This window comes from Sebastes umbrosus, chromosome 17, assembly GCF_015220745.1.
Source record: "Sebastes umbrosus isolate fSebUmb1 chromosome 17, fSebUmb1.pri, whole genome shotgun sequence".
Lineage (NCBI taxonomy): Eukaryota > Metazoa > Chordata > Actinopteri > Perciformes > Sebastidae > Sebastes > Sebastes umbrosus.
This window is the reverse complement of record NC_051285.1, coordinates 13,211,590-14,341,038: the sequence shown is the minus strand read 5'-3', so window position 1 is coordinate 14,341,038 and position 1,129,449 is coordinate 13,211,590. Positions and strand designations below refer to the sequence as shown.

The following is a 1,129,449-nucleotide window of genomic DNA, read 5'->3' as shown; positions in this document are numbered from 1 at the left end:
AGCCCAAGGAAAAATTAATCAGGAATAGCTCCTCAACCATAAGGCTTATATGCATATGTCTGGTGTCCTTTGAAAGGTAAGTAGTCGCCTATATGATCTAAATGTCAAAGGCAATATCACCATTGTAACCAAGAGATCCCATGGATAGTGATGCAACTGCATATATTCTACTACTCTTAACTACATCTGTAAATTTGATGAAAATACACTAAAATACGCCATTTATGATACAATTTATAAATATATACTCAATAAGATTCAATAATGTATTATGTCAATGAAACATTAATTAGAATTTGTGTTAGTGTTTACTTGGAGTAGACAAAACACAGCAAATATACATCAATGATACAATATGAATACATATAAGCAAAGACATATAAAAAAATACTCTAGATGACTCATGTTTTTTTGTAAATAAAACATGAGCATAAACATGAAAATAATTAAATTTGAACATGTGTCAGGTTGTTTACATGTCGACTGTTTGTTGGGAGTTTTACTTCAAGACTATTTATTTCCATATACTTACATATAACATAAATATCGTAAAAACATTGTAATAGTAATAAACACAATGGATATAGATCAATATTAATATATGACTGAAGAGCTCGATGCTATACAGGCAGATAAATGGAGAATGCCAGGGCCCACAGTTCTCTTAGAGCAGGGGTCTGCAACCTGCAGCTCCGGAGCCACAAAAAAAGTCGTAGTATTATGAGAATAAAGTCATAATATTATAAAGTAGTAATTTTACGTGTTATTTTCTATTTTTCTTGTAAAGTTATGACTTTATTCTAGGAATATTACGACTTTTTCTCTCGTAAAGTTATGACTTTATTCTCGTTATATTACGATTCTTTTTCTCGTAAAGTTATGACTTTGTTCTCGTTATATTACAACTTTTTTTCTTGTAAAGTTATGACTTTGTTCTCGTTATATTACTTTTTTTCTTGTAAAGTTATGACTTTGTTCTCGTTATATTACAACTTTTTTTCTTGTAAAGTTATGACTTTGTTCTCGTTATATTACAACTTTTTTTCTTGTAAAGTTATGACTTTGTTCTCGTTATATTACAACTTTTTTTCTTGTAAAGTTATGACTTTGTTCTCGTTATATTACAACTTTTTTTCTTGTAAAGTTATGACTTTGTTCTCGTTATATTACGACTTTTTTCTCGTAAAGTTATGACTTTATTCTCGTAATATTACGATTTTTTTTGTCGTAACGATATGACTTTGTTCTCGATATATTAAGACTTTTTTCTCGTAAAAGGTATGACTTTATTCTCGTTATCTTACGACTTTTTTTCTCGTAAAGTTATGACCTTAACCTCGTAATATTAAGATTTTTTTCTCGTAAAGGTATGACTTTATTCTCGTTATATTACGACTTTATTCTCGTAATATTACGACTTTTTTTCTCATAAAGTTATGACTTTGTTCTCGTTATATTACAACTTTTTTCTCGTAATATTATGACTTTATTACGGAAATCTCAGATGTTTTTTCCCTCAATGTGGCCCTAATACTCCGTAGTACATTTGCTCTTTGGCCCTCACTGCATTAGACTTATATACTATATACTTAGACTATAAGCTGTGTTTCCTTCATCACAATGCTCAAATGTTTTGCGGCTCCAAACTAATTTTTCTCTTTTTTTTGCCTAAAATGGCTCTTTTGATAGTAAAGGTTGCTGACCCCTGACCTCTGTCTTAGAGGCTTGTTGATGTAGTGCTTCCATACAGCCACTAGGTGGCCACGAGCAGCCAGAGCTCCCACCACTGCAGGTCAGTCAAACTTGACAAAGATGGCTGTCGACCCCCCTGACTCCCTGAGGCTCGCTGTGACTTCCTGTCAGCCCAAGCTTCACAGTAGAACAGTAAGTAACTCAAATCTGTCTTTTTGGGCGAAAATAACATTCGCTGTGTTTAAATATTTTGGCAAGAACATAGATTTATGTCAGTGCGCCTGTAAAATGTGAAGTTTGACTGCTACATTGCCTCCTTGTGTGTTTCAAGTCGAGGTGCGTTTAAGTACTTTAGAAAGCTCGGAATTTCTATTTTCCAGCGATACCAAACATGTTTTATAAACTGATGAGAAAATGATGAAGGATCTTTTGACCTGAATTTGATGCGAAGTCCCGCCTCTTCCGGTGGACCACCATGGGACCTTTTTATTTTTTATTTTTTATTTTTTATTTAACAAATTCAAATTTACAAACAACATGGCTCATAGATCATTGCATTAGAGTAAAAGGAAAAGTTGCATACAGAACAAGAACTGATAAAATATGTAAATTTATACATGAAAATAATAATAAATTAAAAGAAGGGCTAGGGCTGTACCTGTAATTCATATAATTCTATTATACTAAGAAGTTTCAAAGCATTTTTGTTTTTCATGACTTCAAGGGCTTTTATGTAAGAAAGAAACTCAGAATGAAACGCATCAAACCTAGGTTTCACTTTCATATACTTGGATTTGTGAAAATAAAATGTTCCAAGAATGAGAATGTTACTCACCAGAAAGTCATCTTTGTTATTGTCCATGACAAGTCCATAAACAATGTCCTTTTGAGAGAAGTTTCCCAGAGGAGAAACTTTTGTGAAAAGCCAGTCATGTATATCAGAAGCCATAAAGCTCCAGAATACATACAATGAAAAAATAAATGATCAGTAGTTTCAGTATCATCACAAATTACACAGTTATTGGTTTCAATTCCTTTTTTTAAGACATATAAAGGCTTCAAAATTCACGCGTGAGATACAGTATGTATTGATTTGTTTTATGTGTAAAACAAAACGTTACAAGCTCATAAGCTCGTGTTAACCACAGACCTTATTTCAGGCATATAACTAAAAACCCATTAAAAAAAACCACTGACTTCCAGACGAGGGAACCGGAAGTGTTAAAATGCTAACTCATATCTGAGTTTTAGGACTCATTTCTGTAGCACTCTATTTACGAAGGCTATATTTGTACAACTTTATTGTTAAAATACTTCGTAATAAGGCATATATTGGACAACATACAGTCACAGATTATGAAAGCTGAAGACGTTTTTTCAAATGTCTGTTTTCAAAACAGTAGAACTTGCAAATCTTCTATAAATAGACCATCTTCCATCGTAACCTTTTGTAACTACACCTGGCTCAAGGAGGCTCTGAAAACCAACTTTCCTGTTGGCAACTCCGGAGTCTGTAAAGTGATGCCAATGTGGAAGTGCCTTAAACTTTCTAATAGCCAGCAGGGGGCGACTCCTCTGGTTGCAAAAAGAAGTCTGATTGTATAGAAGTCCATGAGAAAATGAGCCTACTTCTCACTTGATTTATTACCTCAGTAAACACTGTAAACATGAGTTTATGGTCTCAATCGCTAGTTTCAAGTCTTCTTCAATACAGCATGATGTTCATTTAGTAAATTACGGTCCCATTTAGAGTCAAATAGATAATAAGACAAGGTATGCTTTAGGGCGTGGCTACCTTGTGATCACGGCGTTGTCCGGTTTGGGAGTTGTCTGTGTTTTCGTCTTAGAGCTTTAACCCTTTCACAGTGTGTTTTCAGTTCACCAAAGTGAATTAGTCTTTTTGGTCGCCTAAAAATGTCATGGACCCCTAAAAGAACACATTTTCTGCCACGGTGGAGTTGGTTATTACATATAGAAGACGTTTTCTTTTCAAACTTAAACTTTTATAGTTGCCTATTCAGTAATGAATATATAATGTCATAGAAAAAATACTATAAGTAACCTACATAGTTAAATACTACAAATATTTGGAACCAAGTTTGAAGGGGCTTTATATGCTAAACATCTGTCTTCTGTGTCAGCTGAGACCTCTGAGAATATCACTCTAATGGTCGATAAGGACAATTTCACCTAATTTATCTACCAATGACAGTCTACAAGAGATTGAGAAATTTCTCACTGTCAATCGTTAAGAAAGCATCATTTTCACTGACTGCTTTTGGAATTATAATCGCCAGAGAAGTCATCCACGAGTTTGGAGCAGAAGTGAAGGCTTTTCAAGAAACACAATTATGTGCTTTTATAAATCTTATTCTCCACAAATGTTTATGTCCCTCTTGGATTAACATACCAAGAAAAGCAGACTCTGTTAAAGAGCGTGTTTTCTTCCCAGTGGGTCTGGGTAATCTGCAGCTGCACTCTCTGGGAATCAGGCCTGTAAACATCATGTTAGACTTGGCCTGCGCTGTAGTTAGCATCCAGGTGCTCTTTCAGTCCGATTTCCATCAGTTCAACTTCATTAAACGATGAATCAGTACACGCACATTAACGTGCAGATACTAAAACACAAAGTATGCATGAAGCTGTTAAGTATGAACTATCGTGCGCTGTATATTAGAGACAAATATTAGTGCACAGCAGCAGTTGATACAGTATTCATGAATGTAGGTCAGTGCACAGAGAGAGAGAGAGAAGAGGGGTAAAACAGAACAGAAAGAGGAACAGCTCTGAAAGTAACCATCTTAATTGTAACTGAGCTTGAGGTCCTGCAGGGATTTATTTTCATTAAGACATATTAATGAAAAACTGTTGTTTAAGTAAATGCCAAATTCGATGTCTGTTGTGCAAGCGGAGCAATATTGTGTGTGTTTGATGTTTTTATGAAAAAGACTGAAAGCATCTGAAAGATATTAATGATTTTCGCCTGAAGGATCGTCTTCTTAATGCATACTTTTAATTCTATTTGATGAAATACTGATTAAAAAAACACATTTTTGGCTTTTTAAACTAAAGCCATGCAAGATAGATAGTTGGTCAATGTTGTATTGCAACTTGATGTAAACATATTTATATGCTCTAAAAAGCAAATGGAAACAGTCTCACTTATTAACAGTCACACGCACATATTGGTGGTGACCAAATATTTGAATAGGGCATGCCACCGATTTTTCAGTTTACTTGTCACAAGGAGAAGTGTACCTGTTAAAAACAGTTGTATAATATCTTCTGTGACTTCTGTGAAGCTTCAAATTCAAAACTGAAGGTGTGGGACTTGAAAGAAATGGAGGCATGGAGGGTCTAATTGTTTTTTGGGGAAATGTAGGATCACGTTTTTCCTTTAAGGTACATTTTGAACGGATAACAAATGTGTGATTAATTTAATTAACTGGCAGCCCTAATACATATACTGTATGTACAAACACACACACACATACACCTGTACCCTGTACATACTTAGGGGAAAAAAGAAGAAAAAAAGAGAGATTAAATCTACAAAACTCTTCAGGGTTGAGTTCTTCATTATTGTTTAATTATGATCCTCGTATTTATTCCGTTTATTCCACCGTTGTACATATTCTTGTTCTTGATTTTTGACTCTATAGGTTATTTTTTACATTTCTAGAATGCTGTTTACATTTGACCTCCAGTTGTTAAATGAAGGTGGAGTATGTTTTAACCAGTTCCTCATTATCTGTTTCATAGCTGCAATTCTAAGTATGCTGTATCTGTCTATTTCTAATGTGAATTCATGTGGTGATGCACCTATACATTGAGTCCACCAACTTTGACTGCAGACACCTAAAAATAGTTTCCAAAATGTCCACATACTTCTTTTAGCATAACGACCAATCTTCTTCCTCGTGTCCAGCTATCTTCTATATCACGTCTCTCCAGTGGTTGGCGCAGGCGAGCGCAGCGGCATTTGGTTCAGCCAGGTCATCTTTGGTATATTGTGGAGCTTGGCTACATCTCATGATGTGTTCCATGGTTTGGGATTCGCCACACACACATGCATTGGAAGTTGTTATTTTCCAATTTCTTCATGGACACCTTGCAGCGTCCTTCGCCGGCCTGCAGGCGGTTCAGTGTTTTCCAGACAGCCCAAGGTTGATCGTGGCCGGTAGCGAGGCATTCATCTGGGGTGATGCCTCTCTCCATCCAGTGGGTTGTCTGGCGGCCAAAGGCTGTTCCACTGGTTCTGCCATTCAGTAATCCTGTCATCAGTTGGGGTGGTCTCCAGAACTTCAGTGGTGTCCAGGAAACTGCTCCTGGAGCTGAGCCGTTTCTGGGCAGCGAGGTGCTCATGAAGTAAGTGCCGGTTGTCATTGGCCTGCTTTGTGCGCTCAGCTTTACTGATGACTTCTCTGCGAATGTCAGGGGGAGCGATGCCAGAGAGGGCATAAAGGCAGTGTACGGGGGTTGTTTTGATGCACCCCGTTACTATCCTGCAGGTCTCGTTGAGGATAGAGTCTATTTTACGTGCATGGCACGATCTGCTTCATGCTGGGCAGGCATATTTGGCGATGGAGAAGCACAAGGCTAGTGCCGATGTACGCAATGTACTTGGGTGAGCCCCCCACTTTGAGTTTGTTAGTGATCGTAGAAGGCTTGTTCCTGGTGGAGACCTTGGCTCTCGTCTTTTGGATGTGTGCCTTGTAACTGAGGGTTCGATCTAAAGTTACTCCCAGATAGACTGGGTGCTGGTGGTTTTCAAGCTTTATACCGCCCCAGGTTATGTCAAGCTCACATTTAGCCTCTCTGTTTTTGAGATGGAAGCTGCAGATTTGGGTTTTCCCAGGGTTTGGGCGCAGGTGGTTTTCCAGATAGTACGCTGACATATCTGAGAGGCCCCATTTCCAAGGTTGACTCAATTTCTGGGAAGTTATGCTGCTGCATTGCCATGGCTATGTCATCTGCATAGATAAACCTGCTGCATCCTTCCGGTAGGGGCTGGTTGTTGGTGTAGACATTGAAGAGGAGAGGGGCCAAGACACTGCCCTGCGGCGGCCCATTGGTCTGGTGGAACCATATGCTTTTCCTATTGTTGAGTGTCACGTAGAACATCCGGTTGCTCAGAAGACATCTTATAACGTTACACAGTTTTGCATCAGCTGTCATGTCGAAGAGTTTTTTGATAATGACCAATGCAGAGTGCTTCATGGGTCAAAACGTGGTTGGTTCCAACATGCAAATGTGTAATTTTTGTGGAGATTCGAGGCTTTTGTCTGCACCAGAGCTTGTGGAGCTTGGCCTGATATTTAATTTGCACATTTGTGTTGTCCAAAAACAAACTGATTGATGAACTGTAGGTGCTTATTGCCCAGAAAGTCCAGAACTGCTGATAAATTTAAGTCTTTTATCCCTTTTAAAAGTCTTTCCCACAAAAAATATATATCAATTTGAATTTTACACAATGAGGAGATTGTCCATCATTTTACATTTCACTTTATTTGACTCAACAACATTAAATTTCCATGTATGTTTAGATAAGAGTATAATCTATTCATCGTGTCCTCTTCACCCAGAATCTTCTTTGAACTGATTCCCAGAGCTACAAACAGGACCTGCTGCTCCAAGGTCAGGCGGCCCCCAGTGAATCTGTTCCTGCTCTCTTGTATCCCCCATCACCCCAGGATATTACCATGAACACATACATCCCTACACACTGACATTCAAAGGCTTTCAGCGGTATACCTCTGGTGCCAAGATCCAGTTTCACGCTGTTTGTCTGGTGTTATCTCCGCTGGCGAAGGAAAAGCTTCCTGCTGTTTTCCATCGCTGTGTTGTCAGGGAGATGTGTGTGTGATGAGACGGTGCACAGGTTGTCTGTGTTGTGTTTGCACATTGATGTGGTAACCTTCCATGCGTCAAAACAGCCCTGATTTACGATAGATCGCCATGATCCAACTGATTTTCAAAGACGTTTATTAGCCCAAAGAGTTGCAAAAATATCTCTGCTTTCTGGCTCCACTTGTTGCGTGACCAACAGAATTCATAGAGGGAAAACAGTCACTGGTGCTCTTTGACTCGTGGCCTCTGAATTGCTATTTTTAGTGAGTTTTTTTCTGTGGCGTCAAGCGTAGTAAAAAAGTGACAGGAGAAAGGAGCCAGCTGAGTCAGTGTGAGCCTGGTTCTCATTTGTGCTGACCTTGCTTTACAGGACGTCCTCACTAGTGTCGCTCAACACTTCACACCGTCGGAGGGAGCAGGGTGAGATGGAGAGAAGATAGGAAAAGGAAAAAGCTAAATTTAGTTTACCATTTTTGTATTTAGAAATGCAATTAAATTCTGCGTTATAGAGCCAAAACACGAGGCCAGAGTTTGAACTCTACATCGTTAATTAGTGAGACATTATAAGAATTGAGAGAGAATAATTCCACTGAGAGTTTGGTGCCATTTTTTTTAGCCTTTCTAATTAACTGACAGGGTTCAATGCACGTTGTTTTTACATTGTATAAAAATAGCACCATTAATCAAGTTTTCAAACGTTGGATAAAATAATTGTTCTCTGGATTTCAGTCAGCAAATGTATGAAAAATACAACATGCTTCTTAAAAAATGCTTATTTCCCCACAGCTCCCGAGTGTTTCCGTGCGAGAGCGTGCTGCAGGTGTCAGATACTCTGGTGAGAGCCCAAACATTTCAGTTTACGGTCAGTCAATCAATCTGTTGGCTTTTAGGAGGCTGGAATTACCTCAGGCAAGACATGAAATATGACCTACATATAAATTGTTCCATGAACTTTTTTACAAATGTACAAATGCTCAGATTCTGTAGCATTGACATTATTTTTTTCAGAGAGTGTAAATATGAAGAATATTTAATAAAACTTAACAACAATGACAAACCTGTTAACATTTAGGCCACTTTATCTTCAGATTAAGAAATGCTACACAACCGAGCTATGGAGTCATAGGAGTGCCATAATAAATAATAAAAATCTGTAAAAGAATAGGAAAATAAATGTGGAAATATGAAGCGGAATAAATAAAAGAATATATAAATACATAAAAAATGTTGAAATATAAAGAGAAATAAATAAAAGAATATATAAATACATAAAAAATGTTGAAATATAAAGAGAAATAAATAAAAGAATATATAAATACATAAAAAATGTTGAAATATAAAGAGAAATAAATAAAAGAATATAAAGGTAAATAACATGTGGAAATATGAATAGAAAAAAAAAAATGACCGCTTATCTGTTGTTTCTTTTGTAGGTTACGTTAGTGACAATTGGTGACGTGTTTTCTGTAGTTATGTTGCTTTGTTTCCGTACATATTTTTCTTAGCTTCGTACTTATTTTAAGGCCAACCATGATGTTTTCCTAAACCTAACTAAGTGGTTTTGTGGCCTGAACATAACTAAGGATTTTATCGTGGTGCTGTTGCGTGGCGTACATATGACACTCGAAAAGCCTAAAATGCATCCTCATGACAAGCAGAATGTCCTTGTAATTTCTTAAAATAAACACCTTATAATCTGACTCTTATTACTTTTCTCGATTGGTAGCATTTTGAATAAGTGTCCTTATCTAACTGGTAGAGGTTTCCCACCTTATTTGCGATGTAAATTGATTGACCACTGGAATAAGATCATAACAAAACCAGGTACACCACACCCAAATAGATTAACCCTTTGACAACACAACCCTGTGTTGTAGCCACCCACTGCTTCTACTGGTTGTGAAGGATGAAGAGCAGTAAACCGTTTATGCATTCAGTCAACACATTATAGGGCGGGGTGCCTTTCTACATGTAGTTAGTAATTTCTTTATTTGCACAGGCCATGTTAACTAAGGCGGAGTTCAAAGGTCGTGTAGATGTGGAAAGTAGGGAGGAAAGGGAGGGAAGCTGAGTGAGCGTTTGCCACGATTATTCAATCTTCTCTGCTCTGCAAAAGTCCTAATGGACTCAGTACCCCTCTCTCTCTGTTCTGTGTTTCTACAGTAGGCGACTGCGTCAGGAGAGCTGGTCGCGGTCCGACTGCCTGTCAGCCTGTTAGTCAGTGAGGATTGTCAGGATGTCAGCAGCGGCTTAGTCCGAGTTCACAATAAGGTTCAGAGTCCTGACTTGCCTTTTTTTTCCCTTCATGCTTCTGTGTCCATGTGTCAGTTATGAAACCTCGCCATTTCTCCATTGTTGTCTCCCAGCCTCAGTCCTTCTTCTCTATTTGTGTCCAAGATGTGAGCCAAAGGTCTTACAGAGATACCGAACTTAAGAAAACATTCTTGGCCCTCAATCAGGGAGGTTAAACCAACACCGTAGTCTGTCGGCGAGGAAAAGCAACAGCACAACAACACCGCTTCTTTTTCAGTACTTTAAAAGGGAAAGCCTTTTAAAAGGGGAAGAAAAATGATTGGTGAAGCATGTTTCACATTACAAGTCATTATGTTGATTTACGATTGATAGATTGATGGACTGTGAGTTTTTGTTAGGTGGAAAAAATCTATCAATAGCGCTGCACCGAACGTTTTTCAGCATTTTTAAAACACCACAGTTGCCCATTTATTTCCCCGTGGCTCTGTGTATCACGTGTACTCCTGATGTTTTTCCACTGTGTGTGGAGCGTATCCGTAAGGAGGTGTAGGTCACTGACCCCCACACTGTCAAGGAAACATCAGGCAACATCTTCTGCAGGTTTTTCAAATTAAAAAACAATAATGGGCAAGCTTTGCTAGTGGGATTACAACCGGCATTACATCAAGATTATTCGTCTGCTACTCACAAAAATCTCCCGCATGTAAACCTTCCTAATGGATTCAATGAGAGCAGAACAAACTGGCAGAGACGTCCGATCTCAGAGCATCCTCTCGGTCATACACAGTGAAAACAACAGCAGGAAGTTGCCGCTTTCCTGCAAGTTCCTTTTTAATTAATTTCCCATTTTATTCTAAGCTCTCGTGACTGTTATCTGACAAGATGTATTCAGAGAAACTCAAGCCTCGCATAATTAGTTTCCAGTAGTGAACCAGCTTACTGTGTTGTTTTGTGGCAACTCGCATTGACTCAGTTCTATTATGATTCTTCTCTAATTATTTGCCATTTGTTAAACAGCTTCTGTCTTTCTGAACGTGTACATTTAGCCAGCCTGAGTCTCTCCACGAGACTGTGAGCGGTTTTATTGCTCGGTTTATAGCGCTAATGCTCAGATACAGAAGCAGTCAAGCGTTTGATTAGCAGAGACATAGGCAGTAGTTCACCCTGTAATCATCATCATTTGCAAGTGTAATAAATATTCCTTGATAACAGACCGTAGTGGGCATTAAGCAGAGGAGCCCCTTTTATTAACTACTTCTTCGTAAAAAGCCACAGAGACGCCGCTTCACATCAAACCACATGAAGCTTAACGTTGAAACTTTATGATGATTTTCATTCAGATTTTCTTTAAAATTACAGCTTAGTTGATCAGTTCTCTGTCGGAGCAGATGTTTTTCTCCCTTACTTCATTTTTTTGCACTTTATTCACTTTATTTTCTCTCTTTCTCCAAACTGTGTCTCATATAAATTCATATGCAACTATTCTGCAGCAGTGATTTACATTTGAAGGAAGTAGTGTGATGTTCGCAGAGCAAGAGTGAGAAGGTTGGTGAGCTGAGAGGACATTTTATTGTACGATTCAGAGGTGTACAGTACCACTGTAACAAAATCAGGATGGCTTAAATTGCCTGAGCATAATATATTAACCATAGTTCAGGTAAAATGCACAGATTCAGATTTATTTTGTTGTTTTGGTGAACTGACCATATTGTCTTTCAGCCATCGAAATAACTCAAGACTCTCTAAAGTGATCTTAATGTAATTAAAGCAGTGGTGGAATGTAACTGAGTACATTTACTCAAGTACTGTAGTTAAGTACAATTTTCAGGTTCTTGTTCTTTACTTGAGTATTTCCATTTCATGCTACTTTATTCTTCTACTCCACTACATTTTGGAGGAAAATATTTTACTTTTTACTACACTACATTTGTTTGACAGCTTTAGTTACTAATTACTTTGCAGATTCAGGTTTTCAATACAAAATATAAAGCATAATTCACAAATAAATTATGATGTAATATTATGGATTAAGGTACGCAGTAGTATATAAAGTAGTTGAAATCAGCCCCACCTTTGCCAGTTAAAGTTCACATTTAATGCATCACTAATTACAATCCAGGGATATAATATATATATATATACATATATATATATATATGTATATATATATATATTATTCTAAAATGTAAATGTATAAAATGTATAATGAGTACTTTTTACTTTATAAGTATATTTTAATGCAAATACTGTTATAAATTTACTTAAGTAAGATTTTAAATGCAGGACTTTTACTTGTAACAGAGTATTTTGACACTGTAGTATTGCTACTTTTACTCAAGTAAAAGATCAGAGTACTTCTTCCACTACTGTGTGAGAAAATGAAACACTGTCGTTTGAAATTGATTTAAAAAAGAACAAATGTAAGTTTTATTTTCAATAGCCGGTTATATAGTGCTCACAGTGTCCATTATAACATGATAATAACAAGGGAAACATTTATGTAGCATGCAATTCAGCATGTTTCTCATGTAACAAAATGAATAATTGTTGTTTTGACACACTTTACAGATCCAAAATGTGTTCCCAAACTTTCCCTCCTTCACTCTGCTTGTCTTCAGACCGAAAACAAAATCTCAGCAAACCTCCTGTGGCTGATTGTAGAAGAACTGCTCCATCTCCATCCAGTCTTAGCTTTCAGATGAGTCTGCCCAAAGTGGAGAAGTAAAACAGGGACTTAGGGAGTACTCACGGTGAGAGGGAGATCAGTTGTACGGAGCTTTTTGGCCAAGAAGAGTCGTGGATCAGGCTTATCATTGAGACAAGCCAAATGCTTGTCATTTCAGCTTAAAGCATTGGACTGCTTAAGTATTCTAGGCACAGAGACATTTGCTCAACACTTTGTTTAGATTAAGTTGGAAGGGAAAAAAGTATTGCTAAGCAGCATGGCTTATATCCATATTATTTGCACTTGAATAAATTGACTCCTTGTGGTTTTCTTTTTGACAGACACACTTACAAGCAGCAGCATCAGGCTCCTCTGCAGAATGACTGAGTCGACAGCTGAGGAGACGGCGACTGATCTGACTGAGTGGCATGGCTGGCATGTGAGCAGTACATTTGAATTTTGATCTATTTAAGTGGTTCAAATATTATATCATTACTTACTGTATGGGGTTTATTTGTATTTTACTGTCCAAAACTACATGGTTATAATAACTGATGGCATAGCATTTAGCACAATCACCGCTTGTGGTTAAGAACATTCTTATTATTAGTGACGAACATGTTTAAACTGGCTAAAACAAACATTTCACCATCGCTGCCATTTTGGTGTTATCTTATTCCAACCCGGTCTCACAGGAAGGCGTATAAATAGCATGAAATTACACGGACACTCTGCACGCATTTTAGGCTTTTCGCATGTCATTTGTACGACACGTAACAAAACTATGGTAACGTCCACAGTTAGATTAAGGCAACAAAACCACTTAGTTATGTTTAGGGAAAACGTCATCGTTGGGCTTAAAATCAATACGTAAACAAAGTAAAATACGTACAGAAACAATGTAAAATAGGTACAGAAAACACGTCAAGATGTCACTAAAAACCATGTGACAACATCACGAACATAACTTACAAAACAAAACACCGATCTCCTGGTTAAAAGTCGTGCGCTTTTTATTCTACGCCACTAGCTCTGAGTGTATACAGCATATTTACACGGATGTGATAACATTGCAGTCAGCACAGACATGGCGTACAAATGACACACCTAAAGGCCCTGACCAGAGTTGCAAAGTCCGCTTATTATAAGCGACTTTGGGCTTGTTTTCCTGAAACGTTGCTTATAAATATATTGGTAGTCGTGGGTTGTGGTTTTTTGGGGTTCAGTTGACAAGAAAAATGTAAAGTTACAGGCTGAAAATTGGATGTAGAAATGCAATGCAATGCAAATATGAAATGAAATGCATGCAATCCAAAATATAGTCATAAATATATATGAAGTGATCAAGTGGCCTTACCTACCTACCACAATATAAGAGAGATGCCTCTCTCTTATATTGTGGTAGGTAGGTAATGTTGCCTGTTTTGGGCTTTTTGGGGTGGAAGAGTTGCTTCTTTTGGACTTGTTTCTATAGACCTGGTTGCTTGTTTATCTCACGAGATCTGGCAACACTGGCCCTGACGCACCAAGCCAGCGGTCATCCGTTGGACAGTTTGGGGCCGTCGGTGAGCGTCTGTCGCCCTAGTTTTTGCAGTGTCCTGCACCGTCGGCTCTTGTCTGCCTGTGTCAGAGTTTTTCCGGCCTATTCAGCATGTTGAATCGGTGGTGGCGCCCGTCGGTGAGAGTAATCACTCTGATTGGGAGAAACGGAAGTGAGGAAAGCAAGCCAACAAGTAAAGTCAAGAGGAAAAACACAGAGGGCTCTTCTCATTTTTCATCTTCATCTCATCTGATCATTTCAATACACAGATATTTTCACAACAACATGGCCATCTGGAATGAAGCTAAGTGGTGAGAGAGAGTGGTGTGAAAATAGTTGGCTAACGCCGCTTTGTTTCATGTACGTATCAAAACACCGGCTTGTATATCCGCAGTCCTCGGTCTTCCGGTTTCCCTTTTTGAATAATGAAACACAGACTACCGCCGCCTGCCGGTGTGGAGAGTTATATGCAACTTGTCGGCCTGAACAAAAGCGCCATGAGGCAACGCAACAGTCAACCTTCATCGAAACTAGTTCTTTGATGTCGGGTTGGTGTGGTTATGTGATGTGGCCTGAAAGCAAGAAAGGCATTCTTATTGCACGCTAAATGCCTTGCGCATTATCGTGTCATTCATATGCCTTTTCGTGCGAACGGCCCGCATATTCTGTTGACGACGTCAGTAGAATTGTTGACAATGATGTCTGGTCCACATCCAGCACGTAGGTGTGGTCATGATTCATAGACCCTGAACCCAGGCTCGATCTGGTGGGTATTATCAAACCACACAATGCTCTTTGAACATGTTGTCTCTATATGTCATTATTGTATCAGTGCAGTAAAGACTGATGTGGCACCACCTTTAAGAGAATCAGCAGTGGTCCAAGGTGCTCATTATATAATAAATCATTACCGTAAATGGCAGCTAAGTGTGCCTTTGAAAGGTCTGAGTCACCGCCGCTGCCAGTAGTAGTGTTGTAGTAGCTGAGTCAGGATACTGTGGCTCCTGTGTTTGATTATAACCCAGAGTCTCAGGGCTCCACATGTCTCCCAGGGTGTCTCTCACAGGCTGTTTCTGTGAAGAAAATAAGGGGAAAAGGACAATGTGTTTTGGCCCGCATGAGTAATGAAACCACATTTCTTCTCTCTCGCACGGAAAGGAGCGAGAGAGCGAGAGGCGGATTCAAAATCATAGAAATTGACACAGTTTGCTACGTCCAAAAATGTTGTTTTCCGACTGATAATAACCGGGATTACTTTTACTGATTTATAACGGCGTTAAGCTTTGCGTGATACTTATTCCGCAGCCATTTCCGTGCTTTCACAAAATCCAAAACCCGGTTGTCCCAGTCGAAGTGGGTGGCTTAGCTGCAAATAAAATGAGTCACATTTGAACAAGGTTTTTTTTTTTTTTGGTTTACTCTTATAATGAATGGTTGAACTCTGGAAGAATCGGTTTGGCTTCTTAACCGATGACAGCCACGGACCACAAAATAGAGATATCAGGCCCGGTGAGCTGTGAATAATGAAGATTTACGGGGGCGCTGTGGATATCTCCGAGGTGTCCCCCATGGCTCCCACATTTCCTGTCATGTCCAGAAAGTTGACTCCCTCCCTAACCTCAACGTGAGAGTTCACTCTCATCACTACCACCTCCCCTACTGAGTCCTCTGCTGCTAACTCCCTTCACCTCCCCTCTCCCCAAACTCTTATAGAGATTTAGATAGATGCATCAGGGTATTGCACCTTTCCAAAGCCCCTTTTTTCATTTTGAATTATATCTAGTGTGGAAAAACACAAGCTTATATACTCGCTGATTGAGGAGAAACCAGATCTAGCTGCGCCTGATGGCAGGGAAGGAGGGAAAAAACATAGCAAGAGAAATGAAGATATTTTTGCAAGTCTTTGTTAGTGTAATTGTGCTGCTGACGATTTTTGGATCCCTTATTATCTCCTTCTGATTCACTGCAGTCGCTTGACACAGGTTGGCTTCTTTTCACCCCTATTTAAGTCTTTACACAACGAAACACGGTCAGTGCTCCAAGGTTTGTATTCCAGCAGTGTCAGTGTGAAAGATGGCTGCACTGCAAAACTCTTTTCCTGGAAAGAAAGGAGATTTGGACGTGGGCTTTGTTGGATAAATTGTTAATAACTGTAAAGCATAAACATGACTTAGTGCCAGGGGAGTGGATACACACAATGCAGTGGTCCATTTATCTACGGTACTTTATACTTGATTAAACCATTTTGTAGGTCATGCTGACATGGAGAAAATTGTAAATCTATTTACTATCTATAAACATCACTCTTGTGAAGCTCCTTTTTCCCCATATTTATTTAAAGGTTTATTTGGGATATTGATTTATGGTTGCAGTCCTAGTCTTAAAGGTGCAGTGTGTAGGATTTGGCGACATCTAGTGGTGTGGTTGTAGATTGCATCCAAATGAGTACCCCTCCGCTCATTCCTCCCTTTACAAGACTGCGGTAACGTGAGCCGCCGAGTGCATAACCCGGGCAACGCATTTCGCATCGCTCAGAGGCCATCGTTACCATAATAACACTACTTTAGGAGCAACGGAAATCAGATGGCGGCTGGCGGTACCACGGTTTCGCACTCTTCCGTCAGAAAGGGCTGTCTGACGGCGAGGTAAAGCAGCTGTGGACTGGTGCAGCAGAAAAATGTAAAAGGCCCACCTAAAAAAAATCAATGTCAGTTAACAGTAATTGTAGCCTATACGCTATTTAGAATATTTTCACCGCTTTGCCTTGCCATCAGGGAAGTGAAGCCGCTATCTATGCTCTCTTCAAAGCCACCAGACTCCATTGACAAAAGCAGTAATTTTACCTTGCAGAACACAGAAGTTGCTGGTCTACTTGTGCCTCGATTGTAATACACTTACTATAAGGATGTATATATACTGTATATGTAGCAGTGTCATCATCCAGAAAACTACGTCAGGTCACCTGGGGAAACGTTTTGAGAATGGCTTTTTTAAAATAGCATTTTGACACGACAAAATACGTACGTCGACCAAAATGTTCAGAACATCCAGCCTTGTGAGATTCTTTTTCCGCTCTCTCTGTTAAGCAGCAGTCAGAACAGCAGCAGTCAGCACTGCGGTTGCTATTTGTAGACATACCAGTAAATACAAAACAATGTCTCACCCTCACATTTCAGAATAACTACAGGGGGGATTTTTGACAGGAGGCAAGTTTTGCTTTTTGGCTCTCTCACCCCCCTCTTAGCGCTGAACCTCAGTCCGCCTCTTTCTCTCGCTCCTCTTGGCCCCTGCTGTGTGAGGCGTCCAGGTTGTAAAGGATACGGGTTGTGGTTGTACATAGCTCAGATGAACTGAATTCCTGGCAGCGTGGCATGTCACTCGGAGGAACAGTAAGATGTCAAGGCCAGCGAGCCATGAATGAAGGAGGGGGAGGGAGAGAGAGAGAGAGAGAGAGAGGGAGAAAACAGCCCATGAGATTGAGTCTAGGAATAAGATGGATGAGGTGAGAATTCCTTTTCATTATAGAAGCCGATCAGGACGAAAAATTTTAGCTTTTTTCTGCTGTTTTGACATAAAGAATTTTCTGCTTAGTATGAATTCTTTTCCACATCTGCAGGTAGTGAACGTCTAAACGCGCAGCTGTGTTTCTACATCAGGCGAGATGTAGGCCTACTGTATTCCTGAAAGTGACGATCGTACTTTAAAGGAACAGTTTGACATTTTATAACAGGCCTACTCGCTTTCTGGGATCAATTAAACTCTCATCTATTCATTAAATATTAAGGCTGTCAGTCGATTAAAATATTTAATCGCAATTAATCGCATGATTGTCTATAGTTAATCGTGATTAATTGCAAATTAATCACATTGTCTATCTCTTCAAAATTTATCGTAAAGGGAGATTTGTCAAGTAATTAATACTCTTATCAACATAGGATCGGGCAAAGATGATTGCTTTATGCAAATGTATGTATATATTTATTATTGTAAATCAATTAACAACACAAAACAATGACAAATATTGTCCAGAAACCCTCACAGGTACTGCATTTAGTATAAAAGATATGCTCAAATCATAACAAGGCAAACTGCAGCCCAACAGGCAACAACAGCTGTCAGTGTGTCAGTGTGCTGACTTGACTATGACTTGCCCCCAAACTGCATGTCTGTAAAGGGGAGACTCGTGGGTACCCATAGAACCCATTTTCATTCACATATCTTGAGGTCAGAGGTCAAAGGGCCCCTTTGAAAATGGCCATGCCAGTTTTTCCTCGCCAAAATTTAGCGTAAGTTTGAAAAGTTATTTAACCTCCTTCGCAAACTGCTTCACAAACTAGTATGACATGGTTGGCACCAATGGATTCCTTAGGTTTTTCTAGTTAAAAAATAGACCAAATCTTGTAGCTTTTGGTAGCCAAAAAAATGTTACAAACAATGTTACAAAGTGCTTCACAACCAGAACAATATACAATAGAACAATGATAATAAAATCAAATAAAATACAACTGCAAAAGCCTAATTGACCTTACTCACCAGTCGGGCTCTGGGAAGGCTCAGAAGGCCACTATCAGCTGATCTAAGAGGGCGCACAGGCTCATAATGGGTACGCTGATCTTTCATGTAACTAGGGGCCTGGCTATTTAAAGCCTTGAAGGTCAGCAATAAAACAATAAAGTACTATTTTAACAAAATATTGAAGTATAACAACTTTAATTTTGTTTAGTTTGGGTTTAGATATCTGAGTTATTGCTCCAGATCTTCCCTATGCTATCAAGCCTTCTCTCTCTACTATACTGAACTACTGCACCTTTTAAATGGTAGATGTGCAGAGAACAGCTGAAAGGTTGGCATCACACAAATTCTGGCACTTGATATGGAAAGAAAGATTGAGGGCGGAGGAGGACAATGTAATCCTCTGGGCAGCAGACTCTCTGATTTGTGTAAAAAAAAAAGCATATCATGAGGTTCGTGCTTGAACTAGATCCAAGATCGACTAACCTTGTGAATGGTATAGTGTGTGAAAAGAGTTGAATTCAGACCCACATCAACAGCAGAATTTGCTTTATTCCTGCATGTGTTCTTGTTTTCCACTGAATAATGGGGCATACACGGGAGACTGGAGACTGGAATAGCTTGTGCCATTAATCACCGGCTAAAAATAAAACTCACAGAAGTGAAACCGTAAGTGATAGAGAAGGTGACCAAAACAGTGACTCTCTAAAGAGTACGGTTCGAGATGTTGAAAACAGCTTAATCACTCCCTGCAATGTATGTGTGTGTCTGCCTGTATGTGCATGTGGCTGTACAGTACAATGTGTATCAAAGAGCCAAACTGCAGCGCGAGACTATCACTCATGGCCCAACCTGTGTGTGTGTTTGGAGAACCCAACATGGCGCTGATTGTACTTTATTTACAGCCGGCTATAAATACATATACGCACCTTTTTATGGTCAACTCAAAACTGAAGCTATGAGACACTCTTCAGTCTCAGGCCTGTTAAGATGAATGGGCGTCTCGTTGTAGCATATCAGATGGAAGGATGCAGACGGAGGACATATCATAGATACGTGTTTTCTGCACTGCGCTGAGTTGAGATCACGCAATCGCACACTTTGCGCAGCTTGACACCAAAGACGAACACAAAGATAAATACAATGGTTGGTTATTTGCCTGACTTTGCTTCTCAGGGTCACGTTACAGATGTGCATGTTTCAAACATCATTCTTGTCATCTGAAGGGGAAAAACAATAAACCGCCTCCGTATTGTAAGCTGTTACTGTAAGTTATTGTGTGCCAGTCGCAGCAACACTGTCAACTGACCTCTCCCGAACCTCACTCGCATTGTTTAGCGTCGCAGCGTTGAGCCAGACGTCTTTTTGTTTTCGCTTTTGGGGTTTCTCTCACGCTCACCCTGTCACTGTGGAGGGTCTTTTCCAACGCAGCTGACCTCACACAGCGAACTCTGGCTTTGTTATGAAGCATTATGCTCTCTGCAACATCTTTGTACACATGGCAGCGAAGGCTTAAATGTCTTGTGCGCATATCTGCATTCTTGCAAGCGCAGGCAGGATTTGTGTGTATGTTCCTATCTGTGGTTCCAAAACCTCTTGTTGAAGGCCCAGAAACACAGGTTGAAGGAAGCTGGAACGGGCTCAGAAACAGCGAGCAGAGCAAGCACGAGTCCAAGACTTCAAGTGGAAACTATTCCAGACTAAAGTCCCATCTGCTTTCACTTTAGAGTCTGAGTCCTAAACTAAATAAAGATCCCTCCTGAACACTTTTATTGCCCCTCTCTTTCTTTTCTATCCATCCTCCTCTCCTCTCGTAGTCTTTTCTCGGTATCTCCTATAACACAGATTCTCTTTATTTTTACATTGCGGTAGTGTCAGAGAGTTGAATGAGAGCAGGCTATACTGTATTTATTCCCTCCTCTCCCCCTCTGGTTGCAAATAAAACTGTCCCGCGGTGTTAAAATGAGTTAAAATGTGCCTAGTAAAGGCCAGATCTGATCCCTCTCATTTGCAACACTAGAGTTTATTTTTTATTGATGTGTACTCATAGACTGTATATAAGAGTTGAAGTAGTCACTGTGACGTCACCCATTGGTTTGTGGACTGCTGTTTTGAAAGCCTTGAGTTTGGCATTTTGGCCGTTGCCATCATCTTGGTTTTTTGGCTGTTGCCAACTTGGTTCTTTACAACCAGAAGTGACAACAGAGGGTGGAGCTGAGTACAACCGGACACTGAATAAGACATTTTTTAGGCGACTAGAATGTTACAATTCACTTTCATGAACTGAAAACACACTTAGAAAGAGTTCAATTTGTATAGCTGGGCATACAATGTACGATTTTAGAAATGTTGTTGTGTAATCCCTACTCCTACAGTACGAGTAGATCGTTTGCGATGTAAAGCCAAAGCTCATGATTTATGTGCTCACACTGTACGGTCCCGTCGACCCCTGCGGACCGTTGTAGCTACGTTTTACTATATCTCTTTTAAATTGTTATCTTGATAGCTACGCTCTGATTACTGTAAGAAAAGTAGAAATAAGGCCCCGACGTTGGGGAATTGGCACGTGGCTCTGCTTCAACTGTGCGAGAGCCTGTAGACGGCCAACCAAAATTTCAGATTAATATCAATGTCAGAAATTAATCGATCTTACACTGAACTGCAAACGACGCCTGACAAAATAGAAATTTGGTCTGACTGAAATGAGTCGTGCAGCTAAAAATTCGGGCCAGAAATGAACTTAAATGGTACAGTATATGCCCAGTTCAAGACGAAAACACCAACACCCAGCCGACAACACCATGGTAGCGACCTATCAATCACAAGGTAGCCACGCCCTAAAACATCCCCTGCTTTATGGTCTATTTGACTCTAAATGGGACCATACAGTACTAAATGAACATCATGCTGTATTGGAGAAGAATTGAAACTAGCGATTGAGACCGTAAACTCATGTTTACAATGTTTACTGAGGTAATAAATCAAGTGAGAAGTAGGGTCATTTTCTCAAAGACTTCTATACAGTCAGACTTCTTTTTGCAACCAGAGGAGTCGCCCCCTGCTGGCTATTAGAAAGAATACAAGTTTAAGGCACTTCCGCATTGGCTTCACTTTTCAGACCCGGAGGTTGCCCACTGGGTTTACTGAAATAACTTTTACTTTCTTCTCATCTTAAATGCCTACTTGTTCCTCCTGCTAAAGTTTTTATATTGATCTTGATTGTTGCCTGTCCCAGCATGTGAATTCAATGTTCCACTTATGAGGTACAAATAGTTAAAACCACAGCGCACTTCTTTTTTTATCCTTTCATCTTGCTGCCATTTTTATTCGTTCAAAAGAAGGAGCTTACTGCTCAGTAGATAATTAATGGCAGGCAATTTTATTTATTGCATATGTTCATGTGTTTATACCGTCAGCATTGGTGCATGTGTGTTTTACATCAGTAGTCATTGCTCTCTTCCAATACTGTGATACGGGAAAAGAGTGGGGGGCATTAAAGGGATGCGTTAAAAGACATTTATTTGTTTGTGATGTTTGAGTCACAGGGAGAAAAGAAAACATGTTTGGCGGGACAAAGGCATGATTTACCATCCTGTCATTTAAGTGCCTTGAAGATCATCTTTGATAAAGTAAAGTATAATTCTCCTCACAGTTTTCTGAGGTTGCATCACACAAATGTTTGTCTCTGAGGCCGAGACGACATCTATCAAAGTCATCTTTTTAACTTGCTTCCCAGCAGCGCAAACAACCGCAGAGCAGCACGGCAGCATTGAATATTCCAATCAACTCAACAGACAGAATTGTTGAGTGCAGTCTGCGCTACCATAATGAATAGTCACCACACTAAACCAAGACAATCCGACTTGTCTACACCACAATTTTAAGTCCCATTAAATTGTCAAAGCGCTGCCGATCTGCTGCTCGAGGTAGACCGAGAGAATCCACGTTTAAGTGTCTGTGTTTCTAACGTCAACTGAGGGAGCTCCTACACAGTGAATTACATCCATCTGCTGATGTTGTTTCCAGCGCGCCGCCTTCCCCCCGCCTCTCCCTGCATGGTATGGTTTGGATTGTCACACTCTGCAGCCAATGCAATCACTGGGCCGACTCCCAGGCATGCGCCGCAGCCCGTAGCCAACGGAGGCCATGTTTTTGTTTGTCTAAACAAACACTGTCCATTTTTTGAAGTTTGGTTTGTTTGAGTTTCAAATAACAGACACCAAAGGGGGGGATTGGAGCTGTTGGGCGCTGAACAAAGACTTCTCCTTCCATACAAATAATTTATAAAATGAATGAAACGCTCCTTGAGTCCACACGGATTTGGAGAGGCATCTGAACAAAGAGATGATGATGAATTTGTGGCTGACCGCATAATCCCAAAGAGACATTTACCGTATATTTATGGGGAGGTAATTCTGTTTGCTGATGTGCAGTCTAACTGGCTGTCTGGGGTTTGGTATTACAGGTCAGTGGAGGGCAGACTGCCTACCGGCTGAAGGGTCACATGTGACCTCCTGGTGCGGGAGACATCGACAGGCCTCCCATCTAATGCTTCCCATGGGACTCTAAGCAGCCACACAGGGTGCATGAATAAGTCATGAAGTGCAGACATCTTTTTATCTCCTTCTTATCGCTTATTTTAAATTCACAAAGAGAGTCTCTCTTCATTAGAGCAAAACTCGCCAGCTCATCTACGGTTCAGTTTTCTGTTAAGATATGCACGTTCGCCCCTCTTCTTCTTCCCTCTCCTCGATTTGTCCTTTGGGTCCTCTTGTGGTGAAGAGGACAATTTATTCATCTATTGATTTACTTGTTTGCATGTGAGGGAGGAGGACTTCTCTCTACAGCGAGCCCAGATCTGGCCAACCGAGTCAGATCAAATATATAAGTTAGTCCCCTCTGAGAAACAGACAGACACGTCGAATAAAATGATGAATGTGAATCAATAATTACAAGAGAAAAACGTGACACTCATGCCTTGTCATTTTTGGACCCATTTGTTTATTAAGGCGCTGTTCCAATGAACTGTGAATTGTTGTTGTACTGTAGGATCTATTTATTTGTTGTTGTTTCACTCCTAATAATTAGTAGTGTTTGATTTATTATTCTAGATATTTAGATTAGATTTTTTGATAGTTTTTTCTTTTGCTAGTTATTTGTTCAGTTTAATTATTTTCTTGTTTAGTAGCCTATATTTAGTTTTTTGCGTAATTAATATTTTGTTTTCTTTTGCTTATGAATTGGGTAAAACTGTGGGCACCCGCGGTTATATAGGTAGGTAGGCAGGTATTGGACCAGCATACACCTGGGTGGGCTTACAGTTTTTAACCAGAACAAGAGCGGCAGCAAGATCCGTGTTTTCTTTCTGTTTGTTTGCTTGCTTTTGGGATAAATAAATCATCATAAACACATTTTGCATGGAAAATTAACTCTCTTGTCTGCGTAAACCACATACCCATGGTACGTCAGTGGCTCTTTGATTTAAAGCTTCAGTAGGCTAAATATTTTGGCATCATTGGGCAAAAATTCCATAATAACCTTTCAGTATATTGTAATTCAAATGTTCTGAGAGAAAACTAGACTTCTGCACCTCCTCATGGCTCTGTTTTCAGGCTTTAAAAAATCTAGCCCGTGACGGGAGACTTTGGCCAATCACAGGTCATTTCAGAGAGCGAGAGCTTTCCTATTGGCTGTGCTCGGGCTGGTGGGCGGTGCTTGGTATTTCTTCAATTGTTCTCAACATGGCTGCCGGGTCACAAAATTTCTCATTTTACAGCTAAACAGTACACTACAAGATGTTTCTGAAAACATTTGAGGAGAGAAATAGGCATTACAGTAACAGAATATTGATTCATATTTGATCAGCACTGCCTAGTTTGACCGCTGACTCGGAGTTTGCAAGTGATTGACGGCTGCTCAGAGACGGCAGGCTTCAGCTCGGCTCTGATTGGTTGTTTTTCCTCCGGTCTGTGAAATCTTGCAGATGTCATTAGGAGCACTGGAGGACACAGAGGCACATGATTTTTTTCCGATTATCTGTCTCATGCACTACTGTCAGGATGTAGTGACCGTTTTATAAAAATAACTTATTTTAATCATACTTGCTCCATTTCTACCCACTGCTGCTTTAAGTTTGATTTTGATTTTCCTGACAAATGGCCACTACAGTTGTTTTCAGTTCATCCATCCCCTAGGGGAACAAGATCTGCATGGTGTGGGTGTAGAGGTCAAAGGTCAAAATACAAAGTGCTTAAGAGGGGTGAAAAAGGCTACAAGGATGATTGACTGCGAGAGAAAAGAAAACAAACTAAACTGGTAACCTGATGCCCCCTTGGAACTAATTTATGTATGAAATGTGCAGAAAAGTCAGAAAAAACATTAAAGTTCAGAATGCAGCATGACTGAAAAGAAAAATACGGCTTCATTGTTTTTATGTCTCGTACCAGAAATGGTCCACACACCTGACTTTTCCTATCACGTGTGCAGCAGAATAATCTTTTTTTTTTTAATCCAACTAAGCAAAAAGATGAGAAAATCAGGATAAAACAAGTGACAGTGAAGTTTGTTGTTGGCTTTGACATGCTGGTGACATCTTTGAAGCCATTTTATTAAACATAAAACAGATGCACATTAACATCGGCATCCAGATCCTGAACTGAGCCGTGTTTCCACATACAAGAAAACAGCAATTCACTGTTTTGGTATGTAACTATGTACAGCCTCTTCAGTATAACAGTGAGTAAACGTGACATATTATCATATTAGCTGAGGCAATGTCAAAACCTGACCCACAATAAAGAAAAAAACAGAATTTTATTTATTTATCCTGCATTTTTTGTTATATTATGTCGTGCCTTGCTATGTGATGTTATTTGCCTAAACATTTGCTGGCGTCCTGTCATTCAACAGATCAAATTCTGCAGAAACCGACGAGCAGAAAAACACATTTTCAGGAAAAAATATCTAGAGCAAGCAAGAAAATATGAGCTTGGCAGGAGGAGACAAGAATGGAATATACAATCAGGCAGACAGGAGATAGTAAATCAGGGTTATAGTAAAACGTGGCTTCTGGTGTGTGGTATGGGTGTGTGTGTGTGTGTGTGTGTGTGTGAACATAAATGTATGCTGGTCACAAATCTGCCCATCCTAACATGCATCCATGGCAAAAAGAGGACCCATTGAGCAACATGTGCATCTATTTTGAGTGGAAATGTTTTTGCCAAGTGCGACTCAAAAGACTCAAAAAACACAATCTGTTTTTCATATTTATGACATTTAGCCAGCTGGGAAAGGAAAACTTTCACTGTCAGTTATATTTGTGCATCACAAACATTGTCTCTGTCACTAACAAATACGTCACTTAACTTTGTGAGTATGCTTGAGGCTCCCATGATGCATTTATCAAACTCCAAAACAAGACGGAGAATGGATGAAAATATCAACTGATGGATGATGCATCCTTTCATTTGCCAAGAACATATCTGCATTCACAGTCAACAAGCTTGTCAACTGATAAAGAACATCTCGACGGCTGATGATTGGTCGTCAAGTATCGATCTTTCGGAGGTTCGATCGATTGGTACCAACCATGTCAGGTTAGCTTGTCGGGACAAACCATGAATGTATAAAGAGTTGTTCAGTGGCGCATGAAGCCAAAATGGCTCGACTGCTGAGTGATAAAGTATCCGGATCATTCAGCGATCTTCCACATCCATTGGGCCCATAGAGCAGGCGCAGTAGTGTTTCCTTTAACTCCGCCTCCCAGCCCTCGGTCTGGGTTTCATTCCCATGAACGGAGGAATAGAAATAACTCTGGATTCGTCTATTAGTGCATTTCACAACTTTTAGAAATGATTTAAATAAGGGCAATCCAAGTGTTCATACTGGGAAGTTGATTTACCACAAAACAAAATTATACGCTGATTTACGGACATCTCTTTCCCAATGTAAGTCTATGGGAAAACTTTTTTTTGGGGCCCAATGGCATCACGTGACAGACACGGAAGTTGTAGTACCACCGTTTGGCCACTACAAAAATTTGCTTCAAGTTGCTCTTCCTGGGGGCTGGGGACAAACGCTAAATAATGTTCCAAAATTTACAGTACATTTTTGCGAGGAAAAACTGTCATGACCATTTTCAAAGGGGTCTCTTGACCTCTGAAGTCAAGATGAATGAATGAAAACTCTGAGATGAACAGAGTAAAAACTGTATCTTATTAGATAAACAGATGTTGACAAACGGCATAATTTGCAGTTGAAAAAAGGGTAATAAATCGCAATATATCGCAATATATGTTATCACAACACTCAGCATATCACAAAATGTTTAAAATTGAATATATATATATATATATATAGAGAGAGAGAGTCATGTATCTTCAGATTTTCCTTTTTCCCATTTGTGAGAACGAGAGTGAGAGTAAGAGAGAGAGAGTTCGTAGAGGGGGTTTTAAAAGAGGACATTGAAGTTTACTTTGTACTTCCTGGTTATAATTCAGGATAATAAAAAAAAAAACTTTTTGCTGTATCTCAACGCTGGCAGTCTAAACCCAGCTGAGCTTCAAGCAGTCAAAGGTATTGAACTGGTTCTTAAGCTTCCCCAGATGTATATACGCTGGTAAGACCCTACCCTAGATATACTGTACCAGATGAGGTGGATGTGACTGGGAGCACAATAAACACTGAGCTGAATATATGTCTTAACTGTGAAGGACAGATATCTCAGTAACATCGGCAGCAATTGCAGGCCTAAGACGAGCAGCTTTCACAGTAAGCCACAATGAAAGGCTCCGAGACGCCGTGATGAGCAGTGTTATAAGCTGCACTCGCCCAGAATAAAGTTGAGGCTGCTTTCTTGAACTTTTTTTTTTCTTTCTCTAGTAGGATAAGGATTTGTGAGAGAATGTGGGGATCACTCTGGTTTATATGGCTAGTTTTGATTGGTTTAATACGGTTGATCCAGTCATACCATCTTTGTGGGGTTTCAGAGGATGGAGAAGAAGGGAGGAATTTGCAAAAAAAATGCAAAGAAGATCATAAAAAGGCACTCACTTATTACAATATACCTCACCAGAAAAGTGTACCGCAATGTGCACAACCATGATTCAGGGTACGGTGAAACCTTCGTGACAGGTGGAAGAGGATGGTGGATGGATTTAGACTCAGACTGGAGGTCTCCAACACTCCACAAAGTCACAAAATCACATGTGGTGTTTTCTAATTATGGGTATCTTTGCAACCAAACTCTAATTTAAGTAACTCTGAGTTTTCTCCCAACTAGCGTCAGCAATTTTCTTAAAAAAAAAAGAGAGAAAAACTCAATGTGAGTTCAATAACAATTCAACATGATCAGCTGTGAATGGTCTGCACTCAACTGACACACAACAATTGTGCAATAATCACAGCAGCTACAAAATAGTTCACTCGGAGGAGCTGCTCTGGTGTCTCTTCTCGCTCTCAGCTAATCCAGTTCACAGGTTTTCATAAACTCTCTAAACACACAGATTTAGTCCAGGCAGCAGAACTGAGAGAGAAATTACACCGCGACCATATAAGGGCATCACGTCTCCTGATGTGCAATCTCAAATGCAGCTGCACCAGTTTGAGCTTTAGACCTTGAGAGTGAGGATATTTTTGAAAAGTGAGGACATTTTCACTGCTGCAAAAGCCAGTTTGGAGGTTTTGACCATGTAGGTTTGACAGTTAAGGTTCAAAATAAGATTATGTTTTACGTTCAGGTTAGGTAAGGGTTAAGAGTTAGAGGTTAGCCATTGTGTTTGTTATTGTGATGGCCCAGGTTAGGGTTTGGGGCTAGGGAATACAATATGTCAGTGACTGTCCTTACAAGTGTTTGAGAGAGGGTATATGATGTTTTTGTGTTTAGTTTCTATGTCAACATATACTGAATATGTGTATGAGAGAGAGAGTATGTTAGTACTTAGAGCAAAGGTCTCCAACCTTTTTCCCTCTGAGAGCTAAATTGACAAAATGAGAGTGTGCCAAGAGCTACTCATTGCACCAAGTTGTACATTGCCAACAGCAGACATGATTTCTGTCTTATTTTTATGGTCCTTTAATAACGTTTCAACCACCTCAGTCATCGCCTCTGTTACAATCTCACCATAGGCGAAGGGCTTTTTTGTGTTTGTTAGGATGTTCATCACTAAACAAAGCATCTGTTGCTGCGTTGGCCTTCTTCATCAGTTTGGTAAACAGAGACTGTTGTCTTTTAAGAGCTGTTTCTCTGTACGTAGACTGCTACCAGCCGGGAAGTCACATAAAAAGTTGCTGTGAACTTTGGTAAAGTGGCGCTCGATGTTACATCTTTTACCAACTGACACACTCACAGCGCACACACACATTTGTCATTCACACTCGTGGAAAAACAACTCTGTTACCCATTCCTCATGAAAATAGTATATCTTTGCCTTTTATTGGCTATTTTCTGTGGTCATTGACAAATCTGGTGTGCAGCTCCCAAAAAGGAATCAATGAAAACTCTCAGTGTAATACCATTTCTCCATTTTACAATGTCACATGTGGTGCTCTCAATCCAATCCATGTCAGAACCGTGCTGTAATGTTCCAAAAATGCATCGATTTCTCATACGCCAGAAGCTTCTCTGGATCTTTGTACGCACAGCGTTTCTTAAAGGAGTCTGGGGATAAAACATGGAATGGCTTTGGAGGGAATACAAGAATGAGAAGAGGGAAAATCGAGAAAGTGTAAAATCTGCAAAAGGGAGAGAAAGCAGGTGGACTGAGCGTGAGCGTCTGACCCGCAAAGCTCGCTTCAGGATAACGGCAGCCCACTGTGCCAGATCAGACTCACTTTCGCTTCATGCTGAGGGTGGGGAGGGTTTCAAATGTGCTCACCCTGAAATGCATTGGAGAGAGACAAATAGACAGACAGAATGACACAGATACAGGCCAACATTGTGGAGGTGGGGGATCTCTGGAATGTGCCCCATTGTTGGCCTCCTAATCTAATAGATTTGACAGGAAAGTTCATTTTGATGAGTAGTCTTATCCACAGAAGAGGCTCAGGAGGAAGTGGCTATTTGGGTGGCTGTGGCTCCCCTGCATACCGAAATCCTTATAAGCTCTCTATAAATTAACCCTCTTGAGGAATTCACTTCAAGATTAGTCTGTGTGTCTTCCACAGTCTCTTTAAAATGTATTTGAGGTCCTGCTGTCCCCTAACCTGATGCCGTCAGTTGTTTTTTTTCACAGAACCATCTGAAAAGCCGGCATTGAAAACTGTTTGGAAAAGGGCAGGCGCTTTCAAGGAATACTTGACAGTTGATTGGATGAACCATCTGTCAATCAAACTAACAAAAGCGAAACTAACTCAGTTTCGTTCTTTTGCTCTTCTTTCAATGAAGAAATACTCTCAGGTTCTTATATAACTGATGTTATTGCAGCATCTAACAGATCATTCATACAACACTCTCACACAAAAAGTGCAATAAACAAGTGCAAACCTCAAACGACTCGCCACCTCTGTGAACTCCCTAAAAACTTTCAAACTAATCTATGTCGATCTAAAATGAAGACCTATTCAGCAAAAGCATAGCTTATTTCTCGCCTAAAATGGTTTCAGGAAGACATTTAGGTGAACTATTCTCGTAACATAAAGAGAAAAAAGTTTCCAAACGAGCCACCCTGTTGGTTCCGGCTCAAAAGCTGGAACCGCCACGCTTGACTGCAGCAGCAGCTCCTCACAGGACGCTGATTGGTCTGTTGTCTGGCGAGCTGGACACAAACACATTACTTGAAGCCTTACAAGATGGATTTTTGTTTGACATGTGATCCCACGATTCTCGCGTGATCGTATGACATCGCGATAATCCATCTGCCGTGCAAAGTTAGTTGTCCCCCATCACAGGCACCAATGCCGCCAGATTCCTGTATATTTGTAGTTTTTGGCCAGCCAAGTGAAAGTGATTGATTTTTCTTTTTTAGGTTTGTTGTTGATTCTCTGGACTGAATGTGTCTGCAGATAGATGTCAGTTTGCAATTACTTCAGCAGCAGTTATAAAGCAGAGGTCAACAACAAATTTAGGAGGAGGAGCAGCAGAGAACGAAAGATGAGGAAAGTAAGGAAGAGCAGGAGAGATTATTTGCTTTTGTTGCAGGGGGTGGGGGAGTCGGTCTTGTCATTTTAAAGGGTTTCGAGGGGATGTTTGCTCACACTCTTAATGGCTTAAAAGGACTGGAAGCATCTATCTTTCTCTCCGCGCATTTCAGGGGGTGAAAGCCCAAGAGGAATGGACCAATTCCGCCTTGTGACTGATTGCACAAACTCCAGCAGATACACCCCGGCAGCACACGTGGAAAAATACCATTATTAAAGTAAATATCACAATGGAATTTCCATTATGCTGACATGAAGTGGGGATACACTCCATATTACTAAAATCCCATGAAACCAGTTTACATTTTAATGCACTCATCAGGAGTTCAGGAGAATGGGATTTTGTGTTTTTATTGAACTTAGCAAAACAAAGTTCAGTACTCAAGCTTAAGAAATACTTGTACTTGTAGATAGAGTATATTCTTCTCATCGCTCTGTAGAACACTGTTTTATCATTGCATGGTTTGATACGGCTTTTTTACATCCATCTCTTGTGACTCTGTGAGTAAGTGCATGATATAAACTGTACATATTTACAGTATAATTTCATTGCTGCAGGAGTAATGTCACTCTAGAGCAAGATAGGAATGTCAGCCCTTATGAAAAAGTAGTATACTTCAAGTTTAAAGTTTAAAGTTCAAGTATATTTCCCAAGTATACTTTATGTAGTAATTATACTAATATCAATGTACTAGTAATATACTTGTAAGTGTACTACTTCAATACTTCTTGGGACTAAATTGGCCCACTTTTTAGTTTATAAAAGTATACTTTTAAGTATACTTAATACTTAATAATATATTAAGTCTAAAAATATTAATCTTTGAGTACACAACTGGTTTACATCTAAGTTTTATTTTGTAAAGCAACTATACTATGAACTGAACTATACTACAAGTGAACTTATCTGTATACTGTTAGTTTACTAGTTATACACTTGTAGCCCAATTTTTAGTTTATGAAAGTACACTTTAAAGTATACTCTCTCAGTAAACTACTAGTTTAATAGTTATTATTACTGCAACTATACTTGTAAGTTTTCTTTAACTTATAGTACTTAGCCAATGATTTATGCATTACATAAAGATACTTGCTCCTTTTGCTATTTGACCTGATGTTTGGTCATGAGATTAAAAAATAAAAAAATTCTTGTTGAATTGAAGTAAATTAATATCAAACCATACATTTACAAACTCTCACACACTGTAATAGGATACTCTATCAAAATGTAAGCATAAGTCAGGTATACTTAGACTTTTCTATATACATGTCAGTATAAGCCAAGTATACTTAAGTATAATTTTGTCAAGTATATCTCTGATAAGTACATAAAAAGTAAACTGAAAGCATACTCTGAAGTATAATGAAGTATACAAATAGCACACTTGAATAAACTTCTTTTTGGTAAGGGAATGTGCATGTATTGTAAAAGAAAGAATGACAGAAATGCTGTATAGGGAATGAAAAAATAGGCAAAAAATACTGTAGATAAAATAGATGTCGGAAGCATGCATCCACACACACCCTCTAAATCATTTACGCGAGCCGCCACTGAGCGTGACCAGTGACAGCGGCGTGTCTGCCAGGCCTCCGTCATGTGGAGCCTGGCACTGGGGTTGACAGCCCGCTCTGAAACATGAGGACCAAATGGACCTGGGAATCTCTAGGGGGGCTGGGTAGGATCTTTCTGCACCTCCATGTCACCACACATCTGGCCTGCTGTTATGGCTGGAGGTATACGGGGGGGGAGTTGATAGAGGTGAGGGGAGGGTAACAGTGGTGCATTCTGGGGCAAGAGATGAGGTCGTACAGAGCCATGCAGCTGTTCTGTGGTTTCTTGCTTCTTTTTTTTTCCCTGTGCAGCTTTTCTAAAGACTTAATAAATATGTGGAGATTAGAATAAGTGGTTCATTTATCATTCTGCAGATAAGTAGGATCCTTTCATTATTTATATGTATCTGTATCTAGTTAATAGTTGTAGTGCCTGTACTCACATTGGGCCTGTCAGTGGTCTGTCTGACATAAATTTGGACATTATCCTTGAAGACAAATGCTCCAGTGAGGCTCACACTGTGCCGTTGCCTGCAGACACATTCTTGGCATCTTGGGCACATTACTTACTGCAACTTTGGATTTGACATTAAATGGGGCTACAAAGGAGTACATCTGATGTACAGGAGTAAATGTTGCCACTATTTGTCCTTGCCAAATAATTTTTTCTACATCTACATTCTACATCTTCATGTATTTAGTGTGTTTTTAATGTTTGATGCCTCCAAGGCTGAAAAACATTCACACACACTACTCTTATAGCTCAAGTCGCTATCTTTGCCATTGTTCATCTGTCCTATTTCTGTCTTCTACTGTTTTTTTCTTTCTCTCTTTTTCCCCCACAAGCATCTCCCAACTGTTCCAGCTGACCAGCGTAATGGAAAGCTCCACGCCAAACCAGACTGGACTCAGCGCACAGTGCAGTCAGACTAATGGGTCTCATAAGGCTGAATAATGTAAATGTCACCAAGGAGCTCAGACAGAGACCACAGACAAAATCAAGAGGACCAGTGTCTGAGTGCATGCGTGTGAAAGAGTTCTATTAGAGCAGAGCTGGTCGGTGCTGTGTTCAGAATTCATAGAAATGTTGAGCCATGTAGCACACGCAGGCATGCAATTTCTTAACTCATTAATTCCCTGGAATTTAAAACGGAGGGTTTATCATTTTCTGCCACCGATGGGAGAAGCAAAAATGATGCTAAAATTTCATAGCCCTTTCATGAGTATAACAGATTTCTAAGACAAAGAACAGGAATGTCTGAGAAAAAAAGGTGTTTCCTCTTCCATTGTTAGTGTGGTCGACTGCCTCATAAACCCAGTGAACGCTTGGTGTTTCTGTGGCGGCCTCGTTTGATTCCAGTCCATTTCCCCTCTCCCACAGCCCCACCAGGTGGCTGCTGCAGCTCTCCTCTGTGAACCCAACCCACCGTGATCCCACAGTCGGTGTTCAAAACCTCCTGAAGGCACTGACTGAGGTTAGTTCAGGGGCTTTTGGGCTCGCTGCGAAAATTATGGGTTCGTCTGAACTGTTTCAAAGAACACAAAACGATCAAAGAGGAGCACTTTAAGCTCCTTGATTTGGAAAAAGGATTCGTCAGGATACACAATGTGTTGGAGGTCCTCTGAGCTCCTAAACATTGCATTGATAGATTGGTTTGAAAGGAACCCCCAGATTCAAGTTTTGAATGATGCTGGACAACTCTGCACATAAATTCCATGTGAACATTCACAAAAATGTACGTCAAAAGTCACATTTTGTGTTTTAATCACAACTGGATTTTCATATTTTAGGCTTGGGTGATCAATTTTGTTTTTGCTACATCATAGCCAGTGCTTGGTTAGACTTTCTTTGAATCTAAAATCTATTTGGATAGTATTATCCTGTTTTTCTTTTTGCTCTCATTGGAGATGATTCTAGCATGAGCTCACTAGTCTTTAAATCTTCTTGAAGACAAATCACATTAACAGTCCCTTAAGATGTCACTTCAGGAAAAACAAAGTTTAGAAAAAGACCGTGACTCTCATTAACCGCTGATTAACTACAGCCGATGTAAATGTTTATGAGATAGCTCTTATTTATTTTCATTTCATATGCGTTTTCTTCCTCCTTTCATGATTAGGCCTATGGATCCCCTGTTTCCTGGTGGGATTAGTGCAGCTGCTTTGATGTGGGCTGTGCCCAGCTTAGTGTGTGTGTGTGTGTGGCAGGAGGTGAAGGGGTACGTGCAAGCCCCTTTTTACTTTGGCAGTGTTTAGATGTAGTGCGTGACCTACAGTGTGCCATAAACCCGCTGATTCAGGAACAAATACAGCTGTAAAACACCAATCTTGGCAACTAGGCAAACACTTCTGATCACAGCTTGCTCATTTGGCCGTGTCAGTGTGTGTGTGTGTGTGTGTGTGTCTGTCTGTCTGTCTGTGTGTGTCTGTGTGTGTGTGTGTGTCTCCCTCCCATTATGCGAATGTACGATTGTGTGGTTTTTAACAAGCTATGTTGTGTTCTGCCAAGTACAGGTAGCTGATTTCAAAAGCAAAATGAACTCAGGAAGCATTAATAACATCTCTGGCACACATGGGAACATTGAATGTTTCCGACATTGCAAAAACCTCCATATGAATTACTAATTCTTCAGTGGGAGAGACAAACTAAAGCAATATCATGTTCAACATATATCAATATTAAAACCTCATCATATGTTTAATTTATCAATGTTGGTAAGAAACATTATTATCAGACCCTCAGTTGAGGTTTAAAAGTAAAACACAACTTTGGGTTAAAGCCTTGTTGTCCAAACTTTAGCCATACTCGCTCAGCACACGGGAGAAGTTTGATTGGTTGCAATCTGAAGCCTCAACGCTAGATGTCGCCAGATCCTACACACTGCACCTTTAACAAAAAATATTACCGCAAGGTCCGCTTGTTATCTTTACTAGAACTTTCAACTGAATTTCACAGCGTTCCTCGGTGGCTGTAGTTTGCTTGTGTTGTCATGGAGATAGCTCAGTCGTCACCATGTCCTAACTCTGACAATTGAGCTACTGTATCTATGGCAACTAAGGAGACTGTTGAGGCCGTGTGATGCAGTTGAAAGCTAGGAGGTGACCTTGAATTAAGATTGTTATGGTTATATGTTTAAAGATAGTGTGTAGGATTTGGCGGCATCTAGGGGTGTGGTTGCAGATTGCAACCAACTGAGTACCCCTCCGCTCACTCCTCCCTTTACAGATAATGTGAGCCGTCGAGTGCAAAACCGTGGTAACGCCGTTCGCATCGCTCAGAGGCCATCCTTACCATAATAACGATACTTTGGGAGCAACGGAAGCACTCTGTGACTCACGTTAACGCAGTTACACAAGCGTGTCGGAGAAATACGGTGGCCTTCAGGTAACGTAAAAATGCTAAAGGCTCTCTCTAGAGTCAGTGTTTGGTTTGTCCGTTCTGGGCTACTGTAGAAACATGACGGACTCTGTGAAGAAGACACGCTCCCTATGTAGATATGAAGGGCTCATTCTAAGCTAACGAAAACACAAGGATTCTTAGTTTCAGGTGATTATACACTAATGAAAACATAGTTATGAATATTCTTATTCCATTTCTGCTAATAGATCCCAAGAAATGCTACACACTGTTCCTTTCAACCATATTGAACTATATATAACCAGGAATAAAAATACGGAAATCTGCAAAATATAAAAATAATGTAAATCTGCTAGAAATGTGTTTCTAACTGTTACTGTTTGGATAAAAATTCAGTCACTTATCAATGGAAGCGGAAGGAAAGGATTTACACTACTGGGCTCTGAAAGCTCCTGTGCTAATATTATAGCTCAACAACGCACACGCTTTACAAAAACAGCAGCACGACATCCTGCGAGGAAAAAGAAAAACCTTCAACGGCAATGACCTGTAATATTTACCCAGGGTGACTCCTGAATGGCTCACTCACAGCTATAGAGGGCCCCGCACACCTCAGGGCAGAGGCCGGCTGTTTTTGTTGCTCCTGATGCAGAACAGATGAGAATTTTTGGACATTTGAAGATTGGAACATATTCAGTAGCTTCATGGTTAGTCAAAAATATTTAAACAGTGATATGACCTTAAAAAAAGTGTGTTTTTGTGTGTACGTGTGGCTGCTTCACATGAATTTGTCTACATGAATACAATATCTTAGTGGAGTACGCACAGCTTCAGTGTTAAACAACCACTGTGAGGTCAAACACTTTGTTTGAACAGTGGGCGGGGTGTCTCTCCACAATGTAAACACTTCACATAGAACATCAGTCTATTAGCAGCATCTCTGATTAGCTGATGAACAAAAGCAATCAAAGGCTGCCGTGGTCTCTTGAAGAACATATATCAATGTCATTTGCTCAGGGCCTGGTAGTGATTGGCATGTTCATTAAGTGTCCTGTTTACAATGAGCTGAGAAGGCCACATGTGAAGTCAGCAGACGATTCCAAGTGGCTCCGAGAGGCTGTTAGTCATCCAGCAGATCATGGAAATGATCGTAAAAGCTGCTGTAGTCATCATCATGTGGCCACGTCGTTTTTTTTCCTTACAGAGAGGATATTTAATACAAGATGATTTGAGAAACCTCATCAGCTTTTGAACTGTGTCGTCGCTTTGATGATATGAAGTCTGCTCTTTGTGTATTTAGACATGATTCTTATTTGACTGTATTGTATTTAAGTTTGGGATTTGGTGCCATCATGAGGGCATATCGGGTACAGAATAGACCAAAACTTATTTTTTTTAATTTTCATTATTAGTAATACTTGTATTATTTTATGTATTTTTTTTTTCATTTTAAGTTTTTGTTGTTAATAATTTCCAATGCATATCTTTAAAGCCAATAGAATTTACCCCCCCAAAAATGAGCCAAAACAAGTATTTTTTTTAAATAAGCATTATTATTAATAATTGTATTTTTTTATTTTTTATGTATTATTATTGTATTTTATATATTTTCTTTTCTTATTTTTTTTCAATTAATGCTTTGTTTTGAATTATTATTTTTTTGTTAATAATTTCTAATGCATATCTTTAAAACCAATAGAATTTGCTCACAAAAAAGAATCAACCAAAAATTAGTTATTATTATATTACTACTAATACTTATTATTATTATTATTTGTATTATTTGTATTATTATTATGTTTTAATGATCACTATTAGTAATAATTATAATTGTATTTTATACATTTATATAGATTTATATTTTTCAATTAATGCTTCGTTTTGAATTATGTATTTTTTTTATTTTGTTGTTGTTAATCATTTCCAATGCATATCAATGCATATCTTTAAAACCAATAGAATTTGATCACAAAAAAACCCAGAATGGACCAAACCTGCTTTTTATTAAGTATTTAGTGATTGTGTTGGCATGTAGTAGACTAAATGTGTGCTGCTGCACTTTTGAAAAGTTCTCATAAGTTAAAAATGTGCAATGCAATGATTTCTGATTTATTATGTTCAGAGTCAGTGGAGAAAGTGTCTGGATGAGATTTCCCCTAAGTTTGCGTGAGTCTTTACATGATTCAACAGGTGATTGTGCACACTAATGGCTGAGTAAGGAATAACATCCCCTGATTCCAGTAACTAGTCCCTCCACAGCCAAATTTGTGCTTAATGTGGTCGCTGACTAACTCAGAGATCAAAAACCTTTGGCGCCACTTTCTAAAACCATGACATTTAACAGAAAAGTACTTACCTCCTTCTATGCTTCACACTGCTGCTAACGCTGCATTTTCCGTAGCAGCAATGAGTGATCACACACAACTGGTTTATGGGAGTTTGGCTCCCTACCAACCCTGCATGTTCATGCTATTCCTGATGTTTTCCATAAGCCATAATTTGCGCAATGTTTGTCACAAATGGACACAGCAGCAAGTGAGAATGTAATTGATGTGTTTATTCTATGCAATACAGTTCCTCCACATGTACATAAAAGAAAAAGCACACAGGACCAAGAACAGGAAGTAAGAAGCAGCCATGAATTATGGTCCTTGATTTGAAGTTCAGGTGGTGGACTTTTGGAGTTAAAAAAAATAATTTTAAACATAAGTCTCTGTGGAACCAACTCACCTCTACAGCACATGCTGCGATAGCTTGATGAAAAATTCAGCTGTTTTCATAGCATGTCTCTCTTTTTTTCATCTCACTATCCTGTTGGAAGGATGAATTTCAAATTAAAGGAACAGTATGAAACATTTTGGGGATCTACTAGCAGAAATGGAACATAATATTCATAACTACAGTATGTTTTCATTAGTGTATAATCACCTGAAACTAAGAATCGTTGGCTTCATCCGAAATCGCACACAACGCACTTCATACTCAATAGGTGTACTATCGTTCAACATACTTTTGTGTGAAAAAACAGTAGTGTGAATCTTTTCGGACGCACTGAGCAGTAATTTACATCGTCACTTCATGAGAGCCTCCATGCCAGTTGGAGACGTGTAACCATGGTAACCCGTGTCAACCTCATGTGACAAAATAACGGTTTGGGGGATTTAAAGTATGAATTAATTTAAAATATATATTACACCTAGCAAAGTGAAATCTTCCATTTACAGTTAAATAGATGCGTAATTGATGTTACAGAGCTGTCCGTCAACGTCTGCTGTGAACGTTGTCGTCACTGCATTGCATTGTGGGATATTTATGCTGCTGTAGTGTCCAGGGTTGCATACTCTAACGTTGCACCAGAAAAATTCTACAATATTTTCAACATATATAAAATACATGATTTAATTGCATCCTGTGTCCCTATAAGTGCAAAAGAGGATTAGGTGCCTTTTGTTTAGCCATTTCTTGTATGACTATTATCCATTTTGCCATATTTGCTATAGCCTCTCGAGTATTGGCATCTCTCCTTTTGTGTGTAAAACACATGGAACTATAATGTAATCATAGCACGTCAAGGAGGGGAGACAATGAATCCACTCAATCCAATAAATCATGATTCACTGCACAGTAAAAGTGAATCATTATCATAATTAGAAGAAATTGGCGGCCACAATCTGGGTGGACAGCACTGACTGCACGCACTTCTGCAGTAGCAGCAGCAGCTGTGGTTAATCATGTTTCATGTGATTATATTGTTCACATGTCTGCAAGCTGTAAAACATTTTTTTTTAAGTTTATCCAGGATAGAAAAGAAAGAAGAAATTGCACAAAAACACTACACCATGTTCACTGGAACAGGTAGTGACCCAGACTGGCACCAAAAAAACACACCGACAGCTGGAAAATTCGCACAAGCACACTTCCATTAGTAAAACATTCCCATATGGCATTTCACGCCCCTTCCAAAAAATACCTTGAGGGTTTCTTTTGGCTCCGCACTTCTTTCAGCGTCCAATATTCATTAATAAAACGTTCACTCTTTCCCTCGCTTTCACTTTCCACCTCCTCCCTGACACTCTGATTGACTGCAGAAGCTGTTTGAATCCCCTCAGCAATTCAGTGTTTGTAGGATCTCATCCAGCACTGTTAACATCGTTCACAGTGGCTCATTCATAGCACCAAGAGTAAGAAGTGTATGCTTTAGGTGCGTGTGTTACATTCATTGTGCTGCATTGTTCTCTGGCATGAGATCTATATAATGACTGGGTCAAAGGTGTATACAGTGTGTTGTATGTATTCTAATTTTTACATTTACAAATAACATTAAAGTCTGATTATATGTGTCTGTGGCAACAATGAGAACAGTAATAAAGATCATACAGGATCTTTATGAAACTGCTCAGTAAGTAAACTAAGAGAAGCCAAGAAAGTAGTAGCCCAGCACCTTTCTCCTCTACATACTAATGCTGACTTGCCCACAGAGGGCAGTATTGCAGCTACATTGTGCTTTCACCACAGCCTGAGGTTTGTAAGTAACAAGCAGGATAATGAAGAGTAGGTCTACCACATGAGTGATGGAAATGACAAGTAAGCAACCTAAAAACTCACTGGGGGCATGTACAATCAAGGAGAAAGGGAAAAAAGAACAAGAGAAAACATTTTATACGATGTAATATGTATGGGAGTTCTGAGTTTCCCCTTGTTTCATTTAAAGGAACAATGTGGAGGATCTGGTTGTATCTAGCAGTGAGGTTGCAGATTACAATTTCTCCCCTGTGCCAAGCGTGTAGGATTGCTACGGTGGCTGGCACGAAAATGCAAATGACCCTCTCTAGAGCCAGTTGTTAAGAATAGTGCTTAGAGTGTGTGTGTGTGTGTGTGTACATGGGACGTGAGTGGTGAAGCAAGAGAGAGAGAGAGCGGCGGCATTGGGAGCGAGTAACATTATCAACTCCGGCCCAAGCAGGAAAAGGTAACAATGTTTGGGTTGTCCGTTCTGGGCCACTGTAGAAACATGGCGGTGCAACTTGGCGGACTCCGTGAAGAGGACCCGGTCCCTGGATATAAACGGCTCATTCTAAGGAAACGAAAACACAATTCTTATTTTCAGAGATTATACACTAAAGAAAACATCCTTAATAATATTATATTCCATATCTGAAAATAAATCCCCCAAATTGTTACACATAGTTGTGTAAAATTGTGTTTACGGTGTTATGTCAAACTCATAATATCTAATACATGCTGTGTAAGGCAATTATTTTGCATCCCTCCACATAACATTGGCTCCCCCACTGTATCAAGCTACTGTATGTTAATGATCTGCTGACTGTTTGAGGTGGGATGGGGCTTTTGTTTACATGTTTGTTCCCATACAAATGGTAGACTATTGTCTTTTTCACACAACTAATTGTCCTTTATCTGTGAGGATGAAGCAGAATAGTACTTTGCTGTAACACCATGCATTCATACCACACATAATTCACAAATATTTATTTCAGACAAGCTGTAGGGTACAGTTGACCTACAGGTCATTGTATACCCCAAGTGGATTTACAATTGCACCCACACAAGGGGGCAGGCTTTCTTCAAATACTGGAGTGTGCATCCAACCTTTGGATTCACAGTTAAGTCCTAGCATTTCTTGAGGCGCAATGAAAAGAACACGTACAACACACACGTCCCTGAGTTAATGTACAGCCATCAGCAGCTTGCTGAAACATGCACACATCACCTGCAAGGATGCTCCCAAAGATGGGTTATAGGTGTGCGGAGGAAAAATGAAGAACTATCACTCTGTTCTAAATTCCCAGGTACAACTCTGAAGTATGATGGAGGAAATGTGCTACAAAATCTGCTGTTCATAAATTCATTCAAAGGCATCAAACGATCATTAATATATAATAAGCACATTGCCCTCAGTTTGAAACTACTGAAGTTGGCATGCACACAACACGTCATTCATCACATTTTAAGATGTGTGGAAATTGATTGTTACAGGTAGTTCTGTGTTTGCAAGTTTAATGATGACAACATTTTGCACTTTTTCAATTGAACCTCTTTTATAGTCAGGCAACTGAGCTGCATTATACATATATGTAGTATAAATACATGTATAAATGGATAAAGGATATGTCAGTGCATGTCACAGCCTAAGAGACAACCACAACAACAACAACAACACATAATAGATGCAACTCACACTGTGCCTTTAATTTACTCCTCTACTTCATGGGTTTTTTTTTGTTGTTTTTTACATTTATCCTTTGATATTGCAATATATTGTTATTAATTGATTTTTGTTTGTTTGTTTGTTTGTTTTATTGACACAACAAACATTAATTACTTCTTTATAGTTTTCTTCCATTTACATGCATGTTTTTTTTAAATATCTATATATTTTAATTTGCTTAATGAATTGTATATATGTGTATATATATGTTTTAGTTTTTATTTTGTTCTTTTGTTCTTTTTTATTTATTATTGATTTGACGCTTTGGCAATATTGTTCACCTGACAGTCATGCCAATAAAGCAAATTGAATTGAATTGAAATTGTATGAATGTATACTAAAAAAATAGTCACGGTTAGCACCAGGTAGTCCGTTTTTTGTTTTTGTAACGAGTAATACATCTTCTCGTTGAATAGACGATCTTCATTTGGGGAGCGCGTCTGCAGAATGAATTCCTCGGTGTCGTCACTTCCGTGAAGCTTTTTCCTCCTCCTGGCTTCATTAAACACAGAACATAGAGGATTATTTACCAAGAGTTAAAGACAAAACGCCGCTACAACAAAGGCTTTACCTGGCTATGTCATTTAAATACTCTTAAACAAGAGCACTACCGCATTGTTTCCCTGACAACGGACAGTGTTTTTTCCTCTGGCTGACAAAAGACCATCAGCCTCCTCTGAGCGGTGCATGAATCCTGGGATGCACTGACGTTAGCCTGCTATTAGCTTCAGCTACAGCTCTGTTTAACGACGGGACCAAGCACGCCGTAAGTCAAACCGTCTTGAAACGACCTTGCATTGTGTTTAGGTTTGTGAGTTTACATTTCTACCAGCGTTTGACCTCACTGGGTTGTTTTCAACACAGCCTCCTCCTAACAGCTGCATGTGGCCTTTTTCTAGAAAGCATATTCAATATGGTGCCCGCTCTCTCAACAAATAACAATTACTCTGTTGTGTGTTACTGCCTGAATAAAGCCCCACTGTGTTGGGCAGATTGAACCCACCAGGGGAGGCCTATATCCAGGGTTACCTGCTGGGGAGAGAACACCTGTACACCTGTGCAGGTGCACCTGTCATGGCTCCCAGGGGTTTTTGAACTGTGCTCTATAATAGTAAATTCACGTTATCATACCTTAGTACCTTAGTAATAATGAAAAATAATAATAATGATAATAATAATAATAAACTTTATTTGTATAGGCAAGGCAAGGCAGCTTTATTTGTATAGCACATTTCAGCAACAGGGCAATTCAAAGTGCTTTACATAAACATTCAAGAACATTGCGACAAAGAGCAAAAGAACATTAAGACATAATTAAAACAGTTATAAAAACATAAAATGATTAAACATTAGAAAATAAAAACAAGCTGAAAAAAAAGCTAGGATAGAAGCTAAAATAGAATATAACACTCAAAAGTAAAAGCTCTAGTGCATTATAAGATCATTATCTGATTTAATAAAAGGCAGCAGCAAACAGGAAAGGTATAGCACATTTCCAAACATAGTTACAAAGTGCTTGACATAAGTTAAAATAGTGCAAACATCAAGATAAAAACAATACAGAATAAAAACATGCCAAAATAAATAAATAAGACTTTTGTACAAAAAGTCAACAATAATGAAATTTAAAACAAGGGATTGCTATACAAATTATATATATATTAAATATAATAAGAACATTGTCTCTGTTGTAGCACAAGTTATTCCAGCTCTTTTGGAAGTTGCCCATTCCTAATAATAGACTGTTAATGATTAATATTTAAGTAAATGTCCGAGCTCACCCTGTTGCCATTTCACTTTAATTCAGCCTGGTTTATGTGACTTGACTGAGATTTACTGTAACTAGATCAGGGCCTATTTCATATGTAGATGTTATGCAAAGCAGCAGTTGGTTGCTCAGTCTATGAAGACCTTTAGTCTCTGGAAAAAAAGTGTCAAGTGAAGAATCCAGCATGTGGCACTACAGGTTAACATCAAGTTTGTCTTAATAGGAACAATTAATATGGAGAAAATGTCAAGCCAGTGTTTCTCATCCCAAAGCTCTGACACAGGAGCAGTGAGAAATCTTAGAGGACTCTTTTTGTGTTGAGTATTGTTGAGCAAGAGAAGTATAATGTCTAAAGTCAACAGAGGAGATGTGTCATTCCTCAGGAAATGGACTGGGCATGGCCCACAAAAGCCCACTTACAATAGGCGAGGTCAGAGCAAATGTAAACAATCGCTACCTCCCTTCAAACAGCATCTGTGATGTTGGTGCCAGCAAGTGATCTAACCACCATAAACCTGCCGTGTAGTTATGTTCAAGATACAGTCAGCCACATGGTAGCACATCTCACAAGGACACCAAGCTTTTCTTTTTGCTAATTCCAATTTTTGCCTTAGTTTACTTAGCCTAACACACATTTACCATACACTCATTATTAGTTATGCTGTTTATGAGTTATGACCTGTTACTGTGGTCAGGAGACTAGAAAAGCGCTATATAAATGCAATACCATTTATTTACCAATTAGAGACTGGAAGTAAAGCATTACTTGCTCACGGATTGGATGTACTTCTGTTACCTGTCAGACTCCCCACCTCTCTATTTTATTTCCCACAAATAACGGATTGAACTGGTGTTTGCTTTTCATACTGTTCACTAGGGCTGCAGCTAACAATTATTTTCATTGTCGATTAATATGTTGATTATTTTCTCGATTAATCAATTAGTTGTTTGGTCTATAAAATGTCAGAAAATTGTGAAAAATGCCAATCAGTGTTTGCCAAAGCCCAAGATGACGTCCTCTGTTTTGTCCACAACTCAAAGATTTTTCATTTACTTTTCATAGAGGAGTAAAGAAACCAGAAAATATTCACATTTAAGAAGCTGGAATCAGAGTTGAGACTACTTTTCAGCTGTTCTGGCACAATGATTTAAACTCCCACGGTCTCCAACAAATCAGGGAACAATATTTCTTAACTGGTTGCCAGTTGTTCTTTGATTCATCTTGTAGCAGCCACTCACATCAGTGTGCAATCATAGTACCCTCTAGGCCGACTTTCACTTAGTAGCCGATAATTGCTCTCCATCTGAAATTATTAGATAAAATCGACATACATTAGTTACATTTATTGGCTCAAAACACCCACCAGTGCATAATGAATCGCATGCTGTTTTATTGACTCCTGTAAGTCTCTCTTTGCATAGAGCTACTCTACGTACATGCTGGAGTTTATCTAGCCAGGTGTGACGTTAACCTGTTTAACCGACATCCTGCTCTGCAGTGTATGCAGTCTGTAGGCCTTCAAATTGGCCTAAATTTTGCACTACTATATTTCATTCGTTTTACATTTCCATCATCACATTAAAGTTTATAATAGTGATTTGTTCAAAACATGACCGTTTCTTATACTATAAATAATTATAATTATAATTATTAATAATTATTATTTATTTAACATTTTAATTATCACATTATAAATGATTTGTTCAAAACAATGCTGTTGCAGTTGTTATATATGTGACAAAATAAAGCACTGTTAATTCTGTTATTAATTTGTTTATTGTTTTCTCTTAAAAAACAAAGACAAAAAGAACCGTTAGAGTAGCGACGCACCGATCCGACTTTTTCAGTGCCCGATACCGATAGCGACACCTGGGCTTTGGCTGTCGGCCGACACAAGTTCCGATCCGGTACCAGTGTTTAATTAATAAGTTGTATGACTCACTGTGTGGAAGTGACTGGGATCATTCTTTTATGTGTAAGACAACATCAGGCTTGACCTCAACATTGTTTTCCTAACTTTGTAAAACAATATGTAACAAATAAATACATAGATATACATTTATTTAATTGTTATTTACTATTAAAATAATAAATCATACACCAGCAACTTGGTCAAAAATCTTAAAAAATTAACAGGAATTAAAATTCAGGTGTAAACCTTTTTAATGCAGCAACAAATTGATCAAAACTTAAACAGGAATTCAAATTCCAGTATATAATGTGTATAGGATATAAACATAGAACTGAATTGAATAGATCGACCCCATTGTCACCGATACCTGATCCAGCTATTTGAGTCAGTATCTCCCCAATATCCGATCCGGTATTGGTCTATCCCTAGTTAATGAATGACTAGACAATGTTGATTCAAACATTTTGCAATCCCCCCCTCTAGTCGGGGTTTTTAGCGAGTGGGTGCTGCTAGCATCCCTTCCTGTAATGAGCTGTAGAATAGGGTAGAGTGGCCACTTCAACAAGGCAGCTCATTGTAGTGGCGGCGGCGCCTGAGCGTGGGGCTTTCATAGGTGTGTTGTTTTTATGCCGAGCGGTAGCCTTGCTCTTTGAAAACCACCTCCTCCGCTTATTTGTGGCAATTATATTCCCATCCTGCCTAATGCTGTTTTGACTACGCTCTTTGGTCTCTCTGCTTCAAAGCAGCATTTAGGCCTTGCTGTTTTTCCGTCTCTGCCTTATTCACTTTATTTACATACAGTAGTTTGTTTTATTCACATTTAATCTCTCTCTCTCTCTTTCTCCCTTTTCCACACAGACATAGTGCATTATGACAGACAGCATTATGAGTAAAGCTGCCACAATGGAGATTCCTATCAACAGTAATGGTGACACAGGGATACTACCAGAGGATGACAGCCTTGAACAGGTGGGTCACAGATACTGTATCAGTTGACAGTCTACTGTGTGTATCATTGTGAGACCATCCGTTGTAGTTGTTCTTTACCTATTTAAAGCTATCAAACAAGGAAACCAAACGTGCTGCAAACTGTTGGTGTTTACCCACTTGCCATCCGAAGCCGACCAAAAATGTGCACATTCAAAACCAAACAGCAGCAACCGGAAGAGAGTACAGAGTTGTTTATTCATTTTCTTGTCAGTAATTCATCATATTTTTACTATTCAAAATAAAAGCTCTCACACTGCTAGACCATTGTTGGCTCTTTACAGCTTTCATGACTGTTGTATAAAAGTGTTTTTACTGCAATGATGATGGGATTTTTATGTCTGAAATTTATATATACATATATAGTATATTATTTTATATTTATAATAGTTTTATTTGTATAGCACTTATCTAAACAAGGCTGCAATGTGCTTCACAACATACATGAGATCAAAGTAACAAAAAAGAACGCAACACAAAAGTCACAAATCAGGCATCAAAAAGGCTTTCCTATAAAAATATTTTTTAAGCAGTGATTTAAAACAGATAACGTACACTCACTGGCCACTTTATTAGGCACACCTGTTCAATTGCTTGTTAACACAAATAGCTAATCAGCCAATCACATGGCAGCAACTCAATGCATTTAAGCATCTAGACGTGGTGAAGACGACTTGCTGAAGTTCAAACCGAGCATCAGAATGGGGAAGAAAGGGGATTTAAGTGACTTTGAACGTGGCATGGTTGATGGTGCCAGACGGGCTGGTCTGAGTATTTCAAAAACTGCTGATCTACTGGGATTTTCCCGCACAACCATCTCTAAGGTTTACAGAGAATGGTCCGAAAAAGAGAAAATATCCAGTGAGCGGCAGTTGTGTGGACGGAAATGCCTTGTTGATGTCAGAGGTCAGAGGAGAATGGGCAGAGTGGTTCGAGATGATAGAAAGGCAACAGTAACTCAAATAACCACTCGTTACAACCAAGGTATGCAGAATACCATCTCTGAACGCACAACACGTCCAACCTTGTAGCAGATGGGCTACAGCAGCAGAAGACCAGCCGGTACTAGCACCGGCCACTTTATTAGGTACAAGGTGTACCTAATAAAGTGGCCAGTGAGTGTATATAGTTGTGTAGTTATTGTTGGTTTTGTTTAGCTGTTATACAGTATATGTTAGTTAAGCATTTGTCTATTGTCCGTTTTAGTGTAAGTTACGTAAGTGTATGCTTGCTTTTTTACTTCAGATTGTACTTTATAATGAGATCACAGTGAATTACAGTTGTTTCATCAGGCAGTCAGATATTTCTTCCTTTTTTCTTCTTTGTTTTTCTCCTAAGGAAATGAAATTCTAACAATAGCCTTAACTTGATGATGCATCCAATGATACAGTACTATCGCTGAAGGCTATATCACTCACACGAGAGCGCACATGAAGAAAATTAAACCTGCATTTAAGCCTGACGTCATTACGTGGTGGTGTTACGGTTGGTTTATCGCAGTGCGACGGATAACTGCGTGCCTCCAGTTGTTTGAAGTTGAAATTGTGGTCATTGTTCTCAGCTATCACGAGATCAGCTAAGTGAGCTGGCTCTTTTCACACCATTCACACTACCATAGTTCTACTCTGAGGTAATATGTACAGTACAATTTAAGACTAATCCTATTAGCAAATACAGTTGTCAGTCTTGACCACCAGCTGTGTGAATGTGGCCAGTTATTCTCTCACATTGCCTTAATGTACCTGTATTCACCTGCTCAGAGTCACACACAACCAGAAGTCCTTGTGTTGCTTAGCTATTGGAAAGAGAGCCTACTGGGAAATCAGGTGTTGGGAGTCCAGCTGTCTCATGGGATCCAGTTGTTCCCAGTAACAGCTCATGTGGCCTCATGTTCAGGGTTAACCTTAAAGGTGCTATTGATAACATTCATCCACTAGATGTCACATTCTCCGTCCCCCGTTCCATTACATTTACTTCACAACAAGTCGTTGCCAGGCACTTACCGGTAATCTCAGCCATTTATCTTTTTTTTCCACACTAACTGACAACCCTGAGATACCACGTGATACCAACGTCGTTATACTATTGGCTCACAAGCCTTGTTAGAAGTGGGAACCAGATGTCAGACATCTGATTTTTCTAAAAGCTCTGTGGATGTATTTATTTTTTATTTTTTTTATATTCGTCTACATAAAAATGTTATCAATAAAACCTTTAACACTAAGTGTTGAACTGAAATGCTAAACTGTCAGTTGTAGTTGTCAATCTCCGGGTGGGAACTGTTTATTTACAGAACGAATAAGCACTTGTGAGCCTCATTTGAAAGCAAAAGACACCATGCTCCAGCGCAGGCAGTGGTAGAGCACCAACATTTAGTTTCCATCATTTTCACGTGTGTCTTAGTCGGAGTCTGTTGGAATGAGATAAGCAAAGAGTTGTAGAGTAAGTCAGGTGGAACAGGTTGTTAATTTTCCTGCATCTCAGGGCACACCTTGTTGGACAAACAGACTGAAGATCCTGGAGGAATCCTGTTATTTGCTCACCAAACTCTGTGTGGCTCCACTAAAGTAGTAAAAGAAAACCTACATTCTCACCCAGCTTGCATGGTGAAGCAAGTATTCACCCATTTGGTGTGGCTTCCCCAGTTTACTGTATTCATGTATGAGAAGTGTTTAGAGCTGCACTCTTTGGTGCTGCATATTAACCAGTTGTCATAGCAACTCTGCAATTAATCTGAAGCTGGCTGTGCTTTGTCCTTGGGTGAAAGCCCTCTGAAATCAGATGGATATCTGCTTTGCGGCGCTCAGTTTAAAGCTGCAGTAGTCTGTATACCATGCACATGAAGATTGGCAGGTTAAGGACAGACAGAAGTCTGGTTTCAGATGTCGAAGCATTGCGCTTTTGTCAGAACAGGTTCGGTGACTGGCAGTTTGACAGTGACAGAGACGAGATTGACTGCCAGCAGCATCCTGGCAAAAGCATCAGATGCATCACACTGACTAACTGGTGTCTACTCAGACAATCAACAGCATTTTAAGATGCCCATGCTGTTACACACAATATCTAATAAGTGATTCCTTGTGCTGTTAATTTGGAGATATCCCAAATATATTGTTAGAATTTATAAGCCGCTCAGTTATTTTGGAAAATGGCCTGGATGCCATAGCATTTTGAAAACATTGGTACAACATTTTTACATAATCAGACAAGACATTTTCACAAATCTACATAAACTCACTGTTAAGATATAAATGACACCCAGATTATTTTATGATGACTTATGGCTGGCTCCGACTACACAATATCAGCCCGATTATAGCCCGACACGGCCGTTGTAGTGTGTTGGCTCGGATAGTGTAGTATGAACCAGGCATTAAAGGTGCAGTGTGTAGGATTTGGTGGCATCTACTGGCGAGGTTGCAGATTGCAACCAGCTGAAACTTCTCTGTGTGCCAAGCGTGTAGGAGTACTACGGTGGCCGACGCAGAAACGCGAATGTCCTTATCTAGAGCCAGTGTTTGGTTTGTCCGTTCTAGGCTTTTGTAGAAACATGGTGGACTCCATGAAGAAGACCCGCTCCATATGTAGATATAAACGGCTCATTCTGACAACGATTCATATTTTCAGGTAATTATACACTATAGAAAACATACTAATCAATGTTATATTCCATTTCTACCAATAAATCCCCATAAATGTTACACACTGTTCCTTTAAAGGTGTTGTCGTTTTTTTCAACTTAAAGCTAAAGTAGGCGAGATTGGAGCAATATGAATAAAAAAAAAAGTTATTTTATAAAACGGTCGTTATATCGTGACAGTAGTACTTGAAACAGGTAACATGAAAAAAATCATGTGCCTCTGTGTCATCCGGTGCTCCTAACGGCATCTGCAAGATTTCACAGACTGGAGGAAAACAAGCAGTAAGAGCTGATCTGAGGTCTGCTATCCATCTGCTGTCTATGAGAGCCGGCTGTCAATCACTCGCGAACTCCGACCAAACGGTCAAACTAGGCAGCGCTGATCAAATATGTATCAATATTATGTAACGTTAATGCCTGTTTCTCTCCTCAAATGTTTTCAGAATCATCTTGTAGTGTACGGTTTAGCTGATAAAATGAGAAAGTTTGTGTCGCCGCCACCATTGTGAAATCTGGTGAAGGAACGCCAAGTTCCGGTCACATGACCGAAGCACAGCCAATAGCAACGCTCTCTCAATAAAATTACCTGTGATTGGTCAAAGTCTCCCATCATGGGCTAGATTTTTTAAAGCCTGAAAACGCCTGATAAGGTGCATAAGTCTAGTTTTCTCTCAGAACACTTGAATTACAACATGCTGAAAGGTTATTATGGAATTTTTGCCCAATGATGCAAAAAATATACTGCCTACTGCCACTTTAAGGAACAGACACTATGTCAACAAAGTTTCCAGGGAGGGATCAGTGTCTGCGTCAGCTTTCTCCCACGTTGAACAGATGCCACAACACGAGGCAGATCTCTAAAAGAAGAGATACAGACTGAGTGAAGGAGAAAATGTAGTTAAACAGGCTTTGTCCTTGTTTTTTAACACGTTTTTCGGTTGTTGGTTCAGTGTCTGGGTAGTTAAAATATTCATCATTGCAAGAGGTTAAATGGTAAACTGTCAGTGTTGGCTACAGAAATTCCTCTGTTGCTATAATGAAGGCCATTTGGCCGAAAGGTTACATGTTACGCCTGACAAAACCCAGATAATTGTCTTTTTCTGGAAATCAGAGTGTGCTATCTGGAGTTTGGCCACTCAAATTTGGTGTTTATGTGGATGTTTGTGTGTGTACACAGTTCCATCTTGATTTCTTTCCCCCCTCAATGTTAATGTCACATTTAATGTCTGTAAATGTCTTGTGAAGAAATATCTTCATATGTGCAGTGTCGTATTAGAATCAGTGTTTTCTTTTTCCAGACAGTGATGGAATAATATCATGGCAAATCTGTAGGGGTGGGAATCACCAGAGGCCCCACGATACGATGTTATCACGATACTTAAGTCACGATACGATCTGAGTATTGTGATAAGATATATTGCGATATATTACCTGTTTTCAACCTCCAAATTATGCAGTTTGTCAACATCTGTTTTATCTAATAAGATACAGTTTTTACTCTGTTCATCTCAGAGTTTTCATTCACATATCTTGAGAGGTCAGAGAGGTCAGTCAGTTTTTCCTCGCCAAAATTTAGCTTTGGAGCGTTTTATTACCGTTCTTCCCGATAAGCCAACATAACATGGTTGATACCAATTGATTGCTTAGGTTTTTCTAGTTTCATATTATACCAGTTGTACCAGTATACCATCTTCACTCTAGCTTTAAGACTGTAGTGGCCGGGTTGTTAAGAGGTTAATAGTTTATATAATAAAAGATCGATACCTGACATTCGTGTATCGATACAATATTGCCAAGCAAATTATTGCGATACTATGCTGTACTGATTCACCCCCCCCCCCCCCCCCCCCCCCGCCCCCTCCTCCCCATCCCTACAAAGCCGTGGTAACACAATATAGATGGAAAGTACCGAGCAAAACATGTTCACCCAGTGGACTTTAACATAAACTATCTAAATGCTGAGTCCTGAACTGAGCTGCTGTGATATCAGTCATCACTGCTCTCATCCTACATCCCTGCTGTCTGTCTGTGGATATTATGATGCTTTTTCTGGAATTTCTTTTACATCATTCAATCTTGTTTCATGATTTCAGTCATGGATTTTTCTTTTTGTCCCCTTTCTTTTTCTATTTGTTTCTTCTTTGTTGTTGTTGTTGTTGTTGTTGTGTTTGTCGATTCGTCCTCCTCCATCTCTGTGCAGGCTGCAAAACTGCAGTGGAGCTTAGATGAGAAGGTAGGGAGCTCCAGAGGCACCAGGGTGAGCAGGCCATTCGTGCATTTGTGTGTGTGTGTGTGTGTGTGTTTTATGTTAGTGCGTAGTACTGCTCAGTGGTTTGACGTTATGCGGCATTAAATTGCCTCGCATCGCTACGTTGGTTCATTTCACATAATGTCAGATATTTCATTTTTATGGCAAACCACTGTGCAGCTCAAGTTGTGCTGCCTGTTAACTCGGCTCCTACTAACTCTAGATAGAAGTAGTCTCTCAGACTTGTATTGAGAGATAATCCCTCAAATAGAGTAGTATTAACAAAATAACTGACATCTAACACTTGGGTCTCAACATTACAGTCTGTTTCCATTTGATTATTCAAAACCATCTAGTGTGTGTTGAGCTAATATAGCCTAGATTCTGTGTGCATTTGGGTGACGTGTGATTTCCTAATTTTAGCGGGTGTTGGTAGACAAAATAAACATGGTGTCATACTAATAATCACCTCTCATACTACTGCTGTAATATTGATGTGATTTGGCTGCGCTTGTTCTGTTTTTGATGTTTCAGTCATAATGAGAAATTTTCTGGCAAGAAAGTCAAGAGAGCTGACCATGACTACAAACAGATAAGGCCCTGAAGCAGAGCGTAGATACATTTGTAATAGAGTGCTACAGGAATGAGGCTTTTACTTGTCTTGAAAAAGGCGTTTGCTAACAAGTGGCTAAATGAGACTACAAAACATCATTACGCCGACTCGTCCGCCTTTACAGCCTTGTTGTATATACTTGCACTCATGTGACCGTGGTGTTGTTCGTTTATAGCCTAACGTTAGCTTTTTACTTCTGGCGATTGCATTCACACCTCAAAAAGTCATAGAAGTGGTGTTCATTTGTGAAGATTATCATGCTGAACAAAATGTGCAAGTATCATAAACGAGTTTGCCACAGAGCTTATTTTCTGCAATAATCCAAAACCCAATGGAAAAATCCCATTGGCTCTTTGCCGAGGAAACCAGGGCGATGCTATCTTCCAGGTTGACAAAAATGTGTCATCCCTGCAGCACTCTATAGATACATTTTTCATCATGCTGATGATTTGTTGCTTAACCTCCAACAGCACAAATCACAGCAGTTGTATTTTTACTTCCTTTTGGTAGAATCAATGACACTCTTTGTGTTTGCATACAAAAAGGAAACAGCCACCTCCCTTCCAGAGGTTAAAGCTTCCTTATCACAGCCTCACTTTAGAGTCTAAGCCTAAGATTTCAGGAAGTGTCCTATATATCATTCTGCCGTTTACATTTTACGATGGCCATAGTTCAGTGCGGCGTTTGTAGCAAATGAAATAGGCAGCAGTTAAATTTCAAACCTGTTTATTGGAGGAAGTAAGGCTTGCATACGCTGTGCCAAAGTGAGAAATCTGTTCAGGCCAGATTTTCCTTTTCCATAAATTCCTCACAAATGTCTTTACTAGCTGATACTCGAGCAGGAAGGAAATGAAAGAAAACAGTGAGCTAAATTAAACAAAACACACAAGATAGATCGGGTTCCCCTCACGATCCAGAGCTCGACTGAAACCTGTGATTATTTTGGAAGGAGAAAATAGTTTGCTTGAGCATTTCCTGCTGCATACATCGTTGAAGTCACTGCTAGACTTTAGGTCTGTCACTGGTATTTTAGTCCTCTTACTGGCTCCTTTCATGGCAGGAGATTCAGTTGAAGTCATCAGTTAGGTTGATTACTAACTGGCCACTTTAGCAGTGTGTTTTCTTTCTTTCACACAATCCATGGTTTTCCCTGTTGGCCTCCAGATAAGTAGTTGTAGGTAGACACTGCCTGAAGATTGTGTGTACTGACTAACCTCTCTAACATAGTAGTGTTTGTCCCCCTCTAGTGAATAAACCTTTAACCTACACTGTCTGAATTTAACACCGAAGTCATAATCTCCTCCTGTCTACATATCCCCACCCAAAACCCTCTATCCTTCCCCTTGTTGTTGTTTTTTTTTATTTCCTCACTTAAACTTTGCAGGACCTACAGCAGGTGATGGTATCAGGTCCCAATCTCAACGAGACTAGCATCGTATCTGGGGGTTATGGAGGAACAGCAGAGGGTATCATCTCCACCAGCTCAATCAAAGGTAGAGTCCACTCTTTGTCTCTCTCTCACTCATCTCTGACATCTCTTCAGTGTGACATCTGTGCTGCGCCTCTGACTCAGGAGTTATTCAGTGAGTCTAATGACAATGAAGTGTTTGAGTTCTGGGGCCTCCTATTATCCTTCCCATGAGACGGTGCTGCAATTAATTGGTGGTCAATTTGCGCTGATTCGCCCCCTAGCTTCACTAGCCTTCACTGCAGCTGAAAATGTGCCTTCGTGGTCTTTATTATTCCATTTATTATGGTTCTATGTACAGATATGGGAGGAAGCAAGGTGGCAGAGTGAATGATGAACTATGTTCATTTCAAGCCTCAGTGTTTAGTCTAATAGTATTAGTGTAATGTATTTACTGGAATTAGTCCCAAACTGCATGTTTCAAAAATGCAACCATAACTACTACAGTAATCGCCAGACTTAATGAAAATACCATGCTAATTATGAAAAACAAACCCTTTTAAAAGATACCTGAAATTGCTCTCCCCCACCAACGCAGCCACTTGCATTGTCTGAACGCAGGGTAATGCACCACAACTCATGACCATCTCAAGTTTTCAGATATACGGTAACTGTACTTGAAATAGGGCTGCTCGATATGCCAAAAATCATAATTGCTATTTATTTTGGTAAATAATGAGATCACGATTATTTAACACAATTACTCATTGACTTTGTAAATATCATGCATTTAGAAAGAACATTATGTAGGCTACATTTTAAAGTTAAATGCATCAATCTTTTGCACTTTGAGAGCAAAATTAAGAGGCTAGATACATGAAGAACTTGGTGCTCTAGTAAACAATTTAATCATAAACACATTGGTTGTATAGATAGGAATGGGGATGACACAGCAAAAAAAGGCACACCCACAAAGCATGGTAAATGAAACAGGGTCTGTGGTTCAAGACAGGCAAAGCGCGAAACGTTGCGAGATGTTGATCAACTTGTTTTCGTAATCTTTGGAAGCCAAATCGTAAATGAAATTGGATTAATTGCACAGCCCTACACTGAAAGACAAGTTCATTATCATGTCAGTGGTTCTAAATGTCAAGCAATAGTCTGAAGCCACATCATTTTAAGAATTCCACACGTACCCTACGTCAAACACTGGTACTCAACATTAATCATAGCAATGATGAATAGATCCAATACACTGTGTCTTGGAGATTCTTCACGTTGTGTGATACTGAAGTTCCACCAAGGGATTCATTTTCTAGTTCAAGGCATTGACTTCAGCTGTGCAGCTGTATACACCGTGTCAAAGGGAAATAACAACACTCTCTTTACTGCTTATATAATACTAATATTCCTGCATCTTTGTCCCACTCTCTCTCTCTCTCTCAGGCCCTGCTGTGCACTACAATGCAGAGTTTAACAAAAGGATCCCAGTTACAGCATTAGGTGGCTCCTTAACCTAACTATTATTAATAATGGGGAGCTTATTTCCAAAATGTGATAGAATCATTTTTGGGGATGTTTATAGTATCGCGAACATCCAGTTTGTAAATACTATTGTTAACTGCAGTACACATAATGTGATTTTGATTTTAATGGATATTTCTCACATGATGGCTATCTCATTTTGGAAAGATGCTTTTTATACTGAGTGTCTTTTTTAGATTGCTGGGAACCGGATTCTCTGTCCTTCTTATCTTCATCAAATGTTCTCTTTTTCAGTGGAGAGAAGGGCTGTACAATTATTTCTGCTTGCTCCTCTTCTTCTTGGACAAATCATATCTTTTTTCTATCACTCGGATTTCATTAACATATTCTTCTTCTTTCTGGTTGGTTTCTCTTGCAGGGGTCTGCGCTTTTTTGTTTTTCCCAGAATAACTCGCTAAACTCTCTGAACTTCTCTGCAGCAAAACAGAAACCCGATTCATGTCTATCATGGTGTATATTTGTATTAAGACCTTGAATATTAATGGAAAAAGTAAGATGATGTTGGGAGAACCATAGTAAACTTTTAGAGGCCTTCATTTCTCTCATGTTAAAGGGATAGTTTGGGTGTTTTGAAATGGGGTTGTATGAGGTACTTTTCCATAGTGCATTACTGACAGTAGATGATGGTCAGCACGCCCCCAGTTTGGAGAAACAGACAGGAGTACCATCACGGGAGCAAAGCAATGTACTGCTGTGGACGGGGCCGGCAGCAAAACATTTTTTAACCACCTAAAAGAAAGGCCCACCTAAAAAGATCATTATCAGTTTAAAGGGACTGTTTGTAACTTCTTACACGTATAAATCAATCCGGCTCCGTGTCCCATGCGCGCTCGCGTGTGTCTATGCTGTTCAGATTCAGACTCCCACACAAACTACGCGGAATCATCAAAACCGCAAAGTTATATCTAGTGAAGCCCGTCTTGCAAAACAGTGTTGGCCGCGGTCGGAGGACGCGGGGGAGACCGTAGCTTTGGTCTCCAGGGCCGGAGTCTCTGCTGTACTCTGCTCCGCTGCCTGCTTGCCTTCACTCACACGCCGCGCATGTTCTCGTTATTTCTCTCCACTATCACGTTTCCATCCCGTGTCTTTGTGAAGTGACGGTGCTCCGTAGCGGGAAACGTTATCGTCCCCGACCAAAACTGCGATGTCTCCCCTGTTCCTTCTGACCGCGGTCAGGAGGCTGAGGCAGGAAAAGCTAACACTAGGATCAGCATTGTTTCATGGAGAGAGACCTCCGTCTGGTCAGCTAACATTACTGCCAAGCAGGTGAAATATAGAGTGACATTGTGGTTTTAGCTGACGTGTGTCGCCTCACTGTTTTGAGTGATGTTCGTTCATGTCTATGTAGAGCAAGCACAAGTGCGAGCCCGACGCTGGCTTTCGTTGACTTAACGGCCACAGGTGTCGCCGTTAACAAGCATTTCTGATTCTTACAAACAGTCCCTTTAAGTGTACGCTATATTTAGAATATTTTCACCACTTTATCTTGCCATCAGACGACCCTTTCCGACAGGGAACTGAACTGAAAGTAAAACTTATCTATACTCTCTTCAAAGTCAAAAACAGTATAGATAAGTTTCACTTTCAGTTCAGTTCCCCGTCCGAAAATACCCTAAATATAGGGTACACATTTTTTTGGGTGAGCCTTTCTTTTACAGTAGGCAGCTAAAAATTCCTGCCGGCCCCGTCCACAGCAGTACATTGCTTTGTGCCCTTGCTGGTACTCCCGTCTGTCTCCAAAGTGGGGGTGTGCCGACCGTCATCTGCTGTTAGTAATACACTGACTAACGATAAGTACTTCATACAACCCCACCTCAAAACACTAAAACTATCCTTTTAATCTATTAATTTCATCATAATTAAATGAGAGGCTGATCCAGTTCATTTAGTATGACATCATTTAGTACTGCTACAATTCAAACTGCCCCCGTCTTCATCATCACTCATTTGTCTGCATTGTCATGCACTAAATGTTGTCTTTTCATCTTTGTACTTGTCTATCTTTGTCCTCCACCCCCTTTCCACCATTCCCTCCTACATCCTCCTCATCTCCCTTTTGTCGTCTTAACTTTTCTGTCTTTTCTGCATCTCCCTGCTCCTCCCCACCATCTTCCTCCTACGTTATCGTTCCATTTTTGGCACGCTTGTTCAATCACTACTTCATGTTCAAACCCCTAAATATCCAACTATCATTTTAAATCCTGATCCTGTAAAAAAACATTCCCATAATTAAAAAAAAAAAAAAAAATCCCTCACCCTACCCTAATTCATACTCACCCTAAACCATTCCTTCATCCATACCCGACCCGACCACCTACCTGTCACAGACCTGCGTATGAAGGCCAGGCGAAGTAGCGCTCCCACAAGCACTTCGTTCCTCTGCCACATAGCAAGCAAATCAAATGAACGCCAAGGTACTGGGGAGGGAAAGAGGTGAAGTTGAATGCTACTGGCTCTACATTGATTAATCAGATTGCCATTTTAGCAGTGACCCAAAATTCCTTTTATTACAGCTCAATGAAAATAATTTGGTGTCTACAATATCAATTTCCTTAGTCCAAATGTTTCCTCCCAGTTTAATTCTCTGCATTTTCCTGCTATTTCCTCACTCATTAACTCTAGCTCGCTCCTATGCATGTTTTACAGCATAGCAGACAGATTTCAGAAACCATCCTCAGTTTTGTCTTTATTGAATGCAGCACAGTTTTAATGCACTTTAAGTAGTTAAGGATTCTCTATAAGGTCTATTATTTGCTGGGCTTAATCTTACTTGAAAGTGTTTGTTTGTGTTTGTTATATACCATGTACCTGTGTTTTTACACTTGGGTCTTATCTCTCAGGTTCCAACATGCACCACAGCAGCAGCAGCTCGTCGATGGCAGATGAAGCGACCCGCGGCGTGGCTGTGGAAAAACTAGAAACAATGAAGAAGTGGGGTCTCAACACTTACAAGGTATCTAAGGTTCTGGGATGTTGAGCTTCATGATAAAAAAGCTACTTGATACAATCACAGAAGGGAACTACGTTGTGTTACTAGTGTCTCCGTGTGTCTTCCTTCATTGTTTCAGTGTACAAAGCAGATGATCTCGGAGCGTTTCGGTCGGGGTTCCCGGACTGTGGACCTGGAGCTGGAGGCCCAGATTGAGGTGCTGAGAGACACTAAAAAGAAATATGAGAGCGTGCTGCGATTGGCCAGAGCGCTGACCAACCACTTCTACAATATGGTGCAGACGCAGCAAGCGCTGGGTGACACCTTTGCTGACCTCAGTCAGAAATCTCCAGAGCTGCGGGTGAGGCCTCAAAATCTGTTCATGTTGCTCTTATGTCTTAAAGGTGTTATTGATAACATTTTTACTTAGACGAATATTTTTTTTAATTTATTTTAAATGCATTTTTAAATACATCTACAGAGCCTTTATAAAGGTGCTGAATAAAAGTATGGCTTTTCCTGAAAAAAAAGCAAATTATGATTGTGGAAGATATCTGACGTTTGGTTCCCACTTCTAACGAGACTTGTGAGCCAATAGTAAAACAACGTTGGTATCACGTGGTATCTCTGGGTCGTCAGTTAGTGTGGAAAAAATGGATAAATGGCTGAGATTGACGGTAAGTGTCTGGCAACGACTTGTTGTAAAGTGAATGCAATGGAACTTGGGAGGGAGAATGTGACGTCTAGTGGCTGAAGTTTTCAATGTTATCAATAGCACCTTTAACTCTTAGATATTAATCTACAGCTTGCAAGTTAAATAATAGGTTTATATAGACAACATTGGAAAAGCATTAATGCCATTCATGTTCTATTGTGTTCATCAATGCCTTGTCTTTACAGGATGAGTTTGGCTACAATGCAGAGACTCAGAAGTTGCTGTGTAAGAACGGGGAGACTCTACTTGGTGCCATTAACTTCTTTGTGTCCAGCATCAACACGCTGGTCAACAAGACCATGGAGGACACCCTGATGACAATCAAGATGTATGAAAATGCCAGGTAAGGACATGCAGTATGTTAATTATTCCTTTCATTTAAGAGACCGAATGGATATCATCACCAACCAACCAGAAATATTGATATTGTTTTGATGCACACTCTAATACCATTAAATGAATAAGTGACATAAATAAAGAGTTCTCTCAAACAAATATATTTATTATTACTACAACAAATAGACAGATCAGGTTGGTGCCCTGTGTTTGTGCCAAGCCGATTGAATCCCCACACTGACCGAGTAAATTACTATATTCATTGAATGAAATGCAAGGAAATTGTCCCATCTCTATAAGATGAGTATTCAATGCCCACAATGAACGCTTCTTTGTGAGTAGCTTACATATACCCTCTAGTGGTTCCCAACCTTTTTCCTTAAGGAACCCCTTTTCTGTCATTGAGTAAACTGACGACCCCTGACTAAATGACATATTTTATAAGCCCAAATAGTGAACGCAATAACTGCAGGATATGTTTTTAAAAAAAATTGTCTTACACCCCTTAAAATGAAGAAGGGCTTACGACCCCCTGTGGAGCTTTAGTGACCCCATCGGGACGGGACACCCAGGTTGGGAACAAATAACCACCTTTTTCTTAAAGCACCTGAACTTGTTTTCAATTTTAAACTTTTTATTTCTATAACAATAGATCAGATTTGATTGACAGTCACAAAGCAACCTACCAACTGTCATCACATTTTTATTTAAATATTGCTATCTATGTATCATGTGATTATAGGATATATAGGATCCAATCTCTTAGGGTAAAGAGGAACGTTTTATTTACTACTTTATTTTCTCTACTCCTGTTGTGAACAGACTGGAGTTTGATGCCTACCGGTCAGACCTGGAGGAACTGAGTCTGGGTCCGAGGGATGCTGTTGCCATGGCTCGCATAGATGCTGCTCAGGAACAGTACCAAGTCCAGAAGGACAAGTATGAACGCCTCCGCTCAGATGTCATCATTAAACTCAAGTTCCTGGAGGAGAATAAGGTTAGTGGGCAGCATCATCATCATCAGTCTTCAAAGTGAGAAAAGTTTCATCCAGGTTTGACTCCATGTGTTGTCTTCGGCTCCCTTTGTTTGTCTCTCGCTCAGGTGAAGGTGATGCATAAGCAGCTCCTTCTCTTCCATAACGCCATCTCGGCGTACTTTGCTGGCAACCAGCAGCAGCTGGAGCAGACGCTGAAGCAGTTCAACATAAAGTTGAGGCCTCCAGGGGCCGACAAGCCCTCCTGGTTAGAGGAGCAGTGAGAGGGTCTGCCGGACCTCCTGCAGCCTCCTTCTCGACCACCTCCACCTGTTACCTGTTGAAACCCCCAACTTACAGAGGACCACTACGGAGGGAAACCAATAATTAGGTGGATGAAGATATGAGACGTGCGTGTGGACAGATGAGGGAGGATTGGACTGATGGATTGCAGGGTATTATTGATGGCTAAATGCAGCAGGAAACCCAAGTGGCCAGTTTCATGAACAGTCAGGGGGCTTTTAGTGCCTCTTCCCAACTTCCTTTTTTTCACTCTAACCTCGTCTTTGTGCTTCGTTCCCAGAGGTACTGTTCATCTCTCCTTTCCCTCTCTCCTATTTGACTCCTTCTATCTCAACACTATTTTGCCGTGTGAGCTTGTGTTAGTCATGTTCTTGGCCATTATTGTACTCCTCAAGTGCTCCCAGTGCCCTGAGTTAAACTTCAGCCCCACACCATCTTTGTAACAAAGACGGGCGACGAAAAAAGGAAAAATGATGAAACACACTCGGATGTAACCAAACACCACATCGGAACTCTTCCAGACCTTATCACTCTCCTCGTGTGCCTCCTTATTTATGAGCTAAATGGCCTGCAGGAAGAAAGATAAGTTCAGTAAAAAAAACTACACATGAAGTATGGTACACTGGAAAGGAATGTCCAGACATGTTAAATCAATGTACATTTCAAATTAAGTACTTTTGAAATAAATAGTATATGATTGTTTGTAGCTTGTAAAAAAAAAAAAAAAAAAACACAATGCTGTGTTTAGTTTAGTTTTTCCTTAATTTGACTTTTTTTCATTTTGTAATTATTTCAGTTCTAGTCAGCTTGTATGTCATATGCTTCAGAGCGAAGGACAGTATGGTGTTTGGGCAGTGTTTGGGCAATGTGTGCTGGTGCTTTAGACTGTAATTATCAGAAACGCTACAGATTTAAATTGTAACCTGAAAGTTGTTTGACTTTAACTCGTATATGCAACGATCATATAAGGAACACTGCCACAGCTTCCCAAGGTTATACTGGTTGGGCTCTTTACTAATTGTATTTGATTTACCCAAAGAAAATTGAGAGAGATGTTTACTGGACCCCTTCCTGTTTTCATTGGTTGTTTAAGCAACATTGATTGATTCAGTCTCACTGTGGACTGAGGAGGCTTCGAGGGACGGTTGAACTATGTAAGACGGGTATTAGGGCTGTCCTGAATACGATTTTTTGGGCTTTGAAGCTTCGGTGAGAAATATTTGAAGGGATTTGAAGCTTCGGCACTGTGCCGCTGTTGCACTACTGTACACACACGCAACTCTACACATAACAAACAGCCATATCCGTCTGAGAAGAACTAATAATGTTGTGGGATTATGAGATTTATACTTTATTATTACATACAAAAAAACAAAAAACTAAGAATTTGAATACTGATTCGGAGGTCGATTACCATGGCAACGGTCGAAGCATTCGGGTCAGCCCTAATGGATATGTCAGTCGGTTAAGATCTTGAATTGATTTCAAGATTAATTAAAAAGACTTGAATGGATTCACTCCATTATTTAATTGTTTAACGGACGGTATTTAAAAGGAATTCATTACATTTTGTTTGTTTTCACATTGATACATTGAAATGTGTTTTGTCTCAAAGGTACAGTGTGTAGAATTTGGTGGCATCTAGAGGTGTGGTTGCAGATTGCAACCAACTGAGTACCCCTCCGCTCGCTCCTCCCTTTCTAAGACTTCGGTAAAGTGAGTCGCCGAGTGCAAAATCGTGGTAACGCCGTTCGCCTAGCTCAGAAGCCATCCTTATGGTACATGTCCACAGTGACTTTTTTTATAGTGAGTGATTGCCTCACTTTCCAGCATTAGAAGCATGATGTGCTTGAAGCTCCCAGCTTTCAACTGACCTGACCTGAACTGACATGGCAGCTCGTTTGGAAACTTTCTTCTCTTATATCACGAAAATAGTTCACTGAAATGTGTTTCCGAATACATGTGAGGCAAGAAATAAGTATATAAGTAATATACAGTTGCTGAATCTGTCTTTATTTTGAATCGACAGGGGTTAGTTTAAAAGTTTCTAGGGAGTTTCCAGAGGTAGCGAGTCGCGTTGGACGCCCGTGATTTGCATATAATAGCCTCATCTTTATGCAAATGAGGAGCGGGCAACATGATGGTCCGTCTCTTGAATCGCGCCACCACGCTGCCAGAATGCATTGCACGGCTGCTTACTTAGACAATGAATTGGAAGCGTGGAAAGGACAGAGGCTGTGGACACGAACCATTATCGTAATAACACTACTTTAGGAGCAATGGAACTCAAACGGCGGCTGGCGGTACAACGGTTTTGCACTCTGTGGCTCACGTTAGAGCCGGTGTTTGGTTTGCCGGGGCTACTGTAGAAACATGGTGGACTCTGTGAAGAGGATTCGCCCCCTATGTAGATACGAAGGGCTCATTCTACGCTAACAAAAACACAACACTAATGAAAACATTGTTAGAAATATCATCTTCCATTTCTGCTAATAGATCCCCCGAAGTGTTACACACTGTTCCTTTAAGTTTGTTTGTTTAAAGTTTTGTTTTTAAAGTTAACATGTACATTGACATCTCATCTAGCGTCATATCTTTCAGTCTCCCTAAAGCAGAATATATTTGTCTATGGTTACCTTTCTTCACACTGAAGATCACTGTAGCCATCTAATATTACTAATGCTAATATTTCAACATTTAATCTTGTAAATTATTAGTTGGGTAATGGGATAACGCTGATGATCCATCATTTGTTGCTTTAACTGAAACGTCATCTTAGTATAACGGTAGTAAACAATCATCAATTATTGACAATTAAGAGGTTATACCACAAAATATGGACATGGTACTACATATGTAGTGTTGAATTTGTATGCATCACTGTATTTATTATGTTCATTGTGTGTGTGTTAATCTGTTGGAATCAACATATTTGTACCCTGAAATGTCTGGTTTGCAGATGACACTCCAAAAAATGTTTCTAAACTAACTGATCAATAGTGGTTTAGTTTTCCAGTGTGAAGTTCAAATGAAGATAATCCGGTGTAATGAATGTTTTATCATCGCTGAATTGAACTCAAGATCAGTTAATGGGTTAGTCCTCCACCTTCTCGTCTCCTCTGTATTTGCATGGCAGGCAGCGATCCAAAGTGCAGGTGCAGATATGTGTGGACGCACTGATGCTCTACTCTTGGCCGTCTGCACGCCAGCTCGCATGGACTGGCATAACACCATGCTTACGGTTGTTGATTTTAAATCTTCAAACTGGCTGAAGCGGGACCCGGAATTTGGGTTTCCTTTTAATGCTGCACAACTTAAGGACAATTATGAAAGGAAGTGGATTTGGGTTTTGATGAAAAGACAGGCTTTTCTGAACTTGTACATGTCAGTGTGTCAAATGGGTGTTTTTATTCTCGCTGAAAGAGTCTCTCAGTAAGACCTCAGCCTCACTTGCGGTTAAAATTGCAGTTTCACTGGTCTGTTTGACCGTCACACAGCAATATTAACAAAATGTGACTCCTCTTTTTTCCAAACCTGCCCCTTTGAAATTCCTAAACCCTCAACACCAAAATGAATGGCAATAGGTTTATTTTTGTTCCGTAGTTGTGAAACTTCCAGTAAATTTAAAAGGGTGACAAACATTTAAAGTCGCTCTTACAAGCAGTCTTTAGATTGTTCGCCGAGAGAGAACCAAGATTTATAAAATGAGATATTTTATTTGTGTACAATCAATATTTTCTAGGCTGAGCTGGCGTATTGTACTGTATGAATGATTGCACATAATGGTATTTAAGATGATAAATGAAGTCGTGTCATGGATTGATGTGATACTCTGCCTTCATTCCTCACTCAGACCTGAACAGTCCCACCCCACCCCCGAGGGAACAAAATTAAAAGTACACATTTTCAAAATGCTCTGACTGTATTTTCTGTTTCATCTCATTTATATTGCACGCTGGCCCAGTGTGTTTTCTGTTGCATGCAAACAGAGAAGTAACCATCTGGATTCAGTCAAATAATACATTCATCTGGTGATTAAAATTGTACAGAGCTCTTTAAGAAGTAATCTTAATCAATCATCATTGATCAAGTTTCTCTCCTGTAAATTAAACTCTCCTGTTTGATTATTGAGACAACTGGAACTTTAACAAAAGTCTCCTCTCCAATATCACTAATACATCTCTGAATCAGCTCTCTTCTGACACCGGAGTACCAGCAGTTCACACACAAGTTGCATTTGTTTTTTACATATTAGTGTCAATTTCAGAAGCACAATTTTGTTTTTGTGTTCTTCACAGTGCAGTTGTTTTTTTTTACATCTGTCTGTTACTGTATGAACAATGACATACAGTATATAGAAGTGTGTGTATATACAGTATATACTGTATATTAAGGCTCTCAAAGTTAATGCATTAATACGTTATCACAACTAGCAATTTTTAGGTTGTATCAGGCTCAGTTTTAAAGCTAGAGTGAAGATACTGGTACCATATAAAACTAGAAAACCTAAGGAATCCACTGGTCCATTGGTACCAACCATGTCATACTAGCTTGTCGCGGAGGAGGCTAAATAAATCTCCAAACGGAGGCTAAATTTTGGTGAGGAAAAACTGGCGTGGCCATTTTCAAAGGGGTCCCTTGACCTCTGACCTCTAGATATGTGAATGAAAATGGGTTCTATGGGTACCCACGAGTCTCCCCTTTACAGACATGCCCACTTTATGATAATCACATGCAGTTTTGGGCAAGTCATAGTCAAGTCAGCACACTGACACACTGACAGCTGTTGTTGTCTGTTGGGCTTGACCTTGCCATGTTATGATTGGAGCATATTTTTTATACTAAATGCAGTACCTTTGAGGGTTTCTGGACAATATTTGTCATTGTTTTGTTGTTAATTGAGTTCCATCAATAAATGTATACATACATTTGCATAAAGCCAGCATATTTGCCCACTCCCATGATAAAAGTATTGAATACTTGACAAATCTCCCTTTAAGGTACATTTTGAACAGATGAAAATATTTTAATCGATTGACAGCCCTAATATGTATATATTTGTGTCTATATATATGTATATGTGTGTGTGTGTGTGTGTGTGTGTGTATACTGTATACTGTACAGTATATGTATGTGTATATATAGGCTATACATATACTGTCTACATATATAAGAGATAGAGAGATAGAAAGCAGATGGTAGTATTAGCATTCTCATATAATAGGCTACCATACTCATCTTAACCTGCCTTTGTTAAAGTTTTGAATTAGAATTTGGAGATTCGAAGATATGTACATGCATTCATATTTATATATTATATATCAATTTATATAGAATTATTTTTGCAATACATTTATATCTATATATATTATATATATATACATATGTATGTGTGTGTATATACACATATGCCTATATGTACACATATAAATATACACATATATAATTATTATTATTATTATTATTATTAATAATAAATAATAGGCTACTATACTCAGCTTTACATACCTTTGCTAAAGTTTTAAATTCGAATTCGGCAACCAAATAAAGATATGTAGAGCATGTACATGCATTCATATTTATATATTATATATAAATGTATATAGAATTATTTTTGCTATACATTTATATATATTATATATTATATATATATGTGTATGTGTGTGTATATACACATGCCTATATGCACACATATACATATAAGTATACACATATATTATTATTATTATTATTAATAATAATAATAATAATAAATAATAGGCTACTATACTCAGCTTGAATTCCTTTGTTGCTATACTGAGCTTGACATACCTTTGTTAAAGTTTTAAATTAAAATTTGGCAACCAAATAAAGATATGTCGAGCATGTACATACATTCATATCTATATATTATTTAAATATGGAATTATTTTGTGTTAATATTAGAAGCAGTTTGATCCTTGTTGATTACCTGGTGGATTAGTGGTTACCCATCATTCATTCTACTCACCTCTTCCTAAAGGGGCGTTCCCTCCCCTACCTGGAAGCTAACTTGACTGTGATTGGTGGAGGCTTTGTCCTGCACCTGTGACTGCTGTCTGTGAGACACACTGACTGACTGTAGGAGGCTCGTCTGCATGAACACGAGGCGAGATCACACTGAGGATTCACATGACAGCTAGCACGGTGAGTAAAATATATCTGTAACGGAGCTTTGGTGAAAGTTCAGCGTCTATTAAAGAGCCACCGGTCGTTGCATTTTGTATGGTGGCTGATTTGTTATGTTCTGTGAGGATGTGAGCCCTTAATTGGATGCAAAGAAATGACAGCGAAATTCCGTTAAGAAATTGACAAATTAATGATGCCTTATTTGTTGGAAACGCACAGACACGTTTTAACATGTTTTAACAACACTTTCAGAGTCACTTGTGTCAACTTTTATATTCGGCATACAAATATCTCACCAAATAGGATATGTTTCAGTATAATTTGATTGATTTTAGTCGGTAAGCCTCTTACTTTCAACAGCTTTCCTCCTCTGAGATGAGCAGCGGATATGGCAGCAAGCCGTTGTAGAAACATATTTTGAAGTAACATTTTATATGTGAATATATTGCTTCATGGATAACATGTAAGCCGAATACACCACTGGGCTCTTATAAGTAATATAAAGTATAATTCAAGTTATGTGAGGCATTAATCTTTGCTGTGAAGAGGGAAGAATTAAAAAGTGAGATTTTCTCAATGAGGTTTTGCATATGGAAGAATTTAGGGGATGACATTATTTATGGAGCAAATGTTATGCTATATTGTATAGTTCAAGGAAGAGAAGTAGAAGGTAGAATAATAATGAAATCTGTGATTGAGGAAGTGATGGCACAATATTTACAAACTACATTATCTGCCTTTGGATATAACCATTTCACAGGTTACTCACAATAACTGAAACTAAAAGAAATGTATCTCATATAGGCTATCCTTTGATTAAATATTTAAGTTGGATTTTTGACAAAGAAATTAAAGCCTTTTGCTAAATGACATAGGCTCTGGCCTTTTGGGCAGCCTGTCAACAAAGTAGCAGATTCAGAAATGGAACAGAAATATGATATGTACTTTGTTGATACATATCTTCATGTTCCAAACTAATCCACTTTTTTGTCTAAAATACTGCATTTCTTATGTATATTTCTATATCTCCTCAGATCTGAGCGGCTAACAGCAGGATACTTCCTCCTCCCATCATCTTTGGACTTGAGAGATGCAGATGGAGGGAGTGCTGATTTTAAAATCTGCCTCTCCTCCCAACTGTTCCTCTCAAAACTCCTCTCCTCCTCTTTCACCGGACGCTCAGGAAGATCTCCAGTCATCTCCTCCTGTGCCTCCCCCCATGTGTGTCACGGCTGTACCACCACCACCAGCAGCAGCAGCAGCAGCACCACCACCACCACCACCACCTCCACCTCCTCCTCCTCCTCCTCCTCCTCCTCCTCCTCCTCCGCCTTCGTTTGGGTCTCATAATGTCCAGCGACGTTCCATGAAGAAGCTAAACTGGGACACCATCCCCAGCCAGCGTGTCCTGGGCAAATTGAATGTGTGGACGTCTAAGCGCCCTCAGAGGGACATCGTGCTGGACATCCCGAGCATGGAGGAGTTGTTCAGTCACGCTGAAAAACGGGGCTCGCTGCGCAACTCAAGGGCTATGGGTCTGAACACCTGTAATGGCGTGGACCTCTTTCCACCGGAGCCTCAGGTAAACAGCTATAGGGTTGCACTTGAACATTAATATGACAAAGGTTGATTTCCAGTAACTGATGCAGAGCATCCTGAGGTTTTATGGGTACGTAAACGCACACAGAATGGACAAACTAGGGAAGTAAAGAACAGACAAATAGGAACTGATTTTTAAAAGGTCAACACTAATCATGTCCTCAATGAGGAACTGCTATATTGAAACTATGTTTGGTAGTGTTTTTACTTCCTCAAAGATTATGTGAAATATAATGTTAAGTGTAGTTTTCACCTCTCATCTGAATATGGCTGTACACAGGTGAAACTTCTTTTTTTTTTATTTAATGATTTTGTTCCTTTTCTCTTTAGGTCACAATCCTTGACTCCAAAAAGAGCATGAATATTGGGATCTTCCTGAGACATTTCAAGAGGTAAGGATTGCTGAATTTCAATCTGAAAGAAGAAAATTAGTATGATTTAGTGAATGAACCCACGAAATGCAAACAGAACCAAAGGAACTTCAAATGGAAGATGTGCAGTAAGCAGCAGTCAGATGCAGGGTGCTTTCATGTCAAACACAGTCAGGTAAAAACGTCTCTTGACACTTTTGTCACTTCCACTGCGCTAATCATTACCCAACCAGCATGCTCTTTATCTCAGCGGACCATATTCAAATGAATGGAAATGCCTTTTTAAACGTCATTTGAGGGCGTTCAGTATCAACATAGAGAACAATTATGACTCACTTTATTAACACTTAAATGATAGGAAAGCCTAGTGCTGACCCAGTGGATGAGGCTGAGCAGAGAGGGGGGAAAGGGAGGATACACCCAGCTGCCATGTTGGATTACTAGTGTAATGTAACTGCATATATAATTCTTTCCATGTAGTTGTTTCCTTATAAAATACAGTTTCTAGCGTAGCAACAGGGACATAATTGCTTGTTGAGTCCCTACTTACCTACTAACACGGCCAGTTGCGCTGGTTGGGGCCCTCGGGGCAGTGATGGGCTATTGTTTCCTTTTGCCCCCACAGTTTTTCCTCTTAGATTATGGCTGGATTATTTATAAAACTGGGACAGGTGAATTTCAGCATGCATTATGCATTGTATGCAAGTATGTAGGATTGGTTTCAGAATGAAGTCAGAGGTTCTTAAAGCGCAACTTCGGTATTTTTCAACCTGGACCCTATTTTCCCATGTTTTTATGTCTAACTGACTAACAGGGACAATAACTTCTGAAATAGGTGTCGCTGTTTTAATGTATGGCATTCCCAGGGAACTGCAGTATTAACTCACATGTCACATTCGTTTTTCTCTTTTTTGATGTTCAAATTTTAGAGATTCATTTAGTTTTTGACATCCAAATTGTAATTCTACATAGTTTAGTTACTTTAAATTACCTAAACATGTAAACTGTTTATGTAGTCTTCAGCAGTGGAGCCAGTTTCTGTCTGAACCTCATCGATATGATGTCACTTTCACTCAGCCCTCACTTTGAATATCAGATGTACATCAATGTATGTCAACAGCTGGTGTCTGCTCTAGCCTGTTAGTCTAATTCAAATTGCGTCTGCTTCTGTGTGGTAGTGACGAAAATGCACCTGGTGACGTTATTTGAAAGCATTTGCTGGACAATTGAAAATCCTTGTTTTAATGTGAAGTGCTATTAGAGATATGGGTGATTTTGTAGTCGTGGTGTTAGCAGAGGTCACCCGGGAAGCCGCAACATCCAATATCCTCTCTAGTCTTACTGTACATGCACTGTAGAGGTTTCCCACCATTTCAATGCAACACCTCGAGGGCTTACTCACATCAGGCAGTCGTCTGCACCAGCAACTTAGAATAGAAAACATAAAGCAGAGCATGGAGCTCATGTGATGGACAACCTCACTCCAGCAGGTTTTAGGCCTCTGTAATTTGTGACTTATCGTGTTTGATTAGTCCTGTTGATTATGGCAGGACTTGACAGTTTTTTAAGAAAGCTAACAAGCGTTTACCTAGACTTTTTTCTAAACTCTTAACACAGCAATGCACCTACATCACACAATTAGCCAAATAGTTGATTAAAGCTGAGTTCCACCTGCAAACAATAGACAATATGAAAGCCATCATTTTTTATAATAAAGTTTCCTTTTACTGTAAACCACTAAAGTACATTTTTGGGTTGAGTCTTGAATGTGTGCATTTCTGGCAACATACTATCTAAAAAGTGAATGAATCATCTTTATTTTATACAATATACAAAAATGCAGTCCTGGTCTAATCTATACATTCTTCAGCATTTGGCCACATATTGTCGTCCACCTCAAATCTTATGTTGTCTCTTGCTATGCACCTTGCATAGAAAACACTTGGCATGCCTTATCCACCCCTGTGACTCTATTTTACTATTACTATTTTGAACATTCAGATGGATGTTGTGCTGATTATGTTTAGAGTTTTGAAAATGTGACTACAGATTGGACAAAAGGATGTTAGTGAATGTAAAAAAAAAACTGTAATGCAGCACGAGTGCTTTTTTTTTTGTTACTGTTGTCTTTTGTCTCCCTCTGCAGGCCGGTGACAGAAATGGTGCAGGACATTCGTCAAGGGAACTGGCTCAGATTTGGGACAGGAAAACTGATAGAGCTTTGTAAACTGCTGCCAGAAGAAAGGGAGGTAACAACCGCTCCACTCGGCCCTTCTCATCTTTCCACTTTGGTCCTATATGCATAAAATGAGCCTAATGAACATTAATTGTCTTGGAATAAAAACTAAAGTAAGGCCAGGTATCATCCTGAGATTAGATTTTACATTTTCCTCTATTTGAAAGTAAACCTAAAGTTCATCATTTACCTTCATTATTAAAGACCTACCTTGGACTTGGTCTTGACTTGTGGAACATGCAAACCACGGAGGCACTCCTCAAATTGATCTGAAAGAGCCACATTCCCACAAAAACACCCACAGAAAACAAATAAAGATTCCTCTTCGTTCGCCTCTTGTATTGCCACATACAGTGGCAATAGTAGTAGATGTGTGTATGTATAAGTGCACCATGAGAAATGTCTTGATAAAATAATCAAAAGGCATTGCAGAGGGGAATTTTATGTGTGGAAATTGTCCTTTGTTTTCTATGAGCACATCATTATCACAGCCATGATGTTAATAAACAAATCAGACAAAGCCCAGGCAATTTAGTGATGTACCCGCAGTTTTGGTCTTGACCGGTCTTTAAATAAAATCCCTCGTTGTCTGAGGCCGAGTAAAAATGCGGTAGATTCCGAGACGAGACCAGGACCTTCAAAAAGTGGTCTTGAGACCGAACTCGAGGACTACAACACTACTGATTAAATACCGGATACATACGGACTCCAATTCCCTTTTTCTCAAATGTAATCTCGTAATTTATGTAAGAGGGAATGAATGAAGAAAACCTGTCATCCTTGTTTGTTGAATCAAACATGTGTGTGTGCACAGGTGAAGCAGCTGCTGTCATTCAGTGGGAACCTCTCTGTGTTACCTGAGGCCGACCAGTTCATGGTGCAGCTGGTCAAAGTGGCAGGGTGAGTCTTCGAAAAAACTTTTTTTTTTTATGTTTTGGCGTAACTCAAAACATTTATGACATGTTTGATTTCATGTTAGTTCAAGAAATGTTCTTTGCAATCTCATGCCAACTAACAAATGAGTGAAACATTTGCAACATAAAAGAAAACAAAAGAATATTTGCTGAAATGCTGACGGTGAAAAAATGTATAGTACAGTTTTTTTGGTTGATTTATTTTTATAATCCTATCACACAGACTTTACTTACAACACATCCAAATGGGTGTACGTTGAGGAAACCTGTGTTATTAATTCTAGTGATTTGTTGTTCATTTTGAAAATTTTGCCTCATCCAGAGGTCTCTTGACTTAACAACAGGTAATAAAACTGATAATGCAGTAACTAAGTAGCAGTTTTGTTAATAGGCATGAGACGATATGAAAATGTCTTGTCACTTGTTACAACCCTTGAGATGTCTAGGGATAAGGGAAGCAACAAGACTGCCGATGTAGTCGGGCAAACACTGCCATTTATTTTTTTAGCGCCCGTTTTTTTCACAAAAGTACAAAACTTTGAGCTTCTGCTGCTCCAAAGTACAAAAACATAAAGAAGTTAAGAGGCATGGAACAAAGGAAGGGCTACTGGTGGTGCCAAATCATAAAACAAACAAAACCAAACATGCTTCCTAACCCAGCTATAAACCTCCTACTCACCTACAGCCAACAACGGCCGAAAGAAACAAAAACAAAAACCTACCCTAAAAATACATTTATACAGCCACCCATAAACCTAGTGTGGAGATAGACAATTAAAACACTACATGTGGTGCAAACTATTGTATGGGTATTATTATATTATCCTGGCCAAAATAATTTCGATTCACAATATTATCCTGATTATCATCAAATGTGCTTAAAACTATTAAAATGGCACTAAAACATACTGGAATCACTTGACCTTACATTTAGTTAAGAAACAGTTTTTTTTTTATTGCATTACAGATAGGATACACATCTTTTTTTAGGGAACATCCTTTTTAGTGAAGAACAAACAAACAATCTTAAATAAGGTAATTATAAATCATGAGGTCCCCTGCATAAATAAAGGATGAAACGAGCAAGACCGCATTTTCAAGTCACTCGTGAGGAGATTCACGATTATCCCGATAATGGAAATGGAAATATTGGATTGACGTATTGTGAGTGTTTTTATCTCGGTAAAATCTGTTATTGTCCCAACCCTATTTGTTAATGTGTTTGGCCTTTTAGTTATGAGGAACGGCTGAAAACGATGGTGCTGAGGGAGGAATTCTTCCCTCTCATGGAGGAGGTGAAGAACTCTGTTGCTGTCATGACCAAAGCAGCTAATGGTAACATTTCACACACATCCACCAAAGCTGCTAACAATCCCAACTTGGATATGTGTTTTTACACAGCCCAGTTCTCATTATTCAAGGTTTATATTAAGGATTCTTTGTCTCCATCTCTTTCTCTTCTCTCCCCTCAGAGCTGTTGGACTGTGATGACCTCCACTCGGTCATTCGTCTGGTATTAAAAGCCGGGAATTACATGAACGCTGTTGGTATTTTTCTTTAAGAATTATGCTTTTATTACTTATTGTATTCAATCTGATGCATTTAAGCTGCCCCCTTTGTGCCTTTTACTCAGCATTTATGATACTGATGAATGGACCATTCAACTGATTTATTATTCAGGGTGGTTACAGCATCAGTGCCAATGCCATTGGCTTCAGGATGACCTCTTTGCTCAAGCTGGCCGACACCAAGGCCAACAAGCCTGGCATGAACCTCATGCACTTCGTTGCCAAGGTGAGGAGGAGCCCTGGGATGGATAGACGGATGAAGAACATATCTGCGAAATCATGAAAACCTAAACAGTTATGTAACTGATTTATTCTCCTGCTCCATCTTTTTTACTCACTATTGCTCTATACCTCTTTTATCTTCCGCCCACAGCAAGCAGAGGACATCGATGGCGAGCTGCTCACTTTTCACACCCAGCTTGAACACATCGGGATGGGATCGAGGTGGTTATCATGAGTACACTGACAATCTGTTTGGTGATTTACCTGAGCGTGTAGCTTCAAATGTTGTCATATCTGTTTCAATCTGATACTGCATCTTATTGGTATGTTGCACAATTTTGTGTTATGTCAATGTGTAACTGTCGCCTGCCAATACAGGATTTGTAAAGAGGAGGTCATCTCAGACTTTGAGAGGGAAGTCAAGAAGGTCAAGGAAGTGAAATTGTACAACAGCAGACAGCCTGGCCTCTTACAACAAATGGAGACATTTTTCTTGGTAAAGTTTCCCCTCGTTGTTTGACCTTTATATTGTGCAAAACTGAGCTTGGGAATACTTCAGTCAGTCTACACTGCATTTCTCTGCTTTAAACCCTTTTTATGTTTTCATTCCTCAGAGGGCTGAGGCCAAGCTGGCAGATGTGGAGTCGTCTCTTCAGGAGCTAAAGGCCCTGAGCGACGCTGTCGCTGAGTACTTCTGTGAAGACCCGGCTACCTTCAAACTGGGGGAGTGCTGCTCCATCTTTCATTCCTTTTGCAAGCGGTTTGAAACTGCTGTACAGGTAAGAATAGAAATAATGTACATAAAAACTTACGTGCTATGGAATAAACCGCATCACAGGGAAAAATTATGCCATTGCTTTTTATTGAAGGGTCACTTTAAAGGAAGCTTTAATGGTTTAATGTTGAGTACTTTTAAAGCTGCAGTGGGTAGAATTGGAGCAGATATGATTAAAAAAGTTATTTTTATAAAATGGTCACTATATCCTGACAGTAGTGCATGAGACAGGTAATCTGAAAAAAATCATATGCCCCTGTGTCCTCCGGTGCTCCTAATGGCATCTGCAAGATTTCACAGACCAGAGGCAAACAACCAATCACGGCCGAGCTTGAGCCTTGCCATCTCTGAGCAGCTGTCAATCATTCACAAAAACTCTGATCAAACGGTCAAACTAGGCGGCGCTGATCAAATATGAATCAATATTCTGTTACTGTAATGCCTATTTCTCTCCTCAAATGTTTTCAGAAGCATCTTGTAGCATACTGTTTAGCTGTAAAATGAGAAAGTTTGTGACCCGGCACACTACAAGATGTTTCTGAAAACATTTGAGGTGAGAAATAGGCATTACAGTAACAGAATATTGATTCTTATTTGATCAGCGCTGCCTTGTTTGACCGTTTGATCGGAGTTTGTGAGTGATTGAGAGCTGCCACCATTGAATAGACAGCCAATAGGAACACTCTCTCTCTGAAATGACCTGTGATTGGCCAAAGTCTCCCATCACAGGATAGATTTTTTAAAGCCTGAAAACAGAGCCATGAGGAGGTGCAGAAGTCTAGTTTTCTCTCAGAACGCTTGAATTACAATATGTTGAAAGGTTATTATGGGATTTTTACCCAATGATGCCAAAAATATTCTGCCACTTTAATTTTGATAAGTGCTGTCTTCCTGTCCCCTTGTGTCATTAGTGTTGTATCTTACTTGAATATATTCTCCCTTGACACGGCTGTAGGAGAACCGAGAGCGAGAGGCAGCAGAGCAGAGGCGCAAGCGGAAGGAGAGTGCGCGTCTTTCATCCAATAGTGTGCGTCTTTCAACCAATAGTGTGCGTCTTTCAACCAAACGCCGCTCCACAGTGTCTCACCCGCGACGTGAGGCCGACCAGGACTCCTCAAGCTTGGAGTCGGCCTTACACAGCTTTCTCTCCTCCGTTCCAGACGGATTGGTCAGATGCAAGAAGAACGTACTGCCCACAATCAAAGGATCCCCGTCCGAGCGCAGCTCTCAGGCTGTTCCATCTGAAGAAATAAGTGAGGCTTCGCCCCGCACTAGACAAGAGAGACCTGAGAAGAAACATCCCAAACCGCAGAAAGAGGAAGGGATAACAGCAGAAGTAGAAGAAGCTGAGACGATGCGTGTGATAACTCGGAAGGTGCTTCGCTACCAAAACAGCAAAAGTAGCCTCGATGGGGACAGAGATTCAGGCACTCCTCGCCGGTCAGAGCGGGCACAAGACGCACCAGCTACGCCAAGCACCCCTCGGCCTAGAACCAGAGACTTCTTCTTTGCCAACAATGGGGGTGAGAGGGGCTCCCCATGGACTATCGTGAGCCCTTTCACCTGCTCCCAAAGAAACGTCTCCCACATAAACAGACAATCACCCCAACTCAGGCCGTCCTCAATGCCGGTTGGAGATGACTTTGATGATGGAGTCTGGGAGAGTGGCGTAGGCGATTATCTCCCCAATTCCTCCAGTCGGGACAATCCAACCTCTCCATCTGGGGGATCTTCGTCTCTTCCCGAGTGCCCCAGTCACACAGCCGTGTCCAAGGGTCCGATCCTCAGGTCTGTCTCCATGGATGAAACCAGGCAATCTCCAACGTCTGTCTTCCGGCTGGGAGACTTGTTCCAGAGAAGCACGTCTCAAAGGTCATACTCGTCTGGATCGAGGAGAGAAGAAGGAGCAGGAGTCAGGGAGAGGAAGACGGGGAATCACGTAGAAGGTCAAGCGAGCAATTCTGGGTTAATTTCCTTCTTCAGACGCATTGGAGGCAGAAGTAAGCTCGGTGATGTGGAGGAAAAACACTTCAAAGGATCTAATACTTAATTTAAAAAAATTATTTAGAGACAAACTGTCTTTTTTTTGTGTGTTTTAATTGTTAAAATTTGTTTGTCTTTTTTTCAATGTTTTTTTTTATCTTTCATTCGACCCAAGGCAAATGGGGACTTGCTTTGAACTTTGAAGGTTTTGATTTTGTGGGAGTCAAACCACGTTCAAAAATCTATTCTCTCTTTTTGTCTTTTTGTCTTTTTGTGCGCAATAAAGGGTGTTATTCTACTCTTTTAATTTTACTTGTATTCACTCAGTAACATTTATTATTTATTGCTTTTTAAGGTTGAAATGTCTCCTCTTCCAGTTCTTGCCTTTCACTTCATCTATTATTTCTTCTCTCCGTCAGTCTGGCTGGAAGGCAGTTGTTTGAGTAGCAAAGGGAGCCTTGTTTTAACTTTTAGGCTTTTAACACTTGTAGGATTTCCCTTTAATGTCCTCATTAAGAAAAAAGCAATGGATTTTTTTTTTCTTTTTGCATTTATTATGCCCTTGGGCTAATTATAACAACAATCAATGTTTTTGGGTTTTTTTTTAACAGACCACTTTTTTAAAAAAAAAAAAAAAAAAGGCCTCTACTAAACGGTTGAGATGACACTTCATGGTAAAAGACAAAATTATTATCTTGCAGTAGTAGGTTAATATACCAGCATATGTCAATTTGTTAATATGGAATTAGTAGTATTACCAATACTAGTATTATGTCCATGTAATTATTCTAGTTTTTTCCATATTTACAGTAGGCTACTTTGAAAATATCTCAGAAATGGTGAAAAATCATACTGATATTATTATTATTTTTTAAATCAAATATATAATGGAATAACATTAAATATATGACATTAACAACAGTTAATGTTGTGTTTTTTATTTCATAGAAATTGTAAATTTATTACCTTAAAATAACTACTTTTACCAGTACATGACAATTCAACCGTTTGGTAGAGCATGTTTTTAGACTGTAAAACATCCCACTTATTAAATTATTTCTGTATATATATATATATATATATATAAAATGGTATACCATTCAATTTACCATATTAATACAATGAATAGTCAAAAGTTGTTTTATTTTGTTGAAAACAGTACATTTTAATTACATCATCAACTGAACCGTTTAGTAGAGCATGTTTTCAGGAAAGTATTTGCCCCTTATTAGACTTTTTATTTTAGTATCAAGGTACATAATTCTGTTCATTAAGACGTCTGAGACTGTATGTCAAAAGAATGTGCCTACCGTTGAAAACCTTAAACCTTAAAACCAGACCTTTTTTTTGCTAGCTTCCTATAAGAAGGCGAACTAAAAAGGCATTTTATTTAAAGACACGGCAACATCGAATGTATTTTTTTTAGCATAACATACCTGAACCGAGTGGTAGAGATGGCTCAATCGGGTTGAGCCACACATTTTTCAATAAGATATAGTGACTAGGGTGACCAGTTCCCGACAAACCAAATGTAGGACAAAGAGTATGTTTGTGTGGGACAATGTGGGACACCTTACTAAGGCTAAGAGGTAGTCTACAATTTTGATATAATGTCTATCTAACTTAAATAATAAACATTTCTATTCTGGCCCTTATCTTGTAACATCTCTATGCTTTGCCCGAATGCATCCATAGATCAGCACATCTCTTTTTGAGCTGCACGGTTCTTGTTAGACACACATGAACTATGTCGCTTCATGTCGTATTCCCCCCGTGTGAAATTGAAAAATAACTGGCAAATTTCACAAAAAACTCGGAGAATTGCCTTCAACCGGCTTATAAATACTTATAAGTAGTTTCAAAGTCTTTGTTGTAGCTGCTCTTCCTTTACTTTATGGTAGTTTCCATCATATTACGCCTAAATCTGTATAGCTTGTGACTTTGCTGTGACTTGCAATTTTCCCTTTTGGGCATATCGTAGCAAAGACGGTGAAATGTTAACCTGCACTTGACCCGCGTGTGTGCAGTTTGGCAGCAAACACAGCCCCATTGGATGAAAGCCAGATTTTAAAAAAGCGTCTGTCCTGCAGTGGTTTGACTTTTGAAAACTAGAGACAATGAAAATGTGGGACATTGTCTCAATGTGTGGGACATGGGATAAAAATGCTGTGCAGTCCCTCGTAAAGCTGGTCATAGTGACTCAAAATGTGCCCTACCAAACAGTTGAGTAGAGCATTAAAGGGATATGAACACTGAGACAACCCCAAACACAAAAGCAACCAGATTGGAAATTCAGATCAAAGGTATATTCATTTAAATGTCAAACTCCTATCTGATGCTGTCACCACAATCTGAATAGGACGCCTTGTTGCTGGGTGATCTGTCCCACCACCACTGTGCCACCCTGGTGTCTCTTCTCAGCAGTAGCTGAGATTTTGGACAGAAAGAGAAGAAAGAGACATTCAGCTGTGTTACTTGGGCAACAAGGGTTTGTTTACAGCCATTTTCCTTCAAGCTCTCAGTGTAATAATACTCTCTCGAACAAACTGCTCAATACAGGCTCTTTTCTGACTGTTCTGTTGTCCTCCCACATCCATCCCTCCCACTGGCGAGCGCTCAATGGGGACATTTTCAGTCGCCTGGCATTTCAAATCAACGGGCACAATGAATAGAATGAAATATATGGGCAGTTTTTTTAGACTACTCTCTGACAATAGAAGTCTTTTCTCTTAAGCTACAGTATAAGCATCCAAGCTCTCCTTCAAGGTCTTTGTGTCAGCCAAACAACAGCTGAAAGCACAGCCTTGTACGCAAGCAGAGATAACAGCGTGGTATAGTTTGGAGCTGCTGCGTCAGCAGCGACTGACCTGTTTGGTGTAAAATGAGAGCTCCAGAGTACAATCGGGCCATTGTGATAAAATGTTGAGTGCTTTTATAAGGACCGTCTCATGTGAGTCAACTCCTGAGGACTCGAGGTGACCTGGCTCTCACCAGGGCTACGCTAATCAACTGTGTGTGTGTGTGTGTAGCAGTGAAAGATGAGAAACAGGCATGAATAGAGAAGAGAAAGGAGGTGGGGAAGGGGGGAAACTTGGACCAAGGGAGAGAGGGAGGGAGACTTGCAAGTTGTATTGTGAGGAAGCATTTAAGCAGAGAGGAGCATGTGAGAGGAGAGAAGAAGCCAGTATTTTAAAAACAGAGAAAACACAAAGGGGGAAATGCACAGCGGCAAGGTCAACAGGATTTACAGATGAAAGAAAAAACCTGTATAGTGACAATCCTGGATTGGCAGCTGGACGGAAAAGGTAGATTAATGCTGAACATGTTTTTGAGAATGCATAGATCAGCTATGAGATACAGTAATGTTGTCAAGTCAAAAGTGAAATATTTCTGTGTAAGCCTAAAGCATTAAGCACTGTTTTGCTCTTTGGTAACATGACAGATGACAGACACACTGTGTGGGAACTTAATCCACCACAGCAGCTACGGACATTAGACTGTTTATAATCAGATTTGAGGTTGGAAAGGATGAAGAATCTACTCATGAGGCATTGAGATGTGTTTCCAGAGTTGCTTTTTTAATCACATTTGGGGTTTGGAGGTGACACTATATACTTACACTCTGTACTATATGTGTATATATATATATGTATACATATATATATATGTATATACATGTATTTATGTATGAATGTTGAACCTGCGACTGCTCTGCGGTAGAAAGTGTCAGCTACTTTTCAAGCCTTATGTCCAGCCTTGGAAAAAAAAGAGGCCACTTTATATTTTTGATTGACAGTGATTCAATAATCAAACCTGATTTGAACTTCCATTGACTGGAACTGATTAAGCGTGGGAACATGAGAAACCTGCAAAAGAGAATCAGGTTTCAAGAAATTGTAAATTAAAATGACTGGTGTGGAGTTTAAGGAAAACTTCAGGAAAAAAAGTAAACATTGATTTTACACTTGGGCACCCAGAAAACACAGGAGGTCTATATTATAAACCTTATGTTCATTTTGAAAGTTCGAGTAGCAAACCGTGAAATTGGAGGATAATTCTGCGTCACTTTGATTATTGTTTTCCTACAGACAATCCCCAACTCTATAACAACTAAATAAATGACCTCGACGTGATTTGAACACGCAACCTTCTGATCTGGAGTCAGACGCGCTGCCGTTGCGCCACGAAGCCGTATACATATTTCATCATGACGTACAATAGAATTTATTTTTGTCCACTCTGGTGGGTCGTTTTGGATATTTACCCAAAGTTTTTTGTCTTCTCCATCATAAGCTTTTACACACACCAAACCTTTATTTGTCTTTACACACAAGACAATACTTTTCTCAGTATGCATCTCAGATAATTATAAATATTTAATTTGTTTTTGTGTTTTTTTCTCGCAGATGTTATCAGATTTGTCTTTTACGCGTGGCTTCACTGAGTGTTGTGTCTTGATGTTCACATTAAAGAAGAGCACAAAGTGAGATCACAGCGCTACTTCTTCATTTTATCTGCATGGTTATGGAAGTATGGAAGAGTACGTGTCCCTATAGTGTAGTTCCATCCAGTAGGATGCCGTGGATGATCTAGTCACCCCAATCAGCCACTAGGTGGTGCAATAGATCTTTCTCACGGCACACATTTTGACTTGTCATAGGTAAGACAGGTGCTTTTCCTCCTGTGACATGTCAAAATGTCTTCTGTGAAAAAGGAAAAAAGGCCTATTCAACAGAAGTAAAGAATACCCTCATTTTATACTTTTAAAGATTTTAAAACACATTTGACTACGATTGAAAACTTAAAACTCAAAAATTCTAAATTGACAAAAACTATTAGAATAATTAGACATTTGAAATTTATTCCAATTGTGTAACAGACCCCGATTGTTTTTTCTTTTCTTTTTATTCATCTTTTTCTTTCCTTACATTTTCTTTGTTGTATAATTTATTTTATTTTTATATTATTTTTTATACATGTTTATGTAACTACTGTATTGAACTTAACTTTACCAATTCTGTCAGGTAGGAAATATCTATCAGAATAAGCTACTACATCTATAAATATAGGTACGCACTGCGCATGCGCACATCGTGTTAGTAGGTAATTCTGAGCGGTAGCTTTATCAGTCACAACACAACCACTACTACTACTACTACTACTACTCTGACCGACGTCCAGAAGAGATAAACTAGTGCAGGTTTAGCTGTCTATGTTCTACTACTCATGTATAATTAGTTAATATAGTTGCCGTAGAGACCTGGCATGGTATATGGTCGATGTAAAGTACTGTGTAATCTCGGTTCCGTCGTCGGTCGACTCTCTGAGCTAATCGGCTAACTCGGAGCTCGTGCTAGTCCGAGCTAGCCCCACGCTGCTAACGTTAGCTAGCTAGCTTTCGCTACCTGCGCCAATTATGTTACAACATACATCCACCACGATACGTCCAACACAGAGCCACGAAGGTCCTTCACTAAATTATAGTTGGTCCTCTAAAAGATGCACGTAAGTAACAAGTTATTCAACTTGAACTTAAGTAAAGCAATTTCTAAAGGAATACATGTGAAATAGTAGTTCATGGTCATGGCCCCACTACAAATTCAAATTTACAAACAACATGGCTCATAGATCATTGCATTACAGTAAAAGGATACAGGCATACAGAACAAGAACAAATAAAATATGTAAAATTATACATGAAAATAATAATAAATTAAAATAAGGGCTATAGGGCTGTACCTGTAATTCATATTCTTCTATTATACTAAAACATTTCAATGCATTTTGTTTTTTCATGACTTTAGGGGCTTTTATGTAAGATAGAAACTCAGAATGAAACACATTAAGTCTAGGTTTCACGTTCATATAGTTGGATTTGTGCAAATAAAATTATTATTTACCAGAAAGTCATCTTTGTTATTGTCCATGACAAGTCCATAAACAATGTCCTTTTGAGAGAAGTTTCCCAGATGAGAAACTTTTGGGCAAAGCCAGTCATGTATATATGAAGCTTTAAAGCTCCAGAATACATACAATGAAAAAATAAATTATTAGTAGTTTCAGTATCATCACAAATCACTACACAATCCAAGAAGACCCGGATGTAGGCTAAATTAATCTGTGGTAATATGGATACAATTTCCAGAATTCCTGTAGTGTTATAAATTTGTATTATTTTTTTTTATAATTTAGATGCATTTAAATCTGTGTGTTAATCCCAGCTGTTTTCTGCATAGGAAGGAAGAGGATCATCTGGAGAAAGTAGGACACTTTGCCTGCTAACCTTCATTATCGACCAGCTGGTTCATACAGTAGCAGAATGGATGGGTAAGTGCACACAAAAGATGTGTGTTTTTTTTGTTTGCACACATTTTGCATTGTCTGTTGTTTGACCCTGCCCATATAGAAAGATTATATCACCAAGCTGTGGTGCCTTTCATAACTTGCAACTGCAAAGTTATTTCTAGTGAAGCCCGTCTTGCAAAACAGTGTTGGCCGCGGTCGGAGGACGAGGAGGAGACAGTAGCTTTGGTCTCCAGGGCAGGAGTCTCTGCTGTACTCTGCTCCTCTGCCTGCTTGCCTTCACTCAGCTCGCTCCACCTCACGTGCATGCCGCACACTACACACTGCAGAAGACTGTAGCTCTGAGAATATCTAGTGAATGTACAGTGGACGTTTGTGCAGAAATAAATGCTGCAGCTCCTCCAGACCAACAGAGGTTCGCTGTGTCTTGTGAAGTGACGGGGCTCCACAGCGACAAACGTTATCGTCTCCGACCGTGTGCCTGTGTCTTCCTCCGGCCACAGTCGGGAGGCTGAGGCAGGAAAAGCCAACACTAGGATCAGCATTGATTCATGGAGAGACCTTCGTCTGGTCAGCTAACATTACTGCCAAGCAGGTGAAATATAGAGTGATATTGTGTTTTGAGCAGTCTCGTTCATGTCTATTGAGAGCGAGCACAAGCGCGAGCCCGACGCTGACTTTCGTTGAGTTAACGGCCACAGGTGTCGCTGTTAACAAGCATTTCTGATTCTTACAAACAGGCCCTTTAAACAAAATGAGCGGACAAAACACAAGTACAGTATGAGTAGCCTACAATTATCAGTGCCAACATTGTTGGTTCTCCAAAAGCCATTTCTTGAAGAACTTTCTAGTTCTCTCACTGGGTGTGTTGTCATCAATAAAGCAGTAATCATATTCATCAGTCACCTTAAAATAGGGTTGCTCAGTGCTGATATTAATGTCCTTCCTGCTCCGGTTGTACTCGCTCTGATTAGGATGCATGCTGTTTTCTGTCTGCACTGATGAGATGGGCTTAAACATCAGGGAGTTGGAGCAGCAGCGCAGGGCACATTGATTAGCTGGGTAAATGTCACATTGTTGCCAGCAAGGTGAATGGATGGCGATGCTGTCAATATTTATGTCTTTTCCATAGATGTGTTTTATATCCTTTTAGTAGACCAAAGCCAGATTTCCTTTCTGTCGATCAAAATATTTAGCAGGTAATCTGGACAGAAGGATGGAAGCATGGGGCTCAGTCTGAGTTCTGCATGTCTCTCTTACAGGGGTCAGACTGTAATGTTTGTGATTTATCATCTGTGGTTGGTTCGGTTAAGTCAATTGTTTAAGGTCATAAGACCTTGGGAGTAAGCAGGAAGATGTGTGTGCCTGTCAGTGTGCATTTGTGTTGTTACTGGCCAGCACAAGAAAGATAAAAAATGATGTTGCGCAAATGTGTGCTGCAGTTTTTATTGCGTTTGCGACCGCAATCTGTGTGTATTCAGCATCTACTAAAACAGCAGCTCATTATGCAAATTTTAAATGAGTCACAATTCTTATTCTGGGTGTCTGGAAACAGAATAAGAAGTCAAATACATCCAGCTTATACAGCCTCCCCCACACACCTCACTGCTGCAGCAGCCAAAACTCCATTACTGCCTGATTCTCAGGCTACTCTCCCACAACTAATACCCATCTGACCACTTTCACAAGGGTTTAGCCGGATTTAAAAATCCATCTAAGACATAATCTACCAGTTAGCTGAAAGTCCACTCTCATACAGCTAATGAAGGGTTTTTGAGTGGAGATTTTGGGACAGAAAGAATACTGTTACTGCCACTATATTTAAGTGGTGGCATAACATTAAACCATTTTAAGTTACTCTTGAAGAAGTTAACTTAAGTTCCTGTTTCTGAACATGAAGACTGGGACCTCATGCCAGTGGTTTTTGCATATTTTAGCCAGTTACCTGCATATTATCTGCTTCACATTACTGATGACCATTTATTCAAATTGTACAAGACATTTTTATACAAATTTCACACTGTTTTCCCTTAATTTCAGTAAAATAATAAACATATGCAGAGTTTCTTTAAACAAATAAACCATCACAGTTAACATTTATGAATTTTTATCTGTCCATGCAAGACTATTTTCTACCAGTTTTAAATGTCTGGTCACGTAGATTAATGAATTAATGCAGCTAACTCTCAAATCCTTGTCCTGAATTTTGTGAAATCACTGAGCTAAATGTTCACTGTGATGGAAGGTATCCATCACAGTGGACATTTAGCTCAGTGATTTGACAACATGGAGTCTGGAGTCTGTCAGTCTGTGGGTGCATTCCAAATCCCATACTTTTTATTTTTATTTTTAGTACGTACTGTAGCTGCCCTTACAAAGTACATACTGTTGTATGCATACAATTGGGACATACTACTTCATCATAACATTGCACCTTGAACTTTGACCCTCTTGCTCACAAGACACTCTGCTGTGCGGAGGATTGTGGGTCAGAATAGCCAGAAAAGCTTGCTGGCTTGCAGCCTGCAAAATGCAACTGGATGTAGTAGGACATCCTGGTATTTTTTGGCATACTGCATTTGACATCAATCTTTTTCTGGCATACTAAATAGTATAATAATAATAATAGTCCATTAATTAGTGAATAAACTGTGCATATTTTAGTAAGATAACTTTATTCATATATAATGTAGAGACGACTTGTGGAAAGCAGTTGAAAGTGCTGATGTAGGGCTTTCACATAGTATCTCACACAATAGACATTTATATCTATAGATCATTGAGAAATGTTTGAATTGATATTTTCAAAACTGTTTCTATTTTAATAATATCCTGGCATGAACTGAAAGTAATGTCCTCCTTGAAGTAGGGATGCACGATTATGGCCAAAATGATAATCACGATTATTTTGATCAATATTGAGATCCCGATTATTTATAGATTTTAGGGACAAAATATTTGATAGCAATTCATTTAAATTCACATATCATTAGATTCTCATTTAAATCCCTTCCATGTTGTGCTTCATTCTAACCGTCAAAAATTCAAAATGTTAACCTTTTACTTTGTTATTGTCATCTATTGTGGTTATTTGCATTAAAACACACAATGCAAATGATAAGGAAATAAATTATTGTATTTTTAAATAGTTGCTTTGATTTAAAAAAAATCTTGTCTTTAGTCATTCTAAATATGTATTGTAATCTGCTTAGAGCTAGTGTTAGGAATTTAAACAGGTCATAATTCCCTCACTATTATTTATTTTATATTGCTGTGAAAACATCTCCTTCAAACAACTGTATTTATTCAAGTTTCTCGCCATAAACTACATTTTACATGATTACATTTGATGTGTCATGATAGCGTTATAATTTACCATCGCCCAATACTTATTTTTATGAATTTATGCATGAGTTTTCTATGAGCAGAGCACACATTTTAAACGTCAATATCGCAGTCGATCATGTTTATTTAATTGTGGGAAGCCAAAAATCATGATCGTGATTCATTTTCGATTAATTGTGCAGCCCTACCTTGAAGTTAGTTAATCTGAGAATGGTATACTTTGGAAAATCGTCAACAGGACCGCCATAGTATACAGATATTTTTTAAAACACACATCACCTTTACGTCCCCTTTTCTGCTCCAGCCGTCATTATAATATTGTCCACACAGTCCGCATTCAAATGCAGACCATGCACACTTTACATGGGCTGTAATCGCAATGAAGAAGCATGTGATGTGCATGGAATGAATGTGAATGTGTCTTCAACAAAGTAGAGGTTTTTCATCTCATGGATATGTAACGACACAATTGGTGTGATGTACGAATACACGTTTAAATATATTTGATCATAGATTTTGGGTGAATAATCCTCTTGCAGTATTTGGCCTATTTTCTTCATAGTTGTCTGCATGCTGTGTCAATAGCTTGTCTACACCTGGAGGGTTTTCTAAACCTTCACAGGGACCAGCTTCTAGGATTTGCTGGTCAGGGATGAGAAGCTAACTGGACTGTTTCAGAGAGAGAGAGTGAGAGAGAGAGAGCGAGCAGCCATCTGCGTGTTCTGCTGCACTGGATGCAGTCTCCATGGCAACATGGTGCTCCCGCAGTAAAATCCTGGGAAGATGGTTTGGTCCCCACCCCCTTGCGCATGCACATAGGCACACTTAGCAAGGAGGACGGTGCTCATGCCTCCGCTGTCCCTACACACACACAGATATTTCCTGTCCATACACTTGACTTTTACATCCCCTCTTTACCGCTGTGTTTTCTCCACTGCAGCTCTAAATGACAGACACAAACTTAACAACATTGTTGGTTATCCTTGAGAAGAACTTGAACCCTGTGTCCATAAACACCCATTTACTTTCTTAATGAATTCACTCACTTACTCTCTTTTTTTTTACACAACTCAGTCATTGCATCTCCTTTTTAAGCTCCACATTTATCTCCACCATCACAGCTGTCAGTTATTAGAGTTCCCAGCAGGATTCGGTAATTTATCTTTCTTGTTCCTCCCATCAGCTATCCTGCACCTACACTCTGTGTGTGATAGACTTAGTTGCCCTTTCTCACCCTGACTGACTCCCATTCTCTCATATGAAGCGTCACCAATTTTCTGTTTGATAGTTTGGGCTTTTCTCGTTCTCCTTACTCATGTAATCAAAAAACAGAGAGTCAGGAGAGGTAAAGGAGAGTGAGGACAGGATTGAAAAAAAAATCTCTGTCTCTTTGTTGCCATCTCTCCTTCACTCTGCTCATCTCTTACACTATTGGTCAATTCAGCCCCCTCCCATTTTCACACCAGCCAGTGAGCTCATACAATCTCTCTGTATCTCTTGCCTCCTAAGAGCCTCTCTCTCTCTCTGTTACCCTCAGTCGCCTTCCCTCCCGCTAGCACACACATACATGCGTTAAAGCCAGATCCTGATCACACTCATACACACACACACACACACACACAAGCCTCCCTCCCTAGTCTCTCTCTGTGTGTGCGGTGCTTTTTGCTTTGGCAATGTCAGGTTTTGTAGACGGATATCTCTCCCTGTGGAGGAGAGCGCGCTGAAACTTCCTTGTACCTCTCCTTCATCTGTCAGGACCCTGCTGTAAGTAAACCTTCCTCTCCGACACTCGCTCTTTCACGCCGTCCCCACTGTGTTTGTGTGTGCCAGCGCTCATTCCTTCGTCCTCCACTATTTCCATCTCACACCCTTCTCCCCTTGGCAGAGGGTGCAAAAGCCTTTCCTCCTCTCACATCTCCCTCTCTTCTCCACTCCATCCCTCTCTCCTGTTCCCCCCTCCCCACCCACTGGTGGACGCATACACCCAATGTTGTCTATATGCAAACTAATGCCGCAGGCCATTTGCTGGCCTATGGTGGGTTTGCACTGTGCTGCATAACCTGCAAATATATCCTGTTTGTGTATGTGAGACAGCCTCTGTGAGGCTGACCTGACTGTGATTATAGATGAGTGGGGAGGTAGGCTGCAGTTATCTGTGCTGGATATGTGGTTTGGTGATTGTTCTGATGTGATTGCAGACTGGGGGACACTCAAAGTAATGATTTGGGGCTTGATGCATGTTTTTTTTAAAACGATTTTACAGTTTGCAGTATAACTGGGATGAGAGCTTGTTTAATTAAAGAAATTTAAACAAGCTCAACAACAAAAATCAGTGTTTCTTTCAGAGAGCACATTTTTTTGTGCAATTTGATATAATACATTTTATATTATAAACAATGCTATTCCACACAATTCAATATCTACAACCTGTCAGTCCCGGAAATAATAATAATAATAATAAATAAATAATTGTATTTATAGAGCACTTTTCAAGCCATAAGCACAAAGTGCTTTCCAAGGAAATTCACAACATAAACAATACAATAGGTAACTAATGAAACATAAACAACAGAAAAGATAAATAATGAAACATAAACAATTGATTAGGTAAGTAATGACACATAAACAATATAATAAAAACACCAATACCATACCTATAACCATAGAAAAACCTTTCCGAACTCCCTGGATAGTTTCAATAATGCATGACATTGAGCTTAAAGCAATACAGTTTTTACTTGGTAAAGTTTGCCTTTACTCAGTCAGTAAAATTAGTTTCAGGAGGTAGTTTCAGGAGGTTTTTAACCTCATCATTCACCAGCTCCACACTTTGGTGTAATCTAGTTGATGATGTTGTGAGCAGAACCTTACTTTGTCCTCAAGCATATGATTTGAATAGGCTACAAGAGACACTCCAACAAGACACTCAGTAGATGACTACAACAGAAGTATGCACTCTTGTACATGTAGACCTATGTGTTGAAAGACTGGAATATTGAACATTTTTAAATAGTTGAAATAGTGATCCAGGGGCACCTCTGGTCGCTGTGTGAGAGGAAGTGGAGACTGGAATGTCCAGCTGGTATGGGAGGAATGTCACCGGAGCTGAATGGGAGGGCTGAGAGTCACAGGCGAAGAGAGATGTAAACTTAACCACACGCTGAATGATTAACGGAATTGTCGCCAATACTGAAACTACTGGATTTTCTGCCCCATACATTGAGTCATAACTGCCATATGTGTTGATGTAGAGAGCTGTCGCTATGCTTGGATTACCAGGTGTCTTGATGCACTTGCTGAATTTGGTATCCACCAACAACCAGTGCAGCAATCGATAAAAGGAGAGATGTGGAGTCTTTGTGCAATTATGTTTACTCCTGCATCCAAATGGCTTTTCTTGTTATGTCACTTGATACATACATACATTGTGTGTGTGTTTGTGTGTGTGTGTGTGAGAAGGTGTGCTACTCTCTTCGTCTTCCTTGCAGACCTGATCATCTCTAAGGTGATTGTGTTGCCATGGGTAACAGCAACAGAATTCCTCCTCCACTCTGCATGGTCAAGCCAATGTTTGTGCAAGTCTACGTTTATATAAATCTTTTTTTATGCTGCTTTGATATGAGCTCATCGGAGAGGGTGAAAGGTCTTCATGACGAACAGTATCAAACAGGGGTGACAGGATTTCGATTCTAAATCGGAAATCAATAGAAATTAGATAGAAATTAGATAGAAACAACACTTCATAGATGACAGCCAACAACGAACGTACTGTATCTGTGACAGGAAAACTACAGTTTGTAAGCTGCAGAAGATTTAGAGACTGCAGCAAACAAAGAAAACAGCGCTCATCGAACCGCGATTTCAGCCACGGTTGCGTTATCTCCACTTAAATCGGTTGTGTGTCTCGCTTTGTACGGTAAAGCAGGGTTTATGCTCGCCATAGTGTAAAGCATGTAGGCGTGTAGGCGCGTACAGGGACTTCCTGGTGCATTCAGGTGTGCCTCGTAAACTCTGAGAAACTCTAGCTGTTGTTGTAAAGTAGCCATCTAGTGGATCTTCTTTTTGTTGTTTGACAGCTTGTTCTCCAATTGAATGATAGTATCTGGTGAAATAAGCTATTATTATTACATGTTAAATAAATTATTTAAATTTGACAATATGGCCTTAGTGTGGTACATTCCAAAAAAAATATCACACTGGATAGCCTCTTTTTTTTAAAGAAGAATTTGAGAGTGTAAATGACCAATGATCTGTTGATCTTTACAAATCAAGACTCAGACATAGTCAAACAATGGCATGTTTAAATGGAAAATTGAATCGTGACCTTAAAATCGAAAGTCAAATCGAATCGTGACACCCCTAGTATCAGACAAGTCCAGCTCAGACTCTTTAATTCTAAGTTGTGAAGTATGAGTAAAGCTATAGGAGTTCCTCTGAGAGATGTAACAGCCTCAGCTGGGAGTCTGGTCAGGTTAATTATTACTCTGTGCTGTAAAAGCTGTGATGGCTAATATGACTTTAATTACATTTTATTTCATTTCAGTTTTTATAGATTTTTCCAAACTTCCAACTCAAATTTTTACAACACCACGACTCATATTACTCAGTTTGTTAGTTTATATACAGACGCCAAACACAGACTGGATAGTTAAAGTTGCCAGTAAGGTCATTGTGTTTGGGTGAACAGCTTATTTGTTCTTTGTTATGGTATCAAATTTGTTTGTCAATTTGTTTGTGCAATGTATTTAATGTCATAGGTTTTAGTATATACACAGTTTATATTTTATGAAGTTCATGTGAAACTTTATGTGCATTTTATGCTTCACTTGGAAGAACAAACATTTGTCTCTCCTCTGGGACAAAAAAACAACATGATGTTTAAAGGTAGGGTCGGTAATCTTGAGAAACTAGCTAGAGTACACTAGATTTTTAAAATGATCTGACTCTTTTCCAATGAAAGTAGCTAGCAGCAAGAGCTCCAAAAGGCCCTAAATCTAGAGAGAAAGTTTCAAAGTCGGCCACACTGACAGTCCATCCGTTCAGGCCTCCCTCCAAAGCCACTCCCCCCAAAATTATCATAATGAACGTAAACAATATGGCTATTGTTAGTACTCACAGCTGTCAAGCTAGCAGCTGGTGGAAGACTCAGGTGACGCAATTTGATTACTGATTGCTGTTGGGATACAATGAGAGTTTCAACAAATGTATTTGAACAACACTACCATTCTTAGCTTTAAGTTGAAGATTCAAACTTCATTGGCTTGGCTGTTCATAACAGATTCTGCAGGCACAGTTGTTGTCTGACAGCAACATCACTCATGGAGTCTCTTGTTTGGTTATGAAATAAATGTGTCTGAATATGCTTAGACGTGCGCACATGTGTGGTGTTTATGTGTGGAATGTGAGCGCATGTTTGTGCTTTGGCTGTGGGCTGTGCGTAATCAACCATATTTTTACTTTGTATTGTGGGGGGAGAGGCATGTGGTGAAAGCTTAGTGACTGAGCTGAGAGATGCAGTCATGTCATGTTGGATATATTTAGATAGATCCCTAAGGGAGGCTCAGTAATAGCACTGGCCATATTGTGCCATTTCTTGAGATTTCATACTGTATAACAGCAGAAATAAAACACTCTTGTTTTACCCAGTTTCTAAATTCAGTAGCTTTGGAGACTGATATTACGCAATCGCAATACACTAAAAAGGTTACAGGTATATGGCATGTTTTTCTTTCTTATGTCATTCTCTTTCAGATTTTCTGTTTCAGATAAATTCTAATTTGCAAGAAACAGAAAGCATTTTTGATCATTTGGGAACTGCGTATTTGTTGATCGGAGAGACAGGTGCATGTTCTCCATCGAAGTTTGCACTTCTGACCTTTATAGTAATACAGAGATGTGTGTATTGATTCTTCATTCATTATAAGCTATGATCTAAAGGTCCAAAGAAGAAGATATTCAGCATACTGATTGGTATTACATAGCACTAACATTTCCCTGTCTGTGACAGTGGGGAGGTGAGGCTATTGTTCTACATACTTAAGTATATATTAGTTAAACTCGCTGATCTGTTGAAACAATGCACTACTGATGATCCTGTGTTCACTGTCTTGATAGTAATCCTTGAAGCAGTCATGTGTTGATTCATTACTTTTCAAAGGACACACACTCTACCTCATATGCACTGTACTCATGTCAAGCAGGCCTGTTAAGATGTCAGCATTTGCACTGAATGTTTGTTTGTATGAAAAACAAATGATAACCATAAAACTGAGTTGTAGTTACTATACACCACTCTTTCCTAAGAATAGAAATGAGAGAATCAAGGCTGTGATGGGTCTGTGGTAGTAAAACAAATAGCTTGGTGTTGGCAGTCAAACCTCTAAATGAAAATAAATCCTGTCACTGTGCTGTACGTGCAGTTAGGCAAAAGCCCTCTACCTGAATTCTGTCAGTATCTGTGTGTGAGGAAATCCTGATTTGTTGTCTGTGTTCATTATTTTTTTTCCATTGACATGCTTCTGTAGTAATGATGTGCAGCTAGAGTTGCGTACACCTGTGTGTGTCTGTGTGTGTGTTCACGTGTGCTGGCGGGTCGGAGTGTGAGCCGTGTGTTAATATGCTGATACAGGCGGTTCCTGTGACACATTCCTGTCCAGCTTGGCTCAGATCAGGCAAGCTGATAATTTTAGCAGTCAGTCCCGCTATGTGTGTGTGGATACACAGCAAAGAGTAGGACAGCAAAGAGTAGGTAACCCCTCCTCGACATTTGTCATCCGCTACATCATCCTTGCCAGAGGGCTATATGTGATGAATGTGTGCATTGTGACGTGTTCTGCTCTGCCATCATAGCAGCGATCTGGTGTTTCAAACAGACTGATGACAAGCGTTGTGTGTTGAATTTGGCATCACAGATGTGTGGTCAGTTTGTGATTTTTTTTTCTTGTACAATCCAATGCAATCCTGCAAAAACACGAAGCTTTGTGAAGCTGTTAGTGTTCAGTTTGTGTCCAGATGGCATCAGAGAGGTGTTGATTCAACTCTATGGTCATTTTGAGGCCTTGTCCGACTGGATTGCATTATATCGGAAGGAGTTTCTGTTATTCTGTCCACCACTGTAGGAGTGTGGTTTAGGCCACACACTCCTAGTTCTCCTGGTTCATGTGCAGAGGTTGACAGACGTGCAAATCATAAATCCGCTGACCTGTCAGCGGAACAAACAAATGATGGAATTTCTAATCCCCTTAAGTAAATGAATTTCCACCCTGTTAGGAATCAAAGCTGTAATGCACATTTATGATTCAATGACTGTTAATAATGAGCAGCATGAAAAAAGAAAAAGCAAAACTCCACGTTATGTTACATACATTTTGTTTATCTTGATTTTGGTGCATCTCTGCGTCTCTGTGATGTGAAGGACATGTGAGCAGAATGTCTAAGTGCTTTTATTCCTCTGTTGTGATCAGTGTTCTGGATATTTGGCTCTTACATAAACTATATTTTTGACATTTTTTTCCCCCTAAAAGCACCCAGATGATGACAAACATCTAAACTTCCCACAGACCTGGACAGATAAACACTCACACAAAGACATGGAAGGTCTAATAAACTAAATATCATCGTGGTCCGGCTTCTATTTCGCCACGTGACATGGAACTAACTGTTTATGTTAATATATGTTTAGCTCAGGGCGTCTATTCCCTCAGTTATTTAAAGAAACAAATTATTTCAGGATCAGCTCCTCTACCCCGTGGCACATGCTCCTATTTCACTGAAATAATTCTCTCTGCTCAGAGAGGGAGAGGTTTGGCTAAGATAAGAAAGAGGGTGAAGAATTTGTGCATCATTCCCTTTGAATGTATTTAACTTCAAAACATTTGAATATACATGTTGAAATGTGGATTATAAGCTGTTTATTTCTTGTGCTTATACTGCTGTTTTACAGGCTTATAACTGCCCATGGAAATTCTGTTGATGCTCAGTGTAAATTAAATTCAAGAACAATGAATGTCAATGCCAAGCGCGTTTGTTTGATCATAATTCAGTACAAATTAGAGCAGAAGGAAAATATATTGCCCTTTTCCGCCAAATTTGGTGCGATATCAAGAGGTTGTGACAGTATGAGAGTGTGCTGGCTCTGCATCGCGTTCTCTTAAGAGATGTGAAGGAACCTGTATTTTCCTATCTGAGCTGCTCATGTATCAGCTTCTCAAGGCTCAGCGGAGTTGAGCTGCTGCTCTGATGTCGGCCTTGATGTTATTCGTGTCAAGAATCTCTTGATGAAGTTGTGTTTGTGTGAAGAGAGTGAATATGAGGGAAGATAAAATGGTTTCATGATTGCAGTGGTCACAGATTGCGGTTTATTTCAGAGGTGTCAGGAATTGAAGTACAAGTACTTGACTCAATTATTTCTGTTTTGTTTGACACTTTTACTTCTAGCTTTGAACTTCTTTACGCTGCTACATTTACAGGAAGGCTGTAGCTACTAATTATTTTGCAGGTTTTACATGCAACATGATGACATGACGAGTATGGTGTGTTCAAGTTTAAACGCAGGTGTAAGTGACTACATTTACATGCACAAAATATTCAGTTTTTTGCACTTATTCTGAAAAAGACAGTAATCCTACTAAGCTGTTTACATGGCTAATGGAAATTAATATTCCCTTTTACATGGCAGCCGTGCATACTAGGGCTGTGTATTGGCAAGAATCTGGCAATAAGATACGTATCATGATACAGGGCTTACGAGTCAATATATTGCAATACTGTAAGCAGGGGATATATTGCAATTTTTTTCAAATCTAATTTTAGGAAAACTGTCATAGTATAAATACACACCACCATATGCATACAATCTGATTTTAAAAAAAAGTCAGTATGTGAAATGGCTACTATGGGGACTAACATTCCACATGTTTTAATTGGAAAATGCTCCATTCGGAATAAGGCCTAATTCAGAATATCCCAACGGAATATGCTGTTTACATGACCCATATTAAATTCTGAATATTGTCATATTCAGAATAGTAGTGGAATATTAATGTGCATGTAACTGTAGTCGGTGTCTGACGATAAAAATAATTTTACATTCTAGGGAATTATTTGTTGTGATCTTGAGTTGAGTTGTTTTTTCCTCCACTGCTCTGTTTGTGGATGTAAATTAAAGCATATTTGTGTGAAGTTGAGCTCTCAGAACACAATTTACGCTCACACACCTGCTTTCCCTGAGGCCAGCTGTGGTGTAAAGACAGCTGGGTGGCTGCCACAGCTTTTGAAAGGAAGCGTCAGTATTTTCTTCCCAGCCCATCAATCAATCAGCGATTTGCATGCAAGGTAGACCTGTGTGTTTACTATGAGCTGTCAGTAACAGGCCCCTTTCTTACAACGGTGTGTGCATATAGTCTCAAATCTCTGCATAGCCCTATACTGTGTATGTATGATGCATTTATGATATACTGTATTTGCATATTTAATTATATTGTTTTTTCATTCCTAACTTTGCATTTAATCACCTATGCTAGCAGCCATTAAAAAAACACAGTACCCTTTAAGGATATGATGGCGATGCTTTGAGATGTTAATGCTATAGGAAGAATACATGAACGAGTGACATCATGCACAAATAAATCTCAGATATATATGTGCATTGCATATATCGGACAGTTATGAAACAAGGCTCATCCAAATGTTTAGCTCGTGGATCCTCCCTGAGAGTTTTTGAGTCATTATTATGCTGGTCATGTGAGGTTCCCTGCGCTTTTTTGCAGTGTGTGTGCAGCGCTGAGCACGTGCCTGCCAGTGGTGTGAAGGGGATAAGAACTGATAGCTCTATATATAGAAGTATATGTATGTGGAGGCTTAAGACTGAACTGTGCGGGAGAACGGAGGCTTGCCGAGCATACTAGCGAGGGTTACGCAGGCCGGTCCATGCACGCCATCTATTATCTCTGGGTGTGTATTCTTGTGCTTCTATCCTTGTGAGGACCAAATGAAGGTTTAAACCCTGGGGTGAGTGAGGTGTGTGTGCTTTTGTAAGTGATTGGTGTAACTTGAGAAGCTAAGACGGAAAGGGGGGGAGGTGGGCTACAGTATTACTAAGATTGAAACAGCTGACTGTGTGTGTGTGTGTGTGTGTGTGTGTGTGTGTGTGTGTGTGTGCGTGCGTGCGTGCGTGCGTGCGTGCGTGCGTGCGTGCGTGTTAAAGCTGCATACTAACTCTGTTATTGTATTGCGGTAACGTGCGGTCAAGCATGCGGTAACTCATCTCTGTGGTCAAATCGTCCGACGCTACAACTGTAGAGCACCCACATACTGACAGTTATGTCAAATGCATTCAAACGGCCCCGATGGAGCTGACCATGGATCTATAAAGAGAACGGAGCTGACGGGAGAGCTAGCGACGGACTTGGTGAAATTAGCGGAAGTATACACGTGTGACTACATCTGGTTTTCAAAATAAGGTGTTAACAAAGGGGACTGTATATACAAAATACATACATAGAAATAAGATTGATTGGATTATATTCACCAGAAGTATAAAACATTACATGTCCCTTATAAATTAAAAATAAAATACCACTAATTTGTGAGAGCAACTTCTTTATTCTTAGATTTTTGGGTTCCTGGGAAAAAAATGAATAATGCCTGACAATGACTGATTTCTTTGACTTCAGAACATCTCTGACTACATACATTCTGAATATCAAACATTTTTACCGTATCAATTTAGATATTTTCCAAAGTAAAAGTCCCTAGAAGTGTATGATTCAACTTTTTTTATCCATGTTCTAGTGTTAAAAAAGTTAACAAAAATCGCAATAAATTGTAATATCGAATCGCAATACTTAAAAATAGCAATACATATCAAATCAGCACCCCAAGTATCGTATCGGGAGATAGGTGTATCGTCCCAGCCCTAGAATTTACTGTATATACAGTAACTGTGTATCCCTTCTTCCTCCTCTTCGTCATCACTTTTCCCTCTCATCTTGTTCCTTGAGTCCTTTCCCCAGGAGGATGCTGCAGCACGTAAAAACCCAACATCAAGCAAAAAATAACAAGGCATCAGGTGTGCAGCACTGACGTAGTATACATGGCATTGGCTGCAAGCAAACACAGCAGCCCCCTTAACCCTCATTGCTCACTCTCGCTCTTACTGAATCTTTCTTGTCACATTATTTGTCGTGTGATTTTCCACAAGACACAGAATACAAAATATAACACTACACTCCCTCAATTCTTTGCTCACTGCCTGAAGTGGATGTGGATTTTCTTGTTGGAAAACATCACTATCATTGCTGTTATTGTTCCGCCTCTTGCTGGCCCTGAGGCAGAACGGTTTCTTTTGGTTGTTGATATTGCACAAGGCACAGAGTTAACTGCTTCGGTGGGTTTGTTTCTACCTTTTAGCTCACGCTAAACTTCCTCTCAAGACTTTCTGCTTAAATAACCATATTTAGTCGGAGCCTTGGAGCCAAATTCTGAATTTATTTTCTGATTATCTATACTTTTCATACATACAGTACTCTCATTATATTATGTCTACCACTAGCTTCGGGAGAATCATTGTGGGTGCCACTGGTGGTTCATCTTCCTCTTATTTAATAACCGCAGGTGTCGTATATTCTGATAAAACTGTCGTTTCAGCAGAAAAGCGCAGCGGTAAACCAATAATGCTGTGGAGTGCTCAGTGCAGGGATGACAACGGTCTTTTTCAAAAGGCTGCCCACGCTGGAGTGCTGCATTTGGTGTATCGGTCGTGTCAGATACCCTCTCTTTAATTCTTACTGTGGAGCGTGAAAACAAGACATCCTATTAGATTGTCCAGTGGCAATGTGATTGTGGGAGTTGTTTTGGTTTGGAAAGAAGCATCAGATCTTGTATCAAGTTGAGCAAGCAATTTAAAAAACATGTGAGACAGTGCCACAATAGTACTGTATGTATGTCATTCTCTGATTTTCATCCTCTTATTCTCTACTTCCTGTTACACCCACCACCACAGTCTGGCCTGTGAGTTTAGGATGATGGGATTTTGGAAAGGTATGCGTGGGCGTGGAGGAAGCAGAGCCGGAAGCGAAGGGAGGAGTCACGACTGGACTCAATCCGCACAGATTAACTGTAGATTGATGTTTTTTGTCAGAGAATCGTCACCTCTTGCACCAGTTTAATCTCTGACCACTTCGCAAAGGACGGGGCATTTAAGGGATTGGGTGCAAAATTATCCTGTGACAAGATATTTTACTTGAAATTCAAAGTGATAATCCCCTTTTTGGTATTAAGGGTCTTTTCTTAATCCCTGCATATGTGTAATTTGATACTATAACGTTAGGCGGAGAGGCATACGTTCCAACATTTTAAGTGTGTTTTTTTTTAAAGGTGACATCATGAATTATGTAACTCTGTTTTGTTTGGCTTCCCTGCGTGTATGTGTGCTTGGCTGGCTTAGTAATGACGTATTTCTGTAACTGTAACTGGAGGCCAGATGATCCTAGTGTTTAGATGATCGTCACCTGTCAGCAGCTGTTCCTGTTTGTTGTTAGGAGCATGGTGCACAAGAACCAACCCTGCTTCTGTGCCTGATCATCATAGTTTTGAGTGTGTACATTTCACAAATTAAATAATAATAACGAAGCAGATTAAGACTTTATATTAGGGCTGTCAAAGTTAACGTGATAATAAATCGCTAAATTGAGATTTTTAGGTTGTAGCGGGCTCAATTTTAAAGCTAGAGTGAAGAAACTGGCATCACCTGAAACTAGAAAACCTAAGAAATCCATGTCATACTAGTTTGTCGCAAAGGAGGCTAAATAACACTCCAAACTTACGCAAAATTTTGGCGAGGAAAAACTGCCATGGCCATTTTCAAAGTGGTCCCTTGACCTCTGACCTCAAGATATGTGAATGTAAATGGGTTCTATGGGTACCCACGAGTCTCCCCGTTACAGACATGCCCACTTTATGATAATCGCATGCAGTTTGGGGCAAGTCATAGTCAAGTCAACACACTGACAGCTGTTGTTGCTTGTTTGACTCGAGTTTGCCATGTTATGATTTGAGTATATTTTTTATGCTAAATGCAGAACCTGTGAGGGTTTCTGAACAATATTTGTCATTGTTTTGATTTGTTAATTGATTTCCAATAATAAATATTTACATACATTTGCATAAAGCAAGCATATTTGCCCACTCCCATGTTGATAAGAGTATTAAATACTTGACAAATCTCCCTTTCAGGTACATTTTCGACAGATAAAAAATGTGTTATTAATTTGCGATTCAACACGATTAACTATGGACAGTCATGCAATTGATTGTGATTAAATATTTAAATTGATTGACAGCCCTACTTTATATGTCATATGTTCCTTGTTTAAAGATGATCTTTCAAGCTTTGACAGCTGGGCTTTTCTTCTTCTTGTCTGTTTCAATCTTTGCCTCTAACTCCCTCTGGCCAGCACGAATTGTTGGCCTATGATGCAATCCCTCGTCCCCGCTAGTTTAACTTTCCCAGCCTATCAGAGTGCGGCAGTAGGAGGGCATCCAGTCAGCTCATGCTTGTAAACAGCACTGACAGTAGGAGGGACTTTTAATTTTACAGTCCCGCCCTCTCTGTTGTCATCCCTGTTCAGCCTTTTTCAGTGCGTGTGTTGTGGTGGAAAAAGGAGAAAAGCCACAGAAGGAAAAGGGAAAAGGAAGAGTGGTCAGCAGGGTCGAGGGGAGAGACGAGGGAGGAAGTGGGCGTGCGGGAGCGTGAGTCAGGGCGTGAGCTTATTCTTTAATGTTAACACAGAGCTGCCATGGAGCCTTCTAGACTGATCTACTCCACACACTACTGACAGTAGGTAGTCCTTTTGTCAAATCTGTGTGTGTTTGTCCTCATCTACATGCATGTGTGCATATATAACTTAACATTATGAGCTCAGCTGTTACCAGAGAGGAGTGTGTGAGTTTGTGTGTTTGTCCAAGCTGTCTGCACATACTCATTGGTGCTGCACAGGTGCCCTGACAGTGAGCAGAAGGGCTGTATTCACTACTTTCCTTATAAACTGTCTTTCTGTCCCTTTTCCTGTTACTCTTGATGAACTGGGAAGCAGACATTTAATTTCCTGTCTTGCTCTTTTCCCCCCTACTTCATTTTACACGTGTGTGTTATAAGAGATACACATGAGCTGTGAGGATCCTATTGTACAGTGAAGCAACAGCAGGGGTTTTCAGCGCTGAAAGAAAACGGTTACTTTTTGTATTCGGTAAAGCCAGCAGTGAATAGACTCATTGTGTGTTAACTCTGCGGGTGTTAGCTTGTTGTCCCACACAAACATAATGTGCACACACACACACAAACAATTAGTTACACATGCAAAAGCTGTAATCCTGAGAGTTTGGGGAATTAGTTGGGCTAAGGTCACCGACAACGTTACTGCTGTTATTACTGCGCTTATAATGGCAGCAGAATTATAACACATTTCATTTTGATGGTATTAGTTGACAGCTCTTTTGCAGGATGTGTCCTCTCATCCATCATTTTTTTTTTTTTTAAGCTTCCTGCAGTCCTGTCTGGGCTTGGCGTTATCTCACTGTGCTGCCTGTAACTGCAGAGCCTTGAATCTGCACATCCTCACTCAGTTTTTTAACTTCCTAAGCCTGTCAGTCAGCTAACTGGTCATGGTTACTTTAAAGCATCACATCTAAGCATCGTGGCCTACTTAGGAGTTTAAGTGGGCATGCATGAAGTTGGGACCATGTCAAAAAAACACAGGCGATTGAATGCATATAAACAGGGTCTGAAATCTCTGCGCTAAGTGAAGGAATAACATTCTAGATGTGATGTCATTCAATGTTCTATATATTTTACTTAATAAACATTATATGAATTAGGGATGTTCATAATTAACTGTTTAACCGTTAACTGGCATTAAGCCTCCGGCAATGCTAGAGCTGCTAACGTAGCACAAATACACACACTGTTTATCAGGCTATCGTTAATCCGGGCAGACAGAGTGTCGTTACACCGGGCGGACACACAGCTGACAACCTGCTAAACTAAACTAAATGTGCGGTGGAGACTTTTACTGGGAAAGTGGCTTCATGTCCGCGACACTACACGCAGCAGCGTGGCTGCTAAGTTAACGCTCCCGGATGGGTGAACTGGGTTCTCAGTTGTCTGTTGTGCTCATACACTGCAGCTGGCGCGAGGCACAAAACTTGTCGGTTAAGGGTTAATAAGCGGTTAACGAGGGTCGGTTATTGGTTAAGACATTTTTTCAAAATGAGCATCCCTAATATCCATGGTATATTACAGTGTTGGAATTACACTGTAGCTTCTGGGGAAATCCTATTTTTAAGCATGGGAGGGTACTGTACACAGTACTGTACTGTACTTTGTTATTGTCATCTATAGTGGTTATTTGCATAAAAAAAAAAAAATTCAAATGATTATGATTATTTAAATATTTAACACTAGACCATGAGTAAAAGTTGAATCATACACTTCTAGGAACTTTTACTTTGGAAAATATCGAAATTGATACAGTAAAAATGTTTGATTTTCAGCAGTTATGTAGTCAGAGATGTCCTGAAGTCAAATATATCAGTCATTGTCAGGCATTATTTATTATTAAATTTTTTCCAGCAACCCAAAAATCAAAGAATAAAGATATCTCTTTCACAGATTAGTGGTATTTCCTTTTTAATTTATAAGGGACCTGTAATGTTTTATACTTCTGGTGAATACAATCCAACCAATCTTATTTCCATATATGTATTTTGTATATACAGTTCCCTTTGTTAACACCATATTTTGAAAACCGCACATAGTCACTTGTGTATACTTCCGCTAACTTCGCCAAGGGCGTTGTTAGTTCGTCTGCGCCGTTCTTTATACATCCATGGTCAGCTCCATCGGGGCTGTTTGAATGCATTAAACATAAATGTCAGTATATGGGTGTTCTACAGTTGTAGCGTCGGCCGATTTGACCACGGAGATGAGAGTGACGGCTGGCTTGACCGCACGTTACCACAATACAATAACGTTTCCTGTCCATGACAGAGTTAGCATGCAGCTTTAGCCGTGATGTCTAACTCTGCTTTTCCTGGGAATGTGTGAAACCCAAAGTGTTTCCATACTTTACTGTATGTGTAGTGTTACCACTTTGGATTTAACATGTTAGGGTGCAGGTGGTATCCACGTGGACCCTCCGCCGTCTTCTGCTTTCTGCGGTTTGTTTTGGTTGATGGATACGGAACGGATATAGCGTCACATAACTCAGACTGCAAGAATAAAAGCGGTGACTTCCTTCTACCTCTGCATAGACACAAATGAATCAAATATATCGATTTTGGCATTAAAAAAACAATTTCAAAATTGTAAAAAAAAAAAACATTGCGATACATAGGTGAACATATAAGAGCTTTTTAAAAGGCCCATGCCTTTCATGCATCAGCTGAGCTGTAAATTCAAGGGAAACTAACAGTCTCTGTAACTAACTCCGAACAGATGGTTTTAACATTTGTGCTACTTTTTTTTCAGCCGAATATTTTGAGCCAGAATTCTTATTTGGGATTTATTGGACTCCGGATTCTTCTTTTGCTTTGGTCCACCCAATAAAACTGTCTTTTAAGATATAAACAACTGTAAACAAACAGACAGCAGCCACTTCACTCTGCAGCAGTCCTAAGACCCCCTGGTCTTATTTTAGTTTCACCGTCATTGCTTTCCTCGCCTACCCACTAATACATGTGTCTAAATATAGACAGACGTCATTACAGATGATGTTAGTATCAGTGTGTTCTAGTACAAAAAGAGAGTGACAGAGAAGTGTGAGAAGAACTATACGGTATAATACATCCTGTGGTTGATCCCTCTTTAGTGATACGTTCTATAGAGAGACATTCGAGCTTCTTTTCATCAGGACCCAACAGAGACAACTGGATACTCTTGAAGTGCCAGTTTAAAGCTCAAGGTTTATAGAGAACAATGCATATTTAGATTTAGACAAAACATAAGCTACTTACTGATAATCATTTCCGTCACACACACCCTGCATGTTCCTAACTGGAGTGTGAATATGACATGTCGTTCCCATGGTTGACAGCTTAAGAGGTGACCTATACCCTCCCAGCGTGTGTGTGTGTTGTGTGTGTGCGCGCAGTGGGTAACAACTGACAATAGGACATGCGCTAGATGATACATAGGGGGATTGAGTGCTATATTAGATCCAGCAGTGACAGATGTGCAGACAGGGGGAGAGTCTGGTGGGGGATGATGATTATCTGTGTTTGTGTGTGTGTGTGTGTCCTTGTCATTGTTTGTTCATAACTACTATATATCTTAAAGGATGTCAGGGATGTTTGTGCGGGACACATGCGGAGACACTGTGTCAGATACATGAATAATAACGTGTTGACCCACTGAGAGAATGTGGCTGAACATTATTGCTGGTGTTAGTTAGCAACACTGAGGTAAATATGGCATGCACAGTATTTATCACAGGTGGCAATTTGAAGCCAAAGGTCAATTCAGGTGATGCTGTTTTCTAGCAAATGTATGTTGTCGTGGCCTCTTGTCTTTGTTGCAAAGGGTGTATGTACTTTTTGTATTTCAGACTGCATGTTTTTTTTTTTTCCATAGTTAACACCCGATCTTCTCACTTCATTTACACACTAGTGGTGCATAGCAATGAGAACATGCAGCAGTAGCATCTTTAACGTACCACTGTAATTATTATGCCTTATAATGTTTGGGCTTGCACTGATGAATGTGAAAGTGGGCCAAGTTGGAGCGCTGGTTTGTGTTGCTAGGCAGAATATTCAAAATTTGCAGCTGTATTTTTTTATAATGGATGAGATTATGTAAGCAAGGCACGGGGCTCCTCTGTTCTGGTCACCTCAGAGTTTTACTACTGGTATGCATAGCCTTTTGTTCAGTGTGTTCTTTAAAATGTATGCATGTTTTCTAGATGTAGTTCAAATCAGTGCCGGCATGGCATCTTTTGTAATGTTTAATATCATACAAAACAATTGGTTGGATATGGTTGGATTTCTGTACCACTGTGTTATTTAAAAATAATTAATAAATATATAACACATTACAGGGATTGTGCTGCTGGAATTAACATGTTGCTTAAGTGTCGGTGAGAGGGACTATTATATTGCGGCTCAAGTAACGTTACGTTAATCATATGCTGAAATTCAAAAATGTAAATGTAGGATTATAACCTGCTATCACTCACAAATTGATAGATGGATCTTTTTAATACACAGCAACTAAATAGAAGTGCTAAATCAGACATTTGTAAACAGGCCAATATGTGCAAACACATTCAAGTTTGTTTTTCACCAATACGTCAACCAACTCTTTAATTATATATGTACTGTAAATCTATGTGTATGTACATTGTTGTTTTATTCATATGTTTGCGTGTTTATGCAAAAGCATATGGTCTAATCCAGAGCCAATATGGTTGTTACAGTATATGAACCCAAACAAAGTTTAGCAGTAGTGAGACCTCACTTGTGACTTGTAAATATAGACAGACTGACAAACACAAATAGAAGGAAACAAAGACACTACTCAACACATTCTGCTTTCAGTCACATGTGCATGCGTGTGTATGTTTTAGTTTAGTGTGTACATGTGTAGCCAAGTAAGCTTGTTTTAATGCATTATTGTTTATTTGTAGTAAAAGGCTCATCTTTAACTACAACCTGCACTTATTGTTTAGTTACAAAATCCCTAGTTTCTTTTATTTTCCTGCTTTGGTGTTATCTGAGATGTTAATCAAAAGCCAGGCACATGACCATACTGGTTTGTCTACATCTGTTGCTGTCTGACTCTGCACACTCAGGACTGGTGCATGCTCCTATTTCACACAGTTCTCTTTCAGTTGGCCTTTGTGTGGTATAAACCTAGAAATAACACCATAACAATGGACACCTTTTTTTGTACTAATCAAGGAATTAAGCAGCTTTGTTAAATTTGGTTCCTGGTACCGCCTGTGGTAAGTTAGCTGAACATTAGCGGCCCTGAAAGTGACACTCTCTTTAAAAAGCTTTTATAGCCAAACATGGGCAAATATTCACGCATGTATCTTTGTCTCTCTGCAGGTTAACTGCTGTCATCGTTCGTGGCTGTAAATGTCCTCTGCCATGGCGAAGCGTGAGGCTGGGAGCACCAGCCCTGTGGTGCGCCAGATAGACAAGCAGTTTCTGGTCTGCAGCATCTGTCTGGATCACTACCGCAACCCCAAGGTCCTGCCCTGTCTGCACACCTTCTGTGAAAGGTAACTAACATTTGTGTTTCAATGACAACTGGCAAAAGTCCTAATGACCTATGCTTCCCTCAAACTAAACCAAAGTCTCTGCTCACACCGTGAAGGTGGTACAACACTGTAGCCTTTTCCCTGCCAGTACTTATCCTCCCTTTCTATTACTGAAGAATCCTTGTCATATTTACATGTCTCCTAATAGAGGAACCTCATCTATTGCAAATCCCTGGCCACAATTAAACAGCTCAGAGCACTTCTCCTCACCGACTCCACCGGGATAAGTACATTCCTCAGCATCAGGGACCGTCAACGTCTGAGAAAAGGCTCATTGTTGGGAGACACAATTACAATTCCTCAATCTACAGTTCCTCAGAAAGATGACACCCCCTCAGGCAATACTTACTGGGGCCCTTTTCGTGCCGAGCCAAGCAGAGGAGGCTTTTGGAAAGCTTGTTGTGGGTCACGGTGGGAGAATGAAGAGGGGGGTATGTTGGATAACTGGGATTATGTTTCAAACTGGTTTACTTCTAAACCTACGACCAAACAAATATTTATGGAATAGTTCTGCATAGCCACACAGAGTACGGGATAAATCCTTTTTCCAGGCAGTGTGAGGGGCATTTGCCCACCCGAGGGCAAGTTTAATCCCCGGTTTAACTGGATGGCATGTGATCTGGAGCCCTGCTGAGGTGAACAGATTTTTGTCTGGAGCTATACGTGATGTTGCCAGACAGATGTTTTTTAATACTGGATGGGTTGATGTAGTTTTAGGGGGTTTTAGGGCTGAGCTGGTGTGGTATCACATCTCTTTTAATTCTGCTCCCCTTTTACTCTTGCTGTGATTATCCTGGCTGTGTGCTCATTATTTAGAGATCAGGATCATGAGTTTGCCATATTGGGTTGTGCAACTGCTGCAAATGATGCCAGAATAAATGACGTCTTCCTACAACGGGGGCATGTGGCTACTTGTACTCGTGAGTGCAGGATTTTGTTTAACAAGGAGGAGTGTGGCGCTAGTGCTGTTAGTCAAGTAATCACTGAGGCAATTGACAATTAATCAACAGTTTTGGTTTGCAATTAATTGTTTATTCAGCTAGATTTGCTGCTTTCCTGTTTCACATGGTTGTAAATAAAATATGTCGGGTTTTTGTTTTTATTGGACAAAACAAGTTTGTATTTTCTGACATTTTATGAACCAACAAGTATTCAAGTAATCACAAATTGACGGATTAATCCACAATGAAAGTTATCATTAGTTGTTGCCCCGTCCCAGACCTTTTCACCACATCACTGCTGTGGTCCCAAGCTGGTCGTGTGTCTGACAAAGCAAAAGTAATGGTAGCTTTGTGTCTGGCCTCTCCGGTCCAGCTTTCGCTGCGGGGCCGCAGGTTTCCACCCGGCGCTGCTCCGCCGCGCACACCGGCTGTGACCACTCCGTCCTCCTCATGGCGATTCCCTCATTAACGCTATGGTTCCCTTATAGCATTGGGTTTAAATCTGAAATATTGCCAATTTTCTTTTAGCTTTGACACCAAATCTTCCGCCACTGTCTGGTCTGTCATCTCTCTCTCGTTCCGCGTGTGAAATCTGACTCCTGCTACTCTCAGCTGAGACTCCGTACGGAGCAGATACCTTCAGTTTGTAGCGTCCGTCGTCCGACTATGTATTGATAACACGGCGGTGATATACGAAAATTAACTAAATGGGTTTTATTTATATGAACAAAGCAGAACAAGCTGTGGGCAAGTAATGTAATCGGTATGTGCCCGATCACCGTGTAACACCGTGTACAGTAACACCAGAAACACAGACTACCGCGGCAAGCCTAATAGTAATTTATCCAGGCTTCAGAGCATCACAGCAGTGTTGACAAAGTGGTAGATAGACTTGTTAAAGCTCTCTGTTGTTCTCAAAAGCTAACGACTGCAGTTTACCAAGGCTTGGTTAATATGAGCCAGTCTGTTTTGGTGTTCAGCCAGACATCCTTGTGTACAACAACAGAGACTCATCCTCGACACTGACCTCAGGCTTCTTGCGGCGTCAACCGCCAATTTAGTGATTACAGAAGCTAAAGAACAACAACCGTAGATCACATGCTGGATGGCAGCCGGGCTGTAGGCCAGGAGTGCGGTCGGGTAATCTGCATATTGCAGCTGAACTTTGCTGACTGTGGGTTTGCTTTTGGCTTTAAAGGTTGTCTAATGTTAAATAGATTGCCGCCTAAGGGCAATTGAACCTGCAAACCGTCCTCAGCCTTTAGGGGCCGGTGGGATTGATGTGTGACTGCCGCCAGAATCCAAAACACATGCACACAAACATTCAGGAGCGTAAACAAATACACAAACGTCTCTCTTCTCCCTAAAGTCCTTTGTCTCTTTGCGTTTCTGTCAGGCAGATTGATTTGCCAGAGATTCACTTACTCAATGAGGAAGTGTGCGATTCTTCTCCTGAGGCTGTGGGTTCTGTGGATTGACTTGGATTCACACTTTTCCCCTATTTGTTGTGACAGCAGCACTATTTAGGCACTGTCTTTCAATTCTTGTGATAAGGTGACAGCTCTGTCGCTCTAGTGTCTTCCTCTCCTTCTCTCTCTGCTCTGTTGGTAAATCAAATATGACTTTTAATTTATACACAGAATGATGCAAAAGAATCAAGTAGATTTTATATCCTAATCTTTGCTTTTTCTTTGTTTATTGACTCCCTCCCTCCAGTTGTCTGCAGAACTACATCCCCCCAGAGTCTCTGACGCTCTCGTGTCCAGTGTGTCGGCAGACGTCCATCCTGCCAGAGAAAGGAGTTTGTGCTCTACAGAACAACTTCTTCATCACTAATCTCATGGAGGTTAATCCCCTTTTTTTAATTCAAATCAGACACATATGTGTTAGCCAAACAGGATTTTCAAGTGTGTTAACATGGAACAAAAGATAAACATTAAATTGATTATGAGCTTAACAACAAAGCAAAGATGATTTAAAATAATTACAGGCATGTCTCAAAGAAATAGGTCGGTGGGTCTTTGTACAGTATGTTCCTGTACTGCTGTTTTTCTGAGAACCACTCTTTGTGTTAAACGGAGGGAAGACATTTTTGCAGACTGAGGTCATTGTGAACGGTCGTTTCTTTTTCATGGTGCTTTTTAAGAGTTTGTTTTAAACCCTTTAAACCCTAGGTTTTGTTGTAAGGTTACCATTTGACATGTAGGGGTGATGATTAAGGTTAAAGGAAAAAGTAGCCGTGAGCATGGCTCCTAAACTACCTATGGTAAGGACAGAAGAAATAAATCACCAGCACTCAAAGATAAAGGCTCTTAATAAACTAAGAAGGATTCTTTATCTGTGAGGGCCAGTGATTTATTTCTTCTGTGATGATTAAGGTTACCATTTGGGTATAGGGAATAAATGTATTGAATGGAGGGTGCTCAAATGGATAGAGGTACAAGAATGTGTGCTTGTGTCCTAAACAGAATGAAGTCAGCTACAGACTAAAAGGAATTCAGACAAAGAGAAAAGCATTTGGAGGGCCTACCATACTAGGGCTGCACGATTATGGCCAAAATGATAATCACGATTACTTTGAGAAATATTGAGATCAGGATTATTTATTGATTTTAGGGACAAAATATTTGTATTGCACTTTCGCATTTAAATTAACCGAGCACTGCTTTCACTTCCATGTTGTGCTGCATTCCTGCTAATTAACAACTCTTTCCATCAAAATAAGACTTAAAATAAGGTTCATCTTCACCTGAATTCAGTGCATTTTTCGTTTCGCTCGTCGGCAAAACAAGAAATATATAATATATTACATGCTGTTTATCACATGCTGCCGCTATAGGCGCGCGCGATGGCAAGACAGCTCCCCAAAAGTGACGCCTCGATCATCCCCTGGTGGCTGGCTGTTAATTAGGAAGCACTTGATTTGATAGTTTTCTATGAGCGGAGCACCCATTTTAAACGTCAATATTGCAGTCGATCATGTTCATTTAATTGTGGGAAGTCAAAATCATGATCGGATTAATATTTGTTTAATTGTGCAGCCCTATACCATACCATACCATATATTGTTACCTCCCCGGTTTGATTTTATTCTGGCCAGGGAACTTTTTTCCATGTCATTCGCCTCCTCTCTCTCCCTATGATTCCTGTCGCCTCTCAATTGTCCACTGCCAAATAAGGGGAAAAATGCCCCAAAAAATATTAAAATGGAAAAGAAACAAACCCTTTACAGTAAATAAGAAAAGAAATCATCATCTTACAAGTCTATTAAAAGTATTGAAAAGCAGTATGCTGAAATTTTAAATGTTTTCAACCAGGTCCTTCAACGAGACCCGGAGTGCTCGCGGCCGGAGGCCTGCAGTGTCCTGGAGTCAATCGGCGCTGCAGCTGCGGGGAAGCCCCTGTGCTGCCCAAACCACGAGGGAAAGGTGGGAAGCCCTTTTGTGACGCCTCATTCCAGTCATCACCTCACTCACAAAATTGCCTTACCGCTTTTATTTTTTTAGCAACAATTCATGTAGTAGAAACTGAATATTCAAATGCCTTACTTACCTGCTATGCCCGGCAAGAGTGAATGAGCTTTTTTTTACTCAGTTTGTCTCCCTCTGCAGGTGATGGAGTTCTACTGCGAGTCGTGTGAGACTGCCATGTGTTTGGACTGTACAGAGGGCGAGCACCGGGAGCATGTGACTGTTCCTCTGCGGGACGTCGTGGAACAGCACAAAGCTGCGCTGAAGACACAGCTGGATGCCATACTTAGCAGGTGGGGACTTGATACCTTGATAAAGCTTTCAGAATATTTCCTTCGCATCAGGTGTTTGGAAGCTTAAGCTTTTGGCCCAGATGTGGCATCTGCCATCAAAGATCACCTATGCCACTCGATCCCAATCTGGGGGTCCTGACTCCTAAGTTCCGTGGGGGGCTTTGCGAGGCCTTCTTGATTTTAAGGGGTGTAAGACAACTTTTCTTTGTAAGTAAAGAATTAGAGAAGTACGCAGTTAAAACGTAAACATTGAATTTGTCAAAAAAGAAGCCTATTAAATATGTATGATTGTTAAAAATAAATACATAATACAATGAAGGAAAAAGGTTGGGAACCACTGAACTAAGCTATGCTATGCTGTGTCTGTCATGTCAATATGGTACTGGGTAGAGTGGCAAAAGCCCATTTTCATTAAAGATTAATTGTAGTTTTTGTAGCTTTATAGCTAGTTCTTCATCAGATATTTTTTTCTGTGTCATCTCGCAGGCTCCCTCAGCTAACAGCGTCCATCGAGCTGGTGAGTGAAATCTCCCGGCAGCTGAATGAAAGGAAGAATGAGGCGGTAGCGGAGATTACCAGTACGTTTGAAGAGCTGGAGCGGGCGCTGCATCAGCGCAAGACGGCCCTTATCACAGACCTGGAGAACATCTGCAGCACTAAGCAGAAGGTTAGTTATGTTGCACACATTCATTCACATATAGGGTGCATGCAGTCATGCAGGTGTACTTGCATCTTTTTGTGCACTCATTGGCAGATGCAGAGACACACTCAGTCACTTTCCAAACAAGTAGTCGAGCATAACCTGCCACATGTCTCCCATTCCCATAAACATACTTCTGACTGCTATCTTTTCCACTCCTCTCTCCTCCTCTTCTTGCTCTTTTGTGTCTCTTATCTTCCACTTACCTGAGTGCAGGTCCTGCAGGCCCAGCTTTCATCTCTCCTCCAGGGGAAGGAACACATCCAGAGTAGCTGCAGCTTTACTGAGCAGGCTCTCAGCCATGGGAGTGCTACTGAGGTGGGCTGGCAGATTTTGATTTGTACAAACAGGCTAACAAACAGGTTACAACCATAGACTGTACAAAAGTAAAGCCAAAATATCCCAGATACGGGAGCTGCCGTCTTGAGATATTGACGTAATATGGAGCCAGAGTCTGCGCAGGAGTGATCGGGTGGTGGTGCCGCTGCATCAAGGTCCCTCCCACACACCAACCGAACAAATCGCGAGCCGAGCACGGCCGCAGCTTGCTAGCAAGAGAGAATCACAGCTGTCAATCATGACGTCCCACCTCCTTTTTATAGCATCAAATAACTAATTAAAACCAAACTTATTCGAAAAATTAACACTTGGACATAGATTAGCGTGATAAGAACTACCTAAAATGACGGAAAACATCTTTGGGAAAAATGTATTTGACGTGTACTTTCATTTTTTAGTTTGGCCCATGTCCCATCAGCTAACATAGAGGGGGGTGGAATTTATGACCTCAACTGCAGCCAGCCACCAGGAGGCAATCTAGATGTTTTGGCTTCACTTTTGGAGGGCGGTCATGTCGTCCATCTTTATATATAGTATATGGTTGCAGCACATTGTGAGAATCAGCCAATCAAATGTTTTGTAGTGTGTAGCAGGATGTGAGCTTGACTTTTGCATTAAAAAAACAACTTACAATGTAATATGTGTCTTTTGGAAATGTAGGTGCTGCTAGTTCAGAAGCAGATGAGTGAGCGGGTAACAGCGCTGGCCAAACATGACTTCCCAGAGAGACCACATCAGAATGCACACCTGGACTGTCAGGTATCACCTGTTTTTGTTTTTTTTATTCAAACTATTCCTTTGCTCTTGCTTTCTGACTGATATTCCCACATGGTCTAAAAATGAGGCTTAGTTTTTTAGTTGTGAATTTTCACTTGTTATAAATATGAAATATGAGGTTTGTTTTTCATGTTTTCTTAAAAATGTGGGTGTTTTAAACCTTTTCTAACTTCAGCTTGGGTTGATTGCTGTAGAGAAAAACTGATTTTGTAGAACATAGACACAAAAGTTGGGTTAGTTGGGTCTTTTGACGGCGTCTGTTCCAAAAGAAAATCACAAGCACAGCCTTAATGGTCCATGTTTTTTATTTCAGAATCAGTTTTATTTGCCAGGTACATACATACAAGGAATTTGACTCCGTTTTTATGCATATCTCAATGTACTTACACAGAATGCAAATAACAGCTAGGAACTAGGACAACAAAGTTGGACAGATAAAGGTGAGGAATAGGCAGGACAGTTATGTACACAAGTAGTGAAAAAATAGGTGTATATATAAATATATATGAAAGCACCAATGATAATTAAAAAAAGAATAAAATAAAATATCTATATACAAGTCAAGTGTTCTGGAAGTTGTAAACAATACAAATATTGCAAAGAAATAAATACTGAATGGATATACATGGACTGGATGATTATGCACATTTCATATCTGTTGTATTTATGTCCACCAGACAAGTCCAATTTCATTCTCCTTTTTATTCCGATTTGTTCTTCACCTACTCAGTCCTGAGAAAAATATCTCCCTTTAGTCTTTAGCTTGATAGATGCTTGACTTTCTTCACTAGCCACAGTTTCACCCCAGGCAGGTAGCATATACTTGTCTTATTTGAGCGTTATGGGATTATTTTGTGGTCATTTGTCACCATACATCACATGGAACCAACCATGAAAAAGTAACTTCTTAGAGCAATAAGGGATTATTCAGTGGAAAATATTGTTTATCTTGTGTGCTATTTTGCTCTAGGTGGAGACTGAAGGTCTGCGGCGCTCCATCCAGAACCTGGGAGTTCTCCTCACCACAGCCGCTGTGGCTCACACCTCTGTCGCCACAGGAGAGGGCCTCCGCCATGCAGCAACTGGGCAACACCACACAATTACTGTGACGACAAAAGACAAAGTACGGTCTTTAATAGTTAGCCTCACTGCCATTTTCTACATCTGTAAAGTGAATCTAATGTGTTTATTTGCTTTAGTCTTATACCTAAGTTTAGTTTATTGTTCTAATTCCCACTTCATGCTATTTTTCTCTTGTTCTCTTGCATGAAGTCAGTTATTTTATGGTGGCCACTCTGGTCACCAAGGCAATTAACAGCGATTATTATTATTATCAAAAACAAATCTGTTAGGAGTTTGTGATGTGTCTGCTGTATTGCTTGAACAACAAGATATTTTTTTCTTGTTCTGAAATTGAACCAATGACCTCTCTCTGCAGGATGGGGAGCTGGTGCGAACAGGAAATGCTCTTTTAAAAGCAGAGATAACGTCTGCTGACGGGAGCCGCATTGCAGAGGCGGATATAGCGGACAATAAGAACGGGACATACGAGGTGGGCTACACGTTACGCTCTGAGGGAGAGTACTCTTTCGCTCTGTTGCTGTACGGCCAGCCGATACGTGGCAGCCCGTTCCGCCTGCGGGCGATCAAGCCCTCGGATGTGCCACAATCTCCAGATGACGTGAAGAGGAGGGTGAAGTCTCCCAGCGGAACGGGGGGCCACATACGGCAGAAAGCGGTGCGTCGACCTTCCAGCATGTACAGCACCACCAAGAAAAAGGAGAACCCCATTGAGGATGAGCTCATCTACAGAGTGGGTAAGAGATGACCCATCCAGGAGAGAAGGGCCATACACTGTACATGTCAAACCAAGTACCCTGTAGACATTAGGCTTGTCATCACTGCAAACTAGTTTCTAAGCCATACCACAAGTTTTTAGATCAACTTGCTGTGACTTGATAGAAGATGTTTCATCCAGAAAAAAAACACACTGACAAGCTACAGTATGTTGTCGGAAGATAAAACATAGAAAACAAATATGGATGTAATGGGGAGAATTTGGTGTTTGCTTACTTAAAATGTTGACTCTCAGGTTTTGGATGTCAGTGTCCCTGCCATGCAAAGATACATTCTCACTGTGAAGGATTGCCTCTCTCAAGCAGGTCTTTCAATTCTTTGTCAGTTCATTTTTTAACGGTACTGACATGAACCGAAACCTGCATTTGCCTGGAAGGTAGAAAACCAATTTGAACACTTAAGTTGTTATGCTTGAAAAATGATCAGTAGTATATGCAATTTTTAGTCCAAAACCACTGGTATGAGCCTTTATTACACACTGAGACAAAGGTTAAATTATGAAATTGCACATTAACTGAGTGTGTTATTATTTATTTGTCAGGTTCCCGGGGCAGAGAAAAAGGGGAGTTCACAAATCTGCAGGGAATCTCAGCCTCTTGTAACGGCAGAGTGGTGGTGGCTGACAGCAACAACCAGTGCATACAGGTGAGACAGACACAGAGAGGAAAATGCATGTCAGTGCAACCATGATGCATTTGTGATCAAATATAATAGGAAAATACTGTTGTAGTACTGTGATTATGACACATTCCACTCAAAAGGGGCTCTTTGATTAAAACCAATTACAGGTATTCTCCAATGATGGCCAGTTTAAGATGCGCTTTGGGGTCAGAGGTCGGTCTCCGGGACAACTGCAGAGACCGACAGGCGTCACTGTTGATATGAACGGTGACATTGTGGTGGCCGACTATGACAATCGATGGGTCAGCATCTTCTCCTCTGACGGCAAATTTAAGGTGAGATCTCATAGGTTGATATTAGGTTACATTTTTTTTATTACCATACTATGATTTTTTTCATGTTTTTATTACATATTATACTGGGACATTTTTATGACCCTTTTTGACCTGCTGGCTTTTTTCAACATACCATACTTTGACTTTTATCAACTTACTGTCCTTTGACTTTTTTTATGACTTGTGATTTTTTTGACATAAAATTACTTTTTTCGACATACTATACTACAGAATTTTTTTATGACTTATCAACTTTTTTCGATGTACTATACTATGGCTTTTTTATGACCTAATATACTGTGATATTTGAAATCGCATTTTTAGAGCATACTATGACAATTTTATGAATTTTTTCAACATACCGTATTATGACTTTTTATGATTTTTTCCAAAAATACTATACTATGACCTTTTTCGACTATTATCTACATACTTTACTATGACTTTTTTTTATATATTTCCGACAAACTATACTCTGACTTTTTTTGACATACTATATGACTTTTTTAATTTTTTCGCCATACTGTACTTTGACTTTTTATGGCGTACTATACTAAACATGTGCTATAATTTTTTTTTAAATACTATACTATGACTTTATGAGCTTTATGGACATACTGACATTTTTATGACTTTCTTTGACATACTATACTGTGATTTTTTTTTATGACTTTTAAAATACGGTATGACTTTTTATGATTACATATTATACAGACTTTTTACGACATTTACATGACCTACTATGCTATGGCTTTTTTACGACAATATACTGTGACTTTTTTTATCACATTTTTATGGCATACTATATGACAATTTTATGATTTTATTTTTACTTTTTTCGACATACTGTACTATGACTTTTTTAATTTTTTTGACATACTATACTGTGACTTTATTTATTTTACATGCTATACTATGACTTCTAATTTTTTCGATATACTATACTATTACTTTTTTATTTTTTTCGACATATTATGGCATATTACACTATGACTTTATGACCTTTTTTGACATATACTACACTATGACTTCATTGACATTTTTTCGACATACTATACTCTGGCACGGCTGGTAAATTCAATGTCTTTCACGTTTTTCTTTACCTGCTAAAATCTTCTTCGTCTTCCTCCCTCGCAGAATAAGATTGGCGCAGGCCGGCTCATGGGTCCTAAAGGTGTGGCTGTGGACAAGAATGGACACATCATCACTGTGGACAACAAGGCATGCTGTGTCTTCATCTTTCAATCTAATGGGAAGTTGGTGACTAAGTTTGGAGGCAGGGGGACGTCTGACAGACAGTTTGCAGGTGAGAAGGAGGCCTCAATGTAACGAAAGTCCTGTTTTTAACAATGCTCTCTCTTTTAATGACGTGATCTGTCAGTGGGGCAGTAGTGTCTACTGACTTTTAATGTAAATCTGTCATGATATTTCACATATTTAGCATAATATGACAACATGAAATATCACATGGATACTATATATTATTTGGGATTTTTAAAAACATAAATACAGTAAATAAGACTAGCAAGGAATAAAATCAATACATGGTTTTGTTGAAACCTTTACCACCAGTTTGAGAAAAACAATGTACTCTTGTGCTCTCATTCTGTCTGAATATAGACCAATGCATTGCATCACATGTTGTATTCTATTTAAAAATGTAAGACTGTATATACTTGTAGGCAAAAACCCCAGGCGATGCAGTGGCCCCCTGCTCCCCCCATAAACAACGCCTGTGCGGACCACCCTACTCTATTTTCTTCTTTGCTTATCCTTCATCTCTGACTACCTATTTTCCTTTTTTTCTGTTCTTCCTCCTGTTTTTCAATCCAGAAAAACTTGGCCCAAACTTTAATAAATCTGGCTCAGTGTTCAGTAAGTACTAAGTGTGGCCTTGCTGCAACCTTAATCCCACAGTGCAGTGCCCTCTGTCTAACCCAACTCCCTGATCATGTGTCTGCCCTCCTGAGAGCTCAGATTGTTGACAAATCAAAGCTGTGCCTGTACAATAATAATCAGAAATACAAGTACAGTACATGCCATTGTAATAATCACTTGCTATTACAATAAGGAACATTTTGTCATGTGCATTGTGGTTTTTGTGTCAATGGTTAGTGTGAATGATTTTCACTGAAACTAACCGATGTTCCCCGTTTGCTACGAGACAATCAGTGTTGGAAGCCACCGAGCTAATTAGTGGGTAACTCCGCCAATAGGTTTCACGTCACATTAATAGCTACTCATGATACATTTTTTTTTTAAATCCGTCAGTGTTTATGGTGAATCTCAGAGCCTTATAATCTAATTTAGAGTTTTAGTACTGTTTTGACATTCTGAAAAAAACGGGAAAACAATTGTAACTCGCATTAAAGCATCTAATGCATGAAAACAATGCAATCAAACTAATCCAGGCAAATCAGAACAGCTAACCATCTGATTAAACAAGGTTTTGTGATTGTAGCTGAAATTTGTATTTCAACAGCCCACTAACAGTAAACGAAATGGTGTAAACTACAGGAATCTGTTTCTGTTCCAAGTACAGCAAAGTTCACATTAACCTGCCTCTCTCTCCTTATCCAGGTCCGCACTTTGTTGCAGTGAACAACAAGAATGAAATTATTGTGACCGATTTTCACAATCACTCTGTAAAGGTAAGACATACATTGTCCTGCACTCAAAATATTAATTACTTCAAGCATAAGTAGTATACTTTCAGTTTGATGCATTCAATTTATTTTATTTTTGTATAGCGTCAAATCACAACAGAAGTTATCTCAAGACGCTTTATATATAGAGCAGGTCTTAGACCGTACACCATAGTTTAGAGACCCAACAAGATCCACCAAGCACGCTGTGGCCAGGAACAGAACCGGGTGGGCGGCCATCTGCAGAGAGAGAGAGACATAGTGAGTGAGAGACAGACGAAGAGAAAGAGGGACAGACGGAGAGTGAGGGGGAGAGAGGGAGAGACAGAGTGAGGGAGAAAGAGAGGGACAGAGTTAGTGAGGGAGAGGGGGAGAGAGAGAAACAGAGTGGGACAGAGGGAGAGGAAGAGAGGGACATAGTGAGGGAGAGACAGAGTTAGTGAGGGAGACAGAGTGAGGGAGAGACAGAGTGAGGGGAAGAGAGAGAGGGACAGAGAGAGAGGGGGAGAGAGAGAGAGAGACACACAGAGAGAGGGAGAGACGGAGGGAGAAAGAGAGGGACAGAGACAGTTAGTGAGGGGGAGGGGGAGACAGAGAGAGTGAGGGAGGGAGAGGGGGAGACAGAGAGTGAGGGAGAGACGGAGGGTGAGGGAGAAAGAGAGGGACAGAGTGAGGGAGGGGAGAGAGAGAGAGTGACAGAGGGAGGGTGAGGGAGAGACAGAGTTAGTGAGGGAGAGGGGAAGAGAGAGACTTAGTGAGGGAGAGACAGGGAGAAAGAGGGACAAAGACAGAGTTAGTGAGAGGGACAGAGTGAGGGGAAGAGAGAGAGGGACTTAGAGGGGGAGAGAGAGTGAGGTAGAGAGAGGGAGGGAGAGACAGAGTGAGAGAGGAGAGAGAGACAGAGAGAGGGAGAGGGGGAGAGAGAGACAGAGGGAGAGAGACGGAGGGACAGAGTTAGTGAGGGAGAGTGAGAGAGAGACGGATAGAGGGACGGAGGGTGAGAGAGAGACACAGAGTGAGGGAGAGAGGGAGAGTTAGTGAGGTAGAGAGAGAGGGAGACGGACAGAGTTAGTGAGGGAGAGAGAGACAGGGAGAGGGGGAGACAGAGGGGGAGAGAGAGAGACAGAGTTAGTGAGGGAGAGGAGAGGGAAAGAGAGACAGAGAGTGAGAGGGAGAGAGAGCGAGAGAGAGTTAGTGAGGTAGAGAGAGGGAGGGAGGGAGACAGAGGGACAGAGAGAGGGAGAGACAGAGAAAGAGAGGGACAGAGTTAGTGAGGGGAAGAGAGACAGTGAGAGAGTGGGGAAGAGAGAGAGACTTAGTGAGGTAGAGAGAGGGAGGGAGGGAGACAGTGAGGGAGACTGAGGGAGAGACAGAGTGAGGGGAAGAGAGAGAGGGAGAGACAGAGACAGAGTGAGGGAGAAAGAGAGGGACAGAGTTGGAGGGGGAGAGAGACAGAGGGAGAGTGAGGGAGACTGAAGGAGAGACAGAGTGAGGGGAAGAGAGAGAGAGACTTAGTGAGGGAGAGGGGGAGAGACAGAGGGAGAGGGGGAGAGACAGGGAGGGAGAGAGACACGGAGGGTGAGGGAGAAAGAGAGGGACAGAGACAGAGTTAGAGAGAGGAGAGAGACACGGAGGGTGAGGGAGAAAGAGAGGGACAGAGACAGAGTTAGTGAGGGGGAGAGAGAGACAGAGAGAGTGAGGGAGACGGAGAAAGAGAGGGACAGAGGGAGAGTGAGGGAGGGAGAGTGAGGGAGAGGGGAAGAGAGAGGGAGGAGAGAGACAGAGAGGGGAAGAGAGAGGGAGGGAGTGAGACAGAGAGAGTGAGTGAGGGAGAGAGAGGGACGGGGAGAGACAGAGGGAGAGAGACAGACAAAGACAGAGTGAGGGACAGAGACAGAGTGAGGGAGAGAGAGAGCGAAAGAGACACAGAGTGACAAGCCATAATGATAGCCCAGCAGCTGTAATAACTAATACAAGTAGGACTAATAACACAAAACCAATAGTATGCATGTATTCTGTATATAATTTATGCCGATTGAATATATCAAAGTGCTCATGGATACGTAGAGAAAATGTGTGTTTTACTCACTTTATGTCCCAGGTGTACAATGCAGATGGAGAGTTCTTGTTCAAATTTGGCTCTCATGGTGAAGGCAATGGCCAGTTCAATGCTCCCACTGGTGTGGCCGTAGACGCCAACGGAAACATCATTGTAGCTGACTGGGGAAACAGCAGAATACAGGTGAGACAGGCGATATTCAAAAGGACACATTTTATATTGAAAATAATAAGCACAGCAGCTTGAAACCTGCAGAGTATTTTGTTATTGCTACCACTATAGTTTGTTTCAACATAACCTCCAACCTTTGTACTTTTCTATTTCAGGTGTTTGACAGCACAGGCTCCTTCTTATCTTACATCAACACCTCAGCAGACCCGCTGTACGGCCCCCAGGGCCTCGCCCTCACCTCAGATGGACATGTGGCTGTTGCCGACTCTGGAAACCACTGCTTTAAGGTTTACAGATATCTGCAGTAGGCTGAGGAAAGACATCGCCGACGCAAACCCCGCTTAGACAAATGAACGTCACGTACTGCTTGTGGACATAGAGCTGCAACGTGCCTGCACACTTTACAGTGGTTCCACAAATGAACTTCATTTTGATTTTGTCTGTACATATTTTAGAAAATCTAATATTCAGAGCTTCAGACAAAGAAATCTGAGAAAAAATGTTTACATGAAAAACTCCAAATTTAGTGTAATTAAAATGTGTTTTAAAGACAATAAACTACTTATCCCAAAAACGATTGCAAGAAGTGACTCTGAGGAAAAAATAAATCTTAAGAGACTATCCTGGTGAAATAAAGGTTAAGAAAGAAATTTTATTTCACAAGCATCCAAGGAATAAAACATCCCGTAATTAAATATTTCCCTATTTGATCACTCATGGTCTGTCTACCAGAAGTGTTTTTAACCAAAACCAAATTAATTTCTGGAACAAGGCATTGCAGCTGTATTTCTCACCAGTAGATAGCCCGCCAGTCTGAAGTTGGTGATTCACTGCAATCTTTTGGGGCAATGCAGATCGGCTACACTCCCAGCAACCAGCAAGCAAAGCGAGACACGGACGCAGAAGTGTACTACCTGTTTCCTGATGATGCTTTGTGATTGAAATAACAATGCTCAGGCCTTTCCTTGAACACCGTTGCATGTTGGTGTGCTCCAAAAAAAATGACCCTGTCATCACTGCCTTCAATTTCACATCAGTAAACACAACACATGCAGACAGGAATGTGTTGTTTTAAAAAGGAATTGTTTCTTATTCTCATTTTGCACCTCATCACTCTGACAAGATCCCTGCACATGGATGTAGAAATGGATATAGATTTTTGTTTTCTTTTAAGACATAAGATGAGTTGACCTATATGCACATTTTTTTTATTTTGGTACCCAAAGACAAGCACAACAGTTAATAGAAAAAGGTTTTTGAACACATCTAGCTAATCGTTTTCTTCTATTAACCAAAACAAACTTATTATATCTGACCCCACTAGTTCTTGCACTTTTGTGTATTCATATCTACAACCTAATGTAGTTGTACATACTGTGCATATTAAGGTGTACATGGATTTGATGTCCATGTTATTTCACTATATAGCCTGCTTATTACAGCACTTACTGAATCAACACTGGAGCATATACTAATACAGTAGAAGGTCATGCCAAGTAGTAGCCAACTGAATGACTTGCAAACATCAATGGAACAAAGTTGTATACACATTATTTGCGTTTTTTTTTTTTTTCCAAAGGACTTAATTTATTTTTTCTTTTCTTTTCTACATAATTTGTTCTACAAATTATTTTTCTAATTGGTGCATTTGAACTGTCTCCTCTTTGCCAAACATCTTCGTATATAGGCCTTGTAACTACTTGTAGCACTGAAAGCCGTTCTCTCGTTTGCCTCTTCCCAGAGCTCACATCCAGTTAAACAGTAACTTTTCCTTCTGCCAAAACGTATCGTTGTAAGTTGTTGTTGAACATTGCACAAAATACAAATATTATAAGAGTTATATAGTTTGCAAGAGTAATATATTCTTCTGTGTATAGCCTTTTAACATAATCACAAAGTTTACTGTATATTACAATCGCATTCTTGTTGTAGCTGACAAGCACCTTTATCATGGGTTTTTCCAGTATTTGTTTTTATTTGCTCAGTGTTTTTGAAGGTTTTCTGTCGCTCCTTGAGAACACAACACCAGCTGAAACCAGAAAGTTTTTCACCTGTATTTTATGAATAAACTGTCTGTGCCCGATAATTGATCTGTAATCCATTCCGTCTTCCCAATTTAATAGAAAACTCTCTATAATGACAGATTTAGTTGACTTTCCTCCTCCATAAATCAGACCCCTGTGTTCCTATGGTTTTATTTTGACGTCTGTGTCTCACCTGTAACTGTCACTGACCCACTCGTCTGTGTGAAATAAAGGAAGCACATATAAATTAAATGGTATATCAACCATCTTGTGTATCCTACGGTGTATACTACAAGAGGCCGGTCTTACAAGAAGTAATCACTACATTTATGTAATCATGGCAAAGGTATGATTGTAAATATTAAAGAATTACACTAAGAACTATTGTGCAAATGCTCTGTTTTGTATAACAGGATTTCAGTTAATTAATCAATGCCTCCGCTTTTTTTCAACATACAGTACGAGTACTTTTTAAAAAAAATTTGACAAACTACTATAACTTTTTTTCGACGTACTATACTATGACTTTTTTCAACATTATACTACTGACTTTTTTTCGACATACTATAAGTACTTTTTAAATTCTTTTCAACATACTATTCTATGACTTTTTTCGATATGCTATAACTTTTTCTTTTGACATGATTTACTATGACTTTTGTTTCAACATACTATATGACTTTATTTTTTGGAAATACTATACTGATTCTTTTAAAAAACATTTCAACATACTATTCTATGACTTTTTTTCGATATACTATGGCTTTTTTTTCTTTCAACATACTATAACTTATTTTTTCGACATACTATACTATGACTTTTTTTTCGACATACTATACTATAACTTTTATTCCACATACTATACTAGTACTTTTCTTAAATTTTTTCGACATACTATACTGATTCTTTTAAAAAACATTTCAACATACTATTCTATGACTTTTTTGACATACTACACTATGACTTTTTTTCAACATACTATACTATGACTTTTTTAATTTTTTTTATACATACAATACTATGACTTTTTTTTTACTACTATACTATGACTTTTTTTTTTAAATGTCGACATACTACACTATGACTTTTTATGACCCTCATAAGGCATACTATATTATGACATATTTTATGACATACGTTACTATGACAGTAATAACGCAACTCTCACCTTGGCCACTGACCGTTTTCCATCCTGCCCTTTGGGTAGCGCTACAGGACTCTCCGTTCCACGATCAGCAGGCTCAGCAACAGCTTTCTCCAAACAGTTGACACCTCGAGGAACTCTGCACCTTTTTGAAAGCAACCATACACACTGTTAAAACGGTTCATACTACTCATATTGTATGTATGCAGTGTATTCATAACCATGCTATGACTTGACTTTTTCGACATACTATACTGTGACTTTTTTTTTCTTCTTCAACATACTATACTATGACTTTTCTTTTTTTCTTCAACATACTATACTATACTGTGACTTGTCTTTCAACATACTATACTTTTACTTTTTTCGACATACTATACTATTACTTTTTCTTTTCTACATACTATGGTTTTTTTTCGACATACTATACTATTACTATTTTTAATTTTTTCGACATACTATACTATGACATTATACTATGACTTTCATGACTTTTTTCCACATACTGTACTATGACTTTTCTATGTACTTTTTTAATGGCATACTATACTATGATATTTTTTATGACATACTACATGATGACATTTTTAATCAATTTTTTTACGATATACATATACCAACTTTTTTGACATATTAAACTATGACTTCTTAATGATTTTTTTTAACATACTATACTATGACTTTATTCAACACACTATACTAAGAAATTTTGTATGACACTTTTTTATGACATACTATAGTGTGACATTTTTAATCAATTTTTTTACGATATACATATACCAACTTTTTTGACATATTAAACTATGACTTCTTAATGATTTTTTTTAACATACTATACTATGACTTTATTCAACACACTATACTAAGACATTTTGTATGACACTTTTTTATGACATACTATAGTGTGACATTTTTATGGCCTACTTCATACCAGCATTAAGATATTCAACATGGTGAACAAAGACATTCAATCGTGACTTTGAAAATATACGGCGTCATTCGGTTCAAATAATTGCCACGTCATATAAATACTTGTAAACGTGCATCAAAGGATAAATTTTTCTTTTTCACTTCTGATAATCTGCTCTTTGTTCAGATCCATAAACCACGAGTTCCCCGAGTCAATATCCACCAAACATAATTTGTTATCCATCCAGTGAAGTGCTGGTGTGCCTACAGAATGCTTTTCAAATTGTTATAATGGCTTTCAGACTTGTAGCTGGTTATACACTGTAAGCTCAATGCAGTGCTTGAAGTGGGCCAGTACAGGTGGTGAGAACGAGGATGCTGTAATCTATCAATACAATGTTCACGTCCTTTTTGTAAAATAATTAGTGAACTGTTCGTCACAACTTTTTTTTTTTTTTTTTACAAATGTAATTCATGATGCATTATTTAAACAATTTCTGAATTTGCTCTTCTGATTTACAGAATATGATTTTACAGGGCAAACATTTCCAGAAGAATTGAATGTTCACACGAAGGCTGTGATAAATAAAAAAAAATAATAATTTAATAAGCAATAATAACGGTTGTAATGGAAAATTACTATGTATGTAACGATGTCTCTTTATGCAACAGTGGAAAGTTACTGTCTGTGTGCTCTTTGTCTCATGTAGTGGGAAATAACTGGGTATTGACTTTTACTTGGACACTGTCTGAGTAAAACAACTCCTTATCTGTGTAAAACAACTCCTTTTCTCACAGTCCCTGCTGTAGAGTTCTATATAATCACATTGTAATAATCTCCTGCAGTGCACTCTTCTGCAGACTTTGTGTGACTCTGTATAACCAGTGCCTCTTCTTGCAAGAATAAAATACAACAAAGACATTACATAGTTTTAAGTCAAAAACCTTCAAAGGTTCTTGGGGGAGGACCCCCAAACCTAATCTCCTAGTAGTACCTTTTTATTCATTGTTGTGGAGAGATACTATAGGCTACAAATAACACAGAAAAACACTTTAAGTATTAGCACTATAAACAAACACACCACCTTAACTCTGTAATGTTCCAGTTGGAATATTATTGGAGGCCAACTATAGAGGTCGCATAGCCCAAGTATAATAATAGTAATAAAACAACAGCTGATTATGACTGACACAGTATAACATGCTTAAAGAAATAAACAAAACAAAAAAATATATATATATATTATTATTATTAATATTTTAATTTGTATTATATAAAAATTGAAAGTAGGAAAAGCACAGGTATTACTAGTAACACTAACGCCCAGTGAGAGTGACACTGAGTCACCATGCACAACACCGGGAACCCTGAAATCAAAGCAGCTAAATTAAATTCAGCCATCATTCATTTCAATATTTGTACGTGCATGTCAATATGTCTTCCGTGAAAAAAAAACCCTATAATATCCACAGTAGCTTATTATGCATCACTTACCTGTTGTTAGTTGGGTTGATTGAAGGTCTGGGGTTGGTTGGGTTGCAGCATGCTGATGTGCAGCACGTTACGCTCGTAACTAAATAAACGACGCCTCCATCAAAGTATTCACAAACTGACGCCTTAGCTCAACATCAATACACTAAAGCGAAAACAAACTTAATCTTCTTTGCATATAGCTTTTGCTTGGGAGCGACCGGTAAAAAAAACAATTCCTTCTCGGCGTCCTCATCACACACACCTGTGTCTGATTCATGACCAAGGTGTCATGGCGGGTGCGCAGTGATTGCGTCACTTAAACTAAAACTGCGACGCCTTGTAGTTCTTTTAATACATCCATGCTTGTAGTTCTTTAACAAAACAAACAAACATGGCTCCTACATACTATATAATGACATTTTTATGGCATACTATACTATGACTTATATTACTTTTTATGGCATTCTATACTATGACATCTTTATGTTATACAGTACTATACTATGACATTTTTATGACATTTTTTAAAGGGATATTATACTGCCATTTTTTGTAATACTATGCTTGGACTTTTTTTTATTACATTTTATGGCATACTAGGCTATAATATGACATTTTTATGACATACTATAGTATGAGATTTTTATAACATACTACATTACAACATTTTTATGGTATACTATACTATGATATTTTGTATGACTTTTTGATGTCATACTATATTATGACTCCTTTTATGACATTTTTATATTTATTATCACTTTTTCATGATATACTATATATGACATTTTTTATGCTAAAGTATACTATCACGTTTCAAATAAAAACTCTAAGATGACTTCATCTTGTTTCTTTGGTAGCAATGTGATTTTTAGATCTTACGGCATTTTTGCTTCATCTTCTTTATATAAACATCGTCTCATTAAAAAAGACTTCCTCCCATAAAATGTTTACTGTTTTTAGCAGAATTAGCACAAATATTCTTTTTAAAGATACTGAATGTTACTGCAAAAATCAGATATCGGCATCTTCACTGTATAACTGCCAAAATCTGCATCTATCTTTAGAGACTTTTATCTGTAACCCAAATGAGTCATAAAAGACTGACGTTCAGAATCTGTTGCATAAGGTCACACAAGCAGCCATTACAATTTGTGCTCATTATAATGCTGAACTGTTGTGTCCTCTGTCGAGGAAGAACCCAGGCATTGCCATGGATACAAGTTGTCCCACCAGTGTGTAGAGCCAGGCACCCAGTAGTGCAGCTTAAACATAGTTTTTATCAGTCTAATGAGTAGACAATATTCCAGAAAGAATGTCACTAACTGAGTCATTACCAGAGCAGGAGGAGGAGAGAACTCATTTTTCTCACCTCCTCCTTAAATGTTCTGGCAGTATGAAAACTGAATCGGCAACACCAAACTGTCTCAGAAGGTTAAATGAGAATGTTGGACCAGAATAGTAAACAGGGAGCAACAGCACTATTAAAAAGCCTCTTAAACAAAAAGAAGTCCTTAACAGGAATTTTCACAAATCAAAGTTCAACAACTTGGTTGTTCAGGTGTAAAAAATCAAATCATTTAACAGCTAGTGCAGCCACTAAACTCAGTTTGAGAAGGAAACGATGAATCAAGTTCAATAATTTGATGCAGCAAAGTGGCAAAAACTAGGGCTGTCAAAGTTAACGTGATAACGCATTTACACAAATTCGCTTTAATGCCACTAATTTCTTTGACGCAACTTGCTTTCGGAGGTTGTAGCGGGCTCAGTTTTAAAGCTGTCATCATATGAAACTAGAAAACCTAACGTTACCAACCATGTCATACTAGCTTGTTGCAAAAAAATAAATAACGCTCCAAACTTAAGCTAAATTTTGGCAAGGAAAAACTGGCATGGCAATTTTCAAAGGGGTCCCTTGACCTCTGACCTCGAGATATGTGAATGTAAATGGGTTCTATGGGTACCCACGAGTCTCCCCTTTACAGTGTTGGATTTATTATGTACAAAAGTGCTTACAATGACCTGAAATAACCTGACTGTTGGATTTGTTGTGCATGGAAGTGATTGCGAGGAAAGGGAGGAGACAGGTGCTGTTCTTTTTGCAAGGTCAAGAAGAGGAAGGAGTCAGAAGGAGATAACAAAGAAGAAAATATGCAGCAAAAACATCACGTGCCATAAGCTCATGAATATTACTATTGTGTAAACCATGAATAGGCTGGATCAGGGATAGCTCGGGGTTCAGACTTCACGAACTGACCCATGCACTGTATGTTGTCAGGGACACGTTGATTGGATCCAGATATCTGTAAACTCTTATTTTACTTATGCAACATTGATTGTTCGGAATAAATTGAATCATTATGCTTTAACTCATCTGTTTGGAAATTCTCTTTGTCACACAAGATTAACTAACACGTAACTGGGCCTTGACCTCTTGGAGGTAGAAGGCCAGTTCCTTCAACAGACATGCACACTTTATGATAATCACATGCAGTTTTAGGGCAAGTCATAGTCAAGTCAGCACACTGACAGCTGTTGTTGTCTGTTGGGCTGCAGTTTGCCATGTTATGATTATGACGAAGTTGAATTTCTAATGCAGGTTTTGACTTTACTAACTGAGGGCAAACAAATTAGATTTTAAAACCAAATTACTTGCCAGTGATACATTTAAGTGTACCCATAGCTAATACATTTGTTAGTTTGTTTTTATATCACCCATATAGACTGGCCCTCTTATGAAAAGAAGGGTAATAACACTGAGCAAAGTGGGTACAGCAAGTGGATAGTAGAAGCTTTAAGGAAAATAAAACAGTTCTTTTTCCTCTTTTAATCTTATTGTAAAGTCTGAGAAACACTAAGCACATTTATAGCAGGTGAAAGGGCTACAAACAGGGACTACCAAAATAACTGTATCTCACATCTTATCAAGACACAGCCCGAACACTGCTAAGCTGAATACATGAATGAAAATCAGCAATGAAAAGTATGTATAGGTATAAATGAGGTAAACCATCTTAGACAAAACATTTATCAGCAAATAATCAAAGTTAAAGAGCACAGAGTTTTGCTGTCCTAACACGTGAACATCTTAGGTGTCTGAAAATAAACACAAAAAAAGGAGCAACTTGCGATTGGCTGTAGCGAGGCCGTTCACAAATATTATCACTGATCATGCCGTTAAATGTTTCTACTAAGCTCCTCAATAAGATCATTTGAAAAAATAAAATATCACCGTACGACCCTGTAAGATGGCAAACACCTCACTTGCAGGTCCATAACTGCACAAGCAAAAAAATAACCCATAAAGATCATCTCAAATAAAACAATGTTTAAAATCATAAGTTTATGAAGGAAGGAAAAAAATATATAGAATTGTCCAGATACATGTATTTTCACATTCAACATCAATAATGAAAAATTGAAATCACACTGGACCGAGTTGGATAACAGACCTAAAAACACGTCAGGACCAACTCAACAGCTAGTAATTAATAACCTAAAGCAGGATTATTTAAAGGAATAGAATTAAGTAAACAAAAAAACATGTAATAAAACTTTCATTCAGGTTTACATCCATAAGTTCACATTTTAGTTAAGTCCACCAGGCTGTTAAATGTCTACCCGTTAAGTGACAACATACTGGAGGACATGGCTTTAAATCTTAACAATTTGCTGTTTGAATATTTGAAAATTGTTTAGCTTTGCTGCTCATTTTCAAGCAGACTGGAAAAATATTTCTAAAATACCTCTAAACAAAATACAACATCCTGCCTTCAGTATTACTGCTCACAAAAAAAGAAGCTGCAAAAATGTGACTCAAGAGCAATATACAGAGGAATTTGCAGGTGTTAACAATGTACAGTGTTAAAAAAGGATAAATAAAAGGCGATTTTAAAAAGGTTAATGATAAAATTAACGTTCACAAAACAAACAACCCGAGCCATTCCTTCCTGGGAAGTCTAATTATTTGTCTGGGAGCTGAAATCCCAGTACAAGTTGGCCAATTTCAGTCAAATAATCCTGATAAATATCAGCACTGAACGGACTGTTCTGTCTAAAATTAATGAGGGAATCTTAACTGTCAACAACTATCAATGTGATAACAATGTCATATTTACTTCAAGTTCTACCCAACAAGGCAACGGCACTGACCCTGCTTGGCAAAAACACAGCCAATATGAGTTAATGTCTGTACTTATGGCATAGTGGTTGCTAATAGGATAAGAGGTGCTCTAATCAACAAGAGCATCTGCATCCCAGCAGACACAGTGATTCAGACAACAAAGCACCTCTCCAAACCCCCGGCCACAATAGTCAGGGGTATAAGCCTACAGTGTGTGTCTAGGTTGGACGATAACAAATTTTAAACCTCGAAATATGAGAAAAAATTAAGCTCTCCATTATAGCTGTGACGAGACACCTGGTAACTTATTTTCTAACACCAGCGAGACCAACAAGTAACAGCTCAAATGCACACAGAACCTGGCTCCAAGGGTCACCCTGTCACTCCAGCCTGGTCTCAGATAAACCAGCAAATCTGAAAACACTGGCAACGCATGAGTTTACCCTTAAATAAGTAGATTTAAACACTCATCACAGCGCTCTCAGTAATAGTGGCATATCTGCAGCCTGCTGCATGGATCATTCTTCCCTGGGCTGAAGAAAGGATAGACGGGCTCTTCAAAGCAGGTGTCAAACATGTACAATCTCTTCATTGTGACGGCGTCGTAGAAACTAAGGCGCCCGTTGTCGTAGTCCAGGAACACGCCGACCCGAGGGGAGTTCCAGTAGTCGGCGACGGGGATGCGGCCGTCCTCTCCGTTGGCGTACAGCCGGTCCTGCAGAGACAGGCTCCAGTATCCCGAGGAGGGAGTGAGGCTGACGAAGCCCTTCCTGTTGCTGCCTTCGGTGGTAACTCCCAGGTACCACACACCTTTGTCCTTCACGTCCACCTCCCAGTAGTGCTGGCCACTGGCGTACTGGGCTGTGGCGAGGACACCACAGAAGCGAGTGAAGCGGGCTGGCAGGTCCGGTTCCTGGTTACGAACACGGCCCTCCTCCACTTTGGTGTCGAAGTCTGAGATGACCAGGTTCAGGTGAGCCGTGTCCGGGTCTAAGGTGAGGTTCTGAGGCACTACACAGTGAGAGATGGGGAGAGGTTAGGTCACATTGCTTTAAGATTGGGCTGAAGCTGGTAGTACGTTGGGGAAAAAAGAAGAAAAGATTTATCCAGTTTGACGTTTTTGTCCAAGTATAGGCTGACCAGCCAGCATTAGATTGTTTCTATTGAAATATAAAGCGAAAAGCTGTATTGGGTTAAGCTGCCTTTACATGATAAGAACTTTGCTCTTCGCTCACCACAAGGTAGGGCGCGGAGCCTTGCAAGAGGCAAAGCGCAGCGTGGGTATAATACGTCATCAAAATGTGCGCAAGGAACGCCATTCAGCATTTCTGCAACAACAATAGTTGCAGCTGTTATTTCATTGAAAGGTCAGCCGCAACCAAGGTCAAAGTTGAAATAATTTCAATTTACCACACCAAGGGTAGCGCTTCGGTCTAGTTGATAGGGCTGCACGATTAAGGCCAAAATGATAATCCCAATTATTTTGATCAATATTGAGATCAAGATTATTCATTGATTTTAGGGACAAAATATTTTGACCTCATAGGAAAACAATGGCATAGCCAGCGCAGAGCGATTTGACTGCTGATCATGTGTGGGTGGCTTTAAATAGGTGTAACGCATGCATAAAACATGTTACCTTTGCACATACAAAATCCTACATTGGATGCAACTTAATTTTTTCTAATAGCAACTTATTAGAAAATCAGTTTAAACACAACTTTTGTGTATTCCGCCAGTCTTAGACCTCACATTGCAACACATTTGACTGTCCAGTGCATGCTTATGTTTATAGAGTAAACTCACTGGTATGCAGCACGTGCATCATCTTCTTCCACATGATAAGCTGGAAGGGCCCTGAGAAGTCTGTGAATTCAGTCGGACAATTAACCGTTTCCATAGATTCGAAAGGCTTGCAATGGATGACTCTGTGGAAGAAAAATTTAACGAAATATGATTATGTGATGGCTAATTTTTTTAAAGGAAATTTGCATGGGATTTCTATAGGTTCATATCAAATAAACAACTGTAAACTACTTACTCATTGAACGTCTCAGCCAAGCTCTGTTGGAAGAAAAAAAAAAAGGCATATTTTGATTACACTTCATATCGATCTCACTTTGATTATGTACCGCCAGTGGTTTCTGAAGCATTGGTTCCTTATTACACACAGACAATAACTCTGTAATCTCTGACAGAAATCCATCTCTATTGTGAAGCTCTGGTAAAAGCATGATCAAGGTCATGGTTAAATCTCTGTGAATCAGACAGCTGATGTGTTTGACTCACCTCAAAGTTTGTTTTCCCACTGATGTGGCTGTGGATATCAGCTATAGCTTTGTCCACAGCTGCCACCTCTGTCTCCACAATCTTCAGGTTCTCGTCTATGACGGCCATGGTGGCCACTTCCTCAGCGTCCAGGCTCTCAAGCAGGGAGTCTCTCTCATCGAGCAAGAACTGGACCAAGGCACCGACGTCCGCCTCAATCTTCTCCTTGAGTCTCTGTTTCTTCAACTGGAGGACGGAGAGGTTCAGAGGGTTAGGATGAAGGATCTGATGATGTGCATGTTCAGTATTAATTGTAACATTTCAATGCAGTGTGTACCCCAATGTTTATACATCAAGTACTTTGTGACTACTAAGTAGGACTCCAAGCTGTTTTGCAATATTGCATTGAATAGAACTGACAAAATAGGGTAAAATTGGGATGTTAGAGAAGGCTGTAATCTTGAAAGACTACTTGAATGTCACCAGCAAAAAAAAGGCTTATAAAAGGACCATTTCTTACCCTCACTTCACTTCTGGTGCGCTCATCAGCTGATATAACCTTTACACATTGAGACTTCTGCCAGTTGAGCTCCATTAGCCTCAGTTTCAACTCCATCTGTAAAAAAAACATGCATATTAAAACACATGCATACAGGGAAACAGGACATAATCTGCAATATCACAGACTAAAAATAAGCTATGCAAATGATCTGGATGTAGTGAATAAGAAATGGCAAAGGCCGTACAATCTCGGCTGTCTTGGCCAAATATACAGCGGGAGACTAACACACAAGAGAATGCATCCTAACAAATTCATAGTTAGACTGACCTTCATGTCATTCACAACTTCTGGCACGGGTGCGACCTCATGGTGTCTGAAACGACAATAAAACAAATGGCCAGACAGTTAGTGGTTTGCAGGGCGATTTGTCACAGCACCCAAAAACCACTTGCCCAGTGGAGTTTTCTTGTAAACAAACACAAGTTATGTTTTCATGCAGTGCTTCTTACCAAAGCACATTGTGTGAATCCCTGAGGTCTAACAAACAAAAGTGTTGAGTGCATCCTTCCTCGAAAACATTAGAAAAGAAGATTTTTAAATATTTCTGTTTTTCTACCAGTCATCTTCATCAATGCCTTTGTCGATTGAAAAAAAAAATGTTGTGAATCACACGTGCGTCCTCATGCACAACACAAATAAACCGGGGACCCACTCATCAAAAACTCCACAGGGTACCTTTAAAAAGACCATAGGAGTAATATTCCCAAGATGCATGCTTGCTTTAGGAACTCTTGTCTTACATAATGGCTATGTTCGAAATCGCATATTATGTGTCAGTTACAATGTTTATCACAAATGTGAATGGACATTACCTTGTACACACTTTAATATTTTCTAGTATCAATTTAAGGCAAACTAAAATGATCAAATATTTTAGTGTTAAATACAGTATGTTTTCTGCGGCTACGCAGCCCCATATGCAACAAACTGCGATGCACTGTGTGTTCTGACACTTTTCTATTGGAACCAGCATTTACTTTTTTGGCAATTTGAGCTCCAGTAGCTCTTCTATTGGATCGGGCAACACGGGCCAGCCTTCGCTCCCCATGTGTATCAATGAGTCTTGGGTCTGACCCTGTCGCCGGTTCACTGGTTTTCCTTCCTTGGACCACTTTTGGTAAGTCCTGACCACTGCAGACCGGGAACATCCCACAAGACCTGCAGTTCTGGAGATGCTCTGACCCAGTCGTCTAGCCATCACAGTTTGGCCCTTGTCAAAGTCGCTCACATCCTTACGCTTACCCTTTTTTCTGCTTCCAAAACAAGTTCAACGTTCAAAATGTTCACTTTCTGTCTAATATATCCCACCCACTGCCAGGTGCCATTGTAACGAGATAATCAATGTTATTCACTTCACCTGTCAGTGGTCTTAATTTTATGGCTGATGATTTATGTTGCATCACTCGTAATTATTTTATCCAATTGTTAAATATTTTAAACTTCTGCCACGCAGTCTGCAATTGGACAGTGAAGAGCCACAATGCATTTTGGGGCAGCTGAGTATGTCCAGTAAGCTCACGTTTCAGATTAAGAAATTCTTGCGAATCTAGTATACATCCAGGCATTTCTCGACTACACAAAATCCACATACTACGCAGCTGAAACGTGCTACATACTCAATTTGACATCCTACTTAGTATGAATAATATGTAGTTTGCGATTTCAAACCAAGCCATTGTCTTTTACTTTCATTCATGTTGAAACGGTGCACATAAAAACACACTCCATGTGCCCTGTTGCTAAGTGATTAACTCACCCGTAACAAAATTTCCCCAGCCCTGACATTTGCAAAAGCTCCTGTATTATCCATGTGAATTTGTGCCGGGATATTAAATGTCCTCTGCTCTAGAAGACACCACCACTGTTTTAACCTGAGGATACCTTTACCACTTTTTTCAACCAATCACAGACAGCCATGATGCCTGTCGGGGATGTTAATAAAATGTACCCAAATTCACGAATATGTAGGATATTACTACCGACATTCATGTAATATTACATCAAAGGCCTGCTGAATTAGCTATGTGTTTACTACGTGTTTATTTACATATAAAGCGGGGGAAGTGAGATCCCATCACAAGTGGTCACTCAAGACGATGTGGAGACGTATTGTAATGCCAGGTGTGAACAGACGTACTTAAAGCCGTCCACTTGTGACTGGATCACTCACGACGCATGTTAATGCCAGGTGTGAACAGGGCCAATGACTCAGATTGAGTTCTCATTCAGGGTTAAGTGTGGGCATTAGCATGACAATGACACAACACAGGGAAAGTATCGCTCTGGCAGAAGTGTGGGTGAGGGAGAAACCTGATTACTGACTGATATAAACTGGGTTTTTTTTTAGGCTCAGTATTTGTCCAATATCCCATTTGTCACAATAATATGGTTTCCTTTATGTATTTAAATGGTAACTTTGTTGAGACGTTCAGAAACCTGGCAATGGTCCCAGTTTTCATCAGATCAATACTTGTAAAAAACTGTTTTAGGTTTCAGAAGTCTGGTTACTGTGAAACAATGGTAATATCTCCAGGTCATAATGAATATAAATGTCTCTTCTGCATGGACATGTATCATAGTTGTACAGATTCATTGGCAACCTGACCTGAACAATCTCAGTGACTAATAATTAACCCATCTTGTCCTGATGATTCTTAACAAGAAAGTAACTGGTGAATTTTGCAAAAAAAAGAGCAGAGCAAGGAATAGCTAACCTAATAAGAGTATGTTTATAATTTCCATATATATACTATATATATAGCGGGTAAAATAAGTATTGAACACGTCACCATTTTTCTCAGTAAATATATTGCCAAAGGTGCTATTGAGATGAAATTTTCACCAGATGCTGTTAACAACCCAAGTAATCTATACATACAAAGAAACCAAAACAAATTAATTCAGAAATTAAGTTATGTGTAATAATGTGAAATGACACAGGGAAAAAGTATTGAACACATGAAGAAAAGGAGGTGCAAAAAGGCATGGAAAGCCAAGACAACAGCTGAAATCTATCAGTAATTAGAAAGCAATCCGGCCCCTTGTCAGTGCAAATTAATATCAGCTGGTTCAGGCCCAACTGATGGCCTATAAAAAGGTGTCTTATTACCAATGTGTCACACAACAAAACATCTCATGATGGGCTCTCTCAAGACCTTCGCAACCTTATTGTTGTAAAACATACTGATGGCATTGGTTACAGACGCATTTCTAAACTTCTGAATGTTCCAGTGAGCACTGTTGGGGCCATAATCCGGAAGTGGAAAGAACATAATTTCACCATAAACTGGCCACGACCAGATGCTCCTCGCAAGATTTCTGACAGAGGAGTGAAAAGAATTATCAGAAGAGTTGTCCAAGAGCCAAGGACCACTTGTGGAGAGCTTCAGAAAGACCTGGAATTAGCAGGTACAATTGTTTCAAAGAAATCAATAAGTAATGCACTCAACCGCCATGGCCTGTATGCACGCTCACCACGCAAGACTTCATTGCTGAAGAAAAAGCATGTTGAAGCTCGTTTAAAGTTTGCGGCACAACATTTGGACAAGCCTGTGAAATACTGGGATAAAATATAGTCTGGTCAGATGAGAGCAAAATTGAACTCTTTGGATGCCATAATACACACCATGTTTGGAGGACAAATGGTACTGCACATCACCCTAAAAACACCATACCAACAGTGACGTTTGGAGATGGGAACATCATGGTGTGGGGCTGCTTTTCAGCATCCAGTACTGGCAAACTTCACATAATTGAAGGAAGGATGAATGAAAAAATGTACCGAGACATTCTTGATAAAAATCTGCTGCCATCTACCAGGATGATGAAGATGAAAAGAGGGTGGACATTTCAGCAAGACAATGATCCCAAACACACAGCCAAGGAAACTCTCAATTGGTTTCAGAGAAAGAAAATAAAGCTGCTAGAATGGCCCAGCCAATCACCTGACTTGAATCCAATTGAAAATCTATGGAAAGAACTGAAGATCAGAGTTCATAGAAGAGGCCCACGAACCTTCAAGATTTGAAGACTGTTTGTGTGGAAGAATGAGCCAAAATCACACCTGAGCAATGCATACGACTAGTTTCTCCATACAAGAGGCGTCTTGAAGCTGTCATTACCAACAAAGGCTTTTGTACAAAGTATTAAATAAATATCAGTAAGCGTGTTCAATACTTTTTCCCTGTGTCATTTCACATTATTACACATAATGTCATTTCTGAACTTATTTGTTTTGGTTTCTTTGTATGTATAGGTGACATGTTCAATACTTATTTTACCCGCTATATATATATATATATATATATAAAAAAAGGTGTGAACACAACCAACCTGTGTGCTCTAGATTCCCTGCAGACCAAATGCAGCTAAAACATGACATGCATCATATGTAGTTGTATAAAGATTCATTTAACTGGCAAGGTCTACATTGGCAACCTGACCTGAACAATCTCAGTGACTAATAATTAACCCATCTTGTTCTGATGATTCTTTCAAGAAAGTGACCTAATAGCTGTGGTATATTTTCAAGTCTTGCACAAGACCGTGAGGCCCCTAATTGTAAACATGTGGGTAAGAGGCATGCGTGGAGACATATGGTCATGCGATATGTCCAGGGGCTGAAAGATAAACATGTAGGACAAGGGAGCCATACATGGTCATGCGCTCAGCTCAGATGTTGCATGACATGAACCCGATATAAGGAGGCGCGAGAGCCCCGAAGTGCAGGACTTTCAGATTTGACTTGAGACCTCCGGACGTTCTAGACGTTCGTTATGATATTTGTTGCTTGTTTGTAATAAACTCTGTTATACCAGCAAGAACAGTGTCCGCGGAGCATCCTTCCTCATCACTTCAACAGCACTGTCGCAGGAAAGATACGACATAGCCTAATAGAGTGTGTTTATAATTTCCCTATATATAAAAAAAAAAGGTGTGAAGACAACCAACCTGTGTGCTCTAGATTCCCTGCAGACCACACAGATGGGCCTTTTATCAGTCTGGCAGTACAGTTTCAGCTCCTCTCCATGTTGGTCACACTTCCCATCTACTTTATTAGAAGGCTTGGTGGGTGGAGGACAAGAGCCCAGACACTCCAGGTCGTCCAGTTTGGCCACCAGGTTCTGCACCAGGTAGTTCTTAGTGAAGGTCCTCTTGTTGAACACCTGAGGGAACAAAGAAAGAGGCAGATATCTGCTTGTAACCAAGGACACAGTTAGTAGTACTTATTCTGCATTAAAGCATCTCCTTAACATTACTGTTAGCTAACTTCCCTGCTTATAATGTAGCTAACAGCCAGCCATCATCATAACAACGGTAGCCACAGTAATGCACTGCGTAACTAACATGGCAACGTTGGCTAATGCTGTTTTTCAATGATAAACTGTCAACCAGCTACTCTGAATTCACTTTTAAATAATAGTCACAAATGTACCAAACATATTAGTGAGATAAAAGAGCACGGTGGACAATACGAGAGCGTGTGTTTTTAACTTACCGTTCTGCATTGAGGACACTGGTACCCGTAGTCTCCGCCATTTTCATCCCAGTGCATGCAGATGCAGAACCGACAGAAGTTGTGGCCGCATTTCAGGATAACGGGGTCTTTGTAGAAGTCCAGACAGATAGCACATGTGAGCTCTTTCCTCAGGTCGTCTCCAGCTGCTCCAGCGGTAGCCATGTTTACAGGCGGACAGCAAACACAACACTGCCACAGCAGGCAGGAAGTGAAGGAAGAAGAGGAGGAAGAGGAGAGGAGGGAAGCAGCGGGCACATTTGTGCTGCGTCATCTCCCGTCTGAACCAATCAGATTCTTCCATCTCTCTCTCTCTCTCTCTCTCTCTCTCTCAATTCAATTCAATATGCTTAATTGGCATGTGTGTTAAGTGAACAATATTGCCAAAGCGTCAATTCAATAATAATAATAATAATAATAATAATAATAATAATAATAATAAAAAAGAACAAAATAAAAACAAAAAAATATATATACATATATATACAATTCATTAAGCAAATTACAGTATATAGATATTTGAAAAAGAACATGGAAATGGTAGAAAACAATATAGAAGTAATTTATGTCTGTTGTGTCAATAAAACAAATAAAAAACAATGAACAACAATATATTGCAATATCAAATATCAAATGTATATATATGTATATATATAAAAAACAAATAAATAAATAAAAACATGAAGTAGAGGAGTAAATAAAAGGCAGAGTGTGAGTTACATCTGTTATGTGTTGTTGTTGTGGTTGTCTCTTAGGCTGTGACATGCACTGACCTATCCTGCAGCTTCTATGGCGATGACACTATTGTCTCTCTCTCTCTCTCTCTCTCTCTCTGCTGATATATCTATCTACTCTAGTAAGGTAAAAAAAAAATAATAATAATAAAAAAAGAGTTTTTATCACAAGTAAAATAATACTTAAAGCTACAGTGGGTAGAATTGGAGCAAAATTGATTTTAAAAAGTTATTTTTATAAAACGGTCACTATATCCTGAAAGTAGTGTATGAGACAGGTAATCTGAAAAAACATCGTGTGCCTCTGCATACTTGCCAACCTTGAGACCTAAAAAAAAAATGTCTGAGATTTTGTTTCCTACATTGTTGACCTTTAAAGAATGAAAATAGCAAAAATAATAAGTACACTGCAACAGCATTGTCAATCTTTAAAACTTTTAAATCTCAGGAAAAAATACAGAATAATGTATCCCTTTTGAATAAACTAATAGGCTATTCATACGTTTTCATTTATTTATTTAGGGGGCAGTTCTTTTCTGCCAGTAAACAACATTTGGTGTAGCTGTATTGTTGTCTGGGTGGAAACAGTAGGGCTTATATACACGCTTGTAGAGTGCCAGAAACAGGTTGTGATAATCAAAATGAAAAAAAGGTGTGAGAATTTGTCATAAATCGGGAGAAATACGGGTGAACTGTGACCCCGGGAGGAAACTGGGTGAGAGCAATGAAAAATGTTTAGCTGTAAAATGAGAACGTTTGTGACCCGGCAGCCATGTTGAGATCAGTTGAGGAAATACCAAGCACCGCCCACGAGCCGGAACAAACTTTCTAATTTTACAGCTAAACAGTACACTACAATGTTGTGGAATTTCTGATACACAAGTTAACGCAATAGGAAGGAAGAGGCCCCGGAGCTGTTGATGTCTTACACAGAAGGTTTATTGAAGCTTGATCAAGGAACAATTGTCAGGTCTCCACCATTGAGGTGCTCTCTGCATGAAGGCCTTACAACTCTGCCCTTCCTCCCTGGTGCTCAGTGTTTTACCCTTATCATGTTTTGACTTACTCGGTTCCTCTGGCATCTCTGACCTTGGTTGCCCCAGTGACTGGCTCTATGGTCCCTACTACAGACACAGCTGTACAGATAACGTTGGCTCCCCTAGACAAGACTCCAACCCAATAATGTCAACAGAGGGACACTCTGAAAAACACTCTGACCTCCCGACCAAGGAGAGAGGAATTGACAGAAAATTCCATCACATACAAGATGTTTCTGAAAACATCTGAGGCCAGAAATAGGCATTACAGTAACAGAATATTGATTCATATTTGATCAGCGCTGATTTTTTAAAGCCTGAAAACAGAGCCATGAAGAGGTGCAGAAGTCTAGTTATCTCTCAGAACACTTAAATTACAATATGCTAAAAGGTTATTATGGGATTTTTGCCCAATGATGCCAAAAACGTTCTGTCTACTGCAGGTTTAATGAAATCACACTTTTATTTTGTGACATTTATAGATGCTGCTGCTGACACGGTGTAGGGTATGATGTATTTCATTACATCAGTTAGTGTCATTTTCTTCCACTTTTTTTCTCTCCTAATAATCAAACCAACTGATTTTCATGATTTGCCTATGAATATAATTAAGCAATGTGTGTGCTTATGTGAGGTATGAATCTAAATAGAGCTGTTTTTAACTTGTAAAGGACACACCCAAGTCAGGTCTCAAGTCAATGAGGGCAAGTTGCAAATCAATTGTAAGTTGCCCAGGTCTCTGAATGCTGACCATTAGAATGTAAATACAGGTTTCTACGTGGCTGAGACCAAGGGCTTTATAATGATCAAATATTCAAAGTGCTGTGCAAAGCTTGGCTGTTGCCTGCGTGTGCATTATTTTTTTTTAATTTGTCCAAGAATTTTCGAGGCCACAACATTAGATTGAACGTTTTTGCATTCCAGTCTCAAGTCCTTAGGTCTCAAGTACGTCCAGTCTCAAAGCACTGAAGTCCAATCAAGTCTTATGTCCTCATTCAAGTCCATCCATTATCTGTAACCGCTGATCCTATTCAGGGTCGTAGGGGGGGGCTGGAGCCGATCCCACATAGAGACAGACAACCATTCACGGTCACATTTACACCTACATTTACACCACTGCACCGTCCTCATTCAAGTCTACATCTCAAATCCCAACTCTACAGTCCTGCATAAATGTAATTTACTGAGTAAATCAACGACAAGTAAGCAACAATATTTATTCTTAAATACATATACATAAAAACCCATTCATAAAAAGACACAAACTGAATATCAAGTTTGATTGTTTGTGCTAAAATTGTCATATACATGGGGATAACTGGCTGTGGAATATACATTACATTGCATAGCTTGGATTGGCATGTGAGGGATGTGACTCAAAAAGTGCATTTGATGTCAGATATGGTGTTATTTCCAAATTCATCAGGGGAAGAAAAAAAAAAAGAAGCAGCCTATTACTTGTATAAACCATCACATCCCTCGCTGATTCACACCTCAGCTGATTCCCTGGCTCATGTTCATCACATTATCTAGCCCTGATAAATATTGGAAAATGATTATACGATGATGACAACACCATAATCAGACAAATATTTAGGAACACTGATCTCAGCATGTTGTATATCCATAGCAGAGTAAGACACAGGTTTAACAACACATGTAAACGAGAAATTTCACCAGTGATATCAACAGAATAACGAGACAGCAGATTATATCAAACGCCTCGAACGTAACATTTTTCATGGTGACGTACCGATTTGTAAGCAGCTACTTTGTTTGCATCCTTTGTTCGAAAACATGACTCAGAACACTGAAATCCCACACAGCACTAGTGACAAATAAAGCTTACAGGAACATAATATGAGAAGAATAGGAGTCAAATAATTGGATGTGGATAAAGTATTTGCATGTTCACAGCACCACACTTATTAGCAGTGTAACACAGAAGTGGAAAGTGGCTCTGTAGAGATTCTCTTCAGTCAACAGACGTAAAATGTGTTAAAACACACGGTCCATTGTCTGTAAAAGAAACAACTCCTGAGATGAGTGTCTTTATACACACGTACCTTAACCAGTGTTATAAAAAAAAAAACATTATGCTCAAAATAGTTTGAATAAATACGACAATATCACAGAAACACACAGTGGAGCAACGGGATGGATAGCAGTTAACATCGTGGTAACAGAAGCAGTGATGAACTGTAAACTCGGATTTTACAAGAATACAAACAGTGAACCCAACTCAGCAGCAACAGAAATGCTCAATAAATTTCACATTCCTCATCATATGGTCGACAAAATAAAGAACAGTGAATGACTAAAACAATTAGCTGGTTGATAAACATAAATTCTGACAGCAGTGGTATTAATCTCCTGTAGTCTATATAAGAAGAGACTTCTGCAGGTTTAATTCACAGATAAGAAGCAGATGGTGGCATCTCGTGTTTGTGTTTTTCATTACAAATCGTGTAGTCCAAAATGACTCGCAAATATTTCAGGACAAAATTGTAGGCCTAAAGGCACAGTTCACCACAGAATGAATATTAATCTACTCACACAGCAATCGTCTTAAATGTTTTGTAACCAAACATTTAGCCTATGGGTTCTGTATTTACCTTTCAATCCCCAATATTTTCATAAATGATATTATCCTCTGGCAATTGATGAACTTTATAACAACTTTGACAGCAAGTGAGAATACTGTGTCAATACTGGACTTTTGCATCAATAAGGCATTTGTTAAAGGTATAATATGCAAGAAATTAACGGAAAAACAATGTATGGAACGAAAAAGAATCCCTCTCAATCATCATTTATGTCCCACTAGACGTGTGTGGTGGTGTCTGGTTCTGTAGAGACTCTGGATTTTGATTTACTCGGGACGCTTCTGGATGTCTGCAAACAGTCTTTGGGCCCCATGTGGGGGTGTAACCCCCAACCAATAACAGTGTGCAGGGCGTGCAGCCCGTTTAGGTGGTCAAATATCGCTGTTTTGTGAGCCCCTTGGCTTCTGATACCGACTCACAAGTCCCCCTTTTACTCTGTTGGATACAAAGCGGCCGTATTTCACGGATGAGAACGGGTTGTGTTATGTGCATGTGTTCCAGTGATCCCCCTGCTCCTCTCTCTGCTGTGAGTGCAGCTTATGCTCAGTGTGTGTCTGTAGTTTGATGAGAGCAGCGCTGAGCAACAGCCAGCAGACAGAAAGTCTGCATTCATTTTTTGTGTTTTAGAATGTAACCGTCGGGAAAATAACGTTTTATTTCTCTGATCTGCTGCTTTGTTCTCACTAACGCCGCTCTCTCTCTTCAGTCACTCTATAGCTCTTTGGACCGGATCATTGAGCTGTGGAGGTGTGGCCAACTTTGACTGCTGTGTGTTTACAAACAGCAGTTACATATCATACCTTTAAGATACTAAATAATTGGAATAAGCTGCACAGTGTGTGCAGATATCTATTGTATCCTTTGCAAGAACAAAAGATGGTCTTGTTACCATTCATATTTTAGTTAACACACAAGTACCAGGGCTCACAAACACTAAGTTGTGACTGACACGGGGGCAGGTCAATAACATCTAAGTGTTCTTTCTGAGGTGAACTATTCCTTTCAGTATGAATATTGACATCATCTAGTCCCCTTTACCCGAGGTAAACCTGCAGCACTAAATCTCCGACTTAGCCTGCCTGACACTAGCTTTATGAGAAAAAGTGCTCCCGGCGAATGGGACTGTCCTGAAGGGATATAGCTGCTTCAGGGACTTTGACACCATAAAGCCAGTGAGGGAGGAAGGAAAATACCATGCTACTAGCAGCACAAGTTGGAATGTTAAGTGAAAACAGCGTGTAAAAGGCTGTCTTCTGTGCTGTTTTTGGTCGAAGCGACCAAGGTACGTAATGGATCCGATACTGTAGAAATCCCCCCCACTAACAGGCACACCCACACGCACACACACACACACACACCCAATAACGCATATGATCAATCTCCGATTTTTGGTGTTATGAAAGTAATCTAATACCAGTTTAAAAAAAAAAAGAAAATCCAAAATTTTATAAAACCCCCACATACTCTTCATCCCCTTTGTCCATCTGTCCGTCCGTTGCTCAGACTTCTGAGCTGTTGTGGCAGTCTTGCATCCTCACCACCAACATTGGCTCCGTACTGACAGACCCCTTCACCACCTCCTGCACCCCCTCCCTCCATCCTTCCTTCCCGTCCTTCCGTCTGGATCTCAGCACCAGTATGATAGTGATAATGACGAGGGCGGTCAGCAGCAGCCCCACCAGCGCCCCCACCACAGTCAGCAGACCCTCCTCTTCCTCGTCTGCGTTCAGCTCACTGGGTTCCTGCCCGTCGGTGAACAGCTCATTCGACCCCCCTGCCCGTCGCTTGGTGCGGTCCAAAGCGATGTGCATGATGTTGGTACCGCGATTGTTGTCTGCTCCGATATCCTCAGCGAACTCTGGGACTTCATCGCCTCCCGACCTCCTGGGGCGACGACCTCTGTCGCTCGATGGGGTCAAGACGAGGTCGTTGCTCGTGGAAACCAAGGAGTGGTACTCCAGGCTGCGCTTTCCAATACCTCTGTTAGCGTTCTCTCTGGAGCGGACTGTGTAAATGGTGTGAATGTACCACTCGCGGCCTGCAGCAACCTGAGGAAAAAAACACCAAAATATGCATATATGCATTATCTTCAATTTACAAAATGAGCACACAGATATGGTTAAGAATCCAAAATGAGCACATCTTGCAAAAATAATTATCTACATTGATTTTCGATAAGATGGGACCTGCTGGTGCTCAATTGACTCATTAGACTTTGGATATCAGGCAAAAATGCACTTTACCAGCCTTGAATTGATTGAATTATGTATTTGATGATTAAAAATACAATAACTCTGCACAGCAGTAGCAATAACCATGAAGTATTAAAACACAACAAAGCCTAATGACTCACACCCATTGTTGTGAACACAACATAATGTGATAACAATAATAAAAAAGCCATTAACACCAGTCGAAGCAAACCATACAGGACAGTACTGTACATACAATAGTGGATAGGGCTGCACGATTTTGAAAAAATATCTAATTGCGATTATTTTGTCTGATATTGCAATTGCAATATGATTTGCAATATTAAAGGGAATGATAATTTTTACTTAGTTATTCTCATTTTCATTGAAAAACATATTAATATGATTATGGAGTGATTTTTGCAGGGATATGTAACACACAAAGATGTTTTCTTAAGCCTACAGAATATGATGTGTAGGCCAGGACATATCTGCAGCACCACAATAATTTAATTTAATCTAAAATACAATAATACCTTCGCCCAATGTCAGCTGGGATCGGCTCCACACACCCCGCGACCCCGGATGGGATAAGGGGTTACAGATAATGGATGGATGTGCAGCCCTAATAGTGGAGTGGCAAACCTACATGTTCCAAGCTCTCTTCATACAGCTGCAAAGCTGTTCGGCTTCAGAATTGTATCCCACAATAACACGTAGCACAGTAAAGCTTTTTGAAGTTTTATACATTGAGTGACAACGTTACTTACTGAAGTTTCTGGTTCACAATAAAAATCTGTCATTGGCTATGAGGACCAGTAAGATGTACCTGGAACATGGCTGTAGAGTCCAACCTGAAGCCATCAGACCCAGGCTGTCTGACCAGAGACATGGCTGATGGATCATCCACTGCCAGCACAGCTTTAAAACTGACATCACCAAACAAACGGGCCTGAGTCTCTGGCTGAGCCTTGTCCTGATGAGGTGTGTTAGATTGAGGGGGAAAAAAGGAAGTAAGGAAATTATTTTTGTGTTTATTGTAAAATGTTATTAAGCATCTCTGCATGCTGAAATTGCAACATTAAAAACCTGAATATACTCACAATAATCTTGAATCTATAGAGCAATGATGGGGAGTCCGCCAGGCAGCCAAATTCAAACTTAGTCGGATTGTACTTTGGCACATATCCATCAGCACCAGTGCAGAGGAACACCTTCTCTATGCTACAGAAGAAAGAGTCCCCCAGGTTCTGCACAGGGTCCACCATCACACGGCCGTAGATCGCATCACCTGAAATAGAGGAGGGAGACATGAATCCTAAAGCCTACATACACCAAGTTATTATTATAAATCATACTTATAAATCCAAGGAGGACAGACTATTTTTTTTAGCCGACGAACTACAAATCCATGTACTTTACTGACAACCATATCCACAGTATACAATTGTTTTAAAATGTATTTTCTATCTTCCCAGTAGAAACAAAAAGCACAAAATTTACTTTATCCTTTCCATGATGTCAATGTTTGGATATTGGTTGTCTTCCAGGGTTGATTTGTGAATTAAATGCTCAAATATCAGATGTCATTTCCTTTAAATACAATGCAATATTATGTTTAACAAAATAGAACAGCTGATGTATTGTTTCACTGTGATGGATTAAGACAAAATAGAAAATAACAGCGAGCACGTCTCCAAATCTTTAACAGTATCGGGTGCCAGGTGGTAGTAAGAAAAGAAGAAACAAATCACCGGCACTCACAGATATAGAGTCTTTTTTGGTTTATTCTGGGCAATCAAACATAAACGAACGCGTTTGACGTGGTGATGACCAAACCAAAAAAGATTATTTATCTGTGAATGCCGGTGATTTGTTTCCTCTGTGATGGATTAGCCACAGTAAGTCAAGCAAGGCTTATTTTTCACAGGTATATTTTGTCTGCTTGAAAGGTAGAAAATAATTCTAAAAACGTGGCACAATTTGCAAAATTGACAGAAGTGATGTAAAACAATTCCCACCTATAGACAATAGGATAAAAACTTCTATAACCACAAGTATAGATATTGAAATCTACACGGCACTGAAAAGCCTTTAGACGTAGTAAGAGGCCACTTACCCTCAGAAAAGGTTATATCGGTCTCCTGACCAAAGCCCATGGAGCCATCAGAGAGCCACAAGCTCCTCTTGGACAACAAGAACATCTGAGTGTTCAGACTGAATTCCACTGCGACCGGGTCACTCACCTAAAGAGAGATGTGTAACAAAGTATAGCATAACCAAGGAAGAGAGAGAGAGAGAGAGAGAGAGAGAAAGAAAGAAAATCTACCCGGAACAAAGAAACATGTCACTTTTGGATCTTAGGGTTCTAACAAAAGCTGCCTTACTTGCTGGAATCGGATGTCTAGATCGAAGGTGACCGGTTCTCTGGGATTGCAGACAGCTGGGAGAGTGTATTCCATATTCTGGGCTGTTGTGCAAGGGGTCAGCTTCACTGTGTAGGCCCCAGAGTAGTCTCTCACCTGTGTGGGAGCAAAGAGGACAGATACTCAAGCATCAGTCTGTATCTGTCCATCCAGCTGCTCGAGCACACAGTGGATGTTTCAAGTCGTGCATCAGGGCATAAAACAAATTTAACGCGGCGCACACTTACAGCAAAGTCAGAGGTGAAAGTCCACTGCTGGACTGGCTGGTTGTAGGTGGGCTCACTCCTCACTAAGGTGAGGTTAAAGGTCAGGCCTGGGTTGTCAACACTCATCACCATGGAGGACATGGAGGTTGCTTGGTAATGAAGGTTGAGAGGGGGAGAGGAACACAATGGAGATTTACAATGTGATGCCTTAAACTAATCACTTAAGCATCTTCAGTGACACTATTGAGGAATAGTAAAATACACTAATCTGTCAGTCTCACCAGCTCTTATGGCTCTAGAATGAGACTCCACAAACAGACCCCTGAAGCGAGCCTTGGTGCGGAAGTTCACCACCAAACGTCCCTGTTCATTGATGCGCATGCTTGTTGGATACAAAGCACCTGGCAAAAATACATACAAACACAACAGATTCTACAAAAACTGTTTTGTTTTTTTAATGTGGATGATATTGAGTCCAGAAGCACAACATGTAACGTTCTCACGGTGTTGGGAACTTACCCTGTAACTCGGCCTGCGGGGGGCTGCCGATGCCATCCTTCCAGAGGATGGCCGTGTCGTACACGAAGGTGAGGCGCAGCTCGGACTGCAAGTCAAAGTGCTGCCAGCCGCCGCTTCCCACAGGGGAGTGGAACACGTACGACACGTAAAGAGGCACGCGCAGCGTCACGTAGGACTGGACCAGATTCAGCACCTGTGAGGATGTTTTCAAAAACAATTTTAGGCTCATAATTCAAAATGATTCAAAATGTATTATTGACGAGGAACACTGTTTATTTACTTGATATCATGGTTGGAGTTATACGCAAGATATCCTCATATGCATGACAAGAACTGTGTTATCCTTCTAGATTAAGGGGTGATTGTAGGTTGATAAGCTATAATAAGTGCTGAGAAGATGTAAAAGATGAACACATTGTTCTCCTCCACGAGGCTCTTGAACTCTTTCACTCCTACTCAGTGCTGTCAAAGATGCAGAAAAGTTGTACACACGAAACCACAGTGGGCAGCGATGTGGGCTTGTATTGTTTTTTTCTATCTAGGTTGTCTTTTTTAAAGTATTTTTAAAGTATTTAAAAACCTTATCACATTTACTTAGATTTTTTTTGTAAGCCGAAAAAAACAAACTGTTTTACCCAACACCTTTTTCCAGATAATATTCTACATCTGGTGTTTCAAAGTGTGAGGCAGGTCTCTCCAGGGGGGCTGTTTCAGGGGAGGCTCAGGAAGTGAAAAAATATCACTTATAATGAATTAATATTAGGTATTACTAGGGCTATCAAAGTTAACGCAATAATAACGGGTCAACGTAAATTCGTTTTAACGCCACTAATTTCTTTAAGGCAACTTGCGATTTTTCGTTTGTAGCGGGCTCAGAGTGAAAGCTAGAATGAAGATACTGGCATCATATGAAACTAGAAAACCTAAGGAATCCATTGGTGCCAACCATGGATCCAAACCATGCTCCAATTTTTATGCTAAATGCAGCACGTGAGGGTTTCTGGACAATATTTGTCATTGCTTTATGTTGTTAATTGATTTCCAATAATAAATATATACATACATATGCATAGCAAAGCATATTTGCCCACTCCAATGTTGATAAGAGTATTAAATACTTGACAAATCTCCCTTCAAGGTACATTTTGAACTGATAAAAAATGTGTGATTAATTTGCGATTAATCACGATTAACTATGGACAATCATGTGATTAATCGCGATGAAATATTTTTAATCAATTGACAGTCCTAGTTATTACATTAGTTATCAAAAGAAGATCACATAGAATAGCCTAAATGTGAGTGATTTGGTGAAAGAAACAGTTCAGAGATACAGTAGTTTTGGGGAAATTTACTGTTTTTCTTACTTTCTCCGAGCCAGAAACTAATAAGTGCCTTAGGACAGACGTTTTTATGTATTTGGTATAGTCTGAAGTTATGTCATATTATATTAAGCTGTGTTGGCTCAATTGTTGAGTGTCTATGGGATCAAATAACATAATCATGATCCCATAGGCATCCAGGAATTGATCAAAACTACACAAGTAAACTTTGGGGGGGGGGGTGAGGGGGTGCCTTTTTCCAAGCTTTGTCTGACGAGAGGCCCACAGTCTCAGACTTTAAAAAAACCCTAAGACCCTAAGTAGATGTATTTCCATGATGGCAGCCACTAGGTGTCTCTGCTCTCCAACATTATATCAACAATGTTTGGTGTTTCGTGTGAACTATGTGCCCACAAAAGTTTGACAAAGACAGAGTTTGTTTTAGAAACAGATTGAAAATGCTCCACATTATGTTTGTTTGACTCGAATTGTCAATTTGCATAGTCAATTACCGCACTGAATGCCGGGCAGGAAATGAACTGACAAAAGAAACTCAGAAAAGCAATTTAGCAGAAGATGTCTTTGGCACATCTCTGATCGACCATTCTTCATTACTTGAGTACATATTTTGTAACATCCAATCTCGTTTGTAAAACATTAAAACACCGAGCACCACTACACGAGAGTCTGGGGTGATATCTTTGCAAACAGAGAGACCTGAAATTCAATGCACACACAGCTGAAACCGACCCAATCCACCACGGCGTCTCTCAGTAGAGTAAGTTGTGCAATCGTTGAATCAGGATCCGAATGAGAAATTAAACGACTGCTAGCTGAGAGGCAAACTAACTCAGCTGCGCCAGGGTTTTACAAAGCCATAACCTTATTACAACCTCCTAAAATAAATGCATGGAACAGAATAAGGAGAGCAGCGTATGTTCACAGTGAGTTGTCTTTTGAAATATCACGATCTTGTCTTGTGAGTTCAACCTTTCAATTAGTGCATGTTCTCCCCAGACAGAGAAAAGAACTCAGCAGTTATGGAGACCAAAATACAAAGCTGTCACGAATAAACCAAGAATAAAACATTGATCAAGATTATTACAGTCAAAATCCAACATCAATTTGGTCTTTTGAGAGGCAGCTGAATTATTTAATTCTTTCTGTGTGCTTTGATTCATGCACCGTGGTAGACGCTGCAAGGTTCTGACTGCTTCTTTTTTTCTTCTCTTTTGGCACTCCTTGGAAAAATAAATAAATAAATAAAAAAAAACATAGCCCCAGTGACAGTGTGACAGTGATCTCTCTTAACGAAGTGGACTTGAGGTCCTGGAGGATGACGGGCGTCATGTGTAACTGTGTTGTGTGAGCAGTTCTTGCTGTGACTGGGGGACAAGTAAACTAATTTCTTACTTTTTCCTCCCATCTCCGCTTTCTCACACAAACACATTCACAAAAAAAACAGCACCCACACACACACACTCAGCAGTCTGATCAGCAACAAGAAGCTCACAGATCAAAGGCTTGGACGAACACAAAAGAGCAGCAGGACATGAGCGAGGGAGCAAGGGTCTGTGTCTCCTAATCCACAATAACAACAGGAGCCATGACAATACTGCAGATCTGTACAGTATACAACACAAACAACAATTGCAACATCTGTCGCAATGATGCAAACAACAGCAAACAGCTACTGGATGTGTGTTAGCATCTAATCAACGGCCGGAATATGTTGCCAAAACAGCTGACTTCTCTGGTGAGTTCAGCTGTCATGATGCCACCAAGCCAGTAAAAAGCTGCCTGACTCCACATAAAGTGACTTCCCTTTCATGCTATGAATCTAAGATTTAAAGCTGCAGTGGGTAGAATTGGAGCAAATTAATTATTCATTTTATAAAACGGTCACTATATCCTGACAGTAGTGCACGAGACAGGCAATCTGAAAAAATATCATGTGCCTCTGTGTCCTCCGGTGCTCCTAATGGCTTCTGCAAGATTTCACAGACCGGAGGAAAACAACCAATCAGAGCCGAGCTGGAGCCTGCCGTCTCCGAGCAGCTGTCAGTCACTCACGAACTTCGAAATCAAACGGTCAAATATGAATCAATATTCTGTTACTGTAATGCCTATTTCTCACATAAAATGTTTTCAGAAACATCTTGTAGTGTACTGTTTAGCTGTAAAAGAAGAAAGTTTGTGAACAGGAAGCCTTGTTGAGATCTGTTGAGGAAATACAAAGCAACGCCCACCAGCCGGAGCACAAGTTCTCATTTTACAGCTAAAAACTACACGACAAGATGTTAATGGAAACATTTAAGGCCAGACATAGGCATTACAGTAACATAATATTGATTCATATTTGATCAGCGCCGCCTAGTTTGACCGCGTGGTCGGAGATCGCGAGTGATTGACAGCTGCCACTGTTGACTGAACAGCCAATAGGAACGCTCTCTCTCTGAAATGACCTGTGATTAGCCAAAGTCTCCCATCACGGCCTAGATTTTCTAAAGCCTAAAAACAGAGCCATGAGGAGGTGCAGTAGTCTAGTTTTCTCTCAGAACACTTGAATTACAATATGCTGAAAGGTTATTATGGATTTTTTTGCCCAATGAAGCCCAAAATATTCATCCTACTGACACTTGAATGCTCCGTGTTGATACAGCAGCAGTAGTGAGCATTAGGGGATTGACTGATCGGTTGGCAATACTTTGTTTGAGTGTGTATATTTCTGTGTGCATATGTTTGCTTGCACACAATCACGCGCCGGGGCACAGAGCTGGCAAACACGTGCAAACAAACATGCAGAGAATGAGACGTAAAATGCAGGCAAACAGACGTGTTGCCGCTCTGTCTGTGCGACCCTCTCCTTCAGACGGATGTAAATAGACTGAACATACAGATGGAAACACACACAGGTGAACACACACAAAGCCAGCAGTCAAACAGATGTACATACAAACCCTAGATTGGAATTTATGCGTTGCAGACAAATGTACACAGAAACACACACACACACACACACACCTGTCCATCAGTCCCTATGGTGCCTCCGCAGTCTGTGAGCAGCTCAGACATGTCGTAGTAGCTGGTGAACTCCCAGAGACAAGCCTCCAGGTTGAGGTTCCTGTAGAAGCGTAACGTGCCGTTCCCCCGCAGAGAGCTGCTGAACTGATAGGGCACAGCGTCTCCCATGCTCTCGGGACTGCGCGTCGAGGCGGTGATGAAGCTGTGGCCTGTGGTGACCTCGTCGTAGTCAAGCAAGTTGGAGCAGCGGTGGTTTCCGACGCGGGTTCCGTCCGGACTGAGTGTCAGTTCGAAGTTCATGAGAGGGCGGGTGGAGATCACCGGAAGCATGCCTGCGAGGGCAAAAAAGAGACAATGTGATTATGACTGTGTCCGACTATCTTTGATGCTGAGAGAAATTACTATTTCAAAAACTTAGTTGGAGGAAATAGTTGAACAAAAAGGGATGAAAAGAAAAGCAGGGGAGCGACTGAAAAGGAAGGAAACCTGGAGGAGACGAGGCAGAAGGAAACTGATTAAAAATCAAGAAGGGAATGTTAAGTAGCGGGTGTGCTGGAGGGTTTCTGCAGCGGGGCTCGATTCAACCCGGCAAGATCTACATTCTGGCTGTCACGCTCCTGAGGATCCACGGACGTGAATATTACACACAGTACATTACACTTCACTTCATCTGTGTGGTATGCGTCCTGCCTCCAGCTCCTGCAGCCTACCTACCATCTATGTGAGGCATGGTGACAGTCACTTTGATGAGGTTGGGGTGTTTGGGGTCGTCTGCTCCAGTGTAGCGTAGCTTGGCAGAGAAAGGCTCGGCGCCGACGGTCCTCATCTTACGTGGTTGACACATACCTTATTATGACGGAGAAGCAGAGAGGAGAGAGTCTGAACACTAGGACATGTTGCGACACTTTGGAGGAAAGAAGTCAAACTGAATGGCTGTGATTGTGTCTGTGTTATTTTACTGTATATACTGTAATATGATGTTAAATACATTTTTCTCATAACCTGCCTGAGCTATTACTGAGTCAGGTAGTTATTTCCACATTTCTAAGAATACCTTGCAACCACCTTGACAGAGGGTGCCTGAACTTGTTGCATTCAAGGTGTGTAGGTGAAATGAACGCCACATAAGTGATAACATAGCAACAGCAAAAGAGCAGGTTTATAGTTTTTCATTTGAGAAATAACCGAAGGCTCAAACCCTTGAGTATTTCCACTACATTTCAGAGGGAAATATATATCTGACAGTTTTACTTAAATAGTAGTTACTTTGCAGTTTAAGATTTTACAAAAAAAACATACAATGATCTTATGAAATAGGACATATTGTTACAACTACAACAGTAAAATTATAATTACACCTTAAAGGTGCTAAATACGGGATAGGGAGCATTTCTATTGCCTCTCGATGGCTCTCAACATGGCGACGGCGAGCCGCAGTTCGCAGCTAACGGTGCTAACAGAGCTAAATAGTGCAAACAACGGCGAGAGTGCTGACAGGGATAACATTGGTAACCTGAGGGGGAACCGGAGGGTGGTTGCTACGCTTCCACGATGGTGGCGTCAATCAGGATGACGTTATCAGCTGTAACCGCCGTATGAGAGAGCTAGCCAGTGGGGTATGCTCACATGCATGAAGATGCACTAAAAGCATACGCGGCCAGCCCGGCTATATCAACAAAGCGTGGAGAAGCTCGGATTACAACACACACAGAGGGAGAGTGAGTTCATTCTCTGCTCAGGTAGACATTACTCAGTTGCTGCAATATAAATGTTCGGGATATTGAATTTAGCACCTTTAATGCATCAGCGGTAATAATCTAATAAAATATGTGCAAGAGATAAGAGATAAGAGATCGCCCTGAAGAGGTTTATTTTACTACAACAACCCGCTGGCTGTACATTATCCCGCTTATTACACGGCTACTTACTTAAGAAATCAATAATTCGACACAAAAACGGTCCACCAGAGTCCAACATCAGACCTGCGCCCATAGCAACGGTCTGTTATACATAGCAACGGTCTATAACCGCTATAAAAGATAACAGACCATAGAATGCTGTGACTGACCAATCAGAATCGAGTATTCAACAAAGCCGTGTAATAAAATACTATAGCATTCACAGGGGGGGCAATTTTCTGCATTGAGTACTTTTATTTTTTTATACATTAAGGGTGCAGTGTGTACAATCTGGCGACATCTAGTACTGAGGTTGCAGATGGCGTAAACGTGAGCACATCTCCCTGATTCTGGCTTCACTTCACTGGCTCCCTGTGCGTTTTAGGATTGATTTTAAGATTTTATTATTAACATATAAATCATTAAATGGGTAAGCTCCGACCTATCTCTCAGACCTTTTAAAACCACATCTTTTATCAAGGACACTCAGATCAACTGACCAGTTGCTTCTGACTGTCCCGAGATCTAGGTTGAAGCTCAGTGGTGACCGAGCCTTTGCAGTTGCAGCTCCAAAGCTCTGGAACGCTCTGCCTCCACATGTACGGCTGTCCCCCACACTGCCTGTTTTTAAATCAAATCTCAAAACGCACTTTTATTCCTTGGCTTTTGGCTCGGCATGAGAGTTGACTATTTTAATCGTTTTTCCTTTCCTATTGATCTTAACGCTTTTATTATTTGAATGTCCTGTTGGTTTTAAGTTGGTCTTAGTGTTTTATGTTTTTATGTATTATTGTATAGCACTTTGGTCAACTTTTGTTGTTTTTAAATGTGCTTTATAAATAAATTTGGATTGGATTGGATTGGAACCAACTTAAACTTCTCCCGTGTGCCAAGTGTATAGGAGAACTACGGTGGCCGACACGAAAACGTGAAAATGCAGATGGCCCTATCTAGAGCCAGTGTTTGGTTTGTCCACTCTGGACTACTGTAGAAACATGACGGCCGGCTGCGTGAAGAGGACCCGCTCCCTGTGTAGATATAAAAGGCTCATTCTAAGGTAATGAAAACACAATGATTCCTATTTTCAAATGATTATACACTAAAGAAAACATACTTATAAATATTATATTCCATTTCTGCCAATAGATCCCCCTAAATGTTACACACTGGTCCTTTAAGTGCTTATAATACTTAAATACAACACTCAAGAAACATTTTGAATTGTACTCTGTACAGTAGTAGGTACTGTTCATTCAAAAGCCCTATTCCTGAACCTTCATGATGCTTGGAGAACAAAGCGTGTTTGGTTTTCATTTCAACCTCCTCCAGAAAACTGGCAACATGGAGACAGATGTTCATTGTTCTGTCCTCACCTTCCTCCTGGCTGATAGTGATGATGGGGCTGCTGAGCTCTAAACCCTCATCCCCATTAGAATTAACGGCTCTAGCAGCACACTGGACCCTGGAGCCCGCCTGGAAGTAGACAGAGTCCAGTGTGATCATCTTGGAGGACGTAAAGAAGGTGTCAAAGTCCACCTCCCTCATGGGACTGGTGACGCCATCGGGGCCAGCTGGGGCGCTGATGAGCCAGCGGTAGCGGGTCAAGGTGTCGTTGATGTGCTCGCTGACACAGATAGAGCCCGTCTTGCCATAGTCTGCGTATTTAGTGTTGCAAGCCTGAAGGATGGATAAGGAATAGAGCGGGAGTGGGCGGGTGAGCAGGGACAGCAGAGAGATGGGAAAGATACAGCAGATGCCAGAGGACAAAAGGAGAGAGAGGTGCAGAATACAAACGAGTAAGCAACAGTTGCCAGGGACATCCAGATGTTTCAGTGGTTTGTGTTTTTGTATTTAAAATGTTAAAATCGCTGTTCTTTTATAATTAGAAAGATAGAGATATGCGACGATGGGGTTAGCTTTGAAGTGTTTCTGTGGATATCCTTTTAAATCTGTTGACACCGCGTCTCCTGATGCAACACTCAACAATTCAGTTTTGACAAGACTGTTTCATTTAGTCTCCCTGACCAGGAACGCAGGGAAACACACACACAAACACAAACACAAACACACACAGCAGTCACCTGAGAAGAAAATGACTTAACACATCACGAAAATCCATTTAAGTGTCTCACTGAGCCTAAATTCAAGAGTGGAAGTGACTCTCCTGTGTGTGAAAGCACGAGGACTGTGGCCTACTAAACTGTGTAATGCTTGTGTCTTTTAAGGACGGATTGGCCAACTCCGGAAGGACAGCTTAACTTTGGCTGAAGAAAAGTATGGGCTCTGAGGGATAACAATGTGCCCAACACTCCCGGAGGATGTGGGCCCTGATTAGCTCCCACTACCTCATTACAGAAGACTACAAAACTGAACTGTTGTCTGTCTAGTTACAGTTTCCTCGAGATTGCTAGAGTGTACTGTTTTTGTAGAGTGAGCAATAAAATTCAAAAGATATTTCCAAAGCAGTGGTAGAAAGTAACTAAGTACATATACTCTATTACTGTCCTAAAGTACAATTTTGAGGTACTTGTACTTTACTTGAGTATTTCCATTTTCTGCTAATTTATACTTCTACTCCACTACATCTCAGAGGTAAAGGAGGCTAATAATGCTAAAAAAGTACGCTAAATTTTGGCGAGGAAAAAATAGCAAGGCAAATTTCAAAGGGGTTTCTGGACAATATTTGTCATTGTTTTCTGTTATTAACTGATTTCCAATAATAAATATATACATATATTTGCATGAAGCAAGCATATCTGCCCACTCCCATGTTTATACGAGTGTCAAAGACTTATCGAATCTCCGTTTAAGGTACATTTTGAACAGATAAAAAAATATGTGATTAATTTGCGATTAACTATGGACAATCGTGCGATTAATCGTGGTTAAATATTCTAATCGATTGACAGCCCTAATGTTAATACTTTTGTACTTTTACTTAAAGGTCCCATATGGAGAAAGTGAGATTTTCATGTCTTTTATATTATAAAGCAGGTTTAAGTAATATATAAATACTGTGAAAGTATCAAAACACTCAATATACGGAGAAATACACACAGCCCGTATTCAGAAACTGTGCGTTTGAAACAAGCCGTTGGGATTTCTGTCCATTTGTGATGTCACAAATATACAATATTTAGACCATTTCACAGTTTTAAACGTAAACATACTAATACTGAATGACATCAGCTAACAGGAAGTAAACATGGACCAAAGCTGTTTCCTAGCAACGCAATTCTGTTGCAATCCTGTTGCGATCCTGTTGCAATCCTGTTGAAATGTACTGAAACGGAGCGTTTCAGACAGAGGGTAAATACAGGTATATTCAGGCCGACAGTATGAAGAAAATAAAGTTGTTTTTTTTAACATTACAGCATGTAAACATGTTCTAGTAGAAACAAAAAATACAAATATGAACCTGAAAATGAGCACGATATGGGACCTTTAAGTAAAATTTTGAATGATGTCTTTTATTTGTAACAGAGTATTTTTTCACTGTGGTATTGCTACTTTTACTTAAGCAAAATATCTATAAATTTCTTCCACCACTGCCTAAAGCCACTCGAGTCCCTGAATGTGGTTTTAAAGTTTTCCTCACCGTGACACAGACGACGGGGTAGCCGGCGGGTGGATGGAGGTTGCCTGGCGTCCTGGCGACGTCGTCGTAATGGAGCAACGACACCACGTGAGGCAGAGAGGGGAAGGTTACATCAGCCATGCTGTTGGTCTCCTCGATGTAAACTATCACTTTAGTTACCTGTTCCAGAAAAAAAGAGGTTTAGGACTAATAAGAACTACTGACACAGTGCTGTTTATGAATCAAGACACAATGAATTACTACCATTGAAATGATTAAAGTCATCACAGAGCTGGAGGTGTTTACAATCTCTCAGTCGTGTCTGATTCTTGGCTCCTCTTTATACCCTTCTCTCTCATTTCTCTCACTCTGCCTGTTTTTTCTTCTGCAGATAATCTATTATTCATTGTGAAATGTTTTCATCGCTCTTTGGGCTGCAACTACAGTAAAGTGGCTCCTGTTGTCTGGGCCAGGACACCCTTGTAAAAGAGATCCCTGGTCTCAGTGGGACTGACCTGGATAAATATGGGTCAAATCAGACACAAACTCTTTACTTTTTCATCAAGCTGAAATTGCACAACTGCCAGTTTGAATTTTGTGTTATTTGTGTGTGATGGTTCGGCAGTAACACGCTCCTAACCTGAGTTTCAGCCACCATGTTTTCATCAGGCTTCAGGTGGAGAGTAAAGGCTTCCCTCATCTCTCGGATGCCATCGAACAGCACCTCCACCTCCATCACGTGTTCCTTATCCCCCTGTTTGAACTCAATGTCTGGACACAAACACAAATGAACACCAGGAAAAGCAGCCTTAAACAGATCATCATTAGAACAAGTCTAATCATCGATGGTTCTGGTAACTTCAGCAATTGTTGTTGGTGATACTTTTTCCACTTTTATTAAGTTTCTCTCTTTTTTGAGTCTAGTTTTCCACAAAAAATGCAAATCCCAATTCATGTTTTATTACCTCAGATGAGACTGAAACGCATTGCAGGTTTTTATTTGCATAGAGCCAAAAGATGGTCCATCTTCTAGCGAGGCAAGTAATAGAGCTTTGCATTAGAAATGTGCTGCACTGGGAAAACATTGTGCAAAATGAGAAATTCAACGCCGTATGATTCAAAACTGCTGGGAAATTTGAACGGTGGGTAGGCAGGTATGATTTGAATAGACTGAATGTATTCATATAAATATTTCAAGGCTTGATGAAGCTAAGAAACGTTCACTGCACTTAAAGCGGAGTGGATATAGAGGAAGATTTCACCCTGCTGACAAAGCATGAAGTATTCAGAAATTCAATTAAAAATTACATGACCCTCCACTGGACTATTGCAGAAATTACCTTTCCCCACTTGGGATGAAATTAGAAATCAATGACCCTCGCCAAGATAAATCCCTATGCCTACTTTCATTAATCTAACACTCCTATAGGGAGCCTTGTTTCAAAACTTCTCTTATTACTGTAGCTGCTGCACATGCAGAAGAGAAATCTATCAGCAGGATATCTGCACCTAAGTAAGAACAAAGGAAATGTATCATGTGAAGTTTCTGATCACTAGTGGATATGCATTTAACATGTTAAAGGACTACAACAGTAGTTTTGAATGTTTTAATTGGGAGTTGTCTGTGTTTTTGTCTAACAACTTTAACCCTTTCATACTGTGACCCTTTTCATCCACTTTTTCAATACAGTCTATGGGTTTAGCCAAAGCAAATGTGCAAATCACATTTACTTTTGCAAACCATTCTGGTGATGTTTTAGAATTTTGGATGCATCCACAGGTTTCCACTCTTAAAAAACTCTAAACAAACTCTTGAGAACATCAAGTGTGTATCATTTTTCTTTTTTTCAAAGTCACATTACTGTTGCATGGTAATGTTGTTTAATTGCAGCTTGATTTGAGAAGTCTGCACTGCATTACACCAAAATGCCACGATGCATGCAGCTTCAACCCTGAGAGACATGAGAAGATGTGTGGAGGTTTACCTTGAGACACAGGGTAGTAGTCCTCTCCTGAGACAGCTGACCCGTCTTTGGTGTGAATGCGGACCACTGACACTTTTGATGCGTCACCCACTCGTACCACGGAGATCCTCACAGTTGCAACGGCGCCGGCTTCCTTCGGTTCACTAACGCTGAACTTAGTCTCCAAAAAACGAATGATGGGTTCTGAGGTGCACAGAAAAGGGGGAAAAATACAATAAAATGCTGACACGTTGTTGGATTATGGACATAAACCTTTGATTATCACTCCCGTAATTATTACTGCTGCTGATTTAAAACCATATGTGTTCAGGTATACGCTGCATTTTCCATATGTTTCATATTCATCAGCTTAAACTACACAGGTAAAACTGGATTAACTGCTTTTTATTTCACAATATATTTCATTCCTGACATTCCTCCCCCACCGTCTCCCCCTCTTCATCTCACTTACTGTCAGCTGTGTCCTTGATTTTCACCAGGGTCTCATTCAGAGCTCCCACTGATGCGCCAAACTGTGAGTCGCTCTTCGGGTTCCCTAAGACCAACCGCAGCTCTTCTCCTTCCTCGTACAGCGTGTCATCAACCAGTGACAGAATACATGGCTTCTCCGCCTCGCCTAGAGTGTACAGCGAGATGGTGATGACGGGACTTGTCAAAAAAATTGAGGTGGAAGAAAGTTCTGCAATAATTTTTCTTTATACAGCATATAGCATCTTATTTATATAACTTTAACCCACATAACCCTTTGTTCAGTTCCTCCAGAGTTTTTGGAAGCTGTTTGCACATAAATAAAATACTGGAGCTGACAGCACAGTAGATAATGTGTGGAACACAGTAAAACTTGCACTTGCGATATCTGCACTGTCGATTTAGCAAAAAAACGTGTGACAAAAAAAACTGTTTCTTGTTTAGAGCTTTTTTTAATTAAAAGGGTGTCAACTCTCAAGACACAAGATAAATAAATGAAAAAAATGTGAGAAAACATGTGTGATGTACTTGTGTGATTAATGAAATACCTGGTAAGAAAGTGATGATGGATGTTTCTGTGTTGGGTCGCTCATCAAAGTCAGAGGCGACCTGTGCAGAGCCCTGTCGGGTGTAACAGCGAACAGTGGATTTGTGTCTGATGTCGCCGCTGCGGTACAACATTGCTGTGATCCGGCCGTCACTCTCCTCTCCGGTGTACACCGGCTCACGGAACTGGACCTTTGGCACTGTCAGTCAAAAGGACAGTTCAATCATCACAGGTGAAAAAGTGATTAATACCGTCTCCCATGCTGTCTGGGCTGAGTTTAACTGACTGATCTGATTTTAAAAAGCAAATCAAATAACACAGCTGTCACAAGCTTTTTTTTTTTGACTGAAAATATGTAATGAAAGTTGTGAAACTACACAGAAAAAAAAAGTGACAAAGTCATTGCTAAGTTGTGTTTAAAACTATGTTCCTAAGACATTAGTAGGCTCCTTTGTAAGGCTTTTATATTGTTTTTCAAAGCTCGGGGGAGTTATCTTCACTAATAACAATAAACTTTATTCATATAGCACATTTTACACAGAAAGATACAATTAAACATGCAGGTTACACAAAGAAAACAAGAATCTACAGCCATGCTGCTGTGAGGCTGTACTTTGGCACAGCGGTGCTTTAAGCAGCAACAATGCTAACACCCTCAGCATTTTAGTTTAGCGTCATAGCATGTTAATATTTGCTAATTGGCACTCAACATAAAGTACAGATGAGACTGACGGATATATCATAAACTATAAACCACCAAAGTATTGGACAAATTAAAATTATGATGAGATGATGGTGCTAAATGAAAAGTCACCAAAGTTATTACAATTCATCCTGAGGGGGACATGAATGTCTGTAATCAACTAATCGATCAAAATCATATGTGTTAGTGTTAGTTGACTAAGAATTTCTTTAGTCTAGGACAGCCCTACTAGAGGAAACATCAGGGGATCACCAAATTTAGTAGGATTCATCCTCTGGGGCCCACGAATGTCTGTGCAAAACGTCAAGACCTACCGCCAGACAGACTGGCAGACCGACATTGTCATCCTTAGGCTAAAAACAATAAATACTGAAGGTGAGAAACAATACGGAAAAAGATTCTAGGTAAATCAAGTCACTTACAGTCAGACACCGAGTCATTGATGAAGACTGCAGCCTTCCCAGGTTCTCCCAGGATGCCGTTCATCGGCATACGTAGGACAAGTTCAAAGCTCTCAGTCCCCTCCAGCTCTGGCTGTCCCAGGTCATCCAGAATGGTGACCCTGAACGTCTGCATGCTGACGCCCGGGGCAAAGTCCAGGTTACGACTGATGCCCACGTAGTCAATACCGGCTAGAGGGAGGATAGAGAGCAGGATGGAAGGTCAGAAAAAATAATGACACGACGTTGAGTAGATGTGCAGAATGCAGACGGATGATCTTTATTGGTAAAACTTGACTCTATGACTGGGAGCTCACCTTCTGCAGAGACAGGCTCGCCCTTGCGCGAGCGGATGGTGACGGTGCCGGTCTTGGATAGATCGGTCCCCGTCCTCCACACTTTGACCTCCACATGTCCATCACTCTCATCCACATGATACTCTACCTCGCCAAAGTAAAACACCGGTGCTGGAAAACCAAGAAAGCAAGAGGGAAATAATTAAATCAGCAGCATTTGTATATTCATTTATAATCTTATTTATTCTAATATGAATTGCAAGACTGTTTAACATATTAAATAGAGCTTTTATTGATCAGTGCACATTCGGCCTTTTTTAGTGCTATGTTAGTTGTCTCATGTTGTTTTGAAACTCAATATCAAACTGTTGATTGACACTTTCGTACCTGACAAATTCTGTTTAATGGCCTTCAACCTCATATGACCGACCTTTGTAGCAGAGCTCACATTTGCATATTTTGTTATTTTACTTTTTGTGTTAATGCAACTTGTCTCCTCTCCTTATGTGGGCACCTGTGGTAGCGTTAGACCTGTCAGCAGCCACCCTGCAGTCTGACATGGTTCATTTGTAAAGCCAGCAGCCGGACACAGAGGTCAAACAGCGACAGCCCATTAGTTTGAAGTTAAACTGCAGGGAAGTGCGACCTTTCAACCTTTCCTGGCCTCTCATCGCACCTCATTGTTACCATTCTTCTGACGGAAACCACTGAGTACTTTGAACAAAAAAAAGATGCAGTTAGCACTCGAAAACAAGGCTGTGTGTGTGTGTGTGTGTGTGTGGTGTGTGTCTCTTTCTCTGAATGTGGTATAGTCAGACGGTGAGACAGAGAGAAAGCGGCCCCCTAGACTGCTCAAAGGCTTGTTTGAACTGGCATTGTTTCCTGAGGCAGCAAAGTGGAGGCAGTCCAATGTGTATTTGACAGCTTCATCTCTCACAACCCCCCCGTCAAGTCCAAAAAACTGACAGAATGAAAGTTCTTCCTTCTCCGTTTTAAGATGCCACACTCTCTCTTTCTATCTCGGTTCCTTTCTCATATTCTGGCATATAATCCAAAAATAGCACACGTGTTGTCATTTGTTTGTGTCATGATCAAACACTAAAGCAGTCCAGAGATCTTTTTTTTCCCTGAATATCACTTTACTGATAAATGAACTTTCATATTTTATATATATGCTTTAACTGGGCCAGATAACAAAAGCTAAGCACGGTGTACATAACTAACGGAATGAGAACATTTACTGCAGTTACATTTTGACTCTCTATTTAACAGAATAAGTGACAGCCCAGGGCAACAATACCCAGCAAGTATCACCACATCAAGTGTGTCCTCTCTCTCCACCTTAAGACTTGGGTTCCTCAATGCATCTGTCTTTTCTCTCGTACCTTTTCCTCCTACACACTCGGCTTCACGTAACAGATGTAGCGCTGGTTTGTAATGCAAATAGAATTGGTGTATTTGCACAATGGCAGAGTAAAAGGAAAAATTACAGATTGTGTAGGTGGGAAAAACACATGGATAAAAACCTCTATTTGAATACACTGGTAAACAATACGGGGGCTGGTAAGTGTGTTTTTTGAATGATAATTATTGCCTCAACAATAGTAGCGGAAACATGTAGCGTTATCTGTAAACACTATGTAAGCAATCACACATTCCTTTTGTGAGAGGAAACTTCTGCTCGAGTTTTCATATACATGTCTGCATTCACACGTCTCGACTGCGCCCGGCGGGGACGACAAATTCTTGACACCACAAGAAGGAGATGAGTGATGACTGATGAGTGAGAACTGCATCCTCGCCCCCCCCTCTGAGGCCACGCCAGTGGTTTAGCACTCTGAAGTGTGTGTGAGGGGCTGGGGAAGGTGTAAAGCCAAATTGTGATAATTACTATGTGTGGGTGGCTGCAGCCATTTGTGTGTCACTGCGCCTTTAAATGCAGTTTACAGAACATTCTCAGCTGTCCTCTAAAGAAGGACTCCTGGTTTTTGGAAGGAGGTAACCTGGAGCATAGGCTGCTTTTCTTTATGTTATAAACTTCCCATTGGTGCTTGGGGTTCAAATGCATACATATAATATAATGTATGTTCTGCAACATACATCGTGTTTATATTTACAAACTTTTCTCCTGCTTTTTATTGTGAAATACTGGACAGTTTTACCGCTTCAGGCCTTTATAAAATATTCATAACTCCTAGGCTTGACTGATTTACATATGCAACCTGTCAGAAGGAGATTGCAATTAGGCTTAACTTTTAAAGGTGCAGTTTGTAGGATTGGGCGGCATCTAGTGGTGTGGTTGCAGATTGCAACCAACTGAGCACCCCTCCTCTCACTCCTCCTTTTTCCAAGACTGCGTTAACGTGAGCCGGCGAGTGCAAAACCGCGATAGCGCCCTTTGTCTCGCTCAGAGGTCATTGTTTACATAATAACACTACTTAAGCCAGGTATATGGTCGGCGTAGTGAAGCCGGCGTCATTGCGGCTTTTGTGTGGTGCGCAAAGGCTCCGCAAGTTGTCGCAGCGCTTGGTCATGCCATCTGAATTTATGTACCTACGACCCAAGGGGAAGCACAGAGAGATGGAAAATAATTTTGACTTGGAGGTAAGCAACAGTAATAATAACAGTACACAAATGCAATGCTTGGCGATACGTCTGTGTTCACTACTGTTGCCAGGCAGCCTACTTTCCTTTCCGGTAACACTTGTTGAATTCTTGCTTATCCACAGAATATTTTGTTTGTATGCCCCCCCGGCGTTTCGGAATATATTGCAACGAACAATGCATTGAGCAAAGCGTGCGCACTATCTACAGAGGCCTGCGCCACACTGTCTAGCGCAAGTGTAAACAAAGCTTCAGGGGCAACGGAAGTCAGACGGCGACTGGTGGTATCACGGTTTTGAACTCTGCGGCTCACGTTACCGCAGCTTCACAAGCGTGTCACAGAACTACGGCGGCCTTTGGGTAACATAAAAACGTAAAAAAGGCACTCACTAGAGCCAGTACTTGATTTGTCCGTTCTGGGCTACTGTAGAAACATGGCGTAGTCGGTGAAGAGGACCAGCTCCCTATGTAGATATGAACGGCTCATTCTAAGCTAACAAAAAAACGATTTAGTTTCAGGTGATTATGCACTAATGAAAACATAGTTATGAATATTATATTACATTTCTGCTAATAGATCCCCCAAAATGCTATACACTGTTCCTTTAAGAGTCACAGGCCAAAAAAGAGTGGGAACAACAGTCTAAGATGTGGTGATATTGATAATGTTTTCATGCATGGGTAAAAATAAATGAATTTTTTTGCTCCGTTTATTGGGTAGTTAATTTTTTATGCTGTATGTAACAGGAAGCAACATTAAGGAAGAAAATTACTCTCACCACAATTTACAGCCTTTATGCTAATTGAGGGTATGTGGTGGAAGATGGCATTTCTGTATAATAAAACATTTATCATTACAATAATTTTGTTTAAGAATGGAACGTGTTGCCACATAATGACAACAGGTTAGATTAAATTCTAAGTCTGCTTAAATCTACCTCCTGAAGTGGACACTTTTTTTTATCTACAGCGAGGGCATAACGTACAAATGAGCAATGAGCGAGCAATTCTGCTGCTTCGGGAGTGTGACCAACAGTAAGGCTGCCCGAATATTGAAATGAAGGTCTGGGTTTCCAAGAAATACTCTGAGCTAATCTACAATTCTACAAACTCAGCTGTGGCCATATACGCCCGACTGAGAGAGTCTGAGTGTCCTCTCTCCTTGGCAGGGTACAAGGAGATGACAACACTCACTTTGAGTCAGAGTGTGCAGCCATGCGGAGCGCAACACTCAGGGAGACAGGTACTGTAGAGTTTAATCTGATAAAGTACTAAATCTAGCAGACACCCCTGGGTCTTTTTTTTTTCTCCAGCTAGAGTGAGAGAGAGTGAGAGAGAGGAGAGAGAGTGAGTGGTAGTGGAGAAATAGATGGAAGGAGAACGGCAGACTGAACTTGACTTTGACCTGGGGGAAGGAAAAATGGGGCTAGAGAGAGCACTAGCAGTCACACTTGGAGTTTTACAAGTGCTTTTCTCACCACTTGCCTTTGATGCAAAATTTGAGGTCTAACTTGGTGTGCACACACACACACACACACAAACACGCATGCACAGCAAATGCAGTCAGACACGCACACAAGCAACATTAGACACAGAGTGCCGTAACTCTTGTTTTTTTTCCTTGGCAAGTTGAGGTAGTATTAAAGTGAAGGAGGGTGCAGTTTGACTGCCTGGGTGCAGGTATTAGAGCACTGTCAGACGGTGTATTATCCTCTGGGAGGCTAAAAATGACACATCATCTCTCACTGGAGTTGGGCTTTCACAAACACATTTTCCATTCCTTTGAACTCAGCACCACGACTGAAGTCTTCTGACAATATACTAACAATCAGACAGTGTGTCATGTTTCTTGTTAACTAGCCCCCCGATGCCTCCATGCATGCATGCACGCACAAACACACACACACACACACACACACATTCAATTTGGGACTATTGTTTGTATCCTTAAATGAGTTCTCAGTTGTAAGTCGTCATTGTCTTATTCATCCGAGTCTGCAGTCTGGCAACGGCTTGACAAGTCCTCTCTGACACTATTCTCTCTGATACAAACTATTTATGACAAATTAAAGGAAGACTGAGAGAAAAATAGTTTGTGAAAGAAGTCTTCACTTTTCTTAGATTTACAGTAATCTTAACCTAGATATACAAAGCTGAAGAAAAACATGAATTGATGACAACCAGATCCTCTATACACACGAATCCGGAGAAGTACCGGAAGTAAACAGGTCGCCATTGCCGCGGTGGCGTCTCCCTACTAATACGAACGTCTTTGAATGCAAGCTATCAAAAGAAGTGTACAATTTTCTACTTTTACCTTTACTTTCTATGCGACGTTACTTTTGACAACGATGTCTAGGAGTTCAGGAAGAAACCTGGGCAGTTCTCAGCTGCCTGACGTTATCCTAACATGGTAAAACAAGTAATGTAATGCGTTATTGTGAAATATAACGTTAGTTGCTCCAACCGGGGCAACCTAATGACCACGAAGTAAACTTTATTTGGTCGGCATCACAAACAGAACACGTGCAAAGTGTCCGTGTTAACTGGTGACTCTCAGCTGAATGCATCATGGCTGCTCGTAGTGACAGCAATTTTACTTTAATCAATATTAAATACACACTCATCTGTGTTTATTATCTACGCTGACCATTTAAATTGCTACAAGCAACCACGGACGCATTCGGCTCAAAGTCACCAGTTAGAACTGTTAGCAGAGAGTAGAGTCACTACAACTTGCCACTGCAGTAATGGCGGCGCCGCAAGGTGGCGGAACACACAAAACGGTCTCGGGATTTGTCTATATAGTTATAGTTTTTACCTTATTATGTGATACGTTGGAAGTAGGGGTGCGGGGGGTGCAACAGCGCCCCCTATCGACCGGATAGAATGCCATAATTAATGTGGCATAAGATGGAAAATGAATCCCACTTGAGACCATTTCAGTACATTTCCATCACTATGACACTGCAAATGTCATTCCACATAACACAGAGAAGGGATTTATCCATTTTACCTCGGCACTCTCCAGGGTGCTGGATAGCTCCCTAGATATCTCTCCCACGGCGCACAGTCCTGACATATACAGGCCCGGTGCCAGGATGAATATGTAATAGCCTCAGAAAGGCTAAATAACAACAACATTAGGCTACTGTTTAAAGAATACATTTATAAGGAGCACTCACAAAAATCTATCAAAATCAGCAAGGGAGGCGCGTTGAAACAGCTGTTTGTGGCTTACAGCTCTCAACGGACACAGCCTCTTTAATAGCAAGCTCAGCCTTAGCCTACATTTGTTCTACATAGACTGAATACGCTTTTTTAAGTGAAAGTATTCCTGACAACTTGTGAAAGTGTAATGCAGGCTGCTTACCAACAAGGCCACCAGTGGCATGTCTGTGCAGTAGCTACTGGATTTGAAAGCAAACATGTCAGCTCATTTCGGTCAATGCGGAGAAAATGCATAGTAGATAATGGGCTGGTTTTAATAAAGATATAAATGGACAATGCAGCCAAGTTAAAAGACTAAAAATATTCTAGTAAAAAGATAAAGTACATTTCTGAAAAGTGTGAAAATGTGCAAGATTCCATGCACCGGTTGAGCTAACTGCAGGGACCTATTTTTCTATTTTTGCCTATCTCCGTTTGGCCTCATGTGTAGAAGAATAGACAGCCTTCATTCAGGAGTGGTCTCTCATTCAAGTAGGCTACACATATTTGTCCCTTCAAGGTACAATAATAATAATTCACCTAATGGCTTTATATGAGCATGCATGACATAGGTTATGCCTCTTTGATACGAACCGTTTTCATAATAATAAAGATGCTTTGTGAACATCTGAATCTTACTTTCTAGTTTTCTTAATAGCAGTATACTTCTCAAATTATTTGAAATAAAAGCCTTGGGTGAAGCACCACGAAATAAGTGATAACAGCGCGAGGGGTTAAGTAGTCCCCCTCCCAGAAAATAGATCCAACGTCCCTGGATGCAATATTCTTTATTTCCGGTGTGTCTATTTAGTTTATTTATTTATTTGAGTACCAGGTGCGAATCAATCTGTTTTTACAATTTCTGCCTTAATGAAAACCAGCGTTTTAATCAATATGCCCAATTTAATAAAAGCCTTGTAATATAACTCCTCTCCTTGCTCTGCCTCAGAGTGCCTGAAGAACGATTTCTCTTATTTTCCATGTGGTTATTTTGGATGGCAGCTAAATGTAGACACTCATTTCCCACTACAGAACATGAGGAACAATAAGTTCAATTTCAACTTAACAAGGTAAAGAGAGAAATCAAATAGAAAAGATGAAAAAAATGAATTCAGGGCACAGCCATGTTTATACATGTGGAGCATTGTAGCCAGTGGAAACAAGTCATTTACACTCAGTTGGACAAGATGTAGGTCAATTAGATCTTATTCCTTTGTTGATATGTTTTCCTCAGAACTCATTGCATTTCTCTAGTTTGATGCCAGATGGCTGGGTGAGCATTCCTTGACACTATCTATAAGGCCTTGATGAGGTAAAGTCAACCTCTTTATACATTGCTGGAATTTGACCCAAATGTATTACACCAGTACTCCCTCGTCTCTAGGAAAAAAGTATGACTTTTACTATCTATAGCATGGCATTTAAAGAAAAAAAAACCTTGAACATTCAATCTTTCTAAGTCCATAAAGTAAATCAATGCAGAATAGTGGAGAAGGCCTGAAGATTGGAATAAGTATTTCCCAGCAGGCTTGTCCCTCTCCAGATAAATCCTCTACGCGTTTCTCTACCTGTCAGGAGATGTAATCGACTTTGTCCATACGATGTTGTAACAGGATGAAAGCAGAGCAGGGACATGTCTACATAATGTAGTCCCACTGGACTCCTGCGTGGGTCTCGACTTTAATTAAAAATTGTCTGAATGACAGCGAGACAGGGGTTTGATTCCATGTGTCTGCTGCAGGTGAAGGGTCTATGTCAGGGTGTTTCCAACATGCCTCAACAGCCAGTAAGACTGTCAACAAGATTAATGAAGTGAGCGTCTGCGATATAAAAGACTCTAATGACAATTCACCAAAACATCTAGGCTGTGGACACCCACACAATGTGTTTACATTAGGGCTGTCAACGTTAACGTGATAGTAACGCGTTAACACAAAACCGTTTTAAAGCCACTCATTTCTTTAATGCATTAATGCAATCTATCTTTCGGAGGTTGTAGCGGGCTCAGTTTTAAAGCTAGAATGAAGATACTGGTATCATACGAAACTAGAAAACCTAAGTGTAGTGGCTAGTGTTCATACTTCTATCTTCGTCTTAACTTACTTTCTGTCAATAACCACACTTCAAGGACGACATCACAATGTTTTACGCGTTGAGTCGGCCCGGTAGCAACGGCAACGGCAACGGTAAAACAACCGTGTTGCTCCGCCGGTAACTCGTTTATTTACAACTGAACCTTTTCACAATAAAAGTCATTTCACAATAAAATTCACTTCCTGTCCCTAAGTCACGTGTGTACGGAAGCCGCACAGGATGCAACTAAAAATGAACAGTGGTCAATATACAGGAAGGAATCACACCATATATAGTCACAATATTCTCTCACATTTAACTCAAATATATTTCTCACTGAACTTCACCAAATAATATTATCAAAACAATAAACATAAACTTGGCACTAGTAAATGGCGCTTACATTCCGGCCCCTAATTGTTATGCCTCAGCAGTAAGTGAGAAATATATTTCAAAACAATAATCATAAACTTGGCACTAGTAAATGGCGCTTACACTAAGGAATCCTTTGGTACCAACCATGTCGTGTTGTTGCGAAGGAGGCTAAAGTTATGCTCAATTTTGCCAAGGAAAAAGGGTCCCTTGATTTCTGACCTCAAGATATGTGAATGAAAATGGGTTCTATGTGTACCCACAAGTCTCCCCTTTACAGACATGCCCACTTTATGATAATCACATGCAGTTTGGGGCAAGTCATAGTCAAGTCAGCACACTGACACACTGACAGCTGATGTTGCCTGTTTGCCATGTTATGATTTGAGCATATTTTTTATACTAAATGCAGTACCTGTGAGGGTTTTTGGACAATATTTGTCATTGTTTTGTGTTGTTAATTGATTTCCAATAATAAATATATACATACATTTGCATAAAGCGAGCACATTTGCCCACTCCCATGTTGATAAGAGTATTAAATACTTGACAAATCTCCCTTTAAGGTACATTTTGAACAGATAAAAATGTGCGATTAATTTGCAATTAATCACAGTTAAATATTTTAATCGATTGACAGCCCTAGTTTACATGTATGTGTCAAATTAATGCCCATCTCCATGTGTATGCATGTGCTGTTGAACCTTAAAGCCCTACAGATACAGTGTGCACACCATGCAGAAATAATGTAATCTTCTACGCCTCTCTTTGGAGACAAGACACCTTTTGCAAAGTTCACTACGACCTCTCATCTGTGTGATGTCGGTACATCACATTCAAAGGGAAAGGTGTTTAACCAGAGAAGTTATTATAACTTGCACAAAAAGATCACTGGAAATAGAAGTATGGGGGACAACGTGAGCATGCCTTACCATCATCCATGTCTTCCAAGATGTCGACTTTGGTGGTGGGGTAGTGCATCCCCAGACGGCCCCCGACAGGCATCGACAGAGTGATGTTGAAGCTCTCCTCTACCTCGTACAGAGAGTCGTCGATAATCACCACGCGACACTGCTTCTCCCTCTCGCCTTTGTCAAAGCGAAGGACGCTGCCGTGCTCCTCCGGACGGGAGATGTAGTCCGAGTAAGACAGCACGGTGGTGGGAATCGTCCCTGAGGCAGAACCTTCAGAGGAGAGGTGACAGTGACAGGAGTTTAGGAAGAAGCTGAAAGATACTCCACATTTAAAGATAACATATAGTATTTGTAAAAGGCATCAGATAACCTGAGCCCTCGGTACATACAGTTTAGCAGTTTTTCAGCATCTCTTATCTTAGGAATACTGAGTGCTCAGCTTCAGGTACATTTTTTTTTTTTTTGCCTATAATGGATCCACTCGTATTTTAAGTAGTAGTTCTCAGATACATATTAATTTTTCGCTGAATTTGATGTGAAAAGCAGTGTGATGAAGTTTCAGAGGGGGTTGAGCAAATCAGGTTAACAAACAAGAATAATGTAATAATGCATAATGCATTTTCCCTTTCAGTTTCATAACATTCAGACTGTAGCCATTACGGCTTGTGCGAGTTTGACCTTTAATTGCAGCAAGTCCATCACGTCAGTCAGTGTATCTGCTTTAATGCCAGAACACAATGGGAACAGACCAACCCCACAGGTATGTAGCAACTGTTGCCTGTTGACATTAAACAATAGTGCCTTCATTAGGCATCCCTCATTTGTCTAAATGTATTTCATGGGATTTAACTGCATAAGGAGTACATACAGGCTAAAATATGGACCTTTGCACACACTGTCACCCTCACCAGTTGAAAATAAGTAATTTGATTTATCACACAGAGTGTAGAGCTGTTGTGTAGGTTGTATGTTGTTTATTAAAATAAACTGCTGTAAAACTTGGAAAAGGCACCGGCAAACAGATTGTGATACTACTGGGCTTATGCTGCTACTTTTTATTTGTAAGACTGCAAATACGGTGTGAAATGCATCTCTTCCAGTGTGTTGGCTGTATTTTAACACATTTCACTGGCACTGTCAAACAGGAGAGGTGTGACAGGTGCACCTGACACTCCGCCATGCACATGGGTACATTAACATCACATTAAGGTCACAGGTTTTTCTTTTAATGTGTGCAGTATCCTTAAACAACAATTAACCTCTTCCACTCCTTGAGGGCGCCGGCGCCCTCTGCCTGGCTGTAGCAGGCTCAGTTTTAGAGCTAGAGTGAAGGTACTGATATCGTATGAAACTAGAAAACCAAGGTCTTGGTGTATTAAAGTGGTATTTTGGAGAGATTATTAATCATTTTTATCAATTCTCGAGTGGTATAAAATGGTTAAATTTAGCACCAAATCCATGTAACAAATGGTATCAACCCAAAAATCGCTGCAACAACTTATGAAACTTAATAGAGCATGGGGATGGTTATCATATCTATCATCATGTTCTAAGCCTTTATACACTTTCAAAATGTATTTTAAATAATTAATCTATTATTTATCTTTATTAAATCAACACAGTGCTGAGCTGCATCTCAAATTAATCTTCAGGTTCTCAGCTTTCAGATGGTGTATACCACTTCTATGTGACATCTACTGTTGACCTGCTGTCTCCCCCTAAAGACCCCCTGTTCTCCCTAAAAAAGACATAAAGTGGACTATGATAAAGAGGGGTGGAGTGGAAAAGGTTAAATTTGTGATTTGCTTGCAAGTATGATAATTTGGGTAAAATACAATATGTTTAATATTGTTTCATCTATACCTCAGACACTTAAATTATCTATATGAATACAGGATATATGGTCAGAAATTACTTATAAGCCTTGAAATAATAACATTCACCATCTAGTCTGACCAGCAAACTGGCAGACAGGCGAAGTACAATGAGGGAAAACGGGTTAGATGAGGTGAAAAAGGCTGGTCTATACCCTGCTGTGTGTAGCAGACCACCATGAGCTCCTGGCTGATGTCTCCACTGCGGTGTACCGGGATGAAAAGCTCTCCAACATCTTCCTCCACTGAGTGGATCTGTTCAGGGAAGAACACGGTCGACTCTGTTTGGAGGAGAAAAGAAAACGAGTGGAGGGAGTCAGAGGGAAAAAAAGAAAAGGGTAATGATATGTATAACAATCTGCAAAAATCCACAGTACATTAGCCCATCAAGTACTGATACAGGCTTTTGTTCTGGCTCTGCATTAGTGAGCCTCGGCTGACATTTTTTTTTCATTCCGATCTATTGAAGTGGTAGTCCTGCTGTGTGCTTATTCATATTCAAAAATAACTCTCCATCACAGTTTTCGGTTTGATGCAACCAGAGGTGCTCTTCAAAGAGACCCCTCTGGAAGTTTTTCTCACTGCCTGGTGTGTCACAGACAATTACACATGCAAGCCTCTCAGTTCATCCCACAGAGGGGAATCAGCTGGGAGTTTTGGCACACATCGATTCCTCTATACACAGAGGGGTCAGCACCTCCTTCATTTTTTTTCCTCTCGTTCTCCACTCCTCTCTCCGACTCTGAGAGGAGTTGGTGTGATTGAGAGAGAGACTTAGAGCCAGTGAAAGCACCATCTATCAAAGCAAAGAACTTACGGGCATTATAGAAACAATAAATGTTGGAGCTATTTTCCACAGACGCACAGGGACCAATAAAAAATACTAGCAGAGTGGACTGAGCTTCAGCTCGTCCCATATCTTTCTTGTGACTTTGTTCCCCCCTCTCTCGCTCTCTTTGAGTGGATGAACGATGGGAGCTTCAAGACACTTGTGGCTTTGCTTGTGCAACTTGCATTAAAATGGCAAACGCTGGCTGGAGCGAGAAAAATCAGCGAGAAAAAAAAACGGATATTTTGGATGTTTGATTCAACAGCCAGCGTAAAAAGAGATCAACACCTGAGATGACTCTTTGGGATGAAGTCATCAACATAAGACAATCTTACGCACCGCAGGGGGTCAAACATTTCTCTTCTCTCGCGGTAACTCTCCCTAAATCGTTCTCTCGCCTCTCAATCTTCTCCCCTCTCCTCCATTTCTCTTTACTGTCGCTGCCCACAATCTGTCACTCCCCAGGGGGGCACGGGGACGCGTAGCAGGGGATTAGGGTCCACTGCTTACCTATCACACACACACACACACACACACACACCCTGATTTTCTTCTCTCTCTCTCTACACACATACGGCACACATCCTCTCCTCGCAGTTCTTTCACATTTCACCTCACATTTCTCTTCTAGTGCCTCCAAACGCACCCAAGAATTAGAAAAGCAAATTTTCAACCAAGTGGGTCAGGTTCACCTCCTGGAGGAAAACACACTCATGATTTTAAAACATTCATGGGGAGAGAAAAAAAAAACACATGCTTTTACACTGGCACCTGATAGTGCGATTGTCTTGCCAAAATAAAAAATTGAAAACAAAATCTGTTTGTTTTTTCATTTCTATGCCTAGAACGTCTCCATTATTGATAATTTCATGAATATTCTATGGATGCGGGGATGTTTTCTTTGTTTCTGCTGTGTGATTGTTGTTGTGCATTTTTTACTCTCCTTACGCGCATAAGCTAATAAACACTAAAATGTAAGTGTAAATGTAAAACAAAAACAGCCTCTAGAGACCTACAGTTGATTAACCTGACCCTGTCAGATGGTTTGTTGCTGAGAAGCCATCATTGGAAACTGTTTGGAAAAGGGGCTGGCACTTTCAAAAAATACTTGGCAGGTGATTGGATGAACCATCTAACTGAAGGCGAAAACGTCGCCGTACTTTACAGGTTCAGTGCTGTTCTTTGCTCTTCTTTCAATGAAGAAATACTCTCCAGTTCTGATATAACTGATGCATCTATGCTAACCTCTTCAGGAGCCGTCATTGTTGTTTAGAATAAACAGTCACCTCTCCGTGTGTTCGTCTTACACGCACCTAAGCCACGACCGTAGCTGCCGGTAGCTGCTCACAGGACGCTGATTGTTCCGTTGTTTCGCGAGCCAGACACACACGCATTACTTAAAGCATAGACTGTATATAAAGACGGACGACGCGTCTCCACTTCCTCCCACTGTACAAAAGTTAAGCCAAAATATCCCGGATACAGGAGCTGCCATCCTGAGGTTTTGACGTCATTTGGAGCCAGAGTCTGCGCGGTAGTGAATGGGCGGTGGAGCCGCGGTATCGAGGTCATCCGCCTGAACCTATTGCGAGCCGAGCACAACCGCAGCTGGTCAGCGAGAGAGACTCACAGCTGTCAATCATGATGTCTCACTCCTTTTTATAGCATCAAATAACTAATTCAAACCAAACTGATCAGAAAAATGAACACTTGAACATAGATCAGCATGATAAGAACTACCTAAAATGACAGAAACCATCTTTGAGAAAAATGTATTTGATGTTTACATTGACTTTTCAGTTTGGCTCATGTCCCATCCATTAACATGGAGGGGGCGGGGTTTATGACCCATACTGCAGCCAGCCACCAGGGGGCGATCCAGATGTTTTGGCCTCACTTTTGGGGAGCTGTCATCTTTATATACAGTCTATGCCTTGAAGCCTGACAAGATGGATTTTCGCGTGACATTTGATCCCACAATTCTCGCAGTTGCCGTGCAAGGTTAACAGTTGCAGCAAACTCACAAAAAATGCAGCCCTTCGTTCCTTGTCCTGCATTAGTCGAGAGGTTTTATATCCTAACTGAGACAAAGCTCCTGTAATTACACAAGGATGTGCTTGACTGCAGCCGGCCTTGCGATCTCAGACAAAAAAATTACAAAGCAGAAAAACAGCTCTCTCATCATTTAGTGGAACGACCTTGGTGCAAAATGCAGCAGAGTAACTGATATGTAGCGTCCTCCCCGCTGTATAGAGGAAGCAAGAAAGATATGCAGCAAGATGCCGGTACTGCTTGCAGCAAACAGTCAAACAGCAGGCTGCCACCTTCATCTTCAGTCAGCGCTGTGCATGGATTATATATGAAGAAAGTCACAAAGTTTTGCAGGAGGAAAGCTGGGCTATCACACCCTGTAATTAAACGGAGTTTGTGTCTGCTGCAGCAGCAGCACTGGAAGCGTGTGCACCACAGGACGAGCCCACTCCTTGTTATTAATCAAAGTAGCAACAGGCTGATACAGAAGGGTGGTGGAGGGTACACAAAACAGAAAGAAAACAATGCAGACAAACAGAGGCTGTCCGTGCCGTTAGAACAAACTCAGCTTGTTAAGCTCTCTTTAATTGTGGAACGCTTTTGGTTAAAGCTTAGCGATCCTCTCTCCTCCTCTAAAGCTATTAGCCTAGCTGACATATCCTCTAGAGGAGGGGTGGGGGAAGGATCTCCAGCTAACTAGAAGCCCAGACAAAGCCAGTTTTCATCATTAGAGAAAGAAGCTGGAGTACAGCTAACGCCACAGGCATAGCTAAAGCTTCACTGGCCCATTAGAGTACAGAGTGGCACATCTCTGTCACATTAGACAATCCCCGGAGATGACAGAAAACAAACCAGCCCCTGCCCTCCACACACACCATAATTAACCCACAGGGGAAGACAGAGGGGGAGAGATAACGACATAGCGAAAGAGAGAGAACGAGGAGACAAATGACAGAGAGCGAGAGCGATGAGAGCAGCTGTTGTGTGCCACTATAATGGAAGCTTCAGTGTTTCCATCTTTGTCGCTCTATAATCTATAATTACTTAAAAGTTGCACTGAGGAGGGGAGTAAAGCATACAAAAACACGGACTGTAAAAGCTGCAGAAGAGTAAATCTGGCCTTGACGGAGCGCAGTAGCCAGTTTGTCGCACCGCCCGATATTCCATTAACATTTCAATTTGCAAACAAAGGCACAAAGAGTGAAAACGGCAGATTACAAGAGAGAAAGCGAAAGACTTAAGTTCAGCGCTAAACGGCGATATCAAATTTGGCTGGCAACCTTTGATTGGGCCTGATTGTAATGGACAAATAAATAAACAAGTAGCTCTAATCATACTGCTTTTTTTGTATCGGTGGGTTTTTAGGAATAAACATCCTGCTCAGTATTTGTGCAGAAATACACAACACAATCATCAACAAAATCTCCACTGGCTGTCATGTCATGTTGTCTCCTCCTTCCCTGTGGACAGGTTTGACATGATTCTCTATCTACAGTAGAGAGAGGTTTTTTTTTTTATATATATATTGTCAATTTTTCATTCTGTGTGTGCCAAGTTGACTGATGCTTCACACAGCAAATGTGATATCCAGTAAAGGGTTGTATATTTTTCATTGTTTTGTAACAGGAATGCTTGAGTGGCAGTTGGGATTTTTGTCCGGTGTACATTATAAATGTGAGACACTTCCCTGTGTCTGTCATATTGGTCTGTTCAGCAAAGCAAACACCTCTGCTTTGGATATATTCTATTAAGTTATATTTTAAATCCTCCATACTGCCTGTCCATAGAGGGAGTTAGAGTTTATTTTTTAATAATGGCTATTGCATGGAATAGGGACACTAAACTGAATAAAAACATGATGGAAAATACAGAATTAATCCATAATTCAAAAAGTTTTTTATGCAATACAATTCAGCCAAAACCTAATATTCTGCATCAGTATTCAACGTATCTTCATCGGTTCGTATGATATCTTATGAATAGTTATTCCTCATTTTTCGTGCGTTTTCTTACAAATGTCCAGCAACACTTGTCCCTTTCCGTTCGTTACATGCATACAGTCTTATCAAAATATACTTCCGTCTACACAGGAAACAACTTGCTTCAGTTTAGGCAACAAAACTACATGGTTAGGTTTAGGAAAAGATCGGAAGTATGGAAGTTACGTGACAAATTAGTCAACATTTGGGTAAAAATATCTACGGAAGTCACATAACGTAAGTATAGAAGTTACGTGACAAATAAGTGAACGTTTGGGTTAGTAAAACTACCGTGTCGTAACTTAAGTAGGGAAGTTACGTGACAGATAAATCAACGTAAACTTCTGGTTTCACACGAGTTACGTACACTGGTCTCCTGGGCGAAAGTCCCGTGTTTCCCGCCCACCTACCCCGACCTCCTCCCTACGCGACATTTGTTGCCCTTTATACTTCCTGCTTCATGATTATGTGGATTACACACAAATTGATTATGTGGGATATACACCGATCAGCCATAAAATTAAGACCACTGACAGGTGAAGTGAATAACATTGATTATCTCGTTACAATGGCACCTGGCTGTGGGTGGGATATATTAGACAGCAAGTCAACATTTTGAACTTTGAACTTTGTGTTGGAAGCAGAATAAATGGGCAAGCGTAAGGATGTGAGCGACTTTGACAAGGACCAAATAGTGCTGGTTAGACGACTGGGTCAGAGCATCTCCAAAACTGCAGCTCTTGTAGGATGTTCCCGGTCTGCAGTGGTCAGGACTTACCAAAAGTGGTCCAAGGAAGGAAAACCAGTGAACCGGCGACAGGGTCAGACCCAAGACTCATTGATACACGTGGGGAGCGAAGGCTGGCCCGTGTTGTCCGATCCAATAGAAGAGCTACTGGAGCTCAAATTGCTGAAAAAGTTAATGCTGGTTCCGATAGAAAGGTGTCAGAACACTCAGTGCATCACAGTTTGTTGCGTATGGGTCTGCGTAGCCGCAGACCGGTCAGGGTGCCCATGCTGACCTAATGTTATGGCTGATCGGTGTATATGAATTACAGTGCACTACATTTCGTAGGTATAACTAAGAGTGGTGTATGAGAACAGCCTGCTGTATTCAGTATCTAGAAAATGTTACTTCAAGGATAGAAAAACTTCTGAGAGTATTCAGACTAAATGTGCAAAAATGAATAAATAAATACACATAAATTCTCCCTCTTGAGTGCCTCAGATTTCTTCAGCAACTCTAAACTAGTAGGATCCACAAGCTGAGGAACACCAGAGGGACATCTTTTTCACACCCGAGCAGCTCTCCCTGCAGACTGTTTTGTGAATGAATAAATGCATTTCAGCTTTTATGGTCTATTGTGATTTAAATGTGGAGAAAAATACCTCCATCATATTGTCAAAAGAATATTCAACGGTCTACCCCTAAAAGTATCTATGTGTGTGCTGAGTGCAGGATATACGTATATAAAGGACTGACCGTCACTAGGATCCAGGATCTCAACTGTTGCTGCGGTAGGGAACTCCATCACCCCCATCACCGGCTCCGATAGTAGAATCTGGAAGGTCTCCGCCTGCTCGTATTTCCCGTCGGTCAGTATTCGAACCCGCCACGTGGCTCTGGACTGCCCCGGGTTGAACTGGACCTGCCTCTGGGACTTGCCCTTGAAATCCTCGTCTTTCTTCGCGCTACCATCTTGGGTGCCGATGCCTGAAAGATACGGAGAATGATGGACGTCAAAAAAAAAAGGAGAAGGAAAAGGAGAGCAGGCCAGATGAGTAAAAAATAAGACAAACAGGAAGAAGTGAAGACAAAAGAAGGGAAAGCGACCATTAAAGGGTGACAGGAAGGAGAGAGAAACAGATGAAAAACAGATTAGATATTCACACCCTTTAATGTTGTTCAGAGAGTGGTGTGAAAAAGAGCGTTGCGTCTATTTTTCTTCACTGATCACTTACAGAGCCTCGGGAATGTGTGAAATGAATTTGTGACTGAAGCGTTTAAATAAGCATCTTCCACCTTGCGGAGACGGATTAGCTACCACAATTGTTTCCCAAGGGTTAGGTATGCATGCGAGTGTGTGTGCGTCTCCTTTTCTCTTCAAATGCCTCTTATTTCATTTATAATAGGGCTTTCATGTGAATCCACTTCACAACGATCCATCTAACATTCATGCTCATCAATACACCTTCTTCAAAGTAGCAGCAGAGCTCACTGGTAACACTGGGTTCCACATCAAACGCACATCAAGGAAACCCAGGTGGCATAAGCTATACAATAATGTATTACATTTGGAAATGTGTTGTTCACATTCCTTTGTCTACATTCAGAGTGGCTGGCGAGAACAAGGCGAGCGGAGCCGTGCCAGGCTGACGCACATGCCTTTAAATAAAGAAGAATTTGTCTTCCTTTTTTAGACGCGGAGGAAAAAAAAAAAGGTGACAAACATGCAGATGAGACTGGATACATTCGATCACACGCACAGTAAGATCTGAGCGGTGAGCATTGTATGCAAAATTTAAGCTGAAAATAAGACAGTCACACTCATTCATGTTCCTGGACCTGTGAGGATCTTCAGTGAAAACCTCAGTAGTCCAGCAAGTACATCTCTCACTGTTTTGGACCAATTTCAAGTGCAGAGGAATACGTTTTTCACTGATGGTCAACACAGCCAACCATAATGAAGTTGAGCACTATCTGACATTTAACCTGATGTGTAGCCAGCAGCACATTAAATATATATAATCCCTTCATTTTTGGCAAGGTATTGTTATCTCTCAACTTTCTCTGCTGTTTCTCAACAGGAAAAGATGCTGCTATTGCTCATTGCAGCTGCACTAATCCAACACAACAAATCTACTTCTCTAGGGGCTGTTGCAAGTCTTTCTGGGAAATCTAAGACATGACTGATGGAAGTTCCGTCAGGACAACTCATGGTTCACTTGCTGAGTGGTTCCATCAGCTTTAAGGGTAACTTCGTTATTTTTCAATCTTATTTTCACATGTAGTCGTGTCCAACTGACTAATAGCGACAACGATTCCTGAAATTGGTCCAGTATTGAGGGAGAACGCTTTAGACGGCAGCTGCTCACAGGCTGCTATTGGGGCAAGCTGGCACCGTCATTTACATCCACTAAAAGTGTTTGTTTTTGCCACTGACAGGTTCTGATTGTTATTATAAGTGTCTGACATTATGGACAGAGTCTCGCTCAAGGAGGAATTTCGTTGTGAAATCTCATGAAGTGACGTGTTGCCAGAAGACAACGGTTGTGTTGGAGTATAGAAAGCGTAGCTTAGTGTTATCTTAAAGATTTTCAATGTCGTAGCTGAATATTTAAATGATTTCGATAATGTGGATGAGGTCTTTGAATTCGATGGCCGCTCGTATTTATTTGAGCCAGAGTATACGGATATTCAGATTTCACAACGAGGCTTCTCCTTGAGCGGGACTTGGACACAATAAAAAACTGACCGGATCAAGGTAGAGCTGCAACAATTAATCGATTAATCGATTAGTTGTCAACTATTAAATTAATTGTCAACTATTTTGATAATTGATGAATCGGTTTAAGTCATTTTTTAACAAAAAAAATGTCAAGATTCTCTGATCCCAGCTTCTTAAATGTGAATATTTTTTTTGTTTGTTTTTACTCCTCTATGACAGTAAACTGAATATCTTTGAGTTGTGGACAAAACAAGATATCGAGGACGCCATCTCGGGCGCCATTATTCACTATTTTCTGACATTTTATAGACCAAACAACTAATCGATTGATCGAGAAAATAATCAACAGATTAATCGACAATGACAATAATCGTTAGTTGCAGCCCTAAGCGAAAGGTAAGAAAACATTTTGTATTTCTCTGTAGAATCCTTTCCATAATGTGGTCAGACACTTATAATAACAATCTGAGCCCTTGTTCTCCCTCAATACTGGACCAATTTCAAAAAGTGTTGTCCCCATTAGTCACTTGGACTAAAATAGGGTCCAGGTTGAAAAATACCGAAGTTACCCTTTAACCTGAGTCATGTTTTCTGAGGCAAATCAAAAATTTGAATTAACAACACTTCATTACAAAATAGCTTCATTCTTAATCAAAACTGATTCCATTTGACAGTATAGAGCATCAGAGATTACAGTGAAAATACCAGCAATACTGTACATGACTAAGATTAAAACCCAAGTCCTGTTTCTCACCTGATTTTAAACTAAAACAAGGTTAGAAGAAGTTTTGCCTCACATCAAAGTTCTGATTCAAAGAATTCATCTTCCGGGAAACATTAATGTGTTTTGGATTTCTCTTGCAGAGACGCAACTTTCAGCTTTGTTTGAGGTGCTACAGAAAAGGTCAGCGGGGTCTCCGAAAAAATAAACAAATAAAATAAATCAATAACATGATGAAATTTCATGGCAATTTGTGGAGAAATTGTTTACATCGGGCTGTGGACGGAGGTTTGCTTGGATATACTAACCAAAGAAACATTGACATCTTTAGGCTGTGCCACTAGCATCAGACATATTTAAAAAAAAATACTCTGAGGGGTCTGGACTGTTATATAAACACAGATATGCTTTGTATTCCAATCATGCTTTCAACCTATAAAACATAAGTCTCAACTTGTCGATTTCAGTCATGGTTGATTCGGTTACTGCTGACAACGACATACATTTTAATTTCGTTCAACATGATGTGCGTGTATTGACCACTCCTGGCAGCGAACTCGTCTCTTGAGGGGCCACTCTGTCAGAAACGCAACAAGTGTGTCCTGTTTACAGCGCAGAACAAACTGAGACTGAGGGAATTCACTGTTAATAACAGACTCCGCCACTAACGATGAAGACTGGAGAGACAATTACAGACGACTTGAAAAGTGGCCTCCTAACAGGTGAATTCTATCTATCTTATCTTTCTCATCTTTCTATTCTGATGATCAGTTGATCCACATCAAATAACACACACACACACACACACACACACACACACACACACATACACAACCTGCCTACAAGAGAGAGGGAGTGTTGATCTTAAAAAGGTGGAGCCTCATTGCGCCACCGTTGCTGGACTCCCCAGAGGGAAGAGACACGCGTTGCTTGAGGTCGCACTGGGGTTCCTTCTCAGCAGGTGGAGATATACCCACCCGAGGGCTTTTGATCTCTATGGTGCTGTTCCTCAGAGCTATAGTCCCTTGTGTTGTGTGTCAATAACACAAACACACACACACACACACACACACACACATACATAAGGAGCTGCTCACAAAAACACAATTTCTGTTTACAGCTCCAAACCTTCCCTTCTTTTGTTCTGTATTGTTTCGCTATTGAAAGCAAGTACTGCAACAAGCTGGCTGAATGTGAATCATACAATTCATCCTGAAATGTATGATTGCAGGTTCCTTCATGCTCGTTATACGATAAAGGTCATTTCACGTCAAGGCAGCTGAGGTGATCTGTAGAAACGAGGGGGGCAACACTTTTCTATTCTCTCTTTGTGAAATTAAATTATCTCTCCTTGGCAACAATAATGAGGCCGCAATACATCCCACAGGAGATGATTAACCTGGGAAATGAACACCTTGTTAACAAACCTTCATTTATCTCTCAGAGCAAGGACGGAGCAGAAGAGGACAGACCAGAAAAGGGAAAAAAAAACTCTTCAAAGAGTGAGCTTTGACTTATGCAAGAAATCAAAAAAAGAAGAAGAAGAACGAGAATTCAATTCCATCTTGTTCCCACATGGGGTTCCTCAGATTACTCATACAGCAAAGAAGAAGAAGAGAGGAAAGGACAGGAAAGATGTGGAGAGGAGTAGGACTTTGAGGGTGGAGGGTTTCATGAGGGGAACAGAGCGAGAAGACAAAGACAAAGAACCAGCGGAGATACACTTGCAACTGGTAACAACCACATGCACGCAAGTAAGTGGGAAGATAGAAGACAGAGCAGAGCAGAGAGAGAGAGGAGAAGGTAGATATAAAATGAACAACAAAGGGAGAGTGGGTGGAGGAAGAATATAAGACAGCCTATGGCATAGACCCAGGGCTATGAGGCAGTAAAGGGGGGGGGGGGAAGAAGAGATATGGTGTCTTTTGATGAGGAAAAGCAGGTTAGAAGCAAAAGGACCAAACACTCTCTACGGTGAGATGAGGTGAGGAGAGATTAGGGATGAAAAGGAAGTGTAGGTAAAACAGGTTAAGTGGGTGGACAAAGTCGGTGTGGGACAGTAAAAGACAGGAAAAGGTGACAGAACTCAATTAGAAGAAGACAGAGCAGGTAAGGCAGAGAGAAAAAACACCCATGAAGAATTGAGCTACTCATAAGAAGTGAGAAAGTGAGGTTGAAAACAGTGGTAGAAGACTCCAATCTGATCCCCCTTGCTCTTGTCCGGCCCCGTTCTGCCTGTGAGCTCTTCTTTGCGGGGGCATCTTTGAACCTCTATCTTATCTCTGCTTCCCTCCTTCACTGATCCTCTCCACCTGTGCGTGCCGTTGTGATGGAGCGTGTGCAACAGTTCTCCTCCACCTCTCTCCTCCCGGCTGGCACAGCAGCAGCTTTCATCAGCTAACCCTTAAAGCAAGCTTCTGACAACATCGCTAGTTGTTTTTCCATCCCTGACACGCGGCCTGTCTGATCTAATGTAATCTGTCTATCTATCTGCATCTACAGTGTCTACTTCTGCCAGGAATTCCTACGTGGCTTTTTTCTTTCCTTTTCTTTATATATTTACAGGATTTGTTTCAATTATCTTTTCATTCACAGCTCTGGTTTTGTTGTGATCGTTGTTACTTCCCTCCCATATCCTCCGATAGCACACTTCAAACATACTTGCTCATAAATTGATAAAAAACTGATGTTTATAATTGTTCTGGTTCACTTACAGCCCATTGGATTTGAAATAAAACAAAGGCTCTGGGGTTAAAGTGCTGACTTTGAGCTTCGAGGGTGCCTGAGGGTGTTCATAACTACATTGGCTGCACAGACTCGTAGCCCTCTTTAGAGCTGAACAATTAAGTAGATTAATCAATTAGTCATCAGCAGAAAATTAATTGGCAACAATTTTGAGAATTGATTGATTGTTAAAGTCGTCTTTTAAAGGGGACCTATTATGCTTTTGTTATTTTTCCCTTTCCTTTAATGTGTTATATAGTTTTTTGTGCATTTAAAAGGTCTGCAGTTACAAATCCCAAAGTACAGGCCAAAGGGAGTTACTCTCCCCCACAGAAACATTGCTCCTGAACTGCCTGAAACGCCTTGATTGAAATCCTGCCTTTTCTTCCGTAACGTGGTGATGTCACCAAGTAACACATTTGCATAATACCTGCCTAGCGGCTAGTTAGGCACGCCCTCAAACAAAGCTAGTTAGAGCGTAGCTGGAGCGGATTCCGAAGAGTGTGGTTTGGTTGACCAATCACAACAGTGGGCCAGCTGACCAATCAGAGCAGACTGGGGTTTTCGGGGGGTGGCAGGAGCTCAAACAGAGCGTTTCAGACAGAGGGTGAAAAGAGGTGCTGCAGCACAGCCGGTATGAGAAAAGTAAAGTGTTTGTTGAACATTAAAGCATGTAAAGATGTTCTAGTAGAAACCCATAGTACAATTATGCAACTGAAAATAAGCACAATAGGTCCTCTTTAAGCAAAAATGACAAACATTTGCTGGTTCCGGCTTCTCAAATGTGGGGATTTTATATAATTGTAACTTGAATATCTTTGGACTTTAAAACAAAACAAGCAACTAATTATGACTATTATGTCATCTTGGGCTCTGGGAAATTGTGATGGGCATTTTTCACTATTTTCTGACATTTTATGGGCCAATTCTTGGACAATGTGACAGGATCCTAAAAATATTAACAACAACACTTGCATTTATGGTACAACTGTGTTTTGAACTGGCCAAATCATTCACTTCCTGCTCTCATAAAAGTGATAGTGTCTTTCACTGCTAAAGATAAAATCAAGAAGTGGAAATGACTGCAGTTTAGGCCTGGCAGGGCATCACCAAGCAAGATACCAAGTGCCTGTGGATATCTGCGTGTCGTAGACTTCAGATAGTCATCGACTGCCAAGGATTTGCAACCAAATATGTGATTGTCCCACTATTTTCTATCTGTCCCTACAGACTGGTGATAACTGGGGTTGCAATTTCTATGCTGTTCATCTGATGTGTGTATAAAAACCCTTAAATAAAGCTGAGAGTTGACAGCTTAACCTCATATTTATTGTTTTGATTTTGAATCCAATCTGCTGGAAAAATACGTCTTTCTGACTGCACTGTATCATCAACATCATCTTTGTTGTCACAGTTTTTTTTTATTTTACAATGGTGACATATGAATTTGTTTGTCTCAAATAATTTTAAACAGTAAAGAAAAAATTTACATAAAATAGTTAGGTGTATATCTGTATGGCCAACCCAATCTCACAGAAAGGCGTGTAAATTTGAGGACGTATTTTAGGCTTTTTGCGTGTCATTTGTACGCCACGCAACAAAACTACGGCAACGTCTGCAGTTAGGTAGTGGCAACAAAACCACTTAGTTAGGTTTAGGAAAAACCTCATGGTTGGGCTTAAAATAATTATGCATCTAAGTAAAATATGTACGGAATCAACGTAACATACGTACGGAAAACATGTCACTAAAAAACACATGACAAACATCACTAACGTAACTTACAAAACAAACCTCCTGGTTAAAAGTCCTGTATTTGTTGGATCCATCCACCTCCCCTCCCACCTGCTATAAGCAGTCAGTACAGACTACATGGCGCATTAATGACACGCCTAAAGCAAAAATGGTGTTCTTATTACACTATTTTGTCTTGCGTTTTATCTTGGCATTAATACACCAAAATCCTGGCTCAAAATGTGTTTCTGTTGTTTTGCCCGTTCCCTGTAAATCCAAATTGCCACATGAGTCACATTACAACATTGAGGATCATCAGCACAGCGGTATTTGTCAGCTTAAATAATTTACTGACAATCAATGATATCAGGGCAAAATGAGGCAACTTATAAAGAGGCCAGTCAAGTGCATCCTTCACGCACACTGCAAAATGATGCACCGTGGCGAGGAGAACCTCGAAAATCATTAAGACTCGAGCCAAACAGATATATTAGCGAAGAACACACCTAACAACACTGACTGATATATTTGCTTAACAGCGACACAAACTACAGCCTTATAATGATTTCAATTGACACCAAACATCAATCAAAAGCACCATTACTGGCGGTATTGTATTGGATTGCATTGTATGACGTTCCTGCTATTTTGTCCACTTCGAGTGTGTCGCCACTCTGTTATTGGTTCATTCGCTCCACTCGTCTGTTCACCGGCCCAGCAAATTGAAATCTATGAAAGTTATTAGACTTCGATCACTTTCTGTTTTTCATTCTGTGTTGCCGTAAACTAGATCGTATTTCATCATCAGCGCCTGAACAGATCCACACTGGGCAAATAGACACAAAAATACATAGAGATACATGCATGCAAGCACACATACAAATTTTATTTGTGTCAGGGTGACTTTGGTTTGGTGCTGTGGGGTGAGATACACTTTTATCTTAAGGTTAAAAGCAAACACTCCTCTTTAATCTCTCTTCAAGGCATGCACTTTTGCATAAAAGTGGCTCAGCTCAACATGTTGTAGCTACGTCTGACTCTAGATGGAAAGAGCTTTCACATTGATGCATCTTAGCACCGGGTCTGCATACCACGTTAGTCATTCATTCATGAGGAGGTCTTGAAAGCGAACGTGTGTGCATGTGTTGTGTGTGTGTGTGTGTGTGTGTGTGTGTGTGTGTGTGTGGTCAGAGATAACCAGGTGCTCACACACCCACTGTGCAAAGAGATGACAGTCAGAACGCAAGCTTTCATGTGTGCCCAAGAGATACCCTCAAAACACTTCCCGAGAGGAATCACATGTACATACGTGCACACACACACAGGTAGATAAGCATTAAAGCTTACATAAACCGCTACACTGTGATGCTAACACCTGACCCTACGATTAAAAGGGATCAGAATGATGATGAGAGGTGGGAGAGAGTAAAAAGCTGCTTACAGCTGCTGCCTCTCCCGCAGCGAGCTGCAGTCAAGGCTAAGAGGAGCGTTCAGGGACAACATCATCATCATCCTTTTAACCTTCGAAGCCACGCAGACACAAAATCACCTCCATCTGCCGGTCAAAAAGCTTATTAAAAACTTTGGCATTGATGTTTGTGTAGATTGAGATTTGAGCAGCACAGAGAGCCAGCGCTGTGCTCTCTGCCCACTGTGTTTTGTACAGTGATGAGTGCTGCAGCCAGCATGATGCTCACTTTATTTTTAAGTTTGCTGATGATTCATTTATTGTCAGTGTTCTGATAATTCTGTAAAATGTCTCATTCATTTTTCAGCCTAATATAACTAAAAGGCCAAGAGTAGCCATTCATACGCTATGAGGCAGATGAACAACTACCTTAGATTGAAGATAAACTGAATTTCAAGAGCTAAACAGGTCGAATTTGGAATAAAATGCAAAAGCTGATTTTTTACTTCTCAGAAAATTGAAATTTTTTCTCCAAGAACAAGACTCTGATGAGCATGTTTCACAAAGTCAACAGTACACTAATGCCTCGTTTCCACTGCATGGACTCGACTCAACTCACTTTTGGTACCAAGGCCTTTTCTCTATTTCGTTTTCCAATGCAGATAGTACCCCCTCAGTGTAGGCAGGATTCTCAGCTGATGGCTGTATCGACGCCGTATGGAACTGCTGTGACATCGCCTTTCATCAGCAACCAAAAAGAGGAACATCTGCACTTTGTCACATGTAAGGCGTAGTTTTGCTGTAGTTTTTGCTGCCCTTTTCAAGTCCCCATGAAATGAAAAATACATTTTCCCAGTTTGAATCCTGTGTCCCCATGTTAATTGTTCATTTATCTCTTGTTATATGCCAAATATATGTCCAAAAAAATCAGTATCAGAATATTTTTACATCAAAATCTGATCAAAATCCCTGTCTTTTGTCTTCCTGTAAACGGTTTTAAAAATCTCACTGACTCATTCTGCACTTGGGAGGCATTTACAAAGATTCATCCAATCAAATGAGACTTTGACAATCACTTCCCCATTTGGATCGTAGTAGCTAACATTGCATTATGGAGAGACATAGGAAGAGATGTGATGATGTGTGTGACAAAAACGCTGTTTTCATTTCCAAAACAATGTGGCTGAGGTCTGATTCATTCAAGGGAAACTTTGCCAATTTTCAACCAACATGACACACCGAGTACATACAGATGAACGGCAAAATGATGATGACGCATCCTCCAGCTGATCTAACAACAGGTGAGAGAGGTGTGTGTGTGGAGCCAACAGTCCTCTGTAGCTCCGTATCGAGCTTAACTCTAAGCGCGCCCACTTTTTAACAGTTAAATCAAATGGGAAGGATTTTATTTAAATCCCTCTTGTTACTGTACACCGCTCGCATATTCCGTTACGTCACAGTACAGAAGCTAAAGACGAAATCTGAGTCGAGTGAATAAAAAAAAAAAATTGCGATCGCTATGGATGGTAGATCGGCTATTTAAAAATGTCAGGTTTATGCAGGATGTCCCGCTAGTGACGCTTCTCTCTGACCAATCAGTGTTCTGCAGTGTTTAACTCCACCTTCTAGTATTGGCTCAGCTCGCTTGGAACCTCGACCGACGTGGTACCAAAAAAGTATGCCTACCAGGTAATCTACTATTCACAACTTTTACTAATGGAAAACCAAAAAGGAGCGAATTGAGTAGAGCCGTGCCATACCATGCAGTGGAAATGTGGCAAATGTCACTTTTTCTAAGTCAAATTGCGAGAGTAGTTTTGTATTTGGTCTGATCTTCTAATGTCATCTCAATGTCTTCCCCACTCTTTCTGTTACACTGCAGTTTAGGGCCCTGACGCATCAAACCCACCTACATAAAACAGCTTGACAAAGATCGACTGACACATCGGCTCACTTCGCCTCCCGTCTATTGTCATGAGTTGTACACACTGCCAAGTGCAGCTGCGAAGACGACAACCAGCAACTAGCTGGTGTACATCAGAGAGAATAAAATGTAAGTAATCAATATTTCTTCTCCAAATTGTCAGCTCGGTGTGTCAGAGCCCTTAGGAACCGCCCAGTAAAACACATATGAACAAATTAACATTCATTCATATCTACAGCTTTGCTTTATGTGGAGACAAAGAGATGACGGGGTGACAATTCTGCTAATTGTGACGCTAATGATGTCAGTGATGATCAATGCAGTGCTTGTCATTTTGATTGATCTGTAATGCTCTCACTGTGACAAACTACTTTCAAATATTGCTGAATTTTGAAGATCAGGGAAAATGGTGTATTGCTTCACAAGCAGTCTTGTAGGCAGCAAAAATATTTTTCTGGACATTGTTTTCTTGTATGGGCCAGTAAAACATTTTTTTTTACAGGGCACCACATTGACCTTACAGCTCTCTCAACTAGCCTCCTCAAACTCAGAACAAAACACTGTTATCCCAAATTCTAAAATGGCTCAAGGCCAAACCAAATTATTCTTCAAATCTGGTTACAGTGTTGAAAGGAAATGTTGTAATTGCTTGTTGGCTTCAAGTGTCGGATATTTTTTGGTCTGTAGAGCAGCACTCCAGGAGAATGTTGTCATATGATTGAAGCAAATGACAAAATTGTGCACACTATCTACCATCATAAAAGCAAAAAAGTAGAAAAATAAAGTTAAGGTTGTGAGTTATTTCCTGAATTCTATAGCATAGTAGAACTAACAGAAACCTGATATTAACAGTAGCCTTATGTAATGTAATGAAAGCTTAAATGAATGCTTGAGGAGAAGAAACAGTAAGAGATTGGACAGAGAGAAACAGGACTAAGAAGCCTCAGCCATGCTAACAGCTCTGTGAGGCTGTTTACAGGCACATCGGTGATTTGGGCTTAATGCTCATAGTGTTCATTTGGGTATTTTCATAAATGACAACATAATGTATGGAAAAACATAACGTTAACGCTAACACTAATTGAATTTTTTTTTTTTTTTTTACTTTACTCCCTTGATACTTTGCTTCGCGGACTGTCTGCTTTCCGGCTGGATAACCTGAGGCTGATGCCGCATCCACATTGATATCGTGATGGGAAAAAGGAAGTAATTTTCTCTTATGAAAAACGGATGTGCACGGGGAAAGCACCTGTGGTTGAAGCCGCCCTCGTCAAGAAATGCCCGGTCACGTAATGCCCCCAAAGTGAAACTTTGCCAATCGTCAACCAGCTCTGCGGCACACATGCAGACCGGCGCCCGCTTCCCTCCCTCCATGCTTCCGGGTGGGCGAGCGAGGAGCCCTGGCAAAAGCCCCAGGGCGCCGTTCTGCATACACGCTTCCGCTGCAGAGCTGGCCAAAAACGTCAATGCTTCACCCTTGGTGAGGGAAAAGGCAGAAGAATTATGCCAGAAAATAGAGCATCGGTCTGTTTCATTACTTTGTATTCATGTAATAAATATACAAATGTCAATTAGATGGTAATCTGCATGAGAAATGATGCACAGTAAATTCGGTGATAATAATCATCTGCTTATAGTGATCAATTTGACATACGTGATCACTAAAGGCGGTTTCCACTGTATTGGACAATTTAAAACTTTGACGTGATGATGGCACTGATGATGTCAAAATCATTACAATTGCGTTTACCAAATTCCATGGTAAAGACATGACAGTTGTTGAGATATCTCACTCAAAACCAAAAATATCAACTTCATGGTGTCACTAGAGATAAAGTCAGGGGTTCACTAAATTCATTTAGGATTTATTGTCTGGGGACAATAAATGTCTATACCAAATGTTGTGACATTTATGATATTACAGTCTGGACCAAAGTGGTGGACCGATTGACCGACTGACAGTCCGACACTGCCATCCCCAGAGTCAACCTGCTAGCCTGGCTAAAAACACAAAGCATGTCCTCTTGGCTGAGAGAATAAGAAAGAGATTAAGAGAGACAGAAAGACAAACAGACTAACCAATGAAAGACGTCTCTCCCAGGTAGCCTCTCCGCCTGAGCACCACCTCCAGAAACTTGTCCTCCTCATCCACCACGTAGTACTCCTTCTCCAGAGAGATCCAGGCCCAGTCCAGACGGAACTGCTGCACCTTGAGCTTGTTCCCACCTGGACAAAAATACATAACAGAAATACATTTTTTTGTTTCATTGAAAAAACAAAGTCTCTCATACTTAGATGAATCGACTAAATGTGTTGAACATTCTGTATGTGCTACAGTGGGTCTGTGCCTATTAAATTACCAAATGCTGAGTTCAATATTCTGTAAAAACTGGAAAAGAAACAACGAGGGGGAATTCTGTGACCCACGGGAAAAATTACTGTAATGATGAAGAAGTGTTTTAATTATTTCCAATGTGCAGTCCAAATGTTTCCAACACATCTGCTGTAGAATATTCGAAGATTCATAAAAAAAAGAAACCACACAATATATACCTTTCTATATCTAACAGTCTTTTCGTGTGCTCTACAATTAAATTCAAATTTTCCTTTTGTTGAACAGTATTTTCTTCTCGCCTGCGCACATCGTCCTGAGGATTGGATGCATGCCAGCCAGCCAATCAGTGTTCTAAATGGCCATGTTAGCGCTAGGCTAATAGAACTACTCAATAGCTGCCACTTCAGCGGGCGGACAGGAAGGATGCTGCTTTGTGTGGCAAATTTAACCACCTGCAAGGGTAAAGGGTTGAGTTCTGGGATAATGAAAGGACATAATGAGATAGCATTGTAAAACTTGAATAAAAGAAGTGGGGGACTTCTTTTTTGCTGCTTTTGTGTAGTGATAAACAATGCCCAAGTATGCATGGCATTCCTGCGAATGTGTGTTTTACTGGCAGAGGGAAATGCAGAGGAGGAGGACTGTTTGCGCAGACGTAATGTGTAGGCTGTCAGAAAGGAAATCTCATTTAGTTCTATTGAGGACAATTTCAAAGCTGTTTGTTCTTTCAAGTCATTTATGCCTCTTAAATGGTGGAGCAGTAAGGCTGTTAAAAGCACACACAGCAGAGCACTTCACCTCCATCACCGTAGAGGTCATAAACGGCAGCAGGGCAGCAGAGCTGTTAAAATCTCATCGGGCCAAAAAAGAAAAAATCCTCTAATACACTGACAGTCTGATAAAATAGTATTTCCCTGTGCTGATCCATAAAATAGCAATCAATCAGGTTTTATTTATATAGCACATTTCATACGGCAAATAATAATAAAAAATAAAAATAGCATCATAAAGAATGGATATGATACCCTCCACCTCCACAACTCAGGTTCAGCTCTCTGTTAGAATAAAGCTTTAACATGGCATGCCGACATGGCGCTAAAACGCAGCAGAGGTGAAAAGTTCAACACTTTCCGGCTTGGCAGACATAGCTACAACATGCTGAGGTGAGGAGACAGCTAATATAATCAGAGCTCATGTATCTTCCAAAAAGCCCGTAGGCCAAGTTCAGGCTCCACTTAGCACACACACACACACAACTTTTCAATCCCAACTTCGCTGCAACCTTCACTTTCATCCCGACTCCCTGATAGTAAATGCAGCATAAGCTGCCTGAGATCTTAGTGTGTCTGTGTTTGTGTGTGTGTGTGTGTGTGTGTGTGTACCAGTCCTTCTGAGTGACCTCCCACTGAAGGAGCTGTGCACAGACAATAAGGATCTGAGTCAGAGGGCTTCAGGACTGTCTCATTCCTCCAGCCTTTCAAAAGGATAAAAGACCTCTCACATGTGCTGACCATACAAAAAAGCAGCTTTGAAATCATCCTCAATAGAGCTAAATTCATTTTACACCCTCTTTCAAAGGCTTTCCTTACAAAAAACTCAACACAAGGGTTTGGTTTTTTGAACCAATTAGGGATCATAGTTTCTGCAGAGAAAGTTCCAAGGATCAGGACACCGAGAAATCTGCAGAGAAAAACTTTGATGCTGCCTTGTGATGTACGATCTACTTTACAGCATTATAACTAACAGCTTTATAGTCATAAAGGGTTTAAATCAAAAGGCATGTAGCCATATATGTTCAGTACTGTAAGTGAACATAAGTATGCTCAACGTCATCATGTAAACCATCTTCTTTGAGACTCAGCTCCTGACTTGAGTATCTATATGGTCAAGCAAGTAGGGCTGTTCCGAATACCATTTTTTGGGCTTCGAAGCTTCAGTGAGAAATATTCGGAGGTATTCGAAGCTTCAGGAGAGTGCTGCTGCCGTACTACTGTACACACACGCACCTCTACACACAACAAACAGGGATATCCGTCTGAGAATAACTATTAATAATAATGTTTAATATGAATAATGAATAATATTGCGGGATTATTACTTATTTCATAGGCTATTTGGGGATTTATACATTATTATTACATACTTATATATTAAAAAAACAAAAAATAAAGCGTTTGAATACTGATTTGGAGGTCAATTACCATGGCAACGGTCAAAGCTTCAAAGCATTCGGGTCAGCCCTACAAGCAAGCTTAGCTTTTTAGCCTCTTTCATCTCATTGGTTTGGTTTTATGGCCCACAAATTGCTGTATGATTCAGTCTTAATGCTCTCTTTTACCTCACTTTCAGCTAAAAAAAAAACTCTAGTAGGTAGTGTGCCACCTAGCCGGTGGTGAACAAATTTGAACCAGGAGCAAGCTAAACATCCAAATCCATTCCTCAGAAGTTAGTGGAGACCTAACGAGAGCGATGAGGGAAGTGAGTATTGGATTATTCCTCAGGTGGCCAGAGACACGACTCTACATGAATGCTAATGTTGCAGCTCTCCTGCTGGATGAAGATAGGGAATTGCTTGCTAAGAGGTTAGCCTTGACAGAGACACTTTGGCGTACAACCAAAATTAAATGCTGCAGCGCAATTACGGATCAACTAAAATGTTTTAAAAGCAAAACAGAGGAAGTGACTCTTCTTCTATTTCCCGTCTTTTCATAAAAAGAGCGTCAAGGCAAGCTCTCCTCCCACAGTAACACACATACACACACACACACACACACACACACCTCTCGTTTCTCGCCAACCTTCTCTTTCTAAAGATATTTAAATCCTCGACCCCTAAAAGAGACCTTCCGCGAACGTTTCGTTCAAAAGCACATCAAAACAAGTGCTACTGATGTTCACACATACTGTAAGCCTCAGTGTCTGAATGTGCTGCTTGGTACGAGCCAAGATCCTCAACACTTTGAGCATAGGGAGAGTCTTTTAAGTTATAAAACTAGAGGCTATGTAAAGTCAAGAGATGTTAGTGTTAAAGTCAAAGAGTGGTTGAAAGTTATTTTTTATTTTGTAAAGCAAAGTCTGTTACCATGATTTGCGAACACAGGTCTACTGCCATACATGCTCTGTATGAGTCAGCTTGAGAGCAAACGGAAAAGTCAGAGTTTAAGACGTTATTTTCTTTTCATAAATAATGATACCCATACTCCAAAACAGCCCAGAGCACCACTTAAGGCTTTTCTTAGCATGTAGCAATAACCACCGTTATTACACCGACCAACTAAATCACCATTACGAACACTTTACTAGTATTTGTAGCTCTGCTTTTTTGTAGGTCACTGTAGGACACCAAGTGAAGAGTGTGAACTTGATGTTTTACACAATGGGCCTCATGCAGCAACATTCTCTCCCTCTTATATCTTATCTTCATTTTCTGTTAAACCTGCAGTAGGCAGAATATTTTTGGCATCATTGGGCAAAAATGCCATAACCCCAAACACTACATAAGGGAAGGTATTAGCTAGGTATGTTAATAATTAACTGTTTAACTGTTAACCAACATTAAGAATTTTTACTGATTAATGCCATCAGTTAAACAGTTAAAAGAAATATAAAAAAAAAAAATAGCTAGAAAGCTGAGTTAAACTCAGAGGAGTGGCTTGTCACTTAAAGGAGAATAGCTGGTCGAACTAATCTTGTCAGCTAACGGTTAATAATCGTTGAACGAGGCTTCGTTATTGGTATAGAAAAAAAAATCTAAATTAGCATCCCTACATTAGCATAGGTAACGCCCCAAAACACTATATAAGGGCAGGTGTTGTGCCATGTGCAACTACTCTGGCACATGCCCAAGAATTGGAATTGCATGAGGCCTAGTATGTTATAACTTGTGCTACATGCAGCACAGCCACACAATTACTTTCCTTTAAGGGATGATAAAGAAATCAGACGGGCAATAAATACATTATACAGTCTGTCAACGGCCACCACTAGGCACAGCAAAATATGGATAGAGCGCTCATTCTGCCACCTGACAGCAATTTTCAAAATTGCCATATTAAATCTTTGGATCAGATGCTTTTTCAAACTCTTCTCTAACACAGACTCACACTTGTCAAATAAACATAACTCACACACATAAAGGTGGAACTGTATCATTCACAGGTTTTGGGGATGAGTGTGAAGCAAGTTAAGGTGTGTTAGAGTGTGGTAGTGAAGTGTCTGTATGAGCTCTTTGTGCTGGACTGCTGCTGGAGCATGTACTGTCACAGCCGACGCTGTTAAAATGACTTTTAGATTAGAAACATCACCACCAGACAGATAAATGGAGATTTTTGTTTTTGATTCAAAACAAATGTGAGATTACGCTCTTAGCTTCAGTCTTAAAAAATCCGAGCTGTCTTGACTTTTCTTGAGTTTCAACTCAACTGTCTGTGAGTGTGTGTGTGAGACTTCACACTCAAAATCAAAGGAAATGTTTCACAGCGAGGCGATGCCGTCTGCTGCTCGGTACATTTATTCTGCTGCTGGCGGTGTGGCCCTTCCCTCACTGTTACGTCTCCATCTGCCTTCTGTACTCCTTTGTATACGAGTCCCCAACTCCCAGTGCAACTGGCAACCAACAAACCCGATGATCTCTCTCTCTCTCTCTCTTTTTAACCATGGAAAACTTTCGGGAAACATTGGACTGGGAAGTAATCGCTAAATCTGCTATTTATTCAGTTGGCAACATACTCGTTTTTTACAAAGAACGTAGCATGGGAAGCGCTGCAACACTCTTTCTGCTAAAATAGACTTCCAGTAATACTTTCGTAGTAGAAGCCCACGCACCATCCATCCGGCAGGAGTACCTCTCTACATAAATTGTGACGGTTGACAAAATACAAATATCTCCCTCTACCTCGGGATGTTTCAACACCTTTTAGTTTATCCTGACAGATGTGTGGCAGTCACTGTGCAAATGTTGGGAGGCTCGGCGTGTTGTGCAACTGGTGGCAAAGATTGTGATGGGCTCTGCACTCAGCTCCTGCTACAAGGAGTGTATGTGTGTGGCCATGCATGTATCAGACTGAAAGCAGGTCATTTTACAGGTCTTTTAGCAGCAGCCTAATCCAGTGTCTCTGTGTGAGTTGTATGTGTGTATCCCACTACATTTACACATCGCCTAAGGCAACTGGCATGATAGTGGAAATCTCCCGAGGTGTGGTGAGATATCAGCAGGCTGACCAGGAAATTCAAGGCCCTGCGGCAAACACAAGTATTTAGAATGCTGCTCAACTCGAGGGCAAGTTGATGCCAACGCGTGTGAGCTTTTCTTTGTTGTTAATTTACCCGGATCAAGTACATTTGGACTCCTGCTTTACATGTGTGTAGGTAATTACTTCCACTTGTCACCGCGTTTGATCAATCACTTCACAGGACGTCAAAAGACTTCCAAATGGAAGGACGGATCTGGCGTAGGAGTATTATTATTATACACTGTATATGTGATTGTGTGTGCCTTTGGGCAACACAGGAAGTGAAGGGCACAAAAGTTGCATGCGACAGAATAACGTTTCCTCCCTACATCCAATAGCCATCAGGCATGACTGAGCTGCAGAAACACCTTAAGCGACCTCGCACATGAAACCGCAAGCAACTGACATCTGGGGCAGAGGATCCTCACTCCTTTGAAGTTCTTGTGATACACTTAATAACCGTGAGCTTTCTCACTGATGTCTACAAAGACAGCCGTATACGACCCTGGGCGTAGCTTAAAGGGAGAAGGCTCGGGGACAAAAAAAACGGTGGATCCTTGAGGTGTATGTGTGCGTCTGCGGTTGTGCACGTGTACGCCTGTATCGGTGTGCGTTTCAGATGAATGTCTGCTGCAGGATTTTTTTGTGTTCATCACAGAGACAGAACCCCAGCACGCCTATCACTTCAGCACATGTCTCCCCCATGCCACCGATATAATATTTAACAGAGGGATGAGTTTAATGTATCTCAGGACGGTTACTGGCACTCCTGAGAGCAAACTGTGTCTAAGCACGGAGATGATAAACTAGCTACTGAAATCACTGCTTTTTCCTTCTCCACTTTTTTTCCTCCCCCTCTGCTCTCATTTTTCCTCCATTATCTCCTCCGACTCCGTAAAACAAAATTAGATTTTGCCAGAAAATGTTCATTTTTACTTCAAATGTTTACTTTTAGATATATGGTTTTTATTAGAGGGTTTCAAAATACAAGTAATAAAGCAGAGCTCACAACAGCTCCCCAGTGCTGCGTGTTTTATATATTGCAATGTGGAGAGAAAAACGCTTATAAAGAATCGCTTTACGTTGTTATGGTCGTACGATTTAAATATAAATTAAAGGTCCATTAAGATCCATTAAAGTCGGTAAGGAAGGCCGTAAAACAGAGATTGAGATTTTATGTGAGCTTTGCAACAGTTTCATTTTGTATAGAGGAAATCATATGGTAGATAAGACAAACTTAGATGAATTAAAAACTGCTAAGATAAAAAAAAATTGAGTAAAGGAACGATGTGAATAAAAGGTAACAGATGAGAAAAGAGAAAATCCAATGCCGATAATTGGGAGCAATGTAGTCAAAAAATGTAAATCAGAACATTTCAGTGGCAAAATAAATGTTGAAAAGACCCAGCTTTATGTTTACTCTTGAGATTAGAGGGTGTTTGGTCATGCTTGTGTGTTTACGCGTCAGGCGTCGGCTGTCAAGCGTAAAGAGAGAGAGATACAGAATCAAAGATGATTAACCGTGATGAAAAAATCTCTTCAACAAGTCTCACACGCTCGTCTCAACGCTCTAATGAGATGCACATCATCGCGAGTGACATTCGCAACTGCAGAACGTGCTGTAATCCTACAACAGAGAGATCCATCAGCGCCAACGCTGACAGACAAACACGGCAGGCGGGTGCAGACAGCAGGAAAAAGACAGCGAGGGTGTGACAGTGAAACCAGAATCCTGATGCCTGAGACAGAGTCGACACTTCGGCACAATAAAAAAAAACGCAGCGTGTTGAGATTAAACTCGGCGAGACGGTAGGGCGAAACATTAAGACTGTACCTCGAGAGGAAAAGAGGACATTGATAGGCGGCGAGACAGACGACAAATAACACTAAAGAACAAAATATATAACGAACATGAGTGCTGAGCGAAGTAAAAGACTGGAAAATGAATAAAACACATCCAACGAGATCTAACAGTGACAGTGTGGAAAGGGGGAGATGAAGAGGATAAAGATAGGAGAGTTTGGCCCTTGGAGAAGTGAGTGACAGTAAATTCCCGAATGCAGAAAGATAAAGCAAATCCTCTTCTAAAGCCAGGGGATGCGTTAGTGTGTGCGTACGTGTGTGTGTGACAGTGTGTGCCGCATGCTGATGTACACCTTGCAATCCTGCCCTGATCGGTAAACTTTGCTGGACAGGTTGACAACAAAAAAAAGGTCAAGGGATTAACCTCCATTTGTGTCCATGGCGACAGTCAGTTTAAGCCTGTAATTGTTTGTTTTTTAAGGTTCTTTCACATCACCTTCTCAAGCAGGTGAGATGTATTAGAAGAGGATTGGAAAAAGTTAAAGCACAATGAATTCCAACCTTAAAGACAACTTTTTCCAATTCCAGAAATTCCAAGAAATCCAGCAATCAAAAAACGGATTATCCCATTTTACATTCAACGTGCTCATGGATGACTTCAAAACTTCTGAGCCAAGACATAATTTGTCATTCTACTATTGAGTTAAAGAGTTTAAAAGTTATTATGGGAGCAGTTTAAAATTGACTCATTTATTTCCTTTTTTTCAGCCACTGATTTCTTTCATCCATTAGAAAAGAAAGTCAGCATGCTTATAAATAATTTGCAACGCTTATCATTCGACAGAGGAGAGGGGAAACGCGACGCCTTTTGAAGAGAGGAGAAAGAAAAAAAAGTCAAAGCGGCGCCGCAGATCCACAACCGATCACACATCGCGCACAAACAACAACTGATGATAAAGAACTGGCGCCCTTGCAGTGTAGATAATTAGTCTTCTGACACTAACAAGGGGGAAAGTCAGACACAAAGTATTTTTGGTCATATTTAAGAGATTTGTGAGGACCAAAAAATGCATGTATTGTGTGCAGTGACACTTGGATAAAATGGGAATAGGGGGGTGTTTTAATTTTAATTGTAACCCTAGATAAAGCAGTGGTATGTCGGGAGAGGATGGGATGAAAGGACTCTAACAATCAACCTCGTTTGCAGGGGGGAGAAGAAACGTACTGAAAAAAAAGTCGGGAAGAGCAGAGAGGTTGTGGCAAAACATGCTGGTCTTATTTAGCTTACAGGTACTTTCTTCTCAGAAAAGATATTTCTGTGTGAGAATGTATAAAACATTTGATGTATCTACATGAAAATGACCAAAAAATTCTATGCATTTTTAAGTAGTGAGGTTATTGCCGTCAGATAAAACTTGCAAATTCACCCATATTACCACTTACCCTCAGTGGTATCTAACCATACAGAGAGCTTTGGTTTTAGATATGTCAGATATCTCAAAACTTGGACAAATAAAACCCAAACTATCTGTTCTACTAGAGTTAAGTGAGAAAAAAGTGTGCTTTTGTAATTTCAATGAAGAAATGGAATATAATATTCATAACTATGTTTTCATTTGTGTATAATCAGCTGAAACTAAGAATTGTTGTGTTTTCATTAGCTTAGAATGAGTCCTTCATATCTACATAGGGAGCGGGTCCTCTTCACAGAGTCCACCATGTTGCTCTGCCATGTTTCTATAGTAGCCCAGAACGGACAAACCAAACACTGGCTCTAGAGAGAGCCTTTAGCATTTTTATGTTACCTGAAGACATGCTTGTGAAACTGCGGTAACGTGAGCCGCAGAGTGCAAAACCGTGGTACCACCAGCCGCCGTCTGACTTCCGTTGCTCCTAAAGTGGTGTTATTATGGTAAGGATGGCCTCTGAGCGAGGCGAACGGCGTAACTGCGGTTTTGCACTCTGCAGCTCACGTTACTGCAGTCTTGTGAGGGAGGAGTGAGCGGAGGGGTACTCAGTTGGTTGCAATCTGCAACCACACCACTAGATGCCACCAAATCATACACACAGTACCTTTAAGTAAAACTGAACGATTCGATTAGTTAATAAATCGATCAGTCAATCGACTGAAAAAAATCTGCAACTATTGAGATAATTGATTTATTGTTAAGTAGTTTTTCAAGCAAAAAATCTAACACATCTCTCCTGTTCCAGCTTCTCAAATTTGAGGTTTTGGTTTTCTTTGTCTGTTTTGTTTGTTTATGTGCTAGTCAACAGAATATATGTGGGAAATTTGACAAAATAAGAACAGCAACACCTGTGGCCGTTAAGTCAAATGAAAGTCAGCGCCCTGTTGCTCACACCTACATAGACATGAACGAGCATCGCTCAAAACAGTGAGGCGACACACGTCAGCTAAAACCACAATATCACCCTATATTTCACCTGCTTGGCAGTAATGTTAGCTGACCAGACGAAGGCTTCTCTATGAATCAATGCTGATCCTAGTGTTGGCTTTTCCTGCCTCAGCCTCCCAACTGCAGCCGGAGCAAACAGAGGAGACACCAGAGTTTTGGTCGGAGACGATAACGTTTCTCGCTGCAGAGCCCCGTCACTTCACAAGACACGGGAAACCTCTGTTGGTCTGGAGGAGCTGCAGCATTTATTTCTGCACAAACGTCCACTGTACATTCACTAGATATTCTCAGAGCTAAACTAACTCTTCTGCAGTGTGTAGTGTGTGCGCATGCACGTGAGAGTGGAGCGAAAGAGCAAGTGAGAACGAGCGTGGTGTGTGAGTGAATGCAAGCAGGCAGGCAGAGGAGCAGAGGAGCAGAGGAGCAGAGACTCCGGCCCTGGAGACCAAATAAAGCTACTGTCATCCCCGCGTCCTCCGACCGCGGCCAACACTGTTTTGCAAGACGGGCTTCACTAGATATAACTTTGCGGTTTTGGTGCTTCTGTGTAGTTTGTGTTGGAGTCTTGTCTGAATCATCATTATTTGCAGATGTACTATTTGTATTGTAAGTATTTTGTTTTCATGATTTTTCTAATTTGCTTCATTGTAATTTGTGTATGTTTTCTGTTGCTAACTGTCATCTGAACACCCAGAGAGAAGCCTGGGAAACGAGCCATGTTGTAGCCCATAACAGTTAACTACAGTGATCCCAGCGGGTGTTAACCTGTGACAGAAGGTGCTTCCTGCCACTCTTCCCCTGTAGATGAGCCTGTAATAGGGCTACGTAATTACCAGTGGCTGCCTCGGAGCTCTGCCCAGCTCAGACGCCCAGGGCTCTCATTACCCACAATGCTCCCTGGGCTCTTAAATATCAAACGCCTCTTTGTGCTTGAGGCCCGACCGCCCCCTTCGCCTACGGCTACCCCTCTGTGCTCTGCTGTGCATGCACATCTGGATTGATGTACCTGCTTACATGAATGTAATGTTACACATAATGCTCACTTCCTGTAAAATACAGGCTTGCAGACATGGAGGAGTTGATTTGGGGGATTTTCTGGGGGAGGTAGACACTGAGAAGGATGCTTTACACTTTGTAGTACCTGCTGCTATGAAGCACTGTAGTGCTGCCTTTTAAGGAAGCCTAAGTGAAACCTATGGATTGATAATATAAACTCATGTACTTCATGTATGCCAGACTGGTGCCAAGAGCAGAGAAAAAGAAAGAAAAGAACTTTACGGGAGCATGGACAATCAATTAGTCAATGTTTCTCCTTTCATGTGCATAAAGGAGATATTATTCGTCTACACATTAACATTTTCTTCTAAGTGCATAAGCACCACAGTGTGAAAAATGAGTCTCGGGCTAATACACAAGTCCGTTATTTAGACAGAAAGTGTACAATATATGGTTTTCTTCTTGTGTAATGTCAATTTAATTTGTGATTATCGATGGTTAATGCCTACTGTAGATTTCAACTTGAGAGAATCAACATAAAACAAGACTGTTATATCCAATTGTAACAAAAATGTGTGGTGTATGTGTAAATTAGTCATTTTCACACAAAAACATAGGCACATATTTGCACACGTACGGTAAGGTTGAGAAAATTTAATTAAGAGTGAGCCCGACTGAATTCATTAAAAAAATAAGAAAGGAAAAGAGAGCAGAAGCCAATAACAACTAAACCCATAAACCCCCCGTGATCTGACTGCTTTAAAAAAAAAAATCAAGCGTGGGCTAGGAGTTGTGGCTCTGTGGTCATGACACTTAAACCTAAACCACAATGTGAAGGTTTTTATGAAAGCGTTCATTGTGGGTGCTTTATTTCTTTAATATGAAATCTGGATATTTGTATTACTTTTTATGTTTAACAACTTATACTGCATTGCTTTACAAACCGTTCTATAAATCATCATTATTTCTATTGGTTACGCTGGCTCCCCCGAATGACAAAACACACAAGGAAACAATAAGGAAATGCTTCTAATAAGATTAAAACAGCCAAACATTTGTGTTTGTTTAGGTGTTTGCAACATGTCCCACTTGTTTGTGCTTCCACTCTTGTATGCGTTTGCAGCATTTCTTCATTTGGAGTCCGTTTCCCTTAATGTTTAAGCTTTTCCTCTTATAGCCTATACATTTTGTTCTTAGAAATACTCCAATAATTGCTGATCTGAGACAAATGCGACCACCTCTTAAGCTTTCCTTCACTCTCGCAGAAATTTCCCACACAAGTCTCCCAGTCGCTGAGTGCTTAATTAGCTGCTGCCTTAGTAAATGGAATCTAATTACATGCAAGTGAACATATAGAACGAAATGTGCAGCATTCAAAGAGGCCAATTCATGTGCATAAATCAGGAAGTGAATGACGGTCATAATGCATCTCAAATTAGTCCTAACACAGAGGATTTTACACATAAAACTGAAAGCGTGTTCTTCAAACTGAAAGTGCTCTTTGCTTGATGTACAAGAGTTGTCTTAACAGTTGAACTTCTGCCATAAGCAGAGTTTAGACTGAACAATTCAGCACTCCTTTAATTTGATCTATAATATGTATTGTGTAGCTTGTATTTTCAATACATGTTCTTCAAGATTTTCTCTATGCTGGCAAGAAAATCATCCCTGGATCAAGATAGAATACACAGTAATACTACTTGACATATCCTGCAGCTATATTCACAAATTACTCAGGCAGTCACATTAAATCGAAAAACTGTGAAAGTGATGATCTCGGCACCTCAAATATGACTTTCCTATCTTTGATGAACCTGTGAGCCAGTTCACCAGGAAGTTAATACGACGTAGCATACAGTTACAGACAAAGGGCCTCTGTCGGCCTACGCAGATTTGTCAGAGATATATATTCTGACCCACAACTGCAGTGCTGATCTGAATGGCAACAACTTTGGTCCAAGTTTACTTCCTGTTGGCTACTGCATTAACAACCATTGGAACAAGAAATACTAAGGCTGTGCCAAAATTCCATACTAGCATGGTATTTAGTACGCTAAAACAGTATGTGAGATATTTTAGTATGTCCGAAACCTTAGTATGAAACCAATAGCACGCAAATTGCATACTATTTCTGGTGAAATATTACAGTATGCAATGCTGGACACTAAGGCGGCATTAATATCCCACAATGCAATGCGACAGCTCTGTCACATCAATAACGCCTCAATTTAACTGTAAGTCTTCGCTAGGCATGATATATATTTTCGATTAATTGAGACCTTGATTCTCACAAACCGTAGTTTTGGTCACACATGGTTGGAATAGGTTACCATGGTTACACGTCTCCAACAGCAAGGAGGCTCTCAGGAAGTGACTACATAAATTACAGCTCAGTGCGTCCAAAAAGATACACACTACTACTTTATTCACACAAAAGTATGTTGAACGATAGCACACCTTTTGAGTATGTAGTGCATAGTATGCGATTTTGGACGAAGTCTAAAGGGCCCATTTAGAACATTTATGTTTTCAAATTTGAAAAGGTCTACAGGCAAATCCTGAATCACACGAAGTCAGTGCAAATATCAGTCGCCTCATGCATCTGAAGCTGATAGAGGGAAGGTTTTTAGCCCAGTGATTATGAATGAAAACAACATCAATTTAAAAAATACTCTTTACTGAACTGTTTGTAAAATCTGCCAGGGACAATTTACAAAATTAAACTCCAACTTGAGTTGGAATATCATGTGAGTGTGATTCTCTGAACCCTGATAACTACTGCAGAAACTCTGAGAGTTACAGATTCACCCGAAGAGCTGAGTCTAAAGGTCAGAGAGGCCATACCAGACCCAAAACTGTGACAGGTCTGATCTTCACCTGAGCCAATTTGTATTTATCAACATTTTGTTTAAATGCCATTCGGCAAAAACATTCAGGACCTTTCTGCTCATACAGTGTAAAGTCTGGAAAATAAGTGGCAAAAATTGAAATGTAAATACAAAGATAAAAGGTGAAATCTTACCGTTATCCTCCACGGAGAAATGGAAGAGATCAGACGTAGCATTTTCTTCCTTCCGTAGCACGTAGCAGATGTTCAGGTCATCGATATCAGCTGTAACAGGAAAGTAAAACAGGTATAAAAATCAGGGCTGCAAGAAACACAAAACAATCATGCAAATATGGTAAAACCCTGTCAGCCTCAAACCCCACAAAGAAAAACCAACAAAAATCAAAATGACAAGCAAACAACAACAAACGTTTTGATGTAATAACTGCCATGCAAATGAGGGCCAGTGTACTCCGCATTTTAAACTGAAGGGTTACACTGTCGTGTCAATGATGCATGATGAAAAGTTTAACCTTGCTCCGATTTAAAGCAAGGTGATGGCTAAATTATAAATTGCATATTGAAGAGATATGCCCTTGTCAAGATTTTAAAAAAATATATATTTATGAAACAATTAGCATTTTAAGATAAAAATGAAAAACCTTCATGTGAAGTTTCACACTGGCTCCACAGAAATAGCCTCAAACACACTTTGAAGTTGTAGTATTACGGCTCTGTGGCTCGTTCAAACACTCTCTCTGTCGAATAATTGTTGAAAGACGGAAGCTGTCCTGCTTCAGCACCATATCAGCTACAGTAACAGCAGGTCTCTAGTATCACACTGATTCTGTTCCTTATCAGCACTCAGCATGAACAATTTTCTACCAGAGAAAGCGTTCTGAAAGTCATGCATCCATAATCCGGGACGATAAGGCCGCAACCTCGAATCCGAGACAGCTCGAGCTAAACCAAACAGAAAGCGTTTAAATCCTGCACCTGCCAGCTCTCTGTGTCAACATCCACAGAAACCAGGTGATGTGACAGTGGATCTTTTTAATGACAGACGAGGTTAAGAATGTTAAAAGCAGGATTTTTGTTGGACACCTACAGTACACTTCCACAGCTGTTTTCCCAGCTTCTCTGAATTACAGGGTCTCTGCCTGCCTTTTTTTCCACCACCATTCTCCAGAAATGTCTATTACAGTGCAGGAAAATCATCAAGACTGTGAAAGGGCTTGGCCTCTGCCAACCACCTCCTTCAATAATAGATGTCAGACGAAGGAGGTTCATAAAAGTATAAACCCCTGACTCCTGCCTGGGACGCATCTTAAACCTCTTAGGTGGCTTCCTGTCATTGCTGCCTCTCCGTCTTCCCTTCTAACATGGGGAGACACGGACAAACAAATGTCCATCCAACCATTTTACATTTATACATTATACGAAAACGATGTTTTCAAACTAGCAAGCATCGGGAGTGGCAGCAAGGAAAGGGTCTTCTCTGGTGTGTTGTGACGCAGCCGTGAACCTGAGGACCTTGCAAATGTAAAGTCAACACTGCGAACCAGGGGCACATTGTTCATCAAATATTTAAAGAGAATGCCTCATGGGATGTGCCCTGGAAATAGGGAGAGTAAATAAAGAGCGAGGGATTGTCTCTTTCACCTGACTGACTCCTCTGACGAGCCTGTTTGCTCTCTCTCTCACGCCCCTTGCCTCATTCTTTATTTCTCTCATGCCATCTACACCCCCATCCCGCTCCCCTTTCCTCCTGCCTCTCTTCCACTTTACTTGCTCTCTCTGCCCTCCTCTTCTGCCCCTTTGCCTCTCTTTCTCGCCGCACTCTTGTCTCATCTCTGGCCTTTTTTTTCTTCTTTTCAAAGCCTGCTGCAGCCACACAGCGGTTGTCAGAAGTATCCGTCTCCTGTCGACTGAAGAGCTCTTTTCCCACTCTGTGTTCTCAGCCCCTGTCTGTGTCGCTGTGGCACAAGCAGGTGAATTTTCTTACTTGTTCGTATAATTGCCACAGCATGACATGAAACACTGCATTGATTGCTTCGCTTTAAACCCCAATCAGCGACATTGTCTTGATTCTGTCTGCATTATCAATAAACAGACTCGCACAGATGTTTGGAAATGTATTTTGTTGAGTGGTTTCAGGTTTTATATATGAATATTTAAGATGCACAAATTGCCATATATTATTTCAAACTCAAACTGACCCGGTCAAACTGCGAGAGCGAGCCACAACTCAAATGCCATCCTGTCACTAAAAGATCTGCTCTGACCTTTTCACATGATCCTCTGCTCCTAGTCCCGCTTCATTTAACAAACCACTGTAGAGACCATCGGATGTGAACATTTCCCCGGAGATGCAGATATAATAAATTATTCATCTCTAACCATCTACAAGACATTTGCGTGAAACATCAGCCTCCAACTTTGGTCTGCTAATTATGATTTGATGAGGAAGGCACATCTAAATCAGGCCCACAAATTAACTATTGAAATTCCCAAGCCTGCACTTGTCACACATATGAATAATTATTACTCCATAAATTAAAAAATCTTGTGAAACATTAATCAAAACTTGCAGGTTTTTTAACTTTAACATTTTTCTCTGAAGTTTAGTGTCACATGAGTGTAACATTAGGGGATTATCATTTTTTGATTACAAGAAAATTGTGTTTAAAACCGCTGCCATTTGCTAAATAAGCACTGTAATGATACTCAACAATGTATAAAAATGTTTTTTTTCATGTCAGATTGATATTAATGTCATTTTGCTTACTAATAATATGTAATATTTCTCGTTATATTAAAGAGTGAAATAACCTTTTAAGATCATTTTGTTTACCTGAACTGATAATTACATTTTCCAATCCCTTTTTTTCTGACTCAACCACTGAACAGCACTTAACAAAATCAGTGTCATTTGATTATTCCATCCACATGCAACATTCATGCAAAGGTCATGCATTATAATACTGTTGGGTGTTTGTTTACCTTGACTAAATGTGTTGATGGAGTTGTTCCCTTGTCCCAGGTTAACGATGTAACCGTGTTTGGGCTGCGTGGTGACGTGGAACACCAGGGAGGCCGGGCTGCTGTCTCTGTCCTCCGCTCTCAGCACTTTGGAGCTGATGGGGAATCCCAGCTGACCTGTGGCCAGGATCTTTAAAGCGGGGGCGCCTTTATTCACCACGATCTGGGGGACGCCGTTGTCGATCGCCACAATGGTGATCTTCATGGTTTGAGGGCGCCGAGTCTCAAACACGGTGTCGGGGAACACGTAAAAGTCGGTGTGCGTGCCATCAGTGACCGTGAATGAGAAAGAGTCCTCCGATGATTCAGTGCCATCGTGTTTGTAGCTGATGAGGTTTTCGTTTAGGTCTTGTTTGGTGAAGCTGGTGACGGGCGCGGACTGGTCGTAGAGGAGTTTACCGTGAACGGGCAGCTGGGTGACGGTGAATTTCAGCAGCTTCTCAGCTGTGTCCTGGTCCTCGGCGGTGAGCTCGAACGGTGTGATCAGCTTAATCTGGCCTTCTGTGACAACTAAACTATTGACAGTGACAACTGGTTTCTTATTATCAACATCTACAATAGAAACTCTAAATGTTCTGAAAATAGGATTGTAGCCATCGGTGACTTCAAACTCAAAACTGTCCATTTTTACCTCATCGTCTGAGGTGTGGATGTAGTAAATCTTACTGCCGGCCAGCTCGAGCTGAGTAAAAGCCACAATGGGCATCCCGGGAGTATCTGTACACTCCAGGTGGCCTCTGACGGGGGCCCTTGTGACGGTGAAGACTAGATTCTCATCGGGGCTGTTGAGGTCGGTGGTGCTGAGAAGATCTGTGGTCAAAGTCACTCTGCCGCCTTCTCTCAGAGACACGCCTTTGCTGACCACATCAGGGAACACCATGTCGATGCTGCCCACAGTGATGTAGAAGTAACGATCAATTAGTGGGTTCATTCCATCCGTGACGTCAAATTTAACCAAGTCTCGGATGCCCTCCTGACCGTTGTGAGTGTAAAGTATGAGCCCTGCGTCGATTTCAGCTTGTGTGAAATTCATGCCTAGTGTGACGTTCTCCAGAGACCCGGATGGGATTTTCCTCTGCAGGAGACCCTGACCGGGCCCGTACCGGATGATATATGTGAGTGTGCTGTCATCTGAATCTAAATCTGTTGCTTTGAGCACTTTGTTGTTGATGTGTTTGGTCTCCCCGATTTCCACCTCAAGACCGTCGTTGATGAGCATTCTGGGGGTCTCGTCGTCGACGGCAATGATCATAACCGTGGCTGTTTTCTGCACGGAATACTTCCCATCAGTCAGAGTGACATCAAAGCTGTCCTCTGTTGTCTCTGAGTCATCATGCTCATAAATAATACTCGATGCCTCCCTGATCTGCTCTAAAGTGAAATTAGTCACCAAAACTGAGCCTGTGGACAGCTGGTTTAAAATGGCGCCGTGTTTGGGTGGTTTTGAAATGATGAACATCAGCTCCTCAGGTGGAATATCGGTGTCGGCCCCGTTCAGAATCGGAGTGTCGATGACGATGTTCATCCCCTCCATCACGACTATCTCCCTCAAATACATCTCGGGCTTTTCGTCATTTGCTGGGATGATGACAATGGGGAAGAAATGGTTCTCGGAGAAATTGATGCCATCAGAGCACCTAAATGTGAACCTGTCTTCCACCGGCTCTACGCCTTTGTGAATGCTTTGCACATAGTGGATATTCCCCTCCCTGATGTCTCTGATGGTAAAAGCACTGATAGCTGTTCCTGACCTGGACTTTTCTGAGCCTGGGGCGGGCGATATATTCTCCACATAGCCGGCAGTGGGCTGGACAATGATGGTGCAAAGGATATCATCCGTTGGAGTGTCATTATCATCAGCGTTCAAGTGCTGAGGGCCGATAGCGTATTTCTCTCCCTCAATGACACTGAATTGAATCCCGACTACGACCTCGGGGGCCTGGCTGTCAACAGGAAGGATAGTGACTCGAACGTGGACTCCGTTGACCTTATTGCCGCCCACTGTCCAATCGTCGGACATGTCTGTGAGAGTCAAATTGAAGCCATCCTGCTGAGAGGAGACGCCTATCTCACCACCGGTGTGTGCATACACAACAACACCATTAATAATATTAGCCTGTGTAAACCTCGTGGCAGGCACTCCTTTGACCAATATTTCACCCAATACTGGAGGATCTTCCACAATAAAGGTCAGCTGGAGGTCATCTGTGTCATCATCGTGGCCTTGGATGACATTAGTTGTGATTTCCGCGGCTCCGTTTTCCAGCACGTCCAAATGAGAGCCGATTGTTCCCAGAGGCAGGCTGACGGTCGGAGTTTCATCATCGACGAGCTTTACGTTAACTTTGACCGTCACGGTTACAACGTGAAACCCATCACTGACATCTAGCTGAAATTCATCGCTCATCGTCTCCTCCCCGTCATGAATGTATGATATCTTCCCCTCTGAGATATCCTCAAGTCTGAAAACCCCCCTTTTCTCTAGATCGGTGAACGCAACCTGGACCTGGCCGTGTTTGGCGGGCTGGCTTAGAGTAAAGGTGATCTGTTCGCTCTCTGTGTCGAGGTCTGTGACGTCCAGGTCTGCAATACTGATGCAGTGCACACCGCGTTCAAACACAGTAAAGCCTGTGTTTGTAATCTGAGGGGGTTTGTTGTTGACGGGCTGGAGGTAGATGGTGAAAGCTCCTTCTGCGCTGTTCCCAGCCGTGTCTTCGACGGTGTAACGAAACTGCACGACGTGGGCCGTGATTCCAAGCTCAACATCTGGGGGGCCGTAGGAGATCTTGTGGTGGTTAATTTGAGCTTGTGTGAACTCACTAACTTCAGTGTCGGTGCTGTCTGTCAGAACTAATGAACCGAACACAATGGGGTTATTTTCATCGGTATCTGTCGGGGGCTGGATAATTGTGTATTTGAGGTCACGGTCCTCAGAGTCCAAATCTGTGTAGCGCAGAACTTCTTTGCTAAAGTGAGTGAGCTTGTACTCCTGGACCGTCATCTGAAGGGTGGTGCCGGGGAACAGCTCGGGGGGTACGTCATCTATGGGTAAAACACGGATTATAAAAGCACTCTCTCCTGACTCATTAGGGGGGTCGTTGTCGTCCTGAACTGTGAACACAAACTGATCCATGATGGTTTCTGTGTTGTGAGGCCCCGTGTGCTTGTAAAACAACTTCCCGTCAGTGATGTCTTTCTGAAGCCACTCTGTCACCTCCTTCTCATACACTTCATCCTCAGCGTTGAATTTCCAAGAGGAGGGATCCTCTGGGGCGTCTGACTGCCGCAAGAGCACTGCGCTAATGGTAGAAAAGGGGGGAACAATGGTGAATTTAATGGTCGAGTCCTCAGAGTCAATATCGGCAGCACTGAGCATGAGGGGAGATATAGGCATCATCTGGTTTTTGAACAGCACCAGGCCGGTGTTGGCGTTTATAATCGGCGGCTCGTCGTCAGTGGGAACAATTGTTATGGGAAAAAGGAATTCCACTTCGTTTTTCCCATCCGTCATCTTGAAGACGACGTTGTCGCTGTACGTGTCGCTCCCATCGTGCTGGTACACGACGACCCCGGTTGTAAGGTCGACAGGCGTGAAGAACTTCCTGCGAGAGCCCAGCACCACGAGGTCCCCGTGGCGCAACCCATCCACCACTGTGACGGTGACGGCGTCCAGGTTGTCCTCGTCGCTGATCTCCAAGTTGTGGGCTCCGAAGAGGGGCCTGGACTGACCCTCGTACAGCAGCTGACCCGTGTTGCGGGTCACAACGGGGGCCAGGGAGTTCATCGGCTTCACGACTATCATGAAAGCGAAGGGGTCCGAGACGGCACCGTCCGTGTCAACCACCTCGAACTCGAGCTGGAAAATCCTCTCAGTGTCCGAGTCCAGGGAGGGGGGCTTGTAAGCGATTTTCAGATCCCGCAAGTCTCTCTGGTAGAAGGATGTGATGGGGAGGTTTCTGTCATCAGTGCTGACTATGTAGCCCTCCTCGTAAGACAAGGGAGAGGTGATGTTGAAGATAAGCTCGTCCGGGTCCGACTCCGCATCCTCGGCGGCGAGCATGTCCGGGGTCAGGGCGGTCATGACAAACTGGCTGATCTCCATCATCATCATGGACACAAAGCTGGGTTTGGGGGGAGTGTTTTCCTCCCCCTCTTTGATGCGAATCATGACATGGAAATACTCCTGTTTCACTAGGTTGCCTTCCTTATCGTGCAGCTCCACAACCATGGGAACAAAGTCCCTGTTGGGAGACTTGCTGTCAAACGTGTGCTCATAGCGGATGTCAGATTGAGTGAATTCATCACAGTCCATCATTTTGGAAAGTTTCCCCCCATCAATGAGTCTTCCATATCTGGGCAGCATGCTGCCACTTGACAGGGATGCCACCTCACATTTAAACAACTCTCTGTCATAAGTGAACTCTAACATCTTATCAATGGGGTTACTGATGGCTTTGAAATGATCAACAGTGAGAGGCATGTTTTTGGTGAGTAATTCTAGCTGCGTAAAAACTACTTCCACCTCCATCATAAAGGGGATGATAACGGTTTCGGTTTGCGCGTCGTACCTGAGCTGCAGCCTCACTCTGTCTCTAGCAGGACTCCTGGACCCGTAGTGGGAGTAGGTCACATCATTGGGACCGAAATCACACGGAAACTTTTTGGGAGAGAGATGCCCGGGTCTCTGTGAGAGCGGGTCGTTCTCCAGCACCGTGATGCTGCAGCGGTCTCCAGGCTGCGTCTGGATCACCAGATCATTGATGGGATCGATGAACACAGACCTCCCGAAAGGCACACGGATTCCGTTGTTGGCCACCAAGATCGCATCTTCAGACAGTTCAGATCTCAGCGCGTAAAATAATCCAGAGCTGTCGTCGGGTTGCGCGGCAACGAGACCTGTTACTGTAACAACGCACAGGAGGAGAAGTCTGTGGAGCAACATCGTGGCGACGGATCCGGAAAACAGTCGCTCTGGAAAAACGTTCCGGTCTTTTTTGGTTGTTGAGGAGTCAGCTTGGATGCCTACACGGTGACTCCCGTGCGTCTATCCGTCCGGACCCTCGACATACTCCGAGAGAATAGCGCGCAGGAGTTTTAACTTCAGACACTTGGAGAGGGCTGCGTAAAAGCGCCACCGCCCATCTGTGCGTCTATTGGAGGAGTTTCAGGGCTGGTTACCTCAGCGCTGTCGTCAATGGGCAGCAGAGCTGTCACTCACAGGGAGGGGGCGGGCACTAGAAGACGGGTTGAATTCCACTGATTCATTACATGTATTTTTATTTATTTATTTTATTAGCACATATCCTCCTGAGACCCAGCCCATTGACTTGTGTCCTAAATAGTGGACATTTTGTCTCCTTTTACTCTTTTGACTTACTATATCAACCCCTGGGGTATTGTAAAGAGGACATCATGGGCTTTCCAGTGATATGGCATGTGTTTTTTTTTAATCAAGTGGTCCTGTGGACATGCTGTAAAATAAAAAATAAAGTTCAAAAAGCCTAAATTGTAAGGTTTTATTTTAATCCTAAATAGGAAGGAAATCACATTAAAAAAGTAATTGGAAGACTCTTTTTTACTCTGTTCCCAGGAGGATATATAAAACTGCACAAAATCCAGTCAATGAAAAAAAAGAAAAAAGAAATGTGTCAGGAGAGGTCAAGAAGCCACAGGCTTATACAAAGGACCTCCCTCCCCCACAACCACAGGTGAAAAAAACTATAACAAAAAAGGATGAAAGATCTAAAGTAACATAATTTTCAAAATACATCAAAAGTTAAACAACAACAAGAAGCACACAAAATGTGCAGAAAACCCTAATCAAACAGTGGAAAACAATCCAATAAAAACAATGAAATACATACAAAAGAAACAGTACAGGAAAAAAAAGAAAATGTATCTAAACATATGAAAAGAAAATCAGACATCATGAATTAAATGTGATGATAATTTCCTTTTAAAATGTTCTAAGGATAACAAACTCTTGATAACATGTATTTTTTGGTGTTCCATATTTGTACACCATGATATCTGAGGGAGTATAATAATTACAGAGTGTCACCTGTGAGCACCTTTGCAAGATGTAACAATGGATAATATTGCCCCCAATTGCGCATGAGTGCTCTATTTTATTTTATTTTTAATTTTTTTATTTAGCACAATTTAAGACTATACAACATAACAAAAAAATAAATGAATAATATAAAGTGCAGGAAGAGGCAAAAAAAACACTGGGCTTATCTGAAGCCTCCACCTATAGAGACAAGATTAATATAAAGAAATAATATGACTACATAATAGTGATAACAAACAATTAGGACAAGATATATATAATAACAACAATAACAATACAGTAAATATATTAAAAAAAAGTGTGTGTGAGTGTGTGTGTGTGTGTGTGTGTGTGTGTGTGTGTGTGTGTGTGTGTATGTGTGTGTGTTGCGTGGAAGTGATGGTTAGTGTTTGTGAGGAGGATATTGATTTAAATATCTATAGAGAGTTCTGGGTAATCGTAACCAAACAACATTGTGAGTGGGAAAAATTTTTAAAAAACATAAAAACAGATACATGGACAACATGGAGAAAAGCAATTACGTAACACAGACGTAACACAGATCCTATAATCATATCATCTGTGGACATTCAGACTGTGGGCATGCAGATATTATCAATGTTTTCCATGCTATGTCAGAAAGACAAAGTTCAATAACACCACTAACTTTGTGAAGTCACGGCTTTGATGATGGAGGCTGATTTAAGTCCTTAAAGGATAGAAAAATGAATGAATAATTTGAATATTGTGATCATTTTTAATAAAAACAAACCATTTGTTTATTGCACATTAATGCAGATAATATATGCACCAGCAGACTAGTCTGTCCCCAATGTTCATTAATAATTACTATGATTATCATTTCATCCTTCTGGGGGCATCTAAGACTGTTCAACTGCAAAAGTCCCAGGGTGATCATGGAGCATTGTTGCATGTCATCTGTCTCTCTCTGCAAATATTTTCTGTCTCTACTGTCAGACTCCTACAATAACAGATCATTTTGCTCATCATGGATTCCTTGAACAAAAATCTTCTTTTTTTTTGCAGAAATTGTCACATAACATTTGGTTTTAGTAAGTTTTAGAAGTAAAATGGGGATCAATTATATTCAATGTATGGCCAAAATATGGATGAGATGTAATACTTTACTTTTGCTTTATTCCCTAAATAAAAGGATACTGTCATTAGTCTGCTTGTTGTTGGCTTATTAGTCCTCTCTAATGTTCCTCCTCATTTACTCTAACCACACAATTCCTGCAGAGCTTCTGTGTAAATAAGCTGATAGAATCGAAAGACTTATTTGTGCATGCATTTTTTAGTTTGCTGTTTAATTTAAATGTTGAATGTGGGCTTCTGAAAAATGTTGACCTTCCCTTAAGCAAGAAAAACAACAAGTGCACACCTCTCGTTGCAGTAGGCTGGAGATAGAGTGACCCTGTCTTTGTCCGCGTATGTCAGTAAACTATGATGCAAAAAAACAATCCAGATAATTACCTTCAAGAGCAGCCTCGGCATGTGAAATATAGGCTACATTTGGCTGACGGGGGGGACCAAAAAATGCTGCAAATTGTTAAGATGTGTTGGAGAAATTATCTAATAAAAAGTCTCTGGTCATTCAGTTAAGAAGCAAATACCATTTATTAAGCAAATGCATTTGGATTCATACAGCAGACAAGTCAGTGTACAAAGACCAAGAGCTACCTCACTACATCATTCTTTATAATCTTGGTTTAGCCTTCCCCCCCTTGTAGCCCACACCTTCCACCCTGCTTCTGAGTGAAAGCATTGTCTATTGTTAAAAAGAGTTACTTGTGATTAGCTAGTTTTAGCAGAGTGCAGAGGCGAGGATGATAAGTAATGTATCTAAACTAGTACAGTCTGTGCTTTCCCAGGGTATTCAGATTTATCTGAGTACACAAATTCTACACAAGGGACATGGTATTTTCTCTCACAGATGACTGTAGAAAATCTATCTGGCTAGACTTTGGTGGTCCTAGGGGGAATTTGTGGAGCAAGTTGGAACATCTATCAAGGCTAAGTCATGAAAAATAAACCCATTTCTCTCCCCTTGCTCTGTAAACTGGCTTTTCGATGAGATCAATTCTCTGCCATTTCAAAATTGTTGCCGAATGTTTGTTTATTTGATAGTTAGCATTTATAGAGAGAGATCAGGGTCAAATAACAAGCATGGCCGCCATAATTCAAATAGAAGTTGGTCAGAAGTTTGTGAAAAAGATCTGTATGTTTACTGAGAAACATTCAGGAACTTGAGTTCATCGAAGAGGGGGCCGAGCATCAGCGCTGTGTATGATGAGGTAAATTCATGTTGTTCGTCTTTCAGCTGCTCCCGTTAGGGGTCGCCACAGCGAATCATTGATCCACACATTGATGTGGCATAGGTTTTATGCCGTATGCCCTTCCTGACGCAACCCCCCCTGGGGGGGAATACATGTTTTGGTTGTGGGAGGAAACCGGAGAACACGGCGGAAACCCACGCGAGCACGGGGAGAACAAGCAAACTCCATGATGACGTAAATTCATATAGTTGCTAAAATCCTATTGAAGGCTCTTTCTATCGCTGCAAAACTGGTAACAAGTTTCAAACATGAATATTTGAAAAGTTCCACGCTGTTCTCACAAACCTGACAGCCTTGAGTCTTTAAAATCCCCATACATGAGCCTAAACCTTAGAAGTACTGCTTGTGACTGCATTTTGCTCTTGACTCAACACTCCCCACGTTTAAAATTCCAGGTGATTAGAGGCTTCCTCGTGCCTTGTTATTTCAAAGTACGTACGTGGCAACCCCCCGGCTTTTCCAGCTGTCACACTTTTTATATGAGCTACAACATTATTTTTATGATTTTACATGATGGGAAACTATACAGATACACGCGTGTTAGATCTGCACTGTGAGAAGCGAGTACATTTAGACGGTTTATACTGGATACGGAAGTCTGAAGGGAGACAGAGGGAGTGATGAAGGTGGGATGTAAAGATCATTATTAAGTCAGCAAAATTAGAGACTAGCGAACATTTTCAGCTGGAACTTGAAGGTACAATGTTTGTTTCCCACCACAATATTTTCCATAGGAAAACATATAAAGGAGTCCATATGATGGCATGATGAGCATCCCTGTATTAAAGCAGTGCATTTCAAAGAGGCAAATCATCCAGTGGCGAAGAGGAGGCGATTAAATACCCTCTTAATCCAAAGACAAAGCTACAATATTTTCACTCACGCCTAGAGGTCTGAATCAAGAGTATGAGATCAAACATTTTCACAAATAATGTTTTTTATATATTCTGACACAAATATCTGTAAAAATTAAAAAATGTTATACAACAGGTGTGTCTTTTTCCATATTGGGATTTGATATAGATACTTTATTTAGAGGGATGTTTTAAACCCAATTTTTGTACCTGTATTAAATATTTCTTCTTTCCTTTTTCCTCTACCATATTGTAATATTTTTGAAAATAGGTGATGGATTTTCTGATATATGAGATGATGAATATGACATAATGTTTATGGATAATATGTTTGATATTTAGAAGTATGGCTTTTGTATTGCTGTTTTTATGTATATCATCAAATTGTGAATTGTTTGTGGATTTTTTTAATCACGCTGGTGTTCTGGATGAACGACATCTGCCATGATAGATTGTTTGTCTATAGTGCTCCGGGGATGACCTACTTTTTTAGGTCAACCAGGAAATTGGCATCACACTGGTTCCCTCGACAAAAAACCAATGGGATTTTTCCATTGGGTTTAGGATTATTGCAGATAATAAGCTCTGGAGGCAAACCCACGTTTATGATACTTAAACATTTTGTTCAGCAAGATAATCTTCCCAAATGAACACCACTTTTATGATTTTTGAAAGGGGAAATGCAATCGCCAGAAGTAAAAAGCTAACATTAGGCTATAAACTAACTACACCACATTCGCATGAGCTTGAGTATACACAACGAGGCTGTAAAGGCGGCGTGATGACGTTTAGTAGTCTCATTTAGCCACTTGTTAGCAACCGCCTTTTTAAAGACACATAAAGGCTTCAAAATTCACGAGTATTGATGTATTTTACGTCGTAGAACAAAACGTTAAAATCTCTTAAGCTCGCGTTACCCCACAGACCTTATTTCAGGCATCTAACTAAAACCCCATTAAAAAAAACCCATTGACTTCCAGATGAGGAAACGGAAAGTGCTAAAATGCTAACTCATTTCTGGGTTTTAGGACTCATTACTGCACTCTATTGGTGTGCTTTATGTATAAACATGGGTGTAGTTTCCACTTTTTCCAACACTTTGACCTGACAAAGACCCGAACAGGATTGAAACGTAGTCAATAAAATGATTGTGGCATGGAGTAGTGTGCAGGCGTTCCCTTTTTCTTTACATCCCTGTTTATTCCCGTTATTTCGATGTCTATTTCTGTTCCCATCTGACTAATTATCACTGGCTCAGCCCTGCAGCCCTTCTCCATCACCCACCAAGCACACTGAAACTTTTGGAAAGTCCAACCTCAGATTTATGACATTTTCATACGGTCCTGGATGTGGGGTTCCTTCTGCACAGCAGCTGCTCCGCTCTGATAAGGCCACACATGGAGTTTCTGGGGTCTGAGCCTACATGGGAATGAGAGAGAGTCAAAACTGTCAGGTAATGGAGGTTAGCCACCCATCAGATTGGTGCATTTGCATAACATCTTGGCGTGCATGCCTCAGTGACAAAAAAAACATCCCCTTTTTTATCATAAAAGCTATTTTATTTGAGTGTACATTTTGTGATGAGCTGGACCACATTCATCATTAAAAGCCGAATGAATATTCAGCAATGTAGCACGCATTGTTATTCAGTAGCAGGAGCACACCAGAGCAGATTCATCTAAATCTATTGTGTTATTCTTATGGTGAAATAAGATTAGTACTGTCGTTTGGCCTGTGAATGTATGACACTGCGAATGGTTTTGTCTGGTTACCAAGATATGAAAAAAGTCCCAAAATAACTTAACAATGCAGATTCTCACTGCGAGGATGAGCCCCCCTAAAACGTGACTGCACTCCACTGAGAGCTTTGTTTGTAGACACACACCACCGCCCACACACCTCTGTCCCAACAGAATCAAGAAGTAGGAGCTTTAATCTGCCATGCTGTGTCAAAGCTGAGTGTAACAGCTAATGGAAGTATACAGGATCTTTTCTTTTTTCTGAGGGAATTTTCTGCTTCTGATGTGTTTTTTTTTCACTTCACAACAGGCTTTTGCAGATGTCCAACAGGGTCCATTCACAAAACAGTTCATTGTCCATGGAGAAGTTACATGTTTTGTATCTACACTTTTATTGCTTTAGGAGAACATCACACACTTTAAAAAAAAACACACATAACTCCAATTAATAATGTAGCCTATGCGCATTATTATATTATATTTTGAATACATTTAAGGCACAGAAAATAATCCCCTATGCATACACACAGTGGTGGAAATACATTTTTTGGTTACTTGTGCTTGAGTTTTGTCATTTTGTGTCACTTTATAATTCTACTTCACTACCTTTCAGATGGAAATAATACATTTTTATAGAGCTGCAATGATTAATCAGTTTGTTGTCAACTATTGAATTAATCACCAACTATTTTCATAATCGATTAATTGGTTTGAGTAATTTTTCAAGAAAAAAATAAGTCAGAATTCTCTGATTCCAGCTTCTCAGATGTGAATATTATCTTCTTTCTTTACTCCTCTATGACTGTAAACGGAATATCTTTGAGTTGTGGACAAAACAAGACATTTGAGGACGTAATCTTAGGCTTTGGGAAACACTGATCAACATTTTCCCCCATTTTCTGATATTTTATAGACCAAACAACTAATCGATTAATCGAGAAAATAATCATCAGATTAATCAACAATGAAAATAATCGTTAATTGCAGCCCTACTACTCAGCATATTTTAACAGCTGTAGTCATTTCGCAAATTAACATTTTACATGCAAGACATTTGATCAGTCTAAAATAAAATGATTATAAAAAGCAGTATAAAGTTGTTATAATTAGTTTCTACTTGACCAGCTACAACATTAAAATGCATCTTACATAATGGATCATGAATAATAATCTAGTAAATGAATATGACTCTCTCAGGCCATTCTGCATAATGGTATTACATTTGATAGGAAAGTACAACCTGTACTTTTACTGAAGTTAAAATTTAAAATGCAGGACTTTTATTTGTACATTGTGCTATCAGTACTTTTATTGTTGAGTAAAGGATCTGAATGCCTCTTCCACCACTTCCTCCTGCATATCCATCACACAGCTGTTACTCTGATGCTTTCAACACTCCACATCAATGAAAGGAGGCGGCCTCCTGTCACTCTCCGCTCTGTCCTCACCGTCTCCATCACCACACGGGACCTGTTGCTTCTTGAGGAAGCCCACGCATAAAAGCAACAGCTCGACATGCAAAACCACTGATTTTACCTCACTGCCAAAGCCAACATGCAATTACTTTTTTGTCTGGGTCAGCTGAAAGTGTAATGGGAAACCCCCTCCCATCACTAGTGCAGACAACACATTCACACGACGGCATACAAACCGTACCGGTTCACATCTGGTCCGTCTTTGTTCCCATATTGCAGTCGTGAAAAAGTAGGCATTCAGGGGACACACTGGGAACTCTTTTCTCCAAACAAGCATCTCAGCACCGCCGCCGCTCTGTAATCATCAACACAATGACACCGTGTGAGTTTACACTAAGTGCCATTCTGGTAAATGTTTACTGTGTGGTGAAATTGCCAGTTTGTTCTTGCGTCTCACACACTCATTTACATTACAGATGACAATGCTCATGTAGGCTTTTGCCTTTCAGTTAGAGAAACGGGGTTATTATTATGAATTAGAGGGGAATTGGGTAAATATGGGTTATTTCTGAATCTGTTTACATTAATTGCCCTGACAGCTTTACGAAAAAACAGACTTTCAATGGACCACTTTCTGGCGTTTTGAAAAGCACTCATTTCTTTCAGGTCTACCAGCTACTGCACTTTTGCAAATCCTATGCTCCCCAGGTTGACATTCACTCGTGTGACTTTTACCTTAAAGGTCCCATATCGTGTTCATTTTCAGGTTCATACTTGTATTTTGTGTTTCTACTAGAACATGTTTACATGCTGTAATGTTAAAAAAAAACTTTATTTCCCTCATACTGTCTGCCTGAATATACCTGTATTTTCCCTCTGCCTGAAACGCTCCGTTTTAGTGCATTTCAACGGAATTGCAATGGAATTGCGTTGCTATGCAACAGTTTGGGTCCATGTTTACTTCCTGTCAGCTGATGTTATTTACATACACTGCAACAGGAAATAAACTGGGACACATTTAGAAAGTTTATGTTAAAAACCATGTAATGGCCTAAATATTGTATATTTGTGACATCACAAATGGACTGAAATCCTAACGGCTTGTTTCAAACCCACAATTTTTGAATACGGGCTGTGTGAGTTCTCCGTATATTGAGCGTTTTGATAGTTTAACAGTATTTATAGAGCACTTATACCTCCTTTATAATATAAAAGACATGAAAATCTCACTTTTTACAATATGGGACCTTTAAATGCAGAGGAGCCTCTATGCTGAACTGTTGGCATTAATGATTTGTTTACAGCTTGTGTGTGAAACTTCTTTCCGGTTGGTTGGCTTTGCGACATGCCCCTCACGGAGCGCTTCTCTGTATTTCATGCGATTTCACAGAGGTGATGAGTCTAATAAGGAACAAGCCCGCCACACTCCATCACACATCAGACAAAACCCTCGGCCCCGCAGGCAGCGTCGATTTGCAGCGGCTTTTGTCAGCTCTTGTGGCTTGTTGGAGGCGGACATTTGTTACTTAACAGCCTTTTCTTGTTATTGTGAACTGTAATATGGACCAAAGATAAAGAACATAAGCCTTTTTAAATCAATGAAACACTTCTTAGCATATTTCCAAGACTTCCATTTTAATTGTCTTTTTTAAATAAACCTTTTGGAGCATGAATACAGATAAGAATAGAAGGCCCACAGAAAAGAACAAATTAAGCTGTTTATTTTCCTGAGACCAAATATTCCCTGGGAAAAAATAAGAAACTTACTCACTACACAGTTAGTTATAGGGCTCTAAAATTAATCGAATATTAATCGTGATCGTAATTACATTATGATGCGTTCAAGCTCTCATGATGCGTTCAAATGTAATCTTGTAAAATGTAGTTTTTGGCGAGAAACTTGAATAAATACAGTTGTTTGAAGGAATTTTTGAAGGAAGTTGTTTGAATAAAATAGATAATAGAGAGAGAATTTATGACCTGTTAAACTTTCTAACACTACCTTTAAGCAGCTTATAATATATAATTAGAATGACTAATGCCAAGATTCTTTTTAATCAAAGCAAATATTTAAATGAAAATACAATCATTTATTTCCTAATCATTTGAATTGTGTGTTTTTATGCAAATAACCACCAGGCTATAGATGACAATTACAAAATAAAAGGATAACATTTAGAGTTTTTGACTGTTGGAAAGTAGCACAACATGGAAGTGAAAGCAGCGTTCTGCTTATGTAAATGTGAAATTGCAATAAAAGTATTTTGTCCCTAAAGTCAAGGAATAATCATGATAAATAATCATGAGTTACACAACTGTGGCTGTATAAACACCAGCCAAGTATGTTGCAGATTATTGTGTTTTACAGCATAACAAAAAGATTTCAGTTATGTGAGAAAAAGAAAAGAAACACCTCCATCCCTCTGAATTTGAATAAGGCAGATCAATCCTTTAAATGCAGTCATGCTTTCCATCTAAATGATGAAGGAAAGACATGGTGTTATTATAATAGGCTACTGCTCTCTGGTGGTGAAGAGTGGCAGCAGCAGGAATCAGCTCATGAGTCAAGTGTGAAAAGGTTATCAGGTGACGACATGCATCAAATTGCTTTGACAGCTAAATGAAAACTACGGGTACAGCAACAGAACTGAACATTTCCTCTGCTAATGCTTGTGTGCTACAGGGATTTATTTCCACTGATCATGACGATCAGATGATTTTCTGCATGTAAGGTATTGAGAAAGATACACTGTAGAAGGACGTCAGAGACTTCGGACGAAAAACAATCCATGTTCAACCTGAAAGCTAACAGTCAGTGAGGATTTTCACCCTGACATTACATGCATCTATCTATCTGCTCTGTTTTTTGTCCACCTTGCAAAGAAAAAAATCCTACGTAGGATTTGTGTGAAGGCTGCGCTGTTAAAGACAGACTTTAAAGAAAAGAGACAGAGAGACTCTTGGTGCCTAATAAGGTTTCAGCCTTCACATAACTTAACTCAGAGTCAGAACACAGAGTGCAGCTGCTTTTAAGGTTAACAGCCTTCTGTATTACACCCTTTCCCTTTACTCTGACTCTGTTCTTTGCTCTGTTCAAATGAGCTGTTCCTTGTCCACTAACACCTGCTGTACACACACACACACACACACACACACACACACACACACACACACACACAGCACATAGACATTTAGCATCAGTGCACTGGTGAGATCTCTGTTACAGGAGGAAGGCTGCTCAGGGCAGCGACTTCAATGCTTTTATCTCATCAGCAGTCACATTAGAGTGCGCTGTGACAAACAAAACTCACCTTTGTGAAAGTAGTACCAGTTGGGGTTGAACATATACTGGGATGAATCTGCACTGCGGCGTGAAAAGAAGTGAACGATGAGGAAGGCCTTCTAAAAAAAAAGAAAAGAAATGTCAGAAAGATATAATCGATCATATTAAATGTGTATATTATGCAATACAGCTTAAAAAAGTGCCTTAAAAATACATTTTAATTTGATATTGACAACCCAAACCTGTCTAGATTGAACTAATATACACTTACAAAACAAAAGGCACAAGACAAAAGATGGCCAGTCGTGCCTAACCTACAAACATAAAACTATCCTTCCACTATTAGAAATGTAAGCCACCCACAGAGGGGCCAAAGTTGGGGGACTCGCAGGAGACAGGTTTTTTAAAAATAACATTGAAAAACGAAGCCACAGACACCGTGATATTCTGACTTCTCGGTCTCTAGTACAGAGACTGATACTGCCTCCCAAAACCCATGTCTTTCAAACCCCACATCTCCAATTTGTAATGCACACTCTGTTAAAAAATGTAACTCTCGAGCCCGAGCCGAGAAAACCATCAGGTTTTTTCTCAGATTTTAGAGCTCCCTCCAGAACCACAGAATACACAACACAACTGTTTTCAGAGGCTGAATAAGACTGAACTCCGTGTGTAAAATTGGTGCATTGCCCCAGTCATGTTTATTGATAAATGCTAGACAATGAACAAAGAGAATTATTTATAACATTTGCTAAAGTTAATTTTCTAGTAATACTTTCATACACACCATGGATCCCACTAGAGGAACACATACATCAGTCCTTGGATGAGTTCCCACAGACTGATTTTGATGTTAATGCTGCCTGTTTGAGGCTGCTCCAGTCCCAAAATACTCACAGTATATAAGCTGTAGGTTACAGAGGATAGTATTTAAATTCTGATCTGATTTCCTGACTCTTGGGAGACTAAAATGTGTCAGCTCAAGGCCCCATAAAGATATATGCTTAGAAAAGTGAAGTATTAGCTATTGTGACTATATACAGTGACTGATATTTAACTTGCTGTTCTCAAATGCAAATTAATTTGTGACTTATGTGAATTTTGTTATCCAATTGAAATGTTTTTAAGAATAATCAACATTTTATTTTATTTTTATTTAGCCAGGAAGGTCCCATTGAGGTCTCTTCTTCCAGGGAGTCCTGGAATAATTCATTTTGTAGAACAACGGCACACAAACATGCTCCTCACATGCAAAATGATCCATCTACTTCACATCCAAAAGGTTACTCATCATCCTATTTGATTAGTTCATGGAAATGCCTCTTAACAACTCTCTCTTTCATGACCATCGCTGTTTGTCTGATGTAAGCTGAATGTCACCTTTTGGATATGAACTGAAGCAATTATTTCTGCATCTGAAGAGCCTCTTCTAGTTTTTGTGAGTGTTCAGACCTTGTTTCTGAGGGGGAACTGTTCACCTTGGCTACAAGCACCTGGTACTCTTCTTATAAGCCTGGATTAATATTATCTACCTTGTATTCTTCATGTTAGAGATGGGGGCATATGATCCACTAGATGCATTCAAATAAAGTGATAATTGATTAAATAAGTGATTTTACAGCATCTGCACTGTTTTTCAACTGCAAAAGAGAAACTTCAGCATTGGAAAGTCGCTTCACTAAACTGTTTTTCTCCTTTAGTTAAGTGGTCTCCTAAATCTGTTGAGGCAGTCCTAGAGCCATAATCTTTTATAATCCCCTCGTTCTTTGTATCTCTTCTCTCTCTCTGCAACAACTTTCAGTACCGATGTGTTTAAAGAGCTTGTGGGAGTATTAATAAACCACTCAGAGAGTGTATTCTAAGGACACTGCAGCCACAGGCTTGTTTTTTTGCTATATCCATGAAGCTTGGTCAAAACAGAGAGTAAAGTCTGAGCCAGCATACTTTTCCAACAGCAGCTCATTTTGTCTCAGTAATGATAGCAAGCTGTGCGTGTATGTGTGTTGCACCCGGAGTGCAGGGATATACAGCAGAGCTTCACAATTACTCTCTATCTCTGTCTTGTTGTGTTGTTTTTAGCCATGCTTGCCGTGGGGTTTTATGGATGGCAATGTCAGATGATGAATCCTACTGACCTTGGTGGTCCCCTGACTTTTCTAGCACAAACATGAGGTTGACATTGTTGTTTTTTAATAAAATGTCTTGAACTACTGGATGGATTGCCATCCAATTTGGTACACACTTTGGTGACCCTCTGACTCTTCATCTAGCACCGCGAGCAGGTCAAAATTGTGTTGTTTATCACCAAATATTAGTGATGTTACGTGCTGTGTCGAGGCTTTGGAGCGTGTGTCGAGTAATCCAGGAAGTTTTCCGCGATGCGCTTATCGAGGCTTGTATCGTTTTAGACCAATGACGTCATTGATGACGTCCGAAGCCTTGCTGCCATACCGCTGACTGGTTCAGGAAGGGGTTCAGATCTTCACTGGTTAAACCAATGCCACTTTCCAGAAGTGACACAGAACACTAATATTACCCCTCCTGCCATTATTATATTTTATTACACTACACTACACTACAATTATTGACCAAAGGATTGGTTTACACACATAAGATGCATTACTCACGAAACAATTACAGTTTATCATACATGTACGTTATATACTCATAATATACTTACTAAAAAATAAACATTATATTATATATTATATAAATATAAATGGATGGTAATAGATTTTTTTTCATTGTTTATAGTCATTCCCAACAGCCTTTACTGGCGCAACATACAGTATATCACAGATCACATGATTAAAATCATATCTGCCTGTTTTACACTCTTTGACCACCAGGTGGTTTCGTGTGCACATGCATCCTCGAGAAATTAACCACATTCTGAACCAATTTGCTGGAAAGCTTCAATGCTTCATGAAGCTTCAGCTCGCCATCACTACCAAATATCTGCACAAATATTGTCATTACCGTCAGCTTTGGCTGTATATTGTATTTAGCGGGAAAGTCGCCAACACTAACCCTAACCCTAACCCTAACCTTCAGGCCTTCCTCCAAAGACCACTCCCCCATAATTAACATAATGAACGTAAACACCGAACATAGCTATTGTTATTACCATAGAATTAGAATATTTTATTTTATTTCTATTGTTAGTACTCACAGCGGTCAAGCTAGCAGCTTCTGGAAGACTCCTGTGACGCAGAATGATTTAACAGGCAGCGTGCGCGCAGGTAGACAGGTAGACAGGTAGCATGTTGCCAGATCAGACTGCAAGTTCTATGGAGGACCACAAGTGTCAGGTAAATAGTAATAAAGCATTTAATTGATTAATAACTAATTGTACAATAAAAAATAGCCATTAATACATGTGTTTACAAATTGATTTATTAAAATATGAATACATAGACTAAATTACAAAGTGATTGATTATTTGACATTTTAATGGGCAAAAAAAAAAGAATATTTATCAATAGAATTTACAAATTAAATATGAATCCATCAGTGAATTTCAAATTAAAAAGGGATTTACAAAAACACCATAAAACAGTCAATAAATACATAATTTAAAAATACATTAATTAATTCATGAATAAAATTCGCAACCCACAATATTTCTCAAATTAAATGAGTCGATATGAGCGAGCGGACACAACGAAGTTTACTGAATTTTGTATCTGTGTTTTTGACAATAAAATGACAGCTTGTTTGGTAATATTGTTTTCAAACCCTGCGAAATGTTGACAAAAGCAGCCCACATTTCATATACAGTACCAGCTCAATGCTATTTTTCCAAGCCCAACTTAATCAAAAGTAGCCAAACTGGGGGTAAACCTGCCCAATCTGGCAACAAATAGGTAGATAAACAAGCAAGTAGTCTTATTTCAGTCCTGCAACAGCCACAGATACCAGATCTTTTTCTTTTTTTGTCATTTGATTTATTGATTGCTATCGGGATGTAATCAATGGAATGAATTTCAACGAATATAACTAAGATTACCAACTCTAGCTTTAAGTGCCTGTAATTTCAAAAGAAAAAGGAAAAGGGTAACAATGTACAGCATCTGTATAAAAATATGTAGCCTACCACTGAGAACGATTAAAAAAAAGAAAAAGAAAATGGGTTTGGGTGTATTTTAATACTTGAAAACAAAGAGATGCTCTAAAATGCTGCCTTGAAGCCATATTATCAATCTCACTTTAGCTTGAAGGATATCAGGCTGAGATCTATACGATAAAGAAGAATCTTCCTCTTGGCGGTGTTTCCCCCTCATTGCTGAATTTAGAGAAAGTTGAAGCATATCTAAATATGCTGGATGCTTAAATATCTATAGGCTACTCCATCAAGATGAATTCGGCAGAGGAAGAGATACAACAACATGAATCAGAGAGGTCCAACAGTGTATGTGCTCCTCCGTGGGGTTTCCCTCCAGCTGCCATACTGATTTTAAGACAGAAGGGGGCAGAATTAGGTCATTCATATAATTAAATAATCTTGAAGCAGAGCCTCAAATGGCTTTTGTACAGTTATCAGTTTCCCTGGGGTGTGATTCCACTTGGCTGTGCGCACGTGGTGATTGAGGTTCCAGCTCACTTGGGAAACCGTTTGCACACACACACACCTGCGTATACTCATGTGTTTGAGTGACAGATGAAGTGAAAATGAGCTGGATGGGCTGTCAGAGGGGGGGCTGTTTCCATTCCCTGGTTCCCTATTTCTCTATCCGGCTCGCTGACCTGTGGCCACGGCGCTGGCTTTATCTACTCCACGTCTGTGGAGGACCTCTAGATCTCATTTTAGATTGGCTGCCTTTAATGGGAGGCCGAGGAGCATGCTCAACATGGCATTTATGAAGCAGCGGGAGTCCACGGGAAAAGCCATTTCATAGCAATTGGTTCTCGACTCCTGTATGTCTTCTTCTCTCACATACACACAGCTTCAGACACAGCCACTGCGATCGGTCAATAGTATACTCTGATCCCTATGTCAGCATCCTGTTTCTGGTTTCTAAGCATGACCATATTCAAACTTTAAAAAACAATGCTGGAGATTTCAAACCATTGTGGTTTTTAAAATTTGAATAAAGCCACAAATTAAACAAGTGCTTTTACAGATGGCCCAGTGGTTTACACTGCAATAAAAGAGGAAATGTATTGTTTAAAAGCTGTAGTGTGCTTTTTTTCTGTAATTCTTGCTTTTTTACGTGTCTGTCTGGTGCAAGGGTGAGAAGGGCACACATCCTACCACCCACACTGCTGCACTTTGAGGAGAAACTGGTGTCGGATTATGTAGACAAAAGTGTGGAGAGCAGTGAGGGACGGACATGCCCACGCTCAGTTAAATGCAACCCAATTGACCAGCTACTAAAACATCTCTTTTCCTCCATATATCATCCCAAATGTTGAATCAACCCACAGCTAAACTCCCACAGTTGTTGCAGAGACTCTCAGCCAAACCATGATGTGACATCCGCCTGCTCCACAGCAGAGCCAATAGACTGCGTTTTATTATTGTCTATCTGGAGGCTGCCTGAAAACACATTTCCTGGGAGCTATACGATGGACTTGCTGACACCTGGAATGGTTCTGCTGCTGACGCGGTGGCGGATCAAAAGAAATTCCCCTCTTGTGTGAGTCCAGTCGGACTTCATCCAGGCGACACTGTGAGCCAGCAGCTCTGTGAGCAGTTCAAACCTGAACTTGGCTCAGGACGGACAGCTCAACCTGAAATTTCATTATGAAGCATCTTTCTACCTCGCTGCTCATAGAGATTAAAACTGCAACACGTGTTATGTTTAAGTGCGCAATTTCAATTTCATGCCTAAAAGAGCGTGGAATCAGAGGAAGTGACTTTTTAATGAATCTATGTTATCTTTTTTTCTTGTACTGAGTCAGCCAAATGTCAAATATTTATGCTTGCCTTAAAACAACCATTCTTGATTTTTTAAAAAAAGAAAGAAAAACAGATGGATTTTTAAGATTTAAATTGCCATTTTAACCAGGAACTTAAAATATTTAATCGCAATTAATCACATGATTCTCCATAGTTAATCGCAATTAATCGCAAATTAATCTCACATTTTTTTATCTGCTCAAAATGTACCTTAAAGGGAGATTTGTCAAGTATTTAATACTCTAATCAACATGGGAGTGGACAAATATGATTGCTTTGTGCAAATGTATGTATATATTAATTATTGGAAATAAATTAACACAAAACAATGACAGATATTGTCCGGAAACCCTCACAGGTACTGCATTTAGCATAAAAAATATGCTCAAATCATAACATGGCAAACGCAAGCCCAACAGGCAACAACAGCTATCACCGTGTCAGTTGCCCCATGTGATTATCATAAAGTGGGCATGTCTGTAAAGGGGGGACTCGTGGGTACCCATAGAACCCATTTTCATTCACAGATCTTGAGGTCAGAGGTCAAGGGAACTCTTTGAAAATGGCCATGACAGTTTTTCCTCGCCAAAATTTTGCGCAAGTTTGGAACAATATTTAGCCTCCTTGGCGACAAGCTAGTTGGTTGGTACCAATGGATTCCTTAGGATTTCTAGTTTCATATGATGCCAGTATTGTCATTAGCTTTAAAACTGAGCCCGCTACAACCTTACAAATTAAAAAACTTGCGTTACAGTGTTAAAGAAATTAGTGGCATTAAAATTAATTTGCGTTATCGCACTAACTTTGACAGCCCAACCAGGAACACAGTATGCTTGTAAATACATATTATGTTTTTTTAGGCCAACACTGCTATAGATAACATCTGCTGCATCCAGGGCACACTGTGGTCTTTTCCCCATTTCAGAAGTATATTTCTGGTTAATGTGCCCAGCAGTGAGTTTGATTAAAATAAATGAGAAAATCCATTTGTGATGTCGCTCCAGCACATACACCCCCCAATCTGAGTCTGCATCCTAATGGATGGTGAGACACAACGGTGTGCTTTCTCTTGTGCATTACAGCATGCACGCTCCATTATTCTCTCCTGCCTAATTTTTCTTTACCAAGCATGCATTTTTGTTTTTACCGGGGTGGAGAAACGAGGGAACCAATTCAGAAACAAATGACTCAGACCTTCTCCGATAATACTGATTAATGTGAGGGGGATAATAAACTGCTTTCTCTCATTAATCAGTCAGAGACACAATAAAGCATACAGTATTTCAGAACAAACTACTGGTCTGCCCATTAGTCATGCTTTTGTTTTGTTTTGGATGAGAATAATCCAGAGACTTAATGTGAAGGTATTAGACACAGGACTCAAGACTGTAATCAAACACTGAATTTATTTTACCAGATGAAAACCAGTTTTTTTTGGTGTTGGATGAACTTTACCTCAGTGACAGCTATTGTGACACATTCAGGGGCCTCTGCATTTAAAAGATTTTTGAATGCCGGCCTTGTTTTCTCACCAACTGCTCATTCCTCAACTCATAATTAAGCATATTAAATAGTTCTTAAAACTCAATGTAATCTTTTTAGATTTATTGTGTGAAGATAAGCATAATATGTGGCTTAAAATACCAGAGGCTGGGTTCCAATCTGACCTGTGGCCCTTTGCTGCATGTCATCCCCCTCTCTCTCCGCCTTCATATCTATCTCTGTCACTATCAATAAAGGCCAAAAAGCCCCAAAATAATCTTAAAAATAAATAAATAATAAAATAATAATAATCTTTTTTTTTTTTTTTTTTTAAATACCAGGGGTAAGGCATTTGGGTGAGTGCAAACTGATGTTAAACCGTAACCTGACAGAGGGCAGCAAAGATCCACGCGCCTGCACCGTTTGCCAGATGAACAATCACACATCTTTACATTAGCTAAAATGTAGGTATGTTTCTCTAGTTTAGTTATAGAAGGAGCTGGTCCACAATACAAGTTCAGATCCATAATGCAAGTTTATTTATCTTTAGTTTGAGGTATACTGACAAAAATATCGAATTAACCTGCATATTTGCTGCCATTTAATATAATGACAATGGTCCTTAAAAGCATGTTGGACATATATTTAAAAAAAAAAAGGTCACATTACCATATTCACAATGCTGATAAAGACAAAAGTTAACATTGCAAAATAGGCCTGTGTTGTTGTTAGTCATACTGATTTATTGTCATTTACAAAGATACAAAAGCTAGAACTGTTGACTTAATTGTTTGTTAATCTTAGCTAAAATCTTTCCCATGATGCAGCTGTTATTTGTGTATATTAATAACTCAGTACCTCTGGATACTCTTGATGTCACTCCAATCTTTTGATGCAAAAAAACTTGACTGAAAATGAAGAAGCGGGGAGCATGCAAGTGTGTGTGCATGTCATCATCCAAGTTTAAATATATATATTCTCATGTGAGTCACTGTCAGTTGTGAGCCAGAAAATAAATATGACACACGCTGAGGTGTTTCCTGGATCTCAAAGTGTTATATGATTCTGCCGGGTGAGTCATTATGTCGTCGACGAAGGAAAAGCAGCATCAGTCTCCTTGTCCTCCCACTCTGTCTCTGGGAATGATGCGAAGCTCTGAGCCGTGTTTGAGAAACACGTTCCCTGCAAACACACAGGACAGAGCGCCACATTAATGATCGCAGTTTGTAATCTGTGCTCTTTAAGAAGGGGTTTAACTGTCACTGATGCCGATGCACAGCAAACAACATGTCAACTCACCGGCTGGGAGAGAAAATTGGACTTTTCTACTTTTTACAAATGATGGTTTGTTGAAAAATAATGATGGAAAATACTGAAATCTATTTGTCTTTGTTATGAAAACTGTATCTGATTAGCTTAATCACTTAATGTGAAGATAAAAAAATAATGCAGTCTTTAATTAAAATTCATAGAGTCATTCACAAAGTTGCACACAGACATTTGGATTAAATGTAAAAGCTTCGAAACATGGAGCGAAGCGAGCACACACACACAGCAGGAACATTTGAATAACAAATAATACTGCATTATGGAAACACAGATAGTAATCTCATTCATTAATTTGTTCATTCAACCAGTAATCATGCTGAGATCATACATGTATAACTCATTCCCATTATGCCACAGGACATGTATGATATTGGCCTTATAAAGACGTGTGGAGAAAAGGAGATTGTAAAATGACATTGGCTCTATTTCCACCGTGTAAGTCAATCCTGCGAACAAGAGGCTATTTCTGGACAGCATGAATGTTACGCTGCTGCAAAGCTGTTGTGAATGTCCACCACTCTTTCCTTTCTTAGCAAAAAACACCCAGCGCTGCCTTTGGTCATAGCAGGCATTACCTTATCCAGCTCTATGCAGAAAAGTCAGTCATCCATTACCCGGCTACACAGTAAGTATATGAACCTTGGAGAAATACAGAGGAGGCTGACACAGAGAAAAAGTGATTCACCGGGGGCTCGGCATTAACGTGGGAATCTAAAGTCAAGTGAATTTTGACTAAACAGCTCGGTGCATCGAGTTTGCCTCCAGTCACTTTTTAATTTAATTTAACATTAAATACTGCCTCCTGAGGCACTGTATCTATATTTCATGAATCAGTAAACACCATTCCCAACCAAGCAAGCTGCCTGCTCCAACACAGAGATGTCAGTTAAGCAGTGGGGGAAGTACATTTACTCAAGTATAGTACTTATGAACAATTTTGAGTTACAATTTTGAGATTTTCTGCTACTTTATACTTCGTTCTACTCCACTACATTTCAGGGAGAAATATTGTACTTTTTGCTCCATAACATTTATTAGATACTTTAGTTACTTTTCAGAGTGATATTTGACATAAAACTCATATGATAAGCTTATAATATACGATATATTGTTTAAGATTAAACCAGTGGTTTCCAACCTTTTTGGCTTGTGATCTCTTACAAGAAATCTGTCTGAATGACCCCTAGGTTGGGAACCACTGTACTAAACTGTATATAAATTAGTTGTTTAAGTTTAGATGCTGCTAACTAGGGCTGTCAAAGTTAACGTGATAATAACATGTTAACACAAATTTGTTTTAACAGCACTAATTTCTTTAAACGCATTAACGTAACTTTCGATTTTTAGGTCATAGTGGGCTCAGTTTTAAAACTAGAGTGAAGATACTGGTACCAGCTGTGATCAGCTGCTGCTGTCATCAGAAACGGACGTCGCTTCACATGACGCTTCAGAGGAAAGGACGTCTCATTTCTCTTAAAACATATTTCCTCGTTTCCTCTCTCCTCGCATGGTTTCCTTGGGTGCATCCCAAAGCTCTTAATTGCATCCACGTTTCCCTCACTTGCGTCTTTTCCATGCGTCTTAGTCCCTCCCACCAGGGAAGCATGGAGAGACGCAAGGAAACCATGTGAGGACAGAGGAAACGAGGAACAGGACGCTGACTTTCGTTGACTTAACGGCCACAGGTGTCGCCGTTAACAAGCAATTTCTGATTCTTACATAGAGTCCCTTTAAGTAAGATTTTAAATGCAGGACTTCTACTTGTAATAGAGTATGTTTACATCGTTGTATTGGTACTTTTACTTGACTAAAGGATATGAATACTTCCTCCACTGCTGCAGTTAAATTGGGATTATTTCAGTAACTCAAGCTTGTTTAACACTCTAATAAATGTGGCTAGATGTTTTGGCACGCCTTATGGTGTGATATTACATTACCTTTGGCTTAGCGACAGATTGGGTACTTCCTTCCCAGGGCATAGTGTCGGATTCCCCTGCCCTTCTAAAAAAAAGTTGACCAAGCTGGTAAAGGTGTTTTTGTTTTTTTCTTTAGAATATTTCTTCTCTATTTATCGTACATTTATCTCCTTTACAATCTGAATCAATGATCCCTATTTTATTAGCTGCTGATCCCAGAATGATTTGTTACATTAACTCAAGTCATGTTTCTCATATTAAGCCTTACATTTCTTTGCCTTCTTCGTGGAACCACCCACATAAGTCACTGCCGCTGGGAACTTTATCAAATTAATCTATTAGGCTATTAACACAAGGCCACCAGCATTGCCAAAGTGCTTTATGAGACAGGCTTTATTCAAGTTCCGCTTTGATGAAAGCACATTGACAAGTGGTATAAAAGAAAGCCCCGAGGTTGATTATGCTTCCAAGCTCCTTAATATATTTGAATGGAAAGAAAAACAACATTTTTACACCATCTAGGGTAGCTTTTGTGGAAAAATAAAAAACAAACAAAACGTTTTTTTTTTCGTTGTAAAAAAAGAGTCAACAACTCACCTGCAGTCTGGGCAGGGTTGATTCCTATTCCATCTGCAAGGCAATCATGAAAGAAAAAAACAAACCCAAAAGATTGTCAGGGAAATGACATGAGCACAGAAATGGAAAATATCAACAGTTTTATCCATAATGATGTTGCACTGGGCAAAAAAATAAATAAATAAAAATGAGAGCATGCTCCAGCAGCAGGCAATTCCATCTGGAATGATAACAGACCAGCCATTAATTCTGCAATGATAAAACTAAAATTCATACTGTATATGACATGACAGCCATGTCTCAGCCAATTTAACACAAATCTCATCTCAGTCTTATTTGCTAACAGTCATCTGTCCAATTATTCCTACATCCGCCTGAAAATGTCATATCTCTATGAGAGAAAAACACCAGGCACACATTCTATAAACTTTCTAAATTGCCTAACACTGTCGGTACAGAGCAGAGGTAAACAAAAATATAATCTAGTTTTTATGTGGCCCCGCATGGTTTAATTGTTTGGAAACAATGAATGAGCGGACGATTTTCCTTCCAAAAGCCAGAAAGACCATTTACTGTGATTTGTTCTGGTGATTACTGAAACGGTGGTTACAAGTGTTCTGTAGGAGGAGGAATTCAGCTGAATAGTTTTATTTTTTACTGCCTCAAGTTATTATAGACATGAATCTGTTGGGTAGTTCCAGAGTTCAAATCCAGTTTAATTTTAGCCTCAGTACTTCATGTTGTAAGTGAAATAATCGACTCAAATAAGAATCACTTTTCAACTGTATTCTGAAGTAATACCAGCAGCAGTATATCAAGTAAGATATTTTTGAATCCTACATCGATAATAACCATTTCTGCTGGGCTCTAATTAGCTAGGTTAGTCTCTAATGTGAAGATAAAATGTGGTGTCAATTACAGGCTAATGTGTGTTAGTGGCGTCTGGGGGGTTAACATCTTGCAGTTCCTGCTGGTAGCCGACACAGATCAATAAAGGTCATGGATTACTTAATGCCTCTAAACAGAATTAAGAGCAGAAACAGAGTACTGCTTGTACTCTGTGGATTGATGGTCCAAATAATTGCACCCTCTGGGAGTACTTTAAAGTGAAAAAAAACACAGCAATTTCCTCCTTTGAAACCTCACGACCTGAACTCAAAGTACATCAATACATTCGCCATGTAACCCACATGATGCCTGTGTAATGTTACGGATCATACCTCCAATCCTCTCTTTGTATTAAAGGAACCTTATGTCTAATAATGTACACCAGCAGGAAAGAAAAGATTTTGCTACTGAGCTGTACAACTGAAACGTTGATGGGAATTTTAGGGAACATTTTAATCAACCTAAAGAAAAGGTGAGGCAACAATTAACTTCATTCATTTTTACCTAAAGAGGACGGAACCTCTCAAAATTGAAAATGAATAAATAAATAAATGACTCAATAAAAAAAATAAATATTCCATTAAATGTACCAAAAATAAGATTAAAAATAAATGTAGGTATTAATTAGTTGATAAAATGTGACATAAATTAATATTTCTGTTTTAATTTGCTTCTTTATTTATTTACCTTTGTATTAATTCCCTCTCTATCTATCTACTCTTCTATTTAATTTCCCTTTTATTTATTTATTTTTATTAACTTTTAAATTTATTTATTTATTCTGCATTTATTCTAAATTTATTTTTAAATTTATGCATTCAATATAATTGTACGTATGTATTTATTTTAGGGCCGTCAGTCAATTCAAATATTTAATCGCGATTAATCGCACATTTTTTATCTGTTCAAAATTTACCTTAAGGGAGATTTGCCAAGTATTTAATACTCTTATCAACATTGGAGTGGGCAAATATGTATATATGTATATGTTTATTATCGGAAATCAATTAACAACACAAAACAATGACAAATATTGTCCAGAAACCCTCACAGGTACTGCATTTAGCATAAAAATATGCTCAAATCATAACATGGCAAACTCAAGCCCAACAGGCAACAACAGCTGTCAGTGTGTCAGTGTGCTGACTTGACTATGACTTGCCCCAAACTGCATGTGATTATCATAAAGTGGGCATATCTGTAAAGGGGAGACTCGTGGGTACCCATAGAACCCATTTTCATTCACATATCTTGAGATCAGAGGTCAAGGGACACCTTTGAAAATGACCATGCCAGTATTTCCTCAGTAAAATTTAGCACAAGTTTGGAGCGTTATTTAGCCTCCTTCGGGACAAGCTAGTATGACATGATTAGTACCAATGGATTCCTTAGATTTTTTAGTTTCATATGATGCCAGTATCTTCCCTCTAGCTTAAAACTGAGCCCGGTACAACAAATTAGTGTTATCATCGCGTTAACTTTGACAGCCCTAATTTATTTATGTATTTATTTATTTCTGCATGATTTTCTCTTTGCATCACCCCCCCACCCCCCTATTTATTTCCCCAAACTCATTTATTTCTTATATATTTGTTTATGCATTTCTGCCTCATTATGCAAATGAGGGGGCTGTCATTCAAAGGGAGTAATGTGGTCAGAGTGCACAGATCAACTATATGCGAGTTAGCTAACGCTGTCTGCTTGCTTAGTAACGATGTGTTTCAGACATGCTGTGAATGTTAAGAAAATGCAGCTGTAATACAGTACAAACATGCGAAAAGGAAGATGAATATATTCTCACTGATCATTGTAATATATCGTTATCTGATTTGACAGCATTTCATTCAGCCACATCACACTGCATTTCAAAGACTGACTTTGTTCGAGCTCCCTAAACTCCTCACAGCTTGTTGTTGCAGTTTTGAAACAGTTTTAAACATCTCCGTCAAAGTACATGGTTTCTAAAGAATGACACTCTCTGAAGTAAGATAGTCCTTAATAACTGTCAAGCTGGTAAACATGCCACTTTTGCACTCGGAGTAGCTAAAGAGACAAAAAAACATGAGTTGACCGACTTTTTCCCCAAACTCACCATTTGTTATGATTGCACTGGTTGCTGATGGCACTTTGAACTGTAAAAGAAAATGAAGTGAAATTAGTGAAATTGACATTTTTCAGAAATTTCAGCAGCACTAAAATATTTTTGGTTGCATAATCAGGGACATGTTGCAACCCAATTCCACTTGGCCTGAAGACATGATGTGAATAAATCATCAAAAAGGAAAGCTTCATCCACTGAGTCAGCTCGGCGCACTGAGATTCACTGACTCTGTCGGGTGACAACTTCAAAATAAGAGCTGCTAAAGATGTCTTCAGATACAAACTTGGTGAAGCAAGCAGAAAGAAAATGCTGTGTGGTGTTTTTATTTTCAGTCTTTTGTCTGCCAACTTTCACGCTTGACACATGTGTGTTTGCGTTTTCACACAAATTCATGCCCGCACACACACACACACACACACACACACACACACACACACTCATACAAACAGTTAGCAGAGAGCCTGAGGGAAAGATAGCCACGCTTGAATTTCTGGAAGAAAATCACTCAGCATGGTCACAATACATGTCCTACTTCAGTGTTCGACAGAGGAGGATGTGGGCTGGGGAGATTTGCAGGGAAAGGATAGAGAGGGCAGTCTGTCACCGGGGAGATAAGGTTAGCTAAGTGCTGCTCACCAAACTACTGCCAGGTAGCACAAGCAGAAGGTATGAAATACATTTCAGATCAGAAAGGAATGGGTGTTGAGCTTTGTTTGGTGTTGGCGTAAAAATAGTGGATAAAATATAGTCTCAATCAATAATTATTAAACAACATAATTTACATTTCAGTAATGCAAAGCTTAAAATACAGCCCTGCTAACTACAGATACAAACTACAGTGTTTAAAACAGTCTACTTTGTAATAGAGGCAAATGTTCAAATTGTAAAAGCTGCATGTCAGCAGCAGCTTCAGTCCTCCGTCAGTTTGCCTTCAGTCGCAGTGCTGCTGTGTGTTTATGTGAGCGTGAAATGGGAGAAAATAGCCTAAAAAGAGGCTTTGGGTCACAGTTAAACTGTCGGTGACACATGAGGAATTACATGGCCTGTGTAGACAGCTTTATTGATTTATAATAAGCATCAGGCAGCTGGAACGTACCATTTTAACTTAGTAAAGGTCATGTGTAATTGCTGATACCAGATTTGCCTAATTAGTAAACTTTGTAGGCCATATAGAGATTAAAGAGCGGACGATACTAGTTCTTGAGGCCAATACCGATATATATAAAAAACTAAAACAAAAAACAAACAGATAATGATTTATCTCCTGATATTCTTTTTTCAGTATAAATACAGAAATAAACAAACTTTATGCCCTTGAGTTTATGCATATACTGTATGTGCATGCACATGCAAGTACAATATGTACATCTTCTCCTGCAGGAGGAATTACTTCTATCTTAAGACGTTGCCCACTAGTACATTAAGTATGTATTTTTTCCTCTATTATTTCTTTTTTTAACCATATCTGCAATTTTATTTTCCCGCCTTTTTCTTCTAAGATTTCACCTTTTAAATGTGCCAAATACGGGATAGAGAGCATTTCTATTGCCTCGCAACTCGCAGCTAACGGTGCTAACAGCGCTAAACGGTGCAAACAACGGCGTAAGTGATGACAGAGCCAACAGTGTTTATCTGAGGGGGAACCGGAGAGTGGGCGACACGCTTCTGCGACGATGCCATCGGTTGGGACGCCGTTATCAGCTGTTACCGTCGTATGAGCGCGGTGCAGAGCGGTGGCCATCAGCCAGCCAGTGGGGCACGCTCACATGCACGAGCATGCACTAAAAGCACATGCAACTGGCCTGGCTATGTCAACAAAGTGCAGAGAAGCTCAGATTAAAACACAAACAGATCTGCATCGAATAATAAATAAATAAGTGCTCTCGGGGGACAAACTGTGTAATTATGGTACTGTTTGTAAATCGTCTCAAACATGTTAACACCATATCTTTATATGCCTCTAGAGGAGGCATATGAAGATATGGTTAAATGCAACTTGTGGCTAAAGGCAACTTGTGCAGTGCAGTCCCACACGAAGACGATATCAAAGACCATCATTAGTTTTCCTACTATGTCCAGTTTACCTCTCACTCCTTGTTGGTGTCTACATATTCATAGTATAGCAGAAACAGTACGCTCACCTCCTCAGCTGCAAACTTCAAAACTGCTGTGAATGGTGTGCTGTCTGGGACACTTAGTCTGTAACAAAAGAATGCATTAAACAGGATTTTTAAAAACACCATAAAATTCAGCCTTTACTCTATCTATCCCGACTTCATTTTGTAAAGCTTGAATGCCACCTGATAAAATATCATCTCTCAACTTCAATCGACAAGCACCCCGGACTGCTTTAGTTTTGTAGAGTGAGTCACTTACACCTTAACGGCCCGAGAAGTGTAATTCTGTAGCTGTAGCTGACCATTTATTTGGACTTCCACGGAGAAGAGGAGAACAAAAGGAACATTTGAGCTCAATTGAGTGTAACATTAACTTCTGTCAGAGGATATGAGACCATTTATGGCAGAAATAGTTGAACACTTTCAGTTGGATGCTTCTGCAGTAGCCGAGAGAGCCGAGAGAGGAGCAAAGCGCTGCAGCATCAACATTATGAGTGAGAGTGAAAGCCTGTCACGTTATAAAAACCACCATGTTGCCTTAACTGAGAGTGAGTGGTAACTTGTTTGAAGGTGACTGGTGATTATAAAAATAAGCTGAATGGACTAAATGTGTGCTCAAGTTCAGTCCCCTGTCAGAATTAATATGATGCCTCATTTACTATCATTATTATTCCTCTTTTCATGCTAAGACTTTAAACAGCTGCAGCAAGACCTGTCTGACCTCATTAGGGACTTGACTCCCTGTCGACACTTTAAGGCTACTTATTTGCAAGTTCTCAAGTCTGAGACTTCAATGTGAAGCTCTGTTGGGAAATTTGACCATGCATTATGCGGCAAAAATGGCTGTCTCACCAATATAACTTTTCTACAGAAATCTACATTTGGAATTCCCACAATCATCCTCCACCAAAAAACACAACGGAAAATAATAACGGACAGATTACTGCAAAGCATGGTGTGTAGTGGGTAGAATTGGAGCAAAAATATGATTAAAAAAAGTTATTTTTTATAAAACGGTCACACTATATCCTGACAGTAGTGCATGAGACAGGTAATCTGAGAAAAGATTTTCTAAAGCCTGAAAACAGAGCCATGAGGAGGTGCAGAAGTCTTTTTAGAATTGCAATATACTGAAAGGTTATTATGGAATTTTTGCCCAATGATGCCAAAAACATTTTGCCTACTGCAGGTTTAATAGGAGCTCCACTTCCTAGACACTAACTGGCAGTACATTGTAGTGAATCTAATACTTGAGTACTTATTTTTATGCACTTCAAAGTAAAAAAGTACTTAATCTGGAATGACAGGAATAAAATTAAAGCAACCAAAAATGTAATTGCATTTTAAAGTAACTGCATAAAACCCCCATCCTTTCAAAAATATGTTTGAAATGTGAAGAGTTTGACTCGAAAAGGCAGTTTTCAAATTAATCTGCTGAATGGGGAACACTTTTCTGCGCTCACCTTAAATCTGACTTTACAATGTGTTTATGCCCAAATACAATTTTGTGACCTCACAAATAGTTTGGAAACATTAAACAAGTGTGATGTGGAAACCTGACCACATACACTGAGTAGTGACTTTACATTGAAGCAGTAGACAGTTTGTGTCCAGCAGTTACATTTTTTAAATGAACAATATTTACGTATTCATAGATTCTGGATTTGTCAGAGTCAATTTTATTGCTGTGTGTTTCTACCACCAGTCTGATACTTTCACCAGTATAAATGTACTGCTCACAGTAGTCTGTCTAGGACTGTAACTTCCCAAGGTCCACTCTACCATGCAAGTGATTATTTGTGTTGCTGCTCTTCCTGCCCATCATGTCTGTTCTGTTTAATCACAGGACTCAAAGTTGTCACAGAAAAACGAGCTCAATGACCTGTGACATTATTTTTATTGTAGGTTACGCAGTCAGGCCCATTTCATTCATAATACAACTCACAAAATGCTGTAATGCTAGCCATACTAAACTGAGAAAAAAAAGTTCGGAAATTTGTGTTTGGTGGATTATTTCTCTGTTGTTACAATGCTAATTGGCATTGTATTTTACATCGTTGGAAAGCCTGTTTATTTACCTTCACAATGATGTCCAACTTGTAAGGATCATGCATTTATGGGATGAGCAGCACAGCTGATTATGTGGGTAGCGCCCCATAAAAATTTGCCAAAATACTCTGCCAGTGGTAAACAGTGTATTCTCATAAGGCTGCCAGGAAGCCTGCAATGACTGCCCTTCAACGTCAGGCCCGTTTGCGCTGGTGTCGACAACACAGACAATGGAACCTGAACATGTGGGGGAATGTCATGTTCAGTGATGAGTCCAGGTTCTGTCTGCAAAAGTTGGATGGCAGGGTCAAAGTATGGAGACGACGCGGAGAGCGCTATGCTGTTTGTTGCAGCGATGGAGTAACAGCTTTTGGTGGGGGCAGTGTGATGGTGTGGGGCGGCATCTCCCTCACTGGCAAAACAAGGCTCGTCATCATTGAAGGCCATCTCAATGCAGTGAGATATCGGGATGAGATTCTGCAGCCAGTGGCGATCCCGTATCTCCACAATCTGGCACCTAACTTCATCCTCCAAGATGACAACGCTCGCCCCCACAGAGCCAGGGTTATCACAGACTACCTCCACAATGTGGGAGTAGAGAGAATGGAACGGCCTGCCAAGAGTCCAGACCTCAACCCAATTGAACACTTGTGGGATCAGCTTGGGCGTGCTGTACGTGTTAGAGTGACCAACACAACCTCGTTGGCTGACCTGCAACGAATCCTGGTTGAGGAATGGAACGCCATCCAACAGCAACGTGTGACCAGGTTAGTGACCAGCATGAGGAGGAGGTGCCAGGCTGTTGTGGCTGCGTATGGATCTTCCACCGCTACTCAGGCTCCTGACAAGTGTATTAAATGTAAAGTGTAAAATAGCCAATATGTCTTGTTTTGTTCCTTGTTACTGATAGAAAGTTCAATCATCCAATCCACCAAACAACTCAAAACAAGAGTCAACACCAACAGGAGAATACACTGTTTACCATTGGCAGAGCATTTTGGTAATTTTTTCTTGGGCACTACCCACATAATCAGCTGTGCTGCTCATCCCACAAATGCATGATCCTTACAAGTTAGACATCATTGTGAAGGTAAATAAACAGACTTTCTAACGATGTAAAATACAATTGCCAATTAGCATTGTAACAACAGAGAAATAATCCACCAAACACAAGTTTCTGAACTTTTTTTCCCCAGTTTATATATATAATGTCTAAAAGGGAAGTGAACAGAGCTGCTGGCTGGTGTAACCTTTTATTCAGTCCCATCATGTGAATCACAGCTTTACACTAACAGATGTTGTCTCACTGACCACTCGTGGCTTTTTCTAGCTTTCTATCTTTTTAGTAGGTTTCCACAACAGCATCAACTACTGACATCAGTGGTAGCGGTATGATAAAATGTTAAATATATGGTTAAAAACACTGAAATACAGCCGAGTGTAAGGTGAAAGCTGTGACTGCTGAGCTGTCACTGTACTCACACTTTGTATGGAAGCCGGGGGTCCGACGTCAGGGTGATTTTAAACGTTACTTTAGACCTAATGTAGAGGACGAAAACAGCGTTATTAGCACCGACATGTTGTCTAATGAATATGACATGTATTCAGGGATGAAATACACAAGAAAGGGTAAAAAAACTCACATCTTTTAGGAGAGGCGACTCCGTCTAGCAATCTGTTTATACACACACCCGGAAGACCGAAGGACCCTTACATACACGTCATCTATTTGGTTCTACTTTTAACACATTTCTGTGTTTGTTTAGTCTTTTCGGGAGTATCTCAGTATGATTTTCAAAACGAGGAACATTTTCAATAAAATCCGTGTGTTATTATAAAAAATTGAAGGTATTATTTGTGCTATTTTCAGTCAGGCATTCATACCAAACACCTAACGTTTACCGTAAATGACAACAAAAAGGCGCACACATCCAGGAGGCGCACTGACAGTTCCTTGGGAGCGTGTTCTAATGGAGATGGATACATGGCACCTCTCTCAGGTAAACCTAAAGTGACACTTTTTTATCTTTTCCTAAATGAAGAGATGCTTAAATATTTTACACGGTGTGCATTCCTACAAACTGCATGTACTGCCTGTACACTGACGTGTGAAAATCTGCTTGCAGAGATTTGAAACTTAATGGAGACAGGCCAACTACACAAGGATTTGCAGGCCTGCAGGGCAATCTTGTATTAGGAGAAACTTCAAAGATTTAGTCCAAAGTATAGTGGAGCACACGGATTTAAGGCAACAAACTTTATTAGAGGACTAGTGCGTCTTCATCAGAGTCAAACAGTACAGAGACTCACAATCTCTTAAAGGGGACATATTATAAAAAAGTGAGATTTTCATGTTTTTTTTTATTATAAAGCAAGCTTAAGTCCTATATAAATACTGTGAAAGTATCGATACACTCAATCCACAGGGAAATACACACAGCCCGTATTCAGAAACTGCATTTGAAACAACCTGTCAGGATTTATGTCCATTTGTGATGTCACAAATATACAATATTTAGACCCTTTACGCAGTTTTAAACGTAAACATTCTAAATGTGTCCCAGTTTATTACTGGTTGCAGTGTATGTGAATGTCATCAACTGACAGGAAGTACACATGGACCCAAGCTGTTGCCTAACAACGCAATCCTGTTGCAATTCTGTTGCAATTCCGTCAAAATGCGCTAAAACGGAGCGTTTAAGACAGAGGGTAAATCAGGCATATTCAGGCCAACAGTATGAGGAAAATAACGTTGTTTTTTTAACATTACAGCATGTAAACATGTTCTAGTAGAAACACAAAATACAAGTATGAACCTGAAAATGAGCATAATATGGGACCTTTAAATAACCTCCCCTAACTGGGAACTAATTCAGCACAGGCTGGAAAAATATGGAGGGGACAATACACTGCATGTAGGCAGGGTTCACAGTTATGCGAAAGTTCAGAGAAAATGAAAAGTAAATATATAATAAGCTATTTATGACATTACATCAGTAACCACGTCCATTCAAATGTATCAACAAATATTAGTAAGAATAATCAAGATTTAATAAGATTCAATGATTTATTACCATGTCATGAAACTGATTGAATTTTTCTTGGTCTGTGGGTAGCTAAAAAAATACAACAAATACACATCAACAATACAATACAAATGCACATCAGCATAGACATATCAAACATACTCTAGGAAGATAAATAAAATAAACATGAAAGCATAAACATGACAATATTCTTACAGAGTAAATTAAAACACAAGTGTCTGGTGCATTAAGACACCCACTAGGGGACACAGTTTAAGTTATAATAGTAATAAATACGTTAATAAATGTGCCCTCTCTCCCGGTTTATGATAAGAATTCCGTATTAGGGGAGTGTTATTTAAGATATTTAGATATTACATTGTTTTGATACAAGTATTTATTATTCTTATATTACTATATATACTTATATTTTTGATACATTTAAATGGACACGGTTACTGATGTAATGTCATAAATGACTATTTATATATACTTTGCTCTTTTTATTGTTATATAATTGTGAACCCTGTCTACATGCAGCTTATTGTCCCTAAGAGAATGTGAGGCTTTGTGCTGTTTGACTCTGATGAAGACGCACTTGACGTTAATCCTCTAAAAATGTTTGTTGTCTTAAATCTGTGTGCTCCAGTATACTTTGACCAAATCTCTGAACTCTCTCCCGATATAATGTGAATGTGTGTGACAAAATGATGCAGTTGCTGCATGATAATGTAACTGAACGGGCATATTATTTCTCAAAGTTTTCCAAAATATAGTAGTGTATTCATGTGCAGGGTGTAGATTTTTTTTCACAGCTTTGTAGGCTAAATGAAAGAAGTTAGGAACTTTTTTCAGAGTGTACATTTTGATATCGTTTTTATTGCAGGTTTGGTTTTCTGAGTCTATACAGTAATTTATGTATGCATTGCTGTCTGGCAACCAGATGTCAGTCCTGGATGTCTGACCCTGCAAGAAGCACAAGAATGCACCTGGACTTTTAAATCAGTCTGCGCTTTCAGCTGCATAACAATAATGTAACTTTGACTAAAATGTCAATCATCGTGTTTAGGTTACTAAGTTGGTATGGCAGGCTATACATGAACAGGATTTGCAGCAAATTAGTTAAAAGACAAAAACATTGTCTTTTACGATTATTTCATACAGAAATTAATGCAGCATAATACAAACGTATGTCATGTTTATGGTTATTCGGACAGCGTGTGTAACAAGGCAAACAAGAATTTAGAGCCAAGTGTTTGAACCTGGTTAACACTGAACTAATCACACTCAAAAATGTGTGCCAAATGATTTAATTATGGCTGGATTGTCGGGCCAGAGTGGCAGCATTTCTAAGCGGTGTCATTTTCAGAGGCACCATTTTCATCAAAGTGTGAAAATCCTGAGTGTCACTCAGTAGCCACATCAAGCTGTTCGCCGCTCTCATCAATCCAAACAGAAAGCAGGAAGCAGACGTGTTCAGTGATATTCTGGCTTTGAATGATTACACAGCTGAATAGTGATGGATGGGCCTGCAGACTGTACAGATATCTCTTCAAGTCTGATTGTGCTGGTCCAATCAGAATGAAATTCTCCTGGGGAGGTTATTAGCTAAAGTATCATCAATTATCAGAATCATCACAATCACAATCAGTTTCTGCAAACCACGGATACGTTGAATGCCGATGTTTCGGAACCAAAATTATGTTTCATATCAGCCTTGTATAACGCTTGCAGAAACGCAATGCCACGTGGTTAACGTTGTGAAATGATTGGTTAGGCTTAGGCAACAAAACTACTTGGTTAAGGTTGGAAAAAAGGTCATGGTTTGTGTTTAAATAATAATGTAACAATGTAACGTAACAACCGTAACAACGCAACAAAACCACTATAGATAGGTTTAGGAAAGAAATACATGGTTGTGATTAAAACTACTACAGTACCGAAGGTACCATACGATGCCGGTAATGTTCATTGGTTGTGATGTGACAGTAAGGAAAATGTTCCCACCGGTTAATACACTTGTGACAACACCGGTGTTACCGATTACACCGGACATTTTACAAGAAAAAATGACGGTCAACATGTGCAGAGCGCTGACTCTGATCTGTACCGTCGGGTGGCGGTGTGTCTGGCCTCTCGGGTAGCGGTTTTGCTGCGGGGCTCCGCTGCGGGGGTCTACCGCTGCTCCGTGCACACCGGCTGTGACGGCTCCATCCGCCTCGCGGCGATTACCTCATTAACATTATGGTTCCCTTATAGCATTGGGATTAAACGTGAAATATTGCCAAATAGGTGCGTTTGCTTTTCGCTTCGACAATAAATCCTCTGCCTCCTGCTCCTGCTACTCTGAGCTGAAGGACCAGATGCATTCACGGTCAGTATGTAGTGTCCGTCGTCTGACTATCGATTGATAACATGCCGCTGATACGCCAAAATGAACAAAATGGGTCAATTCTTTTTATTTATTACTTAAAGGCTACATGCCTCTGTTTTTTTGTAATGTTCAAATGTTTTTAATAAAAGAGTACGTGTTGAATTGAATGGGATTTATTGTTGTTGTTTTTTTTTACCGTGGTATCGAGAATCGTGGAAATTCACTGCAATTGATATCGACTAATAGATTTCTGGTATCATGACATCCCTAGAACACGGATGAAAGCCTTGTGTTTGTTGGACACATAAACCTCCCCTCCCGCCCGCCCGGTGTGTGTCGTTTCGCAATTTAAACTATATCACTTGCTCTAACCAAATGCAAAAATGTTGACATTCAATATATCCCTGGTTTGCAGAAACGTCCAATACCAAAATTTTTTATGGGTGACTGACCTGGGCAAATATGTGTGTGATGTCCACTTTTCTGCTCTGACTCATATGGAATGAGTATTTAAGAAACACATACTGTATATGTGTATTATTGCTGAACTATTTGGTTTAAGGAGAGGATGGCGAGGACCCCGGACAAGAGACTGAATGAACATCAGAAACAGAAAACCTCAACCGTCTGTGAAGAACAAAATCGACCACAGCATCGACGGAGAGGAGGTCAAAGGTCATCGAACGGAACGGCCAGAGAAGGATCAAGGAAGCTGCTGTGAGATCGTGAGATGCACTTGAAACCTCTGAAAGCTAGTAAGTGGGCTGTTTAGCTTTGATTCATATTATGAAATTTGATAATTACATCTCAAAAACATATGGCAAATCACACATACATATTTAAATGTAGAATACAAGTCCATGTTGCAGAGATACTACCCATGTGAGTTCAACTCTGTGCCACCAACAGAGAGAGAGAGAGACAGTGAGGATGATGCAGTGTAGGCAGTGGAATGACAGCCGGTTAAAGAGAATTGGAGCAGACTTATTATGATGACTCAGAGTTACAGTGCAGACACCTCTGGGATTTCAGTGGTGGGTCTTCCCCAGAAAGAAGAACAAATGCAGAGGAAGATGTGGCGCTGGAAAAAGAACAAAGGGAGACATCTTTTACGGTAGCATATGAAAAAAGGGACGAGGAGGGCTGTGGCATAATGAGAAAATATATCTTGTAGAATCTTGTTTGCAAGTAAATTATTTTTATAGACAACATTTAGGTCTAGACATTGAATATAAAGCAGACAAGATCCTTTACAATTGGCATGAAAATAGTGACTTAATTCAGCATATTCAGGACAAAGTAGGACATTTTAATGAAGCAGTCAGATTGAAGTTTCTCGCCTGATCTTATTCTCGTTGATCATAGAGAGAGGATTACATAATCAGGGGGAGGTTTTGCTTTTTCAGACTGTCTGAATCCGTCATTGTGGTAAAGAAGAAATATTTGCTTTGAAGCAGAAAGGCTAGACAAAAAAATATGACAGTTGTCCATCATCCTCTTTGAGGAGTCCGTTCAAAATGCAAAATACACTGACTGCATTCAGTGCATTGAGCAGCTTCCACTGAAAGAGCTTATTAACATACCAAAAGCAGGTCTCGTGGGTGGAGAGAGAAAAATTACAATTACCTGCAGAAGTATAATCAATGCTAATACTGCTGCGAGTGTGCACACACGCACACAACAAACAGGCATGCACAGATGCAGCAGGTGTGTAGTACATGCATAATACATGTGCTTGTGTTTGCATACAACAGACATCTTTTTACTGTCGGAAAGGTCACGGATGATGAACCATGTGTATTATTTCTCACTGGATCAACAGAAATATTGACATAATCTCACCCTCAGGGAAAGAATGCAGGCGTCATGGTGACCCAGTGAGAAAAAACAAAGCATCATTGGTAAGTAAAATGAACTACTGTTGGAGAAGTCTTTGACTTACAAACACATATCACTCTCTATTTATATGTAGGACATTCTGTTGCTACAAATACTCTGCAACACCCCCTCAGTAATCCCTCTGAGTTCCAGTTTGTTAGATTTTTGTGTGCCACTTTTTGATTGAGCGGTTTTCTGTTTCTTGGCCACACAATATCAGCCAGCATTGCTCATGTAGATAGCTTTTAAAGCTGTGCAGTTGACCTGAGAGATATATATTCAAGATACAATGTAGATATCTGTAAGCCTAAACTTTTATTTCCTGTCATTCATTTCCTGACCTCACCTCTTTCCCCACCGACGACGTCAGGCTCGATAAGCCGCATGTTGCCGGCTTGTATTGGTTAATAATAGACATTTTGGTTCCTCGATTTCCCTTCAGCTAAAATATAGCCCCAGCAAAGTCTGCTGCTCCAGACAAAGAGGTGGTTCATAATTAAGGCATTAATAATAAGGAGCCCCTAACCTCTTAGCAGCCTGCTATTTTTAATAGCAGGGAGTTAAGATTGGATTTAAAGCCCGGGCTTAGCTTATCAAGAAGTACCTGCAACGCTGGAGGGTATCAGGAGGGCAAACCATTTCTCAGTTTGATCAAAGAGAATCAGTAACCAAATTTCTAAAAATAGTATACTGTATATAGGATGAAAATCAAGTATGAGAATTAACTGAACGCTATAAAGCAGTCTCCATCATTGCTTCTTTCTCCTGGCTTGCATAATGGCCCTTAGCATTTACATCCCATACTGTATTACCTACAATCTGCACATACTCAAACTCACTCTGTGTTATTCGAATATTTGGTTATCAGTATAAAACAGGGTGAACCCTTACTATTGCTTATTATTTATTTGTCTTGTATTAGGAAATCTGCAATTGCACGCTGTGTGTTTGTGTATGTGAGAGAGAGAGTCGCTGGCGGCAGTATCTTTTTATTCTAGCAGTGGGGGTACAGCAATATTACGTAAGTTCATTGGTTTTGTTCATAGCAACAACATGATTGCTCAATTGCACTGAATCCAACATAATAATATACTCTCAGTGTTATGCTGTTACAGGGAAATTAATGTGCAGCAAACTATGTGCCTCATCCACCAATATATTCACAAGTTTTTTCTTAAATTGGTTCTTGAGAAAGGTCCAAAGAAAGGTCTACGACAGATTTATGACATGTTCTAAAAGAGGACCTATTATGCTTATTTTCAGGTTCATATTTGTATTTTGGGTTTCTACTAGAACATATTTACTTGCTTTAATGTTCAAAAGCACTTTATTTTTCTCATACCAGCTGTGCTGCAGCACCTCTTTCACCCTCTGTCTGAAACGCTCTGCTCTGATTGGTCAGCTGACCCAGCTCTGTTTTTTTATTGGTGAACCAAACCAAACTCTTTGGACTTCGCTCTGCTCTAACTAGCTTTGTTTGAAGGTGTGCCAAACCATCGGCAGGTATTATGCAAATGTATTACTTGGTGACATCACCATGTTACAGAAGAAAAGGCGGGACTTCAAGCAAGGTGTTTCAGGCAGTTCAGGAGCAGTGTTTCTGTGGGGGACAGTAGCTCACTTTGGCGTGGACTTTGGGCTTTGTAACTTTGCAGACCTTTTACATGCACAGAAAACTATATAACACACTAAAGGAACAAAAGCATAATAGGTCCCCTTTAAACCACATAGCTGTTTGTACCTGTGTTCTTATAAGGATGAATCCCATTGTTCTTGTAAAGTGAATGCCAGTTGATCCTAATTAGCCATAGAAAGGTGCCGTGTGCACACACAGAAATTGAAAAGAAAAGTTGAGAGAATTAAGTCAAGATGCCCAAATAAACGTTTAAAGACCAGACTCAGAACGTAAAAAAAAACCAACATAACAAACTTCAATAGTTCTGAAGTGGATGTACTTCTGCATGAAGTGAAGGGCAAACAGGCTGTCATATTTAGTAATGTCAGTAGTGAATGTAAGATAACACAAAAAAGATGCTTTGGATGCTGTTGAAGTGTTATTGTAGAGTTTATCTATTTAAAAAAAAAAGACCATAATGCATGGAAAATAATGAAAAATGTATTATTATTTATTTAAATATATAATAAATGATAAAATATAATTGTAATTTAAATCCTATATTATAGAACTGTACAATTGAAGAAAATGCAATAACTAGTTATTTAGCACAGAAATGTCAGCACTCAAATGTGCGTAAGTCTTGAGAATGCGTAAATTCTGTTCTTATGTAAGACCAAATAATAATGAGGAAAAACTGCGTAAGTGGGTTTAAAGAAGAAATTCTTCTCAAGAATGGTTGGTGAATAAGGCCAATGTGATTAAAAATGTCACTAAATTATGCTTAATGTTATTGAAGACACGGATCCAGTACAGTAGATATTATTCATAAATCTGACACTATTCTCCTCTCTGTTCCTCAAGCTCACTCGGTCTGTGAGGTTTAACTGACAACTCTTTAAAATCTCTCCACAAATAATTTTTCATAGTGACAAAAATGTAACATGTTTTCCACGGATGTCAGTTTCTGTCAATGAAAAACTCACAGTACAACTGAACGACTTTAGCACATAGGCTTAAATAACCATGTCTAATAGAGATTTTTCTTCTCATAGTTGTCATAACGCCAGTGTTACATTTTTATGCATTTGTATTATCTGGTTGATTTAACACTCAAAACATCTAATCCTCTAAAGCTGTCATGTAGACACCACTTTCACTTGTTGTGCCGCTGAGTCTCTACATCAAGTTCTGTGTTCAGCTCAGTCTGTTTGAGGAATGAGTGACTTGTTTGCATAGTGGAGAATCTGAAACTGTCAAAACTGAAAATTGGCAACAAATTCTTGGTTGTGTGTTTTTATTCTTTGATCAGATATTGTTTGTTTTGATGGAGGAATACAACCAATCAGAGCCGAGCTGGAGTTTGCCGTTTCTGAGCAGCTGTCAATCACTCGCGAACTCCGATAAAACGGTCAAACTACGCAGTGCTTTACTGTAATGCCTATTTCTCACCTCAAATGTTTTCAGAATCATCTTGTAGTGTCCTGTTTATCTGTAAAATGAGAAAGTGTGTGACCTTGCAGCCATGCTGAGATCAGTTGAGGAACTACTAAGCACCGCCCACCAGCCGGAGCACAGCCAATAGGAACGCTCAATAGGAAAGCTCTCTCTGAAATGACCTGTGATTGGCTAAAGTCTCCCGTCACGGGCTAGTTTTTCGCAAGCCTGAAAACAGAGCCATGAGGAGCTGCAGAAGTCTAGTTTTCTCTCAGAACACTTGAATTACAATATGCTGAAAGGTTATTATGGAATTTTTGCTCAATGATGCCCAAAATATATTGGTCCTCCTTAATTTAATATCAAACATGATGATGAATAATTATCTGTGTTGCAAAGAGACCTCAGGAGACAATCCCCCGTGTGTCACTCTTCTAATGTTTACTCATTTTACATAATCCCAAGCATACTGAGCTGTAATTAAATCTAAGCTGGGGAATAAATTGCCTGGGCTGTGTCGACACAGAGAGGGCACGATAAGCAAAATGTGACACGGTTACATGGCATGTTGTTTGTATACAGTGAATAAGTCCCTGATAGACCACATTGCTCCAAAGTCTGATGAATTTATTTAACCTTCCTGTTGCTAATGCATTCCCCAAATGCTCCTCAGTAGACAAGTCATCATCCTGGTAGCACACTGAGCTCAAATAAAATGAATCACAGATGCAAGAGGCCAAATATATATTATACAGCGTATCATTAAAACACACACACACAGTTACCACAGTCTAATGATGCATGACAGAATAATTTAGTTAGGTGAATGCACTGTGAGTTTAGGAAATGAAAACCAGCAGGGGAAATAGAATGTTTTTATTTATTTCATATTTTCGTTCAAACACCATTTTACATCAGTAATGTACTCTAATGTACGCCCTCGATGGCTGACGATTTTTCTCTGTAAAGAAGTTACATTTATCTACCAGCATGACCCCGACTCCTCACGCACGGCGCGTATTTATAATCTGCAGTCAACTGCATATCATTTCTACCGACAGGACTGGCGCTCAGGTAGCAGGCGAGTAAAAGAGGTTGTCAACGTGATGTCAAGACAAAACACATTAAAGGGCAACACCCGAGAGCAGAGAAGCATCCATTTAATTACATGCTTCATTCAGAAAGGATGGGATGTTGCTAAGTAGATCTCCCGACCGGTTTGGAAAAGATGCATGAATAGCCAGAAGTGAGGAGAAGATTGATGAAGGACAATGTGATGCTTATGCAGCGTAAACTGAAGAGAAGTGTTAGGAGAGAAGAAAACAGAAGACGGCAGTCAGACATCAAGAAGGGTGGTGAAAATGTGGAGAGGTTGTGGTGTTTGTGAATGTGTGTGTGTGTGTTCAGCCTCATTTTTTGAAAAAAGGGTGTTGATGCTGTATGAAAATTGTACAGAAATATCCTTAAACCTGCATTGGGCAGAAAGTTTTTGGCATCATTGGGCGAAAATTCAATAATAACCTTTCAGCATATTGTAATTCAAGTGTTCTGAGAGAAGACTTCTTCTAAACCTCCTCATGGCTCTGTTTTTAGGCTTTAAAAAATGGCCAATCACAGGTCATTTGCAGGTCTGATCAAATATGAATCAATATTCTGTTACTGTAATGCCTACTTCTCTCCTCAAATGTTTCTGAAAGATGTAAAGCTGTAAAATTAGAAAGTTTGCTCCGGCTGGTGGGCGGTGTTTGGTATTTCCTCAACTGATCTCAACATGGCTGCCAGGTCACAACTTTTTCATTTTACAGCTAAACAGTACACTACAAGATGTTTCTGAAAACACTTGAGGCGAGAAATAGGCATTACAGTAACAGAATATTGATTCATATTTAATCAGCGCTGCCTAGTTTGATTGTTTGATCGGAGTTTGCCAGTGATTGACAGCTGCTCAGAGACGGCAGGCTCCAGATCAGCTCTGATTGGTTGTTTTCCTCAGACAGCCATCAGGAGCACCGGAGGACACAGAGGCACATGATTTTTTTTTCAGATTACCTGTCTCATGCACTACAGTCAGGATATAATGACAATAAATAACTTTTTATAATCATATTTACTCCAATTCTACCCACTGCAGCTTAAATCATATAACACAAGTTACATAAACATTGTGTGTTTGCAATGTACAAAGTATGAATCCTATATGGAAAGTTTTGCTTCTTTTTCACTTGCTTTATCCCACCCCATCATCGCCTCTCAAGCTCCCCTCCTCCTTTTCTCACCCTTTTCGTCAAGTGTCTTTTTAAAAGTTTCCTCGCTGACGTGCTGCCACGGCTCTCCAGATTTAGCACCACACTTCTCTCCTGTCTCTCCTCATCTTCACAAGTCTGCATCCAATTTGTCATTTACCATCTTTCTGTCACCCTTGTCCTTACTCAAAGATTGGAATCGAATGTGCTGCTGACAGTTGAAGCAGCCTCCCATTGCAGTCGAGCTTAATAGCATTAAGGTGGCTTTACCTGTGTGTTTCCTTCGCTTCAAATTCTCCTAGGTTAACCGAAAGCACCAACAATTACAGAATCCATACAAACTAGACCATTATATGAGGTGGATAGCTCTCAAGAGGTTTTGAGAAGCAGTGGCAACTCATGAAATTGATCATTATTATTACCAACCTTTTAAACTATAAACTCTTCCAGTATTTTGTGTATGTGCCTACTGCTCATTGTTATTCCCCCAAAAGTGCATAGAATAGATAATATGTATTTGTGTAAGTGTGAGCATGAGCAGTGCATCTATTTGTGTCTCAGCTGCCTACACTACAGAAGATGAGGCCCTAAAGCACTAATAAGAGCGCCTACGATTACCTTCTTCTGTCACTCACACTCTTCCAAACATAGCCCACTATATTTAGACAAGGAAAATCAGTGTTTCTGCCAGAAAACAGTGTACCACAATCAATGCATGATTGGCATCTCTAACAAGGTAAGTAGGTATTTTGAAGCCAAAGCTGTAAAATGTTTTCAGTTTATTCACTGGATTTTGAAAAGCCGCCCGTAATCCTTAAGGGTTGCAGAATTCCGCCTACGCAGACGATCATTCAATTTACTTCAAATAAAGAAAATCAATAGGAACTGCAACCAGTGCTTTTGTTCTTACCTGACTCATCAGATTCATTTGAGAGTGGATAGTCTTTGTGAAATCAATACTAACCTGCTTAGCGGGTATCATTTGTTATGCTGCAAGGAGCTTTTTTTCCCTCCAAGTTTTGTGTTTAAGACGGCTCTGTCTAATCAGTGCAAACTAAGTTCTGCATTTTTTTAGTGGCCACAGTCTAAACCTGCCAAATATGCTCTAAAAAGTAACTTTTAATTAAACAACTGCTTTTATAAGTGAAAGAAAAGGGCACTCTCCTCTGCAGGATGTCAGTGACATTTAAAAATTTAAATAGATTGATTGCCAACATATCTTCCTTTAATAAATCTCTCTTTTTCAATTTGCCAGGACATTTCAGTCTTCCAGCCACAATGATTTTGTTGAAGCATTTGCTTGATAAATAGAGCATTACTGTGCATTACAGCTGTGAAAAAAATCTGTAGGTTTTGAATGAAAGTTCAGTGTTCAGACCATAGACTGTAGGCCTATATATAGATGGATGACTTCCACTTCCTCCCACTGTACAAAAGTGAAGCCAAAATATCCCGTATATAGGAGGTGCCATCTTCACATTTTGACGTCATTTGGAGCCAGTCTGCGAGGTCCAGAAACAATCTTTGGGAAAAATGTATTTGACGTGTACTTTGACTTTTTAGTTTGGCCCATGTCCCATCAGCTAACATGGAGGAGGCGGGATTTATGACCTATACTGCAGCCAGCCACAAGGGGGCAATCAAGATGTTTTGGCTTCACTTTCGGGGAGCTGTCATGTCGTCCATCTTTATATTTAGTCTATGGTTCAGAGTCCATCAGCAAAAGGCTGGTAATCATCCCAAAACAAAACATAAAAGAAAACCACAAAAACAACCAAACAAGCAAACAAAAATAGTAAATATCTGTATGGATTATTATTCTGAGATAGCAAAGACATAGGATTTACATGCCTAAAACATTGTGGCCATTTAAACTCTTTGGTGAACTGCATATTTGGTTTGTTTACTTCAAGAAAACAGATTGACTTGATGAAATTGCAGCTCGTATACCTTTAATGTATAATATTATGCAAGCTCATGCAAAGTTACGCATGAAGGGCTGGGAACTTAACATTTGATGAGAAACTTAATGGTCTTTGTGGGGAATAGGTTTGTTGGAGCAGAAAAGAAAAAGATAAAAAATACAACAACACTGAAAACAATACAATAAGGTTTACAGTGTCATTTAGTATGAAATCCCTATTGGTTTCAGAGATATCTCACAGTTGACACATTTCTATGATAACACATGTATGCAGTACAGAGAGCTGCAAATTTAGAAGATATGTATAAGCAGGATGTGGTTATTACAAAGTAAGCATGCAAAATAGTTTATTCTCATCTTTAATCTACATGTATCAGCTCACGGGGCCTACAGAGAAATGCTGTACGGGGGTGTCTTCTCATTGTCGGATGGATTCTTAGTCCAGTTTTTGTGGTGATGGACTGGTGACGACATCTTATGGCTAAGTATCTGTGTTTAGCTCTAATCTGTCTGGCACTAACGTCTCTCCATCCTCAGCCATGTAACCACTAGCCAGTCATTGCAGATGGCCAATGTCCTGTCTCACACACTCCAAATATCTCTCTCTTACACACACACACACATGCTCACAACCATATAGGCACATGCTTTTCTACCACTCATTAGCTTGGGAAATCATTTCCATGTCGCCGTCATGCTCGTAATTAATTTCCTGGATGTCATTCTGTTGAGTCCGCCTGTTACTCTCTGGCCGCAGGCTTTTTTTGTTTTCAGTATGTGCTCTGATGCCATGTGGTTGAGTAAGATGTTTCTGCACTAATGCAACCAAAGCAATTTACTGCACATTTATCATATTTGACGTGAAGTTAATATGGTTCTTGTCGGACAACATGCACCAAATTGTCAGAGGGGGCCAGGGGACTTGTCAGAGCCTGTCATCGAACGTAATTCTTGACAGGTAACATGTGGCAGAGCTGCAGATTTCAGGTGAGGAAGAGGCTTGAACTTGAGCTGTGTCAGAGATGCTGTAGATGGATGCAGCCCAGGGAGGAGGGGAACTCTTTATGTCTTGTCTTCCAACAGGTTATTTGCTTGTTATCAGCATCGTGAATGACAGTTCAGGTGTTGCCGTGGTGAATTTTGATTCAACAGACGCAATTAGAAACATGTGAAGGCAGAGCTCCTCTGTTCCAGCTACTGTAGAGAGGATGAAACAGAGATGAAAGGCAGGGTCAAGCAGCACAGCAGTGCAGAGCGCACATCAAAAACATTGTGGTGCAAATTGTTGCTAAAAATTACACAAAGCACCTGAAGTGCATCAAACTATTAACTGTTCCATGGCTGTATACCTCACTGTTGGACAAATGAAAAGCTGTTTATATTTATAGCAGCTAGCTGACACTCGTTTCCAGCATAGACTGTGTATAAAAATTGGATGTAGTCACCGTGACATCATCCATTTTTTTGTGGACTGCCGTTTTGAAGCCTCGAATTTGGCATTTTGGCTGTCGTCATCTTGTTATTTTGCAACCAGAAGTGACATGAGAGGGTGGAGCTAAGTACAGCCAAACCTTGAAAAGGACATGTTTAGGCAACCAAAATTACAATTAACTTTCATGAGCTGAAAACACACTGTGAAAGGGTTAAAGTTAAGTTATAAGACAAAAACACAGACAACTCCCAGACCGGAAAACGCCGTGGTAGCGACCTGTCAATCACAAGGTAGCCACGCCTAAAAGCATCCCCTGCTTTATGGTCTATTAGACTCTAAATGGAACCATGATTTACTAAATGAACATCATGCAGTATTGAAGAAGACTTAAAACTAGCGATTGATGCCATAAACTCATGTTTAAAATGTTTACTGAGGTAATAAATCAAGTGAGAAGTAGGCTCATGCTGCTGTACACTGCAAATTTCCCCACTTTGGGACTAATAAAGGAATATCTTATCTTATCTTAATTCATAAACTTGTATACAATCAGAACAGAGGAGTCACCCCCTGCTGGCTATTAGAAAGAATGCAAGTTAAAGGCACTTCCACTTCGGCTTCACTTTTCAGAACCGGAGGTTGCTGCCTGGTTTTCAGAGGTATCTCATTGGCCCTGTTCAGACCTGGTATTAACATGCGTCCTCAGTGATCGGATCACAAATGGACAGCTTTAAGTAAGTCTGTTCATACCTGGCATTAGAATGCGTCTCCACATGCTTCTTCAGTGGCCACTTGTGATCCGATCTCACTTCCCCGCTCCATATGCAAATAAACATGCAGTAATCACATGGCTAATACAGCAGCCGTTGTGACGTAATATTAGATGAATGTCAGTAGTAATATCCTTCATATTGTGAAATGTTATTGTACCGGCAGTCCCCGGGGACATCCGCGCCACCGGCACTGCTGCTTTTGCCAGACAACAGTGGGGCACATTGCTCCAGAGAGCCGGGGAGGACAGAGAACAGACGGGCGGGTGGTCGGGTGTCAGCTCCGTGCAAAGCAGCGAAAAAAAAACACAAATACATCTCTGACGGTATGATAATAATGCACTTCCCGTGCCTAGTCTGTAGATATGTAGCCTATAAACAAGATATATTTTAACAAAATACAGTTGTACCGACAGGATACAGTAGAGCACAGAGGCTGTTTCCATGCTGACAGGCGGCCGTATCTGCCTGTTTATTCACCTGAGGGGCGCTGTGATCCTGCGAATCCCAGCTGGACATCAGATGAGTAGGCGGTCCTTAATGTGGCCCAGGACGCATTCGCGTACACACTGCTAAAATAATGTGGTCATATGTGGCCCAGACCAACTCTGAATGTGGTCTGAAAGATCCAATCTCAATGCGTCCTCAATGCGTCTTGAGTGTGTTCCCACCTGTACTTAAAGCCGTCCACTTGTGATCGGATCACTGAGGACGCATGTTAATACCAGGTCTGAACAGGGCCAATGAGTGCAACTGCAATCGCAGTAGTTGAAAATAATATAAGAAATATTTTGAAATAGCACAGGGCAATGTGACACTTCAAAATGAGGTTCGATAAGATGTACAATGTCTGAGGAATGAGTAAAGAACAAATCAGAAACATGTTTATTAGCAATGAGCTGTCGGCTTGTTGCCTATATATTCATTTAATTAGCAGTTAGTTTCTGACTTGTTCCTTACTCGTTATATGAAACTATTCAGGATTTGGGGCCCTTGTTGTAAAGTGTAACCCAGGATTTCATTGTCAGAGGGAACAGAGAAGGAGGATTTGGGAGTTGTAGATGTGATTCAGTGGAAGCGGAGGATGTTGCATCGAGATGAGTTTTTCTGTGTACAACAGAAGATGAAGGTCAGCCTTACTGTCCTGACAGTGGTACAGTAGGACGACAGGAGCAAAGCACTGATGTAACTGCTGTGCAAGCTTTCAGCTGTCTTGTATACCATTGGAGAAAGGGATTTTAAGTTAGCAATTCAACATTACACAATATAGCAGACACCTGCTTTAATTATTTCAGTGTAGTTCCACGTAACCTCAAGGGGATGTGTGTATATTTTTAATGAGACACAGGAAATATGTCTCTACATTAGCTGCTTACTCTATTTTAAGTGCATTTCCAACGGTAGCAGTTTGATTAGTTACAGCTCTTGTTTATTTTATCCACCTAAAAACTTACTGAAGAAGGGTTCTAGTTGAAATGTCGTTCGTTCCGCAGAACAACATTCCCCAATACTGATCCTCTAAACCACAGTTCGTCTTAATTAATGCCTCTAGTTCAGCTTGTCTGCATAATTGCCGATAAGTAAACCGCTTTAACATCAATCAGTTTTCATGCTTTGCTCTTGTTTGTGCATACCGAGGCGTGATCTAATGCAGGGAAAGAATGATAAGATACTTATGCTAAAACTTAGTAGGAGGGAGAGGTGATGATGGAGAGAATGGAAAGCAGTTAATGTTGTGAAGCTGGTGGAGATCAGCCTGCTGTTTTCTGGCACCAGGGTGTCAGCACAGAGTGTACCAATGGCCTCCTTCAGCAATCACAGGCTTAATGGATGACTGGCCTGGGAAACTGAATTGAAGTGTTGGAGGTCTGACTCAGGATGTGCCTGTCTCACACACACACACTGGCACACGGAGGGGTATAGTGGGATTTCAAACAGCTTTGGTCCCCTAAAGGACAACTTGATCTTTCAGAAGACAATTGAGCATTAGTTTTTGCACAGCACATGGTGGATGGCAGCATTTTGCAAATCCAAAAGTGACGTGGGTCATTAGGGGCCTACTACGTTGTGAAAGTGAAACTTAAAAGCAAACAGAATGAAAGGTCACTTTTTGAACACAAACAAAAAGGTTTTTTTAGGTTAAGGAAACATAACTACAACTTCTTTGGGTTTAGGCAATAAAACTACAACTTCTTTAGGTATAGGCAAAAAACAGTTAGGCTTAGGCAATACAACTACAACTTCTTTAGGTTTAGGCAACAAAGCTACAACATCTTTAGGTATAGGCAAAACACTTAGTTAAGGTTAGGGAAAAGCATCGTGTTTTAGGTTAAAATAACTACAAACACAAAGACAACTACACATTTTTGGTTTCCCACGGTATGCAAAATCTGGTCTCCTGGGTGAAAACCCTGTGTTTTGTCTCCCATCCATCGTCCCTGACCTCATTGTACCCAACCTCCACCCTTTATGGAGTTTCACACTGTCTATACTACAGTACCTGACTTCCTCTTTTGCTCCTGTCATAATTACTGTGGTTGCTAGAGGTCGCTGTCATGTTCTTTTATATCTTCTTTCGGTGATCTACTGTGAATAGATGATAAAACCTACTAGTGGGTGTAGTAGGCCCCTACTGACCCACATCTATGGGGCTTATAGCAAATGATAATGCCTATTTAACAGCCTGACAACAGTCTAATTGGTGGCAAAATCTTACCAGCTCTGGTGTTGATGTTGATGTTAGGCAATTTAACTTGGATATAAATACAGCTTCAAGCAAGACATAAAAAAATTATCTACTCATTCTGACTAGATGTGGCTGTATGAATGAATGTCAACTGTATCCACTATGTTGCATATATTGCATGAACTGACAATAGTGAGTGTGCCAGCACCATGTGGGTGTTAGAGACTTATGGCTATTCCTGTAGCAAAGCTGTCACTGCGGCCACCACCGCATCTGTTTGGCTCTAATATAAACAATTTCTTACTCTGAGAACAGAGTAACTGTAAACAAATATGTTAGCCTATCTCCCCCTAAACCAATTTAATTTATGCCATATTAGCTTGTGGTGTTTCTGCTCATCCAGTTTAAGATTATCAGTTTTCTCTTGGGAGTTAGTGGCAGGATCTGGCCCTGTAAATGCATCTTAGTGAAGGAAAATGGGCAATTTGCTGGTCATGATGCAATGTATTCCTCCTCATCCCACCTCTATAATGACAGTGCCAAAATCCCACGCAGTGTTTCTCTCCAATGATGCACAAGAATAGAGAGCGTCTTCCTCCATAACCTTTGCACAATAGCTGCAGTTTTCATTGTGTGAATGCTGATTCAGCACTGTCAAGGTTTGCTCCGCCCAAATAATACTTTCTCTCCAACGAGTTAATACATTTCAACTTCCACATTTGACAGTATTACAGTTTTGCTTTCAGATTTTCTAGCAATATGTTTCAGCTCTTAACTTTTTTGGGTCATGCAGTTCAGCAACTCTGTCAGTTTTACAGTTAGATTTTTCAGGAGTGCAGTATGCATTTCCACTTTAAGATTTATGTATTTCCAGCAATGCTTTGCAATTCATTTCAGCTGTTAGCATTCACACGCATTTTCTGCAGGAAATGCATTTTCTAGTTAATACATAATTCTCCAAACCTCGGCCTTCTGGTCCCCCAAGCTGGCTTATTATAGCAACAAAGTCAATTACAGAAAACTACAGTCAATTATTACAATAATGTGGCCTTAATGATGACAAATCCTTCCCATTTTGCTTTAGTAGTGATATGCACTGCACAGGCTGTGCTAAACTTGTTACAGTAAATCAATATTGGATTAGGTTATTAACTTTATCAAGCGGTAAAGAGAAGAGGTGTTTTATTCTCAATGGGAAACTGTGGTGATCTAATTCCAGCTGTCAGGTCTGGAAGGATGAGTCACAGCTCTGTTTGTAGAGATAAAGGAGCCAACCTTGTGCTTCTGTTGCAGCTATTCACTCACATTATTTGCAAGTTTCCGATTGTTAGGCTAAGTGGCTGCCGTCCTACGCACCTGTCTGTCAAGCTACCTGCCTGTCGACTTGTTGATCGTGAATTTGTCTTCAGCTGCACAGTGGTGGTGTGCGATGCTCGAGGTCACTGCTTGTTTTCTGAACCAACTCGCTTTGTTAATATTCATTTATGCTAATGTTGTCTTTCTAACGCCATTAACTGTTTATTTTAATTCTGCGTGTTTGTCCCCTTTTGCCTGTTTAACATAATTTCTGTCTAAACATTTTGTGAGTCTTCGAAGAGCCACATGCAGCTTCTGTGACAATTTACAAAAGCTTAAGATTCCCGATGCCCTAAAGCCTCCTTGCTTTTGTCAACCATGTTTTGTTCACGTCGTCAGAGTGGCTGAGTTCAGTGTTTCCAATACACAAAAAGCTCTGATGGTGTAAACGTAATGAGCACTCTGATATAATGTGCTTCTATATGCCGTGTGCCTTGAGGGAGGACTAATAACCACTTGAGAGAAACCACACATCAGTGTGTGTGTGTGTGTGTGGTGTGTGTTCATATGGGTGTGGGTAGGTTAATGGATATCGCAACAAATATAGAGAGGCAGGGGTCACTATAGATTGTGAACAAAGCTCATTTACCATCCGTAATCCTTTTTATGGACAGACTCCCTCCACAAGGCTCCATCTCCACAAAGTAATAGGTCATCGTACGGCTGATATGTGTGGTTGCACTAAAGACGGGTCGGACCGGATCGATACCGCAACGGCTGCCATAATCTACCGCAGTGAGCACCCATACCACCGCACTCTATCTACTGTAGGTGGTTGGAGGCAGAGAGAGGCAGACCGACAGAAAGGGAGGGATCACACAGTTAGGACAGTTTAGAGATTAGACGCCAGCCAGCTACTGGCATCATCCGTAGCACACCTGGTAACCATGGAGACAAGTTTCGGCTCATTGTCTGAGGATGAATAATTTGTCCTTATATTCAATAGCCATCCCCAGGAGATGAAAGAGAATAGGGTAGGAAGTGAAAGGTAGTTTTGCAAACTCATCACAATAAGTCAGACAGGAGTTTGTCTGGAGATGTCTGGTAGAATGGACGGATACCATTTGAGAATTTTACCACATAAAGGAAATACACCTGTATTATATACACTGGAGCACACTCTCTGTATTCTGAGGACATGCACATTAATTCAATATTTTGACGACTGGGTAGCATTAAATATTACCCAGATGTTAACAAGTGTCCTGTGAAAAATCATATATATTCTCATCCCACATACATCACCAACATCAGTTTTTATCATGGAAGAGTTTACCGCTCTGTGTAAAGGTCAACTGGAAGAAATCTCTAGAAAGTATACTTTACTCTCAGAGCTGCATGCATTGATATTTTTATGCCTCCGTGCCGGCGACAGCCCATGTTCTACGGAAGCTACTTTTCAACAATAGACTGTAGGTTTGAAGGCAGTGCAGAGGTCCTGTGCTATAAAACCATTTCAGGTCACAACTACTCACCCACTGGAAATTGTTACGCGTCCAGTGAGTCAGCAGTTTGTCAGGGAAATTAAGTAATGTGTTTTGACCATCTAAAGGTGTTGATGATACATAGACTGGGCAGTTCGTAAAGCTCCAGGGTTCCCCATCTTGTCCCTTCATCTCAAAGAGAAGAGCAGTGAATAAATATATCTGGATCACATGATGAAGCACGCCCACCTGATTTCCTCTATAATATCTTCAGAGCTATAAATACTGCATGAAAAATGAAAATGGCATTCGCACAAACACACGCACTTGTGCACAGCCAGCCCATTGCCATTTCCCGACAATCAACAAAATGTATAAAATCCCCCCCCACACACACAAATACACAAGCGCACACAGACACACACACACACACACACCCACATCCCCTTTAATTGTACAGAAAGTGTGACAAAATAGGGACAACAATGTAAAGAAAGATATAAATAATAATGATAATGATGATGATGTTAATAATAATAATAATAATAATAATAATAATAATAACACATATGATATATATATATATAATAAAAGAAATACAATAATAATAGTAAAAATATTAATAAATAGAAAAAAAGAATAAAGAAAAAAACTAAATTAAATAAATGAAGAAAAAAAAGGAAAGAATTTAGATGCACTAATTTCTACGGGTTCAAGTACTGTACATGTGACGGGCTAGGAGCTTTCCCAGTCTGTAATTTGAGTTAGGCTATCATAGTATATAAGAAAAGGAATTTTTCAGCTTTCTGTCTGACGGATTAAAATAGCAATAATCCCAGCAATTGCTGCAGTGATTTTCATACTTTATTCCACTAAAAATCATTACATCCATTATCTACCCTAACTGGACTGAAAAGACGGCGCTGTTCGATGACATCGACATCTGTCCAAAGTGTTTGAATGTAATTTGCATCTCTCAGCAGCACACTCACTCTGCCTATGAGAGGTGACATTTAGAACATGTGTGTGTGTGTGTGTGTCATGATCACAGGCCTATTCAGTCTGCTGAATATTTCCCATTGACATTAATAGTGATAATAGGGTGTCATAACCATTATGCCATAGGCAGCAATTACAGCAGGAAGCAGAAGAAAAGCCACGTTAAGATTTAAGCAGCGTATCCTAGTGAGGTAAATCATCCTCGATGTGGTCAAGCGGTGGTACACAACAAAAGGGAACATTATAGGGTGCTTAGTTTCATTCTTCACCTCGGGGACTTCACAGATAAACGTGATTAATACAGCTCACACCTGAATAATAAACCTGTTCGCTTCAGAAAGAAAATTACAACCTTTCCTCCTTTTTAGATTGATGTTATTTTCCCTTTTGTTAGAATGTTGTTTGCAGAATTCTCCATATTCGGTTATCTACATTAACTCAGCTTTTAAACTGAGCAATAAGTCATGGAGTCCGCCACACATAACATGATGGATTTTCGGGTGCCTGGCATCAGCTCTGAAATGTCACCGGGTAAATATTTATCAGCACAGGACATTTCAAAAACTCTATTCCGTCTGGAGTAAAGCACCAAATAACATCAGTCTTCCATTGAGCTCTGCTGATGTTTAATAAAAAGACTGTTAAAGGTCACCTCACCAATGTGATGCAGCAGTGGGAGCTGATCTTAAGCTGCAGTCGTTTTAACACATTTTTGCTCTTACAATGAATGCATCTGTTCTAGTCAAATATTTACATTATATTACAAATGTATAGTTGCTGTTGGAAATTATACTTGATGCTCCATTTAACTACTTGGCCTTTTGCAATGTTGATATGTATAACGGTACTCTCACATTACAATAGCCCTTTCACTGTCCGCATTTCCTTTTTTTCCCTAACCACTTGTAACTCAATTGTGGATGAAGCAGAAACTTTCAACATATCGAGATGGGCATATGAAAAAAACAAATCCTTTGATATTCACATTTATCAACATAACATGAAATAAATACTGTACACCCATCATCAATGTCTTAACCTTTAATGGATTTCCAACAGTTCAAATATGCTCTTTCATCATTTATCATACACGTGTTAAGCCATTTCCAGAGGAGTGGAAAACAACTTCTTCATCTCATCTGGGCCTTCAAAATGCTGAACTTGAAGTACATTCATTCATTCAACCTTTGTTTAAATCTCGGGGAATTATTGAGGGCATGCAATAAAACACTGTTAAAAATAGTTACATTCAAGAGCGGAGTAGTTTGTAATCATGGATTTAAAATCACCTATAGGTACAATTTTATGTTAAGTTTTAGTGTGTTTTGTAAACGGTTTCAAGTTTTTGCAGCACAAACACCTAAAAGCAGTTTCCCCAAATCTAGTGTTCGCATGCGGGACATCAAGCTTTAGTCGAATAATGACTATCCGACCAATTTAATAAGGTAAAAATACGCCGATAATAAACAATAAGCCACGCTAAAGGATGGCAATGGCGGTCTGTCAGTTGGTGGGTGGGTCTACCACCTCGGTCCAAAAACGATGACATTTTGTACAGGCATTCATGATCCCCAGAGGATGAATCCTAATGACTTTGGCAATCCCCTGATCCCCTTTCATCTAGCGCCACCATCAGGTCAAAACTTAATTTTGTCCAATACTTCAGTTTATGACCAAATCATTCCTATTAGCCTCTGCTGTAGGCACACCAAAGTGTGTAATGGATCTGTCTGTCAGATACAGACCAGAGGATAGCGTGTCAGTGTCACGTTTTGCCTCTCCGAGATGTGAATATTACACACGTGTATGAAGGTGCAGTTCCACCTCCCCTCACACCCGTCATAAACAGTCTTTCTCACTTTTTATTCTACGTCACTAACTCTGAACGTAGCATATTCACACAGATGCATTTACATTGCAGTCAGTACAGACTACATGGCGTGCAAATGACAGGCCTCAAGCAAGAATGGTGTTCTTATTACACACTTTTCCCTTGCACATTATCGTGTCATTTACATGCTTTTACGTGTGACCAGCCTGAAACATGAGCATGTAAACACAGTCATTGTGTGCCTATAAGTACAGCCTCACAGCCACTAGCATGGCTGTAGACTCTTTTTCTTTGTGTGATGTGAGAGGAGACGCACACAGAATTGCTTGTTTAATGAAAGTCAATAGCAATCAATGCTTGCTTGGTAGAAAGTGAAAAATAAAAAATTTAATGAAAACAGTGCACTCTATGTAATTCATTAAGAAAACAGAAATTTGTCCTCACAGAGTTGAGAGAGTTTATTCCTTAACTCCAGAGTGAGTTTATCTTGACAGACCGCAAAGGTTCATTTTCTCTTCTATAGGGAGTAAACCAATTAAATCCAGTGGCAGCTCGACACTTCTCCTGACATCATACTGCATGTACGATCAGATTGGCTCAGCTGAGTGCGCCCTCTCAAAGGGTATTTTCTCACTAGTGCATATATTTAAAATTAGGGATATTTTCGAAAGCAATTACAGCACAGCCATAGGGGATGATGTTAAAGTGTTGTTGCTCAATGCAACTGGAACATATCTTATGAATTTAAATCTTATCTTCTGATTAGAAACTTTAAATTTGTCTATCTATTCATGAGAAATTACGACATAGCAGCACGATGTGATTAACACAAGAGGAGAGATATTTTCGTGGATATCTCACAACTAATCACAACAACAAATCTCACAACAACTAACAAGTACACGAAGACCCAAAAAGTTAATGATCTCTTGCGAAATTTAATGATAACAATGATTTCCTGCTGTTCAGAAGAAATAGGCCCTTGGTGGTGTTGAGTTAAAAGATGCTGCGGTCGGATGGAGAGCAAATCTAATTCGACGCATTATACTTCCTCAGGAGGTTTTTACTGTTCGGGCCAAAAGGGGATGTTTTCCAAATGGTTGGGCTCAAGTTACAAGCAGCCGGTCATCTGTAAAGCCATAATGATGTTAGAAAACACTGGAGGGGAGATCAAGTGTGCCCAGCAAGTAGCTTATACCCTCATTAAGCTTTTTTAAAAAAAAAGCAGATCCATGAACTTACCAAGTCTCCCTATACTGCAGTTGTATCCCTTCATCTCCTTCTACATCCTCTAAGTCTTTGCTTTTATAGCTCCACCGTACACTGAAACACCAGCTGGTCTTTGGTGCATGAAAAGAAAGACTTTACTTTGAATTAAAAAAGTAGCTCTCTTTATTTAACAGGCGTATAATTCACTCCACTGCAATATCTACAAAGCCCCTCTGAATCCTGGTATTATTATGTTTCCTATAGAGAACTGTTCTACCATATGCCATGTTATCTCACGCTAGTTAGTGGTATGTACGGCTATTATGTTCTTTTAAGTCAACAAATCTCACTGCTGTTTATTCATATTTTTGGCTTTACTGTGTTTTAATAATGCACTCATGTACTATGATGATATTTATTGTATTTTATCATAACTTTTTTTTACCCTCTTGAAGAATCAATCAATCAATCAATCAATCAATCAATCAATCAATCAAACGTTATTTGTTTAGCCCCTTTTATACAGGTTGGTGCAGTTCAAAGTGCTTCACAGATGACTGACAAGCCAAAAAATAAGAATGGAGCATGAAAACAACAGAAAATACAAAAACAATTCAGCAATTTAATAATTTGATATTTTGAGACCAATGCACGTCAGACAATAAAATGATAAAAATGTAATAAGATAGAATTAAAAGCTATAATAACAGTAATAGTAGTGAAGTAAAAACTAGATTAATAAAATAACAATAAAATAGAATACAATTTTACAACTCAGATACAATAAAATAAGTGATTAATAAAATAAAAATAAAATAGAATAAAATTACACAACTTAAATACAATAAAATAAGTGATTAATAAAATAGAATAATGTTTTCCAACTTAAATACAATAAAAATAAGTTACTAATTAAAATAACAATAAAATAGAATACAATTTCATAACTTAAATGCACTAAAATAAGTGAATAAAATAATTAAAAAATATCTCATGTCTCATGTCATTTACTGTATCTTTTATAGTTTGAAATACAAAGACATTACATAGGTTCCACGTTTCGTGGTTCTATCAAAATAACAAGTTGTAACTGTGCAGGAAGGAGACATATTGTTATTGTGAAACACAAGTAGTGACCAAGGAGGCTTTAATACAGTAACCCACTTACACACAATTGTAATGATCCACCAAGTTTTGCTTATGCAAGTTCTGGGAAAACATCTGATGGACTTTTAATCCCAAATGTGCTCTCCTTATAATACTTTAAAAGACTATTTATTTTAATAACAATAAAACTAACTCTTTTCAGGGCTATGAGATACAAAATAAAATATTACAAAGTGAACATTTGTGTCTTTTTTTTTCTTCATAGCTTGTTACTATAACACAAAATAGAAAACGTCTTAAGCTAATGGAAGAAAATAGTGATGGCTTTATTATCTGGGCAGTCGGGCCTGAGGATGATAAATGAGGAGGTTCCGGTATTGATCAAATGTTAGTATAAGTAAAAAAGTAAAATGAAAAAATAAATGCTGACAATATGATGGATGGCTCTTCTGTCAGAATCTCTGGATAAACGACTGTTTGAATTGGTCGCCGTTTAAGACTGGAGGGGTTAGGAAGACAGCAAGGCCAACCTATTAAATCTCTAAGCTCTGGTTGCAGAGAGGTCAGGGTCCTGTGGTGCCGCTGGACCCTCTTTAGAAATCTCCACCAGCTGACCTATTGATTATCTATTCTGATAGAAGACTATACTAACCAGCCCTTTAGGCTGGTAAATAGTGAATCTTATATTTCATCTTTCTGTAAAATGTAATTGTTATTGGGCAAAAATATTATCCTCCGATGTAGTAAAATTTCGTTTTAGATTAATTTTCACCATGATGCATGAAGATGGATGCTATCACACATGTAGAACTCAGTCAAGATTTAATGCCGGCAAGCACCCAAAGCTTGTTATGTTGTACTACATCGACTGTGATTCATTGTACCATCGGTGTGATGCAGCAGATTGGTCACACTGTGTCTGCGCTGACACACAAACTGAATTTAAAGGGAGTTTCAAACTTGACAATTAGATAGAAATCCTGTACAAGAGCCAGTTGATGTAGCTGCGCCATTAGCCACACAGAGAGACTTGAGTGTCTCAACAAAATGAGCAACCAGTCACATAAGTTGCACAACGATAGTAAGGCACACCCATCTCTGACGCCACTCAAGTAAAGATCATCTTTTAAATATGCATTCATGATCATGGGAACAGATATGGTTAAACAGATGTGTACAATAGTGGAAAATATGATATAATTTGTGCAGAGACTATATTTAGTATGATAAGGAAAAATGCCACAACATTTGTTCTGATTGGTCAAAAGTCTTGAAATTTGCTATGGACTTGTGAACAAGTATCTAACAGTACAACTTTGACATTTTTAGATCACATGAAAAATCACACTTTTATTAGTAGTCAAAGTCAGGACTTTTGAAAAATTAGGAAAAATTATATTATTGTGTTTATTAAATGTTTTCCATATATTTCTTTACACTTCATATATGAACATATTTTGATTGGTTGTGCTCCTTGTAGGTTCTGAGATTCAGGCAATGGGTCAATAAATGAATATGGCAACTTTAAAGGTCCAGTGTGTAGGATCTGGCGGTATCTAGCGGTGAGGTGAGGAGATTGCAACCAATTGAAACCGTTTCCATGTGCCAAGCATGTTGGAGAGCTACGGTGGCCGACGCAAAAACGCAAATGGCCCTCTCCAGAGCCAGTTCGAGCAGAGCCAGTGCGTACAGTGTGTGTACGAGGGAAATGAGTGTTGAAGCAAGAGAGAGAGAGCGGCGGCGGCGACGGGAGCGAGTAACGTTATTGACTCCGGGCCAAGCAGGAAAACTTAACAGAGTTTAGTTTGTCTGTTCTGGGCTACTGTAGAAACATGGCGGTACAACATGGCGGACTCCGTGAAGAGGACCCGCTCCGTATATAGATTTAAACGGCTTATTCTGAGGTAACGAAAACACAACGATTCTTATTATCAGGTGATTATACACTCTATTTCTGCCAATAGATCCCCCTAATTGTTACACACTGGTCCTTTATAGGAACGTTCTGTTTATTTATAGCCTTTGAAAATAACAGGCATGACATTCAATTCTGGATAATTTCATTTTTAAAACTAGCTGTCATAAAAGCTGTCACCTTTATTGTATCAGCCTGAAGTGTTGACAAATAATTACAAACGATGGCTGAGTCAAAACAGTCTTTTCATACAGCAGATGCCAAGTTGGAGTTTTGCCCATTCAGTGTTTGGATATGCCGATTCAAACAAGCTGAAGATTAAGACTTGAAGTTGTCATAAAGAAATGCTGCAGAGAGCCTGCAGAGTGCCGTATGCCACTAGATTTTCCAGCATATGGAATACCTCTTAATTATTCTACACCACGGAAATCACGATTCATACTGTAACAGCTTCTGAAATAAAGTACTCTAGTTTCTCCACAGAAAATGGGCATTTACACACAATGTTTGAGTAATGCATACTGGTAACATTTTGGGTTACACTTTGTAGTGTGTCGTTCATCGCAAGTATACAAGACATGCACATATTCTGCAGCAGCAGGAGCAGTAACAAGCAAAAACATCATAATGAGGATATCATTTTATGATGGAAACTGTGTTTGTTTTTTATTTTAGTTACGGAACTGAGCAGCATTCAGTTTCCATGGCTGTCAAAGTCTGTGCAGTCGAACCCCAGTGTGATTCAAATGTGTCTACTTAGGGATCGGAGGCACAAACAGGCAACTCTGATTCAAACAGTATCAGGATCATTTAACATCTCTGTTCTCTGATTTCCAAAATTGATGACAATTCTTGTGTTGAATACAAAACGAGAAGTTACAGTGAAACAGCCCCACACTGTTCGTTTTATGGTGGAGTAAATGCCTCATAAGAGAATAAAGAAATATATCAGTGTTCGTATCATTTTCACATGTTTAACTTGCCCTGATGCTTTTCTGTGGCCTTTTTTTCTCGGTCGTTTGTTGTCCTTGGCACAGATTCCCTGTGGTGTTTTGTTCAGTCCCTTGATTGCAATGCTTTCAGCCTCAGTGGTTCTAACAAAACCGTGAGCTTTCTCTCTCTCTCTGTGCATCTATCTGTGTATAACATGAACCTGACACAAGATGTAAATGCACATACATCTCTCTGAATGGAGTTTTGTGAGTGTGTGTTTTACTGAGATATTTAATTGTTTATATCTAGCAACAGCAAATTTTTCGAGGTCATTTTAATTAAACCAGAAGATAAGACGACAAACAACTTAATTTCTGTCTCTCAGCTGATTGCTTCTCTCTGTATCTCCATCTTACAGCTGATTAAAAATATCTACTTCCTTTAGTACAAATAAGATACATACTCTATCTCACATTAATAAGATTAACCTCATGTGAACGTGGACCAATAACCCTGATATGCTTAAACATATTATACCCACCGAAATCCATTATGTTACTCACTAAGTCTGTTATATTCCATTTAAGTTGACCAGTTCCCACATGGTTCAGTGAGCACAGCGAGCACTCTAACACCTCCAGTCCACTGAGGTTACAGGAACAACACCACATGCTAATGTGACAGCTGGAGTGAAAGAATTCATAATGAAGGAGAATGGAAATAGAAATGTGTTTACAACAGACAAAACAGAAAGATTGGATTATGAATGATAATTATGATAACGAGCAACAGATCTTTTATCACATTCACTGTTCCTCCTCTTTCCATTTGTTTTCTCTTTACGGTTTCTGTGACTGAAATTTCAGCCGATTAGACTGTGTGACTGTGTAGTAGACTGTGTGTTCAAAATGTAACATTTCATTCAGCTTTACGTGTTAGAACTAGGGCTGTCAAAGTTAACGCAGTAATAATGCGTTAACACAAATTCGTTGTAACGCCACTAATATCTTTGACACATTAACGCAACTTGCGATTTTTAGGATGTAGTGGTTTAAAAGCTAGAGTAAAGATAGTAACATCATATAGAACTAGAAAAAAAACAAGGAATTCATCGATACCAACCATGTCATACTAGCTTGTTGCGAAAGAGGCTAAATAACGCTACGGTCAAAAACCCTTTACCCTGCCGGGCTAAACCCTGATGTCAACACCACACTTCCTACCTATATACCCGTGGCTGAGTCAGGCAATTAACACAGCGCCACCCAGTGTTCCTAACAGTGAATTACGCCACAACCTTAGTATGTGTCAGCATCATTTTTTGGCTCCTACACTGGTTTTATCATATATGGGGTAGAGGCTAGGGATGATGGATGTTTTGTTCCCTAAACCTAAAGAAACCTTTTTGTTTGTGTTCCAAAATGTAACGTTTCAATCAATTGTACGCGTTAGAGCGTGTTGCTTTTGAGTTTTGCTTTCACCTTTACAATGTAGTAGGTGTAGTAGGCCCCTACTGACCCACATCTGTGCTGCTTATAGTGACTGATAACTTCTATTTAATGGTCTGATAACAGTCAACCTTACCCTTTAGAAACCAGACTGTTCACAGACGGTATATAAAAGGATAGATGTAGCTAAATGTTATGACATTCACTGGCTAGACCCTCAGGGGCTTAAGAGTTCTCTTTCCCTCTCAAAGCTGAACAAATAAAAGCCTTGTAGACATTTAATGTGACCTCACTCAGCTGCTGTCTTTTCACAGTTACTTTCATTTGTCCTCTCTTCACCCATTCCCCTCGTTCCCTGCAGGCGAATCCATTAACCTGATGCTAATAGCAGTTTGGAGTGATGCTGCTGAAAGTCCCTGTTCGGCTTATGTGAACAGTAATCAAATCACTGTCACGTCTTCATTACCCATTTATTCTATTGCCATCATTTTCATCACATTGGTGGTCATCATGATAAACTGTAGATATCAGGATAGGTGAAGGATTATCGTTTGTTATCATTAAAAGAAAAACAAATTATAATTTCCTGAAAAATTTATATAAATTATAGTTTTCTATATGAACTGGTTAATAATCTAAACATGGTCTTTTCCTGTAATCACCTTCAGAATCACCTTCAGTCTCTTTGTATCTGCAAGTATTAAAGGGTAAGATTGACTTTTTAGCATCGCCTGAGGATCTCTTTGGTCGGTAATGAGAGTTATTGGTCTTTTGGTTTGCTTTGGTTTTATAAACATACGTTCATAATGAGATAACCTCTGCAGGGAAAATCCTCTGCTGCACGGAGAGTTATATGTTTTACTTCCATGGAAGCATCCATATTGATTTGGAATAAGCAGAAGAAAAATAGGTAGAATAATCCAAGATAAACAAACTAAGAGCGGTAGCTACGGAAACACCGTCTGACTCTTAAATGATAACCACTGAAACCTGTGAAGACTATACTTTTACATACTACACCACTGATAGTTGGAAACATTATTACACATGCAGTCTTAAGTGTACAGTACACCAGTACATTGTGACACTGCCACAATGTGCTATCAAGAAACCACAAAAAGGGATGAAACTGTCGAAAGCACCCAAATTGAAATCAATACATAGTTTCATGGCAGCTGTGGGCTGACTTCCAATGAGAGTAAGATGATTGTAATATTAGCCGAAGCGATTATCCTTAAAAAAAAAAAGCATTATGTACTTAGTCCATGTCTTCTCCTATCATCTGCCATTGACATTGTAAATGAAGCCATCATCTGCAATCATAGCATCAGTTTCCATTGTTATGCAGACGACACCCTTCTGTATATGTCTGTCGGACCTGTTTATTTTCACTCTGTTGCGACCTTCACAAATATCATCACTGACATCATCATTTCCTGGAGATAAATAGGGACAAAACGGATATAATGGTCAGGGGCAAATGAGGCTACTCAAGATACTGCTTGAAGAATTGAGGGGGCCCCTAAAGACTGGCTGACTTAAAGGGAAAATATGAAAAACTCAATTTTCAGTGTTTGTGCTCGTACATTTGGGTATCTGGAGTGCCAGCCAACTCACAATCTGAGAAATAAGACAACCCAGTCAGTTTTTTGTGGGCTGCCTTGATCAGAAAACATGTGATTCAACAAGCCATTCAGATTTGGCTCCCCTTCCTATGTCACATGCAGGCTCATTAGAATATATCGGCCCACGGCTTGAGAACAAGCCCCCAGGAAGAGCGCTGGGCTTTGATGCAATTTTACATAGTGATCAAACAGTGGTACTACAACTTCCTGGTTTGTAACGTGATGTCATTGGGCCCAAAAAGGCTTTTTCCCATAGACTTCCATTGGGAAAGAGATGTCTGTAAATCAGCAGATAATTTTAGGTAAAAAACTTCCCAGTAAAAACACTTGAATAGCCCTAATTTAAATCATTAGGTCTTAAAAGTTGTTAAATGCACTAATAGACGAATCAAGAGTTATTTTCCTTCATCCGTTCATGTGAATGAGACCCAGACCGAAGCTGGAGCAGTTAAAGGAAACTCTACTCTGCCTGCTCTATGGGCCACTGAGCAACTTTCATAGGAATGAACAGGGCCACGTTCTCTTTATACATCCATGCTTGAGGACTGCTTTTGCAAAGGTGCACCATATTTTTCTCGCAAGCCAATCAGAGCAGACTGGACTTTCTCGGGAAGGTGTCTTAAAGAGACAGACGCTAAAATGGAGCGTTTCAGACAGAAGGGGAATACAAGTATATTCAGACAGACCGTATGAGAAAAATGTGTCTTTTTTTTAACATCAAAGCATGTAAACATGTTCTAGTAGAAACCCAGAATACAAGTATGACCCTGAAAATGAGCATGATATGTCCCCTTTAAACAGCTTTGTCCGCTATGTGTCAAACTGAAGATCTTTCCTAAAACCAATGCAGCAACATCAACCTGCAAACCCAAGTCCCAAAAACTGCAACTCAAGATAACTTTGCTGATCAGCTCCAGTCCTGATGGTGTTTTATGATGTATTTCTGGAAATCATGTTAAGAACTCATACATAATGCTATTGTCTGGTGATTGTTTCCTCAGCAACAGAAGAAGAAAGGAAGATCCCTAATTGCCACAGAAATTGCATAAACCAGAAGGATACAATGCTTTGTGATTGATAAGGAGGGGATGAATATATAATTAATGCGCTAACACAACAAGCCATACAAGTATCAAACAATAGGACATTATGTCCGTCTTGTTTTCATGTTGCATTTAATCTTGTAAACTACGTAACCGCAACTCATATTCATTCATTCATATTCATGTTATTTTCTTTGACTCGTCACTCATACATGCAGAGCCCCTCTAAAGAGAAAACACAGTGACAAATAAATTACTGAGTGCATGTTTCTACACCTATAATTACTGCGCACTGATAATCTCTGTTATTTTCAGAGACTGGTCATTTCCATGGTGATGGTGTCCTTTGAGAGGCTTTAGAAAACTCTCTCCTCCCAAGGTGCTAAATTACACTTTTTGAGCAATTTGCAACAGTAATTACACAGTAAAACCAGCCACCTAAAAGTAAGGAACCTGGGTGCATGGTTATTTTGCTGGTACCTAAACTCTCACTGAATCAGCGGAGAAGCATGCCATTTTAATGGAAGAGATGCGTTAGGGAAAGGAGTAAAACCAGCAGGGCATACTAATACTCTCAGCTGGTACGCTGTACTGTTCAACCTTGACTCAGGAGGGAAAGTCTTCATCACTGTGATAAAAGAAAAAGATTGCAATGATGCACTTTTTATGACCAAAAAGGTTGAATCATTAGCACGAGAATGTGGTTTCTGCTCGCACATTCGTCGTTAAGGACTCAGTTCTCTGCCTTGATTTATTATTTTGTGGCATTTTCCTTCTCATCTGCTCTTATGTAACCAGCAATTGTGCATTGTTGAGTAACACCCCCCTTTCCTTTCACCAATTATTGCTGAAACGCTGTCAAGCAAGGCACTTAACCCCAACACGATCTCCTAAAAGTCTGAAATGTAGACTCCGTGTTGAGAACATGAATAATTTAAAGATTACATTTCTACACCACAAGAAAGGTATTTGGTGCAGTGTTTTCACTTGTCTTGCATTAAAAAATAAATAAGTCATGAATAACACAGAGATTCTATGTCACCTCAATTTCCTTTTTGTCTAATGTGCGTTTTTAGTATCCTGTTGCATTTCCAGTCAAATATCCACCTGTTTTTTTTTGTTGTGGAAAAAGTTGTCTAGTGTCTTTATTCGTGGATATTGTGTTCTTTTTCATAAAACTTTCAAGAGGCCAGTAAAGTGCTATACAAGCTGTTTCAACAAGTCAGGCGTTAATGTGAGAAACAGAAACGTTCCCCTAATAAAGCAAAGGCTATAAAGCTTTACAGGATATTAAATTCAATATCAAAGTGGCAGACAGCTTGGTGACAAACGTAGTCCCAGACGCACAAAGAAATTTAAAATGATTGATTTTTTTATTGATTGGTTTTCCACATGCTGTCAGACTCACACCTTAAAGCTGCACTATGTAGAAATGGAGCAAATGTGATTAAAAAAAGTTATTTTTATAAAATGTCACTATATCCTAACAGTAGTGCACGACAGGTAATCTGAAAAAAATTATGTGTCTCTGTGTCCTCCGGTGCTCCTAATGGCATCTGCAAGATTTCACAGACCGGAGGAAAACAACCAATCAGAGCCGAGCTGGAGTCTGCTGTCTCTGAGCAGCTGTCAGTTACTCGCAAACTCCAAACAAATGGTCAAACTAGGCAGCGCTGATCAAATATGAATCTGTATTCTGTTACTGTAATGCCTATTTCTCGCATCAAATATTTTCAGAATCATCTTGTAGTGTACGGTTTAGCTGTAAAATGAGAAAGTTTGTGACCCGGCAGCCATGTTGAGATCAGTTGAGGAAATACCAAGCACCGCCCACTAGCCGGAGCACAGCCAATAGGAACGCTCTCTCTCTCTCTGAAATGACCTGTGATTCACCAAAGTCTCCCGTCACGGGCTAGATTTTTTAAAGCCTGAAAACAGAGCCTTGAGGAGGTGCAGAAGTCTAGTTTTCTCTCAGAGCACTTGAATTACAATATGCTGAAAGGTTATTATGGAATTTTTTCCCAATGATGCCAAAAATATTCCGACTACTGCAGGTTTAAGCGCAGACCTGAAGACTGCCTTTTTTCCACCCAATTAGCCTCGGACTGCAGTCTCTGCTGCATAATTCATCGTGGTAAGAGGGAAACTCATAATACTAAATGTAGCCTGACAGTACCATAACGCCACAGTGTCATCCCCTGTAATTTAAACGCAGTTGTACTTCATTGCTCCCGGTGGGGGAATTCGTCATTTGGATTTGCCCCATAAAGTATTCTAGTACTCTTTCCATCCCTGCTATGTGTATAAGTATATCTCCTGCTCCTCAGTGCATCTCCCCTTCATTCCTTTGCTGAATTCCTTTCTCCATACTCACACAGAGGCATACATAGCAGGCTGATTGCCTGAAGATGAACATGATGAAATGATTTATATCCAGCACGCGTGTAGAAGGATTTTCTCATTCATGTGGTTTGATGTGGGTGGTCAACACAGGGCTCGTTAGCTTTTCAGAAGCCCCACTCGCGGAATGCACACATGACACAAAACCTCATTTAAAACTCACTTTTTGTTGGTGTAGAGTAATGTAGAGTAAGCGTTTTATTTATGGTGCACACATGGTGTATGTGAGTTGTCACGTGTGGCAGGTGTAATTGTACAGCTGGTTCAAATGTTGAAAGATAATCAAAGGTTCAGAATCTTGATCTGTTTGATTAGATGACAAAGTTATGTGTTGTTCTTCCACACATCCTCAGACCAGGCTATTATTTCTGAGGTAGACACTGCCTGTCTTTCCCCTGTGGGTTTGCTTAATACCTTATTAGGGGAGGACACAATCAATGCAGTTTGAGCTAATAATTGGATGGGGGGGTTCACCCAAGGAATAAAACATGAAACATGACTTCCATCGGTCGGCTCATCTTACCTTTATTTGCATTGTGATTGGATCCCTTGTCTAATAAGCGATACCTCTGGAGGGGTCGATAAGGTTAATTACCATGAGCCTCCCAAGGCATTGGTACAAGCATGACTGGAGAGGTCTTAAAGCTCCTGTTTATGTGTGTGTGTGTGTGTGATGGACAGATCACAATCCCATGCAATCAAATTACTCCAGAGCACCAGAACAGCTTCAGGTTGTTAAAAGCTGAGGGAAACAAACACAGACAAGTGATGGGCAATACCACAAATTTGAGTTACAATTCGACAGGAGAAGAAGAAGAAGGATAAAAAATAAAGCAATTGTTTCAGAGTCTTACTAAGGCTTCTTCTCCTTTGCTGCATGTTTGCCTCTTTACCTGATTAACTTTGATGTATTTACACAAATTTGAGTCACCACATTAGCTGACAGCCTTCCTACACAATATCAAAGCTAGGGACATTTCCATCCTTTGACAGGTGGTGATGGTATTACTTAAGAACGGTTGCAATTTTCAAGAGAATGGAACAAGACAAAGAAGACAAATTTATATTTTTTGTGTAAAACGGGAGAGAGACTACAATGTTTATTGATCTTACTCCTGTGGAAATCAATACTTCACAAATGCACAAAGAAGGGTGTTCACCCATTCTGGATGTTCACCCATTCTTCTTGAACTGAACTTTCCTATATGGTTGTCTCAAACGATTAGAGATCTTCTAGTACATGATTGCAGCTGACTGCGAGTGGATGTATTAATTAACCCTATGGCAGTGGTGCCAGTGATGGGGAGTATAGTGTCATTTTAAACTCGTGGTACCTGTTATCTAAGTTCAGGTATCTGCAGCATCCACACAACAACAAAATGTGTCCTTGTTGAACCAGTACAAGGAAAAAATTGTATTCAACTCAGTGTATCATATTTAAAAGCCACAACTAATAGTGAGGAAAAATGCATTACATCACAGGTATCTACAGTAAGTGAGGTTTAAGGAATCTTGCCCAGAGTCAAATGTAAAGATTAGCATCAGTTTAATGCTAGCGTGTCCAGTAAAGTTACAAGTCCTCAAAGCAAAAAGAGAGGCAGGAGAGAGCAGCAGAGCTAGCAGTGTCAAAAAATACACCTACCTTAAAGCAAGCACAGCAAAATGTCCACAACATCTTAAACCCCTCTGCTGCATAATCCACTTCTCCACTGCCCATTGGTATTTTTCAATATGTCTAAAACTCTTATAATTATGCCAAAATATTGCTAATTATGCAACTATTTGGTTGAGGTCCAGAGGGGGGGGATAGCATGAAGCAGAATGTTGAGTCATATTTTAACTGTGGCAGACATGATGTGGTCAAATTCATCTGTATGTAAACAAGTTAGCAACGGCACAGTGACAAAGGACCACACATGCAGAGGAAGTAGAGAAAAAAAACAGATTGAAATACAGATTGCTTAGGGTTTTTAACATTTCATTTCATGAAAGTTGGGGCCACTATGATGAACACACTAGTCACCGAAACCTGGAAGAACCTTCATGAATATTGTACTGTTTTATATACCATATCGGAAACCTTAATGATATGTGTGTTACTGTAGGTAGGTGTTATTTCTGTGCTGATGTCTGTGAAAATTATTCCAGCAGAATTCATGAAAATATCCAAATTAATGAAATCAAGTAATGAGTGATCATGAATATTTCACTTTAGTCTAATTACCTCCCTACCTGCCTGAAAAGTTTGGAAAAGTTGAGAACCTAATATCACAGGGACCAGGATTCAAAGCAATGCCTCTGTACGCCTCAAACTAGGGCAATGTTTTTGCTTTCATAAGGTCCTTCTTATTAACCATGTGCAGCAGCAGCAGCTCTCTGCACCATCAATTATGGGAACATTTTGGCAGCGACTGCATGAACACTGTGTTTTGCAAAAACAAAAGAAATTGCATCTCAAAAAAGCAAAGAGTCACTGTAGCCTCGGATTTGTTAGATTGTCAGCATGTTCAAAATCCCCAAGCATCACACAAGCAAGGGATAGTTGAAAGCCGCCTTTGTTGAAATAGTGTGAGAATATCTCAACAGCAAACTAAAGCCGGGATGAATGTTTGTTGTGAGCCAGTCAGACAGACAGATGGAGAGCCCTCGGGCAAGGGCAGCGACAGCACTTTGTGTAATCACCATTAATTGCAATTTTTTTAGTAAAATGTAATCATGAGCAGCTAAAGAACTTTAGTCATTTGAACAAACTGATTTATATCCTCGTGTCAAGTATAGTATATGCCCTGCAACTTAGCAGAACATGGAAAGCAGCTGCAAAAGCAGCGCTGGGAAAGACCTGATATGAGCAAAACACCTTAACCACTGTGTAGTTTCCATGTGCAGATAATGTAGGAATAATCAGTTGAAAATGCTGAAACGTTTTGCCGTTATCAACCATGTGTTGGGGAAATGCGTCGCAACTATAGACTCCACTCTACACCACTTTACTCTACTCTACTCAATTTCCAGCCTGACACAACAGACCTTGTGATCGACATCCGGGCAGACAGCCAGCCAAGTCAAATCAAAAAGAGTGCACACAAGTCCTCTGCTTTGTGGGGTAAATTGATGCTTTGTTTAGTCTTCAGGGCTCTGGGATTGGAGTAAATCAGTGCCCAGCGACCGGAAAATGAAGGATGTTAAAAAATAGAATGATATCTTGTGTTCAAATCTGAGTCGACAGGCTGAAAGGAAGGTGGGAAGAGGGCAATCACAAAAATCAATAGTTTTGTTAGTTGGAGGAGTGTGACAAGTCGCACAAAGCAGCTGTCTGTCAGACACCACAGAAGCCAAGGTGCATATAAAATGCAGTATATATATATATATATATATATATAGGTAAAAAGAGAGACTCACACTGAGTATTTTACTCCAAAGATACCAAATGTGAAAAGGTGGCCTTCCTCCCTTTTCACTAGGCCCTGTTTCCCAACATTAACAGTGTTTTTGTGTCTGATTAAACCTGCAGTAGGCAGAATATTTTGGGTGTCATTGGGCAAAAATCCCATAATAACCTTTCAGCATATTGTAATGAAAGTGTTCTGAGAGAAAACTAGACTTTTGCATCTCGTCATGGCTCTGTTTTCGGGCTTTAAAAAAAACTTTGGCCAATCACAGGTCATTTCAGAGAGAGAGAGAGAGCATTCCTATTGGCTGTTCATTCAATGGCGGCAGCTCTCAACACTCCCAAACTCCGATCAAACGGTCAAACTAAGCAGCGCTGATCAAATATGAATCAATATTCTGTTACTTATAATGCCTATTTCTCTTGTAAAATGTTTTCAGAAACATCTTGTAGTGTACTGTTTAGTTGTAAAATGAGAAAGTTTGCTCCGGCTGGTTGGCGGTACTTGGTATTTCCTCAACTGATCTCAACATGGCTGCTGGGTCACAAACTTTCTCATTTTACAGCCAAACAGTAACAAAAACATTTGAGGCGAGAAATAAGCATTACAGTAACAGAATATTGATTCATATTTGATCAGCGCTGCCTAGTATGATTGATTGATCGGAGTTTGCGAGTGATTGACAGCTGCTCAGAGACGGTAGGCTCCAGCTTGGCTCTGATTGGTTGTTTCCCTCCGGTCTGTGAAATTTTGCAGATATCATTAGGAGCACCAGAGGACACAGAGGCACATAATGTTTTTCAGTTTACCTGCCTCATGCACTACTGTCAGGATATAGTGACCGATTTATGAAAATTAACTTTTTGTTAACCATATTTGTTCCATTTTTACCCACTGCAGCTTTAATTATTGATTTCAGTCAGATGCTTCAGTTTGTTTCATACATTATCAATTGAGTGCTATAGATGACACAATCTGGTTTAGTTAGTTTATTTTGTTTTGGCTTATAGGATTGTTGTTGTCGTTCTCATTCCCAGGGCGTAAAATACCAATGCTTTGTCACGACCGTCGGCGTCCGATTCTGCCGCGCAAGACACCCTTCAGAGCCTGTATGAGACGCACCGGGCTTTCCATTAACTATAATGTAAACCCATCAGTGGCAACAGTAAACGCTCAGGGAAAATGTGCTGGGATTGTGGTGACGTAGTTTAACAGACACAGTAAGGGCGGGCGGGAAGGGAGGTGGATGGGTCCAACAAACAATAGCAATCAGCTGTTCCTTCATGTCCCGTGTTTACAACGTTCAGTGTCATTTTAACTGTACAAACGTAGTAGTTTTAAGCCCTTAGTAAATGACATTCTGTAATTTTTTTGTGTGCTCATTGGTATTGATGGGTGCCCATAGATAGATTAAGATGTCAAGAGTAACTTAGAGATCTTGTATTAATGGTCCGTTCATTATTCTGTGTGAATTCGCATGTGGTTTAGCTCACCCTATACCTCCCTACCTGGGCAGGTGGTAGGTTCCAGTTAGTTGAGGCTGACAAGGTAACATCTCTTTCACTGGAGTAAGGGGGAGTGGAAAAAAGGAGTTGGCAGCTTGCTGCAGCTTTCTTTTGTTTGTTGTTCTTTTTCTTTAGTTTAATTTAGTTTTATTAAAACTCCTGGGTTTCATTTTTGTCCTTTCTTTCAGTAAAGTTTAATTTTAATGAATGCAGTTTTTTGGCACTACTCTTGCTTATCGACCGGTTCTTCAACATCCTTTTTTAAAGGTCATGTCAAAGCAGTCTGACAGTCATCCGTCAGACAGTTTGGGGCCGTTGGTGAGTGTCCGTCTGCCTAGTTTTTTTTTCGGTGTGTCCCGCACTGTCGGCTCTAGTCTGCCCGTGTCAGAGTTTTTTCGGCCGAATAAGCATGTTGAATTGACGGCGGTGCCTGTCGGTGAGAGATAACACTCTGATTGACTGTTCAGCTTAAGCAAAACAGTGCACAAGAAGAGAAACGGACGTGAGGAAAGCAAGACAACGAGTAAAGTCAAGAGGAAAAACACAGAAGGCTCTTCTCGTTTTTTCATCTTCATGCCATCTGATCATTCCAACACACGGATATTTTCACGACAACAAGGCCATCTGGAATGAAGCTAAGGGGTGAGTGAGAGTGGTGTGAAAATGATTGGTAAACGCCGCTTTGTTTCATGTACGTATCATAACAACGGCTTTTATATTCGCAGTCCTCTGTCTTCCGGCTTCCCATTTTGAATGACGAATACAGTCTACCGCTACCTGCTGGTGTGGAGAGTTATTTCCTCTCATGCAGGCGCAGAACATACGTGGTAGTTGGCCGCCGGCTGTAGTCTTTGCGGTGTGTTTGAGTGCAACCTTTCGGCCAAGACAAATGGGACGTGAGGCGAAGCAACTGGTGGCCTTCGTTGCCACTGGTTCTTTGATGTCTGCTTGGTGTGTTCCTAGCTTAAGGGGGGGATGTTCTGCCCCTTTATATGGAGAGGCGGCACTACACCCTCCTCTTTCTCACTTTCACGTCAGACATGTCAACACCGTCAGTCTGTGTCATCTCTGTGTAGGTGTCTGAGTGGCTCCAGGACATCGTTGCTCCCGAAAAAGGCCTTCAGTCCCCCCCATCTGGTCGTCCCCCACGATACAGGGGGTCAGACAGGGGTCAACACCTGGTTCTCCACCAGCTCCCTTGGGGCACAGAGAATCACACATTAATTCCCTGAAGTGAGATGATCTGTCACCACATCCAATGCACACACACGGATGCTTAAAGCATACATACGGGCACACCCTCACGGCTACACACACACACACCGGCACACTAAGCTGCATCTCGGAGGACAACAGTAGCCTTAGCAACAGGAGTTGTGCCAGTTATTTCTCCCCTCATTTTTACATTCTCTCTGAACACATGCTTAAAAAAATCATACTCATAACAATTGGGGTAACAACAGTTTGAAATGCTTTCAAACAAAATATACATTATTTTTTTCACAAATTCCTACATGGTTCACTTGTAGTAATTTCTTCATCGTATTACGGAGCCCCTAAAGTCTCGTACAATGATATTTTTTATGTCAGCAACATTGTGGGAACAAGTTATTTTCTTGTGCGCACAAGATAATTAACTTCGATAATAACTTGTTCCTACAAGATAACTAATTAATGACTTATCGAGACTTTATGGGCTCCATGTCCTTGTGCTTGTGCAGTTTCAATTTTGAATTTTAGCTCACTGCTATTGATTTGACAATATCTCATAATTGCCAGCTTGCAAATTCCGAGAGAGTTAAATAGTTCTTCTGAGATGCTTTGGTGCATTTATACAAGAGTGATGGCACGTTGTAGAGCAATCCAGATCTCTAAGTTTTTCAAAAAAGACTACTTTATTATCTTACATTTTGTCCTTGAGTCTTTGTTGCACAGTGGGAAAAAACTTTGGACTGCTTGCTCCTCAATTAAAAGGATGACAGATAATTAGAGATGCTTTAGAGCCTCCAGTCCCACTGATTTGCATGTGTTTGAGATTTGGGAGGAAAACAACAGCAGAAGAAAATATATCACACCTGCAGCGGTGGTTTTATTTAACCAAAATAAAAAAATGCGACGTGAAGGAGAAGCCACACATGCATCATGGTGCAGTTATTTTATGTATAATACAAACAAATATGTCGGCCAATAAACTGCATTTTTTTCCAGAAATGTCATCTAGCACCAAGATAGAGATTAAATACAGTTAAGGGGAGAATCAAAAGGTCACATTCTTTGGCCTTTTATCACACCATCGTTTTTTAAAAGGAGTGAATCAAATATACTTGTAGCTTCATTAACCGCCCCTCAGTGATTTCTTTGTGGTACATTGTGTAGGTTGTTCCCAGTAAATGATAGACCCGCCACTAGAATTGATGGTAGAAAGAAGGAGTAAGGACGCTCAGTAAATTAGGTCTAATGGGTATTTGATACCAGCAGAAGCTAATGTGTGTGTCAGTACTAGAGTAGCCATTCGAAGTATCCTTGGGCAAGATCCTGCACGGACAGTTCACTTTGTATAAATGATTATTGATTACAGACAAAAGACAAAACTTCAAATTAAAAGTGAGGCAGGAAATAGCTTTGTGAAGACTCACAAGTAAAACAGCATAATTCTCTGAATATTACGATTATGAACAATAAATACCTGCAAATAACTTGTTAATACTGCTTTTCATTTGATTGTAAACTACCGTAAGCAATGGTGTTGTTACACCTATAGTGTCACTATCGAAGCTTAAAGGGGCACCTGATTTGACTGTTACCAGGCCATTAAATACGCATTATCAGTCGATATAAGCCCCATAGATGTGGTCATCAGGGGCCTACTATGCCTACTACCTTGTGAAAGTGACACTTAAAAGCAACATGTTCTTACATGTTGTAAAATTGAATGAAACGTTACCTTTTGAACACAAACAAAAAGGCTTCTTTAGGTTTAGGCAACAAAACTACAACTTCTTTAGGTTTAGGCAACAAAACAACCCACTTATGTTTCTTGTGTTTTGGCTTAAATACAGAGACCTTAAATAAGACCCCCTCCTGAAAAAGCCCAGTCTGCTCTGATTGGCTAGCGAAAAAAATATGGGGCACCTTTTCAAAGGTAGCTCTCAAGCTGTGGGCGATATATTCGAATGAGCCTGCATGTGACTTAGGAAGGGAAGCCAGGGTTGTTTTATTTGGGGTTGGTAGGCACTCCAGATAGATAGAGTTGAAGAAAATGATATGCACATCACGTAGGTGCGAGGCTATCAGAACAGAGTCAGTAAAGAAAAAGGTAACGCCTACACACTACTCCATGCCATACTATTTTTATTGACTATCCTGCTTCTATCTTCGTCAGGTCAAAGTGGATTTCAAAGGACTTTGAAAATCCAAGCAGGATCGAAACGTAGTCAATACAAATATTGTCGCATGGAGTAGTGTGCAGGCGTTACCTTTTTCTTTACAGGCACTCCAGGTACCCAAATGTATGTGCACAAGCAAGTTTTTCATGATATGTCCCCTTTAAAACAGTCTAACACTCTGAAATGCAACCAAAAAAAACAGAAAAAGTGGTTAGAGAACTGGAAAGTTTTACTGATGCTTATCATTTTTGAGATGATTACACAGGCCTAGTGGCCTGCCGTGCTGAATCGGTTGAATGCTGATGCTGCAGGGCTGATATGAAAGCAACCCACACAAAAAAGCTCAGGACATGAGCAGAGATTTGTGCCACCAGAGGAATAAATTTGGTGACAATTCCTCTTTCTCCGTATTGCCCAAACATTGGCATCGCCTGAAAAGCTTTTCCAGCGGTGGATTGTTCCAATGAAATGCTTTGCAAATAGAAACTACATACTGTACATGACATTTTAACTCACACACAGTTCTTTAAGTTGAAAATAAATGTGGAAAAAGGGCATTTGTCATGAGGAGTACTACTACTACTAAAAGCCAGGATGTGTCGGTCCCTGCGGCATCAATTTTGAGTATTTAAAAAATATGTCACTCATAAGTCTCCTTGTGTGAAGCTACACTCGTAGCCACGATGCAAAAAATGATTTAATAATTTACCAACGTTTCAACATGACAGGCTTCTTGAAGAAGTCTCCTAACATTAGGGAAGTGCAGTAAATTGCTGGAGTAACCCTTTCTTCCCTTTTCTAGTATTCAGAAGCTATGATGACTAATCAGTGATGTGTTGGACACTGAACTGAAGAATACGGAGTAACAATGTAAAAAATACCAGCTCTGCATTGCTGCCTGAATTATTCGCTCTTAAAAACTTAAACTTTATAACTTTTAAAAAAAGCTTAAAATCCATCATTTGGACAGCAGACACGGAGCAAATGATAGTCAGCTGTTATGCAGACCAGTTTTCTCAGTGTAGTGTTATGAAAATTCACTGCAGCATATTCATAGTAGTTTGGATCACTGCACTTCAATTGGTGCAAAGCAGTGTTTACTGTACAAGTCCTCAACATGAAATGACAAAATACATAGTTTGTCCATACGTCCAACCTCCTCCCTATGCAGACTTTGTTTCTCTGTAATAACGTCACCTGACTTCATAATTACTACAGGAGCTAGGGGGCTTTGTCACTTAAACATACCTGTATGTGATTTTAGGAAAACTCACTGAAACAACTGATGCTGTTGTTTTTCTTGGGAGGACAGCCTCTTACAATATCATTAGAGATGTTTGTGTTTATCAAGACATTTGTAATGCCTACAGGGTGTAGAACTGCCTTTCTTAGTTATTCAGAGTAAAGACAATGAAATGTAGACTGTAAGTAATCAGACTATAAACCAAATTATGCAAAGTGAAAATGCAGAAATTGTGAAACTTATACTTAAAAAGCTAAGAAAACCCACTGTGATTTAAGATTAGCTAAAAGCTCCTTCCTCATTCTGTACATGGCCTTTGACAAGTACAGTAGGCGTGTGCTGCAACCATATACTGCATATAAACATGGACGACATGACAGCTCCCCAAAAGTGAAGCCAAAACATCTGGATCGCCCCCTGGTGGCTGGCTGCAGTATAGGTCATAAATCCCGCCTCCTCCATGTTAGCGAATGGGACATGGGCCAAACTTAAAAGTCAAAGTACACGTCAAATACATTTTTCCCAAGGATAGCTTCTGTCATTTTAGGTAGTTCTTATCACACTGATGAATGTTCAAGTGTTCATTTTTCTGATAAGTTTGGTTTTAATTAGTTATTTGATGCTATAAAAAGGGGTTGGTTAGTTATTGTGTCTTTCTAACAACTACCGTGGTGCTAACGTAGCAGCTAGGTAGCTCACGCCAGCAAGCTGCGGCCATGCTCGGCTCGTGATTGGCTCGGGCGGGACCTCGATGCCGCGGCTCCAGCCCCCCGATCACTACTGCTCAGACTCTGGTTCCAAATGACGTCAAAATCTCAAGATGGCAGCTCCTGTATCTGGAATATTTTGGCTTCACTTTTGTATGGTCGTGTCTAGAAGGTAACCCACAAGTTGCGAAACTCTTGCGAGATGGTTGAGGTTAGGCATTGACCTTGAGGTTAGGATAGGTCGTCGGGCAGCGAGTCTCGGAAGAGTTTTTGCACGTTTTCACAATTTGTTAGTTACCTCCTAGACACAACTTTTGTACAGTGGGAGGAAGTGGAGACGCGTCGTCCAGCTATATATATGGTCTACGGCCACATCTGGAGTGCTAGAGCTCTTAGAAAACCACGGTTAAGAATGAAGGCTACTCCACCGTGGCACTCTATTATATTCGTTTAAAAAATAAATCCTGTCTTGGCGGCGCTCACTTGAAGATGTAAAGTAATGCACTCTGTTGCACTACAGTGTGTGAAGGAATGCCAGAACATTTCTTCAGGGTAAATGCTGATCTTTTATTATTCACCATCCTTAAGTTATTTCACTGTCAACCGGGAAAAGCTTGAAAACTGATTACTGTTAACTGAATAATGTTAAAATACAGCCCCCCCTTTTTTCTTTTGCAGAGTAGCTTTAAAAGCAGACAGCAGACATCCAATTTAGCAGGCCATTTTGCTCTGTCAAAGGTACAGCTGAGGGTGACAGATAAAGGGGAATGTGGGCATACGTATCATGTTGTTTAGAAAACTGTTGAGATTTCAAGGGCAACCACTTTCATTTTGAGTCCCGATGATAAAAGCATGGTTATACTGCAAAACCAACAGAGCAGGACAGTGAGATGAAAAGACAATCTCCCGTTGCCTTTAAAGGATTCAGAGATAAAGCATTTCTTTGAATGGGTGACATTTACAATCGGGTCTATCATAGTTTAATCACCCAAATAAAACTCTCCGGTGGTGGTCTTTAAAAATCAAAAGGAAATCATACAGTGATCTGAAAACGTTGGAAACAAGTTGTGCCTTCATACATTTAATGTTATGTAAGCTAAAAGATAACTGTGTCCTTGACAGATCACTGTGGCCGAGTCAAAGCTGCTCTCTTCATCAGGGTCAGTGTTGGTGAACATCCTGCACAGTATTAGCCCAGAGCTTCAGGATGTACTGACAGAGGACTCAGCTCAAATCTGTTTATTCTCTCTGGGGTCTAGAGAGTGATAGCCGAGCAGAGGGAGCAATTTCTGCTGCTGCAACCTGCGGTTTCCTAGGAAGAGCTGTTTACTCGTCCTTGGCATCGCTCACATAGAAGAACTCCAGTGAAAGTGTATCAGCGTTACATAAGAAACAGCTTTCAAAAGTCTCGGGAATTTATACTCGCTGTACCGCACTTATGTCCAAGGATAAATGGCCATTACTCACAGGACTTAAACAAGCTGCAGTTTTCACATTAAACTAAACAACAGTGTGACAAATACTTAATCCTAGTCTTACCTGAAATAATTTAACCTCATTTTAGCAAAATAAATTCACGCTAACCTGTAGCTAAACTTTAACCTCCCCAACATACCCCCACATTTTACTGTTAAAGAGGACCTATTATGCTTATTTTCAGGTGCATACTCCGCTCCAGCTCCGCTCTAACTAGCTTTGTTTGCCATTAGTAGCCATTAGGCAGCTATTATGCAAATGTGTTACTTGGTGACATCACCACGTTACAGAATAAAAGGCGGGACTTCAAGCAAGGCATTTCAGGCAGTTCAGGAGCAGTGTTTCTGTGGGGGGAGAGTAACTCCCTTTGGCATGGACTTTGAGCTTTGTAACTTTGTAAACCTTTTACATGCAGAAAAAAAACTATATAACACACTAAAGGAAAGGGAAAAAGCACACATGGGTCATCTTTAAATTCTTAGTAGTATAGCCTAATTATGGCATCTGTTTTTGTAGGACATAACATGAAATAGTGCTTTATGTATATCACGTGGCCTTCAAGGTGTTTTAGATACAATATTAAATACTTTTGCTAAAACTGAAATAGTGAGGTAAGTCATTCATTTTGGTGAAATTGGCAAGCTTTAGACCCAATGCTTACAGTTTTAATGAAACTTTGTCTCCTAGAGACTTATATACAACTCATTTGTATTACTACATTTTGTACATTTTGTACAGTATTCAAAGCATGATTCAAGGAATTTATTATCATATGTATTAAAATGCCTCGAGTGCATTTCTATGTTGACTGGCTGCTGTCCAACATGCCTACTCATACATGTAATGCTGTCTAGATTACAGTTGTTGTTAACATAACAACTAAATGTTTAAATTGAGCATGCTCGCAAAGTGTTCAGTGTCAACGTACGTCATTTGTTTCCACTACATTACTCACCTCTTGCAACTAAACCCATATTAATCAGCAGTGACTCCGAGTATAACACTTTTTCAACGAAGCCACGAGCCATGCATGTGTTTTAGAAACCCAACCACCCACCCAGACTTCCTACCTGTAACTTCTGTGCAATATAAAGTTGTCACACTCACTGGATTAGAAAATAACACAATCCAAGCAGCAATTACATTTCCTACAAAAAGATATTTGGCAAAGCAAATTAGTTTTTGTATGAAGCCAATTTTAGGTGAACACAAAATCATGAAAAGTAGTTTCTTTTGCACTCTGTGAAAAATAAGTGTTTGGAAATGAAATATAGTGCCGGTATCAGCAATGACAGGGCGCCTTAACGATATGAAGAAATACAACAGTAAATCATTGCTCTTCACCTTGCATTGCTGAGGAAATGTTCATCTTCTCTTTGCTCATTTTTGCTTCCTGTATCAAATCTGAACTGTGTGTCGGTCGGGGAGCCAAGGGTGGCAGTCTCAGCCTCGGTGCATCTCCAGGGAGGACAGAGACAGATCACGTTTAATTTCCCCACAGCTTCTCAGAGAGCATGAGAGTAATGGGGATTTAAACAGCTCAGATGGCCACACTCACCTCAGGGAGCCCCCAAGAGCCACAGACACAAAATATAGCACGACTCCCACAGATGCACCCGGCAGGAGAAAAAAAAAGACTTACATAATCACGATGTTGACAGGGGGCACTGCCTTTTCAAAAGCTGAATCTATACATGACGTTCTGTAACTTCATGAAAGGGTGACTGATTATTCTCAGAAGCGTAGGACAGGATGAGGACGGCACTGCGTTTCCATGGAGATAAAAGGGAAACTCTGGGTTAGAACTCAAGTTTAGATTTCAGGCAACAGACACACGCATACCTCTGTGAAAGAGAGCGGTCCGGCTCTTTGTTATGCTTTCAACTAAAGTGGGTTTTAACCTGCGGCTGTGTGAGGGAGTGTGAGGCGGAGATAGGAACAAGAAAGGGAGGGGGGCGGGGACAGACGGACAGACGGACAGAGGGGAGATCACTGCCAACTGGATGTTCATATTGGAATAACGAGCTTGTTACACTTCACAGACGGAGAGGGCGCCTTTTTGCTTTTTAGCTGCAGAGACAGCCTGCTGCATGTCCTCTAGAGCCTCCTCTTACCTTGATAAAAGCATCACCATCTGTTAAAACTCATGCAACTCTTAACTAGAAGGCCGCTCGCCAGTTGTTCTAGTTACAATTCAGCACCAAGAGGATCGAAGCAACAACCCCCGAAAGCTCCAAAAAATGTGCTGCAGCAGCCGAATAGTTTGCGAAATAAAGTCTTATCAGCAAGCACAGCATTAACACTGTGTTTATACCCACTCTGCAATATGCTGTAACAAGTGAAACTACACTGCATTTCTGATAAGGCAAATTCACCATCATCCGGTTATGTAAAAATAATAAAGGAGGCTCTTGTGTCTAAATCCCCCTGCTGCAGTAGTCCTACTGAGCTTCCCCTCCATGCGAAATGTTATCAACCTAGTGCAAGAAACGCTTCCTTCATTGTAACAAAGAGTCTATGCTGTCATGAGCCAGCTTAAAAAAAGTGATTAAATGTTTGCTTCCCCTCTCCACATCACATAAGATGTTATTCGAATGTCCAATCCCCTTTTATGGGAGAAGAATTAGCTTCAGCACTATTTTTAGAATCAATAATATTTCCTGATTTCTGACCTGCCAGATTATTTAAATGTGCTGATTCTACTTTAGCTTTTGTTTGGAAACTTCTAAGCATATGCAGGGAAAAGAACCAGCAGAGAGTTATTGATATGGTAGCCTGCCTTAATTGTCTATTGATTACTATGATTCACTTACAGACATCACTAATAGGTCACATTTATTTCAATCTAATTCCTACCTGCCTGTCGTGATCAATGAGGTGCTGCTCTGCGTGTCTGTGCATATGGGTGTTCCTAAATCAGTCTGATTGGACTAACTAATGTAGTTATTGACCTTCAGAGGGGCGTGCCCTTTGTTATAATGATACATGGTCATAATTCTGAATGAGACAGGGGAGACGTAGAGAGTTGCTGGGCCCAAGAGAAGTCTCCATGTGGGATTCAGGCTGAGTTTCAGGGAACCCTGTTATCCCGCGGGTGCAGCCATTTAATAGGAGTCTAGAGTGCATCAAAGAAATTAGCAGCACTGGGACATGAAGCCTTAAATTGTTTTTAATTACAGGAAAATGCCTCAAGAGGCAGCCAAAAGGCCGAAGACTGAAGGAGAGGTTCTTTCATTTTTATACCTCCGGGCAGGCGACAGCCGTTATGTATTCAGGTTCCAGACGAACGTACATCCGTACGTTCGTCTGGAACTCAGGAGCTCAGGAACACCTTGAAGGAATTCCTTCTAATTTGGCACAAACGTCGGTCAACATAACAACACCGGTCGAATAGTCTTTTTTGTTTAGGAAGGTTCCTAACAGAGTGAAATGTCCCGGAAGAATCTAAGTAGCAGCCATGATAACAGTTATTCGAATTCTCTAAATGCTAAGGAAAGGTGATTCAATGCTTCCTTTCTTATCTCCTTTAGCATAGGATACACTGGACCATCCTTTACTGTACTAAAGGAAAGAAAATAATGGCGCCCCACAATTCCTCGCGGCCGCAAAATTTAAAGCAACGCACCATACTGCCGTTCAATATGCTTAGATTGCATATTATTTTCATACAGTCATAGTAATTGGGATTCATGTTGATAAATATGAGTGGACAGTGACAACCATTTCAATTCACTTTATTTTTAATTTCTTCGGAAAATTGTAGTTTCACCACGGCAGACTCACGTCATAACATCCGCCGCCATGCATCATAATTTATTTATCTATAGTGTAAGTGCAGTCGGATTCTCAGAACTCCGTGGTTGTCTTTTCCTAAGTTCTTATGAATTCTCCTTCACATATTTCCTTGGCTTTATGACAATTTCCATCGAGGTCAAGTAAAAGTGGTTAGGAAAAGACGCAGCCTTGGACTCAAGGATGAACCGATTAAATTTGGTGGTCAAAGGTCACTGTGACCTCACGTCCATCCCATTCTCATGAAAGTGATATCTCAGGGACGCCTGGAGGGAATTGTATTACATCTGGCAGAAACATCCAGGTCACTGTGACCTCACAAAACACGTTTTGGGCTCTAGAATTCATGTGCTAATTATGACAATTTCCCACAAATATCTAACAGGATCAAATTATAAAGTGATGACATTTTTGGACAGACATGGATGTAAACTGCAACTTGACTGGTTGGCGCAGGCACACAACCGGTAATTCTAGTTTTCTACAATGACTAAATTGATATGTGTTGAGCATGCATCATACAAAATTTCAACCACATGCATACGATTGCAAAACAGAGCAATGATTGATTACATCAGAAGTAATCAAAGGCTCTCCATATCCAAAAATCTGTCATCCCCAGTGACATTTCACTGCGACTGGACCCTGCAGTGCTGCCAACATAAACTCACACACAAACATACACACATCGAACAGACGCAAGGAATGAGTCTGGCCTGGAGCTCTATAAACATGTCAGAGGACATTCAACAGCATTACACACTATTAGGAAGAATTTACAGCGTCAACAGGCCTGTAAGTCAAACGGAGAGAGAAAGAGAGAGAGAGAGTTTGGCATTTGTGTTTGAACTATGATCAGTGAGATGATAAGCTGTTGGAAGAAATTAGTGGGCAAACCATAATATAACTTGACTCCCAACACCAAGCATGTGTAGTGTGTCCAGCCCAGTGATACATACACATACACTATCTTTACTGTCTTTAGCTGTCTTATGTTGGTCTTTTTCACTGGTTGACCATCAAATATATGTAAAATATTATGCTTTTACTAGGGCTGTCAAAGTTAACGCAATAATAACGCGTTAATGCAAATTTGTTTTAACACCACTAATTTCTTTAACGGATTAACGCAATTTGGGATTTTTAGTTGAAGCGCCAGGCTCATTTTTTTTAAAGCTAGAGTGAAGATACTGGCATCATCTGAAACTAGAGAACCTACGGAATCCCTCGGTACCAACCATGTCATGCTAGCTTGTCGCGAAAGAGGTTAAATAACGCTCCAAACTTACTCTAAATTCTGGTGAGGAAAAACTGTCATGGCCATTTTCAAAGGGGTCCCTTGACCTCTGACCTCAAGATATGTGAATGAAAATGGGTTCTATGGGTACCCACGAGTCTCCCCTTTACAGACATGCCCACTTTATGATAATCATATGCAGTCTGGGGCAAGTCATAGTCAAGTCAGCACACTGACATACTGACAGCTGTTGTTGCCTGTTGGCCTTGAGTGTGCCATGTTATGATTTGAGCATATTTTTATGCTAAATGCAGTACCTGTGAGGGTTTCTGGACAATATCTGTCATTGTTTTGTGTTGTTAATTGATTTCCAATAATAAATATATACATACATTTGCATAAAGTAAGCATATTTGCCCACTCCCATGTTGATAAGAGTATTTAATCCTAAATAAATCACCCTTTAAGGTACATTTTGAACAATATCTGGACATTATCTGCCATTGCCCACTCCCGTGTTGATAAGAGCATTGAATACTTGAAAAATCTCCCTTTAAGGTACATTTGAACAGATAAAAATATGCGATCAATTTGCGATTAATCTCGATAACTATGGACAAATCATGCGATTAATTGTGATTCAATATTTGAATCGATTGCCAGCCCTATAGCTTTTACATATGAGTTGAATGCAGAATTGTGTTACTATCTTTAATTAACAATGATCAAGATAGATGATACTTTTTCAATCATTTTACTGGTTTCCAATACAATTGGAGAAGTCTATTTCTGATGCTCTTATAATAAAACCGCACTATATCTGTCCTTCTTATCTTTGGATGTCATTCCTGAGAGCTAAAATTGGAAAGTGGAATTGTGTTATGTTCCATTTGTTTGAAGCAGAGGCTAAATGTCTGGCTTAGTTGCGTCTTGTTTAGATGATTTTTTTTTTTTTACCCCTCTCTCTTCTCTTACAGAGAGGCACAGTGCTCAATGCGTCTCCAAGTGCGCACGACCAGTCTGCAGCAGCAGCAGCGTTCCGCACACCGCTCGCCAGGCATCTGGCCGCTCTGCGTTTTATTCCTGGAGGCGCTGCTTTTCGCTTTTCAATCGTCCCCCAACAGGTGGAAGAGTCGAGTGGGGAAAGAACATCGGTGGAAAAAGACACCCTGGGGGGGAAACTGGACTGCCGAACCAGGTTGTAATCCGTGGAGGAAAACTTGGTTTGTGGCTTATTTTCGTCTCCAGGATTTGTTGCGCGGTGCGCTGAATGCGTTTTTTTTTTTTTCCCCCTAAAAAAATCAGACCGAATGGAAGTCGTGATGACCGGATCTGGATGTACTGTGGGGGATACTATCAAGTCTCCAAAAAAAATGAGAGGGGAGAATGCAGACTAGACTAAAAAAAAAAAACCAAGAGAAAGACGGACTGGCATCACATTACCAAGCAGGGTCTCCATGCAGATCCACACTGCAGGGGGAAATTCAAGAAGTTGAGGTTTTAAAGCATCTGTTTTATTAGTACTCATGTCTGGATATTCTCCAAAGGAAGAATCTCCATGAGCGAAGTTCCAATGCCCAACATCCCAAAGGTTAGTTGCTCCAATTTAAAAATTCATGTTTTGGCTGTATAAAAGGCTTTTCACTGCTAGTAAAGATAAAAAGATGTAATGGTGCCTTTAGGAGAGTCCTCTTTTATTTTCACAATCATTTTTTATGTCCATCCAATGCTATTCCCTGGAACCTTTCCTCAGCACACAAACACAGAAATAAAGCTGTCAGAATGTCACCTTGTGAGTGTTCACAGGTTCACCACCACCAGACCTGTTGTCATTAATTAGTGAATGCTGACAATTTTATGATTGTTTCACTGCCAGTGTATAAACACAGGACAGGCTTCTGTAAAAAATGGGCTTCATGGTCTGCTGGAAAGCTCATCTAAGCATTGTGTGCTGTCTAACCGATGCAATCCTTTTAGAATAAAAGACATTTAGCTCAACATATTTCCTGCCACACTACACTTTGCATAACAAAAAAATACCAGATTTTTCTATTTCTATATCATGTATTGATTCCAGGAAAGTGTGATTAGGCCACTTGAAGGAAGGGGCCCTCTGCACAGGAGGCTGTGTGTGTGTGTGTGTGTGTTTCAATAATGGCACACACAGATATCAGCAGATCGTCCATAAATCCTCTTGTGTCTCTGCTCGGTGGGCAGCCTTACTTTATGTAATTGTGGCAATTTCTGTCCAAAGTGCACAATCAACAATCAACCCAGTGTTTTTTATTTTAATTGGAAAAAGCCAAATTAGAATGACACAACAGCGTTATAAGCGCAGCAAAAATATATACCTGGCTGAGGTGACATCCATCACCTATATAGTAGCTCACAGTATGTGATGTTATCTGATGTCTAGGACATTTGTCAAACAAACACTAAAACATACCTTTATATCCCTCAGTGGAACAGTGAATCTGGAAATCAGACTTTTGAGACCATAACAAAACATACTTTAAGAGAAAAGAAAAGTGTGTTTTTGAATAGAGTTGAATGTAATATTAAAATATATTGAAATCATAATTTTGTTATACTTTTTGCTTATTTATTTAACCTTTATTTAACCAGGAAGTCCCTTAAAATCTCTTTTTCGAGGGAGACCTGGCCAAGATGGCACGCCACTACAATGTTATAAAAATTAGAAACTAAAGCATCTCAAAAACAGACGAGGACAGTTAAAAAATGTTCATCACTGTTGCTGAGAAGTGGGCTTGTGTTGTTAAAGGCATGTTATCTATCAACTCCTTTATTGGCACCAAGATGTACTTTTACTGAGTCCTCCTTAATGTAGTGCATGAGCATGTCCTCTGCATAGTGCAGGATTTTTAGCCTCTAAAGACTGATATTCGGCGTCGCTGACTGCACTGCAGGGTCCCCGTGTGGCCAGTTCACAGTTGTTTTTGATTCAAAGTGAAATCGTTACACAAATTGCTATGGCTATATCAAACTAATGCCCAGCATCTCAGATGAGGTGTGAAAACCTGCTACAGTACCAGAAGGGCTTTCCAGTAGGAAAAAGTTCTCAGTGGAGCAAATCTTTCTTTTTATGATGATCTTTGAAGTTCTTTTCCTTCATGGAGGGAAATTAGAAGGGCACTGTGGAGCATTTCTACAGCAGTGAAGTGGCACTTTGAGTGTAAGAGGAGGTGACAGGTGACATAATGGGAGAAAAAATGTTGCTTAGGAACGCCGACCGACAGTGACTCGCATGTTGTTCCTCTGATATCCACCACTTTGGTGTTATTTACTTGCATTTCAGCCATATTAAAGTCCTGCTCCTGCGGAACATTAGGGTTGCTAGTTCAAAACCTGAACAGTCACATTGTTGCCTGCCACCTGCTTCAGAAAATGACTGCTCAAACTTTAAGATGGAATCAACTGGAAATGTATCGTGTTGACTCAATTAAAGGGAGAGTTTGCATTTGGGAATTTCTGGCTTTACTGCTGAGAGTTCGATGAGAAGATGGAGTGATACCTCTCTTATGTCTTTACATGGGGTTATGTTGGCTGGGAGTAACTTCCTGAAGTATTGTCATCACTGTGAGGTTGCCAGGCAACCAGTTGAGACTCCAGCAAGTTACTGCGCCAGCCAATATATAATAGTGTGAAGCAAGTAACCTCCGTAAAACCACAATATGCCGTTTTTACACTTTTTTTGTACGTCTTAATTAATGAGCTTTAAAGTAGGGCTGGGTTGTAATGCAATATGATAATTTATCATCTTTCAATGAAATCATATCATGGTGAAATCGAAATATCGTGATGCCTTTTAAATTGATGATAAGCACATACAAGTCAAATTTCTCCGAAAATCTGATGTGAAATATTTTGAAGGAATATAATTTAAAGATTGTTGTTTTCTTTTTCCATCACACTTCACTTTAACACTCAGTTCAATGCGATTAATGTTGGTTTGTTGGTTGTTTTTTTTTGTTGGTTTGTTTGTTGGTTTGTCCGTTTGGAGGATTACTCCAAAAGTCCGATATGGATTTGAATTAAATTTTTTGGAGGGATGGGGTGTGGCACAATGAACAATCCATTCGATTTTGGTGGCGATCCAGATCCGGCTTCGGGAATTTTTTTAATAACTCCGCTCAGCCTGTGCATTAATACCACGTAGACATGTGCAGTGTAACTGATGACGTGTTCATGAAACCTGCCTTGGCGGAGGTCTGCGCTCTCCGAGTGCACTTCTAGTTTCTCTATAGTTTCACTTGAAACTGTAATAAATTAAATGAGAAAGTACTTTTCATTTGTCAGGTATTTTAATTCACATAGAAGTATACAAAAATAGACTTTACCATGTGGTTATTTCATACAGACTATTTATTTATCGACTTCCCAGAAAATATGCTATATCGTGATATATATCGTTTTCGAGATATGAAATGACGTATATCGGGATAGAAAGTTTTGGCGATATCGCCCAGCCCTACTTTAAAGTTGCTGTTACACGGATTTCGCAAAAAAGCGAATTAGAGTATTTCCCAAAACTATTCCTTTTAATGTGTTATTTCAGAATACAGAGCTTTGGGCAGCACACATACATTTACACATATTTATAGAAGAAATTGTTTTTCTTCTTGTTCTTATAAACTAATTGAACTGCTGGGAGTCTGTTAATCCACTCATTATTTAGTGAATAGAGACACACAGAGGAGAGCAGTAATGAGTTGTCCTGAAAGAGAGAGAGAGAGGAGGGGTATTACGCACTTGAACTCCTTTCTTTTTTATATTTAGTAACATGTAACCTTCTCCACTATCTTGTTTGGTGTTTTTATTCTTCACCCTCTCCATCTCCCTCTGTTCTTGTCCTTAAATCCTCTAAGAGCATAAGAAAAACAGCTAATCCGTTGTTTATATATTTACTTTTTTGTGCATCTGTTCAGTGGTTATAGCCAACTCACTACTGGTGCTTGTTTTAGAATGAGCTCATTATTATGGCTGCATAGTCTGAGGAGATCCAAAGGGTAACCTCATTTTAAGGATTAACTTGTCAAAGAAACCGTTTACAAATGCTACTTATTTATGTAATTGTAAACACTATTTCCTCGTCTTCTATTCATGTACAGTGTATTTGTAGATCTCAGCACTGCCAGTTTCCAGAGATCTTGACCGTTGCCTTGTTAGGAGACGATTGCTGCACAGTGTCACTATGAAGGCTCGATTATGTGAAGCTGTGCAGCCAAAAGTACTGGAAGCTCATTTTGCCGTCACCAGGCAACCACTGAGTCAGCTGATGTCGATCAATTAGCGAGCATCACTAATGACATTAACTAAAGCCATTAGTAACTCAAGAATTAAAGATCTTACCAGCTGCAACACCTCAAGCCTGATGCTGAGTATCATGACGTCTCTCAGCAGGAGCAACCAATGCCAATGTTTCCTCTGTTTTCCTCATTTAGTTTAGATTTACCTGATAGGACAACAGAGAAAACAATGCAGTGACATGGCTTTTTTGTCCTAAAACAATGCAAGATGGGTAATTCTGAGAAATGTGAGGCACTCGGAAAGCAAAGCGCTAAAAGCTCCGAGGTCACTAATAGATCCCTCTCACTGCAAAATAAGCATAATGAGTGGCATAAATGTTGTGTCAATTACTTCTTGTGTCAATTTGGGGGACTTGTCTGCTGCAAATTAATCGCAAATTGATGTGTCAGTGTGCTGACGTGATGTGATTATCATAAAGTGGGCATGTCTGTAAAGGGGAGACTCGTGGTTACCCATAGAACCCATTTTTATTAACATATTTTGAGGTCAGAGGTCAAGGGACCCCTTTGAAAATGGCCTTCTTCCTGACAACATTCCTTAGGTTTTCTAGTTTAGGTAGGTAGGTGATGCTTGGATAGGTAGGTCATGTTATGAATGGCCTGTATAATCCTCTCACCTCTGCTCCCGTCTCCTTTTCCTCTCTACCTCATCTTTTTATTACTTGTGAAGGTCAATACCAGCAACACGTGTCTTCTTCCTATAACACCTTTTGTTGCTGTCCCCTCCAGTGTGAACTCCCCCAGCTTGGCAGCAGCTGTAGCAGTGTTTGCAGAGTGCTGGTGAGCTGAAGTCCAGGGAGATGTCACAGCTTTACTACCGGCGGACTGACAGCTCCTCGTACCGGGACCGCATCCCGCTGAGAATTGTGCGGGCCGAGTCGGAGCTGTCGCCTTTGGAGAAAGCCTACCTCGGCGCTGTGGAGAAGGGAGACTATGCTAGTGTCAAACAGGCTCTGGAGGTGTGTACAAATGCATGGAAGAATGGGTAATTTGATTGGTAAATGGATGAATAAATATAGCCACTGAAACCCTAAATTATGGCTGGATGAATGGATGGAAATTAAAGCCTTAACCTAATTGAATTGATTTAGAAAAGATTAGAAGATTTATGGGTAACGTGCAACCGTGATTATCCTCTGCTCGTTTCCAATAACATCTGGGGCCTTTATTTATTTACCTTGACAGGTGTCAGACCTTCAGTAGACACAGAATATTGCTAGACACCAGCTGTTCGGCAGTCTCACAGTACCTGGGGTGCCCAAAATGATGCAAAAATCACCCAAAATAAACAGAGGGCTCGTCACACAGCGATGCAGTTAACAACACGATGCAATAAGGCAAGAAAACAGATGAGAAAAACTACTCATCGCTTATTTTCTAAATAGCCAATCTCAATCTTAAAGCCACATGATGCCGCTCAAATCTTCATGACTGCCTTTTTAGGCCTTTAGCCTAAAATGTTGCTACTATAACCAGCTAATGCCAGATGTGGCAGGCCGCCAAAGATCCTATTTAAAAGAGTACACCAACGATTAAGTGTTGCACTCCTACTGAATAACATTGCTGGACTAAGTCAGTTTTTTGCAGCAGAATCAGATATATTGTCTTTTTTATTCCACACATTGCTCTTCCTTGTCAAAACCTGGTTCCTACGTTACCCACAATGCATTTCAGCTGCCAACAGTTCAATCAGAGATTCAGGTGTGTTGTGCTAGTATAGCGGCTAACATAGCCTTGAGCTGTTAGCCTCAAGCAGAGATGAGGAGCGGCCTACAGAGCTCACTTTCTTTTAACTCCACACGTCCAGATTTATTTTCATTTTCAAACTTGTAGTCTTCAGCTCCAAACTCAACATCACTTGAGGCGATGTATTAGATTTCATCATGTCTCTCGGAGCAAAACTTTTAGTAGACTTTTGAGTTGCTCTGTCAGATCTGAAAGGTGCGAGGAGTTAACATTTCTAGAATGAAAATCAATGTGTATGTCAATGACTATTTTCCCTTCTGATCAATGATATTGTTTTAAAGAGGACCTATTATGCTTGTTATTTTTCTCTTTTCTTTAGTGTGTTATATAGTTTGTGCATGTAAAAGGTCTGCAAAGTTACAAAGCCCAAAGTCCACGCCAAAGGGAGTAAGTCTCCTCCACAGAAACACTGCTCCTGAACTGCCTCAAACACCTCGCCTGAAGTCCCGCCTTTTCTTACGTAATGTGGTGATGTCACCAAGTATCACATTTGCGTAATACCAACCTAGCGGCTAGTTTGGCGGAACGCCTTCAAACAAAGCTAGTTAGAACCGAGATGGAGCGAAGACCAAAGAGTTCGGTTAGGTTGACCAATCACAACAGTGGGGCAGCTGACCAATCAGAGCAGACTGTGCTTTTCGGGGGGGCAGGAGCTCAAACAGAAAGTTTCATTCAGAGGGTGAAAAGAGGTGCTGCAGCACAGCCTGTACAAGGAAAATGAAGCGTTTTTTGAACATTAAAGCATGTTCTACTCGAAACCCAAAATACTAAGTATGCACCTGAAAATAAGCAAAATAGGTTTTCTTTAAACCAAGTCCCAGAATAGCTCTTTAAACAAACCGTGACGTTCAATCACACCCTTATTTTCACTAGGAGGCAGAGATCTACTTCAAGATCAACATCAACTGCATCGACCCTCTCGGCCGCACGGCTCTGCTGATCGCCATAGAGAACGAGAACCTGGAGATCATCGAGCTCTTGCTGAGCTTCAACGTCTACGTCGGCGACGCACTGCTGCACGCCATCCGCAAGGAAGTGGTGGGAGCTGTGGAGCTGCTGCTAAATCACAAGAAGCCTAGTGGTGGCATGCAGGTGAGGAGGGGGACTGGAAGGAGTTTTAAATTAAGAGTGCTTTATTCATGAGGTAGGAGCGTGTTAGTGTACTGGCAATGAGCTGCTGACAAGGCCGGGGGGATATGAGGAGAGAAACTAGGATTGTTGACGTTTACTTTCGCTCCAGTTTCCAGTTTTTCCTGCAACCAAATCATGTTTATGTACTTTTAGCATCAATTTATTTCTGTTTTTGTAGTTGGTGAAATACACTGTGTTTGATCCTATTCCTGTTTGAAGGTACCTGTGTGCCTGTTTTGTGTGTAAAACCTTCTTTTGTTGATCAATGAGGTCAAAGTGCACATGCCAAATCACTGAATGGTACTGTATAGAGTGCAGTAAATACTGGTACTCATTGTGTAGTTTATAAGCTGCATGCAGTTGCCTGGAGCTTTTTATACCATCTAAAATAATTGACCCAGTAATGTTGGCAACAACAAAAGCTGACACTTCAAAAAGCTGTCTTCTTGTTCTGTCTTTTTGGAAAGGAAACGATTCTTACAGAAAGAGATTTAATGAGCACCGAGAGGAAATATGATGTATATTTTATCCAGAGTAACAGTATATTAATTTTTTTTATCTTGTGAGGATTCAGATTAGCTTGAGGAGGCTGCAGTTCATTAACAAACCCCTTCTTCTAGTTTTTCAGAAGTGCCTGTTTAGAGCTTTAATTGATGTAATCAAAAACAAAATAATCTAGTCTAATTAATTTCAGATTGGTGCTCCTTTGCGCTGATTGCTCTCCACTCAAGGAGCCTTTTTCTTTTACTTGTTCTTGCCACACATGGACAGCTGCACACTGAAACACACACATACATGGTTCGCTTACTCTCCTCCTCTCTCCTCAGCAGTGATGCACACACAAACCACAAAGGACCAGATGTTTTTGGCTTCATCGATCAACTGAAGGCGGGATGTTATTGCTGTTCCTGTTGTGTCCTGTTAGAAGCTGTGCATTTCTCTTTGATAGTATAAAGTGAAATAGTGAAAAAAGAAAGGGAAAATGAAAGGAAAAGGAAGCATATATCAGGGAACAAAAGAGCCTAAGAGATAGCTCGGGCTTGTTTGTTTAATGGATATGGGGGGAATGAGATACAGAGGCCAAAAATATCCCGTCCGAACCCTTCAGCTGTAACATCTATCAGCCGCCACATTTCCATTTTATCTTAATGTCTTTCATAAGATAGTGCTTCTTCCCATCCGTGCCAGGTTATGTTTTAAAATGGGGGAGCAAACTTGGCAAGATACATAATTGGCAGGGGTGGTCTGGAGGTCCTTCCTCAGACAAAAAATTATCATTTAAAACAGATTTCCTGCATTTCTACACTACTCAATGTCAAGAAAAAGCCACCTGCACTAGTCTAGATTAGATTGATTGTACTATGAAACCATCGGTGTCAGTTACTAGATAATTATTGTATTTGTATGATAATTTTACTCTTTGTATAATTTACGATCAATAGTGCCAAAAGTACCATAATGTATGATAATTTGACCATTTTGTGATGCTTACAATTAGTTGGTTTTAGTCTGTGCTGTCTCACTTTAATTCATTTCCGGATAACAAAATATGGATCTTACGTCCGTGTTTACCATAGACTGTATATAACAAGTGGACATAGTAACTGTGATATCACCCATTGGTTTGTGGCCTTGAATTCAACATTTTGGCCGGCGCAATCTTTGTTTTTTGGCTGTTGCCATCTGTTTTTTTTTGCAACCAGTAGTGACATGAGAGGGTGGAGCTAAGTACAACCGAACGCTTAATAAGACATTTGCAGTCCACCAAAAGGTTATAATTAACTTTCATGAACTGAAAACACACTGTGAAAGGGTTAACACGAAAACACGGACAAGTCCCAGACCGGACAACGCCGTGGTAGCGACCTGTCAATCACGAGGTAGCCAAACCCTAAGGCATCCCCTGCTTTATGGTCTATTTGACTCAAAATGGGACCATAATTTACTAAATGAACATCATGCTGTATTGAAAAAGACTTGAAACTAGTGATTGAGACCATAAACTCATGTTTACAATGTTTACTGAGGTAATCAATCAAGTGAGAAGTAGGCTCATTTTCTCATAGGCTTCTATACAATCAGACTTCTTTTTGCAACCAGAGGAGTCGCCCCCTGCTGGCTATTAGAAAGAATACAAGTTTAAGGCACTTCAGCATTGGCTTCACTTTTCAGAGGTAGCCCACTGGTGTTTACGCTTCCCTTCTCACGTCACCTCTTTCCAGCCAATTATGCTTGGCGTAGACTATGATGCTGATGAACGTTTCTTGCGAGCATGGCTGTTGTTCTCTCTCCCTCCTGTCTTGTAATTTAGTCTGCTCGCTTTGTTCTCGCGGTTATGATTTGTGTACAATAATTTCCCACAAACTACAATAATCTTAAGCTTCTGGTACAATAGTTTAACATTTCTCATCTGGCAATGCTGTATGAAAATCTATATTAGTCTGCTGTTGTATGGGGAGAGGAAGAGAGCAGGGCAGCAAATTAGCCTGAGATATTAAAGGTCTTATTGATAAAAGTTTTATGTTGGCAAATATAAAAAAAAATAATACTAATTCATCCACAGAGCCTTTAGAAAGATGCTGAATAAAAGTATTGCTTTTCCTGAAAAAAATTATGATTGTGAATTAATCATTTAAAAAATTGTGGTGGGTCCAAAATTAATGTTTGGTTTATCTCTGTGGAAGATATCTGACGTTTGGTTCCCACTTCTAACAAGGCTTGTGAGCCAATAGTAAAACGACAGATCTGTGGGTCGTCCGTTAGTGTGGAGAGTTAACCGTAATTGTACAAAATCACCGACTGGCACACATACAGTATGTTAAACTAATGCTTAATAATAGTAAACTCGTAAAAAGATGAGTAAACCCTATGTTGTTGCATTTGTAAAAGGTGGGTGAACTGCGTTTATGTGCATTAACCCTCCACTACATCCCAAATAATAAAATCAACGGGGCTAATGCAAATAATAATAATTATTTTTAAAAAGACAAAAAGTGGGGTAGCAAAACTATCACTTTACTCCCCCTAATTGAATTGTGGCGATGCATTTTGTTCCACTTGCTCCATTGCTCAGGCATCCATGCTTCTTCCCATCACACGAGTAGGTTGTGAAAATAGATCACACCAAATTTCCCCAAGAGAAGCTCATTGATTATATTAAAAGGGCTGTCTGGGAAAAGTGCATCCTATCTCTTGCCAGTGTCAGTGATTTATTAATAAGAAGATTCATTTATGCTTTGCCGGAATCGTGTGTATTTGTCTTTCTATTTTGCCAGCTGTCTGAATGATGTGTTTGTAATAAGTTCTGTGGCTTATTTGTTTTCCGCCGAGGAGCGCATTGGATATCAGCGTTTTTAAACAGCTTCATGCATTATCCTCTGAGTGCACAGATATGCATCTGTCGGAGGCACAAACACTGGAGCTCACAGTGTTTCTCAATTATAAGGGCCTTCGGGTGCTGCTGTGTTTTGTTCTTTTTCTGTCAGTCTTTTTTTATACAGTAGTCCACGTTTTGCTCATTGTTTTTTGGGTTACTGTGCAACCTACACGTGCAGGTAAAGATAGTTACATAAGGAAATCCCTCTTCTTCCTGCATGTAACACAGTAAGCATAATCATGCCTGCTTGAATCCACAAAGAGCTTATTTTCCGCAGTGTCATTCAAAAACAGAGCTTCCTCGGTGTCCCATTTTATTCCAGCTTTATCTAAACAATGTGTGTGATGTTGGATGACAGGTGAAAACCATTGGGGAGGCTCAAAAAGGGAGCACAGTGAAAACAAAAGACACACTGCAGATGCTAATTTTAATCAATGTGCTGACGGCGGATGCCTCATTCCGATATGAGTAACAAATATGCATTATACGGACAAGTGGGCTATAATTTCATGTCTTTTCTCCACTATTATCATAACTTCACATCTAGCAGCCCGCACTCCTCTCGCTCCGTGCTTGGGCACAGGCCGAGGCTTGTTTGATGTCGATTATTTGATGTCCCTCCTCCTCCCACGTGGAGAACAGAGTATATAGCTTATTAGATCACCCTCCTCTGTGAAATACAGTATGACGACTCTCAGACATTTGCTCTGCGCCACTCTTTGGAGTCGCTGCTGCACTCTGAGAGGAGAAGTATCCACATGTAAAATGACTTTTGGGTGCAATATGGATGATGAAACCTTTTTGAGAAAATGAACCAATCCCTTGGATAACAATTCTTCTTATTTTGTTCTCCAGAGAGCCGTGGTGACACAGAGTTTCATTGATGCTATTTCTGTTTCTGTTCATAATAGACGACTTTAATGTGGAACATTTCTTAAATAGCCTGCAGTACAGTACACCTCAGATCTTGTCTTGAATGTGATTTGTGCATTCACATCTATTGTCTTTCATCCATATTTTGGAATCAAATGAAATCTATAAATGACTCTATGGATGACAATGTCTGTCGGTTGGTCAGTCAGTCCTCCACTTTGGTTCAGACTGAATTATCTCAACAGCTATTTGATTGCCATGACATTTTATACGGACATTCATGGTCTCTAATCCTAATGATTTTGGTGATCCTTTGACTTCTCCTTTATCGCCACTAGCAGGTTGACATATTTGGCTTCAAGTGAAATATCTCAACTTAGATTGCCATGCAACTTGTCACAGATATCCGTTGTGCATAGAGGACAAATCCAAATGATTTTGGTGATCCTCTTTACTTTTCATCTAGCGCCATCAGCAGGTCAAAGTTTTCACTTATTCAGTGAAATTTCTCAACATCTACCGAATGGATTGGCACAAAAATCTTGTACAGATATCCATCGTTCTCTGAGGATGAATCCTAATGACTTTGGTGATACCCTAACCACCATGAGGTTCACATTTGTGTTTTTTAATTAAATGTCTCTGTGAGCATGTTGGCGGGCCTACGTTAGAATTAGGTCGCAGCACTGCCACAGAGACACTAGCATGGCTGAACTCGGTTTTCATTGTGATTTTATTACAACTCCCCATGATGAGAAGATTTAAGAACTAGATATTAAGTTTAAATCAATTCATTGTGATTATACATCCTTTGGGTGGAATATGTTCCTATAAATACATTAAGAAGGAGCCACTTTCATTTCATAGGAAAGTTGGAAACAGTGCTTTAAATCAACTTACAGCACTGTTTCCAGCTCAATTTTCCCTATAATGTGGATCCACGCATAGTGAGATTCGCATAAAAGCTCTCACAAGTTGAGTATGTGTCCCTTGTCACCTCACTTGTCGGCCTGTCACTGGGTTTTACTGTCACATATGTCTTCTCATGTAGAAAGCTGCCACTTAGAAGCCTCCTGCTGCTTGCAGATCTTTTGTATGAGAACACCCGGTTGCCTCTGAGAGATCAATATCAGCATATTGTCAGTTTTGTCAGTATATCAAGCTCTCTGTCTGTCCCTTGAAATACAGTAATGCAGTCAATTTTGCTATCAGAGTTTAGGTCAGCACAAACCCGGAATAGACTATTAATTATGACAATTTTAATATGTGAGTTAGTGTAGTGTAGGAGCACACTTGTCAACCTTGAGACCTCAAAAATAGGGGGGATTTCAAAACCAAAGATGCACACCTCTAGGTCCTCCCCCAGAAGAAAAAATTGAGTTTCAGAGACTTTGTTTCCTGCTTTCTGGTGACTTTTAAAGAATGAAAATAACAAAATAATAAGTACGCTGCAACAGCATTTTTATGTTAAATAAAAAAGCTCTCTTCCGCGTCACATGCATGCCAGGAAATGATATTTGGTGTAGCTGTATTGTTGTCTTATTTAATGTCTTTCCCGAAATAGCCTGTGTTGCACAATAGAAATATTATAAATATGCATACTATTAACTATTTATTTACTTACTTATTTATTTATTAAACTTTTTTGCCCAGCTGCTTCCCAGAGGAGCATAAAGTGAGCGATGGACATAAATGGAAGTTAAAAAAATCCAGCACACAGATTTTTAGAGCAATCTCAATCTTCTTCATTGTCAAGGACCTCCAAAATGGATGTCCAATAGAGCACAGACCATAGATGTATAAGAGGTTGTGCTCTGTGCTTTTGCCCTGCGTGTAACTAAACAGCCTACAGCTCCATTAAATTCTGTTGATGTCATGCTACTAGCGCTACTAGGTACTGGCCGATAGCCGGTTGTTTGGGAACAGAGACGTTAATACATCCACCCCGGTACAGGCTTACAGCATACAGCCCATGGGTGTATTATAAGATAATAAAAGTGATGCATTACAGCCAATATATCCATAATTACAGTCGCATACAGCTAGCAGGAAGCCGGCAGAACCGAATGTGTCATATGAGCGTGCAGGGCGGTGCAGTCCCGTGGAGGAAAATAACTCTGGTTAGTTAATTTTGCAACTTTTATTACATAAAGATTTAAATGAGGTCTATTTAAGTGTTTGTACTGTGAAGTTGATTTACCTCATTAAAAAAATTATCCTCTGATTTACAGACGTCTCTTTATACATCCATTGCCACAGACTCATTGCCGTTTTCTACAGTATAGAGAAGTCCTGCTCTTTCAAGGCTCTCTAGACTCTCATGTCTTTTATATTAGTCTTAGTAAAGCTCTCTGACTAGAACTAGCCTCTTATTTCCAACAGTCCTCCGTCTTAATCAAGTTGCTAAATAGCTGCTAACCCATTGCATGTTCATCCTCCAACAATTCCCTGACTTTCCTCTGTCTCCCCCCTTTCACTCTCACCACAGAATCAGATAATAAGCCTTCAATTAAAATAAATGAAAAGGGCCGGCTTACTCCGCTACAGCCCGCAGCCGTGTGTGTTCCATCTGAATGACATGGGAATAGCCAAAGGGCTTATAGCTGGAGTGGGTGATAAGAGGGATAGGTGGAATGAGTTTCGTTCTGGGCATAATGATTCTCTGTGAAATGAGTGAAATACTGATGTTTCTTTACCACACTCTGGCCCATACCCTTTAAAAGCGGTTTTGATATGGATGACATTTTGTCTGCGACTTTGACTGAGGGCATCATTTCTTGCTGGCATTTGAACTATTTTTCAGTGCAGCAGCCAAAAACTGTTTCTCTTGATCTTGCTTATTCCATTTAGTTCAATGTAAAGACCTTTGAACTGTACTCTGCACTCTGTACACCACTGTGCACTGAATATGTCAGTTAGACCTGAAATAAGGAAAAATAACTCCATTAATTGGCAGTAGATCACATAAAGCCACAGCCAAATGTGCTGCTTCTAGAGCTTCATTCAATATTGGGGTAATTAAAGCTTTTATTCTCTTCTCTCCCCTGAAAGGTTCCTCCTATCTTATTGGACAAGCAGTTCTCTGACTTCACCCCTGACATCACTCCCATCATCCTCGCTGCACACACCAACAACTATGAAATTATCAAGCTTCTGGTGCAGAAAGGCGTGTCTATGCCGCAGCCGCATGAGGTGGGTAAACCATTTGTATGTTGTTGTTATCAGCGTGAAACTCAACAGCAGCAATTTGTATTTTGAGTGAGGTAATTGCTCGGTATACAGTACAGTATATATATAGTACTATTAAAGGAAAAGTGTGTAACATTTAGGGGGGATCTATTGGCAGAAATGGAATATAATATTAATAAGTATGTTTTGAAAATAAGAATCATTGTGTTTTTGTGACCTTAGATTGAGCCGTTTATATCTGCATAACGAAGCGGGTCCTCTTCACGGAGCCGGACGCAATGTTTCTACAGTAGCCCAGAACGGACAAACCAAACACTGGCTCTAGATATTAGGCCATTCTCGTTTTCACGTTTTTGCGTCGGCACCTTAGTTCTCCTACATGCTTGGCCAGCCCAGTTGCACGAAAAGGCGTAGGAATGACATTTAGCGTGCAATAAGAACTCTGTCCTTGCTTTAGGTGTGTCATTTGTAAGCCAAGAGAAAAAAGACTCACTGGCAAGTATGCACTTGATGACGACGATAAAATCTTGCACACTTTTACAGTGACAACATAAATGGTAATAATGCTAACTGTAGTGACAATGCTATCCGTCAAATGAGGTTTTCTTTTCCCCAACAAAAGTCCAATGTAAACGCATTCATGCGAATATGCTACGATCAGAGCCGGTGACGTAGAATAGGTCCAACAAACACACAACTTGTAACTAGCAGACCGGCGTTCAAGACCGGTGTTTTGTTTTGTAAGTTACGTTATTGACATTTATTGTTACATTGTATTTTACTTAGTTTACGTACTTATTTTAAGCCCAACCATGATGTTTCTTCGTAAACATAACTAAGTGGTTTTGTCGCCTAAACCTAACTACGGACGTTACCACAGTTTTGTTGCGTGGCGTACAAATGACACGCAAAAAGCCTAAAATGCGTCCTCGTGACACGCAGAATGTCCCTTTTTAATGTTGTGTCATTCATACGCCTTCTCATGAGATCGGGTTGGCTCGCCACATGGGAGAAATTTCAGTTGGTTGCAATCTGCAACCTCACCACTAAATACAGTCAAATCATACACACTGCTCCTTTAAGTATTTGACTTTGGATCTTATTTATAAGATATAATCTAATAATAGACAGCTAAATATAAATTATTAATGTTTTCTGATGCTGTTAAAGCACATGTGTGTTGTTTAGATCATGATCAGTTGACTTGTGAAACAAAAACAACAACAAAATGCTTATTTTTTTAACTGCAATTGAAAATCTTCAATATAATGTGTAAATATGCATATCATTTATAAAGTCAAAAACTCACTGATTGGGCCTTTAGCGTCTAAATAACATACTCAGGCATGACAGTATGTAGTTGACATAATGAGTACAGTGCTTGCATCGCAGGACTAAAAACCTGATCTATTACTAAACACTGGGAGGCCTCATTAAAATGTGTGCATGCTTTGTTTGATGTCGCAGGTGCGCTGTAACTGTGTGGAGTGTGTGTCTAGTTCAGACGTGGACAGCCTGCGGCACTCGCGCTCCCGCCTCAATATCTACAAAGCGCTGTCTAGTCCCTCGCTAATTGCGCTCTCCAGCGAGGACCCCTTCCTCACAGCGTTCAGGCTCAGCTGGGAGCTGCAGGAGCTCAGCAAGGTGAGGACCATCCTTTGGTACGATTTGTTTCACTGCGTGTTGCATTGATTAACCTCTCTGTGCCCTTTCACGATACCGTTATGTGACATTCAAGGACCTGTCCATTCATTAGACCAGCATTAATATAAATTGCTCTTGGTAAATGTCATTTGATAAAAAAACAAATAATGAAGGTTTGAGCTAAGAAAATAAAGAGAAATAATTACAAAAACTGGATCCTTGCCTGCCATAGTTCATGATATTTCCAGATTAAATGTTATAAAACCCAAAGTTCGTTCCTTTTTTTGTAAAACAAATCAAAATATCAGATGCTTTCATGACACAAAATTCCCAAAGGCGAGATTTAATTTAGAAATGCCACTTTCTAGACCTGAACTTTGAGATTTTCTTTTAAGAGGACCTATTATGTTTTTGTGCTTTTTCCCTTTTCTTAAGTGTGTTATAAAGTTTTTTGTGCATGAAAAAGGTCTGCAAAGTTTCAACGCCCAAAGTCCATGCCAAAGGGAGTAATCTCTCCACAGAAACACTGCCTGAACTGCCTGAAACGCCTTGATTGAAGTCCTGCCTTTTCTTTCATAACGTGGTGATGTCACCAAGTAACACATTTGCATAATACCTGCCTAGCGGCTAGTTTGGCACGCCCTCAAACAAAGCTTATTAGAGCGGAGCTGGAGCGGAGTCCGAAGAGTTTGGTTCCGCTGACCAATCCCGAAAGAGTGGGCTTTTCGGGAGGTGGGGGAAAATAGTGTTTTTTGATCATTAAAGCATGTACACATGTTGTAGTAGAAACCCAAAATACAAGTATACACCTGAAAAATACGCATAATGGGTCCTCTTTAATATATTGAGTTACATTTTAGCTGCCAGGTTCTTGCAGGACTTTTGGCATTTATCGGTATCTGTGTTCTGTATACACCCTTTTTAAGGTGGAGAACGAGTTCAAATCCGAGTATGAGGAACTGTCTCAGCAGTGTAAACAGTTTGCCAAGGACCTCCTGGACCAAACGAGAAGCTCCAGAGAGCTGGAGATGATCCTCAACTACAAAGACGACATCAACTTATTGGAGGAAGAGGGCAACAACGACCTGGCACGACTCAAGCTAGCTATCAAGTACCACCAAAAAGAGGTAAGTACAGTACAAGGTATTCAGTTTATGATTAAAGACTAATTCTTAGCTTTCTGACTGGATCACATGGCAAAGGCTGTGAAAAGAAAGGCAGTGTGATTGAGTGAGTGCCGTAGTTTGAAATGTGTAGTTAATTTGATACTCGCCCTTACTTGCTTGACACACAAGAATCGTGGGACCACATATCACATGAAAATCCATATTGTCAGGCTTCAAGTAATGGCGTTTGTGTCCAGCAAGCCAGATCACGGACCAATCAGCGTCCCGTGTGGAGCTACTGGGAGCTACGGGCATGGCTTAGGTGTGTGTGGCGCCACGGAAAGGCGCCTGTTTGTTCTAAACAACAATGGCGGTTCCTGAAGAGGTTAGAGTAGATGCTGCGATAGAATCAGTTATATCAGAACTGAAGAGTATTTCTTCTTTGAAAGAAGAGCAAAGAACGTCGATGGAAAAGATGTTTTCACTCTTCTCCTGACTGGCTTCGGTAAGAGTTTGATTGACAGATAGTTCATCCAGTCACCTGCTAAGTATTTTTTGAAAGTGCCTGCCATTTTACAAACACTTTCCAATGACGGCTTCTCAGATAGTTCTGTGTAACAAACATATGGCGGGTCAAGTTATACTCACCCTGCCGTTATATCACAATTAAAACATAATAGTCTTCGAAGGACAAAACATGACGGACACAGAAAACGTTGCTCCTTGGTTTCTTTCTTTTGGAGGCTGCAGTAATGGGAAGGAAGCAGGGAATATCATCCTCTTGGCTATCAACAAAATGATCTCTCACACACACACCTGCACCTCTCAGTCAAGTGCACTTGCCCTCTCCTGCTATGAGCTGTCAGATTCAGATATGAGGCTATTAAATTGTGCAATATATAAGAGATCATCTTGTTTTTTCAGGCTTCTCCTCTAGTATTCTTTTTTCCTTCGGTCCAGTATTGTTTGCTACATAATTTACTGTACAGCTTGTTGTTAGATTTCAATGCCACACATGCCCCAGGCAACATACAATGAATGTTGACTGCCAAGCCTGCAGTTCTTTGCTGCACCAAGCCAACGTCTTCTCACAGGTGTCACTGCCAGCCAATACAAACCGGTGTAATGATGTGAGATTAGCATCAGGTTCTTTTCTGGTGGTGCCAGACGCTGCTGGTTTGGACAGGATTTTATCTGTTTTTGCTTTGGCAGCTCACACAGATGACAGATAGGCAAAGCTTGAATTCCTTTACTAAAGCACTACAGCTGCAAGGTAACATGGTGATTGATTCTGTGTAAATATTGTAACTGTTGCTGTAGTTTCAGGATGTCTACTTCCTTAAAACAACAAGTAGAGCTACACAAAATGGTACAAGTCAGTCATTATATCACTGAAAAGACAACCTGTTGCTGGAATCTCTACATACGGTGCATCCAGTTAAACATACATGCTCTATACTAGTCTATAATATTCAATTCAGAACATGTACACATGCACATTTGGGTTTAATGCGCTGGAAAGTAGGAACTAATTAGGTGTTGACTCCTTTGACAGTCCAGTTTCAGTTTCCTGAAACTAGCAAGTAAATTGGACCGTTTTAATGAGCGACTCTGTGGGACCTGAACTGCATTTTAAACACATATGAATAATTATGAGGGAAATGGTTCAAACCAGATAACTCTATAGCACTATTCCCTTCACAGTCCACTGATTCCATGCTTTTGTTTCTGTTGTGTGATAATTATTTTGTAAGAGGGTAGAGCCATGAACAATTGGTGTGAAAAAATAGCTAATTTAAAGGTGCATTTTAATTCCTAATAAATATATCAAATGTTTGCTATTGCTATTTATTACACAGCTTTGCTGAATACTCGATTCTGATTGGTCAATCGCTGTGTTCTATGATCTGTTATTTCTTTATAGCAGACTGTTGCTATGTATAAGAGACCGTTGCTGTCGGCACAGTTCTGATGTCGGACTCTGGAGGACCATTTTTTTGTCAAAATATTGATTTCACAAGTAAGTAGCCGTGTAATAATTGGGATAATGTACAGCTAGCGGGTCATTATTGTGAAATAAACCCTTTCAGGGCAATGCAAGGGGTTGCATCGCTCTGTCGGGGTTTATTTCACAACAATGACCGAGCCGCTGTACATTATCCCTTAGGGCTTGCCAAACTAGCCGCTAGGCAGGTATTATACAAATGTGTTACTTGATGACATCACCACGTTACAGAAGAAAAGAACAGTACTTCAAGCTGTACATTATCCCTTACATAAACCTTCGGTATGGCTAATAGAGTGTCTTCAATAGGGCTGCAACTGACGATTATTTTCATGTCGATTAATCTGTTGATTATTTTCTCAACTAATTGATTAGTTGTTTGGTCTATAAAATGTCAGAAAAATGTCGATCAGTGATTCCCAAAGCCCCAGATGACGTCCTCAGATGTCTTGTTTTGTCCACAACTCAAATAGATTCAGTTTGCTGTCATAGAGGAGGAAAGAAACCAAAAAATATTCACATTTAAGAAGCTGGAATCAGAGGATTTTGACTTTTTTCTTAAAAAAAATAAAATTAAACCGATTAATTGATTATCAAAATAGATGGCGATTCATTTAATAGTTGACAACTAATTGATTAATCCTTGCAGCTGTATTCTCTAAAATGCATTGTGTTTTCCCCTGTCAAATTTAGATAGAGAGATAGAGAGAGAGATGGAGAGATAGTTTGACTTTATTGATCCCCAAGGGGAAATTGAGGTGTTACAGCAGCAATTTATATAGCTCACAAAAACATGCATCTCTCACACAAAAAGACAGGAGGTAGGTACGAAAAACACTTTATTTACAAATCTCTATATAAATGTACATACCAACTACTTTACACTAAATAGAATAAATAAAACACACAATAAATTAGAATTAGGTGGTAAACTGCCAACACCCCAAAGATGTTATAATTGTTTTAGGTAATTCATCTGCATACCGACTCTTTTGTAATTATTTAGTAATGGCTGTAATCACTTTACAATTATTTAATTTCACAGCAGCTGTTAAAAGCTAAGCGCTGTGGGTGAATGGTAAATGGATTTCTATAGCGCCTTTCTAGTCTTCCGACGGCTGATGTCTTCCTCAGGCAACAAGAAAGGGGGTTAAATAGATATTACACTGCAGAAGTGTTGCCGCTGAATATGAAGGTGAAGCAAAAATGATGAGGAAGCAGACATATTACTTCCAGAGAGCATTTTATAATTCATTCAGCTGCTGGGAGTTCTGCTCAGAGCTGATGCACTTTTGGAGGCGATTTATGACACCTTTTCCTCCTCCATCCATTCAATTGTTGCGCATCAGACGCAGTTTGAAAGATGAGCATGTTGTGTCACGAAATGATAATTGGGAGAAGTGCAGCAGGTGCACATGATGATGGACAGTCCCCTGTCATCGTACCCAACCTCTCTGTTGTTGGCGGTAAATCCCTCATTGCACTAAATTGTAAACAATCATCGCCTCCTGCTGCGTCTGCCACAAACTGTTCGCCCCCACACATCACCTCTCCCCGGGGCTCTTTTAATTATTCAGGAGATGTCCCAATATGCCCTTCTCCTGCCTCCTACACCCTTCGATCGCACCGGGACTTTGATGGAGGACAGTGTCTCATAATGTGGCTAACAATCCACCCAGCTGTCCTTTTTAAATGACAAATGCTTCAGCTGCCTGACTGGTTAGCAGTCATTTCAAGGTATTCTGCTGGAAATGTCTATTTTGTGTGTTACGAGAAATTATTATAGTGATGTGGTGTATTTGATGTAAAAATCTCCTTCTTATAAGGTAATTTCTCTCTGTAAAGTCAACAAGTGAAAATCAGCCATTGCAGCTGATTGGGTACCCACAGATAAAAAAAAGTGTGTTAATTAATTTGCGATTAAATATTTGAATTGATTGACAGCCCTAGTTTTATGATATATGGGGTAGAGGTTTGGGTTGATGGATGGAACACAAAACACTGGGTTTTTTCACCCAGGAGACTGGGGTTTGCACCCCGTGTGGAACCACCATGTGTAGTTATTTTAAGCCAAAACACAAATTTTTTCCTTAAACTTAACTAAGTGGTTTTGTTGCCTAAACCTAGAGAACCCTTTTCACGTTTAATTCACGTTTATGTGTTAGAACATGTTGCTTCTAAGTTTTGCTTACAGTTTTACAACGTAGCAGGCGTAGTAGTGCATATTTAATTGGGATTAATCGCTTGAAATACGTTGATTTCTGTTGGAAACAGCAATCTTACTGCACTGGGAGATTTTCTTTCACTTATTTTGTTGACTTGATTTACAGATTTATTGCAGAATATGTTGTGTAGTTAGTAGTTTTACATTTGTAGTATGTGGAGCGCATATACTGTAAAGGAGGCTGTGTGAAACTGGATTTTATACAAATTCAACCACACGATAACAGTTGTCTTGGCAGCGCTGTGCCATAAGGTGTAACAATATTTAGTAAACAGTTCATTCAGTTGGAGAGAGGAAACCTAAAAGGTGTGAAGCATTACACAGCCTTGAGATTTTAACTGCAGAATTGCTACTCAATTCAGTGGATATTGTTTCTTTTTTATCTGTCACTATAACAATGTGTTCTGTCTCCTGAGAAGGTAAAATGACGAGTAAATGTACGAACACTCGTGCATAGAGAGGTATTTAAAGTGATTACTTTGTGCAATGTGACAGGTGATCTTTAAACTAGACAGGCGAGGCATCGAGGGTTACGTGGATAGACCGTTTTAGCAGAGAGCGGTTATGTTCAGGGCATTTTGTCTGTGGTCTGATCGCCACTCATCTCTTTCAGCGATTGCAGACAAACACTCAAGCTTTTATAATTGGCTTGAATGTGTGATTTCTTTTTTTTTTTTTTACAGTACTGGCTGTTCATGAGTGTTACTGTGAGTCACATGTTTTTGACCCTCAACGAAAAAAAAAAACTGAAGGATATTTGTCCTCTTAACCCTCTTATGCGTGTCGTCTGCGTGCACACTCGCTTATGTTGTTTAGTATTCATCCATGTGTGTTTTTGGACTTTGCTGCTGCTGTGCTCCCAGGGTTTAGCAACGCAATTTATAACGGTATGAAGAGAAATCTCCGCAGGCTGAGCTAACAGAGCAGTCTGCGCTTTGATGCAGCGGGAGGCCAAATCGCATAGATATGATCAGTAACACAATAAAGTGCAGATTATCCCCTCTACTTCCCGGAGGGTTTCAACACTGGATTACTCTCATTTGTACTGATGTACTTGCAAAAAATGTAGGTGACTACATTGAAGATTCACAGTGTGAACAGAACCAGACGGCCTATTTAATGTCTGAAATTCTCAGTTACATGCTGTAGTTTGACGTTGCCCCCTTGTGATGTCTCATAAAAACTGCAGTACGGTGTTTCAAGATGTTTTTTAATGCCTCCATTAAACTGAGATGAAATTGCACTAAGCGGGATAAGTGTTATGTAGTGAAGGACGATTAGCACTCAGTTGTTTCAGCAATTCACTGCAACACAAAAGATCCGTCTTCACAGTGTTGAGCAATGTTCAGCCTTCAAGTTATAGTTTTCTTAAAAAAAGAAAGATAATTCCGCCTGTTCCCAGTGCAAAAATACTCATGCAAGTTTATTTGTATTTAGAATAGGTGAAATAATCTCATACTTGCACTGTTGTTAGAAGGATGTTGTGCTTTATGTAACCTGATTCTTACTGCAGTACTCGGTTTGTATTATAACTGTGCACATATTCAGGAACACATTTTGAAGCAGGACATTTTCAGCACCAACTTTTGTGCTATTTTTGGCGGTGTCATGTAAAGTCCGTCAACACCCTGTTTTCATAAGACCAATTCAGCTGCATTAAAGAAGACCTATAATGCTCATTTTCAGGTGCATACTTGTATTTTGGGTTTCTACTAGAACATGTTTACATGCTTTAATGTTAAAAAAAAACGCTTTATTTTTCTCATACCGGCTGTGCTGAAGCACCTCTTTTCACCCTCTGTCTGAAACGCTCTGTTTGAGCTCCTCCCACCCCTCCTGAAAAGCCCAGTCTGCTCTGATTGGTCAGCTGGCCCAATCAGCTGGCTCTGTTGTGATTGGTTAACCAAACCAAACTCTTCGGACTCTGCTCCAGCTCCACTCTAACTAGCTTTATTACACAGCTTTGTAGAATACTCAATTCTGGTTGGTCAATCACGGCGTTCTACGGTCTGTTATTTCTTTATAGCAGATTGTTGCTATGTTTAACAGACTGTTGCTATGGATGCAGTTTTTGTGTCGAATTATTGATTTCTTAAGTAGCCGTCGGGGTGCAGAATCGCCCTATTGGGGCCCTTACTTGTTTGAGGACGTGCCAAACTAGCCGCTAGGCAGGTATTATACAAATGTGTTACTTGGTGACATCATAATGTTACAGAAGAAAAAACAGGACTTCAAGCAAGGTGTTTCAGGCGGTTCAGGAGCAGTGTTTCTGTGTGGGAGAGTATCTCCCTTTGGCGTGGATTTAAGCCTTTGTAATTTTGCAGACCTTTTACATTCACAAAAAACTATATAATATAATATAATATAACACTCTAAAGGAAAAGGTAAAAAGCACAAAAGCATTCTAGGTTCTCTTTAAAGGTGACAGACAGTGTGACCATCAGTGTGTGGGTTGATTCAGAAATTTGTCATCCGGAAGTTCACGTACATCATGGAGAGGTAAATGGATGATGACTATGCAGTACAGGAAAACGTATAAAATATTTCTAGATGCATGCAATGTAAGAATAACACCACAGATACAGATGCAAGCAAAGATGATCAGATTGTGTAGATGATCTTGGCATATTTGACAAAAAAAACCCGAATCAAAACAAAAAAAAAAGGAATAAATCGATGGCTGTTCAAGAATGAAAAACTGTCAACTATATGGCGCAAGCTTTTTTTATTTTCTTCCTTTGTATTTCAACTCTTATCAAAGCAAAACGCAGCTAAAACCAGCTGTTAAGTTGTGTGCTTGTCAGCGTGTGTCTGTGAAAGAGGAGCAGAAGAGTTTCAGCAGACCTTTTATGTTGGTAAAGCTGCAGGGGGACCTGTCTTCCTCTTGGACAGTTGACAGCGGAGAGAGAGGTAGGAAAGGTTGTAGAGATGCACTTTCCCAACGGGACTTAAGACCAGGAGGTATTCTGTTTGAGCTGTGTAAACAAGCCACATAAGGCAAATATGACACTTTACTGCTGCTGAGTTTTGGAAGTGATTGTGACAGACGGATGGAGGGTGAAATAACAGAGGTGTTTGACATTTGGACTTGGACTTTTTCCCCCCAGGAAAAAGAGAATAGGAAGAGTTTAGTATAGAAAAGTTGCAGTGTTTAATGAATGGAAGGTACAGTGAAGGGGATTCAAATACTACAGCAGCATAAATAAAATAATAGATAATAACTAACTGTATCTATAAGATGACAGTGCACTTCACCACTTTGTCTTCCTGTAAAATAAAATACACTAAATAAACAAATAAAAACTTCCTATTAAGACCACGGATTTATCTTGTAAAGTAGATAATCTCATTAGGTCTTAGAGAATACATTATCATTACAGCTCACGTGCTAAGACAAATATCAGCATGGACACATTCTCTAATTATAATGCTAATTAGCTTAATTTCTGACCTCATTAGCATCGCTGTCAATGTTTAATGTGTCATGCTGATTAAGGCGAGACATCATGCAGCTCAAGTATCTCTTGTTTACTATCATTAGTTAGGAATAATGTTCTGACAAGCAGTGAAAGATGAAAGCTTAACATTTTATTTGATTTTATAAATGGACCTCTCGCTTGTGCCCCCAAAAGTCCAAATACCTGTGACAAAACAATCAAAGCTATCTTTAAATACATGGAAACAATTCTATCTATAGTGGATGCAGAATTTAAAACACTTGCTCGTTTTTTATTTCATTATTTACAGAGATAAAATACTTCATTATAAGACTATGTCTGCTCCCACGGGTCTGCTTCCGACTTTGGTTGCAACTTAATGAGGTGAGCCGTTTTGCCTATAATAAGGTTCACGCTCAAAGGAGACGTATGAAAACAGGAAATCAGCAGGGGAGCTTTTTCCCTTTTTCCTTCCCTCTTTATTCTCCCATCGTCAGAATATGTTGATAGGTTGGTGATACAGTTAAAGCTGCCTCATTGATCATCCCTATTATCTCAATCTCTCTTTTTTAAAAGGTATCTCCGCTCCTCTCGTTCTCCACTCATCCATCCCCTCCTGTATTCCCTCTCTTCTGCATTCCCCCTCAAGTTTTGTGGCAACACTGTAGTTGAAGTATGCGAATATGAGCCATTCTACTCCAGACCCCCGACGCAGTTAGGGATCTCTGGTTCCCATGGTAACGAGGCTGCAGAGTTTGTGGAATTGGCACCCAACGGTGCCGGTCGACATTTTGACTCTGATGCAGAGGCTGGACGTGATATTTCACTGTGTGTGTGTGTGCCTGCGTTAAGTATGTTTGCATGCGCTGCTGGGTTCATTTATTCGATACAGAATGAGTTTGTTTGTTTTTCGTTAACGGGAACGCATCCCAGATACCTCTAGATTATCACCAGATGCTGCTGATGCTTCAATCCATTTGGCGGAGGCAGTCCCACCGCACAGCACAGCACAGCACAGCACAGCTGCAGATTTGATGCATCGATATTTTGGCCATTTCAAACCTGTACTCCGTTACCAAGCGGAGCATGGGAATTACTTGGTATTCTTTTAATTTTTGCAGTCACATAAGGTATTGATCCCACAGTGACGCAAAACATCACACAAGCCAAACAACAGGAAAGAAGAAAAGATATTTCCCACATGTTCCAAACATTTTTAATTAATCTTGCCGTGGGTACGATACATAAAACGTTGTCTGTTTGAGATGAAGTTCTAGTAATAAAAGTTCTAATCATATTCAGACATCTCAGGAAGGAGTACTGTGTTATTATCTCAAGAAAATCACTAAGAAATGCAATGCAATCCTCTAAAAACTCACCGCACAGCCTGTCTCCTTTCACTTTTTTCTGTGTCAAAACAGCCGTTAACTGATTTCCTCCTAAAATATCCGTGTGTGTCGGTGATTACTCTTCAGTTTTTTACACCACCAACACATCCCACTCCTACGTTTGGATGCTCTGAACTGGAACTTGCTGCAGTTGCTAATTCTGGCGTGTGGTCACTAGGGCATTATGTTCTGTGTAAAAACCACTAAATAGCCCGAGGCTGAGGATGCTGGGATCATACCTTAGATTAGTGCATGAGGAGTTCTGTTTTATCTCTGTAGATCAAACAGAAGAGTGTAAGTCTCCCCTTATCTCTTTTAAGTTTGTAGCTCAGCCAAACTGCCAGCAGCTTTTGGCGTCCCGCTGGTACGATGAGTTCCCCGGCTGGAGGCGACGCCACTGGGCAGGGAAGTTCGTCACCTGTGTCTTCATCGGCCTCCTCTACCCCTTGTTCGCTGTCTGGTACCTCATCGCTCCCAAGAGTCACCACGGCCTCTTCATCCGCAAGCCCTTCATCAAGTTCATCTGCCACACAGCGTCCTACCTGACCTTTCTGTTCCTGCTGCTCCTCGCCTCCCAGCACATTGTCACCACGGAGCAAGACCGGCAGGACAGACAGGGCCCCGCACCAACCACTGTGGAGTGGATGATCCTGCCCTGGGTGCTGGGTGAGTAAAAGGGTCTGGAGGTCTGATGTATCCAAATGACTTTTCCTCCAGCGCCACCATGAGCTTGACATTGGTGGTTTTTGAGTGAAATGTCTCACACCTGAAGTTGCAGGAAATAAACATGACTTTTATTTACACGACCTGCCAGCCAATCAGGAAGTATTTTCGTGTCCATGGTATGAAGGTATTTATTGAACAGATGATCAGACAGTTTCTGTATTTCTAGGATTCATCTGGGCAGAGATCAAACAAATGTGGGACGGTGGTTTCCAAGACTACGTCCATGACTGGTGGAACCTGATGGACTTCGTCATGAACTCTCTATACCTGGCCACCATCTCCCTCAAGATTGTAGCCTACACTAAGGTAACCATGAATAGCAGTAAAATAGACAAGTAGTAGTGTAACTTTCTTGTTTTCCCACTTTACATGTTTGCCACTCTTTGTCCTGTTCAGTACAGCGGCAGTAAACCCAGAAACCAGTGGGAGATGTGGCACCCAACGCTTGTAGCCGAGGCGGTGTTTGCCATAGCGAACATTTTCAGTTCCCTGCGCCTCATCTCACTGTTCACCGCCAACTCACACCTGGGGCCGCTGCAGATCTCTCTGGGGAGAATGCTGCTGGACATCCTGAAGTTCCTCTTTATCTACTGTCTGGTAATCACACACAGATGTTTGCACCCAATATAAACACGCACACGGAAACACGTGGATTGGCTTCAATTATCGCATCTTTCTCCAGGTCCTACTTGCCTTTGCTAACGGGCTGAACCAGCTGTACTTTTACTACGAGACCAAGGCTTCAGATGAGAGGGGGAAATGCAAAGGCATCCGTTGTGTGGAGCAGAATAACGCTTTCTCCACGTGAGTTCATATGAATCTAAATTTGCTTGCATGTACAGTGTAAATGTGTGATGTTAAATTGAGCAGCGAAGGAAGAGAGAGTTGTGTGTCTGGTTGCAAAATGTGTGAAAACTCAAATACAAGTTGCTAAGAGAAACTGATGGTTTAGCTTCATTTGACTAACACGTATATTTCCCTTGCAGGTTATTTGAGACGCTGCAGTCTCTCTTCTGGTCAATTTTTGGTCTGATCAGCCTGTACGTGACCAACGTGGACGCAGACCATCAGTTCACCGAGTTTGTCGGCGCCACCATGTTCGGCACCTACAACATCATCTCGCTGGTGGTGCTCCTCAACATGCTCATAGCCATGATGAACAACTCCTACCAGCACATCGCTGTGAGCACAGATCAAACAATACTGCAAACAAAAATATGTACAAGTGTTTGGAATAGATAGCATTTGTGTTGGCGGTGCTTTTTCACATGTGCCCCATCCTCGGTTTCAGGATCACGCAGATATTGAGTGGAAGTTTGCCAGGACGAAGCTGTGGATGAGTTACTTTGAAGAAGGGGCCACTCTGCCGCCCCCGTTCAACATCATCCCCAGCCCCAAATCATTCTTGTACCTTGTGTGCTGGATCAAGAGGCAAGTGTGCAAGAGGACAAGATCCAAGCGCCCTGGAACCTTCGGAAGTCTCGGAGTAAGTCGGGTGTCAAACCCTTGAACATACATTTTATTAGAGTTTCACAGTAATAGAGTTTGTTTGTTTGGTTTGAGACAAATAAGAGAATGCGTGCATTATGATGCTCTAAGGGCTGTCAAAGCTAACGCAATAATAACGGGCAAGTCATAGTCAAGTCAGCACACTGACACACTGACAGCTGTTGTTGCCTGTTGGGTATAAGTTTGCCATGTTATGATTTGAGAATATTTTTTATGCTAAATGCAGTTCCTGTGAGGGTTTCTTGACAATATTTGTCATTGTTTTGTGTTGTTAATTGATTTCCAATAATACATATATACAAACATTTGCATAAAGCAAGCATATTTGCCCAATACCATGTTGATAAGAGTATTAAATACTTTTTACTTATCCCTTTAAGGCACATTTTGAACAGATAAAAATTTGAGATTAATTGCAATTAATTATGGACAATCATGCGATTAATCAAGGTTAAATATTTTGATCGATTGAAAGCCGTAGTTGCTCTATATCAAGTTAGGACCACACAATGTAAATTTCATGTAAATCGGATGTTATGTGTTACTAGGCCTACTTGCAACTGCTATGAAGCAGGTCAAGTTTGGGGCAGGTTTGAGCTAGTACAGGCGAGTTACCACATCTTGTTGTATAATGTCGAATCATGTAAATTCTTCGCCATGGCAACGCTGAATAACTTTTCATCGCAAAACTCTTTAGATTGTACTGACCATATCTGAAGTAAATCATGTTAAATCTCTAGGAGGAGTTTGTTAAAGTACAAAGCCTGGAAATGGCCAAAAATACACAAAAAAATCAAACAGAATTCAAAATGGCTGACTTCCCGATGGGTTTAGAGCATAGCCACAAGATACTTTTTTTTAAGTCTACATGTGATACATGTGTCTGTCAAATTTTGTACATGTAGGTGAAACGTACCGCGAGGGCTGCTTCGTCGAATTATTGTAGTGGGCGACTAGTCAGTGTGATGGAATAATTGATATACAAGTTATCTTTGGAAGGAAGAGGTCCGGAGCTGATGATGTCTTACAAAAGAAGGTTTATTGAAGCTTGATCAAGGAGAATTGTCAGGTCTCCACAATAGATGCTCTCTGCGTGAAGGCCTCACAACTCTGTCCTTCCTCCCCGGTGCTCAGTGTCTTACCCCTTATCATGTTATGACTTACTTCGTTCCTCTGGCATCTCTGACCCTGGTTGCCCTAGCGACTGGCTCTACGGTCTCCACTACAGGCACAGCTGTACAGATAACGGTGGCTCCTCTAGACAGGACTCCAACCCAAGAATGTCAACAGATGGACACTCTGACAAACACTCTGACCTTTCTATCAATAAGAGAGGAATTGATGGAAAATTCCATCACAGTCAGTACTAAAAAAATATTTGTTTAAGAGTAGAATCCATGATGGAAATCTCATTTTAGAGCACCAGTCTTTATTGTTTTGTGCTCCAACACTCAAGGGCCATATGCAGTGAGACCCACAGACAGCAAAGTTTAATATAAATGTGTGATACTGTGAAGAAAAACTAAATATGCCCTCTCTCTCATCTCCCACTCTTTTACTAACTCATCCTCTCTGGCATCTGTTATCTGTGCAGAGGCGAGCAGCAGAGAACCTGAGAAGAAACCATCAGTATCAGGTGAATGTAGACTCTTTCAAAGCTGGAAATGATCACTGTCCTCTGCTAGTGTGTGTGTGTGTGTGTGTGTGTGTGTGTGTGACAGATAGCACATTCTGTTCTTCGACTGCTTTTCTACACTTTCAATTTCCATCTGTCAGTAGAAAGCTTTTGTGATTTGTCTCGTACAATAGGCCTAACAATCCCACCCAGTGGGATGTTCATTACCATTTTTCTATGAGAGGCTGCTTGAAATATGTTTCCTTTTGTGCGTATAGATTTGTCATCTTTTTCCAGACTGATTAATTGCGAGTTTTGTATTGAAGCGACACTTTCATCCATTATTAGAGGATATTATTTTTGTTCAAAGGCCTTTCTTTTCCACTGATATAGGAGGTACTGAGGAACTTGGTGAAGCGTTACGTGGCCGCCATGATCAGAGATGCCAAGACCGAGGAAGGCCTGACTGAAGAGAACTTCAAGGTAGGCACAGTTCCTACAAAGCAAAGAATAAGCGGCTATAATCAATATTTCTATATTAACAATAGATCACATGACTACATGTCTGCACAGCACCAAAACGACAGACGGACTCAGTTAATGTAGCGATTAGCTGGTGAACATAGTGGAACTTTTAGCTGCTAAAGAGCCAGATATTTCCATCCTCAGGAGTTGGTGGAGACCAAAACCTGAGTGAATATTGGACTAACATTCATCAGGTGGACACAAATGACAAAAAATTAATACTGATGTTGCTCTGTAACTTCTGGGTGTGTAAATAGCCCACTGTTTGCTAACAAATTAGCCACATCAACTTATAAAAGTGAGTCAGTGTTGTGTACATAGCTCCGCTACCCTCAAGTGGCCAAACAATTCAGTTACTGCAGGTTTAAAGTTGCAGTGAGTAGGATTTGGCGGCATCTAGTGGTGAGGTTGCAGATTGCAACCAATTAAACTTCTCCCGTGTGCAAAGCGTGTAGGGAAACTACACAATTTCACAAGTGTGTCGGAGAACTACAGTGGCCTTCAGGTAATGTAACAACGTGAAAGGCTCTCTCTGGAGCCAGTGTTTGGTTTGTCCTTTCTGGGCTACTGTAGAAACATGGCGGAGCAACATGGCGGACTTCGTGAAGAGGACCTGCTCCCTATGTAGATATGAAGGGCTCATTCTAAGATAACAAAAACACAACAACTCTTATTTTCAGGTGATTATACACTAAAGAAAACATAGTTATTAATATTATATTCCATTGTCAATAGATCCCCCTAAATGCTACCCACGGTTCTTTTAAAGATGATTGAATTGTGATATTTAGTCAGCAACATAAAATTACATTTTCCATACACAAAGGAAGAGTTAAATCGGCCATCTATTAGCAGTATAGAGTTTTGGCTTGTTATATCAATTATTTGTCAACTGTGGTTTGGATCTTCCAAGACGTGGAAATGCCATTAAAATGTTCTTTTATGCTTTGTGAGAAAACAAAAGTGTTGTATCATTATTTTATGAATTACACTTTATCCACTTAGGGATTGACTGAGTTTAAATTGAATCGATATTGTGCAGAGTGCTCTGCAAATACCAACCCCCGTGGCTAATAGTCAAATGAAAAGCATTCGTTTATTTACCAGGGGAGCTCACTCTTTGTTTTGCTCTCCCAGGAGCTGAAACAGGATATCTCCAGTTTCCGTTACGAGGTGATGGGCATGGTGAAGACAGGGAAGCCTGCTCTACAGGGGGCAAAGGCCAGCGGCAGCTCAGTGGATTCTAGTCTTGCTTACCCCAACGCCTCGCTCAAGGTTACTCCCTCCCCGCAGAGCAGCCAGGGGAAAAGCAAACTCAACCGTTTCAAGATAATCGCGTCCATCCTCAAGCAGGGCAGTTCCACAGCATCACCCAGGCCGCCCGAAGACTCTAACGGCCTTCCTAACGGACTCGTGGTCTCCGACGAGAGCTCCGGCAAAAAGTCAAGCCAGAAGAGAAATTCCCCTAAAGACACCACTGACTTTGGCTCGTTCCAGAAATGTCACTGGGGCGGCAGCGAAGCCACATCAGGCGCAGGAGAGATCTCCAGAGAGATGTACTCGTTGTCAGAGGAAGCGGGGGAGTCCGGCGGCTCGGACGCAGAGCAGCAGGACAAAGAGTGTAAGGTGAGAGGTGAGGATGGGAAAGGACTCCTGCAGATAGAAAAGGAGGAGGAAGCTGCAGCAAACGAGGCCCCGGGTGAGAACAGCGAGGTCTCGAACGCCAGCAACAGCACGGGTGAAGGTGGAAAAAAAGAAAGCGAGGAAAAGGATAAAGAGTGTTTACCCTGCAGTGACTCATTAGCTAGTGGATGTTTGTCAGGGTCATCCAGAGAAGAAGCATAAGACGTGACATGTGATACAAGACTAAAGGCCAAGTAATGCTGGACTGAAGACAGACAATCAATGTGAGCTTCAGGAGAGGATGTTGAGAAAAGAGAACGTTTACAGTTATTGCTAAACTAATGATCAGATTTGATCTTTGGAGACTCAGGGAGGCCTTTGGTTTAAGTGATTTAAATGCCGTTATGTTAGCAGGGGAGATGCAGCAAAGGGAAACGGAGCTCTGTGTGAGCAGGCGAGGATTTAGATTTTAGGATAAAGTAATTTCATCTTATCTCGCCCCTACTGATGATTGGAAATAATTATTTCCTGAAACTGATCTTTTTTGTATCCTCCTTGATGTGTGCTCTTCTTTTCATTTTACCCATAATTCACCATCTCCTTCATCAATCTCTCTCTACCTCTTCTTTATCTCTACACCGCTTAACTCTCCCCATCCTTATCTCACTAGAGCAATAGGTGTGTTCTGTTTTTAGACCCGACTCTCTGCCTTACTCTGTCTGTTTCTGCACTTTACACACTTTACACAGGTGAACGGTATATCGCTGATCATGCAACAACAATTCTGTCAATGTTTTTCTATGCAAAAACCTGGGATTGTGATTCTCATCATCCTGAAGAGGACAGACGGTTCATGACAAGTACTCTCACATGTAAAGTGGACGATGAAGAATAACAGGAGGTTATATAATATGAACACAGCCTATCAACTATTTAGAGCAACATATTATTCATGTTTTATCACTCCTACAGAAAATAAACGTGTTATTTTGAAGAGATTTGCTGTTTTTAACTGGTACATTTTAGATGTCATGTTGGTTTGAATGAATGATGTTCTAGAGATTAAAAACGTAGATCAAATATACTCTTTATTTGACTTTTTTCTTTTGTTCAATGCAGATTGCAGACATGAACAGAACATTTGTGTTTTGCAGTATATCACTTTAGAGGATTTTAATTTTTGCCAATCTTTCAGACAGCTGCTAGAAATAAGTGTTTACAGTTTTGTTTTTGTTTTTTTACAATAATGGTGTTTTCTGAAGTCTTTTTGTAGTGACTCAGTCATAAAGGATCATGGATTCTGAAGAAAACCTGTGAGGAATTCTAAAGAAATAACTCCAAAAAACATACTTGGTTTGGTTAAAAAGTTCAGCTGTTTTTTCTTTGCTGTTTTCTTGCATTGAATCCGATGTCAAAGACATGTTTATGTTCTTTCAAAAAGCCATGAAAGCCTAAAAACATAGTGCCCCAACCTGGTGAACCTGACGGTGAAGAGGATGCATGCATACAAGGATCGTTAATGGGTTTATAGTTGACATGCAGCTTACACATTTATACTTGTTTGGCTGGTTACAAATCTACCCGACACTGTCTTTAACTGTCATTAACTTGGCTTATGCTCTCATTTAAAAGACTGATGTGCACCATTTTCACTCCAACTCCCATGGCTCCAAATTAAAAACACATACATTAATAATGAGGGACGGTGCAGAGCCTCTAGATGAGGTCGGTATTGGAGAAGAAGAACGAGGTACAGGCTCAAGGTAAATAGAACTATTTTTTAAAATTAGAAAATCTCTATGCAGCACGGCGTCAGTTTAGTGAACGAACCGCCTGTCAAACCAGAAATATTTATAAATCCATTAACTGTTTAGAGTGTTATTTAGTCATTTTTCAATTAAAAGCATCTAGTTTGGATTCTGCTCCTGTTGCAAAGTCTTCCATTCAGTTACATTTAACACACTCTCTTTAAAGAGGACCTGTTATGCTTTTGTGCTTTTTCCCTTTCCTTTAGTGGGTTATATATTTTTTTGTGCATGTAAAAGGTCTGCAAAGTTACAAAGCCCAGAGTTTAGGCCAAAGGGAGTTTCTCTCCCCCACAGAAACTCTGCTCCTGAACTGCCTGAAACACCTTGCTTGAAGTCCCACCTTTTCTTCCGTAACGTGGTGATGTCACCAAGTAACACATATGCATAATACCTGCCTATTGGTTCGTTTGGCACGCCTTCAAACAAAGCTAGTTAGAGCAGAGCTGAAGCAGAGTCTGAAGAGTTTGGTTTGGTTGACCAATCACAACAGAGTGGGCCAGCTGACCAATCAGAGCATACTGGGCTTTTCAGGGAGGGGGGGGGGCAGGACGTCAAATAGAGAGTTTCAGACAGAGGGTGAAAAAAGGCGCTGCAGCACTGCCGATATGAGAAAAATAGTGTTTTTGAACATTAAAGCATATAAACATGTTCTAGTAGAAACCCAAAATACATGTATTCACCTGAAAATAAGCATAATAGGTCGTCTTTAACACTTAAACACATTCAACTTTATATGTCAAACTGTTTGAGTTTTAACATCCCTCTTGTTGTTTTGAAAGGAGGTATTGGTAAACAGTGTGCGTCCCAGGAGCGAGTGCCGTATAATGATTGCATTAATGGAGTGAGACCAAGCATTGTACAGAATTACTGAATCCTTTCAGAAAGCTTTTACCCTCTTGCTCCAACAACAATCTGTCCATTAACAGCTGAAATGTCCTTCCATTAGTTCTGGCAGTCGGTGCAGCAAAACCACACAACAAAAGGAAATTGTATCATCATTTATGTGCCAAATGTTTCCACCACTTGAGCTAAACTCTTTCGGTTCTGTGAGCAGCGTCTATTTGTGTACTACAGTTGAACCACCGACCCCTATAATTAATTCTACCACATAAGCTGCAGTAGCCATTGTGTCCTTCAGTCCAAATTGTGTGAGTATCTCTTGCTTTGATTTCTTTTTTCTGTTTCAATTTTGCTCCAACTGTCTTTAAATGAAGGTGTCAGATGTGTAATATGTGTTAAATTGTTTTGCTACTAGCTAATTCCCAGGGTCCAGACATTTACAAAGTGTTTTGAGTGAAACTGATTTATCTATTGTGGCTTTTTCTTCTTCGCAGATGAGTATGAGAACGAATGAGTCATTCTTAATGACTTTCATAAGTGGAGAAAGATGTAGAGAACTTCTAAAGAAAAATAGAGAGAATCCACACACATAAGGGACTCAATCCCAATAAGCTTTATTAAACAAATATTAACAATTTTTTTCCCCTGTTGTTTCATGTGTTAATGCCAACTTTTGTTCATCCAAGTTGAAAAGGCCTCACACATGGCTGCACCGATATGTCCTTCCCACTAGAGGGAGATGTCATTACAGCTTTGGGGTTTCCTGCTCTCTGCTTCCTCTCTGCCAATTATCTCTCTGCAGGATCTGAGATCTAAAACAACCACCTGCAACCTGGAGAGGACTTGTGGTGCAGCCCTATGGGAAGCAACGGCTCAACAGGATTTAAATTCCTCTTAAAGGTTTGTGTTAGCTGACAGAACAAAGACAAAGAGAGGCGAGACATTCAATTTACTTTTAACTGTAATCTAAGTGATAATCCATCATGTACTCATGTTCTGTGTGTCTGTTTATAAGTTAGTGTGTGGTGTGTGTGTGTGTGTGTGTGTGTGTGTGTGTGTGTGTGTGTGTGTGTGTGGATCTCAGAGGATCCTCAAGCAGGAGAGTGAACAAAAAGGAAATCAATAATGTTTAAATTACTGTAAATTGCAGGCTGGACTGAAACTGTGTGTGTCCCAGTCTGTAAAGTTTGTCTTAAATGGTCTGATGGCATCATGGACAGGAAGCCGTCTCCAAAGGGAGGAGTCCCCGTTGGAGATGGCTTAACCTCGTGCATGCTGCTGGCTGTCCGCCCTGGGATCAGAGGGGTCACGCGAGGTCACGCGAGGTCATGACGAGTGAGTACATCTGTGACGTGTAGTGATTTCAGTTAATCAGTCAAAGAAAATCTTCATTCTCCTGATCACAAAGTATTTATTTATCATTTTTGAACAAGGAAATGCATTTATTGTGTAAGAAACCAGACATTTTGCAAGGGTGCGCTCTGTCTGTGATCACATTTTGTGGAGTAAACCATAAGATTTAGCTCTTAATTCAATTACTCAAAATCACAAAAAGAGTTTTTTCCTTCATGTCTCCTACTTTAGAAGCAGACCTGCTCATGTTCACAAGTCAAGACGGTGCATTGCGACGTCCAGGGAGCCTTTTTTTCATCATGGATTTTCTCTTTGAAGCTGTATCAGATCTGGCTTCAACATAGTTAGTTGGAGACAGCTGCAGGTAAAAGTTGGGACGGGGGAGGAAGAAGATGACGATGATGAACGGTGAACATGACAGCAGGGAGGATGAAGGGGGGAAAACGGGAGTTCAGGGGAGGAAAGGCTGTGGTGGAAATGATGAATCTACATCGTGAAAGTAATGAGGAGAGTGGTGTCCCCCAGGGAGGGATGATAAAAATACAGTTAGGCTCCTGTCAAACAATGTGTAAACCTCTCAGCCACTCATATAGATCACCCTAGGTCTTTGAGTTTGATTTACAGCCTGGTTTTATAGCCTATTAAAAACACTTCAGTCAGTTTAATTCACCTACTTAGTTGCCAAATGTCCCGAGGACACATATCAGAGGTGTGGGAATGACTTTTAATTAGTCCCTGTATCTTACTTTTTGTGCATCTTTTAACCATGATGGGGGCTCCCCCTCTCAAAATTCTCTATCAATCTTAAATGCATGGGTCAAAACCAGCATTACATAGTCTTATATAAAGTTAAAAGACAATCAATCCACAGTTGGGAGATAAAGCTGTCGTTATAGAGTGTGGAGCGATGTAAAGTTTGAGTTGCAGGGTGTCCTCGGTGCTCTGGGATGTGATGGTGGTAAAGAAATTCACGAGAAATGAGCAACAACGTGAGGGAGGGAAGGAAGGGGGGGGGAGACAATAAGCTCGAGTCAGAGCAGGAGGGAGGATTTTTGGAAGGGGATGTGCGGGTGAGAGCAGGACGTAATGGTATGGAAAAGACTGCGAGGGAGTAAAAAGAGCGTGGGTGGGTATGGGTGTGTGTTATACAGTTGGTATAAAAGCTCCCTCTCTCACTCGCACTCCCATATCTCCTGTGTATTTTTTTTTTGATTCCTCCCCAGGATGCATCAGCTGCTAGTGGTGACCTCCGTGCTGGTGGCACTCTGCTCTCTAGGGAGCGTGGATACTTCAGCTTATGACAAGATAGTCACCCACAGTCGCATACGGGCCAGGAAAGAAGGGTAAGGAGATGGGATGTGCATGGGGGAGGGAGGGAGGGGAGAGAGAGGTGACACATGCTAAACTTAATGAGCAGTGTAGCAGCATTTTTAGTTTCTAATTTTAGCAGATAACTGGTGATTTCTGTTGGCATTGGTCTGCAGATGTGAGAACATAAATTGCATGACTAATAACAAGCTGACAGATGTGTGACCGTGTGAACTGCTATACATCATGCTTTGTATCCAGATTCTATAGCACTATACTTGATCATGATTTGGGAAAACAGGTCAGCCACATTGATGAAAATATTGATTCATGCCATAATGGAAAATTCAATATCGTCTCTCACATTCATTCACTCTTCTGCTTTAAATAAATGTCCCCAATGTACTATACAGGTGTACATGATGGAATACATGACTGCCCATGTACAACTGAAATTGCCTATTTTTAAAAAGAGATGGATGTTAGTTATAGAATACCTTAGTCAGGAATCCTGTACTTAATTGTCTTGGATGTATAGTTGTTATAGGTATGTAAGTGGGTGGATATGTGTGCACTCCATCCATATGCGGCGTTACTTTGTTTTTGTGTACATGTATATCAGGTGAGGCCCAGTCTCAAGGCGGTTTTGTTTTGTGATGATTATTGCCTGTTAATTTGTATTAATGGCAATAAAGTTAAAAAAAAAAAAAGAATGTCCCCATTTTTAAATTAATTCTGAGTTGAAATTTTTCATTTAAGAAGTATGTTTTAAAAGGGATTTCATTGCTTTAACAAATTAAATTACAGGTTCTTCAAACACAGTTACAGTACATAAGCCTTGTCATGTATACATTTTTCTCATTACCTTACTTGTCTTTCTCCTCTCCACCTCTCCACCTCTCCTACCCTCGTACATTCCCACATCCTGCCCCACCTTCCCTTTCCTCCCCCTGTTTCTCACCTTCTTTTTTCACTCCTGCATCCCCCTATCCACCTTCCTCCTCCTCCTCCTCCTCCTCCCTTCTCCCTTCTCTTACAGACCCAATGTGTGCGCTCTGCAGCAGGTCCAGGGGACTAATAAGAAGTACTTCAGCACATGTAGGAACTGGTACAAAGGCTCCATCTGTGGCAAGAAGACGTGAGTCTTTACCAAAAGATTTATCTAATTGCTACATGTTTTTATTTTATCTTTATAAGTATTTGCACAGAATCCAATGACCTTTACACCCAAACTACTCCCAGCTTCCATACATCCTGCACATAGACAGGAGTATTTCAGAAAGTCAGATAAGCATCTAACTGAGGTCTCTGTGAAAGTTTTTGTGAATTCCTGCGCTAACCTCTTTACCTATTACGTGGTCCTCTCTTATTAACAGCTGTGTGTCGTCAGGACCCTCAGGCTCTTTCTCTTCAATTTATCTTAACATGTATCTGTCTAACTGTCCTCTCTGAACCTGGCCTGAGCTTTAGCTCCCTTTTGTCCGACAAATGGACTCTCTGTATTCATACATAATCTCTTTTTGTCCTCATCCTCCCCTCCCTCCTCTCAAGTCTGGACATGCTGTGTAGCCTGCGGGCTGGGGGTTTGCTCTATTATGGGCCTTTAATGATGTGAACGTTGCTTAACAGTGATTGACGCCCCACTTCCCCTCGGACACGTTTCAGGTGCTCAGGAAAAATGTTGGCGTCATGCTTTTAGTCTATGTGTGTGTGTATGTGTCCAGTTGGGCGAAACAGAAGGTGTATTGCAGGTCTAGTTTCACCAGATTTGGTGCATGAGTAGTGGTGTATTGGTGCTGTACGTGTCTCATACTGAGTTTTGAAACTTTTTATTCTGAGGCAAATTACCCTTCTATGAGTGAGCTGTGAAGAACTGCCGCTAAGATAATTTTAATACTTAAAGTGGAGAGTTTTCTGTCCCACTGCGGTAATGATTAGCTGTTTCGGAATTCATGTTAAATTTTGCTTGTTGAAAAAATGCCAAATATAGAGATAGTAATAATTCAAAATTTTGGGTTACCAGTAAAAGAGTAGAATGCATGAATGGTTGTAGATATTTGAACTTCTGTGAGACATACAAGCCACATCAAAGGGCATTGTTGTTGATGGATTTAAGTCAGTGTTATATGTGCTGAATGTGTAGATATAGAGTAAAAAAATATATGAAATATAGCTGCTGATGTGTTGATGGAGTGTAAGGCTCAGCTGGAGCTGTGCACACACACACACCTTCTTTTAGTCAGTCAGCTGTGACACCTGCTGCTGTGTCAGGGTTAGCCTGAAAATAAGGAGAGAGAATGGATAAAAGAGTCATTGAGTTCAGAAGTGAGTCATTTTCTCCCAACACAGTACGGCGATAGACTACTGAGATGATATTACATGAAACCACCCAGCAATTATTTAAAAAAAAAAAGACAAGATAATGTAACATAATTAGAAGCTATTAGGAAGGTAATGAGGGTTTCAAAGGCACTAAAGCCCAAAGCCCTTTGTATTAAGTGCTTAAAACAAGTTTATTAAGTTCAATTAAAACTGACTGTGGTCAGGTATAGAAAGGATTTTAATTAAAATAATAAATCAATATATATATATATCTTTATTTTTTATGTTAAATGTAAAAAGAACCATGAATTCTTCTACATTTCACTGTTTTGACTTTTAGCAAATTAAGAGTGAATTAGATAAACACACCGTATATCATTAATGGCACCATATCAACCATGAATTATACGCAAATCCATCAAATATACAGCAATATGTCAATTCTAAGTATTCACATTTTCCATAAGCAAAAAAGCAATATGAAGAAAAACAGACAAAAAGCAAAGCAAAGCCAGAAAACTCTTGCTTCTCTCTCTGTCTGTCTGTGGTCACAGTGAAGACATTGTTCAGCAGCAGTGGAGGAAATCCAGCCAGCTGTGATTACGTCTGAGCTGGATTTGGTGTTGATGAGCGATTATGAGCGGCTGTTTGAGTCTACAGTATGGCCACTTGAACGTCCTAGTGTAGACTGCTGGCTGGTGTGCGAACAAGCGTGTATTTAAACAAGTCTTGAGGGTGCAGCAGTCGAGATAATGAATCTCTTAGAAACCACTATTGCGAAGAACAAATTATGTTGGTTAGGTTAAATTGTACTGTGGGGATTTCTTAATGCCTTCGTTTTCCCACAAAGAACTCCTAAAGTGCGCCGCTGGAGGTTCAGGTGGAAGCGATTTTCTTCAAAGCGATGTAGGCGGTGACACAACATGCAGAGAGCAGAAGAGGACAAGCGCTTCATTTGTGGTTAAATCTGCAGTCGGTCACTTTGAACAAATATTATCAAAAGCTATTTCTATAAAACTGTCACTATATCCTGACAGTGCATGAGACAAATAATCTGTGGAAAAAAACCTGCCTCCTCTTGTAATGGCATTTGCAAGATTTCACCACGCCCGAAGGAAAACAACCAATCAGAACCGAGCAGTCTCTGGGCAGCTGTCAATCAATGCTTGCGAAACTTGTGAATCAAACGGTCAAACTAGGCAGCGCTGATCAAATATGAATCAATATTCTGTTACTGTAATGCCTATTTCTCTCCTCAAATGTTTTCATAAACATCTTGTAGTGTACTGTTTAGCTGTAAAATGAGAAAGTTTGCTCCGGCCGGAGTTTGCGAGTGTTTGACAGCTACTCAGAGACGGCAGGCTCCAGCTCAGCTCTGATTGGTTGATTGGACACAGAGGCACATGATTTTTTTTGACAGATAACCTGTCTCATGTATTGCCGTTTTATAAAAAATCTTTTTTTAATCATATCTGCTCCATTTCTACCCGCTGCTGCTTTAAATCTAATATGATCTGCTGGCGTATACTCTGTTTTACTGATGAGGGGAAAAAAAACGAGAGCCTGTTAACTCCACCTAAATGCGTTTATTTGGTCTCATTTATAAAGTATTTAACATGTGTATATGTTTTCAATAACACATTCAAAGTTGGGATTTATCAAACGTACACATCTCTTCGACATGGCTGGTTTACCTATTCAAGATAATAGGAGGTGATGCAGAAATGGCAGTAAAAATGGTCAGGAACGTTCATTTACGCACAAATTCGCTCTTCTCAAGATTTACAAATAAGGCCTGTTGTGAATTGGGTTGTGATGGTTTGTCATTTTTTTAAAAAGTGGATCCCCAGAAAAAGAGTTTGGGAAACACTGATGTAGAGCATTCAGGAAGCCACTGGCACTGCAGGAAAAAAAACCACTTGATGAGGACACAAGAGACACTGTCGATTGTTGATTACATAACTGGAATGTTTTTATCTGATGCCAGACAACCCCACCTAGTGTTTCTGTGTGAATACAGTATGTGTGTGTGTTTTAACATCTGCACATCTGGAAGCCACATTGAGCTGGTTCATGCAGTGACACTGCTGCCAGCGGCCTGGTTCGCAGTGTGCTTCTCTCTGCTCTATAGTGCATCCATTATCCTGTCAGAGCCCAGCCGGGGAGCAGTGACTTCATACCTTACTCACAGCCAGCTGTGCATGGATATTTATGTTTTTCACATTATAACGATTAGTGTCAACTCATAGAATGATGGCGCTGTGAGCGACACGGCTGCGTGCACAAAAATTGCTAATTCACAGCGTTCAGTATCATCGCACACGTTTCTATAAACACACAAATGCTGATTAAAGTGGAGGTTTGCCAAAAACATGTGAGTCATTTTAGGGAGTTGAGGGGAGAAAGTGAGTGATGCTGCTTTTCGTGTGTGTGTGTATTTGAAGTGGTTATGAAAGGAGTGTTTTGCGCGTGCATAATGCATCACTACTGTTCATTTCTGAAAGGAAAGCAAACAGTTTTTTGGACGTGGCGCCTGTAGAGAAAGCACAGAGTTCATATAGAAACAGAGCATTTCCATGGGAAAACAGAAAGCAGGAAAACTGTCAAAGCAAACCTCTTTAGCAAACACACCCATGAACTCCTTCGGGTTAAACCCTAATTAAACTCATTCCAGCATTCGGGAATTTCATGGCTGTTTCTCTCGTGGATCATCCAATGTTGACTCACTGCTAGTTTGTTTGCATCTCGGAGGATTTGTGTTAGCTTGGGATGAGTCCAAATCAAACGTCTGGATGTTTGATTACCGTCTCTGGCTCATTTTCAGTAAAACTACACTTGAGAAAACATCATTTAAAAGTGAATTTTACAGAATACTCACTTGTGGCTCACTGTCAGTCTTTTCACACCTCATTATGTCATTCGTAACACCGCAATAAAGTGCAGCTTGATTTCCCGTAACCCATACAACAGATTGAAGAGCGTGGGTCAGCTGCACAGCTCCCTTGGTGTGCTCGTGTTAGCAGGTCCTTTCAACTTCCTGCCAGGATGTTTCTACTTTCTTTGAGCTCTGTTTTCATAAGCTGCTCCTTCCGGCCCAAAAAATCTAAATCAATCCCGTAGTCACAAGAAGTCGACTGTATATCAAGATTCTGTTTTTCTTGGACACTTCCTTGGGAATTAGATTAATGGCCAAGAGAAAGTGCAGGGGGGAGGCAGACACCCCTGTCTGGTTTTCATGTTAACATACTTACAGTATAGATGAATATAAAGTACAGTATATATTGGAAAGCTCTGGTTTCCTTCCCTTATACTTCTGCCAGTAAAAGTGCTCCTTTACATATTTTACTCAACAATAATCTGGATATAATAGTTTTTGAGCTGTTGAGCTATAGGGGCTTGCTTACTGATCTCCTTTTGGGAATTTTCTTTCCTGGGTTTATTGCCGTTGCATGAGATATTGGAAATGATGTTGGCTGGCTAACAGTGTCTCGGGCTAGTCTTTCTCTCTGAGTCCAGTCCAGCTTCTCTCTGGGATTGGCCTACCGGGAGTTGTGCACACTCTATGTATTTAATGAACCACTTTCATGTTACTGGTGTTTTTCTTGTCTTTTTTTTTAATTCTCCTTGACTCGCTCGCTCTTTTGGAAGTTTTCTTACACCGTCACCTCTTCTGCTCTGACTTTTAAATGTGCTTCACCCAATTATGGATTTTTTATTTGGTGAGTAAGATCCCCTCACTCTCACCGTTCTCAATTCCAAGCGCTCTCGTCATCCTCTCCCTTCACAGCTCCAGAGCGGAGGTTGTTTTTCTTCCTCTTCGATGTCAAATCTTTGTTGATCTGTCTTTCTTTGTTTTCTCAGCTTGCATTAAACACATCGCATCTTGCTCGGTTTTATTACTAAATCACTCTAATGTACAGTTCTCTGACTGTATGTCCTCCAACACCCTACAGTTCTTTTTATTTTTTACATTCTGTGCATGAATATCATTAATTTATGTTTTTCAATATCAGCTGCATCACAGGTCTAACATATTTGTGTTTTTTTTTTGGTAGCCTGGTCCTGTATGAATGCTGTCCTGGGTACATGAAGCTGGAGGGCATGAGAGGATGCCCTGCAGGTTGGTGGCTTTCACCACAGCCCCTTTCTGGTCTACTTTTACTTTTCTATTTCAATACACTTGTACTATTGTAGTCTGTTTCTGAGCAGGAACAATTCCTCTGCTTCCCCCCCTCCAGTGGCTCCCATTGACCATGTCTACGGTACGCTGGGGCTTGTAAAGGCTACGACCACGCAGCAATACGCTGAAATGTCCCAGCTGAGAGAGGAAATTGAAGGCAGAGGCTCTTACACCATGTTTGCACCGAGCAATGAGGCCTGGGATCGGGTGGAACCTGTAAGTAGACTAGAAGGGAATACAAATAAATGCAATAATTTCTCCTACTTTTTACTGATGTTGTGATTACCCCAGGACGTACGGGCAGCACTGGAGAGCAACGTGAACATCGAGCTGTACAACGCTCTTCACTTCCACATGGTGAACCGTCGTATTCTGACCAAAGACATGAAGAACGACATGTCTGTCACTTCCATGTACAACGACCTGGGCATCTACATCAACCACTACTCGAATGGGGTCAGTTTATGCACAGTGTTGAAATGCACGAGATTGCATGAATACGTGATTGAATTGTGTCTATAAAGGACTTCTGACCCCAACGGTGGTCTTGGCTTAATATAAGCTTTCCTCTCTGTGAAGATTGTGACGGTGAACTGTGCCAGGATCATCCATGGGAATCAGGTGGCCACAAATGGCGTGGTGCATGTCATCGATCGGGTCATCAGCGGCGTGGGCAACAACATGAAGGAAGTCCTGGATGTCTCAGATGAGCTCTCCTCCTTCAGAGTATGTTAAATAAACAGCACTCAAAGCTGAAAATGGGTTAAAAAGCCAACATTACATTTGACTAATGTGCTGGAAGTGGGACGTGTGTAAAAAAAAAAACAGTATGAATTGGAAACTCTGTGTTGCTAGCAAAATATTTGAACCAGTTTAGTATATCTCAGTATGACAAAATGTGTGAGACACGCTGTCTTCTTGTTACCCAGTCAGCGGTGATCAACGCTGGTATGATGGACAAGCTGGACCAGCCTGGCCACTACACTCTGTTTGCTCCCACTAATGAAGCTTTTGACAAACTGAGCCCAGACTACATGGAGCGTATCATGGGAGACAAGGATGTTATTGCAGGTACATTGTACATGTGATACACTGATGATGACATAATACCATGCTTTGGTTGATTTTTTGGTGTGCAGAGGTTTAGAGCACTTAAATATTTGTGCTGTAGCCAATGTCGGCTGGTCAGACGGTCGGTTCACCACTTTGGTCCCAACTGAAATAACTCAACAACTGTTGGATGGATTGCCATGAAATTTAGTTCGGACATCGATGGTCCCCAGAGGATGAATTTGGTGATGCCCTGAAACAGTGTTTTTTCACTTATCCAGTCAAATATCTCGTCAACCAGATAGATTGGCGCAGATATTCATGGTTCCCAGATGATGTAGCCTAATGAGTTTGGGTATCCCCTAGCGCCAACGTGAGGTTTGCTTTTTAGTGTAATATCTCAACAAGTATTGTTTGTTCTTGGACGGACTGCGATGAAATTTGGTGCAGACATTTATGTCCCCTTAAGGATGAACTGTAATCACTTTGGAGGTCATGGAACTTTTCATACAGCACCATCATCAGATAAAATTTAAATTTGTTTATGGCTAAATACTTGTAAAGCAAATGATATTCCCACTAGCCTCAGCTGTAGGCTACTTTGTGTTCAGTGGTAGCAAATTATAGCATGCTGACATGCTAAACTATGATCACGATCATGGTAAACATTAGGGACGTAACGATCCATCAATCTGGATTGATATATCGATTTAATGATCGCCAATCCGATATCATCGGTGCAAAGTGAAAACAGATACATATCATCATCTTTACGATACGCCTTTATTTTGAAATGTCTGTCACCATTTCTGTCCAAGCGCACCTCCTTTCTACAGAGCCCAGTCATAAAATTGTGAAATCATATTTTAGATGCTTTTTGTGAGTTGATATAAAATGTAAATGATTGTGTAGGCATATGATATGGTCTCATGTCGATCGGCTTCTGAATTGAATCAAACCAAAATAGTATTGTGGCAGATATCGTATCGTTGTCCTTAGATTCAATTTAATATTGTATCGTAATGAAAATTGTGATTTACACCCCTAGTAAACGTTATAGTGTTAGCAGTGTCATTGGGAACATATTAGCACACTAACATTAGTATTTAGCTCAAAGTACCGCAACAGTACAGCATCACAGAGCCGCTGGCATGGCTGTAGACTCTTATTCTGGTTGATGTTTTTGATCCTTTACGTAACGTTTAACATTCATTTGACCTCAAGTGAACTTAAATCATGCTGACAGGTTAATAAAACCATCTTCCAAACCCAATCTGCAAATTCCTCCCAAAAGCACATCAAAACCTAGATACCCATCTCATTCTCAGGAGTAAAGGAGTAGACACACTCACACACACACACACACAGGCAAACCGCACGATAAAAGCGGGACACATGTCTCCACAGTGGCAGCTTATCTGCTGAGTCACTGGCGTGCCAGGAAAGTCTATTAACATGAGGCCAGTTTGCGGCGTCCTCAGTGAGTGTCTCCCTTTGGGACACAATATAACCTCAGATAAATTCTCAGACACTTGGCAGACAGGCTTTGCTGACCAACCATGGAAGAAAATATATAGATGATGTGGAGCCTTGTGCCTTGATAGGTTTGAGCCAAAGAGTGATTTGGCCCATAGTGCAACACTGATTGCATTGCATTTTTGTGGGTTTGGAAGCGTTTCTCATGTTGCCGTTGCATTGCTTTTGCAGCCCAGGCATTGCTAAGTTTGACAGCTGGACTCAGTCAGAGGTGTAATGCCATATCCAAATGTTAACAGAAGTGGCTAAATACTTCTAAAAGAGCTGAAAGGATACGTGTGTGTCCGTGTGCATGTGTGCTGTGTAATGATCGCAACTGTAAACCTTGGATTGCATACAAAAATAAGTATAGGCAACCCCACAAAGTCTATAAAAGTGTGCAATCTGATCAGTGTTTCTCACCCGCTATCTCTCTCACACCTACTCAGCCCTGGTGAAATACCACATGTTGACCAGTGTCCAGTGTTCAGAAGCAATCATGGCCGGGTCGATATATGAGACCGAAGAGGGCAGCAACATAGAGATCGGCTGTAATGGCGACAGCTTGACGGTCAACGGAATCAAGATGGTGCTGAAGAAGGACGTCGTCACCACCAATGGCGTCATCCACTACATCGACCAGGTGCTCATCCCCGACTCAGGTAAGACACATTTTGAATTTTCTCCTTCAAATAATTTGGCCACATCGTTTTTTCTGTGATCACCAACATGTTTATGTGATTCATATCAGCTAAGCAAGGGATTGAGCTGATTGGAGAGTCCCAGAGCACTTTCAGCGACATGGTGTCCGAACTGGACTTAGCCGCTGCCATGGGTCCAAAGACAGAGTACACGCTCCTTGCTCCCGTCAACACTGCCTTCACTAGTGAGTTGATCTCCAAACAAGTTCTCATGGAAGAAATGTTTAATCAGGACTGGCATCTAATGTAATCCGAGTCATTTTAGATCGGTAACTTCTCTCTGTGTTTGTCAGACGAGGTGATGACGACAGAGCAGAGCATGCTGAGATACATTTTGCAAAACCACATCTTGAAGCTCAAAATCAGGCTGAGTGAGCTCTACAATGGACAGTTGCTGGAAACACTGGCTGGCAAACTGCTCAGAGTCTTCATTTACCGCACTGTGAGTACTATGTCTGTGTTTGTTGTTGCATTAGAGCAGGGGTCTCAAACTCGCGGCCCGCGGGCCAATTGCGGCCCGCAAGACGATATTTTGTGGCCCCCACCTTGATATGAAAGTTTAATGTTAGTGCGGCCGCAAAGTTTTTTTTTTTTTTTTTTTTTTATAAAGTTTTTTTTTTTTGGGGGGCATTTTTTCATTTTTATTGAGAGGACAGTGGATAGAGTCTTGGAAAGGGGGGAGAGAGAGAGTGGATGCGGAAAGAGCCACAGGCCGGATTCGAACCCGGGCCGCCGCGGTCAGGACCAAGTCTTGTTACATGGGCGCCCGCTCTACCAACAGAGCTAACCAGGCGCCCTCGGCCCGCGAGTTTTATGTGAATGGCAATTTGCCGTGGAAGGTCCCTTTGTTGCGCGAGCCCGAGCTGAACGAACCTACCAATCACAGCGGGGTATATGGCTCCCGGGGACGGGCAATCGGCCGGGCTTGATGCAAGCAGAGAAACATTTCACAACTATGTCGGCGCCCGTGTAACATCGCATAAGCTTGATTAAAGCTTGATTTATACTTCTGCGTTGAATCGACGCCGTAGCCTGACTCCACCTCTCCAGAAATGTAACTACACGTCGCGGCGACGCAGACCGCAACAGCTGTGATTGGTCCAGTCTCTCAGCGATGCTGAGCGGCCAGGACCAAGTTCTACTTCTCTCTGCCTCCATCTTTTCAATGTTTGTTCACACAAATCCACTCAGATATATTTTCTCTTTTCGGCGTTGCAGTAATGTCAGTAAAAGTTCTGTGGTTCAACAGTTATTAGCTCCAACTCCGCTCAGTTTCTGTTTGTAGTACAAGAAGAAGAAGGAAACTCATAGAGACGCCGCCGCCAACTAGCGGTTTGGTGGTGTAATTGCAGAGCAACACAAACACAGCAGGCACAACTTTATTGCGGAGTGACACCAAGTGGAATGAATATATATCATGTCTTTTTCAAAGCCTGCAGTGAAGAGAAAGGTTGGTGACGAGCACAGACAATTTCAGGAAAAGTGGGAGACGCAATAGAGGCCATGTTCAGAAGAACCGTTCATGTTCTTCAATGTTCCATTCATGTTCAGGACAGTTCATGTTCAGAAGAACCCATTCAAGTTAAAGAACTGTTAATAATGACGTTTGAGAAGATTGTTTTTTTTTTTAACAAAGCTTTTTTTGTGGAATACCTGATGCGGCCCAGCCTCACCCAGACTCTGCCTCCAGCGGCCCCCAGGTAAATTGAGTTTGAGACCACTGCATTAGAGCATCAGGAAGGATCAGGGAAATAAGATAAATAAAAAGTGATGGAAAGACAATGGAGAGCGCCTGCTTCCATATTGGAAATCTGAAAGCCATTACGGGGCCCCTTACCAAGTGTTAACATGATATTTGCTGTCTTTCAACTGTAAGCAAATGCAATGGAACAGCTAATTAGTCCAGCTCTTGGCAGATGAAGTGTGTTTCTGCTCCGGTGGTTCAGATATTAGGAACAGCTGGGTTTCATTTCCTCACAGAATCTTTTTGTTTTCTTCTTGTTGATTGATCATGAGCAATCAAATAGGAGTGTGACAACCCTCCCTCCCCTATAAGCTAAATAGATACCAGATTTTTATACTGTGACTTTTAGACCTGTAACCCTTCCCTCTGAATGTTCTTCTTCTTTGTTAGGCTGTTTGCATAGAAAACGCATGTATGGTGCGAGGCAGTAAAGAGGGAAGCAAAAGCGCCCTCCATGTTATGAAGTCCATCATCAAGCCCGCCGAGAAAACAATGTACAAGCTCCTGATTGCTGACGGACGGTTCAAGTAAGAACAACATCTTATTTTATGCAATTTTTTTGCTGTGCTTGTTTCTACGTTAAAGGTACAGTGTGTAGGATTTGGTGGCATCTAGTGGTGTGGTTGCAGATTGCAACCAACTGAGTACCCCTGTGCTCACTCCTCTCTTTTCAAGACTGCGGTAATGTTACCGCAGTTTTCACAAGCATGTCAAAGAACTAAGGTGGCCTTCAGGTAACGTAAAAACGTGAAAGACTCTCTCTAGAGCCAGTATTATGTTTGTCCATTCTGGGCTACTGTAGAAACACGGCGGAGCAACATGGCGGACTCGGATAAGAGGACCTGCTTGATATGAAGATATGAACAAAAACACAACAATTCTTAGTTTCAGGTGATTATACACTAATAAAAACATAGGTATGAATATTAAATTCCATTTCTGCTAATAGATCCCTCAAAATGTTACACACTGTTCCTTTATTTACTAATCAGATCAGATGTAATCATTGTTTATCTGTTGTTTTTAATATATTTACTTTCCGGACAATAAAATTTGCAAACATCAGTGGTAATGCCTTACCATACACATTTCACATTTTTTGGCTCTGCGGCAGATATTGGCATCAGTAGAGGCTGATGATTGATAACTGAGGAAGCAGCTGTGTGCATAGGACCACACAGTCTCACTCAAATCCCAACCCGAGCTCCATCATATCACATTCCCAAAAGCCTGTCTAAAATGAGTAACTCCCTACTGTTTTTTAGCCCAAACGCGACATATAATCTGGTCTCCTCACAGCACAGGACTCATTGTGCCATTATAGCCAGTGCTGTTCTTTTCCCTGGTGGAGAAAGATGATGTAGTTATGGGCTTGGGTTTGTTCAGCCTGAAACACCATAGTTTGCTGTGATGAAAAACTGAAATTGACAACATAACTGGCTCAAAATGTATACTTTTTATGTCTTATTTCTGCCTTTGTGGATTGTAAAACATCATCATTCCCAAGAACCCAAAAGTGTAAAAATGCAACCTGCACATAGAGGCGTCATTTCACTCCTGCAGTACGGTACTGTAAGTTGATTGTGTGAATTGATGACATTCTTCTTTCCTTTCTTTTCTCTTTTTTTAAACAAATGTAGGATTTTCCTGTCGCTGATGGAGACAGCAGGTCTGACTGATCTGCTGAAACAGGAAGGCTCCTACACCATCTTTGCACCAACCGACGAAGCCTTTAATAGTCTCAGCAGAGAGGACTTCGATCTGCTCAAAAGTGAGTACTTGACTGAAATGAACACGCATCCTTTCATGCATCTCCCTTTTGAAGATTGGGGATAGCTGTCAAGCTAGCTTGTTCTTATTTAAAATTATATAATGCGAGCCTGAGCGGAGAAAATATGAAGAATGCTAGCTCTCCTGCACAGTGTGTGAATCATGTTCATGCTTTTTGCTGTCGTTGACAGGCGATCTGAATGCTTTGAGGATCATCCTGCTGTACCACTTCAGTAATGGCATCTTCATCAATGGAGGATTAGAGGGAGGAGTTACCAATCTGCTCAAAACCCTCCAGGGCAAGAACCTGCAAGTTATGTCCGTAAGTACAATCAGCCATCACCTAAGTGTGTATTTGTGTCCTTAGAATCAAAGAGACGGGGCTGATTTCCTGAATCTGTCATTGAGCAATCAAACGGGTATAAATTCTGCACCAACAGATGCGTCAGCACATGAAATTCAATACATCAAGAATGTTGTGTTTTGAGTAAGATGTGTAACCATGATTATACTCCACAAACAAGTAGACTGTTCTCGCCATTAAATCGGCATTATTGGTCGCTATAAGCACCATAGACGGGGGTCAATAGGGGCCTACTACACCCAATAGTAGGTTTTATCATTTATTCACATCGTAGATCACTGAAAGAAGGTATAAAAGAAGACAACAGCGACCTCTAGCAACCGTAATAATTATGACAGGAGCAGAAGCAGAAGTCAGGCACTGAAGGATAGGACACAAGACACAAACTACAGGGTTTTTTTTACCCAGGAGACTGGGGTTCATATCCCATGTGAAACCAACAACGTTGCATTTGTATTCATTTGTGTTGAAAGTTTCACTTTCACTTTTGAAACAGTTATTTTAAGCCAAAACACGATGTTTTTCCTAAACCTAACTAAGTGGTTTTGTTGCCTGAACCTAAAAAAAAATGTTTTGTTTGTGTTCAAAACAATTTACAATGTGTTTCACTTTTACAACGTAGTAGGTGTAGTAGGCCCATAATGACCCATATCTATGGTGTTTATGGCGACTTTTAACACCTATTTAATGGCCTGTTAACGATAACCGGGTGACTTTCAATTCCTGCCTACTTTTGATTGAAAAAAATGCACTCTGGGAAATGTAGGAAATTGTCAACTGAAGAAGAAGCTGAGGAGATAATACCCAAGGGTTAATTTTTACTTTAAGAGCATATTTCTATTATGTAATCATATTTTAAAGACCGCACATTGTTTCAAAGCCTCCATTGTGAGACTTAAACCCAATCTTTCCCCACATTCTCATTTAAACAATAGCATGAAAGAGCCAGAGCTAATCCATTACTTCAAAGCTGGAGATCTCTGGAGAAAAGCCAGACGTAATAAAACCTGGCTTCCTGTCATTTCCATCAACACCCACACTCTGTATTCACCCACCGCTCCCCACCACCTGCCATTTTTCTCTGTCTGCTTCGCTATCGCTCATTAGTCTTCATGTCGGCTTTATCGTCATTTCGCCCATGCATTACCTCAATTTCGCACTCCGTCTCTCTCGTATCGCGCTGATCAGGTTATCAGCCATGTCTCGTATCAGGCCTACAGGATTTCCTTAATGGATACAGGAAAGCTTGTTTGAGATAATTCACCAAAAAGAGGGGGCAGTGATTCATGGAAACATGTGGTTAGGTTTTTAAAAGAGGTGGCTCAATTTGGTGGGGGAGAGAGGAAGTAGAGGAGAAGGGAAACCTATCCCTCCCTGACTCAGCATCTCCACCTTCGGTCACCTCCACCTTAAATTGCAGGAAATTAACCATGAATGGAATTCCCAGTTCTCTCTTCCAACAATGGAGCACACGGCCTGGGATTCCTATTAAGTCTCATCTGACATCAAAATCTCTCATGTCAAACCATTACCTCATAAAATAAGAATGTGTTTATTGATACCCGTGACAAATAGATATGTATACATTGTTTGACTTTTTTTTCCGTTTTTCCCAGGTAAACAACTCTATTCATGTCAACTCTGTGAATGTGCCAGACAGCGACCTGATGGCAACAAATGGTGTGATCCATGTGGTGAAGAATGTCCTCTATCCTGCGGGTGAGAACAGCAGACATTACTATACATTCTTATGTACGCTCTGTGCTGCATTATGTTATGTCGTTTTGATGATGTATATTACTTACAGACCTTCCCGTGGGCCGCCAGGACCTCCTGGTCCTCCTGAAGAAGCTGATTAAGTACATCCAAATAAAGGTAGATAGAGGAGAAAATACACATACAGTATGTTTGGATATGCAGAGATCAAAGAGGATTGTTCTATTATTTACTTTCCATTCTGTTTTGCTTTTTGTTCTTTAGTTTGTTTCTGGATTTACTTATCAAGAGATCCCACTCACCTTCTTAAGTAAGTTTCTTTAGCACCACTATCTCTGCATGACGTGTGGATATTATTGCATCTGCAACTTTTAGTCCCTTCAAATGGGGTTGTGTTGACCGTGTTTATGAGAAGAGTTCATATAAACGCCTCCCTCTTGTGGGATTCACAACATCGTAATTGGAAAATATCTGAAAGGTCAGAGTTTACGAGTTGTGACGTGTTTGTTGACGTTGTCAGAAATGGCGGAGGCCTTGGAAGTTCATTTTTCGGTACATAATAAGCGAATATATTGTAATGTCAGTCGTCTATTGTTTTTCTTCGTAATTCTATAATATGTTTAAGGAAAATGTTGATATTCTCAACAGCCTCATCTTTCTCCTCTGTCATTATGCCTTTGACTTTACTGCATTATGTTACCCACTTGCTAGCTTGCTAAATTGTTAGCCTCTGTGGCTTCTAGACGCAGACAGTAACATTAATATTGCAGTTGCATGAACGCCAAGCATATTGTGTACACAACTTCCCATGTTATAAACACAAGCTCCCGAGTTTCATTTGAAGGCACCATTAACTTGAACTACTTGTGTTACTTCACAGGGAGGATTATCACAACAACTACACATGTTGAAACAGGTAAGGGTGTCTTATTACTAACCACACCGTTAAAAGACAACTTTTGAATGTGTCATGATCATGCAACATATTTATCATTAGTGGTGACAGTAAAGGCGTTACTGCATTTGGAACCAATTCATGTCCTTTGTTCAAAAATGAGCATCTGTTCTTCCAGTGAAATCCAGCCTGCAGTCATATGCATGTCATCGCTCCATTCAGGCCACTTCCATGATCGTTCCTCTGATTATCCACTCGCACTATTGCTTAAGTCCACTTAGACCTCCTTGGCATATTTAATCAGCTCCGTTAGGAATGAGGTAATTAGGCTGTCAAAGCAGGCAAACAAGGTCAGAGACCATAGAGGACTCTTGGATGCTGTCCATGCAGTTGGGCTGAGTCCAGTGCACTTCCACACAGATGGGAGCCTTCATGTATTGGGTAACATAGGAGGGATGAAGTCCGATGCTTCAAAGGTAATTAGGCACATGACATGCAGATTTATGCTATAAATGTATGGAAATACAAATGTACGTATGTATGATTTATATTTTCTACTATCTTTTGGAAATATAATATATATATAATATTTATTGATTTTCAAAGTTTTTATCCCACAAGAGTAGAACATAGAAAACATATATATTTGATTTCAATTCACTTGCTCAACCCCCGACTACAAAGAGGCACCATTCACAAATACATTAACTTGAAGTCCTCATTAACACCCACCCACCCATAGGTTTTTAGGTGAAGGACGGAAAAACATAAGATAACCAAATAATTGTATTGATTACTCAAACAAAGTAAAAAGTAAATAAAAAAATAATAATAATTAAAAATAAAAGTAATAATAGATAGATAAATAAATAAATAAATAAAGGGGAAGGGGGGATTGCTCACTACTGTAATGGGACATTTATGGGTTCCACCCTCCTCTTTATCGAGTGGTTCTTGCAAAAGTCCATATCTTAATAAAGGTTTGAGAGGACCCCTTGATTTCATTTTCTCTAGTGTTAAAATATTTTCTACTATTTTTTAACCCTCCTGAATAGGAAGAGCGACTCATCTTAGTGAAGCAAACAAACTATTCCTCATATTGATATACTGTATATTAAGAGGTTTAAATTAAAATAGAAGTTGAAGTTTCGATCTTGATTTTAAAACGAAATAAAACCTGTATATGAATGATAAATTGCCCAAGTGGTTGTAAAACAATGTAGAATACTCACTCTTTACTCATGCACACACACACACACATTTATAAATTACATCATTATATTATCTTTCCAGTTTAGATAATGGGTGGGATAATCTATTATGCAAATCATGTATATCCTCGTAGTAGTATTTAATTACAAGGCAAAGCAGCCACAGTTTTAAACATGAAGTACTTAAATCTCTTCTTGACTTTTGTTTGAAAGAGAAAGACGTGCGTCTGGCTCTGATTGCCGGACTAGGCCACGTACCAAGTGACCTCAGGCCAAAGATTAGAAGGCCTACAAACACACATCTGTCAGCGTTCATCTCTTTAGTGCTCATATTAATACTATCACATTACGAATATCATCGCTCAGAAGCAGAAAATATAAAAGAAGTGAAAGAAAAAAACGTTTCTGTTGAAGCTGATTCAAAAGAGGAGTTTTACAGATATATCTGGCACCATATGGGAATGTGTTAAAGGATTATATAACATGTCACATTTTCTCCTCTTATCGTATCTTTTTCAGATTAGTAGACAAGATTCTTTAAATACCAAAATGTCTAAATATTGTATAAATTATAAACATGTATGTAATGTGAAACTCAACAAACGGAGGAGAAAATTAAATCTGTCCATCGGGAGCAGCTCACTGGAACATGGAGCGTAACCGCAGCAGTTATTAAATGGATGCAATTTAATATCCCACACACATCATCCTCTGTTTGTTCTGCATGCTTTGATAACTTCACATACTTGACCTCCAGCCTCCTTCTTCGCTCATAATAGAGAGAATGTGGGTGTGTTCAAAAGATAACCTTTCTTTCTATCATTCTGAAGTTCTGAACTCATGTTACCTCTCCCTCGCTACAGTCCCTGAGGTAACAAAGGTGACCAGAGTCATTGCGGGGGAGCCAACTATCACCCAGGTGACCAGGGTCATCGAGGGAGATCCATCTATCACCAAGGTGACCAGGGTCATCGAGGGAAAGCCTACCATTACCAAGGTTACAAGAGTCATCGAGACGGAACCAGTAGTCACTAGGGTGGTTGTTCAGGGGGAGCCGGTGGTCACCAAGGTAACCAGGGTCATCGAGGGGGACCCTACCTTCACAAAAGTAACCAGGGTCATCGACGGGGATTCTTCCTTAACAAAAATAACCAAGGTCGTTGAAGGAGAGCAGACCTTTACCAAGGTTACAAGAGTTATCGATGGTAAGTCCCTAAACGTTTATAAATCCTTCATATTTTAAGTGCAAATGATAAGTTAGATGATCAAATTTTGACTTCACAAAGGTTTCGACAAAACAACATGTTTTATTTAACACAGGTGGAGATGGAAAGAGAATTACAGGTCAGTTTCTCGTAACGTGTTTAGTCCCCTGAAGAGCACGGTAGTCTAGATCATGCATTTTCTAACAGCTCTTTTAACAAATGCATCCGCGGTCCTGTTGACCACAGTTAACTGAACGTCATCATCTAATGTGAATTTCACGTTTCCTTGGTGATCATCAATTAAGTCATACACATCAGTCAGACATCATTTTCATGGTGTGCACCATTTTAGCTTTAAAGGCAGAATGAGTAGGATGTTCCTAAAAATAAAATAAAAAAATGTATAGACTCATACAAAAATAATCCCTCTTAATCATGCACCCTAATTTTATAGTTTGGGTCCAAGTTTACTTCCTGTCAGCTGATGTTATTCACTTACACTACAACAGGAAATAAACTGGGACACATTTGGAATGTTTATTTTTACAACTGTGAAAATGATCTATATGTTTCCAACTTGTGTGTCTCCAGAGCGTTGTGAAGTCCAAAAGTCAAAATTTATTGAAAAAAGACTAAATACAATCATTTCCAAAATTCATGTTCATGTTTTTATTTAATGAAATATTGTGCTTCAATCCATATTTGTTGGCGTTTAGCCTTTCAAAAACAACATTTTAACTATGGTTGCTTGCCTTCACACAAAGGCAGGCCCGCACGTGAATTAATGAGGCTGTCTGGCAGCAATCTAACAGCACCATAAATTACACTTATATAACCTCGATAAAAATTATTATTTTTTTGGCATTAGGATCAGGGCCCGCCTACTGAGTCACTTGTGCTCGCCCTGGATAAGCCTTCGTCCCCGACTAGTTAAATCTAATGGATCTTTTCATGTTTTTATTGTGGGATTGTTCATGGTGGCGGTGTGCCAGATATATATTTTAATTTATAATATATATTTAAAAAAAATTGATGCTCGTATCTCGTGAGGCCCCTTAATCGGTTGGAGGCCCGGAACCCAGGGCTTCAGCCTTTGTAAGCCTGTGCATTGATGCGCCATTTGGCACAGGGTTCAACATAAGCAGTGGCCCGACGCTCCGGGGCGTGATTGGCCAGTCGCTGTCCTGTTCAGCCCAGTTACAGTGTTCTGCCAATCACAGTCACGAGTCTAGACAACTGTAACTTTGCTCATAAATGACTGCTTGAGTGTCATGAGTAAGTTTGAGTGTCATGTCAGTCAGTCAGTCAGTCTGTCAGCCAGTTGACTAGCAACCAAGCCAGTTTTATGGAAAGTACACGATGTCTGTATCTGCAGAGACCCTGCCCTCTCCCAGTATTTTCTTATTTTGCTGTGTTTGGGACGTTTCTGGGCGTCAACCTCTATAAAAACGTAGCGACCCGGTGCCAGATCATAAGCACACATCCAATAGGAAGCTACAAAAATGGCAGACACAGCGAACAATATACGCAAATATAGCGAGGCAAAACAGCAAGCGGTCAAAGCTTGAACCAAAACGAAAGTGAATCTGGGGATGGCTTTCACCCGCTGGCGAGCACCCTAACCCTAACCGCAGTCAGGGGGGCGTGCACTTCTGGTGACGTTGAGCCGAGGAGGAGGGACCAACTTCAAACCAAATCCGACAAATCCTTCTCATTCTGCCTCTAAATGTTTTGTAGATTGTGAAATGTATTTGGAAATCAAAACCATTTTTTCCTATTTAAGAATGTACATTCCATGTTTAACAATCATTTATCTTACAGTCACAAGCACAGTGACTTTGTTGTTTTGGCTACCAATGTGTGTTTCCAGCTATTTCTTTATCTTTAATGCTAGCAGTTTGGCTTACTGCTGGTGGTTCAAAGACAAACCATCAACCTATGTGGTTTACATCCTGCTCTGCTGTAGCTGGCTTGTCCTAAGAGCCAACACTTCTGCTGCTGCCTGAGCCTAACTTTTTCAGTTTCTCAGTTTCTTGATCAGCATTCAGTATTGGTCCATAAAACCAAGCATCTACTGTACATCCTGAAACAACACAGACATTCTATTTCATCAAACTGGTTGATATTTCTGGAGTCATTATCTCCTAGCTAGTTTGCAGCAAACCAAAAGGAAATGGTCACAACCACTAATTGCATTGGATAAAAACCAGTAAGAACCCTATACCTTCATCTGTGTGCCAGTGGCATCATGCCACATGTTTAAATCTGCTTATATGACTGCATTATTACCCAACAAAGACAAAAAAAACAATGTAGGATTGTATAATCACCTCCGCACTGGCTGCTAATGAAGATGATGACCCAAGCAGAACTTGTATTGGCGTCTGGACCTATCCTATCCAGCTAAATCTAAAGGCTCAAAAGTTAAGAGTGCCACGACCAATCAAACACGAATGTAACCCCCAATATTTAAAATTATGATTACACTCAATGCTCCATTTTCTTACCTTAGACAGTCCTACCTATTTGTATTTTCATCACAATCAGACACAAAGTAGGTTAGCAACAGAAAAACAGTGCCAGTGAATGTTTAATACCCGGAGCAGTTATGCTGCTGTAGGATAATCACCAATCATCTAGGTAAACACATGATCCAATGATGGAGAACCAGCCATGTTTTAAACAGGGAACACTCTGTTGAACCTTTGGCCAAACATTAAGCTCATTCTCGTTTATGATGTTTGTATAGGCTCAGTAAAGAATGGAGGAATGAAGTTGATTTTGACAGTCCATCCTCTGGTTAGGCTTACATCACAACATACATATAAAACCAAATTCTTTTACTGCCCATGGTGCACCATGATTTGGATGTCTGTCCATCTCATCACTTATCCATCTGATTTCATCTCTCCGTCACTAAATCCCATCATCTCTGTCTAATACAGCTGCGATGTGTATGTGTGAGCAGTGTGCCAGCTATAATGTGCAATGTTAGGGTGCCCAACTCACACCATTGGGTCATTAGCTTGTGTGGGTGCAGGTGAGCTTTAAGCTGTTTTCACCTAAAACTGCTTCACTGGTGTCTTGCAGCTCAGTGTGCAAGCTAAGAAAAATAGTTTTGCTCTATTTTTCTGAGCCGAGTCCCCCCTCCCCATCTCACACCTGTGCTTCGCACCCTGTGAGTGTGTGTCTATGTGTTTATAAATGCTGCACAACTGTGCTTGACTTTGTGTTGGCGGTGGCGGAGGAGGTGTTTTTGCGAGGTGTATGTACCTGTCAGTCTGTCGTTGCTAAGTCGTTAAATGACTTTCAACACCCTTCTCCGCTGCCGGTCCGAAGGTGGAAGCAGATACACCACGGTGAACGAGCCTTATATCATTGAGGGTAGGATCTCCTTACACGAACACTTTATACCAAACAGTTTTTTTTTTTCAAATATTTGTGCCCTTTCCTCCTTGAAATAATCACATTTACTAATATGCTTTCAGTCAAGATAAAAGGTTACTTCAAGGTGGAAAAGAAAATGAGATGCAGTTTTTTAATTCCCTACTTGATTTTGTGTGTGTGAGAGACAAATTGTTCCGCATTTTGGATCTAATGGTTTTTGTTTTGAACGTCAGGCCCGGACTTCTCTAAGATCACCACCATCCACGGCGACCCAAATCTGATCGATGCGGAATCGGAGAGAATTACCAAACTCATTCAAGGTGAATGCTCAGAACTGCAGATCTGCACAGATTTGTGTGTGCGTGTGTGTGTGTGTGTGTGTGTGTGTGTGTGTGAGTTTGTGCCCAAATGCAGTGATTGACTGTGCTGTCTCTTTGTTTCACAGACGGAGGTAAATTCGCCGCTGCCAGGAAAGTCCCAGGTAAGAGCATAGTTTGCCGATGACACATTCATCAACACAAAATGTTGGATCAGACCAAAAAGAGTTTGCCAAAAAACACATAATCACTGCTGGAAAATATGCATGGCAATTTCTCTAATCTGTAAATTGCCATTGTTACATTTTCCTTTCATTCTTCTCACTTTTTTTCCTCTTTCCATTATATCCACCTTTGAGTCCTTCCACCTATTCTTCACGTTTCATATCTTTCCATATATTCATGTTCCACATGGCATGTTTTATGTTGTCCTTGTCTTCATTGACACCTCTGATTCCCTGCATTAACTCTAACTCCTCTTTTACAGCTGGAATGAGGAGGAGGAGAACAAGGCTTGTCAGGCGTCACCACAAGCCAAGGGAGTGAATCCGACAGAGAGAAAACACCTTGGGGCTCACCGCAGAGACTGAATGCTTCTCCAGTGCTCCTGGTCGAGTGCTGGAGGATTGACAAACTGTGGACCAATAGGGACAGATCAAATCAATCTAGCTATTTCTTTGTCCAAACCACCAGTGAGAATGTTTACTATTCCATTTGGACCATACTGTAGGCATGATGTGTAATAGCAATGCAATGAAATTAGAATACCCTTCATGTAAGTGTGCAAGGGAAATATGGACTTTTGCCGTGTGGTAGATGGTGTTTAAGGTGAGATATATTCTACCACTGAGAGATTTTTTTTTTTTTTTTAATCATGTCACTTTGTAAACGGATAGCTTGGGAAGATTTTTTTATGCTTTTTATGGTGCTCGCATTCTGTACAATGAATGCATTTTAATAAAAATAAAACAGTGTTTTGCTACCATTAGATGCTGTACCGAACCTCTGTAAATTATCACATGGTGATTAAAAAATACAATTAATTTTTATACAGTTTTCTGTAATTCTTTCTGGCTTCCATGACTGTTTTTACTCCACAAAATCAAAATGTTTCATGCTCTTGATTGTGAACCTGTCATTATACAACCAGGCTCAGGCTGTTCTCATACACTGTTCGTAGCTATACCTACAAAAAGTAATGCATTATAATTTGTATACAACCCACGTAATCAATCAATGTATTCTAATACAACAGTTCGTATGATATCTTACGAAAAGGTTATTCCTCATTTTTCGTTCGTTTTCCTACGAATGTCCAGCAACACGTGTCTATTTCCGCTCGTAACATGCATACAGTCTTTTCAAAATAAACTTCCGTCTTCACTGGAAACAACTTCCTGAGGTTTAAGCAACAAAACTACATAGTTAGGTTTAGGAAAATATCTTGGTTTGGCTTAAAATAACTCCAGAAGTGACGTAACTTAAGTAGGTAACTTGACAAATAGATCACCGTTGACTTCTGGTTTCACACGGTACACAAACATCAGGCTCCTGGGCGAAGGTCCAGTGTTTTATTGCACACAAATCGATTTTGTGGGATATGCACGGATTACAGTGCATTACTGTTCGTAGCTATATCTACGAAAATGAATGAAGTCCGTGTATTGATGTCGGGGTGGACGAATGGAGTCAAATGCTGCGTTCCAGACAACTCGGAGGTTGGAATTTTCCCAGTTGAAATTTCCAACTTCCGACCTCCAAGTGTTACAGGCGCGCAACGCCAAATGTAAACGAAACCATGGCTGACCGTGACAAACAGATGTTTCTTTGGCAAGTGTACACACAATTGAACTCTCAATAGTGCAGCCTCCATATTTTTTTCGGGCCAGAATAACATTTGCGCAGAGAAGATAACACTCAGAGAATGCTTACCGTAACCAGTTACCCAATAGCATGGTGGCATATTGACGTCAATTTACATGCAGAAGAGGTTTTACTATATGATACTATATACTAATTAGATACAGGCAAATATACTTTACGTTGCCTTTTCGTTGATGATTTATCATTAACAATGTGCGCTCCCATTGTTGTGTGACGTCAGACAACTGCTTCTTTGGGAAGTCGGGGTAGATTGATTTGCCCCGAGTTCACAAGTAGGAACTCCGACTTTGAGTGGAGTTCTATTTTACTTTTTCTAATAGGAGGTCGGAAATTTTCGAGTTCTGAGTTGTCTGAAACGCAGCATAAAAACGTACTTAAGTAATGCCACTTCTGTAGTTATTTTAACCCAAACCACGATCTTTTCTGGCTGCTGTTCATGGCCCGTGCATTACATTTAACTTTCATGTTACAATCAGCTGTTCATTCATGTGCCATGTTCACAACGTTCAGTATCATTTTCACTGTACAAATGTAGTAGTCATAAGCCCAACCATGTAGTTCTTTCCTAAACCTACAAGTAAGCAGAGGAGAAAAGATGGGTTTTGAGGCGGGACTGGAATATGGTGAGGGAATCGGAGTCTCTGATGAGTTTTGGGAGGGAGTTCCAGAGCTTGGGAGCTGCCCTGAAGAATGCTCTGTCCCCAAAGCTGCGGAGGTTGGACTTGGGGGTGGAAAGTAGACCAGCTGAGGTGGATCTGAGGGACCGTTGAGGTTGGTAGGGGGAGAGGAGGTCAGAGAGATAGGGGGGGGGGGGCAAGTTGGTGGAGGGTAATGCCAAGGGGTGTGACAACTTGATGGTATGTAACGCGTTGGGATGAGAATGTGTTGTATATTCACAACATCGGGGTGTGTCAAGCAGAGAAGAGCAAATTCTTTCTCTTGAGAATTTAGACCTACACTTGCAAATCTCTAATAGGCTTTGGACTGCCACATGGCTCATCTGCCACATGAATCATTTGACAAAAGTTTTCCTGAAAAAGACTTCATGAAAAGCTAAACATTTTGTACAGATTTATCTTTTGCATCTCTTTATCAGAAGGTATACTTGTAAATACTGTACACAGCAATATGCCAGATTTAAGGAATTACATAACAGTTACACAATGCTCTATTTCGCTGGAGCGCATTTCCCAGTAATGTTAGACAAGTGTGCATCTCATGTGCGACTCATATTTTCCTGCAGATTATCAAAACATATTTTTCCTTCTGAGAAGAAAACGACCATGGGACCGTGAGCTAGAAATTACGAAATAGTAGGCTACTCTATGTGCACTGTTGCAACATCATTAAAATGATCCATGGCAGCTCGTCCAGGGCAACGGCGGCCGAGGGGAGTTGACTGCAGCAGAGGGGAGTTGTAGTTTGCACAAGCATTGCTGGCTTAACGTCACAGAGTGCTGATAAAAAGGTGACGAAAAGAGGTCATGATAGATAGTGTTAGTTTACTGTGTGTGCTCATGCAGCACAGGGGTATAGAAACTCAGAGTCTTTGCATTCTTTTCAATTGATGCAGTCAACATAAAGATTATTAACTACATAGAATCATAGACTTTATATATGAAGTGGACGTAGTCAACGTGACGTCACCCATTGGTCTGTGGACTGCCTTTTTGAAGCCTCGAGTTCTCATAGACTTCTATACACCTGTTGGCTATTAAATGATTTAATGAAATTTAATACAAATTAAATGAAAAAGTGAAAACGATTTTAGAATTCTTTTTGCAAATGTATTGAACAGAAAAAACTGAAATATCACATTGATATAAGTATTCAGACCCTTTGTTGCAGTTCAGCTCAGGTGCCTCCCATTTTTCTTAATCACCTTTGAGCTGTTTCTACACCTTGATTGGAGTCCACCTGTGGTGAATTCAGCTGATTGGACATGATTGGGAAAGGCTCACACCTGGCTATATAAGACAAAAAGCAAGCCATGAGGTTGAACTTTTTGACATTATGGGGTGTTGAGTGTAGATTGATGAGGGAAATGAATGAATGAAATTAATTTAAAACAATTTTAGGATAAAACTGCCTAACATATATACCGCTGAAAAAAACTTGCTGCCTTTTGTTCACAAAATGTGAGCTTCAATACTTCATCAGTGAGAGATGCATGCAAAAGGCAAAATGTTTGCTTGTCTTTGCCTGCATTCCGTTGTGTTATTTCACATGATTGATGATGTGTGGTTAAATCATCTATCACTGTTCAGACTGAGTCACAGTTGATCACACCATTTGTATAATTTCATTGGCAACTTTTTGCCCTTGCTGAGACTTTTATTTTGTATGCCAGCTAGTGAAATTAAACACATGAGCACCAACTGGAGTAAAACTCAACCAGTTTGAATCAATGACTAACACACGGCATTGCTTTTTCTTAACCAAACATTTGACTTAGAACTTTTCCAGACCTCTTGACATGAGCCACAAATGACTATGCAAGGCTGGATTTCTACTGAAGTTTATAAACTACTAACCCTGCAGCAATGAGGTAGAAAATGACATAACTCATCTGCAGTGCTGGGTTAATCATTCAATCCAGAAACAGCCAGCTACCGCTGGACTCAATAATACCCTTAATTCAAACCTGTTACAAGACACATCACAGTCCTATAGTGCTGTCTGAGCCATTACAGGAATTCAGTTCGATTATGCTTTCTGATGGAGAGTTAGATGAGAAGATTGACGCCACTCTCAAATCTGTCTGTTAAATGTAAGGTTACAATCAGTTAGCCTAACTTAGCACAAAGACTGCAAACAGAGGGAAACAGCTAGACTGGATCCGTCCAAGAGTAACCAAGCTCCACCTAAAGCTCAATCACATTATATGGCATTTCCATTTGAACGAAAAACAGACTATTTCAAGTCTTAGCTGGTTGCCTGGCAACCACACAGAGCAAAGAAATAGTCCGACGACCAAGCCTCCAGGAAGAGCGTCGGGCTCTGAAGCCAATTTGACATAGTGGCCAAACCGTGAAATTACAACTTCCGTGTCTGTGCCATTGGGCCCAAAAAGGTATCCCATAGACTTACAGACGCGGCTGGACCGAGGCTGGGAGGTGTGGTTAAAGGAAACGCTAGGGTGCTTGCTACATGGGCCCATGGATGCGGACGCAGTGCAGAAGATCCGGTTAATTTTATACTCTGCAGTCGAGCCATTTTGGTTTCATGTGCCACTGATCAACTTTGAATGAACGGGGCCCCGCCTCTAACGCTGTATCCAGTTCTCTTTATACATCCATGATAGCGACCCAACTCTCTCTTGCCCATCTCCCTTGTTCATGTAAAATTTCACAACAAAACTATAACGATTCTATGATGTCATAGAGTAAAAAAATATATATATTTTCATGTATTAATGTCGGTAACAAAGATGCAACATCTCATGGATGTCATTAACTTATGTATTCAGTCCAGAAAACGCCTGATTGTGAGCCCACTTGACTTGACATCAGGCGTCAAACTGGACAGGCTGTTCTCATACACCGTTCATAATTATACCTGTGAAAAGTAATTTGTATATATCGCACAAAATCAATTTGTATGTAATCCACGTAATCGTGAACCAGAAAGTATAAAGAGTGACAAGTACGGAGGAGGTCAGGGGGGATGGGTGGGTCAAAAATCATCAGACTTTTGCCCAGGAAACTGGTGTGTGTATCCTGTGTGAGTCATGTAACTTCCGCACTTAAGTTACGCCACTTCCACAATCTTTTCTTAAACCTAACCAAGTAGTTTCCTGTGAAGACGGAAGTTTATTTTGAAAACTGTATGCATGTAACGGGTGGAAATTGACACATGTTGCTGGAAATTCGTAGGAAAAAGCACGAAATGCGTCGCTAGCGTCCACGCCCTTAATTATGCCGAACTTTATGCCTTAATATAATTCAAATGGGTGGGTTTTATAATAAATTCATCATACGTACAGTTGTCATGAACAGGGAAATTAGCTATAGAGACCAAAACAGTTTTTTGCACCAGGTTGTAGACATGTTTATTTCTGCTGTAAAGTTGGGCATTTTAACATGAGGGTCTACGGAGATTTATTCGCTTTTGGAGCCAGCCTCAAGTGGCCATTTGTTTTTTGGCACTTTGGCGTTTGCTTCTTTTCTCAGCACCGGAAATTGCTGTTTGGTTGAAATCAGTGATTTCTCGTGAAGATGCTGTAGGGTTGACAGAATAGCCCTTCTGTCTCACTCTGTCACGAGCAGTCGAAGAAATAAAACTGTTGGATGAAACTCACTAAGACAAATTGGACCCAGAATAATTGATGTGATTTAAATCATGTCATCTTGTTCCAGAAACCACACAGTTGGCCAAGTGTGAACTCACAGCCCTTTAACAACTACACATAAAAAGAATGGAAACCAGCCTGTGAATGTAAATGATTAAATTGGTTGTAATAAAAGTGACAATATGCCATTGTTATTGAACATGAACTTTTCAGCATAATTTGCCCCATATTTGTTTGAAAATTAAACCAATATTGGCTGTTCCATGTGACACAGTTTGTTTGTTTGTTTGTATGTTTGTTTGTTTTCCTCTGTAATGTTTTTTTTTGTAGTTTAGCATATTTTTAACAATTCACCACCCAATAAAAACCCATACCCACACAAACCCACAACAAACTTTATATAGCAGATGGGGTTATTCTTGCATTTTTTCCTTTTTTAAACACTTGATTTGTGTAGCATTGTTTCTTTGTCTTTGGTTTATTGATCACAAAGTAAATGTGTCTAATAATTTAGTTTTTGAACAGTGCTTGATGAACATACAAATTATTCTTAGTGACCTACCTTGACCTTGTGACATATGTATTTAGGGATAAGTAGTTCCTGTACTGTCACTACTTTCCCCAATGAACACACATTTTTGGATACATTTTACTACCCTGAAACTACTCTGTATCCCCTCCCAGGATTTGACCCAAAGTCTTAGCACACTCTTCCCTTCCAAACTCAGTGCCAGACAGCTCTGTTGTGTCTCCTCCAACTCTAAATTAAAACCAGCTGACAACAGCTATGGATCTGAATTTATAGGGATTGAGGGTAGTCTCTGCAGAGATGAGAGTAAAGTGCCATCCAGGATTCGCTTTGTGATCAATGTACTGTGACAGAGAAACGAGTCCAAACCACTCTGAATGTGCCACTTCCACTGATCTCAGACAATGTGTGTGGGTTTTGTATGCTATAGCAAATTGGGTAACAAAACAGATGTGCATCAGTAAACTATAGTGCTTGCAGATGTTATCTACTGTATATCATTTTATATTTTTTAATCAATTAGGTGTTGGTTCATCATACCTGCATAGTAGCTATGTGTCAGACTTTGGAAACATCTACCCTATACTAATTATTATTACATGCCCACATACATTTTATGTCCATATACAGTAAATTATTTCAACACGTTCTCATCCCAACTTGTCACATATTGACGTTTTGTCAGACTCCTCGGTGTCACTTTTCGGGTCGCAGTAAACATGTGCTTAATGTTGTGAAATAAACAAACACTTGCTTAGGTTTAGGCAACAAAACCACTTAGTTTGGTTTAAGAAAAAACAACATGGTTGGGCTTAAAATTCCTAACTTTTTACAGTGAAAATGTGACTTGACGTTTCCTCCCCTCTCACCCGCCTTGTGTGTCTCTTTCGCTCTTTAAACTACGTCACCACAGCACTTTCCCTGTGTATTTGCTGTTGCCGTGGATGGGTTTACATTGTAGTTAATGGAAAGCCTGGTGCGTCTCATACTGACACTATGTGCGGCGGTATTTGACACCCTGGGAATGAGAACGGGCTGATTTATAGCTTGTCGTTGCCTTTACATCCCATGTCAGAAAACACGGTCTATCCTTTGCAATGATTGTCAAATATTACAATAAGTTTTCCACAATAATATTTCATTGCTACAAATGAGCAGCTGAAAACAAACAACAAAACAGTGTGAAGAAAAAAATGAATACACATGTAGAGTCCGAAAAAAAACCACCAACGCTGCAGGTGCCGCCACATTTTTAGCCATACGATCCAACAGATTTTTGGAGAAGGGATGATGATGGTGTGCTCTGTCTGAGAGAATTTCACATAGCTGAGGTATGACTAGGATTTCCAAGACCCAACAGACAGCAACACGTGCAAACACCCGACCAAAGCAGAGCAGGATTCGCTGTGCAGATCAGCGGATTCATTTATGCTTCTGGCCAGTAGTTCCTCCGTAGAGAGCAATTATAATGTGATCTGTGTGTCTGTGGAGAGAATGATGTCACGCCTTGCAGATGCCCTTTGAGAGCACAAGCCAAAGACGCTGAATGTGTGCGTGGTGTGTTGAGTGATGGGAAAGGGGTGCATAAAAGTGCAAGTGCATGCATGTTGCGTAAAGAGAGGAGGCATGGAGCAATATGGCTTCGTACAGTCGACATTCACACACACACTTTTTGCCATATTCCAGCACTAAAGTGTAGTGTTTGCGTAGTATCGGCTAATTTATGAACATTTGAGATTTTCTCTTCCATCTTATTTCTTTTAAGGCCCACACACCAAGCTGACATTAAAGAACTAGCGGAGATGACGGCCGACTGTTGCGTCGCCTTACGTCGCCTTTTCTTGGCCGACAAGTTGCACTTGAACACACTGCAAAGACTACAGCGAACAGTTAGCACTTATGTTCTGCGCCTGCGTGAGATGAAATAACTCTCCACACCAGCAGGCGGCGGTAGTCTGTATTCACCATTCAAAAAGGGAAGCCGGAAGACTGAGGACTGCGGATACACAAGCCGTCGTTATGATACGTACATGAAACAAAGCGTCGTTTGCCGACTATTTTCACACAACTCTCACTCATCACTTAGCTTCATTCCAGATGGCTATGTCATTGTGAAAATATCCGTGTGTTGGAATGATGAGATGAAAAATGAGAAGAGACCTCTACATTTTCCTCTTGACTTTACTCGTTGGCTTGTTTGTCTCACTGTTTCTCTTATCGTACACTGATTCGTTTAAGCTGAACCGCCAATCAGATTTCTCTCACCTGTAATGATCAGGTGATATTGCACTTTCCTACCACAAGGTGTCAGTAGTGATTTGTTGTTAGACCTGAGACTGTCTGTTGAAGTACAAGATTAGGTAACGCGAGATAAAGATTCAGTGGTCACGTTGGTGAATAAAAGAATCTGATGTGAACCGAACAAAAGACTCCGTTCATTGCTGAAATACAATGAACAAAACATCACCGATGGGCGCGGACGCCGATTCAACATGCTGAATCGTCTGAAAAGCTTCCGACATGGGCAGACTATAGCCAATGGTGCAGGACACACCACAAAAACTAGATCGACAGAAGCTCACCGACGACCCCAAACTGTCCGACGGCCGACGGTTGGCTTGACGTGTCAGGGCCTTCAGAGAATTGAGAGTGGAAGCGAGCTCTACACAGGCTGCCAAGTCAAGAAATGATGCCTCTTAACATCCTAGTCAAAAATGATTGTAGTACAGTAGAGCTCATTAGTGAGGCCAATAAATAAATGTCAATTTAGGTTAAATTAGAGGTTTCATTCAGCTCAAATGAAGGCAAATATCAGCTGTAATTCTTTGTTTCAAGTTTCAAAATGTCCACAGCAGTCTCAGTACATTTCAAAAGATGCAGTAGAGATGCTTCCTCTCTAAAGCAATGAAATAAAATCACACATTTTCCTCAATTCCTCACCTTTGTCATTCCATTATTATTTGCCAGTTGTTTTTTTTTGCCTTTATGGTGTACAATAGTCATTGAAGGGACACGCATATTCAAAATTCAGCGTTTAATCATATGCTTTCCCTGCATTCACAGCCCAGCCTTGACTAGTCTCTAACACAGAACATGCACAGTGACATCATCCAATACCAACCATGATCACAGAAAGGCTTTTCCGAGGAAACCGGGGGAGCAAAATCAGAGAGGGAGAAAGACGGGAAGAGAGCCAGAGTTGAACACAGGCTGGGGGAGGGATATGAGGACACAAAGGGAGGAAGGCCGTGTGCTCTCTGTCAGAACTGCTGATAACAGTGATGAGACACGCACCGCACCTGCTTTATTTTTGTATGTAGGCTGTTCCTACAGCAGATGTTAGGGTGTCTGACCTTTTGTCTGCACTAGTCGAGGCATCCCTCGGGGCAAAAATAAGGTGGAGAACTCCAAGTAAAAGTTGTTTAATGAGTAACTAGACAGTACTCAAGAAGTGTTGCAGTAAATGTTGACTCTGTTCTTGACCTTGATGTATCCTGAGATGACATCTGCCTGGACACATTTTTGCAACGCAATGGAGCTATGTGAGTTTGAAAGTGTTGTATCTGACTTGAAAAGGGAAAACTGGAATGTTTCCAAAATACATGAAATGCATTCAGCCACTGCATTTCCACATAGAGACAAAATAAGCCTGTTTATGTCTACTTGGGTGTGTTGTTGGACCAACTTAAATGAGTTTTTTTGTTTAAATAAAACAGACATTTATTGGTTTGGCTTGTTTCACCATGTCATTAAAATGTGATTTACACTCAGGAAACAATTGCATCAATTCTTCCATTTTATTTCTCCATTCAGTTTTAATTGTATCACTTTCACATTTTTTTAAATCACTGTTTGAGGTCTACTTCAAATTTTCAGCAATATGCCACACAAACTCCTTGGAGAATTAAACAGTCACTCGCCTTTAGGGTCAAACGATGCCTGTTAAAAGTGTGTAATTTCCTCCCTGGCAGAGGATAGCAGCTGTGGCCAGCTTGAATTTTTCTTGGTTACAATAAGTTACAGTGGAAAGAAAAGAATCAAAATGTCCAAAGAAACTCTGGAAATCACTCCTGCAAAAGTGTAAGTGTGTGTGTGTGTATGTTACGAAATAAACTGGTGGCCCACTACAGCATGGACTCTGCAGCAACATTAGCATTTACAACTTCCAAACAGCTGTGTAGCTGTGGGTGGGCCTAGGTGGGCCTGGGTCCACCCACTTGGCCCAACCCAATCAGAAGACTTCCTTTTTTGCTGGATCATCCAGTGAATAGCAGTCAATGAAGCTGTTCCAATAACAGACACACAATTTCCATAAATGTTATACAATCTCTATTTTAGGGCTTTACTGAATTGTTCGAAGTTTCAATCATAACGTTGGCATTCAAATATAAATCAACATTAGAATGCTGCACTGCGGTTTGTTTGTTTTTGTTGCAGTGAAGATAACGTCGGTACCGGTTTCAAAGAGGCTCGGTAGTGAATAGTAGGCTATTATAGGCTTACTATTTGTACGTGGCTGTGTAGGATTGTTTCCAACTCCTGTGATAACATGTCCAATAACTCCAGAGCGTTGAAGTCTAAAAGTCAAACAATATTGAAAAAAAAATGTCCAGATGTAATCATTTCCAAAATTCCCAACATGTTTCTATCTGACAAAAATATTTAGCTTCAATACATATTTGTTGGTGTTGAGCCTTTCAAAAACAACATTTTCTCTGCAGTTAAAAAAACGTATGCTGGCTCTCCTTTGAAAGAGACTACAATGAAATCATTTCATTGTTCAACACCAAGCCCCGTCGTTTCCTGCTATAATCATCAAAAATAAGCTAATTTACATACAGTATTTACATTTATTTGAACTGTAGTGGCCTATTTCACTATTATTGTTTATTGGCTAAGCTATAGTTTTTGTGTACAATTGTACAGATGTTGCTGCGTCTGCCATCTGTGTGTGTGTGTGGTTTATGTGGCCAACGTGCCAGACTATGTTACTGGGTATGTTGGTGCCGGTGTACCTCTATCCATACGCTTGATTAATGATGCTGTTGTGTCTGTCAGCTGTATGTGTGTCAATAAGTGGCCGCTGTGCCAGGTTATGCGATACAGTTAATGTTTGTCTTGTCGGTGTGTGCAACATTGGCCCATCTGATTTTCTCTGTGCCCACCCACACTGTGATTTCTGCCTCTGCTTCCAAAGCACACTCGCTGTCTAACTCGTCCTGGCCAAAGGCAATAACTGAAGCAAAAATACACTTCAATTGAGAAGAGGAAAAAAAAAAAGAAAATGTGCCAATATAGTACTGAAAAATGATGGATTTAAACAGACGATAAGCTATAGGCCCGGGCAACAGTGTGTCAATGAAAGATGAATTTTACAAATACAAATTTATTAAATTAATATGCAATTTAAAATATCAAACTGTATCATATCCGAGTTAAATTGAAACGCCATCTGAACTAAATCATGTTGTGTTGACTCATCAGCTTTGAATGTATTGGATTGTTACAATTGTTTACACATTTGTATGAAATCATTGACCACAAATATAACATTGACCGACCATTATGGTTAATCTATGCAATAAAGCATTACTTTTGTCAAATTCTATAAATATGACTTGGTCAGGTCATGCTAATAATCACAAAACTACATTGGAATTTGACCCCTAAATCACCTCACTTCACCTTCGTAGCTTGGAACATTTTCTCGGGTTTGCTCCCCTCGTCAGTGAGCTCAGGAGTCTCAATCAGAGTTTTACAGAATGATAAGTGAAATGTAATTTAGCCTGTAGTTGGATTTACCAAGACAACCTCACTCGTCTTATAAATCCAAAACATATGAGCTTATGCTTTATCAAAGAGAGCTTTCCTTTCCAGCCCAAGATCGCTCCAAGGCATCTGTTTTTGGACTGCTTACGAAAGGGAAATGGTTTTAATATGGTCTATTTTCTTAAATTAAAGGATTTTCCATAGTCATTTTTGGTTTATCTTCCCACTGGCATTGCTTTTAGTTTAGAAGATGATGTCATTTACATGGATTGATATAACTACAAAGAATAACAAGCAAGACATAATCGATCTCCGCAAGTTTTCCATAAAAACAGATTGCCTGTGGCGTCCTGGTAGCGATGTATACATGTGTTCTTGATATTGAGATTTATTTTGCTGTTTGTCAAACGGTCAGATGGGCATCTCAAAGGAAACACTGCAGTCTTTTTGTAAAACAAAAACAGATTAAGTTTATCTGAGGATTTATAATCCTTTCAACGAGCAAATTAGTTTCTTAACATGTTTAAATATGTGTACATGATGAACTACAATATGACCTCTGGTCAGGTGGAAATAATGCCTCATAGCCTTAGCAAAAAATGTCAGCTGTGATATCTGTATAGTGTGACCATTTGTTTTACCAGTTAGGGATTTGGACTTTCTTAATTTTGTCACATCTGAATTGGTTTTAGCCTAAAACTCTTCAAAAGGTTTTGTTACATTGGAAATGGATGGCAACGACTTTAAGGATAATAATCATGATCAGTATCCGTCAGTGAGTCAATGACTTCATACTTTATTATTACAGTAGATGTAAAATTACAGAATCACGTTGACCAGATTATCAGACTATCACATATGATTTGTGGTTATTTTACAACTGGAATCTTAATCTGTTTAAGTACATTTGACGATTCATTCTGAAAACATACATTTCTTTAACTATATCTATATTTAATATGACTAAATCAACTGACTTATTCTCATTTTACTTCATAGATAATAAATATATACAAATGAGACACCTTAAAGGGACTGTTTGTAAGAATCAGAAATTGCTTGTTAACAGCGACACCTGTGGCCGTTAAGTCAACGAAAGTCAGCGTCGGGCTCGCGCTTATGCTCGCTCTAATAGACATGAACGAGCATCGCTCAAAACAGTGATGCGACACACGTCAGCTAAAACCACAATATCACTCTATATTTCACCTGCTTTGCAGTAACGTTAGCTGACCAGACGAAGGTCTCTCCATGAATCAATGTCCCTTTTAAAGAGGACCTATTATGCTTTATTTTCAGGTGCATACTTGTACTTGGGGTTTCTACTAGAACATGTTTACTAACTAGCTCTAGCTCTAGCTCTCTCTAACTAGCTTTGTTTAAGGGCGGGCCAAACTACCCGCTAGTTAGGTGTTATGCAAATGTGTTACTTGGTGACATCACCATGTTACAGAAGAAAAGGCGGGACTTCAAGCAAGGCCCTTCAGGAGCAGTGTTTCTGTGGGGGAGAGTAACTCCCTTTGGCGTGGACTTTGCAGACCTTTTACATGCACAAAAAACTATCATACACTAAAGGAAAGGGAAAACGCACAAAAGCATAATAGGCCCTCTTTAAGATGTCTATTTTTGTTTAAATAAAATGCTATAGAGAACTCATTGTAGCATATTTCTAAAAAAAAATTGACCTTAATCAGTGTTGTTTGGTTTTGGTTGTCCTTCTAGCTCTGCAGCATAGGAACCTGAAAATGGCCAAAATAGAGAGCAGCAGTCCAGTCGCTGCAGTCAGCAATAGTAGCATCACATCTAAACAGTAGTATGAGTACCAGGGCATCTTATAGGCCTCTGTACGCAGATGACGAGCCCCTTTATGGCGTATAACATATTCCACCCAGTAGATGGCCTGATCCATGGGTCCCATCTGTTGATCTCTGTGCAAACTTGACAGTCTTTGCATGTTCTGCCTGTAGCTGTCACCATGGAGCACTTCGTTAAGACCTTGCTCAAAACTGTGGCCGTTAACATCAGCGAGCTCAAGGATCTTTCCGGCCCCTCTCTCCTGCAGACGTATAAGGTTGTCATACTGGTCAAAGAACAAAGGTATGCCGAGCACAGGGACCCCGTGGTAAATGGCCTCCTGGAGTCCGTTGGTTCCTCCATGAGCTACAAAGACTTTGATCTGCGGGTGGCCCAGGAGGTCCTTCTGTGGCATCCAGTCCACTATCAGGGTGTTGTTGCCCAAAGTAGAGGGACGCTCCCCTTTGTGCTTCCAGATCACCTGATGAGAACATGAAATTAATTTACTGTATATCTGTACACCAGCAGATATGCAATATAATGATGTTGCCACTGCTGCAGCCTGTCTCTCCTTACAACACAACTGTCAATTATGTAATATATTATTAATAATAATAACTCATTATATATAGAGAGCACTCTCCAAGATACTCAAAGACACTTTAAATAAAAGAAGTGCAGGACAAACAAGTTTTAAAAAAGGTGGGTTTTGAGTAATAACTTCTTCATTGTGTAGTTCAGTGTAAAGTGTCATCACAGATGGAGTCCTTGATTTACACTGTCCAACAATTATCTAACTATAAAGCAAGGAATCGCTGTCTGTCTTTCCGTATATCTTGAGAACCGGACATCCAATCGACTTCACGCTTGCCGGGTGTATTGCCCGAGGAAGTGTAGTGTCGAATGTGGTGCAATTTGGCCAGATGGTGGCGCTATAACAATGAACATTATGGTTTGGCCTGTAACTTTTGAGCCCGTAAGTCTCAGAAACAGTTTTTTTTAATTGTGTCCAAATCTGTTTTTTTGCTACTCCTCCTACAAATTTTGAGCAATCGTCACCAAATTTGGTACAGAACATCTTTGGACCAAGCTTGAAAAAGTTCCTTTGTTGGATTTTTGATGTACTGTACAGTTTTGCTATAGCTGTCTCTCAAAGTTAGCCCAAATGCTAGGATGCTTATATGACAAAAAAATGTCATATCTCCTGAACGCTTTGTGCTATTGCGACCACATTCGGTGAAGATGTGATGTGTGAGTGACCATGACAAATTGTATGCCATCTGGCCAATAGATAGCGCTGTAGCAGCATCTAACTATAAAGGAAGGAATCTTTGTCTGTGTATGTATGTATATAAATCGAGAACTGTTCATCCAATCAACTTCACACTTGGTGGGTACAAGCAGCCATACCGCGGTTCTCGACAACGCTGCAAACAGCACATCTCGGGGCCAAGCAATCTGCCTGTTCTGGACGGGCTCATGCTCCGAACGGGCACGGCACTAGTTATGTTTAATTCCTCTATAAATCAACCCATCCATTTCCATTTTCTATACCCACTCATTAGGACTCATTAGACTCCCTGGGCAGGCTGCCAGTCTATCACAGGGCTATACATCCCTTTTTTGACATATTCCTTGTACGACAGATTTTTATCAATGTCTCTGTCTATTTCATAATTGATATTGCCTTAATGTAATGTCTTTAACGATGGATTAATTGCTGCCTAAATATCTGTCAGACTCTCTAGGTTAAAAAAAATAAGCATTTTGAACTTCATGTCATTGAAACAGTGAATCACTGAGCATGTGTTACCTTCTGAGGCATCTTGGCAAAGACGCCGGCGATGTCATCTGAAACCTCTTTGGGCAAAGCATTCACAAAAGTTCCCAGAGTCATGATGATGACTCCGTGCTCCCCGGCACTCTGAACGAAATCCTCCAGGTCTGCTGGCAGAGGTTGAGCTGGTTTACACTGAAACCCTCCGATGTAGATGACATTTGGCATCGTGGGCCGAGGGAAATCAAACACAAAATCTGTCCTGAACAGCCAGATGTCTGCTTCCTGAAAAAGCGAGGTGATGTCACATCCGCCCTCTATGTATTTTTCACAGAGGGCATCGTAGTTCGGCCCCAACACGAAACTCTGCTGGAACACTATAAAGCCGTAGAATAACATGTTCTTGACCCTCTGGATGAAATTCATTTTGTCTGTGAAGCCCGATCCCGGCACTGGGATATAAGAGAGCGGCGAGGGTGCCATCGTAAAGTGACCTTCTCCGCTGTTGACCCAGCGAACATTGAGGACCGTGGGCAGTTTGAGATACTTGGCCAGTACGACCCCTGGTGCTACAGCTGGGTCAGTGAGAACAAGATCATATTGGGCATCTATTAAGCTTTTGACTTTACTTTTATCATCAAAGAGTTGAGCGAGGGCATCAGTAGCCAATGAATGAGCGTGAGACATCATAGAGAGGAAATCCTTGGTGAGTTTCATGAAAGTAAGTACTGAAGCCCCCTCTCTCTGCGCCTGCAAATGGTTTTAAAAAAAAAAGGGGTGAGAAAGTGATCATCTTAATACTTGTATTAATACTTGATTGACTAAATGACCCAACGTGGGGCCCAATACATAATCCATAATGACATACCTGCATATGCTCCTGTACGAACATATGAAAAAAGCTCTCAAAGTCAAAGTCACTACTTAATTCAATGGGAATGGATGTGTAGAGAGGGGACTTTTCTTTGATGTACCAGCTGTTGGTGACCCTCATCACACTGATGTTGTGTCCCCTGGCATGAAGTTCTTCCAGCAGGATCTTCATATTGATCCAGTGGCTGCCGTCCACAGGAAACACCAGAATGTTTCCTCCATCGCAAGGTGGTGTGAAGGGAATCAGACATACACTGAGGAATACAAATGCTCCACACACACGATGCAATGGCATGGTTCCTAAAATGTAAGAGAGAGATGAACATGAGAGACCTCTTCAGTTTCAAAGATATGTGCTTAAAAAGTTTATTGAATTTCTTCAGGTAAAAACGATATAAAGACACAGTTTCTGTAGGTAAAACAAATGTGAATCTACAGGTTATTTTTTAGAAAGTATAGTATGACACTAACCACAACTTGATAATGTGAAATTCACTTACCCATTCTCAAGAGTTGCAACTGTAACGCTACTCGCCGGCAGACTGATTCCTTATATATTTCAGTTCAAACTCCAGACCCCAGAGATGATCCTCATAGGTAAATGAGTTACTTACTGTAATGTGGCACGTGTCACATAAAGCTCTGGCCACGAATGTTCTGCAGATAACAAACAAAGTGATTATTTCTTCTTTGTCATGTCATCATAGTTTCATTACGTCTTTTAGTGATAAAGCTGGTAGTGTCCTGTACAGTGTAGTTTTGTGAATGTCTTTCTCTCTTTCACTCAAGCTTGCATCACAAGAGCCTTAGTACAATGTGTGCCAAATATAGCTGAATGTAGGTTGCAGGTCTCCGAACTGAACTCAGTTGATGCGAGGCGTGTACTCTCAGTGGTGGACATAGACTACGGAACCGGGGGGGCAGGGGGTCCGGTTAACTTTTAGTGTCTGATATGATAGAGGAAAGAAACCATGGACAGGCGCTGTCCTTAGCACTGAAACGGAGCGGAGGAGATCGATAGACAGACAGACAGACAGACAGAACACGTCACTTAGTACAGTTTCTTAGCCTGCTTGCTTTTTGTGCCTCCCCCTGCTGATTTTTGACAGAGAATCATTCATTCAAGTTCAAAAAAACATTAAGCGGTCTGCTAATGTTACGTTCCTATATGAATGATCTAATTAATAAATGTATTCTTTGATTTTGTAACCTTATGTTGGTGTCAACCCGGTCTCACAGGTAGGCTTATAAATACCACAATATTACACGGACATTCCGCGTGTCATGAGTACGCCTTTTAGCGTGTCATTTGTACGCCGCTTTTCACGCGTCATTTGCATGTCATGCAAATGTTCGCAGTTAGGTTTAAGCAAGAAAATTACTTAGTTAGGGTGAAGAAAAACGTCATGGTTGGCTTAAAATAAATACGTAAACTAAGTAAAATATGTACGAAACATAATCCAACTAGGGAAAACTAGTTGCGTGACAAACGTCACTAACTTACAAAACAAAACATCAGTCAACAACGGTCTCGAACACGAGTCTCCTGGTTAATAGTCCGGTGTTTGGATGCCTTTACATTGCAGACAAATGACACGTGGAAATCAAAAAAACGGCGTACTAATGTTGTTGTTATTGTTATTTAGCCTTTCTGAGGCTATTGCATGTTTAAATCACTAAAAAAGTGTTAAGTAAAGTTACTCTATACTCATACATCAGTAATACGGCATGCGGCGGCCGGGCAGGCCGAGGCGGAAGCCCATGGATGTATTAAAAGAACTGGATACAGCGTTGGAGGCGGGGCCCCTGTCATTCCTATGAGAGTTGCTCATTGGCGCATGAAGCCAAAATGGCTCGACTTCCATCTGGAAAAGTACACGGATCTTGGCGGTCGACGATCCGGACTTTTGTAGTGGCCAAACGGCGGTACTGCAACTTCCGTGTCAGTCACGTGATGCCGTTGGGCCCAAAAAGACTTTTTCCCATAGACTTACATTGGGAAAGAGACGTCTGTAACTCAGCGGATAATTTTTTTTGAGGTGAATCAACTTCCCAGTATGAACATTCTAAAGGCCCTTATTTAAATATTAATGTTAATTAATTTGTAAATTATGTTTTTAAAGTTGTAAAACGCACTAATAGCTGAATCCAGAGTTATTTCCCTTCCTCCGTTCATGTGAGTGAGACCGAGACCGAGGCTGGAGCGCCAAGCCGTGACGACGGCGTGACGTTGGGACCCCGTGACCAAGTCATGTGACCGAGCGGACGCTACTGCGCATGTCCCAGTTGCCCAAGATCCGCCAAGATCCGGGTACTTTTCCAGATGGAAGTCGAGCCATTTTGGCTTCATGCGCCAATGAGCAACTCTCATAGGAATGACCGGGGCCCCACCTCCAACGCTGTATCCAGTTCTCTTAATACATCCATGGCATGAAGCCTAAATGGCTCGACATCCGTCTGGAAAAGTACCCGGATCTTGGCGGAGTAGCGTCCGAGATGATTGGCGGAGTAGCGTCTGTGAATTTACATGTGAATTGTGGAAAGATATCAATCATTTTATACTTAACATTTTCTCAGATTTTGCACTGTACTATAGAAATATTATATTTGGTTGCTATGATTACAGTGACAATGACAGTAATGCATTTTTTCTTATTAATTTAATTTTAATTCTCGCGAAGTTCCACATTCACAAGTGTAAATTTACCAAAAAAAAAGCCTAATTTCTTTGTATTTATGAAAGAAATGGAATTATATCTGTCAACAATTTCTTCCTCACAAAACAAAAAAAGCAATGAAAACAATGAATGTATGCAATATCTTTAAAGTTTTTAAGTGAAATTATTGTCATACTCTCGCGGGGTCTTTTTTTTTTGTATTTTATGTTGGTTTTGTTTAATTTCTGTTGTCGTTTTATGTTTGGCTCAGCTCTTTGTTTATGTTTTCGCTATGCTTCTTCTGTATGTAAATGTTTTTAATGTTTTCTGCTGTTACTATGTATACTGTCATTTTGGGAAAAAAAAAAAAAAAAAAAAGTTGGGATCGTCACTTTCTGGTTCCTTACTGTTTCCAAGTTTTTGGAACATATCCTTCTGTTAAATGAACCACATAAAGTGACTCTTATCGTTCCTTTGCATATAATTTTCATGCCGCATTTTCATGTTTAGTAGCACTCACAGATCGCGCTTCTGTTCGGGTAATCATCGGTGTCTCTACACTTTGCTGATAGATGTAACGCAAAGGATCATGCACAGAGAGCCAGTCACTGTTGTGAAAGAAACCCCGTCGGGTCTCTCATCACACTGAAGGGGATTCTTCCACAACAATGAGCCGCTAGCTGTACATTATCCCGCTTATTGCACGATTACTTACGACTTTATACCGTTTCTTTCTCTTCTTGAGTCCGCTCTGGCTTCTGTGGTTTCACTGATTTCCTCAAATACACTCTGGAGGATCATCACCCACTTTCAGAAAACCTATCCCTATTATGCAGTCTCTCTGCTTGGTCCTATTGCCTGACGTTTTCTGGTGTCGTGTTTCTCATAGCAGGCACACAGCCACCGCCACCACAAAACTTTTTTTTTTTTTTTTTACAATACTTTATTTCAAAAGTTCAATACAATACATTCCCATGTTCAGATTTTTCATTACAGTTCTGCAAAAATATTTTACAGTATAAAAATAATGTAAAAAATAAGTTATACAACAAATAAACTGTAAGGAAAGGATGAATAAAAAAAAAGATTCAGTTTTTTTTTTTTTTACAATAGTTTATTTCAAATGTTCAATAGAATATAGTCGCATGTTCAGATTTTTCATTACAGTTCTGCAAAAATATTTTACAGTATAAACATAATATAAAAAATACATTTTAAACTATACAACAAATAAACTGTAAGGAAAGGAAAAGATGAATAAAAAAAAAAGATTCGGGGTCTGTTAAACAATTCAAATAAATTTAAAATGTGAAATGTTAATTTGAAGAGTTGAAGGCTCTGAGGATGGACAAAGGTCTTTGGATTGACACCCAAGTCATTAATTATCTGTTGGAAAGATCAGGGACAGAACTAAAAATGTTTATAGGTTCACTATACGATATCCAGAGCATTAGCATCAAACAACTATTAGCTATGTAAAGATATAAAAGAGTAATGTCAACCTGAGCAGAGAATGAAGTCCCGACCGACGACGCCATCGCAGAAGCGTATAGTGCCCACCCTTCGGTTCACGCTGTTAGCTCTGTCAGCAGTTTTGCTGTCGTTTTCGCTGTTAGCACCATTAGCACTGTTAGCTACAACCCTCTGGCTCAGCCGTCGCCATGTTGAGAGCCGTGCGGAGGCAATAGAAATGCTCCCAATCTCACATTTAGCACCTTTAACAAAATGAATCAGCACTGAATGGACTGCTGTCAGTTGTTTTTATGAGTGGGGAAATACCTTTTCGGGAAACTCCATTGGAAAACCACATAGTGGCCCTTTAATGTGGCCAATATGGAGACATCAGTTTAGTCAGATAAGTGGAACCTCAGTCAGTGTCAACTCTGTTGAACAGACGCACATTCCTCTGTTTGCTTTTTTTTCCATTTTCAGAGCAAGAAAGAGCAGGTATCCACTTGCCAAATGACTCTCCCATTATGGTGACATCCTCTGCATGTGTGTGTGTGTGTGTGTGTGTGTTTGGCATAGAGCAGTTCCTTGGGGTGGAGATGATGATGATGATCTCAGTGCTCTCAGGATCCTGCAGCTGACAGATGAAGACCTTTAAAAAACAAACATTACTGCTAGATACACCCTGATGAAGTTTCTTTCTCATGTGCCAACCTGCTCGAGGAAGAAACGTACGGCACTGCACGTGCAATCTCAGTGTTTCAGTGATGGATAGGAAAAAAATGTCAAATGCTTTGTCCTTTGTGAACAAAAACTCTCTTCTTGAGTAGAGACTAACCTTGGTTTGGAACTTAGTTTGTTAGTCATATGTGCATATACAAATACACACAAGCAAACTGACCTTTAATTTTTCTAGCTGCCTGTAGCCTGAATTAAAGGACAGACAACTCCTCAGAGACGAGGCTGATTACAGGCTCCATCTTAGTCAAATGCCTTTTATTTGTCCTCTTTGTTTTAGGTGCTTGTTTCAATTACACCTTGCAGGCTAGCTTCATATTTTGTATAATGAAATCACATGAGATCATCCCAGCTCACGACAGTGACATCTGTCACTGTTAAACAGACAATTTAGAAAATGTCATGAATTAGTTTTACAATGAGGCGCACATGTTTGCGCCTCAGTATTTTGTACTTTATTGCCATTTCAGGTCAAGTAGCATTCGCAAATATAGTCTGTATGAGAAGACAGTATGCCTGAATAATTACAAAATAATCTTGCAAAGACTTGAAGGCAAGAGAGACACAAGTGCACCTTAGTCAGCCTTTTTTGTTGATTTTAATTTCCTGTCATTGTCGCGTGGTAATGCAGTTGCAAGCAGGGATTGTTCTGATATCCCTTCCTCATTCAAGGGAGTCCAAAGTGCAAGATTTGAAAGTTATCTGTCAAACAAAATTCCAAAATGAAACCGAGTTGTCTGAAATCAATCCAAGAAGACGAACAATAGGAAAAAACACGGACATTATAAAAATGATTAAGTAAATTTGGTCATCTCTTATATTTTTCCTGCAATTACTTAGTTTTTTCAAAAGACTTTTCAAAACAGTTCTTGGAATCTGCTCTTAAATGTCTGGCAAGTATTTAATCACAAAATGAACTTAAAAATAATAATAATTTATTTCTTAGAGAACCTTCTCATGATGCTTCATTTCTTATTCATTATTCATAATCCCAAACAGATAACTTAAAATGTGGATCCATTAAAGAGAACAAAGGAAATGGCTTGAGATAGCATGACATCTTCACCTTCGCCACTAATGTAAGAAACAGATGTTGCCAAATAACTTCCCAAGGTCCAATTATTTACCTTTATGAATGCAAACTGTTCACAGCAACCCAGATAGATGTGTTAAAACAAACTTGTACTCAGTCAACAACCAATGGTTCAATCCACCATAAAGTAATTTACATAAACAGAAACTGTAAAGACTTTTTGCACTATTTATATAAGGACCCCACACAGTAATGGAGCCTGTTGCATCATTTGCAGTCTATGAAGTGTGGAAGTTACTGATAAAAAAACAATATCTGTATTGCTTTTGGCTCACTGACTCAGACGTACAGCATATTTCACTGATGAGTCTAAAATGTATTTCAGTTGCAGATATCCACAGAAAATAAAAAAAACACCACTCCATTCTCAACAAGGTCCAACACTTAGTAGCTTTTAACGACGCTAAACTTTATTTTCCTGCGTCGTAGAGTCAGTTAAATCATCTGGGAGAAATCTAAAACTCCTCAAGGTTTATGATTTCATTCTATTTCGCCATCTTCATGACATGATTCAGCGCGGGGGCCTCTGCCAGCCCCTGCACGTGTGCACACAAATGCAAAGTCACATGCACGTGTGAATGCAGCGATTGTTTTTCCACCCATGGCGCTCAATCTGTCTTCCATTCTGGACATGGAGAACGTCACTGTAGCACTGACAGCTCTCTGGAGAGGACATTCGAATGCACACGTGCATGATGTGTCACACGCACATACAGTACACACATTCAAATGCACATATACACACCTAGTAATGATGATGGGAATGATTGATTAGTGGTGTCTAATGCATTATTATTTCGGATATCTGATTCTTGTAATCCAACAGGCTCTTTATTTTTCTTAAGAGGTTAGTTGGACAGCTGGCAGGTTTGGGTCATTAGCCTTGCATTTGGAAGTCCTGATCTCTTACTTGAGTGAGGGTGTTAAGCAACAATGAAATAATAGTGTTCATATGAGTTACCATAGTCTACCACCTCTTGGGTTACATCATCTGAAAGCTTCGATCCTGAAGATTAATTTGAGATGCAGCTCAGCACTGTGTGTCAAGTTGTTCTAGTCATGAATCTGAAATAAATATGAATGCATGAATTAGTTCAAATAAATTGTGAAAGTGTATAGGGGTTTAGAACACAATGTCTGACTGTCTGTGATGGTCATTCCCATGCTCTATTATGTCTCATAAGGTGTTGCAGCAATTTGGGGGTTGATAACATTTTGTTTGTAACCATTTTTACCACTCGAGAATTGATTAAACTGATCAACAATCCCTCCAAAATACCACATGAAGACACCAAGACCTTGAGGAACACCATAGAAAAAGCCATGTTGTGATTTGACATTTGGAGATTTATGCAAGAATTGCATTTTTCAGCAATTGGATGTCGAGCACTTCTGTTCTGGAAACTGCTCAGAACCCCCCTTATTGTCAATATAGCTAGGAGAGGCACATCCTCTGAATGTCCCAAGTCTCTAGTTTGTGGCTGTAAAGTTTCATGAGGCTGTGATTATCCTAGAGGTCACCGCTAAATGGCTACAATGGGGACTAACATCATCACACGTGAATATAATTTGACTCATTGGACCCACAAGAGTCTCAGCTTTACAGTGATACTCAATTTATGCAATTCCAAGACTGTTTAGGGACCCCAGTATGCAGAATTATTCAAACACACCATTTTAGAATAGGAGAAAATAACACATTTATACTGCATGGTTTTTGCCCCAACTGCATGTGATTATCATAAAGTGGTCATGTCTATAAAGGGGAGACTCATGGGTACCCATAGAACCCATTTTCATTCACATATCTTGAGGCCAGAGGTCAAGGGACCCCTTTGAATATCGCCATGACAGTTTTTCCTCGCCAAAATTTAGCGTCAATTTGTAGAGTTATTTAGCATTCTTCCCGACAAGCTGGTATGACAAGGTTGGTACCAATGGATTCCTTAGGTTTTTGTAGTTTCATATGAAAGCTGAGCCTGTAACAACCTCTGAAAGACTAAATAGCGATAGGGCCGTCAGAGATTTGTATGTAATCACTGAATATTTGTTTTTTTCACAGATTCCATGTTTGCCTTAATTAGCAGACAGAAATACATTACAAATTGGAAGATGTTTATTACAAGATAACGCCGCAAAATAGGAATAGGAAACCTGTAGTGGTGGATTAACGTCTTTCTATTCACCCCTCATTCTTATGCAAAAATAACGTCTCTGGGTGCGGTAGTAGTCAAATGTTCACTTTTAGAAAACAATCAGGCTTATTGTAAGGTAACAAAAACTTGAAAGTTGAACAGACAAACGCCCCTCTCAAGCCAATTCAAGAGAAGGAGTCTGCGCAGGTTGTTATTTTATACCATAATCTTCACAGACAACATTGACCTCCGTGGCCAAAACCTGCTGGCTAACAAAGAACATACACGGGAAGAGGAAAGGGCATGTCTGCCGTGCGTCATTCCACATGGGAATGACTTTTTCTCTTTCTGGTAAAATTCCACTTTGTTGAAACACTTTAATCACTTAACAGTATCCTTTCAGAAAATACCAAAGGCCAGATTTGAAACTCTGCAGCGCTCCAGCTGTCAGACCTGATCAAACCCTGAACTTGCATTATGCATTGCACACAATAGTAAGCTATGGGGATTGTTATACCTCCACTGATTGCTGTTTTTTTTCCACTGTTTGACGATCCTTGTGAAGTTAGTCCTCACATCACTAATATGCCAATATTGTATTCATGGAATTTTAAATGGGCTGCATGAGCCCTCTGAATGTGTTTCTTATGACATAATAGACTTTGGACAGAGTTCAGAGTTCAACCCAGAGAATATATGTGAGAGGGCATGCACTCTTATCAAAGAGGATACCTGATATCCATTGCCTATGCTTACAGCCTGAAGAAAGACTGATTGTATGTTGTTTACTGTATATAACATACACACAGAGACAGATTTATTGCTCCATAAACAACCATTTAGGACACAAACCAAACAGTACTGGCACCCCATGAGACGTGGTGTCATGGGAATCCGTACAACACATTAACTGGCTAAAAATCATGTATGTTGTGTATGAGGAAAAAAGGCACCAGAGGGTCAGGTCCATTTACAAAATCCAAAGTTATAGTCAGAAGTGTTTTGCATGAAACAGGCTTGTGTTTAGACATGAGGACCTCGTGCAGAACGCAGAATAGTTCAGTCACACCTAGTTCAAAGATCTCTGTAACTTCCTAAGGCTTTTACACTGTAGAGTCCTTTGTGAATATCCATAAACAGTGACAAGGTTAAGGTCACAGCGTGATGTAAGCAGTGGAGAAATCAGCTCATGACACCACCAACACACACACACACCAAAACCACCACCACTACCTTGGCAGCAAAAGCATATCTTTAAATGTAGTCTTTTAAAAAGTGAAATAAACAAATGATTTGCTCAAATATTTTGATTTATGCAAGTAATGATCAAGTGATATGGATCAGTTGAAGAGGTAACATGACTAAAATACATATAAAGAAGCCACCATGAAGTTGACATTTGTGGTTTTAAGTAAAATATCTCAATGAATTACCATGAAATTTGCTATACATATTCAAACGCTCGTCTGACAGGTCGCTACCACTGACTACTATCACAAGGTAGCCACGCCTTAAAGCATACCCTGCTTTATGGTCTATTTGACTCTAAATGGGACCATAATTTACTAAATGAACATCATGCATTATTGAAGAATACTTGAAACTAGTGATTGAGACCATAAACTCATGTTTACAATGTTTACTGAGGAAATAAATCAAGTGAGAAGTAGGGTCATTTTCTCATAGACTTCTATACAATCAGACTATTTTTGCAACCAGAGGAGTCGCCCCCTGCTGGCTATTAGAAAGAATGCAAGTTTAAGGCACTTCTGCGTTGGCTTCACTTTTCAGACCCTAGCCCACTGGTCCAATACTTTGCAAATTCTAGCATATTAACATGATAAACTAAGATAGGGAATACGGTATAAACCTTATACTTGCTGATAATAATAATAACAGCCTCTTAGCATTGTCATTGTATGTTATAATGTTCCAGCAAGACTCTAGACAAACACTAGACAGATGAACTGCTGAGTAGTTTAACACAGAGCCAGTCTGAGAAACATATACTACCTACGCTCAATGTACTCTGTACTCGCCCACCTTAAAATCCCACTCAGGCTCACTTTAAGCTGTAATTACATTCCCAGGGCCCAGACTCCCGAGCCGTTCCTCCCACCCCCAGTGTCGTCCGTACAGTATTATAGTCTGAACACCAGTCCAATGCCTTTTAATCAATCTTTCCAGCCCAAAACTTGAGCCAAATAATTGTCTCCCACTCAAAAGGAGTCTCAACTCCTTTCTCAAAGTACAATAACTCTCCTGTAACCACAGACCCAATATGTCACATGGATTATGCAAAAAGATATCAATGTATTCGTTCTCAAAGTATTTTCCAGACAGACCACATAACCTCCCACACTGTAGAAACAGAAACCACTTTTTTATTCTTAGGCCATACAGTTATAGTCTGGATTTACACAATTTTGATATCAAACCTGTAGTCTACATTATATACATTTAAAGCTCTTATGTTATCCTGGTCTTATCAGTACAAATTTTGGATTTAAAAACAGCAAAACAAGTCAAGGAAGTTCATCATGATCGTACAAAATTGAATAAAATTGTTAGACTATTCTTCTCCATCTCATACTTAAAGAATTTGGAAAAACAATTAACACATTGGTCGAGGCTGGCCCGCCTCTTAAATACACAGCAAATGATTCAGTCCTCTACCAGAAAATAGAGGGAAAACCTCTGCCTCGTCTTCATCTTTGGTTCCACAGTGAGTTCCAGTTATGATAAGGCCTTTCTTTTAATGGAAAAGAACAGTAAAAAGAGATTTAAAAAAATATTACACACCTCCCTGCCTTCCTCCGTGTGTGTGTTTGTGTGTGTGTGTGTGTGTGTGTGTGTGTGTGTGTGTGTGTGTGTGTGTGTGTGTGCGTGTGTGTGTGTGTGTGTGTGTGTGTGTGTGTGTGTGCAAGAACTGGTGCATTCATTCATGCCAGTGTTTACCTCAACCACACATGGTCCAATGTGGGATCATTATTTCGCTGTATGTCAGTCAGGAAAAGCAAAGAGAGGTCAATTCCAAGATCATGTCTACTTCCATTCTCTCATAGTCAAGGAAATTCATTGTTCTCATGCAGCCGGCTTTCATTTCTTTTTTGTCTCCTTTTTTTTGGACCTGAGTTTGTTTTTAGAAGGCCACCTCACAGCTCAGGAAGCAGAATAAAAGCTGCTTACATAACTAATGGTGATATTCTGCTCTGCCAATTCATGCTCAAACACACATGTAACATACTGTAATGTAAGAGCATCACGTACAATAATTCCGAGATTTGAGGTTAAGCGCATACACATTACAGACAAAGGAGGTAAATCTCTGTTTCCAGAGTGCTGTTTTTGGGGCTGTGATCGACACAGTGGACTTTTTCCTCGACACAGACCAGACTGAGGAAGTGCCACCTTATCTTATCCTCAGTAAGTTCGAGTGCAACTTGAAACAACTTGCATCAACATTGCTAATAAGGGAGCAGAGTTGTTCCTGTCCTCACAGCACTATTCCCTTTTTTGTTTTCTATAAATGGCCTTTTGCTTAAAACCAGGGCCGGCTCTAGCCCTTTTGGTTCCCCGCTCTATAGGGTTAAGGTTAGGGTTCAACCCCCCAGAACCCTAACCCTAGGCCCATAAACCGCGACACATATCAGACATCACAATGGTTTTAAGACAACAATTAAGATTTTTATTTTCAAAAATAACTGTATTTATTATAATATAAATAAACAATTGGTCCCTGATATTGTTGGCTTAAAAGTGTTTAGTCAGTTTCACTACAATTTACACTTTTACTAACAAATAAGTGTGAGAAAGAGAGTTACAGGGGTGAAAAGTTATCTGTCTCCATCCTGCAGTTTATTCTCCTAAAGAGTGATCCACCACCACACAACGAACCCTCACGTTACATTATTATTATTATTAGTATGATTAGTATTAGTATTTTTATTGTTATTATTATTATTATTTATTTATTTAAAGGGCGACCAGCGCCCCCCAGAAGGTGCCACCCTTGCTGACCGTCTATATAATAATAATAACTTTATTTATTCATTATATGGCTTATGCCTTAAGCCAGCCCTGCTAATAAGGGAGCAGAGTTATTCTCATCTTCGCAGCACTAAATGGCGTTTAGCTTAAAACATATCGCCAGTCTCGAAGTGGAAATCTTCATCCACACACACTCTCTCAAAGCTCTGACAGTATCTCTGAGGCTGTGTTAACCTCTGGCTCTCAACTTGTCGCTATTTATCATCTGTCTCTAACAGCACAAATCTATTTTTTCTTCAGAATGAGAGCCAGACAGAAAACAGACCCATTGTTCCAATACGCTGGCCTCCATTAGTGCGTGAACTCATTGAGGTTTCTAGTCATCTATCACATTACCAAAGCCGCTTTATGTGGTCAGTCAGTCTGAATTAGCAGCCAGCAGACTGAAAAACACACTACCCCCCCTCCGCTCCCCCGGATCTGCTGTTTCTGGAATATTATTCTCTCTGCAGACAGAATAATCAGACGTCGACGCTCCATGCGAACATGCATCTCCAATGATGTCATCGAACAGATGCGCACACATGATAATGCACAGTCTTCCCCTTGTTCTGTCTTTTGTTACTTATCCTCTCTCTCAGTTTTTCCATCTACTTGACAGTTTTGTTGAGTGATTTAAAGGTAAGGAATTCACAATGAATCCCTCCTCATCAGTGTTTGGGATTGCGATAAAAGCGAATGGATTGACAGCACTTTAGGTGTCTCCAGAGGGCTGGTTTGAAACGTCTGACATGTGCTGAACAATCCAAAAGCTGGCACTCGGCAACACCTGGAGATCAGCGTCAACTTACACACACACTCTGCACCATCCCCTGTGATAATACCACCCTCATCTCATGCTTAGCGTTACGGCATACAGCAGCTTAATGTACATACTGGTCGGTGTTCTTTAATGTTCCACCTTCACCTTCTGCATCACTGCACCTTTAAGTGTCGATCTAACTCTACCAACTGGCGACTGGCCAACACACTGCACACCCCACCTCTGCTGTGATGACTGACACATTCGTATTTCTATGAACCTCCTGTGTTTATAGAAGCAGTGACAGAGTGTGCAGGTTTATTTTTCCTGCGGAGGGTCGATGGCGATGCAGCATGAATCAAAACACTTGACGCAGACATGGAGCACATATAGCAGACGACCACTGTGTTTATATTATTTTTCAAATCATTCATACTTTCCTACTGTTCAGGATTTCTTACTGACCAGAAAGTGTGAATTTAACTGTTTCATTCCTTGCATCCAACATGCATTACAGCGCTCTGTCGCTGACCCTACTCCTCTGATAATACTGTAACACGTGTGAACCACATATGTGTTTTTCATGAGTCAGACCCAGCTGGCAAATCCCACATGCAGCTTCTCTGATATAGTGTTGTGTTTAAAAGGAAATGTCATTAATCTTCTGAATCATCAGCTTTTTTTTTAAACCCTTTGATGCACAGATTGTGGCTCAGAAATCTGAGACGTTCTTGTTGTCAGTGCTGGAACGAGATACAAAGCTGCCCCTTCAGAGAAAAATAAAGTGACAGTCAAATTAGAAAAATATGAACGTCAATGTAAATATGTATGTTTGTTGCTGAAATAGGTTAGTTAGGTTATTGTGGGGTTTTTTTCATCTTTTTGTTGCTCTCCAGTGAAAATGTAATTTGTAATAATTGATACTTAAATGAATACGAAAATAATAATAATAATAATAATAATAATAAATAATAAATAATAACAATACAACAATTACAACAAAGCAGTTGTTGGCAATTCTCATTAAATATGTACATAAAAAATGAAAAATTAGAATCTAAGACATAATATAGTGCAAGTTAAAATAATGGGCAAAAATATTAACATAAATTAAATATATAATAAGTAATGTAAATTTGTGGTAGACAGTATTTCAAAAGGATAAACAGAACGTAAACAGGAATGTATATGCATAATGGGAAGAATTTAAGTCGAGATAATTCTCATACTTAAGATAATTAAACCATTTAAAAAAACTTACTGGATCATCTGAAAAATGTATTGTCATAATGTTCATGAAAATTTGACCTTTTTGTGGTTTTCACAGAACAGTGACAATACATTTTGTATTTATTAATTTATTTATTGCTTTAATTTATCAATTGATATAAATAATTTTCTCGTTAGGGATAAATGTTGAGTACACACATCTTAACAAATTTAAAACTTCTAAAATATATATACACATTTCACTCAATATCCAATATGATTGTGTAATATTTTAAAACTATAGATAGACATCACTGTAACTTAACTTGGCAGGAATATGACTTGGATATTATCGTTTATAGTTTCTCACATGTTATCTCATTGTATACTTTATGATAATACATAATAGTACATGAAGAAATGAAGGCATTACTGTAATCATCAATCATTTCAATGTACTGTAAACATATACTTGAGTTGACTTAATGTATGAACAGTGTTAATGGTAATTGTATATGTTGGGGTATGTAATAGGGAGTTATAGAGCTTGTGTTGACAGTCAGATTAACGATGATGTCTCCATAACAGATTGGAACATGTGATGTTTGGGGCTGAGTCATAACTTCCACCAGAGGCTGCAGGATTTATTTAATGTGAGTGCTGGATGCTGTCGTGCAGCGGAGCAAGTTCCCAGCAGGAACCACATGGAAAGATAATGTGATAGCGAATATTTTTGAAAGCTGATTGGACATTAAAAAAAACATCTGTATGATATAAAGTATTTGCTCCAATATGTTTTAAAAAATATTACATACAGTATGTAAAAAAAAAAATGTTTTTAAAGAGTAACTCCACTCTAACTCGTTTAAGGCAGAAAAGCACTTCTGATTGGAGATGCAACACACTTCAGAACAAAAAGGACCAGTTCTCAGCTGGTTAGGTAGATAAATTGATCACATATATCTGGAGACAGTGCTGTAAATTCTAGTGCACATCAGATCTTATGTGCGGAAAAATGGACATCAAAACCCTGTGCAATATACATTCCCAAAGAGCATCTAGATATAATCCTAAACTTTACACAATTAACTGGTGTGATCAGTGACAGGGACCACTGTACAAGGGAACACATGTACATAACCAAATATGCCTATATACTTAACCAAATTTAATCACTGATCTTATTTTTGGGGGATTTGACTGGCTACCAGCCAACATCGTTCTCATCCCAACTCGTCTTATATACTGACACTTTGTCAGACCCCTCGGTGTCATTCTTTACAGTCGCAGTAAACACGTGTTTAATGTTGTGAAGTAAACAAAAACACTTGCTTAGGTTCAGACAATAAAACCACAATAGTTTGGTTTAGGAAAAAACAACATGGTTGGGTTTAAAACTACTACGTTTGTACAGTGAAAAATGACACTGTTTGTTGTGAACACGGGACACGAACAAACAGCTGATTGTAACTTGACGCACGGGACACGAACAGCGATCTCCTGGATGAAAGCCTTGTGTTTGTTGAACCCATCCATCTCCCCTTCTGTCCATCCGGTGTGTCTCTTTCGCACTTTAAACTATGTTACCACAGTCCTTTACCTGAGCGTTTATATTGACGTGGATGGGTTTACATTGTAATTAATGGAAAGCTTGGTACGTCTCATGCCGACGCTAAAGGGTGCTTTGAGTTTCAGTATCTAACGCTGACAGTCGTGACAAAGCATTGATATTTGACGCCCTGGGAATGACAACAGACTGTGGATGCATGTAACGATTTGTTAATTTGATAGGATGATGATCGGTGTTTGTGCACTGGAGGCTTCAAGTGTCCACATCACACTTGTGTAAATTGCATACTGGACGACTGGCTGCCAAACTAGTTGGGATGTCACAAATCCTGCTCGCACGTATACACGTGTTAAGCTCAGATTTAAGAAGAGCACAGAGAAACTTTCCCCCTTCAGCAGATGAATGAGTCAAACTCTGCACATACATCGTTTTACACTGAGAAGGTCAGACATCCAAGTGAAATAACAATTGTGCAAAACAGATTTCACAAAACTTGTGGCTTCAGTTGTGGCCAGTGTACTCTCTAGTGAATAACTCTCAAATTGAGCAGCATCCAGACATCAAATCTGATTAAAAAAGCACTCCATTGTGGTGGCTCCCTGCTGATATCACATGACTCTTTTGTCCTTCTTGGGGTTTTTTCTTCCTTTCTTGAGAATCTGGTTTTTTTTTTTTTCTTCCTTTCTTGAGAATCTGTTGGCCAACTGCTTACTGCCTTCTTCATGCTTTCTCCTGTTTGTGTATAGTCGGTTCTATTCGTTTGAAGGTTGTCTCCCATCGGATACATTCATGGACGGTTATGTAAGGCAAAAGGGCCACGGCAGCACACAAGGCTAGAACAGACTGGCCTAGACCAGAACTTCAACTGCTGGGCCCGCTTAGCATCATTACTCATTCATCCTGAATGATGAAGCAGAAGGGGGAACCATAAGTCTACATCTGGAGAACAACCAAAACACATGTGGCCAGGTCTGATGTTATATTCTCAACTTTCACCTTACTGATTTAAGTATTCAGTTATACAAAGCTGACACAGTGGTAAGAATATCCACGTAGAACCTCTGAGGGGAAAGCGACAAACGACTTTTAAATGACTCACATCTTGAGTTTAGTGAAAGATAATGTTACTTAGTGTAAACACTTAAATCTAGGTTGACATATAATATGCACCAAAACACCGACCCCGATTTAACACTGATGATAAATGACCTTTAAATGAGTCATAATTGACAACATTACCAATTCTGTGTGATTAAAGGACCAGTGTGTAGGATTAAGGAGGATTTAATGGCAGAAATGGAATATAATATTCATAACTATGTTTTCATTAGTGTATAATCACCTGAAACTTAGAATCATGTTTTTGTTAGCTTAGAATGCCCTTGTATAGGGAGCGGCTCCTCTTCACGGTTGTGTCTAAAAGGTAACACGCAAATTGCAAAACTCTGGCAGGTTAGGCATTGACCTTGAATGGTTAATGGAGTTCGCCATGTTGCTCCGCCATGTTTCTACAGTAGCTCAGAACGGACAAACCAAGCACTGGCTCTAGAGAGAAGCTTTCACATTTTTACGTTACCTGAAGGTCACCGTAGTTCCTTTGACACGCTTGTAAAGGGAGGGGTGAGTGGAGGGGTATTCAGTTGGTTGCAATCTGCAACCTCACCACCAGATATCACTAAATCCTACACACTGGTTCTTTAAGTAAAACCATAATATTGTTAGAAAGAAGTATTGAATGTTGATTACAAGGGTCATTTCACTTTAATCACAAAGGAAGGCATGCAATATTTTCTCACTAACCCTAGTCGGTGTCTAGCAATGCAGACAATTTTGGTTTATCTGCTAAAGTTATGAGATTTCTGCTGCTGACCAAATACAGCTGAGGTTAATGGAATTTTGTTTGTGGTGCATTGAAACATTTCTTGGTCAGGACAAAGGTCAACACATGGCTGTAGACTGTTTTCATTGGAACTACTTGCTACCACTGCCGACAGCGAGGTCTGATGTTTATCCAAGATAACCAGGACATTGTTTGTGGAAAGAAACTTTGATGTTGAATTTTCAAACTATAAGTGTGGGTAATCACCATTAGGGGTACATTGGGTGAACTGAAATAATTTTTTGTTATTAATCCCTGTTGAAACATGATGCCCCATTTCAAAATGACATATTGGTAAACCACAGTTCATTCAGGACATCCATCCTCACCTAATAACCTTTAACCAGTACAATTAAAGTTAAATCATCCCTGTTTGAGCTCTTACATCATACTGGCTCTGACCACCCAACTACCAAAAATGACACCCCATTTATGAGCTTTACGAGCAAATATGCACACGCCAGAAATCCTACTTCATCCATGTCACACTGGGCTTTGTTGCAGGTAGTGCAATGACATTTTTGGCCAGTGAGGTCATGTGACAGCGGAGGTAAAGTATATATGAGGGGGTTCAAGGGTTTATTTATTGTGCAAACAGAGCGTTTTCATTACCGCAGCATGTTTTCACTGTTTGATGTAGTGAGCTGCACCACACACAGAGTAAACAGATGTGAGACACACACACGCTAACACGCACACGCAGCAACTCTTCTGTTTTTGCTTAATTGATCAGCTTACTACGTGTATTGTTTTCTTGATTTTTTTGTTTTTTGCTTAGAGCTGAACTTTTTTCATTCTGCAGGAATGAGTGCTAAAACTCATAAATGAGTTAACATATTAGCATTTCCGGTTCCCTCGTCTGGAAGTCAATGGGTTTTTTTAATGGGTTTTTAGTTAGATTGCCTGAATTAAGGTCTGTGGTTAACACAAGCTTTAGAGATTTTAATGTTTTGTTCTACGATATAAAATACGTCAGTAAATATCCCAATCATGAATTTTGAAGCCTTTATGTTTCTTAAAAAAGGCGGTAGCTAACAAGTGGCTAAATGAGACAACTAAACATCACGCCGACTCGCCCGCCTTTACAGCCTCGCTCTGTTTACTCCCCCTCATGTGACTGTGGTGTAGTTTGTTTATATAACATTAGCTTTTTACTTCTGGTGATTGCATTCGCACTTCAAAATCGTAAAAGTGGTGGTCCATTTGTGGAGATTATCTTGCTGAACAAAACGTTTAAGTATCATAATCACAATAATCCAAAAGCCAATGGAAAAATCCCATTGGCTTTTTGTCGAGGGAACCCAGGGTGATGCTAACTTCATGGTTGGCCTACAAAATAACATCATCTCTGGAGCACTCTATGTGCCCCTTTCCTCTTTAATCAAAATTGCATTGCTGTTATGAAACTTGTGATGGAACAAATAATACTATAAGCATTTATTTTATATATTTCTTTTTTTTTTCCTCGTTTTTTTTTGGTTTAGTTTTATTTTGTCTTGTTTTGTTTTGCACTGTGTTATCTCTAGGTGAAAGATACAAATTTATAAAAATGTTTAAATAACAGAAAGGAAAGGAAATGTGTGAACGATATGTACTGACACAATTAAGTGCATATTAAAAAGAAACATAAAACAGAGAGATTGGCTCGCTGTCATAAACCTAAGCACACACACACTAACGCCTGCAGGTTACAATCATGTCTGAGCCAGCCCCCCTCTAAAACACACACCTGAGTAGAGTTATGTTTGGCAACAGTCAGAGAGAGAAAGAGGTGGAATGCTAATGGAGTGTCACTGAGTTCAAATGACAAAGTGCAAAAAGTGAAAGATGGCGATGGGAACCTGAGAATTTCTATCATCTCGGAGACACTAGGGACGTACCCCATCCAAGTATGTGTACGTTACACATACTTGGATGGATGATGTGTGCGATGTATTTCTCAAATCAAAGCTGCTTCTAATTATTTGAATATCAATCAAAGGCTCCATCAGCAGTATCATAATTACTCCTTATAATTCATTTTTACACCCCACAACAGCAACATCAAGCACCACATTGGGTGTCTTACTGACTGCAATTTGCGGTGTGCCTTTTTTTATGTTGCAAACTGTAAACCAACATAAACCAGATGAGAAACAATTAAGAGTCAAACTGAGAAGAAGCAGAGTGCGTATAGCGATTAGAAAAGCCCTGACTTCAGCTCATTGTAATGTTGTGAAGTGCAACACCAGAGCTCTGGGGGAAATTAAACACATCACTGTATTCCAGTCAATAATGGTTTTCTTGCCAAATTATTATCACATAATAATAATTCCTATCCCTGAATTTTTGCTCCCAATTGAAATGCAGTGCTGTCTTTAGCTCAGCAGCACTTTTTGCAACCAAGGATTTATCCGGCCCAGCGGTGTTACTTTGCCAAACCTACAGTCAATGTGATAGAAATCATCCACGCTGCCAAACTGTCCTTGAACAATAAAGTGTCTCTTCCCAGCACTCTTCTGTGTCTGGCCCTGATCTCTGTGGAGGGAGCAACCAAAGAAGACAAATTTCTCCTTTGGGGGGATTAGTGGAGCACCACAAAACCCAAGCTCATGCAACAAACAGCGCCTAAGCATCAATTTCAATTAGAAGATGCTTTGGATATATTTATCGTTCGTCCAGGGTGCATTGGGTTTTTGCATCCCTGCTGTCATACACTTCCTCTTGTCACTGGATCTCACTGTACAAGGTTATGCAAAGACCAGGGAACAACACATGCGAACCAGGCCAGTCTAGAGTAGGCCAGCGGCGATACTATTACTCACAGGCTTTTTAAGGGAGGGAACCATAAGTCATTCCTCTTGTCATCTTGTTCCCATCGCCTCAGTCCATTCATATGTTCACTGCTTTTATTCTCTCTTTATCCGGTCATAATAAAGTGCAGTGTTTCCACTATGAGTTACAGTCACTCTGTCACGCGCCAACGTTAGTGAGGTTTACAGATTTTAAAGTTGTGGGAAAAAGCTTTATATCATATAGAGTTCAGATACTGAGAAGTCAAGTCAATTTTATTTATGTAGCCCGATATCAACCATGACAAATTTGCCTCAGTGGGCTTTACAGTCTGTACAGGATACAACACCCTCTGTCCTTTACAGTACGACCCTGTCATCAGATGAGGAAAAACTTAACCAAAGAAAACCCTTTTAACAGGGAAATAATGGAAGAAACCTCAGAAAGAGCAACAGAGGAGGGATCCTTCATTATCATCATCTCAGGAAGATGTCAACGCCTGAACAAAAGCATATTAACAAGAGTGACATCTTGAGGCCACTCAAACTATATGTGACCTTTACATGTTACACTGGGGTCAACGGTTAAGCTATAACTGGCTCATTTACCCTTGAAATTCAATCATAATCCAGGAGATCTCCCTGAAAGCTCTTTCCATTCTCTAGCTTCTGTGTTTCTTTCCCACAAGTGATTGAAGGTAATTGTTTACGCCAGTAAAATCGCTCAATTTCCAAATATCGAAGCACTCTTTCCATCCAGAGTAGCAGACAATCAATGACTGGCAGTGGGCTTCATGTGCGTGTGTGGACAGGCCATAGGGAGGCGTTCATGCATGAATGTCATCCCATCATTTTAACACTTTTCTCTGAGGGAGTATTCATTATTGTGATTAAAGGAGTTAGAGAGCAATGCCAAACACATTTAACATACACAGGCAATAATTTGGCTTCCACGTCGGCATCAGCCAGGGAAATAAAAAAATAGTAGCAAACCATAAAACGAAATTAATTTATGGTCACGTAAGACTTGGCTCTGGTTCCATGATTGGCTGCGCTTTTACCCACATTAACTCTCAGGGCATTTATAGTGTGATTTCATCTTGCATTGATTAGGGGTATTAAGTTAACATTTACATAAAACAGCCTAAGCCAAGGGCATATAGTAGGATTAAATGTAGGATTTTCCTCTTTATTTCAAAAAGAAAATCTCTTCTTAAATACAGACTCGTATAACATTTTGACTGCTTCTAATAGTTACAGCTATTTTCCCCTCTAAATGAATGTGTCATATTTGGTAACCAGATACCATAATATAATACCACCGTGTCTGTGTTTCAATACAATACTCTCTAAACCTCCATACATTCTCAATCTGATCCCCATCACAGAGCAGTAAATCTGCAGATCAGCAGTATTTTTGGAAAAGACATGAAAGCAACCATTTTATGACTATAGGGGGTCGAAGCAGTGAATTCACAGAGCCGAGTTATGAAGTTTGGGTGGGAAGAGAAGCCGGGCTTCCAGCAGCCGCAGGCAGCTGTAGATCAGTCTCACACAACAAGATCTGACCTACATGTCTGAGCAGACAGACGGAGGAAACACTAAAATCTCCAGCTGCTTGGATGTTTGACAAGCATTGAAGTTCCTACCAGGTTTATCATGAGTTCCCCTTATATAACCTTCAACCCGCAAACACTCATTACCTCTGTGTTGCCTGAGTGATGGTAACATTTAGACTGCTTGTTGGATTGAAAAAGTAGAGCCATTATGTGTTTTTAGTCAAGTCTTTTTTCATCATTTTGATTGATATGCAGATTTATTTATGTTTTTGGTCATTGAAACATTTTCTGGGAATTATGTTTTAATTAAATCTTCTTTGTTTTTTTTAATAGTTTTAGTTTTTCTTATATGGGATTATTCTTTAAAATGTCTCTAATGAAGCCATTGTTCTTTTGTTATTGTGTAGAAGTTTGTGCAAAATAAATCCAGTAACATGGTAAATACAAAATCCGATGTGTGCAAGTTTAAAACTGCAACTGGGGGCAAGTTGTGGAAACAACATTGACATATCAACACCTTTTACTGTAATTTATCTGAGGGAATAGATATGGCGAACTGACAAACAGTTGCTTATTTACACATTTATGGAGCAACATTATCATTAATATGGAGTCATATTTGTGTCCACCTAAAGAATGTATGTCCAATATTCACTGTCTTTTAGCTCTAAAATATGTTGGAAATATGCAGCTCTTTAGCTGCTATTCAACAGCTAGTTAATGTGTGCTTATCAGGGTGTTGAAAATCTATGAATAATAAAGGAAATTTAATGCTACACAGTCACCACATTGACTTCAGAAGATTATATTTTTCCTACACAACGGAGACAAAGGTACAGTGCAGTTTTATATTCAACATGCTGAAACAGGATATTAAAAGTTGATTCAAAGTTAATGTGAGTCACACTTACCGTAAGACTGTGTCAACTTCTTTTACACAAACAATGGACACTGGCTAATTCAAGATGGATACAGCACAAAGAAGTTCATACAAATTTGGAAGTCCTGATTTGGCACAAAGAGTGAATTGACCATTATAAAAAAAGATTTTTGGTTGTGTCCGAGGGCAAGGGAATCACTTTACATGTAACTAAAATAAGTTTAAAGGGTAAATTTGCCTATGATGACAAAAAGATTTTTACATTTTTAAAGGTACTATATGTAACTTTTAGAAAGTCTTTGCTATTAATGACACCGGTGGCTGTTAAGTGAACTGCAGTCAGCATCATGTTGCTCATGTGCTCGCACTCCATGATACTAACAAGCTTGCCCTTTGTAAATTACTTCATCAGTTAACGTTACGAAGCAAAATGGCCCAGAATCCTTTACAGAGCAATCAGTCCACAGTCTGTTATAGGCAACCGAGAAAATCAGGGAAGGTCTCAGTTTTTAAGTTACATTACAATCTGTTCACACAATGGCAATACAAAGCGATTAATACATCTAAATTGTTGCATACCTTTAACACATTACATGTTTCTTTATTTGCAGAAAACGTCCTAATCATAGAGTTGCTGTAGCATTGTTTCCTGATTCCCCAAAGAACAGTGTTCATTGTTGAACCATCAGAAGCTGGAATCACGTCAAAATTAAAGCAACATCATCTGCTATGAATCCAGTGGTCATTTCAATAAACTCTTCAACTCTTCAACATGTAGGCAAAGGAATCTAAATATTTCTCTCCTGCCAAACGTTGAAACATAAACTAAAATAAGTCCTAGAAAAGCCTGAAGTCAGTGGGGCCCAGCCAATGTGAGTGGCTTTAACTGTATGGAGCCATTTAGTCTGTGTGTGTTTTGGCCAAGCTCACAACATTTTTGCCAGTACAGACTGAATTGTGAGAGACATTTAGAATAACACTACTCAACAATTTGTGCCATGAAATAGTTGTGCAGAAATGTAAGGCCCGTGTTCTGCACGGGGATCTGCATCTAAATTGCTTTGTATAAGCTTTGTATAATCAATGAATTTGTTCATTATATAGAGTGAAACTAGAACATGCAACTCGCATGGCTTTCATGCAAAGCTCTGAACCTGTACCGGTTCATAACGCTGCAGCAAGAATTTTAACTAAAACTAGAAAATGTGACCATATTACACCAGTTTTAGCTTCATTGCACTGGTTCACGATCCATGTCAGATCAGACTTTAAGGTTCTTCTGATGACCTATGAAATTGTAAATGAGCATGCTCCTTCCTACCGTTGGATCTACTTAAACCGTATATTCCAATCAGGTCTCTCCGCTCTCAGAATAGAGGGCTCCTCTCTTTACCCAGAGTGAAAAAGAAGTCAGCAGGCCAAAGGGCCTTTTCTTATTGAGCCCCCTTCCTCTGGAATAACCTGTCTATACTACAGCGCCTAGCTTCCGCTTCTGCTCCTGTCATAATTACTACAGTCACTAGAGGTCACTGAAACCTACTATTGGGTGTAGTAGAACCCCGTTGACCCATATCGGTGCTTAAAGTGACCAATAACGCCTATTTAATAGCCTGACAACAGTCTAATCGGCTGGAGTTTTCTGGACCCTCTGTGAGGCTAATAATCCTGCACTCGTTACCATTTTATTTACATGACAGCACTTTCCATTTGTTGAATTCGAGGCAGTTGTTCTACAAGCGTGCGCCCCGAATGTCCAGTTAATCCGCTCAGACAATTGCAGTAGGAAAGTGGGCAGAGTGGTAACGGAGTAAACTTGTCACTGCATTGGAAAATAGAGGACATGTGTTCACTGGCTGGCTCGCTGTGTGTTTCTCTTGGCCAAGACCTCAAGCTGTGTTGTCCCATCAGGCCATTCCTGTCTGAAATGATTCCTGGCTTTCTCTCCTCTCTCTCTCTCACACACACACACACACACACACACACACACACACACACACACTCAAACAAGTACAACACATAGCTCGGTTTCCACCTATGTGTGTGTGAAATGCTGCATGTGTTGACACAAAGTCTTACAGAGATACAATCAGTTATGGTGACATTTCTAATTAAAACCATCACCTTGTAAGCATTTACAGTAAAAGTACAAAGTAGATTAGATGTGAAGTATAAAGTTAGTTAGATGCATAAAGTAAATAAGATGTTAAACTCTGCATGTAGCCTACCGCTCTGCAAAACATTGACCTTTTGGGAACAAAGAACAAACCTGAGTCATTTCCAGAGAGTAAGAATCAGCACTTCTATGTGACTCACTGATGCGTGTTGAAGGACAAAGGCCCGCACACCTGTTAATCTGCAATTCATCATAATTCAAGTTATGATTGCCTTAAACCTTTAAGAGCCATTCCAAAAACTTTTTTCTATGATGGGATTTGAAGGCTTTAATATTGCCGTTGTCAGCACCGACTACTAGATTGATTTTCCTTCCCTAAGGTGAACGACAACCTAATCTGTCTAGACTTGTATTTCTTTTATAGCAACTTTCTTTAATCACTTCAGGATACATTTATCATAGGGGAATGTTATCATGGCTCAGCACACTGCTGTGTCTTGAGTGGTGTGATTTATCGATACTTTATACAGCCAGTTTTGGTTCTTGACACCTGATAAGGTTTAATAAATTCAAATTGTTTGTCATTCATCCTCCTTTAATATCAAACTAACTCAAAGCCAGAGGAATTCCCCACTTGTCTCCTCTGATCTCTTTGACTTCTGTTACGTATTTTAAACTACTCATCAGACTGATGTTTGGAAGAACAATTTTTTCCCATCAAGGCATGGATTATAATGAGGTTATGGAAATCAAAAACATCTTCTAAGCCATCTGTAAAAAAAAAAAGTGATGATGAGCAATTCTTTTTGCTCTTCTCTTGCAGACTCACCACTTCCATTGAAATAATTTCTCGCTGGTGGTGTTATTTTTGTGTCCATGACGCTGAAACAAATAGAGATGGTTCTGTAAAATGGAAGTTATGAAAAGCAAACATCAGCTTCATGCTCTATTTATTTAAAACTTTTTGATCACAAGACGGGATCAACACTTCAAAGCAGCTGCTGCTCTTTGTGTCCACATCTAGTTTTGCTTGTATGTGCATGTCATAGTTTTTAGATTTTCTCATTAATTCAAAAAATGCAGTAATAATGTAGCAGTAACTAAATCACAATTGAGTCTGATTATCATGCTAGCGGCCCTTTAACCCATTTGTGTCCAAAGACTAGTGTGATAAGGGAAAATACCACAACACTTGTTCTGATTGGTCAAAAGTCTTGATTGAAATTTGGTATGGACATACTTTGGGCAAATATCTAAAAGTACAACTTTGAAATTTTTAGATCACATGAAAAATCACACTTTTATTAACCTTCTGAGACCCACGATCCCGACTGACTTTACTGTCTTTCAATTGCTGTAGCAGGTTCAGTTTTAGAGCTAGAGAAGGTTTAGGTATCATAGAAAACCTAAGGAATCCAGTGGTACCAACCATGTCAGGAAAGAGGCTAAATAACGCTTCAGAGTTGGGCTAAATTTTGGCGAGGAAAAACGGGCATGGCCATTTTCAAATTTTTAGAGACACATGAAAAAATTACACTTTTATTAATAGTCAAAGTCAGGATTTTTGAAAAATGAGGAAAATCACCAACATTGTGTTTATTAAATATTTTCCATTTTCATGTTTTTTACACTGCATATGTGTGCAGATCATTGATACTCAACATGTTATGAGTTCATAGATACCAAATACTTAATTGTGCTCCTTGTAGTTTCTGAGATACAGACACTTTATTTCATACTATATCTAGTATTTGGGCACATGGGACTACTGTTTTTTCCTAAAATATAATGTCTATTGCAAAAAACAGTAGTCCCAGGATATGAAAAATATCCGTGGTGGGCACAAATGGGTTAATGTTTCTTTTTTCTCTTTCTCAGACTCTTGCTTTCTTGTTTATGGAAGATTTTTACATTGCCATGCCAAGTTACATGCTACAACAAAAACACAAGTGCCTCACTCCTATAAGAGGTAGAAGAGTTTATGTCTTGTTCTGCAGTGCACCAACTCTGCAAGTGCTTATCTCCACCTTTTTCAGGGCGTACATTTAAATGTCACTTTGTTGTGTTAGCTGGTTGAAAAAATAAATGTGCAGAAGCTAATTTATTCTCCACTATCTGTGCTGCTCATCCCTGCTTCACCCCTCGCCCTCGCTATTTCCTCCTTATGCAGACATTCGTCAACATGTCAGCGGCCAGAGTGGTGCGTCAGTAAGATGTCAGTCATGTTGCACCATCCATCTTTTTTTACAGTCATCAGCTTACATTACATCTATCCTTGCTTTCATTTTTTTGTGTGAGTGTGTGCAAGTGTTCCCACCATGGCTGGATGTTTATGCATGTGAACCTTTGCCCAGTAGTGGGTTTCCAGTGGGCTGCTGGCGAGGTTAGAGGCCAGTTAATCCCTGCTCCAACCCAAACACCCATCCAGCTGCTTATCTGAGAGAAAAAACAGGAGCTCTATGTGTGTGTGTGTGTGTGGGTGTGTTGTCTGCCCTTTTTGTCCTTTTGGTTTTTTGAGTGAGTCATGCAGTTACAGAGAAAGATAGCGACCCGTTGCTCTCTAATGTGCGTGCATTCACACTTCCATGTGTCTGCAGGCGACGTGTTGTCAGTCAAAATTGAGTTATAGACCTCGCTCGGCTTTAAAACCTATAACTCACGGTGTGTCCACCACTCCTGACAAAGATAATTAACGCTTCGGTTCTGTGTTAGCAGCTGTAATGAGAGTGGAGGGGAAAATGTATCCGGTCATTTCCTGAAAATGTCTCAGTCGGCAGTTCATTCTCTCTGGAGGTTTATACTCACTTCCAGTGGGCTCGTTTTCAGACGAAGGAAGAAGGAGCTGCCCACTTAGCACAGCTCAATTTCAACATGGTGATCTGATAATTGGCACAACAGGAAGGAAGACGTAGGTTGAAGTGCAGTCAGCGGTGCCAGGTTAGACGTTTTCAACCATATGTTTTCTTTACATAACACTGAGTATTTATAGTATTTCTAATGTGCTCAAATAACTCCCTGTAGTTTCTCTAAAATCACAGATTAGGGAGTCCATTACATGAAAAATGAAACCCATCGGGATGATAAGTGGTGCGGTTATTTCTTTTGATTGCAAAACAAACACAGAAACAAGGAGAAACAAAGGCCTGCTGCTTCAGCCAGTGAAGACCTCAATAAACAGTAAATCAATCAAGACTATTGTTTATGGCTCCACGGGGGAAATACACCCAAGACTAATAACCACCCCATGCTAACCCACTGAAATGAAACAATGTTTGTTGGTTTGGACAGCACTATCCATTGCTCACTCTCTCTCTCCTCCCCCCCATCCCCTTCCCCACATAATATCCCTCGGTCCCTCCTGCTGTTTCGGGACGACGTCCAACCTTGACGTTCGCTCTCACTCCCTCAGCAGCTCCTGCAGGGCTTCTCGGGGAGTGAATCACCCCGTTTTTGGCGCAGGAACCACCGTTGGACTCTGGTTCTGGCGAAGCTGCCATTAACCACATCAAGGGCCAAAGAGTCACAAAAGGTCACGTTATTGAAATGTAGACATACAGTCTGCTACCATACAAGTACAGAGGGGCAGCTGCCAATTCAAGTTTCCTTCTCTTTATAAAGTGTTGCTCAGTGAAACGCCATGTGGTTGATCTAATCATGCATCAAGAGGGGAAGCTCTTAGCTCCTGCTCGTCCTCCAGCACCAGGGTACAGGGTAAACACACAACACCAACATAACTTTGTTAAAGGATAATGCCAGTTTAGTACAACTTGGGTCTACCTATACTTTTGGCCATTGTCTCTATCGGTATACTCACCAAAGTGGGGACTTAAAGGGTAACTTTTCAAGGTAAAAAAAATATTTTATTTCTCTGTAGAGTCCTTTCCATAATGTTGTCAGACACTTATAATAACAATCTGAGCCTGTCAGTGGCAAAAACAAGCACTTTTAGTGAACATAAATTGACGGTGCCAGGTTGCCCCAAGCGTTTATATTACAGCTTGTTTAGCAGCTGGCGGCTGCAGCGTTCTCACTCAATACTGGACCAATTTCAAAAATTGTAGACCCTTTTAGTCACTTAGAAACAAAAACATTTTGGACAGACCCTCTGCAGGTACATCAATTGGTTCGCTGACAACGGTAATAGGCATCCACCCCTTTTTTTAAATAAATTAATATTTATTATTATTTAATATTTGTAATATTATTATATATTATTTTATATATTATGACTTTTTATTTTTCTGTTCGTAAGACTGTTGGTAGGGGCAAAACACTCTTCTGTTAACTGTAAATTTGTATTAAATTATATGATATTTATTACCAATGTATAATTATAATTCCTGTACTTTGTATGACCTCTCCTGTGGAGAGTTGAGTTTTGCAAGTTTCAATTGTTAAAAGTACAATAACACAAACAGTGTTGAAAAAAAAAAGCTTATACCATTTGTCTTTTTTCACCTGTTTTCACTTCCAAAAACGTTCGGCTAACTTGGTTCCGATTATTGTCTAACAGCTTGTGTTTTAACGATGTTACAGAGTTGTCTGATCTCAGCAATTAGTGAGTACAATCAATCATCATTATCAACGGCAAAAATAATTAGACAATCCTGAAAAACAACAGCATCAGTCGTTTGTGTGCACACAAAATGTGGCAAACCATAACTGTGCTATCTTCTTGACTAAACCGTGTGTCCTCAAGTGTCCAGGGTCTTTCATTTCAGATTTGAAAACGTGAAACATACAAGTCACAACGGATCCAACTGTGATCTCAGCTGACTTAAACCTAACCGTGACACAGTTCCCTTCCAATTATCCTGATTTTACCCCGAGCAAACTGTAATACCAAGAAGTTTGGAATTCTTGCGAGCCTTCGGGGAAGTGTAAGACTGAACCACAGAAATTTTCTCTCTGACCTTATGTCTTTCTCTCTAACTATCTCAGCACTGCTTCGTGTTAGTGGTGGATGAGGTCAGCTTGGACCTCACAGAAAGAAAGGCTGCCGCTGCTGCTGAAGAAAGACATGAAAAAAAGAATTAATTTCTGTACGTGTTTAGAGAATGTCACAGAAACAGAGGCCTCTGAACTGAAGATCAGTTGCATAATTGAAGACAGTCTTTAGAAAACCCATTCTTTTCTCCCCTCTGTTTCACCATATGGTACATAATTATAACAGCATTTCAAACATATTCCCAAATCTGGATTAGAAGTGCCTTACACAGTTAATATTGAATGTAAAATCAGGTTAGACAGTGAACTAAAACAATAGTGCTGCTGTTTTGTTCTCCTTTACCCCAAATAAAGTCCAACCAGATCCATGAAAAGAAAGCCATTTGTCTCACTGCATTTACCAGCCAACTCTCTGTGGGTCTTTCTGCTCCTCTCCCCCTGCGAAATCAGGAGATTTTTCTTCAGCACTGTAATCCTATACAACACAACAGAATAGCTCATTGTTTGGGACAATAGCTGAGTCACAAGCTCGTACTATACAAAGTCCAGATATGCAGCTAAAATCCCTTCAGGACCACAACTGGACCCTATAAACTAGCGAATAAATAGTGGCCCTCAACACCACAAAATTCATAAAATAACAATATGTGAGATGATGAGAAGTGAAATGTGAAGATATTATCACTCAGAGGGATGTAAATAATGAGCCATTTCTAATCCACACTACTCATTTTTACTCAACGAGTAATATTAAATCACTGTGATTTATCTTCAAGACCTGACTCTTTTGGTTTGTATGCATTTTGTGAGCTCCATGTGTTCAGGAGGTGTAATATCATTTTTTTAAATAGATTTAATGCACAAAATTAAAGGGTAACTATTGTATTTTTCAACCTGGACCCTATTTTCCCATGTTTTTGGGGCTAAGTGACTTATCATTTTTTAATCTGGTCCAGTATTGAGGGATAACACTGTAACCGGTAGTCGCGAAAAGTGTCTGACAACATTATGGAAAGGATCCTACAGAGAAATAAAACGTAGTCTTTACCTTTAGCTTGAGCCGGTCTGTTTGTTATTGTGTCCAAGTTCCGCTCAAGGAGAAGTCTCGTTGTGAAATCTGAATATCCGTACGGGCAGCCATCAAATTCAAAGACGTCATCCACATTGTCGAAATCATCTAGATATTCAGCCATGACATTGAAAATCTTTTAGATAACACTAAGCTACGCTTTCTGTAGCCCAACACAACAAATTCCAGCTGGCACTCGCGTTTCCACCATGGATGTATTCTACTATTCCACCATTGTCTTCCATTCACCTTGCCAGATTTCAGAAAGAGACTTCTCCTTAAACGAGACTCTTTCCATAATGCCAGACACTTATAATAACAATCAGAGCCTGTCATGGCAAAAACAAGCACTTTTAATGGAGGTAAATGGTGGTGCCAGCTTGCCCCAATAGCATCATATTTACAGCGCTCTCAATACAGTTTCTCTCAGTTTAAGAAATTGTTGTCCTATTAGTCAGTTAGACACAAAAACATGGGAAAATAGGGTACAGGTTGAAAAATACTGAAGTTACCCTTTAATAGAAAATATTAATTTGCATTATCTGAGTTATATATTTAAATTGTTTCTATGTCTGTGCTTTATATGATAAAAGCAGATTTTGGTTATTTTGTTATGAAATGATCAGTAATATGGTGTAACACGTCGTAAAATTTTAAAGCCTATACTTTTGCACCATATACTTTGAAATGTGACAACCTCCAGAGTGTTTTTACTTTTGAAAGTTTTGGACTTGGAAAGTCAAGACATCTCTTCACTGGGGCCGCGGTTGATGTTGTAAACTTTCGCACAGCTGCAGTCCTCATCTCTTCGCTGGAGAGAAATAACAGACCGGGATGGAAAAGTCGTCTCTCCCACAGTTTCCAGGTCCCATGTCCATCAAGGTGTGAGAGGCGTGAAGGAGGGACTGAAAAGTGGAGTGAAGTAAGAGTAGATGTAGGCGCAATTTATTCAAGATTCTGCCAACTGTGTGTCAACATTGTGCGAAGAGTTTGTTTCTGCCATTCCCACTGTACACACACTCTGCTATATTGCATGATCCACTGGCACATCCTAATGTCTTATTTATGTCATCTCCCACAGTGTGTGTGTGTGTGTGTGTGTGTGTGTGTTTGTTTCACTCATCCCGGACTGGAAAGAAAGTTCTCATAGCACAGCAAAATAATGACTTCATCTGTATAAAGTCCCTCCATCCTCCCATAAACAAAACAACATGGCCCTTATTGTGAAGGGTTTTATTTTATGGTGAGTTTATCATGCCTCAACACTTTTTGGATTTGAAAGCCTCCAACAGATTCGACTAAAAAGCCTGCCACATGTCGGCAATTTGGAAAGTCATCTGATGCCTTTTTTCCCTGCAGGTTTGCTTCTCAAAACTAATCTATGATATTATAAACAATTTAGTTGCTTTTTTCTTTAATAAAGATTTTATTCACAGGTGTTATGACTCATCAGAAGTGAATCTTGGCAGGCAGAGACGTTTAAAGGACCACCTCTCAATCAACCTCTCCAGTTGCCATTGCAGTAAAATTATTGTAGGAGTAGTAATGAAAATAATAGTGGCAGTAGGTATTGGAATAATAGATTTATAATGTTGTATCAAATATACAAATTGAGGGGAAATGGAAAGTAAAAAGGGAATGAAAGTAACTTCATATTTCACTGTCACCTTTAACCATGAGCTCAAATCCAGAGCACCATTTTTGTTTTGTGCATAGTTGTTCATAAAAAGGCAAGAATTATTTCAAAATGTTGAAATCACAAGTTGAAATAATAGCCACAGATGTTATATGTTATAGAAAAAACATTGAAAAATGTCTTGAATAAGCACTGCACACACTTATTGTACTCTCTATCTTCACATGCCTACACAAACTAAAATAGACAAATCCAGTTCCCCCGAGGTCTCCACTCTGGATACACTTGTGAAAACCAAGAGTCGTTTACATTGCAATCAAAATGCTGTTTACGTAGATGTCTCAGTCATCAGAACTGGACACTTGCCACCTCTACCTTGCCGGAGTGAAATGTACCTCGGATGAGCTGAATAAATGATTGCAGGTCCTAATTTGGAGAAGCTTACTTAAAATCCTCAAATCCTGTATCTCTTGCCACATGGCTGCAATGCAGGAATTAGGTTTGTAACTATTCAACTGTCATTTTTAATTTGTCAGGGCAGCAGCATCGTTATGGAAATCGTACCGTACCGATTTCATCAGTACGTTAATTTGTCCACGGCACCATCAGTTTTCCACTTTGACTTTCCAAGTGCAGTCTTAAATAGTATCCTTTTTCCTGTTGTTGATGAGGATGATACTTTAAATGTGGTTAAAGGAGCAGTGTGTGGGATCTGGTGACATCTAGTGATGAGGTTGCAGATTGCAACCAACCAACGTATTCTCATACAACGTTAGATATCTTACGAAAAAGTGAGTCCTCCTTTTTTGTTTGTTTTCCTTCGAATGTCCAGCAACCAGTCAATTTTCGCTCGTTACATGCATACTGTCTTTTCAAAATAAACTTCCATCTTAACAGGAAACAACTTCCTTAGGATTAGGCAATAAAACTACTTAGTTAGGTTTAGGAAAAGATTGTGGATTGGCTTAGAATAACCACGATTGTTACTTAAGAACGCAAGTTAAGTGACAAATAAATAAACATTGACTTTGGTTGGTTTCACACGGGCCTGACCTCCTCCCCATGTGGCGTTCGCCCCTCTATATATTTCCTTATTGAAATATATTTCCAAATTGATTTTGTGGGATATACACAAATTACACTGCATTACTTTTCATAGCTATGAACAGTGTATGAGACCAGCCTGAACCAGAAACTTCTTCTGTTTGCCAAGCGTGTAGGAGAACTACAGTGACCGATGCAAAAATTCTAAGGTAACGAAAACATATCGATTCATATTTTCAGGTGATTATACACTAAAGAAAACATAGTTATTCATGTTATATTCCATTTCTGTCAATAGATCCCCCTACATTTTACACACTGTTCCTTTAAGGAATGACATTCAATATAATCAAAAGACAAAACACACAAATGGCTGCATTCATATAGCGCTTTCTTCCAAAGCCACCCATTTACACATACACATGGCAGCGAGCTTCCATGCAAGGTGCTGCTCTGACCATCGAGAGCAACTCAGGGTTCAGCGTCTTGCTCAAGGACACTTTGACATGTGGAGCTGAGGATTGAACCGTCAGCCTTGTGAGAAGACAGTCTGCTCTACCTCCCAAACCACAGCTGCCCAAGGAAATGTACAGCCTGCCAAACATTTCCCTCCACGCAGGAGATCGAGTTTCACAGAGCGCCTAATCCTCATTGTCATCATCATTATCAAAACGGACTCTACCTCACTTGTAATATTGCCTTCATAATAAACTCACCAGTAATTTGGCAGGTTTATTTGACTCAGCTTATTGTACAAACTCTCCCAAACGACCATCACATGGTTCAAATCCAGTATAGTAGACATATCTGCATTTCTGAATGCAGACACTGTGTTTTTCGGGAACACTGCCATGCACTTAAATCTCACATATACGTTTCTCTTTTCTTCAATACATTGTCCAACTCTCCAGCTGTTCAGTATTATATCCTCATTCATTCCAGTCTTCATTGGGGAGTACATAAAGGATGAATTATTGTGAAGATGTATAGTAAGCCCCACAGTCTGGGTCTTTGGTATAATGTCCTGGATGGAAACCAGTTCAGAGTAAGAAGCAGAGCTGGTGCTCAGTGGCCAACGTGAAACAGACTTTTCTCTTCACTATTTCTCTTTATTTATACACATAAATAGTCAGACCATCGGCTTCACTATGGGATTTCTTTAAATCACCGTCCAACAAGTGGTGTCACTGGGATCAGTTAGTCACTTAATAAAGCAAGTTGTGAGTCAACGGAGAAACTTGCAATGTTGAGGAAATCCAAGCCATTTTTAATTTGTCGGATACATTAGAAACGACACTCTGGCTCAGTTTTTGCAACATGTGGATTCAAACTAACCGTGACCACATGAAATCCTGCTCTATGTGCACAGAAGAAAAGCTCTTACAGGCTCACATTTTGAAATGTGACTGACCCCAAGCAAGCCCTGTCATGTGTGTGGATTCTTAGCTTCTTGAAAGACAGTGTTTAGCTCTTGAAAGAAAGTGTGTGTGTGTGTGTTGTGTGTGTGTGCAGCAGGTGAGAACTGGTCCTAACTGAGCCCCACCCAGGAACCTTTCTGCCCTCATAAAGGAGCTGTTGAGACGTTGATGTTGAAAGAACACTTTTCAAGACAGACAGCCAGAAAAAAAAACACAAAACTGCTCACTGATGCTTAAACCAATAATGGGCACAGTAATTTTTATGTAACTTTTCCGTTAAACCCACTTGCAGCAAAAGTACAACAGATAAAGGTGGGAAAAAAAGTATTCTTCTACTTTTATGCCATCTAAACCTGTAAACCTGATTCATTCTGGATATTTTATACACACCTTCATGGAAAAATTTAGAGACAATGTCCTCAAAAAGTGCTGTAAATATGTGTTGTAGCCTGCACATTACATGCATACATTATTCTATGTTTGGAAGGGAACATTCTTTTAAATCTACTGAATCCAGTTGTCCTTTTATGTTGCTGCTGTTGGACTGCTCCACGGTGGCATTCGGCCTAATGAATCTGCTATCCTGCTCTTCCCCCTACTGTACAATTAAGGGATTTCAACCCACCAATACGTAGCCTATACATTGTATATGCTTTGGGCTGAAGTTATACATTGTTTTAAATAGTTGTTTTTCAAATGTGCGTAAAACTTAAAACATCCTCCACCATTTAGTAGAAGAAGAATTTCTTTTTGACCTTTTGCAACAAACTCAAATGGACACATTTTGATAAACAAAACTATTCTTAGCCAACTGAACAAAAAGAAACACATAGTAACAACAGCAATCCTTGCTCCCTCCTCAGTTACTTACTTCTATGATATCAATTCTGCTGAATTGGTTACTATAATTCAGGTTCAGCAGTCCAATTAGCCTCTAATTATGTATACATTGATCATTATTTAAACCGTACATCATATTTATATTCTGATAGCCAGGCTATAATCTATAAATATACTTCAAATTGGTTATTATGAAGTAAACTTAAGTATTGTATTAATCCCAAGTATACTAATATCAATGTACTTAGTAATGTATAACTTCAATACTTTTTGGGACTAAATTGGCCCACATTTTAGTTTATAAAAGTATACTTTTAGGTATACTTTAAATGTAAACTTCGAGTAGTAAACTTTGAGTACACAACTAGTTTACATCCAAGTTGTATTTTGTACTGCAACTATAATATGAACTACACTAAAAGTGAACTTGTAGGTATACTGTTAGTTTACTAGTTATAGACTTGTAGCCCACTTTTTAGTTTATGAAAGTACACTTTAAAGTATACTCTCTCAGTAAACTACTAGTTTAATAGTGTTTACTGCAAGTATATTTGTAAGTTTAAGTTAATGTATAGTACTTAGCCAAATATACTTATAGTTTTCTGTATATTTTTCAGTATAAACCAAGTATACTTTGACTTTTCTGTATACTTGTTAGTATATGCTTAGGATACTTAAGTATAATTGTGTTAAGTATATCTCTGATAAGTACATAAAAAGTAAACTGAAAGCATACTCTCTTATTTTAAGTTTAAAAGACGTACACTAATAGCAATACTTTTTTGTTGTACTTGTAACCCCCATTTCCCCCCGCTCTGTGTTCAATGTCTACAGTTTTTCTAGCTTACCTGTCTCCAGATTTGCTGTGTGGTAATATGATTAAAACATTATTTTAGGGTTATACAACATATAGCCTAAGTGTAGTTTTGTGATAAATATCCAGGAACCATGTTGACATACAGACCCTCTTCAAGAGAGGTCCTCAAGATTGGGTAATAAGGCAGGACTAATTCTTCTCATCCCTTACCAATATAAAGTTTATTCAAGTGTGCTATTAGTATACTTCTTTTAAACTTAAAATAAGAGAGTATACTCATCCCCCACCAACCCAACCCCTCTCTCTCTTTCCCGCCCTTTTCTTTCTCCTTTCTTTTGTTTGTTTCTGTTTGTCTTGTCAAATTTCCCCTGTTTTGTCTTGCTTCATTAAATAAAATAAAAATAAATGAATAAAAAAGAGAGTAGCCTATACTTTCAGTTTACTTTTTATGTACTTATCAGAGACATACTTAACAAAAGTATGCATAAGTATACTTGACTGATACTTACAAGTATACAGAAAACTCTAAGTATACTTGACTTATAAGCCTACTTGTACTTCATCTTTTGATCGAGATATACTCAAGAAAAGTATAATTAAGTATTCTTGCCTTATAGGCCTACAGAAAGGTATACTTGGCTTGTAGTTGCGCTTACTTGTTGCTGGAGTAGCCTATTAAAGTGTGTGTCAGCTGATATTGTAAGTAAGTAAGTAAGTAAAGCTTTATTTATATAGCACCTTTTAAAACACACCGTTACAAAGTGCTTCACACACAAAAGAAACATCAAACAATGATGAAATCAAGGAAAAATTACAATATGAAACACAGAAACAATGAGAAACAGATCAAACAACAACAAACAAACACACATGTGGATGAGGCCTATAGAAAGGCTTGCCTATAGAGATGTTTTTTAATAGACCGGGGGAGGTGAATCCAGAGAGTTGGGGCTAGGACAGAAAAGACCCGATCACCTTTTGTTTTGCAGTTTGAGCGGGGGATGGATAAAAGGCAGAGATTAGAGGATCGAAGTGTTCGACAGGTCGAATATGGAACAAGGAGATCAGCAATGTAACTGGGGGCGAGGTCATGCAGTGCCTTATATGTAATTAGCAAGATCTTAAAGTTGATTCTGAATTTTACAGGGAGTCAATGGAGGGATGCTAGAACAGGGGTGATGTGAGACCGACAGATAGTTCTGGTTAATAACCTGGCCGCTGCATTTTGAACCACCTGAAGGCGATTTAAAGCAGATTGACTGAGGCAGGTGAAGGGGGAATTACAATAGTCTAGACGGGAGAATATGAAAGTGTGAATTAATAGTTCAAGATCCGTGGAAGTCAAGATGCATCTGATTTTTGCAATGTTTCTTAGCTGTAGAAAGCAGATCTGGACAAATATAGTGGCATTATGGTCTAAAGTCATATTCCGGTCAAAGATGATACCAAGATTCTTAGCTGTAGGACTGATATTGGATTGAAAATTAGATTGTGAATTAGAGTGGTGCACATTACCGACCAAACTTTCATATAAATTTATATAAATCGTTTGATACACACAGTCCATTTGAAGCTTTTTGTAGGCTATAACTGTAATAGATTCAAGATTCAAGATGTTTATTGTCACGCCGGTTGTACAGGTAAACGTGTGAAAGCTCCATTAAAATAATAAGTTATATTACATTTACATTACAATTATAAAGAAGAAATACTTTGTACAAGGGCATATTAACAATATATACAGGCATATTAAGAACACTATATTACATAACTGTAATATCTCGCAGTATAGTGTGCAGAGAGCATCTCAGTAGTAAAGTAGGCGCTGCGCGTGGCTCCGCCCACCGCCGTCCAAACCGGAAGTTTAGCTGTTGTTGTCACACTGGAAACAAAATGGCCGCTGCTCCGACTTTTTTTCAATGAACACACCGATATTTCAATTTCATTTCGTTTTCTCGCACTGGAGCTACACCCGACCGCTATGCAACCTACAAGGCAAGTCCATCCTACTCGCCGAGCTTGACGTCGCTTTATCTGTTCGCGTCCCGGACGACGTAACAATCATTTAGCGGAGCTAGTAAACTTACAGCCTGCTAGCCCCACCAGGAACGAGCTAGCATGCTAACGTTAGCCATGCTAGCCTCAACGGTCGGTCAGGCATCAACGAGCTTGTTGCTAGTCAGCCACTCTGTTGCCTGGTGATCACAGCAGTCGCCAGAGATCACTAACCAGAGCTATAACCCAGTTTTATCTCACTCTCTGAGACATATTGTGCTTCTATTTACTTGTATATACATTTTAAAGTAGACGTAAAATGATGAAACAACTCAGATGAAGCTCGTCACTCTTCTTCGCTGTGTTTGTGTGTGTGGCATCTGATTGAGGCTATTTGATACTGTACGCTCCTAATAACAACACCCAGTGTATCTGTGTTCGTGTATCTAGTATCTGCTGTTCAATGCGTCTCTCTGTGTTGCTGTGCAGGCTGTGAATGGTCACTTTAGGAAGGTGACAGTGTGGGGCAGAAAGGACAGCATCGTCTACCGTCACTCGCCTTGCAGCTGGACGGTGGACCACAATGGTGAGTTTCATCTCTTCCAGGTCTTCTATATATATCCTCCTGAGACCCAGCCCATTGAAGTATCTCCTATGTAGTGGACATCTTTTGACCTACTCCATCAACCCCTGGGGTATTGTAAAGAGGACATCATGGGCTTTCCAGTGATATGTCTTTTTTTTTTTTTTTAAATCAAGTTGAATGTATTCTTGGTTTAATATCACTCTACAGACATTTTTTCTTTTTTGTATCTTCTAATTTCGGCTGTCTTTTCACACTGAAATGGTCCTGTGGTCCACTACAGTGGACATATTGCAAAATTAGAAATACAAATTAAAAAGTCTAAATTGTAAGATTTTCTTTTAACCCTAAATAGGAAGGAAATCACACCAAAAAAAGAAATTGAAAGACACTTTTTTTTACTCGGTTTCCAGGAGGATATATATCCAATGGACATCCACAGTGATGTTTCATAGGCTACCAGATAAAGCACCTCCACCAGGACGTGCACAGCTTTGTTCTACCCTCTCTAGTTTCCATTGTGACTGATCTGTTTCATTTTTTCTCTTATTTCCCAAAGCAACAAGTTTTGGAATATGCATTGGATCGAGCTGAGGTAAAAAAAAAACATGTTATTTCAGTCTTGCGTGTTTTGTAGAAAGAGAAATGAATAGCATACATGCACCATCTGTCCCATCATCCATTAACACAGTGTATTTATGATCTGTTATTCAGTACATTGTTGAAAGTGCTCGACAACGACCAGCCAAAAGAAGAATTTCATCCGGCGGGAGGAAGAGTTTGTATCAGAAGCTCTATGAGCTGTACATCGAGGAATGTGAGAAAGAGCCAGAGTTAAAGGTTTGTGTTATGACTCTGTTATTACTAGATAATTAAGGGCATGCATTGGAAACCTTTTTCATTCCAATCTGTTGGGAATGAGTGGGGGGAAAATGTGATTTTCGGTGTTTATAATGGTCTAAACACGCACAGGTCATCTGTCAATTGCCTGAAAAAGTGTATCAATATGAAAGAACAGCGTGTCTTTTTCTAACTAATGGGCCCCAAAAGGAGTGTCAAAGTTAGCTCCTGTTTTTTTTTACTTCTTATTAACTGCAATAGGCAACTAAATTGTTAAGTAATGCTGTCCGATTGATTGGTAAAATCTGTGTTTGAAATTGTAAACACTGTACATCAACAGTAAAAATATAAATTCCACATTATAAGTAAACATTTTTGCTAGACAGGAAGGCAATCCAGTCACTCCAAAATACTAAAACAAGTGGCAACGAGGAAGGAAATATATTAGAAGGCCTTTATTGTAGTAGCTAAATCATAAAAAAAAAGCCAACATGTTTCAACCACTGTAGGTGTTCGACAGGGCATTCAACAAACGGGCAAAGTGGTTGTGGCCTCATCTATATGGTATTGACAACCAATGGGAGGCAATCACAGGATCACCATAATACTACAAAATATTACAAAATATCATGAAGAAATAACACAGAAACAAGTAAGTTATATCCATCATCAATGAAAAATACTCCTAGTTTTTAACATAGGCTGTAAAACAAACATGGTAGCCCATACAGAGAGAGGAAACAATATATACATTTTATTTATTTACAGAAAACATGTAAAGTCTATATCGTCGTTAACACCAGGATACTTTAAGACATCCATCAATGGATCCAAAAATTCTCTCTCTGGTAACGTTTTTGTAACGTAACCAAGAATTTGCTGTCCTTGTCCATTACATTTTCTTTTAGAAAAGCATGTGAAACCAATACTTAGCAGTGATAATATGCTTTTGTCACATATATTTGGCATGTTTTTTGTTGCAATAATGGAGGATTTGTTTCTGAAGTGTGTTTTTTTTTGTCTTTCTGAAGAATTTGAGGAGAAATGTGAATCTACTGGAGAAGCTGGTGTCTCAGGAGTCAGTATCATGTCTGGTGGTCAACTTGTACCCTGGGAACGAAGGCTATTCTTTAATGCTCAGGGGCAAAAATGGATCTGGTGAGAGACGACAAAATTAAGTCCTTAGTTGTTTGTTTCTGATCTGTGTACCACAATCGTCTCATCTGTAACAATCATGTTTGTGTTGCTTTCTAGATTCTGAAACCATCCGTCTGCCATATGAAGAAGGGGAACTCCTGGAGTACCTAGATGCGGAGGAGTTGCCTCCTATTCTGGTGGATCTGTTGGAGAAATCGCAGGTGTGTAAATATGCAAGTGCATAAATCATTTTGTATATTCTGAAATGTTTTCCACTGTGTTAATAGTAGATTTAACTTCTAAATGATTCAAAGGTGAGGTCACAGTAATGCAGGTATCGTGAAGCATACACAAAAGCTTCAAACGGGTTTTATATTTACGTCTTAAATGTATAGAGAGAGACCATACCAATATTCTGTTGGTTGACATCTGCTGTTTGTAATTTGTCTCAGGTGAACATCTTCCACTGTGGCTGTGTAATAGTAGAGGTGAGAGACTACAGGCAGTCTGGTAATACCAAGATGCCAACCTATCAGAGCAGACACGTCCTGCTGCGGCCAACCATGCAGGTAAACCAATAGAATACATGGAAATCCTCTCTGACACAGGCCGAAACAAACAGTAAATCAAATACTAATACTGTTTGATTATGACCTGAAATGAGTGAAAACTTACAGTTGACCTTTAACGTAGAAAAGCTGAGTTATATCTGTCTTTTTGCCCTGCAGACTCTGATCTGTGATGTCCATGCCATGACCAGTGACCACCACAAGTGGACACAGGTAAAGTGTCGTGTTTACTATCACATTGAGAAACAAAAGAATAAACCCTGCCTCATCTGACACCTAACTGTGTTGACCTTTGCCTTAGCTAATACAAATGACCATAATAGTAGGCAATCCTCCCTTTCCTTTTTAGCATCAGCACATTGGACAGGTTTCCTGTAGCATCTGTTTTTCTCTGCTCTAGGATGACAAACTACAGCTGGAGAGTCAGTTGATTTTGGCCACAGCCGAACCTCTGTGCCTGGACCCCTCCATTTCTGTCACCTGCACAGCCAACCGCCTGCTCTACAACAAACAGAAAATGAACACTCGCTCCATGAAACGGTACTGAACGCGCTCGCACACTCTTCAGCTCACTTTGAATTCAGTCAAGGAAACGCTCATTTATGAATGTTTTTTTCTTTTTGAAATGGAATGAAAATGAAAGCTCTGTGACTGTGAAAAAGAATGAATGAAGCTAAGGCCTTGATCATTTTAAGACACGCACTTCTTCTTCGGTTGCATCGTAGGTGTTTCAAGAGGCACTCTCGAGCTGCACTGAACAGGCAGCAGGAGCTTTCCCATCTGCCCATGCCTCCGCAGCTGCGACTCTACGATTACCTGCAGAGGAGGAAGGAGAGGAAACCTGCTCCTGTCATCGACCTGAAGATCTCAAAGATCGGAAACGTAAGTAGTCAACACGCCCACGATTTGACAAGCATGTGTGTGTAGTGTACATACGCAGATAGGCTGTTTACTAGGGGTGGGAAAAAAAATCGATTCACCTAGAGTATGTATAGCGATTTTTGGGGGATTTTTTTTTTTAACGATTTTGAAATCGTTTTTTAATGCCAGAATCTATACATTTGCTTTGAGTTTATACAGAGGTAAAAGGAAGTTACCGCTTTTATTGTTGTAGTCTTGTTGTAATATGTGGTAGATCTTCTCTCACATGATGAAAATTGTTTGAAAGTCCATCCATCTATCACAACGATAATCACATCGAAATTAAATGTGAGGAAATGTTGCTTCCCACGGTTGTGTTCAGCCATGTTAAAACGTATTCTGATATCCTCAAGGAAGTTGCTAAAATCATAGCGGAAAACAAGCTGTTTCAGTTCTGCCCCTTTTCTGTTTATTGTTTACTACTGTTGAGAATAATCTGTACTTTAGCATAGGTCACTGCATGCTGTCACACTTGTTTTTGCTCATACATACATCTTTTTGTTTTTCTCTGCGGCTGTCGTCCTCGCCTTCGCGCTTCGTCGCTTCTCGGCTGTCGTCACTTGCAGTGTGTTGACATGTGGAAGCAGAGCAACTGCCAGCTAACCGTACCGAAGGAAATTGATGTAAGTAGCCCAATGGTCCTCTATAACACTGTCACTTACACACTTGAGCCAACACCACTTAAAACCCACTCAGCTCTAATAGTCTGCCAGTTATAATGTAGAGAATAACAAACCAGATGGATTTGTTGGTGTGTTGCTCTAGGTGGAAAAGTATGCCGTGGTGGAGAGATCTCTGCAGTTGGAGGACTCTCAGCCCACTACTGTGATCTGGCCTGCTGAGGTAAGTGTGACAGCAGCATTAACACTCTCTGAGGCTACAGATCAATGCTGGCTGTTTGCTGTTAATAATAAGCAGGGGAGTAGCTGTGTGTAAGGCTTTATAGGGAAAAATGCCCCCGCTGCATTGTGCAAAATTCCCACACATCCTCTTGGTTTTGTACTCAAAAAGGGCTTTTGTTTAGTGTAAACAATGAGAAAAGTGTGAACTCGGAAAAGATAGCTCCCAAGTGGGTGAACAACCTTAAAAGGATTCCTTGTTGATGAACCATAAAATGACCACAAAACTGCAGTAAATGTTGAACATTTCTGAATTTCACACATGCTTCTGCTATTCTGGGGAAAAAAAGACCATACTGGACTGCAGATGGACCGTGTCAGGGACATTGCTTCTGCCCATAAATTGTGCTGGGCTCCTTTTCCCATATTTTTTTATACAACATATTTTCATCCCTTATATAAGTCAGTGACATATATAGCATTTTTCACAGACATACATCACAAAGTGCTTAACTAGATCATTATGCAAAGATGCCTGGTACATACAGGTTACCCAAACGCCTGTCCAAACAGTTGAGTCTTTAACTGGCCTTTTAAAAGAATCCACTGAGTCAGCGGACCGTAAGGGTGGAGCAGAGCATTCCAGAGTGAAGGTGCAACGGCTTCGAAAGCACGACCACCCCGGGTCTTAAGGCAAGTGCGTGGGACAGACTACAGGTATTTCATGTTTGACGTAAGAGAGCAAGCTGATGAGTAAGGGTGAAGTAGTTCAGCCACATATGCAGGAGTCTGACCGTGTATCCCTCTGTAGGTGAGCGTAGGTCAGGCAAGGTCACAAGGCAGGGCCAGTTCCTAAAGTGAACATTAAAGGGATAGTTTGGGTGTTTTGAATTAGGGTTGTATGACGTACTTTTCCATAGTCATTGTATTACTTACAGTAGACGACGGTCGGCACGTCCCCAGTTTGTAGAAATAGACAGGAGTGTCGTCATAGGAGCAAAGCAATGTACTGCGGTGAACGGGGCCGGCAGATAAACGTATTTTGTCTGTGTTTTGTCTGTTCATTCAGTTGTCTGTGTCCACTTTCTTTACACAGGAAGTTATAGATGACTACACGTTTGAGTGTGAGGTCGGGGGCCAACCCCAGATGACCAAGGTGTCGATCTTCCAGTCGATGGGGGACCCTCTGGTGTATGGGAAGATCTACTGCGCTAAAGAACCAAAAGCAGAGGAGGACAGCACAGACCTGAAGCTCATACATTCCCCGTAAGGACGGTCTGCGAGACAAATTCAGCATACATGACTGGATTTGAAATGCCACTGTGATTTCACTCGTCTTCATCTCTTTTGTCTCATTCACAGCTTCCTCATAGGCTCCAAGATAGATGCAGACCGGTGAGTCACCATGTTTGCTTTTGTCGAGAAGCTAATCCTGTCAAATGCACCATTTTTAGGGATACGCTGTTGGAGAGCATTGTATACATTTTGTGTTATGTCTGTTTCATAGGTTTCTTACCCAGTACAAAGGGGTGTATGAGAGAGACGTGAAGTGTCAGGTCAAAATGTCCCATAACTCAGGCAGCGTGGGACAGGGGCCTCCCTCCCCCAGCAAAGATGAGGTAAGTACTGCCTTGCTTGGATGTAGGAAAGGTTTGAGGTTGCTCCAGGTTTGAGGAATTTACTCTTTCTTTTGAATAGAGTTTGAAAGGAATTGACACCTCCACTGATTCTTACCTCATCTGATATTTTTTTCTTGTTGTTGAAGAAATAAAGCTTTGAATTTTCCTTCATAAATTAACTTTGATGTTTAGAGTAAAAACAATTGGATTTTTTAAAATATATTGAGCCTAATGAGCACTCAGACACACACTTACGGTTTGACTGTGCTGATGTTGAGAAAATTACTTTTGTGTTACGGTTGTGACGCACTGTGACTAACAAACTGGTTTAAATGCCATCTGCAGGGTGATGGTATTTCTCCACTGGTCCAGACGTCTGTTTTGGGAAAAGGGGTGAAGCACCGACCCCCTCCCATCAAACTGCCTTCAGGATCAGGCAGCAGCTCCTCAGGTACATCTGCTGCTTCTGACATAGCGCAAACGTGGTGGCCCTACGTAATTCCTGAGAGCAGGGTCGTAGAAAACAGATACAGAAAGAAGGGGAAAATGTTTAAATAGCCACAGTTGTGTAAAAATCTCCCACCTGTTGCTATCTGTGGTACCCTTTTCACCCCAGCAAATATTTTCAAAAAAAATTCCCACCCTCTCTCGTGGGGTTAGTTGAGAGGAATTCTGGAATTTGTAGATAATCGCAAACCAAAGTAGACGAGACAGGCTGGTGGAAAAAGGGTGCAACCAAACCTTAAATGGCAACAAAAAAAACTTCTGGACTGCATCAAACATCATAGTTTGATTAACTCTAGCAGCACAGAAATGTCAGTGGTGGATTTTTCCTTTCATGGCTAGCATTAAGACAGCTGGGTGAAACTGAGGTCAGGTATTAGAGGGGAAAGATTAACCTTTCACACCCCTGGTCAAGGTAAGGGTCAAGCCCAAGGGCAAAGTTTTTCAGTTGGGCGTTGAGCACAAATGCCAACTTAACAAGTTCTTAAAATATGAAGTCATACAGTCATAAGGTTATAAAGTGATAGTCCATGTGACAAGCTCAGTGTAGATTTGCCTCCTAACCAGGATGGATCCAGATCTATTCAATACTCCTCTGTTTGTTATTATGAAAGGGGTGCAGTAAATATCTTTTTTTCCTCAGGTAATCCATATAGTTCACAAACCACCAGTGGTCTACTCAAGTGTCCTACGCCCCCTCCAGCCAAAAGCCAGTCTCTGAACAGGAAGCACTCCATGGAGCTGAGCCAGGTGGGCCTGCTGTCGCCTGCCTCCCTCTCCCCCATGGGCTCCACACAGAGTGAGTACAGCCCAGTCCGACTAACTGTTGGGCTGCTTGCTTTCATCAGTCACAGTTGTGCGAATGAGTTGTACTGGAATGTCTTACCTCAGTTCTTCTCGAGCCTCCCCTAGTTTTCCAGATCTGGAATTGTTTTTTGACAAATTATGAAAAATGAACTTGACAAGGTTCCAGGTCAAAAAAAGTATAAAACCACAGGAACATATCTGACAAGTGCACGGAATATTGCATCAGTAAAAGCACCATAGTATTATGTATTCTGAGTAAAACCAGCTGCTATGCAAATTGCCAGAAAAAGAGGTGAAGTTTTGACATGAGTGCCTCACGAGTTAAATTGAACTCCTCAGTTATTCCATGTAGTCATTATTGTAAATTTGGCAAAAAAGTAGTCACCTAAAAAAGCACTGAATTGACAGTATAATTTTGTCATTTTAAGCTCCTCCTTACAAAACTTTATAGGCATCACCTGCTGAAAAGTTCCCCCTCTCTGTCTTCTTCATTGTTTTGACCCACTTTCCCCTCTTTTAGGATCGGGGACACCCAAGCCATCCACCCCCACACCCACCAACACGCCGTGCTCGACCCCGCACCCCGCCGACCTCCTCTCTGCTCCTCTCTCGCTGACCCCTACCCCTTCAGACCTTCCCATGGTTCAGAGCCAGTCGCAGCCCGCCCTCCTCACGCCCTTCGCCCAGCAACAACTGGCTCTGAACCAGCCGCTGCCCGTCATGACCATCCCCCTGCCCAACATGGGTACGTCCATCACCACGGGAACCACCCCGTCGCAGGTCATGGCCAACCCGGCAGGGCTCAATTTCATCAACGTGGTCAGCTCCGTCTGGTGAGAACATAAATAGTCTCTGGTGCCTCTCTGTCACTTGCTAGTCACTGTCGCTTTTCATGACGATCCTGTGCTGTTTGTTTAGCAGTCCTCAAACCCTGATGAGCGGCTCCAACCCAATGCTGGGTCCAGGCCTTAACCTGAGTGGAATCCTGCCTCCTGGAGGGCTGATGCCCACCATGCAGTCCGCAGCACAGCCTGGTAAGACATTTTCCTGCTACTTCCCCTGAAGTATTACTATAATCGGTTATGAGCAGTCAGTCTCCACATGACAAACATGCTACAGGGTAGCAGGGTGGAGACTACCCTCCAGATGAACTCCCCATATTATTTTGCATCCAACCAACTGACATGTCCTTGAGCATAATAGTGAATTCCAGCTTCAGGGATGCAGACTCCATTTTACCAAATAGGATCCTACAGCACAATCAGCAATTGGAAGTTGACCAGGAAGAAATGAGGATTTTGCTCAAGGAAATTTTGAGAGGGTTGAACACACATTGGCGGCTCCAGGAATCAAACAGATGACAGATACAGTACTTAAAGTCCAGGTAAAGCAAAAACAAAAATTTGTCCCACCACAGAAAAATGTGTTATTAACCACATTAACCAAAATTGAATGATCAAACAAATCGGCAAGTATATAGAATTAGGTTTCAAAATCGTGAAAAATGCGTTCTCTGCTCTTAAGCGCTGGGGTCATTTCCTATAGTAACTTATATAGTTTTAGGGAAGGGGTTATGCTAATGATGGCTCCAGTGCGTCATCGAGCCATTATATCAGGCCCGCCCAAAAAAATCCTGAACACAAAAATGGAGAAACAGTCTAACTCCACAATTCACACACAATTCCACAATTATTTTCTAACATGTATAATGTGTGTTCAGAAACAAATCTCTGATTTTACTTTACCTGGACTTTAAGGCAATCTTTATTCTTTCAGACCTGTGTAACATAAAGTGTATCAAAAAGCATTACAGGCCCACAACAACAACATTTTCGGAGCCAAACAAACCTATCTAAGGAAAGATCTTCCAAAAAAATCGTATTATGTAAAGGGGGAAAAATTGGGGAAAAAAACTTGGAAGAAGCAATTCAAAGAGAGATCCACCATCCTTGACTGGCTCGGTGTGCATCAAGAGTCGTATGTTTTTCAGAAAATGAAAAGAAAGTTGTAATAGTAAATGGAAACACAAGAGGTTTTCAACGTACAGTAAACTACTAAAGTATGTTCAAGTCCAGTAAAAGAAGCCCAGTGGGTCTGATGAAAATGTCCAGTTTTGTCTGTACTGTTCTGTCTGGTGAATTTAACTCTGATTTGTGTTCCAGGGAGTCCTTTTAGCCTGAACAGCAGTGCTGGGTTGAGACCACTGAACCTACTGCAGGTATGACACACTACCAGTTAGTCTGTTAGTAGCGTGCAATGGGTATTTGTTCGATATAGCTAGTGTCCTGATCCTGCACCTGTGTTACCACGCCTGGAATAGTGATGAGCTGTCTGTGTGTGAATCAACTACACAGCTTAATTTCCTCACACTTCCTTTTCCCTGCACCACACTGCATATAGCACCCTTTATCAAGTTGTTCCAGTTCTGATATTCAGATAGTAGTAATGGGCTAGTTACCCTGTGTTGTTTGATTGCTTTGCTAATTCTCCCGTTTCCCTCTGCTCTTGTCCCTTTTTTTTTTTGCCTACATGTGCATCATTCTTTTCCCTCGGACTCTCCTCTCTCCATCTCCAACCCTACCTTTATCCTCATCTCCCTCTCTGTTACTCCTCCACTTTTTGTTTGTTTGTTGGTGTTTGTTATTCATCTCCAGATTCCCACCGGTCCTCTCATCTTTAACCCTCTGCAGCAGCAGCAGCTGTCTCAGTTCTCCCCACAGCAGAGTCAGTCGGCCACCTCCAGCCCTCAACAGCAGGGGGAGACGGTGAGACACACATTGACATTTGCATGCAATCACATCCATCCATCCATTCATCCATTATCTGATCCCAGCTGGCATTGGGCGAAGGCGCAATCACATACACACACACAGTAAAAAAAAAAAACATTAATTGCAACAATGGAATATTGCAAATTGTGTTAAGACTATATCTGTAATTGAAATATTTGTGTTTAATAATGTCCATGTTTGCACATATCTAAACTGGGTACTACATGTCAAAATAGAAACAGAGAGGGTTAGGAGTTCACAGAAGCGCAGCAATTTATTTCACAGAGAAGTAAAAAAAAAATGTAATTTCCAAGACACTGTTTACCTGTTTGTCAACAAAATTGAGCAACCTGGCTTGGTAGAGCAGCAACGATTAATCGATTAATTGTCAACTATTAAATTAATCGCCATCTATTTTGATAATCAATTAATCAGTTTGAGTAATTTTTTAAGAAAAAAAAATCAAAATTCTCTGATTGCAGCTTCTTAAATGTGAATATTTTCTGGTTTCTTTACTCCCCAGTAAACTGAATATATTTGAGTTGTGGACAAAACAAGACATTTGAGGACATCATCTTGGGCTTTGGGAAACTAATCAACATTTAATCGATTAATCAAGAAAATAATCGACAGATTAATCCATAATGAAAATAATTGTTAGTTGCTGTAAGTAGATGTATGGTCTAACAGGACAATGACCAAACTGTATTGACTTTAGAACAAGAAATTGAAATTGCTCGGGTGACCCAGGCAAAGCCAAGACTTATGTCACTCTGGAAAATCTGTGGAATGACCTCATGACAGCTGTCGAGTCGAGAGCAAGTTTAAACAAACCTGCAAGGAATAATGGGAGAAAAGCCCAGAAGCCAGCAGTGCCAAGGAGGTGATGCTTACGTATTCAAGAAAAAGCTGTAGCAGAAGCTGTAACCACTGCCAAAACACCTCATAACCACCTAATAACTGCTGGTTCTGGACCCTCATGAGATCTAGAAGTGTTATTTGTCCTATACTTTTTCTTCTTTTGAACAATGTTGCTTTGTAAAGGCTAGGTAAACTAATGATTACGTTTTTGTAGATTTTGTAACTTTCTTTTGAATAGTGCTATAAAAAAATACAGTTTAATACAAGTGTTGAATATCGTAGGCACTGCACACATTACTGCTCAAGTCATTGTAGTGAAAGGATTTTGTGACGGCAGTGAACAGGTGTGTGATGACCTCACTGTTGTGTGTTGCCTGTGGCTGTTTTCTCAGGGTGACCAGGGGTCAGATCAAAGTTTAGGAAACCAGCAAACAGCGGTCATTAACCTGGGAGTGGGAGGCTTCATGACTCCACAGGCAGCAGGTATGACCCCCACACACACACACATAGACACACATTAAAAACACCATAATTCCTCTAAAACATTTCTCTTTGTTCAGTCCATTAACTTGTTTCAAAACAAATTGACACAATGACACTAACTAGTACTAATGAGATAAAATGTACTAATGTATTCATTATTTTAATTACTGTACATTAGGACTCATTAGTCTGTAACTAAACGTGATCATTTTACTGAAGTTAGCCATTGTTCCTCTGAATGGAGCATATAACAACTGACAGGAGAGACTCAACTTCCCCTTCTTCTCTGCTACATTCTCTCTTTTTTATTTTCTCTCTGTTGTTTTTTGCCCCCACCCTTATTTCTTTCCCTCTTGCACTGTCTTCCTGTCCTCCTTCTCAACTTAACCTGCTGACTCGCACCTTTCCGGCTCACCCCTTTCATGCTATTTGCCCATAATCTACTTAAAAATGTCCATGCACACGGTCATTTACCTGTGCTGTTGGCCTCCCTGCAATGTTACCTCTTTCTTTCATTTCATCTCTTTCCTGTCCATCACTGAAACCCCGTCTCCCCCATCCTCTCCCTCCAACTCAACCCCCTTCTGCCTGAATGTGCATTTTCTTTCTTCATACTTTACTCCATTCCTTCTTCTGCTTCTCTCCCTCTCGCCGCCACATCCTTCCCTCTGGGGTTCCCTCTCTCCCTCCTCCCCTCCCCCCTTAGTGCTGTCCCAGTTGGGCTGTGGGCTGGACGGGTCTGGGCCCCCGCTGCCCTCTCCAAGGCTTCAGCAGCAGCACCAGCCACAGATCCAAGTAATACAGCAACTTTAACATCTATATACACACATATACATGTTTGTAAGAACACTGAGACTTCAATCATCAGCCAACTCTCCTCCATGCCTTTATTTAGCAGGCAGGTGTATGTTGTGCTACACTATAAACTGTCAGGGAATTATTCCAATTACCTTTATTCTCTGCATAAACACAAACATTTCTTAATTTTTCTTTACACATAAGTTTATTATTTTCATCAGACCTGGCTCAAATTTAAATTGTTTTTAAACATCTGTGTACTGTCACAGAATAAAAATACATGTATGGCCTCTAGGAAGCAGAATTTTGAAGGGATAGTTTGGGTGTTTTGAAGTGGGGTTGTATGAGGTACTTATCCATAGTCGACACGCCCCCAGCTTGAAGAAACAGACGAGAGTTACCACACGAAACCAAAGCAATGTACTGCTGTGGACAGGGCCGGCAGCAAAAACGTATTTTAGCCAACTAAAAGAAAGGCTCACCTAAAAAAATCAATATCAGTTTAAGTGTACACTATATTTAGAATATTTTCAACAGTTTACCAGTTTAGCCGTTATCTATGCTCTCGCCAAAGCAACCAGATTCCATTGAAAAAACAGTCATTTTTACCTTGCAGAACACCGGAATTGCTGGTCTACCGTTGCCTTGATCGATTAGTTTGTTTGTGTTATTCTGTGACTTTTGTGAATCCAAACTAACCAAAGTTACACAATAACACAAACTAACCGATCGAGGCAGCAGAAGATCAGCAACCCCCGTGTTCTGCAAGGTAAAATGACCGTTTCTTTTTCAATGGAGTCTGGTGGCTTTTGCGAGAGCATAGATGGATACAACGGCTTCTGTTCCCTGTCGGAAGGGGCTGTCTCACGGCAAGGTAAACCGGTGAAAATATTCTAAATACAGTATAGCGTACACTTTGATATTGATTTTTATTTATAGGGCGCGCCGGCCGTCTTCTACTGTAGGTAATACACTGACTATGGATAAGTACCTCATACAACCCCACTTCAAAACACTCAAACCTTCCCTTTAAGGACTTGAACATCTGAAACCATTTGGTATAACCAACCTTATGAGACGAACAGAAACATATTTTATTCTAAATATTTACTATTTTCTCAAATTTCCTTTTTAGCAACAGTAAAAAAAAAAACTTAAATAATAACTGAGAATATATTTTCTTTTTTCTTCGAATGAAAAGTTGTAGGTGAAACGGTATCATCCCAGGTCTGATTTTCATCCAGATTTCTCTGTTGTAGATCCACACCATCCACTCCATCTTGTGTTGTCTGTTTGGTTAATGTGTTGTTTGACAAAGATCACAGCAGTTCCAGTACTCCCACACACACACACACACACACACACAGCAGAGCTTGTGGCACTTCCAATGGCAGCAACTAACAGCGTGTCGAACTGGGAGGCATGTTCTTGCAAAGCATTTAGAAATATTGTCGCTGGGTTTACACACACTGTTGAAATGTTGCTGACTGCATCATCATGGCAGATTAGAGATGATAGGCTGTAAGCATGAATCATAAGGTGTTTAAAGATTTTTTATTTTTTTTGCCCAGTTGAAGTTGCTGACTTACTCCGAGCAGAAAGCACGGTTGCTGAGCTGCATGTCTGTTTTTTGCCAGGGACCACAGGCAATAATTTGTGTCTCCAGAACGCCGCTGGTGCTGCTTGACTGTATCCTGCCTCACTCCCCAACACACCCCAACTCGTCCCAAATCTCTTCCTTCTTCTCCCTCCCCTCTGCAACCCATTAACCACTCTTCTGTGTTTCTCCGCACAATCCTCTTGTATGTCGTACCGGGCTTTAGTTCAGCTTCACTAACACGTGGCACTTAAAGATACTTCTGAATCATTCTGCTGATAATCTAAGATCTAATTTCAGGCTTAACACTGGTGCCGGTGAATGTCTTTTTAACCATGCCGCACATGCTTACACATAGATCCACTGACGAAAACATTGTGTTGCTTGCAGTAACACTGAAATCTCCTCTGATGTTTGTTTTTGTTTTTCATCTTTTTTTTTTTTCCTGCGCTGGTACAGTTGCAATTCTTGCAGCACCAAATGCAGCAGCAGCAAATGGCTATGGGAGCAGCAGCTCCTCTGGGGGGAGCACCACGGCTACATACCGCCAGCCAACCAAGAAGTAAGAGGAAGAGGAGCATGCCACAGCCCCTCCCTAAGTCATGACAGACTAAAATCACACTACAAAAAGGACATGAATGATCCATACTGTGCTCTTTGTCTGCCTCACTGTGGAGACTGCAGACAAAACGTTTTTTTGGTCCTTTCTGTGTGTCTTTTTCTAGCTGACAAATTTGTATGTAATGGTTGTCAGATGTTTTGGAGAACCAAAACTGTGTCCACCATAATGGATTTTTTTAGAACAGGGAGCCCTACACTTAAAGAACCTTAGTGATATTTTTTTGAGATGAAACAGAATAAGACGGTTCTCGTAGGTGGCGGGCTTTCACAATAACACATCGCCCCTTCAGGAAGACTTTTCTCTATGAGGTGGCCTGGGACTGAAAGGATCATGAATGCACATTCTCAGAGGATTCCTCGCGAGCCTGCCCGACTCTCCAGCCTTTGCTTGGTTGACCCCGGTAGAAACTGCCCTTTAAGCACGGATCCCAGTGAGCTTATCGACACCAAATCCTCCACATAACCATTACATGTGAACATGCAAATCTGATCTTGGAGTAGTGCCTGGGGGCAGCTCTCTACCTCTCAGTCTGTTGGAAGTCTTTCTTCTGTTAGCCATCCAGGCACAGGGCTCAACCCGAGGAGTCAAGATGAACATGCAAGACGGTGTACCTGCTTTTTGTACAGCACATTTTTGAAAAAGGCATTTCCTTTTAATTAGTTCAGGAGCCATGAGCGTATTCTTACGAGACATCAACTGAGTGCGAGTGTGTGTGTGTGTGCGCGCGTGTGTGTGTGTGAGACATTTCTGGACACTGAGAAATAATTTTTTAAGCAGTCTTTGTCAGCAGTTTTATTGTTATTAAAAAAAAAGAATATATATTGACAGTGGAAAATACAGCTTTTAGATAAAAAAAAGCGTTGTCTGAGGCTCTTTATTGTGCCGTCTTCACACTGTGTATGACTTTGTCAATGAGCTTCTGGATCTCTCTCTGTCGCGCCGTTGCTCTGCTGATACACTCCTGCAGCTTCTCGCCCGACAGCGACGTCCCACCTAAGGAACCAAAGGAACAGATTGTTAGCAACAATGTTTTTCTTTTATTTTTTCCATTCAACATCATAGTATAGTTTATATGATTATGTCCACGTACTGCAGCAGCTCCTTTCATGCACTGTTTCAATCAAACTTTATTTGTATAGCACCTTTCATACAGGTTAGTGCAGTTCAAAGTGCTTCACAGATGGCTGACAAGCCGAAAGTAAGACCGAACAAGTGTGAACCGTGAAAACAGAAAAGACAAAAACAATTTAACAACAAGATAATTTGAGACCAATGCATGCAAGACAATAAAATTATAAAAATGTAATAAATTAAATTAAAAGCTATAATAACAGAAATAGTAGTAAAACAGTGAGAAATATAAACTAAAACATAATAAAACAATAAAATTATATAAATGAAATGCAATACAATAAAATGTTACAACTTAAATACAATAAAACAAGTGATTAATAAAACAACAATAAAATTATACAAATTAAATACGATAAAATAAGGTTTGTCAGTTTTACAGTTATAACTGGGATGCAGTCCTCATTCTTCTAGTGAGAGGACTTAACATTAGAGCTTTATAGGTAGACTGTCTCACTTAACTGATGCCAACACTGAATCTGAAGTTTCAGTTGAGGTAAAACTCCACTGTGAAACAACAAAACGGCTAACCACAACTAAAAACCTCAAAAAATGATTTCATTACAAATAGGCTGCACCACTGTTTTAGGTGCGAGTGACAAACAAAAACCACACTGGTATCTCCAGTGTGATTTTTTTTTTTTTTTTTTTATGTGCAGAAATGGCAATAATCAGCAACGGAAAGAGGTGGTGATGGGAATCTAGTTTTCAATAATTTAATGCTTTTAAATTGATTCTAATAATTGAAAGTGGAGAATAAATAACATAGCAGCTCTCCTTAGACTTTTCGACCTGTATTAGGGGCTGTTTAGCTTTTTTTTAATATATATTTTCTGACTCTAAAATCACTACTGCACTGCATAATAAATCCCCAAATGAACTGGACTTATTGTAGAAATTGAAATGTAACCTTTGTATTCTTAAACAAAAAAACAGTGTAGGATAGATCAGCTTCTTCGGCCCTGCATTGTTAACAATGGGGAGTTTTTCCTTTGTGCAGTCAATAAGAAATTGGATTCACACCGAGTATAATTTGCACAGGGAGAGGCGAATCATTACAGACTGTGTTTCTGACCTGGTTTGTGTACGACGCAGAGTCGTTCTTCCTCGTCTGTCACAACGGTGAGGTGAGCGGTCGACAGGCTCTCCTCCTCAGCTGTGGGGTCTACGAACAGTATGGAGCTGCACAGAGAGAAGGCCAGGATTACAAAAGGTATGAACGCAGAATACCGTTTTTAATCCCCGGCTAAACAAACTGAAAATCATTCACTTACTCATCGAAGACACAAAAAGAGGCACCGATTGGATGTTTGTGAATACGCAGGCCACGTCTCTTTTCTAAATTCACCTCTGGGGCACTAGTTTCTGTGTTGATGGTGACCTCTGGGATTTGTGCTGTGGGGATAAGGGAAACTGTTAATAAGCTAATGTCAATAAACTAATAAAAAGCAGCTTACAAAACAGGCAGTTTACAGCACATACTGTTCTTCAGGGCAGCCAGCAGGGCAATGATACAAGCATCCAGCACGTTGCCATCGTAGTCCAGACACATGATGTCACAGTAGAGCACCCAGCAGAGCTACAACAGGAATCAGCAGAATCAGGACCAATGACCCAACATGAACAACAGTCTTAACAGCACCAGTGTATGTGCATGGATTTACCTTTCCTCTTTCAATGCACAAGTCCTCTGTTTGTATCACCTCAGAGCTGCAACACCCAGAGAAGAAAAACGTAGGTTAGTAAAAGCAGAAGCAGACACCTGGTGGTGCTGTGAAATTAAACTAAAATATGTGTTAAAAGTCTATCACACCTTTCAATGACATCAGCGATGAACTGGCTGGCAGCCTGCGCCTGCTCTCCTGGTGGACCCGGCCGAAACCGAGAGGAACACAGCGGCGGCAGGTCCACATTAGGCACTGAGAAAGGATGGAATGAGTCAGTGTTTGTTTATCTGGATCCCCTTTTTGTGTAACTTGCTTTTAAATCAACACTTGACACCTTCGTACTGTACTTACCAATGTAACCTTTCCCAGGTGCTTCCACCGTAGGGTTTGTCAGCTCCTGTGGATGAAGAAACACAAGAAAAATCAGTGAACATTCGGTCCAGATTCATGGAAATAAGGTTTTTAAACTGCTGTGTTTATGATCATTTACCACTTTGATCCCACAGATGACGGTGGTGTTTCCAACCTTCACCAGGGCCGAGCCATCTGCTGTAGATATGGACCCTGAAGAGAGCAGTCAGACAGAGAAAAACATCCCATGTAGACTTAAAAAAACAAAGAAATACATCATTTATGCTGTAGTTAACATTCAATTGTGTGTCTCACCTATGTTTAGTGTTGTGGTTCTGAAGTCTGACAGCTCCCGTCCATCAGGTCGACAGTTTTCTTTCTGAAAGGGAAACATTTGAATGTTATATGACTGCTCACTCTGACATTAATAATAAATAGGAAAGCATAATAATAATCAACTATGAGCTGAATGTGGGTAAATTGTTTGGTGTTTTCATCACTGACCAGAAAGCTCCTGTGGTACTCCAAAGGCTCAGCAATCCTGGAAGTGTACAAGTGTTACAAGGAAAGGAGGAAGAGGTGAGTAGATGTTGGCTTACAGAGACATCAGCTGTTATAAACACAGTTATCCGTGGTGACAGATGACGGATGACTGTCAGTGACAACAACACGGTGAGAAATGCTCATTAAATAGGCTGGTTACGGCTTCTGTGGTGTATTAGCTAACTATTCATCAGTCAGACATAAGTAACGTTACACTGTTGATATATTAACTGCAGCACTAATCAGCAGAACAGGACATAACTCATAACTTCTTTTTCTAAAATCAGTCAATGATCAGATCTAACTGGTAGAATAGTTCAATAGCAGAGAATAAAACGTGTAAAAACTGTCACTTTCGGTGTAATAGCTCCAGTTTAATCAGTCTTACTTGAAACCAGCCGCCATGATGTTTTGATTAACCACGTGGGTTTGGGGTCCGTACTACGGTAGCCCGGAGGAGGAGGAAGCACGCCTGCGATGAAACGCGATTATGATGTAAATAAAGTCAACATGCAGTCTCTTTTATATTGGTTTCGTATTCACAAATATAATTTTTCCTCCCCTCTTTTAAAATCATTAATTTTACACGGTATGACTGTCAAGTTTAAAAATAAAACAGTTTTGTATGCCAATTTGATTTGAAAATATATATATATATATTCTGGTATTCCAGTTGCTTACTTGGACCATACATTTAAATCTATGACAGTGACTTTATAAGACCACTGCAATTATATATATAACCATATAATATTTTGTATCTCCTTTGTTTATCCTTCATTATTTGAATGACTGTGTTCAATAACGTTGTAAGAAATAAATCTAATAAATAACATAATTTTATATTATTTTTATTTTTATTACTTTCTCTGAACATAACATTAGAAAACACTGAAACATTTTTGTTTTTATTATGAAATTGAAAATATATATTTTTGTCAATTTCCAAAGAGGTTTTACAAGCTTTATCTTAGCTTTAAACTCTCTCAACCTCCCTACACTTGGTTGTAATTAATTTGCCAAAAAATAGACAAAACGCACAATAAACAAAGTCTAAATTGTAAGATTTTCTTTTAACCCTAAATAGGAAGGAAATCACACAAAAAAAGAAATTGGAAGACACTTTTTTTACTCGGTTTCCAGGAGGATATGAAGGAGACTCAACACTATTCATTTCAAACCCCTCTGTTATTATTTATCGTTGAGTCCTTGCGGTCGTTCCCACCCCTGTCCACTAGGTGGCGGTGTGTGTTTGTCGCTGCAGGCTGCTCGGCTTGCTCGGTGTTCTCTTGACTCAAACTGATGATGTGTCGAGAAAACCTGTCACTTCCTGCGCAGCTGTGTTGAGTTGTGATTGGAAGTGGAGTTCACTGAAGTGCCACACAGAGAAATGGAAATATAAGGGCTCTTATTTAGTGTTTCCACCTTCAAAACAATCTTGGAAGCTTGTATTTTCTTGTATATCCTGGGAAGTCCGAGTACAAGACTACAAGACGAGAAGCAAAGCGAGGAGAAAGCCAGCTAGCTTGTTTGACTGCTGGTGGTCTGTCAGTGGGGCTGCAGGCTAAACTAATGGAAGATGGATTTCCTCTGTGAAATAGTTCAAGCCTTGGTCGCATTGGCAGCTCTAGGGTTTATTGTGGTAAGTAGTTATAATGTCTAGTTAATATTGTGTTGGCAGAGATCTTTTGTAGCTTGTTTTATGTGAAGCAAAAGTAGATATTGACTTGATTTCCTCCTGTGTGCTTTTTTCCATGTAAGAAGTCCATGAGCAATATATTTGAGTGTTTGTGAATTGTATTTTATCTCTATTTGTGTCTGCAACTTTGTGTTCTTGCTGCTGACAGTCTTGGCCAGGTCTCCCTTTGAAAAGAGGTTCTTAATCTCAATGGGACTAACCTGGTTAAATAAAGGTTAAATAAAATTTAAAAAAGAAAAATTCTTTCTGCGTTTGATTATAAACATTTGATGGAAGTCATGACTTAAATGCTCTAAAGCAGCAGCAGCAAGAGTAACATTAAGCTTAAATATGGAAAACAAAATTCTCAAAAGTAGTAAAACCAAGCAAAAATAACATAATGAAAAAAGGCAAACTTTGATTTGATTCTGTGCTACAACAACTGTCCAAAAAAGAAAAGAAGAAAAACAAAATACACAGATTCAATATGTATAATATGTAATTATATTAATATATAGTATGATACATACAACACCAAAAACTGACAATAACCTGATATTTTCCAGGTGGAATTTAATTTCATTCTCACTGTGCAATTCATTTTCCACTTGTGCAATTTTGTTAATAGTCTGTTTATTGTCAATACTGTATATACTGCTCTTATTTTTATACTTCCTTCTATTTAAATGGTTCATATTTTGTTACACTTTGTTTAGCTCTTTTTTTTTTTTACTGTGTTAGCTGATGCATCTTGTTTTTTTGCACTATCCCCTTTGCTGCTGTACACTGCAAATGTCCCCACTGTGGGACTAATAAAGGAATATCTTATCTTATCTTATATAGAAATGCAAAGCCAACAAATACAAATTTAAATTTAAGTAAAACTAACCATAAATAGCATGTAACAAAAATTGAAGTATGACAGGATAAAAACACTACAAGTTAATAAGATTCATTTCTGGCCTTCCCCAAATCATGTTAACAACGAAGACTGCTGTGCCTCTGCTACATTATAGACTTTAAGTTCAGACATGCAGATTTAGTTATCAAAGGTATTATGCAAATAGTACATGTTCTATAGTATCAAATACATTCACACAACTCTTGTCAATTGATTTTGTTAAAATGTTTTAAACTTGTTTTCACATTTGTTTAAAAACTCTAAAAACTACCTGACAGCAAGAGTAGCAAAATGACATTCTCATATTTCTCCCTTTTCAGGTGCTCATAATAGTCCACGTCACTGCCGGGATGGTGAACCTGACACGCCACGAGAAGGAGAAATACTTCCTCACTGCGACAGGAGAGAAGGAGCTTTTCCCCAGCCTGCATGATCCCCATTCCAGGGAGCTCTCTGTGGTGATACCGGCCTACCAAGAGGAACTCCGAAGTGAGTGATGAACCCAGGTTTTTGTCAGGAACTTCTGCACAGTAACTTGTGCAGTTGGTGACTTTACCTGTTGATGTTCCATCAGCGTTCAGCTTTGCTTGAACGCAGACACAGCAGACTGTAAAAAGTAATGTTAGCCCAGTTGGGAAATAGCTATGTAATTGCATTACATTGCACATTGACAGGATACATATAGAATGTATAGGATAGGGCACATTACGAGTCTGAACGTGATAAAACAATTACAGAAATAATTAGCTTTTAAATATTGCAATAGTAATAGCAAGTTTATTTCTATAGCTCATTTCGTACACAGGGGCAATTCATTGTGCTTTACTTAAATAAAAACAAAAAGGAACATCCATATGTGAAATATGATTAAAAGATAGTACAAAGTACATAAAATGGAATAACATAGTAAAACACCTAGTAGCTTAATCATAGGTGCATGGAAATAGAAATGTTTTTAATCTGGATTTAAAAATAGCTACTTCTGGTGCACATCTAAGATCTTTTGGCAGTTTATTAGCTTATAGCGAAGGTGGAACTAATTGAAACACTCCTGATGCTCAAGATATATTTTTTATTAATACATTTATTTAGTAGGCCTATTTTTAATTTCATAGCATTAGAGATGCTTTTCATTTTTATAGCCGATTTTGACCTGTGGCCTTTTGGGAAAGTGTTTGATCAGTGTTCGTACAGATGTGTTTGAAATGTTCCTTATTTTTATAATGAAAATAGAATTTACCAAAGTTGTCAGTAGGCAAAATGCTGCCTCAGTCCTCAGCAGGAGGTTTGTGTCTGTCTTTGAGACTTACACTACTGGCGTAATAATAAAGATTGTCAGTGAGCAGTCGGAGTAAGAGACAGTGTGAAAATGACAAGGATTTGACCTTTTTTCTTTTACTAACTGATGTTGATTCTGGTTGCCTATAAGATAAGATAAGATAAGATAAGATAATAAGTACAGATATTAGTGTTATTTTTTATCTAAAATATAGGATAGTTAAAATAAGTACATGTTTTTTGTTCAGTAAGGAGAGAAATGGCATACTTTTTGAAGGTAAAATGCTTTATTTTATATTTTTCATGCATAAATTGGTGCCTTTGCCAGGGATAAAAATCATGGCTGGAATGCACCAAATTGCACCTTTTTAAAAATAAAAACAACACCCTAGGCGACTTTGTACCTTTGGCACTCGTTGCCGCAAAACCTGGACAACTGTAGAAAACAAATTTTCTCACCAGTACCCGTGTGTGTCATTACAGTGCCTGTGATGTTGGATGAAGCTACAGAGTACCTGGAAAACAGACAGGTAAGTGCTGAGCCTCGTGTGGGCAGTGTTAAACCAAATCTTAGTCACAACTTTATTGTAGTTTGATAAAAGGGACAATTATTATGCATCGGGCAAGTGCAATTGAGGCCATTTGGCTAAATGTTCTCCCCTCACACCTACGTCATTTTTTATTCTTTACTATTTATTATATGTTTTATTTGTTATAGTTGATTTTTATTGCTTTTGAAATTATTATTGTATATTATTGCTTTCTTATTCCTGGACCTGAGTACTAGATTTCGTTCCCTTTCATGTATCAACATGTTCTGGAATGACAATAAAACTTACTCGATCTTTGATCCTGGAATTAAAAGAGCCTGAAAATGATTCAATCAATTATTAAATGAGAATAAAACCAGTTTTATCGTCCCCTGAAAGGTGAGGTAGTCTCAACAAAGAAAGCTCTTATGGCCGGATCAGTTATTTTTAAAGTGACCAGTAGGTGGCAGCATTCACCTTAAAACGTGCCTGGTTGAAATAAATCCCTCATGTTATTTTCTTTATTGCAGAAACAGCATCCCTCTTTTACCTATGAGGTCATTGTGGTTGACGATGGCAGCAAAGACAAAACCACAGAGGTGATCATTTTAAACCTTTTTTTGGGGGGAATATGTTACCAATATTCTAAACAAACATTGCGAAGTGATACCAATAGAGATTTATTTTTTCTGTTGTGCTGTCCTGCCAGGTTGCTTTGCGGTACTGCAGGAAGTACGGTGCTGATAAAGTGCGGGTCCTGACGCTGGTGGAGAACAGGGGTAAAGGAGGAGCTGTGCGGATGGTGAGACTGTAGCTATTAAACCCACAGTACGTCTGAATTTAGCACAAAAGCAGCAGTATGGATTTGACTTTGTGTTGATTTTCATGTTGTTTCTCTTAAAGGGAACTCTGAGCTCCAGAGGGAAATTCATTCTGATGGCAGATGCTGACGGAGCCACAAAGTTTTCTGACATTGACAAAGTGGAGGCTGGACTGAACGAGCTCAACCCTAAACCGGTGTGGTGCTGCTGTTCACTTTTTGTTGTTAGGTTGTAAGGTGGTTAAGTGTGTGGCCTTTCTAAAAATAATCTGTCTACATTTAGGAGAACATGGCAATTTCCTGTGGGTCGAGAGCTCACCTGGAGCAAGACTCGGTAGCTCAGGTAAATGTCTATTTGTCTTTTTTTCGTAGTATTATAGACCGTGTCCGTCGAACCATTAAATGACCACAGTTGTGTCTCTTCCACAGCGATCTATGTTTCGTACATTCCTGATGTATGGCTTTCACTTCCTGGTGTGGTTCCTCTGTGTGAGAGGGATCAAGGACACACAATGCGGCTTCAAGCTTTTCACACGTGAGGCTGCGCTCAAGACCTTCTCTTGTCTCCATGTAGAACGATGGTGAGGACTCCCAACATGCACACTTTATTACTTAGTGTGCTGATACGATTGCAGTTGTCATGTGCTTTTGTGTTAAAAGAGTTTTTTTTTCATAATGTTAATATGCATCTTCGATTCCTTTCGAGATCGGAGGAGACACAGAGGCATAAAATTGAGAAATGAGCAGAGCCCGAGGTCTAATCAGGCAACATAAGTGAAAACACCCGTGTGTGCATGTAGGGGCATTAATATTTTCTGATAATAATAAATAATTGTTTGAACATGAATTTGAATGCTTCTTTTAAACATCTGTTTCTTTCATCTTCCTTCTCACAGGGCTTTTGATGTGGAGCTCCTGTATATTGCCCAGTGTTTTAAAATCCCCGTAGCAGAGGTGGCGGTCAACTGGACTGAAATAGAAGGTAGGATTTTCATGGAATATGTGGACATGTGTCCTCCCACTGTCCTATCTATCGTTGTTCTATAAATATCTCTGTCGCATGCCTTTGTAAGTCGGCTGATTTCATATATCTTGTAGTTATTCCTTATTTTCATTAACATTTTGTTAATAATTGCATATTGTAGGTGTTTATAGTCGTTCATCCTTGTGGGATTTGTTCTTTTTGTTCTCTTTTGCATGTTTCGTTTATCTGTGTGAGTGTTGCTTTCCTGTCGATGATTCACTCAGTTTATAAAACATTTTTTCCACTACTTACCTTAGCTGATGGGTGGGCGATATGGCCAAAATCTTCTATCACGGTGTATGTATTTTTATATCACGGTGACGGTACATATCACGATACAGTAATTGTTCTGTAAATTCAATTAGGAAATGGTTTAAAATAACCATAATGTACTTCATCACATTTGATATTTTCTTCATTTATTTGGAACTTCCATACAAAAAAAAAAACTGCCTCACATGAGACACCACTTGAGTTAAAAACAAGGACTCAAAACAGTAAAACTAAAATTCTTAAAAAATGGAAGCAATATAAAAAATCACACAAATTTGTATCTATACCGAAAGAAAAAAATTCTTTCCTGCAGGATTTGCGTATCCTTCATTTCATAAAGCTGACAAAACACTGTCAAAATAAACAGTATACAGTGTGCAAATGTCTAGTAATGATGTACCCAGAGTTTTTCCTCATTTTGGGGTTGGTTGGGATGCCTCCTCCTGCTCTACTTCACTCTCCTCCTCCGTGTCTGCCCAAATCACATTACCTTGAGAGCCAGCTGGATTCGCAAGATCGCAGGATCACGCGATAATCACAAGATCACGCAAGAATAGCTACCACAGCGGAAACGGTATTGCCAAATCTCTACCGGTGGACACATCTCTACCGTCATATCGCCCAACCCAACTGTGATTTAAGTCTTTTCTGATGGAGCTATTGCATGGCTAAGCAGTAATAAATAACCTATCAGCAACCTGGCATATTTCCTATAAAAGCATCACTTGAGAATGAAGTGCGTGTGCGTTTGCTCTGCCAGGATCCAAGCTGGTCCCGTTTTGGAGCTGGCTGCAGATGGGACGAGACCTGATCATCATTCGCCTGCGCTACTTCACCGGAGCCTGGAAGCTGCAGTCACCACAGAAGACTGACTAGCCAATCAGACGAGCCCTGGTGTCTCGTAGAGACAGCCTGTGATAGGGTCATCACACCTTTGGATGAGGTGGGATTGACAACTGTGTCTATCATTCACTGTAATCAAGAACAAAGTACAGTTTATCACATATTTTTCCTGTCCAGACACAGTTGGGAGTTCTTCATGGCCCTGCCTTTTTTTATATTTGGATTATGGCTTGTGATGGCCGCCGTTACACGCACATTTCTGTTGCCACGGCTTACAGAATGTCCGTACGACTGATCCGCGTACTAAGTTACTTGATGTTTATTTTGTGGCCAATCAGCTGTAAGTGAGAGAGACTCGTAGTGAAATGTGGAGGATCTGATAATCTTGTAGAATTAATGTTACTATGTGAGATTTTCAAAAGGGAGGGAGTGTATTTCTGAGGAAACATGGCCGTGGGTTGATGGGCTGGATGACTTGAACCAAAATAAAAATGTCTATGATTTATGATTTCATAATAATTATTAAACTACTAACTACAGTTGCAAACTTTAGTCAATTAACCGATTAGGCGGTCAACAGAAATTTAATCTGCAACTATTTTGATAATGACTAATCGTTTAAGTATTTTCTCTTGCGAACATGCGAAATATTTGATGATCCCAGTTGTTCAAATGTTAGAATTTTCTGCCTTATTTGATTTTATGTTGCTTGTTTTTTTTTGGACTGTTATGACAAAACAAGACATTTAACGTTGTCACCATAATCAATAATTGTTGCATCCCTACTACTAGCAGTATAAAATAAAAATAACAACAAACTTTACGTAGCACTTTTCAAAACAGAAGTTACAAAGTGCTTAACAGGAGGAAAAAGAGAGAGAGAATAAATATAGATAGAGAAAACTATATAAAAACAATGCTGTAAAATGCACAAATCACAGAATATATAAATTTATAAAATCAAGAAACATATGTTTTCAAAAAGTGAACTAATTTGGCTTCTCTGACACTTTGTGGGAGGCTCTTTGGGAGTCGATGAGCAACAACAACAGCAAAAGCATGAATTCCTAGTTTTCCACCTTTTTCTGGGAACAGCCAGAAATCCCTGCTCTATAGACCTGCTGAGAATCAATCATACCGTGACAGGAAGCCAGTAGAGACAAGCTTAAACTGGTGCATTGTGTGATCTACATTTTGTATTTTCGTAGAAAGCCTTGCTGAGCTAAAGGAGTTAGCCGTTTGTAAAAAATAAAAGCAGGCCTGAACCAGTGATTTCTCAATAGTTTAAACAGTGTTTTAACATTTGAAACTTTATACGCTGTATTCTGATCTGCCATCAGTCAGCCTCCAGTCTCTTTGTATGCGCCTCACCCTGCTAATGTAATCTTTCTTGAAGTGCTTGGTATCTTACTCCATTTGTAGATGCACTATCTTAACACACAGGGAGGGAGCACAGTGTGACTATAGTCGTGTTTCCACTGCATGGTACGGCTCTGCTTTCATCTTAGGTCATTGGTTCCAAAATTAGGGACCGGGGTCTCTGTCAGGCATCCTTCAGAGGGAACTGGTCTCAGGAACAGATCTGTTAAATACACTACTCAACCAAATTACAGGAACAAATATAATTTAAATAATATTTTTAATCACCAAAATAATAATTTGTATTTATACAATTTGACCCTTAAAGAACCCTCATACAAAAACATGCACCAACAACAGATTGAAAACATATTCTTAGTCATTTGTAGGTAAAATTACATTTATTCACCTCAAATGTTCACTAATAACTTGTGTGCCTTCCGCTCGTGTTCACACACTTTGGCATACTCCTGATGATCCGTGCGATGTCATTTTGGGCTATGTCCTGGATGGATTTTTTCTGCCTCTAACACACCTGGATAGTGTGTCCCAGACATGCTCGATTGGGTTAAGGTCAGGAGACCTGGCCGGCCGGTCTATCACAGAGAGAACTTTGTCCTCAAGGACGGTCCCGGATACCCGAGCTGTGTGCGGTGTTAAAATCATTAACACCGCATTATCCTGCATTATCCTGCATTATGAGGAAGTTATCACCAACAGCGCCTTGCAGATGGTCTGACAATAAGCTCCAGGATTTCACTGCAGTATCTTACAGCTGTTAGACCTCCTCTGCCGAACATGTGTAGGTCTGTGTACCCAAACACACTCCGGCCTAAACCATGACCGAGTCTCCACCGTAGCTATCAATTTCTACAAAGTTGCAGTCAGCGTACCGCTCTCCCTGGCGTCTCCCTGGCGTCTCCCTGGCGTCATTCATTAGTGGAAACTTGCTCTCATCTTCGAAGAGTACCGCACTCCAGTGACGAAGTTTCCAGTTCTGGTGTTCAGATGCAAAGTTCAGTCGTGCTGTACAGTATTCTGCAGTGAGAACAGAGCCTGTGACCCGTCGTCTGGCTCTCATACCATCGTCATGGAGTTGATTCTTCACACTCTGGTTGGATAAGTGAACTCCAGTAGCACGGTGGAAGTCAATTTTAAAGGATCAAGCTGTACTCCTGCAATTTTCGGCTACACAAGGGTCTTGTTTAGGTGTTGTCATATGCAAACGACATTGACCTTGTCTCCTGCTGTACTGCCCAGTCTCCTGGTAACGTCATCAATCCGCCGAGCTACCACCTGAACCCCTTTCACCATTTTCCAGAAGTTGAAATGCTCAGGCAACCTCCGTCTGCTGCCTGACACCACCAACGACCATCAGGAGACATCCAGCAATCACAATCACAATCCATACAGAAACCATCACCCTGCCCATAGACTGGATAATTATCTAATGAAAGTAACACAAATGCTTTTCCTTATATAGGGGTATGTTCACACAGCCACACCTGTAGGCATTCACGCTTCAGACCATTCAAACATGAACTCTTAACTAAACTAATCCCCTGATCACACAAAGTGCACAAAATCTACTTTTTTATGGCCGATAGAGGTCAACAGATAGTGGATTAACCGATATAATAACGATAGTTTTGAGCTGGAAAAAGCTGATAGCCGATACCACCCCACCCCCCGCAAAAACATTAGACACTGTCAGAAATTAATAATCTTTGACTTTATTATAAACTATGTAACTAATTCACATCTAAGTTTTAAAGTAAAAAGTACCTAAATAAATAAATAAATAAATCTAGAATTGAACATCAAATTCAAAGCAATAAAGAAGGCTACTTTATGTAAATCAGGGGCATCCGGCGCGACTCGCCGCCTCTGGAAACTCCCAAGAAACTTTTAAACTAACCCTCGTCGATCCGAAATAAAGACAGATTCTGCAACTGCACGGCTTATTTCTCCCATAAAATGTTTTCAGAAACACATTTCGGTGAACTATTTTTGTGATAGTCCAAATGAGCCGTTAGTTGGTTCCGGTTTGGAAGCTGGGAGCAGCAGCTCATGAGGGAAAGCGTTTGTCCAATCAGGTGCCTTGTGCCTTGTATCTAGTGGCAGCCCATCAATCGTCCAATGCTGGGAAGTGAGACGATCCATGAGATTAAAAAAACGCCAAGTGTGGACAGGTACCATCACTTCTGTTGTGCGTCCCCTTACGTTTTTAAATGCCACTCTTATAACCCATTAATGTTGGTTCAACATCAAATATATAATGGTAGAACAGGTGTGCCATTCTAAAAAAATGTTCCTTAATTTTTTTTTTAGTTGTGTATTATTACAAGAAATCTGCAGGATTTAAAATTAGATTTAAAAGCTAAAATCCTCAGATGAAGATAGCTGGGATCAGCTGTATGAATTGTTAGAGGGTTATAAATGTTAGGAGTTTCTTGACATGAAAGAGAGTGGGGGAAACTCACGATTACATAATTTATCACCAAAGTCATCCACTTTGCTTGTCTCCTAAACCTCACATGGACATCTTCTTGGCCAGCAGGCATTTTTTGCGGTCTGAGTAAATGAAGTTCTTCATACTGCTGTTTTCTTATGCAAGCCTGAGGTCTAGGCTCCGCACTGATGCGGATGTCTCTGGGGCCTCTCGGAGCCCCGGGGAGCACATCCTGTTTGTGTGCCCTGCCTGCCTCTCTGTCTGTCTGTCTGCCACCAGACACGACGCACAGAGCCAATGCATCACAATCTGGCTGCTCTTTTTCTAGTTTCCTGCCTCAGGACTCTTCACCGGAAAAGGTGACGAGTTTTTACATGAGGATGGTATTTCATTGATCTGCCTCCGATTCACTTAAACTTCTATGTGATGCCTAAATAGATGATAAGAATAAGTCTTATTTGGTTGTTTTCTTGTTATGCTTATATCTAAAGCTTGAACAAACAGCTCATTAAGTGCTCCTGGGTTTACCAAAGGGACCTCCTCACACGTCTCCCCTGCGGGTCCTCAGACCACATTTTTGGAAACCATTGGCTTTGATAGACCACCACCTTTTTTTGTGGCTTATAGCTTATCCTGGTGGTGCATGTTGATGATGATGACCCACCTGGTGGTGGTTGGAAAACAAAAAGGTTTTTTTTGACAGGATCCCCAGAGTGCTTTCACTTGGTGTCTGGAGTATTGTTACGTTCCGCAGCAGTTGCTGTAAACTGAAAATGTCAAACTTGTAGACTCACTGTCGCCAGCCGGGGCTTGCGTCATTAACTGGACTAGTCACGGCACTCCCAATAAAGGATCGTATCCATCCGCAATGAGAAGAGACCTCTAGTATGGCTCCCGACAATAGATAATGCCACAACTTCCATTAGAAGATGAAAAAAAAATAAAAAACACAAAAGCTTGATTTCAAAACACTGTTGTATTCTTGGTGGAGGACGGTTCCTCCTTTTTACACTTTTTTTTTTTTTTAGGCTACAGGTGCAATGCGTGTGCGTGTGCACACGTGCACATACACGTAATAGCCGAAATAGTTATTTAATTAATGGTATGTTATATTAAGTCACAGTTGGAATTGCTATAACTTCACACTCTGATATAAAAGTTAAACAATTACTGAAATTAAACATTCAGATAAACTGGGAATAAAGCACCTTAATCTCTATTAATGTTATTATGAGCTATAATATGAGCAACCAAATTAACCATGCATTAATACAAGAATAATACCAAAGAATAGATATCTATCTTTTTTAATGTTATGAGCTATTACCAATTAACCATGCATTAATACAAGAATAATACCAAAGAATAGATATTTAACTTTAAGAACGATAACACAGACACACTGTATAGAACATTATAAGACTACTGCAGCATGTGTTCTGTTTTATCCATTCATTCATTGTTGTCTGGAAAGAGGAACAGGTGGGATTGTTTTTCTTCTTCCTGGCCTCCAATGACTGGGAGACTGAGGCATGGATGGCTCAGGTGGGACCGTGGATGAGACTCACGATGCAGCTGCGGCGCCTGAATCTGAAATCCCTGAAATCCTGGGAAAGTTCCAGGAGGAGGGTGGGGGGGGGAGGCGGAGGGATCTTCCATGCAGGCGCTGCGCTGCGGTTCCAGCCAGGCTGACGCCGCCGAGGCTGTGTGGCGCTCGCTCGGTCTGGGGCTGCTGGAGGAGCGGAGGAGGCTCCGGGCTCTGCAGACCTGCGTCAATACGCACACTGCCAGCACCACAGGACCGGAAAGTGGTGTCACTGTGCCTTCACAGTAAAAGCGGAAATTGCTGAGGCGTCAGGAGTCATGGAAGTGGTGAGTTATATATTAATGAATTGCTAAATGAAAATATATAGAAATGTATTGATTGTGTAAATTCACATGTAGCCTATATAATGCTATGATTTACTGATTATATTCCCTTATTTTAAATATAGATAAATGACTTAATATTGATTCCTAATATAACATGTATTTTATGTTTGTGTTGTTCCATTCATCAATGTTTGTTCTATGTCTTTGTTGCTTCAACACCAGAAGAAAGTAAAGCATTTTTATTTAATTTCATTTTAAAATTATGAATGTAATTTAAAAAAAAAAGTATTAAAGCAGAATTATCATTGGACCTGTTAATTGTTATTTAACTTGATTTTTTTACAAAAAAATCTATCCTTAATTTGCAAAAATAGCAACAAAAGAAATTATGAAAAATATTAATATTTTGTTGTAATTAGCTATTGATGAGTTGAAAATTATTTCTTAAGTATATAAAACATACAGATCTTGCCCTTTCTTTATGCAGCAAAATTTGTCACCATCACCATCTAATGGTGTGTAGGCTACAAATAGGATATGTAAAAATCATATAACCTATAACATAAATGGAAATTATAGCCCCCATACCTCTCTTATTTCCTTTATTTTTTTCTTTTTGTATTTATGACATCATTTATGACACGAGCATCTCTAGGTCTACTTGAACAGGCTAATTATTTTTGTTTTCGGCTGACACCTTGCAACACATAGGCTATACATTTAATCAACAACGCTTTTATTTTGAAACGTTGAACTGGATGCAGTATGTATTGAGGCTGACTTGACAATTCGACGTCAACACACGCTCTAACACACACACACACACACGTGCACGTATACAAACAAACAGACACACACCTTCTCTGTTGCAGTGTGCTGGCTCGACCTATACTACAGACTACAGGGAAGTCTCCACACGCACACTGGCTGTCTGCGGTGCACATGTTATTATCACAACAGCGGTGAGTACATAAACACACTTTGTATAGTTTGTATAATATTTTTTATGTCATATGTCGTTGTGGATTTGTTGCCAAGTTGAATATTCAAGATAGTTGTTGTTGAATACTTATCTAATAATGTGCAACTGTTTGATGATGAAATATTCTAATATATTATTTTCATATATTGACATAAGTGGGGTAAGACAAATAGAATAATAATGTTATAACTGAGGATAGATCAGTAATCAATAGATAAGTCTACTATTTTGAGCACACATTTAAGTGTTATTACGGGTTTCTTTTGTACTTGACATCTTCTAGGATGATTATGGATGCCATTATACTTCTGGTTCCATATTGCAGCCTACACTATAAGGTCAAGGTGTGCGTTTAGAGGTTATATAGGGCAGGTCCTGGATTTGTGTAGCAGTAAAATGACTAGTTGCTGTCGTAGTAAAAAGGAAGCTGGCGTGTTTACTTTTTTGGGCAGGGGTGTCGTGGTGATAAAGCATTAGGTAATTAGCCTATCTGAGCCTGCAGACTGAGTGACGCCAGCCTCCATAAAGCACCAGCGGCAGACTGATGCCGCATTGAGCTGGTGCGCTTTTTTTTTTGCTGTCATTGTAAACCCCCAGCTGTCTTGTTTGTGTCTGCGGGTTAGCCATGCAGTGTTTGGTCACATAAGCACAGGACATAATGGAGGTATGCGGATTCACACACTACTTATTACCTGTGTGTATTTTCAGATCCATCTCTGCAAAGTCTCAGATTTAAGTGGAAACTCTTAATGTGGTTCTTGTTGTGTATTTTTGGAATAATATAGAGTGTCCAAGCCAAAAGATGTGGTTAAAAGAGCTTCCACTTTACCTTTTATGAACTCTTTGCTTGTTTAGAGTTTTTTTTTTAGATGCACATAAACAAACAGAGCAGAACAAGCATGCAAAAGTGATAAATACAAAAACTTTAAGTTAAACATCTTTGCTACAGGAGATAAAAACAAGTAGATCCCCCATCATAAACTTACTTATTAAAACATACTTTATTGTATGATTATTTGGGAAAGTTTGAGTGATTTATCAGTAAGGTGGGGCTGCTGGAAGTGATGCACACTAAATGCTTTTATAAAGAGTGTCTTTGTTGCTTCAACCCAGAAGAAAGTCAAAAAGCATTTTTCTTATTATTCCATTTTTATTTAACTTGTTTAGACAAACAATCTATACAAAATATGCAAAAAAAAACTATAAAATATAACCATAATGTGGTTCTGGTGTGTATTTTGTAAAATAATAGGGTGTCCGAGCCAAAAGCTGTGGTTAAAAGAGCTTCTTCCAGTTTACCTTTTATGAACTCTTTGCTTGTCTTGAGGGTCTTTTTGGATGCGCATAAACAAACAGGCGCGCATAAAGAGCAGAACGAGCAATGCAAAAGTGATTTACAACATTGCTACATAAAATTTGGGTCAAACCTCTCTGCTAAAGGAGATGAAACAAGTAGATCACCATCATATACTTACTGACATACTGTATGAATATTTGGGAAAAGTTTGATTTATCAGCAAGGTGGGGCAGCTGGAGTGATGCACACTAAAAGGTTCTGTGATCATGGAATAGACTAAACACTTTTGTCTCTTTCTGTCCATCTAAAAAACTAGAAGAAATAAACAGGGAGAGCTCTCTCCTCTCTCTCTCTCTCCGTCTGTCTGCCTCCCTCCCTCTCTCCCTCTCCCCCTCCTGTCCTGTGATGTGTTCTGGCCAGACAGTATGGCTCCTGGGCGTCAGTGGCATGATCATAGAAACAGAGGCCAGAAAGGACATTCCTCATTGTTGGTGAATCTAGAAATGAGCTTTGGCCATCTTGCCCTGCTCTTTCTTTTTGGTACACATTTCATTTTCTCTATAGAAAATAACAACCTTGGGGAGATCAGTTAGATGCAGGCATGTATCATTGTCCTGCTGACACAGCCTCCTTATTCTAGAAATCCACCTCTAATGCCCAGATTGTTAAATATGAGTAGATTTTGCTCAGTCTTTGATTTCATTCTGGATAAAGTCCCCTCATGATGAAATCCTAAGGTCTCTTTTCTACCTGATAACTGAACTTATTCTCCAACCATGCATCTGGTTTAAGCTAAATTAACAGTTAATACTATCTCTCTCTTCTCTTGCCAGATGATTGAAACTCGACCTGGATTTCTGACTGTGTGAGGAATAACCTTCCCTGCAGGAGGCTTCAAATCCAGAGCTGCCGGATCCCGTTTGTGCCAACACAGAGAGGGGATTTAGAGTTTGTGCTCCTCCACCAGTGTCGCTTGGAAGTAACAGCGGAACACGACAAAAACAGCCGCTGTTTACACAGACTCACCACGCTACCTCCTTTATCCTTACTCCTGTCCTGGCTTCTTATTATTTGCCTCCTCGCTCCTGTCCTCAGGGGAACTTTTATCCCTTTAACAGCATCCATCACCTCATCTCGCCACCCATTTATCCATCTCATAATGAACTCCTCTGCCTCCATTACATCCCTATTCTCCTTCACCAGCCCGGCAGTGAAGCGCCTGCTCGGCTGGAAACAAGGGGATGAGGAGGAGAAGTGGGCGGAAAAGGCTGTGGACTCTCTAGTGAAGAAACTAAAGAAGAAGAAGGGGGCCATGGAGGAGTTGGAGAGAGCCCTCAGCTGCCCTGGACAGCCCAGTAAGTATTACAGTTTCATTCATTCAGTAGGAGTCTAGTCCAGGGGGTCACAAGATAAAAACACAAGGGGCCTTAAGACGATTTACAGGATAGGAAAGAGGACAAAACACAAGATAATGTCATTTTTGGATGTTTCATACCTGTGAGGTCACATGTTTCACACTATTATGAGCTGCTATGGAAAGAAATCATATTACTAAAAGCCTGAAAAGTGAAATTATACTAGTCTGATTATCATTTATGTTTAAAATATGATTTAAAAAAATCTCATGTATTGTGATTTACAATGCAGCACCATCAGATTATACAGAACATACAGTATATAAATCCAAAAGTACAGCAGAGTGTCTGTTGGACTCCGAAGCTGCTGATGATCTTCTTGCACTTTGCAGACTTCCATTTTAAAAGTGCATGAGAGGTATTAGCTGCCTACTTTTCATACTCAAGAAAAGAAAAGACACAGTGCAAAGTGCTAATTTCTGTCTAATCACCATGGTAACAAAAGATCAAGGCTTCAAACATGAGAAGTTTAAACGCAACACAATCTGCAGGTCTCTTTCAAAATGTATTGAGGTCCGTGCTGTTTTCATTTGAATCCTTCAGGCAAGTGCGTGACGATTCCTCGGTCGCTGGACGGGAGGTTGCAGGTGTCCCACAGGAAGGGACTGCCCCATGTCATCTACTGCAGGGTATGGCGCTGGCCTGACCTGCAGTCCCACCACGAGCTGAAAGCCCTGGAGTGCTGCGAGTTTGCTTTCGGCTCCAAGCAGAAAGACATCTGCGTCAACCCTTACCACTACAGGCGCGTGGAGACTCCAGGTACACACATTATATCAGAGAACATCTTCTAAATTTGCTGTAAAAAAAAAAAATAAGGTCATTGTTGAGTTTTACTGAGGGCTGTCAATCGATTCAAATATTTAATTTATGATTAATCGCATGATTCTCCATAGTTAATCGCAATTAATCACACATTTTTTTCTCAGTTTAAAATGTACCTTAAGTTGAGCTAAGTGGTAAAGGGACCCCTTTGAAAATGGCCGTGCCATTTTTTCCTTGACAAAATTAAGCCTAAATTTGGAGCGTTATTTAACCTCCTTCCCAACAAGCTAATATGACATGGTTTTTCTAGTTTCATATGATGCCAGCATCTTCACGCTAGCTTTAAAACTGAGCCTGCTACAACCTGTGTGTTAAAGAAATTAGTGGCTTTAAAACAAATTTGCGTTAACGTGTTATTATTGTGTTAACTTTGACAGCCCTTACAGTAAATCTTTTGTGGGTTCCCAAACAGACGGGACATTTGATCTGATACAGTGTTCCCGAGCCAAAAGGATTTGCAGTAATATGATCTCTTATAACAGCATCTGGTCTTGCTCTGAGTCTCTTTGTCTCTGTCGGCTCCCTCGCTACCTTTCTCTTTCCTTTTCTCTCGTCTCCTCTCAGTGCTGCCACCGGTTCTGGTCCCACGCCATAGCGAGTTCAACCCTCAACACAGTTTACTGGCGAAGTTCAGGAACGCCTCCCTCCACAACGAGCCTCTGATGCCACAGAACGCCACCTACCCGGACTCCTTCCCCGCGCTGCCCTGCTCCTCCTTCACCTCCTCCCCTTCTTCCTCCCTCGTCCAGTCTCCCACCTCACAGAGTTACCCCACCTCCCCCAACAGCTCTGCAGAGCCTGGCAGTCCGTATCACATCACAGGTAGGAATCAAAACAACAAGCTTTTAAGTGTAAGTCTATGTGAAAAGCACCTGTCACGCCAGCAGGTTTCTGACTTTATCCATGACCTCTAGTATCTGATGAGTTCACATCAACTACTTTTCCCATCCTGTGATTTGATTACGTGCTTTTCCAGCAGAGACTCCCCCGCCTCCGTACAGCATGATGGAGACGAGCCCTAAAGACGATGTGAAGCCCAGCAACTCCACAGAAACCGTCAAACTCATATTTTCTGCTCCGCACAGAGGTAACTTAAGTTCACACAACAGGAGATATGCAGGAAATAGAAGTGCATATAAATAAAGTAGAATTTATTAGGGCTGTCAAAGTTAACGTGATAATAACGCATTAACGCAAATTAGTTTTAACGCCACCAATTTCTTTAACGCATTAACGCAACTTAGCTATTTTTAGGTTATAATGGGCTCAGTCTTAAAGCTAGAACTCTGACCTTAAGATATGTGAATGAAAATGGGTTCTATGGGTACCCACAAGTCTCCCCTTTACAGACATGCCCACTTTATGATAATCACATGCAGTTTGGGGCAAGTCATAGTCAAGTCAGCACACTGACACACTGACATCTGTTGTTGCCTGTTGGGCTTGTGTTTGCCATGTTATGATTTGAGCATATTTTTATGCTAAATGCAGTACCTGTGAGGGTTTCTGGACAATATTTGTCATTGTTCTGTGTTGTTAATTGATTCCAATAATATAGTATAATATATACTATGTATATACTTGACAAATCTCCCTTTTAATGTACATTTTGAACAGATAAAAAATGTGCGATTAATCATGATTAACTATGGAAAATCATGCAATTAATAGCGATTTAAATATTTTAATTGATTGACAGCCCTAGTATTTATGCATATTAAGTACCAAGTTATAAATACCATTTGTAGGAGCCCTGTCTTTTATTTGTGTTAGGTGTAATATGCCTCCAAGCACTAGGGGGGTGTATGATGTAGACAGAGGCTGGCCTCTAGGAGGTAATGCAGGCCACATGCCAGCTACCTCAGGTGCTGCTGATTGGAAGGAGCAAACAGTTTTTGACTGCTTCAGACGACATTGTGTGCTGTTTAAGTCTTAATTTAGGGATTAAAATTTATTAGAAGCGACGGACATGGATGAACATTATTGGTAAATATATACGCCATGATATAAAGTATTAGAACTTTGTATATTGTTTGTTTCGGAGCACACCTCTGAACAATACAGACTAATTAGCAGCCAGTAGCGACTTTAAGTCTTTAGTTACTACACCATGAGATGATAGATATGTGTCAGACAGCGATGTTGTTATACTGTTTATACTGAGGCACTTATACCTCTAGTTGTATTTTTACCACTGCAGGTAATTATGGCTGCCCACTCTTAGTCAATTAGTCAACTAAAAAGTTGTTTTGTTCATAGTCTATTCCATTAGTTGTTTTTTTATGCTTTTCATGCTGAATGACTAATTTTCCAAGAAACTTATGAGCAAATTTCTGGTAAACGCAAGATTTAAAGTGGTGCTTTTGTGTGATTCTTTGTGGAGAACCTCAGTTTTACAGATCTGTAGATTGAGTGTTAGTTGACTAAGAATTTCTTGCATTACAATTTTTTGAATAGCATATTTTATCCTTAACGCCCACCTCTAAGTCAACCCTTCCTTGTGTTCCTGTTTAGATTTACGGCCCGTATGTTACGAAGAACCAGAGTACTGGTGTTCAGTAGCTTACTACGAGCTCAACAACCGGGTGGGGGAGACTTTCCATGCGTCGTCCCGCAGTGTCCTGGTGGACGGCTTCACAGACCCATCCAACAACAAGAACCGCTTCTGCCTCGGCCTGCTGTCCAATGTCAACCGCAACTCCACCATCGAACACACGCGCAGGCACATAGGCAAAGGTAGGCTGGAACCACTCATGCAGATAATTCATATCCGAACTAGGGATGCACCAATACTGGATCGGATATCGGACCGATACTGACTCAAATAGCTGGATCCGGTATCGTGAATTATTTAACTATTGAATTCCTGTTTAAGTTTTGACCAATTTGTTGCTGTATTGAAAAAGTTTATACTTGAATTGTAATTCCTTTAAATTTGGAGGATTTTTTTACCAAGTTGCTGGTGTACAATTTATTATTTTAATAATGAATAACAATTCAGTAAATTTATGTATTTGTTTGTTACATTTTGTTTTACAAAGTTAAAGTTATGTTTAAGTCAAGCCTGATGTTGCCTTACACATAAAATAATGATCCATAAGAACACAGCCTTTTGAATAATTTCTAAATGGATTTCATATGCACTGTGCCCATCATACATTGGGTGAAATCAAGAACTGAGGATAAGGATGCACCGATCCAACTTTTTCAGTTCCGATACCGGTGTTTAATTAATAAGCTGTATGCCTCACTGTGGAGGTGACTGGAATCATTCTTTTATTTGTAAGGCAACATCAGGCTTAACTTAAACATTGCTTTTTTAACTTTGTAAAACAAAATACGTAGATATAAATTTACTGAATTGTTATTTATTATTAAAATAATAAATCGTACATCAGCAACTTGTTAAAAAAAACAACTTATAAATGCTGCAACAAATTGGTGAAAACTTGAACAGGAATTAAAATTTCAGTATACAATCGGTGCATTCCTAACTGAGGGGAAGGTTTGTTTGCAAAAATGAATCCACATCCAACATTTTTCTAAAGATGTGTGTTTTTTTTGTAGAAATCACATCACTTACACTCAGCTTCAGGCCAAATGTTGTTTTTTTTTCTCATGGTAAAAGAGTTTAGAAAGCCGCCTTTGTTGGACAGACTTCAAGTAAACTGCGCCCACTCTGTGGTTTTGAATGATAGGGATGACAAAAAGGGTTGAGGGAAGTTAGTCCCCAACTCACAGACACTACGGACACTACTCAGACATTCCTCATTTACAAGCATAGATGCCATTTGTGGTTTTCCTTCGGCAGAATACGAGAAAAACACAGCAGTTTGTATACAATGAAGTGACTGAATATGCATATCTCTGATTACATGTTTTCTTGGATAAAAGCAGGTTTTATGCTCTTTGACATGCTGTGACATTTTAAGTGTTTGCAGCACAGTAAAAGGACTGGGGTTTGTTTTTAGCAAAACACTTAAAAGTTGTTAATTCACTTGGTTTTGACTCTGTCATTTAAGACTATTTGATTTTCTCCTCCATTCCTCTCAGGTTTACACCTGTACTATGTGGGCGGCGAGGTGTACGCGGAGTGTCTGAGCGACAGCAGCATCTTCGTCCAGAGCCGCAACTGTAATTTCCAGCACGGCTTCCACGCCACCACCGTGTGTAAGATCCCCAGCGGCTGCAGCCTCAAGATCTTCAACAACCAGCTGTTCGCCCAGCTCCTCGCCCAGTCTGTTAACCACGGATTTGAGGTCGTCTATGAGCTCACTAAGATGTGTACCATCCGCATGAGCTTTGTTAAGGTACTGAGCTTTCTTTTTTAAAATGACACAATTGTGAATAGGCAACATGTAGCCACAGAAATGCAGTTGGCGATCATCCTTTGGCCCACGGTTCTGCTTGATACCTACGTGGCTAAAATAAGAAGGGTTGGATATCCACTCAAAGTTTATCACCGTAACTTAATTTGCTGTTATTTTGGAATTGATGTGCTGTTGAGCATGTCAGATCCTAATACACACGAGGTTCACTTAGCACCCATTAACTTTAATAGTTAACTGAACTGTCAACATGCACAGCTGAGATATTTATGGTTGTGTTCCCCTCAGGGCTGGGGTGCTGAATACCACCGTCAAGATGTGACCAGCACCCCCTGCTGGATCGAGGTACACCTGCACGGGCCCCTGCAGTGGCTGGACAAGGTCCTCACACAGATGGGCTCCCCGCACAACCCCATTTCTTCAGTATCATAACATGGACACACGTCTGTGCTGTTGGCCCTTCATACAGGTAGTCGTAGATTCTGTATATTCTGATTATGTCCAGGTTTTCTGTCCTACGGGCCTTGTCTTTACATCTCAAACAAAATTACCAAAAGTATCCCTTACCCACAGCGTTGTCACATAAAACTGAAATTCAATTACAGCTCATGTAGTTAAATGATTGTCCTTAATTTCAGTAAGACTGATTAAGTATTTATCGTCTCTCTCTATAGAATGCTGCAGGGATGATGTATTTTTGTAGGTCAACCAGGAAGGTAGAATTGCACGGATTATGATTTTTGAAGAGTAAATGCAATCACTGGAAGTAAAAAGCTAACGGTAGGCTATAAACAAACTACACCCAGCTCTCGAGCATGAGTATACAGAAGGACGTTTAGTACTCCTATTAGCCACTGTCTTTTTTAGGACACGTAAAAGCTACTAATTGGGTATTTAATTTATTTTATATCGTAGAACAAAACATTGAAATCTCTTAAGCTTGTGTTAACCACAGACCTTATTTCAGGCTTCTAACCAAAAACCCATTGACTTTGTGACGAGGGAACCGGAAGTGCTAAAATGTTAACTTATTTCTGAGTTTTAGGACTCATTCCTGCAGCACTCTATTTTCATTGGGACATTAACTGCACTCCATAAAAATGGGATAAATTTGTAGGTACTCAAAGGCGTGTGTTATACGTGCTGTAAATGTTATTACGGTTGTATTTACTGTATTTCCATGTGTTGACTTACTTGACTTCATGTACTTTTTGCTTTTTACTGGTTCCATTAAAGTTGTTTTTTTTCTTTAAGTATCCACATTTTACAACATTTGAATATATATACAGTTATTTTTCTTATGTTAAAGAACAAAGCATCACTATCACTGCAATTATAAGCGTCATAATTTTACTCATATTCACAGCAGGATATACACTTCAACATAAACACACAGGAACAACGTACAGTACAGTTAGCATGACCAATATTAATCCCACCAAACTTGATTTGGGTTCCTTTTTGTATACAGTTAGGATTAACTGTTTGTGCAACAGCTTCAGATAAACAGGGATATAAAATCTTGTGTTAAAAACAAGTCCTGAAAAGCCCCACGTGACTAAAAAAAGACACTCCAGACATGCAATACACAATTGATTGTCACATATAACAACAAGTTCATGTTCAAAAGAGGCAAACAAAGTGAATAATTCATTGAGAAAACAAACTAAAGTATCACATAGGAGACACAAAGAAACTCATGACAGAGGCTTAAACATCTGAATAACTTTGACTAGACAATTATAAACCAATGCCTTCATTATTATTACACGGCTTTGTTGAATACTCAATTCTGATTGGTCAATCACGGCGTTCTATGGCCTGTTATTTCTTTATAGCATTCTTTAAGTAAGTAGCCATGTAATAAGTGGGATAATGTACAGCGAGCAGGTCATTGTTGTGAAATAAAGACGGGTCTTGCATCGCCCTGAAGGGGATTTATTTCACAACAATGACCTGCTCGCTGTACATTATCCCACTTATTACATGGCTACTTACTTAAGAATGCTATGAAGAAATAACAGACCGTAGAACGCCGTGATTGACCAATCAGAATTGAGTATTCAACAAAGCCGTGTAATGTATAGTACATTATCCCTTACTTGTCGCATGAAGAAAGTGACTAACACAAAGAATGGGAACTAAATAGTAAATTCACAACAAGTAAACGTGAAAAAATAGCACCAGACATGGTCAGAAATTCACGCCTTTTAAGGGATTTAGATCAGTTCACTTGGGCTACATTCATTGCCTAGACATTCATGTTTGAAGTGACCCATATCTAACATCAGTGTGAAAAAAAAAATCGGATTTGGGCCACATTTGCCTGTAATGTGAACGTAGCCCTAGTTTAGTCAACCAGTCTCACTACGCCTTAAAAACGTCCCTTGATTACCATGTTATTCTTTAATCGGCATGGCTGTCTGGCTGGGGAAATTCATTTTTTACAGTGTACGGTTACTATCCATTAACGCATGATATGCCAGTGTTTCTTCAGTGCTCTCTATACATCACAAATACTAAGGTAAAACACTGACCGGCCGGCGTCAACAGCCCTGGAACTGCTGCTGTTGTTGTGATTGGCTGCGGCTCTGTGTGGCAAGGAGCTGCTGCTGCTGCTGCAAGAAGCTGATCACCTCGGGACTTCTGAGCAGCGACTGGAGGAAACGCACACATTCAAATTTCAGAGCAAAATACAACAAATATTTCTGTAGATACTACTTGTCTGGTTCTGCCTTTGCAGGGAAGAGAACGCCTTGTGCTAAAATATCTCTACACATTAAAACCTGATGTCTCCCAGTCCAGGTGGAAGAACACAAGAAAACACATTGGCTGTCAAACATATTCACTTAGATACTTAGCAGATGCATGCAAGTCATTTGGATAGTGCTCTATAACCAAGCCTGAGAAAAGCAACCTTTACAATGAGGAAAAAACAGATATAACGGTTGGAATAAGGACAGTGGTGGGTAGAGTAGCCAAAAACTGTACTCAAGTAAAAGTTACTTTGTGGTTGAAATTTTTTTTTTTTTTGCAGATTGTCTTCCTCAGGTAAAGTTCAAAAAGTGAACATACACCTATTTATTTGTAATAAAATGACAAGTCATCATTTCCTGATTAGATAACCTTTCACATATACACCAGACAATATTACAAGTGTGATCAGAAAATATATTAATATTATAGTCTACTAGTACTATTAAGTACACCAATAAGTAAAGATTTTTTTCAATGATGTTATTTGCTTGTTGTCTCCTATATTATATTTATAATTTGGCAAATAAATCAGCAAATATGAAAATGTCTCATATCAGATGACTCATTTAGTCTAATTAGGAGATAATACTGTGATGTTTAATCATGAATTAATTAGACTATTAAATACAGGTGTGTTTACTTCACTTTGACCTGAGGAAGACAATCTGGGGTTGAAATATTACATCAGTTATATTATATCCACATGAAATAAAAGCATTCTTTTTTCATGTGCATAATTTGGTCCCTACATTTCTGTCTCTCTCCATCAGGCTACAAAAATCATGATTAGTTAAACGCAGACCGTTAGCTTGAATATTTACATTACAACAGAAAACGGGAGTAGTGGTAGTTTTGAAGCATGATATACTACTGGGTGTGTAGGCTATTTAACTTAGCATTATTAACACAATAGACACACTTACTGCTTCAATTAATTTGTAAATATTAGCTGCTAGCGCGATTTGAAAGCCATAACGTGAACGTCTTGCTGTAGCTTCATGTGGAGGCGTGGCAGCGTTAGGATAACAGAGCGCCAGCAGACCTGGGCCCTGTACCAACCGCCTCTTAACGGATCATGAAAGCATAAAATAATACATAATAGTAGCGCGATGAATGCAACCAAATGTAACGCAGTAAAAGAAATGATTTTTTCTTTAAAAATCAGTAGATTTTTTTAGTAAGAGTAAAAAATATGCTTCATTAAAACCACTATGACAAGTACAATTTGCTTCAAAAAGTTACTAGAGTAAATGTAACTTGTTGCTACCCACTAGTGGTCATACAGATAGATGACATATTAAAAGGAAAAATCTGAATAAATTAGGAGAATGAGAATTAACAAATGCTATGGAGTAAAATTTGTCTTGAAATGGTCACAAATATGTATTACATGATCTACATATGAAAATTAAGATTTACAAATATCTACTACGATTTTTGGGTTCTCACAAATGCGTGTTCCAATCGACACAATTACCAATCAATTTGAACAAATGTAAAACAGTTTTACAAATCCACACGTCACACACAACCTGATCAATATTTTACGTACAGATTTTTAGCTTCAACTTCACAGATCTGATCATCGCATCTCATTTTTGCTTTCGAAAAGCTTCCTGTGTGTACACGGATCAGGTTACATTTGCGTGTGGTGTTTTGGGACAATTTTCACGTCTCCAGCTCCACACACAGCCACAAATGCATGCTGCGATTAAATACTGGCAGAAAACTGAGACATCTGAGCTTTCGATGAAATTTTGTGTAATTTCAAAGTGGGAAAGTCATTTTTTGCAATATGAATATAACGTAGTTAGCTATATCTGCGTCTGTTGTTCTAGTGTTAGTTTGTCAGCAGTATATTTATCTTCTAATAATTATCTTTTTAGCTTTCATGACTTGAAATATTCTCATGTTATTGAAATGACAGCTGTGAACTGTGAGTCTATAAAATTAGACTTAAGAGGAAAAGTAAGAGAATAATAATACATTGGGTGTCAATAAATTGAAATATATTATTTGGATTCAGTCAATTTTAGGATTGTCTATTTAGTTTATTCCACTGTACTGCTGCTGCCATGTAACGTTAGCTCTATATTGATGGAAAAAGGGAATGTTACATAGGTCTACATAGTCCTAAAATCTTTTTCTTGCCGCATATTGCGAAGCATACACGTTTTTCTTACAACTGGTGGTTTAGCTTATACTCACTTGAGAGGATGAGCCACAGGGATGCCCCGCAATGGTGTTATCTCCTGTCTGCAGAAGAACAACTCCACCACCTAGCAGTAGTTTTTTTTAAACCATATATTTGCATTTATATGCTACTGTATTGAGTATATAGTTGGTAAATGTATGTGTTCTAATTGAGGGGTTGCAAGCTATTCTGTCTATTTAAAAACATGTCTTTCCCACTTTGAAATTACACGTGATTTCACCGAAATAACTAGATTTCACAGTTTTCCATCAGCACTTAAACACAGCATGCATTTGTGGATCCGTTTGAGACGGAGATGTGTAAATAATCTCAAAACTCCACACCCAAATGTAACCTGATCCGTGCATATCGGAAGCTTTTTTGAAAGCGAAAATGATCTGTGAAGTTGAAGTTAAAAATCTGTATGTAAAATATGAATACTTATTCAGGTTGTGAGGTGTAATACTGCTTTATATGTGTTCAAATTGATTGATTTGTGTGTAGATTGGAACACGTTTTTGTGAGTATCCAAAATTACGCACAAATCGTTGTACACATTTGTAAATCTTAATTTTAATTTGTAGATCATGTAATACAGATTTGTGACCATTTTGAGACTAATTTTACTTCATAAAATGCAGATGCTGTCTTAGAAGTAGGGGGCATTTTCCTGGTCATGGCCTTGGTACACATATGAAGGGAGGGGAGGTCACTGAATAGTTTGACAAGTATGGAAATAATGCAAATCATATGCCAAACAGCACAAGCTGTTCTGGAGGCTCTTGGTGGCCCTTACTTTATGTTGTTTTCTCCTTTAATTTGTCACATATCTGTACTTGTGTCATGGCACAATCAGTCAATGTGTCCAGCTATGGCTTACCAATCTTTTCTGGTTGAGGACCTGTTCTATCAGGGAGGGTCTGGCTGGCCGGTCCCCCATGGCACCCAGTCGCTGTTTGTTCACAGACACAGGCCGCTCCTCTGAGTTTTCCTGCTTAACACACACAAAAAGGCAAACACAAGCAATTAACTGGGTTTCTTTGGGATCGTGGTTCAGTTAAATCTGGAAAAACGGGGCCAGGGGAACCACATGTGCTAACAAGTTCTTGGCCAGGTCTCCCTTGGAAAAGAGGTTCTTAATCTCAATGAGACTAACCTGGTTAAATAAAGGTTAAATTAAAAAAAAAATTAAAAAATGAATGCCTCTAGATATGAATCTATCTATGAAGCTTATTGATCCCACAAAATAAAAATAAAAAAAATGAATGCATCTAGATATGAATCTATCTATGAAGCTTATTGATCCCACAAAATAAAAATAAAAATAAAAAAAATGAATGCATCTAGATATGAAACTATCTATGAAGCTGATTAATCCCACAAAATAAAGATAAATAAAACAAATTAATGCATTTAGATATGAAACTATCTATGAAGCTTATTCATCTCACAAAATAAAAATAAATAAAAAATGAATGCATCTAGATATAAACTAGCTATGAAGCTGATTAATCCCACAAAATAAAGATAAATAAAACAAATGAATGCATTTAGATATGAAACTATCCATGAATCTTATTAATCTCACATCAAGTTTGCCACTGGACATGGCCTGATCACTCTTCTTCTTCTTGTACTTGTCTTTGTACATCTTGTTGCGGTGTTTCTTGCACATCCAGGGTTTCCTCTGCTTGGCCACCTGCGTGGTGGTCTCCGTGCATCCCTCGTAGGTGCACTGTTTGGGAGCGCTGTCGCCCTCCGACGTGTCCTCGTCGTTGAGTTCCTCCGGGCTGGCGGCGCTGTCTCTGGGATCCGAAGTGTCCAACACGTCGCTCTCCTCGTCCGGATCATCCATGTCGTAAGAGGAGGAGACGTTGTTCTCCGGTTCGTGCGGCGTTATCACATTTCTACTGTCGACCACTCCGCTCTTACTCACGTAGTACCTCTGTCCGTCTTTAGTGAGCAAGAGAGTCGACTCCTTGTCTTTGTTTGCGGATGCCGAGTTGTCATCTTCACTCATGATTCCGGTGTAACTATAGATACAGTGTTGTAGCAGCAGCTAGCTAGTTAGCATGGCTAGCTAATATCCCCTTTGTAGTCAGCTCACGTTAGCTCGCTTAGTTAGCCAACACACCCAGTTTCCTATATTAGTGGGCGTTTATCCGATTTGAGACATTGAGTATGTCATTAATACATGAGTTGGGAGATAAATCGTAGGACTTTCTAGCCGCCTACCAGCACACTTCCACAGATTTAGCCTGTCGCCGGTCTTGGGTCCTGTCTGCAGGGTAACCCGCAAAAGCTCGTGCAAAACTCTCGCGAGAGTCGCTGCCTTGACGACCTATCTCGGGGGTCAGCAACCTGAGGCTCTTTAGCTCCTCTCCAGTGGCTCCCTGTGGATTTGAAAAAAAAAAATTTGTTGAAATGAATGACTGTTTTTTTGTTTACATTTTCAATTTTATCTATCATTGTTGTAGGTCTATGGTACGACGGAGTATTAGGGCTACATTGAGGAAAAAAATAAAGCTGAGATTTCAAGAATAAAGTCATAATATAAAGTAGTAATTTTACGTGTTATTTTCTTTTTTTCTCGTAAAGTTATGACTTAATTCCCGTAATATTACGACTTTTTTCTCGTAAAGTTCTGACTTTATTCTCATAATATTATGACTTTATTTTCTCGTAAAGTTAGGACTTTACTGTCTTAATATTAAGACTTATTTTTCTCGTAAAGTTATGACTTTATTCTCATAATATTATGACTTTATTTTCTCGTAAAGTTAGGACTTTACTGTCTTAATATTAAGACTTTTTTTTCTCGTAAAGTTCTGACTTTATTCTCATAATATTATGACTTTATTTTCTCGTAAAGTTAGGACTTTACTGTCTTAATATTAAGACTTATTTTTCTCGTAAAGTTATGACTTTATTCTCGTTATATTACAACTTTTTTTCTCGTAGAGTTATGACTTTATTCTCTTAGTATTACGACATTTTTTCACGTAAAGTTATGACTTTATTCTCTTAATATTAAGACTTATTTTTCTCGTAATATTATGACTTTATTCTCATAATGTTACGATTTTTTTTCTCGTAAAGTTATGACTTTATTCTCGTAACATTCCAACTTTTTTCTTTGAGTATTGTGACTTTATACTCGAAATCTCAGATGTTTTTTCCCTCAATGTGGCCGTAATACTCCGTAGTACATTTGCACTTTGGCCCTCACTGCATTAGACTTATATACTATATAGGCTACTTAGACTATAAACTGAGTTACCTTCATCACAACGCTCAAATGTTTTGCGGCTCCAGACAGATTTTCTTTTATTATTTTTGGCTAAAATGGCTCTTTTTATAGTAAAGGTTGCAGACCCCTGACCTATCCTAACCTTAACCATTCGAGGTCAATGCCTAACCATAACCATCTCGCGAGAGTTTCCCCAAATTGTGGGTTACCTTCTAGACACGACCCTCCCTCTTGCTGCATTTCAATAACAAGGATTTTCTTCTTCGCTGCATTGGTCCCATGTGTGATAAAGTGACACCTAGTGGTCAACATAACAAATGCATGCTCCTTTATGCTCTTTTTGATGGTAATACTATATTTTACAATCTGACAGGAGAACTTGTGCATGCATCATTAAATTGATGAGTTTTAATTACTCCTATTATAACCCAAATAATCATTGCCAAGCCAACAGCAAATCCTAGGGTTGCCACCTTCAATGTGGAAAAAAAAGGGAACACATTGCCAGAGGCCCCATGCACAGGGGACACAAATCAAGGTCTCTTTTTTCTACATACTATACTATGACTTTTTTATGACTCTTTTTTCGACTATACAATGACTAATACTTATACTGTGACTTTTTATTTAATTTTTTTGATGTACTATACAAACTTCTATGACTTTTGTATTGTTTTCATACTATGACTTTTTAAATTCATTTTGACATACTATACTATGACTTTTTATTTTTTTCAACAAACTATACTGTGGCTTTTTTAAAAATCTTTCAACATACTATACTTTGACTTTTTTTCAACTTATTATACTATCACTTTTTATTTTTTCAACATACTACACTATGACTTTTATTTTTAAGACTTACTATACAATGACTTTTTTTCGACATACTATACTATGACATCTTTAGTTTTTTGACATACTGTACCATTATGTTTTTGACATACTATATAAATACTTATTTTTGACGGTGTACTATGACTTTTAAAAAAAAATTCAACATACTATGACTTTTTTTTGACATACTATAACATGACTTTTTTTTTTTTTTCAACATACTGTATTGTGACCTTTTTTAAGGTTTCGACATACTAAATTAATAAATTATTATTATTGTTATTATTATTATTTTTAACTCAACACTTCCCATTTCTGTTTCATGATAAAAGCACTCTAGCATTTTTTTTCTGTGAACAAAATCCCTTCATTTGATAACACAAGGCTTTTATTCTGAAATATTTGCAAGACAGTGTTGGGGAAAATGCAGTGACTTGCATGGCTCCATAAATGAATAGAGTACTGGCTTTTAATTCACTTTTAATAAACTTGCCAAATGTACATTTAACCTCATTTACACAGTCTCCATCACTCAAGTAAACAATAGTTGTTGTTTTTAGTTTAGACAATTTGTTTAATATGTCCTTTTCACTGCAGCCATTTTGACATGTAGGGTAAACACATTTAATTAATAAAATTAATTATACTATTTAGTGTCAGCCATTCCAGTGAGCCAGCATGCAAAATACCAGACCCCTGGCCCACCTAAATGGAACATAGTCAATTAAGGTTTGAATTACACCTGTGTTTACCCTGCATGTAGAAATGGCTGCTGTGGAAAGTTATTGAGTCTTTCTGTCCTTTTGTAAATTGTCTATTTTTTTTCAATCAATGCTTTTGGGTGTTGTATTTTTATATGTCTTATTGATGTATACACACACAATCACAATGGCCATTCACATTGTGTCAGAGCTGAACATACCTCAAACTTTGGCTGGCATAGGTGGTTTGACGACGATGATCCACAATGAAACAGTTTTTGACTTAATTGTAGTGACTGACGTCCTCCTTTTAGCCGCTGGTGGCTGCTGAGTGTTGTTTAGACATGTGCTCCAAACAAACGGAGCTCCAATAACTTCATAACATGGCGTTTACTTACCAATCAAGTCCATCCGTCGCTTCTAATAACTTTTAATCTCTCGGTTGAGGCAGAAAAAGGCCCACAGTTTGTCCTTTGATACACACAAAACCCACGATCTCACAGAACAACTCAAAACACAGACCACTTCTCCTAATCAGAAGCACCTGAGCTACCTGAGGCTGTAGCCCCTTGCTGCACCATACACCCCCCTAGTGCTTGGAGGCATATTACACCTAACACAAATACAATGTTCCATCTGTTCAAAATGTATCTTAAAGCGAGATTTATCAGGTATTTATTACTTTTATCGACATGGGAGTGGGAACATATGCTTGCTTTGTGCACATGTATATTATTGGAAATCAATTAACAACACAAAACTATGACATAATGTCCAGAGACCCTCACAGGTTCTGCATTTAGCATAAAAAATATGCTAAAATCATAACATGGCAAACTGCAGCCCAACAGGCAACAACAGCTGTCAGTGTGTCAGTGTGCTGACTTGACTATGACTTGCCCCAAACTGCATGTGATTATCATAAAGTGGGCATGTCTGTAAAGGGAGACTCGTGGGTACCCATAGAACCCATTTTCATTCACATATCTTGAGGTCAGAGGTCAAGGGACCCCTTTGAAAATGGCCATGCCAGTTTTCCCTCGCCAAAATTAAAGCATTATTTAACCTCCTTTGCGACAAACTAGTATGACACGGTTGGTACCAATGGATTCCTTAAGTTTTTCCGTTTCATTTGATACCATTATCTTCAATCTAGCTCTAAAACTGAGTCATTGTAATACATTGCAGCGCCCTCTTTATCACCCGCCTCCCCGTGCCGTGCCATGCATCGGCTCATCAGCTGCATTTTCTTTTTTTAAGATTGTGTCTCGTGAGGCACCCCTTGTAGTCGGGGCTTCAGCCCCAGTAAGCCCGTGCATTAAGGCCCCATTGAGTAGACAGTGTGTTAAATGTAAGCTATTGAAAGTGAAAGTATTGTATTGGACCAAAGATTATTAAAATATAACGCATGAATTTCATGTCACATTCAGGGGCCTCACAAAATATTTCCAAGACGCCAATGGCCCGCAGGCCGCACTTTGAGAAACTATGTTCTAGATTTGAGAAGATTTGACAAGTGCAACATTTGAGGAAGCTGAAAGTTTAGAAAGGTGGACATTTTTTTCTGGAGGCAGAGATACTTTACAGCTACCAAAGTGTCACAGACAGTGCTCACTTGGTGTCCCTGCAGGTAAGAATAGAAATAAAGTGTCATGGTCTGAGGATATAGCTGGCAAGATCATAGGGGAAGCACGGAGGCAGCTGTCTGACCGCGAAGCACACAATGAAAAGTTCCTTATATTCTTTTTTCATTAAACTTGCAGGCTTTCATCTGGAAGGGAATAGTACATCCGGGGAAAACAACATTTTTATTATGTTGTTTATATTTTTAATGCCATGTGCGACTTCTCAAACATTACCTGTCCCGCTTTTGACTATATGAAGTATTTTATTACTGTATGTCTGATTTTTTTTATGCAACTGTGGAGAAGCCAAAATCAATTTCCAAGAATAATTAGGTCTGAGAAAGTTTTCTCTTTCATAGCACCTGTGCGCTGAGCACCTGCCCTGTCAAGTACAGAAAATGTAGGATCCCACGTCTTTGGCTTCAACTGTTGTGGGATTCATAACTACAAATATCAAGTACCCCTCTAGTCAAGTGCCACCTCTGCAGATAACAGTTAACAATAGCCAAACCTAGTGGGAGGGTGTGAATATGTTTGACAGGACAAATTTCCAATTAAATAAATCTGTATGCAGCAAACTCAGAGATTGTGGATCCTTGGTGGTCCATCGCCACAGGAATTGTGTATTGCATGTCTGTTTTAAACTTTTAAACACATCAAAGCTCTACAAAAGAAACAGACAATTTGTTTTTGAAACATATTTTAATTATTACTATTATTATTGATAGACTATTGTTGAACAGAGGTACAGGTATTGGTATTGCAACAGATTGTAATACTGTGGTGCAGCTGTGAGAGCACTTTGGTAAACCACATGTGCCGGAGAGAGTGGATTTCAACAGCACGACGAATTCATATTGATCTGGTCAATATGGCGGCACATCTACTGTGTGTAATGATGAGGATAAATACAGACAAGTGTGACGACTGCAGGGAGATCATCTATAAAAAAACAAAAAAATTTAAAAAAGGATATCGCTCGGCACTATTCTAACTCCTCTCTGTTATCTCACATCAGTTACTGGAAATACCCTTTACCGGTTGCTTTTGCAAAGGAAGTGACATCATTCCCAGTGTCTGACTAGAAGCAAAGATGGTGGTCTCTTCTGCTCTAGATTTGTCTGTATACAGCCAACCAGGTGGGTCGAAATGTATGTTTCATTTTGACCTGATGATCTCTTCTAGGTTATTTTTTTTCTTTGCTGACTGACTGATACACATGTATTTTTTTTTTTTTTTAGTTTTCATAGACTCAGTACTAGTAAAGAAATATACTGTATTGTGAACTATCAAAATAAATGAAATTATGTTATTTACATAACATAAAAACGATACTTCATCACGGAACCGTTTTTTTTTTATATATATATATCTATATATATATATATATAAGAATAGGCTACTGTATGTCTGTCATGCTTTCATCTGAATAAATGAAGCCATGAATGAGGTTGTACAGAGCTGAAATAAATCCTCTTCCATCCTTTTAACTGTACTGCTCTCCAAGAGTGCTGCTGGTTCTTCGGCATCCATTCTTTCTCTGTTTGACTGCACCTAAGACTGCAGTACTTTGTGCAAATAGGCAGCCCTCATAAACGGCTAATTATATAATTTTACCACCTAAAACATTTCTCCAAACCCGTACAAGTGGTACACCTTAGGCTGCAACAATTATACCTTTCTTTACTGCTGGAATATGTGGATGAAATATGCCTTTAAGTGTTGGAAAAAAATATGTAAACAAGGCTTCATATGTGTACATGAGTATCACAAAATATCAAGATTAATATGATATCAATTCAGAATGATTAGTGAAACTGTGCGCATTGAGGAAAAAACGTTGAGTTTGCTACACAAGCACCCGAATGCTGCTGAATTTGGCGTTATCAAGATGTCGTGAACGAAGCAGTTGACAAAATTACAAGGAGGGATCAAATGCACCATTATTTTCTTAATAGCAGTCTGTGTAAAATGTAAACTGTAATACTGCAATCCAACATTACAGGAAGGCAACGCCAATACTGTGTGGAGCACAGAATTATAGCACAAGTGCTGTCTTTGAGCTGTCGTTTATCGTTTTCTATGAACACTGTATTTAACACATTTGTGAGAAAAACTCTTGTTTTCCCAATACGGTAGCCTGCTTCAACATTTCTGAGCTCTACCTCTACACACTTTTCAGTTATTTTTGTTCCACCAAAATCCTAGGACAAGCCAACAAAAACGTATCCTTTGTGAAAAAGCAAATACATATAAAAAATGCAGTGAATAAAGAATTCATAAATAAGGTTCAATAAAACATGAACATTGGTCCATATTCTCATATTGCCTTGTAGAGCTGCTCCACCATTAGGAAGTTTCCATGTTGAGCCCGGATCATCACTGAAGGGTAAGTCGCCCTTTCTCGCTCCTTGAGCTCTGCAACATGTGCTCAGATGAGAGAACGTTAAAAATAAATAAAAAAGTCTTTCGCCTCGTTCCTTTTCCCTCTTCCTCGTGATCTATGTTTTCTTGTTGCCTCTTTAGTCTTTCTCCCAACCTCTCTACCCTCTTTTTCCTTCTATCTGATCAATCTCTCCTCGGGGTTTGGAAAGATACATTAAGGGGAGCTAAAAGTTCTCTCTGTTTTTGTTTTGTTTTTTCCATCCAAAGTTTTCCCCGTTCACCCCCCAGCCTTAGATAAGAGACTGCGGGGAAGCTGACGTCTCCTCTTCCTCCTCCTCCATATAGCGGGAGGAGCTGGATGAGGATGTTCCCTCCTCGCTTCCTCCTCCTCCTCCTCCTCCTACTCCTCCACCTCCTCCTCCTCCTCCCCTCCGCCTCCTCTCTAGAAGGGCGAGTCGGGGGAGTAGACGATACTGGCTGAGCTGATGGAGATGTCATCAGAGTCAGATGGGAGGCTGGGGTTCGGGGAAGGGTCAGAGCAAGTGTCAGGGGTCAGAGAGGGAGGGGCTGTGGGCAGGCCAGGGAGGCAACTGGGAGGCTCCGCCCGTCGTTTTTTTGTTGTTGATGTTGTTACTGTCGTCACCGTCGGCATCATCTGCAAAGGCAGTAGCTTCACATCCGGGTGGCGTCCTCGTCTGAGAACCTGCCCCTCCTTATCAAGAGAGGTGGCCTGAATGACGGAGAAACAGGAGAACATTATGATGTGATCCAGCTCAGCAGCACTGTAATCCAGTATGGAGGACCAGGAGAGCCTTGCACATGTTCGTTAAGTTATTAATTGACATTTAATTGGACTGTCAGAAGAGGGATTAACAAAAGCAGAAATAGTAAATTAATAAAAGGGATCTATAAACAACTAAATCAATTTAAATATATTTATCAATACCAAAATGAAAAGTTTTGATTCAACATCACAGTTCTTAAATTATCTTTAATGAGCATTTTCAGCTAGATTAACACATTGAATTGTTGTGTTCATTTGTTATTAAGGCTGTCAAAGTTAACGTGATAATAACGCGTTAACGCAAATTTGTTTTAATGCCACTAATTTCTTTAATGCATTATCGCAATCGATCTTTCAGAGGTTGTATCGGGCTCAATTTTAAAGCTACTGGTATCATATGAAACTAAAAAATGTAAGGAATCCGTTGCTGTCAAGTCATACTAGCTTGTCGCAAAGGAGGTTAAATAACGCTCCAAACTTGTGCAAAATTTTGGCAAGGAAAAACTGTCATAGCCATTTTCAAAGGGGTCCCTTGACCTCTGACCTCAAGATATGTGAATGAAAATGTGTTCTATGGGTACCCATGAGTCTCCCCTTTACAGACATACCCACTTTATGATAATCACATTCAGTTTTGGGGCAAGTCATAGTCAAGTCAGCACACTGACACACTGACAGCTGTTGTTGCCTGTTGGGCTTGAGTTTGCCATGTTATGACTTGAGCATATTTGTTAATGCATAAAAACATATGTGTGAATAATTTGCGATTAATTGCGATTCGATATTTTAATCAATTGACAGCCTTAGTTCTGAATTTTTTCAAGTCTGTTATTAATTCCTCTTGTCTGCGTCCAATCACTGTAAATATCAACCAGTCAAACTGTAAACCTTTATAATTGTGAACCTCTAGGTCCTCCATAAATCAATGGTGGATAAAGTCACACAACAGGAGTTGGGCAATGGGAGCTGAAGAGCAAGCTCAGGTATTAGAGGCAGCCAGGTAGGGAGCATGACATCCATCAAGAAAATCACTAAAATTGACTGTGACAAGCAGGGAACAGGGTTATTTCTTTGGAAGGCAGCATTCACAAAGAAATTGTGTGAACAGAAAGTGACTGCAGCAATCCGTTTGTTTACTTTGTTGAAGATAGATTGTTGAAGGTAATTTTAAGGATAACTTGCACTTCCTTATTTCACACACCCAGAAATCCAGGAGACAACATAGAGGACGAGGCTTTAGCAAGACACAGACGACAACGATGCATGTGCTGCAAGAAATCAGTGTTTACATCAAGCGAGGGATGAAAGAAAAGGGGCAAAAAGCCAAGCACAAAAACCACAGAGCAGGGACAACATGAAGCTGTCAAAGCAGCACAGCAGCAGCAGCCAGTCAGCTGCATGCAGGGAGGAGGGAGGCAACACTTTAAGAGACACTATTTTGTTGTGATTTCTCGCTGGGACCATCTACCCAGTTGTGTCTCTATGGAAACCTGGCGTACCTTATCCAGTACATGGCCGGGTGCTGGTAGAAATCCAACGACCCAGATCTCTGCATAGAAAAGCTGTCATCCAGCTGGATACAAGGAGAAACCAGCACAATCAATCTAAACACCAGTTCACTTGAAAACAGAACTTCACTCAGAAAGTCGTATCCGTCTTTTAGAGGCAGAACAAAATTAAAAGAAAGTTGCAGAAAACAGTAGACCTCTGTATAAACCAATTCAACTTTAGATGAACCTAACAATCTGTCAGACCAGTTGCTTTATGGGTACTGTAGTTTTTAGGAGTGGTGACTTACAGAAATGACCGATACTCCTGCAGTGGTGTCGTTGCCCTTCGGACTGGTGTTGAAGTGCTTCTTTATCTTCCCTGCTACCGACAACTGGTGATCGTTCTCACATAGACCCTCATCCTGTATCGAGCAAAGCGAGAGGAGAGGAAAAAAAAATCAGCGCTTATGGGAAAATACTGTGCGACTCAATAGATGTGAGCTCCATTAACGCTGTACTTACAGTGACCCAAGGGTGCTCTAGCACCTGGAGTGCAGTGTATCTCTGATCCACCTCCACCTCCAGCATGGATCGAATCAGCTCCTTCAGCAGTGAACAAACATTGGTGAGTCAAGACAATTTTCTCCGACGTGTGGATTTGTTCACACACACACACACAAACAGATCATGCCCTTACTAACATGGATATTCACCTTGGCTGTCTCTGACACGTTGTCCCAGTACGGTAGAGGAAATTCAAGCTGTCCCATTAGTATCTGATCAAAAAGCACTTCCTGATCGTCACTGCTACTGCAAACAAAACATTTCCACGTATATACTGTAAATAAAATATTGCTCTGATTAACGTTGTTCACAGGAGTAAAGATGCCGGATGTGACATGCGAGTAAAAGTGATATAGGAATTTCACTTGGTGGTGATAGCTTACCCTCTAAAAGGTGGGAAACCACATAGCAGGATGTAGGTGATGACTCCAGCTGCCCAGATGTCCACCTTAAGGCCATACCTGCACAAAGACAAACATATATAATGAATTCAAGGCAAAGATAAAGAAAAAGAAGGAAACATGCAGAGCAGCATTGTTCTTTTTAAGACTAAATTTCTATGCAAGAATGAATGAATTAATGTGTGTCCTCTGATTTGTCCCTGTATCCTCAACTCTGCTTTATTCCGGCCATCAATGATCGATTCCAACACACAAGGCACCCTTTGGTGCCAGTATGAGACGCACCAGGCTTTCCATTAACTACAATGTAAACCCATCCGTGTCAATAGTAAACGCTCAGGGAAAGTGCTGTGGTGACATAGTTTAAAGAGCAAAAGACACACACAGGGCGGGCGGGACGGGGGGTGGATGGGTCCAACAAATACAAGGCTTTTCACTTTCCTGTTACAGCTGTTCATTCGTGTCCCGTGTTCACAACGTTCAGTGTCATTTTCACTGTACAAACGTAGTAATTTTAAGCCCAACCATGTAGTTTGTTCTTAAACCTAACTATAGTGATTTTATTGCCTGAATCTAAGCAAGTGTTTTTGTGTATTTCACAACATCAAGTATGCGTTTACTGCAACCGAAATGCGACGCCGAGAGGTCTGACAAAGTGTCAGTATGTGACAAGTTGGGATGAGAACGCGTTGCTGTTACTGATGCTCTTACCCTGTTTCTGCGATGATTTCAGGTGCTACATATGTCGGAGTCCCGCAGACAGTGTGGAGGGGGCCGTCCACCACAGTCGCCAAACCAAAGTCTCCTAGTTTCAGGCTTTTGCTGCCATCCCCATGCTCATACACCTAAGCACATAAAAAGAATACATACACAACAAATGCTATTAAAAATAGGATCTTAAAGTTTTTTTATGTGATTAGAGCATCTTTCAAAATATTCAGTTTTTGTTTGTATTGTCAGTGTACCCGGATCAAATCAATGGGGGGGTTAGCGATGCGCATTGCTGTCTGCTACAGTGTCACTAGGGGGCACCAAAGTCTAGTATGTAAGTATGCTATTAGTATACTACTTTTAAACTTAAAATAAGAGAGATGTACTTATCAGAGATAAACTTAACAAAATTATACTTAAGTATACTTAGTATATAGAAAAGTCCAAGTGTACTATACAAGTATACAGAAAAGTCCAGGTATACTTGGCTTATACTGAAAAGTATACAGAAAAGTATAAGTATATTTGGTTAAGTACTATAAGTTTACTTAAGAAAACTTACAGGTATAGTTGCAGTAAGTGGGCTACAAGTATATAACTAGTAAACTAACAGTATACCTATAAGTTCACCTGTAGTATAGTTCATATTATAGTTGCAGTACAAAATACAACTTGGATGTAAACTACTTGTGTACTCAAAGTTTACTACAAGTACATTGATATTAGTATCCTTATTACATAAAGTATACTTGAGATTACACTTGAACTATACTTAAGTTTACGTCATAAAATAAATTTGAAGTATACTTCTTTTGTGTAAGGGTGGTAAAGAGGTAGTTCAATGTGCTATACATGTTTGTGTATGTAATAGAGGGGTGGCCTAAATTATAGTAGCACCTTATAATATAGTATGACTAGAAATAAACTATGACCTTAAAGCTGCTATACATATTTTAATATTAACAGCTGGTCCGGCGTTTCAGCGTCTTTCAACTCATTGTTTTGGTTTTATGGGTAAGGAGTGACTCTGGGTGGTAGACTCTAGGTGGTAGACGGGGCAAAGGAGGGGATGAAGAGCAGCAGTTGATGGAAGAGGATGAGAAGCCAACCAGGAGGTCGACAGAAGGGAGGAGGAGGAGGGAGGGAAGGCACATACGAGGGAGGGCTGGAGAAGGAGTGTGCGGGAGGTGTGAGGGCAGCAAGGATGAGTCATCTCTCTCCTCTGTGAGAGTCCAGAGTGAGTGATATTACGTTCATTCACAAAGGAGGGAGGCTACACTGCGGCAAGTTATATGACCATGAACACAACACAAACACATGGTTGTGAACTCACCAGCAGGTTTTCTGGTTTGATGTCTCTGTGCACAATGTTGAGGCTGTGGAGGTATTTAATGGCGTTGGCCAGATTGTAGAGCATGCCGCTGGCGTCTCTCTCCGTGTACCTGTTGGCTGAGGTGATTGCGTCGAACAGATCTCCCCCCTGCAGGAAAAAAAAAATCATGATGGGCGGGCGGTTCGTCAGTAACAGGAACAATCTCGCAGGAGTTTGTTTGGTGTTTTCACACACAGGACCTGACAGGTTCACTTCCAAGTTGCTCGTCTTTTTCTGCTGAGAGGAGATTTCGGCCAGAAAGTTGATTGAGTAACGAGGGTTTTTGTTTGCTCAGCAGCTGGAGGGGTAAACTGTGTCCTCATTCCTCACCTATTGAAACATCTCCTCCTCCCCCCTGTCTTTAATATTTCCCTTTCATTTTAACTTTTTCCCTTTAATTCCACCTTTTCCTCTTTTCTCGCAGGCTTTTTTCTCAGTTCGCATATTTTTCATTCTGTATGAATCTCCCCCTCCTATTTCTCTCTCTCGCTCTCTCTGAGTGGACTAAGTGGAACAGAGGCTTAAAATAGGGCTGAATCTCTCTAGCTCTCTCTCCCAGCACAGACTCAGACACACTGTCAGCGTCCGGCCTGCACAGGGGACAGTTATTTAAAATATGAGCGCTGTCAGCCTCTCACCAGTGCATTTGCACTTCTCTACCCCAACTGTGTGGTCAAAAGTATGTGGACACTCAGACATTATACTTATCTGTGATTGTTAAGCATCTAGTATCCAAAGGCATAGACATTAATATGCTGTTATAACATCCTCCAGTCTTTTGGGGAGGCTTTTCCACAAGGTTTTGGTGCCTGGCCGCTGGGAGTTTCAGCTACAAGAGCTTCGCTGCACCCGATTTGACTGTTTTCAGGCCATTATATAGGTGTTATCAGTGGCTATAAGCACCATAGATGTGGGTCATTAGGGGCCTACTATGTTGTAAAAGTGAAAATGAAACTTAAAAGCAACACATTCTAACATGTTGTAAAACTGAATGAAACGACATGTTTTGGACATGAACAAAAAGGCTTCTTTGTGTTTAGGCAATAAAATTACAATTTCTTTAGGTTTAGGCAAAAAAACTACAACTTCTTTAGGTTTAGGCAAAAAAAACAGTTAGGTTTAGGCAATAAAACTTCAACTTCTTTAAGTTCAGGCAAAAAAAAATTAAACTTCTTAAAGGTTTAGGCAAAAAAACACTTTGTTAAGTTTAGGGAAAAAAGTGTTTTGGGTTAAAATAACTACAAACACAAAGACAACTATACATTGTTGCTTTCACACGGGATGCGAAATCTGGTCTCCTGGGTGAAAACCCTGTGTCATCGCTGACCTCCAACCTTTATGGAGTTCCACTCTGTTTATACTACAGCGCCTGACTTCCTCTTCTGCTCCTGTCATAATTACTATGTTCGCTAGAGGTCGCTGTTGGGTTCTTTTATATCTTCTTTCGATGATCTACCATGTGAATAGATGATAAAACCTACTAGTGGATGTAGTAGGCCCCTACTGACCCACATCTATGAGGCTTATAGCGACTGATAACATCTATTTTAATAGCCTGACAACAGTCTAATCAGTTGAGGTCGGCCTTGGGTGCTGGATGACGAAGCCTGACTCACTGGTGGCATCCCAAAGGTGTTGGATGGGGTCGAGGTCAGGCCAGTTAGGTTCTTCCATGCCATATCGAAAAACTATCTCTTTATGGGCCTTGTCATGTTGAAGCCAAAACTGTTGCCACAAAGCTGGAATATAAAGTTTTCCCATAATATACCATACTTTTGTCTATAATTTGCATCATCTTTCTCCCTCTCTTGCTGCTCTTACCCTACCCTTACCCTTCAATGCATCCATCTGTCTCTCTCCCTCTCTCAGTCCCTGCCATTCTGGCAGAGACTCTCTCCACTTCATTCATCCACAGCCTCCTCTCGATCCTCCTACTTTGGACACGCTCACACGTACACACACACACACACACACACTTCTTCCACAGATTGCCTCTCATCTATATTCTGTAGTACTCTACACCACAACACGAACAGATGGATTACACTCCTGGCTCCTGAATTATGCACAAACATTTCTTGACTCAGAGAGCAAGAGAGAGAATAAAGAATGTGAACACACGAGCGCTTCGGGCCACAGACCGAGTCTCTCTGTCCCACAATGTGGAGATAAAGATCCCCAACATACAGTATATAGAGAATACATCTATCCGTTATCTTAGTTTGGCCAAATATTCCAGCATGTCCATAACCAGAGCAGGTTACCCACAAACACATACAAATAAACATGTTGTATACAAACATGAATACACACCTTGACCAGCTCCATGACCAGATAGAGTTCGCTGTAAGTGTCCACCTCCTCTATGAGCAGGACGATGTTTGGATGTTTGACCCTGCGGAGGATGGCCACCTCGTTCTGGATCATGTGCTCCTAGAAATAAGAATTGAAATTGATTTACAACCAAGGGAAACAAATTTAGTAAAGCAATAAAGAATCCTCTGTTGGTGTGATGGGTGTGGTGAGAAGTGTGCTCAGTTGCACCTTTAACCACACCCAACAGTGATGTCACGGTGTACTGACACACACTGGAGTACACTTCTACATTGCTGCAGTGAGGTGAAAAGTTAAACCACTGGAGGTCAGTGACAACACAATTTTCAGATGGTGTTAAAGGCGACTTATTATGCTTTTGTGCTTTTTCCCTTTCCATTAGTGTGTTATATAGTTTTTTTCTGCATGTAAAAGATCTGCAAAGTTACAAAGCCCAAAGTCCACGCCAAAGGGACTTACTCTCCACGACAGAAACACTGCTCCTGAACTGCCTGAAACTCCTTGATTGAAGTCCCGCCTTTTCTTCTGTAACGTGGTGATGTCACCAAGTAACACATTTGCACAATTCCTGCCTAGCGGCTAGTTTGGCACGCCCTCAAACAAAGCTAGTTAGAGTGGAGCTGGAGCAGTGTTCGAACAGTTTGGTTCAGTTGACCAATCACAACAGAGAAGGCCAGCTGACCAATCAGAGCTGGAGCTCAAACAGAGTGTTTCAGACAGAGGGTTAAAAGAGGTGCTGCAGCACAGCCGATATGAGAAAAGTAAAGCATTTTTTGAACATTAAAATATCCAAACATGTTCTAGTAGAAACCTACAATACAAGTGTGAACCGGAAAATAAGCATAATAGGTCCTCTTTAACTAGTATTCAGAGTACTCTTTAAAGGGCTACTTATGTACATATATTTGAGCAGTTTTCAACACAAGTAATCTTTTAACATTTAAGCCAAGCAACAGTATTCCTGTGTTGGGTAGCCTTGCACAGTACTCTTCTGCCTTTGGAGTCATAGTTTACCTTGCCTCTGCATTTGCCCTTGTTGATGATCTTCAGAGCGTACTCCCGTCCCGTGGTGTGCTCCACACATTCCCGGACGACTGCAAAGTTCCCATCACCCAACATGCGTCCCACCTTATAGCGGTCTGATATGTAGGACGGCACAGCTGGAACCTCATCGACTAGAACCTCAGCTGCAGGGAGGAAGAACGGGGTTTAGAATGACTGAGGAATTCAAGTTTACACTTAAGTGGTTTATTCACTTTTTTTCAGGCTGATAAGGATTCATTGTACACACACAGGTAAGTAGAGAGAAGAGACTTGTTAAAGACTAGCATTTACTGCTAATAACTATTAATTCATATATATTTAACAAAGCAAAAATGTGAGATTAGTAAAAAATATTTGCAAATAAATAACAGATTTATTAAAGAAGATGTAAAGGGATTGATATAAAACAAATAAATACAGATAACACAGATACTTAAAAATATATAGATTATTAAAAGTAGATTTAAACATGCAGTAGAACCATTATCAGTTATAAATAATTTTGTCCATGAATTTTATTTTTCAAATTGAGTTTCAAAGCCAATGAGGGCTCTATTTACATCCGACGGTTGACATTTTGTCACACTACGGCTCTGCGGAGAGCTCTGCAAATGGTAATCAAGCTGGCAAATGGAAAAGTAAACGCGGAGCTAACTGGTAAATTAAATTGCAAATATATGCAATCAATATTCAGTTAGAATTAATTAATTGATATATAGCATTTGAGAAGGTCCTCTATAGGTAAATCAAATCAAAGTTGAAAATGTCAGAGATCCATGACTCAACATAAAAGACATTCTTGGTATAATGCAGTGTTTTATGGAGTCAGAGAGGTGAAGAAAAACACCAAAGGAGGGGAAAAGTGTGAGAATACGTGGTGATGAGAGCAGAATGTACAACACAGAGACTGGAGAGAGAGAGAGAGAGATGCATCAAAGGTCATGAACATGATTCAGACATGCATGATGTTTGCAAGTACACCGCCTTTGCCCACTGACTGACAGATGGGACATTCATGTAACGATAAAATGTTCCTCACCTTCAGTAACGGGTCCGTCCCCGTCTTCCACTGAGCTGGAGACTTTAGTGGAAGACAGAGAGCTGGAAGAACCCTGGGACCCCTGCAGAGAGGGAGAGGGGGAGACAGAGAGCAGGATGGCAATTATTTAAATCTGTATTATCACCAAATATAGTTTGTAATCTGCACTCCACACTCAACAAAACACCACGGAGCAGTCCCTTCTGCCGGCCAAAACAAATATGCATGTCCAAAAATAGACAAAAAGGGGACATTGTGTGACTCGTCTCATCCTCAGAACATCCTTAAGTCTGTCCTTGTGTTTGCATGTCTGTCTGCTGTATTGTGCCACTCTGTGTTGTGTGTACACTGTGCTCACAAAAAGAGCCAGAGCAGATTTACTTAAGCTACTGAGCTGAATGTAAACCGGTTACTTATTCAGCAAACCACCTGTGTGTGTCCAGACGATTGCATGCCTCTCCATCCACAGAAGTCATTCCTATCTTATTGTACTCCTCACTACTACCTGTAATAACACCTAAAAACACAGGTTTTGGTGACACTAATAAAGGCGGATGAAGACTGCCTTTCATGTTGGTGAGTAAGAGGTCATTAAGGGGAAAAGAGATGCAGCGTCTGCATCTATCTAAAGACAAAAACTCATTACGCCCTCCACCTCGTAACCTTCTGTCTGGTTGTCATGGAAGCAACGAGGGCGGGGAGCGAGGATCTAGTCGGGACTGTAAATGAGAATCTACCCCTCTCCTATTTCTGTCTGTTTCCTCCACTCCTGTCCATCTCTCTGTTTTCCTCTCCTCCTAATCCTGTTGCCGGCTTCAAATTATTTTACTACATTTGGACAATTTGATTATGCTTCATTTGTGAGATGAACATTTTTCTCACTTTCCTTAGTCTCCACCTCTCTCCCGCCTCACCATCAGCCTTGAGGATACAGCAGTGAAAAATCTTTGTGGTTTGGTGGGGTTTCCAGTGCTCAAATAAATCCTGCAGGTGCGGCTGGCACATGCAAGCCTGGCCAGTGATGGAAGTGGACGCCATCATAATTCCTCTAAAATATGTTCAGTGCAGGTTGCAGTGTAAATGGTCTGCCCTATGTGTGTGAGGCATGAGCCAATCTATGTGCAACTGAGAGCAGCGCATCAGCAGATTTGTTGGTGACTAATGACTCATTTCAGTACAGGTGTAGTATTTTTGATGGTGAATTCATACCACATGGTATTATTCACACATCAATCAGTCCTGACTCCTTGGAAGAGATGAGATCTAAAAAGTGTTGCTGGATTAATGAATGCTGACCATTGTTATAATAACCAGCAAGCATGTGTAACAAGGTGGCCTGTAAAAGGAGGCAGATTTTATCAAGGCATGGTAAAAGTTCATGAAACAAAAAACTTCTTCAAACTTTTGACACTGTGTCAAATTAAATCGGATATTGTGCTTCTGATTTTACAAAGTGAGGTTTCAACAACATTGCAGATCAACATTTATTCAATTCAAATGCTTGCTGGGAACTGGAAATAACCTCTTATTTCTAAAGTGTCCAGTCAGACTGTGACACAGCCTGGAGAGTTTGCCGTCAAGGCAGAAACAGGAAAAGGCCACCCATCATAATGACTTAGAAAACTATTTGCAAAGCTGAGCTGCCCTATATCTCTGCCCAAGTAACTGTCAGCTCTTTTACTCATCTCCACTGCTGTGACCTGAAAGACACCCAGGTGAATGGAGCTGTGAGTCAGGCTGGATTTGGTTTATGTAACGTTGTTTTTGCTCGGGCACTCATCCCGGAACAAGAAAACCCACTTAATACCCATAAAGCCGATGACCCTCCTGTGCTTTATCTACAAAACATCCTTCTTCTGCTCCTTTATTCTCTACATCCCGACTCGTATATTTACCTCTCTTGTGCCCTTATCTCACGTCCAGCCCTGTCCTCTACTCGCTTTCTCATTTTGAACTCCTATCTCTCTCTTCCTGCCACCGAGGGAAACAAAATACTGTTGCTATGGAAACTGCTCACAGAGAGGAGAGAGGAGAGGCAGCTTATGAGACTTCCAGAGTGGAGACAGAAGCCTATATATGGCCATTTCCTGTCTGCGGGCTGGGAGGTAGCTTCAACCTTCTATGAACATTGTGCGTCTCTTTTTCCTGTGTGAAAAACTACGAGGCAGATGGAGTGAGAGACAGAGTAAGGGAAACAAAGAGACGGTGAGAAAGATGTATGGAGTCTGGTGTGGTTGATATTGATCATTATATTTGGCAGAAGCTGTCTTGTTATTGTTAGACCATGCAGCTTTCTCCCTGTTGCACAACACAACACATACTATTCCTAGCTCTACATCTCTACACGTTTGCTCTGGCTATGACTCACACACCACAAACAACAAAAAACTGACAAACCTTTTACATCCTGACTGCTCTTCAAACCCGCAAGGGCACTGAATACTGATCAGCGCATAAATGTGAATTAAACAGGAAGTCCATGATTGACCTTAAGCGTGGAGCGTCATCATCTCAGACGTGTAGCAGCAGTAATAATGAAAAGGGAAGGCTGTCAACTGTAGAATTCAGCATTAAAAATGCACCGCACATTTAAAACCAACTTAAGAGTAATGTCCTCCATGACCCGGTTTGAATCCGATTACGACACACATACTAAAGCCATCTTTCTCTCTTTCCCTCCCTCAGGCTGAGAGAGCCAAACCTCCTCTCCAGCAGCATTTCTTGTCACTTTCACTGTCACGCAATATCCAGCAGTAGCAGGATTTATTGTTGTTTGCTTCGCTGGAAAGAAATCTAATAAGATTTGATAGAAACAGGGTACTTTGTTTCGTCCCAAGTTCCCACTCTGTTTCTCATAAGGACACAAGGTACAGGATATAATATTTCTTGGCTCTTATTTTGGTGTCTAGACAGACGGGAAACATAATCTATTTGACTCTTATCTGAGGAGCTCAACTGTGTTGGGGGGATTCAGTGTTTCTGCTCTGCCAGTTGGACACAGGGAAGTTTACTAATCATGATCCTTATGGACCACAATCCTGGGAATCACAGGAACGTGATTAAATGCTTTAGGGAAAATTAAAAACTTAGGCTGACTATAAGCCAGAAAAAAAAAACATCCAGAACAGACGCAGTGGAACAGGGGAGATGAATGCACCTCTGGGACTGAGTTTGTGTTGTAATCTCTGTTCTGCTCTGCTGAATACAGACATGAGTTTAACAAAGGAGAACCGATCATCATCATTATCATCCTCCGTCTACTGGAAATGATCAACATTTGTTTTAGTGTTTGTGATAAACATGATGAACTGTTAAGGAGCATGAGAAGAAAAACACAAAATGAAAATGAAATGACAATGAATTTAATGATGACATCAACAAAATGGAAATGAATACATTAAGCAAAGAAAATACAAACAGAAACAAAATGAGCCAAGAAGAGCTGGCGGCCTTCCATGACAAAATGGACCAGGTTATCAAATATAATTGGCCTGTGATACAGAAGAGCACACAGACAATTTTCATATTTACACATGTATGTGGCAGTGCAAAAAATAGCCGCAGCCCTCTGCAAAATGGGATGTTGCCGATTAAAGATATGTAAATATGAGCCAGATTGGAGTCATTTGTAAACAATTTGAAGGAATAAAATGTTCAAAAAAGCAATGTTTAAGCTTTAAAATCTTCCACAGTTTCCACAGTCATGTGCTGCAGCCAGTCTTTTTGGCAGATACAGGAACAAAAATTGGACAAGCCATCTAATGACATCAACACGACATAAAATAAGAAATATAATACAACCAAATAACAAATACAATCCTCAGTGACAACACACTCACATGGATGAGATGAGACAATAATTAAAAACTTCATAGTACACTCCTTCAGTCTGCTCACTCTCTCATACACACACACACACACACACAATTTAATTATGAATCACAAAATATGGACGGTAATGAGAGATGGAGCATGCAATTCAATGGATTACGAACTTGAATGACTCAGCAGTGAGAGGAGGATGAAGGTACTACAGTTGACAATTAGCACTTAGTTGTTTCTCTCATCCGCTCATACAAACAGCTACCTGACTGTATCACAGCTGTTGCATTGGCATCACAGAGCCTCTGTTTGTCTTGCCTTCAATCTGTCGGTCACTGCTCTCTACGTATTGTCTTTTTTTAATGATTTATTTCCCTGTCTGTCTTTTTCACATCTAATGGAGGAAACAGACAGGGAAGAGCTGTGACCTCGGCGGATCGTTCGTGCTTTAGAGCGGATATTGACAGAAAACTAAATCCAGGATTTGTGTCTATGTGTGTCTGTAGGTTTAAAGAGGCTAAATGTGAGCATTTCTATTTCCTCCGCATGGCTCTCAACATGGCGACGGCTGAGCCAGCGGCTCGAAGCTAGCGGTGCTAACAGTGAAGACAAAGGAACCGGAGGGTGGGTGCTACGCTTCCACGACGGCGCCGTCAAATGGGATTGCGTTATCCGCCGTGTGAGAGCAGTACAGAGCAGCGGCAGTGGGCTAGCCAGTGGGGCACACTCACGTGCATGAGCATGTACTAAAAGCATGCACAGCCAGCCAGACTATGTCAACAAAGCACAGAGAAACTCGGATTAAAACACACCTAGAGGGAGAGCGACTTCATTCTCTGCTCAGGTAGACATTACTCCTTTATATCTTTACATAGCAAATAGTTGTTTGCTGCTATAATAATGCTCTGGATATCGTATAGAACACCTTTAATGTAAAGTATTAAAGCAATATTCTGTCCTTGGGTGTCCAGAAAGACGCCACTAAATAAAATGTATTATTATATTATTATGAATACAGAAAGCGTAGGGTGCTCTTAGAGAGGCAAGTGGCCCTGAAAGGACTTTTTCATGCTTCTGTTGCTAAATCATTAAAATGGGCCATACTATCGTGTATGTAACACATAACGTGCAAGCATGAATCAAGCGGTTGTCTGCTGCCCGTGCAGAAATGACGATTTCATGTATAAAAGTGCTTTTTCGGAAGCGTACACGAGCGTATAAGTGATTCTGTGTGCAATTGCCATGAACATGTTTGCACGTCTGTGTGCTTGCGGTCATATATATGTGAAAGGGAGAGGGAAAAGTCACAGTGTGATGCTATGTCTCTGTATTCTGCCCGGGGAAATAGGTTAGGATGGACTGAGCTGTGCGAGCAGCCTACATCAGGCAGCAAAGTGCCTCTAAGTGTTTAAATGCGGGGTCCAGCGAGGTGAACCATTTAAATGCTATACTTGTAGTAGGTCACTGAGTCTCTCTGGCTGCTGAGGAAATGGATTTATGGGAGCTTTCAATGCTTCATAAGCTGAAATTTCAACTAGATTTTTAGTCATATTTTGAGCCCCAGATGTTCTTTTAAGAACACAGATATTAAAATTAATTTAAAGGAAAGAAAAGGTCATCTCTGAGTCGTGTTTTGGTTAGATTGAGTTATGCATTTTTGGCGTAAGGGAGAGAAAGGTACTCGCTCGCCATTGTGAGCATAACAATAAAAGGATTTGGGTGTGTGTACTCTACACTTGTGATTATGCATGCATGTTTACACAGAGGTGACATAGAGGGAGAGGAAATGTGCAAATATAGAGTCAGAAACTTGGCGCCTACTTCTCAAAGAAGCTTAGAATTAATCTACAAGGGAAATGATGGAATATAATTTCTCCCTGTGAAGTTAATACCCTTTCAAGTGGGGAAAAGAGAGAGGGTGGAGGGAGCTGGCTGGCTGGGTGGGGAGGGGGGGAGTGAGAACGGGTGAGAGATGGAGTGAAAGAGAAATTAGAAGCTGTCAGGGAGGGACGGGACAGAGAGGGAGAGAATCGCTTACAGGGCGGATAGAAATAGTAAGAAGTGGCGGAGAGAATTACAGCATCATATAGCTGAAGGAGAGTGAGGCTGCGGAGTGGAGAGGAGAGATAATGGGCTGTGAGGCTTCCTCCCTTCCTCCCTTCCTTCCAGCCAAGCACATTGCAGGCTTAGTACAGAGCGTCAGTGAGTACAAAGACCCAAATAATCTCTTGTTGAGAAATACACGCTGTAAAACTAGAATTTAACGGCGGTATCACTGAGGCCAGGATTGCACTACGGAGCTAATTTGTGAATGCCTGATGAGGAAAGTGGACAGCAGCAAAGAGACGTGTAGTGTGGTTTAGTGCTGACCGATGATAAATCGTATTTTTATCGTCATCACGATGTGAACAAGCATGCCACAAAACTGCGGAATAGGAGCCTCCGTGTTATTATCATAACGCATGTACGCAACGTAACCCTCGGCTACACGAGCTAAAACAAAAGCTGTCTGTATATGTAGTCTAACTGTTTAGCTTAGTTTGCAACGTATCTTACAATTTGTGTAAACTAATCTGCTGGCTGAGACAAAGCAGCCCCTCCTCTCTACCAGCGGTACCTGCAGCGGTGATTCACATCAGCATGGGGAGGAGGACGGAGGTTCTTTATAGACATCACTCAGGAATATGATTTATTTTATTAACATTTAGATTGTTTCCAGTGAGATTTTAATGAGTTTATATGATGACTTTTGCTGTTGTAAACATGACTGCTGCTGCTACTCTAGAAACAACATTTAGCCTAGTTGCATTTAAAATATTCAATTCCAATCTGTTTCTGAATTTAAAGACAACCAGGCCGACGTAAATATAGCTAATATACACACTTTAATATTTGTTTATTTATCGCAAGTCGTATCGTCATCACAATATCGTGCAGGCCCAGAGTGGTTCTATGTGTTTTCCATTTTTCTCATTACATCTGGTTAGCCCTCCTTCACCTCTCTAACCCAGACTTTTCCGAACCTCTCTCTGTAACTGCGGGAGGAAATAGAGCAGCAGAAACACTGCAATTGTCTATATGAACTGCCCTGAATGTACCCAGAGAGAGAGAAGTAGACAGAAAGAGTTTATAAATGTGTGCTATTGCCAACCTCTTTCCCTTTTCAAATCTATGGTGACCCACTTCCATTATTATACAGACGACTGTGAGGAAGTTACAGTGCACCTTGTTCTGTTCTCAGCAGCTACAACCCAAATTTGATGTTCTCATGATCTGTCCCCTTCATATCACATCAATATAACCTCATCACTGATGGATTCAGAAGCCTAAGGGCCAGACTCTCCTCCACCATCCATTCATTCTTCCTGGCACGTCGAACGCAGCACGAGACTGAAGCTACTGAGCCCAGGACATGAATTCTTTATGCTATGCTGATTTTAGCTCATACACACTCATTTATATACAGAAATAATTCAGAAACCACTCAATTTTCTGTGTCCTATTATTGACTCCAACCACATTCTTCCCTAAAAAAAAAAAAAAAAAGCTTTGTGCCGGCACCGATACAGAGCTGCATAATTGCAAAAATAAATCATAGCTACACCCCTGCTGACAGGTAGAAAAGTGGTTGAGAAAAACACAAGACACGTGCAGGCGAGATATGAATACATGACAGGTTCACATATACTGCTGTGTCTGCGTGTGAATGTAAGAGGGTGAAGGAACTAAATCAGCAGCAGGCTTAGAGTTCCTGCAAATTAAAGAGCCGCTGTGAGAAAACAGGGTGTGATTAGGATTTGAGGCTGATATTAAAAGCTCGCCGTCGTCACTGTCAAGGACTGGATTAGCAAATACTTTGATCTTGAACACATGCACACACACACACGCACATGACCCCTCTAATGTGAGATTCAAGGTTTGTCCGTTTGAGTTGCATGCTCCCTCTCTGCACAGTCTCTCTACCAGCTTTACAGTGTACATAGTGTGTTTGCATGTCAGATCCTCTTTCTCCCCCCTGTCAGCTACAGAAAACACATTATGATGTTTTAACAGGGATTTAACAGGTCAATGTCGGAATACATGATAAAAAGACGGCTGAAATAATCTGATTCACTAGTATAAAATGTGTTTCTAAGTTCTTTTCATAAAAGGACATGTACAAAATTACATGGCTTTATAAAAAAAACTAATCCTAGATCAGCAGTCTGTACTGATTAGGTCTTTTCTTGATGCAAACCAATTTTTCGCAGAATAAAAACAGACATGAAGACTGGAGCAGGCTGCTCACAAAGCCAGCCATCAGTCTCATTTTTTTTAGATCAGATATTGCACAAATTACTGACTGACGTATCTCTAAAAGTCAGTGATAGCATCGTTCATTGTTCAGCTACCAAAGGCAGATAGAGTTCACGGCGAGGAAACAGAGCTGTGGGTCAGCAGCATATGTGGGAACGTGACAGCAAAATCAGTGTGAAATGAGGAATTGCCCTTGAAAATCTATTAACAATGGATAAGAGTCGTAACATTAGAGGATCCTAACTGAGCCTGGAATCCCAAAGCAGCACCTGTGTGAGGTCAAAGGTCAACGCCCCGCCCCTAAAGATGTTGGGATGTTGTGGTTTCTTCGTGTTTCTAGCGACTCTAAGATGTAGTCGGCCTATGCTCAGTCACGGATTTCTCCTTTTCCTGAGAACATAGAGGGAATGTGTTATAGATTTAGTGCCACTAAATGGGAATGTTTGTGTGTGTGTATGCGCGTGTATTCTCGGCTTACCCGGCGTCGGCTGAGGCTGCCCGGGCTGGTCGGGGAGGGGCTGGGAGATTTTCCCGAATGAGGAGTGGACAGCTGACTGGCCGGCGTCCCGTTCACTGGAGGGAGAAAATGAGATGGAGCAGGGTGCATGAGATGATTGGTGAGAAATATTTCAAATAGATGATCCTTTAAATGTGAACGCATGTTTTCTCGATCAGTTTTATTTCCGAGTGTCTAGCAGCAGCCCACACTTCCGCCCTCAGCATCTCTCCATTCACATGAATGAGGCGGAGGAGGAGGAGGAGGAGGAGGAGGAGGAAGAGTGAGAGAGAAAGGAAAAGAGCACTGAAGTCCACACTGCTCTTTTTTTTTTTTATTTCAGCCAGAACACAAATCCTGTTGCTCCAAATCTCCCTGAAATAAGCCGGTCAAACCTGAACCTATGAACATGAATAATTACAGCAGGCTTCGAGTGCCAACAACACAAACACCAGGCTGTCCTAATTTTCAACCAGATCCTCTATTTGGTTGCACTTGTGACCTCAGCTCGGTCTACTTTTCCAGCTGCAGCACAGCACAACAAACCCAGCGGCATCACCTCATTAAACAAAAGAACATTAGATTAATCAACGCTGCGCCCGAGTCCTGTGTGTGGTCAAGCAAAAGCCAGATTCCAAAAAAAAGCCCAACGGCATAATTAACCTGCACACAAAACATAAGCCTGCTTTTTTGTCCTATATACTGACAACATGGGTTATTGTCTCCTGGCAACAAGACACCTCAAATCAACTCAGGGTTGTTCTTACTGACATACAGAAACTGCAGTAATTGGAGAAAACAAAAAATGGTAACAGAGACAATTGCTTATTCCTTGACAGTGGGAGGAGGAGGCAGATCAAGAGCTTTGATAAATCAGCTTTGATGGTCTGGATAATTGATATTAAATAAATTATGTGACTTATAGGGTGGTGAAATGTATTTAAAGTAACTGAGATATGGCCAATAATGCAACTCCTAAATTAAAAAGATCACCAGATTCATTATTTTTTGCCCACTTCTGAGTCTTTCTTTGATCATAATCTCATCAATTATTGCACATTTTCGAGCCTTTGTTGTAAGCATTGCTGCACGTGAACAATATTTCATCTGCTGTCTCCACCTATAATAACATTTCCCATCCTTCTTCTTGATGGAGCAGAGAGAAGTGAAACCTGTGGGAGCAAAGTGGTCCATCCATCATTCACTGTATATCTTGTTTATTCCCCCTGCTGAGATCAGACAACTTTCTGAATTATTCAAGACAAAGAGAGATCAAGCCAACAGCAGACACACATACAGCATATAGCACAAATAGCACCGGCTACCACTGCATTCTTGAAAAATGAAATGAAGAAGCTGCTATTGTTGAAGCAATTCCTGGACATCTTCATTGATGAAATTCAGCATCAGCGTTACGCACACAGACAGACACTCCTCCCGGTTACACAACGGTGAGTGTTCTCACATTTAAAGACATATTTCATTAATATAGTGCTACAAAGTCAACGGTATTCAAGTCACATCCGTGGAGAAAACAATAACCCGCATTATATATCGAGCAGGAACGCGTAAAACTAAAATTAAAAACGTCTTTTACGCAAAATATGGTGATTTTATGTTCCTACCTTCCACTTCCAGCATGATGGAAAAACACAGTGATAATCCAACGCGGGGTAAAGAGAAGAAGAAGAAGAAGAGCACCTCTGTACGCGCTCCGTGCGAGTGTGATAGTAAAGTGTGTTGAATGGGAGAGAGACGGAGCAGAGCTGGAGCTACTACACCGGGAGGCGGAGAGACAGCAGGCTGCCTGCGCACACTATGACGCGCACCGGCACAGAGAGAGAGGGAGAGAGAGAGAGAGAGAGAGAGATGGAAGGGTAGAAGTAAATTACATCTATGATTTCAATATTTTGGCATTTTTACCTCCCTGAGAAGAGAACTAGCCTACATTGAGATGTTGTACTGGAGGAGAAACTGGGAGAGTAGTGATGCGTTCAAGAAGACTGGGATGGGATGGTCAGGGGGTGGGCAGCCTGTCCTACATGGATACTGAAGGCTCTATTGTTCCTTGTCCAAACATCTTCAAGAAAACAAATGCTGCTATTTTGGAACTGAAACATTTTCACCCAAAGCAACAGCAGTAGAGGCCTCAGTAGAGGCTCTGTATTTCAGTTTTTTTCTCATTCCTGCAGTTATCTGGCCAAGATAAAAGATGTTGAGGTATTTGCAAAGCAGCTTGAAGGTTGAATGCAGAAAGATAATATGACACCCTCTCAAATTGCCACTGTGCCCCTCTCCATTTCATTGTATATAAAGATGTAATATATATTTATTGTCCATGTCCACCTGCACAACCCCTCCACACTTAAAGGGACCATGCAAGAATGAGATTAAATGGACACATTTTTAGCATTGACATTAACACACGTGACTTCATTTGAAAGCATCTGTCTTGCCTTTTGGCAGTGATGTAGTTTATATGTGATCAGAGAGTACATGGTGATGAATGTGAGATGAGACGAGGCTGTGTCCATTCAAGTATGGTCACGTAGTTCACCTCATCCATACCTGTGCATAGTCAGAGCAGGCTCAGGTCCAGGGAATGGCTCGTGTGCCACAGGCGCGTCCACACCTGGTTCTTGGCTTCATTATTTTTTTAATTGTTTAATATTTTTAAGCTGCAGTTGGTAGAATTGGAGCAAATATGAATAAAAAAAAAAGCTATTTTTATAAAATGGTCACTTTATCCTGACAGTGAATGAGACAGGTAATCTGAGAAAAAAAATCATGTGTCTATGTGTCCTTCGGTGCTCCTAATGGCATCTACAAGATCTAACAGACCAAAGGAAAACAAGCAGTCAGAGCTGTTCTGGAGTCTGCCGTCCAGCTGCCGTCTATTAGTCAGTCACTTGCGAACTCCGACCAAACGGTCAAACTAGGCAGAGTTGATCAAATATGAATCAATATTCTGTTACTGTAATGCCCATTTCTCGCCTCAAATGTTTTCAGAAACATCTTGTAGTGTACTGTTTAGCTGTAAAATGAGAAAGTTTGTGATCAAGCAGTCATGTTGAGATCTTATTATTATTGTTATTATAGATTTTTTGCCCAATGATGCCAACAAAATGTTGCCTACTGAAGCTATAATAACTTTATTTTAGGATTTTCAGTATAATACAAACACTATAATTTGAGCACCTCCGCCACGGTTATCTTCACAAATACAAATCATATGTTTTCAACATTACGAGTAAAATAAAGTACATACACAGCGATAGAGGGTACACATTCACATCGTCAGTCCACTACCCTTGAGGTCTTAGTACAAGGCTCCAAATTCTGACACACACTCATGGCACCTAAGACGGCGACTAGTGGGTTAGGTTCCCAGTCCTTCTCAAAGGCATTTAAGAAACATTCAAATACACTCTTCCAATAAGTAAACAATTTCCGACATGCCCAAAGAGAATGTGTCAATCATCAAGGGTTTGAAGTAGCTGTACAGTGGTTATTAAAGCCAGTTGGCCATTTAAAAGGTACATCGTGTAGGATTTGGCGGCATCTAGTGGTGTGGTTGAAGATTGCACACAACTGAGTACCCCTCTGCTCACTCAATTCGACTGACAAGATTTCACCTCATTCAGAGGTTATTATTTTACCATAATAACACTACTTTCGGAGCGACGGAAGTCAGACGGCAGCTGGCGGTACCACGGTTTCTGCACTATGCGGCTCACATTACCGCAGTTTCACAAGCGTGTCAGAGAACTATGGTGGCCTTCAGGTAAAAACACGAATGTCTCTCTCTATAGCCAGTGTTTGGTTTGTCCGTTCTGGGTTACTGTAGAAACATGGCTGAGCAACATGGCGGACTCTGTGAAGAGGACCTGCTCCCTATGTAGATCAGGTGATTATACACTAATGAGAACATAGTTATGAATATTATATTCCATTTCTGCTAATAGATCCCCCAAAATGTTACACACCGTTCCTTTAATCCTATTAGGTCCCCTTTTTAGATTTTTGCGTCAACAGTAGCACACACACACACACACGCACACATACACACACAGATCCGCTGAAGATACCAATTTGACCAGAATGCAAATGCAGCCGTTTGGGCTTCTTTCCCACCTGCTGTGTTAAACACTATGGCTGCACAGAGCGTTACAAGGAAGCTGTGCTAGCAATGAATATGGAAAAGGATCTCATGCATCAGCCTGTCTCCAGCTGTGCATGTGCTGGATGATACGCAGGCTATACATATATATCGTGATATGAATTTCAAAAAAGGAAAAAAAGTGGAATTGTGGTATATACAAGCAGACATGCACCTAAAATTAGGCTACTACTGAATCACGTTCTTCCCTGTACATCGCTTATTATATGTGTATATTATCACACCTTTATCTCAAGAACCACACCTCATCATTCAATTTCTTCTATAAGATATAGGTAAAACACAGTCAAACATAACACATTTCTGATGGTTGAAAGTAAAGAAGACATTTCATAAACACGAAGCTGCCAGGAGGCATGTCATTATCTTGCCTTCAGTGCAAATATCAATACCAGAATTTGTTTTTCTTGCAGTCTGTTATTTGTTACGCTCCCTGTGCTTATCTTTCAGAAAGTACATTTGTACCCTTCATGAGCGGCGGTGAAGGCTGCAGACATCATGCGATCTTAGTTCAGAGCGTCACAGCCAGCAGCAGCTGATCATCTGGAGATACAATGGATTTATGTGTGAGGTCGGGCGAACCTGCTCACTTCACCACTGAGTCTCTACCGTCACACAGAGTCGCTCGCTGATGACAGAAAGAGAAAGGTGAGACCCTGAAGTATCAGAAGTGATGCTTGCTGACACCATCTGCACTACGCAGAGAGACAGATGGCGAGACAGGGAGAGAAAGTATGTATGAGTGCAAATTGTTTTCTCACGTTATTTTGGGTCTGTATAGGCGCTCAGCTGGGGTCGTGAGATCATCACAGAACGAAGCTCGAGTGATGACAATGTAAGGCTGACACGAAGCAACCTGCCCATGTACACGCCCGTAAACCTGAGAGAACATGATGCCACATCAGACCCTCCACAATGAACGTGGATACCTGAGACATTTATGTTGCCTTGAAATTTGCGAGGTGACTGAAACTGTATTTAGCTGAAATTGAATCGGTCATTGAGAGGTTGGTCGGAAAAAAAGTCAAGATTTAATTTGTATGTTAAGATTTAAATCAAAGAAGTATGATGCGTTTTAGAGTCACATTTACATTCGCTTTGCTCCTTGTTTATAGCAGAATTATTATTGGATTACTGTGTAAAGTATTAGATAAAGACCAGCCCGTTCTCATTCCCAGGGCGTTAAATACAGAGGTCTGCGTTCGATACCACCACACACGGAACCCTTTAGCGCCGGTATGAAACGCACCGGGCTTTCCATTAACTACAATGTAAACCTATCCCCAGCAACAGTAAACGCTCCAAGAAAGTGTGCCGGGAGTGACTGGGAGTGAATGGGGTGACGTAGGTTAAAGAGCGAAAGACAACAACAACAAACGGGGCTTTCATCCAGGAGACCGCTGTTCGTGTCCCGTGCGTCACCTTACAATCAGCTGTTCGTTCATGTCCCCTGTTCACAAAGTTCAGTGTCATTTTCACTGTACAAACTTGGTAGATTTAGGCCAACCATGTAGTTCTTTCCTTAACCTAACTAAGTGGTTTTGATGCAGAAAATAGCGTGACGGGCTTGACGCCAAGGGGCGGTATAGGACATTGAGTTGGGATGAGTACGTGTCAATAAAGACATATGAGTCATGGACTACATTAGACACTAGACCTACATGATTCACCTACTAAACATACTGACAACATATAAGGGGAGACACTACAGATGAATAGGTTAAAAAATTTAACAAATAGATATCACTATGAAACTTCCCCAGTTCATTATTTACATTATGACATTCTTTTGTTATAGTACAAGTTCTCTGAAATTTTAGGTTTAAATATGCAAATGAGGCATTATCTCATGCTAAGTTTTGGTGAATTTAGGAGAAATCTACAGAAAAAGTGTAGTAAAATAAACACCTAAATGTGTATTCTGGATGTTTTCTTTCCACTAGTCTGAAAGAAGAAATGGTATCGATGCAAAATAGCCCAAACTCTCAAAATTGCATGAAAAAACAATGTTTCTACCTATAGTGTCTCATGAAGTTTTTCAATAAGAACAAGGAAGGAGAGTTCAACTGTATCTGTGCTGGGAAGCAGCCTCATAAGTTGTTTGTTGTTATTGCATTTTTCTAAATTGATTCAGAATGTTTCTCGTAAGGCTCGTGTTCTTGAAACAAAGAGACGAGACAAAGTGTTTGTCTCGTCTGATAAAACAATAATAAAGATAAAACACATACTCTAAAAAGCTTCACAGTCCTTTTCATTCCATCATCTGATTGTTTTTGAGTTTTATCCACAATTTGCAATATGAATTTCTTCCATTATTTTACACCTTTTCCTTTACATTTTGGGAATAATGTTTTACACATTTGTCACTGTGTGATGCAGTAAATGGGCAGATGTACTCACATATTAAACACATTAGATGACTGTGATTGCTGCTTAGTTTCATAAAAAAATTACTTTTTTTAGTTTTTAGGTTAAATATTTCAACAATTTTAACTTTTTTTTAAGCGTTACATACACATAGCAAATCTAGTTTTCACATCACTTTTGAAAAAAGTTTCGATCACTTAAAATGAAAGTCCCCCATCAAAAGTTATTGATTAATTATGAAGCTAATACTGTAACTATAATGTAACTATATAAGTATATAATAATAATGTATAAATCCCCAAATAGCCCATGAAATAAAGAATAATCCCACATTATTCATATTCAACATTAGTTATTACTAGTTAGTCTTAGACGGATATCGCTGTTTGTTATGTGTACAGGTGTGTGTGTGTGTGTGTTAATAGTAGATATATCCCCCACTAATTGACATGTGAAAACCAGTTGGCTGCACCAGTGATGATTTCGGTGTGTCCTATTGAAAGGGGTGAATACCTTTTATAGGCACTGTATGCGTTATAATATGACATCTAATTTTACAGTATAAGATCCTCTGTCTGTGTGTTTCTATGACTATGTCTCTCTGTCAGTCTCACCAGTCTGTTTGTCCGTCCGTCACACACACTTCTGCTCCTCAGTGGTGTCGAGGTCAAAACTTCAAACACACACAATGAGGAGCAGCCAGACACACAGAAGGACACCAGCTGGTCTTTGACAGCACACGTGTTGCGTTACATGCTCTCCAACTCTCCCCGTCTCTCTCTCTCTCTCTCTCTCTTTCACTATCTCAGACCAAATTCACACTTCACATCTTCTCTGTGCAGCTCCTTCAGTCCAGCTTATTAGATGTGATAAAGGATGTTATTAATGCTGGCTGAATGGAAAATGAATATGGGACTTCAAGGCTGCCTTTTCAAACACCTCAAGACCTGCAGCAAGGTTTAAAATGAATGGCGTTCTTTATCTTGCTCTCTCCAAGTGTGCATGAGAAATAATAAAATCCTACATGCTGCTGGTTTCTAAATATCAATAAATAGACTTTAGCTTTCTTGTCTGGCATCCATACTTTTAATTTCATTGCCAAGATCTCAGATAAAAAGGTTTGGAGTGTAGCTGCAGTTAAATAACCGACGGAAGCAGCGATAACATTTTGAATAATGAATCATCTTTCATCTTAATGTATTATTCTGCAGAGTTAATGGGCTTAACGCCCTACATTATTATTATATTTAATACAATGAATACAGTGATGAAAGCCAGACAGAACTGTTTTAGTTAGAGATTAGATTGGACTGTCATCAATTAAGGGTAATATCTTTCTTTTCTGCAAAAGATTAATTGTTGTTAGTGTGCTGTAAGATGCATTAGACAACTTTAAGATGACCATGACCCAGTTACACAAAGGTTTTACTCTGGACGACATCGACAAAATCAATTTTATTACTGATTGATCTATCAACTATCTTTTTGATTAATTGAATAAATGTTTATTAGTCTACAAGCGTTCAAACAATTGGGAAAATGCTCATCACAAGTTGACATCTTCAAATAGCTTCTTGTGTCCGTCAAACAGTCCAAAACCCATATATATTCAATTGACAGAGAAAAGTAGCAAATCCTCACCTCTGAGAAGATAAAACGATCGACGTTCATCACGTGTGCTTGATAAATTATTAATCAATGATGTTGATTCATTTTCTGTAAATCAGATAATTCATTTATTGACTAATCATTTCAACAATAGTTTGATTTGATACTGTTCAGAAAACACAGTTCTGGCAGAAGACAATTGTTTCTCAAATATTAAAAGGTACAGTGTGCAGGATTTGGCGGCATCTAGCGGTGTGGTTGCAGATTGCAACCAAATGAATACCCCCTTCGCTCACTCCTCCCTTTCAAAGACTGCGGTAACGTGAGCCGCAGAGTGCAAAACACTTGGTGATGCGGTTCTCCTCGCTCAGAGGCCATCCTTACCATAATAACACTACTCTAGGAGCAACAAAACTCACAAGCGTGTTGGAGAATTACAGTGACCTTTAAACAATGTAAAGCGTGAAAGGCTCTCTCTAGAGCCAGTGTTTGGTTTGTCCGTTCTGGGAACGTACTACCGTACTACTGTAGAAATATGGTGAAGCAACATGGTGGACTCTGTGAAGAGGACCCGCTCCCTATGAAGGGCTCATCCTAAGCTAACGAAAACACAACGATTCTTAGTTTTTACTGATCATACGCTGATTAAAATATAGTTATGAATATTATATTCCATTTCTGCCATTAGATCCATCGAAATGTTACACACTGTTCCTTTAATTCTGAATTATTAAACTTACAGTAGATGTGATAATAGTTATAATACAACTGTAACACAACGGTTTTCTTTCTCATATCATAGCCGTCTTTTCAGTGGTGTGACTGGACTCCAGTGAGGCCTTCTTGTGAACACATGGAATAACAGAACGGGCACCTCTATAAGCCATGTGCTATGGCACGCAGTATCAGCTGTTGTTGACTATTAGCTTAATTCTAGGACAAATTGTCCTCAAGGGAAGGTCGCAGGGTGTGTTTTTAAAGTGAAAAAAAACAAAACAACTCCTATTATGACATTAGAATAAAAAGGCGAACAGAGTGTCAGTCAGGGTCAAAACAGCAGATCAATCAATCATCGTGTCATTTCCTCCTGTCGCTCCAATCTGACCTTTTCACAAAGTGGTGATGTTTTAAGGGGATGAATACAGCGCAGCACAACAACATCTGATGATGTTAAGTAGCGGAAGCAGCGCCAGAAGGGGAACATTTTTCTCAGAAGTGAAAAACGCCGGGACGGTCTGACTCAGGGATCCAGCGCGGACCGAGCGTCAGTCAGCTCCGTTCTCCACTGCAGGCCATTTCACAGGAAGTCACTGCCATATATGGCTGTCACAGACTATTGTGTCTGTAGCTACAAGCTCCTACTGTGCTATGCTTCCATGGCAACCAAGACGAGTCAGTCTTTTTTTTCCCTGCTCTGTCTCAGTCTCTTGTTTTCTCCCTCTCTCTCTATCTCTCTCTCACACATCAGTATACACCTTTATTCCAGACTCCGACGAGATCAGATAGCGTATGACTCACTCTCATAACCTTTTCCCCAAAGTTTCCAAGCCATCAGCATCCAGAACTTTCTCTTGTTCACCCTAGCCGTTTCTCTCCTCCCCTTGTTTTTTCCCCTGCCTCACCTTTTCTTCCTACAGCTCGACACAAAACATATAAACAACTTGTTGGTTTTCATTCTGCAATGCTGTACGGCGTGTGTCTGTGCATGCTCGTACGCTTCAACAGCAGGTGGAACGACTTCCTCTTGGGGAGTTTCTGTATGTTGCATCACCCACCAAATCATCCCCAACCCAAAAAAAGGTCTCTGCGCACTCAAATCCCAAAATAATAATAATAAGGATGAAAAGCCAAGTCTGCTGTGCATAACTAGGCATTTTTACACACAGACAGACACACTGGAGCTGCATTCAATTGTTAGTAATGAATGCTCTATTTTATTTGAGTTTTTGCTGTGCTGTTGCATCAAATGGGGTGCTTTTTTAGACACATTCATAAAAGCATCATTATCAGGCACAAACAATGCAGCCGGTAGCAGACAGTGCAAGCTCTCACCGTTTTATTACATTTCATTAGTATGGCAGGTGAAAAACGGCTTGTGGGGAGCTGCAGGATTGAGTCACCAACCCCCTTCCCCTCTTCTTCCCCTCTCATCTTCACTCCCCCTCTATTTTTTTACCTCTCTCATCCATATTTTGCCTTTTTCTCCACTCCCTTGTGAAATCATTCTCATTTGAATTCATATTCTGCATGCAACGAGACACAGCTCACACACACACACACAGTAAACACAGCCAGACACTCCGCAGAGCTCTGATATCATTGCAGTGTTTACTCATACTGTTTTCATTTGCTGCGACGCTGATTAAGTAATGAGCTAGAAAATACTAAGCAATCACACGAGATAGCGTTAGGATACAAACAACTCCCAACTGTGTCCATCAGGTCGGAGGCGACGCACACACTCCTTTGTGCACAAACACACAGATTGCAAGGATACTTAAAGGACAATGACACCATGCCAAATTCCATTAAGAAAATGGGCACCTTGAGAGGAAGAGGAGACAAGAAGAAGAAGAAGAAGAAGAAAACTTACTGGATGCAGGGGACTTGCTGCGTCCAGATTGGATGGCGATCCTGGGGGAGCCTCGGCTCAGAGTGGCAGACATCTTGCCATAGTTCACTGACTTCATCATACGACACTCTGCAAGCACGGAGAGAAAACAGGCCGATGATCATAAACCACCAATTTATGCATTCATTCAAATAATCTCCAAAAACTTCAAGTTTTCGAAAAGTCTACGATCTAATAGGGCTGTGTATTGGCAAGAATCTGGCGATACGATACGTATCATGATACAGGGGTAACGATTCAATAAATTGCTTTTTTTTTTTTTCAAAATCTAATTTTTGGAAAACTGTCATACTATAAAGACATATAAAGGTAAAAAAAGTCACTATGTGAAATGGTTACTATGGGGACTAACATCATAACACATGAATACAGTTGGATTCATTGGATCCACAAGAGTCTCAGCTTTACAGTGATACCCAATTTATGCATTTCTAACACTAATTAGGGACCCCAGTATGCAGAAATATTAAAATATATCATTTAAAATAAAATATGAAAATTACATTTGTACTGCATTAAAAAAACTGCATGAATTTTGCCCAAAACTGCATGTGATTATCATTAAGTGGGCATGTCTGTAAAGGGGAGACTCGTGGGTACCCATACAAGCCATTTTCATTCACATATCTTGAGGTCAGAGGTCAAGGAAACCCTTTGAAAATGGCCATGCAAATTTTTCCTCGCCAAAATGTTGTGTAATTTTGGAGTGTTATTTTGCCTCCTTTGCGACATGCAAGTATGACATGGTTGATACCAATGGATTCCTTAGATTTTTCTAGTTTCATGTGATGCCATTATCTTCACTCTAGCTCTCACGCTACAACCTCTGAATTCCAGAATAAGAGTCGGGTCCGCCGGCGAGCCATCAGATTTTTAAGACATTAATTAAAAATCGATTCAGCGTTTTGGAGAATCAATACTGTATTGCGAAACATAGTATTGCACTACTCATGTGTATCAATATTTTCTTACACCCTTGTGATCTAAACAAGGAAGCAATTGAACTGCTGCAAGTGAATGAAGAGAAAACTGCTGCACTCTTGCACAAAATGATGCACTGAAGGAGTGAATATTAAGTGTGACACTGTGACATGACATTGTGTTTTGTTACACACACCGGAATGAAAAGCTTTAACACAATAACGACTGAAACACGTGTGACTTCTGTTAAAATTTTATGGATTTCTATCCAACTATTGTTTTAATATGTTTGATGGATTTTGACCTTCAGTCATGCAAGAAAACACCAAACCACTAATGTACCAACACAGCTGTAATTGGTTTTACCTTCAGGTCCCCCCTGCAAAAAATGAGTTCTGACCTTCACTGGGCTCGCTTTCCAAACGCAATTATGGTGGTGTTTCAGGAGTGACAGCTCTGACTCAAGGAGGTCTGATATTTTACAGACACACACACATCCTGATAAATGAGCCATGCCACGGTACTCACACACCCTCTCGGCCTCCTTCACCCCCAAAACTTTGCTCCTCTCCTCTTCATTAACCCAGCCCCATTATAGCTCATTACCATTTTAGACCAGCGGGAAGGGGAAATTATACATACTGCCATGTGTATGTGTGTGTGTGTGTGTGTATGTGTGTGTTATTTGCTTGTGTGGCAGTCATTGTGGCCCCATGATTAATGTACAATGCGGAGTGTTAACATGATGACAGTGTGCCAGCGCTGAGGCAGAGGCGATAATTATATAGTGATGCTGAGAGGAGGCGAAGTTGTCTGCAGCTCTGACTCTGACTGTCTCTCTGTCTGCTGCGTTAGTCGCTCTGCTTTCCCGTCTGACTGTTTTCTCTGCCTCGCGCCTCGCGCCCTCTGCCTCTTGCTCTCTGTCTCCCAGGACATGAGGAGGTGTCAAATTGTGCTCTCTGTCGTCTGGGACAGAGAAAAAGAAATTGTATTAATGATAATGTGTGGACAGAAATCTGTTCATACACTGTGTGGGGGACAAAAATCAAGTCCCCACAAGGATAAGCATTTACCTTAGGGTTAAGGTTAAGACTTTTGGTGAAGTCATGGTTAACGTTGGGGCATTTAGAGGTTATTTAGAGAAAGCTTCCAGGGTTTTTTTTTTTTTTTACGTTTTTCCTCATCCGATGAGAGGGTCGTACTGCAAAGGACAGAGGGTGTTGTATCCTGTACAGATTGTAAAAGCTCCCAGAGGCAAATTTGTCATTTGTGATATTGGGCTATAAATATAAAATTGACTTGACTTCCAGCAGTCTGACTCACTGGATGTAGACTGTGGGTATGAGACTGCCATTGGCCACATGTCTCACTCGGCATTCTCATCCCCTTACGCTATCTGCACTATCTATTTTGCAACGGCACCATCGCTGCATCCTGTGCTCAGCGCCGCCTGAGATGATTGTGATTGGTTTAAAGAAATACAAACAAGCCATGGCGTTTTTTATGCCCTATACCAGAATAATAATGTGTGGAGCCAGACCTTACTTTAGCGCTCAAACAGCGCAGTGGAGATAGGTCTGGCTATGAGAGACTACCTTCCAGTGAATTAAAAAATTGATGTAAGCCAATATAACATCCTTAAAGCTGAAGTAGGCGAGATTGGAGCAAATATGATTAAAAAAAGTTATTTTTATAAAACAGTCGCTATATCGTGACAGTAGTACATGAAACAGGTAGCCTGAAAAAAATCATGTGCCTCTGTATCCTCCGGTGCTCCTAATGGCATCTGCATGATTTCACAGACCGGAGGAAAACAAGCAGTAAGAGCTGATCTGAGGTCTGCTGTCCATCTGCCATCTATGAGAGCCATTGTAAAATCTGTTGAAGGAACGGCAAGTTCCGGTCACATGACCGGAACACAGCCAATAGGAACGCTCTCTCAATGAAATGACCTGTGATTGGTCAAAGTCTCCCCTTCACAGGCTAGATTTTTTAAAAGCCTGAAAACAGAGCCATGATGAGGTGTAGAAGTCTAGTTATCTCTCACAACACTTGAATTACAATATGCTGAAAGGTTATTATGGAATTTTTGCCATATGATGCCAAAAATATACTGCCTACTGCCACTTTAATGTAAGAGTAACTTTAAGAGTTATTTTTTCAAAGAAAGAAAAGTTTTTTTTTCAAGTACGATGATGTGGCCAAAGTTAGTGTATTACAACAGCATTCAGCTTACTCAGATTCTGATGCACAGTTTTAAAAATGATAATTTCACCAAATTGACATTAAGTTTAATTAAACCAGGTTTCTCCATCCTATACTATGAAATGCTTTCATGTCCTTTGTAATGAAATAAGTAGAGGGGTCATAGCTGATGTCTCCATCTGTATTAAACTGCCTCACAGTTCCAGACATCTCAGTTTTTCCATCAAGATTTAAGTCTAAATCCCCCACTGAGAAACATCGGAGCCTAGTCTCATACAAACTGGACTAATCTTCAAACTATGAGGAGTGTTTGGATGAAGTTGCTCACTCGCCACAACTTGAAACCTCTGAACTACCTATATGAAGTAGTAAAAAACAAAGCATGTTTTAGCAACCGCACAGCCTAATTTGAGCCTTGAAAACTGATTTTGGTGTGAATTTGAAGTGAAATTCGTAGCCTGAAGCCAAATACAGAGCAAATCAGACAAGGTTATATGATATTTTGAGAAACTGAGGGCCATAAAAGACACCGGGTGTCTCTTCTCACTTCAGAAAAACACATTTGGAGGAGCCTTTGAGATGGGACAGACCTTGCCAACCAGTTATGATGTATTCTGCCATGAAATGCAGACTTTAAAGACTTTAAATGCATCAAGAAAATAATCCTTATGAACTCCAAACCAGACACAGATGCAAACAGCAGGGAAAACAGTGGACGTGCTTGCTGTACTGTTTTGGGTTTTCGCGTTCACACGTGCAGTCTGCATATACAGTCCGAACATACAGACCTTGCATACATGGGTAGATTCTTAAATTTGGCTACACGGACAGGAAAAGGGAAGTTTGAGCTTAATTTGGAGACCATAAAAGGTGTTTCACTTCTTGCCTATTCCCTGGTTACTCATGAGTGAAGAAGGTCACCAAAAAGAAACTAATGGAAGCGGCTAGTCATTATATTTTCAAATGAAAGAAGAGAAGTGGGGAAGAGAGGGAGGAAAAAAGAGAAAGAGAGACAAAAGGGGGAAGGAGGTTGAGGTTGGCGACCCAGGTGGGATGGATATTATTTAATGGATGAAAGGATACAGGGGGAAACAAATGAATTGAATAAGCCTTTGAACAAAAGCCAGTGCACACTCAGTCATGTAGGAGACAGGAAGGGAGATGAGAGGGTGAGAATACAGATGAGCACTAAATGGCAGGAGTCGTCAGACAGCGATGCAGAGGGGGGAGACAGACGGTGAAAGACAGATGGGTGAAGTGAGGACAGAACGTATCCTCCGCAGACCTCGGTGGGGAGACAGTCAGGCAGAGAAGAGGAACAATGAGGTTAGACCGTGGCTTAAGTGCAGCAGAGGATAAGAGAGGAGAGGAGGAGAGACAACGGAGCGTAATGAACTGGACAGCCTGTACAGAGCTCTGGCACCTGAACCAGGGAGATGTGTCATACCCAGGGTAGACAAGGGTTACTGTGCAACCCAAAAGACATGATGAATGGGGAAAACACCGAGAATGACAGAAAACATAATTGTTTTTTTAACAAATAAACCTGAAAGAGTATGGAAGATTTAAAATGCCTTAAATACAAATCAAACAAAAAAATAATGTGAAAAACAATACACACTGTTCAACGTATCGATTCGTATGATATCTTACGAAAACAAATAATTTTATATTCCGTGCGTTTTCCTACAAATGCCCAATGTACAATAAGAGCGAGGGGGTGCACCTGTCTAAGCCGCTGTAGTGTTTGGGCAACAAAACTACTTGGTTAGGTTTAAGAAAAGATCGTGGTTTAGGTTAGAATAGCTACGGAAATGGCGTTGTTTAAGTACAGAAGTTACATGGCAAATAAGTCAACATTTAGATTAAAATAACTACAGAAGTTGTAGTAGTAGTACTTAAAAATTAGGGCTGTCAAAGTTAACGCAATAATAACGCGTTTTAACGGCACTAATTTCTTTAAGGCATTAACAAAAATTGCGATTTTTAAGGTTGTACCGGGTTTTGTTTTAAAGCTAAACTGAAGATACTGGCATCATATGAAACTAAGAAAACTAAGGAATCCTTTGGTAACAACCATGTCATAATATCTTGTCGGAAAGGAGGTTAAATAACTCACCAAATATTTGCTAAATTTTGGTGAGGAAAAACTGGCATGGCCATTTTCAAAGGGGTCCCTTGACCTCTGACCTCAAGATATGTGAATGAAAATGAGTTATATGGGTACCCACGAGTCTCCCCTTTACAGACATGCCCACTTTATGATAATCACATTTGAGCAAGTCATAGTCAAGTCAGCACACTGACAGCTGTTGTTGCCTGTTGGGCTTGAGTTTACCATGTTATGATTTGAGCATATTTTTATGCTAAATGCAGTACCTGTGAGGGTTCCTGGACAATATTTGTTATCGTTTTGCGTTACCAATGTGTATGCATTCCACTTTATGTCCCAGCTTAATTTGTTTTCATTAAGGCATTTAAAATCTTCCATAGAAGAGAACCATATTCTGACTAATAAACACAAAGTAGGATAATGATTTGGCCTTGATATACAGTTACCATACTGTACTCAAAACCATATTTGGCTATTTTTACTACACGTCCATCAGTGTGAGACACATTCAAGGATGCCATTAAGCTCAATTCATGAATGTCTATGGGATCAAGTAGCAGCTTCCCTGAAAAGGGTTGTAGTTTCTCCATAGAGTGCTACAGGAAGGAGTCCTTAAACACAGAAATGAGTTAGCATTTTAGCACTTCCTGATCCCTCTTCTGGAAGTCAATGGGTTTTTTGAATGGGGTTTTAGTTAGATGCCTGAAAGAAGGTCTGTGGTTTTGTTCTACAATATAAAATATGTCAGCAAATATCCCATTCGTGAATTTTGAAGCTTTTATGTGTCTTAAAAAAGGCGGTTGCTAACAAGTGGCCAAATGAGACTACTAAACGCCATCATGCCAACTCATCCGCCTTTACAGCCTTGTTGTGTATACTCGCGTTCATACGACCGTGGTGTAGTTGGTCTAAAGCCTATAACGTTAGCTTTTTACTTCCGCCGATTGCATTTACACTTCAAAAATCATAAAAAATACATTGGCTTACAAATGTACGTCATCACTGCACCACTCGATTGATGATGAGGGTTTAAAAAACAGTACAGGCATCCTGACGAATACAATATAGTTGGAACTTGGAAACAGGAAGTGGAAAATGTGTCAATTACAAGAGCTACTGTAGATTCATCTTTAGAGTTTTTTTTCTCTGGTTGGACAACCTTTAAATAATTAAATTGTTTGTCCACTGCACTGAACTACGTGGCAATGTCAGACTACCAATTTGAAACTAATTATTCCCTCATTTTTAGGATTATTGAAAATGTATCACAACAGCACATATTTTATCACAATGTGATTGCACTGAATGATAAATAGCTCAACCCTAGAAAATAGCACACAAAAACAACAGAAAATGGGGGCAGGAAGGAATGGAGAAGCTAAGTGGGGAACACTGAAAAGGCAAATGTGAAATGTAAGCATGGAAATGTCGACCTACTAGAAACCTCACCACTCTCATCCAACATCAGGTCGTCTTGGTAGCGGAACTTCTCCGGTCCACACGCCACAAAGACGTCCTCATCGCCAAAGAAGTCTTGCAGACACGAGACCTGGAGACAAAGACACGCAGATGAGTATATTTTCCAAGTCAATATCCAAGTCAATTAAGCACACTTAACTCTTTTTCACTCTCACGCTTATTGACCTCTGGCAGCTGCCAAAAGCAATGCCATCTTTCTACGTTATGAACTATTTGTTGAGGGAAAGGAGAGATTCTCCCAACGAAAATTTCCCAGCTGGTCTGCAGATTTATAAGTGACAACTCTCTAGTCAGACGTTTATCTCTCTTACTTCTAGGCTACTGATACTGTGTGCATATAAAGTGCATGACACATACTAACACACTGTTGTTCACTGCACATGCCACAAAATTTCCCTTCCTGAGCTTCCGTGAAAAGGCACATGCACTGAGCCCCAGGAAACGGATAAGGAACACCAGGGGAGTCTGTTTTTGTGCGTGCTTGTTTTTTCTGTGCATGCACGCTCATTGACGCCTTTGAATATCCGTGCGCATGGCCTCACAGGTCCCCGAGCTCCAGCGCGGTGTTGTTTCTGCAATTAATCAGTCTATCAGCGACTATAATGAGACCTTGCTGACTCACTAATTTGCTGATTCGACGCAGCACGTGCACCGGACATCCAGAGCAAGTAAGTGGGGGGTCTGTTCCCTGAGGACTATAGCATCTTATGAATGGTAATGAGTAAGAAAGGGAAGAAACTAAGAGAAGAGAGGGAGAGGGCATTTATGAGCTACAGAGAGATGAAAAAGTGGTATGAGAGAGAAGGCGTGAGGCGGAGAGAAGTTTAGAGATCAGAGATTAGAGAAACCAGAGATTACTGTTGAGTAAGTACAGAGCGGACTAAATCTATACCTGACTCACAGAAAAAAAAACGCTGTCTAAATGAGTCACTGTCATTCTTTGACAGACTCATGACGAATACAAAACCTACAGTGACATGCTGACAGGTGCAGATTTTAAAAATTGGGTCACTAAACGCAACACAATAGGAACTGGATCATTAAATAAGAAAGCATTTTTGGTTAGTGTCTGCAAAATTTTAATTATATTGTCTAATTAACACATTATCATTCATAAATCTTCATCCTAACCTCTTATTATGTTCAATAGTGCTGCACATTTAATCGAAATCGCAATACGGCCTACTGCAATCGCAGGATGAGGAGGAAATGGCAGTATTTGTTAAAGGTGAAATGTGTGTCAAAATGTGATCAAATGTAATATAAATTAAATATCATGGTGGTGCAGAGATGTCCTGGCCTACACATCATATTCTACATGCTTAAGAAAACATCTTTGTTTGATCAGATTCCCACAAAAATCACACCATAATCATTTTAATATGTTTTTCAATGAAAATGAGAATAATGGTTGTAAAAATGATAATTCCCTCTAATATCGCAATTGCAATATGAGTAAAAATAATCACAATTAGATGTTTTTTCAAAATTGTGCAGCCTTAATGTTCATTCTGTCCACACAGGATGGATGTTATTGGTTTCTTTTGAAGGGGACTTATTATGCTTTTATGCTTTTTCCCTTTCCTTTAGTGTGTTATATAGTTTTTTGTGCATGTAAACGGTCTGCAAAGTTACAAAGCCCAAAGTCCAGGCCAAAGGGAGTTACTCTCCACCACAGAAACACTGCTCCTGAACTGCCTGAAACACCTTGCTTGAAGTCCTGCCTTTTCTTCCGTAACGTGGTGATGTCACCAAGTAACATATTTGCATGATACCAGCCTAGCAGCTAGTTTGTCACGCCCTCAAATAAAGCTAGTTAGAGCAGAGCTGGAGCGGAGTACGAAGAGCACGGTTCGGTTGACCAATCACAACAGAGTGGGCCAGCTGACCAATCAGAGCAGACTGGGCTTTTCGGGGCGGGGCAGGAGCTCAAACAGAGCGTTTCAGACAGAGGGTGAATAGAGGTGCTGCAGTACAGTTGGTATGAGAGAAATAAACTGTTTCTTTTAACATTAAAGCATGTAAACTTGAAATACAAGTATGCACCTGAAAATAAGCATAATAGGTCCTCTTTAATCTATAAACTCACCCTTTCTCAGCGTTAGGGTGTTTATTATGACAAATAGGCCAATAAACAAACTACTCTTCATTGTTTTCTATTTGAATTAGGCGACAGCTAATTCCATATCTGATCTAAACGCTGCATGATTTTCTCAAACAACTTTAATTACACCCCACGGGCCACCATCACATTTCAATCCCTAGCCATCAATATTCCAAATCATATTTTGGCGATAGGCAACGGAACAGTCAGAAAAGGATTTACAGGCAGACAATAGCTCATTCATCCGCTATGACAAATCTCCCAACAAAAACCTATTAGGAGCTATTACAATTTAGGCTGCATGCATGTCGAGCACCGCCTGGAGTTAGCACAGAAACACAAAGCTACCTTTATTACATTTTCATGGCAATTAACATCCAAGAATCCATTTAGATTCCTATTAGCCACCGATCAACAGCCAAAAAGAAAGTCACAGCTGATATAACAGCATTATCAACGAAATACCCAATAAACAGCGAAGAGGCCATTCTGTGTGTGTGTGTGTGTGTGAGATGGGAGTCATCCTGCTTTACCCCCCACAGTCTCTAAATGGGCCGACGGGGAGACAAAAAACAAGTTTAATCAGACACAGACCTTCTGTGGAGTATGGATCGTTTTCATTTAACTTTTCAAATCAAGGCTCGTCGTGAGTATGTGTGCGTGTCTGCGTGCATTCGGCCACTCGTCACATGGAAACGCACGTTTCTGCACGGGCACATATGGACACTTGTACGTGTGGATGCGATATTATTCTAGTTTCATAACAGAGTGCATATTGCTTTGTTCCCTGCTATCCCCCGACAGTGTGTTGGTGATTATTTCAGGGGCGAGCGGCTCCATTTCCTAACAAGATGGCTGTGATACACAGACGCTGGTGCTGTTAACATTTCCCCAGTGTGTCAGCGCTGATGGGTGGACACTTCCATCTCTAAGTGTGCATTTTTATTTTTTTTATTTCTTTATATAAATGCATATTGCTTGCTGTTGCATAGTATCTGTCTTGTCCACTGAGCACGGGACAACTTGAGCTATTACACAGAACTTGGAAAAACTGGTTTTAAATACTATACGCTCTCATTTCTTTTTGAAAACATTACACATTTATAAACATTATAATCAAGTGATTTGTGCGCATTTGTTTTTCAAATCAGAGATGAATTTCCTTTTCCCGTCATGATGTCAATGTGCACTCAGCATCAGCCTCAGGTATCCAGATGGAAAGCAGACAGCCCACGAGGCAAAATGTCAAGGGAATGAAGTAAAAAACAAATTCAATAAACGTTAGTCTAACGTAGTTTTAAAATATGTTTTCATATGTTGTCATGTATGAAAATGAACACTATAAGAGGACTACTTGATTACTATACGCAGATTATTTAAACCGCATTTGTTTAGGAAAGTTTCTGTCCCAAGCATTTTGATCCATATAAGCGATTGATCACTGTAACCGTGATCACCATGAGCAGTTTCCACTGTACCACGGTTTTGCACTCTGCGGCTCATTTTACCGCAGTTTCACAAGCGTGTCGGAGAACTATGGTGGCCTTCAGGTAACGTAAAAAGGCCAAAGCTTCTCTCTGGAGCCAGTGTTTGGTTTGTCCTTTCTGGGCTACTGTAGAAACATGGCAGACTCTGTGAAGAGGACCCGCTCCCTATTTAGATATGAAGTACTCATACTAAGCTAACGAAAACACAACGATTCTTAGTTTCAGGTGATCATACGCTAAAGAAAGCATAGTTATGAATATTATATTCCATTTCTGCTAATAGATGCCCCCCACACTGTTCCTTTAAGCTTGTGTTCTTTTGAAAAGCCCGTGCTTTTTATTCACAGCGGGATGTGTGTTTGCTGCTCTGAGTCAGTCTGACCACGTCCTCAGGCCACGGCTGCTGGAGTCAACCAAGAGGAGGCTGCTGCTGGAATGAGGCCTCTTTGAAGCTGCTCATCCCGAGATAGAAACTGCAGCACGCCAGAAATGCCGGGTAAACAGGGAGGAAAAGAGCACATGCAGAATGTACTCGGAGTGATGAGGACAGAGAATGGAACAGTCTTCATGTAGGGCAGCCTCTGAGGCCACCTTTATCAAGCTGAGGGTAAACTAATATGGAGCAACACACAAACAGATAGTGTATACTGAGAGGGGTGTGAAAAGTATGGTTGCCATGGTGATGGTGCCTTCTAGGCATCCGTGCATGGCTGGTGCGTGCCACAGACTGCACGATGTGCACACTGATAGAGAGCTCCATCATTCATATTTTATCTACTATGGGCACGATACTCTACAGAACTGTGTCATTCACACAAATCCAAGTGGCACATGGAGAAATATCTCCTGGTTAACAAAGATGATGTTGAGAAGAAGACAGATCGATCAATGAATGATGAACAGGAGAGGGAGCTGGTAAAGGTGAAAAGAGAGGGGGGGGGGAATAATGAAAAACAGTCAACGATGAAACCAACTAGCCAAATCCCCCGAGTTAGAGAGGAAACAAACAGACAGCAACAGAGGAGGAGATCTATTCCTGACTGCTGCTCTGAGCCCAACGACAAAACAAGCCGCTTTGATGTCTCTGGTGCTGCGTTCTCACAGAGAACCAGTGCCGTTACACAACACATCCACCGCTGCTGAAACAAGGACGGCAAGAAACAAACAGAGAAAACAGCCGACGGACTAAAATAAGAGGATGAAAAAAGAGCAGAGGAGTGTGTGTGGAAAATTGTCAATTTCATAACCCTGCCATCACCCCTCACACGTCTTTATTAAAGTATGAAACGGGGTCTAATATCACAGTGATCAAAGCACTTCCCCGCACTAAAAAGGATCCATAATCAACTTATTCAAGCATTATTTTGGTTTTAAACAGAATCAAGACTGCAGGAGCAAGACATGCCTGACACTATCTATCTACATTTGTTGAGGCCAGTAAAGAAAAAGGTAACGCCTGCATACTATTCCATGCCACAATATTTTTAATGACTACGTTTCAATCCTGCTTGGATCTTCGTCAGGTCAAAATGTTTGAAAAAGTGGAAACCACACCCATATTTATACCTAAGGAACACCAATAGGCAAACAAGCTCGATGATAGCAGGTGTAGTTCATCCAAAACACCAGCGTGATTAAAACATCCACAAACAATTCACAATATAAAAAAATACAAACAAACAGTAATACAAAAGCCATACTTTCTAAATGTCAAACACGTTATTTATAAACATTATGTCATATTCATCCTCACATATAAAAGAAAATCCATCACCTACATTCAAAATATCACATTAAGGTGGAGGAAAAAGGAAAGTAGACATATTTAATATTTATCATAGTTAATATGTGTACAATAATTGGGTTTTAAAAACACCTTTCTACCTTATTTAGCCAGTTACAACAACAGAGGCTTGTTTAAAAAGATATGACTTCATGACCTCTTATAAATGTGACGATTATTTCCTTCTGAAAAACTTGTTATTCAACAATATATGAATATTTCTCAGTAAACCCATTCATGTTCTCACTACGCCACCTAGTGTAGTATCACCAAACACCTACAACAGTGTCTCTCTTTCCCTTGTTTCTTCTTCTTCTCTTTCTCTGTTTCTTTGAGATTAAATATAAATCACATTTAAGAAAGAAACCACCTGGTTCTGGGCAGATAACAGTGCTGCAAGTCGTATTACTGTATTTGCACAACATTAGTGCAAAGCAAAAGGTGGATCTGAGGAACTGAGGCAGACAATCGCTGCTGCCGCCACACGGTGGCACTGTTTAATAACCACATGGTGAGGAGGGATTTACAGGCCATAGTCCTCACAACACACATTCAACTACAGAAAAGCAGCGTGGTAGACAAGTTATAATGGTGTAGACACACCAATGACCTGGGTTTAAAGTCGGGGAGATATGCATAGACAGTTGTAACGGTAAAGAGAAAACTTCTGACTCCATCCAAAACATAAAAGCTCAAATATCAACATGTGAAACACACAGGAACTTAAAACCCACATGGTTTTATTTGAGTTAACAGACCACAGCTGCAGACAGATACTAAATCTGGGTCTCTGCAGAGCGATACCTTATCTCTGTAACATCTGAGTGGCTCCTTGTTTGGTGTACGTCATGAGGGACGACTGTGGAGCTGCTGGGTAGAGTTTTAGTTTGGATGCAAAGGGACACGAGGGGAAATGTGTGGAAAGAGCTGTAAAATATACACACAATGAATATATACTGTAAGGTAATCACTATCTCTACTCACTTTTTATGAGAACACACAAACACGTGGCCCTATAGCCATACACCTAACTGTTATTTTGTAAGGACATGCACAAAGGACTATACACACTCCTGTACCCCCTTCGGATTATCCCGGTGGTACAAAACTCATAGCTTTTTGTGTTTAAACAGACCGTCTGGTTCTCTCCAGCAGCACCTGTGAATCAGACGCTGGGAACAAATGATCAATGACAACACTGCTCAATCTGCTCATTTAGATCGGCTATTTCTGTCTCCCTGTCAGATTTCAGGTCCACTTGAGGACTCATCTGTCAGCCCCTCGCTTTCCAGTAGGGGGGTTTCTGACAGCCACTGTGTGAAGACACGTGTGGTTATTATTTACCTCAAGAAAATAAGCAATAGTCAAGTTAGTTACAGTCAATGCTGAAACAACTAATCTATCAAATTATCGTTCAAGCCATTTATCAAGGTAAACATCTAAATATTTCTTGGGTCCAGCTCCTCAAATGTGAGGATTTGCTGCCTTTCTCTGTGTTAGATTGAGTATTTGGGGTTTTGGAATGTTGATTGGAAGAAAAAAAAAAGACATTTAAAGACGTCACCACTGGCAATCGGAATTTGTGATGGACATTTTCACTATTTTATAGACTAAACAACTCACTGATTAATCAAAAAATATATATATCAATTGAAAATGAAAATTATTTTTTTTTACTGCAACCATGGTTACACAATGAAAAAAATGATTTAATTTAACTGTTTTTTTTCTGATAAGAAACAGAGGCATTTCTCTGAGACTAAAACAGATGGCATATAGAGCCAGAAAAAAAAACAAAAAGAGGAAAAAGAGATTGGAGACTCAACCACTAATCTCCTGTGCCACAATAGACTCACAGTGGTTACACAGAGAGGACACGGTGAGGTCAACATTATCCTGCCCACAGAAAGACCACATTTTGGAGGGACGAGCTGTCGCTGCACTCTGCCAGTGGGAGATAAGCTCAGTGGAGCTGTCCGCGGTGCTGAATCAACTGCAGCTGGCCGGCGCGGCACGCTGAGCTGCTCTGAAACACTAACCGCAGAGAGACCGACAGAGACAGACAGATGGATACTGGGAGACAGAGTAACAGATGGGTGTATTGATACAAGATAAAGGGAGACACAGAAAGGACAAAGCATTTGTTGCAAAAATGCATGGCATCTGAGGTGAAGGACTAAAAAGGTGCAAAGGAATGGCAAAGCTATAATATCTACACAGCAGTGTGTTGGGGCTGCCAGTGTTTCAGAACTGCGTGCAGCATGTGGCCTAGGGGGTGGGACCATAATCAATATAACTACATGGGTTTGACATTCATTTACAAAGAACAGGGCGTTTTATGTTGTGGCTAAACCTGTTCTTTACCATCTTTAAATGACCGTAATCTTATAGAAATTAGCAGTGATTTGTTTGTTTTAAAACAGGTCATTATATCTACATTTACTGGGTATTGAAGTACTGTACGTTCACTGTATGATTATATTATATTGTCTTGTTTTGTATATTGTGGTGATTACATAAGTCAAATTAATGGCACATTAGGACTGCAACTAACGATTATTTTAATTTTGTATCAATTAAATCAGCAGTAGGTAGAATTGGAGCAAATACGATTAAAAAAAGCATAAAATGAGAAAGTTTGTGACCCGGCAGCCATGTTTAGATCTGTTGAGGAAATACCAAGCACCGCCCACCAGCCGGAGCAAACTTTCTCATTTTACAGCTAAACAGTACACTACAAGATGATTCTGAAAACATTTGAGGGGAGAAACAGTAACAGCATATTGATTCATATTTGATCAGCACTGCCTAGTTTGACAGTTTGATCAGAGTTTACGAGTGACCGACAGCTGCCTCCGTTGAATGAACAGCCAATAGGAACGCTCTCTCTCTGAAATGACCTGATTGGCTAAAGTCTCCCGTCACAGGCTAGATTTTTTTAAAGCCTGAAAACAGAGCCATGAGGAGTTGTAGAAGTCTAGTTTTCCCTCAGAACACCTGAATTACAATATGCTGAAAGCTTGTTATGGAATTTTTGCCCAATGATGCAAAAAATACTCTGCCTACTGCAGCTTTAATCGATTAGTTGTTTGTTCTAAAAAAATGCAGGAAATGGTGAAAAATGTCGATTAATGTTTCCCAAAGCCCGAGATAACGTCCTCAAATGTCTTGTTTTGTCTACAACTCAAATATATTCAGTTTACTGTCATAGAGGAGTAAAGAAACCAGAAAATATTCATATTTAAGAAGCTGGACTCAAAGAATTTTTTTTCCCTTTAAAATTACTCAAAACAATTAATTCTCAAAATAGTTGACGATTAATTCAATAGCTGACAACTAATCGATTACTTGTTGCAGCTCTATGGCACATGCCCACTTTTGACAGTCATTCACTGACATCCTATAGAGCCCACAGACCAATCTGACCCCAGTACAGCACTTAAAGTACGCCGTCAGCTGCTACTGGAGGCTCTGTAGAGTTAGCACAAACACATCCTTTGTCACTGTCAGGATTATAGAGCATAGCTGCAGAAAAATTCTCATCCTCACTTTCAAAATGAAACTGACAAAATGCATTTCCTTACTCTCCAGGGGGAATCTGAAATATCCCCTTGAAGGGAGACACACAAGCAGGCACAGAGCCACGCCGACTGACAGCAGGAAAGGTAGACAGAGATCGATCTGAAAGAGGCCAGAGGGAAGGATAAAACCATCTGCACCCCTGAGGGAGAATTCACACGCCGCCACATGACCTCCCGCTGCCTCAATCAGCACGCTGCGCGGAGACAACTGACAGGGGACGGGAAAGGACGGGAAGGGCCCGGATAAATTAGGGGAGTCAGAAAGAGCTAAAAAACAAATAGAGGAAAAGAGAGCAGCGGTGACATGAGGCCAATTAACTGTGCAGTGGGGCTGAGTTGGCACTGGTGTTACTGCGTTAGCCTCAAACCAGCACAGCAGACTGGCTGCTCTGTTGCATAACAACTTATGTAACAGCTTCTGCTCTCCACCGGGGGAGAGCAAACTTTCTTTTGGAGCTGTATCTGTCTTTCTCTCAGAGTGTTGGTGCATCTCCTGTGTTTGAAGGGAGCCAATCATGAAACGAATAACAAATTACGCAGCACTGTTCCCACAAGGGCATAAATCAGACGCAACACAGCATCAGCCTCAATGTCCCTATACCGTCATCCACCAGTGTTTTTAGGGGTCTCCTCATCTTAACCCCCGTCTCTCTCGTCTTGTTGTGCTGTCTTTCCTCTATCAGACTCTCTCATTCTCCTCTAACCTCATTCCTTCACTGGTTTCTTTCATCTCCCCCCTTATTGATCGCTCGTCTCCCCCCTTCAGTCTGTTGGCTTTATTCCATTTTCAAGGATGAGCGTGAATGCGTGAGCGTGTGTGTGCATACAAATATATTATGAGGGTGTTCAAGTACACAGGTTACTAGAGTGAGCATTGACAGAAGATGATGTACATAATACAGTGTGAGTGAGTGGGTGAGTGACTCTGTTTCTTAGTTTAGTAACGATTATATTAATGATCGATTATCCTGCTGATTAGCATTCAAATGCCTTGTTTTTGTCTGACAAATAGTCCAAGATCTAAAGATATATATATAAAAAAGGCAAATGTTTACATTTGACAGGCTGGAAGGAGGTAACTTTTGGCAGTTCTGGTTATAAAAATCACTTAAATGATGAACTGATTATCAAAAAAGTGGCTGATTAATTCTCTTATGATCAATTGAGGGAAGGCAAAACATACCCAAATAAATCAAACTGTTTCATCATGCAGTACATTAACTGTACATTTGAAAACTGACAAATTGGAAGTAAAATAAAGTCAGTTGACCTTTGAGTTGATATTGAGAGACAGACACAAGTAGAGGAGGTATTCATGGTTGGAAAAAAATAAAAGAATATTGTAGACTGTGGTGTGTTGGCTACATTCGCTCTGATGACAGCTCAGAAAACAAAAAATACAAAGGCCAAAGGCTGACGCCCAGCAACGTCCCAAACAGAGCAAAATAAGAAAATAGAGACAAAAGGGAGGGGTCTCTGCAGATACGGACATCTCCTTACATTTCTAGTGGGTGGCAAGTGACAACTGAGAGGGATTATTATTGTAGAAGTCTATACATTGCACACTATACCATTAAATTAACATTTTAACTAGTCAAAATGGCATTTTGTTGACACCATGTCGAAATGTCATTTCCACTAGTGAAAACTAAATTGCTACTCAGCCCTACGGAGTACGGTGCATACCTGTATTTCAGGTTTCTACTAGAACATATTTACATGCTTTAATTTTCAAAAAATGCTTAATTTTCTCATCCCTCCCGAAAAGCCTAGTCTGCTCTGATTGGCCCACTTCGTTGTGATTGATCAACCGAACCAAACTCTTCAGACGCCGCTCTAGCTCCGGTCTAACAAGCTTTGTTTGTGGGCGTGGCAAACTGGCCGCTAAGCAGGTTTTATGCAAATGTGTTATTTGGTGACATCACCACGTACTGAAGAAAAGGCGGGACTTGAATCAAGGCGTTTCAAGCAATTCAGGAGCAGTGTTTCTGTGGGGGAGAGTAACTCCCTTTGGCGTGGACTTTGTAACTTTGCAGACCTTTTACATGCACAAAAAACTACACTAAAGTAAAGGGGAAAAGCACAAAGCATCATAGGTCCTCTTTAAATGTTAAAATGGCTTGCCATAAAGTACAACATTTTTGCCTTCCAATTGGCTTGGAGAAGCATTGCTCCTTCTAATGTTTACATCCCCTCTAAGTGCTTCCCTTCTTGAGTCACGATCAGAGAAAGCCTCTGACTGTCGAGATATGTCGGTTCTGCTCTTCAAGCGACTAAAAGCACAAAGCTGGGACACAATCTTTCAAATGCAGATTCGGTTGAGGGAGATTAGAGAGTGAGTGAGTCAGGAACTGCATGAGTCAGACGGCTTGTGTGATGAAGTTGTGGTGTGACTCGGTTCTCAACCGTCTGCCAGTGCTGGAAATGTCTGCCATCAATCCTAATTTGGCAGCAGGTCCTCTGACTACAGACAGCCCCCCAATCTGCCACAGTCACTCTCTGCTGGTAAACAGACACACAAGCTAACAGACAGACAGACCAATCTGAAAACAGCACGTCCAAAAAAACAGCAGTTTAATCTTAAGATTTCTACAAGCCATTTATAATCAATGTCATTCACTGCAAATATGCCGTAAAGTAGCAAATACACTGTATACTAGGTGCATGACACACATTCACACACTCCCCCCTTCACGCACACACACCAAGCTGCGCTGTGTAGCTGTGACTCAGCAGATCAGCAGGAGCAGATGGACTTTGCTTCCCACAATCCTCCTCTGCAGAACAAAAAGTGACATCATCAACACAGTCTATCAAATGAAGATTTAAAAAACAGCTGAATGCTTTGTATATGAGCAGGACATAATCCCCTGTAATTCATAATACGCAATGTTTTCAAGTGACGTAGCACCTTCTCTACAGTCCCTGCAGAGCTGGATACCGGCCAATGAGGACAAAGGAGACCGGGAGGGAAACAAAACTAAGAAAAAGTGAGAGGCAAACTGAGAAAACGAAAAGGAGATGAAAAATGAAGCTGGGATGGCGTGGCGGGGGACAAACAGAGAGGAAAGAGGGTGAGAACGATGCCATATGTCGCAGCTCTAGGATTTGGGGGTGCATGCCGAGTGTGCTAATTAAATGAGGACTAAAGAGCCGTAAAAACAATGGCTTGTTGACAGCAAGACACAGACGGACTGAAAAGTAAAGAAAGGCGAAAGACAGAAGATAGGAGGTTAGCGTGGACAGCTGATGGACGTGAAAAGAGCAAATGTGTTGATATAGGCAGAAAACTAAACATTACATAGGAGGACGAATAATGATGCAGGTGGAGAGAGAGAGGCAGAAACAGTAATGGGTGGAGAGAAAATGAAAAGAAAACGGAAGACACAGAGAGAAGAAGGAGGCTGCAGAGAAAAACAGAAGATAAAAGGATATTAAAAGCTCTTCAGCCTTGCCAACAAGGAGAAGTACAGGCCAGCAATGCGGTTTGAGAAGTGAGAGCTGCACTGCAGATAGTGAACAAGTGGTTCATCCACACTCTCCTCCTACGTATAACCTCTATTTAACATGTGCCATTTAATTAGTGCGAAAACATGCCACAGTGTGCCATATATAACGGGTGGACAAAAAATAATGCTTGACAGAGAAGGACATTAAGTCTGAAGTGACTTGTTTACAATTAGTAATGTCCGATCACATCAAGTTGAAAGGCAAGTAACATCAACTGCAATGGCAGCCAAGTACTTCAGCGCATGAGACAACAAGCAGCTCATACAAGGTCAATTCATTAAAAAAAAAAATGTCGAGAGAAGTTTCAAAACTCCTGACATGTTCAGAAACATACTTCATATGCAGACAATATGCTCAATAAACAAGAATATGCATCTACAGCCACGCTAGCTACTCTGTGAGCATCTTAACATGGACAATGATCACATGCTGATGTTAAGAAGGTATAATGTTCAACATCTTAGTTTACTGGGTTAGCATGCTACCACGTTCCAAATAGCACTAAACACGCAGCACAACTGAGGTTGATGGGAATTTGGTCATAAACCAAAGAAAATAAAGTTCATCCAATAATTGTTGAGATATGTCCATAGACTGTATACAAGAAGTGGACGTATTCACCGTGACGTCACACATTTTGTGGACTGTCATTTTGAAGCCTCGAGTTCGGCATTTTGGGGTAGTGTCTAGAAGGGGGCCTGCAAACTGCGCAATCTGATCTGAGATCTGCAAAAACTCGCTGCCCGACGACCTATCTTAACCTTAACCATTCAAGGTCAATGCCTAACCTTTACAATCTCGCAAGAGTTTCCCCAGTGTGCTGGTTCCCTTCTAGCCACTACCGCATTTTGGCCATGGCCACCCTCTCCACACGAGATGGTGGAGTTAAGTTCAACCGAATGCTGAATAAGACATTTTTAGGCACCCAAAAAGGTTATGATTAACTTTCATGAACTGAAAACACACTGTGAAAGGGTTAAAGTTGTAAGAGGAAAATACGGACAACTCCCAGACCGGACAACGCCAAAAGTTTGAGAACCCCTAGCTTAAAGTTAAGGGTTCACCCAAATTACAAAAACACAAAAAAACAACAGCAACCTCTCTTTCCAAATACAAAGTCCTGGTAAACTGTGGAGTACCCAGGACATAATAATTAGACACAGTTCCAATGAAAAATGTTCACAAAGTTTGAGATGGTAACCCTGATGATGAGACTATTGAGTTGCATTATTGTAAGAACGAATGTTTTTAGAGCTTGAACCATACTAGAGACAAAAAGGTTAAGGTATCTCAGCCTCCGCTGCTTTCAATTTTGACCATCCTGTCTCCAGAGTACACCTGTGATCTGATTTTTAAACAAAAACTGGGCAAATAAAACCCAAACTATGCACATAGATACCACTATAGAATTAAGTAGGACAAATGTTTGGCATTTGGATGAACTGAAAGTGTTTTGTGTAGCCTAAGCCCCATATTTTTAGCATGGGCGGTCAATGTGTGAATGGTACGTCTTGCCCATGCTAAACCCGCTGAGAAACAAAGGAGTTCATTAATGAGATACTCAAAAACAGAACGCAACCAACCTTAGAGATAACTAAGTGGCATCACTTCATGCACTGGTTGATAATCGCCCACAGTTAATGGCTAGTGATGCATGTGCAGAAATCTAGATGAGTCCATTAAAAAAAGAGTGTGTGTCACTATCCGTGCCTAAGTGTGCGTGAGCCGTGCGAGGCCTCGAGGGTGGCAGCTGGGGTCCGACGTAGTGTGTGTGAGTATGTGTGTGTGTGGTCGTGTGTGTGTGTGTGTGTCTGCATCTGTGTGTGTAAACACAGCTTACATGTATTAATAGGCCAGCCATTCCCGTGTTCTAAGCCACTTAACGGGTCGTCTATCTTCTTGATCAGACCAGCCCAGCTACACCATCACGTCGTGCTACTGCTACTGTATGACATCACAGCAGGTTGGACGGTTCCTAGGCAACTATCATCATAGAAACCGGCCAAGGTGACGAGCTTGCTGAGAAATATGAGGTTGTGGTAACCCCAAAGGAGAGGGGACGGAGCTAAAAATATCACCTATCATACACAGTGAGACCTGAGACAGTGGCACAATCAATATATAGCAGTGGGGGGGGGGAACTTGATATATTCTCTCATGTTACAGACGGAAACACAATATCCAAAACGATCACAGTAGAGTAAGCTCCCAGTGAGAAAGCAGGCAGAGTATACGTATCAGATGCTCACAGACTTGTTTACAGCCTGTCATATGTTGTCTCCTCTCTATCCCCATCTCATTAGCGTTATCAGCTCTCCCAGAATACTGCCAAATAGGAAATGCTGAAAGCAACAGTGATAACAAACATCAAAACCTTTTTATAGCAAACATGCAGGCGTATACACTGGAGGATTTTTTGGTACCGACTGAAATGTGCTCGTAGCAACGATCGTGTGCCAAAAGGTGGCATTGAATGCCAGATAAAACTTGGAGTCTAATTTTCATATGTATGATATATAATGTTGCCAGTTCTATATTTAATTCTGCAAAGTTCTTGTATTGCTGCTTGTGTTTAGACTAGGGGTGTCAGAGTTAACCCGATTTATTCGTTTTAGTGCCACTAATTTCTTTAAAGCATTAACACAGTCGGTCTTTCGGAGGTTGTAGTGGGCTCAGTTTTAAAGCTAGAGTGAAGATAGTATCATGTGAAACTAGAAAAAACCTAAAGGAATCCATTGGTACCAACCACGTCATAATAGCTTGTCACGAAGGAGGCTAAATAACGCTCCAAACTTGCGCTAAATTTTGGCGAGGAAAAACTGGCATGGCCATTTTCAAAGGGGTGCCTTGACCTCTGGCCTCAAGATATGTGAATGAAAATGGGTTCTATGGGTACCCACGAGTCTCCCCTTTACAGACATACCCACCTTATGATAATCACATGCAGTTTTGGGGCAAGTCAAAGTCAAGTCAGCACACTGACAGCTGTTGTTGTCTGTTGGGCTTGAGTTTGCCATGTTATGACTTGAGCATATTTTTTCTGCTAAATGCAGTACCTGTGAGGGTTTCTGGACCAAATTTGTCATTGTTTTGTGTTGTTAATTGATTTCTAATTATAAATATATACATACATTTGCATAAAGCAAGCATATTTGCCCACTCCTATGTTGATAAGAGTATTAAATATTTGACAAATCTCCCCTTGAAGGTACATTTTGAACAGATAAAACAATTTGTGATCAATTTGCGATTAACCACGATTCAATATATTAATCGATTGACAGCCGTAGTTTAGACAACATTTAAGGTTTGAGAAATTTGGATCCCTCTGTAAAATAAAAAATGGGTTTGACAGAAATATACTCTGAACAGAAACTCAGTTATTGGCAATAGTTAACAGATATAAACACATAAACACACAAATGAGAAGGCATAATAAAGAGGACTGACAGCAGCAACTGCAGCTGAAAACAGACTCTCAGTTGAACTCTTTAGCCCAAAATACCAAAAACATAATCCATTATTCATCACAGCACAGTTTAGCTGCAAAAGTAATTATGTAAAAAGAATCCATGTATGGTCTTATAGATTGCTGCAATCCTTGAGAACGATTGGAGACAAAGAGAAAGAGAAGAATATATGGCTTTGGGGATGTACTGTACATATACATCCTGCCCCGCTGCCTCTGGCCTCATTACCGGGGTTAATGAAGGCGAGGAGCCTGAGCTGAGCTGCGGTGCTCAGATGCTCTCTCTCTCTCTCCAGGCTCTGCGGCTCTGCGGCTCTGCTGGGACTCAACGTAACTGGCGGCCAGGCCCAGAAACCTACTTCTGCCGTCGGCTCAGTGACTGACACAGCTCAGCTGACGGCAGCAGCCCACACACACAAAAACACATACTCTACTTAACCCTTAAAGTAACCTTACCCTAGTGCGGCACTCAGGTAATTACCTTTAGCGCACTCCTGATATTAAATAATGTATATTCAAGTGTCATTAACATGCAGTTTGTTCACTTGTCATCCTGCCATGACTCGTACATATCATTGTGGTATTGAGTTTTTGTTTTTTTTTGCTATACTAAGCCTGATTCTCTCTCTCTGTGTAAACATGGATTAACCACATTTCATAGGGAGTTTATATTTGCTACAAGCTTATCTAGTGTTTCCTGAGACCTTTCACTTATTCAGAAACAGGAGGCTGTTCAGGTCTTGTCCAGGATTTCCTTGGGCACTCTCAATCTTATGCAAATTTGCTCCAATCCAGTCTACTTACTACTTTCCAATCTGTTTCTTCATCATTAATTCCAATCTTTCTTTAGAGTCCCTCATTCTCCACTTTTCTGTTCACTTAATAACATAATCGCAAACTCTCCCACATGCATTAACCCACGCACGCTATACACAAAAAAAATGAGAAGGAGTTGGTTCTGCACTCAGCCCAACCCATCCAATTTGGCAGTGAGCGTGTTACCATGCCGACAGGCCCAATCAATACCACGTCTAAAAATAGCATAACCATAATAGTCTTACTTCCAATCGCGGAGGGGTGAACTGGGTGAGAGCAGCATTTATTGTGTAATCTCCAAGATAATCGTAACCGATGGCGACCACAGAGTTAGAGCGCATTGTGCAAAAGCGTGAGTTTAATCCCCAGCAGGAGGTTTCTCAAGGAAAACCTGATCCTGGGATTTTATTGGCTGGTGCTGGGATCTGACAGCAGGTCAGGTCAGGAAAATCTGGAATGACTTCCTACTGGGTTAACAGCTGATCATTAAATAGACTGCGTGGCTTCAGAGACGTGCCGGTGCCAACACATGAAGATTAACGTTGAGAAGAGGGATAAATGCTAACAGGGAGTACTAAAATGGCAATTAAGGAATGAAAAGCCCATAAGGGCAAAGACCATATTCATGAGGATGAGTCACAAATTGGCCATTTAGGAGACGATTACGGCTGTGCGACGCAAAATGGCAGGAAGCCCTCGACGTCAAACACAATCTGTTTCAGGAATAATGGTGTCGTTCTGATGCCGCTGCCAGGGGAAAAGTGGTTCTGTGTCGCTGCGTTCAATAACTTGGAGCTACAACGTGACCTCGAGAGAGCAGACAGACGGAAACAATGATGACGGGGGGGATGGCACGAGAGATGGAGAGGTGACACGGAGGCAAACAGGAAGAGACGAGAGAGCTAAAACATGTCACAAATATAACCTGAAACCCTGACATGCTGGCACAGACGCCGTCTTTCTCTCTTTGTCTGACACAAACATGGACGTGTGCCAGCACAGAGAAAGTGTGTTTGACCTCATTCAAGTTCAGGGCCATTTCCACATTAATTTTAGTGCTGTAGTGGAGAATACGTGCTACATGCACACGTGTAGTACTGCTTTAAAGCGTGTTCTTTTTATAGCGTCTCCCTCCACAGCTGAGAGAAGGAGCTGAATAGGTGGGTGGAGTATCAAGGGGGCCATGACTCTGATTCATCTCCGTGTTCGGAGGCAAAGCCCTGGCACACTTTCGCTGCAGCGTGGGTGAGAAACCAACCCAGACTCCATTCATAGATTTCTTTCATCTTTACCTTCTCTCGACCCCTTTTCTGTGTCACTATTTCTCGCCACAGCCCTGGCTGTGAACAGGGACACAGACGTTCTTCATTCATAGAAGGCTCGTGAAAGAAAAATGAGAGTGTGGTTCATAAAATATTTAGCCATTTTGATCAGCCTGTTGATCTGTATTTCCCCTCTTCAAGCAACACCAATGCTAAACCACCACCTTCATGAAAGAACGATGGCTGTTAATCACTATGATATTGAATCTCTCTATTGCACGGGTAACAAAGTCCAAAACAGCAATACAAATACTCAATTTTATCTCAGTGTTTGGGCTTTTTCTCTCAATGGAACCACTCATCATGTGTGAAACACAACGTCACCATTTAGCCTGGAAGGTTTAGAAACATTGCTACCTTGAATGCAGGTGAACAATCAGCAATACCAACCAAAGATAATGTCTGATGTCCTCTAATTCGATGGTGTTTCCCTGCACAACACGAACAATGCTTAGAAAATGACCTAAGATTTCTCACCAGTTTGCCCTCCAGCGTGTAGATCTTTTTCACCACCCCAGAGTCCAGCTTGATGGCATCCGTGATGTCGGTCAGGACTTGCTCGTATGAATGGGCCGTCTTCTTGTTCAGCAGGATCCTCACAGCTTTGCGGGGCTTCACTCCGCTCCGCACCACTGTCACAAGCTTTGGACGTATGAAGTCCTTGATTTCGCGGCTCTCGGGGGCACCGGCATTGGTGCTGCCCAGGGAGGGAGGCCCGCGGGAGGACGCAGCCGAGGCCTTGACGTTCACCGACCAGTTGGGGTTCACGTTTTTTGTGTAATCCAACTTCTTGTAGGCTTCGATGGAGCTGCACACATAACTGTCACCTGTTGGGGTTAAGGGGAGGGAGGAGAGAGACAAAAGGAGGGATTAATTGGAGGAAATTACATGAGCTTCAGAAATAACAAAAGAAATGAGCAGCTCTATTTAGAGAGAGCAAAAATGGTGAAGAGTATGACATAATGCAGAGAAGAAAGATAAAGAAAGGAAGGAAGCAGTGTGCAGCATCTCTTAACCAAGCAACAACACTATTATTCTAGCAGCATGCAACATAATACATGATTAAATAGATTAAATATGGGATATTTTGCAGCTTGCTTTCCTTCAGGCCTTTATTTCATATCCCATGTCAAACAAAGACGATGCCAACAACTTGTAGTCCATCCCATGTCACCTCTTAGAGAGTAAAACAGATCAAGAGAGAGCTAATCTGAGCCGAAACATATGTCTGTATCACCATATGGCCATCAATTGAGTGGTATAATCTTCATAATAATAATCTACAGTGTGTTTAGCCAGTTTTATAGAGCAGTGTCCATAAAAAAATATCTTGCTGAGCCTGATTTTAAACCCGTAAATTACTGCTCACGTCACATTTCCATAGTCTCAGGTTTGTCTAGCTACAACAGAGAGGTGAGCAGGGAAAGATCATATAACATGGCAGCTGACAGGGTTTGTTCCTTAGAGGAAGAGATGCACAGACAGACATGTCCCACTAGATTTTAGATTAGCAACTATGCTGATAAGGCCATGAGTCTCCCAGGTGCATGAGAGGAACACATAAACCTGCAATTAAAGGTGCTATTGATAACATTGATAACATTCAGCCACTAGCTGTCGCATTCTCCGTCCCCCGTTCCATTGCATTTACTTCACTACAAGTCGTTGCCAGGCATTTACCGTCAATCTCGGCCATTTATCCGCTTTTTCTACAGTAACTGATGACCCAGAGATACCACGTGATACCAACGTTGTTTTACTATTGGCTCACAAGCCTTGTTAGCAGGGGGAACCAAACGTGAGATATCTTCCATAGAAATAAACAAGAAACATTCATTTTGGACTCAGCAAATTTTTTAAAATGATTAATTCACAATCATAATTGTTGTCAGGAAAAGCCATACTTTTATTCGGCACCTTTCTAAAAGCTCTGTGGATGTATTTTCAGTAATTTAAATACATTATTTATTTATTTAAAATATTCATCCACATAAAAATGTTATCAATAAAACCTTTAATTGTGAATGTAAAAACAGTGAGGAACAAATATTGGAATTAGCCTAAGCCTTTTAAAAAACATTTTATATATATATATATATATATATATATATATATATATATATATATATATATATATATATATGGTTATTGTTTTGTTTTTTTTGCTGTTTTTTTTTTACTTTTTAAAGCACTGTATAAATAAATTTATTATTATTAAGTCAAAGTGCAAATTTACTTCACAAGTTATTGAAAGGTTATTTATTTATGTAGATCAAGGGTGGCTGCATTGTTTTTTGTTACATTAATTATTTTTGTGGTAGTATTCTAGGCATGTTTTGTAGCCTATATGACAAAAGAAAATCAGATCTACCATTTTTTTGTTTTTAAATATTCGTCTACATAAAAATTATATCAATATGACCTTTAATTTAATGTAAAAACAATAAGGAAATATTGTATTTTGTATTTTTTTTCTTACTTTTTAAAGCATACATATATATATATATATATATATATATATATATATATATATATATATGTATATATATATATATATATATATATATATATATATATATATACATATATATATATATATATAAATATAAAATAATTGTGTTATTATCAAGACAAAGGGCAAATTTACTTCACAAGTTATTGAAAAGTTATTTATATATATCTAGATCAGGGTTGGCTTTAATGTACTGTGTACTGTTTCAGAACTAAGTGCAGCATGTGGCCTAGGGGTGGGACCATAATCAATATAACCACATGGGTTTGACATTCATTTACAAAGAACAGGGCTTTTCATGTTGTGGCTAAACCTGTTCTTTACCATCTTTAAATGACCGTAATCTTATAGAAATTAGCAGTGATTTGTTTGTTTTAAAACAGGTCATTATATCTACATTTACTGGGTATTGAAGTACTGTACGTTCACCGTATGACTATATTATATTGTCTTGCTTTGTATTATTGTGGTGATTACATAAGTAAAATTAATGGCACATTAGGACTGCAACTAACTATTATTTTCATTGTTGATTAATCTGTAGATTATTTTATCAATTAAAGATGCAGTAGGTAGAATTGGAGCAAATATGATTTAAAAAAATAATAAAATGAGAAAGTTTGTGACCCGGCAGCCATGTTGAGATCAGTTGAGGAAAATACCAAGCACCGCCCACCAGCCGGAGCACAGCCAATAGGAATGCTCTCTCTCTCTCTGAAATGACCTGTGATTGGCCAAAGTCTCCCGTCACTGGCTAGATTTTTTAAAGCCTGAAAACAGAGCCATGAGGAGTTGCAGAAGTCTAGTTATCTCAAGTACGATGATTGTGGCCAAAATTAGTGTATTTAGTGTAGCATTCAGTTTATTCAGATTCTGATGCACAGTTTTTAAATTGCTAATTTCACCAAATTGACATTAAGTTTAATTAAACCAGGTTTCTCCACACTATAGTATGAAATGCTTTCACGTCCTTTGTAATGAAATAAGTAGAGGGGTCATAGTTGATGTCTCCATCTGTATTAAACTGCCTCACAGTTCCAGACATCTCAGTTTTTCCATCAAGATTTAAGTCTAAATCCCCCACTGAGAAACATTGGAGCCTGGTCTCATACAAACTGGACTAATCTCAAACTATGAGGAGTGTTTGGATGTGGTTATTATGGCATTTTTGTCCAATGATGCCAAAATATTCCGCCTACACAATCTTTAAGTGTTTAAATCAGTTGAGGAAATACGAAGCACTGCCCACCAGCCGGAGCACAGCCAATAGGAACGCTCTCTCTCTCTCTGAAATGACATGTGATTGGCCAAAGTCTTCCATCACTGGCTAGATTTTACTAAAGCCTGAAAACAGAGTCATGAGGAGGTGCAGCAGTCTAGTTTTCTCTTAGAACACTTGAATTACAATATGCTGAAAGGTCATTATGGAATTTTTTTTCCAATGATGCCAAAAACATTAACGCAGGTTTAAAGGTTCAAATATGACAGAAACAATTTTTTTTGTTTTGCTCTTCTTAATGGAGCATCAAAGTGATTAAATAAAAATAAATTGTCAATTCAGCCAACGCCTGTCTTCGGGGCTGGGGGTGGTTCCAGGACCAAGCACCGTCCAACAGCCGGAGCACAGCCAATAGGAACGCTCTCTCTGAAATGACCTGTGATTGGCAAACGTCTATGAGAGCCATTGTAAAATCTGTTGAAGGAACGGCAAGTTCCGGTCACATGACCGGAGCACAGCCAATAGGAACGCTCTCTCAATGAAATGACATGTGATTGGTCAAAGTCTCCCTTTGCAGGCTAGATTTTTTAAAGCCTGAAAACAGAGCCAAGAGGAGGTACAGAAGTCTAGTTTTCTCTCAGAACACTTGAATCACAATATGCTGAAATGTTATTATGGGATTTTTGTCCAATGATACCAAAAATATTCTGCCTACTGCAGGTTTAAGTGTAGTCCCCCATGCAGGTGCATGAGAGGAACACATAAACCTATCAATTAAGTGAAGTCCCCCCAACAGGTGTGCTGTTGATGCTCTACTCACCTTCTACCAGCTGCTCGATGCTGCTGATCTTCTTGCAGCCGTCCAGAGTGTAGATGGTCCGCACGCCCTGCGGCAGGTTCACATTGTCGGACAGGGAGCGGGTCAGGTCGGCCAGCAGGGCGTCAAAGGTCCGGAACCGGTCCGAGGAGATGGCGTACACTATCCCGTTGAAGTAGCGGTCTCCGTTGCGGTAGAAGCGCACCTTCTTGGCTCTCTTCTCCGTGGTGAGAGTCTTCAGGGTGCGGGTCCGGTACAGGCTGCAGTGGGCACTGTGCGTCGGACTCGGCACCCCGTTCATCTTGCTGTTGGAGCGGCCGTGTCTCTGACCTTTGTCCCGGTCGTCGAAATGCTCCATTTCCATCGCGAGGCTCACAAGTACGGCTGTACTGTCTGGGAGGAAGAGAAAAAGTTTGAAGTAAACAAAAACAAAGCGGTGTTTCCCTAAAAGCAAGAACCAAAATGAGTTTTTTTTGGACGCGCTGGTATAAAGTAGCCCAGCCGATGTCCGTCGCTGGCGCACCGTCTGAAAATAACTCCCTAATGACAGATTAAGTGCTCTTAAGCCGAAGCCTCATGACGACCCACAGACTGTCTGTCAGAGTGCGCCTAGTGGCTCTGAGGCGCACATATAGAGCGCCAGTCACGAATCAATAACAGACTATTAATTTACCCTCTTTACGCACAGCAGACAAACATTAAACTGCGACCCCAAATAATTCTAATTTAAGAATTAAAAAATTGTAGTTGAGAGTATAAGAGTGTGTTTTAAGACAATGATGCATCACTTTTTCTATCAGCTGATGATAATGAGCGCATTCTTACCGACGTGCGCAATTAGCGCTTCAGTGACGGTCACCTCCAGTGTGCCTGCTGTTTTATTTCCCAGTAGATGTGAAGAAAAAGAAGAGTTGTGGTGGCAATGTGTGCTCCTATATCCTGGCTGCGATGAGCCCCCTCTGTGCGTCCCTTTGTTGTCCAGTTCACCACCACCACCACCACCAGACACCAGTATATGTGTGTTTATGTGTGTGTGTGAGAAGCAGCAGCAGAGGCTGGACTGGATATGAACTAGGTATAGCAGCTGCTTCCCTCTCCCTTCTCTCTTTTCACCCACCTCCTCCTCCTCCACCACGTCACTCTGTCGTGATTTTCATTCAGCGCCCCCCCCACCTACCCCTCATTAGGATGCAAACCCACAGCTTCCCACTGGTGCTAGATGGGGGGGTGCTGCTGGTCCTGGAACCACCACCCCCCAGCCCTGAGGACACGACTCGGATGAATTGACAATTTATTTTTTATTTAATCACTTTGATGCTCCATTAAGAAGAGTGAAAAATAATGTTTTTTTTACTGTCATATTTGAACCTTTAAACCTGCAGTAGGCAGAATGTTTTTGGCATCATCATTGGGTAAAAATTCCATAATAACCTTTCAGCATATTGTAATTCAAGTGTTCTGAGAGGAAACTAGACTTCTGCACCTCATCTTGGCTCTGTTTTCAGGCTTTAAAAAATCTAGCCCTGTGACGGGAGACTTTTGCCAATCACAGATCATTTCAGAGAGAGCGTTTCCTATTGAGCGTTCCTATTGGCTGTGCGGGGCGGTGCTTGGTATTTCCTCAACTGATTGCAACATGGCTGACGGCGTCACAAACTTTCTAATTTTTACAGCGAAACAGTACACTACAAGATGTTTCTGAAAACATTTGAGACAAGAAATAGACATTACAGTAACAGAACATTGATTCATATTTGATCAGCGCTGTCTAGTTTGACCATTTGATCTTGAGTGATTGACAGCTGCTTAAAGACGGCAGACTCCGGCTCAGATCTGATTGCTTGTTTTTTCAGTCTGTGAAATCTTGCAGATGCCGTTAAGAGCACCGGAGGACACCAGAGTACACAGAGGGCACATGAATTCTTTCAGATTACCTGCCTCATGTACTACTGTTAGGATATAGTGACTGTTTTATACAAAATATTTTTTTAATCATATTTGCTCCAATTACCCGCTGCTGCTTTAAGTAACAAAAATACATTTCTGGAGAATTCCGTGGTCATAGAATACCAGAAATCATCATTCATAAATTAATTGATATGTATTTTTAATTCAATTTCATGACATATTTGTGAATGTGAATGACTTCATCAAAACAAGAAGTATCATCTTTATTTTTGGTGTGTAGGTTACGACCAATCACATCTCATCAAAACCATGATACTATAATAAACAGCATTATGTTTAACCCAATATTTGCACGTGAGCTGTTATGTAACACACTTACTCCAATGTATACACAAGGGTCTCAAGGCAGCTAAACTATAAGATTTAAACTATGTACTGTAGAGCAGCTTTCACAGTGATCCAAATGCACTGTGACAAGTATGATTTTGTACCCAATCCCATTTATTTATCTCGTGTATGAAGACTCAATTGGGATTACATGTCTAAATGATTTCAACATACTATGTTGAGTTACACGGGACTCCATAAGCAACATGCAGGAAGAGAGATGAGAGCTGGAGAGGATGCTGCTGTCTCGTTAACATAAGCCTGTTTCTTCCTATAAACTCTGGAGTTTGTTTGTATGTGACGGTGGGAAATAGTCTCTCCGAGCAATGGGAGCGATAAAGACCACTGACCTACATCCTGGCCTCCAGAGACCACCCTATTCTGCTCCATCACCACTCCCTGATGAACTATATATGTCTGTATATGTGTTGCCCTTCATTTATCTGTGCCAGTGAAGGTGAAAGTTGCAGTTAAAATATTGTTTTTATATCATTGTATTTACAGGGGTTGAACAGGTGGAAGACATTGTGTTATGTGTTGAACATGTCACAGCTTTTTTATGTAAAATGCTTCACTTTCTTCATATTTATGTTCAGGCACGAGCACAGAAAGACCCAAGGTGGTGCTCAAGAACCTGACATTTTGGCCTATGACTAGACTTACAGTAGAGAATAAATGGCAGAGTGTATAGGCTACTATATCTTCACAATTCATAGTTAATCTGGAAAGTATAAACAACAGTTTTTTTGATTAAGACATGTACTTTGCATGTAAATAAGGTGCCCAAAATGCATATAAAGCATCAAAATAGAGCTTGTTGATCAAAAAATGTCCTCAATGTTGGTGTCATCTTTACTTCACCATCACTCTGCTGGTCCAAAACTGTGTCCATCACCTGTTGGGTATTAAAAATATGCATGATTGTATGGGTAATGAAATAAATAAATATGTAAGTAAGTCAAATATCTGTGCTACTGTATGTAACTTTTATTTTTTTTTATAAATAATTAGGAGAGGGTGCCCCCAAAGATATCTGTGCACGTCACTGTTTATGTTATGCTTGTGAATTTTTTTTTCAACTAATCCACAACTTGCATGAATACATCTGACATTTTCCTGTTCAAATACAGCATGTGATTGCATCTTTTATGACTGCTTCCGCGCGCATACCTGCCTGTTTGACTGCATATGCACATGAATGCATCAGGATGTGAGAAAGAAAGATTTTTCTATTTTGGGGGAGAAACACACACACAAGGACCCAATGGGCGTCACAAACTGAGGAGTGACAAGGTGTTCCTGTCTAAATGAATCCTGGGGAAACAGAGCACACGTGTCTTTAGACTAAGAAAGATGGAGGACACAGTGAAGGACGTTAACAGCAGGACCATGGTCTCATTTCCATTCTTAATTCCTAAAAATTTGCAAGTCAAATCGGATATTTGTCAGAGTCCACCTGTATTTAAATAGCATAGGGAGACATAAAAATTAATGGATTTTAGCATTGCTGTGAATAAATACAGGCATTTCAGAGGTTTAAGCAGCTCAGCCTTGAGTGCAACTCTGTAAGCAAGCATATGAAATATGACAGTTTATGTGCATCCACGTTTGTTTCAGCATTGCAGCTGACTGGCCAAAATAAATCCAGAATGATAGGCTTGCATCAATTTTATCACTTGTATAACACAAGTGATAAAATGGGTGCAATTCTTCATCAAGGTCATCTTTGCTCCTGGAGTATGACTAGGCAAGTTCCTGAGATTCAATTGACTTGTATATAAAGAGATGGAGATTTTTGGCATTTGTGACAACAGCTATCAAAGTGCCTTTTCAGGCACATTTAATGTGGTTCGGACAGTTTTATGATCTGCTGAAGTACAGAGATCACTTTTTTCTCAGTGACTCACGACTACCACTTTTTGACTCTAAAAGTTGTTTCAGAGATACTAAGAAAACACAAGTAAAAGCAATTCTACGAATGATAAATAAACCAGAAGTTGGAGCTCATTCAGATGTGGATGGATGGGCTGATGATTCATATTGTGCATGGTGAATCCCATCTGGAGTAATCCCAACAAATTAAATCGGTCTTAATTTCAGTGCCCAGGAGAGAAATGTAAAAACCCACCCACTCAGACTGTTGACAGATGCTACTGTACAAAGATACTCTTTCTATTCTGTCATTAATTGCTGCATCTTTATGCTACAATTTCACACAACACAGTGTGGTGTGGGAACATAGGGACGACTAGGAAAGTCTGTCACTCTGGCACATATTACAGGTTTTAAAGTAGAGTCTTTCACATGAATGCACACATGCATTTGCAAATGAGTCTCTTATATGCACACATATAAACTTGCACGTACACTAAATTGGGCAGTAGTGCGACTCGTGGTGTTTTGACGGATACTGTAGTGATTTGTCACCGTGTTTCACCTGCCTGCAGAAGAAGTCTAGGTGGGTACTCTGTGGCTGTGTGATTCATGGGCAGGATGCAGTGAACTGTACTAAAATGAGCTTGTGCGTGAAACAGAGAGTAAAAAGAGGAGAAAGAGGTAAAGAGAGTGGTGTGCTGTAAATGTGCTCACTCTTCCATGAGGCAATATGGACCGGCCATCTTTAAATTAAGTCATTAATCCAAGACAAACAACCTGTCACTGCAGCACATATAGGATTGTACACAGAGTCTGCCAACTATAGCAGAAATATGAGTGGACCTGTAAAGGGAAAGTACAGCCAAAAACAGATTTCACACTGTGCAGTTCCAATCATTTTAGACAGTGAAGTCACTAACACATGTCTCCTGGAGCTGGAAATTAGAGCATCTGAGGATTTGGATTGCTGAGGTCAACAGGTGATATTTTTTGGAGTTGGTTTATTGAATGAAGAGAAGGATAAATTAGTGACCGACTCGGTGAGATCGTAGAATATTTAAAGGTGCTAAATGCGAGATTTGTAGCATTTCTATTGCCTCCGCATGGCTCTCAACATGGCAACAGCTGAGCAAGTGGCTCAGCAAATTGTAAGGAAGATAAGGGAATATGCTAAAAATAGATATATATTTTGAAAGATATATATATATTTTGAATGATAAACTCTTATTATGACGAGCAGACACAAACATACAGACACACTCACACTAAACAGACAAAAAATGCTTATAATGGAAAACAGAAATATTGAATCAAATATAATAGTTAAAGAATTGAAATTAAATATTATTGCATTAATAAAAGTAAGGAAATTTATTCAGAAGTTTAATTTTATTTATTTATTATACATTTTTCTTCACAGCAAGCTGAAGGTAGTTGAGTATTCAGTGTCACGCTCAAGGACCGTTCAGCTGGTCTGATGCTTGTTGACACCGGGGCTTGATCTCTGCCCTTCTACTTAAAGGCCAGTTCCCTCGTCACTACAACACACTGCCATGCCGGTCTTGGACATATACTTTAGTCGGAGAGTAGGTAATGCATAATTCCCCTTAATGAATTGTTCTTTGCCTGTAACCTCTTTGTCTCAAACCCCAATTTCAGGTCAAAACCTATGAGCTAATTAATATGACGTCATTGCAATTACAATCAGTGAAGAAGGAAACTGCAATTTCATAAAGCTGTAAAGAGACAAACTGATAAATTCATGCTGGTTTCGCCTATGAGAACATGTCTTTTGTTTTCAATTCAGTTTTGAGGCTGACAAGAACACAACCCATCCTCCACACAAACAAATGAAACAGCCTCTGGCAATCTTCCTATTCACTACCGCATCGCGTATGGATACAGTTTTCTTACACCTACGTTTGTAAAGGCGGTCAGTGGGTGGGACGGGGGTGACTGGTTGCTCTGTGGGTGAAGTACATTCGGAGAGTGGTGGACGTGGTGTTGCTTACGTAATACAAGTCGTGGGAGGTGTTTCAGAAAAATAAAATCGCAGTGACACGAGAAATGTCAGGCTCAGCAGGCTTCTGGCACATTAAGAGACGACCTCGCCGCACTCAAGAGCTTGTAATATTTCTCCTTTTTAAACATTTCTCCTCGTAGCTACTCTTTTTGTTGAAACAAAGAAGAAAAACATAATGCCAGACTTCATTATAAATGTAACATTTTATACCACTGTATTTGGCATCAATTGTGCTACAACACTTTGTGGCACATGGGTAGATAACCTCACAATCATCTTTTGAGAAATGTAAACAAAGCCACATTACCTCCTTTTAAAAAAGGGCTATACCAGCAGGTTTATGGGTTAGGGATTGTGTTTCAGGTAGTGCTTTAGGGTGGGTAACCTGCTGCTTCCCCGTTGGGATTTATTTTCTTCTCTTCTCTCTGCTGCTGCTCCACCACCTCCTCCTCCTCCTTTCACACGCACTCCTCCTCCATCTTCTTCTCTCTCTTTTCCTTTCTTAGAATCAGCCTCTGCCTTCCTGCTGGTCCGCCTCCCTCTATGCAATCAGAAAATGTAGTTAGTTTAGCAGAATCAGAGACACTGTGTTTTCTATTAAAGTGCTTCAGAGAGATAAAATAACACTGGACTTCTCAATTCAAAAGCAATGATAGTCTAAGATCTCAGAATTTATTAATGTTAGGGCTGTCAAAGTTAATGTGATAATAATGTGTTAAGGCGAATTTGTTTAAACGCCACTAACAACTTGCGATTTTTAGGATGTAGCTCAGTTTTAAAGCTAAAGTGAAGATACTGGCATCATATGAAACTAGAAAACCTAGAAAACTATAGGGGGTTAAATAACACTCCAAACTTATGTTAAAATTTGGCGAGGAAAAACTGTCATGGCCATTTTCAAAGGGGTCCCTTGACCTCTGACCTCAAGATATGTGAATGAAACTGGGTTCTATGGGTACCCACGAGTCTCCCCTTTACAGACATGCCCACTTTATGATAATCACATGCAGTTTGGGGCAAGTCATAGTCAAGTCAGCACACTGACACACTGACAGCTGTTATTGCCTGTTGGGCTACAGTTTGCCATGTTATGATTTGAGCATATTTCTTATGTTAAATGCAGTACCTGTGAGGGTTTGTCATTGTTTTGTGTTGTTAATTGATTTCCAGTTATAAATAACTAAATACTGTACATTTGCATAAAGCAAGCATATTTGCCCACTCCCGTGTTCATAAGAGTATTAAATACTTGATAGTTTCCCTTCAAGGTACATTTTGAACAGATAAAACATGGATGATTAATTTGCGATCACGATTAACTAGGGACAATCATGCGATTAATCACGATTAAATAGTTTAATCGATTGACAGCCGTAAGTCATTTATTAATTCTGAGTCAATCTGTCTAGCATGATTACTCTATTAGCGGCAAATCATGATAATACATTAACTGCAAAATTAAGTCTGATTGCAAATCAAATTTGTTTACACAGAGATGATGTTTACTCACAGTATGTCATATAGCAAACGTAGTTAAAGAGTCATGGATGTCTATAAACTGATTTTTAGTGTGTGTTGTGCATAAAATGTTAAATATATCTTCCATAATATCTCTTTGCACTGCATTTGTGCAGCCAGCATTAAAGCCACCACTCAATGGAGCTCTCTTTAAAGTGTTGCAGTTCTAACATTAACTTTAAAGCCGAATTAAAGCAATAACTTTGATCTGTACTTACTGACTCTGCATTTTACTCAATTTTTTTTGCTCTATAATTATGTCCTTTTGCTGTTTTTAATTTGGTCATTTTAGTTCCATGTTTTTATTGTACCGAAAATGAAATACAGATGAATATTAGCTTTCTGTTAACTACAAGACAAAAATACATCAAATGGGAGCATTTATTTCACATATAATATTGTACACAATCCCTTATAAATAAATCAAATGAAGTGAAAATAAAGGAAAAAAGCTGTTATCAAATTAACACATTCATACACCAAATCGAACAAACACATGTTACCTATGTGAAGCTCATAATGTTTTTTTTTTTAATTCAGCTCGACAGTCTACAGTAAGGTTATAATAGTTTGGAATTTTCAAAAAGTTTATATTTCATTTTAGTTTTGACTTTTCGTTTTAATTTTCGTTTAGTTTTAGTTCTGTTTGCTAGTTCTGGTTTACTTTCAGTTTTTCAGAAAAGGTAAGTTTTAGTTTTTATTTATTTAGTTTTAGTTTGAAAGTAGTTTTAGTTTGTCTTTGTTAGGGCTAGCTATAATGTCGCAGAAGTTTGTAGCTACATATACTGTACATACAAAATGCATGGTTGGACAACTGTGTAGGAATGGCCATAATGTTTAATCTTCGTGCTACTTTAATGAAGCAATTGTGTCATAGCGCCATCTCCGGCAATATCAAGTGTGTGCAATTTCTCTGGTCCAACGTCACGAGAGTTGACGGAAATTCATGCTGTCTCCTTTTTTTCAGTAGTGATATATTATATCTAAAAAAAAAAAACTAAAACTGAAATTAATTTACATAAATTTGTATTAGTTTTTAACCAGGCAATATAGTTTTAGTTTAGCTTTTCTGAAAGGATACAGTTTCAGTTTACTAAAACTATTTTTCACTGCTTATTTTAGTTTTAGTTTATTAGAATAACCCTGGTTGACAGTAGATATTATTGTGTCCATCACCTGTGAGTGTTGTGTCTCACTGACCTCCTCTGTTTGCTCTCTGGCGCCCTCTGTGGCTGGGTGGAGTACTGTCTTCTCTGGGCTTCAAGGGTGGAGGACAGCTGTGGCAGTGGACAATTCATGAGTAATGACAGTTAGTGAGCTCCAGACACATAAACATTGTGTTTAGCTGTATCCACGTGTAGGTGTGCTGTTGTGTTCACGGCAGGCATGAGCCAGTCATGTGCCGTCACTATGAATGTAAAGATTTGTTGCTAAAACGCTGAGGGAGAAATGTAGTTTCCTTGCAGTTGCATTCCTCCAGGAACCAGCTTTGTCGCAGAATGAGGCAGAAAGTCCTTGACTCACTTTTTTGGTTGAACAGAGACTCACCTATTATATAACAAGAGGGAGGATGAATGAGAAACCATAACTAGGCCTGAAAGAGAAAAGCTAGAGAGCGAACCAGTCTGCTCTGAATTATCCTTCTGTAGCATTTAATCATGACAGCTATTCTCCAGGGTGGCGTATATTTAATTAGTAGTCAACAGGTTTGTTTTGAGAGCTACTTGCTCGACTCCTTATGAGCACTATTTTTGACATGGATGAAAGGGAAATGCTTACCTTAGCGATTTCTGAAAGGTATGCCCGCCTCTCATCATTGGTTTTATGAAAGGCCTGATATTTGAAAGAAACAGAGGACCTTATTGTCACAGTTTTCCATTCATGGACAACACAACTGTCAGTAATAATCTGTCTGCTCAGAGTGCAGCTCTTGTTATGTGTTTGCTGCCTGTGTGTTTATTGGGAGTGTGTTACAGGAGGTCTTCAGTGTTAATGAGCAACAGATTAGAACATGGATTACTGGCTGCACAAGCTGCGTGTTAAACCTTTATTCAACTAATATTTCACTGATTGTTGAACAGAACAATAAACAAAGAGCCAAGTCGCCAAATTAAGAGCATACCGGCCTGGTCGTGGCAGTACAGGACAAAGTTTAAGGTTCAATTATGAATCAACGGTTGCTAAAAAATGACGAAATATCAGCCAAATCGTTTTCAAGCCTTTGCTAATTAATGTAAAATGTAAAGCTGCTTGTCTGAGAAACAATGAAACTGGACCAGCAGACATTGTGACCCCCAACGATATTGAACATAAAATCCTTCTAACTGAGGTTCACACCTTTCCCTCCTGTTCAATTCTGCTCCGACAGTCCATCAGCTGACTCTGGAGGCCACACTTTTCCTCAGTCAGGAGCTTCAGACGCTGTCTAAGTGTTTCCTGCGGCAAAGTGATTCCATCAATTAGCGACATTCATAACAAATAAAAAGGTGTTGCACTGCTGATGTCTAATTACATATCAATTTGTACTAGAATTACATGGCACTATCTACTAGGATCAAACAATAACAGAATGCTTAATGCAGAAAACATGAGCACAAAAATGGATTAGGCTCATGCATTATTCAATAACCAAATGAACGCATTAGAGCGGAGACATGGTATAAGGCTAGATGAGATTTCTGGTACAGAGCAGTGCAGTAAGACTTGGTTTATATGCATCATACCAGTCCGGTGCTTGTGGATCAGCCAATTGTTGAGTATTTTATAAATAATAGTTAAATGTTACAGTCAGTGGTGGAACAAGTATTCAGATACTTTACATTATCTTGTCTGTTCTTATTCGACACCTAGCAGGATCATAATTATGGTTAATTAAGACTGCCGTCGGCGTATATATGCGTATGAACATACATTTTCAATCTCTTCACTGTCAAAACTAGCATTGAGATCCATATTTCTCTTTGCTGAGACTTGAACTAGCTTGGCCGCTCTCCCTTCCGTTATTCCATGTCCTGTTGGTCTTTTTTGATGTGAAAATAAAAATTCCTTACAGAAATGACTCCAGATGTTAATGTATTATATATTTATGTATATGTTTTGAAAATCTAGTTTCTAAATTATTCACAACCCTTTCCTACACATTGATTCACTGGGGGTCTCTAAAATGCAAGTTGCAATACCTCACTGTGAAAATACTACTAAGTAAAAATCATTGCATTCAAAACCTTACTTAAAGGTACAGTGTGTATTTGGCGACATCAAGTGGTGTGGGTGCAGATTGCAACCAACTGACTACCCCTCCGCTCACTCCTCCCATTCCAAGACTGCGGTAACGTGAGCCGCTGAGTGCAAAACCGTGGTAACGCTGTTCGCTTCGCTCAGAGGCCATCCTTACCATAATAACACTACTTTAGGAGCAACGGGAGTCAGACGGCGGCTGGCGGTACCACAGTTTTTCACACTGTGGCTCACGTTACCGCAGTTTCACAAGCATGTCAGAGAACTACGGTGGCCTTCAGGTAACATAAAACACAAAAGGCTCTCTCTAGAGCCAATGTTTGGTTTGTCCGTTCTTGGCTACTGTAGAAACACGGCATAGAAGCACGGCGTAGAAACACGGCGTAGATAAGCGGCGTAGCAACACGGCATGTTATTGTATTGCTTGCTTTAACAGAACACTGTTGTCCTTACATTGACTCACTGCACTGGTCCATATTCTTCTCAGATGTCTATTTTACAGTTCATCTACATACCGTTAGTACACAGTCTGACTGTCACTCCTTGGATACACTAATGAGCATCTGCTAGTTCTGCCTAAAGGCCCACGCACACACACATATTTAGACTGTATTGTAGCCTTTCAGTGTGTGTTGTGCATTTCTGCGTGTTAAAGCATTGTAATTAGTGTGCATTACTCTCCCATGGTTTGTAATCCTGTGATTACAGTGCTGTGATTAAACTGTGGTTGATTCAGCCTGCATCAGCGGGAGGATGGAGAGCAGCTGGCGTTACAATGCACTCTGTCCTGCCTCATTCTGGGTCTCTGGCTCTCTCTGCTGGTATGTGCCTCTATTTTATACACACTTACAGCTCTCTGTTGGTCCTCTCTTTGTTAATCTGCACTTGGGGAAAGAACTCACTAAATAACAACAAAAAGGATCAAGAAAAAGCTCAATAGAAAATGAACATGTTTGCACTCACTACCGGCATGTCATCATAAGTTCGGATGGAGGCCAGTCGATCTGTGAAAAACAAGAGTGTGTGTGTGTGAGCATTATGCCAGTGTGCATGCTTTAAAACACAAACTTGCTTGAGAGCAGTGAATATATCACACTGAACATGTTGTCTTCTTACTAGGGCTATCAAAGTTAACCCAATAATAACACAATCGATCTTCCAGAGTTTGTAGCGGGCTGAGTTTTAAAGCTAGTGAAGATACTGGCATCACATGAAACTAAAAAAACCTAAGGGATCCATTGGTACCAACCATGTCATACTAGCTCATCGCGAAGGAGGTTAAATAATGCTCCAAATTTACGCTAAATTTTGGCAAGGAAAAACTGTCATGGCCATTTTCAAAGGGGTCCCTTGACCTCTGACCTCAAGATATGTGAATGCAAATCGGTTCTATGGGTACCCACGAGTCTCCCCTTTACAGACATGCCCACTTTATGATAATCACATGCAGTTTGGGGCAAGTCATAGTCAAGTCAGCACACTGACTAACTGACAGTTGTTGCCTGTTGGGCTTCAGTTTGCCATGTTAAGATTTAAGCATATTTCTTATGCTAAATGCAGTACTTGTGAGGATTTCTGGACAATATTTGTCATTATTTTATGTTCCAATAATAAATATATACTTACATTTGCATAAAGCAAGCATGATATATCCATTCCCATGTTGTGATAAGAGTATTAAATACTTGACAAATCTCCCTTTAAGGTACATTTTGAACAGATAAAAAAAATTTGCAATTAATTTGTGATTAATCGTGATTTACTTTGGACAATCATACAATTAATCACGATTAAATATTTTAATCGATTGACAGCCCTATTGTGGATGTATTGCAATGATACCGCTCTTAAAGTAAACCATTCTGTAGGCTACTATGAGGTATTTAACTCTTGTGTGAAGCTTGCAGGCTCCAATATTAACCTAACAAATGTACTTCCAGCACAAACCCCTTTTTAAAAGCTGGCACCAGCCTGTGAACTCACCCATGGGGTTTCCTCGTAGGTCCTCCAGTCTCTCATGAATGAGCGACATCTGTCTGTCCAACTGTCCGTTTAGCTCAATCTGTGTCTCATACCTTGTCTTCCACTCATTTCCTGGTTACACAATAAACAGGAAACTGTCACACTATAGTCCCATTTGGGGACAGGAGGACACATTACAGACAACACTGAAGAGTGACTGGGCTAATGGAAACCAGTGTTGGGTGACATCTTGCCACTGTTGGAGGTGAAAATAAAAATTCCTTACAAAAATTACTCCAGATGTTAATGTACTATATATTTATGTATATTTATTTAAAATCTAGTTTCTAAATTATTCACAAGCCTTTCCTACACAATGATTCACTGGGGTCTCTAAAATGCAAGTTGCAATACCACACTGTGAAAATACTACTAAGTAAAAGTCATTGCATTCAAAACCTTACTTAAAGGTACAGTGTGTATTTGGCGACATGTAGTGGTGTGGTTGCAGATTGCAACCAACTGAGTACCCCTCCGCTCACTCCTCCCTTTCCAAGACTGCGGTAACGTGAGCCGCCGAGCGCAAAACCGTGATAACACCGTTCGCCTCGCTTAGAGGACATCCTTACCATAATAACACTACTTTAGGAGCAACGGTAGTCAGACGGCGGCTGGCGGTACCACGGTTTGTCACTCTGCGCTTCACGTTACCGCAGTTTCACAGACTATATTATAAAAATAATAAAAAATGACTCACCTTCCCCGTCAACACTGTGCAGTCTTTCCTGCAGTTCACACATGGTACTCCTCAGGTCAGACACTGACTCTTCAAGCATTTCTCTGTAATCAAGAACAAAGATTGTGTTATTTTTTGCAGTAGAAAATAACATTTAATCTCTTTGATAATATTAAATAAACTTACTTCATCTCTCTCTCTTGCTCAAGTTCTGCCTGCAGCCGTGCCAGATCGTATTTGCTGTAGTCGCTATCTGCAGTCATGTTTCTGACAAACTCACATCAACTGAGTTAAAGTTTGTGCCTCGGGGTTTCTATGGAGACCGCTGCTGTTCCCGGTGCGTTCAGGGAGCCTCGGACATAATGGCGTAGCAGATTAGCCGGAGGTTTGAAAATGAAACCTCCTCCTCGGTTTAATACAGGGGTCAGCAACCTTTACTATCAAAAGAGACATTTTAGGCAAAAAAAAATCTGCAAAACGTTTTGAGCATTGTGATGAAGTTAACACAGTTTATAGTCTAAGTATATAGTATATAAATCTAATGCAGTGAGGGCCAAAGTGCAAATGTACTACGGAGTATTAGGGTCATATTGAGGGAAAAAACATCTGAGATTTCCAGAATAAAGTCATAATATTACAACAAAAAAGTCGTAATATAAGGAGAATAAAGTCATAACTTTATGGGGAAAACAAGTCGTAATATTACGAAAATAAAGTCATAACTTTACGAGGAACAAAGTCGTAATATAATGAGAATAAAGTCATAACCTTATGAGAAAAAAAGAAAACACGTAACATTACTACTATATATATATACTAATATGACTTTATTCTCATAATATTACGACTTTTTTTCTCGTAAACCTATGATTTTATTCTCGTAATATGACTTTATTCTCGAAATCTCAGATTAATTTGTTTTCCTCAATGTGGCCCTAATACTCTGTCCTACCATCGTACCATAGACCTACAACAATGATAAATAAAAATGAAAATGTAAACCAAAAACAGTTATTCATTTCCACTAATTTATTTTTTTTTAAATCCACAGGGAGCCACTGGAGAGGGGTTAAAGAGCCTCATGTGGCTCCAGAGCCGCAGGTTGCTGACCCCTGGTATAATATGACAGCCAGTGGCGGCTGGTGGATTTTTTTTGGGTAGGGCCAATCAATTTCAACAAACATCCTAGTACGATTCAATGCAAAAAAAGGTATCAAAAACGCATTACTACTTTGCAGTTACATTTCTATCATTTATTCCAACACTGACATAAGGACATCTTATTCATACAATTCAATTCCCCTCATGACGGCAGCCCCGTCGTACGCCTGGGCAATAAGTTTGTCTGTTTGTCCGGGTGGGAGTATGGTGCTCAGCCTCTCCATAAGCGCTGTAGCGATGGTGTCAGCGGTCGCGTTCTGGATGGTGATGTACTCGAAGAACCGCTCTTGTACATTACCGCTAGCATCTATGTAGCGTAGCACGAGCACCAGCTGGCAGTGGGTGGAAATGTCCGTCGTCTCGTCCGCTTGAATGGCGATAAAATCCGCGTTTTTGACTTCCTCCAGAATGTAATCCCTTACAACCGACAGCATGCAGTTCAGCAGCTCGTTCTGTACCGTCTTCGACGTGCCTTTGAAAACGCTGGCTGTCTCGAGGTGCTCCTCCAGCACACTGTCGAGGGACGCTACAAAGTCCACAAGTCCCTTGAACACGCCGGGGTTGTCCGAGGAGTCAGTCTCGTCATGCCCACGCAAGGCTAACTCAAAAGCCCCGCAAAACTTGACACAATCAATTATTTTTGATAAAATGTGCCGGTTTTTATCCACCTCCTCATTGTGCTTCTTTACCGCAAGCCTGTGTCCTTCGTCCAGCTGCATTGCAATGTTCACTCTGCCTAGCATAGCTAGCTTCACGGAGTTATCTATGTGCATCCTGGTGTTCTCGTGTTTTCTTATTTTTTCAGACAAGTGTTTCATGTCTCTTACTCCCGTCTCTGCCCATGCTGAATCTGACCCTGTCGACTTAAAAAGCACGCATGGGAAGCAAAATACAGCATTAGCTTGACTGCATCCAGCTAGCCAGGCCTTCCTCGCGTACCAGTCTTTACAGAAGCTCCGCATGTGTGGCTTGCCTTGTACGCCGGTCTGTTGTTTTATGCTGAGTCCAGGAGGTTGATCTGGGCCCAGTTGTTTCACCAGGAGTTTCTCCGCCAAAGTCCTTCTCTCAAACGGGTCTTGGAGGAGAGATTTGATCGAGTTAGGGTTGAGTCTTGCAAGAGTAGCGCTACTAGTGCTTGGCTGTTCCATTGTCAAGATCACGCGAGAACTGACATGAGCCCTGACGAGAACAGAGAGAGACACACGTGAACGTGAACGTGCGCCATGGGCCAAATCAGTTTGGCCCCCCCGGAAGTCTTTTTTACGGCGCTGATTGGATGAATTGTATGTCATTCATGCTTGTAATCATATATCTTTAATCAGTGATTGGCTGTACTGCTTATTAGACCCGCCTTCCTTGGGCCAAATCCATTTGGCCCCAGAAAGTGCATGTGAGCAGCTGAGAGGTGCACTAGCAGAGAGTTCAAGGAGGAAAGCAGATATTTGGCGCAGTTATCCTATTTTACAAATATTACGGGTATATTCCATAGGTCAAAAACACACATATTGACAATTTTTATAATTTTTATAATTTTTATAATTAATAATTTTATAATTTTTTTTTTTTTTTTTTTTTTTTTTTTGGTGGCTCAAGGTGGGTGGGGCCAGGCCCCGTGGCCCTCTATTGGCCGGCCGCCACTGATGACAGCGCACGAATAACTCATAAATTACATATTCGTCACATGCGCTGACTTTTTCTTTTGCAAGCAGCCATTTTATGGAGCTCATTTCGCGCTTAATTAGGCCTGAAAATTGACTTCCTCTGTATACCGAGCTCTTGATTCAACAGTTAACATTAATGGCCTATAAATGCCGGTTGATTTATTATAATTGGAAAATACTACGTGCAATTAACGCAGCAGAGCTCAGCACGTCTGTGTAGACAGCTGACCCTGACAAAAAAGAAGTTTATTCAAGTATGGTATTAGTAGCCTATACTTCTTTTAAACTTAAAATAAGAGAGTATGCTTTCAGATTATATGTACTTATCAGAGATAAACTTAACAATATTACACTTAAGTATACTTGTACAAGTATACAGAAAAGTCCAAGTATACTTGGCTTATACTGAAAAGTATATTTGGCTAAGTACTAGAAGTTCACTTAAGAAATGTAAGTATACTTGCAGTAAAAACTATTAAACTAGTAGTTTACTGAGAGTGTACTTTAAAGTGTACTTTCATAAACTAAAAAAGGGTGCTACAAGTATATAACTAGTAAATTAATGGGATACCTATAAGTTCACTTGTAGTATAGTTCATACTATATTTGCAGTACAAAATACAACTTGGATTTAAACTAGTTTTTAGTGTACTACCCTTACATTTAAACTATACTTAAAAGTATACTTTTATAAACTAAAAAGTGGGCCAAGTTAGTCCCAAGAAGTATTGAAGTACTACACTCACAAGTATACTACTAGTACATTGATATTAGTATACTTATTACATAAAGTATACTTGAGAATATACTTGCACTTTACTTAAGTTTACTTCATAAAATAAACTTGAAGTACACTACTTTTTTTGTAAGGGGATCTTTGTTTTTGTCCCTCTATAAAAACACCTTTTGAGAAACATCCAATATAAAAATTCAACTGGTTAAAATGTGCATTCATATTTTTTCATGTACATTTGTGTGTTTTGCTTTACATTATTATTGTGCTTTCATACAGATCATACATACATACATACATACATGTGGTCAATCTATAAGTCTGTTTACTGGTAAAATATACTGTTTTCTTTTTGTCATATAGGCTACAAAACATGCCTAGAATACTACTACAAAAATAATTCATGTAACACAAAACAATGCAGCTAACCTTGATCTAAATTTGCCCTTTAACTTGATAATAATAATAAAACATTTATTTAATAAAGTGCTTTAAAAAAAAAGAAAAAAAGAAACAGTAAAAGCAATAATAATATAAAAAAAAGGCTAATTCCAATATTTTTTCCTCTGTTTTTACATTAATAATTAAAGGTGTTATTGCTAAAAATTTTATGTAGACGAAAATTTTAAATAAATAAATAATGTATTTAAATGATTCAAAATACATCCACGGAGCTTTTAGAAAGGTGCCGAATAAAAGTATGGCTTTTCCTGAAAACAATTATTATGATTGTGAATTAATAATTTTAAGAAATTTGGTTAGTCCAAAAATTAATGTTTCTTGTTTATTTCTATGGAAGATATCTGACGTTCGGTTCCCCCTTCTAACAAGGCTTGTGAGCCAATAGTAAAACAACGTTGGTATCTCTGGGTCATCAGTTAGTGTGGAAAAAATGGATAAATGGCTGAGATTGATAAGTTAAGTGCCTGACAACAACTTGTTGTGAAGTAAATGCAATGGAAGGGAGAATGCGACATCTAGTGGCTGAATGTGATTAAAAGCACTTTTAATACAACTAAATATCCACTTCAGAAGATGAGTGGCCTATTTCGTTGTATAAATGTGCAAATGAGGAGTTGATCCATCAATCTGACAGAAACCTTCAAGCAAAGCATTAAAACGCCCCACTGGAATTTATGTCATCTTCTCTTCCTCCTCTTTCTTCTGCTTCTCCCTCCCATCCGTCTCTGCTTGATGCTCTCGTTTCTGAGCCTCCTTCCCCTCCGTTTCTGTTGGTTGTTCTCCCGAGCTTTTGGCCATGGCCTTGGCCGTCTTCTTCGCTGCAGTCTTCAGGATGGCTTTGACGCCCAGATTGTCAATGTTGTACGCGGTCACACCAACATTGATCACTGACTTGACAGCAGTGTCTGTAGCTTCGCCTGCATCGTTACCGTACCTTCACCACGAATAATATGGTTAGGTGGGTTAGGGAACAGTGTTTTGGTGCAAGAAAAATAAATGAGTACAGAACTGAAATGCTGGAGCAATGCGATATATGATATTGGTACTGTTGAAATTCACATCAACACACTAAAAGGTCAAGAAAAACAGTCAGATTTCACTTTGTAGCGGTTTTATTGGCAAGAAACCAGGAAGAGGGGCTACAGATAGTATGAACAGCAAGAGCAGCATCACCCAGCAAAAGCAGTTAGACCCAGAAAGACACAAACATAACAGAAGCTTAAACATCACGTCAAAAAAGAACCCAAAACACATACTTCATATGTCTAGATTATAAATGAATCAAAGAAAGTTAGTTTGATGAAACAAAAAGACAATTCTGTGTTAGCTGTTAGATTTGAAAAATGTCTTATTGTGGGTTATTTTCTGACTTGATCTAGATTAATGAAAGAGTGTACATGAAAGAGTTGATCAGTTGTTAGTTCACAAGTCTTTGCCTTTACTCCCCCGGGCAGTCATATGTTGCCGGACATTTTTAATAGATTTTCTAAGCCCTTAAATCTGAAAAGAAACAGGTGTGAAAGCAGATCAGTTTCCCAACGTACCAAGAAGAAAGCAACACAGTAGGCTGGTTTCTGATCCAGCGTTCTACTGTTGTTTAAAGAAACCAAAGAGATTCAGAAATAGGTTGGAAACAAGATCTAGAATAGTTTATTAAATCAGAAAATGTTCTATCTATTAAATGAAGAAGTGTAAATGGGAAATGTCAGGACTTACTTGTACGTCATGATTGTGACAGTTTCTGCTGAAACGCTTTTGCCAACAAGCTTTGCTCCGGTCTCCAGACTATTCCAAATGGTAGAGAAACCTGGTTTGGATGTAAATTTAAAAAAATTTGAGTACTCTTGAAAGACTTGGATCACCCAAATATTTTAAATGCCAAATCATGACTCAATATTTTAACTGTTTACGTTACATAGAGCTAATGATATAACAACAATGTAAGACAATGTACGCATACTTGCCAACCCTCCCGATTTTCCTGGGAGACTCACGTTTTTCATTGCCCTCTCCCGGTTTCCCCCCGGGGGTCACAATTCTCCTGTATTTCTCCCAACTTATGTTCCTTTTCGTTATCCCAACCTGTTTCTGGCATTGTACAGCGTGTATAAGCCCTACTGTTTCTACCCAGATGACAATACAGCTACACCAAATGTCGTTTCCCAGTGGAAGAGATGCCTGCGACACAACGCAGTTGAGTTGCGCTCGCCGCATATCACAGCTGCAGTGCCCAAAGTTGGGCTTTGCTCGACGCAGAGAAAAGTCGCAGTGGCGCGGCGCAAGCCTTTAGAAATAATGTTTTTTATGGCGCAGTGGTGTCATTGTCACGTTGTGTCTAAAAGGGCCTTCAGCGAGTGAGAAACGGAGAGAGAAATGGAGAGTACTAAGAGAAAGAAATACTCGAGCAGGGGGATAAAAAATGTATGAATAAATGAAAAATGATTAATATTAGCCTAGTTTAAACCATAGATTCACATAAATTCACGCCAGCATATGTTTCAGTATGTTTCAATGAGAAAAACAATGGTTACAAAGTTGTTTAGCTCAGCTAGAATTGGCGAATTACTCAGTCTCAGAAAAGTAGGTCTATTCAACATAAAAATGCTGTTGCAGTGTACTTATTATCTAGTTGTTTTCATTCTTTAAAAGTCACTATAATGGAGGAAACAAAGTCTCTGAAACTCAAATTTTTCTGGGGGAGGACCCCGACACCCCCCACTTTGGTTTTGAAATCCTCCCTTTTTTTGAGGTTTCAAGGTTGGCAAGTATGAATGTATGAGGATATACTGTATGTGAATAGTGTAACTTTATGTTGATCCTGAAATGGCCATTATACTGGTACATACCTTGTACACTGCTGACTGCCACAAACTTGGCTCCATCCCAGTTGGACGGGCCACCATCTTTGTTCTTCATAGACTCTGGGACCAGCTTAGCGCCCTGTTTCTTCACATGGGGAGCCATCTTGTCTGCCACATGTCCTGCCACCGAACTCACTCCATTAACTGTAAATATACATACACATATATAGGTACACAGCCATATTAAGTTACAGTATAAGAGACTAATGGCATACACTGAAAGAAAAAAAGAAAAGAAGATCAAGTTTATTAGAGTTTTCTTCAGCCATGTGAAAAGTTTGATTACCAGCCAAAAGCATTTTGTATTTTTATCATCATTGTAGCCAATATAGTCCTTCCTATATTGGTTTAAACGGTGCAGTGTGTAGAGTTTAGCGGCATCTATGGGCGTGGTTGCAGATTGCAGCCAACTGAATACCCCTCCGCTCACTCCTCCCTTTCCAAGATTGCGGTAACGTAAGCCGCCAAATGCAAAACTGTGGTAACCCAGAGGCCATCCTTACCATAATAACACTACTTTAAGAGCAACGGAAGTCAGACGGCGGCTGACGGTACCACGGTTTTGTACTCTGCTGCTCACATTACCGCAGTTTCACAAGCATGTCGGAGAACTACAGTGGCCTTCAGGTAACGTAAAAACTTGAAAGGCTCTCTCAAGAGCCAGTGTTTGGTTTGTCTATTCTGGGCTACTGTAGAAAAATGGTGGCGCACCATGGCAAACTCTGTGAGGAGGACCTGCTCCCTATGTAGATATGAAGGGCTCATTCTAAGCTAACAAAAACACAACGATTCTTAGTTTCAGGTGATTATGCACTAATGAAAACATAGTTATGAATATTATATTCCATTTCTGCTGATAGATCCCCGGAAATGTTACACACTGCTCCTTAAAAGTACTTACCCAAGAACTGGCTGACTTTCACAGCACCCCCGGTGGCCTGTTTAGCCGCATTCAGACCTTTGGTGACCTTTGGGCTGACCTCTGAAGGGGTTTCCTCAGGCGTGATGTGGTCCCGGATCTTGGCTGCTCCTTTATGAATGGCCCTACCAGTGGCCTCTGCTCCTTTTACAAACCCTATACTCAACCGTGTGGCTCCTACAGACAGAAATACCTTGGGTGTTAAACGTTAACTAGCAATATCATTGAGTGTTGTGTTGTTAAAATATCCACTAAGAGGTGGTTGGTCAAAGTTTTCCTTGCAGCACTCAATCATTTCAGGAGAGATTGATGCAATGGTAAACAATGCCATCTAGTGGTCAGACAGAGGAACATCTACTGTATATACAGTCTGTGTACTACACTGTAGTGATAGTGATATTTTCTTTGGATTTGTTTTCCTTTATTAGGGCTCACAGAAACACACCTGTCAAGATTCCTTGTGCCATCTTCTCACTCCATCCAGGAAGTGGTGGTTTGTCCTTCCCCCCCACTGTCAGTTCTCCGAGCTCTTTCGTGGGACCAAGGGGGATTTTCTCACTGAGGTTGATGACCTCTACCCCCGTCCCCTCTGGACCCTGTCATTAAGTCATATTGCTACAGAGTTATCATGACAGGACACACAGTAAGATGCTTTTAAAATGTGTATACACCCAAACAGGTAACGTTCATTCCTGTGAGCTATGACTCAGCTGGCTAAGAATGTTTTTAACAACAACATAACAACTGCTTTGTTCCTCTTGAAGTGTCAAGAGAGAAAAGTGAAACTATGAGACACTTCACTGTACAAGAAGGTGTTGTCATTATTAATTTAATTTCAACACCCTGCTTTTCTCTCCAAACACAGAAAAACAGTCTAAATTAGGGCTGTCAAAGTTAACGCATTACTAAGACATTAAGGCAAAATCGTTTTAACGGCAGTCATTTCTTTAACGCAATTGATCTTTCAGAGGTTGTAGTGGGCTCAGTTTTAAAGCTACAGTGAAGATGACATCATATGAAACTAGAAAAAACCTAAGGAATCCATTGGTACCAACCATGTCATACTAGCTTGTGGTGAAGGAGGTTAAATAACACTCCAAGCTTGCACTAAATTTTGGCGAGGAAAAACTGTCATGGCCATTTTCAAAGGGGTCCTTTGACCTCTGACCTCTAGATATGTGAATAAAAATGGGTTCTATGGGTACCCACGAGTCTCCCCTTTACAGACATGCTCACTTTATGATAATCACATGCAGTTTGGGGCAAGTCATAATCAAGTCAGCACACTGACACACTGACAGCTGTTGTTGCCTGTTGGGCTTGTGTTTTCCATGTTATGATTTGAGCATATTTTTTATGATAAATGCAGCACCTGTGAGGGTTTCTGGACAATATTTGTCATTGTTTTGTGTTGTTAATTGATTTCCAATAATAAATATACATTTTCATAAAGCAAGCATATTTGCCCACTCCCATGTTGATAAGAGTATTAAATACTTGACAAATCTCCCCTTACGGTACATTTTGAACAGATAGAAAAATGTGATTAATTATGATTAATCATGGACAATCATGCCATTAATCGTGATTACATATTTTAATCGACTGACAGCCCTAGTCTAAATATATTGTTCTAAATCACATGCATACCCATCCTTACATCTGCTCCCTACTAACAGTAAAGACTGACCTGGACCCTGAGGTCAGCGTGCTGCGAGAGGACGTCCTGAAACGTCTCTCGGTGGACAGCAGGCAGTTCGGAGGACAATACTATGCCCACGTAGGACCCTGGCGTCTCTGACAAGGTGTCAGGGAACATGAAGATCCCAGAGTTAGCCAGTAGCACTGGAATGTCCGGTGATAGCGGGTACAGCCAGTCACACACCTTGAAAACACAAAGACAAACGGAAATAAGGAGGGTGGGAAATGATGATGGTCATCGTATACTGTATGTAGCCTCATTACCAAAGAAGGTTGCATTCACTCTGACTGATCATAGTTGTAGTTGGTTTGAATTAAAACTAGTGGCATACACTTAACGTCCACTATTCTTAGCAATAACCTCATAAAAGCAGGACTTCTGTTGAGTCCTTACTTGTTTCTCCAGTTCAAAGATGGGAACTGAAAATCATCCCATGTCCAATGCTATTTTCCCAGTTAACTTCATATGTAAAAGGTGTTTTTTTATGAGACCCAAACGGGCACAAAAATGCACCGTCATTTCCCAGCAGGCACAGTGTCCCCTGTTCCTTTTGACCCAATGTTTACCCCACTCAAAGACACATTACAGGATTTTAGCCCCATCAGGACTCGTGTCAGTCATCCACACAGACATAATACAGATACAGACTTGCTGCTGCATCGTGCCGCTGGTATGCCAGCTGACAGAGTGACCTTGCGAGGGCGCAGGACACTGACCAGCAGCACAACAGAAGAGCAGAGTCATCTGTTAATGGGACCATTGTGTTGCTGGGAAACAAAGCGGGGCCAGAATACAGAAGAACAGGGAAACAGAGCCATGGGTTGGATGGTATAATACGCGCTTTGTAGAGGTGCCAGAATACATTATTGTTACTTAATATGTTCTACATTGACTCAATATAAAAATGCATAACACAGAGGTAGCAGATAAAGTCATACTTATGGATGGGAGCTTGTGCCATAAAAGTTATATGACACTTTTTGCCAACCCTCCAATAGTTGTATTCTATTAGCATGATAATAGAGGAAATCCATTTCCTAGAATATACAGTAGGCATTGTTTTTATTGTTTATTTAAGGCATAGTGGAACTATGACATACTGCTCAAACATAAATAAAACAGGACAGCTCAATTTAATTAATTTACACATCACTGAAGTATAGAGCTGCAACGATTAATTGATTAGCTGTCAACTACTAAATTAATTGCCAACTATTTTGATAAAACATGAATCAGTTTGAGTCATTTTTTATTTCTGAATTCTCTGATTCCAGCTTGTTAAATGTGAATATTTTCTGGTTTCTTTACTCCTCTATGACAGTAAACTGAATATCTTTGAGTTGTGGACAAAACAAGACATTTGAGGATGTCATGTTGTGCTTTGGGAAACACTGATTGACATTTTTCACCATTTTCTGACATTTTATAGACCAAACAACTAATCGATTAATCGAGAAAATAATCAACAGATTAATTGACAACGAAAATAATCGTTACTTGCAGCCCTACTTGAGTATATTCTCAACAATGTTAGAAAAAAAGTGTAGTGTTTTAGCATCTGGCTAATTAATCTCCTCTAGTGTATAAAGGCAATGAAAACATCGTAAATGGAGCTGAAATAATAAGTCAATTAATTGATTAGTCTATTGACTCAACATTATTCTGAAAATAAATTAATATTTTTCAAGCAAAAGTTGTCTAAAAATCACTGCTTCTTCTTCTTCAGATGTGAGGATTTTCTCTGTGTTATATTATTGATAACTAAATATTTTTGTGTGTTTGGACTGTTGGTCAACATTTGAACCAGCTCTAGGAAATTAGTGGCAGGTATTTTTCACTATTCTCTGTGGTTTTATAGACCAAACAACTAATAAACAAATGAAAACAATATTCATCAGATTAATCACTAATGAAAATAATGATCATTAGTTGCAACTAGGGTTGTCCTGAATACCTTTTTTTGGGCTTCGAAGCTTTGGTGAGAAATATTCAAAGGTATTCGAAGCTTCGGGACTGTGTCGCTGCCGCACTACTGTACACACAACAAACAGGGATATCCGTCTGAGAATAACTAATAATGACTAATGTTGAATATGAATAATGTTGTGGGGTTATTCCTTATTTCAGAGGCTATTTTTGGGATTTATACATTATTATTACATATAAAAAAAAAACTAAAAAAAACGAAGCATTCGAATACTGATTTGGATGTCGATTACCATGACAACGGTCAAAGCTTCAAAGCATTCGGGTCAGCCCTAGTTGACCCTAATTGTAAAGCCCCTAATCAGTTAACAAATTCAGTGCAACTAAGGAAAATCTGAAAAAATGCTGAATCCAAGTCAACTTTTAAAGCTCAGTTTTGACTTGCTTTATAATAACGTGTGCATGTTGTCAAACTCAAAGTGGTCATCATCACCAAGACAACACCATCATTTGTAAGCATAACATTTGTGACTACTGTCGTACTCATTCTATACACTATATACCAACACAATGACTCATAGTTAGTTCTAAAACTGGTCTAATAGTGATGAAGTGGTTTCACCTGGGGTAGTTTGCTGTTCACACATACCGTACTCACCTCTAAGACACACACCCAAAACAACTGCTTTGCTGATAAACCCACACCCAAATGCATACAGATACTTATTATAACATACTGTAGACTCACATGTAGATATGCTGAGGGACTTCCAGCAGTGGAATCCTTGTGCTGACTGTTAAACGCGATTATGCGAAGGAAGCCTGGATAGGTCAGAGAGCTGACCTGCCCGCTTGGTGCCACGAAAAACATCTGCACCCCAGAGGGGATGAAAAGCAGCTCGTTTCCATTCACTCCAGCTGTTGCCCCGGTCTGCATTGCTGGCCCGAGGCCGCCTCCATTAGGACCAAGAGACAGACTGCGGTGGCCGATACTTGGCTGTGATGTGTATGCTGGAGGCTGGTCTCCAGGGTTAGCCATGGCTACAGTTCCTGGAGCCGCTGCAGGGAGAATGTGTTTGTGCTGAACAGCGGGGGAAGCAGGCCTGGGAGGGACTTTTGGGGATGTGTTCTGGGTGGTGGTGGTGGTGGGTATGGTGGGGTACAGATGGTGGAGGGAGCTTTGGGGAGGCTGGCTGCTATGTGCCAGGTCTGGGTAAAGATTGGGAGGAAGATCCATCAACAGGCGGCCCCTCTGGCCTCCTGCCATCAGCTGAGAGGTCGCCAGGTCAGAGAGGTGGGCGTTGACAGTCCTCAGAGTGTCCCTCATCCTCTGCTGAAGATGCCTGGCCGTGTCCCAGATCGCCCCCTGCTGCCTCTCCCCCCCAGTGGGAACTTCCACTCCTTGGGTAAGGTGCTGTCGACCTTTCCTGTAATACACCAGGCACTCCCCTCTGTTCCCGGCCTCTTCGGCAGCCAGCCCACGGCTCAGAGAATGAAACGCCAACTCATACTGGTCCTTGATGAGCAGGAGCTCAGCAGGCTCAGTCATACTGAGGAGTAGACGGGATGCAGAAACTATGAAGGAAAGAATGGAGGGAGAGAGGAAGTCAAGAGGGCTATCTTAAAAGTAACACAAAAGTTGCAACTGCAGTTTTAACAGTAATCCTAAAAAATATGTAGATAACTGACAGTCAGGTTGGGTTTTTATTTATCGATATATATATACAGTATATATATATACACTAGGGAAATCCCAATATTTTGTTTTGCGATACTGTATCGATTCTCAAAAACACTATCGATTTTTAATTAATAGTTTACATGCAAAGATTAACTCAGTAAATACTTTTATTTCATTTGCAAAAGAGATGCACCCTCTTAGTGTATGTGCCCTCTCAAAGTAGCTATGATGTTGGATGTTGGGACTGTGATAAATTCAGATCCCGCTGTTCTGATTGCATAAACATTTTTTACTTTTTTTTTATGCATATGTTGGTGTGTTCTTTATAATATGACAGTGGTCCTAAAATTTTATTAAAAAAAAAAAAATAGACTATATATCGCCTTACTTACAGTATCACAATATATCGCAATATATTGAATCATAACCCCTGTATCATGATAGGTATCGCCAGATTCTTGCCAATACACAGCCCTAATATACACACAGTATTATTAAATAGGGCTGGGCGATATGGCCAAGATCTTCTATCACAATACAGGTCATTTCTTATCTTGATAACGATATACACTCACTGGCCACTTTATTAGGCACACCTGTTCAATTGCTTGTTAACACAAATAGCTAATCAGCCTATCACATGGCAGCAACTCAATGCATTTAGGCATCTTGACGTGGTGAAGACGACTTGCTGAAGTTCAAACCGAGCATCAGAATGGGGAAGAAAGGGGATTTAAGTGACTTTGAACGTGGCATGGTTGTTGGTGCCAGACGGGCTGGTCTGAGTATTTCAAAAACTGCTGATCTACTGGGATTTTCACGCACAACCATCTCTAAGGTTTACAGAGAATGGTCCAAAAAAAGAGAAAATATCCAGTGAGCGGCAGTTGTGTGGACGGAAATGCCTTGTTGATGTCAGAGGTCAGAGGAGAATGGGCAGAGTGGTTCGAGATGATAGAAAGGCAACAGTAACTCAAATAACCACTCGTTACAACCAAGGTATGCAGAATACCATCTCTGAACGCACAACACGTCCAACCTTGTAGCAGATGGGCTACAGCAGCAGAAGACCAACCGGTAGCAAGGTGTACCTAATAAAGTGGCCGGTGAGCGTATATCGCAATATAACATGTTTTCTATACAGTATATGAAGTAACCACATGGTAAAGCCTATTTTTGTGTACTCCTGTTTGAATTAAATACTGATTGAAATTAATTTTAAGAGTGCAAAATGAACAGCACAGTTTTAAATGAAATTATAAAGAAAAAATAAGTACATATATATGCCTAGCCTATATCACGATAGAAACGATATAGAAAAATATACTGTATATGATATACATTTTTCAGGATATATCGTCATATTGCCCAGTCCTATTATTAAATAATAAATAAATAAAAAATAAATAAATAATAATTAATGGTTTTGAAAATGATCACTTCAGTTAATTGGATGGGGGATAGTTTCGAGTATAAAACAACATGAGTAAAGAATTTAGGCAACAGAGAGACAAAAACAGTACCTGTCACCAAGATATGCAGCTAAAACAGGTGTGAAAACAGGTAGCCTACTCTGGACGCATTAGTACAGCAGAGTAGATGAACTATTGTGAGGAAGAATCTCTGTAATGTTGTTGCTGTTGGCTGCTATGACAGGTTATAAAGCCTGAGCAAGCATGAGCAAACCCATCAGGTTTAACCTGAACAACAAGACCAAGGATTTCCCTCTGAGCTTTCTTAAGAATAAGTCCTATCTAGACAGTAGATTTACATTTAAAATAACACATGTATTCTTCATCTCAGTATCAAATATATCAAAAACAGATAATAGCTGCTGCCTTTTCAGACAACTTGATGAACTTAAATGTGGCTTACCTTGAACTTCAATATCCTGGGAAAGAAAAATAAATAAATAAATAAATAAGTGGTTTCAGAAAGTCCTTACTTCCGTTTTCGACAGTTCTCCTGTACTTTTAAAGTTATTAAAATACCTGCATATATCTCCATGTGTTCACTTCCCTCACTATGTTAATGTGACGCACCCACTGGCCAGCAGCTACACAGAGCGACACTAACGGCTTCCGACCAACACTTTCAAAATAAAATTCATACGCTACAGGTTCAAATCTTCAAATTATTATTATCACAAAAAAATACATTAATACATATTGTTTTAATCCCTTTGCATGCAATATTAAACTCACGAAAATGTTTGAATATATTATAAAATCACTTTTAAAGATATGAAAGATGCTGTAATTCATGATTTAAAGATCATTATGAACTAAATATATTTCAATTGAATGACTTACCTGCTTTAAAAAAAAACTTTTGCATGAACACCTGCAAGTATAGGGTGACCAGATCCCAACAAAAAACAAATGTGGGACAAAGAGTATGTTTGTGTGGGACAATGTGGGACATCTGGTTGAAAAAGTTTGCAAGAACTCTTTGAGAATCACCTTCCTTTCGGCTTCACCCAGTTATAAATAGTTTAACAGTCTTTGTTGTAGCTTTCTTTTCCTTCGTGGTAGTTTCCATCATATTCTTCCTAAATCTGCATAGCTTGTGACTTTTCCCCCAAAACAGGTTAACCTGCACTTAACCCACATGATGACAGCCTTCCCTGCTTTCTTCACATCCATTGGATAAAAGTCAGATTTTAGAAAAGCGTCTGTCCTGCAGTGGTTTGACTTTTGAAAACTAGAGCCGATCAAAATGTGCGACATACAGTAGTATCAATATGTGGGAGACGGAAAAAGGGATAAAAATGCTGTGCAGTCAAGTGGGACACCTGGTCACCCTACCTGCAAGTATTTAAGTATTCAGTCGTGAAGTCCCGTGTTGTGATAGACAATCAAGCTGTTGAACTGGTGCAGCAGTACAAATATCTCAGTGCTGTGATCGACAACAAACTGTGCCTTCAGCCCCAGGTTGATGCTGTGTGAAAAAAAAGCACATCAGCGTATGCACTATTATCGTAAGCTTTGCAGTTTTAATGTCGACAACACTTTTATGAAACTGTTTTAATTCCTGTTTTATCAAATCTGTTCTTACCTTTTCTTTGATCTGCAGGCACGGGTCACTTTCTGTTAAACAGAAAAATCGCCTGCAGGGTATCGTGGAGGTGTGTAGCAAAATTGCTGGTACCTCCTTGAACGGCCTCCATGAACTGTGTAAGGTCAGGTCCTCGAAGAAAGCCCGATCAATCTTGTCACAAATCACAAACTCCTTGTGGTGTGAATTTATGTTGCTTCCATCAGGGCACAGATACAATCTGCCACGATGCAGAACAAGCAGGTTCAAAAAGTCATTTATTCCTGCTGCTATATCAGCCTTGTAAATGACACTTTGAAATTGTACATTGTGTTGGTATTTGTTGTTTTATTTGTTTTGTGTGATGTTTATTTATTACTGCTGGCTGTGAACCGAATTGCCCCCTGGAGATAATAAAGATAACCTTGAAGTAGGTTTTATTAAAAATAATTTATTGTTTATTTACATAAACTATATGAAAGAAAATCTCACGGTAATTAAGGTGTCCAGACTGATGAGTGTGGCATACTGTAAATGGGATTGGCTGTTGAATCAGCTGTGCTCGTTTTGTTCTCAATCTAATTATGTTCTGGCAGTAGCGTCAAAGAAGGGTTGGGCATTTATTCATAGGGAAGGAACGGCAGAACAGCAGGTGCAGTGATCAGTGAAACACGACAATACCTGTAAATGGAGAGATAAAAGACATTCATTTAGAGATGGAAAACTGGATGCATTAAAAACAGTCTGCTAATTACTGCTCTGTAGTTCACATACACTAGTTATATTTTAAAATTAATTAAAAAACTATAAACTATGCCTTACTTTGAACTCTTATACTTTTCCCTGATGGCCTGTTGTGGGCGACTCTCTGCACTGATGTATAGCTTGTGGAGGTCAGTCATGCAAGGCATAATTTCAGCCGTGGCATAACCGGTAAAGGCATGTAAGGAATCAGGCTAAAATATGAAAAGAAAAGTAGCCTAAAAAGTCACATTTGGCAAAAAAATTCTCATAAAAAGGGACTCAAACTAATGATGTGGACAAACTTACCCAGAGAGATTTATTTACAGTGTAAATGGCTAGGCAGTAGGCTCCAGCTGCCACTATAGATGGGGTGTACCGTAGGAATGGATCAATTTCCAGCAGGCTTAACTCTGCTACATACTAGAAACAGAAAAAAAAAAATCAAAATATGATCAAGGGACATGGAAAACTGTAACTTCAAAAAGGCGGTGGGGCACAAATCTATAATCTGGCTGACATTTGAGATATTGATTTGCTCACCAGGGCGAGGTTCTCTGTGCTTGTGCAGACAGAGTGGACGGACATGAAAAGGCGAAGGAACTGGTTTGTGGTGGGGGCTGCCATCTTGAAAGCCAGCACTCTGAGGAAAACGTGCTCCATCCGGACCAGCTGCTTCTTGGAGTAGGTGCTGTCGGTGGTGTACACAAACTCGTTGAGCTCAGGAGGGGAGATCTCCTCATATTTTCTACAAGGTGACAGATCAGGCGACATCAGTTTGTTAATTCACTTACCAAAAAGAACTCTCTTTTCAATTGTAGTATTAGTATACTTCTTTTAAACTTAAAATAAGAGAGTATACTTTCAGTTTACTTTTTATATACTTATCAGAGATATACTTAACAAAACTATACTTGGCTCATACTGACAAGTATACTTAAAAGTCTAAGTATACCTGGCTTATACTGACAACTATACAGAAAAGTCTACTTGGCTTATACTTGTAGTTAATATTTTGATAGAGATATACTTAAGAAAAGTATAATTAGGTATTAATTAATAACATTACCTATTTTCTTGCCTTATAGGCCCGCCTAGAGGGAGGTCAACTTGTTGTCATGCTCACTTTTTGATAGAGTAGCCTATTAAAGTGTGTGAGAGTTTGTAAACGGATGTTTTGTAATGAATTTACTTAAATTCATCAAGAATTTTCTACGTTTTTGGATTCTCCGTTGAGAAGGCATGCAAAAAAGACTTATTTTTTTTTTATCATCACAAAACATCAAGTCAAATAGCAAAAGGAGCAAGTGTCTTTATGTAATACATAAATCATTGGCTAAGTACATAAGTTAAAATATATAAAGTATACTTTCATGAACTATAAAATAGCCTACGAGTATATACAAGTATACTTGCAGTATAAAAACTATTAAACTAGTAGTATCTGTATACCTATAGTATAGGTATACTATAGAATCTATCTATCTATCTATCTATCTATCTATCCATAGAAGCAGTACAAAATAAAACTTAGATGTAAACAAGTTGTTTACTCAAAGTATACTATTCTTACACTTGAAAGTATACTTAAAAGTATACTTTTATAAACTAAAAAGTGGGAGAATTTAGTCCAAAGAAGTATTGAAGTAGTTCACTTACAAGTATACTACTAGTACATTGATATTAGTATACTTACTAAATAAAGTATACTTGGGGGAAATATACTTAAACTTTACTTAAATATGCTTCTTAAAATAAACTTGAAGTATACTTCTTGCCATGAATCATCACGTCAATGTTACTCCGTGAGGTGGATTCTTACCACGATCACTAAATGCTTTTGACAGATCAATGACTGGACTGTAAAAGTATGAAATCTTTAAACATACTTACGCAGCAATCATCAACGCAGCCGTGCCGACCAGCTGCAGCTTCCCCCGTTTCACGAATGCCGTGCCGGAGAGAAAGCGGTCTAAATAGTTGACGGCGAGATGCAGAGTTTCAGAACGCAGCTTGTATTCCTCGACGACTTCCACCAGCCAGTCCACCAGGATGACCCGCATGCCGTTGGTGATCTCTGGGTGTTTCTCTAAGAAGCCTGGCCTCGGCCTGGACCTCATCTGGCATTAGAGACAAAAGCAGTTATCATTTGCAGTGAACTGAAGAGCAAAACTTCATAACTACAAAGCATTTAATGCACAGTAATGTGAAAGAAATGATTCAGATAATTTCGCACTTCACTGTCTCTCAAGTGGAGGTGAATTTCCTCTGCATACTCGGAAACACACAGCACCTCCTCTGACATCAGGGATTGATCTGCTTCAGACTGCATAGAAGCATCCTGGCATGAACCTGCAAGAGTGAACAGCAGTTGGATAAAGATAATAAAGACTGAAGAAGAAGAAAAAAAAAAAAGTCTTGGTAGATATTTTTGTATTTGCCAAACTCACTTGAACTCAGTTCCAGCAGGAGCCTCAAATCTTCATTTTGCATGGCAGCGGTTTTGCTGTCTAGGTAATAGCTGTCTGTCACCACTTCTTGACCAGAAGCCTCAAGAACAACTTCACGAGCCTCCTCGACATACACATCATAGCAGGAGCTGGAGGGGCGGCCAAGGAAGGCGAGCTGGGAGCTGTCCGTGATTGAACTGTGTTTGGAAAATTGGCTTCCCTGTGGAGAAAAATGGGTCAACATGATTGCCACATTAAGTTGAAATGTGAAAGTTCTGTGAGGGGGAATTGAATCGAAAATGACAAATGTAATGCTCAGTTACCTGGCTGAGGGATCGACCACGTAGCTCGTTTTCTGACAACACACCGAAGGCTGTCCGCTGCTTGGCTCGCTGGGCCTGTGGTGCTTCTACTTTGCTTGAAGTTGGAATGTTTTCTTTGCTAGTGCGACTGCTGCAATGGGCATTTGTGCTGAAGTTCATCTTTAAACAAGGAGATGGGGAAAGATAGAGTAAAAAGGTGACCACCATGGCATACTGGAGAGGAAACATAACAGAAACACTTAATTAAAAAAGGAATTTAACAGGTAGGCTACATAAATCATTACATATACACCTGCAAGGTAGACAATGTAATGTCATATTTGTCAGTGCCCTGTACGTATAATAGGCCTGTGTTTCCCCATCATGGGGTTAGGACCCCAAAATTACCCCAAATGATGTCCTTTTTTTTTCTTCATATTTTCTTCATATTTGCTTTTTATTGAGAAATATTGGATTGTTTTAGCTCTTTTGGCCTCTAAAAACTATTCAAATGAAACAATCTGACAAAGAAACATCCCCCATAGCAACGTGTAGATATGTAGTAAGCAATGAAGATGATGTTGCTTTATGTTGTTGGGCACCGCAGCAGCATGGTATATGTTAGTCATATTGGTTAGGTGGTTACTTTATGGCCTCCCTGACCAAAGTACAGCAACTAAATAGGGCTGCAACTAATAATTATTTTCGTTATCGATTGATTTGAAGTAGGCTGTCAAAGTTAACGCGATATTAACGTTTTTAACGTATTAACGCAACTTGCAAATTTTAGGTCGTAGCGGGCTCAGTTTTAAAACTAGAGTGAAGATCCATCATCATCATCTGAAACTAGAAAACTCCAACCACGTCATACTATCTTGTCGTGAAGGAGGCTAAATAACGCTCCAAACTGGAGGCAAGGCCATTTTCAAAGCGGTCCCTTGACCTCTCACCTCTAGATATGTGAAAGAAAAGGGGTTCTATGTTGATAAGAGTATTAAATACTTGACAAATCTCCTTTTAAGGTACATTTTGAATAGATAAAAAAATGTGCAATTAATTTGTGATTAATCACTATTAACTATGGACAATCATGCGATTAATCGCGATTCAATATTTTAATCGATTGACAGCTGTAATTTGAAGTGATGAGGTCATTTGTCTATAAAATGTCAGAAAATATAGAAAAATACCCATTATACGTTTCCCAGAGCCCAAGGAGGATGTATTCAAATTACTTGTTTCCATTTAAAAACTCAAAGATATTCAATTTACTATCATATATTATAAAACGGAGTATTAGGGTCACATTGAGGGAAAAAAATCTGAGATTTTGAGAATAAAGTCATAAGATTACAAGAAAAAAGTCAGATTTTAAATAGAATAAAGTCAGACTATTTGAAGAAAGAAAAGTTGTAATATTACGAGAATAAAGTCATAACTTTACTAGAAAAAAAGTAATTTTCTCCTCCACAAAAGAGGCAATTTCCCCTATATACTATGTACCCGGATAAACAGTTTATTCTCATAATATTACGACTTTTTTTCTCGTAAACCTATGACTTTATTCTCTTAATTTATTTTTTTTATTCAATGTGGCTCTAATACTCGGTCGTAATATATGACAAAGGTGAGCATCAAATCATCACATTTGAGAGGCTGGGACCAGTGAATGTTTGGCTATTCTGCTTGGAAAAATTACTGAAATAATTAATCAATTATGAAAATAATTTTGATTCATTTTGATTAATTGATTAATAGTTTCAGCTCCTAAAGGTTCCAAACAGATAAAGTTAAAAATAAACAATACAAACAAACTTTAACTGAAAATTTTAAGTTAAATGTTTATTGGTCCCACAATTGAAAAAACTGTGGAAAACCAAATCAGTAGCCTATTTTTTTAATAGGTCTAGCAGTGAACATTTTATTAAAGTTCACTGAATAATGGGGTTCACACATAATTTATCAGGAGCACTGGAGATGTCAGAAACATCATTGCCATGGTTACAATAATGTATCAGTGTCCATCAGTCACAGATACACAAGTTAAGACAAACAGAGGTATAAAAACAAATCAAGTGCATCACTTCAGTGTATCACAGAGCACAGCCCATCAGTAGTTTCCTGTCTGGTTCAGATATAAAACAAACTACCATCTGTTGTTGACTGCAAACTCACCATGATCAGGACCAACGGAGTCAACAGTTTGACGTTAGGGGGGGAAGCTGCGCATTCCACCAAAAGCAGAGAAATTACCGGTAGCTTTCTTATTTGTTGCTTATTAGGAGAGAAACAGCGACCTCTCGCTACGTTCAAGCGATTTAAATCAGCGTCCTGTGTGTCGGATGTTATTTTAGTCCAGCTGGGAAGTTTCCTTCAGGTTTCCTGGTAAACTAATCAGCTGTTTCCTCCGAACGGTTCCGTCCAATCACGTGCTCCAACACAACAGCTGACGGTCAACGACGTCGTGGCGTCAGGAGGTCATCACAGCATTTATGAATATGTCATTTAATTACTAATATAGTGAAAGAGAAGTTTATTTTTTATTTTTTATATATACATTTGATATTGCAATATATTGTTGTTAATTGTTTTTTATTTGTTTGTTTGTTTTATTGACACAACAAACATACATTTTTTTCTCTATTGATCTTTTTTTAAATATCTATATATTGTAATTTGCTTAATGAATTGTATATATATATGTTTTTGTTTTGTTCTTTTTTATTATTATTATTATTGAATTGACGCTTTGGCAATATTGTTCACCTAACAGTCATGCCAATAAAGCATATTGAATTGAATTGAATTGAATTGAATTGAATTGGGAAGTGCTCTAACAAACATATTAGAAACACACTCAGTTATGTTTCTGTCCCTACATCTAAATGTTTTTGGTCTTCCTTATTTAAGGATATACAGTGGGAGAAAGCTTAGCAAAATTTGTGATAAATACTGTATCAATAACAAACTTAAAGGTCCCATATTATACAAAAGTAAGATTTTCCTGTTTTTTTTATTATAAAGCAAGCTTAAGTCCTATATAAATACTGTGAAAGTATCGAAACAATCAATCCACAGGGAAATACACAAAGCCCGTATTCAGAAACTCTGCATTTGAAACAAGCTGTCAGGATTTCTGTCCATTTGTGATGTCACGAATATACAATATTTAGACCTTTGACACAGTTTTAAACGTAAACATTCTAAATGTGTCCCAGTTTATTCCTGGTTGCAGTGTATGTGAATGTCATCAGCTGACAGGAAGTACACATGGACCCAAGCTGTTGCCTAGCAACGCAATTCTGTTGCAATTCCGTCAAAGTGCGCTAAAACGTAGAGTTTCAGACAGAGGGTAAATACAGGCATATTCAGGCTGACGGTATGAGGAAAATAACGTTTTTTTTTTTAACATTATAGCATGTAAACATGTTCTAGTAGAAACACCAAATACAAGTATGAACCTGAAAATTTGCATAACATGGGACCTTTAAGGAAGTGTCTTTCAAGATATTACATAAAGATTCAAGCTGGACATTGATTATAAGTGTGATTGACTGTGGACTTGAAAAAGAGTATTACCCATCTATGTTTTCACTGGACATCTACAAGACTGTTCTGGATTGATTGAAAGAAACTTAAAAATGAATGTTAAAATAAATGTTTGCTGTAATGCTATATCTTAGTCAAGATAAGATTGAAAATAACATGCTGTATGTCATACAATTATTTATTATTTTTGGAAAATTCCATAATCATAACAAAATGGTCAAGCCAACTTTCCTGCACTTTATTAATAATTTTAAACAATATAGCACCATCTTACCCAATGTTAAAAACAAAAAAGCGATTTAAGACCTTTAAGTTATTAAATGATGCTTGTTTTAGCAGAGTGCTATATTCATATTTGTGTCCTATCTGTTTCACAAGAGCGTTGTCAATTTGTCTCTCGGTTTCCAAGATTTGTATGTCATTATTAAAGCAGTTTATCGTACATTTCACTGGGATTTGGTCATACTCACGAACCTGGATCTTGACAGCAGTTACTCATCCTCCTGTTTTTACACACACACACACACACACACACACACACACACACACACACACACACACACACACACACACACACACACACACACACACACACACACACACACACACACACACACACACACACACACACACACACACACACACACACACACACACACACACACACACACACACACACACACACACACACACACACACACACACACACACACACACACACACACACACACAAACAAAAAACATTTTTTTAAGGATGATAGCCATGCTGCTTCTGGCTAAATGCCTTCCTGTCAGTTTTGTCCTCAGGTGGGGTTAAACTGTGAACCACATTATTTACTGTATGCTGTTGCCTTTGTTGTTGCTGTTGCAGAAGATGTGTGGTTGCATCCCATGTCAGAAGAGCGGCAAGGATTTTCTATCCCAAAGATATAGAACAGGTACGGGATAGAAAACCAAGATGGACAGCAGATAACACACTGACATCTACAACAGATAACACAGTGATATATTGTCCAGTGGACCTGCTCACATGTATATATGTTATGTAAACTACACAAGATATTTGAGGACAATAAAAAAAAATACATAATGGACAACAAGCGAAAAGAAAAAAGTCTATATATAAAGCTTTATGTTTTGTCTGAGTGAAGAGTAACCTGCAAGTTCTACATTGTCCATCAGATGGCAGGCTTTCTCTTCAGTAATACTAGACTGAGATTTTTCATCTGCAGTAAATCAACCAGACTTTTGACATGTTGTTATGTCAAATAACCTTTTTAGGGCTTGTCAGATTATGTAACCATAGAGATGCTGAGTCTTATCACTATACAACCCCAAGAAGTCAAATAACAGGAATAAGGCTGGATACGTTATTAATTGATCATATGACATTGTGACCCTGTTAAATTTAATTTTACTAATTACCAAAGAACCTTTGCTCACTCAAACTCCTCAGGGATGGAGATGGTGCAAAGCAGTGAAATATGCATCTGATTAAAATACCGAAGTGACTCAAAGTATCTTTCTTCGCCTGCAAACCAAGTGGATGTTTAGAGTTGCCTGAAATTATTATTGTTACGATGATGCCGATTATTCTCTCATCTTAGTACTACAGGCAGTAAACTAAAGGGCCAGGTATGGGAGCTTGGGAGGACCCAGGAGCATTAACCACGGTGCTGCTGCTGCTGCTGCTGCTGCTGAGCAGCTCCAGTGGAGCAACGGGGGATTAAGGATTCCAATTTGCAATCTTTTGGTCACAAGGCTGCTTCTTGAACCTTCAGCCAACCGTCACTCTTAAACCTTCCTGACGGCTGTATTTCATGGAAGGCTCCTGTAATTTTTGTGCACGCATGTTGTTTTTTGTGTGTGCATTAATCATTGTACTATGTCCTACCCTCCTCATTGACCAGAACAGTGTGTTGCACCTCTAATCACATTTTTTTCCCCTTTCTTTAAAGTGATAGTTTGGGTGTTTTGAAGTGGGGTTGTATGAGGTGATGAGTCTTTCCTCCATCTAAATGTGTCTAAAAGAAAATAAATGATTATTGACTTCAGGAAGTCACCACCAAGCCCTCTGCCAACTGTTATTAAAGCCCCATGATATTTCATATTTATTTGAGTCATTTCCTGACTAAGTTGATAAGCCACACTGTTTGCCAAACATTTTTTGACAAATAACTTAATTTTGTGCTCACAGTTAAAAAAGAAGGTTGTTGCTAAAATGGGAATATGACGTATGACTATAGTAGGAGCTGCCAGTCATCCTCCAAGCAGCGTGTGCAGGCACACGAATGCTCAATTGCATCTGAGCAGATGCAAACTGATAAATCTGTTTATCTGTCTGTCAGTTTGTCTTTCTAGTTAGTTAGCTAGTTAGGTATAATTAGCTAGCCCAACTTGTTGCATTAGCTAACTGAGAGTTTTCAATTTATTTTTAGTTTCCTCCACCTTAGTTTAGTGTGTTTATTTTCACAATGGCATTTGTGTGTGCCGAGAACGGGTGAAATCAACGCAGTGGATTACACAAAATCCCACTGGCAGGATTAGTACAACACACTAACTGTCTCTCTCACTTGCTCTCTTCTTTACAGTCTCCTACTCCTGGAGATAAATTAACGGAAAGCAGCCGATGCCATTTTGGAGGTTTGCAGGCCTCCAACATGTCTGAACGACGGGAGCGCACAAATCTCAGCCTGAAAGAAAACAAGAGAAAAGTCCCGTGAGAAATAAACAAATCACAGTGCAGCCCGGTGCGGTGTCAGTGCTGGGAGCTTAGGCGAGAGCGGCCAGTGCTGGTGGACGGTGCACCTCCAAAATGTCCCGAAACTCCATTTCAAACGCCGGACCATGGCAACATGTATACCTGTCCTTCAGTGCGCTGTGACTGGCGTGCGCTGTGACCGGCGTGCGGCGGTGCGGCTCCTTGGTGTAGCAGCAGCCAGACAGCCGCCTCGCCAGGAGAAGACGGTGAAGAAGAGAGCGAGTGAGAGAGTGTCGGTGTACTAATTCTTGTCTCATTTGTTGTCTGATAAACAGTAACTTCATCTAAGCTGGTTTCATCTAAACTGTCAACCCATGTTGATGCTACCTCTAAAAAGGTTCAGCAAAGATTTTTCAGAGAAAAATTAACTCTTAACGTTTCTTCTGAGATGATGACTCTCTTTTACAGATGTTTTATTGAATCTGTTTTAACCTTTTGTATTAATGCTTGGTTTGGAAATCTAAACCTGTCCAACAAGAACAGACTTGGTAGTCTTGTTAAAATGGCCAGTAAGATTTCAGGGAGGCGGCAGGCGATGCTCTTGGACATTTATAACAGGCAGGTCAAGCTTTTGCCCTCTGAACTGTTGTTTTGAAGCTTTGAGTTCAGCATTTTTTTTTTTTTGCAACAAGAAGTAACACGAGAGAGTTAAGCTAAGTACAACCGAACACTGAATAAGACATTTTCAGGCGACCAAAAAGGTTAGAATTAACTTTCATGAACTGAAGACACACTGTGAAAGGGTTAAAGTTCTAAGACAAAAACACAGACAGCTCCCAGACCAGACAACGCCGTGGTAGCGACCTGTCAATCACAAGGTAGCCACACCCAAAAGCATACCCTGCTTTATGGTCTATTTGACTCTAAATGGGACAATAATTTACTAAATGAACATCATGCTGTATTGAAGAAGTCTTGAAACTAGCGATGGAGACCATAAACTCATGTTTACAATGTTTACTGAGGTAATAAATCAAGTGAGAAGTAGGCTCATTTTCTCATAGACTTCTATACAATCAGACTTCTTTTTGCAACCAGAGGAGTCGCCCCCTCAGACCCGGAGGTAGCCCACTGTTAAGAATACAAAAGCCCAATGAAATAAGTATTCTCTTTACCAAAACTACACTTGGAAAATGTATTTTTTATACAACACCCAAGACAATATCGCCTGTAATGAATTTAGGTATTTACAGGGCAAATATCATGACTCAATAGCATATTTCATTTTAACAAAATTAAATTTTGACAGACTCATATGCTGTTATCTGCACAGGAGATCATAAAGTCTAAGATAATCAAGTCAGACCTACTGAATCTCTTTTATACAGCTGCTGTTCTTCAGGTGTTTATGGCACATTTTCACAACAATGTGTAGTTTATCATTCGTGTAAAATGTCACAGTTTGTGAAGCTGAAACAGATATCAATACCAGCTGCCCCGAGCGCCAAGACAAGGTACAGTGAGTATTTTTCACCCTGACAGATAAGATGCATTGGAACTTTGTTCTACCTCAGAACCGATGAAATATCCTCACCTATTTGGTCCAGTAGAGATGAGAGATAAGGCGGCCTGCTGTGGCTGTTTTCTCCCTTCAAAAAAGAAATCAATATGTGGTCACACTGTGCTGGAAGGAGGGACTGAGCAAACACACACACATGCTTTCATACTTACACACACATAAACATGATGGCACCTGCTCGGGGGACACAAAGTCTCTTTGCCATCCCCTGTCTTTTTACCCGTCTTCCTCATTTCCGTTCAGTCCCTGAGCAGATGCAGATTGCTTATGACAGATAGCATTGGGCTGCTGCCATTTCATTAACGTGATGTATTACTGGTGACAGGCTTGGACCAGATGGGTAGGGGAGGGGTTTGAGCATCACCTCTAAAATACTGTGCCATCCAGGAAAATCCTCCCAGCTGGAGGATGGACACATCTCATCTCTCAGACGCACCCTCATCCAGTGGTGTTACCCCTGTTGGGAGGGATCGCGGCTCAGATCGTCTCTCACCCTGAGCACAGAAAAAAATTTGTTCAGAAAACACGAAACAGACTGCTAACCTGCAGGATAAAGAGATGAAAAGGCAGCCTAATCTGCTGAGGTTGATCCATGTTGAACAGGCATTTTCCCATCGCCTTTAGCAGGAATAGAAGCAGATTAACTGATCATGATTCAATCCAAATTTAAGAATCCCAGTCAATGTTAGTCAGTCAGTTATCTCTTTATCTTCTTAGTATCTGTCATTTTACCCACAATTCTTTACTCCCCCATCATTCCACAGTCATGTCGACTCAAAGAAGGGATGAGAAATTATCCAGCCAGGTTAGTAAATGGTTCGGGAAAATCATCAGAATACAGTTAGATAATTGGCTGATTGCAACTCTTAAACTTAAAAAGGTACAGTGTGTACGATTTTGTGACCTCTACCCTCCGCTCACTCCTCCGTTTCCAAGACTACGGTAGTGTGAGCCGCCAAGTGAAATACCGTGGTAACGACAGAAGTCAGACGGCTGTCAATCACTCGCAAACTCCGGTCAAACTAGGCAGCGCTGATCTGATACTGTATGAATCAATATTCTGTTACTGTAATGTCTATTTCTCACCTCAAACGTTTCAGAAACATATTGTAGTGTACTGTTTTGCTGTAAAATGAGAACGTTTGTGACCTTGCAGCCATGTTGGGTTTCAGTTGAGGAAATACCACGCACCGCCCACCAGCCGGAGCAAACTTTCTCATTTTACAGCTAAACCATCTGTTCCCATGGGGAGATGGTTGCACAATGATTGGTTGATATCTCCTTATTCCGCTCTCCTTCTCCATGTGGTATGTGCTGTATAGGCTAGACAAAATAATGCAAATGCCCCATCGAAAAAGTCTTAAACTGAACACTGCTACAAAGACGGTTTATGTTAGGTTAAAGGCCAATTAGTGGCATTTATTGGCTCTAAAAGAGGGCTGGCAATCAGCTCTTCGATATCCAAGTTTTCAAAGCAACATGAGACAACTAACAGAACTCCAGAGACCAAATCCTCTGTGCCAAGCCGCAGGGGCATCAGTGACGTAAAAAACTGCAAAATAATTTAATATGCGGCAGGGGGAAGAGTTTAAAAACTCATGACCAACAAGCAACATCAAATATGAGGAGTTGTGATCACAAGTTAAAAACACAACCAACCCGTTATCTATCAGTGAATCTATCCTCTCTGTCTGCTTGTCTGGAGGTCACATGCTTCACAGTCTTTGTGCTATTATAATAACGCTTTATTCAATGATCCTCGTGTGAATCAAAGGACCTTTTGTTGACGAATATGATGTGGAAATATGGTGTCAATCTCCTCCATTAAAAGGTCCATCACTGTAATGAGCCAGGGGCATGAAAAGAAAATGAGCTGTGGAGCGAGGGAGGGGAGTGTCATGTCAAGACTGAGAGCTCTTATTGTCTGTTTCTTATGATGGTGGAATAATTATGCTGCTCAAACCGGGGTACAACAATACACACACACACACACACACACACACACACACACACACACACACACACACACACACACACACACACACACACACACACACACACACACACACACACACACACACACACACACACACACACACACACACACACACACACACACACACACACACACACACACACACACACACACACAGACACAGACAAGACTGTCTATAACTAGAGGGTAACACTTTATAGGATATCACAGCATGTGGTAATAACCATAATGATGTGATAAACCTTTGATTTAAGCTTAATTTTTTACTTTTGGGGCCTGATTTCGATTCATTAACGATTCTGAATGAATCGTAGGAAGACGGTGAGAGAGGGGGAGATATACTAATATTCACTGATTGACTGAAATGTAAAAACACACAAACAATAAAGACAAAGTGTTGTAGCTTTTGGCCTTGCATCCTCCATACCTTTTATGTGCATCAAATATCTCCCCGTCTCTCCATTGCCTGAGCCGTGGTGTGTATGAATTATGAATGTCTGAAGAGTAAGGGCTTTTTTTTATTTGCAATTTAAGGGCCCCAAATCTTTTGGTGCACTAAATTATTCATATATTCAAATGAATCTGACTTTGAGGACATTTTTTCCTTTCTTCTTCTTCTCTTTCATGAATTTAGAGTGTATACCCTTCAGAGGGATCTGGCAAAAATTGCAAAGACTATTAGTGGTAAAGGTTTTAGTAGAGCAGCGATTTCAGTCCACTTTTGGGCATCCTGCTCAAATGTGTTCTTGTTCACGGGTGTTGTCATTTATGCCTGTTTCCCCAACAGTGCCAATATCCTATTTCCATCCGTCTCATTGTTATTCCGGGCAAGTAGTCGCCTGTCAGGCTACTGTCCTGTGTGCCTATGTGTGAGCGTGTCACTGTTATGCCTCAGTATGTTTTCTCTGCTCTGTGCCGTCAGATCTGTGGAACTCACTTTGATTGGCATAAGACGAAAAGCTGGAGTGTAGTCTGTGCATATTTATTGGCTGATGTCTGATCTGCAAAATCTTTGAAAACCAAACCGATCACAAATAATTCTGCGCAACATCTTGAAGACATAATGTATTATATGCTAACTGCTTCTCAGAGATTAGGGATGCAAAGATACTCTCCTGCAATAAGGAGAAGACAAGTGAAACAGTCAGCCTTCTTGCGCTCTTCAAAGTCTTGAATTTTGCTTTTGTGAGCTTCTCTCTCTCTCAGTAGGGAGCTTTGCAAATTGCTGCAGATTACCAAAGAGATGTAAGGCACATCTGGCAGTGCATCTACCCGTAATACCCAGAACTTCTAACATATTTGCAACTAATATCTTGACACTTTCCTGTCTGTTATCTGAGAGTTTAAAGTTGTTCCCCCGAGTTTTGCAAAATGAGCCTGTCAAACATACACAGAGTTTAGCCGAAAATAGTCTCCGAATGCAGTTGCACCCCCCTCGTCGCTGCAAGTCTCCCCCTCATTAGCATGCAGTGCAGAGCCTGGTGTCCTCACAAGGGCAGTGTTAGGATGGCGTGGAGTCAGAACAGGCTGGGATATCAGGGAATGACACGGAATTGGCGGCCACGCCTTCTGGGATTAGTGACAAAAACCAGCTGAGGCCAAAGCTCTTATCTCCATCCTTCAGTCCTCTCTCTCACACACATACACACAGACACACATACCCACATAGGCGACACAAAAGCACACACTTGAGTTTGCACACAAGCCCATGTACTCACACAGACATAATTAGCTTTGCCAAACATATTCCCTCTTTAGGAAAATAAGAAAATTGTGTGAGTGTAACAATTCCTTGTGATAGGTTTAGAAATGGTCTTGCAGAGTGTGATTAGTAGTTGGGGAAATAATTATTTGAATAATTAAATGACGTTTCTTCTCCTCTGTCCTTGGTTTCTCCCTCAACAGTGCAAAACAGCCTAGAGCGTCTCATTAAAAATATTTATCAACATGTTTTTTTTCATTTGGGTGATAATATTCACAAACGGCTATATGCTCATCGGATGATTCCCAGACCTGTCAGATTTTTGTGTGATGTGAAGTACACATGAATACCAGCCATGTGATGTTAGAAAAACCTGGATTTGGAAGTTGAATAAAGTCATCGTCCTCTCATCTCTACTGTCTCTGTTCTCCAGTGCTGCTATTCCCCTCTGGTGCATACATGTGTCAGCGGGCAGATGGCGGAGGACAGAGGCATCTGGGAAATAGGAGGCACCTTTTCCCCCTTCACAGAGAGAGCGGGGACAGGTGTCATCTGCCACAAGATACACACCTTCATGAATACGATCAAGGTGCTAACAAGCTCATATATGAGATTCAGGGTCATGCGCAAAATTTATTTTTAGATTAGAGGAGTCTGAAGTTCATTTGGAGTGTTCCAAAGTGAGCCACATACTCTTACAATCAAGCAATTTAAAGGGTTGGTTCACCCAAATTGCAAAAACATATTCTCTCAACTTGAATTATTTCTATCAAAGAAATAGTCATTATAAAAACTATTGACAGCTTGTTCTGTGGATTCTCCAAATTAACATTAACACTGTTTCTGGATAGAGATTATTGTTGAAATTTTTTTTCATGTTAACGGCTTAGCTTTAGGGATGGCAATGTTGGTCTGTCAGTATTGGTCGATCTGTCGATCAGTGGGCCCACCAATTTGTTGAAATATCTCGACAATTATGGGATGGACCATAATTGGACTGTATATAAGAAGTGGACGTGGTCACCGTGACGTCACCCATACACATACCTTCTACACACGAGAGTGTGGAGCTAAGTACACTAAGTACTAACGCTGAATAAGACATTTGTAGGCGACCAAAAAGGTTAGAATTAACTTTCATGGACTGAAGCATCCTTGTGAACATGTTAGCATGCTGACACTGGCTAGGGATGTCACGGTGAGGATATTTTAGGACAACACCGGTGTCACTGATTACACCGGACATTTTACAAGAAAAGATGGCACTCAATATACAGTATGTAAATTGCTTACTTTGATCTTTAACGTTGGATGGCTGTGTGTCTGGGCTCTCCGGTAAAGCTTTCGCTGCGGGGCCTCAGGTTTCCACCCGGCGCCGCTGCACTGCGCTCACCGGCCGTGAACACTCCATCCATCTATAAAAAAAAAGCAAAATGACGGTGGTGGGCAAGTCATGTCAACGGTGTATGCCTGAACACCGTGTAACACCGATAACACCAACTACCACAGCAAGCCTAACGCTGACGTCAGCTCAAAGTACCACTGTGCCTACGCCTACAGTAAGTACAGCTTCACGGAGCCGCTAGTCTTGTTTAAATATAATCAATGCTATCAGCAACACAAACAAACTCCACCTCCGTTGTATTGGGGGTAGTGGCAGAAATTGCAGATGCAAATGTCAAAATCTGTCCAAATAAATCCCAAACAACCTGCTTTGCTAGATACCTTAAAAAGGGGAGAGAGAAAATAATTATGACTTATGCCATCTACACATGACCAGTGGTAAAATCGCTCTGCGCTGGCTGTGCCATTGTTTTCCTATAGAGCAGCGCTGGCCAACTAGGCGGAAGTGCTACCCTTGGCGTGGCTCAAAATTGCCACTGATCGCAGCGCTCAAAGTTCAAATTATTTCAACTTTGACCTTGGGTGCCACTGACCATTCAAAGCGCAATCACTGAGGACAGCTGCAACTGTTCACCTAGAAACAGTGAATGCCGTTCCTTGCGCTCTTTTTGGGGAGATATTTTACCCTGCTGCCACTGCAAGGCTCTGCGCTCTACCTGAGTGAAGAGCAAATCTCTTATCATGTGAAGACAGCTTCATAATTTGGATGATCTGACCCTTTAATGAGGAGTCCATAATGTTGGGTCATCCTATGCTTTTTGCTCACAAAACAGTTTGGAAAGCATTTTGGAAAAAAAGATTGTTTCATATGTAGGCTAATTAATTTCAGCATATGTTAATTTTCAATTTGTATAAAACAATTTGTGCACTTTTACAGAATAGATGAGCCTATAGCTGCTGTTAAGAGACATACTGACATCAGAGGGAGCGAAAGAGAGGGAAGTGAAAATGCAAGCTTCAACATGAAGGGAGGCGAGAAAAGCTGCACTGAGAAATTGAGGTGTTAAAGGCTCTTTCTGTCTTCGATGGCCGCCCTTTCTCATTCATCTGCCGATTTGGGGTCTCATCTGAGCAGTTGAGTCTGCCAGCATGACGGCAGCTGGTTATTGCTCACCACTGGATACCGTCTACTGACGCAGTTCGCCGAGAGCAGAGAGCAAGGCTGTGTCCCTCACACACAAACACTTGAGAGCTGCCAAACAAAGGGTTGATTGGATGTGTGGGAGGGTGTGCATGTAATGACAAATATTGATGTATTGGTCAATTCCGAAAAAAACATTTAACTGGCTGTATGCCTATTGATGTAGCTCTTTGTCAACTAATTATTGAACAGTTTGTTAAATGTGAGGAGTATTTGCTCAGTGAAAATGAGAGCACAAAAGACACAGAATAGATTTGACTGTTAATGTGATCATTATTGAAAGGTGATGAGCGGCGGGGAGGAAAGTGGGAGGGCAGAGTCACAACAGAGAGAGGGGATGGGATTAGAGCGACTACTCCCGCTCTTCTCTTCTGTCCTCTTCACCACTTCTCAAGTAAAAAAAAAACCCACATAATTCATTAGTTACAGCCTTTCAGTTACAGACTGAATGTGAGCCCATTCATAGAGAAGATCCACATCTGACTACTCTGTAGTGCCTGTGTGTGTCATCACACTGATTGACAGAGAGAGAGAGAGAGAGAGAGAGAGAGAGGACAGGCTCGTAGGGAAGATCTCAGGGGCAACGGATCTGGTTCGCTCGGCTGAAAAACACCAAACACAACGGGATGGATTTCTGCACGACGTGAACGTGAGCGAGGAACACCTGCCTCACACATTCAAAAAAGGTCTGTAACTTTTCCTTTTTGCTGCTGATGCTTCATGCTGCTTTTTATGAACTGTTTCCAAATTGTTTTTAAGAGAGGTTGACAGAGCGGGGATGGTGTTAATCTGTTCTGTAAGAGGGAATTCCTGCTGAATACAAAGAGACCATTATTCACCTCAAATGTATCCGTCTCTCTTCAGTTGCCAGCAACTTTATTCAGCGCGTTATCACCGCCTGCAGAGCAGTCGTGAGAGAACAAACACTGTTCCAGACAGATAGGGAGAGAGGTGGGAAAAGAAGACATAACGGGAGGATGAAATAGTAAAATTAAGGACGAGAGAGACATAAATGTTCCATGAGACTTGCAGGAAAGGATACTGGTATGGGATAAGAATTCATGACACGTTCACTCACCAACTTGGGAAATAAATGGGTTTCTTATGTGACAGTTGAGAAAAAAGAGGGAAGGAGTGAGTGATGAGTGAAGCAACTGTACCTCCAGATCGGGGGAAAAAAAAGGAAGAGGACATTAAAAAAAGTGTCCTTTCAGGGCATTTAGAACAAAAGCAGGGTTTGTTTGTGTTTAAAATGATGCATAACTCACCCTTTTCCTCATCATAAGTGAAAATGAGCTGCACACAGACACACTATTGGTATCAAATGTATTGGCAACTGCACTCAGAAGTATCAGGAGTAATTAACAGATATGAGAAGGAGGTGTAAATATACACTTCACCACAGGGATGAACTAACACACACACACTCAAACATCAAAGCACAACAGCTCATTATCTACACTGGCCACTGACCAAAATATCTTCCAATACTTCCTATTCGTAATGATCACCGTTTCCCTGGTTCTAATTCGTGTTTATCTTTCTGTCGATAACAATAAGCCCCTTTGCAACACCTTCAAGATCTCATTATAATTTTGCTTTTCTATATTCTCACTTGCACTGAATATCTGAGAGAGAATCAGATAACAGTTGAACAGTGGTGCTTGACCCCAGGTGGAGCTTTCGAGTGCACTCAGGTGCGCTAGGAGATTTTATCATTCAAATGTAAAAGCAATGAATAAAAACATTAGTTTATTGTTTTGTGGACCCATTCAAATTCCACCTGTTTTTTCTAAATTTGGAGTCTGTCATTTAATTTATTGGCATACTTGTATTTATATTTGTGTTAGGGCTGTCAATCGATTCAAATAGTTAATCGCGATTAATCGTAAATTAATCGCACATTTTTTATCTGTTCAAAATGTACCTTAAAGGGAGATTTGTCAAGTATTTAATACTCTTATCAACATGGGAGTGGACAAATATGCTCAAATCATGTATATATTTATTATTGGAAATCAATTAACAACTCAAAACAATGACAAATATTGTCCAGAAACCCTCACAGGTACTGCATTTAACATAAAAAAACATGCTTAAATCATAACATGGCAAACTCAAGCCCAACAGGCATCAACAGCTGTCAGTGTGCTGACTTGACTATGACTTGCCCCAAACTGCATGTGATTATCATAAAGTGGGCACGTCTGTAAAGGGGAGACTCGTGGGTACCCAGAGAACCCATTTTCATTCACATATCTTGAGGTCAGAGGTCAAGGGACCCCTTTGAAAATGGCCATGTCAGATTTTTTCCTCGCCAAAATGTAGCGAGTTTGGAGCGTTAGCATGACATGGTTGGTACAAATGGATTCCTTAGGTTTTCTAGTTTCATATGATACCATCTTCACTCTAGCTTTAAAACTGAGCCCACTACAACCTCTGAAAGATCGATTGTGTTAATGCGTTAAAGAAATTAGTGGCGTTAAAACGAATTTGCGTTGACCCTTTATCACGTTCACGCTGACAGCCCTAATTTGTACACAGTCTTTTAAGGGACATCATTTTAAAGTTAACACTGAAATGGAGAGAAATAGATTGTTTGGCATCGTGTGGGAAAGTGGTTGAGAGCTTCTGATGCATATTAAAACATCACTTTCTTCATACTTTCATCATTCCTGCATATCGCTGAGTGGGTTATCTGTGGTATTTGGGGTGCTGCAGAGGCGAGTTGGAATTCATGTGGTTGAGCCTCAGGTCTGTTTTCAGCTGATCTGGCTCAGAATATGAAATATATAACATGTTTGATATTCAGGCTACTTTTATCTCCTGGAAATCTGTTGTTTGAGCTGGAACAGTTTGTGTATGAGCGGGCGTGTGCCTACAGCATGTGTGGAAATCTTTCGGATTTTCACATAATATGCATGCATGTATGTCAATGAATAATGGTGTTTCTGCTATTGGCTCAGCTTGTCTTTGTCTGTTCAGTCATGGGGTATGAATAACACACACACACACACACACACACACACACACACACACACACACACACACACACACACACACACACACACACACACACACACACACACACACACACACACACACACACACACACACACACACACACACACACACACACACACACACACACACACACACACACACACACACACACACACACACACACACACACAGACACACACAGACACAGACACAAAAGAAAATGGCCCAAATGCCATGACATTTTGCCACACATGGATCTTGTCCATTATTCATGGAGTGGAGAGCTAACACCAGAGCTGAACAGACAACAGAATGTGTTTATCTAGGAGTTTAAGATTTTAGTAAATATTTGCATATACTGCATGCATGGACTTTAAAAAATGCCAGTAATGGTCAGAGCTATTTCCTGTCAACGAAAGAGATATAAATGTTTTAATTAGAAATAACAGAGAGTACAAGGCTTTGCTGCTATCTCTGTTTGTCAGAATTAAAACAGATAGATCTGCATACCAAATAGCTCCTGTTAGAGGGATTTATCAGTAAAAATCCTTCTAACAGGAGCTATATTTGGTGTGCGGATCTATCTGTTTTAGTTCTGCTATCTCTATTTCTTTGATCCAGCACCCATCCTATCAGACACTGGATGTGCGTGTCTTCCTCACCGTTTTTTACTGGGCTATCTCTGTTTGGCCCTGAATGGGCACGCTACTGTGAGTATAAAAAAGCCTTGTGCAAAAATGATACATTTTATAAATAAAACAATACAACCAGACTCACATGAATCTCCAAAAGAAACGTAAAAATATGGATAGAAAAAATGTGTTTTAGCTCTGTCAAATCATTACATTTTAATCTATAAAAACAAATAATGTTTTAGGATATTATTATTATATTATTAGAATTGGTTGTCACTTTAAACATAGATATTAAACTCACTTTATATCTATGACTTCAAACACCTTCAGAGCATAAAACTGTGAAGGCATGTTATTTAAATAAAACAAATGTCTGGCAGTCTTAAAACCTAGTATGCATGTAAAAAAAATATACAAAATACTATAAACAAACACACATTAGACAATAAAAACTGTGCAAAACATACTGAGGACAACATGAGCACAGGATATTAATGTGGACAGACCAGACAAATTGTGCCAAATTTACACTGAAGACTGACAGTGAGGAAGATTACAAGGAGATGATGAGAAAACGAAGGCGGGCGAGGAACAGATTGAGAAAGTGGAGCAGAGGAAGCTTCACGGCACAATGTCTCAGGAGGAGTTTTGCTGAACATACTCCACCAGCAGAGGATGAGATAGTTCGGGGAGCGACTGTGCAGCTCAGGAAAGAGTTTGATCAGGACAGAAGGGAGCTTTGGGAGTCGAGGCTCAATGGTATGAACTGGTGGTGGTGGTGGACAAAACATATGTTCAAGTGAAGACCGAACATGCAAAGGTGGAGCAGAAAGCTGTGGGAACTCATGAAGAGACAGCCTGGACCAGGCAGCCTGGTTTGAGGAGTGTGCAGTAGAGATAGCCAAGGCTATACAGAATATATTAAAAGCTCTTGACATAGCCGAGAGGGCAATGCTGACATTGAAAATGCTGAAATATATAAATCAGAAAAAAGTCATAGCTGAGAGAGTAAAAAAAGGAAGAGCCTTTCTGCTAGGACCCATTGATGAGCTCCAGGCTGGAAGACTCAGGAGGAAACAGCAGAAAGAGGCAGAACAGCTTCAAAATGTCTGAACTCCACATGGCCCCGACTGCCTGGGATAGAGGGGAATATACTTATTCTGTTTTAAGCTTTTAAAGAAGGACCGAGACAAGTCAATTGAGTGCAAGTCTTGTGATGCCCAGTCTCAAGGTACGGCACTGACTGCTGAAGGCCATGTCAAACTACTGCTCCTTGCCTCCTCAGAGGAGCAGCTTCCATTATTCTGGACTGGCAGTCCGACAGAGAAATATCAGCTCAGAGGGAAGTGTAGGAGCAGCTGAGATCACACCTGAGTGAGTTTGAGGCTTAGCAATACTGCTTTCTTCTGTAAGAGGGAGAATGACAGCAGGAAGAGCATGCAGCGGCTATACATGGCCTCTACTGAACTTTATTACACTGCTTTGTTGAAAACTGGATTCTGAATTGTGAATTACAGTATTCTATGATCTGTTATTTCTTCATAACAGACCGTTGCTATGTACAACAGTAATTAAGTACGTAAATAGCCAATAATAAGCAGTAAGTAAGTAATAAGCAGTAAGATGTACAGCTAGCGGTCATCTGCTTCGCGTCGGGGTGCCTCATCACCCTGTCGGGGTTTATTTCACAACAATGACCGGCTCACTGTACATTATCCTTAAAAAAAACTGTGGCGGGCTCAACTTCAAGGTTCAAGGTTAATTTCTTGTCATTGTACAACACAGGGTTGCGCAACGAAATGCAGTTGTAGTCCTATTTTACTAGATAAGAAAAACAAAAGGGCAAAACTGTTTTTCATGGTGGAGATTTTCTTTTCCGATGTTGATGAATGTATTTCTGTCATAAATGTAGGGAAGTTAATGGGGGCTATGGGCTGCTACCATATCCCACAGACCCTTTTTTTTTAGATCGCCAACGATTAATCGATTTGTTGCCAACTATTAAATTAACATAATCAACTATATTGATAATCGATTACTCGGTTTGAGTAATTGAGTAAAAGTTTGAAGAAAAAAAAAAATTCAAAATTCTCTGCTTCCAGCTTCTTAAATGTGAATATTTTCTGATTTCTTTACTCCTCTATAACAGTAAACTGAATATCTGAATATCTGAACAGAACAACAGGGTTAAATAACAACTGAAGTTAAGCCAGCCTCTAGTTACAGAGACTCAAGAACAAGTGAGAGTACAGCTCAGTGGGATAGAGATAACAACGAGGCACAAAGGGCACAAAAAGTCCATCTTCAAGAGCCAGCAATGTATTCTCTCAGTCTCAGAAAAGAAATATAGGGAGGCTTAGCTGACCAAAGAACTGACCAAAGTCACGCTAGTCTTTGGGATGTGGAGAAGATCAGCATAGAGACAGAGGATCAGCTGGTGACTGCATTCAGCTGAATGTGCAGCAATCAAAGCATGATTGCAGAAAATTAGTCTTGAAGAAAAATAAAAACCCACCACATTCAGAACAATCCCCCAGGGAGTGCACCAGGCTTTGAAGCAAACTTGAAATAGTGGCGAAACCGCAGAATTACAACTTCCGGGTCTGTCACATGATGCCATTGGGCCCAAAAAGACTTTTTCCCCATTGACTTGCATTACATTACATTAATTTACTTTATCAAAAGCGACTTACAACACTTGCTATGTCATGTATCGTTTTTTTAAGCCTATAAGCAAGCCTTGTGCTGCTTCTGCCTGTAGCGATGCTGCTGCTAGCACATCAGAGGCTCCAGCTACTGTCCCTGTACCCTTCACAAGCAATGCTCCTGTAGTTTGAGTCTGATAAGACTACCTTCTAGCTTTGGAAATATTTGGTTATAGTGAGAAGACTCAGTGGATTAGGTTTTAATTTTATTTGAGAACTGATTCACAACCTCCGAATTTCCCCGCTTCAAATTGTTCTTTATAAATGAGAATAGAATAAAATAGAACAGAATACTAGAAACTAATTTCAGATTTTAATCCACCCAAACACCCCATACAGCCATAAACTGGAGAGGGCTGAGGGCACAATGCTTGCATCTGATCTTGACTCTGACAGCCCTCCAGTTGCCAGCTGCTATTTTACCAGACTTTATGCCATCTGGCCAGGGATTCAAACCAGCAACCTTCAGTCTACTAGTCCACTTCTCTAGCTACCTACCGCCCAAGTTGCCGATCTGTTATTTCTACCAGCCCACCCTAATATGGCAGGCTAAAAACTGCCCCTGGAGAGCAGACATGTGGCTGTGTTGCTCAGCAGGAAACACAGAAGATTGCTGACGATTTGGAGACGAGAATTAACTCAGATCCAACAACTTCCTACTTCAACCACGTAAAAAAGCCAAGACATTTTCAGCATTTATATAATTTTCCTCAATAAAGAACCATTATTTTACCAATTAGTCCTTGGTGTGTTCTCTGTATTACGCTTGCAGCTATTCCTAAGGAAAGGAACTACCGGTATTCATTTGACGTAGGCGTGTGTGTGCATGCGTATGTCTGACCTCTTCAGCCTCAGCGGGACTGCATGGCCTGCCCTCTTAAAGTAGATTAGCTTGAAAAAGAACTGAACGTACCTTGTTGCCTGGATACAAAAAGCATCATTAAGCCCAATTATCAGCCACTTCAGCTCACAATGAACAAGCTTCATCACAGATTTGAAAACAACATATCATTAACGACAGCAACCTATACAAAGCAGGAAAGAGTAGGAGGGGGACGACAAGAGAAGGACAGTGGATAAGATGAGGACAAGGTGGAAAAGTAGAAGAAATTAGGAGGAAGGAGCGAGCAGGAGGTGGTTCAGTGTCATGTTCACGGACTTTTCTGACAGGCACATTACTGATGATTGACACGTTTTCAGCTGAAATGACAACATTAGTAAAATGAGGTTCAATTGGAGTTACAAAGTCACAAGTGGACCTTTTTTTCCCACTAACAGCAATTAAAACTTTTAATGAAAATACTGTTAATATACCTGAAATCAAGATGGTCAAATCATTTCAGGAATATTTTAAAATATTCATATTTTTTCTAATGGAGTAAGATATACCCTGGAGAGTGCCCTTATCATGCCCTTTGCATATAAACAAATATAATAAATGAAAGCGTTGATTGAGGATGGCGAAAAACTGATGTAGATAAATAGTTGGAGCAGAAGGAGGGAAGGGCAAAGCATGTGCAGTGAATATCAATCACTTCAACTCTGAAAAGTTGCAGGAGAGAAAGAGACCATAAATCAACAAAAGTGGCAAGACAGTTTTTCATTGGGCTGGGAAGACCACTGGGAGTATTTGATGAAGAAAACAAAGTTGGGGCAAGAGAGCATGCAATCACAGTCTGCGATTCACAGAAAGAAAGCAGCTCAACTCTATTCCTTCCTCATTATGCTGTGTATCTCCCTGAAGGTACAGTGTGCCGTAAATTAAAGAGAGCAGAGTTCTTGTCAACTGTATCGTCCAGAGACAAACGGAGAGAATAAAAGGGAGTGAATAACTTCAGAAGAAAAGAGTTAGGGGACAGAGTTGCTTAAACTTCAAAAGCGACATTGCTTAATAGAGGATTAAGAAAAGTTTTGTATCAACATTGACAATTGCTACTGGCTCAGAATGAACTGCTTAGTCCAAACTGGTGCAACACATTTAATTAATATTTATAGGAGTGCCCTGTGCAAAACATATTAATAACAATAGTCAGCAAAGTTCATATCATCTGGCATTAACTCAATGGGCATCGCTTTTGACTGTGAATGGGGCTGTAATATCCTCTTGCTATAGACCATTTCACAGTTGTAATATTCCAAATGTGTCCCAGTCTATTTCCTGTTGCAGTGCAAGGCCTATTGAATTAGGCATGTTTATAATACTTACATGTTTTGTTAAGCAAGATAATCTTCACAAATGAACACCATTTTTATGATTTTTGAAGTGTGAATGCAATCGGCGAAAGTAAAAAGCTTACGTTAGACTACAAATGAATTACATCACGGTCGCATGAACATGAGTAAACACAACGAAGCTGACGAGTCAGCGTGATGACATTTAGTAGTCTCATTTAGCCACTTTTTAGCAAGCGCCTTTTTAAGACATGTAAAAGCTGCAAAATTCACAAGTGGGATATTTATTGATGTATTTTATGTCATAGAACAAAACGTTAAAATCTCTTAAGCTTGTGTTAACCACATACCTTATTTCAGGCATCTAACTAAAAGCCCATTGATTTTCAAACGAGGGAACCGGAAGTGCAAAAATGCTATCTCATTTCCGTGTTTTAGGCAAGGCCTACGGAAAGGAGGCTGGGTCACGGGCGGACATGGGTCTTGGGGTATGGGGTATAACACATGCACAGTGTAATGGTACGTGTCCACAGGGGCGTTTTTTATCGCGAGGGGACGCGACGCTTCCCAACATTGGACGCTTGGTGGGCTGCCCCTAGAAACAAGGCACTCGGCTCCTGATTGGACGAACGCTTTCCCGCCGTTGGCTGCTGCTCCCAGCTTTCAAACCGGAACCAGTATGGAGGCTCGTTTGGAAACTTTCTTCTCTTATTTCACGTAAATAGTTCACTGAAATGTGTTTCTGAAAACATTTGAGGCGAGAAATAATCCATGCAGTTGCTGAATCTGTCTTTATTTTGGCTCGACAACGTTTATTTTAAAAGATTATCGGGAGTTTCGAGAGGCGGCGAGTCGCGTCGGACGCCCGTGATTTGCATAAAGTAGCCAGGACCTCAACTTCATGCAAATAAGGAGCGGGCTTCCTGCACGCCTAGTCTCTCAAATCGCGACGCCACGCTACCGGAATGCATTGCGCAGCTGCTTGCATAGACAATGAATGGGGAGCGTGGAAAGCACGGAGCCTGTGGACACGTACCGTCACTGAAGCTGCGGACGTGCGTTGCGATTGGCTCAATTTCGGCAAGTGCAGACCAGATCTTACTGCACATGTGTTGTACCCCCAAAGATATGACACGTTGATGACGCGTGACCGAGCCTCCTTTCTATAGGCCTTGGTTTTAGGACTCATTCCTGTAGCACTCTATTCCATTGAAATGGTCTACAATTGTCTTTCTTCACTGTAAAGGCTCAGTACTTGCCATGTGTCCATACTGCAGCCACACTCAATAGCATTTTCTCTGCCAAAGTACAAAAAACACATCCAACATACAATAACCATATTTTCAAAACTCTCCATGCTCCACACAATTCACCCATCAACTGTTTAACAGGTTGAAAACCACTTGTTGATTTATTTATTTGTGTATTTTGTTTGTTTTTGTTTTGTTTTCCTTTCACTACTTATGTTCTTTGTATTTGCTTGCTTTGTTTGCCCTTAGTTCCTAGTATTGTCGGTTTTTGTTGATATATATCAAAAATGAGTCATGATACACACACCACTGAAGTCTGTATCACTGACATGCCAATGCTTCTTAATAAAAATATTTGAAACATGAAAACCACTCGTTGTTCCCCTGCATTCATTGTATGGCCTAGCTAGCCCAGCTGACACCTGCTAATGTCACATTAAACCTATCACTCTCCAGCCTACACAGGTTCAGCTCTGCTAACTAGCCAAACGTTAGCAATGTTCTTAAATGTAGCTAACACACTCTAAAATACATAAAATTATATTTATAGGTATAAAAAAAAAGATATAAAATAACACTGAATAAACTATTAGGGTTGAACAACATTAACTTAATATTTGACCGGGCTTTATCGACTCGAAATGGATAGCTAATACTTTTACTAGCTTGTGAATGGCTAATGCTAACCGCTAACACAGCCTAACGTTACTAGCTAATGCTAATGGCTAATGCTAAGCTAATAGCTAATGCTAACCGCTAACACAGCCTAACGTTACTAGCTAGTTAATGCTAATGGCTGATGCTTCCAGCACATACACACATCCCAGACTTGCACGTATACAAACTCACATTTACAGTGTTATTTCCGACCCGAACAAATGTTTATACTGTTCACATACAAGTTTAAACTGTTTTTTGTCACGGTAACTGTACAATTATAGTTGTCTTACCTGTGCAAATCATACTTTAATGACAATTCAGCAACAATCTGGCATTCAGTCACGCACACTGACTGTGTGACTGATGAGACAGGTGAGACAGGTGAGCTCTGAATGTGCTCTGCTCAACTGTTTTTTGTACTAGCACAGACAAATAAATACAGTACAGTGCAAAAAAAATGTCCACATTTTTAAATGGGGTGCATTCAGTGCTTTCTAAACCAGTTTTCACACGGAAAATTGTCTATTAACCTTGCCACCCGTGCAGTTATTGCATCTCACAGGCTATATGGTGAAATGGAGGGACTAGGAGAGAAATGAGCAGACACAACTGTGAGGTAAAGAGTGGCCCTGCTTTCATTCTGGTCATGGTCAATCAGTCCTCCCTTTGAAGTGTCTTTCTCAGATCAAGTCAAGACACAATACTAGCCTAACCCAAATACAAAACAGCCTCCCTTTCTGTCTCTGTCTCTCACCAACACACAAAGACTAGGACAATACTCAATCACATCCTCTAGTCACTTCTGTGCCATGCAGTCATTTGCAGTGGAACATTATTAGCAGTATTAATATGCAGTGGAGGAAGGTAGGGCTCTCAGCTGTCTTTGTGAAAGCTGATTATGAGGAGTTTAATTTCATCAGATAAGGAGGCCTTCTTCATTTATGAGCATAAGAGAGGCTCCAGGCACTGAGTCTGACAGGCCTTCAATGAGACAAGCACTCCCCCTGCTGTTACCCTGTGTCAAAACAGACCAGCGTCCATAGGAGCTTTTGTATTTTTTTGTGTGTAAATAGCCAGAAAAACATTCTCATATACATACATGTTCACATTGCACTCACTTTTTAGTGATCAAGCAACAATTCGGCAACCCACACTTCCAAGAATCATATTCTGTTTATAGTGAAATATAGTAATATTACACGATCATGGTTATTTCATACAGATTTCACACATTAGAACATAATATAGGACATGTTTATTGCATCTCTTTGCTTGTTTCTGTTAGCAGTTTCATTGCTGCAAATACATGCAAATATTTTTCAAAGTTATTTATTTAGTTGATAATCACACACTTTAATAGGCTGCTCTATCAAAAAGTAAGCACAACTACAAGCCAAGTATACCTTTCTATAGGCTTATAAGGCAATAATACTTAATTATACTTTTCTTAAGTATATCTCGATCAAAAAATTAAGTACAAGTAGGCCTATAAGCCAAGTATATTTTCTGTATAGGCTACTTGTCAGTATAAGCCAAGTATACTTAGACTTTTCTGTATACTTGTCAGTATGAGCAAAGTATACTTATGTATACTTTTGTTAAGTATATCTCTGATAAGTACATACAAAGTAAACTGAAAGTATATTCTCTTATTTTATGTTTAAAAGACGTATACTAATAGCACACTTGAATAAACGTCTGTTTAAAACAAGTGTTTTCAGACATTTATTTCGCAGCTTAAAGGCAGTTGGGTAAGGTTAATATGGAAATGTAATAAAATGTGTTTTTTTGTCAATAATCGTTGGGTATTTGTAAGTCAATTTGAACTCCCCCATCTGATGCTCCAAGAGGGCAAAAAAAAAGATTATTATGTGCAACTATTATTTGATAGAAGTCTGTCTTTTGCATCTGTGGAGCTCTTGAAGTAAATTGTTGGCCCTGAATCAGAATTGTTGAAGTGCTCTCTGTCCTCCTCTTAATCTCAGCCAAAGCTGAGGATGTGGGTGAAAAGCTCTTGTGTCAGCAAGCATCTGCCATGCTGAAGTGTCCTGGAGGGAGAAAATAAATCAGCTTCAGCAGACAAAAGAGAATTTCTTATACAGGCCATTTAAATAATGAATGTTGAAGTGTTTTTCTGTTGTTTCACAATAAATCTTTCTTTTTCTCTCTCTTTACGCAGCCAGGATGTCAGGGATGGACGTCCCGTTGGTGGACCACAATGAGACTGGAATCTCTCCAATAGACAACGGGACCTTCCTCCGTTTCTCCCCGACCTCTGCTTCCACGTCCGCGGCTGCCTCGTCGCCAGGACGCCAGGGCAACGTCTACGTCTACGTGTGGCTCTTCCTCGGCCTGCTGGTGTTCCTGCTGACGCTGCTCATCATCTCCCTCCACAGGCTGAAGAACATCATCTCCTCCTCCTCGCCTGTGCCCGACTGCAGCAGCGAGGGAGGGAGCTCCTTCACCAACATGGAGATCTGTAGCATCTCGTCTCAGAGGTCCACCATCTCCTCGCTGTCCACCTGAGGGAGATGGGAGGGAGCACATACAGACACAGAGACTGTATATGTCTATGTGCATGCATGCTTACATGCAAACAGCACATGGAGGCCTCCTCACTGTGACACAAACACAAAAACACTTGATTACACTGCACGCATGCATATTCTAATCCAGTCAGGCACACAGGGGAAATAAAGCTCACAATATGATGAAGAGGTCTTGAGAGGTTGAGACTGACTGAACCCTTCTGAGACCTATTTCAACACCGAAGACAAATGAACCTGAGAAACTGCTTCCCTCAGCAGAAAAAAAGCATAATGTGGAACTATTATCCTTCCTCTTCGTTCATTTCTTGTACTGTACTGGTCATATTTGCTGTGGAACAAATAATATTGCTTTGTAGTTAGTACAGCATGTCACATAATGTCTGTTTAGATTGCGAAATCAGAATTACATTAATATTAAAGGCCATTACATCATACAGAAATGCATGCTTGCATCTCAGTTGTTTAGCAAGGCTTTGGGATGCTGTTACTCCATTTTTTTTTAACCATAACCAATCGTGAGATACCTTTAAAACTGTTCATGATTCCCGTGGGGAAAGGACATCCTGCTGTGGATGTAAAGGTGAGAATGAGACCAGGTCAAAAGTGGCAAAGACAATATGAAACTCTGCCCCTGAAAGACAGGTCTACCAGCGTAATGGATTAGCCTCTCTTGCCTGTCATATGGCGTCTGATTGCCGTCTCCATAGTGACTGAAGCGTGAGAGCTCTCTGTGCAGCTGTCAGCCTCGTCTGGATTCCAAGCTTAAGCTACAGTAATGGTTGTTTCTGCTCAAAATACATCCTTTTTTGTGAGTTGTAGTTTCTTTGACATGGCAACAAAAATACACCACATGCTCAGAAGAAATTATTAGAAAAAATGTTCATTCATATTTGTTACACTTTTCCACAAAATGCAATAACAAATGAAGGCTCAGAGAGCAGCGATGACGCTACGAGGCCACGGACAGTACAGTCAGATCATCATTGTACTCACAATGTTCATTTCAAGTTGATGGTGATGGTACTGTGTCAGCCACAGTGTTGATGACTGGTTCATTATTTCAGCTGTTGATGAATCTGTATCCACACCAGTTAGGAGGTTATTACAGTATGTCCACAACCTGTTTGGTTTAATGTAGTGAACCAGGAAGTAAAATCATTGTTTTAGTCGTGCTGTTTAAAGAATAACTGTGCAGATTGAACCCCCACTGACTGTGTTGTTTTGTTACATCGGTGCTCATATTTTCAGTTCTAGTCCTGCAAACACAGAAACATCATTCAGTGAAGACACAAAGTAGATTAAAACATTTCCAACTTGGTTGACGTGTGTTTTTATGTGGATACCTTACCTTTCCGTGCATGTTTTACTGTACTTTATTACACGGCTCTATTGAATACTCGATTCTGATTGGTCAATTACAGCGTTCTACGGTCTGTTATTATTTTATAGCAGACCGTCGCTATGTATAACAGACTGTTGCTATGGGCGCAGTTCTGATGTCGGACTCTGGCGGACCGTTTTCGTGTCAAATTATTGATTTCTTAAATAAGTAGCCGTGTAATAAGCGGGATAATGTACAGCTAGTGAGTCATTGTTGTGAAATAAACCCCTTCAGGGCGATGAGAGACCGTCAATGACCGCCTCGCTGTACATTATCCCTTACGTATACCGCGTGACTGCAAATCTGACTTTTGTCCATGGGTTAAATGAATGCCACTAATGATTTCATTGCACATATTCTCTTTTTTAATGCTTGTAAGAAGTGTATTCATACTTTTATCTCTATTTGATTACATTAGGTGCTCGACCATGAGCACAAGTCTACAGCTACTTGTGGCACACGCAATTAAGAAAACTCACACCTGAAACTTTACACTGTTTTCCTTTAAGAAGCTCCACAGGAGTGGCTTTGAGTTACATGCCATGCTCAAGGGAACTTCAGCTGTTTTAAAAAGCATGCAGCTAGTGCTGGAAATCAAAACGGGACACTTTGTTAAATCTGTTTTCTTTGGAAGTGATGCAGAATAGAGCGCTACAGGAATGAGTCCTAAAACCCGAAAATGAGTTAGCATTTAAGCACTTCCGGTTCCCTCGTCTGGAGGTCAATGTTTTTTTTGAATGTTTTTTTTAGTTAACACAGGCTTAAGACATTTTAACGTTTTGTTCTACGACATAGAATACATCAATAAATACCCCACTTGTGAATTTTGAAGCCTTTATGTGTCTTTAAAAATGGCAGTTGCTAACAAGTGGCTAAATGAGACTACAAAACGTCATCACGCCGACTCGTCTGCGGTTTACTCGCGCATTTACACTTCAAAAATCATAAAAGTGGTGTTCATTTGTGGAGATTATCTTGCTTTTTGTCAAGGGAACTGCTAACTTCTTGGTTGGCTCTACAAAAATACGTCATCCCTGCACCCCTCTATATGACTGACAGCAATCTGAAATGAAAAACACAGCAAAGCAGGTAGTTCAACAACGCAGTCAAGAATGTTAGAGAGAAACATTTGAAATCATTTTAAGAAGTCTCGTAGACGCTACAATAAGACGTCCTCGATGTCTCACCTTTGTGCAGCGCTCTCGTCTAGAAGTGACCGATGAAAAGTCAAGTCATCAAATTCTTTGCATATTTTATTTTTCTTATCATGATTTTTTTTTTTCAACTCACACATGTCATATTTTACATCTTTGCAATAAAACATGAATACAATAGTTTTTAGGGTTTCATAGATCCAAAAATATTTAACCTTTTTTTTTGGATACGTAAGTTGAACCTGTCGATAGAGTATGTGCATGTGCGCATTTGATCAAGATGGCTTCACACATACAGTACGTCTCGCATTTCATCCCCCCCTCTCCTCCTTTCCTTCCTCCCCCCACCTCTATCAGCTACAGAATCATGATATTGCTTACAACTGTGAGGTTGTAAAACCTAATAATCACACATGAGCTCAACGCTTTAAATACAAACATCAATGCACAAATAATCCCGAAGGGGAAATGGACCTAAACGAAATGGCAGCCGACCAGAAAGAACCAAGCTAATAAATAATGATATGTGATTGGTGCAAAGTGCAAATACAAAACAAACTTTTACATTGATTTGATTCTCTTCTTTTAAATAATCAACAAATGTGGGTAAGTGAAGGTTTTCCTTTGCGCTTTTCAGTCTTATTCAGCTGATTGAGTCTCCCACCAAGCCTGAACCAAGACTATATGTACATATTTGACAAAACAATCACCAAATATACAAAGGAAATCATGTCAGTCTTGTGGTTGTCGTCCTCGGTGGCGCTGGCAAGACCTCTTTATCATTACCATCTCCGGCAAAACAATCACCATCCTTGACACTGCCGTTTTTATCATCAGTCTTGTCAACATTATAATAATTATTACACAATATTTTACATACAGCAAGTCATTAATAAATTAAAGGTGATAAGCGCAGTTTGTGTAGTGAAAGAACACGTGTAGACTCCGAAGGAAGCAGAGCCTTATTTACATAAGAATCCGATTTAACCCTGCTGCGGGTAAAAGAAGAAAAAAAATAATAAAAGGAAATAAAACCAGATAAAATCAAATAAGATAAAATCATAACCCCAGGCAATTTTTCGAGGGTGAATTTTAAGATCAAGCCAATAGCACCGGTTTTTGAACAGTGGGTGGGGCTGGTTCATTTCTGACCATTTCTAATCAGTTTAGACACATTGAAGGAGTCTTAATTTATAGTCCACCCAATAATTCCCAAAATGAACTCCCCTTATAAGAAAAGTAAAATTGATAAAGAAGAAAAATATAAAGGGAAAACAAAACTTAGGTTCTTTGTCTGTGAAGCATTAAGCGTACCAGGAACTGCACCAGTCCTGTGAGTGGTACGGGTATGATCGACCTCTACAAGGTCTGCTTGACTTGCTCTCTTTCCCCCAGTCTGCAGTCTATTTTATTAGCAGGTTTTGGTGTGTATCTCCGGGGTTTTATGTGTCTGTGGTTACACACGTGCGTGTACGTATGCACAGAGGAAGTTATTTCCACCAGCGCTGCCGCATCCTCAAATCAAGTAAGCTTCACAAGGGATTAGAGCCTAAGGTCCGGTTCTTGTTTTTCCTTCCTCTCGGTACCTTTAGTTTCCCCCGCGTCGCAGATACACAGCAGAATGCACCACCTCCTCTCCCCTCTTGTTCTCCTCTCCTCTCTCCGTCCTCCTCTTCCTCACGCTGTCCACCTCAGTACCTGTTCTGGTGTTCGTAGTGCCAGCGGTTGAAGTCTATGTTGAACGCCACAATGCTGCCGGACGCCATGCCAGTGATCAGAGTCCTGAGGGCAGAGCACACAGAACGTCACATCCGTAAACCAGGGTTTTAGGGTTGCAGTGCATCGATTGTAGTACATTTCCCTTAGGTTTGTGTAAAATAACTGCCCTATGACTGATCATTCAGTATTCTCTGCTGCCCCCTTTTGAGGTGACCCAGTTTCCCCAACAACAGTAGTTCTTAAAGGTACAGTGTGTAGGATTTGGCAGCATCAGGTGGTGTGGTTGCAGATTGCAAACAACTGAGTACGCCTCCTTTCACTCGTCCCTTCCAAAGAATGCGGTAACATGAGCTGCCGTGTGCAAAACCGTGGTAACGCTGTTCTCTTCGCTCAGAGGCCATCTTTACCATAATAACATTACTTTAGGAGCAACGGAAGTCAGACGGTGGCTGGCGGTACCACGGTTTTGCACTCTGCGACTCACGTTACAGTTATTTCACAAGCGTGTCGGAGAACTACGGTGGATTTCAGGAAACGTAAAAACTTGAAAAGCTCTCTCTAGAGTCAGTGTTTGGTATGTCTGTTCTGGGCTACTGTAGGAACATGGCGGAGCAACATGGTGGACTCTATGAAGAGGACCCGCTCCCTATGTAGATATGAAGGGCTCATTCTAAAGCTGGGGACACATCAACCCAACATCAGAGAACCAGCAGACTAGAGCCGACGGTGTGTGACACACCAAAAAAACTAGGCCGACCGTCGGCTTGGTGTGTCAGAACCTTAAGCTAACGGAAACACAACGATTCTTAGTTTCAGGTGATTATACACTAATGAAAACATAATTATGAATATTATATTCCATTTCTGCTAATAGATCCCTGAAATGTTACACACTGGTCCTTTAAGTAAAAAAAAAAAAAGGTCACACTGTTTGCATCTCCTTCTGTCTGTCTGTCTGTCAGAGTGGCACCCTGTTGGTTTAAATACCTCTGGTCATGTGAGAGGTCCATGGCGCGGATGCCTGCGTCGCAGCCTGGATAGATGTAAAGCTGTTTGAAGTCGCATGCCTGCCAAACTTCCACAACTCCGTTATCACCTCCTGTCACCAAGTTCTGTCCGTCGCTGCTCAACAGGATCGCCTGGAGAGAGAAAAAAAAAAAGAAAGAAAGAAAGCTCAACAGAGGCTCCAGTGTGCATACAACAGTATATTGCATTGTTTACGAGTAAATAAGAACAGTATCCATACACCAAAAAAGAATATTACAGCATGTTTACATAAACAGCATTAACTCCAACAGCCTTACCCGTGTGGAATCGTTGACCTCCATTTGTGCCAGCAGTTTCCCATTTATGCTGAAGTTGCAGAAGCGGCCTCTCTCATAGTAGATGATGCAGTGGCCCTCGCTGGACACTGAGATGAGGCGGGGCCGCTGACACAGCTCTGGCCCCTCCAGGGCCCTGAGCAGATCCCCTGTGATGGTGTGGACCAGGCACGGGCCCTCTGAGGAGCAAGACAAAAGCAAAGATAGTGAAGAAGCAATTTCTTTTTATTGTGCATCTTTGGTGATGGTGAAGTTGGAAATATCAACCCGACCTCTAAAGCAGGGGTTTCAAACATACGGCCCGGGGGCCAGAACCGGCCCACCAAAGGGTCCAATCAGGTCCACTGGATGACATCATTAATTCCAATTTTACAATAAAATGTACTGCTATTCCTATTTGGGGGTATCCTGTCCTAATAAGTGTAGCAAGCCCAATGCTGGATGCACTTTTACAGATCCCACGTGCTTACTGTACGTACAGACTAAGTGACACAACACTGTCAAGCTACTGTTCATGCAGGAGCCGCCGGTGGAAAATATCTTTGTCAAAAAGGAGAAAAGTGGACACAGAGTGTCGGGTTTGCCAAGAATATGGACCAGATCCTATTATTGCACAGAGGTGAATGGGAAACCAGTGTTCTTGGTGTGTTCACAGCACCTTTCAGTGCTCAGGGAATATAATATAAAACTGAGAAGATAAGAGGCCAGCGAGACATCTCATCATCTGTTTTGTAAATGGATTGTTCATTAATTGTGAATGTTTTCAGAATGTACTTGTACTTCTCATCACTAACAGGAAGGGGAACATTCTGAGGTGTTGTTATTTATAGTTTACTATGCAATGGTTTCACTGCTCTAAAAGAAGTTAAAAAAACAAACTTTGTGGAAAACATAAAATGGAAAATTGAAATCTGTCTTAGGCACAGACAGACATATGAAGACACACAAACCTTTAGCTCCACTGATGACCAGCCCCAGCTCTGCACAGACAGACACACACACCACCTCGTGGTCATGTCCTGTCAGTACCGCCCTGGGAGCAGGGTAGTCACCTGGAAGACAAAACAGAGTTAGAGACACCATAAGGGAGCTGTAGTGTTTTCTGAACAAGGAACATACTCATGTACAAACTGAGACAGACAGGCGAACATTCACACATGTTGTCACCACTCACTGTTGTTAGGGTTGTCCCCAATAATGTGGTGCCGTCCACTCCAGTACCACAGAAGAAGAGTGGCATCTCTTGAGCCTGACACGATGTAGCAGTCTCCGCCGATATAGGACTCTGACCTGGCCAGACATGTCACTACATCCCAGTGGCCAAAAACAATCTGGGTCAGCTTTCCTGTGGAGAGGAGGGAGGAAGACGGCTAAGTCAGTGTGTGCCCTCTACTCATATTTTTAAAAGGCTGTGGTTGCTTAACTTCCAGGATAACAAGACTCGGTCAAAAACTGAGTATATGGTTGGACCGTGTTTGGTCAGTCTGTGAATTTGTGGCTGAATTGTTACACAAATAGTCAGTGGTCATGTCTATAATGTTAAATCCAGCGGTACATGTCCACCAGATCCGACGAGGACACTAGAGGACGCGCTGCTACACTCAACTGGCCGTTCAAGCGGTGACGTGGAACACACCTGATTGGTCCCTGGTTTTCTGCTCGCCGTTTCAAACAGGAAACAACATGGCGGCCTGCTCGTAAACTTTCTGTTATTCCGTCTAAACAATCTATCAAAATCTACTTCTGAAAACATTTTAAGCGAGAACTAGGCGATGCCACTGCTGAAACGCGTTTCATTTTAGATTTAGATCGCCTAGTTTGACAGCTTGGTCCATTTTCGTGGGCCGGACGCATCATACTGGATGGGCTCATTTGCATAACGGCCAATGAGGACACTCCAACACTCGGCCGACCAATCGTGTAACTTCATCACTCACTCAGCGACAGACTTTTGCGTTTATAGGGCTGGCCTTCTGCGGTCCAGCCAAAAGCACACGGGTTAAACAAGCAGGTTAGTGAATCTAAAGCACTAAATCTCTGGACCGATAAATACAGAAATGTACTGTATGCCCAAGTGCATATGTAAAAAACAGTGTTATAAATCTCCCCTAGATCAATAAATCTAAATACAAATCTAAATAAAATTGCAAATGCATGAGTCTACATGATCCACATTCAAACTAGGACCTCTGACAGAATCACAAATTGCAGCGTTAATAATGCCAGCTAGAGTAAATTTCTCAACTGTATTCAATTTCTCATAAATGATACAAAACCTACCCGTTTCAGTGGAGTAAACACGGAAGCTCTTGTCCCAGAAGCCGCAGACAAGGATGTAGCGATTGTCGGCGGTGACCACAAAACAATGCGTGTTGATCTGGATGCTCTGGTCCACGAGGTCGGTGATCTGACGCTTGTTCACGCCTGAGTTGTTTGCTACACGGGAGAAACAAAGATGTTAATGAGGGCATACGAATGCAATACGGTTCACAAGCTTTCTACTGAACTCCGACCTTTCCTGATCTTTCATCGCTCGGGTTAGTTTTGCAGCCGGTGTCTCAGCAATATATGTACATAAATCCCCCAGTGTATCATGTGATGTATTGACTTCAGTCCCGCTACTTGTGTCCTTAATATTATCGTTACGTAAAACCAATTAAATCTGCTGTGGAGGTTTTTGTGCACTGACCTATGAGAGGGTCCATCTCAATGGGTAGATGATGAGCCTGCTCTAGGGAGTATCCTGGAGCTCCACGGAGGCCTGAAGGATAGAAGGGTCAAACATTACACACAGTCACACACACACCTCATAAAACAGTGAAGGATAAATGCTAAACTGCAACCTCTCATATAATCCCCCGCTCGAGTGCTCTCTGATGAAAGCTCTGATGCAGGATTATGTTAAAAAGTAAGAGCCTCAATAACAAAAAAATCCACTCGAGCTGCCGTATGACCCTCCGTAATTACATTACCATGATTCATTAAACCTACCCCGCTGTGCTAATGAGGTCATTAAAGGTTAATAGAGGATTTAATGAACTAATATTTCCATGTCAACATTTAGGAAAATAAGAGTAAACACTAATATAATACAAATCGACTCAATAACTACTACTGAAATGATCTCACTACAGGCTTAAATAAGTCTTAATTACATGGCTACAGATATAATTTTCATTATGTGATTAATATGAGTAGTTCTGATTAATCCTTTTTAGGATTTAAATATCAGAAAATGTCTTGTATCTGGGTATGATGCCACGACAACTTCTTGGCGTTTCTAAAAACGTACGTGTTTAAAATAATGGTTAAGTCAAGGACCACCCACATTATCAGACTGGTTTAATTTGATGCATGACATTTTTGTAAAGGAAAAATTAACATTTACTTTGAGATTCAAGACAGACATATTTGATAAAGGATGGATTGAGTTCATTAACCTATATAGAACTGATTTCAGGTAAAAGAGCATCAGTTGTATTGTAACCACCCTGGTTATCTGCTGTGTTTGTCTGTTTGATTTGTATTGTCTGATTTGTAGTGCCATTTGTTTGGCTTCAAGAACAAAAGTGTACTATGTAAGATGCTTTGTACCTGTTGACTTTCTACTCAAATAAAAAGAAAATATTAAAAAATTAAAAGTCAGAAAATTGTGAAAATTACTTACTTACTTATTATTGTGTTTCCTTGATAAATTACCTAATTTATATAAAATATCAAAATATTACTGATCAATTTTCCGTTGCTTAACTTATCGATTAATTGACTAATCAGTTCCGCCCAATTATGAACTTTGTATATTACTGTATTATCAAGGGATTGCAATAATGTAGTTTCAGAAAGTTGCTAAAATAACAACTAACTTTAAAAATATGTAAAAATGAGGATCTTTGGATTTCATTTATGTGTTGTGTTAACTTGTGTTGTAGCTGTGATTAATATTATAGAGTAAATAGAGTAATTCAAAAAAAAAAGAAAAGGGTCTAAATTCTCTGATTCCTGCTTCTTAAATGTGAATATTTTCTGGTTTCTTTACTCCTCTATGACAGTAAACTGAATATCTTTAAGTTGTGAACAAAACAAGACATTTGAAGACGTCATCTTGGGCTTTGGGAAACACTGATCTACATTTTCCACCATTTTCTGACATTTTATAAACCAAACAACTAATCAATTAATCAAGAAAATAATCAACAGATTAAATGACAATGAAAATAATCTTTAGTTGTAGCCCACTCACCGACAGTGTTGTGCCAGCGGTTGACGGCAAACAGCCGGCTACACGTGACGGTGACGGCTGCTGGTATACTGAGGTGGGGGAGCGTGTTGGCAGCGACGTGAGTGACGGGGGAGTTGGAGGGGAACTTGAGCACCATGATGACGTCCTGCTGCATCTGATCCTTAAACATCAGTGGGCTCTGGGGAAGGAAACACTGGTGAGACAGACAGAGAAAAGAGAGAGGGGACAGAGAGGAAGAAAAGGAGGGCAGAGCGGGGAGGGAAGGTCGGGGGGAGAGAGGAGGAGGAGGAGGAGGAGGAGGAGGAGGGAAATGGAGACGGAGGTAGAGGGAGAGACAGAACAGATGGGACAGAGGGAGGGAAGGGAAAAGGTATATTAGTGGGAGTACAGGGTCAGAGCAGGTACACACACTGAGGGTGGCTCTAGGCCTAGGAGAGGAGGTGGAGGCGCTGGTTGGTCGGGGTTCAGGACTGACAGGTTTGGGTTGACATGGATGGCTCTGATGTGGAGACACTGAGGCCTCGTTCTGCTGAGGGTAGCATGGAGGACAGAGAGGCTAAAACCAGGGCAGAACTTGCTTTGAAAAAACATCCACATACACTTGTATGTAATAAAATCTCATAATTGGTATATATATGGATACAATGTGTTACCAAAATGAAAAATAGCCTGTCTATAAAAAAACAGAGGAACATTGGGAAAAACTCTCTTCCTGTTTCCAAAGTGAAAGTTAACACACTTATAATGCGTTAAGGCAAGTTTGCTTTAACGCCACTAATTTCTTTAACACATTAACACAACATGTGATGCGTGGAGATACTGGTATCATATGAAACTAGAAAAAACCTAAGGAATCCATTGGTACCAGTCATGTCATACTAGCTTGTCCTGAAGGAGGCTAAATAACGATAATATAATTTCTAATAAATAATATATACATTAATTTGCATAAGGCAAGCATATTTGTCCACTCCCATGTTGATAAGAGTATTAAATACTTGATAAATCTCCCATTAAGGTACATTTTGAACAGATAAAAAATATGTGATTAATCGTGATTAACTATGGACAATATTTGAATTGATTGACAGCCCTAAAACTAACTTAAGGAACATGCAAAAAATAAGTATGTATATCTTCTATCTAGATCTGCAGCTGAGGACTTATTGTTTTTCGAGGGAGTCTTTCTGTAAGCATATACGGAGAATACTGTTATGAAACTGCTAAGGATGTCGAGGTATTCTCACCAGGTGCATGGCGGAGGAGCGAGGTGGATGAGGCTCGATCAGCAGCTGGGAGGGGATTTGACCACATGCCTGAATCTGGGACTCAACCACCTACAGACGGGGAGACAGAGAAGGAGAGGAAGAGGAAGGTTACATGCTTTTGAGAAACATAAAAACAAGTTTAGGAAAGCCCCTCTATTTTTCTTTACTTTACTTTCCCTAAATATTCAATATCTTTTATGTATTTTTCCTGTGCCAAATTTTTTTTCCTAGGATGGCGAAGTCATAACCTGCCCTACTCTGCCTCTGATTAGGCTGTAAAGTACTGTATGTTCTTTCAATTCATCCCTAGGAAGAACTACTTTCTCAGCCATTATGAGTAATCATCTAGTGATTATATATCTCAGAGCTTTAAACATTACCGATCTGATGCTACCATCTCCTAGACAGCGCTGTCTATCGCAGCACGAGAAACTCATGAGGGGGAGATTTCTGCACTGCAATAATCAATTTGCGAGTCAAACGAGAGTGATGTGTTGTCATAGAAACCGACCTCCCGTTGCGAAGCGTCTGCATTGTCTAGGTTGATTGCTCCCTCGTAGGACAGGAAGTTGAACACGTTGAGACCTCGGACTGCTTCTGGCCCTCGCTGCTTGTAGCCAAATATTAGATCGATCCACTGGTGAAGCTGGCACGACACAAACTCACTCTCCAACGCCTGGTCCAAGCAACAGGTGCAAAAAGAGAGGAAGGAAGACAGAGTCAAGAATATGTTCAGTGTCATTAGAGTGGATTTAAAGACAGAGACAATAAACTTTTAGCTTTTTATATTTTAGAAAATAGACTTTGTCTCTCACCATCCGGTTAATGCGGACAAAGTCTTCAGGTTTCTTGGCCCAGGCGGGAAGCTCCACGTCACACACAGAAACGCCATCATCGCGCAACCCGAGCTCGTACTCGTTACTGTTAACGAACATCTCAGGCAAGTAGTAGAACTCTGGGATCAGCTCCTGATGGACACGACAGAAACACAAAATTATTATTTCCCTAAAAGTATTATTGATTTTAGAAAAATCTGTGACGATATGAAAGATCAAAGCTGACACACAAACACTCACGCAAGCTGTTTCCACCAATATTTTAATAATTTACACCAGAACTTACAATACTTTCAGCTATTAATTAAGTACTTTACAGTTATGTTTCCCAAACTTTTTTTCTGGGCATCCACTTTCATAGATTCAATATTATAAGTAGGCTACATTATCAGAACAATACGGACATTCAGGCTCCCACATGTGGCTCACAGGTGCAGATATAAATGTTTAATAAAAGACAAATGCAAATTTATTTAGCGACCCTCGTAAAATCTCCTGCGACCGATCTGTGGGTCCCGACCCAGTCTTTGGGTCTTTCAAACCACAAGTAAACCGCAGTGAACAGAAACCAACAAATGATATTTTCTTATGATTGTGTGTTGTACGTATTGGCCTCATGTGAAATCCTGACCCTCAGTTTGAGATCCAGGGCTTTAGACGATGTGTGAATGTCTTCAAGTGGTTATTGACACACCACAAACAGTTTTTACCTATTTCGGTGAAAAACACACTACTTTCAGTCTCTTGCGTTTTTGTGTTTTCAGTTGTTTGTCTCAATACTTTAAAGTGGCAGTAGGCAACAATATTTTGGCATAATTTGGCAAAAATTCCATAATAACCTTTCAGCATATTGTAATTCAAGTGATCTGAGAGAAAACTACACCTCTGCACCTCCTCATGGCTCTGTTTACAGGCTTTAGAAAATCTTGCCCGTGACGGCAGACTTTGACCAATCACAGGGCATTTCAGAGAGAGCGTTCCTATTGGCTGTTCCACAAAAGGAGATGCGCGTTCACGTCTGGTCTCTGCAGATAGTGAAAGCCTCGGTCAATGGCGGAACAACCTACTGGAAAGCTTGCTATTCCAGCATTGGCAGCAACTGCCTACACCTCAAAACAACCCAAAAAAAGAAAGACAGACTTTCAAAAAGACAGTCCAAACTGTTGATGTCATTAGAAGGTAATGTGTAGCTCGCTGCGGTAGCCTCCTCAGATGTAGCGAGCACGTATGAAGCGCGTGCATATGCCCGTTCTTGTGTGGGGGGAGGGGCTTCGGACAGAGAGGGGAGAGCGGAGAGAGGAGAGAGAGGAGAGAGCAGCTCGAGGGGATGCAGGATTTTGCGTTTTCCGGATTTCTACGCACTGCAGCTTTAAGGCTGATTTTATTATTTTATAATAAACTCAACCGCTCGCTTCAGCCCATCAATAGTTACCTTGACATCAGCCGTGTCCCTCTGGCAGTTCCTCCACGAGCAGCCGATGCCAGAGAAGGCTCTCTCCGGATGGTCGAACTTGTTATCGTTAGCGTTGAGGAAAAACGTGGTGAAGGGCTCCTGCAGGCACACGAACAGACAAATTCATTTAAAACAAAACAGCCATGGGTCCCTGCCGTGTGCTCAGGCGGCTGCTGAAGGTTAAAGTCTGCAAGTGCGTGAAGTGCAGCAGGTACTTACTATTCTGAGCATCCACATCAGTGTTGAATGAGCAGTGGAGTACAGGGTTGTATAGTGGTGAGGAGGCGTGCCGTCGTCGTCCCACGTCTCGTAGCGTTCTGCGTAAAACGCCGCTCGCTTGGGATTCAGTGCACCGATTGGCTGGAATAAAACCATACATTGGTTTCAGAGGGCAAGTTAACGGGATAATAACATATTAACGTTTTTTAGGTTGTAGCGGGCTCAGTTTTAAAGCTAAGGTGAAGATACTGGCATCAAATGAATCTAGAAAAGTTAAGGAATCAATTGGTACCAACCCTGTCATACTTGTCGCAAAGGAGGTTGAATAATGCTACAAAATTAAAATTTTGGCGATGAAAAACTGGCATTTTCAAAGAGGTCCCCTTGACCTCTGACCTCAAGATATGTGAATGTAAATGGGTTCTATGGGTACCCACGAGTCTCCCCTTTACAGACATGCCCACTTTATGATAATCACATGCAGTTTTGGGCATAGCCTAGTCAGCACACTGACACACTGATACACATATATTTTATGCTAAATGCAGTACCTTTGAGGGTTTCTGGACAATATTTGTCATTGTTTTGTGTTGTTAATTGATTTCCAATAATAAATATATACATATACATGTATTTGTATAAAGCAAGCATATTTGTCCACTCCCATGTTGATAAGAGTATTAAATACTTGACAAATCTCCCTTTAAGGTACATTTTGAACAGATAAAAATGTGCAATTAATTTGCGATTAATCACGATTCAATATTTTAATCAATTAACAGCCCTCGTGAAGATGCAACAAGGAGAGATTCTTGATATATGAGTAGTACTGCTTGACCTGTATTTTGGGGTTTATAGCATCTTCTTAGTAGCACACATGCTATTCATTGTTGTTTGTCAGAGTGCCCTAACCTTGGAGAGGTCTCTGAAGTTGCCAGGTAGAGTGAGGTCGAGCTCCTCTGAATCATAGTTGGTCAAGACCCAGGGAAAGATGGGGTACTGGTTCAAATCATTATAGGTCCTCCCTGCAGGGACAAAGGATGGATGAGAGAGGGAAAAAATGGCATTATTCCATTATAGTTTGTGTCAAGAGATGGTCCCATATGACAGCATGCTTTATTGTTGTTCTGTGTGTTACTGGATCAGTTTACATTAAAGTAATACATGCTATAATATGTAAACTCTTGCTACCAATTTTCAGGCTTCAAAACGTCTGCGCCCAATAAATAAGGCTCAAATGTTAAATTAATGAGACTAACTTCCTGATGATATTACAATAATGTCGACCAAGGTTTTATGTTAGTGTGATAAAAGACATTTCCAACAGAGAGAAGTATAAAAGCACGCTGTTGACAAACTGCTGCATGTCAGCATACTGTATGTAAAGGCATTTAAACACATTTTCATCGGCTGCCATTTATCTAGATGTGTATTTGAAACTCATTCTGTATTTCTATTACGTAAATATATCATCAACATCAACATCAAATATTATCAACATTTATAGATATTTTAGAATATCTATAAATATGTGGAAGAGTTCTAGTACATAAAGGTCTTATAAAAACAATAAAATATTAAATGTTTAGCTGCAGTAATTATTTTTAATTCATTACCAATTCATCCATTGTCATCCTGGCTGCTTTTATTCATATGTTTTTGTATGTATATGTATTTACAGGTCACACTGGTGACTGTTGCTATGCCAACTGCAGCTGGAGCTGACAAAGGTTTATCTTATTCAAATCTTCCAGGTTCTTTATCTGGTCTCTTCAATGAAGTCTTTTTATACATTAGCTTCTTTGTTTGTGCACATGGAGAGAAATACAAACAAAGTGAGTCTGCAACTTCTGGCTGTGCAGTTATTTTTAAATAAGGTCACATTCACAAAGTCTTCACAGCAAATATGCTAGAAAATGTCAACATCAGACAGTAGAAAGAGAGAAAAATGAAGGAAACAGGAAGTATTCTCTCAACTAATTCATCTGTTTGGTGTGAGAACAAAGAAGTCTTCATTAGGCAGCATTGTGTTTTTGACCACTAAAGGTCCATACATTATTTAGAGGTTAAGATCCACAATAACAGACTTAGCAGAATGACAGCTCATGAAATATGATTGAACTTTACCTGCAATAGTGTTGAGGAACATGAGGTACTCAAAGTTGGAGATCTCTCTCCTCTGCCAGCGCTGTGTCATGTTGGACGACTTGAAGAGCTGACGAGGGGTGGCCAAGGAAATCCGCCTGGGACACAAACACACACGCAAATTGAAGTTTCTTTCTATCACACCTTTCTAACACAGAATAGAGGCGGACCAGCTGATTATAGCCTGCACCTACCTGGCCTGTGGCAGGCCGTAACTCGTTCCTACCCCGACCCGTGGGAGACTATAGACCACCCTTTTGACTGTGGCCGGGTCAGGGAAGTTAAACATCACAGACGCTGGAGAGAGCAAGAGACAAGATATAGTAATAATAAGTAAAGTAAAGTAAAAAAAAAAAAAGAAATAATAATAAGAAATCTGCAGACTCACTTCTGTTGGCCATGAAGACCTCTAATCCGGTATTCTGCAGCAGGTAGCGTCTGGAGAACACGGCTCGGATCTCGCTGAACATCCATTTGCCGTGCAGACCCTCTGAGTAGGCCAGTACCTGTTGAGGTTGGACATCCTTTGAAAAAGATATTTTAACGTAAAGAAATACCTATATAGACAAACTAATCCCAAAGTAGTGACAAGCAGTGAGTCAAAATGCAACTTTAAAAAAAATAAAATGTAATAATAAAAAAGCCAGCTTGCCCGTACTTTAGCGTCAGTCGTCTTGAATGTAGGATCCTCTTCGTCCACCTCAAAGTAGATCTCAGTGGTAGTGATGGACAGAGTGCCTCGAGCCACCACAACTGGGGCTACCAACTGAGCTGGAGTACTCAGAACCACAGGGCCTGGGGAAGACAAATGTAATACTCAGGTATTACTACTTCAGGCATTCATAGCACTTGCAGGCTCATGATACACAACAGTTATCACACACAAACACACAGCAGATAATTAAACGGCACACATACTGTAACATAGTAATTTCATGTTATCTTAAAGAGGACCTACTATGCTCATTTTCAGGTGAATACTTGTATTTTGGGTTTCTACTAGAGCGTTTACATGTTTTTATGTTCAAAAAACACTTTATTTTTCTCACACCAGCTGTTCTGCTGCACCTCTTTTCACCCTTTGTCTGAAACGCTCTGTTTGAGCTCCTGCTTCCCCGCTAGGCAGGTATTATGCTAATGTGTTACTTGGTGACATCACCACGTTATGGATTAAAAGGCAGGACTTCAATCAAGGCGCTTCAGGCAGTTCAGGAGCAGTGTTTCTGTGGGGGAGAGTAACTCCCTTTGGCCTGGACTTTGGAATTTTCAACTTTGCAGACCTTTTACCTGCACAAAAAACTATTTAACACACTAAAGGAAAGGGAAAAAGCACAAAACCATAATAGATCCTCTTTAAGATTGATTATTTATTTGCTTCTTCTACTTAACATATTATTTAAACAACCCATCAGGTGTGTCAGGAGTCAGAGAGGAACAATTGGATTAAATTAGGTATCCGGTCTTGCATCGGTTTTTAGTGAATAATGATTCAATCTTCTTGAGTCAGATAAATCAGCCAGATGGTTAGTGCAGCTGCAGGAACTTTCGAATGACTTGCCTTTGGAGATAAAAAGTCTTGGACGGAAACGTACTAGAAACAAGAGTCATAGACAGTTTACTGTTCAGCTGTACTGTAGTATAGTGACTGCGCGTGTGTCTTTATATGAGTGCATCTTACCAGCGAGGTTGTCAATCTCTTTTTCCTGCAGCAGGCTGACGGCGTCATCATCTCCCTCCAGCATTAACTCTGCCTCTGGGTTCTGGGTGACCACTGATTGGCTGCGGTAAGTTTTCTTCGACTTAAGCCCCTCCTCGTCTTCTTCTGAACCTGTTTTTTGTTTTTAAGTGTGCATGTGAGGGTTGAGTGTGTGCAAAAAGCAGATATTGACAACATGTTGTACATTCGTTCACATTACTGACCGTAGTCCTCCAGAGCTTTGAGTGTCACATCGGCGTGAGTGGACCCGGAGGCATTTCGCACGAATCTCCTTCTCCTTCTCAGGTCGTCCTCCCAGTAGTCTAGACGCCAGAAGTCATGTAGTTGGCTGAAGACATAAAAGGGGAGGAAGAAAGATGAGTAATTTCAGTGGTGGAAAGAAAACAAGCCGGTGTGCATTTTGGGACTTCTCCTTCAAGGACAATAAAGTCACTTTGTTTGCTTTTGCCCATCATATGAATGATCTAACTTGCAAGCTAGGACCACTGATTCGCCAAACCTGCTTGCTTGCAATAGTAACGAGTAAAAAAGATGCTTAGGGGAAATGTATCGGAGTAAAAGTATACATTATATTTAGGAGATGTAGTGGAGTAAAAGTGAAAGTTGACAGAAGTATAAAATCTCAAGTAAAGTGCAGATACTCACAAAAAAGACTTACGTACTGTAACAAAGTGTTATTTCGTCATTACAATACACAACTGCCCTCTGGGTGAGTTTGACAAACCTTTCCAACTCTGCAAAAACCAATAACTGGCTTTAAGATTAGAGAAAAACATCAAATTGACTTATGTACTAGAGGTGTTTTATGAAGAAAACAGATGAAAAGCAAGGTTTAAACATGAAAGTGTGTTTTGTAATAGTGGATGTAAAATGAATGATGAATATGCTCTTGATAGAACGTGGCATATTGAAAATAATTGACAGTTTATATTGAATATGGACATGTGCTAGGGATTATTTATTTATATTTATTCATTTTAGCAGGATATTTTACGTTATTTTTGTTGTTATACCTTGTCTGTACATGTGTGTGCGCGTGTATATGTATGTAGGGATTTGCATGTACTGTCCTACTGTATATTACTAAAAGAAAAAAAAGACATGTAAGTGTGATTGAGATGTAAGTGTGATTGAAATTTTCCATAAGCATTATGCTAATGTGAACAAACTTTAAAAAATATAGGCCAGAGCACTTCAAATGCAATTTAACTTTAATTATTTTCTCATCCGAGTGCAAAAGGTATTTATTACCAGCATGCTCGTTGTGGCATACAATTAACTTAATCAACAGTGACATGAGGGAGACAGGCTTCAGATGCTGCATGTCACATGTCCTCAAATTAAATCACATGTCCTCAACCAAGTCTGGAGGCATATCTGGATAACAAGCAGTGATTGATTGAATGAGTGTATGTGCGTGTGCTAAATAAGGAGATCAGTCTTACACAGCCACCAGACAGCTACAACGTTAGGATTCAGCTGTGTGTGTGTGTGCGCTGAAGTTGATGTACAATAAATTATGTTAAATAAGAACTGATTGTTTCATGTAACCTGCTTTACATTATGTCATGTAATCTTTATCAATTTCTATATTTCAGCACTGATCATATTCACAGTCGGAAAGCAATAGATTTTCTGAGTATGTGATGGCTTTATGAGTTTATGGTGCAAATGATGCTACTTTTACACAAATAAAAGCAATAATATACAGTGGTAATGTGTTATAGTGATATGGACGGTGCTGTGTGATTAATAGTCACTACCCATACTGATGCCGATGTCTCATTATATGCAAGAAGCGTTCCATGCGCACTCAACCGCTGTAACGTCTGCTGTCAAGTGACATCCTGTGGAACGAGCGATCTAAAAATGTCCCGGAGTATAATTTGACACGCAGTTCTTCGCGTCTCCCGCTCACCTCTGTGACATTGTCCCCCACGCTCCGTGCTTATTGGTCAGGATGTTGAGGATCTTCTGTTTCAGCTGGTTAGCGGTCACGTGATCTCTGTGCTTGGCGGCGCTGATGAGGTGGTCGCACATTTTCTCCTCCTCTCTCCGGTCCGCAGCGTACTGGGCGCAGTTAGACTGGAGGAGAGTGGGAGGTAAAGAGTTAAACAGGGAACAGAAACAGTAAGAAAACCAAAGAGTGTTACTGTCAGAGATGAGGAGATTGTGGCAACGAGGAGACAGCTGCTGTACAGTATGTCCTCCTGAAACACTTATTGATGCATGGGCACAGAAAATCAGTTTAAATGTACTAATTGTAAGTACTAATTTACAAAAGAAAACAGGTATTTGTTGGTAACACTGAGCATTATGCACATTTAGCCACTTGACTTTTTACCTGGTAAATAAAACTAAGAGCGTCTGTCACCACAGTAAATCACGTATTGAGTGTTGGGTGGTAATTTATTTGTGATTTAAAACATTAATGCCATGAAACAATGAGAAAATTATTGTCTCTGTCTTTTTTTAAATGAGTCAGCAGAGCCTAACTTTACTTTTAATGTTATCAAACAAAGAGAAATGCTCTCTCCTCCTCCTAAAATGGTCTTAAATCGATACTGGAGTTCTTCCTGGTTTATGAATGAAGTGGTACAGTTGAAGCAGCAGTGGTGTGTGTGTTTTACCAATCAACGACAGTCATCCCTGCAAACTCCATCACAGAAGTTCCAGCACTTTCAGAAAGTACTACCAACCAAATAGGACATTTTTGGGGGATAAAAATTCCCTGGATAATGTCCCCGGAACTTAATTTAGATCCTGGTGCCTGCGATCGAAACGCAAAGAGTTCCTCAAAACGTTCTTAGTTCCGGGGGAAAGTTCCTGTGGTCGAAACGGGACTTATAACAGGAGCAGAAGCGTAAGACAGGCGCTGCAGCATAGACAACATGAAACTCCATAATGGGTGGAAGTCGGGGGCGATGGCTGGACATCTATGGCGCTAATAGCGACCGATAACGCCTATTTAATGGCCTGATGACAGTTGAATCGGGTGCACAGCTTTAGTGATGTCCCATATCCTTACAAAACAGAAGTGGCGCTCTGTGTGTTTACCTCAAATTCAGCGTGCTTGTGTACATCCTCCGCCCTCTGTCTGTTCAGGATGAACTCTGCTTCGTTGGCAACACGCACAATATGATCTTTCATGGCGTGGCACAGAAGTCTGGTGAAGGGGCGAAGAGAGCGACACATGTTACAGGCATTAGCGACACCTTCATTTAGAAAAAAACATTGAATTCTCAATGGGAGGGAATGTAGTTTCCCTCAATATGTCAACCGTTTCTATATGATATCAATAAGACTGGTCCATCTGTTGCTGTAGCTCATGTATGTATGGATAAACAATATGTTTTTTGGAATGTACAGTTATCTTTTTTTGTGTAATACAGTTTGGAGTAAGAAAAACAAGATTACATGCACTGAAAATAGACCAGCACAATTCAACTGTACACTTAATTGCACTATAGTGATTGGACTTCCTACTGAACACGCATGACACCGTGCACTTATCTTGGCATGGTTCCCATTAGGGCTCTATCGTACCCATTAGTTGTTAGGCACTGATAATAGTGTTGCTGTTAATGTGTGAATCACAGGGAAGTGTATGGGTTGATAATCAGTCTGTGTGATGGATTACCTTCCCTCGTTGATAAGCTCAATGAAGGCCAGTCCAGCGTTCTTCTGAATGGAGTTTTGCCACTCCTAAGTGTAGAGGACACATCAGAATTAATTTGGGATTGGGTTTGGGGTGGTGGGGGGGGTTAGGGGTGTTTGATATGGATTAAAACTATCATTGCATATGGCGTTTTATACTAGGGCTGCAACTAATGATTATTTTCATAGTCAATTAATCTGTTGGTTATTTTCTCGATTAATCAATTAGTTGTTTGGTCCATAATATGTCAGAAAATGGTAAAAAAATGTCGATCAGTATTTCCCACAGCCCAAGATGACGTCCTCAAATGTCTTGTTTTCTCCACATCTCAAAGATATTCAGTTTACAGTCATAGAGGAGTAAAGAAACCAGAAAATATTCACATTTAAGAAGCTGGAAATAAATAAAAATGTACTCAAACCAATTAATTGATTATAAAAATATTTAGTTGGAGTTCTATTTTATACTGATATATATTTTCTGGAAATTTTGTAGAAAACCTGTTTATAGCCATATTTGATATATATATCTTGTGAATATATATGTGAATTAAATTACTAAGAAATAATACGATATTATTACGATACTTAAGTCATGATATGATATTATTGCGATTTTAAACGATATGTTGAGTATTGCGAAAAGATATATTGTGATATATTGTCATTTATTACTTTTTTTAACTGCAAATTATGCAGTTTGTAAACATCTGTTTTATCTGATAAGTAGGGCTGTCAAAGTTAACGCAATAATACATTAACACAAATTTCGTTTTTTTCAAAGGGGTCCCTTGATCTCTGACCTCAAGATATGTGAATGAAAATGGATTCTATGGGTACCCACGAGTCTCCCCTTTACATACATGTCCACTTTATGATAACCACATGCAGTTTGACTATGCAAGTCATAGTCAAGTCAGCACACTGACAGCTGTTGGGCTTGAGTTTGCCATGTCATGATTTGAGCATATTTTTTATGCTAAATGCAGTACCTGTGAGGGTTTCTGAACTATATTTTTCATTGTTTTGTGTTGTTAATCGATTTCCAATAATAAACATATACATACATTTGCATAAAGTAAGCATATTTGCCCACTCCCATGTTGAAAAGAGTATTAAATACTTGACAAATCTCCCTTTAAGGTACATTTTGAACAGATAAAAAATGTGTGATTAATTTGTGATTAATCACGATTAACTATGGACAATCATGTGATTAATCACAATTAAATATTTGAATCAATTGACAGCCCTAGTACAATCCCTTTGTCTATGGTTTCACAGTATATATTGTTGAAGAAGATTAATTATACGTACATCACGTAGAACAGCATAAGTAAGAAAAAAGGTATGGCATGGAGTAGTGTGCAGGCGTCACCTTTTTCTTCACAGTATATATTGTCATAGAGCTAAGCGGGTTGTCGCAGTTAATGAGCCGATCAACATGTAAGAAGCGTCAGAGAATACAGAGATAAAAAAAAAAAAGCTTTATTCAAGAGATATACAGTCTTATCATTTACCATCACTAGTGTTAAGGTGCACTAGCACAAAACTGCACGAATAAGGATGAAGAAACATGTTAAGAGCTTTCTAATGCACCCATCCGTCTAAGAGTGTTTTATGTGTCTCTGTGCATATTAGAGTGGAGACTTCTGAGCAGGATGAGAGTGTTTCTGAAAGCCTCAAACTATCAGAGCTCCATTAGCTCCACCAGCTCTTAAGGCTGTGAAGGACACGTGGGAGCATCTCCTGTTACACCCCCCCTATACAGAGGATCGATATCTGGGCTAGGGTTCGCTCTCCTGGGCGTCTAATGGCAGACAAGGCCGGAGCCAGGGGTAATACTATACATGCTGACGAGCAGCCAGGCGGGAGGGTGGAGGGTGGAGGGGAGGAGATAGGAGAGAGGAGTGGTGAGAGGACAGTGCTGTGAGGAGAGTGGTAGAAGATGAGAGTAGTTGCCGCCGAAACACTGAGTTAAAATGGACCAGAAAAGCAGGAGGCGCCTGATGGTAGGGTAAAAGATGAAGCAGTAAGAGAGGAGAGAAGAAAGCGGAGGCCACGGTAGTAGAGTTGAAGAAAAGACGAGAAAGAGGAAGTGCTTCTAAGGAGAAGAAGTCTTAGAGGCAGCCAACAAAGCAGACAATAGTTGGGAGACAAACTTCAGAATATAAAAGAAAAAGAGCACTGGTCACCTACGCCATCCGGGTAAAGCTCTGTAGTGGTAAGTGCCTCTCTGTTGTCATTCTGTCTTTTGAGTGTTATTCAGGAATATAGCTTTAAATTGAAGTTAGATAAATAACCCCAATAATGTTCTTTGTGATTTAATTTTGTTCTTATGAGTCAGTCAGAAAAGTTTATGTGTATGTGATTGACTTGGAAGACTATTTTTGTGGCATGGATATTGATGAGGGAAAACTATGATGCTGTGTGATGATGCACATAAGTCAATATTGTATTACATCTGCAATGCGCTCACTACATAGTCAACCCTGCCCCACAGGGCAGATCAATAACTCCACAGCTTCCTGTGTGCAACTGACACAGCCGGTCTAAGAAAACAAAAAACACTTTCAGAATGTATCAAAAACGTGACAAATTAAGGATGACTTTTTTCCGGGCTTTGGCAAAGCGGATCATACGTGTGAGGACAGTAAACAGAGAGACAGAGAGGAGAGGTGAGGTGTTACCAACCTGAGAACAGAGCAGCATTACGAGCTCCACCACAGACGTGCTAGACTTCATGCACACCAGACCTGCAGCACAGAGACATACAGCACAGTCAGGAGCCTCTCTTTCTTTCTCTCTGACACTCACACACACCGCCGCAAGACACAAAAATATCATCAAAGAAGACACTGCAGTGTCAGTTGTTTTTCTGCTATTGTATACAGTCATCGTAGTCAAGTTTATAAAAAGCATGCCACAGAGAAGACAGGAACAAACAGTAGAGAGAAAGATGGGGGAAGGAGAGAGTAGGGGGAGGGAGGAGAGGGAGAGATCAACATTGAGACAGTGGATCACGAAAACAGGACGCCAGGAAGCAGGTGGGCAGAGGGAGCAATGCATCACATTTATCTGTAATACCAGTAGCACTTATGCTAACACTGAACATAATCTGATTTACACATGTCATTATCTAGCTAGCTGTTTGTGAAAATAGTGCAAAATAGTGACTTCATACCTGCTTGACGAATGAGTGAAGCAGCCAGCTCAAAGACACTCACCCACTCATTCACTCACTCTCAACCAATCACACATTAACCCTCCCGAGATCCACTATGGCCCTGTTTTTGTCTTTTTTTAAGGGGATTACAGGGGGTGTTTAGGGGGAGATAGCAGCTCAACAGTAGATATCACATAGAAGTGGTGTACATCATCTGAAAGCGGGGAACCTGAAGATTAATTTGAGATGCAGCTCAGCATTGTGTCTCAAGTTGATCTAGTTATAAATCAGAAATAAACATGAATTAATTGGATGGCAAGCACTTCTGTTCTGGGAACTGCTCAGAAAACACCCTTATTGTCAATCTACCTAGGAAAGCCATCCATCCTCTGAATGCCCTAGGTCTCTAGTTAGTGGTTGTAAAGTTTCATGAGGCTGAGATTATCCTAGAGGTCACGACATGTCATTTTTCACAGTGAGGTCAAGGTTAAAAAAATGGTCTCACTACAATGAAATGGCTACTATGGGGACTAACATCGTCACACATGAATACAGTTGATATCTGTACCTTCTAGCTCTGAAACTGAACCTGCTACAGACTCTAAAAGACTGTAAAGTCGGTCGGGATCTCAGAGGGGGTTAATACATCCACTCGCACATTTCTATTTCTCTCAGTTTTTCTCACACTCAAACATCGCGGTGAGGGACAGTGAATGGGGAGACTCCACAGAGAGACGCCAGTTAGAGAAAAAGGAGCCGTGTACAGCACCTGTACCTTCTATGAGCAGTTCCTGCCCATGGCTACCCAGCAGCGTTCTGGACAGGAAGGGAGCAAAGTCTACAAAAATCTCCCTCAGCAGGGGCGCCACCTTCTCCAGGGCGCGCTCCAGCTTGGTGGTGATGCTGTGGCGGAGATAAGGGAGAGAAAAAAGATGAAGAGGATAGGAGTGAAGATAAAAATAAGCGACATACAGATGAGATTAGAAGAGCACGTGAGGAGAAGCTCGGGGATTGTACAGTAGGTGAGAAAGGGAGCGAGAAAAACATGCGGGAAAAGAAATGAGTAGGTGAGAAAACGGGAGGAGAGGACAAATTACACAGGAGAGGAGACGGGAACAGGCATGCTGAGGGAAGTTAAAGGGAAAGAAATAGAAAAATGTCTGAAATGGACACAGAAGACATCAAAAATTTACAGAATTAAAGCGTGTGTAATGATGGTTTGGTATGGAAGCACTATGTTAGTATTGGTAAGGAAAGGTTGATGGTACTATAGTTTTAAGGCTAATTGTTAAACAACTTAGCATTGTGGGATGGGTGAATGTGGAAGTGCAATAAAAGTGTCCTTACTTTAAACTTGAATTGAACTGGAAGATCTTGACTTGCTACACATCTTAATATTAGTGCCTTTGTGTGTGCACAGGTGTAGATCACGTGCAGAGTAAAATACTTTTCTGCTCTATGTTCAGTTAACAAATGGGGAAAGTAAGGCAAGAAGAGCATAAAGCAAAGCAGACTAAAATATGGAGCAAGTTAAATGCATATTCTGGGCCTTATAAGCATGTGACTTCTGAAACAGACCTGGGTCACTAGTGTTTACAAATTCTTAATTTTGTTTAAGCTGCTCAGAGTAGCAGATGGGTGACACTTGCAAAAGTTACAGTAAAGGGTGAAGGGATAGTCCCGGTGTTTTGAAGTGGGGTTGTATGAGGTACGTATTCATAGTCAGTGTATTACCTACAGTAGATGACGGTCGGCACGCCAGTTTGGAGAAGCAGACAGGAGTTAACGTATAGAACCAAAGCAAACCAAAGGCAGGGAGCTAAACGTATTTTAGCCACCTAAAAGAAAGGCTCACCTAAAAAAAATCAATATAGTGTACGCTCCTGTGTTCTGCCAGGTAAAATTATAGTTTTTTTCGATGGAGTCTGGTTTGCTATCCCAAACCACAGCAGTACATTGCTTTGGTTCTGGTAACATCAGCCTGCTTCTCCAAGTTGGGTGACGTGCCGACAGTCATCTACTGTAGGTAATGCACCAATTGTGTACCTCATACAACCCCACTTCAAAACACCCGAACTATTCCTTTAAAACAGGTTTTTGAGTCAGTTTAAAGCAAACTGTTTTTACTACTACTACTACTACTGTTTTTTGCTACAAGTTATTTGCAAAAACAGTTTGACTCAGGTCTGATCTTGAGTTTGGGGTTAGTGTGAGGAGACGGCCATGCCAGAAGTGACAGAGTTGTTAATATAAACAAATATGAGTGATGCTAACTGTTGAAGTTGTTAGCAAAGATGTCTGTCCTTCCTCCCATGGCATTCTGGGAACATTTAGTAGTGGATTAGGCGTAGCAGAGGGTGTGTGGTGGAGGAGGGTCAGAGGGGTGGGGGAGGGGGGACAGGACGAGTATCTCCTTGCCTAAAACACTGTCCTGCATCTCGGGGAGCTGCCTGGAAGCCTGCCAGGGAGCTAAAAGACTTGAGCTCAGGGGGCGTCTGACCGCTGCGCAGCGCACACTGCGCCACCTCACAATAGGCACTGCAATACAAACCACACACACGTACAGACATGCACACTGATTAAAGAGCACATGCACACGCACGCACGCACCCTCGCACATGCGTGTGCACCTTCAGAAGCACACGTAACTGCACATATAATAACAAACTGTCTAGCATGTCTAAGGAGAGAGTACATTGACAGAAATGTTACAATACAAACTGCTACAATGTTCAAAGGAATTATATATTACTTCTTATTGTAATTCTATTTCCTAGTTATTAAAGGGTAACTTTGGTATTTTTCAACCTGGACCATATTTTCCCTGGTTTTTGTGTCTAACTGACTAATAGCGACAACAACTTCTGAAATAGGTCCAGTATTGAGGGAGAGCGCTGCAGACGGCAGCTGCTCACGGGTTGCAATATGATGCTATTGGGGCAAGCTGGCCCCATCATTTACGTCCAATAAAAGTGCTTGTTTTTGCCACTGACAGGCTCTGATTGTTATTATAAGTGTCTGACATTATGGAAAGAGTCTCACTCAAGGAGAAGTCTCGTTGTGAAATCTGGCGAGGTGACGGTGAAATAGTGGAATACATCAATGGTGGAAACGTGAGTACCAGCCGGGCAGAGTTTGTTGTGTTGGGCTACAGAAAGCGTAGCTTAGTGTTATCTGAAAGATTTTCAGTGTCATGGCTGAATATTTACAGTAGATGATTTCGATAATATGGACGAGGTCTTTGAATTCGATGGCTGCCCTATTTATTTGAGCCAGAGTATACTGATATTCAGATTTCACAACGAGATTACTCTTTGAGCGGGACTTGGACACAATCACAGACAAAAAATGTTTAATTTCTCTGTAGGGTCCTTTCCATAATGTTGTCAGACACTTACAATAACAATCAGAGCCTGTCAGCAGCAAAAACAAGTACTTTTAGTGGACATAACGTTACATTGATGCTGCTCACTTGCCCTTACAGCTCACGGCTGCCGGTTGCAGCGTTCTCCCTCAATACTGGACCAATTTGAAAAATTGTTGTCCCCATTAGTCACTTAGACACAAAAACATGGGAAAATAGGTTGAAAAATACCAAAGTTACCCTTTAACATATTGCAGATCATCTTATATTTTATCAGTGTTAAGAGTATTAGAAGTCTATACAAAGTATGGAAACACAACTAAAACACAGATTTATGTTTATGACAAATTCATTTACATGTTTTCAAATAAGTAAGACTGCTGGTATTTTCATTCTCTACAGTATATTGTAATTGTGACATTGAAACACAGTTGCCATGTCAGGGATGAAGAGAACCAGTGTAGACTGAGTGAGATGTGTGGGGGTATGCGTGCACGTGAGCAGAAAATATTTGTGTGTGAGTTACCACAGTAGTTATAATAGCTTTCAGAAGACTATTATTATTATTATTAGCTGATATAAGCTTTAAAGAGCAATATCAGAATCAGTCCAATAACATTTGAATGGTTGATAACTCAATGTGAAACTGGCATTTCTGTGACTTTTGATTTCTAGTCATTTGTCACCCAGTGCAACTATCAAATTAACAATTTTGTCTTTTGTTTAAAATATGGTTAATTATTCTAACATGCCAGAACATTTTTTTACATCTACATTGCTCCTGACATTCTTAAAAAAATGATTATGACTAATATCATGTATTGTTATTGTGGGTGCACCCCGGTTGTCCCCAATCTAACCCTGCTGTATAATATCAGTAATGAGTGCGAGAGTGAGCTCCTAGCGAGCATTCTTTGGGAAGGATGACGACTTAAGTGTGACGTGAAAGAGGGACAGGAATGAAGTGGAAAAACGACCAAGAAAACAGACGTAAAAACAAAAGCCAAAAGGAAGGAAGAAAAAAAAAGAAAGAGCAGGAGAAAAATGGTTGAAGCGATAAAGAGCTTTGTCATGTCGAGAGCTCTGACCTCATATTCTCCATACTGTCCTCTGGCATGGGCGCCACCGTCTGCACCGCTGGCAGATTCTTACTAGTCGCACCGTTGACAAACGACGAGGAAGAGGAGGAGGAAGAGGAGGCAGAGTCTGTGGCACCTAGAGGAGGGAGAGTGATGAAAAATAAGACGAGCGTTTATTGTAACATGAATCAAGCGTGACCGAGATTATCATGCAGGATAACAATAAAGGAAATGTACTAACGTCCCGGTCAGTTGCGACCAAATTCAATTTGGATAGTATTTCACCGGACGTGCTGCCGCTTGTCTTCTGGTAATGGCCCCCGTTTGTGAAAATAGCTTTGCAATCAATATACAGAATCCATTGCGGGGAACAAATCCCTGCCTTGTCCATTATGCATGTATGATGCAATGAATCTGCTGAGTACGATGCTGCAGGGAAACAGCACTGATCTGCATGTCAGATGATGTGTATTTCATTCTTATCTTTGATTCTTATCAATTTATTCTTATTTAATACCATATTTGGGTCAAAGAAGATCTAATACAGGTTCTTCTTTTTATGTTTTTTTCGTGCATGTATCAAATGTTAACTTTCTTGTTGATGGCCAGGATATTTTACACTTGCCTTGCGGTCTGCAACTTCATTGATCTGGATCGTGAATAGGCTAAAACTAATCATGAAAGCTATTTTAATCTAGCTGATTCTGGCTGTCAACGGACAGCAGAGTAACAAGGTTATACTACTTTTGAATTTTCAATTTTAGTTAGTTTTCAGAGTGTGTTTGCTAGTTCTAGTTTAGTTTCAGTTTTTCAGAAAGGCTTAGTTTTAGTTTGTTTTTGTTAGAGCCAGCTATAATATCACAAGGTCACAAGATCATAGCAGATCCACTGCACCCCCTAAGGCCTGAAATTATGCACTTTTATCTTCAGGACGAAGGTATAATATGCCTAGGATGTGGACTAAAAGAGGCATTACATCCTTTGTTCCACGCAGCATTCAGCTGCCTAACAAGCTCTGATCACATGGTCTGAACTCTGCACTTTTTTTGAACTTGCACCTGATGACCTTTATTGATTTCCCAAATTATGCTTTTTTTATGATGTTTTTATGATGCTCATGCTCTATGTGATATTATGTGCTGTCATATATGGTTGTTGTTGCTTTCTTGACGGTCTTTGTGCAAAGAAAATTCCCATAGGGGAAATAAAGGTTTCATTCATTCATTCAAAATACATGGTTGGAGAACTGTATAGGAATGACCATATTTTCTGTGGTTAATCAGGCAATATCGTTTCAGCTAAGCTTTTCTTAGTTTCAGTTTACTAAAAATATTTTTCGCTGCTCATTTTCATTTCAGTTTCAGTTATAGTTTACTATAATAACCCTGCAGTGCAGAGTAAAGCATCTAACAAGAGAAGAAACTGCTTCATGGAGCAGCCTTTGAATCGCTGGAGGCCTTTTCACACCAACACCTTCGTCATGCTGCAGGTTTCTGTCTGCTACTTCTCCTTAAAGGCACGCCAAATAGATGCAGTGCAAAAATGTACAGTATATGATAAAAATATCCAAAGATATAGATTCAGACGTGGTGTGAAAAACATAATGTGTTTTATAAGCGCACTATATCTGTGTGTTATCTCTCACCTGTAGTGTTGATCATGCTCTTGGGTGTTGCTGTCGCAGCGGCGAAAATGTTGGGCGTGCTGCCGGCGGTGGCTGCTCCACTAGTGGTGGGCGTGCCCACCGTGTTGACGGACAGGCTGCCAGGTGGCGGCTTTTTGACCGGAACCATAACACTCCTGTAAGAGGGGAGTTACAGGGGTATCAGAGAAACCTGCACACATACAATACTCTTTATCAAATGTCCTCAGTGAGATCTTGGCTCTGTGTGTTCATCACTGTTGATTTATGCCACTATAACTTTAATAATACAGACAGCACCTGAAAGTTATTCAACCCTCTGAAGTCAGTTATTTAAATCCTAACCGTATAATATGAATTTGGTCTTTGTTTGCCAGATAAAAATTGTTTTTACCTCTAATACTTGTCATCATTTTAAACAGTTTTTCCACAGATTATGATACACCACCTGATTTTGTTACAGTGTCCAGGAGTGAAAGATCTCCTCCCAAACCATCTTTATCATTTTAAAACACAGATGACAACATCAGGGAGCTAGAAAGATATTTGGGGACTTGGGCAATACTCGTCAACATCTTTAACGTCAAAAAGTGCCAGTGAGTGACCAGCAATTATGAAATATTATAATACTTAACCTTGTAAGTCATTATAAAATTATTATGTGTTATTATTGAGTGTAATATTTGTTTGTTATCTATAAGTGTTTATAAGTATAGGTATACAATGCTATAAGCAGATTATAACTGTGTATTTGCCATTCATTTCTATGAATCCAATGTATGAAGCCAGTCTGCACAAGTCAGACAGATACATCTGGTGGACATCTTGGAGATGGATATGGAGCCATTCGTGATCTATTATGCACACTGTCTTCAATCAATAACTTAGCTTTCAAGGACTGCCACAGAGCAAGATTAAGGAGACTAAGTGATGCACAGGAGTTACAAGCAGGTCATCCCTCAGTGGAGAGTCTATATGTTAACAGTTTGGACAAGAGAGGAAAATGTGAACCTCTGTTCAGACTTTGTTTATGTCCTGTCATGTCCAAGGACTTTATTATTCAGCAGCAGTATCTCTATCCCTTTAAGATTTCAGTCTGACAGAGTCTAATATCAATGTCAAAAAATGAGAAGAAATAATCAGTGGCTCGGTCATGTTTTATTAACGTGGTATCGCTGCTACTAAAAACAAATCATTGTTTTTCTGTTGTTATATTGAATTCTCTGTTCTTAAATATGTGGTGCACGGTAAGGGCAGAAACTACTAACAAGCCATTGTGCAGAATTCACATTTTCTATTTTTTATTATCTGTGCATTATTGGAGTTTCACTAAAGAAATCAATGGGACTGCTGGCAAGTAAAGCACATTATGTAAGCTAGTAAATTTTACCATCCAAAGAGCTTCGTTCAAAGCGGAGGGTCGTTTTCTAGATACTAATCAACTGATTGATTTCTGTGTCCCTTTGTTTTTCCAAAACTGACGTACAAATATTTGACAAATAGCAGTACACTGAAACGCATCACAAAGTTCAGTATTGGCTGGATTAATCAATTCATTGATGGATGTGTCAGGCGGTTACGGACTCTGATATCTCTGTTGTAGGTCATGCAGTAACTGGGACCGACCTGTCGAATGAGTGGAACTGCATGGGCAGCATGGGGTGCGTCTTCAGGGCCGGGTCTGGGTGATAGGGCGTCGGTCCGGACTCCTGTCCCAAATCCCCGCCATCAACCGGACCCGCCACTAGGCTCTTCAGGATCTCCTGCATATCAGAGAGAACAACCCAGCTGGTGACTACAGCACACAAGATGTGAGGAGTTTAATAGCTGGACTAGACTGGATTATTGGCTGTTTAAGTGACTTTGACTTTGTACATTTTGTTTTCAATGTAGGTTTTAATATTTCTTACGTTGCAAAACATTATTAGTTCATACAAAATAGAGAAAAACTTAACTAAAAACTTTTTTCCAGCAGTAAACTATGAGTGTATATGCAGGGTTCGTACAGCTTTTTAAGAGTAAAATTCAAGTACTCAGTTGGTTCCAATCTGCAACCACACCGCTAGATGCTGCCAAATCCTACACACTGCGCCTTTAACTTTGATTGCATGTTTTGATCATGATATGATATGACGGCGGGATAAATCTATTTCAAATATGAAAAGATATTTGTTTTATATGAGTGATTGTGTAGATGAAACACCAGATTATGTTGAAAATCAAGCTTTTTTTTCAAGGAGTATATTCAAATTCAAGCATATTCCTAACCTTGAAAATAGAACTGGTAAAATTAAGCATTTTCCAAACTTTCAAGACTTTGTACGAACCCTGCATATGAGTAAGAACAGTGTGCATGTTTTCATGGTACGTAACCTTATGCTGTGCAACCTCACTGAAAGTTACATATATGTGGGTCTTGAGTCTATTCAGACCGGACATTAAAATCCATCACAGGTGATCCAACCACAATCAAACAGCTAAAAATACAGATGTGGCTTGATCATCCAAACATATTTGAAAGTGCTCAAAGATGACTAAATGCAAATGCATTTCCTGACCACATCGGACCTCATTTATTATCTCTATGAACACATTTAGACATCTTTGGATACAAGCAGCCAGGTCTGAATGGGGGTTACACAGACCAACCTTGACATTGATGCCTTTGTTGGTTTGGCTGATGCTGGAGATGGACGAAGGCGGAGCTTGGCTGGAGTTGGGGTTGTGGGGAGAATCCAGAAGGCTCTCCTGTGACCTCCTAACATCAGACAGACTACACAATAGATCCGTGCCTCCTCCCCCACCTCCTCCCCCCATGTCTCTGTCTCTGTCTCTGTCCGTCTCTCTCCCCACCAGGCCGAGGCCGAGCCCCAGACCCATCTCCGAGCCGTTCAGGGATCCGGCCACGTGGCCCTCCTCTCCGATGCCTGAGTCTGTGTGCGGGAGGCCAGCCCGGGGGGAGTCGTCCACGGGGGTGGGGATCTGTTTGTCAGAGAAGGCTGTGGATGGGTGCTCTGGAGGAACACACACACACAAATCACAAAAAATAGAGTTTCTTTCTGTAAATGCATTGTCAAGAAATTCCACAACACATTGTCTGTTTTTATTCATTCTCAGCTATTTTCTCCTGCTTGTAAGCTTTATTTCTCTGTCAAGTAATACCCATCTTTCTTCCTCCTTCTCTCTTTCATCCTCTAATTGTCTCATATTCCTGACAATGGTATTGTTGTTTGTTGCCTGAAGCGAGCGTTCACTCACTATACAAACGCCACAATGATGAGTCACCGCCAGCTCATCCAAGATTACTCTCTTATGTCGAGGATGTTGCAATAAAAGAAAAACGACAATCACCTGTACTGGTCGGGGAGTTGATCTCGTGGCGGATGCTTCTCCCTGATAGGCTGGTGGATCTGCCAATCTCTCGCTGGGGTTCCAAAATGTCCCGGTACTTGGATACCATGAGGACTGAGATAAAGTAGACGACTGCCAGCGCCAGAAACTGAGCCTGCTTACTGTCATCCTACAGCAAAATAACACACACACACATACACATTTATTCAGCAAAAACAACACTCAAACAAAATATACAGCTGTTTTTTCCTTTGCACAGGTACCCACACGCATACTGTGCACACTAAAAATACACACAAGCACATGCTTACCACATCTCTGAAAACCACAGCTCGAAGACGATTGATGTCTACATCCTGCAGGAGTCTGTCTGGATCCTGCTAAATATGGAAGACAGGATGTCAAATGTGGTGCGTCATGCACGTTTCCGTGTCAGAAAAACAAAGTGTTGTGTTCAGGATGTGCATTTGATTGTGTGTGTGTGGTACCTTGCTGGTATTGGAGGCACTGTGGAGGTTGTCCTGTGACTTGCTGCTGGTTAAGGAGGACTTGCAGCTTCGTTCTCTCTGTCTCTGCCTGCACTCCAGACAGTTCCTCACCGCCACGCAGCATACTGATGGAAACAGAGAGGTGGGGATGAAACCTGTATTTTATCCTGGAGCGGGCTTTTTTCACATCATAGCATTTCTTTTTAGAAGAAAAAAATGAAGTGGGTATAAATCCTATTGTTTATTGGCTTCGTTTTTTTTTTCATTAAGACTGAATACATCAAACAAGTACACACCCAGGCGGAGGCATTGCCTCATCAGCCCTCCTGACGACATGTTCTTCTCTGCTTCAATCTCGCTGAAGTTGAGAGAGCTGGCGAACACTAGTACGTCCACCATGGCCATGAGACGAGACAGGAAGGTGACCGCCGTCTCTGAAGACATGCCCTGTGTTGCTTCGATGTTCTCCAACTCCGTCTGAAAAAAGGGAGGATAAATACACACACGCTTGCCAGTTATTCAGTGAAAAACTAGCATGTAAACACAATAAATTGGATGCTCTCTCACTGGTTTTAGAAAGGTGGTGAGATACTGTAGTAGCCTCTTTTTTTAAACAATATAAGTAACCTTTAGAAAAATGTATTATCATCATGTCTTGCATGAGCATGACCGGTCATGGCTGGTTGGACCAACAAACAGGAAAAGCCACCTTGAGTATCATGCTGGTTAAGTGAAATACATACTTATATGATGAAATCTGGCAACATGAGGTGTTCTACACAACACACAGGAAGTGCAGCCTGATGACACACAGGTAATGGTAACAGTGGGATCGTGACAGTAGCAGTGTACAGACAGGTAAAGCTAGCCTAGAATATATTTCGTAAAAAAATAGAGTCCCCTTATGTATTAAATGTTCAGTATATCTACATTGAAAATAAATCTGAGGGCAGCAAAGCAGGGGGTTAAAACTTGCAAACCAGTGTGGTTTGCTGTGTCTCTGCTTCAGTGAGCAGGATGTGCAGGGCTGTGGAGAGTCGACAAAGTGCAAGCATCTGGAGGCTCGTCAGAGCAAGTGAGCACAGACATTCGGGGAATAACAGACACACAAGGTGAGGACAGAAGGACTTGGGTTGGTGCTCTTAGCTCTCCTGGTGATGGTGGGAGTCTCTCTCAGGCTTTTTTACGCACCTCTCCCCCTGCGCCTCCTCCCCCAGGAACAGGGGTCACCTCCTCTCCCTTTGACCCCCTCTGGGGTCCGTCTCCTCCTGCCTTCTTTGGTGTTGATACAAATGGGACAGGCTTAGCAGATGCAACCCCCAAGGACTTATGGAAAACTCTCATGCTTTTTTCTCTCATATAACATATTTTCACCTCTGAATATATCTTCTCACTCTAATTTCTCCTTGTTATCGATCAACCTCCTGGCCGTTTAGTCTTTTTCTATCACCCTTATTTGTATAATATTCTAACTAGGGCTGTCGAAGTTAACGCGATAATAACACGTTAACGCAAAGTTGTTTTAACACCACTAATTTCTTTAACACAGTAATGCAATGCAATCTTCTGGAGGTTGTACCGGACACAGTTCACAAGCTAGATTGAGGATACTGGTATCATATGAAGCTAGAAAACCTACATAGACTCCATTGGTACTACTGTAACCCTATCAAACTAGCTTGTCGCAAAGGAGGTTAAATAACGCTCCAAACTTACGCTAAATTTTGGCGAGGAAAAACTGTCATGGCCATTTTCAAAGGGGTCCCTTGACCTCTGACCTCAAGATATGTGAATGAAAATGGGTTCTATGGGTACCCACGAGTTACCTGTGAGGGTTTCTAGACAATATTTGTCATTGTTTTGTGTTGTTAATTGATTTCCAGTACTAAATAAATACATACAATTGCATAAAGTAAGCATATTTGCCCACTCCCATTGAGTATTAAATACTTGACAAATCTCCCTTTAAGGTACATTTTGAACAGATAAAAAAATGATTAATCATGGATAATCATGTGTTTGAATCGATTGACAGCCCTAATTCTAACAACATTAGAATATTATACAAAGTGTATCTACACAAAGTGTATCTAGCTCAGTATATCTAATTCCTATAACTTTAAAAACTAGATACACCGAGGCAGAGAGGTCAATTGATACAAACAGTATAAGGGGGAGTATTGATTAGCAGCAAAGAAGCACAACAAATAGAAACACTATGGATGTCAGACGAGCAAGGTTTAGTGTCAGTCACAATGGTAAATAAACCAGAACAAAGTGTTAGTAAAATAGAAAGAGAGGAAAAAACTGCAACTTACAGTGTTGGCACTACTCTTAGAACTCTGCACATGCAAAAACAGACAAAAACAGAGACAAAGAAGACAAGAAAATACACAGAATACACGTAACACAGAGAGGAAAAGAAAAAAAAGAAAGATGATTAAATTAAATAGGTTATCAAGATATCAAATTAAATAGATTGTTAATTTAAAGGATTGAAACAAAGCTCAAATAAAGGTTCAAATACTGTGCAAGAGGTGTTAGATTGATAGTTAAGTATATGGAGATAAAGATGAGAGAAATTCAGAAAATGTACTTGAAAGTTTAATTAGTTTACCCATTTTTAAAGTCAAACTAAACAGAACTTTTTGCAAGTATAACATTCAACCTTTAAGGTTTATGAGGATTTTTTAAAAATTTTTTTATCTATCATGAGTTTTATAGGTTAAAAGAAGCTACAAATTGTAATAGACAACGACAACTTCTTCAACCTATTCAATCATGCAAGATCAACGCTGCCCTGAACATGGGGGGAATCAGATTTAGCAGGTTCTCCAAAGTCTGTGTTTGAGGTTAACACCTGAGTTACAGGCCTACGAGGCAGCTGTTGACCTGCAGTTTTCCATCCTACCACAGAGGTGCAGAGTAGAGCCACTTACAGAAGGGGAGGTGGCAGCAGACAGGAGAGGCAGGATGCCTCCACAGGCGATGATGATGTTGTCCACCATCTGAGAAATGAGGTGGATCGTGTTGTGGACGAAGATGATGTTCTCATTGCTGTTCACAAAATCCATAACCGACTTGGTGGAGTGGCTGAAATAAGAAATTAGAGTTGGATGGACGACACAAAAATACAGTTTGGAAATTGAGACATCATAGGTAGCACGTCACTTTTTGAATATCCTCAGTCTAATCTAATCTATGTGTGATCAATACAGATGTCCTGAAACCAATGCTAGTAGTGTTAGCTTATTAAGCTCACCTTCTCCACACATGCACGTCAGTCTCCAGGGCGAACAGCAGGTCCGTGAGCAACCTCTGGTGCATCGGAGACCACTTGAATTCTGGGATGCGGAACATGGTCGTGCGTGGGCCGGGGCTGAACTGCCGCCGCTGCTCCTCCGTCATGGGCATGCCCCTGAAACCCAGATCAACGCGTAGGTCCCGCTCCAGCTGGGCTGCGGTACGACCATGGAGGGCCTGCAACACGGTGGGGAGGCCAGAGGGCTATTAGTACATCTCTTACTAGACTAACATAAATCTTGGCATACATACAGTTATGAAATTCAATTTCATAAGAGAAACCACAGAAGACTTCTTATTCTGTATTCCCTGATTTATTAGAGAATTAGTTCATGCGTGGGCAGTCACTTGGCTTTTCTGCTGATACAAACTGTCCATGGCTGAGCTGTTTGCTCCAATCAATACGCACAATCACATTGGGGCAGCTGTGGCCTAAAGGTCGGAGAAGAGGGCTTGTGACCCCAGTGTGTTCAGTTTAACAGGAAAAAAACATCCAAGAATGATGCTTGGGAATTATACAGTATATACTTTTTTTCTAATTTCTTTTTAAAGTCTTTCAAGCCAAGTTCACACTACACAACTACCAAAGTCATCAGATCATTGTACTGTTCACACTACACAACTTTCTGTCTTGTAATCGGGAGGCTTCAAGTCGTTGTGTTTTTCACACGACATGACTGACCGGCGACAGGGGGTCACACACTACAAGATCTTTCACCAGGAGGAATCCCCAATGAGGAAAGAAATATACGGTAAATGATGTGATACCATAAGCGAGACACATTGCTGATGTTGTTGTTGGCACATTTGTTTACAAAATAGCCTGTTTCCATGCTCTTTTTTACTATTTATTCCTCTAGGTGCAACAACAACTTTGCTCTGTGTTGGCTATAGCTGTCCCTGACATGTCTGGATGTTTAGCATGTTAGATATCTGGAATGTGTGTCATCAAGTGAGCCTCTCGGTCACTTTGAACAGTTCACAGATGACGCTCGAGCGCCGTTGTGCGAGCGGCAAGCCAACGCTAATTTGCCTCTGATCTGGGGCTTTTGACGGGGAACGGAAAATCAGGGCTGAAGTCGTGTCGTGTGAACTAGGCATCAATAATCACATGCACACTGACGATCAAGACCAAATATCCTTATGTTTTTTTATAAAAAAGTAAAGGAAAATAAATGAATTCAGTCTTTAAAATACAGTATGAACTGTAGCTGCATGATATCATTACAGTCAGTATAATAGCATAGCATAATAGCAGATTTCTGTGCCGTCAGATAAGAGTAACTAAGCAAAATATTTGCAGACTTGTATGAGCAACAAAATCAGACACATTAACAAACCTGAGTGGTCGCAGTAGTTTGTATCTTCTTAGTATCCTTGTCTTTCCCATCATCCGACCTCTCTGTATCCGAGGTGGTGCTGGCTGTGTCACCCCCAGTCTTAACCTCTCCCTCTGCCCCGGATGTGCCCTCTCCCTCTGGGAAATCTTGTCTGGAGGCTGCCTGGATCAGGGCTTGGCTCTCAGCCTCAGCGATAGAGCTGATGTCAGCCAGAGGGCTCTGGATCTTGAAGGGCCCATCCTCTAGAAGTTCCCCAGACGTGTGGCTCTGGGTCTGCGTTAAATCAGAGCCGCAGCTAGTCATGTGGGCCAGCAGGCTGAGGTCATCACTGGCGCTGGTGGTGGAGTGAGCCGGGACTGGGCCGGACGGAGTGGGCTGGTCTGGACTCGGCAGTACAAGTGGGTCTGTGGCTGCCAGAGCTGGAAGCAGCTTCTCGTCAACCTGGTAGAGATGGATGGGGTAATAAAAATAAAAAGAACATTAAGTCATTAGAAAAAGTCTACTTCTTTTTGGGGAAAGTAGAAAGATGCAGGGAGGCAGGGAGGCATCTGATTGGTTCTTTCCAAGCACACCGCGAGGCAGTGATTGGTAGACGTTTTTACAGGATTACAGCAGCTACAGATGAAGGCTCTTTTCCGGTCTTTTTTCAGAGCTCATAAGTAATGGATCGCTGTCGGGGTGTAAAGACCATTTCAACCAATATAACAAATAGTGTATACTGGATAACATCGTCAACCCTGCCTTTAAGTAATATTCATATCACATCCTACCTTGCTGAAGAGAAATCCGTTGTTGCTCGGGACAATGTCCTTCTCGTCAGCCAATGTGATGAGCGGACCCATATTCCCATCATCCTCCAGGCTGACTCCCGAAAGCCCCAGGCTTGACCCCATCCCGACCCCCGAGCCTGCCGTGTCATCTTTAGGCGCCAGATTCCCATTAAGGTTTTGAACCACAGCGCAGTAAGCACTGTCCAGGAGAGAGTCCACCTCTACCAGAGGTCCGTTCTCTATTCCTCCCCCACCTCCTCCACCCACACCTCCACTGAGGCCTTCTGGAGACAAATCCAGGTCATCCAACTTCACCTCTGTGGCCTCTACCTTCTCTGCTTTAATGTCTACCAGCAGGTCGTGGACCTCCACCCTCACCCCGGGACCGGTGCTCTGCTCCCCGGGAGTCAGGGCTTCTCCGTTGGGTCGCTTCACGGCACCTTCTGCGAGGAGGTTGCGCGAGTCTCCGCCAGCCCCCTCGCTGTACTCGGCCTCGCTTTCAGGTGTTTGCGTCTGGGAGTTGTCGTCGATCTCCAGGTTGCCATTGACGACGGGGGCGGGCGTGGCCGAAAGCCCCGAGATGGTGGACACGGAGCCTTTCTTCCCTTTCTTCATGTTTTCCTCCTCCTGGCGCTGGTACTCTTCGTACATCTTAGCCAAGTACTCTTTATGGGCTTCGTAGGTCACCTGTGACGGATGGCGGGGATATAATTGGTTATATGATCGGGACACAAGCGCTGACAATAGTTAACCTTCACATCAATAACTTCTCCACCAGGTAGTCCTTATGGGGCTCATACATCATCTGTACCAAAGGCTGCATGGACAAAACTGGGACACTAGCCTAACGGGGCTATTACACCATCATCCATAATGTCCCCTTGCTTTGGCACTGCCATGATGGGCGAGTTAAATACCCTCCACGGAACAGTGAACAGAGAGATGATCAGTTACTGAACATGATATCTATGATGTATCATAAGTCAGCGTGGCACTCCCTCTGGGCCTCGCAGGTTACTGAAACACGAAGTACGATTAACAATAGTCAATATGCACGGATCAATAAAGCTTTTGTCAGCATTTTCACTCAAAATATCAATACCTACTAATCAATATCATCAGTACTATGTCTTCATTAGTGGTGCAATAGATTTCAAATAATGTTAAGCAAATATTGACCAAAGCAAACTATCCCAACTTCAGTCAGATATTTTTTAACATAAATCACATCAGACAAAGAGGCAAAATGACATGAAAAAGAAAACTAATAGTGTCTTAAAGGAAAAGTCCACCTGACTGTACCAGTTTTTTCTAAAGTACTGTATATCATCGATTAATTCATCTGCAATCACTGGCAATTTTAGACTCTTTTTAGGGGTGCTCATCCTAGAGTGAAGATACTGGTATCATATGAAACTAGAAAACATAAGGAATCCATTTTTTATCAACCATGTCATAGTAGCTTTTCGGGAAGGACGCTAAATAGCGCTCCAAATTTAGTCCAAAATTTGGCAGAGAAAAATGGCATGGCGATTTAAAAGGGGTCCCTTGACCTCTGACCTCAAGACTTGATGCAGAAAAAGCAAAAATTGGTGCATAGAAATTCGCCAGAATGCAGGAAATTAAGTGTTTGACGCTCAAAATGTCCCAGGGGGAGGACCCCCAGACACCCTCGCTTAATATGTGTCCATCCCAATGTTGAACCGAAACCTACGCCCTTGACTGTACACGTAACATTCTCATTAGGCGCTGAGTCCCCATAAAAGTCTGATCCTACAAACACCCCTGTCTGCGATCATCAATGGAATTAAGTAGCGATTGACCTTGTTATCGTGTGCCAACCTTTCTTGTCTTCTTCCACTTTTACTCTTCCTCTATTGAATATACTAATATCTCAAATTGCTTTTCAACAGCTTTCAAAAAAACAGGCTGTAATTTAATTTTGCATTAAGCTGTGAGTTATAGTGATAGTGATTGCAACAGTGGGAGAATCAGAGGTTTTTCAGTTAAGAAAAAATGATGGTTAAGGCCTGAAAATGTCAGATGCAATTTGGCTGCACGGCATTCTAATCTATTGAGGCTCCTCTGGATGACAGAAATCGGTATTTCTGTGTCTTCATTAATGGATTTCTTCTAGTTTGATTGTAAATAAATGAAAAATGGTAAGAGTACAGAGAAGCCGTTGCTCTTTGATACTTAAAGTGCATGTCTCACTCTCACCTTGGAGTGTGCGATGGATAGGGTATCAACCCAGACCCTCCACCCGCCCCATTCGTATTTGATGGCGTGGTAGAGCAGGATCCTAAAGATGTTGTACACCATCTCGGTTATTTTCTGCTCCTCTGGGTTTTTTGGGTTGATGTACCCGAGGGAGAACATCCAGTCCTGCCACACAGAGCACTGCAGCAGGCAGCTAGAACACAACACAACACAACAATCAATGTAAGAAGCAAAAGACATGTAGCAGAATAAATGCAAGTGTAGTCATTTGTGTGCTCTTACCGCCGGTTTTCGCGGCTGTTACTGAAGAGTTTTATCATGTCAGAAAGAAAGAGTCTTCTGACTTCCATCAGCTCAGGGCTGGGAGAGGAGTTCTTCAGCAGGGTGGCCACTACCTTTAGAATCACTGGGTGGGAGGTAAAAACGGGGAGAGGAAGAAGGAGATGAGAGAGTAAGAGAAGCAAATATATATATATATAAAAAAAAGTATTTTAAACGAGAGAGAAAAATGTGAGGGACAGCAGAGTGAGAGGCAGATCAATAAGCGGGAGATGGCAGCAGTGTCGGCTTCTGAATCGAGGCTTTGTTGTTTGTTTACTCGCATTAAAAACAACACTGCATTATTGGCAGACCAAAGAACACAGAGCGACAGGGAGACGCAGGCGACAGTGTTTTCTGTACTTACTGGGATTCTGGATCTTGACAGTGGAGTCGGGCTCAGGGTGGGGTTTGTGAACCACCTGAGTGCAGACCTGCTCTGTCAGAATCTGCACACACAAGAGGATTAACTGCCGTCAATTAAACGCCATGGATTCTGACAACTCGCATCACTTCATGTGCGTTGCTATGGGGATGTCAATGAGCCAATCACCTACCTCATACAGAGTGTTGTAGGTGGTGACAGAGACAGTGTTGGTGTGCATCATGAGCCTCTCCCCCAGCAGTGTGAACAGACTGTGCGTGTGCATGATCTCTACCTTCCTCCTGCAGGGAAACAAACACGCACACGCACACGCACACGCACACGCACACACACACGAACACACACACACACATAACAGGGTTTATGACAGCTGAAATTGACATTGATTGTCACTGGCCTGATGACAGTCTGATATTGGCAGGCGGCACCATGTGGCCCCGTCAGTTATGATGGGACCAAAGAGGACGAGAGATGAATACCAACAAGGTAAATTAACAAGAGACATTAACACAACGGCAACACTGCAGGCGTCACCGGGGCAACATTTGTATGGCTGCACATTATTAACTTTGAATATTAACCTTGCCAGTGGGCAAAAATCGTGTCTCTAAGAGGCTTTTAACTTGAGAGGCTCAGAAATCAGGTTGACTAGCTTTGAGGATTTTTAAAAAATTGAATTAAGGGAATAATGCTCAGAGCTGCTGTATATTCCTGACTGTAATCAGGTTGCTAGAAACAGGAAACAAAGGAAAGTTAGCACATTATATTCCCTAACGAATCATTTAGCTTCCACTATCATTTTGTATCATGAAATGAAAAATGTATTTTAAACCCTTTTAGATCACCTCCCCGGTCATATTGTGCACCTATTTAACAAAATATGCAAACAAAAGCAAATCTATTAATTAGTATTTTTATATCAAAATCCATTCATCTTTTCTTCCTGTAAAACAAAATATGACATGTGCTTGCGTAAGCTACTACCAACCAGTTTCAACAAATAATATCATGACATCCATCCATCAATCAATCTGCAAATTTTAGCGACAAGGGAGGAAGCTTTGTACTGCGCTACATCCTAAGCCCGCCCACTTTTTAGCGGTCCAATCAAATGCGGAGGATTTGATTTAAATCCCTCTTTTTTATTATTTTTTTTCTCTCCGTTATTCTCCCAGTTTTTCTTTTTATTACTTTGTCATTAATTGTAAATTCTGAAGCAGCTAAGCTGCATATATGAAAGTGGTATTAAAACAAATTAATTATGAATTAAAAAAAAATAAAAAAATCTTTCTTTAACGGTACAATGCTCTAATATTCTGTTTCATTGAGGGATACTCACGTTATAGAAGCTAAGGACGCTCTAACCTCCGTTACATTGGGACTTCAAGCCGATAAATCATCAGATTATCGGTAAATCACATGAACATACGTTATGTGCAATCGATTAAAGCATTATGATATAATATAAAACATATTGAAATGTCTTAAAAAAAGTGTAAATGCTGTTTTATTTATCGCTAAATTATTGTCTGGATCAATATTACATTTCCAGAAGTACTGCAGTGATATGTAAAGTTGAAGAGGCAGCCCTACAGGATGTTTGGTTGGAGCAGATGTTAAGTAGGTGGGGGACTGAAGGTGCGGGGCTCAGGTGCAGCTTGGCAGCCTGCTCCCATGTCGTGCAGCGAGAGGCGTGCATGTCACATGGGATGAATAAATCCCCCAGCATTCTTTGCTGCTCATCAAGGTTCCACCTCCCTGCCAGTGCACACTGTCAGAATGATTATTCCGCCTGGACGTGATGATGAGGACATTATCTTTACGCACACACACAAACAAACAGCCTTTCGAAGGCTCACTGGAGGCTGCGCTGCTGTAGTGTTTCAGTTTTTACTGCAGTGGCCTCTCAGTCTCTCTACTCTGATGCAGTATTTTTGTTTTTAGCTGTGACAGAAAAAAAAAAGATTTAAGTGCTCCCTTATTTCAGTGATTCACCATTTACCGAGCACCAAACACCACACAGAAGAATATGCCAGACGGAGGCAAAGAGGTACTGACTTGTGACCAAGGTGCTTGAGGAAGTAGCCCAGGACTTTGAGGGCTTGGACCCGGATACTCTCGCTCTTGGAGGCCAGGAGCTTGCAGATCACCCTGTGACATGTCAAACACACAGCCACACTGATTACATGTCAATGAAGGGATTATAATACCTTAGATGTTGGCTACAAGTAAAGAATCATTCTTCTGTGTGTGTAGTAAACACCTGCTGCCTGATACTCAGTAAACATCCTCAAAGTTAGCAACACGTGCGCTGACTGAAGCATTTTTCTTCAAAAGGAGTATACTCAGAGGACATGAAAGTGAAAAAAATGAGAGAACACAACACAGTTTGCTGACTAGCTCTCCGGCAACAGAAGATTTACCATAGCAACCAAAAACACATCCATGTGCAGTTGTGCTTTAGGGGACTTAACGACACAGTTAGACTCCCTCTTTGAGAAATCACGCTGCTTGGCTGAAGCTACCCTTTGTATAACATCAGTATTGTAACTGAACATAAAGAATGGCTTAACCATGCAGTTGCTGCACAAAACTGAGGATGTATTTGCTCGTCAGACAAATCATATATTAAAGATAAAGGTTACACAGGTTATTTTGTACAATAAAGACTAGAGAATACATTTAGGGCTGATTGATGTGGCCGAAATCTTCTATCATAATATAGGTGATTTCATATCTGGATAATGATATAAATCACAATATAGCATGTTTTCTGGTAATTCAATAAATAAATAGTGTATATGAAATAACCACATGGTAAAGCCTATGTTTGTATACTCCTATGTGAATTAAACACTTGACATATGAAAAGTACTGATTATTTTGTTGTTTTAAAGAAAACTGTTTTAAGTGAAATTATAAGAAATAAATATAATTTTGACGATATATATCGTCAGCCCTAATTGCATTGGGTAAATTTTAAAATCTAAATCTCTCCCTGCTTTTAAAATCTTCACTGCTGAATTTGTAAATTACTTTGAGCCTCTAAATCTGCTTAATAATAATAGGAGACATGTAATGCAGCTGCTTTTTTTTTTAAAAAAAAAGATTTAAATTGTATAAGGTATGGCCTTTCTATATATGAATTTTAAGTTTGTCCATTAATATTTAAAGAATATTAATTGATATTGTGTATTGTTCCTTGCTGTTATAAAAATGCATAAACAGCAAAGGTCTAACCAAAAATGTAAACCAAATGTTTTCAGACAGTAGGGCTGTGTATTGGCAAGAATGTAGCGATACGATACGTATCATGATAAAGGGTTAACGATTCAATATATTGCGATATATTGCGATACTGTAAGCAAGGTGATATATTGCAATTTTTTGTCCAAATCTAATTTTAGGAAAATTGTCATAGTATTAAGACACACCTGCATATGCATAAAATCTGAGTAAAAACAGTCACTATGTGAAATGGCTAATACTGTATGGGGAATGACATCATTACACATGAATACAATTGGACTCATTGGATCCACAAGATTCTCAGCTTTCCAGTCATACCCGATTTATGAAAATTCAAGACTGTTTAGGGACCCCAGTATGCAGAAATATTCACATACACCATTATAGAATAGGTGAAAATAACAAATTTGTACTGCTTGCAAAAAACGACAGTTTTTGCCCAAAACTGCATGTGATTATCATAAAGTGGGCATGTCTGTAAAGTATCTGATGTAGCATCACATCTTTTGTGTTTGTGTATGTGGGCAGCATTCACCTTATTCCATTTCTCTGGTCAAACGCAGGGATCATGGACGCTGGGTGTTCAGACATAAGAGCCACCAACAGCTGGAGCACGTCGTGGATATTCTCATCCTGCCGACAAAAGAAAGCGAACAGGTGAAAAAAGGAGGAATAGGGTTAAGAGGACAAAGAGAGAGTTGTAGGGGTGGACAAAGGAGGAGGGGGTGGGGGGTTGCGGAGGAGCAGGTGGTATTTCAGAGCAAGAATAGATATAATCGTTACAGAAGAGTACATTCTGTTCAGTCCATTGTTGCGTCATTTTGCATGCTGTCGCGGCGCCAAAGCTGACTCACACTCTCGCTCGTTTAAGTGGACTATCACTCCGGCCCACAAATTATAATGCACATTTTGCCACCAGCTCCACTCAACCGCTCTCTCTGTCACAGTGTCTCTTTGGCACAGAAGTTAGCGTTTACCTCATGCATGGTCAATAGGTAGTTGAGGATGCTTTGCAGCTCGTCCTCCTTCACGCCTCGGTCCTGTGAAAAAAAAAACCCAGACATGGCATCTTAATGATCTCCGGTTGTTTCTACATCTTCTTAACCTCAGATGACTTCATTAATTCTGTTCCTGGTTGATGCATTTTGACCGTGAGGAAGCAACAACACACACATGTAAATGCAGGAACAAATCAATACAAGCACACACAAACACAAAAGACACAGTGTTTCATTCAGGCTGCTGATCTATAATGCAATTCTCCACACACACACACACACACACACACACACACACACACACACACACACACACACACACACACACACACACACACACACACACACACACACACACACACACACACACACACACACATTTCAGATTAAGCCCACGGCCCCCAGGAGCGAGAAAAACAACAGAGGACATAATGGAAAAAAAAGCGATTTCTTGCAACTTGAACTATGCAATGAAGATAATCAGTTTCTCTCACTGTACCTTTAGTATGAGTTGTTTGAGGAAGAGAAGCATGAAGGCTCTGAGCGAGATGATCTCCTTTTGGGATGGTCGTGGTCCTTCTAAACAAAACACACCCAAACAAAAGAATAATTTCCTGTTAAAAATCCATTTTTTATGCACGATAATGATCAGCTAAATAAGTCTGTGGCTCAGTCTGAGTGAGCCCTACTGTGTGCTGATATTAGGTTTTATGAGGCTTCCTGGAGAGCAGAGAAAAACATGTTAACACAAGCAAACACACACACATACACACACTGTAAATCACTGTCATTAACTCCAGGAGCAATTTGGCAATCTGGATATTTTATAGTTGTGCTAATCTAACTGATTACAGCATAGACAGAGCAATTTACAAAAAACGTGATTGATGGTCCAAATGATCCAAATCAAACAAGCACTGTAATCCACTGTATCTACTTTAAAGCTCTGGCACTCCGTCCGCTGTTTGCCGTGGTGGGCTACGGAGAAATAATCAAGCTAAAAACACAAAAGCATCTGATGCATAACACGAGCAATTCCTCATGTGGGTCTGATGTCATTGCCTCTGGTCTTTTGCCATTGTTGAAGCGTTTAGCTCCATTTTGCCGTGATTCATAACGGCCAGAGCTCCATGACCTGTTTCAGAAATGTGGTTTAAGCTTGTGTTTTCAACGGTTGTGTTTGTTCAATCTGAAATTTGGCTGCATTTAGCTTAAATAAAGGCTTCCTTTTACCTCGGAAAATATGGCATAGTAGCCCTTTTAAAAGAAGAAAACTGACAACTCAGATGTTGGCACTGCATTTTCATTGTTGTAACTGCATTTCATTCATTTTTTAGGTGTTTAATGTGAGCGCCAGATACACTAGAAGCTTAAGGCTGTGATGAATCGGCTCAAAACGGCTGCCAAATAACTAACTAATGGAATATGGTGCCAAATAGAAAAAAAACGATGCATAGATTCAGAATAAGGGCATTTCTCCTTTAAAAGTCCAGTGTGTAGGCTCTGGCTATGAGGTGAGGAGATTGCAACCCACTAAAGCCTCTCCAGTGTGCCAAAGAGGTGTTTGGTGTCGGGCATACACCGATTACATACACCATCGTTTTGCTTTTTTATACAGAAATAAAACCTATTTAGTTCATTTTGGCGTATCAGCGGCGTAGTTGGACGACGGACGCTACAATCTGAAAGTGAAAGTGTCTGTTCCGTATGGAGTCTCAGCTCAGAGTAGCAGGAGTCAGATTTCACACACGGGACGAGAGAGAGTTGACAGACAAGACGATGGCGGAGGATTTGGTGTCGAAGCGAAAAGCAAAAGCGCCTATTTGGCAATATATCAGATTTAAACCCAATGCTATAAGGCAACCATAACATTAATGAAGCAGTCGCTGTGTGGAGGACGGAGCAGCGCTGGGTCGAAACCTGCGGCCCCGCAGCGAAAGCTGGACAGGAGAGGCTAGACACACAGCCATCCAACGGTGAGATCAAAGTAAGCACTCTACACATATTGAGCATTGTCATTTCTTGTAAAATGTCCAGTGTAATCGCTAACACTGGTGTTGTCACAAGTTTATTAACCGCTGGGAAAATGTCCTCATTTTTGCCAATAGATCCCCCTAATTGTTACACACTGATCCTTTAATGATTCCAGCAGTCACTGCAGCCAGATAAAGTTGACTTTCCTTTTCTCTTCTACAAATGTCATTAACAAACACACAGTCAGTACACAATAAACCTCACAAGCCTGTTCTCATCAGCATTCTACAACCCCAACAGAGGTCTGTTAAGTTTATAAGGCAACAATAAACATTTATGATGTCCGGCTTATGTGCGGTGTCAGGATGTTTGGGATTGACCTTATTGTATGCGAGGCTTGCGAACTACAAAGGGAGAGCACTGCAATAGCAAACAGCGTTTAATTGTAAGCTCAATAAAATGCACCTCGTCCTCTCAGAACATTTAAACAGATATCTAACCTGTAGCTGCTGCTTGGACAGCGGAAATAAAGCGAGGAGAAACACAAAAGACTGAGGGTGTGAAAGGAGGAAGATACGGAGCTTCTCCCCCTCTGTATTTTTGTCATGCTCTGCTGGCGTTGAATCACACGAGTGTGAACTGGCTTCAGTCTGCTCCTCACAAAGCCAAAACATGACACTGAAGCACTCCCCTGTGATTCATCATCATTACCTGTCAAGCTGGTACATGTTGGCGGTGTCGTGACACTCGCCATCCATCATGGTTACGCAGCAGCTCTATGTCAAACGCGGACGCACCAGGTGAAGGTATATTCATCTAAACCGCTCCTCAGGCCAGGGGCAGCTTTAATTATTGTCTTTTACTCCTTGAAATTAATTTTCCTCCTATTGTGCTCCTTTCATCCTAATCTGACTCAACAGTTTTATCCAGTCATTGTGAAAAGACGGTTTTGTTCTGCCTGTCTTTTTTTTTTTTAGTAATGAATTTATGCACGTCCTGTGTTCGTGCAAGTGTGTCTATATAAGTTGATTTGATCTAAAAAATATAGTGAATTTCTGTCTTTTCATTCGAGGTTTGTTTGTTGATCTACATACAGATTTAACTCCAATTAAATGCATTATGTTACAATACATTACAGGTCACAATACAGTAAAACAAAATACATGAAAATAATGGTATCACAGAGGTTATCGGAATAAAAAATAAATAAAAGCACTTTCATTCTTGTTTCACTCAATAGGAGCTATTTCATCACTGTTTCGGTTGCATTATAATTTAGCTGCAGAGTTCAAAAGCAATGTACCTGACTGTTGCAAGGCCTGAGGTGTTTTTATTACAGTACACGCTCTCCCTTTTTGTGGTTCTAAAGGCAATTTTTAAACATCAAATGAAGCTATTTGTGAAATACAAGGAGAGCTTGGAGAGGAACTGTGTATTTCTAAGCAGGGTTTCAAAGATTCAAAGCAGGTGCAGGGTAAAAATACACTAATGAAAAAAAAATACTGTATATCTGCAACTTGGATTCAACCTCATTACTTCAGACTGAGGCACAGTTAAATACATTTCTACCCACATCGCACAGTGTAGGTTCAAAATATATGTCCATTACTATGCAAATTAATTCCATCAATGCATATCGCACACTTACAGTATAGTCAAGTGCCCACACCAGTGCAGACGTCCAAGCCACAACAAGCACATCGTTTAGCTTTGAACGACCATTAGTATGTGTCTGAGGCTAATTGCTAACGTTATCTGTGCTTCTTTATGGAGCTGAATCCCAGCAGTCAAACAGCAATATCGCCAAACAGAAAGGAAACCAGACAGCCACTTGATTACAAATTCCAAAAGCTCCCCTTGGATGTGCCAATCAAATCCGTCTGTTGCCATGGCAACGCGGGATGCGTATTCATAGTCAGCGGAGGGTCCCGGGCAAAAGAAGAAGGTTGATTAAAGTGAAAGGCCTCCTCCGACCTTTCTGAAGCTCTGGCGTGTGGTAACACTGTTCTCTGCTGAATTACAAAGGCAGAGTCAATGTAAAATCTGATTTGTCGCTGTGTTGTGTTTGGAATATGGTGTGTTTTGTAATTGTTCTTCTTTTAAAAAGTATTAGGGCTGTCAATTGATTAAAATATCTAATCGCAAATTAATCGCAATTTTTTTTATCTGTTGAGAATGTACCTTAAAGGGAGATTTGTCAGGTATTTAATACTCATATCAACATGGGAGTGGGCAAATATGCTTGCGTTATGAAAATGGATGTATATATTTATTATTGGAGATCAATTAACATCACAAAACAATGACAAATATTGTCCAGAAACCCTCACAGGTACTGCATTTAGCATAAAAAATATGCTCAGATCATAACATGGCAAACTCAGGCCTAACAGGTAACAACAGCTGTCAGTGTGTAAGTGTGCTTACTTAACTATAATTTGCCCCAAACTGCATGTGATCATCATAAAGTGGGCATGTCTGTAAAGGGGAGACTTGTGGGTACCCATAGAACCCATTTACATTCACATATCTTGAAGTCAGAGGTCAAGGGACCCCTTTGAAAATGGCCATGCCAGTTTCTCCTCGCCAAAATTTAGTATAAGTTTGGAGCGTTATTTAACCTCCTTTGTGACAAGCTAGTATGACATGGTTGGTACCAATGGATTCGTTAGTTTTTTTTAGTTTTATATGATACCAGTATCTTCACTCTAGCTAAAACTGAGCCCGCTACAACCTAAAAATCCCAAGTTGCGTTAATGCGTTAAAGAAATTAGTGGTGTTAAAATGAATTTGCGTTAACGCGTTATTAACTTTGACAGCCCTAAAAAATATATATATAATAGATTACTATTACATAGGCAACACAGTTATTTTTCTTAAGAAACAACAACCATTTTTTACATGAAAAGAGAACGTGCTTTCTATTTTTCTGCAGCGGTCTCATTCACTCTCAAACATGCAGAAACATTTGCAGACGGGAGCTGCTGCTAAGCCTTGCTCATGAGCAACCAGACAGTGGTTGTTAAGGGAAGGGAGAGTTACCCACTCACACCCACTGAATGCATGAATGTGTCTGTGTGTAGCATTAATGACCACTTTCTTTCTTGTCATTATCTCCATGTAGAAACAATGATCAAATAGCCATCTGTATTTTATACAATTTGAGGAAGCTGTAATTACTTGACCTGACATTACATCAGGTCAGCCATTAAACATTCAGTTAACTATTCAAGTCTCATTGACTACTGACTTTAGGGTCCTCATGGTGTTTTTTTCAGCCATAGGCTGAAACTGATTTGACAAATTTAAAACCTCTTTAGTTCAGTGAGTCATCTTAAAAAGCAAATCTTCGTCAAACGCATACAATTAAAAGCATATTTGCTGCATGTAACCATGAGTACTGTAGAGTTAAAGCTCCAATACTATGAATAGAAAGTGTTCAAGTTCAAACCCTGCTTACTTTCTCACCTCTGCATATCTGGCAAATCGCAGCGGGCTTGTCGGATTGTCAGAAAAGCTACAGTAATGGTCTGACACAGCCCCTTCAATCCTGATGTCAGAAAGGTGTAGGGGGGGAGTGGGTTTCAGACATTGTTCGGCCACCCGACAAGCACTTTGGTTGGAGCTTACGACACCTTAAATTGCACACACAGGTGTGAATGTGACAATGAATGTGTCTTTGTGTGGTCGCCCTGTAATGGGACAGGCTCCAGCCCCCATGTGACCTCACACAGGACAACCACAGAAGATGGATGGATAGACGGATGTGTCAGAGATTGACAATACCACTATGTGTATAGATAAAAGCATCTGTGTGTACTTGCAGTAAAAATCCAGTAAAACGCTGTCACTAAGAGATGATAAGTATGTTTAAGACGAATAAAGACAGAGAAACAGAGTGTTAAGTCGTGTGCAAAGCCTGAGAATTTACGACAGAAATGTAGACAGAATAAAACCAAACAAAGCTATGAACTGTATCGACAGATAGCTAGGTCAGGAATACAGTGTCTTTAAATCTCTGGCGGTGTTCATTAGAAGTACTATATAAAAGAGAGTCATTTATCTTTCTTCTTACAGTGAGAATGTCTTCATGTCTGCAGATTGTGTGCAGGTGTGAACCTACCAAGACCTTTGGGGGTGATTCCGCTGCACTCCAGCGGGTTGATGGCCCAGTAGTAGTACTTGAGAGTGTGCATCAGCTGCAGGACGGTGCCCACGCGGCGGATGGTAGTGTAGATGGTGGCGGTGCCAATGAACTCCGATGACAGGTATGTGTAGAGGGATAGTTGGACCTGAATACACACACATCCATTTATACAGTACATACGCACACAAAGGTCGACAGACAAACACAATTTTGTTTCTAGTGTTTAAACAAAAAGCTGTTTTATTGTGAAAAGACAGCCACAGGGGAATGAAGGGAATCTTCCCTCCAGCAAAAGCGGCAAGTGTTTTTCTGCTTTGTGTTATTTTTGATGTTTCTGTGCCTGAAGCCGTCAAGCATCTGAGGGGCTCCTTACGCAACATTTACGGAGGGCGCTCTCCAATTGCTTATTTGCTACTTACTCCTGTTCCCTTTTTCCCTCTCTTAATATTCCTCTAACCAATCCTCTCCGTCGCCCGTACACAGACTCGAATCTGCTGCACGCCCGCAAATCTCCGAGCTCATTACAGTGACCACGACGCTAAGGACCAGCCTTAACGAGATAGATCTGGATAAGCGGATGAAATTAGCGGAGTGCCGCGGCCTGACCATACCACATCACAGCTCATCTAGAATGGAGGGCGCACTCAGCTGGCTTAAATGGCCTTCATTACATTGCTTTTCACACATTGAGCTGTTTATCAGGCGCCATTTACGACAGGTTCAGCTGCAGAAAAGCTTGAAATTCCTTTATCATAGCACAATAGTTTGTGCTGCACTGCTGCAGCAATAGCTTGTAACAAACATTTCTCCATCTCTGACAGGATTCAGTTCACCAGCAGTGCTTGGTAAAAAAAAAAAAAACAGGCTCCTTTTTTTTTAGTGCGAGTAAGAGAGATGTTATGAGACGGGAGATGAGGCTCAGATGTGAGTCCTTAAAAAGCTTCTTGTCCTGAATATGACCAAGGATATTCTTACTAACAATGAAGGTGATGATAATACCCTGAGAAGTGGAAAATATTAAAGCTCAGCAGGAGACAAGAATGGTACAGCGGAGGTAAGATTAAAGGTTTAAATTATTTTTTGTGTGTGCGTTGCCACTTGTCTTGTTCTCATTATGGCCCTGCTGATTTGTGGTAATGCTTTTTCAATTGAAGGTAACAACCTAATAGGCAATCACATCACTTCGGACTGTTTCGACATGTCAACTAGGGCTGCGTCGGATTCTGACTTTCACATCCTCCTTATTTTCCTGAGCTGCAGCAACTGCTCAGTCGCATTTCTTCCGTCTTAACTCCAACATGCCCTGGAGAACGATACTGCCGTACCCAGGAGCCAATCACGTCTCAGGGTCAGAGGGAAGAAGACGGGGAGTCAGGAAGTTCTGGAAATAATGGAGGCAAGAACTGACTGGCCCTGCGGGAACGCCAGGAACACTCACATCTAGTTCAGTGAGTGAGAAGGAAAAAAGGATCTACACATCTCTCTCCTGTCCCGGGGTCTTTTCAAATGTCACTTTCTCTCTTTGTTTCCTTCGTTTGCCTGTTCTGTCCTTTCCCCTGCGTGATGTGCCAGCTCCTCCCTCCATGTCCTGTAACCTCCTTTGTAAAATTATTGTAAAGGGCAATGGGCACTAAGATGTCAGTCCCTCCTTCCTCTTCGTTTTGTATTTATTGCTTGTCTCAATTTTCCCTGCATTCAGAAAAATCTTCCTGAGCAGTTCTTTTTCCAATTTGTCTCTGTCGGGGTCTGGGTCTATCACCCCATTCATTCTCTTATACAGACCACCATCTTCTGTTTTTTTGCAGCAAGGTCATGAAATCACACACACACATATGCAGTAAATACACACAAATAAACAGACCTTGGCAGGGGTGTGTATCCAGATGGCAGCGTTGAAGAGGACATGGTCACAGAGCTGTTTGAGGAGAGGCGCTCCATGAGGTAAACCATCCAGATACTTGGCGAAGGACAAGAACTGTTCAAGTACCGCCCTGGTGATGTGGACTCGTGACGACTGGACAAAAGACGGGAAACATAAACTGTGATTTAAATCTGAACGGTCACGCATTTGTAAATGACATTGAAACAGTGTCTTCATACGGTACTTAAATATACCTTGATAATAGGTTCCTGGGCAAGATCTCAACAATAAATATTCTTTAAACTGTTACAAAGGATGACTGCATCCATACAGTGCAGTAGATGCCTAGTTGCCATGGTTACTGATTGACATTTTCAGAAGACACAAGCCAAATGAGAAGGGGTTCAGCACAAAGAGGAAACACTAACAAAAAACAGCTGTGTATGAAAGTGTAAATTTGAAGTGAGAATATTTTTTTCAAATAAAAATCTACAAATAACAGTCTTATTTAAATTATATAAGTTTTATTTAAATTACCGTGTCAGGAGATGCTGTCAGCCAACAGTATACCCAGTGTAACTCTGGTGATTACATGGTGCCGGTGTTCTCTAACAGTTGTCAAAGGTGTTAAGTACCTAATTTGCACCAGTAACCAAGTCTCTATTATAGTTCATGTGATATGGCTTTTTGCACATTTGTGACATACTGTTACTTCCTGTTGCAGCTAGAAGAAACAAGACTAGATAAAAAAAACAGAATTTGTTTGAAAGTATGTTGTATATTGAATGTACTTGGTACACTTAAGGTTAAGCCCAGGTTAAGCACACAGCACCGCTCCACAGGCGCATCACCTATCTTGACCGTTGCCTTTTGCCAAGGGGCTTTTTTGAAGTGGCCCCGGCTTAATATGACGGGGGGACCCTCTGCCCCCCTCCTTGAATCTCCCCGGCAACAGTCCTGTAATAAATTTAAGTTGTTGATTCAACTGTCAACATTTTGGAGGATCTAGGTTGTGGTACTGTATTGCATTATACAGAGAGATGTTTCTATTATTCAGTCAACCCTAAACGGGTTGGACAAAATAATAGAAACACCTGGCTTTACCCGATAACCTGGCGACTGAGTGCACAGCAGATAAAAATGAGTGCAAGGGCAACCACAACATAATGCGTTATAAAACCGGAGGCCTTATAAGCCTTGAAAAACTTAGTGGAGGTCATGGTGAACATCAACGTAACTCCTTTTTCACCCAACAACAAATAAATGTAAACATGTAACACAAACACTTTTTTGTAAAGGCCTTTAACTGACCTTCTCGAGCAGGTATCCAATCACTAGAAAGCCCTTCCCTCCCAGCATCTGCTCCTGCATCGCCACTGAGCTCTTCAACAGCTCCACCAGGAACGCCAGCAGAGTGGCACTGCAACATACACATCGTGCACACACACATTTCAGTAATACTGTGAAGAAATCATTGATGGATTTCTATGTCATTTATTTCTAATAGGAAGGTGTTTTCCGTTTGTTATCATTGTCTTCCTGATGATATTTGAGAAATAGTCTCGGATGCAACTAACATGATATGGAGATCCTGCCTGATATGTAACCGCATTAAGGTGATGCGAGTGATGGAGTGGTATCAGGACGATCTAAGAGCGAAGAACGCAGACACTCCGACTTTCTAAAAGCAGCTCATCGCTCCAGGGAAAAACCACATAACTCTTCTTCCTTTCACACTCGCATGCCCTCCTCTCTATAATCAGTTATTTCTAGCCTGCAGCGTAATTGTAAGGTTGGAAGATAATTCTCACACGTATAAGACTCATCTTTATCTAATGTCGCTCGTAGTCTTTTTTCTTTACTTTCTGGGTCCATTCCAGGATCAGCCGCAGTAGGTGTTGCACATTAAACCAGAAATCATGCATTTTTTTAATGTTTTAGATCATTTAGTGGACTGCAAATCATTTATACCGTCTATATATCACTGCATCCCGACAGCCACTGGGTTCCAGTTATTTTAGTAGACCACTCACCAGACTGTGGTGTCCACGCTGCAGTCATTGAGCTGTTTGTAGTCCAGCTGAGCGAAGAGAGGGAACAGGACCTGGATGCCTCCTATAGAGTGGATGGCACTGTGGATGGAGTGGGTAACAATGGCCTTCACATCCTGGGGGACGGAAACGGACAGTTAGTGCTGACAAACACTATAATGTATCGTGCTGTATGTATGTATGTATGTACACACTGATAGAAACACTTACTCACGGCCAATTAAACACATCTCATATCAGACTTCGGGTCAGTAGAACATCTACTGCAGATCTCAAATAGAGCATTACTACATTTTCTAATGGTCATTAAAGCTCAAATAGACAGAATATGGTATTTGAACCCCAGAATATACTGTATGGCTGTGCACCTATTTGTCAGAAATACAACTGACAGCCCTGATTTTACAATGGATGTACACGTTTGTCCATTAGCTTCCTTTCACACGTCTTGATTTACATCTATTTGAAGTTTAATCGATGATGCTGCAGTACAATAAAGACCATCTTTTGGATTTCAGCGAGAAAAAAAATCAAATACTTTAAAAATGAATTATGCCAAAACTCAAAATTGCCACAGTGCTGCAAATGGCACCTGTAAACCTGTCTCATGCTGTCTTAACTCACTGAACTGAAGATGATTGCGTAACCTCTACTAACTAATAGAAATAGCTACACAACTAGAATATAATAAGGCTCACTTAGTGCCCTTTGTAATTGTGAATTACAGTAATTGCTGCCTGAATTGCTGGTGCACTTTTCGCACGATGAGCAAAGGAGGTCTTAGAAATCAAGATGAGATACTAAGAAGAACCACTATTAGCAACAAGCCTTGAATAAGGGACAGTTGGAAAGATACTACGTACAAGTAATATCCTCAAACGAGAGTTAAATTAACCGCTGAGAGTCTCAGCGACTGTGAGACATTGGTATTTACTGCAGGCTATGGTGGCAACGTTCTTTCACAAGGTGCATTTCATATTTTCTTTTTTAACTAACATATGTATTGTCCTTCTGTGGTAAACCCCACATCTACAGTACTGCAGTGAGGGTACTACAGATGAGTGTGAGTCAGCCTGTGACAAACTAGCCTGATAATCAGACTGAACTGCCAATTTTCATTTCAAATCAATCATTCATACATGAATTGCTGAACAACTCTCGAGATGTGGCAGTGATTCAGAGATCTGTGATGAGCAGCCGGACTGACCTGTAGCATGAGTGCGTGTGGCGAGTGGACGAAGATGGAGGCGTTTTCCCTCGGCGACGACTCCAGGCAGAGCTGGGCGTCCGTCGCCTTGGCGTTGTAGGTGAAGGAGATGGAGCTGGCCAGCTTGCCATCGTACAACACCTGCTTGTGGTGCTCGGCCAGGTGGATGTCACTCTCTGACTTGAACTTGAAAGTGCTCTGCGGTGATGGAGAGAAAGAAGACGTCAAAGATGGTGTGAGACAAAGCTTTGAATCAGAGAGACAAATTACTTGTCCAGAGACGAGAGAAGTGCGAGTGTGTGTGTGTCTGTGTACTAGATCAACACCCAAAATGGAGTCTGCTTAATTGCAGCATGAGCCGTGTGTAAACAACACAGCATTAGCTTAATGAACACAGCGCTAACCCGGGCACTAATTCAATTAGCACAGAATAAGAGATGGAAAGGGCCAGCGGATGTGTGGGAGAAAGTTACCCGCAGCTCCAGATTTTTCCCCTTTCTTTGTTGTCTACCAACAAATTAACACATAAGAGAGTACGGACACATTTGTGTTATTGAATTTCTGCATATTGCGTTACATTTGTCCTGCTAATAACACCAACTTTAACCTTTTCCACGAGCGGCTGAGCTTTTATCTTCTTGGACTATTGTCCTTGTAATTTTCATCCTTGAGAGTTCCTCATACAGTAATACCAAAATACAGACTGACACTTTGGCATGGGGAAACTATAACGAATTGTATGGCATGCTGTCTCCTTTGGTTTACTTAAAGAAAAACGATTAATAAAATTGAATTTGTTTTGTCCACGCTGATATTGTAGGAAGTGTAGGCTACACTTTGTGTGTGTGTGTGCATCTATGTCTATATCTGTCTGTGTGCACAGGTCTGCAGGTCCATGTGTCCTGCAGCGGTGCTGGTACACACACATGAAGCCCCGCAGATGAAAGGCCAGCGAGTTGCTCTGCCGCCCTTTGCAGCAGCTCCGGGAAAAGCGGCGCTCTCCCCCTTCGAGCGGGTCCCGGGTCCCCAGGTACCTTGCTCAGCCTGACTGCACAGGAAAGCCTCGGGCTGCTCACAGACCTGCAGGCCCGTCTTGTTCTAAACCTTTCATCTGAGGTCTGCAGTAGAAAATGTGCCCTGAGCAGTTTCAACCATGCAGCACAAAATTTCACACTGAAGCAAAGAGGGCACTGCACAATGGAAACATCTGAAGAAAACAGCCCCTCCACAGCGTAACATCCTTATCTCGGTCCAGGGAATACAAACCTACTGTTTTTCTACACTATCTTTGCCTTAACTTTCTCCTTCCTTCCAATTATCAGGTTTAAATTTGACGCAAAAAGGCTTATTTGTATTAACCGTATAATCTGAAGCACACTTTCCACAGACATTCTTTCCAAGAGTTAATTACATGGTAGGACAGCATGCCTATGTTTATATTTTTTGACTTAGGAACATTTTACTTTAGTGAAATATAAGAGCTGATGACCGGCGTTAAAAAGTGTATCTATTAAACAGCTGTGTTAAAAAGTGTATCCATTAAAAGTAACCTAGAATACTGCAGCCATGTGCAAGGATAATCAATCACAAACACAAATAAATTGCTCTTTGGTTTATTTTGAAGGTTAGTGGGCCCCCTGCACGAAAAAAAAACACTGAATTGCCTGGATGTGAAATTAATACACTTATTAAGATGCACATTTTTTGCAATGTAAGCCCATTTATTGTGGTGCATTTATGAAGTGTGTGTGTGTGTGTACTTGTGCATCTGTATAGATGTGGTTGCGTAAATGTGAGCTTTTATTTATGTCGCCGTGCTAAACGATGGAGGCAGGTAGCTGAAAGTGTAAAAGAGCTTTGCTGACTCTTTAAAGTATTAAGGGATGTACGGAGGCATTCGACAGGCAGTGGGAGAAGCAGGCCAGAAGAGTAAAGGAAAGTGCAAATTTTCTATGTATGTAAAGCTTTACACAGTTGCGCTTAAACACATATGTATCCCTCACCTGGTTACACGAACACACACAGAGGAATGAAAGCGACAACTCCTGCCTTCGTCACACCCTGACAGCTGCAGATACGACACTGGCCCGCAGTGATAACAGCACACACACACACACACATCTACTCCATTCAGCTCAGCCCGCCGGGCCTCCCGGCATCTCCACACAGTTTGCAGAATGACAACCAGTCCTCCAAAATGAGTTCTCCAGCATATGGCAAAAAGGTTGTAAAACTTATTTTGGGAACTTATTGCGGTTATCAGATGAATAAATACCTTAATAAATACTAGGGCTGTCAATTTGTTAAAATATTTAATCACGATTAATCGCACATTGTTATCCCCTTAACTTTGACAGCCCTAATAAATACAAATCTTGGGGTGGGTATCATTTGAAATACGGATTCAAAATTTTGAGTTTCAATACTGATACTAAACAACCATGTGAGAACTGAAATATTAAAACTCTACCAGACATTTGATGCCAGCTTTTAGGAGAGTTATCGATATTCTGTGCTGAGGACACTCCATATACCAAATTACACAAATCTGTTTTTAGGGAATGATTCTTTAAAAGTTTCTTAAAATGCAGTATACTAAAACCTGACAAATGCACGCAAAAAAAAACACAGACATACAATGCAGGTGTCCAGATAGACACACAGGACACAGTCCATTAATTACGTTGTGGCCAGATTGTTGGCAGTGCTCCGCGATGAGGACATCTGGACTCCTGATGATGAGTGCAACCGGCGGCACACTCAATAACATGCGAGTGACAGGACATGCACAAAAAACACACACACACACACACACACACACACAAACGAAACTTTCTTTTAACCACACAGAAAAACAAGATGTTATAGCCCACCTTCTTCTGTCATTAGGAGAGCATGGAAGCGCTGAACTGCACACGCGTACAGAAGTTCAGTACGCGCAGCGTGTCGGCCATCATGAGCCGCGTCGAGCGAGAAGACCTTGAACACCCTTACTGTGCTGAAGGCTTGTTTAGCAGAGCGAGCGGAGTGTCTGTCTGCTTTTTGCTCCTCATTACTGAATAGCAACTCTGACAGCGGTTGAGACCAAGAGGCTACATACATCTACAGTATCCACGTATATATATATATATATATATACACTGTACAGCACAGTCCTCTTCAACTCCGATTAGGCAATACTCCAGGAGCAGACTGTCATATATATATACACATCAAGTTGTGAGAACAAGGACCGGCCTATATTCGCATTAAGACAGGAAGCTGTGTGACACAAGCTGAGTCCCACTGGCGCTCTCCTTTTTAGCCGACCGAAAAACCCGCACACTCATCATTACAATAGCAGCACGGAGGCCAGCGGCTTTGAAACAACTGAGCCATTTAATGGTCTCTTCTGGGCATCTTAGAAGCCCATTCTGCGCCATGCAGAGAGGCAATCATCTGACTGATCAGCCCTAGGAAACTGTGGGCTGTGACAGAGAGAGGAATCAGTATTCATGGCCGAGAAACAGCAAACCCCGAGCATGCGATCATTAGGAGGAACAAGAGAGGACTCTAGTCTATAACGTGAGAGAGAGAAAGCAGTAGGACGATCTGCGCTCTGCCTCATGCAATCTCTGTGTACTCCGCATGTTGTCAATATGTTTCTCCATCAGTGTCGCCTTATCAAGTCTTGGTAATTAAAGCCAATTCCTGATTCAGTATATACTCTTTCTAAGGAGCCGTTGAAACACCAGCAGCTGTTCGCACACATCAGCAGCCTCAGACATCCGTGCAGTCTCATGGCGCTGACAGATTTGGACACCTTCATAAACAAGCAATAAGTGGCCCGAGGCGTGCAAGTCTGCCAAAACAAGAAGCAGACAGCTGGCAAGGTGTTGCGACATCTCAGCTGTCTCCGATAGCCAGGCCAAAAGGCAGAGATGGTGATTTCTAAAGCTATCAGTGCTCAACACCCAACATCCTGAAGCCTCATTTGAATAATTCTATAGTGCGACAGGAACGCAAAGTTTTGTGTCTTGACTCTGAGTTTAAAGGCAAAATCCACCCTTGCATACTTCCAAACTGCAAAGTCCAAACATCAATTTGTGATTTCCCAGGAGCTATTTAGAGATAGGGTAGTAAATTTACTTTTTGTTGTGCCCTTTAATCTCAATCTGCTTCAACTACTTTAACTTCACATAGTGACTTTGTTCATTTGCAGGGATGCATTAAAAGGCATTTAAAGTGCTTAATGCGAGATTGGGAGCATTTCTGTTGCCTCAGCACGGCTCTCAACATGGCGACAGTTGAGCCGGCGGCTTGTAGCTTACAGTGCTAACAGCACTAACAGTGAAAGCAACAGTGCTGACAGAGCTAACAGTGGTAACCTGAGGGGGAACCGGAAGGTGTGTGTTACGCTTCCATGACGCTGCCGTCCGAACCGACGGGGTTATCAGCTGTAACCGCCGTATGAGTGCAGTGCAGAGCAGCGGCCGTGAGCTAGCCAGTGGGGCACGCTCACATGCATGAAGATGCACTAAAAGCATGCGTGGCATGCCAACATGTCAACAAAGCACAGAGAAGCTCAGATTACCACACACACAGAGGGAGAGTGACTTCATTCACATTATTCCACTACATCTTTACTTATTACATGGCTTTGTTGAATACTCTATTCTGATTGGTCAATTACGGCTTTCTACGGTCTGTTATTTCTTTACGGCAGACCGCTGCTATGTATAACAGACCGTTGCTATGGCTGCAGATCTGATCTCAGACTCTGGGGGACCATTTTTGTGTCAAATTATTGATTTCTTAAGTAAGTAGCCGTGTAGTAAGCAGGATAATGTACAGCTAGCGGGTCATTATTGAAATTGAAATAAATCCCTTCAGGGCGATGCAAGGTCGTTTCGTGTCAGGGTCCACATAGCATAATAATGCTCTGGATATCATATGGAGCACCTTTAAGTCTAGGTAGCCAATAAGTTCTCAGAAAATTTGGTTGTAATTGCAGCCACGTCCCTCACTCGTAACATGTCTTTCAGCTGCACAACATCATGATCTACTATTGATAATTTGAAATATCTGCCTCTTCTGAAACTGAATTAGAAATGCACACTGATAGCAGTGATGTTCCGGTTGACAGGAGCAGAATTAATTAAAATGAAAAACACTCCTGCAAATATTAGATTACCCCAATGAAGACAGCCCTCCTGTCAAAACTTGTTTTTGGACAAAAAAGTTGCATCAAGGTTACAGTATGAGTGTGAAGCTATGGTTTACATATTGATTACCTCGGCTTCTTTTATACTGAATTTCTCTATGTATTCTTGTTTTAAAAAATGTCCATATTTTTAGCTAATTTAAAGTGTTGGATTTTTGCTTCATACATAAATCCTAAAAAGGACGACTCTTTCACAAGCTAGTTCTGTACTCTAGTCCGGTGATTCCTAACCAGGGGTACTTTTACCACAGGGGGTACATGTTCTTCTGCTTGCCAGGGAATACTATACGTGTAAAGATTGTGGACTAACTGAACTAATTTGAAAAAAATAGGAATTATAATTTGATTTAAGGTACATTTTGAAAAGATGAATGTGTGTGATTCATTTATGATTAACTATGGACAATCCTGCAATTAATAGCGCTTAACTATAACACGATTAATCACAAATTAATCACACATTTTTTGATCTGTTCAAAATGTACCTTAAAGGGAGATTGGTCAAGTATTTAACACTCTTATCAACATGGGAGTGGACGAATATGCTTGCTTTATCAAAATTGATGTATATATTTATTAATGGAAATCAATTAACAACACAAAACAATGACATATATTGTCCAGAAACCCTCACAGGTGCTGCATTTAGCATAAAAATATGCTCAAATAATAACATGTCAAAATGAAGCCCAACAGGCAACAACAGCTGTTAGGTTGTCAGTGTGCTGACTTGACTATGACTTGCCCCAAACTGCATGTGATTATCATAAAGTGGACATGTCTTTGAAAACAGCCATACCAGTTTTTCCTCGCCAAAATTTAGCATAAGTTTGGAGCGTTATTTAACCTCCTTTGCAACAAGCTAGTATGACATGGTTGGTACCAATGGATTCCTTAGGTTTAGTTTAGGTGTAGTTTCACAGGATGCCAGTATCTTCACTCTAGCATTAAAACTGAGTCACGTTAATGCGTTAAAGAAATTAGTGGCGTTAAAACGAATTTGCATTAACGGATTATTATCACGTTACTTTGACAGCCCTAATATTTACATGTATAAAAGTAATGGATAAATGGTGAAATAGTTAGCTAAAAATGGCTAAACAGTTTAATTAGATATTGGTTAAATGCTGAAGTAGCAATAAGTAACAGATAAATGGTTGAAATACTTGACCGTTTTGTAAAAAGATCTTTTATTTACATACAAATCAGATCAAATGAACTAAATTGGAACATGACTTAATGACTTGTGTTGTTGATGAAGGGCTACTTGAGTTCATTATAGGGCTCTTGGGGGGGAACCACTGTTCTAGCCTACGCACAAATCAGTACACCTATTTGTCATAACACTCCAGCATAATGCACTATAAGAGAGGACCCACATGATGCAAAACTTTCAGTACATAAAACCTCAACCTACCAACCACAAAGGCACCCTGGCAACAATAACAAGCTATATTTCTGCGTTTGACAGCCCAGGAATGATTGATGGCCTCAACTACTTCTAGCCGACGACGTGAATGGGCGAAGACAGCATTAAGTAACACTGACAATGAAACCTTCAGATTGCCGGGATATTCTTCCCTGCCAAACGGTGCGTGACATTGATGCACAGTAAAGCGTACAGAGAATAGACAGTGCGGTGGGTGATAAGGTAGTACGTGGGCGCCGTCTCACCTTGTATCCTGGGCCAAGTTGGTGAATGGCAAAGATCTGAGCCGGGTTGAGAGCTTCACTGAATACGTAAATGGCTCCCAGCTGACCACAGAATACCCTGTTAGCATCCGCTGTCTCTGATGAACCCAGGAAACACTTGTCATAGCTCTGGAAAACAAAAGGTATAAACACAAGATTAGCTATCATATCAAACATTTCATATTTTCACAGCTGTCTTGCAAAGAGGGTTTAGGGTCATTTTGGAAGATGGACATTTTTCATTAATTATTCAATACTAAACAAATTCTAGCTTTGTTGAACTTGTAAACTACAGGTATGCCAGCCATAACTTCTCTCTCCTAGATTTTGTGATTTTCAGTGATTCTGCAGTGATGAACACAGTGGATGGTGAAAAAGCGGATAAACTTTTGATAGCTGCTCGTTTCTAATCACTCCGTTACAACTTTGCCATCACCTGATATTACATCCTTTCTGTCCACTAGCCTTTCATCTCCTCCGTCCCCCCTGACACCCTTTATCACAATGAGATCTTTACTCTTCTGCTTCTTCAAAGTGATGAAATATGTTTTTATCTTCATCCTCCAGGACAAAACAAACCCTGATAGCATCAACACATTTTCAGACTTGTTCTTTTACTCGTGTACTGTATGTTTTTCAGTCTTTCGGTGTGCTGCGTGAACTAGGAGACATTTTTACCCCAAAGCCGAGGAATTTCTTACAGAGACTAACAGCAGCCCTTGGTAATTGCAGCAATGTCAAGAGCCAACCGGGAAGGAAGTGTAATGAAGGCGCTGCTGCCACTGAGAGGTCAGGCTACCTGTCCCCTGCTAAATGGAAAAGTTGGAAGTCGGAGTTTGGGTGAGCTGTGCTGGAACGGGGCCCAAGGGCAACTCTGCCCCAGCTGACGAATGCAGAGGGCAATGCTCAAATGTTTGCCAATATCACAATAGGAGGGAAGAGTAGAGCCAGACCAACACCGGATATCTGAGGCTGGTACAGAGTAAAACATCTGGATAGCAACATATGATTTAATGTTTTTTTAGCAAAGATCAATCAAATGTGGTTAAGAGTTTTTTAATCCAGAAGCAGTTGAAAAAGAAACTCAATATTTCAACACATTCTCATCCCAACTCGTCACATACCGCCCTTTGGCGTCACTTTATTTTTGGCATCAAATGCCTATAGTTACCCTTGGTGTCACCTTAGGATTAAGCAACAAAACCACTTTACATGGCACATAAACAGCAGCCTCCTGGATGAAAGCCTTGTGTTTGTTGGACCCATCCATCTCCCCTGAATATTCATAACCGTCTCTGCGCCACAGTCTCCTATATCCTAAGTGTGTTTTCCCCCAAAAATTAATGTAATTGTTCTCCATCAAGATCAGAGCATATAAAAACACAATGCCTCTTTAATGAGCCAATATCTTACATCATTGGTGTTGACGTGCCAGGCCATGTCGCCGTAGGAGACCAGTTGACCGTTGACATAGCAACGGATCTCGGAGTTCCTCCAGCGGTTGTAGATGTGGACGATGCTGATCATGTACCACTGGAAAATACAAAACAGAGATAAACAAGATGATAAATCTAAACAAAACAAACACATTAATATGCAACAATGCACCAACTTTAAGGATGAGAAAGTCAATTTTGATTGTTTTCCCTCAGGCTCTTAATATTTGAACGGCACAAGTGGCTGTTTCTCTTCAAAACTATTGTGTTGATTGGGGCATTTATGATGATTTTATTTTCCTCTTTATTATGTTTTTAAATGTTGTGTTTGAAAAAGTGTTACTCTGCCTGCCTTAAAGGGTTTATATTGTTTGTTGTTTTTGTATATAATTTTGAACAAATGTTTTGTTTGCACCTTTGCACTTGTTATTTAATAAACAGAAATGTTTGGGTAATATTGATACGAGCCTCCTGCTGTGCAATGATTCATTTTATATTTTTTGTACTACTATTTGTTTGTATCAAGATGTCTGGCTTAGTCAAAATTCATGGCTTTGCAATACTGAGAATGCTTCCTCTAACAGCATTAGCTCTCTATAAGAGGGTTAGCCAACATAGAAGATTACAATGTGTTAACCTCATTCCTTCGCTAAAACTCTCTTCCAAAGCCATCCCTTTTGCTCACCTTAATATACCATTAATAGTGTGCATGTGTGTACGTGTACGTATGTGTGTGTCTTGATTAGAAAGCATCTTCCCTGGTGACAATACACACAGGTTCCCTGGAGGGAAGACTAAAATGGGGAGGAAGACGGTGTGGGGGGAGGAGAAGCTAGAATTTTTTGCTGGTGTATGCATAGCTTAGGAGTGGACAATACCACACGTGCGTGCAAGCACACATACACACACACATTAACACATGCATGCCATGGACAAAATGCTGTGAGACATGGTGACTTATAAATTGATCAAATGGAACCACTGGGAACTTTGTTAGGCAGCGCAGTGATTCTACTGGGTCAGCAAATACTGCAGAAGGCCATCTCGTCAATGTGTTTATGTGTGCATGCAAGGGTGTGTGTGTGTGTGTGTGTGTGTGTGTGTGTGTGTGTAGAACAGTAGCAGTATGCTGACAGTGCAGTGGAGGGGCAGTGTGCAGGTCTTAATTGACAGACCTTATCTACACTCATCAACACTCCAAGTGAGTGCAAGGATGGACAGAAGAAGAAAGCAGTAACACACTCCTGCATCCACATCCTGCTGTTTACCTATCCGCTATGTTTTCTCTTCTGTGAAGTGTCTTATTTCACTCATAGTGCATTGCGCAACAGGCTATCTAAGTCAGGCTTACATTAGTCACTCATAGGGAAGCTTTACGCATCAGGTAAATTTAAGTGTCTAAAGCCAGTCTGACTTAAAGTTATATTTAAGACAAAGACTAGATTTATTTGAATGCAACTGGGTCTAGATGCTGTGTCATCTAACAAGTGGCACAGGGGTTACGAAAGTCTGCACTGACTAAAAATTGTTGGTTTGGTCGGTGTGTTTTCTCTTACCTTGCGGGGTTGGAAATCATATTTCACACAGTGCTGAAAGCCTTTTCCTTTTGACTTCAACGATGTCACGATGAGACAGTTTCCCACAAAGTGAGCGGAGTAACCTATTCCTTTACTGGTGCGAAAACTGTGGGAGAATCAGACAGAGTCATGTCAGTTTATCAATTCAAGGTCTGTGTTTGAAAATAACGCTTTCAGTCAAAAACATAATGGCTCTGAATTAAAACTAATTATGGTAATTCTTAATGAATGGTGCAACATTTGAGCATCTGTGAGACTAAATGACACGTTCATCGTTGAGTTTCATTAGATTTGAGTGAAAAATTAATGACTTGACATTTTTTAATAGATATCACAACAAAGTAAAGCAAACATTTGTCAAATAAATTACATTTTGACCGTGTTGTCTGGTTTGATTTGTAAGACCAGCTGTATTGTAAATTATATAATACTTTTGTTTCCACTATAACTGCAAAAGGTCAGCTATATCAAAGGAAGTCAACCATTTTTCACAGATAAAATTGTACCAAAAGAAATCCTCCCAACCAAACCACAAGCAGGGCAAATTTCACACTCACGTATTGCCCTATTCAAGCCAATACCAGTCATAAAAAGCAGGATTTTAAAGTATTTTTTTTGCAGCACACCGGGGGTCCCAGATCACAGGTGGAAAAATACTACTAAACCCCTTCCCTCCTATTTTTCCCTCCATAATGTTTCTCTTCCCGCACTGGTAACCTCCACGTTAAACCCTGTCTCGCAGCTAAGCTTCTTCACGAAAACAACAACACTTTCACTTCTAAAACAGGCCCAGAAGGATCACACACAGCAGAGCCAGAGAGCAGATATAAATCCCTCTCAAGTGAATCCCTGGTGCACGTTAGGAGAGCACATAGTGCGTTATCGCGGCCTTCATGCTGCTGCGGAGGCCACTATAAGACATGCGGCTGGAGTAGCAGCTGCATCTGGGGGAGGATGATAAGACCTGGGCAAGACGAGAGGGGGGCTCCCTCCCGCTCTCGCTCCATACTTTACCATGACAACTTGACAAACGGTTACTAAGGCAATAGGATTACACCCTGACACTTTTCATGATCAGAGCTCATCCCTGCGATGGTATGGAATATACGGATGCACAAAACCATTCTGTTCATAATGAATTAAAGTTTCACTGTGAGGGAAGAAGAGGTGAAGGGAGGACGCCGCTGGTTAGCGACACAGAGTGAAGAGGTGGAGGAAAGAAGACGAGCAGCGGAGTAAAGGAGTTCAATTAAATAAAAGGTCAGAGCTAATGAAGCTTCATAGTGGCCAACGGCTTGCACTTACAACGCCAACGTCGAGGCCAGCGAGGTCCAGGGCTGCATGACGAGCGGAGGCATCCACCCAGCGGCGCACTCATAATGGAGTGCCTTGGCATTTAAAGTTACGTTCTAATTCATTATCTGTTTATCTATTAACTTCATGTCCGAGTCATTCAGTCCGACGAGTTAAATGTTTATTATGTATCAGTAAAGGAACTCTGTTGAATATTTATGCTGAATTTATTGTTCAGAAAGAAGTTGCAGAAAAGTTTTAAAGACAAGATTGGTTCAGAAATTCTTTATATTGGACAGTCAATCCCAAAGACAGGTGGGACGCAGGAGATTTTATTAGGGCCTTTTAATATTTATATCTGCGGTACACCTTTGAGCCACATGAGAAAGCCTGATAATGATAATAATGAATCAAATATGAGATGTTAGCGTACAAAATTCGCTCTTCTCCTGATTTATAGATAAGGCCTATTGTGAATTGGGTTGCAATGGTTTGTCATTCTTAAAAAGTGGATCCCCAGAAAAGAAGTTTGGGAAACACTGTTGTACAAGGTGTATTCAGCTTTGTGATCAGTTCTGTGTCTGAGACCAACAGATCTTTGGTTGACTGATATGAAACTAGATGAACACCTTAACACTCCCGACAATAGAAAAACCTTTGATTTTTGGTAGCGATGAAACAATTGATCAATTAAAAAAAGTAATTGATTAAGGCCACGATCAGACAGAATGCATTTTAGCAGCCGCGGGCGTTTTTGGAAGCACTCTGCGCGCTGCTTTTGCGTTGCTGAGGGCTTTGCGTTTATCCACTCTGTGTGCCTCGCGTTTTTGCAGTAGCGCCCTGAATGCCTCGAGTTGTTTAAATTCAGCTCAGAGCGGAAAAGTGCCCGACGTCATTAGCGTTTTTTCTCACTGTGATTCTGCTGGATACCCGGAGCTTTATGACTTTACCAACCGTAGTTACCATGATCTGAACAGAAAACAGCAGGAGGCAAATCAGTGCGGCACTTGAGATTTCGGGTAAGATGTTTTCATTAATTTAAACTGTACTATTAAGTATTTGGGTCACGTACAGTTCATGGTTTGTAACAAGGCAACGTTAGCACTCATTTGATGGTTGCCTAGCAACAGAAAAAAAAATTAAAAGACGGAGCAAACTGCCAAAAACGCTCTTTCTATTGTGGCAACAAAAAGGCAGTGTGGCGCGTCTCGCATTTTCTACCTGTAAAACGTGCTCTGTCTGATCTGTCTGAAGTCATTTATCAGACATACTGTAAATGCCACACATTATCTGAATAGAGCTTCTCAGATGTAAGGATGTGTTGCTTTTCTTGGTTTTATGTAATTGTAAATTTGGCATTTGATAGGCTAAATTATCAATTGTTTAAAAGAAAAAATAACTGATGTATGAAGCAATACGGCAGTTGTACATTTTGCTGATCCTATGACCTTTGCTTTGGCTCCACCATCAGGTTGAGCTTTCAATTTAAATGGAACACACATTCATGATCCTAAAAAAGTCACATCTCTTGGCGATCATCATGGCAACCCTCTTACAGCGCGGACACACCAGGAACGTCAGGAGCGCGTGGCGGCTGCGTTACCTGTTGTTTTTTATTTCGGCGTCCGTGTTAACAGGTAAGTGCAGCCACAATACCCGTGTCGGACACACGCACATCTCAGCTGCGTCTCTTCTAGAGAATAGAGGTCTTGCCTATTTTTGACGCGTGCCACTCGCGTCTCATAGCAGCAACAGACAGTGAAAGTGATCTATTGACTGTATATTGACATCATACCAGCAAGATTACTACAGTTTCGAGGTCTATCTGTAGAATATGTTACGAAGGCGGAAAAAAAGTAAAGACTTATTTTTTAAATCAACACTTCCTGCTTTCATTTCAAAATAAAAGCCCTCAAGCGTTTTTTTCTGTGGACAGAATTCCTTCATTTTTTAACACAAGGCTTTTATTCTGAAATATGAGCAATCAGTGCTGTGGAACATGCAGTGACTTGGAGAGCTCCATGAATGAATATAGTACGGTGTTTTAATTGTGGATTATTACTATTAATTGCAAATTACCACACAGAAAGAAAGGGCTGACAGCAGCAGCTGCAGAAGCAGAAACGCAGCAGACACGCAGCTGACACCCAGCTGAAATGCAGCTGGTGTGAACGCCGGACGCGTGAATCACGCAGCCACCACGCCACGCAGCCGCCACGCGCTCCTGAAGTTCCTGGTGTGTCCGAGGCTTTAAACATCCTAGAACCCATCAGCAGGTCTGCACATAAGTCTTCAGTCACCTACCCTGTGACGTGTTGACAGCTAATGTGGGAGATTATTCGGTCTGAGCAAAAGTCTACAGTCCATTGAGTGCTTTCTCGCACTTTGATTAAGTACAGTGCACTCACCCTCAACCTTTCATTTATGTTGACTTCACTTAGTTTCTTCTTACTTTAACCAGAATGCCTTTTGGCATCCAGAAAGAATAGGCCTGAACTTGCTTTATTCAGCTGTGTGCTTTTCTTTGCCTGGATCAATAGTGATGGCAGAAGCAAGAGAGGCAGTTTGTACGGTCAACAAGGGTACACAACAAGTAAAATCTCTTAAAGCAGTGCTGGTTTGAGAACTACTGTTGGTAGAAAAGCTAGTATTTCTAAATCTTTTTTTCTCTGTACGAGTCCTAAAAACGGAGAGTCTACAAAGAAACCTCTTCATCTGTGATCCTGAAGGACTGACACAAAAACCTGATGTTTACCATTGATCTTTTTGATTCCTCTGTAACTGCGCTGGCAAAAATATCATGGGGTCACATAACAGGCAAAGAAATGAAAGATTCATGGCCAATAGAAATACTCTGACAGTGCTGAAGTGTTGAGGATTTTTTTTAAGATGCTTTCAGTCCCATTACAAGGATTTTATTTTCATTATGTAACAGTCTAGATGAATGGTGTTCTACTTACCAATAGAGGTATGGTTTGTCTTTATCCACATTGATGTTGTTTAGTGGATCTTGTCTGAACCAAGTGTTGATGGTGAATCCGTTCTGGTAAGGCCATTTGGCAATTGGCGGCAATGCTATGGCCTGAGAGGGGGGGGGATACACACATCAAATCAGCTCTTGCCAATGTTTATAGCAATCAATATACCACTCAGTCAGTCATTATTTGCTTTTCACCATTCAACTCCTTGCACTGGTGGAGCAAAGTGCCAATTAAGATGATGAAGAATGCCTTGAACAACACTTTAGCAATTTGGCTGCATGAAGAATAAATTTGGCTGTTTTTTGATAATGACGCTCAAGTGTCAGGTGTGTTTGTCTGTTGGTTAGTCTCACCGCCGCACTGCGTCCTGGGAAGTTGAAGAAGGTATCAGGACCATGTCTCTGAGGCATCTGGTTCAACACTGACAAGAGCTTGATGGCATGTCTCGGCTGGAAGAGAGGAGAGAGCGATTGTCATCATTATACGCTATCTGCCAACTATCAGAGGCACAGGGGGGAGACTGTTCAAAAAAACAAAAACATGATGTGACATCACATCTCTACCACAACCCCACTGGATCAATAACTCTTCAATCACCTCCGCCCTCCCCCTGACAACACCTCATCAATACCATGGCAACCCTTAATCGATCTGTCTCTAGAGAGGGCTGCTGGGGGAGGAGAAATTGGAAAAGACTGGGAAATAGGAAGTGAGGTGGATGGGGTTGGAGTAGTTATTAGACAGAGGAGGTAGAAACTAGAGAGGGCTGAAGGGATGGATGATGGTCTTGCTATGGAGCACTGATCAGTGACCAGGGGTTGTTGATTGTGGTTGTCCTGGAGTGCGAGTAGAGGGGAGATTGACGACAAGGGACGGGGGTGTATTGACTTATCTAGTGGACACCAGCAGCTGCCAAGGAATCACACAGCACAGCCTGCACCTCGCTAACCCAACAAGTGAGCAGGGATGGCAGAGGAGAAGATTTTGCCTCGCAGAACCATCCCAAATGGCCACAGTTCAGTTTTAAAACATCAACTAAACCTAGTGACGGGCCAATCAGCAAACTGCAGGGAGCAGTTAAGATGACAACAACAAGTAGCACTTTAAGAGGAATTTGTACTAAGCGCTCCCAACGCTCAACTCCTGAATTATCTCATTAAGAGGTTCTACAAGTAAACTTGGCATTATATCTCTAAAAGTAAGCACAAATCAGCAATTGCAAGGACTATTTCTGACAATTTTTGGGCATAATTTAGGGGAAATTCTACAATTAACAGTGTAAAATTGTGTATTTTCAGGTTGAAAGCCTGACGGTGTAAGTAAGAGTGGTTCAGGTTGATGTTTAAGTGAAGGAGAAAACTTATGAATCAAACTATGTCTGGACCGCTGACAGTAACAACAATCAAAGAAAAATGCCTATTTGGCAGCACACAATAAGAAACGTTTCTGGACAGGCTGTGCAAAGGGAGAGAAAGTTAGAGACGAGGAGATGTTGTGGCCGACTGGAATCTCCATTTAACTGGTGAAAAAGACTAACAGAGGGGAAGAAGAAAAAATGAGACGTTGAGCAACGCATTTTCTCCTGTGGAGGTGCGTGGTAGTTATTAATAGAAGATGGTGGTTATATGTATATAGAGCATATATTGTATATAAAGATGGACGACATGACAGCTCCCCAAAAGTGAAGCCAAAACATCTTGATTGCCCCCTGGTGGCTGGCTGCAGTATAGATTTTACACGCCGCCCCCTCGGATGAGACATGAGCCAAACTAAAAAGTCAAAGTCCATGTCAAATACATTTTTCCCAAAGACGTTTTCTGTCATTTTAGGTAGATCTTATCACGCTGATGTATGTTCAAGTGTTAATTTTTCTGATAAGTTTGGTTTTAATTAGTTATTTGATGCTATAAAAAGGGGGTGAAACGTCATAATTGACAGCTGTGATTGACAGCTGCCCTGAGTAGTCGCAGCAGGAGGCTCGGGAAATGTACAAGAGAGGAGATGTAACTATAACTTTCCATAACCATCACAAGTCTGTGTATTAGAATATGTGTCAATTTGATAATAATGTAGTTATAGAGATATTATGGTTAGTTGTTTTGTCATTCTAGCCAAACAGCTACCGTGGTGCTAACGTAGCAGCTAGTTGGCTAACGCTAACAAGCTGCTGCCGTGCTCGGATCGTGATTGGCTCTGGCGGATGTGTGGGTGGGACCTCGATACCGTGGCTCCAGCCCCCCCGATCACTAGTGCACAGACTCTGGCTCCAAATGATGTCAAAATCTCAAGATGACAGCTTCCATATCCGGGATATTTTGACTCACTTTTGTACAGTGGGAGGAAGAGGAGACATGTCGTCCATCAATAGATACAGTCTATGATATAGAGTGTGAATATATGGCAGGGTGTTGCTGAAAAAATGTCAACCATCCCAAAGGGACTCACACCTGGAGTAAAATAATACTGAATTCACAATGTGTTTCACCTTCACAGCTGATTAGACTGCCGCTGTTTTTTTTCTACCATGGTTCTATCACTCAACAAAAATAACACACTCAAACCTCTGTTGCATTAATAATGTTGATTACGAGAGACAAAAATGTTAAACGGGAGCTTAATTGCCCTTGTCTTGACATACACTCGCAAATCAATCCAAATATACACACACACATAGACACCCATCCTCTATTATTCTAGTCTATTAGCACAACCATCCCATTAAGTGGCATCCAGACTAATGACATACAAACAAGCTCATGCTGTATAATTAATCTAGTATAAAATAAATTAAGCTTCCCCCACTATTAATTGTGGAATACTGGCATATCAGAAAAAAAGGAAATGTCTCCTTTTTTAGCAGCAATGTGAAATCCTGAGTCTCTTTTGATTTTAAAACAATAAAACATTAAATTACAGTTATAATGACACAATAATCGTCAATTTAGGCATGTTTCCAGAGTTAATCTAGAGTGAAATGTTTCTTTTACTTTGTACTAGAGAACATTTAAATAGCCACTGTAGCCAATCATGTATGCAAACTTTGGTTAAGTTAACAAAGTTAAAATAGACAAAAAAAGTGAGTTTTTGTGAATGTATCGGTTTCTCTGCTGCCATCAGGGACACCAAGGGGGTTTGAATTGAAGCTCCATTTCCCACTGCAGTGGGAGAAGCATAAGTGATTTTTCAGTATAAAATATATATTAGGGCTGTCAAAGTTAACGATACGCGATAACGTGTTAACAGAAATTCATTTGACGTCACTAATTTCTTTAACCAATTAACCCAACTTGTGATTTTTAGCGAGCTCAGTTTGAAAGCTAGAGTGAAGATACTGGTATCAAATGAAACTAGAAAATCTTGGTACCAACCATGTCATACTAGCTTTGTCATTGTTTTGTGCTTATGCTTTATATATATATATATATATATATATATATATATATATATTTGTATAAAGTAGCATATTTGCCCACTCCCATGTTGATCAGAGTATTAAATACTTGACAAATCTCCGTTTAAGGTACATTTCGAACAGATAAAACTATGGAAAATCATGAAACTAATCGTGATTAAATATTTAAATTTATTGACAGCCCTAATATGTATACTGTATATAAAACAATTTATAATGATGATGTTATTATTGTTTTTCCTCTGTTTTGAAATGTTAATGTTTGCTGCCCAGCAGCTGATAGATGTGAATGTGTCTTTAAGTAAAAATATTACTGTGGTCATAATAACAACAACACACACAATCTAAAACTCTTTTAAGAGTCCACCAACTTACCCAGATGCCGTTGTCTCCCCTCAGCATACTGAAGAGCAGCTTCAGCTCCTTGACTGTGATGCTGTAACTGGCCATAACTCCCAGCATGTCCACCAGGAGGTCTGAGAAAACACAGGCAGAAGCAGATACAGTGAGCAACAGAGAGCAGAAACAACCACAATATAAATGTGTGTGTTCTCGTATGTGTGTGTGTGTGAGTCAGCCCTCTGCTGACACTTCTCTGATAAAATAAGGTGAGGTCATTAATATCTGCAGTCAAAATGCAAGTGTGTTCCAAGTGCTCAAAGCTCCTCTACAGTATACAATAATACACACAACCTTGAATCTCGAGCAGAGCTGCTGTGCACAGCATTACTTAATACCTTGACTGCGTACACCACAATGTGAATTCTTGTTGCCTTAGTATATATAGATTTTAATACGTCAGGTAATATGAGGCCAAACATACTGAGAAAGTGTCAAGTACCCTCAGCAACTATAGCTAAACAGACAAATACAGACAACAGTGACAGGCTTGCATATTGTGTACAAGAGGCTTGTTAATGAATATTATTACATACTGTATCAATAAACTGATACCAGATACTCATATCTTTAAATAAATTAATAATATGGAAAAAATACCTACCAACATCTTGTATAAAACCACAAATGTAAAATCAAAAATATATTTCTTGGTCGATCAGTGACTGTTTCCCCCTGCTTCTAGTCTTTATACTAAGCTAAGCTAATCTCCTGCTGGCTCCAGCTTCATATTTAACATACAGACATTTAAAGCTGCAGTGTGTAGATTTGGCGGCATCTAGCCACGAGGCTGCAGATTGCAAACAACTGAAAACTTCTCCCGTGTGCCAAGCGTGTTGGAAACTACAGTGGTAGATGCAAAAAAAAAAAAAATTTAAACGCGAACAGCCCTATCTAGAGCCAGTGTTTGGTTTGTCCATTCTGGGTTACTGTAGAAACATGGAGGCCGGCTCCATGAAGAGGACCCACTCTGTATGGAAATATAAACAGCTCATTCTAAGGTAATGAAAACACAACGATACTTATTTTCAGGTGAGTATACACTAAAGAAAACATACGTATTAATATCATATTCCATATCTGCCAAAAAAAACAACTAAATGTTACACACAGTCTCTTTAGAAAGTGGTATCAATCTTCTCATCTAACTCTCACCAAGAAGGTAAAAAAGTGTATTTCCCAAAATGTAGTCCTTTAATTTGTTCCCATTTTAACAGGCGATAATAACCACCTGTCAACAGCCTCACTAATGCTGCAAAAGGTTAATGACTACGTGTCGTAAAATTGACAAAAACAAGATTGCAAAAGTATTTCCCTCTGAATATTCAGGCAGATAATTAAAAAGTACATTTTGTTAAAAGACAATTTGTTAGTCAAAATGACCTAACTGCCTCATTGACTTTCACTTTACACAGATCAGAAGCACATCGGTGTGGATGTGGTACCGCACAGCCCTCTCAGAGGGAGGCAATCTGCTTACAAAGGCTCTTCTTTCCCATTAGGCCTGCTAGATATGAATAGAGTCTTCCCACAATATTTCATTAGCCAGAGCCCAGCGATAGGGAATATAGCAGAAGGCTAGCTCACCGAGGTGCTCGGTATGAGAGGAAAACGCAATACACAATGTCCTAGATTCAAAGCCCCTAAGCTCTGTTTTCGGTACGATCAATCCATGTAGGTCATTTTAAATAGTTTTTAAAAAGTGTTAGAATCGTGGATCACAAAAGGGAGTCTGTGACAATTGGTATTAAATTGATTGAAGCTGCATATGCTCTGCTGTGTTGAGCAGTAATAAGTCATAGGAGTTATAAAGCACATTATCCTGTGGGGGTAGGTAGGACAGAGAGGACGCTGATGGGAAGGGGAAGGAGAGGACATGCACTCCGAGGCATCATTAAAAGGGAAGTCAAGGTCAATGTGATCATGTAAAGAGGCGGCAGTGTATGTTCTGTTTTGCTATCAGGCCTTTCCGTACAAATCGCAGCACCCACAGAAACATACTGGGGTCATTACTCTGCTTCTGCTGCACCAGCGGGTTGTTATGGATGTCTGACTGCAGGGCAAACACGCACGCACACGTGAGATAGTTCGGTTGTGAAGAACAATTCAGAAGTGAGTGAAAGACATCTTCAACTATTGGATCTGAACTTGAAGTAAAAAGCACAACGTAAAAGTTCTTCTTATTCACAACGATAAATGGTCCAAACTAGGGCTGTGTATGGGCAAGAATCTGGCAATACTATACGTATCATGATACAGGGGTTACAATTCAATATATTGCAATATATTGTGATACTGTAAGCAAAGTGATATATTGTGATTTTAAAAAAAAATAAAATTAAAAAGAATAGATGCTACATAGACCGTTTGATCGGAGTTCGCGAGTGATTGACAGCCGGCTTATAGACGGCAGCTGGACGGCAGACTCCAGCTCGGCTCTGATTGGTTGTTTTCCTCCGGTCTGTGAAATCTTGCAAATGCCATTAGGAGCACCGGAGGACACCAGAGGACACAGAGGTAAATGTTTTTTTCCAGATTACCTGTCAGGATATAGTGACCATTTATAAAAATATTTTTTTTTTTAAATCATATTTGCGCCAATTCTACCCACTGCAGCTGTGATGACTTGTTGGAGTTGTGTGGAAACATCATTTCATGTGTGGTTGTGTTCACATTTCAACATATGACCCCATTTGCATATGAACATATGATTTTTTTTTCTGTCATTGTGCATTCAGTGTCTTTATGCAAACGCTCATAAATGGACAGTTGCGTCACCTGCGATCATGTCGTCCACGGTGCTCATCTTGAGCAGCACCTGCTGGATGAGCCCGACCTCGGTGCTGGTCTGCAGGTTGCGCACGCTCTTGCGGAGGATGGCGGTGAACATGCTCCAGATCTCGGCCTGGCACGTCACCTCGCAGTGGGACAGCAGCTCCACCATGCAACCGATGCTCTCCGCCTCCTGGATGATGAAGTTCATCTCCAGGTCAAACTCGCCACCCACCAGCTGGAGGAGGGTGAGGGAGAGGGAGGAGGAGGAGGAGGGACATGGTTTAGGAGGCAGGGAAGGGCAGAGAACCGATGTTAAGGAGGGTGGATGGTGGAGGTGTTAGGATGGAGAGAAGGAAAAAGAGGGGGAGGGCGGTGAAGCAAGTGGGAGGAGAGAGAGAACAAAAAAAAGAGAATGATTTAGTGAAGCATTTAACCTTTTGTCTGTAGTAGAGGTAAGCCTGGCGTCTGATGGATGCTGATTATGGTTAGGAAAGCATTTCTTGTGCCGGGGGCCGCACATACTGCAACAAATAAATGTCCTTCATCTGTCCACACACACACACGTACACACACCACATCTCCTCTTCTGCTCTAATGTGAGGAGCGTAGCACTCTCCTCTGTGAACTACAATTGCTCTCAAAATACAGCAGGCATAAAAATGGCCCCCTCTACTGCCTCAAATACACACATAACCAAGCAAGAACACACAGACACCGATTAATACACATTTTCAGTCTCTGTCCTCTCAGGTAGCATTAGTCAGAGGACATAATACTTTTAAAATCAAGTGCAAATGTCCTGTCTCCTAATGGCTGCCGGTGCACTATAATTACTTGTGAGAGTACAGCCTTCATATCGCCGTGCCTCACATACACACACTTGCACACTCGTGCAATACACGAACACAAGCATACCCACGCAGTTCATCCTCAGCATACTACACTATCCAGGCAATGGTAGCCATGGCAACCAAAAAGCTAAGAGACCGCCATTGAGGTTATTAAATCAGATGGAACAGAAACATGCAATAGGTTATGAGAAGCTAGCAGACCAAAGATTACAAAGCGACCGAGTCGGACTGTGATTGTGGTCTCTGCACAGGCAGAGAGAATGAAAGTAAAGGATAAGTCAAGTACAGTCAGTGTGTTTCACAATGAGATGAAAAGGAGAGAGTAGTCCACAGCTATCTGAAGAGAATGAGAGAATGAGTGGTGTCGGTGAATAACAGGGTCAGGGTCAAATTGCATCCATTCAGAAATGAAAACTGAATCTTCATTGTGTTCAATAAAGGGTTAATTCTCCATAATTCATTCTGCGTTGAGGCTAAATAACCTTCTCAATAATCTAAATAAACTAGGGCTGAGAATTCATTCAATATTATTGTCTGTGCGCTCTCGGTTAACCCGTGTCTTAATGAAATGATGAGATTTTTTTTTCCGGATTTATTGCATAATAGTGGAACACATTGCTGGCTTGAACATCACCAGCTGAGCCATCTCCATGACAACTGAGCAAACTCCATCCGCTGTCAAAGCTGGTTGAAAGCTCTGGAAAAAGTTAGGAATTACCTTGAGTTGAGAATATAGTATATTATCAAATACATTGTATAACTTTATATGTGATATTGCCCTCATTTGCTACATTGTGATAAATATGTATATAATTCATCATTTAATTTCAGACCTTTCAAGAATTTAAAGGACCAATGTGTAACAATTAGGCGGATCTATTGGCAGAAATGGAATATAATATCAATAAGGACGTTTTCTTTAGTGTATAATCAAGTGATAATGGGAAGCGTTGGGTTTTCGTTATCTTAGAATAAGCCATTTATATCTACATAGGGAGCGGGTCCTCTCTCCACGGAGTCCGCCTTCATTCGGTTGTTCTTAGCTTCACTTCTTATATACAGTCTATGGTTTTATGTGACTTAGCAAATAAATTATATTTACTGACATTTCTGTAGAGATTTATGCTACATTAGGATGGAAACCTGTCCGTGGTCTTGCTTTAAAGAAGATGTTTGGATTTAATTGAAATAAAACTGACCCCAACCCTGATGTACGCACCTTGCAAGAAAACAAAGAAAATCAAGGGCAAAGGATGGTCTCTTCGATAGGCCCGTATATAATATTATTGACATTAAATGGAACATTAGCTGCAGCACCCATTAGCAAAGCCAGCATTCATTACATGCTGGCCCATCTACAGACTTGGTTTTCAGCCCCAGTGAGACCTTTAAGATTGTGGGCCGTGGCTTTCTCCATGCCTTTAATTTCACTAATATGGCCTTACTTATGATTGATCAGGTTTTAGACTTGGGTATCCTATTTCTCTCACTTCTCTCTCTCATTCTGTCCCTTTCCCTCTCCTCTCCTTTCTCAGTAAAGTGAATTGATCCAGTGCACTCTGCGAACGCACTAGCACAGATTAGAGAGGACCTCTGAACAAGGCATGGAATAAAAGGGGGAAGAATTAATTCATCCCACATCGAATTTTCCCCTCTCCTCTGAGGTTCCCAATTATAGAACACGCTGGGGACCACTGCGTCCTACAACATCTATATAACCTGCCAGTCTGAAGGTGCTCGATACACCATGCAGCGGCAGCTTAAGAGGAGACAGCAAGGAGAGTCTTTGTGGAAAACTCGCTTGCAGATACGCTGCAACTTCGACACGGAAACACACACATCCCTGGGGCATATCTACATATGTACAGCACAAGCATAATCTCTCTATGCTCTGCACTTCCCACCGGTGTACAGAACATCACAGCAAGATGAGAGGGGTGATGCAAACGACGGCAACAAATAGGGTCTCGTGATCAACAATAGAGAGAAAAAGGAGGGCGAGCGCAGGAAACACAGGGGGGAGGAAAAGCAGGAAGTGCCCAGATAATTATTATCTCTCCTCCACCAGAAGCAACATCTGAAAAAGAAACTAAAGCCTTGGTGACACTGCCAAGAAGAGCCGCCTGGACCAAGATCATCAGGTGAGGTGACTTGAAGAGACAGATAGACAAAGAGAGATGGAAAAAAAAGAAAGGGCGTAGGAGAAAATATTCCTCGCTCACATCAAATATATGTTCTTCATTTCACATGGCATCCATAAAAATGATTGATGCTTGAGCATTTCCGCGTCCATTATTTGCTCGAGTGGGGCTTTTAATTGATGCATAAATAAACATGCTGACTAGATGGCAATAAGGTCGATCATGAGCAGCTTGAGCACACTTGAGCGCACTCGAGCGGCATCATCGTCGCCACTATGCATGCACACGGACAAAAGATTGCTAATTAGTTTTATGAGGGAACATGCTTGTTTTGCATAAACACTCGTAACCTCCGATCTCTTCCTTCAACACCGTACCCGTGCATCCACAATTTCAGTTCCCATCAATCGTCTTTGCGTCAGAAACCTACTGGGAAAATTCTCACAAAGAGGACGAGCAATCACATCAATGAGCATGCACAAGAGGCCTTTACTACCCCGACACGTACCCTGGTGGTTAAAGGACACACACTTAGACAGGGACCCACATTATGCCACTCGCCTCAGGATAAAGGGGCTTGGCAGTGCCACCCCCCCCTCTCTCCTCTGAGGCAGTGTGAGCACTGACCTCACTGTCTTCTTGGCAGCTGGTCGGAGACGTTTGTTTTGGCAGCACTATGACAATGATTGCTCCCCAAGTACTGCTCATGTCTGTATGTTCCATTCACAAAAAAAAAAAAAAAAAAAAAAACGGCAAGCGGGTGAGTCAAAGAACCTGTCGTCAAGCAGTTGCTAAGGAAGTGACATCCTCTTTCCCACGATCGATTCCACTGGGTTTTATAAACATTTGACAGGTACACAGGCTGGAAGGTTGGAATATGTTGCATATGAATGTGTTATATGCCTCTCTATGTATATTTGTGTGTGTATATGTATATATATTAGGGCTGTCAATCGATTAAAATATTTAATCGTGATTAATTGCATGATTGTCCATAGTTAATTGTGAATCACAGATTAATCGCATATTTTTCATCTATTCAAAATGTACCTTAAAGGGAGATTTAGCACGTATCTCATACTCTTATCAGCATGGGAGTGGGCAAATATGCTTGCTTAATGCAAACGTATGTATATATTTATTATTGAAAATCAACTAACAACACAAAACAATGACAAATATTGTCCAGAAATCCTCACAGGTACTTATTTAGCATTAAAAAACATGCTCAAATCATAACATGGCAAACTCAGGTCCAACAGGCAACAACAGCTGTCAGTGTGTCAGTGTGCTGACTTGACTATGACTTGACCCAAACTTCATGATTATCATAAAGTGGGCATATCTGTAAAGGGGAGACTTGTGGGTACTCATAGAACCCATTTTCATTCACATAATGAGGTCAGAGGTCAAGGGAAAATGCCAGTTTTTCCTCACAAAATTTGGTGTAAGTTTGGAGCATTATTTAGCCTCCTTTGCCACAAGCTAGTATGACATGGTTGGTACCAATGGGTTTCTTAGGTTTTCTAGTTTCATATGATACCATTATCTTCACACTTTAAAACTGAGCCCGTTACAACGTCCGATCGATATCGTAAGTTGCATTAATGCTTTAAAGAAATTAGTGAATTAAAACGAATTTGCGTTAACGCCTTATATTGTCTTATTATTGTGTTTTTTGTATATATAATTAGCTGCAACGATTAATCGAATTTTAGTAATTTTTTAAGGGGAAAAAAAGTCACAATTCTCTGATTATAGCTTCTTAAATGTGAATATTTTCTGGTTTCTTTACTCCTCTATGACAGTAAACTAAATATATTTGAGTTGTGGACAAAACAAGACATTTGAAGACGTCATATATATATATATATATATATATATATATATATATATATATATATATACACACACACACACATACATACATATGCAGTGCTCACACTAGAAATATACAAAACACATTAAAGACAGCAAAATATTGAATATAATATTCCTCTTGGGTTGTGACTAGACATAAACTTTATTTCTTACTTCTGAGAATTGAGTGTATCATGATTGACCTTGAAACACTTTCAGCAACAGTCTGAAATGTAAGAATATCTTCGACTGGGTTCATCACTGATGACTAATACTCATATTGTGGAGGAGACACCAGTCACTTTTTCACTCTCTGATTGTGGTTATTATAAAAGTAATTTTTTTCAGTGCCTTATTTCTAGGACTGTGTAGTGGAAAGAATATGGCGATACGATACGTATCATGATACAGGGGTTACGATTCAATATATTGCGACTGTAAGCAAGGTGATATATTGCAATTTTTTTTAGGAATTTTAGGAAAACTGTCACAGTATAAAGAACACACCACCATATGCATACATTTTTTATACAACCAGAACAGTGGGATCTGCATTTATCACAGTATTTGTAACATTAAACATCACAGCACTACTTTGAGAAGGCACATACATTGAGAGGATGCATCTCTTTGCAAATGAAATAAAGTATTGACTGAGTTCATCTTTGCATGTAATCTATTAATTAATATATATATTAATTATCAATACAGTGGGGCGCCTCGATAGCTCAGTTAGTAGAGCGTGCGCCCATATAACAAGGCTGAGTCTTAACCGCGGCGGCCTGGGTTGGGATCCAACCTGCGGCCATTTCCGCATGTCTCCCCCTCTCTCTCTCCCCCTTTCTAGACTATCCACTGTCCTATAAATAAAGGCTTGAAAATGCCAACAAAAAAAAAATCAATACAGTGTTTTTGAGAATCGATACAGTATCACAAAACATAATATCACGATACTCGATATTTTCTTCCACCCTTACGTCCTCCCTGTGATTTCCAATTCTGCCCCGACCACCAGCTTTGCAGTGCTGCTCATTCAGAGCCTGCAGGAAGCTGGCACTCGTCTTGGCATCACTCGGGCTGCATCGGGGAGGTGGGAGTTTGAGTAGGGTGGGGGTCAGTGCCAGGACCGTCTTCACACCACAAAGAGCTTATATGAGCAGGCACCTCGACCAGCCAAAACCAGCTCTCATAAGAGGTTGGTAAAACAAACACACCCTCTGTCCATCTGACCCTTTTTCAGCAGCCACACTGCTCAGAAACAGTCGCTCCAAGGACAACTGGCCTCTTTCACTGAAGACATTCTGACATGTCACAGTAGGAAAAGTACAGGTGTAAATAAGTAAAATAAAAATAAAAATGAACGAAGGCTGAATTCTATTGAGCTGCTTCAGTTTCAAGGTCCTGGTATTGTGCATGCTGGCTCTACATCACGCCGTCATGGCTTACTGGGGTACTCAAATAAAACCTAGTAACACCTGTGTCAAGTGAACATGAAAAAATGTCTGCTGTTGTTATAAGTCTCCGTAGTCATTCAGTCATTTATCATGACCTTCAAATATGAGCGTTTTATAATCTGCCACCTGAACTGTGGTTAAACCTGCAATTTATTTGGCCACATGAGGGCAGCGGAAACGAGTTGTGAACACAACATTGACACATCTACATTATTATTATCATTATTATTAACAACATTATAACATTATCCACACATCCAACCGTTAGAGAGCTAACTGTGTCTGCCTGCTGTTTGATGCTGAGCAAAGAGTGCAGAGTAGTGTTGTCACGATACTGGAATTTCTAACTTTGATAATCCCGTGAAAAATATCGATATTTGATACCATTTCGGATAACACAGGGAAAAATTGACAAAACATTATGGCAAAAAAAATTAGATTTTTCTTAAAAGATAAATAGCGGTGTGTGTGTCAACCCGCTATCCGAAAGAAGAGAGCATTAAATACCCGGTACCCGTGTATCGATGCTGCGGAAAATGAGTGCATTCTTGCAGCCGAGAACAACGTTATGAGAGCAGTGAGAGAGAAAACAGTAACACTATACATTTGCATCTGAGAAAGGATAGTGATTATAGTAAGACCACAATAGGTCGCTTGTCAAAAAAAAAAAAAAAACACTTTTCAACTCATTTACAGCGTTCGAACGAACAACCATTGCTGACATTGTTCTGGTGAGGACAGGCTCTGTTATCCTGTTTGGTTCAGTAGAGCAACTCACTGGGACCCCCAATGAAGCTTTGGCGACCCCAGCGCCAGCGCTCTCCAATGTATGAGCCCGCAGATTTCAAAATGACCAACCTGTTTGTTTATGTTTTACATTTCTATCGCCCTTTATTCATACTGCTGGTTTTAACCTCATTCATTTAAGCCTTTAAAAGCCATTTTCTCTCTTGTATTCTGAAAGGCGCCACAGTAATTAAAATTATCATTATTTAATTGAAAACGATCTCACACAGACCCACCGCAGCCCATTATGTGGTGCTGTGATGGCACATCAAACGAGCCATTACGCTGGCTGATTACTACCACTGACTGTTGAATATTGGATGACTCTCAAGGCCAAACCTGGCAAAAGAGGCACCTGTTGCTCATTACGGCTGTCAGAGATGACAGGTCAGAGAGGCGAGTGGACGGTCAATGGCCACCTCCTCTGCCTCTGCACATTCAATTGAGCCTTTGGAGCTGGCATCATCAATATGCAACTTCAAAGCCCCTGAGAGGGAGCTGGAGAGGTGCAGGCAAGTGTGTGTGTTTGTTAGGTAGGTGTGTGTGTGTGGCTCATTACTCATTTGTGTCCCCTGAGTGAGCCGCGGCCATTCAGTCCCTTTGTGCGCCGAGCGAGCGAGGAGACGAGAGGCCCATCTAGACATGAGATCACAGATTATACACTTAACGCTTCGCCAAGAGGGCTCAACGGAGCGCAGGAGAGCAAAATTGAAGGAGGGCGAGAAAAAAAACCAGGAAAAAAACAAACAAGAGAACGAATGGTGTGAACTGCAGGAGGAAGCAGATTGGACAGAAGAGAAAACAGTGATGAGAAAGTGTGTGTGTGTGTGTGTGTGTGTGGTGTGTGTGTGTGTGTGTGTGTGTGTGTGTTTGAGAGAGCGAACAGGAGAGATGGAGCGAAAAAGACAATGAGGGCGAGAGACGGCGGCTGAACGCCATTGTGCTTTCTTATCAGGGTGGCAGAGCGGTTTTATTGCCCACAGCCTTACAATGTGCAGTGGAGGGTTTAGTGCTTCGATGATGACCATAGCAAATCTCTAAAAAAGATATGGATTACACTGGCGCTAAACTGGCCACTAAACACTCAATAATCCACATTCTGTTTTCTGCGTGACCTCATTTTTTTTTTTTTTTTTGGTAAACAGCATTGATAAGAGCAGCAGTTAATTCTATCACTGGCTCAGATTCACATTCAGGATAATCTAATCTTTGTTTTCCAAGGCTTTCCGTTGAGGATCTATGTGGGCTCACTGGCTTTTAGAGACAAGGGTAACAAGAATATTTAGAGAAAAACAAATATATATATATATTGGCAATATCTGTTATAGTGAGAATCATTTACTACGTTTCCATGCATACTGATATTCCACTACAATTGATATGGGTCATGTAAACAGCATTCTGAATTAGGCCTTATTCCAAAAGGAGCATTTTCCAATTAAAACATATGGGATATGCCGATATTATTCAGGTTTTAGGAGCATTCTTGGACATGTATACAGCACATTCAGAATATGCGTCTCAAATGGGATTTTTACAGCAGTTTGCGATTCACGGCCTCTTGCCTGTTTACCACCAGCTCTGTGCGTTGTACACAAACCAAATAGCCGACAGTTTTTTTTACAAAAGAAAAGCCCACATTTCTGGTCGAAAGGAGAAACACACCTACTTTTAAACATTATGAAAGACTTGGATTTCAACAGGTTTTGTGTTTTGCACAAATATTGCAACGCCGACCTTTTCAAGGAGGTGGCTGAAACAATGAAAGAGGGAGGCAGTGCTCGCACGGTAAAACAAGTCCTCCAATGGTTACATTAATTGGAGTATGCACGGCTGCATGTAAACTGGAATATTAGTGGAATATTCATTTTCATTAGCCATGTAAACAGCTTAGTATGGATATTGTCTTTTTCGGAATAAAGGCAATGCAAAACTGCCAAATGTTTAGATCCAGTTTCTAATAAGCAGGGATTTGCTACTTTTCATTTCGTTACATGATACTAATCTGAATATCTTCGGATTGTGGACTAATGGTCAGACAAAACAAGCATTTTGAATATGTCATTTTGGGCTTAAATGTGAGATGTTGTGCTTTTCTTTGTTTTATATCATTGTTAACTGAATATGTTTGGGTTTTAGTCAGACAAAACAAGCAATCTGAAGACATTATCTTGTGCTCTGGGACTTGACAATGGATATTTTAGGGCTGCAACTAACGATTATTTTCATTGTCGATTAATCTGACAATAATTTTCTCGATTAATCAATTAGTTGTTTGGTCCATAAAATGTCAGAAAATAGTCCCAAAGCCCAAGAAGACGTCCTCAAATGTCTTGTTTTGTCCACAACTCAAAGATATTCAATTTACTGTCATTGAGGGGGTAAAAAAAGCAGAAAATAATCACATTTAATAAGCTGGATTCAAAGAATTTTGACCTTTTTTTTCCTTAAAAAATCACTCAAACCAAATATTATTTGATTTTGAAATTAATCGATTATCAAAATAGTTGGCAATTAATTTAGTAGTTGAAGATTTACGGATTAATTGTTGGAGCTCTAGCTATTTTTTTTTTTTTTTTTTTTACACTTTAAAAACTAATTCATTAATTGAATAATCCCCCTTAAAATAAAATAATTAGATAAATGGATAATAACAAAAAAGAATTAGTTGGAGCCTCAGGTTAGTAACTCGGGAAAACTGCTGTGAAAGTTAGTGTGATAGAAAAAGTAGGAAGGCAGAGAAAAGGAAAGAAAAAGTTGGGGATGAGGAGTTGCAGTGGAAAAGGGCAGCGAATGTGTCTCTGTCTCTGTGACTGTGACTGTGATGAACAATGACATGTTGACTGAGTGTAGCCTCCAGACACAGAGGAAGGAGCCCCCTGGACTGCATTTCCCATGGGTCTTTGTACCAGCATCTGCACAGATGGCAGATGGGACGACACACAGCCCCCCCAATCATGAAACGTTATTCAGAGCGACAACGTCACATTCACACAGTCAACACACACACACAGCAAAATAAACGTTATCAGCCATGAGTGTATGGGATATTTAAGAGCTGTTGTGCATCAAGTGTAGAGCTTTCACTTTAGACTTTACAGCGAGAGAGAGAGAGAGAGAGAGAGAAGTCAAGTACGCTGCACAGATCACAGCAGAGCAGCTTTAGAAGGTATGCAGAGAAAAACAAGGTTTCAACAAACACATCAGACGCTGCAAAAATACAATGATTACGTAAATCCACACTGGGGATATAAGGGCGGTTAAGGCCAGCACAAGCAAGGCAGGTTTGTGCGTATATGTGTGTGTGGTAGTGGCGAAGGCCGATAATAAGTAATAAAATGTCTAAATAGAAATGTCTGATGAAGACCACAAATGCTTTTCACCACCACAAAAATTGCAAAAGGACAGAGTTGCATTATGGGAGGACATACATCATGCTAAGTTACATTATGGATGTGTGATGAATCAATTAGAGTAACTTCTACTGGAGAAGCTATGCTCAAATGGTTATGAATGTGTAATTTCATTAAGCTGTCAAACAATATCTTAGTCAATATCTGTGAACTAGCTATAACTATTTGGAGTCACAACATTAACATAAAGTGACACAGGCAACATGTCTCCAGTCTGCCAGACACACTACAAAACAACAGTGATCCCTTAAGGCAGCAAAGTCTCCTCAGTGACGTGAAAGTGATTCGACTGAGCAAAATCTGACACTGAACAAACCACTGTGCTGTTTAAGATTTGCTGGAAGTCTTGCCATAAGTACAGTATCTCTAGATGCATAATATACCAAACTACTTAGTATTAATTAGCAACGATCGCTCAGGCAATGGTAATGTCTGTCGACCACTTTGGTCCAGATCATAGACTGTATATAAGAAGTAGGGCTGTCAACGTTAACTCAATAATAACGTGTTAATGCAAATTCGTTTAAACACCACTAATTTCTTTAACGCATTAATACAACTTGACATTTTTAGGTTGTAGCAGGCTCAGTTTTTGCATCTTCCCCACAACGCTGGTGTTTTATACTAGACTTTTGTTAACCAACATCAGAAGACAAAAACCACAGGGTTCAAACGGCCAACAGAAACTAAAACAAGCCACACAACATGCACGTTGCATTTTTCCTTAATACACACATTGCATTTTCTCAACAGGAGAATGCAGATGGCAGTGCATTTACAAACTGATTCGTCAGACACATACAGCAGTTTTCTATGGAGCAACAACCACACTTCCTACTTTGACATCCAAACACTGTTCTCATACCTCTCACTTCTCTCTCACACATAAGCCATCCAATCACAGAGCCAATACTGAGAAAATGGGAGAAAATAAGCTGGGCTAAAGGTTTGGTTTAGAGTGCTTATCCGCTGCACTCTTGGATCGGTGATTTGCATTTATTTTCCCCCACATACGATTTTTGTTTGTTTGTTCCCTTCACAAGTATAGACCTAATTTTGAATTGATAGGATTTTTCATTGTCGATTGATCTGTCGATTATTTTCTCGATTAATCGATTAGTTGTTTGGTCTATAAAATGTCAGAAAATGGTAAGAAAAATGTCAATCAGTGTTTCCTAAAGCCCAAGATAACGTTCTCAAATGTCTTGTTTTGTCCACAGCTCAAAGATATTCAGTTTACTGTCATAGAGGAGGAAAGAAACCAGAAAATATTCACATTCCAGAAGCTGGAGTCAGAGAATTTTATTTCTTTACATTTTGAAAACGAATGCATTAATTTCAATAATGCCCCAAAAATAATTAGATACATATAAGTTACTAAGTAACTAAGTAACTCTGGAAAACTTTTTAGTTTTTAAAGTTAAAATTACTCAAACCGATTAATCAAAAAAGACTAATTGATTCATCGTTGCAGCTCTAAAGCAAACCCAAAGCTAAAGTATAGGATGCATGAATATCTGTGTTTTGCATTAATACATAAAATAAAACATCAAAGGAAAAATACAGTGAATCTGCAAAATAATCATAAATCATCACATTTGGCAATCAATTTCTTCATACATTTTTAAACAGCTCTTGAGGAAAGTTGGCCAACTAAATAAGAGCTGAATTGCTGATTGTAAGCCCAATTGACTATTGACGTAGGACGGGCTAAAAATATGTTTTATGTATGAGCCACGATGCACTGAATGAAAAATGAGCTATTCCGGCCTGCACAATTTCATGGATTAATTTGGCATATGGAAAAAGGCATGTATGCATGCATAAATATTGTGGTCCTTAGGCAAAGAAGGCTCGTTTCCAATCAGCTAGTGTGATCCTGTCGAGGGCGCTGTGCGGTTAGAGTGACAAATTCCAATCAAGCAACCGCTACCTCCAATTGAGCAAATAACTGTACGCTTTGCAGCTCCATTAGATTCAAAAGAACACAGAGAATTGTGTTCTCAGAGCCAAGAGCTGTACCCTGGGCACAGTTTCCGCAAAAATAACCATGAATGTGAGTCTGCACATACATCAAAGAGAAGCAAAAGCTATTGAGCGTTCCCATGTATTGGCTTGTCAGTTTCTATTAACACTGCCAGAAACCAAAGAGGGAGCGCTGGATGCAAGAGGAGTGAGAGAAGGCGAGATAAGACAGTAATACCTGCTGTGATCTGTCTTTATGAAAGTCTCCAGCTCTCTGCAGACCAGTTCAGCATGCCTTTTTTCCCGCCTCCAACATCTGACTCAAAGCTTGTCAAGTGCAAGCTTAAAACATACTGTACACACACATATACACTCGACAAACTCAGCCACAATACGCACATACTCAGCAGCGCTCAAAGGGCAACGGCCTTTTAAACAATTCATTGCAAAAAGTCTTGTAGGTCTTAGTCATTCGCACATACACTCTCGCTTAGTTCGTCACTGACACACTCATGCATGCCCACAGCAGCAGCAGCAGCAGCAGCAGCAGATTCACATGAATGGCAGCACACAAAAAGAGGAAGGAGTGGAGATAGAGGAAGAGTGTGAGAAGTGGATGGATACAGAGAATCCTCCCAAAATAATCCAATAATAATGAGGCGCTATTTCATTAGCATATGAGCAAAAAAAAAAATCACATTTTTCAAAAGTCTGTTTACTGGAGTGGGAGGCGAAGAGCTTTAAAAAGAGCAGAGAAGAAGAAGAGTACAAGGGAGAGAGAAGTGAGGCCAGACGTCACAAAACAGGGCAGATAGGAAATGCACAGCAACAGTAATGGCGTGAATGTTTGCTTGGGAAAGCAGAGGGAAATGACAGATAGACAGCAGACAGACAAATACAGCAGACTCCTTTCAGCACAACGGACAGCTCCTGCTCTCTCTGCTGACAGATACACTACGGCGAGAAGCTACAGTAGAAAATAAATCCTTCACTAGGGATGCAAAAATTCATTGACAAACAGCTGAAACTGCAAGTGTACTAATTGCTGTATTAATACCATCACTATTTTCAAGGACTGGAAGTCTGTGACAGCAAAATATGGCTTTGACATGAAATGCGAAGCTGTGAGAGCTCCACTGTTTGTAGGCGCCGCCGCAGCAAAACAGAACCATACTGTTCAAGGCTGATTTTCTCAGAAAAAAAATATCCAGGTCAGAAACAGACGCACACACACACTACAGGGATTGAGGATTGCAGCCAAGTGATCAAAACTCTGACTTCATCCAACTGCAGTTTAAAATGTCTGCCACCTGATTGGCCAAAGAGGCTTAGTAACGGATCTAGCAATAAAGCCTTGTCACATGCTATCGGACAACAAACAAAACATTATTTTTTTTTATATTTGATTTACAAAAACAGCACATGTGATTCTCTCACACACGTTATTACGCACATTGTTTACAGATTCACATAACTGTCACGGTTACCAAACTACATGATCAACAGCATCAGAACATCTGCATGAAAATCCATATTTTATTGTGATTTTAATTTGCATCATATTGGTCATTTTGACAGAAAATACTGCAGTTAAACGGTGTCAAGAGTGAACACATCTAGAGCTGCAATGATTAATCGATTAGTTGTCAACTATTAAATTATTCGCCAACTATTTCGATAATCGATTTAAGTAATTTTTTAAGAAAAAAAAAAGTTTAAATTCTCTGTTTCCAGCTTTTTTAATGTGAATATTTTCTGGTTTTTGAGGACGTCACTTTGGGCTTTGGGAAACACTGACATTTTATAGACCAAACAACTAATCGATCAATCAAGAAAATAATCGACAGATTAATCGATAATGAAAATAATCAGTAGTTGCAGCCCTAAATACATCAGTCAACTACAAATGCAAAATAAGATTCTATAGATAGAGATATTTATGTAAATGTATGTAATGTAAATGCTACCAAATACACACACAAATATGACAGTGTACAGCAAGATTGACATTATACACCAAGAAGGTTGTGTTTTTGCCTTGTAGGTAGTTTGTCTGTCAGCAGCACGTCTAAAAATACACGTCTTTACAGATTTTCTATTAAATTTGAAGGACGGACAGCCTGTGAAACAATGAACAACTGTTGGTGGTGATCTGGATCCGGAATTTCTGACATTAAAAGCCAATTTACTGCCATTTTTTTGGGTTGGAGATTTGAATTTAAATTCTATGTCTATTCCCTGCAAAAAAACAAATAAACAAAAAAACAATTTAGCATTTAAATTTAGAGTCAGCAAGTATGTGTTTGAGACTAACAGTGTTGCAGAATTGCTTTGAATCATGCCTCCCAGCTAAAATAATAATCCACCACCGCACTTTCTCATGAATAAATTTCCATCCTACTTTATACAACACAATTTTTTTGCAGTTCATGCAGTGTCATCAAGTGTTAGTTGGGTCCTTCCCAGGAAAAGAAGACAAAAGGAAGGATCAAACAGGACTGAAGATAATAAACATACAAAGCATGAGACTCGTGCTTCAGTAGTGGTAACCACTGTGATTGATTAGATAACACTGGGAACACTGGAATCTGCAGAAAGGCAAACTTTATCTACTGAAAATCAAAAGAAAACCTTTTTACAATTCAAAAACAACATTATATAACAAAATACTCAAAAAATCACCTCTTGCTACGAAGGATGTCAACAAATAAAAATCTTGCAGTTCTTGACTGTGATCTTTGTTAGTTCAACACATAGACTGTATATAAAGATGGACGACATGACAGCTCCCCAAAAGTGAAGCCAAAACATCTCCACTGCCCCCTGGTGGCTGGCTGCAGTATAGCTCATAAATCTCATCTTCTCCATGTAAGCAGATGGGACATGGGCCAGCAGAAGATTTGTTAATTTGATCATATATAGATATTATGGTTAGTTGTTGTGTCTTTCTAGCCAAACAGCTACCGTGGTGCAAACGTAGAAGCTGCGGCCGTGCTCGGCTCGTGATTGGCTCGGGCGAGTGTGTGGGAAGGACCCCAATCACTACTGACGACCAAATGACGTAAAAATCTCAAGATGGCAGCTGGGAGACACGTCGTCCATCTATATATACAGTCTATGATAGAACACTTGAAACTGATTCCTCAACCCTACACATAAAGAAAAAATCTAAAAGCTATGGTACTCAAGGGAACACCTACCCTCTGCCATGGAAATGCCTGGGCCTTACCAGGACAGAAACTGTTATAAGGTATGTGTTACGACCTCGAGATTTATGTTTTAATAGAAAAAGGACCAAAGGCAACTTCTTTCACCGGGGGGACAAAGAGGTCTAGAGGAGAAGAGAGCAAGACAGAGAAAAAAAGAGAGAGAGAGAGAAGTGTCAAGGCACAGAGAGAGAGAGAAAGAAGAAAGAGCTGAGAGAAAAACTAAGAGGCAGGGAGAAAATAGCATCAAGGAGAGGAGGTGATTGAGAGGGCCCCATTGAATGGACAGCATGAAACAAATGAGACCTGCTTTTGAATTCTACCAGACACACAGAGGGAGCAGATAGGAGACATAAGGTGTAGGGGAAGGTGTTAAGGCGTTGTCTTTTTGCCCTCTTCTACTCGGAAAAAAGCACATTCTGTCGAGGACAAGAAGCAACTCTATTTTCCTCTCTTTTCATTTTTTTTCCACAAGACAGGCAGTAACAAGGGCATCCTTGTGTGTTATGTCACAGGAGCTGAAGAAGGAAGGACTCAAGGCTGAGATTCGGTGCTTTAACAAGGCCTTCGCACCTCGTCTCCTGACTCGACTCAAAATGTGCTCATTTCAAAGAAGTTGACAGGAAGTGAAGTCCTACAGGGCATCCCGCATGTTGCTTACACCTCACTGGGCTTATCAGAGATGAAAGTAGAGACAAGACAGCGTAACAGAGAGTTACAAGTCACTATGAGCTCCTTATTCTTCCTGCAGTGCACCTACAAGTAATGATTGGTGTGTATCAAGTGTGTGTTCACGGATCAAAATTTGGTCTACTGGATGACGAAACAAATGTGTTTCACTTGTCATGTCTAACCCGGTCTCACAGGAAGGCGTATAAATAGTTAGATATTACAATGACGTTCCACGTGTCATGAGGACACATTTTAGGCTTTTCGCGTGTCAGTTGCATGCCACGCAACAAAACTACGGTAATGTCCGCAGTTAGGTTAAACCACTCACTTAGGTTTAGGCTAAAAAAAACACTTAAAGCCCAGACACACCAACCAGACATCAAAGAACTAGCAGCGACAAAGTCCGACCGTTGAGTCGCCTCACGTTGCCTTTGTCTTGGCCGACAAGTTGCACTCAAACACACCACAAAGACTACAGCCGACGGCCAACTACGTTCTGCATGAAGAGGAAAAATGAGAAGAGCCTTCTGTGTGCGCACTCTTGACTTTACTCGTTGGCTTGCTTTCCTCACTTCTGTTTCTCTTCTCGTGCACTGAATCGTTTAAGCTGAACAGCCAATCGGAATGATCTCTCTTACCGACAGGCGCCGCCACCAATCCAACATGCTGAATTGGCCGAAAAAACTCAGGCACGGGCAGACTAGAGCCGACGGTGCAGGACACACCACAAAAACTAGGCCGATGGACACTCACCGATGGCTCCAAACTGTCCGACGGCCGACCGTCGGTTTGGTGCGTCAGAGCCTTTAGTTAGGTTAAGGGAAAACGCCATGGTTGGGCTGAAAATAAGTACGTAAACTAAGTAAAGTACATACAGTAACAATGTAATATAAGCAAAGAAAACACATCACAAACGTCACTAAAAAACACGTCACTGACGTAACTTGCAAAACAAAACACCGGTCTCCTGGTTGAAAGTCCTGTGTTTGTTGGACCCATCCACCTCCCCTCTCGCCCACCATAAGTGGTCTTAATCCCTTATTATTCTACGTCATTAGCTCTGATCGTAGCATATTTACATGGATGCGTTTACACTACAGTCAGTACAAACGTACAAATGACACGTGAACAGCTAGAAAGGTGTTCTTGTTGCACGCTAAATGCCTTATGCAAGCGGGCTGGTCATGTCAGTGCTTCATATCCGTCCATGTGTCTGCCTGTGGGATGAGGCAGGTGTAGACTAGCTGATGCTAAGTTCAAAGGTCAGCAGATAAGCCCCGCAGACCCGACTCCCACCAGGCTGGTGGCAATTCAGGATCACTAATCTGTTTGTTTGGTTTGTTTGAGTGTGTGTGCTGTAGCAGATAGGGTGTGTGCATGCATATGTGTGTGTATGTGCACGCGTACACCATCCACTGAAACAATGGAGAGTACTGTTCCATTGAGCCACAGCTGATGGAGGATAAGAGAGGCCGCAAGCAGCTCCAATGAGTCGCAGTAATCCATCATCATAAGACAGGGTCGGGAATGACACACACACTAATGCAAACTAGGGTTGTAGAGGTTAGTGGAGCATGATGTACTTACTGTATGTTATCGTGCAAAAAGACCCCACACATACTGTACACATACTCATAAATCAAGTTAGAGAAATAGTGTAATTCTGAGCAAACACATAGAAACCCATAAGTCTGAATCCAAACTTGCTCTCAACGTATTATTATTTTAAACATTTAGATAAAAACAGTTTTCATTGAGACGTTTGGTGCAACTTCCTTCTCTGTCGATGTGTTTCTGTGCTACGGGCCTGTCAGTGCATCAGCTTTACTTCAGACTTGTCCACCACAGTGGACAGTGGAGAAGATGTGCTGTTTGAAGCCTGTGTTGTTTGAAGTACAGCAAACACAGCGGTAACAGCGTTAGCAGTTGTCAGAAGCTCATGCTTTGGAAGTGAAACCTTGAAAGGGAACCATTTGAAGTTTGCATTTGCGGTGATCAACTAAGATTCAGATCTTTTGCATATTTTGACCAATGCAGAAGTTTTTACATAAACCATATTTTTCACATCAGCTCCTTCGTTTTTTTACACTGGGAAGTTTGCCTTATTTGCATGCCATTAGGGGATCTAATACATTAATACTTTATCTCGTAGCTTCCATTACGATGGAATAATGTGCGAACAGTGCCATCATCCTGGAGGATATTTTCATGGATACTAATGGATAACTAATATATACGAGTAAGCTAAGTAACACTTGCAACTGCAATGAAGTATGAAACTGAGATTGAGTTAAGCTTTAAATGCTACACATCTACAACAAATATCTATTATTCATCAGGTGAGTGGCTGAAATACTGATCACAAGATGTCTCCAATAGGTAGAGAGCTAGTGAAGTCATCAAAGTTATATGGCCCAATGTAGTTGCCATTCAGAGGCCAATAAGGTAGACCAACACCAGTTCCAGTCTAATTCCATTTAAATAATATTACTAGGGCTGTCAATTGATTAAAATATTTCATCGCGAGTTAATCACGATTAATTGCAAATTAATCGCACATTTTATATTCTGTTGAAAATGTACCTTAAAGGGAGATTTGTCAAGTATTTAATACTCTTATCAACATGGGAGTGGGCAAATATGCTTGCTTAATGCAAACGTATGTATATATTTATTATTGTAAATCAATTAACAACACAAAACAATGACACATGTTGTCCAGAAACCCTAACAGGTACTGCATTTAGCATAAAACATATACTAAAATCATAACATGGCAAACTGCAGCCCAACAGGCAACAACAGCTGTCTGTGTGTCAGTGTGCTGACTTGACTATGACTTGCTCAAATGTGATTATCATAAAGTGGGCATGTCTGTAAAGGGGTGACTCGTGGGTACCCAGAGAACCCATTTTCATTCACATATCTTGAGGTCAAGGGACCCCTTTGAAAATGGCCATGCCAGTTTTTCCTTGCCAAAATTTAGTGTAAGTTTGGAGCGTTATTTAACCTCCTTCGCAACAAGCTAGTATGACATCATTGGATTACTTAGGTTTTTCTAGTTTCATTTGATACCAGTATCTTCACTCTAGCTATAAAACTGAGCCCGCTACAGCCTAAAAAATGTGCAAGTTGCATTAATGCGTTAAAGAAATTAGTGCCGTTAAAATTAATTTGCGTTATCGTGTCAACTTTGACAGCCCTAATATGTTACATGTCCAAAATAAAGCAAATTACTACAATAGTATTATATACTGTACAACATACATACAGTTCAAGATGCTTCCTTAAAAAGAAAAAGAAAATGATAAGGATGTCAAATGTCAAATTCACTCACAAAACAAAACAAAAACCAATTTCCTATCAAAAGGTCATATCAGCACAAAATCCATTCTCAAATATCACAGCCCATTGCCAGCATGCACTCGCGAACTTGAGAGCTTGTGCTCTCGTCCTCAAGAAGGCCAAACAGAGAAAAGAAAAGAAACATTTGATTTCAAAAGGATTGCAGGATTAAGATTTAAAAAGAAACATCAAGTGCTATGGCAAAGTCTGATATAATATCAGGAAGAGAAATAACCCTGGGGGTTGAGGGGTAGGAGGGTGAGTGACTCAGTTCTGAGTCTATTCTGAAAAACAAATACAGACAGATCCTAAATCATAAATATTAAGTTTGGAGGCAAAAATAAACCCTGTGCAAACCCTTAGGCAAGCAACAAAATACTTTCTAAAGCCATTGGTGTAAAGTTAAATAATACGTGTGCATGATCCATAACAGCGATGGCAAATTAGTGCATTGTTTAACTGAGAATGAACTCAAATTTCCATATGTGACCCCTGTGGTCATACGAACAAACACAGACTAAGCAAGACCCTTTTGGATCCATACATTAGCTTGATTATAAGACTGTGCTTCTCGGCATTCACATTCGGTATTCCAACCTAATAGTTTTCCTGGAACCAGAGAAGAGGGGAGCAGGGTGAGGGTCGAGGAAGGGAGGGGAGTAGTGTGGATGATGTGGATGAGGAGGAGGGAGGAAGGGTAATACAGTGAGTCACCGCTGCCAGTTGTTGGCTGCAAAACCTCTTCCTCCACCTCCATCTAGCAGCATATCTGAGTGTGAAAATGCTGGCAGGAGAGGTGAGGCAAAAACCTGGCATGATGCTACACGGTATCAATCCCGTTAGTGTACTGATCCCAGCACATAGAACTTCGAGGGATGGGTGAAATCAGTTTATTTGATCATCTGCTTTGCGTCACAGGTAAAAATTTCAATTTGTCCAACACTTACTGCAATACAACTTATGTGCTTAGTGTTAATTAGCATCAAATAACTAATTAAAAACCAAACTTATCAGAAAAAGAAACACTTCAACATACATCAGCGTGACAATAACTACCTAAAATGACAGAAACCATCTTTGGCTACAGTCTATGGTACAGCCTCAAAAAGCCACTAGCTTTCTTCCCTTGCATGATGCAATTAAGTGCTTTACTGGATGCCACTGCTCTGCATGCTGTCAATTTTGGTGGATTTAGAGTGTTTCTCTAACATTTTTCCTTAGAAAAAATAAAGCACCTTTTGGACTTGTTTCTCCCGCCTCTGGTAAGTAGTTACACTTTGCATTTTTACAACAGATGTTTGTTACTGGATGAAAGACAATGTAAGTAGAACTGCAACAATTAGTCAACTAATCCATTCAACAGAAAATAATTAGCAACTATTTTGATAATTAATTAATGATTAAAGGAGTTTTTCATGCAAAGATGGCCTCTCAAATGTGGACATTTCCTACTTTTCTCAGTTTTATATCATATCAAACTGAATATTTTGGGGTTTTGGACTGAAAAAACAAGACATTTAAAGACATCCCCTTGGACTTTGAGAAACTGGGATGGACATTTTTCACTATTTCACATTTTGTAGACCAAACAATTAATCGAATAATCTAGAAAATAATCGGCAGATTAATCAGTAATGAAAATAATCAGTGGTTGCAGCCCTAGATGTGAGCTCTTACAACGTACAAATGTGGTAAAAAAATTCTTTAAAAAGGTGGAGTTAGTGATCCAATACGCTTTTTGTCAAATTCAGCGAGTATCTCCTCACGGTCCGCTAACTGACCGATCTGTGTGTGCGCTGACAAATAATCCGGTGTTCATACACAGCCCTGGCACTGTAAATGGGAAACAAACAAAGTGGCGCGGACCGAGCCACACAACAGCCAATCAGCAACAGGGAGCGTTCGTGCTCGTGCACAGGACAGGGGAAAGACCATGCATGTATAAAGAGAGAGGCAATGGGAACAAGAGGGACGGCAAATGTGGAGGGAGGTATTTGTTTGGGTGATCTTTCTCCAGAATCGCTGACTCCACCTTTAATTTTAGTGGTCGACACTACTGAACGACAGTCATCCCTCTTACAAAATGATATTGTTGAATAAGGTCTCCACAGCAGATTAGGACACTGTTCTTATTTCCCTTGCTGACGTGGACCAGAGCACACAGATCCGACTTTATTACGTGTGCTCAAACCAGCGCCGCCGCAGTGCTCGCCAGGCAGTATCACATCCACAGAAAAAGGGACACAATAAAGCAGCATATTGTGCCGCTGTCTGCTCTATTTAACTAGTTTTCTTTGGAGTGTTCAAAACATTACCATGGCCTTTCTCCTATCAAAATAGGCTGTTTTATAAAAAGCTTAACAATCCTTGTTTAACCCTCCTCTTCATCCACAGCTCTCTGTCATTACTGAAGTGGATTTATTAGATGAATTCCTTTAGGGATCGTAGCGCTCATCTGCATTCACTAGTTAGAGTCGATTTCATGGGGAGAACATGCAGTCCTCATGCACTGTTCACTCCGTGCAGAATACAGATGGAAGCAATAAGACACTAAAGTAGAAAATGTTTTGGTTTGATAGCGAGCGTCGATCTACTAACCAGTCTAATGTGGTGTTAAATGGCTGGCCGACACTGTTTTTCATGCTGCAGGGGATGTATGGGCATAGCAGGGAGATGCTACATGTCTAGTAGTTCTTGAATATTTAAGCTACACACACACACAAACACCACAAAAGTTTGCTATAATCAACCTTCGGCCACTGCAGTATGCAGCATGATGAATAGCTACACAGTTAGCTATACTTCACAGTAAAGCAGATGTGTTTGTGTGTGTGTGTGTGTGCGTGTGTGTGTGTGTGTGTGTGTGTGAGGAGCCAAGGGAGAAAGGCGAAGTAGGCCAGCATGAATATAAAATCACCCCTGCCAGGCAATGATGTGGGCTACAAGAAGGAAGGGAGCAGTGTGTGTGTATATGTGTGTGTGTGTGTGTGTGTGTGTTGGTGTGCATGCTGCCAGAGAAAATGTGCAGATGAAGGTGTAGGAAGACTAAAAGCAAGGGTTTTGTAGGAACACTCATTTATCAACTCTCCGGGATGTTGGGGGCACACACTCACCGGCGCACAAACACCAGGTAATTCAAACAAAGCAGCTTGTTATAATGTGAGGATTAGTACATTGTAGGGGTGCCAGACTGAAACACACGCACACACACACACACACACACAAGCAAACAGATGCACCCATAGCAACAAAGCCATGTTTCAACAGCGTGTTTGATCCAAATGTGCCGTATGAAGATTCTATAGAAATGATGACACCCACAACCCCCCCTCGCAAAAATCACACCCACACACACACATTTTAGGAAAAAAACACAAGAGCCAGACACAATGGCATGAACCAGCCAGACACAATAGTGTGGAAATAGGGAGCATAGATGAAGAAAACAAGCTTCCCGTAGCCTTTATATGAATATTAGTGCAGTAATTAATAATTCATTAGGCAGAGTAAAACAAAAGAAAAATTTAGTGATCAAATTGTCAAATCATATTTTAGTTGCTTTTTGTGAGTTGATATAAATGTAACTAATTGTGTTAAAAGGCCATATGATATCGTCTGTAGGGATGCACCAATTTAATGGCTGAACATCAGTATTGGCCGATTTTCGCCTCGTTGACTGCAACCGGCCTATCGGCAAATAAAATGACACTAACCGATGGCAGTCGCGATGTTTATATGTTGTGTTGCATTCATTTTTTATGCCGGCTAAATGTTGTGTTGTTAGCTGCTGATTTAATTACATTTAATTTATGTTTCACAAAATGTTTTTGTTGGGTATCTTCATTGAGTAGATAGCTGTATACAGCTATTTCTCATGTGAAAGAAGGTTACTTTAAAGCTTGTTTCATAAGTTTGTACAATTTAATTTGTGCTCATTCAAGATATGAATGAAGGTGTGAATGACTTTATAGAGTGAAGATAGTTCTGTTATTTTTTTATAAAGAAGACGTCTTTGTTTCCCTGGCACCAAATGGGGAATAAATAACAACAACAAAACATCGGTATCGGACAAATTTTTATTTTAAACATCGATATCGGCCCATAACTTTGCAATTGGTGCATTCCTTATCGTCTCATATCGATCGCAGGCCCCTGACTTGAATCTAATCTAAATCGTATCGTGGCAGCAAATATCGTATTGTTGTCCAAAGAATCAATATAATATCGTATCGTGATGAAACTTGTGATTAACACTCCTAGATTTGTGACGTCTGATGGTGATTTCTGCATCAATGCAAACTGAATTGTTCCAGCAATACTAGAAAAGACTGTGTAATACTCTCTTTCAGTGTCTGAATTGGAACAAGAAAGGCACCAGTACCCAAATTCATCAGCTGCATGACATGATCAGCGCATGTGTCTTGGATTTATTTATATGTATATGTATATCTTGGTAATATATCCCACTTCAAATGTATTTTTGTGAGCATTTCATTACATACATTAGGCCTACATACAACATACTGTATATTTCCAGTTTGTACATGAGTGTATATATGGTTAATAAACACTTTTTTTTGATAATTAAGGAATACCAAAGGCATTTTCAGCGCTGTTTTCTCAGCATTAAGATGTTTATACAGACACACAGCTAGACATGTTTAGGGGTACGCACATAGACTCACCAGGATGTGGCGCAATAACAAGTAAGGGTATTCATGTGGACAAAAATCAGAAGTGCCGATACTCAGTACTGGTGAGAGTGCCGGCCCATTTCAGGCACTGCTCTCTTTGTATGTCAAAGAGGTAAAAAATACAATACAGTATATTTATGTGATAGCTAAGAGCTTCAAAAAGCCATCAAAGCTAAACTGCACTACTCAGTCCTATGATTTATTTCTCTCACTGTCTTCAGAAATGACAAATAAGCAAAAATTAAACAGTGAAAGAGCTAAAGTTCCTTTTGCCTCTGTCCTTCAACTCTACCTCCACACTTACAAAAGCATGGCAGACATGTGGTTAACAGAAAATAGTCTCCCTCCAGGCTTTCTTAGCTCCAAATGTGGCAAAGATGAGTGGAAGGAGAAAGTGAGTGCAGAAAAAGGAACCAGAGAGGAATGGCGCTGCAGACAGCTCCATTACCTCCTCACAATAGGGCTCATCCACATTCATCCACCAGCCGCTTTACCCAACCAGGGATTCAGGGAGCGAGGGACAAGATTACACCGAGGGGTTAGGGAGATGGATGTGCTTAGAGGAGATAAAGAATGGAGAGACAAAGGAAGTAACAAAAGGTGTCGTTAAGCAAGGACGGGACATTTTTTTTCCGTGTTCTCCCCCATTCCCAGAAGGTGTCCTTACCCAAAATCTGACTCGGCTTATCCTCGGGGAAAAAAATCCCAGCATCTGGAAATAGCAGCTAACGAAGGATGAGGAGGAATTTAGAGAAGTGGAGCAGAACTCAAGCGCAGTAAGACGCAGATAGGTCAACGGTTTAGCCTGGATGCTTAACACCTCTTACTTTCACACACAGAGACTTAAGCTCAAACGGTGTTATGAGTTAAAAACCTGAAATAGAAATTATAATGAAGCCAGGAAAAAGATTAACGTGGCTCTGAAGCAGATCATTACGGGGAATGTTGCTATCAAGAGGATTTGGGGGCGACGTTTGGGTTTGTCGTTTAAGGGACAACTTAACATTTAGATTTCTAATTGGTTATTTTTCAATCACAAAGTGGAAATGGTTTCCAGATTTTGTCCAGCATGCCTCGGAGTGTGGACTCATTTTCAAGGAGGAACGCTGCTAACGCTGCTAACAAGCCAGTAGAGGCTAATCCAACAGTGTGACAAGTGACTGATGATGAAAAATGGCCAATTAAAACTCAAAATGTCAAGGTGTCTCTAACGGGCTTTGTACTTTATGTAAAAAAGGGTGCAAAGTACTCGGGTCCATGGGGCTCCTACTATATTTCACTCCTCTATCACCAGCAGCAGAGGAGAGGGGAGAGCAGTGATACACACAGCGTGATGAGGCTCCACAGGGGGGGCCGGAACTCATCAGACCCCCGCAGGACACCATACAGCTGGACCTATAGTACACTCAAGAAGAAAAGACGGACCTGAAGGACAATCACAGGCTTTCCAAACTTCCCCTTCTGAAACTCTCTCCAAATAGTTCAGCATCTTTCTCCCTCTATCAGTCATTCTGCAGTAAAGATCCTTCCCATATCATGTGCTTCTACCTCTCTGTCTCATGCAGGGGTCAGGACAACCCAGCTGTGTGATAGATAGCAAAGTCATCCATGACCTTGCAGTGGAAACCACACCCTCTGTCCTCCACCTCTTCGACAGCACGTACAGTAAGCATGTATGTGAGAGAGAGAGAGAGAGAGAGAGAGAGAGGGAGAAAGAGCCCATATAAAAACATTTCGACTTGTTATTTTGTTCCCTGGGTCAGCACCAACACAGTTGTTACTGTTAGCTAACGTTGCTCACTGGCTGTAGCCCCCAGGCACAAACTGACTAAGCTTCTCTGCAGCATTTCGGAAGCTAATCTTTCTCAAAAATAACCCCCAACAGCATCTCGCAGAGGCCTGCAAAACACTTGGTGAAAAACAAAATGTGCATCCTCTTTCTGAGACATTTTTTTTTTTGTCTTGAAATTTCAGGGTTTCTCTAAACACTTTTCTTCTTCTCTTTACTGCAGCATCAGCCCGAGGCTAATGTTCCCTCGCTCCCCTTCATGAAGACAGGAGACACCAGCAGTTCTGTTCTTAATGCAGAATTCAGTTAAAATAGAACTAATATTACATTTAGAGCTGAAACGAGTGGGTCAAAAAACACCGGATTTTCGCCAAGGGAACCGCTGTTCTTACCCCGTATGAAACCAAACATCAACATTGATTTATTTGTCACGTAACTTCCGGACTTATTTTAACCCAAACCACAATCTTTTCCTAAACTAACTAAGTAGTATTGTTGAATAAACCTAACCGAGTTGTTTCCTGTGCAGATGGAAGTTTATTTTGAAAAGACTGTAAGCACGTAACAAGCGGAAACTGACACTTGTTACTTGATATTTGTCACGTGTTGCTTGACATTCGTAGTTTTACTAGTATCTGCCATTTTATAGACTTAACGATTAATTAAGACAATAGTTGGCAGATAGATCAATAATGAAAATAAAGTTGCAGCCCTAATTACATTGTTTTCTGACTTTATTTGGGCTTTTATCTGTTTTCTTACCAATATAATACAGATTACACAAGAACTAATAAAAGGCTATCATGTGCACACAGTTTAAAAGGTAGCATTTGGACATAAAATATTACTACAATAATAATAGTATGGACAGATGAGACCACCGCTGAGCTCATTGGTGATCTCGACTGGCCTCTACACTATTTCACACTGTCCGCTATGAATCAGATTTCATGTGAAAATCAGTTGAGTCATTTTACGGCGAAAGGCAACACTGCCTGGATAAAAGCCAGGAAGAAGGGGCAGTGACTGCAGCTCCGACACAAAGAGAGATAAAAGCAAATAAACTCGTAGTAACACAATAAAAATGTTGATCAAAATGCACAAAAAGCAACACAAGCACGTGATGAAACAAGCAACGTCCTCTTTACATAATGGCTGTTTGGTTTCAGAAACGCTGCAGAGCTGGTGTGACATAGAGCCTCTCATCTTGACCATGGTCTCATTAGTCGATGGCGTTAATACAAAACTACCACAACAGTGTATTTGACAATAAAAAAGGGATGCAGTGTATAACAAATTTAATTGTGTGCCATAGCTCAAGTACAACCCAGCATGTACTGTATGTTCCATAACTGAAAAACCTTTAAAAAAAATGTCATAAAACTGCAAATTTCAAAAAAACTTCTACTCTATTTATGCGAAAGTCCATCAATGATCATTTTCTACGCACACTACCAAGCCTGCACATTATTCATTGGTCTATTTAAGACTATTAGTGGGATGCTTGCTATGAGAGTCATCTGCACACGGTGACGCATTGTTATTCCCCTGCATGGCCATGCAAGCAGATTACAGTGCTGCAGGGAAATAGTTAGCCTCTGCCCTGAGTGTGCAGCCGCAGGGTAAACTCGGAAAACAGTTAAACTGATGGTTCAAACCACCTCAGGGCAAAATAGCATGTCACATAATAAGTTTTGAAATTGGGTGACCTATTCCTTTAAAAATCAGTGCGGTATAAATCAGAATGCCAATGTCACTGCACTCCAGACGGAGGGTCAAGCAGTGTTTAACACATTACAAAACACGTTTTTTCCTAATGCTGCCCTCCTTCTTTACTTTTCCTCATCTTCATTTGACTTTCTTTGGTTGTATATCCTTCAGAAACACCAATGGGTTGCTACTGTATGTCTCTGTGTGTGTCTGAATTTTGTACTTTATGGGTCTGTGCGTGTCAGACTCGGTGTGGTGCGCTGACTCTGCTGGCTGTGGACTCGGTATCAGGTGACCTTGGTGATTGTGGAGTGTGTGGACAAGAATAATGAGACGTTTGCTAACAGAGACGCAGTGGGACCACTAAAGGGGCTCAGGTGGGGATTGACACTGCCAGAAGATATTGCATCGGACCAAGAAGGAAGGTGAAAGTGAGAATGAAAGGTAAAGAACGGGCATTGGAGACAGAGAGTGAGGCAGAGAGTGTGTCACCAATCTTTTTCTATGCCAGACAAACACTCCATTTTGATCCCCCAAAAAAAGCATAACAACTAGATAAAGCCGTCTATAAATAAGCTCAGCTGGTGCCGTACTAAGGCAAGACTGACAGTACTGCCTGTAGAAATATACCTCTCGATTCTTCAAATAAAGATAAGACGGTACAGTTCAGATAGATCACATGTCAACCCTCTTCCTTCTGTCAACAAGCATTCCTCCTCACCTGGCTTCCTCCAACATTCAACATCACAACATGTCAAAGCAAATAACCACAGTGTGCTGGGCTAGAAGAAGTGGACCATTAACTTAAAATCTGAGGTTTCAATCCACAGAAGCACCAGTGCAGGTAGGAAACCAGTAAATGGGTCCATCAGCACACCATAAAGTATCCAGTCCTGTAGAGTGTCGTGTTTTATAGTGGTTCCCAACCTTTTTGGCCTGTGAACACCACACACAAAGAAATGTCTACTTGTGACCCATCATCGCCAGCTGAATATGTCTATGGGTTACGACAAGCTCGACCAAAAAGAGAGTTTGTTGCCCTGTTTCATGTAGATCATTTTTAAGGGTGTGAAAATGTAAAATTCAGCAATTTCCAAGTAAAAAAGCAAAGATTAGAGGAAGATATTTAATTATTTATCATCTAATGACCCCTCAGATTTATCAACTACGGTACCCAAAAGGCCTGACATACATCACTACACTTCAATGCACAGACAGGTGACAAATTAAAAGCAAAAAAAAAAGAAGAAATGAGAGGAGCAACAAAACAAATGCAGATGCGTCCACGGTGGACTTCTGTAGTTGTTACGTTGTTCCCGTACGTATTTTACTCAGTTTATGTACTTATTTCAAGTTCAACCATGATGTTTTTCCCAAACCTCACTGAGTGTTTTTGTTGCCAAAACCTAACTGCGGACGTTACCGTAGTTTTGTTGCATGGTGTACAAATGACTCGCGAAAATCGGCGTACAAATAACACGCAAAATGGCTAAAATGCATACACCTGACACACGGAATATCCGTGTAATGTTGTGGTATTTATACGCCTTCCCATGAAACCGGCAGCATGAGTATGAAAATGAAGCCTTCACAACGACCAGAACTCAATCCAGCTGAACACCTATTTATGGGAGATTTTGGAGTGTCGTGTCCAACATGCTTTCCACCCAAAATTAGGGAATATCTTTTAGAAAAATGGTTCATCCCTCAAAGTAGAGATCCAGAGACTTGTATAATCTGAGGCGAGGAGCATTGAAACTAGTCTCATGGTGACCCATCACCTAACACAATCAATTGTACATAAACCAAGCTAATTCACTGATGATCCCACTAAAATTGAGCTGTACTGGTGTGCAGCTTTGTTTTAGCTATGCAGTGCTGTTTCGCTTGTTGTTGCTATTTAGTACTAGAGTTCCTCAATCCATGAAAATATTAGCTCATAATGGGAGACAAACAGACAAAGAAAGAGCGTGAGAGATAGAGAGAAACACTGTGGAGAGAGTACTGTGTGACAGAAGTCCGGAAGTGGAAAGCAACACCAGGTGGTCGAGCGTCTGGAGGCAGGCAGTCAAAGAGCAGTGTTGCCTTGACAACTGTGATGCCTTGTTGATGATAATAACTGAGCACCTCGCCACCAGCAGCCCACTCACAAATAATGCAAGTGTGTCTATACTGCATGTACTACATTAAAAACTATTATTACGTTATTAAAAAAACAATAGCACGCCTTATGTCGCTGACTATACAGTGTTCTGTATCAGCATCGGTACAGCCAGCGTTCTGGCCCCCGAGTTGATTATTATTGTCTTCTCTCTACTTTTCTTCTCTTTCTTTCTAGAGACAGCACAGTTCATCACTCGCCAAAGGCCAGCATCACGCCGTATAGAAGAGGGAGCATATCTGATCCAGCCGACAAGCCATCTGTTCACCAGAGCCGCAGTGGGATCTGATCAATACGGCCACGGTGGACGGTGAATGTGGCTGCTGTGGTCTCCCACATTGACTGGAATAATGGATCAGCTTTTGGGTCACAGTGGACTCATTGTACCAGCAGCATGACCACTGAGGTTCCTGCCTCCACACCTCTTTGTTTCAACTCTTTTTAATTAAGGAGCTGGGCAACAGAATTCCCTAACAGGCTTAGCTATTGGCAGCGTCGCAACCCACAACTGATTGTTCAATTCAGGATTTAGCAAGTAAAGCTTTGTATGGACAACACATAGCGCTTTAATTTGTCAGGGCCTTTGTGTGTTAATGCATCAGACCAACACTCATAGATAAAGTGTGAGCCTCTAACCGCAGGTATTTATGTAAAATGGGGGTACATTTCAGTTGAACGCTCTGATGAGCTGATATGGACCAATCCAGAGTCCTTTCCTCTTCCGCTGCATCAGCTGGTGATTTCTGAGCACATAGCCACTGCAGCATCCTACCACCTCATCCTCCTCCTCCACTCTCTCTCTTCTCCTCCCCCACCCTCCATCAACCCCCCCTCCTCCTCCTCCTCCTCCTCCTCCTCTCCACCTGCTTTTAAATGCATGGCGCTGCCCTGCCAGGCCAGTCTATGCAGGCAGCATCTCTCCTCTCATCCCCTCCAGAGTGAAGGAGGAGGAACAGGATGGATGGTTATCAGCCTGTGCAGCTGGGGGGGTGTTGGGGGGTGTAAGGGAAGGAGACAAGGTCGGAGTGAGCCTGCAAAGCCCCCCTGCTCATCCGTGTAGTACCAATAATCGATTGGGAGATGAGAGGCGACCTGAATCCGGATGGCTCACTAGTCTGACTGGAAAATGGTTTAGCCCAGCTTGTAGGCTGTCCTGCTCCAAGCATCCAGCGAGGAGTAAATAGGCCACCAGCTATACACCAAAAAACCCTGAAATAGTCAAGCACTGCACTGGAATCAGGTTATAAATTATGTCTACATTATTCTTCTTCCTCAAAAGAGAATGAGTAATGATCAGAGAGCCCCCCTCTTTCATGGAAAGATATGTAACACCACCATGCAGTACACGCCATCGCCTGATGCATGGAGGAGGGAAAACAGCCTGGCAGCAGCATCCACACGTCCTATATCCTCCTAACACATTAGTCTTCCACACACAACGTCTGCTGTACATTTCTGCTCATCTGTTTCATAAAGGGAAACACCAGGCAAGTCAAAAAAAAAAAAAAAACCTGGCTGGATTAAATCCTCTCATGTGTGGGGCAGGCCCAGCATCACCGAGGATGGAGGATGATGGAGGATGGCGGGGGGGGTGGCAACATATATCTGATCCATAAATAAAATGATGCACAGCACAATATAAAGCAGTGGCCACAGTCACAGCCACCTATACATCACTGCTTTGCGCACAGGATGCAGCTAGGGCCCTGCCTTCTTCAACAATAGGCCTATGCATAATTATGAGCCATACATATGTCGATGGATAGCATAATGCTAGTCGGCCTTTGTCCGATTGATTTTGTTTTCGACAGATTTCCTTCTTTATAGGAAAAACGGAATAATTGGGGTCTTGGGTGTTGTGCGCAATATTGTACCCATTTTGTTCCAACCTGCCTCATGCATCACTTCAGGGTACATATCAGGGTCAGGATCCTGCATATACTTTCCATCTTAAACCACTACAGTTTGACTGCAAATGTGTTTTGCACCGCAAACTGGTCATTTTAGTCAACAATGGCTGGTGCTTATAGACTCCCCTTCATGCCTTATAGTGGGGTCACATGCTTCATTCAGCTCCTACAATAATACACCTCCAGTGCTATTTTATCCACAACACCTCTCATGTTATGCTGCTTTTTATCTGCAGAAAGAAAAAGATCCTCCGAGCAAACAAATGACATCATCCTCTGGAAAGCAGCCACGGCGGGAGTGAAGAAGCATCGTAAATAAAACATAGGACACACAGTGATTGTGCTTCTCTATTATGGCTACTAGTTTTTTTTGCTATTATAGTGTTTTTCCCAGCTCACTCACCAGGTTCAGCACCGTCTCCACGATGTCCCTGTTGCTAACCTCGCCGACCTGGATCAGGCCCACCAACACGGCGAATTTCATCTGGATATTCCTGATCGGGACGGCGGGGTTGATCACGCCGGCCGGGAGGACCATAGAGCCGGCTGAAGACACCATCCTTTCCCCGGTGGTGGTGACGGTGGTGACGGAGCCAGCGCCCGCGGCGACCTGCTGCTGCTGCTGCGGCTGCACGGAAGAGCCCGGAGGAGGATGCGAGTCTGTGTCCGTGAGCGAAGAAGCAGGTGCTGAAACCGGCTTCTCGCTCGACATTTCCCCTTGGAAACAGTGGAGGAGAGGAGCGGTCGCCGCTGTCTCTCACACCTGCTGCCGCACAACAACCATCCACTGCGCAGGAAAAACAAAGGAGGAGCGCGGCGGTTCAAAAATTCAACCCTATCCTCCTGAAAATGTGTAGGGATTCATAGGGCTGGAAAAACAAGGGATGGAGGTTTGACAGAATGGTTTCTCTCTCCTCTCTCTTGTCTCTCTCCCTCTCTCATTGGCAGGTTGCAGTCAGTGCGGTCGTCGAGGAGAGAAACGCCATGTTGACGCCCCCTGTCTGCGGCAGCGCGCAAATAGCCGCGCAGGCGCACTACGGGCGAGCTTTCTGGTTAGTGGGTGCTGAAGCAGAATAACATGGAGCCATCCATGCATGCATGGGTTCATGCAGAGCCCAGCACAGCACCTAAACAACTTTTATTGTTTTTTAATTTGTGTTTTTAATATTTTATTTATTTATTTAACCTTCCTGTTGTCCTCGGGTCAAATCTGACCCGTTTTCAAAATTCACTATATCATAAATATGGATTTCTTTCATCTAATTGCCCCAAAATAACATGGGTGGTTCCCTACTATATGGTCTTTGCAAAAACAGTTAATGACCACTACTTTCGTTGAATTCTGGGTGTTTTATTCTAATTTATAACATCTGTGGTCAATTTTTGAGGACCACAGGTGTCATTAAAAATGATGGTTTCAAAACAATATTCTAACTAAACTTTTACATCTACCCATCTGTGATAATCCATCAACATTATGGTCCTCCGATAGTCAAAATAATTCATAATTTCTGCTTTTTTAAAATCAAAAATGAGGTAGAAGTTCACCAAAAGGTTTATTAACCTTAAATTCCCCCCAAAAAAGGGTAAAACTTGTGGTATTGAGTTGGAATGAAGTCGGCCAAAAAGGTGTAACACAGAATTGGGTGATAATTTATAGTGTATGATTCCCGGGTCAATTTTGACCCGGGAAGATAAAAGTTGCATGGTCGACGGGAAGACAACAGGAGGGTTAACCTTTATTTAACCAGGTAGTACTCATTGAGATTAAGAATCTCTTTTGCAAGAGAGACCTGGCCCAAGACAGCTGCATTTAAACATACATTAAAGTTTCAGACGCCACAACTTAAAACAAATGCAAAATAAATACATAGCATAATATCATACAAAACACATTCAAATTAAGTGTTTGAAGCCAACGTTAAAGTGAAAAATATTCAGAAACACAGACAGCTCCCGACTGACTCTGCTTCTAGGTCTTTCATTAATGTTTTAAATTCATCAAAAGTAATCAGATTTCCTAGTTTCAACTTAATGTGGAATAGTTGAAGAAAAGCTGAATACAGAGATTTAAAAATAATAAATACTGGTATAGGCATGTTTGTGGGTCGGTTAATAAAGGGCAATTCAGATTGAGTTCCAACAGTTTAGGGTGTCTGGCTTCCAGACGGTGGCTGTTTATATATTCAGAAGCCATCCATCTGTCCCACTTAATCGCTGTCCCTAGTTTAACCTTTGTTTCCTCGTTAAGCATCACAGGATTGCTCTCCTGACACTCATCTCAGGAAAGATTTTTTATTTTTTTTTCCCCCACCTCTCACTTCCTTCCCTGCAATCATGGTCACTGTTTGCACACACCTTCTTACCTCACCCCCCCTCTTCTTCATCCTGCTCATGCCCTCTGCTGAAGATGTGCCCTAATGTGGAATATATTATGCTTGAACTATGCTGTATGTCTTTGTATGTCTAAAAAAATGGAATTATGTCTTAAAAAAAAGATTAATAAAGTGCCTTTCTTCTTCTTCTTCTTCTTCTTCTTCTTATTATTATTAGTACCGGTAGAAAGTGCGCCGGGAGTATGGTGACGTAGTTTAAAGAGCGAAAGAGACACACATCTGGCAGGCGGAAGGGGAGGTGTACGGGTCCAACAAACAAGGCTTTCATCCAGGAGACCGCTTGTGTCCCGTGCGTCACATTACAATCAGCCTTTCATTCGTGTCACATGTTCACAACTTTCAATGTCTTTTTCACTGTAGTTCAGTGTCATTTTCACTGTACAAACGTAGTTTTACGCCCAACTATGTAGTTCCTAAACCTAACTATAGTTGTTTTGTTGCCTAATCCTAAAGTGACACCAAGGATAACAAGGGTATAGTGGTTTTGATGCCGAAAATAAATTGACACCAAGAGGCATGACAAAAGCAACGGTACGTAACGAGTTGTGACGGGAACGTGTTGCCTTACCATAATGACACAACTTTTGGAGCATTGTAAGTCAGACGGCGGCTGACGGTGCCACAGTTTTGCGCTGTGACTCACGTTACCGCAGTTTCACAAGCGTGTCGGAGAACTATGTGGCCTTCAGGTAACGTAAAAAAATGTGGAAAGGCTCTCTCTAGAGCCAGTGTTTGGTTTGAGCAACGCGGTGGACTCCATGAAGAGGACCCGCTCCCTATGTAGGAATGAGGGGCTCATTCTCAGCTAACAAAAACATAATGATTCTTAGTTTCAGGTGATTATACACTAATGAAACACAGTTATGAATATTATATTACATTTATGCTAATAGATCCCCTGAAATATTACACACTGTTCTTTTAAGTATCCATGTTTAAATAGCTTCCATGGATTCAGTGTGGATGGTGCTACAATGTCCTGCATGCTTTAACCATGTCTGACTGTTTCTCTTTCAATTTTTCTGATGTCACGCTCTCATCTGAGTCTCATTGACTCACAGGTCCAGCCGGTGTCTCACTCGCACACCTCCAGTATTCCCTGGTGGCTGCACAGACCGGGGCTACTGGTTCACTACCTGTATGCGTGCATAAGCCTGTTTCACACTCCATGTGTTCTTCCAACAGGACACATCTGCTGGGTAGGATTCCCATTAGCAGAGCAACTATAGCGGCTGATTCGTCCGTCTGAGTGTATTTTCATAAAGGCAGTGACGCCGGTCTCTTTGATGTTTCGCTCCCCATTTTTCTCGAGATGCTGACCGTTGACAGGGGGGTGACAAGGTGGGGGGGACATTTTTCTGGCTGCGTGTGTGTGTGTTTGTGTTTTACATTTTGCACACGTGCTTGTGCGCACGTGAGATCATTAGAGAATCTTACAGATGAGCAGAGGCCATCTAGTTTTTTGTTTTTTTTCTTTCCTAAACCCAATCTTCGGCACAAAGGAAATGAAGGAGACAATCACGCACACACTCTGTCAAGACGCACACTTGCACACGAATGCTTGCATCTGTTACACACTTCCCTCACACTCAGAGAAGCAATTTCTCAAACTAACACATGCTATCTTGCTCTCGGGTGCGCACGCACGCACACACACACACACACACACAACACACATACAATGGCAGGCGCTCTCTCGCACACAAACACACTCCTCTTTGTTTTCAGACAAAGGCTTGCTTCTGCAGCTTTGTCATGATTCCACAAAAGACTTCTTATAACAGAAAGAGAGGTCTTAACCGGGATCTCGTTGGTGATTGGGTAAAAGCACTAACATTGTTCTTCTTCTCCTTCCTTACCTCTCTCTCTCTCTCTCTCTCTCTCTCTCTCTCCTTCTCTCTCTCTCTCTCTGTCCTCCTTCACCTCCAGTAGAGGTGCAGTACTGGCGGACAGGCAGTCATTTTCCTCTCCTGGTGTACCTTTGTAGAGATGTGTGGAGGTAGTAGTGCCAGTGTGTTGTGGGGCTGATGATCAGAGTGCTGGAGCTTCAGAGGGGGACCGGGACTCTGTGAGGTGAGCAGCAGAGGAGACGTCTGTCAGAAAGGGTTGGATCAGTGCGTACTGGAGAAAATGCAGTTTATTTCTTGATAGATTTGATTTGACAAGTATCTACTATCAGCTGTTCTCATCTAAATGTAGGATAATTCAGTCATGGCAGTTGTATGGAGTTTAAATAGCAGAATAAAGGTCCAGAGGTTTGAATTTATGATGTTAACTTTGTCTATTCTGCTTCCAAATTCCTGTCTCTGCCATAAGAAACAATAGAAAAGCAAGACTTGTTGATGCACAAACTGGGCTGACCTCAGACAGTGATAGAGACACAGGTAATAACTTCCTGCTTTCACAGACGGACGTGAGTCATCATCAAGATGGCCGTGCGTGGGTGTGCGTCCACGTGCACTCCTCAGTGTGTGTGTGTGTGTACATCTGTATGAGTGTGTGTGTACAAGAGAGAGTGATAGAGATGGGAAATGGAAAGAAAATGATTACAAAGCGGCATAACAACAGTTGCTGTCTCCTTCCACGCGTCAACTAATTAAGCAATTTCATATTATTTCAGTGAACAGATGACATTTTACAGAAGAAACATTTGATCAGTACGCTAATTGGCTGAATTGGGTTGAATCAAATGCTTTTCTTTTCTGCCATTAACTTTGTCAGTTTCTGAATGATTTTTCTCTGTTTATCATTGTTTTTCAAACATACAGTGGTACAGACATAACAACCTTGTGGCTATCATATTGTTATGATGGTTCTAATCAAGATTATAATTTATAATAATATCTTTTCAGTCATATGTTCTGCGGTCTTATTTTTTTGTATTGTTTTCTCTTGCTTTACAACACAAAAACATGAATCTTTAAAAGTTATTTAGTGTCATATTCAGCCCAACAGTGAGGCAAAGTCCCTCCCCTTCCTGTGGACCACCATGGGACCTTATTTCGGGTTCGGGTTTTCCCTAAACTGCGACTTTCTTGACTTGCAAAATTATCTTTTGAATAGACAAACATCATATGTGTGATTCGTGGCGCAATTCAAACGGGATCAAAAAATGATTTGTCTCTCGCCGTTGACTATAGTACATATGTTTTCTGAAATAAGGTCCCATGGTGGTCCACCAGAAGGGGCGGGACTTAGCCTCTCTATAGGTGCAGTTGCCTTTGTTTGTGAATTATCTGTATATTAAAATAAAGAAGCATAATAAAGCAATTCATTGTACAAAAATCAAGAAAATTACAGTCTTGAAAACTATAGAAACATGATTTGTATTAATAACAGAAGTAGAAATCTCTCCATACTGGCCATTTTTGTATCACTTGTTTGCTGCAAAAGAGACTTGATAATAGACTAGAAGACTTTAAGTCCACACTTTGAGGGCGTTTGACAAGATTTTCTTATTGGCTCCTTTATTTAGATCCTCTGCGATCTTGGGATTAAATACTTCCAACAAGCAGGTTCCCTCTCGCATTTGCTTGGCTACTCTGATACTGATGGAACTGCAGAGGACAATCCTCAAAGGACACCACAAAGTAGCTTATTAAAGTTTTAAAGATAAAGAGAGCCTATGTATCAGTCTGAAGGAGAGAGCGCCTGAGGGGAAAAAAAAAGAAGTCATCTTGATAAAATCTCATAACCTCAATATTGGTCATTGTCCTGTTTTAAGGATTACACACTCATCCGTGGGTTGAGAAGATTAGACCATCTTTGCTTTTATAAAATCCCTTTCAAAACCCCTCTGGATGAACTCAGAAGTGTGCAGCGATGAAGGGTTAAACAAGCCTCTTTTGTCTTTAGGAAAAGTTGACATTTTGGAACATATTCTTCTGAGTAAACTACGTCACAGTTCTTCATTTTCATTATCCAAATGGCGAGAGGCACCGTTTGTTTGTAGTAACACCCCCTTTGGTCTGGGAAGCTGCCACCAGGGATGAAGGAGCCAGTTCTTTTGACAGGGGTCACGACCTGGGATCAAGGACTCGGCTCTTTGACTGGGCTGGAACACGGGGGCTCCTGAACTGTGTTAGTGGCCATGAATAACCCAGCTGAGATGAAACGGGCACTTCAGCTTGATGGAAAAGCTTACGTACAGTACGCGGCCCTGACGGCTACCGAGTTTGCAAGGCCAGCTCTGAAAATGTGCACACAAGAGAGAACAGTGAACAATGTACAAACACATCTGCTTGTTAGCGGCACTCTGTTGTCAGTACACGTGACAGTGATCCAGTACGGCTCAATCTCTTCGACCCCACGGACCCTCAACCCCCTGATGAGTCAATTATTATGAAGCCGAGCATTGTTCAAACCCTCAGAACTTTATTAAAAATTCTACTCAAGATTTTCTAAAGATATCAAATCTGTCACGCTGAATTACTGCATAATCAGATGCACAACACAACCAGAATTTACTATGAGTTTAGACTCAATACAAAAGTGTGATATGCTGTAGCTTCAGAGACAGTGGGATTAAAATCATAATACTGAAAAAGTATAATGAAAAATATGTTCCCTATTCTTTGTATGGGGGAAATTAGTGAATTTAAAGGAAAGAGTTAAAGCCCCTATACATGCGTGGTACACATGGTGTCAAGACACTGTGGGGATGAGCACAAACGGTGAAAGTGCAGTCAATTACCACATACAGTGAAGGACCAATCAGGTACCAGCAGACAGACACAGTAAGCAACTAGCTGGTGAACAAAGTGGAGCATTTAGCAGCTGAAGAGACAGATATTTCCCTCAGGAGTTGGTGGAGACGGAGCGAAAAGAGAGTGAATATTGGACTCATTCATCAGGTGCCCAGAAGCATAACTTCAAATGAACGATAAATAGATTGCATGTTAGTGATATTTTGTTGTGATTTATGATATTTTAAGTGTAGAAAATAAAATCATACATACCATCACACTCTCAAAGATCTATATGGTGCTAAATGCGAGATTGGGAGCATTTCTGTCGGGATGGTGTTGTCAGCTGTAACCGCCGTCTAAATGCAGTGCAGAGCGGCGGCCGTGAGCTAGCCAATGGGGCACGCTCACATGCACTTACATGCACTAAAAGACATATGCGGCCGGCCCGGCTATGTAAACAAATCTTTTTTTTACAAAAATGGACATATATAATTTCTGGCTACCTGATTTGTTTTTGTGTAATAGACAACATATTTTTTTTTAATTCAGATGGTTAGAGGATTCTGCAAAATACCTTCAGAACAGCTGTAATTGTTGTATAACAACCTTCTGGGTTTTTCAAAGGTCGCTGGGTAATTATTTTTCAGAAAATCAGCCGCTTAGCTCTGTGATTCAAATAATAGGGACGCATGAGAGGCACAAACTCTGTTCTTGAGTGTTTGCAGGTGAAGCACCTGGGTCAATGATTTCTGAGAAACATCCGACAGACCTTTCTTACTGCTGACTCGGCAAAAACAGATGTAACACAAGAGACTATATTAGCGTTACTGTGGCTAAAGGTGCCCACTGCATGGCATAGAGTATACTGTATGGAGTAGTGTATGAATTATATCTTTGTCATCCCTGTCTTTTCTGTGGAACTAAACTCCATCCAAACACATTACAATGAGCACTACTTCACTGAATTTGCCCACATTGTGTTATATGATGATAACCCTGAATCTTGATTCAAATGTACAGCTTTTGTTGCTCTGAAGGTTTCTTGAGAAAGACAGTTTCACTGGGATGTACTGTGCTTCTGGTTAACAACAGCAACAATACTGAACTCCACATCTTGACACATGAGTTTTCCATGGTCATGCTCAAACTGTTTGCCATGAAACTAACAAATGTGACCTTGGTAACTTAAGTACATATGAAATACAGCAAAGTGAATGTATATACCACATCTGCACAGATATTTGTGCGTATATATCATGGCACAAAATGTGTTTTTTTTCATCTGATGCAGTCTGTGCAGCAGGGTTGAATACACAACACTCTAAAACAGACTTAACTACTAACAGGCTCCAGCTGTCGAGCGTATGCACTGAAATGAAGTGACAGATTTTGTTTTTCATATCCCGTCTTTTGAAACGTTTAACACAAGCTTCCACTATCTTTTTGTCATTAATTGTGCATACTTTCGGTTACAGTATGCCAATACCATTGCATACACTCAAGGATACTGTACACACACTACTGCCAACATGGTCTCATCAATAATTCATTCGTTGGATAATTTATTCATTAATGACCTTATCGTGGTTGTCTGGAAGAAGACAGTGGATTAGCCGGTCTCAGAGGAGATACATCTGTTTCCCCCTGTATGCCTCTCTCTCTCTCACTGCTCAGCTTTATAGGAGGAATGTGGTGCAGATAAAGAGCAGCAACATCCAAAGTGCATCACTATAAAATTCAGCTGAGTTCTTCGGATAGTGTGAATCATGTTGGTCTCTTTAATGAGATAAGAGATTTTTGCTTTCAAATCCTGCTATTTTGGTCCGTTAATTAGAGCGTTACATAAGCAAGGCCGGGTTAGGATCAGCCATCACTCCTACAATAATGTTCTTATATCTGTGATGGAGGAGAGAACATAAGAAAAATTAAAGGAAAGCAAGACTAAAAATGATTTCTAAAAGACTATACTACTGCATAGGCTATAGGCCTTTTTCTGCATTTAGAAATCATCGAAACCACTGAAGTTGTTCTTTCTTAATAAAAAAATATATTTAAGATATCTTTAAGTATATACTTTTTGTGCATACTGAGTTTATTTTTGTGACAAAAGTATTTATTATCAAATTATTATTTACTATAACATTTTTACTGTTTAATTTAATACAAATACTCACAACAACACAGACCAGAAACTTTCTTGCAAAGTATTAAAGGTGCTATTGATAACACTGATAACATTCAGCCACTAGATGTCGCATTCCCCTTCCCCCGTTCCATGACATTTACTTCACAACAAGTCATTGCCAGGCACTGACCATCAATCTCTGCCATTTTTCATTGTTTTCCACACTTACTGACGACGCAGAGATACCACGTGATACCAAAGTTGTTTTACTATTGGCTTACAGTGACAAGCCTTGTTAGAAGTGAAAACCAGACATTGGATGTCTTCCACAGAGATAAACAAAAAAACATTAATTTTTGCCCCTACAAAAGTTTTAAAATGGTTAATACACAAACATAATAATTGTTTTCAGGAAAAGCCATACTTTTATTCGGCACTTTTCTAAAGGCTCTGTGGATGTATTATTATTATTTTTTAAATATTCCTAAACATAAAAATGTTATCAATAAAAGCTTTAAGTGATGTAGGCCTATTGACTCAGTTAGACTTTTTAACAGTAACATGTAGCCTTTGTACAAACATACAGATACACAAATCTCACTTTTACACGTTTTTGTGTCTTTTGTTAATGTTGCTCATTGCTGTATCTATTATGTACAGCCCTTTTAGGCATGCTTTGTGATATTGGGCTATAATAAACTTTAACTTGACAAATATCTAACAAAACATACAATAGGCAATTAAAATTTAAGAAAATAGCCTAATACTAATATACAATATTATAGGGGTAGTAGGCCTATAATATGGTGTAATATAGGCCTACTACACTATACTACTACTACTAATATACCATATTATAGGGGTAGTATAGGCCTATAATATGGTGTAATATAGGCCTACTACACTATACTACTACTACTAATATACCATATTATAGGGGTAGTATAGGCCTATAATATGGTGTTTTATAGGCCTACTATACTATACTACTACTACTAATATACCATATTATAGGGGTAGTATAGGCCTATAATATGATGTAATATAGGCCTACTACACTATACTACTACTACTAATATACCATATTATAGGGGTAGTATAGGCCTATAATATGGTGTAATATAGGCCTACTACACTATACTACTACTACTAATATACCATATTATAGGGGTAGTATAGGCCTATAATATGGTGTTTTATAGGCCTACTATACTACTACTACTACTAATATACCATATTATAGAAGTAGTAGTAGGCCTATGTAGATTCTTGTTGGTGTTAACATGTTGTGCCATCTTTCCAATCTGCCTTAATTAGCCACTACCATGGCTATAAACTGGCTCTGTTATGTTCCATGATACTCCTAAAACCTTGGCCGCCATGTTTACTTTTGAGTTGTAGCAATTAGCATATGTACTCCTTCTCGGGGTCATAAATCAGTCAAATCTGAGCACACAAACATGAAACACATATTTTCAAAATGCAGTTTTACTTACACTTCCCAGGACTCCGGTGTCCATTGTGACTAAACGTCCATAAATCCGTTTAGAAATGACAGGAGAAAAAAAAAAGACGCTCCTTATAGCTCTCCAGAACTCGCCTGAGAATCACCACGTTTTTAACTTTTCTTCAGTATCAAAGTACTCTAGTGATAGATATCTGTACATTTATGGGCAAAATTGTCACCAGGAACTGTCCATAGCTAATTCGGCATACTTTTAACGGTGCCAATTTTTGCAAAAATGTGTGCAAATAGGCAAAACAAATAGCAACATCATACTATCTGTTTACATCCCTCAAAGCCCCAAATTATGGGAATTGTAGTTCTAAATGTACGAGCATGATTATCCCCTAAATCGAAGTAAAACCAAGAATATGCGAATAATAGGAGTTGCACACTCATTTATATAACTTTTTCATGTTGCACAGTATCAATAGTTTTCGTCAGTACTTTGATACGCTCCTCTATCCATTCCTGCACTTGCCCTGTGTTGAAAAGAGAGAGATGTAAAGACTTGTTGGACAGGTGTAGTAGCTGGACATGCACTTCCTGTTTCCTCCAGAAGAGGTCACCCTCAAATCCTTCTGCAGGGTCACCCTGCCTGAAATAACATTGATGATCTTAGAAATCCCTCTGCATTTTATCTGAATATATGGAGAGCCAGTACTGTCATATCAAATTAATAAAAAAAATAATTTCAATGTTTGCTGAGAAAATCTACCCTTCTGGAATAAGGTGGATTCAGTTGGGGGAAAATCAATGTTTGATTCACCTTGTCAGTAATCTTTTCTTTTTTTTTTTTCCACATAGTGTAATTTGCAACATGATGTTCCTCATTTGTCAGACCCCATGGAGTAGTGGAGGTGTAAAGTACACCCACAGTGCAGAGGAGAATTGACATTCATGAGCTGTAACAGTGTGCCCTACTTTATATAAATAAGGGGTAAAATGCAAAGGGAAAATCGTGTATAAATAAATAAATAAAAAATAAATGCAAAAATAAATTAATAAAAAAATGCAAACATAATTAAAAACATTAAAACAAATTAATACAAATGAATTCATAAATACATAAAAGGGAAAATTAAACAGAAGGGTAAATAAATAAGGAAATTAATACAAAGTTACATAAATAAAGAAGCAAATAAAACAGAAATATTAATTATGTCACATTTTATCAATTAATTAATGGCTACTTTTATTTGTAATATTATTTTTACTACATTTAGTGATATTTATTTATTTATCAAGTCATTTATTTTTAATTTTGGCAGGTTCCGTCCTCCATAGCGTAGTTGATGGACATGTACTTTCTGTTTCTTCCAGAAGAGGTCACCCTCAAATCCTTCTGCAGGGTCACCCTGTGTGAAACATCATTGATGATCTTATAAATCCTTCTGCATTTTATCTAAACACATTGAGAGACAACATATGTCATATCAAATTGCATAGTCCATGCCTTCGTAATTTCAATGTTTGCTTAGAAAGTCTACCTCTCTGGAATAAGGTGGATTCAGTTGGGAAAAATCAATGCTTGATTCACCTTGTCAGTAATCGTTTTTTTCCATAGTGTAATTTGCAACATGTTGCTCCTCATTTGTCAGACTCCATGGAGTAGTGGAGGTATCAAGTACACCCACAGTGCAGAGGATCATTGACATTCAGGAGCTGTAACAGTGTGCCCTACTTTCTAGATAAAAATCACTGACATGTTAAATGAGCTAGATGTTTCAGTCATCTCTGTGTTGTTACAAAAACTACCAGACACCCTGGCTTACTGGGAGAGCAGCGTCTGTGTTAAAACACCTCCACCGCCCTCTGTGAGAGTCCCCATCTAACACGGTTAAGTAGGTAAATGTGATTGAGTATTGATCCGAGCTGTGGAGGTTTAGTTCCCTACATCCGTCCATTGAAAGGACACAGAGGAAGAAGAGTGGAAATCTTCACAGGGAGAACCCCCTGATGACTCTTCATACAATCAAGTTATCTAAAAACATTTTGCATGGTAGATTCATTCATGACCTTCAGACTCCAGTGGGGCAACAGCACCACTCAGTGGACACAAAAGCACATAACAAGGACATTATTATGTGTGATATACACACATTTTTCAGACTTTTTAAAATGCTTTTTATCTGACCTTTTTTCTGACTTTTTTCTGTAATTTTCAAAAAAATTCCAGACTTTTTTGTGGAAATTGTTTCGCACGTTTTTGTATATTTTTTGTACATATTTCGGACACTTTATGCCAACATTTTTCAGACTTTAATTCAGGCATTTTTTTGGACTTTTTTTCAACATTTTCTTTTAATTATTTTTCGGACCTCTTCCAGTCCTTTTTTCCGAATATCTTCGAACATTTTTTTGACTTTTTTCGCACGTTTTTTGTACATGTTTTGTAAATTTTTCTGACATTTATTTTCATGCTATTATGCCTTGTAATATTAAAAAAAGAACATTTCCACATAATACAATGTTTTTTTTAATTCTTTAATTTTTTTATTCTGTTGTTTAGAAACAATGGTTCTGTTTTCTGTCAGAAATAACCACCCTGGTCTCAGCTACTCAGCTAGGTTTGGAGCCACTCCCCACACAGCTGAGGACTCACGTCAAAGTCACTCTCTCACCCTTTGTCTCTCTCATACACACATATTTACACAGACACACACAGACACACACACACATGCCACACCAGCAAACAGCATCCACGCAGGATTTTGGTGGCACTGTAGAGATATTGTATCATAGCAACACCATAGCAACGCCTACAGCCGAAAAAAAAACAAACTATAAAGCCAAGGCAGCGCCATGGCAGAGCAAGCTTTTTAGTCTGCTATTGCTTTAGTGGGATGGTGTGTCACATTTCAGCATATCAATATGATAGGAAACACCCTGAAAAGCTATGATGTTTATCTGCTGGCACAGAGAGCGTCGTATATACAGTATTTACAACACAGGCTGTACGTGTATCTAAAATGTAGATACACGGGCACATTCATGCACTCCCACACACACACACACCAACACACACAATTTCAAACATGCTTCCCAGAAGCAGTGAAATGGTCACATGTCTTAGACATTGTATAGCATGACAGCAAAAAAAAAGGTGGTGCAATATAAATCGATATAATAACTTTAAAATAACATTTAGATAATAATTAACACTGGAAATAGTGAGAGAAATAAACAGTGATATCCAACACAATGTATCTATAACAGCACATTTATGGACCCGGTGAATGTTTGCCATTTCTGTGATCCAGATCCCTCCTGTGCTTATTTTTCCTGTGCACTTTTCACAATATAATGCTGACATGTAGCCATACTGTACTGGTCCTGGTCATTCCCTGTTTTCAGAGCACTGGGATTTATGCATCTTTTATCTGTGGAAGGCTCGATCATAATCAAATGCATTTTATAAATGTGCATATTGAAGTGATATGTTCACAGCTTTGTAGGAGTATTAGTTTATACTAGGGCTGTCAAAGTTAAAGCGATAATAACGTGTTAACGCAAATTTGTTTTAACGCCACTAATTTCTTTAACACAACGCAACTTGTGATTTTGAGGCTATAGCATGCTCAGTTTTAAAGTTAGAGTGAAGATACTGGCATCATATGAAACTTGAAAACCTAAGGAATAACTTGTCGGGAAGGAGAAATGCTCCAATCTTATGCTAAATTTTGGGGAGGAAAAACTGTCATGGTCATTTTCAAAGTGGTCCCTTGACCTCTGACCTCAAAATATGTGAATGAAAATGGGTTCTATGGGTACCCACGAGTCTCCCCTTTACAGACATGACCACTTTATGATAATCACATGCAGTTTGGGGCAAGTAATAGTCAAGTCAGCACACTGACACACTGACAGCTGTTGCTGACTATTGGGCTTGAATTTGACATGTTATGATTTCAGCATATTTTTTATGCTAATTGCAGTACCTGTGAGGGTTTCTGGACAGTATTTGTCATTGTTTTGTGTTATTAATTGATTTTCAGTAATATACATGTCCATTTGCATAAAGCAAGTATATTTGCCCACTCCCATGTTGATAAGATACAAATCTCCCTTTAAGGTACATTCTGAACTGATAAAAATGTGCAATTAATCACAAATATTTTAATCAATTGACAGCCCTAGTTTATACATAAGAGATGGACAAAATAATTAAAAATTGTGGCTATTACATGCATAAGATGTCAATATCAGATATGTTGTTTATTTAATATCATTTTTGATTGACTGTGATAAAAGCATATCAGGGGTGAATGTGTCCTGCTTTTATTCAATAATGGATCTGAGAAGAAAAATTGTTATGAGCAGTTTCAATCCAATTAGTTGTATATATTCCACTGTAGAGATAGTGTTAAGATAGGTTTCTCAAAGTAATTGATACAAATACGTGTATTCTACTTTAAGTGCGAATAACTTTTATGCCATTTTTTACATGTTATAAAATCAGTTATAGTGATATCAAATTAAAGTGTTGGAGACGGCAACTATCTCGCGATCACGCCTTCTGGTGCTGGCTGTTTTATAAGGTCATCTGTTTTGCAAGATATTGGATTTCGTAGGCAAGGATTTTAGAGAATGACCCAGTATTAATAATATTCTCTGTCTGCACAACCGCATCCTTCCAATAATGCACAAGGTTATGATCCAATTATATGAAACATCAATGGCTATTCAAATGAAATCAAATAAGCTGTTTCATGTTTGGAATTGGAAACCAACGTCTGCTCCAAAATAGCACCGAAAATCATTATTTATGAGATAAATAAGTAGTGATATGTTGTTCTGCAGAATTGCTGCAATCCATGGCAAAAACTCTCTCCTTTCTCTGTGTGTGTGAATGACTGTAGCTCAGTACAGTATGGTACAGTAAACTCAGAAAAGACACTAAAGTCCACTGCCTGGATGATTCCCCTCCTGGGTTCACTGGTCCTCAGGTCCAGCCGCTCTCTGGCAGCGCGACCCAAGATAAAGCTGGATTTCTGTGTGTTCAGCTCTTGGCCTCAGTGCTCGTCTGATCCGGCGGCTGAAAAGAGGAGCGGATCCTCTGAGCTTCGTTAACACACAGGTGACCAAATGCTTTGTTGTACCATTCTGGAGATCTTCCCCTGTGACAAGAACAGCAAAATAACACACATTAATGATCACAGTGTTTACGAAAACCTTCATTATTGAGAGCACTAGAAGTCCGCCCACACCTGAGGTCCACTCTGGAGATATGCGTGAGCCTGGTCCTCCCAGTCCCACAGGGCTCGAGGAGGTACTGCGACTCCAACACCACCCCCCTCACTGCTCCCATGCGTGGGCTGTCGTCATGTTCGACGGAAACACACACCAGCGCACAGGAGCCCTTATACAGGTCTGTACGCCATGATCTGAGGGGGTGGAGAGAGACAAAATAGAGAAAAGTGGTGAGTTCAGTCAGGCATTTAATGTGGGAATGCGAGATATTGTTTGGTAACTGTTTTATCATAACTGCAACTAATAATTATTTTTATTGCTGACTAATCTGCAGATTATTTTCTTGATTAATCGATAAATTGCTGGTCTATAAGACATCAGAAACAATTTAAAATGACCATCACGTATCATCAGATGTCTTGTTTTGTCTGACAAAATACAAAAAAGTATTCGATTTACTATAATGCAAGCTGGAGTAAGTAAAGCAAATTCACACATTTCAGAACCTGGAACTGTCACGTGTTTGGTGTTTTTGCTTGAATAAACTTAGTAATAGCTGCCAATTAATTGTCTTTTGATAGACCTGATCCATTGGTTCCCAACCTGAGGGTCCCGACCCCCACTAGGGGTCACCAAAGGTTCACGGGGTGTCACGAGGTCTTCTTGATTTTTAGGGGTCAAAAATATACAGTTGTCCTATACCTCAGCATTTCATTCATTCCTTTGAAGAAAACTAAATGAAATTATTATTTTTATAGTTTGGATTTTTATTTAAGATATAAACAGGATAAGGGCACGGGGAAGACCTGAACACAATCTATATTCACAGAGCCTTCCCTCTCTGCTGAACAGCCTCGTCCTACATTAGAGAAGTACGCAGTTAAAACAACCAAAGAGCTAATAGAACAATGGCCAACGTCAGGGAAAAGAAAACGCTGAATTTATCAAAAAAAGAAGCTTATTAAGTATGAATGATTGTTAAAAAATAAAAAAAAATACATAATACAAACAGAGAACTGTATTAAAATTTCCTAAAAAATAACATGAAAACTCATCTCTGATGCAATATTCACAGGAAATAATCAGCTCAAAATTCATCCAAATCGCTTGTTTTACACAAACGTCCTTCAGTTATTGGGTTCACTACTAATTTATTAATTATAGTTTATCAGCTGTTCTGTGCTGTTATTGTTGTGCATTGAATATAATATAAAATGTCCATAAAATATGTCACTTAGTTAGGGTTGTCAGTTTACTCAATGATAGAAAAGGGGTCCCTTAAGGAAAAAGGTTAGGAACCACTGGTCTAATCAACCAATCGTCTTTTTATACAGTATGATATTTTAGAATTGTTATTTTAAGGAATATTTTAGCAGGTTGTTTTGAATAGTAATAGCCATCGTAAAAGTAACAGATATACAAAATACATGTTGTGAGCTGCCCATTCTTTTCATATCCTGTTGGTAGATAGATAACAAATCACACAAAGCATGCAAATTTGTAAATTCATGAATCCTGACCTTAGTACCACGTAGTCACAGCTGGGTTGAGGCGCCATATTGTGGCAGGAGTACTGGTACACGTCTGTCTGTTTATCCAGCGTCTCCAGGACCTTCTCCTGCTGTAGCTCAGTCTGCCACAGGTGGCGCTCTCTCATCAGCCGCTGCAGCACCTCACTGGGAGTCGCCAGCACCTCGACACACGCTCGCCAACGCCTCAGAGGGTTACCGTCTCCCACCTTACACACATCATGGGGGTTCGATTTATTGTGACAGTGTACAAAAGGGATTCATACCGTATCTGATCATGTATAATTTGAAAATGTATGTGAGTGAATTTTCTTTTAATTTCCTATTTTTTGTCTCACTAAACAAGCTAAACAAGTAGTATAATAATTTCAAATGCATTTATGAAGATGCTGATATTCCCTGTTTTCTGTTCTTTCTTTCCTGCTGCTCTCAAAATCCAATGATATTCCAGAAATTCAATGACCACATACCTTTTTAAATGCCAGTTCTGTATGGTCAGTGGTGGAGCGAGACACCCAGCCTTTGCTCTTATCTTTGGCCTCTTCCAGCAGGTTCTGGACCAGCCTCTCTAGGTGCGTGTGATAGGATCCCTCCTCGTCCTCCTCTTCCTCGTCCACATCCACCTCCTCCTCGTGAGCCTTGCCCAGCTCGTCCAGCGGGGGCACCATCAGCTCAGCCTCCATGTAGGAGTTGCGAGACTGGGTCACCATCTCCTCTGGGATCTGGGGGGAGCAGCCAGAGGACGTGCATCACTTCACATCGCTCCACATCAGCCCAGGCCTAAGTACTACCATGTCTAAAGCAGAAAATAGACCTTGTGCAATTTGATTGGGTTGTCCATTTGCCTTTGGAGTAACAGCATATGCACTGAGATGACTGATGATTTGAAAACATGTCATACCAGCTCCTTTTAAGTTTTTTTTGTACAAAAGTGGAACAGTTTAATATCAAATGACGGCATCTGCAAGATTTCACAGACCAGAGGAAAACAAGCAGTAAGAGCTGATCTGAGGTCTGCTGTACAGCTGCAGTCTATGAGAGCTATTTATCTCTCAGAACACTTGAATTACAATATGCTGAAAGGTTATTATGACATTTTTGCCCAATGATGCTAAAGATCTACTGCCTACTGCCACTTTAATGTCACATATTAAGACGTGGTCGTGCATTCAACACAATGATTTGCACAACTTATGTCAGTCATTTATACTTTTTTGCTCTTATGGAAACAATCCTAAAAAGTAGCAGTTAACCCGTCATATATGGATAATATATAATCACTCAAATACTGCTGTAAGTCCTGACCTGAAAGAGACGCTGGCACTCAGTGATCATGTGAGACAGGCCCTGGGTGGCCGCCAGGTTCTCGCTCAGGTCTTTCTGATCGGGGCGGCCCGTGGTGTACTTCCTCTGGATTGACCTTGGGGAATACAAATTATACAGAATATAAATCATGTGAGCATTTACATAGACGGACATAAGAATGTACTTGTTGAGGTAAAAGTTTCTATCATAAGGAGTTCTTATACACAAATAAAGCGAGAACCTTGATTTTGTCATGGTGGCAAATTACATAGAGGGAAATAGGACACCATGATAATAATTATACAGTAGCAGTAGTAAGAGCTGTTTTCTATTAACTATTCACCTTTATTTACATTTTAATGACTATATAAAATATTTTAAAAACAAAAAGAAAGAAATGTAACGAATAATGTGGCGTTAAATTGAATCTAAAATCACATAATCAGGATAGAATCTTCTCTTAGACCCCATGTTGTCATTTATTTTGCACGGCCAACGCTATTTTCCCCAGATTAATCACACACAATGCTTCATTGATCCAGTCCCTGCAGCTCGTCGTAGTGGTGTCAACCCAGTTGTTCACTATAACAACACACTCGTTGCGATTTTCAATGTGAGCATCAGTGTATTTCATCGGCTCGTGAATGCACCTTGGTGACAGCACCTCGTTCTTCAGTATGCTGAGGTGGAAGAGCGAAGGTCCCAGGCAAACGGCCAGGTTCATCGGCGTCATCTGGTTCTCTTCCACCAAGGAAGTGACATCACGCAGGAAGTAAAGCAACGCCTGCAGAACCTCCCTGTTTTCATCCGGCATCAACAAAATAGCCGCTCTGACGGCCTGCAACCTCTGCTCCTTTGGGACATCTGAAGGGAAAAGAAAAGAGGAAGTGAGGAGGAATAAGTCGCAGTCCCCAACATCCCATCTTTGATGTAGTCTTCTAGTATTCATATGTACATTTCATAAACATAAATCATACATACAGTAAGTAGCTAAAAATGAACTTTTTATTTGATGGTAATTAAAGGTGTCCCGAATTCTATACATTTCATGATAATAATAAAAAATCACATTTGTGATAGTTTGAAACAGACGACACAGTGTGCTGATCCTCTGAGACAGATGACTTCAGCATTCATAGCTCTGAGGCGACTTACACTGGTAAATATGCAGGAAGGTTTCCCCCAGCTTGCTTGTTAGCAGAGGCTCTGGCAAGTCTCTGAAGAACTGCTTGACCATGTCGGCCACGTCGTAAGCCGACTGGTCCTCGTAGCTCACAGAGTCGGGGGACAGCTCACACTGCTGCCTCAGAGCCTGAATACGAGACTTCACGCCAGATTTGCGGAACAATCCCACCTGAGACGGGAAGGAAAGAAGAGTCAGACAAAGCCAACAAGGACGATGGAAAAGACACAAAGGCAATTTGCTCTATGTCGGCTGCCTCATATTTGAAATTTAAAGGGGACTTATTATGCTTTTGTGCTTTTTCTTTTTCCTTTAGTGTGTTATATAGTTTTTTTGTGTGCATGTAAAAGGTCTGCAAAGTTACAAAGCCCAAAGGGAGTTCCTCTCCACCACAGAAACACTGCTCCTGAACTGCCTGAAACTCCTTGCTTAAAGTCCTGCCTTTTCTTCCGTAGCGTGGTGATGTCACCAAGTAACACAGCTGGTTTGGAACGCCCTCAAACAAAGCTAGTTAGAGCGGAGCTGGAGCAGAGTCTAAAGAGTTTTGTTCAGTTCACCCACCCCAACAGATCGGGCCAGCTGACCAATCAGGGCAGACTGGGCTTTTTAGGGAGGTGGGCACGAGCTCAAACAGAGTGTTTCAGTCAGAGGGTGAAAAGAGGTGCTGCAGCACAGCCGGTATGAGAAAAGTAAAGCGTTTTTTGAACATTAAAGCATGTAAACAATTTCTAGTAGAAGCCCAAAATACAAGTATGAACCTGAAAATAAGCACAATAGGTCCTCTTTAAACAACCAGCATTAGCACCAGCAACCAGGTACTGCTTTTTTGTGAGGCATCACAAGCCTAAACTGTTGGAAATTACTGGTTATTACATTTTATAAGCTCATCATATTTAATATAAAGTGTACTAGTAAAGTAACTAGTAACTGTAGGTGTCAGATAAATGTAGTGGAGTAAAACGTGCAATATTCCCATCTGAAATGTAGCGAAGTAGAAGAACCATAGTATCCTGACATGGAAGCCCTACGGTCAGAGGAAATGCACAGATTCTTGTAAATGCTTTTTTCCTCTCTAACCTGGTCCAGACAGTGTGTTCGGAGGTGGCCGAGGGCCTGCTGTAAACACAGAGGGAGCGGAAAACCACAGCGCTGGACATGGATGATGAGGGGAACGCCAAACACACTCTTCTCTTTGTAGTCTGGCACCTTCATGCGCTTCATAAACTTGGGCACAGACCTGGGAGCGATAGACAGAAAACAATTAGGGAAGTGTGTGGGAGAAAGAGCGGCCTGTGCTTTCATTATCTTTCCCTTCATGTACATGCTGGTCAACAAGAATTTCCCTCTCGGGGATAATAAAACCAAACATGAGTGATCGTTAACAACACAAGGATGTGCTTGTGTTTGCGGATCACGGCGACTGTTGGCTTGTGGTTGTGCGTCTGAGAATCTGGAGTCAGGTTTTTGATTTTATTCATGAATGAACCCATCGTAGCAGCCACTATCAGTGTAGTAGATGAAGTAGGTTTTGTGTTAAACTGTCACACACATACAGATCAGATCACACCTTGTAAATTCCCCTGAATTATGAATGAATGCATGAAATATGAGCCACACTGAAGAGAAGAGGAGAGAGACATATGGACGATGTGTGTGGCTGTGAGCGTACACCCACCATGTCCATCCATGTTTATTAGACATTGAGTATTTCTCCATGATGGCGGTGAGGCGAAGCAGTGAGAACTTCTGCAGCAGGCTGAGCTGGCCCGCTGATTGGCTGCTGATCTGCAGTGAAGATGCTGGCTGGTTGAGATGATCAGAGGTTCTGAAACTGGGCCATCGTAGACTGGGATGGGGAGAAAATACCGGTAAAGAATGAGAGAGACATTGTGATTCAGTCAATGTAAAAGCCCTAAAGGATAATTACAACTTGGGTGTTATTATCTTATCATTGTTTTGACCATATTTCCTAACTGTAATAAAAACAAACGATAAAAAAGACACACACATCCAGTGTCCGATAGAATGGGCGCTGGATCAACGAAATATCTAGCAGAATTAAAACAGATAGATCCTGTACAGAAAGTCATCATCTTAAATACCCATAATGCATCTACAAGTACACTTGACATACCACACCTGTTGCAAATAGTCAGTCAAATATTAAATATCCGTACGAAAATATATTTTATATTAAACATATGCACCGATAGTATATCAGGGCTACATATATAATACTGTATATCTAAAGTACAGAAAGCTTCATAAAGATGATGATGGTGGTATATAAAAGGAACAGTTCCACAGTTTTCCTGTGCAAAGAAGGATTATTATTGATCTTCTCTTTTGGTTTTTACCTCCAAATAAAGTGGTTTAGATGATCAGGCTTTACTGTTGGCTTGTTAACAACCTGCCTGACTGTCTGACCGCTCGTTTCTTGCCTTGTTGGACTTTGTTGTAGCAACGTCGGCGTGCTCCAAGATCTCAGCAATCACTTTGGAGAGTATACCGTTATCATAACCCCTGAACAGCTACTCACCGTGGTCTCGTCAGCGAGGCCCCGACTCCAGAGTCCCGCCTCTCCCGACTGGTTCCTGTCGAATCGGTGTCGTTCAAGGAGACCCCGTCTCTCTCGCCTTCACTGGGGGTGGTCCTGCCCTCCCCGTCCTCCTCCACCTCCCCCTCCCCCGTATCACCCTCAGGCAGAACACAGCGGCTCCAGTGGTCAACTATTTGCTGCAAACCGCTGACGTGCTGGATGATGTCGTCTAGGTGAGGGAACAGGTTGTCCTCTTTCTCTAAGTCCTGCAGGTCTCCTGTGCTGGCGTAAAGGTGGGAGCCCGGGACGTTGTCATAAACGCTCACCCTGCTGCCCCGTGGAGCTCCAGGACAGGGGGGCTTGGACAGAGGTTTACCAGACCAGGGCTCACCCATGCCATTGTTGTGTGGAGAAGTTTGGCCCCGTATTCGGACACCATTGTTCCCGTCACCAGGGGACGGCGCCAGGCTCTCTATGGATAGAGCTTTTGGAAAGGTGCCTGGTTTATGGTCTTTGGGGATGTGAATGAGGAGGTTTTCATATGAGTGAAACTGGTTTCTACCAAACTGGCTCTGTCCTTCAGTCCTCTTACCTTGAGAAGGCAGCTCCATATCCTCCAGATACATGCTGCTTCTCTTGCTAGCAGTGCGCTGTTTTGTACACACAGTGGGCTCCATCACACTGGGCGCCACAGTCTCACTGCTGGGGCTCACGCTCACCGCTGATTGGTCTTTACAATCATTGGTGAGGCAGACAGAGGAAATGTCACCATCAGTTTGTTGAGGGCTCTGTTCTAGTTGGCTAATGGGAGTACACTGGAGTATCTGCAGCGCGAGAGGCTCCTCGCCATGTAACACCGGCCCACTGATGACCAGCGGCGGCCTGCGACTTGTGCTTTTCCGCTTCGACGACGACGGCCCCCAAGTGCGCATTACTTCCATGCGACGCAAAAAATCTTTGGCTTTACTCCGCCCTCCTTGCCCACATCGACCGCTCTTGATAGGCAGGGAGTTGTAGTGTGAGAGATCCCTGGGCGGTTGGTAGGAAGCGGAGAGAGACGCCATAGATATAGAGTCGGGCATGGCGGAGGCAGAGTCCTCGCTGTGCAGCGAGGAGATCTCTGCGATCTCCTGCTCGCTCAGGTCCGTCAGCACGCTCTCACTGCTCACTGTGCTGTGCAGCAGACCATCCCCCTGACCAGTCGGGCTGCTGTCATTGGTGCTGTCCAACAAGAAGTCGTGCAGGCGAGACCAACGTTGGCTGCTCCACTCGAACGTCCACCTTTTACTGATAGCCAACGGGTCATCTTCATCGGAGTCATCACCCTGTGGAACAATAAAGGAGGTATTACGGGGTCAAGAAAATTGCAACACAAAGAGTTACAACATAAGAGTTATCATAGGATTTAGATTATCTGTTGTGTTCAAACTAGGGGTGTAAGAAAATATCGATACACATGGGTATCTCGATATTATGTTTAGCGATACTGTATAGATTCTTCAAAATGCTGTATGACCTGTGGTGACCTCTAGGATAATCACAGCTTCGTGAAATTTTACAGCCACAAACTAGAGACCTAGGACATTCAGAGGATGGATGGCTTTCCTAGCTATACTGATGATAAGGGGGTTTCTGAGCAGTTTACATAACAGAAGTGCTCGCCTTCCAATCACTGAAAAATCCAATTCTTGCAGAAATCTCCAAATGTCAAAAGTTTTTGATACCAAATCACAGCATGGCTTTTTCTGTGGTGTTCCTCAAGGTCTTGGTGTCTTAATGTGGTATTTTGGAGGGATTATTTATCATTTTTATCAATCCTCGAATGGTAAAAAATGGTTAAATTTAGCACCAAATCTGTGTAACAAATGGCATCAACTCCAAAATTGCTGCAACAATTTATGAGACATAATAGAGCATGGGAATGACCATCATATACTTCTATCATAATGTTCTAAACCCTTACACATTTTCACATTTTATTTTAATTAATTCATTCATATTTATGACTAGAACAACTTGACACACAATGCTGAGCTGCATGTTGAATTAATCTTCAGGTTCCCAGCTTTCAGATGATGTACAACACTTCTGTGTGACATCTACTGTTGACCTGCTATCTCCCCCTAAACACCCCCTGTACCCCCCTAAAAAAGACAAAAACGGGTCTATAGTGGGTCTCAGAGGGTTAAATCAACTGGACCAAACACACTAGAGATAATCAACATCAAATCAAATGGTGACATTTGCATCAGATGTACACTGACCAGACAAACACAGATTCTATGACAAGTAATGAACAAAAATCAAACTATAAAATCCTCCACAAAGATATTGTGTCTAATCATGACAGCCGACAAAGCATCAGCAAGTCAATAACAAAGAGTTTGTTAAGATGCTGTTTTTCAGGTAAAAGAGTGTCTTACTTTCTTCTTGGGGTGGCTGACATCCAGTTTCATGGAGGCACACTTGTTCAGAGTATTTAGACGTCTGCAACATAAACACACAGTCAGATAAACGTGCTAGAGCTGGTAGGTTGGATATGTTCTGTAACTCTCTCATTTTCACTCTCTTATCCCTCGCTGCCACTGTCTCCTTTTCCTTCTGATGTTTTCTGACTCTATCTTTCCTCATTACACTCACTCTATTCCTTTCTCCTCCCTGTCGTTCTCTGGCATCACCCCGCTGAGACTGATCTTCACCCTCAAGGAGCACATCTGCCCCCGAAACACAGCCGGCTCCTCCCCTCCACTTCTCTCCTTCCTCCCTTCATCTGTCACCCATCTCCACCCCCCCTTCCACTTCCATGATCTGGAGCACTGCAGGCAACCTCCTTTAACCAAAACATCTCAGTGCAGTCTGCACCCATCCCTCCCAGCCACTTTCTCCCCCACTTCTGCGACTCAGGGGATGTGAACAGCGGCTGGTTCCAAGGGTGGTGTCACTGTTGGTGCCTTTCAAGATCATTAAAAACATTGTTTTGGGGCTCGTGACCTCTGTCATTTGAAAGATTTCAGCCTCTAAATAGCACACTGAGAAATCCTCTTTTGTTCACTTGTTTACTTTCTTTGTCCTCTCATACAAACAGACAGGGGATTGTTTGTTGCTACATATAAACCAGGAAAAAATAGGAACCAGCAAGCTGTCATATCAACTGTCTTTCTTGCTGTAAGTAAACATTCGAGTTGGAAAATATACAGATGGAGCCACTGTAGCCTCCACACCCTGTATTTCTGCTGCAGGATGGTACAAACTATTCTTCCTGGTTGAATATATCCATAAAGATTTAGAGTCTATGCTCCATACACTATGTAGTATAGCAAGCATATACTGTAGCAGTATATCTAAAATGTAAACAGTTCTGGAACAAGACTCGGTCAAAACCGAGTATATGTTATATATACTGTTATATATATATTTTGGGTTCATACCGCAGTAACGAGGTGTGGCTTGCTAAATACAGTCAGTGAAATGGCACTGTATGTGAATACAGCTCGCCGCCGGGTGATGTTATGAACCCAGTAACGACGGCGTTTGGTTTTCTGACATATCTGGAACTTCCACAACATTTACAAAGCAGCAACAGTGGTTATTTCTTCCATGGCTGATAGAGGAAATTGAGGAAAGAGCGGCAAAAATTTGCTTCGCGCTTGATGTGAATACACAATGACACAATACAAAGCGTAATGTAAGCAAACATAAACAATAGCACATGCACAACAACAGCACTATGTAATGATACATTGAACCGCTGACACGCTCCCCAGAAAACTTAAACAAAGAACTGTTCTGCGCCTTTTCATTTTGAAAGAGCAACGACCATTGAGGAAACTCCAAGAGTCGGCCGACCAAATTCTGTAACTTCATCATTCAGTCACTCAGTGGTAGACTTTTGTGTTTGTAGGGCTGGCCCTCTGCGGTCCAGCCAAAAAGAGTGATGCACGAACAAAAGGGAGCTCATTATGAGTGTGTTTTACAGCTTCTGAGACAGTTCTCAGGGGGTGTGAATCGTATTCTCTCACAATATAGCTTTTAGGAATCACTAACGCTATAATTACCACACCCAACATTTTGACTTAAATCTAATGACTTTTCGGTGACTAAAACTGGACTGAAACATTTTGAGTTGTCGTCAACTAAAACTATGAAGGATAAAAATGACTAAAATGTGACTAAAACTAACAAGCATTATCGTCTTAAGCCTAAGACTAAATCTAAAATAGCTGCCAAAATTGACACTGAATGGAGAAGAGGGGTATTATGGTGCGAGCCGGGAAAACTTCAATGAGAAGAGAGGAACGGGAGATGTGAAACAAAAAGATCATAGAGGTGCGCGAAGGGACTTAAAACACACATTCAAAGCCATCTGGTAGAATATACTGGCATCCCCTCACTCCTTCCCCTTCACCCATCAGCCCCCCTTTTGTGCCCCCTGAGGGTCTCTGCTCTTTGAATGGGAGATCAGAGCGTGGCAGAGGGGAGGGGAGGTGGCCAGATCAAAGCCTGGGCTGTCTGAGCGTGAGACAGGGATGGGGAGTTCATTAGGGGTCGGGGTCAGACATCTAATGATTAGCGGCTAGCGCCAGGCCGCAGGGACAAGTACAGAACCGAGGGGGGGACGAGATAAGGAATCTGTCATCTTACTGCTGTTAAATGTGCACACCATAGTGAGGTTTGCATGTGTATGGTGGGTGTAGAAGTGTACAGTATGAACATGTGCGTTTGTGTCCTTACCGACATAGAGGCTCTACCAGATCCCGGTCCAAAAAGTCGTGATCCCTTTTCACAGAGGAAATGTCAATTGGAAACTGGGAATCTGTAAGAGAGGAAGAAGAAAACGAGAGAACAAAAGAGTGTTGTTAGTTAATGACTGACAGGAGACAGCAGTTTTCTCTGCCGGTTGACCGTTAATGAAGTCTGTGAAGCACGGCGCAACTGCCGTTAACACCTGTCATCTGCTTATGAAGTTTACAGAACAAACACACACATTTTTAAACCCCAAAAATAACTCCACACAATGCCAAAATGACTCAAGCCTTTTATTTTGGTGATTCTCTGTATGTGTGTGGTGGCAGCCTGCAGGCATCATGTGCACCCAGGAGCAGCCACAGAGGCCGGCATCCATAACCCCACATTACTGGAGCAGTTCTCAGCGCAGCGTGTGTGTGTGTGTGTGTGTGTGTGTGTGTGTGTGTGTGCTGCTAAAGCAGGACTGCTGGATTTTAAGAGCTACTTCGTAGATTACTGGGGCCATTTCCTGTTTGTGCCTTAACTGTATGAGACCCGATGATCATCACATGAGTGACCGCCTGCAGGATTTCCACAGAGGTGGAGAGAGATGGAAGGAAGGAAAGAAGGAAGGAAAGAAGACTGAATGAAAAGCAAGAAAGAAAGAGATAGTAAGAAAATGAAGGCTGGAGAAAGGTGGAAGAAAGAAGAGAGAGAGAGAGAGAGAGAGAGAGAGAGAGAAGCTGTGAGAGTCCCAGCAGTGATAACAAGGCCTTTCCCATGACCCCTCCCTCTGGACAGGAACGGAAGCCTGGAAATAGAACGAACGCAGCGGCCCAGAAGACGAGGATACGAAGACGGAGGGATGGCAGAAAAAAAAAGGGGGAAATAGAGATGATGGAAAAAGTAAAACAGAGAGAAGCAGGAGTGAACATAAGGAGAGATTTGAAGGGGAAAGTCTTTGTGTGAAGGCAACTGGGTAAATGCTGAACTACTGTGTGTGTGTGTGTGTGTGTGTGTGTGTGTTACCTTCATAGAGCTGGGCGTACTGTGGAAATCCCGCTGCTCTAAGCCAATCACAAGCCTCCTTAGCCTCAATCTCTGTAAAACAAAGAAAAAACAGCAGAGGCATGTTTAGTACACACATCAACATATTGATTATATGGATTTTACCCTGTAATATGAAAACACATAATATCACATCATTTTTGCAGAGGAGAGTCCCCACGTTATTGAATTTCCCTCTCAATTCTAGTGGACTGATGTCTTTTATATGCCCAACTTCGTGTGCAGTGCTCATTATTTGCTATGTAAAGAAAAAAGAAGTCAAAAGACGGAAGTAAAGAGCATAATGAGCATTTTTAGCATACGCTGGAGGAACACCTCAGAGAATTACATTTTCCTCTGGGAATTCACTGGAATGATGAGATTGAGAAAGCTGGAAGTGAGCCAGCAAGGGACAAAGAAAAAAACGTTCACACAGTTTAACATTACACATCCTGCACTTTCAAACGATATCCACTCAGATAAACCAGCACCAGCAGTCAGATTTCAGCCGTTAATGCATCAGTTTAACAGGCCTTACACATGGCACCACACCCCATTAGATGCTGCTGCCGCCAGCGCCGCGAGACGTTTTACAGGCGTTAGTTTTACTACTTTTTTCCGCCAGCATGTGTATTGCTCACACTGCTAAACTCGTGCGCTGTTCATGTATGTGTGTGTGTGTGTGTGTATACGTTCTCTTTATGAGCACACACTGATTAAACTGCTCTGCAGAGCTTTGTGCTGACAAAGACATTTGAATGATGTTGTCACATGATATTTTTAAAGGTAAAATGTTTAAAAAAAATAGAGCAATGTAAAAGATATAATATATACACAAACATTTACATACGCACAAACGCATTTACACCTATACATGCTAGGGCTGGGTGATATGGAGAAACTCAAATATCACAATATCTTTACCAAATACCTTGATATTGATATTGCAACGAAATTGTAGGGTTGCTTTTACAAAATATTTACACAATGAGATTTTTGATAATCATCAGTAATGTGGACTTAATGACTAAGTGGCAAGTAATAGAACAGCTATTACAGTCAAATTACATCACTTTACTGTAATGCAGCCTTTTAAGCCAGGAAAGGACACCACTTATGCCATATTACAATATCCAAAATCGAAGACGAAATCTAGTCTCATATCACGATATCGATATATTATCGATATATTGCCCTAAAACATACACACACATATGTTAAAAAACTGTGCAAGAGAGGGGGAAGCTTAGGGTTTGTAGGAAGACATCTAAAAACTCAAAGAAAGATCAACCAAATTACATAAATTATAAATAATGAAAGATGGATTACCAGGCCATTTCATGACAAAGTAAGCTTTTTGAAGTTCAAAATAATATAAAGTTCCACACAAAGTTATTAAATATAATACAATAATATCACTCTCGTCAAAAAAAATACCAACAGCAACATTAGTTCTGCATCATTCAGCAGTCGCTGCCCTTATCTCATACCTCTTTCACTTTCCTCTTTCTCTCTCACTTGTCTCATTGACTCAATTAGAGGTGCTGGCAGTGAATGGGAGAGACACCGCAGAAACACAGGGGACAAAGTTCAGCAGGGCAATAAAAAGCCTCCGTCTTCACCATCAGAGATGAGAACGGTCAGAGGAAACGATCCTTTCACCGCAATCCAGCAATTAACATCCCTCTCCCAGCATTCTCAACATAACTCTCTAAATCACATCATGAAGCAACACCAAGGAGGAAAAAATACTTCTTGTAACAGTCTCAAAATAGACAGAGAAACACCAGAGATAGCTGAGACTTACTTGAAGCCCTCATGGTGCGGGTGGTGGTGACATGCTTCTATTTTCTTTCTCCTTTGCTCACTTTCCTCTCCATCCCACAGACACACATCCACTCGCAGCTCTCCAGCTTTCCATCAAGTGGCAACGATTCTGTACTTTCCTCCTTCCAACCCGTGTGTTTACAACTCCCTCTTCCAGCCTGCCCCATGCAGGGTTTCTCTTCCCTCTAATTTTCTCCTCAGCCTCCTCTCTCGCACTTTCTGCTTTGTTAGGATCCACATACAATATCTCTCTATTTTTACAGCTCTGACGCTGCACTAGACTCCTTTCTTCTCCCCACGCTTGTTTTAGTTACTTGCCTTTTTCCCTCTTGTTCATTTTTGTGTAAATTCCTTTTTAAATCTGTCATACAAATGTACTTTTTTATGTTTAATTAAATAGTTTTCCACCTTTATTTTTCCTCTCTGTACTCTTTCTGAACCTTTCTTAACCTCGCCTCATCCCCCTCTCTAAAAAAAAATACTTTCCTTCATCCATACGTCCCCTTTTCTTCTCTCACTGAAACCTCCTCATCCTTTCTTCCTCTTTGCTCCTACAAGGCTGATGCCACCACATCTTCTCTGTCGTCACCAGAGCTGCTGTTGCCCCATCACGTCCACGGAGGAAGTGACTAATTTCAGCTGGCGTTTGCATCAGCCAGCCCCCGAGGTCACAGACTGACGACTGGTGAATGTTAACTTCACATGTCAGCTGAAACCTACCGGCAGGCCAGCAAGGAGACTCTGACCTCGGCCTCTTTCTTTTGCTTTACTGTACAAAAACTGCAGACCAGAACAATGTGTGGGAGAACGCACACACATACATCACACACAGGCATTTACCACAGTCCAGATGTTGCCCCCAGTGAATCAGAGAATGCAAAAAGGATGAGACAGGCAGACAGCTGGGTGGGAGGGGGGGCAGCTGAGATGGACAGACCCTGTGGGAAAACCACAGGGAGGAAGACATACCACACCAGCCGCTTATTTACTGAATGTGAGATTTGAGAGATTATCGACTCGGGAGACATTTCAAGGAAGAAATGTTAAAGGATAAGTCTGGCGATATTCTACGTGTTTCTAATTGTCAACAAGACCAAAACCAACAATCAAATGATTAAGTAATTTCTGATTCTTCCTCTGTGCCACACACCTCTATTGTTGTCCATTAAAAACACATCAGTGAGCCTCACTGTTGCAAAGCTTGACATTGTGGTGTCATAAAGGCTCACTATGGCACCAAATCTTGAAAATAGTCACCAATGCACAATTTACTCCTGCTAAAAACTACAGTGCCCAGCTGTTTCAAGAAATTACTGAGCCCTTTTAAAAATATGAAAAGTACGTATTTGTGACACGTTCTTTTGCAAGTTTTCAAAACGATTGATCATTTCTCCAAACTGTTTTTGCAGAATAATTAAGACAAAACTAGGGCTGTCAAAGTTCACGCAATAATAACATGTTCGTTTTAACACCACTAATTTCTTTAACGCATTAACGCAACTTGCGATTTTTAGGGTTGTAGAGTGAAGATATTGGCATCATATGAAACTAGAAAAACCTAATGAATCCATTGGTACCAACCATGTCATGCTAGCTTGTGGAGAAGGAGGCTAAATAACGCTCCAAACGTATACTAAATTACTTACTAAGTTAATAAAGTGAAAATTGGCATGGCCATTTTCAAAGGGGTCCCTTGACCTCTGACCTCAAGATATGTGAATGAAAATGGGTTCTGTGGGTACCCACGAGTCTCCCCTTTACAGACAGCTGTTGTTGCCTGTTGGGCTTGAGTTTGCCATGTTATGATTTGAGCATATTTGTTTATGCTAAATGCACTACCTGTGAGGGTTTCTGGACAATATTTGTCATTGTTTTGTGTTGTTAATTGATTTCCAATAATAAATATATACATGCATTTGCATAAAGCAGCATATTTGTCCACTCCCATGTTGATAAGAGTATTAAATACTTGACAAATCTCCCTTTAAGGAACATTTTGAACAGATGAAATAATATGAGATTAATTTGCGATTAATAACTTAACTATGGACAATCATGCGATTAATGGCGATTAAATACGTTAATCGACTGACAGCCCTAAGACAAAACACATACTGTAACAACCTCCAATTATGAGTTCTTCAAGGCCTAAAATACAATCAAGTAAATGCCTCCGCAGATTCGCTCACATGTAAAACTCTGGCTGTTTGCCTCTTGCTGTGCTGCAGCATCCTGCCTAAACAATGGAAATGAGTTCCTATGAATGACACATACTGTTGCTAATCAACTGACCTCCATTACACTGACTTCTCTAGTGTTGCATTCAAAAGTAATCAATATTTATGAAGCCATTGTTGTCCCCTCACATATAGTAAAAAAAGACAGCACACAACGGCATGCGTCCTTACAGTGTTTGTGCATGTGTTATTGGCAATGCGTCTTTGTGTTTGTGCACAAAGGTGCCAAGTGGCAAAGCTCCTGTCAGCACGGGAACAAAGCACCCCTATTCATCTGTGCAGAATTTAATCAAGAGATTAATTAGTACACAAACATGTTATTAGCGGGCCACAAAACACACAAATGCACACAGTCGGACGGAGCTAATCCGAGCTGCCTACAGGGCTTTTCCTTCAGTCTATTTCATGTCACCGCAGTCCTGCTGTGGAGAATATATGACAACAGGCAGCAAGCCACTAGAACAACAGCAGGGAAGGTAGACAGATGGTATGTGTATGAGTGTGTGAATGTGGGCCTCCGTGTGTGGGACAAAGGGGCTGTAAGGTAGTTCCTTACATAACAAGGATGCCAGCTTTGTTACATAATGCGCATAATACAAGCACCCCGATGTCCTCACAGCGTTTTTCTCTGAAAGTGTGCCTTTGCCTTTCTTTCCTCCACCTTTCATTTCCTCCCTTTTATCCAACGCCAGTAACCTTGACTTTCTGACAGACTTTTTTCTCAGTGTTGTGTCTGCCTTGTGCCGGCTCTCAAGGACCCTGAAGTGCCTTGCATGACATCATTTCCTGCTCTGAATTTCCCAGGCGTCCAGAACGGCATGTGAGCTAAGAACAGCAACGGGAAGTTCCTGGATTGAACATGTCGGAGGGACTCAGCTGGGATAATTGTAACAAAGACCGAGGCGCAACATAAGAGTATAACTAGAGGGTGTTTGGTACAAAGTTATATCTAAATGCTGTTTATTGAAATCTGTCCTTTCAATCAAAATCCTTTTGATAAGATGACAATAAACCTCACTGATAAGGGACAGAGAGGAGATAGCTTATAGTTTGTAAAGTCTGTAGGCTATAGTCCTTCTACAAGACTACACACACACACACACACACACACACACACACACACACACACACACACAGGATGCCTGGAAAACAGCCATATTCCCACATAAGCTAAAGCACTTAGTCCTTCACGTTTAAAAGGTCACAAAGGGAAAAAAAGTAGTGAAGAAGGCAGAGGAGGAGTGATGAGAGAGAGGGAGGAAGGAAGGGAGGGACGTTAAAGAGGAATATGTCTGTCGTGTCCCGTATGGTTCATCTGCGATGACGTCGAGCACTCAGGAATGTACTGTAAAACAGCATCAACGTTGGCATGACATCGGCGCAGGTTCAGGCGCAGCGTCTCCTGTGCAGCGCTCACTGAGGACTGCAGAAGTTAGACAGCCCTGGATGTATAATATGACAGGACGTGCTGTGAGCTAGCAGGAGGGATTAATAGGACGGATTAATAGGATGAGACAAGACTGAAGGTTATCAAGTTGAGTGTTCGGTTGTGCCACTTTTTCTCCAGCAGAGGGTGTTAAAGCAGTGTAACAGCAATGCATTTACATTTCTGTCAAGTAATAATCAAATGGCTTCAGGCTATGGTTACATGATGTATGTGCTGTATGTGCAGCATCTTATCCATTTTGCCATTTAGTGATTGAGCACTTATTGTTAGCTGGCTGCATAGAAACAGTTTAGTGCTCCGCTTGGATTGGCAGTCAGTACAGACTTGTGGTTTGTCAGAGGAACAGTAGTTGTGGTGAGTAGCATATACACTGACAGATGCACTTAATGAGAGTTGCTCTAAAGACAGCTGGCGTTGAGTAAGAAAATACAGACTGGTGACAATTTAAAAGGAAATCCTGAATAAATGAGAGGACAATCATAACAGATGCTTCCACACGGGGAACGCAGGGTCATTGAATGCTTTGATGAGTATGAGTGAATTTCCTTTTGTTGAGAAGAATACCCGTCAACAGCACAGTCAAAAATCTAGATATTTACTCCTCTTTTAGCTCTGTCTCCACCAACTCCTGTGTGAAATATCTGGATTTGCTGCTAAAAGTTCCACTATGTTCAATACCAGGAGCGTATCTATGTTCCCAGGGTCCAGGGCTGTTCTCGACCCCAAAAATTCCTAGTTGACTAACACTCATATGCTCATAACACTCATTTTGTCGACTAATCGATTAGTTGATTTGATCGCATCTGTAAAACTGAGTGTCTCCACAAAGAACCAGACAAAAGCACCACTTTAAATCACTTTAAATGTGTTTACCAGAGATGAGCTCATACGTTTCTTGGAAATAAGTCATTCAACATGAAAAAGCATAAATAACAACTAATCGACTAAAGAAATCTTAGTCGTCAAAGACCGAACCAACCGATTATTCAACTAAGAGGGAGCAGCCCTACCAAGGTCCAATGTTCCCCAGCTCAATATCCTCTCAATATGACTTGTTAAGGAGACCTTTAAAAGGGTTTTATGTTCTAAGCAATGCTTTTTTTCCTAGGTCAAATGTTCAATGTATGTTTTGCTGGGTCAGTCATGTTGAAATCACCCACCTACAGCTAATATCCTACTGATGTTATACTCCTTAAAACCTACACCCTCAAATTTGCCGGCAAGAAAGTTTTCTTGAATTTAGACGTTTATATCTCCACAGTGGCTGAATGGAGTTTTACAATTCAAACTACATTTGAAACTTCCATCTCCCTTCGTTTGCAATTTGAACTGTGTAGAATCCCCTTACCAATCTCTTACAATGAGGACCCTGGGAACATAGGGATGACCCCTCATGGGCTAGTCGCTAATTTAGTGTGTTTGCCATTTGGTGCTGAGCAGGTAACATAGTTATTTTATCATTGTCATTGTAACAATATTGATTATTGCTGCTTTAAACTGACACACATCTGTATATAAGCCATGTGCATACCGTATATCTAACTATAAAGCAAGGAATCACTGTCCGTCTTTTGGTATGTCCTACGCATATCTCATCCGATCTATTTCACACTTGGCGGGTATATTGCTCAGGACCCAAGTAAGTGTAGTGTCGAATGTGGTGCAATTTGGCCGGATGGTGGCGCTATAACAATGAACTTTACATTTTGGCCTGTAACTTTTGAACTGTAAGTCTCAGAAGCATTTTTTTTCCTGGATTTTATGGGTCCAGACGAATCTATCGATATAAGCCAGGCCCATTTGCGTCAAGGCAACAAGCCAGAAAAACTTACGCTTTGGGATTTTTGATGTTCCATACAGTTCTGGTATAGCTAGCCATCAAAGTTTGCTCAAATGCTGTGGGCAGGCCTTATTCTTCAAAAAGTGTTATATCTTTTGAATGCTTTGTGCTATTGGGACCACATTTGGTGGACATGTGTAGATATGATGTCTGAGTGACCATGACAAATGTGGTGCCAATAGGTTGCGCTGTAGCAGCATAATCTAACTATAAAAGGAAGCTATATCTGTCTCTCTGTCTGTGTATGTATGTATGAGTGTCCTTTGCATATCACAAGAACTATTCATTAAATCAACTTCACACTTGGCAAGTACAAACATCCAAAAGGCAGGAAGGGGCATGTACTTTGAGATATGAATCAAACCGTTGCTTTTGAGAAGTTTCAGGTGCACATTTGGTTAGGTCACTGAGTTCTTTTTATTTAAGTCTGTCTGAGACTCTACCAGTTACTGAGAAGTGGAATTTGAAGAAGTGGGGAGAGTATGTGTAAAAAAGACATAGAGAGTGTGTGATTGCAGTAGAAGAGGAGAAAAGTGTGTATAAGTGCAAGAGCGAGGCAGTGAAAATTAAATAAGTCATACCATCATCCAAAACCAGCACAGGCATAAACTTGCTTCTCCATCTACATTCCTCACCAGCCACAGCTGTCATCTCACTCTCTATCACGCATATCAATTTTTTTCAGATGCTTCATAAAGATTTGTCTCTGCGGGCCAAATCTTGTATGATCAGCAGGCGATAAAAAAAAAAATACTTAACACAAGACCTGACACGTTTCTGCTCACTCATAAAACCAGAGTCGTGTGCTGTTGTAAATCAGAACAAAAAACAACACAAATCTGATCTCTTTTAAGCGTACCAACATTGCACCTGGAAAAACCTCAGAATACAGAGGAGAGTGACTCATCTTCTACAATGAGCTCAACACACATAAGAATAGCCCAAAGCCTCTTTATGAACACCGGGATGTTCTCTTCACTCCATGGGAAACTTGAGTCACATGACAGGAAGTTGAGGAAGTAGCCATGGAATACAAGTTGGGTAGGGACGACATAGACAAAAACAATAACACTACAGTCCTTTAGGGTTTGTTATGACTTCTTTTTAGATTTCTGAAAGGCATCTTTGGAGGAGAAGTGGCTCCATATGTCAGACTATTAAAACCAGAAAGAAGTATGAGTACTGGCAGTGTTTAGTGTGTAAGCTCTTGCCAATAAAGCATATATAAAAAATGTGATGGATCAGAAGACAGATGGGTTACTTCTAAATGTCGGGTCTATTCATTTTTGGTGTTGTGTAAACCTCTGAGGAATAGGTCAAATGTTGAAAACTAAAGGGAAATTCACACAAGGTAGACTTAAAAATTCTACGTTTTAAACACTACTGTATAATGGCAGTGTCAAATCTGTTCATGTTCCATCTCTCTTTTAGAAAAAAAACAGCAAATCTGGAGAGCAATGTGAAAAAAAGTTGATTAAACTGACATAATTTCTTCTTTTAATATTGAGAGAACATCCAACTAATCAGATAAACAGACACTGTGAAACCAAATCTAACCACGCTGACGAACACATTATCACTTTTCCATAACTCTCTCTAGTTCTACCTCGTAACAGCCTCCGCAGCAGCTGCTGTCGGGCAATGATGCGTGAGAGTCGCAGGGCTGAACGCCGTCGAGGGGTGTCGCCCAGCCTCAGGTAGTAGTTCTGCACGTCAGGTGTCATGGCCTCCAGACAAGTTTCCTCATTGGTGCTGTCGCCATCACTTTCGCAGTCATTACTGTCGCCCTTGGCCTTGTCATCGATTTCCATACTCCTACTGTCTGTAACATCAGCACTGTCCGTGTTGTCCTCGGCATAGACGGTGTCAGCGCTCTCTGCATCGTCCCTCACATTCTCATCTTTGGCAGCTTCTATTCCGTTTGCATTGTCCAACCGGTCCAGACTGTTGTTGTTTGTCTCTTCATTCCGTGAAGCATTTGCTCTGTGTGCCACATTGTCCACTGACAGAGCACCCATAACGGTCATACTGCTGTCCACAGCCTCCATAACATAACAATGTAGTCCTCGTTAACCTTCAAGTCTTCCTCCCTCTCGCCCTGATGAGTGGTTGTGAGAGCACTCCTTCTGAATTCCTGCCTCTAACATGCCCTCACTGGAAGCCGAATCAGCTCCCCACCCGCCCGCCTCCTCCCTTCAACTCACCACAGCCGAACAAACACGCAAACTGCATTACACCACCTGACTCGGATGGCAGACCTCGTTATCCGCACACACGCTGACTTCACAGCTGAGATTGGAGGAAGACTCACAAACTCTTGCTTCCACAAGGTCTTTCCTTTCGGTCACGTGACCAGCAGCCAATGGCATGAGAGCCCAGGGAACACTGCCCTGCTTCCTGACGCTGGGCCAAAGACACTATTTGGTACATGCCTCGGGCAAATGTGCATGTGTGTGTGAGAGGGAAGGGAATATCTGAGATGGGAGATGGGATCAGATTGGGGATAGGCCTGGAAAAAACAAAGACCACATGCCAGCGTGACATGGGAAAGGGCAGGACAATAGAGAGTATGTGGGTGTGTGACGCTGCACTGAGGAATGTATGTAGGAGCAAACCTATTGTTACTAAAATTGAGTAGGATTGTAATGCCATTGAGAAAAGTTCTCTAAATCCACACCATCAAGTTCATACCACATGACATTTAACCAGGGGCGTAGCAAGGAATTATGGGCCCTGTACATAGGCGTCACAACATTTTAATTTTTACAAATAAAACGGCTACGCTGCTTTCTGCCTCTAATTCAGCCTCTTTCTCTGGTGCAAGACCAGACCCATCAAGAAGCATGAAGTATAATACAGGATTAATGTTAGCATGATTAGAACCAAGAAATAAATAGTGCAAGTAGCTGGCTGTTCCATGTAGGAAATTATGCAATAGAATTACCTTTGTATTTACCTACCACTAATTTGTAATTACCTAACACAAAACAACTTTACTGTCAGATCAGATGTTCAACCAGGGCATCAGCCTTAATAATAGGGCCGGCAATGTATTATTGTGTATTATTAGCATTATGCTTGCACATGGCATGGCTTTTTACAAGTTGTTTTATTCATCTACTCTCATTCGCATATGTTACGTGGAGAGTATGGCGGCATGTGTGCACGAGAACCCCACGGGGTCAGGTGTTTCCGACCCTCTAGTTGGTCGGATTGTGTATCATTTAAAAAAAACAAATTTTCTTTTAATCGCAGCTTTTGCAATTTGAAAATTGCGTCGCAATGTCCGTCTGAATTTGATTAATCGTTCAACCCTTCTAGTTATTAACCTTTATCAAACAGTCCTGCTCAAAATGGGTCGCGTTCCAGAAGACGGAGAAACATGAGTCAATGTCAATAATTAATGTAAATGACTGAAATAAATTTGTTGATATTCCCTTAACTTTGGTTTGTAGACTGCCGTTTTGAAGCCTCGAGTTCGGCATTTTGGCCGTTGCCATGTTGTTTTTTTACAACCAGTAGTAATATGAGAGGGTTGAGCTAAGTACAACCGAACACGGAATAAAACATTTTTAGGGAAGATGTGAGGTGTACAGTTGGTTTTCTTTCGTCAGAAGAACTATACTCGAAAATAGCTTCTTTTGCATTTTCGCAAACCAAGCTTGAACACAAAGTCACAGGGACTCACAAGCAGCTTAGCTGATCCAGCACATTTACACACCTCCCACATTCCCTGCTTGGGTCTCTTGATAGCAATACATCCAACAGAAAAGCTGTTGTATAGTTATAGTAAGCAATGCTAATGTCTGAAATGTGTGACTGAATGTTGCCATACAGTAACCAAGTTGGAGGATAAATGTATGGTATGCAATGAAGGAGAGAAGTTCATACTTTGACCTAGTTTGGCTGCAGAGTGATTTGCCAGGACTATAGAGGATAAAGGGGGTCATTTTAATTCATTTTAGGGAGGTAATAGGCAAGGGCTGAGAGTGGGATGGGGGTGCATGTGAAAAGTAGGTCATAGCAAAGTCAACTTCAGGTCAGCAGTCAAACACACGGACAAGATCTCACAGTAGAGGGGTATTACAGCAGAGCTTTTTAGTCATATACTGTAAGAGAGATGCGAGTGAACAGTCTGAAGTTGTGAAATATAAAATCTGTGATTCAATTTGATTAGACTGCCCTCTTGAGGAAATGTGGGACAGATGAATTTACTTTTTTTTAATTACTTCACATGTCAGTCTAAATACACTGACAAAAAAAAATACACCCAAAACACTATGCAGAGCAAACTTTGCAAAACCGATGACGGGCACAGCAGGCTAACACAGTAACGTGATAGTGAGCTAAATAGATGTGTGTAAATGGATTGGCACAGGGCAGGGCTGTAGTAAGAGGCAAGTGATATAATATCAATCTCTCTGTCTCAGTTACAGCCGCAACAAGACGTGACAGAAACTAAACAGGCAAACTGAAGAGGACACTGAAAAATCAGGTCCGGTTATGTGACAGTAAAGATGAATCAAATACGTCGGAGCTGCGGGGCGCAACAACAAACAGCTAGACAATATGAAGAAAATAAAATACAATACAATGTTCAGACTGCGTCAAAGTTGTGATCTCATACTTTATCATCATGACCCAAACCTTTGCCTCTAGTACAGGATATAAAATATAACCTATATCCCTGAATGCAAGTCCTCTATACAGCCATCATAATAGAAATGGCTCTAACATGTATTGTAATTCTACCATGTGATGCCTTTATGTGAAAGCTGTGACTAATAATCTATGCAATACATTAGATTTTGTTTACCAAACCCAAATGCTGTCTCAATTTGCATTCTTCCATACTTACACTTGCTATTTTGAGTGCATACGTGCATTCACACTGAGAAGTATGCCAAAATGCAGTGCAAGGGAGGGTCCACCAACCTATTTCAAACTCGTGAAAATGGTGGACGAGGAAGCAGCAACGGTTGCGATTGAAATGGCGAACACAGACTACACAAATTTAAGTTACACATGTTTTTTTTTTACTAAGTACTACTAAACTGTAGTCGGATAGAAGCTATTGTTGGATTCATTGATCCATCTGAATAGAATTACTGCCAATACAGCGTGATGTCCGTGGCTGAATATCGCCAGCTGATCTACCGAGCTTCCACTACCCTGTCAAAATTCATGCACTACGCAAGTACATACACAGTGTACTACATGGGAGTGTACTAACGAACCAATGATCTAAAGGATGACCCTAATGTAACCAATCTGAGCTCCACAGTCAGGGTATTTCCAAGCTTCAGGGCTCTGGCTGTCAAAGCCTGGTCACCTTTAATCTTTAACCTATAGACTTTTAGATACAGCCAAGGACCCCATTCCTGAGAATCTAAGGCTGCCATGCATGGGCTCAAAAGAGATTAAAAAAAATTAAATATGCCAGGAGCAAAGAAAACTAATGTGTGTACTCTTAAAGGTCTTATTGATACCATTTCTATGTAGACATATTTAAAAAAAATAAAAATAATACATACACAGAGCTTTAAGAAAGATGCTGAATAAAAGTATGGCTTTTCCTGAAAAAAATATTATGATTGTGAATTAATCATTTAAAAACTTTGGTGGGTCCAAAATGAATGTTTTGTTTATCTCTGTGGAAGATATCTGACGTTTGGGTCTCACTTCTAACAATGCTTGTGAGACAATAGTAAAACGACGCTGGTATCACATAGTGTCTCTGGGTCGTCAGTGTGGGAAAATGGATAAATGGCTGATCGTGGCAGCGATTTGTTGTGAAGTGAATGCAATTGAATGGGGGAGGGAGAATGCAACATCTAGTGGCTGGATGTTATCAATGTTATCAATATCACCTTTACGTCTATACAAAAGACATTTAGCAGACTCTGGCATATTGGAGCTGTACAGTATATGAAGAATTGCTTGTTAACACAGGTAAATAAGATTTCCTTGAGGGAAATATGAGAAAATGTGGCTCTTTGACATGTTGGTAAAGGCTTGAACCAAAGATGAAACCTCACTTTGTTGATACAGCCTTGAGATTATCTGTGAAAGCACAAAGAGGCTGCTGAATTACATGAACTTCAAATGCATTCAGGGCCACTAATGATAAATTGATCAGCAGGAAGCACTGAACATAATTCAACTATACAATCAGGTAGACGAGGTGGCAAACTGTTGACTACATAGTGAGAAAAGTGAGTTGTAAAGAGATGATTCAAGGTAAAGGTTTGGATATGAGTATCCCCCCCCCACACACACACACACACCAACATTCACACCAAAGCAACTAAGACCCACAAATCCCACACGCAAAGGGAGACCCGACCCCCACCGCTAACCTAAAAACCAGCGGGATTACATCTAAATCCAGGTGCTATTATGTACTCGGTTTACACACACGCACGCAAACATACAGATGATTGAATGGAATCATAAACACAATCAAAATGCACTTTAACATCCAGTTCAAGACCCCAATCTGTCCATTTGTTCATTAATGCATTTAACTAGTTACGATAACAGTTGAAAATGTGTCTTTTTTTCTTGCTAAACTCTAATTATGTTGCTTAATATAGGTGATATTTGGACTAAATCTGACAATTGATATGTTTTTTGTACATAAGCGCTCTGCAATATGTGCTCTTGTCCTTTATACACTATTTGCCTCTGTGTTTCTGAATGATCATTTGTATTCAGTATCCAAAGTTATTGTCCCTGACAAATACACAGAGGTGTAAGAAGTACTCTCATCCTTTACTTAAGTAAAAGTGGAAATAACATAGTGTATAAATACTTAATTACAAGTAAAAGTTCTGGATTAAAAATGTTAATTAAGTAAAAGTACAGAAGTATTATCAGCAAAATGTACTTAAAGTATTAAAAGTGAAAGTACGGATTATGCAGAATGGCTCCTTTATTATAGAATATTATATTATTCTGATTTCCTCACTAATGAATACATATAAGAGTGTTTTAATGTAGTTGATGTGGAGCCAGTTTTAGACTTTGTGTACTACTGTATACTAGAATAAATTCAGTCATTCTGGTCCTACTCTCTGTACTTATTGACCACATGAACTCAGGTATGTCTTCTTTTAAAAGCAGACTACTTTTAGTACTTAAATACTGTACAATAAATGTAGTTAGTTACATTCCACCTCTGCAAATACACTACAGAGTTTAAATTTATGACCACCTCCTGACGTGAACTACCTTATACAATATGCCATCGCTCTGACTAATTCATAGAGTGGAAAATACTGAATACCACATGTGCACATTTTAAGGATCCCCCATCTCAAAATGTGATCCAGACAGATGTGAAATGTGCTGCCTTGTGAGCTGATGGGTTAAGCAGCGGGGTGAGGGAGGGCTGGTGGTGGAGGAGGTGGAGCTGTGGGGTTTGAGGGGGTTTAGGGCTCTGGCTATAGAGGACAGGATGAAGGGGTGAGAAATGAGGGATTATTGTTGCAGCAGGTGCTCTCTGATGTTCCATTTGACGGATATTACCGCTCTTATTAATTGAGTACTAAAGCATCACTAAAGCAATGCATCATGCAATAGTGAAATCTTTAACAAGTAGCCTTTTTGCTGGTCATACATACGATTTATCACTGCTGTGCACTTGAATAGGCCCAGACAGGCACGGTGACTTTGACCGATATTGTGGCTGGGTGGTTTGTGGCATTGTGAATGTGGGAATATTCATCTTTTAATTTGCTTAAAAGGCAGACATCTGGGGTAATTACATTAAACCAAGAGATGCAGCTTTCTCTCTCACTTTCCTCCTTCTCCTCCCTCTCAGACGTTGAGAGAGAGAGAGAGAGAGAGAGAGATCTAACTCTGCTGCATTCAGGACACTGTAAATATAGAGCAAACCGACTGACCCTCCAAACTTGGTGCATTGGCGCACACACAGAATATTTGACTCCATGCACACATGGATAAAATGCTGTAATCCAAAAATATTAACACCCCCCCCCCTCACACTCTCTCTCTCTCTCTCTCTCTCTCTCTCTCTCTCTCTCTCTCTCTCTCTCTTTAAAATGCAATAAGCACAATAAACCATTATCCAGATTGGAACAACAAATGCTGAGCAGGGTTGGCATGTTGAAGCTGAAAACCCCTGACTGGACTCCTCCTGTCCACAGCGCGTGCCGACGCACTAAATTTGACAATGACCTTCCCAAAATATCAGGGAGCGCGCTGCGCGTGACGCATAACACGATGTGCTGCACACATAGACTGAGATCAACTTTGGTCTTCAATAATCCTTCTAATGTTATTCAGCAAAAACTTAGTGAATGGTGAATAGAAATGTGGGGAAATGATGACCTCCAAGCACAAAGACAAATATCCATCCATGTAGTCAGAAATCCATTTCCAGATAATGAGAATGTTGAATGTTGATGAATGTTTTTTTTTTGACACCTTGTGATTTTTGAAATTTGCTCTTTGTCTTCGTTTTCAATTGTTTGTTTTATGTCTGCAACTGTGTAACTGTGTTTGCTGCCTATCTTGGTCATGCAGGACACTCTTGGAAAATAGATTTTTTAATCTCAATGAGTTTTTACTCCTGGTTAAATAAATAAATAAATAAATAAATAAAGATGTCTATTCATTTTTAAACACTATATGGGGGTGACTTAAGGTAAGCAGTTCATGTTGTTAGCAGAACATATCTAGGCTTATTTGCAAGAATATTCCACATATTATTAAAACAAGTTTCACTTCCACTTGTTTTTTTTTTTGTCTCTCTGACCTGCCAGCCGTCTCTCCCGGACATTCCTCCACAGCAGATCCCAAGCCTTGGACGTGGAGTCCCGCAGCTGCTCGCTGATCGACCGCCGCAGCTGGAGCTTGGCAGACCTCCGCTGGCTTGTCATTGTGCTGCAGCCGCACGCATATTCCCGGACTTAAAATGAAACAGCGCTCCGTTATTTACAGCCGTTATTCCTCAATCCTCCCTTTTTTATTCCACTGAGAGCAGCAGCCCCGTCTGTCTGTCTGTCTGTCTGTCTGTCTGTCTGTCTGTCTGGGACAGTGCGCCCCGGCTGCTGCTGCTTCTGCTGCCGCAATGGTCGTCACCGCTTCACCTGGTATGAAGCTCCTCTCTGCTGCGTCACCTTCCTGCACCAGCGGACGCGGATGAAGTCCTCTTCGCAGGATTGATTTGAACATCTACTGAGTGAATTAATCCAGCTTTTCTGCCCTCCTCAGCCCCCTCATCTCGTTATAGGGCGAAGGTGCAGCAATGTTTCAGCACAACTTCTGCATGTGAGTGGACCTCTGACATGGAGAGCCAGATGTGAGAGGCGGTTCACCCCCTCCCCATGCCTTACTCTCCCTCACTCTCTCTCTCTCTCTCACTCTCTCTCTCACACACACACACCAAACCTACATGTTCTCCACGACCCAAACCCACCCACTCACCCAAACAAGGATCTCTTTCAATCCCCTTGATACACACTAATAACACACAGTCATGCCACACACACACACACACACACACACAACCAAGTTGCAACAGAGTTGTGTTGCCAGGAAAAGCTTTCTTTAGCATCTCTGCTCATTCAGTCACAAATCTGACCTTACACAGCAGTAGGGGTGGGAAATAACCAGAGGGCCCACGATAAGATATTATCACCATACTTAAAGTGGCAGTAGGCAGTATATATCTTTGGCATCATTGGGTAAAAAAAATTCCATAATAACCTTTCAGCATATTGTGATTCAAGTGTTCTGTGAGATAACTAGACTTCTGCACTTCCTCATGGCTTTGTTTTCAGGCTTTAGAAAACCTAGCCCATGACGGGAGACTTTGACCAATCACAGGTTGTTTCAGAGAGAGAGCGTTCCTATTGGCTGTACTCCGGTCATGCGACCGGAACTTGGCGTTCCTTCAACAGATTTTTACAACGGCGGCCGCGTCACAAACTTTTTCATTTTACAGCTAAACCGTGCACTACAAGTTGATTCTGAAAACATGTGAGACGAGAAATAAGCTTTAACGTAACATAGTATTGATTCATATTTGATCAGCGCGGCCTAGTTTGACCGCTTGGTCGGAGTTCGCGAGTGATTGACAGCCGGCTCTCATAGACGGCAGCTGGACAGCAGACCTCAGATCAGCTCTTACTGTTTGTTTTCCTCCGGTCTGTGAAAAGTTTTAATAAGTCGCCTTATTTTTCCTATTACTTCCCTTCCTTTCCATTTGATTAATGTTTCAAATCTTACAGGAATAGTGACAAATACACAGCAGAAGATACCAAAACTCAAGCTGATGTCTCAAAATAGCTAATTCTGTCTTATTAACTGTCAACGGTGTGCAATTTACAAGGACAAGAAATGGAGAACAGCAGCAAATTCTCACATTTAAAGGTGCAGTGTTTAGGATCTGGCGGCATCTAGTGGTGAAACTAAAAACTTCTCCCATGTGCCAAGCGTCTTGAAGAACTACGGTGGCCGATGCAAAAACATGAAATGTGAATGGCCCCATCTAGAGCCAGTGTTAGGTTTGTCTGTTCTGGGCTACTGTAGAAACATGGAGGCCGGCTCTGTGAAGAGGACCCGCTCCCTATGTAGATATAAATGTCTCATTCTAAGTTAACGAAAACACAACGATTCTTTTTTTCAGGTGATTAAACATTAAAGAAAACATATTCATTCATATTAAATTCCAATTTTTGCCAACAGATCCCCCTAAATGCTACACGCGGTTCCTTTAAAAAGCTGGATATGGCAAATATTTGGAATTTTAAATTGTAGCTGCATTGGCAATCTTTTTCTGTGATGTTAATGTTGTTTTAAGTTGCCAGTTATCCTCAGGAAAAAGACAAACACAACTAAATGGACAAAGGAATCCAAGGCTTCAGTGGGTTTTTCCTTTAACTGCAGAAGTTGCTGCCTGCATCACAATATGAGTAACTGAATATATGCTTGACTAACAGAGATAAAGAGGAGCGTACTCAGCAATGCATGTTCCAGTCAGCCAGACAACCTCAAGTGAAAGTGCACAAACATCAGCCGTCTGAGCTGTCTCTCTTTGTGAGCCACATTCACCCCTCTGACAGGTCAAGAGTTTCACTCTGAGCTCCGAGTTACTCCCGTGTTATCCCAGGAATGCCAGACAGAGTGATCAGACCGGCCGGGACGCTCCTCAGCTGCCGACCGCCTGACACCATCGGATGTCCCGTTTGTGGTGTTGAGTTGCAGGCCAGCCCGGATCCATGAGCAGAGACCTGATTCGACATTTCGTCCTGTCGAAACACGCTTGACATCCAGAGTAGTCAGCAGAATCCTGCACTTATCTGGACACAGAATGACACTTTACTGGTATGGATGACTGTCATAAACTGGGCTATGGATAGTCACTTGGGGATGAACAATTAATCTTCCCAAAATGTGACTTCTGCAGTTGAAGGGGAGGGTTATTAAGGCTGGAGTTCATGGTCCTACGCTTCCCTGCCGTGTCCTGCCGTGGCCTCGAGTGTCCGCTGACAGTTTAGCTGAGCAGACTCGGTGATTTGTATTCCTGAGTTACACTGCGGCTGGCACTGGCAGTCAGCAGTGATGAGAGGGAAAGTGTTTTAGAGGGAACGAATGACGAACAATGTGTAGCTGAATGGAGAAGGAATGAGGAGCTGAGACTAAAGCAGAGTCAACCATCAACAAAAAGGAAGCAAGAAAACCCGCTAAATGATTCATGGAGTAAAATTTCTGATGGAATTTCCTTTTCTGTTTAGATTCGGATTAGAAAACAGCTTAATGGGATTCATGAGCATTACATTTGCAAATAGGATGCCATGAATTTCAAAGTCACACGGTATGTTTCGGTCACATATAATTATATTCATATGGTGAAAGTGAAAGGGAGGACACTGGTAATAATGGGACTGTATTCACATTGCAAAACAAGTTGGTGAAGAGAGGAAGACATTTACAATAACTTACTATTGACGCAAAATATAAAGGGCAGTCATTGCCCCAATTTATAGAGCAAAACAGCTAGAACTGCTCCCTCTTAGTCGATTGGTTGGTTGTTTTGGTCTAAAGCTGGGGCACCAAGCCGACAAAGGCCACCCGTTGAGTCGCCTCACGTCGCTTTTGTCTTGGCCAAAAAGTTGCACTTGAACACACCGCAAAGAGTACAGCCGATGGCCAACTACCAAGTATGTTCTGCACCTGCATGAGATGAAATGACTCTCCACACCAGCAGGTAGCAGTAGTCTGAATTTGTCATTCAAAAAGGGAAACCAGAAGACCGAGTACAGCGGATATACAAGCTGTTGTTATGATACATTCATGAAACAAAGCAGCGTTTGCCAGCCAGAAGAGCCTTCTGTGTTTTTCCTCTTGACTTTACTCATTGGCTTGCTTTCCTCACTTCCGTTTCTCTTTTTGTGCACTGATCTGTTTAAACTGAACCGCCAATCAGAGTGATTTCTCTCACCGACGGGTGCCACCGCTGATTCAACATGCTGAATCGGCAAAAATAAATGCTTTTTCATGCTGAATGACTTATTTCTAAGAAACTTATGAGCACATCTCTGGTAAACATAAGATTTAAAATGGTGCTTTTGTGTGATTCTTTGCGGAGAAACTCAGTTTTACAGATCTGTCGATTAAATCAACTAATTGATTAGTCAACAAAATTGTATGAGTGTTATTCGACTAAGAATTTCTTTGGGTCGAGGACAGCCCTAAAAACAGCTTTTCTGATATGATTTATTTATATATTAAGAGCATATATAGCTACAATACATCACAGAGTTACAAGGCAATATGAACACCAACATCGTGACAATGTTTCATCTTGCTATGGTTAATTTTAAGTTTGTGCGCAGACATTCAAATGTTAAATAATTTTCATCAAAGATTAATCGTTTGATCTATAAAATAGAAAGAAAATGGTGAAAACAATTCCCTAAAGCCTAGGGTGACTTCATCGAATGTCTTATTTAGTAGCCTAACTACTGACTGGAGGATAATAAGTGATGCAAGCATCGGAAAACAGTTAAATCAGCTTTATTTGTGGGTTTGGATTCTAAGCTGACGAGAGACCGCGACATATGCGGGGGACGTATGGCGTTGATTTGTGAGCAACGATGCCAAGGATCTCTCAGAAGAAGATATAGGCTTATATTTTGAGTGGGAGGGCACTAATCATGTTGAGGAGAGGAAAAAATTGAGGAGAATACTGAGAGCGTGCAGCGAGAATAACAAATGTCTTGAAGAGAGTCATGAAAGACAAAAACAAGGTGCGTATTTCATACGGCACACATCTAAAGTTTCCAGTGATGTCTGTGAGCCTCCTGCAGGTTTGCTGACATATCCCTGGTGTCTCGGATATTCAGGGAGAAGACAAACATTGATGTGCCACTTCTAACGCATGTATCCACCTGTCTGTCAGTTACAGATGGGTGACAAATTAAAGGAAAAACCTGCACACAGTCTAGAAACATAAGGGGGGGGGTACTGAATAGTTTGAGTATGAAAATTGTGTGTATGACCTTCACAGTCATGAGATCTCAAACCAATTGAACACTTATGTTAGGAGATTATGAACCAACTAGAGCTGCAACTAACGATTATATTCATAGACCATTAATCGATTAGTTGTTTGGACTATAAAATGTCAGAAAATGGTGAAAAATGTCAATCAGTGTTTCCTCAAATGTTTTTTTTGTCCACAACTCAAAGATATTCAGTTAACTGTCATAGAGTAAAGAAACCAGAAAATATTCACATTTAAGAAGCTGGAATCAGAGAATTTTCAAACCGATTAATCGATTATCAAAATAGTTGACAATTAATTTAATAGGTGACAACTAATTGATTAATCGTTGCAGTGACTTTATGTTTTAAAGTCACAAAATCAAGACTAGTGTGGAAGTAACAGTCCAAATTAGAGCTATAAGAGTTAAATGTGTTGTTGTTACATGGCATGTTCCTGAATGGTAGAAAGCTTTCCTGTCTCTTTCAATATCTGCTCAACAAAATATGGATATGATGATGAGACATTGCTTTGAATGACTGTGTATTTGATATATAATTGTACATTTCCAGCTATTTCTTCAAGGAAGAACAAGCATGGATTTTTTAAAAGACTCAATATCTGTGGTGGAAATGAAAATACAGTCTGTGTGACAGATTGGATGCGTATTTTTTTTACATTTTTCAGATGTTTGTACAACTATATGAATTTGGTCAAAGTTATGTCATAACTGATACACGCATACACCAAAGTAGGTTATTTTACAACCATGAAACATAGCGTAACACCAAAGTGTAACATAAACCTTGAAGGTATCCCGACAGAGTGACGGCATGACGACCATCTTTCTCCACGCTCAAAGAGACATGAACATACTACGTTACGTACAGACACGAATAGAAAATGTATGTAAATAACGTTGAACCCACACAAATACAAAGCATGCCTAAACTATTGTATAAGGTGATGCATATGTATTCAGTTTGCATACACACATACACACACACATTACTTTGTGACACGTGTTGCCTGTGTAAATGTGTCATGTGTAGGTCGCAGGATTAAGGGACACACATTTTCACGGCTAACTTCAGGAACAACTGGCTTATAATCAGAACACTCTGACATAACTCTAAGAGGATTAAGTACCGTTGACATTTTCTACGTTTTCTTAAATCCTTTTAAACATTTACTACTGATGGTGAATGTATTGGGTTAAGCAAAAGAGTGACTGAAAAGATGCCCTGAAACATTTTCACTTTTGTGCAAAACTACTGCAAAGTTCATCTTAAATCTTCTATTGAGAAGACCTAGAATCTGCATCACTGATGAAAAGGCCCCAGATTAGTCTTTTTTTCTAAACTGCCTATATTTTAAAGGGGAACTCCACTGATTTTACACGTGAGCTTCAGATTACTCGACTTACTTGTCTACTCTGCCTGTGAAAATATTTGTATATTGTCTTCTGAGGCTCTGGATGGAGCGTTCTTAAATCTTAAATCTTAAATCTTAAATCTTAAATCTTTAATCTTGACTAATACTAGAGATTAAAAGTTTTTTAGTCTGTTTCTTGTGACTCCCTTAGATAGACTGTATATAAGAAGTGGACGTAGTCACCGTGACGTCACCCATTCGTTTGTGAACTATGGTTTTGAAGCCTGGACTTCGGCATTTTGGCCGTCATCATCTTGGTTTTTTGCAACCAGAAGGGACACGAGAGGGTGGAGCTAAGTACAACCGAACGCTGAATAAGACATTTTCAGGTGACCAAATAGGTTATAATTAACTTTCATGAAGTGAAAACACACTGTGAAAGGGTAAAAGTTGTAAGACGAAAACACGGACAACTCCCAGACCGGACATCGCTGTGGTAGCGACCTGTCAATCACAAGGTAGCCACGCCCTAAAGCATACCCTGCTTTATGGTATATATGACTCTAAATGGGACCATAATTTACTAAATGAACATCATGCTGTATTGAAGAAGACTTGAAACTAGCGATTGAGACCATAAACTCATGTTTACAATGTTTACTGAGGTAATAAATCAAGTGAGAAGTAGGTTCATTTTCTCATAGACTTCTATACAATCAGACTTCTTTTTGCAACCAGAGGAGTCGCCCCCTGCTGGCTATTAGAAAGAATGCAACTTTAAGGCACCTCCGCTTTGGCTTCACTTTTCGGACAGCCGAGTTGCCCACTGGCACAGCCAACGGTGACCATTAACAAAAGCATTGGTCACATTTTCTCATATAGACAGGGATCAGCCAGCTTATCAGAATGGATAACTGTTGAATAGTCTTACTGCTATTTAATTTTTTCTTTAATGAAAGGATGAAGGATGAAATGCCTTGTAGCACCGTCTCTATTGATGGAAATACAATCGGATGGGTGACAGAGACTGAACGTGACAGAAGAAATTGTAGAGACAGAGTGTGATTGTGGGTTGAGGTTGAGTGAGAAAGAAAAGAGCCACAGGTCAGAAATTAAACACTTCTGAGGGGAAAACCACGAAACTTCCAGTGACTTTGATCCAGGGTCAGTTTTGTATTCCTCCGCTGTGATGTTGACGGCTATGATATGTGGATGGTGAGCTGGTCCTTGAGGTCAACCTCTACTCCGGGCCGGGAGAGAAAACACCACAGGAACACTGTCTCACAGCGGCAGCCAATCAAAACACCAACCTAACACATTCCAGGGCTCGAACAGCCAATCAAAGCAGCACAATGGACGTGTTCCTCTGGACAGGACCGGGATCCGACTTTCAGAACAAATACACAGCAGAGCATGGGCGTCTCCACCGGGAGAGCAATCAGATCTCGCAGCGGTTATAGAAATGGACAGGGCTGGTTTGGAGAAGGCAGGTTTGGAGGAGGAGGAGGAGGAGGAGGAGGAGGAAGAGAAGGTGGAGCGGAGGGAGGAGATCGAGTTTCTCCCTCTTCTTCCTGTCAGGTCATTTCAGGTCGGGAAATTGTGTCAAATAATAAGCAGCATGATGAGTCCGAAATTCTGCACGAACTGCATGTGATGGTCACAAAGATCTCTTGTATTATCTGTGTCCAATGGTTAGAGATAATTTTACAAACAGAAAAAATCGATACGGCAGAGTATCGCAATATTGTATCGATACACAGACGTAAAGTATCATTCTTTTATTTTACTACATGGCTTTATTGAATACTTGATTCTGATTGGTCAATCAGCGTTCTAAGGTTTGTTATTTCTTTATAGCAGACTGTTGCTATGGACACAGTCCTGACGTCGGACTCTGGCGGACCGTTTTTGTGTCACAGTATTGATTTCTTAAGTAAGTAGACGTTTAATAAGTGGCATAATGTACAGCAATGCAAGACCCCGCCATGCAAAATGATTCAAATCGCAATACAATCGTGACTTTAAAGGTACTGTTTGTAACTTCTTACACGTATAAATCGGGTTGGTTTCTCATGCGCTCTCTCTACGCTGTTCCAACACAAACTACACGGAAGCACCAAAACCGCAAAGTTATATCTAGTGAAGCCCGACTTGCAAAACAGTGTCAACTCTTCCTGCTCCAGCCCCCCAACAGGCTGCCAGAAGACACAGGAGGAGACCGTAGCTTTGGTCTCCAGGGCCGGAGTCGATGCTGCTCTGCTCCTCTGCCTGCCTGCTTGACTTCACTCACACACCGCGCTCGTTCTCACTCGCTCCACCTCTCACGTGCATGCGCGCACACTACACACTGCAGAAGACGGAAGTCTGAAGCAGGACAACACAGTGTCAGCATTGATTCATGGAGAGACCTTCGTCTGGTCAGCTAACATTACTGCCAAGCAGGTGAGATATGGAGTGATATTGTGGTTTTAGTTGACGTGTGTCACCTCAATGTTTTGACCGATGCTCGTTCATGTCTATGTAGAGCGAGCGCGAGGGCGAGCAACAGGACGCTGACTTTCGTTGACTTAACGGCCACAGGTGTCGCTGTTAACAAGCAATTTCTGATTCTGACATAGAGTCCCTTTAAGTATTGTGATAATATTATATCTTGGGGCCTCTGGTGATTCCCTCCCCTATTTCTTAACGACTAAAACTTAAGTATTTCTAAATCACAATTACAAATTAAAACTGAATGCATTCATATATTGTAATTTTTAGCTGAATATTGAATCCATTTGTCCGTTCTGAACATGCAACATCTAGTTTCCAGGGTTTCCTGTCACTGACTCTCCTGCACTGTGATAGTATTACTGTAACAAGTCAGTAAGCACACAGATTCTGGGTTAGCGAGTTCAGGCTGATCAATGATTTAACAGATCACGTGATCAAAGGTTCCTCCTCTCTCCCAGCTTCCTTAAATTGATATGTCTGCTTAGCTCCTCTGTACCCTTCCTCCTCCTCTTCCTCTTCCTCCTCCTCCTCCTCTTCCTGCTCATTTGTCCTCCTCTTCATCCCTGCCACTGTCTCCCTGTCTTCTATTTTCAGCAACACTCAGTCATTCAGGCAAAGCTGCTGCTTAGCTCACTTGACTCTACTGTCTGAGACTGAAACACACACACACACACACACACACACACGCATGCATAACCCGCCCATACTTTACTGCATGTCACTTCACACTACTGCTTACTTGAAATCTTTGGGTGCACTGCAATCAAAATGAAACCAATGAGGAATCCAGACGGAGAATCATCTTCATACGACAGAAGCATTCCTCATCCTGTAAAATAAATTGTCTGCAGCTTGTTAACCTTCGGTGAGCAGCACCACCAGTCTGCTTAAAGTGGAAAACCTCAAGATTAAATGAAACCATTGAACAGATGGTACTGTGTGACCTTGACCTAAATTCCCAGCTCATACTATCTCTTTTCAGTGATCCCCGAGAGCACACACACACACACACACACCTAATCATCTCACTATGAATCACATAGTAATTCCATATGTTGCTCACTTCCTCGAAAAGCATTTCGACGAACAACGCTGTAGGATTCAAATCCCAACATCTGTTTATGTGTTCACTTGTGTTCTTTACTTTCAGCAACCCAACATGAGCTGAAAACTGTTTATTTAGCAAAAAAGTAGCTTCGCTGAAAAATAAAGTTGCTTCTGTATAATTAGAAACTTTTATGTAGAGATAGATAAAAGCTAAAAGAAGTAAAGGAACAAGCAAAACAATCTCAATTGCACATAGACATATGTCCTTTCTCATAGATCCATGCTTTAAACATGGAACAAATTTGTATTCAGAGGTGATATTGTTAACTTGACCCTTGACTTTGATACACCAGAGTGACGCAGGTGCTTCTTGCAAAAGCAAAGGCAGTGAAGACTCAGCAAGAGAGGAAATCAGAAGGGGAAGACAGACGATGGTGGCACTGGAGATCCGAAAAGAGATGACCCAAAAAGTAAAACAATAAAGATGTGAAGTTGTCGTTGTTACAAGCTTTAAGACATTTGATGTTCCAGTGGAAGAAGGAGAACGTCTGAGTGGAAACGTTTCAGATTTTCCTTTCTGACATTTCAGTTTGATCTTCACTAAAATACAGCACAGTGGAACAGTGGCAATTCTAGACTTTTTTAGGGGTGATCAAGAACACCTGATTTCATCTCAGCACCCCTAAAAAATAATTATCAAACCCTCTTAGACCCGCGGGATTGCCGGTGATCCCGGCCGACATTACTGTCTTTAAGAGAGCGGGTTCAGACTTAACGCTAGAGTGAAGTGATATCGATATCTTATGAAACTACAAAACCTAAGGAATCCATTGCCATCAACCATGTCGTGTTGGCTTGTCAAGAAAAAGGCTAAATAACGCTCCAAAATTAGTCTTGGAATTGCATGAATTGGGTTTGACTCTTGTGGATCCAATGAACTGAATCGTCACCTGGTGCCTGAATTTTAAGTTTTCCATAAAGACGTTTCCACCATAACTTCACGCATAAAAGGCAGAAATTTGTGCATAAAAATACACCAGAATGCTGGAAATGAAGTGTTTGACACTTAAAATTTCCTGGAGGGCAGGATGTCAATATTTCTGCACCAGCCGTCGAGGAATGCTGGAAGTAGGTCAGGAGCTAATTCAAAGTGTCTATCCCCCATACTCTCTCTGTCCAGTAACAACAACAACAACTTCCTTTGTCTGTTGAAGTCTGTTGACATCGTCTGCCTCCTATTCTGGAGACTGGATCACCTACAGCAGGAGATGGCTATCACTGTGGCCTGCCTGAAGCCGGGGGGACACAAAGCAAAGGACCAAGGAGGAGAGATGATACAGATGGGAAATAAGGGAAACCAGGGCTGCGATATGGGAAGCAGACTGAGGTATAAAGTATGGAACTGAATAGGGAGGGGTAGACGTTGTATTTGGAGACAGACGTGGGGGTTTGAAAGCTGAGTGCGGAGGGCTACGGGGTGCAGGCTATGGTATGGAAGGAGCAGGACCTGGGGCAGGACCGGGAGGGGAAACAATAGCTAATGGACACGGCGGAAACTCCACAGGTCATGGGAGTGCAGATCACATGCTGATAGGAGGCCTTGTTGCTGAGTATCTCATTTTAAGGGCACTTAGACGCGATACACATATAGTGAGGTTTTTAGCTGTTCAAATAAGCATTTTAGCAGGAAAATCCTCAAGGACCAACCTCCGTCCTCAAGCCTTTTTCTCTGTGCTAGTATAGGGTTGCAGGACCACACACAAACACACAAGTGTGTCCACAAATATGCACTCATATGTGTGTCTCCAAACACACATGACAACACACACACACACACACACAAATACACAAGTAGTAGAGTTTTACAATCTTTCAGCTCATTGTTTTGGTTTTATGGCCAGTAACTGTTACTGTTTTGGTTACTGTGTTGTTTCCAGTCGTAGCCGGTAATCAACTCTATCTGTATGCTGCCCACCCAGCGCCAAACAACAAACACAGTTAGCAACTAGCTGGTGAACATAGTGGAGTATTTAGCAGCTAAAGAGCCAGATATTTCCCTGTGGAGTTGGTGGACACCAAACACAGAGCTAAAAGAACTGTGAATAGACGGGGTACACAAACATATCTCCAAATGAATGCTAACATTGCTCCGTATCTGCTGGATGTCGAAATGGGCAACTCTTTCCTGACACATTCATCATAACAAATGTAGAAGGCGTTTACAGCTTGTGTGTGTTACTAATTTATATGATAACTAAATTTAATAAAAAGTAAAATAACGGTTTGGGACTTTGTTATAAAGTTACAATTAAGATTGAGAGAGTTAAGAGAGGTTAGGCTTTCAGGATAGTATAACAATGTAGTTGTACAGTAAATGTGTGTGTTTATTTGTAGAGCTGCTACGATTAATCGATTAGTTGTCAACTATTAAATTAATCTGCAACTATTTTGATAATCCATTAATCGGTTTGAGTAATTTTTTAAGAAAAAAAAAAGTAAATATTCTCTGATTCCTGTAGGGTTGTCAACCAATTTTCTAAGTTCTAATATATATTCGAATTGACAAAAAAAAAACTAATATTTGAATATGAAAATGAATATTCTATAGCAAGTAAACTTTCAGGCAATCTCCTGGTAGTAAACTTAATATCTTTGAGTTGGGGACAAAACAAGACATTTGAGGACGTCATCTTGGGACACTGATGAACATTTTTCCCAATTTTCTGACATTTTTTAGACCAAACTAATCCATTAATGAAGAAAATAATCGACAGATTAATCAACAATGAAAATAATTGTTTATGTACTGATGCATTTGCCAGTCGTGTTGCATTTGTGTTCATTACACATGGAGAAAGAATGCAGTGGAGACAACACACAAAACTCATAGGGAGGTTTAGGGAGGCAGAAATACTATCATGCAATACAGTAAAGCGTTACGGTGAAACAAATCAACATGGAAAATAGATCGGGAAACAAAAGAAATCACTGTGGGGGTCGAGTTACAGTTTGAACGATCAGAAAAGACAGCAGAGGGCAGAAAGACAGAGGAAAAATGAAAAGGGAGAGGTGAGGGAAGACTGGGACGACAGCCAAATCCACTTCCAGACTTGTTAAAGCACTGCTGCAATATTCAACACACACACACACACACTAAGCACTGAGTTAATAAGGGACCTCCTAGCATCACAAACCTTTAATGCATGCACTCTGGTGGGTCTACACATCACAGCTACTATCACACACATGCACACACACACATATTAACACCCCAACAAGCCAGCGTCATTAAGTTATAAAGCTTTATTGCAAGTTAATTGCTGAGCCAACTGCTTTTCTGTGTGAGGTATCTTATGAATCACACATAGTGGCAGTAATAGAGGTTTAAACACATCCATGGCATTAATAGACACATGGACACACTGAACCCTCTGACACTTTTAGCACTTTTACAGTTAAATGATTATGAAGTGTGCGACTTAAGTAACAGCTAAAATGAGAGTAGAATATTTGCATGACGCTACCTCAAGGAAAATGTGTGTGAGAAGTCTGCTTGAGCCGTAAATCAGCGGAATCCCTCCAGTCAGACATATTAAAAACATATTTACAGACATGCAAGGGACATACTAAAAGAATTCACGGGCCATAGGTCGAGATTACCCCCAGCCTCACCGAGCGCTTTCCAATAACGTGATGGATTATATGTTTTTTTTATAATCCTGGACCGCAGTGAAAGTGTAGGGAATGTGTGTCGTTGTGTGATTGGTTCACGCCGAGGTCATTCGTAGCTTATCAGCTGCTTTAAAATAGCAGCACTCTTCTAAAATATCTTTGACCAGGGCAGTAGTAGTGTACTCGTCCAGAAACAATATAGAGCTGGAATGAACAGCTGGAACAAAACTATGTTCGGACTCAAACTCCCAATAATGAAATGTTTCAACTAGAAAAGCCAATGTATATAATGCATATATAGGATCTACTGTACATGAAGAGTTGTATTCACACAGAATCATTTCTGTTAATTTAGATATTGCCAGATGCATTTTAGATTATTTTTTCCAATATGCATATTACAGTATTCTGTGATGAAACCGGTGGGCAACCTCTGGGGTCTGAGAAGTGAAGCCAATGCCTTAAACTTGCATTCTTTCTAATAGCCAGCAGGGGGCGACTCCTCTGGTTGCAAAAAGAAGTCTGATTGTATAGAAGTCTATGAGAAAATGAGCCTACTTCTCACTTGATTTATTACTTCAGTAAACATTGTAAACATAAGTTTATGGTCTCAATCACTAGTTTCAAGTCTTCTTCAATACAGCATGATGTTCATTTAGTAAATTATGATCCCATTTAGAGTCAAATAGACCATAAAGCAGGGGATGCTTTAGGGTGTGGCTACCATGTGATTGACAGGTCGCTACCACGGCGTTGTCCGGTCTGGGAGTTGTCAGTTTTTTTGGTCTTAGAACTTTAACCCTTTCACAGTGTGTTCAGTTCATGAAAGTTAATTATAACATTTTTGGTTGCCTAAAAATGTCTTATTCAGCGTTCGGTTGTACTTAGCTCCACCCTCTAGTCTCACTTCTGGTTGCAAAAAACAAGATGATGACAGCCAAAAACCAAGATGGCAACGGCCAAAATGTCAAACTTGAGTCGTCAAAACGGCAGTCCACAAACCAACGGGTGACGTCACGGTGACTACGTCACCTTCTTCTATAAAGTCTATGGATGAAACCAATAATTTTTAATATACAGTTATGCACTGAGGAGTGACAGAGTTATCGTTATTGATCAAAGGTGGGGCAAAGTAATTGTTTTGTAAGTCATAAGTAGATCTCAAGTCTTGACTATGAAGTCCCAAGTCAAGTGCCAAGTCAAGACCAACAAGTCCAGAGTTGAGTCCAAGTCCTAAACTTTCTGTTTCAAGTTCTAAACAAGTGTGCTTTTTGTCAGTCTGCTGGTCAGCACTGCTGAATACACCTTTCCTTCCTGTGTGCGTAACTTGATTGGCTGCTTAGTATTCCAATTTTAGTTAAATGAAAATGAAGAATTGATTTGCTTTGTTCTTTTTTATGCCAATATTTTACATCTTTAAACTTGGGGAGGATATATCAAGTCATTCCATTCAAGTTTAGAATAGGGTTTACATGCTGATAAATCAGGTTTTGTGCACGTGTAGTAAAACTGAGGTAACAGTCGACACTGTCGAGGACGGTGACCTCAAAGATTAAGAGATCACCGAAATGCAAACTAACTTGAGATCAAGTAAAGCCCTTAAGCATTTATACAAAAATACTCTTCTGTTATTGCATATTAATTCTCCAGAAAAAAATGTATTGAAAATAAATCCTTTCATCATTGCAGGGATTAAAAACGTTTTCCTCAGGGCAGATTTGATTTAAACCACATACCTTCATGGCATGCATTCCCTCACACCCACAGACAAGTCACACTAAAAAAATACATCAAAAGATATATACGTGAAGGATGATTACAAAAATCTACAGCGTGATAAGGAGACCCCCCAGCAGAGGACACAGGTATGGACACCAGTAGTTCTGAGAGGAATTCCCTGTTTATCTGGCAGACTGAATGTCAGCTATGTGAGCAGAGATATGAGCATATCATATCCTGTCCCTCTGCAGCTAAAACACGGCCCACACAGGCCGACAAACACTTGATTGATTAGACAGGATTTCTGTCAAAGAGCCAAAGTGTTTCCTCGTATCAGAGGAGAAAATAAACGCTCTGAAGTGAGAAAACAAACCCGAAGCACGAAAGCCAAAACAATGAAACTAATCTACGCTCCTCGCTCAGCGCTGCCGTGTTTGTACGAAATGTTTCTGTCTCTCTCGCACATCTAACACACTCTCAACCTCGTCGTACACCACCGACAGCATCACCTCTGACCTGGGGCCTCATTACCCACACTGCACCCCTTCTCCATGGACTATCATTGACAGTAATGCGACCCTTGCTGACGGTCATCGGAGACACGCCGACATGGATGTGCAGGCTCACACACATACAGAAAAAACACACAAAAATAAACAATCCCCCAGCACGGCAACCCAGGGAGATGCGAGACATCTCCCTGGGTTGCCGTTAACTACAGTCGCCATGACGCCTGTGCATGTCAATCAAAAAAGGGACACTGAGGATAAGAGATATGGATAGGGGTCAGAGTTGGACTCATTAATCATCTCCTCAGACTCTCGTATCACTGTCTCTGGGAACTTGAGTCCCAGAGGGAAAAGAGGAAAAAAAAAGAGAAAAATTCAACACCAAAGGGAAAATAATTATATTAATGTTCTTTTTAACACAAGAGATATTTTCAATTAGAAAACCTGTTTTTGTTCTGTTGAAAGTATGATAAGCTTCCGAGTGTTATCACGAGACAAATTCCACCAAACCAAAACCTCAAAGCACAAAGTATTTGTTTTTTTGTATGAGCGCGCCCGCATATCTTTGTTTATGCACCTGAATATGTGTTGTGTATGTGTACAGGGAAGACTGTGTGTGTGTGTCTGTTTGTGTGTGTGTGTGTGTGTGTGTGTGTGTGTGTGTGTGTGTGTGTGTGTGTGTGTGTGTGTTATAGTAGAAACAGTATATCATTACTTCTGGGTGGTTGAGGTTTGACAAACTGGCTGGGAATCCTGTGGGAGACATTCCCAGAAGTCCGGTTTTATCCCAAAGCGGGAATGCAAACAATCCAACTGAATGGACACTGAATACACACACAAGCCCCCCCCTCACACACACTCACCACACTTTAAAGGTTATCATACCTGCTGATGCACTGGTCATCCTTACAGCAGCCTGACATGACAAAAGAGAAGAAAACACACAGTGAGTACAAACGCAAAAGCAATATAATATACAAACACTTAGTGGATTCACATGAGCACTCGCAAGTTTTGGAGAATGTAAACTCAACATCCGCCAAAGGTAATGACTCAGTTTCCCTGATACACACTCTCCTCGTACAGAAGCAGCAGCTACGCTGGGAAAATGACCCAAACTTCAAATCTGGTTCAACCAACAGAAACAGATTTCCTGAGTGTTTATGCCACACGATCATATGAAAACCCACCAAGCCCTAACAGTTTATCTGTTTGAATATCAACCAGAGATTTATTGGAATTAAAAGTGAAGAACATGCTGTTTAATTGGGTGACACACCCACTTGATGAATGAGACTGAAGCCGCGTTCAGGAAAAACAACTTAAATCATAATAAATGATGCAATCAAATTAGAGAAAATTGGAAAGGATATTGCATTTGTGTGTGTGTGTTTCTGTGTCCCAGAATCCACAGGAATTGAAAACAAATAAGATCAGGGAATTTAATGTCCCAGATTTATTCCCGAACCAGTGTGTGAAACATTATCAAAACACAGTGTTTCATGAATGCTGCCGCTGTCATAGGAAAACCCCACATCCTTACAAAGGTCTTCAGGAGCAGGGATTCCCCAAATGATGAACCTGCAGTTTTACAATTACACAGGAAATTCAGCATGATTCCCCGTGGGCTTCCCTCACCTCTGAAAACATGTACTGTAAATAACTAAACAAAAAAGGCATCATCTCACCTGTCAATTCAAGTTTTAAAAAGACAAGAGGTGTACTAACATTTGAATTTCATATAAAATCAGTGATTTAGATAGTTGTTTGAAAATAGCAGGAAATTCTTTATCAGTGTAAAGATCTTTCTAATCGTTGATTAGTTGATTTCAACTAATAATCAGAGGCTCAACACACAGCATGTATGAAATAGCAGCCATCTCACCAAAACAAAATAAAGGTGAACACAAAGTGAAGGTGACATGTCACAATGTAATGAATACTGAACAATGAAATGCTCAATGCTTTGCTCTAAAAAATGATAAAGCAATGACAACAAAAATTTTACAAATATACAAATATGTGTCTATGTGTATATGAGTCGAGAAGAACACTATGTCTGTGTGTGTGTGTGTGTGTGTGCATGCATGTATGTGTGTCCATGTCAGTTTGGACAGCTGTACTTTATCAGTCACGGCTGGGGGAAAATAAACCCACTCCTTAGCATCAGTCTGATCCCACGGCCCCTGCTGCTCGCTCTGCCTACCTACACTTTCACACACAACACACACACATCCTCAACTAATAATTCCGATCGACTGCACGCTGACCAAAGGCATATACCACTGTATTCTGCAGAGGCATCTGTGTGAGCACTGATTTGGTGATTTGCAGCTCAAAACCCAGTTAGTTGTTTGTGCTGTTTTGAAGATGTAAAGACATCTCGGTAAAACTGGGATATATTTGGTGGAAAAGTGAAAGTTTGTCAGATTTCTAACATTTTACATATAATTGCTGTTTAAACAGCATTAAAATGACAATATTTTAATGTTTATGGTTAGTTAAATACTCAATTTTCTTAAAGAAAACAAACTTTTCAACTAAATTTAGCAGACATTCAGATGTCTAGACCTCTTTAACAAGGAATTCCCAGTAAGCGTGGGTCATAAGCTTGCATTGATTAAGTCCCTGCCCTTTGTACACATCGCCCATTGCTACTACCAATTAGATGGTTTAGTGAAGTCCTCGGATTGGCACCGAGAAGTACCTGCAAACCACCAAACATTGTTTATGGGGAGCATGTAAGCTGTAATGAAGGTATACCAAATATTGAGAAATTCTGACTCTCAGTAACATTTTTGTGGTCTTACAAAACAATCCCAACTCAAGGTCCACTTACTAGCTTTTTCCAGAGCTTTTAATCATGCGTTCTGTCAAACTACTATTTCCAATATCAAGACTGAAATGTCATGCTCAACTATTGAGAGAAAATGGACGAGAAGTCTAAAAGGAGCAGTGTGTAGGATCTGGCGGTATTTAGAGGTGAGTTTGCAGATTATAACCAACTGAAGCCTCTCCGCTGTGCCAAGCGTAGAGTGTGTGTGTACGTGGTAAGTGAGAGGTGAAGCAAGAGAGAGAGTGTCGGCGACGGCAGCAGCGGGTAACGTTATCGACTCCGGCACAAGCAGGAAAAGTTAATAGAGTTTGGTTTGTCCGTTCTGGGCTACTGTAGAGACATGGCGGTGCAAAATAGGCGTACTCCATGGATATAAATGTCTCATTCTAATGTATCGAAAAAACAACAATTCTTATTATCAGGTGATTATACACTAAAGAAAACATACTTATTAATATTGTATTCAATTTCTGCCAATAGAGCCCCCTAAATGTTACACACTGGTCCTTTAAAAGCGCTAAAAGCAACTGCCAACAGAGCCATATCCATGACAACTGAGCAAACTCCATCCACTGATGAAAACCAGGTGATGTGGTTGAAAGCTGCAGGAAAAGCTAGTAAGTGGACCTTGAATTGGCATTGTTTGACAAACTACTATTTCCATTGTCAAGAATAAACTTTCTAGATTAATGTTTTTGTTATTAACATTTATAAAATATCAAAATCAATTAAATTATTTCTTCATTTTTTTGCTCTTTACCTCCCCTCATCTGGCTGACAGTTGCACCTGCTGAGCAGTCGTGTATTTTCGGTAGTTTTTGTTGTTGCCGCAGTGCTGACTCACTGAAAAAGCTGACCTTGCATACTGCAAGAGCTGTCTCATCCTTCTATTTCACCTTATTTACACAACAGCAGGGGGACTTGCAGACTGGACAGAAGCCCGGAGAAAGGGAGGAGAGAGAAGAAACGGGACGGGGGGAAATTGAGACTTTACAAGAAATAGTTAAAAGAGAAAGTGAGAAAAAACACAGATTTTCCAGTAAAGAGCTTTGGGGAGAAATTCCCAGTGGAAGACAAAGAATATAACAAGGCAGTGCAAAGATCAGTTTGTCCCAAAAACCAACAAGTCCCTGTCCACAATATACAGCACAAAATAGGCCTTCACTCAAAAGATGTGACAAATTGAGTTTAGTAGACATCAAGACCTTTCCTCAGATGGTTGACTGATCAACTTATATCAATCAGTCGAGTCTCTGAAGCTCTTGTCTGCACGGTCAGCTGCAAAGTGTTAGAGCGTCCACGCTGTTTCTAAAGCACGAGTTAAGAGCAGGTTTCAGTCTGTAAGCTGATCAAATTGAGGGTAAATCGCAGACGTCAAATCTGCTTGTGAGTGGTAACCTGACGTAATAATCAGCTGAGAAAAACTGGGCCAAAGTGGTTTTCACATAGGAGAAGCTGCAGTGGACTGTAGCCTAGTTGCATTTGTGATTAAATAAAGTATTCAGGGCACATTTCAGGTTGGGTTAGTTTTGGCAAATGGATGTTTTTCTGTATCTTTCCAAAGAGCTTGCAATCTATAATGTGTAGTGAGTAGTAAGCAGGAAGTAGCATACACAAACACTCATTATAGTTACTCATTTTTGACCACAAAGTCCCTCCAGACATATAACTAAACAAGTTGTTGCCATGAAGTTCAGAGTTTTGGCAGACTGACCCAACATTTTTAGTGTAACTCCCAAACACTCCCAGACACACCCACAGAAGTACAGTCTCGCTCACCCTGGCCCGTCGAGCGTGTAGATGTGTAGGGGACGAGAGGGACGAGCGGGTCAGCGGTCTGCTGCGGGTCAAAGGTCGCGAGCGCCGCCTGGTCAGTGGCTCAGGCCTGTCTGGAGCTCTGGAGGTTTCCTGATCGTGACTCAGCGCACGGCTCGCCGTCCTGCCCGCAGCCGGAGCATCCTAGGAGGACAAAGAAGAAGGAGTCAGATAGAGGGCACAGAAAAGGTGCTCCTTTAACCCAACACAAGATACTGTAACGCTAACTGAGATTGAATGTTCCTTATTGGCCTTGGAAGTTGACAAAAACAACCTTTTCTGGAGCTCTCGATCATATTACATGATCTTCCTCGGCAGGTGATGTTGCCCAGTGGTCAAAATTCAGTGAAAATTTAAATTTTTAATGAGCAGTTAAAGTTGCAGTGTGTAGGATCTGGGGGCATCAAGTGGTGAGGTTGAATATTGCCGCCAACTAAAACTTCTCACGTGTGCCAACCGTGTTGGAGAACTACGGTGGCCCACGTGAAAACTTGAAAAGGCAAAAATGTTATTAATATTATATTCCATTTCTGCCATAGATACCCTTAATTGTTACACACTGGTCCTTTAAAGGACTTCTCGTCCATGTTAGCTTCAAATTTGAAACTGAAAGTTCAGTCTTGACCTTGGAAACAGCAGTTGACAAATACAATCACATCAAAAGGCCCATCCTGTAACTTTTAAGGCAATGCAAGAAATCCTTAAAAGTTCCCAGAATAAAAGGAAGTTTGAACATCTCCTGGGAAACTCCAACTGCGTAGGAAGATCATGTCATATAATCAAAAGATCCAGAAAAAGCTGCTGAGTGGACTCTGGGGAGAGGTTGTTTTTGTCAACTACAAAACTAATATCATGAATAAGGCTAAACACAGTCAAAAGGTCAAATACCCACACAAATAAACACATCCAGCATTTTTACCTCAGTATAAAATCATCAATTGTTGTTAAACAGTTGTTGAACATGGGTAAAATGATCCTCATGTAAACTGTATTCTTACAGCTAGTGGTTCTCAAGGTGACAATATATTGTGTAAAGCCCATTAGTTATTGTTTTCCCTCTCTTTCTCCTCCACAAACAGAATATACATTTTGAATATGTCCTCTGTATGTCTTTATAAGAAACTCTTCTTCTGTTTCATCATAATGCTGTCAAGACAACTGACATACAGTTTAAACTGCTATCCATTCCTGTCATTTATTGTCCTGTTTGTTAATATTTATTGCAGTAATGTCTCAAAATAAATGCAAGACATACTGTAGCACCTTTAATATCAGTCTCTATGTAGCTGTGTGTCCTCCAGTCTCTTACCCTGGTCCCTGTCGTCATGTAACCTGCCTCTTCAGCAGCACTCTGTATCTCTGTTTGATTTCGGTGGAGTATTTAGTGAAGCTGGTGCTGGTGGGGAGTGTTTGAAGATATAAGACACTGCTGATGATGTGTCTGCCCTTCTCTCATTCTGAAAAATCCCCACCTTATCCAGCCCATTCTTGTCCCCTCTGTATCTCCGCTCAGTGACAACACTGGAAAGTCCATCCGTGCTTGACCTCATGACTCAACTACTGTACCACTTCAGTGGGAAGACCCGCCGCCGCTGTGCTTCCCGCTCTCCCCTCCCGTTCCAGCACTGAGTCGATAACATGGACGTGTGTGAAAATGTGAGCGTGTGTAACTGAAAGTGAAGGAGGAATGGCATAAATTTCCGTAAACAGCGTGCAAGAATCCAATCTTCAAAATGCATGCGCAGAGAGACACATTTTCCCTTCATTGCAACGTACAATGCTTGTCTGTGTAGAAAATTCCCTTTCTGACCCCGTGGAGCATTTCCATCATAGAGATGACATGATGCCGTTGCTAATTTTCTAACTATGCGGTCACAGTTAGATAACAACATCAGGCACACTGTGTCCCCAAAACACACAGTTCAAACTGAAAGTCAGTCAATTTCTCATCTGAATTTCTAATTTTGGCGTGACTCTATTTCCACATTTGTAACTCTTAATTTAAGTGGTTTGTTAGATGAGCTTTTGTTTCTGTTCCGCTCTCTCATTCAACCAACAGGAATTTAATGGAGAAAATTCCCACATTGGAAAATCCATCTGTCAGAATACAAGTCGAAAGGCCTTGACACACCAAGTGTATGCTATAGTTAGAATATTTTCTATAGAATTTCTATAGGATATTTAACCTTGCTGTTCGACAGCCCTTTCTGTCGGGGAACTGAAGCTGTTGTATCATCTATGCTCTCGCCAAAGCCACCAGACTCCATTGAAAAAAACTTTAATATTACCTTGCAGAACACGGGAGTTGCTGGGCTACCGCTGCCTCGATTGGTTAGTTTGTTTGTGCTATTGTGTGATTTCGGTGAATCCGAACTAACCAAAGTCACACAATAATATAAACAAACTAACCGATCAGGGCAGCGGTAGACCAGTAACTCCCGTGTTCTGCGACGTAAAATGACTGTTTTTTGCAATGGAGTCTGGTTGCTTTGGCAAAAGCATAGATAACGGCTTCAGTTCTCCATCGTAAATATAGACTGTGTAGCTGTTTCATCGGAAAGGAAAACCGGTGAACATTTTCTAAATATAGCGTACACTTAAACTGATATAGATCTTTTTAGGTGAGCCTTTCTTTTAGGTGGCTAATATACGTTTTGCTGCCGGACCAGTCCACAGCAGTACATTACTTTGTTTCCGTGTGGTAACTCCTGTCTTCTTCTCCGAACTGGGGGCGTACCGACCGTCGTCTACTGTAAGTAATACACCGACTATGGATAAGTACCTCATACAACCCCTCTTAAAAACATCCGAATTATCCCTTTAACTACTGAATTTATCTTTATTACTTCTATTCAAATGAATCATAATTTCTTATCTCTCTGCCCTGAATAACTTTTACTGCCAAAAAAAAAAAAGGTGCATCACCGTTCTGGGCTGAGGTCATTTAATCTTTATTACCCTATAAATAGTTGACATGTTTGGGATAAATGGTCTCTCAGCTCCTCTTCCACTATAAGGCAGGGAGCTGAACAGAACACTCTTATTGATTTTTCATTTTATTGACCATCATATTGTGTTGTATCGTGTATTTTTGCCATAATGTATCACTGCAAAAAAATCGACCCCCACTGCAAATACTTTAGTGTTACATAAAAATACCTGACAGATAATGTGACACACAAAGCTAAAAATGTCCGTTTCACTGCTTTACTGGCTTGCCAGACAGTTTGATTAAGATTAGCTCGATTAAATGCAGCCTTTTTATAAGAATTCCTAAAGTCCTGTGCTGTTGGTTTAAGAGCTGTTTGAGGTTACCAGATTTACACTTGGTAAGCGTAATGAGGCAACAGGAATGTAATGTGAGAGGAGCGCAGAGCAGACGAGCCCAGCACAGGAGCTAGCTACAATTTCCCTCCAGAAATTATGTTAAATAAACCTTTAAAATAACAGCAAACTGGTCTGGGCTCAGCTCGCTCTATCTGGGGTTCTTGGAGGATTGATGCTGTTTCCAGATGGAGGCCATGTGATATAGGAAAGGCTTTAATGGCGGAAAAACAACAGGCTTGGAGCCCATCCAAACTATTATTCTTAATGAATCTACCCCATATTAAATAGAGGGAGAGACTGGCAACCCATTCCACTAAGTAGGCCGAACATGTGTGCGGTAAACTGTGTGATGACTCAATGGTAAATTCCTCACACTTGAGTGTGTGTGGCCACGAATGGTATGGTGTAAAGTATTGCTACAGTAATGAACTTTGTCTAAAAAATTGATATATTACTGAAAGTAATGGCACTTTGGTTACGCTGCAGTCGAATCAAAACTATATAATTCCTTCATAAATTCAAAGTTCATGCAAACCTTTATGTGATTTATATACTTAAAGCAGCAGTAGGCAAGACTGGAGCAAATATGATTAAAACAATTTTTTTTTATAAAACGGTCACTATATCCTGACGGTAGTGCATGAGACCAGTAATCTGAAAAAAAAATCATGTTCCTCTGTGTCCTCCGGTGTTCTACGGTGCTCCTAACGGCATCTGCAAGATTTCATAGACCGGAAGAAAAACAACCAATCAGAGCCAAGCTGGAACCTGCTGTCTCTGAGCAGCTGGTTTGTTAGTTGTTGGTCTGTCTGTCTGTTTGTCTGTCCAAAAGTTCAAGATGGATTTGAATGAAATTTTTTGGAGGTGTGGAGTGTAGCGCAATGAACAATCCATACATTTTGGTGGCGATCCAGATCATGATCCGGATTCAGGAATTTTTTTAAGAATTCCGAACAGACTGAGCATTAAGACCAGAGGGTATAACACATGCGCAGTGTAACTGATGACGCGTTGATGACGCGTGACCCCTCCTCCTTCTGAGAGCAGAGAGATACGTGTGTGGATGTGTGGCGAGACATCGAGGCGCGGGAGCTGCTGGCCGTCCGCGGCAAAAAAAGAAAAAAACGGTAGATGACGGGATGAGAGACAACGTAGTGTAACGTTATACAGACATAACAAGGCTGCTGAATGAGAGAGGCAACCGCCGATACCTTACACGGAAACACACCGTGTTAATAATAAGCCGACCACCTCACGGTACCGCCAGCTGGGAGCTGTGATCTGTTTTTAAAGTCACCCACCTTGGCGGAGGTCTGAGCTCTCCGAGTGCCATTCTAGTTTTAATCATGATTCCATATCCGAAGCCTGTTCAAAGCATCATATAAATAAATCAGACTTGACTTGATTTAACTGTACTTGACTTACCGTGGTGCTCTGCTGCTCCTCGTCAGCATTGGCCACGTCTGAGTGGGAGGAATCAGCGCTTTGGACTTCCTGGATCCCCTCATTGAGGTGATCCAACTTATTCATCAGCAGGGTCATGGATTCACAGGACGCAGCAGCCTGAACACACACACAGGTCAAAAGACACAAACACACACGTTAGCATGGCACAAGGACAAACTCTGGGGTTACACTGATGTATGCTGGTCTCGTCTGCTGAAGCTAACCCAACACACACTCCTCTTCCTCATCCACTTACTCCACCCTTCATTGCCTCTAGCCTCCTCGCAGATGAACATTGTGCTTTGTCAGCCCGACCAGGGGTACACAGTGTACCCTGGCCTGCACTCTGGAGGAGGTGACACCTTCTCAATGAGATTATTGTAGAGCAAGGAGGTTTTTGATAAAAGAGAAACACTGAAGCCACACATAAAGACACCTAAATAAACTGCCTTTGAACTATATAAAAACAGCAGTGTGGTCAACGCACGTTATGTAAATGTGTTGTAATATCTGTCCCTTCCATTACAGCTCAGTTTATGCACATACCTAAACCCCTCGCTTTCCCTCTCTTTCCCTCTCTACCCATTGGTCATGGACTCTGACTGAGACACTTGTTCGCTGGCTTTCCAGGAAATGAACAAACTGCTTTGTTTCTGGGCTCCGCTGCCAATCCCAGAGTCCCAGAGGCTGATAGCAGCACATAGGGCCCCTTTGAGGAGCTTGAAGTCCAAAAACAGCCCCCTCACTCAAACACATACGTGCATAGACACATGCATGCATACACGCAGGCCCACACCCACCCATTCACGCACACAAACACACCCTTCTGTCCACTCCCACTCCCAACCCCATCATGTTGACCAGTTTAAAAAATATCTGCAGTAACGGCCTTGGCAGTAAAGCCATTTCCTGTGTGTTACAGCCCCCACATCTCCAGATTCCTACACACAGGAGCACAGAAGGCTGTCTATGTGCAGCAGGGTGCTATTTTTACCCTCACTATGGGGGACAGAGCCGGGGCGAGGGGAGAGCGCAGGGCGCGGAGGCCTTTCAGCGGCATGAGTGACTGCAAACATGAGCAGAGTGGCGCGTAAAATGAACACATATGCACACTGTGGCTTGCGCATAGACACCCATGTGCGCACATTTACTTTTCACAGCAGAGTGCTCTCAAAGTTCATGAAATGTTAATAGGCTTATGACCCAAGTAGTATGTATACAGAGGATAGAGCTCTTAATGCATCCCTATATCTCAAGACCATTTCATTATTTGTCTGAGCTGTCTTGGAAAGGCTAAAATACCCATTATCCTGACACATAAGTCTATGAATAAATGACGACGTGTAGACTATCCTTCGTCTGTACTCTAAGTGTGCTTACTGCTGATCTGAGATGAAAGGTATGTGTGCATGAATCAATAACAATATCATGTTGGTACTGTAACTAAATAATAGTAGAGGAGATGTGAGCAGCAGTAGCTTCACTTGCAAACAAATTCTGGTGATCTTCCAAATCCACAGGCTTAATATACCACTGGAAATTACAGTAATGACTGACTGGTTGCATGTTGTGTTTTTCTGGTAATGAAAGATTACGATGCTCAATTCACAACTTTATGTAAGGGATAATGTACAGCGACCCGGTCGTTGTTGTGAATTATTACACGGCTTTGTTGAATACTCGATTCTGATTGGTCAATCACAACGTTCTACGATCTGTTATTTCTTTATAGCAGACCGTTGCTATGTATAACAGACCGTTGCTATGGACAGAGTTCTGATCTCGGATTCTGGCAGACCGTTTTTGTGTCAAATTATTGCTTTCTTAAATAAGTAGCTTTGTGATAAACGGGATAATGTACAGCTAGCAGGTCGTGGTGCCGCATCGCCCAGTCAGGGTTTATTTCACAATAATGACCCGCGGGCTGTACATTATCCTGCTTATTACACAGTTACTTACTTAAGAAATCAATAATTTGACACAAAAACGGTCCGCCAGAGTCCGACATCAGAGCTGTGCCCACAGCAACGGTCTGTTATTCTTAACAACGGTCTGCTATAAAGAAATAATAGAGCGTAGAACACCATGATTAACCAATCACAATTGAGTATTTAACAAAGACGTGTAATAATTTTTTATAAAAACAGATAATAGTTTGTATAATCAAGTAAGTGAATTGGTTGAGACAGTAATGTGTCCAGTGACCAAGGCTGAGATAGGATTCAAAACACCAACAAAACTGGGACAAGATAGAAATATATTACAATATTACAACCAAGCTTGTAAGATTAATTTCACTCTAAATGCAGTTTAAATACTTTTTACTCTAAATTGTTACCCACATTGTTGAGTGTGACGAAACAGCCCGAACCAAGATATTCCAAGAATGCGGAGCCACAATGGGGCCTCTTTGACTTAACAGGTATTCAAATGAGCGCTGCATAAGCCTGTCAATAAGTGACTTTAAAAGCTACTTGGTCAAACTCTGAGAACGACATCACAAAAGGAGCGCGGGGAGAACAAATCCTTTCATTTCAGTCCAAGAGGGCAGAACAGCGTGCAGTGTGCCAGAGGACTGTTGTGGGAACGTGCCAGCGACTGAGGGCTGCTCTGACAGGTGTGAGAACGCCGTCAGGGGCACGCTCACACTATTACTACCATGGATGGCCCGCTGGTACGGTGCATGCTGGGAGGTGGAGATGCCAGGCCGGGCCGGGGGAAAAATGAGAGGAATTTATGATTGAAGGTATACCTGCCAAAATAATCCTTTTTACTCAGATCCTCCTCTTTTCAACACAGATTTCTCTTTCACTTCAAAAACCTATAATCCAAAGAATTCAAACCATTATGAACTCTTTATCTCCAAATGTTATAGATGAAGGAGGATATACTGTATATGTGAATAAAATGGGTCCTATGGGGACCCACAAGTCTCCCCTTTACAGACATGCCCACTTTATGATAATCACAGGCAGTTTCACACAAGTCATAGTCAAGTCAGCACACTGACACACTGACAGCTGTTGTTGCCTGTTGGGCTTGAGCTTGCCATGTAATGAATTGAGCATATTTTTCATACCAAATTAAGTACCTGTGAGGGTTTCTGGACAATATTTGTCATTGTTTTGCATAAAGCAGCATATTTGCCCACTCCCATGTTGATAAGAGTATTAAATACTTGACAAATCTCCCTTTAAGGTACATTTTGAACAGGTAAAAAATGTGGGATTAATATGTGATTAACTATGGACACGATTAAATATTTAAATTGATTGTCAGCCCTAATTATATTTATATATATATATATATATATATATATATATATATTATATCCGTCCTATCCAGACCCTGACCTATAACCGATAAACTACTGAGAATTATTACATTTTGACAGAGCGTTTCCATTTTAACCGGCCCAGCTTTTCTAGCCTTTACGGCACTGATTTTCTTTCTAAATGCAACCTTTATTTTACTTAAAATAAGAAAAAAAAAAACGTATTTATTAGGCTACTTACTAGTCATAATCCCTCCAGTTCAATGTGAAAACTGACAATAAATATCGTTGAAATAGAATTGAATTGTACTTTATTTGAGTTTGACTACATACAGACGTTGATACAACTACTGGCTATTTTAATATATATGGCACTGAATCATAACACAAGTCAGACATTATGATTTGCTTGAGGAAATTTTCTCTTACTGGAACTCTTTGAATTTGAACTGAATACCCCTGCTACACTGCAACATAAAGTGCAGTATACAGTGTGTAGATTATGAGTGATGCAATCAATTACATTGTTTCTAGTTGATATTGAAACATTTATAAAATCACAAGAATTTATATTTATACTATTCAAAATATCTGGAAAACACACTGGAAAAAATACAACAAGCAACAATAGTAGTAGTTAAGTAGAAACAAGCTCATGCTGAACAGTTTGAAGCAATTTGCTGCCCTCTAGTGGTGGAAGAAGGTTTCACAGTTACAAAATAGACTTTTTTAGGACAGTTGGACAGTTTGTCATGTCATAGTAGGAAAAGCACAGGTGAAAATAATAAAATGAATTGTCCTGGTGTTGTGCATGCTTGCTCATTGCTTCCTGAGATGTTATTAGTAGAACATGTACTTTTCCTACTATGAGAAGTCAACATGTCTGCTGTGAAAAAGGCCTACTATCTGCAGTGCAATGTAACACAAGCATGCAGCGACTGATTTATTTTTCTCTGGCAATTCTACACAGTGAATAAGAATTATTTGTCTTTGTTATCACTTGCCTCCTGTCTTGTTTTTCTTACCTGTTCTCCATTGTTCTTCTGCAGCGTTTCCTCTTCCTCCTGGCTACCTGCGGACTCAGGTTTTCCCTTGTTGGTGGGTTTTTGCCAGCCAGATGCAGCAGCGCCATTAGGCTGGGCATCCTGTCTCTTCCTCGAGCACTTCCTGTTCCTGCTCAAGTTTCTACGGCGACGACTGACCAGGAATTCCTTATATTGTGACGCCTCGGGAAAATCATCCTCCTCGTCATCGTCATCCTCTCTCTCTTCAGTGGAGGATGAAGAGGACTCTCCAACGTCAGAGATCACCTGGTTGTCACAGAACACAATGGCACTCGGCTTGTGCTTCACTATTCTTATCAGATCCGACGAACAGTCCTCTGATGCGTTCGCAGACGCTGGAGGATGGTTGCAACTACTTTTATCCACGTCTGAACTGCCTTCACAGTGTCCGTTCTGCTTCACGTCAGTCGTATTACTGATGTCCACCTTCGGCTCCTTCCATCTTTGAGCATGACTGGCCACGGGACCCGGAGCACAGTGCAGAAGAGGAGCAGGTTCAGACATGGTTCTCAGTTTGTTGTTGGAGCTTTCAGTCAAGAGGGGAACTTTTACTCTCAGGTCACCCAAAGGGGCACCCACAGCCTGGGGGTGAATATGCCTGTTAGGCTGCTGCTGCTGAACAGCTTCTGGACCTCCATGCATCACTAGTGAACCAGTCTTCATCTGTTGAGTCTTTTATAGTAAGTACAACGGCGGCTCATTCAAACGGAGCGTGATGAACCGTCATTTAACATACAGCTACTGAGATAAAGTGGATGATATTTACACTTTGGCCCACATTTGAATGCCCCGGAAAATTCCTTTGATACCTGAGCTGGAGAGAAAGAAAGAGACACAGAATGTAACTTTGGGCAAATTGATTCATGTTCACACACTGAAGAATATGTGCATGTATAATCCAGTGTCATATATGTCTGGATTCAAGTTTGGATTTGCAAACAAACTTAAGAGGGATGCAACTGCTGCTTGGTTTATCTGGTCAATCAATCATTTCACGCTCAGTAAGACGTGGCCCGATAGTAGGGCTGGGCGATAATTCAATATGATAAGTTATCGTCTTTCGATGGAATCATATCGTGATGAAATCATATATCTATATCGTGATACACAATTATGTCTTCTAAATCAGTGATTCGGTGATATTTCAAATAGACTATTTATCAAATTACCAGAAAACATGCTACATCATGATATGATCTATATTGTTATTGAGATATGAAATGATCTATATATCAGTTAAGAAGATTTTGATCATATCGGCCAGCCCTGTGACAGGCCCATGCTAAAGTCAACAAAGTTTGTTTTCACAAAAAAAAACACAGTGCACCACTCTGCAGGTCTTAGACTTTTTTTTGACAAATGCATTTTGCTCAAACACATTGTTTTTTCCTGGTGGATATTTTCGGCTGCGGCCAACACACCCTTTCCTTGTCTGTCATTTTTTCTTTGTCTTTCAAACACACAGAGGTGGGTCTTAAAATTGGGTTCAAATTATATTACTGTAAAACCTGGGCTGTCACATCAGATTTTCAATACACGATTATCGTGGCCAATAGAATTCACGATATCGAATATCACTGCGATATCTCTAGAACATTTGAGAAAAAAAAAAAATTCTATCAGTCAAATTCATCTTTAACTTTGTTTATTGTGCGTTTTGTCAAATGAATTACACTCAAAATATGTGTGTGGCAGGTCGGTGAGAGAGTCTGTAACCAAAACTGTTCAAACGTTTGATTTAAGAGGCGCTGGATAATTTACACAATATTTTATATAATCACTAATCTCTAACTGTGACCTGTTTCTTTTAAAAAAAAAAAAAAAAAAACATTTTAGGAACAATAGGCTGCTTTATAAAGAAACACAGAATAGTTATTTCAACATACCAGACGTTTTTGTGCAGAAGTTGTGTCATCCAACGCAGCAGTCTGATGGTAACACAAGTATCCAGCTGAGGCACCGTAGTGTTGCTTATACGCTGCATGATGCCGATAATACAGAAAGAGTGCCTCCGAAAAGGTATGAAACGCTGTGAGGGGAGGAGAAAAAAAAGAAAGGGTTGAGGAATGCTTCCCCCTCCTACATTACCTCAGCAAGAAGACAGTGAGTTCCACAGGCAGGTGTTTGTACTACCTGTGCAAGTGTGTGTGTGTGTGTGTGTGTGTTACTGTTATTTTGCATGTGAGAGCGAGAGAGAAAAGGAGATAAATTATGCACTGAAAGCAAATTAAATGAAAAGTTCTGTTGTGGAAATGATCAGACAGGTTAAATAGCTGCATGCACTTAAGACAAATAAGACTTTGATTAATAGGCTTGAGGTCTGAGTCGTACATTCCCTCCTCCCCATTCCTCCTTTTCACTCAATGCTGTATAACGTGGCTCGAGGCGAAAGATTTTTCACCTCAGAAGCACATTCCTCGACAACACATGAGGTAATGCTTTTAACATGTTCTCTTCGAAATCTCTCTCTCAGTTCATACTTTTTGTAACTACAGCAACGCTGTAAGCTTTGATTAACTAGAAAGTACTTAAGGTCCTTACAAAGCTGTCGACAGACTGAGGAATTCCTCAAGTTTGCCAGCAAACATTGGATTTTATGTTTTGTAGGTCAAGAGCACAGACCTGTTATTTAACCTTGAGGATGATTCTACCTGTTGAGGCCTGTTTGACCCTCCAGGTCTTGGGGAGAAGAGATCTGGTCAAGGTTCAGGGTGTACCAAGTAAATGTCTCTCCACCATCAATCACAATATATTATTCCCAGAGTGCAGTGGTGGAATGGAACTAAGTACATTTACTCAAGTACTGTACTTAAATACAATTATGAGGTACTTACTTGAGCATTTACATTTTATGTTACTTTATACTTTTACTCCACTCCATTTTGAAAGCAAATATTTTACTGTTTAGTCCACTATTTATTTGACAGCTTTAATTACTAGTTACTTTGCGTATTCAGATTATTAATTAGGGATGCACCGATACCAATACCGGATCGCATATCGGGCCGATGTTGACTCAAATAGCTGGATCGGATATCGGTGACAATGGGGCCGATGTTTATATACTATAGACATCATATATTGGAATTTTAATTCCTGTTTAAGTTTTGACCAATTTGTTACTGCATTAAAAGATTCACACTTGAATTATAATTCCTGTTCATTTTTATTTTTTTTTATTTTTTTTTTACCAAGTTGTTGGTGTACAATTTATTATTTTAATAATAAATAACAATTCAGTAATCATCTATGTATTTATTAGTTACATTTTGTTTTACAAAGTTAGGAAAAGCAATGTTGAAGTCAAGCTTGATGTTGCCTTACACATAAAAGAATGAACCCAGTCACTTCCACACAGTGTGACATACAGCTTATAAATTAAACACTGGTATTGGATCGGTACTCGGTATCAGCGGATACCCAAAGCCCAGGTATTGCTAGCGGTATCAGGACTGAAATAGTCAGATCGGTGCATCGCTACTACATTATGATGTATTATCACAGGTTAGGTTACCCAGCAGTATATAAAGTACTTTTACTTTGTAAAATTATCTCCACGTTAACAGCTGCAACATTGAAGTGATATAGTGTATACACATTACACGTGCATCACTAATTATAATTCAATATTATATATTATTATGAAAAGGGCCATTCTGCATAATAAGTGCTCTAAGTATATTTTAATGCTAATTTTGTACTTTTACTTGACCGCAGGGCTTTTACAAGTAACAAAGTATTTTTACACTGTAGTATTGCTACTTTTACGTAAGTAAAAGGTCTTAATACTTCTTCCACCACTGCCAGAGTGCTGTCTGTCTGACTATCTATTTGTTCAGATATAGAGATACTGGCTGTAATTCATCCAACTAGAACGGAGCTCAGTGATGGTAAAATTGCTGCAGTCTAGGCATCACAAAATGACATTTGAAAAAAATCAGCAACATTAAAATGATCATCATGATAGTTCAGCATTTAAGGACAGTTGACAGTTTTCACAACAAGGTCTGTGGTCTGTCAAAAGAGATTTTTTATGTTGAATTTATCAGATGAAAAGGCAACAAACCAAATACCACTGGAAATTTCACTGTGTTTTGGACCATACGGCATCAGCACACGTTGAGCTATCAGGCCATGAATAAAAACACACTTATTCATGAGTCAAAGTGATACTTATGAATGAACTAAATAAGTTATCTTGCATGAATGAACTTGATAAACTTCCAGCAGCCGTCCCAGATGTTTCACTGCCCTACATTGCTGCGATGATGGATGCTAATTAATTTAACTCAAACATGTACTGTATTTCAGTACAAGCTACGCCAACCTGCTGAGACACGCTGCTCCATATAGAACATTCCTGTCATAGAGAGGGAGCCGGTGGTGGGTCAGGTTGAAGGAAAGCAGGGCAAAGAAGAAGATGAGAAAGGAAGGCAAGGTGAGGTATGACAGGTAGATTAACTATACAATAAAACTATTAGAGAAACGAAAGAGGAGGATGAGTATCTATAAAAGCTTTAGACAGATATGATTGTCTTATTTTCTGAAGTCTATAAATCCATTCCACCGAGGGAGAGCACATAAAACATTTATCAAGATTGACTGCACAAGAAAAACACCAATACACCCACAATGAATTATGTAAACTGTGTTATCTTGACAGTGTGTACGGTAGACACAGTGTCAAATATGAAAGACAACAAAACCTGATTTTGACAATAAACATTCAAGTGCACAAAGTCAGATAAGCAAAGAAAAATGTACTTTCCAACACTGTATGTGTTGGAAAGTAAAAAATTCTGCACTTTCTTTTCCTTTTTTTTCCTTTTGCATGGCCCAAAATCCAGTTATTAGATAAACAAATGGGTTGTTCAGGTGGAGATCATAGAACAAGGGCATAGACCCCCTGTGCATAAAGCAACATATTTAGAACGCTTCTCCAAAAAAAAAAAATCTTTATGACCTTTTACTTAAGTTAAAGAAGCAACACTACAGTGTAAAAATACTTTGTTACAAGTAAAAGTCACGCATTCAAAGTCTTACTTAAGTAAAAGTACAAAGGTATTAGCATCTAAATAGACTCAAGGCATCAAAAATAAAAGTACTCATTATGCAGAATGGCCCATTTCAGCATAATATATAATATATATTGAATTATAATTAGTGATGCATGTGTTCATCACTTGCAGCTGGTAAAGGTGGAGCTAAGTTTAAGTACTTTATATACTGCTGGGTAACTTAACCTGTGATAATACATCATAATGTTGTCATTAGTTGATTTATTTTTCAGATTTTCTATTAATAATCTGAATTTGCAAAGTAAAATGGAATTGAGTAAAAGAAAAAAGTAACATAAAATGTAAATGCTCAAGTAAAGTACAACTTAGTACCTCATAATTGTACTTAAGTACAGTACTAAAGGTACACACCAGTACACACCTTCTCGTCATGGCATGGCATGACAGCATAGTGACATTATGAGCTTTTGTTTTGGTTGAATGGGATTAACTATCTCACATTCCTTGGTTGTTTCTTTGTAACCTTACTGTTTTCACTGTAAATGTCTGCAAATCTGCAGCAAAAAAGAAAAGATGCTATCCTTACAATTCCATATACGATATAAACAGATTAATGTGATGTGATGTGATGAAAGTGAGCTGCTTTTAACTCCTCGTCCTCCGCTGGGCTTTCTCCCAACATGACACGTGTTGTCCAGGGCTGTCCTGTATGGTATACAGACACATCTCTACTTATACCTGAACATAACAACAGAAGTCACGCAAGGGTGACACTAGTGGAGGTCATCTCTTGTGGACTGCTGGAGAGACATTCATTCAAGTACTGTACTTAAATACAATTTTGACATAGTTGTATTTTACTTGAGTATTTGTATTCTATCTTACACCTTTACTCCACCACATTTGCAGTACTATATTACTAATCTACCCAATAGTATAAAGTATTGCTCCACAATCACAAGTACAACATTAAAATAAGCTACTAATATTCTATAATAACATAACAATTTGAAAGGAGCCATTCTGCATAATACTACTTTCTACTACTTTTACTATAATATACTGTACTTTTGATACTTTAAGTAGGTATTTTACTACTACATTTTGCTGATAGTAGTAGTACTTTTACTGAAGCAACATTTTGAATTCAGAACTTTTACTTGTAATGGAGTGTCTTTGGACCATGGTATTTCTGCTTTTATTTAAAGGTCCCATATTATAAAAAAGTGAGATTTTCATGTTTTTTTTATTATAAAGCAGGCTTAAGTCCTATATAAATACTGTGAATGTATCAAAACATCCATCCACAAGGAAATACACACAGCCCGTATTCAGAAACTCTGCATTTGAAACAAGCTGTCAGGATTTCTGTCCATTCGTGATGTCACAAATATACAATATTTAGACCCTTGACACAGTTTTAAATGTAAACATTCTAAATGTGTCCTAGTTTATATCCTGGTTGCAGTGTATGTTAATGTCATCAGCTGACAGGAAGTACACATGGACCCAAGCTGTTGCCTAGCAACACAATTCTGTTGCGATTCCGTCAAAATGCGCTAAAACGGAGCGTTTCAGACAGGGGGTAAATACAAGCCCCCGAGAAGTTCGCCGGTCAACGATCCGGACTTTCGCAGCGGCTAAACGGCAGTACCGCAACTTCCGTGTCAGTCACGTGATGCCGTTGGGCCCCAAAAGACTTTTTCCCATAGACTTACATTGGGAAAGAGACGTCAGTAACTCAGCGGATCATTTTTTTTTGAGGTGAATCAACTTCCTAGTACGAACACTGTAATAGCCCTTATTTAAAAAAAATTGTTTTTAAAGTTGTAAGATGCACTAATAGCTAAATCCAGAGTTATTTCCCTTCCTCCATTCATGTGAGTGAGACCCAGACCAAGGCTGGAGCGCCAAGCCGTGACGAAGGCGTGACGTTGGGACCCAGTGACCGAGTCATGTGACTGAGCGGACGCTACTGCGCATGTCCTAGTTGCTCAGGATCCGCCAAGATCCGGGTACTTTTCCAGACAGAAGTCGAACCATTTAGACTTCATGTGCCAATGAGCAACTCTCATAGGAATGACCGGGGCCCCGCCTCCAACACTGTATCCATTTCTTTTAATACATCCATGGGGTAAGTACAGGCATATTCAGGCTGACAGGATGAGGAAAATAAAAGTTTTTTGAACATTACAGCATTTAAAACATGTTCTAGTAGAAACGCAAAATACAAGTATGAACCTGAAAATGAGCATGATATGGGACCTTTAAGTAATATTTTTAATTAAGAACTTTTACTTGTAAAGGGGTATCTTTAGACCATGGTATCTCTACTTCTACTTAAGTTAAGCTTTTGAGGACATGACAGGTGCATTGCACAATTATGCTAGCTGGCTACACAGCCATGCTAAAAGTGCTGTTCTAATACTTTATAATACATAATTCTGTCAGAATACAGTTATGAATAACCTATCATTATCAGATAATGCCTTGTGTCCAATAACCTACTTACAGTTTTGTGGGTTTCACGAGGAAAAGGTGGATTTAACACTCACCTGTAGCAGTTCCCCTTCGACCTGCTGCTCCTTCCGGTAGGTGGCGGTAATACACCGCCAACCTCCAATAAACACCAAAGAAGAAGAAGAAGACAAGCGGAAGTAGCAGCAGCAGCAGCGCGGGTCGCGTATGAATCATATTTCGCGGGAGTTAGTTTAGAAGAGTCAGTCTGTCTGTCTGCTGTCAACAAGGACGATAACAGCTACTAAACTCATGACACAATGAGTCTGTGGGTGGACAAATACCGACCGACTTCCCTCGGGAAGCTCGACTATCATAAAGAACAAGCGACTCAGCTGAAACACCTGGTGAGAGAGAAGCGACCTGCATGATAACTATGTTCACTGTGTTAGCATTAGCATCATACAGCTAATAGCTGCTGCTTATATAACGTTAGGCTGATATACCAACAAGTTTAATCAACTTTACACACATTAATGATTCCCTGTGGACGTTGTTAACCCTGCCATTGAAGTGTAAATATAAATTTGGACATGCAACCTGAGTTAAACTAGCTTGTTTGTGATAGCATTGTTCATCATAGTCATTATTATGGAGCAAATACACAACATGTCAGAGGCTAGATTCACCTCACAATGTCCTTCAGTTTCTGAAATGTTTGCTTTAATGTTGTTTTGCTGATGGGGTAACGCAAATAATGACACATAACCTTAAATGAGAGATTAGGATGGCTAAGTCTATCTCTCCATTTAAGATTCTTCTTAAAACAAACTTTTATAAACTTGCCTTCTATTTTACTTCTCAAACTTATGTTTTGTAGTTTTAATAAGATAAGATATTCCTTTATTAGTCCCGCAGTGGGGGAATTATAAGTGTACAGCAGCAAAGGGGATAGTGCAAAAAAAACAAGATGCATCAGCTAACACAGTAAAAAAGAGCTAAACAAAGTGTAACAAAATATGAACCATTTAAATAGAAGGAAGTATAACAATAGGAGCAGTATATATATTATTGACAATAAACAGACTATTAACAAAATTGCACAAGAGGAAAATGATATTGCACAGTGAGAATGAATGAATTAAATTCCACCTGAAAATATCCGGTTATTGTTTTTTGGTGTGTAAGTGATAGTGGTTTACTGGGAGCAGTGCTGGTTGTGGAGTCTGACAGCTGCAGGAAGGAAGGACCTGCGATATAATGTTAATTGCCATGTTTTTTTTACTGTGTTTTCTAATTGTTTTGGATAGGGCTATTATTGTTTTATGATTAACACGTGCATGTTTCTGTTGCTGTTGTTTTTACCATGTAAAGCACCTTGTAAACATTGTTTTGGAAAAATGCTATATATAAAGTTTGTTATAGGTGCTTTCGTAAATGTAGAGCTACCAAGCATCACTTGACTACACAACTCACAAGTGAAAATTAAGGCAAGTAATTGGATAGTCCAGTGAAGTCAAAGCAAAGGTATTCCTACTGTATAAAGCAAACCTCTTTCTATTAAATGTTTGTTCCAGGTTCAATGTGGCGACTTCCCTCACCTGTTGGTGTACGGGCCATCAGGCGCTGGGAAGAAGACCCGCATCATGTGTCTGCTGAGGGAGCTGTATGGAGCTGGGGTGGAGAAGCTCCGCATAGAGCACCAGACCATCGTGGTGAGAGGGGAAATAATGCCATAACTGCCTCACAATACACCACTGATATGCAGTTTCTCCTGGCATCTCTCCTCAGTCTTCATGAGATCATGATCAAATTGTCTGATGAAGGCTTACTTGCATCCCTGTTTTGTGTTTTTCAACTCCAGGCTCCCTCAAAGAAGAAAATTGAGATTAACACAATAGCCAGCAACTACCACCTGGAAGTCAACGCAAGGTAACTTAATGATGAATGAAGTGATTTCCAGGGTAGATATGTATGCTATAGCAAGCAAAAGAAAGTAATTAATTTCTTTTCTGTTCCATACAGTGATGCTGGAAACCAGGACCGTGTTGTGATTCAAGAGCTGATTAAAACTGTGGCTCAGTCGCAGCAGATCCAGTCGAGCACCCAGAGAGAGTTCAAAGGTAGGACAGACACATTTGCCTTTGTGCCACTTTAACCTGTGAATGCCGGTCCATGTTTTAGAACGGTCTATTAACTAGCTTTCCCTGATGCCATCCTCTGTGAAAACATTATCAGACTGTCACTGTCGTAGTAATCCTTGACACACTTTTGTTTCTCAGTGGTGTTGCTAACAGAGGTGGACAGACTCACGAAGGACGCCCAGCATGCTTTGCGCCGGACAATGGAAAAGTACATGTCCACCTGCCGTCTCATCCTCTGCTCTACCTCCACCTCCAAAGTCATCGGGCCAATTCAGAGCCGTTGTCTGGCGATCAGAGTTCCTCTGCCGAGCACAGAAGAGGTACGATGGAGATGATGTGGTTTAGATTTGTAATTAGTAATCATCTAAAAGTAGCACATTTGAATACCTAAAATTTGCTGCACAAGTTAAGACGACATTTCACCTTTTTTCCCCCCCTTGTCTCTGTGTTATTCCTTTTGGTCAGGTCTGTAATGTCTTGACATCAATCTGTAAGAAGGAGGGTCTGCTCCTCCCACCTGAGCTGGCCAAGCAAATCACTGAGAAGTCTGGTCGCAACCTCCGCAAAGCCCTTTTGATGTGTGAGGCCTGCAGAGTGCAGCAGTAAGTTGTCACAAAACGTATTATCCTCCACGGCATCATCTGTGGATTAGCAATTGAATATAAACGAAAAGGATCTGCTTATTTAGCCTGTATTAATCTTCCCCAGGTATCCGTTCTCGGCAGACCAAGACGTCCCGCAGACGGACTGGGAGGTCTACCTCAGAGAAACAGCTAACGCCATCGTCAGCCAGCAGAGCCCTCAGAGGTAGGCGAGGCAAAGAGAGAGAAGAGTTGGAAAGTTAATCAGATGTGTGGGGATATTTTTATGCTGAATCCTCGTCTGTGTCTGTTCCAGGTTGTTGGAGGTTCGAGCCAGGCTGTACGAGCTGCTGACTCACTGTATCCCTGCTGATATCATTATGAAGGTACAGTTTACAACACATCATCTCCTGTCAAAGTGTTTGGAGTGATGTTTAAGGTCGTATTAATTTTCCTCGTCTAATCCTCTAACAGGGTCTGGTAACAGAGTTGTTGAGTAACTGCGATGGTCAGCTGAAGACCGAGGTGGCCCACATAGCAGCCTACTACGAACACAGACTGCAGCTGGGCAACAAAGCTATCTACCACCTCGAGGCCTTCACTGCCAAGTTCATGGCCCTCTACAAGAAGTTCATGGAAGACGGTCTGGACGACATGATGTTTTGACTCTGAATGGACTTCAAATACGGATATTTTTCTTGACAGGAGTTCAACAGCCCTTGTTGATTTCCCGATATCTTGCTTTTTTTTTGCCCCAAGAAGACTCTCAGTGGACTTGATACAGATTCTATAAGGCATGGTGGTGACATCAACATAACTCACGCCAGAATGAATCTTGATATAGACAGTTTGTGGCTTTATGCCATGGTTTGTTGCCAAGAACATCAGCACTGTATACAGTTTGTAAACCTTGAATTGTCACTCTAGTGGTGTAAAATAAGCAGTTTTGATAGCAGCATTAGCAGCCAATTATTTGTATTAAAAATATACTGCAAGGACGACATGTTGTTTGTAAAAATATGCACCAGAACATGACAATAAATTGCAAGAAAAAGTCTGGTTTTGCTCTCTGGAAATGACCAGATGTGGATTTTTTTACTATGAACAAACAACACAGAATCTGTACTATAATACTTATTTACGTGGCAGTATCGGAAATGCGTCTGATACTGCTCAAAATTCGGGTATCGGCGAGTACGCCAGTCTATGCACTGATTCAATACCATAATTTATTAACCCAGAAAAAAAAATCACTTGTTCAACCGGAATTCAATTCTTCTTCACCGCTCCAAAACAGTAGCCTTCATGGCTAGTATCATGGCTGCCACTGGCAACTACTGTTTTAGAGCAGCGAAAAAGAACTGATTGCAGGTAGTTTGTCACGTGAAGATAGCAAACAGCAATGCGGCATGTTTTACAAAAGGTTTAACCTGAGCCAGGCCATACAACAAAGATAGTAATCCTATCACATCCATACATTGTCAGTAGTAAACAGCTGTTTACTAATAAACAACTATTTTTTTTATCACGCCGATATTGGATCGGTACTTGGTATCGTATTCGGGAAGGAAAAATGGTATCGAAACATCTCTAGTATTATATAACATGACACTGCCTACAATACTGTCTGATTTTGCGCAAAGGTTCCCAGTATGTGAGACAGACTGGAAATACAGGGAGTGAACGAGGGGGATTTATGCAACAAAAATTCCCAGCCTGAATCGAACCAGGGGTGATGCAAGTATCTAATACACCAAAAAAAAAATGTAGTTTTTTTTTTTAACCTTATTTAAGCAAATTTATTGTCGAGTTGAGCACTAAGAACAGATAAACAAATACTCATTATAGTCACAAAACTGCACAAACGACATTACAAAAATGTAAAATAGTCTTTTGAGATGTTCCGTCAGCCCATAAAGGCCGGTACTAACATCCGATTTAATCTTTAAAACGTACTATCCAGAGGTTTTCTCCTTTGGATTCTATGGGGAAATTATCTGGTGGAGTGCAAGAGGTCTCAAAAAATGGAAACCCCTAATGGGTGACTTTCTGAACAGCGTTAACTCACAAACAAAAGGCCATTCTGTAATATACACCGTCATCTGGAACTGATAATGTGCAGCTTTTATCAGCTGTAAAAAGGGTGCCTTACATAACATTTAATAACAGTTGTAACACCTAAAACGTGAAGATGATTGGACCACTTTCGTTGAAAAAAAGTACTATAATTTAGGGTTGTAAAGTATCGAGACTGAACTCTACGCTGCTGAACAATAAGCTCAGTTTTTTCTCTCTCGAGTCATTCATAAAAAGAAACACACTTCAGTCGGAATCATCAGTAACACTCCTTGTGTCTCTTGGCTGTGTAGTAGATAATGAGGCCCAGGGTGATCAGCACCCCTGAACCTACGAGAGTGAGGAAACCCACCACAGGCCTCTTGACCAGCACGTGGCAGCCGAGGCAGGGCTGAGGCACGATGGGACACTGTTGGGGCGCGGCTCCCTGAATGGGGAAGCCGTTGTGCTGGATGATGTTGCGATAGTTGGAGAGAGAGGCCTTGATGATGACCTCTTCGTGAACGTGGCCGTACAAGCCGAAGCCCGGGTCCCTTTGGTCGCTCAGGGCGTAGGCGAAATAACCCTTCAGGTTGACACCGTCCAGAGTGTACGCTGAGGAGGAAACAACAGGTTGAGGAGTTCCTTGTATCACAAGTGCATTACAACTGTGTTATATTGTCATTCATTAAAGGTGCTATTGATTAGAAGTGGGAACCAACGTCAGATATCTTCCACAGAGATAAACAAAACATTCATTTGGACCTGCCAACATTTTTCAAATAATTAATTCACAATCATAATTTTTTCAGGAAAAGCTATACTTTTATTCACCACCTCTCTAAAGGCTCTGTGGATGTTTTTATTGTTTTTATACTGCTTATAAATGTTAAATATGGGGGGTTGAAATAAAGTGTTAGCAAAAAATATATGTAGAGCATAAAGCTTCTGTTGGTAGATGAAAGGTTCAGTGTGTAGGATTTGGCGACATCTAGTGGTGTGGTTGCAGATACCCCTTTGCTCACTCCAAACCCGTGGTAACGCCATTCACCTCGCTCAGAGGCCATCCTTACCATAATAACACTACTTTAGGAGCAAAATTAGTCAGACGGCGGCTGGCTGAAAACAAAGTTATTAATATTAAATTCCATTTCTGCAAATAAATCCCCCCGAAATGTTTCACACTGTTCCTTTAAACATAGCAGCAATTGTTTTTGCAGCTTTGGAAAGTAAACCATGGTAATTACAAGCACTCTAATAATGTAATTTTGTTTATTGTAAACCCAATTTAAGTCGCTATTTTAAAAGTATTTCCTTTGATTTTTGATTTTTTTTTAATTTGCATGATTTTCAGATATTGCTGTTTATAGAAAATGCCTCATAATTATGATACAAAAGTCATACTGTTGATTTAAAGTTTCAAAGATCAAATCAAATGTTTCATAAAGCATTCAACATAAAAAGTAGAAATATGTCATGGTTGCTGTGAAGAAACCTACGTAAGTCTAAAATGACTTACGTAGGTTTCTAGACCATAAACATATCACTCTACACAAACTGTTTTCTGTGGGTGGTTGCCCCCTCGTGGTGACAGAGCACATTTACAACTTACAATAACATGACACTGTGTGCACATTAGAGCATGACACTGCAAGGTTTCAAAGTTCCAGCCGAGGTCTTCACCGAGTGTGACCCAATAAACTTTACAAGGACGGGTAGTAACCTTGACTCCACAATTCAAGTTGAAGCGTGTGTTGATATTTTGTGTGTCCGCTGACTATTCAGAGGTCAGTGACCTAAATACCTGTCTAATAATTAAGCTCTACAGAGGCCAGTGAGGGGAAAACGTCAATCACCTCTAAAGGATTGATCACTCTGTACACAAACGCAGTGATGACAATATCCAGCCCCCAAAGTGCGTTGCATTAATCTAATAAAAATCTCAACAGCAAGATGTGTGTTTGTAGTCTCACCTTTCAGCACCTCATTGATGTAGTTGTACAGGTAGTAGACTCTTAGGCTGTCTTTGAAGCGGGCTGGGTCTTCCTGCACCCCATTAGCCATCACATATACCGGTACATCACAGTAGTGCTCCCTCACCTTACACAGCAGAAGAGCAACGTCAGTTTTCAAATTTATCACATTGAAATATCAACTTTTCATCCAGTTGGCGTGAAAACACTTCCAAGTAGCATTTGAAGAGTCTAAACTGCTGAATCATGGGTGCAAAAAGCAAGGCACTGAGCCCAGACCTGCTCATGCTAATAGTGTTTTTATGGCATCGAGCCAAAATATTGTCACTTATGGTTTTGCAGTGAAATTTTAAAGATGACCTCCAGAAACGTTTGACATTTAAGAATACTTTTATCTAATCTTTCCATAAAAAATACAACCTGGTTAAAAATTGTTAAAGGGGACCTATTATGCTTTTCACTTTCCTTTAGTGTGTTATATAGTTTTAGTGCATGTAAAAGGTCTGCAAAGTAAAAAAAAAAAAAAAGTCCACACTAAAGGGAGTTACTCTCCCCCACAGAAACACTGCTCCTGAACTGCCTGAAACGCCTCGCTTTAAGTCCCACCTTTTCTTCTGTAACGTGGTGATGTCACCAAGTAACACATTGCCATAGCGGCTAGTTTGGCACGCCCTCAAACAAAGCTGGTTAGAGCGGAGCTGGAGCAGAGTCTGAAGCGTTTTGTTTGGCTGACCAATCTCAACAGTCGGTCAGCTGAACAATCAGGGCAGACTGGGATTTTTAAGGGGAGGGTCTTAAAGAGACAGGCACTAAATCGGAGCATTTCGGACAGAGGATGATTACAGGTATATTCAGACAGACAGTGTGAGAAAAATAATGTGTTTTTTTTAACATTAAAGCATGTAAACATGTTCTAGTAGAAACCTAAAATACAAGTATGAACCTGGAAATGAGCATGATATGTCCCCTTTAAAGTATATGTGGTGATGATGTTATAGTAGCAGGGTAAATCTACATGCGTTTGCCCCTTTTGTCTTGGATCAAACCCCACCTGAGCCGTCTGTCTCCTACATCTCCCCTTTACTATGTCCCTGTCAACCTGCCTACTACTGGTTTTAGTATATAAAACGAAGGCTCAATTAGCTCAACATCCAACTTTTTAACTTCTTTCCAAGACCAGACGAGATCAGTCTCACCCAGTTGAGGGCTTTTCTCAGGCCCCAAGGCACAACAGGCCTCGGGGACATGATCCATGTGGTGTCTATCATGTGCTGGACCTCTAGCATTGCTGTGTAGGTGTACCTGCAGACATGGAGATGATACAGAAGCTGTGTGTCATAAAAAAAACAAAAAAATTCTCATTATGGTATCAACATATTTGTCTTCAACTAAAATTATAAAACTATAGACTTTTTCAAACTTGACAACATAAGAAATCTAAACGGTCCTCTTTGTATTTCCTGTTGCAATGTTTGTTAATGCAGTAGCTGACAGGAAGTAAACTTGGACCAAAGCTGTTGCCTGGTGTCCAGTGGTGTAGTGGTTAAAAAGCACATCATGTAACGGCATACCCCTCTCTCCCGCCTTGTTTCCTGTTCATATGTCTTGTGTCACAATCAAAATAAAGGCAAAAAAAAAAAATATTTTATCTTACGAGTCTTCCTTGGCATGTGTTACCAACTTGGTACTGAAGTGACTAATGGCAAAGAAGTCATATGTCCCTTTAACCAGCTGTCTATCCTCCTCATTGAACACTGGCAGGCTGTGGGAACACACAAAGAAAAGATGACATTTTATATAGGAGATGTATTTCAGAAATACAAGTTAGTAGTTTTGCCCCATTAACTATTGTGTATACTTAACATTTTCGTTATTAGTGATATACTGGTACTACAACATCATGATCAATGATACTGATATCCCACCATATTACACCTTTGAATAGTCCAAGTATAAATCCAACCAGAAATACATAAACACGTTGAATTACGGAGGCTAGATGATCTGTTGTCATAGTGACTCTAAACTGAAATCCTGTAGCTAGCAAAGCGACTGTATTGAAGTATGAATGAAGTATTTGTACTCAAGTGAGTTGAGCTGACGCAGCCAGCTCCTCATTCCCAGAGGATAGTCCCCACTGCCAAAGATTGGCTCTGCAAACCAACCGACGCGGAAGTCTAAAACCCTTTTAGCCGGTTCCACGTCTTCACGGCTGAATGAAAACGCCGGTTCCACCCAGTCCATGTGCAGAGCCAGAGACACCTGAGAAAACAACACAAAACATGTTAGTGACGTTTTCACTTACATCAGAAAGAGTCAACATGGGTAAACAAACAAAAAAACAAACCCTACACACAAATTTCAACAGCAAATCCATTAAAATGTTGCAAAAGGCAAACATGCTTATAATAAAACAACATACCGGTATGATAAAAGTATTTTAATAAATAAATAAATTCCTCTACTGACTTTTCCTCCCTGTGCGTGTCTGAACTCGCGGTCGTAAGCGCGCCAGGCCATAGCGTGCGCCCGCAGCATCTGATGACCCTCCTGGTAGCTCACCATCTCGTCGTTGGGCTCATTCAGGGTGATCCACATCTTCACGTGGGCACCTAGCTCTCTGTAACAAAGTCTGGCAAAGTCTGCGAACGCCTTTGGAATCTTCCTGAGAAAAAAAAAACAAATCAAAGATTACTTTTATATATCAGGCAAATCATGGTAGTTTTTATATATAAAGTCATCATAATCTATCAAAAACATGTTGCATGTTAATACTGACTTAACTCAACAGTGCAATAATATAGAAATATTCTTATTTAATTCATATTTATATTGTAATTGCATTTATATTTAACACATTTAATAGATCCCACATCTCAGCATTTTGTATTTACTTATTTGCACTGTGGTTATATGTTATATTGTATGTCTTTAATGCACATATTTCTTATGTCCTCATTTCTTATTCTTATTTTTATCATTTACTTATATTTCTCTACATATATTGTGTTATATATTGTAGCATTATGTACATAATTTACATGTTACTTACACCTTTATTTCTATTTTCTTACATTTCTTTATATTTATATAAGAGCAACTGTAACGTCCCAATTTCCCCCCCGGGATCAATAAAGTATTTCTGATTCTGATAAAGATGAAGATGCCAATACATCAGATCGTTCCATTATCAAAGACATTTCAAATATTGTAATCACTAGGTTTAGTAATATCTCTTTATTACAGGAAAAGGAAGGATGATACCATGGCAGCAAGTGATAGCGGCTTCACGTTGATGGCAACAAGGACAGATTGTTCCTGGGAACATCATCACATGTTTGCTTTTACATCAGACCAGTCTATAAATCAACGGAAATTGTAATAAACCATACCCGATTGAGATGTTTATTGTGTTTGGAACAGATTTCCAAACTCTAACAGACATGAAGCTTGCTCTACATTCATGTAAATAATCTAAAATTTGAATTCAAATGAGAAACTGGAGTAAAAAAATGCTTCAAACCTGTTCAGCCACTTGTTGGCGGTATCCAGCGGGGCCGGCAGGCTGCTGCGCTGGCGTGTGTGGTGCCACAGAGTGACCACGGGCGTGACGTTGGCCTGCAGCAGCTGACGGGTGAAGCAGCGGTAGTAGCCCAGCAGGGTGGTGTTGGGATGAGCCACGTCACCTGTGGGCACCACTGCTGACCAGTTGAGGGAGAAGTGGAAGTGGTTTACCCCCACCTGCCGGATTTCATCCACCTGAAGATAGGGAGAAGGATAGACGTGTCACAACTAGGACTCTCACAATAACAGATTTTTAGCACGATCATTGTGGCAAAAAGAATTAAGTCAAATTCATCTTTAACTTTGTTTATTGTGCCTTTTGCCTCTTGGGAAGTGGAGAGAGAGTCTGTAACCATAACTGTACTTATAAAATGATTTAAGAGGCGCTGGATTATGTACATGATATTTCCATATGTGTATTATTAACATTATATCAACATTTCATTTTTAAATATCACGGATATCGTCAGTACTGGTATATCGCGATGTCCCTAGTCACAATTACTAGTACAATTACTACTACTTAATGTGACGTTTCTGTTCTGTTTTACAAATATGTACCCCAAGTGACAAAAATATTACTTTTAACAAATGTATAATTATAAGGGAATACTGAGTAAATCAATGTGCTGCAAAGTGTTTTTTTATTCTATTTATTTATTTTTGCATTTTGGAGTTACTTCGGAGCTGCAAAACGGACATGATCCCTCACTGGCTTCCCACACATGAACACTGCCAAATGTGTCCATACTGTGGCTGTTACGTTATGTTGCCTGTGAAAAATATACTTTTCAGTGCAACATTGTTATCCTCCTCTACCTCTTTTTTTGAGTGTATGAAGCTATTGAAAAGATAAATGTTTGACTGGTGGGAGGATCTACCTGCTGACGGATGGTGGCGTAATCAGCACAGTGAGCGGTTCGGCGTACAGGTGGCGCGCTGAAGCCCTCCAGCCTCAACAGCTCTCCGTTGTTGGAGATGTTCCACAAGTAAACACTGGGGTCTGCAAACTGGCTGGGCGTGGTCTCCACCTGTGACACACACAAGACACACACAAAGTGTAAACATGCACTCACTCGCCCTCTCACCCTGCGTTTACCTGATACACACAAATGCAAATAAAAGCCAAATACGGCAAATCGATAATATCAGTTGGTCCTGTGCTGTTGAGCTCAGCTGGCAGACGGAGTGAGGTTATGTGGTTTATGATTAAGAGAGGATTCAATGTCGTGGCTGTTTCTGAGCTGGACTTTCACCACGAAAACTGCAAGTTCAAAATAATGTGATGAACATGATGTAACTTAGACCAGAGATTCTCACTCTTTTTTCAGCCAATAACCCCTTTAGATAGAGAATATACCAGGGACCCTCTCATTTACCCTCTCACGTAGACTATTTTTTTACACTTCTATAGTCTTAGTTATGTGAAAGAACAATTTAAGAGAAAGGTATTAGAATCTGCAAATGTGTTTAATACATGTCTAACCTCTTTCTAAGAGTTATAGATCAAGGGCTGTCCCAAATACCATTTTTTGGGCTTCAAAGCCTCAGTGAGAAATATTCAAAGGTATTCGAAGCTTAGCCGCACGGCGCAGCAGGCCGATATGTTCCTCTGTTATCTGTCTCCATCTCCCCTGTTTCAGTGCCCGCTGCTGCACTACTGCACACACGCACCTCTACACACAATAAACAGCGATATCTGTCTGAGAACAACTAATAATAATTAATCTTGAATATGAATAATGTTGTGGGATTATTCTTTATTTTATGGGCTTTTTGGGGGATTTATACTTCATTATTACATACTTATAAATATAAAATAATTTTTTTTTTTTAAATGAGGCATTCGAATACTGATTTGGAGGTTGATTACCATAGCAACAGTCAAGGCTTCGAAGCATTCGTGTCAGCCCTTTTAGATTAGGATGTAATCTATGAACTATTATACCGTATATTTAAAAATTTTAATATTATTTGTTGGATGATTAAAGCCTTTTGTTAAAAAAAATATGAATTATATCATGATAATTTAAGGGCTGCACGGTGGTGCACTGGTTAGCACTGTCGTCTCACAACCAGAGGGTCGTAGGTCATAGGGCCCTTCTGTGAGGAGTTTCCATGTTCTCCCCGTGTTAGCGTGGCTTTTCTTTGGGTTCTCTGGCTTCCTCCCACAGTCCAAAGACATGCAGGTTAATTGTTGACTCTAAATGATGAATGAATCTGAAAACTTTTCACGGACCTCCAAGGGGTCCCCAAACCCCGCTTTGGGAATCACTGACTTAGACGAGTAGAGGAGCAGCTACCAATTTCCTTTCTCACAAACACTAAATCAGAGAATAATAATAATAGAACTTTAAAATGGGCCTTTTGCTATTTGCAGAGTTAACAAAACGTCACACTTGACTAAATATTAGTGAGGTTTACACTGAATCGCTCAACCAGAGTTAATATATTGTTAATGTTTTCTCAAGTTCCTCTATTTCTGAGGAAGTATTCGTGTTATGTTTCATTCATTATCAGACCTCTGCCCCCTTGGCAATTCCCCATATCCTTCCACAACACACTCATACATTACGCACACTCCTTCCTCTCAATTCAATTTAATTTGGCAGAACCAGGCTCTGGGTGGGCGGCAATCTGTCTCAACCATCCTCAACACACACTCACACACACACAACAAACACATATACCTGTATGGAGTTGGCAGAAACCCCCCAGGCGAAATCACAAGGGAAGCTTCCTTGTGCTGGTCTGTTCTCTGGGAGTTCTGGGAAACCGTTCCTCTGGATGACGTTCCTTTAAGAATAATGAATAATCATCACTTTGGGAGGAGCTGTGCGGAGAGTGAAAACTATCTCTGGAGTTGTACATCTGTGCACAGTTTTGTATAAAAATAAAGCCTTTAACAGAAATCTTGTTATCGGACATAATCGACAGATATCATGACAACATGTACCTGTAAAAGGTGGCAGATGTCTTTGGCTCCCTCTTCATGTCAGGAGTGTTGAAGTCAACGTAGTAAAGTCCCCGTCGTATCCCATATTCCCTGTGCCACTCGAAGCCGTCTATCAGAGACCACGCCGTGTATCCAATCACATTCACCCCATCTATGATGATTGCTGTGTGGCAAACACACACAGATGGACAGCACCAGATTAAAATACGTCTTAACATGAGATTTCATGTAAAATGGTCCATGCTCACTGTTGTGGTGAATGTATGACATCAGACTGTGTCATTACTCACATTTCAGTGCCTCTGCGATGAACCTCTTGAGGTAGTACATGTGTTTTGGGTCTTCTGTTTTGGTAGTGCCGAGGACATACCTGTGTTGAGAAGTAGTAAATTACAAGATGTTCCACAACACAGCAAACACCAGAACAACACGCAAGAACATCACGACATCCAAACCTACCAACCACTCTGCACCACAAAGATGGGCGGCCTGTCGTATTCGGCGTTGACCCAGTAGAGCAGCATCCTCAGGTCCAGATCCTCCTGCTGCCCAAACTTGAGGCTGTCGTTGATGAGCTGGAAGCTCAGGGCCGCTCCGTGAGAGAGGGCGAAGAAGTCGGCCGTCCCCCTCACCTGCTCCCTCTCCTCCGGGGTGAAGGAGGGCAGCCGAGAGCCCAGCCTCGCCCTCATGCAGGGAGGGTAGTCCCCGTCTGTGAACAGAGGCCGGGCGAACCAGCCCAGGACGTGGTCCAGGGAGCACTGACACTCTCGAAGGCTTTCCAGGCGAGTGCGGCTGGGCTTGATCCAGTGAGAGGCCAGCGCCATGGATAGCTTGCCCTGCTGACGGGGTCGGTAGTGGCGGTCGTAGAGATGCCAAGCAGCTGCATGAGCCTGGAGGGGAAACAGACGGACAGGAATGGGAAGAAGAAGAGGAGGTTGGAGAAGATGGAGAGGATGGTAGGTATGAAATAATGATGGGAAGAGAAGGTGAGGGGGACAAAATGAAGATAATCCATCAGTCAAACTTTATTTCAGTCAGATCAGTGCAGTTAAAAGTGCTTTACACTTGGCTGACTAACTAATAAGACAAAGATAAACAGTCAAACACAGGGAGACTTCTGCACAGCAAAATACAAATATAAAGATACAAATTAAAAAGATTGATAAAATATAATTAGAAGAAAGGGAGTTAAAAATTCAAAAAGTGAAATAAGATAAACAAACAAAATAAAGTAGCAGTGGTGGATCTGTATTCAAGTATACTTTCTTTTTTTTAGATACTTTACTAGAGTATTTATATTTGATTTGTGTGCCTTATGGCGTTGTATGTGGATTTATTTATTATTATCATTATTAATTTATACTTTTTTTGGCATGTTTGCTTGTCTGTTTTTTCTTTGTCTTGTTTTGCTTTTGTTTCCTGGTATTGTTTGTCTTGATGAATGATATCCACTTCACAGAAGTCTCTATTACTGGTGTGCACATGCTTCCTATAATAAAAAATATTTCAAAGAGAAATAGTATTTCCATTTTATGCATCTTTTCTTTTTTTTTTACACCAATTCAGAGAGAACTTATTGCACATTTTACTCATTTACTTGACAACTTAAAGCTGCTAGATAACTAAAACCAAAAAAAACTCACCTTAAGGAGATTATGTCCAACCCTAAACGGCAGATCAGGGTCGTTCTTGATCCCGGGTGCGACCACTCCGGTGCCGTACCCGTGACGCGCCACCACAAACGGGTTATCGATGGTGATCCAATACTTCACATCATCTCCGAAGGTCTGGAAGCAGAAATCCGCGTAGTCCTTGAAGATCTCCACCAGCTCCGGGTTGCTCCATCCTCCGAGGCTCTGCTGCAGCTGGTCCGGCAGATCCCAGTGGTACAGCGTGACCACCGGCTGCACACGGATCTCCTTCAGCCTCTTGATGAGCGTCCGGTAGTAGTTGGTGCCCATCTCGTTGTGACTCCCTCGGGTGCCATTTGGGAAGATCCTGGACCAGGACAGGGAGAACCTGTAGTGGCTGACTCCGAGCTGCCTGATAGCTCTTATGTCTGCGTGGATGTTGTGATAGCTGTCGCTGCCCACGTCCCCGGTGGCCATCCGGTTCCCACCGCGCGTAAAAGTGTCCCAAATGGAGAGCCCCTTTCCGTCCTTCTCAAACGCGCCCTCCACCTGGTACGCGGCTGTGCCCACGGCCCAGGTGAAGTCTTTTGGGAAGGTGTCGTAGAGGAAAGCCTGATCTCCTGGATAAGGCAGCTTACTGAAACGACCCCACGTTTTCAAACCGGCGTTGGGTTTTGCAGCCGCAGAGCTGAAGAAGAGAAAGGTCAAAAGGGTGATCAGATCAGCCATGGTGTCTGTCAGTATACTGGCCTCTGATGTCCAGTCTCTAATCGTCATTTAAACCATGCTTCCAGTGACTATACAGCAGAGCCAGCCAGCTGTGAACCTCTCCAAATCTATCAATTATTAGCCAAAGCACCTGACGCACGAAGGTCTCCAAGCACAACACTGGTGTTAACAGACCCAGATGATCAAGCACTTGCAAAGCAGGGACACATTACTGCAACTAAATACATAAATAAATAAGGAATGTTCATTTGAAATCAATTAACACATGTTTATGTATATACTGTATGTCGCCAATGTTTGTTTGTTTATTTAGATCCCCATCAGCTTTTGCATAGCAGCAGCTATTCTTCCTGGGGTCAACATAGTTTACATGGTGACAATACAAAAATACACATTAACACTACTCATCATACACTAACATAACACATTGTAATTCAAGTCAACTGTAAATAAAACAATAACAACTGACACAGTTTAAATGCCAAAAACACAAAGAAAATAGAAAGGCTCCGACTGAATCTATCATGATCTAACAGATAAATATCATCATTTAACATGGAATGGAAAGCCCATAATACCCTTACACACCAAAGAATACTTATTAATTACTAAAGTTTATTTTTAAGTAATGCTCTTTTAGTGTTTTTTTTAAAACCATATATAGTATTTTGTTGTGTAATATGATTTGGGAGTGAATTCCATTCTTGCATTGCTCTGTATATTGCTGTACTTTGACCTGATTTGGTTTTGGATCTTGGTAAAGTAAAACAACCTGCAGCAGCATGCCTTGTGGAATAATTGTGTGTATCTGTACTAAAGGATAGTTTTTTGTAAAAAATAAATGGAGTCTTTGTTGTTATGACATTCTTAATAAAAACCATCAATGAATACAGCAGTCTGTTTTTAACAGTCTGCCAATGTCTCCCTGATTTGTGTGCCTTAGGGCGTTGTCTGTGGGGTATTTATTTATTCATGTTTTTTTGTTGTTTTTATTTTCCTTTCACTACTTATGTTTTTTGTATTTGCTTGTCTCCATTTTTGTTTGCCCTTAGTTCCTAGTATTGTCTGTTTTTGTTGATATATATAAAAAATGAGGCATGATACACACCCCACAGAAGTCTGTATCACTGACATGCACATGCTTCTTAATAAACATATTTGAAACATTTTTAAATCAATTCTTTACCCTCTGTTTTAGTAAGGCCTGAGTTTTGCTTTTTCTTCAAAAATTCATTGCATTTCTTCCTGAATTTGATAATAATACCCCATGATCCAGAGGACAGAACAGGAGCAGGTGCAAAAGCCTTAATATGATGTCAGTATAACAGCACCATTATCATACATCCTGAGATGGCAGATCATCTTATAACTTAATTTAAATGTCTCATGTCGAGATCAACAAAAAAAACCCCATCTGCATCAAGTTCAGTCAGCAGTGGGTGCAGGCTGAGGGTGATGGGGGAGAGGAGGAGGTGAGGTGGGTGAGGAGAAGATATGCAAACAGCAGAGTCAGTGTACCCTGCTGCACCATGGCCACATTACTTCCTTATCTTCCTGCTTTCAGCTCGGTTGCTTGGAAACTCAGGCCTCTTACTGCTGGCCATCTTGGTCCATGTAGCACCTGCATAAATAAGTGAAGAGGTGTTAGACTGTTGGATGGACTGTGACTGTGACTGTGTGTGTGTGTGTGTGTGTGTGTGTGTGTGTGTGTGTGTGTGTGTGTGTGTGTGTTGCAAGAAAGGAATAAACATTTTCTGGAGAGGTAAAGCTTTGAGATATTAAGCCTTTAGTATTTTACATCTATTCTGTTTTATAAATTAAGTTAAAGTAAATTAACAATAATCAAAGACAACAACAAATTGTGTGGAGGTTAAAGGGGACATATGCTCATTTTTCCTGGTTCATACTTGTATTTTAGGTTTCTACTAGAACATGTTTACATGCTTTAATGTTCAAAAAACACATTCTTTTTCTCATACGGTCTGTCTGAATATACCTGTATTCACCCTCTGTCTGAAACGCTCCGTTTTAGCACCTGTCTCTTTAAGGGCCCGTACACATGCCGCGTCTAAAAACGCGTGGAAAAAGCCAGCCGTGCCGCTTTTTTTCTTTCCAATGTGCTTAGGCGGGTGCGCTCCTGTCGTAACTATGCAACCAAAACCTGTGCGCTACGATAATGATGATAAAGTTGCGGTAATTTGGCAGGAAGAAACTAAACACAATCAAAACAAAGATAAATGGATTTCCAGCACCGTAAATTCCTCACAGTAACCTTACACTCGATTTCTCTTTGTCAAGTTGGCTGACCTTTCAATGTTGCGACATCGGACGGAAAGGGTGAAACAAGTAAAACAGTTAGAGGGACAGATCTTAATGTTGTGGGAAGCCCTGAACTAAAATGATTAATTTCTCTATCTCCCATATATTTACTATAGACTGATATTTACGGAAGAAAGAAAAGATATCTGTATCTGTAAAGATATCTATCTGGCTGTGATTGGTTGTTCCTCGTCACGACATGTGGTGCGCGCTACAGCGTTCCAAAAGTTTAACTATTTTTATCTCGGGGTGCAGCCGTCAAGTCGTTTCCGTGTTTGAGCGAGCCTGCCACGCGTATACATTGACAACAATGGATTTGAGCGCGCAAAAGATGCGGCTTGTGTACAGCCCCTAAGTCCCCCTCCCTCACCTGGGGCTTTAAGTTTTGTCACAGTTCTGATATTCTATAAACCAAACGACTAATCAAAATGATTAATTGATAACGAGAACAATCATTCGTTGCAGCCTTGAAATTGTAAATATGACTTAAATAAATCCTGCAGTAAATTAACTGCTTCATTATTCATAAAGATAAAACAGATAATCAACAAAAGTTATATAAATAAATACATATTTTATTTAATTATATTCATATTATCTAATTATTTTATATTGTTTTATTTAGTCTTTTGTAAATGTGCCTTAAACACACAGTATGTGCTCTGTGTCTATCCTGTGTGGGTGGCGGGACCACAGGCATGTAAGTAGGTGCTGGGAATCTGGTGTGTGAATTTATTTTATTAATTTATTTGTTATTATCATTACTATTTATTTACGTTTATTCATAAATAAAATAGTTTTAATAGTTTTAAATAGTTTGTTTTTCAATTTACAGTTACTATCCGTTATATGTACATATTTTATTTGTTGTGGTTCAGGTTGTTGTTGCCTTTTTTTCCTAAGGAAACAATAAAAAGAATGATTAAAATAAAAAAAAAATTATATTATAGAATATGTAAAACACTGGCGACCTGTGCAGGCTGATCATTTCACCCTGGCTGTCATCCAAATGCAATAAACATCCAAATGTAAACAACTGTGAAAATCAATCCCAGCCATATAATCATGAGGCTCACCTGGCAGCCGAGCAGCAGGTGATTATGGCCGGTCATGGATCATCATAACCAGGGGCACAACGTAGTGTGTGTATGTGTGTGGGTGTTTTTCCACCGAGCTGAGCTGCACTGGAAAGGTCACATCTCAAGTGTACATGCATATAAGCAATGTAATGCACTGCTAGTCTCCATATATAACACAGGAAGAACACCGTCTAGTGATGCTTAGCAGCCTGAGAGAACAAACTGTTTGTGATGGGACGGCCTGTGTGGTTAAATCAGAGCATAACTTTGGCCTTGAAGATGTGGAAAGGAAGTGGAGAGGGTCTGAAATGGTATTTGGATGCTGAAAAAGAGAACTTGTGCCGTTAATTTGTTGCTTTGCGGAAGCGTCTGTACAGTTCTTTAGAAATCTGAACTTTAAGTTGGGTAAAACAATTCTTAAGACAACAGAAGTGTAATTATTCAGTTTCCATCCACATCAAACATGTGGTGTGTGCTGCGTTATGTAAAGCAATACCTTATACAAGCACGAATTCATTCCTTCTGGTGGACTCCAAAATCTTTAGAAGCCGTTATTGCAATTTCTTCCGTCTGTTTTGGCCTGAAAATAGAAAAAAACAATGCATCAAATGAATTGTTCTTGTTCTGTGACATTCATGAGCAGTTTTTTGGAGAAATCAATGGATTAGTGAATCATTTTTGTACTTTTCCAGTCATTTCACTCACTATGTCTATTTTAACACATAAGCTGTGTCCCAGATCCATACCGCAAAACTAATTCTAAGCAGGTTTTGACTGCGTAGTATGCATACTAAAATAAAGGCTGTGCTGTTGATGCTGTACACTATTTTCCAACAATTCAATGCACAAAGGAAATGCAGAAGCTGTACAGCTGGGAAACAAACAATACTAATTGTGGATGGTGGCGGAACAGCTCGAGAAACCTCGGAGAACATTTTCACTTTCTCTTTATGAAGTCTAACTGACAGTGGCATTTTATTCTTTGATACTAATACTGTATGGAATTAGTAGTATGTGGTTCTGGGACACAGAGACTTATCTGTCACAAGACTGGTGTCATTAAAAGAGGACATATCATGAACTCACTTTTGTCAGTGCATGTTCACATACTTTTGGGTCTCTGGAGTGCCTACCAACCCACAAACTGTGAAATAACAACCCAGTCAGTTTTGTTGTGGGCTGTCTAGATCAGAAAAAATGATTCAACAAGCTATTCAGATTTGGCTCCCCTTCCTATGTCACATGCAGGCTCATTAGAATATATCACCCACAGCTTGAGAACTACCTTTGCAAAGGTGCACCATATTTTTCTCACAAGCAAATCGGAGCAGATTGGACATTTTCAGGAGGGGGTCTTAAAGAGACAGAGAACCATGGTTCTCTGCTGGAAAACGCTGGATTGCGCCCTCCGAGTGGGGAGTGAGTCTTTGCCCCAAGGCGAGGGAGTTTAAGTATCTCAGGGTCTTTTTCATGAGTGAGGGTAAAATGGAGCGGGAGATGGACAGGAGGTTCGGTGCAGGCAATATACCGGACCATTGTGGTGAAGAGGGAGCTGAGCCGGAAGGCAAAGCTCTCAATTTACAAGTCCATCTACGTTCCAACCCTCACCTATGGTCATGAGCTTTGGGTAGTGACCGAAAGAATGAGATCACAGACACAAGCAGCCGAAATGAGTTTTCTTCGTAGGGTGGTTGGGCTCAGCCTTAGAGATAGGGTGAGGAGCTCAGACGTCCAAAGGGAGCTCGGAGTAGAGCCGCTGCTCCTTCACGTCGAAAGGGGCCAGCTGAGGTGGTTCTGGCATCTGATCAGGATTGCCTCCTGGACGCCTCCGGGCATGTCTAACTGGTAAGAGGCCCCGGGGTAGATCCAGAACACGCTGGAGAGATTATTTATCTCGTCTGGCCTGGGAACGTGTCGGGGTCCCCGAGGAAGAGCAGGAAAACGTTGCTGGGGAGAGGGATGTCTGGAACGTCTGGTGCCCCGAGACCCGGCCCCAGATAAGCGGAAGGAAATAAATGGATGGATGATTGGATGGGCTTAAAGAGACAGGCTCAAAAATGGAGCATTTCAGACAGAGCGTGAATACAGTTATATTCAGACAAGACAGTATGAGAAAAATAATGTGTTTTTTGAACATTAAAGCATGTAAACATGTTTTAGTAGAAACCCAAAATACAAGTTTGAACCTGGAAATGAGCATATGTCCTCTTTAATTAACAGTTCCAGTTCGTATTTTTAGGAAAAACACCTTTCGACTGCACCAGTCACAGCTGCCAATTCCCTCCCTGCCATGTGGCGCCACAATGCATTTTAAAACAGTAGCGTATATTGCTGAAGTTTCTGATTAAACACCTCTGATCATAGGCCTTTTTCACAGCAGACATGTTGACTTTTCATAGTAGGAAAAGCACAATAATAACCTCAACAATGGTTACACTTACTCACCTGAGAACAGTTTCAAATGCATTGTATGTAGGAGAGGCTAACAATGCTCTACCTGAAACGCACTAGATTAACTTCAAGCTGGTTATTTGATCCTATCTGACACGTTCTTCTGGCTGACTTCCGCTACACTTGAAGGCATCACAGCTGATCACATCCTGCAGGAAAAGCAAACCGCATCAAAGAGAAATAAAGAGAAATGGAGCATGTCAGGTTTTATAGAGAATTATATTGATACAACGGAGGATCTGACTGGGTGGATGTGAAAGCCAAAGTTAATCAGCAGTGACAAAACACTACAAGCACAGCTGCTCAGGACTTCCATCTACCAGTAAGTACAAACCTAAAAATGAGACGCACACTACAATCTTTTTCCAGAGGCAACTCTACATTTGGACAGGTTTCTGACAATTTTTTTTTTTATTATTTTCCAATACATGGTAAAAAAGGTATTAATATACAGAGCTGTAAACAAAAACGTATGTTTTCTTTTAAAGTAAAATGACACAATTAACGTCACAAAAAAAAGATAATGGGTAATCTCTTTCAGTTTTTAAAAGTGTGACACAGGGAATGATTGATAAGCAATATTGCTTTATGGGAGCATTTTAATAATAATTATAATAATAATAATAATAATAATAATAATATTGGCAGGGCAAAAGGCTTCACAGCATCCCCCCAGTCAGTATCAAACACAACAAGAGAACATGAAACAGACATAAGAGACTATTTACAAGTGATCTTTTTTTTGTTTTTCTGTTAAAATTATTTCTACTTAATGTGGCGAACATCATCACAATGCGACACAATGCAACAACCCACAGCTGATGATACGGATGTACTGATGTAGTGTGCATGTGGTATATGCAAGTGTGTGAATCGGTGTAACAGTAGGAGCGTCGGCGTATGAAAAGTTTAAAAAGTTCAGTGTCCATATTTTCTTTTCTACGTCATTCCTCCCCGACTTGAGAGTAGACGCGCTGCTTCTGTTTGTCTTCCCTCATTTTTCAGCTCATCTTCTTCGCCCTGCTGGCTTCTTGCGACCCTACGGGAGAGAGGGGGAAAAAAACAAAGGATAGGAAGCTTATGAATTCCTCCACACTTCTTAAATTAGTCAGAATCCCCAGATATGATTCATGTAACATATTTAGTACCTTCGGTGTTGGCTCGTCCTCCTGCGGCTGCTCCTCCTCTTCTTCTTCTTCATCTTCTTCCTCAGAGTCCTCTTTAGCAGCAGCAGCTGCTTTCGATCGCCCAGCACGCCTGGACGCCACAGAGGGGATACACACTGAATCAGAATGCCTCAGCATGCAACAGGGAGTACATGAGTAAATGTAGAAACATAAAGTTGCAGCATGGCTCAACACAGAATGTCTCAGACTTTTCTTACTTAAAAGTATCTCAGAGTATCACCCCACAAGGTGCCAAATGTTGGCATGAAGATAAATCAGTAGCACCACACTGGTCAGTTAGGGTGCTTTCACATGTAACCGCTGTGGTTCGACTAAAACAAACTCTGGTCCTTTTTCCTGGTTAGTTCATTTGGGCTGGTGTGAAAGCTGTCAACTGAAGCCTGGTGTGGACAAAACGACCAAACCGAGACCGCTTCCAAACGAACTCTGGATAATAAATAAATAAAATTTACTTGACTCTGTTTGCGGTATGAAAGCGAACGAACCAACCACAGGATTTTATGACAGCACATGTGATTTCAACATGATTTCAAAAACTAAACTACCAATAAATCCATCTGCTGATCGTGAAATCTGTTCAGGAAGCGATCTTATTCCATGATTGAGTGCTAAAAAGCTGTTAAAACTGCTGTGCTTGTATTCGACTGTGTACTTTGTCAGTTCATTAACTCCATTAAAAAGTGTGTGACAGCGATCTCACAGTAATACTCCTCATGCAAATGCACTCCCCGATGTTCGGACTATGCGTTTGCACCAGTCATCTGGGAGCATGCAAAGGGGCTTTTGTACAGTCCTGTCTCTACCATTATTCATCATAACATGCAGTCGATTTGCAGTCTAATAATGCTTAGAATCAGTTATTAGAACCAGTCCATAGCACTGTATTGCTTTGCTCCAATAATTCCTGTCTGTTTTTTGATGCTGGTGGCCGACCGTCATCTAATATAGGTAATACACTGAGTATGTATAAGTACCTCATACAACCCCTTTTCAAAACAACCGACCTATCCCTTTAAAATTCACAACAACATTCAAAAGCACATGTGCGTTGCACTTTATACAGAAGCCTGGAAGATCACAAAGCTAGTGAGCATCTTACGCTGGTTTCTTGGCAGGTGGCTGAGCTGATTTGGGTGGACGTCCTCTCCTTTTCTGCGGTGTGGACTCTGCTGACTCCGTGCTGCTGAACGGAGAGAAAATGCGAACGACACCAGAGTTTGAGACAGAAATGAGTTCTCAGTGCCAACAGCAGATGTTATTAATGAAGCTGATCCAACTTCTCCGCCTGCGTTTACTGCATACTGTTTCTTACCCTTGTGATCGCCGCGGCGCCCTGGTTGGTCTGCCTCCCTTGGTCTTCAACTCTATATTTTCACTGCTCCCGTCATCCTCTTCTTCCTCTGCTTCTTCTGCTGCTGCTTCCTCCTCCACTTTCTCCTCTTCCTCCTCCTCTTCCTCCTCCTCTTCTTCTGGTGGAGGAGCAGCCTTCTTTCGCCCCCTCTTCCCCTTGGTAGGAGTATCCTGACTGGGAGTAGCGGCCTTTGGAGTAGCGGCCTTTGGAGGCCGGCCCCTGCGTCCTTTCTTCGGCGGGCTGTTCTGTTCATCCTCCGGCCGATTGTCCTCGTCCCACTGGTCCTCGGACTCAACCGCTGCAGGTGTGATGGCCGCCGCCTTCTTGCGTCCGCGCTTTGGTTTGCTGTCCTGGTCGTCAGTGGTGGTCATGCCACGTTTGCGACCACGGGGCTTTTCAATATCCTGTAAAAGACAGAACAAAGAGTTGACCAGGGCTGACGGGCTTCCTGCTGTGGTGAACCATGTTTTTTCATCAACTCTTCCATCAGCTTAAAATGTTATTCTTTTCTGAATTGCGATGTCTGTTGATGGTTTCCACAATTGTTTTGCTTCCTGTGAAGATAAAACACGCCATCTGCTTAAATTAACATGACAAACAAGTTGCAAAATACTTGTAAATACTGCTTCTTTCCTGTGAAACATTTGTATGCAACACTGATTTTTTCATTTACTTTTGACTTTTGGAGAAGATAGAAATGCTAAACAGCACTGATTCAGAACTAAACCAAAACAAAATGATGCATGCAGCAGGTCTGGAGGCTGTTATTGAATGAGAGTTTACACAAAGCGTACTTGCTAATCCTATCTTGACTTAAATCCAGCAGGTGTTTGCACAGCAGAATCAAAACACAGAGTCACAAGGGTTTATGACTGGAAACACTTCACTGGATCACAGCAACACGCCTTTCTACTTGTCCTAAGCTACTGTGTCATTTCTGATCATGTTTTTTGTTTTACTGTGTGTGCAGTCATACTATAAAAACAGATTGAGGAAATGTCAGTTATCGTTGTAATACTTAAGTCTCTCCAAATTTGCCATTAAGATCACATTGTATACAAAAAAATGACAGTCATAAGAAGGAAATAAAGCTTCAGTTCCTAGAAATAGGGTTGAGCAAATATGATAAAAACAACAATACCAAAGATCTTTCCAACTGGGATCAAGAGGATTATGGCTGGGAGATTCTGTCTGCATAAAATATCCCAATATTTTGGATCAAATAACTCAGTAATGTGATATCTTCGGGATGATTACTGGAGCTTTCAGAAGATATGTACACACAAGATGGTCCGACAAACTCTCCTTAGTAATGTGATGACCAAGCAGATGTTCATTTTCATGCTGATAAAACACACAAGTAACTTTGCATTATAAGACAAAGCAGCTGAAGAGCATGAAAAGACAACGTTGAAGCGCTGTTGCTGTATTATAATAACCAGTCTCACATCACAGAAGATATTTTATCAGCATATAAAAAGAGGTTTTAATACCTTGTCAGTGCTGTCTGCTCTCTTTAGGCTGATGTCCTCGTTTTCACTGTGATCCATCTCTGTGCTGTCAAGCCTGAAACATAGCAGTTATTAATTGTTACTATTTTATGTGCAAACAAAGAAATGCAGCTAAAGATGCAACAAGAGTGCCATCTTCATTCTGTGGTCCTGTGTAGTCTATGAGCATATATCAGCAAACATGTTGTTTTCTTTATTTTCCATTTGGTGAATAATTCGATCCACAGGGACGCTGGAAGTCAGTCAGAGTTGGGGGTGCTGAGAGAAAGTTAGTCTATATAATGAGGTCATACTAAATGCTGTGCAGCATTCATGTATTTGCTTTAATTTGAATGGCCAGGATCATTTGTATTTAATATTGACAACATTTTACATCAATTTTCAGGTTTCCCCCTGGGCAGCAGTTGGAGTATAAGACGGTTTTTGACTTAAAACTCTGCAATTTTACATCATTTTGGACCATTATTATAACTATAGATACCATCTGAACATTTAATTCTTGTTTGCCTCTGTCAATCAAAAGAGCATATTCAGAAAACTGAACATGATTTTATCAGTGCGTAACATTGTGCATTAGTAAACAACCAGTTCCACCCCGGCCTTTTAACAGAATATCTGGTAGATGATTCGCTCTCATTGGCGATATTATGTGCTGCTTTTGCAGGACGTGAAGATTGTATCGATAAATTACAGTACCCTCATTCATACCCGCCACCCCAGTGCCGCCCCGTGCGTCGGCTCGTGAGGATGCTCTCCACGTTGTTTTTACGCAGTGCAAAAACGCGCTGTACAAGCAGTCAAAACCCTGATTTTAGAAAAGCAAACTTGAGCATCAAAATACTGTACGTTGAAGCAGCCACAGCATGGAGTGATGACCCATAACCAGATTCCTATAGTTTATAATAATGCAGGACAGTGAGGCTACAGCCATTTCATACAGGAAACGAGCGAGGATCTATCGATGCGCATTCACCCCGCGGGGGTTCATATGAGACGGTATGAAACATATATTAATAATATATATATTTTTAATTTCCATTGCAGTTAAACAGTAAGCCTAAAGAAAAAACAGGGGCTGCTGCAGCACCCTCAGAAGCGTCCCTGTTTCTATGAACGTCTGGAACTTGACTGGATTTAGTGTCTTACTCAATAAAGCAAGTTAAAGACTTGTTGACAGGGTCTGAACTTGGGTTTGCTGGTCCACACTGTGGCGTGATCGGTCTTTAGAGGAGTGTGTATGTGCATTACATGTCTTGTACCTGGTCTTGCTGCGTTGTGGGGAGCCCGGGTTGGACGACGAGTCGTCGTTGCTGGCAGTCTCCATACGAGAAGCTTTACTCTGGATCTGTTTCCCCGCCGACGCTAGCGGCTTGTTTACTGCACCCAAAACGTTCGCCGACTTGGGCTACAGGAAGAAGGGGCGAGAGATGACAAGAGTTGCATATGTGCTCCATCCAACAAAACCAAGAAATAAGACGCGAAAGCAAACATTATCATTTCAGAGGTTTGATCAAGTTTACCTTTCCTGGTGTGAAGAATGACTTCATCTCTGGTGGGAGGAAATTTTTTGTGTTGCTGAAATTCTGAAAGAGAGAAATCTTATATCAGAGAGCTTGTTTGTGTAGAGAGAACAATTATCCCGAAAAAACCCTGAAACACAAGCTGAGGATTATGAGAAGAAGTTTAGCTTCTGCCAAACAATCTAATTAGTCAAAATGTGTGCCAGCTATGTTGATCATTTCTGTGTTTACACAGATAACTGGGGCACAGGTTACTACCAGTTACCACAATCAGGAAAACACAAGTCATCTGTGTTTATCTTGTATGTGCGCTTTTCATAGGAGGTGCATATGCATTAGTACCTGTGACACTTAAAAGGACAAGTCAAGGAGAAGAAAATATTTTACACATCTCATCAGCAGCTCAGCTATTGCAGTTAATAGAGATGCACCGATGGATCAGCTGCCGATCGAAACCGGCCAGTTAGCAGCTGATCGGCCGTGACCGGTGACCGGACTCATATTTTTATATATACTATTTTTATTGCCGTTCACATTTACATACAGTACATGTGCCAAAATGAGTATTTGGTGAAGATAAATTATAACGCTATCAGGATGTTATCTAGTAAAATGTATTTTTTGCCGAGAAACTTGGATAAACCAGCTGTTTGAGGGAGATGTTTGCACAGCAATATAAAACAGATATTAGAGAGGGAATTATGACCAGTTTAACTTCCTCTAAGCAGTTTATAATACATCATTAGAACTACTAATGCCAAGATTTTTTTTTAATCAAAGCAAATATTTAAATAAAATTACAATAATTTATTTCCTAATCATTTGAATTGTGTGTTTTCATACAAATAACCACTATAGATGACAATAAAGTAAAAGTATAACATTTAGAATTATTGACGGTTTACACTGACTTTGGGGCAGTTGAAATTATTTTTCGGGACGGTGGTAAAAAAAAAATAAAAGACGTCAATTATAGCTCTTAGAAAGAAAATTGGAGTAGGCAGGTGAGGCTTTTTATCGGCCAAGAAAAATGGTAATCGGTGCATCTCTAGCTGTATATCAAAAAAGAAGAATGCAAAAGGAACTGCTTTGCTGGAAGTAAAATATCACATTTTCTGGACAATGCTTTGGGGTGAAGACCAACCTTGTCGGGTTTGGTGAAGTAGCATGAGGGCAGCACGGGGTCTTTAGGGGACTCGAGGCTGTAGGTGGTGCTCTTTGACATGATAATGTGCATGGCTACATCACACACTGTGTAGAGTTTCTGTACAGGGAAGAGACAAAAGTCTGGTCAGCAGGATGAGAGTTAGAGCAGTGAATGAATATGTACTGTCCATATATGATATATTCAGTGAACATGAACTTGCAGACGTAACGTGTACCTCGTTGGTTTTGGCATCTGTGGGGGCCTGGGCGTCTTTCGTCTGTTTGATATTTTCCACCATTTTCCTTATGAAGGCGTGGCTGTTGTTCTCATTCTTGGCCATGATGATCTCCAGGACGAACCACAGAGCCCTAATAAGCAGGGGAGGTTTGACATCAGCATACAGGACTTTGGATTCTCACCATAATATTGTAGCATTTTCCTTTTAAGTTCTTGAACATAGACCTTAAACTGCAGATGCAATTTATGAATAATATTCTCTGAGGGGCAACAAAGATATTACAGCCAACATAGCTGTCCCCCCCCCCAAAAATGTGACTCCATAACATAAACACCAGGTTGTAATATTCCATATTGATCTAAGAGTTTCATCTAATTTATAACATGTGTATTTCTATTCATCTGAGATATCAGCAACCTACTTACTCTTTAATTTCTTTGAGCTGCTCGATGTCCTGTACTTTGACGTAGTCTGGGTCATGTGCCAGCAGGTGGATGGTGTAGGGCACCACATACTCCGGCAGCAGAGAGAACAGCTTGTCTGTTGGCACACACAAGGTAAATATTACACCAACATTACCTCATCATAACAGGGCTAATGAGTACTGCCATGTGCACTGAGGTGCACTGTAAGGAACGCAAAACATGTTATTAATTTCTTTCTTTCTTTCTTTAGGTTCTGGTCTGGTTCACACTGACTTTTTTACAAACGAAACAGAGGAGTTTGACATATTAAATAGGAAAAATACCTGCGCTGACGTGCTTCTATACATAATCTTAAATACAGATCAATAAGAGTAATAAGTTTAGCTTTTGAAATCATGTTAAAATCCCATATCTGCTATCATAAAATCCTGTGGTTGGTTCGTTTGCTGCACCAGAGTCCGCTTGGTTGTTTGGTTTGGACCGGGGTTCGATTGACAGCTTTTACACCAGCCCAAACAAACGGTACTAACCAGGAGTTTGTTTTAACTGATCCAGACAGATAAGGTATGAAAGCACTCTAAATTTTCTTTTTACAGTCATATCACTTATTTGTATCCCTACCTCTCCTACCTTTTAGATTTATACTGTAGAGTAAGTTACACATTAAACAATGGAGGACATGTTTCGTGCTATAAACTTGTTATAGCTGCGTTTAAGGTTAAAAACATGAATATATACGAATAAAAACAATTGTCAGATTTCATTTGAAAATCGAATTTTGTTCAGTTTCTTTACCGCTGATGGCGGCGTGCTGTTTGAGGTACTCCCGGCGTATGTTGACGTTTTTCACCAGGCACTGGCGAGCGTGAGCCCTCCTCTCCTTGACAGGGTCCTTGGCACACAAAGCGAACACTGCCATGTACTCCAGAGGCAGACGGAGGCGGCACAGGCCTCGGTGGAGCTTCTGGGAAAAACACTGTCGCACCTGGTAGCACTCATCCTGGAGAGCAAAGGGAAAGCCGCACAGAAAACAGTGACAATGATTAAGACGAGAAGACACTTTATGAAGTGGAATATGGGGAGGGAGCGAAGAGGTGGAGTAGCCCTGGGTGTTGGACAGAAAATGATGTCTATTGGTAGTGCAACATTTCAAAACCATGAAAACAAAAAATAAGATGCTGAGCCCTAAAACGAGCTTGAGCTTAGCGTGAAAAGAGGAGACTTGTGGGGATTCTTACGTTGATGACGAGAGCGCACAGCTGATACTGCTCCAGCGTGATGATTTCGTGATAGCAGGGTTCCTGTGCCAGCTTCAGCAGGGCGCACGCCGCTGCCAGCCGCAGCCTTGACATGTCTGGTTTACTGGGGTGAAGAGGGGACGGAGCAGAGGAGACAAGAATAAACAAGGATTTCTTTATTCATCTGCTAATGTGTTCACGATAATAGCATAACATCCCCGTAGGGTCCACAACACCCATTAAAATCCAGCGCTTCGCAGAAAATTACAAGATTATAATGTGAAGACAAAGCTTCCTCTGAGCCGCTCAAGAGTCTGACACACACAGGACCTTTGTCTAAGAAAGGAATAAAGGCTTTGTTGTTTACCCCATCCTGCCCTGCTCGGTTAAGTCTCCATCGCTGTGTAGAATAGCAGTCAGCATCCTCAGGGTGGAGTTGCCTGATTTGCTCTGGTTGTTCTTCACTCCTAGTAACCACCGCACCATCAGCTTTATACCCTGGATCTGAATGGAGGAGGGCGGAAGGTCAAAAATCATTTTGGGGTCAACAATGGTGCATCATTTCAGTTTCAATATTCAGCATGAGGTGAAATGTCTCATTTACTTGTTAAGATTGTGTTGATATTATTATTATTGACATGACAATTCTGTCCCTGAAAGAATTCTTCAGATATTTAAAAAAAAAAAGATAAAACACAGCAGTAGACTGGACAGAGTTTCTAAGAGACACACAAGGGTTCATCACTGACCTTGGCCAGAGTCTCCGGGGACACTTCTTCATCAGGAACCCAAAGTTTGGTTGTCTTCTTGCCCGGGACCTACAGACAACACAAATAACACAGTAAGATTTAACCCTTTGAACTCTGCAGAAGAAATGGTCCGCGAGTGCCTACATTGATATTTTTTGTTTATTGTGATGTAATTTCTCTGAGTATCTTTAAATGCTTCATATCCCTAAAAGCTGTACAACCTGAGCTAAAAGGTTATGTAAGTCAATAAACCAAAATAATTCTCTTAAATAAAACAATTTTTTTTTGAATAAAAACACAAAACATTTTTCCTAAACACTGAATGTAGAAACATGAACAAAACATTTCTCAACACAACTAACATTATTTGAACTATGTATATTTTTTAAGTTTTTCACATATGCTCATTTTTATGGGCAGACTGTTGATCGTTTCATTACGTAATGTAAAGTAATGATGTCATCATGAGAAAATAACATGATGACGCGATGAAGACAGAAGCCTTGGCTTTCTGCTGCAAAAAGAATGAATGCTCAAGCTGTTATGGTTTTTATTTTAGATCGACTTCAACAGGATCATGCAAACAACGATCTCCCGCGGGAGGTTCGATTTTAAATGATTAATTGTCATGATAAGAACAGACAGCAAAAACACTCGGGCTGCACCATTAATCGAAATTGCAATGGAGGCGCAATATTTGTTGAAGGTGAAATGTGTGTCAAAATACCATTTTAAATGAAATATTGTGGTGAAGAGATGTCCTGGCCTACACATCATATTCTACACACTTAAGGAAACATCACACCATTATCATTTTCATAAGATTTTCAATGAAAATGGGAAACATTCCCTCTAACATTGCAAATTATAGCACAATTGATATATCAGTCAAAATAGATGTATAAAAATACTGATCCTAGAGCTGTGATGAACAGTTTATCGGGACCTCGGAGCAGTCCAGATTTAAGGTTTGTTGAATAAATAAATAATAATAACTTTTAAAAACTGGCCTTTATGTTCTTTAGATTTTAGGTCTTAAAACAACAACTTGTGTACCCTGTCATTCATGAGCAGATCCTTCACAATGAAGTTGGCGACTAGAGATTTGAGCGGTGCAGCAAACTGTTCTGGGGCCAGCTGAGCCAGGTGACCCAGGGTGGTCAAAGGAGTGATGAGCTGCTCCAGGTTAGCGGGATCTAGGCCTTTGTGTAGAGGCTGGAGGAACACAAACACATAACATTTCATTGACTTAATCATTCATAGCAGCATTCACTTCTTCACTACTTGAAAACTCAAGGTGGTTTCTCTTTACATTTTCTAAATATTTCAGGCACATTTATCAATCTAATCTGTTTCACTGCATAAAATCATAAAAGTAAAATTGTATTGAAAGAACAAAACAAGTGTAAAAACAGAAGATACACACAACTTTTTTCTTATTTTATGTGTAAAACAAGCATAAATCCAAAGAGACGGGACTGACTGACCTCGAAAATTTGGGCGAAGTGTGTGTCTCTGTTGGTGAACATGGCGTTGATGCAGTGGATGGCATACTTGGCCTGGCGAGGGGGGCCTCTCTTGGCTTTGGCCTGCAGTACCGGCAGCAAAACACTTGGGGGAGCAGGCAGGAGAACACCATTACAAACCATAGAAAGTATTGTCATAAGTCAGTGAAGCATGGCCAAAGCAAACCTGATTAAATACCAGAGTGTGACTGCGTACATCCTGCTGTAAGCTATAGAATGAATCAAAGCATGAATGAAACGTACGATTTGATGTGAGGGAAACTCTCTTCCATCTTGCTGCCCGTGTTCTTAAAGATCTGCAGCGCGGCCTCGGCGACCTTCTCGTCATCCATCTTCAGACAACCCAAGAGAGACTCAAATGTCTCTGCAGAGTGGAACGACACCGGGTGTGTGAACGACAGCACCTGTGTGGGATGAAAAACAAAAAGGGTCAAACAGCTGAATGACATCGAATGAATATTTTTAAATAACAATTACTAGGGCTGTCACTTGATTAAAATTTTTAATCGCATGATTGTCCATAGTTAATCAGAAATTAATCGCATATTTTGTATCTGTTCAAAATGTACCTTAATGGAGATTTGTCAAGTATTTAATACTCTTATCAACATGGGAATGGGCAAATATGCTGCTTTATGTGAATGTTTGTATGTATTTATTATTGAAAAATCAATTAACAACACAAAAAAAGACAGCTATTGTTGGGAATTGGGTGTATCACTATAGCGACTGCTGCTGCCAGCTGTCTGGCTGTTTTTTACCTTCAGCAGTTCCAGTCCTGCTCTGATGGCCTCCTCAGTGGGGACACCCTCCTCATCATCATCAGCTGTTCCATCTATAGATTTGTTAACCTGTTTTATCAAAGCACTGATGGATGATGGAAGAGATAAAAGAGAGAGATTTTAAAAAAATGGTCAAATACCGCACAAATGAATCAAATATCACTGTAGTCTTTGTATTAATGTGAAGACTTTTTTGTTATGGACCTTTCTACACACACACACACTCAGTACCTGATGGACTCTGTGTCGATGTGTACAGGAGCAATTCTCTCCAGCAGGAACTTGACCATTTCCAGGAATGGATTGCTGGGCTGTTTAGGGCTGCCGAGCTTTTTAGTGATGTCTCGCTGAAAAGGTGACAAACAAATAATAATAAAACTAAAATTACCGCCTTGTGGTTGTATGCCTCCGCCAAACTAGTCAAGTAGCAGTTTACATCCATGTCTGTCCAAAATGTCATCACGTCATCATTTTATCATATTAGACATTTGTGTGAAATTGTCATAATTAGCAGATGAATTCTAGAGTTGTGGCCAAAAATGAGTTTTGTGAGGATCTCACAAAAATTCCCCGGCTAGCAGGGCCGGTCCTAGCTCTTTGGAGGCCCATATAAAAAAATCTTGTTTTTTGACCAAATACTACTTTTTACACATAGAAAATATTTTTAATTTAACTTTGCTGCTTTGTTAACATTAAAATAAAATTAAAAAAAAACATGCAAATTATAAGTAAAAAATAAATAAAATTACTTTTTAAAATATAAAAAGAGTTTTGGATAAATCAAATTTATGAACAAAAATAAACCCTTTGTGATGTTTTATTTAAATGTTAAAGGTCACTTTGAATGATGAACTAATGATAATATAGAAAATAAAGATTTTAAATTTGGGACGGTCCACATTTCGGGGTGGCTTAGGTTGTATTTTGGGACGGTTCCGGGAGGATGGTGAAAAAAGTTAGTTTAGAGCCCTGCTCGCAGTATTACTTATTACACTCTAACTATAAGGGTATCAATCAAAACAAAGCCAGTGGAGGGATGACAGCATTTCAATTAGAGGTCACCACACTTGGACAGAAACGTCAATACTGACCACACAGACTTCAGCTTGCTTGCAGGAGCATGAGGGGCTGACCAAGGTTTCCAACTGATCTCTGATCCGCTCGTCATCATCAAGGACCTGAGCCAGCTTCTTCACAAAGTCCTGAGCCTTGCCCGGGTCTGGCAGGTTCCCTGTAGACACACACAATTAAAAGCTGACGTCTACAAGGGTGGTTAGGTTGTCCTGTTTCAGCCATTTCATTTGAAGTTTTGTTCTTTTTTCTTCTACTTCAGCTATGCTAAGTGGCTCGACAAATTGGTAATTCAAACAACCAGATGTGCAGTTTTAATGTGTGAGATCCCTTACTTGTGATCACCATGACTTTGGCGAATACGGCCTTGCTCGATGCTTCAGACTAAAAAAAAAAGCACATAAACAGAAAGAAATAGTTTAGAAACATGAGACGATGTTATATTAACCATCAGCTTTTTTGTAGTGTGCTTCAGTCAGAGTTACCTTGGGTTTTTTGATCAAGTCCAGCAGGTCTTTCACATGGTGTCTCAGCAGATTCTGGCACTTCCACATCTCATTCAAAGCTCTGAGAGGCACAGATGAAGAGGAGTCAAAAGATGGAGATGGAAACAAATGATGAAGAGGAAGTGGCAGAAGTACAGAGGGAAAATAAAGGGTTTCATCTTGAACATTTCATCCAGAGAGCTCAAAGTTATCTAGACATCAGTATGTTCCTCAAATCATCACAATCTTTTCCAAACAACAAAACAGACACGACTGAAAATGGCAAGTCATGTTTTGCTGATCCTTCATGTGTGAGAAAGACTTACTTGACAGCGTTTGTGTCCAGGGTGGCGTACAGGTAGTAAAGACACTTCATCCTCTCAGCAGTTTCCAGGTTGTGAGGAACCATGTACTGGGCAAAGACCCGCTCCACCAGCAACCTGTGCACACGGAGGGAAACATTAAATCAAGAATATCCTCAGATACAAACACTGTTTGTTTTTCCTATTTAAGAGTTTAAGCCGAGTCCTGACAGGCATTAAGCTACCATTAGATTTGTTTAATAGGATTATCTACAGAGGGGTTTGAAATTAAGGCGGCTCAGGACAAAGTGGGAATGAAAATTTGGGAATATACTTGAAAAAAAAAAAGATGGGGCAAAAAAACATTATTATTTATAAGCTCTCTGTTGAATTTGATTGAATAGTTATGCATGAATGAGATTACTATCCCTCACTGGCCACTGGCAGTTTCTGACAACCATATCAGAGACTATCTAATTAAATAGACTGACATGATTGCTCAGCGGTCCTGGTATAATCTCCCATTTTAATACCTCTCATAATAAAAATGGGACATTTTCAGACGCTCTGTGTCCTTAAATTTTGGATAATCAAATTTCAGCGGTTTTAATGGAGATTCAGCTGAGCATGCAGAAGTATTTCAGTGGTGCCCTGCTTAACTTTCATACAGTCACACACTCAGGAACTGCCTGTTACAATACAGACGTTTCCTGTTGGCAGCTGAACAGCTCCACTGCAGCAAAGTGATTCAAAGGATAACTGCAAACTCAGACACAGTAGACTGCACTGAAACTATGATGTTTTGTGGAGTTTATCAGTCAGGCTTTTTTCAGAGGTGCCCACTTTGGCTCCTCTACTTCAGCTTGTGACATTTTGCAGAATGACTTTCGACAACCCCCCCAATAAGGCACTGTAAGCTCTCCCATGTTGTGCATATTTAAGTGGAGAAACATCAACACACTAGGGATGTCACGGTGAGGAAATTTTCCCATCGGTTAATAAACTTGTGACAGCTTTCGCTGCGAGGCTGCACGTTCCCACCTGGAGCCGTGCGCACTGGTTGTGAACGCTAAGTCCTCCGCACGACAATTGCCTCATTAACGTTATGGTTATAAGGTTATAGCATTGGGTTTACATCCGAAGTATTGCCAAATAGTCGCTTTTGCTTTTTGCTTTGACACCAAATCCTCCGCCATCGTCTTGTCTGTCAACTCTCTTTCGTCCCGTGTGTGAAATCTGACTCCTGCTACTCTGAGCTGAGACTCCGTACGGAGCAGACACTTTCGCTTTCAGATTGTAGCGTCCGTTGTCCGACTATATATTGATAACACAGCGCCGATACGTCAGAATGAACTAAATGGGTTTTATTCCTATAAAAAAGCAAAACGACGATGGGGGCGGTGGGCAAATAATGTAATCAGTGTGTGCCCAAACACCGTGTAACACCGACTACCACACAAGCCTATAACACACCAAATGTTCCAGGTTAAAGTGAAGTGAGTGATGCTGCAGTGTGCAGTCTGGCTCCTCTAATGCTATAAAAAACACATCCTACATATTTCACTTGCTTGTGAAAGCAGCTGTGACTGCTTTACATTATGGAGCCCTGAGGCTTCTGTAGGTGGTGTTTCTTCCTCTATGAGATTTTTCCCTGTATGATTGTCAAACTGCAGTGACAAATCGTTCCAGTCTAGAGAGAAGCATTCGCTTTTTAGATCCTGAAGGGCTGATTTAAAAGCCTGATTTTACAGTTTGTGTTTGAGACGGGTGAAAAGTGTTTGGCACACGCTGTAAAGCATCTCAATGCGATGTCATTATCTGCATTCGGCTAGTTATCCACGGAACAAGACACATTAATCAAACAAAATTAAGTGCTGAAATTCAAGGTACACTGCCAATAGCTCAAGGCACACACTAAAGCTGTGGTTGAGCAATTGACTCAAGGAACTCACTGAGGCTCATCAGCATCTTTAAGGGAACATATTTAAATGCTCTACCTTTTAAAAACTTACCCCAAGGTATTTAACGCTTTATTGAAATTCATCAAGGCGTTTGAGATTCATGTTTTAATATTACTGCCAGGAACACGTGGCCACAAACCTGTCATCGATGCTGTTCTGGTAGTAGATATGGAGCAGCTTGTCTTTGATCCAGGAAATCTGTTTAGAGGCCTCCCGCCCTCCCTCTCCCTGCAGCGAGTACTTCCTGTAGATCGATGCCAGGCCCATCATGGCCTCCTTACGTACACGCCACTGAAGGAAGATGGGACAAGACAGAGGAAGAGACATTACCAATCGTGACAACTAGTTAAATGAGAATTTTTTGAGAAGCTACAGTGGCTGTAGTCCCCCCAAAAACACGATATTATGATAGGGAATTTTCTCAATAAGAAAACTAAAAACTTTGATATACAGTCGATAAGCTACATTGTTTGACAACATACTAAAAAAAACAATCAAGTCACAGATATAGAGCTATTACTAGAAAAACATATTGCAGTCCTTTAAGAGCGAACAGCTTTCTTTCCAAAATAGGCTGAGAGTTAGCTAAACACAATACATGTTTTGGTATCAAAAGCCATATAGTTATAGCAGTGGTTTTCAAAGTGGGGTCTGGGACACCCAGTGGTCCTTGAGAGGTTTCCAGGGGGTCCACAGCAAAAAGGGGAATCATTTATTTTTACTATAATTCCATCCACAAGTAACACAATGACAGAATATATGACTATTTTGGTCATGGGTTTCATACACTTTCTGTAATAAGACATCTAAAAGCAATAGGGCTGTGCTCGACCAAAGAAATTCTTAGTCAACGTGCTCGTAAGTTTCTTGGAAATAAGTCATTAAGCATGAAAAAAGCATTCAAAACAACTAATTCCCAAAAGAAATCGAGAGAGTCGACTAAGATCAAAACAACCAATTAGTTGACTAAGAGAGGGCAGCCCTAAAAAGCAAAAATCCAAATCAGATGCTTATCGAATGGGGGTCCGTGGTCTAATTTGTGTCGGTTTAGGGGTTACTGGCGTGGAAAAGTTTGGGAACCACTGAGTCAGAGGACAGAGACAAGTTCACTTCAGAGGAAACTTGACGGGTCGGAGCAGGAAGCACTTAAAACATCGAGAGCTGTTGTGGATAACGAGGTGTGTGTGGAGACATTTTGGCTACTTAAAGACCCATTTGGCCACAAAGTGGATTAGGCAGTCCCAAATGCGGCTAGGCTAATGCTACTTAAAGACCCACACAAAACAGATAGGTGATGATTAATGTTATCTAACTGAAAACATGTGCCAACGAAGACGGGAAATACCCCAAACTGCCTGCATCACCATCTAATAAAGCCTTCAGAGTTCCAGTAGTTTCACTCTCACCAGCTATTAGACCCATCCCCTGCAATGAGCTACAAGGCTCTAAGAGAGGCATGTCAGCAACAAACCATAACATAAGTATGTGCTTTCCCTCACGTTAATAGACCCATCACACACAGGGTTCCTACAGCTTAAGGCAAGTTATATTGACAACTTTTTGAGACTGTTTTTAAATGCCACTCGGAATGAACTTTACAATAACCGATTGCTTATGGTAAGGGACAATTTCGCTTGCCCTGCTGCTGGTATCGGAGATGTTTGTCACTCTGCAGGTAGGATTGCACTTCAAACACTTCCTGCACAAAATACACTGTGCCTTGCATAGATTGCCTGGTACTGGTTTCAGTCATGCCGCGAAATCTTGGTTGAATAGACAATTTTCATTGAATTTGCACATCCCCGTGTCGTAGCACGACAGTGGCAGACAGTGCATCTGCTCTGAGCATCCCGGCCGCGAACAAAATATGAGAGCCGTTGGTTCCGCTATCCTGATCTGCATGACGTTAGTGCAAGAGATATTTGGTAAAAAAAAAATTCATAAGGATTTAGACTGACCAGTTTGAAGATTTTTGTATAAATAAATAATTATAACTAGATTTTTCTGTTTGCAGCTCATACAATCGTCATTGCTCAGGTTTTGAAACTACTACTAAGGAATATTTAAGCTTAACAGAAATAGAGACTTCCTTTGTATTGAGATGAATATAGATATTGACGGACAAAAGTTTCTTGCCATATCGTCGATCAAACATATACAAAAGTTGTCCACTTACTCTTTTGTCCAAAGTCCTCTCCTTTACAAAATTGAGCAGTGCATCATTCACTAGAGACAAGTCTTTCTTGGCAGCAGTTACTATAGAGACGATGACATCATGGCGGATGGCCTCCTCTGGGTCATGTGATCGTACCCTTAAGAACTCTGGGAAAGAAAACAGGAATAAATGAAGGGGATGTGAGAGAACCTGCCAGCTCTAACAGAAACAAATTCTGGCAATTGCTTCTCATTTTGTATAAATTACACACTTGATAGGAACAATAAGCTTGTAACATATAATTTGTGTTTTGGTATCACATCTATATAGTGGCAAAATAACTCAACACTGATCACACTGAGCAAGTTTCCAAAACAATGTATCTGCTTAGAGGTCAATGCATTTCAGCTGATTTACCTGTGAGGTCTTTGGCCAGGTCTGGGTGGTTCATGAGACAATGACTGGCAAACTTAACACACTCCAGTCTGATAGGCACGTGGATGTCATTAAACCTGTTGGGTAAAGAAATGCATGTGAATATCAGTAACTCCACGAGGTAAAAACATAAATAACCCAGTAGGTATTTGCTGCATGCACTCACTGTATCTCAGGAAGCAAAATGTACAACTCTAATGTATGTATGTATGTATGACTGTAATGCAACAAAGTCATAAACCAAGAGACAGATCTCAAATTTTAAACTGAATAAAGCAAAAAACTAATTTCTAAAACTATCAAGAAGTGTGTGTTTGACAAATCAGTCAATGTTATGTTACAAGTCAATGTAATGACGGTGTGAAACTACAATAAACACTATATTGTATAGCAACAACCCGGTTTTGTATGAATCCAAGAGTGAAACATCAACAATAAGAAATAATTGCATGTTCAAAAAACACATTGTAACCCCCTATGATGAAATATCAAGTGTGGGTGTTTTAAGATTTTTTTCAGACTTTAAAAAGGGACTGTATGTAAGTTTTTACACGCATAAACATTTTTAATCGCTTTTTATTGTCAATGTGTCAACAGGTTGTAACCTAACCTAAAAAATTAGACCTTCCGCGACTTTCTGGGTTTCCTCTATCAGCCTGTAGACTGAAGAATGAGGAACTTCTTCCCCAGGAAAATCTAATGGATGTGACATCATGCTCGCTCACGAGTGCCTTTACTCTCTACAGGGCCCATAGCTAACGTTCGGTTAGAAACGCCAACAAACAACCGGCCCACACCACAACTCAGATTGTGGTGTGGGGGGTGGGGGGGGGGGGACGACGACGACGACTAGGATCAACATCGGCTGGTCCTTCGATTCATGGAGGGACCTTTGTTTGGTATCAAAACGGACCTCGAGCACGAACAACAGGACGTTGACTGTCGACTTAACGGCCACAGGTGTCACTGTTAACTAGCTATTTCTGATTCCTACATATAGCCCCTTTAAGGATCTGTGGATGCTATAGCCACATCGCTGTAACCCACCTGCCCAGGTAACACTGCCAGAGGGGTTTGTTCTGTGCGGCCAGCTCAGAGTCCTTGGCTCCAAACATCTTCGCCAGCAGCTTCACCACCTGCAGTCTCTCATCGTTATCATTACTCTGCAGAGACAGGGCGAAGGAGGGAGACAGAGCGAGAGATGATGCACAGAGTTTGGCTGTGTCGAATGGACAGACACGCCAAGTCATTTACATTGACTACATTTGCAACATTAGCACTTCCAAAACACAAAGGCAGCAGTTTCTTTAGTATCAATCTTGTTTTAGAACGAGCATCGAAGAAAGGAAACAGCAGAGACAATGAGAAGTAAGGACAAAGGAAGACAAGAGGTGGGAAGGAGAGAGGTGAGAGAAGAAAAGCAGTGGGGAGAGAAAACGAGCGAGGAGAGATAACGATGGAAAAAGTGAGAAAGGTGAGAATGAATGAGCGAGCATGAGAGAGAGAGACAGTGTGTAGTCTGTGGGGGAGAGATTTTATCACAGCTATTATTTTGAGGAGACGGCAGTGATCTACACTCCCTCTGAACAGTTAATGAGCGTTATCCATCAGCAGGAGGCCTTTATGAGACACTGCAGAGGCAACATTATGCTGACTGCTCGATCTTTCTAATACGAATCAACAAACCTGCAGAGAAAGTGGAAAATGTGCAGTTCTGTGGGTAATAGGTCAGAGAATTCAGATTTTGTGGGGATAAACTCATAATACCAATATTAACCCAAGCATTGCTGCTACTTCCATCTCTATAACTCACCAAAAAATCTAATAATAATGCCATTTATCTGTCAAATGTCCTAATAAAGTGCCGTAACAACAATTACATCAACAACATGATATGACAAATGTAAGACGCTCTATTTAGGCACACTCAGCAAAACAACAAACAGCTATAAACATTAAAAGTCTGGAAATCCACAAACAGTTTGGTGCCTCAATGTTTAACTGAAAAGAGTGTTTTACTATACCTTGAGCTTAAACTCGAGCTGCGGCAGCACTGAGAGCAGCAGGTGGCTGTCTATGTTGTAAAGCTCCAAGATGAGGTCAAAGACGTGTTCGGACAGATCGCTGACCGAGGTCTTTCCCAGCATCAGCACCTGGTTGAAGAACTGATGAAGGGGACAGAGAGGGAGGAATAATGGTTACTGATGATAACATATCCAGAGAGATCCTACATGGTGCTGCAGCTCAAGCTGTGACTTTTCTGAAATACGGCTCTTTTTCCAAGGCATTCTTGAGGATCTGCATATATCTCTGCATGAAACAGATGTAGAGGCAGACGCTCAGATTACATTAGCTGTCAGGAGAAAGTAAGAATGTGCAACAAAGACTACAAGGTGATTTATTCACATTGTGATCTTTGCAAACTTCTCATTTCTTGCTTCTCCTCTATGGTGAGTTCAAAGGTCAGGTACAGAGCAGCATCTCTGGAGCTGTTAGGGATTCAGTGCTTTACTAAAGCAGTATCTTCCTTTTTTTACATCCAGTTGTGGGACTATTCCACCATATTCCAGTATCCTCAGTTAACTCTGAATTTGCGACACTGAAGCTGCATGTATACGATGTGACCCTCGGCACAAATATTTGGATGCATCAAATGTTTTATGTTCAACAGCTGATTTTAATGTCCAACCTCTTGCAGTGCCAAGACATTTCTAGCATGGCTGGCACTGGTTCAAATACGCTGGCAATGCTAGTATCATGATCTAGTCATTAGGCTATGAGAGACAAACTTTGAAGCTACAGTATGCAGTGTTTCACCAACGAGTGTTACAGCTAGGGCTGCAGCGAACATCATTTGTTTACATTTAAAATTTTTATTGAGGTTTTTGAATGAAGCTTTGAATATCGAATGTATATTTTTTTATTTATCAATTTATCTAATTCCATTCTCATAACCCATATCTCATTCCTCTGTCATTACATTTGTGCAATACTGTCGGAGATACTCTCACTGACTCTTACACACAACCCCCATTTCATATATATATATATATATATATATAGTATATAGTATATATAGTATTATATTTCATTTTATCTATGTAATCACCTTTTATCTTACAACTTATTGTAATTTTTTTTATCATTGTCTTTCTATCTTGTTATGTAATTTTATCTTATCCTATTTGATTATTGCTTTTATTGCTGAGATGACCTGTTCATCCTATACATTTCATTGTACCGTTGACCCTGTGTTAACCGGCATATGACAAATAAAACAAAAACTTCTCTGTCGTCATATTTTTTGACGTTGTCACCATAAAAAAAATTGGATTAAATAAGTAAGTCTTTTTATATTAGATCCAACTTTTTTTTAATGAATATACCTTGTTAGTTTCATCACATAAATACACATAGGTGCAGACTGAGGACTGAGTGCCGCAGCACTAGCTGTGTGTGTGCGTTTGAGAGAAAGACAGTGACAGAGAGAGGAGAGAAGCTGGAGGTTGGACTATTACACACAGTGTTTCTGTAAGTTATTAATAACTTATTCTGAACATGTGATATTTTCTAGTAAGCTTGCCCGAACCAGCCCCATCACTACTATGCAGCTACCATTGGAATCTAATTCTACAAATAGTATAATAATACTAATAATATTAGTGTTGCCTGATCTTTATCTGCAACTCTGCAGAAATACCAGGTGAAAGCAGTATGCATAGACACGCAAAAAACAAAAGAAAAAAAGCTGTGCAGCACTCTGTTGATTTAGATTTAGATTTTTTAGATTATGAATGAAGCTTCGAAGCTCTGAACTATTCGGTATAGCCATTCTCTGGCAAATTGTATGACTATTACAGGATGTACATAAATGCAAAGTGTCCAGTGTTAAAAACCCATCCAGCCATCAATATAAAAATGTAAAAAAAAACAAGTGTGTCAAAGGTTTAATCTTACATTGGTGATGTAAGGCTCGATAGCCTGAGCAGTCCTCTTCAGCAGAGCTTTGGCCAGGTCATACGCTTGTTTATTCAAATTCTAGACAGACAGAAAAACAATTGGTGAATAAAACAGCAGCTCAGAGAACATGTTCAGACAGATGACAAAAACTACATGTGCAAAATAAGGGTGTAGTCTATCATTTCTTGTTTTTCACTGAGCAGAATCCCATTAGGATGCTTGTACCCGACACAGATGTCCACAGATGTCTGTGCACAAACTCTTAAGCTGCTTTACCTCTTCTCACCTGCAGGGGTCTCATTGAATTACAGGGTATGGAAAATGATATACTGGCAACTCACTTCAGACTGTCACTTACTGAGCCGTCTCTACTTGTATCGACATTCACAGTATGATTATGTGTGTGTGTGTGTGTGTGTGTGTGTGTGTGTGTGTGTGTGTGTGTGTGTGCATGAATGCATGTAGCTTTTTGTGTAATCGTGCCCGTTGTTTGCATGTGCATCTATACGTTGTGCACATACCTTGTGTGCTGGCACCAGGTTGACCAACACGGTGTCCAACAGCTCCTGCGAAACAGTGTCTCCCTCGCAGATGATGGAGCTCATCAGGTCCACCATATGCATGTGCACCTTCTGGTTGTGACCATTGCTAGGGAAACAAGGCAAGAGAGGGTCAAAAGTCAAGGAAGCGTCACTGCATGACTTCATATATGATATTCCACACTGGTTCCTGTTGAGGCAGCAGCTTAAAATTGACTGGATTCAATCAAAATGTCAGATATCAGTGCAGGCATTTTGTAGGCTTCGTGTTCACTTGCTGAATCTCTCGGCTTGAAAACAAACTGTCCTCACATAAACAAACTGCGATGCACTGATCACACAGAGGATGGTTGTACTTGCTCATAATGATCTGCATTATAGCGGGAGGTAAAGCTTATTACCTAGATTTGTATCTCTGCGACTTGTTGTCCTCAAAGCTGCCAGGCATTACTAGTCTCATTACCTCCCATTCACTGACAGTGTCACTTACACACAAACACGAGGGCTGCATTCTCCTACACCTTCTAGCTCACTGAAAATATTTCAAGCAGAGCTCTTCCTATATTATAAAAAAAGCATTGTGCTGGCACAACCTTGTAACACACACAAACACAATTTTTGTTCCAGTGGCAAAGAGCCAAATTCTGCACTGCAGAATTCAGCCCTCAAGGTTGTGTTGAGCAGAGTGAAATTGAGAGCAGGGTTAGGAGGAAAGAGAGGAGAGGAGGGAGGGCAATCAAAGAGAAACAACCGGACCGCTCCTGCGCTGTTTCATGATGTTGCAGTGGAGACAGATTGAGGTGTTAAAAGGCTCATTTCTAACATTAAGGACTGACGCAGCCAAAGAAAGGAGGGAAACATACAAGCTGGACACATACACACAACACACCAAATATGGACAAATACTAACAGTCACACTGAGGTGGGTTTTGATAAAACTTACTTGATGACCTGGAAGAGCGTTCTGTAAAGCTGGGTGAATATCTCATTGCTGTCTTCAAGCTCAAAGCAAATATTGTAGGACTTCACCCATGCTATGTTCTGAACAAAGAGAGGAGGCAGGATGTTAGGGACAATACAACTTACATAAAAAAATTAAAACTATGAATTAGGGCTGGGCAATAAATCAATATAGTGATCAGAGACTTGATATAAAAATTTGGATATCGTAATATGGCATAAGTGTCTTTTCCTGGTTTTAAAGGCTGCATTACAGTAAAGTTATGTCATTTTCTGAACTTACCAGACTGTTCTAGCTTTTCTATTATTTGCCTTTACCCACTTAGTCATTATATCTACATTACTGATGATTATAATTGTCAACCCTACAATATCATTGCAATATTTATATTGAGGTATTTGGTAAAAAAATATTGTAATATTTGATTTTCTCCATATCGGCCAGCCCTACTAGGAAGGTGAAAGAAGAATGTGGTCTTTCAATAATAATCCCCCAAATAACCAAATCCAACTCATTTAGCTCTTTAAATCTGCGATAACTGATTTTTTTTGGACAACACCGGGGGGCAACGGAAACTAGTTGTGAACACGACATTGACATATCATCACCTTTTAAGTTGATATGGTGAACTTGTTAGTAAACAGTTGCTTATTTACACATCCATCACTTACGTAACAAAATTAACAATAATTTGGAGTCGTGTTTGTGGCCACCTGATGAATGTAAGTGCAACATTCATCATCTTTAAGCTCTGTTTTTGGTCTCTACCAACTCCTGAGGGAAATATCTCTTTAGCTGCTAAATGCTCCACTTCGTTCACCAGCCAGTCGCTGACTGTGTCTGCCAGCTGTTTGGTGCTGAGCAGGTGTACAGTGGGTTACAGTCTTTTCCTTGAAGACAGCTGCAACGACGCTATCAGAGCAGAGTGAGTCAAAACCGTAAAGTTGCAGCTAAACAATGAGCTGAAACTCACTCAGGTGATGATTCTCTGTAGGTTCATCACTATGAGTGACACCTTTGTCAACGTTCTTTGTGCCGTCTGTTTTCAGAGAGCATAATGTTATCTGGTTTTGTTTTGAGATTAGTTGAGGTTTCCATTAAACAACTTCATCTTATATACCCCTTCATGGCTACTGAAGCTAATAATTTGGATTTCACTGCTGTTGCATAAAGTGAAAAGCAATTAGCATCATTAAAACTGAGTCTCACAATTGCTTCCGATTGTCCAATTATGCCCCGTTTATATCACAGGCTGTTTAATCACAATCTTTATTATAATCAAAACATATTTACTTCCAATTAGACTCAACTTGTCCTTTGATTTCACCAGGGGCAAACTCCCATAAATGAAAAACACTTTGAAAGCAAATTGAAACGCACAATTAGACTGAAAAGCAAACTGAACCATTAATGAAGAACCTCAAAGGAACATATTCTTCAAAAAGGATCCTAAAAATACTGAGGGATTTTTGGAAGGCATACAACATTTATTATCTATTTTAAGGAGGTCAGACGGAGAGTCTGCTGCAGCCTGAAGGAGAAGAAAAACAAAACTGCCAGATCACTGCAGCTATAGATAACCATGTTTCCTATAAGCTTCTGTTGCACAGGAGAGAGTGAATGTAACTCTGTCACTGCTGCTTCCTCCTCTATGTCTCTACACTCGCCCTCAAAATCATTTATTTAATATGATACAATTACATATGATCTTGAGTACACACACATACATTAGCAAATGTATTCAGAAGACCAGAGGTCAAATACTATATGAAATTCAAATTCACTGAGTGAAAATGAAATGGCAATGCTTATATGCACAAAATTAGCCGTTAGGTCAACAAGCCAGGCAGCAACTGAACAGGTTAAGTTTTTCACATTAACATTGTGTCCGTGTTGCCATTTATGAACTATTAAATATCATTCCACCAGCAAAAAAAAGTACAAAAAGAGCTTTTCTCTTTCCTGCCTGGTAGACAGTGGATTACTTCTAATACAAGAGAACAAATGATATTCATCAAACAGTGCAATTGAGTTTGTTGACAGTGAAAAGCAGAGAAATGTTTGCATGACAAAGTAACCTGCTACAAATTGCATCTCACCCAAAACCAGGCTTCATCCAGAGAGGTATTTCATAAAGATTGCCAGTTAAGCCAGGCTTACTTACAACAAGAAAGTCTGTTTCATAAAGGAGGTATAAGGATAAGTCTGGCATAAGTCACCATGGAAATTTATCCTCAACATTTCATGTCTTAGCTTCATCCTTACAGATCCGCCACAGACATAAAATACTCTGCTTGGAATAATGTGTTTTTTTCACAATAATGTTCAATACATTTTTTTAAATACTTAATAAACTGATTAAGAAGAATGGCTCTGTAATTGGCTGCAAACCTGACACTTTTGAAGTTGTGGTGGAGAGGAGGACACTGAACAAACGGTTATCCATCATGGATAATCCTGACCACCCTCTCCACCACCTACTGGACAGACAGCGGAGCTCTTTCTCTAACAGACTGATTCAGCTTCGCTGTCACAAGGACCGATACGGGAAATCTTTCCTGCCTAAAGCAATAACTCTCTACAACGCCTCACCTCGGTCTAACAGAGAACCATCAGCTTTCTCTCACAACGACACTCAACTGTGTTTTAGTCCTGTAATAATCTTGCACATGTTGAATTTGCACATTGGTTTACTACCGCATTTAATTTTTATTTTAAAAGAAAAATTGTAACTTGCACTATTTTGCTAATGTATATAGTATGTTATTGTTATTCTATGTTTATATTTTCTAAGCTAGTTGTAATAGTCTGGTATATTTATAGTGTATTCTAATATATTCTTTATATTATGTATACGATAGATATTTATCTCTAGTGTTGATATGTATATAGTGGAAACCGCTTTCACATCTGTCCGGGTCAAATTAAGTACTATAAGCGGATGATTATTATAACTGAATTTTTGTTGTTGTCTAACCCTCTAATTGACATTTCTCTAAATTTGACGGTCCACGAGGCAAAGTAAGATAGCAAAGTAAAAAACTAAATTAATAATAATGTAGATAAAAAAATTTTTTTCCATATGCCATGTATGAAAAGACCCAAAATGAACACTATAAGCAAATTATTATGATTATTATTATTGTTTGTATGGGAATGATTCTGTCCCAATCTTTTTGATCAATTTAAGCGGTTGATCACTATGAGCAGTTTCCACTGTATTTACTGTTCCTGTACAATGCCTGGATAACCTGCTGCTGTAACACAAGAGTTTCCCAATTTGGGATCAATAAAGTACATTAAGCCAAACCCAATTACATTCAACGAGGGATTCTAAAAGGATTCAGATTCAATGCTGGATATAAAATTTGATTAAAATACGATCCAACCCCAACCCTACCACTGATCCACACACACACACCATCACATACCTCAAGCAAGTAGAAGTATCTGTTGAACTGAGCACTTTTAGTGTCCTCCAGTCCTTTGAGCTGTCTTGTGATGAACATGAAAATGTCCTGGAGACAAGAAAGAAACACACACAGTGAATGCTCCACACACAAACACACACAGATGTCGTCATTATGACTTACTTACTGATTGCTGATTTGTGCCTGTCTAATAAGCTGTTTGTGTTTAGAAGCTCTATAAAAAAAAGGTGTGAGTGGTGTCAAGTCACCAGCCAAATGCTGCACAAATTTCAGGCCAACTTCCAAAAAAGTTGGAAAATGAAAATACAAATCAATTTGTCAGTGTTTAGTGAATACTTCAGAGAAGATGCAACAGGGTTACGTAATTAAAACGGTGAGTAATCCCGGTGGAGTGGAGTGATGTAATTTTGCAGTATTTTGTTTTATTTGTCTGAGCATAATCTTCAGCGCCGTACCTTGAGTTTATCTGGGGAGGTGTAGGGCGCCTCTGGAGCGTAAATCCTGAATATGTCTGCCAGACAGCAGGCCACCAGCAAACGCACGTCCTTGTCTGGGTGTTTGAGGAAGAAGTCTGAGGCCAGGTGGAGGGCCAGGTTCAGGTACAGTTCCTTCTCTTCCTCAGAGTCCTGGTCCATGTCCATGAAGGTCTTCACAACCATCTGGAAGAGTGGTGGGGGGAGAGTGAGCCAGAGGTTAGTGGCTGGGGTTACTAAATAGCTAGGTGAGTTTTCAACTAACTCAAGTGTGCAATCAATCCAAGACGATGAGGTTTAAAGGGATAGTTTGAGTGTTTTGAAGTGGGGTTGTATGTAGGTACTTATGCATAGTCAGTGTATTATCTACAGTAGATGATTGTCGGCACGCCCCCAGTTTGGAGAAGCAGACAGAAGTTACCGGAACCAAAGCAATGTACTGCTGTGGATGGGGCTGGCAGCAAAAACGTATTTTAGTCACCTAAAAAAATCAATATCAGTTTAAGTGTACGCTATATTTAGAATATTTTCGCCAGTTTACATTGCAGTGAGACAGCTATACAGTCTATGTTTCCAACGGGGAACTGAAGCGGTTATCTATGCTCTCACCAATGCAACCAAACTCCATTGAAAAAAACAGTAATTTTACCTAGCAGAACACAGGGGTTGCTGGTCTACCGCTGCCAACAACTCACGTGTTCTGCAAGGTTAAATTACAGTTTTTTTCCCAATGGAGTCTGGTGGCTTTGGCAAGAGCAGAGCTGGATACAACTGCTTCAGTTCCCCGTCAGAAAGGGCTGTCTGACGAAAAGGTAAAGCTGTGAAAATATTCTAAATATAGCGTACTATTCAACTAATATTGACTTTTTTTTTAGGTGGGTCTTATTTATGGTTGCTAAAATACATTTTGCTGCCGGCCCCGTCCACAGCAGTACATCTACTTTAGGCAATACGCTGACTAAAAGGATAATTTGGGTGTTTTGAAGTGGGTTTGTATGAGGTACCCATCCATAAAGTTCATCTGTAACATTAATTTGTTCAGTTACACCATGAATCAATCAAACTTCAAATAATAAATATTTCAATAATGCATCAGTAATAATTAATAGATCAATTCTGGCAAATTACACACAGGTTACAAAATGTAAAACTTTCAAAATCTTAGCATAAAACATATATATATATATTACAACTAATTGTGTAAACTAACACTTAAAAACATCATGTCTGTTGTAAAAAAAAAAAAATGATAGCATTATGCCTTCAGTAATGTGACAATATTATATTGAGAAGCCAGACAATTCCCCCCGATATGTGCGACAACAGTAAACAAGGGAGACGCGGCTGCAGCAGACACTGACCTTGAGCCTGCGGACCATTTCCTCTTTGGAGATTTTGTCAGAGATCTCCTTGACCCCCGGGGGGTAGGTCACCTTCCCATCTGTGACTCGAGCTTTAGAGTGAGCCATTCTCTTTAGCTCTTCACTGCCTGAGGAAAGAGAAAATGTGTAATAAATTAGAGGAGAGCCAGAAAGAAGGTGCGACAGAGAACGACAGAGAAAGATTGACTAAAAACCTAAAACCTTAAAGAATTGCTCAACCTCAACCAAAGAAAAAGCAAGAAAAGGCACATTGTTAACTATTTGAAACCCAAGGCAAATCTATTTAATACTTCAAAGCTTGGAAAGAAGTCTGCAATAGAGACTTCTGAAATATTCAGCGAGGTATTCACGGCACACAGTAATGGCTTTCTACAAGCTGAATCAGGGATGAAATTGCTGCATTCAGAGAGCAGGCTGGCTTTTCACTGCGAGCTGCTACCCTTGTGCTCCACATTTCATTACCACTGCCACTAGTCTGTCAAGCATTACACCCAATTCATGTTTACGACATTCACGTGACGCAAAATGTGCTTTGACTTTCAATTTAGTGCACTGCTCATGGTCAGATCAGCCACGTTGCACTTTACGCTGTTCTTTGGCAACGCTACTAAACTGACCTGTTCCACCTTGCCACTACTTTTGTCCATTAAAGATATTAAAAGGGCAGAAATGTGTCCACCCAGGAATATGACTTCATTTTAACTCCTTTATCTTACTTACATCAGACTAACTAAAGCCTGACTCATAGTTCATAAATATACAAAATGTAGCATGGTTTACTGGGCGTGCAATGATAAAAAAAAAGAGTATGATTTGATACTTTATAGTGGGGTTAATAAAATAGCTGAATCATTTAATACAGGAGTGCATTCATTACAGCAGCAAGGATAGAAGTCGAGAACTCCCCAGGAGATTTGAGTATAACAGAGGAAAGTAAGCTTGCTCAACGGAGTCTGATGTTTTGTGATCAATAAATTAGAAGACTACAATGTAAAAAATTGCCAGAGACATAGCGCCTCAGTCAGAGCCTCAGAAATAGCGCCATGAATCAAAACAATACTTTCCTCCAGCCTCATGTCTTTGTCTCTTTTCTCTAGTTTCCTCAACTATTTACAGGACTCAGAAGTGATCATCTACCAAGCCATTATCTACCTTACTTTTGACTGAAAATAACCATTTTATGCATGTTGTAATAATTCACAATGTAAAATAAAGTTGTTTGACTTTGGGGTGAAAAGTTAGATTAACCCGTCAACATCACAAACGAATGTTCAAATTGATCAAGATTCAAGATGTTTATTGTCACGCCGGTTGTACAGGTACAAACGTGTGAAATACTTTTTGCTGGGAAACTCCATTAAAATAATAAATTATATTACATTTACATTACAATTATAAAAGGAAATACTTTATACAAGGGCATATTAACAACATATACAGGCATATAAAGAACATATGTATTAAGAATATATACCGTATAAGATATATTTTTGTGTAAGAATGTGTCGAATTAATTATCGATTTAAAAGTCTGATGGCCTGGGGGAAAAAACTGTTCCTCAGTCTGCTGGTGTGAGTCCTGGGGGTCCTGTATCTTCTACCAGAGGGCAGGAGGGAGAACAGGCTGTTGTGGGGGTGTGTCATGTCCTTAATGACCCTCAGGGACTTCCTGAGGCACCGCTAGGCGTAAAGCTCCTGCAAGCTGGGCAGCTCGCACCCGGTGATGTGTTGGGCCGAGCGCACCACCCTTTCCAGCGCCTTACGGTCCACGTTGGTGCAGCTGCCGTAGCAGGTGGTGAAGCAGCCTGTCAGGAGGCTCTCTATGGTGCCCTGGTAGAAGTCCCTGAGGATTTGTGGTTTCAGTCTGAAAGTCTTGAGGCGCCTCAGAGCGTACAGTCTCTACTGGGCCTTCCTGACTACAGCGGTGGTGTCGGTGGCCCGTGTCAAGTCCACAACTGCTGTGTCGTCCGCAAACTTCACGATGGTGTTTGAAGCTCTTGTTGCCACACAGTCGTGGGTGTAGAGGGAGTACAGGAGGGGGCTGAGAACACAGCCCTGTGGCGCTCCTGTGCTGAGAGTCAGTGAAATGGAGGTGAGGTTGTCTATTCTCACCACCTGGGGCGTTCCGTCAGAAAGTCCAGGATCCAGTCACACAGTGTTGTGTTCAGAGCCAGATCCTTTAGCTTACTGACGAGCCTGGAGGGCACTATGGTGTTGAACGCTGAGCTGTAATCCACGAACAACATCCTCACATAGGTGTCCCTTCCTTCCAGGTGGGAGAGGGCGGTGTGTAGGACGTGGGCAATGGCGTCCTCTGTGCCTCTGCAAATTGTATGGGGTCGAGTGTGGGCGGGAAGCATGGGGCAGATGAGGGATTTAACCAGCTTCTCAAAACACTTGCTGATTATGGGGGTGAGGGCTATGGCCAGTCGTTTAAGCTGGTTACTTTTTGTTGTTTGGGGATGGGGATGATGGTGGAGGATTTGAAGCAGGTGGGGACAGTCCGGAGAGATAGTGACAGGTTGAAAATTGTTGTGAAAACCCCCGCCAACTGGTGTGCGCAGGACTTCAGGACGCGTCCAGGAATGCCGTCCTTGCCACAAGTGCCTTGGGTTGTTGGAAGTGAGCTTGGACTCCACCCGTTGTCTGTAGTCTCTCTTTGCCTGTTTGATTACTGTCCTTAATGAGTAACGTGAATGTTTGTAGTCGTCTGGTGAGCCTGAGGTGAAGGCTGTGTTCCGTGCACTGAGGGCTGCACGGACATCACAGTTTATCCAGGGCTTTTGATTTGGCTTTGTCTTTATAGTTTTTGTGGGGACTACGTCCTCCGTGCATGTCCTGATGAAGCTGGTAACTGTGTCTGTGAAGCCACTGATGCTGTCGTTTGCGGTCCTGAACATCTCCCAGTCCACGTGATCAAAATAATCCTGAAGGATGGCGTCTGATTGGTCTGACCAGCAGTGAACGGTCCTATAGGCGGGGGCTTCACTTTTCAGTCTCTGCCTATAGAAGGAGGATGGAGGAGTGATCTGATTTGCCGAAAGGTTGGTGGGGGAGGGCTTTGTAGCCGTTGCGGAAGGGTGTGTAGCAGTGGTCCAGTGTGTTGTCCCCCCGTGTGTTGAAGTCAATGTGCTGATACAGTTTTGGGGAAATGTTCCCCAGATTGGCCCGGTCGAAGTGTTTTTTTGTTGTTGATGGCATTATATTGTTTTTGGGATGTTTGCTGTTAGCTGTCAGATTTCCAATCAGCCTGCTGTGCTATCGTTAGACAGCATCACACCAGCTCTGTTAAACAAATACAATTTTATATTTCTCTCAAATTGGGCAGAAAACCAAAATTTAAAAGGGAGAGAACGGATGAACAAGCAACCAGTGAGTTGCTGGATTCATTTTTGAGGGATGTGTGAAGAACATAACAGCTACACTACTGGTATTTGGTATAAAAGGAATTGATGGTGGACCCGTTAACTGATAACACTTAAGATTCAAATTCTGTTAAGTATCAGATAAAACAAAAACTACAACAACAAACAAAATCAGTGGTGAAATCAGATGGATGATTAAACAATGCATTATAGTCAATGGGAATGATTATGCTGTACACGAAGAGTATTTGAGAGTCATAGACAGAAACCACATTGTAAAAGTGTCAAACATTGAGCAACTGTAATGTGACATGTGCTGCGGGTATTTCCCACAGGAAACTGGTTAGCTAAAGTGTCAAGCATCAAACTCCTCAAACTGAGCTTGCACGTTGATGAAGGTGTATCACACAGAAAAACTGTTTGAGCACGTACTGTTTACAATCAGGGATTTGGACGCTTCTTGTTGGGGCAACATGTGGAAAGAATGTGTTTATACAACTGAAAGTCAAAACAGCCCCCACATATTCCAACCTCATGGTCTTTATTGGGTTGTAGAAGGGTTTTTTTACACAGATATTTGCGTACCTTGCCTCTCCCTTTTCCAGACCGTTAACCAAAGTGATTCATTTCTGTCCTAATTTAATGAGTCTTAGAGTTCCAGTTTCTTCTCTTAAAAAACATGTTATGAGAACAAAAAGCTAATTGTAAAGTCAGTAACTCTGTTATTTTTAGACTATGTGACAATTACACAGCTTCAGTTGTGAATTTATAGCACCACTTGTTGAAAGTTTGATTTGGAGGCATTAGTTGACATAGAACAGAAAACAAACTGAAAATCTGTTTACGTTGCTGCCCTGTCAAAAAGTCCATAGAGATACACCACTTAGCCTAGTTGATTAATCGATTGTCAAGTTAATCCGAGACTATATTGATAATTGAATATCTGCAAAAAAAATCAAATATTTGATATAATGTCATTTCCAGATTCTCAAATGTGAGGATTTGATGCTTTTCTTTAATAGACTGAATATATTTGGGTTTTGGACCCTTGGTTGCACAAAACAAAAGATGTCACCATGCACTGTGGAAAATTATATCAAGATTTTCCACTATTTTCTCACATTTTGTAGACAAAACGATTAATTAAGAAAATAATCTGCAGATTAGGGGCTTGCAATTTATTTTCTAGATTAATCGATTAGTTGTTTGGTCTATAAAATGTCAGAAAATGCTGAAAAATGTGGATCAGTTTCCCAAAGCCCAAGATGACGTCCTTAAATGTCTAGTTTTGACACAACTCAAAGATTTTCAGTTTACTGTCATAGAGGAGTAAAGAAACCAAAAAATAGTTACATTTAAGAAGCTGAAATAAAAAAATGTTGACGTTTTTTGTTAAAAATGACCCAATCCGATCAATTGATGATCAAAATAGTTGATTAATTTAATAGTCGACAACTAATCGATTAATTGTTGCAGCTCTACTACAGTTTAATTAATAAGGAAAATAATCGGCAGCTGCAGCCCTAAATTGCTTTACTTCATTTTTAGTTTTTATTATCCTACCATAACACGGTCACATTCAGTATTTCAATAAAGAAATCTGCACCTTGTTTATACAAGCATGTGCAATGCATGCTTGCAATCTACAATATTTTATACAAGTAACAACAATGTCCCCTCCACTTTCAGCAGTCAATTCCCATCAGTAACAAACATACCATCTCACTTTGTTTTGACCAAACGTCTTCACCCCTGTGATATAACTGCAGTATAATGCTGTAAAGGGATGATTGTGTAAATTCATAGAGAGCAAAAAAGCAGTAGTGAAATGTATGACATTGTGTCCGACATATCCTGAATGACAGATGGACAGAAAGTCAAGACAAATGAAAAGACAGATATTGGATAAGTCTGTATTTCACAATGCAAAGACAGAACTTGCCACAAGGTAAATTATGTCACCTTTTTTATCCCGTTGTCTGCCATACTGCCTACTTTCACAGGTAAAGTACCAGAATGGCCTGAAATGTGATATATCCACCAGTATCTGTGGCGTCTGGACATAAAAGTGTGTTTTCCTGCTGTGCTCCAATATCTCATTCCACAACAACCACCTCTCCCGGAAGACTCAGCAGAACAAGCTTACACTACCTTTCAAATAAAAATAAAAAAATCACTGCATTTATAAGCTACGGTTACTAAAAGCTTTAACTGAATGGACGGATAACTTTTCTTCTGTAACTACTAGGGGTGTAACGATACATCGATATGGATTGATATATCAATTCAATGATTAACGATCCAATATCATCGATGCAAAGTAAAAATAGCAATACATATCATCTTTAAGATGCTCCTTTATTTTGTAATTCCCATAGCACATTGGTTTCACCAGTTCCGTCCAAGCGCACCCCTTTCCGAAACATTCAAACAGTGCTTAAACACAAGAAATGTGGCACTTTATAGTGAACAACAGGAGGTCTATTTTTATTCTTTTTATTAAAAAGAATAGTTTTTCATTTAAATATCTGGAAGAGCCCAGTAATAAAATTGACAAATAATATTTTAGTTGTTTTTTGTGAGTTGATTTAATGTAACTAACTGTGTTAAATGGCCATATGATATTGAAATCGTATAGGTGGCAGACTTTGTGATATCGGCAAATATCTTATCGTTGTCCAGAGAATCTACCGGTATATAATATTGTAGCGTGATGAAACTTGTGATTTACACCCCTAGTAACAACTGTCTTGTTTGTGACCTCTCAAAAATTATATATTGCCTTTACCACTGAAGGAGAATTGATTATTATGAAGCTGGGTCAGTGGGTCTGCAGTCTGACAAAAGTGTTTGTAGGGTTTGATTTAGAGGCCAGACCGCAATACTGAGTTTTGAATAACAACCAAACAATTTTCTGCAGCTGTACTTGAGCTCTTTCACACACACACACAGACACAGAAATGCAAGCAGGGCCTAACACACACTGGACACTGGCAGGCTGCCAAATTGTTCGATCCTGACCTTGTTTTCCACCCCACAGCTGCTGCCAAATTTGAGTCTATCTCTCTCCACCACGCACACACACGCACACAGAGCTCTGGCAGCCAATCAGAGTACAGTATTTCTCGACCGGGGGGTCTGTCTGGGTACCATCCACCCGGGAATATTTCACTTTGAATAAAAAGCAACAGTAAATAATCACACACAGCCAAGACTAAACCTCTTGAACATGGGCTACTGTCAACTGAGTGTTGGTTTATCACAGTAAAACACATTTATCCCATCACTGAGGGTTTTCTATCTGTCTGCTGCTTCTACTCTCCCCACTTTACCCCTCTGACACAGCTGCCAGCAGAAATGACGACTCAGAGCAGCTCTCTTCACCTAATCTTGAACCTTGACAGCGACATCCTTTGTTTTAACCCTGTGGGTGATCACAGGGAAGACAGCGACTGTCCACAAACGGGAGGAATGGACACCAGCTGGTTACAAGGGTGAACTCAACGGCCTCCACATGGGCACTCACACACAAAGTGATGGAAACCTGTGTTACACCAAAAATCTGTGACCACCGAAATCCCCCTCATAAGAAAATTTTACCTCACTGTACCTATCTTTTACTTTTATTTTAGAGTTTTGTGAATATATCTTTAAATTATAAATATCAAAATACATTGATGTTTTTCAATAATATATTTTTATGGGTTTTCTGGCACATATTTACCCTATTTATTATACAGGTACAGTTGCTGGTAGGGCTGCACAATTAATCGAATATTAATCACAATCACAATTTTGGCTTCCCACAATTAAATGAACACGATCGCCTGCAACAGACGTCACAAATGTTTGCTCCGCTCATAGAAAACGCCGCTGCGTGTCAAATCAAGCACTTCCTAAACTAACAGTCAGTGGGGGGCGATCGGGATGTTTTGGCTTCACTTTTGGGAAGCGGTCATGCCGTCTTGTTTTGATGCAAATATTTGTTAACTAGCAGGAATGTAGCACAGCGTGAAATTGAAAGCAGTGCCATGTTGATTCAATTTTGGGTATAACGTTTTGGTACAATTTTTTGTTTATTTAAATGTGAAAGTGAAATACAAATATTTTGTCCCTAAAATCAATGAATAATTGTGATCATTAATCGTGATCTCAATATTGATCAAAAATAATCGGGATTATCATTTTGACCATAATCGTGCAGCTCTGATTGCTGGCTCTCTGTGGTCACAGATTTTGGTGGTCACAGATTGTAACACCAGCTGAACAGGGAAGCACTGTCAAAGAGTTTAGCTTTCCCCAAATGACATGAAATAGACATTTTCTGAACAGAGCATGTCTGCCAAATCTGAACCAGTGAAGGCCAGCCAGAAACAACAACGAAGCAGAGTAGGAGGGTTTGAAATGACTCCAAAGGTTTTGAGAATGAGACAAGGTTGGAGTAAACCTCCAAAGGTGCGATACAACATGTCATCTACAGACAGACAACACAAGGCTGAATCACATGTCTCATGTTATCAGGCAGTGCAGATATGGCCAAAATCTTTTATCACAATGTAGGTCATTTCATATCTCAATAGCGATATATATCACAATATAGCATGTTTTCTGGTAATTCAATAAATAAATAGTCTGTATTAAATAACCACATGGTAAAGCCTATTTTTGTATACTCCTGTGTGAATTAAATACTTGACAAATGAAAAATATTGAATATTTTCTCATTTTAAGAACTTGAGTGCAAAATGTAAATAAAAACAAAACAAATAATAGTTTTAAGTGAATTTATAGAGAAAAAATAAATAAATATAGGCCTAGCCTTAATCGCGATAGAAACGATATAGAAAAATATATACAGTAGATATTTTTTATCGTTTTGACGATATATATATATATCGTCATATTGCCCAGCCCTAATGCAAACATGTTCCTCCTCTGTAACCATTCAACACAACCAAACCATCACAGAGAAACAAACTACACACTACCATTGTGGCTTTGCTCAGTTATTCTTTTAGTTGAGAAAAATTAAGTTGAATGGCTGCAGCCTGCATTAGGTCTAGAAAGGGGACAAAAAAAGGACCAAAAAGTGGTTCCCGGTGACAACAACAATATTAATAATAATAAGCTAGAATATAATTCTAGTTTATATTATTACATATATTGTTAGGTATATATTGTAAGCTGAAACACAATCATTTTATTTGATAATGCTACAAAAATGATTGTTATACAGCAGCAGGTTAACCAGGCAATGCACCGGAACAGTAAATAAAATGTACATATCAACACTAGAGAAATAAATCCATAAAATACACACAATATAAAGAATATTGGAAAACACTATAAATATACCTGACTACTAGCATAAAAAAAACTATAAACATAGAATAAGATACTATATATATAAGCAAAGTGTGCAAGTTACAATGTTTTGTTTTTAAATACAACATAATTGAGATAGTGAATGTGCAAATGTAGATGTGCAAAATTCAACATTTGCAAGATTATTGCAGGAGCAAAAACAGAAAGGAGTGTGTTTGAGACAGAAACTTTAAAGTTGAGACCTCAAACACATTACATTCTAAATTGGCTTTATAGGAAAGATATCTTGAACAGTACTGTGATTTTAAGTGTTATATGCAGGCTCCTCACGTGCTACTGTGGCAGGTCACTGAAAATTTCTACTAGCCACACAATTGTTTTGTCTGACACTTCTGAAGTCTATGTAGAACGCTTTAGAATTGTAAACACTAGGACTGTGTATCGGAAAGAACCTGGCGATAACATACGTATCATGATACAAGGGTTATGATTCAAAATATTGCGATATAGATATATATATATATATATATATATATATATATATATCTTGCGGTACTGTAAGCAAGACAATATATCGCGATTTTTAGCAAAAGAAAGGTTTACTTTTTTTATGCAATCAGAATTGTAGGATCTACATTTGCATTTATCACAGACAGTGCATATCTTTGCAAATAAAATAAAGTATTGACTGAGTTAAACTATTAATGAACTATTAATTAGAATTCAATAGAGTTTTTGAGAATTGATAGAGTATCACAAAACATAATATTGCAATACTCAATATTTTCGTCCACCCCTAGTAAACACTTAGTCAGTGGTAACAGACAGTAGAAATATGGATCATGTTACCTTAATGCCTGACTATTTTTAATTTAGGAATTGCTTTTTAACAATAATATTTCTTAATATAAGGAATCTGCCATGATGGCAGGTGGCATGAAAGTTTTACCTGCCACAGCCAACATTTACCCTGTATTTGGCAGGTGGCAGGTGCTAATTTCATTCCCTGGTTATATGGTAACAAAATCCAATGAAACAACTTTCTAATAAGCAAAAACCCTTATTCCATGGCCATACAATCAGATATTTCAGAGACTTCTTACAACCTGTGATCCCTTCACCAACAATCACAGGCTGATAGCTGTCAAAACAAAATGCACTGCAGCACCCTGGAGGTCCTAAGTTTAGTAACCCTCAGTTTATAAAAGTGTCCCAATAAAACTAAATAAATAACTCCTCCCGTCTTGGTGGCTTCTACAGCTGCTACTCCTTCACTCAAAGGCTTTTTGCTGGTTTCCCAATATCATTAATAACAATAAATGTGCAGAGTCCTAGTCAAAAACAGTAAGATATTCCTCTGATATCTAGTTATTAATTATTGGGCCGATCAACTACTAAATAAGCCATACAAGAGAGAGGATATCTCTGCAGTAGTAGCTCATAATGAAGAGTCACAATGATGTAGCACTGGAACAGCCACCAGGATTACTATTATAAGTTAAATAACTCCAACTGTCTTGGTGGCTTCTACAGCTGCTACTCCTTCACTCAAAGGCTGTTTGCTAATATTATTAATAACAATAAATGTGCAGAGTCCTCGTCAAAAACAGTAAGATATTCCTCTGATATCTAGTTATTAATTATTGGGCCGATCAACTACTAAATAAGCCATACAAGCGAGAGGATATCTCTGCAGTAGTAGCTCACAATGAAGAGTCACAATAATGTAGCACTGGAACAGCCACCAGCATTACTATTATTATAAGTTAACTTGAGTTAGCATTAGTTAGATAGATAGATAGATAGATAGAGAGGGGGGACGTGTTGTGAATAGAGGTGCTTGTTGTTGTGGTACAACAGCATGTCAAGGCCAGGGACTACTATGGTAGAAGGCAGGCTGCCTAATGTAGACCGTGGCTAATCTAGTTAGCTCCCGTTAGCTGCTAGTTGCTATGCTAACTACATCTCGCTTAGCGACAACACTGGCTAGCTAAGCTAAGCTAACGGTAGCAGCAGCAATCTCAGTGACAAGAGGGCGGACTGATAGTAACACTGAACAAAACACCCGGCTAACTACGGTTATATCCTTATAAATATCAGTGTTGCAGTCACACAGCAAAGACTAGTCAGTAGCCATTGTTTGCTCATCATGCTGCTGCTGTATTGTGGCTAGCTTCACTAAGCTAACCATGTTAGCGCCGCAGGACCAGGTCAACCAGCGCTGTGAAGCGGACACGGCAGCCGAGGACAGAGCACTACGCTCCGCCTTGTTAGCGCTGGAAACCCCCGCTACTCCTCCACAGATACATCCCGGGTTATATACCTCGTTGTTAGCAGCAGCAGCACCTGTAAATATCCCTATTATTATTATATATAGTATGAGCTCATTTCTTACCTGTTAACGGTGAATTGTGATCAATCGTGTCCTCTCCTCCTCTCTGCAGCTCTCTTCCCCCTCCTAGCTCCAAAATGGCGCCAATATGTGTAGATTCAGAGCCCCATGGGTTCAAACCATCAGTGAGTGCGCAGCGACACCTATAGAGACTTCATGTGTGTATCCTTTCACTTAGTGCACATCATTTATCCTTTCTTTAAACATTTTTTTCTATCACACATTTTATTTAGTGGACAGTAGCTAAAGCGTATTAGACCGTTTAATATATATATATATAAATATTATATATATATATAATATTAATATAATATATATGTATAATACATAATTTTGTTGGGGTTTTTTAATATTATTGACTATCCATCACGCATTTTACTTAGTGGACAGTAGCTAAAGCGTATTAGACCGTTTAATATATATATATACATATATATATATATAAATATTATATATATATATATAATATTAATATAGTATATATGTATAATATATACATAATTTTTTATTATTTTTTTACATTATTGACCATCCATCACACATTTTACTTAGTGGACAGTAGCTAAAGCGTATTAGACAGTTTAATATATATAAATACTATATATATATAATATTAATATAGTATATATGTGTAATATATACATTTTTTTTTTTAACATTATTGATCATCCATCACACATTTTACTTAGTGGACAGTAGCTAAAGCATATAGGACAGTTTGTTTGTTTTTTGTGATCAATTTTGTATTGGTATTTAAGCATAATTATATAGGGTGGGGTTATAAATTGATAGATCACCAATAGAGTAAAAGAATATAATCACAAATGTCCATGTACTAATCAATACAAAATTGGCAAGCAGCTACAGAAAAAGAAAAGAAAAAAAACAAACAAACAGGAAGGAGAAAAATAACAACAAACAACAACCAAAAATCAGACAATTTAATATATATAAATATTATATATATATATATATATAATATTAATATAGTATATATGTATAGTATATAACATAATGTTGTTGTTTCATAGCACGTAAAGCTGGTTTTGTTTACCCAATGCTGCTCAGAATGTGGATAATTGTAGTTTAATACAGTTTGATATCTTAAAATTGAAAATAATAAAATATTAGTTATTTTGATTTATCTCCCAAAATAAAGAAAAAAATGCCTTAATGATGTGCAACAGTTAGACTATATCCTACAAGTTAAACAGACACTGAAATAGGGGACATAATATACAGAAGATGCTAAAGAAGCATGCATCATAAAGTGCCTTTTTAGACAGTTTCCTTATAACTGCCTTGGTGGGTTAATTCGCTCTAATATTGAGTATTCCGACAGCACTTGAACGCAGCATACTGACTGTTTCAAATGAGGTTTTGTTTTTGTGCGGAAATGATCTCATAAATGACACAATAAACATAATGCTCTCATTAGGGTGACATTCATGTTTCTTCCTGAGTAGGCTAAACTATATTTACAATCCTTTCAATAGTGCTATTCATATTATAAAGGTGTCCTTGCCTATTAAAGGCTATTTAATCAAGTCAGTGTGCCTCTATTCATGCAGCCTTTTCTCAGATGCTGCTTTCATTTCCCCCTCCTTTCCTTTCCCTGCTAACCTATTCATTCATATGCCAGGTTTCCATGTAAGAACATCTGTTCCTCTTGTACTCTATAGGTGCATTTACTTTGATTTTACGGAGCTAATTGTTGATTTCCCTGATTCTCCTGAGAAATCTAGATAGTTTTAAGCCACTAAAAAGGTCTTATACCATACTAGTTTACAGAACAGCAAACTAAAAGGAATACATATCTCAAAGATCAGCAGCTTTCTTCTCTTTCTGTGATGGGTCTCTGGTCAATATGAGCTATAGGGGGAGCTCCAATATAATGTTTCAGATTTGCACCCCTTAAATCTAAAGCATGACTGTCCCACATTAGAAAAATCAAGATTTGTCTGCGAAAACTTGGCATTAGAGTACTGATATGTCTACCATTTCTTTTATTAGTGTGATATCTACATTTTCTTTTTTTTTGGTTTGATTAAGACACATCCTGGGGATTTTGGAGTGGTACTTGGTTTGGATTTAATGTATTGGCTTCATATAGAAAGTCATACATGCTTTCATTTTTTCCAGACTTGATTACTGTAACTCCTTGTATTCGTGCCTCAGTCAGAAGCAACTTTCACGACTACAACTGGTTCAGAATTCTGCTGCCAGGTTTCTAATGGGCCTTAATAAAAGGAAGCACATTACACCAGTCTTGGCATCAGTGCACTGGCTTCCCCTACAATTTAGAATACATTTTAAAATTGTATTACTCACTTTTGAAGCACAACTTGGTCTGACCCCAGAATACATAATGGATCTCTTAACACCTTTATACGCCTGTACGTGGTCTGAGATCATCTGATCAGCTACTTCTTGCTGTTCCCAGGTCCAATTTTGTGTCAAGAGGTGATCAGGCTTTTGCTGTCAGGGCTTCAAAACTCTGGATTGCACTTCCTATAGAGATACGATCATCCAACTCCGTATCCACTTTTAAAAAACTTTTGAAAACACATTTTTTTTTAGGATAGCATTCCTATAAGTAGAAGGGTATAAATATATGTATGTATACATCCGTTTCTTGACTCATGTGTACATTTATACACATTTGTGTATATATACTGTATATTTGTTTTATCAACTTGTCCTACCATTTTACCACTTCTGTTATTATTGATATGTTCTGTGATGTTCTGTTTTAGCAGTTACCATATTTGTTTTACTCTATCTGCTTTTATTGTCTGATGTTCTGTTTTAACAGTTACCATCTCTTTGACTCTATTTATCTGCTTTTATTGTCTTGTGAAGCACTTTGCAACATCTGTTTTGAGAAGTGCTATATAAATAAATGTATTATTATTATTATTATATATCACAATATATTCCAGAAATCTGAAATGCAAAAAAATGTCCCACATTATAGGCTAATTCCCCCTAATACAAAAATGAATTGCCTTAATGTAAGTAATCAACTGTGGAAGGTTCATAGTGATATAGTTAAAAATATAACCCTGTAAGCCTGTAGCTGAATAATCCTAAATATGTGTGTGTATATGTGCAGCTAAATGAGAGGACCACAGCCCTGTTCTCAATCAACCAATTAGTGCAACAAGAAAGCAACCTGCTTAAATCCCAGCAGGAACTACTAGGAAGGGTTTGCTGGCTCCAGGATGGAGGGCTTCCTGTCCACGTTTCCACCCCACAATGTGTGCTCTGAGGGCGGCTGGGGAAAGAGAGAGGGCCGCTTCATGACCCCCCAGGGCCTCAACATGACCCCCCAGGGTCTCAACTACCTGGAGCTCTGCAGGGCCATCATCCTGGCCCAGGTCAGCCCAGCTTTACCTCATCTTCCTCCTCTGAAGAGAGCCAACACCAGAGAGTGCGGCGTGCAGGTCAACGCCAAAGTGGATAAAGTCGTGCAGTGCTCGCTGGGTCCCAAAACGCTCTTCTGCTCGGACTGCGACCAACAGAAAGTGTCCTCGAAGTCCCCGGAGAAGGACAACACGTCGGTGGTGAGCCAGCTGCGCTTCCTGAGGCCAGTTTCCATCTACTCGCCGGTGTTTGACCGCAGGCTCTTCATGAAGAAACTCTGCCATGAGGATGGAAGTGAAGGAGAAGCTGAACAAGAAGCCGAACAAGCCGAGTCTGACAGGGATGATGATGAGACGGATCACAGTGAGGAGGAGGAGGAGGAGGAGGAAGCTGAGGAGGAGGACACAGTGAAGGACTTCAAGACCACTTTCAACAAGTCTACAAAGGGCTCCAACTTTCAGGTGGGGCTTCTCATGTCAGGAACTCCCCTTTTGGATTCACAATTATAGGAACACTGAAATAATGAAGGTCTTAAAATAAATCCTTTTCAGGACATGCAGGGTGTCCAGTAGTGATGGGAGTTTCGGCTCTTTTTAGTGAGCCAGATCTTTTGAGCTCAGCTCACCAAGAAGAGCCGGCTCTTTTGGCTCCCGAACGGCTCTTCGTTTTACCACTTTTGCCTTTTTATAGTTCAGCCAAATTTAGCTTTAGCTGTTTTGACCTATGATTAGTATGTGTGCAGATATATCACTTAAATCATTCAATATTATTATACTAAACCCTATAATTTTCAGAATATCATAATTTTACATGCTGCTTCGTTTCCGACTGTCACTCATCTTATCTGCTATTTGCGCACCGCACTCCTCTCTCTCTTTCTCTCCTCCTCTTCCTCCTGCTCTGTACCTGTAGACCGCCAGCGCGCCCCGTGTACCCCCGCCCCTCCCTGGTTGATGGTATGATCCTTGTCTGTCATAACCTGATTGGTCGCACGGACGTCATTAACACAACATTCAGTCACAGTCAGTGCATGGAGTGCCCGTGGCGCAGAGAAAATTGTCCTATCATTCTGCCTTGAATTAATAATAAAAAAATAAATTAAAAAAAAAACGGCTCTCAGATTGGAGCCGGCTCTTATCGTTCACTTAAAAGAGCCGGCTCAAAGAGCCGACTCGTTCGCGACCAACACATCACTAGTGTCCAGATCCAATAATAAAGACCCACATATAGGCCCTTGTAGCTTGTTCTGTGCTCTAGTGGCGCATGTTTCCAAACATATTTCTTTTTAAGGTTCTTTTTTTTTTTTTAAATCACTTTTCACCAACAAGGCAATTCAAAGTGTTTAAAATAAGACATAAAAAGGGCATTAAAGGTGCTATTGATAATCACATTCAGCCACTAGATGTCACATTCTCCCTCCCTCAATCCATTGCATTTACTTCACAATAAGTCGTTTACTGTAAATCTCAGCCATTTATTATTTTTTTTTCCACTGTAAATGACGTTCCCAGAGATACCACGTGATACCAACGTCGTTTTACTATTGGCTCTTCCACAGAGATGAGCAAAACATTAGTTTTTGATCCGTCAAACTTTTTGAAATGATTAATTCAGTCAAGAAAATACTTTTTTTATTCGGCACCTTTCTAAACGCTCTGTAGATGTCTAATTTAAAAAAAAAAAAAAAGAATATATGTCTACATAAATATGTTATCAGTAAGACCTTTTAAGACAAGATATAAAAGAAACAAACTGGTACAAAATGACACATAAATAAGATTGAAGTAGGTTGAATTAAAATGGGAGCTCAAAATAATCTACAATTGAAAACTGAATACATGGAAGAATAAAAATTGCAGTGCAAGAAATTAATGGATAGATTTCATAAAAGGCAGTGTCACTAATACTGCATTTATACTGTACATTTCAAGAAAGATTCTTAATTGTGCCATTGTGGCATTTATTTTTAACACACTTAATATATCCCACTCAGCATTTTGTATTTACTTATTTGCACTGTGGTTATGATATATATTGCACGTCATAATGCAAATATCTGTACATGTTTCTTATATTCTTATTTTTAAAATTTTTTAAGATTTACGTTACATACTCCTTTATTTCCATTTTCTTCCATTTCTTTATGTTCATATAAGAACAAACACAAGTTAACACACAGTAAGCCCCGTTGTCTCAGTTGGTGGTCTCGCTTTGACTCTGAGAGTTTAATTCAGTATACCATATACAGTAGATAGACCCGCCTTCATCACAACATAATTGTTTGCAGTGTTTGTGCACAAATGATCTCTGAAAATTTAAATGTGCTTTTACCACAGTTCCTGGAGCAGAGGTATGGCTTTTTCCACTGCAAAAAGTGCAACGTCCGGTGGGAGAGTGCTTATGTTTGGTGCATCTCTGGAACCAGTAAGGTAAGTGGTTTGTTGTTGGTTTAGCATGCTCTTAGTCATGTTTGTTTTTTAATAATAATAATTCAGATTAATTATTTTTAATTTATTCAATGTCAGGTGTACTACAAGCAGCTCTGCCGGAAGTGTCAGGTGGGGTTTAACCCCTACAGAGTGGAGTCCATCCTCTGCAAGGTACATTTACTTGTCTTGCTCCAAGAGGAAATGTGAATCAAGTCTCTCTAAGGTGTTTTCAGCTTCTTCAACTGTAGCGTCCTTCTGACTGCTTGCTCTTCTCTTGCTTCTTCCATTCACTCTGTCTCAGGGCTGCTCTCAGACCTGCTGCAGCTGTGAGAAGAAGCAGAGGCACATTAACATGAAGAGGCCTCACCGCCAGGACCTGTGTTGTCGCTGCAAGGGCATGAGGCTGTCATGCGACGCCACCTACAGCTTCAAATACATCGTCTGAGCCCTGGTCGCTCTGGTCTGGAATCTCCCGTTCCTCAGCAGACGTCTAGTACCCGAACACGTCACAAATGGAAGTTGCCTCCAGTAACGACGACTTGAAGAGACTCATATATTCTCCTACCAGCGAGTAGATGAATCTCTGTCTTGGTTGTTTATTTGAAGCAACTTCTCAAAAAGGGCTGTCTTTGTTTACCTTCATCAATCCTGGAGCTTAACTTAACTATTTCTGTAAGAAAATAAAGTTTATGAAATAAACATGCTGCATGTCAAAAGTTGAGAAATTCTTGTAGATTATTTTGAATAGATTTTTATAGCTTGGCACGGTCTATTTTGGAGCTCTAACAGTTCAGTTTGGTTTGACTCATGCTGCTTGAATGCACACAACCGCATAATATACAAAACAAATACTAAATGCTCTTAAAGAATTAAGCACAAACAATGTGCAGTACTGTAGTGTCAATAAAAAGCAAGAGACGGTATGTTAATGTTAAATTGCAATCTAAAAAGTGTGAGGAGGAGGGTTTTAAGTGAAATGCACAAAGAAATAATTTGATATGTCTTTTACTTTGACACCGACTTGTACAGAGCATCAACTCAAAACAACTTCACAAAGGCTGTAAAAGTATTTACAAGGTGAAAAAAAACAACTACAGTCTTCATCTAAAAAGCTTTAAAAATGTGCAATTTCTTGTTTGGCATGCACACACACGTTCTTCCACACACAGGAAAAAGAAAAAAAAAAAAAAAACATACCCGCATGAGCTTAAAGCTCCCTTTTGTACCTCATACAAACATATCTTTCAGATAAAATATGATTTTTGTTAATAAATATTTCAAACACTCCATACAGTACACAGAAGATGCATGCATGGCAGTTTGATTGGAGAGGACAAACATCAATATAAAACCTCAAGTCAAATGAGTGATTTATAGCTGATCGGATATAAATAGGAAAAGATATTTGTACAGCAAGTAGAGGGAACGAGGGGGAGTCACAAAAAGGGCTGACAACGGGAAGTGCTGGACTTCAGTAGTAGCACGGGGGTTTTTGTTTTCAACGTCAACAATGAGTGCTGAATGTCAGCATTTCCCTTACGTGTAAGGTAACTACAAACCACACACAAACATATGCTACAATGGTTGTGTGCCCATAACTAGTATACAGACAGAAGGACAAAAATATTTTGAGTGTGTACATGCACCATCCTCTTGGCATGTGAACACATAAGGTCAACAGTGTAGGACAGTGAGGAATATACAGTGCGTACACTCACTAATGATGCTACAACTCGCCACAGAGGAGTGCACAGCTAATTGCATGATTAGTCTACCAATGTTCACGACAGTAGTCAGGAGACAAAGCTGGTTCACTGATACAGAATATAAACAGAGCAAGGGCAGCATGAGGAATAAACGCTTGAATATTCTGCATCCGCTCTTTGTCGATCAGTCTTTCAGTCAGTCTGGAGAGGTCAGACTTTTCAGGGAGCAAAAAGGGACACTAGTACAGTAGAAAGCATTCAACTGGGTCATGCATTGCACAATTTCCCTCCAAAGGAGGTCTCAAAACAGTAGACACGACAGGAGAGAAAGAGTTCATCCAGCTTTTGGCTTTTCCTTCTCGGTGAAAAGTGACAGCCTTTTTTTCTCTCACAGTAACGAAACAAACAGAAACCTCCTTTCTGTAACATCTTTTTAAAAACTACCAAAAGTTCCATTTAGTGCAATAGTGAAAACTCTACCGGCGATGTTATGTATACTGTCTCGGGTAGTTTCCTCACTGTCTCGGGTGATACTACCAGCGAACCTTCCTGACGGAGGCAGCGACAGTCAATCAAGTTCAATCAGGTCTTGAGTTCCTCTGGCAAGCGAGTAAGAGATCCGAGCTAAGAGCTTTCACAGGTCCACAAGTGCAGAATAGATTTAAGGATGACCGTCAAGCGGGACTTAAACTAAGAGCACATCAATTTTACAAAGCGAAGTTAGCGCTCGGATAGAATCACATCGGGTCGTCTTTATCAGCAGGCAGCAGTTTGTAGTAGTCTAGCGATGTATCCCATTGTGTCTGGGACATGATTCAGTGTTCTCAAAGTGTAAAATCTGCAAGTATCTCTGGGATGTTATCTTCTCCTTTTTCAGATACAAAGGTCCGTTTCAGGCATTTGGATTCGTAGAAGCTCTTTAGGTCCTCTGGTATTGTAAGTTTACGTCTTAGGTCTGGACGTCTGACGGTTCGGCATTCAGGAGCCCCCCTACTTTCAATAGGGGCAGGGCGGCGTGCCCCACCTTCCCAAGGTAGCGAGACAGGGGCGTAGCAGCTCCGCCGAGGGAGCAACAACAACCCCATGCTGCGGCCTCTCCTGGGCCGGTGGGACAGGGAGGGGGAGGGGGTGGTGGGGGAGGCAGGAGGGATGAAGATGGGGCAGGGCCATGGGTTAACACTGTGTCATGGTTCGGGGATGGTCTTGAGTGTTTGTACGGAGAGCGGGGGAAATGGGGGAGGTGTGAACCCGTAATGGGAATGGGAGATGGGTTTGTGTCCGAGTGTGTGAGCAAGGCGGGTTCTGAGGCTACAGTCGGGAGCATGTTGAATGATGAATGTCCTCTGAGAGGATAATAAAGGTTAGGGTTCTCATCGAGGCGACTCCTCCTCGGCTCTCGTGTGTGCGGCAGTGTAAAATTCTGTGTGTTTGAGCAGCTAGGCGATGAGAACAGGTCCGGGGGTTTGGGGAAATCAAATAAAGAGGAATCAGAGTCTACGTTGGATGAGGATGAGGAGAGCAGAGAAAGGTTTGGGTCTAAAAATGGTTCTGGTGTTGGACGGCGGGGTAGGCAGGTATCTGTCTGGAGCTGTGCAGCCGGGGCAGCAGATACAGCGGAGGAGGCAGAGGCCAGGTGTGTGGGTGCTGGGCCTCCTCCGTGAGAGCCAGCTGAGATGAGAAGGGATGTGGAGATGGTTTCGGGAGGGTCAGCGGGTACAGCGAGGGGGGAGGTAAGGGCGGTGAAGGAGGGGGAGGGGGACTCCTGAGCTCCTGTCAGAGGCTCGTCCCGGAGGCGCTGGAGTCGGGGAGGTAGGTTGTGACGACCCGGTAACCCTGGGCGCGGCGGATCATGTCGCGGATCTCCCCGTTGAGCTCCAGCAGCTTGGAGCAGATCAGGCTGAGGTCCTGGCGGGAACCGACCAAGGCGATGGTGCCCGTCTGGCCCAGCGTCTGGTGGCGGAAGTAGACGTTGAGCAGCGTCTGGACCTCGGTCTCCGAGCTGCCGCCAAACACGCCGTGGGGCCACTGTCTCCTGAAAACGAGATCAAAGAGAAGGCGTGATAGCAGTGTGCCATGTGTGTACGTTGTGTTTGGACGTATGAGTGTGTTCAGGAGGTCATTTTGTGGATGCTGCGTTTTGAAGGGGAGAGTAAAATGAGGTGGTGAAGTCATGTTGATGTATGTTGGGTAAGAATCATACATTGGTTTTGATTCATTTCCAATAATCAGTGTTGCAGCTATATAAAGCAACTGTTTATTTTAAAGGTTTTAACACGTAATGTATCCGATAGTTTTTTATACTACTGAATACGTGGGATGGATTGAGTGCAAAAGTACTGCTACTGCTGAAAACAATAGTTTTCACTATATTTCTAACTGATGTTTCAGACTCTTTCCTACTCCAAGTAATTGTGATACTGGGACATAAACATATCCATATTTAAGGATATTAAATATAAGCACAAACTATGGGATGTTGATGTCATCTGATGCAGGATTTTTTAATTTTCTCACCTGCACTCCGTGATGTAGCGCACAGCTTTGGTGAACTCATGGTTCTTAAGGCACTCCAGTATGGCCTGCACCGCCGCCTCTGAGGTGGGGAAGCTGGGCACGACCATGGCCGCCACCTGGGTGGCGTGCGCGTGAGTGTGGGCCAAGTGTTTGTGCTCCAGGTCGCTGGCTACCGCTGCCTCTGCTGCCTGCAGGCTGGTCTTCAGACCGGTGAGCTCTCGAGACATGTTCAGAAGCTACGACGTGGGAGGGAAACAGATGGTGGTTCAGTGTGTGTGTGTGTGTGTGTGAGCTTTTAAGTCATCATAGAAGGAACGTTTACATCATTTGATTCAATACTCAAGATTCACATTCAGTATATGTTCAATTTTAAAAGAAGTGTTGGAAGAGCATACTTCTATCTCATAGGATCTGTTCAGACCTGGCATTAAAACATGTCTTGGGTGATCCAATCACAAGTGGACAGCTTTAAAGTTCACACCTGGCATTAGAATGCGTCTCCACATGCGTCTCGAGTGGCCACTTGTGATCGGATCTCACTTCCCCGCTTTATTTGCAACTAAACGCGTAGTAAACACATGGCTAATACAGCAGACCAGCCGTTGCGATGTAATATTACAAGAATGTCAGTAGTAATATCCTACTTATTTGTGAATTTGGGTACATTTTATTAACACAAAAAGGTTATTGTCTATCGGCGGTTCCCGTGGGGACCTCCGTGCCGCCAACACCGCTGCCTTTGCCAGGCAACGGCAGCACAAAGAGCTTCAGAGCTGGGGATGAGAGCGGGCAGGCGGGCGGGTGTCAGCTCTGTGCAGAGCACAGGAACAAAATCACCGACGGTATGAAAAGAATGCACTTGTCTCCTCCGTGAAGGGGCTAGCATGGAGTGTGTAGTATATTGAACAAGTTAAATGAGAGATGATTCTGCCGTATAGCTGGTGGGTTTTGAGTACATTTTCCTTTTTGTTTGTTTCTATTTTGAGGAATAGTATGTTTCTGTTTTGTTTACAACCAGTGAGCTGCTGCCTTGGCAGTTTTACTTTGTCGATTTTGATTTACCTTTAGGGCCCACTCCATGTTGCTGTAAGCTGGCACCTTGTCTACAATACTAAGCAGCCTGAACAGTATGTATATAGACTGTAAATGCTGCCTTTATGATCTATGACTTGGCTCACCTCAGGCACAGAGCTTATGGCATGAACTTGACCAATGAGCGAGCAGTAGGACTGGAACAGGAGGAGAAGCTGGAAGTGCAGCTTGTAGAGCCTCTGGCAAAGCTCCAGTTGCTGGAAAACATTAAAGAAGAAACAGGGTCAGATTCATCAGTAGCAGAGAACACACACAGTAACAATGAAACCGTCACACACACCACATATATATACACACACACACACACATGCAAAGGAATACAAACACACAACATGGCTAGCTGATTGTCTTGTGCAAAGTAAATCAAGCAGTTTATTTAAGAGGCAGTGAAGTGAAGTAAGAGAACTTACTGCAAGAGACTCCATTTGCTAGACAGCGAGAGAGCATGTTAGGGCGTCAGAGTGAGGTGAGAGGAAGACAGAGCGTCAATCAAACACATGCACAGCACAGTATAAACATGACTATTTACAGTCAAGCTACCGAGAATTAGTCAACAGTGTGTAAAACCCAGCAGCTTTACGTTTCATTTAGTGCTTGGTGGCTAGGGGGAATAAAAGTCAAGAGGAGAAACTAGAGAACACACAGCAAACATGCAAAGAGAGCAGTGTGACAATATCACAGAGGAGCAAAGAGAAACAGAAATACAAAGCACAGATGCAGAAGTGACCCATACGTTGAGCGTATTTGCCTGTAAATAACTTGTAAACAAGTTGCCGTGTACCTTCTCCTCTGAGTCTCCAGGCTGGCAGGCAACCACACTGTCACCGGAGCACCTGGGAAATGTGTCCTTACAGTTCCTCAGCCACTAAAGGGAAAAAAACGTAAGGTGACAAGAGTGGGGGAAGAGAAGGGACGGTGAATATGTTGTGAGGTCGTCACACATTTTATCAATAGGTATATATCAATATATAATAGAGGTTAATATATCAATAGAGGTTAAGTTACCGATACAGCGGAGTCCTCTCTGGTGTTGTAGGTGTCCAGGTACTCCTGCAGCTCCAGCGCACTGAACTTCATCTTTTCAAGGAGACCATAGGACATGACCTGGAAACAAATGAGTTCAATGCATTAGACTACATTAGACAAATACCCATTTCGCACTGTTTTGCAGTAGGGGTGTAAGAAAATATCGATACACATGAGTATCGCGATATTATGTTTTGCGATACTGTAGTGATTCTCCAAAACTCGGTATCGATTTTGAATCAACCTCTTAAAAATCCGACGGGCCGCCTGCGGACCCGGGCGCTATTTCATCTTTCATAGGTTGTAGCGGGCTCAGTTTTAAAGTGAAGAGTGAAGATACTGGTATCATATGAAACTATAAAAAACCTAAAGAACCCATTGGTACCAACCATGTCATACTTGCTTGTAGAGAAGGAGGTTAAATAACGCTCCAAAGTTGGGCTAAATTTTGGCTTGGAAAAACTGGCATGGCCATTTTCGAAGGGGTCCCTTGACCTCATTCTCAAGATATGTGAATGAAAATGGGTTCTATGGGTACCCACGAGTCTCCCCTTTACAGACATGCCCACTTTATGATAATCACATGCAGTTTTGGGCCAAAACAATGCAACTTTTTGCATGCAGTACCAATGTGTTATTTTTGCCTATTCTAAAATGGTGTGTTTGAATATATCTGCATACGGGGGTCCCTAAACAGTCTTAGAATTGCATAAATTGGGTATTGCTGGAAAGCTGAGACTCTTTTGAATGAGTGAAATATATTGAATCTGTTCCCTAGATTCTTGCCAATACGCAGCTATAGTTTGCAGACTACCATGCGCTGATCCAAGCGACATGCTGTAATCAACGGCGAGTCAGTTATGTCTGCAAGTAACACTCACCGTGTCGGCATCAATGTAGATTGTGGGACAATCTGAGCATGTAGTTAGCATCTGTGAGGACCTGAGGAACTTTGATCCGATGCCCCTTAAGCCCTCTCCCAGGTAAGTGGCAACATCGGTGGTCAGGACGCAGAATTTACCCTGGATGTTCTGGGAAAGAAAGCAAGTTTGACGAATTATTGTATTGTTGCACATACATGCATGTAAATCCTGCTGGGTGTGAGAGTTTGCTTGAATAAAACAAAGAGCATCATAGTTAATAACAGAGAAACAAAAACATGAAGGAATAAATGATTTACCTTAAAGAGAGATGAAAAGACTTGAAAAGTGTGGACGGCACAGGACCCGTCTGAGTCGGTCACAAGCTGGTTGATGTGACAACGCCACGCGTCCTCAGCGTCGTCACACACTGTGGGTTGGAAGGCTGCCAAGATGGCGGAGAAAAATGGAGAGGGGGGAGGAGGAAAACCAAGGTCTTCCAAGTCATCTACATCATCACGTAAGCTGTCGCCATGGAAATGGGAAAGATATGGGGGTACAAAGAAAAAAAAGGTTTTGATACCTTTCCCCCTAAAAAGGTTTTATGTCAAAATCAAGTGCCCAGCTACCTCATGGGATTATATGAGTTGGATAATGTGATTGCCTCTGTTCGTGTGGTATTTGGCTAAAAATGATTAGCGTTTTTTTAAAGCTAGCCTAATGTACGGGTTACAAGGGGCACCGCAGGATTAATAGAAATCCTCTAACAGGAATAATTTAACAGAAATGATTTAATATTAGAGAAAATGTCTGGAAAATTAGGACAAAAAATGCAAAACACACTGAATCTAACTAGCAGGGATATAACATACACAGCATGTAGGGATGCAACACTAATATATTAGTGATTTAGTTACTTAGACAAGGTTTAAAGTATTTTCACAAAGCGTTATCATTATTTTAACTGGGTGTTTGCATATATGAGAATGAGAATGCATGCAAATTGGATGTCTGAGAAAAGTATTTACAGCACACTTCATTGTGAATGACAGCTTATAATAAATGACCTGATCTGTCCCAGTGTTGTATGCACAAGCATTCTGGTTGTGACAGATTATAATAAGCGCTTAGACTGCAGCTTAACCCGAGGTTTAGTCCCATTGTCAGTCAATCTGCCGGCTGATAAAAAAGTTCCAGTGAAACAATATCCCATATTGTTACTGCTGTCTGTCACATTCACCTGGGCAGACAGTTGGGGTCTAGAAAGTCCAGCGGCGGCTGGCAGTAGTCTGCGTTGAGGCTGTGGTCCAGATTTGACGGATGATCCAGAGGTTGCCCCGGCAACTCCAGGGTGAAGCTCTCGCCGCAGTCTGAGCCGTGAGCGAGCTCGTTGATGCTCAGCGACAGCTCGTCATCCTGGGCCTGAGTGTCCTCGTCCTCCCCGCACACCCTCCCCTGAGGAGACAAAGATATTACGGTTTCCTGAGGATAACAAATGCATCCGTACAAATACATACTGTAAGTATTAGGGCTGTCAATCAATTGAAATACTTAATCGTGATTAATCGCATGTCTGTCAATAGTTAATCGCGATTAATCGCAAACCCTGATAAGTACAGAATGTATGTATATGTGTATTATTCCTCACATGTAGGCCTCCATGAAAATCATGGAGCGCTCCCTGGCCTGGTGTGGTGGCATTGAGAGATTGTTGGTCGGCAGATGTGTCGTAAGACGTAGACAGAGAATCAGTGTGGTTGGTTTCCTCCGATGGAGAAGGGTTAGTCTGGAACAGGAAGGCAAACCAGGGGACATCTATCATTTTGATCGACTTATTCTGTCAAATTGCGTCATTGCAATAACAGACAATAAAGTTTTTCAGGCTTCAGTGGACATTAATGTTGCATTGATCCAACAGTTAAAGCTACGCACGAGCTGAGAGTGAGAGAGGCTTTGGCTGGTTGAAGACTCCTCTTCCTCCGAGGACTCGTCTGAATCGTGGGGGTCCTCGTGACCCAGACTGGGGGTGCTGCCCGAGTGCTGGCTCTCCTCCAACATGTCGCCCAGCTCCGTGCTGTCCAGGGAGCGCCGACGCACGCCCCAATTAAAGTTATCGACGGTCTCGCCCTAGATAAAACACACACATTGGAAGACAAGGGGCAGAGCGGGTGGTAGCAGTGAATTTCACTGCTGTGGGAACATTTTGATGAAAACATGAGCGTCTGATGACAAGCAAAAGATGCAAAATGTTATTCATGGCATGGAAATATGCTGGGAAGGCTGTTTGCATTCAATATGATAATCATTTCCCCAATAAAGACATACAATATCTCCATTATGACAAATAGCAACAAGGTCAGAAATGTAGTTCTGCAACCAAGCTGTGAGAGCCAAATGAAGCACAATCATCCTTTTGTTTGGTTCAGTGGGAAACAAAGGAGCCAGCAACACCACAGCGCTGAGAAAAAGCTAATGTAAGTGCTCAGTGTGAGAGACCTTACCTGGAGCTCCTGGGCAGCGAGGGGAAGAGAGAGAGACACAGAGTTAGACAGAGAGAGAGACAAGGAGGAGGGACAGGGAAAATACATTTCAAATATATTGATGTTAAAGAAAGACAGACGGATAAAATGAAACGTGCATTTAAAGGTAAAAGTGAAGGAAAGAGACAGATACTACCATCAGTGAAATATGAATCTCACCTCTCCGTCCTCCAGCTCCACGTCCAGGAAGTCAAAGTCTCGGAAAACCCTGAACTGCTGCTCGCTGGCGGTGTCGTCTAGCGTGTCGTCTCTGGTTCCGCCCTCCTCTGATGACACGCCACTCTCCCGCACCTCCATCATGTCCAAGTCGCCACACGATGAGAAGATCACCTGACGAGAAGGAACAAAAAAAGGTATTTACACTCGTCACAGACATGCTGAGGCCTGTACTACGAAGCGAGTTCAACATACCCAGGGTATCCTCTGGTTATCTGGCTTAACCTCACAACCGCGATACCGCTAAACGGGCCTACGATGGTGGTTATCAACTCGGTAAGTCAACCCAGGGTTTCTCAATCTGGCTATGACTGCGTTCACATAAACAAGGCGCGGTGTTTGCAGCATCTGACCAATCACAAGTCTACTGTCAGCAGAGCGGCATATTTTGCAAACAGAGAGCAAACTATAATATTACACAAATATGAAGAAGTTAAACACATAATCCAGACTAAACGTAACACAGTTGAAGCTGCCAAATACAGGAAGGACAGCTGGCAAAAGAAAAAAATTACCGATGTGTGAATGCTTAACTTAACAGACTTATAATATCACTGATCCATCTAGAGCAGAGTTGATCTCAATATAATTACTTTGTGTATTCTGTTAAATTAACATGTTGTTTATAGAATAAAATAGAAAATGAGTGGATACATTATTATTCCCTTTAGGGAAATTGTGGCGTGTATGACACTTTCAGCCTTCTTTCATCTGTGTTCCCGACCCCGGCGGTGTGAAACAGACTTGGGAGTAAATAAAAAATAAATATAAGAACATAATTCAAAGCGGTAAGCAGACTTACTTTCATATGCCAGCTGTCCATTCTGCATTTTTCAGTATAAACTGTGTTGCTTTTAGCCTGGATTATGACTTTAACTTCTTCATATTTGTGTAATATTATCTTACGATCCACACACCGAGCTCTGATTGGTCAGAAGGCGGTGCTTTCATACGAGTTGAGCTCTTATCTCAAACATAACCTGCTCCGGAGCAGGATAGGTGTTCAGCATCAGTTACCATGGCGATCTACCCCAGTAAGAAGTGAACCACCGTCGTAGGGCTGAAGACCCCGAAGGGTTAACCCTTTAGTGTACTGTAGTACAGTTAACATGAAAACAAACAACTTCCTAACGAACAATAGAGGTATTATTCTCCTTGAATATCTGGAAAGATTGGAAGACCATGTTGAGGTTAATCATTTCAAAAGCTTGACTTTTAAAAAAAAAGAACACAATTTGCCTAAAACAAAAGAGACTTCTGCCCTTTTGTAGATTTTTGTAGACTGTAAAACAAGCAGACAGGACAGGGAGAGAATTGTAAACAAGAGACGGGAGGTAGCTTACAGATGGGTTCTTGGTGAGTCCAACTTCTTGTCCACAAAGAGACAAAACGTTCACCAGCTTCTCTCTGGTTCTTTTCTGTATGTGGGAGAAAGACAGGAAGAAATAAAAGAGTATTAGTATAAAGAGGGAACGGACATAAACTCTCCTCTTTTTTAGCTTGTTCGTTTTTAACTGCTTCAGATGTTTAAATAACCAATAAATCAGTTTAGCCCAGTGCTCCCATGATATTAGCATGTTACTAGTGTTACAATATCAAGCAACATTGAGATGACACACCAAACACTTCCAGTTAGAGCTACGTAAAGAAATGTACATAAGCTGTGACAGATCTAAAAATGCTGAGGTGGCGATACCTTAGTGGAAGTGTCTAACTCTACCTGAGAGGATTGAGGTCGCCTCCAGCTGACGGGCACCAGGATGGTGTTGGAGTTGGATCCAGAGGAGGTGGAAGAAGTACTGCGGGTTACAGCCATGGCTCTGGCCTTCCCTTCTCTACCCCCTGAACCCTGGAGCTCATCGAACCGGCGCCCAATCACTGGAGTCTGTCAAGAAAACAGAGAAACGGACCCTCGTGAAAAATGTTTGAGTGGTTTGAATCTCACAAACATTTATTACATGTAGTCCTTTTTTTTTCTTTTTCTCTCAAATGTTTGTCACCTCAGAGATGTCAAAGGTGAAGTCCAGTGTTTTTCCCGGCAGAGCCTTGGCTGAGCCGTCCCACACCCTGCTGACCTCCAGGTTGGACAGGTCACCCTGCGAGTGGCCGTATGACGGGTGAACTAGGCTGGCAGAGCGCGATACCACCAGTTTCAAGATGTTTAAGGCATCCTTCCAGTGTATGGTCTATGGCATCACAAACACAGTATAAAAGAGACAGCAGTGCATACTTTTAAAATCACACTGAGAGGTAGTGGAATAGCTAACACAAAGTAGTGTAGTAGAGTTACCTGGACAAACTTCTCAATGGTCTTCGTGACATCACCGTTGAACATTTTGACTTGTACAGCAGTCAGGTCCATATGGCTGAGCAGGCAGTAGATGATCTGGAGGAGAGACTGTTGCATGCTGGGAAGACCCTTATCCAGCAGCTGAAAGATGAAAAGAGACATTCAGTGAGTGACAAAGCATACAACCACTAAATTCATCTCCACGGGTGTATGGTCAATATAACCCTAGACTGTAGGTGATTGGATTACCACTGGTCACGACCTCGGTGTGTGGTGTAATATTTGATGAAACATGGCATCGCTTACAGACTGCGACGCGGCAGCTCTCCAATGCAACAGCTGAGACAGCATATGTCATTATGTAATTTAAATGTGTACATTATTAAAACCGACTAGTATTTCTGGAGCCGACTAGCGAGGGTATCAATGTTTAAGTGACTAGTCGACTAATCGCGTACATCCCTACTTGTAGTGTATCACACTGGGAGGAAGCTAACGATGTAAACCTATAAATAAGGTATGCAATGCATATTTATCAGTGCTTACCTCAGCCATATAGGTCACCATGTTGAGTGTGATGTCGGAGAAAGCCTCATGAAGGTAGCGGCAAACCACACTGACCCAGGAGAAAGGATCCCGCGTGTAAGAGCGTGTCTTATAGAGAGTCATCACATGGGCCAAATGGGACAGCTTTGTGTTCTTCTCCACTAAACACACCTGAGAGAGGGAAAAGAGAGAGCCTGTACTTATCTTTTCTGTGCATGTTTATGCCTCATGCCTTTTTTTTCTTCAGACAAACTTGCTTTAACGCTTTAATAAAGCCTGACCTAACCGAAAGAAAACTGAAGTAAACTAAAGGCTCAAGTGAAGAAGTGTAGCGTACTTGTGCGATCCTCTCAGCGCTCTCCTTGCAAAACTGAGTTGGGTGGCCAAAGTGCAGCACCAGGTGAGGCAGCAGACACAGCACATTCAGAGGGAAACCTGAAACCGAGAGAAGAGGTTGAACTTCCAACACCACCTGGTATAAATGAAAACTACAGACTGTTTTGAGCTAATACAGTGGTGAAGATTACCTACCTATAGACTGAGAGCTGTCAACAACAGGCACGCGGGAGACTGGCGTGAGCTGGCAGAAGAGCTGTAAGGTGAGGTCGGAGGTGGCCTGGGAGGTAAAACCCTTCAACAAAAGCTGCTGAATCCCAGAGAAGCCGCTCCACCTCAGCTGAGCCTGCAGCTTCTCGAGGCGTTCGCGGTTCTCTGCTCTGTCTAAGGGCACCTGGGAAATAAGAGTTTTTTTTGGTTAAACTGAAACTGGAAGTTGATTGTAGTATTTAGTTTTCCTCCTGAAATGTATTCTGACAACCTGAGATTTGGTTTTATAGCCAATTGCTCATACTTTGCAAAGTGCTGATAGCTGGGAATCCAATTTTTTAATTAAAAAATATAATAAACAGCACAATTTTTAGCCCTGTGGTGCTCTTCTCAGTTGAGCCAGTTGGTAATAAGGAGCTGCACAGCCTTCTTCTTCTGTTACCTCTGTCCGAAATTTTTGCTTCTACAATAACATAACTTCCCCTCTAAGATCCGCAAATTCATCTCATCTACCTTTGACAGCAACTTGTGAACGAGGCGAAGTGACATCTGATATTCAAACTCAAAGTCTGACTCCATGAGGGCTACCGCCACCCAGAAGACCGTGGCCAGTATTGTTGACGGATGGGAAACGTGGGCGGGATCCGATAGAACGCTGGGATCGATGCGATTGGTCGATGACGTGCAAGACCCGGGTGTTCTTCCTGTTCGGGCGAGGCCATGACTGTTGCAGGCCTGTAGATTGAACGTAAATATAACACAGAATTAGTGAGACGCACTGTGTTCAACAAGTCTGCTCCAGCATTAAGGTGTCACACTAAACATCAGTCTTCATTTTTCTTGCCTGAATGCGATCCAGAGTTGCGCTGCGAGGAGGATCACTCAACTGGTGGCCGCACTCGCCAAACTTCTTGGGAACCGAGTAGGAGCGCTGGTGGCGTTGTGACGACAGACCTACAAATCCAGGGCCGGGGAAGTTCAACTGACCTGTGCTCTTTCTGTTCATCAGTTTGTCACTAGTCACGAAGTCGGGTGAGGACGTCCTGTGAATCAGACACAGAAAAAGTGAATACACCTGAATATAGAGTCCTAAAATCACTAGGAAGTGAGTTTTCGCAACATAAAGGCTGGATGAATTGATATTTTGTACTCATAAAGAGCCTACCTGGTTAGAGCTGCCATAAGGTCGCTGTTTTTCAGACACTCGGCCAGATTCACCACCACTGACTCCAGCGTCAACAGCACCTCCATCACGTAGCCCTGAAACACACGTGTTGTTGAATTAACCCTTTGAACTCTGCAATAGAAAGGGTCCGCTAGTGCCTAAATTTGTATTTTTGTTTATTGTGATGTCATTTCTTGGTGTATTTTCAAATTCTTCATATCCCTAAAATCTGTACAACATAAGCTAAAAGGTTATATAATTCAATAAACCATAATAATCGATAAAAGTATTGAAATTGTGTCTTAATAAGACATGTTTTCCATAAAATGTTACCAAATAAACACACAAAACATATTTTAAAAAACACGAACAAAACAAAATATTGAACAAAATATTTCTTAACACTTCATAAGTTATTTGAAGTAAGCACATTTTTTAGTTTTTAAGATATGCTCATTTTAATGAGCAGAACAAGTGCAAAGGCTTTTTGATAGTTTTGTTACGTTCCACATGTAACGAAACTTAATGATGTTGTCACGAGCATCCAATGAAAGATGACGCGAAAGACAGACGCCTTGGCTTTCTGCTGCAAAAAGAATGAATGCTCTAGCTATTATGTTTTTTTTATTTTAGATTGATTTAAACAGGATCATACAAACAGCGGTCTCACGCGGGGAAATCTGTTGCCACCGCGCATTGTCACCACATTTTGTACCGCACGTAACGTAATGTAATGACGCCATCATGAGTGATGGAAAGATGACGCGAAAGACAGAAGCCTTAGCTTTCCACTGCAAAAAGAATGAATGCTACAGCTATTATGGTTTTTATTTGAGATTGATTTAAGCAGGATCATGAAAACAGCAACCTCCAATGGCTGCCCCCGGAAGGTCCGTTTTTAAAGGGTTAAACGACCACACTCATCAGCACCAACATGCACTCTTATTTGCAGATTAAAGAGGAAGTTAAGTGCTCTAATAGTTTTCTCATATACTATTGTTTCTAACCCGACAATCTCTCGATATCACTCACCTGCACCTCGTCGCCGTGTTCTCCCACTACCTCGACGAGGCGCGAGACCAGGTCGGAGACAGCGTGGTTGTTGATCGGCTGTTTGAGGGCTCTGAAGATTTGGAAAGAGCGGCCGGCATAGTGACGTGAGGAGCTGCACAGAGCCGTCTGTAAAGCCACGTCACTCAGCTGATGCTCCAGGTGGAAGTCTGTATAAGCAGACGGGTACAAAGACACATAAAAGATACATACATGCAAGTTTGTTTGGGGATATGGGTTATTACTTCTAAGAAAATTGCAGATTGGCAGTCTTTATTTGCCCCTAAACGTTTTATTATTTATTTTGTGCAAATGTGTTGGATTTTGCATTAAGTCTGGTGGATTGCCTCATGGCAGAACACAGATGAGAGCTTTAAACAAATCATTTGAAAATTGAAAATGGATTTTCAGCAATGCCACACATGAATCATAAGCTAGTAAGTGAGCCCTGATAATTCTGATATTCAGTAAAAGACATTTGGCATTAACGTGAGCGGTGTCTCACCTGACTTGGACTCCTTGAAGACAGAGACGACGTGGCGGAGGAAGTTGGAGAGCTGATCCGTGCTCTTGGAGTTGGGGTTCTTTGGCGTGATGTCCTCGTGCACCCACAGCGGCCCAAACGCTCTGAGCAACGACAACACAGTACTCCAGGCACTGTATACCCACCACCAGTAGCACCACATACACGTTACACAAGCACTTTGACTATGTGCACACACACACGCATGCACTTCACTAACACGCCTGCTCGAACATTTGTACGCCAAACTTCTAGAGTTGCACAAAATGCCCTGGAGGTGTGCGTACCTTGTGGAGAGGAACTCGATGAGTTTGTTTGTCTTCTCGTCAGTTTCATTGGCCGTATCCTCGAGGTCCTCCAGGTCATCGGGTGTCACAAGGGGCAAATTTCCAACACTGCCTGCAGTGCTGCCGCCACCCAGACTGGCAGAGGAGGAGTTTGAGGTGGAGCTGAGGCCGGAGTCCGCCACTGGAGACGCCTGCCACTCTCGCAGGAAGTCAGGTGCATCTAAGGGAACATGATGAAAGAGTATACAGAATAAAGTGTACTACGTGCTGTTTCAGCACGTGTTTTTATCGGTTCTCTCATGTGAAAACTGATCGAACAATCAATCTATACGCTGGTAAATGTCACAGGATTAATAAACGTGTGTATGCATGTGGAGTATTTTCTACTCACGTGACTGCTGGTACTCTGTGTGGTAGCTGGACTTAATGGTGAGGGTCTTGTTGTCACTGATCTCTCTCGTCAGCATCAGAACTGAGGCTATTACCTGGAAACAACAAAAAGGAGGGTTCACGATATGAAATACAATGTAAATACAAGCTAAAATGGCCTAAAAAATAACAAGTATTAGGATCCCACTCTGACCTGGAAGTTGTTGTTGCAGGAGAGGGCAATGAGGAGGTGGAGAAGGAGGCGTTTGCTGTGTTCATAGACCTCTGGTCGGTAGTGGTCCAAACCTGGCCAATAAAATACACATCCAGTAAGACAACAACAGGACTAAAATTACTATACTATACTACAGCTTGTACCGATGCTGACATTTATCTGAATATCTGTCTTGCTGTAAATAAAAAATTTAGTTGTTTTTTTTATTTTATCTTTTATTATCTATAGGGACAACATATATTAAAAGAGCAGTATGTAGGATCTGGCGGTATCTAGTGCTGAGGTTGCAGATTGCAACCAACTGAAGCCTGTCCCGTGGGCCAAGCGTGTAGAAGAACTACGGTGGCTGACACGAAAAACGTGAATGTCCCTCTCTAGAGCAAGTTGTTGTAAGAGTAGCGTAAGTCATTTGGAGCAGAGCCAGTGTGTAAAGTGTGTGTAGATTGTGTGTGTGAGAAGGAAGTGGTGAAGCAAGAGAGAGAGAGAGAGCGGCGGTGATGGGAGAGACACGAGAGGGTGGAGCTAAGCCCAACTGAACACTGAATAAGACATTTTTAGGCAACTTTCTCATAGACTTCCATAAAATCAGACTTCTTTATACAACCAGAGGAGTCGCCCCCTGCTGGCTATTAGAAAGAATGCAAGTTTAAGGCACTTCAGCATCGGCTTCACTTTTCAGTCCCACTGATAATAATACATTTCTGCACAGCTGACAGGGTAGGTATGTGTCCACGTGTCTAGGTGAGTAATGCAGGCCCTGGGGAATGTGTCTGTGTCTTCGGTGACTCAAGAGAGCGGTCTGTCCTGAAATGCACGTCTGTGAGGGACGGAGATAAAACCTCACACTGTCACGCGACGAGCTTATCAGACGTCACAGAAAACACCTACACACCTCAAGGTTATTTTGGTGCGTATGTGTCTGTGTGTAACACCCTTTTTTGACAGGAGAGTGAATGCTGATTGTCGATCTTATCTTTTTAGTTCCTTTAAGTCCACCTCACGTTCCCTCATTGGGAGATAAGAGTGAGACCGGCTGGAGAACTTCTCTGAGTTCATACGGTTGGCCAGCCAGCTAGTCCAGTTTTTCACACAGGAATATGGCACTCTCCAAAAAACATCTGGTCAAAATGTGCATGGCATTTAGGCTGTGTTTTGTTTTTACTGTTTCCATTTGTTCACCACCTCTCTGTGGCCATAAAGTGGCTGTGTTCATCGATGTACTCTTCTTTCTGATGTTTGTGTGTTTATTGTTCTAGTGTGTCGACTGAATTGTAGATTTTTGTTTTTATCTTTCCAAATACTTAAATGTCTTTGTTTTGTTTCTTGTTATTAATTTTTGTTTGTATTGTATTTTAGGACCCCCTCGAAAAATGAAATGGTTCATCTCAAGGTGTTTATCCTAATGAATAAACTTGTACAACAACTAATTACACTTTTCATTCCTCTTCTTTTCAAGATTAATCAGCTAATGGTTAGACTGGTACCAAGAGAAGGGTAGGAGACCATATCTGAGTTATGGTGTATGTGTGTGTGTGGTGTACACCTACCCAAGAAGAGGGCATGTAGCAGCAGGGGCAGGTGTAAAGCCCAGTCTTCCCTCACGCTGTGGTCCACCACCATTTCAGTCATGAAGATCACTGCAATATTACACCTGAGAAACCAAGTTCAAGTCCAGTTTGATACGTTTTCAATCAACTAATCATTGTGCTCGAAATCAAATCAGAATAGAAAAAACTCAATACAACTACATTCAAGAGAAAAACCTATATTTTTAAAAATTACTTGTATCCCTTAAATGTACTTCCGTCATAAAGAGGATCTGTATGAGCAAGATAAGGAATGTGCTCGAGACAACTGAGACACAGATTGTGCAAAAAACAAAAGAATTTCCAGAAACTTTCTTTAGGCAGGTGTATCTGTCACTCAGTGCACATCATTATTAAATTCTCATACTAGAAACTGGCTTTGCTTATATATTGCTGCTTGTGAGGCTTCTGTTAGTGCTGAATGATAATTAACATGACAAACCGAATATACAGAAACTGTAATTGCCTGCATAAAAAGCCTCATTAATGTAATATAACAGTCTGCTCGGCTGTAATTTATTGTAAATACATGCATCATAAATCTAATGTAATCTTCAGTAATGACTTCTGAGGTGTCGAGAGAGATGAATTAGTAAATCCCTCCTAATATACATTCTCTACATAGCAGAGACAGAGCGAGCTGGCTGGGTTTCATTCTGCGCTGGAGTTTATAAGGTCATCTGTGAGGAGGTGTAACTAGTCTGTGTGAGAAAATACCTTGCTTTGCTGAGTCTGCTGATCCTTTGCTGATAGTAACACCACCGTCTGTTTTCTGTGTGTGATTTCTGTGGTTGTTTCAGAGTAGATTGTCTGTAGTGTAGAGTGTGTTTGTGTATGCTGTACCTGTGCAATGGTCCTCGAGGTGTGATGGTTTCTGGGAGGTAGTCGACCAGAGGAGCCCAGCAGCCTCCATTAACAGGCATGGGTAACGGCTGAGGATGGTTGGTCTCCAGAACACCCAGTAACCAACCAGCATATGGTGGGAGTGGGTCAGCTACAAAAATAGACCAATCACAATATTTAGTATAGTAGTAGTAGTAAAATACATAAATAAATATCCCACTCGTTAATTTTGAAGCTTTTACGTGTCTCAAAAAAGGCGGCGGCTAACAAGTGGCTAAATGAGACTACTGAACGTCATCATGCCCACTCGTCCACATTTACAGCCATGTGGGCGGCAGTAGCTCAGTCCATAGGGACTTGGCTTGGGAACACACACATGGACCAAGTACTAAGTGTGGCTTGGGCACTGCCGAGATGCCCTTGAGCAAGGCACCAAACCCCCAACCGCTCGGTGCGCCTGTCAAGGGCAGCCCCCCTCGCTCTGACATATCTCCATTAATGCATGCATATAGGTCCTGTTTGTGCATGTGTGTGTGTATTTCGGGCCTGTGTGTACAATGTAATGTGTAAAATAACAGAGTGGAAAAAAAATGTCCCCTCGAGGATCAATAAAGTGCCTTTCTTCTTCTTCTTCTTGTTCATACTTGCATTCATGCGACCGTGGTGTAGTTTGTTTATAGCCTAACGTTAGCTTTTTACTTCTGCCAATTGCATTCACACTTCAAAAATCATAAAAGTGGTCATTTGTGGAGATTATCTTGCTGAACAAAACATGAAAGTATCATAAACGTTGCCACCGAGCTCATTTTCAAGTCAAACGCTGGCTTGAAGAAAAACATGAAGGGTCCAGTTTCTGAAAAAATGGACCCACCCTTGCACTTGGTTGGTTAAGAGCTCTGCTTGGTCACATGAGGACTACCAGCAGCAGAGTCATGCCTGGAAGCCTTCCAACACATACACTTGCTAAAGATAGACTGACCATCAGTGTGGCTGAGGTTAAATCTGTGTATCTGTGTCATAGGGGACAGTGGTGGGCCTTGGCTCATGTCCAAATGATATACAACTCCAACATTACCAACGAATGCAGTGAATACGACACACAGTTTTCAGCCTGGCCACACCAGAATAGCCGTGTTTATTCAGCCTGTACGAAGGGGATTAGTGACAATGAGCATCAAACTCTTAGGTTAAACTGTTGAACACTAGGGACTGATAGGAAGAATCCTTGTCCTGGAGGTCTTTACAAATATCAGACAGCTGCGAGTCCCCGTGGGCTGTGTGTCCGAGTACACATTGTACAAGTACAGCAAGTTTGTACATATTCATTCTCATGACAACCAAGACAACTTACTCTTTTCATCCTCGTAGGAGCCTCCCGAGCTGTTGCTGTAGCGAGACTCCAGTCTGTTGTGAGCCCTGGCCATGCTGGTACAAAAGCATGAAATTAAAAGTTAAAAATTCAGAGTTTGCAAAGTGTACAGTCTTGCTTCGTGACTTTAAAGTCTTATGCTAATATGACTGCGTAACTGAAATGATGCGGACATATTTTATCTGCTTGCACAAGCCTCTTGAGAGACATATATTAAAAGAATGTATTAATACTGACCGCTCTTCACTCTCTCTGACCAGCTTGTTCTCATCTGTGTCTGTCAGGTTATCCTGTCCAGCCACCACAGTGTTACTGCTGGACGTGGTGCCTACGTAAAACACATTTCAGAGATAATCTTCAGAAATACAGTACAATCAATCATCTGTCACATAAACAGCTGTCAAGTTCGAGCTGAAAGTTGAGATGAAAATGTGACAGGAACGTCTCCTCTCACCTGTCTGTGAGGTGGAGGCTTTGTTGCTGGCAGCGAAGCGATAGAAGGGAGGGTTGTCACAGTGCAAGACCACAGGGTTGACTGGGTCAGTCTGCTGCAGCTCAAACAGGAGCTCCTCCATAGTCTGGATGGTGTTGTTGCGACACAGGTAGATCACCACTTTCTTTATCTAAAACAAATATTAATTCACATCATCTCTGCACATTTGTTATGGTATTTAAATCACTTTGAAAACTGGAAGTTACAACTCTTTAGCCGCTCTCTTTAGAGCGGCGTGTCGGTTTGTACGGACTGTACTTACATAAGGCAACAGTGTGGTGTCACTGCTGACTCCACACAGGCTGATGAGGAACTGCAGGGTGATCCGTAAGTTGTTGCTCCACCTCTCGTTGGACACCAGAGCGTTCCAGGCAGTCTCGATCTCTGGGCCAGGAACCTCGTCTCCGTACTGATAATGTGAAGAAGAAAAAATGCAGTTAAAATGCAGGCGACTACACTGGAAAAGGGGAAGTAATTTGACAAACATGGCTTCCTACCTTAGCAGTCATGAACATGAGGTTGTTGAGCACCAGCGAAGTCGCCTGCAGGGAGCCCCAGCCGTTGCCTCTTAGGCTGGGGGACAGACCGATGCCCTGGCCCGGACCGCGAGGCTCTTCCTCTGGTGTGCAGGGGCTTGAGGCCGGGGGTAGGAGCCCCGTGTCCACCAGCTCAATGTTACTGAGCCAGGGTAGCAGGTAGGAGAGCATGATCTGTCTGCCGTTGGGGTGGGTGGTTGAGAAACGCTGGCTCACCTCTGTACGGGCAAAAAACATGTCAGAGGAATTAATGTTAGAAGCGCTTTTTAAATGTGTTCAATAACAGGAGAAAGACATTGGGAGCCAATTTAACGATAACACTTTATAATAACCATCATTTATAAATTACCAATTTAACAACTGTCCTTTAGGGAGTTTTGAATGTGAGGGTTCAAAGATATTGTGCTGTTTTGTAGATCACCCGTAATCTGCCCGTAATGTCACGATAACACAGCACTTTTTCCTTAATCTGATATACAGTGTTTGCTGTTGAAACATGATACTGTAGGGAGACATAATAGGGCTGGTTTGTGAAGTGGAGTTTTTATTTACGCCTGCAATTAGGATGTACTGTTCTCCACAAAAGAAACATAATAGGATTCCAGTCTCGGTCCTGTTTCCTGGACAATTTGTAATGAAGTGTATCCAGTATCTTGTACTGGATACACTCTACTGTACCTGAGAAAAGTGGCAGAGTGAGCTCTGGGTACATGCTGGCCAGCTGGATGGAGAGTTGAGACAGGTTGACGCTGTACAGGGGAGGGAGGGGGCCGTGTGTTCCATACAAAATATTACCGGGCTTCTGCTCCACCATCCGCTTAGAGTACGCACACAACTTAGACTCCAGCACCTGCACACATATTAGTTATCTGTTACAGTCCAAATGCACTGGCAGGTTTCGGCTTTATGCTTGTGCTCGCCTTTCCCACCACTTTGCATGCAATTAATACATATTTAACATTAGAACTGTGCTTATGTACCCTTTACGTATGTGTGTATGTACCTGCATCAGCTGCATTGAGATCTCATATATCTCCCTGCTGGTGTCTGAGGCCTTAAATAACACCAGATTGAGCAAGGTCACAAGGTCACAGGGGTAATTCCTGGCAAAGTGAGGAGAAACGGTCATTAGTTGCTTATTACAATGAAATCTAACTGTTAACAGACAGTTGTGGGCAGTGTGGGGAATAACATTTCAAAAAGGGGTGGGCGATATATCGAATATACTCGATGCATTGTGGCTTGTTCTACGTGGGATGTAGTAAATGACTTTATCGCCAACATCGAGTACAAATATTAAGCAATCGGCATAAGGCTCGCTTTGGGGCTCTGCTTCTCCCGCAGCTCTCTCCCTCTCACAGACACACTCTCCTGGGCGAGTACATGCGGCGTATGAGCATGGATGTGCGTATGGGGCGTGTGTTTTTATATCTGGAGGGAAGCAGGGAACAGGGAAAGAGCCTGGAGAGAGCGGAAAAGAAGTGAAGCGCCAAAGACAGTTTATACGTGTTGAGGTCAGGAAAGGTGATGAAGATGCCAGCCTCCACTTAAAAAAGAAACGGTCAAACTAGCCCCCATGTTCTTTTGTGGTACGTGTATATACTAGGCATTACGGTAAGAGGGTGCAAGAACTGGCTTCAAAATAAAAGCGACCAAAAACTGATTTCAAAATGAAAGTGATCTTCCGGTGAACGTGACACATAAATTCAAAAAGTCATTCTGTCAACAAAACAAATAAATATTAAATAAAAATTAATGATAATTAAAAAAAAAAAATTGTATTTTGAGAAGAATATCAATTTTGTAGAGATAATAAGTCAAACTTTATAAGAATACATTTCCAAGGACCAATATGACTTCAATATGAGTACACCAGTACACCACCTCAAAGTGTTCAGATTAGTTTGCTGGAACAGCTGGTATGATTGTACGCATTAAAGGGTTAAATCAAACAGATATGTTATTTTACAGTATATCGCGATATAGCGCTAAAAATATCTGTCCAGTAATAACTGTCCAGCAGGGAGGTCAGAAGCTACAGAGCTGGCGGATCTTCTTGATAGAGAAAAACGTCAGCAAGGCAGATTCTAACAAATGCACGATTCCCCACCTGTTGCCGCAGACAGTGGCGATGGCCTTGAAGCAGCCGGACGCCAGCTGGTAAGATCCAGTGAAGCAGCGGTCCACGGCCCAGTTGAACAGATTGATCTGGTCTGGGTTCAGTTCTAAGAGCAGGATGACCACCTCACACCCCAGTCGGTGCACCTACAGTAGGGAAAACACGTTATTATGTAGAGGGACTAATATACTGATAGCAAACAGCACAAAAGGAGCAACAGAATTAAGGAAAATTTAGACTTGAATGACAAGTAATAATAAGTTGGGGTAAGTTTCTGTTTGATCATGATAGAATTGGCCGATTCTAAGTCCGAAGAGTTGCTGTGTAGTTGGTTGCACCAATAAATAAATCCAAAAACGCTGATCTCCGATTTGTTCCCCTGCCGTGTCCTAAAAAAAGATATAATAGAGGAGCTTTATGGCTCCAAACTATAGACTAGACAAGCATGGCGTCATCGCCGAGGCTGCGCTCCCTTTTGTGGGAAAGAAACTCCCCAAAAAATGATAAAAAGCTCTTGTGTAGCAGGTTAACCGAGGCTTTCAGACTGAGATTTGAGGCACATTCGATACGTGAATATTCACTGTCAGTGTGGTAGATCGCTAAATGATGCTGGTGACAGTGACTGGCATGGCTAGCTAACGTTAGCTATACAGTTATTAGACATGTGTTTAACAAGAGATGAAAGCATACAAATCAAAATTACAATCCAAACACATTTCAAATTACATTGAAGTCTCTCAGAGTTGACCTACCCGTATGTCGTGGCAGGCCAAGATGTTGTCAAGCCATTTGTAGAGATAGCCGTCAGTAGAGAGACCCACGTTGTCAAACACTGGACCGCAACACAGAACTGCTGACATGGCCTGGGAGAGAAAAGTTGAGTTAATGCTAAAGGTTTCTGATAGAATAACTCCTGCTGTGTAGCAGGATAGTAGTGGGTAGCGCTTACTTTGAGAGCACAGTACTGGTAGCGGGTGATCTGGTGGTTGCGGTCACTGTAGCGATCGAGGGGAGTGAACATGACACTGAAGGGTCCGGCCCACTGGCTGAAGAGGATGAAGAGGTGGTGTCTCAGAGACTGTTGAGGGAAGAGAAAACGCCTGTGGTGGACTGCACAGATGTGAGGGTGAGAGAAGAGAGACATGGAGGGTCAGACAGTGAAAATGCTCAACGATAACAAATTAAAATTCATTTAGTTTATTCATTTAGTAAATTTTATTTACTACTGAAAGGCCGATGTATTGTGACCATGGATGTATTATAAGAACTGGATACCGCTCCCCATAATGTCATATTCTACCGAAATGGCCTGTGTTGAACAATAAAATATTAGAAATACAATAAATGTTGTGGCAGCAGCTCTTGTCAAAAAAACACCGGAGTTTCGTCTCTTTGCTTCTGTACTCTTTGCTGCCCACGAGTTCCCGCTCGGCCCATAGATTTTACATTTTGACGACGTCACAGATGTTTAAACCTCTTTTCTCGGCTCGAGGAAAGCTTTTACAAATATAAAACCTCCGTGGATCAACAATTCAGAATAGAAAGAGTCACAATCGAACTTCGAGGTGTGCGAGGTGTCCTGTCAACAGCTTTACAGACGTCCCTTTTACAATTTGTGGTCTATGAGGAAAATGCTTTTTGGGCAGCACAGGGATTTTTTACTGCAATACCGCAAGTGGCCACTGGAAAAAAAAAACTGGAAGCAAAGCTGAGCAATGTCACCGTATCCAGGTCTTATTATACATCCATGATTGTTACATATAATATCATTAAAAAAAAGTAATTAAATGATTTACCAGGAACACACTGGATGAGATTAGCCACCATCCCGCTGAAATGGGCTCTGATGTCTTTAAGCACGTCCAGCTCCTTCTCATTCTCAGCCTCCAGAAGCATCCGGGTTAGATCCACATACTCCAGGAACAAGGCGCCCAGGGCCAGGGAGTCACGCTCCAGTGCTCCATTGGTGCTGTAGAGGAGGAGAAGAGAATTTAATTTTACATGTTTGTGCATCAGCAGGCTGGAAATTACAGAAGGAGCCCAAGTGCATGAGGACAGACCAAAACAAAAACAACTAGAGGGCACTCAGTGGATTAAATGAGTGTGCTACCTGTCACTGATAACTGCTGCATTAGCCAGCAGCTCAAAGATCCTCAGCAGCTGCAGCCTGAGAAGATCCCTCCTCTCTCTGCGCTTCTTGTTCTGAAAGTACAGACAGGTTTTCCATTTACTGCTAAATGTATGTTAATATAGATTAGGTATGTTGTTGTGTTTATACTGGACTCTTGAAAGGAAAACTTCCCTTTACATTAGCAGTCCATTTTCATAAATAATAAATTATTGACCAATGGACAACATCTCTAATAGCTATGAGCATACACTATATACAATAGGGCTGTCCTGAATACCATTTTTTGGGCGCTGGAGCTTCGTTAGTAAGCAACAGTGAATATTCAAAGCTTTGGCCAAGAAGCATTTTCCAAAACGTTTGGTGTATTTTACACGTTTGTAAAACAAAAAAAACGAATATCCAAATCCCAAAATTGAAAACTGAATACCTACCCAACGAACGAATAACTGAATAGTGGAATAATCGGGTCCAGCCCTAATATACAACAGGAAAAATACTGTATACTTCTACACTCATATTAACTGCTGTATGTAAAAGAAGTCCAACCCTGGATTAACATTATACTTCATCAAGAGTATATTTTCACAATTTTCTGTCAGGGATCAATAAAGTTAATCTGATCCTATTTCAGTGCTGTCAGTGTGGTTCTTTCTCACTGTGTGTGTGTGTGTGTGTGATACCTCAGGCCTTCGTTCCAGCGCTTCCTTCATCAGTGGATGGAGTTCTTCAACTAGCTCTCTATAAACAGGATCAGAGACGGGGAAAATCAGTGCTTTGTTGCTAAATGAGACAGATCAAATTGTCCTTCCCTGTAGATAGAGGATGGCCTGACTTAAAGGATGACTTTGGTATTTTTCAACCTGGACCATATTTTCCCACCGTAAACACTTTTTGAAATTGGTCCAGTATTGAGGGAGAACACTGCAGCTACCAGCCGCTAAACAAGCTGTAATATAATCATTTGGGGCAACCTGAGACAGTCAATTCTCGTTTTTGCCACTGGAAGGCTCAGATTGTTCATATAAGTGTCTGACAACATTATGGAAAGGACCCTACAGAGAAATACATTTTTTTTTTTTTTTAATCTTTCGCTTGATCTGGTCTGTTTGTTATTGTGTGTCTCGCTCAGAGAAGTCTCGTCCTGAAATCTCGCATTGAAAAATACCGAAGTCATCCTTTAAGGCAACAGAATGGTTTGTAACAGATATCCATTTTGTGCAACCCAAATGTCACATGCCCTAAAACCACTAATCCTCCAACAAGGAAGACCTTAATCTCTTTAATAACAGCGAGCGCCCTTTTGGAAAACATTTCGGGTTAAAAAATAGATGATCTCTTTTAAAATGAAATCACAATGAAACCTCTGTCCTTTGACAAAAATGTGATACGTCTCTGTCGCTCTAAAAGAATCTCTTCTACATCAGTGACGCAGTTTTTCTTTTCTGAGTGTCAAGGAGGCATGCAGCTCAGTTATGAAGAGAATGTAAGGACAGATGGGATTCAGTAATAGAGGAAGGCAGCGTGAAAAGTGTTTCTTATGTAAGAGATTAGGATCAAATCCAGCACATCATTCATTTTCTATTGTGATCTGTCTAGTGGCATTCCCTCCATTCAGGCCTTGTGTGTCTATTCTTTGCCAAAGCAAAGAGCTCACACAAAAGAACAACAGGCCTGGATCGCATAACGATAACAAACAGTTTTAGGATTCTTAAACATCTGAGCATTAAATCAGAAATATGTCAGAACAATATCTAGCACTTGACCCAAGTCTGATGTGTACGATGCAAGGTGTGTATTTCTGCATGTTCCTGGGCCAGTACCTGAAGACCAGAGCGTTTGTGCATCCAAACCCCAGCACCAGAGACTCTGTGATCTCCAAACTCTCAGCTCTCATCAGCGGGACGAGCTGTTTTAAAAGCCAGGCTACTGAGGGAGTGCCGATCACCTGAGAGATAAAAAGAAACACACAAACATTGATCAGGCAACATTAACAAACTAAAACTGATCCAAATTTACAAAAAAACTGCCTGGAATATACACCTCACTTTTACACTATCACTGTCATTATGAGTCCAGGGTTTTTCATCCTTTTTTTTTCTTGAATTGGATTAATGACGACAGAGCTAAAACGATTAATCAATAAGTCGATCAAAGATCAATTTGCTGCAATTTTGTCAGTCTTTTCAAGCAAAAATACCAATCATTCTCTTGTTACAACATCTTCAATGTGAGGATATTGTTGCTTTTCTTTCTTTTATATCATTATAAATTGAATATTACTGGATTTTGGACTGCTGGTTAGGGTTTTCTCTTGGAAATTGTGATGCAGCGGCACAATTAATCAAAATTTTATCGAAATCACAACATGAAATCTCCTTAGGTTTACGAAAAGATTGTGGTTTGGGTAGAAATAAAACCTTTTTTGCATAAAGCCCTTAAGGCAAACTTCTCCCATGTGCACGCTAGTGGTGCAACGGTTCAACAAGCCCACGGTTCGGTCTGTATTTGCGTTTTTTTGGGTCACAGTTTCGATTCGGTTTGTTTTGCACATTAGGGAGAAGAAAAAAAATAACCATTTCCAATGTGTTTGAACTCCAAAATATATCAATAGATTGACTGATAGTTATGAATGATATTTCTACATTATATGCAGCAATAACACTGCAATTAGATATTTTTTCAAAATCATTCAGCCCTAAATTCTGTCGGAAAATTTGTCACTATTTTCTGACATTTAAGAGCCTGAACGATTAATCAATCATTTAAAAAAATAACCAGCAGAATAATCAATAATGAAAATAAACTTTAGTTGCAGGTCTCTTCTCACTGACTTACTATGAAATTCCAAAGCTTTTCAGGACATGGTAATGATTAAGAAATCTCAAATATTTCCAGACTTCCCACATTTGTTAAGCACAAACACACACCTTGTTGTCGTAGGTGACGCTGCCGTCGGGCGTGGTGGCCGTGATCTCCGGTGTGGAGGCTCTGAGGTGACCGGGGGACATGATGCTCGGCTTTGCCACACCTAGACACAGGATCAGGTAGTTACGCCACAGAGAGATGTAGCTGTCACTGGAGCCTGCCGTGCTGGTCTTCTTGGCGTTCACTGGACTGCTGCGGAAAGACAACGGGAGAATATAAATATATAATGAGATATTTTAATCTCTCATAGACATGGATCTTTTGTTGTTTGAGATACGTGATCATTCTATGGTCATAGATTGTTAATATAAGTTAATAATAGTTGAATATAATGAATGTGTGTTCTTTTACTTGGGGTCAACCAGTGGCAGTAGCAGCTGTAGCCGCGTGAAAGCGTAGGGCCAGGCGTATCCCAGGGCGATAGGGCAGTGTTTGGGCAGGTGCTCCTGCCGCAAGAAGATGTGCAGACAGAGCACCCACGGGTCCTTCATACACTGGGCAAAGATCCAGACGTGGCTGGGGCTCTTCACGTCGTAGGAGCTGCTCACCAGTCGAGCCGTCCACTCCACTAGCCACTGCAGGTCAACGTGGTGGTTGAGAGGCAAGGTGGACTGAGGGAGGGGAGGGGAGGCATTTAGAAATGATACACAGCAGCAGAGGAAGTGATTTGGAAGATTGTGATATGAATAATTGATCTCATGTACTAATGTTTCTGATACACGCTTCACATAAATACACTTACTGAGTCAGAGTGAGCCACATGAACAAAGCTGTCCATTACAGCTGGGCTCAGCTGGTCCATGACCTCTATCATGGGTTTGTCATCGTCCTGGAGGGACAGACATTTATAGAATCAGCTATTTTTATAACAGCGTCATACAATGTGAGAGAATTCACGGGCTGCATATTTAATCCTGAATGTCTCTCCTTCCATCCTGCTATTGTATAAAGTAATGCACTGATCCTACTTTTTCAGTCCCGATACCGATAGCGATACCTGGGCTTTGGGTATCGGCCGATACCGAGTACCGATCTGTTACCAGTGTAGAGACTGGGATCATTGTTTTACGTGTAAGACAACATCAGGCTTGACTTAAACATTGCTTTCCTAACTTTGTAAAACAAAATTTAACAAATAAATACATAGATGTAAATTTAGTGAATTGTTATTTATTATTAAAATAATAAACACACACCAGCAACTTGGCATAAAAAGCGTAAACCTTTAAAATGCAGCAACGAATTGGTTAAAACTTAAACAGGAATTAAAATTCCAGTATATAATATATATAGTATATAAACAGAACTGAATTTAATATATCGGCCTCATTGTCACCGATACCCGATCTAGCTATTTGAGTCAGTATCGGCCCGATAACCGATCCGGTATCGGTGTCGGTGCATCCCTAACTGTATAGTAGATATATATATGCAACCCTGTCACCCGCAAAATTACATTCCCATACAACTAAACTGTATAACCAAAGCACGTTTTGAGGGAAACGTATTTCCTCCTGGATTACGGTCGCAGTTTTAAACACGTGGTTAACGTTGTAAATGGAAAAAAAACAACACGAAAATGCTACAGATCTACTTGGTTAGATTCAGGCAACAAAACTACTGGGTTAGGGTTGGTAAAAATACATCATGGTTTGGCTTAAAATGACTATGACACTAACACAAAACAAAACCAATATGCAACAAATCTACTTAGTTAGGTTTAGGCAACAAAACTACTGGGTTACATTTAGTAAAAAGTCATAGTTTGGCTTAAAATTACTTAAATGCAAGAAATTATTACGTTTCACATGGGACACGAACACCAGTCTCCTGGGGGAAAGTCTGGTGTCTGTGAGAAAGTCCGGCATTTGTTGGACCCATCCACCTCACCTCCCGCCCGCCAGTAGTGGACTTCCTCGCTCGTTATATCGGTTATTATTCAATATTGTTTTAATCAACGTATTTTCATTCACGGTCTCTCGATATACTACGCCACCTGCTCTGCGTGTCGCTCGTTGTACTAAGTCACTCGCTGCGGCCGTCCACAGATTTACAAAGGTATTTGTGATGCGTAAAAGACAAACCGCGACAAAATACGTTTCTTTCCAAACGTGTGTGCATGCAAGTTAGTTGTATGGGAATGTCATTTTTAGGGAGTATATAGGGCTGGTATATGTCCTTTCTCCCTCTTTGGTAGACATTTGCCTTCCTTATACATGTTGGTAATCTTTGGACTGTTTATTCATTTCTTTAAATCTATAGGGAAATTTAAAAAAGTCAGAGAAGCTTGTGAATTGTTCTCCACTATGTTTTTGTTTGGTGAAGATGTGAGCTTCCTGTACTGTACCTCTGCATGTCCCAGAGCTGTGAAGAGGCAGCGTATTTCTCTTAACACGCCGACAGCCAGCTTCCTCGTGCTGATCTGACACGAGCAGAGGAGCAGCAGGGCAAGGCCCTCAACCGCATGAAGCACCGAGCCGTGAGGGCTTCGCTCTGGCAGTCTGGGGCTGGACTGATTGAGAGGGAAGACACAGAGGGAGGAGATGTTGGTAAAGAGTAGCAAATATTACTCTAAGTCACCTTGTTTGACCAGTAATTCAATCTGTGAAATCACGATCGTGAAGCATCCCAACCCCTTTTTTTTAGTGATGAGCTACATCTTTGGGCCACCGTATTTCAAAACAAGAAAAATAAAACAACCAGTAATCTGAGATATTGCACGTGATGTGTGAACAAATAACCAAATATGTGTGTAAAATTGATTTTTGAAAGATAGAATTTTAAACTACAAACCTCAACTCCACCTCGCGTCTTCCCCTGAAGCTGCAGCGCTAACCTCCACTGTGTGAGCAGCTGGAGAAGGAGTTTCACAGACGCATCCTGCAGACCCTGATGGGTGTCTTGAACCTGGAACAGTTTGGAGAGGGACATTTATAAGAGCTGCCAAAGTCAAATTCAAAGAAATTTACATACAATAAGTAAAGATACTAGAGTAAAGAAATGTGTATACAGAGCTGTGTACCGTGGCAACATTGTGAAAAAATATATAAATAAAAATAGGTAAAGTTGTATTACTATTTTCTGTTTTCTGGTGTTAATCAATAAACCAAGCCTAAACACAAACATGTAAAGGAAAAGCAACCAATGCAAATGCAAGATATAATCTTCAACTGTCTAGGTAGCTGCACATTTCTGTCATGTTAATTGATACCTCGCGCAGAAGGAAATGTGTGTAACCAAACAGGACGTCCTCCCTCCAGTCTGAGAAATCCAGTAACAGGCTCTGCAGGGAGTTTTGGGAAATGAGACGAAGCTCGTCGTCCATGTGCACAGTAAGTCTGAGGGGATATATGACAACACATGAACAGAGTTGAATAAACAACATCTTGTTGTGCTACCTCACTGGTGGAAAGAGAAACCTCTTCATAAGGGTTCCAACACATATTACTTCAAAAAATATTACAAAAATTATCAGTGATAACTCAACAGAATAGAGCTTAATCAAAAAATGCGTTTTATATAGCGTGTAATTGCGGAAGCCCTGAAAGGCAAGCGAGAAAAATAAATTCTGGTGATACATTTTCTAAGTCTGACCTAAATTGTTTTTTTTCTCCTGTGTTTATGATTTAAGAACAGGTGGAAAAAATGTTTTTGCCAGGATAATCTTTCTTCTGGGCCACACAGGGAACTTCAGCAGTGCATGGCGGCTGCGGAACCTGTTTTTTATTTCGGCGTCTATGTTGACAGGTTAGAGCAGCCACACAAACCCGCTTGAGCAGTGCAGCTCAGGCGTGCCTCGGCTGCATGTCAGCTGCATCCATTCTAGAGATTCGCAGTTCATGGCAAAAATAGACAGTGACAGTGTTCTTTTGACAGTATATTGACATCATACCAGCAACATTACTACAGCTTCAATGTCTGTATTTGTAGAATATGTTACAGACATGAAAAAAAAGTAAAGATTTGTTTTTAACTCAACTATTCCTGCATCTGTTTCAAAATAAAAGCATTTTTTCTGTGGACAGAATTCCTTCATTTGTTAGCACAAGGCTTTTATTTTTGAAATATTTACAGGACAGTGTTGTAGAAAATGCAGTGACTTGCAAGGATCCATGAATGAATACGGTACTGGATTTTAATTGTGGATTATTACTATTATTTACAAAAGAGCACATTCTTCTTAACCTTCTTAACTTAGAAAAATTATCCCGGCAAAACCTTTTTTTCCACCTGTTCTTAAGTCCTAAAGACAGGAGAGAAAACAATTTACATCACACTTAGAATGTGGATCACCACAATTTTATTTTCTCGCTTGCCTTTCAGGGCTTCTGTAGGTAATAGCATGTTAGCTGTCCTGTCTCTAACTCACCGTGAGAGTAGGTCAATGAGCTCAGGTTTAGACATGGCATCAGGAAGGATACGAGGAATGGCAGCCACACATGTCCTGAACAGATCGATTTTAGGCTTCCTTTCACCACTGTCAAAGACGGAGGGGGATGTTAGGCACGCTAACACTTGCTTAAGGCAGGGAAAGTTAGCCATTTGTAACTCAAAATACAGGTAAGTCATGTTTGCAAAAGATATATCAACTATAAACATGCAAAAGATATTTATCACATATCATATTTATCAGGCCTTGTGCCAAAAGCTCATACTAAAATAGCATAATTTCAAATACGTGACATTTATTTTCTGTGCTTCTTGTGCTTTCAATACAGCATTAAACAGAATAACCCTCAGCTGCACTTTGTAGTAACATACGTGATCATGTCCTCTGGTTCTTTGTTGAGCATCTGGACGCTGGTGAGCATCATACAACGACCCACCTCCTTGTCCAAGTGTCTCAGGATGTTGTCCAGAGCCTTTCTCACCTGGGAGTAGTACAAGGACATGCCTGTGGAGAGACAGTACATGGAGTTTAGAGACTACATTAAAGTTACATTATCTTGAATGCCTACACACACACACAGACCTATTAGTTTGGCTTCCTCTTCAGTAAGCGTCTTGCTGAGATAAGTTTTCTTTTTCTTCAAAGAGTTTCCAGAGGGCAGAGTGGCTCCTGTGTTGGGCATGGGAGGCTCTCCGTCCTTCTGTTGCAGAGCATCTGCTATCACCAGGAATGCCCGGAGACCTATGTTCATACGCTGGAACACAGATAAAGCACAGCATCCTCACTGTGTGTCTGTTTGGAATGAGTAAACGCACATCACCAGGCAGTGCTTACACTCTGACAAGCAGAATTCATATGCTGGAAGACACAACAGAATATTTTTTCTACTGTGTATGAATATTTATGTGCGATGATTATTGTTTAAAACATTCAATAATGCAGTGCCTCTCAATAAAGGACTTGTTTTTCTTCTCAGAAGTGATCTTACAGTGTCTGTAATTTACTACTACAACATGAATACAGTATGATTAATGGTTAATGTATATTGTAGTCTGAAAATCCTGATGTCTTCCTGAAATTGTAAATATTTTGGAATTATTCATAACACACTATTGTGAGTGTTTATAATGTTTTATTGTGGTTAAAAGAGTATTCAGATCAAAACTAATGCAGCAGAACCAGAGATACTATCTTTTTTATTCCATGCATACTTTTTCCTTGTCAAAACCTGGCGCCTACATTACCCATAATGCAACTAGACCTTGGTTGGAGATTCTGGAGTGTTATGGTAGTAGCAGGTAACTTAGCCTTGAGCCGCTAGCCTCAAGCAGAGATGAGGAGTTGGCTACAGGGTTCTGGTAAGCACACTTCTTTCTAACTCCACATCTCCAGATTAATTTCATTTTCAAACTTGTAGTCTTCATGATGGAGTGACCCTTAAATCTGCAGTGATTTTAATGATTTGTCTCTGATTATATGACCAGAATCCTGTTATCACATTGCATATAATCAACCCGGAGTGCATATCTTTACTACAGCTGAAAAAGTCCTTATTTAAAGCACCAACAGAGAGCATACAGTTCTTCACCTTCCTCGCTGACTCAGGACTACAAATAAGAACTGGAATGCTCATCCTCGTAACATGGCCAGGGGATACACTGTTGATCTGTGTGCGATTGTGTGCGCACGATTGAATGTCTGTGTATGCTCTCTTTACCTCTGGGTTGAGACTGAAGGCTTTGGCAGGTTTCCCAACACTCAGCAGATCAAATATGATCTCCTTCATGGCGAAATCCAGTCTCTCCTGAACAGAGGACAAACAAACCGATGTTAACAGGATTTCAGAGTTAATGACAAATAACACAAGATGTGTAAAGACAAGATAATGTATGGATATAATACGTTTTTATGATCTATTTATGTGTTATTTACACTAAATGTCATATATGCAGTTTGGTAATCGTGTATTATCGGAGCAACTGTGGGAGTAGGTACTGAAATTTTATATTTTTAGCTTTTAACCAGTTTCTGCAACTCTGTCAGCTAAGAATTTTTGATTAACCGGTGTTTGTGTTTCTCAGTGATAGCGGAGAGAAGTACAGAATAAATCTTGGAAGTTGGCACATTGTTGGCTCCACACTAAACACAACAACCCCCCCTTCATTTCTCATGACCTGAGGCAGAAAGGAGCAACCTAGATGTGTGCGCAAATGTGATACACACCTGTGCGATAAACTGGATAATCTTGACAAAAATATTCAGGGGCATGTCTCTGGGCACGACGCTCCGACTCCCTTTGGGGAACAGAGTGGAGGTGATGGATGTCAGACGGCTGGGGGGGAAGAAGGAGAGACGAGAGAAAGGAGACACAGGCAGAGAGGGGAGGGAAAGTGTTGAGAAATAAGTTAAGTACCTCAGCAAAATCATTACATGTTTCTCTTTTTAAAAAGGTACGGTGTGTAGGATTTGGCAGCATCTAGTGGTGTGGTTGCAGACTGCAACCAACTGAGTACCCCTCCGCTTACTCCTCCCTGTCCAAGACTGCGGTAACATGAGCCGACAAGTGCCGACAAACAGAGTTTGTTCATGACAATTATAACAAGGTTTCACAATATAGTAAACGGAGACATATTGATGCTAAAAAAAGTTCATCTTGTTGATCAGAAATATAACAACATGGGGCTGTTACCTCTGTGTTCCAGTGTTGCTCTCGCACTTTATTCGGATCATGTAGACCCACAGCAGGCGGTAGAGTGATTCGAGAGCCACGCGTGCCATCTTGGGGTCTTTATTCTGCATTCAGACAAAGATTTATTGTGTTTCACCAGGTCCAGGTGCACTATTTCACATACCTACATCTTAGAAAAATGTTTCACAGGGCTTCCTCTCAGCCAAAAAGACATACCAAGACAGGTATTCCTCACATATTGTACCTTGATTTATTCTATGCACTACATACACTGCTTCCTCAGCATATACAGTGTGATAAGGAATCAAACAGAAGTCTAAATGAGCCCACGTCAATCACCATGTTCTCAACCTGCGGTGTTTCCCTCGAGGCAATACATACTGATGGTTGATTTAATAGCTGAAGAGGTATTAGGTATTGCTAGTGCAGCAGTGTGGGCATGTGCCATTTGTCGCTTTGTCAAAATCATTCCCCAGACATTTATTGCACAGACTGCATTGTTTGAGTACAACACTGCTTGTGATCTTTCAAATAACCCCCGCCATTACCTACCTTGAGGTTTGAGAGGCAGTTGTTGAGGAAAATGTGCCAGCGGCTGAGGAAGAACTGCTTCTGACTGACACACAGCAGGCAGGTCACCAGAGGATACAGAGCCTGGCATGGAGAGAGAGAGACGACAGACGGGAGACATTTGCATCAGGTGCATCAAATTCAAAGTTCATTCATTGAATGTAAATATAAAATGAAGGACTCAGGCTGTCTTCCTCACCAGTTTTCTACACGCATGCAGCTTATTACTTTGAAATTGTTTTTAGACGCTGAATCTTTTAAAACGCATAATATGTATTTTCTGCCGCTAGGGGGCTCTCAATCGAAACAATTATAAAAAGGAGTAGTTTGATGACGCCGTGAAGTGGCGTGGGATCATGGGAGTTGGCGTCTTCACCATTGCCGATGAAAATGTATCTGATAAATGTATTCTTTCCTCGCTCTCTGATATATCATCCATTGTTTCCTGTGTTTCCCTGGATATAATAGGAGGGAAACTAGAAGGGACGACCTGGATATGTCGTCATTGACAGGAGACAAAATAAATCGCTCCGTTCCCATTAATATAATGGAGGATTTCTGTGGGTTTGAACATTGTTGGAAACATTTGGGATAATGTAGGTACACTACTAAACAAATGTATAACATACTGTAGGTAGTCATTTTTAGCCATCTTTAGCCATTTCAATGCGGAAATGTTACATAATACACCTTTAATGACGTCCATCTGAAATTTCTGAGCTCTTCTTCTATCATTTAAAACCAATTACATTATTTCAGATGAAGCTTTTCACAATCATGTTCCACTTGTTTCAGGCCTCATAAATCCCTCATTAACCTGTTTTTTTCCCCCTCAATTATCTATGTCTTCCTCTCTGGAATTGAGTCAATTTAACGAAACAAAACACTTATTTCTCTGTGCTTTATCTTTCCACTAGGTTTCATTAGAAGAATGGGGGAGCCTCACGTTTAATTCATTCATGGATTTGGAAATGTGAACACATTTTTTCTTTCATTTCATGGACAAAATTAAAGCAACAACATTTTGAACTAGGGCTGTCCTCGACCTAAGAAAGTCATTGATTAGTTGATTTAATTGACAGATCTGTAAAATTGAGTTTCTCCACAAAGAACCAGACAAATGCACCACTTTGAATCTCGTGTTTACCAGAGATGTGCTCATAAGTTTCTTACAAATAAGTCATTCAGCATGAAAAAGCGTAAAAAATTACTAATCGACTAAAAAACTCTTAGTCGGCTAAGACCAAAACGACCGATTAGTCAACTAATCGACTTAAGAGGAGGCAGCCCTAGTTTGAACAATAGACCCATGTCCACCCGTGTCGCAGCCTCCTTCAATAGGCTTTGATTTCTCGTGTGACAATAAATGGGAGCCGAACTCTACATGAACAAAAATACACAATCAGCCTCATAACTTATTTCAAATGAACCGAACTGTTCGAATTTTTTACCTGAACCATTTCATCCCTAATACCAATACACAAGTTTATAGAAAACTTTCAACATAAAGTTCACATACAGGAATGTGAACTTGGTGTCTCGTCTGTTCAGTCTATCTGGTAAGATTGTGTAAGTCTGCATGCAGATCATTCTTTAACATGAATGTGAGTCCAGTTACACCCTCGTCATAAATGCTTTTGGAAAATAATCGGTTTGAGGAGCGCATGATTTACCTGTCACTCCTTATCAAAGTTGGCATTTTGTTATCTGTCTCTCTCGCTCTCAGTGTCTCCTCTCTCTCAGGTAATGTCAAAGAAAAACAATTACTGAAATGTACCACATTATTGCCATTCCTATCATGTCTGTCCATTCTGCTCTGACATGGCAGGTTATTGTTTATTTGTGTGCATGCATGCATGGCTGTGCGTTGTTCGCTAAGAAAAAGTGAAAACAAAATACAGTATGTGTGCAGAGAGGTGTGTCAAGCATGATTTGTTCTGAGTATTTTGGAGAATCCGACGAAGGAAATGCGCGTACTGTCTGCAGCCCCGAGGACAAGTCTGTGTCACAGCAGCAGGAACCCGTCCAACCCTTATCACAAATAGCAACAGCAACCAACAATAATGCAACACGGCAGCCTGGTGCCATGTTTTGTTATCCAATTTGTCTATCAGATGGCTGTGGAATACAACCCAAAGGTGGGGCAACATTTAGGGGAAAACTAAAGGCAATGCCTCAGAAAGCATTGCTCTGCTGGACTACAAAAAAGCTTCATCTTATCAAGTCATAAAACATTACTTTCTTAAAACCAATCAAAAAGATAATAATAAAGAAAGATTAAGGTAGGTTACGCACTAAAATACATAAAAACAATTAACATGAGTTTTGAAAATACTTGAAACAAATCGATTTGCAGTGGAAAGATTTTTAAAAAACGTATTGGATGGGCTGTATTTCTCTCGACTATTGGAACTAAACTACAGACAAAAAGAAATTTATAGGAAAGATTAACAAGGAAGCTTTTGTTACCAGGAAATAATGTAGTTCAATTTTGGTAATACTGCATCCGAGATTGTTTCCTGATCTATTATTTCCTTAACATTAATTATTAAAACTTTTAGGCAGTGACAAGGGGAATTTTCAAACCAGTCCTGACAGTCAAACAGCGTCGTTTTGCTTGTTTGTGTAGGACCACTATCTTAATAAGGGAGAAGTACTGATATCTAATTAGCTGATTCCCCTGCCTGTTTCTCTGCCGTGGACAAATATTGCCCATCTGGCACTGCTACAAAAAACTAGCCTGTGTACTGAATACTGCACTCCTGCCTCCTTTCCATAGAGAAATAAAAAGCCCACATGTTGGGAGAGTTACAGTAAGTGCTTTCACTGATTGCTGTTAATGGAGAGGAAATGAAGAGAGATGAGCAGAGATGAAACAGAATATGAAGAGAAACTTACCAGAGAGTGTTTCTTCCTAGAGGACAGGTCCAGTGTGGTATCGTACAAGCTTTCTACGAAATTTCGTAGACACGGTACGTTCACCTCGTTCTTCACAGTCTAGGGGGAGGACGAATAACCCAAAAGTTAGTTTGGAGAAGTGTTTTTACAAGACTCAAACCCTACTTGATGCATACAGACCGATAAGACACTATGTATTCAGTTCAGGTTACGATTTAGGTTATTCTGTAAGGGATAATGTACAGCGAGCCGGTCATTGTTGTGAAATAAACCCCGACAGGGCGATGTGGCAATGACCCTGAAGGGGTTTATTTCACAACAATGACCCGCTAGCTGTACATTATCCCGCTTATTACACGGCTACTTACTTAAGAAATCAATAATTTGACACAAAAATGGTCCGCCAGAGTCAGACATCAGAACTGAGCCCATAGCAACGGTCTGTTATACATAGCAACGGTCTGCTATAAAGAAATAACAGACTGTAGAATGCCATGATTGACCAATCAGAATTGAGTATTCAACAAAGTCGTGTAATCATAATATATTTAGACCAGCAGATGCCGTGTACAGCTGGATGACAGACATACTTTTTATTTAAAGCTACTACGAGGTGTGTTGATCATGTTGGACATGTGTTGGCACGATGACAAGCATTAAGAATAACTATATAGAAATAGCCAATCTTCTCGCTGATGGTCTTATTTACTTATGTCGTAGGTCATATAGGGTGTGACTGTTTCATAACCAGTTAAAAGTTCCTCAAAGTAACTTTAAAAGACAAACAATAACTTCAATGTGACTCTGGCTTTAAAAAGAATCCAAAAGTGCACTGAGTGGTGTTCTCAGCAGTAAGATGAAATGCACTTACAGCAGCTACAGGTACGAGTATCTCCACGAAGAGGCCGGCTAATGAGTGCTTAATGTCTTTATCCTTCACTTCCAAGAAATACTGCGCGCACTCCTGAAGAGAGAAAGAGAGTCAGAGACAGTTAGAGAAAACAATGTGTGTACATGATAATTCTGTTAATGCAAAGTCACTGGTTCTAAATAATCCCTGCATCGTTATGGGCGAAGGAAATGAGAAACATTCTCACCCCTGCAATTACCATCAAAGGGCCAATAAACAAACACTTTACTCCTAATTGCGTCAGTGGAACGTCTCGGTAGTCGATACGATAGCTCTTTGATAGCACTAAACTGCTTCCGGACATGAATGTATGCAGAGAAAGAAGCACGTCAGTCCTGTAAACACTCCTTGAGATTCCTAAACCAGAGCCTCTTTACAACTTGCTGGCATGTAAATAACAGGTTAAGTGATGTCAGCTCTACCTGCATGAACTGGAAGGAGGCTTCGAAGTCTTCCACCGGGTACATTTTGATGCGGAAGAACTTGAGTCCCATGATGAGGCTGATGGTGGACTGGATGACGTAGGGGCTCTGCTCCTTCTGTCTCAGCTCCTTCAGCTCGGAGATGAACTTCTTCCTCACTGCTGGGAACCTGCCGGGGAAATGGCAAACAGATGTGAACAGGCGCTCTATTCTCTGGAGTGTTAGGAAATGTTTTCATACCCAGATCTCAGCTGGTTTGTGGAATTACTACAACAAAGCAGCAAACATTTCTTTCCATGTGTGTTTATTTGCTAATATTAAACTTTCTCCTGTATGCACCTGTTTTTTTTGCTTGTGTGTGTGTTTGCGCACCATCCAAATAGATTTTACCAACAGTGCTCTGCAGGCCTATATTTAGAATGGCATCTGGAGGGGTGATGTGGAGGGAATGTGTATGCGTGCACTTGTTCTTTGGGCGTCTGCGTTTTTTTTTTGCGCATTCTTCACAAGGGTTGCCACAGCAGTTAAGTAAGTGGAACAGTCATCGGCCTTCTGTTTAGCGTTTAAATAAGATACACATAAACACTGTGATCCATAAACCAAGCTGTAAAAACACGAACATAATGCCAAGAATAAAGTATGCGCCCAGATTGTTTATTGCCTGTGTGTACTCAACCTTTTCACAGCCCTGTGTGTAAATAATGTACTACAAATGAATGACACTGGAAAGGGTGTCAGAAATTAACTAAGACGCTTAATCAAGTGGAAAACCCACCATCTATGCAAGAGACGGTCTGCCTCTGCTAGACCAGATCTCAAAGTACTGACTTTGATCCATTATTAAATCGATGACTGTTATTAGTGTCCTGTGTGTGTGTGTGTGTGTGTGTGTGTGTGTGTGTGTGTGTGTGGGTGTGCGTGTGACAGCAGTGACTGAGCCGCCCTCTGAACCTCCTCCATCACAGTAATAACCTCCTGGAAAATGGGAACAGTGCTCATCTCTCATCACAACATTACACAGACGGAGGACCATCATCTGGAGTGTCATTATCCTCAGTTGCCACCCCACACACACACACACACACACACACACACACACACGTATTTACCAACACACACAACCAGACTACTACTGTAGCACACAGGGAAGAGCAGGCATTTGTTTCTTTTCCTCACTTGTAGTCAAGACAGCATTAGTAATCGCTGTTTCCACTGAAAAGGGGGTCAAGAGGAGGACAGGTAGCTACTGTAACTACATATTCAATACCTGGATTACATATTTTGCCTTTACTGAGAGTAAAGACATGAAGAATTTCATTCTAAACTGTAAAAATAAATAAATAAATCCACATTTAAAACTGAAATGTAGATATTTAAACGGTACTGTTTGTAAGTTTTTACACGTATAAACGTTTTTTAATCGTTTTTTATGCCAATGTTTGAACAGGTTGTAACCCAACTTAAAAAAATTAGACCTTCCGCAACTCTCTGTGTTTCCTCTATCAGCCTGTAGACTGCTTTTAATGTAAAGAATGCGGGACGATTTTTCTTGGAAAATCCGTCTCGCAAAACAGGAATGTGACCGATGTCGAGGGAAAACTAGGATCAACATCACCAGCCTTTGATTCATGGAGGGACCTTCGTTTGATTTTGTGTTTAAAATGGACCCCGAGCTGTTCTATTGAACAGGTAAGCTTACATTACTGCCAAGCATGTGAACTATATCTTGATATTGTGGTTTTAGCTGTCAATCACGTTCAATCTCATGTGTGTCCCCTCACTGTTTTGATCGATGCTCGCTCGCGTCTATGTAGTGCAAGCACAAGCATGAGCAACAGGATGCTGACTGTGTTTGACGTAACAGCCACAGGTGTCACTGTTAACAAGCAATTTCTGATTCTTACATATAGCCCCTTTAAGTGATAGCCACACATGCCTTGTGAACAGTGGCATAAAAATAAGTGCAATTGTAGCATTTTTAATAGTTGTAAATTCCTTGACTGTACCAGACTGCATCTTCTATAGCTATGTGATATTTTTTAAGAACTTCAGATGATACGTTTTACAGAGATTTTCACTTATATGGGTATGTGGCAAATTGGAGATTACCTCAACAAATTTGCAACAAACAATCCGAAAAAACATAACATTGATGCTGTTGATATACAAACATTTAAAGTGCATGCACACACAAACACACATGTAGTATAAACACTAATTTGCACATTACCTGGACTGAGCTACAACTCCCACTACTTCAGCATAGAGGTCAGCCACTATGTGCATGTTGCCTGTGTTGGGTCCCAGATACCTAAAGAAGTAAACACAACAATTAATATTATAGTATATAGTACGGTGCAGAACTGTAATAACAATACACACATTTGTTATATTTATTTTTATGTATAAGATATATATATATATATTTGTTTATATAAGAGCTGTGCATAAATGCATTTTGATGTCAAAACTGCATGTGAATATGTTGCAGTTGGTCAAAAAGTGAAGACAGTATGCACTTTTTACAAATTGCGCTTCATTCAATAAATTCTAGTAAATTATTTGTGTTTCCATATGTGATCATTCTTACCCTTCTTTGTATTTGAAGTGCTTGAAGGTCAGGTTTATGACTTCTTGGATGAGTCCATCCAAAAGGGGATGGAGGGGGATCTGGATTGAAATAAAAATAATTTTATTCTGAATCCCGTCTCGATGTATATGAACATTTAACTAAAACAATACGTCCAAATAAAAAGTGCTGTTTCTATGTATTCTGCTCACAGTCTGGGGAGCTTGGCGCGCAATATATTTGCATATTCTTGACTGGATCAAGAATATGCAAATTACTCTTTGTATTTGCTTTAATTTAGTTGCAGTTTCACATGAGTGGGGTGGGAAATACTGCACAACTGGTAACAAGTAGGTTGTTAAAGGGAAAATTCACTTGGATGTCCATTTAGTGTTGATGGTAAATGTAGTCCATTGAAGCAATAAATTCCTCAGTCCATGCTATATTGACCGAGAAAGCTGAGTTCACCTGCTCACGGAGTCGTGCCGGCAGAGCCTACATGCACCAGGATGCACTGCGTGCCAGCTTCTGATGTCCATGTTCCCCATAATCCATATCCTCTTGCATAGCTAATGCAGCCGCAGCCTCTCTCTGCTGTATTTCTTCTGACGTATGCTCTGACTCGAATAAATAAAGCTGAATAACCGATTCAGTCAAAACACTGTAAAAAGTATCCATAACATCCTCTGCACTCATATTTTGGGATGCCATTGCTAGTTTGCAATATAAGCGAAGTGAAGGAGGACGTTTTTTTATTACTTTATTTATGACTGTTTATTTATGACTTTATGGAACTTACAAACAGGTTTAGGAAGGTCTTTTCTTCGAGCGGCATCTAGAGCATGCTCGCCCCCTGGCTACCCAGAGGCGGAGACTAGAAATCCAAGTTGAAATAGCAGCCTGTAGTTCTTCCTTGCATCCAACTATGTCACTGTCACGTCAAATGACGGTGCTGAATGCAGGAAGAACAACAGATTTTGCAGCTTTCTCGGTCAATATAGCATGCACTGAGGAATTTATTGCTTCAATTGACTACACTGAACATCCACATAAAAGGTGGTGAATTTTCCCTTTAATCAAAGAAGGGTGTGTTAAATATTCAAATTGTTTCCTGTGATTGTTTACATCCTACAGTATTATACAGGCATCTGTATAAAAGGATTCAAACAAAGGTACAAACGGAACTTTACCAGCATGTCTTGGTTCCCAGTGATTGAGGACAGACTTTTCCCTTTTAAAAGTTAAACCCACTCATGCTAATAAATTTGAGGAGACAAACAGCGCAGTGCAGACTTATTGATCACACTGTAAATTGAGACTCACCTGCTTCAAAACTTCTATAAGCACTAGAGAAAAGATGAAGTCTATTGCCAGATCTCTCCGCTCCAATAAGTAGTCTTTCTGTTGCTCATCACTGAGACAGAAACAAAGAAACAGAAACATTAGTTATGACATTCACTGTAACAGTGCTCTTCTTGCCTTTGTACTCATCACAAGTGAGAATCTGCTTTTATTAAATTTCCATTAATTAATTCCTTGTAGACACCATCTGATCCACTATGTAACTGTGTGTACTCAGTGTGCAGTTTGTCCGAGATTTGGAAACAAGCTTCTGCAAAGAGGACAACACCTTCAGTTCTGGATTAGTTGTAACACTAGTGCCATTTATTTGTGTATTTTTTCAACGGCAGTATTGTTTTAAATTAGACTTTGTTTTTCTGCTGTTTGTGTGGCAGGGCTATCAACAAATAGACTGTTGTACTAACAGTATTGCTTATTGTTTATTGCCTCTAAAGGTGAAGTATGGAGGACGGAACCTGCCAGTGACAGCCACCTCATTTGTATAATGAGGCAGAAATACATAAAGAAATGTAAAAAGAAATGTATACAGAAATAAATAAGTTTGGGGAAATAAATACGGGCAAAAATAAATGAATAAATACAAAAAATAATAATAATAAATGCATAAATAAATGCATAAATACATTTTAAAATTACTAAAAATAAATACATACATAATTAAAGGGGAACATTTAACAGAATTGTAAAAAAAAAATAAGGGAATTAATAGAAAGATAAATAAATAAAGTTTTTAATTTCTATCTCTGTGTAAATTCATTTGGGGGAAATGCATAAAACTTGGCAAAACTAATCTGATTTCGATTAAAAAACTTTATGAGCGAGGATGAATTAATCATCTAACATGGTGGTTTGTTGTGTTTTTGTTGTTTTTTGACCATACACTTTTTTTTATGTGTAAGTTAGACCTCCAATTTCCAACTTCTTAGTTGGGTGCAGAGAAGAATTCTCACTTTTTTGACTTGGTGTTAGCTCTGGGTCGATATTCATGGGACTCGTCTTCCAGGCCGTTCTGCCGCTTGTACCAGTCAAACAGAGTCCTCAGGATGGACGGCAGGCAGTACTCTGCTAGAGAACTCATACTGCTGATCAACTAAACACAAAGGAGGAGGAAGAGCAGAGAATGAGAGGTTTATCCCATTCCCAAAATAAGATAATGTTACGATGTGTCCATGTCAGGTACCTGGTCGAACTGTGGGTCCTCTCCTCTCTGCAGAGATTTGTTGAGTGGTTTCTCCTGTGACATGAGAACAGACAGAACATTCATGTCAGAAGAGACAAGAACAAGTAGACATTTTATTATGAAACTTTGAGATAGGAAACTCAAAGTTCAAATGCCTCAAAACTGTTCTAATCAAAACTCAGACTGACCATCTGAATTTGTTTAAATTGATATATCTCCCCACACTCCAGCCTGTATGGCCTGTAAATAATATAGTCTGTAAATACTGAAGACACTTGAAACACAAATGTTGGTGTTGCATTTTTTTTAAGCTAAATGTAAATGTGATCATTGGCTAAGTGCCTAAAACAAGCCCAGAAGCGATTTCATTACTTAGTATCAGACTAGCTGCTTAGGCACTAACCTTGTTATGTTCTTTTCCTGGAACATATCAGGTGTTCAGCACTAAGTCCAATAAACATACATAAAAACTGAGATAAAATGCCAAACCTCTTCACGTCACTATACATTATGGATTGTGCTCAGACATTTGGATTTATATTAAATATAATAATAATAAATAAGCACTAATTAATCCTCTGAACCCAAAGAAGAAGTTTCTGTAACTAACTTTTTGTAGCTGTAGCTGCTCCTCAAATGCACCAGAGGTTATAGAAAACTAGAATTACCACTGGCAAAGCCTATAAGCTTTGATAGTTGACAAATGACTGCAAATAGGTTACAGTGTGTTGCACTGTGAGATGCAAACTAAAAAAGCTAGTTCCTTTTAAAAAAAGATGAGGTATTAACATTCACCATTCAAGTTTGCTAAAATGTAAAATAGGGCCTTTCAAAAGTTTGTACTGTGTGATCATAGAGGACAAATGAGACAAGGTTTATATTTAACCCTGATGAGAAATAGGTTACAGAAAACAGATTAAAATCAAAATGAAATATTTGTTAGGTGGTTTTTAAATTTGGTTATATTATTTATAAGCCATAATGCTGAGGTTATACTATTTAGCAGTGAGGCACATTGCAGGCATCACTTCCTCTGCACAAAAAAAGATTAGTCAGCATATATTGTCATCAAATGCCACTCTGAATAACACAATCAGGTCAAATGTATACCGAGGGGAATGACGCTGTAACCTGAGAGAGACGAAACAAGATGAGGAACAGATGCAAAGTCACTCACCAGTGGTTCGGCCATGATGATGCGAATCTTGCGTTCGGAGAGCAAGGTGAAGTTGGCAAACAAGCTCTTTAGGACGAACTCGCCCGGCTTACTCTCCGGGTCCACGTTGACGGGCGCCATGACGACAGGACCCTTCCTCTCTCCCAAGGTTCCAGTGACTGGCGGGATGGGCGGCTTCAGTCCCACTGGAGAGGCTGGGGAGAGTCAGGACAGGTCAATTAGTCTAAGACAGTCACTTATTTTCTATGATTTCTAAGCAGATTTATGGATGTTTATTCATGATGGGCATTGGAGATGATATCCTCGGAAAGTGTTAAGTCACACTCATTCTAATAATATGTGTATGTTCAGATTTGACTGAGTTATGACTACGATACGGGTTTCAAAGCACCTTAATTGCCTCCATAAACTGTGTGTCACAGCCACTGCTGGCGCCCCAACTGCTACAATACAAACTGCAAAACTACTGTTATCTTCATACGAGAACCTCTCTGCATTGTACAGCCGAGACACGGACCCTCTCTCCAGCCGCTTGTCTTAATAAACGTCATACTTTGATGAACAAACAGAATTTGTCCCCATCAGAACAACATCTTTTTATCATGTCTTTCTGTAGAGTTAAACCTCCTCAGTCATTATTAATTTGTGTTGAGCGTTTGTCCAAGTCTGACAGGGTACACTTTCCAGGCACACAGATGGACACTCACACACACTGGGCAGTCCATGTTTTCATTTCTCCCTTCTGATTACATCATTAGGGAGATTGGGCACTAATAATTCTTGCAAGACGTAATGATAAGACACACAGAAAAAGATAGACAGGGGCTGCGTCCGAAATCACTCACTACTCAATATATGGTGGGCAATATAGTGTGTTCGCCTTATATAGTGGACTCAAAGTATCCCACAATGCTTCATAAAAAGCAGTGGACAATGATGGTCACTAACCAAGCACTATATACACCATCATGCATTGCGCTGGAGGAAAAAATGGCAGACGGACCAAAAGGAGAGAGAGCGGCGCGATTGAGACAAATCCACAAGTTGTGGCGCATAGGGCTGTGGTGGTGAAGGAATTTCCCCTGCAGATATAATGGTTGGCTCAAAGTGCAATATGCGGTATTATTGGCATTTTTTTTACTTCATCTATCCTGATTTTAGTGCTATAAATAAGCTTTATTATTAGGCTATTATTAGATGACAGTTTTAAAACTAATGAAATACATTTTTATTGTTAAATGCAGAACACTGAAGGGCAATGAGGGGCAGCGTTTTTTTTTTCCAGCTGAGACGCTTTGATTGCGTCTGGTTGTTATGACACGGAATATCCGCGCAAGGTAGAATACTTGCTCACGATATATGTGAAATATGCGAAATATGCGGCGCTGCCATTGCAAAGAAGTTAAAAAGAAAAAACATGAACATACATGTCATGTATTTATTATGGATGGTCTACCAGCAGATGTTGATCTGGCACGTTTTAATGGTGTGTTAACAATGACGTAATTAACGGCAACGAGGAAATGACCTGAGTAGTGTCTGAAAGTGTTTTTTCCTTTTGTCGATGAGCTCATGATATAGTCCTCTATATTGTCCTCTATATAGAACTCCTTGGATAGTGAGTAAGGAGTGGTGAATGAGTGAATGAATTTTGACACAGCCAGGGGAGTGGTTGGAGTCTAGAAGGGTGAAAGACGGACAGACAGATATAAGCAGACAGACGACAGATGGACAGACAGATATAAGCAGGGAGAGGGCATTTCCTGTCATGCGTCTCTCAGAATATTGACATGCCCTTAAAATAGAACAACAAACTCATCACTATAAGAGACGGCGTCTGTGACTATAGACTATAAGAGCTTAAGCAAGACTTAGTGGAAATCTATACTATTATTATTACAAAGAATCATAGGTCAACCAGTACAGTTTATAGGAAAATACAAACACACACAACGGCTGCAACAGTAGCCAACAAAAGGAGACGAAATTTGCAGGTATGATTCCCTGAACAAGGTGCGTAAAATACTTCTTTCCACAAGCAATAATTCACCAGAACATTTCCCAGAAGTGGCTGGTGTGTGTGAGTTAACAACTCGAACCGACCTTTCATGACCACGTGACCTGACCTCACTGGAGAGGTGAGATGTAAACACTAACTCCCAGACAGGACAGGACAGGCCCCCCAGGCCTCATAGGCAGCAACCTGTTTGCGTGAAAGCTGAGCACTCGAATGAGGCGAACATGCGTGCACATGAACACACACCCCTGCACGCTTACCGAGGCCCTTGATGAAGCTGATGACACTAGCCCTGCTCCATCTAGTTGGCACTTCCATGGTGCAGACAGCCAGACAGAGAGACAAGGATACAGTGGGTAAAATGGGTAGAAACGGTGGGATGGAGGAGGGATGGGACACTGGGAGAGGGTAGGAAGTTGAGGAGGGGTAGCTGAGCAGTCTACAAAGTGTAAAACGCAGCTCCCATGATTGACAAGTAAAAGTAATTCCTTGCGGAGAGATTAGCGGCACAGAAGAAGAACTATTCCACCATGACAGCAACTACAGACATCAGAATAATGTCTGGCTTTGGCACTAGGCAGGTTTAACCGAAGCTAAAAGTGTGAAGCTCCATCCTTCAGAAAATGATAGGCAGGTAAAGTGAAAGACGAGCGCCTGGGGCGATAAAGAACCTCTCATGACAGCTGTATTCCACACTCAATCCAAATGAAACAGGAAGATATGCTGTATCCACAGACCGGAAGAGCCATAGCCAGGTTAAAACCGCCCGAGTGAAGACGACTTGACACCTCGGAACGGCGAGTGTTGCAATCACAGAGGAAGAAATGGTGTCAAAATGTCTTCTCAAAATAGCAGAAGAGACGACCAACTCCGTCGTGAGTGAACGCTACCAACGGGGATTGAGAAATATTCCACAGCGCTGCTCCAGCAGAGGCTTGAGTAGATCAGACACTGCATGGGGCCCCATGCTTGAGAGCTACATGAGCCTAACGGACCAACTATCAGTTTCTACTTTAGCTTCTGCTCCGACTCCGGCCCGCCATCACTTCGCTGTACGTCAGCTCCGGTGACCTTGGAATCCACGCATTGGAAAGTGAAATAAAGTGCTTCTTTGAGAGTGGTTTTGTGGCTGCCCTTTAGTTGTCAGTAGCAGTTAAGTAAAGTCTGCTCCTTGTGGAGATCTGACCAGAAGAGTTGGGTTGGAATTTCAACACTGCCCCGAGAGAGAGGAGAGGGGAGGAGGGAGGCGCTATATATAGACCACTGGAGGTCACTCTCTTACATACCCACCACTCCCACTGACCCCCACTCATACACAAGTGCACACACATGCAAACGCAGACATGTACATGTACACATGTACGCAACAATTTTCCGAGGCAGACAGTGACAAATCAGGAAAAGTAAGTAATGTGATTAAACTACAAAGCAAATGGCACTGATCTAATTCAGTGAATACAAGGTTGACTCTAAACAGAGATAATCCGGTAAGGCTTCTCTGTGACATGAATTTAAGATGTGTGTGTGTGTGTGTCTGTGTGTGTGTGTGTGTGTACACGCATGTGTGTGTGAGCCTTATGCGTGTCGGCGGGGAGAAGAGATGAGAGTGGGAAGATGTTGACGGTGTCCGATAAAGCTGTCGATATAGCGCACCAGAGCACCCTCGTATACATTTGCATGACTCAACACTTTGAGAGATGAGTCAGCAGAAATCTGCCACGTCTAGTCAATACAAGCCTACCTTTGTTTAATTACATTTTATGCCCTAAAAGGTTTATTTAAGAGGCTGAGATGCCAAAAAGACTGATGAGTTAGACAAAGGAGGCGGGGAGGACGTACAGAATCGACCTGCATTACTTGATGGACAGAACATTTATCAGCAAATATTATTATTATTATCATTATTATTATATATATTATTGATATTTTTAAAGTTTCCAGCGATTCACATGTGAGGGTTTGATGCCTTTCTTTGTCTTATACGACAGTAAACTGTTTGGGTTTTGGACAAAATAAGACCTTTTTCACTATTTTCTGACATTTTTTTCAGACAAAGCGATTAATAAGAAAATCAAGAGGAAATAATCAGCAGATTAATTGTGGGTAACTGTTAGTTGCAGGCCTAGTAGAGAGACAACTTTACATCTACCTTCATGCATCACGTCGTACCGACAAACAAGCATACTGAAGTGATGAATCACGTCTAACATGTGATGATAACACATGTACGTACCACCTGACGCAAACACACCTTTCAAAACACAAGTCGTCACAGAGAGGTTTGGTAAGCATCGCAACAAGTTTCCTTGGCCTGTAAAAAGATAAATCAGTCCTGTCCTGTACAGCCTGTACAGTTTGTTGGCAGTTGTCTGAGTAAAGTGGATTGCAATGAGTCACTTTTAAAAGCACAGACAATTACCACGAACACACACACCGACTGCACTGGACAAGACCTAGCAGAACCAAACCTGTATGTTGTCAGAGGAGGCAGCTCACAAACTCTGAGGATGTGTGATTAATGTATTCTGGCATTTTCATTTGTGTTACTGTTGGTTGGTCCTTTAGTCAGTTATGGAATCTTTCAGTACAACTAAGGTAAACCTGAACACTTGAATCACAGGTATAATCACGTACTGTATACAATTGCAGAGTTTGACATATAGCTAAAAATAAAAATCAGGTGCGTTTCTCAACCATTATAATTCTAAATATATGCATCTACTCGCGCTTACAAACATTATGGATGTAAACAAACATGTAAAAGCATCAGAGAATTATAATAAGTTGACATGCATTTGGATTGAGGCTTATAACCAGTTAGCTTGTTTCAAATATGTGTGTGTTGACATAGTTAAATAGGCATACACATGATTATTTCAGTACAGCTGGCAATCATCTTGATAAGATCAGCTATATATCTAGTGATTTCACTCGATAAGTAACTTAACCTTGAAACACTGGACTTATCGGGCCTGTTTCTTGCCTTTTCTAGCCTTATGACTGCCTTCATCATCATGACCTTGGAGCACATGCAACCTACGCAACTGAATTTGGTCCTATAGCGGACAGAAGCCGGAGCTTAAATGAGGAAACGCATACACCATCTCATCATGGTCCCTGTGAGTTATTTTTTTTATTACATCACATAAATAGCTGCGGGGGGAACTATCAACACATCCCCTGCAATTCCTCTGTAACCCTTACACCAACATAACCCCCTGCTGAAAGTAACCTTCAGCACACACCTCATATATGAGCTCCACACGGCTGCCCTGCTGTGCTAACCACACACGCACACGCCAAAATGTTTTTATGGTGTCTAATGAAAGGACAACACAAAGACCATTTAGCAAACGGAGCACATTGAAAGGAGTCCGTATAACTCTTAAACTACTCACAGAAAAGTGGCCACACATATGCATACATGCCATAGACTGTATACTGTATAAGAAGTGGAGGTTGTCACCGTGACGTCACCCCATTGGTTTGTGGACTGCCATTTTGAAGCCTGAAGTTCTGCATTTTGGCCCGAAGTGAGACAAGAGGGTGGAGCTTAGTACAACCAAACGCTGCGTAAGACATTTTTAGGTGACCAAAATGTTACAAATAACTTCCATGAACTGAAAACACACTGTGAAAGGGTTAAAGTTGTAAGACGAAAACACGGACAACTCTCAGACCGGACAATGACGTGGTAGCGAGCTGTCAATCACAAGGTAGCCGCACTAACGCATACCCTGCTTTATGGTCTATTTGACTCTAATTGGGACCATAATTTACTAAATGAACATCATGTTGTATTGAAGAAAACTTGAAACTAGAGGTTGAGACCATAAACTCATGTTTACAATGTTTAATGAGGTAATAAATCAAATGAGAAGTAGTATTTAGTAGTATTTTCTCATAGACTTCTATACAATCAGACTTCTCAGACTATATGAGAGTCCCAGTGGTAAAAAGACAGCAGTGCTTACTGTAATGTCTCAGGTTTATGAGCCCATACAGCTGAAAGTGCAGGAAAGTACAGTATGTCCAGTTGACGACAGTTTGGCATGCTGCTGCTGGGCGTTCATCCCAGACTGACATACAGTAGCTTTACCGTCTGTTTGGTAAACACGGACTGAGGAATAAGAGATTCAAGCTTTGTGGACTGTCAACAGTACATGTAGTAAGGGTGTAAGAAAATATGGAAAATATCGAGTATCGCAATATTATGTATTGTGACACTGTATCGATTCTCTGTATTGATTTTTTAATTAATAGTTTACATGCGAAGATTAACTCAGTCAATACTTTATTTCATTTGCAAAGAGATGCGCCCTCTCCGTGTATGTGTCCTCTCAAAGTAGTGCTATGATGTTGGATGTTACAGGGACTGGGATAAATGCAAATGCAGATCTCACTGTTCTGTTTGCTAAAAAAAGTTTACTTTTTACTCAGATTGTATGCATATGGTGGTGTTATCTTTATACTATGACAATTTTCCTAAATAATCCTAAAAATCGCAATATATCGCTTTGCTTACAGTATTACAATACATCACAATACATTGAATCGTAACCCCTGTATCATGATAACGCCAGATTCTTGCCAATACACAGCCCTAACATGCAGTTGGTTGACAGAATGATAACACAGGTAAACACGATGTGTATATTCAACTTTTAGTGCTGAGCACAATGATTATAACAAAGTCAAAGACTGACTTCTTCTTTTGCTGAGTAATGCGCTCTATAATTCATACAGAAAACTGCTGAGGAGCCAGATTTACCCTTAACTAACCCTTAGAGCAGTTCTCTCTCTCTCTCTCAACCCCTTATCTTCCATTATGTAACATTGCCAAATATTGACAGTGTGGATCATGCTGTACGCTGCCTGTTTTTCAGTCTCATCCACTCCTAAAACACACACACACACAGACACACAAAATAAACGGAGTCTGTACACTGCAGGATCTACTGACGACTAGTCGGTCTGCTACGAGGGCAGACCGCATCACGCATTTGTTTGGCATTCGCAGCAACAACAACCGTGATGTGTTAGCTGTACTCACTCCCTCCTAAGGACTTGAGCAGAGACTTGATGCTGATGTCAAAGAAGCCTGAATCCTGCTGGCTGGTCGCCATGGCTGCAGAGGCAATGTCGCCACGGTGACAGACAGCAGAGGGAGGACAGGACGGCAGGATGAGGCGTTGCGGACAGAGCAAGTGAGAGAAAGAGGAGTGCGCTCCGAGAGAGAAAGGACCGGGAGAGAAGAAGAGAGGGATGCGGGTGGGCAGCCAGCGATGCGGATGTTGCGGCTGTCTGCTGCCGAGTGTGCGCGTGTTTGTTTGTGTGCGTGCGTGCACAAAAAAGAGTGTGTGTGTGTGTGTGTGTGTGTAAAAGAGAAAGAAAAAGAGAGCGGCACTCAGCCTCGCCTGCGCTCTATGTTGCTATCTTGCTGGCTAACACCCCCCATCCCCTCTCTGTTTTGCTCTCTCAGGACAGTGATACACAGATGTTGGTAGACGCAAGCAGCCAATCCTCTTAAAGGAAAGGGAGAGAGAGAGGGAGAGAGGGAGAGAGAGAGAGAGAGAGAGAGAGAGAGAGAGAGAGAGAGAGAGATGGAAAAACATACAGTAGATAGTACTGCACAGAGGGGGGGTGGCAGAAAATAGAGGGAGGGAAGATGGGAAAGGATTGAGGGACAATAAAGAGACAAAGGAGGAAAGGAGGATGGACACTGGACTAATTAAGATGGAAGATGTTTTTTTGATCACTGTTGACCAGTTCTGTCACGCTATAAGTGTTGAGTGAGCACGCTGCAAGCCCGCCTCAACCAATGAGAGCCAAGAGAAGCGTTGATAGGCAGTCAGCACCAACAAATAGCCAGGAATAATAACCGGTCAATGGCATCAATGCCCCCAGATGGGTTAATATTGCACATACAGTACAGTATATTCTAATTAGGGCTGAACGATTAGGAAAAAACATCTAATTGCGATTATTTTTGATTGATTGCAATTGTGATACGATTTGCGATATTAGAGGGAATGATCATTTTTACATCATTATGTATCATTCTTATTTTCATTGAAAAACATATTAAAATGATTAAGAACAGAGAAAACAAAGATGTTTTCTTAAGTTTGTAGAATAGTGCAGCACCACAATATTTCATTTAAAGGGACTGTATGTACATTTTTACACATATAAATGTTTTTAATCGTTTTAGTTCCAATGTGTTTGCAACCATAGCTCACATTCGTTTAGAAATGGAGTCTTCTAATGCCAACAAATGACCAATTATCACCACAACTCAGACTCCAATACAAACTCCAAAAAAAAACAAACAAAGTTGTTTTGACCGATGCTTGCTTGTGACTATGTAGTGCGAGCGCAAACAACAGGACGCTGACTGTCGTTGACTTAACGGCCACAGGTGTCACTGTTAACAAGCAATTTCTGATTCTTATATCTTGCCAATTTAAAATGGTATTTCGACACACATTTCCTCTTTAACAAATATTGCGCTTCCTGCGATTTGAAAAATTGCAGTACGCTATATTGCGATTTAAAAATGTCAATTAATTGTGCAGCACTAGCTCTAATCGAGGTTTGAGTATGAAGTGTGTGTGGCATGCATACTACTTTTAGTTGATTCTTGAGTGGGGTGGACACTATTGTCCTACAATGCAATGCATATTAAAAATGGTCTTTAATTAATAAATAAGAGATATGATGCTTTTTCATGTTCCTGAAGCTGTCTCATCCCCATCCATTTTTTCCTGTGTCCAAAATCACTCCTTATTTACTATAGAGTGCACAATAACATATTCTGTACTTGAGGGAGTAATTTCCACTGGGGATGGAGGTGACATGTCCCCCCTCACTTTTCAAAATCCTACTTTTGTCCCCCTCACTTTAACACTTTCAGTTTGATTCCTATATGTCTAAATATTGTCCTCTTACTGTCCAAACGCCAGAACCCAGCTGGGAGAAGCTCTGAGTTGATCAAAAATGTTAAATGTTCATTTGAATTGCCTTCAGTTATTACTGTGTGCACTATGCAGAGTATTTTACATGACCCAATCCATTTTTGTGTGTGTTGGACAGAGGTGTTCTAATATAAAACATCAAGTACCAGAGACAGAGTTTGATACAAGTCCTACTAAGACATTCAGAAGGCAGTTTGGAGATATACGATACTCTGGAAGTACTAATACACAATGAACAACTGTAACAGACATGCTCTAATGGGAATTAATAGCTTCCACCTGGGGACTGTTTGTTGTACCAATCTGCTACTATCTAAATTCGGGTTGGTGGTAGGGGAAAAGGTTTTGGGAGGTTGAATCTGACTGGGAAAACCTAAACACTGCAAGGTAATGAAAAACTCTGTTTGTCCCTCACAAATTAAAAAAAAAAAATCGGATTGATCTGTGTAGCTCTAACCGGTACATGTACTTTACACCAACAGCAGAAATAGATGACGATGTGTCAGGTGATGAAATGACATCAGTTACATACTGTAGGGTGGTGCTGCACAGGCAATTAACTTGTTTGTGTCATTTGCAGTAATTTGCATTTTAACGTCAATGTTTTGGCAAACCTGCTCAGCTAAATTAACTGCTTGGCAATTAAATGATTGTTTTGTATTCATTTCAGGTGCCAAGATGCATGACGTTGGCTGCTCTTGCAGAATATAGTTTTAGCCTAAGAAATCAAATTGAAGCGAAACAGCTGCTGTTGCACTAGCGTAATTTTATCATAGCTTAGTGACATAGTTAACATCCCTTCACTAACATTTTCACTAGTTTACCACCGAACCCACTTTTTATTAGTTACTTGCCTCCTTAAGTAACTACACGGGCCAACACCAACATTTATCAGCGCTTTGGTTGCAACTGATATTCCACCCTACTGCTGCGGTTACATTCTTGACAAATCAGTTAAATTAGACAATTAGTAAGACAAAAAAAAATGATCTCGCTCCACCTTAAACAGTTACACATTCCCTTTGTTGTCCTCACAATTGTCTGTCTAAGCAGAAATGCACGACGGTCATTGTGGCATTGACGCTATGGTTGGGTGACTAAGAGTGGAAGTACGTAAGTGGATAATTGGGGTCATCATGTAATTCGCTGGATGAACTGCGGAAGTGCCACAGGACATATGAACGGGTGAGGTGGGGGTAGAAAATGAGGAGTGAGGGGATGGGGACGAGTAGAGTGCATAAGATACAGTATCATGCAAAGCCGCAGCTCACAGGAGAGCTACCGAGCACAGGATGGCCTGGTTCACATTAACAGACAATTACAGTCTAATCTCAAAGGAGGAGAAATATAGCAGAGGACCACTGCGGGCCTATTCTTGTCTGCAACTTCTGCTTACTTCATTACGGTCCGGGGCCAAACAGTTTAAGCAAATAACAATTACTGCCTTGGTGTTAACCTGCTTAAGACAATTCAGTCAAGTTCACTATAACAGAGAAGTAAACCAAATCTGATTTTCAAAATGTTCTCCTGCAACTGCAAGTTTTCTGTGTACCCTCCACTTTCTAATGCACCAAGCAGCTGAACCATAGACTGTATATAAGAAGTGGACGCAGTTGCTGTGATGTCACCGATTGGCTTTTGAAGCCTCGAGTTCGGCATTTCGGCCGTCGCCAATCTTGATTTTTTGCAGAGCAGTCGCCCCCTGCTGGCTATTAGAAAGAATGCAAGTTTAAGGCACTTCACTTCACTTCACAAGGCTTCACTTCTCAGACCTGGAGGTAGCCCACTGAGCTGTACTCAAAGAAGGTTACTAAATAATATTTGACTGAGGTCTGTTCTTTGTTATCTCAACCCACTGCGGCCTCATCTCTTCTTACTTAAACAGAAAGTATGAAAATGTCAAGGATTACTGTTTGTTGACCCTATTCCTCACATTTCTCATTGGGTTAAAAAGTTACATCTGCCAGCTGTGGGGCAATGGGAGGTTTAAGTCATTATGCACCGGCAAACTAAACATGACACAGATAGTTTTTGTGTGAGTGGGAAAGCTGCGTGTGAGGCATAGTAAGACCTACATTTCTTGCAAGATTAAATAGCAAAGTCAAGAGAAATAGAACAGAGAAACAAAAGTGTTTGTAGTAGCGCAACTCATGTCCAAGATATGAAAATCTATTCAAATTCATGACCTACAATGAGAATAGGGAAATATTTGCCACAGAGTGATACACATTTATTCTGCTTACTAATAAAAATCACTGATATAAAGACACACACACACACAGACACACACACACACACACACACACATACACCCACACCCTTATGGAGGTCCTAGGATTCCTCACATTCTGAGCAGGGGCCTGGGCATGCCAGCTGTTGGAATGAGACTTCTCCACACACACAGCAGCACACACATACAGTACACGCACAGGCATTCATGCACACATGCGTAGTAGTGCTGTCAATCGATTAAAATATTTAATCGCATGATTGTCCATAGATAATCGCGATTAATTGCAAATTAATCACATTTTTTATCTGTTGAAAATGTACATTAAAAGGGAGATTTGTGAAGTATTTAATACTCTTGTCAACATGGGATGGACAAATATGCTGCATGTGATTATCATAAAGTGGGCATGTCTGTAAAAGGGAGATTCGTGGGTACCCAGAGAACCCATTTCCATTCACATATCTTGAGGTCAGAGGTCAAGGGACCCCTTTCCTTGCCAAAATTGAATGGAGAATGCTACTTGATGAAACTGACATAACGCGATCAGCTAGAGAGAAGACGTATCACTCTGTTGGAGTTGTTTGAACTACAAAAACCCTACAGTGGTGTTACAGAGTGATGCGTCTTTTACCTCATAAACAATCTTTGACAGATTCCATGCAGCTTACAGAGAGCACACAAACAACAGCCAAGTTTTATTTTGGCCTGACATCAACTTTCACGGGGAATTAACGTTACTGAGTGACAGCTGATGTATGACCTGCGATGATGACAACATCCAGGCGGCGATGTTTGTCAGTTTAACTGATGAAAGTGGCGGGAAGCGCGGCTTACAAAGCTGCTACCTGAATGTTTTGGACACTGCTAATCTTTGCTAATTAGAGATTTGTTACTGTTGGAGAGTGGTATGTCTTCCCAGGAGAACATCTTTGAATTCGATTTATTTCCTTGATTATTCAACTAATTATTTGGTCTAAAAAAAATCAGAAAATGGTTCCCCAAAAACCCAGATAGTCTGTTTACAATCACATATGACAGAGAAAAGCTGTAGGTCCACACACTGGAGACACTGGCGAATGTTTTGCTAAAAGAATATTTAAAAAATCAATCAATTATCAAAATAGTTGCAACCACAGAAAATCGCAGTACATCTGTTAAAAAAGACAACATTAATAAAGTTATCTGTCTTATGACATGTGCTTGTGGGTGTTAACTGGTCCATCATAACACAGCAAATGAGTACACACACACACACAGGGTCACAGTTCACACAGCGGTGTCTCCTTGACACAGCTGGGTTGATCAAATAGATAACTGAAGGATGTGTCAGTAGTTTTCATGCCAGGCATACCAGTCTCCCCAACATCAAAGCCTCGGCAATGCACATTATCACAGCACAGAAGTCCCATAAAATTCAATTCCAGTGCATTTCTTGTGTCGACAATATGACCTTTATGATCTGTACGCTCACTTATTGAGAAGTTAATTTTTCCTGGAAGACATGTTTGCACAGGTGGTACATTGTTACTTCACTCCAGATCTGCCCTTTCACAGTACGCCCACTTTTCTCTCTTCTTTTGAAGTTCAGCCAAATCCCACTGAAAAAATGTATAGTCAGATACATAACCTTTCTGCTCTACTCGCCCTTAATGTGCCATCATCTTGAAAATAAATCGGACTTTTCCCTACACGTCTCTCCTACATGATCCTTTTAGTGTTTATTGTAAAAACACACTTGAACTCTTAAGTCTTTCCTTACAACTCCTTCTTCACTACTTTGGGTTGTAACGTTGGTGACCTATAAAAGACTATTCTGTCGTAACTTTGGGTCACTCTGGATAATAGCATCAGCTGAGTTAATATAGGTGAAAATGTACTGACAGTGTGAGGCCTCCTTTTGATTTTGACCAGGCTGTGGCTTTCCAGGAATAGACAGAAACACTGGATCTGTTTGTCCGTTGAGAGATCAGTTGACACTATTGTAATTTCTAAGGGTAGACAAGGACAGAGGGCAAGTCTCAGAGATAAGCAGATCCTCCTGCAACTTAAAGGTTACAAGTTCAGGCACAGATAGGCCATCATTTTCAACAGCGATAAGGGTGTCAGGAGTGTAAAGTTTGGCAACTTAAGTAGGGGATGAAATATTAATAAAACTGTAGTAATACTCTCTCAAAATATTCAAAAACACAAGCCTGCTAATGCCATATTTAAGGCTGTCAATCGATTAAAATATTTAATCACGATTAATCGCATATTTTTTATCTGTTCAAAATGTACCTTAAAGGGAGATTTGTCAAGTATTTAATACTCTTATCAACATGGGAGTGTGAAAATATGCTGCTTTATGCAAATGTATGTATATATTTATTATTGGAAACCAATTAACGACACAAAACAATGACAAATATTGTGCAGAAACCCTCACAGGTACTGCATTTAGCATAAAAATATATGTTCAAATCATAACATGGCAAACACAAGCCCAACAGGCAACAACAGCTGTCAGTGTGTCAGTGTGCTGACTTGACTATGACTTGCCCCAAACTGCATGTAATTATCATAAAGTGGGCATGTCTGTAAAGGGGAGATTCGTGGGTACCCATAGAACCCATTTTCATTCACATATCTTGAGGTCAGAGGTCAAGGGACCACTTAAAAAATGGCCATGACAGTTTTTCCCTGCCAAAATTTAGCAAAAGTTTGGAGTGTAATTTAACCTCCCTCCCGAAAAGCTAGTATGCTATATAGTTGGTACCAATGGATTCTTTGGGTTTTTTAGTTTCATATGATGCCAGTATCTTCACTATAGCTGTATCGCTAAAACCTCCGAAAGATTGAGTAGTGGCTGGGGGGCCCAACCAATTTTTACAAGTTTAATTAAAAATCGCGATTTGCGTTAATGCGTGAAAGAAATTAGTGGCGTAAAAAACTAATTTGTGTTAACGTGTTATTATCGCGTTAACTTTGACAGCCCTAGCTAATTTATAATGCTACGTTTACCAACGCCAGATCCTACAGTTGTGCCTGGTAAAATGTTGTACATACATAAAGTATTTTAATGTAAAATCACTGTTGAATTTAACCGTACGCCCAGCTCTTTTATATTCTGACTCACTACTTAAGGTCTTGGCATACTCCCACATGTGGAAGTGTTTGGACATGAAATTCCCAGAAGTTAAGGTAAGATGAGAAAGAGTGAGTAGTTTGGGCAAAACAAAATACTGCGCTTACATCTGAGGCCAGAAGCACATTAAAGGCATGCCTTTTCCCCCCACATTCTATACAATAAGGATTAGTGGAGTAATGTTGTGCTGTTTTCTCAAAACACAGAAAGGTATCACTTTTCACAGGGTCTACAGAAACCACAAACAAAGACACTTGTCAAGTCAAGTCACAGCAAAGGAGAACCTTGTTATGGTGTACGTGGAGAGACAGAGGGGGTCTGAACAGGTAGGAAGAGATCTAAAACTTTTTCAAAACCCAGGTTGGATAAAAACACAGCCCACATTCCAGTCGGGGAGTTGAGGATCATGATTTCACTTGGATGTTGGACCAGCCTTTCAACCATTTCCAGCCTAAGGAAAACCCCTCAGGTTGTTCACATTCAAACAAACCAGGATCATAACAAAACACAAATTGTTGCACGTCACTCACTCCACGGCTAACTGTTCTCACCTGGTCTACTCTTCTTGTCGTGTTCACTCTTAAAAACAATCAATTGCAAAGCTTGTCTGCACCTACCTCCGAAGATCCTTGTCCTCTTTCTGGACCTGGACTGGATCTTTGTAAACCTCCCCATGAAATCACTGGGTTCAAACATGTCCAACGTCAGAGAGGCAATACGCTCCATAACTATCCCATCCTGGCCGTGGCTATGGTAATCCAGATCCTTGTCCTGACCTTGGCTCAGAGAGCCATTGCAGTGGTCTGAAGTGCCGCTTTCAGTCCCGAGGCTCATAATGCTTCCTACATCTTCTAGAGACATGTCTCCACCAACCGCAGGAGCTCGACCCACTCCTGGTAGTCTACTGTCAAAACCTGGCTCTCCTTGGAGCTAGCAAGGAGACACTACATGATGTAGACTCTGCAGGAAAAAACTCAAAATAACATTGGTAGCATTGTTCCAGAAAAGCAACCCAAAAAAATTTAAAAAGATTTAAAGAGACTGTTCAGGCAGTCCTAAAATCCTTATTTTAATTTTCTTCATCTCCTTTTTGTCCACATTTTGGTTTCCAATTTCTTCTCACACGGATTTCTTCTCTTTATGTCGAGTTCATTCAATCCGGAGACGGTGAGCTCATTGCTTTGTTGTTTCAGATACACAGCTCTCCTGAGAGTTCAGGTTCTCCCCTCGAGAGTTTCTCCCTCTCTTGCTTGAGATAAAAAAAAATATATATATATATATCTCCTTGTCTTCTTTTGTTTGAGAGGCTATTTTATTTTCTGTGAAAGTTCAGCAGCTGTCTTCTCCTTACATGCCCTGTTTTTGCTCTCACCTGTTCTTTGTTTCTTTCTCTCTCTCTGTCTGTCTTTCTCACCGCTCTGAGGCACAGCTGTGTGTCTCCGCTCTCAGGTGGTGAACAAGGGAGGGATCCAATTCCAAGAACGCAGCTTGATTGGGTGGTTTGGGAAGTTTGGGTGGTTCTCTTAACCCCCTCTCCCTCTCACCGTCTTCTTTCTACTTCTTCCTCTCTCTAGGGGGTTTTCCAACCACCTCCCTCCTGTCACTACGGACTGTTTGGCAATAAGAAAACAAGTTCTTTCTAGCTCACACACCTGTCTCTATCTTCTTGTGTCATCCTCTCTCTCTCTCTCTCACGTAGTAGTAAAGAAGTATGTATAACCAGCCAACACATGGCATGTGGGTGTGAGTAAGAGTTAAGTGTCCCTGTACTCACTGGTCGAGGCTGTTTAGCCAGTTACAGTAAGCTCAATGTGTTAATGGTGTAGGATTACTGAGGGCAGACACACCCCTTTACAGAAGGGGGAAACAAAGCCAAACACAAACAGGAAGAATCCTGAACGCACGACAGACAGTTTTGTGAAAGTCTTGATTAGCAGACGCATTTCAAAGATAAACTTGAGGTTGCAATGCCAAGTCCAGATTGAAATCTGCTCCCACATACTTAAATACTCATCTGTCCTACTAAAGAGCTGGTTTAAAAACAGTAAAACAGTAAAAGTTAAAAAGTTATTTCTTGATGGACCAGGAATTAACGTGAGTCTCAAAACCCAAATTACCTCCCTGCCACTTAACTACAAAAAACAATCTTACAGGAAGTACTGTGCACTATTTTGGTCTTTCCCTAATGACGTGTGGTCCTGTAATGATGGCAAATCTTCTTTCTCAAGGCTAAAATAAGACATGTAACCACTCCCTCAACACTTTAAAAGCAATTTAGATTAAACAAAACAAATATCTGATGGAACATCTTCTCTATAAAGTTTTTCCAAAAAGTAAATAGAAGCCCTTTTACACACAGGACAGACACTAAAGCAGAACAATTAATTAATATTCTTAAACAATTGTCAATCACACTGTTGTTCTTCCTGTATCTTACGCTCTCTTTCTCTGCAGGTAGTATCTCTCAGGAGACACCTACCCTGAGGTGACTTCCTGCTGTTTACGCCACTATTGTCATGACATCAGCTCCATTAGGTGCCTCACCCGAGTGCTCTTGTGTGTAGACGTGAGAACAACAAAACTTTCATATCGTCTTTGACAAGGCCGCCACGCAAGTTTAAGTTAATATATTGAATGAAATGACAGAGAGTCTACGTACAGCACAGAAAGATATATCAACACAATATCTGATCAGCCTTAAAATCGTAATCTATACTTTTGGCTGGACGGCAGAGGGCCACGCAAAAGTCTGTCACTGACTGAGTGATGATGTTACAGGATTGGTCGGCCGAGTGTTGGAGTTTCCTCATTGGCCGTTGCTCTTTCAAAATGAAAGTCAGGAACAGTTCTTTACGTTTTTCAGGGGGGGCGTGTCAGCGGTTTCACTCACCGGTGCGAATGCTCTTCTATCAGCGTATTTCCACCAGATCCGTTGACGGAGAACATCTCAACGGTTTCCATTAATTTCCTACGGAAGGCACGAGAAGCAGTCGCCCAGTGCATAGAGTATTGTGGCGAGTTGGAGAGGGTCTGTATTTGCATAAAGTTGAAAAATCTCAACTTAATGCAAATGAGCCCGTCCAGTGTGACGCTTCCTGTAGGCTTGCTGTTGTAGTCTGTGTTACTGGTGTTACATGGTGGTCGGGCACACACTGATTACATTACTTGTCCACGGCAGGTTAATTTTATCGTATCAGCGGCGCGTTATCAATACATAGTCGGACGACTTATGCTACACTCTGAAAGCGAAAGTGTCTGCTTCGTACGAAAATTCCTCACCATGACATCTCTAGCGTTTGGCTCACGAAACTTGCACCAAGCTGTCAAATTAGGCAATCTAGTTTTAAAATGAAACAAGGTTCAGCAGTGGCGTTGCGTAGTTCTCGCTTAAAATGTTACCAGAAGTAGTAGATTGTTTAGACGGAATAACAGAAAGTTTGTGAGAAGGCCACCATGTTGTTCCCTGTTTGAAATGACGAGCAGAAAACCAGGGACCAATCAGGTGCATTCAACGATAGGGTACGGCACCGCTTGAACGTCCAGTTGCGTAGAGCAGCGCGTCCCCTAGTGTCCTCGCCAGACCTGGTGGACATGTACCGTTGGATTTAACATTATAGACATGACCACTGACCATTTGTGCAACAATTTAGCCACAAATTCACAAACTGACCTGACACGGTCCAACCATATCCTCGGACTTGTTCTTAAAACTTTCCTCCTGGCTTAAAAGAATTATCCCTTCACACCAGAAATTCATCGATGCACATGAAACTAAATTTAAAATAACTGAGATAATGATGGCAGATATTTCCCCCCCCAATTTTAGGGAGATATTTTTGTATTTTTCAACAGTTTCTACATCAATAGTCTGGCACGGAAACAGTTAAGGGTGGCAAACAAGCGTAGGGAGGCACGGTGCCAAAGTCAGTTAGGGAGGCGTGCCATCCCCTGGGGGAGTACAACAGCCAAGCATTAAGACAGACACACTCACTCTTACACATACAAACAAACAAGAGATTGTTTTTGTCCTTTCATTAACTGACAACTCTGGGCCAACCAATCAAAGAAAACACGCAGGTTACATAATCATCTTCAGGAATGTGTTGGTAAACAATAAGTAGGGTGCTGGGTTGGTGATGATGGGTGGGGACAGTGACAGTGACAAAAATATGCAAATTTATGCAACCACATGTTATTTTTAAATCATTTAGTCTACTACTGTATGTGTTATTCTACAATATGCTGATGGAAAACATGACATGATGAGATATTCTGACTGGCGCTGGCTGCACAGTGGTTGATGGATGATAATGGGGTTCTCTAACAAGCTACTCAGGTTTGTCGCTCTCTTGTTTGCTTGACCTGATTAGTCGGGTGTGTTTATACTCAGTGGGTCAAAAGCTGAAAATCTCGCTCTTCATACACCCATGACATTCCCATCTATTCTTTCCTTTGCACTCTATTTAACCCTGTAATGTAGATTAGTCTCTTTACTGTTTTTGGGTGTATGAGTAGACAGTTGATAAGACTGATCTGAGATACACTAGGTCAGGGGTGCCCAAACTTTTTCCCCTTGGAGGGCCAAAACCAAAACTTAATGGTGGGCTACGGGCCAAAAGCAAACACCTATTGTATTGTATTGTTAAGATGCAAAATGGTACTGAGATCACAAGTTCACTTAATTGAAATGCCCTTTGTCCATGTGCCACTGTCTCTGCCTCTCATTTTTTTCTTACCTGTCTCACAAAAAATAAAACCATATAAGCAGCATTTATATTATAATTTCCTAAAATTATTATAATTTTTTTTTCGCTAGAAACATCTGGCTGGCCCAATGGGTTACCTCCGGGATCTGAAAAGTGATGCCAATGAGTAAGTGCAATAGCCAGCAGGGGGCGACTCCTCTGGTTGCAAAAAGAAGTCAGATTGTATAGAAGTCTATGAGAAAATGACCCTACTTCTTACTTGATTAAGTAAACATTGTAAACATGAGTTTATGGTCTCAATCGCTAGTTTCAAGGCTTCTTCAATACAGCATGATGTTCATTTAGTAAATTATGGTCCAATTTAGAGTCAAATTGACCATAAAGCTATGGTATGCTTTAGGGCGTGGCTACCTTGTGATTGACAAGTCGTTACCACAGCGATGTCCGGTCTGGGAGTTGTCCGTGTTTTCGTCTTACAACTATAACCTATTTGGTCACCTGAAAATGTCTTATTCAGCATTCGGTCGGGCTTAGCTCCACCCTCTTGTGTCACTTCTGGTTGCAAAAAAACAAGATGGCAACATCACTTATATACAGTCTATGGGCGGGCCAAATCAAACCTTACGGCGGGCCAACTTTGGCACACGATGACAAGATTCAAATATATATCCTAATCCGTACTTAAACACAGGAAGTTTAATAAATCACCTCATGCATTTTATTATACGCCAAAAAAAATCCCTGGAGGTCAATTCTCATGCCACATACATCACTGATAATCATAATTATTCTGTTTTTATTATCTTAACCTCATTTTTTATTGGGTTAGTAAGCAGATGTTGCACATAAATCAGCCATAATATAAATAACGAGCCATGCATCAACTTCCACCCCACTGTGCAGACATGCTTTGGTTGACTGGGACAACCAAACACACCCAAACAGACACACACAAAAAAAACACAGGCTGAAAAGCTGGATAAACAGCAACAGCATCTTAATAACTATGATTTCTACTCTGCCTCAGTGCCAACTTCAGTCATGTATGACTTTCTTTGTCTGTCCCATTTCACTCAGGACTTTATCATCACATAAGTCACTATTCTATCATATGATGGTCTCCTTGTTTCTGTCTTTCTCTGATGTCCCAACAAACAGAAATATGTCCCTGTATGGAGCTGGAACTATGAGAAGTGTGACTTGACTACAGTAAGAGGTGCCAACCAGACTCAAATATAGTCTGAAATATAAAACTATTTCCTCTCCCACGTAGAAAATGGTCGCGGTCAAGGAAGCCACAAGGAATGTGTCATTGATTTACTTCTTATCTAGCATTAGCTTGTTTATTAAATGACCTATAAAGTGGAGAAGTTACCAACCCTCTGTTTTAAATGTGGGTGGTGGAGCTATTGTGACTTTAAGTGTATGACACAAGGCGCTACCAGCAGACACCACACACTTTTTTCATCTATGTGTCTGGTTCTTTAACCTTCCTTTAACGTTCGGAAGCAATCTCACCCCATAAACCACTTCTTTTCTGATTATCATCCCTCCACTTATCATTTAAAATTGCAGCCTGTGAGACCTCTGCTACAACGGGAAACCTTTTATTTCTGCTGTCACTCAAATATGCTGTCACGTGTTAACAGTTGGCCAGATCGTCCCGGACGCTCGGCAACCCGGTCTAACAGGAGAACTGAGGGCGCAAACAAGTTTACTTTTGGCTTACGCACTTCAGCAAGACTCCGGTTCAGGGGTTCACAGGGATGAAGGGTAAAATTAATGATAGGAGGAGTGCCTCACCGCAAGAATGAATCTCTTTGTAACAAACAATGCAGCTTTGTAACACAAACATCATTGTTGTACTGACAGTTGCAGCCTGAGATTTATTCTGAGTATACATGATTAAGTACTTGTCAAAACCAGCACAGATAAATCAACACATGAAGACTATCTTTAATGGGACATCTTGGTAGCTCTGTTGGTTAAAACATGTACCAAGTAACAATGTTTTATTTAACATCCTGTATTATACGTTATTACTGATGCTTATGACATATAAATTATTTATCTATTGGTTTTTGGTCAATATACTGTACATGCACTGGTGCATTCCTAAAACTGGTTTTAACAGGCACAACTGACACAGTATTGTTTTTACTGCATGTTTATACTGACTGAGAGTGCTGCACACAGAGTGAAAGTAATACTTTCACTTTTCTGTCACTTCTCTTTGCAGTGATTTATTTTACTTGACTTACTTTGTAACATCCTCTTGACATGTTTTGGAGCCTACAGAGGTCGTCTAAAGCGGTGGGATCATACTCAGTACTGTACCACGGCAGCAGTAGCCCGATTATCAGACTAAACTGACATTTCTTTCACTTTACTTCACTTAAATCTCTGAACAAACAGGAGATGATTGTGGACCAGGCTAGGGCAGCAGTATCAGGTAATATGAAAACATAATGTACATTGAAATTAACTTGAAATATGTTAGACCTTTCACATTTATCATCTTATATGAGATGTATCAAGTTTAAATATTTGGGACACAAATACTACCATTAGTCATAGTACAACTGCTACAACTGTGATTACTGCTACTGCTGATACAAATGATCACAGTCAACATCATGCCTACACACTGCCTCTACAATGGTGCCCCCTTGAGCCCATTAGAGAAATAATAAGTCTGCAATAAGTCAAATTTCTGATTCAGGAGGTCAGTTTTGAGGACACTTTGAGACACTATACGACACTATGTTTGTTTGTTTTTAGACTGGACTGTTCGTTTGTAAGGAAAATCATCTTGGGAACGTGGGAATGGAAAAGGCAGATCTGAGAAGATAAAAGAGATAAAATACGTTCAAATTTAAGGTTTGATTTTGTTAATTAATTTGTCTGGACCAGGAGTGCCCAAACCTTTTCCTTTGGAAGAGCAAAAAACTGGAACTCAATGGTGGGCCATGGGCCAAAATTACAAACCTACTGTATGTATTGTATTGGTAGATACAAAATGGTACTTGGATACCCTAATTCAATATTATTTTAGCTTTTACATAGTTAACCCCTTAAAGCCCACCTGCACAATACAATTGGGCTCATTTACAGTCATACCCAATTTATGCATTTCCAAGACTGTTTAGGGACCCCAGCATGCAGAAATACTCAAATAGCCTACACCATTTTTAGAATAGGCAAAAATAATACAAAAATAAACTGCATGTGATTATCATAAAGTTGACATGTCTGTGCATGTCTGTAAAGGGGAGACTCGTGGGTACCTATAGAACCCATTTTCAATCATATATCTTGAGGTCAGAGGTCAAGGGAGCCCTGTGAAAATGGCAATGCCAGTTTTTCCTCGCCAAAATGTAGCCTAACTTTGGAGCATTATTTTGCCTCCCAACAAGCTAACATGATATGGTTGGTACTAGTGGATTCCCTAGGTTTTCATATGATACCTTCCCTCTAACTTTAAAATCGAGCCTGCTATAGCCTCTGAAAGACAGTAAAGTTGGTCAGCATCGCCGGTGATTCCGCGGGCCTTTTAATTAAAAAAAAAAGAATTCGCTAACATCTGGCGGGCCAAATCAAACTTGATGGTGGGCCAACTTTGACCCTCGGGCCCCACTTTGGACATAGCCCTGGTCTAGGCTGAAGTTTAAAAATTCAAAGATACATTAAAAACCTGCCAATCATTGTGAATTACGCGAGGAAGGAGGGGAAATATGCACTACCACATTCATTAATTCATGCACAAATATTAGCCAAGGATGTGCACATACAAACACACAGTACGATATGCCCCTAAGCCTTTCCATACACATACTGTATTTATAGAGCTGTGTTATGTAACTCTATCTCTGGGGTCTCTAATGCGCAGACCAATGCATCAGCAAATAGCCTCAGAGCTATCAAATCTAACAGCAGTAAAACAACATTCCCTGACCAATTATCTGAAATTAAACACACAAGTCAAATGAATTCATTCTCGACCAAACTTCTAGATAATTATATCAACACAAGGCTCAAACAGGCTTATCAGATAATTTAAAGTAAGATAGTGTTTTGCTACTCTTTAAGAAATATGCAGGAGAAGAGCTCACCCATAAAACCACCACTAATCTCTAGTGCAACAGCACCTGAGGCAAAGTCAGATAGGGAGTGTGATGGTAAGGAATGCGAGTGTGTACCGATGTCTCTGTATATGTGTGGACTTGTGTGTGCCTGGCAAAAACACCAGGTTATGTAAGCCAGTGGGAGTGAGGTACCAGAGAGGTATCTATGGAAACGATGACAGTGAGGAAAGATAGTTCACCAGTCGGGAGAGAGGGAGGTCAAACACAGTTTCTGCTCCTTTCCCACATGTGGATGAAGCTCAGTAACATCAGTACAGCAAACTAAGACAGCAGTGGCCTGCACACATCACTGAGCAACAGAGCTAAAATAGTGCACTGTGTCACTGGGTAAAAATGACACCATGAACACGAACCGTGACACACACTAACAACACATATTAAACCATCTAACCACAGCGTCCCTACTTTGAGCCAAAGACGTTTGTCACAATGTCATACTCCCTCCCTTTTTCCCACTGTTTCTTGTCACTCTCTAATGTCAACTAACCACTAAAGACAAAATGCCATAATTATAAAATATAAATATGCTCTCATAGGCATTACAGTCACCGTAATTAGATGGTTGGACAATTTGTTTCTTACACAAAGAATGAAGTGGAACTAGTGTATCAACACACACTAGTGCGCAGGGCTATAGAATAATATAGAATATATACAAATCCGGGGAAATACCGAAAGTAACCAAGTCGCCATTACTGCGGTGGCGTCTCCCTACAATACGCACACGTTTGAATGCAAGCTGTCCTAAGAAGTGTAGAATTTTCTCCAATCACCTTTACTTTCTATGTAACGTTACTTTTGACAACGATGTCTTGGAGGCTGGGAAGAACCTGAGCAGTTCTCAGCTGCCTAATGTTAACCTGATATGGTGAAACAAGTAATGTTAGCGAAGTTAACACTGCCTATGTACGATTATATATATATATATATATATATATATATATAGGGGACATTTGTGACCCCTATATATACATATATATAGGGGTCACAAATGTCTGTAATGTTCCATCTTAAGGCTGTTGGTAAATCCTCAACTGCTGCTTATGCTAGTTTATACAGGGCAGGCACAACAGACTAAAATTCACACGTGAAGGATCACACACTTTGACCATATGCTTTAATTCTGTATTGTTTACGATGGAGTGTGGTCATATATGCAGCAATAAACACTCTTTTAGCATTAGATATTACTTTGGCACGGTGTGAATCTGCAGTGGGAGGCTGTCTGAACGCTGTGGGGGAATGGACTCTCCGTCCAGTCTGCTTTTGTTTCGCTCCGCTGATCGACATATTTGGGTGATGCAGTCGTGATTAAATGTTTCAGGTGTCCACATAAAAACCCGACCCGAGTAGTAGACATAAACAGCTGTTTGGATAACGGCGAACCGAAAGGATGTCGCGGACCGAACCGAACGTCCTGAACCGAACGGTTCGGGTCAAATACACAAACCGCGCCACCCCTAATATATATATCATACTGTAAGCCATATTGTAAGCCACAGAACAGCTCATCGCCAATTGTAAATTAATAGAAAAATGTCCTATTCTCTTAAGAATTATTCAATTCAGAGTGACAGAGTGTTCTTGAATGTTTCTGTAAAGCACTTTGAATTGCCCTGTTGTTGAAATGTGCTATACAAATAAAGCTGCCTTGCCTTGCCTTGACAAAAAACAGTTTTATTAAAAATGGCGTATGCAAAAGTAACCGCCAAGGCTGCTGCAGAAGTAAAGAAGATATCGGCCGATTAATCGCCTATCAGCTTTTTCCAGCTCGAAACTATCATTACTATATCAGCCTTTAAAAATCCACTATCAGTCAACCTCTAATTTCTTCTATCTTTAATCCACCAGTGACAACTTTATGATAACAGCCTACTTATGTGTGTAATGGTAGTACCTTAACTGAAGATGGGGAAAAAAATAGGCAAGTGAAGAGGAGAGATATTCTATAACCCCGAGAGAGGATTTGGAAATTGAGGACAGATTTGTAGGAGTGGGGGAAACGTCACAGAAGCACAGCGCTGTGACACACATGACATGCTGTCTGTGTATGTAACTCGTAGTCCAGACACAGAACAATGGAGTTAACTGGGTCGCCGTTGCCAACTGGCTGTGCCAAACAGCTGGAGAGATAAAGGGGGAGATGATTGAGGAAGGAGGGGAAGGAGGGGGAGGACTAAGGAGGAATTAGCTTAAAATAGGAGCAGGAACAGACCAGACACGGGGAGGGAAACTTTGCAAAGGGGAGATCATCCTGATACCTACTACTTAACTTCACAGCAAATTCACTAGTGGCTATTCATCACAGCTAGGGTGACCAGATGTCTCACTTTACGAGGGACTGCAATGCATTTTTATCCCTTGTCCCATGTCCCACAAATTGAGACGATGTCCCACATTTTCATTGGCTCTAGTTTTCAAAAGTCAAACTACTGCAGGACAGACGCTTTTTTAAAATCTGGCGCTGTGTTTGCTGTCAAACTGTGGACACGTGGGTCAAATGCAGGTTAACATTCACCATCTTTGCTTCGCTATGCCCAACGGAGAAAATTGTGAGTCACCACAAAGTCAATAGCTATGCAGATTTAAACAAAATATGATGGAAACTATCACAAAGAAAAGGATGAGCAGCTACAACAAAGACTGTGAAACTACTTAAAAAGGGTATTTATAAGCCGGTGGAAGGCGATTCTCTGAGTTTTTTGTGAAATTTGCCAGTTATTTTTCAATTTCACATGGGGGGGATTACGACATGAACCGAAACAGCTCATGTGAGTCTCACAAGAAAAGTGCGGCTCAAAAAGGAGATGTGCCGATTTATGGATGCATTCGGGAAAAGCATAGAGATCTTACAAGATAAGGGGCAGAATAGAAATGTTTATTATTTTAGTTAGATAGACATTATATCAAAATTGTAGACTATCTCTCACATTGTCTAACACAAACTTTGTTCCACATTTGAGTTTGTTGGAATCTGGTCACCCTAATCCCAGCACAATGTCAACACAATCAAAAATATACATATAAATCAATATGTATGAGTTCAGTTTTGCCAGGTGAAAAGAAAAGGAGGAGCCCACAACAGTGGTGCTGCCTGCTATCTGGCTGTATATGAGTACATGTAAATAATACATGCCTTAATACTGGCTTTCTCTCACAAAAGCTGACTCCTCCTGAGCATCTCAGCTGCAGAATAATAAAGTGCACAGCTACTCAGGCGAGATGATGCACACCACTGGACCATAACCCAAAAGGTAAATGAAGGTAAAACTGAATGCATTCTGTTTGGTACTTCGTGCATGACTAATTTTGCCATCTCAAGCTTTGGTGCTCTGGCTTCTTATTTCAAACCAACTGTAAAAATCTGGGGGTACTTTGGGTACCTTTTGGTTATTGTAAAGGGCTATACAAATAAATGTTGATTGATTGAAGTTTCACAATTTTGAAGGCTGTGTGTTAAATCCACAAGCCATAACTATGTCATCATCTCCACAATGATGGAGAAACATCACATCAGATAGTGGTCCACAGGCTCAGACATGGTATCAGACATTCATGCGTTTCATAAGTTCAGCAATTTTAACAAATTCCACATATTTTTCATACTGTTAATTTAATGAAAATGTAATATGATTTTTAATTATTTTTTAAATATTAATTAATATTATAAAATATTATAAATAAAATATTAAAATATAAATATTAAAATAATATCATTAAAATAGTAATATATGAGTTGTTAGCCTTGTGTGTGGAGTTTGCATGTTTCTCTGGCTTCCTCCCACAGTCCAGACATGCAGGTTAGGTTAATTGTTGACTCTAAATTGCCACTGGACCATAACCCATTTAAGTTTCACAATTTGAAGGCTGTGTTAAATCCACAGGCTCATAACTATGTCATCATCTCCACAATGATGGAGAAACATCCCATCAGTTTAGTGGTCCACAGGCTCAGACATGGTTATGTTACACTACGAGATGTTATATATATTTAAGCCCCCAAACTCTATTCGTTAGCAACTAGCAATTGTCTGGTGTGTCATTAAGGCTACCTAGCTGCTAGCTAACATGCAGTGTAGCATGTTATCTTTGATAAAGACTGTTGCTTAGCTAACCTGCCTCACAAAGCATTGTTCATTGTGTGAGTGCTACCAAGGACACGTGAAAGCGTGTTTATGTTAGTCCCGTTTCATTTGAGCTATATAATAAGTGTCGACAAGTATAACCAGCTAACGTTACGCCTGTAGCTAGCTAGTACAAGCTAGTAACAAGCCCCCTGTTGTTGTAATCATATCGATGTAGTATCAAGACATCGCTCGGTTGTCTTTGTGGTCAAGACAAGCACCATTAAAACAACACCAGACTCAGCACTAATGTGACGTTAAACTCAACCGTACCTTTTCTGCGTCGACCTTGGCGACTACAGGATCATTTCCTGGCACGGATTTCTTTGTTTATTTGATTTTTAATGGCTTGTTTTCATCAATCCGTCTCGTCTCGTCTGTCTCTCTCCTCCGGGAGTCGTGCCGCCCCGGCTGACAGCACTACTGCTCTGGATGACAACGGCCCCGCCCTTAGCAACCAATCAGATGCCGAGGTTCTGGAGACTGAGGCAAAGGTCGTTTCCTATTGGCTGGCGGCGGTGTTCGTCAACGTGTCGCTAGGGGTGTAACTAGGTTCCAAGGGCAGGACACCTGCCACGGAAGGATGCTGAGCGTTCGCAGGTGCGGTCAAATCAAGTGATGAAAGGGGGCTGTAGAGTAAAACATGAAAAGACATGTTGTAGCATGATAACAGAAGCGTTTACCATAGGCAGCTTCACAAACAAACGATGAGATGAAATAGTCAGCCTCTCCAGCATGCATTTGTGTTTACATTTTTTATTTTTTATTTTAAATATCACTTAATAGAGTTACTGTGGACACATCTAAATCAGCACTTTATTTCATAAGGTGACCACTTTTAACAAATTCCACATATTATTTTTCATACTGTAAATTTAATGAACATTTAATATGATTTTTTATTATTTTTTAAATATTAATTAATATTATAAAAATATTATAAATAAAATATTAAAATATAAATATTATTTAAATATTAATATATGAGAATATATGGTGCAGTGGTTTGGCCTGATTAAAGGTTATAATTATAGTTAGAATAATTAGAAATGATAATAATTATAGTTAGACAAATTTTGGAAAATTTAATATACTGTATACTGTATGTATGGCTCAATAAGGAAGCTGGTTAATAATTAATAATTGACTTATGGAGAAGGGATGGGATTAAATAAGTTTATACTTCTTCTCACTCCTTTTCAAATATGTAAATCAAGGCATCAAGTGTTTGACAATTTATTTTTCTTATGCTTTTCATTGTATGTAAATACTACTTGTTTCTGACTGCCCACTTGTTGGTATGATCATTCTCTTTTTCTTTATTTCTATTTCATTTCTTTTGTATTCTACATGTTCGAAATAAACTTTGAAATGAAATGCGGTTACAGATAATGGACTAATATATGAGTGTTTTTCTGTAATTTCCGTCACTTATTTAGCCCATATTTCAAAAGTGTTCAAAGTTATTAAACCAATTTGTTAAAATCATGTTACTGATGTTCCTTGATGTCATCTATTTAACAACGTAAACACATAATTTATGTTCTTATGACAGCATTAAACAGCTCTGATGAGGTTTCGATAGCTCATGGGAAATGTAGTGTAGTTTTATCTGGAGTAAAATGACAACCTCCTAAAATATCACTCTCCTCAACAGTACATTTGACATTTAGTTTGGAATATGAATAGAAACCTCTGCTATTATGTGTAATTTGTCAGCTTTTCAGAAAAACAGGGAAGTGGGTCAGTGTTCAGCTGGGTACATTTATAATTTTAGAACAGAATTGCTTACTCAGCACATCTTATTTCGAACAGTGTGTGTGTGTGTGTGTGTGTGTGTGTGTGTGTGTGTGTGTGTGTGTGTGTGTATGTTGGTGTTTTATCAGTCACCTTGTTCCATGTTTGCTGTGTTCCCTCTAACCTTAATGGATAGCTTATTGCTCACAAAAAAGAGCAAAATGTTTAAATGTACTTCAGGTTTGTTCTTGTTTTTTATTATTTCAGTCAAAGAATGATCTCTGTGAGAAAACCATTAAACACAATAATCAACAACCTGACTCCAACAAACACAATGATATACAGAACATACACTGAGAAGACCGTCTCCTGTACCAAATATTGCACGACAAAAAAAAACATTTGCACACCTGCACAGCATAACAGAAAATGAGAGGGGGTTCCTCTGCTTGGCATACTATAGAAATCTGTACACCTGTCTAACTTTCCTCGTCTTGTTCCTCTTTCACCATTATCTGCCTGTTGATGATTGTCATTGAACAAAGAAGCTGTTAAAAGGCAGCAAAAAACAAAGGCGTTTTATACAGTATATCAGTATAAAAAAGTATAAATTGAGACATGAACCAAAGTCCAGGTGATGTCTCACAAGCACAGTGACAACAAATCTGAATTAATAAATGTAACGTGGCAAACATTTTAATCCAGTTCAGGTCAGTCAACGCAATAAAGGAGGACTGAACACTAAAAGTATGATTTAATGGTTTCAAGATGCTGCAGCATATTGGTTAAGGTGTATAATTAGTGAGAGCACATACTGTATTTTGTTTCTTCTTTTCTTTTCTTCTTTATGTATTTTATTGTGCTATGGACCCTCATAAATTGTGTCCTTAATAAAGTCTGAATTGAATTGAACATGCAGATAGAGTGAAACCATTTATCCTTAAACCTATTTCTCAGCTCATATATATATATATATATATATATATATATAGACTGGATTCGAACCTGGGCCGCTGTGGTAAGGACAGCGGGGCACCCCTCTACCTCCATATTCTGACCAAGGGGTCATTAAAGTAAACATATGTGGGACATTATGTATTTTATAAAAGTACTATAAGCACTTTTCTTGCACGGTGGTGCAGTGGTTAGCACTGTTTCCTCACAGAAAGAAGGTCCAGGGTTAAATCCCCGGTCTGGGCCTCTCTGTGTGGGGTTTGCATGTTCCCCCCGTGTTCGTATGGGTTTCCTCCGGGAACTCCTGTTTCTTCCCTGTAAATGGGGGTTGCGTCAGGATACAGTAGGCATCTGGTAGAAAACCTCTGCAAAATCAAATACGTGGATCATAAAATCAGATCTCAGATGATTCAATGTGGCAACAACAACATCTATAAGCACTTATCTTGCTTGGTTTAAGACATTTTAAGTCCACTGTGATCGTCCTCAGGGCAGCAGTGAGACGTACAGTATATGCTGGTAATTATCCTTCCATGCATCTTCCTTCTTATTCCTTTCTTCACTTCACCGTTCCCTTACCTGGAACAATATCAAATGTATGGCCACATAAGCAGGCAAGCATGGGGGCTAGTGTAGCTGGAGTGGCGCAGAGGGTCATCCACAAATCGGAAGGTTTCATCCCTGGCTCCTCATGCCCACATGTCAGAGGAACTTTGAGCAAGACGCTGAATCCCAAAGTGCCTCCTGTGTGTATACGGTGTTAAAACAGTGCTGTCTGCAGGCTCCTACAGACCAGTAGTTTACAAAGCCTCGCCTCAGGCGTAGCGGGGATCTGCGCCGGTCAGTGTAACCCGCTGGAGGTAGACCGGCGGCTGGTAGCAAGGCGGCCGCGACGTCTCCACGAAGATTGTGGAGGAGGTGAGGCTTTTGCGGTCTTTTTTCAAGATGTGTCTTCTCTGCCAGCGACAGAGTAAGACTTCCACCTGCTCTCTGAAGAAGCTGGTGGTCAAGGTGTACAGGATGGGGTTCAAGGCGCTGTTGATGGGAAGGATGAAGATGACTACCCAGCTGGTGATGGTGCCTGAAGGAACACAGGAGCACATTTTTAAGCAGTGCATGCCTGTAGATGCTTTTTATGGTGCTATTCAATAAGTAAAGAATTCAAACAGTAGAACACCGATGTGTGGCAGAGTGATCTAGTGATTTATGAGATGTTCATTTTTTTTTTTTTCCAAATCTGTTATGTGATACTGATTATATGACAATATCAGTTAAGCTTGCAACATTTGAAATCCCCTTCAGTCGTACAGAAAGTGTGACAAAAAAGGGGCAACAATGTAAAGAAATATATGAATAATAATAATAATATTAATAACACAGGTGATAATGACAATAGCAACAATCCACTAAACCAACAGCAGCAAAATACACAATTAAATAATGCATTGGAAACTGTATAATAAAAAAAAATATATGTATATAAATATCAAAACAATAATAGTTAAAATAGTAATAAATAATAAAAATAATAATAAAGAAAAAAATAATTGAAAGGGAAAAAAAGGAAAGAAAAGAAAATTTAAGAAAAATATTATGTACTAATTTCTACAGGTTCAAGTACTGTACATGTGACGGGCTAGGAGCTTTCCCAGTCTGTGATTTGAGTTTGGCTATCATAGTATATATATGTTCTCTTAAACGTGTCCTTAACAATGTTAACTTAATCTTCTTGAGTTTCAAATAGAACATAATTTCTTTAAGCCATCTAGTATGGGACGGGGGAGTCCAATCTTCCAATTAAGAAGAATAAGGTGTCAAACCATCAATGTAGTAATACCGAGCCTTCTGGTCTAACTCCAAAGAGGACAGTGGTAGACTCAGGTACAATTTCTGTGTTGTGTCACTAAGGAACTGAAAGACCTTTTCACACTGAAGTTTTGTAAATGACCAGAACATGTGCAACCAGGTTTAAGATGTTTAATCTTAAACACATTTTCATTTCTTACCAGGTATCTCCACCTCCATTAGTGAGAGGATTTTCACCAGAAATATGGGAATCCAGCAGAGGGCATCAGAGAACACTATGAAGAAAAATCTGTTGGCCACAGCCACGTCTCTGTGCAGTCGGCTCCTCAAGTCTGTGGCGTTGATGCCCGTTTTATAGATGGAGTAGAACATGCTGGAGTAGGAGAAGGCGATCACCAGGAACGCCACTAGGTTTAGACCTAAAGAAATGCACATGGTATTCATACACATAAATGCCGTGGGGGGAATAAGTATTCAGATTCTAATACATTACATGTAAAAATCATTAAAAGTAAAAGTCCTGCATTGAAAATCCTGCTTAATTAAAAGTACAAGTATTATCATAGAAATATACTTGAAAGTAGTAAGTACTCATTCTGCAGAAAAAAGACCCATGTGACTGATATATTATTATATTACACTATTTAATTGTTAATATTGATGCATCAGTGAGAGAGCAACATTTTAAAGTTAGTAGCTGGTCGAGGTCGAGTCAGTTTTGATTACTTCATATACATTTAGATAGTTTAGTAAATGTTGAACCCCATGCAAAGGGTCACAAGATAAATCTCAGGGGTTGTGTGATGAGAAAACAAAGACAAAACAAAGTTCTGCTACACAAGTTTGTATTCATTTTTTGGACTTTTTCTCTAATTAGGGCCCGAGCACGAAAGTGCCAGGACCCAACGGTGTCCTGGCACGAAGTGCAAGGAACCTATTGTTTTTCTGGGGATTATTAGGGCCCGAGCACGAAAGTGCCAGGACCCAACGGTGTCCTGGCACGAAGTGCAAGGAACCTATTGTTTTTCTGGGGATTATTATTAGGGCCCGAGCACGAAAGTGCCAGGACCCAACGGTGTCCTGGCACGAAGTGCAAGGAACCTATTGTTTTTCTGGGGATTATTATTATTATTCTTTTTCCGCTGCAAGATCGCGTTTTTGACGACCTTAGCCATCCCCAAAACTCACGAAAAGTGGAGTATGCGTCAGAACTGGTGGGAAATTCAATGTTCTGGAGTGACTGGGCTCGGGTGTCTCCAGAGGGCTCCATAGCGCCCCCTAACGTACGCAGTTTTTCAGAGAAAGTTTCTTCGATCTTCACGAAATTCAAGTATGTCATTGCTCACGCCCTCATACCTGGATTAAATGATTTTGAGATTTCTTCGGCAAACAGGAAGTCAGCCATGTTGGACTTCCTGCGTGATTTTAGAATTTACGAACGCATATTTGAAGACTTTAGGATGCACAAAAATTTATGAAACTTTACACACACATCCAAACTAGTAATTACTTAATTTTAGTGGTGAAATTTTGCTTGGGCGTGGCATGTTGGCTCTCTAGCGCCCCCTTATGTCTTTCAGATTTTGAACATACCTTTAGGTACTCGAAAACTCATGAAATTTGGCAAGATGATAGACACCTGTGAACTTTATTTAAATATATAGCCATTAGGCTCAGTGTGTTTAGCCGGCTCTATAGCGCCCCCTAACGCGTTGAAATTTTAACTTTGTCAAAGTTGATCCGATAATCATGAAATTTGGTATGCATATCCCACTCATCATTTGAAACATATTCCTCATTGGGTTTCATTAGCTCCGCCCACCCGGAAGTCGGCCATATTGGATTTCATGTCACTTTTAGCATTTTATAGGCCGCGTACTTTAACGAACTCCTCCTACAGATTTAATCAGATCGATTTGAAATTTGGTCAGGACCATCTTAAGACCTTGAAGATGAAAAGTTATTAAAATCGTGAGTTTTCACTTAACGAGCGGAACGTGGCGTGGCGTCCATTTTGAGCCATTCGCCATGAAACAGGCAGTTATTGTAACTCAACTGTACATAGTCCGATCTGCCCCAAATCTCTCAGGTATGATGGTGGTCCAGTACTGATGACATGTATATGAAAAATTATACTCATAGCCCCGCCCCAAGACGTTAGCCCCGCCCCCTTTCATATCTCATGAACCGTTTATAGTAGAGTCTTGCGGGAGGTGTCATATCACTCAGCAGAGAGTGCCTGTTTCATTGGGGATGGTTAGCCCCGCCCCCTACACATTAGCCCCGCCCCCTTTCATAACTCATGATCCGTTTGTAGTAGAGTCTTGTGGGGGGTGTCATATCACTCAGCAGAGAGTGCCTGTTTCATTGGTGAAAGTTATGCCCGCCCCCTACACATTAGCCACACCCCCTTTCATAACTCGTGATCCGTTTGTCGTAGAGTCTTGTGGGAGGTGTTATATCGCTCAGCAGAGAGTGCCTGTCGTAGAGCCTTGCGGCAGGCGTCGTGGCGCTCGTCAGAGTTTCGGCTTCACGGTGCCCGGCCGCGTCGGTCGGCGTCCCGCCAGCATCCTCGACGCGCAAGGGGCGAGGGCCCGTTCATCGCTGCTTGCAGCTTTAATTAGGGCCCGAGCACGAAAGTGCCAGGACCCAACGGTGTCCTGGCACGAAGTGCAAGGAACCTATTGTTTTTCTGGGGATTATTATTATTCTTTTTCCGCTGCAAGATCGCGTTTTTGACGACCTTAGCCATCCCCAAAACTCACGAAAAGTGGAGTATGCGTCAGAACTGGTGGGAAATTCAATGTTCTGGAGTGACTGGGCTCGGGTGTCTCCAGAGGGCTCCATAGCGCCCCCTAACGTACGCAGTTTTTCAGAGAAAGTTTCTTCGATCTTCACGAAATTCAAGTATGTCATTGCTCACGCCCTCATACCTGGATTAAATGATTTTGAGATTTCTTCGGCAAACAGGAAGTCAGCCATGTTGGACTTCCTGCGTGATTTTAGAATTTACGAACGCATATTTGAAGACTTTAGGATGCACAAAAATTTATGAAACTTTACACACACATCCAAACTAGTAATTACTTCATTTTAGTGGTGAAATTTTGCTTGGGCGTGGCATGTTGGCTCTCTAGCGCCCCCTTATGTCTTTCAGATTTTGAACATACCTTTAGGTACTCGAAAACTCATGAAATTTGGCAAGATGATAGACACCTGTGAACTTTATTTAAATATATAGCCATTAGGCTCAGTGTGTTTAGCCGGCTCTATAGCGCCCCCTAACGCGTTGAAATTTTAACTTTGTCAAAGTTGATCCGATAATCATGAAATTTGGTATGCATATCCCACTCATCATTTGAAACATATTCCTCATTGGGTTTCATTAGCTCCGCCCACCCGGAAGTCGGCCATATTGGATTTTATGTACGATTTTCCCAATTTTTGAGTTTTATTGGCCGCGTACTTTAACGAACTCCTCCTACAGATTTGATCAGATGGAGTTGAAATTTGGTCAGGACCATCTTAAAACCTTGAAGATGAAAAGTTATTAAAATGATGAGTGTCCACTTAACGATCGGACCGTAGCGTGGCGGCCATTTTGAGCCATTCGCCAGTTATTGTAACTCAACTGTACATAGTCCGATCTGCCCCAAATCTCTCAGGTATGATGGTGCTCCAGTACTGATGACATGTATATGAAAAATTATACTCATAGCCCCGCCCTAAGACGTTAGCCCCGCCCCCTTTCATAACTCATGAACCGTTTATAGTAGAGTCTTGTGGGATGTGTCATATCACTCAGCAGAGAGTGGGTTAACCCTAACTCAACTGTACATAGTCCGATCTGCCCCAAATTTCTCAGGTATGATAAGGGTCCAGTCCTGATTATATGTAAATGCAAAAATATAGTCATAGCCACGGCCCCTACACATTAGCCCCGCCCCCTTTCATAACTCATGATCCGTTTGTCGTAGAGTCTTGAGGGAGGTGTCATATCACTCAGCAGAGAGTGCCTGTTTCATTGGTGAAGGTTATCCCCGCCCCCTACACATTAGCCCCGCCCCCTTTCATAACTCATGATCCGTTTGTCGTAGAGTCTTGTGGGAGGTGTCATATCACTCAGCAGAGAGTGCCTGTTTCATTGGTGAAGGTTATGCCCGCCCCCTACACATTAGCCACGCCCCCTTTCATTACTCATGATCCGTTTGTCGTAGAGTCTTGTGGGAGGTGTTATATCGCTCAGCAGAGAGTGCCTGTTTCATTGGTGAAGGTTATGCCCGCCCCCTACACATTAGCCCCGCCCCCTTTCATAACTCGTGATCCGTTTGTCGTAGAGTCTTGTGGGAAGTGTCATATCACTCAGCAGAGAGTGCCTGTTTCATTGGTGAAGGTTATGCCCGCCCCCTACACATTAGCCCCGCCCCCTTTCATAACTCATGAACCGTTTGTCGTAGAGCCTTGCGGCAGGCGTCGTGGCGCTCGTCAGAGTTTCGGCTTCACGGTGCCCGGCCGCGTCGGTCGGCGTCCCGCCAGCATCCCCGACGCGCAAGGGGCGAGGGCCCGTTCATCGCTGCTTGCAGCTTTAATTATTATTCTTTTTCCGCTGCGAGATCGCGTTTTTGACGACCTTAGCCATCCCCAAAACTCACGAAAAGTGGAGTATGCGTCAGAACTGGTGGGAAATTCAATGTTCTGGAGTGACTGGGCTCGGGTGTCTCCAGAGGGCTCCATAGCGCCCCCTAACGTATGCAGTTTTTCAGAGAAAGTTTCTTCGATCTTCACGAAATTCAAGTATGTCATTGCTCACGCCCTCATACCTGGATTAAATGATTTTGAGATTTCTTCGGCAAACAGGAAGTCAGCCATGTTGGACTTCCTGCGTGATTTTAGAATTTACGAACGCATATTTGAAGACTTTAGGATGCACAAAAATTTATGAAACTTTACACACACATCCAAACTAGTAATTACTTCATTTTAGTGGTGAAATTTTGCTTGGGCGTGGCATGTTGGCTCTCTAGCGCCCCCTTATGTCTTTCAGATTTTGAACATACCTTTAGGTACTCGAAAACTCATGAAATTTGGCAAGATGATACACACCTGTGAACTTTATTTAAATATATAGCCATTAGGCTCAGTGTGTTTAGCCGGCTCTATAGCGCCCCCTAACGCGTTGAAATTTTAACTTTGTCAAAGTTGATCCGATAATCATGAAATTTGGTATGCATATCCCACTCATCATTTGAAACATATTCCTCATTGGGTTTCATTAGCTCCGCCCACCCGGAAGTCGGCCATATTGGATTTCATGTCACTTTTAGCATTTTATAGGCCGCGTACTTTAACGAACTCCTCCTACAGATTTAATCAGATCGATTTGAAATTTGGTCAGGACCATCTTAAGACCTTGAAGATGAAAAGTTATTAAAATCGTGAGTTTTCACTTAACGAGCGGAACGTGGCGTGGCGTCCATTTTGAGCCATTCGCCATGAAACAGGCAGTTATTGTAACTCAACTGTACATAGTCCGATCTGCCCCAAATCTCTCAGGTATGATGGTGGTCCAGTACTGATGACATGTATATGAAAAATTATACTCATAGCCCCGCCCCAAGACGTTAGCCCCGCCCCCTTTCATATCTCATGAACCGTTTATAGTAGAGTCTTGCGGGAGGTGTCATATCACTCAGCAGAGAGTGCCTGTTTCATTGGGGATGGTTAGCCCCGCCCCCGACACATTAGCCCCGCCCCCTTTCATAACTCATGATCCGTTTGTAGTAGAGTCTTGTGGGGGGTGTCATATCACTCAGCAGAGAGTGCCTGTTTCATTGGTGAAAGTTATGCCCGCCCCCTACACATTAGCCACGCCCCCTTTCATAACTCGTGATCCGTTTGTCGTAGAGTCTTGTGGGAGGTGTTATATCGCTCAGCAGAGAGTGCCTGTCGTAGAGCCTTGCGGCAGGCGTCGTGGCGCTCGTCAGAGTTTCGGCTTCACGGTGCCCGGCCGCGTCGGTCGGCGTCCCGCCAGCATCCTCGACGCGCAAGGGGCGAGGGCCCGTTCATCGCTGCTTGCAGCTTTAATTAGGGCCCGAGCACGAAAGTGCCAGGACCCAACGGTGTCCTGGCACGAAGTGCAAGGAACCTATTGTTTTTCTGGGGATTATTATTATTATTCTTTTTCCGCTGCAAGATCGCGTTTTTGACGACCTTAGCCATCCCCAAAACTCACGAAAAGTGGAGTATGCGTCAGAACTGGTGGGAAATTCAATGTTCTGGAGTGACTGGGCTCGGGTGTCTCCAGAGGGCTCCATAGCGCCCCCTAACGTACGCAGTTTTTCAGAGAAAGTTTCTTCGATCTTCACGAAATTCAAGTATGTCATTGCTCACGCCCTCATACCTGGATTAAATGATTTTGAGATTTCTTCGGCAAACAGGAAGTCAGCCATGTTGGACTTCCTGCGTGATTTTAGAATTTACGAACGCATATTTGAAGACTTTAGGATGCACAAAAATTTATGAAACTTTACACACACATCCAAACTAGTAATTACTTCATTTTAGTGGTGAAATTTTGCTTGGGCGTGGCATGTTGGCTCTCTAGCGCCCCCTTATGTCTTTCAGATTTTGAACATACCTTTAGGTACTCGAAAACTCATGAAATTTGGCAAGATGATAGACACCTGTGAACTTTATGTAACTGTATAGCCATTAGGCTCAGTGTGTTTAGCCGGCTCTATAGCGCCCCCTAACGCGTTGAAATTTTAACTTTGTCAAAGTTGATCCGATATTCATGAAATTTGGTATGCATATCCCACTCATCATTTGAAACATATTCCTCATTGGGTTTCATTAGCTACGCCCACCCGGAAGTCGGCCATATTGGATTTCATGTCACTTTTAGCATTTTATAGGCCGCGTACTTTAACGAACTCCTCCTACAGATTTAATCAGATCGATTTGAAATTTGGTCAGGACCATCTTAAGACCTTGAAGATGAAAAGTTATTAAAATCGTGAGTTTTCAATTAACGAGCGGAACGTGGCGTGGCGTCCATTTTGAGCCATTCGCCATGAAACAGGCAGTTATTGTAACTCAACTGTACATAGTCCGATCTGCCCCAAATCTCTCAGGTATGATGGTGGTCCAGTACTGATGACATGTATATGAAAAATTATACTCATAGCCCCGCCCCAAGACGTTAGCCCCGCCCCCTTTCATATCTCATGAACCGTTTATAGTAGAGTCTTGCGGGAGGTGTCATATCACTCAGCAGAGAGTGCCTGTTTCATTGGGGATGGTTAGCCCCGCCCCCTACACATTAGCCCCGCCCCCTTTCATAACTCATGATCCGTTTGTAGTAGAGTCTTGTGGGGGGTGTCATATCACTCAGCAGAGAGTGCCTGTTTCATTGGTGAAAGTTATGCCCGCCCCCTACACATTAGCCACGCCCCCTTTCATAACTCGTGATCCGTTTGTCGTAGAGTCTTGTGGGAGGTGTTATATCGCTCAGCAGAGAGTGCCTGTCGTAGAGCCTTGCGGCAGGCGTCGTGGCGCTCGTCAGAGTTTCGGCTTCACGGTGCCCGGCCGCGTCGGTCGGCGTCCCGCCAGCATCCTCGACGCGCAAGGGGCGAGGGCCCGTTCATCGCTGCTTGCAGCTTTAATTATTATTCTTTTTCCGCTGCAAGATCGCGTTTTTGACGACCTTAGCCATCCCCAAAACTCACGAAAAGTGGAGTATGCGTCAGAACTGGTGGGAAATTCAATGTTCTGGAGTGACTGGGCTCGGGTGTCTCCAGAGGGCTCCATAGCGCCCCCTAACGTACGCAGTTTTTCAGAGAAAGTTTCTTCGATCTTCACGAAATTCAAGTATGTCATTGCTCACGCCCTCATACCTGGATTAAATGATTTTGAGATTTCTTCGGCAAACAGGAAGTCAGCCATGTTGGACTTCCTGCGTGATTTTAGAATTTACGAACGCATATTTGAAGACTTTAGGATGCACAAAAATTTATGAAACTTTACACACACATCCAAACTAGTAATTACTTCATTTTAGTGGTGAAATTTTGCTTGGGCGTGGCATGTTGGCTCTCTAGCGCCCCCTTATGTCTTTCAGATTTTGAACATACCTTTAGGTACTCGAAAACTCATGAAATTTGGCAAGATGATAGACACCTGTGAACTTTATTTAAATATATAGCCATTAGGCTCAGTGTGTTTAGCCGGCTCTATAGCGCCCCCTAACGCGTTGAAATTTTAACTTTGTCAAAGTTGATCCGATAATCATGAAATTTGGTATGCATATCCCACTCATCATTTGAAACATATTCCTCATTGGGTTTCATTAGCTCCGCCCACCCGGAAGTCGGCCATATTGGATTTCATGTCACTTTTAGCATTTTATAGGCCGCGTACTTTAACGAACTCCTCCTACAGATTTAATCAGATCGATTTGAAATTTGGTCAGGACCATCTTAAGACCTTGAAGATGAAAAGTTATTAAAATCGTGAGTTTTCACTTAACGAGCGGAACGTGGCGTGGCGTCCATTTTGAGCCATTCGCCATGAAACAGGCAGTTATTGTAACTCAACTGTACATAGTCCGATCTGCCCCAAATCTCTCAGGTATGATGGTGGTCCAGTACTGATGACATGTATATGAAAAATTATACTCATAGCCCCGCCCCAAGACGTTAGCCCCGCCCCCTTTCATATCTCATGAACCGTTTATAGTAGAGTCTTGCGGGAGGTGTCATATCACTCAGCAGAGAGTGCCTGTTTCATTGGGGATGGTTAGCCCCGCCCCCTACACATTAGCCCCGCCCCCTTTCATAACTCATGATCCGTTTGTAGTAGAGTCTTGTGGGGGGTGTCATATCACTCAGCAGAGAGTGCCTGTTTCATTGGTGAAAGTTATGCCCGCCCCCTACACATTAGCCACGCCCCCTTTCATAACTCGTGATCCGTTTGTCGTAGAGTCTTGTGGGAGGTGTTATATCGCTCAGCAGAGAGTGCCTGTCGTAGAGCCTTGCGGCAGGCGTCGTGGCGCTCGTCAGAGTTTCGGCTTCACGGTGCCCGGCCGCGTCGGTCGGCGTCCCGCCAGCATCCTCGACGCGCAAGGGGCGAGGGCCCGTTCATCGCTGCTTGCAGCTTTAATTTTATCTTATTTTGTCACATAATTGTACCGCTTTTGTGCATTAAAAGTGTTATTGATAACATTCAGCCACTAGATGTCGCATTCTCAAGCCAAAAATGTTGGGAATTTAATCTTTAACAATGCATTGTATTGTATAAATTAATCATGTTTTTAAATGTAAAATCTTAAACTGAAAAGTAACCACAGCTGCCAAATAAGAAGTAGTGAAAGCATAAAGCTGAAATACTGAAGTAAAGTAGAAGTACCTCAAAAATGTACTTACAGTAAGTATGGATCTGAGTAAATCTACTTAGTTACTTTCCACCACTGCATAAATGTGCATACAACACAGACAGCTATAGAATATACAGTGCACCTCCTAAAACACACTTTACATGCATGCACTGTACACAGGTTTTCATGTGCATGCACACACACACACACACACAGAATGAAAAGCTAGTGATGATGAATGACAAACTGTGGCACCTCAGACATGAATTAATTCCCATGATTCTTATTTAACAGCCTGGTGATGTAAATGCTGGCACCCTGTTAGAGAGAATATCCCCCATAATTCCATCATTCATCACCGCTGCCAGACTTCCACCAGTCCTCAGTGAGAACACTGAGTATTAATAAGAACCCAGACTAATCATGCATTGTTGATAGGTGTTTGCTGTGCAATGGCCCAATCTAACATGTGATACTGTTCTCGCTTCTGTTAGTTGGTTGGTACACGATGACAATGTGTAACAATGTCACTTAAAATGGGACCAGATTGCTCTTGAAAGATTCAAAAAATAAAGCTGCATCATATTCACCTGTGCATCCTTACATAATAACAATATAAAAAGCTTTAGTTTCCATGTCTCTATGATAAGCAACAGTACGGCTCATTGGATTTAAAGCTCAGTGTGTGTAGAGCATTTGATCACTCATTAGTTTCATTGATTGGTGAAAGAAACACCCTTCTCATAAATGTAGACTACTCATTTTTGGAGGTACCCTCAAGTGCTAAACAACAAACACACACAAAAAAAGCTGCAACCAACTTTTTAGTTCATTGCTAAAAAATCAGTATTCACTGTGAAATGAGCTTATGTGAGGAAAAAATTAATTTTTTTCCTTCAATTTACCCAGAAAAATCCCTGTTGAATATCCTTTGGCGGTAGGTTTTTCTTGCCTGTCAGAGTGCAGGGGAAAGCAGACGCCGTTCCGTCCGTAGTAGTTTCCAAAAACGTCCTGATTCATCAGGGGCACAGCAGCAATAATGAAACCCAGCAACCAGATAGAGGCCAGGACCACCTTACAGCGGGACGGCAAACATGCTGTTAGGATTTCTGCTCTCCAAAGCCCACAAAGAAAAACGGTTCAAGCAAATTGATGACTCATTGGAATTCCACATTTTCGCTGTCATTTAATGAACTACAACGCTGAAACATTTCAGTCTAGTTGTCTCCTGTTGAGTGACAAGTCGTTGCATGCTCTACCTTCATCTAGACTCTCTGAGAAAGAACAGCTGGCTGAGCTTTCTCACAGAGCACAAAGACCCTCTTTTAGTTTTACTTTCAGGCTGCATTCATAACAGATCAGGCGGTGCGGCAAAGACGCAGGTTATCCCATTCATTTTGAATGGAAGTAGTGTGTTTGTGCTGCGGCTACGGCGGCCACATGGGGTGCCGAAAAAAACGCAGTGGCCTGCGGCGGAAAAGTAGAAACAGAATTAACTTTTGGAGAAACGCAACCCGGCGACGTGCTGTGGTGGCCAATCACATAACCGCCAATCCAGACCTGTACAATGAGGGAACAAAATGCGTTAATTGTACCGCCGCACAATCCTGCGGCAAATTGACACAATGCCTGATCTGGTGTGAATTCAGCCTAACATCAAGGATGCAGGAGCATTATTAGCAAATGGTTATACAGTCAGATTTGGCTGAAAATGCTCTGCTCTCAAAGAATCCCTCATAACGAACTTGAACATTAGATATTAGTTAAATCAACAATAACAGAAATATAGCACATATAAAGAGGAATTTGGGGCGGTAATAATAGTAATAGTGAGAAGTTTAGTAATGACAACGCTGCCGACGCAGCTATGAATGAGGCAGTGACTGTGAAGCATACATGAAACAGCTGCTCTGCCTGAAATAACACTTTATATTAGTGTTGTTAATGCAAGTTGTCTTAATTTTCTTTACTTTCTCATTTGAAATTCAGTTCATTAAGTTCTTCCACACACCGTTTGAAGAAAATGAGCTGTACTTAAGTGAACCAACTCCGTTTCGTTTCCTTGCTGAAGGGTAAAAGTGTCAAAAATTAATAGGTGTTTCAATGAGAATCTTCTTTAATCTTTTAATCTCAGTCTTGATAAAGGATTCCTAATTGGGAGTTCACACACACACACACACACACACACACACACATAAGGTGAGTCAACTGACAGCATGATTCTCGGGCTTAGTTGTAATGATTGCAGTGTCATTTATATTGATTTTGGCTGTCTAAAATTAAAGTTGGCGTTGTGAAACCCGCTGTGACCTTAAGATGAAATGCTGCACCTCCACACATCACACAGCTTTCCTGGCTCTCTACCTTGAGTCTCTGGATCTGCTGTGCAGTATAATTAGTCTATTTCTAAACGTAGCTTCAACAAAGAGCGTGTCACACTAAGCGCACTGGCTGAGCACTCAGCAGAACACTTAATAGCTCATTCTTTTCAAAGGAAAACTACTACAGGGCAGCAAATCCAAAGTTTTCACACCATAAGGTTGCATGATTGTTTCACACACCACCACACTCCTGAAGTGAGCAGTAAACGTCTATATAAAAACAGCACAACAAAAGACCCAATCAAATGAATGTGACAGTTCTCCTGTATTTCTGTCTAAGTCGTGTAAAGTAGCTCACCACAGTTTGAAGTTTGCCTGGGCGCAGGTTGCTGAAAGGGAAGACGATGACAAGGAACTTCTCCAGAGTCAGGTAGGTCAGAAGGAGGACAGAGACCTGAGAGAAAAACACTCACTGTGAATCTTTTTTTATTTATTTCCTTCCAGATAAACTTTTTAGCTCAAGCTAATATGATAGAAGAATGCAGAGACATTAATCTGCTTTATTGTTGTCACAGATTTGCAATGTGTGCTGATGCAGTCTCGAGCAAGAACTAATTGAAAACTCCTCCTTGTTGGTGCATTCAAGTGCTTAGCCAATTGAGACTTGAGAGTGGTATACATGATTTATTACAGTACTTTACATTACATTTATATACAACGATAACTATTTTTGTGTGCATTGAAAAATATTTTTGTGGCATTTATATATAAATCACAAAATACATTTGTGAATCCTTCTTTGTGCATTCATTAATATCGAGACTGATCTGACCCCATAAAATTCTCCCTGGAGAACTAGAGTCAGAGCCAGTGGCTTGATGCTGGTCTGATAAAATATTGGAAGCAGCAAGAACAGCAGCAGCTTATAATGGGATCAGTGAAAAAGCAGCATCAGCAGAATAAGAGTGTGTAAGCGCTATCGGCAGCTTATCTAAATCTTGGTTATGTATTGCAGTGAATAAAGTTTGTCAAAGGTTCACACAGCAGCTTAGTATGTGTGTGTATATGTGTGAATGTGAGCGGGACACTTATCTATGAGTTACCTCTGAGGAGAGCATGGCCAGGAATCCAATGGTCTGACACTCCACGCTCTCCATCCAGAGCAGGGCGTTGCGATTGTACTGCCCGCGGAATTTCACATCAAACACTCCGACGAAAAACAGGTACACACCCATGAGGCAGTCTGCACCTGAACACCAAGAGATAGTGACAAACATGAGTCTGTTTACAGAGAGAGGTGCTCTGTGTGGGTTTGTTAGAAGAGTCCATCTGTCAGCTGCTGGCAGACCAAACATTTCTCATTAAAATACAACATTATTTCTGCCCTCCTGAGCAGGTATGGGATACACACATGTCTGGATGTCGCTGTGAGCAGGTGTGTGTGGGTGGGTGAGAGACTAGGTGAGCTATTGAGTTAATTTAAGACACCATGACTCAACATCTTTTTACACATAACATGGATGGAAAATTGGAAATAAGGAAACCAAGATAAAACATGTCAAGTAGTTTGAAAAGATCCATCTGTCTATAGAGACTCTTGTGGATCCGATGAGCCCAACTGCATTCATGTGTGATGACGTTAGTCCTCATAGTGAGACCATTTTCTGAAACTGGACCTCACTTTATAAAATGACCTGTTGTGACCTCTAGAATAATCACAGCCTCATGAAACTTTACAGCCACAAACTACAGACCTAGAGCATTCAGAGGTAGCTTTCCAAGGTAGATTGACTGTAAGGGAGTTTCTGAGCAGTTACCAGTACTGAAGTGCTCGCCATCCAATTGCCGAAAAATGCAATTCTTGCAGAAATCTCCAAATGTCAAAAGTTTTTGAAACCAAACCACAGCATGGCTTTTTCTGTGGTGTTCCTCAAGGTCTTGGTGTCTTAATGTGGTATTTTTGAGGGATTATTGATAATTTTCATCATTCTCAATTGGTAGAAAATGGTTAAATCTAGCAACAAATCTGTGTAACAAATGATATCAACCCCAAAATTGCTGCAACAACTTAAGAGACATAATAGAGCATGGGGATGACCATCATATACTTCTATCATAATGTTCTAAGCCCAATTTATTTTAATTAATCAATTAATTAATTAAGTCGTGTTTACCTCTGAACCATGACTAGAACAATCTGACACACAGTGGTGAGCTGCTTCTCAAATTAATCTTCAGGTTCCCAGCTTTCAGATGATGTACATCACTTCTAAGTGACTTCTACTGTTGACCTGCTATCTTTTTTAGCGCTGTTGTTGTGAGGATAAGGTTCACCTCTACCCTTACATGCAGAGTCGGATGCTACATTTGTTTCAAGTATTTCTGTATTTGCACATAGTATACCTGAGAGTACAGTGGTGTGGTTACTCACAGCAGAGGACCTTGATGCAGGCAGCATGCAAGTTGTTCTCTGCTCGTATCAACGACCTCATGCCGATGACAAAGAGGTTACCGAAACAGGTGATGAATGCCATGACCCAGACGGACACCCGCAGCAGTGGGTTAGCCAGCAGGTCCTCAAAGGAAGAGATGCCATCCGTGTTGGGCTTACAGGACCTGACATGAGGCGCATAGGAGCAGTACTGGAACGTCTTAAAGTAGCTGGCAGAGAAAAACACATAGAGAGGGGTAGCAGAAGAAACAGGGGAGAATGACAGTGTGACAAGTTAGAGATATCATGTTGGGTTATTCAGTGATGACAGAAACATGTTAGGACTGTACGTACATGTGGGAGAGGTTCTTCATAGGCAGAAACATCTTAGTCTGAATGTCTGGGATTGCTATCCCCTCCAGCGCCCTATAGAAAATAGAGCATATTTCACCACCAAACAGGCTGCAGCAAGACGTGTCTTTGTGTGTGTGTGTGTGTGTGTGTGTGTGTACTCACAGAGACTGAAGATGTGTCAGGTGGTTGAAGTGGCTGGGGTGGATGTGGAGAAGGGGATTGTGGGAGATATTTCTGCAATAAGAAACAGATTTTAAGAAAGTCAATAAAGGCTGCCTGGGTGGAATGTAACACATGGCTGAATGACATCCTACATCCTGTTATTTTGTTATGTTACAACGAGGCGTTGCAGCATCCTGCCTCTTCCTCGTGTTTCTAAATTTATTCACATCTGACTATTTTTGAAGTGAGAACATTTGTCTGTGCTTCATTATTATGTAGTGCACGTATGGCAATAGAAAACCCCAAGGCTGTTAAGCAGGGGTTGACTCGGTTTGACCCTATGGTCGCTTTAAACTACAATCTGTTTGGCCGCAGATGAAAAAAATGTGCATATGGGCTTTTATTGCAAAAGCTTTAAATGACCGATAAATAACTGCAGTACACATCCAGTTTACTGACCTATTTCTCCAGTAGCTACTGTATAACACAAGCTTATCAGAGAAAATTCTATTTTTGGTCCCAATCACCCGAAGAGAGCTAAGTAAATCTGCCTTTCCCTTTCACGCTCCACAGGCTTGGAACAAGCTGCAATGCACACTTAACTTGAAATCCTCTCTTCACATGTTTAAAAATATCTTAAAATAGGTTTTTACAGAACAATGTTGTTGCTTTTAACAAGTGGCATTCGTTTTATTTTAGCTTCTGATTCCTGTATGTAGGTTTAGGTAAGAACAACATGATTGGGCTTAAAACTACTACCTTTGTGTAGTGAAAATGAAACTGAATGTTGTGAACACGGGACATGAAGGAACAGCTGATTGTAACGTGAAAGTGAAACTTAACGCACAGGACACAAACAGAGGTCTCCTGAATGAAAGCCCTGTGTTTGTTGGATCCATCCACCTTCCCTCCTGCCCGCCCTGCATGTGTCTTTTCACTCTTTAAACTACATCATCTAACTCTGGGCGTTTATTGTTGCCACAGATGGGTTTACATTTTAGTTAATGGAAAGCCCTGTGCGTCTCATACAGGCGCTAAAGAGTACCTAGTGCGCCGGTAACTTGGTATTTGACGCCCTGGGAATGAGAACAAGCTGGAAGTCAACACACAGCAAAATAGAAACTGATTCAATGCAACATACTGGCAATTTTATGTCATGTGCTTGTTGCTAGCTGTAAATGTCTGGTTAACTGCAACCAGGCACCAATTCTACAATGTCAAATTGTGGCGTCCTGCACTGGAAGTGCAGGATAATTGTCCTGCTGTCCTTCCAATTGAGTTTGTGGCATGGAAAATAATGCTCCAACAGAATCTCACAGGAAGAGTGGGGTCACTCCTTTCCTGAGCAAAATGTCAGTGGTTTCATGGATCAATCAAGCAACTGGAAACGACAGCATCTTCTGTTTCCCATGCATAGTGTGTGTGTGTTTGAATGTGAGGTGGAAGGGATCATGATCATGATCATCATCATCATCATCATCATCATCATTTACTGGAATATTATATTCTGATGTGAATTACTGCATGTCCTCTCTGTGTGAATATTTTACACCGTCAAGTGTATCAAGCAATGTGAGATGACTGAGTTGAAACATTTAAATAATTGTATATATAAAATTCATTTTTTTTTTCATCTTGAAGAATGTGTTGAATTGAAGTTGTGGTAAAATAAATATTCACATTTTCCTCTGATGAGCAAGATTCATATTGTACTTTACTCCAGCAGGCTAAAACTTTAGCCCCGTGTAACAGTTTAATCAGACAAAACACAACCATAGAACTGACACTGCATGAAAAATGTTGTGTGAAGTTGATTTCAGACTTGATTTAAAGCTTTGATGACAAACTAAACTACTCTATGTCTATTAAACACATTACTGGCATTCATTTCACTGAAAGTAATTTTTTTACCAAAGCACGGTTTGGCTCTGTGGCCAGAGGCTTTTGACCATCTTGTATTATATATTTTTAGTTATGTATAATGGGTGCATGTTCCTTTATTTCTTGCCAGTTTGTCATTGGGCTCGTTCAACATGAGCCAGGCCTGCTCAGAATCGATCACTGGCGATCGGCGCACAATGCATGCCGGTTAGATATTGTGATATGTGTCCCACATGTGGGCAACAATAACCTCACAAGAGCCAGATGCCGCAGTTGCTCTCCACTGACTGCACTACCCAGGGCATGATGGGAAACGCCAGGCTGGTTGCCTGATCAAAGAGCTGATCGGCTCTTAGTTTTGACACAAACTCCACGTGTTGTAGGAAGTCAGAACTTTCTGTGTAATTGTGATATTTAAAGCTAGATTATAGGCTATTAGTCTCATGTTGTGCGATGAAGAATCTGTTAACAAACACATCTTGTGTAGTTGATATATATATATATATAATAATGAAGGTTATCTATAAAGCACTTATCAAACCAAGTGCTCATTACAATGTGCTTTACAAGGCGGACATAAAAATAATAAAGTATAGAATCCAATGCCAAACAAATATAAATAAATCTGAACGCTGTCTGCAAACTACACTTTGGCTACAGATCGGATCTAACAGGATGTAACTTTTCCTGTGACTTCTAGTGAAGTCTTACTAGCTGATGGAAACGGCTGGAAACTGCAGCTTTTTATCACCGCCTCCTGCTGCTGCTGCCTGATCTCGTCTACTTTCCAGGCAAGGCGCATTTCATCTTGCACGAGCCTAATGTTCTTTGTACCTTGTGCTTCGTGTTCCAGCCTGTTCTTCCTAGTAGTTTTGTCTTTTCCAGTGTTTAGTGTTCCCGGTGAGTGATCTTTGCAGGAAAATTTTAGGTGAAACGTATGAGAGTGCACACAAAATGGTCAGACATTTTAAGTGAGTATATGATCTCTAAATTATAAATATACCTCGTCGCTCTCAGAGGAGATGCTGAAAAGGTCAAGCAGCAGCTCTTGTGGACAAATACACCATTTATTACACAAGAAATCTTTGATATATCATAACCGTAAAAGCACAAGTGCTAGTAACATGGATGGACTGTATTAAGAGGAACAGACACTGTGTTCCAAGGCAGCTCCCAGTACAAGTTGCTCAGCTTGCACATTCATCAAAAAAGTTCTTTATGCTTTTGATTTTTTGCACATGTGGATTAAAGTCTTTTTCTGGGTGAGCTGGACGACTCGCTGCATACATGAATAACACAAATATACTGATACAGCTCTTTTTTCTTTTTATTTGGCCCAGAAGTGGTGCTCATTGTATTATACAGCTGTTTCTACTGAAATGGTAGTATATTTGGGAAAGTATTCTGGCCAACAGTTCATCATATAACCTGCAATTTCAACTTTGGCAACTACGCCGAAATTGCCGCACGGCCTGGCGATGTTCCTGGTAGCTTGGTTTGTAATAGGAATGGCTGCAGGTTTGCCATTGTGCATGCTGGCTCACTGGTAAGGCCTACAGGAAGCTAATGGAAGAGAGCCATCGTTATGTGATTCATTACAGCGTTTTTCTGCAGTCAAAATGTCTGAGGCAAAAAAATGTCAAATATATCTTTTGTGATGTTTTCCCACACAAGCAAACTAACAAAAGGACAAAGCAGCTACTCACACATATTCACATTTCTTGTGAAAGTGCCCAAAACATTTGATTTCCATCCCAGACAGCCCATTCATCCACTTTGTTGTCCCTCATATTGTTTTGAACGAAAAGCTGAAAAGCATTATAGCACAGTTTTCATTGCGTGGGGACTATCTGCTCTATTTTCGTTATTTCTGTTCATGGTTGCTCAAACCTTTCATCAGTGACGGAAGGAGCATTCAGATACTATAAGCAAAAGTTGCAATACCACACTGTAAAAACCATAGACTGTATATGAAGTTTGGCTGCAGTATAGGTCATAAATCGTGCTCCCTGTATGTTAGCAGATGGGTCAAACTAAAGAGTCAAAGTACACGACAAATACATTTTACCCAAAGATGTTTTCTGTCATTTTGGGTAGTTCTTATCACGCTGATGTATGTTCAAGTGATAACTTTTCTGAAAAGTTTGGTTTTAATTAGTTATTTGATGCTATAAAAAGGGGGTGCGACGTTATGATTGACAGCTGTGACTGACAGCTGCTCTGAGTGAAGTAGTCGCAGCAGGAGGCTCAGGAATTGTACGAGAGAGGACATGTAACTTTATCTTTCCATAACCGTCACAAATATGACACTACTGAGGGCCGATTCTCAATGGCTTTTTCAAATGCTTCAAATTTTTGTCTTTGCTTTTACAGCAATACAATAACATCTCTGACAGCAAGGTCCACCACAAGACTAAAACATTTTTGTCTTTTCTGCTAATACTCCCCTTGATTTTCTGAGTTTCCTTCCTGTGGGAGGCATTAACGGTAAGATAAAGGCATGTTCTCTGAATACAGCTTTAAATCTGGAGATCCCCAAAGTGTTTTTACACTTAATATACCATAATCCCCTTCTATAATCCTCACATAAAAAGCACACCGCTCCACTCCGCTCCTCTCCTCTCCTCTCCTCTCTTCTCTTCTCTTCTCCTCTCCTCTCCTCTCCTCTCCTCTCAGCCAGATAATAAGTTACTCACAGTTTAAGGAGGGATCTGGAGAGGCTCTTAAAGGTGTTTCTCGGCAACTCCCTGATCCTGTTGCTGGACAGATTCCTAAACAGTTAAAGAGAGTTAATGATAAACATTAAACACCAACAAAATAAATCTCAGCAGAAGCAGCCGATTTGACTGTTATCAGGCCATTACATGTGCGTCATCGCTCGCTATAAGCATCATAGATGTGGGTCAGTAGGGGCATACTATGTTGTAAAAGTGAAAGCAAAACTTAAAAGCCACATGTTCTAACATGCTATAAAACAGCATGGAACATTAAGTTTTCAACACAAACAAAACAACTTTTTTAAGTTTAGGCAACAAAACCACTTAGTTAAGTTAAGGGAAAACATTGTGTTTTGGCTTAAAATAACTACGTTTCAAAAGTGAAAGTGAAACTCAATGTTAGTGAACACAAACACAACTACACATTGTTGGTTTGACACAGGATGTAAACCCTGCTCTCCTGGATGAAAACCCTGTGTTTTGTCCCGTCCATCACTCCCAACCACTACCCCATATGGAGTTTCACTCTGTCTATACTACAGCACCGGACTTCCCCTTTTGCTCCTGTCATAAATACTATGGTCGCTAGAGATCACTGTCGTCTTCTTTTATACCTTCTTTCAGTGATCTACCATGTGAAAAGATGATAAAACCTACTAGTGGGTGTAGTAGGCCCCTTCTGAGCCACATCTATGAGGCTAATAACCACTGATAGCGCCCATTTAATGACCTGATAACGGTCTAACCGGCTGGCAGAACAAAACTACATGGTTTTCTAACACTGCTTCCATTGAATCTCCATCCATTATACCTTCATTATAAGAGAACACTTATATACAGTTTTTAAAGACCTATTTTATGGTGGCATTTCAATCTAAAACCATGTATTGTGTCTGCATTTTACACATGTAAACACATGTTATATCTGATCTTGTGTGGTTAATTAATCCTACTTGTTGTTCTGTAAATCCTAACTTTATAGGCATATATTAACACGCACATGGCAGGTGCTGAGCTTAAAATGAGCAGATCATGAAAAAAAAACAAATAAATAGCTCAAACACTGCAGGAAACGCAACTATGCAATGAATTAATGAACACTGGAGCCTTGCAGTGTGCTATTTATTTTTATCTTATTATCCATCCAAAGATCTTTATAATCAACCATCAGCTTCAGACTGACAGTGAATTTAATAAAACAAGTGAAATCTAATTATTTACATAATCCACCGATCCAGACAAGATTTAATTTCATCCAAACCAAACACAAAGTGACAATAAATGGCAGTTCTCATCGTTTGATCATTCAATTTTAAATAAATGGCTGAAAACAATGTTTTATGATTGGGTCTTTTTAAAGAAATGCCTAGAGCTGATGAATATCTGCTGATGGGTTGGAAATTAATTAAATTTGAGGAAAAAAATCCATCAGCAATAAGCAACTCAATCACCATCAGAGCATTTAAAGATTATCAAATAGACATTTCAATTTCCACTGACCCCCAGTGATTGCTTAGTCTAGCCACCTCTTATTAGTATTTAATGTCGTCTGATATAAACTTCATTAAATATGTGAACAGAATAAATTGGCTGGCACTCACAGTTCAGCCAGTTTCCACAGAGACTGAAACGTGTTTTCAGGAACTCTTCGGATCCGGTTGTCCATCAGTAATCTGAACAGGACAGAAAAAGAGGTGTTTCAGTCCCCTGTGGTGGATCCCTGCTGGGACTGGGTGCAATCTCATTTGCTGCACTACCTGAACATATGGCTTCCCACAATGCTCCTTCCGCTAACACTTTAGTATTTTTCAACTTGGACCCTTGTTTTTGTGTCTAACTGACTAATAGGGACAATGATTTTTAAAATTGGTCCAGTAACTGTAGGCTGCTGCGGCAAAACAAGCTGCAACGACAAGTGAGCAGCATCAATGTAACGTTACGCCCACTAAAAGTGCTTGTTTTTGCCACTGACAGGCCGAATGTAAATGGGACATTTTGAATAATTGACTGAGGTAGCTACTCTCAGGGTACCTAATCATGTGTGTCATCCCAGCAGATGGGAATGCACCTTATTTGTAGTTTCTCTTTGGGAAAAGCTCCCTAAATGGAATGGAAACGTGGCTGATGACGCACTTCTAAAATGGACTGTGCTTCAATCATTTTGGACTTTTATTACAATTTAAAGTGGGATACTCACAGAACTTCAAGCTTGCTGCAGGTCTCCAAGATGGAGTAGTTGAGATTTTGAATCTGGTTTCCCTCCAGATCCCTGAGTAGAAAAAAAGGGGAACGTAACCCCTTTGTCACCTCTGTCTACCATTTGTTTTTACGCACACAAACACACACACATCCGTCTGTCTGGTAAATTCACAGATATCTAATCACACACATGCACTACACACCTGCACACATACAAGTACACTCAGAGCAGACTCACAGCCAGTCCAAGGCCGGCATGTGTTGACAGAAGCTCGGGTGTGGAAGCTGCTGCAGCGCGGTGCCCACCATGGATCTGACCAAGAGAAGGAAAACGTGAGATCAGAAAACAGAGATTCAGCTCCACACAGCAGTTGAGGTGATGCACCGTTGCAACAGCACCTGGAAACAAAACATCTGTGACATGTTTTGAAAAAGAGAGAAACAACAGATGAGGATAAATGACCACAATTATGAAGCGACTGCTAAAGAGACACAGTGACAAATGAGTCAGACAGCAGGATATTAAATGTCAGTAATGTACAAATGATTGATCTCACTACATGAACATCTTGCACTGGTGTCCACTTTTATTAACTTCAATCCAAACTCATAATTAAGCTAATTTCATTAAATACCGTACACACTACTTGAATGTTTGAATATTACTGCAGACATTTACTGTGCTTTTGATTTTGTTTCACTTGATTTCAACTTCGAGATACTTAAAACATGTTAATGATTTTCATTACAGTTTCATTACATTTGGTCAACTTTATTTCATGTCAAAGTCACCATGTTATCTTGGCATGATGCAGTATCGCCAACATCTGTGACTTCAAAGTTTGCAGCCAATCAGCAAACCTTGTAAAGGGGTGGATTGCGCTTTTGTGCTTTTCCCCTTTCCTTTAGTGTGTTATATAGTTCTCTGTGCATGTAAACGGTCTGCAAAGTTACAAAGCCCAAAGTCCACGCCAAAGGGAATTACTCTCCCCCACAGAAACACTGCTCCTGAACTGCCTGAAATGCCTTGATTGAAGTCCTGCATTTTCTTCCGTAACGTGGTGATGTCACCAAGTAACACATTTGCATAATACCTGCCTAGCAGCTTGTTTGGCACGCCCTCAAACAAAGCTAGTTAGAGCAGAGCTGGAGCGGAGTCCGAAGAGTTTGGATCAGCTGACCAATCAGAGCAGGCTGGGCTTTTTTAGGGGGGGACTGGAGCTCAAACAGAATGTTTCAGACAGAGGGTGAAAAAAGGTGCAGCAGCACAGCCGGTATGAGAAAAAGTAAAGCGTCTTATGAACATTAAAGCATGTAAACATGTTCTAGTAGAAACCCAAAATACAAGCATGCACCTGAAAATGAGCATAAGAGGTCCTCTTTAATGCAACAAGTAAAAACTGACCAAACGTTGCTATTAATTCGGCTTTTGTTTTGTTTTTGTCGTTATTAATTGAATATGCCTTTTGGCATTCAATTAATGACTCTTTGATGTATTGTTCTGGAAAAAATGAAAAGATTTTAAAATGATATGTGCTCACAACTGTATTAATAAACAATAATTAATTCAACAAATCACAAATTGTTGACTGTAATGGGTTATCCTATCCCAGGTCATTTATAAGTCACCTTTTAAATCTCTGCAAGTACTGAAATGAACAGAATTGTTTGCCTGGAAGGCAGGAAATCAGTCTAAAAGCATTTGCTTTGAAAGATGGCAACACATTAAACATCTCTCATACGGCCTTCTAACTAATTGAAGTGAAATCTCCTACAAGGTGAAGAGTTAAAGTCAGATTCAGATTAAAAACAAACTCTGATATTTTGGAGGGCAACACTTCAGACGGATGTGAGGAGAAACGAAGCCGATGCCAGGGACGAGGTACTCCACAGATGAATGGAAAAAACCAAGAGACATATGGTCACTTCTGTCTGAGAGTAACTCCCGCGAGGTACAAACGCTCTTTGAAAAGGCTCACAGAGTGAGTGCACATTTATAAAAGGCTTTTATCTTTCAAGCGTAAAACATTAAAAGGACATTTATTGAAATGGACACCTGTTGTGGACGGAAAAACAAAACACAGAGAGATTGAGTCAAGTGGAGAAATAAACTGTGATCTGACAGGTGTGACGCAGAGCACGGCGTCAAGGGGATTCTCCCAGTGAACAAAGAGTGGGAGAACAATATTGTAATCTCACTATTGTACAAAGAACAAAACAGAGGGCTGATCTAAGCCAGGTCAGCGAAGCAGAGACTGCATGGAGAGGAGGGAAGTGACACTGACCGCGAGAGATAAAGCATGTTCCGTCAATGTGTAGCATCATAACACAAAGAAATGACTGAGCATGAAATGAGGTGTGAAATTTAACAATACTATATATGCATCGAGTACAACTAAGTAGACATTTGACAAGAAGCATGAAAGCTCTCGATATCCTCTGGCGGAAAATTGATTAAAGAAAACTGAGAAAAAGTTCCAGCATGCTTCACACCTAAATAATACACAGTTTTTAGAAATACTGTAGATTCTGTAATACCCCTCATTCATGTGTATCACTCTAATAGTAGTAGGGTGCAGAACATCAAATCTGTGACCATTCTCTTGTTAAAATGTTTTGATGATTGATTTGACTTCTATTGATCTTTGATAAAATATTTAGCCTCCAGGTCCCTCCCAAAAATCCTGTGATGTTGTAGTTGTCTTCTACCCAGATCTGTATAATAATCTGTAAATGTACTTGTAAATTTTGGTGAGGAAAAACTGGCATGGACATTTTCAAAGGGGTCTCTTGTTAATTGTGATAATCTATGGACCATCATGCAATTAACGGTGCCTAAATATTTGAATCGACTGACAGCCCTACTAACACAGATAGCCTACTGTAAATGCACAACTGAAATCTCATACATGTCTCATCTCAGAGAATCTCAGTTTTAGATTAGTAATCAGTCAACACTAAAACAGAAGGTTTTTTAAGAAATATAACTCACAGGAACATGAGAGACTGGAGCCCGATGAAAGTGTCCTGGGACAAGCTGCTCAGCGGGTTATGATCCAACACCCTGGCACAAAGAAACATCGTTATTTATTGTTATTGAAAGAATAGGTCAACATTTTAGGAACTATGGTTAGTTGCTTTCTTATCCAGAATCAGACGAGAAGATCAATACCACACTCATGTCTCTACGCTAAATATAATAACCTTTCCTGAAGATTCCTACCAGAATCTCTCAATTTGACTAATGAACATGTCATATCTCATTAGTGTAATATTGCCTCTAGCTTAATATTTAGTATATAGACATAAGAGTGGTATCAACTATTCCTTTTAAGTATTATAGTTAATCTGCGTTGTCTGTACTGACATAAACCAGAGGTGAAGTGGAGCATTGATTTTACCGAAATGTAGTTTTGTTTTATGGCACACTTGACACAAATTTGATTACACAGGGTAAAATAAGACAGAGCACACACAGCTGTTTAAAATTTATGACACCCTTTGGGGTTGAGATAAATACAAATCTCCCAGCTCTCCACTCTAATGCAACCCAAATGATTTTAAGCACATCAAGGGGATTTGTTTTCATCGACCTTAAACCACAAGTCTAAATCTGAAAGGAAATTCCAGATACGTGCCAGGATACCCCATGTGTGGGTAAAACGGGCGTTTACGTCTTTTAATAAAACCAGACAACACAAAGAAGAGCATGACTAGCCCATAAAAAAACATAATGACTGCCAGAACTACCATGTGTGCTCTATCACACAGTGTTCTTCCATCTACATTAATATAAAACCACAGCGGCGTACATAACACAATAACTTCCTCATGCGTAGCTACATGTGTGTGTGTGTGTGTGTTACTCACAGCCACTCTAACTGCTGGAGATCCCTGAACACACCAGGACTGAGGGAGGATATCAAGTTATCACTGAGAAACCTGAGAGAAAGAGAGAGAAGCAGAGAGAAAGAGGGGATGATCTTCTAATATAGTTTCTCTGACTGTCAATATTATATAATATTTCAAGCAATAATAGCAATAAAAAAAGAAGCTAAACATCCTCTAGTTTCAGCTTCTCAAACACAGGAGTCATTCCACCGAGATGCACCGCAGAGCGCCTCAGGAAGTCATTCCTGCCTGTGGCCATCAAACTTTTCAACTCCTCCCTCTGAGCGTCTGACACCCTGAGGCTCTTGGACTTATTTCCCCCTCTCTCAGCACCTACTACTCCATCATTCCTTATTATCCTCCTTATTCCTTATTTGCAATCTGTACCAGATATTGTACAATAATTCAACTGTGCAATACTCATCCATTAATACTGCATTTATACTGTACATTTCAAGAAATATTCTTATTTAATTCTTATTTGTACTATTCTTGCATTTATATTTAATACATTTAATAGTAGAGGTAGACAATTAATCGGCATCAAGGACATTTTACAAACGTTATCAGTGGAACTGGGCTCTGATTGTGGCCGATGGGACGTATATCACCGTTTTGCATGGAGGCTCCATACACAAAGTCAAGGTAGAGAGGGAGAAAAAAAGCTATCTCTCAAATATATAATGCAACACTATCAGCTCTTTGTCCATGATACAAAACAGACAGACGGGGAGGAAAAGGAATCATTCAACTGTTACTTTAACTTGCTTACCAATTTGGCGTTCTCTCTTCAGTTAATCCAGTCACGTAACCATCCATTCATGAAATGAAATCGCACACTTTAGGATCCTCTTTAACCCCGGGAATACACACAAACATTAATAGTTTGAAAGAGCGGCATTAAACAATGTACGAGACGTGATTTGAAACTAGCGATTGAGACCATAAACTCATGTTACACACGTACACTTAAATGGATGTAACGTTTTTTTAGGTGAGCCTTTCTTTTAGGTGGCTAAAAAAAGTTTTTCTGCCGTCCTCATCCACAGCAGCACGTTGGTTTGCTCCTGAGCGGCAACTCCTGTCTGCTTCTCCAAACTGGGGGCGTACCGACAGTCATCTACTGTAGGTAATACACTGACTATGGATAAGTACCTCGTACAACTCCACTTCAAAACACCCAAACTGTTCCTTTAATGTCATTAATGAAGTGAGCAGGGTACTTACAACCTCTTTAAACTGTGCAGGCCGCTGAAGGCATGCTTGGATATGAACTGGAGGCTGTTGTTTTGCAGAAATCTGGGAACGGAGAAAAACAATAATTAATAATTCATTCAAAAGTTTCTAACTGTAAATTCATGTAAACACATCCACACACACACACACACACACACACACACGCACACACACACACACACACACTTTTTACACTTCAGTAAAAATGACAGGATAATAGCATATTCTCCACATCAACACAGAGGACATTCACCTTCAGGGATCTTGAAGATTAATGGCTGCTCAGATGCAAATTATGACCCTCAAAAACACACAAATAACAATCCAGCTATTAGTGACCTTTGATCCGTTTTTAAAGTTTAGAAATGTGTAACGTTCCTTGAACTTTTAAGACAGCGAATAAGTTTGTGAATGTGTGTGTTCCCTACCGATTAGATTCTGCAGAAGACACTAGCTTAATAAAAACTATTTATAGTTATCTACGTCACTGCATGTTTGGGTACTTGATCAACAAAATTGAAGTACAAGAGGACAAGACCCAAAGGTGCTGGACTGCAGCCATATTGTGTGCTTGCCTTGTGCTAAACCATTACTCCACTTTTGTTCAAAAGCCAACTGAAACAAAAAGACAGCAATTCAATTCTTTAGTCCATTTGTGGTTTAACATTTGAGCCTCATAACTAAACAAATAAATGACAGCATTAACAGTCTTGTAAACCTACAGTCTATTGTGCAACGCTCTATCTTGTTATGGATCTTGGTGCGAGTGTACTATAATATATGGGAAGTTAAATCTAATCATGGTAAATGTACTGAGAGCTTGACGAGAGCCTTTTTCTACAGAGCCCCCCTAGACACCTAGGAGAAATTTTTATTAAGTCGTGCCCTCAAGTTAGTAACTCATTACTTCATGGTGCACTTCTTCCAATCATTCCTGACAGTCTACGCATTGCTGATGTATGGAGCCCCCCTATATGATGTACTTCGGTAAAGTTGGAAAGATATTGATAGATTCAAACTTCTTGGATCAATAACTCATAACCAAAACATCTTTCTAACCGTAGTAAGGTAGACAACGAGCTACAACCTCATTTTAATCACAACGAGCCGTCCTCCGAGCTGGACACATTACATTGGTCTCTATGGGCAGCCGGTTGTGAGACGAGTGGTCAGGGACCGTCTACAAAGTGCAACGCCGAAAAGAGAAAAATATTCAATAACTTCAGTATTATACAGTCACACAACAGTTATCTCCTCATAGTTGTACTACAACATTAAGTTTGGAAAAATATGCCCTTTGCATAATTTTGGTGAATTTTCTATGGGAAAATATTTAAAAACTTCACTTTTATAAAGTGTAGTGCAATCAAAATGTCTTATTTAGTTTAATAAGTATAATCAGGAAGAGACCATTGATGTTCGAAGTGATTTTGGTGGTACTACACTGCATAATACTGAAGTTATTGAATTGTCTATGGTTTTAACTCAACTTACTTTTTGAGGGTTTAGTTTGTAGTTCTGGTAATGTACTGCTATGTTAAATGTCTTTATTTCGGTGTTGGTTGTCTTTATTTTCTAGTTTTGCAGTTTGCCTGTGTCACGATGACGTCTTTCTTCATGTGTTTTGCAAAGGTTGACGCACAACAGAGGTAAAAATGACACCACAGTTGATTTAGAGGTAATAATAAAAACTGCATTAGCAAAGAGCTTCTGTGGCTCTCATACAGTTTTCATCACGATCAATCAAGTGATAAAAGTTGGAGATGCCAGAAAGACTTGTGACTGTCCCTCTGGTTGCCTCATTATCAGCGTGACATTACTTGCTTTAGACTGCAGTCTCACATAATATAATCAATGCAATATAGTATAAATTATTCAATATAATGAGATCAGTTTGTTTGGTTCAGTCTTCAGTAACTTATACAATAAAAACACATGCAAACTATTTTTCAAAAGGCAATAATTGTGTGACGGGTAAAGAGATTTACTGCGTCGCAATGAAATCACATCTTGCACAAAGCATTAATACGGCCAACCAGTCAGTTTCGCTGTCACATTTACAGCGAGTTACAAGACAGGATAATTGATTGAAGAGAATGAGGAAATAATTTCAAGTGAATAACAATGATCATATTTCAAACAAAGCTATGTGTATGTGGCAGGACATGATACGTTCTTCTGTGTGTTGAACTCATTTTGACTTTCATTTACTGAGATCCATTTGTCAACCTGGAAATTTAAACACGAGGAACAAAAGTCTAATGGTAATACATTGTGTCCTTGGAGTTGGAATGATGAAGAAACTGTAAATTGAAATAATTAAATACCAAATTTATTCAACCCAAAAAGGCAAAGTATTAGGATGTGTTCAAATTTGCCACAATATATTTCCCTGAATATGGATTTATGATTATTGGCACTTTTGGCCTCATTTACATTTTACCATTTTTCTAATCTGTTGACAGTGTGATGTTTAATATATATTTTTTTTAGGAAAATAAATTGTAATTTACCTAATTACCTGGATAGCAATGTGTGCGTTTTCTCATGGTGTTCCCATAGAAATACAACAGGACTAAAACAGACATTCCCATTCAAGTCAGTGTAGCAGGATGGTGAGACTGGAGGTTATGTTTATGACAAACTGTTCAATGCTCCATTCACCAGCTGACCTGAGGTCTGTGGGCCTCTGTTTGGATAATTTAACTAGCATCTATGTATACATATGTTGTAATGCCTGATCATACACTTGATGAAGGTTGTGTAGACCGAAAAGTCATGAATAAATAATTTATATCAGCAGTGAGTGTGACAGTGTGCAGCAGAGAGTCAATAATGAAGTTGGAGCCATAAACAAACAGCAGTACTCCAAAGACTTGTGTAAAATAAAACCACTGAATAAAACCATCACATTAATTGCTCCATTTATATTTGTCTTTTTCTCTATATATTTTGTTAACCTGCCTTTCTATTTCAGTATTTGCTTATTAGTTCTGCTAAATAACGCTCCAAACTTACACTAAACGTGAGGAAAAACTGTCAGGGCCATTTTCAAAGGGGTCCCTCGACCTCTTACCTTGAGATAGGTGAATGAAAATGGGTTCTATGGGTACCCACAAGTCTCCCCTTTACAGACATGCCCACTTTATGATAATCACATGCAGTTTGGGCAAGTCATAGTCAAGTCAGCACACTGACACACTGACAGCTGTTGTTGTCTGTTGGGCTGCAGTTTGCCATGTTATGATTTGAGCATATTTCTTATGCTTAATGCAGTACCTGTGAGAGTTTCTGGACAATATTTGTCATTGTTTTGTGTTGTTAATTGATTTCCAGTAATAAATATATACATACATGTGCTTAAAGCAAGCATATTTGCCCACTTCGATGTTGATAAGAGTATTAAATACTTGACAAATCTCCCTTTAAGGTACATTTTGAACAGATAAAAATTAGTGATTAATGTGCGATTAACTATGAACCATCAGCAATTAATTGCGATTGAATATTTTAATTGATTGACAGCCCTAACAAGTATGTATTGTGAGGAGGTGGAAAGCAGCATAAATAATACTCACAGTCTCACTAGAGAAGAGTATTCTGAGAAAACGAAATCGGACAACACTCGGATCTTGTTGCTCCTCAGCGACCTGTGACACAAGCCATGAAAAGCCACAGTTAGGAAAACAAAACACATAATTTCACTTGAGTGCAAATAGAGACAAAGAGGAAGAGAGAGGACGAAAAGTTTGATGCATTATGCGATATAAACCGCCACATAAAAACCTTAACTACTATTTATTGGCCTTTTAATGGCCTCTAAAGAGTTCCTGGTGTCACATTCCCAAAAATAATAGAAGCACCATATGTCAGAGTAAAGACTTGAAAAGGTACACTGTTGTGTAATCTGAAGCACAGGAACATAAAAATGGCAGAGCCTAACCTTATATACTACCCACCCATCCACACACACACACACACACACAAACAGACACAAGGCTGGCGCCAGACATCTCAAAAGGGACAAAGGTCTTAATGGATGAGCCCAAAAATCACCCTCTTTGTTTGAATCTCTAATAAGACTGAACTTAGTGGATAGCGGATTTGATGAACAATAAAACATACTGGTAATAAAATCTAAAGTATCTTTCATTTGCACAACACAGATAAAGAAGGCAACAAATCTCCAGGAAATAATGAACGAGAACAACAAAGACAGCAGCCATATTCTTCATCCAACAACGGGCTTTCATATTCAAACACCCATAAACACAAATAATATCAACACCTGTACTTGTTGTTTCAAGCCTGTAACTGTAAAAATCATTAAAATACAGACATTGTAAATTTCATTCATACAGCACTTAATAATAATAATAATAATAATAATAATAATAATAAATTGGACTTATATAGCACCTTTCAAGAAAACCAAGGACGCTTTACAAATAGAGCACACAAAATCATACTGATAAATAAAACAGAAAAAAAAAAAAACTGTAGCTAGGTAATCAAAACGAATGAAATGAAACACTACAAAAGGCTTCACAAAAGATAAAACCAAAAACCAAAAGATAAAACAAAAGAAACAGAAGTAAAGGAGATGAAGACCATTAAAATAAACCTGAGAAACTAAATCAAATAAGGACCTAAAAACGAAAAAAAACAAAAAACAAATATAATTGTATTTTTTATAAATTATCTTCAGGGTCAAAGTTGTGTGGCATGATGATCTAAGTGGTTGGTTCCCAACCTTTTTCCATAAGGGACTGCTTTCTATCATTGACTAAACTGACGATCCCTGATTAAGTCACATTTTTTTTGTGATATTTCACGTCATAGTCAATGCATAACAATAATAGTACAGAACAACTGATAAACTGTACATTAGTGTAAATTAGTGAACGCAATAACTGCAGGAAGTTTGTGTAAAACAAGTAATTTGCATGAATTTTGAGCAGATTATTTCCTGTGAATATCGCATTAGAGATGAGTTTTCATGTTATGTTTAGGAATTTTGAATACAATTCTTTGTCTGTATTAAGTATTTTCTATTTTTAACAATCATACATATTTAATAGGCTTCTTTTTTTGACAAATTCAGTGTTTTCTTCTCCCTGACGCTTGGCCATTGTTCCATCAGCTCTTTTGTTGTTTTAACTGCGTACTTTTCTAATACAGGGCGAGGCTGTTTAGCAGAGAGGGAAGACTCTGTGACTGTAGCTTGTGTTCAGGTCTTCACCGTGCCCTTATCCTGTTTATATCTTAAATAACAATCCAAACTATTTCTTCACAGAAATGAATAACATCCTGAGAAAAGCACCAAGCAGGAATGATACTAAAGGCAAAATAACAATAAAATAAGCTGGAGATGGGGGAACAACATTTTGAATGGATTATAACAGATGTAGTTTGAATGATTTACTGTACAATCTTTCAAGATCATTATCCTCATTACCTCCATCTGTATTACCAGGTTGGAAAATCATCATATTTCAGCTGCCTTTTTGTTTTCACCTCATAGTTCAGATTTGAATTTCTGATTACTTTTACATTTGTGTTTCCATGGCACGGCTTGAAGTTAAGATTGATCCACTGTTGATTGTGTTCAATCTGAAGATATAATGGCAGATTTCATTGTGGAAAAGGTCATCTGCTTAACTGCTTTTAACATTCCCGGAAACAACTTCAATAATGGACAATGGAGCCCTGCAGAATACTCCCAGTTTCAAAGAGGAGTTAATGAGGAGAGATAAAATCCCAGGCAAAGAGCTGCCGGCTTGTGATGTGTTTCCTCAAAACAGGATATTCAAGCTGACTGTGTTGCTGAAGGCCAGAATGAATCAGTTGTCTTAACCTTCCTTCTTATCAAGATAAGAGTATTAAAGTTAGTTAAAGTTAAAAGACCTGAACTTAAAATTTAAATTACTAATGCAGAGTTTTATGTATCACAAGTGTAAGCAGGTTTTGGAAACAAATTTAAGCGGAGCTGAAATGAAAAAAAGGCCCAGTCAGCTTTAGATGTTAGAAAATCAGGTGGTGGTTCCCATAGGATCTCAAACTGTGCTCTGGGCTTGTGGTGGGCTTAGTCACATTTCAATGTAATATCGAAGTCATGCAGGCCAGATAATGCCTTGAGAGTAAAACCGTGAAATTGAATACTGGAGTGTGAACACTGAGTTCTGGCTGAGGCGAGAATAGAGAAAGCTGCACTATTTTTTTACAAGAAGAATGAAGTGACTGCCTGTATAAAAGCAAAGCGAAAAAACATAAGACCTGCTTTCTTATGTGCAACAATCCCAGACAGTGTCACGGTTTGCCTTGCAGAGACGTGAATATTACACGACTGTATTAACATGCAGTACCAGCAAGGGGCAAGAAAACCACTTTGTGAAGTTAAGGGAAAACGTCATGGTCACTGACTTAGGATCAGGAAGGAAAACCACTTATTTAGGTTAAGGGTAAACATCATGGTTGGGTCGGTTTAAATAAGTACGTACACTACGTAAAATACGTACGGAAACAACGTAACGTCAGTACAGAAAACACGTGACAACCATCACTACAAAACACGTGACAATCGTCACTAACTTGCAAAGCAAAACACTGGTCTCAAACACAGGTATCCCACTTGAAAGTCCTGTGTTTGTTGGACCCGTCCATCTCCCCATCCACCAACCATAAGTGGTCTTTCTCACTTTATATACTACATAACTACCTCTGAAGTTACACTTCCGTCATGCAGGCGTGTAATATTCACGTCTCGGCGACACAAAACTACAACAGAGAAATGCAGGGCTGACTACTCCACAACACCTGTCTATATTCAATCAGGAGAAACCGAGTGGCTTCATTAAATGAGGCATAATGATCAGGGTGTAACTATTAATTTGAGGAAAGTAATGAACCTACAATTAACAAAATTGTTTTAGAGAGCTGACTTTCAGAGGCAAATTATAGGTTATTTGAAAGTACTTTATTGGTTGTGAGGAGAGCAATCAATAATGTGAGGCTTCTTACTGAGAGACCAAATTGAAAAGGAATGGATGAATCAATGAAGCAATCAGGCCTCAAATTAAAACGAGTTTTCAAACGCAGAGAAGCTGAGACAGATGAATGTGGCGACATTACCGACACTGACAATGTCAAACAGATGCAACATGATCCACTCAATTTCTTTGGTCGAGGACAGCCCTAGATGGATGAATGGATGGATGGATGCTATTCTAGTCCGTGTTCAATCAATGATTATTTAATTCAAAAGTGGTGTCACTTCTTTCTTCCTCTTTACTAAGAATAAAAGAGAAACACCACAGACTGCTGCCGGAAAATGAACTATTTCAACTATACCCATTAAATAAAAGAGATTAATGAGACAATGAACACATTAAACAACAACAACAACAATCACTTAATTCTGATTGGTCAATCACAGCGTTCTACGATCTGTTATTTTTTTTTTATAAATGCAGTTGTTCTGGGCGCAGTTCTGATGTCAGACCATTTTTTGTGTCAAATTATTGATTTCTTAAGTAAGTACCCGTGTAATAAGCGGGATAATGTACATCCAGAGGTTCATTGTTGTGAAATAAATCCCTTCACGGCTTCGCGTCAGGCTGCCACATCGCCTGGTCAACAATGACCCACTAGCTGCATGTGCATACTGAATGTGCTGTAACAAATGGGATTATGAAACAGATTACTGCTGGAATACTGAAACAACTAGGAAAAAAGTCAGCCTGGCGGTCTCCAAAGCTCAGAAATAAGAGACCTTTTAGCTCATTGTGTTAGGAAAAGCATGGGTATATCTCGTTTAATCCGGACGCAAAATCTGGTCAATTGAGTTTTGCAGCTGCCGAGAGCACTTGCAAAAACTTGCAAAAAACTCTCCTGGGACGTGCTGCCTGACGACCTATCCTAACCTCAACCATTCGAGGTCAACCCCTAACCTTAACCATCTTACGAGAGTTTCGCAATTTGCGTGTTACCTTCTAGACACGACCCTGCCGAGACATTGACCAGCAATCACAAACAGCAGCAGAGTTTCTGACTTTCTTTACTAACTGCTGGGTAAAAAAAAAAAAACACTCAATCAAACAAATTTCAGCAGATATTACAAACAAGACCAGGGATGTTAAATTGAGGGCTTAGTGTAAGAAAGAAAGAGCAAAAAGAGGATGCCAAAGCAGAGCTTCAAAAGAATGGTCAAAAATAAGGAGGATGGTTGAAAATGCTTAAATGGCTAAGAATGCAAGAATAGCTGCGAGGAAAATCCAACAAAGGGCGAAGAAAATCTTTTTTTCTTCTGTTCAGTCAGAACCTTTGTCAGTAAAACATTCATTCACTGCATGTAATTAACCAATTATAGTTATCATCTTGGTGATTTTAGGTTCAGACCTACAGTAAAATAGCTTCTTGAGGGAAAGAAGACTGTGAAGACTTCTCACTTTGAACTTAAATTAGTAATCACACACACACACACACACACACACACACACACACACACACTACAATGAGAGGACACTTACAGCCAGGTGACATTTGGAGAGAGGAGAGGAACATCCTGCAGGTTGACCTTCACACACTCAACATCTGTCTGTATGCAGGCACAACTCTCTGGATACTCCTGAAAGACTACACACACACATACACACACACTTTTAAACAGCATTCATGGATTTTAACTATTGGTACCAACCATGTCATACTACCTTGCCGCAAAGTTATGCTAAATTTAGGTGAGGAAAAACTGTCATGGCCATTTTCAAAGGGGTCCCTTGACCTCTGACCTCAAGATATGTGAATGAAAATGGGTTCTATGGGTACCCACGAGTCTCCCCTTTACAGACATGCACACTTTATGATAATCACATGCAGTTTGGGGGCAAGTCATAGTCAAGTCAGCACACTGACACACTGACAGCTGTTGTTGTCTGTTGGGTTTCAGTTTTCCATGTTATGATTTTAGCATATTTCTTATGCTAAATGCAGTACCTGTGAGGGTTTCTGGACATTATTTGTCATTGTTTTGTGTTGTTAATTAATTTCATATAATAAATAAAATATACATACATTTACATAAAGCAACATACAGTATTTGCCCACTCCCATGTTGATAAGATTAAATAGTCTTATCAAAATAATAATAAAATAATCTCCCTTTGGGGTACATTTTGAACAGATAAAAAACATGTGATTCATTTGCAATTAATTGCAATTAATCATGGACAATCATGCAATTAATCGCGATTAAATGATGGTTTGAATCGATTGGCAGCCCTATTAAAAAAGCACAACTTGCCATGGCCCAACAGTGATTCAATTTATGATGACGCTCACATTTTGTTAAACACTTCTGAAGCATTGTGTAACAATTCTCAACTGATAAATGTCTGAACAAACAAACATACACACATGCAAAACGTAAATAATTACACACAGTCAAGCACATAGACACAAATTGCATACACTTACAACACTCTTTCAGGAGGTAAGAGTGATTGGAATCTTGTACATTGGCATCTTGTAGCGTTTGACCAAATAAGTCCGCCCATCCGATGTTGTCCCCTGCAAACCACAGACAGATAAAACCCACACTCAGCTGGACGGTACTGATTTCATTGGGAAAAGGACTGCCAGAGGAAATAAAACATGATAAATGAACAAGATAACTTGAGTCATCGTCTTTTGCTAAATCCTTGCAGAGTTGGATGACTTCCTGAGGTTTCGGTCTGGAACCCTCAGAAGTCGTTGGCATGATTTCCTGACATTTGAATACAGTTATTATACAGTTATAGTCTATTCTAAAAAGATGTCAATTCAACTACACTTAAATAAATGTGACAAGCTCCAACAACTCAAGCACTGGAGGGCCTTGGTTTGATTATAAAAGTTGTTGAATGTAATAATCTAACTGTCATATTATTGAGATCAATTTTTATCAAAACACAAGTTGGCTCCAGACATTTTACTGGCGTCTGGTAGTCGCTGTCAGTCCAAAATGGCGGAAGCGTAGCCTTACTGCTGGGCGCTGATGTCGCAATTGAACGAACAATTGACTTTCACCTCTTGGCAAAATACGTTCTTTGGTACTTGCAGAGCTAACTGTGTTAACCAAGGCCCCAGGAAGAGCGACGGGCTTCGGAGCAAATTTTCGTAGTGGCAAAAAATGGTGGTACTACAACTTCCATGTCCGTCACGTGATGCTATTGGGCCCAAAAAGATTCTTCCCCTCAGACTTACACTGGGAAAGAGATGTCTGTAAATCAGTGGATCGTTTTTTTTTAATCAACTTGCCAGTATGAACACTAGCATAGCCTTAATTTAAATCATTAGGTTGTAAAATGCACTAATCCAGAGTTATTGTCCTTCCTCCGTTCATGTGAATGAACCGTAGACCGAGGCTGGAGCGAGCTCTGTGCTGTCAGTTACTGCTATTGGTAACATTTATTATTACATCCTTATTGTTATATTACTCATAATGAATGGATGGCCCACATTTCACCGCCAAAGCGCCGTCGTAGGCAATTGCCGAGTTCGCGCTACGGATGTGCTGGCCCTTGCTGTGTATAGAGGCTTAGAGGCAGCTCTGCACATGGCATTACTCCTCTACATCTTTACTTAGCAAATACTGTAGTTGTTTATTAGTCTATATAAATGCTTTGAATGTCGTATAGAACACCTTTAAGCACTCCCACGTCATTGGTTTGACTTGTTTAACTTTTATGCCTGTAACCTAGTAAACTATCAACGACAATGAACTAGGCTCCATGTTCTCTACTTAACAAAAGAGGTGATAATGACTATGTATTACTGCTGCTATGCAACTGAGGCTCAGATCAGCCGTAGACATTGTTTAATGAAAGAGAGATTTAGCACCAGCAGCATAAATCAGAGCCGAATGTAGCTGTCAAACATGATGTTAGACATGTTGTCTCTGACAGGAAGCCAGAACATTGTGTGTGCACAGCAGCCACAGTTCACAGTCAGCTACCATTCAAAGCCTCTCTGATTCTGCACTGGAGGCTGCAAGTAAACACAGATAGGAAACAGCTTTAAAGGGTCACTGGTAATCATGAGCAGATGTGATGGAGGGATATCTTTCTTTGCTTATGGGGCAATGCTATTTTAGGGATTGTTTTTCTTGTAATTTCCAGAAAATCAACTCTCTGACTAACAATATTGTGTCAAAGTACCTAATCATAAATGTCAACTATGTAAGGGCCTGGTGCCCATTGTTAGGTGAGACTTTCATCTCAAATTCTTGTTATTGCGGCAATTTTGCACTACGTGGAGGATGGAAAAGTACAGCAGAGAGAGTTTTATGAGTTGGCAGGAAGGCACTACCTCGACTAATTTATGCTTATTCTTAATTTAGCTGATATGAAAAATATATTTTTAACCTGCAGAAAATAAAATGTTTTCAAAATGTGTTATTTTTGAACGAGGAAATTAGCCGGATGCCTCCAGTGATGGATGATGAAACATATGGTGTGAAGAGTTATATTAATTGAAGATGGCTCATTCTCAATATTTATTAAGTATGAAACTAACAGACAGATATGGTAGTGGTACCACTCTTCTCTTAAAACTGTCGGCAAGAAAGCAAATAAGTGCGTAACCCAAACTGTGGAATGATTTCTTGATTTCTTTTGTGATTTCTTTTGTGATTTCCCAATAGAGAAAGAGCTTGGTCTTGTCTTTTTGAAATATTCAACTGGACTCTATTCCCTACTCTTTTCTGATGCTGCCCAGGCTCTCAGTGTTGTTCTGTCCTCATACTCAACTTTCTCTTCTCATACCCCAGATGGCCGAGGAGCTCGAGAGGTTACAGGAGAGCGAGGCTCCATTTGGTCTGGAAGCCTGTCATCTGTTGTTTTTAAAGGTCTTATTGATAACATTTTTATGTAGACGATACATCCACAGAGCCTTTAGAAAGGTGCTGAATGGCTTTTCCTGAAAAAAAATATTATGATTGTGAATTAGTCATTTTAAAAATGTTGGCGGGTCCAAAATGAATGATTTGTTTATCTCTGTGGAAGATATCTGATGTTTGATTCCAACTTCTAACAAGGCTTGTGAGCCAAATGTAAAATGACGCTGATATCACGTGGTGTCTCTGGGTCGTCAGTTAGTGTAGAAAAAAAAAGACAAATGGCTGAGATTGACAGTAAATGCCCGGCAACGATTTGTTGTCAAGTAAATGCAATGAAACAGGGGAGGGAGAACGCGACATCTAGGGGCTGAATGTTATCAATGTTATCAATAGCACCTTTGACATAATAAGAGAACCATGTTTTTGAAATCTGTTTGTGCACACGTCACATAAAGTATTGCTTAACAATCACAGGGGACATTTTTTTATACTTTAAGTATCTTTTCCTGATTATACTTATATACTTTTACTTAAAACTGCAGTAGGCAGAACGTTTTTGGCATCATTGGGCAAAAATTCCATAATAACCTTTCAGCATATTGTAATTCAAGTGTTCTGAGAGAAAATTAGACTTCTGCACCTCCTCAAGAATCTAGCCCGTGACGGGAGACTTTGGCCAATCACAGATCAATTCAGAGAGAGCGTTCCTATTGAGCGTTCCTATTGGCTGTGCTCAGGTTGGTGGGCGGTGCTTGGCATTTCTTCAACTGATCTCAACATGGCTGCCGGGTCACAAACTTTCTTATTTTACAGCTAAACAGTACACTACAATATGTTTCTGAAACATTTGTGGTGAGAAATAGGCATTGCAGAGTTTGTGAGTGATTGACAGCTGCTCAGAGACGGCAGACTCCAGCTCGGCTCTGATTGGTCGTTTTCCTCCGGTCTGGGAAATCTTGCAGATGCCATTAGGAGCATCGGAGGACACCAGAGGACACAGAGGCACATGATTTTTTTCAGATTATCTGTCTCATGCATTGCTGTCAGGATTTAGTTTTATAAAAATAACTTTTTTTTAATCATATTTGCTCCAATTTTACCCACTGCTGCTTTAACTTTCAAAATGTGGTCATATCAAAGTGATTTTCAATTCCCTGGCTCAAGTTATTTAATGAAATCTTTTATCAAACAACCTTTGTTTTTCAAAATTAATAAATGTGGAGTATTAAGATATGTTACTGTTGCCTTTCAAATCTCAGTACAAAGTGAACTGGTATTTCTGATAAATACTGAACCAACATTGTGCTGTGCGCAAATGCTGACTGTTTAATTAATGCATGCTGATGCCTTTGATTAATAAACAAGCAAGACATCCTCAATTCTTAATCTTATTTAACATTTAAACTACAGGGCTCTGCGGTTCAGAAACCAGCTTTATATGCATTACTAAAAGGTACTAACTCCTTCACTGCTTCATCGTGACATTCAGCAGCCTGTTCTCCTGTGAATCGAGGGAAGCACGGCAACTGTTAAAGTTTTCTTCATTTAAGGCTGCCAGTTTGTAGCTCTGGCTTTTACAAAGTGAGTATATGCACAGCTGTACCCAAAACTTGATGCAGGCTGGATTCCAGCAGCAGCAATTACATCGCCATGGAGTTGCCAAGCCACTTGCAATGTTACTGCTTATTTTTTGTGTCACTCTTCAGTCTCTTCGCCAGGTCGCGACTGTTGAACATTCTCCTGTCCAGTTTAATAGAAAGTTATCAAAAATCCTCTTTTATTTTCTTTGTGCAATCCAACCGCTGTGCAATATGCAAACTCTTTATTTCTCTTAAATGTATATTTTTATTGCTTCTTATAGTTTGTTATTGTATTTTATTGCATTATATTTTATATGTCCTTTTATATTTACTATTTATTTTCTTTCTTTTATGGAGCCTCCCAGCAATTCACACAGTTGTACTTGTATAACCAGACTGACATTAAACATCTTGAATTTTTAAAATTCAACATCATAGCTTGTATATGGGAGCTGATTTGAGAAGAACTGTAAATGATTACTTGATTACCTCCTCTCAGGGGCTCACTTGCACAGGACGTAATCAACTCTCTCCCAATAGTGTACAACTTCTCTTGGCTTTTCCACTTCCTGCGGATCTCTTACACATTTGCTGGAAAGAACCGAGGTCAGAAAAGTGGTTGAACTTGAGCTGAGACTCTGCTTCTGGAAAAACTATTTTGCGGTGACAATTATATTTAAAATTTTCATCCTTTAACCGGCAGTGTTGAATGAGGATTTCTACTTTTGTTGCCATTGCCATAATGATGTTAGAGATTTGCATTTTTGGTAAAGTGCTGTCTGAGGGACTTGTTGGATGATCTCCATCACTTGATCACAAAATCGAACTTGCCCTTCCTATATATCGTGAAGAGGCAAATTTATCATATGAAGCTGCTATGACTTGGATTTGACTTTATAGACACACTTACCACAGTGCCGCTCATCAGCTCCATTGGGACAGTCTTTGTATCCGTTACACTGCAAAGCCTGTGGGAGGCACTCACTCATGTTCCCACACGGAAACTGGCCGAGAGGACAACTAGCGTCTACTTCCGGCCTGCTGGTCAGCAGCGCTGAGGGAGAGATGCAGGAAAAAGAAATCAGATTACATGAACCATTCTCACAATTAGCACCAAATATCAGCCGTCAAAAGCTTTTTTTCCCTGTTAGAAATATCAGGGAAAGGTATGACTTGTCAAAACGCCTGTCACCTTATAGCACAAATCTGAATGATATTTGGACACTTGGACAAAATGCTAGCTGGATTCCACCCTTTTCCCATTCTTCCAGCTGTTGGCTCACTTTTGTCTTCTTAAAAGGCTCAGTTTTTCGGTTTGGCAGCTTAAACTAAACTAAAAACTTAGTTCAAGGTTCTTTACCTTGTTGGCAGTGCATCCCACCACACAGCAGCTTTTAGGCATTTTTCTGTTGTTTGCTAGAAGACAATAAACGTTCTTTGAGGAGGCACCTTCACGCAATGCAAAGTCAATGGAGAGCGATGAATTGTTTTCCCCTCCCATGGAGGAGATACTATTGGTGAGTCTCATTACTGACTCTGACTTAATTGCATTTAATTTATATTTTCATGGACATTTCAATTTCTAGAGCAAAGTGAATGAGGCAAAACCATAGACTGTATATAAAGATGGACGACATGACAGCTCCCCAAAAGTGAAGCCAAAACATCTTGATCTCCCCCTGGTGGCTGGCTTCAGTATAGGTCATAAAAATGTGATCATAAATGTAGTTATAGAGATATTATGGTTAGTAGTTATGTCTTTCTATCCTCACAGCTACCATGGTCATTGTCAAAATCTCAAGATCCCATATCCGGGATATTTTGGCTTCACTTTTGTACAGTGGAAGGAAGAGGAGATGCGTTGTCTATATATATACAGTCTATGGCCAAAACTCAACATACATCAACTAAAGCCACTTAAACGGTGTCTTTTGCGCTCTCGCAAGCCTCCCTCTCTTCTTTAAAATGCTGTTTCTGTCTCACAGCCTACACAGCCCATCTCTCCCAAACAGATGAGAAATTACTGTCACATTTTCTTTGATTATTTAAGCTTGTCTGAGATGTAACTAGACCTCTTCGAGAACCCAAAGCTGTCATCCAAAGTTAAACTAAAGTCACTCTTCTTGAAATAATCAAGACAGTTTACCGTCTTTACTTTTACTCCACTATAACTCTTACCTCTGTGCCACCATTTAACCCATGACCCATTTTTGAGTCATGCAAAACTTGTAAATTGGTGTGACTGAACAGAGAACTCATTTATCTCACAGTCATTTGGTTTTAATATGTTTTTATTTTCATTTATCACAGCTTTACTATTTATGTCCAAAGCACAAGTTAGCCACAAGACTCTTTAGCTGTCATAAAGATTTATTTATTTTGGCCGCTCATTTACTGCAACCTGTCATGTTTCTGGCCTGTAACACAAGCCAGAAACAAATCTCTCATTATTGCCTGCCAGCTAACACAAAGGCCCCACTCACATCATCTAAGGGGCACATGCAGTATTACTTCCTTCCTATTTACACCCAGAGCTAAAAGCTCTCCCTTGTGCTTTTCATACTCTTTTGTTTGTTTACCCGGAATTAGCAAGCAATATTGTGTTGTGAACAACTTGTTTTTTTTTCTAATAACATCACAAACATTTCTTGGGAAAATAAAAGTTTTAGCTGAAGAAATGAAAGAGTATGCCGTCGTTAAATATTGTTGGATGCAGGCATTTATAGGAATTTCTTTGTACACTATGACCTGGATATTTCTCTGAAATGTGATTGTTATAATTCTTTGTAATATGACTTTAAGGATAAAGAGCTGATTCAGAATGTAATTCAGAGCATTAACCCATAGTTTCCCAAGTACTCACACTTGTCACACTTTTTTTTTTTATAAATCCCAACCTCTCTGTGGAAAGTGCTCATCATTAAAGCACATTTGAAGCCGTCATCTGTGCATGTGCAATGATGTAATTTGTATCTATAAACTTGCACTACAAGGCCAAAACATTTGAGGAAATCCCCCTACGGCAGATCCCAGTCAAGACCAATCAGCATCACCTGTTCATTCCAACAACCGCCAGTTGGTGAACAGCAGCTCTAACAGGAACAACACACTAACTGGTAACGAGAAGCAGCTGGGAAGGATCACTGCTTAATAAGAGGTGAGGAATAGACCCTTTTCACAGCATTGTTTGTGACAGTTATATGTACATGTTTACATTAATGTTCAATAATCCAATTTTAGTACAAGTCACTTTTTTCTCATGTCAGGTGAGACAACACGCTCTCATCCCAATTTGTCATAAACTGACGCTTTGTCAGACCCCTCGGCGTCACTTTTTCCGTCGCACTAAACACGAGTTTAATGTTGTAAATTAAACAAAAAACACTTGCTTAGGATTAGGCAACAAATCCACTTAGTTAGGTTTAGAAAAAAACAACATGGTAGGGCTTACTACGTTTGTACAGTGAAAATGTGACTTGACTTTGTGAATACAGGACAAGAACGAACGGCTGATTGTAAAGTGAAATTGAAACGTAATGCACGGGACACGAACAGCGGTCTCCTGGATGAAAGCCCTGTATTTATTGGACCCATCCACCACCCCTCAATGCCTCCTGCCATGTGTGTCTTTTTCGCTCTTTATAATACAAAATATAATAATAATATAATCTTCTGGTGTCTTTTTATCGGTCTCTCCCCTCAGCGTCTCCCTTTCATTCTGTCTAGATTGTGAGTGATCACAGTTGTACGGCATCCCCACTGAGTCACCGCAGAACAAAGAAACAACAAGTTGACCGGTCAATCTAAAAGGTTTCCCTCCTCTGAAACATGAACAATCACCAAAAGAGTGTCACTTTTTCCAGTTACCATTGTTGAGAAATGATTTATTGTCTATCTTTCTATCTGTTTATTGAGCTAATTTGGTTTTAGAGTCATAGAGCCCTGAAGCAAGTGCCCAAAACAGTCTGCATCAATCCATGTTTTACACCCACTCATCCTGTTCAGGTTGGTGTCACCCCTCAAAACAAAAAGCAAGTCAAGTGTACAAGTGCAAACACATAGTACATAGTTTAAGACTTCACTTGGCAACTTCATTTTCCTAATTGTGCATTGCTGCATATAGTTGTGATTGAAAGTACAAACTACTGTACAAGCGTTTGGACTTATCAAACACTGAGTACTGATATTCAGTTTGAATGATAGAGCTGAAATGATCACACTCTTTACATAATATGGATAAAAACTGAGATTCAGCACTTTGCCTCTAACCCAAGTACAACATTATTATGAGCTGTGTCAGCAAGAGCCACCATGCAGGATAGATAACGAAAAGTACAGTAGCCTACTCATCTGTAGGTTAATAGATAAAGACAAGAGCAAACATCTGAACAAAAGAAACCTCAGTGAACACTGTTTGCCCAAGATGAAAAACAGCCTACACTGTCCAAACAGACTGTTAAAATAAAAGAAGACTGATTCACCTCAGGCAATATTTTTTTCCCCTCTGGACACATAGATGTCTCTCAATTATTAGCACCAGTTTGTGTGTTTTGTCAACACATTCTCACTTCCAACTCGTCATATATCACCGTCAGTGTCCCTCTGCATCGGAGACAGAGGTACCGGGAAGCCTTCTTGTGTTACTTTTTCGATCTACCAGAGACGGCGTGTCAATATACACTTGTTACATGCAGAGTGACAATGACAGAACAGCTCCCACTCTGCAGCCTGCTAAAAGTAACTTAGTGGGTTTGTCAGGTGCTTTATATTCTATTTATTTTCTTTGTACTATAAACAGGTATAATCTGTAACAGACTGCTTCACTTGACCAAAGGTAATATATGGTAAAGCTTCCACCTACCCAGAGACAATAATAGAAAATACTTTTTCAATCAGTCTACGGTACCAGCCTCTCGAGAGGCTTCCCAACCACAAAGAGCAGATTCAGTTTGACACAGCGCCTCTCGTTGAGGCAGGGGACCTTCATCTGCAGGTCTAAATTACTGTAACTGTAACTTTCTGTTCCTATGGGTGGCGCAGGTTGGGTATGGAGGATTGAAACCTCCAAAAAAATTAATAAATATGCCATAAATGTACCAAAAATAATATTTAAAATAAATATAGGCATTAATTAATTGATAAATGTGATATAAATTGATATTTTGTTTTATTTGCTTATTTTTTTTACCTTTGTTTTAGTTCCCCCATTCTTCTATTTCATTCTTTATTTAATTTACCATTTTATTTATTTATTATTAACTTTTAAATGTATTTATTTATTTTTGCATTTATAATAATAATAATTAAATTTAATGGCATTTTTTATCTATTTATTGAGTCATTTATTTATTAAATTTTGATTTTGGCAGGTTTCATCTTTTGTAGTTGGGATGTGAAGTGTTGGTCTGACAATGACAGAACAGCCTGCTAAAAGTATATTAGTGGGTTTGTCGGGGCTTTACACTCTATATCTTTTTAAATCAGTCTACTCAAGAGGCGTCCCAGCCACAAAGAGAAGATTCAGTTTGACACAGCACCTCTCACTGAGGCAGAGGACCTTCACACATCGAGACTTAAGCCAAGAAATGACTAAATCTGAAATCATGTCTCTGTCGCCCTCTAGTCTGAAGAATGCTTGCACCACATCTGGTTGCTCATCACAACTGTATCTATTCAGTGACCAACGGGACAGATATCTGTATTGTAATAACTTGGGAGACTACCAGCGACATCCAGAGACATACAAATCCTCAAATAATTTTGATGGTTGACTGAATCCTGATCCTTGCACCACGGTCTCTGCTGCGCTGGAATCGCTGCCTCAAGCCTCAAAAATGGAAATTGCCTGTTGGTACGCCAACTGCCCCCTCTCCCTAAAGACAGAAAAGACTTGCTCTGGCAGATGTCAGCAATCGTCTGAGTAATCTGTTGTTATCTCACAGGAATTACACTGTCTGAATACATTATCTGAAATGTATGATTGAGCTGAATGTCAAAGGGACTCTTCCTCATTGCCATTCCTCCACAAGTCCCAGAAAATGTCACAGCATTTGTGACTGATTGCTCTGTGACGGATACGCACAGCAGCCCTGACACTGAATTATGTGCTCTGTTGCCAAAGGAGTTGAGTCATAGTGAAGAGCTTGTCAAATTCATTCAGAAAAATATGGAGTCAATTCTTTAAATAGGTTAAAAACGTTCCTGACAGAGGTAATGAGGCACTGACGTGTTTACTGTGGCGTGGGTCTCGTCTAGTCTCTACTGTCTGCAGTTTACTGATGATACATGTTTTTTTTGTTGTTGTTGTGTTGGTTTTTGCTTGTTTCTTTTTTATTTTCCCTTTTGGTGATCTGCTGTAGTTTAACTTTTTTAGTTATATTTCTTGAATGATTATTGTAACTGTCTAGTGGTATTGAAAAGCAATAAAAAATGTTTACAAAGTAATTAAAGCATTCATCACACACTTTTTTATCTTTTCAAAATGTACCTTAAAGGGAGGTTTGTCAAGTATTTAATACTCTTATCAACATCGGAATGGGAAAATATGCTTGCTTTATGCAAATGTATGTCAATATTTATTATTGAAAATCAATTAATAACACAAAACAATGACAAATATTGTCCAGAAACCCTCACAGGTACTGCATTTAGCTTACAAAATATGCTCAAATCATAACATGGCAAACTCAAGCCCAACAGGCAACAACAGCTGTCAGTGTGTCAGTGTGCTGACTTGCCCCAAACTGCATGTAATTATGATAAAGTGGCCATGTCTGTAAAGGGGAGACTCGTGTGTACTCATAGAACCCATTTTCATTCACATACAGTATCTTGAGATCAGAGGTCAAGGGACCCCTTTGAAAATGGCCATTTAACCTCCTTCCTTACAAGCTAGTATGATATGGTTGGTACCAATGGATTGCTTTGGTTAGATCTAGTTTCATATGATGGCAGTATCTTCACCCTTCAGCCCGCTACAACCTCCGAAAGATCGATTGCATTACTGCGTTTAAGAAATTAGTGGCGTTAAAACAAATTTGCGTTAAGGCGTTATCATTACGTTAACTTTGACAGCCGTAAAAGTCATTTTAATTACCAAAACTGAACAAAATCAAAGACCTGTGCTTTTGTGTGTTTGTTCCATCACATTATATATGCTTCCTTTAGGCAATGTTATTAGAAAACACTCCGTAAACTGTCATTGTTATGCAGATGATACCCAATTATATCCATTGATCGGACCAGACGAAACCAACCAGTTAGCTCACCTTCAAGCATGCCTTAAGAACATAAAAACCTGGATGACAATGCAATTTCCTGATGTTAAACTCAGACAAAACTGAAGTTATTGTACTTGGCCTTAAACACCTCCAAAACTAATTATCTAATGAAGCTTATAACGTAAGTTCAGTCATGAAGACACTTTTTACACTCTCATTCATTCACAAATCTTTCTGTCTCTCTTTCTCACCTGCACCTACTCTACCAGCTGACTACGGGCGTTTCACTCTCAGTAAACCAACCAGATTCTGCTCCCTGGCTAATTTTAGAACTGTTCTCCTCTCTGCTGCTGTTGTCAGTTGTTATTTCAGTATGAACCGATGCAACCTGTCTCCACTCCATCACTTCCAGTCTTCATCATATTCAGTGCTCAGTCCTGCTCTCCTTTAATGGATCTTCAGCAACTCCCTTTACCACCACCATCAGTGTTTAGACTCCCTAATCTCACCACGGCATCACTACCCCCTTTAATATACTACGTCACAATGGAGTCTAATCGCCAAAGACTTTGCACTATTCATCTTATCACGCATCATGTAATAACTGATCTCTCCTGATTGAAATTATATAGTTACTCTAGATGGCATTGCACCTCCCTCCAGCACCACCGTAATGAATCTAGGAGTTATCTTTGATCGGGATTTGTCCTTTAACTCCCACATAAAACAAAACTTCTTGAGATAACTTTGGTTATGATTTGACGATATATAAAAAATAAACTTAATTGAACAGTTTGGAACAAAACACCACCTACATATCTGTCCTGTCGGGCTCATCACTTTGAGTGTGTCAAAAACATGTTCCCACAAGACCTCATCTAACATTTTCATGCAATAGGAGATTTGAAGATGAGTCACAGCCCGGGAGTGTGAGTAGGCATGAATGAATAAGGCATGAATTGGATATTGATTTTTCTGATATTTAACAACTCAACCCCCGACTGTTTGGAAAATCCCCCCTTAATACCAACATCTGACAGATTGAGATATGACAAATTACCAGAGAACAAAGAAATGTCAGTATAATGCCACATTTATTATGTATAAGTCCCTGAATAATCTCACCTAGATACTTGATTTTGAATCTTATAAATACGTATTGGTTTAAACCTAACCTAATCTCAAATTAGCTCCTTAAAAAGCATCCTATCCTTTCGAGGACAGTGTACGCAGAAGAATTGAACAGCCAATTTCATGCCCTTTTACCTCAGTCTGCGCAGCAGAGCGGACGATTCCCCAAAAGAAAAAAGATTCCTGTCCAACTCAAATAACTACAAACATTAGTGTTTACATGACGAGCCCTCAGTTTACTGTGGAGTTAATATTGATTAATTATCAGTTAGTGTCACTACTGTTCTGCAACTGTCTCTTTTACTGGGGACGTCAATGTTTATTGACAAAAGCACCCTGGACAACTGGTGATGAAAACAAATAACAACAAGAAACTTGCCTATAACAATAAGAAGACTAATATACAACCTGTAATAATCATTCATAAAATACGAGATAGACCAATATTACAAAAAAGATAACCAGTACCTGAATTGGACCAAAAAAAAAGGTGCCAGTACCCATTCAGCAGTTGCATGACAAAATCATCACGTGTCTTCTATATATTTATATTTATACATATATCTTGTTATATATATTCAACTTCAAATGTATTTTTGTATGCATTCCATTACATACATTAGGCCTATACATACAAGATACAGCACATTTCCACAGTTTGTACCTTGAATTATATTTGGTTAATAAAACTTTTTATGTAGCTAATGATACAAATCAAATTGTACACAAATATAATATTGCATATAGGCTACAATAAATGCAATTCAAACAATCTGTTTGCCTATAGATTAAACTGAATAATGAACAGGAATACCAAAAGCAATCATTTCATTTCATTTCATTCTCACTGTTCAATATCATTTTCCACTTGTGCAATTTTGTTAATAGTCTGTCTATTGTCAATACTGTATCTACTGCTCCTATTTTTATACTTCCTTCTATTTAAATGGTTCATATTTTGTTACACTTTGTTTTGCTCTTTTTTTCCCCACTGTGTTAGTTGATGCATCTTGTTTTATGCACTACACAATAAGAAGTACAGTAAGGACACTAATGTGGACAAAAAAGTGTTGGTACTCATTTCAGGCACTGGATATAATCAAGTACTTTACATCAAAAGAAATAGTCACTATAACCTTCTCCTGCCTCCGTTTTTCTTTACCTGTAATCTCAGTGTGGCTCAGGTGGATGAGCAGGATGAAGACAGGCACGTCCATCCTGAAGATCACAAGTTTCCCTGCGCTCACGTCGCTGCGGCTGTAAAGCCTCACACCGATCCAAGATAAGGTTTCCACCGAAAACCGAACAGATCAGTCAGCCTGAAGTCCCAGTCAGTCCAGTATGTTAGAGCATGTTAGAGATTTAATAATGACCGAGAAGGAGAACTGTGTCATCGGATGGATCTGAAGTAGCAGAGCAGCGGCAGTGCGTAAAAACAGAGACATCCTCTCCACACTGTCCTTCACTCCAGGAGCTCTCTCTCTCTCTTTCTCCCTGTCTTTCTCTCTCTCTCATCTCATCTCTCTCTCTCTCTCTCTTCCTCTTTCTCTCTCCCTCTCTCTCTCCCTCTGTCTCTCTCTCTCTCCCTCTTTCTCTCTCCCGCTCTCTCTCTGAAAAAAAATATCTTTTCATTCTTGGTGCCTTCTTTGTTAGTTTTCTCACATTGTTTCTGTGACCTGCAGAGGCTCACTTTAAACAGTAATTAAAAGGATGAGCATTTTTATATACACAGATTTATATCTGTTGTATTTTTCCAGTCTTGGAACAAAGTCCTTTGTTTTGCAAAAGAGATCCAGAACCAATAAAGCAGAAATATGTTTCCAGCAAAAACAGGGCTTTCATCCAGGAGACTGCTGTTTGTGTCCTGTGTTAAACCAACCTGTTGTTTTGTCTTTGTATTCACAACGTTAACCTTAATTTTTACTTTACAAACAGTAACTTAAAGCCAAACCATGATGTTTTTTCCTAAACCTAACTTTGAGGTTTTGTTGCCTAAACCTAAACAAGCGTTTTTGTTTGAATTCACAACGTTAATGTGTTCACTGCGACCATAGTGGAGCGTCATTGGTTGATGCACAAGCTACTCAGTGCATTAGAAAGTGACGGCAAGGGTTGAGAAAGTTTGCTCCGGCCGGTGGGCGGTGCTTAATTTGTCTCGACTGTTTTCAACATGGCGGCCGGGTCACAAACTTTACAGCTAACCCAACACATTCTCACTCCCAACTCGTCAAATACCGCCGTTTGGTCAGTGCCCCTCGACATCGGAGACCAGCGCATGGGGAACCCCTCTTGCGTTACTTTTGGAGTATCAGGGATGGCCGTGTCAATATACGCTTAGTGTCTTTTCAAATTATACTTCTATTTTCACAGGAAGTTAGGTTTAGGCAACACAACCACTTAGGTTAGGAAACGGTCGTGGTTGACGTTAACTTCACTGACTAGCAACCCACGTAACTGACGATACCAACGAGTCACGTGACTAACAACTGACCTTAGTGGGCTCTCACGCTATTAATATTATGTCCGTCGAATAACGCCACGGGTGGGTTTACACTGGAGTTAGTTGAAAGCCCGACCAAAGCCCCGACAGTATAAAATATGTTAATTGGTTAGGTTAGAGGTGCTGTTTCCCCCTGTTTCCAGTCTTTGTGTTAAGCTAAACTAATCACCTCCTGGATGTAACTTGATATTCAATGTTCTCATCTAACTCAAAAAAAATTATTTCATTACAGCGAAGATGAATGTTTTAGGTGAAAAATGTAGAAGTTGTTCACATCATTAATAGCATTTCACCAGAAACAAGTGCCCCCTAGCACAGCTCATTTCAGAGATAAAGTTTGGCCACATGAGTGGATATCAGCCGTTCATGCTTTGAAAAGTTTGCCAGAGTTGAGCTCTATTGAATATAATTGGAGACATTTCTCTTTTAAATGCTTGTACCCATTTATGACATCCCATAAATCTCATTTACATTTAAAAAACTAGCTTGGATTCAAAGGGCATGAATATCATTTCATTTTAAGATCTATTTGTAATGTTAATGAAAGTTCCATCACTCTATTTCAATCCGTTTAATGGCCATTTGGATGGTGTGATATACAGATATGGCCGAGTTCCACAGAAGAAAGTTTTGAGTTTTTGGTGCAAAGCATACTTAAAAGGTTTTCATGGACTCTGTGACAAAGTAAGATATGAAGCATCAGACTGGTTAAGATATAAGATAAGATATTCTTTTATTAGTCCCGTAGTGTAAATGTAGTCATTATAAACACTGAACACATGTTTCAGTGCTGCTCTTTGTTTTGCATGGATGGCCCAGAGTTGTCGCTGGCCTTTTTGTCACCCTAACATCTGAATCTGAGCCGTGCCATTAAGGCAACATGCCCGTTTTTGTTTACTCTGTGAACTGTGACCTCGCTTGTTAGCCGCCAGGAGCCAGTTAGCCGCTTGTTTGGCAACACAGACCGAAAGGGTTAGGGTTACAAATCATTTACATTTTTCATTTTGTTGGCTAAGATGTCCCTTTTAAATCCCCTCTACCTCTGGTTAGGTAGCCTCATCTGGGAATGGATTACAAGCTTTCTTTCTTTCATTATTGGTTTATTTAACAAGGACAGTGGACATTAATTAATATTGCTATGAATGGGCCAGAATTACACAAAAGGATATTTTTTATTTACCTTTTATGGCAGCTGGATCACATATCACGTGATAATCCATTTAGGTGTGTGTGATGACACAGAGAGGCGACTGTTAGTTCTAAACAACGATGGCGGCTCCTGAAGAGGTCAGCATAGATGCTGCAATAGCATCAGTTATATCAGAACTGGAAAGTATTTCTTCATTGAAAGGAGAGTAAAGAATGGTACTGAAGACTTTTCTCGGTGGAAAAGATGTTTTTGCTCTTCTCCCGACATCTAATCACCTGCTATGTATTTTTTTTGAAAGTGTGGAAATGCGTCCGATAATGCCAAAAATTCCAGATCGGGTATCGGCAAGTACGCCAGTCTATGCAACGATCCGATACCATAATTGATCAACCCAGAAAATAAATCAGCTTGTTTAACCGGAAATCAATTCTTCTTCTTCGCCGTTCTAAAAGTGGCCTTCACTGTGCTGTCGCCCTGGCAACTACTGTTTTAGAGCAACGAAGAAGAGCTGATTGAAGGAAGTTTGTCACGTGATGATAGCAAATAACAACAGTGCAGTTAGTGGAGAGTGTAACTGTAACGGAAGTTGGAGCTAGGAAAATGTCAGCCATTGGGGAATATTTCACAGTGGAAAATCCAACAAGTAACACGACGATATGTATAAGACTTGCATTTCGAGGAGTGGCACTACTAGTGTTGCCAATTTCAACACCAGCAATCTTATGAAACATTTGAAGACGCATCACACGAAAGAGCACGACAACTTCACCGCGGCAAAAGGGGAAAAAAAGGATGAATCGCAGCAGCAAACGTTGGAAAGAGAGCTATTGAAAAAGGCAATACACATAAGAAGAGGGAATGTTAGCAAAGATATAATAAAGTTTGTTGCTGTGTTCCTGGATTGATCATGTGAAATAGAATATCTCTTTTCAAAGCTTCACACTAACTGAAATCACACTTACTGTGAATGTTTTTTTTTGTTGTTGTTGTAAAGTGAACCTCCGAATAAGTCCCAAGTTCATTCACCCTTTTGAACCGACAGCTGTGGGTCTAAGAGGGTCAGACACACTTTCAGGACATTTCTTTACTGTTTAATCAAAGTGACCGCTTTACAGAAACAGTTTCAGATTCAAAGAATGTGTAGGCTCACAAACAATTATAGATATAAAAAAACAATAATGGGATGATGGGAAAACATGTCCACTTTCAGTGGCACAAAGCTAATTTCATCAAAATAAATAAATAATAAAAAACTTCACTGGAGGAAGCTTTGATTTTCCGGAATACATTATGTTGTTTCATCAGATAACACGGCAGCTTACTCTCCACCAAAAGCATATGCTGACATTGAATTTGATTTCCAATGTCATTTATCTAAATTACAGATGTTATTTTCATGCCAAACTGCAAAACTGAGTCATAAGAAATGTAGAATGTAGAGAAAGAAAACAAGAGACTGATTGTCCCTGAAAGAAAGTAACTGTGTAATCAAGAACTACTTGAATCACTAAAAGAGATCAGACAAAGGTGTGATGAAGAGAGACTTTCCCTTTTATTTTGTATCTGGTAAAGACTTGCAGTAGGGATAAGAACTTTTTTTATTCGTACTTATTTTTTATTCTTCACGCTGTTGCATGTTGCTGTCAATCGATTAAAAATATTTAAAAAAAAACTTAAGCTCAACAGGCAACAACAGCTGTCAGTGTGTTTATCTGACCCAAAATGCATGTGATTATCACAAAGTGGGCATGTCTGTAAAGGGGAGACTCGTGGGTATAGAACCCATTTTCATTCACATATATTGAAGTCAGAGGTCAAGGGACCCCTTTGAAAATGGCTATGACAGGTTTTCCTCACCAAAATTGAGCGTACTATAACTTCATAGCGTTATTTATCTTCACTCAAGCGTTAAAACTGAGCTACAACCTAAAAATCACAAGTTGCGTTAATGCATTCAAGAAATAAGAGCCGTTAAAACAAATTTGCGTTAAAGCGTTATTATTGCGTTAACTTTGACAGTCCTAGTTTTATTATCATTTACTTTGCCCATTTAAGAACAAACTAAGGATCTGAGTCTGAATACATCCTGCCACTTCTGCAGACGAGCTGGCCTTGGAGCAGATTTCTAGTATCCCTCTATGATGTTATGTTGTATGAGTCAGGACTGTGTTGCACTATTCCCTAAATACAGGAGAAATTAGTTGGCAAAGTGCAGCATTTCCCTGCCTGTTCCTTGTGGAAATGTATCCCGTGACATCTGTGCTCTCACACAACAGTTGCCCATTTACACCTCCATCAGACACAGAGCAATATTTATTTGGAGTCGTGTTTCCTTTTGGACTTCATGTTTGTCCTGAGGGAAATGTCTGTCTCTTTAGCAGCTAAATGTTTTTCTTTGTCGGTCTGTGGTGATGGTTAGGTAGTGTCGTACGGGTTTATCAGAGGTGTTTTTGTTGCCAAAACAGCTGACAGCTGCAGCAGGAAATGGAAATTATTATGAGCGGTGAGAGTGACCCAAACCAATAAAATTGTGGGCTGTAAAACCATAACAATGAGCTGAAATACTATAAATGTCTGTGGAGCTGAGAGGACCTGCTGTTGGCTAATTTCACCTCCGTGTGACACCTTTTATGTAAGACGTAATCATTTTTTCATTGTTAAGATAAAAATATTGAGTGCAACTTTAAACCCGGAGTCATGAACTTTAACATCAAAGATGTAGCGAGGATAGTGTGGTTATATAAATTATGTACGTATATGTGTTTCTCACCAGTGGCTTTCATCCTCTGATGTACAGAAAGATATAAAATCAAAAAGGTAAATCTGTACTGGATGAAAGCTTTCATTCGCAAAGAAGTCTGCAAAAATACTGAGAGGTGAGCTGTGAGAGCAACATAAAATGAAGGCGCACTAAAGGGAGCTGACTGGCAAACAACTAAACTATCAACTCTGCATTTAATCGCACTGTTACAAAACTGTCCTTTCTTACATTCACCATATTTAAAAACACAAACTTGAACTTATCTCACAAGAAATTTCACAAGCATTTTTGTTAAATTACATGCCGTCACCAAAGAAATAATTTATGTTTATGTTGCTCCGCCATGTTTCTACAGTAGCACAGAACGGACAAACCAAACACTGTTAACTTTTCCTGAGTTATACTCGCTCCCGTCGCCACCGCTCTCTCTCTCTTGCTTTACCACTCACTTCCCACGTACACACACACACTCTACACACTGGCCATTTGAATTTTTGCGTCGGCCACAGTAGCTCTCCAACACACATGGCACACGAGAGAGGCTTCAGTTGGTTGCAATCTCCTCACCGCTAGATACCGCCAGATCCCACACACTGGACCTTTAACCTTGTCATCTACCTGTATACAAACAAACATATAATAGGCCTACACCCACACACCAATCACTCTTCTTTGATCATAGTTATCAAATTTGCATGAGGTTTTTATTTAGGTAAATCTGTTTAAATGTACTCATACCCAGTATGCTGTGGCGCTGTGACGCGCCAAACGTATGGGAATGCGCACAGAGCCTGAGGAAGAAACTCTGGGTTGACAAAGACAGTTGATAACCACCATCGTAGTGCCCATTACCTCTGACTGGGGATTTAAGCTTTGTCAAGCCAGCTAAGGCAAAGAAAGCCCAGCTCGTTGTCATTCCCAGGGCGTTAAATACTGACGCATTATCATGGCCGTCGGCGTTCGATAAGCCCATCCACGGCAACAGTAGACGCTCAGGGAAAGTGCTGTGGTGACGTATTATTAGAGGAAGCAAGGGAGAGTAGGCCGGCAGGCGACACAGGAGGAAACAGTGAGACACTCGGTGGCAGAAAACAGTTGGGGTAAGTCATTAGAAAACTCTTTGCATTTGATCAGTATCAGTGATCAGATGGCTTCGAGGCAGAGAAACAACAAAAGGCCCCGGGGTGTCCGCTCAGGATTAACATTGAAAGTGAGAACAACCAAATTAACTTTTACCAAGAATCAACCCTCACTATCTGCTGTGTAGGACAGATGTACACAAACACACAAACACACACACAGACTAAAGCAATTAATTGCACGCAAAGCATCACAAAGGTGTTTAAAGATTAAAAAAAGCTCATGTTTATTCATGAGCAGCTGGGAGGGCAAACCATTTGGCTTTCAGTTAAGAGACACAGTTGCCTTAATCAACATATATGAACTTCATAGAGAAAACAGAAACGATCGCTTATTATTCATCATCACAATTCAACAGACAATTTCTTTTATCTTTTTTTTTTAAAATCTTTTTATTTTGTCTCTATTAGCTTATATACTTTTGCAAAAAACGGTTTAGTTTAATTAGTTTAATTCTTCTTTCAAATTGGGAAATGTGATTGTGGAAAAAAAACGAACTGGTTCTCAGCATAACGTATTTATGCACACACATTATCTGAAAAAATCAACATAAATACAGGTCGAATTGGTATTTTCATGACACACGCTCAGTGACGTCTGAGTCGGATTTCATCTCATAGGAGAAGTGTCTTCTCACCAGATGGGGGGTAAATGACAATGTAAAATAATCTTACCAATCACTCACATTATTCCTAGAGGACAATATACTAGTCTTCACAGTTGCTGGGCAAAAATAAGTGTCTTTAGCCACTTCCTAAACACTCACAAATATACTTGATTGTCGATTTTATTTGTAGGTCAAGAGGCAAAAAATAGTCTTTCATTGTACCCGTCGGTGCCAGATTAAATTCACAGCCACTTAATAAACTCCCAAAGGAATTTCCCATGATGGGTATTTCTACAAAGGGCTTGTTTGTGCCAGAGTGGAGACAGCAATTTCATGTGACTTTCTACTCTTCCGTTCCATTAAAAAAGGGTAGTAAATTGGGGAGCCTGAACCAATTTTTATTACTGCTTCTTTCTCATTTTAGCTGATATGATAGCTATTTGGGAATTGGATCAGACCTGCATGGAGAGTATCCTGATGTAATAAAAAGAATTGGATCTGGTATGGCAAAATAACCACCCATTCATTTTAATATAGACTGTACTCAAAAAATAATACTTTCTTTAACTGCATGCTTTAAAAATGGTTATAAGTTGTCCTCTGAGAGGTCTGACTTTAGGAGCCTGATGTGTGACTCATCTACTGTACAGCTGCAAGATTAACTTTTCCTTCCTTTCACTTTTCAAAACTCCCAAGACAAGTCTTCCCACCCTCCTCCCACCAGCACTTCAACATTGCCTCCTCAAAATAACGATTGTATTCTAATTTGCAACAGCAAAGTCTGAGAAATGTTCACACTCATACATATCTCCAACGATTCTCGCTACGTTAACGTTCACCAACAACAGATGTAATTTCTTTTCCTATAATATACGATATCTGCTTGTAGCAAGTGAAGTCTGATTCATGCATTTTACAGTTATGTTCAGGCACTTGGTTAAGGTTAGGGAAAGATTTAATATAAAAAAAAAATAGGCAATAGTGACATGAAGCACGAGACACATAGCGTTCTAGTTGACAATCAGACACGAGACTCAGGATGCAAACTCCAGTCTCCGACGTCAGAGCTGCTGCTTTGTAAGTGCAATACTGAACAAGGAAAATACCTTGTCTGTGAACACAATCCAGGCAGCAATTACATTTCCCTCAGCACAAATTTGGCAAAACAAATTAGCAACACGTATATAATTTCTAGGAGAACGGGATGAGCAGTCCCAGCCAAGCACTTATTGGGAAGAAACCGCAGCGGGCATGCTGATGTGCCGGCTGTGTGTTTTATAGTTTACATTCGAAACCTACAAAAGTGACGCATTTTAGTTAATTAGTTATGCTTGAAAGATCTGCAAAGTCCAGGGAATGAGGAGGCAGAACTGATGGTTTAACTGGCAGCCTCGACAGAATCACATCAGAAGTTAAGGATGTTTGTTTCCTGGAGCGGAAAAAATGTCCCTCTACTCTCAGGGTCAGTCAGGTCTTCAACCCAAATGGGATGTCCTTGTTCAGTGTGCGTCATTTAAAAGTGACGTCAATCGTGTAACTGTGTCATCTCTCACTGGACTTTAGTTTACATAATCACACAGATTCTTGTTGGCATATTAATGAATTAATAATGGTAAATCCTGTAACAACAGACATGTGCATAAACCTCTTTTTTTCTGCTCAAAACTAGCTTGCAGCTTGTTGGAGTTGAAAGGTCAGTATAAAAAGCAAAACACTGGCCAACCCGCTCTTTTCCACTGAGGATATAATGACAGTCATCTGTAGCTGATACCAAAATACTTTTGGAAGCGAGCTGAATTGAAAATGGTCTAAATATTTACCATGATCACCAACACCAACGGATGTTTTTTTCTCGAGATTTAAAAATTAGAGCATCAGTCATTTTAGCAAATGCCCCAAAACGACCTGTGTTTACGATCCAGTGCCAAAGCGCACTTGCGACCATAGGAATTCATGTCCGTCGGGAGGAAGGAGGAAGTAGTGTGACATTATTAAAAGAGCAACAAGAAACGCAGAGGGAGGTCGGAGGAGGTTAACCCAAACCATGATCTTTCCCTAAGGCTGATCAAGTTGTTTTTGTCCCTAAACCTAACCAAACCTTAACCATAGTGTTGTCACATCATAACATTTTTTTATTTTTTTAAATGCATTATCATCCTGAAAACACTAATATCTGTTGTATTTTATCGTTTTTTCCCCTAAATTTAACACTTTTAAAGGCATTATGTGTGGATTTGCCTCCAGTGGAGGAATGACTCTGTGGCAGATAAATTAATGGGCTGAAAGAATCAATTAGGCCCAGTTGCAGTGTCCACTCTTATGGACTCACAGACCACGTTTCCATCCAAATTTAGTGCAAATTTTAACCAAATTTCCAGAAAATCTGCAACAACAAAAAAGGAGAATTAAGCCAAGCTTTGTGTACTAGGAATATACCCTGAAGACTTTTACATTTGCACTAATGTGGAAGAACATGGATATACCTTCTATCGCAATGTGAAGGAACTGGCAGCCTGTCTAGCTTCGGAGAGACTGAGTTATATTTTAAAAATTTAAGATAAAAGCTTTGCTCGCATGTGGAGCCCCTAAATGGAGATTTTGGAAACTCAGAATTTTAAATGATTTGAAACTGTCTGGAAACTGTGCACTGCTGGGTATTTTTGTTTGTTTACTTTCTTTTGTTAGTGTTTATTATGTCAAATTAAATAAATAAAAAGGGGAAAAAAATAAAATAAAATGTTTGTGTTTCCACCTACTACTGTTAAACCACTGCAGAAGAAGAAGGCACAACAAGATGGTGTAATTAAAGGTGCTAAATGCAAGATTGGGAGCATTTCTATTGCCTCTGCACGGCTCTCAACATGGTGACAGCTGAGCTGGTGGCTCGTAGCTAACGGTGCTAACAGTGCTAAACGTGAAAACAACGGCAACAGTGCTGACAGAGCTAACAGTGTTAACCTGGGGGGGGATGCACTAAAAGCATGCACGGCCGGCCCGGCTATGTCAACAAAGCACGGAGAAGCTTGGATTACAACACTCTCAAACAAATTAAAACAATATGGAAAACGTGATGGAAATATGTCATTTCTCATGTATTGATTTGAGGAACTTCTGGAGCTGTTTTGATTAGAAATAGGAAGCCAACAACAAACAGTCCAGTTCATTTCGCTACATATATGAAATATCAGCCTCCCACTTTACTGTCCACAGAAATGTGTCTGTCCAGGTAGCATGATTTCACAAAGTGCAGTCCCATTCCTCATTCAGCCCCCACGCCCTCCTGCAGTCAGGCAGCAGTGATTACATAGATGACGTAAGTTAAAGTCCGTGAGGTGCTGACAGCTTAGAGGTAAACACTGGAACTGGGTCATAGACTGCACCGATTTTCACCAGGATTGTGTCACATCTCAACAAAAACATATGCCATCAGAATAATTTGAAATAATCACATAAAACATCAACAGAAAAACAGGCTTCCTCACAATCTGTTAACACAACAGAAGCCCACAGTTTCCTTTTTTCTCTGTCAGCTCTATTGTTTTCCACAAATGACCAAATATCCATTGCATCTGGTGGAAGACAGTTTTTTTCCTGCATAACTCAATTAAGATTCTAAAACAAATTAAAAGGGTTCTTCAAGCCCCGGAAGTTTCTTTACATTCTCCTATGTGTTTTAATCATAATTTTATACCATCTCAATCTGATCAAGCCTTTATTCACTGGAAGGATAAAGGTCTGAAAACATTTGCAGACTTGTACATAAATAACCACTTTGCATCTTATATGGAGCTTAAAGAAACTTTCTCTCGTTATTTACACATCAGACATTTTGTTAAAAACAATTTTAAAACGTTCGAAAACCCACCCAAGGAACACTCTTTGTATTCTTTGATGAGACAACATCCTGATTCTAAACATCTTGTCTCAAAACTTCTGTTGCTGTTTTCAAATATGTCTGTTGTATCATCAAATCATATTAAATATGCTTGGGAGGCAGATGGTGTGGAGTTAACTGAGGTAGTTTGGAGGGAGGGGTTGGAGAGGATCCATTTAAGTTCAATTAACGCCAGGCTGCGGTTGATTCAGTTCAAAGTCATGCATAGACTACATTATTCCAAAGTAAAGATGTGTTGATATCTTGTGTTGTTTGAGAATACTTTGGGTGTCCAACTACTTGGCTGATCCTAACAGATGTTCCTCCTTCTCAGTTGGATTTTTAGTGTGGGATATAAATATATTTTGGCTCAGGACTCACTGTAAGATAATTTAATGTGACTAAAAGAACACGCAGCACTGAGCCCTGCTATAAACTAATGACCTCTGCCAAGTGCACCACCTACAGTGACTGCCATATATGTGTAAACTGGGGTTAAATCACAATGTGGATCATAAACAGCCCCTAACATTTATCATTCCCATTAAATATCATTTCATCTTTCCCAGGTGCAGTTGGATGCATTATAATACCAAACTTGGCAAATTGCTGTGAGACCAAACTAGAGACACACATAGAGAGATACAAGTGTGCAGCAGCACTTTATCAGGAACTCTTGGTTCTCTCTCATTCACATCACGTGACGAATTATTAATACAACGGGTCTTAAACCTCTGGTCTCACTTTAAATGTCACAGGCAGGTCAGGCTCTGGAGAACCTGTGAGATACATATAAATAGATTCTTTACTCTCAATCCTCACATTCATTTACCACATGGAGTGGCAGTCACGCCTCTGTGCGTCTGCAGAGGCAACATGTCAACACGATGTTCATGCCAGCAGCAAGTGTAATATCAATTCTTTGCAGTACCCCCGTTCTACTTCAGTAAGTGAATGACATTTTCATCTCCAACCCGTCAAAAAACAACGTTTGGTCAGTGCCCGAGCTTGCGTTTGACGCCCGAGGGGCCGCGGCTGAACCAGCCAGCCAACACAGCGGTGATTGAGTGGAGTGATGGGTTCCATACTAACATGCTATTTAGTACGCTAAAACAGTATGTGAGATTTTTTAGTACGTCCGAAACCAATAGTACGCGAATCGCATATTGTTTCTGGTGAAATATAGTATGCAACGCTGGACAATACAGTGGCATGAAATATCCAACAATGCAATGCGGTAGTGACGACAACGTTCATAATAGACATTGAAGGACAGCTCTGAAACATCGATCAATCATCATCAATGATACAAACTACTGTTTATACACACAAAAGCATGTTGAACGATAGTGCACATGTTGGCTACGTAGTGCATAGTATGCGATTTCGGACGAACTCATGGTGAAAAGTTAGTTGAGCACACGCCAGTGTTTCAGATAAGGCCTGCAACCTTTTCTTGTTGAGTGGCAACCGAGGAATTCAGGTTATGTTGTGGCCTGTTTGTAGCCGAGACTGTAAAGCCAAAAGGCTTAGTGGTAATCAAACCCCCCTAGCCCAAACAGCATTTCATCAGTACTACCTGTGTCGTGACAGTACTAACAGAGTGGGAAAGCACTGCATTGAGCTCTCCCAAATCCTGGTGGAGATAGAATTACTGTCCAAGGCTGAGAAAGTTGATAAACTGCTTTGCTTTTACTCAGACCAAATGTCCCTTACTACGAGGTCTATTAAGGTCTATTAAGAACATTTTGCTATGCTAAATGCCTTGGACATTATCGTGTCATTCATACAATTTTTTGTGTGAATGGGCTGAAGTGGTGGTGGTTGTGTCACACACACACACACACACTCACAAACCCAGCATTAGGCATACATGTATTTGTTTCCAGCCACAACAGGCAGCTGGTTTCAGCAAAAAAAATCTCTATAAGCCAAATGCACACTATATCCGCCCTGACATGAACGGGTTGAAAGCACCTATTTTCACTGAGAATGTTTCATTTATATTTCTACAACCAAAAACTTCAAAGTGTCTTTAAGATGCTCTCATTAATATTCACTCCACTACCATCAAAGTTCCATCTGCCACTGCAGAGTTGTGTTGCGGTCTCAGATTTGTGTCTAGACTGTCGAGTATTGCAGCTTGCAGGGGAGTTTTAATGGCTGTAGTGAACTGCAGTGAATGGCTTCTCTTCAATAAATCACCACCAAATCAGACAGTGAACACTGACAGAAACAGAGCGGCCACAGGAGCTGAATAGACGTGTGTGTGTGTGTGTGTGTGTGTGTGTGTGTGTGTGTGTGTGTGTGTGTGTGAGATGAACAAATGAATCCCATTCTCACACTAGTTCTTACAAAGACAGCTGAGGCTGCAGGTTAATTTGACTCAGGTGAAGCACCGACATGATGAGATTAGTTGGACCAGAGAGATCTCATCGTCCTGCATCATGATATGACACAATGTAGAGTGTGTATTACACCAGCATATTAAAAGATATTACAATTCTTCATCTGAGTCCACATGAGGCTATTTTGTGCTACACCTATAAAGAAACCAATTATGTATTTTGTGCGTTAAGTATTACGCCATTGTACACCGAGTTACGGACTCTGTAGAGACCTTCAGATTATGAGACTTCATTAAATGAATTAATTGGCTATCAGGTCAGTTAACATACGCTGTTCGTAGCTATACTTACGAAAAGTAATGCACTGTAATTCGTGTATATCCAACAAAATCAATCCGTGTGTAATTATCGTAATTGTGAACCAGGAAATATAAAGAGCGGCAAACGCCACGTTGGGAGGTCATGGTGGATGGGTGGGTCAAAAAACAACGGACTTTCGCCAAGGAGATCAGCATTCGTGTCCCGTGTAAAACCAGAAGTCAATGTTGATATATTTGTCACGTAAGTTACGTACTTGAGTAACGCCACTTCCGAAGAGTTATTTTAAGTCAAACCGCGATCTTTTCATAAACCTAACTAAGTCGTTTTTTTGCCAAAACCTAACCAAGTTGTTTCCTGCAAAGAAGGAAATTTATTTTGAAAAGACTGTATGCATGTACAGTAACGAACAGAAATTGACACGTGTTGCTGGACATTCGTAGGAAAACAAACTAAAAAGGAGGAATAACTTTTTTATAATATATATCGTTGTATGAAAATACGTTGTTTAATATTATGTTAAATTCAGTAATTTAAAATTAATCTTTCATTTTCGATAGCCAATGTATAGAGTGCATGCATTGTATGACAAATTAAATATACATCGATTTATCAATCATTCTGTCTGTCTGCTTTTATGAGATCTATTTCTCTGTGATCCAGGAACATGATAATAGCTTTTCTTAATCATCAGCTCAACTGTGAAAAGTATCGTGCCTGTAGTGCAGGAGACAGTGATAAACAACAAGAGGAAGCGTGGGAGGTAGAAGATCACAAATAAGGAATGCGGGACACGCTGCACAGATGCTGTGATAATGAAACTCCACGGCGGGCTACATGAGAGCAGAGCCGAGCTGAGCCCGCTTTAGGACAAAGAATAACACACAGCCCGATTGTGTGGAAAAGTATACAAGCTATAAGAGAGGAGTAAAGACCAGAGCAATCTACCTTCACCGCCTCCTCACTCACATGTACCTCTTTTAGGGTGACCAGATCCCAACAAACCAAATGAGGAACCGCCGTGATGACTGCCTTCCCTGCTTTCTTCACAGCCATTGGATAAAAGCCAGATTTTAAAAAAAGCATCTGTACTGCAGCGGTTTGACTTTTGAAAACTAGAGCCAATGAAAATATGGGACATTGTCTCAATATGTGGGACGTTGGGCAAGGGATAAAAATGCTGTGCAGTCCCACGTTAAGTGGTACACCTGGTCACCCTAACTTTGTTATCAATAAATGTTAATGTTCTCTCGTTTGATCATTTTCTTGCCTGTAATAGGGTTTTTATTCTTCGTAATTAAAGTTGAAATGTAATTGGAATTCTCTTCACTTTTTGATTACGGAAATATTGACTATATTGACATATTTTTCAGAAGAAACTAAAACTTTGGACTAAGCTTCATTCCTCGGGGCGGGTGTTTTCCCTTGGCAGCAGTTGACTGACATCTGAGAGCTGCGGTGTCAACTTCTGTGGTGAGCCACTGACCGGACCGAAACGAATGTTGAAGTTGTATTTTTCTTGTGTAACAGGCCCACAGAGCGTTGGTTCTGTACCATCAGTGATTTAATATTTGATGTTCCTTCACAACATCAAATATTTGGAAGGACCTACAGTAAGGGCGGTTAAGGTGGTTTGCTAGTCAGCCTATCTTGCCAACTTTACCACTGATTCCCAAGACGTTCTGTCGACACCTGCTGAGTCATGAGCACCTCCCACACAGTGTTCGTCCTGCATTATACAATGGAGCAGGTCTATAGCCTTGGTTGTCTCATTCATGGGTCTACCTGTGGTGACGGAAAATGATTGGACTGCCAAAACTTATAGTTACTGTAACTTCAGCACTGTCACGGAGTTCATAAATCACAGATGGGATACAGCAGCTCTGGCCCCCTTAGTGTCTGTGTAGCCTTTGGAACTGTAGCTGATATTCCAACAACGTTTTTACCCACAGAGATTTTTACACCAGTAAAATTACAGTATTGACATTGTAAGTTAGAGCCAAAAGTTCTGGAGATGTAGGGGGCGCCATGGCAGCAGAAAAATAACTAAAACTTTCTTCTTTTCCTAAAACCCGGAAATGAGTTAGCATTTTAGCACTTCCGGTTCCTTCGTCTGAAAGTCAATGGGTTATTTTGAGTGGGTTTTTAGTTAGATGCCTGAAATAAGGTTTGTGGTAAACACAAGTTTAATAGTTTTTAACGTTTTGCTCTACGATATAATGAATTTTGAAGCGTTTACGCGTCTTAAAAAAAGCGTTTCTACAAGTGGCTAAATGAGACTACAAAATGTCATCACGCTCATGCAACCGTGTAGTTTGTTTATAGCCTAACTCCTCTTCCTAACATACAGCGACCGAGCGAACTCTGGCGAATGAAGCGTGAAAAATTATACCACGAGCGATGTCACTCTCTATTACATAGAGAGAGTGATATTGATTAACTGTCAGTTGCTGTCAGTGTCGATTTTAACCAATGAAAATAGGTTGGAGGTGCGCGAAACTTCGCATAATAGAGCCAGGGCGAGTGTTTTTTTCAAACAAGCGACACCTTGCTTTGCCCATTCGCTTTCGCACGGAGCAGGTCAGGACATATACATTGGGAAAAACTGAAACAATCTGATGTTCGCTGACAGAGATGCTTGTTCGCATCGCGTCCAGTTAGGAAGAGGTGTAACGTTAGCTTTGTACTTTGGCGATTGCATTCACACTTTAACAAAATGTGTAAGTATCATAAACGTGTGTTTGCCACAGATCCAAAACCCAATGGAAAAATCCCATTGGCTTTTCGTTAAGGGAATCCAGGGCGATACTAACTTCCTGGTTGGCTACAAAAATATGTCATACTTGCACCACTCTATATAAACAAAAGAACAATTACCAAGGATATATATGCTGATAAAAATGACTGTAAAGGGGAACTCCATTGATGTCTGTTTAAAGGTCTCGGGGAGTACTACAATAGCTGTTTAAAACCTTTTGTGGATCCAGAGGGAGATGCACAAAGTAAAAAAAATTGCCTCAAGCCAACATCTCTTTGGTTCTGCTTGAATTATAGGAGTGCTGTGACAAAACGGTGGAGTACTCTTTTAAATATAATTTGACACGACGGTAGCGGAGCTATCTGATCATTTATCAGCCCCTCAGGATGTAACATCATTAAACCACGGGACTGTAAAGAGATGGATTATCAATTGGTCCCCAAAATATGAAAAATGCTCTAATGCAGTGAAAGTTGTTAAATTTAAGACCCTTCAAATTGCACTTGTGGGCAGAGCAAATAAGCACTGAGCTGATAGTGGGTCATTAGATCAGATAGGACATTAGCTGAGCTCCAGATATTTCTAAGCAAAGCAGCAAAACCTTTAAAAGTAGGAACATCCTGATCCTTTTTCTCCTCTCTGTCCATTCACTCCCTTTGCTCCTTTCTCTGCCTCATACAGTTCATCACACCCCCCCACACACACTTCTCCATTTCCTTCTTCATCACACCTCTTTTCCACCACCTGCCTCTATCATGCCAGTTGGCATTCTTTCTCCATCTCCAATTTGTTTCATCTGTTCACCTCCCTTCATTCTCACTCTGTTTTCCGTTGGTCATGCTCAGAGATAAGTTCGACATAAAACTCAAGCCTTTTTAATATTCACGGCACTGTGGGTGATTCTGATGGTTCACTGGGATCTAAATGCAAATCACACAGAAGTGTCGACATACAGCATAAACATCCAGTTATTCAACCAAAACCACGTCTAAATTCTGACATCAAAAAAGCTTAGCATGGTGTAACAGATGTCCTCAACAGAGCTGCAAACATACTTCATTAAGAGTGCAGCTGTTCATATTGACTGTGCCGTTATACACGTCATGCCATACATGACAAAAAAAACATAGATTGGTTTGTGGACTGCTGTTTTGAAGCCTCAAAATCGTCATTTTGGCAGTCGCCATGTTGATCTTTTGCAACCAGAAGTGACACGAGAGGGTGGAGCTAAGTACAACTGAACGCTGAATAAGACATTTTTAGGGGACCAAAAGGTTATAATTAACTTTTATGAGCTGGAAACACTGTGAAAGGGTTAAAGTTGTAAGATGGAAACACGGTAGCCACGCCCTAAAGCATACCCTGCTGTATTGTCTATTTGACTCTAAATGGGACCATAATTTACTAAATGAACATCATGCTGTATTGAAGAAGACTTGAAACTAGCGATTGAGACCATAAACTCATGTTTACAATGTTTACTGAGGTAATAAATCAAATGAGAAATAGGGTCATTTTCTCATAGACTTCTATACAATCAGACTTCTTTTTGCAACCAGAGGAGTCGCCCCCTGCTGGCTGTCAGAAAGAATGCAAGTTTAAGGCACTTCCACATTGGCTTCACTTTTCAGACCCGGAGGTTGCCCACTGGATAAAACTGACTTTTGTGGATCCGGTTTGTGGATTGAAGAGTTAACGGATAAATTATTTTATTGCTTATGTGAGATTCAAATGTTTTTGTCTTTGCATAACAGTAGAATTATGCACTTCTTTTATTGGACAAAAAAATGGTCCATGCAGCAGCTGTGTTTCCAGCTCCAAATGTACTTGCTAAAACAAATTAGAAGTATATATGTATGTAATTTCTAGGAGACAGAGTGCATGATGGTTGACGAAATCTTTTGATCTTTGATCACTATGCAAACCTGAAATAAATATTGCCATTTTATGTAATTGGAGACATACAGTAATAGACGATGAACAACTTAAATGAACCAATACGTCTTATAATAGCATTCATACCGTCATCATTCATATTCAAAAGGTGTTTTCACACTCTTCAAGGCACACCTAACTGTGAGGAAAATGTGTGCAAAGCAAACTACCCCGTCAACGCCAGAAAAGATGTTCAGTTTGAAAAGATGTTCATCTCTAAAAAAAGGAGCTTTTCAATTTAGTTGCCACTTTCACAATGCATCCATATATAGACCGTTGTGTTAGAATATGTGTCACTGTATTTCTAAAGAGGCAAACATCACACTTTGCAGCAAAACTGTTAATTTACTCCTCCACATTTACCGCTTCATTAACTGTTAAGTATAGGTCTGTTTAATGCATCACTGCAGTCTTTTCAGCATAGTACCTGTAAATGTGTATCTATAATTGTATTGCGAAACATATCGTGAAATGTGTAATGTTACTGTTATTTGATTAGTTATCTAACTTTTAAGAAGAAATCTCTGTCAATTGATTTATCAGTTCCAAAGCTCCTCTCTATACTAATGAAATAAAAACACTAAATTCTATCAGTTCAAAGGAAAAAGAATAAAGAAAGTGCCTAATACGATTTTGTGCTTCCTGTCACAGGTACATTGTGTTAGACAGAATATGAATCTGCCCAATTATTGCGTAAGAACACTGCCTCTGGATGAATAATCGGAACATAATGTGCCATTTTTAACTGATGAGTGTCTCAGGGCGGGTTCTATTTGTTCTTCAACCCTTTCGGTTTCAGGGGACAGTGTGTCTTTGACATGTCAACATGAGATTTTGTGCTGGTGAAACATTCCTGACTAACAGAGAAAGCCAGAGATGGAGAGAAATAACAAATACAAGTTTTGGGAATATGTACGATGGAGAAGCAGACAGAGAGAGATGTCCACCAGCGAGATGATATCTGAGGTTTGATTATCTTCCAGATGTAACCACCATGGCTTTGCAGCAGTAAACCACGGAATCAACCAAAAGCCTACAGGCCAAGTTGAAGCATCCTGTAGCAACTCTACACATACTAGACAGGATAAGGCACCAGACTGAAGTCAACAAACCAACTGTTGACATATTGTCACAGTACAGATCATACAAACAAAATGACGTTATATATTAATTAGGGCTGACAAAGTTAATGCGATAATAACATGTTAACGCAAATTTGTTTTAAAGCCACTAATTGCGGACTCAGTTTTAAAGCTTGAGTGGAGATACTGATATCATATGTAACTAAAAAACCTAAGGAATCCAATGATACCATTTCATACTAGCTTGTCAGGAAGAAGGTTAAATAACGCTCCAAATTACGCTCAGTTTTTGGCGAGGACAAACAGGAATGGCCATTTTCAAAAGGGTCCCTTGACCTCTGACCTCAAGATATGCGAATGAAAATGGGTTCTATGGGTACCCGTGAGCCTCCCCTTTAAAGACATGCCCACTTTAATCACATGCAGTTTTGGGGCAAGTCATAGTCAACACACGCCAGACTTTTAACCACGAGACCTGTGTTTGAGACCGGTGTTTACCGGGGTTGTGTTTTGTAAGTTAGTGACGTTTGTCACGTGACCATTGTCACGTTTTTTATTGACATTTGTAACATGTTTTCAGTACTTTTGTTACGTTGTGTCTGTACATATTTTACTTAGTTTACATACTTATTCTAAGCCCAACCATGACGTTTTCCCTTTCCCTAACTAAGTGTTTTTCTTGTTTGAACCTAAGTTAGTAGTTTTCTTGCCTAACCTAATTGTGGATGTGTGCATGGCGTACAAATGACACGTGAAAAGGCTAAAATGCATCCTCATGACACGTGGAATGTCCTTGTAATGTCGTGCTATTTATACGCCTTCCCGTGAGACCAGGTTGATTTTAATATTTTAGTTTCAACATAACAATGTCCCTGTGCATAAATGTATCAGGTCCATAAAGAAATGGTTTTATAAGTTAAGTGTGGAAGAAGCACAGAGCCCCGATCTCTTCCAACATCTCTGTGATGAACTGGACCTCCGCTGCTCTGAGCCAGGCATAACCACCCAATTACCACACAAATCGCTGCAGCCAGCTCCCAAAAGAGTGGAGGCTGTTATAGCAGCATGTCAATACCCGTGGGTTTGGTTCAACTCTCACATATGGCGATGTTTCTGAGTTTCTACAAATGTTTTGGCAGTGAATCAAAAAATTCACAACTTGAAAGTGACGATCGGCGGCATAACTTTATCTTGGCTCAAACCGCTGCCACCCACACTACATCAATGAATGAAAACTGATGGGCTCCTGTAATTACTCATTTTAGATTAACAAAGTGATAAGGTGCTGTACCAATTCAATTGCGCTAGGATCAGATCTAAATCATGTTCATGGAGAGACCTTCGTCTGGTCAGCTAACATTACTGCCAAGCAGGTGAAATATAGAGTGATATTGTGCTTTTAGCTGACATGTGTCGCCTCACTGTTTTGAGCGATGCTCGTTCAGGTATATTTAGAGCGAGCAAGCACGAGCTCGACGCTGACTTTCGTTGATTTCACGGCCACAGGTGCCGCTGTTAACAAGCATTTCTGAAAGTTAATAATAGTCCCTTTAATTATAATGTTTTGTTTGCCAAACTGTGAATAGTTCTTTTTTTTCATTTCCTGACAAAGCAGCTATGTATATTCCAAATGTACAAAACTGAATAAACATGTTCAAAAAAAGAAGAAGAAAGAGACAATCTCCTCTTTGAAATGTTATGTCTTAAGCAGCGGATGATCATCAGTGGATTGATATAATCTTACGGCTTAGCAAGCTGTCACATAAACCAATGATTGGAGTGTAAATATTTCTCTAATGCTTAGCTGTACAAAGAAAAAAGGAGAGGAAATGTAATCGGCTCAATTTGTATGAAAACAAGGTTTGCTCAAGTTGCATCAGCTTTTTGAGCTTGGCGCTCGGACAGCAGCAGGTTCTGTTTACCGGAATTTGAGCACAACTTGAGCAGATTAAGTTTTAAAGTGAAGTGAAGCAGAGATCAACGTCAAGAGTTAATTAAGCCTTTGAACAAGTTGTAGGAAGTGTGGTGGGAGTGTGATTTTATTCTTCCACAAAGCCTTCTGAAAGCGACTGATGGCAGCTGAAATTGCTTTTGAAATGCTTTGTGTGAGCAGCAGTGTGCAACCTCCAGGTCTGAGAAGTGAAGCCAATGCTGAAGTGCCTTAAAGTTGCATTCTTTCTAATAGCCAGAATGCTATTATAAGACGTATTGGTTCATTTAAGTTGTTCATCGTCTATTACTGTATGTCTCCAATTACATAAAATGGCAATATTTATTTCAGGTTTGCATAGTGATCAAAGATCAAAAAATTTCGTCAACCATCATGCACTCTGTCTCCTAGAAATTACATACATATATACTTCTAATTTGTTTTAGCAAGTACATTTGGAGGGGAACCACAGCTGCTGCATGGATGTCCAGTACCATTGTTTTTGTCCAATAAAATAAGTGCATAATTCTACTGTTATGCAAAGACAAAAACATTTGAATCTCACATAAGCAATAAAATAATTTATCCGTTAACTCTTCAATCCACAAACCGGATCCACAAAAGTCAGTTTTATCCAGTGGGCAACCTCCGGGTCTGAAAAGTGAAGCCAATGTGGAAGTGCCTTAAAGTTGCATTCTTTCTAATAGCCAGCAGGGGGCGACTCCTCTGGTTGCAAAAAGAAGTCTGATTGTATAGAAGTCCATGAGAAAATGAGCCTACTTCTCACTTGATTTATTACCTCAGTAAACATTGTAAATATGAGTTTATGGTCTCAATCACTAGTTTCAAGTCTTCTTCAATACAGCATGATGTTCATTTAGTAAATTATGGTCCCATTTAGAGTCAAATAGACCATAAAGCAGGGGATGCTTTAGGATGTGGCTACCTTGTGACTGACAGGTCGCTACCACAGCGTTGTCCGGTCTGGGTGTTATCCGTGTTTTCGTCTTAGAACTTTAACCCTTTCACAGTTTGTTTTCAGTTCATGAAAGTTAATATAACCTTTTTGGTTGCCTAAAAATGTCTTATTCAGTGTTCGGTTGCGCCATCCTATTGTGTCACTTCTGGTTGCAAATAACCAAGATAACGACAGCCAAAATGCCAAACTCGAGGCTTCAAAACGTCAATCCACAAACCAATGGTTGGCGTCACGGTGACTACATCCAAGTGACAATTCAAACAGATTGCCTTGTTGCAAAGCTTGCATATGAATATAATACATGTTGCAGCAAAGCAACAGCAAGAAGCATATTTTCTAAGGGCTTGTGGACAATGTGGAATGTTTCGTTTTGTGTACAATCACCCAAAATGGAAAAGCTATGATAACAAACTGGTGCAGTCCTCAATCATCATGTGACTTAGTCAGCTTATAATTGCTTTAATCAGACCAAATGTTTATGTTAAGCACTTTTAATTGTCCTGTTGCTGAAATGTGCTATACAAATAAAGCTGCCTTGCCTTGCCAAAAGCAAGATAGCGCCTGTGTTTATGTGTGTTTATCCACATTCAGTATTCTGCGTACGGCCTCCCGTCTGCTATCTCTCTGGTTTGTATGGGTTTTTTATTTCTTGAACTGAACAGCTCCATCTGTCTGGCGTCGACATGTGGCTGTCTCCTTTGTCTCAGAGCCATATCTGAATGCTACTGGAGCCCTCTTTGGACTCAGTTTTGTGCCCATAAGTGCCAAGGAAGCTGCTAGCAGCGCCTCGTTTTCATGAGAGCAGACAGATCAGCGAGACTACAATACTTCAGATGTGACACTAACACTGACTGATGAGTGCTGTGTTTATTTTGAAAACTTAGAAATGTGTTTTGCTCCTGTCTCCTCTCATATCAGTGGATATCAATAGCAGAACAGAAGAACCAACATAGACCCATAAAAACACTTTTACACTTACATTGGGAAAGAGATGTCTGTTAAGTAGCGGATCTTTTTCTTTTTTTTTAGGTAAATCAACTTCCCAGTACGAACCAACTTCAACCATTAGGTCCAAAAAGTTGTAAAATGCACCAATAGCTGAATCCAGAGTTATTTTCCTTCCTCCATTCATGTGATGAGCTCCAGGCCGAGGCTTGGCTAAAAACTGAGAGGCAGAGATAAAGGAAACGCTACAGCACCTGCTCAATGGGCCCAATGGATGCAGAAGATCGCCGGAAGATACGGGGAAACTTTATCACTCGAAAGTCATACTTTTTTTGCTTCATGCGCCACTGAGCAACTTTCATAGGAATGAGCGGCGGCCGTGAGCTAACCAGCGGTTAAGTCTTCTACTTCTGCTTCAATTAGTTAGTCCTGACCTTTGTCATAATGATCTCTGACAGCCTCTATAGAACATGTGTTAGCATTCCAGGTGTTTTTTTATGTAGCTTACTAGAGAAACAGAATAACACAACAGGCCCTGCAGCCACAGACAAACAATACAATCACTAAGAAGTAGGCCAGCGATACATTTGTCATGGTTTTAGTTCTGTAGTCCAGCACACTGATTTGAAATGAAACAATGAGGTTGAAGTGCTGACTCTCAGACTCGCAGTTATTCGAGATTGTTAACATCTATGCATACCTATTTTAGGACAATGCTGCAGGACGGTGACCCAAACAGACAAGACAGCCAACAAGTTTTTTATGGCTAAAGTCCAGCTGAAATCACTTCAGTCATCCCTTTCTGCAGTCAAAAATAAGTGTTAGTGTTTAAAATGTATTCTCAATTTGTTGCCAATTATGTAAAGGATAATGTACAACCTCAACGCGAAGCAGAGGAGTCTTGCATCGCCCTGAATGGGTGATTTTCACAACAATGACCCGCTAGCTGTACATTATCCTGCTTATTACACGGCTACTTACTTAAGAAATCAATAATTTGACACAAAAACGATGTGTGTGGTTGATCGATAGAAGCTGGAAGACTGAGCTTTCAACAAATTCATGCAAAACTAAGGGGCGCCACCATGAAACCAATAAATTTAGAATATAAATGTCTCCTTTTTTCAAACGAGAACTCAGGACGATCGATTTACAGCTCAGATATGAATGCTGTAGCAGGAACAAAAATGCAATTGAATTTCAGTTGGACTATAATTGGCCAACTAAAGACGCTTGACCTCCACCCTACTGAGCGTGTTTCACTTGCTTCAGACCAGACTAAAGGCAACAAGCCCCACAAACGAGCATGAAGTGAAGATGGGTGCCGTACAAGGGAAGCATCTGCTGATGTCTTTAAGCCAGACAGCGTAGTTTTTCTTAGTGTATACAACTCTACCATTTCCTACCTATCATAATAAACACATTACCTGCAGAGAGCAACTGATAGGCTTGTTCGTCAGACTGGCACTAGGAAGCACTCTAACTGGACTTATTCGTTTATGCCGGCAACTATAACTCACAACATGAGGGGAACAAATACATTTTCCAGACTATTGCAACAGAAATAATATAGTCTGCCGGAGATATGAAACTTTAAAAACACAACAAACAGTGTCAAGATGAGCATAAATCATGAGGCAAAAATATACTAAAAACTTCAAATACCGTCCCCTCGGATGAAGAATAAGGATAAATAAATAAACGATCCAGTCAGCAGCTGTGCCTTGCAGTCATAAAATGGGAAGTAAGTGGTGCCAGTCAGGATGGGTTAATATCTTTGAGGGGATCTGTGTGTGCTTTGAGAGCAAATAAATTCATCCTCTGGTATAGCTACATCAAATCTTTCAACGCTGTAAAAAAAAAAAAAAAACATAATTTGAGACAAGCTCCTTTCACGTTGGTGTTCACAGGTGTTATACAAATGGGTTCTCAGCTCTCTCTTTGAAGCAGCTTTAGCACTAAATGACTCTTTGAATGGATTGATAAGACCCTCCTCATGTATATTCCCAATCTAGGCCAACTGACTCTGATGGTCCCTCTTGGAAATATGAGACAAATCCTCTTTTCCTTTTCTCATGCATAGAAATGATTGTTATATTCTGCAGTATTATTGAGTAACACTTTATCATAACCATCATTTATAAATTGATAGTTCATTAAAATTCAGTTAATAGTTATTTTACTGTTAACAAACCATAAAATTAGAATTCATAATGTTTACTAATTATCAGTAATGCTATAAATTATGTTGTTTTAACAGTTTATTGTTGCACAACATTTGATATACTATATTAAGTATTTGTTAGTGATTATGAAATGATTTATAAGCAAGTAAGAAATTATTTGTAAAACATTTATAAACATTATATAGATAGACCAGATATTTATTAAACCACACTTTTATGGTTAATAACTGGTTGGTAAACCATCTATAAACATTATTTTGATGCTATTATCAAGTTGCAACTGATGATTATAAATAAATACTTTGTAAAGCTTCTATAGATGTATTATTTAGACAGATGATTAATACTTTGTCAATGGTTAATAATTGGTTTCTGGTCCATCTATCTATGTAATTTTTATAGAGGTTTCACAAACTATTTCTTAAAGGTTTACAAATCATTTGGTAATCACTAACAAATACTTTATATAATATATAAAATGTCATAATTTGTACAACAATAAACTGTTAACAAATACTTTACTAATGTAATCAGAATGTAACTGTTATCGTCTCTTATCAGCTATGATACAATATATAATTTAATTATTTCATATCACACAAACTAATGATAAAATGATAGAAATTACAGCATTACTAATAATTAGTAAACATTATTATAATTTTATTGTTTGTTAACAGTAAAGTGACTATTAACCAAGTTTAATTAACTATCAATTTACCATTTATAGTATGGGTAAGTGTGTGTATGTGTTTATAAAGTCAGAATTTCAATGCTTGAAGATAAACTGACAAATCCTTTTTCAGTTGGAGAGATCAGTGGATCTTTTCCAAGTGAAATGGTGGAGAATAATACGTGGTGCACATTCAGCTTAGCTACACCTGGGTGATTAACAAACAGGTTTGTCTGGTGTCTGGTTTCTCCATAAAACAAAATGCATCACGCTCCGCTACTCCTGACAACCCCACAAACAAAAGCTGTGTTTACAGCCTTTATAAGTGATCATCATGGGTGAGCAGTGCATAATAAACGTGTGTGCAGCAAGGACAATAACATTAACTGTCCCAGGTTCTTTGAGAATATGAATTATACAATCAGGCACAGCGTTTGAAAGAGACAGGTCAGGCTTTGTGCATTAATTTTTTCGTCTGGACCATCCTTAAATAGAAAATTGAATATGAAGATAATAAGATGTGCTGTTTGTTAATAAGAGCATATTTGAAATTGAGCATTCGCTAAACTCTTTTCCTGAACTTGTTTGGGTTTTAAAGGTGACTTGATTAGACAAACAGGACATTGTCAACAAGGTGAAGATGAGTCTGTACACCTTTTATGTGAATGCATGTTGCAGAAGACGCTGTGCAAGCTTTAAAAAATACTCACCCTGTGGCTCCTTCTTTTCCTGTAAGATAAGAACATGTAATTTGCATCTACTAAGTCTTAAACAGCAGGGTGACTTGTTACAGGTCAGAGTCAGAGGGTGAGAAAGAGAAAAAAGCATATTCAAAATGACTATACCGAAGCTCTCCACTCAAAAAATAGGAGGACATTTTGGCCTGATGGTCTAGAGACTCAACGAAACATTCAGCATTCAACCTCTGGGGTGATGAAGATCTAGAGTGAAGCTTTCTAAATACCATGGCACTGATTAAAACGTTGGTCAAGAGGAAAGTCCACATATCAAATCATCCATCAATCAACTTGTGAGTGATATCAGGATCTAATCATAGACTGTATAAAAAGTGGACATAGTCACCGTGACGTCACCCATTGGTTTGTGGACTGCCGTTTTGAAGCCTCGAGTTCGTCATTTTGTCCATCGTCCATAATTTACTAAATGAACATCATGCTGTATTGAAGAAGACTTGAAACTTTTTAATGGGACAAATGACGGCAAAGAAAAAAGTGACAATGGAGGTGAAAAAAGAAGAGCCGGCTGATATTCGGTACTCAAAATTATTTATGATGAACTGAAAATTCCTCACAATCATACAAAGATTTGTCTTTGATTAACTGCGTCCATTCTCAGAAATGTACTGAAAGCTAAAGAAACAAATGACAGGAGAACATCAGGAACAGCAAGTACCAGGACTAAATCATATTTATAATATATAAGACGCCTGAAGTTGGCTAATAAGAAACCATCTGCGTGTTTACCGAATCAGATTGATTTCCTGTTCATTGATGGTAATTGGTAGAAGTGGGAGACTTGAGCGATGCTGTTGTAGACTCTTACAGCTGATTTGTTTGAACTGCGGAGCTGTAAATCGTGTCTCGATGAGAGAGAGAGAGCACTCTGGAGTTTATAAAAATCACACTGCATTAATGATGGCTACGTGTGCACTTGTCTGTAAAGGAAAGTTGCGGGAGGAACAGAGTGATCCATTTTTGTGAAGTTTGTAGAGACATTTACACATGAAAGAGCAACATAATAATAGGCCCAGAACTATACGACATCCCTGCAGCCGCAACCTGACAGGAAATTTAAGGGAATTGTAATTAAAGATTGAAAATTCAACCTCAGAGTTAAGGAGAGCAAAGGAGAATAGACCTAAAAATAGAAACCAGTCATGCTTAAAGTATTGTTTGAAGCATTTTATCTCCCTCACACACACACACACACACACACACACACCGGTAACAAGTCAAGCGCTATGGTGCTATGAATAACCTGACAGTGATGTATGTATACATATTTATGACAATATGTCATCTGCCGAGCATCACACAAAGCCTTGGAGGAGAAACTGTCACAACAGGACTGTCTCTACGGGCAGTCATTGTCCCAGTTGCTATGGTAACAGATGTCACAGTGACATGATACTGGCCACAATGAGACGACAAGTCTGGAAAAAAGAAAGACACACAGGCTGAGGGTGAGAAAAGAAAATGTAATATCATCAAGGAGTGGTATCCCACCTAAGCCTTCTATTTACAACTTTAATCATCATCACAAGTTGAGAAATAAACTACTTCAGTCTGTTTTTGGAGCTGTGCTGCGACGGACTGAAGAAATGAGATGACGACTTCTGAATGGAACCAGACTCAATTTTATTGGTCTATGATGGTCTCCTGAGAACAAATCTATTTTTGAGAGAATCTTTGCAAAAACAGCAGCAGCATTTTGTTTCCTACAAAAGAGAGAAAAGTGGAGTAAGGAAGACATAATTCTGTTTCTTTTTGTGTCCTACAACAGCATGTGATGATACTTCCTTCACACAATCACGCCAGTCTGTTATGAGGCCAAACAAAACAAAACACGCACAATAAAGTTTTGTTCAATGAATATTTTATTTTCAAATTATTTAAAAATGTAATTTAACAGGTTTTCAGCAGGCACGCACAGACATTTATATATTCATAAAAACAGCTGCAAAATGGCATTTTAAATTGAGGCTTGGCAGCTGTGGTTGTAATTACTTTTACACCCAATAACCCATAAAACACACAGTTCTGCTGTTCACAGATCACAAAATAAAATTCTACAAAACTCTACTGAAAATTCCTCCATTAGAGACTGATTCACATAATCATATTCCATGTGGTAAACATATAAACAGCAAGTTCTAAAAACATGTGCACACTACTTTTTATGCTGAATTTTGTTTTATGAAATAAAAAAAAGAAATAACGGAATAGTCAGGAATAACAGCAAAAAAAGGAATATGAACATTTCCAAAAATGTCAAACTATTCTTTTAGTGTGTTAGTCTAAAAGTGAAATGAACACAAAATATTAGCAAATATTACTGAAATAGATGGATTTTATACCATGGTCTGTGTGAATACTCAGTTGACTGCAAGGTGTACTACAAAAAAATATCTTATTTATAACACTGAGTGTAACGTTAATCCTTCAGTGCCTCATCCTCTGAACACCACAGGGAGGCGACATTGATATATAAAGGGAACTGGATACAGCGTTGGAGGCGGGCTCCTGTTCATTCCTATGAGAGTTGCTCAGTGGTGCATGAAGCCAAAACGGCTTCAACTGCCGGGTGATAAAGTATTCGTATCATCCGGCGATCTTCCGTATCCATTGGGCCCATAGAGCAGGCGCAGTGGCGTTTCCTTTAACTCCGCCTCCCAGCCCTCGCTCCAGTTCAGTCTCATTCACATGAACGGAGGAAGGGAAATAACTCTGGATTCGGCTATTAGTGCATTTTACAACTTGATTTTACATTTATTTTGTCTGCAACTTTTTAAGCTGCGCCGTCATGGCCAGGTCTCTTTTGTAGAGGTTTCAAACCTCAAATGCCTGGCTAAATAAATAAAATAAAACTAAATAAACTCTGGATGTCTCTTCACCAATACAACACAGATCATATCAGAGCTTGGGGGTAAAGTGACAGCAGTGATACTCGAACACTTAATGTTGAATCAGTGTGCACTTTCAGATGAAAAATCTGAGAATGTACTGATGTCAACAGGAAGTCCTCCAACTTCTCGAGACCAACAAACAACAACCAAATGTTAGCATGCCACTGGCGTTGTTGTAGCGTTGTTGCGGAGGCAAAGAAACATTAGCATCCACTCAGCAAGTCTGTCTGGCTGCTGTTTTGGCTGTGTAGGTGCTCTTTAATAGTGCTTTTTTGCTCTGACTCAAACATACAGTAAGTGCACATGCCCTTAAACCAAAAAGGTACGCTAAATGAAGCTTAAAAACCTCTGTAGAACCACACTTGGGGGATAATTCTCTGCAACCGGTAATGTTGATATCAAAAATATTGATCAATGCAAGTATTAAGGCTTGTAAGAATTATGTTTCAAAGCACATTTGCCAGGTCTCTCTGGACATTACAGTCACTGTAGTGGTTGCTGCTTGCTCATCTTTAACTCTACGCTGTTGTGCAAATTTGGATTCAGTGTTTGTCTACAGTACGGTATACATAACTGCATACACACAGTATTTCTACAGTTCGTCTCGTGGGTGTGTGTCCTGCAGCCAGTGTTTGTAGACGACCACAGGATCTATGTTCCAGTGCTTGTGGAAGGAGACGGCCTGCTCCAATGTCTCGGAGTAGTCATACGGTCGGGCCTAAAATATCAAGAACAAGTGGTTTGTCTGTGTGTGTGTGTGTGTGTGTGGGTGCCCATGTATGCTTAATGATTCATATTTTGTTTATTCTGTGGATTCCCACGGCTGCTAACAATCTAACCTTTGCTCCAGGGTAGTTCATTCAATATTCTGTTATTATATTATAGCCTGCGTAACCCACAAGGCAGTCTTTCTGTCTTTTCCCACCTACACTGAAGACAAATGTGAAGAGATCAGAGCGTCCTCTGACACTGGATAAAAACTGGCTCCCATTGGAACGCTTTTAGCTTATTAAGTAGTTTCTACGGCCAAAGTGACGTCACACCATCAGACGTGGGTTCCGTGCGGCAGGTTTTTTTGCTTGTCCGCGAACATCCACATTTTTCCAACTACTCGGACGCGGATGGGCGGAGGAAATTGAGAACTTTGAGGAGCTTTGAGAATGATGGTTTGCCGCGAGGATAAAACCTCAATGGAGTATAAAAGATTCAAATATTTCCTCGTCACAATTCCACGTAAGCTCATATCCGTGCGGCCGTCCTTGCAGAAAGTATAACCGAAGCTTAACACTATGATTTTGTCAACTGATTGATTAGTTGATTTAATCGACAGATCTGTAAAAGTGAGTTTCTCCACAAAGAATCACAAAAAAGCACTTTAAACCACTTTAAATCTTGTGTGTACCAGAGATGCGCTCATAAGTTTGTTGGAAATAAGTCATTCAGCATGAAAAAAACAAAAAATCAACTAAAGGAATCTTAGTCAACTAAGACCAAAACAATGATTAGTCGACTAATCGACTGAGAGGGGGCAGCGCTAAAGAACAGGTAGTCTGTGTGTGTTTGTGTGTGTGTGTGTGTTGTGCCTTACCTGGTGGAACAGTGGACTGTGTGTAATGGGAACACCCAGGGAAGTGAAGCACCTGCCCAGCACCATGTCATCAGGAGCATCATCACTGTAGCAGCGACAACCACTGGAAACCAGCCTGGACACCGCCACCCGACTGAGCACCATCCTGCACACAGAACACAGATATTTAAATAAGAAAGGGAATTAGTTTCACAAAAATATACATAATACAAGATTTACGTGCCTGTGTGTGATTGTCTGACCCCGAGGAAAGCTGATGTGCTGTTATTTGTTTTTAATCATGGCAATAAAAGATTTTCAGATTACTTGTATCTTGAATTTTCTTCTTCATGTATAGTCTGTGCATCAGGATCTCCTGCTTTGTGCGTCAATAGTATCAGCGCTTCCACCACTGTTTTTCACTTTAACATGATGTGAAGCCAAAAAAACAAACTGTTGCCTGGTGAACATAGTGGAGCATTTAGCAGCTAAAGAGCCAGATATTTCCTTCAAGTGTTGGTAGAAAAACAGAGCTGAAAGAGAGTGACATTCATCAGGTGGACAGAAACACGGCTCCAAATTAATGATGAAGTTAATAAAATTAAACTTAAAAGTGCTTTACAATGAAGATGTTACATGCACACATGAAAATGAACATAAACATAGACATGGATAATTATTTGATTTAATTGGTTGCACACATAGTTGCTCTGTATGTGCTAATGTATGTGTAAATAGGTAGCTATGGTAACAAGTTTGCCATAGCAACACACAAGGAGTCATACAAGTCATTTGATCCATCATTAATATAAACATATTGATTATAGCAGCTTTAAATTCTAGTCATTACTGAATAACAAGATTCCCAACGATAACATCTAATTGTTTTCCATTTGATGATATAGTGGACTAATGAAAAATGGCTCTTAACTTTTGAATATTTAATTCAATATTTGCAGGAAAGCGGCTGCAATGAAGTTTTGGGACGAGTAGACACAGTCTGTACTGTACAACATGTAACACTGTCATACTATATATTGAGTTTTGTTTTACTGCGACATTGTTAAAACCTTGCATAGCAGCTCCATTCCCCATAACGGTGTGTTCAGACATAAAGCGAATTTGAGAAGCGGCACAGTTGAAATGTCCGTGGAAAGACATGAATTGTGTTTCAAAAATGTGCGTGTGTCCTGGAGAAAGTCTGGAAGGAAATAACAGACAGAACCGGAGTTTTGGGTTCTGAGTTCAGTCAGAGGCTGAGCTGAACACAAACACACAGACACACTCTCACAGAAATGGTTGGTGCGTCCGTTGATAACTTACAGCTACCGTCTCTACAGTTGGTACATTGGCTGTTGGAGGCAAATAAAGACAAATGGTCCGTCGCATTCATGGTGAAAATTCAATTCACTTTCTGTCTGAATACCTTAACACCAACAGCACAACCACACTCCCTTCACCCTGCAGCCTCACCCTCCTCCTCCTGTGGTGTAGCTGTATCCCTTCTGAAGCAAGCTGTAGCCGTATCTCTCCCCCAGGCTCACTGCTTCCTTTGGGTCATAGCAATGCAGCAGTCGACGCAACCTGGGTAAACTATAGACAGACAAGAAGTGAGACACGAAGTGAGGTGCATGCATGCATTCTTCCCAAACACAAGCACATACCATAAACTGTACAGACTGTTTGTAGACAGACAAAACAAGGTCCTAGCTACATCAAATATCTATAATAAGAGAATCCACAGGAATTTAGGGGATCAAAACAATTTCTAAAGTTGTTTCTGTATTGCACCAAAACTACATAACCTCCTTTTTTTAGGGGGGGGGGGGGGGGGGGGGGGGGGGATAGCAGATCAGTAGTAGATGTCGCATAAGAGTGATGTACTGTATATCATCTGAAGGCTGGAAACGATTAATTTGAGATGCTGCTCAGTTCTGTGTCAAGTTGTTCTAGTCATTAATAAAACATAAAAGGAAATAATTAATGAATTAATTAAAATAAATTGTGTATAAGGGTTTAAAATATTATGATAGAAGTATATGACAGCCATTCCCATGCTCTGTTATGTCTCATAAGTTGTTGCAGCAATTTTGGGGTTGAAACCATTTGTTACACAGATTTGGTGCTTAATTTAACCATTTTTTACCACTCAAGAAATGATCAAAATGATCAATAATCCCTCCAAAATACAACATTAAGACACCAAGACCTTGAGGAACACCACAGAAAAAGGAATGCTGTGATTTGGTTTCAAAAACTGACACGGACATTTTGAGATTTCTGCAAGAATTGCATTTTTCGGCGATTGGATGGCGAGCACTTCTGTTCTGGAAACTCTTCAGAAACCCCCTTATTGTCAATATACCTAGGCAAGCCATCCATCCTCTGAATGTCCCAGGTCTGTAGTTTGTGGCTGTAAAGTTTCATGAGGCTGTGATTATCCTAGAGGTCACCACAGGTCATTTTATACAGTGAGGTCAAGCTTAAAAAATGGTCTCACTACAATGAAATGGCTACTATGGGGACTAACATCATCACACATGAATGCAATTGGGTTCACCGAATCCACAAGAGTCTCAGCTTTACAGTGATACCCAATTTATGTAATTCCAAGACTGTTTAGGGACCTCAGTATGTAGAAACTACTTTAAGCTCATAGAACCTATTTTCATTCAGATATCTTGAGGTCAGAGGTCAAGGGACCCCTTTAAAAATGTCCCAAATGTATCCCAACTTTGGAGTGTTATTCAGCCTCCTTCCCGACGAGCTAGTATCAATGGATTCCTTAAGTTTTCATATGAAACCTTCACTCTAACTCTTAAACTGAGCCAATTAAAGTCTCTGAAAGAAAGTAAAGCTGGCCGAGGTCGCAGGCGTCCTCAAGGAGTTGCAGAGGTTTAAAGGCTTTGAGCTTTTCTCAGGACTGTGTGAGACTTTACAGATTGACAGCTCTCTCACCCTCCTGCCAGCTTTGTTGCAGATGTCAGTAAGTTAAACCTTTATAGTTCTGGCTGGCTTATGCAGAATTATTAGCCGGCATAAATCACATCTTTAAGAGAGATGTAAATTATTCTTTTACTTTAGCAAGTCACTACTGCAACTTCAAATCAAAAATGCATTTGAAATGTTTGTGTTGATGCTTTAAATTAGGAGTGGTAGGTTAAAACAGAATCTCTTCTCCCAGTTACCTGATGAGTGTATCGTCATCAACAATGAGTAGCCAATCAGCCTTTGGCACAGCTTCGCTCAAGAACCGTTTCAAGATTGCAAACGTCTTCCCACAATGCCCTGCAGGGAGAAGACACATAAAGAAATAGTGTGAAAAAGATGAAGCAGGGGCTGCCAGTTCAGGTTCGGACCCCATGGAAGTATTATATCAACTGGCTGTTTTTGACCCCTAAGATAATTTATGAAGTGAATTTGTGCTCATACTGAAGCCAGTATATATGAAAGATCTGGTCTGTTTTCTCATTAAAAAACATTCCTCATTGTCTTTAAAGTTACTACGAGGAACTTTCATTTATGTTGATTTTGGCAGCCCCAGTGGACAAAAGTGGTAGTGATTCCAAGCACCAGAATTCCTTTAGAAAACCTCTCTATTTCATTTTTCCCTCTGGTGGGCCCATCAACACGGCCTGGTTCTCCAGCAGCGTGGTGTTGGTGTTGGCAGCGAGGCGAAGCTGTGCTCCCGGCCTGCTGTTGGTAAATGGTAAATGGACTTGGACTTATATAGCGCTTTTCTAGTCTTCCGACCACTCAAAGCGCTTTACACTACATGTCGGTATTCACCCATTCACACACACATTCATACACTGATGGCAGAGGCTAACTTTGCCCATCAGGATTTAATCTAAATACTCATTCACACACCGATGGCTATGCCTCCGGGAGCAATTTGGGGTTAAGTGTCTTGCTCAAGGACACATCGACATGTGACCCGGAGCAGCCGGGGATCGAACCACCGACCTTCCGATTGGTGGACAACCTGCTCTACCCTCTGAGCCACAGCCACCCTTGTTGGGCTGCAGATCAAAGGTGTCAGTGAATCTGAATCTGTCTGTGGCTGGCTGGTTGCTGCCGAAGCCCCGCTGTAGTTTAAGCTGATTATGTTTTCCAACCAGTCCAGTTGCAGTTTACATCCATGTCTGTCCAAAATCACATCACTTCATAATTTCATCCAATTGTACAATTATGTAAAATTGTCATAAGTAGCTAATGAATTCTTGAGTTATGGCAAAAAACTTTGTGAAGTCACAGTGACCTTGACCTTTGACACCAAATTCTAATCAGTTCATCCTTGAGTCCAACTTTGTGCCAGATTTGAAGAAATTCGCTCAAGGCGTTCCTGAGATATCATGAGAATGAGACGGACGTAAGGTCACAGTGACCTTGGCCTTTGACCACTAAAAACCTAATCACTTCATCCTTGAGTCCACTCAGACAGACGGATGGACAACCCGAAAACATTAATACCTCCGGCCACGGATGTCGAACAGCGCGTAGACATAAAAAGAAGAGAAAATATTGAGGAAAATGAGAAAATTTAAAAAAAGCATGGGCTTGGAAAGTATTAAAGACTGTGGGGGAATAAAGAAAACAAAATTAAGAAACATGTATTATACAGAGGACATGATAGACAGTGTACTACTTTCATCAGCCTGTGAACAGGAGCAGAGAAACAAATATAAGAGGGAGTTCAAGAGTCATCTATCCACCTCTGCACTGAGAAAAGGAATGACTTTGTAGTTATTGCTTTATTTAGATGGACTCTAGTCTTCTGATATGTCTGTTCATACACTTATTCCTCCATCTGTGGTGAGGACAGGAAGTCGGGAGTCCTCAAGAGCCTGAAACACATCCTATCTCCCATTAACACTGATCTCACATCAGGCACAGTGTGGTGAGTGAACTACCACTTGAACTTGACGATCTTGACGCCATAGCGATATAGTGACTGCACACAGGAAACAAAGAGGAGAGACACATCCGATAATAATCTCAAGAGTTACGTCATCCCTGCAGCGCTCTATTCTGGTCAGGGTTGTATGGTGACAACAGGCAACTTCCTCCCCAAGTGCTTCCAGGACAACTCTCTGATTTAATCCCTCCAACAAATCCTGGATCAGCTCACCTCTCTCGGTGTTGGGCACTCCCAGGCTGATTGTGGGTATGGAGGCGTCAGTGACATCGCTGTAATACTCTAAAAACCCAGCGTCTTTCTCCCAGGTCGCCTTCACGACTGGTACTGTGAGGAGAAAAGGGGAGAGGGTTAAAAAGAGATCAGGAGGGGGGAAGAAAACTGAACCTCAAACGACATTATCTCTGAATCATGCAGACGCATACAGAGCTCACTATTAAATCTCTAAGTCCCTACTGCAAACCAGTCAACTCCAAAGGACTGTGCAATCAAATAATGAAGGATGTCTACTACCTCTGACTGCATTAGACTCTGGATAAGTCACTCATGCTGCATTTTGATCTGGATAAGAACACCATCAAATAATAACTGCCAGTCATAATCACACATAATTCATTTTGATCCACGAGAAGTGGGACCAATCCTAGGTGAATTCATTCTGAAACTAATCCACTACCTAATTGATTGTAGAGTACACGGTGACAGCTTGCTCTGCAATTCTAATAACCAGAATTTAAAGTAGCAGCCGACTTAATCACACCTTGTTCTTTCTACTTTTGATGGTGTTCATTGCTTTAAAATAGTCAGTCTATAACTGCTGGCTCATTTTGACCCTAAAAACAGACACCAGTGTTTTGGATAATTACACAAGCAGTCGCAATTTCAGCAGACAGTCCAGATGAGGTTGTGAATTTAAACTGGTAGTTTTTCACCTGACAGGTTAACTAGGACTGAATGACCAGCAGACTGTTAAGCAAGTGGCAGTAAACAAAAAACAATAACACATTAAAAGTAAAACTTTTGCAGCTAAATGTCCTGTAATTTACATTTAATTTCCATTTATTCTGTGATAAACATAAATTGAAAGAGTTCATTTTGGCAACGACGGCACCCCAAGGGGACAGTTTGGCTTGCAGAGTGCTGTGTTCAGCGGTGGAAGAAGTACTCAGTAGTAGTAGTAATACTATAGTGTTAAATACAAGCAAAATTCCTGCATTCTAAATTTTACTTGAGTAAAAATACAAAAGTATTAGAATCAAAATATACTTAAAGTATCAAAAGTATACTTATTGAATGTCCTATGTCAGAGTAATATAAATTACATAATTTGCTGCATTACTGTATACATCACATTGATATTGCAGCTGATTATGGTGTGGCATTTATATTTATTATTATATATATTATATTTATTTACACACGTGGACAAAATTGTTGGTACCCTGCCGTTAAAGAAAGAAAAACCCACAATGGTCACTGAAATAACTTGAAACTGACAAAAGTAATAATAAATAAAAATTTACTGAAAATGAACTTATGAAAATCAGACATTGTTTTTGAATTGTGGTTCAACAGAATCATTTTAAAAAACAAACTAATGAAACTGGCCTGGACAAAAATGATGGTACCCCTAGAAAAGATGGAAAATAATTTGACCATAGGGACATGTTAAACTAAGGTGTGTCCTGTAAATAGCATCACAGGTATCTTCAAACTTGTAATCAGTCAGTCTGCCTATTTAAAGGGTCAAAAGTAGTCACTGTGCTGTTTGGTATCATGGTGTATACCACACTGAACATGGACCACAGAAAGCTAAGGAGAGAGTTGTCTCAGGAGATTAGAAAGAACATTATAGACCTTCATGTTAAAGGTAAAGGCTATAAGACCATCTCCAAGCAGCTTGATGTTCCTGTGACTACAGTTGCACATATTATTCAGAAGTTTAAGGTCCATGGGACTGTAGCCAACCTCCCTGGACGTGGCCGCAAGAGGAAAATTGATGACAAATTGAAGAGACGGATAATACGAATGGTAAGCAAAGAGCCCAGAACAACTTCCAAAGAGATTAGAGGTGAACTCCAAGGTCAAGGTACATCAGTGTCAGATCACACCATCCGTCACTGTTTGAGCCAAAGTGGACTTAATGGAAGACGACCGAGGAGGACGCAAATCATAAAAAAGCGAGACTGGAATTTGCCAAAATGCAAATTGACAAGCCACAAAGCTTCTGGCAGAATGTCCTTTGGACAGATGAGACAAAACTGGAGCTTTTTGGCAAGTCACATCAGCTCTATGTGCACAGACGCAAAAATGAAGCATCCAAAGAAAAGAACACTGTACCTAATGTGAAACATGGAGGAGGCTCGGTTATGTTATGGGGCTGCTTTGCTGCATCTGGCACAGGGTGTCTTGAATCTGTGCAGGGTACAATGAAATCTCAAGACTATCAAGGCTTTCTGGAGCAAAATGTGCTGCCCAGTGTCAGAAAGCTTGGTCTCAGTTGCAGGTCATGGGTCCTCCAACAGGATAATGACCCAAAACACAGCTAAAAACACCCAAGAATGGCTAAGAACAAAACATTGGACTGTTCTGAAGTGGCCTTCTATGAGCCCTGATCTAAATCCTATTGAACATCTGTGGAAGGAGCTGAAACATGCATTCGGAGAAGGCACCCTTCAAACCTGAGACAGCTGGAGCAGTTTGCTCACGAGGAGTGGGCCAAAATACCTGTCGACAGGTGCAGAAGTCTCATTGAGAGTTACAGAAATCACTTGATTGAAGTGATTGCCTCAAAAGGTTGTGCAACAAAATATTAAGTTACGGGTAACATCATTTTTGTCCAGGCCAGTTTCATTAGTTTGTTTTTTAAAATGATTCTGTTGAACCACAATTCAAAAACAATGTCTGATTTTCATTAGTTCATTTTCAGTAAATTTTGATTTACTATTACTTTTGTCAGTTTCAAGTTATTTCAGTGACCATTGTGGGTTTTTCTTTCTTTAACGGAAGGGTACCAACAATTTTGTCCACGTCTGTATTAATAACATATTAGTTGATTCAGATTATTAATACAAAATATAAATCTGTAAAGTAACTAAAGCTGTCAGATAAATGTAGTGCAGTATAAAGTACAATATTTCCCTCTGAATTGTAGTGGAGTGTAAGTATATAGTTGCAGAAAATATAAAAACTCAAGTACAGTAAAAGTACCTCAAAATTATATTTTAGTACAGTACTTGAGTAAATGTACTTGGTTAGATTACATCACTGGCTGTGTTGCATGGTTTAACAACTAAAAGAATATATATGATTTCTCTTCACTGCACTTTTACAATGGACAAAATGTTGTTATATTACACTTAATACGATTCATTCATCACAATAAAGCAGTAGACGACAATAATGTAATAGAATATCAGTGGCAGAAATTAATTACACATTTACTCAAGTAATGTACTTCAGTAAAACTTTGAAGTACTTGTATTTCACTTGATTATTTACTTTTTATGCTACTTTATATTTAAACTCCACTACATGTCAGGGGGAAATTCTGTATTTTTTACTCCTTTACATTTATTTGACAGATATAGTTGCTGGTTACTTGTCAGATTGTCTGAAGAACGAGTCATTTTACTTTTGTTGATAATACTTCTGTACATTTAATTAAGCAGGGTTTTGAATGCAGAATTTTTACTCGTAATTAGGTCTTTTTACATTATAGAATTAGTATTTCTACTTAAGTTAAAGATCTGAATACGTCTTCCACCACTGCAGAATATAATGTTTTTAATGAATGAAACTGTTTTGTCCTTCAAAAAGGGTTGGGAATAACTCACCTCTCTCTGAGTGGAATTTTTGGCAAGTTTTCACAGCAACAAATACTTCTTTCCTCGACACTGGATCTCCCTGGGAAAAGAGAGAAAGAAAAATAATGTTACTCTTCATTAAAAAAAAAAATGATGCAACATAGCTATAAAATGGCAAAAAAGTGCACGGACAAACACAAACACAGTGTGAGGTGCAACATATACAGAATTTAATGGACTTAAAATTGAGTCGGGATGGCAAAATGAGGCACACTAGGTCCTAATAGTACTATCACGTATTATTACACTATTATCTCTTTTGCACTGAATTCCCATTTCATGTCGCTTCTTATTCCCGAGAATTACCAACAGTAATCGGGATGTTAGTACTTATTTATAGCTTTCATTTTTGATCTGCTACCCTTGCAAAATATTCATTATAAACACCAGACAATTCCTCACGATGCATAACACTAATTCCTGTAAGCTCACGATAAGTGCTGCATTATTCATGTATTCTTTGAGACAGATGGTCCTCTAATTTATGCTACCTTTTAAGCACATTTACCCCATAATTTGGAGACAGAAGAGTTATTTTATGAAAAAGTCATGCAAACAGCAATGTGTTTTTGATATTCTTGTGTATATTTATACTTTGTTAGTGTTGCATTCATCAAATGCAAGGAAGTTAAAGGATCACAGCAGCAAAAGGAAGAGAAAAAACAGTATATAAGAAGTGAACATAGTCACCCACGTAAAGCATACCCTGCTTTATGGTCCATTTGACTCTAAATGGGACCATAATATACTAAATGAACATCTTGCTGTATTGAAGAAGACTTGAAACTAGTAATTGAGTCTATAAACTCACGTTTACAATGTTTACTGAGGTAAGAAATCAAGTGAGAAGTAGGGTCATTTTCTCATAAACTTCTATACAATCAGACTTCTTTTTGCAACCAGAGGAGTCGCCCCCTGCTGGCTATTAGAAAGAATGCAAGTTTAAGGCACTTCAGCATTGGCATTACTTTTCAGACCCGGAGGTTTGCCCACTGGGTTCAAAATCCATCATATGCTGAGCAAATCTTGCCTTCTATATTACAGATGTATATAAATAAAGATTTTATGAGTCCTATCTTGTAGACGTATGTTATTTTGTGTACCACAATTTCTTCTTTGGCCTTGAGTCAAACAGATGCTGCAGTGCTCCTTCATCCCACTCGGTGCTCCTTCATCCCACTCGGTGCGCCTTCATCCCACTGAGCTGTCTACTTAGTTTCTGTTTAGCCTCCAGGCTGACTCAGCTCACATTCGTCCTTGCAGTCTGAAAGTCTATTTGTATTCATGTACAGTAGGCCTTGGCAGTGGCAATGTGCGTAATGTGCTCACTGTTTCAGTGATTTAACTAAAGTTATAAATGTGATGGATCACAAAAGCAACCCTGAGAGATGTCCTTGATGTCCTGCTCTTGATAATTACTTCCAACAAAACCTAGTCATGCCCACATTTCTTTTTTACCTTTATCTATACAGGGAAGATTAACTGAGAGGATGCCTCTGATCACAATCACACAGTTACACACCTTCACACCTGGAAGCTGCCTATATATCATAAATGCATGCTCACAAATGTTCACACACACACACACACATACACAAGAACTTACTGCAAATTATAACGTCACCCAAATACAGTGATGTAAACGTTAATAAATAAGAGTTGTACGTACACAGTTGGGCAGGTAGGTTGTAAATGTCGTAGCACAGTTGTCTCTCGTTTTGGTACAAAACTCTGGAACTGCTGTCAGCTTTGGACCATTTCCTTCCTCCCAAATGTACAACGCAATCTAGAAAAACAAGAGACAGACATGAGGATGAATGGTTGCCTCTCTCTGGGTCCTCAAGCAGTAAATATCTTTAGTTTTATTAATTTTGTATTATCCACAAGTCATTTGAGAACTTCAAAAAGGCTCACACAGCTCAAGGTTTATGCCTCACACTATGCATTTCAATTACATCACTCTTTTGCATTTTAAGGAGGATTACCATTATGAATTTAATGTCCTTGCTGAGTCTGGACATCGGGAAAGTAAAGCAAAACACAGCTTTACTTTGACCTTGAATTTACTCTCCTATTAGGACTAATTTAAAATCATTACATAGTCAAATTTGAATATGCGTCCCTTATGTTATTTCAACCTTGCTACACAAACTGATAACAAAGGTTCTCCCAAGATTTTTTTGCAAAGCAGTTTACATGCTCAATGTTCATATTCAATCTCCCCACACACACAAAAATACACATTCTTAAATCCATTCAGACGTAGAGCTTTTGCATTAATAATATAACAATAGATTTACCAAAAGCCACAAGCATAGAAAGCTGCAGGAACCTTTTTAAAGAGGACCTATTATGCTCATTTTCAGGTTCATACTTGTATATTGGGTTTCTACAAGAACATGTTTACATGCTTTAATGTTCAAAAAATGCTTTATTTTTCTCATACCGGCTGTGCTGCAGCACTTCTTTTCACCCTCTGTCTGAAACGCTCTGTTTGAGCTCCTGCTCCCCCCTCCCCTTACTTGGTGACATCACCACATTACGGAAGAAAAGGCGGGACTTCAAGCAAGGCGTTTCAGGCTTTGTAACTTTGCAGACTTTTTACATGCACAAAAAACTATATAACACTAAAGGAAAGTGAAAAAGCACAAAAGCTTATTAGGTCCTCTTTAACAAAAGGCTAGCCATTCGCTGGGCGAACGGTGTCTCTCATCGTTATATATCTATTTTTACTCAGCAGCCAGCCTGGAAGACGAAACTGATGATGCTTTTCACAGCAGTTGTTGAGGTGCAAAGTAGAATCAAGCCAGAACGGAGTCTTAACAATATAGTGATAGGCAGGCAGGAGATGACACACTGATTCACAAAACTCCTGGAAATAGTATCAAAGTACCTCATGTTTCAAATCGATGGTGAAATCTGACTTCAGATACTCGTGTTGGATCCGCTCAGCGAGTCTGAAACACATGAAAGTGAAAGATGTTGAAAGAAGAGAAACGGCAGAATAGAAGTGTGAACTTCCCTACATTGTATGCAAGAATGTACATTAGTGAGTCAAAGTTATGGAATAAACCAGGGGGTTTAAATGTTTGAATTTCAAGCATAGATTTGAGTGTGATTGACATCTTTTCTTTTTATTGTGGACTGGGTCTCTTACCTCTGCAAAAAAAGAAAGAAAGAAAGGAGACACATTCATGCGCACACACCTCTGGAGCAGCAGCGTGCTGAGAGCCCAGCCTGCTGCAGGGTCAGGATAACTAAAGGAAGTGGGGTCTTCAGAGAACGCATAGTGGTGGATAATGGAGGCCTCGTTGTCATGGAGACGCTTACCTAAAAACCATTCCTGTGAGTTGCAAAAAGGGAAACGGGGAAGGGTGATATGAAAAGAAAGTTGCCCGTTTAACATGTGCATCAACGCAGGGAACTAGATCACCATAAAGACATTCAAAGGGCTATATAATACATAAAGACAGTATTGTTAGGGAGATGTCTGCATGTCCTGGTGTGTGCATCTCACCTCTTGGACTGGATATCTATGTAGGACCTGCAGCAGAGCAGACAGTGTGACGCTGGTCTCCTCCTCTATGAAGAAAAACCAGGATGCTGATTGGCCATAAGTGGCAGAGAGACTGGAAAGATCCACATGAAGCCATTAACTTTGTGCATTTATTTTCCCCCGTAGGAATCATTAAAGCTAAATTTAATTAAAAATCATTGAATCTCATTTGATTAATTTGTTGATCATCTCCATATGTGTGTTTAACACTCACAGAGGAAGCGCAGGGAGGATACTCCAATCCCCTTCGTATTCTGACAGCTCATGGAGAAGAAGAACAACAGGAACTCCCTGCATGAAACAAAATTGAGTTTGAAACTGAGTACAAACTCTCTCTCTCTCTCTCTCTCTCTCTCTCTCTTTGTGTGTGTGTGTGTGTGTGCGTCCCCTTTAAGGAGTGACAACGTTTTGGCAGTTGTTCTTACAACTACAGCAAATGGAAACATAATATTCCCAAAAAGTTACTTTATGTCCACACAGACATCAACACATTGAAAGTACACATGCAAGTAGACCTCTCTGGGTGTAAAATGAGGTTATTACCACCTGCTGTAAGCGCTGCGGTGAGGTGATAAGTCGATGAGGCGATTCTATAATGAGGTTGAAAAGACGCAGCATTGGCACTGATGTCTTGGATTCCAAGCTGGCACTAACGGCCTACAACAAATAAAGGGCCATGTGACACGGCTGTCACAAAGTGTTTATCTCTCCCTATAAAGCAGGATGTGGAACAGATGTGAATCTGTGTAAACAAAGCACTAACATTAAAACTGAGATGCTGCTGCTCATATTTCGGTGACATCATGACCGCCAACTATGATTTACTGTATATATATATGCATATATACTGTTTCATTGTCAACAAATAAACAAGAAAACAGCCATATGTCAGTCAGAAAACCAGCTGTCAACATGTCAGAGTGTATCCTTAATCCCTTCCTGCAGACATAAACACCCAGTTATACGTCAGTCAAAACAACGCATGACGCATAACCTGCCCTCATTCAGAAAATCTCTCACTACAATCAAGGTCTATCTAGCTGTGATAAACATCACATCTAGAGAAAGCTTGCACTCATCTACCTCACTTAGACAAAACGCACACACACACATCCCAGCCTGTCAGAACAAGCACACACACACAGAGATGATTGTAGGCTACACATCTAAATGTGATATTAAACTTTTCTCTTATCAGCACTTTCAGAGGAGGCAGTGGCTATTTTCACAGCATGTAAGTCTGATTTTATATGAACCTCGCAATCTCTCTATTCCCCAAAAATTCCCACAAATATTCCGTTAGAGTGAGTGCAGCAAAAATATTTTTTCAGCTTTGTCAATATGCATGCCACTAGGTACATCAATCATGTTTCTCTTGAATATTGTGGTTGTTTCTTTTCCATTAATACTAAAACTTTCCTTTTCATACCTCTTATTCTTGTCCAAAATTATGTTATAAGACACAGTGAATTCAGGACTTTCTCAACCCCCCAAAAAACTGTCAGTTAAAAAATTGTCCAGAAACGCTCACAGGTACTGCATTTAGCATAAAAAATATGCTCAAATCATAACATGGCAAACTGCAGCCCAACAGGCAACAACAGCTGTCAGTGTGTCAGTGTGCTGACTTGACTATGACTTGCACCAAACTGCATGTGATTATCATAAAGTGGGCATGTCTGTAAAGGGGGAGACTCGTTGGCACCCATAGAACCCATTTTCATTCACATATCTTGAGGTCACCAGGTCGTCAAAATTTAGCGTAAGTTTGGAGCGTTATTTAACCACCTTATTATACATCATCGTTATTATATGTCGTCGTTATTATATGTCATCGTTATTATATCGGCATTTAAAAATCCACTATTGGTCAACCTCTAAATCAAATCCATGTTTGTTTCCATTTTCCAAACCAGAGAACTTAGGGGTCAAATTTATATATATAAAATTTGTTTAATTTGTCATTTGAGTGTTTTATTTATTGCTTTTCAAACTCACCAGAATTCTCGCGCTTCACAGCTCAGCTAATATTAGAATTTAACTTTTTATGATTGAAATCAATGCGGTTAATTTGAACATTAGAACGAATCACACTAACATGATATGTAACAATATGGAAAGTGTGTAGCCGTTGCCTTTTTTTGCATTCATAAATGTCCCCAAGACAAAAACTTAACTAAAATCCAGACCTGGACAGTAAAATTACATTGTTTAGAGGGATTATTGTAAATAAGTCAAAGTGAAACTGGAAAACTGTGGAGCTATAATAGGATTTAGCTAAATGAGGGGGGATACATATGAGTATAAAGTAAAGTGTATAATTGCTTTTCACAGCTGCCATGAAAGAACAGTCATTTAACAAGCTAAGAATGACAAAGAGTTTGTTTTTGTGTTTATTTTAGAACCATGAAGCTAATGTGATGTTTCTCCCTAACTGTATTTTCTTTTTGTGTCTCAGGTAGAAAATGGTACAGAAACACCTCAAACCACCAACACCTGGTTCCAAAACAAAACAATCATAGACATGTCAAACTCAATCACTGGTCCCGCTCTGACGCTGGCGAATCACTCACCGATGTGTTCACAAACAAAGCGTAAGATACGTTAAAGTTTTTCCAGCTGCTTTTTTTACCACATTTGGTTGTTTACAGGCTGCAGTGTGATTGCAGATGTCTCCTCGCTTAACAAAGAAGACGCCAACACAGAGAGAGGTTGAGAGACTACAAGACATTCTCATTATCAAATCATTGTGAATGTAGAAACATGCTTCGTGCTTTGACCACAGCCAAAACAGATCTGAATGTAAGACGGTTACAATTTTCATTAATCAAGGGAAATAAAGCTTTCACAACAGTCGGGGACATTTTCTTATTTCTAATATCCTGCTGTGGAAATTGTTCCTCGGAGCCCCTGCTGACTGCCTTCTGTCATTTTTTCAATCAGCGAGGGTTTTCTGGATTGAAAATGAATTTGGAGGAAGAATAAAAGACTGCATGACGGTCTTTTCGATTCACAGTACCCATTCCCATCAAAGGAAAATCAACTATTCTGCGTCTCTACTGCCGGCTGCCACGTCCATATGCCTGTCATCTCATTGAGGTCTATAACAAATTAGTTTTCACAGGCACATATCAGTAAATAATTACAGTGTGACAGCGGTTCCTCTCAGCTCAGGTAGTGGAGTTCTGTGGCGAGGAGGACACCTATTGGTACCAGTGTAATAACACACTAATGCAAAACTCCAAGTCAAACTCCAGAAGTCACTGATACACATTGAAAATTAAACTGCTTGCAGCGTCATTACCCTGTTATTGCCAGCACAATACGTTGCATACATATAGTAGATATTTACACAACCTTTTTGAGTCCTTAATGGTGATTACAATATTTATTGCTCTCAACCATAAACAGAACTGCTGCCTATAAATCTGTCTCAAGCAGTACGATAACTAAATCATGGACCGTAATTAATCGCATGATTGTCCATAGTTAATCGCGATTATTGCAATAGAACCCATTTTCATTCACATATGCTGAGGTCGGAGGTCAAGGGATCCCTTTGAAAAGTTTTAGCCTCCTTTCGACAAGCTAGTATGACATATTTCTAGTTTCATACGATGCCAGTATCGTCACTCTAGCTTTAAAACTGAGCCTGCTACAACCTAAAAATCACAAGCTGTGTTAATGCGTTAAAGAAATTAGTGGCGTTAAAACAAATTTGTGTGACAGCCCTATTCAACATAAAATAAATGAATCGATGTATTGTGAAATGATCTATTAGATTACTACTCATTATTTTGAAAGGTTATCGTAACCTTCTTTTTTTTCATAGTAAGAGTTTTATTGGAGTCAATTTTTTTAATCTTGATGACCGAGAGGACACCTACCTAACACACATGAGGACACACAAGACAGATCATAGCCAACGGTGCTAATCCACTAACTGCCAGATGTTACCTGTCCCAGCTCAGCTGCCTGCTGCAGAATCTCAACCTTCCTCTGACCACCTCGACGGGCGTGGAAGGAGTTCCTCTGACTCTGGATCACTAACACCACCTCCTCCAATCCTGAGAAAAACATGCACAGAAAAAGGTACAGGAAACGCAAATTAGGAAGAGACATGATGATGCAAAGAAACGGGGAGTTTATGAAATACAAGTATTTGTTTTCTTGCCATGAAAGTCCCACACATAAGCACTTGTAAAACTACAACTTATCATTTTTTACACTTGTACGGATAAAACCAACAGGATATAACATTACTTCATGAGTTTTAAAAGGTAATTGTAGGTGGATTTTGTTGTGTAAATATTCACTTGTCCTGCAGCCTGATGGAGACACCAGTGTCACACAGATACCACGTGATACCAATGTCGTTATACTATTGGCTCACAAGCCTTGTTAGAAGTGGGAACCAAACGTCAGATATCTTCCACAGAGATAAACCAAACATTAATTTTGGACCCGCCAAAATCTTTTAAATGATTAATTCACAATCATAATAATTTTTTTTTAGGAGAAGCCATACTTTTATTCGGCACCTTTCTAAAGGCTCCCTATGGATGTAAATAACACCCTATAAGACCTTTATTACTGACTAATGTTTTGAAGCCAACTGTGTCTTAAAGTTGAAAAAAATGTATTGCCTTAAGTCCATGCGCTCCAGTGTGCTTTGGACCTGATCTCTGAAGTCTCTCCTGTTACAAAATTGCCCTATTCTGTGAGCACCGGACAGGCTTACTATTCCTTGTGAAACGGTTCAAACGCGTTTAACCTCCTTTCTTCACCTTTAACTCCAAGTCCTCCTCTCCCATACAAAAATCTTAAAAGATGTTGGTGTCTGGGTTGAGCTTTTCATTCACACACTCCACCATATAACTAAATTGCTTTCCTTAACAATGTGTCACTGTGGAAAAAATATCAGACCCTCACTCACCAACAGCGCTGCGTGCTTCGTGCTCCCGGTGCTCTGCTGCCTGCTGGGAGTCAGAGGGATTCTCGTTAAGTCGGACACACACTGCTGAGCCACAGGATGACGCATAATCACAGCAAGAATCTGGGGGGCAGCACTTACATGAGCACGACCTGTGTGTTTTTCTCCGGCAGAGGCACCTTGAGGCGATGAAAAAAGAAGCAACATTATTATTATCAAAATGAATTGATTAGTTGTGCTGACATGAGTAGTCAATTAGTCCATTTGATGATCAGTGGATCAACGGAAAATCAATTAACAGCAGATGTCGTATATCAAGCAAAAATGATTGCCTGTTTTATAACATTTTAATTGGTTGAAAATAGAATATTATGGGGTTTTGGATTGAATATGTTACCTTGAGTTCTTGGACTTTTATGGCACTCAAATAAAAATCAAAAGCAAATCAACACATCAACCAATAATGGAAATTATTGTTAGCTGAAGCCCATTAATAAGCAAATATTTCTGTCATTCTAATTGTCTTCACACCTATGTATATACTGCATAAAAGGAAACACTTTGCCAACTTTTAACATCTTGACACATCTGTTATAGTATGACATGTAATGATGGTGCAAGTACTGCCACAGCAGAAGCAGAGTTATTTTTACACTTCTTATCACTATCTCAACAAGAGAACACCGAGACTTTGAATCCAAGAAAACTCAAAACAGACTTTGAAACGAGGACAGCTATAGTTGTCTCTGCTCAGTGTGTAGGAGGTGTGGTAGTAAACATATCCTACTTAAGAGAGTCAACAAGTATAATGGTGTATATATGTGTGTCAATCTATGCCAAAGGTGGAGGTAGTGTCATTCTTTGTGGTGTGGAAAGTCCATTAAAAATGTATTTGAGACAGGCTTGATGTAGCTGTAAATGATGAACAGTTATCTTCCTGACTCAGACATCAAACACAAATACTCTCACTTCCTACATGTGTTGGAAAAAAGGCATCACTGATCTGGAGATGTTGAATTTATTTCTAATCTAACCACCCAAACTGCTTCTGAATGCTGTAAAATTGAGGCAAGAAATAGGCCATGTGGTTGCTGAACCATCGTGTGTTTTGTATTATCATTGCCTTGTTCAAGGCCATCACACAGGTGACTCATGCAGGTGTTTTCAATTAATCTGGCTGATTTGATGTCTTCGCATCTATATAGAAGGTACTGTACGTGTAACACCAAGGGGCAAAACAAACCTATGAATGGGTACACCTGCCATACTAGGAAGAAAACAGATTAATAGATTGAAAAAGTAAATTTCATTATGGCTGTCACTAGGGCTGACCCGAATGCTTCCAAGCTTCGACCGTTGCCATGGTAATCGACCTCAAAATCATTATTCAAATGCTTTGTTTTTGTATATATAGTATGTAATAATAAAGTATAAATTCCAAAATAGCCTATGAAATAATCCCACAACATTATTCATTCATATTCAACATTAATTATTATTCTCAGACGGATATCGCTGTTTGATATGTGTAGAGGTGTGTGTGTGTGTGTGTGTGTGTGTGTGTGTACAGTAGTGCGGCAGCAGCACTGTCCTGAAGCTTCAAATACCTTCGAATATTTCTCACCGAAGCTTCGAAGCCCCAAAAAATGGGATTCAAGACAGCCCTAGCTATCACTATTGGTATTTGATATTTTAAGCAAATAAATATCCAAAATATTTCCACACATATCAGCCAAACGGCCTCTTTCACGGCAGAGATGTTGACCTGTTATGGTAGAAAAAGCACAGGTGTAATTAATAACATTAATGATTGAGAGTCCCAGTAATAGTGTATGTAATGCAGCCATCACTAACGTCATTAATTACACCTGTGCTTTTTCTGCTATGTCTTATAAAAGGTGAAAAGACATACTAATGATGTGATATTCATTTTGTAAAACATTTTAATCCAGGTCTAACACAGGTTAGTGTCTATTTTAAAGGCTCTGCACACCCATCGCAGGGTAAACACAGGTGTAATTCATTAAATTAATTATGGTCTGTTCAAGTGAGCCAGCATGCACAATAAACCAGGGCCTTGGCCCACCTAAATAGAACAGAGCCATAATTAATGGCATTTATAACACCTGTGTTTATCCTGCAATAATATGTCAAGGTGGCTGCTGTAAAAAAGGGGCTATAGACTGTGTTTGATTGACATTTCCATCACCCTCCTATTAGTTTTGTTGCTCCTGTTAGGTCAGGATAACTTACACCTTTATCACTCACCAGTACATAGAGTTTGGTGACCTTTGACCACCTGAACAGAGACCTAATTGGCCTGGGTGTGCAGGGCGTTTCATTTTTTTAATGTTTGCTGGCTCATTTCAAAAGTACACAAATATTTTGCTGCAACTGGCCTGCAAGCTTCATTCATAATTCATCCATACATAAGAAAAGATGAACAAACAGAAAAAGGGGGGTTACAGACAAATGGGAAGTTCAATTTCACTACAAACTAAATCATCTTCATTCTTTCCTCAAATGTTTCTGTGTCATTATATCTGTGCATAACATTTCCTGGAGGCATATTTGCAGATGAAATCATCTTATATTTGATTCCCCTGACGTGCATCACTGTACTTTAAACAGCCTCTTGATAACAGACCCCATGGGATCACCTGCATTTGTTTGTGGTGCCTTCAAGCTTTCAACTATAAGATCACAAGTTCCTGTTTTGAATTTCAAAATAAAACAAAATAATCAATATTTAGTGGCAAAGCAAGTACCCACGTTGTCACTGTCGAATAACCCAAGTGGGTTAACACAAAGTAAATACATGTTTAAATTTTTTTCGAACTGTAATGCACTCTACGTCTTGTTAAATTACATATATAAATTTACTTTGAAGGGCCAAATTGAACCAATTTCCGGTTGCAGTGTAGCCTGTTTAGTGCTAGGTGGCTGTTTAGCTAACAGAGTAGCTGCATCAGTAGTGCATTGACTCCACTTACCAAGCCAAAGAAGAAGCACAGCGACCAGTTTGCATCCGTGCACCACATTATAGTGTGACATGGTTCCCGTGGAGGTTGTTTTTCCTTTGAAATCACCGTCTTTTCATGGAGAACCTGGAGAAACTGGTTGGCTACATTCCTGTAGAGGCAGAACTCTGTGCTCGACTGCAGAGCCTGTTAGTGCGGCGCTTTAGTGACCTCTAGCGGTCATACTTATATGACGTAACTACCAAGACACACTGTAGTTTAGTACAGTAACTTCACACCACAATAGCACTCTGTCATGTTCATTCTCATATAATATATAAATATATAATGTAAGTTATACTAACAGGCACTGTTTTAAAAAAAAAAAATTAATAAAATAAATTGACATCAAGTAGGACAGTTTTATTTATGTCTACCACCATAATTAAGTACAATTTAGAGGTACTTTTTTGAGTATTGTTATTTTCTTTATACTTCCACATCACTTCCACTTTTTTACTTTTTTTTATTGTGCTTTTAACAATTGAAACTTGCAAAGCACTACTCTCCACATGAGAGGTCATACAAAGAATTATAATTATATATTTGTAATAAACAATCTTCATATACAGTCATATAATACAAATTTACAGTTCACAGAAGAGTGTTATTGCCTTGCAGTTACATGACGTTACTACCAAGACATACTGTAGTTTAGTACAGTGACGTTACACCAGAATACTACTCTGTCCTGGTCATTCTGATATAATATATAAATATATAATGTAAGTTATACTAACAGGCACTGTTTTTCAGTGTGTAGCCACTGTATATTGGCATCAAGTAGGACAGTCTTATATATGTCTACCACCATAATTTACTTAAGTACAATTTAGAGGTACTTTATTTGAGTATTGTTATTTTCTTTATACTTCCACATCACTTATTTTTTTTATATATTTATATACTTATATACTATTATATATACTTTTATATATTTACTTTATTGTTATTGTTGTTAGTATATATCTTGTCCTAATTGTTTTGTTATCACTCTATTTCTCTATAGTTTCTATAATCAAGTGTGACTAAAGAGTAAGTGGGAAACTCATATTTGTTCATGTTTTGTTTATAATGTTCGTATGTGTATATATATATATATATATATATATATATATATATTAAAAAAAAAAATATATATATATATATATATATATATATATATGTTATAAATATGTATTTATTTTATTTATTTATTTTAAATATCCTTCTTTTACACAAATGTTTTTATGGTTATAATCATGGCAGACATCGGTCTGAGTCATGCTGCCCGCATACTTTTCCACACTTCTCCTCTGCGATCCTGCAGATAAACAAAAGTTACACTGACTTTAATCTCCGTACTGATCTGAGAGCAACTACAGACCTGAAGAGCCTTCACTGGCACTCTCTGCCCCCCACAAGGAGGTCAGAGGTTAGCTACAAACATGCAAATAGATAATAAACAAATAAAGATAAAATGGTCATTATGAGCTTTACAAAGGTTGTGTTTGTGGGAAAAGATGTGGTATTTAGGGCAGGTATTGTTTACAGTCTGAGGAAGAGGTATCTAGAAAGGAAGCTGAAAGCATGTTTTCTGTTGTTGGCCATGCAGACTGGTGGAGACATCCAGAACAAATGAGTCAACGGTCTCCTGACCGCTGAGTCTAAACATGGACCTCTTGGCCACAAAAATGAAACAGGCTGGTTGTGCTGTGAAACCACAGCTGTGAGTGTTCACATTTTTGTGCGAGTAAGCTGAACTTTAGGGTAAGAAATCCTAACGTAAGAGCTGTGTTCTATAGCAATCTAAGCATCTAAGGATCTTTTATTCACTCTAACACAACTGGGTAGTGTCACTTAATCAAACAGTTATATGCAGCAATAAAACCAGAGCTATAAGTGATTTATGGATCTGTTTTGGATTTTATCTGGTGTGTAATTTGCTGAAGAAAGACAGTAAATACACATGTCCTTTCTAAAAGGTCTGAGCAAACATTGCTTATGCATAAAAACTGGAACGTGATCAGAAAAGCCTGCACGCCGATTTGTTGATATGAAACACAAATATGCAGCACATTGATGTTGTTATTGCACCACAAAGGCTCTCAGGTGACTCATTATGTTTCAGTTAGGATGCTGTATTTTTCCTTCTCAGGTCAAGAGTCCACCTGCTGTTGTTTCCAAGCTCAAGGCCAAATGCTGCCTTCAAGTGGCTTCTCATAAAGTTGTGCATTCCAGTGTCTTAAAGTCCCAATTAAATAGAACAATATTTTTTAAATTTATTTGACTTTCTCATTTATTTGTTTGTGTAATAATTGTTTACTTTTTAATTATCATTTACTTTATTTGCTCACTTACTTATGTATGTTTGTTATAGCCTATATATGCTATGTAGGGAAGATCCTATCAGCCTTGACATGAACCTTAATAAGTTAATAAAGTCCTCAGATGTTCCCTTGGAAGAGATGTGTCATACCCTGCAGGTCATGTCATGCACAAGCAGGAAGTTAATGCATTTGCCTTCAAAATAAAGTCATGGTTAATGTGAAATGGTTAATAATTGATTTCTGGTTCATCTATCTATGTAATGTATTATAGATGTTTTACAAACGATTTCTTAAAGGTTTATAAATAATTTGGTATCACTAACAAATACTTAATATATACAACCAGCACTGCTTCCAGTAGACCACATACACGCCGGAAACTGTCAATAACTGCACTATTCTGTACACCGACTGTGCAATATCAATACTACTCAGGTGCAATTCATACTGTGCAAAATTTTCAGGTGGAATTTCATTCTCACTGTGCAATATCATTTTTCCATCTGTGCAATTATAATAATAGTCTGTTTATTAATCTGTATATTGTTACTATTTTTAATATTTCCCCTTGTTTATATTGTTCCTATTTTCATATTTCCTTATATTTAAATTGTTAATATTTTGTTTCACTTTTATTTTGCTTTTTTTACTGTGTTGTATCTTGCTTTTTGTTTTTAACCGATGCTTCTTGTTTTTTGCACTACCCCCTTTGCTGCAAATTTCACCACTGTGTGACTAATAAAGAAATATCTTATCTTATCTTAACAATAAACCGTTAATAAAAACTTTACTAATGAAATCAGAATGTAATTTATATCGTCTCTTATCAGCTGTATACAATATATAATATATAGTCATTATTTCAGATTACACAAACTAATGATAAAATAACAAAAAATATATCTTTACTAACAATTAGGTGGACCAGAAACCACCAAGACACAAGTCACAACACACGGAAAACCTCTGTTGGTCTGGAGGAGCTGCAGCATTTATTTCTGCACAAACGTCCACTGTACATTCACTAAATATTCGCAGAGCTAAACTAACTCTTCTGCAGTTTGTAGTGTGCGGGCATACTCGTGTAGAGGTGGAGCGAGCTGAGTGAAGGCAGGCAGGCAGGCAGGCAGAGGAGCAGAGTACAGCAGAGACTCCGGCCCTGGAGACCAAAGCTACGGTCTCCCCCGCGTCCTCCGACCGCGGACAACACTGTTTAACAGACGGGTTTCACTAGATATAACTTTGAGGTTTTGCTGCTTCCGTGTAGTTTGTGTTGGAGTCTGAGTCTGAACAGCGTAGCCACACGCAAGCGCACATGGGACACCGACACAAATTGATTTATACGTGTAAGAAGTTACAAACAGTCCCTTTAACTATCAATTTACCATTTATAAATGATGGTTATTATTACCAACTGCTGATATCAGGACTACTAATTATTGCATTTTGATGATATTATCAAATATATTACATTTACAATGACATATTGACAAAGCATTTGAGAAGCTTTTATTTTGGCTAAAAAAAGGAGACCGGAAGTCTTCTCATGTCAACGAATCTAACTTGATACAGTGGTTATTAAAGCTGCTCCAGAGATAAACAGCTGGATCAAGAGGACGCTTTAGTTTACAGGAGAGAGAAAAGGTGAGACACCATGACGATAAACAAAGTGTCCCACAGCAGGATGACAGTGACAGAAGTGGAGGAGTTCCTGAGGAAACCTCCGGCCGGCTTCTCCGTGGAGGCTCTCAGGTCCGGGTATCGAGTCCACAGCGACCCGGAGAAGAGCCTGGTGCTCATCGATGACTTCCTCTCCTGCAGAGGGACAATAGTTTTCCACAAGTCTCTGGGAAGGTGAGGGGAAAAAAACGACTGCATGGTATGATACAAGGACTTATAAATAAATATCCACATGTATTTTTTACACACATTTTATTTTTCCAAACAGGAAAGTTAAAATGCACAATTTATGGGAGTACACCAGCATGAGAAAGAGTCTGCTGTCCAAGAGGATCTATCTGCTGATGTCTGCCTGTGAAGAAAACCTTCCAGTGTCCAACAAAAAGGCAGCCAATGAAGCCAGAGGTAACTTCAACTGTACCCATTCTACTATGAGACCTCAGCATGACTCACACTGAAATAATTACACAGTAAAATGGTCCTCAAAGGCACCACTGGCATTTTTTATAGCTTGCACAAAAGTGTATAATTTTGAACCCAGTGCAGCTCTGTGCTGCTTGGTGGCATCATAGTAGGTGACTCATGCTGGTTTCCTCACTTGGGATGTTTTGCAATGGGTGGAGTAGAGAAATTACAATGACTGCACATGTTGTTCTGCACTCTCTCGCCTCACTGTATCCTATTTCATGTTTTCCCTCTTCAACCCAGTGCTGAAGCAGTTTGTGGTGTCCATAGATGGCAACGATCCTCTCATCAAGTGGCAGATGGAGAGAGGCCTGGACCGGACCATCTCCTCTGTTGCTGGGGAAAGCTACAGGGTGGATGTAAGCAGCATGTTATGGTCTTTCTGTTATACTTTTATGTTATATAGATTTAGGGGCTGTCAATCGATTCAAATATTTAATCGCGATTAATCGAAAATGAATCATATTTTTTTTTTATCTGTTCAAAATGAATCTTAAATGGATATTTGTCAAGTATTTAATACTCTTATCAACATGGGAGTGGGCAAATATATGTTGCTTTATGCAAATGTAAGTATATATTTATTATTAGAAATCAATTAACAACACAAAAGAATGACAAATATTGTCCAGAAACCCTCACAGGTACTGCATTTAGCATTAACAATTATGCTCAAATCATAACATGGCAAACTGCAGCCCAACAGGCAACAACAGCTGTCAGTGTGCTGACTTGACTATGACTTGCCCCAAACTGCATGTGATTATCATAAAGTGGGCATGTCTGTAAAGGGGAGACTCGTGGGTACCCATAGAACCCATTTTCATTCACATATCTTGAGGTCAGAGGTCAGGGGACCCCTTTGAAAATGGCCGTGTTATGGCGGTAAATTTTCCTCACCAACATTTACTGTAAATTTGGAGCTTAATTTAACCTCCTTCACGACAACCTAGTATGACATGGTTGGTACCAATGGATTCCTGAGCCCGCTACAACCTCCAAAAGATCGAATTGCGTTAATGCGTTAAAGAAATTAAAACAATTTTGCGTTAATGCGTTATTATCGCGTTAACTTTGACAGCCCTAATATATAAACTTTTCAGTACTCTCCTCGTGTTACAGGTGTTTTGTATTTTGGTATTGATAGTGACTTTCTCTTATATCAGATTGTCTTGACTGAACTACTGGAGAGCTGGGCAGGAAAAAACATCCACATCATAACTGACAAACTAATAAAAGTCAAACCTGTGTGGAGAGATGCCTCCTTCACCCTCAAATACTACTCTGACGCCCTCTTTGACTTCCCACACTGGTTCGGGTTCAGCAAAAGAAAATTTAATGTAAGTGTCTCATATTCTTCTTATCACATGTTGATTTTAACATTTTCTACATTTGTCAGCGTGCACCGGCACTCGTCTAACTTGTCTTCTTTGCTCTTAGCTGTTACCATTAAAGATGAGACTGACATGAGCCAGCAGTGGATGGAGGGCAAGAAAAAATTGAATTTATCGGCTCAGTTTTTGATGGAGTCGGGGTCTGCTTCCTCGAGAAAGTTTCTTGATCAACAGACGAATGGTTGTAACCTGCCAGGTGAAGGACCAGCATACCTCTTGGGACTGAAGGAACTACCTTATAATCGCTGTTGGGTCCAGATAATTCTTCTGTTTAGTGGGTGGAAACCACTGACAAGGAAATTCTGAATGCCGTGAAGATTATTTAGGCAAATGATATGTCTAAATTGATTTTTTTAAAGGTGCTTTTGGCTAGTAAACAGGCATTTACCTCAATTTATTGTTGTATGAAGGGTCATTTCTTTATGAGACGTTTTTATTTTTACCAAACTCAAACACAATAAATACTTTTTTATCTGAAAATACAAATGGGTACAGAGTTTTAATTTAGTTCTCATCAGTTAAAAGATAAATGTGGGGACATGTTGTTGCCATTTCATGACATACACTGCACTAAGGAATGAGGAGAAGAGCAGATGCAGCGCTGGTGATGGTTTCCACGTATTCCTTATAGTCGCTGCCGTAGAAGCGCACCAGCAGGTAGTTGAAGATTCCCACAATGCACGTCAGGAACAGGAAGCCGAGGATGCGTTTTCCAAACAGGTAGCCTGGGGTGCTACGAAGAAATGTGAAAAGATATATATATTAGGTTGACCAGTGGTTCGGATTTGTCTGCTCTGAGGTTGTCAAAATCAGATTTGCTCATGTATAACTAAAATCATGATAACACACTTATTGAATAATTTATACAAAAGTCTGGATATAAAACTATTTAAAAAGATTAAAAAAAAATTGTTGCTACCTAGTTGCAAAATCCAACAAAATATTCAGTTTCTATTCATATTTGTTGGTGTTTAGCCTTTCAAAAACAACATTTTCATTTGCTCTCCTGAATTACGCACCTGTATTAACAGGGCAGTGTAGCAGCAATCTAACAAGACTATAAATTACAAAAAAAGATATTTGTTCTTTTCATTAAACAAAGTTGATTTAATAAAAAAGACTAACTTGTTTAATATACTGAATCACTTTATTTAAATTGAAGATTTTGTTCAAGGATTTGTATTAGCGGGGAACCATTGAGTTAGACCATGCATCTAAACAAACACACAACACACAACATAGATCACTTGTGTTCATTTACCTTTGAGAGGTTTGTCCCATGTATCCAACAAAGTATTTCTGCCTGACTACAAGATAGATGATCCCAGCAAAGGAGGCAGGAGCTTCAAACAGATGAGAGAAAGAAAAACAAGACTCGTCAAAACCGAGTATATGGCTGGACCGTATATGGTCAGCATGTGAATTTGTGGCTAAATTGTTACACAAATAGTCCGTGGTCATGTGAATCATGTTTTGTGAGTTTTTTCACTTTTATATTAATGTTTGATTAAAAGACAACTTGACAAAGCATGAATTCGGTCTTTTTACAAATTGACTTCATAATGTCGTTGTTTCAGCATCATTTTGATCCGTTTATTGCAATTAAATCACAGCACATTCTGTTTATTTTGGGTTCATACCGCAGTAGCGACATGTGGCTTGCTAGATACAGATACAGTATGTAAATACAGCTCGCTGCCAGGTGACATTATGAACCCAGACACAAGGGCATTTGGTTTTCTGACGTATCTGGGACTTCCACAACATATACAAAGCAGCAACAGTGGTTATTTCTGGAGGAAAGCGAGGCAAAAATTTGCCTTGCGCTTGGTGTGAATGCACGGTTACACAACATAACGCAACATAACTCACTCGATCACTCTGCGGTCCAGCCAAAAACTGAATCCTGTATGTAATCTCTGTGTGGTTTCATAATACACTCTATGGCCAAAAATGTATGAACACACATCCACTTTTGGTCTGGGGCTGTGATTCATCATGGTTTGGGCAAGACTATGCTATGTTATGCTTTTGTGCTTCATCCCTTTCCTTTAGTGTTTTATATTATTTTTGACCATGTAAAAGGTCTGCAAAGTTACAAAGTCCAAAGTCCACACCAAAGGGAGTTACTCTCCCCGACAGAAACACTGCTCCTGAACTGCCTGAAACGCCTTGATTGAAGTGCTGCCTTTTCTTCCGTAACGTGGTGATGTCACCAAGTAACACATTTACATAACGGCTGGTTTGGCACGCTCTCAAACAAAGCTAGTTAGAGCGGAGCTGCAGCAGAGTCCAACGAGTTTGGTTTGGTTGACCACTCACATCAGTGGGCCAGCTAACCAATCAGAGCAGGCTGGGCTTTTTGGGAGGCGGGCAGAAGCTCAAACAGAGAGTTTGAAACAAACAGAGGGTGAAAAGAGGTGCTGCAGCACAACCGGTATGAGAAAAGTAAAGTGTTTTTTTTTATATTAAAGTAAGCAAACATGTTCTAGTAGAAACCCACCCTATTAGGCACAATAGGTCCTCTTTAATGATACAGCATACAATGATACTTGTATACTAGAATAGTGTGCTTCTATCATGTGACCCACTTGGAGTATGATCATATTTTTGTTTATGTATTTATCTTATCAGTGAAGCCCATAAAACTGTTGGCAAAGGGCTAGCATGCACATGACGATGACCTTTGTGCAGGAAATTCCTACTCCCGCTTCAGGCAGTCTAGAAACTATTAGAGGCTTCTTATTAATTTTTTTGGAAGATGTGTTTTGAGCTATTTTAATGTGTTGAGACATTACCAGTGAAGCTCTCTGGCAATGGTGTGTAAGCTTTCCCTTGCAAGTAGCCTAGAAAAGTCTCTTGTTAAAGTGGAAATGAATCTGTAATGAAATGTAATCTATACATAATAATGATATCTACAGAACAAAAACTACTCTTAAATGTGTTTTCTCAGCTGAATTGACTCTGTGTGGGTGTATTCTGTTTACAAGACAAAAGTAGGTCAGTCTCCTTTGCAATAGCTGTTTAATGATTACCTTGACTGAGACACAGGCCGGCACACCACATCACTGCCAGGAAAGTGGGATAAGCATCCATGCAGTTACGACTGGAAGATGTGTAAGAAAGAGGTATAATTAGCACATGTCAAGGAAGTCACCTGCAACGAGAAACTATGAAGCAATCTGCAAACTGTTACAGAGACGTGGATACCGAGCGCCTGTTTCTATGGCTGTTTGGAAATGTTTTGAAACTGCAGAAAAAAAAGAGTGCATGAGCTAGAAAACCCAGTGTGCCTGTCTTGAGTATTGGATGAACAAAGTTGAGATGGAAAGCCAGGAAAAATTGAGCCCACTGTCAGAGTACGCATGTACTGGCTGTTGCAATACATTGCAATAATCAGTACAGCGTGTTGCACGGAGCCATGTCCCTCAAACCTTCTCCAATCTTATATGCATGTTATCCAGAAAACATCACACCTCAGAACAGGGGTTCTAAACCTGTTGGTCACGACCCTACAAGGGGTCCCAAGATAAATCGGAAGGATCTGGAGCTGATTTTCCTTACATTTTCTCGTGAACGACTGGGCACTTTTTACATCTTTACACCCCTAAAACCCTTTAACAGGAGGCATTACAGAGACGGGTCATTTTTAAACTGTCACCAAGCGTTTGCATCACATTTTAGAGGTTTGAAATCAGCACATTACCTACAAGATAGGATGTGGCTCGGATGTTCCCTTTCAAAAAACAGGAAGTGCATTGCTGCTCGTGGACTAATAGAGCGACTGGACTAAACAATTGAGACATTGTGTCAGTTACAAACATTAGATTTGCATTTCTAGCTAGTTGTCACGGCACATCTAAGTAATGCAGTGTGTGCAGCAATGAAGCATTATTATCTGTACTACTGCAATTTATTAATTTGTCTGACTATCTTTCTGTGGTCTATAAAATATCAGAAAATAATGAAATAATCACAATTTCCCAAAGCCCAAGGTGACGTATTCAGATTGTCCGATCAACAGTCTAAAACCCATTCAATTTACAATGATAGAAAACAAGGAAAAGCAGCAAATCCTGACATTTTTGATCAACTAATTAACAAAACAGCTCTAAACATATCAAATAATTGAGTAACTGTGTGTTTGATTGTTGAAATGAGGAATTTCAGTAGTTGGGTAAGTTTACTCTTGACTTGGCAAACGTTTATTTCCCAAGTGGTTTTGTAATGAGCGTAAAAGTCACATTTTTTAAACTTGCTTTTTATGTCTGCAAATTTGAGCAAGAAACAAGTTAGAAATGTCAAACCACAGACGGCAAATGCATGAGCAGTTTTCACTCTAACACAACTTTAACACAGGACGATGATGAGTCACCTAATAAGGGAGGGAGAGGCTGGAAGAATAAATGTTTCCCTATATAATGGCTATTGTCACCTTCCCAGCAAGCATTTAAATGAGCAGCTTTTTTCCTCTATCTGGGAGTGTTCAGGCAAATGAGGGCTGCCTCTCAATGGAAGTAATATTCAGGGGAATGTAAAACCACATAGAAAGTTTTAACAGAAGGGTATGTTTCTATAGATTAACATAGGAACTCAGGAGTACTTACTTGGCACAAGCAACTCGTTCAAAAGCAGATGGATTGTTACACGCCTTCTCTACCTTCAGGGCAAAGAATGCTTAAAACACAGAGATTATTAACATCATTTTACTGATTACTGAACATCTTTAGAGTTTAAAAAACTATGATTGATGCTTTTTTTCTCACCGTTCTGAAGCACGCTGATGAGGGTGACGATGACCAGGAGGTAGATTTGTTCTACCACTATGCTGAACATGATGACCTTTTGAGCTGTATAGGAGCAGGTAGATGGTGGATGGAAACGCTGAGGTGTCCAGAAGTGCGTCTTTACAGTCAGCTTCCACAACATAAACCTGATCTGTTCCTCTATGACATCACGTACTACCCCATCCCACCTCCATCCATCCACATACACACTCGTTTGTGGCTTCCTCTTTATGCAAATGATGCTCTGGCTTAATACAAAAGGGTGCAAACAAGCCTGCTATATACTTCCTCTATGTTTGTGTGAGAGATTGCACGTACATCAAATTTGCATCGCCGTTACTGATGTTCTTTGCGGCTCTCTGAGGTGCCTATATAAAGTATTCCTGACAAATGAGCAAGACAAAGGCGCAGGGAATCTGTTAATGTTATTTATATGACAAGATGCTTACATAGATAGGTTTCACAGCACACACTTTGTCGTATATAGAGAAAACCCAGGTGTTATAATTCAGTGGCTCATTAGTGGTATTAATTACACCCATGCTCTTCCTTTTATGACAAGTCAAAATGTCTGCTGCAGCAGTGGAAGAAGTCCTGAGATAATTTACTTTAAGTAAAAGCAGTAATACCACTATAAAATTATTCCATTCCTTCATTGATAATTTTACTTGAAAGGAATGAGCAGCTTAATTTAGGCATACTTAAAGTGTGTAGAGCAGTCAACATATTTTATTAGTTGATCATATACTGTATTTGTATGTAAATTCTTGATCTTCAAAGTAGGGCTGTCAAAGTTAACGCGATAACGTGTTAACGCATATTTGTTTTAATGCCACTGATTTCTTTAACGCATTAAAGCAACTTGCAATTTTTAGGTTGTAACGGACTCAGTTTTAAAGCTAGAGTGAAGAAACTGAACTCATATGAAACTAGAAAACGTAAGGAATCCATTGGTAAAAAGATGTCATACTAGCTTGTCGGGAAGGAGGTTAAATAACGCTCCAAACGTACGCTATATTTTGGCGAGGAGAAACTGTCATGGCCATTTTCAAAGGTGTCTCTTGACCTCTGACCTGAACATATATGAATGAAAATGGGTTCTATGGATACCTGAGAGTCTCCCCTTTACAGACATGTCCACTTTATGATAATCACATGCAGTTTGGGGCAAGTCATAGTCAAGTCAGCACACTGACACACTGACAGCTGTTGTTGCCTGTTGGGCTGCAGTTTGCCATGTAATGATGAAGTATGCTTTTGCTAAATGCAGTACCTGTGAGGGTTTCTGGACAATATGTATCATTGTTTTGTGTTGGTAATTGATTTCCAATAATACATATATACATACATGTGCATAAAGAAAGAATATTTGCACATTCACATTTTGATAAGAGTATTAAATACTTGATAAATCTCCCTTTAAGGTACATTTTGAACTGATAAAAGTGTGATTAATTTGCGATTAATCATGATTAACTATGGACAATCATGCAATTAATCGTGATTAACTATTTTAATCGACTGACAGCCCTACTTGAAAGTATCTAGTAACAGTATCAAATACATGTAGTGGAGTACAGTATTTGCCACTGAAATGTAGTGGAGAAGAAGTATAATATAGCATAAAATGCAAGTAAAGCGCAACTGCCTCAACATTGTGCTTAATCACAGCACTTGAGTAAATGTTGCCCTCCACCAGCGGCCTGCTGTGAAAAAGGTTTTTAGTGTGTAAGTACAATATAGCTACGTGCAATCTGTCTCAATGACTTGGCCAATCAACAGTCAAACAGCACCTGCATGTGCTTTTGAATGGTAATGCAGCTGCTTCAACCCCCAGTGATTGTATAGTTTTACTGTAATTTCTCTACAATTTAATCCAACAGATTATTTTCCTATTGATTTAATGAATTCCATTAAAGCCACTACTCCTCCCCCAAGTGTTATTAAATTGATTAATTTCATAAAGAGTTTATAAAGTTAATTACATCAGCCAGCAGTAGATGGCATAAATGCCCTTACCAAAAAGAAGTTTATTCAAGTGTGCTATTAGTATACTTCTTTTAAACTTAAAATAAGAGAGTATACTTCAGTTTTACTTTCAGTTTGCTTTTTATGTACTTATCAGCGATATATCTAACAAGAGTACATAAGTATACTTGGCTCACACTGACAAGTATACAGAAAAGTTTAAGTATACTTGTCTTGTACTGACAAGTATACAGAAAAGTCTAAGTATACTTGTCTTATACTGACAAGTATAAAGAGAAGTCTAAGTATACTTGGCTTGTAGGCCTACTTGTACTTAATCCTTTGATCGAGACATACATAAGAAAAGTATAATTAAGTATTCTTGCCTTATAGGCCTACAGAAAGGTATACTTGGCTTGTAGTTGTGCTTACTTTTTGATAGAGTAGCCTATTAGTGAAGTGTGTGAGGGGAAAGCAAATATTTAAATGTAATTTAAAAAAATAAATAAATGATTAATTCATCATTTAAAGACACAATAAGGAAATCTAATTATTAATTGACCAATTTAATTTATCTTTTTTAAACATTGAATTTGATTCAAAATGCAATGCAATATGTATTTCATTAATTTATGATGGCTTTAATTCGATCAATTTAGCAATTAATTATAATTAAACACCATAAAAGTCTATAATAATTAATTTGGCATACTTACAAATAAAAATAAAAATCATCAAAGAGGAAACTAACCAAACGTGGTAGTACAGTACATGAAAACAGTGCAGGAGGCATGTGAAAGTGAGGAAAGGCTCTGCTAGTAATGCATTCCTGTGTTCACAACATACAAATACCAATCCAATGAATACTGCAATATTTATAGTTCTTGTTATGCGTTTAAAAACGATAATGATCTCTTCGGCTCACATGTCCCATATGGTCTAGCGGTTAGGATTCCTGGTTTTCACCCAGGCGGCCCGGGTTCGACTCCCGGTATGGGAACGCCTCTTTTGACTTATTTTGAAATACAACCTGATATGAAGTGTGGTAAAGCCTGTTTATATATGTGTAATTAATAATGATTAGCTTGGTATAAAACATACTGGTGTTATGTTGAAGTCTGTTAACCCGTCGAAGAGTGTTTCCCTCGCCACTAGGTGGCATGTAGACAATGAAGGGAGCATGTTTGTTGGTTATGGTTTCAGTTAAACAAATCAAACTACTACATCAAGATTACTCTGTAATGCACTGTATGGGACTGTGTTAATTTCTGTTGAAAGGAAACAATAATTTCGACTAAATGCAGGTTGACCCCTGTTTATCTTCATGTTTGTTTACCTGGCTGTGAAAAACAAACACCTGAAAATTACACTACCACACAGTCCATATTAATCAAAAAAAATAATCATTATTGGATTCTAAATGAAAGATACCACGTTTGCCTGCCGATATTGAAAAAAAGGGAGATTTCAATTACTTACATATTTTTGTTCTTTTAGGTTGTAATCTTGCTGCATATTTAACCCTACATTCCCAGATTCACTGGATTTTGTCGTTGCATTACATATTGAACTTTCATTTTAACCATACAATGCATGCTACTTCCTTTAACACTAAATTGTACGAAATGTTCAACTATATTTTGTAATATTATCTTCATTTATACTATCATGTTTGATGTCTGATTGAACGTACCTTAAATTATGCTGAATTTCTGTAAATATTTCTTCTTAAACTGGGTTTTTATTTTCACAAGAGTATTGATCCTTCAGTTACAATAAGCCATAATCAGTAATAGTTTCGCTGTTAGCTACAGTCTCGGATTGATCAGTACTTTGAGGTTGTAATATGTGCAAAACTGTGACTCACAAATACCTGAGTGCTTGAATGACTTCAAACAAGTATTTACAGAAACTGAAAATATAAATATTTTATTCCTCTATGAAGATGCTGAAACAAAACATCACACACATTTTTCCTAAATATCATAATTATGACATTTTGTACAAAAAACACTAGAGTCATCTAAAGTATTAATTTAATGACACTTTAGTGAAAGTTTAATGAGAATTTTCAAGTAATTTGTCAAAATAAAAAACAAACAAGCAAACAAACAGCTTTGGCTGTAAATACGATCGCTTCATACAACTCAGTTACGTACAGTATTTACACTATAAAGTGCCAAACTAGCAGAGAGAGTTTTAAGGTTAACAAATGTCATCCATCCAACATGTTAACATGCATATAATCCACCAAAATGAAAAGCAACATAAATATGCAGAGCTAGATTTCACTACTTTGAACCTGCAAACTGCATCTTCATGTGGAACAGTTCATTTTGCATGATTGTCCTCATGATATGAAGTAATGCTGTCTGTGCTTGGAGCTTACAGACAACACATATCCCCCCCCCCCACAGATCAAATGAAAAGTTCAAGTGCACTGAGCGCCTCCGTCTCCATCTCAGTCGGTCTCTCAGCCACGGCCTGCGAGAGAAACTCTTCCAGGAAGTTTTCGTTGTTGGGCGCGTTCATTTGTGACGCCGCACCCACTGCGTTGACCCCACGGTCCAACTGTTCTGCTCCGTCTTGGCCGATGGCGAGCATCTCGAGGAAGCCCGTGCTGTCTGGCGAAAGGTTGCTGGCCGTCGTCGCCGGCGAGAGCAGGTCCGAGAGGAAGTCGTCGCAGACGGAGCCGTCGTAGGTGCTGGAGGTGACGGTGATAGGCGAGCTAAGGGCGGTGCTGTCCGGGCGGAGGCTGGCGCCACCCAACATTTCATTCAGCTTGGCGAGCTTCTTCTTCTTTGCCTTCAGTTTCTTTATCAGCTTGTACCTGAGGGCTTCTGTGTCGCTGAGACCCGGAGGAAGCTTCGAGGAATGGCTGCCGTGTTTCTTTGAGGAGAATACTTCAGGGAGACGCGTTGCTCCAGGCACAGCGAGCGACGTGCCAGACGCCGCTGTAGTGTTCGTTAGAGATTTCAGGAGTTGAGGCAGCGTTGGTTTGCCGTTGAGAAGAGCAGGAGACGGGAGCGGACTTGGGGTGTTTGAGCTCTTTGCGCCGAACCCGCAGTACATTTCTGCAGCTTTTAGCGGGAGACCCTCGCTCTCTGTCCTGAGCTGTGGTTTCTGGAAGAGTCCTCCAGGTTGCAGTCTTCTAACAGGGTTGGGCGTAGAGTGAGATGGAGGAGTGGGCTTAACTTTACCTGAGGTAGGTGGGGGTTTAGCCATCGACTTGTGAGCGTGGCTTAGTGGGTGTTTGCTGAGCAGGTAGGACCAGCGAGCGTTCTGATCAGACATTGTGGGACTTTTCTGACCGGTGGACATGGGTGGGGTGTCTGTAGAAGACACAGGGGACGCTTGCGGTGTTTCAACAGGTGGTGTGTCACCAGGAGCAGCTGCGGCAGTCACGGGTTCGCTACCGATTACTTTGGAGGGTCCCGAAGATGCAGGTGGTGAAATATGCGGAGTTGCTTTTGGCACGGCTGCCTTTTTAACTTTTTGTCTGCCAGCTGCTCTCCCTCTCCCTCTCCCTCGTCCTCTCTTGCCACCGGGCACGAATGTCGGATCACTGGACGATCCGTCCTCGGATGAAGTGGAGGTGGTGGCGAGCTCAACATCGGGGTCGTGAGCCACTTCACCCCCTGTTGCAGCGGAGGAGCTATCCGGCGTAGAGTCAAGTATTTCAACGTGTCTGGGAACGCTCAGCTCCTCGGTTTGTTCGTTGTCGTTTAAAGGCTGCATTTCTGAATCAACTTTTAATTCCACCAGTGTGAGCGTAACGATGTTATTAAGGGAAAGGCCGTCGAAGGTGTCGAGCAGCGTCGTGGAACCTATCGATGTGTCGACGACGGCCGTCGTGTCCATGATGCTGCTGCCGTCTTCAGATGCAGAGAGGGCACAGACGATGTCGGTGTCGTCGTGAGACACGAGGAGAGACTGGTCGGGAGTACAAGCCAACGGTTCGTCTGCCGAGTCGCCTCGACCGGGGTTCATCTCATTTCTAGATGGGTTAGATTCAGCGAACGTGCTGGAGGGCGAACAGGCACGAGGGTCTTTATCCTCCTCCACCTCCCAGAAGACGAGGTGCATCTCCTGAGCAGGGATCGAGAGCTTTTGGTGGGTCTGACAGTCTGGATGTTTCAGGTCGTCATATTCCAGCCACGATCCTGTGAGGAAGAGGTACGACAAATACATGTTTAGAACTAAAAACAGCACAAAAATGTTTCACTGTTATTAACAATCTCTTTTACAGGAGTCAAGACAGCAGCAGCAGCACATAGAAAAGAACATAAACATTGCGAATCATAATGCAGACTAATAATAGAATAGCTCAAATGTGGAAGGAATAAACAAATATTGGTAAAAACCTTAGCTAACAAGCCACAGATTACAACTAAGGCAAATTTGTTGTAACGCCACTCATTTCTTTAAAGCATTAACACAAGCTCAGTTTTAAAGCTCGAGTGAAGACACTGGCATCAAATCAATTGGTACCAATACTACTTGTCAAGAGAGAAGCTCCAAAACACTTCAAACTTGTGCTAAATTTTGGCGAGGAAAAACTGTCATGGCCATTTTCAAAGGGGTCCCTTGACCTCTGACCTCAAGATATGTGAATGAAAATGGGTTCTATGGGTACCCACGAGTCTCCCCTTTACAGACATGCCCCCTTTATGATAATAGAAGTAACAAATCACTGGCACTAGCGTTTCAGCTATGACGGCTTATAGCTGAAACACGTTTCCTTGGATTGCCCAGAATAAACCAATACAGACTCCTTATCTTGGGGTGCTGGTGATTTGTTTCTTCTGTTCTTACCACTACCTGGCAGCCGATACTGTTCAAGATTTGGAGACGTGCTCGCTGCTATTTTCTATTTTCACTTTATGATAATCACATGCAGTTTGGGGCAAGTCATAGTCAAGTCAGCACACTGACAGCTGTTGTTGCCTGTCGGGCTGCAGTTTTCCATGTTATGATTTGAGCATATTTTTTATGCTAAATGCAGTACCTGTGAGGGTTTCTGTACAATATTTGTCATGTTTTGTGTTGCTTATTGATTTCCAATAATAAATATATACATACATTTGCATAAAGCCCATCTTTTTGCCCTATCCCATGTTGATAAGAGTATTAAATGCCTGACAAATCTCCCTTTAAGGTGCATTTAGAACAGCTAAAAAATTTGATTTTTGCTAACAAAAATGATTAATCGCAATTAAATATTTTAATCAATTGACAGCCCTAAATACAATATCTATAAATGACAATGAAACAAGCCCTACATGTAAATGGCTGGAGTCTTCTGCAGTTTAACATTGCACGAATTGTCCAGCAGAATGTGCTGTTGGCAAACTTCAATGAAGAGGAATAAACATATCAACCTTCATGTGACTCAACCAGAAGCTGAAGTATTTTGTGATTATTTCTGATACAGTTCAGTTATTCATGTAAAAAAAACTGTGATAAATGTCACCCTCCAGGGGTTAATTTAAAAAAATATATATATTTTAAATTAATTAAGTAATTGCTCTCTAATCATGCAAACCAGGCTGCCATTGCGAACTACTTATTTTACCTACATTTCGATGTAAAGACAGTGGGCCACATGCAAGAACCACTCGTATGAACAGATTCGTTTTGAAGTGGGTTGTACGAGTGATTTAGGAGAACTTGTCGCATTCAACAATTTTCTCGTATTTTAAATTTTCTCTTAGGTACGAACACAATTTACGAGATGTCCAGACCTGTTGTAGGAGTCATGTGCAATAAGGCTGCTGTTATCCAAACCTACGTTTTTCACTGATGAATTGACGCATTGATGGATTACTTTGAAGCAATTTTGAGTTTGAAAATCCTATTTTCCTAATTACACTTCATAATTATGTTGACATTTTGTTGGCCTCAATTCAAATTATAACATAATGCTAAATGTATTCATAAAGCCTAATATCATTAATTTAAATTGGCCATTGTTTATTATTATTATTTAAAACACTTCAATATCAATATGAACATCTGCAAAATGACTTAATTTACACACTAATTGACGGTTTATTTGTCTCTATTTGTAATAAGGTCAACAGAAAGTGTAAACAGGCGCGTCATGGCTGACTTGCATCTTTTTCAAAAAAAATGACTTGCTCCCGCACACACTTTTCTCTGCTTTATTTGTCAACGTTTCGGTCCTTGTTGAGAAAAGTGTGTGCGGGAGCAAGTAATTTTTTTTGAAAAAGTGAATATTGGAGGGGATCTACTCCAAGCACCACAAACAATTTTGAGAATGTGCATGTTTTCCTCTCCTTGATGACTTACATCTTTTGTCAGTCCCTTTTGGAAGAGAGTGTGTCTGTAGACAGCGTGCTGATATTCTGGCAGAGACAGATAAATGGGGCAGGACGCGTAGCCTTATACGGTATCGTTAATTATGGAAATTCACAATCATAAACCTGTGCTCATTTACGCACAGGTAGCATTCACCGTGTTTACGCAGGTCATTTACACGGTTATCTGAAGTTAGGAGCGTTTACTGAATCTGACGTGGCAACACTCGTACGAGCCCACGGTACAAAAAAAAAAAATTAAGAGCAAGTTAAGACAAGAATATAAAAACGTTGTTGCATGAGACTCATTCTTTACATGTCATATCGGTGGAAACAGGTAATAAAACTATAAAGGAATACCTACCATCAGAATTACAAATCCAGGTGACAAAGTGTTTGAGTTGATGGTTGTACTGTATGACAGTGGTGACGGAGTAGCGTTTGCCCTTGAAGGTGAAGGTGTAGATTCTGACATCGTTGTCAGGAAGTCCCTCTACAAAGTGCAGAGCAAACACTGGAGGCACGCTAAACAAAACACAAAGCAAAACGTCTGGTTAAATGGATGACAAAGTGAAGGACGAAATGCATTTACACACCAGGGGCGGTTTTTGTTTTTAATTCATGCGATTAATTTGCATGTCAATATATTTTTTCGAACTGTTTTTGTCATGAATACTTTCGCACAGAACACGAATATTACTCAGCGAAAAAGTGGTGACTTTTTTTTTACTCGGAACGATGTTGATTTTCTGAGCTTTCACACCATGAATAAAGGCATCAACCAATCACGTTGTGGTTCCTATATTTATTTTACATTATTTTACTTTATTACTCCTTTCAACCTTGACAAAGGAAGCAAAGACAAGATCCACTCCTTCCTTTCTTAACTCTCACAATAAAACCCCCAGACATATAAAATTTGCAGCGAGTATTTCTCATTTTTGTGTTGTTTATTCATTAAAAGGTCTCAAGAAGGACTTTCTCCAATGAATATGCTGGATATGCCATGGTTAAGCTTAACATTTAATTACAAAAGAACAGATTTATCTTTTCTTTGCAGACAATTTCCAATTTTGAGTATTAGTTATTTGTAATTTCAATCTTCCCGGAAATCAGTTACAGCCACTATACGACAGCGAGTTCTTTGGCTCAACACCTGTAGACGGACTGTTAAAGTTAATTAGTTCATGTTTGGTGTAGCTGTGGAGCAGCACAGTTTCTTACCGTGTCCCGTATAGTAGACAGTTTTTTTGTCATCCCGATATTCTGCAGATTTCTGCTCAATTTGTCTATAAATGTTTGTATTTTTAAAAATCATATAACTGACTTTGTTGGGGATAATCTGGAAACCTACATAATTATTAATCATTCAATAGCCAATATGTTTGTTAAAAGGGCATCTTAGGGATGCACCGATATCAGGCTGATACTGACTCAAATACCTGAATGTTAAAGTTTTGACCAATTTTTTGCTGCATTAATGCGAATGCTTCGAAGCTTCGACTGTTGCCATAGTTATTGACCTTCTAATCAGTATTCGAATGCTTCAGGGTTTTTGTTTGTAATAATATTGTATTAATACCAAAATAGTCCATGAAATAAGGAACTAGAAGTGCACTCGGAGAGCGCAGACCTCCGCCAAGGCAGGTTTCATGTACGTCCCTGTGGTGGCCTGTGGTGTTAATGCACAGGCTGAGCAGAGTTATTAAAAAGAATTCCCGAAGCCGGATCATGATCCGGATCGTGATCCGGATCGCCATCAAAATCTAATGGATTGTTCATTGTGCAATATTTCTCACCAAAGCTTTGAAGCCCCAAAAAAATGGTATTCGGGACAGCCCTTGTTCACACTTGAATTGTAATTCCTATATTTTACCAAGTTGCTGGTGAACGAAAAATTAATTTAATAATAACTAACAATTCACTAAATGTACCTTTTTGCCTTACTCATAAAAGAATAATCCCAAGTCACTTCCACACAGTGAGGCATACGGCTTATAAATTAAACGCTGGTATCGGATCGGTACTCGGTATCGGACGATACCCAAAGCCCAGGTATCGCTATTAGGACTGAAAAAGTTGGATTGGTGCATCCCTAGTTGACAGAATAATCAATTTACCTCCCGTGCTTCAACAACTACAGGATAATGATTTCCTAAGAGTAGATGTGATTACTTTGTAAATGGTGGTCTGATTGGAAGCAAATTTTTACTAAAAATCTCAGCACTAAAATACAGTGGTCTTAATTTCCAATTGTAGTTTTTCACACACGCACACACACACACTTCTTACCTCTCCAGCACCATAGTCCTCCTCTGATTCTTCTGGCGGCACACATTGCACGGGGCCAAGTGGACCGCATCAAGTGGGCACCAATCAGGCAAAACATTTGTGAAGGTGGGGAGAGTTTTCACAACCCTGAAAAGTACAGCGTCAAACACATTTAGGATTTATACAGTTTCACAAAAGAGGAGCGTGTATTAGAGAATAATTATATTTTCCTTACAATGTGGCATCAACATGTCAACAGTGAATATTAGTTGTGGTATCTGGGATATCCACATTTATCTTGTATCAACTATTGATTTAGTAATAACACAACGCTTAATACAGCGGTCTGATTAGCATTTGGTGTGGTCAACCGTTCCTAATAGACAGATTAAGAAAGACAAAAAAGCCTTTCACACAGAGCTCGGTTTGAGCTGCGCTCGTCACTAGGTCCAGCGCACAGTAGGGTTGGGCAATTGGACGAATATATCGGACATCGGCAATTGGCTGAGTACACTGCCAGTTGTTTTTTTGGGGCGATTTTTTGGATGATGTTTGTCATTTTATTTTGCTAATTTAATGGTCTGTCTCTGAAGATCGAGAGCCACTCAGCCGCTGCTCAGTGGACAGAGAGAGAGGCAGCGGGAGAAAACAGCGTGCAGAGGCGATAGACAGTAGATATCTAACTGAAATAAGGGTTTATTTCGACCGAACCATCGATTGGTGATTGTTGGAAAGACTAACCAACACGGTATTGGTGTGTTATTGCAGCGAAAAGCTGTTGGGGCGCTACGTAAGCCATTGGAAATAATGGGTTTCAGAGTGCAGTGGTGCCATTGTTGTTTTCTGTGTGAAAGGCCTTTAACAATGTACCTCTGAAACAATCTGTTTTAAGCACCCACCAAATCAGTGCTGAAATGTTTAGCACCTCAATCAGTTAGTTAATTAACACAAAATCAAGCGACATCAATTTTGATAATAAATTGATTGTTTAACAAGTAAGCATTCACTTCTTCTAGGTTCTCCAATTTGTGGATTTTCTTTTCTCTTTTTTTTTATATCACTGTAAATTCAACGCCTTTGAAGTTTGGACTGATGGTCATATAAAACAAGCAATCTGGAGACGTCACTTTGGGATCTGGAAAACTGCGATGGGCATTTTTCACTGCTGTCTGGCATTTTATGGACTCAACAAATAATTGATTAATCATAAAAATGAATTGACAATAATTTATGAAAATAATCCGTTAGTTGCAGCTAGGGATGTCAACGGTTACAACTGAAAATATTTTTGCCCCGGTTACGCATGTCGGTCTATAGTTTAAATTAACATCCATATCAACAACCCATGTTAACCAATTAGGCTGTTCAGACAGGACGTACCGCAGCCGGTCCCGGTGTGTGTAAGGCAGCAATCAAACCAGATCAGGCGTTGTGGCGATTCGCCCTAGGGTTGTGCGGCGGTGTGGGAGAGTCACTTTAATGGCCCAATAACTGCCACGATTAACGTCTTTCGTTTCCTCATGGCTGGGTTTGTACAGCTCTGGATCGCCGGTTACGTGATTGGCTGCCGCAGCATGACGTCAGGTTGCGTTTCTCCAAAAGTTGATTCTGTTTCTATTTTCCCGACGCAGGCCGCTGCGTTCTTTTGGCAACCACAGTCGTGGCCGCAGCATGAACGCACTACCCCATTCAAAATAAACGGGATAACCTGCGTTTTCGCCGCCACGCCTTATCTGGTGTGAATGCAGCATCAGACACAGCTGGACGGGGACACACACACACACACATACTCTGGGTGTTTGATGGGAGCACCCTTAACAATGACCTGATCAAAATGTGGCAATAAACTTCAGCAAAGCCACAATAAAATAAAACGAAAGGCAAGATATTTACAACACAAAACATTACAATTTCAGCACCTCTAAATGGACAGCGCCAAAGGTCATTGAGTCAGTGTTCGGGCTAGACTGATATCCCTAGTTGCAGCCCTGCGCTCGATTCTCCCAAGATACTGTGGTTCTCAACACCACAACTGGGTAAGTTTGCACAGCCATAATAGAATCATAATTGACTTGTGGTGGCATCATTTCATACCATGACTTTGCACTGTTCTGTACAGGTTTCAAACGGCTTTACTGGACATCTTTTCTCCATCAAACCTGTCGCTAATAACCAAAACTTAATGAACAGAGAGTTTTAAGCCAGTACTGGAGATTATTAACTGTCACTTTTGGATAAATGAGCCAAAGTCCAAAGAGATTAAATAAAAAAAAAATCCATTTATTAACAAGGAACGTATAGCAACTTGTCTTCAGAGATTCATTAATCTATCAAATATTCCCAACTCCAAACAAACCTGAGGCAGAGTGGGCCCTAATCCAATTGCTATGGTGAGTGATGTGTTTGTTCCCAGAGTGATTACTTTCTCTTCGCTTTCAATCTCTGAAGCAAATTTCAAAAAAAGAAAAACCCCTCAATTTAAAATATGTAGTATTTTATCACGTGTTTCATCCCCTACCTTTCTTTCGTGGCGGTTTTGCATTCGCTGCACTTGAACTCCCAGTGAAAGGTCGACTGGAAGAGAGGCTCCACCCAAGAGTCCATCCTTAGCAGCAGCGGCATGGCAAATACCGGAGTTTCATTTTGACCTGAAAGGCAAAAACATGCAGCCGTTAGAGAATCGTCACAGGTACGAGTGCCGACAGAAGCTGCGGTTACTCTCTCCACTCCCAGGTAATTTCAAAGAATTTAATCCGTGGATGTGATATGGGTTTGTATGTTCGAGATCACATGTGTCTGCACGCCTGAAAATGAATAGTGTGTCTGCATTGTTTCCTCCCTCACTATCCGAGCCCATCCCTTTGTCTTTTCAGTATGCAAAGAGTGAGACACTGCGCAAGTTTTCTCACTTTCAGTAAAGCCGAGTAAAATTGTAGGTTTGCATGTCCAAACCTGTCACTTTGTGTTATCAGGTGATAATGGTTGCTTTGAAATGACAAGATTAACGCTTGCCGTGTTTTCGTGCTAAATATATCTCATGCACAATACATCAAGGTGGAAAAAAAACAACAGCATTAAAGGTAATTAAGCACATTAGCGGTCTGAAAACCTAAGATGGAGCCTTTCACATTGTGTATAAGCTATGTGACAACATGCTGCAGAATCAACTTGCAAAAACAAGACTGACTACTCCTTTATACACTTCTTTTTGTCGCTGTAATCTGTTTGGCAACAAAGTGGCATCCGGCAATTTGAAATGTAGTACTCGTGAACAGAAGGCTTGAGGGGCCCTGGTAGCACGGTGTTGTTGAGTTTGAAAAACATTCGCTCAGACATCTCTCCTTTGCTCACAGTAGCTCGGCACGATTTGCATATTGTTCCTGAACTGACGCTGGTTTCCTATCAGTGCTGGTGGCTCCAGAAATACAGTCCAAAGAGATATTTCTTTATATTTATTAACTTCTTTATATCTATCAGCTCCTCTACAGCTACGTGGGAAAGTCTGTTCTTGCTTCTCCCAACTCAAAAGGAAAATTACTAGCGCTGTCATAGGTAACGCGCTAATAACACGCTGAGGCAAATTTGTTCTTTAACGCATTGACACAATCGATCTTTTAAAGCTACGATGAAGAATACCGCCAATTTTTCTGAAAAGTTTGGTTTTAATTAGTTATTTGATGCTATAAAAAGGGTGTGACGTCATGATTGACAGCTGTGAGAGTGAAGTAGTCACAGCCGGAGGCTCGTGGAATGTACGAGAGGAGATGTAACCTTAACTTTCCATAATCGTCTCTAGTCTGTGTGATAGAACGTGTCGAAGGGGAGACGCGTCATCCATCTTTAAATACAGTCCATGGTCCCATGTAGGGGTGGGCGATACATCGAATATAGTCGATGTATCGCGGCTTGTCCCACGTGCGGTGTATAAAGGACTATATCGCGAACATCGACTACAAATTGTCATGTAATGTTTTTAAGCCACCCCGCCGGCATGAGACTCGCTGTGGCATTTCCTTCTCTCCCTCTGGCTCCCTCTCAGACACACACACACACACACACACATACACATACATATGTCACAAACACCGCCTCCATCAGAGACCTCTCTCCTGGGCGAGTGTGTGTGACGTATTCGGTCGGCGTGTTATTGTATTTGGAGGGAAGCCGTGGAGAGAGAAAGCCCGGAGCCCGGAGAAAGCGAAAGAACTGAAGCGGCAAAGCAAGTACGGTAGTGAGAACATGACCAAAGCAACCAGAACCCGCCCAGAAGCAAAGGAATCCGGCTTCCTCGCTTTCCAAAGCAATCCCATATGACAAAAAAAAGGGTAAAATGCAAAGAAATCCCGGCCGCTGTAAACAACTACATCGCAACGCCGGTTAGCGTAGTTGAAAAGCCTGGATTCAAAAGACTCATTAAGACTCTTGATCCTAAATATGAACTGCCTGGTCGCACATTTTTTGCGGAGAAAGCTCTACCGGAGTTATACATTTCAGTGGGAGAAAAGTTGGCCAACCAGCTAACAGAGGTGACCCACTTCTCCATAACTACCGATCTGAACGTCCAGCTAACATAGTAAACAAAGCTGTCAGCCTGAATAGAGTGGACAAGATTGCTGTTTTGGCCACACAGTAGGCTACACCTTTCTACACTAGTGGGAAAATAATATTTTTTATTATCAGCAATGTTATAAAAGCTTACTGGTGAACATAACAATAAATTACTTTACACTTATTACACACCATTAAAAACTATCCGTGTGTGTATTTATCAAAATATATAAAGCATGTATTGCCAGATAACTATTTGGTTAAAGTGAATACTGTTGGATACTGTTTTGTTAAATTGAACTTGTGATTTCCCCCTTTTTGCATGCAAGATTAAAATTGTTCCAATAGAAACCACTAATGAATATAAACAAGAAGGTTTTAATGCAGACATATACTGCAGGGACTACAAGAATCATCATATTGGTGTGATTGTATGCATCAAAGGGTTAAATCGAGCATTTATTAAGTGCTTAGAGGATATTTGAGAATATCGCGATATATATCGTGTATCGCGATATTGCCGAAAAAATATTGCGATATTATTTTTAGGCAATATTGCCCATCCCTGGTCCCATGTTATAAAAAGTGTCTTTTAAATAGGACAAGTGCACACTGCGAATATACCTCAGGTAGGACACTTCCATTCAGAATGCATTTCTAAATCGATTTCTGAGCGGCGATACCATCTCTGATACCAGCACTCAAATTTGGCTGCCACTGGCCTGAATTGGTAAGAACATTGAAACTATACTGACTCACATGTTGATGAATATGAAAACCTGCACCTACAGTTTCAAAGTATAGACTTGCATCTAGGTAGTGTGGGTCAATGGAGACAAACACTAACTAACAATGTCCAAAAAACATCACTTTCCCATACACAGCTTGGCCGAGTATGTCTTCAGTGACTGAGCTTACCCAGTTTGCAGTGCAGCTTGGGCTGCAATAGTTTGAAGCTCGACATCCTGAGCCTCTGTAGGTCCGCATTGGCCTTTTGTAGCACATGATGTGGCACCCTCACCACACCATCTAAACAGAAACAACACACATAAATGCATTGCATTATATTATAAATACAAAACAAAAAACATTCACCAGTAAATTAACTTAAAAGGCTTTTCAGTCAAGTAGTGGTCAGCACTACATTTGAACTCATATGGCAGTATCTCTTTCATGCAAACATGTCAGGGTCAGTTCACTAGGGCTGTCCTCAACCAAAGAAATTCTTAGTCAACTAACAACACGATTTTGTTGACTAATCAATCAGTTGATTTAATTGATGGATCTGTGAACGTGAGTTTCTCCACAAAGAATCACAAAAAAGCACCACTTTAAATCTTGTGCTTACCAGAGATGTGCTCTTAAGTTTCTAAGAAAAAAGTCAATCGGCATGAAAAACAACTAATCGACTAAAGAAACCGATTAGTGGACTAAGAGGGGGCAGCCACAACCAAATCACAAAAAAAAACATTTTCTCAATTAACCCTTGCGGTATCTAGCAATGCAGACGATTTCAGTTAATGTGCCCAGATTTTGATGCATCCACCTCTCAAACGTCTGCCACCATCACAATACAATGGAGGAAAGTCATACTGCTGTAATATTTCAATTGGTCAATGTTTTGTTTCAGCACAAACAAGTCTCAGGAATGGATATCTTAAAACCTGGGCAACTCAAACCACAACAAGGTGCATAAAAAGAGAAATTATAGGTGACTCAGCTCTTCAGTAGTTTAAGATCAGTGTATTTTTAAAAACAAGAACAACAGAGGCAAAGAGGGAATTAAATATGACTAACTTTCTGTTGTAGATGCAATGCTGCAAAATAAAAAACACCACACAGCCTGTTGAAATGACATTAGACGCACAGGCATACTGTAGATTATCTGTTTAACTTACCTCTGCCGGTCTGTTGATGGACTTGGATGGCAGCACAAACGTCTTCATATCCTCTCATCAGCTGCCAGACAGACGACCACTGAGGTTCATCTTCAGGTTTACACTTTCTCAAGCTCTTACAGTTCACCAAAGCAACAAGCAGTGAGTCCAACCAACACAGGTTGTCGCTGTTCCTCCAGAAAAGTTGACTGGGAACAGATACAAGCTCCTCTGACTCCGTTATCGTGGTCGAGGTCATATCCTCAGTTTCTGACTTGATATCCTTACATGCGGTGATGTCTGCAGGCAGTGATTTCTGTTCTGTCCTTGCGGTCTGCTCATTGTGCGGAGACGATGATGTATTGATTTCAATTGAATAAATGTCCTCATTTGTGAAAAGGGACTGATTGGAGTCCAGACTGCAGCGTCTGTTCAGCACCTCAGGAGGACTCTTCACCTGTCTCAAGTCGTCCAGTGCCTCTGATGCACCACGGTGAGGAGAAGAGGCAGGTTCATCTCCATCAACGGTCACCAAGGCTTCTGATGAGCACTGCAGGTGTCCAGCTGGTGTCAAGCATGTAGGAGGAGCAAAACCATCTGTACAAGCAGCATCCTCTGGTTCCTTGTCCAGAAGATCATCATCATCTTGTAGTGACTCCCGTCCTGTTGTCTCTGCAACCGGAGACTCCCTGTATCCATTTGACTTCTCATCGTCGGTCTTGGGTGCTGCATGTTGGCCATTACTGACAACGTTTACAGCACCAAGCTCTGCTTTGCCGATTAGTGTGTCCGTAATACTTTGTGGCCCAAGACTCTCAAGGTCACATGATCGCAGGCGTTTTTGTACGGGTCCAATCGACTCTTCCTTTTCCAGTGCCAAGGCATTTTTTCTTTTGTTCCCAACAGTGGGCTTCACAGGATTTAAGCCAGCCAAAACATCCTCCAAGGGCTGGCTGACCAGAGGGAAAAGGCACTATGTGGGAAGGGATACGGAAAGGTTAACATGGCAGCTAGCAAAAAAGATAGAGTGTATCTATGTATGTGCCAGCAGTACTGGGACTTACCTGTGGGTTTGTGCAGAGGGTGATTGACTCCTGGAGGTTGATGTGGTAAGAGCGCAGAGCGTAGGTCAAGCCCTTCGAAATACACCAAGGACAATACTCCAGTGAAGCAGCCCTTTCCTGAACCTTTAAAAAAAACAACGTAAGGCCACAGAAACTTGGTATTAATAAAGACCATAAAAAAAGGATGACTGTTTTACTATTTTCATATTCAAACCAAAGTCATCAAACAGTTTTAAAGAACATGTAACGCTGCACAAAAGTTACATCTGATTTTCACCATTCATGCACATTCAATTTTAGCCTGCATATTTTCATCAGATGAGTGGAACTTCACTGCCATGTTTCAGCATCTTTTTAATTTCTCCACCACTGTCAGCAGCATTCGTTATTATATTCTTCCAATACTCATCTGTACACATGCATTAGAGCAGGTTTTACTTGTTTACCTTGCAGAAGTGAAGCATACAAGAGTAAGAACTGCTGAAAGTTATTTTCATGTTTTAGGGTTTGCTTTTTTCTCTCTCAAAACTTTGGCCTCGGGTTTCTGCTCATCAGTGTGAGTGACAGTTTAGTGAGGATGAATTACACACACAAACACAGTACACAGTTTCTCATACAACATACATAATGTATACAACAATCTGTGATTCCACACATCATTATATGTTTCAAGACCACCAAAAACTTTCGCCTTTTACTACTAAAGATTTCCGTTTGTGTTTTTTTTTTTTTTTGATTTGGATTGGTACTGCCCAGTCACAGTATCTTTCAAATACAATTTTCAGCTTTGCGCAAGTGACAACTGTTAGAGGAAAACAAGAGCTCTACTGACTTTTCCCAAATACCCTGCCAGTGGTGAGGCCAAAGCCCCCAAACCAGTGTCTTCACCAGTCATTGGCAAACCACTGCTGCTCTTCTGGTCCACGGCCATCCGGTACCACTCAAAAAATATTACCATGTCACTGCAACCTGGCTCACCTCCGAAGGAGCTGGGGAGAACAATACAGCACCACAGAGGGCAATGTTACTCGATGCCTTCAAGTTATGAAAGTACATGTAAATGCACTCTGCTTCAGAGTAGGACTATAAGATGATATACTGTATACCGTGAGACTACATAAATTCGTAAACCAAGATTTTTCTATATTGTATAAAATGAATATCTCTAGTTAAATTGAAAGTAAGGCTGCCAAAGTTAACGCGATAACACTTTAACGCAAATTCGTTTTAATGCCACTAATTTCTTTAACGCATTAACACAACTTGCTATTTTTAGGTTTCAGCAGGCTTTTTAGAGCTAGAGTGAAGATACTGGCATCATATGAAACTAGAAAAACCTAAGGAATCCATTGGTACCAACCATCTCATACTAGCTTGTTGTGAAGGAGGCTAAATAACGCTTCAAACTTACGCTAAATTTTGGTGAGGAAACACTGGCATGGCCATTTTCAAAAGGTTCCCTTGACCTCTGACCTCAAGATATGTGAATGAAAATGGGTTCTATGGGTACCCACAAGTCTCCCCTTTACAGACATGCCCACTTTATGATAATCACATGCAGTTTGGGGCAAATCATAGTCAAGTCAGCACACTGACACACTGACAGCTGTTGTTGCCTGTTGGGCTGCAGTTTGCCATGTTATGATTTGAGAATATTTTTTTACACTAAATCAACATTTGACAACAAACAATATTTGTCATTGTTTCGTGTTAATTGATTTCCAATAATAAATATATACATACATTTGCATAAAGCAAGCATATTTGCCCTCTCCCATGTTGATAAGAGTATTAAATACTTGACAAATCTCACTTTAAGGTACATTTTAACAGATACAAAATTTTTTGATTAATTTACGATTAATTATTTGAATTAATTGACAGCCCTAATTGAAAGCAATGTTACAAAACAATTAGCAAAAAGCTTTATGGCAATATTGAATTTACAGGATTGTGCATTCATGTCAAAGTACTTTCATCTGTCAGGTATTCAATTCACTGTATTGGTATATAAGTTTATTTAGAAATTTTAATTTCTGGATTTTTTAAATCTATTATTAGTAATAATATAAAAAGATTTCATTCATACCTACTCCCCATTTGTCTACAGATTTGGTCCAAATGTATATAATTATTGTGTTATTAAATGTGTTCTTCCGTTTTTGCTGATATTAATAATAATAATAGACGAAATTAAACCAGGACCTAGTCGGTTTCCCTGCCCCACACAAAACCAACCTAAAGATAGATGTCTGTGGGCACATGTGGGACGACCAGCTATAAAACAGAAGAGCAAGCAACCTTTCACATTTGTGAACTTGAGACCAAAAAGATTAATTAATTGTCAAAATTGAAACTGATTAGCCTAATTATCTGCTCTGATATTTCAGATGAACTTGCAGCAGTAAGTTAACTTCTATTTTGAAAGACTAGCCTTTATAAATGTCTCCTTCATCCAGTCTGTAGTCATCTGGTTTTGTAAATAAAGCTGATTTATTATTTATTTATTTGAGAGGTAGAAGGATGGAGTTGGGATGGGAGTTACATATGTCCCTCACTCTGGTTCTATAGTACATCCCAACTCTCACACCTCCTGCTCTTGCATTTGTCTACAGATTTGGTCCAAATGTATATAATTATGTGATTAAATGTGTTCTTTTACATCAAAACAGTCTTTACTGATATCAATAATATGAGAGGAAATGAAACCCAGGCGGTTTCCCTGCCCCTCTACACAAAACTAACCTAAAGATAGATGTCTGTGGGCACATGTGGGTCGACCAGGCCAGCTACAGTACACTCTGCCACCTATAGCTGGAGCACAGGAGTAAGTTATATGCATTTAACTATTAAGCCTGCACACAAACGTTAGTAATATATGGCACTGTTTTAAGGGCAAAATGTAAAGCCGATAACACCATTAACATCATATAGCTAGCTATTATACTAAAGGCAAACGTCCTGTTGAGATAAACTCCAAACTAAACTATCAGCCTCTGCACCTAGCTGCTAGCATGCTAACACGTTAGCCTGACGCCGGTTGTTAATTTCACTCCCTAAAGTCTCATTTTTCTGTTTTCATGAATAAAAACTTATACATACCGACACAAAACTTAAATTATGATTGCTATTACGATGCTGGTCGGCGAAATCCATCCACGCAGAGCTGTATGTGGTTATAAATCCCCGCCGGCGGACTGAGTCCATGTGCATCCTTCTGCCTGTTCGTGTGAGAAACGTTCTCTTTCCGCCCGCCAGCGGCTGTGCAGCGTCCTTTGTCTTCCCCCCCCTCTGACGGACAAAGGTTCCGCTGGCCTCCCACTTGGTAATCCAAGAGAACTGCTGAAGGCAAGGCAGCTTTATTTGTATAGCACATTTCAGCAACAGGGCAATTCAAAGTTGCGACGAGGTGCAAAAGAACATTAAGACATAATTAAAACATTATAATTATAAAAACATTAAAGATTAGAAAATAAAAACAAAATGAAAAAAAAAGCTAGGATAGAAGCTAAAATAGAAATATAACACACAAGAGTAAAAGCTCTAGTGCAGTATAAGATCATTTTCTGGTTTGATAAAAGGCAGCAGCAAACAGGAAAGTTTTAAGCTTTGATTGCGGAAGCCTGTGCTCAAGTTATTGTTCATGTTGGTACTGATGGTTGGCACTGCCCATGAAACCGGCACTCATTGGAGAGAATACATGAACATGGATATGATAAAAGATACGCTGCATTTTATCACTTCATAAATTATAATTCTCTTAGCAATAGGCCTAGGTAATTATTAATAAATAATACTATTATAATAAATTATAAATTTAACTTGTTATATTTTTAGACAAGCAGTTTATATTTCAATCTTAAAAACATGGTATTCAAGATTTATATTTCCCTTCTAAAATGATGCCTTTGAATGAATATATATATATTCAAAGGCATCATTTGGCATGATGCCAAGAGCTGCTCAATAAATTGAGCATCTATTGCTCAAGTTATTGTTCATGTTGGTACTGTAGGTTGGCACTGCCCATGAAACCGGCACACTTATTGGTGAGAATACATGAACATGAACATGACATGATAAAAGATACGCTGCATTTTATCACTTCATAAATTATAATTATCTTTATAGCAATAGGCCTAGGCAATTATTATTATTGCTTGTCTTCAAAGGCATCATTTTAGAAGGGAATTATAAATCTTGAATAACATATTATATAATATTATATATAAATATATATATATATTATAAATTTAACTTGTTATATTATATATATATATATATATATATGTATACTTGTTAGACAAGCAGTTTATATTTCAATCTTAAAAACATGGTATTTAAGATTTACATTTCCCTTCTAAAATTATGCCTTTGAATGAATATATATATATATATATATAAATATATATATATATATATTATTATTATTTGTGGTAATAGTAATATAATCATATGTAATATATGTATTATATATGTAATAAAATATAATAAGTTCAATTGCAATTCTATTTATTTATTTATTTATTAGTGGTAATAGTAGATATTCATTTACCCCACATTAATAATGGCATTGCCCATCACAAATTACAAGCCCCCCCACACACACGCACAATTTTTAACAGTTTATTCAGAGTTTAGAGTAAATTAGAAACAGCAGAACTGCTTACTATATTATATAGAACTATTATTACATTATTATAACTATTTTAACCTGATATAAAACAGAAGAGCAACCTTTCGTATTTACGAACTTGAGACCAAAACGATGAATTAATTGTCAAAATTTGAACTTATTAGCCTAATTATCTGCTCTGATATGTCAGATATACTTGCAACAGTAAGTCACCTGAGATACTTCTATTTTGAAAGACTAGCCTGTATAAATGTCTCCTTCATCCAGTCTGTAGTTATCTGGTTTTGTAAATAAAGCTGATTTATTATTTATTTATTTGAGAGGTAGAAGGATGGAGTTGGTTAGGTGGGGGTGGGATGGGGGTTACATATGTCACCTCACTCTGGTTCTATAGTACATCCCAACTCTCACACCTCCTGCTCTTGTAACCCCCCCCCAACCCACCACACACATATTCACAGACGTGCACACACACGTCTCCCTCCACCCTATCCCGCCTCTTGCATGTGCCCTCCTCCCTTAAGCCCCTCCTGTATCTCCTGCTCTCCTGTCCTCTATTTTTCCTCTTGATGACAAAATGAATTTGCATATCTTTCCCAGGGAGGGCTCATTAGAATGCATAAACCGGCCGCCTCCTCGCCTCATGAGCAGGCTATAGCTTTCTGCCGTGGCATCTCCTGATGCAAAATGAGACACAGACAGGCAGCATCACAGGCAGACATGTGGCCTGAGTCTGGGTTGTGATTGGCATTTGGAATCAGTTCCCCCTTCCCATTCTTAATTCAAGGATAAGAATAAACTCTGTCAGCCATTTTTCTTTGTTTCTATATTAACTGCTAAGAAGAAGCATATTCATTAGATACCCATTACCTCATTAAATGCATATAGAAACAATTAATTATTTCTTAAGCACGTATGGTTATAATATTACCCTCAGAGGGCATATGATTATGTTTTGCAAATCATAATGAACTTGGACATATTCTTTATTTTAGCACCCCACCCCCCACCACCATATTTAAACACACAGACAATCCTTTAAAGACAGATAATTCCATTACCTCCACTTTGGGCAAAATAAGCAAGTCATCTTGAGAAAGGCCCCTTTCACAGTCTGAAATCCTCATCCTGAAATATTTGCAGGCTGGCCAGCTCAATGGACGCCCTTTTCTCCTCTGTTTATATGTGACTGTTTTACCTATGGTGGCGTTAAGCGGAGGTCACAAGGTCACAAACATCAGTATTCTACTGGAAATGTGAATATAAACAGAAAAATACATATGCACAGTTCTTGTATAATATGTAAGTTATAACCCCTAGTTATGTTCAATTACACTAGTGCACAGCATATTGTATGTACAGTATATATTGGCAGGAGATTAAGGACACAGTTAATGGGAAAGTTCAGTTAAATAAATTCGAATCTTTGTCTGATGGTGGCGCTAGAGCAAGGTCACATTGTCATCAAACTCATTACAGTAGGTTTCTTTGAATAGCACAAGTGTGCACAGCAAATTTCACATCTATGTAACTTTAGAAGATCTGTCGTCGAGCAGACAAACAAGCAAAAACACAATCAGATGACCTCTTGACATCTCGACAGAGCTAATAAGCCGAATTGGTCAACTGTACAACAGCAGCACAAGACAATGTGGTTTTAGAGTGTTGCTGAATTTGTATAAGATAATCGGGTGGAAAAACTGTGAAAACCTTATGAGATACGCTGTAGCAGGCTATATATTCTGTATTATAATCTGAATTAAATTATCATAAAAGGAGGATATTGTTAGTGTTAAGTAAAATATTAGTTATTAATCTGGTCTAACACAATGCCATTGCATAACAAATTAAAATAACATAAAACAGCCTTAAAAGCCCTTATCTTTTTATATATAATATGGCTGGCAACAGTGGGTTGCATTAAAATGAATGGATTCTCACTATTGTCTTTTTCCAATGTAAGTATATTGTAATTTTGAGCTTTAACCAGTTAATTGCACAGAGCAATGTGTCTGGGGTTGGGAGTGAAAAGCCCTCTGCTATGAGGCTATCATATTGTACAGACTTATTATATCTATTGGACCTGCAATTAGCAAGTTTGAATATATTATTGCAAAACAACAGGCCTGCAAGCAACATTTCACTCAGTCTAATTGTAAAAACAAATTGTCAAATTCCTTCCCTCTAACATAATAATAATAATAATAAACTGATTTATCCACTAACTTTGGCTTAAACAGTACAGTAGCTCTTTGATCTCCATCAGTTTTAATTGGGGATGAGCACATTATCATTTTTCAATCAGCTGCTGTACATGAAGCCAATAAAAATGACACCAAAAAAAACATATTGTGCTGAGAAAAATAAAATTGATCAATCTCAAGGCCTATAGACATTTATCATGAGTTGATGCTTATTGATAAATTAGCCTAGGGACTATTATGGACTACAGGCTTATAAACAAACATACAGCACTAAATAAGTGTGTACTGTAATTATTATGTATGCATGTAAAGACTAAAAACACTGCGTGTTATAGTCAGCGTAGTGAGGTTTTCTCAATAATCGGTTGAAAATTAAAATCACTGTTTACAGTGTAATTAACAAATAGTTTTGTCAAATTCCTTCCTTCTAACTATAAACTGCTTTATCCACTAACTTTGGCTTAAACTGTACAGTAGCTCTTTGATCCCCATACGTTTTAATTGGGGATGAGCACACTATCATCTTTCAATCAGCTATACTGTATATGAAGCCTATAAATATCAGACCAAAAAGCATATTGTGCTGAGAAAAATAAAATCTCAAGGCCTAGTAGGCCCATATATTTAATGCATTTATCATGATTTGATGCCTATTGATATATTAGCCTAATAGGGACTATACAGGCTTATAAGCAAACATACAGCACTGAATAAGTAGACTGCAATCATTATGTATGCATGTAAAGACTAAAAACACTGTGTGGTATAGTCAGTGTAGTGAGGTTTTCTCAATAATTGGTTGAAAATTAAAATCACTGTTTACAGTGTAATTAACAAATTCAAAGTATTGTCAAATTCCTTCCTTCTAACTATAAACTGCTTTATCCACTAACTTTGGCTTAAACTGTATAGCAGCTCTTTGATCTACATACGTTTTAATTGGGGATGAGCACACTATCATCTTTCAATCAGCTATACTGTATATGAAGCCTATAAATATCAGACCAAAAAGCATATTGTGCTGAGAAAAATAAAATGTAATGATTTGAATAAAATCATGATTTGATGCCTATTGATGTAATAGCCTAATAGGGACTACAGGCTTATAAGCAAACCTACAGCACTGAATAAGTATGCTGTAATCATTATGTATGCATGTAAAGACTAATAACACTGTGTGGTATAGTCAGCATAGTGAGGTTTTCTCAATAATTGGGCTGAAAATTAAAATCACACTTTATACTGTAATTAAGCTGCAGACTATTAACTGCATTGTTTTCATTCTAACTCAGAGCCAAATCCTTTAAAATGTCATATCCAGTGCATGTGGGGGGGTGAGGAAACATCTGCTATATCGTTTAAACGTGAATACTCTATGTTCACTTTATGCATTTTCAAAGTCATAATTTCGCAAATAAAGCTCAGGTGTATTGAGGATGCATTGGACAATAGGAGCTGGTTGATGAAGAGGAGGACAGCATGTCTAACAACCATCGCATAACATTTTATACAGCCTGCCTAGTTCACTGACTGCAAGCCGCTCCACGTTGTCTCATTCATTTAACTTGCCTACTGTAACACTGTGCTCAACGTAGTGAATTCAATACTATGGCAAACACACTACACTACTACCAGCTCCAGCATGCTGGGACACGAAGAATTTTTGTATACACGCGCCTCGGAAAACTTCAGTGACGTTTCACAAAAGGCAGCCAATCAGAGCTCTTCTTCTATTAGGACAATGAAAAGCCGCCGGCCAATCAGAGGAGCGCCAGACCGGGCGCTGACCAATAGGAAGAGAGCTCCGCCGAGAGTAATGTTAGAGAGCTGAAGACTGAAGAGACACTGCGTATCGCCTATGTTCCCTCACACACAGCCATTGCAGAGCATTGAGATCCAGCGATAGTCCCACTGGTAAGTATCACACACGACATATTTTAAGTACTGTAATGATGATAACATTTATAAATATCTTACTTATATGTTTGCTATGGTTGAAGACAAAACATCTTATTGCTTGTGAATGATTTTAATGCTTTTAAGGTAAAAAAAACAACAAAATAACGGGATGTTAAAGCAGGTAACGTTATCCTGCACTGGGAGTAGTGGAACCAGACCGCTATATGGAGAAAAAAAGGGAAGAAATTAATATTAACCTTGAGTGAATTCGACGAAAATTGTTCATTTTGGTAAATAGGAATAATTTTGTATAATAATGTTGTGTCATATAGTACAAAATGGATACGATGAAACGGTAGAAAATCACGTAAAAAAAAAAAAAATGTGTAGCTTGGACAACACTGGTTAGCGACAATGGTGTAGAAGACTGTCTGCTATAGCCATTGCAGTGCATTTGCCTGTCATGTAAAGGTTTCTCATAAAAACGTTAAAATTTATAAAAACATAAGAAAAAGAAACACCGCCTCAAGATGAATACAGTCATATATTTAGTTTGCTATAATACAAAAGAGAAAACGGTGAAAAAATTACCTCACTGATCTGCGCTTTTCTACTGTAATGGCTGACTGTATTCGCATAGGAAAGAGCAGAGCAGCGAGGCTGTGTAGTGACAGAGAGGCGCAGTTCACTTCAACTTTTTCTAACCGTGTTTTCTCGCCAAACAAACCCGTAACTATAAAATGTAACGACGGCAAAAGAAAGTTCAACATCTCATGATTCCAACGACACCATTGTGGTATTTTTCCGACGCTTATAAAGGGTTTTAATCGCGGGTTGAAATGAAGTGGTCGCACCTCGTCTGCGGTCGCTCTGCCCTCTATTGGGGCTGTGCGTTGACACAAAGAGAAGGAGCCATATTCTCCATGTTAGTGGATGAAGACGAGCGGCCATTAGGAGGCTCATAGAAACCAAGGCAGTAGCTACCGCTCATAGACACAGCACAGACCCAATGTATTACTATACAAACCGGCTAGTGCAATAGGAATCCATCGGGGGAAATATTTTGTCTATTTCGCCGGCTTTCCAGACGTATTTGTCGTGTTGCAAAGCGAACTGCAGGGCGGGAGGAGACATTTGAGGGGGACTTTCTTTCATGAAGAAGGCATTCTCACAAAATGGAAGAAGAAATATTGCCGTCGTTGTTGACCTCCTTTTCCTACAACGAAAGCCTATGCGCCATTACTATACTCCGGTCGACACACACAGCTTTAACTGGGACTTACAGTCGCGTTTAACAGGGAAAAACATACAGAAAATGAAGAGTTTTAAAACACATTTTACAAATCTTTTGGAATTATTTACAGAATAAGAAGACTGATAAGAGAAGATTGTTTAATCACATTTTAAGTGTTATGTGCCAATAAATACACATTTAATGTGCAAGTTGTGTCTTTTTTGTGTCAAAGTTATTTCTTTTATGAAACATGAATATAAATTGAAATAACATTTTTTTCCCACATGGATAATTTCTTTATTGCAGATTTTTTTTTTTTTTGTGCAAAAACAAAAAAAGGATCATTTTGTCTCCTCAACAAGGTTTATGTTATGCAGGAAGTTTTGCAGATTCATGTGGAAGTAGCGGATAAAGCGCATCTCTGTTATGGAAAATATATATATTTATGAGTGTTTTTATGTGATTTTTATGCTTTTCGCCAGTTTTTTAAACAACAAAAATGGGAGTTGACCACTTAGTTTTATTTAAAGGCCACGGCACAGATCACACCAATAAATAAAGTGATTTTCAGCGCAGTAGTCTGTGCTGTTGTAACGGGTCTTAACTTAGTGCAGTTTGACAGCAGGGAGGGCGGGTCTCTAAAGTAGTGCCATCAATACTAGTGGTCAATGGAGGGAAATAAAAAAGACATGCCCATAGTATAGTAGGAGGAACATGGTAGGTGGGTATATCTTACATGCTATTTATTATTTATATTTAGAATTATGGTTTTAATTGATCATTTTTTTTTTTTTTTTTTTTTTAAAGCTTTTAGAATTTATATTTTTGATAATTTTTTTTTTTTTTCTCACTTTGTCTTCCCCAAAGTAGACCATGCAAATGAAATTCATATTTGAATACCTAATGCACTTGCACAGCTAACCTAAAACATTTGCTTTTTAGATTGACTGCCGTCAAGATGGTGAAAGAACCAGGAAAGCCGAGGGGCAAGATGTCCTCCTATGCCTATTTTGTCCAGACCTGTCGGGAGGAGCACAAGAAGAAGCACCCCGAAGCTTCGGTCAACTTCTCTGAGTTCTCCAAGAAGTGCTCTGAGCGGTGGAAGGTAGGATGGATGGATGGATGGATGGATGATGGTGATCCACTTGTAGTCTGCTTCTTAAACTCCACATCTCATTCTTGAGAGAGGGCCTACATGCCACTCTTCATTAGTGTACATCAAGATAATTCTTAGGTACACTATGTTGCCCACATTGTGCAATAAGTAAGATACTTCAGCACCCTCCCAAACTTAAAGGGAATCTGAGTCAAAAAAGGAATACTTATGTACGAAGACGGTACAATCAGCAAGTTACCTCTCTATTTTCAGATGATGTCTGCCAAGGAGAAGGGCAAATTTGAGGACCTGGCCAGGTCGGACAAGGTACGCTATGAGAGGGAGATGATGAGCTACATACCACCCAGGGGATCCAAGACGAAGAAGTTCAAGGACCCTAATGCCCCCAAGAGACCCCCGTAAGTACTGCAAGTCAACACTTCATGATTTTACAGCCTCTTGAAAGAGAAAAAAAAACCAATCTGAGCAGCATGTTGTAAAGACACAATATGAAGCATGTTTTACTGTGTAAATGACAAGCTTGTCTCTTGTTTTTTTTTCCAGATCTGCCTTCTTCGTCTTTTGCGCGGAGTATCGCCCCAAGGTGAAAGGCGAGGCCCCTGGTCTGACCATTGGAGAAGTTGCCAAGAGGCTGGGTGAGATGTGGAACGGCACCGCTTCAGAGGACAAGCAGCCCTTTGAGAAGAAGGCAGCTAAATTGAAGGAGAAGTATGAGAAGGTAATGACAACCAGTTTTTTTTTTTTACAAATGATAATTCACGTTGAGCTGCTCTCCCTTTTGAGCTTTATTTAGGAATGACTGTACTTAAGGTCTCGGCATTAATTCAATATCTTTTCATTCCTCCACCGCAGGACGTCGCAGCATACCGCGCTAAGGGCAAACCAGGCGCCGCACCAACAGCAGCAGCACCAAGCAAAGCCCCGGCCAAGGTAGAGAAGAAGGATGACGACGATGACGACGATGATGACGAGGAGGACGACGACTTCGATGATGACGACGACTAGTAGCTGGGGAGTTACACATGTAGTGGTCATTTTCTTGTTTATAAAGCATTTAACCCCCTTGTACACACTTCACTTACTGAAAGAAAATACGTTAGTATCCAAGGGGTAGGAAAAAAAACAACAAAAAAGGCTGTGTATATCAGTTGTTTTTATGCTGTACAGTTTTTTTCTCCTTTTTTGTATAGTTGACACTACACAAGTATTGTGTCTGTATCTTTCTGCCAGTCTTATTTTTTTTCAGTGATAGTTCCTAGACCACTATCCTGCCTGGTACAGTGTAAAGGGTTGGGCTTACAGTATTTACCCTAGCTAGAGGTGCACAGCACATAAAAAAACGTTCTGAGTTTAGATCTGAGTGTCTCTTCTTTTTTTTCCCTGTGTTTTTATTTCAAATGACATGTTATCAAAATTGACGTATCACAGTTGTTTTACTGATCTTTATGTACCACTGTAATAGCAAGAATAAGAAAAAAAACCCGCCTTGTTTATTGTTGAAAGTTAAATTGCTTCTGATGTCAATAAACATTTTTTTTTAATAAATCTGTTTTGAAGTGTGTGAACATTAATACACAATTCCTCTGTGTAAAAACTTCAATATGGTCCACCAAAACAAACCTTTTTTTCTGCACTGGAATACTAGCACCGCCAAAATGAATGCAAACATAAAGTCTATATGACTGATTATTATTTCCATCTTTCTGGAGTCGAGTTAGTGTGCTAACTCTACTCTGTAAAGTAAATTATGATGCTGGGGGACAATTGAATAGAATGGGGGAAACAGCCTAACAACTCAGGCCTTCGATATGCTGTTCCTATGAAGAATGACTCATCACCAAAACTGTTTACGTGTCGAGTGTTTTTAGCCGACTGCAGATGTATGCAAACAAGCAGCAGCTCCTTGTCTTAGTGGAGATACACTGAAAGTTGTAGCATGATTGCTCCGCATGCCTACATGCATCACTGACTGTCCCTGTTTTATTTAGATACAGCTGCTTCATCTCTCACGTACTCCTATCCAGGGTAAAAAAAAAAAAAAAAAGACCATTTATATAAGAAGGATTATGTGCTTTGAAAAACCCAGTGACATAAGAATATGGCTGATGCAGTCCAAACCTAAAAGGCACACACACGCTGTACATTGTGGGTGTCAACAACACAGTTTCCCTCATGGGAGAGATCTTATTCAGACGGGGGTTACCAGCTCTCAGCCTGAGCATACACAAGTATTCATTGAAATGAGCCAAGCAGCACGGACATGCCTCTGATCTGTGATGTAAATTACAAGGATGTATTTCCCTCTGTGCTGCATATCTGCTCAGTCGGAGCACTGATGTCAGTCTTGGCCTACTAAATGAGCCTAGGTATCAAGTAGTAGGCGATGGCGGACAGGCAGACACAGGGCAGCAGCTGACCTCTGCACTGCTCTGATAAAGCCCAGCCGGTCCCTGAAGGTGACACAGCCCTCTTGCTATCCCCGATCACTCCTCACACTCAGTGAGGAAGCTTTGCTTTTCCCTGTTAAATCTGAATCCGGCGGATGATGCCAACCTTGAGTCATATCACGGATGTGTTGTCTGTGCACTGGAGGCAAACATACACAGCACACCAAACATGTGACAGCTGCTGTCACTGCTGATTATTATTTCCCCCACTGTTCCTGTGTGTGCAATGTGCAGCACGGCCTGGCTGCAACAGATTGAGGTTTTATAACGGTGAATGTTTACACTCCCATCCTCTGAATGGGCCAACAGATTGTGCTTTTCTATACAGCACTGGATGAAGCAGGAGAAAGGGGGAAACTATGCTCGAACAGTTGCAGCGCCTCGTGGCTGCACTCAGCTGTTGATCAGTGAGTATGTGTGGGCCTGTGCAGGCCACAAGTTGCGCATACAGTATAGCAGCTTTAGCTGCACAGCGCCTCTGCCTGTTAATCCCAGCCACCTGGCGTCCCACTGCAGCCAATCAGTGGTCTGGGGTGACACCTAGTGGTCACCGTCCTGTAACTGCATCAAAAACTGGCACTAAAAGCCATTAATTGATGAGATCAGAGGTGTTTCCAAATGAACTATAGCCAATTTTCAATCAATATTTAACTGGAATACTAGGTTAAATACTATTCACCTACTTCCAAGATAAGTTGTTCTTTATACTAAAAGTGTTGCTGGAGTTTTGACCTCTTCATCTTAAAGTATCAATACTACATTATAAAAAATAACCCATTATAAGATACCAAAAAGACGTTTATTCAAGTGTGCTATCATTATACCTAATTTAAACTTAAAATAAGAGAGTATACTTTCAGTTTACGTTTTATGTACTTATCAGAGATATACTTAACAAAAGTATACATAAGTATACTTGGCTCATACTGACATGTATACAGACAAGTCTAAGTATACTTGGCTCATACTGACAAGTATGCAGAAAAGTCTAAGTATACTTGGCTCATACTGACAAGTATGCAGAAAAGTCTAAGTATACTTGGCTCATACTGACAAGTATACAGAAAAGTCTAAGTATACTTGGCTTATAGACTTACTTGTACTTAATCCTTTGATCGAGATATACTTAAGAAAAGTATAATTAAGTATTCTTGATTTATAGGCCTACAGAAAGGTATACTTGGCTTGTAGTTGTGTTTACTTTTTGATAGAGTAGCCAAGTATGCAGAAAAGTCTAAGTATACTTGGCTTATACTGACAAGTATACAGAAAAGTCTAAGTATACTTGGCTCATACTGACAAGTATGCAGAAAAGTCTAAGTTAATCTTTAAATCAAGATATATTTAAGAAAAGTATAATTAAGTATTCTTACCTTATAGGCCTACAGAAAGTTATACTTAGTTTGTAGTTGTGCTTACTTTTTGTGTGAGTTCTGCCAGAGTATAAACTCAATGATATTACTGGATTATTATTGATGTATCAATGTATAGTCAGCATTTTAATGTCGTAGCAGGTGGAGCTTTATACTTTACCTTATAAAAGGTAAAATGTGTAAAATTTCAAAGTAACTATAGCTGTCAAATAAATGTGGTGAAGTAAAAAGCACAATATTAGGTATTTGGTGTCAGTTCATGAAGGTCAGTTCATGAAGTGTAGGAGATTAGAGCTGCAACGATTAATCGATTAGTTGTCACCTAATAAATTAATTACCAACATTTTTGATGATTGATCAATCAGTTTCAATGATCCCAATTGTTTTAATGTATAATGTTAGTCGTCATAGTAGCCATTTCATTGTAGTGAGACCATTTTTTGAACCTAAAAAAGCAATACAGAAAGACTGAGAGCCTTACTGCATTATATTCCATTATATATATTTTTTACATTTTGAATTGTCATCTAGCCTGAACTTTGTGTTTTCCTTTACATAAATGAAGACATTTCCTTGATGCAGAAAAAGCAGAAATTGGAGTATAAAAATTCACCAGAATACAGGAAATGAAGCGTTTGATGCTCAAAATTTCCTGGGGGAAAACCCACAGGCCCCCACCTGATATGTGTCTCCCCCAATGTTGAAACAATTGCCACATTCCCATTGGGAGCTGAGCCTCCCTAAAGGTCTGATCCTCAAGCTGAGAAGCACCCGATTCTGCGTGGAGAAGTCTGCTTCAGCAACATTTATTATCCTTAGATGTCCCACCGGCATTTTATCACCACCTGCAGGTGAACTTTACAGTTCATACAAAGCAGTAACATTTCTTTATCCTGAATCATTAAACGTGCTGTGTTTTCACTGTGTTCCTGCTTCAGAGGGTGTTAGTTTGATTTTTGTCAACAGAGCAACACAATTATTTAGTCTTCGCATTCCTCATAACCCCATGTTGTCTGTCACAACTCAAGATCATAACATTCATTCATCTTTTCTCATTCCCAGGTCGTCAAATACCAACGTTTCTATGTTAGATACTGACACACATGGCACCATTTAGCGTCAGCATGAGATGCATTGAACTTTCCATTAACAAAAATGTAAACCCATCCGCGTCAATATTAAATGCTCAGGGAGAGTGGTGACGTAGCTTTAAGAGCGGGTGGAAGGGGAGGTGGATTGGTCCAACAAATACAATGCTGTCATCCAGGAGGCCGCTGTTCGTGTCCCGTGCGTCACGTTACAATAAGTTGTTCGTTCGTGTCCTGTGTTCACAATGTTCAGTTTCATTTTCACTGTACAAACTTAGTAATTTTAAGCCCAACCATGTTGTTTTTTTCTAAACCTAACGAAGTGGTTTTGCTGCCTAAACCTAAACAAGTGGTTTTGTTTACTTCACAACATAAACCACATGTTTACTGCGACCAAAAAGTGATACAGAGGGTTTGTTAAACACATGCTTACTGTGACCGAAAAGAGTGACGCCGAGGGGTCAGACAAAGCGTCAGTATATGACAAATTGGGATGAGAATGTGTTGGCTCATCCAGACCCAGCAACTCCCTCCTCTACTGCTGTTTCCACCACCTGACCTTCCTCACCCACTGACCTTCCTCACCCACTCACTCACCTGCTTCCCATTTCACCTAATAAGCCCAATAGTATACCGGTTCATTTCCACTAGTGCTCCTCTGCCAGATTGTCTAGTAAGCATCCACCTCTGCCTGTCTGATTCTGCCTGCTTGTTTACCAGATTGATGATTCACTGCCTGCCCCCTGCCTGCTTAAATTTGTCTTTCTGATTGATCTCCTGGCTTTGACCTCGGCCTGTTTCTGGATTAAAGCTGACAAGAACTTTGCATTGCTCTGACAGTCTTTGTGTCGTACTTTTAGTGTTCTTGTCTGTTCTGTGTCACCTCCAGGAAAAAGTGACTTTTATTAAACATCAGGCCATGATGCAAATGATTTGTTTTCTGCTTGACAAAGTAGTAATTGAGTAAAAAGGAAAATACAACTGAAAAACTGCACTTGCACGATGCTTTCCCTCCTCTATGCCTTTCACAGTGTGTTTTCAGTTCATGGAAGTTCATTTTTGGTCACCTAAAAATGTCTTATTCAGTGTTCGGTTGTACTTAGCTCCACCCTCTTGTGTCGCTTCTGGTTGCAAATGATCAAGAAGGCGACAAGATGGCGAAGGCCAAAATGCCGAACTCGAGGCTTCAAAGCGGCAGTCCACAAAGGTGGCGTCACGCTGACTACATCCACTTTTTATATACAGTCTATGCCCGCTCCCTATGTAGATATGAAGGGCTCATTCTAAGCCAACGAAAACACAACGATTCTTAGTTTCAGGTTATTATACACTAATGAAAACACAGTTATGAATATTATAATCCATTTCTGCTAATAGATCCCCTGACATTTTACACACTGTTCCTTTAAACAACACGTTTGACTCCCTAGCTGAGAAATTTGTCACTAAACCTTACTGCGATGATCGGTCACCTCTTAACGGTGACCCAGACCTGATGATAGTAATTTCTACTCAACAGCAAATCTGTGGAATAACAACTGCTTCTCTCAAAAGACCTTTTGCACAGCCAGGAGTCTGCAGCCAGCAGGAGAAGCACATCATAACCTGTCTGTGCCTATCGACTCTGTGTTCACTGGAGTGAGCATATCAAGGCTCTGCAGAAGACTGGCAGCATGGTTTGATTAATTGCTTTTTCTCTGGATAAGAGAAGAGACGTCCCATAGGATTGTAATTTTTTATTTCATGTTATCTTTTTTCTTTTCTATGCCTCATTATAACAATGTGTGTTTTATTTCATCATAATAATGTGTGCATGCATGTGTGTAGGACCGATTAGAAAGAAAATACACATTTCTTATATTGACAGTATGTTTTTAGTGTTAGAAATTCATATTTCATGCAAAGAAAAGGCCTACACAATGACAAAGAAAGAGAATCAATTTGTTTCCGGATCCAAAAGGTGACGAAAATGTGAAATATGTATATTTTTACCCAATATGACAGAATACTTGCAATTTTTTTTTCATGCACTATGTCAAATTACAGTTTTAGCTTGATAGTTATTTATATGCACAGTCATACATAAGAAAGTGGACTTACAGTATATGGGCCATTACGCCGAATCTGTGCCTTTTCTGTCCCCATGACATTATATGCATAAATATGCATGAAAAGTATCTGTAATATATTATATTATCAAGCAAAGCGTCCTGCACTTTGTCCAAATTACAATTTGAAGATACATCATGTAAAACCTTAATAAAAACTACCTAGAACACTGAAGAATAGGATTTAGCCCGTCCCTACTCTCTTAACACTACACTTCACCATAAAATATATTGATTGGAATCCTTCAGAAATTTTGTATTATTGTGTTTCCCTATTTCCAATTTAGACACATATACATTTACTCATCGGATATTCACAATATGTTAGTTATTTAGTTTTAGTTTCAGTTAGTTTTCACTCAGTCCTGGTACCCAAACACATCTCACCTTACATTACACAAGTCAAATGGTAAACAGGAAGTAGCATCATTTGAGTCTCCTGAAGGCCCAGGGAAGACCAACAGTAAGTTCTCACACTCCTTTTTCTGTATTTTTGATCATATTGAAAGTATGACTGAGAATGTAAATCTCAACGTTCAGTCCTGTCACCTCATTTCTTAGATGTTATTATGTTTTTTTTTGAGTTTTGATAAACCACTTGGAGGTGCTAAGTGTTGTCATGTTATTAGCATTGATGTCATGTGGTTATATAGTTCATGTATTTGTTAATTAATGCTGTGGTAAAAACTCAGTCCTTTTATTTTCAGTCCTCTTACTTTATGAACCATTTTTCATTTAGAAAATCCATGTAAAAAATAAATAAAATAGCCTGAGATTGACAATTACACATTTTGAATAGTTACAAAGATGTGTTATTATATGGAGGACGGAAAATAAATAAATAAATGACTCAATAAATAAATAAATAAATATGTCATTAAATGTAACAAAAATAATAAAAAAAATAAATGTTGCCATTAATTCATTGATAAAATATGACATAAATTGATATTTCTCTTTTAATTTGCTTCTTTATTTATTTATCTTTGTATTAATTCCCTTATTTATTTACTCTTCTGTTTGACTTTACCTTTTATATATTTATGTATTTATTTTTTAGTCATTTTTAGATTTATTTATTTTGCATTCATTTTTTATTCATTTTCTATTTATTTCTAAATGTTTGTATTTATTTTTGTATTTATGTATTTATGCATTTATTTATTTATTTATGCATGATTTTCCCTTTGTATTTCAGCCCCTATTTATTCCCCCAAACTTATTCTGTCTGCATTAATTTCTTAATACATATCTTTACGCATTTCTTTATGCATTTCTACCTCATTATGTAAATGAGGGGACTGTCACTCTGATGCCACTCATAAATAAATAAAAATAAATGCAAAAATAAATAAATAATAAATACAAAAATAAATTAAAAAATTAATAAAGATAGATACATTAATAAATAAAAGGGAAAATTAAAAAGAAAAGTAAATAAATAAGGGAATTAATATAAAGTTAAATACATACAGAAGCAAATTAAAACAGAAATATCATTAATGGCTACATTTGTTTTCAATAATATTTTTGTTGTATTTAATGACATATTTATTTCTTTATCGAGTAATTTATTTATATAATCATTCATTTTTTATTTTGGCAGGTTCCGTCCTCTATATTTTTAGGTACAGTGCTGAAAAAAATTAAAAATGAAGTTTAAATTCCGATTCGGCGGAATGGCCCGTATATTTACTTTACTTATTTAAAGTGTTGAATATTTGAGTACAAAACAGGACATCATGTGACTCAATGGATGCACTACATGTACACTGGCATGGCATCATGCACACACTCACACACACGCACAGAAACATGTTTAACATAGCTGGGGTTTGTGAATGTGTGTTTGTCTGTATGTGTGTGTGTGTGTGTGTGTGTGTGTGTGTGTGTGATCAGTATCTCCAATTTGAAGAATAATAATTTGAGTCATCATTGTCTATTTCTGAATGTTATTGTGAGTCAAAGTGAAGGACCAATCAGGTGCATCTTCTGAGTACCAGCCCACCTCTGCACCAATCATGTGAGGGCTGGTTGCTTCAGGCCTGGAGCACGAGGGTCCACACTCTATCTGAGCTGACTGGCTTTAAAGAGAAATAACTGTTTTTATTTGAAAGAGAAGTGCATGAGGATATCACAGGGATACAGACGCTGATCTGATCTGATCTGAAACGAAGCAGCTTTTTAAAGATGCTTCTGCACCATCATTTCACATGAGCTGTTTACTGTTATAAAGCTCTTTCTCCACTGGGTGTCGCTGTTTACAAAGGATAAGGCTTCCCTGTGTTTATATGCACCATAGTCACAGCCATTCTGTGATTACTACAACCAACTCATTAGAGGAATAGAAACTCATGTTATGTAAATATTCACTGTATTTTCTTTCTTCTCAGAAGCAGCTGTTTCACAGTCCTTCGTTAGTGTAAGGTGCAGCACTTTACATCCTACAACAGGTGTAACAAATCAGCTTATTTAATCACTTTATTGGCTCCACAAAGTGACAGAAAGTTAACAAAGAAGGTTTCTAAGATGCTTATCTGACAGCAGTAGAGCGTGTGCATGCATGTTCTTGTGTTTTCAAGCAGACAAAGTGTTGCAAATGATTGAGTAGGCGGCGACACAAATTTTGAGTTCTTGTGAAATCAGATTTGTCATCCTGCACTCATGGTTGCATCTCATGAGTCATCCTACGCCTCTCTCTCTGTGTGTGTGTGTGTGTGTGTGTCTTTTGTATGAGACAGCATTGGCGTGTGCTTGTGTTTATAATATGTTTATATGTGTACAAACTGTATGTTGCCTCGTAGCCGGTACACAGGAGAAAGAAGTATTGGTGCAGAAAACAAAAGACAGGCGTAGGCAGAAAGACAAAGAAGTGACTAACACCACGTGGAACAACTAACTATGAAGTGTCTTTCTGTTGAAGTAAAGTCAGATAAAATATAGAGAATTATGTGCTGGAAAAATCCACCCTGATACAGAATTGACACACAGATAACAGATTTGTCACCATTCATAGAATAAAGGTGATCACTCAGTGGCCCTTCTCTGTAAGCGAACTCGTGGACCCCACCATGCCAGGAAAAGACTTTCATAACTCCCAGATGATGAATCTTAACGACTTCAAAGAGCCCTTGACACGTTGACATTTGTGGTTGTGAGTGAAACATCTTGACAACTATTAAAGGGACAATTTGTAACTTTCAGAAATGCTTCTTAACAGCGACACCTGTGGCCGTGAAATCAACGAAAGTCAGCATCGGGCTCGCGCTTGCTCGCTCTCAATATACCTGAACGAGCATCACTCAAAACAGTGAGGCGACACAAGTCAGCTAAAACCACAATAACACTCTATATTTCAGCTGCTTGGCAGTAATGTTAGCTGACCAGACGAAGGTCTCTCCATGAACATGATTTAGATCTGATCCTAGTGTTGGCTTTTCCTGCCTAAGTGCAGGCTGAGGCAGCGGGGCTCTCCAGCGTGTCTCCCTGCTCTCTCCGCCCGCAGCCGGAGAGAGCAGAGGAGGCACCCGGTCGGTAACGAGAAGACAACGTAAATCTCTGTAGAGCCTCATCACTTCACAAGACACGGAAAACCTCTGTTGGTCTGGAGGAGCTGTAGCAGTTATTTCTGCACAAACGTCCCCTGTACATTCACTAGATATTCTCAGAGCTAAACTAACTCTTCTGCAGTGTGGAGTGAACGCGCGTTCACGTCTAGAGGTGGAGCGAGCTGAGCTGTCTGAGTGAAGGCGAGCAGGCAGAGGAGGAGGGTACAGCGGCTACACGCGAACGCGCATATGTGAGCGCGCATGTGTGACGACCCGCTACATTTATGCGCGTACAAAGTTACAAATAGTCCCTTTAAATGGATTGCCGTGAAAATTCCGACATTCATGTCCCCCCCAGGATGAATTGTAATCACTTTGATCCCTTAACAGTTCATAATGCCAGTATCTGGTCAAAATTTTAATTTCTCCAATACATTGATTTATGACCAAATACTTCCCATCAACCTCATTTGTACTTTCTGTTTAGTGCAAATCAGTGGGCTACCTGCGGGGTCTGAGAAGTGAAGCCAATGCAGAAGTGCCTTAAACTTGCATTCTTTCTAATAGCCAGCAGGGGGCGACTCCTCTGGTTGCGAAGAGATGTCTGATTGTATAGAAGTCTATGAGAAAATGACCCTACTTCTCACTTGATTTATTACCTCAGTAAACATTGTAAACATGAGGTTATGGTCTCAATCACTAGTTTCAAGTCTTCTTCAATACAGCATGATGTTCATTTAGTAAATTATGGTCCCATTTAGAGTCAAAATGATAAAGCAGGGTATGCTTTAGGACATGAGTACCTTGTGATTGACAGGTCGCTACCACGGCGTTGTCCGGTCTGGGTGTTGTCTGTGTTTTTGTTTTAGAACTTTAACCCTTTCACAGTGTGTTTTCAGTTCATGAAAGTTAATTTGAACCTTTTTAGTCACCTAAAAATGTCTTATTCAGAGTTTGGTTGTATTGAGCTCCACCCTCTCGTGTCACTTCTGGTTGTAAAAAACCCAGATGGCAACAGACAAAATGCTGAACTCGAGGCTTCAAAACGACAGTCCACAAACCAATGGGTGACGTCACGGTGACTACGTCCACTTTTTATACAGTGTATGGCGCTAATCAGTAATTTGTTAGCAAGCATGCAAACAGGCTAAACCAAGGTGGTAAACATGGTAATTATTATACTTGCCTGTTAGCATGCTGACATTCACATTTAGCTCTTTATGTACCGTCTATAGTACAGCCTCACAGAGCCGCTAGCATTGCTGCAGACTCTTGTAACTCTTGTCTAGTCTTGTAAAACGTCTTTAATTGCAAAAAGGAGCAAGTTTCATCCATCCAGCAAAACAAACAAACAAAGAATCTCTCCAGGCAAATTCTTAAACACTGACTGGAGGATAGACTTTAGGTACTACAAGGTACAAAGGATGAGCTTTTACAGGTAAGCTCATTCTATGAATAAACATATACAGTATGGGCTCTGACTTGGGATACATATATATATTTTAATCAAATTGTTTAGTGAAGTCGCCTAACTAGAACTAGCACTAAAGAAATTCTTGGTCGACTAATATTCATTGTGGTTGCTTTGATCACCAAATTCATTTTAAAATCGGTCAGTTTTTTGAAGTATTTTTGTCATTGGTGTGACAATACTGACTCTCTGGTGATGGCATATGATGAATAAAGGTTTGTTTCATTCTGTATTTCTTTATATATCATGTCGTTTACTCATCGTGTACTCCATGGTGTAGCAAACTAATGAGACAAAAAAATGTTCTGCAATCTCCATTTTCAGTATGTAGTTAAAATAATAATCATCAGTTTCTTGCATTGATCCTTTATGAATCTGTTCTTCTTCGTGGATCTAAGCCCTCTCTATAGATCCTTGTACTCCATTAACCATGAATCAATTCAACCTCATGTCAGCAAGCTTCAGCAGACATGGAGAAATACAAGGCCTGACTGACAGGTTTACATCATGGTTTATTTCTGTGCAGAGAAAATAATTACATTCTTGACACGACATTATGCACAATAAAACATCTGTACAACAAAGTGTTGACAGGCATGTCAAGCGTGCTTCCAGGATCAAATGTGTACAGTACAGCCTCGTGCTTCATATCCGTCAAACAAATAACAATGTTTACTGACTGGGTGTTGTTTGTGTAGGTTTTCAGTTGTATGCCAAGAATAATAGTGACAACAAAGCTCAACTGTGACATTTTATTATGATGAGGATGATAAATGCTGTGAATAAAATGGGAGCGCTGTGATTAGCACTGACAACTGGAAACATTGAAAAAATAAGAACAGCAGTGTTCAACATCTGTTTATTGATCCATAATCAATACCTTTGTCTGTTGCATTCTCCACTAAGTCTCCCCATTAGTTTGTATTTTGTGTGTGTGCGCTGCCGTTTCATTATCCAGACAAACGAATCAAGCTCGAGATGAAACTGAAATGTCAAAGGAGTTGCTCAGTATTGTCTTAATTTAATAAGGAGAGAAGAACCATAGAAGATTAAACTGAGAGAAAGATGTGGAGGGATAAAAATATGGAGGACGGAACCTGCCAAAATAAAAAAATAAATAAATGAATATGTCATTAAATGCAGCAAAAATAATATTAAAAATAAATGTAGCCATTAATTAATTAATTAATTTACTTACTATTAATTTAATTTGCGTCTTTATTTATTTATCCTTGTAATAATTTGCTTATTTATTTACTCTTCAGTTTAATTTTCCTTTTTATTTATTTATGAATTTGTTTTTAATAATTTTTTATTTATTTTTGCATTTGTTTTTTAAATTTATATTTTTTTTAATTTTTTTTAAAGATTCTTTTCTTTTTTTTTTTTTTGCATTTTCAAGCCATTATTGATAAGACAGTGGACCGTTTCTGCCTCATTATTCAAATGTATTTATTCATTTATTTTTTATTTTGGCAGGTTCCGTCCTCCATATAAAAAAAAGAGTTGGGGAGAGAGGAGGGAAACAAGTCACGAATAAAACACAAACAAAAAACAAGTATGATTGGAATTATCTTTGGTATGCTGCTGCCTCAGTGTGTGGAGCATGTTGAGACTGGATAGGCTGAACAAGGTAATCAGGTCATCAGCACATTACAGGTTTGATTTACACTGATTATACTGCAATCACAGAGCCACTATAAAAAAATATATTTCCCAGTTGGGAATTGCAAATAAGGCATTTCTCTAGCTCAGCACTTAGAGGACTGGCCTGGCTTTCACAGACTGAACAAACAAGCCATCATGGAACCAAAGCTAATGTATCGCTTCTCGCTAAGACAGCTGGGATTGTTTGCATAGACAGATAAACCCTTTTTAATGTGTCACTCTTCGATACAGAAAGTGTACAAGAAATGTACATTTAGACCAGGCAGTTAAACCATTTACAGCACAGTACAAAGTACCAACAAGTCGTTACGTCACTGTATTGGTTGAATAGCAATAATACAAATGATAAACACACTGTACGCTACCTGCTATAGCATGCATATAGTAATGTTTTTTCATAGCACGGGTGTTACTAATAACATTAACGATGACCGTTCTACACAAGTGTCCCAGTAAGTCATGACAGAGTGACAATGAACCAGCATACACAATACCAGGACCCTGAAGCTGAAGCAGCTAAATGGAATTCAGCCACCATTCGCTGGATTATTTACATCTGTTCTTATCCTATTTTGACATGTCAAAATGTCTTACAGTGAAAAGACCAACACATTCTCAGTCCCAAATCATCAAATATCGCCACTTAGTCCGTGCCCTACTTTTGGACGGACAAGGAACAGCCTGTCAATATACGCTCATTATATGCATAGTGTCCATTCAACCGCGACGAACCTCGACTTCAGCGGATTTCCACCTGCGTAAATATATGTTTGACCAATGAAATCCTTTGTTCCAACTGATCGTTGTCATTCTACATAATAATTAGCCATGTACTTCTGAGAGTGTGTATTTTCGGGGCTTTGGAACAATGGGTGTTTGTTTTCAGGATAACAGACTGTCGTACAAATGGGCTTTTTTTCAGTCCAGTAGAATTTTTTTTTGCTGTTTCGAAATAACAATGGGCCATCCCCTTCTCAACATCCAATAATGTACGACAAACACTACTATCTCTGTGTCACAAACTTTCTCATTTTACAGCTAAACCGTGCACTACAAGATGATTCTGAAAACATTTGAGGTGGGAAATAGGCATTAACATAACATAATATTAATTTGTATTTGATCAGCGCTGCCTAGTTTGACCGTTTGATCGGAGTTCGCAAGTGATTGACAGCCGGCTCTCATAGACAACAGCTGGACAGCAGACCTCAGATCAGCTCTTACTGCTTGTTTTCCTCCGGTCTGTGAAATCTTGCAGATTCTGTGAAATCTTGCAGATGCCGTTAGGAGCACCGGCGGACACAGAGGCACATGATTTTTTTTCAGGTTACCTGTTTCATGTACTACTGTCACAATATAGTGACCGTTTTATAAAACTAACTTTTTTTAATCATATTGTTCCAATCTCGCCTACGGATCATGGAACATGGCAACAGGGATAATTCGGTGTGTGTAGTTGTCATGCGGTGGCACGGTGGTGTAATGGTTAGCATTGTCGCCTCACAGCAAGAATTCATTATGCATCGACATCAAGTTTCATTATGAAACTGTAGCAGGCTGGATGTCAGAACACTTTGATTTAATTTGAATTAAGCTTCACAATGGTTGATTATGATTAGATAAAGGTCCAACATGTTAGACGCCATATAGACATTAAACCACATATAAACCACTGTGCAGTGTTTTACTTGTGGATCTATTCTTCAAACCAACTTGGATCATGTTTCATTGTTTCACCGCTACATGAAACAACAAGCTCCCACCAATGCAGCATTTTTTTCTTTTTTTTTCTAACACAGGGCTGTTTCCAGTCGACTTACTTCATACCAGGCTGAGAAGCAGTGTTTCATTGGCCCTCTCTGGTTGAACGGTGAAAAGCCGATTGTATCTCTGAGCACAAGCAGCATCTGTTAAGTTGCTCTTTGAAGATGCAGTAACTGATTTTGTTGTAGCGCCCCGGGGAAACCCAACTTTCCTCCCGGCTCACTGATAATGTTTTGAAACTTAACACAGTTCACAGTTTAGTCTTAAACCCTCCAAAGTGAGCTGGGAGGAATATTGAGGATTTAGGCACTCTCACAAAATCAAAGCGTGCACTTTGAAATGGGTATTATGAGTAAATATGTGCCAGTGGGTTTTTTATTATCAGACTCTTATAAACCAATATCTTCTATGTAGGATTAGGACGCAGATTTTTGGCACATTCATTAATGGAGTGGTTATCAGCTAAAATCATCATACTGATTAAAATGTACAACTTGATTGGATATTAGTAAAAAGCCATTATTATTACAGCAAACCCATATTAAGGACACGCTGGCAACGTAGTTTCACTATAGTGATGAATTTAATAACATGAACACGTCTATGATAATGAAATCCAACAATGCCATTCCAATACATATTGTGAATCTTATAATTTACATGATATACTTTGTAAAATAATATAATCTACTGATGAGAGGCATTGATGTGAACGCATTATGTCCATAGACTGTATATACAGTAAGAAGTGGACGTAGTCACTGTGACGTCACCCATTGGTAGCCATGCCCTAAAACATACCGTGCTTTATCGTCTATTTGACTCTAAATGGGACCATAATTAACTAAATGAACATCATGCTGTATTGAAGAAGACTTGAAACTAGCGATTGAGACCATAAACTCATGTTTACAATGTTTTACTGAGGTAATAAATCAAGCGAAAAGTAGGGTCATTTCCTCATAGACTTCTATACAATCAGATTTATTTTTGCAACCAGAGGAGTCGCCCCCTGCTGATTATTAGAAAGAATGCAAGTTTGAGGCACTTCAGCATTGGCTTCACTTTTCAGACCCGGAGGTTGCCCACTGATAATGTCAAATAATGTGTGCACCTTGTTGAGTAATATTCCAGGTTGTTCCTTTAAAGCTAGCCCGTCCGTTCAGGCACCCCTTCAAAGCCACTCCCCCAAAATTATCATTATGAACGTAACCAATTCATAATTAACGTAAACAATGAACATGGCTATTGTTAGTACTACTACAGCTTTTGGAAGAACCAGTGACGTGCAATAAGTGCACGGGCAGAGTGCGTGCAGGTGGACCGGTAGCTTATCCAACAGACTTATTACAGTCCAGTGGCAGCCACAGATACCATATTTTTTTCTCTTTTTTTGTCAGAGCGTTTGATTTATTGATTGCTGTCGGGATGCAATGAAAATTACAACAAAAAATGTTTTTGAAGAAGATTACCAGCCCTAGCTTTGACTGATTTACAGCTGCTTGACTGTTTGTCACATTTCCTGCACTTTCCTGTTTTTCTTGTCATGAGGAAGCAATCATTTAATTCAGGATCTCTTTTATTAGGTCAACTTAAAAAAAACGAGTACTTCTGGTAAAACCCTGAATCACTCAGATCATTTAAGGCCATCGATGCCTCATCAACTTTGTGTGCATGTGTGCGTGTGTTAGTGCACAGACAGACACATCCGCTCTTGACTTTAAGCCAGGGAATTTCAGCTGATGGAAACCCAAAGCAGGAAGTCAGACGCCAACACACAAACACACACCTCATAGACTTATTAACTTATTGGAGGGGATTATTCATTAATGTCTGTGTCTATAAGTATTTAAATATAGTTTTATGATACTGCTGCATTATTGTGTTTTCAGCATAGGTAAAGAAAAATGAAAAATAAAAGAAATATGTGCATCCCTGACGTCATCACCCAAAACAAAATACAAATCCTCACCTGTTAATACAGGTGTAGGCCTCCATTTGTGTGTGTCAAACGGGAGAGCAAATAGGTTTTTGGTTGCAGTGAAAATGTTGTTTTTGAAAGGTTAAACGCCAACAAATATGGATTGAAGCAGAATTTTTCATTAGATTTTGCTACTAAGTGACAAAAAATATACTTTTTAAAAAGTTTTATATACAGACTTTTGTATAAATTATCCAGTAAGTGTGTTATTAAGATTTAGTTAAACATTTGGACAACCTCAGAGCAGACAAATCCTGGTGCACCCCCTGTGATCTTTGGAGTTTGTTGAAATACTGAACTTCCCTTCCTTGTATTACCCTTCAGATTATGTTCTTGTCACTGTTTGTGAGTCAGGCTTGGATTTGTTTAGTGCTCTTTCTTTCCCTGTCTGTGTTTTTACTTGTGAGAATCTACTTTTCTGTTGTATCACACAGTTACGTGACCAAAGGATAAGAGAAACAGCCACGGTTGATGCTGCCTCACAGTCGTCTTGTTTTTGTTTTGAGCTCTATAGGGAGGACCGCTGCTCATCTAATCACAGCTATTTTGTGCCATAATAACTGCCCGACATCCACATAGAACCCATAATGCCAGTTGTGCACTGCTGATAATGCCGCCTCACCCTCTACTTTATACCTGCCTCGTCACCACAAGAGAGGGAGGAATGGAAAGAGGAAGAACAAAAGAGGGGGAGGTGTAGAAAGAAGTGAAGGCTGAGGTTGGTGCTGCTTGCGGTTTGTTCGAAAAATGTGTGTGCGTGTGCCAATAATGCCTGACTGTTACTACTACTGTGAAAAGGGTTGAGACATTAATCACAACAATAGACAGTATGATTACGTCAAGAAATGCAGGTAGGGTGATAATAGTGACTGCAAATACATACAGGCTTGACGGTGTCACAGTGACTTGTAACTGGATTTTTCTTTTGCGATATTACAGGTTTAGTGCCTTTCTGATGTCATAGGCCTCCTTTCAAAATCATTCTGTTTGTCCCTGCAGATAAAGAAAGAAAGGAAGACTGTCTGGACCTTTTTATATAAGAGGCACCTCCTAAAACTCTCCCTAAAACTAAACTAAAATACACGTGCATTACGTAACAAGTTAAGAGACACACTGTTGTCTCTAAAGAAACACGAGTCTAAGAATCTACAGCCATGCTAGTGGCTCTGTGAGGCTGTATTGCTCATTGTAAAGAAAAACAAATATTAAGTTGTGGTGAAATAAATGTATAAATTGGCCAGAGGATGGTGTCATAGATAAGGTCTTTGGAAACCTATATCAAAGGGTTAATGCAAAGTATTAAGAAATGTATGTGACAGTATCAGGTTGTGTGAAGATTAAGGCTGGGTATCAGTAATCAATACTTTTAAGGTATTGACTGAAATAACCCAGAACCAAGTAGTATCGAAACTTCTCCAGTCAATCGATATCTGCCTTCGATCTTTATTGTGCCCAGGTCTAGAAAAAAATAACTATTTGTAATGTTCTGCTCACTGACAATCACTGCAAGTGTTCTTCGATTGAATGGGACGTGTGATTGGCGTACTACCGCAGCAGCTACAACCCAAATAACCGGGATTGCCTGCCTACACCATGGATGTATAAAGAGAACTGGATACAGCGTTTGAGGCGGGCTCCCGTTCATTCCTATGAGAGTTGCTCAGTGGCGCATGAAGCCAAAATGGCACGACTGCCGAGTGAAAACAGTACCCAGATCATTCGGCGATCTTCCGCATCCATTGGGCCCATAGAGCAGGTGCAGTAGCGTTTCCTTTAACTCTGCCTCCCAGCCCTCGCCCCAGCCTTGGTCTGGGTCTCATTCACATGAATGGAGGAAAGAATTCAGTTTTTAGTGTATTTTACAACTTTTAGGACCTAATGATTTAAATAAGGGCTATTCTAGTGTTCATACTGGGAAGTTGATTCACATTTAAAAAAGAAATTATCCGCTGATTTACGAACGTCTCTTTCCCAATGTAAGTCTATGGGGAAAAGTATTTTTGGGCCCAATGACATCACGTGATGGACACGGAAGTTGTAGCACCACCGTTTGGACATTATGTGTTCACTGTATTTGGCGACTCTAATAAAATCTCCTGCGACCCATCTGTGGGTCCCTATCCAGTCTTTGGGAATGACTGTGTTAGAGCAGCTAAAAAACTCTCTTTCATACACACACGCACGCACGCACCTGTTTAACTGCTGCATACCATGACATTGCTAATCAGACAAACCCTGACATACCTGTACGTATATAGAGACTTTACAGGTTGAACAGGCAGTTGTAGGCTGAACAGAACATCCCTGGGACATATTGTACAAACACAAACAGAGAGACACATTCAATGGTAAATATCTCCCACTCACAGGTAAACAGGAAGAGAGCTATCTACCCTCTCAGAGGCAGGTGCACAGATAGAGAGATAACAAACTACAAGCACTGAGCATGTACTTTATTCCCCTTCTGTGGCAGCAGACAGATGGCAAAAACATTAGATGATGACAAATTGTTTTCACAGCGGAGAGGAGGAGGCTTTTAACTACGACAAGTGTGTGTGAGTGATGTTTCTCTCCATGTATATCGTCCCACAAACCTCCGACTGCACTCGACACCGATTCAAAACACAAATGCAGTAACTTGAAATCACTGATACACCTTGTATCTCAGATTTAGCCTCCAGCAAACGGTCTATCAGAGGGATCTCAGGACAAATCCCCGTGTATATTTACCACTGAGTGTGTTAGACAGGTGGGCAGATTAGACGAGCACCCACCTCCTCCTGATCCCCACAACAACAGTGTGTTGCAGATAAGCCCAGGCTTAGGCTGTCTCTTGGTAAGTCTGAGCCAAATCCAACTCAGGTTTAGACTGTTGCTTTAGAGAGGGACATGATCTGGAGTAATAAAGGCAGCTCTCTGAGGATTGGTGACATTTTACCAGTGCTGTCAGTCACAGAAAATGAATGGGTTCATGAGAGCTGTTCATGACAAATGACAGGAGAGAATATTTCAAACGCAGGACAAATCTGGCAGCTCATTTACAGTTCAGTGAAAGTATGGACCGCTCCAGCTAATGAAAGTAGATTAGCAACATGAAGAAGGATATTATTCAGTCATTATTCATGATAGCTTTGAGAAAAAGGAGTGCTAGTTCGCTTATCCAGACCTAATTCATATCAGTGTAATGGTAAAAGACAACAAATGTTAATGCAAGTGAGGTGTCACCACAGTAATGGCGGCTTATTTACTTTGGGTTACAACCAAGCCCCCAGGAAGAGCGCCGGGTGTTGATCTCAATTTTCGTAGTTTCCAAACGGCGGTACTACAACTTCCGTATCCGTCACGTGATGCCAATGGGGCCCAAAAATACTTTTTCCCATAGACTTACATTGGGAAAGAGACGTCTGTAACTCAGCGGTAAGGTAAATCAGGTAAATCAGGTAAATCAGGTAAATCAACTCCACAGTATGAACACTAGAATAACCCTTATTTAAATCATTAGGTCCTAAAAGTTGTAAAACGCACTAATAGCCGAATCCAGAGTTATTTCCCTTACTCCGTTCATGTGAATGAGACCCAGACCGTGACGACAGCTTGACTTTGTGACCCCGTGACCAAGGCCATGTGACCGAGCGGACGCTACTGCGCCTGCTCGGTGGGCCCAATGGATGTCGGATCAATCGTCGGAAGATCCGGGTACTTTTCCAGCTGGAAGTCGAGGAATGTTGGCATCATGCACCACTGAGCAACTTTCATAGGAATGAAGTTCTCTGTAAGATTAGATTTGTTTTTGTAAAAATGTATTTTATACATATTGTATTCTGCTCCTTAAGTTAGATCTGGAACTATATAATTTGGCGCACCTTACTTGCTTGTAAGGTGAGTGATGATTAAGATTGGCGGAGTGATATGACGTAAGAAGTGATGTGCCACCTTTTTGGTTATGGGTGTTCAATTGTCCTACGCTTGAGTTGAGATATTAAAGTGGATCCTGTTTCACAGACGAAGCTCTCCCCGTGCTCTTGCTTTACCCACAGCCCTACAGTAGTTTAATTAAGTAACAAGTAAGTTTATAGTTAAGGCAACGAGAAGCCTGCCTTACACATCCATGGAGTAGACGAGCAGGAAGTGGGACATAAAACAGTACTGTGGTTACGGTGAGGAAATAATATCTCACACCTCCTCTGGGAGAGCCAAACTGAATCGCCTTATCATTCAGGGGATGTAAAGCGTCACGCTGGGTGTTGTGTTGCGTCGGTGGCTTCCAACACCAACCTTTGCGCCTGTTGCAGGATCTCAGAATAGCCGATGGCACACAGTTCATGTTAATAAACTGTGGGAAGCATGGGGAGGCAGTGGAAGCAAAGCAGTGGGACGTTCGAGTACTGCTATGCTGAGCGTCAGCGTTTAAATATGGAGCGGTGGTAACCGCCAAGTGTGTCGTGCACGCTGCCCTTCAAAGCCAAAAAGCAGCAACTGTTTTGTAGTGACACTAGAAACAGAAATAGATCAAAGTTTATCTTCTACTCTGACAGCATTGAAGCGGATACAATATACTGGTTAATCATGCCCTTTGACCTTTCAAACCTTTCAAACACAAAAACTCCTTTTCCCCTCTACCTATGTGTTTCACGTGTACTATATGTCTGTGTGTGGTCTGAGCGAGATAGCAGGTGCTCAGATGAAATTCTAAATGAGAGTCAAGAGGCTTAGAGGATTACAGAGTTGTATTGTCTTTACACAAAAAGTAACACTTATATTTGATCAGCAGACCTTAAAGAAAGGAACTGAGGGACTGTAAAGGTAACCTGGTGGTTCATATTACACAGACCTGCACTGTCCAACAAGTACAGGCACACACACACACACACTCTGTACACATACACACAATGTATTTATGTGATCTAGATACATTTTGGTTTTGGTTGGAAGATATGAGACGGCCAGCAAGTCAGATAAGGATACACCAGCATTTATCTCCCCTCGCTACCCAAAAACATGTGTATACATCTAGTATAAGAACAAAAGGATGTGTGTGTCTTGGCTGAAATGAACACTGAAATGATAAGTCGATCAACATAAAATGAATCAACAACAATTTTGATAACCAATGAATCATTTATGTCGTATCAAGCTTCTCAAAAGGGACAATTTGCTCTTAATTTCTGTTTTATATCCTCATATTGACTATACCTTTGGTTTTAAGACTGTCTGTAAGACAAAACAAGTAATTTGAAGTCATCACCTTGAGAACATTTTTCATTTTATATATCAAACAATTCAATTAGAAAATAATCAAGAGATGATTTAATAATGACAATAGTCATTAGTTGCTGCCCTACTTGGTTCACCGGCTGAAAATCATACGCTGACCTTAATTTTTAAAACACAGCTAACAAAAACACATTCACACCTCGCTTGTGTTTGTGCAGGCATGCTTATGCTTTTGTGTGTGTGTGTGTGTATGTGTGTGTGTGTGAGAGGGAGTGTGTCAGACTCACTACCCCCTCTCCACTCTCCCTTTATGGTGAGGAGATTAGGTAGTTAATCCTGTAGATCTCAGAGAAAAAGCCACTCCTGATGCCACAATGGATTTCACTCAGTCCACCAGAGAGAGGACAGACCTGCTGCCGATACGCATCTCGACCTCTGACAGAAACAGGACACACACACACACACACACATACGCACACACACACACAGAGGCAGAGCGCTTCACCAAGGACAGGATATTATATTACATATGTATTAGATGCAGGCTATAAATAACCCAACAACCATATTGAACTAATATTATGAAACTGTCACATCTTTTTCCAACTCTTAATACTTACTATATACTGTATGTAATACATGTAATACTTACTCTTTACTGTATGTAATACATGTAATACTAACTATATACTGTATGTAAAACATGGAACACTTACTCCATACTGCATGTAATACATGTAATACTTACTCTATACTGTATGTAATACATGTAATACTTACTATACACTGTATGTAATACATGGAATACTTACTCCATACTGCATGTAATACATGTAATACTTACTACATATATAGTAAAACCAGTATTCCACACCCAAAAGTCTCTCGGGCTGCTTAACAAAGGCCATTATTATTGTACCGTTTCAGCTCTTCTTCACTCTCCAAGACAGCACATGCCGTCCTGGATACTGATTGACTAATGTATTGATTGAGTCATTACAGAAGGATGAACAACCTTGTCCCCTAGTCTTATCCTCTAAGTCACTGATCACTTCTAATGGACCACCTGTCACCATGCATGACTGCAAATATAACTGTAAACATTTTTGAGCACTATAGTACTGTGAATCCGAGATGACTCAAGTTTAAAGACATTACAAATGCAGCTCTAGAAGTGCTGTTCTGCAGCTGACCCTGACCTTTGACCTTTCCAGAAATGGCAGGCAGAAAAAGAGTTTTCCCTTCAATAAAGTGTCATGCTTTTATTTGTTAGAAAAGGCTTTATTGAGACTTTACAGACACTTAAAGATTTATTTGTGTCTTTGGATGAGGTAGCATATCAACATTAACGGCAGTCTGTCATGATTTTACTACTTTCCCAGAAAGGTCCTATTGATTATCTACACCCCTTCACCTCTCTGTGTCTCTTTTTACAAGAAGGAACCCCCCCACATCCCCTCCATGCTTGTTTCTCAGGATGTGTGTGCAGTCAAGCTCTCCCACTCATGCTCCCACTACTTCCAGCACTCTCTTCCCTGTCTGTGGTTCAACCCCACAATCTGTGGACTGCCGCCATGTTCTTAAAGGGGCTGCGTCAAGCAGCACGTTGAGAAACATTAAACCCGCATATAAAAAAATTCTGATTTCAAAATAAAACATAAACTCAAAATGAAACATCTACATGCCATTTATCAAAAGTGTATTGAACATTTTGGAATAAATTGCAATTTCATTTTTAAAATCTATTATGTCTTTCTTTATGTTATGGGTAGTTATTAGGTCCACCTCGACCAGCTACAACATTAAAGTACAGCTTACATGTTAATACATCAATAATAATGATTCAATAATATAACAATGTAACACCAACAGGGGCCATTCTGCACACTTTTGATACTTTAAGTATTTTTTGTTACTAATACTTACCTTTACTTAATTAGAACTTTGAATGTAGGACTTTTATTTGTAATGGTGTAACGACCTGGCTCTTGAGCCATGACAAATATGGGAGATGTCAATTGTTTAACAAAAGTAATTTATAAAAAAAAAGCAAATTAATTAAAGGCATAACTGAACAAGGCTTGGAGTGTGAGTGTTATTAAAATCAGTAATGTGAGGTGTGCATGTGGAATTGAGGCGGTGTAAGGTGCACAAAAGTAAGCTGAGGTAAGCTGCCGTCCTCACACGACTGTGACTGTAGCATGTGACTGTGTGCTTTCAATTAAGCAAATGATCTGAATACTTCCTCAATCACATGAGAGCCAAGTATTTCTCACTTTGCTTGTTTGAAACTCTTTGTCAGGATAAAGGATATATCAAATAGAGAATGCTGATATAAGATAATCAGAATCAGAATCAGAATCAGAATCGTATTTATTGCCAGGTGTAAGAGGTATACACTAGGAATTTGCTTTGGTTATGTTGGTGCAAGTCAAAACAGTATAATAACAGAAGAATATATAAACGCTAGAATAAAATAAGAATAAAAAATTGAAATTCTACTAAAATACAATATACAAAATAAGTTATAAACAAAAATAAACATGATAAAAAATAATGTGATCATTTGATGAATGTAACAGTGGAATATTCTCAATAATTGCTTGTTTAACTTTGAGGTTGCAGAGTTGCAACCCTATTTCCCCCCTCTGATGTATACATGCACACATATAACTGTTATGTGTTCAGTCATTCATATTTTATAAATAATTAAAATATATAATTTATACTGGGGATGGGGGTAACATTTTATTTTTGTCCCCCCACTTTTATAACAGAACTATGGATTATAATAATAATAATAATAATAATAATTTATATAGCACCTTTCAAAACATAGTTACAAAGTGCTTAACAATAAAAACAGAACACATTTAAAACACAATAGGATAATGAAATGTACTAAAAGCCCATAACTAAACACATAAAAACCCCAAACAGTAAAACGACTAAAGCAAATTCTAAAAAAAGTGAGTTTTTATAAGTAAAGTAAAAGTAAAAAGAAATGCGCATACTGAGTTTTATTTTCTAAAGCCATAACCGGAAGTCCCGTGTCTGTTTCCGGTCCTAGCTTGTCGTTAGTGTTCAGAGCGGCAGGATGACAGCTGAACGACTCGTAAAGGTACAGCGACGCAGTCGGTAACGTTAACAATCATCACAAACTCCCGGTTTAAAGAGAAGGACCGACAGCTTTCACCGTGTGGCGCGTTTTTCTACCAACCGGCGGAAGTGTTTGAGTTTATAACAGGACGGTAACCGGTAACCTTGCGGATATTTGTGGTTCTTTTTCACACCAAAGAGAGGAGGAAAAAGATCCGTGTCCGGATGTGCCAGCAGTGTTGTTTTTTTTTCGCATGGCGTAGGCACCTTTTCTAAAGCAGGATATTCTTCATATGTTGGAGGGTCGGAGGAGGCCCTCGGGTCGACAGCTTGCATTAAACTACACCTCCAAAAATTACCCCAATTAAGTGTGGAAATGATCAACGACATGATTGTGCAATAAGAGAGGAAGAAGAAGCGTCGTAACACGTCTCGACTACCTCTCAGTGTTGTGACTGTGGAGAGAGAGCGAAGAGAAGTCACCGGGAATACGTTGTGTTTTTGTTTCCTGCTGCTCGTAAACCCCAACAAACGACGTCTGTTTGAGCTCTTACAAGAGACACGAAAAGAGGGGATATTAGTGTCCTTGTCTTGTGTTGTGTGAGTGAGTGTGAACCCCTGCGAGGACCGGGAAAACCTTCACGATGACGGGCAGCAGCAGCACCCCAGCGGACATGGTGAGAGAATTTCACACTTACCCATTTACATCCATCTATTTCCTCAGGGTTTTGACCAAAAAGACTGTTCTTAAAGGCTGCTACTTCTGTTTTATTAATTTCACCCCAGTGGAAAATGGTGAGAGAATTTCACACTTACCCTGTAAATGAGTAATTTCGCACTTACCCATTTACATCCATCTATTTCCTCAGGGTTTTTGACCAAAAAAGAGCATTGTTTAAGAGTGTTCTTAAAGGCTGCTACTTCTGGTTTTATTAATTTCACCCCAGCGGACATGGTGAGAGAATTTCACACTTAAACCATTTACATCCACCTATTTCCTCAGGGGTTTTGACCAAAAAAAGAGCATTGTTTAAGAGTCTTCTTAAAGGCTGCTACTTCTGGTTTTATTAATTTCGCCCCAGCGGACATGGTGAGAGAATTTCACACTTTCACCCATTTACATCCATCATTCTGGGTTTTTGACCAAAAAAAGAGCATCGTTTAAGAGTGTTCTTAAATACTGCTACTATTGGTTTTATTCATTTGATTTGAGAACATCGCTGTATAGGCCCAGTATGACATTTTGATTATGAAATAGATGGCAAAACATAAAGAAGAGTTTCATACTATAGAGAAAACAATGGGAGCCAATGGCTGCCTGGAACTATAGGAAAAATGCATAAAAAAATGTATTTTGAAAATTGCTGGCAAACATGTAAAGGTATGCAAGAGTTAAAGTTAAGGAGGTAAAACTTGATCAGAATAAAGTTAATCTGGCACAGTTAACTTTCCAAGTTTCACTGGAAATCTAAAAACCCAACTTTGAAAACCACAAGGATGTCTAGTCTAATCTATTGCAAGTCTTTAACTTTAACTCATGCATTCCTTTACATTTTTGCTGACCATTTTTAAAATAGGCCTACATATTGTACAGCTTTTTGATGCATTTTTCCTATAGTTCCAGGCAGCGATTGACACCCATTGATTTCTCTATACTGTAGTATGAAACTCTATAAGCGCACTCCCGACACGTCTTTATGTTCTGCAATCCATCACAGCGAACATAAACTGCGTATTAATGTTTGTTACACATTATCGTTGCTTGGTAAAGCTGTTTATCCTCGGATGGATTTGAAAAGTTTGCACTAAATTGCCTCATGATGATAATGGATGTCTGACCAAACACTAATGCTGACTTTATGTTCTTTAAAGAACGGGGAAATGATATATCAATTGGTTAATTGGGAAAATGAATTGCCAATTCTGATGAGTGTAGTAGTGTAGTCAGTCTGAGTAGTCATTCATCAAGCAAAAATGACAAACATTCGCTGGTTCCAGCTTTTAAAATGTGAGGATTTGCTGATTTCTCTGTTGTGTATAACTGTAAATTGAAACACATTTGGGTTTCAGACGTCAGCCTGAGCTCTGGGAAATTGTGACTGGCTTCTGTCAGTATTTTCTAATATTGTATGGACTAAATGAGAAATTGGAAAATGGACAGTGTGATCAGTAATGGATGCAATAGCAAGTTGAGGAGAAGGCTAGGTGCTCTTCTGCTGGTCAGTAATTGCATTGCTGCTACAACCCCATTATGTCACACTTACTGATGTAGTGGTGCTTTAAAAGGAGGCTAAACTATGACCTTAAGTCTGTGGTCATCATCAGGTGACTTTATAAGCTTACCCTGACCCTCTCAAGACACTATCCTGTTATGACTTATCTTTCACTGGCTTAATGACTGCACTGTGGGTTATGAACATCTCATCATAAAGATTTATGTCAACATCTCGTGGGTAAGCCATTCCGCAAATTAAAAGGCGTATAAAAAGCGTTTAGCTGGGTTCACCCAGTCTCAGACGTGATACTTCCCCTCTGTCTGGCAGGTTTATGTCTGTCATCTTTGCCGCTAATGCGTGGTGGGTGGCTCTAAGAATAATTCCAGGTCTATGTATAGAAAGGATAAACCATGTAATGTGCCCCTCCACGCGGAGATCAGCTAACCCAGCTGTGCCTGTACTCCTGCCTGCGTCCAAGTTCAGCTGATCCCCTCAACAGCAGGTCCATTATGTTGTTGGGATAATACTGTGAGGAAGTTAGAGGTGAGCCGGCCTCGACGTATATGAGGTCCAGTCAAAGCTAAAGCATCTAAGTATAGCGCATCACAAGGAATTTCCCAGGATTATGGACATAATCATTAGGGCTGGGACGATACGCCATCTCCCGATTCTATACTTTCACGACACTAGGGTGCCGATTCGATATGTATTGCGATTTTTAAGTATTAGGATTCTACAAGTATTGTGATTCGATTTTACGATTTATTGTGATTTTTGTTAACTTTTTTAACACTTGACCATGGGAAAAAGTTGAATCATACACTTCTAGGGACTTTTCAATACAGTAAAATGTTTGATTTTCAGCATGTATGTAGTCAGAGATGTCCTGAGGTCATTGTCAGGCATTATTTATTAATACATTTCCTTCACAAATTAGTGGTATGTTCTTTTTAATTTATAAGGGACATATAATGTTTTATACTAGTGGAGAATATAATCAATCAATCTCATTATTAGCTCTCTCGTTTGCTCAGTCCCCTTAAAACATCCATGGTTAGCTCCATCGGGGCGGTTTGAATGCATTTAACACCCAGTATATGGGTGCTCTGCAGTTATAGCATCTGCCGATTTGACTACGGAGATGCGAGTGGTGGCTGGCTTGACCGCACGTTACCGCAATGCGATAACGTTTCCTGTCCATGACAGAGTTAGCATGCTGTTTTAGCCATGATGTCTTGCTCTGCTTTTCCTGGCAATACTTTACTCTACTGAATGTGTGGTGTTTATCACGTTGGGTTAAAATGTGAGTGTGCAGGTCGTATCCACAAAGACCCTCTGCTATTTTCTGCTTTGTCATTTCGGCTCACTGCAGCCGGCTGCGTTTTATTTTGGTGACGGATACGGAACAGATATGACATCACGTCAACTCTGGCATTAAAAATCGTAAAAAAAAAATTGGATTGTCGTGGATTGTGGACATAATCATGAGTCAAATCTCAAATTTTCTAACCAGTAGCTAATTCTAAGAAACGTTCACGGACGGTCTTGTGTTACATCACCATCTGTGTAGATGTGTGAGACTTCTTAATATGAACTTTAGTCGCAGTGTTATGGGTCAGTCCTAATAGTGTTTTTCTTGTGCAATATAAGATTATCATTCACACAGCGGACTCTGGTTGAAGCCTCCCTGCTGAAGTGTCTTTAAGCAACACACTGAATCCCTGCCAGCTGCTTTATAGCTCAGCCTTGTGCTGTGAGAATTTCCCTGAGGGGGAAGTATCACGTTATTATCGCATCATTTGTCGACAGTGTCGGCCATAAAGTTCAACGGTAAAAGTAATAATATTTTTCCAACTGCATACTCTCAGACGTTGTTTTAAATGGGTTTTATTCCTGCCAGAGCTGCTGTCTTCAGGTTCATGTTATTAACATGCCTGCAGCAGAAGCATAAAGGTCAAATCCTGCTCATTAAGTAAGATGTTTCAGGAAACCTGCAAGTGATAATCTTCAGAGCGATTGCTTCCTTCCTTTTGTGGCTTAGCTCAATCTATACATCAAACTAGCTCCTTGAGTCCCCCAAGGATATTTGGGGGAGAATATCAGCTGTCTGCATTTAACTCATCCTGTGTGGTTGAAATCAGCAGCAGATGCACCCTTCGTTCCCCCCCCCCCCCCCCCCCCCCCCCCAACTCTCAGTCTGAGGAAGGAGCAAGTGCATGCACACACACTCATAAAGGCTGTGCGGAGTGGGAGTGAGAGTGGGAGTGAGAGTAGGAGGAGAGGAGATTGCCAGCGCCAAACATTGTGGGTGAATGAATCTGAGAGAAAGAATAGGAGGAGGAATAGTCATGCCTCTTGAGAATGGAGCTTTTGATTTTTTTTCCGTCCTGAAAAGCAGGAGGGTTGGAGGGATAGGAAGAGTGAAGGATGGGGAGGGGGGCAAATTGCCTCGCTCTAAGCAGACCTCAGAAGTGCTGACAGGGCTGAAATGGTCCCCGTGGCAACAGTGGGACGCCAGGTCTGGACGCCGGTGTGAGTATGTGGAAGGATTGTGTCGGGGTGCACTGCAGGTATGTGTCTTTGTAACAATGAGCAGACGAGAGAAAGAGAGAGACAGAGTAGTACAGAAGAAGAATAAAGCACCTCATTTCAGATAAGACCCGCTGAATAAATACACAGTCCCACGGAGCAGAGAGTGAATTTCAAACATCACCGCTTACGATACGTCCCAAGCACGGCAGACAAGACCGGGAGATCCACATACACACACATACAGAGGGAAGTACATGACGGCTCCACTTTATCATAAGAGTTTATCAGTTGTATCTAACGCCTTTATTCATGTTAAGTCAATTAATCGTTTATGTCAAAGTAAAAAAGCCAAAAATGACATGGTTCCAGCTTCTCAAATGTGAATATTTGCAGGTTTTGTCTTTTTGATTCTGTCTTTTTAAATTCCACCTTTTATTTTTCTTTTTTCTTCAGGAATTTTCAGTACAAAATAGTGCAAAAATGACTTTGCTAATTCCTCCAGCCCGTTGTCCGCAATGTTTGTTTCACTAAAGTCATGTTTGATCGCTTTCTTACTCTTGTTGTTCATGAATTAAATCTGTTAGTGTGTGGTGTGCTGTTTTGGCCAAATCGTTGCTCTCCACACACTATAGGAACAAAACGGTTAAATTGAACATAACATGTCGTTATGTGTGGGGTCTCTCACATTTTTTAGTGTAGGCCAGCCTAAAAGCATTAGTAAATAATTAATGAACCATTGATAAAGCCAAAGCCCAAAGTTGGAACAGCATGGCTTCTCCTCCTGGTCGGAAGTGCTTTCTAAAGGCGTTCAGGCACACATCTGATCCTGATAAGATATGAAGAAATAAACACTGTCACCACAAGTACGCACTCATACATACTCAGTGGGAAGTATTCAAACACCCTGTCATTTGTGCATTGGTGATTATGTGTTAATTTGTGTTGGAGGTGGCAATCACAGCCCTTAATACTCACCCAGACCAAGAGGTACGATAGAACGTATTAACCCTTCAAATGTCAGGTGAAATTATATGACTTTTCTAGCACATCGTAAGGTCTTATTGACTTATTGTGTGTTGGATCATAAACTATTGATTGAGAAGGAACCAAAGCATCCCACACACTTGCTCACTTGTACTCACTGTATTAACAATACTATAATATACAAGCTGTGACCAACCAGTGATGTGAGACTAAACATCTATTCAGAATCATGCATTTTTGTATTACTGTATAATTGGGCTGTCAAAAATGGCCAAAATTGACATTTGAATATTTGTTCTAAAAAAAACCACATAGGTCTGAACAATTCAAATATCTATTCTAATTTAGAATATTTGTTGACAGCCCTACTGTATCATTATGTGGCTAAAAGTGAGTTACCTCTGCTACTCTGTGTGTGGCTAATTATAACTTTGGTGCTTTGAAAGCAGTTTATAGTTCATTGTTAAAGAGTTCCCTTGGGGCACACACAGAAAGACACACACCCACAAACACCCACAGACAAAGGAGTCAAAGGTTAGGGACGGAGGTCAGCGGTGTGTTGCCCGCGGATGAAAGAACAACGGTTGGGGAATCCTTGCTGCTGAAAACAGCACTCCCTGTCCCTCTTCCCACTCGAGCTTAGCTCAGCACTTATGATACCGAGTAGCTGGAGACGGAGAGGAGTCCGCAGGCGCTCTTCAGCCTCGGGCAGGAGCTGCTGACGGGGCTTTGATTGACACGTTCAGAGGGAGAAAGATCACTATTGAATCCTGACAGTTGGATGAAGCATGTCAGTGAATATGTGTGCGGTTGCCGATGCCTTGTGTTGCGAGTCTGAGTCACGGCTCAGTATTACATCATCTCGCCCGGGTGCTGTAGTTGACATATTGACTCTGACATTGTCACATGTAGGCCTCGGAGCGCAACGGAAAGTTCCGACAGCAGTTCTGAAGGTGCAGGAGTTGTGCTCGATTCTTCAATATTAATTTCAAGCATTTGGGGAAATTGATGACTCAGAGATGAAACGCTGACAGATTCAATACAGCAGCTAAAATAGTTGTTCTACTTAAGATGAATGATATGAACACTTCATAGTATTACTGTACACTGAGTTGGTTAATAGTAATAGAGAAATGAATGGCTGTTTAACATCATATTTTGATTGGCCGTGAGTCTGTGCTGTCTCATTTTGTATTTGTATTGGCAGTTTGCTGGTATTAGCAAGCAATAGCATTTTGTCAATGTGTATGTCCAGCAGCCCTCTGTAGAATGAATTCAATTGTATTGATGCATGTCTGCAACACCAACAGGAAGTCCTATTGGAAACCTCTCATCCATTGATCGCTTATATAACTGTATGTTTGCTGTGAATTCTTCAGTGTGGCATGTGCATGTGCATCCTATGTGAGGTCCTCTATGAATAATGACACCTGCTGTACATACTGTCAACACTCCTGCTTTCCCTTTTTTTCAATCTTTCATGTCTGTTCCAGCTGATCAGTTATTTATAATATGCTCTATAGCTCCATGCTCCCTCTGTGGGAGTCATATGGTGGTGAAAATTGTTATGTCCGAAATATAAAAGTTTCAGGAGGCTTTAAATATGACCTGTCTTGTAACTTGGAAGCTATGAATTTTTTATTTTCTGAACCTGCGCAGTGCATAAACATGCACTTGTATTAAGGCCTAGAGACACCAAACCGACATCAGAGATGTAGCGGCAACAAAGGCCGCCTGTTGTGTCGCCTTGGCCAAAAAATTGCACTCGAACACACAGAAAAGACTACAGCCAACGGCCAACTAACACGTACGTCCTGCGCCTGCGTGAGATGAAATAACTCTTCATACCAGCAGCTAGCAGTAGTCCATATTCGTCATTCAAAAAGGGAAACCAGAAGACCGAGGACGGCGGATATACAAGCTGTTATGATACGAACATGAAATAAAGCAGCGTTTGCTGACCATTTTCACAGCACTCTCACTCACCACTTAGCTTCATTCCATATGGCCATGTCGTGGTGAAAATATCCGTGTATTGGAATGATCAGATGAGATGATGAAGAAAAATGAGAAGAGACTTTTGTGTTTTTCTTCTTGACTTTATTCGTTGGCTTGTTTTCCTCACTTCTCTTTCTCTTCTTGTGCACTGATTCGCTTAAGCTGAGCAGCCAATCGGAGTGATTTCTCTCACCAATGGGTTCCGCCACCGATTCAAAATGCTGAATCGGCCAAAAAAATTTAATCATAGTAGAGCTAGGCTACTACACTGTGTAGCCTGACCTGGTTGCTTTTGCACTCCTGTACCCAAAATTCATGTTTCCCTTAATAGTCTGCAAGCTCCCACACACACTCCCAGACATTAACTCCACATATCATAATTTCGACTAGAGACACATTTCACAAAGCAAACTTTAATAACCACCCAGATTAAATCTGCAGGATGAAGCTAGATATTAGATTTCACTCAGCAGGCTTGAAAGTGGGACCCTATCTCCTTTGTTGTTGGTTTGTATTTCTGATCAGCTCAGCTAGAAGACTGAATAGTTCTGTGAGTAACCCAGAGGGTTTCTAAGAAAGAAAAAAAAGTCAGTGTGTGCGTGTTGGGATAAGGGCTTATTCTGCTGGAAAATCCCTCTCTCTTTTCAGCAGTCAGTGTTGGCAGGTATGGCTCTGCTCAGGCTGAGGAATGTGTTGAACTACTTCACTGTTTAGGGGGCTCCCGGGGTCCCGGTTCAAGAGTAAACTTCTGATCTACACAATTGATTCTGGTCCTGATCTCTCTTGACAATGAATAGGCACTTGTTTTCACTTGTATGCTGCCATGTCTTCATGTCCTTGAACATTAATATCGTAGGAGCAAAAATAGCGACGTAATGTACACCAAATTCACAGTGCTAATTACCTACTTCCTAAGCATTGAGCACTTGCAAAACAGCTCTCTTCAGTACACCTCAGGACAGAAGTAAAGTGAGGACACTCTTAAGCTTTTACTCCAAGTGTTACAGACTCAGAGCATGACATAAATGAGTGGGTGTGAGTGCGAGCACTAACACGACAGAGTCCTAACTAGACTGTACGCCCGCAACCACTTTTCAAGTATGTTGTGAGGGTGTATTTTGTTGCATGCACACATTTGCATGGAGAAACCAGCTAAAGCACAACCTGTTCTTCCTGTTAAGTGTGACGTGTTTGCTGTCGGCTTTGCCAGTAAAGTAACACCCACTGCGGTTCACTTTGGCTCCGGAGAACAGCACAAACTACAGCTGCGTTTAAAGGACATTGTTTGCATGTAATGGTGTGTATTGTCACTGTGCCATTTGGTCCCTTATCTGAATAGCCACCAAAAAGTCGGGGGAAATTCTCTGACTTTTTGTTTATTTGTTTCAGATTGGATTCATTCATTGATCTGTTCAATTATATTTTCTGAAAATTGTGTTGAAAGCCTTCCCCATAATGGCAGGGACACATTACATTGTATATAGTCACAGTTACTACAAGGAACTTTCATTTTTGTGTTGATTTTGGCGGTCCCTGTGGACAAAAGCGGTAGCGTTTCCGAGCACCAGAGTCCCTTTAGAAAACCTCTCATTTTACTGCAGCAGGGTCTGACAGTCAGCCCCACGCCATCCTGGTTCTGGTTCTCCCGTGCCTCCCTTCCGTCCAGTGGGCCCAGCAATACGGCCTGGGTGTTCAGCAGCGAGGTGTCGGTGTTGGCTCCCACCGGAGAGTTTCTGGTGAATCTGCTTGATTTCGTCTGATTTCGTTCCTTTATTTATATTATCTCTGCTTCGTGTCGCCCCAAGTATGGTGAAGTATTTTTATTTTTGTCAAGCTTGTCTAACCTAGCAACAGTAACTAAGGGGGGCAGTATTTAGGATTGGTCAATTGTCTTTTTGCTTTTGTCTTTAAGTTTTGTTTTTGTGTAAATGTAGAATGTAAACTCCTCCTCAAGTTAAACCAAATGAGCAAAACAACAACCTTTTGGTTAACAGAAAAAGGAGAAGATGAGTTCCTGATACTAAAGAAATGAGATTCATAGCATGCTGTGGGCTGGCTGAATTGAGAAACTGAAAGGAGGAAGAGGAACTTGAGTTGAGAAAGTGTCGTAGGGTGACACGCAGAGAGGAAGATGAACAGCCCAATAAAATCTAATTTTACTGGACTTTACTTTATAAAGATCTCATTCACTAAAAGCAACAGTGTGGAAAACCGTTTGCTCATTTGTATAATTTCTCATATCAGCATGAGGCAGTTGTGTGAAGGGGCATCTTCGCCTCATTAAATATTCTACTCAGACATTTTTGGCCAATCGGTAATGTGAACTAATGTGACTCATTAATGGAGACTGGGAGTTTCTATATGTGTTCCTTTTTAGATAATACGCTTCTAATGGAAATCCTGCATAAATAACGTGCTCAATCAATGTTCTCAGTGCATGCACTGTATTGATTTCAGTTTTACACTGGGCATTCACTTCATTGACAAACTCAGGCATCTTGATACAGTCTTATTGTCATTCAAGGGACGTTACAGGAGGAGGACTTTCCATAAGCTGTCATTTTCCTACGTGTAATTTAAATAAATGTAAAACAAAAGCTCTCAAGTGAAAAAACACACACACTGTATTTCTCTGCAAGTCTAAATGTTGAGTAGAAATAGAGTGTGTGTGTGTAGGAGAAATAAGGGATGGGGAGGGGTAGTGTTTGACTAGCTCAATAAAAGGAGCCTTTCAGCTGCGCTGGAAACAATTTCCAGCTGAGGGGACATTTATATTAAAGCTTTGCCTTTGCCAGCACAGACTGTTTGTGTGTGTGTGTGTGTGTGTGTGCGTCAGAGCAGCTAGCTAGCAAGAATCAACTGTCCTTCTTCCTGATACATTTTTGGGACAGGCTGCAATTTCTAAATCAGTGCTTAAATTTGTCCCGATATTCGAAACGTCCTGTGCCAACGCGGTCAGACAGACAATACATACTGAGGGAATTAGGGGGTCCGTGATGGGACTGTTCGAGTCCCAGACAGGGCAGACATTAGCCACGGAGCAGTCATCCAAAGGTCAAGCCTCATTGACAGGATCAGCTGGCCTCCAGTCCTCACACATATGCCTTTAACCCTGACTTTTACTCCGCTGGGGTTGTCAATTAGAGAATTACTTTCATATGCTTTCAAAATGTAAATGGTCCAACAAGCTTTGGTACTTGAACCCAACTCGGTAAAATATGGCATATTTGACTGTCTTCATGTTATCATAGTTTATAGGGGCTGCAACCATAGACTGTATATAAGAAGTGGCAGTAGCCACCGTGATGTCACCCATTGGTTTGTGGACTGCCGTTTTGAAACCTCGAGTTCAGCATTTTGGCCGTCGCCATCTCGGTATTTGGCCGTCGCCATGTTGGTCTTTTGCAGCCAGAAGTGACACGAGAGGCGGGAGCTAACCGAACACTGAATAAGATGTTTTCAGGCAACCAAAAAGGTTATAAATTAACTTTCACAAACTAAAAACACACTGTTAAAGTTAAACTTGTGAGACGAAAACATGGACAACTCCCCTGCTAAGCCACGGAGTGAGAATAGCGCTTAAACAGTCAGGGGCAAGCAAGAGACAGGAACATGGCTTGTGTCTTGCGGGGTTGTAGCGTTTATTCACCGACAGCCTAAACTGTACACACACTGCACTGCGACGTACACAACTACAACGTTACTGCCGTACTCGCCGTCAATCCGTCACACACACACACACACACTCCCTCGCTCTCTCTGTCTCTCTGTCTCAACTCTCTTAAGTTAATCACACAACCTACGCACAAGTTTTACCTTAAAAAGGAGTTAACTACTTTGGTAACACATTTTATTTAAAGAAACATCCTTACAATACATAATTCCCTGATGGTTAGGCCTGGCGGGGAGTCAACTTAGGCCCGGCGGGCATTATAAAACAAGCGAAAAGCAGGGAATGATTGAATTATAGGAGCAGGAGCCAGACAATGTTTGGCAGTTTTTGCTTGATACATGAATGAAATGATGAATCAAGTATCAAAATTCATGGGTATTGTAATATTCAGAGCCGTCCTCCATGCCAAAACGACAGGTCAAAACCTGATTCCTCAGTAAAACACAATTATATATTATTATGACACTAATAATCCTGCTAATTTGCCATATTGTTGTTATATCTAAACCTTTTGTCTGTCTCAACCACTTAAAATCCTTTTCTCTTCAGTGTAAATGCACTAGTCTTTGGTGTCCTTGCACTAAACTTACAGACTCCTGTGTATTTATTGTACACTGGATAGTGATTCTGATCTTAACGCTGAAAGATTGCCATGTTAAATATTGATCAGGGTGTAACAGTGCATTGTTTGTGTACTGCGGGCATATTTGAACTTGAGCTGTAATGGCAAGAGTGAAAGACAATTGGTAGGAAATGGGATGACGTGATGTCAGAGGAAACAATAGGGAGACGGAAGCATCTTTTTTTGGATTTTATGATATTCACACAGACATCCACAGAGAGAAATATGTCAGTGTTAAAGTCAGAGAAGAGTTAAAGATAGAGGAGACAGCCAGAGACAGGAAGGAGGGTGTGTGTGTGTGTGTGTGTGAATGAATGATAGAGAGAAAAAGCGAGAATGGAGAGAGGGTATATTTGGCCTTCATGCTGTCTTGCACAAATTTGTCATTGCATGTTGGATGCTATGGAGCACTCCGACTATGAATATCTCTAATGATCCCAGCAGGGGTTGTGTTTCATGTGTGTATTTTTCATGTGTGTGTGTGAGCTAGCAGTAATGAAGCATTGGACCTTGCACTAGAATGATTGAGGGCTTTTCAACTACTTTTTTGTTCTCAGTTTCTTGTAATGAGGAAGCATTGGTTTACCTTTAGGGAAGCAGCAGAACTTTGACTCACACAGATATCGACCTACTTTTTAGTTTAATTACACATTTTTTGTGAAGTGGTTTCTCTGTGCCATTTGGCTAAACATACCAGCAAAACAGCTCTTAAATCGGTATTCTAGGCGAGCTGGTTTTAAAGCTTGGATGTTTGTGTGTGTGTGAATATGGCCGGCACGTAAGTTTGGCTGGCTTCCATTTAGCTCGGCACAGAACAGCTCAGTCAGCTGATCGTGGTACAGTTACAGTTCATAGTACAGTGTGGTTAAAGGCAACCATTACAGCCCAGAGATGGCAGGTACTGTAATCCTGTTTAATGTTTAATCTAAATGTCACCGTGTTGAATAAACAGGGCTTATATCTGTGAAGCCATTCATTCTCAAAGTGGTTTTAACCTTCAAGCTATACCTCTGCATGCACTTTTGTTGTGAACTCGGGTGGATATATGAGGAGTAAATTCTTTATTATACCATCTATCATGGCTGTAAACATCTTAATTATGGTCACGCAACAGGCAGCACAACTTCCCCCTTAACAGCACCCCGCGGCTGATTATGTCATCTGTAGTCATTTTTTTTGCCTTGGGGTGTAACAATGTTTGTCAAAGATCTTGATTGGGTCCCCAGGCGCCACCCTCCTCCACCTCCTCCTCGCCCTCGCTGCCCCGTTCCTTCCTGTTGTTGCTTGTGTAAGCTGTTGCCTCCACTGTCTCCCCACTGAGGCTGTCTTTTTTTTTTTCCTGTTACGCACAACATGATCATAAGCAGTGGCTCAGATCTCTAACCAGACAACAATGAAAAAAAAGGAAGAAAGGAAACCTCTTTAGATGAATATCTTACATACTGTAAAACACAGACAGTCGCACGCTATGTTTGTGTCTGTTGTGATAATTTATTCAATTAATTTCACATTATTTTTTACTTAAATGTGAATGTAGAACCAGGGCATCCTGTGGGCTTGTTAGTGGATTCTCTGTTGATTTAACTCTGCTAATTATTGAGGCATATTAAAACATAATTTTGCAAGTCAAGAAAGCGGCAGTTTGTCGTAGTATCATTTAGTTTTGTCTGAAACCGCTCAGTGAACTACATCTCTCGTCTCGTTCTATGTACGTCACCAACACTAGCCGGCTGGCTAACTCAGCTATGTTCTACGCACTAATGAAATGATATCTTACCTGATGTGTTTTATCCAGCGACTCCTGCTCTTTTTATCAACCGGGGAAGAGAAAGAACGAGCGAGACCTGTTACGTCACTTGGGTCACCTTTGGGTGTGTCGTCTTTCTAATTACGTATTTTCACAGTCTTATACTTTCAACAGTTTTACAACAAACTGCGACTTTCTTGACATTTCTTGACTTTTAAATTGACAAACATCATATGAGTGATTCATGGCGCAATTGAAACCGGATCAAAAAAAAATATTTGTCTCTCTTGTGGGTCCCATAGTGGTCCATGGGAAGGAGTGGGACTTTGCCTCTCTATGCCAACAACATCCCAAACAACCTCAAAAGTGTCATTATAGTATTAAATAAACATGATCGACTGTGATATTCCTAAACTGACAGCCAGCCACCAGGGGGCGATCCAGATGTTTTCGCTTCACTTTTGCCCGTGCAGCCTATGAAAAACTTTCCCGAATGTTGCGGCTGCAGTCCCGAGTAGAAGAGTAATATACTGTATATCTCTCGTTTTGCCCATCAAAACTAAAATGCACTGAATTCAGGTGAGGAAGAACCTTATTTTAAGTCTTATTTTGATGCAAAGATATGTACATTAGCAGAAAAGTAGCACAACATGGAAGTGAAAGCAGCACTCTGTTTATTTAAATTTGAAAGTGCAATACAAATAGTTTGACCCTAAAAATCAATGAATAGTCGTGATAATAAATATTCGTGATCTCAATATTGATCAAATAATCGTGATATATCATTTTGGCCATAATGGTGCAGCCATAATGTGTATGTGTGGGTGTGTGGTAATAATACCCCTGGTTGTTTCTGTCCAGTGCCATCTGGTAAATTCCAGCACAGAGGGCATTTTAGCTTGCCAGCAGTCTCTATCTATGTGTCACACACACACACACACATTCACATGTAGACGCACATTTTCTCTGCCACACACATATGACATCATGTGAGTTGTGACTGCAGGGCAGTGCTCTTTTCTGGGGGAGAAAAAGAAAATGCAGTGTTGTGGATGTAACGGCTGTCTCCCAGCCATTCCTCCTCTCTACTCTCCGTTCTCTCTCTCTCTCTCACACGTTACATCAGTTTCTCCTTTAAATGTAGAGCTGCTAAGCCTTTTATAGTATCTGAGGAATGGGACAAAGATAGTAATAGGAAGGGAATGAGTTTTGGAACCTCAATGTGCGCAGCAATGTGCGCAGCAATGTGCTGCGCTTCGTCAACGGGGTGAAAAACCATCTGCAAAAAAACAACAACTTGTCAGGAGTTGAGATACAGAATTGGGTTTACCGGCCAACCATTCACTTTGAAATAATGGATTTTGTCTTGAGAGGCTTTCTCAACTCACAGTCCTTCATTTCAGGCTGAAAACACAACACTAAATTCTCACCTGCCGGCAGCAGTATTATACACAGGATCATGACAGACAATTGATGATTGAAAATATGTTACTGGGCTGAGTTGCATTTATCTGTCTCCATCGAAACCTTCAACATTAAACACCTGCGTAGACAGAGAGGAAAGCCAGCAAATGTCTGTTGTTTTTAGAGCTTGCAACTCATGATTAATCTCATTGTTGATAAATCTGATGACAATGAAAAATGTCCATCAACACTTCCCAGAGCACACGGTGACATCTCCAGATTACTCATTTGGTCCGACCAACAGTCCAAATCTCAAATATATTCAATATAAAATTTTATAAAACAGAGTAAAGCAACACATTTTAGAAGCTGGAACCAGTGAGTGATTTTAATAAATGTCTGAAACCGACTAATCAACTATCAGAATTGTTTTCTGTCAATCGATTTTGGTTCATTACTAATCATGATTATTTTTTAAATTTCATGGGAGCCAGCTGTGAATGTAAAAATGCATACAATTAATGAATGTGTAAAGAAAAAAATGATGTTAGATGCACACATGAAAAGCAGGGAAGCGTGCTTAGAAACAACAATCCTGACTGCAGGGCATCAGCTACACACCGCTGGGGAGACCACCTAGGAAAGAGGACGGAGGGGGGTTGGGGAGTAGTACTGTATGTAGTTCCCTTGGTAGGGGGAGAACAGCATGGGGATGTTTTACTTTACTCCAGGGCTTTCACATAACAGGAGGGTCAAGAAAACACGGGGGAGGAAGTCACATTGGTGAGACAACCTGTGATGGAAGTGAGGGAGAGTGAGAGGAGGAGGAGGAGGAGGAGGAGGAGGAGGGAGCAGACAGGGCTGCTGCAGAGCAAATGGTAGGACGGAGGAAGTAAAGGACAGGAGGTCCTTTAATCACAGCCTTGATCAGGGATCATCAACCCTCTGTGTGGTCCCCTTCACACCAGCAGCATGCCGACATGTTGGCCTTTGGGTTTGTGTCTGGCTTTTTTTCCCCCAGAACTTGAACAGACAGAATAAAGACGAGGGTGCTGAACAAATAATGTCTATTTTGGTGAACAGAACTGTACCAAAATGCAGACAAATCAAAATCCTATGCTAGCCCAGCAACCTGGGTTTGAACCCAACTTGCGGCCCTTAGCTCCATGTTGTCCCCTCTCTCTCTCTCCCCCTTTCCTGTTAAGTATTTTATTGTATTTTTTAGAGCTGCAACGATTAGTCGATAATTTGTCAACTATGAAATTAATCGTCTACTATTTTGATAATCGATTAATCGGTTTGAGTAATCTTTTAAGAAACAAAAAAAAGTCTAAATTCTCTGATTCCAGCTTCTTAAATGTGAATATTTTCTGGTTTCTTTACTCCTCTATGACAGTAAACTGAATATCTTTGAGTTGTGGACAAAACAAGACATTTGAGAACGTCATCTTGGGCTTTGGGAAACACTGATCGACATTTTTCTGAATGTTTTTCTGACATTTTATAGACCAAACAACAAATCGATTAATCAAGAAAATAATCAACAGATTAATCAACAATGAAAATAATCGTTATATCTTTATGATAATGTTATTCTAAAGTAGTTTTGTATGAACATGCATCTCAAAATAACATTGTACTATCAACCCTTTTTTGCTGAACAATGAACAGGTTCTTGTATTTCCTCATTTCCCTCTGCTTCCCAGCCAACAATCAGTTGTACCTCCATTTGCCACTTAGACCTGACGTAACTGTTCATCGTGCTCATGAATTAGAGCAGGGTACATTTTTGGTACAGAGGACATCATGTAACGCTGCATTGTGCTGTTAAACGAGTTCCAAACTGAAAATCTGGCTTGGATGTCAGGAGAAAAATGAGATAAGAAGACGTGCTAGGAAAGTAGTAGTGCCGTCACAGAGAGGGGAAGAAACGAGATGTTGTTAATATCTGGGGATATAAAAGCACACATTTTTACATTCATAGTGTTGTACACACGAGAAGTGAAATAATTGTGTAAAGAATAAAAACAGCAGCTTACTTTCTCACCTCCAAGCTGGCCAATCATTGCATAAAATAGGTGTGAATGTTGGATTATCAGTGTTGAAACGCTGGGAAAATGTGTGCTATAGAGCCTTTTTGCAGGGCCGGAAACTGTCTCGCGAAAAGTTTAAAAATAGCTGCTGCTTTCCTTTGTGTTCACACAGTTTGTATACGGAGAAGCAAGGTGATGTTAACTGATAAACCGCCACCTAAAATGGAGCAAGTGGGTTTAAATCTCCATGTTTAGCAAACATCCGCCAATCCCTTTATCGGCTCCAGAGGAGCTTTCTCTTGCTAACCTTCGGGCTTCTTTGTCAAACATCATCTCATTACCTGTATCACATTGTCAACCAGCGGTGACAACCACAGATGCAGCTTCGTGTCAACGTTATCCCGTTCCCTATTATCATCTCTTGCCTTGTGTTTAGGAGAGAGGGACAGACAGTCTAGACGCTGACGGAGGGATGAGAGGAGAATCGATTGAAGCGTACAAGAGCAATTTCACGTCTCGGCCCACAGCTTCAAAAGCAGAGCCTCAGCAGCCCCCGTCCCCCCAGCAGGCATTTTGAGTGTGCTCGCAAAATGTTTGTGTTTTGTTCATACGAGCAAATGTGTTTGTGAATGTAAAACGTAAAGTGTCGTTCATTCAGTCGCATTCACGCTTCCTCCTCTCGCCGCCTCTCTCCGACCTTCGTTGTTCCTTCTTTGAATCCTCCGTGAGTTCCCTCTCTCACTTCCTCCCTCAGTCCCACGGGCTCGCCTCCTAAAGTGTCAGCGTTTCCTCTCTCCTCCTATAGCATCAGACCTCGTCATCGCTATAATGGCGTCTGTACAGCATCAGCACTTTGGAGGTGATGTGTGTGTGATACAGGACTCTGCAAATCTCTGCTGTCTTTTTTTTCCTCCTCTAAACTGTTAAATCTCTCTGTCTGTTGGTCACTCTTTTCATGTGACTCTGTCTTGGACTGTTTTGTGTTTCCTCTCTCTCTCTCTCTCTGAAACTATTTATTGGAGTTTTGTTCTCCCTGATGAGATGAGGACAGCGGAGCCTCCCTCTAGCTGAGCTCTGATGTGGGGAGGGGAGCTATCAGTGGACATATTCAAGTGAAACCGTCATCTTTTTCTGCTAAACGACTTTCTTTCTCACTTAACCATGTTTCCATCTTTTTCTCTGTTCATTTATAAAGTGGCTTTGCTCTTCGTGTTGACTCTGGAAAGATGTGGAAAAGCTTAAGATGTTCACCTTACATGTGTTTGTGTGTGTCTTGGTGAATGGTGGCTAGTGGCGTGCGGCCTCACACTGTACCTGTGGATAGTTTTTAGACCACCCGGGCATACTGTGTTTGTGTTTTCAAGCTTCATATATAATACACTGCATGTTGTTGCTGTAAAGAAGAGCAGTAGGCACATGTCTGTGGTGGAGGTGGGCTGTACTTTTGTCTACAAATTTGGTTATGAGGTTTGCAGACGTTATGGATGCCAAAGAAAAAGACTTAAACCAGCAATTTTGTTTTTTGCCCACGTGGGGCCAGCTGAAACAAGTTGTGAACACAACGTTTACATATCATCACCTTTTAAGTTGATATTGCAAACTTGCAACAATAAAGTCAACAGCTTTATTGTAATTTGCGCGGAGAAACAAGTTGCACGGTACAATGAAATTCCTACTTTGCTGTCCTTTTATGATTTCCATTAATAAAAAAAATGCTTAAAAGATGCGTGAGGGGCCGTTCACATGACGAGTTTTTTGCGCTCTCAAATCCATCATTGTCAATGTAGATGCTCAAATGCAAGAGTGACATCGTCGGGGTGCACAAACGTTCTCAAGCGCCTATTTTTCAGGGCGGGATGGTTACACCCTGAGATAAAAATAGTGCAACTTCTGAAACTCTGCAGTGCGCACCGTATGTCATGTGACGAGGAACAACCAATCACAGCCGGCAGACATCTTTTCTTTTTACCGTAAATATCAGTCTATGGTAAATATATGGAGGAGAAGATAATCATTTTAATGCACGGCTACCCAGAGTTTTACATCTGTCCCATGGAATATTTTACTGGCTTCACCCTCTCTGCCCAAGGACGGCACAACGTTCGGTTGAAAGGTCAGCCAAACTGACCTGCAAGTTCATCATCGTCATTGCAGCACGCAGGTTTTGGTTGCTTAGTGACGGCAAGGGCGATAGAAACGCAACCTCCGAAGCACCTTGGACAAAAGGATGAAAGCAGCACGGTCGGCGTTTTCCGCGTGTTTTAGACGCGGCATGTGAACGGGCCTTAAGAGTGGAAACAGGAACACATAATAAATACTAAAGAAAGAATATCAAGACCAGTATACAGTTTAGATAGATGTATAACTGTACAAACTGTACGTCAGCGTCAGAGATTGTATCATGCACTATTTGTGTTGTTCTCTCTCCAGGTGCAAACATGAAAGCATTGAAATGTGTGCACATGCATCACTTGGCATGTCTGTGTTTAGCAGTTCACAGCAAAATGAGGAAGTTGTGGTGTGGAAGATTGTTGTGACCTCAATTGTCTGAGAACTGAGACTACTCAGATGTTCATAACGCCACACCTAACAGTCAAGCCTGTTTAATCTGGCCTGAAACAGGATTAACATTGTGTTTTTTAATGATTTATTAATGAATCCACTGACACTGTTTCAGAATCTAAATCCACGTTTGATGTTAAAGGTATGGTTTAACAATTTGGAATACGCTTTCTTTCGATTCACTTTCTTGCCGAGAGTTAGATGAGAAGATCAACATCGCTCTCATATCTAGACACTAAAGCTGCAGCCAGCAGCCGCTTAGCATAAAGACTAGAAACAGGCTCTTTATAAAGTTAAAAAACACATTTATCAGTACCTCTAAAGCTCATTAATTAACATGTTATATCCTTATGCTAGGTAGACAGTGGTATCAATCGTATCATCTAACTCAAAGGGCTGTTTCCATCAACAACTGACAGAAAGACGAGCTTAAACTCACATAGAATAGAATAGAATAGAATTAGCAATGATAGTTAGAAATAACACTGAGAGTTTATCCAGTGTCTATTGAGCAAACTGTAATGCCTACATAACTGGTTGATATGTAAATTGCATGGTTTTCTTGTAGTTCTGTTTTTTGCTGTGAAAAAGGGAAGTGAAAATGAAATATGGGCAAATGAGGAGGACATGCTTTTGTATAAATATAGGGCTGACTTCTTCTGGTTGGTTGGTTGATATTATCCGAAAGAGAGCACTCTGTCTGGACAGCTCTGTAGCTGAAGCTGCTCCAAGACTGAGCCCACGCCGCGCTATAATGTTTATAATAAAGTCAATTTTCCAAAGAAATTTCAAATGGGTTACTTGCTAATTATCACCGAATTACCATTACATTTGTGGACCTGTAATATGAATTGTTACCATAATTTTATATGCTGCAAATAGCTTTTTTTATTTTCATAATTCATTCAGGCTTAGCTCCGGTAGAATGAACTGTGGCTGATCTAATTACTCTAGAGGTAACATGCAGAACTCTAGATCTTTTCCCAATCGGCTAAACGATTAATTGAAGAGTAAAGGTAGAATTTCAGTCGACAAAGATTTTCTTTGGGTGACCACAGCCCTACAGTAGCTATCTAACACTGCAGCGTGTGATACGCTCCATCAGCACCATCTTCATCACACCTTCCACACACATGTGGTGTCCCATCGGTGTGTTGGTTGCCAGTAGGTAATGTACAGTAGAGTACTACAGTTTTGGCTCACATTTAGCATGTTAATTCATTTGTCCCCCGGGGTGTTGAACAGCCATTTTCTGAAATGTGAAGACGTAGAGTTGAGGGAGAGGCAGGAAGCAGCCATGTAAAGTAAACCAATGCGTCAACCCTCTTTGTGAAAGCTCTGATCACAGAGAGGAAGCGATAGGAGGGACGTGTGATCAAAGGCACCTACCTTGGCGTCTGTCAGGAGAGAGGAATGCAGCCCTGGGCGTGTGCACGAGTTAAGCGAGACGAGTTTTTTCAGAGAAGACACCGGGAAGGGGAGTATGACAGCATGAAAGGGAGCTCTACCTGTTTCTGGAGAGAGGAGAAGCAGCTGATGGATTAAAGGGTTATCTGTTTGTAAACGGGGGAGAAGGGAGCGATGAAGAGAGAGAGAGGACAGGGAGCAGGGAGCTGTCAGGTGCGGTGCCGGCTGGAGCGCAGGAAACTGCCTATCATGCTTGGTGACAGGAAGGAGATGGAGGGGGAAAGAGGAGCAGAGTGGTTGCATGGATTGTGATGAGGACGTCCGCATATCAAAGGATGGGTCTTTTTTGAATGACAGTATAAGGGCTTGGAGAGAGATATGAGGTATGATGGGGCAATGAGACTGATAGTTCTGAGAGCAAGGAAAAGGGAGAAGGGAATTTAGTCGCTCATTTTCTTCTGGCTCCCAAACCCCAGAGTTTAAACTGCAGCAGTGGGATAATGATGTTCATACGTAGCAGCAACGCTTTGAGGGTCAGAGTCTAAAAAAGAAGACATTCAAAATACAAAAATCCTCAACGTCAAATAATGAGTTTTCCCTAATGAGTATAACATAGATATGTATTTTTAGTGTTTGCAGAGGAGCCCGTAAGTGGAGCATTTCTTTGCAATTAAACTGCCACAGGATGTTTGCTGCTATAATGAAGGAAAGAAACCTTAATTTAACAACACTAATAGAGCTATAATGTAGCCATTAGCCGCCTCTGCCACAGGAAGTTAGCATGATGCACCAGAAAGTGCATCTTATAAAGGGCCTGTGGTGTTGGCCTTTACAATCTCTCTCTTACAGTAGATCCTTTTTAATGATTCATGGCCTTAATAGTGTCCAACAGGAAGAAGGTTTTGTGTTTTATGTCCAGCGAAGCAGGCTGCTCACTTTATACACAGTCAGGGACTGATCCCAGGCCAGCAGGATGTGGCATGTGTGTGGCTTCCCAACTAAATATTACAAGCTCATTATTATGTTTTTGACGTTAAACCTGTAATAGCTGATTTTGTTTTTGCCACTTGGGGGCAGCAGAAACAAGATGTGAACACAAAACACTGACATATCATTACCTTTTTTAAGTTGACATGGGAAATGTGCTGGCGAACAGCTGCTCATTTACACACTCAGCAGTCACGGAGCAACATTATCATTCATATGGCCCTAGGATTTCACAGAAAACATGGACGCAATCGCGTAATCTGATGATAAAAACGGAATCACCTGTAAAATGCGGAATATCGTGGAATTTTGTATGGATGAAATGTGTATACAATTTATGAAAATCAGGGTTTTTCTCAGCCATTATAAGCATTTTTTCACAGCACCTAAGTTGACTTAATGTCTGAATGTCGCTAGTTTCATGTCTGCTGTTTGGTGCTATATTGTAATAACAACTTAAAGGATGTTCCCCCAGCCTCATCCTGTATTATTATAATTATCATTATGGCTTTTGTGCTACAGGTTTTGCTATCTGGATTTCTTGAAGCCAGCCCCTCACCCCGCAGCCTCTGAAGATAAAAAGTGGTTATACTGTAGTAGAGTCAGATGATTGCTTTTAGTGTGATGTCTAGAGATATGGCCATATTATTGTTCTCTAGTGATTATTCAGGCATGGCTGCTGTGCCTGAATGAATGCAGCAGTCACACTAGCCTCGGGTCATTTGCATTTTGCATCAGACAAAAAAAAAACACAGCATCCTGTCTGCTGTTTAAGAAAAGACCAGTTGTTTGCTTGTTAGACACATGATGAAACTCAAATCATTATCAAATTAAAGCTGACATTTCACGCTTCCACCATGTAGAGGCAAAAGCAGAAGCTTCAGCAGAGTTGTAAAAAGGGAACTGTGAAATGTACAAATCTATAAAGATATGTGTGAAAAGTGAAAACAGTGTTTGCATTTGTATGAATGATCTGATATGAAGACATGAGTTTGATGTAGATTGAAATATTAATGCAACTCTTGTGTTTTTAGTGCTTTTTCATGCTGATTGGTCGTGTCTGTTGCCAAAACAAGAAGTCTGTGAATGCTTTGCTGAGCAGTGTACTGTAGTGTGAGCCCTGCTTGCCCTTTAAGCAAACACTGTTCATTTTTGTGCAATAATCAGAGCAATGATCGACTAAAAACACACGCACGGTTTGAGAGAGAATGAGGAAATCTCTACAAAAGTACAACATGTGATATCAAATACTTAAAACAAACTATCTTTCTGGTTTTCTATTGTCGTGGTTTTTGGCTGTGGAATCCATCAAATCAGTTGAATTTACTGTCCCGGAGAAAGATATGAGCAAGGACAATCTGCTCTGGCTGAAATGGTTGTTAAATCATCTCTGGACTGATGTTGCAAGAACTTTAGATGAATTGACTTTAGCTGATTTAAGAGATAGAAGAAAAGCACAGTAAGTATCGTGCGTGTGTCACATTTAACCTCCGGCTTTGAGTCTACAAGGACATCAGAGTAACGTGCATTATTCTCCCTGACAAGTGATAAAATGCTCACGTCTGTGAGGAAACTCTACTATTGATTAGTGTTTTCCCTCATGTGTTATTGCCCGCTGGTAAGTTACTGTAGCGGATCAGGTTAGAAATGTTTAATCTTAATCGCACTGAAGCATGACCGAAAAAAAAATCTGTTCCACCACAAATGTGCATATTATATTACATATACACAGAACATAGACATTAGTATTGTAATGACAACTTAAAGACGCTCTTTAAGGGGAGACACCCATCACCATGAAACTTCTCCAGTGGATTACTTACATTAAGCCTTAATTCAATTTATTATTATATTTTCTGAAATGTTGTATTTAAATATGCAAATGAGGCATTATCTTATGAATTAAGTGCTAATTTACACACATTTTCAGAACAGAAATCAGAACATTGGATAAAGCCAGGTTCAACATTTTTTATTTCATTTTGAAACAGGAAAGTTTGGTGTATGTAAGTGCTACTGAAGGGGAGATTTCTGGCTCAGAGTGAGAAAAAAAACTAATTTTGAGCATAGGGTTTTTAAAGATATGCATTGTAAAATTCCATACATTTTGCAAAACACTAATAGATATCTTCCCCACTTGATTACGTCATTAAGACAGTTATTTTTTGTATTACGTGTTTTCTGAAATGTTTTAATGCCACTTTTTGGTGAATATAGGAGAAATCTACCGATGCAAATAGACAAAGTGTAATAAAATAAACACCTAAATGTGTATTTTGGAAGTTTTCTTTCCACTAGTCTGAAAGAAGACAAGTTATGGAAGCAAAATAGTCCAAAATCTCAAAATGAAAAACGATGTCTTTGCCTAGGATGTCTCTCCTCGCCTTAACAAAAGTACCAAAGTGCCTGTAATCACACTAAAGTTATGTACATGCATAAAGACAGAACAGGACAAAACAGCACCGATGACTAACTAGCCTCCTGGTTACTACAAGTGTTGGCATGGCAACCAGCAGAACATGACTGTAGGCCTAATCGGCAATGTTTGAATAAATCCTGACGAGTCACATTGCCTGACTGGAGCTTTCTTTTTGCTTCTCTAACAGCAAAAAAAAAAAGACAATTTGTGTCAAGAACAGGAGCTTTTCTTCCTCTCAGTCAGGCACCTGTTGGAAATATTCTCACTCCGCTGCTTTCTGTCAGTTTGTTGGTCTATATACAGTATACATACATATTATTTATACATTCATTAAATGTTCTCTCTTCAACCTTTGTCCTTCATGGAAACAGCAGATCCCTCATGTTTTGCATACGGTGCGTGTTGTATAATACAAGCGGTTGGTTAAGCAGGTCAAAACAAACCATGACACACGCCATTATAGATAAGTGCCCTATAAAGATGGTGAAGTTAATAATAAACAAACTTCAGCTGGGTCAAGGTCCTCCAGTTTATTTCTAGAACTTTACTGCAGTGAAAAGGTCTGTTGCATCCCTTAGCTGGCTACAGTGACGCAGATGTTTGTGCTTAGCACATGTGGTCATGTGCCTTGACATCAAAGCTATATTTGGACAGCCTACGAACTCATCCTAACTTTGCTTTATATTAAATACAAATTGAAATAAATGGCATGCGTGAAAAGTGCATGGTATGATTTGACAGCACATAAAGAAATTACAATCGGTACAAAAGCTTAGACATAGCCTCACCAACAAGTTTCTAAAGTGAAGATTGAAGTCATACATTTCTTGGTATCCTCTGGAATAAGACAAATATCTTTCTTTGACTTGCTGAAGCTCTTTCAAACTTGCTTTGTAACTTCAATCGATCCTTCTCTGCTTTTATTGGCTGGACCGCAGTGATGAAGTTACACGATTGGTCGGCCGAGTGTTGGAGTTTCCTCATTAGCCGTTGCTCTTTCAAAATGAAAAGGCAGGAACAGTCCTTTGTTTACGTTTTCCGGGTGGCGTGTCAGCGGTGCCACTAACCTGCACGAGTGATCGCCTCGCTTGGATCGGACGCTTGATGGGCTGCCACGCGACACAAGGCACTTGGCACCGGATTGGACGAACGCTTTCCCTCATGGCAAAGATTATCAATATAATGTTCTTTGCTCATGGGCTGCTGCTCCCAGCTTTCAAACCGGAACCAGCTCGTTTGGAAACTTTCTTCTCGTATATCACGAAACTAGTTCACCGAAATGTGTTTCTGAAAACATTTTATGCAAGAAATAAGCCATGCAGCTGCTGAATCTGTCTTGATTTGGGATCGACAACACTTAGTTTAAAGGTTTCTAGGGAGTTTCCAGAGGTGGCGAGGCGCGCAGTTTCCGGACACCTCTGATTTGCGTAAAGTAGCATAGACCTCAACTTTATGCAAATGAGGAGCGGCCAACCATGTCTCTCGAATCGCTACCAGGATGCATTGCACGGCTGCTTAAACAGACAATGAATTGGAAGCGTGGAAAGGACAGAGGCTGTGGACACGTACCATTACTGGATTTAACATTATAGACGTGACCACTGACTATTTGTGTAACAATTTAGCCTCAAATTCACAGACTGACCAGACACTTTTGACTGAGTCTTGTTTTGAAGATGCTCTCCTCTGCATATACTGTAATGAACCGTATTTTCTGCTCCTTCTCAGGATGGAAGTAGTCAGCCGGTAGTCTCAGATGGTATGTTTACCTCCAGTTAGTAATGTGTTAGGTCCTGAAATAAATATTAAAGTGAAGACATTTTTAGGAAGAAAAAACTAAATTTGAGCAATTCCCTAAAATGTAATTGCAATAAATCACTACCCCGCAACACTGTGAGACTCACATACTCACCGACACACTGATACAAATCCTTGCCTTAGGCTTTGTTTCTCGTATCACACTATCAGTGCTGTTACGTAACTGCTGTCTGTGTGTATGCACACACAAAGAAAAAAACTATTTATAATATTGTATTAAATATGTAGAACTCAAAATGAGGCTATTTAACAAATCAAAAGGGTTTATCTGCCTGCGAGCTATTGTAACATCTGAGGAAGTGAAGCTGCATTCAGCCTGCTGTTCCATCACTTTACAGTGATTCTCTAAAAACACCCTTTTCTGTGTGTTTTTAATTAAAGAAAAACAATGGCTCCATGATAGAATTTGTGCGCTAATGGGGGCTAATAATTGCAGTAGCTCTTTATGTGTTTGCAAAATCACCAAGAGCTTGCAAAGCTGTTTTATTTACTCAGTTTTGGGCTAATTAAAAAAATGGGTCTTTTCAGGCTGCTCTTTTTTCTTCTTTTTTCTTTCGGTTTGTTCACAGTTTGTCCAACAAGCCGCAACATAGCCTATTATGTCTCCTATTTTGTAGCTGTTATTATTCATTTAAATTTGTTGGGCGGCCGTGCCAGAAAGGAAAGCCCCACAAGTAATTATCAATGAAATCAGCGGGCTGATAATTCATGTGTTCTCAAAGTGCTGCGTAGCTACATTCTTCCAGTTTACAGTCACATTTTCTCCAGATTTAATTGGCAAGTTAAAGCAGGCTGGCTGCTGGATCCAGCTGGCTTGTTTTAAGCGGACCCCAGTCGGGCTAATCACCGACCTCCTCCCTTTAAACTCATTCATACAGTTAGGAATCCACACTGACAGCAGCGGCTAACCTTACTGCACAGACTACATATAAAGCTGCTCTAATATATTCCCACAGGAAGGCTTCCCACTCTATAATTTGTTGACTGCTGCAGAGGGTCTAAAGAGTAGCAATACTCTTTAATGCACTTATAAACACAAGCACATATAACCACACACACATACACACACACTATTGCCTTGAGAAGGAGTTGAGAGTGGTACTCAGGGAGGAATAATTATAGATGGCATTGGATTTCCTGCTCTCCACCGTGTGCAAACAGTGTTTAGCCAAGCAGGGTTTGCTTACTTCACATGTTTACACCATGGCACTACTTGGCAGCAGGGTCACATTATTGTAGTGTGTCTGAATGTCTGCAGTGGAGGCTTGACAAGCAGGGGAGCTGTGTCACCACTTCAATACACAAGCAGCCTGCTTCTTTATTTCATTTTTTTCTCTCCCAGAAGTGGACGGGAATAGATGCTTGCTGCTGCACTGGGATGTTTCAGCATTACAAATACTTTCACATACATAGGGGAAGTGAGATGCTCACTCTCTTGCAGTTCTTCCAGCTCAGAGAGAGAGACTGCTTGTAATATGCATGAGTGACTGACTGTTTGCCTGCAGATATGTGTACGTTCTGTATATTTATGTTTATGCATGAAACACTGCTCTTCTCCCCTCCCCAATACCTGGAGCTGTTGTAGTCGTTCCAGAGAATAGATGGTAATTGAATATCTTCCTTGAGCTGGCTGTGAAACCTCATTATCAGCCCCTCTGCGGAGGAGAGTCCAGGGAGAAGGCACAGGGACCCTTGAGGAGAAGGGGGGAGGGAGAGGGAAAAGAGCAAGACAGAGTTAAGACCCTTGATTCAGTTCAAATCAGCATCACAATAAGAAGAAGGAAATGGACGGCAAAAAGCTCACCTATAGAGATACCATCCAATGACCTTTGTACCTCGCATGGAAGCATCTGCATCTATTACGTAGGTTACTCTTTCTATTTGTCAACTCTAAAAACAAAATAAATAGAGAGTGACCTGCAAGAACAGAGAAAGCAAAGAAGGATGGAGAGGGGGAGAGAAGCAAATGAAGAGATGAAAGTAGTGTGGGTTGATGATAAGAGGAGAAAGGCTGAGTTTATATCGTTTAATTGAAGCTATAGCTCAGTACCTCTTGTTATTCTGGCCTTGTACATTCCTCCACTGTACGCCGTGCAGAGCGAGAGATTGACAGAGTGGGGGAGAGAGAGACAGAGTGAAACAGACAGAGCGAGGGAGGAGGAGTAGGGGGGGATGCAGAGATTGCTGCAAGGAGAGGAAGACAATATGATGTGACACTGTAAGAAATGGGCAGGAAGGAGAAGGGAGGAGGGGTAAAGCTCTCTCGTAGGTGTTATCAGGTTAAGCCACCCACCACTGGCTGTCGCCATGGTGACACCATGGTAACGACCAGGTGTTCAACCAGGATGGAGTGAGACCTTGCTTATGCAAAGGGGCTTCCTCTGTTTCTTGTATCAGATGTCGGTTGTCTTAAAAAACTGTCAGCAGATGTGATAACTTACTCACTCACCACCAGATTCTCACTTTATGATCTGCGTCTCATCTGTGTAGTTGAAACTAGGGGTTCAATGAGTAATCGAAGTCGCCGACAAAAATTGAGGACCAAATCAGTTGCCAACAAATTTCATTATCGATTAATTGGAGACGAGGTGGTAGTGACAACACTTACTGGAGTGAAGTGAAGCGCATAAACGCGATGGCAGCAGCGATCATGACCAAAAACCCTCCTGGTTCATGACAATTGTGTCAGCAGGAAAGTTCATATTCATTCATAAGTATCCATCCTCCCTTTTGCCTCTATTGTTAGTTAGCACATGCCTAAAACAACATAAAAGATACATTTAAAAGCTGATACTCAATAAGAGCCATTGAGTAATTGTGCGATTCAAAATCAGAATAGTCGATTATTATTAGTTTCAATAATCAATAGATTATTTATTTTTTTATTATCAAAATAGTCGTTAGTTGCAGCCCTAGTTGAAGCTCAAAACCGATCTCTTAGAAGCACCTTTCCTACTCTCGTATATGAATGTTTGTGGGGTCAATGTTGAGGTCAAATGCGTCTTTTTTCGCTGTATGTGTTGTTTTGTATACATGTATGTGAGTGTATATGTCTCTTACTGTATGGCTCTTCCATTCTCAAACCTATAAGCTGATTTGATAACGTGCTTACAGAGATGTCTGTTTCAATCCGCTGGTGTTAGCTCTGTTACATCACTGCAGCCAGCTCTGTGTGCGTGTGTGTGTGTCGCTCAGCAGAGTGGGCTCTGGTGAGGCAGGGGTTGTGTATTGAGGCCTAACAGACGCTCGGCACATGGAAACACACCAGAAACAATGACACGTGCTTGTGCCATGCGTGCACTGCAGGCTAGACACACAAATATAGAAAGCAAAGTCAAACGCACACCACGGACCTTTACTCTGGCTCTTAAAGGCATACTGAACTGCTGCTAAACACACATCATGCCAGTTAAGAGATAACCTCTGATCTGCATCCTACTGCCAGGCCATCGATATGCAAATCAGTGGCTTTTAAATGCAAAGCTACACACTGTGTTCAGTGGACTTCTGGATTTGGGTGACTTTTCAACGCACATCTGGACCTCTCGTATGGTTATTTCCAGCAAAGTCACACCAATGAAATGTAAACAATGAATTTGTCTCTTTGTCTTGTTTAATTGTTCGCATTTTTAGACGAGGAGGGTAGCACAGTGAATAAAGGCGGTGACATACATATTAGGATTGCTAAATTTTGGCGAGGAAAAACTGGCATGGCCATTTTCAAAGGGGTCCCTTGACCTCTGACCTCAAGATACAGTATGTGAATGAAAATGGACATGCCTAGTTTATGATAATCACATGCAGTTTGGGGGAAAAAAACATGCAGTTTTTTGCAAGCAGTACAAATGTGTTATTTTCACCTAATCTAAAAAAAGAGTCCTATAAAATATGAAAGAGTCTTATAAAAATACTGAATCCTGTTGGACTGCTTTGAGTGTGAATAATCCAGTCCAACAGGATTCAGTACGCAGCCACAGCTAAGCTGAAGTTCATTCAGGTCCAGCTCTCACTGAAGAGTTTACAGTCCTCGTTGCCCTCGTCTCTCCAACCACCTTCAGTTTCTGATGGATGTCCATTTCTGTTTTGGTACAGGAATGTGTGAGAATTTGTTTTCTATCATGATTGGGGGGGGGTTTTGACCATATTCTACCATAGCCAGCAGGTTGTTGTCCTCTGTATTTTCTCTATCGTTCAATTTGTGTTGCAGCCCTAGTGTAAATAATCTTAAAGTCTGTCCCCACCTTATAAATCATGTAGTAGTCCCCGTAATGACATTTCCCCACCTGCTCTGGCGGTGCTGTTCAGTAGCTGAGAGGAACTCGCGCACTGTGAACAAGAGTCTCACACTATTAGTCATTTATTATTATACTTGGCTGTCACCACACACTAGTGGGATAAGCTATTTGGGGCAGGTTGCACATTTTAACAGCCTGTAGTATTCCAGCTAATTGTTCGTGTTTTGCGCCAAGTTTGTTTGTGTTGAAATTACAACGATACCAACAGTCTCATTCATAAGTGATAACAATCTAAATTTACCTTACGCCTGCAAGCCAGAGGGTTTTAATAGTGGAAATTAACCGTTAAAAATGCTTTACAAAATCAAAAAAAAAAGTAATTGAAAAATGCAGAGTATAAATGGACAAAACCAGGTAGTCGACAAAATATACATAGTGCCTCTAATGTGGAGTTAAATGAGTAAAGTCGAAGTCTCATGAGGGATATCATATAATAAAGTATATGCTCAAACTATTATACAACTCCAGATAAAAGGAATAAGGAAAAGCATCTGGCTGGTGAGCGGTAAAGAAGGTGAAAAGGTGACAAACTGCCAGAAGGGACAGAGTTGTGAACCAAAGACAAAAGAAACGGAGAGTTGAAGGGATGAGAGAAAAGTGAGGAGGAAGCTGGAGAGACAGATGGGAGATAATCCTGCGGAAGGACACTCCTCAGCTCAGGGTCTTCATATCCTTCTCCTGTTTCCTATTAAATTACTTCACTTGTGTGCTTCCTGATTCAACATATGGGAGCTTTTGTTATGTTCCATTTGATGTTTCTCACATACAGCTCTAATGTTCCTTTTTTTTAAATCTGTGTTGCAGATAAACCTGCGGCTTATTTTAGTCAGCGGGAAGACGAAAGAATTCCTCTTCTCGCCCAATGACTCGGCAGCGGACATCGCCAAACACGTCTATGACAACTGGCCGATGGGTGAGTAGCTCCGTTGAGATCACTTCAGTGATTGTTACTGGGAAGATGTAGCAGCGGTTACATCTGCATAACGTAGTCTCAAGGTAAAGCCAATAAAATCATCCTGAGGTGATTTCTTTTTCTTCACTTTGATTTATTTGTGACTCAAGTCTTTTCACTATCATTTTCACACCAGTCTCATAAGGCCTACCTTTGTGCACCATCGAATTCAAATGCCATCACACATCTTCAAAATACATTGTCACACTAAACAGTAAGGCAATTCAGGCACTCTAAAACATTAGAACAAGTTGCAACGATGAAGGAAATATTAAAAAAAACTTTATTTTAGTGGCTAAATCATTAAAAAACTGAAAATGTTTTGACTACTAGGTCTTCTTTGTCAGGGCTTTTAATATTGTCAGACTATTTGGATTGTCCAAAACTGATTCAACTGATCAGATTTTGGTATGTGGGGTTTAGGTAAACATACTTATTTTGTAAGAAGTCACATTATTATTGCATATGCACGGCTGCAGAGTGTTTGCATAAGCTGCTAATGCACTTGGAAACCAGATGATCTGACTTATCTTGGCTGTATTTTCTAGAACAAAGCTAAAGGCAGCTGAGGAGTTAAACTGTGCATCCAGAGAGCCGAGATCACATTCAACCCGGTGCTAATTACTTACATGTAGGTCCATATAGCAGTGTGGGATCTTTGGTGTAGGGTAATTAGAGTGCGCTCCTCCTTTCAGCCTGATTATCATTGCATACAGGAATGTGGGATCACAGCACAGCTTCCTCCTTTCTGTAATACACCCACTTCCTAACTGCGGCTCCACCAGTCAGTGTTAGAACTCATTTCGATGTGCCGACCTTGCAGCACCTTCAAATCTGAACACCTTTTTCCCACGGTGCTGTGAATGTAATCCAGTTTTGGAGAAGCCCACAGTGCATGAAAAACTATGAATTTATACTGATGGACTCGGGACTGAAAGGAAAAACTCAAGGAGGAATCAGTTTTGGAAGCGCCCACAGTGTTCCTCCCAGACAACAGATCTGAACCCTGTGAGACCCAGAGCAGCCGCTCAGTCAGCACCAACACCCTCCGCTTAGCTGGAGACAAACATCTGGCGGCCAGACGCTGCTGCCGTGCGACTCCCCCCCCCACTTGTTTTCTCTCTCATTTAATGCCTTCACTTTTGTCTGTAGCTCTTCCCGAGCCACACCTCGCGTTCTTCCTTTGCTTTCCTTCTTTCTCACACTCTGTAGTGCATCCCACAAAGCCCGCATATTATACATTCTGCATATAATGATCTAAGATAAAGGCCCTAAATGTCTGAAAATAGCTTCAGTGCGGTTGTGTGTGGTCTCTTTCTTTCACCATGCAATGACTGATTTCTTTTCACTACACTGTTTACAGTATTTTATATTGACGACGCAGAACAGGACTAGTTTAAAATTCAAATTCGATCCGCTGAATTTAGTCAGAGCCTCTTAACAATTAAATTCTTTGTGTCCTTTTCTATTTACTAATTACAAAACTACACACAAATTACGGAGTCTGGGAACCTTCATTAGCGATGCTCAATAACAAACTGACTTTGTTTATTCTGGTTTTTAAAGCATATTCAACCTCTGGTAGCAATAAAAAAAGATTGCGAAATGTTGTTGAACCTCCAGTTCCATTTGATCAGTGTAAGCGGATGATTATTATAACCACATTTTTGTTGTTGTGCATCATTTCTAATGCCGATAAAGCGGTTTCCACTGTATACACTGATGATATTTTATGGGAAAGAGGTCAAATAATGTGGCAATTTAGACAAAAAGAATTACAAACTTTCAATGACAATGAGGAAGAAAATAAAGATGAGATACGCAGGAACGCTCGTCTTCTGTTTTTCTCCACGTCGATGTTTCCATTTAACTCTCTCTTCCCATGTGCCTCTGCCCCTTTTTTTCTTTCAGACTGGGAGGAAGAGCAGGTCAGCAGTCCTAACATCCTGAGGCTGATCTACCAGGGCCGGTTTCTACACGGCAACGTAACACTAGGAGGTGAGAAAACACAGAAAGTACACCTCCCAAAGAAAAAAAAAAAACCCTTATGTGCTCATAGACATGCACACAAAATCACAGCAGTGTGTTGCTGGAAAGTTCTTTGCTGTTCTCATCTTTTTACCCCGAGCCGCAGAACAGAGGTACCTCAGTGCTCCGGACAAGCCTGCTTTGACGGAGAGAGGGCGGAGAGAGGAAATACAGGAAAAGAAGGGAAAGGGACTGGTCAGGAAGGGGGCAAGACTGGCGTTAGAGTAGACCTCGAGCAGCACAAAGAAGAGACGGGAAGGGAGGGGAGGGAGGGCGTGAAAATGAAAAAGAGGATGGCAGCCCACTTCACTTCTCCCTGCCTTTTAGGTTCTTTAGTCTACTTAACCCAATTTTGATTTGGCCGGTGTTTACGGCCGTCCCTAACCCTTTTACACTCATCCCATTACTGCCATCTATCTGATAATTCCCTTATCGTTGGTTTAATGTTTTTGCACGCTTTCAATCCTCTTAAAGGCCAGTCGAAACTCCCAGTGGTTTTGAAATGCAAACATAGACACCACCCACATCTTACTAAGTATATTTGTCTAATTAATAGGCTCATATAGCTCATAACATTTCATAACACTTAATATTAGACACAATCTCCTAACAAGTAACATTTCACTGAGATATAGGGACTTGTTTTTAGATAATGCAGCTTGAATATCGAATATAAGTGAAAAATACTACTTTTGAGGTCTGAGAAGTGAAGCCGATACTGAAGTGCCTTAAACTTGCATTCTTTCTAATGGCCAGCAGGGGGCGACTCCTCTGCTTGCAAAAAGAAGTCTGATTGTATAGCAGTCTATGAGAAAATGACCCTACTTCTCACTTGATTTATTACCTCAGTAAACATTGTAAACATGAGTTTATGGTCTCAATCGCTAGTTTCAAGTCTTCTTCAATATAGCATGATGTTCATTTAATAAATTATGGTCCCATTCAGCTACTTGGGGAAAAAGAGACATTTGACCATTCTTGGCCATTTCAGGCCTTTTCCTTACCTGCAAGATCTTATTATGCAACAACCTGAGTCATAGTTTATTATTTCATGAAGGATCTTAATCGTAGTTTGTAGCTCATCTCTTTCCAGCGTAGTATGATTTGTACTCTACAATCTCAGAAAGCTGTTAGATGATACTGATAGTGAATAACTTTGTAAAGACCGATATGCTGTAGCTCACTGAATAACCTTTGCATCCTGTCTAACTCTCTCCGTCTGCCTCTCTCTCTTCTTCCCCCGCTAGCTCTCAAACTGCCCTTGGGGAAGACCACAGTGATGCATTTAGTTGCCAGAGAGACTTTGCCTGAGCCAAATTCCCAAGGTAACCAGCCCTTCTTTCCTTTCAGCAGGCCTTTTCACACGCTGAACAACTTTAAACGTTCTGCTCCCGGCCATTATTTATCTCTACACATGGCTTCTGTTTTAGAAACCAGCCACTGGTGCAAATAATTGGCTCCCTAAAGTGTATCCCCAAGATACAGCATATTGTTTAGAATATATACAGCTGATATAAATCATATTAGGTGACAGGTCTCCTTTTTGTGACTGTGTAGTCATGGGGCTGATTTCAACCTAACAAATAGTCAGAGTTCAGAGGGACATCTAAGGTTGCACAAAGCTCTCCAGTTATCGACTATCCGGAATTTGCTACGCATTCTGGGTTAAATAAGTGCAAGGTAAGATAAGGTTAAATAAAGAATTAACTCTACAGAAAAAAACCTGTCTTGTGGAGTAAAAATTACAAGGCAAAGTTCAGCTATAATAAATATATATATATATATATATATATATATATATATATATATATATATAAAAAAATACTAAAATAAAATATATATGTATAGATAGTATAATATCACGTCTATCCGGTTCAATTGATTCAAATATTTAATCGCAATTAATGACATGATTGTCCATGATTAATCGTATATGCTCAAATCACAATAGAATAGAATAGAGACTTTATTGTCATTGTATTTGAAATGAACGAAAAACAGTTTAGCAGCTCTTTGCAGTAAAAGCAAACATTAAAAGCAAACATAAAAACATTCAAATCACAAAGTAGACAATTAAATGGATCATATGACAACATGGCTAACTCAAGTCCATCAGGACAGCTTGAGGTCAGAGGTCAAGGGACCCCTTTGAAAATGGGCATGACAGTTTTTCCTCACCAAAATTTAGCACAAGTTCGGAGCGTTATTTAACCTCCTTCACGACAAGCTAGTATGACATGCTTGGTACCAATGGATTCCTTAGTATTTTTAGTTTCATATGATGTCAGTATCTTCACTAGCTTTAAAACTGAGCCCGCTACAACCTCATAAAAAAAAATGTATATATATACTTTATATAGTGTGTGTGTGTGGCCTATTTATTTATTCATACATCATAACTGAACTTTGCCTTGTCATTGTTCTCCCACAACACACAGGTTGTCTTCTGGAGAAAACCGAGTTAATGTGTGTGTTTTTCAAATGGTTACTGCGGTCTGGAAAAACACATTTCTCGCTCCACAACACTGTTATTACGCCACAAATAGAGCCATGTCTTTCCTCCTTTTGTCAGTGGCAAGGAAGTGAGGATGTCAGTTGGCGTCATGACGACTAAAATAGAAACACAGCTTTTAATCCTGAGATTACCTGGAGGGTTTGTTGGTGGAGTTTTTAGTCATCAGTCTTTGTTTTTATGAAACCGCCTTAGTAACAGCGAAACTAAGTGGGTGTGTTGCTCCAGGTATCAGTGAGACATGAAATACAAACCAGGAAGTCCAGTTTTGAGTCACAGTTTGAAGGCTTATCTGACACCAAAATGCTGCACATTGATTTACGCTTCTATGAGACAGGATATTACAGCTGTTTTATCTTTCATTGCAACAATCGCGAGGTAAACCAGGCGTTTTACCAGGAATGTGTGCTTGCATGTATTTGATTGGCCAACATAAGACCTTGTCGGATGATGACCTTGTCTGACTGTCGATGATGTGTGTGTGTGTTGTCAGGTCAGAGGAATAGAGAGAAGACCGGGGAGAGTAACTGCTGTGTCATTCTGTAAATACACACCACCGCCGCCGGCCCTCCATCCTTCTCATCCGTTCTCGCATCCTGGACCTAATGAGCCTGTCCCCCTGTCCTGGAGTCTGTCCACAATGCGGATATGCATACAGACAAACACACACACACACACACACACACACACACACACACACACACACACACACACACACACACACACACACTTCTATTTTTCTTTTTTTTCCTCCCCTCTCTCTCTCTCTCTCTCTCTCTCTCTCACACACACACAGAGAAAGACATCAGGCTCGGGCTGATTCAGGACACAGAGTTGGGAGCAGGAAATTGATTAAATGATAGAGTTGATTCCTTTGTTGTACTTGATTTGTTGTCATAACTGAAAATTAGTGGAAGGAACTGGATTTGCATGTGTTTTTCTTTTTTTTTTTCTTAATGCACATCTTTTGAAGCCTTCTGCCACACACACACACACACATACAATAGACATACACACCGTAACCATCCTCAGCAGGTCTGTTAAAAGCTCCTCATTCTAGCTGGTTGTCATAGTAATGCAGTGCCCAAGTTTGTGTGTGTGGCCTTGTTTTCTCATACGGACCGCTGAGAAATTTTAACCACTAGGAACTCGCCAACATACCAACACACACTATGACATCCTGTCTACCAACCATATGTGCTTGTGTGATCTCCCTCGGTGCAGCAGACGAAGCTTAGACGTGCCTGATCAGACAACTCAAACCAGGACACACACACACACACACACATATATATATATATAAATATATATAGAAAACACACCTGTGTCCTTTTTACTGCCCTCCTCTGCATGTGCCCTTAAAGGTCACAAGAGAGAAATTATTCCTTTGTGTCTGCAGAGCGCTGCAGAGACCGAACACGTCCTGCTCTTTCAGTCGTCACATTCTTAGCCAAACGAAGCCTAACAGACACACAAATAGACAAACAACCAAGTGTTGTTTTGGTTATTTGATGACATTTGTGACTGTGTTTTGACAGTCCGCGCATATTATACTGACCGACCAGTGTTGTGATTAATAAAACGTCAGTTTTCTTCCCTCCCTGATGCACCATCCCGCTCCCTCTCTCTTCGAGGAAAGGCTCATTGTGCCCCTTTTTTTAAAAAACAGTGTTGCGGAGGATTGCTCTGACAAATTGCTGTCCAAGCGGGGAAATTAACTCGGAATGAAAAATGTCCCTTATTTGTCTTAATTAGCTTCTCCTTAATTCTCTCTCTCTCTCTCTCTCTCTGCATTAATAAGTCCATTTTGCACAACCGAAGCATGTGCTCCTTCATCAGATTAATAAATAAAAATGTATATTATTGTTTTATTTTATATTTTTCCAATGGGAGTAATGTTCCAAAACCAAGGTAACGTGTAGAATATATTTAATATGAATCTTCTATAGAACATGATGACTCTAGATCTTGTTGATATACAGTATATCGGTGTTTAGTCTATGATTGTGTCTACGGTTAGCTTCTAGCCAGTTCACAGTCACTCGCTGACAATGTCTTGTGCTTAACAGCAGCAAAACCTCCCTAATCATCAACAGACTGTATTTCTATTTTTCTTTCTTTTGTGCTCTTTTATTATCATTTTTTTCATTTGTTTATAATTTAATGTAATCTTTATTTTCTTTGTGGTTTTTTGCTTTAAAAAGAATTGCTTTGTAACAGCACTAGGTCTTAAAAAAAAAATATTGTTTATATTGATCAGGGTTCAAATCTGTACAGAGATAAACGTTTTCAAACCAATTGTAAATAGCACTAATGCTCCCTCTCCCCCCTCCAGACTTCAAAATGGAATACATCTGTAAACTAAATAAAGGTTATTGAAGTGCAATGGCTTTTGTCGTGACTTGAACCGCAAAACTCCCCGGCATCACCTGATTTTGACAGCCTGCTGTTGACCATCACCTGACTGTCAACAGACCTCTAAATCAGCCATTTTTAGCTGACTCAACAAATGTTCAACTATCTGACAACTACGTGGAGGTGGATTGTGAAGTATTTCTGCTGAAATTATTCTTAATAGTCTGCTGGGACACTGTCAGCAGATTGGGTCAGGAAAGAGTTAATACGAGGGCTGTGTTTAACTTTACACACACGTAAAAACCCAGATAGCTGCGGTTAGAGTTATTGACCAGTGATGCAGTTGACACAGTTCATTTGAAGTTATGAATGCGGTATTTGGATTCTTTTCTTAACTTAAAGCTGAAGTAAAAAAAG

At 40.3% G+C, this 1,129,449-nt stretch overlaps 33 protein-coding genes, 2 long non-coding RNA genes and 2 other non-coding genes across 102 annotated transcripts; 16 read left to right on the top strand and 21 right to left on the bottom strand.

The window, feature by feature from the left end:
* Positions 1-42,240: 42,240 nt before the first annotated feature.
* On the top strand, positions 42,241-62,665 carry arfip2b (ADP-ribosylation factor interacting protein 2b). 4 transcript variants are annotated; one of them, XM_037748996.1, is made up of 9 exons: positions 42,241-42,592; positions 46,325-46,435; positions 52,294-52,350; positions 54,339-54,447; positions 58,748-58,860; positions 58,976-59,197; positions 59,737-59,894; positions 60,710-60,884; positions 60,990-62,665. In XM_037748996.1, exons 2-9 carry the CDS (start codon positions 46,337-46,339, stop codon positions 61,143-61,145), a joined length of 1,089 nt encoding a protein of 362 aa, XP_037604924.1. In that variant the 5' UTR covers positions 42,241-42,592; positions 46,325-46,336; the 3' UTR covers positions 61,146-62,665. The 4 variants fall into 4 exon arrangements, with proteins under 4 accessions (XP_037604924.1, XP_037604925.1, XP_037604923.1 ...); XM_037748997.1 differs by having other exon boundaries at positions 42,242-42,551; positions 52,294-52,326; XM_037748995.1 differs by having other exon boundaries at positions 42,242-42,551.
* A 4,508-nt stretch (positions 62,666-67,173) lies between these two features.
* On the top strand, positions 67,174-77,286 carry fhdc3 (FH2 domain containing 3). The gene is made up of 12 exons (XM_037747606.1): positions 67,174-67,329; positions 68,346-68,893; positions 69,241-69,302; positions 71,428-71,530; positions 72,332-72,417; positions 73,666-73,766; positions 73,904-73,974; positions 74,112-74,225; positions 74,373-74,443; positions 74,600-74,717; positions 74,836-75,000; positions 75,952-77,286. Exons 2-12 carry the CDS (start codon positions 68,402-68,404, stop codon positions 77,044-77,046), a joined length of 2,478 nt encoding a protein of 825 aa, XP_037603534.1. The 5' UTR covers positions 67,174-67,329; positions 68,346-68,401; the 3' UTR covers positions 77,047-77,286.
* A 2,845-nt stretch (positions 77,287-80,131) lies between these two features.
* Positions 80,132-122,556, top strand: trim3b (tripartite motif containing 3b). Of its 9 annotated transcripts, none has more exons than XM_037747979.1 (19): positions 80,132-80,284; positions 81,386-81,462; positions 83,216-83,306; positions 105,729-105,904; positions 108,601-108,730; positions 110,202-110,312; positions 110,496-110,647; positions 111,134-111,314; positions 111,564-111,665; positions 112,347-112,445; positions 113,434-113,586; positions 113,902-114,280; positions 114,862-114,965; positions 115,109-115,276; positions 116,414-116,582; positions 117,110-117,151; positions 117,857-117,927; positions 120,023-120,163; positions 120,307-122,556. In XM_037747979.1, the coding sequence occupies exons 4-19, from the start codon at positions 105,759-105,761 to the stop codon at positions 120,457-120,459; spliced, it is 2,301 nt and encodes a 766-aa protein (XP_037603907.1). In that variant the 5' UTR covers positions 80,132-80,284; positions 81,386-81,462; positions 83,216-83,306; positions 105,729-105,758; the 3' UTR covers positions 120,460-122,556. The 9 variants fall into 9 exon arrangements, with proteins under 9 accessions (XP_037603907.1, XP_037603905.1, XP_037603908.1 ...); XM_037747978.1 differs by lacking the exons at positions 80,132-80,284; positions 81,386-81,462 and adding exons at positions 82,079-82,484; positions 100,266-100,376; XM_037747977.1 differs by lacking the exon at positions 81,386-81,462.
* On the bottom strand, positions 81,099-81,170 carry trnaw-cca. Its single transcript has one exon. It is a non-coding gene; the product is annotated as a tRNA-Trp (tRNA).
* On the bottom strand, positions 113,431-125,989 carry LOC119475370. Of its 2 annotated transcripts, none has more exons than XR_005203776.1 (5): positions 125,724-125,989; positions 123,344-123,464; positions 120,011-120,141; positions 116,380-116,456; positions 113,431-113,566 (listed from the first exon to the last, which is right to left on the bottom strand). It is a non-coding gene; the product is annotated as an uncharacterized LOC119475370 (long non-coding RNA). The 2 variants fall into 2 exon arrangements; XR_005203775.1 differs by lacking the exon at positions 113,431-113,566 and adding an exon at positions 114,810-114,939.
* A 2,525-nt stretch (positions 125,990-128,514) lies between these two features.
* Positions 128,515-138,426, bottom strand: trim47 (tripartite motif containing 47). Its single transcript, XM_037747984.1, has 9 exons — positions 138,153-138,426; positions 137,606-137,820; positions 132,923-132,968; positions 132,614-132,709; positions 132,115-132,339; positions 131,867-131,889; positions 131,632-131,753; positions 130,193-130,836; positions 128,515-130,161 (listed from the first exon to the last, which is right to left on the bottom strand). Exons 1-8 carry the CDS (start codon positions 138,333-138,335, stop codon positions 130,307-130,309), a joined length of 1,440 nt encoding a protein of 479 aa, XP_037603912.1. The 5' UTR covers positions 138,336-138,426; the 3' UTR covers positions 128,515-130,161; positions 130,193-130,306.
* A 4,745-nt stretch (positions 138,427-143,171) lies between these two features.
* On the bottom strand, positions 143,172-213,589 carry frem2a (FRAS1 related extracellular matrix 2a). Its single transcript, XM_037749042.1, has 24 exons — positions 208,609-213,589; positions 205,801-205,890; positions 192,076-192,222; positions 179,520-179,750; positions 173,353-173,478; positions 171,342-171,593; positions 162,172-162,321; positions 161,837-162,046; positions 160,713-160,910; positions 160,148-160,312; positions 159,697-159,879; positions 158,352-158,482; positions 157,733-157,891; positions 155,508-155,811; positions 152,951-153,082; positions 152,237-152,568; positions 147,891-148,083; positions 147,653-147,772; positions 147,393-147,520; positions 147,127-147,261; positions 146,859-146,985; positions 145,843-146,030; positions 145,569-145,715; positions 143,172-144,595 (listed from the first exon to the last, which is right to left on the bottom strand). The coding sequence occupies exons 1-24, from the start codon at positions 213,587-213,589 to the stop codon at positions 144,047-144,049; spliced, it is 9,378 nt and encodes a 3,125-aa protein (XP_037604970.1). The 3' UTR covers positions 143,172-144,046.
* Positions 213,590-232,245: 18,656 nt separating this feature from the next.
* Positions 232,246-244,499, bottom strand: ufm1 (ubiquitin-fold modifier 1). 2 transcript variants are annotated; one of them, XM_037748506.1, is made up of 7 exons: positions 244,351-244,499; positions 244,190-244,246; positions 240,683-240,740; positions 238,533-238,572; positions 235,574-235,606; positions 234,998-235,061; positions 232,246-232,913 (listed from the first exon to the last, which is right to left on the bottom strand). In XM_037748506.1, coding segments are annotated over exons 1-7 (381 nt in total). In that variant the 5' UTR covers positions 244,353-244,499; the 3' UTR covers positions 232,246-232,786. The 2 variants fall into 2 exon arrangements, with proteins under 2 accessions (XP_037604434.1, XP_037604436.1); XM_037748508.1 differs by lacking the exon at positions 234,998-235,061.
* Positions 244,500-244,591: 92 nt separating this feature from the next.
* Positions 244,592-330,645, top strand: LOC119475632 (short transient receptor potential channel 4-like). 5 transcript variants are annotated; one of them, XM_037748503.1, is made up of 19 exons: positions 244,662-244,707; positions 248,523-248,862; positions 249,956-250,008; positions 297,095-297,315; positions 297,423-297,708; positions 302,174-302,403; positions 304,064-304,282; positions 311,622-311,762; positions 313,227-313,403; positions 314,330-314,530; positions 323,884-324,229; positions 324,456-324,595; positions 324,686-324,886; positions 324,972-325,093; positions 325,276-325,471; positions 325,581-325,775; positions 327,393-327,434; positions 327,807-327,896; positions 329,076-330,645. In XM_037748503.1, exons 6-19 carry the CDS (start codon positions 302,245-302,247, stop codon positions 329,781-329,783), a joined length of 2,937 nt encoding a protein of 978 aa, XP_037604431.1. In that variant the 5' UTR covers positions 244,662-244,707; positions 248,523-248,862; positions 249,956-250,008; positions 297,095-297,315; positions 297,423-297,708; positions 302,174-302,244; the 3' UTR covers positions 329,784-330,645. The 5 variants fall into 5 exon arrangements, with proteins under 5 accessions (XP_037604430.1, XP_037604431.1, XP_037604432.1 ...); XM_037748502.1 differs by having other exon boundaries at positions 244,592-244,707; positions 248,670-248,862; positions 297,095-297,708; XM_037748504.1 differs by lacking the exons at positions 297,095-297,315; positions 297,423-297,708.
* A 3,148-nt stretch (positions 330,646-333,793) lies between these two features.
* On the top strand, positions 333,794-362,127 carry LOC119475747 (periostin-like). 6 transcript variants are annotated; one of them, XM_037748739.1, is made up of 24 exons: positions 333,794-333,926; positions 334,786-334,905; positions 335,910-336,008; positions 341,248-341,312; positions 341,431-341,588; positions 341,664-341,828; positions 341,952-342,098; positions 342,302-342,443; positions 344,387-344,599; positions 344,689-344,823; positions 344,932-345,080; positions 346,773-346,909; positions 348,023-348,153; positions 348,344-348,474; positions 350,133-350,235; positions 350,324-350,391; positions 350,497-350,542; positions 351,113-351,148; positions 353,202-353,543; positions 353,659-353,682; positions 356,883-356,927; positions 357,164-357,250; positions 357,376-357,411; positions 357,735-358,296. In XM_037748739.1, the coding sequence occupies exons 2-24, from the start codon at positions 334,787-334,789 to the stop codon at positions 357,791-357,793; spliced, it is 2,637 nt and encodes an 878-aa protein (XP_037604667.1). In that variant the 5' UTR covers positions 333,794-333,926; position 334,786; the 3' UTR covers positions 357,794-358,296. The 6 variants fall into 6 exon arrangements, with proteins under 6 accessions (XP_037604667.1, XP_037604666.1, XP_037604668.1 ...); XM_037748740.1 differs by lacking the exon at positions 333,794-333,926 and having other exon boundaries at positions 334,787-334,905; positions 353,202-353,218; positions 353,258-353,543; XM_037748738.1 differs by lacking the exon at positions 333,794-333,926 and having other exon boundaries at positions 334,748-334,905.
* An 8,860-nt stretch (positions 362,128-370,987) lies between these two features.
* Positions 370,988-377,786, bottom strand: ugt5d1 (UDP glucuronosyltransferase 5 family, polypeptide D1). Of its 4 annotated transcripts, none has more exons than XM_037749725.1 (5): positions 377,537-377,786; positions 374,779-374,821; positions 374,160-374,464; positions 373,328-374,041; positions 370,988-371,995 (listed from the first exon to the last, which is right to left on the bottom strand). In XM_037749725.1, the coding sequence occupies exons 3-5, from the start codon at positions 374,457-374,459 to the stop codon at positions 371,411-371,413; spliced, it is 1,599 nt and encodes a 532-aa protein (XP_037605653.1). In that variant the 5' UTR covers positions 374,460-374,464; positions 374,779-374,821; positions 377,537-377,786; the 3' UTR covers positions 370,988-371,410. The 4 variants fall into 4 exon arrangements, with proteins under 4 accessions (XP_037605653.1, XP_037605650.1, XP_037605651.1 ...); XM_037749722.1 differs by having other exon boundaries at positions 374,665-374,821; positions 377,537-377,785; XM_037749723.1 differs by having other exon boundaries at positions 374,665-374,821; positions 377,547-377,785.
* Positions 377,787-412,619: 34,833 nt separating this feature from the next.
* supt20 (SPT20 homolog, SAGA complex component) lies at positions 412,620-428,583 on the top strand. Of its 5 annotated transcripts, none has more exons than XM_037747913.1 (24): positions 412,620-412,775; positions 413,265-413,361; positions 413,918-413,953; positions 414,073-414,198; positions 415,230-415,356; positions 415,453-415,556; positions 415,788-415,904; positions 416,064-416,117; positions 416,305-416,444; positions 416,630-416,786; positions 417,392-417,448; positions 417,591-417,668; positions 418,761-418,930; positions 419,027-419,059; positions 419,172-419,283; positions 419,629-419,734; positions 420,431-420,586; positions 421,115-421,427; positions 421,513-421,628; positions 422,757-422,812; positions 423,249-423,359; positions 424,619-424,709; positions 425,416-425,504; positions 427,145-427,547. In XM_037747913.1, the coding sequence occupies exons 2-24, from the start codon at positions 413,359-413,361 to the stop codon at positions 427,274-427,276; spliced, it is 2,484 nt and encodes an 827-aa protein (XP_037603841.1). In that variant the 5' UTR covers positions 412,620-412,775; positions 413,265-413,358; the 3' UTR covers positions 427,277-427,547. The 5 variants fall into 5 exon arrangements, with proteins under 5 accessions (XP_037603841.1, XP_037603840.1, XP_037603837.1 ...); XM_037747912.1 differs by lacking the exon at positions 427,145-427,547 and adding an exon at positions 427,564-428,583 and having other exon boundaries at positions 412,621-412,775; positions 421,516-421,628; XM_037747909.1 differs by lacking the exon at positions 427,145-427,547 and adding an exon at positions 427,564-428,583 and having other exon boundaries at positions 412,622-412,775.
* Positions 428,503-431,919, bottom strand: exosc8 (exosome component 8). The gene is made up of 11 exons (XM_037747918.1): positions 431,807-431,919; positions 431,380-431,416; positions 431,191-431,254; positions 431,015-431,088; positions 430,876-430,921; positions 430,671-430,776; positions 430,522-430,567; positions 430,340-430,436; positions 430,132-430,252; positions 429,933-430,039; positions 428,503-428,719 (listed from the first exon to the last, which is right to left on the bottom strand). Exons 1-11 carry the CDS (start codon positions 431,821-431,823, stop codon positions 428,601-428,603), a joined length of 834 nt encoding a protein of 277 aa, XP_037603846.1. The 5' UTR covers positions 431,824-431,919; the 3' UTR covers positions 428,503-428,600.
* On the top strand, positions 429,258-430,039 carry LOC119475328. The gene is made up of 2 exons (XR_005203764.1): positions 429,258-429,366; positions 429,903-430,039. It is a non-coding gene; the product is annotated as an uncharacterized LOC119475328 (long non-coding RNA).
* Positions 431,920-432,734: 815 nt separating the features above from the next.
* On the top strand, positions 432,735-439,273 carry alg5 (ALG5 dolichyl-phosphate beta-glucosyltransferase). The gene is made up of 10 exons (XM_037747917.1): positions 432,735-433,060; positions 434,318-434,486; positions 435,759-435,805; positions 436,336-436,404; positions 436,515-436,607; positions 436,709-436,822; positions 436,909-436,968; positions 437,055-437,206; positions 437,522-437,607; positions 438,683-439,273. Exons 1-10 carry the CDS (start codon positions 432,998-433,000, stop codon positions 438,796-438,798), a joined length of 969 nt encoding a protein of 322 aa, XP_037603845.1. The 5' UTR covers positions 432,735-432,997; the 3' UTR covers positions 438,799-439,273.
* Positions 439,274-445,298: 6,025 nt separating this feature from the next.
* On the top strand, positions 445,299-454,548 carry smad9 (SMAD family member 9). Of its 2 annotated transcripts, none has more exons than XM_037747916.1 (8): positions 445,299-445,410; positions 447,561-448,082; positions 448,686-448,901; positions 449,529-449,786; positions 449,944-450,051; positions 451,479-451,700; positions 453,018-453,274; positions 453,581-454,548. In XM_037747916.1, the coding sequence occupies exons 2-8, from the start codon at positions 447,887-447,889 to the stop codon at positions 453,722-453,724; spliced, it is 1,401 nt and encodes a 466-aa protein (XP_037603844.1). In that variant the 5' UTR covers positions 445,299-445,410; positions 447,561-447,886; the 3' UTR covers positions 453,725-454,548. The 2 variants fall into 2 exon arrangements, with proteins under 2 accessions (XP_037603844.1, XP_037603843.1); XM_037747915.1 differs by having other exon boundaries at positions 445,300-445,410; positions 449,941-450,051.
* Positions 454,549-455,487: 939 nt separating this feature from the next.
* Positions 455,488-463,608, bottom strand: LOC119476349 (regulatory factor X-associated protein). Of its 3 annotated transcripts, none has more exons than XM_037749782.1 (4): positions 463,253-463,608; positions 459,832-460,636; positions 459,124-459,237; positions 455,488-455,949 (listed from the first exon to the last, which is right to left on the bottom strand). In XM_037749782.1, exons 2-4 carry the CDS (start codon positions 460,261-460,263, stop codon positions 455,839-455,841), a joined length of 657 nt encoding a protein of 218 aa, XP_037605710.1. In that variant the 5' UTR covers positions 460,264-460,636; positions 463,253-463,608; the 3' UTR covers positions 455,488-455,838. The 3 variants fall into 3 exon arrangements, with proteins under 3 accessions (XP_037605710.1, XP_037605709.1, XP_037605711.1); XM_037749781.1 differs by having other exon boundaries at positions 463,430-463,608; XM_037749783.1 differs by having other exon boundaries at positions 459,124-459,234; positions 463,430-463,603.
* Positions 463,609-465,339: 1,731 nt separating this feature from the next.
* Positions 465,340-526,577, bottom strand: dclk1a (doublecortin-like kinase 1a). 5 transcript variants are annotated; one of them, XM_037748306.1, is made up of 17 exons: positions 526,345-526,477; positions 525,523-525,912; positions 521,449-521,798; positions 502,858-502,969; positions 496,143-496,250; positions 485,377-485,471; positions 476,781-476,862; positions 475,712-475,884; positions 474,677-474,796; positions 472,325-472,471; positions 470,992-471,125; positions 470,263-470,340; positions 470,029-470,125; positions 469,838-469,918; positions 469,624-469,737; positions 469,325-469,398; positions 467,571-467,771 (listed from the first exon to the last, which is right to left on the bottom strand). In XM_037748306.1, exons 2-17 carry the CDS (start codon positions 525,881-525,883, stop codon positions 467,714-467,716), a joined length of 2,184 nt encoding a protein of 727 aa, XP_037604234.1. In that variant the 5' UTR covers positions 525,884-525,912; positions 526,345-526,477; the 3' UTR covers positions 467,571-467,713. The 5 variants fall into 5 exon arrangements, with proteins under 5 accessions (XP_037604236.1, XP_037604237.1, XP_037604234.1 ...); XM_037748308.1 differs by lacking the exon at positions 469,325-469,398 and having other exon boundaries at positions 465,340-467,771; positions 502,870-502,969; positions 526,345-526,577; XM_037748307.1 differs by lacking the exon at positions 526,345-526,477 and having other exon boundaries at positions 502,870-502,969; positions 525,523-525,883.
* Positions 526,578-531,071: 4,494 nt separating this feature from the next.
* On the bottom strand, positions 531,072-539,570 carry ccdc169 (coiled-coil domain containing 169). Its single transcript, XM_037747683.1, has 8 exons — positions 539,352-539,570; positions 539,187-539,269; positions 538,451-538,561; positions 537,431-537,471; positions 535,568-535,666; positions 535,010-535,063; positions 534,431-534,507; positions 531,072-532,253 (listed from the first exon to the last, which is right to left on the bottom strand). The coding sequence occupies exons 1-8, from the start codon at positions 539,426-539,428 to the stop codon at positions 532,058-532,060; spliced, it is 738 nt and encodes a 245-aa protein (XP_037603611.1). The 5' UTR covers positions 539,429-539,570; the 3' UTR covers positions 531,072-532,057.
* Positions 539,571-543,390: 3,820 nt separating this feature from the next.
* sparta (spartin a) lies at positions 543,391-554,371 on the bottom strand. 2 transcript variants are annotated; one of them, XM_037747859.1, is made up of 8 exons: positions 554,147-554,371; positions 551,339-552,165; positions 548,653-548,847; positions 547,408-547,558; positions 546,945-547,139; positions 546,029-546,187; positions 544,899-544,989; positions 543,391-544,116 (listed from the first exon to the last, which is right to left on the bottom strand). In XM_037747859.1, exons 2-8 carry the CDS (start codon positions 552,137-552,139, stop codon positions 543,855-543,857), a joined length of 1,854 nt encoding a protein of 617 aa, XP_037603787.1. In that variant the 5' UTR covers positions 552,140-552,165; positions 554,147-554,371; the 3' UTR covers positions 543,391-543,854. The 2 variants fall into 2 exon arrangements, with proteins under 2 accessions (XP_037603787.1, XP_037603788.1); XM_037747860.1 differs by lacking the exon at positions 543,391-544,116 and adding an exon at positions 544,277-544,682 and having other exon boundaries at positions 554,147-554,366.
* Positions 554,372-555,738: 1,367 nt separating this feature from the next.
* Positions 555,739-583,705, bottom strand: ccna1 (cyclin A1). Of its 3 annotated transcripts, XM_037747862.1 has the most exons (13): positions 583,588-583,705; positions 571,621-571,742; positions 566,782-567,123; positions 566,645-566,699; positions 562,824-562,852; positions 558,822-558,980; positions 558,499-558,718; positions 558,285-558,400; positions 557,942-558,168; positions 556,592-556,796; positions 556,358-556,471; positions 556,130-556,263; positions 555,739-555,988 (listed from the first exon to the last, which is right to left on the bottom strand). In XM_037747862.1, the coding sequence occupies exons 6-13, from the start codon at positions 558,978-558,980 to the stop codon at positions 555,928-555,930; spliced, it is 1,236 nt and encodes a 411-aa protein (XP_037603790.1). In that variant the 5' UTR covers positions 562,824-562,852; positions 566,645-566,699; positions 566,782-567,123; positions 571,621-571,742; positions 583,588-583,705; the 3' UTR covers positions 555,739-555,927. The 3 variants fall into 3 exon arrangements, with proteins under 3 accessions (XP_037603790.1, XP_037603791.1, XP_037603789.1); XM_037747863.1 differs by lacking the exon at positions 562,824-562,852; XM_037747861.1 differs by lacking the exons at positions 562,824-562,852; positions 566,645-566,699; positions 566,782-567,123; positions 571,621-571,742; positions 583,588-583,705 and adding an exon at positions 560,976-561,238.
* Positions 573,267-587,163, top strand: LOC119475312 (serine-rich and transmembrane domain-containing protein 1). The gene is made up of 2 exons (XM_037747864.1): positions 573,267-573,558; positions 585,477-587,163. The coding sequence occupies exon 2, from the start codon at positions 585,482-585,484 to the stop codon at positions 585,821-585,823; it is 342 nt and encodes a 113-aa protein (XP_037603792.1). The 5' UTR covers positions 573,267-573,558; positions 585,477-585,481; the 3' UTR covers positions 585,824-587,163.
* A 1,304-nt stretch (positions 587,164-588,467) lies between these two features.
* Positions 588,468-697,585, bottom strand: nbeaa (neurobeachin a). 7 transcript variants are annotated; one of them, XM_037747851.1, is made up of 62 exons: positions 696,999-697,307; positions 664,642-664,873; positions 661,840-661,940; positions 658,406-658,501; positions 658,032-658,153; positions 653,758-653,884; positions 652,179-652,298; positions 650,748-650,894; positions 643,871-644,068; positions 642,646-642,779; positions 641,924-642,032; positions 640,613-640,765; positions 638,728-638,896; positions 633,130-633,209; positions 632,610-632,672; positions 632,168-632,265; positions 630,442-630,534; positions 628,556-628,664; positions 628,366-628,447; positions 627,963-628,086; positions 627,681-627,873; positions 625,461-626,147; positions 624,691-625,131; positions 623,310-623,527; positions 622,987-623,140; positions 622,366-622,389; positions 621,239-621,322; positions 620,344-620,524; positions 620,048-620,172; positions 619,871-619,939; positions 619,560-619,728; positions 618,858-619,222; positions 617,835-617,971; positions 616,212-616,366; positions 614,576-614,702; positions 612,542-612,661; positions 610,893-611,026; positions 609,652-609,713; positions 606,941-607,005; positions 606,358-606,466; positions 605,219-605,385; positions 603,504-603,628; positions 603,262-603,411; positions 603,142-603,174; positions 602,242-602,378; positions 601,972-602,107; positions 601,778-601,880; positions 601,566-601,681; positions 600,351-600,463; positions 599,439-599,579; positions 599,199-599,318; positions 597,746-597,898; positions 597,442-597,606; positions 596,910-596,999; positions 595,663-595,855; positions 594,112-594,183; positions 593,703-593,858; positions 592,597-592,767; positions 592,373-592,474; positions 591,405-591,601; positions 591,088-591,239; positions 588,468-590,163 (listed from the first exon to the last, which is right to left on the bottom strand). In XM_037747851.1, the coding sequence occupies exons 1-62, from the start codon at positions 697,305-697,307 to the stop codon at positions 590,073-590,075; spliced, it is 9,168 nt and encodes a 3,055-aa protein (XP_037603779.1). In that variant the 3' UTR covers positions 588,468-590,072. The 7 variants fall into 7 exon arrangements, with proteins under 7 accessions (XP_037603779.1, XP_037603780.1, XP_037603782.1 ...); XM_037747852.1 differs by having other exon boundaries at positions 619,871-619,936; XM_037747854.1 differs by lacking the exon at positions 603,142-603,174 and having other exon boundaries at positions 601,972-602,089.
* Positions 697,586-711,372: 13,787 nt separating this feature from the next.
* LOC119475507 (stAR-related lipid transfer protein 13-like) lies at positions 711,373-777,985 on the bottom strand. Of its 5 annotated transcripts, XM_037748287.1 has the most exons (19): positions 777,846-777,985; positions 772,159-772,301; positions 770,234-771,086; positions 765,914-766,051; positions 761,126-761,305; positions 757,396-757,426; positions 724,812-724,883; positions 723,789-723,870; positions 721,481-721,544; positions 719,058-720,382; positions 718,194-718,364; positions 717,596-717,755; positions 716,491-716,689; positions 715,986-716,199; positions 715,336-715,450; positions 714,501-714,752; positions 714,022-714,239; positions 712,519-712,695; positions 711,373-712,428 (listed from the first exon to the last, which is right to left on the bottom strand). In XM_037748287.1, exons 3-19 carry the CDS (start codon positions 770,933-770,935, stop codon positions 712,311-712,313), a joined length of 4,218 nt encoding a protein of 1,405 aa, XP_037604215.1. In that variant the 5' UTR covers positions 770,936-771,086; positions 772,159-772,301; positions 777,846-777,985; the 3' UTR covers positions 711,373-712,310. The 5 variants fall into 5 exon arrangements, with proteins under 5 accessions (XP_037604215.1, XP_037604218.1, XP_037604219.1 ...); XM_037748290.1 differs by lacking the exons at positions 765,914-766,051; positions 770,234-771,086; positions 772,159-772,301; positions 777,846-777,985 and adding an exon at positions 762,471-762,548; XM_037748291.1 differs by lacking the exons at positions 757,396-757,426; positions 761,126-761,305; positions 765,914-766,051; ... (1 more) ...; positions 772,159-772,301; positions 777,846-777,985 and adding an exon at positions 740,963-741,525.
* rfc3 (replication factor C (activator 1) 3) lies at positions 777,967-781,527 on the top strand. Its single transcript, XM_037748294.1, has 9 exons — positions 777,967-778,154; positions 779,325-779,462; positions 779,612-779,679; positions 779,773-779,870; positions 780,030-780,211; positions 780,357-780,493; positions 780,600-780,698; positions 780,789-780,858; positions 780,947-781,527. Exons 1-9 carry the CDS (start codon positions 778,068-778,070, stop codon positions 781,136-781,138), a joined length of 1,071 nt encoding a protein of 356 aa, XP_037604222.1. The 5' UTR covers positions 777,967-778,067; the 3' UTR covers positions 781,139-781,527.
* A 719-nt stretch (positions 781,528-782,246) lies between these two features.
* Positions 782,247-793,471, bottom strand: kl (klotho). The gene is made up of 13 exons (XM_037748293.1): positions 792,664-793,471; positions 791,480-791,910; positions 791,311-791,390; positions 791,021-791,183; positions 790,755-790,860; positions 788,946-789,095; positions 788,024-788,259; positions 786,970-787,165; positions 786,584-786,762; positions 786,155-786,262; positions 785,697-785,802; positions 784,501-784,627; positions 782,247-783,142 (listed from the first exon to the last, which is right to left on the bottom strand). Exons 1-13 carry the CDS (start codon positions 793,426-793,428, stop codon positions 782,808-782,810), a joined length of 2,982 nt encoding a protein of 993 aa, XP_037604221.1. The 5' UTR covers positions 793,429-793,471; the 3' UTR covers positions 782,247-782,807.
* Positions 793,472-799,429: 5,958 nt separating this feature from the next.
* On the bottom strand, positions 799,430-839,299 carry pds5b (PDS5 cohesin associated factor B). Of its 2 annotated transcripts, none has more exons than XM_037748835.1 (35): positions 839,143-839,299; positions 828,038-828,165; positions 826,659-826,862; positions 826,204-826,290; positions 822,755-822,852; positions 821,794-821,920; positions 821,270-821,350; positions 819,337-819,477; positions 818,360-818,475; positions 817,295-817,389; positions 816,899-817,044; positions 814,862-815,013; positions 812,786-812,899; positions 812,460-812,541; positions 812,310-812,358; positions 811,995-812,134; positions 811,135-811,250; positions 810,883-810,988; positions 810,365-810,525; positions 810,083-810,206; positions 809,652-809,810; positions 808,596-808,664; positions 808,214-808,350; positions 807,847-807,970; positions 807,404-807,608; positions 806,609-806,723; positions 806,181-806,313; positions 805,943-806,062; positions 804,799-804,861; positions 804,538-804,683; positions 803,261-803,333; positions 801,729-802,171; positions 801,516-801,599; positions 800,378-800,486; positions 799,430-800,268 (listed from the first exon to the last, which is right to left on the bottom strand). In XM_037748835.1, exons 2-35 carry the CDS (start codon positions 828,143-828,145, stop codon positions 800,236-800,238), a joined length of 4,260 nt encoding a protein of 1,419 aa, XP_037604763.1. In that variant the 5' UTR covers positions 828,146-828,165; positions 839,143-839,299; the 3' UTR covers positions 799,430-800,235. The 2 variants fall into 2 exon arrangements, with proteins under 2 accessions (XP_037604763.1, XP_037604764.1); XM_037748836.1 differs by having other exon boundaries at positions 801,516-801,596.
* A 2,997-nt stretch (positions 839,300-842,296) lies between these two features.
* On the top strand, positions 842,297-845,482 carry zar1l (zygote arrest 1-like). The gene is made up of 4 exons (XM_037748837.1): positions 842,297-842,966; positions 844,842-844,934; positions 845,031-845,105; positions 845,236-845,482. Exons 1-4 carry the CDS (start codon positions 842,364-842,366, stop codon positions 845,377-845,379), a joined length of 915 nt encoding a protein of 304 aa, XP_037604765.1. The 5' UTR covers positions 842,297-842,363; the 3' UTR covers positions 845,380-845,482.
* Positions 845,483-845,923: 441 nt separating this feature from the next.
* fryb (furry homolog b (Drosophila)) lies at positions 845,924-919,825 on the bottom strand. 11 transcript variants are annotated; one of them, XM_037748832.1, is made up of 67 exons: positions 919,668-919,825; positions 892,069-892,262; positions 890,892-890,945; positions 890,662-890,801; positions 889,673-889,763; positions 888,371-888,450; positions 888,011-888,091; positions 885,781-885,949; positions 885,320-885,412; positions 884,449-884,547; positions 881,533-881,634; positions 880,981-881,084; positions 880,515-880,623; positions 880,009-880,095; positions 878,874-879,045; positions 878,663-878,795; positions 878,271-878,378; positions 877,113-877,239; positions 876,695-876,808; positions 876,249-876,413; positions 874,644-874,730; positions 874,253-874,512; positions 873,904-874,093; positions 872,797-872,921; positions 871,657-871,714; positions 870,956-871,047; positions 870,642-870,814; positions 869,795-869,955; positions 869,598-869,708; positions 868,837-868,991; positions 867,730-867,829; positions 867,405-867,576; positions 866,688-866,944; positions 866,453-866,599; positions 866,152-866,320; positions 865,935-866,025; positions 865,680-865,753; positions 864,329-864,479; positions 863,447-863,550; positions 861,879-861,970; positions 861,687-861,780; positions 861,296-861,515; positions 860,991-861,142; positions 860,468-860,655; positions 859,436-859,530; positions 859,115-859,313; positions 858,784-859,005; positions 858,256-858,454; positions 858,062-858,159; positions 857,725-857,895; positions 857,179-857,319; positions 856,889-857,074; positions 856,609-856,773; positions 856,232-856,306; positions 854,832-855,002; positions 854,634-854,642; positions 854,065-854,259; positions 853,781-853,918; positions 853,373-853,587; positions 852,453-852,657; positions 852,154-852,303; positions 851,252-851,350; positions 851,028-851,111; positions 850,657-850,674; positions 850,333-850,443; positions 849,155-849,390; positions 845,924-848,672 (listed from the first exon to the last, which is right to left on the bottom strand). In XM_037748832.1, the coding sequence occupies exons 2-67, from the start codon at positions 892,186-892,188 to the stop codon at positions 848,414-848,416; spliced, it is 9,012 nt and encodes a 3,003-aa protein (XP_037604760.1). In that variant the 5' UTR covers positions 892,189-892,262; positions 919,668-919,825; the 3' UTR covers positions 845,924-848,413. The 11 variants fall into 11 exon arrangements, with proteins under 11 accessions (XP_037604760.1, XP_037604751.1, XP_037604755.1 ...); XM_037748823.1 differs by lacking the exon at positions 919,668-919,825 and adding an exon at positions 907,037-907,835; XM_037748827.1 differs by lacking the exon at positions 919,668-919,825 and adding an exon at positions 907,037-907,835 and having other exon boundaries at positions 860,991-861,112.
* Positions 919,826-922,058: 2,233 nt separating this feature from the next.
* rxfp2a (relaxin family peptide receptor 2a) lies at positions 922,059-1,004,816 on the bottom strand. 2 transcript variants are annotated; one of them, XM_037749081.1, is made up of 20 exons: positions 1,004,683-1,004,816; positions 964,822-964,965; positions 959,931-960,023; positions 958,985-959,090; positions 954,035-954,106; positions 950,448-950,519; positions 949,200-949,271; positions 948,322-948,393; positions 945,568-945,642; positions 945,328-945,399; positions 944,732-944,803; positions 943,110-943,184; positions 938,533-938,604; positions 938,371-938,442; positions 938,017-938,246; positions 936,689-936,834; positions 935,944-936,039; positions 934,170-934,338; positions 924,092-924,310; positions 922,059-923,166 (listed from the first exon to the last, which is right to left on the bottom strand). In XM_037749081.1, exons 2-20 carry the CDS (start codon positions 964,898-964,900, stop codon positions 922,901-922,903), a joined length of 2,130 nt encoding a protein of 709 aa, XP_037605009.1. In that variant the 5' UTR covers positions 964,901-964,965; positions 1,004,683-1,004,816; the 3' UTR covers positions 922,059-922,900. The 2 variants fall into 2 exon arrangements, with proteins under 2 accessions (XP_037605009.1, XP_037605008.1); XM_037749080.1 differs by lacking the exon at positions 1,004,683-1,004,816 and adding an exon at positions 973,425-973,757.
* b3glctb (beta 3-glucosyltransferase b) lies at positions 1,002,045-1,025,119 on the bottom strand. 2 transcript variants are annotated; one of them, XM_037749083.1, is made up of 15 exons: positions 1,024,928-1,025,119; positions 1,022,076-1,022,113; positions 1,021,938-1,021,980; positions 1,020,959-1,021,068; positions 1,017,216-1,017,292; positions 1,016,963-1,017,074; positions 1,016,652-1,016,788; positions 1,016,339-1,016,402; positions 1,015,115-1,015,231; positions 1,013,416-1,013,485; positions 1,009,793-1,009,906; positions 1,007,850-1,007,949; positions 1,006,135-1,006,254; positions 1,004,683-1,004,827; positions 1,002,045-1,003,812 (listed from the first exon to the last, which is right to left on the bottom strand). In XM_037749083.1, exons 1-15 carry the CDS (start codon positions 1,024,986-1,024,988, stop codon positions 1,003,687-1,003,689), a joined length of 1,434 nt encoding a protein of 477 aa, XP_037605011.1. In that variant the 5' UTR covers positions 1,024,989-1,025,119; the 3' UTR covers positions 1,002,045-1,003,686. The 2 variants fall into 2 exon arrangements, with proteins under 2 accessions (XP_037605011.1, XP_037605012.1); XM_037749084.1 differs by having other exon boundaries at positions 1,021,938-1,021,977; positions 1,024,928-1,025,118.
* Positions 1,025,120-1,028,742: 3,623 nt separating this feature from the next.
* LOC119475158 (mesenteric estrogen-dependent adipogenesis protein-like) lies at positions 1,028,743-1,031,145 on the top strand. The gene is made up of 5 exons (XM_037747611.1): positions 1,028,743-1,029,117; positions 1,029,212-1,029,348; positions 1,029,652-1,029,767; positions 1,030,575-1,030,748; positions 1,030,849-1,031,145. Exons 1-5 carry the CDS (start codon positions 1,028,918-1,028,920, stop codon positions 1,030,876-1,030,878), a joined length of 657 nt encoding a protein of 218 aa, XP_037603539.1. The 5' UTR covers positions 1,028,743-1,028,917; the 3' UTR covers positions 1,030,879-1,031,145.
* Positions 1,031,146-1,031,217: 72 nt separating this feature from the next.
* On the bottom strand, positions 1,031,218-1,035,756 carry LOC119475159 (arachidonate 5-lipoxygenase-activating protein). Its single transcript, XM_037747612.1, has 5 exons — positions 1,035,569-1,035,756; positions 1,035,410-1,035,479; positions 1,033,838-1,033,908; positions 1,032,064-1,032,145; positions 1,031,218-1,031,535 (listed from the first exon to the last, which is right to left on the bottom strand). The coding sequence occupies exons 1-5, from the start codon at positions 1,035,729-1,035,731 to the stop codon at positions 1,031,373-1,031,375; spliced, it is 549 nt and encodes a 182-aa protein (XP_037603540.1). The 5' UTR covers positions 1,035,732-1,035,756; the 3' UTR covers positions 1,031,218-1,031,372.
* Positions 1,035,757-1,038,485: 2,729 nt separating this feature from the next.
* Positions 1,038,486-1,038,557, top strand: trnae-uuc. The gene has a single exon. It is a non-coding gene; the product is annotated as a tRNA-Glu (tRNA).
* Positions 1,038,558-1,039,576: 1,019 nt separating this feature from the next.
* On the bottom strand, positions 1,039,577-1,056,952 carry uspl1 (ubiquitin specific peptidase like 1). Of its 4 annotated transcripts, XM_037748312.1 has the most exons (10): positions 1,056,740-1,056,952; positions 1,056,383-1,056,451; positions 1,054,470-1,054,626; positions 1,053,638-1,053,760; positions 1,052,595-1,053,546; positions 1,051,615-1,051,725; positions 1,048,667-1,048,796; positions 1,046,170-1,046,295; positions 1,044,242-1,044,402; positions 1,039,577-1,041,720 (listed from the first exon to the last, which is right to left on the bottom strand). In XM_037748312.1, the coding sequence occupies exons 2-10, from the start codon at positions 1,056,406-1,056,408 to the stop codon at positions 1,039,976-1,039,978; spliced, it is 3,531 nt and encodes a 1,176-aa protein (XP_037604240.1). In that variant the 5' UTR covers positions 1,056,409-1,056,451; positions 1,056,740-1,056,952; the 3' UTR covers positions 1,039,577-1,039,975. The 4 variants fall into 4 exon arrangements, with proteins under 4 accessions (XP_037604240.1, XP_037604242.1, XP_037604241.1 ...); XM_037748314.1 differs by lacking the exon at positions 1,056,383-1,056,451; XM_037748313.1 differs by lacking the exons at positions 1,056,383-1,056,451; positions 1,056,740-1,056,952 and adding an exon at positions 1,055,876-1,056,373.
* A 5,303-nt stretch (positions 1,056,953-1,062,255) lies between these two features.
* Positions 1,062,256-1,066,272, top strand: LOC119475873 (high mobility group protein B1-like). Its single transcript, XM_037748954.1, has 5 exons — positions 1,062,256-1,062,391; positions 1,064,553-1,064,715; positions 1,064,980-1,065,125; positions 1,065,271-1,065,445; positions 1,065,580-1,066,272. Exons 2-5 carry the CDS (start codon positions 1,064,569-1,064,571, stop codon positions 1,065,730-1,065,732), a joined length of 621 nt encoding a protein of 206 aa, XP_037604882.1. The 5' UTR covers positions 1,062,256-1,062,391; positions 1,064,553-1,064,568; the 3' UTR covers positions 1,065,733-1,066,272.
* A 24,197-nt stretch (positions 1,066,273-1,090,469) lies between these two features.
* Positions 1,090,470-1,129,063, top strand: ubl3a (ubiquitin-like 3a). The gene is made up of 5 exons (XM_037748286.1): positions 1,090,470-1,091,165; positions 1,121,990-1,122,098; positions 1,124,049-1,124,135; positions 1,125,413-1,125,490; positions 1,127,171-1,129,063. The coding sequence occupies exons 1-5, from the start codon at positions 1,091,133-1,091,135 to the stop codon at positions 1,127,221-1,127,223; spliced, it is 360 nt and encodes a 119-aa protein (XP_037604214.1). The 5' UTR covers positions 1,090,470-1,091,132; the 3' UTR covers positions 1,127,224-1,129,063.
* The last annotated feature ends 386 nt before the right edge of the window (positions 1,129,064-1,129,449 follow it).

What these genes read in the sequence shown, in the direction of transcription:
- arfip2b (XM_037748996.1), top strand. Translation starts at nt 46,337, where the DNA reads ATGACAGACAGCATTATGAGTAAAGCTGCCACAATGGAGATTCCTATC. An exon ending in AGGATGACAGCCTTGAACAG is followed by an intron (nt 46,436 to 52,293) that starts GTGGGTCACAGA and finishes ATCTCTGTGCAG; the next exon opens with GCTGCAAAACTGCAGTGGAG. An exon ending in AAGATGTATGAAAATGCCAG is followed by an intron (nt 59,895 to 60,709) that starts GTAAGGACATGC and finishes TGTTGTGAACAG; the next exon opens with ACTGGAGTTTGATGCCTACC.
- fhdc3 (XM_037747606.1), top strand. Translation starts at nt 68,402, where the DNA reads ATGCAGATGGAGGGAGTGCTGATTTTAAAATCTGCCTCTCCTCCCAAC. An exon ending in CCGGGAATTACATGAACGCT is followed by an intron (nt 73,975 to 74,111) that starts GTTGGTATTTTT and finishes TTTATTATTCAG; the next exon opens with GGTGGTTACAGCATCAGTGC. An exon ending in TCATGCACTTCGTTGCCAAG is followed by an intron (nt 74,226 to 74,372) that starts GTGAGGAGGAGC and finishes TTCCGCCCACAG; the next exon opens with CAAGCAGAGGACATCGATGG.
- trim3b (XM_037747977.1), top strand. Translation starts at nt 105,759, where the DNA reads ATGTCCTCTGCCATGGCGAAGCGTGAGGCTGGGAGCACCAGCCCTGTG. An exon ending in TTCACAATCACTCTGTAAAG is followed by an intron (nt 117,928 to 120,022) that starts GTAAGACATACA and finishes TTTATGTCCCAG; the next exon opens with GTGTACAATGCAGATGGAGA. An exon ending in GGGGAAACAGCAGAATACAG is followed by an intron (nt 120,164 to 120,306) that starts GTGAGACAGGCG and finishes TTTCTATTTCAG; the next exon opens with GTGTTTGACAGCACAGGCTC.
- trim47 (XM_037747984.1), bottom strand. Translation starts at nt 138,335, where the DNA reads ATGGCTACCGCTGGAGCAGCTGGAGACGACCTGAGGAAAGAGCTCACA. An exon ending in TTGGCTGAGACGTTCAATGA is followed by an intron (nt 131,754 to 131,866) that starts GTAAGTAGTTTA and finishes TTTCTTCCACAG; the next exon opens with AGTCATCCATTGCAAGCCTT. An exon ending in GATGCACGTGCTGCATACCA is followed by an intron (nt 130,837 to 131,631) that starts GTGAGTTTACTC and finishes CTCACTGTGTAG; the next exon opens with TGCCTCAGAACCTCACCTTA.
- frem2a (XM_037749042.1), bottom strand. Translation starts at nt 213,589, where the DNA reads ATGTTGCTCCACAGACTTCTCCTCCTGTGCGTTGTTACAGTAACAGGT. An exon ending in GGTCTGCTACACACAGCAGG is followed by an intron (nt 171,594 to 173,352) that starts GTATAGACCAGC and finishes TCTCCTCTGAAG; the next exon opens with GTTCTGCCTCAGGGACGATT. An exon ending in CTTGGAAGACATGGATGATG is followed by an intron (nt 162,322 to 171,341) that starts GTAAGGCATGCT and finishes TTGGTTTTCCAG; the next exon opens with CACCGGTGTTTTACTTTGGC.
- ufm1 (XM_037748506.1), bottom strand. An exon ending in TGAAGTTTGCAGCTGAGGAG is followed by an intron (nt 238,573 to 240,682) that starts GTGAGCGTACTG and finishes TTTCTTTTACAG; the next exon opens with TTCAAAGTGCCATCAGCAAC. An exon ending in CAGTGCAATCATAACAAATG is followed by an intron (nt 235,607 to 238,532) that starts GTGAGTTTGGGG and finishes ATTGCCTTGCAG; the next exon opens with ATGGAATAGGAATCAACCCT.
- LOC119475632 (XM_037748502.1), top strand. Translation starts at nt 302,245, where the DNA reads ATGTCACAGCTTTACTACCGGCGGACTGACAGCTCCTCGTACCGGGAC. An exon ending in CTATGCCGCAGCCGCATGAG is followed by an intron (nt 311,763 to 313,226) that starts GTGGGTAAACCA and finishes TTGATGTCGCAG; the next exon opens with GTGCGCTGTAACTGTGTGGA. An exon ending in GAACCTTCGGAAGTCTCGGA is followed by an intron (nt 325,776 to 327,392) that starts GTAAGTCGGGTG and finishes TTATCTGTGCAG; the next exon opens with AGGCGAGCAGCAGAGAACCT.
- LOC119475747 (XM_037748739.1), top strand. Translation starts at nt 334,787, where the DNA reads ATGCATCAGCTGCTAGTGGTGACCTCCGTGCTGGTGGCACTCTGCTCT. An exon ending in ATACGGGCCAGGAAAGAAGG is followed by an intron (nt 334,906 to 335,909) that starts GTAAGGAGATGG and finishes CTTCTCTTACAG; the next exon opens with ACCCAATGTGTGCGCTCTGC. An exon ending in TCAACCACTACTCGAATGGG is followed by an intron (nt 341,829 to 341,951) that starts GTCAGTTTATGC and finishes CTCTCTGTGAAG; the next exon opens with ATTGTGACGGTGAACTGTGC.
- ugt5d1 (XM_037749722.1), bottom strand. An exon ending in TCGTACAGGAGCATATGCAG is followed by an intron (nt 374,042 to 374,159) that starts GTATGTCATTAT and finishes AACCATTTGCAG; the next exon opens with GCGCAGAGAGAGGGGGCTTC. An exon ending in TTGCCAAGATGCCTCAGAAG is followed by an intron (nt 371,996 to 373,327) that starts GTAACACATGCT and finishes TGTTCTCATCAG; the next exon opens with GTGATCTGGAAGCACAAAGG.
- supt20 (XM_037747909.1), top strand. An exon ending in ACCACCACAAGTGGACACAG is followed by an intron (nt 416,118 to 416,304) that starts GTAAAGTGTCGT and finishes TCTCTGCTCTAG; the next exon opens with GATGACAAACTACAGCTGGA. An exon ending in ATCAGGCAGCAGCTCCTCAG is followed by an intron (nt 419,735 to 420,430) that starts GTACATCTGCTG and finishes TTTTTTCCTCAG; the next exon opens with GTAATCCATATAGTTCACAA.
- exosc8 (XM_037747918.1), bottom strand. An exon ending in GCTGGCTGCCCTGAAGAACA is followed by an intron (nt 430,253 to 430,339) that starts GTATGTGCTGTA and finishes TTATCCCCACAG; the next exon opens with CACAAATCCCAGAGGTCACC. An exon ending in CTGCGTCGTACACAAACCAG is followed by an intron (nt 428,720 to 429,932) that starts GTCAGAAACACA and finishes TTGGTTCCTTAG; the next exon opens with GTGGGACGTCGCTGTCGGGC.
- alg5 (XM_037747917.1), top strand. Translation starts at nt 432,998, where the DNA reads ATGGATTTCCTCTGTGAAATAGTTCAAGCCTTGGTCGCATTGGCAGCT. An exon ending in AGCAAGACTCGGTAGCTCAG is followed by an intron (nt 436,969 to 437,054) that starts GTAAATGTCTAT and finishes TCTCTTCCACAG; the next exon opens with CGATCTATGTTTCGTACATT. An exon ending in CAACTGGACTGAAATAGAAG is followed by an intron (nt 437,608 to 438,682) that starts GTAGGATTTTCA and finishes TTGCTCTGCCAG; the next exon opens with GATCCAAGCTGGTCCCGTTT.
- smad9 (XM_037747915.1), top strand. Translation starts at nt 447,887, where the DNA reads ATGAACTCCTCTGCCTCCATTACATCCCTATTCTCCTTCACCAGCCCG. An exon ending in CAGTCCGTATCACATCACAG is followed by an intron (nt 449,787 to 449,940) that starts GTAGGAATCAAA and finishes GTGCTTTTCCAG; the next exon opens with CAGAGACTCCCCCGCCTCCG. An exon ending in TCCGCATGAGCTTTGTTAAG is followed by an intron (nt 453,275 to 453,580) that starts GTACTGAGCTTT and finishes TGTTCCCCTCAG; the next exon opens with GGCTGGGGTGCTGAATACCA.
- LOC119476349 (XM_037749782.1), bottom strand. Translation starts at nt 460,263, where the DNA reads ATGAGTGAAGATGACAACTCGGCATCCGCAAACAAAGACAAGGAGTCG. An exon ending in TGTCCAGTGGCAAACTTGAT is followed by an intron (nt 459,238 to 459,831) that starts GTGAGATTAATA and finishes GTGTGTGTTAAG; the next exon opens with CAGGAAAACTCAGAGGAGCG. An exon ending in TCCTCAACCAGAAAAGATTG is followed by an intron (nt 455,950 to 459,123) that starts GTAAGCCATAGC and finishes CGTTTCCTCCAG; the next exon opens with TCGCTGCTCAGAAGTCCCGA.
- dclk1a (XM_037748308.1), bottom strand. Translation starts at nt 525,883, where the DNA reads ATGGAAATGGAGCATTTCGACGACCGGGACAAAGGTCAGAGACACGGC. An exon ending in CAGCAAGTCCCCTGCATCCA is followed by an intron (nt 485,472 to 496,142) that starts GTAAGTTTTCTT and finishes TTCTCCCTCCAG; the next exon opens with TGAACGGGACGCCGGCCAGT. An exon ending in GCAGCCTCAGCCGACGCCGG is followed by an intron (nt 476,863 to 485,376) that starts GTAAGCCGAGAA and finishes CCCTCTCTGCAG; the next exon opens with GGGTCCCAGGGTTCTTCCAG.
- ccdc169 (XM_037747683.1), bottom strand. Translation starts at nt 539,428, where the DNA reads ATGACTGCAGATAGCGACTACAGCAAATACGATCTGGCACGGCTGCAG. An exon ending in GAATTGAACAGGAGGGAAAG is followed by an intron (nt 535,064 to 535,567) that starts GTGTGAACCTCA and finishes TTCAAATATCAG; the next exon opens with GCCTTTCATAAAACCAATGA. An exon ending in ACCTTTCAGAAATCGCTAAG is followed by an intron (nt 534,508 to 535,009) that starts GTAAGCATTTCC and finishes CCACTGCCACAG; the next exon opens with CTGTCCTCCACCCTTGAAGC.
- sparta (XM_037747859.1), bottom strand. Translation starts at nt 552,139, where the DNA reads ATGACTGAGCCTGCTGAGCTCCTGCTCATCAAGGACCAGTATGAGTTG. An exon ending in GAAAGTCAGCCAGTTCTTGG is followed by an intron (nt 546,188 to 546,944) that starts GTAAGTACTTTT and finishes GTATATTTACAG; the next exon opens with TTAATGGAGTGAGTTCGGTG. An exon ending in GGCAGTCAGCAGTGTACAAG is followed by an intron (nt 544,990 to 546,028) that starts GTATGTACCAGT and finishes CATCCAAACCAG; the next exon opens with GTTTCTCTACCATTTGGAAT.
- ccna1 (XM_037747861.1), bottom strand. An exon ending in GCACAGAGAACCTCGCCCTG is followed by an intron (nt 556,472 to 556,591) that starts GTGAGCAAATCA and finishes TTCTGTTTCTAG; the next exon opens with TATGTAGCAGAGTTAAGCCT. An exon ending in CTGTAAATAAATCTCTCTGG is followed by an intron (nt 556,264 to 556,357) that starts GTAAGTTTGTCC and finishes TTCATATTTTAG; the next exon opens with CCTGATTCCTTACATGCCTT.
- LOC119475312 (XM_037747864.1), top strand. Translation starts at nt 585,482, where the DNA reads ATGTCAGGGATGGACGTCCCGTTGGTGGACCACAATGAGACTGGAATC.
- nbeaa (XM_037747851.1), bottom strand. Translation starts at nt 697,307, where the DNA reads ATGTCGAGCGAGAAGCCGGTTTCAGCACCTGCTTCTTCGCTCACGGAC. An exon ending in GGATACACACCCCTGCCAAG is followed by an intron (nt 638,897 to 640,612) that starts GTCTGTTTATTT and finishes GTGTGTATTCAG; the next exon opens with GTCCAACTATCCCTCTACAC. An exon ending in GAGGAGGCGCAGGGGGAGAG is followed by an intron (nt 620,525 to 621,238) that starts GTGCGTAAAAAA and finishes CCCTTTTTTCAG; the next exon opens with ACGGAGTTGGAGAACATCGA.
- LOC119475507 (XM_037748287.1), bottom strand. Translation starts at nt 770,935, where the DNA reads ATGAAGACTGGTTCACTAGTGATGCATGGAGGTCCAGAAGCTGTTCAG. An exon ending in GTACGCCCAGCTCTATGAAG is followed by an intron (nt 723,871 to 724,811) that starts GTAACACACACA and finishes CCTCTCTTACAG; the next exon opens with ATTCCCAGTTTCCAATTGAC. An exon ending in AGTGCCAGCGTCTCTTTCAG is followed by an intron (nt 714,753 to 715,335) that starts GTCAGGACTTAC and finishes TGCTCCCCCCAG; the next exon opens with ATCCCAGAGGAGATGGTGAC.
- rfc3 (XM_037748294.1), top strand. Translation starts at nt 778,068, where the DNA reads ATGAGTCTGTGGGTGGACAAATACCGACCGACTTCCCTCGGGAAGCTC. An exon ending in TAGAGCACCAGACCATCGTG is followed by an intron (nt 779,463 to 779,611) that starts GTGAGAGGGGAA and finishes TTTCAACTCCAG; the next exon opens with GCTCCCTCAAAGAAGAAAAT. An exon ending in CTGCTGATATCATTATGAAG is followed by an intron (nt 780,859 to 780,946) that starts GTACAGTTTACA and finishes ATCCTCTAACAG; the next exon opens with GGTCTGGTAACAGAGTTGTT.
- kl (XM_037748293.1), bottom strand. Translation starts at nt 793,428, where the DNA reads ATGACGATTAGAGACTGGACATCAGAGGCCAGTATACTGACAGACACC. An exon ending in CATCGCAGAGGCACTGAAAT is followed by an intron (nt 791,184 to 791,310) that starts GTGAGTAATGAC and finishes TTTGCCACACAG; the next exon opens with CAATCATCATAGATGGGGTG. An exon ending in GACACGCACAGGGAGGAAAA is followed by an intron (nt 786,763 to 786,969) that starts GTCAGTAGAGGA and finishes TTGTTTTCTCAG; the next exon opens with GTGTCTCTGGCTCTGCACAT.
- pds5b (XM_037748835.1), bottom strand. Translation starts at nt 828,145, where the DNA reads ATGGCTCACTCTAAAGCTCGAGTCACAGATGGGAAGGTGACCTACCCC. An exon ending in AGCAAGCTGAAGTCTGTGTG is followed by an intron (nt 811,251 to 811,994) that starts GTCAGTATTGAC and finishes TCACCTTTTCAG; the next exon opens with CGAGACATCACTAAAAAGCT. An exon ending in AGGACGAGCCAACACCGAAG is followed by an intron (nt 800,269 to 800,377) that starts GTACTAAATATG and finishes TCTCTCCCGTAG; the next exon opens with GGTCGCAAGAAGCCAGCAGG.
- zar1l (XM_037748837.1), top strand. Translation starts at nt 842,364, where the DNA reads ATGGAGGGCTTCCTGTCCACGTTTCCACCCCACAATGTGTGCTCTGAG. An exon ending in GCATCTCTGGAACCAGTAAG is followed by an intron (nt 844,935 to 845,030) that starts GTAAGTGGTTTG and finishes ATTCAATGTCAG; the next exon opens with GTGTACTACAAGCAGCTCTG. An exon ending in TGGAGTCCATCCTCTGCAAG is followed by an intron (nt 845,106 to 845,235) that starts GTACATTTACTT and finishes ACTCTGTCTCAG; the next exon opens with GGCTGCTCTCAGACCTGCTG.
- fryb (XM_037748823.1), bottom strand. Translation starts at nt 907,280, where the DNA reads ATGTCTCTAGAAGATGTAGGAAGCATTATGAGCCTCGGGACTGAAAGC. An exon ending in GCTACATGCCCTCTTCTTGG is followed by an intron (nt 861,971 to 863,446) that starts GTAGGTGTACAC and finishes TTTATTGGCCAG; the next exon opens with GTTTGGACCACTACCGACCA. An exon ending in CCTGCAACAACAACTTCCAG is followed by an intron (nt 861,781 to 861,878) that starts GTCAGAGTGGGA and finishes TGTTGTTTCCAG; the next exon opens with GTAATAGCCTCAGTTCTGAT.
- rxfp2a (XM_037749080.1), bottom strand. Translation starts at nt 973,479, where the DNA reads ATGGACGTGCCTGTCTTCATCCTGCTCATCCACCTGAGCCACACTGAG. An exon ending in GAGCCACACTGAGATTACAG is followed by an intron (nt 964,966 to 973,424) that starts GTAAAGAAAAAC and finishes TCTCTCCCTCAG; the next exon opens with CGCTGCTGACCAGCAGGCCG. An exon ending in TGGCCATGCTCTCCTCAGAG is followed by an intron (nt 936,040 to 936,688) that starts GTAACTCATAGA and finishes TTTTTCTCTCAG; the next exon opens with GTCTCTGTCCTCCTTCTGAC.
- b3glctb (XM_037749083.1), bottom strand. Translation starts at nt 1,024,988, where the DNA reads ATGTCACACTATAATGTGGTGCACGGATGCAAACTGGTCGCTGTGCTT. An exon ending in AACACACAGGTCGTGCTCAT is followed by an intron (nt 1,021,981 to 1,022,075) that starts GTAAGTGCTGCC and finishes TCTGACTCCCAG; the next exon opens with CAGGCAGCAGAGCACCGGGA. An exon ending in AGTGCCCAACACCGAGAGAG is followed by an intron (nt 1,007,950 to 1,009,792) that starts GTGAGCTGATCC and finishes TTCTCCCTGCAG; the next exon opens with GGCATTGTGGGAAGACGTTT.
- LOC119475158 (XM_037747611.1), top strand. Translation starts at nt 1,028,918, where the DNA reads ATGACGATAAACAAAGTGTCCCACAGCAGGATGACAGTGACAGAAGTG. An exon ending in GGCAGCCAATGAAGCCAGAG is followed by an intron (nt 1,029,349 to 1,029,651) that starts GTAACTTCAACT and finishes TCTTCAACCCAG; the next exon opens with TGCTGAAGCAGTTTGTGGTG. An exon ending in GGGAAAGCTACAGGGTGGAT is followed by an intron (nt 1,029,768 to 1,030,574) that starts GTAAGCAGCATG and finishes CTCTTATATCAG; the next exon opens with ATTGTCTTGACTGAACTACT.
- LOC119475159 (XM_037747612.1), bottom strand. Translation starts at nt 1,035,731, where the DNA reads ATGTTGTGGAAGCTGACTGTAAAGACGCACTTCTGGACACCTCAGCGT. An exon ending in GAACGAGTTGCTTGTGCCAA is followed by an intron (nt 1,033,909 to 1,035,409) that starts GTAAGTACTCCT and finishes CACATCTTCCAG; the next exon opens with TCGTAACTGCATGGATGCTT. An exon ending in CGGCCTGTGTCTCAGTCAAG is followed by an intron (nt 1,032,146 to 1,033,837) that starts GTAATCATTAAA and finishes ATCTGTTTGAAG; the next exon opens with CTCCTGCCTCCTTTGCTGGG.
- uspl1 (XM_037748312.1), bottom strand. Translation starts at nt 1,056,408, where the DNA reads ATGTGCCCACAGACATCTATCTTTAG. An exon ending in TGGCAGGGTATTTGGGAAAA is followed by an intron (nt 1,053,761 to 1,054,469) that starts GTCAGTAGAGCT and finishes TTTTTTTTAAAG; the next exon opens with GTTCAGGAAAGGGCTGCTTC. An exon ending in CAAGCTGCACTGCAAACTGG is followed by an intron (nt 1,048,797 to 1,051,614) that starts GTAAGCTCAGTC and finishes TTTGCCTTTCAG; the next exon opens with GTCAAAATGAAACTCCGGTA.
- LOC119475873 (XM_037748954.1), top strand. Translation starts at nt 1,064,569, where the DNA reads ATGGTGAAAGAACCAGGAAAGCCGAGGGGCAAGATGTCCTCCTATGCC. An exon ending in AGTGCTCTGAGCGGTGGAAG is followed by an intron (nt 1,064,716 to 1,064,979) that starts GTAGGATGGATG and finishes CTCTATTTTCAG; the next exon opens with ATGATGTCTGCCAAGGAGAA. An exon ending in TGAAGGAGAAGTATGAGAAG is followed by an intron (nt 1,065,446 to 1,065,579) that starts GTAATGACAACC and finishes CCTCCACCGCAG; the next exon opens with GACGTCGCAGCATACCGCGC.
- ubl3a (XM_037748286.1), top strand. Translation starts at nt 1,091,133, where the DNA reads ATGACGGGCAGCAGCAGCACCCCAGCGGACATG. An exon ending in GCAGCACCCCAGCGGACATG is followed by an intron (nt 1,091,166 to 1,121,989) that starts GTGAGAGAATTT and finishes TCTGTGTTGCAG; the next exon opens with ATAAACCTGCGGCTTATTTT. An exon ending in GCCTGAGCCAAATTCCCAAG is followed by an intron (nt 1,125,491 to 1,127,170) that starts GTAACCAGCCCT and finishes GTGTGTTGTCAG; the next exon opens with GTCAGAGGAATAGAGAGAAG.